Raw genomic sequence first — 949060 nt, forward strand, 5'->3', positions numbered from 1 at the left:
TTGTATCGCGTTCTGGCGTCTGCGCTACTCTGAGAGTCGCTACCCTTCATATTGTTATGACGAGGACGTGTTGCACGCCATGCTCCCGCTGTTGGGCAACAAGCATTGTATCGCGTTCTGGCGTCTGCGCTACAGTGAGAGTTGCTGCTCTTCATATTGTTATGACGAGGACGTATTGTACGTACACCGCCGTCGAGACCTGCTTCCGCTACATACAGTGACATGAGTGAGTGCAGTCAGGAGTGCCTTGCCCTCTCCACACCATGGAGGTGGTCTGTTTTACGGCACGCCGTGGCCCTGAACTTCGTGCCCCCTCCACACCATGGAGGTGGTCTGGTTTACGGCACATGGTGAGCCTGTAGTTCGCGCCGCTTCTACACCATGGACATGATCTCTCTTACGGCACATGGTGACCCTGTACTTCGTGGCCTCTCCATACCATGGAGATGGTCTCTCCTGCGGCAGATGGTGGCCTTGTAGTTCATGCCTTCTCCACACCATGAAGATGGTCTCTCCTACGGCACACAGTGGCCTTGTAGTTCGTGGCCTCTCCACACCATGGAGGTGGTCTGATTTACGGCACATGGTGGCCCAGTAGTTCGTGCCCTCTCCACGCAAAGGGGATGGTCTCTGCTACGACACATGGTGGCCCTGTAATTCGTGCCCTCTTCACACCATGCAGGTGGTCTGTTTTAAGGCACAAGGTGCCCCTGTAGTTCGTGCACTCTACAAACCATGGAGATGGTCTCTCCTACGGCACATGGTGGCCCAGTAGTTGGTGCCTCCTCCACTCCATGGAGATTGTCTCTCCTTCCACACATGGTCGCCCTGTAGCTCGTGCCCTCTCCACACCATGGAGATGGTCTCCCCTACGACACATGGCGGCCCTGTACTTCGTGCCCTCTCCACACCAAAGAGATGGTTTCTGCTACAACACATGGTGGCCCTGTACTTCGTGCCCTCACCACACCATGGAGATGGTCTCGCCTACCGCACATGCTGGCCCTATAGTTCGTGCCCTCTCCACACCATGAAGATGGTCCCTGCTACTACACATGGTGGCCCTGCAGTTCGTGGCCTCTCCACACCATGGAGGTGGTCCCTGCTACTACACATGGTGGCCCTGTAGTTCGTGGCCTCTCCACACCATGGAGGTGGTCTGTATTACGGTACATGGTGGCCCTGTAGTTAGTGCCCTCTCCACGCCATGGAGATGGTCACCCCTACGACACATTATGGCCCTGTAGTTCGTGCCCTCTCCACACCATGGGTATGGTCTCTCCTACGACACATGGTGGCCCTGAAGTTCGTGCCCTCTCCACACCATGGAGATGGTCTCTCACTCGACACACGGTGGCCCTGTGGTTCGTGGCCTCTCCACACCATGGAGGTGGTCTCTGCTACGACACATGGTAGCCCTGTAGTTCGTTCCCTCTACACACCATGGAGATGGTATCTACAACGGCACATGCTGGCCCTGTAGTTCGTGCCTTCTCCACACCATGGAGATTGTCCCTCCTACGACACATGGTGGCCCTGTAGCTCGTTCCCTTTCCACACCATGGAGGTGGTCTGTTTTACGGCACATGGTTGCCCTGTAGTTCGTGCCCTCTCCACACCATGGAGGTGGTCTGTTTTACGTTACACGGTGGCCCCGTAGTTCGTGCCCTCTCCACATCATTGAGGTGGTCTGTTTTACGGCACATGGTTGCCCTGTAGTTCGTGCCCTCTCCACACCATGGAGGTAGTCTGTTTTACGGCACACAGTGGCCTTGTAGTTCGGGCCCTCTCCACACCATGGAGATGGTCTGTTTTACGGCACACGGTGGCCTTGTAGTTCGTGCCCTCTCCACACCATGGAGGTGGTCTGTTTTACGGCACACGGTGGCCCTGTAGTTCGTGCCCTCTCCACACCATGGAGGTGGTCTGTTTTACGGCACATGGTTGCCCTGTAGTTCGTGCCCTCTCCACACCATGGAGGTGGTCTGTTATACGTTACACGGTGGCCCTGTAGTTCGTGCCCTCTCCACACCATGGAGGTGGTCTGTTTTACGGCACATGGTTGCCCTGTAGTTCATGCCCTCTCCACACCATGGAGGTAGTCTGTTTTACGGCACACAGTGGCCTTGTAGTTCGTGCCCTCTCCACACCATGGAGATGGTCTGTTTTACGGCACACGGTGGCCTTGTAGTTCGTGCCCTCACCACACCATGCAGGTGGTCTGTTTTACGGCACACGGTGGCCCTGTAGTTCGTGCCCTCTCCACACCACGGAGGTGCTCTGCTTTACGGCACACAGTGGCCCTGTATTTCGTGCCCTCTCCACACCATGGAGGTGGTCTCTCCTACGGCACATGGTGGCACTGTAGTTTGTGGCCTCTCCAAACCATGGAGGTGGTCTGTTTTACGGGACATTGTTGCCCGGTAGTTCGTGCCCTCTCCACGCCATGGAGGTGGTCTGTTTTACGGCACACAGTGGCCCTGTATTTCGTGCCCTCTCCACACCATGGAGGTGGTCTCTCCTACGGCACATGGTGGCCCTGTAGTTTGTGGACTCTCCAAACCATGGAGGTGGTCTGTTTTACGGGACATGGTTGCCCTGTAGTTCGTGCCCTCTCCACGCCATGGAAATGGTCTCTCCTACGACACATCATGGCCCTGTACTTCGTGCCGTCTCCACACCAAGGAGATTGTCTCTCCTACGACACATGGTGGCCCTGTAGTTCGGGCCCTCTCCACGCCGTGGAAATGGTCTCTCCTACGACACATCGTGGCCCTGTAGTTCGTGCCCTTTCCACACCGTGGAGATGTTCTCTCCTACGGCGCATGGTTACCCTATAGTTCGTGCCCACTCCACACCATGGAGGTGGTCTGTTTTACGGCACACGGTGGCCCTGTAGTTCATGCCCTCTCCACACCATGGAGGTGGTCTGTTTTACGGCACATGGTGGCCCTGTAGTTCGTGCCGCTTCCACACCATGGACATGATCTCTCCTACGGCACATGGTGGCCCTGTAGTTAGTGCTTTCTCCACACCATGGAGATGGTCTCTCCTACGGCACATGGTGGCCCTGTAGTTCGTGCCCTCTCCACGCCATGGAGAATGTCTCTCCTACGACACATGGTGGCCCTGTAGTTCGTGTCCTCTCTACACCAAGGGGACGGTCTCTATTACGACACATGGTGGCCTTGTAGTTCGTGCCCTCTTCACACCATGGAGATGGTCTCTCCTACGGCACATGGTGGCCCTGTAGTTCGTGCCCTCTATACACCGTGGGGATGGTCTCTCCTACGGCTCATGGTGGCCCAGTAGTTCGTGCCTTCTCCACACCATGGAGATTGTCTCTCCTACGACACATGGTGGCCCTGTAGCTCGTGCTCTCTCCACACCATGGAGATGGTCTCCCCTTGACATATGGCTGCCCTGTACTTCGTGCCCTCTCCACACCAAGGAGATGGTCTCTGCTACGACACATGGTGGCCCTGTAGTTCGTGCCCTCTCCACGCCAAGGAAATGGTCTCTCCTACGACACATCGTGGCCCTGTAGTTCGTGCCCTCTCCACACCGTGCAGATGGTCTCTCCTACGGCACATGGTTGCCCTGTAGTTCGTGCCGTCTCCACACCATGGAGGTGGTCTGTTTTACGGCACACAGTGGCCCTGTATTTCGTGCCCTCTCCACACCATGGAGGTGGTCTCTCCTACGGCACATGGTGGCCCTGTAGTTTGTGGCCTCTCCAAACCATGGAGGTGGTCTGTTTTACGGGACATGGTTGCCCTGTAGTTCGTGCCCTCTCCACGCCATGGAGATGGTCTCTCCTACGACACATGGTGGCCCTGTAGTTCGTGCCGTCTGCACACCAAGGGGATGGTCTCTGCTACGACATATGGCTGCCCTGTACTTCGTGCCCTCTCCACACCAAGGAGATGGTCTCTGCTACGACACTTGGTGGCCCTGTAGTTCGTGCCCTCGCCACGCCATGGAAATGGTCTCTCCTACGACACATCATGGCCCTGTAGTTCGTGCCCTCTCCACACCGTGGAGATGGTCTCTCCTACGGCGCATGGATACCCTATAGTTCGTGCCCACTCCACTCCATGGAGGTGGTCTGTTTTACGGCACACGGTGGCCCTGTAGTTCATGCCCTCTCCACACCATGGAGGTGGTCTGTTTTACGGCACATGGTGGCCCTGTAGTACGTGCCGCTTCCACACCATGGACATGATCTCTCCTACGGCACATGGTGGCCCTGTAGTTAGTGCTTTCTCCAGCCCATGGAGATGGTCTCTCCTACGGCACATGGTGGCCCTGTAGTTCGTGCCCTCTCCACGCCATGGAGAATGTCTCTCCTACGACACATGGTGGCCCTGTAGTTCGTGTCCTCTCTACACCAAGGGGACGGTCTCTACTACGACACATTGTGGCCTTGTAGTTCGTGCACTCTTCACACCATGGAGATGGTCTCTCCTACGGCACATGGTGGCCCTGTAGTTCGTGCCCTCTACACACCATGGGGATGGTCTCTCCTACGGCTCATGGTGGCCCTGTAGTTCGTGCCTTCTCCACACCATGGAGATTGTCTCTCCTACGACACATGGTGGCCTGTAGTTCGTGGCCTCTCCACACCATGGAGGTGGTCTCTGCTACGACACATGGTAGCCCTGTAGTTCGTTCCCTCTACACACCATGGAGATGGTGTCTACAACGGCACATGCTGGCCCTGTAGTTCGTGCCTTCTCCACACCATGGAGATTTTCCTTCCTACGACACATGGTGGCCCTGTAGCTCGTTCCCTTTCCACACGATGGAGGTGGTCTGTTTTACGGCACATGGTTGCCCTGTAGTTCGTGCCCTCTCCACACCATGGAGGTGGTCTGTTTTACGTTACACGGTGGCCCTGTAGTTCGTGCCCTCTCCACACCATGGAGGTGGTCTGTTTTACGGCACATGGTTGCCCTGTAGTTCGTGCCCTCTCCACACCATGGAGGTAGTCTGTTTTACGGCACACAGTGGCCTTGTAGTTCGTGCCCTCTCCACACCATGGAGATGGTCTGTTTTACGGCACACGGTGGCCTTGTAGTTCGTGCCCTCTCCACACCATGGAGGTGGTCTGTTTTACGGCACACGGTGGCCCTGTAGTTCGTGCCCTTTCCACACCATGGAGGTGGTCTGTTTTACGGCACATGGTTGCCCTGTAGTTCGTGCCCTCTCCACACCATGGAGGCGGTCTGTTTTACGTTACACGGTGGCCCTGTAGTTCGTGCCCTCTCCACACCATGGAGGTGGTCTGTTTTACGTTACACGGTGGCCCTGTAGTTCGTGCCCTCTCCACACCATGGAGGTGGTCTGTTTTACGGCACATGGTTGCCCTGTAGTTCGTGCCCTCTCCACACCATGGAGGTAGTCTGTTTTACGGCACACAGTGGCCTTGTAGTTCGTGCCCTCTCCACACCATGGAGATGGTCTGTTTTACGGCACACGGTGGCCTTGTAGTTCGTGCCCTCTCCACACCATGGAGGTGGTCTGTTTTACGGCACACGGTGGCCCTGTAGTTCGTGCCCTCTCCACACCATGGAGGTGGTCTCTTTTACGGCACACAGTGGCCCTGTATTTCGTGCCCTCTCCACACCATGGAGGTGGTCTCTCCTACGGCACATGGTGGCCCTGTAGTTTGTGGCCTCTCCAAACCATGGAGGTGGTCTGTTTTACGGGACATGGTTGCCCTGTAGTTCGTGCCCTCTCCACGCCATGGAGATGGTCTCTCCTACGACACATGGTGGCCCTGTAGTTCGTGCCCTCTGCACACCAAGGGGATGGTCTCTGCTACGACATATGGCTGCCCTGTACTTCGTGCCCTCTCCACACCAAGGAGATGGTCTCTGCTACGACACATGGTGGCCCTGTAGTTCGTGCCCTCTCCACGCCATGGAAATGGTCTCTCCTACGACACATCATGGCCCTGTACTTCGTGCCCTCTCCACACCAAGGAGATTGTCTCTCCTACGACACATGGTGGCCCTGTAGTTCGGGCCCTCTCCACGCCATGGAAATGGTCTCTCCTACGACACATCGTGGCCCTGTAGTTCGTGCCCTTTCCACACCTTGGAGATGGTCTCTCCTACGGCGCATGGTTACCCTATAGTTCGTGCCCACTCCACACCATGGAGGTGGTCTGTTTTACGGCACACGGTGGCCCTGTAGTTCATGCCCTCTCCACACCATGGAGGTGGTCTGTTTTACGGCACATGGTGGCCCTGTAGTTCGTGCCGCTTCCCCACCATGGACATGATCTCTCCTACGGCACATGGTGGCCCTGTAGTTAGTGCTTTCTCCACACCATGGAGATGGCTCTCCTGCGGCACATGGTGACCCTGTAGTTCGTGCCCTCTCCACGCCATGGAGAATGTCTCTCCTACGACACATGGTGGCCCTGTAGTTCGTGTCCTCTCTACACCAAGGGGACGGTCTCTACTACGACACATGGTGGCCTTGTAGTTCGTGCCCTCTTCACACCATGGAGATGGTCTCTCCTACGGCACATGGTGGCCCTGTAGTTCGTGCCCTCTACACACCGTGGGGATGGTCTCTCCTACGGCTCATGGTGGCCCTGTAGTTCGTGCCTTCTCCACACCATGGAGATTTTCTCTCCTACGACACATGGTGGCCCTGTAGCTCGTGCTCTCTCCACACCATGGAGATGGTCTCCCCTTGACATATGGCTGCCCTGTACTTCGTGCCCTCTCCACACCAAGGAGATGGTCACTGCTACGACACATGGTGGCCCTGTAGTTCGTGCCCTCTCCACGCCATGGAAATGGTCTCTCCTACGACACTTCGTGGCCCTGTAGTTCGTGCCCTCTCCACACCGTGGAGATGGTCTCTCCTAGGCACATGGTTGCCCTGTAGTTCGTGCCGTCTCCACACCATGGAGGTGGTCTGTTTTACGGCACACAGTGGCCCTGTATTTCGTGCCCTCTCCACACCATGGAGGTGGTCTCTCCTACGGCACATGGTGGCCCTGTAGTTTGTGGCCTCTCCAAACCATGGAGGTGGTCTGTTTTACGGGACATGGTTGCCCTGTAGTTCGTGCCCTCTCCACGCCATGGAGACGGTCTCTCCTACGACAAATGGTGGCCCTGTAGTTCGTGCCGTCTGCTCACCAAGGGGATGGTCTCTGCTACGACATATGGCTGCCCTGTACTTCGTGCCCTCTCCACACCAAGGAGATGGTCTCTGCTACGACACATGGTGGCCCTGTAGTTCGTGCCCTGTCCACGCCATGGAAATGGTCTCTCCTACGACACATCATGGCCCTGTACTTCGTGCCCTTTCCACACCTAGGAGATTGTCTCTCCTATGACACATGGTGGCCCTGTATTTCGGGCCCTCGCCACGCCATGGAAATGGTCTCTCCTACGACACATCATGGCCCTGTAGTTCGTGCCCTCTCCACACCGTGGAGATGGTCTCTCCTACGGCGCATGGTTACCCTATAGTTCGTGCCCACTCCACTCCATGGAGGTGGTCTGTTTTACGGCACACGGTGGCCCTGTAGTTCATGCCTTCTCCACACCATGGAGGTGGTCTGTTTTACGGCACATGGTGGCCCTGTAGTACGTGCCGCTTCCACACCATGGAAATGATCTCTCCTACGGCACATGGTGGCCCTGTAGTTAGTGCTTTCTCCAGCCCATGGAGATGGTCTCTCCTACGGCACATGGTGGCCCTGTAGTTCGTGCTCTCTCCACGCCATGGAGAATGTCTCTCCTACGACACATGGTGGCCCTGTAGTTCGTGTCCTCCCTACACCAAGGGGACGGTCTCTACTACGACACATGGTGGCCTTGTAGTTCGTGCCCTCTTGACACCATGGATATGGTCTCTCCTACGGCACATGGTGGCCCTGTGGTTCGTGCCCTCTACACACCATGGGGATGGTCTCTCCTACGGCTCATGGTGGCCCTGTAGTTCGTGCCTTCTCCACACCATGGAGATTGTCTCTCCTACGACACATGGTGGCCCTGTAGCTCGTGCTCTCCCCACACCATGGAGATGGTCTCCCCTTGACATATGGCGGCCCTGTACTTCGTGCCCTCTCCACACCAAGGAGATGGTCTCTGCTACGACACATGGTGGCCCTGTAGTTCGTGCCCTCTCCACGCCATGGAAATGGTCTCCCCTACGACACATCGTGGCCCTGTAGTTCGTGCCCTCTCCACACCGTGGAGATGGTCTCTCCTACGGCACATGGTTGCCCTGTAGTTCGTGCCGTCTCCACACCATGGAGGTGGTCTGTTTTACGGCACATGGTGGCCCTGTAGTTCGTGCCCTCTCCACACCATGGAGGTGGTCTGTTTTACGGCACATGGTGGCCCTGTAGTTCGTGCCGCTTCCACACCATGGACATGATCTCTCCTACGGCACATGGTGGCCCTGTAGTTAGTGCTTTCTCCACACCATGGAGATGGTCTCTCCTACGGCACATGGTGACCCTGTAGTTCGTGCCCTCTCCACGCCATGGAGAATGTCTCTCCTACGACACATGGTGGCCCTGTAGTTCGTGTCCTCTCTACACCAAGGGGACGGTCTCTACTACGACACATGGTGGCCTTGTAGTTCGTGCCGTCTGCTCACCAAGGGGATGGTCTCTGCTACGACATATGGCTGCCCTGTAGTTCGTGCCGTCTCCACACCATGGAGGTGGTCTGTTTTACGGCACACAGTGGCCCTGTATTTCGTGTCCTCTCCACACCATGGAGGTGGTCTCTCCTACGGCACATGGTGGCCCTGTAGTTTGTGGCCTCTCCAAACCATGGAGGTGGTCTGTTTTACGGGAGTTGGTTGCCCTGTAGTTCGTGCCCTCTCCACGCCATGGAGATGGTCTCTCCTACGACACATGGTGGCCCTGTAGTTCGTGCCGTCTGCTCACCAAGGGGATGGTCTCTGCTACGACATATGGCTGCCCTGTACTTCGTGCCCTCTCCATACCAAGGAGATGGTCTCTGCTACGACACATGGTGGCCCTGTAGTTCGTGCCCTGTCCACGCCATGGAAATGGTCTCTCCTACGACACATCATGGCCCTGTACTTCGTGCCCTTTCCACACCAAGGAGATTGTCTCTCCTAAGACACATGGTGGCCCTGTATTTCGGGCCCTCGCCACGCCATGGAAATGGTCTCTCCTACGACACATCATGGCCCTGTACTTCGTGCCCTTTCCACACCAAGGAGATTGTCTCTCCTAAGACACATGGTGGCCCTGTAGTTCGTGCCCTCTCCACACCGTGGAGATGGTCTCTCCTACGGTACATGGTTGCCCTGTAGTTCGTGCCGTCTCCACACCATGGAGGTGGTCTGTTTTACGGCACATGGTGGACCTGTAGTTCGTGCCCTCTCCACACCATGGAGGTAGCTGCCTCTGTGGATCCTTGGTAGAGTGTCGGCCTCCGGATCCCAAGATAGCGGGTTCAAACCCGGCAGAGGTAGTCGGATTTTTGAAGGGCGGAAAAAAGTCCATTCGACACTCCATGTCGTACGATGTCGGCATGTAAAAGATCTCTGGTGATACATTTGGTATTTACCCGACAAAATTAATTAAATCTCAGCCATAGACGCCCAAGAGAGATCCGGTTTACTCTAGGTCCGCTAGATGGCAGACAGAGAAAACCGGAACGTCGAAATTGACGAGCAGACAGCCAGATGGCGTCAAATCGAAATGTCTGCAAACGGTAGCTGAGGCCATACGATTATTATTATTATTATTACCATGGAGGTGGTCTGTTTTACGGCACATGGTGGCCCTGTAGTTCGTGCCGCTTCCACACCATGGACATGATCTCTCCTATGACACATGGTGGCCCTGTAGTTAGTGCTTTCTCCACACCGTGGAGATGGTCTCTCATATGGCACATGGTGGCCCTGTAGTTCGTGCCCTCTCCACGCCATGGAGAATGTCTCTCCTACGACACATGGTGGCCCTGTAGTTCGTGTCCTCTCTACACCAAGGGGACGGTCTCTACTACGACACATGGTGGCCTTGTAGTTCGTGCCCTCTTCACACCATGGAGATGGTCTCTCCTACGACACATGGTGGCCCTGTAGTTCGTGCCCTCTACACACCATGGAGATGGTCTCTCCTACGGCACATGGTGGCCCTGTAGTTCGTGCCCTCTACACACCATGGAGGTGGTCTCTCCTACGACACATGGTGGCCCTGTAGTTCGTGCCCTCTACACACCATGGAGATGGTCTCTCCTACGACACATGGTGGCCCTGTAGTTCGTGCCCTCTACACACCATGGAGATGGTCTCTCCTACCGCACATGGTGGCCCTGTAGTTCGTGCCCTCTACACACCATGGAGGTGGTCTGTTTTACGGCACACAGTGGCCCTGTATTTCGTGCCCTCTCCACACCATGGAGGTGGTCTCTCCTACGACACATGGTGGCCCTGTAGTTCGTGCCCTCTACACACCATGGAGATGGTCTCTCCTACGGCACATGGTGGCCCTGTAGTTCGTGCCCTCTCCACGCCATGGAGAATGTCTCTCCTACGACACATGGTGGCCCTGTATTTCGTGTCCTCTCTACACCAAGGGGACGGTCTCTACTACGACACATGGTGGGCTTGTAGTTCGTGCCCTCTCCACACCATGGAGATGGTCTCTCCTACGACACATGGTGGCCCTGTAGTTCGTGCCCTCTACACACCATGGAGATGGTCTCTCCTACGGCACATGGTGGCCCTGTAGTTCGTGCCCTCTACACACCATGGGGATGGTCTCTCCTACGGCTCATGGTGGCCCTGTAGTTCGTGCCTTCTCCACACTATGGAGATTGTCTCTCCTACGACACATGGTGGCCCTGTAGCTCGTGCTCTCACCACACCATGGAGATGGTCTCCCCTTGACATATGGCGGCCCTGTACTTCGTGCCCTCTCCACACCAAGGAGATGGTCTCTGCTACGACACATGGTGGCCCTGTAGTTCCTGCCCTCTCTACACCATGGAGGTGGCCTGTTTACGGCACATGGTGGCATTGTTGTTCGGCCCTCTGCACACCATGGAGATGGTCTCTGCTACGACACGTGGTAGCCCTGTAGTTCGTGCCCTCTCCACACTATTGAGGTGGTCTGTTCTACGGAACATAGTGGAAATTGTTCCCCGCACCTGCATTAATTCAATATGTTTTCATGAAAAGCACAAGCATTCATCAACTGCAGTATATAACATTTCAAGAAACTGTTGTAAATGAACCATTTTGGTGTTAATAGACTGTATTTAAAGAAAACTACATAAAGTAAAAGAAGATAGCAGCATTTCAAATTTTATTTATAAATATTGCTGAAATATTAATAATTTTCAAATTTCAGTTAGTATCTATTTCTTATTTTGGATATAAATAAGCACTGTATATTTCATGCTTAAAAGCTCAGATATTAACAAATTTAAATAATCAGCATTCTACAAACGATAATTACAAAAGATAAATTTATGATAAGTATGGTACATACCTCCCGGATCATTGTCAGAACGGCCAACGGTTTTCGTTAAAACAAAGAAATTACTGTTGTTTCCACTCCCATGAATCAAAATTTGAATTACCGAAATTCGTATTTTCTACTTTTGGCTACGTTCTGAATCAGCGAAGACGAATACGATTCGTGTTGCATAGTTATTGAGAACTTTTTCCTTGTTTGAATTTTAAAGAAAATTTTATCGTTTCCTGTTGTTTCGATCGGAAAGCAAAATTTTGGACATAAATCAATCAATCACCACTGATCTGCATTTCGGGCTGTCGCCTAGGTGGCAGATTCCCTTTCTGTTGTTTTCCTAGCCTTTTCTTAAATGATTGCAAAGAAAATGGAAATTTATTGAACATCTCCCTTGGTAAGTTATTCCAATCCCTAACTTCTCTTCCTACAAACGAATATTTGCTCCAATTTGTCCTCTTGAATTCCAACTTTATCTTCATATTGTGATCTTTCCCTTTTAAAGACACCATCTACTGATGTCATCCCACGTCAACTCTCCACTGACAGCTCGGAACATACCACTTAGTCGAGCAGCTCGTCTCCTTTCTCCTAATTCTTCCCAGCCCAAACTTTGCAACATTTATGTAACACTACTCTTTTGTCGAAAATCACCCAGAACAAATCGAGCTGCTTTTCTTTGGATGTATTCCAGTTCCTGAATCAAGTAATCCTGGTAAGGGTCCCATACACTGGAACCATACTCAAGCTGAGGTCTCACAGGAGACAAATATGCTCTCTCCTTTACAACCTTACTGCAACCCCTAAATACCCTCATGACCATGTGCAGAGATCTGTACCCTTTATTTACAATCATATTTATGTGATTACCCCAATGAAGATCTTTCCTTTATATTTATACCCAGTTATTTACAATGATCCCCGAAGGAGACTTTCACCCCATCAACGCAGTAATTAAAACTGAGAGGACTTTTCCTATTTGTGAAACTCACAACCTGACCTTTAACCTCGTTTTTCATCATACCATTGCCTACTGTCCATCTCACAACGTTATCGAGATCATTTTGCAGTTGCTCACAATCTTGTAACTTATTTATTATTCTGTACAGAATAACATCATCTGCGAAAAGCCTTATCTCTGATTCAACTTCTTTACACATATCATTGATATATATAAGAAAACATAAAGGTCCAATAATACTGCCTTGAGGAATTCCCCTCTTAATTTTTATAGGGACAGATAAAGCTTCACCTACCGGTACTCTAATTCTCTGAGTTCTATTTTCTAGAAACAGAGCAACCCATTCAGTCACTTTTTGTCTAGTCCAATTACACTCATTTTTGCCAGTAGCCTCCCATGATCTACCCTATCAAATGCTAGGTCAATCGCGATACAGTCCAATTGACCTCCTGAATCCAGGATATCTGCTATATCTTGCTGGAATCCTACAAGTTGGGCTTCAGTGGAGTAACCTTTCCTAAACCCAAACTGCCTTCTATCAAACCAGTTATTAATTTTACAAATATGTCTAATATAATCAGAAAGAATGCTTTCCCAAAGCTTACATACAATGAATGCCAAACTGACTGGCCTGTAATTTTCAGATTCATGTCTATCACCCTTTCCTTTATATACAGGAACTACTATAGCAACTGGTAAAGTTCCTTCATGCAAACAATAATCAGATAAGTACTTCAGATATGGTACTATATCCCAAGCCATTGTCTTTAGTGTATCCCCTGAAACCTTATCAATTCCAGCTGCTTTTCTAGTTTTCAACTTTTGTATCTTATTGTAAATGTCATTGCTGTCATAGGTAAATTTTAATACTCCTCTATCTGGACATTATCCTTGTAACCAACAGTCTTTACATACTGCTGGCTGAATACTTCTGCCTTTTGAATATCCTCGCATATACACTCCCCTTGTTCATTAATGATTCCTGTAATGACCTTCTTGGAACCTGTTTCTGCCTTAAAGTACCTATACATACTCTTCAATTTTTCACTGAAATTAGTACGGCCACCAGTTATGCTTGCCATCATGTTATCCTTAGCTGACTTCTTTGCTAGATTCAATTTCCTAGTAAGTTCCTTCAATTTCACCTTACTTCCACAGTAGTATAATACAGGGATTCGGCGGCCACCTCCACCTCAGGCTCCCAGTGGCCACCTCCACCTCCACCTCAGCCAGAGGCCTCCCATATGCCTCCTCCACCTCCACCTCAGCCAGAGGCCTCCCAGAGGTCTCCTCCACCTCCCGCGGGAAATTTGAATTTGTAAACAAGGCCACGTGCTTTTTGACAGCTGTCATCGACAACAACGCATCGCTAACCTCAGTACTGCCATCTTGACGGGCCTAAACCTCAGTAGTGCCAGCTTAACCTCACTAGCATGAGGTAAACAAAGCCACGTGCTTTTTGACAGCCACGTGCTTTTTGACAGATTTGTAAACAAAGCCACGTGCTTTTGACAGCTGTCATCGACAACAACGCATCGCAAACCTCAGTACTACCATCTTGACGGGCCTAAACCTCAGTAGCGCCAACTTAACCTAACTAGCATGAGGTAAACAAAGCCACGTGTTTTTTGACAGCCACGTGCTTTTTGACAGATTTGTAAACAAAGCCACGTGCTTTTTGACAGCTGTCATCGACAACAACGCATCGCTAACCTCAGTACTGAAATCTTGACGGACCTAAACCTCAGTAGTACCAACTTAACCTAACTAGCGCGAGGTAAACAAAGCCACGTGCTTTTTGACAGCCACGTGCTTTTTTGACAGCTGTCATCCGCCATCTTTAAACTACAGAGCACCGTGCTGCCCTCTTTCGTCACCTGTCATCGGCAGTGCTGCCATCTTGACGGGCCTAAACCTTAGTGCTACCAACTTAACCTCACTAGCTCGAGATAAACAAATCCACGTGCTTTTTGACAGCTACGTGCTTTTTTGATAGCTGTCATCCGCCATCTTTAATCTATAGAGCACAGTGCTGCCCTCTTTAGCTACTTACCTTTGAAATGTGGTGGCGGATAATTTGAAAAATGCTTTTCGACAAGCAGCCATCTTTAATCCAGAGAGAACAGTGCTGCCCTCTATGTAGTAGCGGCAAATTGAAAAATTCCACGTGCTCTTGTTTGAAAACAAACTCACGTGCTTTTTTTGACAGCTGTCATCTGCCATCTTTAATCTATAGAGCACAGTGCTGCCCTCTTTAGTTTGAAATGTGGTGGTGGTAAATTCCACGTGCTCTTGTTTGGAAACAAAGCCATGTGCTTTTTTGACAGCTGTCATCCGCCATCTTTAATCAACAGAGCACTGTGCTACTATCATGCGGGCAATTTCATCACCTGTCATCCGCCATCTTTAATCCACAGAACACCGTGCTGCCCTCTTTATGGCTACTACCTTAAGCACGTAGTAGCGGGCAATTTGAAAAGTTCTGTTAGCTATCATCCGCCATCTTTAATCAAGAGAGCACCGTGCTGCCATCTTTAGCTAGATACCTTTGAAATGTGGTGGCGGCAAATTGAAAAATTCTACGTGCTCTTGTTTGGAAACAAACTCACGTGCTTTTTTCTGACAGCTGTCATCCGTCATCTTGCATCACAAACCTCAGTGCTGCGCTCTTTAGCTAGATACCTTTGAAATGTGGTGGTGGCAATTTGCTCTTGTTTAGTAAACAAAGCCACGTGCTTTTTTGACAGCTGTCATCCACCATCTTTAATCAATAGAGCACTGTGCTGCTATCATGCGGGCAATTTCATCACCTGTCATCCGCCATCTTTAATCTACAGAGCACCGTGCTGCTCTCTGTAGTAGCGGGCAATTTGAAAAGTTCTGTTAGCTGTCATCCGCCATCTTTAATCAAGAGAGCACCGTGCTGCCATCCATGTGGTGGCGGCAAATTCCACGTGCTCTTGTTTAGTAAACAAACTCACGTGCTTTTTTTGTCAGCTGTCATCCGCTATCTTACATCGCAAACCTCAGTGCTACACTCTTTAGTTGAAATATGGTGGCGGATAATTTAAAAAGAAAAATTCTACAGCAGCCATCTCTCGGCGCTAATTGCACAAGATGGTGGCTATACATGACTCCTTAAAGGTGCTTATGCAAGATGGCCGCTATACATAGACTCCCTTGGGATGCTTGCGCAAGATGGCGGTTATACATGGCTCCTTATGAGATGCCCTAGGGATGCTTGCGCAAGATGGCGGTTGCTCTTATGAGGCGGCTTAAGGGTCCTTGCACAAGATGACTAGAGACGCCCTAAGGATGCTTGCGCAAGATGGCGGACGCAAGATGGCGGCTATACACGACTCCTTATGAGACGCTTTAAGGGTGCTTGCGCAAGATGGTTGCTACTCTTAGCTTAGAGGCTAACGTGTCGTGATAGTTCGATTCATTAAATTTAGGGCTTAAATGCAAAATGTTAAATATATCGAAAACGGTGCACCGTAGAGCAAAACGGACAAAATTTTTCTGCCTAATACCTAGGTTCGCAGTATGAGGAACAAGAAAATCATAGTCTAATGATGGGATCAACGGTTCGGTTCCTACTTAGGCCCTTTGGCATTTGCTCTGTTTTAGCTTGTATTGAAGCGAGTCTTCGTAACATGATCAGGTCTGGCTATGGTAGAGAGTATAACGTATCGTGCAGGTTCGATTCATTAAATTTGGAGGCTTAAATGCAAAATGTTAAATATCTCGAAAACGATGCATCGTAGAGCAAAACGGACAAAATTTTTCCGCCTAATACGTAGGTTCGTAGTATCAGGAACAAGAAAAAACATAGTCTAATGATGAGATCAACGGTTCGATTCCTACTTAAGCCCTTTGGCATTCGCAGCTATCTATTTCTACAAGATGGTGGCTGCTCTTATGAGAAACAAGATGCCTTGAGACGTCCTAGGGATGCTTATGCAAGATGGCAGACACAAAATGGTGACTATACATAGCTCCTTATGAGACGGCCTAGGGGTGCTCGCACAAGATGGCGGCTACTCTTATGAAGAAAGCTAGCTTAGAGGCTACTGCGAAAGATAACAGCTGCTGTTATGCATGTGGTGGAGGGCAATTTGAAATTCTATGTGCTTAATCAACAGAGCACCCTACCGCCCTCTTTAGCTGAAATGTGGTGGTGGATAATTTGAAAAATTCTTTTGACAGCTATCATCTTTAAAAACAATGGCGACTATACATAGGCTGTTAAGGCCTTATCATTCTCCTCCTCCTCCTCCTCCTCCCCCTCCTCCTCCTCCGCCTCTTATGTCAAGGCATAGCTTTATATCGAACAAGTTTAAACCTGCATCGCGAAGGCAAGCGTGTGCAGCGATAACATTATTGTGCATGTTTAGACTTTCGAAACATAAGAAGAGTAGAATCAAACGCTGTACTCGATACGACATGTGATCAGAACATTGATTGATGCGTTCAGAAAACAAAATAAGTGATCAAGACTAGAATCGAACAATGTACTCAATACATCATGTGTTTAGAATATGTCAGGGGATACGCTTGTTCTAAGAAGATCAGATTGAAACATAACAAGACTAGAATAGAACACTGTAATCGATGTTGTTAACTTCAACATGTGATCAGAACATTGATTGATGTGTTCAGAACACAAAATAAGTGATCATGACTAGAATCGAACACTGTACTCGATACAACATGTGATCAGAACATTGATCGATGTGTTCAGAACACGAAATAAGTGATCAAGACTAGAATCGAACACTGTACTCAATACAACATGTGTTTAGAACATGTTAGGGGGTACCCTTGTTCTAAGAAGATCAGAATGAAACATAACAAGACTAGAATCGAACACTGTAATCGATGTTGTTAACCTCAACATATGATCAGAATATTGTTTGATGTGTTCAGAGCAAAAGTACAATTTTGATGATTTGCTTAGTGTAAAATCAAAAACTATGGAAACACACTGTGCACATATCGCGTAGCTAACTCGCTCAGTAAGCAATATTGCAAAACTACAACTTCAATGATTTGCATAGTGTAAAAATCAAAAACACACTGTACCCATACTGCGCAGCTAACTCGCTCGGTAAACGATATAGCCAAAGTATAACTTCAAATTATTTACCTTCCATCATTCGTCTTGTGTGTAAAAATCAGTCGAACAAGTTATCGCATAAACATGGCTGAAAAAAAAAAATCGTGATAGGGTATGGAACCCAGGGGTTACATCTTATCAGAAGGGCAAAAAGGATGAAAGGACTCTTCCTCCTCCTTACCGCACATTCCTTGTAGGGCTAATTGGCTGAAGGGCTAATGGGCAAAAGGGCTAAAGGGCTAAAGGGCTAATGGGCTAAAGGGCTAATAGGCTAAAAGAGCAACAACCTCGTCGATCGCTATCAGCAAGAACGCTTGTACTTTGTTAAGTGTAGAAAATTAATCTTTATTTGTAAATGGTTTCATGTTCGGAACAAGGAATGGAACCTAGGGGTTACGTCTTACGTAATAAAATCCCCGAGGTGCGATGAGTTACGTTTTTCGAACTAGTGTTTGGAACACTGAACTTTTCAAGATGATAGCAGAGAGTTTAGCAATGTTCTGTTGTTGGATTTTAAATTCCGCGCTACAACATGCATAAGGTGGTAGCCTTGAGGTTTACCGCCGTAAAGATGGCAAGAGTGAGGTTAACAATGTTCTGTTGTTGGATTTTAAATTCCGCGCTATAACATGCATAAGGTGACAGCCTTGAGGTTTACCGCCGTAAAGATGGCAGCAGTGAGGTTAGCGACGCTCTATTGTCCTCCAAAGTGAGGTTAGGGTTCGTCAAGAAGACAGCTGTCAAAAAAGCACGTGGCTATGTTTACCAAACAAGAGCACGTGGCTGTGACGTCAAGGTCACGTAGTATGTTGCCTCAGCATGCAAAGTTCAATGTCTACACCTACGTAGTTAACACTCTGCTATGTTCACAAGATTTTTTACACATTACTATTCTTTATTCTTTAAGTTCATGCACATAGGCTATGCTAAGATAGCAGCACAAACACATGCGAACTTTGTACATTCTAATGGAATAAGTTTAGTACTGTGTGCATCATAGATACATGATGTGTGCACGCATTTAATCTTGACTATACGTAATGCTACTGCTTTGTTTACAAGATTTTTATACATTGCTATTCTTTATGCTTTAAGTTCGTGCACACACAAGCGATACTCGTACGCTCTAGCAGGAGAAGTTTAGTACGATATTCGATACATACATTATCGATAGGTGATGTGTACACGCTTTAGAACATAGCTCATCTTTATGCTTTAAGTTCGTGCACATGGGTTAGGGATACACAAAAGCGATTGCTACATGCTCTAACGGAAGAAGTCTAGTACGATAGTCGATGCATGTAAAATCGATAGGTTATGCTAAGATAGCAGCACACTTACATGATTTTAGCACAATCTAGTGGAAAAAGTTTAGTATGATAGTCGTTTCATGCAAAATCATTAGGTAATGTGTAAACGCTTTGAAACAAGGCTATTCTTCGTACTTTAAGTTCATGCGTATAGGTTAATCTAAGATAGCAGCACAGTCTAGCGTAAGAAGTTTAGTACGAGAGTCGATGCATGCAAAATCGATAGGTGGTGTGTACACACTTTGAAACATAGCTATTCTTTGTACTTTAAGTTCATGCATCTTAGTTATGCTAAGATACCAGCACAATCTAGCGGAAGAAGTTTTGTACGAGAGTCGATACATGCAAAATCGATAGTTGATGTGTACACGCTTTGAAACATGACTATTCATTGTACTTTAATTTCATGGGTATAGGTTATCTAAGATAGCAGCACAATCTAGCGGAAGAAATTTAATACGATATTTGATGCATGCAAAATCAATAAGTAATGTGTACACACTTTGAAACATGGCTATTCTTCGTACTTTAAGTTCATGTGTATAAGTTATGCTAAGATAGCAGCACAACCTAGCGGAAGAAGTTTAGTACGATATTTGTTGCATGCAAAATCGATAGGTAATGTGTACACACTTTGAGACATAGCTATTCTTTGTACTTTAAGTTCATGCATCTTAGTTATGCTAAGATAGCAGCACAATCTAGCGGAAGAAGTTTTGTACGAGAGTCGATACATGCAAATTCGATAGTTGATGTGTACACGCTTTGAAGCAAGGCTATTCTTTGTACTTTAAGTTCACGGGTATAAGTTATAGTAAGATACCAGCACAATCTAGCGAAAGAAGTTCAGTACGAGATTCGATGAATGCAAAATCAAAAAGTAATGTGCACACGCTTTGAAACATGGCTATTCTTTGTACTTTAAGTTCATGTGTATGAGTTATGCTAAGATAGCAGCACAACCTAGCGGAAGAAGTTTAGTACGATATTTGTTACATGCAAAGTCGATAGGTGATGTGTACACGCTTTGAAACATGGCTATTCCTTGTACCTTAAAGTCATGCGTATAGGTTATGCTAAGATAGCAGCACAATCTAGCGGAAGAAATTTAGTACGAGAGTCAATGCTTGCAAAATCGATAGGTAATGTGTACACGCTTTGAGACATAGCTATTCTTTATACTTTAAGTTCATGCGTCTTAGTTATGCTAAGATAGCAGCACAATCTACCTGCAGAGTTTAGTACGAGAGTCGATACATGCAAATTCGATAGGTAATGTGTACACGCTTTGAAACATGGCTATTCTTTGTACTTTAAAGTCATGCTAAGATAGCAGCACGATCTAGCGGATGAAGTTTAGTTCGATGGTCGATGCATGTAAAATCGATAGTTCATGTGTACACGCTTTGAAACATAGCAATTCATACTGCTGCTCTGTTCCCAAGACTTTTAAGCATAGCTCATCCTAATGCTGCTCTTAGCGACGTCGAGCTAAGGATTGATTACGTGACCGTGACGTCACAGCCACGTGCTCTTGTTTGGTAAACATAGCCACGTGCTTTTTTGACAGCTGTCTTCTTGACGAACCCTAACCTCACTTTGGAGGACAATAGAGCGTCGCTAACCTCACTGCTGCCATCTTTACGGCGGTAAACCTCAAGGCTGTCACCTTATGCATGTTATAGCGCGGAATTTAAAATCCAACAACAGAACATTGTTAACCTCACTCTTGCCATCTTTACGGCGGTAAACCTCAAGGCTACCACCTTATGCATGTTGTAGCGCGGAATTTAAAATCCAACAACAGAACATTGCTAAACTCTCTGCTATCATCTTGAAAAGTTCAGTGTTCCAAACACTAGTTCGAAAAACGTAACTCATCGCACCTCGGGGATTTTATTACGTAAGACGTAACCCCTAGGTTCCATTCCTTGTTCCGAACATGAAACCATTTACAAATAAAGATTAATTTTCTACACTTAACAAAGTACAAGCGTTCTTGCTGATAGCGATCGACGAGGTTGTTGCTCTTTTAGCCTATTAGCCCTTTAGCCCATTAGCCCTTTAGCCCTTTAGCCCTTTTGCCCATTAGCCCTTCAGCCAATTAGCCCTACAAGGAATGTGCGGTAAGGAGGAGGAAGAGTCCTTTCATCCTTTTTGCCCTTCTGATAAGATGTAACCCCTGGGTTCCATACCCTATCACGATTTTTTTTTCAGCCATGTTTATGCGATAACTTGTTCGACTGATTTTTACACACAAGACGAATGATGGAAGGTAAATAATTTGAAGTTATACTTTGGCTATATCGTTTACCGAGCGAGTTAGCTGCGCAGTATGGGTACAGTGTGTTTTTGATTTTTACACTATGCAAATCATTGAAGTTGTAGTTTTGCAATATTGCTTACTGAGCGAGTTAGCTACGCGATATGTGCACAGTGTGTTTCCATAGTTTTTGATTTTACACTAAGCAAATCATCAAAATTGTACTTTTGCTCTGAACACATCAAACAATATTCTGATCATATGTTGAGGTTAACAACATCGATTACAGTGTTCGATTCTAGTCTTGTTTTGTTTCATTCTGATCTTCTTCGAACAAGGGTACCCCCTAACATGTTCTAAACACATGTTGTATTGAGTACAGTGTTCGATTCTAGTCTTGATCACTTATTTCGTGTTCTGAACACATCGATCAATGTTCTGATCACATGTTGTATCGAGTACAGTGTTCGATTCTAGTCATGATCACTTATTTTGTGTTCTGAACACATCAATCAATGTTCTGATCACATGTTGAAGTTAACAACATCGATTACAGTGTTCTATTCTAGTCTTGTTATGTTTCAATCTGATCTTCTTAGAACAAGCGTATCCCCTGACATATTCTAAACACATGATGTATTGAGTACATTGTTCGATTCTAGTCTTGATCACTTATTTTGTTTTCTGAACGCATCAATCAATGTTCTGATCACATGTCGTATCGAGTACAGCGTTTGATTCTACTCTTCTTATGTTTCGAAAGTCTAAACATGCACAATAATGTTATCGCTGCACACGCTTACCTTCGCGATGCAGGTTTAAACTTGTTCGATATAAAGCTATGCCTTGACATAAGAGGCGGAGGAGGAGGTAGAGAAGGAGGAGGAGGAGGTGGGGGAGGAGGAGGAGGAGGAGGAGGAGGAGAATGATAAGGCCTTAACAGCCTATGTATAGTCGCCATTGTTTTTAAAGATGATAGCTGTCAAAAGAATTTTTCAAATTATCCACCACCACATTTCAGCTAAAGAGGGCAGCAGGGTGCTCTGTTGATTAAGCACATAGAATTTCAAATTGCCCTCCACCACATGCATAACAGCAGCTGTTATCTTGCGCAGTAGCCTCTAAGCTAGCTTTCTTCATAAGAGTAGCCGCCATCTTGTGCGAGCACCCCTAGGCCGTCTCATAAGGAGCTATGTATAGTCACCATTGTGTGTCTGCCATCTTGCGTAAGCATCCCTAGGACGTCTCAAGGCATCTTGTTTCTCATAAGAGCAGCCACCATCTTGTAGAAATAGATAGCTGCGAATGCCAAAGGGCTTAAGTAGGAATCGAACCGTTGATCTCATCATTAGACTATGTTTTTTCTTGTTCCTGATACTACGAACCTACGTATTAGGCGGAAAAATTTTGTCCGTTTTGCTCTACGATGCATCGTTTTCGAGATATTTAACATTTTGCATTTAAGCCTCCAAATTTAATGAATCGAACCTGCACGGTACGTTATACTCTCTACCATAGCTAGACCTGATCATGTTACGAAGACTCGCTTCAATACAAGCTAAAACAGAGCAAATGCCAAAGGGCCTAAGTAGGAACCGAACCGTTGATCCCATCATTAGACTATGATTTTCTTGTTCCTCATACTGCGAACCTAGGTATTAGGCAGAAAAATTTTGTCCGTTTTGCTCTACGGTGCACCGTTTTCGATATATTTAACATTTTGCATTTAAGCCCTAAATTTAATGAATCGAACTATCACGACACGTTAGCCTCTAAGCTAAGAGTAGCAACCATCTTGCGCAAGCACCCTTAAAGCGTCTCATAAGGAGTCGTGTATAGCCGCCATCTTGCGTCCGCCATCTTGCGCAAGCATCCTTAGGGCGTCTCTAGTCATCTTGTGCAAGGACCCTTAAGCCGCCTCATAAGAGCAACCGCCATCTTGCGCAAGCATCCCTAGGGCATCTCATAAGGAGCCATGTATAACCGCCATCTTGCGCAAGCATCCCAAGGGAGTCTATGTATAGCGGCCATCTTGCATAAGCACCTTTAAGGAGTCATGTATAGCCACCATCTTGTGCAATTAGCGCCGAGAGATGGCTGCTGTAGAATTTTTCTTTTTAAATTATCCGCCACCATATTTCAACTAAAGAGTGTAGCACTGAGGTTTGCGATGTAAGATGGCGGATGACAGCTGACAAAAAAAAGCACGTGAGTTTGTTTACTAAACAAGAGCACGTGGAATTTGCCGCCACCACATAGATGGCAGCACGGTGCTCTCTTGATTAAAGATGGCGGATGACAGCTAACAGAACTTTTCAAATTGCCCGCTACTACAGAGAGCAGCACGGTGCTCTGTAGATTAAAGATGGCGGATGACAGGTGATGAAATTGCCCGCATGATAGCAGCACAGTGCTCTATTGATTAAAGATGGTGGATGACAGCTGTCAAAAAAGCACGTGGCTTTGTTTACTAAACAAGAGCAAATTGCCACCACCACATTTCAAAGGTATCTAGCTAAAGAGCGCAGCACTGAGGTTTGTGATGCAAGATGGCGGATGACAGCTGTCAGAAAAAAGCACGTGAGTTTGTTTCCAAACAAGAGCACGTAGAATTTTTCAATTTGCCGCCACCACATTTCAAAGGTATCTAGCTAAAGATGGCAGCACGGTGCTCTCTTGATTAAAGATGGCGGATGATAGCTAACAGAACTTTTCAAATTGCCCGCTACTACGTGCTTAAGGTAGTAGCCATAAAGAGGGCAGCACGGTGTTCTGTGGATTAAAGATGGCGGATGACAGGTGATGAAATTGCCCGCATGATAGTAGCACAGTGCTCTGTTGATTAAAGATGGCGGATGACAGCTGTCAAAAAAGCACATGGCTTTGTTTCCAAACAAGAGCACGTGGAATTTACCACCACCACATTTCAAACTAAAGAGGGCAGCACTGTGCTCTATAGATTAAAGATGGCAGATGACAGCTGTCAAAAAAAGCACGTGAGTTTGTTTTCAAACAAGAGCACGTGGAATTTTTCAATTTGCCGCTACTACATAGAGGGCAGCACTGTTCTCTCTGGATTAAAGATGGCTGCTTGTCGAAAAGCATTTTTCAAATTATCCGCCACCACATTTCAAAGGTAAGTAGCTAAAGAGGGCAGCACTGTGCTCTATAGATTAAAGATGGCGGATGACAGCTATCAAAAAAGCACGTAGCTGTCAAAAAGCACGTGGATTTGTTTATCTCGAGCTAGTGAGGTTAAGTTGGTAGCACTAAGGTTTAGGCCCGTCAAGATGGCAGCACTGCCGATGACAGGTGACGAAAGAGGGCAGCACGGTGCTCTGTAGTTTAAAGATGGCGGATGACAGCTGTCAAAAAAGCACGTGGCTGTCAAAAAGCACGTGGCTTTGTTTACCTCGCGCTAGTTAGGTTAAGTTGGTACTACTGAGGTTTAGGTCCGTCAAGATGGCAGTACTGAGGTTAGCGATGCGTTGTTGTCGATGACAGCTGTCAAAAAGCACGTGGCTTTGTTTACAAATCTGTCAAAAAGCACGTGGCTGTCAAAAAACACGTGGCTTTGTTTACCTCATGCTAGTTAGGTTAAGTTGGCACTACTGAGGTTTAGGCCCGTCAAGATGGTAGTACTGAGGTTTGCGATGCGTTTTTGTCGATGACAGCTGTCAAAAGCACGTGGCTTTGTTTACAAATCTGTCAAAAAGCACGTGGCTGTCAAAAAACACGTGGCTTTGTTTACCTCATGCTAGTGAGGTTAAGTTGGCACTACTGAGGTTTAGGCCCGTCAAGACGGCAGTACTGAGGTGAGCGATGCGTTGTTGTCGATGACAGCTGTCAAAAAGCACGTGGCTTTGTTTACAAATTCAAATATCCCGCGGGAGGTGGAGGAGACCTCTGGGAGGCCTCTGGCTGAGGTGGAGGTGGAGGTGGCCACTGGGAGCCTGAGGTGGAGGTGGCCGCCGAATCCCTGTATTATACTACTTTCCACAGCCATTTCTAACTCTGTTTCTTTCCAACCTGCACCTCCTCCTTAGTCTCTTTACTTCCCTATTATAATATAGTGGATCTTTACCATTCCTTACCACCTTTAAAGGTACAAACCTATTTTCACATTCCTCAACAATTGCTTTATACCCATCCCAGAGTCTGTTTACATTTTTATTTACCGTTGTCCACCGATCATAGTTACTTATTAAAGACTCCCTCATGTCTGTTTCAGCAGCCATATGATACTGCCTAACATTCCTAATTTTAATCTCTTCCTTTCTTTCATTTTTTAATTACCACAAAAACAGCTTCGTGATCACTAATACCATCTATTACTTCGGTTTCTCTATCGCTCATCTGGTTTTACAAGCACCACAACCAGAATATTGTTCCCTATAGTTGGTTCCATCACTTTCTGAATCAGCTGCCCTTCCCATATTAACTTATTTGCCATTTGTTGGTAAATCTTCCTGTCGTTCACATTAGTTTCCCAATTGACATTTGGTAAATTGAGATCACTCGCTACAATCACGTTCTTTTCCTTATCGTTTCCTACATAGTTGATTATCTTATCAAATAATTCTGAATCAGAATCTGCGCTACCCTTTCCTGGTCTGTACACTCCAAAGACATCAAGTTGCCTATCATCTTTAGAGATGAGCCTTACCCCTAAAATTTCGTGTTTGCCATCTTTAACTTTTTTGTAACTTACAAATTCTTCTTTTACGAGAATGAATACTCCCCCTCCTACCATTCCTATCCTATCTCTACGATACACTCTCCCGTTCCATGAGAAAATTTCTGCATCCATTATATCATTTCTCAGCCATGATTCAACTCCTATTACAATATCCGGTAAGTATATATCTATTAAAATAATTAATTATATCCCTTTCTTTACAATACTTAAACAGTTGAGCACTAACAGTTTAATGTCATCTCTACTTGATTTACAGTTTGCTGTTCCCTTAACACCGCTCCCTAGGCCACCATGTTTCCCTGAATATACCTCCCTATAACCCTTCTAAACAAATTTGATTATTCATCTTCAGGAAAGAATTAGCTAAAATTAACTCAATAATTGGAACGGAAGTGTGCGTGCCATGGCATGTCACGACCTAAGTAGTTCCTGCGAATTCGCAGCACGTATCAAGCCGATATGTATCCGCCTGTTTGTACTTCATTGCAGACTGCCTGCCTTCAGGGGCGAATGCTGGTCATGAAAGTCAGGCTTGCTCTTCCATTCGTGAAAGTTGGTGGGGTGGGACATGCATAGTTCTGAATGAATAAAATGTACAAACCTAATAATCGCTAAATCACATGAACATTTTAATCATCGGTTACATGAACATGCATTCAAACTGGTTACGCCACACCTTCAAGAATGGCCAAAAGAATAACAATCAGACACATTTTATAATTATTAACAAATCATGGCAAGCCAGTGATTATATAATTTAAACAAGTAAACGTCATACTATGTGCACAGAAAAATTGTAACTATTTATTCGATCTTCCTACTTGAAAACAAACTCTACTCTGCGGCTTCTCTTTACAAAACCATCAATAACTTCATCATAGAAAGAGGACTGTAATCTAATTTTTGCAAGCAATCCTTTTTCAATCGACAACGTAGCTAATGATGATAGCCTCTCCTGACCTTGAGTCGATCTGCAATATGTATTAATGCGTCTCAGTGTTGAAAAAGAACGTTCTGCAGAGGATATAGTAGCAGGAATTGTTGCTACAAGTTTGATGAGCTTGAAAATTTCTGGCATAGCCATGTACAATTTATTAGTATGCATAAACTGCATTAAGTCTGAAACACTTTTCTCTTTAAAATCAGAAGATGATTACATCACACTTAATTCGTTTTTAAGCGAACAATGTCGAAAAATGACCCATAGGTCTTTTCTAGGGCAGTAACATCACTGTCTGGAAACCTATTTCTGTGCTTCTCAAACAAATCACAGTCCAACAGCGAGAAGAACACAAATTTCTTTATGCATTTAAAACACTCTCCTATTTGGACAAGTACATTGTCAATAATTTCATTGAATAGACGTTTGTTTTTGATTTTTCTGGTTCATCACTAATTCTTCGATTTTTAGAGCATGGCTGTCCTCCATAAACATCAATTTAAGTATCATGTCCATACAAACTATCAAAATCTTCATCTCTCATAGACTGGATATTTAAAAAAGAGCCACAGTACTGAATATACCGACTTTTTGTTTGTAAAATATTGAACACAGTAGCGGAGAATGAAAAATCTTGGAGAACACAGCCAGCAGAAATCTAGTGTTGAACCTAAGTAAGAAGAACAAAACTCCTTGTGCTTTCAATGTAGTGTCTTCATCCCAGTCGCCTGAAGTGTTCTGTACATGTTGAAAGAATTTCACCAGCGTATCATAATATTCCTTCACAGTATTAATAAGACGTGAAGCAAAATTCCATCTCGTTGGTGCTACTGTTGGCAACTTCTTCTGAACAAAATCTCGAAGAGCAGCTGTTCTCTTGGTAGACTTTGAAAAAAAAAAAAAAGCAGCAAGTCCTGACATTGTTTGGAAGAAAATTGTACATTCTTTGATTTTTGAAGCAGACTGCTGTAGTGTTAAATTCAATAGGTGGCTATAACAATGCACAAATGTCGCATATGGATACTGGTCTTGAAGTAGTTTATTAAGCCTATTCACATGACCGGCTAAGACAGCAGCACCGTCATATGTTTGAGCCACAATCTTTTCCTCACAACTGAACTCTTTTAAAATAGCACGAACATGATTTAAGAGGGCTCCAGCAGTGCGATCTTTACTAACGTCAGCAAAATCAAGAAACCTGTCTTGAATTTCACCACTTTCATCTACAAAACGGAGTAAAGTAGAGAGTTGTGACTTATTAATAATATCGGACGTTTCGTCCAATATTATTGCCACAAAAGTAGCTTGTTTGAGCTCCTCCTTTATTCTTCTCACGATTACTGAACTTATTTCTGCTATTAAATCATTTTGGATTGCAGACGACGTCTCTCTAAAAATGGTTGAGTCTTTCAGATGAGCTGCCAGAAGAGGATCATATTCACTTATAATTTGTAGAAGTTTGATGTAATTCCTTCTGTTTACGGAAGTTGCAGACTCGTCATGTCCGCGAAATGGTAGTTCCTGTTTTGCTAAAAAACACACTGCATCGATCAGTCGTTTAAGTATGTCACGATTTTTCTTTTCATTACCGTGTGAGGTTGATCACTGATGCGTTTCTGTTCATCCAGCTCGTGGTCGATCCTTGTACGCCCACAGCTATTTAACTGCAAGAAACACTTCATGTGGTTTGCAGATTTCTCATGTCTTGTAATGGACAGTGTCAGGGTGTTCAAATTGTCAAAGCCACTTTTACACCTTACACCGTTATCAGCAGAAAATAGATTCCTGGCTTCAGATGCCATACGAGTAACACGCGTGTGTTTAAGCTCGTGGAATTTAAGTGTTTTGGCAGGTGTAAACAATTGCGACAGTGCTGTAATTTGCCACAGTGCATCTATTTGTATCGTGGAATCAAGTACTATCAACAATTAGTTCGTTCTTTGTTCGAGTGCCGTGCAATTAGTGTAATAGTGAAATGGCGCCAGGAACGAAGAAGAATCAACAGCAGGCCGAGTGCAGGAGTGCCAACCCAACAGAAGACACCGTGAGGAAAATAATAGAAGAGACACTTCAGTCTAAGGTATTCGTGGAATTAATTGTGAGTACCATAGTGGACAAAATTACGGAGTGTGTGTTAAAGAGACTAGAGGAATCTGTTCAGTTCAATATAAATGCATGTGAGGACCTAAAGAATCAGATTGCCAAGAGAGACAAGGAACTCGCAGAACTTAAAGCGGAAGTGAAGTCAAATTATGATAATTTGGAACAATATCAGCGTAGAAATAACCTCCGCATATTTGGCATTCCGGAAGAGTCGAATGAGGACACGGACAATTTAGTATTAAATGTTGCACGTGACATTGGTGCCGACATAAAATTGACTGATATCGACAGGAGCCACAGAGTCGGGCTTAAAATCGGTAATAAACCCCGGCCTATTATCGTGAAGATGACAAGTTATCGCAGCAGGAAGGAGATATTCGCAAAGAAAAGGCATTTAAAAGGATCTCGTGTCACGATCCGGGAGGACCTTACGTCTGCCAGACTGACGGTTCTGAAGGCGGCTATCTCCAAGTTCGGCGTCAGAAATGTCTGGACCAGTGATGGAGTTATCCTGTTTAAGACCGCTGATGGCAGCATGCACCGCGCTACGCAGATGAGTGACATTCCATGAGCTTACTCATATCTAACCTGTGTTTAGTTTACTAACCCATAAGTTGGTAACCCTTTGTATTCAGTTTTGTTTCCTCTTCTAGGACACATCTCTCTCTCTCTCTCTCTCTCTCTCTCTCCCTCTCTCTCCCTCTCTCTCTCTCTCTCCTTCACTGCTCTTGCATTCCACCCTGCTTGGCTGAACGGCTATAGTCTACCTGCTTGACCTTCACTAGCTCGTTAATTACGGTTCTCCACTGGACACTGACCTTGTCCCAACCCTCTGTACAAACTCCGTACTTACAGTAACTTCCTTCTTAGTAATAACTAACAGCTGACTTTAACCTTTTCCTGTAAATAGTCAGAATAGATCTAGAAGATGATTATGTAACATACCAACCTCTTTCAGAGACGAGAAGGGGCATCAAAGATTGCACGAGTAGATTGCAGAAGCATGCGGAAGGGAAAAGTACATTACAAATTTTTCATACTAATATTAGAAGCATAAGGAAAAATAAGAACATTTTAGACGTTGTTTTGAAAGCATATGATCATAGGTTTGATGTCGTAATTTTATCAGAAAGTTGGTCACTGAGTAATGTAAATATAAGCAACCATGCCTTGTATAAATCTTATTACAATGAGGGTTCAGTTAACAAATGTGATGGTGTTGTATTAATGGTAAAAAATGGTTTGGAGCACGAAATGGAAATTATTGAGTACGATGACTTTAAATTTCTCAGAGTAGTAATTAACTATGACAACAAGAAAGTAGCTATTACAGGAGTATATCGGTCACATGAATATCACAAACAGCGGTTTCTCAGTGCGTTAGATCATTATATCCAAGATAGATGCCATGTTGAAACCGAACTGATAATAGGGGACACTAATATAGACCTTTTAAATGAACACGACTGTGACGAATATCTCAACATGGTACAAGAAAGAAATTTTCAGTCCTTAATAAACAATCCTACTAGAGTATCTGGTACAAGTAAATCCTGTATTGATCATGCTTTGATTAAAAGTAGGTTGAGAAATGACGACATTCTGTCTATCATCTCTCAAAGTAAAATTTCAGATCATTATCCTATAATAGTAAGTCTCAACATTCAAAATGCCTCGGTCCCTAGTAATATACCAAATTTTCGACGTAACTGTTTTAAAATAGATCATTTTGAGCTTAAAAATCATTTAAGTAAAATAAATTGGGGAGACATCTTAAACAGCAGTGATTTAGATATCAAACTTGATAAATTCGTGAATACAATTAAAAGCTGCATGAGCCTGTCCACTGTTAAATTGAAATCAAAGGAAGTCAAAAGAACAGAATGGATTTCTTACGGTTTGGTAAAATCTATTCACACAAGAGACCGACTTTATCAACAATATTTAAAAAATAAGGATAACTTGGAAATTAAAGAACCGTACAGGAAATATAGGAACAAACTAAATGATCTAATTATGAAAACGAAAACTGAGTACTATAGGAATCTGATCAATCGCAATTCAAATAACCGGGGTAAGGTCTGGGGCATAGTCAATGAAATAACACAAAGGTCAGTTAGAAAAGAAGAGATCAAGGAAATCAGATATAAAGGTGAAATCTGGAAAGATGACATAAATATTTCTAATAAATTTAACAATTATTTCATTAACGAAACCACTGAGAAAGCAAAGCATCACAGACAGATTTCCGACTCCACATTAAATATCGCTCGCAACCCTCATACTTGCTTCCTTGCACCGGTAACAGAATACGATCTGAAGAGATGTTTGAGTGAAGTACATGAAAACAAAGCTGTAGGAATAGACAATATTTCGGCTCGAATTATTAAAGAAAATATAGAGTCATTAAAGGAACCGTTGCTGAATATTATCAATGATTCCTTCACCTTAGGTTACTTTCCAAAACAGCTTAAAACAACAATAGTAAAACCTCTTCACAAGTCTGGAAATATTTGTGACATTAGAAATTACAGACCCATTTCGATAACTACAACAATATCAAAAATATTCGAGAAATGCTTAAAGAACAATATTTACCAATTTTTAGAAAAACACCAAATACTTTCGCCCAGACAGTTTGGATTCATTAAAAATCTCGGAACGACTGATGCTATATCCGCCTTAACAAAGAGAATATACGAAAATCTTAATTCTTCTCTGCTCTCCACAGGGATATTTCTCGACCTTGAAAAGGCATTCGATAGTGTGTCACACCGCTTGCTCCTCCAGAAATTGGAAAAATACGGCTTTAGGGGTAATGTGCTGGATGTGCTTGAGAGTTACTTGACAGATCGAGTACAGTATGTCAAAATTAATCAACATCTAAGCACACCAATGAGGATAATAAAGGGTGTCCCACAAGGCACAGTATTAGGTCCTTTATTGTTTATTATATTTATTAATGATCTAGAGAAAACAATAGCAAATGCCGAACATACGCATGTCGTAACATATGCAGATGATACAGTCATTTATGTTGAGGGTGATAGCTGGAATCTCGTCAGACAGAGAGCAACTCGAGCACTGCTTCAAGTTCAAGCATGGTTAGATAATAATGAATTATTTCTAAACATTAAAAAGACAAAATTTATGAATTTTTCTGTAACAGATACACGAAACGATTTTAATGAATTAATTGTACACAACATCAACTGTAAATTTAATTGTAACTGCTACAAAATTTATAAAGTAAATAATGTTAAGTATTTGGGATTATTAATTGATTCGAACATGAAATGGAAAAGTCACATTACCGATTTAAGAAAGAAAATCAGAAGAACTGTTTATATATTTCATAACTTAAAATACATATCCAGTATAAAATTGTTAAGAGAGGTTTATTACGCTTTAGTTCAGTCTATTCTTAGCTACGGAATTTTGGCATGGGGAGGAGCCTACAAAAATGTAATCAATAAAATACAGGTTGTTCAAAACCTTATATTACGAATAATGTACCAGAAAGGAAGATTATACCCAAGTAGTCAATTATATGCTGAAGCAAATATATTTAATGTAAAACAGCTCTATGCCCTTGAAATATACAAATATATTAACAAAAACAAAAATATAATTGAGAACATTAAACATGAATATTCAACACGCAGTAAGATGAACCACCGTTGTATGTTATACAAACCCAAACTTAGCATAACAAAGCGCAATTTCTTGTACTTCATTCCAAAATTCTTTAATGTCCTTCCCGGTTCTTTACAAACTACTTTATTAGGTCAGAAAATGAGTCTGAAGTGTCTTAAATCCTTTGTCAGGGATAATAAAACTGTTATGGAAGAAATAACTAAATGAGAATATCACGTCACCATATCCAATTTCTATTCAATGCTCCACCATGTGCTGTTGATCATATCCGTCATTCACTCATACCCATACTCGTATTTCAGGCATCATTTAAAATATATTTCTCACTATGTAATTAATATTCTAAATTACCACACACAAGGTTTCACCTTACGTGGTATTTTACTGATATCTACTCGACTCTGTTGAGGTTGGTGTGATTTTGTATAATAATAATAATAATAATAATAATAATAATAATAATAATAATAATAATAATAATAATAATAATAATAATAATAATAATAATAATAATAATAATAATAATAATAATAATATATTTAATGTGTGCAAGAGATAGTTAGAAGTTCAATTTATTTTAAGTATTAATATGTTGATAATAATACTACTACTTCTGTAATATATGTGGTTTAGTTATAAGATTAATATTTCTCAAGTAATAATGTTATTAGAAGAGTTATTATATATAAAACAGAGTCCTGTAAATATGTAAACGACATGATGAATGAATAAATACTACTACTACTACTACTACTAGTAAACACGGCCAGCAAAACAGTCTATTCAGTTTCTTGGACCCTGTCAACCAGTGCGTATTATTATATTGAGATACAGAGAACGAACGTACATATTCTCTATTTTTCTCCCTGCGCGGTGTCTTTAAATCTGGCAGCGCCGGACAGGGCCTGCCATTCTTAATAATGTCTGTTTTCTCGTGGATAGTCCTCCGAGAAAATGGATTTGATAACAAGCTGTCAATAATGCACGGTTCGGAACCCATTGCAGCACGTCAAATCATTCAGAACAGATGATCAGGAACTTACAGTACACTACTCACTGACACAACACACTAGCTCTGTAGCTCTCAGACCAGAGCTTCCAACTACACATTACAAACGTAACAGCTTGCAACCGGCCTTGGAGAGAAGAAATCTGCGCGCGCATACATTTCTCGCTGTGCCGACAGCTCCGCTGAAGCTCTTAAGACACGAGCAAGCCTTGCTGGACTCGCCAAGATATATGCAACATGCGATTTGTATAATGCAGATCTATTACAGGTACGGCACATATTGTAATTTTTTTAACTCGCCTGCTTTAGAAAAATATTGTGCTTGCGCAGCAAGCGTAGCATGCTCGGAGAAATCGCCCCTGCCTGCCTTTCAGGTTTCGTGTGAAATCAACGAAACGTGTTAATAAGCACTAGGCAATACAAACCTAATTATCAGGAACGCCATGCTGTATCCAATTCATCTAGACATATGATTAGGCACTACATACCCACACATCAGGTACACCAAGCTTTATATATATTACATCTAGACACATCTAGGCACTACAAACATACTGCTCAGGTCCGCTAAGCTCCATATAATTCATCTAGACATATATCTATGCACTACAAACCTACTCGTCACGTACGCTATGTTCTACATTTTTCATCTAGGCATATGTCTAGGCACTACAAACATACAGCTCAGGTACGCTATGATCTATATAATTCATCTAGAAATATGTGTAGGCAGTACAAACCTACTGCTCTGGTACACTATAATCTATATAATTCATCCAGACATATGTTTATGCAGTACGTACCTACTGCTGAGGTACACTATAATCTATATAATTCATCTAGACATATGCTTAGCCACTACAAATCTACTCATCAGGTAAGCCATGCTATATACAATTCATCAAGGCATACGACTAGGTACTACAAACCTACTCATAAGCTACACTATGCTCTATATAACATCAAGATATATGACTAGGTACTTCAAACCTACTGCTCAGGTACACTATGCTCTGTATAAATCATCTAGACAGATGTCTAGGCAGTACAAACCTACTGCTCAGGTACACTATGCTCTGTATAAATCATCTAGACAGATGTCTAGGCAGTACAAACCTACTGCTCAGGTACACTATGCTCTGTATAAATCATCTAGACAGATGTCTAGGCAGTACAAACCTACTGCTCAGGTACACTATGCTCTGTATAAATCATCTAGACAGATGTCTAGGCAGTACAAACCTACTGCTCAGGTACACTATGCTCTGTATAAATCATCTAGACAGATGTCTAGGCAGTACAAACCTTCTCATCAGGCACGCCATTCTCTATTTAATTATTTATTTATTTATTTATTTATTTATTTATTTATTTATTTATTTATTTATTTATTTATTTATTCACGAAGCACAAGATACAGCTGCACTGAGCAAATTTCACTTGCACTGTCAACAGACTATTTAACAAACGTAAACTTTCATAATAAAATATAACAAACATAACAAAATATAACAAGATCTGGTACACATCCTACTAATAACTGTCCAAATCGAAAACCATAGAATGTCCATGTTCATAGCCAAGTCGTCGTGGGTCAAGATGGCGGTATAATCCCTTCACATCAACTTATCTTCAAGATACTATTTACACACCTCTCGAATTCACTTTTATTTGATGCTCTTGTCTCCTATTAATACTGTTAAAGAGTGTTGGGAGGCGGATTAGGAAAGATCGTTGAAGTATTGAGTGCTGAGTGTGGGGAATGTGGAGAAGACCTTTGGTTCTCGTGGAACGGGAAGGAACGCGGAGAGAGAAGAGAGAAACAAGATGTTCCGAGCGGTAATGTCCATTTAAGATCTCGTGGAGGAAACTCAGGTCAGCTACCTGTCGCCTGATGTGCAGCGGTGACACATTAATTGCCATTAATACCTGCTGCGTAGACAGATTTCTGAGCTTGGGGTTTCTGTTCCTTACAATTACAATTCATCTAGTCGTATGACTAGGTACTACAAACCTACTGCTCAGGTACCGGTACACTGTGCTTTATATAATTCATGGAGACATATGACTAGGCACTACGAACCTACTCATTAGGAACACTATGTTTTATATACATATAGTCATATGACTAGGCATTACCAACCTACTCATCAGGTGCGCTATGCTCTATATAATTCATCTAGACATATGACTACCAATACAAACCTACTCATCACGTACGCTATGCTCTAAATAATTCACTTAGACATATGTGTAGGCAGTACATACGTACAGCACAGGTACGCTATGCCATATATAATTCGTCTAGAATTATGTCTAGGCACTACAAAACCTATTCATCAGGTATGCTATGCTCTATTTAATTCATGTAGACATACGTCTAGGCAGTAGACAGCTAGAGCACATAGACATATGCCTAAGCCCTACAAAACCTACTAATCAGGTATGCCATGTGCTGCCTAATTCATCTAGACATACGTCTAAGCAGTACTCACCTACTGCTCATGAAACCGTCTATCTATATAATTCCTCAAGTCACATGTCACGGCGCAAGAGACGTAATAATAAGGTATTCTGTGCTTTATATAATTCATCTAGACATCGTCTAGGTACTACAATCCCAACTCTTCAGGTACACTATGCTGTATATATTATCTGCGCACTTTTTAGTGATAGATTTACACCCTAGTGCTGAAGCGGTCGACTTTGGTTATCTTCGAGATTCGTATTGGCAACCTTTGAAACACAAACGAAGAATCGCTTCTCATCGCTGTGCGCCATCTGGCGTACACTTTAAGTACTCGTACTGTTGTTGTTTACACAGCAAAGCCAAACTATAGAATTCATGCTAGGAACACGTTTCGCAACGGGACATGTTATATAGTATTAAATATTGTGTGTGTGACACAGTTGTTTGCTTAAAATAATAAAGGTTTATAAAATTCATATCGATCGATCATATTATCGATTCACTTCAGATTTCATTTCCATTCAGTTGGCAGTATTAACGGAACCCTTCTTACTTCTCCAACGAGTACAAAAATCTATCACTAAAAAGTGCGCGGATAATAATTCATCTAGATATATGAGTATGGACTACAAACCTACTCATTACGTACGCTATGCTCTAAATAATTCACTTAGACATATGTGTAGGCAGTACATACGTACAGCACAGGTACGCTATGCCATATATAATTCGTCTAGAGTTATGTCTAGGCACTACAAACCTACTGCTCAGGTACATTGTGCTCTATATAATTCTTCTAGACATATGTTATGACACTACAAACCTACGGCTCAGGTACACTATGCACTAAATATTTCGTCTGGTCATATGTCTAAGCAGTACGTACCTTCTCATCACGTACACTATGCTCTATATATATTTCAACTAGACATATGTCTAGGCAGTACATACCTACTGCTCATGTAAACTGTGCTCCGTATAATTCATCCGGACATAATACTACAAACCTACTGTTGTCTGCTCTATATCATTAAACTAGTCGTATGTCTTGGCAGTACACTCTTCTGCACATAATTCATGTGTACATATGTTATGGCACTACATACCTACAGCTCAGGTATACTACGCTCTATATAATTCATCTATACATATGACTAGGCACTAGAAACCTACTCAACAGATACACTATGCTTTATATATTTCATCTAGGCACATGGCACTACATACCTACAGCTCAGGTACACTATGCTCTATATAATTCATCTAGACATATGTCTAGGGACTAAAATCCTACTCATCAGGTACGCTATACTCTATATAAATAATCTAGACCAGGGGTTTCCAATTTGTAAGGGCTCTAGGGCCATATTGAAAACCATAGTCATGTTCGCGGGTCGCAATTGAATAGGCCAATTTTCGTAAAATTCTGCAAATAGTACAGAAGTACCATTATGAAATAATATGCATAGTTCAACTGAAAGGAGGGTTTGATAATTTTAATTTCACCGAGCTCGACAGCTGCAGTCGCTTCGGGAGATAGTAGGTTCGAACCCCACTGTCGGCAGCCCCGAAAATGGTTTTTCGTAGTTTCCTATTTTCACACCAGGCAAATGCTGGGGCTGTACCTTAATTAAGGCTTAGCCGCTTCCTTCCCACTCCTAGCTCTTCCCTGTTCCATCGTCGCCATAAGACCTACCTGTGTCGGTGCGACGTAAAGCAACTAGCAAAAAAAAAAAAAAGAAATTAATTTCTTAAAACATTATTTTAAAATTGCACGAAAGAGTGAAATTTGGAGCCGGGCTGTGTGGCTGAGACGGTTGAGGCGCTGGCCTTCTGACCCCAGCTTCGCAAGTTCGATTCAGGATCAGTCCGGTGGTATTTAAAGGTGCTGAAATCCGTCAGCCTCGTGTCGGTAGATTTACTGGCACGTAAAAGAACCCCTGAGGGACAAAATTTCGATATATCGGCGTCTCCGATAACATCACAAGTGGTCAGTGGGACGCAAAATTAACAAAATTATTACTTGAAATTTGGATTTTAAATGTTTTAAAATAAAAAAATCTATTGAGAACAAGTGAATACTTGGAAAGAGGAAATAGTATTAATAATAATAATTAGTTTTCACTTGGGTCTATAAGGTGTATAAAAATTAATATATTTTTGAACGAGCTATTAAATATTTTTGTGAATTTTCATCACATTATTTCTTAGAGTGCTCATGCGGGCCACAAAAAAATAGCTTCGCGGGCCGCCTTTTGGAAACCCTTGATCTAAACATATGTCTACACACTAAAAACCTACTCATCATGTACGCTATGCTGTATATAATTCATCTAGACATATGAGTAGGGACTACAAACCAACTCATCAGGTAAGGTATGCTCTATATAATTCAGCTAACGTACGTCTATACACTACAAACCTACTCATCACGTACGCTATGCTCTATATAATTCATCTAGATATATGACTCGCAACTAATACCAACACAGCAGGTACGCTATGCTCTATATAATTCATTTAGACATATATACGGCACTACATACCTACAGCTCAGGTAAGATATGCTCTACATAATTCATTTAGACATATGTCTTGCCAGTCATTACTGACTGCTCAGGTACACTATGCTCTATATAATTAATCTAGACATTTGATTGGGCACTACAAACCAACTCATCAAGTACGCTTTGCATAATAATATCCATTACAAGATATTAGAATCATTCCGTATTGACGGTTTTCACTTTACAAAGGTGAAAAATGAGAGTATCCTCCTCATTCAATACAATAAATATTCCGTCATTAGACGGAGTAAACAAATTCAAACATGTTTCGGCTCGTTTGAGCCATCTTCAGTGAAAAATGTGGGGAGATTTGAAATAATTTACATAATATAAGTTGAAAAAATGCTAAAAACATAATGAAGGAGCAAATGAAAAAACAAAAGAAAGCCTAGACGGAAACAAAATTAGCACAAATATACAATATTTACATCAATATGCGGAGCAAAAAACAACTCACTGCGACAAAATTCAGTGAAAAGGTGTTAATTTAAAATAATAATTGAAACTAAAAACTGTGTTAACCTAAGAAAACAAAGGAATGAAAAAAAATGATGCAGACGGAAATGGACAATAGTAGCACATGGTGAGGTTGTGGACCTCATAGTTTACAAAATATTGTTTAGTAACAATAACAAACAGGTTGAAATCACTGTCGAAAATCATCCTTGTAGAAACCCATCACATTAAATTGGTCAGGAGGAGAGCGGGCGCAAACATTTTTGAGAAACCCAGCCTGATATGACGTGCAGGCGAAAAGCCTGTGACAAGGAAAAAAACACCAATGTAATTTAAAGCTTTAGAAACAACAGCATTCTCAAAATCTTCTCAATCTAGCGGTCCCTTTCTTGATTATTGTTTCATAATGTTGGCTGGTGTCTTGCCTTATTATAAAGGGTCGGAAGGGCCACGATATAAAATTGAGAAGCTGTGTTAGGCAGAAGACAGATGCATAGTAAACTGTAAGTGATCTAGCGGAAACCGTCAATTAAGCTCTAATCTGTAATGGAAAAATGAGGTTGTGTGAGAAACGTGGGGTGATAAGTAAAAAGTGTACAATGGGTGTGAAGAAAGCTTAAACTTACGGTATTTAGCAGGTGGTTGTCCTCTCAAATGGCCTGGCCTCTCAGAGTAACGGTCTCGTTCGCGTGATCGAGTCTATTGTTGGTTCGACTGTGTTTGCTGGGATAGAAGGAGCGGAGGGGGAAGGGTTGGTGCAGGGCTGGTGTGAGGAGCGGGAGTGGTGGTGAGTTGGAGAGATGGAGGTGGAGTTTGTTTGTGTTATGGAAATTCTGACAAATATATGGAATGAATGTTTCAGGTAGAATGTTCTTTTTCTCGCTGACTTCATTTAAATTGTGAGAGGGGTTCATAAACTGATCTAAATCGATGTGGATGCTCTCGAGAACGTTGAGCAAGGTGCCTTTTTGCTCGTAATGCAAGATTTTGAGGTCTTTATCTATTGAAGTGTATTCGTGGCTGGATGCTTTATGATGTTCACTCATAGCTGAGAAACGATTATATTTGAGAGCGTTGCGGTGTTCGGCGTATCTTATGACAAAATTGCGGCCTGTTTGTCCAATATAGCTGGAATTACAGGATTGGCATTTTAATTTGTAAACTCCGGAGTTCAAATATTTGTTGTTAATGTTGTTATAGTTATTGTTGACGGTGTGTGGATTGAAAATGAGTTTGGAGTTGGTGTGGGAGGTTCTATAAGCTCTTTTGATGTTGTGTTTCTTAAAAATATTAGAAATTTGGTAAATGTTACTATCGTTGAAAGTGAATGTGGAAAACTTTTCTTTAGGAGCGGCAATGGTATGGTGATAAGCGGGATTAAAAGTCAGATTGTGAGATTCACTAGTACGAAATGTCCTCTCACTTTTATTTACTGCGTTGATGGGGTGAAAGTTCCGTATGGGGATCATTGTAGGTACTTAGGTGTTAATATAAGGAAAGATCTTCATTGGGGTAATCCTATAAATGGGATTGTAAATAAGGGTACAGATATCTGCACATGGTTATGAGGGTATTTTAGGGTTATAGTAAGGATGTGAAAGAGAAGGCATGTAAGTCTCTGGTAAGACCTCAACTAGAGTATGGTTCTAATGTGTGGGACCCTCACCAGGATTACTAAGCCTTGATTCGAGAACTGGAAAGAACAGGAAAAATCCCAAGAAAAGAAGCTTGATTTGTTCTGGATGATTTCCGCCAAAATACCCCATGATATAGGGGTAGCGTGCCTGCCCCGAGTTCGATTCCTGGCCAGGTCAGGGATTTTTACCTGGATGTGAAGCTTGGTTCGAGGTCCATTCAGTCTACGTGATTAGAATTGACAAGCTACCTGATAGTGAGATAGTGGCCCCAGTCTAGAAAGCCAAGAATAACGGCCGAGAGGATTCGTCGTGCTGACCACACGACAGCTCGTAATCTGTAGACCTTCGGGCTGAACAGCGGCCGCTTGGGAGGCCAAGGCCCTTCAGGGCTGTAGTGCCATGTGGTTAGGCTAGATTAGATTTCCGAGAAAAGAGTAGCGTTACAAAAATGTTGCAACGTTTGGGCAGGTAAGACTTTGGAGAAAGGAGACGAGCTGCTCGACTAAGTGGTATGTTCCGAGCTGTCAGTGGAGAGAGGGCGTGGAATGACATCAGTAGACGAATAAGTTTGAGTGGCGTCTTTAAAACTAGGAAAGATCACAATATGAAGATAAAGTTGGAATTCAAGAGGACAAATTGGGCCAAATATTCGTTTATAGGAAGGGGAGTTAGGGATTGGAATAACTTACCAAGGGAGATGTTCAATAAATTTCCAATTTCTTTGCAATCATTGAAGAAAAGTCTAGTAAAGCAACAGATAGGCCATCTGCCAACTGGGCGACTGCCCTAAATGCAGATCAGTAGTGATTGATTGATTGATTGATTGATTGATTGATTGATTGATTGATTGATTGATTGATTGATTGATTGATTGATTGATTGATTGATTGATTGATTGATTGATATTATTACCGTGTTCCCGTGGAACAGAGAGGTGAAGGAAGGTGCGGGTTTGAATGGGTCTATGTACGGTAGTCAAAGATTAATTTAAATCTTTAAAATAAAGGTTATATTTCTTCTCAGATATTAAATTTTAACAAAGAAGAAGATTTCAGCTACAGAGGTAGTTCGGTACAAAATAGAAAAAAACGGAAAAACCAAGAATGGTAATTTACAATTTGAGCTTCAAGCTCATGTTGCGTTTAGGCGGATAGTTAGGGAGACGAATCTCCCTATTTCTTTTACAGGATTTTAAAAACATAATTATCAAGAGCATTTTGGTCCAAGGGTACAGGTTTACGGCCTTCCAAAGGCACCACTCAACAAAGAGCCTCAATGCTCTTCAGTTCTACCAAGGAGACTACAGACTACTCAAAGCACCCATTAACTTTTACAATTCGGATTAGAGCGTCTTGCTCAATAAAATTACAATTTCAGGCCTGCAATTTACAAGAGCATATCAAATGTGTCTAAGTTTACACAGGGGTATCGAGTACCCATTCAGTTGCTGGCGAACACTTGCGCTCCTTGTGGCCCGCCACACTACTGAGGTGACTGTTACAATGCCACAGATACAAGTTGATAGAGAACTCGAGAGGGTGTCATATTCTCTATTCCCGAATTTCAGTTAAATTCACTTGATTTACTCGAACTCTCACTTGAGAAGAAAGAGAAGTTTACATTTTAGGAAATGGGCTGTTAAAGATCGGAACATTCCCCTCGAGATTAGCTGGCAGAGATACCTACAGAGTTAGAAATATGGTGGCCATTACCTCAGCTGATGTTCCGCTCGCCGACGGATGAGGTCCCCCGCCTCCTCTCTTAACACACACACTCAGTAACACGACGATGAATAAGACAAGTTAGCTCGAAAAGGCGTCCGATTTCATACCCGAGAGGAAGGTTCCAGAAGGCTCTGAACTAAAACCAGACACACCCTCTCACTTTATTGGCAGATATAATAGGTACAAGAAGCGTTTGATTAGCTGAAATATAAATATACAAAATTTCTGATTGGCCAGACTCCAAATGTGGCGCTATGTGTAAGAAGTGTTGCAAACCTTGAAGTAAAGAAAGTCAATAAAGATCAGAAAACCTATGACCACAAATTCTTTTTAAATTTCTAGTTATTCCACTTTGCACCAGAGTGAATGACATCAGTTCTTAAATAGAGACATCTATGGAGAAAAGTCCAAACTTCTTGAAATAGTTGTTGGAAAAATGTGATACACCCCCCACCCCACAAAAATTAAGGAAATCCAGTCAGTTTTGGGAAACCATAAAATAACACATTAGTCTATCACATTAATAGTGATATCTATAGATCAACGACCAACTTCTTGCATTACTTATTTTAATTTTTATGTGATAGATAGCGTTCTTCAAGGCGCTTCATTTAAATGCACGGGATTGAGGTGGACCTCCCGGTACAATAATAATAATAATAATAATAATAATAATAATAATAATAATAATAATAATAATAATAATAATAATAATAATTGTACCGGGCGGTACACCTCCACGCCGCTAATTTAAAATTTGCGCCAGGTGAAACTCCTCTGCTGGAGGAAGTCTGAACTTTATCTACGCTATTAATTCTCTACTTTCTCAGAAGATGTCACCACGTGGAAAATTTTGAGTTTTTGAACTGTGTCATTTTTGATGTGTTTTTGTTTCGCTTGAAGTAAGAAGTGTGAACTTTCTCTTCTAGAGAACACTACTGAAGATCAACAATAGTGCACCCTAGTGCGAAGTCAAAGAACTATTTTGTTGGAGAAATTTTTATTTCAAATGTTTGTTCTTTGCTAAATTTTTTTCAGTCATTGGTTAAGTTGGCAATATTAACCCCTTCTTTCCCCTTGTTTTTAATCTAGCCTATCCCGAATTTCTTAAATTAATTTTCCACCAATTATGTGTTTCTTCTTAGTATTGTGTAGGGGTTTTTTGATGAACCAATAAAATCCTCGTGGGAGGGTGTTCTCATTCCCCTAACGCCTAGAAACTTCCGCGAGAGTATATAAACTGCTGATTTTAGGGTCTCCGGGCCACTTCTGTTCCATCTTTCAGTGTATAAAGTACATAGCAGGAGGCGGGAAGCGCCTCTTTCCTCGGCAGCGGTCAACAACAAGGTAATGGCCAATTAATAACTTCTTTCTTTGCTAGCTCAGCAGTTTAACTCTCGGGGCGGGTTCGAAGCGTTCCACCATGTAACCTCTTCCTAAATGTAACTACTCTTTTCATATATTCTCTTTTAAAGCTACATACTGGGATAGAGAGTGCTAACCCTCTCGAGCTCCCACTCATATTGTTTTGAGGTGAACTTATTTTTCTAAACCTATTCTTCATTAACGTAAAACAAATTGTTCTCTTCTTAAGTCACCTCTTTAGTATGGGATTAGCCCTTGTATTAACGGCCTAGTGCCAAGTAGGTCTTAATCAAAGTGTATTAGGAGTGCAAGTTCGCCTCCTCGCAAATTGTTATTTTAGAGGTCATTTAATTAACCTTCTTTTCATTTTATAGACCTCAGTAGATTGGGTATTTTACCCCTGTGTTTATGTCCGTTGAGGACAGCTTGAAGGTGGAGTTTGGTGTGGCCTGGGAGAGGCTTAAATTTGAGAGCGAGTGGCTCTTTTGAAAATTGAGTGTTGTATGCCTCGTGGAGGCTTTTCAGTGTAATTTGGAGCAAGGGCTAATAGGCATGAATGGGGTTTTCTGCCCCTCTGTTGAAACTAGTGTTTGGGGTAAAACTGAGCTGATAACCCTACCATTGTGAAGTCAGGGCGCTAAGCCCCAAATTCTGTAAATATTGTAACTACCCTTTGGACTTGCTACTTTGTACCTGCCATGCTTGTTATTTCTTTGTTTTGAAAAGAAAATATAACCTTGTTAAATTTTAAATTAATTTTACTTTAGTAGCTTGAGACCTGTTCACCACCCCGCACCTTCTTTCACGCATAACTACCACAAAAACTCGGTAACAAGTGGTAGCAGAGCGTGGTTGAATGGGTCTCAATTTAGCCCCTTTTGACGGCTAAACATTGTTTTGTTCCGAACTCTAACTATTTTCCCAGTTGCTGGAATTTTTTGAGTTTTTCAAAATTGTTCTGTCACCATGCCCGGCCCTCGCGATGTTCTCCATCTTAACTATTTGCGCAAGGAGGAGTTGATTTACGAATTGACTATTAGAAATGTGCTATCTGGAGGCACGGTTGCAGTAGACACAAACAAGCTTAGAGAGTCCCTAGATTTGCCCATTTCCATCCCCAATTTGGGAGAGAAAGAAGTTGACGACTCTCTTTCCACGATCGTCGAGAATATTACTGGACTAGCATCTGCAGTTAGTTTTTTTGATGAAAATGATCCTTCTCCTAATCAAATTAAGCGTGTGCAAGCCAGGCTATATCACTTTTCAAATAGAGTTAACGATCTGTTGTCTCTAAAACTGAATGACGTTCAGAAGAAGGAAGCTAGTACGCTGCTTGAAAATATGTCTGAATTATCTAGCAAGGTCACTCAATTGTTAACTGGGGAGGTTCCTCCCAAAACTGATCAACCCGTCACGGTGAAAGTAGGTAGCGAGGAAGAACCTCCTAAGGGAGAAGTAAATAGGAAAACCATCGCTGCCCAAACTATCTCTGCCCCATTGGACAACGAGTCTGAACGCCGTGCATCGTTGAGTAACATCCGTTCTGAATTAACTACCTTACCATTGAAACCTTTACCTACTATGTCACCCGGGTTTAGCAGCTTGCCTCATCCATTGGCAATGTTGCTCAGAGGCATCTCTAAGTTTTCGGTTAATACCACCAGTGAAGTAATTTCATTTTTAAGATTTCTGGTTGAATTTCAAGATCATGCCCTTGTGTTTTCTCTTTCTCCATGTCAAATTTTCCAAATCATCTATCCTTATGCAATTGGTATTCTTTCTGACAAAATAGTAAGAGCCATAGCCGAACAGTCATCGATTGAAGATTTTCATGCACACTTGCTTGCAAATTTTATTCCCGCCCGCGCGAGGTCTTCTCTGATTCAGAAGTACTATTATCGTGTACAGCGGTTGGATGAGAACTTGGCTGATTTTATACAAGACATTAAGTTTTGTACTAGGGTGTTTGCCCTTCATTTTCCTGAAGATCAGATTGTACAGGCTATAGTAGAAGGCATTTCACCATCTTATAGGTCATACTTGTGTTTCGCGGCGTGCCCGCAAACTTTCTCTGAACTTGAAGCGTTGGCCGTCTCAGCGGAAGGAGTTAGGTATGCCGATTCTTTGCGTGTGGCAAAAGAACCCCCTCCTTCGTTTAGTAATACTCGGCCTCCACCTCGCCGACCAGTCACACCCCGTAAATGTTATGCTTGCGGGTCGCCTGACCATCTTCGCAATAAATGTCCATTGGTCAAAACTAGTAGGGCAAATAATGGAGCTGGCTTTTTTAAATGTGGGGCTTTCTCACATATCGCCAAGAATTGCCCAAACTCGAATAGCACCCCCTCCTGCTCAACTTCTGGTGCAAATTCTACCTATGCCAATAATAAAAAGTGACTAGTGGCTTCGGCTGAGTCGACTAATCCATCTTCCCGAGACTCAGCCCCTGGTAAACAGGTTGTAAATTCAGGGAACGAGCAAGTTTCAAATTTATCTTTTGAAGGTCCCAAAGAGTGTCTTAGGATTGCGGCGGATTTCCCCGCACCTGTTCCTTTTCTTAAGATTGAGTTAAATAACGAGCCTATAACAGCTCTCTTAGATTCAGGCAGTGTTTGTTCGATTATTTCGGCTGAATGGTATTCTAAATTGAAATCTGTTTGTAAACTACCTGACTATGTCTCATCTCCTGTTCAATATGTTTCGGCTAATTCATCCCCATTAGAAATTCTAGGTTCCTTATTGGTCAAAATTCGTATTTTTAAATTCACATGGAAAGTTAAATTGTTTGTGGCCAAGCTCTTGTCTTGCCCCATTATATTGGGAGCGGACTTTATTTCTCACACTGGTCTTGTGCTCGATCTTCAGAGTAGGTCTTGCACTTTCAAATTTGCCTCTAATTGTAATATCCCTCTATTAAAGTGTAATTCTGCATCATGTTCTTCTATTTCGCCTACCCAGGATGAGATGTTGTTAGACCTTAGACATCTACCTGAGGAGCAGGCTGATAGTATTCGTAAGCTGTGTCAGTCGTTTCCAGAGGTGTTTTCTGATACTCTTGGTGTTACTGACCTGATCGAATACAAAATTGAGGTCACGGATTCGATTCCTGTCCGTTTTCCACCGTATAGGCTATCTCCACCTAAAATGAAGGCTCTGAAAAAAATTATCGATCAGATGTTGAAGGATGGTATTATTAGGCCCTCTAAGTCGGCGTATTCTTCGCCTATTTTTCTAGTTCCGAAACCCCAAGGAGGCTTCAGGCCTGTCATTGATTATAGGGCTCTCAATCGGAAGGTGGTGTTACAATCTGTGCCCCTTCCCGACCTTCATTCTTGTTTTTCATGGTTTCGTAAGGCCAAGTTCTTTACTATCTTGGACTTGAATCAGGCCTACAATCAAATTCCCCTTGCCGAAGAGTCTAAACACCTTACAGCGTTTGCCACGGACTGGAATTTATATGAATACAACCGCGTGCCTTTCGTGCTCCCCACGGGAGCCGCTGTACTCACTAGGCTGCTAGATAGGGTCTTCTCCGACATCAAATTTGAATACTTGTACCACTACTTGGATGATGTCGTCGTATTTTCAGAGACTTTTGAAGAGCATCTAGATCATCTGCGAGAAGTTCTCGATCGCCTTCGTAAGGCTGGGTTAATTGTTAAGTTGTCCAAGGTTGCCTTCGCTAAGCCCTCTATGTCTTTCCTAGGGCATATTGTGTCACCTGATGGTGTAGCCGTCGATCATTCTAGAACACAGGCCATCCGTGATTTTAAACCTCCCAAGGACATTAAAGGTATCGCCAGGTTCATTGGTATGGTGAATTTCTTCAGGAAGTTTATTCCTAACTTCGCTAATAGAGCGGCGCCCTTAAACCTTCTTCGTAGGAAAGGCATCAAATTTGAGTGGGGACCTTCTCAACAAGCCGCTTTCGAAGACCTTAAATTAGCTCTTTGTAATGCCCCTGTACTTGCTATGCCTGATTTCTCGAAGAAATTCATCGTCCAAACCGACGCGTCGTCGTCAGCAGTAGCGGCAGTCCTTCTTCAAGAGACTGAACTAGGGAGGCGACCCATCGCCTATGCATCTAGGACATTGTCGGCTCAAGAAGCCAAGTATTCCATATATGAGCTCGAAGGTTTGGCAGTCTTATTCGCCTTAGAGAAATTCCGTCTCTATCTGGAACATGTTAAATTCGACCTGGAGACAGATAATCAAGCCTTAAGCTGGGTCTTAGGTAGGCCGCGTCGTACTGATCGTATAGCCCGTTGGGCCATCCGTATTTCTGCCTTCCAATTCGATGTCAGGCATATCGGAGGTACCGAAAATGTTGTTGCTGATGGACTCAGTCGTATGTTTTCAAACGACGTTGAGAACCATGAACCGGTCGACCGTTCATCACCTCCCGAGTCCACACTATTTGATGTTAATGCCATCTTAACTGATGCCCCCATGCTCTTTAGGGATATTGAGAAATACCAACATGAAGATCCGACGCTGGCTCCGATAATGGAAACCCTTTCTTCTGGAGAACATGTTGTCCCTTATGTTCTGAGGAATGGTGTTTTATGTTGCCCTTCGAGGCATGACAAGATGATGAAGGTTGTCGTTCCAGCTGTTCTTGTGCCTATGATCTTCAAGTACTACCATGAGACCCCATTAGGGGGGCATCTTGGAATCTTTAAAACCCGTGAAAAGATTCGTGAAATGTTCATCTGGAAAGGTATGGACGGTGAAATCCGTGAACTAGTAAAGGCTTGTAAATCCTGTTTGATTAGTAAACCAACCATGTCCACCAAGGTAGGCCTTTTGTCTTCCCATCAAGCGTCACGCCCCATGGAACGCCTGTACATTGATTATGTAGGACCCTTCCCCCAGTCAAAGGGTAATGCTAACAAGTTCATCCTTGTATGCGTAGATGGTTTTACCAGATTTTCTTGGTTATTTCCGACTAAGCTGGCTACCGCTCAGTCTACCATTACTTGCTTAAATTCTATTTTTGCTTCTTTTGGTCCGTGCCAATATATTGTATCTGATAATGCTAAGGCTTTTACATCTAATTTATTTCGTAAATTCTGTTTTGACTTATCCATCTCTCATGTAACTACTTCTGCTTATTACCCTCAACCATCTCTGGCTGAACGGGTTAATCGTAATCTCAGGTCCGCACTTATTGCCTATCATCATGAAGATCATTCCAGGTGGGACACGTCCCTGCATTGGTTAGCTTTTGCTTTGAATTCGGCGGTTCATGAATCACATAAATTTACTCCAGCTTCTTTGATGTTCAAATTTGTTCCCAACACGCCGCTCTCTAACCTCTGGTCTCTGAGTGACATTCTACCCGAGACAATAGATCCGGATAATATTAAAGATCTTTGGAAGAAGGCTAAAGCCAATCTTAAGGTATCTCATGAAAAGGTTAGGGAAAGGTATGATCGTGGACGGAGACCCACCACTTTGAAGGTAGGTGACCAGGTGATGGTCAAGAACTTTGTTCCCGCGGGCAAGCTTGCCCCCAGATTCCATGGGCCATGCATTATTCTGGATTTCCTTACGCCGGTTACCTTATTGTTAAGTAATCCAGCCACCGAGAGGATATTTAGAGTTCACCTGTCCCAGGTGAAACCGGTGTAATTTCTGTGTTAACTTGCTTCATATTATTTTGAAAGGAATATGAAGGTTATATTTTTTTTGAGTTTTACTTTTAAGGCTTTCTGCCCCTTCTATAATATTTTGTCTTATATGTAAGCTTTTTGAAAAACCTTCCCCGATCCGTTAAACTGCCATTTTTTCCTTACCATGGCCATTACCACGCTCCCGTCTCCTGCTATACACACTGCGGCTTGATTACATTAAATGCCATGGACACCTGCACGCCGCTGACCCCTCAACCTCTTCACCAAGCCTGTGCCCTCAAAAAGATGATGGTCCAACACAATTCTGCCGCCTAGCTTTAATGTTTCAGTGCCCCCGCAGCCGCGCGGCGCCGTGCAGCAACTGGGGCAGAGGACGGGCCCCTCTTCTCCAGCGAGGACGTCAGGTGCACGGCGAGCCGGAGCTCTCCTCCCGGCCAAGGCTGATGTGCGGCGCACGACCTGCTACTTGCCCGCAGCCTGTATATGTTCACCGCGGGCGCGGCGTGTTTCAACACCTCTGCTCCCCTCATAGTGCGGGCGAGCGGTATCTCAGGGTACTTGAGGGGTCCGAGCGGCCTCCTTTTGGACGCAAGCTGCAACGGCCGGTCTGGCCATTCAACTTAATCAACATCAACTACATGGACAGTTACGATAAGCAATGACTACACTTGGGAATTCAACAGCAATATTTGGCGGCAATTGCAAAATTTTTCTTCACCTCTAAGTATTAAAGGTTTATCTTCAGAAATTCACCTTCTACAAATATAAAGACTTTACTTCACCTGCAACAACAAAATTTTGAAACTGAATCAAACCAAATTAAGAAAATCTTATAAATGCTTCTGCAATCAATCTTCATATCCACAGCATAACTTGGACCTTGTTTCAAACAGATTTCATGTGTCACCCCTGGAGGTACTTTTAGGGGGGAAGGTCTGTACCGGGCGGTACACCTCCACGCCGCTAATTTAAAATTTGCGCCAGGTGAAACTCCTCTGCTGGAGGAAGTCTGAACTTTATCTACGCTATTAATTCTCTACTTTCTCAGAAGATGTCACCACGTGGAAAATTTTGAGTTTTTGAACTGTGTCATTTTTGATGTGTTTTTGTTTCGCTTGAAGTAAGAAGTGTGAACTTTCTCTTCTAGAGGACACTACTGAAGATCAACAATAGTGCACCCTAGTGCGAAGTCAAAGAACTATTTTGTTGGAGAAATTTTTATTTCAAATGTTTGTTCTTTGCTAAATTTTTTTCAGTCATTGGTTAAGTTGGCAATATTAACCCCTTCTTTCCCTTTGTTTTTAGTCTAGCCTATCCCGAATTTCTTAAATTAATTTTCCACCAATTATGTGTTTCTTCTTAGTATTGTGTAGGGGTTTTTTGATGAACCAATAAAATCCTCGTGGGAGGGTGTTCTCATTCCCCTAACGCCTAGAAACTTCCGCGAGAGTATATAAACTGCTGATTTTAGGGTCTCCGGGCCACTTCTGTTCCATCTTTCAGTGTATAAAGTACATAGCAGGAGGCGGGAAGCGCCTCTTTCCTCGGCAGCGGTCAACAACAAGGTAATGGCCAATTAATAACTTCTTTCTTTGCTAGCTCAGCAGTTTAACTCTCGGGGCGGGTTCGAAGCGTTCCACCATGTAACCTTTTCCTAAATGTAACTACTCTTTTCATATATTCTCTTTTAAAGCTACATACTGGGATAGAGAGTGCTAACCCTCTCGAGCTCCCACTCATATTGTTTTGAGGTGAACTTATTTTTCTAAACCTATTCTTCGTTAACGTAAAACAAATTGTTCTCTTCTTAAGTCACCTCTTTAGTATGGGATTAGCCCTTGTATTAACGGCCTAGTGCCAAGTAGGTCTTAATCAAAGTGTATTAGGAGTGCAAGTTCGCCTCCTCGCAAATTGTTATTTTAGAGGTCATTTAATTAACCTTCTTTTCATTTTATAGACCTCAGTAGATTGGGTATTTTACCCCTGTGTTTATGTCCGTTGAGGACAGCTTGAAGGTGGAGTTTGGTGTGGCCTGGGAGAGGCTTAAATTTGAGAGCGAGTGGCTCTTTTGAAAATTGAGTGTTGTATGCCTCGTGGAGGCTTTTCAGTGTAATTTGGAGCAAGGGCTCCTAGGCATGAATGGGGTTTTCTGCCCCTCTGTTGAAACTTGTGTTTGGGGTAAAACTGAGCTGATAACCCTAGCATTGTGAAGTCAGGGCGCTAAGCCCCAAATTCTGTAAATATTGTAACTACCCTTTGGACTTGCTACTTTGTACCTGCCATGCTTGTTATTTCTTTGTTTTGAAAAGAAAATATAACCTTGTTAAATTTTAAATTAATTTTACTTTAGTAGCTTGAGACCTGTTCACCACCCCGCACCTTCTTTCACGCATAACTATCACAAAAACTCGGTAACAATAATAATAATAATAATAATAATAATAATAATAATAATAATAATAATAATAATAATAATAATAATAATAATAATGATAATAATAATAATAATAATAATAATAATAATAATAATAATAATAATAATAATAATAATAATAATAATAATAATAATAATAATAATAATAATGGAAGTAAGGAACGAGAAAATAGTAACTAAAAGAAGGGAGAGAGGACAAGAACAAAGAAGAAAAGAAGGAAGACAAGTGACGGAAAGGAAAATAAAAAAAACTAGAAAGGACAAGGACAAAGAAGAATGCAGTGAGAAAAATCAAAGGAGCGCTAAAACGAAGTGAGAACCGAAGGAGTGGAAATGATTGGTAATGAAGTGTGAGGAACAGTAGCGGGGGGCAGTCGCCGGGGTGAAAACATATTTTTATTCCATTTTAGCCGCCTGAAACTAGGAATATAGGAATTTATTATTTAAAAAGCCCTGTTGCCTTATCAGCGAATTGTTAGCAGAAATACGCGGCAAAGGGTAGTAATGGTATAATACACTGCCCGGCAGTCCCTATAGTCAAATACTCAATGATGTTAGTTGAAATAGACGTGTATATTGTTCCTTTAGTGAAAGTTTTATTCTGTAATCCAGTATTGAATCAAAATATCAAATTATTACCGCATTTAAGTTGTTAAAACCTTTAGCTCTCTGTGAAAATCACTCAGAGAGTTTAAGTGCGATAGTAGTAGTTTTTTCTAACATTACTACACAATAAAAGTTTCACCATTGTACGCATTTATTACAATTAAATAGAACTACGGCGTGTTCATTTGACCAGACACTCCGCGCGACAGTGTACATTTACCTCATACAACGTGCTGCTGTGGCGCTAAACAAATAGGATTGTCGAGACGAACGATATTTTGTGCGAATTCCCGCTAAACATTAATTAATAATTAAAGAAAATAAACGGAAAGAATTAGCTGATAAGACAATAGGGCTTGTACAAATTGCTTTTCTAATAATTCCAATAAGTCCTACTATTAGCCGGCGAAAATGGGAATAAGAACGTAATATGTGCTACAAAAAGTGTGGGGCGACTGCCCCCTCCCGCCCCCCTAATCAACACTACTAGCAAGGAATGAAGTATGGGAGAATTAAACATTGATCTTCCGTTCGTCTTATAGCAATATTTCTGTCGTCTGAAGTGGAGATGCTGAACATGGATCTCCAGTTCACTTCATGTCTTGTAGCAGTACTTATGACGTCTGATGTGGAGATGTTGAACATGGATCTCCAGTTCACTTCATGTCTTGTAGCAGTACTTATGACGTCTGATGTGGAGATGTTGAACATGGATCTCCAGTTCACTTCTGGTAGCAATATTTATGTCGTCTGAAGTGGAGCTGTTGAACATCGATCTCTAGTTCACTTCAATACCAGTATTTATGACGTCTGAAGTGGAGATGTTCAGCATCGATATCTAGTTCACTTCAATAGCTTATAGCAGTATTTATGACGTCTGAAGTAGAGCTGTAGGTCACTTCAATAGCAGTGTTTAAGTAGTCTGAAGTGGAGATGTTGAACATGCATCTATAGTTCACTGTTATAGCAGTAAGTATGACGTCTGAGTTGAGATGTTGAACATCAATCTCTAGTTCACTTCAATAGCAGCATTTATCACGCCTGAAGTGGAGATGTTGAACATGGATCTCTAGTTCACTTTTATAGCAGTATGTATTCTGCCCGTTTACGCCGCGACTAGCTACTCAAGAAACACGAGACACCCTCAGCGGTGCTCAGTAAGGTCTTTGACATGCTCCAAAAATTGTGTGGATAAAAGGAAAAGGGCAGATATCGGAAAATAACGAATCTTCAAATACAAGACAATGATAGATGATTTATTACAAAATGGCGTCATCCTGAGAACTATGATTATGAAATACGATCACCAAAATTTTAAATTTTACGCTCAATCTTATTGTACATCCAAAAACCAAATGGGAGGTTCCATGTTAATGAATTCGTGCTAATTCTGACACAATTTTACATTAATCAAAATTTCGAATACTTGACTGTTAATTTTTATTCCTTAAGGGAATGGTGCTTGTGCGCATACGAAATTATGCCGAAAAAACATTAACAAGATTTTAAAATATTTAAGTTACCTGATTGGTCAAAATATAAAGAGTCGAAAATAAAAAAATTTAAATCTGAGTTCCACTTAATATTGCTTTACTATATATACGTCCCTCAAATTCAACTCGACATTTCAATTATTATCTGTTGAGCGTAACTTCAGAATACACGTAATTTCACGAGGCACGTCTATTTTAACCATGTGTAATGAACTTAACACAACGCCGAAACTTAGGGCAACGAGGTTGACACATACAATAAATACGTACAATTAGGTCTATACTGACGATGTAGAGTGCCACTAGCATGTGAAAGTCTCTGGTAGCTGATGGCTACCTAGTGTCTGGAAGTCTGGCTTGAACTTAATACGAAGTTCTTTCTAGCACAATGCTATAATGGTGTAAGCTAAGTTGCCCTAAGTTGACACACATCAATAAATTACAACCTGTGGATATAATAAATGCAAGTAATAAATCTCCCTTTACTATCATCTACCAAGGAAATAAATGCAACCAACTACGACTAGAAAATACTACCTTACAAATATACAGCACGTGTCCACACGTGTTTCATCCAATTTAAAAGAGATGAAATAATCCCATAAATGATGACCTGAAAAAACAGTAATTATTCCGATAGAAACAGCCTGGGTAAGGGTGACTGATAAGGTTGTCAATACCTACATCGAACGCAAGTCGTTACGGAAATCTATCGAATATTGAGGAATTGGGCAGTATCATACTGCTACGATTTAATATCATTGCGGTGGTGCTCGTCAAGTGTGACAAGAGACTAATAATCTCATGCGCTAAATTTAATTTCATAAGAAGACATATGTGGTTTACCTCGTGGTTCAATAATATTTTGTGAAGACACTACCGTCTATGGTTTTTTCATGGAAAACAACCAATCGCAGATATCTCTAAATACTCATACATCATTATACACAACATCGCAGGAAATAGAATACATGTGCTTAGGATCATATGGCGCGAAGATTCGTTCTCAAATGCCACATAAAAATATCATAAATATCATTTCTCCACTTGGCACAATGTGAGAGGAAAATATCAATACAATTCGCAACATCCTTCCAAAATATAACGGGTAAAATCACATAAATGACTTAAACCACACATAAGTGTAATAATCAAACAATGACCTCCTTTAAAACATAGAAATCAGATTCAAAATAAATCTGTCCACATCACTACCGCAGCATTCGCACGTCAGATTAGCTTAAGCCCTTATGAAAATATAGCAAACACTTTTGGGAAAAATATAGGAGAAATAAACTCCGAAGAATAAAAATATTGCATGTACACATTCCTCAGGACATAGAGATCGAATGGAAAAGTGATATTTACTAAAGGTTAGTCGATGGCTGATATTCTACTCAGACACTCGTCCGATGACATGACTTGTTCAAACCCGCACAGTCGCTGATCTTGGCATTCAGCCATCGTATAGTTGAAGAAAATGCAGACTCAGCGTCGTATAGCGCAATAAAATGACATGGTAAAGTTGCCTAAATCTAACCAAAGTACTGTTCAACTAATAATCCCTTCGAGAAGAAAGTTAACTACTTATTCCAACTACATTGAACAGATAATACACAGTAAAATGAATTGTCGACTTAACTTTCAGGTCTGGTTTCCTTCTAAGCTGGATTCCTGGCATTAGGACGCTGTCGACTTCGGTCCTCCTCCTTGGTGCTGCATGATGAGATGAAAGATGTCTCCGGGGTAAATGGACTTTCTGACGCTGGTCTGCATCGCCTCGTCCGGTTATGAACTGGTACATCATCATGTTCGCTGAAACATACACGAAAATATTAGTATTGATTCTCAACTCGTACTTTCACAATTGACACGTAATGATACACACTTTCTTAATGAACACTACTGACGTCTTCTATGTGAATCTACAAGGTCTTTTATACGATTGAGAAGCGAGATTGCTCTTCCCGGGGCAACGAGTACATCCACCCATGTCTACACGACCTCCCTCTCCTCGTACTGAACGATGGTAGGGTAGCTTAATCCCACAGCAAGTGAGCAAATGAACTGGCAATGAACAAGTAAGTGAGAGTCCTCCACTGTGTGCACAAAATATATTTTTAGCTGTGATCTCCAGCGTAACTCATGGTTCAATTGACGTCCTAAATTCCTCAATGTTGTGAGCAACATTGGCCATGGTTTCTTATTGATTAATTAATTCCATAATGAATTTTATTTCATAATATCATTATTTATAGTTCCTAAAATGTATTACTAAACCTTCCATACACACTCGTTGGAGAATGTTTGTTAAGGCGCCGAATCTGTTATCTCGATATTACGGGAATTTTTAAATGTCATGTTTCTTGTGGATGGAGAGTTCAGCAGTATTAATAAATTTATCTGCTCTTCTCGTGGTGATAACGTTGGTCTACACCCTTCAACAGGTTATATAAATTTAAAAAAATAGTTACCCCGTTGAATTCACCGGCCAGCAACCGGCGTGGAAGACATGGCGTCACTTAAAATTCACTGCCAATCACAGTATGACGTCTGAGTTGAGATGTTGATTATTGATTTCTAGTTCACATCAATAGCGGTATTTATGTCGTCCGAAGTGGATGTGTTGAACACTGATCTCTAATTCACTTCATGTCTTATAGCAGTATTTATGACGTCTCAAATGGAGATGTTGAACACTGATCTCTAATTCCCTTCAATAGCAGTATTTATGACGTCTCAAATGGAGATGATGAACATTGATCTCTAGCTAACTTCAATGTCTTGCAGCAGTATTTATGACACCTGAAGTGGAGATGTTGAACATGGATCGCTAGCTCATTTCATTAGCAGTATTTATCTCGTCTGAACTGGAGATGTTGAACTTTGATCCCCAGCTAACTTCAAGTCTTAAAGCAGTATTGATGACGTCGGAAGTGGAGATGTTGAATATGGATCTCCAGGTCACTTCAATAGCAGTATTTATGTCGTCTGAAGTGGAGATGTTGAACAATGATCTCTAGCACACTTCAATGTCTTACAGCAGTATTTATGACTTCTGAAGTAAAGATGTTGAACATGGATCGCTAGCTCACTTCAATAGCAGAATCTATGTCGTCTGAAGTGGAGATGTTGAATTTGGATCTCTAGGTCACTTCAATTGCAGTATTTATGTCGTCTGAAGTAGAAATGCTGAACATTGATATTAGCTCACTTCAATAGCAGTATTTAATAGGTCTGAAGTGGAGATGTTGAATATTGATCTCTAGTTGTATTTGCACCAGGTAGCTAGAATACCCAAACAAATCCAGCTAACCGTCAGTACCACTGCACCACCCATAGCTAATGACCCCGTGCAAGTGAAACGAATCAGGAAGCGACACACCACTACACACACAGAACAAAGATAAACATAGAAACAAATTAAAACTTACCTCCAGCTGGTAGGAAAGGACAACAAACCCCAATGGATCAAGGGAACAGCCTGTCAGTGTGTCAAGTAGTTTTGAGCAGAAACAAGACAAATTCTTTTGCAAACATGAAAAATTGAATTCATGGACGCAAACGGGAAAATCAAAAAGAGAAAGTAATTACAGATCATGCTCGTAAGATTTGCTTGACAGGATTGAAATACAAATTAATTAAATTAAGATAAAACCAAATAAAGACCCAATTAAATCAAGTTAAAATCAAATTAACATCAAGTTAAAACCAAATTAAAGCCACGATAAACACAAATTAATCCGAAGTTAAAACTAAATAAAACCGCCGGCCGGCAGGAAATGAACTGAAAAAAACAAAACCGTACAATCAGACCTTTTTCGTTTCCATTAGCAACTAATCTCAAACCTTTCTTTTCTTAACAGAGGGATATTATTAATTGAAAATTGGCAAGTCACTCTTGGTAGTAAATGAATTTACAATAGTTCTCAGATACTTCACCACACTTTTCAGAGATGTTTTCTCCCTTTCTCAATTTACTTCACTGAAGGGGCAACGAGATACACTGGGAGGTCCAGCACTGGATATCAAAACCCCTTTAGTAAGATACCAAAAGGGAAGGTAGAAACCCCAAAACACACAAGGAAAATGAAAGAAAATGAGCGTAATGTGGCCCACAATTAATCAATCATACCTATCACGGGTCACATAAATACCACAGAAGTGGTATCACGACTGGGGTGTCCACCATTAAAATCTTAATCATCAACCAAAACAATCAGCATCACAAAGGAAACCACCTTTTTTATTATTAGCGTGAGATCCAATCCCGTTAGTGGACCAACAATTGTAGGAAAAATGGAGGAAAATAAAGCAAACACACGTAACAACAAAATGAGAAATTAAACTTAAATTAAAGGAACAAGAAACGAACTAAGTACCAAACAGCATCCAACTGTAATCATCCTTACTGGTACTCCTAAGTATTAACCCAGATATAATAATAATAATAATAATAATAATAATAATAATAATAATAATAATAATAATAATAATAATAATAATAATAATAATAATAATTTCCTTTTTTTGGCGTAGGGATGTGGCGAACCCATCGCCCAGTGGTAAACCACTGCAATCAGCCACCCGAGTATTGGCGGGAAAACCATAACTATTCGGGTAAGGAGGAAATGCCTGCCCGCAGCCGGAGAACATCTTGAGGCCCTCCAGGGCTAACAACCTTGGTTGTATGTAGAATGAGCAATTTGCTCCAAGCTAAGCTAAAGATTTTCAAGCATGATGGTAAAACAAAGACATGAAGTTAATACCCCAGGTGGCAACTTTTCAAAGAAATCCATCGTCGCCGACAAGCGGCGCATGCATCCCGTTCGGATTCTGGGGGGGATGCAACATCATGCTAAAGACGATTCGGAGCGTCTTGGAAATCCTGAACAGTCACGAAAGCTGAAACCCATATCTAAAACTTTTTTGGCAACGTTCAACATAAACAGTTTAATACAAACTGGTAAGATGAAACAGCTGACCAATGCCCTCCACGAAAATAAAATCGCAGTAATGGCTCTGCAAGAAACTCGCTTCACTGACGAAGATACGTTTGAGTCTGAAGGGTATCGGTTCTTCAAGAGCAGATCCCATAAGAGAGTAATGAAAAACACCCCTATCTTCGGTACAGCTTTTGCTGTCAACACCAGAATTCTTAAGTCAGTCTCAAATTTTGAAGCTGTTAATGATAGGTTATGCCTACTATCCCTGCGTTGTGCAAATAAAACATATACGCTAGTCAATGCACATGCTCCAACTAATGAACAAAACAAAAAAGACCTGGAAGGCACAGATAGATTCTGGAACATCCTGGATGCCAGATTAGCGAAAATCCCAAAGCACCACGTCAAGATCATATTGGGTGATATTAATGCACAGGTAGGACGTGAACGGAAACACAGGAAAGTTGTTGGGCTCTACCCAGCACACAAAAGAACCAACAAGAATGGAGAACGCCTCGTTGAACTATGTGATAACCACAACCTCCAACTGATGTCAACACACTTTCGTCACTTACCAAGAAAACAGATGACATGGAGATGCCCAAACAAAACAATAGGAGAATTCCAAATAGACCATGTTGCTATATCTCGAAAATACAGTCCGGAAATCATGAACGTTACCGTAAAAAAGGGAATAAACATAGACTCAGACCACTATGTATCAGTAATCAAGTTTCGGCCAATCCCTCTCAACAAAAATAATAACGAACCTACCATAATTCGCTTTGACACAAAAAAGCTCAGAGAAAGAGAGAATGAATTCAAAGAACTTGCCCAACCAGTGGAAAAAGACTTCAACAGCACAAGAAAGCAGATGATACAAGCTGCAAAAGGAGTGGCGGAAATCAAGAAGAGGAAGAAGCACACGTGGTGGAACGATAACTGCGAGAAGACCTTAGGGGATCGTCTAAATGCCTGGAAAAAGTATTACACCTCGAAAAAAGAAGAAGATTGGAAGATGTACAAAACACAACAAGCACAAACAGCAAAAATAATACGCAGTGAGAAACGCAAGTATGAAAAGGAACTACTGGACAAGATTGAGCAAGACTTTCATAGAGGTGAGACCCGTGAATACTTCAGAAATTTTAATAAGAAGGTACAAGGATACAAGGCACCTTCCCTTTGCTTTCTAAGGAAAGATAGAACTCTTGCAACATCAAATGAAGAAAACTGCAAAATCTTAGCTAAGTATTTTAACGACCTTCTAAACTGTGAAAAACCAGCCAACCCCATCAAAACAAACAAACCAGTGAGCCAAAACCTGCCATCTTCTCCACCAAATCGCGATGAAATCAAACGCCACATAAAGAGACTGAAAAATAACAAGGCTCCTGGTGAAGACTCCATGATTGCAGAACTGTGGAAACATGCCCCGGAAGAAGCAATTGACATCCTACACCAAACCATTGTAGATATATGGGAAAAAGAACAACTACCAGAGGACTGGAAGCTAGCCTTGATCCATCCTTTACACAAGAAAGGAAATATAAGAGATGTGAACAATTACCGTGGAATTTCTCTTCTGCCAGTAGCCTACAAAATCCTGTCACTATCCATCCTTGAAAGACTAGAACAGCAAATTGAGCACAAACTCGGGGAATACCAAGCAGGTTTTCGGAAAGGCCGATCAAGTGCAGAACAAATACTTAACCTAAAAACCATAATAAGATACCATATGCTGAGAGGTCGAACCTATGTATCTACATTTGTAGACTTCAGGAAAGCATACGACTCCATCGACCGTGATGTGTTGCTTAATATCCTTGCAGAAATGGGAGTCGATGAGAAACTGCTGGCGATAATAAGGGCAACACTAACTAATACCAAATCTAAAGTAAAATTCCAAGGATGTCTCTCTGAACCCTTTGAGATCAAGACAGGCGTTCGACAGGGAGATGGGCTGTCACCTCTTTTGTTCAATTGCGTACTTGAGAAGGTAATACAGGAGTGGCGAAAGACGTAAAAAGAAAGAAACCTTTACAAACCCGTAAGGATTGGGACAAAGAAAAATGGAGTGGAAATAGATTGCTTAGCGTTCGCTGATGATATAGCCCTTATGGCAGAAAATTTCGAAAGTGCAACAGAACAGATCAATGTGTTGAAGGAAGTAGCAGAACAAACAGGTTTACAAATTTCCTTTCAAAAGACAGAAGTAATGTCAAATATCAAAGATGATACGGCACAACTAAACACCAAATATGGAATGATAAACCGTGTTAGTAAATTTAAATACCTTGGGGAATGGATTCAGCAAAATGGACTTGACAAAGAGGCCATAGCAGCAAGAATCAAGAAAATGGAAGTCGCTTTCCAAACCACCCGCAACATTTACAACAAAAAGTGCTTTTCCCTGAACACAAAAATTCGTCACTACAACACTGTCATCAAACCAGTATCACTGTATGCATCTGAATGCCTTATCCTGTCCGAGAAATGTTTGCTTGCGGATTTAGAGAGGAAAGAAAGAAAGATCTTACACACCATACTTGGTCCAAACTACAAAAATGGCATCTACATTAGAAAACCCAGGCAAGAAATATACTCTAAGATAGAGAAGATCACGGACACAATGCGTAAAGGCAGAGTTCGCTTCTACGGTCATATACGACGGATGATCGACTCTCGATGGACGAAACGTATCTTCAGTATATTTGACGCAAAACCAAAAACGGCAATGCCATGGTACGTTAATGTCAAGAAAGATCTTAAAGAACTGGGCCTACAAGCAGAAGATGCACAAGACCGAAATCTTTTCAGAGCAGCCATCAAGACTTTTGGGACTTTCCGGGACGAAAAACTGGCAACTGGTGCTAAATGGACAGAAGAACGTCGTGCTAAACACAGTGAGCTAATGAAGACGATGTGGATCAAGCGAAAGACGAACAAATGCCAGAATGTAAAGTGAGGCTTATCGTGGTCCCTACTTGGCCGATTAGCGAAGTTGAATGAATGAATTTCCTTTTTTTTTTTACAACTTTACCCAAAAACTTAGAAGATTTCTTAAGGTGATCGTTAAACACTAAGTGATTAAATAAAGCCAAAAATAATACATCTTTTTCAACCCGATCTTTAGTAGTACAGTATGTTAGTGAATTTTCCACGAGTATGCTGATAATAAATTTCTAACGCACACCACACATTTTGTATGATAGAAACATTTTCCTTGAAAAGGTTCTTGAAGTAGTTCATTCCCGATGACGAATATTGCAATTTAATTAAAGATTGATTACTTACGATATGGTTGTAGCAGTAGAGAAGTTCAAACATGGCCTAGCCATGTAGTGCTTACCACACGAAGCTAGCAAATTCAAAGAAAACCCACAAATCTCACTTTACGGGGGTGAAATAGAAAACTCCTGAGGCTTTGGGAACACAACCCTCCTATTTAGGGATACTATCCGTAATCCATGCCGCTGCTCAAATGCCTGGAGCGACGATACTCACACGAGCGTCTGCTCTCAATGTTGGAACACAAGCGATTGCACCACTTCGCTTCGCTTTCCCCCCGGGGTCGAGGTTTCCAAGATGGCCGTCTCAGGCGTTGACTGGTCAGAGTAAGAAGGAGGGGGAGCCGTTGATAGTTAGACCGACTGCCGCAGGGTGGCAGTACCCACCAGAGATTACATAAGATTGAAAAATAAAACATAACTTGGCGAAGCGGTCACTGAAGGTATAAAATAAAGACGATGTCTCCCAAAGCATAAGAGATTATAGGGAGAATACAGTAAAGAAGTAGTATTCGTGAAACAAATTTCTATGGCGTAACAGCCCATGCGAAAATATATATGGAGAGGAGACCAGTATGAAACCACGGTTTCAACTTCAATGTCTTATAGCAGTATTCATGTCGTCTGAAGTGGAGATGTTTAACATTGATCTCTAGCTCACGTCAAGTCTTATAGCAGTGTTTATCACGTCTGAAGTGGAGATGTTGAACATGAATCACTAGTTCACTTCAATAGCAGTATTCATGTCGTCTGAAGTGGAGATGTTGAACATGAATCACTAGTTCACTTCAATAGCAGTATTTAAGACGTCTGACATAGAGATATTGAACATGGATCTCTAGTTCACTTCATGTCTTATAGCAGTATTTATGACGTCTGAAGTGGATGTGTTGAACATGGATCTCTACTTCACTTCAATAGCAGTATTCATGTCGTCTGAAGTGGAGATGTTGAACATGAATCACTAGTTCACTTCAATAGCAGTATTTAAGACGTCTGACATAGAGATATTGAACATGGATCTCTAGTTCACTTCATGTCTTATAGCAGTATTTATGACGTCTGAAGTGGATGTGTTGAACATGGATCTCTACTTCACTTCAATAGCAGTATTCATGTCGTCTGAAATGGAGATGTTGAACACTGATCTCTAATTCACTTCATGTCTTATAGCAGTATTTATGACGTCTCAAATGGAGATGTTGAACACTGATCTCTAGTTAACTTCAATGACTTACAGCAGTATTTATGTGGCCTGAAGTGAGATGTTGAACTTTTATCTCTAGCTCACTTTAGTGCTCTACAGCAGTATTTATGGCGTCTGAAGTGGAGATGTTGAACTTTTATCTCTAGCTCACTTCAATGTCCTACAGCAGTACTTATGACGTCTGAAGTGGAGATGTTGAACATGGATCTGTAGCTCACTTCAATAGCAGTATTATGACGTCTAAATTGGAGATGTTCAACATGGATCTCTAGCTCATTTCAATAGCAGTATTTATGTCGTCTGAACTGGAGATGTTGAACTTTGATCTCTAGCTAACTTCAAGTCTTAAAGCAGTATTTATGACGTCGGAGGTGGAGAAGTTGAATAAGGATCTCTAGGTCACTTCAATAGCAGTATTTATGGCGTCTGAAGTGGAGATGTTGAACTTTGATCTCTAGCTAACTTCAATGTCTTTCGGCAGTATTTATGACATCTGAAGTGGAGATGTTGAATAGAGATCTCTAAGTCACTTCAATAGCAGTATTTATGACGTCTGAATTGGAGATGTTGAACATTGTTCTTTGGTTCACCTCAATAGCTGTATTTATGATGTTGCAACGCTCCCAAGCTATGACAAAGAATGACGTTAGTCTAGACAACGCCACAGGGTAATGTGCACAAAGGTATGGTAAAACAAACAATAATATAATACAGTAACTCAGAAAAATAACTTATCTAACATGCGTGGAAGCCAGAATCTATGCTGAAGGCCCATGTTAAATTACGTAAATGTCCAGGATCTTATGTATGTACTGAGCTAACGCCCAAAAATCATACCAATTTTAGTAATAGAAGCTTATAATTAAGTAAAGCAATTTGCATTAAATAAAATTAGAAACTTTTAAATAAAACGGTATAAAAGAAAAATTTTATGTTATGAGCAAACCGAAATTTATAATACAAATGAAATTAATAAATAGATGAAATAAGATTTAAATAAATATAGTTTATTTAAAAATAAAACTATTCCATTAATAAATAAAAATGGTGCACTCTACCTAACTTTATCTTAACAAGTTATTGAAATACATTATGTTAAATAAAAATAAAGATTTTGTGAGGAATGAAACGTAGGTTGGATAACTTTGAGTGGCTTTCGACAGACCTGAACGATAGCTTCATTCACCCTCAATACCCAGGGAAACATAATTCCACAGCCCATCACTTGAAATTAAATCATAAACATATCCTGGCGACAATATTTAACACAAAGCCCGCATAAAATCAGAAAATTTTGACACAAAAAGATTAAACTTAAATCACAAACAAAATCCAACTGCTAAGAAAATTTAACCAATTTAAAACCCATAGTCAATACGTTAGAGAACGAGGCAGTTTCAGTAAACAACGGTGTCAACACAACAGGAGAGTTAAGCACGATCTCGCCTCAAGACGAAAACAATTCATTATCACGTTAACGACGCCACGCAAGAACAAGAAAAAATGCCCAAGATAAGACAACAATGAGCCAGTTACGTAACTGGGAAGTCTGTATAAGATAACACAACGATGTGAAGAAAAGATAAGAACCACGAACTTAGATACATTAAATTCAGGGCTGTCTAAAAGCCCTCAATTGAAAACAATTATTGTTACAAGAACTACCACTTTAGAATCACATTTTTGAATATAACATAGGGATGAACCAACTTAACGTGAAGTATAATTTTTTTTTTGCTAGGGGCTTTACGTCGCACCGACACAGATAGGTCTTATGGCGACGATCGGATAGGAAAGGCCTAGGAGTTGGAAGGAAGCGGCCGTGGCCTTAATTAAGGTACAGCCCCAGCATTTGCCTGGTGTGAAAATGGGAAACCACGGAAAACCATCTTCAGGGCTGCCGATAGTGGGATTCGAACCTACTATCTCCCGGATGCAAGCTCACAGCCGCGCGACTCAACGCGCACGGCCAACTCGCCCGGTGAAGTATGAATTACGTAGTGATAATGAAAACATATAAACCTAACCCTTTATTACATACAATATCAAAAGTGAATGTAATGTTTATGAAAATTAATATACTAATAATAATAATACTAATACTAATAATAATAATAAACTGTGATAAATATTGATTATGTAGCGCATAGGTCAATACAGGGCATAATGGAGTAGAAACATACGGAATGATGTATCAACAAATCAGATCAGAATCACAAAATGAAAATAAGCACCGCTACGGGCAATAAAACACAACAACGCTCCCCAATAAATATTAAATAGCCACAACACAGGCATCAAGGAAATAATAGAAAGCAACACCCGCCAAACAAGCAGAAACACAAATATATCAGACGTGAAAATAAAATTTAGAAAAGCAAAGGGAAATTTTAAAGTTACCGGTCAAACAATAGCATATCATTTGCATGACACTCACTTGGAGCTTAAAAGGCGTACCAAAGCAAATACCAATACAGAAATCTCAGCACAAGAAGCACACAAAAATTAATTAAACGACGCATTGAGATAAAAACACATTAAGAGAAGAAATGTCATTAAATGAGTACTTACTGGGCGAGTTGGCCGTGCGCGTAGAGGCACGCGGCTGTGAGCTTGAATCCGGGAGGTAGTAGGTTCGAATCCCACTATCGGCAGCCCATTTTCCCATTTTAACACCAGGCAAATGCTGGGGCTGTACCTTAATTAAGGCCACGGCCGCTTCCTTCCAACTCCTAGGCCTTTCCTATCCCATCGTCGCCATAAGACCTATCTGTGTCGGCGCGACGTAAAGCCCCTAGCAAAAACATGAGTACTTACGTCATAGCGAGATATCCAAGGTAACTTACCTATGTACTAGTAACACTCACAGGGAAGAATAAAAAAATTAAAATTTTACATCTCGTTTTAAGATATTAACATGAAAACAAATATGCATAATCAATCCCTTGATGGGATCTAATACACAATTTAACCAATTGCGGCCAGTTTCTCAATCACGTTAGGCGTTGGGAAATCGTGAACTCGCGAGCAGTTCTAACAGCAGACAGCCACTTTCATTAGTAGTCCACGCGACGCGGTAGAGTCTAGCGAATGTAGTGCTCTCAGGAGATAAGAGTTCGTACACAATACTAGTTCCACCGTTCGCGGGCATATGGCGTCAGAGTACGCTTTGCAGTCCGATACACACACATTACCAACACAGAAATGTCAATCGCTCCATGCATATAAGATGAAACGTGCTTACAGACAAGTAATTACATTATATGTCTCGTAAAATGTTCACATCTCAAATTATATATATACTGTACATTAAATTTATTATGCCACAACGTCTGAAGTGGAGATGTTGAGCCTAGATCATTAGTTCACTTCAATATCAGTATTTATGATGCATGAAGGGGAGATGTGGCAATTGATCTCTAGTTCACTTCGATAGCAGAATTTATGTCGTCTGAAGTAGAGATGTTACACATGGATCTCTGTTTCACTTCAATATCTCATAGCAGTAATTATGATGTTTGAAGTGGAGATATTGAATATGGATCTATAGGTCACTTCAACAGCAGCATTTATGTTGTCTAAAGTGGAGATGTTGTACATTGATATTAGCTCACTTTAATACGTCTGAAGTGGTGATGTTCAACATGGATCTCCAGTTCACTTCTGTAGCAATATTTATGTCGTCTGAAGTGGAGCTGTTGAACATCGATCTCTAGTTCACTTTGTACCGGGCGGTACACCTCTACGACGCAAGTTCAAATCTTGCGCCAATTGAAAGTCCTCTACAGGAGAAGCTCTGAACTTTACAACTGAACTAATTCTACGGGTTATCAGAAGATGTCACTGAGTGTTTTTGATTTGCTTTTGTTTTTATGGATCAAGAAGTGTGGATATTCTCTAACAGATGTCTCTACCAAAAACTATGGTAATACACTCTGGTGTAATGGAATGTACTCTCCTGAAGAAATGTTGTATTCCTGAGATTTGTTTTTACTAGATTTTGTTGTGTGGTTTGTGGGTTGGCAACATTAATCCTTTCTTTCCGCCTGTTTTGAATTTAACCAATCACTAATTTCTGTAATTAATTTTCCTCCAATCATTGCTTTCTTCTTCGAATTTCCATGTGTAATTATTTGTCTACCAATAAAATTGGGGGGTGTGTCTACTCATTCCTGAAAGGTCTCGAATTTTCCACGAGAGTATAAAAACTGCTGATTTTCTTGTCTCGGTGCCACTTCAGTAACATCTAGCTTAGTGTGTGGATATGTAGCAGGGGGCGGGAAGCGCCTCGTTCTTCGGACAGCAGTTCTTCTACAAGGTAATGGCCTTTTAAAATCTTTATTTCTTGCTAACTCAGCAGTCTACTCTCGGGGAGGGTTCGAATCCTTTAATATGTAACCCATCTTTTAAAAATGTAAATTCCTTTTCTGTCTATGTAAAATCTACAAATCTCTTTTACAGTAAAGCGGGGATAGAGAGTGCTTTACCCTCTCGAGCTCCCCTTCATTTTGAAATTGAGGTGACTACGTTTTCATAACCGTTTCTCCTCTTCCTTAATTTATTAAAGTTTTCTCAATACGAGTCACCTCCCTAGCTTGCGATAGCCCCTGTATTATCGGGCTAGCGCCACACAGGTTTTAAAAAAACTTTAGTGTAGGAGTGCAAGTAATCGCCTCCATTCAATTTTGTATTTGGGGCCATTTATTTAACTCGTTTTGTTTTCCTTCCTGAGAAGGCCCAGTAGATTGGGTACGAGGTACCCCTGTACCATTATATGTGTGCCTTGAGGGCAGTTAGTGTGAAGTCTGCTTATGGCCTCCTGATAGGCTTGAACTTTGAGAGCGGGTCTGCTCTTTCCTAAATTTGATCTCTGTGTGCCCCTAGGAGGCTTAACATTGTAATTAGGAGCAAGTGCTCCTTGGCATGATGGGGTTTTCTGCCCCTTTGTTCAATTTTGTACCCTGGTAAAGTTGGGCGAATAGCTCAATGATTGTGATTGTGGGGCTCGAAGCCCAGACCTTGTAATATCCCCTAACACTTATAATTTCTTTGTATCTGATTTTGGCTTGTTGTTAACTTGTTAAGTTCAAATTCTATGTCACCATTGTTAAGTTTTGAAAATATAACCTTTGTTGAAATTTTAATTCATATTTCGAACTTGTAGTTAGATCCATTCCAGCTCGCACCTTCTTTCACCTCTGCCTTCCACGGATAACTCCATAAGAAGTGGTAGCAGAGCGTGGTTGAATGGGTGTCAATTTAGCCCCTTTTGTCGGCTAAACATTGCTTCTGATTCGAACTCTAACAACTTTTTCCGTCGCTGGAATTTTTCAATTTTTCTAAATTTTGTAAAAAGTTGTGTCATCATGCCCGGCCCTCGCGATATCCTCCATCCCGGCTATTTGCGCAAGAAGGAATTGATTTATGAATTAACAATTAGAAATGTGCAATCTGGAGGCACGGTTGCAGTAGATACCAACAAGCTTAAAGAGTCCCCTGATTTGCCTATTTCCATCCCCACTTTGGGAGAGAATGAGATTGATGACGCTCTCTCCACGATCACTGATAATCTGTAGTTAGTTTTTTTTTAAGAAAATGATCCCTCTCCAAATCAACTTAAACGTGTGCAAGCTAGATTGTTTCATTTTTACAATAGGGTCACTGATCTATTGTCTCTTAAGTTAAATGACAGTCCAAGGAAGGAAGCTAGTGCGGTTCTCGAAAACCTTTCTGAATTGTCCAGTAAGGTTAGCCTATTTCACTGGGGCAGTCTCCCCCAAAACCGACCAACCCTCTCTGGTAAACGTTGTAAGCGAGGAGTATTCTCCTACGGGGGAAGAAAGTAGGAAAACTGCAGAAGTCCGACAAACTTCTGTTCCATTAGAAACCGAGTCCGTTCGTCGCACATCCGTTCCACCCTTTGTTTTGAATAATGCACCTTCTGAATCTGCTTCTCCACCACTTAGGCCTCTACCTACTGTGTCACCTGGCTTCAGCAGTTTGCCACATCCTTTAGCAATGTTGCTCAGCGGTATTTCTAAGTTCTCCGTCAATTCCACTAGTGATGTTATTGCTTTTCTAAGATTTTCGTTGAGTTTCAGGATCATGCCCTTGTTTTTCTCTTTCTCCATGTCAAATTGTGCAGATCATTTACCCCTATTCAATTGGTGTTCTATCTGACAAGATAGTTAGGGCAAATGCCGACCAATCAACTATTGAAGTGTTTCATGCACACCTTCTGGCTAATTTTATTCCGGCTCGAGCTAGGTCATCACTAATTCAGAAGTACTATTACCGTGTACAGCGGCTGGATAAAAATCTTGCCGATTTCATCCAAGACATCAGATTCTACACCAGGGTATTTGCTCTTCATTTTCCTGAAGACCAGATTGTGCAAGCCATTGTGGAAAGTATTTCCCCATCATACAGGTCATATTTGTGCTTTGCGTCGCGTCCTCAAACTTTTGCCGAATTAGAGGTATGGCTGTCTCAGCGGAAGGAGTTAGATACGCCGACACCTTACGGGTCGCGAAAGAACCCCCTCCATCCTCCAGTAATTTTCGGCCTCCACATCGCCGAACCGTAACACCCCGCAAATGTTATGCTTGTGGGTCATCCGACCATCTTCGGAACAAGTGCCCCTTGATTAAATCCAATGGCACAAACAAGGAGGCAGGGTCATCCCAAGGCTGTTTTAAATGCGGCGCTTTCTCCCATATTGCCAAAAATTGCCCGAATTCGAATAGCACTCCCTCCTGCTCAACTTCGGGTGCAACTTCCACCAACAATCAAAAGTGACTAGTGGCTTCGGCTGAGTCGACTAACTCTTCTTTGAGAAGCTCAGCCCTGAGTAAACCTGCCGAAAGCTCAGGGAAATTTCGTTCCTCTAATTCATCTTTTGAAGGTCCCAAGGAATGTCGTAGGATTGCGGCGGATACTCCCGCACCGGTCCCATTTCTCAAAATTGAAATGAATAATGAGCCCGTAACTGCTCTTTTAGATTCAGGCAGTGTTTGTTCCATTATTTTGGATGAATGGTATTCCAAATTAAAATCTGTTTGTAAACTTCCTGATTTTTGTTCGTCTTTGGTTCAATGCGTTTCGGCAAACTCATCTCCATTAGAAATTTTAGGTTCTCTGTAGGCTAAAATCCGCATTTTGAAATTCACTTGGAAAATAAAACTGTTGGTGGCTAAGCACTTGTCTTGCCCCATTATATTGGGAGCGGACTTCATGTCTCACACTGGTCTAGTGTTCGACCTTCAGAGCAAGTCGTGCACTTTCAAATTTGCTAGTAAATTCAAAATCCCTTTATTAAAATGTAGTTCTGTATCATGTTCATGTGTTTCGCCTACCCAGGATGAGATGTTGTTAGACCTTAGACATCTACCTGAGGAGCAGGCTAATAGTATTCGCAAGTTGTGTCAGTCGTTCCCAGAAGTTTTTTTCTGATACTCTTGGGGTTAGTGACCCCATTGAATACAAGATTGAAGTTACGGATTCGATTCCAGTCCGTTTTCCACCTTCTAGGCTATCTCCACCTAAAATGAAGGCTCTGAAGGAAATCATAGATCAGATGTTGAAGGATGGTATTATTCGACCCTCTAAGTCGGCGTATTCTTCGCCTATTTTTCTAGTCCCGAAACCCCAAGGTGGCTTCAGGCCTGTGATTGATTATAGGGCTCTTAATCGGAAGGTGGTGTTACAATCTGTGCCCCTTCCAGACCTTCACTCTTGTTTTTCATGGTTTCGAAAGGCTAAATTCTTCACCATCTTAGACCTCAATAGGCTTATAACCAGATCCCTCTTGCGGAAGAATCCAAAAATCTTACAGCGTTTGCCACTGATTTGACCTTGTATGAATACAACCGCGTGCCTTTCGGGCTCCCCACGGGAGCAGCCGTGCTTACGAGAATGCTAGATAGGGTCTTCTCCGACATCAAATTCGAGTACTTATATCATTATCTGGATGATGTCGTCGTATTTTCTGAGACCTTCGTAAGGCAGGGTTAACGGTGAAGTTGTCCAAGGTTGCCTTCGCTAAACCTTCCATGTCATTCCTAGGGCATATTGTGTCGCCCGATGGTGTCGCTGTAGATCATTCTAGAACACAGGCCATCCGTGATTTCAAGCCTCCTAAGGACGTCAAAGGTATTGCCAGGTTCATTGGCATGGTGAACTTCTTCAGGAAATTTATTCCAAATTTCGCCAACAGAGCGGCGCCCTTGAACCTTCTTCGTAGGAAAGGCGTCAAATTTGTGTGGGGGCCTTCTCAACAAGCCGCTTTCGAAGACCTCAAATTAGCCCTTTGTAATGCCCCTGTCCTCGCCATGCCCGATTTCTCTAAGAAATTCGTCGTCCAAACCGACGCGTCGTCGTCAGCGGTAGCTGCAGTCCTTCTTCAAGAGACTGAACTAGGGAGGCGACCCATCGCCTATGCCTCTAGGACATTATCTGCCCAAGAATCCAAGTTTTCCATCTACGAACTTGAAGGGTTAGCAGTTTTGTTTGCTCTAGAAAAGTTCCGCCTCTATCTGGAACATGTCAAGTTCGACTTGGAGACAGATAACCAAGCCTTAAGTTGGGTCTTGGGTAGACCGCGTCGTACAGGTCGCATAGCCCGCTGGGCCATCAGAATTTCTGCCTTCCAATTCGATGTTAGGCATATAAGAGGAACTGAAAATGTTGTGGCAGTTGGTCTAAGCCGTATGTTTTCTAACGATGTAGAGACCCCTGAACAGGTCAATAGGTCTTCACCTACCGAGTCCATACTACCTGAGGTTAATGCCATTCTAACGGAGGCTCCTATGTTATTTAGGGATATCGAAAAATATCAACGTGAAGATCCAGTGCTGGCTCCTATTATGGAAACCCTTTTCTCTGGGGAACATGTCGTCCCTTATGTATTGAGGAATGGTGTTTTGTGTTGCCGGTTGGGGCATGATAGGAGGATGAAATTAGTGGTTCCAGCTGTTCTTGTGTCCATGATCTTCAAATACTATCATGAGACCCCATTAGGGGGGCATTTAGGTATCTTCAAAACTAGAGAAAAGATCCGAGAAATGTTCATTTGGAAGGGTATGGACGGAGAAATCCGTGAATTAGTAAAAGCTTGTAAATCTTGTTGGCTTAGTAAACCCATCATGGGTTTTTGTCTTCTCATCAAGCGTCGCGCCCCATGGAACGTCTTTACATCGACTACGTAGGACCCTTCCCCCAGTCAAAGGGGAATGCCGACAAGTTCATCCTTGTGTGTGTAGATGACTTCACTAGATTCTCATGGTTATTTTCTACTAAGCTGGCTACTGCTCAGTCCACCATTTCGTGTTTAAATTCCATCTTCGCTTCTTTTGGTCCGTGTTAATATATTGTTTCGGATAACGCTAAAGCTTTCACATCCAATCTCTTTCGTAAATTCTGTTTTGATCTGTCCATCTCTCATGTGACTACTTCTGCTTACTATCCTCAACCATCTGTTGCTGAACGGGTCAATCGTAATCTGAGGTCGGCTCTTATTGCCTATCATCATGAAGATCATTCTAGGTGAGACACGTCCCTGCATTGGTTAGATTTTGCTTTGAATTCGGCCGTTCACGAATCCCATAAATTCACTCCAGCTTCTTTGATGTTTAAGTTTGTACCCAACACGCCGTTCTCTAACCTTTGGTCTCTTAATGATATTCTACCTGAGACAATAGATCCAGATAATATTAAAGATCTTTTGAAGAAGGCTAAGGCCAATCTTAAAGTGTCTCATGAAAAGTTTAGGGACAGATATGATCGTGGACGGAGGCCCACCAATTTAAAGGTAGGAGACCAAGTTATGGTCAAGAATTTTGCTCCCGCGGGCAAGCTTGCCCCCAGATTTCATGGGCCGTGCACCGTCTTGGATTTTCTTACGCCGGTTACTTTGTTAGTGAGTAATCCAGCCACCGAGAGAATCTTTAGGGTTCACCTATCTCAGGTGAAACCGGTGTAAATTACTTGCTCTTTGGACCTTTAACATTTTGTAAGAACCCCAAAGGTTATATTTTTTGGAGGGGGGTTTATTTTCAAGACCTTCTGCTCTGTGTTTGTTCATTTACCTTATAAAACCTTCTCCGAGAGTACCCTGCTGTCCTCTCCGTACGGCCATTACCAAGCTCCCGTCTCCTGCTAAACCACACCAGTGGCAAATTAAATAAAGTTTCCACGCCACTGGCCCCTCAGCCTCACAACAAAGACAGTGCCCTACAAACATGAATGTACAACACAAATTCTGCCACCGAGATCTTACTGTTTCAGTGCCCCCGCAGCCGTGCTGCGCCGTACCGCCACTGAGGTGAGGTACGGGCTCACTCCAATCCAGTGAGGTCAACTAGCGTACGGCGAGCCGGAGCCCTCCTTCCGGCCAAGGCTGATGTGCGGCGCAACACCCGCAAGCTACTGGAGGACTGTAAAAGAACTTCGCATCTGCGGCGTGCTTCACCACGACTACCCCTTTCATAGTAGCGGGAGTGGTGTATCTCAGGGTACTTGAGGGGTCCGGGCGACCTCGACTGAACTTTGGCAACAGCGACTGGTCTTGCCGTCAAAAGTAATCGGCAGCTAATGTACTTCTTCTGCGACAAAGACACTTTATTTCTGCAATTAATAACTGCTTCAAATCTACCTTTGGCGGACTTAGAAAAAAATTTTCTTCCATAAATTAATGTCTTGTTTCGCAATTCTACAACTACAAAGAAATTCTAAAACTGGACTTAATCTAAGTCGCACCCATCTATATCAAACCAATTAAGAAACCTCCGACTACTGAAAAATTGATTTTTTTTCTCTGCTAAATTATTCTTCAAATAATCAGCAACAAACTTGGACTTTGCCTTGGAAAAAAAAATGTTTTCTCCTGTGTCACCCATTGGAAGACTTTTTTTGGGGGGGGGGGGGAGTTCTGTACCGGGCGGTACAATTCTACGACGCAAGTTCAAATCTTGCGCCAATTGAAAGTCCTCTACAGGAGAAGCTCTGAACTTTACAACTGAACTAATTCTACGGGTTATCAGAAGATGTCACTGAGTGTTTTTGATTTGCTTTTGTTTTTCATGGATCAAGAAGTGTGGACATTCTCTAACAGATGTCTCTACCAAAAACTATGGTAATACACTCTGGTGTAATGAAATGTACTCTCCTGAAGAAATGTTGAATTCCTGAGTTTTGTTTTTACTAAATTTTGTTGTGTGGTTTGTGGGTTGGCAACATTAATCCTTTCTTTCCGCCTGTTTTAAATTTAACCAATCACTAATTTCTGTAATTAATTTTCCTCCAATCATTGCTTTCTTCTTCGAATTTCCATGTGTAATTATGTGTCTAATCATTCCTGAAAGGTCTCGAATTTTCCACGAGAGTATAAAAACTGCTGATTTTCCTGTCTCGGTGCCACTTCAGTAACATCCAGCTTAGTGTGTGGATATGTAGCAGGGGGCGGGAAGCGCCTCGTTCTTCAGACAGCAGTTCTTCTACAAAGTAATGGCCTTTTAACATCTTTATTTCTTGCTAACCCAGCAGTCTACTCTCGGCGAGGGTTCAAATCCTTTAATATGTAACCCATCATTTTAAAATGTAAATTCCTTTTCTGTCTATGTAAAATCTACAAATCTCTTTTACAGTAAAGCGGGGATAGAGAGTTCTTTACCCTCTCGAGCTCTCCTTCATTTTGAAATTGAGGTGACTACGTTTTCATAACCGTCTCTTCTCTTCCTTAATGTATCAAAGTTTTCTCATACGAGTCACCTCCCTAGCTTGGAATTAGCCCCTGTATTATCGGGCTAGCGCCACACAGGTTTTAAAAAAACTTTAGTGTAGGAGTGCAAGTAATCGCCTCCATTCGATTTTGTATTTGGGCCCATTTATTTAACTGGTTTTGTTTTCCTTCCTGAGAAGGCCCAGTAGAATGGGTACGAGGTACCCCTGTACCATTATTAGTGTGCCTTGAGGGCAGTTAGTGTGAAGTCTGCTTATGGCCTCCTGATAAGCTTGAACTTTGAGAGCGGGTCTGCTCTTTCCTAAATTTGATCTCTGTGTGCCCCTAGGAGGCTTAACATTGTAATTAGGAGCAAGTGCTCCTTGGCATGATGGGGTTTTCTTCCCCTTTGCTCAATTTTGTACCTTGGTAAAGTTGGGTTAATAGCTCAAGGATTATGATTGTGGGGCTCGAAGCCCAGACCTTTTAATATCCCCTAACAATTGTAATTTCTTTGTATCTGATTTTGGCTTGTTGTTGACTTGTTAAGTTTTCAAATTCTATGTCACCATTGTTAAGTTTTGAAAATATAACCCTTGTTGAAATTTTAATTCATCTTTCGAACTTGTAGTTAGATCCATTCCAGCCCGCACCTTCTTTCACCTCTGCCTTCAACGGATAACTCCGTAACACTCTTCATAAGCAGTATTTATGACGTCTGAAGTGGAGATGTTGAACATGGATCTCTAGTTCACTTTTATAGCAGTATGTATTCTGCCCGTTTACGCCGCGACTAGCTACTCAAGAAACACGAGACACCCTCAGCGGTACTCAGTAAGGTATTTGACATGTTCCAAAAATTGTGTGGATAAAAAGCGAAAGCGCAGATATCGGAAAATAACAAATCTTCAAATACAAGACAATGGTAGATGATTTATTACAAAATGACGTCATACTGACAACTATGATTATGAAATACGATCACCAAAATTTTAAATTTTACGCTCAATCTTGATGTACATAAAAACCAAATGGGAGGTTGCATGTTAATGAATTCCTGCTAATTCTGACACAATTTTACATTAATCATCAATTTCGAATTTTATGACTGTTAATTTTTATTCCTTAATGGAATGAGGCTTGTGCGCTTACGAAATTATGCCGAAAAAACATTAACAAGATTTTAAAATATTCAAGTTACCTGATTGGTTAAAATATAAAGAGACGAATATACAAAAATTTTAAATCTGAGTTCCACTTAATATTGCTTTACTATATATACGTCCCTCAAATTCAACTCGACATTTCAATTATTATCTGTTCAGCGTAACTTCAGAATACACGTAACTTCACGAGGCAAACGTAGGGAAGTAGAAGTTAACTTCAATCTTTAACCATGTGTAATGAACTTAACACAACGCCGAAACTTAGGGCAACGAGGTTGATACATACAATAAATATGTACAATTAGGTCTATACAGACGATGTAGAGTGCCACTAGCATGAGAACGTCTCTGGTAGCTGATGGCTACCTAGTGTCTGGAAGTCTGGCTTGAACTTAATACGAAGTTCTTTCTAGCACAATGCTATAATGGTGTAAGCTTAGTTGCCCTAAGTTGACACACACCAGTAAATTACACCTGTGGATATAATAAATGCAAGTAATAAATCTCCCTTTACTATCATCTACCAAGGAAATAAATGCAACCAACTACGACTAGAAAATACTACCTTACAAATATACAGCACGTGTCCACACGTGTTTCATCCAATTTAAAAGAGATGAAATAATCCCATAAATGATGACCTGAAAAAACAGTAATTATTCCGATAGAAATAGCCTGGGTAAGGGTGACTGATAAGGTTGTCAATACCTACATCGAACGCAAGTCGTTACGGAAATCTATCGAATATTGAGGAATTGGGCAGTATCATACTGCTACGATTTAATATCATTGCGGTGGTGCTCGTCAAGTGTGACAAGAGACTAATAATCTCATGCGCTAAATTTAATTTCATAAGAAGACATATGTGGTTTACCTCGTGGTTCAATAATACTTTGTGAAGACACTACCGTCTATGGTTTTTTCATGGAAAACAACCAATCGCAGATATTATCTCTAAATATTCATATATTATTACACACAAGTAGTATAATGGGAGAGTTCGGCGGCCTCCTCCTCCTCCCGCGGGAAATTATAATTCTGGCGGGAAATTTGAATTTGGCGGAAGATTTGAATTTTGGTGCGAGATTTGAATTTATAAACAAAGTCACGTGCGTTTTGACAGCTGTCATCGACAACAACGCATCGCTAACCTCACTGCTGCCATCTTGACGGGCCTAAACCTCAGTGGTACCAACTTAACCTAACTAGCGCGAGGTAAACAAAGCCACGTGTTTTTTGACAGCCACGTGCTTTTTGACAGACAACAACGCATCGCTAACCTCAGTACTGCCATCTTGACGGGCCTAAACCTCAGTAGTACCAACTTAACATAAGTAGCGCGGGGTAAACAAATCCACGTGTTTTTTGACAGCCACGTGCTTTTTGACAAACAACAACGCATCGCTAACCTCAGTACTGCCATCTTGACGGGCCTAAACCTTAGTGGTACCAACTTAACCTAACTAGCGTGTGGTAAACAAAGCCACGTGCTTTTTTTCAGCCACGTGCTTTTTTGACAGCTGTCATCCGCCATCTTTAAACCACAGAGCACTGTGCTGCCCTCTTTATCGTAGTAGATGTAAATTCATCACCTGTCATCCGCAGTGCTGCCATCTTGACGGGTTTAAACCTTAGTGCTACCAACTTAACCTAACTAGCGCGAGGTAAACAAAGCCACGTGAAGCTGTCATCCGCCATCTTTAATCTATAGAGCACAGTGCTGCCCTCTTTGTGGTGGCGGATAATTTGAAAAATGCTTTTTGTAAGCAGCCATCTTTGAGCACCGTGCTGCCCTCTTTAGCTACTTACCTTTGATTTGTGGTGGCGGTAAATTCCACGTGCTTTACAAACCTATATGCTTTTCTGACAGCTGTCATCCGCCATCTTTAATCCAGAGAGAACAGTGCTGCAATCTCTTGTTGAAATGTGGTGGCGGCAAATTCCACGTGCTCTTGTTTGGAAACAAATCAACATGCTTTTTGATAGCAGCCATCTTTAATCACCGTGCTGCCCTCTTAAGCTACTTACCTTTGAAATGTGGTGGCGGTAAATTCCACGTGCTTTACAAACCTATATGCTTTTCTGACAGCTGTCATCCGCCATCTTTAATCCATAGAGAACAGTGCTGCAATCTTTAGTTGAAATGTGGTGGCGGCAAATTCCACGTGCTCTTGTTTGGAAACAAATCAACATGCTTTTTGATAGCAGCCATCTTTAATCACCGTGCTGCCCTCTTTAGCTACTTACCTTTGAAATGTGGTGGCGGTAAATTCCACGTGCTTTACAAACCTATATGCTTTTCTGACAGCTGTCATCCGCCATCTTTAATCCAGAGAGAACAGTGCTGCAATCTTTAGTTGAAATGTGGTGGCGGCAAATTCCACGTGCTCTTGTTTGGAAACAAATCAACATGCTTTATGATAGCAGCCATCTTTAATCACCGTGCTGCCCTCTTTAGCTACTTACCTTTGAAATGTGGTGGCGGTAAATTCCACGTGTTTTACAAACCTATATGCTTTTCTGACAGCTGTCATCCGCCATCTTCAATCCAGAAAGAACAGTGCTGCAATCTTTAGTTGAAATGCGGTAGCGGCAAATTCCACGTGCTCTTGTTTGGAAACAAATCAACATGCTTTTTTGACAGCTGTCATCCGCCATCTTTAATCACCGTGCCGCACTCTTGCGTCAGCTGTGTTCCGCCCAGCAATTCTCTTTCTATATAATAATTTCGTGTGGCTATTTCTAGCCAAGTGCAGTCTAAAAAAAATCCTAGTCTTGTTGTATCAGGAAGGGTAACTGGCTAAATCCCGGTCTTTCAGCGTCAGGAAGGGCAACCAGCCATACCGGGAAACAATAGTGTATGATGTAAGAGGCTAGATACTGCTTTGAGCATCTAGCTGTGAAACAGATCCTTAATCCTAGTTCTTTGACGTCAAGAAGGGCAACCGGTCGAAAACAATAGTGTATGATGTAAGAGGTTAGATACTGTCAGTTTTGCGTCAGGAAGGGCAACTAGTCTTAAAACAAATTCTTGCGATTTAAAATCTTAGTTTTGCGTCAGGAAGGGCATCCGGCAGTAAAACAATTGTTCGTGATACAGCGATATAAAATCTAAGAAGAGCATCTAGCTGTAAAACCCCGATTCTCGTGTTTAAAAGAGCATCTAGTTGTAAAACAGATTCTTAATCCCTGTTCTTTGACGTCAAGAAGGGCAACCGGTCGAAAACAATACTGTATGATGTAATAGGCTAGATACTGCCAGTTTTGCATCAGGAAGGGCAACTAGTCTTAAAACAAATTCTTGCGATTTAAAATCTTAGTTTTGCGTCAGGAAGGGCATCCGGCAGTAAAACAATTGTTCGTGATACAGCGATATAAAATCTAAGAAGAGCATCTAGCTGTAAAACCCCGATTCTCGTGTTTAAAAGAGCATCTAGTTGTAAAACAGATTCTTAATCCCTGTTCTTTGACGTCAAGAAGGGCAACCGGTCGAAAACAATACTGTATGATGTAATAGGCTAGATACTGCCAGTTTTGCATCAGGAAGGGCAACTAGTCTTAAAACAAATTCTTGCTATTTAAAATCTTAGCTTTGCGTCAGGAAGGGCATCCAGCTGTAAAACAATAGTTCATGATTCAGCGATTTAAAATCTAAGAAGTGCATCTAGCTGTAAAACCCCGATTCTCGTGTTAAAAAGAGCATCTAGTTGTAAAACAGATTCTTAATCCCAGTTCTTTGACGTCAGGAAGGGCAACCGGTCGAAAACAATAGTGTATGATGTAAGAGGTTAGATACTGTCAGTTTTGCGTCAGGAAGGGCAACTAGTCTTAAAAAAATTCTTGCGATTTAAAATCTTAGTTTTGCGTCAGGAAGGGCATCCGGCAGTAAAACAATTGTTCGTGATACAGCGATTTAAAATCTAAGAAGAGCATCTAGCTGTAAAACCCCGAATCTCGTGTTAAAAAGAGTATCTAGTTGTAAAACAGATTCTTAATCCCAGTTCTTTGACGTCAGGAAGGCCAACCGTTCGAAAACAATACTGTATGATGTAAGAGGTTAGATACTGCTATTTAAAATCCTAGAAGGGCATCCTGTTGTAAAACGGATTCTTGTGATTTGAAATCTCATATCAGGAAGGGCAACCGGTCGTAAAGCAAATTCTTGCGTTTTAAACTCCTGCGTCAGGAGGAGGCGCTCGGCTTTAAGACATATTTTTATTCCCGGCCCTGCTACGTTAGGAACCACATCTAGGTGTAAAAACAGGAGCTTCAAACATTTACAGTTTTAAGCTTTAGGAACGGGTTATGGGTTACATTTTCTGTTCTACTACATAGAACACTATCTTTGAAGTTGTATCGGCGCAGTCATTCAGAGCGAGGTGCAGAATGTATTTGTTGGCTGAAATTGTACACTCGGCTTCCGGCTGCACTAACCTTGAACGAAGACACGGTGTGCTGATAAGCAAGTTGTAACTCATAGAACGTCTTATTGCTAGATTATAAGCGTATTAAGGTTGTAAAATATTCTGTTCTGTAAAACTGAAATAGTCCTCCTCTGTGGTGTAGTAGTTAGTGTGATTAGCTGCTACCCCCGGAGGCCCGAGTTCGGTTCCCGGCTCAGCTACGGAATGTGTAGCATTTAGCCCATGTAAGTTCCTAACATAAAATATCATGATTGTACGGAGAGGTTAAAACACAGTGCCAGCATATAGCCTACTCCTATCGAAAGAACATGCACGGCGCCGGCATGTAGGCTTCTCCTGTTGAAGGAGCCTGTACAAGGTTTAACACCCCTCTATCAACAGCCCTTACTTAATGCTGGCTTTTTTTGCACACCCTCGAAACTACCTAAGAATGTAATATATTACCGTAGGGAGAGGGTAAAACCCAGTGCTGGTACATAGCCTACTCCTACCGAAGAAGCCTGCACACAGCTTAACGCCTCCATCCGACAAATGAATCACCCTCAACACTCTTGTACTCACAATCATTTTCGAAGGAGTCTGCATAAGGTTTAACGCCCCCATCAACAACCCTTACTTAATGCTAGCTTTTTGCACACCCCGCCTCTTAGATCATACACCATAGTTTTACGACCGGTTACCCTTCCTGACTGGGTTTTTAAATCGCAGTATACGCGATAAATTTGTTATAGCGGGTTTCATAACTAGATATCCCGGTACCGGCACATAGCCTACTCCTACCGAAGAAGCCTGCACACAGCTTAACGCCTCCATCCGACAGATGTAGGCCTCTCCTGTTGAAGGAGCCTGTACAAGGTTTAACACCCCTCTATCAACAGCCCTTACTTAATGCTGGCTTTTTTTGCACACCCTCGAAACTACCTAAGAATGTAATATATTACCGTAGGGAGAGGGTAAAACCCAGTGCTGGTACATAGCCTACTCCTACCGAAGAACCCTGCACACAGCTTAACGCCTCCATCCGACAAATGAATCACCCTCAACACTGTTGTACTCACAATCACTTTCGAAGGAGTCTGCATAAGGTTTAACGCCCCCATCAACAACCCTTACTTAATGCAGGCTTTTTTGCACACCCCGCCTCTTAGATCATACACCATAGTTTTACGACCGGTTACCCTTCCTGACTAGGATTTTAAATCGCAGTATACGCGATAAATTTGTTGTAGCGGGTTTTATAACTAGATGTCCCTGTACCGGCACATAGCCTACTCCTACCGAAGAAGCCTGCACACAGCTTAACGCTTCCATCCGACAAATGAATCACCCTCAACACTCTTCAATCATTCTCGCTACTTCGGAAGATAGCGGGTTCGAACTCCTACTGTTGGAAGCCGTAAAAAATAGCAAATGCTAGGCGAGGGGCCTGCGCGATCGTCATAACGTGTAATTACATGATCTAGCTAAATGTAGTTTTAGCTCAATACCTTTAAGTGCCTACAGGTAAGGAATACCGCAGATGTAGCTTAGTACCCTCCCGTTTAAGTCCAGAAGTCGAGGATCGCGCGCTAACTTTCCAAGGCTCGATCCGCTGCAGAACTCTTAAATTCTGACACCTCGGCATCAACAGGAGGTTCCATTCCGGCTTAAATACGTCAGCCTGCGGGACTCAGTGTAAGACCTTCAGGAGAGCTCTTGTTGCATAAACACTTCGTTCCAACTGTACTGCAGTTGTCAGCGACTTTCACATCCGCTTGGTAACAAGCAGCATATTGACTCGCTGCAGTCTGCGTGAAGCGCTCACAGTTCTCTGTATGCGTTTATTACGTACACATCTCCCGTCTAAGTACTGTCTGCTGTGAATATTATTCTTCAGCCTTTATCTTAAGGTAAGCTAGAACTGTTAGTTACTGTTTGCAAAGCAACTTCTACGCTAGGTAATAGACATCTACATTCATATATGTTTGTTCTTTTCTTTTTAGGTACCGTTCGAGTTACAGGCTTGAAAGTACGCATTTTATTCATCCGAGTAACAGTCTGCAGCACATGCATTTTTAAGGTAAGTTTTCGAACTTTGAGTTGTAAAGATAGCTAGGTTAACTGATGTACCCTACACTACATTCAGATATGTTTGTTCTTTTCTTTTTAGATTCGACCAGAATATTATCATTCGAGTTTCAGGCTTGAACGTACGCATTTTATTTATCCGAGTAACAGTCTACAGCACATGCATTTTTAAGGTAAGTTTTCGAACTTTGAGTTGTAAAGATAGCTAGGTTAACTGATGTACCCTACACTACATTCATATATGTTTGTTCTTTTCTTTTTAGATTCGACTAGAATATTATCATTCGAGTTTCAGGCTTGAACGTACGCATTTTATTTATCCGAGTAACAGTCTGCAGCACATGCATTTTTAAGGTATGTTTTCGAACTTTGAGTTGTAAAGATAGCTAGGTTAACTGATGTACCCTACACTACATTCATATATGTTTGTTCTTTTCTTTTTAGATTCGACTAGAATATTATCATTCGAGTTTCAGGCTTGAACGTACGCATTTTATTTATCCGAGTAACAGTCTGCAGCACATGCATTTTTAAGGTATGTTTTCGAACTTTGAGTTGTAAAGATAGCTAGGTTAGCTGATGTACCCTACACTACATTCATATATGTTTGTTCTTTTCTTTTAGGTACGACCAGAATATTATCATTCGAGTTACAGGCTTGAACGCACGCATTTTATTCATCCGAGTAACAGTTTGCAGCGCGAAGATTTTAAGGTATGTCTGACCTCTATTCGTTGAAACTTGGTTTCTTCCGAACATCGTAACTTTAAGCTAATCATAAATAGTTGTTCTCTTCAATCCTCATGCTATAGACGAGGTTAATCTTATAATTTCAAACACGCACACATAGCTATGTCTGTCCTCAACAGGCTGAAACTTGGTTTCTTCTAAAACATCGTAACTTTAGCCTATTGATAAATAGTCGTTCTCTTCAATCCTCATGCTATAGACGAGGTTAATGTTATAATTTCAAACACACACACACATAGCTATGTCTGACCTCAACAGGCTGAAACTTGGTTTCTTCTAAAACATCGTAACTTTAGTCGTTCTCTTCAATCCTCATGCTATAGACGAGGTTAATTTTATAATTTCAAACACACACATAGCTATGTCTGACTCCAACAGACTGAAACTTGGTTTCTTCTAAAACATCGTAACTTTAGTCTATTGATAAATAGTTATTTTCTTTAATCTGCGTGTCATAGAAGAGGTTAATCTTATAATTTCAAACTCACAGCAATGTCCGAGCTCTATACGTTGAAACTTGGTTTCTTCCGAACATCTTAACTTTAAGCTAATCATAAATAGTTGTTCTCTTCAATCTTCATGCTATAGACGAGGTTAATTTTATAATTTCAAACTCACATAGCTATGTCTGTCCTCAACAGGCTGAAACTTGGTTTCTTCTAAAACATCGTAAAAGAGTCGAAAATACAAAAAAATTAAATCTGAGTTCCACTTAATATTGCTTTACTATATATATGTCCCTCAAATTCAACTCGACATTTCAATTATTATCTGTTGAGCGTAACTTCAGAATACACGTAACTTCACGAGGCACGTCTATTTTAACCATGTGTAATGAACTTAACACAACGCCGAAACTTAGGGCAACGAGGTTGACACATACAATAAATATGTACAATTAGGTCTATACTGACGATGTAGAGTGCCACTAGCATGTGAAAGTCTCTGGTAGCTGATGGCTACCTAGTGTCTGGAAGTCTGGCTTGAACTTAATACGAAGTTCTTTCTAGCACAATGCTATAATGGTGTAAGCTAAGTTGCCCTAAGTTGACACACATCAATAAATTACAACCTGTGGATATAATAAATGCAAGTAATAAATCTCCCTTTACTATCATCTACCAAGGAAATAAATGCAACCAACTACGACTAGAAAATACTACCTTACAAATATACAGCACGTGTCCACACGTGTTTCATCCAATTTAAAAGAGATGAAATAATCCCATAAATGATGACCTGAAAAAACAGTAATTATTCCGATAGAAATAGCCTGGGTAAGGGTGACTGATAAGGTTGTCAATACCTACATCGAACGCAAGTCGTTACGGAAATCTATCGAATATTGAGGAATTGGGCAGTATCATACTGCTACGATTTAATATCATTGCGGGGGTGCTCGTCAAGTGTGACATGAGACTAATAATCTCATGCGCTAAATTTAATTTCATAAGAAGACATATGTGGTTTACCTCGTGGTTCAATAATATTTTGTGAAGACACTACCGTCTATGGTTCTCTCATGGAAAACAACCAATCGCAGATATTATCCCTAAATATTCATATATCATTACACACAACATCGCAGGAAATAGAATACATGTGCTTAGGATCATATGGCGCGAAGATTCGTTCTCAAATGCCACATAACAATATCATATATATCATTTCTCCACTTGGCACAATGTGAGAGGAAAATATCAATACAATTCGCAACATCCGTCCAAAATATAACGGGTAAAATCACATAAATGACTTAAACCACACATAAGTGTAATAATCAAACAATGACCTCCTTTAAAACATAGAAATCAGATTCAAAATAAATCTGTCCATATCACTACCGTAGCATTCGCACGTCAGATGAGCTTAAGCCCTTATGAAAATATAGCAAACACTTTTGGGAAAATATAGGAGAAATAAACTCCGAAGAATAAAAATATTGCATGTACACATTCCTCAGGACATAGAGATCGAATGGAAAAGTGATATTTACTAAAGGTTAGTCGATGGCTGATATTCTACTCAGACACTCGTCCGATGACATGACTTGTTCAAACCCGCACAGTCGCTGATCTTGGCATTCAGCCATCGTATAGTTGAAGAAAATGCAGACTCAGCGTCGTATAGCGCAATAAAATGACATGGTAAAGTTGCCTAAATCTAACCAAAGTACTGTTCAACTAATAATCCCTTCGAGAAGAAAGTTAACTACTTATTCCAACTACATTGAACAGATAATACACAGTAAAAATGAATTGTCGACTTAACTTTCAGGTCTTGATAACCCTGGTTTCCTTCTAAGCTGGATTCCTGGCATTAGGACGCTGTCGACTTCGGTCCTCCTCCTTGGTGCTGCATGATGAGATGAAAGATGTCTCCGGGGTAAATGGACTTTCTGACGCTGGTCTGCATCGCCTCGTCCGGTTATGAACTGGTACATCATCATGTTCGCTGAAACATACACGAAAATATTAGTATTGATTCTCAACTCGTACTTTCACAATTGACACGTAATGATACACACTTTCTTAATGAACACTACTGACGTCTTCTATGTGAATCTACAAGGTCTTTTATACGATTGAGAAGCGAGATTGCTCTTCCCGGGGCAACGAGTACATCCACCCATGTCTACACGACCTCCCTCTCCTCGTACTGAACGATGGTAGGGTAGCTTAATCCCACAGCAAGTGAGCAAATGAACTGGCAATGAACAAGTAAGTGAGAGTCCTCCACTGTGTGCACAAAATATATTTTTAGCTCTGATCTCCAGCGTAACTCATGGTTCAATTGACGTCCTAAATTCCTCAATGTTGTGTGTAACATTGGCCATTGTTTCTTATTGATTAATTAATTCCATAATGAATTTTATTTCATAATATCATTATTTATAGTTCCTAAAATGTATTACTAAACCTTCCATACACACTCGTTGGAGAATGTTTGTTAAGGCGCCGAATCTGTTATCTCGATATTACGGGAATTTTTAATGTCATGTTTCTTGTGGATTGAGAGTTCAGCAGTATTAATAAATTTATCTGGTCCTCTCGTGGTGATAACGTTGGTCTACACCCTTCAACAGGTTATATAAAATGAAAAAAATAGTTACCCCGTTGAATTCACCGGCCAGCAACCGGCGTGGAAGACATGGCGTCACTTAAAATTCACTGCCAATCACAGTATGACGTCTGAGTTGAGATGTTGATTATTGATTTCTAGTTCACATCAATAGCGGTATTTATGTCGTCCAAATGGAGATGTTGAACACTGATCTCTAATTCACTTCATGTCTTATAGCAGTATTTATGACGTCTCAAATGGAGATGTTGAACACTGATCTCTAATTCACTTCAATAGCAGTATTTATGACGTCTCAAATGGAGATGTTGAACATGGATCTCTAGTTCACTTAATGTCTTATAGCAATATGTATGTCGTCTGAAGTGAAGATGTTGTTCGTTGACCTCTAGTTCACTTTACATGCAGTATTTACGACGTCTGAAGTGGAGAAGTTGAGCATGAATCTCTAGTCACTTCAATATCAGTATTTATGTCGCCTGAATTGGAGATGTTGAACATCGATCTCTAGTTTACTTCAGTAGCAGTATTTATTGAGTCGGTTTTTTTTATTGATTTTCAAGTAAAGGAACTTGGTGCCCTCAATACTTTATTTTATTTGATATGCCATCCTTATGCAATATTACATCTTGATGACGAACATGAATGTTGCTAAGAATTTTTAACAGTACATAATCGTCCAACCAATCGGAAATAGGCTCGGAATGCGCCAACTTCAATTAATTTAAATAAATGTATAAAATTAATAATCTGTTTATAACATTTCGCCCCCTTGAAAGAAGATTTTTCAACTAAATATTGTAATCTTATACTTATTGTAAAAATACTTAAATTTTCTTAACATATGCATTAATACAAAACTCTATACTGCCCCCTTCTTACCGGGCATAGCTTAGCCGGAGAACGAGAATCCTGAGGATGGACCGTTCGTTGTACGGCTTTACTTATTTTCGAAGGCAGGGTAAGAGACAAGGACTAGCGACAATAACACAAGAATATAAAACAACAGGTTCTGACATTTGTTATAAACTAACACATTTAACAATAACAAATTTAATTAACAATCTTGATAAGAAAGTAGATTTTTCTTCTCTGCCAGTTCCTCTTAACTGCATATAATCTCCACTATTCTCGGTCGACAATGTTTCTGTAAGTATACTGTTGAGTTTGTAACATATCTGAAATTAAATGTAATATGATAGGGTTGGCAGTAGAGAGAGATGTCTGGGTTAGAGAAGGTGTGTGGGTGTTGAAAAAAATATGAATGGCTGACGTATAGAAGTGCTTGTTTTTTCTTCTGAATAAATAGTAAAAATATATGATTTCAGCAGGGTGTTTTCTGATTTTTAATTGGTGAACCTAACATTTACTGGCGACCGTGACAGGATATCATTAATAAAGGAAGACCCCCGTGAGAAAAAAAGATGGAAAACCTCACGAAAGCAAGGACCGTAAAGCGGCGGTTATTTACACAAGTATACAACGAGGTTATGTCATCGTTACAAGACGGTGAACCAGACACAGAGGAAATTCAGGTACAACTAGAAATCCTTCAAGAAAGGTATGATACTATCGCTAATTTAGATGGATTGGTATTTCAACAGATGATAGATGATAATTGTGAGGTTGATCAAATAGCAGATGAGGAAGAATCAACGGATGAATATAGGCTTAAATTCTTGAGCTGTAGGGCTAAAGCAACAAGATTTTTGAATACCACTGTGCCGCCTTCCTCTACTCAAAGTGTAGTAAATGAAAATATAGCTGAAAGAAAGAAATACAGGCTTCCAAAAATAGAATTGAAGACGTTTTCTGGGGAAATAATTGACTGGTTAAATTTTTGGAGTCAGTTCCGTAAAATACACGAAGATGAGGACATGGGGGAGGAAGATAAATTCCAGTATCTCATTCAAGCTACGAGTATGATAGAAGGTTCTAGAGCGTACGAGTTAGTCACAAGTTTCCCCTCGACTGCCGACAATTATCATAAAGCGATAGACAGTCTTCAAGCTCCATTTGGTAGGGAGGACTTACAGGTAGAAGTTTACGTTCGTGAACTACTGAAGCTAGTTTTAACCAATGCAGTAAATTCTACAGAAAAACCAACACTTAGTAGCTTATATGATAAATTAGAATCACATCTCAGGTCTATGGAAAGTTTAGGAGTTACTACAGAAAAGTGTACTGCAATGCTATACCCCTTAATTGAATCATCCTTGCCAGAAGACTTACTAAGGGCCTGGCAAAGGAATACTTCTTTCAGATGTGATTCTGTCTCCAAAGATCGTTTGAAACAGCTCATGGCTTTTCTCCAAAGTGAAGTTGTTAGTGAGGAAAGAATTTCATTAGCAATGAAAGGGTTCGACATTAATACATCCCAGGGGCGCAAGATTAACGGAGGCAAAAAACCAAGGGAAGCCTCTGAACCAAATGTCCCCACCGCTTCTGCCTTGTTATCTACTGATATTTCTAAAAGACAGGAGTGTGTATTTTGTCTCAAACCTTATTCAAGTTCAGAATGCATCAAAGATCAACAAATGACTGTGGAGGAAAGAAGGAAAATCTTTAGTAACAAGCACTGTTGTTTTAATTGTTTAAAGAGAGGTCATCAAAGTAAAGCTTGTAAATCCGTTATTAGATGTATTGTTTGTGGCGGGAAGCATGTGGTACTAATGTACTAATGTAACTTGGTAACAAAGACGAAGAAAGTGTTTCCAAAAATAATTTTGAGGGAGAAAGAAAGTCAATTACTGAGGATGCCACTCATGTAGATAAGTCTATGGCTAACGTCTCTTGTTCTCCTGAGGTATATTTACAAACTCTGGCGGTTGTTGTTATGGGTAAGAGTAAACAAAAAAACAGTGCGAGCGATCATTGATACCGGGTCTACTAAGTCTTACATTGTGCGTGGCCTAGCTCAACAAATGGGATACCAGTCAGTCAGAAAGGAAACTCTTATACACTCTTTGTTTGGTGGAGTACGTTCCCAAGAGGTAAAGCATGATTGTTACAGCATAAGTTTAAGAAGATTAGAGGGAAACTATTCCAAGGAACTGCAAGTTTTGAGCCAAGAAAGAAATTGTGAAGATGTCCCATATGTTAGGAATGGTACTTGGAGTGATGAGATAAAGGGTCTGAAGATTTGTTTAAAAGACGTACAAGACCGAGGACTCATGCAGATTCTACTGGGGGCAGATGTCGCAGGTGAACTGCTTACTGGGTGGACACATCAACTAAAGTGTGGTCTAGTTCTAGTTGAGACTGTTCTAGGGTGGACACTAATGGGAAAAATTACAAGTAATAAACCTAGAAGGGATGCAGCGTCACTGTTGGTGACATCATTGTTTTCAAAGCAAACAAAAATTTCTGATCTCTGGGACTTAGAGAAATTCTTGGAATTACTGATCCTGCGGAAAAGGAATCTACCATCGAGAAGAATGAACGAGTTAGGAGGAATTTCTTTGAGACTCTGAGGCTGAATGAAGACAACAGATATGAAGTGTGTCTACCTTGGAGCGAGCAACATCCACCTCTTCCGGACAATAGCGAAATAGCTCAGCGCAGATTGGAGACAGTCACAATGAAACTACAAGCTGAGCAACATTATGGAGGATACGATGGCGTCTTACGACATTGGATGGGACAAGGAATTATTACAATGGTATCCGAAGAAGAGCTGGCGAATGGCGGACACTATTTACCACATCGACCTGTCTTGAAAGAGAACAGCACCACCAAGATAAGACCTGTATTTGACGCCTCTGCGAAACAGAGGAACGCTCCTCTAAATGATTGTATTGAAAAAGGACCTAACCTTACAGAGTTGATTCCTAGTTCATTACTGAAGTTCAGAGAAAATGATATTGAAGTCATCGCAGACATAGAAAAGGCATTTCTCCAAATAAGCGTCCATCCTAGAGACCGTGACTTTCTAAGATTTTTTGGTGGGATAAGGAAAGTACAGAAAAGATGAAAGTGTTTCGTCATAATAGAGTTGTTTTCGGTCTTGCATGTTCTCCTTTCTTGCTGTCGGCAACAATAGAATTCCATTTGAACGAGATGAAGAGACAAGCAGTTGATAACAATCCCTACTCGGTTCCGGCAATAGAAAGGCTGAGAGAATGTTTCTGCGTAGATAATTGTACAAGTGTTAACAATGAAACTGAGCTCAATTCATTCATGAAAGAGGCAAAAATAATTATGGAGAAGGCATCTTTCAACCTGCGAGGGTGGGAGTATTCTCACGACAAAACAACTGAAAACCTGTCACAAGTGTTAGGACTCCTTTGGAATAAAGAAAACGATACTATTGAGTTGAATCTGGCACATGTCATTGATATCATACCTGATGTAATAACAAAGAGGACAATACTAAGAGCTGCTCATAGAGTATTTGATCCTATCGGTTTTTCATGTCCTGTATCTCTCTGCCCTAAATTAATTCTGCAGGAACTTTGGGCTTCTGAGCTGGACTGGGACACTGAGGTAAATGAATCGACAAAGGAAAGGTTTCTGAAATGGTTGGCAGAACTACCTCTCCTGGCTGAGATTAAGATTCACAGATGTCTGATTGGAAGGCTGCAATCGGTTGAAGATATCTCTATACATATATTCTGCGATGCTAGTCAAACCGTATATGCAGCAGTTATATTCTTGCGAGTACAGAGGATTGATAACGTGGATCTACGGCTTGTACAAGCAAAGGCATGAGTGGCACCCAAAAAGAAGATCACCATACCACGTCTGGAATTATTAGCAGCTACTATAGGTGTTAGACTTGCCACATCAGTGTTACCATCATTAAGGTCAAAAGAAGTTATTGTTCATTATTGGAGTGACAGTGTTATCCTGGATAAAATTAGACGAACCTTGGGGAACTTTCGTATGGAATAGAGTTCAAGATATCCGAAGATTATCCAGAATTGAACAGTGGCGACATGTTCCTAGAACCATGAATCCAGCTGACCTGGCATCAAGAGGATGTGATCCAAAGCATTTACTGGAACAGAGATGGTGGGAGGGTCCGAAATGGCTGAAACAATCTCCTACTCAATGGCCCTGCTCCGAAGTTACAAGAAACGATGAAGAAGTGTTCGAAGAAAAAAGAAGAAAAGTCAACACTATGACCGCAATAGAAAATAAGTCAAATACGCAAGAGTGGCACCTCGACTATTTCTCGAGTTTTCGGAAAACAGTTCGCATGATGGGGTGGATCTTGATATTTCTGCACAATTGTCGACAGCAAAAATTAACTAGGATATACGCAGAACTATCAGTTGAGGAGACGACCAGAGCGGAGAAAAAAGAGTGTTTTGTAGATGTAAAGGACGAGAGATTTAGCACACACTGTGATTTCACTGATGACGAGGAAGTGATGAGACTGAAAACAAAGATAATAGCACGTCGGGATGATTACGCTTTCTGCTGTCCTATTATCCTTCCTGCAAAACATGCTTTAGTTCGTGCTCTCATTAGGGAAAAACACAAAAAGTTATGTCATGCTGGTTCACAGATTCTGCTGAACGGGCTCCGACAGAAATACTGGATCCTCGGTGGAAGAAGAACTGTGAAGAGTGAAATCGCATCATATGTTGTCTGCCGAAGATTCCATGGAAAACATCTTGAAGCGGAACAGGCTCATCTACCCGTTGACAGAGTGAGAGAGGCTTCGGTTATTGAGATATCAGGGGTAGACTTTGCAGGACCTTTGATTTTGAGAGGAGGAGAGAAAGCCTGGGTCTGTTTGTTCACGTGTGCTGTTTTTCGTGCGGTCCATCTGGAGCTTGTGACATCTTTGGCTACCTCAACATACCTAGAAGCTTCTTGACGCTTTGTATCCAGACGTGGAAGGCCAGCGATAGTCTACAGTGATAATGGGACGAATTTTCATGGCGTCTGTAATGCCTTGGAGACGATTCAGTGGGATAAAATTGTTGAATATAGTTCTGCAAATGAAATTGAATGGAAATTTAATCCTCCCGCTGCACCATGGGGGGGAGGTTGGTGGGAGAGGTTGATTGGTGTTCTCAAACAAATGCTCAGGAAAGTTATGTGAAATTCGTGCTTGTCGTACCAAGAAATGATGACAGTCTTGTGTGACATCGAAGCTGTGATGAATTCTCGGCCGCTTACCTACCTGTCCAATGATGGGAGTGACCTGATGGCAGACTGGTGATTAAACCCAAAAGATTTGAGGATTGATGATATTTTTTCACAAGTGTTTTTTTAGTTCCAAAAGAGACAAGAAAGGGGAGAGGTGATCTCGCTGTTTTGTATTGTGTATGGTAAATTCAGTTTTGTATTGTAATGTGGATAAATAATGTTCCCACAACTCAAGGTGGGAGGATGTTGAGTTTGTAACATATTTGAAATTAAATGTAATATGATAGGGTTGGCAGTAGAGAGAGATGTCTGGGTTAGAGAGGGTGTGTGGGTGTTGAAAAAATGTGAATGGCTGACGTATAGAAGTGCTTGTTTTTTCTTCTGAATAAATAGTAAAAATATATGATTTCAGCAGGGTGTTTTCTGATTTTTAATTGGTGAACCTAACATATACATAACGTTTATTAGCCTACTTCTGGCTCAACGAAATAATAACAAAATATTTTTTTTTGTAGGAGGACCTCCTCTCAATAATGATATTATTCTTCATAAGTTAAAGAAAGTGAAAATTGTCTGATTCCTATTTATCTTGAATGTCGAATTACCAGATTTAGTTATTTCAACATTTATCTCAAATAAATCCTTTCTTCTTTAATATGCTGAATAAAGCGTTACCTCAATAAAATTGAAAATTAATTAAACCAAATTCTTATCAAAAATATTACTCAAAAATATTTCCATTTTGATTTTAATCTTGCACCATTGTACCTATACAATAATTATTCGTCTTAATCTTCCTCTAATATTTCGTCGGACAAACGTAAAGTCAATCTTTGGTATTTGACCCTTCTAAAGAAATTTTAACATCGTAGGCTTTACAAAATTAAATAGTGAACCAAGTCCACGGAAATGATACTTCCTTATTCATTACCGTGTGATACTTTGAACCTTCCTTTACTTAAATACCAAATAAAATTCACTAAAGATTTATATTTCGAAAAGTTATGCCAACACAAACAACGACGCTGACAATCAGGTCTCAACGTGACGAACACGTGGTCTGGTCAAAATCATGGTCAAAGAAAATGTCATAATGCATTGAAATAATCTCAATCACACACACAGCATTCACACTAAGGCACACGAGAATTATTTACACTATTTACAACGAATTATAGCCTTTGAATGTTAATCTTTGATTTTTAATCCTAATATTTGAAATTTTTCGATGACGGTATGGGGCAAAGAAAAATATTTTACGTCTTTCAGGAATGTGATGAAGTCTGGATAATCAATTAAAGAAGATGCAATTAACAACGTTGATCATGATAATATCGGCCGTTGATGTCTGAAGAAATTTGTCGATTACAGAAACGCACATAGAACAGGTCAAATATAAGCATTCGCCTTCATCCACGTCTATCAATCAACACGTGCTCCACTTGAAGAAATTACGTTCTACAACACGTATTCTCCAAAATAAGATTCAATAAATGAATTCACAAGTCACAAACACACAGTAAATAACCCATCCTGAAGTCAATAAAATATAATAAATGATCCGACGAGAATCTGCCATATTCCAGGCTCATATTCATCCTAATTGAGCACACATTAACATCATACACACAAGACCAAGCAATATTTAAACTCATGACCCTTATTCATTTATTTAACCCGAAATGAAAATTCATTATTATTATTATTATTATTATTATTATTATTATTATTATTATTATTATTATTATTATTATATGTGCGAGATCTCACGGAAATTGGGATTCGACAATATGTCAGATGACACTAACACGCCTTAAATCACACATGAAGAAACTCGTACATAGAAATCCGGCGTAACACAACATGCCGTAAATCTGTCCCACACGACTTCAAAAAATATTTTCAAAATTAAATTGTTCATTATCGGTGAAGACAATGATTTTTAAACACACTAGACTGTCAAATGGGACAGCTAGAGTAATTGTAGAAGACACACACACGTTCTAGCTAAACTAATAGAGGTCAATAATCATCCACACACAAATGACAAACTACCATCTCCCATCCGAAAGAAGAGTGAAAATTTTCAAATCTACTGCAAGACTAGAATAAATATTACCACTAATGAATAAGAATGCATTATTTCTACAACAAGGATGAACAGATAAACATTAGTAAAGTGTACTCAAATGAATGATGGAACTGAATCTTCGCCGATGGTCTGGAACATGTGGTCAGTTATCTGCCCCGGGTCGCTATCTCCCCATGCCGGAGATTTCCTACATTTTTAGCAGATCATTGCAGCCTCGGTGTTCCAAGTAAAGTTGCGGCAGGCTTCCTCTTCACAAAGTAACAGCATCTTGAAACACTCGTTCCAACACGTGGCGATTTTCTGCTTTCTTCTCGTGGAGTAGAGGCTGAAACTAACAAACAGTTTTAAGATATGCTCCACACACACGCGCGCGCGATGAAATTAATGATGGAAAAATACGTAACTTGTATTAAAAGAAATCTGCCAGGCTCGTTGATCCAATTATAAGCGAAGGGTGGCTGGTTTTACTGTCAAATAATTGATTTAAGAAGTAACCATCTTGGAGTAGACTGTAAATATCACGTCGAAGCCCGCAGCACGTCTAAGTCCGCAGCATAAGAACACGTCGAAGAATCGAAGAGCAGAGAGCGTTTCTTCTGTAAACACGGGTTTTTAAACATATCCCGGGAAAGGGGTGTGGCATTATAATTGTCCGTAATTGGTCGACGTCTAGCGTTCACTTCTCGAAAGTACTTCTGGTTGACATTTGACATGTGCTGTCCGCGTGTCCAGGCGACCTTGGCCTGCTTCCTCAGTGTGTCACGTGGGCCAGCTGATAGCTCCGCAGAGAAAAACATCAATACATTTCTCCCCTACCAATAAGACAGGTTTTGAACTGTTGGAGCTGTCCCCGTTATGCAGGCTGGAGAATATCGCTCACGCTAATTAAATAAAATCTTACACACGCAAATACAATAAATGCTTATTGTAGGCCAAATTTGAAGGGGACAATACATAGGTACATATTTTTGTGATTAAATGAAAATAATACTGAAATTATATCTTTGATGAAAATTAACAGAAAGTTAGAGATATCATAGGAAATCTTTAATTCAGTTCTTCTGGTCATCCCTTTCAATGGGAAGAGAGCATATCTTCTTGATGCTTCGGGTGAAAGTCCCACTAGCCGTCCAAACGGTGACAACCCTCGCCTCACCATCTCGTGCAGGGTGAACTTGAACTATCCTACCTCTACGCCACTCTAGAGGAGGGATGTTGTCCTCAAGTAACAGCACCAAAGAATCAACATCAATACGCCGATTGGTACCGTGCCACTTGACGCGTTTTTGCAACTCATGCAAGGATTCTCACTGCCATCTCTGCCACAACTGATGCCGAATTTTCTGCAAATGTTGCCAACGTGACAAGTGGCTATCGGGTTCTCTCAACAAACCCTTTGCACAGGTTGCACAACCGAGTCACTTAGAAGAAAATGTGCTTTTGTTAGGACTTCTGAACCATTTGAATCATCTGGCAAGGGAGTAAGGGGACTGAATTTAATACAGCGTCTATATAGCAAAGGATAGTGTAGGTTTCTTCGAAAGTTAGCACGCGTCCCTGTTTTTCAGTCAGCAAATGTCTTTTCATCATCTTTACAGCTCCTTCCCGCAATCCCCCAAAGTGGGGAGACCGGGGAGCAATAAAACTCCACTCTACCTGCTGCTGAGTGAGTTTGTGAGGACGTATAATGGTCGTTGACCCCGTTTCCAAAAAAGACTGGATATCTTGTAGTTTGTTGGCTGCTCCAATGAAATTCTTCCCATTATCAGAGAAAAGCTGCTTGCACAAACCTCTTCTCGCCGTAAAGCGTTGCAATGCAGCTAAGAAAGCTTCGCTCGTTAGCTCCGTCACCAACTGCCTTGGTACTGAAGCATGTAAATACAGCTACGTAACTCATGTAAATGTGAATGCGGCCTCTTCTGTGGCTTTCTCCTACAGATATTGGAGCTGCATATTCCACTCCTGTGGTAACAAAGCCGAACAACTAACCTGACCCTTTCTTTTGGTAAATCTGCCATGCGTACCTCCGGAACTGTAGGAAGGTAACAAAAGCACTTCAGACACCTTTGACAATCTTTTCGCTTGTCTTCTGCCGCTGATAGGCCAATATCGTTGCCGAGTTACATGTAGCAGTTGCTCTGGGGGACAATGCTTCGGACGACGATGTTCATTTTCCACGATAATTGTGGTGATGTGATAATTTGCTGGTAGAAGCACGGGCTGTCTCTGTTCTGATGTTAGCTGCGGAAAACGAAGCTTTCCTCCAACCTTAATCAATCCGTCCCTATCCAGAAACGGACTGAGTGATTTTAGAGAACTGTTCTTTGGGAGGTATTGGTTATTAATTAAGTAAGCAATGTAGTACTTGAGGGAATGCTTCTAATTGTGTTCACCTGACTACCTGTTTCTTTGCTTTACAAGTTTCTTGTGTTTCTAGTGTTTCTTTCTGGCGGTTTGAGTTTGCAATTATAAATGAATATTTTACAGTATGCTACTATACGGTATAATTTAGGAAATGACGAGAATTTATTCAGTAGAATGCTGGTTGATGTTGCTGTCAACGTAACTGCTGTGACCTTCAACTCTGGTAGTTCTGTTTCAAATTCTTCTGAATGCTCTGGTTGTTGACGTTGCATGCGAAGCCAAGAAGGTCAACTCCACCAAAGCGTTTTATCTTCGAGTTCTGCTGAAGTAATTCCTCTTGAGAGAAGATCAGCTGGATTTCCAGTCGAAAGAACATGCTTCCAGTTGGTTGCATCAGCGGATTCTTGAATCTTTGCAATCCTGTTTGCCACATATGTCTTCAGCAGCCTTGGCTGAGTGTTGAGAAGATCAGCTGGATTTCCAGTCGAAGGAACATGCTTCCAGTTGGTTGCATCAGCGGATTCTTGAATCTTTGCAATCCTGTTTGCCACATATGTCTTCAGCAGCCTTGACTCAGTGTTGATCCATCCCAAAACATAATAATCTGATAATCAATAATCTGATCTGACCTTTCTTTTCTTTCAAAGCACTTACTGTTGTTTTGAGAAGTTGTGCAAGAAGAAGGGCTGCCTCCAATTCGAGTCTTGGCAACGAAGTGGTTTTTAAGGAGCTACTTTCGTCTTCGCACAAAGTAAATTGCAAATGTAGAGACCACTTTGCGTTTGGCAAACTGTATAAATGCTCCAAAAGCATTCTTTGAAGCATCACTAAATCCAAACAAATCAAAAGAGCCAGAGCAATTTTCAGGATTTATGAAGTAAGGAACCTTACTGTGAATTTGGCCTACATATTTATGGATGCAATCGACAACGTTTTTTATTTAATTGAACTGTACTCATTTCGGGAACGGATGGTTTGTTTAACTGAACTGTGTAAACTTCTGTAAACAACATTTTGTTGTAAAGGTACTGGTTATCGACAAAAATAACCAATTCTTTTTGTAACTAAATTGGGAGGGAATTTGGAAGCGTTAGTTATGCATCCATGGTGTTGTGCATTGTTCTGTTTGTTTAAACTTATTAGCTTATCTTGTCAACTCATTCTTCGGGATTATTATTATTATTATTATTATTATTATTATTATTATTATTATTATTATTATTATTATTATTATTATTATTATTATTATTATTATTATTTTGTGACAGAACTGCTCAAAATGGGAAATGCAGAATTCATCTCATCATTGACCCATTTATTTAAAATTATTTGGGAAACGGAAAGAATTCCAGAACTGCTTTAATACATCCATTACACAAAAAAGGGAACAAGAAGGATGTCAATAATTATAGAGGAATTTCGCTGCTTTCGGTCCCATATAAAAGGCTGTCTAAAGCCCTTCAAACCAGGGTTGAAGAAAGACTCGATGAAGAACTGGGCGAGTACCAAGCTGGATTCCGGAAAGGCAGATCATGCGCTGAGCGGATTTTTAATCTCAAGAACAACATAAAATACAAAATGCTGGGACAAAGCAAATATGCTGTAGTCTTCGTGGATTTTAAGAAGGCCTACGATTCGGTAGATAGAGAGACGTTATTCGGAATACTGGAAGAATTTGGTGTGGACAGTAAAACAAGGAATATCATCAAACAGACACTTACCAACACCAAGTCAAAGATCAAGTTCATGGGTGAAATATCGGAGTCCTTTGAAGTCAAGACTGGTGTGAGACAAGGGGATGGACTCTCACCAATTATCTTTAACTGTGTCTTGGAAAAGGTGATAAGGAAGTGGAAAGTAGGAATCCCAGACAAAGAAGCATTCCGTATTGGAAGAGGGGCAGGTGCTATACGCATAGACTGCCTGGCATATGCTGATGATATCGCAGTCTTTGCCAGTGACCTAGAAATAGCAAAGAAAAGAGTGGAACAACTCGATAGCATAGCAGAAATGACTGGACTGCAAATATCATACAGTAAGACTGAATTTATGACCAACATCAAAGAGGCTCCCCAAATGTTAAAGTTGAAAGAGGGGAAAGTCAAAAGAGTAAAGAGCTTCAAGTATCTTGGAGAAATAGTTCAAGAGAATGGATCAGATAGAACGAGCGAGAAAAATGGAAACAGCGTATCAGCTCACTAGAGACACCTACAACAAGAAAGCTTTGTCATATGGAGCCAAATTAAGACATCTGGACACAGTCATCAGATCTGAATGCTTATACGCAGCAGAAACATTGGACATGATTGGAAAGGGAGAGCTAGAGAATATCAGAAAGAAAGAGAGGAAAATGCTCCGGAAGATCTTGAGCCCGAAAATGAAAGGTGGGGAGAGGAGACTTAGACCCAACAAAGAACTATACCAGAAGACAGAGGAAGTCGTCGTACTGATGAAAAAGCGAAGGCTTCTATTTTATGGACATCTACAGAGAATGGACACCAACCGACTGACAAAAAGGATTTTCAGCTTCTTCAGCCTAAGGAAGACGGAACCAAAATGGTTTCGGGAAGTAAGGACCGACCTGGCCAGGATAGGAGTAGAAAAAGAGGACGTACTGGACAGAAACAAATTTAGACAAAAAGTGAAGGAGTTCAAGGGTTTCCAGGAGACTGGGGAAGAACTTGTGAAGAAGAAGAAGAGAACCTACACAGAAGAACAGAAGAAAGAAGTCAGTGCAAGGATGAAGAAGTACTGGCAGAATGTGAAGTCAGGACTGGTGAAAAATAACGTAAAGACTGTAAATCGTGGTCCATAAGTGGCCGGAACGATAATAAATAAATAAATTATTATTATTATTATTATTATTATTATTATTATTATTATTATTATTAAATTTTGATGTGTATATTTCTTCCTAATTTTCTTCCTTGTTCGAATTCGCTTTCTAACTGTGTTGTTATTGCGTTTGTTTCCTGACGATTTGTTATGGGATTGTTATTTGTATTTTCTGGACTTACCTCATGTACGCATCTGGCATTATCCAAAGCCCCCTCCATTCAAAATTAACCAAGTTTTGGGCGATCTGTTTAATCAAAAGTAAATGTATTTTCGTACTGTCATCCATGATGGTAATAAAAATTATTATTATTGTGATTTTCATAACGTCGAGGCTGTGAAGAATTGAAATTTGCTGGTCAGCATTTAATTTTATGTATGCCATCCTGATAACATTCTCTTGTCATATAGAACCCGTTGTTTGCGGTCTTTGCCACTGATATTTATTACATAATGTGTCATCTTATCTTATCTGATGGGCACGCTTTTAATTTTGGTGGCTTTGACGATTTCTATGGGATAATGGCTTGGCGTCGGTAACGACTAGCCCCTGTTGTGTGCTTGCGTGTTCTGTTATTAAGTGTGGAACATTTATATTATTTTCCCTTGTAACACTTGACTTAGTTGGGAAAGCTTTCAGCTATTTATTTATTGTCATTTAATCTTCATTTATTTATTTGTGTAATATTTATTCGCGGTTGGAGCCACAGTTGGTTTTGTGTACGTGTGTCCATGTGCGTTGCTTGTAATTATTAATCCAGGAAGTATACAAAATTTCTATTTTAAACAGTGTTTAGTATTTGCGGGCCCGTATATTACTTACCAAGTGGGCATTATTTTAAGTAAGATGATCATCTATTTAATGTATTAATTTATGAATTTACCTTATGGTTCAAGTATTTATAAATTATTAAGTTGGTTGCAACCAATTCCTTTTAATATTTTAGTTTTTCAATATTTGAATTAAACATTATTTACCAGATTATTTAAGATATAAGTTTTTAAACCTCCCAAATATTTAATTGTTTAAAGAAGCCAATGTTGATATCAGCTTCATTTATGTCTACTTAAAATTCATTAAATTCCTCAATTTAATTTTCCTTAAGTATTGGTTTTAAAATATATTTAATTGTGTATATATATGAAATTTAAAGTCTTACCTTACAATTAAATTCATTAATTTAGTTGTTTAATCTCGCTTCTTATTTAGTAGTTAGCAATATTGATCTGACAACCTTTCAAGCATCAATTTTAAAATCCAGTCCTCTTTATCTTTCATGTTCGGGTCCTCCACGCGTTATATTTTGTGCTACTGCCCTCAAGGTGAGCAATTTGTAATTGTGTTCATCTTGCTTTTTGGTGTTTTCATTGTTATGTCTGTGTTATTCTTTATGGGTTTGCACTGTGTCTGCACAGACAGTCAGAAACAGTCTCCATAAGGTCCACCTTGAGGAACACTGGACTGATAGGGCTGTGTCTGCTCAGATAGAAGTACTCTCCATAAGGATCACCTCAGCGAGGGAGCACTGGGACTGGTAGGGCATTGTCTACACAGGCAAATTGAAACAGTCCCCATAATGATCACCTTGACGAACACTGGACTGTTAGGGCTGTGTCTACACAGACAATCACAAATAATGTAATCTCCATAATGACCGGGGGTCCAACGTTGCTGAAGTCCGTAGGTTTCACCTGAAAGTGCCCTACACGTGACCCCTGGGTGGTGCTGATGGAGCAACGGCGAACAGGCGACCAGACGTAAAGTTTTACCTCCTGGTCTAGGTACAGTACAGAATTACGATGAATTCAAATGAATTTTCCAATGGACCTTCTAAGGGCCAAACAACCACTAGGAACCTGGAACCTGTCCTTCGTGTATGTCAACTAAACATTAAAGGTATTAGTCATGCTAAAAGTGAAACCTTGTACAAACTGGTACTTTCTCATCAAGTAAACCTGGCAGTCATACAGGTAGCACATTGCATTGATCAGCAGCAGCTGCAAGCTAGAGGAAAAATTCCGGGTTTCGATCTTCTGGGAGCAACCTATCATCATGCCTACGGTAATGCTACATATGTGCGAAACACAGTAGATAATGCCTTTCTTCTATCTAATAGCACCGAGGAGAACATCCACTCCGTTGTCATCAGAATAGGTGACGCGGAGGTCTCAAACATCTACAAACCTCCGAATTCTAAGTGGCCCAACCATGTTGTAGATATTCGATCACATCCGGCAGTTTACATTGGTGATTTCAACAGTCACCACCAGGAATGGAAATACAGAACTAATGACGATAATGGGGAAGCAGTACTAGAATGGATGGATAGAAACAACCTATTTCACGTCTTTGATGCCAAAGACCGGGACGCGTTGAAATCAGCAGCCTAGAAACGGGGGAAGTGTCCTGATCTCTGCTTTGTGTCCAGAGACAAAGGAAACAAACCTATACCAACTACTCGAAAAGTGCTTAACGACTTCCCTCATAGCCAGCACAGGCCTGTATTATACGAAATTGCCATCCAAACCCCTCTGATCACATCTATCCCTCGACCACGCTGGAATTTCAATAAGGCTGATTGGCCTGGCTTCGCAGAAGAGCTTCATAAATGCGTAGCTCGGATACCACCTACACATGACGCTTATGAAAGATTCGTAGCAGCCGTGATGTCAGCAGCAAAGAAACATTACCCTAGAGGGTTTCGCAGGGAATACATCCCTGGATGGCACGAGGAAAGCGAAACCCTTTACCAACAGTTTATTAAGAGCAGTGACCATGAAATTGCAGATCAGCTTCTACACAGCCTAGATGCAGCCAGGAGGCAAAAATGGGAAGATAAAGTTAGCTCTCTAGACTTCACTAAATCGAGTCGACAAGCATGGTCTCTCCTAAAGAAGCTTGCAGGCGGAAAAGCAACTGGACGGATGATGTCAGAAATCTATCCAAACAAGATCGCCTCTCATCTGGTCATGACTTCCAAAAGCAAAAGAGGCAAGAAACTTACTAAGAACTTAAAGAAAGAACTGAAACTCCTGAAAAATAATTCCCCGGTGGCACACTCCAAACCATTTAGCGTGGAAGAAATAAACATAGCTATCAGTGACACTAAATCAGGTAAAGCCCCTGATGAGGATGTTATACACCCAGAGTTCTTCGCTCACTGTGGAGAAAAGGCTCGTACCTGGCTGGCTAAATTCTACACTGATATCCTTGAAAGAGGCAAGACACCAAAACTATTCAGACAGACAAAGATTATTGCCTTGCTTAAGGAAAGTAAACCAAGTGAACCACAGGAGAGCTTGCTCAGCGTTGCGTATAAACTACTAGAAAGACTTCTGCTCAACAGAATTGGTCCGAGATACTCAAGAAAATTCCAGTGGAACAGGCAGGCTTTAGACCACAGAGAAGTACGACAGATCAAGTTATATCTCGTACAACGTACATAGAAGCAGGCTTCCAAAGAAAACTCAAGACTTCAGTGGCATTCATAGACTTGCCAGCAGCTGATGACACTGTCTGGAAAGACGGATTACTCTACAAGCTCCTGAAAGTGGTCCCATGTAGGATAACTCCACAACTCCTGAACAATTTGTTGAGTCAAAGACAATTTCGTGTGTACAATGGGACAACTGAAAGCAGCCAAAGATCGCTGAACAACGGTCTGCCACAGGGGTCAGTTCTCGCTCATTTGCTATTTAGTTTACATATAGCAGACATGCCCAAGACACTTTCAAGGAAATTCGGGTACGCAGATGACTGGGCACTTGCTATCGGGGACAAAACAGTTGAGAAAATAGAAGAGACCCTGACTGAAGACCTCAAGACACTGGCACACTACTTTAGAATATTAGAACTCCAACCAAACATCAGCAGACTGAAGTTTGTTGCTTCCACCTAAACAATAACATGGCTAAAAGGGAGTTAAATGCGTATATTGACAACCAGAAATTGAGACATAATAGGTGCCTTAAATATCTAGGAGTCACACTGGATAGAACACTGTCTTGTAAACAACATCTCCTGAACGTCTCTCACAAAGTAAGAACTCGCAACAATATAATTCATAAGCTGTGTGGAACAACTTGGGGATCTACAGCTGCAACTCTGAGATGTTCAGCTTTAGGGTTGGTGTACTCGACTGCTGAATACTGCGCTGCTGTTTGGCTAAATAGTGCCAACACGAACTTCATAGATACCCAGCTGAACACTACAATGCGTCTCATCACTGGCATAATCAAATCTACTCCCACGCAGTCGTTACCAGTGTTAAGTCATATCCCTCCTGCAGATCTCAGACGTAAAGATGCTCTCCTAAGAGAATTCACCCAGAACTCCCGATACATAATGACATCGGTGATGCGAATATTAATCGTCTGTGTTCGAGAAAACCACCAACTAGAGATGCCATGAACTTGTGGAACAGCAACTACCAAATTTCCGCTGAATGGCAGAAGAGACTCAACGACAAATACCGCCCAACAATGCCTTCTGTGAAGAAGACGCCGCCACCTGGTTTCAACCTCCCTCGTAGACTATGGTCCACACTGAACAGGATCCGAACAAACCACGGGAACTGTGCAGCCTTCCACTACAAGTGGAACAGAATCCCAACGCCTGAGTGTGACTGTGGCGCTACACAGCAGACAGTGAAGCACATCATCGAAGAATACAGGACTAGAAAATACAATGGCAGTGCTAGTGACTTTGCTTTTGCGACTCCAGAGGCTATAGACTATACAAACAATATGGATAAACGTATATAGTGTACATCTTACAACAACAGACGCTGTATCTCTAGCCATACGCTAAATACAATAAATAAATCCATAAGGACCACCCTGATGAGCACTTGGACTGTTAGGGCTGAGTCTGCACAGACAATTACAAATACTGTAGTCTCCAAAAGCACCACCTTGGCGAGGGAGCACTTGGACAGGTAGCATTGTGTCTACATAGACAAGCAGAAATAGTCTCCATAAGAAGAGAGCACTTGGACTGATAGGACTGTGTCTACACAGACAATCAGAAATGGTTTACATAAGGACCACCTTGGCATGGGAGCACTTGGACTGGTAGGGCTGTGTCTACACAGACAATCAGAAATAGTCTCCATAAGGACCACCTTGCGAGCACTGGATAGGTAGGGCTGTGTCTGCCCAGACATTCAGAAATACTGGAGACTCAGTTAGGACCACCTTGACGACCAATCGACAGGTGGGGCGGTTCCCGGCAAGTTGTTAAAATCTTCAATCAGATACGAGGTTATGGGGTCTGTGAATCTGCGTGAAAGCGTTCCTAGTTCTTCTGTTGAGCGTTTCCATCGCACTGCTTTCTATTTCCTTGTCATGCAATTGTATTTACCCATGTATTCCTATACTGGCTAGGGAGGAGTCTATGAGGACTGGCAAAGTCGCAAAGGGTGAAACGTGCTCACCATATTTATAGACCAGGTAAAGCCTGAGACCATTATGGCAAATTCTGATGGGTTATGGATCTGCACTTGTACTCACGACATATTTGAAATCTGGTGTGCAACTGATATGAGATTCTTCTGTAATCTTCGGCCCAATATTAGGTGACTAGATGGAGAATAGTGGCCATTGTTATTGTAAATTGTGTACTAGGAAGGTCTTCTTCAAATGTTTATTTCAGTAACATTATTCTGAGCTATGAATTTCAGTTAAATCTGTTCTTGCTTTGTAGTGCGACTACTTACCACTATATTTAAAATTTTAAATTGAATTATAATGAATAATATTAACATATTCATGAAATAAAATACTCAATCGTAGGACTATGTACTCACACTTAGTTCTTACCCGATTACTTACACATACAATATTTGATGGGCGCCAGCTACAACTCAATGCAGCAATGAGAGAATGAGAGTCTTGAATATCTCTAGGGTGTGAGGTAATAAGCTTACTTAGATAGCATAAATATAGGTTCTAGGAAAAGGAGATTGTCCTTTCGCTTCCCCATTAAATTTGTGGTTATCTTATTCTACCACTGAAATAAAATGACAAATTAATTTGATATTGAACAAAATATATTCTTTAAACTAGCAAATGTACCCGTGCTTCGCTACGGTACTCTACATTGTATACGGATTCCTCCGTAAATTACTGTAAAGGCAGTGAGTAGGCCCGTAACTTGGCAGGGTGGGCTCGCGACCACGGACCCTTAGGTGAGTCTCCAAAGCGACTTCAATTTATTAATATATATATTATATTTCACCCCCCTACCGAGGGGTTCTAGGGGCGTCTTGCTCCCACAGTACTTTTTCCACATAGTAGGTTATATTTGTACGCCCCCACCGCAAAGGGGGCTGAAGTTGAACTTTAAAAAATCCGAAGTGTCAGTATTCATGTCAGCGACCCCGAAATCTATGGATTCGACACTATTTTCGATTATTTGTATATATCACTCCCCCCCTCGCCACAAAGGGCGTGAAAATGAAAGGCCTCCACACGTAATACCGTGCGAGTTGAAATAGAACGAAAGTTGACCAAGGGAGGTCGAAAAGGATAGATGAAAGTGAGAAGCCTAGCACAAGGAAACAGAAGCAATGTCAGGACTCAGCTAAGGCCCCGCGATCGCCAACCCATACTCCCTACTTAACAGCCCCTGAGGTTGCTTGTAGTCGCCTCTTATGACACGGCATCATGATAGCACTCGAATTCGACTGCGACTGACAGTAGTAAAGGGAACGTGCCATTATAATGAAAATACCTTCCCTATTTCCAGTCATAGTGTAGTTGGGGAAGTATCATGAAATCGCAGGTGGCCTTGGGTGTTAGCAATCAAAAACGTGATGGACTTTTTCCGTTTTAATGCCAGGCCACCGTGTGTACTTCCAGTCGCTGTCGAGTTGGAGAGTTCCCATTACAATGGGATATCTTGTTTCCTTTTTCCAATGATAATCAGTTGGGGAGTTTTAACTATAATGGCAAGCGGACTTGTCTACCGACAGTATTAGTCCAATTGGGGAGTTCGAGTAGAAGTCAGAGTCGAGTTGGGAGTTTTAATTATAATGACAGTTCTGCTTACTTATTTTTTTGCTATTTGCTTTAGGTCGCACCGACACAGATATGTCTTATGGCGATGAAGGGATAGGAAAGGCCTAGGAAGTGAAAGGAAGCGGCCGTGGCCTTAATTAAGGTACAGCCCCGGCTTTTGCCTGGTGTGAAAATGGGAAACCACGGAAAACCATCTTCAGGGCTGCCGACAGTGAGGCTCGAACCCACTATCCCCCGATTACTGGATACTGGCCGCACCTAAGCGACTGCAGCTATCGAGCTCGGTTGCTTACTTAGTGCCGGTCACAGTCGAGGTGGAGGGTTTCCGTTATTACGGTAGATCATTTTTGCTATTCCCAGTCAGATGAGTTGGAAAGTTTCGGTTAGAAAAGAAGGCCCATTTGTCTACTGTTAGCGAAATGTATTTAGGGTTCTTCAATATAATGGCAGGCCCACTGGTGGGCAGGCGGTCACAATCGAATTTCAAGGTTCCCATTATCATTATAGGTCGTCTTTGCTATCCCCAGTCACTGTTGATTTGCGAAGTTTTCATTGAAATGGCATTTCCGCTTGCCTATGGCCAGTTAGTATCAAGTTGGCGACTTTTCATGACAATGTCAAGCCTTCTTGCCTGTTACCAATCAAAAATGTGTTCGGGCGTGTGGGTTATAAAAGTAGGTCCCCTTGCTACTGCCAAACCCAGTCAATTTGGGGGTTCCCATGATAACGGCAGATCTTCTTTCCTATTTCCGGTTATCGTGTTTTGATTATATTGCCAGGCCCCCTTGCGTATTGGCAGTCACAACGAAGTTGGACAGTTTTCATTGTAATATTATTCCAGTTTGTCTACTGCGAAAAACATTGAGTTGAGGAGTTAAAATTATATTGGCAGGCCCCCTTACCTTCTGCCAGTCACAACCGACGTGGGGTATTTTCATTACAGTGGCAGATCCTCTTGCCTATTGCCAGTCACAGTCGAGGTGGAAGGTTCCCTACCGCTACAGACAGTAGATTTGAGCAGCTTTGGTTATGATGACAGCCAACGGCCGTAGCCGTGTTGAAGCACCGGATCCTGTGAGATCTCCGAAGTTAAGCAACACTGGACGTGGTCAAGATTTGGATGGGTTGCCACGCGCTGTTGGGTGGGGTTAAGGGAATGGAGGAGCGGAAAGGGACTGGCCACCCTACCGTACGTAAACTCCGGCTCAGGCACACCTCTACGGAGGTTCGGACCTGCCTTCGGGCAGAATACACCCTTTAGTTATGATGTCAGGCATACTTTCTCTTATTGCCTGTCACAATGGACTTGCGCAGGTTTCATTATAATGGCCGGCCCACTTGCCTATCGATAGCCACAGCCCTCTTTCCTATATTCAGTCATAGTGTAATTGGCGAGGTTTGGTTATAATGGTAGTCCCGCTTGCCTACTGCGAGTCAGAATCGAGTTGAGGAGTTTTAATTATAGTAGCAGTTCCCCTTGCCTACTACCAGTCACATTCAAAATGGGGAGTTTTCATCATCAATGCTGGTAGAGTTTACCAGTGCTAGTCACAGTCGAGTTTGAAGTTGCTATTATAACGGCCGATCTCCTTTCCTATTTCCAGTCATAGTCGAATTGGGAAGGATTTTTATAATAGCAAGCCCCTTACCTACTGCAATTCACAATCGAGTTGAGGAGTTTTAATTATAATAGTACTCCCCCTTGCCTACCACCAGTGTCAATCAAGCTCGAGAGTTTTCATTTTAAGGGCAGACCCCCTTACCTAGGGCCAATCGCAGTCAATTCGGAGAATTCCCATTTTAACGTAGGTCTTCTTCCCTATTCCCAGTCAGTGTCGATTTGGCCAGTTTTCATTATGTTGGCATGCCCCCATTTCTACTTCCAGATAATCAACAGTGTGCTTGGAAAAATTAAGTAACACTGATGATCTTCCCATAATTAGGAGTCTATTCGTTTATGGGATCAATTTCATTTAATTTGTCACCAGTACACGTACTGAAGCGAAGGAAGAACAGAGTCATTGAAGAACCTCTTGATAAACAATGTTTCGTGTTTTATTTTCTGGTGCACATATAAACAGGGACTTGCTGCTGCTGACTCGGGAACATGCGACGTACAGTTGCCCGTGGGAAAAGCAGGGTGATCTGAGGTCAAGTCCAGCAATACTCAACGTCTGGCCCTGGGATTTATTAATAGTCATCGCAAAGCAGAGGCTGACTGGAAACTGCAGACGCTTGAACTCAAACGGGTAGTTGGTTGGGATTAGTGGTATCCGCGGGATAAGAACTGACTCTCCTTCACCGCATCCATTCATGATAGTTGCCTCTATCACATGTTTGTGGAGGGCGTTTACCTGAAGTCTTGTCCCATTGCACAAATTAGGTGGGCTGAGATTGCGCATGAGTATGATTGGTGCGCCGATCTTTAAGGTAATTTTGTGCGATGGAAGCCCCGGAGCCGTTATAGAATTCAGGAACTCAGGAGGATAGTGAACTGCGTCGTCAGAGTTGATTACTTCATTGACAGACGTATAAACTGTCTCCTCGCCGTGGAACATTGTGAGGATAGTCGAATTAATGTACGCCGCTTGTTCATTAGTTGGAGTTAAGATAGCTCTGCAGCAGAGCCATGAGATGGGTTTGCTCCTAATATTTTCTACGTCCGGGTACACCGATGAAATGAGAGCTTCAAGGTTAGAAAGCGACAAACAAAATTCATCAGAAAGAGTAATGATCCCGTTACTGTCTCCCAGTGAGCCGTTCCCAATCGACAACAATATTTCAGTGAATGTATGTATGTTTTCATCACCACCTAGATGTACCCTCATATTCTGTGTCAGAGACAGTTTTTTGATATTTGGCCAAAGTGATGATCTCCTTAATGAAGCGTTCACTTCATCTGCTCTGCTCCCTCTTGGAACAACCGGTAACGTTTGACGAAAATCACCAGAAAAGAGGATAGGGACACCTCCAAAGAAGTTATCACTGTTTCGGATGTCCCGCAGCGTTCGGTCAACTGCTTCAATCGCCTTTCTGTGAGCCATAGTGCATTCATCCCAAATTATAAGACTGCAGTCTTGCAGAACCTTGGATATGTTACTTTGTTTTGTGATGTTACATATTGGTGACTCTGTGCAGTCAAGATCTATAGGCACTTTAAACATCGAGTGAGCAGTTTTGCCACCGGGTAAAAGAGTGGCTGCGATCCCCGAAGAGGCTACTGCTACAGCAATCTTACTATCCTGTCTGATCTTAGACAACAGTAAGTTAATCAGGAATGTTTTTCCAGTTCCGCCCGGAGCGTCTAAGAAAAACATTCTACTTTCCTTATTTCTAACACAGTTTAATATTTCCCGATATACTACAGTCTGTTCATCTGTATGTTTTGGTTCATTTAATAGAACAAAAGACCTTAACGCTTCTTTATTGTAATTTGTTTCCCTGAGATAGTCAGCATTTAACGTTTGTAAGATCTGAGGGGAAGGAAGGCCGTAAATGTTCAAAGGCTGACCGCCAATCGATAGAACGTATTCTTCGAGGTCTTGAAGACATCTGTCTTCCACATGGGCGATCATTTCATGAGCAGTACCGTCGTTACAGGGGGAAAGTTGTCGTAAGAAATCTTCTGCTAGGCTCTCCTTATATTTGTTCCACAGATCCAACGGATCAGAGAGACTGCAAAAGACTAACAATATGCCAAAAAGCCGGCGAAGTTTTGCTGGGCTTTGTGAAACTATCGCCTCCTTCAGTGTCTCTTCCCATTGAGAGTCATCCAGGAGTAATCCATGGGCTTTGCATGCACTCCGATATGTAGGGTGAAGTATGCCATTGACGGTGCGAAGGTCAGTGAAGGATGTTGGTCCCCTGACAGTGAACAGAAGCATGCGTAAATAGAAGCACTCGGAATTATTAGGATGGACTGCATACACTCGGCTAATTACGTGCTGCTTTCTAACGCCCGAAAATGCTACCACAGGTACTCCTTTCTTTCTTCTTACAAATGTACCTTGCTGTTTGTTATACGTATAGTAAGAGGGAACGTCTTCATACAACAGTGTCTTAGCAAAATCATCTGTCTGACATAAGTTAAAGAATGCCATTAAGGTGGTGTTACGTGGATTTTCTACTATGTCATGAGCCGTTTCTGCAGTAAAGACAATTCTTTGAAAATTTTGTAGATGAACATCTAAATGCATTACTGGAGGATACCTTTCATGGATAGGAAATGAAAGAATTCGCCAAACTGCTTCTGAGCTGGATATGTACCTTCCGCTCTGATACTGGCACACTTCATCATTTTTGTCTTGCAAACCTAAGACTGCCTGATCGCTTCCTTTGTTGATGTACTTACAGATGTATTTGATGGACTTAACACTGCTACAGTATTCAACATTGATGTGTGTTTTGAATACCCTAGACAAAACAGGACAGTATGGCACTATCCATCTATTATCCACTTCCATATCCTGTCCATTTATCATAAGGCGTGCAGTGAAGCCACCCATAGAAGGAATCCTGCGCTTGTAGGATGGGTACCCATCGTTCCCTGTGACAGTTTCATTGACGAATGCTCGTGGGTATCGTTTTGAGCATCGTCCACCTTTCATACATGGTGAGCCTACGTTGAAAGATCCGCATGGTCCATGGACCATGTGACATTTAACTATGTTAAAAAGCTGTGGATATTTATCAGGATCTGGAAATTCAGCACTAATAACCTTATCAATATCGACGGGTCGTATCTTGTCCTCAAGCCATAATAATATGTGGGCGTGAGGCAAGCCACGCTTTTGCCATTCAACAGAGTACATAAAACAAAGAGTTGGCCCAAATATTTGTTCTCTGGTTAGTAAGTCCATGAGAGATTTTAATTTCATGTGAAATACACGTGTAATAATGTCGTGACGATCATTCGCTGACTGACCATTATATACGGCATTACCAATTTCTTCCCATTTTGGATTAGTTGTAGCTGTAATAAAAAGATCTGGACATGAGTATTTTCGCACATAACAGAGTGCATCTTGAGATCGCTCGTGCATATATCGGGGTCCTCCAGTGAAAGTGGACGGTAAAATGACTAACCGTCCCAAATCTGCCATGTTACCCTCGTCCTTCCTCAGGGCGTCTTTAAGGTGAATGTAGCTCTCAGCCCTTAATTCCCTTTGGTGTGTTCTGATATAGACTAACCTTTCAGTCTCTATTTTAGCATACATGTCTACCCAGAACTGATTGGACAGTTGACGGTAACAATGTAAGTAGTTTACCTCGCCTTGTCTTATCATTATACGATAAGAATAAAACTGAAGAGAAGATGTTTTCTTGAGAGGGGTCTTTAGTTCTCCGGTTCGTGGGTCTACGTGGTACAGTAGGAAGTGGTAGCCATCATCTCCACGAGGGAACATCAGGGGATATTGAAGAGCGTCGTATGATCGGTGGGTTTCAGATATTCGTCTCAGGCCCTGGTCTCTTGTCCGAAGCACGATGTCTCGCTTATCACATTCGTGTCCAACCAATATGACAGCTATCTCGTTTGTTGTCGGCTGATTATAACAGCCTCTGTGCTCACCAGCAGGAACTCGGTCGGCGTGGATCACAATCTTGTGGGTGTCACCGTCCGGCATTGTCTCTAGAGTTGTCTTCAGTTCCTTGACATATGGGTTCACATCATGTAACATGCCCTGCAAATCATTAACTAAATGGGTTTTTAAATTTGGTATTATTGCTGTTCTTTGATCTACCTGTGCTTTGTGGTCTGCAATGAAATATATTTGAAGATATTTAGAATTTTCATTGTTTGCAGGGAGAAGTGAACCTATTAAGTGGTATACTTGTCCTTGAATTTTGAATGTTGGCATAAAATTTCCTTCCACTACTTTAGTAGCTCCGAAGCTTGTCATTTGGAATGCGCTGTTGTAGGCTCGCACAAATTGAAGAAAATGGCGAGTCAGTATGCGTCCCATTTAACAGAGAAATAAGAAGTTCCGGTAGAGGAGTTAGATGATTTAATTTAATTTTTCCGGAAGAGCAGCACATTCCCTCTGGCTCTTGCTTCCATTTGAGAGCCCTACAGAAAGGGCACACTTTACTCAAAGACCCTATATGGGCTCTTGGATGGTAGTCGATAAGAGGGTTATAAGCAAATGCACTTCGCTGCTTTTCATGCCATGGAATCATATTAGGACACCTAGATTCAATTGACGTTGAATGTAATTCTCTAACATTGGCATGTCTCACTCTATCTTCATCTAACCGTCTGAGATATTCATCAGTGGTCTCTGATGAACGTCTTTCTGCTGCACGTTGTCTTTTCTCTTCCTGCTGGACATTTTGCATTTCGTTTAACGATGCGTAGGTACTTCGTCGTTGTGTTAACGCCTGAGAATATTCCTCCGCAGCTAGGTTTTCGCGTGTGAGGGAATGGTGCTCTCTGTCATGCTCCATTCGAGCCATCCGCTGATCCTCTGATTCTGTTTCTCTTAAACGCATCTGTCTAAATCTTTGCGATCTGAGTATTGCCTCGCGGTCTGAAGCAGTCTCAGAAGCCCTAGATGTGGACTGGCGTGCTCTCTGTGAGCGAAGCCTGGCCTCGCGCTCAGAAGCAGTCTCCGAATCACGGTCAGTGCTCTTCCTCAGTCTGTCTGCATTGAGTCTGGCTTCGCGGTCTGAAGCAGTCTCAGACGCCCTAGATGTGGATTGGCGTGTTCTCTGTGAGCTAAGCCTGGCCTCGCGCTCAGAAGCACTCTCCGAATCACGGTGAGTGCTCTTCCTCAGTCTGTCTGCACTGAGTCTGGCCTCGCGGTCTGAAGCACTCTCAGACGCCCTAGATGTGGACTGGCGTGTTCTCTGTGAGCTAAGCCTGGCCTCGCGCTCAGAAGCACTCTCCGAATCACGGTGAGTGCTCTTCCTCAGTCTGTCTGCACTGAGTCTGGCCTCGCGGTCTGAAGCACTCTCAGACGCCCTAGATGTGGACTGGCGTGTTCTCTGTGAGCTAAGCCTGGCCTCGCGCTCAGAAGCAGTCTCCGAATCACGGTGAGTGATCTTCCTCAGTCTGTCTGCATTGAGTCTGGCCTCGCGCTCAGAAGCACTCTCCGAATCACGGTGAGTGCTCTTCCTCAGTCTGTCTGCACTGAGTCTGGCCTCGCGGTCTGAAGCAGTCTCAGACGCCCTAGATGTGGACTGGCGTGCTCTCTGTGAGCTAAGCCTGGCCTCGCGCTCAGAAGCACTCTCCGAATCACGGTGAGTGCTCTTCCTCAGTCTGTCTGCATTGAGTCTGGCCTCGCGGTCTGAAGCAGTCTCGGAAGCCCTCAATATCTTAACTTTTTTAGCTTTTGATATGGACCGTCCAATGTTAATTCGCTTCCTAGCAGGCATGGTCAAAGGAACAGTCACAAAAGTGTCGAAACCCAATCAGTAACTCTGTAATGGGCAGCAAAGTGCATGTGGTGGTGATTATTTTCTGTTGGTGACGGTGGTGTTGGTGATTATTGTTTTAACAGGACGTACAACGGGGCAACTATCCTCTATTAACACTAATCAGAAGAAAACTGAAAGAGATCCGATACTTCGAAGAATGAAGTTATCGGCAAAATAAAGGGAAGGGCCGCAATGAGCTCGAAAATATCAAAAACAGAAACCCCTCCCAGAGCAGAAACTGGGAAGGCAGAAAGTACTAAGGGGTAATAGTCAACAAAATAGAGGTAGTTGTGATTATTGTTTCGAGAGGTAGTACAAATGCGCAACAATCTTCTGTTAACACTAATCAGAACGAAATATGAAGAGATGCGATACTTCGAAGAATAAAGATATCGGAAAAGGAAGATAAAGTCCACAAAGGGGTTAAAAATCGCAATCAGCAACAGAATTGAAATGGCCGTATTGCTGATTGTTTCAAAAGGAAGGACAACTCCTCAACAATCCTGCCTTATCACTAATCAGAACGAAATTGAAAGAGATCCGATACTTCGAAGAATGAAGATATCGGCAAAAGAAAGGGAAAGGCCGCAAAATGCTTCCAAATAACAACCACAAACCCCGCCCAGAAAAGAATTTCAGATGCAGTGGTTCCCAATGAAATTAGAGTATCCGAAAATTTCTAAAGTGGAAATAAATTAACGTACCGTCGCAACACTTCTGAAACAGGAAACAATATTTCAGATATTTTTAAACGCAATAACTGACATGAACACTCACATAGATATGTTAACAATCTCAGTTAGAAAGTAACAATGTAATACAGAGAAGAACTAAGCGCCACCAGTGTGAATACCATTAAGCAGTCAAGTTCCTTTTGCTCAGAGCAATATTGATTTCGGTTACGCTTATCGACATGGATGATATAGACTGCTGAAGCTGACCGAAGTAGCTGTTGCCTGTGACTCACGGGTGGCCCAGATTGGTTGCGCAGTAGTGTCGTAGGACAGGTATCCTAATTAGGATAAAACCTTCAATACTGGTATTTTGAAGGTTTATGATGAGCCGAAATTATTATGTTATTATATTTATGTTTCGTGTCCATGGACGTATAACGTGCGGACGTACGGCACACAGATTTCCAATATGGCGTCAAGGAACAGCACCATTAGATCTCTGATGTAAAACATGTATAAATTCTATGTAGATTGTTTTAGAGAGCGATTGTTTTCTTTTTTGTATTCCGAGAGAGGCACTGAATGTTTTCTTCTATCTGACAGGATAAGTTCGTAGCGATAATAAAGTTGCTTTTAGAATACGTAAAAGTGTTCTCGTGTGATATTTTTATTGCGTAAAATAGAAAATCGCATATAGAGAACGACAGTAGATGTTGGTTTTCCCCACAGGAGCACCGTGACTGTGTAGCACACAACCGCACGTGTATCTTATTTCTTTGTTTATAGCTGTCTCTCTTATAAAGGAAAGATTTCCATGTAACATCTGTACGTAATTTCTTTCCTTATATTGCTGTTGGTGTATATAGTGACCTACTGTATTTTGCGTAGCGTGTGCATCGTAGTTCGTTTCTGTGAACCGCCTGTTGCGTGGTGAAGGTGGGAGGGGGGGGGAATACATCCGGGTTATTCCCTGCCTGTCGTAACAGGTGACTGAAATCGCCCCAGGGGTCCTTAACTTGGCAGGGTGGGCTCGCGACCACGGACCCTTTTAGGTGCACTTACTTATGCCACGCTCCTCACTTTAGCTCTATTATCCGAACTTCCGTGGTCTATTCTTGTTCTTTGCAGACTCCGACGGCATAAGAACATTCGAGGCCTCATTTCCACGCCCTTCGCGGATAACTTAATTTCGGAAGAGTCGGATTCCTCCATTTTTGTCACTGATTACTGTTAATATAGGATGGTTGCCCCGTTGTAGTTCCTCTTGAAACAAAAATCAGCACCATCACCACTCTCTTCTCTCATCCGACTTGTGTTCTTATGTTTGAGAGATCTCGGGAGTTGGCCCAATTTTAAGATCGTATGCCGTTCCTGAGGCCAACCGAATGTGGAGGATTGTATTGAACAATTACGCCTTCCTGCTGGGATTCAATCAATCAATCGATCAATCAATCAATCAATCAATCAATCAATCAATCAATCAATCAATCAATCAATCAACATACATACGGAGTAATTAAGGAAGAAAATAATAGTTAAGAAATCTGACATTAATGGAAAATAGATTATAATAACTGAGGAGAGCCGGATGACGACAAATATGTAAATACCAAGTGAATGTATTGCTCTTACTTATGCCCCTCAATAAATTATGCTGGTGTGAGTTATGGATATAAGAAAGCCGTAACAGAGGAGCAAATTAGGCGCAGGGATTCTTAGGTAAACATATAAGATGACTAATGGTGTTATTACTGAAGCTGTTCGAGAACGGTTATAGGCCTAACCTCCAACGATATTCCGCCATTATCCCGCAGAATGGCCGATTGACACCTCTCTTGTTATTCTACCGCCCCCACCCACAGGGGGACGTTGTCGGTCTGTCGGTCACTCAATGCAGAGCATGGTACCAGCAGAAAATTGTAAATTTCTCCGTCATGTGAAGAGTAAGGTAAATTATGAACATAACGAAAGTTGTTTATAATGAAGAGACGTTTCACGTACGGTAAACGAAGTTTACAGAAAATCAATAGTATAAGAGAAAAAGGAGGAAAACCATTCTGGTTTTCCTATAAACCCCCCATCTATTGTAATATTTTAAAATGATATGCACATAGAAACCTTCCCCGGGATGAGCATACTCTAAATATGAAGTTTGGTTGAGATCTATTTAGCCGTTTCGACGTGATGGCTTTCGTATAAACACCCCGTGTATTGAAAGATTTTAAAATGATATGCATATCGAAACCTTCCCCGGGATAAGTATACTGTAAATATGAAGTTTGGTTGAACAGACAAACAGACAGACAAACAGACAAACATACAAACAGACAAACAAACAAACAGACACGAAACGTAAAAACCACCGATTCGGTCTTGAGTTGACCTAAAACGGATAAATATCTGAAAAATTGGCAAAACAAAAGAAATTACAGACAGCGGACCCCCTACAATTTTATTTATATAGATAATTTCGCTGCTGTAGAATCCTGGAGCTGACGTTGCCATGGTACGGTATTCTACACTGTATTCGAATATCGAAGTAAATAGTGTACATGCAGTAAATAAGATAGTTTTAAAATTGCATGTCTCTTAGCGTTATCCGAGAAAGAGCATGGGGAGGTCCCCGTACGTTTCCAATGTGAAGTGTTTGTTACGGATTTGTGATATAACGGCAGGCTCACTTGCCTACTGGCATTCACAATCAGGTTGGGAAGTTTACATTATAATTGCAGGCCCCATTGCCTACTATGCGGACAGAATCGATTTGGGGAGTTTTCGTTAAAATGGCAGCCCCCCTTTCCTACCTCCAGACAGATTACAGTTTTTATTATAATGGCAGGCAATTACCCTACTATCACTCGAAATTGAGTTGTGCAGTTATCATTATAATGACAGGCCCCTTTTCCTACTGCCAGCCAGCGTACTGCCAGTCACACCAAGTTGGTGAGTTTCCATCAAAATAGCAGGCCACTATGCCTAATGCCAGTCACATTTTAGATGAGTACATTTCTTTATAATGGCGGGCACCCTTGCCTACTGCCAAACACAATCGGGTAGGGGAGTTTTAAACAAAACTGCATGCTCACTTACCTTCTGCAAGTCAAATCGAGAAGGGAACTATTCATTACAATTGTAGGCCTTCCTTACTAATGACAGTTACACAGGAGTTGGAGAAGGAACCCTTTCCTACTGCCAGTCAAAGTCGGTGTGGGGAGTACTGATTACAATAGCAGACCGACCCTTTCTCGATCGCTAAATCGACATCAGTGAATATATATAGATCGACATACGAAAGTATATGCGTGTTTACAATATTGAAGACCTTCATTTACAGATTAACTGCTACTAAACGTACGTCATATCGACAAAGGATTATACCATAAGACACGCCGGATTTAGTGGCCTAAATGGCTGGTCCAATGATATGTCATCTATTCTTGGGTCAGATTTAGAAACGTGGAACAGGGTAAAGGTTTTGTAAGATCATCTCACATTACATTACTTTTCGGATAATAATGTGACAGCTACATACGTAGCATTTGGCTCACATATGGCTACTGAGTGGGCCAATTTTCGTGAAGAGTTTGATGATTCTGTATTTCATATAAGTAATTGAAAGTATGAATAATGCATGTGAAAATTCCAAATTGACTTAACATCGATTAATAGAGAAAAATCAAACGTAAAAGGGATACAGATACGGCATAAAGTCATAAGACCAAGGTTGTAGATCATTCCAAATTGAACGGAGATTGTGCAATCCGTTACGTGATAGGAATTTCCGAAGGTCTGCACCATCATTAAAATTGCCTGCATATTTCAATATTCTTCGGGGATAAAAAATGAAAAATTTAATGATATAGGATTTTTCATTCGTTACAGGCTAAAACGTATAATTTTGTCAAATTTCAATTATCTTCTTATTCTTCTGGCAGATTATGCCACAATGTGGATTTTGGGCGAGGCGGGTAAAAATTAGGACTTTCAGGAAATCAAAAATTATGGAGATTGTTATTATTACCCCTTAAACGGAAAGCTGTACGAAAATTTCGCCAAAATAGTCAGTGTAGAGGTACACAGTCGTTACGATTTGATTTATATAGATAAGGAATCTGCTCCATGTAAAACACCTTTTGGGCTATGTCCGCTGGACTTAACCTGCAAAAGTGACCATTCATGATATCTCCCTTATTAATCCTCCTGACGAAAAAATGCACATGAAAAAAAAGGTTTAGAGGTGGAATTCCATCAGGTTTGGTCGATTTCCAGTCAGGTTGGTCTTGTTCTGTATATATTGTGGAAGAGTAAAATCACCATTTTGGTTCCTTATAAACCGCCAGTCCATTCCGGAACATGAAATGTTATTTACGTTTAAAACCTACCTTTGGACAGGTGGATGCTAAATATAAATTTTGTCTCGAATGTCTTCAGTAGTTTTCAAGTTGTAAGGAATACGCTTTACACGCACCCGCTCGTGAGTTAAGTCCGATGGGACTTGTACAGAAAAACGGTCCTTTAATGATATCTCCCTTATTGATCCTCGTATCGAAATGATGCACATGAGAAAAAAGGTTTAGACATTAATTTCTACCAAGGTAGGTAGACTTCCATAAACTTTTGTTGTGTATATTTTTTGGAAGTGCAAAATCACTGTTTCGGTTTCGTATAAACCCCCAGTTAGTTCAGGGATTTAGAAACAATATTTGCCCTGAAACCTATCAAGGACAGGTGTATTCTAAATACGAATCTTGGTGGAAATGCATCCAGTAGTTTCTAGCATTCACGTACATACGGCGTAATTAAGGAAGAAAATAATACAGTTAAGAATGTTGAAACTAATAGAAAATGGATTATAACTGAGGACAGCCGGATAACGACAAATAAATAAATGCCGTGAGTTATGGATATAATAAAGCGCTAACAGAGGAGAAATTTAGGTTCAGTGATTCTTAGGTAAACAAATATGAAGATGACTAATGGTGTTATTACTTAATCTATTCGAGGGCGGTTATAACCTCCAACGATATTCCGCCAATATCCCGCAGATGAGCCGATTGATGCCTCTCTTGCCATCTACCCAAGGAACAACCACGAATTTAAAAGCATGATGAGGAAAATGGCAATACGTTACTTCCCTACTGGCATGCAGTCAGAGACGTTGCCATGGTAACCTGTAGGTTCGTTCTCGGTCTGTCGGTCACTAAATGCAGAGCATGATACCAGCAGAAAATTGTAAATTTCTCCGTCATGTGAAGAGTAAGGTAAATTATGAACATAACGAAAGTTGTTTATAATGAAGAGACGTTTCACGTACGGTAAACGAAGTTTACAGAAAATCAATAGTATAAGAGAAAATAGAGGAAAACCACTGTGGTTTTCCTATAAACACCCCGTCTATTCAAAGATTTTAAAATTATATGCATATCGGAACCTTTCCTGGGATGAGTATACTCTAAATATGAAGTTTGGCTGAGATCTATCCAGCCGTTTCGACGTGATGGTGGGAAAACCACTCTGGTTTTCCTATAAACCCCCCGTCTATTCAAGGATTTTAAAATGATATGCATATCTAAACCTTCCCCGGGATTAGTATACTCTAAATACAATGTTTGGTTGAGATCCATCCAGCCGTTTCGACGTGATGGTGGAAAAACCATTCTGATTTTCCTATAAACCCCCCATATATTCAAATATTTTAAAATGATATGCATATGGAAAACTTCCCCGCGATGAGTATCCTCTAAATATGAAGTTTGGTTGAGATCTATCCAGCCGTTTCGACGTGATGGTGGAAAAACCATTCTGGTTTTCCTATAAACCCCCTGTCTATTCAAGGATTTTAAAATGATATGCATATCAAAACCTTCTCCGGGATGAGTATACCCTAAATATGAAGTTTGGTTGAGATCTATCCAGCCGTTTCGACGTGATGGTGGAACAGACAAACAGACAGACAAACAGAAACAATTTTATTTATATAGATTTTTACACTCGTTCTTCACCCCCTTTCCATCCCCGCCCAAAGGAGTCCTATGAGTGCCTTACACAACAGTATATTTTTTTCCCAGATATTAAGTCTTATTTGTACCTATTTTGGTTGACAGCTATGCCCAAACGTACATGCATAATCTCACTGCTCTAGAATCCTGGAGCTGACGTTGCCATGGTTACGGCAGTTCATTTCTTTATCCGATTCCTAGAGCAGGGGTAGTGTGGTGCCAATATCTCCGTAACGGTTGGTTTTAGGGCCTTAAAACATGGTTTTCGGGCCCGTAGGGCTTACCGAGTTTTGTTCTTTGCGTCAAGAGGATTAAATTGAGCTTTGTCTCGTCCTTATACGACAAATTCGATATTTTGCCTATAATAGTATAAGAGAAAATGGAGGAAAACCGTTTTTCCTATAAAACCCCCGTCTTTTCAAAGATTTTAAAATGATATGCATATCGAAACCTTCCCCGGGGTCAGTATACTCTAAATATGAAGTTTGGTTGAGATCTATCCAGCCGTTTCGACGTGATGGTGGAACAGACAAACAGACAGACAAACAGAAACAATTTTATTTATATAGATTATGTCTAAAAATAGTAAGACTCGCTGCGATAAAACAGATGAGAATACAAAATTATGACATTACAACTGAAAGAAACTAGGCATTAAATTTGAATTCCTCTTGACCGGACATTTAAAAGTTATAGAAGTTAAAAGTTATCCCTCACTGTTACCTTGAGAGTACCTTCAACACTTTGAGTGTAATTACGACGTATTCCTTTTTGAGTTGGTGTCTGCTGTAGGCATATCAAGCCTAATTTTGTGATGTATCATTTCAGTTTCATAGACGAGATGTATCATGGCTTGAAATTATATTTACACTTCCTAATCAACTTTACAAGTAATTCACTGATAACTGTTAGTCTGAATGCCGACGACTCAATATTCGGCTGCCATCGAACTGACACAAGAAATCAACCGAACAGATATACGAAACACACTCCGAACATAGAATCCATTTGGTCACTGACGATTACGTATCCATATCACTGCTCCTCGTTAGTCTCCTTCCAATTGACTTTATGGCAAGTCTCTCCATTCATCTTGTTCACTGAATACATGTGGCCTCTCTCTATATATGACTCCCCACTACCATCTCACTACAACACTCCACGGCAAAGCTCTCCATCCATATAATTGACCGACTGAGGCCTCGCCTTCCAAATGACTGACGCTATAATACATGCCCAGTTTATACAGCCTTTAGTTGACACACCTACGCAATCTCCAAAAATAGTAATGATTTCACGCCTATCCAACTCAAACTGTTGCAGGTTGTTGTTAAAAAGCCACAAGACTCCCAAGAAATGAGCTCATCGCTAAATGCATACAATGACAGAGCGATGACTCGAGAGTTACGGTCCAGTATAGCAACACGTGTTGTAATTTCAAAAGGTTTCACAAATCATATCCATATATGATATCAGGCAGCAAGCCTCACTTTATGTCTTTAATATTAACCTACACACACATATATATACAATACAAATTAACTACAATCACGCAAGCGATAATCAAATACTACATAGTGAATTCAGATTACAGACTTGAATATAATAATAATTAAACAATACAATATCATAATAATAGCACAGATATAATAATAATAATAATAATAATAATAATAATAATAATAATAATAATTTCAATTAGTTTTCAAGTCCATGTTACATCCAATGGTTCTACACATTTATATACACACTTTCCGCACACCATTTACGGCACCAGGACCGCCTGCATCTGGACCATCATTCTTTGCAAGTCCTCCATCCACAACTCGTTATCCATTTTGCCTCGTCTGAAGTCGATTAGCACAATCTCACACGTTCTTTTTAGTACGATGTTCTGTAGGTAGGCCTGTAGCTGTCTGTTCACTTCCAATTTTGCCATGTGCTTCTTGAACAAATTGGTGACTAGCCCGTCCCACGTTATTACCACAGGGACCATCGTCACCTTGGCTCCATTATACATAAGTGAAAGTTCGTTGGCTAGCATCTCGTACTTTCTTCCTTTAGTGGTTTCCGTCTGTTTCCGGATATTATTGTTTGTGATTCCAACTTCAATTAATAGGTTTTCATTCTTTACAAGGTCGTGTATCATCAGATCCGGTTTGTTGTGTTCAGTGCGAAGCTCAGTCTGTATGGCGACGTCTGACTTTATTGTAATCCGCTGATTGGATATGACATTTTCCACTTTATATATCTTTACCTTCATAGAATTATTCAGCCCATATATTTTGCTGAACATGAAATGCAAGCATCTGACGTCACTGTGGCGTTACATGTAGTCCAAATTAAGCATTCGTCCACATTATATTGCAGGATGGTCTACTGTCTCATTGCCCTGGTTGCAGTGTGGGCACCTCTGCAATATACTCCCATGACTAATGAAGATGGTTCTGTCTTGTATCGCACAGAACATTAGTCATAACGATGACTGTTTTATGTCTACAAATTTCTCCTGTTGTTCACGGAACAATGTGGAATGCATTGACTTAGCCATGACTCGATCCATTCGCATCTATTTTTGTTTCGGCTTAACTAATTTTACCGTTACATCGATTCCCTCCTCAATTAGGCACTTCCGTTTTAAATGTTCTTCAATCAGTCCAAGATGGGTTGCATTTATTCTTTGAACCATGCCTGTCGCATGTTGACATAGGTGACATTTCTCTATGCAAATGGCTTCTATCAGCCTCATTTCCCAATAACTTATGTATCTCTAGTAATGTCCAGTAGAGGGCAGTACCCTCAGTGGTAAAACAGAGAGATCGTTCATTTTACCAGAGCTGTAACGTTTTTCTCTTTGATGCTCATCTTGTCGTTGTGTATGTGGCAGATAACAACAATGGGAGCCACGATGATCAAGGTGGCGTTTTTGTGTCATAAATATTCATTTAACGTCTTCAAGTTTTGGACGTAGATGCATTTCTCCTTTAATTTAAACTATTGACAATTGCAGGTATGTTGGTTTGTTTTAAATCTTTGGTTTTGCGATGATGCATTGCTTACTTTCACAGTTGGTTGACATACATCTTTTCTACTCCGCTATATGATATGGTTTGTGTGGGTGTGTCTGTTTGTGATCTTGTGATTTTGGCAAATGGGTCTCTGCGTGGCTACGTTTTGGTGCACTGCTTGCTTTTAGACTTCGTCATCCCAATAATAAGCCCTTCGTCTCGACTCGAAGCTACATTCAGTTCGCACGAGGCACGCAATACTAATGGAATTGAATAATGTATTCAACCACCCCGGCCATAAAAAAATTAATTGCACGTTGATACTTGAAATATGTAGGACCTGTTGGTGATGACCGCGTGAGTCGTAATTTATGAATCGTATTTGACTTTGTTACATGAACGGCCGTTCGCATTTTTATTTACCGATACCCTCATGTCTGTGTGTGAATGCTGGATGTGTATGCGTGTTAATGAGTTAATGAGAGGGAGAAAAAGGTGATATGCCGGTCGACCTTATTTATTGCTTTGTTTATATCTGTGCCCTATTTTGTTCTCGGTACAGATTTGTTTCTTTATTTTTCTTTCCGTGGCGTGTGCTCGCCCGCGTGGCCGCCATGTTTGCTGCGTGTATTCTGTTTAGCTAATGCCTGTAGTATTCTTTGATCTATCATCTTTGATTTGCTCCAGGGATGTTTATCTCAGTCTCGTACCGATATCTCCATTCTTTTTATCTGCTTTTTGTTCTCCGTTCTGGGCGGATTGTTGGCGAGCTATTGAGATTGTTGATTGTATAATGGTGTAAGTCAAGACGAGCTATGAATGGAAAAGCTTCTCGTAAAAGGAGCGACCTAAATTGAGATGTGAGAATGGCAATTACGCTGCCCTATGATGTAATGAACGTGTTCTTGGAAGGCGCTGAGCTTGATAATATGTGTGATTGAGTATTGAAATAAGTGTAATCTTGCACTCACGCCTTGATATGGAGATATTCATTCCTGAAAGGTACGTTCTTGTTCATAACCGTTACATTCATTTCATTTTCAATTATGGGTTCTTTTCTTGTTTAATATTTGATTTCAATCTATTTATTAAACCTTAATTTTAATTCATTCTGTTTTACATTGCTGGTAGTTGTAGTTTTCACCCCTTGTTCACCGGCAACGAGGGTCATTTCCAGCTCAGGGCTATGTCTTGGCCTTTCCTAGCCGGGGTCCACGCTTCAATTTTCCCCGATGTATGTATCACTTTCGGTGTAATATCATCATATTGATTTTTTGGGGATAGTATAGGAGGTGGTTTGGCACAAATGGCAGCAGAAGCGTGCTCAACTAGGATACCTCCTCTGAAACGGAATCAGACGAGGTAGATCTGAAAATGCGCATTAAGTCAGTTCTGTTTGTCCCTAGTTTAGCCTTATGATGCTGTTATTTTTTGGCCTTAATCTTAAGTTTTATTTATAGTTCACGTGCATTGGCATATGTGCCTCATGCTTGTTATCTCTAAAACTTTGTCTACGATATGGAAAATCAAAAAGCTTTAGAAATGAATACAAATAGTGAATTTTTTACCGGAGATATGTCGAACCTGGAAAGTGAAATGAGACAAGGTACGAAAGAACTCGATGGTTCGCCTGTGGGGAGTGGCAATAGTAATAAATGCCCTGATGATAGAAATGCCGTTGCGTGTCGTAATTGTGCTCTCGGCGAGAATCGTGTGGAGACGATTTCCCCCATTTCTAGACCTACTTCTTATCGCATTGCTAACGTAAACCCTGTATTTGATGCGGTAAGGAAATGGACGTTGAATTTCTCTGGGGAAGGGAATAGCTTCAGTGTAATCGAATTTTTGGAACGGGTTGAAGATATTGCTGAATGCAGCTCGCTACCCCTTGATTTATTTGTCCTTGTTATCCCGGGAATGCTGGAGGGGCGAGCTCTAAAATGGTTCAGGCTTATACAAACTAGTGGTCTGACGTGGGACGACTTTGCTAGCCGCATCAAACAGCGCTTTGGGTTGTCCGATATGGACTAGTGTTTGAAACAGGAAATCTTGCGGAGGACGCAAGGAGTAGGGCATGGAATTGACGATTATGCCAGCGGTATTTTAACTTTATTTAATTGCATGTGTTTTAAGGTGCCTGAATCCGAAGCCTTTGACCAGTTCTACACACAGCTAGCGCCTGACTATAAACTGCACATTAAACGGTCTCAAGTTAAAAGTGTTGAGGAAATTATTAACCTAGGTCGCGAGTTCGAGTCCACTGTGAGTCAAAACAAATTGTACTGTCCGCCTCCTACTCCGTCTGATTGTTCATTTCCTGACGTTGCTTATAGTGCGCCCGTCAAATTCGTTACCTTTGGTACCCCCTTCTCCATCTCGTCTCTTCCGTAGCCCCGAGCGCAGGTTCAACTTAGAAACTCCGCACCAACGCTACGTTAATGCAATCCAACCTTCTAACTCTCCTACTGTAATTTACACTAGAGCCAGGTCGTGCCAGAATTGTGGAAAATTAGGGCACGTCTCGAAGAACTGTTGGTCTAAGTCTCCTGCAAAATGTTCCCAATGTAGTCTTGCTGGTGTTACTCGGCACGTATGTCCTCGGTGCAACTCTCAGCGGGGAACTAAGGGTTGGTGTTAATAGAAGGATCTGGGGCCTTCCCTCGTCTACACCCTGTGCCAAAGTTATATGGGATCTCGCATATTGCATGCCTTATTAGATACCGGTTCGTGTGTTTCCCTTGTGAACCAATCCCTTGTGTCTTCTATGAATTTAGAGTATCTCCAAGACTGTGAGGGCCTCAGAAAGTTCATGTCTGTCGATGGCAGTGAGGTATGTCCCGTGGGTCGAAACAAATGTCATAAAAATTCATGGTCTTTCGTGGGATTGGACGTTCAATGTTGTACCCGTGCCGATCATATTAGGAACTGATTTTATGCTGGCTACCGGTTTATCTATCGATTTCATCAATCGCACTTTCGCCTTTCGCTTTAAATCGGGTGTTAGTTACCCTTTTGAAGCTCCATTTCAGCGTGCCACAGTATGCGCTCTGTCAAATTCTCAACATCTCAACGCCCCGCGTGAACTCACTGATAATCAAAACCTCATGTTAAACAGCTTTTTGGAAGAATTTTCTTATGTTTTAACTGACAAGCTTGGGTGTGCTAAAGATTTCTCTTATTCCATTGAATTCAAAGATGATACGCCTGTTAGAATCCTCCGTTCGGTTGTTCCCCAAAAAACTGTCCGCTATGCGAGAATGTGTCAACGACCTGTTGGATAAGAAGGTCATCAGTCCCTCCAAGTCTCCTTTCAGTAGCCCCGCCTTCCTAGTCACTAAAAAGGAAGGTAGATTCAGGTTTATAGTTGACTATCGAAAGGTGAATGAAACATAGTCTTTGACAGCTTCACCTTACCCACCATTGAAAGTGCCTTCCAACATTTTCATGGCGCAAAATACTTCACCATATTTGACTTTAATTCGGCATACTACCAAATCCCCTTAGATATCAAAAGTCGCCCTTGTATTGCCTTCGCTAATCCTTTTGGATTATTCGAACTTAACAAAGTACCGATGGGCATTTCAATTGGTGGACAAGCGCTTAGCCGCATGATGGATTCGATCTTCGGAGATCTGAAATTTTCATGTGTTTTTAATTTTTTGGATGATCTCATTTTTCACCGAGCTTTGACGAGCACCTAGCTCATCTTCGTGAAGTTCTCAGTCGTTTGCGCAAGTGCGGTTCCACGATTAACCCTAAGAAGGTGTCTCTTTGTTCCAAACGTCTAAATTTCCTAGGTCATATCATGTCCGGTTCCGGAATCGCTGTGAACCCAGACAGAGTCAAATGTATCAAGGAGTTTTCTCAGCCTAAAAACGTTCGCGGTGTGTGATGGTTCCTGGATATGGTCGGTTTTACAGCCGTTTCATCAAAAAATTCTCAAATTTCGGCCCCCTTAAAACTGCTAATAAAGAAAAACTGTCGTTTGTCTGGAGCCAAGATCAAACCCATGCCTTCGAGCAAGTAAAAAAGCACTTTGTGAAGCCCTGTCCTGCACAATCCGGATTTCTCCCGTGATTTCGTCCTGCAATGTGACTTCTGTGAGCTCGCTTACTCTGCTGTACTTAACCAAGCCGATGAGGAAGGCAGGCTAGTCCCCATTGTGTACTTTAGTAAACTGTTGCATGGGGCTGAACTGAGGTATTCCATTTATGAAAAAGAATGCCTGGCCGTTGTTTTGGGTGTCGAGAAGTTTTGCTCGTATTTGGAGCACCGTCATTTCTACGTCCATACGGACAATCAAGCCCTATCATGGATGAGCGCCAATGTGAAACGACTTAGCCGAAATGCCAAATGGATCTTCCGGTTGTCCGCTTAAAAATTCACGGTGGTACATGTTCGTGGGAAAGAGAATGTTGGGGCCGACTGTCTGTCGCGCATGTTTGAAAGGGTAAAGGAGAGTGAGATCGAGCCTGGGGAAGACTGTGTTCTGAGTGAAAAGTTTGATAGTATTAATATTTTACAAAATTACCCTTGGTCCTTCTACGGATATTTCCGAATACCAGAAGGATGACTCGGAGTGTCAAGAATTGCTGAAAGGAATCGCGGATGGGTCTCTTCAAGACGAGTCGTTTAGTGTCAAGCGAGGGTTGTTGGTTCGTCGAAATCAGAAAAATGGTAGAGACAAAATTTACGTTCCTCTCAAATTAAGGTTCATGCTGCTCCAATTTTATCATGACTCCCACCTGGGTGCTCATCTGGGTCAATATAAAACCTTGAATCGTATCTCTCGTGATTTCTTTTGGCCCAATCTCAAAAGGGAAGTTTTAGAATATGTGAAAAGTTGCGACGTTTGTCAAAGGAGTAAACCCGCGCAATCTTCTCTTACTGGACTCCACTCTGCTGAAGTTGCACCGTGCCCGGGAGAAAAGTTGTTTATTGATTATTTCGTTCCCCTCACGAAAACCAAGAATGGCAACGTTGGAATTCTGTCCGTCGTAGATGCCTTTTCTAAATTCGTTTGGTTATTCCCTGTACATAAAATTAACTCGAACAACGTCATCCAGCTTTTATCGCGGCATATTTTTGGAATTAATGGACCCCCTAAAGTGATAGTGACCGACAATGCGTCTACATTTAGCAGCCGTAAATTTCGTCATTTATGTTTTGGAAATATATAAATATTCATTTATAGTCTTCAAGTTTTGGACGTACATGCATTTTTCCTTTAATTTAAACTATTGATAATTACATGTATGTTGGTTTGTTGTAAAGTGAAGCATGTTTTTCTGAGCTCCACTACCCCAAACCCTCACATGTTGAACGATTTCATTTATCCTCTTTAAGTTTTGGACGTACATGCATTTTTCCTTTAATTTAAACTATTGATAATTACATGTATGTTGGTTTGTTTTAGTGAAGCATGTTTTTCTGAGCTCCACTACCCCAAACCCTCACATGTTGAACGATTTCACCGTAACCTCAAAGGCTGTTTAACAGCATTTCACAGCGCTGATCAGCGCAGCTGGGACTGTAATCTATATTTCTTTGTTCTAGCCTTCAACAGTGGTGTGCATGAGTCGCACCGGCATGCCCCCGCTACTCTGTTTTTAGGAAAAAAACCTTGTTGACCCACTGCACTTGAACCGGGATATCGGCTCTCCGTCCAAGTCGTCCAGGACGGTGGATATGGAGGCCAAATGGAAGGAAGCAGTAACACAACTGACCAGAGCCTGCGACCGCGTGGCAAAAAGGTTCAATCAAGGCAGGAAAAGAGTAAGCCTGGAAGTGGGAGAGCTGGTCGTAGTGAAAATGTTCCTCATAAGCTCGGCAGCAAATCAGGTCACGGCCAAATTGTGTAATAAATGGCCTCACCCCAAAAGGATAATAAGGTTCTTGAAACCTGTGACGGTTGAGTTAGAAGATGTCGTAAGTAAGAGGTTGACTAAGGCTCACATTTCGTTGGTGAAACCTTACCACCAAAGGACCCGCTAAATCTTCGATATTTTAATTATATTACGTATCAGTAGTGATGCCTTTTGTCAAATTGCCAATGTTCTAAAGTTCATTTTCTTTCAGGGAAAAATCATGTTTAACAAATAAGTAAGGAAGGGAAACCGGATTTGTTCAGTGGAGATGAACCTAATGAAAATCCGAATACTTTGGTTACATGAAAATGTTAAGCCTAACTACACTGTTCCCCTTGAATGCCTGATCTCTGATTAGTGAATACATGGAATGAATTGTGTAAAAATGGACCGATTTAATTCGGCGTAACACCTTTCAGGCAAGTACAGACCTCTAATGAGGCGGACTGATTTAACCGTGTATTATTGCAACTGGCTTTTGATAATTTTATGTATCTGTATTATTGTAGCGATATTTAGATTATAAGTCCCTAGTTTAATTGAGCGCGCACTCGTAGATTTAAGGTTCTGGACCTCGTTTAAAATGCGTCCGCTCGTCTGATCAACGTGATCAACGGGTTAAGACGCATTTTAAAAGGGGGTCGCTGGATGTTGAACATTGCCTGTCGCATGTTCACATAGGTGACATTCCTCTATGCAAATGGCTTCTATCAGCCTCATTTCCCAATAACTTATTTATCTCTAGTAATGTCCAATAGAGGGCAGCACCCTCAGTGGTAAAACAGGGAGATCGTTCCTTTTACGAGAGCTGTAACGTTTTTCTCTTTGATGCTCATCTTGTCGTTGTGTATGTGGCAGATAACAACAATGGATGCCACGATGATCGATGTGGCGTTTTTATGTCATAAATATTCATTTATCGTCTTCAAGTTTTGGACGTAGATGCATTTCTCCTTTAATTTAAACTATTGATAATTGCAGGTATGTTGGTTTGTTTTAAATCTTTGGTTTTGCGATGATGCATTGCTTACTTTCACAGTTGGTTGACATACATCTTTTCTACTCCGCTATATGATATGGTTTGTGTGGGTGTGTCTGTTTGTGATCTTGTGATTTTGGCAAATGGGTCTCTGCGTGGCTACGTTTTGGTGCACTGCTTGCTTTTAGACTTCGTCATCCCAATAATAAGCCCTTCGTCTCGACTCGAAGCTACATTCAGTTCGCACGAGGCACGCAATACTAATGGAATTGAATAATGTATTCAACCACCCCGGCCATAAAAAAATTAATTGCACGTTGATACTTGAAATATGTAGGACCTGTTGGTGATGACCGCGTGAGTCGTAATTTATGAATCGTATTTGACTTTGTTACATGAACGGCCGTTCGCATTTTTATTTACCGATACCCTCATGTCTGTGTGTGAATGCTGGATGTGTATGCGTGTTAATGAGTTAATGAGAGGGAGAAAAAGGTGATATGCCGGTCGACCTTATTTATTGCTTTGTTTATATCTGTGCCCTATTTTGTTCTCGGTACAGATTTGTTTCTTTATTTTTCTTTCCGTGGCGTGTGCTCGCCCGCGTGGCCGCCATGTTTGCTGCGTGTATTCTGTTTAGCTAATGCCTGTAGTATTCTTTGATCTATCATCTTTGAATTGGTCCAGGGATGTTTATCTCAGTCTCGTACCGATATCTCCATTCCTTTTATCTGCCTTTTGTTCTCCGTGCTGGGCGGATTGTTGCCGAGCTATTGAGATTGTTGATTGTATAATGGTACAAGTCAAGACGAGCTATGAATGGAAAAGCTTCTCGTAAAAGGAGCGACCTAAATTGAGATGTGAGAATGGTAATTACGCTGCCCTATGCTGTAATGAAGGTGTTCTTGGAAGGCGCTGAGCTTGATAATATGTGTGATTGAGTAATGAAATAAGTGTAATCTTGCGCTCACGCCTTGATATGGAGATATTCATTTCTGAAAGGTACGTTCTTGTTCATAACCGTTATATTATTTTCATTTTCAATTATGGGCTCTTTTCTTGTTTAATATTTGATTTCAATCTTATTAATAAACCCTAATTTTTATTCATTCTGTTTTTCATTGTTGGTAGTTGTAGTTTTTACCCCTTGTTCACCGGCAACAAGGGTCATTTCCAGCTCAGGGTTATGTCTCGGCCATTTCTAGCCGGGGTCAACGCCTCAATTATCCGCGATGTATGTGTCACTTTCGGTGTAATATCGTCGTATTGATTTTTTGGGGATAGTATAGGGGGTGGTTTGGCACAACTTTCACTTTCTGCGATAAACTTCGTTCTTGTGTTGATAGTTCAAGTAAAATCAAGTCGGCCTTCTCAGAAACATTTTGTAGTCCTCTTCCTAACTCATGTCTTTTCAGGAACAGTCGTTCCATATTACCTGCTATTCTGACGATATTATGATCTCTCAAGGTTCCTCTCACCTTCAGATCAATATCGTTAAATTCTTCTTGCTCATACGGGACCAGGCCAATATAGTATTTAATGGTTGACAACGCATACTCATTTATTGCTGCAAACAGGTTTCTCGCGTTCAACTTTGTTTGGCATACATTTGTTACCCGTGATTCGATCTTGTTGGTTATGTTAACTTTATTCTCGGGCTTAATTACATTTCTCGAGTCTTCTAATATTCCTAGGTATTTGTATCCTTCCTCCTCATTTACCTTCTCTCCAAAGATATGGTTCGAATTGATATTGTTCGATGACTTTTACCGATTGATTGTAAAACCTATGTTGTTAAGACATTGATTCGTCCACTGGCTCAGCTCTTTCAATGTCTGCGCATCTTTGGCAAACAACTTGATGTCATCGATGAAAATGAAGTGGTTGCACACAATTCTTCCATGTTCATCTGCTTGGATCTTCTCGCAGGTCTTATTTAAGGTTCAGCTTAACTATTCCATAGCAATTACGAACAACTTAGGTGATAATCTCTTTGTAATATTCTTCTATTTAGTTTCACGTCACTAACCACTTTACGTCCAAAAATTAATGTTGTTCCCTGTTTATCATGTGTCCTATTGACAAATTTAATTGTGTTTTCTGGCATTTGTATCTTCCGTAGGCATTCAATTAGATATGCATGTGACAACGGATCATATGCTACCTTAATATCCACCCAAGCAGTACACAATTTGTTACTGTAGTTTGCGTTTATGGTTTTGCTTATAAATGCTTGTTCCTTAGCGCCTTGACATCGGTTGCGTGTCCCCATTGGATTACTTGAGATAATATTTTTCACGTCACAGAAATAGTTGACTATTGCCCCGAACACTTTGCTGATTAATATGAATAAATTCGAAAGGCATGTAATTGGCCTCAGGAGCTGCGGTGTGTTTGCATTCGGGACTTTTGGAACCAAATATGTTATCCCAGCATAAAGCTCTTCATCGATCAAGTCTGAGTTTCTAATTATTTCATAGATTATTTGTTGTAACCTCTCACGTAGTGCATAGATCATCTAAATAAAGTAATTATATACAGAATTAGGTCCTGTTGCTTTCTAGTTCGCTGGGTACTTCATACACCTGGATATGACCTCTTTTATCTTATCTCTATCCATGTCTACCTCCACTTCCACCGGACTTAGTTCTTGAATCAGTTGTTCATAATCTTGTCTTTCGTCATATTTCCAAATTGTAATCCAAAAGCGCTTGGTTTCTTCAAGATTAATATCTTCACTTACTCTAAATCTATCGCCTTCAAGGTCACGATAGAAGGTCTTCCTATTAAACTCAAACTTTCTGTTTGTGTTCCTAGAAGCTATACGATTTTCAGCTTTCTCCTTGTAAATAGCTATTTTCTCAAGAATCGCATCACGCATCTTCTGAATATCACTACTCTTGTTTGAATGAATTCGATTTTCTCTACACATTCTAATCATCTCTTTACTTGCTCTTTTATTTGGGCGGTGGGCATCAATTATTTCCAATTTTCTATTCAATTTGTTGATCTTGGCTTCGATAGAGCTTTTCCAGCCAGATACCTTGTTTTCTTTAGCTGTCACCATCTCATACGTCTGTTGGCATGCATACAGCACATCATTCATTTCGGCAATCGTGGTTATTTGCTGTTCTCGTTCCGATTTTATGATTACATTCATCATTTCGAGTATTTCTTGATTTATTTCCTGGCTAAGTACTTTCTTAGTTCTTGTTTTTCCTCTTTCTTCTTACAAAATTCAACAATATTTGCCAGCAACGTTCACTTCACTATTGTGGCACACCGAGAGACTAGGAAGAGGGCAATCAAACAAATGAAGCCACAATACCGCATCCCAAGTCCATGTCTACCAGCGCGGCCACCAAAGAGAGAAGAGGTTTTTCCCAGCGAGATCACGCCAGCTACTTAGAGAAGGGCCTCAATAGAACACAAACACAGGAAAAGGGAAGCGATGGAATCTGGGCAAAGGCCAACAGGTCCACGACCATAACAGAGGGTGGAAGAGGGTACAAGGGTAGAGCAATTCACAACAATAACAATTCACTGTTACACATAAAGGACCAAATTTTAATGTAAACTAAGAAAAACAAAGGGGTGGGTGGACTAGCTAAGACTAGAGCACATAATTAACAGAAAATCAAGTACCAATTTATCAAGTAGGTCTCCAAGAAACTACTCAAAGACAAGACCATTAGCTGAAGGTCCCCAAACACACTGGAAACAACATTGCTTAACGACCCTTTCTTTAAACCACATTTGGTTGCTATTATTTTAAGAAAATTATTTCAATAATTTTACCTTCCGAGCTCGGTATTAAAATGAAATTTAGAATAATGAGTACTCTTAAAATTTATGAATAAGGTGCACCATTCCTGGGTACGGCCGTCCCTAAATTTACCCTAAATGAAACCCGAGAGGCGACGGAAATTTCATGTACTTACGTTGATATATCGAACTCAGAAGGAAAATCTATCCAAATACATCCCTTCAAAATTCAATTTATTATCCTCATTCCATAATTGTAACTCTATATCTGGCACTTCCCTCGCTATTCCCATCAACCACTCATCAATATATAACAGATTCTTCGTTGTGGTTGGGTCACGACTTTGGAATTCACTCCCAGCTGCTGTCAGGAACTCAAACTCAATATCGAAATTTAAGACTGCATGTAGAGATTACCTGTTGAATACCGCTGATTGTCTCGTGTGTATGATGACGTATGATAGGGTGTGTGATTGTGATTTTTATTATTATTATTATTATTATTATTATTATTATTATTATTATAGTGTAATGTACATAATTTTAGCTTCTTACTCATGTACATAGATCACTTTTATGGCCATACTTATATTTCCATTTACTTTATTACTTATTGTGTTCTCTTTTTGGATTGCTTTTCTTTCAGTTTGTATCTTTTTCATTATGACTTTGTCTCTCATTATCTATACGCTCCAAATTTTATTCTACTTTGTTTGTTGAACTCTGCTTTCTTTCTTCATTATATGTTGTCCAAATCTGTAATTTTTAGCTTATCTTTGATTTTATGATAGAATAGTACATTTCTTTTATATATGTATTATCTGTAGATTAATTATGTGGTTAAGTGTAAGAGAGGGCCACGAGCCCTAACATCACCACTGCTAAAGTCAATAAATAAATAATAAATAATAAAATAGTTTTTAGTTACATTACTTACAAATATTAAAATACTTCCAAATTATTTTTCTAAGAAAACAATAAATTGCCAACAGGCCCCTACGACCACACATACTCGGTTTCAAAAGATACCTTAGTGAACACAGAAGGGCTTTAAGGCAACAATTATCCGCGTTCCCAAATCAGAATGGCAAAGTCCGGAAGAAACATAAGATAGGCTCAAATAAAATTAAGGAAGAGCCCACATCAAAGGAGAATCAATAGATGTTTGAAAGAAATCAATAATGAGGAAACCCAATAACACTGAAATGATTAAAAACTCATCTTGTGAACCATATCATCACACCCACGGCATAAGATCACAACACAACAACGTACGCCAGCACACCACCAGCCTTGTTACCAACTCAGGTTACGCCACGATAACGCAAGCTAATCAATCCGTTATCTAATCAACAAAAGAAAGAAGCATTCCACAACAATGCCGTTAACGGAGGACAGACCCGGAAACCGAAACTACGAATATGAAGCAATGACAATAAGAGATGATAATAATAATTAAAACGTTAAGAATTAAATTTTAGGAAAATCTAAAGGAAGGCACAGATAACAAGAAAAATTAACTAGAAGCACTCTTCGGTATTCACCTTGGTACAGAATTATAAATCATTATATTTACAATGAACTATTACGTTGTGATTTCCCGTAAGGGAACAGTTCCCTCCATTAGTAAAAAAAAAACCACTTAATTTTCAGTTTTTACATAGACGTGGAACTTCTGACAACATTCAACTCTTCAAAATAAATAACAACCAACCCAGTTGGGTTGCAGGTAATCAAGATCACGCGCCAGCCGTTACCACAACCCATCCACCAACTTTAAGTTACACTGTTCAATTAGTAAATTTTCACCCAATTAAATCGTAGGTATATTGAAAGGACACGTTGAATTTCACATTAGAGGATAATTTCCAGCACAGAAATGTTCGCATCTTTAAAAAATGACCAAATACGAAGCTGAATATCACTCTTAGGTGCAATATAGCACAACAAAAGCGCCTTTCCGACATTTTGAATTTCTCAATACCGGAGCTCCAATGTAGCGATACACTTCAGCCATCCACAGATGAGAGGTACTGACTTACCAAGGTGATGACGATGATGCATAAGGTGAATCCTTCACATAACTTACTATAGAAAATAATGGTTATGCCTTGGGAACAGGGACGCACAGAAGAAGAAGCGACGATCAAATAGAACACATTTTGGTCCAAGAAGTTGAAATTTCCACCCACCACACACGTTTTACAGATTAAGAAGCACTAAAAACCATGCTAGGGTGGTTCGTAGACCCACACAGCCCCATTCCAGGCCATAGTTACAGCAACCAACTTCACCGGCATCTTGCCTGTCGGGAAGTCACTTCACAACAGCCCGTTTCATGCGGGCGGCACAAGAGTGCGCTCCATAAACAGTTGAAAGTCGAGCGGCGAAACTCGCCCATACTCAGTTCGTAAATAACAATGTACCACTAACATCCAATAACGAAGTGATTGTCCACCGTTATATATAAATTAGTCCAATCAGGTCTTTAATATGCATGACAATTAGCGATTTACGTCCAATAGTTGTGTAATACCTCCTGGCGCCAAGTTAAGTGATGATTTCCTTTCTGCTTTTAAATTCCGCACCAGAATTTTTTTGGTGTAGCGGTAATTTTACATAGTCCTTAAATTATACCGCTACACTATGAGGAACAAGTTTGCGTTCTGCACCATAGATGGCATTTGCATTGCATTCTTTCTTTGAGGTTGTCCGTTTCACATGCATTAATATTCTGACTCTTGTACCTGAATCGATTGTATAGATTCCTGTCATCAATCAAGATGCCTTGGTCAAAGCGTTGTTGAAACTCTTTGGTTAGTTTCGGCCACCATCCTCGGGGCATCCTGCTAAACCGTGCATCAATCACCTGGTGCAATCTTTCGATCCATTTCACCTTGCCGCATTATTTAACCTCATTTACTCATGTTACATATACAAGCTCCTTTTTTTTGCTTCTGCCGTCTCGACCATGCTTGGGTCATCTTCCCCCTCTCCCTCACCTTCCTGTACAGCTCTAGACAGGATTATTATATTAGGTAGGCATCTCGCGAGACATCGTTTGATTCTATAAGTTTATTCGATGATTCGATGCTCGGAGTAACCACTTCATTTTGATCACGCGTGTTTGTGTTAGTAGATGTTTTCATTTATCACCAGAACATTACGCGACACGGCCCACATTAGCGCTAGGTGTATAACTGCGCTCTAGTGTTGTTTTCTCACAACTCCACAAACATATTGCTTAATACGCCTTTAGCGATGATCTTGTGAACTACTTATTACGTTTCGATGTTGTCTAAGCTTCGATTCTAACTTTTATTCTTTTGGGTTAAGTGCCTTCATGCAACCGTAGCTCGTGATTCTTAACGACACTAAATACTTCGCACAGATTCACCTTTATTGACAGTTGATCCGCGTTTGCTTCTTACACTCTTCACAACTAATACTGTATTGTGCAATATTGCTTTTGCTCGAGAAGCTGCTGAATTGTATGGATGAAGTCTTGGGTAAGGAGTACAAGATGAAAATAAATAAGTCCAAAACAAAAGTAATGCAGTGCAGTCGAAGGAAGGCAGGTGATGCAGGAAATATTAGGTTAGGAAATGAAGTCTTTAAGGAAGTAGATGAATATTGTTACCTAGGTAGTAAAATAACTAACGATGGCAGAAGTAAGGAGGACATAAAATGCAGACTAGCACAAGCAAGGAAGAGCTTTCTTAAGAAAAGAAATTTGCTCACTTCAAACATTGATATAGGAATTAGAAATATATTTTTGAAGACTTTTGTGTGGAGCGTGGCATTGTATGGAAGTGAAACATGGACGATAACTAGCTCAGAAAGAAAGAGAATAGAAGCTTTTGAAATGTGGTGTTACAGAAGAATGCTGCAAGTGAGATGGATAGATCGAATCACGAACGAAGAGATACTAAATCAAATTGGTGAGAGGAGATCGATTTGGCAAAATTTGACAAGAAGAAGAAATAGACTGACAGGACACAACTTAAGACACCCAGGACTTGTGCCGTTGGTTTCTGAAGGGAGTGTAGGTGGTGAGAACAGTAGGGGTAGACCAAGGTTTGAATATGACAAGCAGATTACAGCAGATGTAGGATGCAGCAATTACAACATAGAAATGAAAAGGTTAGCACAGGATAGGGTGGCATGGAGGGCTGCATCAAACCAGCCCATTGACCGATATAACCTTGTAACATGATTTGAACCGTTACAATTCGCCTCCCTCATAAATAAATCGAAGAACAAAGAATCGATTGATTTATGAACAACATGATATATAGCACTAACCTTGACCCTTGACACATATAAATACTTTTGAATGAGTACACAACAATTATGATGATTATTTTTAAACATCAATACATTTTGTAAAATATCACTTATATGAGAACTTTTCTCGCACATTGTCGTAATAGATAACTGTTCAGTGGTCCGTTCTCTCCTTCTCATACAATTCACAAGATTATAGACTTATTTTTAAATGTACTGGAGTTCAGTGCACCAATACGACACTTGGTTCACACGCAAATTCACAGAAGTTAGATTTATTGTGCCAGCTTCTTACAGAAAAAATCATCTTGATAATATCTCAGCAAACCTCAAGAGAAGTACGGTATTTCTTTAGATTTCTAATGTTGTAAGTACCGACACTATTCCCTTCGTGATCTTTTAAGGAATATACGCTCTTCCTGATGTAGCACTTAGAGTAATTAATGACACAATCACCCCAAGTGACAGCACAAATGATCTGACCATGCAGCCAAGGCACAGATCAGAGTCACGGAAACGTGCGAGACCAACACTTATGAAGTAAAAAACAAACGCTCACCACTTAATAAACCGGTAACACCAAAGGGGTGGATTAAAATAGACCTGGTCATCTCAAAATTACCCCCTAAAAACACTTACTTGGAAACAAAGAGAGATTTAATGACAAACTTTAAGTAACTTACAAATTAATAAAGGTATACCCTCGCTGGAAAATTAAATTTTTAAAACTTACTGCCCAAAGATCAGAAAAACCTACGGTCGACCGCTCATAAAAGAAAAGAATTAATTAATTAATTAAGGAATAAGAAAATTAACCAGACTACATACAATTCTGAAACGCCTCTTCAACTCGAAGGTGCCCTTTAAATACCAATAAATTACCTTACTTAGTTCTATCACACATCTTATTCAACCTAGAATCAATTTGAATTAAACAGTTATTTTGTTGATACTGAAATGTTCTTTAAGGTATTTCCAAAGGAGCTCCTACAAGCATGGGTGGGAAATTACGATCAAGTTTCCAAGAGAAGAATACCCAAAATAATAGTAATAATAATAATAAGATCCGTGACACCGGGTAGAAAATATGCCAGTAGGGAGAGAAAAATGCCAAAATCATCTAAAAGGAAACAGGTTAAACCGCCCACAATGCAAAATTCGAAACAGGGACATCCATTCATATCCATCAACATTCATCAACAATACCAACGTCTTTTTCATTTCCATAGCAACAAAAACCACGATGGGTCAGTCAAGGGAAAGTGCCAATCACAGGCCGCAAATCAACAATAGGCGAAAACATCTTAAGAGACAAGAGAAAAACGGGACGCTGAAATACCACCCAAATACCAAGCAAATAGGTAATAAAATTGAATAAAGAAGTCGGAAATTAAGTTAGAACGGAAACAGAATACACACGTAAATCCCACATCCTTGTAGCAACTCACTTGGTTAGTAAACCAGCTAAAACATTGCGTTTACCACCTACCTATTAGGCCTCGAAAGCCATAATCAAACTTTAAGTTTTCAATGTACAATCTCGAAGAATAAGAAAACAAAATTGTTCGTTTACAGTACACGCAAGTTCCTAGTAAACAAACGTTATTTACATATACTGTAAGTTACTCTTAATAACCCGAAAAATGTTCAAATACCACAAGGCAAAAACGTAGGTTTTAGATGACACAAAACTGCATCGTGTCCCGCCATACATTTCACATTTTGGAATTTTCAGTTCGCCACATAGAATCGGTATAAGATGAGTTGGAAAAACACTTATAGTTTAGCATGCCGCCGTAGTTGTGAGGTCGCTCCAGCATCATATTCTTACTTACATATAGTAGAGCAAATCCTTAAAATGTACTGCAAATTCCAGGCGAGGAAGATAAAATCTAAAGAAAACCTTCGAGTGAGGGCTTAAGCCCTACCAAAGTAACTTCAGCCTAGGTCCACCATAATTCCACAATCCATCTCGCTAGGGAGAGAGGCACACCGCACCACTATGTCGTTTCACTTTCAGAACCGTAATGGCGATTACCCAAGATCCATCAGTCAGTTTACGGCTTCCACGATAACGTGCGCACACGCGCCCACAGGAAGAAGGAGCGAGTGGTGAGGTAGTTCATACCTACGCCACTAGAATGCAGGAGAATACAGTAAAGGCACCGTCTGGACTTAGAAGACAGAAGGGCATCTTAATAACTCTTTCAGCCGGAGAAGTTTCCAGTTCATAAGTATTGAAAGTAAGGGTATCTTTAACCACGAATTACTTAATGAATAACGAAGCGGCGAACCACTTTAAGAACACCAATTTCCACAACCATGCAGTTAGTCCAAAAATATTTACGGAGAGGGTATAAATTATTACGCTGCTAATAGTCTCCCTCCCCGAAGGACATGATTACCTTCATAAGGCGGTGGTCTTGAAGCAAGCTAAGTTTTTGGTGGAATAGTCCGAATATGAAAACGACCACCAATCACCAGTCTCAGTTTATGCACCACCAGCAGGATGAATCCAACAGTCATTAAGAACCAAAACATATATGATTTTAGTAAAAGAAACAATAGAGTTCACTTAGACGACACCAGAAGTCTAGTCACTTTCAATCATAATGTAGTCCCATGCACTGAACTGGTTCTACACACAAGTCGCAGATAAATTTATTAATGGTCCCGATCAACGGTGATACTTATCTTCCAGATTGCTCGTTAAGGTTTAATTCGAATAATCAAGTTCCGCAAGTTCATATGCATCATCTGATCGAAGGTTACGTTACCTTGTGGTACACACACAATTAGAACAAGTTCTTAAATGTTTGCTATTTGAACATTAGACCTTCTTGGTCTTAACTGCATCTGATCACATACCTAGACTTAAACTACTACATGCTGGGCAAATTAGTATTATTTATAGGACTTGCGTTAGATAAGAAACGCCTTCATTTGGTTTCCACCCTTTTGTTTGGATGGTAACGACAACTAAAAAAAAGAAAAAACAAGCACGCCCAGAAGAGGAAGTAAAAATGTAGTAAAACAACATTGGTGAGGGTAAAACACGATTACAAGGTCCGACCGGAGAATACTTAACCTAAACTTAGACTTAAGACTGCGGTATGGCACAGGATAAAACAACTAGAGAAGGAAAGGACGAACAGGATTAGAATACAATAATTACTTAAACAACCGTAAAACAGGTACAAGAAAATACGTTACCATAAATATATCATGCCAAAATTAAATATATGGGCAGGGATACAACATATAAGGTAAGCGATAAACTTGAAAACCAAAGGTGGTTATCTCCTCGAAATATCTTTCAATACATGTAACCAAACCTATCAGAATGCTACACAATAACGTCACCATCAAAAAACTGGAACTAGGAAGCTACCGTTACATAGACATAAAGCTTCAGACAATCAACAACCCACGGACTCAGAATGGTTCCCTGAATAGAAAAGCTACGGGCAACTCCCATCCACCCATAATATTGCAAAACAAAGACGCTGACCAAGGAAGAACATGTTACGAAGCGAAAACACGCTACACCGAAATGCAAGTTGATTAAGCCTACAACCTCCTCCTTTTTTTCTCTTCTAGCGGAGTAGAACCACTAATCAGTGGGCCAATTAATTTTTTAAACCCTTTAAGCACAAGACCAAGGTTTCGAAATAAATTTTGCAATAAATCAATTTTAACGCCACGTACACACTCTATGCAAAACCCAAATAAACAAGAAACAGGATAGGATATAGTTTTATTCACTAATAAGAGAAACTCCCAGAAACAGGATACAAGGTAAAGATCAAAATTCATGGGTGACACTAAATAATTACTCAAGAAAAGATGAATATAGTAGCTGCAGTTGGAGACTTCAAGATCTTTCAGATGGAGGGTACGTGTATAGTTGGTCATCAGCAACGAGCTATTAGCAACACCAAGCCAAGAGAAATATGAGGATAGCAGAGGTCATGATAACACAATCTTTAATACCATGGTGAACAGGACAGAAATTGGCAGAAAGGAAACAGGAGTGTTACCCAATCTTAAATCTTATTCCTCACATCTTCACCGAACATTCAAACGTATACATCAACAGTGGGCTACTCAATCAAATAAAAGGTTCCGTAAAGCACCCCAATAAATCAGTCACCTTTCAAATATGGGAGCAGAGACCTGACAAGATTCCCCACCGGTTATTCACAAGAGATCTCGGACAAATCCGGACTAGAAATAAGTGAAATCCGTAGACTCACACTGTAGCCACACAACCACAGGTACCTTACCAAATATAGAACAAGATAAATAAGATATAAATGGTAGTTCACGAACCAAGTCAATGGAAAGCGCTCCAAATAACAGAGAAATAGAAAACACCACTAAACAACCATATCACCAGATAATGGGGAGGTTTCAATGCCACCTATGAAGCACTAGTTGATCCCATACTCAACTGGTGCACCGCACGACGACAAGATAACAAACCAATAGCCAAGGATCCTAACACTCCAGAAGGAAAAGGGCCAATAGGCTGACAGGTTGATTTCGAAATGAACATTATAGTACCGGATAAATGCATGATGACGTCTGATTACTAGCGTATGCAGAGAATTAAAACCAAATGAACAAACCAGGTCATACAGGAACCACACATTATATGCAAGCAGATAAGACATATCTAAAGAGAGTTGCAAATCCATGCCAGAGTTTATTTCCCAATCTACGGGGACAGAGGGTAAATTAAAAGGCAACACGGCCCATACCGAAGCGCCATAACAAATAACTAATACCACACGACAACAACACAACCATAATGGACCACAACGGACATGCGTTAGCTAAAAAGGGAAAGAAGCACTAACTACCCTCAACAACATGTCGTGAAGCCAGCATACCACCTCACAATGTAAGCCTAAATCCAAACCACGGTACCGTTAACAACATTACTAACTCAGGACCGAAACCAGTACCTACTAGGCACGAAAGGAGACCATGCTCCTCAGGATGAGGATCCATTAGTGCAATACGTGCAAAAACACCACAATAACAAATAGACCGGGTAGAAAAACATGGAGCTACAACTCGATTAGATAACATACTACAAGAATAATACACATAATACACCACATTAGAGACTAAAACTAGGCAAGTATTTAGAAGTCTTTAGAAGAGTGTAGAATTAATACCACCTGCAAGCAGAAATACGATAAGAAACCACCTAGTTAACCACTACTACAGGAAAGGAAAACCCAATGCAAATTTGCAGATAAGACATATCTAAAGAGAGTTGCAAATCCATGCAAAGGAGTTTGCCGGGGCAAGATTTTACTCACCAGAAAATCATTGGTGCAAGAATGATTAGGAATGGATAACTCATCAAACGGGGAATTCACAACAGATAATAGAAATGCCCCAGAGGAGGACATCAGAGCAATCACAAACTAGGGAATCGTGCCACCAGAAGTTGGAGATGGCAGGCAGTGAAGACTATGAAGTCCATGCCGTAAAGACAAACAGCCAACCACCACCAATTCCGATCGACAGAGTTCCGCCATAGCCAATATCCACAGACAAAACCAAAACATAACAAACAAGACCTAACACTGGGTATATCCAGTTCCCAGTCAACCTACACCAACGAGGTAACCTAAAAGATAATTCGGTTCGATAAATGCACACCTAACAATACTACAATTGGAATAGACAGCCGATAAATAACCCCAAAGGAATCGGATAAAAAGAACAAGGATCAAAAAATAGAACAGTTCAAGATAAATAGGGGTTAGGAGACTTTAACAGTTTTTATACTACTTAACAACAACACAGACGAGAAATTGCCTACAATTTTCCAAAATGACTACAAAACCAAGGCAAGTACAGCACTAGAGCCAATAATCAAATTTATGATCAAAATTTTGCAATCGTTAATGATCAGGATATAATCAATTTATGATGGACGGAGCTGGCCTGCACCCAGACCAAAGGAGCAGTGAGATATTAATAATTAAGAAATTAGGTACCAATAGTGCAAGGGAAAGTATACACGCTTCCCGCGAACCACAAGTACCCTTTTAAAATACACTGGTAAAAACAAGTACACGCTAGTAAGTACTACACGGTCATATCAAGATTCACCGGAGGCATGAACGCAGAAGATTTGGTATGGAAAGCTTAAACACGTGGTAAAAATTCGCACCCTACTAAGCAACCATTTTTGAAGGAAAAATGTGGTGAGTACAATAAGCAATACCCAAAACTCCTCAAAATAAATACAGTACACCAAAAGAACTTACTAGATTAAATTCACCAGACCAAAATAGTTACATAATAACCCAAGGTGACCAATCAAATTTGCTCACTGAAATGTAGTTCTCATCCGCAGATCCAAACACGCATTAACCTGAATTTAACTGGGATAAATGGACCCGTCTAATCCTCTTGGCGATGGGGTCACTCACCAGCAACGACATTGGAGATAAAACTGTAAAATAGTACAGGGACCTTGATACCGGGGAGCAAGTTTAGCAGAAAATTTGTTAATAGCCTTGCTAATGGGATAGGACCTGACAAAAGCTTGATCGCCAACCTTCAACCTAGGTGACTTTCTACCTTGTTATACTTATCCCTGCCTTTCTCATAGGATACTGAGAGTTTCTTCTTGGCTTCATCCCTGATTTTCTGAACGTCATTGGGTTTAGACAAGTCTGGAAGAAGATAATCAATGCCCAGTACGTTGGACCAGGTTTCTGAGGTTCCTGGTAGAAATGACAGAGTCTGGTAGTGTATATTCCATTGATGACTTAGGAATTTTCCGTGCACTATTCTCCCATTGTGAGGGAATTTTGAAACGTGAAATCTCTGAAGCTATTTCAAAGAACTTAACGATTATGGAATTTCATGAACTTGTTTTATCGACATTTATCCCTTCCTTAGCATTGTAAAGTTTGATTCCTCAGTATTGTTTTAGGACCCAATTGCTAAATGAAAATCATTTAAACTTGTACTTGCGGTTTTATTGCAAAGTATTTCGAATTTCGGTGCCAGAAGAGGAAATGGTGGCTCATATTCTGAAAGGTATTTCCCCAGCCTATCGATCCTGGTACTTTCTTCAACGGAATTGATGGAGAATTTTTTAACTCCGTTGAAAAGGTCCTTTAACGAGGAGTGAGAAGGAGAACAGTTTAAACGGGCTAAGAGGTTCTCTAAAACTGGCGAGGCTGCACAACATGAACCTTGATAATTAAGGGAGGCATCAACATGATTAGTTGCATTATTAGAGGAGGAAAAGAGCAGCTTCCCCTCTCAACAACCGATAGATTCTCCATACCCTTAGTTGCTAATTCAGCAGAAATACTAGAAGCAATGGTCAACAGCTTAGTACATTCAGAAATAAGGCTAGGTTCAAGACTCATAGTAATTAAATATTGGATGCGACCTAAGTAATGCCACACCCTAGACTTAAGTCTGTTAATCTGCCCCTTTGTGGGGGAGGTTTCAATGAATTCTAGCCTGGCGATTTCAATGTCAGTTAAGGCATCAGCAATAAAATTTAAAGACTAACCAAATTGCACATCTTTACAGAATTGAGGTTAATATGAACCTGGACATGCGAGGTCAACAAAGCTGCACACTCTGCGACTGTGTTAGCAGGTTTGATGCCCCGCATAGTTAGTTCAAAAACTAACTCGGATTTCCTGAGCTGGTATGGGAACAGAATTGCCCTAGCCATCGTTGTTGTACATGAAACAATAGGTTAGCACATTAAGCCAAATAAAAGCGTTCATTTCACAGGAAGATACATTACAAGTTTCAATTTTTACTCTCTTTGAAACCCATATAATTTAAAATTACTCCACGACGAGGTTTTTATAGGAACAAAGCAAATAACCCAGTGGTAGTTGGCACAAACAGAATAGATAACAAGTTTAAAGAAAAGGAGATTAAAGAATATAGTGCACAGGGCAAAATAAGTTTAAGGAAGGACACAACAGACTTTCGGGTAGATACGAGCAAGTGGCACACAAATCAATTAACCGAGCTCTGCTGCCACGAACTGTAGCACTTAGAGCAATTAATGACACAATCACCCCAAGTGACAGCACAAATGATCTGACCATGCAGCCAAGGCACAGATCAGTCATGGAAACGTGCAAGACCAACACTCATGAAGTAAAAAAACAAAGCTTACCACTTAATAAACCGGTGACACCAAAGGGGTGGATTAAAATAGACCTGGTCATCTCAGAATTACCCCCTAAAACACCAACACTTACTTGGAAACAAAGAGAGATTTAGTGACAAACTTTAAATAACTTACAAATTAATAAAGGTATACCCTCGCTGGAAAATTAAATTTTTAAAACTTACTGCCCAAAGATCAGAAAAACCTACGGTCGACCGCTCATAAAAGAAAAGAATTAATTAATTAATTAAGGAATAAGAAAATTAACCAGACTACATACAATTCTGAAACGCCTCTTCAACTCGAAGGTGCCCTTTAAATACCAATAAATTACCTTACTTAGTTCTATCACACATCTTATTCAACCTAGAATCAATTTGAATTAAACAGTTATTTTGTTGATACTGAAACGTTCTTTAAGGTATTTCCAAAGGAGCTCCTACAAGCATGGGTGGGAAATTACGATCAAGTTTCCAAGAGAAGAATACCCAAAATAGTAATAATAATAATAATAATAATAAGATCCGCGACACCGGGTAGAAAAATATGCCAGTAGGGAGAGAAAAATGCCAAAATCATCTAAAAGGAAACAGGTTAAACCGCCCACAATGCAAAATTCGAAACAGGGACATCCATTCATATCCATCAACATTCATCAACAGTACCAACGTCTTTTCCAATTCCAATTCCAAAAACAAAAAGCAAGGGAAAGGGCCAATCACAGGCCGCAAATCAACAATAGGCGAAAACATCTTAAGAGACAAGAGAAAAACGGGACGCTGAAATACCACCCAAATACCAAGCAAATAGGTAATAAAATTGAATAAAGAAGTCGGAAATTAAGTTAGAACGGAAACAGAATACACACGTAAATCCCACACCCTTGTAGCAACTCGCTTGGTTAGTAACCCAGCTAAAACATTGCGTTTACTACCTACCTATTAGGCCTAGAAAGCCATAATCAAACATTAAGTTTTGAACGTACAATCTCGAAGAATAAGAAAACAAAACTGTTCGTTTACAGTACACGCAAGTTCCTAGCAAACAAACGTTATTTACATAAACTGTAAGTTCCTTTTAATAACCCGAAAAATGTTCAAATACCACAAGGCAAAAACGTAGGTTTTAGATGACGCAAAACTACATCGTGTCCCGCCATACATTTCACATTTTGGAATTTTCAGTTCGCCACATAGAATCGGTATAAGATGAGTTGGAAAACACTTATAGTTTAGCATGCCGCCGTAGTTGTGAGGTCGCTCCAGCATCATATTCTTACTTACATATAGTAGAGCAAATCCTTAAAATGTACTGCAAATTCCAGGCGAGGAAGATAAAATCTAAAGAAAATCTTCGAGTAAGGGCTTAAGCCCTACCAAAGTAACTTCAGCCTAGGTCCACCATAATTCCACAATTCATCTCCCTAGGGAGAGAGGCACACCGCACCACTATGTCGTTTCACTTTCAGAACCGTAATGGCGATTACCCAAGATCTATCAGTCAGTTTACGGCTTCCACGATAACGTGCGCACACGCGCCCACAGGAAGAAGGAGCGAGTGGTGAGGTAGTTCATACCTACGCCACTAGAATGCAGGAGAATACAGTAAAGGCGCCGTCTGGACTTACACGACAGAAGGGCATCTTAATAACTTTCCCAGCCGGAGAAGGTTCCAGTTTATAAGTACTGAAAATAAGGGTATCTTTGACCATGTATTACTTAATGAATAACGAAGCGGCGAACCACTTTAAGAACACAAATTTCCACAACCATGCAGTTAGTCCAAAAATATTTACGGAGAGGGTATAAATTATTACGCTGGTAATACTGATACGGTTCACAATTGTGAAATACCCCTGTTACACAAGAAGGAATTTAGACATATTTCTCGCCTCTGCAGATGATGACAATGCAGCTCTGAGTAGCACATTGTCACCCAAACTGAATCAATTTCACCCTTATTAACATACATATCTCAACAGATCGATCCTTCTTGGCAACAATAATTAGGATGAATACCATGGCTACAAGGTGATTCAATTATTCCGTAATTCAGCACAATGTTTATCTGTTCTTCGGCGGCACTAGCATATTTAAGTGGAATGGGGTACTTAGCTCCCACAAATTATGAATACTCATGTACTACAAATTTGTGTTCATATAGGTGTATTCTTCCTGGCTTATCACTAAATACATTTCGATGCTCAACTAACATCGAACACAATTGGTCCTCCTATAATTCACTCAAATTAACTCTTGCCACTGCCTCATACAGACTATCCCTCGGATCCTGTCGTACAGACACGTGACACACATCAAAACATTTCCTCTCACTAGGAACACATTCACTCATCTCTCTAATATCTTTAATAGAACACACGTTACCAACACCTACCTGTTTCTGTCAACTTACACCTTCGGACTGTCCACGTGACCTATTTATGCAGTCCGCTGAGAGTTTAAAGTGCTCTGGCTCCATGATGACTCCTGACCAACATTCATATTAGGCCTATCATTATCTCTCTGATAACTCAAATTCATACGCCTCCCATTTTCAGATTGTCTATGGTTACTCTGCTGATCCCTATCACCATTGAAATTACTATTAGTCTTCCGCTGATCATAATTACTACCTCTCCTCTGATATTTGTCTGACATTTTTCCCTTCTCTCTACTGTTCTACTTTCACCAGACATAATACGCGCTCTCTCGCGCCCTAGTACATACTCCTCCCAAAACCTGTCAATCAACTTCTCTTTAAATTCTCCTAACTCTGACGTATTGTTCCAGTACACTCGAAACCATATTTTACTTTCACCGATAGCAACATTCTCCAAGATCACTGACACGTATTACCATTCAATAATATTATTCCTCAACTTACTTGCAAATCTTTTCTCAACTAGTTTTACAAATTCCATAGGACTGAACTGTTTTCCAGAAAACATAGGTAAGTCTCGATCCCTACTGAACAAACCACTCGCTACTACCACCTCTCCCGCCGTCTGAACTCTAAATTCTTGCCATTGCAACTCTGGCAATTCAAAACTTCTTCCTCTGACATTTTCTCAGCACTCTCCTTCACTACTCTCAACTCTTCCTGTAACTCTCTCTCTCTCTCTCTTTCCCCCTCGCCCCCTGTGACAGCGTTTCCTGTTTGTTCCTTAGTTCTCTGACGTCCCCAAATTTGCTTTCAATTTGTTCGATTCTACTGACCTGTTCCCTCGTATCTTCCCGAACTGCACTGTAAAACTTATCCAATCTTTTCTCGACCACCTCATGAATTTCTTCCCAATTATTAGAAATATTATTACTTAAGGGTACGATATTGTAACTATTGTCAGTATAGTATCCCTTAACTTTATTGGTCTGAGTATGAAGATTGCTCAGACTCAACTCCATTTCACCTCGAATTTCAACATTATTTCTTTGACTTACTTTCTAAATTAGATGTTTGATCAGTTACCTCCAATATCTTAGTATCTATTTTACTAACGATCGCACAGTTACGACTACTAATCAATTCTTCCATTTTACTACTTATCTCTTTCTTACTATTTTCGTTACTAATACACATTTCTTAGATCTGTTTCTTACTATTTTCACTACTAGTATTAATCTTTTCACTAAGCTCGTTCATTTATGGCCAGTTGTCGGTCCTTCCCCTTGGGACTTCCTTTTGAGTTTCAGTGTGCTTCTCAATTTCTGCACTTTTCTGACTCGCTTCCAAATCTTCCATCGTATTCAGCTGCTCCCTACTCTGAACCTCACCTTGGATGTTCATAGAAGCAATAGCCTCCTTGTCAATCTTTGGTTCACTAGTAAAGGTACGCAATCTCAAATTAATTTCCCTGTTCAAATCCCTTGACATACCCCCAAAATACAAATATATATAACAAAAATACACTCCTCACATTTACCGGTTATAGTTCTGTTGCCTTAGATGTGCATACTCTTCCCAAAATGAACCTATGGTATGCTGTCATTCAGAACAAGTTCTGAATTTATTCGGGTCCCACGTTGCGGTGACACTTTGCGACTACTTACCACTGTATTTAAAATATTAAATTGAATTACAATGAAAAATATTAACAAACTCATGAAATAAAATACTCAATCGTCGGACTATTTACTCACATTTAGTTCTTACCTGATTACTTATACATACAATATTTGATGGGCGCCAGCTACAACTCAATGCTGCAATGAGAGAATGAGAGTCTTGAATATCTCTAGGGTGTGAGGGAATAAGCCTACTTAGACAGCATAACATATAGGTTCTAGGAAAAGGAGATTGTCCTTTTGTTTCCCCATTAAATTTGAGGTTATCTAATTCTACCATTGGAAAAAAACGATAAATTAATTTGATATTGAACAAAATATATTCTTTAAATTATGTCTAAAAATAGTAAGACTTGCTGCGATAAAACAGATGAGAATGTAAAATTATGACATTACAACTGAAAGAAACTAAACATTAAATTTGAATTCCTCCTGACCGAACATTTACAGTTATACACTGTTCACTTGACAGTACCTTCAACACTTTGAGTGTAATTACGACGAATTCCTTTGAGTTGGTGTCTGCTGTAGGCATACCAAGCCTAATTTGACTATGAATCCTTTTAGTTTCAGAGACGAGATATATCATGGCTTGAAATTATATTTACACTTCCTAATCAACTTTATAAGTAATACATTGATAACTACTAGTCTGAATGCCGACGATTCAATATTCGCCTGCCATCGAACTGACACAAGAAAACAACCGAACAGATATACGAAACACACTCCGAACATAGAATCCATTTGATCACTGACGATTACGTATCCATAACACTGCTCCTCGTTAGTCTCCTTCCGATTGACTTCATGGCAAGTCTCTCCATTCATCTCCTTCACTGACCATATGAGGCCTCTCTCTCTATATGACTCCCCACTACCATCTCACTACAACACTCCACGGCAAAGCTCTCCATCCATATGACTGACCGACTGAGGCCTCACTTTCCAAATGACTGACGCTATAATATACGGCCAGCTTATATAGCCTTTAGTTGACATACCCACGCCTTCTCCAAAAATAGTAATGATTTCACGCCTACCCAACTCAAACTGATGCAGGTTGTTGTTAAAACGCCCCAAGGCGACTCAGGAACTCCCAAGAAATTAGCTCATCGCTAAATGCATACAATGACAGAGCGATGACTCGAGAGTTATAACATGTGTTGTAATATCAAAAGGTTTCACAAATCATATCCATATATGATATCAGGCAGCAAGCCTCACTTTACATGTCTTTAATATTTACCTACACACACATACACTGCTGTTTGTAGAAAGTGAAACACTCAGAAGCAATGGTCTGAAACACGCCAAAATCAGAGGACGTGTAGAACAGTGGAACCATAATAAGTGTTTTAAATTGCAGAGAAGTGGCGAGCACGTAGGCCCAACAGTGCCCTTCTGTGTGGCCGGCCAGGGCAATGTTACGCAACGCTCAGTCAGTGCGGAGCCATCATACGAAGTGGAAACGGGTACCTAAGTGCCAGTATGCCTTGCCGACATCACAGGAGGGAATATCAGCATGTGAGTGCGTTCGAACGGGGCAGAATGATAGGGCTCCGGGAGATGGGTCTATCGTTCCGTGACATTGCGGCTCGTACAGGGCACGCTGCTTCAACAGTGAGGAGTATGTGGAGCCAGTGGAGAGAAAAGGGCCATACACAGAGCCGACAGGGTACTGGACGACACAATATGACCACAGAGCGAGATGACCGCCATCTTGTCCGCTTGGCCGTAACGGACAGAACAGCTTCGTCCACGGAGTTGGCTCGACGTTGGAGCACTGCAACGGGTGTGGGGATGCCTGCATCGACGGTTCGTCTTTTGAGGGTCGGACTGGTGGCACGCATGCCATTGCGCTGGCTTCCATTGACCAGCAACCACCAACGCCGTAGACTGCAATGGGCATGTGAATACCGACACTGGCGTGCTGAGTGGCAAAATGTAGTGTTTTCGAACGAACGAGTCCCGCTTCAACTTGTCCTACAGTGATGGCCGCATACGCGTTAGACTCCGCCGTGGTGAACGCCATCAGGCAGACTGTATTGTTGAGCGGCATAGCGGACAAACGCCAAGTGCGATGGTTTGGGGCACAATTGCCTATAACGCGATCTCGCCTCCTACATCTTGAGGACCGCTTCATCAGGGAGGTTTTACAGCCCAAGGCACTGCCCCTCCTGCAGGCCGTTTCAGGCGCCATATCCCAGCAGGACCATGCCCGGCCGCATGTGGCGATGAATTTGCAAGCCTTCTTCGAAGAACGACGGATACCACTGCTTCCTTGCCCTGCCCGTTCGCCGGATATGTCACCCATTTAACATGTCTGTGATATGGTCGGTCGGCACCTTATACGTTCAGGTCCTCCTGCAGCCACTGTTGATGATTTATGGACGCGCCTACAAACCGCATGGCAGAGTATTCCCCAACAGCACATTCAGGCGCTCTTTGATTCCATGCCACGACGTCTAGCGGCTCTGATTGCAGCGCGTGGTGGTGCTACGCCGTACTGAATTTCCTCGGTCACCGTGCATGTACAGTTCTGTAATTGTAATCATTTGTGTCTTGTCATGTCTCTAATGTGTGGAATAAATTGCATTGTGATCACAGCTCTCGGTCTTGGTGTTTCACTTTCTAAAAACAGCAGAGTATATATACATAACAAATTAACTACAATCACGCAAGCGATAATCAATTACTACATAGTGAATTCAGATTATAGACTAGAATATAATAATAATTAAACAGTGCAATATAATAAAAATAATAATAGCACAGATGAAATAATAATACAGATACAATAATATTAACAACAACAACATCGCAGATAAAATAATAATACAGATACACTGATAATAATACAGATATAATCTTGTAACGGGATTTGAACCGTTACAGTAGGTCATCAAGATTGTGTTTCAGTTATTCCAAGTTCTTCATTAAAATTTGTAGTGAAACCTTGCGGATGTTAAGATTTAGTAAAAGTTCTTCAATTAATTCTCTTTTAATTAATCTTTCTTAATTTAATTTTCGCTGGATTTATTCTCGTCTGTTTCTGGTTGGTGTCTTCTAAATTCATTTACCCAGTTTGCTCGATTATGGGTTCCTGTGGACTGAGTAATATTTTAAAAATTTCTGTAATGCGCCTTGTCGTGTCTGTCTATCCATATTTGTAAATACTTGTAAATATTGGAGGTCATTTGTGTTTATATGTACTGAGACTTAGGTGCTGGGAGGCCATTCCTCTCCTGGGAGTAGGATATTGGTTCTAATAGAATCTTATTGTCGTGTGATGGATTCAAGGGTACTGAGGTCATGTATTAACGTTTTCTTTGCTGGTACTGCTTGAAGTAGGGGTCATCGTACTGGTGTTTGTGTGAGTAGTGTTCTTGTAATGTCGTGTGATGGAATCATTAGTATTGAGGTCATGTTGTGCCTTTTTTCCTTCGTTGGTATTGCTTGGTTCAGGGGGCATCGCACTTGTTTTCTGTGTGTACTTGTAGTGTCGTGTGTTGGATGACAGATAGGATTGGTGATTTTGGTGTCTCATGCTGTAATCTGATAGTTCCTGGTATGAAAGGCTTCCTTGTGACTTTATATTTCTTATATCAGTGAGTTCGATTTCTGTATGCGCACTTTAGTACTATTTTCATTTTTCATTTGGATATTCAGTTGGCTTAATTACATTTTAATTTGACTGGTGTGACACGTGGTACGTAATGTAAATTTTATTAGTGTTAAAATGTTAATGTGTACATGCCATGGAAAAGAGTTAGTGACTTACTTTTATTGGATAAATGAGCAACGTGGTAAGCTAACGTAATAAATGAAACTGTTTCCTTGTTTTTAATTCCCTTGCAACATTCTAAATTTCACTTCCCATTTATTTTGTTGCTTTTAATGTTGGGTAATTAAGAATGCACATGGTAAATTAATTTAAAGTAAAATTTTAAAGAGGATATGGATAGCACATTATGTGCCCTAATGCTAAGGTTGTATGTATGTTGTACTTCAGTCAATGAAGGTCTAGTTGGGGTAATTTATTACTTGGAGGATATTTGCTATTTTATGCTGACCTGTCACACCTGCAGGGCTTGAATGTTGGGTTGTGAATTGTATATAATGGAATTGGGTGAATTGTAATGTATCGTGCTGTATCCTCCGTAACATATGTTTTTAAAATATTTTTTTTCTGGTTATTTTCTTTTATTACGTTTTGGGTTATGTAACATCTTGGTCTTAAATTGTAATTTGTGGGTCTAGGGTAAACTTGTTGCACAAGAGCAAGTTCATGTTTTCACCGGGTAAACTCCGGGAAATTTTTATTTTTTTATATTTCCTTATTGCTTTTGAAATTTTAAACAGCCATTGCCCGGGGCTGGCGAATCCCAAGGTCATAGCGGGAAGGGAACCTTCCTATGGAATTGGTTGAGCCACCAGTTAGGTGCCTCAAAGTATATTTAGTTATGTGAAGAAAATAGAAAACCCGCCCTCGACTTGTTTGTCTCTTCAAGTTCTTCTAATGTACTGGACGATGGCTTTCCCTCAAAATTCTCCTTTTCTGCTGTGGATATGGGCACCAGCCGGTACCGTCCCTTTGAGCTGGTACGAGTATAAGACAAGGTAAATTAATACATAGAGATGAAACTAGTCACTGGGCACATACCCCACACAAACATAATTACCAAAGTAAAGAAAACTTACCTTTAGATAACAAGAAGTTCCCGTGGATACTTAGAATTAAACGGGTACAGTATTAACCGGTACGACTAATTGAAAGAAAGACCAACCAGATATGGAGTTTAAAAAGATTTAATTTTAACATTTTTAAGAGTGTTTAACAACTGGGGAAGAACAATACAATTAAATTAGGATCAATGAGCTGCAACGTAATGAAGTCGATTAATTAAAGTAAAATTTCTAGGAAAAATGAAACAATTAAGACTTAACTCAAAATTCAGAAGACGGCCCTAATTTAAGTAAAATTAAAAGAAAACCATCTGGTATCTTAAGTAGGCCTACGGAAGGAGTTAAATTACCAATTCAGATTTAATGACATGAATTTTCACAGGCGTCAAAGTTTTAAAAGTTTTCAATCAAGAGCCAGAAAAAGGCAAAGAAAACTACTTTCGAAGTAGGACGTAAAATAAACCGAGATTACCGGAAAAGGTAATTAAAACATTAGTAAAGAAACCCAGTACAGCAAAAAAACCGAATTCATGCTCTAAAAGGAAAATCCACCCACATCAAGTCAATCAATCATCAACAATCATTAAAATATTTTAACATCACCATAGTAACGGCGGTGGCTAAAATTACAAGGCACCAATCCCAAAGGTCCCACAATAATGAAATACGAGAAAGAACAGAAGAGAATCAAGAATTATGAATCTCCAATAAATAGATAAAATAAAGAGAAATGATAACTAGTCCAAGGAAATAGAATTCATTAGGGAGCAAAAATTAAAAATAAACGCTTGCGGGAACTCACTCAGGCATTACACTAAACTCTTTATGTTTTTCATCACCCATATAACAGTATCGCCACATTACTCGCGAGAACATTACCTTAAACAATGACCGAAATTTGGGAGTAAGCGTTTTGAAAATTACAAATGAGAAACCCATGTTTCAGTAGAATTACCAACAGACCGAAATGTTCTTTTCCTTTTTAAAAAATATTGACATTAATTTCAAGAATTAGACGATTACCAAAGGATCACTTAAAGTTCAGAAACCTTCCGGAGAAGTAGAATTTGATGATCGAAAACATTGACGCAGGAGAAGGTAACTTACCGTTCCGATGTAGATCCCATGTTGGAGTCATGCGTGTTACATAATCGCCGCAGTCGTACTTAGTCCACTAGAAGTAAGGAACTAATATTAAACAGAAATGGAGTTCTTGAGGATGAACAACATCCTCGTACAATTCTTCTTATTAACCGTAATCCATGGTCACACTGATTGCTAGCCTAGAGCCACAATGAAACATGCTCCTGCTCGCCATGATGGCTTCCATGAGACAACGGCTACTACAAGCCAGACAGAGAGATCCGTTACGTAGCAATCCTCGCTAGCACGGATTGGCCAGCGACAAAGGCACGGCTAGTAGTCGCGCACGCCTGCGCAGAAGGCAGATACCAGTCCAGCGCTGTTTGGCACCGAATACCGGAAACACAACCAGTTCCCGAATTAAAATAAACAGAGTGTCTTACGCAAGTAGAAATAATAAGTTAGGAGTATGGCCTCCAATAACTTAGAGCTAGTCGTAGAAAACTAGTTTGAAAGATAAGCATCATGTGACACTAATTTCCACAGCGATAACCAGTCCAAAACATAAATGGGGAAGGCTAAAAACGTTACCTCGGTAACAATATGTTTGTGGTCCAGTGGCTATTATACCATCCGAGGTGCAACCTGCCGTGCCTGTTTGGAGAGCACATTGAACTGTGGGGTCGCTACGAGTCGACTAGTGGCGGCAGTTATGCTATACTGCTCCACCCTTCACTGGTGGCTACTGGTCAGTTTGCTATACGGGTAAGCTGACATGGAGTCTTAACAGATATCATTGGACTGATGTTGTACGGAGTTGTTGGCAATCGGCCGTAGTCAGCAGCTGCATTGTTCAGCGACACCTGAAGTTGGGACTCTTCGACCAGTTTTCGTTCTTGAGAAGAACCGTTCTCGAAGTCTGCCCAATATAAACCTTGCCACAAGTACAGGGAATTCTGGAGATCTCAGGTTGTTGCAATTTAGGCAAACTGTCCTTAGTTGGTTGCAGGAGTTGCCTAATCTGGAGAGCATTCCGAACCACAGGCGCCGCTGCCTGAAGGAGGGGAGGAGTCGACCACGGTCAACTACAGCAGTAGATGACTGCTAAATTGTGCAACATGCAAGAAGAGACATCAAACTGCGGATACAATTTCAACCACATTTAACAGGACTGCAAGCCACCCGATCTCACGCTCCACAGTGGCTCGGTCACTGCATGGTAGTGGTCTGTTTGGCTGACGACCATTACGTTGTGTTCCTTAAACACATCGACGGCACTGTTTGCGATTATGCCAAGAGCACCAGGTCTGAACCAACGAGGAGTGAGGTCGCGTGCTCTAGTGATGGGCAACTCTCTCACTCGAGACTGACGTCGCAGATCTCGAGATCGATCCTCCTGTAGTGCAAGCTGTGCGACGTACCAGTAACTACGACTGCAAACGTGATAGTTTATCATTGGTAGTTATTGCGTGAAATAACGTTCTCATATGAAAACGTGTGAGCCAATAAATTTTGTCAAAAGCCTTTAGAAGTAATGCATGTTCAACTATGAACCATTAACGAAAGTGAAAACCGAATGTCAGTATCTTAAACTGTTCACGACATATATGGGGTGGACATCTTATCTGAATAACCCTGCATAGGCTAATTTATGAATAATTGTAGATAGGATGTACACTAGAGGCGTGCATTATTCCAACTCGAGACGAGGAAGATGTGCTTTGCTGCATATACAACCCCCATGACACACGAGTGGAACGTGTAATCTAAAACGCCCGCCTTTCCTCCAATCCTTTCAGCAAGGGTGATGGGCAACGCTCTCGAGACGGATTCTCGTGTGCTGCGAGCCGTGCGACGCGACGTCCCAGTAACTACGAGTGTAAGCTTGATATTTATCATCAGCAGTTCTGATATGGAAACGTGTATGACGATAAATTTTGTAAAAAGCCTAGGAAAGCACTGTATGTTGAACTATGATCTCCTTAATGCCATTAACGAAAGTGAAGACAGAATGCCAGTATCTTCAACTGTTCTAGAGTTATTTCAGGTGGACTTCGTAGCTGAATAACCCGTATAATATGTTAATAAATGTTATTAGGATGTAAACCTACCTGGATGCCTTACAATCGTTGTCGGCAGGGTAGCTTCTTGTGATATAGACCGGGCCGGAAGTGTTCTGTGACTGTAAGGTTAATACTTTATGTTTAATCTCCTTCAAACATGTCCTCCTTAAATTGTTAGCAGAGGTATACATATCTTTGTCTGTGTACCTCTGTATCATGCTGCTCTCATTGTGGCTATTTTCCTCCTTCCCCCTCCACTTGCTCCCTATTACTAGCGATAACGGCGGGGCCTTGACTAGTGTTGTGGAAGCCATTTTGCTTTTTGTTTCCTGTCCTTGTACGGGACGGACATGCCATGTGAGGGTTTATATTAATCCAGGGTTTTCACTGGTTTTTTCCCCCTTTTGGGGTGTAATTTTGGTAGGTTCTGACCATTTTTAACTATTCTTATTTTGGTTTACGTAAATTCAACTTGTTATATTATTCTGTTCTGATTCTCCTTCGGACCCGTCATTCTCGCTAGTCCATAACTGACCCCTTTCCAAAAACTCATTTTCTTCTGGTTCTCGGATTTATTTTTCAGTGGTCAGCTATGCTAATTTAACCTTCCCTTTGTGCTAGGTATCAAAGTTGTTCTATTGAATGAATGTAATTCTGTATTGGGTTATACCCATCTCAAACTTGGCAAGCTAAAGATGCCTAACAGATCTGTAAGTTTAAACCTTTAACACGAACCATCCTGGGTGGTAAATTGTTATTTCTTAACGGAGCTGAGAAAAATGAATTCCAATCCATTCAACGGTGTTTTGATACTCGTTGACCGTCTAATTTTAATTTTTGTTCGCGGTTGTCTTGGTGACATTTATTGTCATTGAGATTGATTGACATTGTTTGATTGAGATGACTGATGTTTTTGCTGGAGACTGACACGGCTACGTTTACTGTTGGTTCTTGTGAACTTGACTTGGAATTTTGGGGAATTATTATTATTATTATTTATTTCTTTATTTCTCCCCGGTAACTGATTTCTTATGGTGAGATCCGTGCGATCTCTATGGTGATTTGGTACGTGAAGTGTTGAATTTGGGAGTAACTTCTCCGTTTCCTGTAAGGCTCTGGTTGAGTCGGTGTGGAATTTTATTGTAATTACTCCTCTGCGCTTGTGATGCCCTTCTGATTATGGGCATATGATCTAACCTATGAAATATTATTTCGAGCTGTTATTCCTGCTCACGCCGATAAGCTCCTGAAGTATTGGTAAATGTATTACCGTGTTTCCCCTTTTCTGGTTTCCACTGGCCCTGTGGTGTCACACATTGAATTTATTTCTTAAAACTGTATTCTGCTATTTCTCGAGTTAACCAATTTGTATTGTGCCTGTGCTGTACCTCTGGTTTGTGAGGTTTCGCGTTTTGGGGCCTTCCCTGTTTTCTGTGTCCTGTTAATTTATGCAGGTATTTCCAGATTAACATCGTGGTAAGGATAGAATTCATTTCTCTCCTTGTGATTGTGAATTCATGTAAATTATTATTAGCTCCACCCTTTGAAACTTTAATTTCGCAAACCTCTTGGTTAATCTTCGTTTAGTTCAACCTGGTGTAGTATTTCATTTGGTGTTTAAATTAAATTTCTATATTCCTAAAACCTCGGCTTATTCTTTCGTGTTTATGAAAGGGCACTAATTGCTAAATTACTATGATACTGTAATACTATTGGTCACGGTTGCTAAGATCCAAAAGCACCTTCTACATACCATCCTCGAGGTAAGTTGTTGTTTTGGTTTTTTAAAAAACTTGCATTTACTTATTGCTTTAACTGTTTCTATATGGTGACTCTGTGAGATAAATTACTTGGACCTTCTGGGTGCATTATCTTCGGTAATCGCTGTGCACCGGGGTACTTACTGCCATTGAACTGTCACTTGACTATCGCCTCCTACGTCACTGTGTCTCGAGACTTACCAGTTACCTTGGTACAAAAGGACTATTAACTAGTGAGTCGCTCTGAGTTTCTAGTGTTATGTTTGGTGACCCAGCTCCTTATTGTGCTAAAAGTGTTTTCATATCGTTGTACCAAACTCGTTCTAGTTTATGTACTGACCTAACCCGATCATCACTGCGTGTCTATAATCAGCCTTAGTGTAGCAGTGCTACGGATACTGTCTGAGTTTCTAATTGGTCCTTACCGTATGCTTGTAATCAACTTAACTGTAACTGAGTATATTTCTTGGTATTTTAACCAATTATCGAGACATCTCTAAGTGTAACCCCAACCTAACCTTTAAATAATTGCATCGTCACCGTTCTTATTATCGCACGTCACAGTGTCATTGTATTTAAGTGTCGCACGTTACAGTGGTAGCAGAGCGTGGTTTCGATCCACGGACCTCTGGGTTATGGGCCCAGCACGCTTCCATTTATGTTTTTAAGTGTCGGATCATCCCAGAAGTGTTTTCGGACATCGTCCTCGAGTTGTTGCGTACAACTAGACACAATTACACATTGCACTGTCATATACCGATGTACCTAATTATTATTATTATTATTATTATTATTATATTAACAAATAGATCGCAAATGGGAAATATCCCGGTGACAATGGTCACTTACAGTAGTGTAATAATAACCAGCATACTGATGTAGGCAAGTTTTCTTTCGTAAACAGAATCATAAGGGATTGGAATAAATTACCTGCAGCAGTCTTTGATAGATTCTCTTCCGGTATAAAATCGTTTAAGATGGTGATTAGAGCTAATGTAAAGTGAAAAGTAAAAGCTGTAAACGACGGACACTGAATTTGTAATTTTTTGCTGGCTTTAGAATGTTAAACTAGTAGTATTTGTTCTAATATTTTCTCTCCATGGAATTGGGTTATTGGGTAGTTATGTTTTAACTTTAATATCACTTGTAGTGTTAAACTGGTAGTAAGTTCAACCTGTAGTATTGTAAGCCATAGTGTTAAGTAATGGACATAGTTAGGTTGTGTGTGAATTTGTGTATAATGATGCTGGATTTTGAAAGTTAAACTAGTAGTATTTCTTGTCATATTTTCTTTCGTTGTTGTTGTTATAGTTGTACGGTAATGAGAGTTTAACTTCATTTTATCATCACTTGTAATGCTAAGCTAATAGAAAGTTCAACCTGTAATATTGTAAGCGGTAGTGTTAAGCACTGGAAATACTGAATTTGTGTATGATGATGCTGGATTTAGAATGTTAAATTAGTACTACTTCTTGTAATATTTCCTTTCTATGGAATTACTTGTGTACTCTTGTTGTTGTTGTCGGATAATTATGCTAACTTTACATATGACGCGAATACTTTATAACATTGTAAGGAATTATTTCCGTCGTCACCAGAATATCGGTAAACACTCGCAGTGGTCATAATATGATAGGTCTGATAACGATGTACACCTACCTGTCGAAAGAATTGGAGTAAATTCAAGCATTTCAGGTTACACATTCCACTCATGCGCAATGCCTCGTCTCGAGTTGGAATAATGCACGCCTCTAGTATCCAAGTACGTGTACCTACAGTAGCCGTCAGTTTCTGTACTTAGCCTATTCATTCGTATACTTACCACTGCATACAATGCCAGAATGCGTATCCTTTATAATTATGTTATACTGCGTCAAAATAGACCTCGCTAGAAATGAGAGAAATGAACGCCATATTCGCTTGTTGACATGTATTTACGGAATGGAGAAGGTGCGTGGTTTGTTATTCGCACACTCAGCGAAAACAACATTCAGCTCCGTTTACATGTAGGCCTAAGACACGCTGCTCGCCACGAAACACGGGGACAACGTACTCGAGATCTCTCGAAATTTCTCGCGAGAAATAGTGTCTGCGCTAGTCTTCGGAAATCTGGAGATATCGTCTCAGACTGCCCATCACTAGTCCACAGGATAGCTTCTTGTGATGCAGACCGAGCCGGGGGTGTTGTGACGATTCCTCTTCACTGACATTATGCGTTTGTAAGTGCCGGATCATCCCAGAAGTATTTTTGCCGACGTATTTTATTTCTTTTGAACAAGCAACACAGCGGGCTGTGCTATGTGACATCTCTTCAAAATAACCGACATCCATGACTTACGTTGCGTTTCGGACATCGTCTTTAAATTGTCGCGTACAACTAGTACAATTTCACATTGCACCGTCATATATCAAGATACCTAATTATGACGGGAATACTCTTTAAGATTGTAAGGAATTATTTCCTTCGTCACTAAAGTGTCGGTAAACACAAGCAGTGGTCATATGTTATTGAATGTGGGGTCTGATAACGATGTGCACCTACCTGTCGAAAGATTTCGAGCAAACTGGAGCATTTTAGATTACACATTCCACTCGTGCGTAATGGTGGTTGCATATGCAGTAGGGCGCATCTTGCCTCGTCTCGAGTTCGAATAATGCACGCTTCCAGTATCCAGGTACGTGTACCTACAGTAGCCGTCAGGTTCTGTACTTAAACCACTCATTCGTGCATACGATGCTAGAATGGGTATCCTTTATAATTATGTTATACTGCGTCAAAATAGACCTCGGTAGAAATGAAGCCCTAGTCGCTTGTTGACACGTATTTACGACATGGAGAAGGCCCGTGGTTGGCTATTCGCATACTCGGCACAAACAACATTCAGCTCCGACTGCCTGTAGGCTTACGACACGCTGCTCCCCGCACAATGCGGGGACAACGCTCTCGAGATCTCTCGAAATTTCTTGCCTGCGCTAGTCCCGAGAAATCTCGAGACCTAGCCTCAGACTGCCCATCCCATCACTAGCCTGCTCCTCTCAGATGAGATCTCATTCAGTGAGTAGCGATTCTAGACGTACCCTCATCTGGCGAGAGGTGGAAGCACGTAATGCATCCAGGAACATTGTTCAACATGAACATATTGGCGGTCCAAGTGTTACGGTGCGGGCAGGCATGATGTTGCATGGGCATACCGACCTTCAATAAGAAGTACACTCACCGGTCAACGTTATTGTGAGAATGTACTCCATCGCGAGGTGCGTCTTTTCCGTGGTGCACAGAGATAATTTCAACCGCGATACAGGCTACAACCTCAGTGAATCATGACTACCTATTATCAGAACCATCAGAGAATGCTGCTTTAGTGTTGCCATTCGTTGTCTCTAGCAAGGGGTTAAAATGGCGTCCATCTTACATCTTACGGCACAATTTTAACATTCTTGTTTCTTTCTCCTAACAACCGTTAATGCGTCATTTCATTTCTCTGTTGTCTCCTGATGAAGAAAGGCACGGTTCCTTTTGAAATGCGTACAGTGTGTTTACAATTAATTACACGGCATAAGCCCAAAATATACCTTCATGAATAGAAGTAAAGTTATCTGTTGTGGTTTTGTCACCTAGCGACTATTAAGTTGAAAGAAGACTATTAAAAAAGAAATGTAAGTTTTACATTCCTACTTAATTATAACTGGTACCGGTTCAGAGCATTATTCTTGAGTAGTATAATTGGATGGTTCGGCGGCCGCCACCGCCACCGGGCTCCCGGAGGCCACCTCCACCACCACCACAGCCAGAGGCTTCCCAGATGCCTCCTCCACCACCACCACAGCCAGAGGCCTCCCAGATGCCTCCTCCACCACCACCACCACAGCCAGAGGCCTCCCAGATGTCTCCTCCACCACCACCACAGCCAGAGGCCTCCCAGAGGTCTCCTCCACCACCCGCAAGAAATTTGAATTTGTAAACAAAGCCACGTGCTTTTTGACAGCTGTCATCGACAACAACGCATCGCTAACCTCAGTACTGCCATCTTGACGGGCCTAAACCTCAGTAGTACCAACTTAACCTAACTAGCGCGAGGTAAACAAAGCCACGTGCTTTTGACAGCCACGTGCTTTTTGACAGACAACAACGCACAGCTGTCATCCACCATCTTTAATCAATAGAGCACTGTGCTGCTATCATGCAGGTAATTTCGTCAGCTGTCATCCGCCATCTTTAATCTACAGAGCACCTTGCCGCCCTCTATGTAGTAGCGGGCAATTTGAAAAGTTCTCTTAGCTGTCATCCGCCATCTTTAATCAAGAGAGCACCGTGCTGCCATCTTTAGCTAGATACCTTTGAAATGTGGTGGCGGCAAATTGAAAAATTCCACGTGCTCTTGTTTAGTAAACAAACTCACGCGTTTTTTGTCAGCTGTCATCCGCCATCTTTAATCTATAGAGCTCAGTGCTACACTCCTTAGGTACACACCTTTGAAATATGGTGGTGGATAATTTAAAAAGAAAAATTATACATCAGCCATCTCTCGACGCTAATTGCACAAGATGGTGGCTATACATGACTCCCTAAAGGTGCTTATGCAAGATGGCCGCTATACATAGGTTCTTATGAGATGCCCTTGGGATGCTTGCGCAAGATGGCGGTTATACAAGGCTCCTTATGAGACGCCCTAGAGATGCTTGCGCAAGATGGCGGTTGCTCTTATGAGGCGGCTTAAGGGTCCTTGCACAAGATGGCGGCTATACACGACTCCTTATTAGACGCCTTAAGGGTGCTTGCGCAAGATGGCTGCTGCTTTTATGAAGAAAGCTAGCTTAGAGGCTAACGTGTCGTGCGAGTTCGATTCATTAAATTTGGGGCTTAAATGCATAATGTTAAATATCTCGAAAACGGTGCATCGTAGAGCAAAACGGACAAAATGTTTCTACCCAATACCTCGGTTCGCAGTATGGGGAAGAAGTAAAACATATTCTAATGATGAGATCAACGGTTCGGTTCTAACTTAGGCCCTTTGGCATTAGCTCTGTTTCAGCTTGTAATGAAGCAAGTCTTCGTAACATGATCAGGTCTAGCTATGGTAGAGAGTATAACGTACCGTGCAGGTTCGATTCATTACATTTGGGGCTTAAATGCAAAATGTTAAATATCTCGAAAACGGGCAAAATATTTCCACCTGATACCTAGGTTAGCAGTATCAGAAACATGATAGCATAAGAAAAACATAGTCTAAATATGAGACCGGCGGTTCGATTCCTACTTAGGCCCTTTGGCATTGGCAGCTATCTATTTCTACAAGATGGCGGCTATACATAGCTTCTTATGAGACAGCTTAAGAGCGCTTGCACAAGATGGCTGCTGCTCTTATGAGACGCCATAGGGGTGCTTGCGGGAGGTAGCAGCGACAAGACGATGACTATACACAGCTGCTTATGATACGGCCTAGAGGTGCTTACACAAGATGGTGGCTGCTCTGATGAAGAAAGCTAGCTTTGCATCGTGCAGGTATTTTTACAGCACTAAACCTCATACCTTTGAAATGTGGTGGCGGGTAATTTGAAAAATTCGACGTGCTTTTTCATAAGCTGTTAAGGTCTCCTCTTATGTCAAGTTTATCGAACAAGTTTAAACCTACATCGGAATAGCTAGAGTAAGCACGTGCTGCAGTGATGACGTCATTAAGCATGTTTAGACTTGCAAATCATAGAAGAAACGTAACAAGGCTGGGATCGAAAAATTGCACTCTATGCCGTTAACTTTATCATGTGATCGGAACATTGATGGAAGTGTTTAGAACACTAAATAAGTAGAACCGAACACTGTACTCGATGCAACATGTGTTTAGAACATGTCAGGGGATACCTTTGTTCTAAGAAGATTAGTTTACTGCACATTCCTTGTAGGGCTAATAGGCTAAGGGGCTAACGGGCAAAAGGGCTAATGGGCTAAAGGAGCAACAACCTCATCGATCGCTATCAGCAAGAACGCTTGTACTTTGTTAAGTGTAGAAAATTAATCTTTATTTGTAAATGGTTTCATGTTCAGAACAAGGAATGGAACCTAGGGGTTACGTCTTACCTAATAAAATCCCCGAGGTGCGACGAGTTACGTTTTTCGAACTAGTGTTTGGAACACTGAACTTTTCAAGATGATAGCAGAGTTTAGCAATGTTCTGTTGTTGGATTATAAATTCCGCGCTACAACATGTATAAGGTGGCAGCCTTGAGGTTTACCGCCGCAAAGATGGCAGCAGTGAGGTTAGCGACGTTCTATTGTCCTTCAGAGTGAGGTTAGGGTTCGTCAAGAAGACAGCTGTCAAAAAAGCACGTGGCTATGTTTACCAAACAAGAGCACGTGGCTGTGACGTCACGGTCACGTAATCAATCCTTAGCTCGACATCGTTAAGAGCAGCATTAGGATTAGCTATGCTTAAAAGTCTTGGGAACAGAGCAGCAGTATGAATTGCCATGTTTCAAAGCGTGTACACATCACCTATCGATTTTACATGCATCGACCATCGAACTAAACTTCATCCGCTAGATCGTGCTGCTATCTTAGCATAACCTATACCCATAAAATTAAAGTACAATGAATAGCCATGTTTCAAATCGTGTACACGTTACGTATCGACTTTGCATGCAACAAATATCATACTAAACTTCTTCCGCTAGGTTGTGCTGCTATCTTAGTATACCTTATACACATGAACTTAAAGTACAATGATTAGTCATGTTTCAAAGCGCGTACACATCAACTATCGAATTTGCATGTATCGACTCTCGTACTAAACTTCTGCAGGTAGAGTGTGCTGCTATCTTAGCACAACTAAGGTGCATGAACTTAAAGTACAAAGAATAGCTAGGTCTCAAAGCGTGTACACATTACCTATCGATTTTGCAAGCATCGACACTCGTACTAAATTTCTTCCGCTAGATTGTGCTGCTATCTTTGCATAACCTATACGCATGACCTTAAAGTAAAAAGAATAGCCATGTTTCAAAGCGTGTACACATTACCTATCGACTTTGCATGCAACAAATATCGCAATAAACTTCTTCCGCTAGGTTGTGCTGCTATCTTAGCATAACTTATACACATGAACTTAAAGCACAAAGGATAGCCATGTTTCAAAGCGTGTACACATTACTTATTGATTTTGCATTCATCGAATCTCGTACTGAACTTCTTCCGCTAGATTGTGCTGGTATCTTAGCATAACTTATACACATGAACTTAAAAGTACAAAGAATAGCCATGTTTCAAAGCGTGTACACATTACCTATCGATTTTGCATGCATCGACTCTCGTACTAAACTCCTTCCGCTAGATTGTGCTGCTATCTTAGCATAACCTATACGCATGACCTTAAAGTAAAAAGAATAGCCATCACATTCGGTGTTCGGCTGTTGTGCAGTGCACACGTCTCGCTCCGGTCACTGGTGCAGCGGCTTTTTCCTGTCTGTAGATAAGTAGAGTGTTTTATGTTTGTGTTTGTATCCTAGTAATTTTTTGTGTGTTTGTTTCGGAGCTAGTATAGTGTAATCCCCTTTTGGACTACTATGTCTGTAGATAGTGGCGGTGGCCCGTTAGGACGACCTCCTGATATTGGTAAAGATGCCGTGCGTGAGGATTTACACATGGACACTAGTAATCCTGATACCCAACGAGACAGTTCTCAAAATACCATACGTGACATGGATCAGCGTCCGCCCGTTCCTGTACCTACCTATTCTAACACTCATCTTGGCCCTTACTTAGTTTTTGTCGAATCGCTTGCATCTCAAAATAAAAGAGGACATATTCACCCTATGACTCTGGGTCGGATTTTCTACGAGAGGCAAATTGGTGACGTCAAGGCCATCCATAGGAAGGGAAGAAACAGAATTCAAGTTACTTTCATGTCTAGTAAGGCTGCAAACGCCTTTCTTTCTCATCCCATTCTTACAGAAAAGAAATTGATAGCTTTTATTCCGTCTTCGAATATTCAGCGAGTAGGGGTAATACGGGGAGTAGACACTACTATTTCCGAATCCGACATTCTCACCTATTTAGACTCACCCTATCCTGTAGTGAAAGTACAACGTCTAAATAGACGTTCATCCAAAGAAGGAAAAACTGAATATATCCCTACAGGTACTGTGAAGGTTGTATTCGAAAGTCAACAACTTCCGAAAAGTGTGTCCATTTTTAAAGTCATTTTAGAGGTTCACGCCTTTATATTCTCTCCTTTATTATGCAAACGATGTCAGCGGTATGGACATACCGCTACTAATTGTCGTTCCCGGGAGCCGAGATGTGGAAAGTGTTCCCTTAATCATTCTACTGAAGATTGCACTCACCAAGTCGTTAAATGCGCTAACTGTGGCGGAAATCATCCTGCGGGAGCAGAACATTGTGACATCCACAAACAACAAAAAGAAATTAAACGCATTATGAGTGTTGAAAACAAATCATATTTCGAAGTGAAAAACTATTTTGCCCCATTACAGTCCCTATCTAACCCCCTTCTGATGCCCCAACATTTTCCTCCTTTACCCAATCGACCATCTCAATCGGACGAAACTCTCCCTCGAAAGCGTAAATTTACTATGGTGGTTAGTAACCCTTCCCGCCCACCCGTTAAACCAGGTTATGACAGGGCATCATATCTTAATTTGCTCAGTAATCCGAAGACGGTTCCAGAATATTCTGGCACTCCAGTCGTGCGTTTGATACCTGCTACTTCTAACGAGCCTGCATCTACATCACGGAAGCCAAGTCCTCAAGGGCAACCGTCAGCTCCCCACGAGCCAATATCGGCATCTCCCTCTGTCATGGCTTTACATTGTAAATCAAACGTTAATTTTGATGAACAGTGTCGAAACGCCCTTAAAGACTTTGCAGATGTACTCGCAGACATGGGCCCCAACGACCCATGGAAGCATAAGTTAAAATCAGTATATGATGAGTTTTTTCTATCCGTGGGATTTTCCCCTACTGCCAAGTAAAACATGCGGATACTGCAATGGAATTGTCGGAGCATATTAAATAAGAAACATCATAACATATTCTGGAATATTAACAACTCTCATTTGTACTACCTTAATGGCTTTAGACCATCCCGAACATACCAATAATTGGTACATTCAAAATTTACGCCAATTACGTTATGACTTGTCCCTCTGTCATGTTAACGTATTATTCGCATAGATTCCGGACCATTCTGGAATACACGGTAACGTCACAGCGGATATCCTATCTAAAGCGGCCGCCCAGGGTACTGGATTGGACTACTATATCGCAGTTTCACACACAGACTTATGGGAACACTGTCGTCACTTCATCCACGATCAGTGGTGTGCAGAATGGCGCTGAACTTCCCAGTTGAAAGGTAAGCACTTATTCACGCTTATGCCTGATATTCCTAATAAACCGTGGTTCGCCTTTGGTAACTACACTCGGCGTCATATTACTTTAATCATACGGCTCCGCTTCAATCATGTGTGTACGCCTGCTCATCTCTATCGCCTTAATCTTCTCGAAAGTACCTTATGTCCATGCGGTCGGGCAGTAGGTGCTGTCAATCATATCTTTTTTCAGTGTCAGACATATGAACATCACCGTCGCGAATTCATAGCTAAGTTTCTTCATGCGGGATACCAACTGCCTTTAAATGTTTCGCGTTTAGTGTTTCAACCGACTTTTCGCGTTGTAGACTTCATACTTATGTTTTTAGTTATCTGTAACATCCACTTGTCACCTTTCCTTCCCTATAGGTACGAACTTTCGCATCCCACCCCTTTTTGTGGTCCGGTCCAGTTTGTTTGTAGTAAGACGTCGTGGCAGACCACACAGACGTGAAGCATTAGAACCCTGTGTCCCAGTGTTTTTGTGTTATGCCTTGATAGTTTAGCCTCCATATTATTGGTCTTTTCCTCAGTTTTATTATTGCCGGCTGTAATTAGCTTCATTACATAGCTAACCCTACTATCTCGTAGTGTACTAATTTCTTCTAATGTTGGTACCTCTCCTAGACATTACTTATCCCGCAAACCAGTGACTGGACGTAGCGTCTTACGACGATGTCCAAAAACTAACCAAGAAGAAGAAGAAGAATAGCCATGTTTCAAAGTGTGTACACATCACCTATCGATTTTGCATGCAACAAATATCGTACTAAACGTCTTCCGCTAGATTGTGCTGCTATCTTAGCATAACTTATACACATGAACTTAAAGTACGAAGAATAGCCATGTTTCAAAGTGTGTACACATTACTTATTGTTTTTGCATGCATCAAATATCGTACTAAATTTCTTCCGCTAGATTGTGCTGCTATCTTAGCATAACCTATACCCATGAACTTAAAGTACAATGAATAGTCATGTTTCAAAGCGTGTACGCATCAACTATCGATTTTGCATGTATCGACTCTCGTACAAAACTTCTTCAGGTAGATTGTGCTGCTATCATAGCATAACTAAGACGCATGAACTTAAAGTACAAAGAATAGCCTTGTTTGAAAGCGTGTACACATTACCTAATGATTTTGCACGAAACGACTATCATACAAAACTTTTTCCACTAGATTGTGCTAAAATCGTGTAAGTGCGCTGCTATCTTAGCATAACCTATCGATTTTACATGCATCGACTATCGTACTAGACTTTTTCCGCTAGAGCATGTAGCAATCGCTTTTGTGTATCCCTAACCCATGTGCACGAACTTGAAGCACAAAGAAGAGCTATGTTCTAAAGCGTGTACACATCACCTATCGATAATGTATGTATCGAATATCGTAGTAAACTTCTCCTGCCAGAGCGTACGACTATCGCTTGTGTGTCCACGAACTTAAAGCATAAAGAATAGCAATGTATAAATATCTTGTAAACAAAGCAGCAGCATTAATATAGCCATGTTTAAATGCGTGTACACATCATGTATCCATGATGCACGCAGTACTAAACTTATTCCATTAGAATGTACAAAGTTCGCATGTGTTTGTGCTGCTATCTTAGCATAGCCTATGTGCAAGAACTTAAAGCATAAAGAATAGTTATGTGTAAAAAATCTTGTGAACATAGCAGAATGTTTACTACGTAGGTGGAGACATTGAACTTTGCATGCTGAGGCAGCATACTACGTGACCGTGACGTCACGACCACGTGCTCTTGTTTGGTAAACATAACAACGTGCTTTTTTGACAGCTGTCTTCTTGACGAACCCTAACCTCACTCTGAAGGACAATAGAGCGTCGCTAACCTCAATGCTGCCATCTTTACGGCGGTAAACCTCAAGGCTGCCACCTTATGCATGTTACAGCGCGGAATTTAAAATCCAACAACGGAATATTGTTAACCTCACTCTTGTCATCTTTACGGCAGTAAACCTCAAGGCTGCCACCTTATGCATGTTGTACCGCGGAATTTATAATCCAACAACAGAACATTGCTAAACTCTCTGCTATCATCTTGAAAAGTTCAGTGTTCCAAACACTAGTTCGAAAAACGTAACTCATCGCACCTCGGGGATTTTATTAGGTAAGACGTAACCCCTAGGTTCCATTCCTTGTTCTGAACATGAAACCATTTACAAATAAAGATTAATTTTCTACACTTAACAAAGTACAAGCGTTCTTGCTGATAGCGATCGATGAGGTTGTTGCTCCTTTAGCCCTTTTGCCCCTTAGCCTATTAGCCCGACAAGGAATGTGCGGTAAACTAATCTTCTTAGAACAAAGGTATCCCCTGACATGTTCTAAACACATGTTGCATCGAGTACAGTGTTCGGTTCTACTTATTTAGTGTTCTAAACACTTCCATCAATGTTCCGATCACATGATAAAGTTAACGGCATAGAGTGCAATTTTTCGATCCCAGCCTTGTTACGTTTCTTCTGTGATTTGCAAGTCTAAACATGCTTAATGACGTCATCACTGCAGCACGTGCTTACTATAGCTATTCCGATGTAGGTTTAAACTTGTTCGATAGAGCTATGCCTTGACATAAGAGGAGACCTGAACAGCTTATGAAAAAGCACGTCGAATTTTTCAAATTACCCGCCACCACATTTCAAAGGTGCTGTAAAAGATGGCAGCACTGCGGATGACAGCTGTAAAAATACCTGCACGATGCAAAGCTAGCTTTCTTCATCAGAGCAGCCACCATCTTGTGTAAGCACCTCTAGGCCGTATCATAAGCAGCTGTGTATAGTCATCGTCTTGTCGCTGCTACCTCCCGCAAGCACCCCTATGGCGTCTCATAAGAGCAGCAGCCATCTTGTGCAAGCGCTCTTAAGCTGTCTCATAAGAAGCTACGTATAGAAGCCATCTTGTAGAAAGAGATAGCTGGCAATGCCAAAGGGCCTAAGTAGGAATCGAACCGCCGGTCTCATCATTAGACTATGTTTTTCTTATGCTATCATGTTCCTGATACTGCAAACCTAGGTATCAGGTGGAAATATTTTGCCCGTTTTCGAGATATTTAACATTTTGCATTTAAGCCCCAAATGTAATGAATCGAACCTGCACGGTACGTTATACTCTCTACCATAGCTAGACCTGATCATGTTACGAAGACTTGCTTCATTACAAGCTGAAACAGAGCTAATGCCAAAGGGCCTAAGTTAGAACCGAACCGTTGATCTCATCATTAGAATATGTTTTACTTCTTCCCCATACTGCGAACCGAGGTATTGCGTAGCAACATTTTGTCCGTTTTGCTCTACGATGCACCGTTTTCGAGATATTTAACATTATGCATTTAAGCCCCAAATTTAATGAATCGAACTAGCACGACACGTTAGCCTCTAAGCTAGCTTTCTTCATTAGAGCAGCAGCCATCTTGCGCAAGCACCCTTAAGGCGTCTCATAAGGAGTCGTGTATAGCCGCCATCTTGCGCACGGACCCTTAACCCGCCTCATAAGAGCAACCGCCATCTTGCGCAAGCATCTCTAGGGCGTCTCATAAGGAGCCTTGTATAACCGCCATCTTGCGCAAGCATCCCAAGGGCATCTCATAAGAACCTATGTATAGCGGCCATCTTGCATAAGCACCTTTAGGGAGTCATGTATAGCCACCATCTTGTGCAATTAGCGTCGAGAGATGGCTGATGTAGAATTTTTCTTTTTAAATTATCCACCACCATATTTCAAAGGTATGTACCTAAAGAGTGTAGCACTGAGCTCTATAGATTCAAGATGGCGGATGACAGCTGACAAGCGCGTGAGTTTGTTTACTAAGCAAGAGCACGTGGAATTTTTCAATTTGCCGCCACCACATTTCAAAGGTATCTAGCTAAAGATGGCAGCACGGTGCTCTCTTGATTAAAGATGGCTGATGACAGCTAACAGAACTTTTCAAATTGCCCGCTACTACAGAGAGCAGCACGGTGCTCTGTAGATTAAAGATGGCGGATGACAGCTGACGAAATTGCCCGCATGATAGCAGCACAGTGCTCTATTGATTAAAGATGGTGGATGACAGCTGTCAAAAAAAGCACGTGGCTTTGTTTACTAAACAAGAGCACATAGAATTTTTTCAAATTGCCGCCACCACATTTCAAAGGTATCTAGCTAAAGATGGCAGCACGGTGCTCTCTTGATTAAAGATGGCGGATGACAGCTAAGAGAACTTTTCAAATTGCCCGCTACTACATAGAGGGCGGCAAGGTGCTCTGTAGATTAAAGATGGCGGATGACAGCTGACGAAATTACCTGCATGAAAGCAGCACAGTGCTCTATTGATTAAAGATGGTGGATGACAGCTGTCAAAAAGCACGTGGCTTTGTTTCCAAACAAGAGCACATAGAATTTTTCAAATTGCCGCCACCACATTTCAAAGGTAACTAGCTAAAGAGCGCAGTACTGAGGTTTGTGATGCAAGATGGCGGATGACAGCTGTCAGAAAAAAGCACGTGAGTTTGTTAAGCACGTGGAATTTGCCACCGCCCCAAAGAGGGCAGCACGGTGCCCTCTTGATTAAAGATGGCTGCTGTCACGTGGAATTGCCTGCCACCACAGGTATCTAGCTAAAGAGGGCAGCACGGTGCTCAAAGATGGCTGCTATCAAAAAGCATTTTTAAATTATCCGCCACCACATTTCAAAGGTAAGTAGCTAAAGAGGGCACCACTGTGCTCTATGGATTAAAGATGGTGGATGACAGCCGTCAAAAAAGCACGTGGATTTGTTTACCGATTCAAATCTCGCGCTAGTAAGGTTAAGTTGGTAGCACTAAGGTTTAGGCCCGTTAAGATGGCAGCACTGCGGATGACAGCTGTGACGTACCACATTTCAAAGGTAAGTAGCTAAAGAGGGCAGCACTGTGCTCTGTAGATTAAAGATGGTGGATGTCAGCTGTCAAAAAAGCACATAGCTTTGTTTCCAAACAAGACCACGTGGAATTTGCCGCCACCACATTTCAAAGGTATCTAGCTAAAGAGGGTAGCACTGGGCTCTGTTGATTAAAGATGGCGGATGATGGCTGTCGAAAAAGCGCGTGAGTTTGTTTCCAAACAAGAGCATGTAGAATTTTTCAAATTGCCACCACCACATAGAGGGCAGCACGGTGCTCTCTTGATTAAAGATGGCTGCTGTCATGTGGAATTGCCTGCCACCACATTTCAAAGGTATCTAGCTAAAGAGGGGCAGCACGGTGCTCAAAGATGGCTGCTGTCAAAAAGCATTTTTCAAATTATCCGCCACCACATTTCAAAGGTAAGTAGCTAAAGAGGGCAGCACTTAGCTCTATAGATTAAAGATGGCGGATGACAGCTGTCAAAAAAACACGTGGATTTGTTTATCTCACGCTAGTGAGGTTAAGTTAGTAGCACTAAGGTTTAGGCCCGTTAAGATGGCAGCACTGCGGAGGACAGGTGACGAATTTGCAGCTACTGCGATAAATAGGGCAGCACAGTGCTCTGTGGTTTAAAGATGGTGGATGACAGCTGTCAAAAAAAGCACGTGGATTTGTTTATCTCACGCTAGTGAGGTTTAGTTGGTAGCACTAAGGTTTAGGCTCGCCAAGATGGCAGCACTGTGGATGACAGGTGACGAATTTGCAGCTACTGCGATAAAGAGGGCAGCACAGTGCTCTGTGGTTTAAAGATGGCGGATGACAGCTGTCAAAAAAGCACGTGGCTTTGTTTATCTCGCGCTAGTTAGGTTAAGTTGGTACTACTGAGGTTTAGGCCCGTCAAGATGGCAGTACTGAGGTTAGCGATGTGTTGTTGTCTGTCAAAAAGCACGTGGCTGTCAAAAGCACGTGGCTTTGTTTACCTCGCGCTAGTTAGGTTAAGTTGGTACTACTGAGGTTTAGGCCCGTCAAGATGGCAGTACTGAGGTTAGCGATGCGTTGTTGTCTATGACAGCTGTCAAAAAGCACGTGGCTTTGTTTACAAATTCAAATTTCCCGCGGGTGGTGGAGGAGACCTCTGGGAGGCCTCTGGCTGTGGTGGTGGTGGAGGAGACATCTGGGAGACCTCTGGCTGTGGTGGTGGTGGAGGAGGCATCTGGGAGGCCTCTGGCTGTGGTGGTGGTGGAGGTGGCCTCATGGAGCCCGGTGGCGGCCGCCGAACCATCCAATTATACTACTTTCTTGGTCATCATCAGCCGATCACAAATAAGTATAAAAGACTATGCACAGGTAATCTGTCATGGAGATTCCTGCCCTCCCTTGGTGTTGTCACCTGACGTACTTTTGTGGCTGTGGAACTCTAGTGCTGTTGTGATGTTGCCAGAAGTTATTAGTTTTTACTCTGCATACAAACGATAGAAATACTTCTCCTCTCCAGAAATCTGGGCTTATTTTTTTATTTAAAGGAACAGACCAAGCTGATTATTCACATGGACTGCAAAAAGAAAGTAGATGGTAGTGCAAGGACTACCATACCAAACCAAACTATTTCTGAAGAGGTCAATTTTGTATTTCAAATGTAATTGTGTTTATTTGTGGTTTAAGTAGACACATTATATTATTATTATTATTATCATCGTATGGCGCCACATTAAATGATTCATGTTTATTGCTTGAGCAGGCTTGTTGGTAAAACTTAAATTAAAAGTATTTTTTCCATACATTTCTTGATGTTTTTCATAAGTCTAGTATAATTAAATTACATTAGATATGTATTTCCTGATTAACATCTGCGTTTTGGTTATCTGACACCTTCATATGATACAACTGCTGTGTAATAACATATTGAAATAAAGGAAAAAGACCCAGTTCACTGCCAGTGTTCACGTGAAAATATGATAGTGTTGAAATTGTTCAATAGGAAATATGGGGTTCTGTTTAATAAGAAATTTAATATGTCAAATTACTTATACAATGGGATCGGTTTTGACCCTGTTATGGTTATGGCCATAGACAATATTTAGTATAAATACAATAAAACTAATACTTTAAAATATTATGTACATATAACAAATTATTTTACAATATAGGCAAAAAAAAAATCTCTCATTCTATAATATTATAATTAGTGAATTTAAAGTTCACCAGTCACATTTTGACATGTATGACATTGCCATTGATATTAATCTGAAATGATCAGTCCTAATAAGTAACCTTTGTACATGTGCAAGGAGCTGAGCTGTTAGACCGGTGCTTACACATATTGTGCACCATATGCTTGTTTAAACACAGCTATGTTGCATTTGACACAACTTCCATCGATACATGTTACTCAGCACAGCAGACTTTTACCAACTAATCACATAAGATGGTCATTTTAACTTTAAACACCAGTGTAATAGCTCAGCTCCAATTTGAGTATTTTAATTGGATATATACACGGGCTACTTATTAGGACTGTTCATTTTACATTCTACTAGTGGACTTTGAAAATGAAAATGAAAGTCCACAGCCTGTTTCCAGTCTACTGACCGGGTCAGGAATGGAATTAATGGAATCTAGCGGCGAGGATAGGGAATGTGCCTGTCGCACTCCTCTGGGGAGTGTGTTGTTGGAATGAAAGCTGACGGGGAAAACCTAAGTACCAAGAGAATAACCTCGCACAAATCTCGCATGGAGTGACCGGGATTTGAACCACGGTATCCAGCGCTGAGAGGCCGTCACGCTACTGCCTGAGCCACGGAGGCTATTAGTGGACTTCAAATTCACTAATTATAGTATTACAGATAATTTGCCCATAATTTCTAATATGTACATATTATTTTTGAGGTGTTAATTTGATTGTATTTGCACTGAAAATGAGCCATAATGGAGTCAAAACCGGTCCCATTCTATAAGCGATTTGACATCGTATTCAATAGGTGCACCTACATTTTAACTTCTTATTCACATGAATGTTTGTCAATATGGATCATGATGAAGTTTATTTTGTACGATGGGGTTTCGATAGCGGGAAACATCTCTCATAAATGACAGTGAATGGTTTTCTGGGAGAATAGCACAACTTGAAATGCCCAGTGCTGAAAGACCACATCCTAGTAGCTATAAAACATGTTCGTCAAGCTAGGCCCAGTTGGAGGTACTGTAACTTGTTGTCGGGCCTGTGCTCGACTCTACACTACCGTATCCTATGCCTGTACCCATGCACGTGCCCTTACGATGGTTCCTATATGTTCCATAAATTGTTTTGCAAATGCATATTTGTAAAGGTAATGTCAGGGTTGGAGTAGGATTCAGAGGCACTGAAAACTGACACCAACTTGAAAATACGAATTTACAAAGCTCTGTATTTTTCTTGGACATAATGACAGTTGGATCCTTCTTTCATACCATTTCCCAGCTACAGCAGTAGTTGGTCTTTAAGTGTAAACAGTTTTGTTCCCTCTCATTTCGAAAGGAAAATAAATTGATTGTGGTATACATGCTGAGAATGGGAACACGTACAGTAATGCATCACTTTAACACCTTTTTTTTTTTTTTTTTTAACAAGTTGCTTCAAGTTGCACCAACACAGATAGGTCTCATAGCAACGATGGGATAGGAAAGGGCCAGGAGTGGGGAGGAAGTGACCATGGCCTTAATTAGCACGGAAAACCATCTTTGGGGCTGCCGACAGTGGTGTTCAAACTCACTATCACCTCCACACTAGATACCGGCCGCACTTAAGCAACTGCAGCTATCGAACTCTGTTTTATCACTAAACTTGTAGTGTAGTTAAAATACACTGAAACTATGAGGTACTTCCTTTCATGATACAATGTTTGTGATATTTCTGAGTAAGATTTTCACAGAACTTCAGGTTATATTCAAGTTTCCCTACCTAACCTCATAAATGGATTGCCTTAAGCTATAACCAAAATTAACAACAGTAGCATATGATATATATGTGGTTTATTGGTTTTTAAATATAACTTATATACAGTACATGTCCATCATGGTTTCCCAGTGGTATCGTAGAGGGTCAAATCCATGTTGCGAGCTCGGCACTCCTGGGTGCTGGGGAAGTCAGCGTTCCAGAAACCTGAAGCAATACATTAGATCAGTGTTTTCCTAGCCTAAGTGTTCACACGATACATCTCATCCATGTCAGGTGATAATAGCAGTAGAGAGACCAGGGGAAAAGGAACAAAGCTCTCATTTATTCTTACATTATACCAGCTGCCATACTACAAAGGCTCCCAATTTCCTGAGGACACTCACCATGTCAAATTATATTCTACACACTTCAAAAGGATATGTCACAGGCACATACAGTATGTGCATTCCAGTCACTAAGTTTCCAAGGATCTAGTAATATGGTTCGCACTTCCTTTCCACTATTATCACAGTTCTCATAGCCAATCAGTGAAATACCAGTACCACAAGAGTTTCACCTGGATTTCGTATCTATAAAAGCTAAAGCTATCTTGAGGTATTAGAATGGTATTGTTGAGTCGTGTATAGTCAGTTTTGAAGATTTCCACCAGGCTAGTCATGTGACGCAAGTTGAAGTTATTCGAAGGTTTCACAATTTCTACAGATCTCGAATGATTCTGGTGTAGAGGAAGAATTAACTAACAGAGAGAAGAAGATCCAAACAGCCTGAGGCAATGAACTGCAATAACACAAAATAAAGCCGATATATATATACACATGTATACAACGAATATCACTTAAATGTCTGATACAACCTAGAAACTTGATGCTTGTAACAACAAAGGGGCATAACATCTAGGTCATTGGTACAAGGTGGAACTATAACTAAAATAATTAGTGGATCTAACTCAGAAAGCCTTATTTTATGGGAAAAACTAGAATAAGACAAATGAAGGCTAATAGAAAATGCTATACATGACAAAACAGGTCTGCTGGCTGTTCGTCACCTCGTAGAATGAAGGAGTTGGTACTCGGGAGATTTAAGACTACGGCGCAGATCCGCCAGGTCCACGCACTCCGTAAGGATGTGTACAACTGTAAGATGACTGTTGCAAGTACACAATGGGGTGCCTTACCCCTTCATTAATTTGGAGTGCGTGGCCGATCCGAAGACGACATTATCCCACTGCTTCCCTCCGAGAAGCATGAAGGGAAGTCCTACAAACCTTCGTAATTCCTTTTATCGTTCTCAGCTTATTTGGGAAAGGGGTGGCCTGGCACTCCATCTCCCAACGAGACATAACAAAATGTCTCAGCTGAGAACTAATATCACTGGCTGGAACCTTGTAAGGCAACGGGGGCAATGTGACAGCCTCCTTGGCAGCCCTATCAGTTAACTCGTTTCCCTCTCACCCATGTGGCTTGGGAGTCACGTAAAAGGGATTCTAGTGCTAGCATCCCAGATTCTGGATCTGCTGCACCAGAGGATGCCGAGGGAAACATTCATCAATAGACTATAGCGAGTTCAAGGAGTCAGCATACAGCAGAAAGTGCCGGCATCCATTGGACAGCGCGTATCGCAGAGCTTCAAAAATAGTATAGACTTCTGCTGTAAACACACTACAGGCCTCCGTAGGAGGAAAAAGAAACCTGTTATTGTCAACAACAAACGCACAGCCCATTTTCGCTTCTGCCCTCAAACCATCCATGTAATCAACTACTGAATCTGGACATCGACTAACAACGGACAGGAAGAGCCTCCAGTAAATGGAGGAGTCCATGTTTTCTTTTGGGCTATTGTATTATGCGTGGAGGTAACCCGACAAGGAACTGAAGGTACATCAGACAATTTGTAACTTTAATCAAAGCGTACACCAACCAGCAATGTTGCTCATGGATAAGCAGTATACAGCCGACGGTTTCCATTTCGGAATACGCAGAGATAGCTTGGGTGAAGTGGCATATGTCACAAATTTGCAGAATATGACAAAAGTATTTGTTGGTGCCTTAAGTGCGATTCAGCGAGAAGGCCGGCAATGGCGCTTGTACAGAAAGCTCCTGTTGCCAACTTAATTCCACTGTGGTGGATACTATTCACTTTTGCAAGGATGCTTTGCCTTCTGATCCATCTGCTGCACTGTCGTCGTCTAACCTGGATAAAGTATGTGCCCTATACAAGTGTAGGAGCATTGTGCGGGCTGCCCCCCCCCCCTCCCCCCCAGGTAGTGTCACTATGAAAAATCAAGATATTAAGCTTCTTAGCGCATTTTGCTTTTAACTGATGCATGTGTAACTCCCATGATTATTTACCATAGAAAAGGAGCTCAAGAAATTGGTAAGTATCAACTACAGGAAGAGAAACTTCACCTAAATAAAGCTTAGGTTGGAGGTGAAGAGTGCGCTTCCGGCAGAAGTGAACAACAGAGGTCTTGGCAGTAAAAAGCGAAAGCCATGTTCTGAGGTCCACTGTTTTACTCTCGTAATAGCCAGCTGTAATATTTTGAGAGCTATAATGCAGAGCAAAATCATCTACATATTGCGACGGTATTACTGCTGAACTAGCAGCTGCGACAATACCGTTTATGGCAGTCGTGAACAGAGTGACATTGAGGACTGATCACCCTGTGGGACCCCATTTTCTTAAACATGGTACTGCGAATACCGTATAATCCCGAATACCACTCGCCACCGAATAAGACTCGCACCCTATTGAGACGGCAAAATACGAAAGAAAAAAAAAAAAAAAAAAAAAAAATCGAAATCAAATAACTTACATACCTATTTACTTTTCTTCAAATATACCACAAATATAAATTCAAACAGCTTAAAATTAATAAAATCATCACAAAAATCGTAAATAAAATAGGTCCAATACTCAGATCATTCACAATTTACCGTCGTCATCTGAAGTTTCATAATAGGAACTTTCGTCGCTGGCATCTTTCCACAAATAGTCGTCCTCACTACTGTCCACTGAATTTGAAATTCCACATTTCTTAAAGCTTTTGGACACTAGATCATTGGGATTGCGTGCCCATGCGGTCTTGATCCAGCTGCATATTAGTTCCACTTCAGGCCTCTTCACTCGTCCAGTTGGTGTTAACGTGTGATCACCACCAGACATCCATTCGGTGTACAAATGTTTCACTGCAGTTTTGAAAGGCCGATTCACGCTCACGTCCAACGGCTGTAGAATAGAAGCGAGTCCTCCGGGAATTATAGCAAGATCGGTTTTTCCTTTCCTCAAATCTTTTACGGCGTCAGTTGCATGTCCTCGGTAACTGATCAATATAAGCATGTTTCGTTTTTGTAACAAAGCTCCGGGGCGACGACGCCAAACCCACTTCACCCAGTCCTCAACTAACGCACTGTCCATCCAGCCGGACTCATGTGTTCTAACAATAACATCGGGCGGCAAGTTTCCTTTCGGAAGTGTTTTCCTTTTTCAGAATCACATATGGAGGGAGTTTGGTTCCATCCGCTAATACACACAACATTACCGTGCAGCGTTGCTTTTCGTTACCACCTGTTCTGATGGTTACAATTTTAGAACCCTTCGTATCCACTGTTTCCACTGGCATTTCAAAATAGGCAGGTGCCTGGTCAGCATTCCAAATTTGCGACAGCAAATACCTAAGAATTTTGCTTCCTCAAATGAATAATGTGACTCTGAAAGGCCGTTAATTTTTCTTCATACGCCCCAGGGAGACGTTGTGAAATAGACGTACGTCTCCAAATGCACAATCCCTTTCTCCGATAAAAGTTTCGGATCCATCCGCGGCTTGCAGTAAAACCCTGCGTTTTGAGTTCTTTTGAGATCTCTAGTGCTTTCAATTGACACATTTCACTAGAAACACTATATCCTAACCCACGTTTTTCTATCACAAATTTGTGGAGTTGTTCTTCAATTTCCGGAAACACTGCACTCTGCCCGCGGAACGCTCTGCGTTCGCCGTTACTTTTTAGAAGTTTTTCCTTCTTCCGCCAATCACGAATACACGATTCATCAATATCGTACTTTCTACCAACGGCACGATATCCATATATTTCAGCTTCACTTACAACTTTAACTTTCTCAAGCGCAGTAAATGACCGCAGATGCCTTTTTGAATCCATCGCTTACTATCAAGACAGCACTTTCACGGGAGAGATACGGAACTAGAATGTGAGCGAGGCAGACTTCCGCAACCAACAGTCACAACTCTCGCAAAGTACGATATCCCGCAAGATCAGCTATTCGCGTAGCCAGCAGCACTTGTGAAACAAATGACGATCGAGCATCCGCAGCATTGGCTTTCATCGCATATTTACCCATATTCCTTGATTTACCGTATTTCGTTACCTTACATTTCGCGTTTACATGCCACTGTAACCGCATTGAGAAAAAAATCGATCTTGTTTTCTAGAACGCAACTAAACCACAATAAGTCCTGAATGCCCGTTTACATGTGGTATATTGAGTATGGTAACCGTATTCAAACCTACTTCAATACTCCATGTAAACGTAGTAAATATTTAGGAGAATTAACGGCTTGAATACGACCCGCACCCAAGATTTAGAACCAATATTTTTTGGGGGGATGGGCGGGAATGCGGGTGGTATTCCGTATTATACGGTATGTCCTCCCTATTCGGACACAATAGGAGGGACAAAAAATTTGCAATAAAAACCGGCGAGTTACCTCTCGGAATCTGCACTGACGGCCATATCGCCATGTAGTGTTGTGGGCCCATTCTAAGTCAAAGAAAACAGCCAACAAATGCTGCTTTTTTTTTGGAGAAATGCGCTCAGGATAGAACATTCCAGTCGTACCAAGTGGTCAGTGATGGACTGAACAGCTCGAAAACCACATTGGTACTCTGACAAGAGTCCTCTTTTCTCCAAACACCCCACCATGCTTGCAAACAGCTTACACAGACATTAATAGTGTGATGTGTGCTGAAAGAGTATATATATATATGGCCTTCAAGTAGATTTCGGATGATTTAAAATTGTATAGTCAAAATTTGTGGGACACCCTGTACTGCACGTATCGACTTTTCTGGGACTTACACAGGATACAAGCTCCCAGAAGTTCCGAAGGACAAGACAACAAGCGTCACATTAAACATTTAAATCTGATTGGTTTAAATTAATTAAAAGGTAACTCCTGTGTGGTCAATTGTCATTTCCTGTTGCACCACCCAACACGGGCTACTTTGGGTGGTTTAATTTATGTCTTCGGCATCGTGTAAAGCGAATATGCTGTCCAGAAACACTGTGCTCCTTGGGAGCTCTGCCTTCTCTTGCGGCAAGCAAATCTTAAATATCCCAATATACGGATACAGGAGGAAAGAAGTGTACGGGCCTGAACCTAGGCACAGAGAGCACCACTTCGGGGAAGCACACCATCTTTATTTAAATTTTGTATTCTCCTTCTTGGGTTTTCCTTTTTCTTTACAAGAAATATAATTAATTACAATGCTGAGGAAGAAGATTTACCAATATTTGAGAAGGAACCTTGGGCTAGTATAATTTACATAAATCTGGAGGTTGGTGCAAAGAGAAAAAAATCCTTATAACTTCAATAAAAATGTGTTACAATTAAGCTTCAAAAGCTTAGTATCCATACATGAGATGTTTCTGACACATACACAACTCATTTAACACCAGCTAGTTCTGAAAATAAATCTAACAATCTCACTTAAGCTAAGTTAAAGGAACCCTAAACTACAGCCGATTCAACCTCTTTAAGCACTAGTACGGCGATAGGCCTCAAACGGGAACACATAGTCCCAGATTAGCAAATAAATTAAGGAAAAGAACTAAGTTTGACCTTAGTAAATCTGCTTCATTTTCCTTTCATCTGTATTTTATTTTTGGCGAAGGTGGTCGCTTCACATTACAAGTATTTTCCATGAAGACTAGTATCGGTATGATTGTAAGACTGCAACTTCATTTCATCTGAGTTTGTATTGAACCCGAGTGACTTAGGCCCAAAGTCAATCATGATTTGATGTATGAAGGGAAATAGTATATTTATTGAAATACAGAAGTGTAGTTGAAAATATTTCATCTATGTAATGTTGAAATATGAGCGAAGGGACACGACAGACTGGAGCCTGACAGATTAGCTCGACACAACAACATTTAGCTACTTCACAGCAGGGGACCCCATTAGTGGCGACCAGGAAAAATACAAGTCCACAAATAAGTCTTGGTCAGAAAGAGAAAGGGGTAGTTTGACACAAAGGAAGCTTGCAACCTGAGTAGTGCGCTGGGATATTTTTGGCGGACGGAAATTTCCGTGACGTCATGGAAAGGTACAGTGGTTGCGAGGACATTCGCTAGCCTAGGTTATCGCAGGTGGAAACTTAAATCACGTGACCACTTATAGGCCAATCACGAAAATTTAGATGGAAACTCAGGGATACCATCTTAAGAGATGATGGATGAGATATTCTCGTAACTTCAAAAGTAATAAATTATTGTGAGTGCACGGAGCAATGTAATGAATTTATTAGATGTCACGCATGGAAAAATAATCAATAATTATTGGCAAATTAAATAAATTGAAGGCTGGATTTCTTGGAAACCAGACAGCTTGAATGTCATTGGCTGGACGAAAACCACGTTGTAAGGGACGCTTCCAAAGGCGCGAAATCCACCCGTATCTCCTAAATCTATTATCATTAGGAGTTCATATTTAATCCAGCAAATATGCTAGCGGAGCGGATTAATTTGATATAAATTTTAACGTCCAATTCGGAGTGCAAGTGCCGATATTAAAAATCCACCCCCTCCCTCAGGGGTATGACGTCAATGAATCCGCGAGGGAAAGCTTCATCCATATATACGGGACAAGGGAAACTCGCCAACACACTTGAAATGAATCTCTGGAGCTGAACCGTCGTTCGCAGCTGACTTCAAATCCGTCGGGCGTACAGTAACTCAACATTTAATGGCGCGAGCATCCGCCAGTACTTATAAAATGTGATTGCGCTCAAGCAACATGAACTGGAAATAGTTAACGTAGGACAGTGTTTGCCAGTTATAAATATCATAGTGAAGTCAATTAATTGCATTGTAAGAGTGAGTAATATAAATTGCACCGCAATAAGTACGTAAATAACATACTGTGTGACGAACAGTACTTTGAGGGAATAATAGCCTGTACTTTGGAATATCGCACCGCTATCGTGAACACTTCAAGAGGGCCGTATGAAACAGGCGTATCGCGTCGGACGACATAAATCGCGACGGGCGTAAAGTTTGACACCTCGTCGTACGTGTCCATGTCCATTGTGCGGTAATTGGACGAAGCTTAAAACAGTGTAAAATATTAAATTTTTGGGTCTAGGGTATTAATTTGTTTTATAAAAGTAAAGTTTTCAGTATTAACATTGTCAATGGTGAAGTATTGTGATAATTAAAGTATTAGTAAAAATGGTAATGTGCCAGGAAATCATTGTGGAACTACGCCATCAAGAATGGAGGAGTAATACGGCGGAGAGGGGCCGAAAGGAGCCTCTCATCTGCCAAGCTGCAATGGATTACCGATAACTAAGATGAGTACTAAAATGTAGATAATATTTGGGAAATGTTAGCGTGATTGGAAAAATGGGAATAATTTGGTTAGACTTTGTTACCTTCTGTAACAAGATGAGTCGCTTAACGACCCCATCCTAAATTTGTAGCACGGACAGTATTAAATAATAACAATGTAAATAATCGGGTCTTTTTATGTATTCAGTTTGTTGTAGATGTAAATTTTGTAGATATAGGGTAGTACGTTAAGTCATGCATGCATTCATATTTTCTTTGTAGTCAAATGAATATTTTTTTAAACATTTGATTTTGTTATCATAGTCAAATAGACCCGATATGTGCTTTTCTGTTTGTCAGTTTGACGAGTTATGTAATGACATTGAAGGAAAGTCCAGCCTTGTCATACCAAAGTGAAGTTGTTAAATTTGTGAGAAGCGATATTAATAATAATAATTCATGAGATATTGGAATTTTAGTGAGCCGTGCGTAATAATAAAATTTAAGTGATCAGGTGTTGAGTTTGTCGGAAATCATTTAATGACGGGAGGTCGTTTTTAATTCGGAATTAAAGTGTGTGGTAATTTAACTTGATAAATTAATAATATTGAAATAATATCAGTGCTAATAATCCGTACATGTTAATGAACGTGTGTGTCTTAAATTTGCAATTCAGTAGCCGGAACACGTAGGACTAATATTACGAAACCATGATTGTCAAATTTTGGTAAATATAATTTCAAGACGTTACGATTATTTGTGGAAAACGAACTAAGGCGTAGATCAAAAGGAGATAGAAAATGTTAAAGAATCTACAGTCAGATAATAAAAGGTCGTACGATGTCAGAAGTGAATAAATAAGTCAGTTGATAATTCTGTGAGAAATAAATGAATCAAGGAATATTGAGATAGAAAGGGATATAAATTCCGTACGAGAGACACTTAGGATATTGAAATGAGTGTAAAATGTACGGGCAGTGTCACAGAGAAATACTGAGTTACGCTGCGGGTAGAATTCGAACCCGTGACAGCATGTACGAAATAAATAGACTGCACCGCTATTCGTCGAGATACTACGGATCAAAGGATAATGAGAGTTCAGATTCCACATAAATGATCGTATATTGTAATCATTGTAATGACGAGTGATGACAATCATGTCGTCGTGATAATAATAATAAATATTGCAGATAAAGGATTGGACCGCCTTAATTAATTGAGCATTGATAAAGATGTAAAACGGGAATCTACATGAGAATATGCAACCGATAATAATAGTAACAATGTTAGGACGATGTCAAATCGTCGCGGTCAGATTAATAATAATTGTCATAATAATAACAGTAATGATGTCGTTGGTTGATCAGTGAAATAATTGTAATTGCGACCGATATCCCAATGCATTTTTGGCGGAAGTGACCGGTTCATTAATAATAATAATAATCTTGAGTGACATTAATAATAATAACATCTTGAGTGACGTTAATAATAATAATAATAAAATCTGGAGTCACCTATTCATTAATAATGATAATAACCATCAGAGGGATATACTAATAATAATAATAACAGTAATAACCAATTGTGTTTGCGTCCCGCATAATAATGATGATATTAATCAAACGTGACAGTGCCAGGAACCGTTGAATAATAATAATAATAATAATAATAATAATAATTTCAAGGATGATAATTTCATGGATAAATGAATATTCTAACGATAGTGAATTAATTAATTGGTGACAACATCCCTCTACTCGTATGTTTGAATAATAAGAATAATAAATATTATAGTCATTTGTTACCTCGTTATTGTACGGTTTCCGCACGGGACGAGTTACAGTAATACTTGGTGTGTTTGTTTACTTCGCTCGCGATGCGAGGGGAGGTCATCGGCACGGTATTTCCCACCGCTTCTCGTTATCTCATCTGTGGCAGTAGTCCACTGAGGCCACTTTGTAACATTTCAGATCATGTGTAAATAAAATATAAATGCTAATTCAGTGGTATGGCATCAGCTGGACATCGTAAGATAGGAACTGTCCGTGTAATCCATTTTTCGTAATTCACGAGAAACATTACCCAGTCCGAGTACCGGTCTCGGAAAAATGTATATAGCCGGGGTACATCATCTTAGTTAAATCGAGAAGCCGACCGTAACATGGGTTATGCTCGGGCTCCCGATAGAAGGAAGCTATATATTTGAACAACGGTTCGATTCAAATGGAATCGATCCGTAAGTTATACTCCACTTGTAATTTCTTTCAGAAGCAACCCAGCAACATATTGATACCACTTGCGGTATAGCAAGTGATTTGTTTATGTAACATATGTGGAAATTTAAATATCATTGCCAGATGTATCAAAGTCTCGTACGTCGGATGGCGTAATAAACTGCTCCTTCTGGCAAATTATTTCAAAGGAAACCATTCTCATAATCTTTTTATTGTAGTTAGATGATACCCTTTTTAAAGTTAACTGCATCTTCCTAGTCCTATCATGGAGTCCTTAAATTCAAGTTTACAATCGAGCTTTCCCCATTTTCATTTTAATTGCTCCGTTCATTCCCGTGTTCTATTATGCCTCTATATTTATATATTCATGGACTTAAAATAATGAACCGACATCCCTGAGATAAATGCTAGTCTGGGACTCGGGAGGTGGACGGGTGCAGTGTTTCTATTTCGTGTTTATGCTACCGGCAGTGTTCTTTTTTTCCCTTTTCTTGGATGTTTTTTATAATAAAATCTATTAACTAAATTATACTTTGTTGAAGTTTCAGTCATAGAAGAACCTCGTACGGTTCCTTCCGCTGTCCATATCTTGCTGTTAATTTCCATGTATATTACCTTGTTTAATTTTGATTTTATATGGTTTTAACGATTTTCAATCTTAATTGATGTTCCAAATCGTCACATTTCTTTAAAAACCTCGCAAGTCAGAATTATAAAATTTTACAGGAGAGACAGAAAACGTTCCACGAACTCAAATGAAGATCTGTTTGTCCTTTTATAGGTACCCGCCGTTAATTCGCCACAAAATTCATCTGGTGACTACACTGACATGTAAGTTTAATTAATATATATATTATAATTCGATCAAATATGGACTTAGGAGATTTTAATCTTAAATTAACACATTGTATGTCACAAGGTTTTTGAAGGAAAAATGTGGAATGAAGAATTATAAGTCCATAGTTTTTTTTTTTTGCTAGGGGCTTTACGTCGCACCGACACAGATAGGTCTTATGGCGACGAATTCCATAGTTTTGTTTTATAATTTTTACTTATCGTTAAGTCCTTGAAGTCTATATGGTCTGACATTGTGGTCAACCGGTTCAAGTTCCATTGATCGAAAAAATGTTCATCAGAATTATGGCCATCAGGGTAGGGGAGGTGGTGGTATACAATTTCTAATTAGTAGATTGCGTGCCAAAAGCCTGGATTAAATTCCAAATTACTCCAATATGGTGTGAGGGCATGACGCTGTTGATGATGATTCATCCGTCGGATGGGGACGTTAGGCTTTGAGCAGACCCCTTGGTGTTATTCGGCAGGAGTAGGCTACGTGCTGACAACGGGTTTCACACTCTCCTACCTCATTATCATCATCCCACATCCAGACCTGCAGGTCGTCTATGGGCGTTAAATACACAGATCTGCACCAGGCGAGCCAAACATGTCTTCGGACACTCCTGGCTTTAAAAGCCATACGATAAAGACCTACCAAGGTACTGATTTTGATTCTTAATGTTTTTGGAAAAAGTAACACTGAAGAGAAAATTGAAGAGTTCACATATTGCAGTTATTTATAGACTACTAGCTGATGTACCCGTGCTTCGCTACGGGATTCTCAGAAAGACTGTCTTTATGGTTTTCCTAACGACAGTAAACTTACGCCATTGTTAAAACGTCAGTAAGAACGTAGCAATTAAAAGCAATGTTAACATATAAATACTCGCTCAAATGAAAAACCGCACATTTTCTCACTTTTAACGAACAGTACCACGATGCTGATCTAACAGTCCAAAGTTCCAGTGCTGGAATGACCAGGCTGCAGACAGCCATGAACACTCCTCTGCCATTGTTCCGTTAAATATACACACTGCTCATTCCAATCAGTGCCTCATAAGAGGGCTTGAATAGTTCGAATGCTATGATGAACCAGTTTGTTACGTACCAGTAGTATCAGAACATTTATGAACCAGAGGAATGGTATGCTTAAGAAGAAAGCTATCTGACTCCCCAGCTACTTCCCGCCAATATCAGGCAGGCTGTTATACTCGGTACGACCGGGCGGGTTGGCCGTGCGGTTAGGGGCGCGCAGCTATGCGTTTGCATCCAGGAGGTGGTGGGTTCGAAAACCACTGTCGACAGCCCTGAAGATGGTTTTCCGTGGTCTCCCATTTTCACACCAGGCAAATGCTGGGGCTATACCGTAATTAACGCCAAGGCCGCTTCCTTTCCACTCCTAACCCTTTCCTATCCCATCGTCGCCATAATACCTATCTGTGTCGGTGCGACATAAAGCAAATTTAAAAAAAATACTCGGTATACAGAAGTAATCCCATCTACCGGATATGACTGGAATCAGAAGACACAAAGCACATCGCAACAAACAATGGTCATTGTAATGTTATTGTTGTTCAAAGATATGAGCTTTCTGTATTGTAGACCTTCACATTTAGTTTTCTTTCGAATCTGTTATATTAGGGCGTCTTACGAAATTATTTATAGAATAGACTGTAGTTCCTTATTCCCACATAACGATTTTAATGAAATTCTGTTTACCCATCTTCTCGTGACTTGGCAATGATATGGACTTAGCAACAAAAATCCAAATTCATTAATATCTCTTTATCATAGGCGGTACGGTAAAAATGTATAAGACATAAATGATACATAACTATGTAGTATTTATCGATAGGACCACTAATAACACAAATATTTGAGAATTAAATTTTAGGCCTTCCCCTAAACTACCATTCCACTCAGAGTGAATTATTTATGGCCTAGATTGTAGCGACTTATTTTTTGACTTTGCATACCGATTTTCATTAAGATAGGACCACTAACAACAAAAATTTGAGAATTTAAATTTAGGCCTTCCCTTAAACTACCATTACCTTCAGAGTGAAGGAGATTATTTATGGCCTAGATTGTAGCGACTTATTCCCGGACACTACATACCGATTTCCATTACATTCTCTTCAGCCGTTCTCTCGTAATGCGTGAACATACATACATACATACATACAGACATTACGGAAAATTAAAAAGTGCATTTCCTTGTTACTATGGACATGACCGATACAGAAATACCATCCTTTTTAAATTCTGAGCAATGTACAGACAAAACTCTTATTTTATATATATATAGATTATTAAAGAATAGAAGAACCAACTTGGTAATTGTTTTCTTATGTATTTTCTTATATATTTAAATGATATGAGTAAAGGAGTGGAATCAGAGGCAAGGCGTTTTGCGGATGATGTTATTCTCTATAGAGTAATAAATAAGTTACAAGATTGTGAGCAACTGCAAGGTGACCCCGAAAATGTTGTGAGATGGACAGCAGGCAATGGTATGTTGATAAACGGGGTTCAAAAAATTCAGGTTGTGAATTTCACAAATAGGAAAAAAACCTCTGTTTTAATTACTGCGTTGATGGGAAGAAAGTTCCTTTTGGGGATTATTGTAGGTATCTAGAAAAAGATCTCCATTCGGGTAATCACATAAATGGGTTTGTAAATAAAGGGTACAGATCTCCACACATGGTTATGAGGGTGTTTAGGGGTTGTAATAAGGATGTAAAGGAGAGGGCATATAAGTCTCTCCGGTAAGACCCCAACTAGAGTATGGTTCCAGTGTATGGGACCCTCACCAGGATTACCTGATTCAAGAAGTGGAAAAAATATAAAGAAAAGCAGCTCGATTTGTTCTGGGTGATTTCCGACAAAAGAGTAGCGTTACAAAAATGTTGCAAAGTTTGGGCTGGGAAGAACTGAGAGAAAGAAGGAGAGCTGCTCGACTAAGTGGTATGTTGTTTATAAGTTTCTAAATTGCATGCAGATTATACAAATACTTATCTAACCTCAATTTTGTATATAGTTATATATTTTTACGGACCTATTATATCGGAACATCATAACTAATCAAATACTGTTGTGAAAACCTCGTTAACCCCATTTTACCCCAAACAATGTATATATAGCACCACATATTAATAATGTTAATGTAATGTATTTTTAACAAGGTATGTATATACACCACTGTTTTAGTTATATGTCCAATTTAACAAGATTATCCAATGCCTATGCTCAACAAAACAAATAGTTTTTTTAAAAGTTCAACCCTATTCCAAGACATAAAATAAGAATAATAGGCTTTATAAACTGATACTTTAGTATTTAAGATATATGCCAACAAAGTATTGCATACTAATATTTTAATCACAAGTGTCCAAACCAATAATTCTACATTTTCATATGACTGATCAACAATCAATTAATGTAATTTAAGAACCAATTTTTAATGTATATTACTGAACTTATTACTATTAATTTACACAAATGTATGTATATCTCATTCCACATTGTACAACCCAAATTAGATAGTGATAACATGAAAAATAGTATGTAATTTCATGGATGATGTATATTAGTTAACTACTTACCTTGACATTGTATGCTGGGAAACTTAGGATTGACACATACAATAGCTCAAATGTACCAAGACATACATACCAACATTTATGATCAGTTCGACTTAATTTAAGTTTTAATCATTATATGTGATGTTTTTGTAAAATATATCTTTTATGCATGTCAACTGAAGATGACCCCCTAGGGGTCGAAACCGGTCTTGACCATATTTACTAGCTGAATGTGAATAAATTTTGTATTGATAAGGTGGCGACTTATATTTATATTGTTTTTTGTAAGTGGTATGTTCCGAGCTGTCAGCGGAGAGATGGCGTGGAATGACATTAGTAGAGCAATAAGTTTGAGTGGCGTTTATAAAAGTAGGAAAGATCACAATATGAAGATAAAGTTGGAATTCAAGAGGACAAACTGGGGCAAGTATTCATTTATAGGAAGGGGAGTTAGGGATTGGAATAACTTACCAAGGGAGATGTTCAATAAATTTCCAATTTCTTTGAAATCGTTTAGGAAAAGGCTAGGAAAACAACAGATAAGGAATCTGCCACCTGGGCGACTGCCCTAAATGCAGATCAGTAATGATTGATTGATGATTGATAATTAATTTTAGTTATTTTTATTCCATTTAAATTAAAAGTAAAAAAGTGGAACTAAACAAAAACTAAATATATGCAGTTATGCCCCACAGTTCAGTAAGATCAGATTCAAAATATGACTGTCCTCCTTATTCATGAGGCAAGGTGGTCCAGTACTTGTTTTAATTGTTCGAGGTGGTTCAATTTCTCTTTCGTGATTTGCAGCTTTTGAGTATACAATGGTGAAATCTTGTCTTTCGTACAGAGTATCACCCATCTGTTTCCTTTGAGGAAGATATTGCAAGAGTCAGTGTGATTCAACTTTTTAACTTGTAATTGATAGTTCAACCTAGCATGTTTACAGATATTTATGTATGCTGCTGGAGAATAGATATCTTGATTTCTAAGACGTTTCTCTATCGTGGAGTGCATGGAATGACACTTCATTTGTGTGTGCTTCTTCTCTAATACTTTTGTATAATAGTAATATCACACAAAGAAGTAAGGTTTTGAAGTGCATTAGATAGAGTGATATTCCCCCTTTTTTTATTTGTTTTATTTTTTGCTAGTTGCTTTACGTCGCACTGACACAGATAGGTCTTATGGCGATGATGGGATAGGAAAGGACTAGGAGTTGGAAGGAAGCGGCCGTGGCCTTAATTAAGGTACAGCCCCAGCATTTGCCTGGTGTGTAAATGGGAAACTACGGGAAACCATCTTCAGGGCTGCCGACAGTGGGATGCAAGCACACAGCCACGTGCCCCTGACCACACGGCCAAATCACCTGGTAGCGATATTCCTATTCTGATGACGACTCCATCACTACAGTGAATTACTTTTGTCACCATGCTCAAATGGTACCTCATTGCATATGGAAGAACACATAATTGAAGTAAATTCGTTAGCTGTCATAGATCCCTCTGTTTTGCCCCACAAACAACAAATCCGTTCCTTGATTTTAACGTATCCACACAGAAGCACACGAGATGCTGTCAGTTGGTACAATTATTTTATTTACACGTATTTACAAATTACACACATAACCTTAATCACTGTCGTTAAAACGAAAACATTCACATCACAAACCGCCATCTAAAGACAACTGCCAATCGCTGCACATCAAGAAGACAACACTGAAACACAAATAAAACACCTGACTGCTTAAAAGAATGTCATCCACGTGGTCACAAGTATAACCTTGTTACACCATAACTACTTCCAAACACTAACTGTCAATAACTCAGCAGTAACTAACTTCACCGTCAAGATAGTCTCTTTATATAGGTGCCTGGACAAGTTTCTAGAAAGTTACATTACAAATACATCTTCTTGAAAATTCTAGAGTGCGTAATACACAGTTTACAATGGATGGAATATTCTCAATCGTTCTCGTGCCTATACCATTCTGGAAGTTACAGTGTGTTTCACAATTATGGATTACAATTTATATATACAGGTAAGAATACATTATAATATTAATTTACAGGTATTTACATTAACGGAACAGATATAAATGTCTATTTACATGACATAACCTCACACATAATAGGATCATTCAACTACGTAAATAATAATACTAATAATAAATGGATGTAAACACTTCACAGCCATGCATACAAGTAATAATAATAATAATAATAATAATAATAATAATAATAATAATCATCATCATCACCATCTCAACAATCGAGTTGTATTTTCACCTTGTAACCCTAGCATGATGGAACACATGCTACCAATGCAACTACCCCATGCCCCGGACCCCGGACGCAGGTCCGGTTTCTCCCGATCGTCGGATTCTGGGGGATCGGGAACATCATGCTTCAGAGAAGGATCGGAGCTTCTCAAAATCTCTTCGCTCCCAAAAAAGGAACTTCCTTGGTACTATTAACATCACCACACTGCTGAAAACTGGAAAGCTTAAACAACTGACCGACGCCCTGGACAAATTTGATATTCAAATCCTAGCGATCCAAGAAACCAGATTTCAAGATGAGAACCACTTTGACTCTGAAAACTTCAGGATATTTAAGGGTAAACCAGCCATAAATATCAAAGGGAATTTATCAATACTTGGGACGGCCTTTGCAGTAAAGAAAACCATCTTAGATTCAGTCATTGACTTTACATCACCATGTGAAAGAATCTCAGTACTTACAGTAAAATCAAGCAACAAAGCATATCCTTGATAAATGTCCATGCCCCCGCTAACATACACAATAAGAAAAATCCTCAGAAAGTAGAAGACTTTTGGGAACTGTTTGAAGAAACTACTAGCAAGATCCCTAAACATCAGGTTAAAATCTTATTAGGGGATTTCAATGCACAGGTTGGCAGGGAGAAGAAATACAGATCAATCGTAGGACTTCATCCCGCACATCGGCAGACTAATAAGAATGGGGAACGTCTAACAAGCTTTTGTACATCATTCAAGCTGAGACTCATGTCCACACACTTTATGAGACCTTTACATAAAAAGAAAACTTGGAGATCACCTAACCCATTACTAGGGGAATTCCAGATTTATCATGTTGCTATTTCCGTAAAGCATATGCTTGAGATTCAGAATGTTAAAGTACGGAAGGGAGTTGTCGATTCGGATCACTACCTTACGCAAATCAAGATTAGGTTCTAACCAAACAGATCCAGACCAAAAGGCAACCAATTTCCAAGAGTGCATCCGGACTGTCTGAGGAAGAACGCTGACATTTTCGTACGTGACATACAAGAGCAAGATCCTAAGGTGTGGCCAGACATTCGCAAGACATTACAGTCGTCAGCAATGAAATTCGGACAGCCACCCAGGAAACTTAAACAAAGATGGTGGAACACAACCTGTGATAAAGCTATCAGTGACAGAATCAAAGCATGGAATCATTGGAATGGACACCGAACAGTCGACAGATAGCAGAATTTCCTTAAGACTCAAAAACTGACCTCAAAAACAATCCGCCGCGAAAAACGTACATACGAGAAAAACAGACTCGCAGAGATAGAACAGGATTTCCAGAGAAACAACACTCGGAGTTCCTACAAGACATTTCGTGAGGACTTATCAGGGTACAAACCGCCAACATTAAGTTTTCGTCGACCTAATGGATCACTAGAGACAAACAGTAAAGAGAACTGCGAGATACTGGCTGACTATTTTCAAAATCTACTGAACTGCGATCCACCAATTCAAAGACTACAGTTTGAAAAACCTCCACCAAACCCAGATTCACAGCCCCCAACAACTCAAGAAATAAAAGAGATAATCCAATCGCTCAAAAATAATAAAGGCCCTGGGAACGATGGCACATCTGCAGAGATGTTGAAAATAGGAGGAGATGACCTCATCAGAAGAACTGATACACTCTTAACAGAAATATGGGAGACCTTTATGATTCCGAAAGACTGGAAGAATGCCATTATCCATCCGTTACATAAGAAAGACGATCGAGCGGACCCCAACAACTACAGAGGCCTTTTTACCAGTTATATACAAGGTTCTATCTAAAGCGTTATTAAACAGAGTAGAACAACAGATCATTTGATTGGTGAATACCAAGCAGGCTTCAGAAAAGGAAGATCGTGTTCTGAGCAAATTTGGAGTCTGAAGACGATATTAAGGACACGCCGCAGTACCAACACATTTGTCACCTTTGTGGACTTTAAGAAGGCGTATGACTCTATAGACAGACAAACTGTTGTGGACGTCCTAGCAGAGCTCAATGTGGACAAGAAGACCACAGAATTAATCCGCCAGACTCTCACAGACACAACGTCTCAAGTGAAGTTTCTAGGTGAACTATCAGAGCCTTTTGAAGTGCATACAGGAGTTCGACAAGGAGATGGCCCCTCCCCAATCCTTTTTAACTTAGTGTTGGACAAAGTCATCAGGGAATGGGGAAAATAAATCGAAGGTATAAAAATTGGTACTCGGGGGCAAAGTATTAACGTGAAGTGCCTAACTTTTGCTGATGATCTAGCTATCTTTACAAGACTAGTGAAGAAACCAGGTGTGCTATAGAGAAGTTACATGAGATAGCATCAAAGACAGGCCTCCAAATACCGTATGAGAAGACTCACATCATGGTTAATGGACACCAGAATATCCAAAGATCACCACTACAGACAAATTATGGAATAATCACACAGGTCCCCTCCTTCAAATATCTAGGAGAAATCATTGTACCATCACGATTGGACAGGAAATCTAATTTAGAAAGAGCCACCAAGCTCCTGAAAGTATACCGAATAACATGGAACGACTAAAATAAAAGAGTGGTGTCAGGAAATGCAAAACTTCGGCACTGTTGTTCTTCCAGAAGCCTCGTATGCCTCAGAAACCATATCCCTAGGAGGCCACTCTAAAATTGATGAAACTGAAAAACAAGAACGAAAAATTCTTAGGAAAATATATGGCCCCGTTCATGTAAATGGTATATGGATCAAAATGAAAACTGTAGATTTGTACAAAGCAATTGACAAGTTCACCGATACTGTACGCAGGAGACGATTGAAATTCTATGGCCACATCTGTAGAATGGACGATACTAGATATGCAAAAAACTGCTTGGTATAATTAAATCAAAGAAGGTCAAAATAAGCTGGTTAGAGGAAATAAAACAGGACTTAAAAGAAATGAATATCACAGAAGATATCATCAGGGATCGCAAGGCTTTTGGGAATCTGGTTGCAAAGCACACATTCATGGGAAAGGCTAAAAGAACCATAGAGAAGCAATGGACGGAAGAACGCAAGAAACAGCATGGCGAGTTCATGAAGAGATTTTGGGAGAAGAAGAAAGGAAAACCATCATCAAGCTAACAAGTTCCAACGCGTTCTGTAAACGGGCATAACGAAAAAAGAATAACCATAATTCGAGCTCGATATCTGCATTAATTACCCATGGGTAAGAGAACACTGTTTTGAAGTTATACCTGTTATCGCACTTGCGTCAATTTTATATAAAAAATAGTGAAGTTGTGCACTACCAATTCTGTTTTATAGCACACCGCCGATACTTTCAGGGATGGACAAAAAAGAACTGACTGAATGTCCATCGCATACACATGTTTGCCTACCTCTTTGTCTCTCTCTCTTTTTCTTTCTTGTCTCCTCTTTCTTCTTTTGATGTTCACTATAAGTTTCAAGACATACGTTTTGTCATGTATCCAATGCAGATATCACACTGATCCCTTTTCGGCTGAAAGACTGGTGCTGATGATGATGCTTGTTTAAGGGGCCTTACATCGAAGGTCATCGGCCCCACAGAAATACTGAAATATGCATTTCAGTCAATATGTCATCAAATACTTTGGGTCTCATGGCTTCTAAATGATTTTCACCACAAAAACTTTGTTATTACCGGAATAGGTGAGCTTCTTATGTCCAGACTGGTTTCAAATACAGCTTGGCAGTAGACTTTCTGAGTAATGAGACGGAACTTTGGGCAACATCATAAGATAACTGCGAATCTGTTCTCGATGTTCCTTGTGTTTCTGTTGCATCTTGGTCAGTAATTTCTCTTCCTTTGTTGTAGTTTCATGGATTTTACCATTTTTGACCCAGTTCAGAACTGACCATTCTTTCATGCCTAAGGTATTAAGAAACATCTGCTTACATACCCTAATACGAACGCAGTTCTTTTCCAAATTAAAAGTCAGTGACCTATTTCTTCGAGAAGAATCACCATGATGATTTTTAATATCCTTAGTGTGTGAAACGTCCACCAACATTTTAACGTACATTTTCTTCTTTTCCAACTTACTTTACAAAATTGTTGAAATATTTCTTCCCGTTCTAAATCCGTCAACTCTTTGCACCTTATTACCTTTTCACTTAAAGTGCACCTACACCCAGGCAACATCTTCCTTTCTTGACGAACAGTTTGTGGAAACACTTTCCATCATTGCCTCTTGACAGACCTTCATATTGTAATGCTATTTGCCTCTTCTTCTGGTTTTTCATGACAGCCCATTCATCGGGTCAAGCATGGTTCTTTCCTGACCTCTTTCGTTTGATTGGTTCCACTCCATCAGCACTAAGAGATGCTTTATCGTTTGGACTAGCTACATTAACAGAACGAACAGAATTCACAAGTACTGTAATTTGTCACTTTCATGTTGAGGTTCGTCAGTAGATCGATCACAAATAATATTTTCTGTAGAAGCTATAGCAACAGGGGTTTCCAATAATTCCGTATTAGAAAAAGAGTTGAACACTTCAATAATTGGAACAGTTTCTTCATTACAAGTTATAAGAATCATTGTGAAATCCGTATTGAAAGTAATTCATATAAAGTAATATCAATTTTTTTCTTTTCCACCTATTCAATACAATCAATCATAAAATCAAGGTTTTATCTTCATTAAAATATGAAATGGTACATGTTTTTCCCCTTTTAAAGGACATCATCAGCCATAGCATCACCTCAAAACCGAACCAGGCACCTATTTAAAATTTAACCTATGACTTTCGGTTCTGTATTACAGTCACCTGAAAATATAACGCTTCCACACTAAAAGCAGTATTAAAGAATATTGATGCAATCTAATAGTAAATAATATTAGTAACATTACTCACCGAAATAATATTGCAATGCTTTTTCCACAAGGATTTTAACATTGTAGCACCTGTAATACATCTTTAAAAGGGATGAAACATGTACCATTTCATATTTTAATCAAGATTAAACCTTGATTTTATGATTGATTGTATTGACACAACTATCAAACACTTTTCTTAAAGATCTGGACAAAATTATAAGAAGTTCTGTAAAAGAAATAATGATGCTGCCAGATGATACTCCAAATTCGATGCTGTATAGTGCAAGGAATGTCAGAGGGATGGGAATAATTTGCGCAGAATGGGAAGCAAATATACAGCATTACAATATTTGTAATCGCTTACTCCATGTTCAGGACGTTCATCTACCATACGTAAGGAAGTTACCTGAAGAACAAGATATGGCACTCCACAGACTTGACATAAAAAAAGAAAGTCTTCCTTCAAAGACTGACGGAAGAAAACTACGTGAAATTATGAGAAATCGATCCTTTCAGTCGTGGTGCCAGCTACCACATAAAGGAAAAGGAGTAGTGTTATATTCAGACTGCCCGAAAGCAAACTCCTGGATGACTCGTAAATCACCTCTGTCCTCTTCTGAATTCATAAACGCAGTGAAGATGACATGCAACCTCACCGCAGTCAGGTCGGTTCCCGGTAGGTCATTCAACACAACCCGTTGCCGCCAAAATGGCTGCAACGAGACAGAAACCCTTGGACATGTGTTGGGATTCTGCCGGAGTACTGAGCTAATGCGCAACCATCGCCACCATCGTGTAAGAACGTCGATTGCTCAAGGCTTGAGACAGCGTGGATGGGAGGTGCACGAGGAGGTTCACTGCATCTCTACCGATGACTCTAGTCGGAGGGTGGACATCGTAGCCATCAACAGAGAGGACATGAAAGCGATGGTCTTAGATCCCACCATTCGCTTTGAAAGAGACCTTAATCAGGCATGGGATGTGGACCTAGAAAAGCAAGCTATTTATGTTCTATGCTTGCCTTACCTTTCATCTAAGTATAAAATACCTATTGATCGGTGGATTGTCACAGGCCTGCTTTTCGGAGCAAGAGGCACCCTCCCTAGTCAGACATCGAACTTCCTACAAAATTTAAAAGTTCCATTCTGCGAGCTAGAAAAAATAGTAATACAGATACTGAGGGACTCGCTGCAAATCATTCATTTCCACCTATACCTGAGAACGTGAGTTACATTCCTCCCCAACTAACCCTGGAAAAAAGAAGATAACAGCATTAACGATTAAATGTTCATCTTTTGATATTTTTAAACCATTGAAATTGAAACTGTATTCCGGATCCAAATGGTCACCCTCAATGGAGGACGGATGATTTATTTCTTTAATAAATCTCTCTCTCTAACGTTATATTATTTTACAGTTTCTTCAGTTTGAAGATCATCTTGTAAATGTCTCTCACTGTTGCAGGTACCAGTATACAAATTTACCGGAACAGCAGGCGGCTGTAAGGGATTGAATTTTAAGAACTCGTCCAACTCTTTATTCAGTTCTGCATTCTAGATTTCTTCAGTGAATCCTGAAACACATAGAAGCAATTAGATAGCACTTGAATATTTCCAAGTTAGGTGCACTTTTAACACCAAGATGACAGGTGAAGGAAATAACCAAAAACACTTTTTTTTCCTTCAGATATTACTACTACCTTTTCCAATGGTACTCCATTGCCAGTCTTCTCTTCCATTCTATAATTTGGAACAGTTATCCTGAAAATATAACGCTTCCAAACTAAAAGCAGTATTAAAAGAATATTGAAGCAATCTAACAGTAAATAATATTAGTAACATTACTCACCGAAATAATATTGTAATGCTTTTTCCACAAGGATTTTAACACTGTAGCACCTGTAATACATCTTCAATCGACAGGGAAGTTAACATGCTGAAAGACGCGTAGTATAACTCTATTGTCGTCTTCCTTACAATGTCATACTGACAGTAAATTTGTAACATTGGTGGCATTAAAAAGCACGAATGTCAGACTTGCGAGGTTCTTAAGGTAAAGAGTCAAATAGAATAAATTTATTTTCCTCGTAAGTCACCGATACGAGGTTTTTAATCTATGAACAGCTCGCTTGGACATACGAGCTTATTAATTCGGGCAATCGAAGCGCAAGGTTCCTCCACAGACTTACGAAGGTTTTAAATTCAGATAGAGCGCATTTTTTCCTTTAAAAAACATGTAAGACCCCAAAAATGAACAAAATTGGACTTACAAGTATTTTAAAGAAAGACGATGAAATGTTATTTCTTTCATAATTGTTTTAAGCCCCCAATCACCGCTACAAAGACAAATATATCTGGAACTTCCTGCATACTTACAATTTTTGTCAGGCTTGAGGAGAGGAATTACTATTCCCTTTTGCCACTGTGATGGAAACTCATCCTCTATCCAGATTCGATTGAACACCCCAAGGAGGAACTGAAGGTGTTTCAACATCTGGTTATTGACATTACCTGGTTCGGAAGATGTGTCCTTGCAAAGTGCCAAGGTGCTGCGGAGTTCCCACTCCGTAAAGGGCATGTTATAGTCCTCTGAAGCTTCAGTGGTGAAACTGAGATGACGTTCCACCTCCCGCTTCAGAGTCAGGAAATCACAATAATAATTCCCAGAATCAGACACAGGAACGAAATGGCTTGCAAGATGGTTAGGAACCATGGGTGAATCACTGACAATACTGCCTGCAATGGAAATTTCTGGTACATTGGATGATTGTTGTACACCCAAAATGCGTCGAAGTTTAGTCCACACTTGAGATGACTGTATGTGATATCATAGAGGACACATCTTTTTCCATGAGGCCTTCTTACTCTGTCGAATAAGAACTCTAGCCTTGTACCAAGGTGGCCACAGTAAGGCAGCCTATGATAGCATTTATGAGAACATCATTCCTTTATAGCTGCTGCAATTTCTTTGTTCCACCAGGGAAGGTGTTTTCGAGGAGTCCCTGAAAAATATGGTAAGGACTCCTCAGCAGCAGCAATAATAATTTGTGTAATATGAGTTATATCATCATCTATGCTCTGGCTGTTCATGTCGTGTAAGACAGCTAGAGATGTGAACTTTGGCCAATCAGCAAGTTTAAGAATCCATCGGGTAGGAGCCTTGATGGATTTCTGTTTCAACAAAGTAAGAACAATGCGAAAATGGCAGATCGTCGTGTGGATCAGTGACATGAAGCAGAGAAATGAACACTCGGCTGCACAGACTAATGTCTATGCAAGAGCAGCTGCTGTGCGTTATGCTGAAAAGTGTTGGAATTTTTCCTTCGGTTACATCTCGGAATTTTTCCGTTGGTTACAGGCTAAAACCTGTAATTTTGCCAAATTTCAATTTTCCAGCTCATCTGGCAGATTGTGCAGCCATCTTGATTTTGGGGAGGGGGTAAAACTTGGGACTTTCGGGAAACTAAAGCTAAAAAATATGCCGATGATCATTATTACACCTGAAATGGATAACTGTACAAACATGTTGCCAAAATAGTCAAAGTACAGACACACAGTCATTACGATTTCATTTGTATAGGTAAGTACTTTTTCTTAATAAAAATACTTCAACCCCCATTTCACTTCTTTTCAAGTAGATTTTCCGAAAAAAAGTGTATTTTTAAAGGAGATTCAAAATACCAATTTTCATGTCTGTAATATCTTCAGTTTTTGAGATGTAAGTATCATCATAAAAAGAATTCAACTCCTTTTTTAGTTCCTTTTACCTCCCTTAAGGGAACTTTTATGTGAACATAATAGAAAATGCTTCATTCATTTCTTACATTCATGCTTGAAGTTTAGAATGCACTAGGTTATAGTTATTGTGACAATTTCACTATACCTTTAGAAGTATTTTAAACCCATAAAAGTTGTGTTTTCCCAAACATTACTTGTTATAAATTTTTAATGAGATATTTTAATATTCAATAAATTTGATCATTTCATGCATTGGTACATGTATCTCAGAAACTATTGAAGAGAGAAAGCTGAAAAAGCTGAAGATGTTACAGACATGAAAACTGGTATTTTGAATCTCCTTTAAAATAAAGAAACACTTTTTTCGGAAAAGAAGTGTGTGTCTTACGCAGACATTAGTGAATGTAGACCATTTTTAGGGTTCTAGGTGAAATACTGCCCATATTTATTTAGGAACAACCACTGAAAATGTTAATATTTTTTGTTTGTAAATATAAAAATTCACACTGTAGAATTCTCACACACTAGAAAAGCAACAATGGTCTACTTTGCAGATTTTGGTGATAACCTATGAAAAATGTTATTCCAGTAAAGTTGCTGATTTCTGAGATACATGTACCAACCTATGAAGTGATAAAATTTATTGAATGTTACAAAAACAAAAGTTTAAATCTATGTACTATCTGCACACTTTTTAGCGATAGATTTACACCCTAGTGCTGAATCGGTCAATTTCGGTTATCTTTCGAGATTCGTATTGGCAACCTATGAAACACAAACCAAGAATCGCTTATCATCGCTGTGCGACATCTGGCGTACACTTTACGTACTCATACTGTTGTTGTTTACACAGCAAAGCTAAACTATAGAATTTATGCTAGGCACACGTTTCGCATCGGGAAATATTATATATATTATGTATTGTGTGTGTGACACAGTTGTTGGTGTTAAGATAATAAAGGTTTAGAAAATTCATATCGATCGATCATATTATCGATTCAATTCAGATTTTATTTCCATTCAGTTGGCAGTATTTACCGGAACCGGCAGTGCTCCCATCTTACTCCTCACCAAGTACAAAATACTATCAATAAAAAGTGCGCGTACAGTACATGTTCAACACAGATTCTTCTTCTTCTTCTAGCATTATGGCCTCTGTAGGACCACGGACAGCTCCTTCATGGATTGCATTTTCTTCTTGTCCTCCCAGAACCTCTTCATCCTTTCTCTTCTTCTCTCCCGCTCTTCTTCCGAGATATTCAGTATCCTCTTCTCTTGTCTACTCCACTGGTGACTCTCAATCCTTTTCCTGTACCCATCCCTATCATTGATCTCTGGCATATTAGTCGGTATGTACTTGCTTCTCCAATTTTCCTTTTCTTCCACCTTGATCCCCAATTCCGACCAATCTTTCCGGAGTTCAACTACCCACTTGGTTCCTGTCTTTCCTCGTGTCCTCGCTGTTGTTTCCCATACTCTTTTCGTCATTCTATCCATATTCATCCTGATTACATGTCCCGCAAACCTTGCTCTTTTCAGTCTGATTTCTTCTGAGATTGTTCTCATGTTCCGGTATAGTTCTTTCCTGGGTCTCCTCATCCATCTCTCACCTCCTCTCTTAGGGCCTAGTATTTTCCTCAATATTTTTCTCTCCTCTTTCTCTAGTTGTTCCGCACCATTTCTTCCTAGTGCTATTGTCTCAGCAGCATATAATACAGCATTTCTCACCGTTGCCTTGTAATGTCTAATCTTTGCGTCTGTAGATATATTCTTTTTATTGTATATATCTCTGGTCATACAGAAGGCTGATCGCATCTTCTTTACCCTCTCTGTTATTCCCTCATTGCTCCTATTCCTTCCTGTTATAAATTCTCCCAGGTACTTGAATTTGTCCACCTTTTGCACGGTGCCTTCCGGTGCTGTCCAATCCTCAGTGGTATTCAATGTCTTTGTCTTGTTGTAGGCGATCCTCAGTCCTACCCTTCCGGCTATATTGCTTAAGTTGTTGAGTTGTGTCTTTGCATCTTCTTCTGTCTCACTTACTATAGCTATGTCGTCCGCAAAGGCTAGACAATCTACTTGGGCCCTATTGTCCTTTTTGTCCCCAACATGCGTCTTTGGTATTCCCATTGTCTCATTCATCGTTCTCCACTGCCTGATGACTTCATCCAGAGCTATGTTGAACAACATTGGTGATAATCCATCTCCTTGTTTGACACCAGTGTTGATATCAAATTCTTCAGAGAGTACTCCTCTGAATCTCACCCTTGCCTTTGTGTCTGATAGTATTTCCATTATGAGTTCATGTGTAGTGCCATCTAATCCTCTGTTCTTCAGGATTCTTCCAAGGGTTTGTCTGTCGATGGAGTCATATGCCTTAGTGAAATCTACAAAGGTTACCACCGGTTTTTTTTGTTCTTTAAGGCCCGATGTTCTATCAGTTGTTTCAGTATAAATATCTGTTCTATGCATCCTCTTCCCTTCCTAAATCCTGCTTGGTAGTCTCCAATTGTACTTTCTAACTGTTCTTCCAGTCTATTGAGCAGGACTTCCGACAACACCTTATAGCCAATCTCTAGTAGCAAAATTCCTCTATAGTTGTTTGCATCCCTCTTGTCTCCCTTCTTATGTATTGGTATTATGATTGCATTCTTCCATCCTTCTGGTAACTTCTTTGTTCTCCAAATCTGGCCGATGATGTTGGTCATGTTGTCTACTGCCTTGTCACCTCCCCACTTAATCATCTCAGCTGATATTCCATCTTCTCCGGTTGCTTTGTTATTCTTTAGATCGCTTATGGCCTGTGCGACCTCATCTCTAGTTGGAGGATATGACTCTCTCTCTTCTGTGTTTGTCCCCAGCTCCAGCTCTTCTTCAGGTGGTTCACAGTTTAACAGGTCATGAAAGTATTCTGCAAGTATCCTACAGTTCTCCTTCGCACTAACTGCCAGATCCCCATTCTTATCTCTTATAAAGAGTTCTCTGCCTTTATATCCACTCAGACTCTTTTTGAATTTCCCAAAAAAGTCTCTACTATTGTTTTTCCTGAAGTTGTTTTCAATTTCATCCAATTCCTGCTTCATCCTCTGTCTTTTGGTCCATCTTATGGTTCTGGCTGTTTCCTTCCTTACTCGTAGGAAAACTTTCCATTTTTCCAGGTTCTTCTTAATGCTCCAGTCTCTCCAGGCTTTCCTGCGATTCTCAACTGCTTTCTCACAGTCCGTATTCCACCACCAGTGTTTCTTTTTCTTTTCTTCCTTCCCCCATATTTCAGCCTGTTTCCTCATATTCAGCTTCATGTCATCCCATCCATTGCCAGTTTCTATTCCTTCCTCGTATTTGGATCGATTGTGCCGTAATTTGTCTCTGTCTATATTTTTCCAGATGGTCTACTTGTCTGTGACAGTCTACCCCTGTGCGGAATCCAAAGGCACTTTATTTCTGTAAGATAGTGATCTGACTCTATTCTTGTGTTCTTTCTGACCTTTGTGTTCATAATCTCTTTAGTGTTTGTCAGATTGATTGCCACATGGTCAATCTGGAATTCCCCAATGTGGGTGCATGGGCTTGCCCATGTCTTTTTCTTATTCGGTTTGGCTCTGAAGTGAGTTGTCATAAGTCTCATTTTGTGTTCTCGACATAGTTCAATTAACCTTTCTCCGTTTTTGTTCGTCCTCTTGTGTGCTGGGTACTCGCCTACTATCCCCTTATGTTGCTTCTCCCTCCCTACCTGTGCATTATAATCACCTACAAGTATCTTTACTTGTCTGTGTGGTATGCTTTTCAGTGTATCATCCAGTTCTTCCCAGAAACTGTCAACAGCTTTCTTGTCTTTTCTGTTCTTGTCATTGGTAGGCGCATGTCCATTTACTATGGTATATTTTTTGTTCCCTGCTCGAACTGATAACGTGGATATCCTTTCAGACCTACTCTTCATTTCAATTATGCCATCCTCATACCTCTTGTCTATTATGAATCCTGTACCAAAGCATGTAGGTGTGTGTCTTCCTTTTCCCACTCTGATTCCTGGTTTTCCTTTCAACACTATGAAGCCTTCTGACTCCACTGTGTCTTCATCACTATATCTTGTTTCTTGCATGGCTAGTATCCCAATGTTTCTTTCTCTCATCTCATCTATTACCTGTTTAAGTTTACCAGTCTTTGTCATTGTCTGTACATTTATGGTCCCCATCCTGAAAATCTTTTTCGTTTTGATCCTTTTCGAGGTTCTTGGGAGCTCCAACTCTTCCCATTCGCACATTCTGGCAGGTCCCCCAGAATCCGAATGCCTGCTTGCGTCAACTTTGTTTGACGGGGGATTGTCCCCCCGGGGTAATCTCAATTCTACAGTGCGATCCATTCCATGAGCTAAAAGGAATGTTTGTTGGGACAGCTCGGGACTGTCCAGTTATACGACTGAGGTTGTTAGCCCCAGAAGATGAAATAAGAGCTTGATGTTCAGCTCAGGCTGGCATTTCCTCCAAACCTCACGCTTCGGTTTTCCCGCCGGTACCTCCCTTAAGGGAACTTTTATGTGAACATAATAGAAAATGCTTCATTCATTTCTTACATTCATGCTTGAAGTTTAGAATGCACTAGGTTATAGTTATTGTGACAATTTCACTATACCTTTAGAAGTATTTTAAACCCATAAAAGTTGTGTTTTCCATTGTATTTGTTGAGTGTATATTAATATTGAACCTATGTACATTTTAAACATAGGCTGTGAGCTTGCATCCGGGAGATGGTTTTCTGTGGTTTCCCATTTTCACATCAGGCAAATGCTGGGGCTGTAACTTAATTGTTACAAGTGAACTATGTAATGCGAGTGGAATGTATTTTTTTAAGACTTTGTTTGTAAAATATGATATGATGTTTTATTTTTATTGACCTAACCTGTACTGTATAATGTTGTAACATAGGCATTTGTAAATAGTAGAATTCTGTCTATAGTTCCTGGAAAGATCCAGAAAGTTACGTAACTTTTGTACAGGGTGTGTTACTTTGTTGGTATGTGTTCTAGAAAGTGTGTTCTGTCTATTCTGGAAAAATACGACTTTCGCGAGCATGCGAATTCTAGAATGTTAGTCAAAGTTCGCGATCGAAAGTAAGGTTGTGATTGGTGAGTCTAGGTGGCGATAGGGAACACGTGCATGCTGATTGGCTGCCTCCAAAGCCAGCAATTCCTATATATAGTGAGCGAGGCAGTGTTCGAATTAATTCTGTATCCTGAAATCCTGTCGGTCTCGGTTTATCGGTCTGCGAGAAGCCTATCTGGTTGACGTCCCCCGGCTTCCGGGATGGCACTCTCCTCGGGTAAGCACTCTTGAATTCCGTTCCTGCTAAAATTTCGGTAATGTTCCGATTTGTTCTTCATACAGGAGTCTGCCCTAACCTCTCCTAGATTCACCAAATTAGTTACTTATGACGCCTTAGTTTTTCACCTGGACTTACCTGTTCGTTTCCGAGGTATTCCCATTTCTCGTTTCACTAAAATATGTATATTGTAGTTCAACATTTTCCCTTGGTGGTTGCCTCTGGTAGTTCTGTATCACTTGAGGTACGCTAGATTTTGGATAACCTGTAAATTGCATTGCACTACTGCATTGGTAACTAGATGTATAGTTGATTTGAAATTTGAATTTACACTGCTACGAAATAACCTATGTATATCACTAAACTTATAGCTCATAACTTGGAATGTATTTGTAAAATTATCTTGTAAATAATATTTTTAAAATCTAAGGATCACGGTGATTCATTTCGGAATCCGCTATCTAAGCCATGTCCATGCCTTTGGTAGGTTCCCAGCCTTTTCATCTTCCCGGTTTGTTGTTCACTAGTTGGCCCTACTGATATTTACGTATATGTTTTGTTGGAGATCCGAGTAATGCCAGCTACTGTTTTTCCGAGTGTGTAGTGATTTCTTATATTGTGTATTGTACTCTTACCTTCCCCTTTTAACTGTGTTTGTGCCTTGTTTCGTGTTACCCCTGTAGTCTGAGGTAGCATTAATTAAGGCCACGGCCGCTTCCTTCCAACTCCTAGGCCTCTCCTATTCCATCGTCGCCATAAGACCTATCTGTGTCGGTGCGACATAAAGCAACTAACAAAAAAATTTTAAACATAGACTTCCATGGCACTTGATGATTGTATTTTATCTCAAATTTTCTTTTACGTATCAATTTTTGTTATATGTCTTTTTTTATGTTATTTTAGCTGATGACCTCTAGGCTAGGTCGAAACATGTCGTAAGTAGCTTTTAAACAACTATGTAGCTTTTTAGACAGACTATTTAATAAATGGTAAATGTGTTTTGTAAAGGTGGAACTTGTACAATTAAAATTCTTTTAGGATTTCATCTCAGACAAAAACTCATTCAAAAATGTACATCCTTGGTCAAGATGGCTGTGCACATGATGTGCTCTGACAATGCGCTGTAAGAAATAAGTGCCAGGCCGATTTTTACGGTGTCGTTGCTGAATTGTGCTCGTGTGTTTTAACAGTACGCTGGTGTTATTCGATGGAATCGTGGATCTTTTTGTGAGTTACTGTACTTGGTTATAATAGATATGGTACCAACGATAGCAGCCATTTTAATCGATTTTCTTTTGTCAGTCACAGATTGCATGTTACCAAGCAAACCATCCACTGAAAATAGCGCACACATTATACTACGTTTAACTCGAGTAACTGCCAATAGAGGCTGGTAAAGGGGGCCGCAAAATATGGTACTTAGTCAACGCTCTATTTGCGAGAGTGCAGTCTGACCTCTCTCTTAACTGGTAATACTTCTGCCACAATCGCTAGGCGCTAGATTTTAGTTAAGCTATTATTGGGTCGCAATGGTACTGTGCCATGAATTGTAATGTCATTAAACTATGGTACTCCTCTTAACCACTCTCCTCATTCAGAATGGGGACTGATTTAGAGACAAGAAATAAATGACTTCACTGTGATGAAACCTTCTCTCAGAAAGGCTTGCTTGTCCATATGGGAAAGAAGCATAAAGATAGGGAAAGCTCGTAGATGGAGTCCTCAATATTGACGAAAACTTGAAGATTACTACTATTAACGAAAGAGAAGAAATTCGATATCTAGGTGTCACTTTTAACGAAACACTCACCTGTGATCCGACCTATTTAAAAATGTGCTTACAGCCTCAATTTGTTAAAGGGAGATCAGAAGTTCATCGTTTTGAACAAAGCAATGAACTACGTACATGGTCTCCATGGGAATATCGTCTTCGTTAGGGAGAAATTTTAGACCACAATATAAATATTCGAACTGTGAGACAGGAAGTAAAGATGTACAGGATGAACAAGACGAGCAAACTGCGAACAGGCCGGAAGATAATTCTGACACACGAAGAGCCCAGTGCCCTCACAGTGGTGGATATTTTCAAGGAGCAAGAGGTGTAAACACTCATCCACAAATACATCGAACTACCTTGTTAACCAACTTCAGCCAACGCGTATCTCAGTCAGATGATATTATTCCCAGTGAGCATCAATATCCTGTTCAAGAGGAAACTACTTTCCAGTCAGAATTAAAGGAATGGAAGAACAAGATCTCCAGTGAAAACGATCCTGAGTTCAACACACTCGTGTGGGAGTTGTTGGAATTTCTGAGTAATTCCATCCATCCCTTACCTGGTCCAAAACACCCTACTACAAAATATTACGAAGCCAGGAGAAATCAATGCCTCAGACATCATGGGAATATATACCAAGTCCTCGAATCAACAACGAGCGACCACGAGAGAATGCCAAGAAAGAAAATATAAATATGACTAGCAGCTCACTCAGTTTCAATTAAAAAATCAGCAAAGGAAAGCTGTGCATATGGTACTGAATACAAAATCTGAATCTCGCAACGTCAATATTTACAAGATATTTGCTACTTACTCTGATTTATTTTCCATTGAAAATTCCTATATAAAGCATGATTACTGCTCCAAAATCAGTGATGTAGACGGTGTTAAGCTAGATGAACCCTACAGTCCAAGAATCACAAAAGAAGAAATTTCCGTAGCAACACATCGGATTGCAGTAGATACCATTCCTGATCCTGACTGTGTCCTAGTACGAGTCATCAGGGACGACACGGTATGCAAAATCATAGCAATCATTGAGACTAGAATGCTTTCAACAGGCAAAATACCGCAGAGTCTAAAGTATGCTAGAACCATGTTGACACATAAGAAAGGCGATGTTGAATGTGTGTCAAACTGGAGACTGGCAATGATCTGTTCGGTAATTAGGTGTGTTATTGAAAGGGTATTAGATCAGCATTTGAGCTCTTTTGTAACTTTCAGCAAACAGTTTTAACGACCAGTCAGGATGACTTATAAATACTTCCATTCTCAGAGGATTCTTTAAGACAGCAAAGACAGATAAGCAAGATGTTTCCGCGATTTTTTTTAGACATTTCAAAAGCCTTTGACAACATTGGACATCAGCACCTAAATCTAACAAGCTGCTGAGCCACTTCCATCTAATCTGAAGGAACTAATCATCAATCTACAGACTGACAATACAATACAGATCGAAACTACTAAGGGCAAAACACAGCCAATTCACTTGTTAAGAGGACTTGTGCAGGGATCACCATTATCGCCAGCATTGTATAACCTGGCCACAGATTTCATTTTTTTATGAGATTACAGAAGAAAACCTACTACAAAAATATGGCAAATCAGTTTCTGCAGAACTGCTCTCTCTTAGTATTATGGGTTTCGCCGATGCTAATCATTGTTGGTAAAAATAAGGAAGCAGCTCGAGTTGAAATGCATTGATATCACATTGTTCCAGGAAATCGGCTTACAGATAAATGCCAATAAATGTGTGCGCATATGTATTGAGAAGGGAAAGCTCGTAGATGGAGTCCTCAATATTGACGAAAATTTTAAGATTACTACTATTAACGAAAGAGAACAAATTCGATATCTAGGTGTCACTTTTAACGAAACACTCACCTGTGATCCGACCTATTTAAAAATGTGCTTACAGCCTCAATTTGTTAAAGGGAGATCAGAAGTTCATCGTTTTGAACAAAGCAATGAACTCCACTCTTGTGTATGCTTTTCAGATCGCTGAAATAAGCTTCCTGAAAACCGCTGACAAAATGTTAGCTGCCTAAAGGAAATGTTGCGGTTACCAACGGATACACACGATAACGCTCTGTATTCTGATATAAGATTCAAAGGCCTTGGACTTTTCAAAGCAACCTGGGAAGTACATCTGCAATAAATAAGCGCATCCAACGCTCTTTGCCGAGCCAGCAATAGCTATGTTTTAAAGATGCGTGATCTGTCATCTGAAACAATGCATTGTTTACAGGCCCTCAACATCACATTTATTAACAGATTCTCCAATAAAGGCAGTGGTCTCCCAAATCCAAGAAATATCCGCCAAGAACTAAGAAAAATACTAAATATAAATTCACCTGTTCAATACATACGAGTTTATTTAAATTTAAAAAATTAGATATTGGGACATGTTTCATCCATAATGACGGTGTATTAAGCCTAAAAATTTCATACCTGAAAGAAAGATAGATCAGGATTCTGATTGTTCTTATACGTATTTTTTAACGAAAGTCTAAAATATAAATAAGAGGATACTGTTTTAGGTACAAATGTGTATAAAATGACTAGCAAGTAGAATATAGTAGTTATAAGTACTCTTTATATTCTTTGAAGATTGAAGTTTCCTTATACGGTGAATATTTTAAAATTATGATATTTTATACACTTTATATGTATTTTATCTATATCATGAAGAACTTGGCATAATAACCTATTTGTTATTGTTCTGTATATTATCTAAAATTAACTTTATGTGGAATGCATAACCTCTCCTGGCATTGAAAAGGACAGTGAAATGGACAAAGATTGGAAGAAGAAAAATACTTTTAGATTTGCTACCTGGAATGTACAAGGTATCTCACACAAAGATGACCAGCTGGACGACATTCTCGCAAAAAAAGACATTTTAATTGCAGCCATTTCAGAAACAAAAAGAAAGCTTCAGGGTTCAAAAGAGACAGTAAATTATTTACAGTTTTACAGTGGGGTTGACAGAGATACTAGAGCACAGGCGGGTGTACTGCTCATGGTACACAAAAGATTAAGATCAACAATTGATAACTACACTTTTTGGAATGAAAGGATTATCCAATTAAGACTAGAACTATTCAGGGGTTATCTTACAGTTATAGGGGTATATGCTCCAGTGGAGGGCAATTCAAACGAAAGTGATGGGTTCTATAATGATCTGCAAAAGATAGTCAATAAAATTAACAAAGAAGATATGCTACTATTACTGGGAGACTTCAATGCCAGAGTTGGTAATGAGAAAATTCAGAATCACATCGGAATCCATGGAGAAACAACCCGTAATAACAATGGAACGAAATTAATAGATTTCACTGTCTTCAATCGGTTAAAGATTATGAACACAATGTTCCCACACAACGACACCCACAAGTATACGTGGTCTGCACGATATCAGAAATCGATTATAGATTATATAATTTGTAATGGTAAATTGGCAGATTTAGTCTTGGATACAAGAGTCTATCGAGGCCCTGAATTGGAAACTGTTCACTATCTATTAGTAGCACCTATTCGTCTGAGGCCTAGATGGTATAAAAGAAACACACAAACAACACAAGAAATTAAAACTTCTTACAAGGTTAACCTATTAAGAGACCCCAGTATAAAATGGCTGTACCAGAACAGACTTAATGAACTTACACAGATGACACCAGTTAGTGACAACGTGGAAATGGAGTGGTCTAATTTGTGTTCAATTTTAAAGCAGTCTGCTTTTGAGAGTTTGGGAGTTAAGAAAAAATGGCAGAGGAAAAAGGGTTTAAGAATCTGGGATGAAGAGATTGAAAAGGTTATTTCAGACAAAAGAAATGCTTATAAAATTTTTTTGTCAGCTGGCAAATTAGAAGATAAAATAGAGTATCACCACAAGAGAGCAATAGCAAAAAGGGAAGTGCGGAAAAAGCACAGAAAGAGTTGGGAAAACTTTGTTTCACAACTGGAGACTGATATAACAAGACCACAACCACAAACCTATAAAATACTCAAGAAACTAAATAACGATGTAAAAGAAGACATACGCATTAATGCAATACCTCTAACGGAGTGGCTCATTTATTTCTGGAACCTTTGGAGAGGTTCAAATATTGAGCCATTTCTTCTGCCAACATCTCTTAACAAGTCTTCGGAAACCATTACACTCGAAGAACTGGAGCTAATACTCAAAAAACTTAGAAATGGAAAAGCATCTGGAGAAGATTCAATAAATGCAGAATTATTCAAGTATTCCAGTGACATCTTCAAGCAAAGATTTCTCAAATTCATCATTTTAATTTGGAATGGCAACAGACCACCAGAGAATTGGCAAAAAGCTATAGTTATTCCTCTTCATAAGAAGGGCAGTGTGAAAGATTGTGGAAATTACAGAGGGATAAGTATACTCAACTCAGGTTACAAAATTTACTCAAATATTGTCAGAGAAAAATTATTCAGGTATTATGAAAATGTGATTGGAAATGAACAACATGGATTTCAAAAGGGGCGCTCATGTGCTGATGCTTACTTTACCTTGAAAATCTTAGTCGAAAAACGCAGGGAATTTAACTTGGAAACTCACATAGCATTTGTTGATTTTAAGAAAGCCTTTGACCTAGTTAACAGGAACAGACTTCTTAATATCTTAGCAGAAGATAATGTCCCACAACAGTTAATAGATAACATATACAACATGTACAGTGACAACCTTATTGCAATAAAGTTAGGTAATCATCGGACTGAATGGAAACCGATCAGCAGAGGTGTGAGACAAGGTTGTGGACTTTCTCCTTTGTTGTTCATAATCTATATGAACAACATAATACAGGAATGGAGGCATGAAAGGCATGGATCAATCCCAGTCAGCAGATATCTCACACATCTAGATGCCATACTCTTTGCTGATGATGTTGCATTGGTAGCATCATCAGAAGATTATCTTCAGTGGTCAGTATTTAATCTCCAGAAAGTCTCTTCAAAATTCAACATGATCATTTCACCACAAAAGAGCAAAATAATGGCCTTTAAGGGGAAGGACCCTATCCCGAGTAAAATCAGTTTAGATAATAAAATTTTGGAAGGAGTCAACAAATTCAATTATCTGGGATACAATTTATCTTACCAAGGGGAAATTGATATCTCTGCAAAAATAACCAAATTTACCAGAACAACAGGAATCATAAATCATATCATGAAGCCATCTCTTGTCCAGAAACACACTCGCTTACGTCTTTATAACACTTTAGCCAGACCAACCCTTTGCTACGGCAGTGAGGCATGGACAATAAGAACTCAAGACATTTCCAGAATTACAGCACGTGAAATGACATTCATGCGCAGAACAGCAGGCTATACGAAATGGGATCGTATAAGAAATGAAGATGTGCTTAAGGGACAATGTGAAATCAGTAATCAATTACATCTATAATTACCAAGAAAACTGGAAACGTCATGTTCAAAGGATGGAATCTGGAAGACTACCAAAGGAGATCCTACGCTATCAGCCAAGAGGACAGAGATCTATAGGACGTCCAATCAAGCGATGGAAAGAAAATGCAAGACCGTAACGGGCCACATGGCCCAGTATTTGGAACGATGATGATGATGATGATGATGATGATGATGATGATTATGACATAACCTCTCCTGCCCAAAGGCCAACCTCACCTTCCCGAGATGAAAACCTGTTCCCAGCCCTGTTGACAGAGTCACGGCGGTATAACCGTTACATCCATTATGGAGGAAATGCTGTGATTTCAGCTAGTCCATTAGCTGAGAGGTGGCAGCCCCACCAATGGTCTTACTTCCTTCAGGCTAGCAACCCATCGGAAGGACATTTGACTGCTTTCAAGTCTTGCAAAAAGTAAAATGCAAGACCGTAACGGGTCACATGGCCCAATACTTGGAAGGAAGATGATGATGATGATGATGATGAAGTACTCTTATGACAAAGTCTTATAATCAATCCTTATTTTAGATCTTTACGAATATCTTGTAATTTAAATGTGGTAACAAGTAGTTGGTTAAAAGTTCAAAAAGAATGCGCAAATCGCTGCGATGAAATGAAAACTGGTAAATATGGTGCCTCATTCTGGAGATGGCATAAGGAGCTTATAATAGCTAAATATTTAGGATAAAAGTCACTCTTAGTGGTAGTAAAATTGAAATCCAAAGTTGTTTTACTGTTGAGTTGTTAATTGTATATGAAAAGATAAGACGACAAACTTCTTGAAGCACTCAGGAGTGAGGACAAGTACTCATCAGAAAAGGTAGCTATATATATATATATATAATTAGCTGGTAGACATGGTTGTAGCTTCTTGTGTTAAAAGTCAAAAGGAAAATGTGCGAGGTTGAGTAGAGCTTGTGGTGTTATGTCTGAAATAAGAGGAGAGTGAAAGGTTAAGGAAATTGAAGGAGAGAACGAAGGAAAAACAATGTGTGTGAAGATTACTTACCCCCTCGACAGTTGTTGTGATTACATAAAATCAGCTTCATGGTCCGTATCGCACTTCAATAGATTCACAATTAAGTATTTAATTTATTTAAATTAATTTATTTAAATTAATTTTAAGGACACTTCCTCTAAAGCATTACTTTGTCAATTTTATATATTTTTCGTCTAAACAGTGTTATGTGGCTGAAGATGTTGATAATATACGAAACATGTACCACTTTTGACCATTAAAAATTGCCTTAAGCAATCATTGTATCGACTAGGTGGAAAATAAATTAAATACTTAATTGTGAATCAGTTGTTGTGATGTTAATTGGGTTAAATATGAAGGCGAGTTGAAGAAAAATATGTTGTGTGTGAATTTCATTTATCTTTTCTAACTGTTGTAATGTTAATTAGTTGCCATGGTAGCATTTGAATGACTGATTGTGCTTCTAGTGTTATACCGATGCGAGATTGGCGAGGGAGGGTGTGGAGGTGGGGGTGGGTTGGGCGGGGCGTTAGGTTTATGTGTTATTGGATGTGGTTGGCTTGTGGGGGTGGATGGGGAGGGAGTTGTGTTTCTTAAAGTGGGAAGAGTCTTGGAAGATGATAATTTAAGATTGTTTATTAAGATATAGTGTTTATAGTTTAGAGATTGCAACAAATTTGGTAAAATCTCATATAATGGGTTTTTGACTTCAATAATATTGTTAAGGTTTGAATTTTTGTTGTAATATTGGTCACAAAATATAAAGATGTTTTCTAATTCGTTCATTAATTTCCCTTTACCTACTTGTTTAATAATAGTGAGGTCTTGATCTATAGTAGTGAAACAATGACCTGCTTCTTTCATATGAGAGCTCATAGCTGAAAATTTGTTGTGTTTGGAGGCATCATAATGATCTAAGAATCTAGTGTGAAAGCTGCAGCCAGTTTGTCCGATGTACGAAACGCCACATTGGGTGCAAGTGAGTCTGTAAATGCCTGAACCTGAGTAAATGTTATTATTTGAATTGACTGTGTTGTGATTGAAAACTAAGTTTTGCTTGGTGTTATTTGTTCTAAAGGCTATGCAAGTGTTTTGGTTTATTAGGGGGTTCGAAATTTGGTAAATGTCTGGATTGTTGTAGGTGAAAGTAATAAAATTAGACTTTCTGGGTCTATCAGGGATGAGGTTAGTTGTTAATTTGAGTTGTATTTTGTTGATTTTATTATTAATAGTTCCTGGTTTATACCCATTAATTTTTAACAAATCTTTTATGTAATTGAGTTCATCTTTTAGGTTCTTAAGTGATAGAGGTATTTTTAAGGCTCTGTAAATTAAACTATGGAAGGTAGCTAGTTTATGGGATTTTGCATGTAATGAATAATTTTTTATTGTTATTGCAGTGTGGGTTGGTTTTCTATAAATTTGGAAGTCAAAGTTATCATTATTACGTGTTACTGGGACATCTATGAAATTTTAGGATCTACTGATTTAATCTTCCTTGGTGAATTTTATATTTTTGTCTAGGTTGTTAAGGAAATGCCGGCCCCGTGGTGTAGGGGTAGCATGCCTGCCTCTTACCCAGAGGACCCGGATTCAACTCCCGGCCAGGTCAGGGATTTTTACCTGGACCTGAGGGCTGGTACGAGGTCCACTCAGCCTACGTGATTAGAATTGAGGAGCTATCTGACGGTGAGATAGCGGCCCCAGTCTAGAAAGCCAAGAATAACGACTGAGAGGATTCGTTGTGCTGACCACACGACACCCCGTAATCTGCAGGCCTTCGGGCTGAGCAACGGTCGCTTGGTAGGCCAAGGCCCTTCAAGGGTTGTAGTGCCATGGGGTTCGGTTTAGTAGTTTTTTGTTACGGAAATTTCAAATATTATCGCTGTTACTGAGTACTTTTTTAATAATTACAAAAGTGTCATCTACGTATCTAAGCCAAAGGCGGAGGCCTTTTATATTTGTTGATATTTTATTATGTTCTAAGGAATCTAAATATATGTCGGCTAAGATGCCAGATAAGGGGTCTCCCATGGGCAGACCATCATTAAAAGTGAAATAATTATTTTTTAACACAAAGTTTAGGATTCTTAAGAAATCTTCTATTTCAAGCTTGCTAAGTTTACTATGTTTACTGAGATTGTCTTTGATGATGTGTACTGTTTCTTTGGTTGGTACATTAGAGTACAGTAAAACCTGCCTTAACAGACATCTCTCACCGGCGGATGATTTTCTAGGTCCGTAATTAAATACCATGTTGTGTATGAGTAATTTACCCCTCTTATACGGACACCCTTTATTACGGACGCGGACACACCATCGTCACGAGAAACTCCAATTAAACCTTTCCTAACGGACACTTTTTTTTTTTCTTCAAAAAATACTGTATTTGTGTCCTGTACAGTATGCATTCGCTTACTTTTTGCACAAGTGGTACTTCCAAGAATCGCAGACACAGTAACTTTCGGTCCACGCTGTACACATTCTTGGAAGGCAACATTAAGCTACGCTATCATTTCCGGAAGTTGTGTGATCTGACATGCTTGACAGCGCTGGAATTCATACCTTCGCTGTCAGGTTACTTTTCAATGACTCATGGGCTTTTTTGATGTGTGCAGTTTTACGTTAGTAATTTGGTGTAAACATGGCTCGGAAGAAAAGATAGGCATAACAGACTATCATAAACGTGAGAAGTGTGCTGTGTGTAATCTGTCCAAAGTGTTCAAGACTGGAAAGACACGGGCAGCTGAAATTGTGAAAAAGAAAGAGGAACTAGTGAAAGAATGGTGTTTAATGGAATGAACAGTACATTAAACAGTTTCAAAGTGGTAGTGGAGCTCTCATTGACAAGGCAACGCTAGAGTGGTTTGCTAAAATACGAAGTCAGAATGCCCGTGTCAGGACCAAAGATACAAGCAAAAGCGTTAGAATTCGCGGCAGAATTAGGTATTGGAGATTTCAAAGCCTCGAATGGCTGGCTAGAAAGATTCAGAAAGCGACATGGTATCGACTTCAGAGTGATTTGCTGAGAATCATCCAGTGATAATATGGAGATGGTTGAAAACTGGCAAGAAAATACCTTCAATCATAGACGGGTATGCTCCGGAAAATATTTTGAATGCCGATGAAACTGGATTATTTTTCCGTGCTTGACCCGACAAAACTTTGTGTTTCAAAGGAAATCATTGTACAGTATATTGTACAATACTGTATACAATTAAAGGTACATTTGCGAGTATTGTTAACACGTACAGTACACGGGTTATTGTGCTCCAACTTATGTTTAATGCTACCGGTTTCATAACCTCTCTTGGGAAGTCACCCCTTCATAACAGACATTTTTTCGGTCCCGAAGGTGTCCGTTAGAGAGAGGTTTTACTGTACATGTTAGTACTGTCAAAAAAGTTCATAATGTGGTTGGGTTGTAATGATAATGTTTTTAAAATATCACAAAAGTCTACTGAATTCTTTAAAGGGAAATTCTTATTAAAATGTAATGTTTTTGAAAAAAATGTGGATATATTTAGATGTTTTATAAGTTAGGCTGTTTCTACAATTGGTTATTGGACGTATGGGAGTATCTTTTTTGTGTAATTTTGGTAATGCTCTGGCTGTGGGAGTAATGGAGTTCATAAGGATTAGATTTCGTTGTTCTTTCTCACTGAGTAAAAATGTAGAATTTTTTAATAGCGTTTTAAAATTTTGCTGGATTTTTATTGTGGGGGTCTTTTTTGACTATTGTGTATTTATCATTTGTAAAAATGTCCTCTGTTTTTCAATACAGTATTCCTTATTTAATAAAACCGTAGTTCCTCCTTTATCAGCTTTAATTACTATTATGTTGTTAATATTTTTGTTTTTTATATCATTAAAAAATTTTGTGTTGTTGAAATCAGAATTTGTATTTAATCCTTCAGTTAATGTTGGTAGTTTCTTTTTTACGTCGTACCTAGTGTCGTTTTGAAATTCCAAAGGGAGTTTGGAAATATGGTCATGTTAATATAATTTTCTTTTTGTATACTAGGCCAGTTATGTTTTAATCCTTTGCTTAAGAATTCCATTTCATTTTTTGAGAAAATTGTATTAGTGAACTATGGCTGATGTGTTGCTGAGAGAAAGAGTTCTTGTTTCAATGCACTTTTTTGGAGACTGTGATTGATTTTCTTTTAAAATGGCGAGTTCATCTAAAGTTAATTGCTTCTTGTTTAGAATATCGTTTTAGTTTGTAATCTACATGTAATTGAAAATAATTTCATTCCACAGGATTTATATACGTGTGTTCTGTAAAGTTGTAAGTTTAAGAGTGACTTTTTTCTGTAAAAAATTTTTAATTTCATTTTTAAGCCATATTTCATTCATTTTGATTCGGGTTTTTATTAAATAAGGAGTTGATAAGTTCTTTCTTTGTGTGTGTTTCAAAAATCTTGGTACCAATTTTAGTCTAAGACATTTATTTAAGATAACTAGTTATAACCTACAGCCTTAATATGTTAGACAAAGTAGGGCTTTTTCATGGATAATAAATAAATAAATATACAGTATGCCTGATTGGCCTTAACATTACATGTTAAAATCTCATGTTATGGTCCGTACTGAAATGTACTTAAAATCAAATAATAATAATAGCTAAGTTTCTGACGAGTACTTGTCCTCGCTCTTAAGTGATTCAAGAAGTTTGTCGTCTTATCTTTTCATATAAAATTAACAACTTCAACAGTAAAACAACTTTGGATTTCAATTTTACTACCTCTAAGAGTGACTTTTATCCTAAATATTAAGCTATTATAAGCTCCTTACGCCATCTCCAGAATAAGGCACCATATTTACCAGTTTTCATTTCATCGTAGCAATTTACGTATTATTTTTGAGCTTTTAACTAACTACTTGTTACCACATTTAAATAACAAGACATTCGTAAAGATCTACAATAGGGATTGATAAGACTTTGTTATAAGAGTACTTATAACTACTATATTCTACTTACTAGTCATTTTAATACACATTTGTACCTAAACAGTATCCTCTTATTTATATTTTAGACTTTCATTAAAAAGTACGTATAAGAACAATCAGGATCCTGACCTGTCTTTCTTTCAGGTATGAGAATTTTAGTCTGATGATGCCTTCATTATGGGTGAAACATGTCCCTATATCTAATATGTTAAGAATTATTCCGTAAACTTTTTTTTTTTTTTTGCTATTGGCTTTACGTCGCACCGACACAGATATGTCTTATGGCGACGATGGGACAGGAAAGGGCTAGGACTGGGAAGGAAGCGGCCGTGGCCTTAATTAAGGTACAGCCCCAGCATTTGCCTGGTGTGAAAATGGGAAACCACGGAAAACCATCTTCAGGGCTGCCGACAGTGGGGTTCGAACCTACTATCTCCCGAATACTGGATACTGGCCGCACTTAAGCGACTGCAGCTATCGAGCTCAGTATTCCTTAAATTTAAGTACTCTTATGTATTGAACAGGTGGAATTTATAAACTAGTATTATTATTTGACTAAATTTTCAATACAGAGATTTGTAACATGTAATAAGACCTAAGAAGTCGTGAAATGGCAATTTGGTGCTCTTTACCTCACAAGCTGTAATGTGGAGCTGTATAAAGAGTAAACTCCAGCCGACAATTGGATTAGGCATTTCCAAGGACTTTCTTGTAGCGAATGACGAGAGGCAACCAAGATGACATTAAATGTTTCTGCAGTACGAACTATTCTAGGCAGAATTCAGTACGGAAACCTCTGCTGCAGATGCGTCAGAGAGAAAGCAACACTGACTCACATTCTGGGTTCTTGCCCCTGCGGCGAAGTACTGAGAAACATTTTACATTTTTATTTACAGTTTTCCACCGATCATAGTTACTTTTTAGAAACTGCCTCATGCCTGCTTTATCAGCCATATGCCACTGCCTAAAAGTCCTACTTTTAAGACCTTCCTTTCTATCACATTTATTCTGCATTCTTTAATGTTTGTTTTAATTGGTGTTGAAGAGTTCAGAACAAATCAAATAACTTGCTTATTGCTAAACAGACAATATTGGGTAAAAAACTAGAAATGCTAAAGAAAGGATCAACATCAAGTAAACCCGTCTTAAGAACCAAACATTTTTCTAATAAAGATCTAATCGGTAGTTTCCATACACCAGTAATCAACCTTTCCTAGACCGACTTGAATGAGAAAGAAATGCAAATTGTTTCTAAAGGCCCAAAACATTACTGGCCTAATTTCAACCTGGCCAAAAAGACCACAAAACTTGTTGAATCAGAAGTTGCAATTGGTAAATTACCACATGAGGTACAGGAGGAAGTTAGACTAGATCTAGAAAGAAAGTTGCACAATAGTTTAGTTACTAGTAATAAAGAGATTTCTGCTTGCAGTTACAAGGACGTCAATATTGATAAGTTTATTCTAGAACTTAAAAAGAGGGTTAAATGTGAGGAACTCATTATCACTACAGCAGATAAGGGTCATGTAACGGTAATCATGCATAAGGATGATTACGTCCAAAAGACTTTTTATTTATTTGATGGTGAAAACTTCTATTGATCAAGAAAGACCCAACGCAAACTCTTCAACGCCAACTAAAAGAAACATTAAAGAATGCATCCTTCCTCTTTACCAAACAGGAGAAGCAAAAACTAGTAAATATGAACCTGGGCAATCCAACAGCAAGAGCACTCCCCAAGATCTACGAGGCCGCAGTCCCCATTTGAGCGATAATAAATTATAGACCCAGTCCTCTATACAAATTGGCTAAGTTTATTCAGAAATATCTTAACAACACTACAGGTTTACAGCAAACAAGTCCATAAAAAACTCAATAGAATTGGTTAATAAATTAAATAATTTTAGATTGCCAGCTCACCATACCTTACATGCATTTGACGTCGTCAACATGTTTCCGGGTATTAGAACCATTAAGCTGCTTCCTATGATTCTCAAATATCTAAAGTCCTACAGTCAGCTAAGTGAACTTGAGATACAAGATTTCATGAAAATTGTTAAGTTACTTATAAATAATAACTACTTCGACTTAAGACAAGGTCATTTATAAACAGGATTGGTTGGTAATGGGGTCACCGGCCTCGGGAATCTAGGCGGAAATCTATTTGGATTCTTTGGAAATCTACATGAAGGAGAACGACAGGGAATTTGTCAACATTCTGTTCTGGTCTAGATAGGTGGACGACACATTTGTTTTTTTTTTTTTTGTTTTTTTTTTGCTAGTTGTTTTACGTCGCACCAACACAGATAGGTCTTATGGCGACGATGGGACAGGAAAGGGCTAGGAGTGGGAAGGAAGAGGCCGTGGCCTTAATTAAGGTACAGCCCCAGCATTTGCCTGGTGTGAAAATGGGAAACCACGGAAAACCATTTTCAGGGCTGCTGACAGTGGGGTTCGAACCTACTATCTCCCGAATACTGGACACTGGCCGCACTTAAGCGACTGCAGCTATCGAGCTCGGTAAACACATTTGTAATTTTAGACAAACGTGTTAGTGATGCAACAGCTACTCTTGATGTGCTTAATAACATAGACCCACAGAGAACATTTACTTTGGAATCAGAAAGTATTAAATCAATTAATTTTCTTGACTTAAAATCAACAGATTAGTTTCTTCTTTTGCTTACAGTATATTTAGAAAGCTTACACAAATGGCAGTCACTACAGACAAGACTCAGAGCACCCACAGAATAAAAAAGAACTCTACATACAATAGTTTAGTAGAACGTGCTTTTAGGATCTCCATGTCAAAGGCTAATTTGAATAAAGAACTTAATATAATCCGTTCAATGGCTAAGGCTAATGGTTTTAGTGAATGCTCTACTAAACGTATCATCAACAAGTTCAGGTACCGTTTAAAAACCACTTTGATCAAAACAAACCCAATCAAAAGGCGTTCGCAACATTTACTTATAATAAGGATATATATAAGTTTACTAACATTTTCAACAAGCATGTGTCAGGGTTTCGTTTCGTACCAATAATAATAATAATAATAATAATAATAATAATAATAATAATAATAATAATAATAATAATAATAATAATAATAATGCTGATGTATTGCAAAATTCACTCTCAGTCAATAGATCGAACCCATATTCCAAATCGGGTGTGTATAGATTTAAATATAACAACGGTGGGTGTACATATCTGGGTCAAACAGGACGAAACTTTAAAATTAGATATACAGAACATACTAATGTCATAAAATATAAGAGGTTTTCCACGTTAGGCCAATATATGCACGATCCAAAGCATAATTTCACATCTATAGAACATGACATTGAGGTCTTGGAGAACTTAGGAAAAGGAAGTTTGCTGGATGTTACAGAGTGTTGCTATATACACGTAGGAGCAGTATTTTAATGCAAACCTTAATTTAAATGAGATTTCTGAAAAATCAAATAGAATATTTGATTTCCTTATTGCGTTTTTTAAAAGCGTACAGGTCCCGTTCAATAGTCTAGTGTTTTGTATTATGCGGAATAGCTTTGCTAGTTGCTTCTTACGACCACGGCCTTCAGAGCTCCAACAAAATGCCGTTCCTCAGTTGGTCTTCCCACTCGCCCCTACTTCCCCTCTTCAATCCTAACCCAGCTTGGACACTTGATTTTTATCACAACACTGCTTGCTGTGCTTCATTGAGCTTCACAATGACAGCGACCTTTTGAGGTGTCACGTAAAAACAATTACGTTGTAAGACACAATTTCATATCTTTGCCACATCGGTGAAGTGATAGTTTGTAACATTCTTGTTATTACAGGTTCGCATTGAACTGGGAACTTTGTTCTTGATAACGTCTCAAAGGAATTAGTTGCTCGTTTCCACCCAATTACGACTGTTCCATTAAAGGAACACTGTGGTTTTTAATGAATTATATCTACTACGATACTACGAGAAGTTTTAAGAAGAGCGATAAATTAAGCACATGGTGTTTCAAGACTATTCAATTTTATAATTTGTTCTTTTTTAAATCCACTTTATATCATAAGTGTGGTTCACAGTGTGGGTTACTGTAGTCACGTCCTAGTTCGTGAACCATGGGCAACGGTTGAGTGGCCTAGTAAGTGGTCCTGAGAGTCGGGATACCAGTTGCTACGGAATGGGAGTGGGCATCTCGGACATATTCTGAGTAGTGGCCCTCCTTGTTCCCAGGCAGCTAGGACTGTACAATCTACCGGTGGTCCCTAACCCGTCAGAGGAGAGATCCTCACTTGGACTCTGTGTAAGTAGGGCAGCATCCTGCTCCATGAATTTACCGAGCTCAGAATATTTTAAGCAAGCCTCGGACCTATGGGAGTAATGGAGTCCCACTCCCATTTGACAGGCGAGGGAATCCTTGGAAACAGCTTGGCGAACGAAATTGAATTCGATGGGGAGCTATCAATATGAATGGGGCTTATAGAAGAAAGTAGAACTGGCTGAGTCAGCAAAGAGGATGCATCTGGACGTGCTAGGAGTAAGTGACATACGGGTAAGGGGAGATAATGAGGAAGGGATAGGAGATTTATAAGTGTACTTAACGGGTGTTAGAAAGGGAAGGGCAGAGTTTGGGGTAGGGCTCTTTTTCAGGAATACCATTGCACGCAACATAGTTGCTGTTAGGTACGTAAATGAGCGAATGATGTGGGTAGATTTGTCAGTTGGGGGAATTAGGACTAGAATGGTCTCCGTGTATTCACCATGTGAGGGTGCAGATGAGGATGAAGTTGACAAGTTTTATGAAGCATTGAGCGACATCGTGGTCAGGGTCAACAGCAAGGATAGAATAGTGCTAATTGGCGATTTCAATGCGAGAGTTGGGAATAGAACTGAAGGATACGAAAGGGTGATTGGTAAGTGTGCGGAAGATATGGAAGCTAATAGGAATGGGAAGCGTATGCTGGACATCTGTGCTAGTATGGGATTAGCAGTTACGAATACATTCTTCAAGCATTAGGCTATTCACCGCTATACACGGGAGGCTAGAGGTACCAGATCTATATCTATATCTTAACCGACTTCAAGTTTAGGAAATCTGTTAGGAATGTACGAGTTTTCCGGGGATTTTTTGATGATACAGACCACTATCTGATCTGTAGTGAACCAAGTATCTCTAGGACGAGGAAATTAGAAGTACATGGATATGATTAGTGAGAAATTTCAAACAGTGGACAGTAAGCAGGTTCAGGATATAGAAAGTGAATGGGTGGCATACAGGGATGCTGTAGTAGAAACAGCAAGGGAATGCCTACGAACAACTGTGTGTAAAGATGGGAAAAAGCAAACATCTTAGTGGAATGATGAAGTCAGAGCAGCTTGTAAACGTAAAAAGAAGGCTTATCAGAAAAGGCTCCAAACAAGGGCCGAGGCAGACAGGGATTTGTACGTAGATGAAAGAGAGCAAAACAAATAGTTGTTGAATCCAAAAAGAAGTCATGGGAAGATTTTGGTCATAACCGGAAAAGGCTAGTTCAAGCAGCGGGGAAATCTTTCTGGACAGTAATAAATATTGAAATGATCAGGGTTTTCAGTAATTCAGGTAAACTCATAATAGATCCCTGGGAATCTCTTGAGAGGTGGAGGGAATATTTTGAACATCTTCTCAATGTAAAAGGAAATCATCCTGGTGGTGTTGCGAACAGCTCTTGGGAAGGAGGAAAATGATGTTGGTGAAATTAAACTTGAGGAAGTGGAAAGGATGGTAAATAAACTCCATTGTCATAAAGTAGCAGGAATAGATGAAATTAGATCTGAAATGGTGAAGTATAGTGGGAAGGCAGGGATGAAATGGCTTCATATAGTAGTAAAATTAGCATGGAGTGTTGGTAAGGTACCTTCAGATTGGACAAAAGCAGTAATTGCACCTATCTATAAACAAGGGAAGAGGAAGGATTGCAACAACTATCGAAGTATCTCATCGAGTAGTATACCAGGCAAAGTCTTCACTGGAATCTTGGAAAGGCGGGTGCGATCAGTCGTTGAGAGGAAGTTAGATGAAAACCAGTGTGGTTTCAGACCATGGAGAAGCTGCCAGGATCAGATTTTCAGTATGCATCAAGGTAACTGAAAAATGCTATGAGAGGAATAGACAGTTGGGTTTATGTTTCGTAGATCTAGAGAAAGCACATGAGCGGGTACCGAGGGAAAAGATGTTCGCTATATTAGGGGACTATGGAATTAAAGGTAGATTATTAAAATCAATTAAAAGGCATTTATGATGGCAACAGGGCTTCAGCGAGAACTGATGGTAGAATGAGTACTTTGTTCAGGGTACTTACAGGGGTTAGACAAGGCTGCAATCTTTCACCTTTGCTGTTCGTAGTTTACATGGATCATCTGCTGAAAGATATAAAATGGCAGGGAGGGATTCAGTTAGGTGGAAATGTAGTAAGCAGTCTGAAAGAGCAAAAGAAAGATGGATTGGGAATAGATGAGGAAAGGGCCATAATAACAAGAAGCAAAAATAAGGGAGATAACCGGGAGGGACAGAAGGGAAGTCATAGCTAGACTGGAAGATAGGATTTATAAATACTGAAGGGCTACTAAATAAATTAGATAATGAGGCAGTTATTAAAACGATAGAAAGCTTTGACATTGTGGCGCTACTAGAGTCCTGGCTTGAATTTGGGAAAGAGATAAAATGGAAAGGGTACGAGGTAAAGTATAAATCTAGGAGAAAAAAGAGCGGAAAGGGAGAGTTCCGAGAGGAATGGCGCTATTGATAAAAGAGATTAGTGAGCTAGTAGAAGTGATTGACAACCAGATGGAAGAAGTAATTTGGGTCAGGTTTAGTAGGGAGAGAGAAAGGAAGTTATGTTTGGCCTTTGCTTATTGCCACCCACAAAACTCTGCCCACGCGAACGAAAATTTCTATGAGGAATTAGTTATAGAACTGAGTACCATAAGAGGGAAATTTGATGAAGATGTATTGTTGTTATTCGGGGACTGGAATGCCAGAATAGATTTATGCCCTGTTTACAGTAAAGAAGACAAGATGACGATGAGAGTAATAAGGCGAAGTGCAGATAAAGAAAGGAATGGGTATGGATCAAAACTGTTGGAGCTATGTGCTACAGGCCAACTTTGCTTTACGGAAGCGAAAGCTGGGTGGACTCAGGATATCTTATTCATAAGTTAGAAGTAACAGACATGAAAGTAGCAAGAATGATTGCTGGTACAAACAGGTGGGAACAATGGTATGAGGGTACTCAGAATGAGGAGATAAAGGCTAATTTAGGAATGAACTCGATGGATGAAGCTGTGCGCATAAAATGGCTTCGGTGATGGGGTCATATGAGGCGAATGGAGTAGGATAGGTTACCTAGGAGAATAATGGACTCTGTTATGGAGGGTAAGAGAAGTAGAGGTAGACCAAGACGACGATGGTTAGACTCGGTTTCTAACGATTTAAAGATAAGTGGTATAGAACTAAATGAAGGCACGACTAGTTGCAAATCGAGGATTGTGGCAACGTTTAGTAAATTCACAGAGGCTTGCACACTGAACGCTGAAAGACATAACAGTCTATAATGATAATGTATGTATGTATGTATGTATGTATGTATGTATGTATGTATGTATGTATGTATGTATATCATAAGTGAGTAAACGGTTTGCATATGTTTTTATCAGTTTGTGGCATAAGATTCGCAAGTCTTTGACTTGTTGAAAATATGAACTTAGAGACAGTATATTTTTTTACCACAGTTTCATGTTGTTGATATGGTTTTAAGTTGTGATGAATTTGAAGTTGATAAACTTATATGACTGTCAATTTTTTACAAACTTCTATCAGTTGATGATGACGCAGTGGGGCGTCAAAACTAGTACTGATTGAAAAATATATGTTGTAGTTACATCTACGCAAAAAAATTTATGAATTGAATAAGGTGGACCCAACATTATAATACAAGCTGTAATCTTCGTGTTCTTGCGATTAAATCAATATCATCTGCATATGCCAAAATTTGAACTGATTTATATAAGATGGTTCCCCTTGTGTTTATACTCTCATCTCTAACAACTTTCTCCAAAGCGATATTGAATAAAACGCATGATAATGAATCTCCTTGACTAACTCTGTTCTTGGTTGTAACAGCAATTGATAACATATTTTGGATCTTAATTTGATTCCGAGTATTTTCCATAGTAGCTTTCACAAGGCCGACCAATTTCCTACGTATCTCAAACTCTTCCACTGCTACATAGATTACTTCTATTATCAATGCTGTATAGGCTGACCTGAAGTCAAGGAAGAGATGTGTAGTATCAATTCCAAATTTTTCACATTCTTCAAGTATCTGGCAGATTTTGAAGATCTGATCAATAGTAGACCTACATTCCATTCATCAGGGATTGATTCAGCTACCCATATCTTGGCCACTAGTTTGCGAAAGTGTTATTTTTCCAGCATTTTTTTACAAGCGCTGATTGTATTAAATCCATTCCTGCGATTCGTTATTCTTTAATTTATTAATGGCAAGCTCATTTTCCTCAGTAGGAGGTATGAGTACTTCTATTTCTGATTTTCTTGTATTTACGGGAAGTACTGTTTCTTGATTATCAGCTGGACTTTCATTCAAAAGTGCATCAAAATACTGGGCCCATCTTTCTAGTATTGCTTCTTCACTGCCTAATATTATGCCATCTTTATCTCTACACAAATTTGTTCTAGGCTGGAAATCCTTGAGACTTTTATTTATCTTCTGGTAGAAAACTCTCACAGCATTCTTCCCTTTCAACCGTTCCATATCTTCCAATTCTTTCCTCTCATACTGTCTCTTTTTTTTTCTCTTCTGGAAGTTCTATACACTTCCACTCCTTTTCGGGTGTGGTTCCTCTGTTGTATTCTCTTGTATGCTTCATGTTTCAAGGTTGTTGCTCGTGCACACTCTTCATCAAACCAATTGTGCCAAACTTTCCCTTCCCAAAACTTCATTTGTAGTTTTGAATGGCGCATCTTTAAGATTCTTCCAGATTTCATCAATACTCTCACTATTAGGCATATCGATCAGGGCCTCATTAAGCAAGTTAGCATATATCTCAAACCAGTTTCGGGCTCCCTCAGTTGAGCGCTGTTTAATTTTCTTGCATTGGATCCATGTGCCAAACCACCCCCTATACTATCCCCCAAAAAATCAATACGATGATATTACACCGAAATTGACACATACATCGGGAATAATTGAGGCGTGGACCCCGGCTAGGAATGGCCGAGACATAGCCCTGAGCTGGAAATGACCCTCGTTGTCGGTGAACAAGGGGTAAAAACTACAACTACCAGCAATGAAAAACAGAATGAATAAAAATTAGGGTTTATTAATAAGATTGAAATCAAATATTATACAAGAAAAGAACCCATAATTGAAAGTGAAAAGAATATAACGGTTATGAACAAGAACGTACCTTTCAGAAATGAATATCTCCATATCAAGGCGTGAGTGCAAGATTACACTTATTTCAATACTCAATCACACATATTAACAAGCTCAGCGCCTTCCAAGAACACCTTCATTACAGCATAGGGCAGCGTAATTACCATTCTCACATCTCAATTTACGTCTCCCCTTTTACGAGAAGCTTTTCCATTCATACCACGTCTTTACTTACACCATTATGCAATCAACAATCTCAATAGCTCATCAACAATCCGCCCAGCACGGAGAACAAAAGGCAGATAAAAAGAATGGAGATATCGGTACGAGACTGAGATAAACATCCCTGGACCAATTCAAAGATGATAGATCAAAGAATACTACAGGGATGCCCAAAACAGAATACACGCAGCAAACATGGCGGCCACTCGGGCGACCACACTCCACGGGATGAAAAATAAAGAAACAAATCTGTACCGAGAACAAAATAGGGCACAGATATAAACAAAGTAATACATCAGGTCGACAGACATATCACCTTTTCTCTTCTCTCACTCATTAACACGTACACACACACACACACACACACACACACACACACACACACAAGGGTATCGGGAAATAAAAATGCGAACGGCCGTTCAGCTAAGTCTAATACGATTCATAAATTACGACCCACACGGTCATCACCAACAGGTCTCGCATATTTCAAGTATCAGCGTGCACCGTGCAATTAATTTTTTTACGGCCGGGGTGGTTGAATACTTTATTTAGTATTGTGCGCCTCGTGCGAACTGAATGTAGCTTCGAGTCAAGACGAAGGGCTTATTATTGGGATGACGAAGTATAAAAGCACGCAGTACACCAAAACGTAGCCATGCAGAGACCCATTTGCCAACATCACAAGATCACAAACAGACACACCCACACATATCATATAACGGAGTAGAAAAGATGTATGTCAACCAACTGTGAAAGTAAGCAATGAATCATCACAAAACCAAAGATTTAAAACAAACCAACATACATGTAATTATCAATAGTTTAAATTAAAAGAAAAATGCATGTACGTCCAAAGCGTGAAGACGTTAAATGAATATTTATGACACAAAAACGCCACCTCGATCATCATGGCTCCCATTGTTGTTATCTGCCACATACACAACGACAAAATGAGCTTCAAAGACAAAAACGTTACAGCTCTCGTAAAAGGAACGATCTCCCTGTTTTGCGACTGAGGGTGCTGCCCTCTACTGGATGGACATTACTAGAGATACATAAGTTATTGGGAAATGAGGCTGATAGAAGCCATTTGCATAGAGAAATGTCACCTATGTGAACATGCCACAGGTAGGGTTCAGTGGTCAGAGTCAATATTGGCCCCCATATAATTTCTAACATATATCAAGTAAGAGAAGTGTCTTGCATCTATTAGGAGGTGGTCAATTTGGTTGAAAGTACTTCCATCTGGAGACTTAGATGTCATTTTATGCATGTCCTTGTGATTAAAATTTATACTTCCCACTACCATATTTCTCGAGGATGCAAAATGTATAAGCCTGACTCCATTATTAGAAATATCATGCAAGCTGTATTTTCCAATACAAGCTCTGTATTAGTCTTCCTTTCCCTTTCTTCGCATTCAAATCCCCAAAGCTTACTTTACAGTCGGCTCTTGGGCACTAATGCATCATAAAATGAATCTTTATCTTCGTCACTCTTCTTTTCACATGGAGCATGTGCACGGATAAGACTGTAATTGAAGAACTTCCCTCTATTTCAAAGTCTGCACAATCTATGTGATTTTGCCCGAAAATCCACGATAAGATGCTTTATCTGTTTATTGACAATAAAACCAGTATCAAGCATAATATGATCCTTCAAGTGGCAACTATAGAATACCATGTGATTCTTTATCTGTATAACTCCTTCACCAATCCATCTCACTTCTTTAATAGAAGTAATATCAAACTGACACTCATCCAGCTGATCGAGCAACTTTCTTAGGTTTCCAGCTTGGTAAAGAGTTATAACATTCCACGAACCAATTCTCAAGTCCTTTACACGTTTGCGAGCTCGTCGTAACATATCAGGCCGGCTATTTCTTCTTCAGATTTTGTAACTAGAATTTTTTTAACAGATTGGGTTGTCAGCCCAATGCCAACCCCCAGCAATCCTGGAGGGCCAATGTTTTCTTTCGGGGTTGTCTCCCTTAGTTGGTGGGTCCCCATTTTGAAGCGTTGGTAACTCACTTTTTCACCCTTATATGACTTAGCCGTGTACACGCAGTGTACCCATTGCCCAGGGCCCACGGCGTGGACGTGCATGTATCAGACTTGGTAGCAATGGCATTTCCTGTGTTTTATTAGTACACTTCCACTAGCAAGAAGTGAACCCACAGGACCCTTCGACCCCCATCCTGGGAGAACATACTTGAAATTATCTACCTGTTCCGGCTTTGTATCACCAATCTGACATTTAATTCTCTTGGATTTCTTACCTACTGACATCAATTTAGTCTTCGAAAGAGTAATTTTCATACCATACTCGTTGCACCTCTTTTCAAGTTCCAAGATATTAGACTGCAGGCTTTCGGCACAATCTGCCATTAAGACAAAGTCGTCAGCATAGGCCAGACTGTTTACTACATTTCCACCTTACTGTATCCCTCCCTGTCACTTGATACCTTTCAGCAGATGATCTATGTAAACTACAAACAACAAAGGTGAAAGATTGTTGATGATGTTGATGTTTGTTTTTTAAAGGGGCCTAACATCTAGGTCATCAGCCTCTAATGGTAAGAGGTGAACGAAACGAAAATTAAAACTTCAAAATTTATTCACTGACTAGAATCTAAAATGAATGATGATGAAAACATGATAGTAAAACCAAAACAATCAGTGAATACAATTCACAAAGCCTGAATTGCTCAGATGATGCATTATTACATAAAGGGGTCCAAAATCCAGGTCGCCAGAAACTCATAATGGTATTAATCACTGGGAGGTAGAACCATGGTGTTCCTCCTATAATGGTACTAATAACAGGTAACGTCGACTCATGGTGTTTCTATAATGGTGGTCTAATCACAGGAAATGTAGACCTACCGTATGTCGCACACAATGGCATCACTCGCAGCTAACACAAACCCATGGTGTTTTGCACATAAGGGTACTACTCACAGGCAATGCAGACCCATGGTGCTCCGCACATTGTGGGACTAATCACGGGCACCGGCATTCCCGTGGTGTCCCTCACTAAGTGGAACTAATCACAGACAACGTATACTCATGGTGTTGCTCACATAGTGCTACTAATCATAGGCAATGTAGACCCACGGTGTATGACACATTATGGTAACAACCACAGCTAATACAAACTGATGGTATTAGTTACATAATGGAACTACTCTCAGGTAACGCAAACCAGTGGTTTCCGCACATTGTGATACTTCCCACAGGCGCCAGCCAAACCCGTTTTTTTCTTCTCGCATAATGGCACTAGTCACAGGCAACGTACACCCACGGTGTTTCTCGTAAAGTGGTACTACTCACAGGTAGCGCAGATCTATTCTGAACCCAACGGGAACCGACACATTACAGCACAGCGTTACGGCACACGGACATTATTCGCGCAACCGAATGCCCGCTCCCCTGCTTCGGTGTAATACACACGATCGTAGACCCTACTAACCACAGAACCGTGGTGTTTCTCACATAAATGCACTACTCACTGGTAAAGTAGATCCATGCTTGTACTAGCTGCAAGTAACGTTGACTCATAGTGGTCCTCACATAATGGTACTAAGCACAAGTAGTTTATTTGTTCTAATGTCAAAATCCCTCGGTCGCTCCTTTTATGTTGCCTCTTACGACAGGCAGGGAATACCGCGGGTGTATTCTTTATCTGCGTCCCCCACCCACAGGGAGTTGTGTGTTTAGTCCGCGAGAGCTATCTTATTTCGCTCAAGTCTGCCGGCAAGCCGGTTAGGACCTCCCTAACCGCCACGTGGCCGTATCACCTCTCCCCCTGCTACGCCAGCGTAGTAGGTTCATGGAAAGTGAAAGATTACACCCTTGTCTAACCCCTGTAAGTACCCGGAACCAAGAACTCATTCTACCTTCTATTCTCACTGCAGCCTAATTGTCAACATAAATGCCTTTGACTGATTTTAATAATCTACCCTTAATCCCACAGTCCCCCGAGTATGGCGAACATATTTTCCCCAAGTACCCTGTTGTACGCTTTCTCTATTGTAGATCTACGAAACAAACAACTGTCTATTCCTCTGCTACCATTTTTCAATCAACTGGTGCATACTGAAAATCTTCCTGACAGCCCCTCTGTGGTCTGAAACCACACATCCAACTTTCTCTCAACCACTGATCGCACCCTCCCAAGATACCAGTGAATACTTTGCCTGGTATACTAATCAATGAGATACCTCGATAGTTGTTGCAAATTTTTCGGTCCAATCTGAAGGTACCTTACCAACACTACATGGAAATTTTATTACTCTATAAAGCAATTTCATTCCTGGCTTCCCACTATACTTCACCATTTCAGGTCTAATTTCATCTATTCCTGCTGCTTTATGACAATGAGTTTATTTACCACCTATTCCACTTCCTCAAGGGTAATTTCACCAATATCATTATCCTCCTCTCCACGAGCTCAGTTGTTCACGAGACCACCAGGAAGATTTCCTTTTACGTTGAGAAAATTTTCAAAATATTCCCTCCACCTGTCCAGTGATTTCCTGGAATCTATGAATTCACTTGAATTACCATAAATACTGTTCATTTCTTCCCCCCCCGCCCCTCTTAAGATTCTTTATTACATTCCAGAAAGATTTCCCTGCTGCCTGAACTAGCCTTTCCAGGTTATTACAAAAATCTTCCCAAGACTTCTTTTTGGATTCAACTAACTAGTAATTCTTTCGCTCTGTTTCTACTTCAGCATCCCTGTATGCCACCCATTCTCTTTCTATATCCTGAACGTGTTTACTGTCCAATGTTTGGAACTTCTCACTAATCCTGTTTATGTACTTCTATCTAATTTCCTCGTCTTGGAGATTTTCTTTCCTTATTCATTTGCAAACAGATTTCACTTTCTCTATTGTAGGCCTAGAGATACTTAGTTTGCTACAGATCGCATAGTGGTCTGTATCATCGAAAACTCCTCGGAAAACCTGTATATTCCTAACAGATTCGAAGTCGGTTCAGATACAGTCTATTATGGATCTGGTGCCCCTAGCCTCCCATGTGTAGCCGTGAATAGCCTTACGCTTGAAGAATGTATTCGTAAATGCTAAACCCATACTAGCACAGAAGTCGAACAAACGCTTCCCATTCATATTGGCTTCCATATCTGCCCCACCTTTACCAAATCACCCTTTCATATCCTTCAGTTCTATTTCCAACTCTCGCATTGAAATCACCCATTAGCACTATCCTATCCTTGCTGTTGACCCTGACCATATGTCACTCAATGCTTCATAAAACTTGTTAACTTCATCCTCATCTGCACCCTCACATGGTGAATACACTGAGACAATTCTTGTTATAATTCTTCCAACTGCCAAACCTAGCCACATCATTCGCTCATTTACGTGCCTAATAAAAACTATGTTGTATGCAATAGTATTCCTGATAAACAGCCCTACCCCAGACTCTGCCCTTCCTTTTTTAACACCCACCAAGAACACTTTATTATCTCCTATCTCTTCCTCATTATCTCCCCTCACCCGAATATCACCTACTCCTAGTACATCCAGGTGCATCCTCTTTGCTGACTCAGCCATTTCTACTTTCTTTCTTCCACAAGCCATATTAATATTGATAGCTCTCCATCGAATTCCACTCCATTCGCCGAGTTGTTTCCAAGGAGTCCCACGCCTGTCAAATGGGGTGGGACTCTGTTACCACTCCCATATGTCTGAGGCTTTCTTAAAATTTTCTGAGCTTGGTAAATTCATGAAGCAGGATGCTACCGTACTTACACATAATCCAAGTGAGGATCGCTCCTCTAACAGGTTAGGGACCACCGCTGGATTGTATAGTCCTAGCTGCTTGAGCAAAAGGAGGACCATGACTCAGAATATGTCCGAGATGCCCACTCCCATTCCATAGCAACTGGTATCCCGACTCTCAGGACCACTTACTAGGCCACTCAGCTGTTGCCCATGGTTCATGAACTAGGACGTGACTACCCACAGCATGAACCATATTTTAAAAAATCTTATAAAATTCTTGCTGTACATAAGTGTAGGAGTACACGAAGATTTAGCTTTATCTTGATCATGGACACCATATATGAGACCTAAAATACAATGCTTTGGTCTATGCTGACAGCTACCACCAACAAGAAGTGCAGGCCTGTTATTACATCACTAAAGTAGTCCAGTTTATCATCATGGTAAACAGCAAGAAACTCTGGTACCGTACGTCAGGCCATTCGATAATATAACAGTGATATTGATGGTGAAGTACAAGCACTGGTCTGGCTAGTAGCACTGTATGGAACGGAATCCTGGCCAGCCCCCATGTAATGGAGATGTGCATGGCATCTCCCTACTCGACCCTGTACGGCAGCAGATCACCGACAATGTAAGAGACTATCAATACTATTCAATCTAAGTTAATGAATAAGTGGACCCTTCTCTCTACCCTTTGATAGTTATCAACTGTTAATACGGACCATAATGAAATTCATAACCTATGATATGAAGATAAGAGACCACCGTTATCGATGCCACTCATCGCCTTGAAGGGAAGTGGTCGACCAAAACACTGCTGGATTGACACAGTCAATGAAGATATGAAATCTAATACCAACCTTCATTCTGAGGAAGCACGACACTGTGTTAAGTAGAATTCCAAGATTGCAGTAGAAGACCCTGCGCTGTGTACTTACCTGGAGGAGTTAGAGGTTTCACAGGAAACTTGTCTCGATGTTTCGAGCAATGAACCAAGTGTTGCTCCTGGTTACCACCAACTGCTTCATAATACTGGAACAAATACAATTTATAAGAAACACCAGATCCTGTGAGATCTCCGAAGTTAAGCAACATTGGGCGTGGTCATGATTTGGATGGGTTACCACATGCTGTTGGTGGGGGTAAGGGAATGGAGGAGCGGAAAGGAACTGGCCACCCTACCGTACGTAAACTCCGGCTCAGGCACACCTCTGCGGAGGTTCGGACCTGCCTTCGGGCAGAACACACCCTAACCTTACCTTTAGGGCATGATGATAATAATAATAATAATAATAATAATAATAATAATAATAATAATAATAATAATCATAATAAATAACAACCTCTTCATTCAGTTCCAATCTCATCACTGCAAGTCACTTCATAGAAAGTACATCAATTGATTTCAGAAGTTAACAATATTTTAGCACACTACTTTCTCCTAGAACACCAAATTCAATTCAATCTTTGTTGTCTTGCACATATTTAACTCGGACCACCTCCAACACCTACCATATCTCACAGTTTGATCCAGATAAAGTGAACTGACATGAATGTGATGTTCAGCCTTTCTCAGTCCCCTACCTCTAAATACTGAAAGTTCCAAACGTTAGACGGAACACTACTCAAACATTCTATGTCCTACTGAGAAGTTAGCTATGTGGCTAGGGTTGCACTGCTGTGAGTTTACATTCGGAAGATACTGGGTTCAAACCCTATTATCGACAGCTCTGAAGATGGCTTTCCATCGTTTCCCATTTTCACACCATGCTGTACCTTAATTCAGGCCACGGCTGCTACCTTCCCAATCGTAACTTTTTTCCATCTTTCTTTGGGACGTGTTAGTGCAATGTTAAACCACTAGCCAAGTACGCACTTACATTGCGAGTATTTTTAAAAATTGTCTTTCATTTAGGTGCTTTACATAATCTTTCTTGGGATATTATCACAGGATTCCTAAACATCAAGTTACTGCTAAAACAGCTAATCCTCTTTTGGATGAAACTTACCAATAGTAGAGAGATAAAATTTCCCCGTCCTTTGTTTTTCTTTTTCAGTAGGAGCTGAGAAATATTATTTTTAGCCTCTAGAGAGAGAAGCAAACTTTCTTGCATTCTGCTCTCTATATGGAATTCAAAGCCATCTAGAGTACATAATTATGCGTAGGCAAGTCAATAAGTATCTGTAATATTGCTCTAATTGTCTTTAGGTTGGCTCTATGGCATTGTGTGCTCACTGTTGCCTGCGTATGTGGTAGATTTCAGCATTATCAGATCAGTACAGCTTGCGCTGCTGCAATGTAAAGATGGCTGCACCACACTCTGTTTGCATCAAGGAAGAACAGCGTTCCATAATCCGTTTTCTGTGGTCTGAGGGTGTACTACGAGTGGAAATTCTGAGATGTTCATTTCTTTCAAGTCCTGCTTTATTTCCTCTAACCAGCTGATTTTGACCTTCTTTGTCTTAATTATAGCAAGCAGGTTTTTTTTTTTTTTTTTTTTTTTTTTTGCATATCTAGTGTTGTCCATTCTAGATATGGCCATAGACTTTCATTCGTCTCCTGCGTACGGTATTGGTGAACTTCTCGATTGCTTTGTACAAATCTACAATTTTTTTAAATCCATATACCATTTACATCAGGGTCAGCCAACTGCGTGTGCCTGTGATATCAGGTAACAACACGTCACACACTCTGCTTGGGCAGCGAAACGAAGTACTTACTAGTGGTGGGGACGGAGCGAGCAGAACTGTAGAGTAAGGCCGCTATTAGCCGTGGGCGACTAGTGGCGCAACTACCACAAGTTGCCAGAGGATTTAAGTACCGGGCGATCAGTGGTGCAACTTATGAATACTTGCTCGGTTCATACCGGGGAATAGTCAGTTGAGAGAATGGCGTCCTACGAAGAACTACTTCTTCTTGCTCTTCTATTAAAAAGGACAAACCGAAGGGTCAGGAAAATGCGGAAACATTCTATATTTGTTTCTCGACTAACTAGAGGATTATATTATACATTGTTTGACGATCTAAATGAGGATGACAGTAAATTTTTCAATTACCTGCGCATGTCAAAGTCATTTTACGAATTGCTCGGCTTCATAAAAGATGAAATAATGGGAAACGACACGGGACTAAACAAGCGTTTCCCAGCTGAGCTGTAATGCACTAATATAGCCATATAATGGATCAATGGTACTTGTAAATATAAACAATAGAATTTTTATGGGTATTACATATTTCCATATAAGAGTAGTGAACAATTTATAATACTCACATACCGGGCGAGTTGGGTGTGCAGTTAGGAGCGCGCAGTTGTGAGATTGCATCCGGGAGATAGTGGGTTCGAATCCCACTGTCGGCAGCCCTGTAGATGATTTTCTGTGGTTTCCCATTTTAACACCAGGCAAATGCTGGGGCTGTACCTTAATTAAGGCCACGGCCACTTCCTTCCAGCCCCTAGCCCTGTCCTATCCCGTCGCCGTAAGACCTATCTGTGTCGATGCGACGTAAAGCCACTAGCAAAAAAAAAAAAAAAATATAATACTTAGAGTATTCTTCTCGCCTATGGGTTTTCCTTCGAATTCTGAAATAAAGTTCTTTAAAATGCAGTTCCAAGAATTCAGTGTTTCTATTTTGTCAATGTAAGCATCAGTTCTGGAATGCCAAGTGACCGGTTTTCATTCTACCTCAAAAATGGTCTTCAGTATTCATTTGACTTTCAAATAATGTTGCCATCTCGTTCATTTGCTGTTGTAGTTTATTTGATGTCTCCATGTTCAATAAATAAACTATCAAGGTAATGAAGAAAGATCATGGTTAGGTGGATAGCTGACTAAATTGCGTTCCATCTTCCGCATTACTTCAAGCTGGTGTGAGAACACGAACTTGAGTGACGTTTCCGTATGCGCCGGGAGGTACATCAGGCGACTAGTTGCACCACTAGTCACCCATGGCTAATAGGCTACATTTACTGCAATGCCCCGTCACGCATTCGAGCAACTAAAAGTTGCCAGAGCAGTTGCCGGCTCAGATGACGGCCGGCAACTAGTTGCTCAGTTGCGCCACTAGTCGCCCGCGGCTAATAGGCTCCATTTGATCCAATGGTCCATGACTCGCCAGAGCAACTAGTTGCGCCACTAGTTGCCCACGGCTAATAGCAGCCTAACTCGGTTCTTCAGGTTTACGTGACGTCACAGCGGAGCACCGATTCAACTCTAATACTCCGTATAGCGCTGAGGGTGCTTCAGTAAACCTTCCAGCCAGGCTACAATCGCAACACCACCGTGCTGTTGTTCAGACTCTAGACTGAGACGTCTGTTCTTTTTTCGTTTCCTTATACTACATACATATTTGTTTAAAGTTGTTGCGCTATATTTTCTCCCGATATTTGTAATAAGAAAGAAGCAATAATGCCATGTTAGTCCTCCTAAGCATGGCAGTATTTTATTAGCAGTCCAGGTAGAAAATCCGCTACTTGTAAAATTTGCAATCAAATCTATTGTACAGGTGGAGGAACGTCAAATTGATGGAATCGCATACAACGAGAGCATCGTAAGGACGTGGTACAAATACAGTTGCACATCGTAAAAGTAATTCCATTCCCACATGTGGATGAGACAGTGCAGTAAAAAAAAAGTTGCATAGGAGTTTGGCTACTTTTGTATGTGAAGACATGCAGTCACTGAGGGTTGCAGAGGACAGAGCCAGACCTGTTGATGATGCTTGTTGTTTAAAGGGGCCTAACATCGAGGTCATCGGCCCCTAATGGTACGAAATGAAATAACAAAAAAATTCAAAGAATGAATGGATGGACATGAACCCTACAAAAAGACAAAAAACAAACAAACAAACAAACAAACAAACAAACAAACAAAACAGTGGATCAGACTCAAAAAGAAGGTAGTTAGAGTATTACTGACCAAGGGACGGACCATTTATAAAGCACAATGATGCTTGATGTCTGAAGGGGTGCTAAATTCACGTCTAAGGCCCCACAGAATGGTACATGTCGCGAGTAAAGTAGAACCATGGTATTTGTCATTTTGGGGTACTGATCAAAAGTAGCGAAGACTCACGGTGGTCCACACAAGATGGTACTACTCACAAGTATTGCAATTCATACAGGGAACGCAGACCTATGGTGTTTCTCACACAATGGCGCCACTCATAGCCAACGCAAACCGGTAAGGTTCCCCACCTAGGTGTACTAGTCACGGGCGCCGGTATTCCCGTGGTGTTCCTCACATAGTGGGTACCAATCACAGGCAACGCTAAACCACGGTGCCGCTCATATAGCAGTACAACTCACAGGCTACGCCCAGACTCGCGGTGTTGCCCACATGGGTACAACGCACGGGTACTGGAATCCACCAGGCCAGGCTTTTTACTGCAACTAATCACAAACCTATTCCGTACCAATTTAGTGATACTACTCGCAAGTACATGCAACCCATGGTGTTCCCTGCATGATGGTACGAATCAAGAGTAGTTTCATGGTTCTAATTCAACCATCCCTTGGTCGCCCCTTGTAGTCGCCTCTTACGACAGGCAGGGGATACCGCGGGTGTATTCTACATGTGCTTCCCCCACCCGCAGGGGGTAGTGTGTTTGGTCCGCGAGAGGTATTTTATTTCCCTCAAGTCTGCCGGCAAGCCGGTTAGGACCCCACTATCCGCCACCTGGGACGCGCCACGTGGGAGTATCACCTCTCCCCCTGCTGCGCCTGCGTAGCAGGTTCGTGGAGGCCAGACCTGTATCTTAGATCCATTCCAACAGAACAAAATAATACTAGGCCACCATAGCTCAATTGGTAGAGCTACCAACGCGAACTAGGGAGGTTGTGGGTTCGGATCCCACTGGTGTCCGGTTGGCCATTTTTTTCTGTACTTAACATCTCTTCAATACGTTCTGAATGTACGTATCACACCTAATAGGTTGAAAGTCGATTTTGATTACAATGCGGTCGTGAAATTTCAATATTCACTGACCTTTAAGTGAACTTGCTCTTGCTTACCTTAGCGTACCTGCTACATCTGTGCCCGCATAGGAAGTGTTTTCATGTACTAGACAAATTATTTCAGACTGAAGATTGTTGCTTTCTGCAAAACGAGAGGAAACTCTGATATTTCGAATAAAATTCCTCCTATATAACACCTGTCCCATGCAGTACAGAACACTAACGGTACTTCCGATACTGTCTGTGTACAACGTGTTGTGTCTTGATTTTAATGCTTGTCACAAGATGGAGAATTGAGTTCATTTGTATACTTTACTTATTTCCATTACTGATGTTATCTTAACAGATTTTTCATTTAACTCCTTCCCACATAGTTATAAATGAAATGTTTGATATTATATGAGTTTAGGCACATTTCAAAGCACTATATTTCGTTTCGTCAATTATCACATTATGGAATACGGTACTTTTATCCATATGAATTAATATTTGTTGTATTTATGTATTAATTTGTATGTTTATTTCTTTATTTATGTCTACTTGATATACCTCATATTAAGCACAGGGTTCTAATTACACTGTTTGTTACGTTATGTGTTAAATTTATATTACATTATAAAAATTGTGCAAATAACCAATAATAGATGGTACGGAGCATTGTACCACTGATAATAATTGATAATCTTTTTTACGAATGTAAACCGTAGCTACAAAGTTGTACTCGGTTTAACCGAGTAATGACGTCACATTACTTGCTTCGAACGGAACCGCTCTGTCCCCACCACTAGTACTTAGTACTGCAACTGAGAAGTGAAGGCTAGAGGGGCGAGGGGAAACACAACGTCATTCGTAAGGGGAGGCCCCAGGGCTGCAGGTACAATGCGGTATGTGTAGTATTTCTCTCTACATATTTTATTGTAACGTAACTTTTTATGAAGTAGCATAAGAGTTATAAAGCAACCTTATTTCTACATATAGAAACTAAACTTGTTTTCTTTCAGGGCATCTTCGGAACCAATATTGAACAAAAAATTGCTGTGTTTTATAATATCATGCCCTGTAAAGAGTGCTAATAGTAATAAACAGTACAGTTTTACAACAAAAACAGTACAAAGAGTAATCTGTAAACTCAAAACATACGTTTTACCTCACGATATCAATACTCAGTTGCCACTCGTGGGTTTCCTTGATTTTTGTAATCTTTTTTCGTTGACTAGTTTTTCAAATATTTGGAGTTAATATTAGAGAAACACTAAGTTTAAGAGCACACATCAAATTGTGATCTGACAACTGGCTTCTCTGTTTTGGTTTGGTTGGTTTTAAAATAGAAAAGAGTCGTTCACAGGCATACGTAGAACCGAAAATACTCGACATTCTTGCTGCAAACCTATGCACTCGGGGAAACTTTTTTTTGTGAAAAATGTCTATAAAAGTCACACAAATCCTTCTTATTTACAAATTTATCTCTTAGTTCTTTATCACACTGTAAATACTCTAATTGTAGGTCTGGATCAACGTTATCTGCAACAACTAAATATGGCGTGGTTAAAAATTGAAAATCAGTTTCCAGACACTCCAAATTGTTAAATCTAGAATCAAATTCCAAATAAAGGTTTTTTTATGATTCTGACATACCTATCAATATCCTTAGCCGTAGCACATTCAAACACTGTAAGCAATGTTAAAAAATGTGGAATAGTTCAGTTCATGAACTGACGCTTCCCACATATACAATTTTAATTTGAATGATCTCATCCATCAAACATTTCTGTAATTATTAAATCCTTTCCCTGGAGAGAAACATTCAGAACGTTCAAATAACCTGTTAAATCTGCAAGAAATGCGAGGTCACAAATCCACCTGCGATCTTGTAGTTCGGGGACTGACACATTTTGTTGCTCCATAAATGTAGCTATATCTTGTCGTAGTTGCAAAACTGCATCGAGTACTTTGCCTCGACTAAGCCAGCGAAAAGCACAATGATAAGGCAAATCACCAAGTTCACTGTCACTTTCTGCTAGGAATTCCTTGAATTGCCAATGACGTAAGGCCCTTGATCTTATGAGGTTAGTAATTCCTACCACTGCGGTCATTACATTGTTCAGTTCAATGCTTTTCGCAAATAGATTTTCTAAATGTATGATACAGTGAATTGGAACAAGTGTGTGAGCTAATAGAGCCTTCATTTTTTGTATTATGAGCCCAACTACTCCAGAATTGCGTCCTACCATAGAAGGTGCACCATCTGTTGCTATTGAAACTGATTTGTTCCATGGCAAGGAAGCATTTTCAACAACACTTACAATGCAGTTGAAAATGTCGATGCCTTTCATGGTATTATTCATAGGCACTAAATCCAGTAGTTCCTCCCAAATTGTAAGATTTTCGTCAACCTCTCATATGAAAACGGCTAGTTGGGTCATGTCAGAAATATCTGTGCTCTCGTCAATTGATAAGGAGTATGTCCGGAAGCTTTTTGTCAGTTCTAATAATTGTAGGTGGACATCATCAGATAGGTCTTGAATTCTTCTCGACACTGTGTGCGCGGACAAGCTGGTAGCTTCGAACTCTTCAATGATATTTGGACAAAACTCCTCACCTGCTAGAATTAAACATTCCTTTACGAATTCACCATCACTGAACGGTTTAAGTTTCTTTGCAATTAAATATGAAATTTTATCACTCAGTCGAACTGCTGACTCACTGATCGAATGTTCGACAGGGTTATTTAATTTACCTTTTAGTTCTGTAATTATATGTACCCTTTCCTCACCTTGATACCGATCATAATCTGCAGCGTGACACAAACTGTAGCGGCGTTGAAAATTATATCTTTTTATATCCTGTAGCTCTTTTCTATAAACTAAACATTTAGCTGTAGCATTCCTATAATTTTCAACAAATAAATATAGATCTTCCCATGAAGATAAAAAGATCGGAGGGGTAGGTAGCTTGTCGCACCGTGATGTGCCCGGTTCATCCATACTTATGTACTGTACTATACCACTACCACCACTATGTATGGCACTACACGTGTTTACTACAAAGCGAGGCTGTCTCTTCATCTCACTCTATGACAGCGTCTCCCCACCTTCTGCGCTCATACGTCACATGGGCTCTCCGACGTCACATGGGCCCTCTTACAACACACGCCAGCCAGTTGGCTGACCCTGATTTACATGAACGGGGCCATATATTTTCCTAAGAATTTTTTGTTCTTGTTTTTCAATTTCAACAATTTAAGAGTGGCTTCCTACAGATGCAGTTTCTGAGGCATACAAAGCTTCCGGAAGAACAACAGTCTTGTAATGCCGAAGTTTTGCATTTCATGACATTAGTCTTATTGTAGTGATTCCATGTTATTCTGTATGCTTTCAGGAGTTCAGTGGCTCTTTCTAAATTAGCTTTCCTGTCCAGTCTGGATGGTACAATATTTTCTCCTAGATATTTGAAGGAAGGGACCTGTGTGATTATTCCATAATCTGTCTGTAGTGCAGATCTGGTGTCCATTAGCCATGATATGAGTCTTCTTATTCAATATTTGGAGGCCTGTCTTTGATGCTATCTCATGTATGGCATACCTAGTCTTTGTAAAGATAGCTAGAGCATCAGCAAAAGCTAGGCACTTCTTTGTCCCCGAGTACCAATGTTTATACCTGTGATTTCTTTTCCCCATTCCCTGATGACTTCGTCTAACAAGTTAGAAAGAATTGGGGAAAGGCCATCTCCTTGTCAAACTCCTGTATTACAAGATATTAGAATCATTCCGTATTGACGGTTTTCACTTTACAAAGGTAAAATAAAGTGTAACCTCCTAATTCATTACATCATATAATTCCATCATTAGATGTTTTCATTTCTTTTCTTCGTAGGTTAACACAGATTCAATTATGTTTTGTATTAACCCCTGTTTTCACTGAATTTTATTGCAGCAAATTGTTTATTGCTCCATATGATGTAAATATTGTATACTAGCTGATGTACCCGTGCTCTGCTACGGAATTCTACATCGTATACAGAATTTTAGGTTAGGCAGTGTACACCTTGTGAGCAAGATTGTATTATACAGTTGAACCTGACTTATATGTATATCAAGGGTAAGAGAAAAAACTACTTGTAACTCAGAATTACTTAGAAATCAGACTTACGCAATACATCACATATTTACTTAAAAACCAATGGAATAGACCTACATGTGTAAATCCTTGCAAATAATAAATACATTAAGACAGAAAATATTACGGAGTATTGAAAGGTGGATCCTAACCTATAATATTGTACATCTGAAATCAGATAGTTCGGCTTGTTTCACTTTTCTTGCATTAAGAATATAAACCTCCTTTAGCAAACTTGGTAATGCATTCAAAGCATTTTCACTACAACTTTTCGCACTGATGTAACACCTACACACTTCGATTGCACTTAACACTTCACTCAGTTCAGGTGTCAAGATTCAAGTCGTTATCTCCATCTCCAATGTCACTATCGCTTGTAGCTGGTCCATCACTGCCGCGTTGTTGCCATACATCAGCAATAATCTATTCATCTGGTAGTTCTCCACATACAGCCAGATTGTCATCGAAATGCACAAAAGTATCGAATTCTATTTTTTATACACCCACCGGTAGAGTTAGCTCATTACCAGACAAAACTTCGTCTCCATAATCATAATTAGAGGCAGCCTCTTCTCGTAAGACACCAGTTTTGCAGGAACAGTTGCTGATTGTGGAGGATGACACCTGCTTCCCGGCAGCCGAAATAAAGTTCATGGCTTGTAGCAAATTTGTGGAGAGAGGTTCATTTCCTGCATCACTCAGTGTTATTAAATGTTGAACCAGCATTTTTCTATAATGCACTTTGAAATTTGCAATGATGCCCAAATCAAGCGGTTGTAGAACACTGGTACAGTTAGGAGGGAAAAATTCCATTAGGACATTCTCCAGAACGATTTGAGGTGGATGTACTGCACATCGATCCATAAGATGAAGGATCTTCTTCTGTTTCTTTTTCATTTTAATGTCCAATTTTTCAACCACTGTTCCATTGGATTCAACTTTTTTTGTTTTCGCACCGTTAAAACACCTCGGATTCTTCGATTTTCTTATCACAAGTGGAGGAAGTTTGTCAGATCCACCTGCATTGGTGGCGAGAAGTACTGTTACACGAATTTTACTTTCCTTTTCTCCGTGGCATGAGTCACCTTTTTCAGCTAAGGTCTTATTAGGAAGGAGATTGTAGAATAGGCCGGTCTCATTACAGTTGTAGATGTTTGGAGGCTGATAATCGCTTACGATACCCGGCAGAACCTCCTCTTTCCAGTGTTGCACTGTGACGTCTGCAGATATTGAGTCACGGCAAATTGTTCTCCCTGTAATTCCATGACGATATTTAAATCCTTGCAACCATCCCGATAATAATAATAATAATAATAATAATAATAATAATAATAATAATAATAATAATAATAATAATAATAATAATCGTATGGCCTCAGCTACCGTGTGCAGACATTTCAATTTGACGCCAACTGGCTGTCTGCTAGTCAATTTCGACGTTCCGTTTTACTCTAGGCCCACTAGATGGCAGACCGAGTAAACCGAAACTCTCTTGGGCGTCTATGGCTGAGATGAAGCCTTGAAAGCAGAAGTGATACTCATCATTTTAGCTAAATCTATCGCCTTTGCTTTCAGCATGTCTGCACTAATTGGTAGAGCTGCAGCCCGCTTTTGCTGGAACTATGTGAAAAGTGCTTTCTCCAAATCCTCGTACCATCCTTCTTGCTGACGGATGCGCTTTGCTGATTTTGAACCCGGTTTTAAGAACTCATCCAAAATAGCGTTTCTTTTACTGATGACTGTACATAGCGTGGTATAAGCAATGCCTAAGTCTGAAGCGATTTCAGTTTTTGTTTTGTGTGGATTAGCGTCCACTTCTCGTATAACTTTTCCCTTTTCTGTTCTCCATGGCTAATCAAAAGCAACTGAATGACAAAACTACTGTTCAACAGTAAACACTAGATACCGGCATCGTGGACATTTTATTCTCCGTTGTTCCCACGAAAGAAATTCTCATATTCAAACAAATTTACTGTATTTTCTTTTGTTTCCGCACCGAAACCACCCACTTGCTTACAATGTACCTTAATCTTTGGCGGCAAATGACGAATGTAGAGGAGTAGTGAAGGGGATTCGTCGTTAAGCCGCCAGTAAGTAAGGGTCAACAATGTCACTCGGCAAAACTCTGTTCTGTTTCAGCACCGAAACCTGATCGCTCCATTTCCGCCTACGCCGACAAAGAGGAAACTTCGTAAATCCAGTAGTTTCTTTTTAAAAAGCACATTCTCATTACTGTTACGCAAAACTCAGTTATATTTCACTGGCACTTAATACGTATAACAGCGAATTACATATAAACGGATTACGTATAAATAAGATTTAATTAACACGCTTTTAAATTATATTTTGCCGGGACCTAAAGGAAATTACGTACAAATACGAATTACGTAGAACAGAGTTACGTATAAAGCAGGTTTAACTGTATTGCATAGCTCTTAACGTTACCCTAGAAACGCGACGGGGAAATCACCAAACGTCTTTTCTCATATGAAGACTGGGTTAGGGAATTTTCATTTTAATGGTAGGCCCACTTGCCTATCATCAGTCACTATCAAGTTGGGAAGTTTTCATTATAATGGCAGACACTCTCCACCTGCTTCTTTACATCCTCAGAAAGACTGTCTTAGTGGTTTTCCCGAGTGAAATGAACGTAGGTCATTACAATGACGTCAGCAGGAATGGCGCGATTAAAAGCAATAAGTTATGACATAATCGATCAAATGAAAAACCACGCATTTTCTCACTTTTAACGAACAGTACTATGTTGCAAGTGGTAAAAATCATTGTTATCCGTATTGAAGATACTGAATGTAGGATGCTAAAAGGTTTGTTTTGTCACCTATTTAATACATATAAATTTTATAATTTAGGAATTTATTATTGATTCCACTTGAGACATGTTTCGCCCTTCATTGAGGGCATCATCAGTCAAATTATCTCCTCAAGGCAAAAATCAGGTACCTGGTTAGTAGTTGACATGCACAAATTAATACATATTATTAATACACATTACAAAAATTAAGTATGAGAAACAGTTGTACAATAGTGATGGTTGAACATATAGGTTTATAGAATAAGAAGTCAGCACCAATGTGTAAAATTAAAATACTAGAGTTCGGCAGTGGTGCTCTGGAGAACAGTTGACGCAATCATAGGAAAATATAAAGTTTTAAAAATATTTACATTATAACAATCAAGGGAGAAAGGGTGTAGTGCTCGGCGTCAATGTTTGTAACCAAAAATTAATGTCAATGGTTGGTAACTATACAATATTTACATTGTCCAATTGAACAGCTGAGAATTTTACAATTTATATACATATTTACACAAAGCAGCTTGGTGAGCAAGGATATAAAAAAATCTAGTACCAAGTGCGCCCTGTTGTTTTAAAGGTTGGAAGAAGAATGTTCAACCATCACTATTGTACAACTGTTTCTCATACTTAATTTTTGTAATGTGTATTAATGATATGTATTAATTTGTGCATGTCAACTACTAACCAGGTACCTGATTTTTGCCTTGAGGAGATAATTTGACTGATGATGCCCTCAATGAAGGGCGAAACATGTCTCAAGTGGAATCAATAATAAATTCCTAAATTGTAAAATTTATATGTATTGAATAGGTGACAAAACAAACCTTTTAGCATCCTACATTCAGTACTATGTTGCCGATCTAACAGTCCAAATTTCCAGAGCTGGAATGACCAAGCCGCAGACAGGCATGATCCGTGAACACTCTTCGTCTTTTTTGGGCGGGGGGGTCGAATAGTGGAGAGTCCCAGGGAAAATCTATGCCCTTTTACTAATCTGTTTCCCAAGAGTACCGTACCCAAAGAGTCGGAAAATCTCATTTTACTACACTGGCGGCGGAAAAATCTATCCGACTTGGAGGCAAATTTTTCCACCAAGCCAAAGGAGAAAAACCCTCTTTACTGCTAATTTGGAATAAAATGAATATAGAATTTAATGAAAGTGAAGAGGAAGACGCTTTTCTGAAGAAACGGCTCTCTTCAGGGTTGAATTTTGAATTATTTAGTGAATTGTGGTGCTATAATTTGGAATAGGCCTAAATTGTAATTCTAGACCAAGTCATACTACCATTACTAAGTGAAGCTCTGCCAAATGTGCACACTGCTCATTCAAAACAGCGCGTCAAAGTAGGGATCGGATAGCTGGAATACTATGATGAACCAGTGTGTTACGTATCAGCAGTATCAGACAATGTATGAACCAGAGGAATGGCATGCTAAAGAAGAAAGTTTTCTAACTCCCCAGCTATTTCCCACCAATATTCAGTCAGGCTGTTGTACTCGGTACGCAACAATAATCGCATCTATTGGAGTTGAGGGCACCATAAGAACCAAAGAACATCACAACAAACAATGGTCAATGAAATGTTATTGTTGATCAAAGTTATGCGCTTTCGATATTGTAGGCCGCCTTCACATTTAGTTTTCTTCCGACTCTGAAATACCACTCTTATCAGTCAGTATGGTAAAACTGAATAAAACATAAATGATCAGAAATTGTATTCTCTATAACTTTTGTTATGTACTACTTTTCTATAGGACCAATAACAAAGGTATTTAAAAATTAAATTTTGGGTGCCTATCCCTAAACTACCATTTCATCCTGGGTCAGTAAAATTGTTTACAGCTTAGACTATAGTTTCTTCTTCCCTGACTCTATATACTGATTTTCATATAATTCTCTTCACCCATTTTATCGTGGCTCGGCGTTGACATGGACTTAGCAACACAAATCGAAGTTCATGAATATCTGCTATCATAGCCGGTACGGTAAAAATGTATGAGACATAAATGATCGGAAATTTAATTCTACGTAACTTTAGTTATGTAGTATTTATCGATAGGACCACTAATATAAATATTTGAGAATTGAATTTTAGGCCTTCCCCTAAACTACCATTTCACTCAGTGTGAATAAAATTATTTATATCCTAGATTGTAGTGGTTCATCCTCCGACTTTACATACCGATTTTCATGAAATTCTCTTCAGCCGTTTTCTCGTGATGCATGTACATACATACATACATACATTATGGAAAAGTAAAAAATGCGTTCCCTTGTTACTGTGGACATGACCGATACAGAAACGCCATTCTTTTCAAATTCTGAGCAATGTACAGACAAAACTATTTTATATATACAGATTGTGCTGTTTTTATTTCAGTCATGTCTCTTTTGTTTTATCACTTGTTTCTTCATTATGTTTTTTGGCACATTTTTAGCTTGTATTATGTAACATAAATGAGCTCCCTTGATTGACATTTTCGGAACTGGGTTTTATTGCCATAGAAATCTGTATGCAGATATTGTTCATCAAGATGTGGACTAATTTTATTTTAAACGTGATCTGAAGTCACGAACTGATCATATTTTCAGAGTCTGAGAACGTGGTTCAACACATTTGAACTTTACGTGGTATCGACTGGAACTATGTTTCAGGCTGTATGCCTCTGTCTGATGCTGCTCTCTCCCGTAGGGAGTCTGAACTTTCTTTCTTTTCCTCTAAACGACTGCGCAGCTGATCACGTAGCGACTAGTGTTGGCTACTGAATACATGATTCGAAGCAGTGTATCGATTCATTCAATTGTCCGAGTGAATCGATTCACAGGAACGGCGAGCTCACGGCACACAATTCAGCTTACTCCCAGCGGAGAGTGCTGAGTGGCGCACTCACTGGACGTTGACGGGAAGCCGAGCTTCCGCTGCAGCGAGACAGTGAGCCATGGCACACTTGAAGAATTGTGAATGAGCACGGCTCAGTGAGACACAAGATACACACAGCTCCTTATCGGCACACTGGACAGTGGACACTGGCGGAGAGCCGGGCTTCCTCTGAAGCAATACATAAAGAGTCATGGTATTCACTGTCCTCTTCTTACAGGGAGGTTTAAATAATAGATGACCGAGCTCGATAGCTGCAGACGCTTAAGTGCGGCCAGTATCCAGTATTCGAGAGATCGTGGGTTCGAGCCCCTCTGTCGGCAGCCCTGAAGATGGTTTTCCGTGGTTTCCCATTTTCACACCAGGAAAATGCTGGGGCTGTACCTTAATTAAGGCCACGGCCGCTTCCTTCCCAGTCTTAGCCCTTTCCTGTCCCATCGTCCCTATAAGACCCATCTGTGTCGGTGCGACGTAAAGCCAATAGAAAAAAATAGATGGATTTATTTTCAGTGTTAAAAAGGTAGTCAAAACATAATTCTAAAGTAGCTAGTAAGTAGGTACGCTATTAGGTTATACTATTTATTAGTTTAATGAATCTTAGTATTATAACTTAGTTGACATTTGACAATTAATTAAACTCGACTCTAGCCTGCCCTATGACCCATGACTATAAGTCATGCTCATGATCCCTCAAAAGTACAGTACCTGTTTTATATTGGGAAGAAGGCTCAGTATTGTCTCAGTTCGTATGTCACATCGTTGCACAAGACTTCAATAATATGAGGACAGTAAGTGAGCCGACTGATGCAGTAACTTAACCAACAGTATGTTGAATCAGAAAACCAGTGGGCTACTGTACATCTCGGGTAGCCTATACAAAATATGACGATTTAAAAAAATCCTCTGCTGATAGAAAAATACAGTACATATTTTCAAAAATGACTTAGCGAGTTGGACGTGCGGTTAGTATCACGTAGCTATGCGCTTGCATTCGGGGGATGATGGGGTCTGCTCGATCGCCTTTCTTATGTAACAGATGGATATTGGCATTCCTACAGTCCTTTGGAATCATCATGATCTCCCATATTTCTGTTAAGAGTGTACGAATTCTTCTGATGAGGTCATCTCCTCCTGTTTTTAACATGTCTGAAGTTATGCCATCGTTCCCAAGGGCTTTATTATTTTTCAGCAATTGGATTATCTCTTATTTCTTGAGTTGTTGAGGACTGTGAGTCTGGGTTTGCTGGAGGTTTTTCAAACTGTACTTTTTTAATTGCTGGATTGTAGTTGAGTAGATTTTGGAAATAGTCAGCCAGGATCTTTCAGTTCTCTTTACTGTTTGTCTCTAGTGATCTGTTAGGTCAACGAAAACTTAATATTGGTGGTTTGTACCCTGGCAAGTCCTCACGGAATGTATATTTATTTAACATACATACATTATCATTATACACCGTTATGCCTTTCAGCGTTCAGTCTGCAAGCCTCTGTGAGTTTACTAAACATTGCCACAATCCTCTATTTGCAAATAGTGCTGTGGGCCTCACTTAGTTCTATACCTCTTATTTTTAAATCGTTAGAAACTGAGTCTAACCATCATTGTCTTGGTCTCCCTGTACTCCTCTTACCCTCCGTAACACAATCCATTATTCTCCTTGGTAACCTATCCTCTTCCATTCGTCTCACATGACCCCACCACCGAAGCTGGTTTATGCTTAGAGCTTCATCCTTCGAGTTCATTCCTAACTTAAGCTTTACCTCCACGGTCTGAACACCCTCCTGCCATTGTTCCCACCTGTTTGTACCAGCAATCATTCTCGCTACTTTCATATCTGTTACTTCTAACTTATGAATAAGATATCCTGAGTCCACCCAGCTTTCGCTCCCGTAAAGCAAAGTTGGTCTGAAAAATTACTGATGTAAAGACACTTTCGTCCAGCAGCTGACTTCCTTCTTACAGAAGACTGTTGATCGCAACTGCAAGCTCACTGCATTCACTTTACTACACCTTGATTCAATCTCACTTACTATATTACCATCCTGGAAGAACACACAACCTAAATACTAGAAATTATTGACCTGTTCTAGCTTTGTATTACCAATCTGACATTCAATTCTGTTGAATTTCTTACTACTGACATCAATTTAGTCTTTGAGAGGCTAATTTTCATGCCATACTCATTGCACCTCTTTTCAAGTTCCAAGATATTAGACTGCAGGCTTTCGGCACAATCTGCCATTAAGACCAAGTCGTCAGCATAGGCCAGACTGCTTACTACATTTTCACCTAACTGAATCTCTCCCTGCCACTTTTAACCTTTCAGCAGATGATCCATGTAAACTACGAACAGCAAAGGATTACATACAGCCTTGTCTAACCACTGTAAGTACCCTGAACCAAGAAATCATTCTACCATCAATTCTCACTACAGCCCAATTGTCAACATAAAGGCCTTTGATTGATTTTAATAATCTACCCTTTATACAATACTCCCTCAGTATGGCGAACACCTTTTATCTCGGCATCCTGTCAGATGCTTTCTCTAGATCTACGAAACATAAACACAACTGTCTATTCCTCCTGCAACATTTTTCAATTACCTGACGCATCCTGACAGCCCCTACTTGGTCTGAAACCCCACTGGTGTTTATCCAACTTCCTCTCAACCACTGATTGCACTCTCCCTTCCAAGATGCCAGAGAATACTTTGCCTGGTATACTTTTTTTTTTTTTTTTGCTATGGGCTTTACGTCGCACCGACACAGATAGTTCTTATGGCGACGATGGGATAGGAAAGGTCTAGGAGTTGGAAGGAAGCGGCCGTGGCCTTAACTAAGGTACAGCCCCAGCATTTGACTGGTGTGAAAATGAGAAACCACGGAAAACCATTTTCAGAGCTGCCAACAGTGGGATTCGAACCTACTATCTCCCGGATGCAAGCTCACAGCCGCGGCCTGGTATACTAATCAATGAGATACCTCGATAGTTGTTGCAATCCTTCCTGTTCCCTTGCTTATAGATAGGTGCAGTTACTGCTTTTGTCCAATCTGAAGGTACAATACCAACATTCCATGCTAATCTTACTACTCTATGAAGCCATTTCATCCCTGCCTTCCCACTATACTTCACCATTTCAGGTCTAACTTCATTCCTGCTGCTTTATAACAATGGAGTTTATTTACGATCTTTTCCACTTCCTCAAGCGTAATTTCACCAACATCAGTTTCTTCCTCCCCATGAGCTTGGTTGTTCGCGACACGACCAGGAAGATTTTCTTTTAAGTTGAGAAGATTTTCAAAATATTCCCTCCACCTCTCCAGTGATTCCTTGGGATTTATTATGAGTTCACCAGAATTACCCAAAACATTGTTCATTTCATTTTCCCCCTCCCGTCCTAAGATTATTTATTTTTCTTTTTTGCTAGGGGCTTTACGTCGCACCGACACAGATAGGTCTTATGGCGACGATGAGATAGGAAAGGCTTAGGAGTTGGAAGGAAGCGGCCATGGCCTTAATTAAGGTACAGCCCCAGCATTTGCCTGGTGTGAAAATGGGAAACCACGGAAAACCATTTTCAGGGCTGCCGATAGTGGGATTCGAACCTACTATCTCCCGGATGCAAGCTCACAGCCGCGCGCCTCTACGCGCACGGCCAACCTAAGATTATTTATTATTGTCCAGAAAGGTTTGCCTGTTGCTTGACCTACCCTTTCCAGGTTATTACCAAAATCTTCCCGAGACTTCTTTTTTGGATTCAACAACTATTTGTTTTGTTCTGTTTCTTTCATCTATATACAATTCCCTGTCTGCATCAGCCCTTGTTTGGAGCCATTTCTGATAAGCCTTCTTTTACAAATGCAAAGAGGAGAACAGCTCCACCTAATCAATACTTGTTTATTATTATTATTATTATTATTATTATTATTAAAAAATACAGGACCGGTTTTGACCCTAACGGGGTCATCCTCAGCTGGACATACATATACATATAACACATCGTACAATTGCAAACATTACCATATTTAGAAAGGAATATCATGTGACGGTAACATGTCAGGATGTACTCATGAGTAGGGCATTCATCAAATTGCGCATCTGAGTAAAGTGAATATTCCTAAACTTAAAACTAAAAGTATACATAAAATAAAACAACATATGCGTAAAATACTTCCATGCTTGTTAATGTTCGAGTTCCTTGCACTATTTCTTAATTCATCAGTTTGAGTGCTATCATTAAGTCTGATAGTCCACAACTGTGCATTATATTAAAAACTCAATGCCTTGAATTGTAATTGTTTTTAATAATAATAATAATAATAATAATAATAATAATAATAATAATAATAATAATAATAATAATACATACATACATTATCATTATAGACTGTTATGCCTTTCAGCGTTCAGTCTGCAAGCCTCTGAGAATTTACTAAACGTCGCCACAATCCTTGATTTGCAACTAGTGTTGTGGCCACATTTAGTTCTATACCTCTTATCTTTAAATCGTTAGAAACCGAGTCTAACCATCCTGGTCTTGGTCTCCCTCTACTTCTCTTACCCTCCATAGCAGAGTCCATTATTCTCCTAGGTAACCTATCCACCTCCATTCGCCTCACATGACCCCACCACCGAAGTCAGTTTATGCGTACAGCTTCATCCATCGAGTTCATTCCTAAATGATCCTTTATCTCCTCATTCTGAGTACCCTCCTGCCATTGTTCCCACCTGTTTGTACCAACAATCATTCTTGCTACTTTCATGTCTGTTACTTCTAACTTATGAATAAGATATCCTGAGTCCAACTAGCTTTCACTCCCGTAAAGCAAAATTGGTCTGAAAACAGACTGATGTAAAGATAGTTTTGTCTGGGAGCTGACTTCCTTCTTACAGAATACTGCTGATCGCAACTGCGAGCTCACTGCGTTAGCTTTACTACATCCTGATTCAATCTCACTGTATTACCATCCTGGGAGAACCCACAACCTAAATACTTGCAATTATCGACCTGTTCTAACTTTGTATCACCAATCTGACATTCAATTCTGTTGAATTTCTTAACTACTGACATCAATTTAATATTCGAGAGGCTAATTTTCATACCATACTCATTGCACCTATTTTCAAGTTCCAAGATATTAGACTGCAGGCTTTCGGCACAGTCTGCCATTAAGACCAAGTCGTCAGCATAGGCCAAACTGCTTACTACATTTCCACCTAACTGAATCCCTCCCTGCCATTTTATACCTTTCAGCAGATGATCCATGTAAACTACGAACAGCAAAGGTGAAAGATTACAGCCTTGTCTAACTCCCGTAAGTACCCTGAACCGAGAACTCATTCTACCATCAATTCTCACTGAAGCCCAATTGTCATCATAAATGCCTTTGACTGATTTTAATAATCTACCTTTAATTCCATAGTCCCCCAGTATGGCGAACATCTTTTCCCTCGGTACCCTGTCATATGCTTTCTCTAGATCTACGAAACATAAACACAACTGCCTATTCCTCTCGTAGCATTTTTCAATTACCTGGCGCATACTGAAAATCTGATCCTGACAGCCTCTCTGTGGTCTGAAACCACACTGGTTTTCATCCAACTTCCTCTCAACCACTGATCGCACCCTCCCTTCCAAGATGCCAGTGAATACTTTGCCTGGTATACTAATCAATGAGATACCTCGATAGTTGTTGCAATCCTTCCTGTTCCCTTGCTTATAGAGAGGTGCAATTACTGCTTTTGTCCAATCTGAAGGTACCTTACCAACACTCCACGCTAATTTTACTACTCTATGAAGCCATTTTATCCCTGCCTTCCCACTATACTTCACCGTTTCAGGTCTAATTTCATCTATTCCTGCTGCCTTATGACAATGGAGTTTATTTACTATCCTTTCCACTTCCTCAAGCATAATTTCACCAACATCATTTTCCTCCTCCTCATGAGCTTGGCTGTTTGCAACACCACCATGATTTCCTTTTACATTGAGAAGATGTTCAAAATATTCCCTCCACTTCTCCAGTGATTCCCTGGGATCTATTATGAGTGTTTGTTTTTTGATTTTGAAGTAAAGCAACTTGGTGCCTTCAATACTTTATTGCATTTGATATGTCTTAATGATACGATATCACAACTTGATGACGGACATGACTGTTGCATGCGTAACCATTTTTCAACAATACAGAATCATCTGACCAATTGGAAATAGGCTTAGAAAGTGCCAACTTCAATTAATGAAATAATTTTACAAAAATGAAAAGTCTCTTCATAACATCTTGCCCCCCTTGAAAGGAGTTCTTTCAACTAAACTATTGTAACATAGTAATCTTATACCTATTGTAAAAACACTTATTCTGAACATATGCATTAATACAAAACTCTATACATACATATTTTTATCATTAAAAGAAAATAATATTGAAATTATATCTTTGATGAAAAATAACACAAAGTTAAAGATATCACAGGAAATCTTGAATTCAGTTCTCCTTGTCATCCCCTTCAATGGGAAGAGGGCATATTTTCTTGATGCTTCGGGTAAAAGTTCCACCAGCCGTCCGAACGGTGACAACCCTCACCTCACCATCTTGTCCAGGGTGAACTTGAACTATCCTACCTCTGGGCCACTCTAGAGGAGGGATGTTGTCCTCAAATAATAGCCCCAAAGAATCAACATCAATACGTCGATTAGTATCATGCCACTTGACGCGTTTTTGCAATTCCTGCAAGTATTCTCGCTGCCATCTCTGCCACAACCGCTGCCGAATTTTCTGCAAGTGCTGCCAACGTGACAAGCGGTTATCGGGTTCTCTCAACAAATCCCTTTGCACGGGTTGCACGATCGAGTCACTTAGAAGAAAATGTGCTGGTGTTAAGACTTCTAAATCATTTGGATCATTTGGCAAGGGAGTAAGGGGACGTGAATTTAATACCGCCTCTATATCGCAAAGAATAGTGTAGGTTTCTTCGAAAGTTAGCACACGTCCCTGTGTTTCAGTCAGCAAATGTCTTTTCATCATATTTACAGCTGCTTCCCACAATCCCCCAAAGTGGGGTGACCGGGGAGGAATGAAACTCCACTATATCTGCTGCTGTGCGAGTGAGGAGGTAATGGTCGTTGACCCCTTTTCCAAAAAGGATTGGATATCTTGTAGTGCGTTCGCTGCTCCAATGAAATTCTTCCATTATCAGAGAAAAGCTGCTTGCACAAACCTCTTCTCGCCGTTGAAGCGTTGCAATGCAGCTAAGAAAGCTTCGGTCGTTAGATCTGACACCAACTCCAAATGCACTGCCTTGGTACTGAAGCATGTAAATACAGCTACGTAACTCTTGTAAATATGAATGCGGCCCCTTCTGTGGCTTTCTCTTACAGATATTTGGACCTGCATAGTCCACTCCTGTGGTAACAAAGGGTCGAACAACTAACGTAACCCTTTCTTTTGGTAAATCTGCCATGCGTACCTCTGGAACTGTAGGATGGTAACAAAAGCACTTCAGACACCTCTTGACAATCCTTTTCGCTTCTCTTCTGCCACTGATAGGCCAATATCGTTGTCGAGTTGCATGTAGCAGTTGCTCTGGGGGACAATGCTTCAGACGACGATGTTCATTTTCCATGATCATTCTGATGATGTGATGATTTGCTGGTAGAAGCACAGGATGTCTCTGTTCTGATGTTAGCTCAGAAAAACGAAGCCTTCCTCCAACCTTAATCAATCCGTCACTATCCAGAAACGGACTGAGTGACTTTAGAGAACTCTTCTTTGGGAGGTCTTGATTATTAATTAAGCAATGTAGTACTTGAGGGAATGCTTCTAATTGTGTCCATTTGACTACCTGCTTCTCTGCTTTACAAGTTTCTTGTATTTCTAGTGAACCTTTTTTCTTTTCCGATGGTTTGAGTTTGCAGTTATAAATGAATCTTTGACAATATGCTACTATACGGCATAATTTCGGAAATGACGAGAATTTATTCAGTAGAATGCTGGTTGATGTTGCTGTCAACGTAACTGCTGTGACCTTCAGCTCTGGTAGTTCTGTTTCAAATTCTTCTGAATGCTCTGGTTGTTGACGTTGTGTGCGAAGCCAAGAAGGTCCACTCCACCACAGTTTTTTATCTACGAGTTCTGCTGAAGTAATTCCTCTTGAGAGAAGATCAGCTGGATTTTCAGTCGAAGGAACATGCTTCCAGGTGGTTGCATCAGTGGCTTCTTAAATCTTTGCAATCCTGTTTGCCACAAATGTCTTCAGCAGCCTTGGCTCAGTGTTGATCCATCCCAAAACAATTGTACTGTCACTCCATAATCTGATCTGACCAATTTTTTCTTTCAAAGCACCCACTGTTGTTTTGACAAGTTGTGCAAGAAGAAGGGCTGCCTCCAATTCGAGTCTTGACAACGAAATGGTTTTTAAAGGAGCTACTTTCATCTTTGCACAAAGTAAATTGGAAATGTAGAGACCACTTTGCGTTTGACAAACTGCATAAATGCATGCTCCAAAAGCCTTCTCTGAAGCATCACTAAATCCAAACAAATCAAAAGAGCCAGAGCAATTCCCAGGATTTATGTTTCTCATAATTCTGATGATGTTCAGTCTTTCTAATGACGTATAGTACTCGTTCCAAATCTGAAGGTGCTCTCGAGACAATGGCTGATCCCATTCAAATCCATCTACCCATAAGTGTTGCATCAACAACTTCCCTTTGATCAGTACTGGACCCACGAGTCCTAGTGGATCAAAAATCTGTGCGATTTTGGAGGCGACTTCTCTTTTGGATCTTGGTGACTGCTTTGTCAGCTCAACTCGAAACTGAAGGCAATCTTGTGCTGAGTCCCAGAGGAGTCCAAGAGTCTTACTAGCTTCACCTTTGTCTAAAACCAGTAAAGTCCCCTCGTCGCTTTTGCTCTCCAAATCCTGCAAGATCTCTTTGCTGTTGGACCTCCATTTCCTCAAATGCATTCCACCACTCTTGAGTACATTTTGTATTTGCCGCCGTAGCCCGATCACGTCTTCTAGAATGTCTCCACCACTTAAGCAGTCATCCATATAAAAATCATCACGAATAGCCTTTGCTGGTGCTGGAAATTCATTTTCATGAAGAGTAGCCAATTCATTTAAGCATCTCATGGCATGGTAAGGTGCTGATGCTGTTCCATATGTTACTGTATTCAACTGATAAATCCTCACAGGGGCTGAAGATTCCTCTTTCCACAAAATCTGCTGGAATGCTCGATCTTCAGGATGGATGAGGATTTGCCGAAACATCTTTTCCACATCTGCCGTCATGACGTACTTATGGCTGCGAAATCTAAGTACAATGTGAAAAAGATCTCGCTGTAAATTAGGTCCTGTCATGAGCTTGTCATTGAATGATGTCCCGAGTGATGTTTTTGCCGAGGCATCAAATACCACTCTGACCTTTGTGGTGTCACTATCTGGACGTACCACTGGTTGATGGGGTATGAAGTATGAATTTGGTACATCTTGATTTTGGTTTGTTTCAATCAAGCTCATATGCCCTAGTTTTTCATATTCATCCATGAAATCTGCATAAGCTGTCTTGAGTTCGGGGTGTCTGCTTAACCTCTTGACTAATGATTCTAGTCTGTTTAGTGCGTGCTTTGTTGATTCTCCGAGGATGACATCTGGCTTGATAGGGAGCCTTACGATGAATCTACCTGTTGTATCTCTTGAAGCGGTGTCCGTGAACTGTCTTTCACATATTCTTTCTTCTGATGTTTAATGTTGAATCTCCGGAATTGCTTCTTGTTTCCAAAATTTCTCCATCTGATCTGATAATTGTTGATTGCTAATTTTCATGCATGTTGTTGTTGATCTTTGTTTGTTCTCAAAAACTTCACCACCTATAATCCAGCCTAATCGGGTGTTTTGCAGAGCTGGTTGTCCTTCAGCTTCATTCTTGGGTGGACCTATGACTATTTTCCAATAAAGTCCAGCACCAATTAACATGTCGATGTCTCCAGGCTTGTTGAATGTGGGGTCTGCCAAGCGAATATCCTTTGGAATAATAATCTTGTCCTTCTTGATCTCCAACTGTGGCAATCGTCCTGTTATAGTTGGCAAAACTAGAAATTCTGCTTCCACCTCAAATCCGTCATTCCTTGAAGCGAGATGTACTCTCGTGATCCTTTTTGTTTCCACTTTGGAACAATCTACTCCAATGATCTGTGTGTTTGTCTTGACATTCGGTAAACCAAGTTTCTTATACAGACCTTCCTTTATTAGATTCGACTGAGATCCCGGATCCAGTAAGGCTCGGCATGTCATTCTTCTTCCGTGAACATCTTTCACATCAATTAAAGCTGTTGACAAAAGTATTTGTGATGTTATTCCTTTCACCAAGTTCACATTGAGTGAAGCAAGTGACTGCTGAGATTCGACACACAGGTTTATGGGCACTTGATCTTCTTTGAGATTTTGTTTCTGTTTGTCATCTTTCTCAGCATGTAAAAGTGTGTTGTGAGGAAGTCCGCATTTCTTGCATTTCGATCCTCTGCAATTTTTAGCAATATGTCCTGGTTTCAAACAGTTATGACACTGTCCTTTTTCTCGAAGCAGTTTTCTTCTGTCTTCAACTGATCGTTTAATTAATTCTTCACATGTAAAAATGAGGCGACTTCCATCACACAGATTACAGCTTGCCTGAGATGTCGTCATAACAACTTTCTTGCTAGGTTGTCTGTCCTTCGGATTTGCCTTCGTGTTCAATGCCTTGGTTTTGTTATGATTTAAAAGCATGTATGATTGGGAACGCTCAGTTAAAAATTTCAAGAAATCATCCAATGTTGGCATCTTCTCTGGAGTGTTGTCTTTCACCCTTTCCTGCCAGTCTCTTTGCTCAATGAAATCCAGCTGCTTCTTTGCTAGATGAATAACCAATGTGTCCCAATATTGTACCGGTTGCTTCATTGCTTTTAATGAAGCCATGTGAGTTTGAATATGAAATTGTAATTGCCTGAGTGATTCAGATTTGTTCTCTTTAAAAACTGTAGGAAACTTGAAAAGTTCATCTAGATGTGTCTCGATTATCATCATTTGATTATCATATGTATCTACAAGCAAGTTCCACGCACTTGTGTAGTTTTCTTTCGAAATGGTAAAACCTTGAATGACTTTGCGTGCCTCGCCCTGCAGAAGACCGATAGATACTGATATTTTTGGATGTTTGTTAGTTGAGTATCATTATGAATGGTTGACTCAAAACTGTTCTTAAAAAGCAACCATTTTGTGAATTCGCCGTTAAATTCCGGTAATTTAATTTCTGGTAATTTATGTATTCTTCTGTTATGATGTTGTGGAACTTCCTGTTGATGAACGGCGTTGTTTACTGCCGTGTTCATTTGAGCTAGTAAATTATTTTGAACATCCTCTGCTTCATCTATTATCGTTTGCAGTTGTGTAACTGCGCTGAAGTAAATAGATTCAAAAAGCTCTCGCTCTCCCTCACATTCTTCTTCAAACTGTAATGCAGCTGTTTCATCAGTGATCTCAGTTTCCTCTATTTTCATCTGTACTTCTTCAAAAGAATTCCATAGCTCTTCACATTTTTTAATTCTAACCTTCGCCTCTGATTTTGTCGTGTCATCTGTAATCGACTTTATTATTCTTGTTAACGTGCCCTTTACTCGACTACGCGATTGTTTCAATTTTGTTAGTTGCGACATATTTAAATTAAGGTTATGCTGTGAAAGTTCGAAGGGATTGCGTGAAGGTTATGTATAAATTTAAAGGAATCGTGTTGCTGAATTGAGGTTATATGACAAAAGAATATGGATCTTTTATATTTATGACAACAGGAGGATCAATGGGCTTGAATTTTTTATTTTATTATTATTATGTTGATCACTGCATGTTTATGTTTGTTACGAAAACATGCGCTAAGAGAAAGGCTAGAATCTAAGAGTACCGTATGTATAGCAAGGATGGTGTATATGTCAAAGAGACTCACGCTCTCACGGAGATTCTTGCCTTGAGCGGCTAAGAGAATGTAAAACTTGAAATCTTGTCGCTACTTCTTTGGATGTACTAAGTACGAAAACTCGAATCGTACTTGCCTGATTACTGATTTATGCTGCAATCCGTTGAAGTTGTTGGCCTCAGCGGTCTGATTTTCGTTATGAACGAGAATGCAATATCCGTGAATGATTCCACGAATTCGAGATGTGTTGTATTTTTGCTCCGATGCTTAACCTCAATTGCGACGCATTGTTTTCACTTCTGGATTTCACTTTTCATGATCTTGCTTGTATTGAACATCTCAGGTTATTGAAAGCCGTGCTGTTGGGCGCCAATGTTTGTTTTTTGATTTTGAAGTAAAGCAACTTGGTGCCTTCAATACTTTGATATGTCTTAATGATACGATATCACAACTTGATGACGGACATGACTGTTGCATGCGTAACCATTTTTCAACAATACAGAATCATCTGACCAATTGGAAATAGGCTTAGAAAGTGCCAACTTCAATTACTGAAATAATTTTACAAAAATGAAGTCTCTTCATAACAATGAGTTCACCTGAATTACTCAAAACACTGTTCATTTCCTTTTTCCCTCCCTTCCTAAGATTCTTTATTACTGTCCAGAAAGGTTTCCCTGCTGCTTGACCTAGCCTTTCCAGGTTATTACCAAAATCTTCCCATGACTTCTTTTTGGATTCAACAACTATTTGTTTCGCTCTGCTTCTTTCATCTACGCAGCAATCCCTGTCTGCCCCGGCCCTTGTTTGGAGCCATTTTTGATAAGCCTTCTATTTACGTTTACAGGCTGCTCTCACTTCATCATTCCACCAAGATGTTCACCTTTTCCCATCTTAACACACAGTTGTTCCCAGGTATTCCCTTGCTGTTTCTATTACAGCATCCCTGTATGTCACCCATTCACTTTCTATATCTTGAACCTGCTTACTGTCTACTCTTCGAAACTTCTCACTAATCATATCCATGTACTTCTGTCTAATTTCCTCATCCCGGAGATTTTCTACCCTTATTCGTTTGCAGACAGATTTCACTTTCTCTACCCTAGGCCTAGAGATAATTAGTTCACTACAGATCAGATAGTGTTCTGTGTCATCGAAAAATCCGCGAAAAACTCGTACATTCCTAACAGATTTCCTGAATTCAAAGTCTGTTAAATAGTCTATTATGGATCTCGTACCCCTAGCTTCCCATGTGTAGTGGTGAATAGCCTTATGCTTGAAGAATGTATTCATAACAGCTAAACCAATACTAGCACAGAAGTCCAGCAAACGCTTCCCATTCCCATTAGCTTCCATATCTTCCCCACATTTACCAATCACCCTTTCGTATCCTTCAGTTCTATTCCCAACTCTCGCATTGAAATCGCCCATTAGCACTATTCTACCCTTGCTGTTGGCACTGACCACGATGTCACTCAATGCTTCATAAAACTTGTCAACTTCATCCTCATCTGCACCCTCACATGGTGAATACACGGACATAATTCTTGTCCTAATTCCTCCCACTGATAAATCTACCCACATCATTCGCTCATTTACGTGCCTAACAGAAACTATGTTGCGTGCAATGGTATTCCTGATAAAGAGCCCTACCCCAGACTCTGCCCTTCCATTTCTAACACCCGTCAAGTACACTTCATAATCTCCCATCTCTTCCTCATTATCTCCCCTTATCCGAATATCACTTACTCCTAGTACATCCAGATGCATCCTCTTTGCTGACTCATCCAGTTCTACTTTCTTCCATACTCCCCATTAATATTGATAGCTCCCCATCAAATTCCATTTTGTTCGCCAAATTGTTTCCAAGGACTCCTTCAAATGGGAGTGGAACTCCGTTACTCCTACATGTTTGAGGCTTTCTTAAAATGTTCTGAGCTCTGTAAATTCATGAAGCAGGATGCTACCCTACTTATACATAGTCCAATTGAGGATCTCTCCTCTAACGGATTAGGGACCACCGGTGTATTGTATAGTCCTAGCCGCCTGAGCACAAGGAGGGCCATGACTCAGAATATGTCCGAGATGCCCACTCCCATTCCATAGCAACTGGTATCCCGACTCTCAGGACCACTTACAAGGCCACTCGGCTGTTGCTCATGGTTTACGAACTAGGACGTGACTACAGTAACCCACACCACGCACCATTTATTTAATTATTTACATATTTTATGCCCACACTGGAGCAATAAATCAAACCATATACATCACTAAGCCTTCAAAGAATGAACTGGAAATTTAGCTTTCATCATTTTCCTCCTCTCCAAAAACCCCTTCATTATTTCCAATCTGGCTGCCCTTCCTTCAGCAGATATGACATATTGTTTTCACTGCAAAGGTTTTAGTTTAAGTCTTATATGTTTTGTTCTTTTCTCTTCTTATTTTCAGTTTGTTGCATTGTAATATTCTAAAATCATTGTGTCTGCTATTGATCACTTTCCCAGTATAACCATGCATTAGGTAACAATCTCTATTGTCCATCTACCTGGTGCCTTTTATTCATGACTGTTCTGATAATCCTTCTGGCAACATTCAGTAGTCTATCTGTTGCTGATTTCGTGTTCAATTTAAAGTGTTCCAGTAGTGTAAGTCGCTTAAGGCTTAAAGACGGGATAGTATTGTAATGTTGAAATATGGCATTCATTGGAAGAGATTTCTTTTTTTAACTTGGCCACATAATTTGTTGTGCTTGTTGTAATTTAAATGTTCTACCTTCTATTGATGCCCTCTCACTGGAGGTTATAAGAACACCAAGATTAATGAACGTAGGTTTTCATGGCTCACTGTATTAACATAAAGAAACAAATGAACTGGATTAAAGCCACTATATATATTTTTAATAATAAAGCCAAGCTTTCAGCCAAATTGCATTGGCCTTCAACAGGGCATGTGAAGTTTTGCCTCCGACAGTGAGCAAAGAAATTCTCCGAAGGAACGTCGAAGTCATGCCCGTACTATCCACGGCCTACCCGACTAACTGGACTCAAGGATCGTGGCGCTGTGCTGTGGTGGTTGCTAGGGAAGTTAGTGATTCACCGCCCTCTGTCGACAGTTTGAGTGCGTCCTGCTGTGCCAAGGTGGTGTTATGCATGTATTTCTGCAGTACAGGTTTCCATGTATTTGATAACTTGAAGCTGGGCGTATATGAAATTCCCTGTGGTTGTGGTTGTTCATAGTTTGGCATGACAAAAAGGCTTGTTAGCACCAGGGTAAAAGAGCACATCAGGTCGGTAAAGAATGTCGCTCTTTCATCCTCCACGGAGAACGCTATAAGCCAGTCTGCCATAGCAGAACATTTCTACAGTACAGACCATGAAATCCTCTTTGAACAGGTGAAGGTCTTCGCACCTCTAAAAGATTTCTATGCTCGTCTTGTGAGGGAAGCTATAGAGATATAGCTGCACCCAAATAACATCATCAGGGAAGACGGCTTCAAGTTATCAAATACATGGAGTCCTGTACTGCAGAAATACATGCATAACACCAGCATGGCACAGCTGGACGCACTCAAACTGTCGACAGAGGGCGGTGAATCAGTAACTTCCCTCCCTACTACCACAGCACAGCACCATGATCCTTGAGTCCAGTTAGTGGGGTAGGCCGTTGATAGTAGGGGCATGACTTCCACGTTCCTTCGGAGAATTTCTTTGCTCACTGTCGGAGGCAAATCTTCACATACCCTGATGAAGGCCAATGCAATTCGGCTGAAAGCTTGGCTTTATTATTAAATAGATATGTATAGTGGCTTTAATCCAGTTCATTTATTTCTATATGTTAATAACACCAAGATATTTAAACTTATTTACAATCTTAATTTGTTTGTTACTGTTTAAACGTTGAAGTCTAGCATTATTTTTGTTTTTTAAAATGAAATTTGAAATAAAACTTTTGATGGTATGTTTGCAAATTCTTTTATTTGAAATTATCTTCTATATTTTTGGCAAGTAGTGCACAATCATCTACAAATGCTAAGCAATTAAGTTTAATACTTTTGCCTATTTTGATGTTTTGTTGACATGACATTACATTCTCACACACTTCATCCAAAGCACAATCAAACAGTAACAGCGAAAGTTCATCCCCCTGTTGAAGTCCACTTCTAATTTCAAATGGTTCAGGGAATTTATTTCTGAATTTAACTTTTGATTTAGTATTCTGAAGGGTGATTCCGATAAAGCTAGTAAGTTTATGATGAAAACCAAATTAAATTCCTAGAGGATATTTAATAATGACTCACGATGTATTCTACAGTATAATGACTCACGATGTATATTACAGTATCATATTCCTCTTTAAAATCTACAAAAGTGAGGACTAAACTCTTCTTCCTAACTTTGATGTTTCATGATCCATTCGAAACTGATAATTTCATGTGGAAGACTTCCCCCTGGACAAAATCCTCCTTGATATTCTCCAAGTTCGCAGTCAAGTTGTTCCTGAATTCTTGTGTATATAATCTTAGAGAAAATCTTGAATGTGATATCCAGCAGAGATATCCCCCGGTAATTATTTGAATATGATCTATCACCTTTCTTGTGCAATGGGTGGCTTATCGCTGTGTTCCAACTTTCAGGCATTTTCTCAGTACGCAAGAACGTCATTTATCCGCATTAAGTGGGACCGGAACTGATCCGGATTATCGAAAATCCAGATAATCCGGAAATACTAAAACACAAATACGGTAGATTAACATAAGTTGTAAAGCAATATTCTTTTTTCAATTGTACAAAAAATATAAGAACACTTTTCTTACATTTACAACTCTGTTTTATGCACTAAAATAATGTGCGAGTTTTTTCTATTTTACATTTGTATAGCGTTTGCGCTCAGTACCATCACAAAGACGTTTTATTTACAACAGTTCTGCTGGTGTGGTTTCAGTCTAGGATTCTAAACAGCCCATCAGTTTGTCCAGCTGCATTGTTGCCTCTCCATGTGTCACTGTTTCTTCTGATGGAGCACCGGTTTCATTTTCGAATTCACCATCAGTGAATTAGTAGTGCATTGCATTTAGAAGAGCGTGGGTTCAAATACCACCTCAGGTGTTGGGAATGGTTTTCCACGGTTCCCCACGCTCAATTCCAGGCGAATGCCAGGACGGTACGTTTGATAGACCATGGCCGAATTACTTCCAATTCCTGTCCTTAACTATCCTTGGTGGAAAAGACATTCAATAAGACTTCGACCCCTTAAAAGAAATACTGTACAAGTAAAAATACATTTTTGCCGAGCTGAGAGCCTCAGACAGTTGAGGCATTGGCCCTCTGACCCCAAATTGGCAGGTTCGATCCTGGGTCAATCCGGTGGTATTTGAAGGTGCTCAAATACGCCAGCTTCGTGTCTGTATTTTTACTGGCACGTAAAAGAACTGCTGAGGGACAGAATTACGGCACCTCGGCGTCTCCGAAAACCGTAAAAGTAGTCAGTGCAACAAAAAGCAAGTAACATTCCTATTATTATTATTAAAAACATTTTTATTATTTTCAATCCGGATAAACCAGAGATCCGGATTAATTATTATTATTATTATTATTTATTTTCCACTAACTGTAGTTACAATTTAGGGATGGTGAATGGACAAAGGGCATAGCGCTACATACACAAAAGTGCCTCCATTACCACTTAAAATTATAATATACAAATATACAATTACATTCTACATAGTGTTCTTATATACAGTTACCGTATTTACATAGGCATATTTACGTAATACTCACAAGACCTGTTCAACATTCATTCAAGTAATTCGACACACCCACACCCACAGAGTCTCTCTCTCTCTCTCTCTCTCTCTCTCTCTCTCTAGACACCCCACATATACACTGACTGACAGAGCAAATGCAACACCAAGAAGGAGTGGTCAGAACTTTATGCCAATTGCAGGGTAGACTGACATCACCGAGGTATGCTCATGATGTGAAATGCGCCGCTGTGCTGCGCACGTAGCGAACGATAAATGGGACACGGCGTTGGCGAATGGCCCACTTCGTACCGTGATTTCTCAGCCGACAGTCATTGTAGAACGTGTTGTCGTGTGCCACAGGACACGTGTATAGCTAAGAATGCCAGGCCGCCATCAACGGAGGCATTTCCAGCAGACAGACGACTTTACGAGGGGTATGGTGATCGGGCTGAGAAGGGCAGGTTGGTCGCTTCGTCAAATCGCAGCCGATACCCATAGGGATGTGTCCATGGTGCAGCGCCTGTGGCGAAGATGGTTGGCGCAGGGACATGTGGCACGTGCGAGGGGTCCAGGCGCAGCCCGAGTGACGTCAGCACGCGAGGATCGGCGCATCCGCCGCCAAGCGGTGGCAGCCCCTCACGCCACGTCAACCGCCATTCTTCAGCATGTGCAAGACACCCTGGCTGTTCCAATATCGACCAGAACAATTTCCCGTCGATTGGTTGAAGGAGGCCTGCACTCCCGGCGTCCGCTCAGAAGACTACCATTGACTCCACAGCATAGACGTGCACGCCTGGCATGGTGCCGGGCTAGAGCGACTTGGATGAGGGAATGGCGGAACGTCGTGTTCTCCGATGAGTCACGCTTCTGTTCTTTCTGTTCTGTCAGTGATAGTCACCGCAGACGAGTGTGGCGTCGGCGTGGAGAAAGGTCAAATCCGGCAGTAACTGTGGAGCGCCCTACCGCTAGACAACGCGGCATCATGGTTTGGGGCGCTATTGCGTATGATTCCACGTCACCTCTAGTGCGTATTCAAGGCACGTTAAATGCCCACCGCTACGTGCAACATGTGCTGCGGCCGGTGGCACTCCCGTACCTTCAGGGGCTGCCCAATGCTCTGTTTCAGCAGGATAATGCCCGCCCACACACTGCTCGCATCTCCCAACAGGCTCTACGAGGTGTACAGATGCGTCCGTGGCCAGCGTACTCTCCGGATCTCTCACCAATCGAACACGTGTGGGATCTCATTGGACGCCGTTTGCAAACTCTGCCCCAGCCTCGTACGGACGACCAACTGTGGCAAATGGTTGACAGAGAATGGAGAACCATCCCTCAGGACACCATCCGCACTCTTATTGACTCTGTACCTCGACGTGTTTCTGCGTGCATCGCCGCTCGCGGTGGTCCTACATCCTACTGAGTCGATGCCGTGCGCATTGTGTAACCTGCATATCGGTTTGAAATAAACATCAATTATTCGTCCGTGCCGTCTCTGTTTTTTCCCCAACTTTCATCCCTTTCGAACCACTCCTTCTTGGTGTTGCATTTGCTCTGTCAGTCAGTGTATTTTAGCTAGGCTGGCTCACTCATACCCATTTACCGTCTCAACCACGCGGGATCCCATAACTCTCATCCATCCTCCCACTCATACTGAACATTCACACAGTAGATAAATTATGTTTTGTACAGAGGGTTTCATTTTATATATGAGAGCCAGATAAACGAGGTTATTGTGTATTGTATTCCAAATGTCTATGAGGTGTTTAAGTAAATTTCACAGTGGTTTATTCATTTTCATTTTTCCACAGTTCCACAACTAGTTTATTCTCTCCTGCTGCTTTGTAATTGTTAAGAGAACCAATTACTTTTTGCATTTCATTGTAATCTGGTGCTATAACATTTTATGACTTTTTGGAGGATGTTGGTTTCTCGATGCTAAGTAATTTTTTGAAGTATTCAGATAAAATTTTGGCATTATCTTGATTTTTACGTGCCATCCTTCCATTCGCCTGACAACAAAAAAGTAAAAAAATAAAAAAAATAAAAAATTGAAGCAACCAAAAGGGAAGGAAGAAACTAAATGAAATTTCACATATTGAGAGGATAAGTGATATTTCAGTGATAACAAAACCGTGTCAAATTTACAAAGAACTTGGCAGTATGATCCTACTTATCAGTATGATGTTGCACCCCCTTCTGGCCTGGTTGCATTGGGTGTCAAGTTGGCCCACAACTGTTGTAACAGGTCCTTGATATCCTGGGACAGAGTTGACGTCTGAGCTGGGGATCTTGCTGACTACAGGAGTTCAACATCAGGCACACAGTTCACAGAGATGCGTGCTGTCTGTGGACGAGCATTGTCCAGTTGAAAAATGGCACCACAATACTGTCGCATGAGAGGTAACAGACATACCGTTGTGCCGTCAGAGTTCCCCTCAGTTATCACCAGCCGTGACCTAAAATCATACCCGATGATTCCCCACACCATGATGCTGAGAGTAACACTGCTGTACCTCTCCAAAACATTGGAAGAATTGAACCTTTCCCCAGGTTGTCGCTACACTTGCATACAACTGTCATCTGTGGTAGTGCAGAACTACGATTTATCACTGAACACAATGTTACGCCATTTATCAGCAGTCCACGCTTCCCGGTCACAGCACCTCTCCAAACACAGCCATTAGAGTTGTGGTGTTAATGGCAGCCTACGTACGGGACAATAATGCATCCGACTGCTGCTAGTCTCTGACCAATGGTGCAGGATGACACGAAATGTTGCAGGGAGTCCGCTACTTGTTCTCGGGTGGCAAGCGCAGATGTGAAGGGGTTACGATGAGCTTGGTGCATAATAAAGCGATCCTCCCTCGTGATCGACAGGAATCTTAACGACAAGTATCCCTGCCTTCACATTCCCGTACAGTACACTGTCACATCCGAATGCCATATGAATATGGATATTGCACGATTAGGCTAGCCAGCCTCTACAATGAGGCCCCTTTCAGGCTGCTAGGTGCTGATAACACTGTCTCACACGAGTATGCAGCATTTTTCGTGTCCATCTGAAACTGGGCCTGGTAACAACAATAATGCACTCTGGTGGCCGTTCTACCTGTAAAAGAGAATTGCCTACCCACCAATGATGTGTACCTGTATGAAGTTACACTGACATCCGACTATTTCTTCTCGATGCTCCAATTTGTCGGGCAGTGTATTATTATTATTATTATTATTATTATTATTATTATTATTTTTTTTACAATTTATTTTACGTTGCACTGACAGAGATAGGTCTTATGGCGATGCTGGGACAGGGAAGCCTAGGAGTGGGAAGGAAGCAACCGTGGACTTAATTAAGGTACAGCCCCAGCATATGCCTGGTGTGAAAATGGGAAAGGCTGCCGACAGTGGGGTTCGAACCCACAATCTCCTGGATGCAAGCTCACAGCTGCGTGCCCCTAACCGCATGGCCAACTTGCCCAGTGGTAGTGTAATTAATACACAGGTAATGTACGTTGGAGCTGAGACCCCGCTAGTTTCTTCTCGATTATGACCAGTCTTATGATCAATGGTTTTTCTACACTCCAAGTGTGTTCTTTCTGAAAATATTAAATTTCTATCAACAAATCAACATTACCAAAAGGACAATGAAGACATTTTGATTCAGATTCCACGGTTCAATAGTTCTATACCTGGTCACAAATTAATTTCCACACATGTGAAGCAAGTACTTTCTAAAATGGGACAGTTATATTTGCTAATCAATTTTATCTCTCTGTTTTAGATGGTTCATGGTGTGAATTACAGTAGTTGTGTCCTAGTTCATGAACCATGGGCAGCAGCTACGTAGCCTTAGCAAGTGGTCCTAGGAGTTGGGATACAAGTTGCTATGGAATGGGAGTGAGGCATCTTGGACATATTCTGAGTCATGGCACTCCTTGTGGTCATGTGGCATATAATCACTGGTGGTCCCTAATCTGTTAAGAGGCGAGATCCTCACTGGGACTATGTGTAAGTAGCGTAGAATCCAGCTTCACAGAATTTACCGAACTCAGAACATTTTAAGCATGCCTCGGAGCTATGGGAATAACAAGGAAGAGATAGGAATTTAAAAATTATTCTTAACAGGTGTTAAAAAGGAAAGGGCAGAGTGAGGGGTAGAACTGTTCTTCAGGAATACTACTGCACGCAACATAGTTTTGTTAGGCATGTAAACAAATTATGTGGGTAGAGTTAGCTGCTGAAGGAATTAGGATGAGAACTGTCTCTGTGTATTCACCATGTGAGGGTGCAGACGAGGATGAATTAGTTACAGTACAACTTAGTCAGGGTCAGCAGCAAGGATAGGATAGGATAGGATAGTGCTAATGGGTGATTTCAATGTGAGGGTTCACTGCTTAAAATATCACTCTTCTCAAAGTTCATGTGCACAATCCTAAATTCTAACTATAAGTTCATGTTCTATTACCCTACATCGCTATTTTGGTAAAACAGGGCATTATAAAACTTGTTTGCACCAGTCAAACATATGTGGAACTGGTTACATTCCTTGAATCTGCTTCTATGTTAAATAAATAATCTATTAATGAGTTCACTATCGATAATGTTGTCCATCATCAGTGTTAGAGTAAAATAGGGTATTATTTTTTTTTCATTTACACCAGTCAAACATAAATGTAGAATGGTCACATCTGAATCTGTTAGTTGTAGAGATGTATGTGGTAGCATCTTGCTAGCTGGCCTTAATTAGGAGGGAATATCTCAAAGTTGATCAGTTTATGAGGTTAAAGTGGATGTGAACTGTAGATGAGCTCGTTCCCTGTGGCCTTGTTGGTGGTGCTTTACAAATGCAGAGATGCTGTAGTAGGAACAGCAAGGGAATGTGTAAAGATGGGAAAAGGTGAACATCTCTGTGAAATAGTGAAGTGAAGCCAGCTTGTAAACGTAAAAGGCATATCAGAAATGGCTCTAGAAAAGGACTGATGCAGACAGATGAAAGATGTGACAGTGAAAGGACAGCAGTGGGAATTTATTGGAAATTTCTCGTCTGATTGCATTTAAAAAATATTATTTTGATTTTGTACAAAATTTGTCAGGTGAATTGACTTTTTGGACTTTGAGGAGTTGTTTCGATTGTATAAACCTGGGCCTATGCAAAACATTTTAAACTGACTGTTTTAATAACTCTTAAATGATTGTATCAAATATCATTTAATATGTGGATTTTGAAATGCTCTCTTTGGTCAAATTATTTTGCTAAACACTACACTAATACCAATATAGTTGGTCCGTTATTTCACATTATAAATTTTCCAGCGAACATATTTCTGGTTGCCAGCGTTTCACCCTAGTGTGCTATGTTGTGCTCATCAGGTTCCCTATGGGAATCAACATCTATATCACACTATACTAACACGTCCAGTTATGGAAAAATGCATCCGATTTCACAAGCGTGAACTTTTTGCATGGAGTCAGCAAGAAAGAAGAAAAATCTGATTGGAGAAACCAGAAATGTTTAATTGGTGAATGTTAGATTCGAAGGTGAATTGTGCCTTCTGATTGGTTTCCTTTTGTGCTTGCACCATTTCCTGTTTCTTTAACTTCACCACTCCTTCGGCGAGAGCAACGAAGAGTCGGGTGTCTTTTCTGCTTGACCACCTTAATGGTGCCAAAGTCTTCACTAGGGAACCTGGCTATCTTTGGGTAAACTGTGTTCTCGCTTTCATTTATGGTTGTAAATTGACTTAAATTTTGTCTTTACTATCAAGGAGTTCGCTCTTGGGTCTCACGCTCGTCACTAATTTTTAATTATAGCTTCTCAACAGAGATCATTTACATTTTGTTGGAGGCAAGACCCTTTTCTCAACCTTTCTGTGTATTAATTTTTAATCGTCCACTGGGTTTGCCGTCCAGTACTTCTCTTTAACCTAACTAATGTTAAGGGAATCATGTTCGTTACCAGAAGTTTTTTCGGTTAATGACGTCCTTGTTTGTGTAATATTTTTGCAATTACTCATGCATTGTATAGAATGGGACTAGCCCTCAATTTAATAGACGAGTGTCTTCGAAATAGGCGTTAACATTTTTCACTGACAAGGAATCATCAGCAATGGGTAAATCGCCGATCGCGATGAAACTTGGAAAACACATTGAGGTACACGTAAAAATGATGTCGGCATCAATTTTGGGTGCCAACATTCATTAGGGCGTTAACTACGGGGCCTAAAAGTTGCGACATTTCAAATTCCGCGCGATCAGCGGTGAATACCTGCTGGCCAATGCTTAGCTGGCACACTGCGTATCTGGAGATACGCCTCTGCAGCTCTTCCCCTCCCCGCACCAATTGGTTCGCCACCGCACGTTCCCCTTCTCCCTGCGCTTGCCGGCCGCTTAGCTGTCAAAGAGAGCCGGTGCTACACTTTGCGTACTCTATCAGCCTACCTCATATCTCTCCTTTGTAATTTCCATGTTGTATTAGTCAGTTTACGTTTTCTGAAATGTTTATGAAAACGTTTGCACCGGGCAAGTTGGCCTTGCGGTTAGAGGCGCGCGGCTGTGAGCTTGCATCCGGGGGATAGTCTGTTCGAATCCCACTGTCCGCAGCCGTGAAGATGGTTTTCCGTGGTTTCCCATTTTCAGTTGGTAGAGTGTCGGCCTCCGGATCCCAAGATAGCGGGTTCAAACCCGGCAGAGGTAGTCGGATTTTTGAAGGGCGGAATAAAGTCCATTAGACACTCCATGTCGTACGATGTCGGCATGTAAAAGATCTCTGGTGACACATTTGGCGTTTACCCGACAAAATTAATTAAATCTCAGCCATAGACGCCCAAGAGAGTTTCGGTTTACTCTGTCTGCCATCTAGTGGGCCTAGAGTAAAATGGAACGTGGAAATAGACGAGCAGACAGCCAGAAGGCGTCAAATTGAAATGTCTGCACACGGCAGCTGAGGCCATACGATTATTATTATTATTATTATTATTATTATTATTATTATTATTATTACCAGACAAATGCTGGGGTTGTACCTTAATTAAGGCCACGGCTGCTTCCTTCCAACTCCTAGGCCTTTCCTACCCCATCGTCGTCATAAGACCTATCTGCGTCCGTGCGACGTAAAGCAATTAGCAAAACAAAAGTACGGTGCCTGTTGTTAATTGTGATTTGTTTTGGTTTTCTTTTCACTATTTTTTAATGTTTCGAATAGACCAAAGATTGTTTTTGTTTACTATCGGTTATTGACGGGGAGTTTGCCCGATGTAATTGTTACGGAGTCATTTATTGTGTTGCCTTGTAATTGTTTTTTGTTGTACCAGTTCGTACAATACCAATTTAACTTTTTGCGTATGTAACTGCCATTATACCCAGAAGACTGTAGTGTGATACTTTAATATCGGTACTTGTTGAATACATAGATCTTCGTCAGCTATAACGCAAAAGTACTGGTACAGTAAGACTACAGGTCTGCCTGTGATTACTGTATATCTATTGCGTATATAAATGCACATCTTTTTTATGTTTCAAGGCTTTTCTTATTACATCAAACTTTCTACATTCCATGTCATACTCATATCGAAGTTGCCTATGCATTAAATTAATTTATATTAGACAACCATTGCTGCAATTGAAATGTGTTGTGCCAGTCACTGCAAAACATAAATAAATCGTTCAGTACAAGCACAAATAAAAAAATTCTACCTATAGGCCTATTCATTATACCAGAGTGTGCAATACGGAAAATATCAGTAGTTTCAAACTCGGAGTTTATAATTGTTGTTGTTGTCGTCCGTGATGTCGTTTCGTTATGACACAACTGGTAGCGTACACAAAATGGGTGGGGGGAAAGGGTCATAAAAAGAAGATCTGGACCTATAACCAGGTTTTGATATCCCGAGGTACCAAATCTCATTACATTCATTGAGATCCTCTACCCGGGCACGGAATTTCTTTACATAAAAAGGTATTTAATGTTGTTTAAAGGCGGGAGATTTATTTAGTGGTAAGTGCTTTAATTCAATTAATTCCATATGTATGTCCAGTGTAAAGGACACTATCGACAGCTTTAAGGCGTTTTAGAAGTAAATAATAATTTAAGCGTAGGTAGGACGTGGTACCCCATCCCACGTTTCCGTGGTACTTAACTCGGAGTTGTACCCACGAATGTAACAACTCACCGGAATTAGCAGGAATGAAAATATAACATTTGAATAAAACATGGGTATATTAATGTAGGTTATTTATTATCATTATGTGTGAAACGGAACGTAATTTAAAGGATTCCAATAATTACAGTACGAAAAGAAGCAGTCGGTCCCGTTGAACAGCTAAGCAGCCGGCAAGCGCGGGGAGAAGGGGAACGTGCGGTGGCGAACCAATTGGAGCGGGGAGGGGAGGAGGTGCAGAGGCGTGTCTCCAGATATGCAGTGTGCCAGCTTAGCATTGGACAGCAGGTATTCATCGCTGATCGCGCGGAATTTGAAAAGTAGCAACTTTTCGGCCCCGTAGTTTACGCCCTAATGAATGTTGGCACCCAAAATTGATGCCGACATCATTTTTACGTGTACCTCAATATGTTTTCCAAGTTTGATCGCGATCGGCGACTTACCCATTGATATACTAACAATTTGTTGGTTATTTTGATCCACCTTTTCAATACAAATTACAGTTTGTGTTGCTAAGTTGTAATGTTACAACAGTAATTTACCGGGACATGTTTCGCTTTTATTCACAAGCATCATCAGCCTATACAATTGCCTCAAGGTTTGTCATTTTTGGTTTGTTGTTACAAATTTCATTACATTGAATGTAAATCTAATTTCAGTGATAACAATATTTAAAACAAGAATAATATACACATTAAAAATTATGACAATATGTTCTGCGATGTTAAAATGGTTTAACTCTTAATTCTAAAACACATTGACGTCCAAAACACAGTTTTTAATTTGGCTAAAAATTGTTTGCAATGTTAAAATAAAATTGATTCAACTATAATTTGGCATTAAAATTTGAGTCATAAATATAAATATAAATATAAATATTGGATGTTAATATATAGGAGCCATAGTTTCTGAAGTGCGTTGGTTTCTAGAATACAGTAACATTTCAGTATTGCAAATTATAGTTAAGAATTGTGCTCTCTAAATAATGTTATTTAAAAAACTGTAGTTTTGCATTATGCGTGATTAGTCATGATGATAATCTAGAATTGAAGTCTTGAGTTCGTTGGAAAATGGCTTCTAGATTTGATGAGGCTTGCTGCTGCAATTTGGCAATTTGATCAGAGGAAGTATTGACATATTTAATTCTTGTTTGTAGCGACCAGACTCTCCGATAGGAAGTTGATTGTTTTGATCAATGATATCTACAAGTTAACCAACATCTTTAAGAAACAAGGCGTTAAAATAGCCTTCAAAACCAACAATAAGAACATGAATGTTTTATACAATACTTCACACATCAACAAGACCAGCAGTTTTTTAAAATCAGGAGTTTATAGGATCAAATGTACCACCTGTAAAAAAACCTACATCGGGCAAACCGGGAGAAACTTCATTATCAGATACCACGAGCACACTAACGCAATAAAATACAAGTTTTCAGGCATCGGCCAACACATGCAAGATTATAACCATAATTTCACCAATATTGAACAAGACATGGACATCCTCGTATTAGCAAACAAGGGCCCTTTACTGAACATAATGGAAAATTACTACATACACCTAGACCAATACTTTAATGCCAGTCACAATCTCAATGAAATCTCAGAGAAACCCAACATACTCTTCGATCTATTTATCACTTTCCTCAGAAACAATAATGCAGCCAACCTAAACTCAATCCTAAATTTAATCAAAGGTACTTTTCCAAGACAATTACACTTTCTCCCGCACCCTTCAGCCCCACCTTAAGCCCTCTTCCTAAGCCAAGGATCATATAAGAGAAATAGATCCGTCACTCCTGTATAATAAAGTTGGCTGAGAAAACAGGTCATGGAAGCTACAGTGGCCACTTTCTCTCTGCCAACATAAGGAAATAAATCCCACGATAGTACCTCGTAGTAAACACGATGATGATAGTTGTTACTTTGTTAAAATTTTAATTGTGATAGGGATAATGATTGTATTTCGGTAGGAAAGTTGTATCTAAAGCTTCTCTCGTGTCTTTTACTTGAAAAGTAAATTGCAATTACCGTATTTGTATGTTGGCAATACTGTTATAACGCTAGCTTGTAACGTTGTTTCACCGTTCGCATTTTAATGTAAATTTACATCTCTTAAGTGATAAATGCAACACTGATTACTGAAAATGTTAATGCAATTCATATAAAACCCCAAAACGCCCATACTTGCCTAAATCACGATCTAACATAACCTCATTCTTTCGTTCGTTGAACCCAACGAGGACTAGTCCTCTTTCTAGCTCGTTGGTTGAACCCCTCCCACGACTTTTATGTATGGGAATGGAAAACACGAGAAGGAAAGGATGAAAGTAAAACACAGCATAATGCACACAGTTTATATTTTGAATTTATTTATTCCAAACAGCAGGTAAGAAGCACAATCACACAGACGTTTACTCGCAATAGCTAGGTAGTTCAATGTGAAGTACGTTCATGATCATAATACTATTTCTTCACACTAAGAACGCGCATAATTATAATTTCACGCCATACTCTCAAAAACTGGATCAAAAATCTCGTTCAATGCGAAAGAATCTCAACAAATTTTCGTCTAACAAGCACTATTACGTACCGTATGACAAGGTCCCTTCGCGCGCAACGATAACGGTGTTGTGTTTTGAATTTTCTGTACCACGCAATTGAATGTGTAATGCCAACCTCTGGCTTCTAAATTAACCCTCTAAAAGAGAATTTTAGTTTTCATTGGTTGGCGGAGATCGATTGGCCCATATCAGAACTGCTTCGGACGCTCCCTATGAAGTGTCACCCCCCTGTCCTAAGCCATATTTCATTTCAATACAAGAACTTACTGATTTCCATGATTATAATTTTTACAACACCCCATTTATACTTTATTCTTTGTTAAAAACCTCTTAGTATGTATATTCCTTGTATTATTAACTATTACCATAACATCTCATTTCACTTGTTATTCTTTAAAATAACATTGTCTTAGGATTTCGCCACAAATGATCTTTGCTCCAATACGGCTGATGATGACCCCTAGATGGGTCGAAACTAGTACCGTATAATTTGTAATTTTGTGAATATATTGTAGTATTGAAAAGGTGGAAACGTTTACGTTATTATTATTATTACTTATATATTAACTTTCTTTCATTCGTCAACAGGCTCTACATAATGGTTTCAGTTTGAAATTCATCAATAAAATCATCACTAAATGCAAATACCAACAACAAATTAAACTTAAACAGCATTCAGAAAAAGAGGACCACTAAGTGGTCGAAACATGTCCTGTAAGTTTTAATTTTATTCAATTTTGCCTGAGGCATTAATAAAGTATCGATTAGGTGGTTATTTATACTTACTTCTTGATTAAACATCGATACGGTCATGAAATGGACAACTTGCAATATACTACCCTGTGCGATTCCCTTCCAAACTTTCTCTTCCTGTGATATATTATTTCCTACTTTGACTTTCTGAACCCTTGAATTTAGAAATGTTCTTATCCAACGTATAACCCTTACGTCCAATCCTATTCCCTCCAATTTCTTTAATAATATTCCATGTTCCACTCTATCAAAGGCTTTGGGAAGATCTATGGCTATGCCATCTAACTGGCCTCCTGAATCCAACTGATCTGATATGTCCTGCTGAAATCCCACCAGTTGTGCCTCACAAGAAAATGTCTTTCTAAATCCATACTGGCTCCTCATGAACCAATTTTTATCATCACATATCCCTCTGATGTACTTTGCTATTAAACTCTCCAGTATTTTACAAACTATACTGGTCAGGCTGATTGGCCTGTAGTTCTCTGGTTTCCTTTTATCACCCTTTCCTTTATAAATTGGTATTATTATAGATTCCTTCCATTCTTTTGGTATTACACTATTATTTATGACATAGTCAAAGAGAAATTTTAAATAAGGCACTATGTACCACCCCATTGTCTTTAATACCTCCCCAGTAATTTGATCACTTCCTGCTGCTTTTCCTTGCTGAAGCAGTTTGATTTCTCTGAAAATATCTTCAGTTGTGAATGAGAAGCTTCTTGTTTCCCTATGTGTCTCTCCCTCTCTATCTTCTGTTACTGTTTCCAACTCCTGACAATCTTCTACTGAATCTCTGAATTCCCTACTAAATAGATTTGCTTTCTCAGTATCTGTTGAATAGTGTTCACCCCCTTCTCCCACCATTGTATGAATTTGGATTCCTTTTCCTTTTTGATTCGTAATATATGAATACATCTTTTTCCATTTCCCTTTGTGGTCATTACCCTCTTGAAGTATGCCATTCATATATTTCTCTTTTGCTTCCTTTTTCACTCTATTCAGTTCCCTCATTAGCTGTTTTCTAGTTTCTCTATTCTCCCTATCCTCTTTGATTTTCCTGTTTATTATTCTACATTTTATTTTTTATTTCCTTATTTCCCTTGTATAATAAACAGGGTCTGAGGTCATTTTACCCTTCTTAACAGGTACAAATCTCTTCTCTCCTTCCCAAATGATTCCTTTAAATTTAGCCCAAAGTGCTTCCACATTACTCCCTTGACTTATCCAACAACTGAATTATGATTTAAGGTAAGTCCCAAATTCATCAACTTAGTTTTTCTGTATAATTTGTTGTCTTGTGTGACCCTCTTATTAAGCATTTTTGGTACAAGTCCTACATCCATTATTACAGCCCTATGGTCACCTATTCCTTCAATTACCTCAGTTTTATCAACAATTTCCCATGGTTTAACCAAGAATACATCTAGCAAGTTGTTGAGATGAGTCGGTTCTTGTACTACTTGTGTAAATCCTCCCTCCCAAATTATTTGCCAGTTTCTGTTCATGGGCTTCACTTGCAGCTCCATTCCATTCAACTTCAGGCAAGTTTAGATCTCCCCCAATTATTACCATATCATTAGTATTGTTTTTATGAGTATAATCTATTATTTTCTCAAATATTTCCATGTCTCTTTCCTCTCTTCCAGGCCTGTATGTTCCTATAATTCCCACCTCCTTCATATTATCACAAACTCATTTTATCCCTAATATTTCATCCCTTTCATCGGTAAACCATTCATGTGAACAATAAGTTTCCTTCACCAGAATAAACAACCCCCCACCCTTTTTATCTCCTCGGTCTCTACGATAGACTGTATACCCTTCTGGAAATACTTCTCTATTACCCACCCCTTCTCTCAACCATGATTCTACTCCTATCACCACATCAGTCTCATAAGATTCCATCAATGTACTGAATTTTATTTGTTTATTTACTACACTCTGACAGTTTACCAAGAGCAATCTCAGACACCCTTTCTCCCTAAAACTTGACTGTTGTAATTGGGTAACATTTGACTCATGAGTTGAGAACGTCCCTGGAACCCAGATCTTTGTACATAGATCTTGATTTAAGGATCTGGGTTTTCTGGCAAGTTTCCCTGTATATGCCAATTTAGTGGTATGGGTTTTCTTAAGTGCATATTAGTTTGCAAATCTCTGTTGATAATTGTAGCAATTTGTCTACAGAGTTTTGCTTTTCCATTACAATTCAGATGTAACCCATGCCTAGTGAACATTTGCCTGCCAAGACCTAAAGTATCTACTACATAGACATTTCTAAAACTCTTACTTAATCTCTTGATTTTTATATTTACATCATGTACAGCTTTGTTCACACACGAGTCTTCTATAAGGTCATACCTGGGTGGCACATTAACTACAGTTACTTTTGAATCAGGTAGTTTTGAAATCTTACCTCTGAGGGTCGTAATTAGTTCCTCACCTTCATTTGCAGCAATGTCATTTGTACCACTCACAATCACCACGTAGTTGTCCTTCTCTAACACAGGATCACAACTTGAAAGGACGTCTTCAGTTTTGGCACCTGGTTTTATTAGTCCTAAAACCTCAGTTTCTGGATTATGCAGCCCATCCTTGATGCCTTCTGCCATACCCCGCCCTTGACTGTCTGCGTAGAGATGAATTTTTGGCGATCTTGACTTCCGGTTGGTTTTCTTCTGTAGGTTACTTCCACTGGATTTAAAATTATTCGGGAAAACTTGATGTGTCTTCTTCTGGAACTTGTTGCAATGACTGAAATCTATTTTGGCACTGCAAAGAGTTTTTTCCCGGTTTTAAGTTGTACGTAGTTTCCGTAGTTTCTTCCATATGTTTAACATTAGGTCTTAAATGGCTACGCGTCACTTCCGTCCACGGCGATCTTTCTTCTCCACTGTCTTCTTTATCTTCCAGTTTCTTTATTCTGTCCTTTAAGCTTTCATTTTCAAGTTTCAGAGCACATAAGTCTTCTTGTAGCACTCCTAAAATCTTAAGCATAGATTCGTAAGTCTCTCTTTCTTGTTGTTCTACCTCACTATCAGTTTGTTTACACTCGGGACACAGCCACACACTTTCGTCAATATCAGACCTATTTACAATATTTGCACAACGAAAATAGTACCGTTCATCACACTTACGACACAGAATCCCATTTTTTACTACTCTTCTGCATTTGCCACATTTTTCACTGCATCTTACACCATTATCCACCACGGATATCACAGACTCACACACAGTAGTCGCCATCTTGAAGACTGAAAACATCTGAGATGTGGATTTGGAGGAAGGTGGAGGGGATAAAATGGGTACAGAAAGTGCAAAATGAGGAGGTACTGAGAAGAGTGGGGGAAGAGAGAGAAATATTAAAGGGAATCAGGTAGGGGAAATGAGAAGAGATTGTTTACTGATGGATGCTATGGATGAAACTAGAAATGGAAGATGATGCTTGTTGTTTAAAGGGGCCTAACATGTAGGTCGTCGGCCCTTTCCTTTTATGAAGGCCCCTAATAGTACGAAATGTAATGACAAATTAAAAGTTCCAAATCATTCACTGACTAAAAAAGTATCATGAAGAATGAATGGAGGGATATGAATTTAAAACAATCAGTGTATTCGACCCAAAAACTAACATAAAAATAGTATTACTGACCAAGGGACCAATTCTAATGCACAATCCTGAATCGAGGAGGCATGTTGGCTAAAGGGGTCCAAAATCCAGGTCAACGGCCTCTCATAATAGTACTTATCACTGGTCAAATAGAACCAAGGTATTTGTCATGGTGGGGACTAATCAAAAGTAGCGTAGACTCACGGTATTCCACACATGATGGTACAACTCACAAGTATTGTATGTCGCACGGGTAACGCAGACATATGGTGTTTCTCACATAATGGCACAACCAATAGGCAACGCAAACCGATGTTGTTCCTCACCTACGTGTACTAATCACAGACGCCGGTATTCCCGTGGTGTTCCTCATCTAGTGTGTACTAATCACAGGCAACGCAGACCCACGGTGTCACTCATATAGTGGTACTAATCACAGACAATGCCCAGACCCATGGTGTTTCTCACAATGGTACTAATCACGGGTAATGGAAACCTACAGTGAACCATTCTCTGCTACTACTAATCACAAACCTCTGGTGTACCTAGTATAGTGGTACTACCCGCAAGTGAAGGCGACCCTTGCTGCTCCCAGCGAGATGGTACTAATCAAAAGTAGTTTCATGGTTCTAATACAATCATCCCTTGGTCGCCCCTTTTAGTTGCCTCTCACGACAGGCGGGGGATACCGTGGGTGTATTTTTCGTTTGCATCCTCCACCCACAGGGGATAGAGAGAAAAAGGAAAAAAAGGGATCTGTCACTTCGAAAAATGAAGTAACAGATGAAGAAAGGCAAGGGCCACGAAGGGCATGAAAATGAAAGACTCCCTAGGCCTCGAATGCTCTAATACGGTCGGGGTTGGAAAAGAACAAGAAATTACCAAGGGAGGTCGGACAGGATAGATGAAATTGAAGAGCCTGGCACAAGTAAGTGGAAGCAATGCCAGGACTGTGCTATGGGCCCCGTGGTCGCCAACCCACACTCCCAAGATGAAAGCCCCTTGGGCCCCTTTTAGTCGCCTCTTACGACTGGCACGGGATATCGTGGGTGTATTCTTCATCTGCATCCCCCACCCACAGGAGGTGACGGAAAAAGAAGAGGAAGAAGAAGACGACACAGAAGATACCGGATGGTTGATAGTATAAGAATAGAAGCCAATTTTGAGAAAATGAAGGGGGCAACAGGTAAAATGAAATGGCTTTTAGTGCCGGGAGTGTCCGAGGACATGTTCGGTTCGCCAGGTGCAGGTATCAAGAAGTAAGTATAAATAACCACCTAATCGATACTTTATTAATGCCTCAGGCAAAATTGAATAAAATTAAAACTTACAGGACATGTTTCGACCACTTCTCAATTAGATATCAAGAACACGTCAATGCTGAAAGATACAAAAGATTCTCTGCCATGGGATCCCATATGAAAGAGTCCAACCACAAATTCACCAATATAAAACAGGACCTTCAAATTATCTGTATGATTAATAAAGGTAATCTTATGAACAACCTGGAAAACATCCACATCGTTCTTGATAAATTGGAAAACGGTGAAGAGAATCTCAACGAAAACAACGAGCATAAAAACATCTTATATGAGAATATTAGCAAATACTTAGAATGGGTAGACATGAAACAGACTAGACGAACAAGAGATATAATCAAACACGACGTCGCAGAAGCACAGCCCAATCTCCCTCCTCCCTCACATGTTATTTTAGATGACGATAAAACCCTACTTCCCTTCTCTCCAGAGCTTTCCATGAACTGTCAAACTGTATCACATCGTTACTTCACCAGGTCGCGCTCAAAGACAGACCCTCTAGACAGCGCAGAATATACATCTTTTCCAAACAAGAACGAGAGGCAAGATGACCTATTCTGATGACCTCCATTTTTATGAAAGGAGTCTCCAAAGAACTTTTATTTGTGCTTATTGTCAATGTTTTTCTTTTCAGTTCTTTATTTATACAGCTGAATAGGACCACTAAGTGGTCGAAACATGTCCTGTAAGTTTTAATTTTATTCAATTTTGCCTGAGGCATTAATAAAGTATCGATTAGGTGGTTATTTATACTTACTTTTTGATTAAACATCGATACGGTCATGAAATGGACAACTTTTAATAGGTGCAGGTATTACAATTTGACGCTCGTAGGCGACCTGTGAGTCGTGACGAGGATAAAATTATGATGAAGACAACACTCACACCCAGCCCCCGTGCCAGCGAAATTAACCAATAAAGGTTAAAATTCCTGACCCCGCCGGGAATCACACCTGGGACCCCTGTGACCAAAGGCCAGCATGCTTACCATTTAGCCATGGAGCCGGACGGGGCAACAGGTGACAGGATTGCATGGAGAACTGCCCTAGCGCAGAACACTAATGATGATGACTGAGGACATGACAGTAACCCTGGTAAGGGCCCTTACAAGGTTCTACCATCTGAACCAATGTATTTTAAATACTGTCCCAGTTTGGTGACATACACTGACTGACAGAGCAAATGCAACACCAAGAAGGAGTGGTCAGAACTTTATGCCAATTGCAGGGTAGACTGACGTCACTGAGGTATGCTCATGATGTGAAATGCGCCGCTGTGCTGCGCACGTAGCGAACGATAAATGGGACACGGCGTTGGCGAATGGCCCACTTCGTACCGTGATTTCTCAGCCGACAGTCATTGTAGAACGTGTTGTCGTGTGCCACAGGACACGTGTATAGCTACGAATGCCAGGCCGCCGTCAACGGAGGCATTTCCAGCAGACAGACGACTTTACGAGGGGTATGGTGATCGGGCTGAGAAGGGCAGGTTGGTCGCTTCGTCAAATCGCAGCCGATACCCATAGGGATGTGTCCACGGTGCAGCGCCTGTGGCGAAGATGGTTGGCGCAGGGACATGTGGCACATGCGAGGGGTCCAGGCGCAGCCCGAGTGACGTCAGCACGCGAGGATCGGCGCATCCGCCGCCAAGCGGTGGCAGCCCCGCACGCCACGTCAACCGCCATTCTTCAGCATGTGCAAGACACCCTGGCTGTTCCAATATCGACCAGAACAATTTCCCGTCGATTGGTTGAAGGAGGCCTGCACTCCCGGCGTCCGCTCAGAAGACTACCATTGACTCCATAGCATAGACGTGCACGCCTGGCATGGTACCGGGCTAGAGCGACTTCGATGAGGGAATGGCGGAACGTCGTGTTCTCCGATGAGTCACGCTTCTGTTCTTTCTGTTCTGTCAGTGATAGTCACCGCAGACGAGTGTGGCGTCGGCGTGGAGAAAGGTCAAATCCGGCAGTAACTGTGGAGCGCCCTACCGCTAGACAACGCGACATCATGGTTTGGGGCGCTATTGCGTATGATTCCACGTCACCTCTAGTGCGTATTCAAGGCACGTTAAATGCCCACCGCTACGTGCAGCATGTGCTGCGGCCGGTGGCACTCCCGTACCTTCAGGGGCTGCCCAATGCTCTGTTTCAGCAGAATAATGCCCGCCCACACACTGCTCGCATCTCCCAACAGGCTCTACGAGGTGTACAGATGCGTCCGTGGCCAGCGTACTCTCCGGATCTCTCACCAATCGAACACGTGTGGGATCTCATTGGACGCCATTTGCAAACTCTGCCCCAGCCTCGTACGGACGACCAACTGTGGCAAATGGTTGACAGAGAATGGAGAACCATCCCTCAGGACACCATCCGCACTCTTATTGACTCTGTACCTCGACGTGTTTCTGCGTGCATCGCCGCTCGCGGTGGTCCTACATCCTACTGAGTCGATGCCGTGCGCATTGTGTAACCTGCATATCGGTTTGAAATAAACATCAATTATTCGTCCGTGCCGTCTCTGTTTTTTCCCCAACTTTCATCCCTTTCGAACCACTCCTTCTTGGTGTTGCATTTGCTCTGTCAGTCAGTGTATTTTAAATACCATACTATAATGATTATGTTCTATTGCTGCCCATCTGTCCCTATTTGGTGATATACACTGAGTGGTCAAATGTAACGGGAAGGGGTGTCCCATTAGAAAATGTGCTGTGCATCACCCCTGAGCATTGAAGCTAGCTGAGCAATCTGTCACAGACACCAGTGTCGTGAAGATGGCAACACGCCACGAGTTAACCAACTTTGAACGTGGGATGATCATCACGCACGACGCACGAGTCATAGCATTGCCGAGATCACATGTGAATTCAGGCTTCCGACGTCAACAGTGTTGAGGGTGCATCTTCAACATTGCGGAGAGAATGTTACCACCTGCATAAACCGCCACATGGGAAGACCACAGATGTTTAACGAACGGACATCACGTCACTTCCGCAAAACCATACTGGGCACTCGACAGGCTACTGCGAGTCAGATCACCACCTGGTTGAATGTTGGGAGTCAGGAACCCATTTCTACCAGGACTGTAACGAGGCAACTGCACCGCATAGGCTTCACCAGATGACGATCAACTCGTGTCCCTTTGCAGACACCTCAACACAGAGCTCAACGAGGTGCATGGGCCCGCGAACATCGGGAATGGATCATGGAACAGGCGTATGCCCCATTAAGCTATGGATCCTGCGTGTCAACATTGTTGTGTCCAGGCAAGAGGTGGCTCAGGTCTGGTCTGGACGGCATTCTCATGGTCGCAATTAGGCCCCACTGTCCGGCTGCATTTTGCAAATAACCTCAGCCTCTGTGGGTGGGGTTAACTTCCAATAAGTAACAAGGGGAACCTGACCCCTAAATAGCACATCCCCAGGTGATGGATAGGGGGTCCGTACAGTACATAGTGCTGGTTGAAATACCCAATATAACCCATGGACCAACAGGTAGCCCAATTCCTGGGGGTTTTTAAATACTGGAACCCTCTCTCCAGGGGTCATAAATATGGAGGGTTCTTGCCCTGGGTTATGGGTAAAGACCTCAACGGCATCTACGGTGGAGAAGATGGACTTTGGTACGGTGGAGATGGCGGAAGGGGCAAACCCGTAGCTTCAGTACTCTAGAGGAGCGGCTACAAAAGGCATTTGACTCCATGTTAGGAGCGGCCTAATTTGAACCTGGCAGAAGGTAATAAAATGCCTTTGGGAGTGGTGAACCCATCATACAAACAGCCTAGAAAATGAGGGCGAGTGAATCGAGGCCTCGGAAAATGGTAGGGCGTGATGAAGTGATGGTAAAGATGTTGATTCCCATAGGGAACCTGAAATATTTGTTCCGATTGATTAAATACCAATATAGTTGTCCAAGAATGGACCAGCCCTGAAGTGATGAGCAGTTCCCGGTGTTCTGGGGGAACTGTGAGAAGTGGACTACCAGACATCACAAGAATCGGTATCATCAGTGTCATGACTTTGAACAGCAAGGTAGAAGAACTGATAAGAGTATATGGAGAAGAAACACATAGCAATGATGGGAATGAGTGAGGCAAAATGGAAGGGGGAATGTCAAAAAGAATTGAAGAAAGGGTATAGATTATATTGGTTTAGATGAAAGATGGCAACAAATGGTGTTGGTGTTATATTGAGAGAAGACCTAGTGCAGTTTGTGGACAAAATTGACCACAACAGTGACAGGATAATTAAAGTTAGACTTGGACTTGAGAGTGGAATCAAGGATTTTATACAGGTTTATTCACCCCAATCGGGGAATGCAGATGAATGTTTAGAAAAGTTTCTAGAAGAACTGGAAAATTGTATTGAAGATAAAGAGGTTATAATAATGGGAGACATGAATGCACATGTTGGAACAGACAGACAGGGAAAAAAAGGATAATTGGCCCCTACAGTTATGGAAAAGAAGATGGAGATTTTGTAATAGATTTTTGTGGAAGGACTGGATTAACCCTTACCACTTGTCTGTCGGGTGAGGCCCGACATTACGATATTCCCGTTCCGGTCGCATGTCAGGCGAGACCCTACATGACATTGTATCGCCCACCGCTCGTCTGCGTTTCTTAGTCGACAAAATAAACGATGCTATACTGTACTGCCATCTTTTGGTTCAGCGTGGAACTTTGTAGAACCCAGATATTATTTGACAGTCAGTCAATAATCTATTATTTAGAGGGCAGTGTAGCCGTCAGCTGTCCACTCACACATACGAAAGGTCGAGCGATAGTAAACAAACATGGTCGCCATGTGCTCTTCTAGTCATATATAGTTTACTGTTCAATGTTGCATATTTAAAGATAAAAATTTCATAATGTTCCATATTTAAATGTATCACAATGAAATTGAAATAATAAATAAGGTAGTTCAACCTATTCAATACAAATAAATATGAAATGTAGTATTACATTCCCATTTAATTAAAAGTGGAAGCGGTACCGGTTTCGACCCTAATCTGGGATATCATCAGCCGAATAAAATGCAAAAAACAATGCATAGGTAAATAAGTAATTAAAGAGCGAGTCTTTCCACAAAAACAGTTGAAGAGGCAAAATATGTTAATTGGGATTGGCACTGTGCAATTTTAAATCGTAAAATCTAGAAGAAGTAGAAAGTCAGTCACTTATAAGAAGTAAGGCGCGATCTTCTGAATAGTAGCACAACACATGCAAATAATTTTAGCACTGTCTCATAATGTTTACAAGAAGAGGTGAAAAGTTAAATGAGCCAGCGAATGAGGCACGGTGTCACAATATAATTAATGAAGTCCCAAAATTGTTTAGGAGTCGAAGACGAGTCGCTTGATTGAAGCTTGAAGATCAGCGCAACACACTCAATGTCTGGCACTGTGCTTTCAAATGCAGACTGAACTCTGAATAGCTTGACGAACCAGTCTGTAATTGCTTCGGTTGCGAAAATGTGTGCATATATACAGTATATATACGTACACACATTTTCGCAGATTTCTGTACTTGTATCAGAGGCATCGAAGTATTTCTAAGTTGATCTATGAGGTATTTTTCACACATTTGACCTGCAAAAGAATGAAATTGCCTTAAATTACATTGTCCCTATATGTTACATTTCTACAGTTTGGCTAATTGGCAATAATACTTAGTATATATCATGCATTTGTTTCATAAAAAGAGACTATTAGAGGTGGTGCTTCTAGAAGTAAAATACTTTAAAGTAGGAACAAGGGAATTAGTAATTTTCATGGAAATATGTCCACAAGGATTTTCAGTTATAATTTGGCAGTATCGTGTTGAGTTCACGGGGTGAAAAATATAATAAAAGAGACGTGAAATGATACCAGAGTAGTGTAGAGGAGAGATCCATCCTTTATGCTTGCCAAGGACCCACCAAGCTGCACCTAGCAGTATTCTTACTTGTATAAAATGAAAACTGAGACACTATAAATCTCAGATTTGTGAACATTTTATTTGTTTCTATTTGCCGGCTTTGGTCAGCCGGGTCAGCTGTCATGAGGACTATTTTCTGTTGCCTGCAATATATCCTGCATCATGTGTGCCCACAAGGCCACCACCCTCGTTGAAAATGAAAAACCTCGTAATTTGAAATTGTCATGACATGCGCCCATAACCCTATATTTGTCACAATTTAGCAAGACTCTAGAGGGGATGCTAGAGGCTTGTTAACCTGGTAGCTTTCGCCCCTCAGACTCTTTGCTTCCCCCTCCCCTAAAGCTTAACGGTTACTAACCACGATTTTTTAAAGGGAGTTTTAAAAATTGCATTACAGTTGTAAATCTCTATTTTCACAGGAAATGAATCACAGTTCAAAATACCTACTTAATTTTCAATGACAAGAGACCACCGGAGTTCTAACTCCTCGTTCAGTAATTTAATGATTATTTACATTTTAGGAATACTAATTATTGAAAGCATACAGCATTGAAATAATACAGCATTGAAACAAAACAACTTGCCACAATACATAAATTAATAGGCCTATATATCCTACAATGAAATGCGATCATAGTTCTCAATCACAAAAAGAAAAGATAAAAGGAACAAACGAACTTACCTCCTTACAGCAAAGCTTGACAGGTTACCCTTCCATTCGTAGTGAAATTGGGATCCCCTGTGATCCACTGCTTCAGCCAGTAAAACTTTGACGATTTTTCATTGGACATTGCCACAAACACACTACTTCTTATTCTTCCACTTCACAACAAATCACAACACGTTCTTAACATAAAGCATACGCGTACAATAGTTTGCATCAAAAGGGAGGTTCAGGGCATATGGGTTGTGCAACATTGTTCGACGCTGACTGGTTTTCGCAGATGTCTTAGGAGGTTGGAGGGGTTGAAGGCTTCTAGGTCAAATTGTTCCTTGCTTCTCCTGATGGAAATTTCCCTAGAACTATTTCTGGTGACTTCTGAGAATTCCCATTTTTATTCGTGGGGTAAACAGACATTGAGAAAAGAGGATTCTGTCGAGCACACTAGCCACAATATAATGCACTAGAAGAAAATCGGCTTTGTTTTTAAATACAGTCAAAAGGCATCAAATAGGCAATTATACTCCAAATAGGCACAAACCCCTGATAAAGGCATTTATAGGCATAATAAAACCAACGAAATATAGCTAAAGACCCTAAAACAGATTTATTTCACAAAAGCCTATGTTTCTGAACACAGGAATAAAATAGGCAAATTCCCGTCTCTAGTAATAACTACAGAGGGATCACCCTTATTGCCCATGTAGCTAAGATATTTGAGAGAGTATTGGAATGAAGACTGAGGAGAAAGCTAGAAGGAGAAATGGAAGAACAAGAGTATGGTTTTAGGAAAGACAGGTCAATGTTTGACCTGATCTTTACATTAAGACATGATGGAGAAAATATGAGAGTTTGGAAAAGACATAGTGATGACATTTACTGACATTGAGAAAGCTTATGACAGAGTGCCCAGACAGTTGGTATGGGATACCTTAAGGAAAAACCAAGTTAACAGAGTGGAAGTGCAAATGATAAAAGCTATGTACAAAAATTGTGTTAGTAGTGTGAAGACTAGTACAGGAAAAACAAAATGGTTTAAAGTAGAAACTGGTGTCCGACAGGGAAGTGTACTATCCCCAACAAAAGCCATGTTGTTTGCAGATGATATAGTGATATGGGGTGAAGATGAAACAGAAGTGCAAAAACAAGTAGATGTACAGAATCAAGGAATAGAAAAATTTGAGATGAAAATAAGCACAGAGAAAAGTAAAGCAATAGTGATGACAAGGGGAAGGAAGGAAGGAAGGGAGGAAGGAAAAGATAAAACTGAATGGTAAAATTCTGGAAGTGGGTAAAAGTTTCAAGTACTTGGGAAGAGTGATCACAGAAGATGGAAAGATTACCGAGAAAATTAGGAAAAGAATACAACAAACAAACAGCTTCTACCAGAGTGTAAGAGGTATTTTGTGGAACCAAGATGTCCCAAAGAAATGTAAGAAAGTATTATACTCAACCTATTATGAACCCATCCTAACCTATGCAGCTGGATCATGGACTACAACAAAACAAGAGTAGAGTAGAATACAGGCAGCGGAGATGAAATTCCTAAGAGGTAAGGAGGGCAAGACCAGAAAGGATAGAATTAGAAATAAAGAGATAAGGAAAAGGACAGGAATCTTGAAACTTCCAGACAGGATAGAAACAACGAAGCTAAAGTGGTATGGGCATATGATGAGAATGAGAGAAGAGAGAGTGCCAAAAAAAAAAAAAAAAAAGCTTTCTCAGAGAAGTTAACAGGAAAGGGACCATGAGGAAGACCCCAAAAGACGTGACAGATTCAGTGTGGTAGTGCAAAGAGAAGAGGAGTGGAAAACCGGAAGATGTACTTCAATAATGAGAAGAGTGGTGGAGAGACAGGCAGCAACGGAGGTCTTTGATTCACAACCCGACCCGGGAAGCTGGAAACAGGAAATTAAGATGATGATGTCCGGCTACCGGGAGCACTCACAGGTGCACATTATGTGGACATTCTTTCAGACCATCTGCATCCGTTTCTGGCCCTAGAGTACCCTGATAGAGATGCTATGTTTCAACATGACAATGCGTCACATCACCGCTCCGTGGTGGCACACAGGTAGTTGGACGAGCACTCCAGTAAAGATACGACCATGGATTGGCCCTCCAGATCCCCCGATCTTAAACCAATTGAGTATTTATGGGATGCTGTAGATGGTGGCATACGCTCCATGAACCCCACACCAACTACACAAGACCAATTGTGCAGGGCAATGCAAAATGTGTGGGTCCAGAAAACCTCCAGAATAATTTCAACACCTTGTAGAGTCAATGCCTGGCCGTACTGAGGGCTCACGGAGGAACAACTCGTTATTAAAATCACATTCAGTGTCTTCCCATGACTTTTGGCCACTCAGTGTATTTCAAATACCGTACTATAAATAATATGTTCTATTCCTGCTCATCTGTCCCTATTTGGTGTTGTATTTAAAAGAATCTACCAGGTTCTACCAGTTTAGCCAGTCTCTTAAATATTAGGTGGTGTTCTTCTATCCCTGACCATCTGTCCCAATTTAGTGTTACATTTCAACAAATCCAAAAACAACTTTACGTGAACTGTTTGTTAACTGATCCCATTGGAAGTAAAATCACAGGAGAGGACAACAATATTTGAAGTATACCGAGCTGCAGATTGTTAGCTTATTTCTGTATTATTAATCTTTTAGCACCTGTATTCATGAACCCTTCCTCTGAGTGTTGTGATGCTCTTCCTACACTTGTTGGTTGATTGTGCCATCAACTGTAGCTGTACAAGGTCCACCCACATGAAGGGTGACAGAACATTGTGTGATCTGGAATCCTTACCTTCTTACACTGATCACAGTCCCAGCCTGGTAACTGCCTGCGCTCTGCCTTCTTCCGCACAGCTTTGCCCCGATATTTGTAGCCTGGGCTGTCTGGAACACTGAAACATTGCACATAGCAGCCACCATCAAGAGCTACTTAATATTGCATAATTACTAGGTTTACAAAGGCTCCTAATAGAAATTGCTTTCTCGTTGACATTCTTTCAGTGAAGTTTGACTGGTATATTTGCAGTTAAACTGTCAGTAGAGTGAAAGAGACTTTAGGTGGGTTGCTGCTGTTTTAGCAATTTGTGCTCGCTGTTTTGTTGAAAGAGAGAAACTACGTTGATGAAAATGAAATTCCATGCATTTATTAGATTAAGTAGATTTTGACTGAGGCAGTTGAGCAAAAGACAATGGCAAACTTGATGAGCAATAATGCCATCCCAAAGTTTTTCACTCTCCTGGTCTACGTTACTGTATGATAGAACACATTGAGGTCAGTTTCCAGAAACTTAGAGTGTATCACAAGGCTATACCCAGGATTTTATTTTCAAATATATTTTACAGGATTTTAAAAAATTGGGGAACATTACAACTCAACAGGATAAGTGCAAAAGCAAATTCATAGAGGTCTAGTGTGCAGCACACACTTTAACACCACATGTGTGCAGTGCAAGACAAAGATTTGTCATTTTTTTAAAATTGAGGTAACAATTTCTTTTGCTATAATTATTAAATATGTTTACAGGTTTGATACATTTTTGAAAACAGCTTCTAGCAACTCGATAACATGAAAATATTTCTATGTTTATTAAAATTATTCAAATTTAAGAAATATGCCGTCTGAGTGTAATATTTAATATTTTGTTTTTGTTTAAACATTGTGTGTGAATTTTGTTATTTTACAACTTGCATTAATAGAGCACTGAAATTTTTTATACACTGCATGATCAAAGATGCTGGCAGTCTTGGACTTGATTGGACAGAAAAGGTATTTGGAGAAGCCTGGAAAAATAAAATTGTACCTGAGGAACGGCCAAGAGAGAAACAGTATCAGTATGTACGAAAAGTGACCACTAAACCTTAATTCCTGATATTATTATTATTATTATTAAAGCGTCTTTACTGTGGCGAAGTTAGGGCTCCTGGCCCTTTCTTACACTTGACCACTTCATGTATATACAATGTATATTTTACATAAAATTTAAACATATGAAATCTTTACAACCTAAAGTATAACTAAAGCAACTAAAGTATCACTAACTAAACTAAGGTGAGTAAAGTATAACTTAATTATATACTTGTAGCAGGGTTTGGAAGATCGACTGAGAAGAGCAGCATCGTTTGTGAAGGGGCACATCAACAGTAGATTTGGCATTTGAGACAAGATAATTGGCAGAAAAAAGTTGATAATAGGGTAAGGATGTACTTGTTTTCCTTGGAGTTTGACACACATGCTGGTGGAGGCCGCTTTACACGATCGTTTGCCTGATCAAGGATGTCAACCCAACATTGCTTCGGTCTTCCTACCATTTCTTTCCTGATGTAGACATCTACAAGGCAGAGAAAGAATATGGAGAGAGCAGAGTCTCTTATTTGTCATTGTGCAAGTCAGAGAATACTAGAGCCTAGTGACAGTGAACATACAGTGAAGTATGACAGATGGAGAGAGCAGTCTCTCTTATTTGTCATTGTGCAAGTCAGAGAATACTAGAGCCTAGTGACAGTGAACATACAGTGAAGTATGACAGAGTCTTTAATACTAGTTAATTGGGATGTGCAATGTCACAGGAAGATTCTACCAGAGCATGGAATGAAAATGTCGCACAATGATGCGCAGAGGTGTTACATAGGATCCACATTGTCCCTTACGTTTAATGACAAAACGAGATGCAGTTCACAGAAAATACAAACACGAACCCAGAGGACAAATTTAATGACTACCGTAAAGTTTGTAACAGGACAAAACAGGAAATAAGAAATGCTCAACTACGATATGCACTCAGTTTGATTGGACAATGTGCACGACCAGACTTTTTATGGAAGGCAGTCAAAAACTTTGGTGTAACTACTAAGGAAAATAGTGAAGATACAGATATATCACTAGAAGAACTGAATGATTATTTCGTATAACTACAGACCACACTGGATCAAAGTTCAAAACAAAACTTTATTGTTGAGAACTATAATAATCAGGTATTAAACGAAGATAAGTTTTATTTCAGCGACATCTCACCATGGCCAAGTTAGAGAGGCCCTCTGGAAAATCAAATCAAATGTAAATGGAATTAATACTATTGGCCGAGTAATGCTGAGGAAAATTATTAGAGGCTATCAACCCCCCCACTAACCTACATCTACAATTATTCGCTACAATATGGCATGTACCCCACGATGTGGGAAATGGCCCTGGTATGTCCATCGGCAAAGACTCAGACCCCTATACATGCCGGTGACTACGGATCCATTAACAATTTCAACAGTAGCTAAAGGACTGGAGTACATTGTTTATAATCAAATAAAAACTTATGTGGATGAAAACAATACTGTAGACACGTTTCAATCAGGTTTTCGCAGCAATCCTAGCAGATGCACTGCCTCACTTAAAGTGACTGATGACATAAGACAAGCGGTGGATGAAAAACTGACAACACTAACGGTCCTCCTTGACTTCAGCAAGGGGTTTGATTCTATAGACCACAATCTGTTACTGTCAAAACTTTACCTATTAGCTTTCCAAAATAGCACCTTGAACTGGATGGACTCCTTTTTACACGGTCAGCAGCAATGTGTTACCAACAAAGGTGGCCAATCTTCTTCGTGGTGGACCGTGAAAACGGGAGTTCCGCAAAGTTCTACATAAGCGTCTCCTCTTTTTACACTGTATATCGATCTATCTAAATCTCTTAAGTACAGCAGGCATCACATATACGCTGGCAACGGGCAACTGTATACATACATTGTAGAACGGTTGATATTTTAGAAGCAACGGAGAAATTAAATTTAAATCTTGAATCTGTAAACAAATGTGCAGTAAAGCATGGTCTGTCTCTCAACCCTGACAAATCCCAAACAATCCTTATAGCCAATCCAAGACTATTATCCGAAGCTGAGCATGCAACTCTTCCAGCGATATGGATACAGAACAAAGTCATACCTTACAGTAAAACCGTAAAAAGCCTTGGAATAACTCTAGATGAACACCTATTATGGTATGCACATATGGCATTGATGTGCAGATTAGTATTTGCGTCACTGCATACCCTCAGTAAGTTCTAATTTATATTTCCCTTTGTAACCGGTTTCCAGTAGTTACATGATACACAGTTAAGAAAAGAGGAAAATAAATTATACAGCATTTTAAAACCTTAACACACAATAAACATCAGATGAACTGCGCCAATACACAAATAAATATCAGGTTGGGCAACGTGACGACTATAATAAAGGAAACATCGAGCGGGTCTGGGAAACCTACCTGGGCCATAGATCTACGAAAGTTGCGGGTTTCCAGAAAAATTAATGGTGATCCCTTGATTTAAGATATTATTTTCCAAAATAAACATTACAAGGTAAATCCCGAACAAAATTCATCTATCCAGACAATCCAGTTTCACCATTTCCAAAATACAAATTAGATGTACCTTGCCAAGAGCTTTGCTGTTAGGTCAAGAGGTAAACTAGAGATATCTTAATATAATGCAACTATTACAATACAGTTTTGAGGGTAAGACGGAACACACGATACACGTACAATATTAAAAGAAAGTTAACGCGCTTTCTAAGACACCTAAGCCACATAATGGAAATAGGGGGAAATCATAAATATTTAAACTTGGCACAGCGGCCAGTTCAACTTGCTTCCACACCAAAACGCTTCTGATGCGGGGCAGCGGAATAACTAGCGTGCATCAAGTGACACGGGGTTACTAGAGGCAAACCCCGAGAAAATTAATCTACAAATTACATGTTTAGCAAAACAAAGGAAAGGGGAATGCCTCAAAAGCAAACAGGCAGGCCCAGCTGAAAAGCTAAGGTATCTGAAGTAATTGGGTGGCGAGTCTGGGCGAGTAGAGTAAACTCCTATGTGAAAATACAAGCGAATATTAAATGTAAATTAAAGTGGAACTGAAGCCAACAGTGCTTATCCCAAGTTAGCCCTTCCCGGGAGCGAAGACTCACTGACGTGCGTCTGATCGCTGGACTGACAAGAGAACGAAAAGACCATGAAATCTTGCCTCGCTCGATTAAAAAGGCAAGTCTGGCCCCAGTGTGATTACCGAGTGACCAATTGGAGCACAGCAGCTTCCGTATCGCCACCAAGATACATTTAAAGTTAAAAATTTCATTGTTCCGTACTGAAGAATATCACAATTAAAATTGAAATAATTGATAAGGAGATTCCATCTATTCAATACCAAAGAATAAGAAATGTAGTGAATTACATTCTCATTTAATTAGAAATGGTACCGGTTTCGACCCTAGTCCAGGTCATCATCAGCCGATTAAGAAATGGAAAACAATGCATAGGATCAGTAGAAGAGGCAATATGAAAAGGAAATGAACGGGGGTAGACACTGTAAAACTTAGAAGTAAAATACAAGTCATTCAAAAGAAAAACAGTGCGCAATTCTCTTAGCGGCAGCAAGGCACACGCAGCGCTAGGCAAAGTCCCACAATGATTACGAATAGCGGAGAACTGTTCAAAGCCAGTTATTTAAACACTGTCAGGCATAAAGTCACATCACAGTCGAACACATATGAAGGTCCATATTCGTGTAGGAGTTGAAGACGAGCAGATTCATTGAAGCAACTTGCTCGCTCCCGGTGATCAGCGTGACACATTCAATATCAGGCACTGTGGTTTCAAACGCCAAAGTAAAATGGAGAATAGCTTGATGATCCAGTTATTTTCCTTGGTTGCGGGAAAGTAAGTATATAGATAAATATAATACAATTCAATATAATTGAGTAATTGTGCTCCTATAGTATTCTTTGACCAGTTGACATGAAAAAACAACTGTGAAGAGAAAAAATGTAGTAAAAAGCGCAATGCCGGAAACAAATGAAAACGTATATGCACAGTGTGCAATTTATAAAACGTAAAAAATTCAGGTCTAGATTGAAGTAGTTGAAATCGGCGTAAGGCAGGAGTTGAGTATGGATGAGAAAAATCGAAATGAAGGTGGAAATGAATTTTTTTTTTTAAAAGAAAAGATAGAATAAATTAATAGAGGAAGAGGAATAGCGTAAAAATGAGAAGAGTGAAAGAAATTGAAGATTAAATGGTGTTGAGGAAGGATAAGGTAGGGAGATGGAGGGGTAGTTTAGGGTGGGTTAGGAGGGTGGGTTATTGGAGGTAGAAAATGTGGGTAGAAACTTTGTAAGGCATGGAAAATAGAATTGGGGTTTTGAAATTTAGAATTTTTGAGAAGAATTAGGAAGTCGAAAAAGATATTTGGTTTTTCAGAAATGTCATTTAAGTTGAAATTTGGGTTGAAGTACTGATCAAGGTGGATAAAGCAATTTTCAGTAGTGTGTAAGAGGGGACCTTTGTTTATGATTTTAAGTATTTTCATGTCTTTTTCAATATTGGTGAAACTATGCTTGGAGTCTTGTAAGTGTTGTCCTATGGCGGAGAATCTATTGTATTTAATGGCGTTGATATGTTCGGAGTATGTGATATTGAAGTTGCGTCCGGTTTGTCCAATGTAGAAGAAATTGCAGTTGTTGCATTTGAATCTGTACACTCCGGATTTAGAAAAAGCATTAGATTTATTTAGTGATTTAGAGTTGTGTAAAATATCCAAATTTCTATTGTTAGTTCTAAAAGAAATTTTCATATTGTGTTATTTAAAAATATTAATTATTTTATAAGCATCTTGAGTGAAAGTGAAAGTGGAAAATGCAGTTGGTTTTGCTGTGTCTTTAGGTAAAGTGGTTTTAGGATGGTGTTTGAATTTGTTGATGATGCGGTTTATGAAGGAGTTATTAAAGCCATTGAGTTTAGTGATGTTACGGATGGTGTTCAATTCAATATTTAAATCTTTTTTAGACATAGGGGTATTGAAGGCGCGAGAAATTAAGCTGTTATAGGTAGCACGTTTATGTGCTTGAGGGTGCAAAGAATCTTGTCGTATTGTGGTTGCTGTTTGGGTCGGTTTTCTGAATATTTTGTAAGATAAAGAAGAAGGATGTCTAGTGATAGTTAAGTCTAGAAAGTTAAGAGTTTGGTTGTGTTCTGATTCAAGGGTGAATTTAATTTTAGGGTCTAAGTTGTTGAGATGAATAGGTGTAGAGGCTGCGTTGATTGATTCTTCATTTAAAATTACTAAAGTGTCGTCGACATATCTGCCCCAAAAGAGGATGTTGGAGAAATTATTATTATTATTATTGATTTTTGTGTTTTCTAAGAAGTCAAGGTAAATTTCAGCAAGAATGCCTGAAGCTGGTGAGCCCATAGCCAAGCCATCTTGTTGATAAATGGTGTTATCAAAGGTAAAATAATTAAGAACCAATTTTAAAATAGACATGAATACTTGAATTTCAAGTTTACTTAGGTTACTGAATTTGTTTAGGTTGTTGTTAATTATGGGGAATAATTTTGAAATTGGAATACTAGGGTACATGTTTACAACGTCAAAAGAATGGAGAGAAAAATTTGGTTGGATATTAAAGTTCTTTAATTTGTTGATTAGACCCGAAGTGTTTTTGATAGATTTGTTAGATAAAAAATGATAGTTTTTTAGTAAAAATGTTTGGATGAATTTAGAAGTATTGTATAGGGGACTGGGTCTGTAATTGATTATTGGACGGATGGGAATGTTAGTTTTGTGAATTTTTGGGAGGGCTTTGGCAGTGGGTAGGCCTGGGTTCATGTTTATTAATTTAGTTTTTTCTTGATCTGTGAGGAGAAAGGAAGTGTTCTTTAAAGTTTGTTTGAGTAGGCGTTGGTTTTTTGTGGTTGGGTCTTTTTTTATTATAGAAAAGGAAGAGTCACTGAAAAAAAAATTTGGTTTTATCTAAGTAGTCAGTTTTTTCCATTATGACAGTAGTGTTGCCTTTATTAGATTTGGTGATAAGATTATTATTATTATTATTATTATTGTTATTATTATTATTATTATTATTATTATTATTATTAACAAGTAGCAACGTTTTCACAATATTCCTGAACATAGGAAGATACTAATCGCGAACAATCCATCTTCCAGAATTAGTAAGGACATGCTTTTAGAATCAACAGGGGCCAACACGCCCTGTTCCAAAAGTCCGCGTCACAACCTTCCCGGAATGTTACGGATATCACAGAACAAAAATTATTTACAATCTAGTAGTTACTCAAGTAGGTAAAGGGAATACAAATAAAATATTCTACAACAACATTCCAAATCATACAGTGAACATTCCTTAAGAGACTCTACACAGATCTCATCCTTTAAACTAAAAAAGATTTTAACTGAAACATTAGTTATGCCAATTTTTATAACTGTGATATAGTTTACATCGACTGCACTGATGGATCACTACAGAAGTTACAGAGCACGCAAAATGCATGTGGGAGGTTCATCTGCAACCTTAAATACACAGATCATGTGACACCGTCCTACACCAAACATGACTGGCTCCAACTACAAGACAGACATAATTTCACTGTCTAACCTTCCTGCAATGAACTTTAAATGCCATTTCTCCTCCTTATCTTAAAGAATGTTTCTGTAATCTCTCATTACAGCATGAAAAAAAAAAAAAAAAAGAAAAAAAAAAAAAGAAAAAAAAAAAAAAAAAAAAAAAAAAAACACAAGAGCACAGAACATACCTAATCCTCAGCATATGGCAATTCCCTCACAGTTACTGCAATTCGTGAATGGAACAACCTGCCTCAAGACGTCAGAGGGATATGAGCGTCCAAAAAATTTGAAAGTGCATGCGCAAATTATCTTATGGAAAGACACAAATGATGATGATGATGCTTGTTTAAAGGGGCCTAACATCGAGGTCATCGGCCCCTAAAGACGCAAATAGCAAGGCAGCTAGACATACTTTCCTACTTCCTTGTCCTCTTTTCGTTTAAATCCTCTCCCTCCTGTTTACTTTATCCTTCCCCTTAGCTTGGGTAGAAACTCACAGGACAAGAGTTATATTGCACAGATAATTCTATTTTTGATTCGTAATTCTCTTTTGTTTTTACAACTTTATTGTGTATGTGTATCTTAAAAACTGTATTCTTTTTCTATATTATTGTGCTTTTTCCCTTTCCTTTTTGTAATTTTAATGTACAGGTAGTTCGGTAGTTCTACATAGTAATTAGTTGTCAACCTAATTTTGATACTGGTTAAGTGCAAGACAGGGACAGCTGTCCCTTGCCAGGATAAATAAATTATCTATCAACTTTTCGCTATGATCTATGGCCAATATCGTTGTACCTTCTACCAGCGTGTACCCACATTTTTTCAAAGATTTTTCCTGACAACCACAGAATTTCTTCAGGATCTACCCCACAGTCTTTCAGCCATAGTTCTTTTATGTCCTTCTCAGTCTCCCTCAGCCTTGTTTGGCCAGAAAGTTCCGAGACTATCTTGCCACCTTCCCTCTTTATTCGGGAGAACCATCTTCGAGTACTGTGCCTAGGATCTTTCTAAGAATTGTTAACTTACATTTTCTCAATCGCCTTTGCAGTTTAGTGAGACACTCCATGGCCTGCAGGGCTTCCAGGCAGATTGACTGCTGCGTAGTGTTTCAGCTTCAGATTTCTTGACTGGCATTGATTTTTGTGTGTTCTTAGTCGGTTCCAGCTTATTAGCTCTCTTGGAGAGTTGTTCATATTTTTATAATAGTTTGAATTTTGCAAAGTTTTTTTTTTTGCTATTATGCTTTATTTCGCACCGACACAGATATGTCTTAGGGCGACGATGGGATAGGACAGGCCTAGGAATTGGAAGGAAGCAGCCGTGGCCTTAATTAAGGTACAGCCCCGGTATTTGCCTGGTTGTGAAAATGGGAAACCACGGAAAACCATCTTCAGGGCTGCCGACAGTGGGGCTCGAACCCAATATCTCCCGATTACTGGACACTGGCCGCACTTAAGCAACTGCAGCTATCGAGCTCGGTATTTTGCAAAGTTCCTTAAAGCGAAAATATACCCATATCATCCAGCTCCTGCCAGATTGGGATGTTTATGGCATCTTTCCATCACACGTTACAATTCTCATTTTGGTCCGTATTGAAATGTACGTTAAGAAAGAATGTGACAAATGTTTATTAATTTCCACCTATTGAATATAAAATGAGTTCTTGTGATTAGAATTATATTTTGTCACTTTTGTCACATTAAATACAGGGACATGTTTCGCCTGTTATATGGGCATCATCAGCCTTGAAGATAAAAATCAGGATCCTGATTGTTCTTAATCGAAGTTTTGAAGAGAAAAGTACATATCATAAAGTTGAGGATTCTTGTTGTTGGTACTTGTTTAACATTTACATACTAAAATACGTCTAAAAGATGAAAGAGTAGGATGACTGTTGTTACAACACTCTTACAATAAAATCTTTTTTAAACCTTACAATCAGTCCTTATTTAAAACTTTTAAGAATGTCCATGGCTAAAACTGTGATATCAAGTTGCATGTTACAAGCTCTATATGAACACTTTTTTGGTGCGTTAAATGGAACCATTATGGGGCGCCTTTAACCAGGTTCCACTTTCTTTGCTATACGAGGCTACAAGGCTGAAAATTACACATCTCTATTCCCTCACAGGGAGTATGTGAGATGATCGGTCTCTGATAAGCTTTCTGAAAATAGTTTGAACTAATGTTCCACACGTGTGAATCAGTCATGCAATTAAATGCCATTACTTAGCAAATGCATAGATTAATATACAGTATCATGTGCAAGTGCGATTATGCGAAGCACAATACTATTTTTTCAAGTATAAATGTAAATTCGCCAGAATTGTCTCCAAATGGCTCCTAAAATCTCTAGAAAAGTCACTCGTAGCGATCTTTGAAATTCTGTCACTAAATTACTAAGACAGACTCCAAAACAAGCGAATAGTCTATCTCTAGAATCGACCAGACTGATGTGTTACAAGATATTAGAATCATTCTGCATTGACGGTTTTCACATTACAAAGGTAAAATTAAGTGTATCCTCCTAATTCAATATTCCATATAATTCCATCATTTGATGGAGTAATCAAATTCAAACACGTTTCGATTCATTTGAGCCATCTTCAGTGAAAAGCGAGGAGGGGGGGGGGGGGGGTTGAAGTAATTTACATAAGACAAGCTAAAAATGTGCCAAAAAACATAACGAAGGAACAAATGAAAAAACAAAAGGGAGACAAGACGGAAATAAAAACAGCATAATATACAATATTTACTTCATCATATGGAGCAATAAACAACTTGCTGCGATAAAATTCAGTGAAAACAGGGGTTAGTACAAAACATAATTTAATTTAAAAACTGTGTTAACCTAAGAAGAAAAGAAATGAAAACAAATGATACAGATGGAAACGAACAATAAGTGCACATAGCGAGGTTGCGGACCCAATCCCCTGCCACACCTGCAAGGCAGCAGTGTTTTGGTGAATTTGTGTCTCATTTCCTAGTAAGCCTCCTAAGAGAGAACTCCTCTGCCCTTAGCCATTGGTCCTCCCTAAGTTTGTCAAGTTTGGTGCTGGCTGCCTGTTTATTACGTGTTGTTGAAGACTTGTTACTTTGTTTATATTTATTTTTATTATTTCGTTGAAAAGAATGCTTGTTTTTAACTGGATTTCATTAAGGTTCATTTTTTAATCAAGGCGTATATGTACGTTTACGGGAACTCCTTTATTAGCTACATGAATGTCAATCCTGATTTAGAGAAGAAAATAAGTTAATATTGAAACAGGAATGCCCGTACTTTAGCTTAGTGGAGAGCATGGACCGACGCCCTGGCGTCAATCCACGCTCAGAGAGTAGAAGAGAGAAGGTCATTTTGAAGTGGAACTTGCAGTTTATTCAAGAAAACATAGAAATTATATCACCTTTACAGATCAATGGTTTGAGTGTCCCGAAAGATGTGGAGCAGGCGTCGTCCCTCGGCGTTGGCGTCGTTACACGTCTCTGAACTCCTCACTTCCCACCAAGGTACCACGTCATCCCATGGCGGTTGTCAACCCTCGATGTTAAAGGAGACTCGAACCTGGAGTTGGTCGTCTGGTGATAGTGCAGCGTGTAATAGTTGATTAGCTTTGTATTCCACCAAAGTCCCATGAAGGGAGTACAGAAATGTAAGAGGTTTGCACAGAATGTCTACCACACTGCACTGCAAGTTGTGGCGTGACACTGTTTATTAACTGAACAAGTTCCACTGTAAATGGTGTTGGATGCACATTACTTTGAAAAAAATGGATTCAAAATCACAGTTCTGTGAAAATAATAGAAATTACCACTGTTCATGAAATAGTCACTGGCGAACTCGAAGTGATAGGCAATGAAAAGAAAATCTGGAACTTTCCGAGATTCAACTGTATACAACTTCACTCAGAAGAGAAATAAATTCAGTCCTATGGATACAGTCTTTCGTACTGTTTGGAATGAGTACGGAGAAGCAAATGCAATGATCTAAAAAAAACACACACACATATTAAAGTTTCTATGAAGACAGTAAAGGAACAGTTTATGACTTAACGTGCAGTCTCGCGAAAAAGAACCAAGTTTCATTAAGACACAGGCTTAATCAAAAGAATCACACAGTCTCTCAGAAATAAATTCTCCACTGAGGCTCAGTTTTACAAATAGCTTAACACAATCTCTCGACAATAAATGTAGACACAGTCTTTCACGAAGCGAGTTGACATAGTCCTTCGAAAAGAAATGAAGGAACAGTATTTCACAAAGCGAATTAACACAGTCTTTGAAAAGAAATGTCAGCACAGTCTTACGAAAAGGAATGTTAGCACAGTTTTCACGAAGTGAATTAACACAGTCTTTGAAAAGAAAGGTTGGCACAGTCTTATGGAAAGAAATGTTAGCACAGTTTTTCACGAAGTGAATTAACAGTCTTTTGGAAAGAAACATTGACACTGTCCTTTACGATGCGAATTAACACAGTCCTTTGACAAGAAATGCTTTCACTAGGGCACAGTTTTCACGAAATCTTAACACAGTCTCTCGAAAAGGAAACAATGGCTCGCTAAGGCTAAGTCTTTTCGCATCAAATCCTTCACACTCGTATAACAGCACAGTTTCAAAAATATCTAGCGATTACTGTATAGTCTCTGCAATATGAAAATGATGAAAATAATGTTACTCAGCTCGACATTACAAATGAACAAGATTCCTGTTTGCACGCGAATTTAGAGTCCGATGAGAATATGTTCGGCACTTGTATCGCGTATTTTCTGTCACCGGTCCTTAGCCGGACAGAGAAACAGACTGTACTGCCACAGCTGGCCCGCACAGCAAGGCAGCTGGTACACAACGAAATCACACTGACCACTATGGGGCTGGCGAGCTCCGTATATTGCCATAGGTTGGACGGCCAGATTGAAAATATGAGCCTCTTTAAAATTTTATAACGCAGCCATCCTTCTGCCGATTTTCATGAAATTTTCGGCAGTAGTATTTGTTATCCAGGCCTACGAGGGACGTTCTTCAAATCAAAATTTGACATCCCGTTCATGATATGACATCGAAGCGAATGGAACATTCGATCGTGACGTCACTTCTTGGCCTTGGCTGATACTCTGCAGCGAGTGATCACTTGCATGATGTCATCCATGATGCCTGCGCGCTTGGCGCTTGTTTTAAATCCACACAGTCGGGTGTTAGCACGTTCTCCCCAAGAAATACATGAACAGCGAATGCTGACATGCATTCCTGGTTCAATATGTTCACCTGGCGCAAAAATTTATTGGTGTTTATTTGCATTTGTATGTTCTTTTTTTTATTTATTATTAATGTGTTTTACGGCCACATTGGACCACTGTAGTCGATTTCTGTCCGGTCTTCTATGATATTTTATGGTTTCTTTCTTTTCTGTTCTTCCAATATTTCTTCTTTCCATCTGATTATCATCCTTCTTCTACTGAAAATACCCTATTAGTTGTTTATCATCACATTTTGGTAGGAATCTAATTTTACTATTCTTCAATTTCTTTACTGTGTTTAATTTCTTTAAATCCTCCAGTGTTATGTCTAATTCTTTCATGTCTTCTTTTATCCAGAGAGGTTGTTGTTTTTGTTTCCAAAGCTTTACCAAAATTCTGCATATTAACCTGTCGTGAGGTGTTCTCAACAGATGACCAAAGAATGATAGTCTCTTCTTTCTTACGTTCTTTATAATGATCAAGAAAACTCCTTCCAGTTTGTCCAATATAGCCGTTAGGGATTGTAGGATAAAAAAATAAAGTAGTATTGTAGTGTAGTCTTATATTGATTACCTTATTGTTGTGTGATCTTTGAGTACTATCCCAGACAATATATCCCTCCGTTCATTTATTTTTTGCAAATAAGTTATTTTATTTTCATTTTTTCCGTAAAGAATGGCTAAGGAGCGCGAGTGTACGAACTGTGGGTGTGGCGAGGCATTGAGGGGTATGAGGGAGGAGTTGGAGAGTTTGAGGGAGATAATTAGGATTCTCACAGAAGACATGAAGGAAGATGTACAGGTTACAGTAGGTGTACAAGAGGGAGGGGAAGGAAAGGGGGGAGTTGTAGAAGACAGGTGGTCAAATGTTCTACAGGAAGGAGATTGCAGGCTAAGGGGTCTGTTCAGGATCAGAATTCAAAACAGGTGTCTGTTCAAAATCGGTACGAGTCACTCCAGGTAGAACAACAGAGGGAAGATGAGGGACAGGGAACTGTTGCCGAGATGTGTGGAAGTAGGAAGAAGGGAAAAGGTAGGAAAGGGAAATGTAGAGTAGACGATAGGAAAAGACAGGTGGAACAGGGTCATGGAAAGGAGAAAAGGGAGGAGGAAGTAGCTTCTGCAGCTATCAGGAAAGATAGGGGTGACCAGGAGGGGAGGGGATCAAATGAGGTGGGTAGGGTTGAGGCTCTCGTCATGGAGGATTCCATCGATAGACACGTGGAGAAAGTGTGTGGAGGAAAGGGAACCAGGGTAGAATGCTATCCAGGAATTAGGTTGAGGCAGATGTTGAGGAAAGTAGAAGAGAGGGAGGAGGTGAAGGAGAAGGTGGTAGTGTTTCACACTGGTACCAACAACGTAAGGCAAGCTGATATAAGTACCAAGATAGTTGGGGATGTGCGGGATCTGGTAAATGCAGCACCGGTGAAGTTTAAGAAAGCGGAGATTGTTATTAGTGGAATACTGTGTAGGAGGGATACCGACTGAAGGGTGATTGGGGATTTAAATGAGACTATGGAGTGGGTATGTGGGAAACTGGGAGTGAAATTTCTAGATCCTAATGGGTGGGTAGGAGATAGGGATCTGCGCTCAGATGGCCTTCACTTAAACCGCAGTGGTACGTATAAGTTAGGAAATTAGTTTGGAAGGGTAATAGGGAGGTACATTTAGGGAAACAGGGTGGCCTAGGGAGTGGTGATAAGGGAACTGAAAATCAAGTAGGGATGACATAAAATTGTTAGTGTTGAACTGTAGAAGTATTGTAAAGAAAGGAATAGAATTAAGTAATTTAATAGATATATATTTACCAGATATTGTAATAGGAGTTGAATCATGGCTGAGAAATGATATAATGGATGCAGATATTTTCTCACGGAACTGGAGTGTGTATCATAGAGATAAGATAGGAATGGTGGGAGGGGGAGTATTCATTCTGGTGAAAGAAGAATTTGTAAGCTACGAAAAAGTTAAAGACGAGACATATGAAATTCTAGGTGTAAGGCTCATTTCTAAAGATAATAGGTAACTTGATATATTTGGAGTGTACAGACCGGGAAAGGGTAGCAGCGACACGGATTCAGAATTATTTGATACGATAATCAGGTATGTAGGAAACGACAAGGGAAGAAATGTGATTGTAGCGAAAGATGTCAATTGGGAAGGAAATGCGAACGACAGGAAGCATGACCAACAAATGGCAAATAAGTTAATACGGGAAGGACAGCTGATTCAGAAAGGGATGGAACCAACCAGAGGGAAAAATCTCCTGGATGTGGTGCTGATAAAACCAGATGAGCTCTATAGAGAAACTGAAGTAATAGATGGTATTAGTGATCATGAAGTTGTTTTTGTCGTAGTTAAAAATAAATGTGTAAGAAAGAAAGGTCTTAAAAGTATGAATATTAGGCAGTACCATATGGCTGATAAAGCAGGCATGAAAAAAAGTTATTATGATCAGTGGAAAACTGTAAATAAAAATGTAAACAGACTCTGGGATGGGTTTAAAGAAATTGTTGAGGAATGCGAAAACAGGTTTGTACCTTTAAGGGAGGTAAGGAATAGTAAAGAACCACCTTATTATAATACAAAAATAAAGAGACTAAGAAGGAGGTGTAGACTGGAAAGAAATAGAGTTAGAAATGGCTGTGGAAGTAAGGAGAAATTGAAGGAACTTACTAGAAAATTGAATCTAGCAAAGAAGGCAGCTAAGGATACCATGATGGCAAGCATAATTGGCAATCATACAAATTTTAGTGAAAAATGGAAGGGTATGTATAGGTATTTTAAGACAGAAACAGGTTCCAAGAATGACATTCCAGGAATAATTAATGAACAAGGGGAGTGTGTATGTGAGGATCTTCAAAAGGCTGAAGTATTCAGTTAGCAGTATGTAAAGATTGTTGGTTACAAGGATAATGTCCAGATAGAGGAGGAGACTAAGGCTAAAGAAGTATAAAAATTTATATATGATAACAATGACATTTACAATAAGATACAAAAGTTGAAAACTAGAAAAGCGGCTGGAATTGATTTCTTTTTTGCTTTACGTCGCACCGACACAGATATGTCTACATAAAATCAGCTTCATGGTCCGTATCGCACTACAATAGATTCACAATTAAGTATTTATTTTCCACCTAGTCGATACAATGATTGCTTAAGGCAATTTTTAATGGTCAAAAGTGGTACATGTTTCGTATATTATCAACATCTTCAGCCACATAACACATAACATGTACCACTTTTGACCATTAAAAATTGCCTTAAGCAATCATTGTATCGACTAGGTGGAAAATAAATACTTAATTGTGAACAGATATGTCTTACGGCGACGATGGGATAGGAAGGGCCTAGGAATTGGAAGGAAGCGGCCGTGGCCTTAATTAATGTACAGCCCCGGCATTTGCCTGGTGTGAAAATGGGAAACCACGGAAAACCATTTTCAGGGCTGCTGACAGTGGGGCTCGAACCCACTATCTCCCGATTACAGGACACTGTGATAAATCTCATAATTAGACCGTATTGAAGATAATGTATTAAAGTTAAAAACTTTTTATTTTATAACCACCTATTCAATACAAAGATAATGCACTCAATTATTTATAAAATATTCATGAGGTACATTGGTTAATAGGACATGTTTCGTTCGTCCTTGCGAACATCATCAGCTATAAATAACAAAGCCTAAGGTCAGGGCCCAGAGTTTATTTAAATGGTTTAAAATGTCGTTATATTAAAAGAATGGTAAAATTGTGATAAAAGTAGTTGTATAGTATTAAAATTAGACTGTAACATAGTATAACGATTAGCATAAAGAATTTTTCATAAAGTACAATGAATATTGATAACCTGAAAAGTAAAAACAATCATAAGGGTTATTAAATTAGAAAAGATGTAATAGTAGACATTAAAAAGACTTCGATGTTTGAAGCGTGGATTAATTGTAGAGTTGTTGGGTATAAACTTGAAGTTTGAAATCTGAAAAGAAAGAAAAATGGAAGAGTGAAGTAATATTTAAAACGAGTATAAAAAGGGGATGAAAATAGTAAAAGGGGAAAGCTTACCCATTAGACCGGTGAAAATATTTGCTAGCGGTAACAGCGTGAATAGGACAAGGCAGGCCACTTGTTATTGCCTCTAGTGAATTGTGTTGGGTTGAGACAGATAATATTGTAAGGCACTGAATATGTCCGTATGTGATGTGTGGATAATGTTGAAAGCATGAACTTTAAATTTTTTAAATCTGAAAAGAAGAAAAAATAAAATATATCACCAAAAGGGTTTAGCAATGGGCGATCTGATCTTGGGCCTTCTAGCCAATATTTTCATGGATGATTTGGAAAACAACAAAATAATTAATAACATCAACGGCCTCCAATTATGGCTAAGATATGTTGATGACACTTTTGCTATTATTGATACTCAAAAAAATGATAGTCATAGTATTTTAACTTTCCTTAATGAACTTGACAACGATGTCAAATTCACTAAAGAAGATGAAATTAACAGTTCCTTAAACTTCTTGGACTTAAACATCTCAAGAGAGAATAACAAGTTTAATTTCCAAATATATAGAAAGCCTTCCTGCGCCCCCGTCACTATAAGAAACGATTCTTTACACCCGCAATCTCATGAACAGGCTGCATTTTTCAGTCTCGTTTATAGAGCATTAAAAATCCCGCTCACAACCGTAAATCGTAAAAAAGAATTAAATTACATCAAAGATTTGGCCAGAATTAACGCCTATAACCCCTTGATGATTAACAAAATCATCAATAAGGTAAAATTAAAAACTGCGACTAAGTTAATTCCGGACAAACCTAAAAAATCGAAATATGCCGCTTTCACCTACACAAACCCAGGCCTATTTCAAATCACCAACCCCCTAAAGAAATATGACATCAACATCGCCCATAAAACCCGATACGCGAACCGTAATATTTTTCTCAATTCAAACATAGTTAACAGTAATCACACTAAATTCTCGAACTCTGGTGTCTATAGACTTAAATGCACTCATTGTGATTTTTCATACATCGGACAAACCGGACGCAGTTTTTTGACTAGGTATCTTGAACATTACAACGCCTCAAAACACAAAAAAATATTCCGCCATGAGTATTCACATGGAAGAAACCGGCCACAGTTTTACGACGATTGAAAAAGATCTTCAAATCCTAAAATACGTTAGTAAAAGCAAACTAATGACAGAGTTCGAGAACATTTACATATCCTTGGACCAACATTTCAATGGAAATCAAAACTTAAACGAAATTTCAGAATTCAAAAGCCCATTAACTGAGAAAATCCCAGAATTACTCTCTTTTTTTAAATATAAATAACAACAACTTTATGAACATTTTTTAATTATCCAACCGCTAAGAGCATTTCCTCAGTAACAACAGTTACTACTACTCCACCACCCTCCCATCTGACATCCCCTCCACGAACATCTAGCACGTCTAAAGAATCAGCTACTTCCCCTCCTCACATGACTCACTCCCCGCCTCTACGTATACACACATATAACACGAGAAGCAATAACAAAGCCGCTTGCCAGTTTGCCTCACGAAGCTAACGTCAGCGGACACTCCCTTTCTATCACAGCAGGTAAGCTTCCTTTTTCAATTTTCTCTTTCTCTACCTTTTAATTTTCATCTTAACATGGCCTTAATTGCCCCTGTTTCTTCTTCTTTTCAGATTTAAAAATTAAAAGTTCATGCTTTCAACATTATCCACACATCACATACGGACATATTCAGTGCCTTACAATATTATCTGTCCCAACCCAACACAATTCACTAGAGGCAATAACAAGTGGCCTGCCTTGTCCTATTCACGCTGTTACCGCTAGCAAATATTTTCACCAGTCTAATGGGTAAGCTTTCCCCTTTTACTATTTCCATCCCCTTTTTATTCTCGTTTTAAATATTACTTCACTCTTCAATTTTTCTTTCTTTTCAGATTTCAAACTTGAAGTTTATACCCAACAACTCTACAATTAATCCAAAAATGTGGTAACAAGTTGCATAATGGTAGTTCTATAAGAACGCAAATTGCTACACTGAATTTTTGTAAAGCGGCGCCCTGTGTTGGTTGTGGGCGTTAGAGAAACAAATTTGGATCCTAAACAGTTCAAACGTCAGAATAATGATAAAGAATGTTGCTGATTACTCCAAGTGGAGTTTAAATACATTTTAAAGCTAGTAATGAGACGATTCTACTGCTTACTCAAATTATGCTGTAGGGGCGAGGGACATCATTTCACCACTATAGATCAAGACCTCACAATTATTAAAAAAGTAGCTAAAGGGAAATTGATGAATGAATTAGAAAACATCTATATATTTTTGGACCAATACTATAACAAAAATCTAAACCTCAATGATATAGTTGAAGTAAAAAACCCATCATACGAAATATTACCAAAATTACTGCAATCACTAAATTTAAATCAATACAACATTCTAAATAATCTTAAATTATCATCTTCCAGGACCCCTTCTATTTTAAAAAACACAACTCCTACCCTGTCCGTCCCCACAATCCCACCACTAACAATAACACACAAACTTAACGCCCCGCCTAATCCCCCACCTCCACCTCCCATAATCTCACACCGTTATAACACCGGAAGCACAAGTATCAGGTATCAAACTACTGATTAACACTATAACAGTCAAATAATAAATTATAATTTTTTTCTTTCCCTTTAATTTCATACACTCAATAAATAATTCTCCTCTTATTGCAGACTTCAAAGCCAACCAGGCAAACTGTATGTTAAACAAATATCTCAACCACCTTTTCTTTTTCAACTCTCTATATAAAAAACCACAATCACTCCTCTCAGAAAATATTAACACAGCTACTTACCTTCGAGCACTCCTCCTCACTCATACATACTTTGAAAGGACTAGACTTATCTCTTCACAGGAGATCGGCAACAAACTAGCAACTTTAAATTTTATTTTAAACCCCATTTGGAGTAAGCAGAAGATCTTTCCTTCATCATTGTTCTAAGGTTCAAGCAATTCAAGCTCTAGTTTGATTTCTTATGCCCTCCAATCCTTTGCAGAACGCCTTTTAGTAAAATTGACTGTGTTCCCATAGAACTATATTATTGTAGCTACTTATAAACACTACTACTTGCCATCAAGCACCCTTCCTCTTTTATACGTGCTTTAATTTAAAAAAAATATATATTTTTAAACCCCACTTGGAATGATCAAAAAATCTTTTCTTCGTCAGACTATTAAAGCTATAATTTGATTTCTTACACCCTCAACCCTTTACAGGACACCTTCTAGTGGAATTGACTGAGTTCTTATAGAACTTGTTTATTAATGCAGCTTACTGCCAGGCTTTTCCCTCGCTCCTCCAACGTATTTTGAGAGGACGGCAGAATTATCTCCTCACAAAGGATTGACTACAGGCTGGCTCTAATATTTATTTGAAGCAGTCGGTAGTGTTTCTCTTTGTTTTTGTTCTGAGAATTGAACTCATTTCTGGCTGTCCGCTGCGACCAATAGCATTTAAACTTGGCACCCCGCTTAAACCCTCTCCTCCTTTAATCTCACATCGTTGTAACACCAGTAGCACAAGTATCAGTCATTTCAACGCTACCACAGCAACTATGTAACACTATTACAATCGAAATAAATGAAATTACACACAACGTTTTCTCTCCAACTCAACTTTATGTTAACCAATTTAACATTAATAAGGGGTAAGTGATTTTACACACTTCGTTTTTTTTTCTTTGAACTCTCCTTTCCTTCAAATTCATTTCCTTAATATGTAAATCTCCTATTGTTACAGACTTCAAACCAAATTTCCCTTTCGACTCAATACAAGAAGCTACAGTCGCTCCTTCCAGCTAATATTTAAGATAGCTGCTTACCAGTGAGCATTTCTCTTCACTCATGCTTTAAGAAGACTACAGATTTATCTCTTCACACGAGATTTACAACAATCTAACCACTTTATATGTTATTTAAACCCCACTTGAAGTATCAAGCATTTCCCTTGCCCCTACAGCATAATTTGAGTGAACGGCAGAAAAGTCTCATTACTGGCTTTAAAATGTATTTAAACTCCACTTGGAGTAATCAGCAACATTCTTCATCATTATTCTGACGTTTGAACTGTTTAGGATCCAAACTTTTCTCTACGACTGTTTGTTCACATTCATTTGTAATTTTTTTAATCCAACCACAATTAAGAACAATCAGGATCCTGATTTTTTATCTTTCAGATTGAGATTAAGGCTGAAGATGCCCTTAAATAAAGGGCAAAACCTGTCCCTATAATTTTATTCACAGATTTTAATTCTTAATTAAAATCACTTTTATGTATTGAATAGGTGGAATAAATAAACATTAATATTTACTTGTCTTTATTGTACAATTCAATACGGACCAAAATATGAGAATTATAAGTGGTATGTTCCGAGCTGTCAGCGGAGAGATGGCGTGGAATGACATTAGTAGATGAATAAGTTTGAGTGGCGTTTATAAAAGTAGGAAAGATCACAATATGAAGATAAAGTTGGAATTCAAGAGGACAAACTGGGGCAAATATTCATTTATAGGAAGGGGAGTTAGGGACTGGAATAACTTACCAAGGGAGATGTTCAATAAATTTCCAATTTCCTTGAAATCATTTAGGAAAAGGCTAGGAAAACAACAGATGGGAAATCTGCCACCTGGGCGACTGCCCTAAATGCAGATCAGTATTGATTGATTGATCGCATTGTATTTGTAAACCCCAGAATGTATATATATCACTGATTTCATTAAAATGTGCATATAACATAATTTGGAATTTGTATTATTTGTTTTGAAAGCGATTTTGAAGTAATATTTTTTAAATTGTTCGTAATTTGCTATAGGTTCCTGTTATTGAATGTAAAAGCGATAGTCTTTTTCCTCCTTTTTTCAATGTGGTGATGGGCTTGTTCTTTATTTTGTTGATGATTTTGTTAATGAAGATTTTATTGTAATAATGTTATTTCTTTTACATGACAGTAAATCTGCTGACACGAGGCTGACATATTTGAGCATCTTCAAATACCACCGGACTGAGCCAGGATCGAACCTGCCAACATCGGGTCAGAAGGCCAGCGCCTCAACAGTCTGAGCCACACAGCCTGGCAAGTTTTTATTAATTTTTTTTTTTTGCTAGGGGCTTTACGTCGCACCGACACAGATAGGTCTTATGGCGACGATGGGATAGGAAAGGCCTAGGAGTTGGAAGGAAGCGGCCATGGCCTTAATTAAGGTACAGCCCCAGCATTTGCCTGGTGTGAAAATGGGAAACCACGGAAAACCATCTTCAGGGCTGCCGATAGTGGGATTCGAACCTACTATCTCCCGGATGCAAGCTCACAGCCGCGCGCCTCTACGCGCACGGCCAACTCGCCCGGTAGTTTTTATTTTAACTATTATTATGTGCTATAGTGAATATGATAATTTCTTATTTGGTTACTCCTAAAAGAATAATTCAAATGGCCACCTATTCCATACACAACTTTACACGATATAATAATAGACATTTATTTTACATTTTACTGGGACACTGAACCATCTTAAGATGGTTGGACAAAAATACAATCTAAAAATACTAAAACAATGATATATAGATTCCTTTTTCTAATGGCGTGTGGCCTCCAAAGAGGGCTGGTGCAGGTCTTATAGGCGACCTACGCGTCTATGGGAATGAGGCCCTACCTATGATGAATTCTAATGATGATGACGGCATACACCCCTAGCCATCGGAATTAACCAATGAAGGTTAAAAGCTCTGGCCTGGCCAGGAACCAAATCTGGGACTCTCCATACCATTTAGCCATGGAGCCCGACGGTATATACCATAAACTGGGGTTACTTTGTGACAGTTCTGATGATTTCTTCAATATAATCACAATAACATCATTATGTATTAAGGTTTTTCTATATTGTTGTATGCTTCCATCCTTTATTCATGTTTTGAAATAATTTTTATATGTGTATCTACATTTAATGACTTAATATTTCAAGAACTTGTCACAATGTTACCCCGTTAGGTGGGGTTACTTTGTGACACCATCTTTTTACCATTGTATTTCCACTTTTGGTGCAGATATCACAAAGTTACCCCCATTAAGTCGTTACTTAAGACTCTGGCTAAATATAAAAGGAGAATCTCTTTCATAACCATGATAATACAACACACTGTATATTTTTTAAACCCTCAAATGTAACCACTTGAAATATCTGCATCATTCAAGAGTGAATAGTTTACAAACTGTTTACTCTTTACTGTGTTTTGTGAGTTCTGGAATGTCAGATTTCAAGTTTTCTCCTTTGTATGGTTGAACTAATTTTACACCATATTTTGTCATCTACATACTATATTTCATCCTTGATATCCGCCCACTTCACGGTGCTATCCATAGCACTGACAACTGCACCTTGATTGTATACTTTCATTACAATTCCTGGACAGTACAGTTACGCGTGTCCCAACAACCTTATCATCGGATTCCGAGATACGAATAGGAAGTTCTTCAGAGTCAGAATTAAATTCTTCTCCATGCAATGAGTTGTCTTGACTCAGTACAGATGTCATCATTGTCATTTTTTCTTGAATTCTCATTTCGGGTGTCTAATGTTCTCTGAGCGATAGTTCCTGTCGGTGCCACTACAGCTAGGAATCTCATCTACAATGTCAAAATCTGAAGCTGTCATATCTCTTCCAGATGACACATCTATACATCTCCCTTTTCTTCAGCCATTATTTATTACCTTCCCTTTTTTGAGATTCAGGTGCTCAATGAAACTTACTTACAGCTTATTTCACAGCATCACTTTCTACATCCATTGCCCTGTTATACATGTGCTTCAGCACTTCTTCCTGGCTTAGAGGGCAAATACATTTCCTGTATCAAGAACGTAGATTATTCAGACCATTTTCAACTAGTTCTCAATTAGATCTTAACAAGAGATGGACATTCTTGCTTCAGTATAGTGGAACATCGTTTACAGACTTCACATTACTAAAAAAGGCAATTTTAGAACACTGGGGTTACTTTGTGGCAGAGTCATTGTTGTCATAAAGTTACCCCTTAAACTTCTCCTCTTTATTTTATTTTAACACAAATAACTGAAAGAAAGCTCAAAGCAACATGAGAATCATGCATTTTTATCAGAAAACATGAAATTTAGATTTCCACTAACTTTGATGTGTGTACCTCATTAACGTTTCCTGTTGCCGACAAAAGTTTCCCGCTATTCACAAAATCACGTGCTCAGTACAATACACCAAAAGGCTCTCTGTTGCCAACAGTCCAACACTTCAGACATTATCATTATACACACAGGCAGCAGCACTATTGAGGAGCAAAAACATATAGTGTTCATTGTCAGACCATCTATGCATATCCCGCGAAATATGAAATTATTATTTGCGCGCACCTGTCACAAAGTAACCCCTGCAGTCACAAAGTAACCCCGATTTACGGTAGATAAAAGATGTGAAAAAGAGAATGTACAATAAAAACGTGGTGATCAAAAATGCACTTGCTAGGTGACTAAATGCAAGTTGCTTTTGAATGATGATGATCTTTGTAGTGCAACATTTACGATCTTCCTCTTGTATTATAAGAATAAAATAAATTTTTCAATACAATATATCAAGTAAATAATATTACATAAGTCTTGGGACTAGTGTCAGCCACTTAGTGGCCATCTTAAGCCAAATAAATTTAACAGATTATGTGATAACTAAAACGTATATATAAAAGACAAAGATAATGTTGCAGGAATTAAATTACATACAATAACAAAATTTATGGTTATGATCTTGATATGATGTCTTAAAGTTTACTTAGGACCTAAGGCAAAGAAAGAAGTACATCTCGAAGAAACAGGCATGCCATGCAACAAAGGAGTGAGCAGGGAACAAGCACAGACCTGCTGTAGGAAGCAAAGAAGTAGGTAGGGGGATTGGGGGTAGGGGAGGGGAGTGGAAGGAGGGGAGAAGGGGTTTCTAAGGTAAGGCTGAAGGATGTGGGAAGAAAGACTGCTGCTGAGAGGGGAATTTAAAGAGATTATAAAAGAAAATTCTTTTTATATGAGACATGGTTACTAAAAATAGGAATTAAAAGATCAAGTAAAATCTTTGATTTCTCTGAAATTTCATTAGATTGAAGTTAGGACTGAAAAACTGTTTCAGATGGATAAACAATTTTTTCCTTCCCCTTCCCTCCCCTCCTCCTCCTACCTACAGCAGGTTGGGGCTTGTTTCCTGCCCAATCCTTTGTTACATGGCCTGCCTGCAGCCTCCAGGTTGTTCTACATCAGGCATTAGAGATTTACTTCTTTGCCTTAGGTCCTAAGTGAACTTTAAGCCATCATATCATGACTAAGATCATAACCATAAATTTTGTTGTTATGTGTAATTTAATGTTATAATTATTCCTGCAACACTGTCTTTATCTGTTATATATTTACTTGATATATTGTATTGAAAATCAATTTATTCTTTTAACTGCAATTCAATACAGAACAAAAATGAAATTTATAGCTTACAATCCTAGTCTTGTAGTTCTTAATACACTCAGTGTATGAATAAAAGTGGGGTTGTCCTATTGCAGTCATTTTAAACTCTGCTTGATCAATGTACCCATTTGAAATTGTATGGGAACTACTTCAATATATTTCAAGTATTTGACAAAGGACAAAGCTAGTAAGGAAATATATTTCATTGTATTGTGTTTTGCGGGAGTTCTCACGACCTTTGGACCCTCGAGCAGGCTCCGTCCTGAGTATGCTTTCACATCGTATTGATGTTTGAGGATACTTTCGAACAGTAAGGCAAGTGGAACAAGTCCTTAATATGGAAATATCAAGTGATATGACTGATGCGTGCCACTGGTTAAAAACCAGCCTCATCTGAAATTTATGCAACATGGTGATAAAAAAATAGTTCAAAAGCATAATTTTAATACATCTCATCTTGATAATGGACTTTCACAACTGCTAAATGACATAATATTGGGGGCCACCGATATTGATGTTAGGCCCCTTTAACACTAGGTTTACTGTAGCGATCAAAATGCCATTTTCAGTTTTGGTTTCTCTATTACTCTTGTTCTGCTGTTAGGACATATTAATCTTTTGGTGGCTTTTAGTGATTTTAAGTGTACTTTTCGGCATATAGTTTCAACTGCCCATAACTCATTTGTAGTTGGTGGTATCGGTAAAAATTTCATAATGTTCCGCATTGAAATGTATCGCAATGAACTAGAAATAATAAATAAGGTAGTTCAACCTATTCAGTACAAATAAATACAAAATGTAGTGTTACATTCCTATTTAATTATAAGTGGAAGTGGTACCGGTTTCGACCCCAATCCAGGTCATCATCTGCCGAATAAAACGCAAAAATCAATGCATAGGTAAAAAAGAAATTAAAGATCAAGTCCCCACAAAAACAATTGAAGAGGCAAAATAAAACAACGGGGATAGGCACTGTAAAATTCAGAAGAAGTAGAAGGTAAGTCACTTAAAAGAAGCAAGGCGCAATCTTCTGAACAGCAGCATAGCACACGCAAAGTTCGGCATTGTCTCAATGTTTACGAGAAGCGGAGAACAGTTAAATGAGCAAGCTTGCATACACTATTAGATGCAAAGTCACAACACAATCCAACATAATCCAATAAATGTCATAGTTAACACGACAAAGAAACTTTTCAGAACAGGAAATCAACCTAAAGTCTAAGGTCTAAAACATAATTGGCCAAGAATACAAAAAGAAAATGACATAATCAACACTGTAGCAATCTCCCTCCAGATTTGCAAAACAGTCACCAAAGAATTAATTAAAACTTCCGACTTCAATCATACAAACGTAATAAAAAGTTTAAAAACGAAGATCAACGACAACAATATCATAGTAACTAAAGCGGACAAAGGAGGGACTACCGTATTATTAGATAAGAATGAATACATTACAAAAACAGAAAACTTTTTTGCAGATGGGACTTTTTCAATAGTTAATAAAGATCCTACCACCAGAATCCAACGAAATTTAAAAACACTGATAAAGAATTCAACTTTTTTACTTAATGAACAAGAACAACAAAAACTATTCACCATGAATCCTAATATTCCCACAGCCAGAGCATTACCCAAACTACACAAAAAAGATACACCTATACGTCCCATAATTAATTGCAGAAAAAGCCCAACTTACAAGACCTCAAAATACATCCACCATTTCCTTAAAAGACACTACACTTTCAACAACAAATCCCCTCTGAAGAACTCTGTTGATTTTTGCGATCTTTTAAAGAAATTCAACCTACTCCCTAACCACATCATGTGCTCCTACGATAACATGAACATGTATTCTAACGTGCCAACAAAACAAACTGTAAACATTATCAAGGACAACCTATCCAAACACAGCAATCTCAGCATCCCCGAAATAGACGAATTCATCAATATTTTAAACTTCGTACTAAAAAACAACTATTTTACTTACTTTCAATGGCAAAATCTACCACCAAGACGGCCTGGCAATGGGAGATCCCTTATCAGGCAGATATGTTGACGACACATTTGCAATAATTGACAGTAACCTCAACAATAGCAACGATAATTGTAATTTTGTGTAAATATTCACTTCTCTGAAGAAACACTGATAGGAACCTCGTGGTTCGATTTAATTTTTTTAATTGATGATATCCTTTTACTTTGTGTTCTTTATACCTTGTTTAAATTCTATATGTTGAGTAAAATTAGACTGAGGGTTAATGTTCTCACGTTTCTTTCCCTACAACGTCACGTAAGATCTCGTCCTCTGTAGGGTTTCAAAATGTTTTTCTGGGTGTATCATCGGATGATGTTATTCTTTCAGGTTTGTTATTTTGGATTATTACATAATTACTTTTTTTATATGTACGCTGTAATATGTGCTCTCGTCTGTAAAAGGTGGGGTTACATCTGGTAGCAGAGCGTGGTTGTAGAAGAAAGAGATGCGAGAGCAGTAACCCTTAACTAACCTGCTATTATCTCCTAACGTAATTTCTTGTTAACATGTCTCGTGTGGTCCCTGGTCCGTCTCATTTGAGGAAGGAGGAATTAGTTTACGAACTTCGTATTCGTAAATTGAATTCGACAGGAAGGGTTGGGGATGACGTGAGCTTGTTAAAGCAATCCTTAACAAAACAATAGCCGTACCCAACCTATCAACAGATGAAGTGTGTGCATCTTTGACCCTTGTTAAAAATAAATTTACCAAATTCGAAGCTATTCTTTTGTCCTTTTGTTCCTATAAACCGTCTAATGCTCAGTTAACATGTGTGAAAGTCCAAGTCCAGCATTACGTGAACAGCATTTGCGACCTGTTAACTCTTAATTTATCTATAAATGAGCGACAGGAATGTGAGCTGTTATCAAAATTTTCCGGGATTGTCGATAAAATTGTAGGCTTGCTAGAAGACAATGCGTCGTCTAGCTCCAGTTCTGTAATTGATGTGTCTGATCCATCTGAAACCTGTAACAGTGAAACTATCTCGGTATCGACTGCTTCACAATTTGGTAATGTGGTAACTTGTATTAATGTTCCCCTGCAATCTTCTCCTGTTATATTTACAAGTGCTTCTCTGCCCATGAATAATGCCAGTGATGCTCCTTGTACACAAGTTGGTATGTCTATCGTTCCTACCGGAAATGTTAATTCTATTGTGTCTTTATCTCAACCTTCGGTTGCGACCCAAGTTGTTTCTCTTCCTATTGTGCAAAGGTATCTTCATGTCCAAGTGTCACCTGTAGCAAATGCTTTGGTGGTGTCACAAATGTGCGAGAATGTTTCACAGATGCGAATATCTGTGCCGGTTTCGATGTAATCTAGCTGCAGTCCTAACCTAACTTTTAGTACTCCCACCCTTTCCCAGGGCCGTTCAAGTCAAGATTTCTATACAACTGTGATGCCTTCTCTTAATCAATCCAGTCCTGTTCAGGTACCTACTATGCCTGCTGTTTCTCAAATGTTTGCTAATTTGCCTCACCCATTAACTGCTCTATTTAAGGGCGTATCTAAGTTCACCGCTAATTCAATCGAAGAGATTCTTACATTTCTACGTTTCTTGGTGGAATTTAAAGATCAATGTATAGTATATGCTTTAAGTAGTGATAATGTCTTCCAAGTGTTATATCCACATGTATCTGGAGCTCTTTCTGAACACATCATAAGAGCTATTTCTGAAAAGTGGACAACTGACCAATTTCACGCGCATGGGCTCGAGTTCTTTATTCCTTCCCGTGCTTTGTCTTCCTTGGTGCAAAAGCAATATTTTCGTGTACAACATTTGAATGAAACATTGTCTGAATATATTCAGGACATTAAGTTCAATGCCAGGATATTTATGCTCAACTATTCTGAGTCTCAAACTGTCGCTAGCATTGCTGAGGGTCTTGCACCAAATTATCGGTCGTACCTTGCTCTGTCACCACGACCTGCTACGTTCGCTCAGTTGGAAGCTATCACTGTTACTGCTGAAGGCATTAGGTATGCCGAACAGCTACGCGTTGCGTTAGCTCCTCCTCCTATGAGCATGTCTTCTCAGGTCACTAGAGCCATTTCTTCTCTGTCCAAGCCATGTAATTTGCGTGCATGCTAGAATTGTGCCTCCACTGATCATTTCCAGCGGAATTGTCCTAAGATTGGGGCCTTAGGCAATTCAAAACCATCCATGAGTGGTCAATTTCAAAATTTCCTAAGGAATTGTCCTAAGATTGATCCCTTAGGCAATTCAAATCCTAATGTGAGTAGAGTTTCTTCCTCCACTAATTCTTGTAGATACTGTGGGTCAAACAGACATTTTTCTACACAGTGTCCTCGCAATTCTTCCGGTTCTGGGCGTTCTGGTAATGACAGGTGACTAACTACCAATTCTTGTGCCAAACCTTATAGTGTATCTTCATGTTTCGTCTGTTATCGCTGTCAGCTAGATGATGACATACACAGCCCGGTAGTTGATGATAAACCTGTATCTGACCCAAGTATCAATTTCCCACAATCTTGTGGTATTTCTGCTATTCCTCCGTGTAAATGACCTTACATATGCCTAGAAGTGAACCATGAACCTGTTTGTGCTTTAGTTAATTCTGGTAGTAGCCTCACCTTAATGAGCGAAAATTAGTACAACTCTGTAAAATCTGTTTGCAAGTTCCCTGCTTTAAAACCTGTGTCCTTAACCTGCCATACAGCTAACTTTAATTCATTGAATGTGATTGGAAGTCTGAAAGTCAAAATTAGAATCCGTAATTTCACGTGGAAAATGCCCGTGCTAGTGGTGAGAGATTTTTCTTGTCTTTTCATTTTGAGTGCAAATTTCATTGCCAAAACAAGTATGATTTTGGATATTCAGTACGAGTTCCAGTTTAAATTTTCCGTTAGTCTTTAAATTGTGTAGTCGTTTTCCTATTCTTCCTTATGTCAGTGCTGTCCCTGAGGACACGAGTGAACCCAAAGCGTTCAAATTTAGTCATTTACCTGAGGATCAAGCCAACCAACTTAGAAATCTTTGTGATAAATTTCCTGATGTGTTTACCGATAAGTTAGGGGTAACCAATGTTTTGGAATATAAAATTGAAGTTACTGATAATGTACCTGTTCGTTCTCCTCCGTATCCGTTGTCGCCTCCCAAGATGAAAGCCCTTAAGGCTATCATCGATCAAATGCTTGCTGATGGTGTAATACGTCCTTCTAAGTCTGTGCTCCCATACTTCTCGTCCCTAAACCACAGGGTGGCTTTCAGCCTGTAGTGGATTATAGTATGTTGAATAAGCGAGTTGTGCTTCAATCCGTTCCTCTTCCTGACTTACACTCTTGTTTCTCTTGGTTTGCTAATGCCAAAATTTTTACCACTTTCGACCTGAATCAGGCATATCATCAGATACCTCTTGCTGAGGAATCCAAGCATCTCATGGCTTTTGCCACTGACCGGAACTTCTATGAATTTTAGAGCATACCGTTTTGGGCTGGCGACGGGAGCCGCAATGCTCACTTGGCTGCTGGATAACGTGTAGTTTGACATCAAATTCAAATCTGTTTATAATTATTTGGATGATTTAGTAATTTTCAGTGAAATTTTTGAAGAACACCTCGTTCATCTCAATTAAGTCCTTGAAAGACTCCATAAAGTAGGACTGACCCTTAAGGCTAGCAAAGTTACTTTTGCGCAGCCCCAGATGTCCTTCTTAGGACATATTGTGTCTGAAAAAGGTGTCTCGATTGACCAATCTCGTACTGCAGCGATTCAAAATTTCCCAACCCCTAAAGATGTCAAGGCTCTAGCTAGGTTTGTTGGCAGGGTCAATTTCTTCCGTAAATTCATCCCCAATTTTGGCTGAAAGAGCAGCTCCATTAAACGCCTTGAGGAAAGATGCTAAATTTGAATGGGGTGATGCTCAACTTGAAGCTTTCTATGATTTGAAATCTGCCTTATGTAATGCTCCTGTGCTGGCGATGCCAAATTTTTCCAAACCTTTCATTCTCCAGACTGATGCCTCATCTACTGGTATCTCTGGTGTGCTCTTTCAGGAATTTGAAGATGGACGTTGTCCAATTTTTTATGCTTCCCGTAGTCTCAATCCTGCTGAATGTAATTATTCGATCTATGAATTAGAAGCCTTAGCTGTTGTTTTCTCCCTGGAAAGATTCAGAATGTACCTCGAACACCTCCCATTTGATCTTGAAACTGATAATCAGGTGCTGAGTTGGGTACTGGCCAGACCAAGAAGGACCGGTCGTCTTGCGCATTGGGCAGTACACATCTCAGCTTTTCAATTTGAAGCTCGTCACATTCGTGGAACTCAAAATGTTGTTGCTGAGTCTTAGTAGGATGATCTACCCTGGCAGTTCTGATCCTCAATCAGAGCCTGCAGATCCCTCTCCTGAACAAGTTTCTGCCTTTGTTAATGTAGTGTTGTCCAATTCCCCTGTCCTTTTCAAATATATTTCTAAACATCAGGACGACCCTGAACTGAAAGCTCTTATTGACAGAATTAAGTCTGATGAGCATGTCAAACCCTATGTCATTAAGAATGGTGTGCTGTGTTGTCCTGCTCGTGGTCGTAGAGACCCCAAAATTGTTGTTCCAGCTAATTTAATTCCTGCTCTTTTCAAATATTTCCATGAATCCCCTGTCAGCGGACACCTTGGTGTATTCAAAACTAGAGAGAAAACCCGTAAACACTTCATTTGGAAATCTATGGATGGTGAAATCCGCACCATGGTCAAATCTTGTAAAACCTGTAACATTAGTACACCCGCTCCTAATACCCGCCTTGGTCTGTTGTCACGTGACCCCTGCATGGTGGTAAGAGAGCAACAACTTTGGCTGCTGTACCCAAAGCTCTTCTTTGTGGATACTCCAGCAATTCAGAGGATTCATCAACTCAATATGAGAAAAATGATTAAAATCTTAAATGGCTCTTTTCAGAGCTCCACTGAAAATCATGATCCTACTCTAAACATTCTGCAGCTCAATATCGAAGGAGCAAGTCGACCAAAAAGTGACTATCTAACAAAAATAATGACTAATCACAAGGTGGATATTGTTCTACTGCAGGAGACCCATTGTGAAAACCAGGACCAGCTTTATGCCAGATGTAGGATTCCCGGCTACAGTCTGCTCAATGTAACGTTCCATAAACAGTATGGAACAGCAACATATGTAAAAAATGATGTAGAGGAAGCTGAAATAATAAGCACAAATACTGATAACAACATTGTTTTGCTCTAAAACAAACATTGCAAATACAGAAATTGTAAACATCTACAAAACCACCTTTTCAACCTTGGAGCCTAAACGAGACCACCCTGAATATACAGCACCCAGCCGTAATCCGTGGCGATTTTAACTGTCAGAACACTAAATGGAGTTATAACTATACCAACAAGGAGGGACAATATGTGTCTGAATGGACTGATGCCTAAGATCATTTTCTATTGTTTGATGCCAAAGAAAAGGGCTCCTTCCACTCTACCAGATGGAATAAGGACTATAACCCTGATCTGTGTTTTGTATCAAAAGACTCTCTTGAAAGACCTCTACACTGTACTAGGAAAATTCTGAACAACCTTCCCCGAAGCCAACACAGACTAGTGCTTGTCAAAGTCGGCCTGGAAGTACCTGCCATCAGATCAGTCCCACTTCCCCGCTGGAATTTTTCCAAAGCCAACTGGTCTAAATTCACCAGCAAACTGGAACATAATGTACAGTGGATTCCTCCTACAACAGGAAATTACGAGCGCTTTGTCAAACTAACATCCACCATCGCGAAAAAGCATATCCCAAGAGGATACAGGAAGGATTATATTCCTGGATGGAACCCAAAATGCAAAGAGTTATACGAGGAATGTATACTCAGCAGTGACCCTGAAATTGCAGATGAACTGATCCAGTCTCTAGATTCATCTAGAAAAGAAAAATGGTTCAATCTCATGGAAAATATGAGTTTTCAACATTCCAGTCGAAAAGCATAGTTACTTCTAAGGAAACTTGGCAACAGCACTCCCAAATTCGGTCCCAAGAACTCTAAGATAAAACCAAACGAGGTGGCAAACAGAATAGTTAGCCTGACAAGAAAACCTGTCGGCACAAATAAGAAAGAGTCAAAAAGAATTCAACAAGAGCTAAAATCGAGGATAACCCAGGCCAAAGCAGTCTCTCAGTTTTCCTCTGATTACACAGCTGCTGAGATCTCAACTGCGCTAAAAGAAATAAAATCAGGAAAAGCAGCCGGATTGGATGGAATATACCCAGAATTTCTTATACATTGTGGCCCCCTAACAACCGAATGGCTTAACAAATTTTACAGCAATATCTTATGTTGGACAACTACCATCAATACTCAAAAGAACAAAAATGGTAGCAATACTTAAACCAGGGAAAAGTGGATACAGTGCAGAAGATTACAGAACCATAGCCCTTTTAAGTGTCTGCTACAAAGTACTGGAGAGAGTAATATACAACAGAATCTCAGCCAAAATCCTAGAGCACATGCCACTTGAACAAGCTGGCCTCAGACCAAGCCGCAGCTGTACCGACCAGGTGATAGCCCTAACCACCCATATTGAGAGGGGATTTCAAGATCGAAAGAAGACCGTAGCAGTGTTCGTAGATCTGTCATCAGCTTACGACACAGTCTGGCGAAAAGGAATGATCTTCAAGTTCCTGAAGTTAATCCCTTGTAAGACGCTTGCCACCCTGCTGAATAATGTGTTGGCTAATAGAATGATTGAAGTACACCTACACGGCAACATAAGTAAAACTTACAAACTGAATGACGGATTACCACAGGGATCGGTACTGGCCCCATTGCTCTTCAACCTATATACAGCAGATCTACCTTCAACTAATGCTAGGAAGTTTATATATGCTGACGACATTTGTTTGGCAGCCCAGTCTGGTGATTTTGCTGGAGCAGAAACCACACTTACTAAAGATCTCTGCAGAATTGATAATTATTTTAAAACCTGGCGACTGAAACCAAACATAACAAAAACAGAGGTCAGCTGCTTTCATTTGAGCAACAGACAAGCTAATTATGTTCCTCAGGTTCAATTCAGAGGTCATATACTGAAGATCAATCCTCATCCAAAATATCTAGGCGTTACCTTGGATCAATCTTTGACTTACAGCGAACATGTACGCAAAACATCTGCCAAGATCAAAACCCGCAATAACATCCTGCACAAACTCACAGGAACAAGCTGGGGCCCATCGGCATCCACCCTCCGAACTACAGCATTTGTATTAGTATACCCAGTAGCCGAATACTGCTGCCCAGTATGGCTCAACAGTGCCCATACAAAGAAGATAGACACTCAGTTAAACGATACAATGAGGACTATATCAGGAACCATTCAATCCACACCTTTGGATTGGTTACCAGTTCTTTCAAATATTCCACCTCCTCATCTCCGAAGACAAATGGCACTGAAGAAAGAATAGGTTAAATGCTGTGACAATCCTCTTCTACCAATACATCAAGACTGCCTACGTGAAGATCTCAGGCTGAAATCTAGGAACCCTTCTTGGTTACTTTTTTTTGCTAGTTGCTTTACGTCGCACCGACACAGATAGGTCTTATGGCGATGATGGGACAGGGAAGGGCTAGGAGTGGGAAGGAAGCGGCCGTGGCCTTAATTAAGGTACAGCCCCAGCATTTGCCTGGTGTGCTTCTTGGTTACTAGGAAAGAGGTTAGCCCAAGATGAATTTCATACTAACACTGCCTGGCGCGATGGGTGGGCAGCTTCAAACCCTGACTGATTAGGTCTAATTTCGGATCCAGTTATGCAACCTCCTGGTTTCAACTTACCCAGAAAAATCTGCTCATTCACTTAATCGGATCAGAACTCAACATGGCAGATGCAACTTCTGGAAACACAAGTGGAAGATTACCAGCGATCCTTATTGCGACTCCTCTGACGTGCCTCAGACTGTTCAACATATCGTCACAGAGTGCCCACTCCGAAGATTCAGTGGGACAATAAAGGATATTCACGAGGCCAGTGATGAAGCTGTGAGTTGGCTAACAAAACTGGACATTCAGCTTTAGCAGCAATGCAGATATTGATGAGCTCAAATGTACAAATATTGTTTGTTTATTATGTACTTGTTCTGTGTGTATAGATGAAACTATTTTTCATGTAATTGTACATATTTGTAAATAACCAAATTGTAACAATGTATCCTCATGTCATACGAAATATATATATCTGAGCAAGCTTCTTGTCCGATGGGGAGACTATTTATAGACTACATCGGACCTTTCCTGCGATCACGGACCGGCCATCATTTCATACTTGTGTGTGTTGATGCGTTCTCGCATTTTACGCGGCTGTTTCCTACTCACATGGCTAATGCTAATACTACAATTTCTTGCTTGAAACAGATCTTTGTTTCATTTGGACCCTGTCAATTTCTGGGGAGTGATAATGCTAGAGCTTTTACATCTGTGCAATTCCGTAATTTCTGTTTCGACCTAGCTATTTCTCATGTGACTACCACCCCTTATTATCCCAGGCCTAATTATGCTGAAAGAGTCAATCGAAATTTAAGATCTGCTGTTACTGCCTATCATTCTCCTGACCATTCTAAGTGGGACTTATCACTTAATTGGTTATCATTTGCTTCCAACACTGCAGTTAATGAAATTCATAAGCAGACTCCTGCTTCATTGATGCTAGAGTTCACCCCCAATTCTCCACTGTCTAATCTGTGGTCTATTAATGATCTTCTACCTGATGTCGCAAATCCAGAAACGATCCGTGCTGCTTGGCACCGTGCGCGTAAGAATTTGAAAGTATATTACACTAAAGTTCAACGTAACCATAATCGCGGGCGAAGACCACACAATCTGTCTGTGGGTGACCAGGTTTATGTAAAGACTCATACTGTGAACAGTGCTGCGGACCATGTTGTTAGTAAGTTGGCCCCCAGATTTCGAGGTCCCTGCACGATATTGAAATTTTTAACCCCTTTGTCATTGTTAGTCAGAGATCCTGAAAAGAAAAGGATCAGTAGAGTCCATTTGTCGGAAGTCAAGATTCCCTAGTTATGAGATGATGCTTTAGAAACTATTAGTAAATTAAGGAAACTTAGTTGTAAGCAAATTTTGGGGTATATATCCGGTCGGATACATTGGCAAGTTTAGAGGTTATTTAAGATTTTAGTTGTCATAAGTATGGTCGTCTGAGATCATATTAGGTATAATTTACTATGTCCTTTAGGTTAAGATTTTCAGTCATTGTCATAACTAGGGATCCGTTGTAAAATTTCCGGTATTAAGGTAAACTCCAGTAAACTTTCCTAATTTTATTTGGTCTCTTATGTTTGGCAAATTTTTATACAGGCTTGCCCTGGCAGGGCTTGGAGTTCCCAAAGATTTGGGGCGAGAATAGTTGTGTAAAAAAAAAAAAACAAAAAAAAAACACCCTTCAGTCTCAGTTTCTCTTCTGCATAGCTGAATAGCTGAGGCTATGGCCCTTTCCTATATTACTTCCTTTTCTGCTGCGTTGATCTCTGTTCCAGTGATCACTATAATCTGGTCCAGACAGGGAACCTGTCGTGCCTGTTGGAAGGGGCACCATGAATTCCTGGCTTGTTTGCATTTAACTTGGGAGTGCATTGTCGCAGAATTCCTGGTGGTGGCAGTTGTCCAGTACTGCGACATGTCTTACTACATGTTCCCTGTGAGTTCGCTATGCGAGTGAACTATATGAAGCGTCACTGGATACCCTGGTTGGTCTGAAAAGGGAAACCATGTTGGCAGGCGGCCGATGTCAGCGATCCTATGGACAGCAATACCTGTGGTCGAGCTTAGGAAATTCTGCTTCCAAGATACTCTTTCTTAAAGTTGCATCAAGATTTGAATGATACATGTTGGTATCAGAGTATTCACAAAATTCAGGCCTCCAGTTAAAACCACCATTTAATGTAAAGTGCTTTAAAAAAAAAATTTATTATCGAGCAGAGCTCGAGATTCGGCGGTGGAGGATGTCGCCAGTGGGGAGTTGATAGAATCGGTAAAATCAGTTAATACTGAAAATCTGTCATGAAACTGTCATTGAAAGACATTTTTGAAGAAGTCAATTGAATATATATATTTTGTTGCTGTAAAGTTATGTACAATTTTCATTTCATTTCTGGTGAAATTTTGTATTTTGTGTATTTAAAGAATTTTCAGGATTTACAGGAAAGACTGAACGGTTGATATTTAATAATCATTATGAGTACTGGAAGACATTGATATTGGGGATCTCCAGTAATATGTTCATAACCTATTCTTTTGTATCACCCTGTAGTTGCCACGTGGAGGCTTCGATCACGAAATCGCCGAGTTTTGCAATCAAAACCTCTAGAATATATTTCCCACATTACCATATCTCGTGCTGTAATTCTATTGGTGAAAATAACACTAATTTGTATTGGTGAAACTTTGGGTCGAATCATAGGTAGCTTCCCCGATTGGCTGTTTGAGTATTTTTATTTATAAATTTCATTTTCCGTATTGACAGATTCAAAGTATAGATAAGAAATGTGTTTTTCCCCCAATCAATACACAATTTATTTTAAATAGATTACACTAGTACCTCTCTCATCTATGTTCAGACAAGCCTTCAGACACATTGGTACAAGACCTCCACAACAACTATAACTACAACCACAAACGAACATAGACTAGAGAGGTGTCGCCACCAATGCTTCTAAATTCAAACTCAAGACCTGCAGTTTACTATATTAAAACTTACTAGAGTACATCACAAGTTGGATTATATAACACAATAAAATTTCTTCACGACGAAGGTCCATATCAATATGACACATACCAGCTTCAGAACATTCTCGAAGATTACCTCACACAGCTAAAATCAACATGAGATAGAAGGAACCACACAGAAGATAGAAGAATGGAATCTATGTAACATGAACTAAAATTTTAACAAGTGTCTACCTATATATACCAAATTTTAATGTGTTAAAACTTTTTAAGTGTTTTATATTGTGGCCCATATGTTTTAATATGTTTTACATACTCATGTTCTAACTTATTGTAACTTTTTACCTTGACCACAGATATTTTAATTTCATGCTACTGTATACATTTCCATCCCCCATTAGATATCCGGATGTCTAATACAATAACAACTTGTGATTTATGTAATGGCTGGAAACTAATCATGTACTAGCTGATGATGGCCGTTAAGAGCCGAAACCGGTACAAGTGTAATCTATTTAAAATAAATTGTGTATTGATTGGTGGAAAAACACATTTCTTATCTATACTTTGAGTATTTCTCAATTTCCGGCCTTTTGGCTCCTCAGCAGGAGCAAGGCTCTGTTCTGCGTCTTTGGTTTTCGTTCGTCTTAACGATCGGACGCACCTTGTAAGCCAGCCATCCGGGGGTAAGCATGTTTTCTTTTCTCAAGTGTTAAATTAAAATGGAAATTCATTTGTTCGGAGATTACCTTAGACCCTGATTTTCACCGTTTTGATTTTGTAACGCCTTTGTTTTGGATGCAATTCCTTTAATCAACCTATGTGTAAATGTAAACTTTAATTTATTTTCTTACGAGTTGCCTCCAGTAATTCCGCGTCAGTTTGGCGTAAACCTGTTGAGCTGTGTGTCCCTCACTGATGTGTATTAGGAGAGGACTGCCCCTCTATAGGCCTCTGCGCTAGATTTAATTTCCGTTGTTTCCTTTCCTTGTAACATTTTTAGATTGCTTTATAAGATGTTTGTAATTATGTCATATTCCCTGTTAAATTTTCATTGTAAATTTCAACACCGAACTTATGGTCACTTATTTAAACGTAATTGTAATTTTGTGTAAATATTCACTTCTCTGAAGAAACACCGATAGGAACCTCGTGGTTCGATTTAATTTTTTTAATTGATGATGTTATCCTTTTACTTTGTGTTCTTTATACCTTGTTTAAATTCTATATGTTGAGTAAAATTAGACTGAGGGTTAACGTTCTCACGTTTCTTTCCCTACAACGTCACGTAAGATCTCGTCCTCTGTAGGGTTTCCCAGCCTGCTTCCCATTCATCCTTTCTCTAGTTGTCATGTTTGTTATCCTGCGTTGCCATGTGTTGTTGAAATACAAAATATTTTTTCCGGGTGTATCATTGGATGACGTTATTCTTTCAGGTTTGTTATTTTGGATTATTACATCATTACTTGTTTTATATGTACCTTGTATTATGTGCTCTCGTCTGTAAAAGGTGCGGGGGTTACAGTATTGACCAGCCATACTCAGCCATATATCAACAGAATGAGGAAACGTGTAGGAGTTTACAATAATACGAAAATTACTGGAACTGCTCTGAAAATCGGGGAACGGTCCCGGCGATCGGGAGATCGCCAAGAACGATGAAAAATCTGGAGTGTCCCGCTTAAATCAGGAGAGTTGTGGCACACCTGCCATAGCCACCCAGTATTGCGTACATCTCTTTCCATGGTACTCTCGCATATGAGTTCTCTAGATCTATGAAACAAACATAACTATCCATTCCCCTTGTAGCATTTTTCAATTACCTGCCGCATACTGAAAATGAGATCCTGACAGCCCCTCTGTGGTCTGAAACCACCGTGATTTTCATCCAACTTCCTCTCAGCCACTGATCGCACCCTCCCTTCCAAGATGCCAGTGAACTCTTTGCCTGGAATACTGATAAGGGCCTTATTTATTGGTGAAATAAAACTGTTGATTTTGGTGTAAAAACTGACACTATTTCGGTAGGTATTTAGTAAAATAAATTGTCATACTGATCGATGTTTTTATTACATCTTCCTTATAACATGGTGTAAATCTGATTTTGTGATTAGGGTTTTTTAAAGTGAACGCTTGTAATGTATTAAATTGTTATCAAATCTTAGAACAACTAAATATACAAAATGTTATAGAAATAAATACCAGTATATAAATCACTGATACCTCAAAATGAAGTTAGGTGTTCTGCCCTGCAATATGAATTTATACATAGCCTACATTTTTTTACATTTTGAATTACTTGCCTACAAAGTACAAACTAAGCATGGTTGTGTGAGAATCAGAAAGTATCTTTGTGTAAGCAGAGAAGCTCCTTTCATTGACCACATTAGACGTCGGAAACCATAATGCTTGCGAACACTTCACTAACAATGTCTTCTTTCTTCTTCTGTACCAGATGTGCTTTCATTGCCATATAGCCCTGGAAGATGCTACCCGACCAGGGATGAGTATCTCAGACGGTCCAAGTTGGCAGGTTCAGTCAGGTGGTATTTTAAGGTGCACAAATATGTCAGCCCCGTTTTACTGTCACGTAAAAGGGCTCCTGCGTGACAACATTTAGGCATCTCGGAGTCTCCGAAAATCGTAAAGTAGTTAGTAGGACAAAATAACATTATTCCTACTCAACCAGGTGATTTATTTACAATAGGCCTACTAATATAGTCATATTTTACAAGAAAGACAGTATTATCTTTCCTTTTATAATCATCCATGTCCTCATGCCACAATTATCCAGTTTTCCTATAGGAATGCTAGCCTGCATGAATGCTTTTGTTGCATCTATTACAAACTGCTGTCTGTCACTTCTCAACTCTTTGCGATGTCAAAATCAAATAAAAATCTCTTTATTTGCAAATTAGGTGTCTACCTCGGTGGCAAATGGTACACTAAAATACATTATTGTCAAGCACTAAATATTAAATTAACAAGAGAAGAACATTTTCCTATAATACAATATTATACAATTTACGCTAACAAAGTTTTCTATTAAACACACAGCTCATCCTTAATAAATTAATATTGTTTACAAAATTCTACTTATAATATCTCCTGCACTACTTACAAATATAGTCAACTAATATACAGTATGAGGAATTACTTCAAATGATACTATAGAACCGGTACAATATACACATTTACATTGCATTTATTTACTTATTTACTTTTTTTTTTTTACCCGTTCTGGAACCTAAGTAGCATAACGACCTGCTGCGTCTTAACCAGAGCCCCTTTTGCCACCACTTTTCATAGTTCCTGAAGGGCCTTCACAGCTACCGTAGCGGTCCCAGGGCCCTCGAAGTAAAGTATCGCCGATTATTATTTGTCGCTTATTTCCTTCATTCTTCTTCTTTTTGTATGTTTCTGATTCTCTGCAGTGTTTATCGCATGTGTCTTTTCGTTTCCATGTAATACGAACATTACAGTACATACATATTGGAATCCTTCTTGCAGCGCCATATACATAGAAGCCTCACTGTTGTATTCCTCGGCCCTCGAAAAAAACTGTTGTGACTTTAGTTTTTGGCATTTTTATACTTGAATGGTGGACATTGCCAGTAGCGAACTCTCACTGTCAAAGCGTATAGTACGCACTGCTGTATCTACGACCGATCTTGCTATGACCGCAACGTCATTTGCTGTAACTGCAGAAAAGAGAAACTTTAAGGACCTAAATTTATATAGTATTGTCATTCAGTTCAACCAAAATTTTATGTATTGTTCATTTTTGTAATATTTCTTTTTACTCTTTGATATGGTGTAATAGGACAATACTTCTTCAAATTGTAAAACAAAAGATTGTGTGATATAGTTTTGTTCTTTGATCTGACCACTGAGGAAGGGAATGGTTGAGATTTCCTGAAACATGTTAGGTTTAATAAATAGTTCTTCTTTCATTTAATGAGTGTATTGATCAAGACAGATTCAAATGAACTATTTTAAATAGTTATACTATACATTCAGACTAGTCAATACAGACCTAACACAATATTAACCTATCATGGTTAAGTTTATTAACAATAAATCGGATTCTGCGATACTTCGTGAGTTCATTTTGCTTAAATACAGTACTTTAAGTACCTACAAGGTCATACATAGGCAACAAAAGGAGATATGAAAAAAATGTGTGCGTATCGCTATTACCAAAAAATACGGCCCCTACTGATTAATGAGATACCTCGATAGTTGTTCCAATCCTTCCTGTTCCCTTGCTTATGGATACATGCAATTACTGCTTTTATCCAGTCAGAAGGTTCCTTATTACTGTATGAAGCCATTTTATCCCTGCCTTTCCACTATGCTTCACCATTTCAAGTCTAATTACATCTGTTCCTGCTGCTTTATGACAATGGTGTTTATTTACCACCTTTTCCACTTCATCAAGTGTACTTTCACCAAAATCATTGTCCTCCTCCCCATGAGCTTGGTTCTTTGCGATAAATTTGAAGAATGTATTTAACTGCCAAACCCATACTAGCACAGAAGTCAGCAAACGCTTCCCATTCCCATTAGCTTCCATATCTTCCCCACATTTACCAATCACCCTTTTGTATCCTTCAGTTCGATTTCCAACTCTCGCATTGAAATTGCTCATTAGCATTATCCTGTCCTTGCTGTTGACTCTGATTACAATGTCACTCAATGCTTCATAAAACTTATCTTCATCTGCACCCTCACATGATGAATACACTGAGAAAATTCTCGTCCTTATTCCTCCAACTGCCAAATCTACCCACATCATTCACTCATTTACATACCTAACAGAAACTGTGTTGCGTGCAATAGTATCCCTGATAAACAGCCCTACCCCACACTCTGCCCTTCCCTTTCAAACACCCATCAAGTACACTTTATAATCTCCTATCTCTTCCTCATCATCTTCCCTTACCTGAATATAATTTACTCCTAGCACGTCCAGATGCATACTTTTTGCTGACTCAGCCAGTTCTCCTTTCTTCCTTCCATAAGCCCCATTAATATTGATAGCTTCCCATCGAATTCCCTTATGTTCGCCAAGCTGTTTCCAAGGAGTCCATCGCCTGTCAACTGGGAGTGGGACTCCGTTACTTCCAAGGGTCCAAGGTTTGCTTAAAAAGTTCTGAGCACAAGGAGGGACATGATTCAGAATATGTCCGAAATGCCCACTCCTATTCTATAGCAACTGATATCCCGAATCTCAGAACTACTTACTAGGCCACTCAGCTGTTGTCCATAGTTGACGAACTATGACGCGACTACAGTAACCCACACCATGAACCATTTAATAGAACAATTTATTTAAAATAACCAAATACACCTTTCGTAATTAGTGTAATTACCTTGGCCGAGTGAAGCCTGCCTGGTGGCTTTGAAGTCTAAATGGTCTGGCATCGAGGTTAGCTGGTTCAAGTCCTGTTGGTCGAAATAAATTTCACCGTCAGAATATTGGCTGGCAGAGTGGTGATATAAAATTTCTAATCACTACATTGCGTGCCAAAAGCCTGGATTAAATTCCAAACCTCTCCGCAGTGCTCATATGCAGTGAGGGCATATGATGCTGTTGAATCTTATGTTAATTTTAAGGACAATTCCTCTTAAGCATTACTTTGTCAATTTATATATTTTTCATCTAAACAGTGTTATGTGGCTGAAGATGTTGATAATATACGAAACATGTACCACTTTTAACCATTAAATTGCCTTAAGCAATCATTGTATCGACTAGGTGGAAAATAATAAATACTTAATTGTGAATCTATTGAAGTGCGATACGGACCATGAAGCTGATTTTATGTAAGGCGATTCGTTCATCAGATGGAGATGACAAGCCTTGAGCAGACCCCTTGGTGCTATTCGACAGGAGAAGGCTAAGTGCCAGCACCAGGTTTCACCGTCTCCCTACTATCATATCACGTCATTTATTTCATCTCATTAACTCCTCTGATGAGGTTGATGTCAGGAAGGGCATCCGGTCATAAAAGCCCGCCACGACAGATTTATCTCACCTCATACCCGACCCCGTAGGGAAACGGGACAAGGGTTGGACAAAACAAAACCTTGGTCAAGTGAACTCTTACATTCTGCTGACTTGTCTTACATATTCATCCACAATGCCTGCCAGACCAGTACACAATCCTTGTATACTGAGGCACGCGGAGCGCAATTACGAGCTAAAGATATGCAAATTGAGCAGCACAGGTACCATTCCTGGCGACGCTGCAGTATTTTTTAAATAACACTAGTATGCTGCAGTATTGTCCGGTGCAGTGGATACTCCTGCAAACATTCCTGATCTTAGCCCCGCAGACATTCATGAGGTATGTCCTTTACAGAAAATTCATTGCATGAATTAGATAACATTTGTAGCAATTTAGTGGACCTTGAACCTTGGTAGGATCAAGGCACATGCTTCACACTTTGTGAATCGTGTACTTTCACTTGCTAAGCATTTGCATGGATGTCGAGAGCATGAAGTTGTGTTCTGAACTGCTCACCTTGGGTGCATCATTGTCTACTCATACTGAGATTATGATTAATACTCTTGGAATCAAAAATATGTCTTAACTGTGCCAACAATAGTAACCTTAATATTTAGAAATTTCATGATCCGTATTGAAGTGGGATTACAATATTTAAAATTGAGAGGGTTCCTCCTATTCAATACAAAGATATTTATTAATGTGAAAGAATCACATATCGTTCAAATGAGGTACTAGTTTCGGCACCAGATATGTGCCATCATCAGCCACAAAGTCAAATCGGGCAAATACAGTAAAACCCTAAAACAACTTTATATACACTATAACATCTGCATGGATGAATATGAAATATGACTTTAAAACAACTTTAAAAACACACTATAACATTTGCACAGATGAATATAAAATAAAATATGGTAGATAAGTTGCATTCCATTTTAAAATCCGTTAAAATGATGACTCCGTTGTTTTATACCCATGGCGGTTTGTCCAGCTTATATATAACTTTAGTTTTCTAAAACTGTTAAATTATGCTGTGAGGTTTATTGTCATATGAAGTTGACACTATGTGTGTTCTGTAGTTTGGTTCCGGAAAATAAATGTAAACATGAACTTAGTAAGATCCAAAGAATTAATTCCCACTTCAATATTGGTTGAGGAACCTGGGGAAGAAATTAGAAGTCGAATTAGGAAAAAGATCGGAAGGAAAGATCAAAAAGAAAAGTCTAGAAAAACCCAGAGAATACTAGAAATGAACTCACCTTGAGCAGCCTGAGTGATCGGCGGACAGAGCTGGACTGATGGATGCAATTATAAGGTTAAGGGGCGAGGCGTGAGGGAGGAGAGGGGAGGGGTAGAGGCGGAGCAACTGTCACGGAGCTAAGGTGGAGCGGAAGGATGTGGTAGTGGGGGTAAATGATGTGGATATGTACTGCGTATGGTTTGAAAGATCGAATTGTTTTTAGGTGGTCTAATATTTCTTAGCCATTTAATTAAGAGATCATAAAGAATATTAGTTTTCTCGGAAATTTCATTTAAATTATAGTTAGGGTTGAAATATTGACGCATAATGGACGCATAGAGGAGAATAGTGTTATTTTTAAGTTTTAGCCTAATTATAATGATCTGATGCATATAAATACTACTCCATTAAATATAAAACATAACTGAACAAGTTTCTTTACAGTGGTTAATATTTTCTTAGAAAGTAACTACTGTGCTCTTCATTCTGGTACTTCAACACGATAATTTGCACATCTTTATAATAATTATTATTACATCATCTGGTTACACATTAACAGCAAAATTTGAAAATGTATAACCAATATATTCAAATTGATATACACAGAAAAGAATCAATAATAGCAACACTGTTAGTTATATTTTTCAACTCACTTGTAGTTTATATTCTGATGTTATTCTGCTTTTAGGTTTACATAGAAACTATGATACTCCTCCTTCAAGTATTTCACCATATCCTGAAGATCCTTCTTTTTCTCCTTCGTAATCGGCAGGTCATCTGGATACAAAGGAACGAGGTCAAAAATTGAAAATGTCCCACCAATGATGACATTTCTTGGTGTCACAACTGAATAATATTGGAATGGTATTATTGTACTGTGCGATTTTCTAACGTATACACCAATAGGCTCATCTTTAGTAAATTTTATTCACATAGACTCCATGATTTTTAGTTCCTTATTCTTCACGTTACCCCTGGTCAATGGTTCAAAACTTTTGAAGTCATTTCTGTCCATCTCTACTATTTCACAGCTTCTTGAAATAAAAGATTCTCCTATCACATACTTCCATTCAGAAGGAACGTGGAATGTAGAAACCTTTTTCTGTTTTTCAATTAATGCAAAGTCTGTCGCATGGTAGGAAGCTGTGTCCCGAACAGAGAATTTTTTTATGAACTTCATCAAAAAATCCTGAGGTAACAAATTTCCTGAATAGTACAAGACGTAGCCAGTTATTATTTTGTCCTACGCATCGATCGGACCATACAATAAGTTTTCTGCCCTGCAAACTGCTTGGTTGAAAGTTGCCAGCGATGTGTTTTAGTAAACATGATGCTATTTCTGTCGATCCCCTCTTCCCATTTGTTTCATTCCAGAGATAGAAAGTTACTTTATTTCGTCCCATGTCATGTATAGCAAAATTGTAGGAAGATAGCTGGCGTTGGTAGTACATGGATGAATGGACGAGTGTAGGGCAGAACAGAACTTGCTGCAGATCAACACAAAGTACAGTTACATTTTCATTCCTTTCGGCAATTTCACCATCGTTGTGCATGGCTTTATACGCTTGATCGGCTTTGTAATGGTGCAGCATACTATCAGTCTGTATTTTCTTCCGCTCTTCTTCCGTTTGAGCAGCTTGAAGTGTGTTAAACAATAAGTCACAGTATTTACAAGTGTCACTTCGTGGAGAGCCTATTTTCAGATTAATTTCATAAGAGGTTGACTGATAGTATGTAAGGCTTACTTCAGGATCAGGGTGCTTTGATTTACAGAATCTGTACATTTTAGCTAAGGTTAAATCAGGTGACAGGTACTCTTTCTCAGTTTTGTGTCAAGAATAATGGCTGGGCTGCCTAGGGAAGCTGTTTATATGTTCTGTAACTTTGTTTTTGATTTCATCTGTAATAGAGCGAGGACGATTGAAATGCTTGCCCTCTGGTCTTTAGGAACACTGACCCAGTCTTTCACATTTCTCTGCAGAGTTTGGATACGTCCGAGCGAAATTGAAAATGTGTGCATAAGGGTAGTTTTACGAACTTGCAGAGGGCCTAATCTGTAACGAAATGTAGCTTTTTTTCGAGAAGTTGCATCTGTTAGTCCTTTCCTTCGTCTGTTAGGTTCCTCTAAGTCAACACATTTCATTAAATAAAGAGTCTGTTCATCATAGGATAATTTATAAAAGTCCAGGAAATAGGACAGTTTTAATTTGCAACTCAATTCTCTACACCCAGATCTCCTACATTTACAATCAAAATTATCTGTTGGTTTCTTACGTTCTTCTACATGCTTACCTCTTTTACTGATGTAAGCTTTCCCACTGTCCCTGAACTGTTACGTTTCACATTTTTCCACTCACTGGGGTCACTTTTCCTTTTCCTGCATCTGTTTTTTGTCAACTTGTGTACAATGCTTGGGGATAACAGTACATTACGATCACTACTATCATCTGATTGCATGACTATGGTGTCGATGATAAACTAAATAAACTCAGTAATGTACGACTGAACACACCAAAACAATCTCCATACTAGAATGTGTTCATTACATTGCATTCAATTCGTGACATTGTCGAGATCTCACACGGGAAACGATGTAACATAGACTTTTGTTCCATTACTTTTCAAGTGCATTTCTCGTCACAATTTCGGGAATACTATAGCCATCTGTTGAGATATGCTCAAACTACCTGCAAATACAGATCCAGAACACATCATAGATGTTTGTTCCGTGAATATCTCAAATACCACAAAAATGTAACAGACGTTTGTTTGCGCATACGACTCAATTATACATACTGATGCTGTATAATGCAACACAGTTGCTGCTGTCCTATTACAAGATTCTGACCATGGCTTTAGAGTAATTCCCTATGCTTCTCGATGCTTGTCCCAATTGGAAAGCAAGTAGTCCATCTAAGAGTTAGAAAGTTTAGCAGCTCTCTTTGCCCTCGGCAAACATGTTCGGCAAACATGTCCACTTCGAGCTTGAAACTGACAATATGTTATTGTCGTGGGTTCTCAATTGACCTCGTCGATCTGGTAGATTGACTCGCTGGGCTATTAGGATATCTTCTCTCAAATTCACTCTCGGATACATCAGAGGATCAGAAAATGTTACTGCTCATGGTCTGTGCCGTATCCTGGCCATCTCTATCTTTACCTGGTTCACTTTCCAAACAAACTGCTTGCTCTGTTACTTATGTGTACTCACCGACATGGTTATTATGATACCAATATAAATGGTCCGTTATTGGACATTATAAATTTTCCAGCTAACTCATTCCTGGTTGCCAGCGTTTCGCCCTCATGTGCTAGGCTGGGCTCATCAGTTGGTACCTAGCACACCTACCAAGACGCTGGCTAGTGCATACCGGGGAGGCCACTGCGTAGGCTAATTGTAGCCACCGGCAGTGCCAATGCACTATGAGATGGAATCAACATCTATATCATCTGATGGCCAAGCAGGCATCAATTTTTGATAATGAGACAAAGTACCTCATAGTGCATTGGCACTGCCGGTGGCTACAATTAGCCTACGCAGTGGCCTCCCCGGTATGCACTAGCCAGCGTCTTGGTAGGTGTGCTAGGTACCAGCTGATGAGCCCAGCCTAGCACATGAGGGCGAAACGCTGGCAACCAGGAATGAGTTAGCTGGAAAATTTATAATGTCCAATAACGGACCATTTATATTGGTATTATAAATTTACTCATTCGGAACAAATATTTCCTATTCCCTATGGGAATCAACATCTATATCATCTGATGGCCAAGCAGGCATCAATTTTTGATAATGAGACAAAGTATCTCATAGTGCATTGGCACTGCCGGTGGCTACAATTAGCCTACGCAGTGGCCTCCCCGGTATGCACTAGCCAGCGTCTTGGTAGCTGTGCTAGGTACCAACTGATGAGCCCAGCCTAGCACATGAGGGCGAAACGCTGGCAACCAGGAATGAGTTAGCTGGAAAATTTATAATGTCCAATAACGGACCATTTATATTGGTATTATAAATTTACTCATTCGGAACAAATATTTTCTATTCCCTATGGGAATCAACATCTATATCATCTGATGGCCAAGCAGGCATCAATTTTTGATAATGAGACAAAGTATCTCATAGTGCATTGGCACTGCCGGTGGCTACAATTAACCTACGCAGTGGCCTCCCCGGTATGCACTAGCCAGCGTCTTGGTAGCTGTGCTAGGTACCAACTGATGAGCCCAGCCTAGCACATGAGGGCGAAACGCTGGCAACCAGGAATGAGTTAGCTGGAAAATGTATAATGTCCAATAACGGACCATTTATATTGGTATTATAAATTTACTCATTCGGAACAAATATTTCCTATTCCCTATGGGAATCAACATCTATAACATGGTTATTATGGCCGACTTCAACTTCTATTGTACACGCAAATTCAGCCCAAGGAGATCACAGATGTCGCCTCTGTCGTCCTGTGATTTGACGACTTTTTTTATTATTTTTTATTTTTCTTTATGTCACGCCGACACAGATACATTTCATAGCGACAATTGGATAGGAAGACCTAGGAGCGGGAAGGAAGCGGCTGTGGCCCGGTGTTTACGACGTTTGTTCCCGATCTTGTCTATCTAGCTTTTCCATGGCTCTCCATCTAAGCTTTTTATCTTGGTGAAGGGTTACGGCGAGCGACACAATGTTTCTTGGGTGCAACGGTATAATTTGTAAGGAATATGTGGAATTACCGCTAAACCTGAATTTAGTACATGTGGAATTTAAAAGAAAGAAAACTATCATTTAACCTTGTACAACGCAGCAATTGGCCGTAAATAGTTAATTGTTATGCATTTGAAAAACCTAATTGGACTAAACAATAATATAATGGTGGCCAATCATTTCGTTATTGGATGTTAGTGGTAGATTATTTTCTGCGAACTGGATATCAGTGAGCTTCGCTGCTCGACTTTCAACTCTTTATGAAGTGCACTCTTGCGCCTGCCGCATGAAACAAGTTGTGATGCGATTATCCGACAGGAAGATGCCGGTGGAGTATGATCCTGTTACGATGCCCTCAGAGGGGGTCGTGTGTATCTTCGAACCACCCTAGCATGATAATTTACGTGCTTCTTAGTTCTTAAAACTTGTGAGGTGGGTGGTAGTTTCTATGATTGGGACCAAAATGAGTTTTAATTTATTTTATGTGTGACCATTGTTGCTTCTGCTGTGCATGCCTGTTCCCAAGGCATTACTACTAATTTCCACTTAAGTTATCAAAGGATTTACCTTAGGCATCATCGTCATCACCTTGGTAAGTCAAATCCTGCATGAATTACCTTTCATCTGTGGATGTCAGAGTGCATCGCTACACTGAAGCTCCCATACTGAGCTATTCAAAATGTCAGAATGACGCAAAATATTTTTACTACATTCGGCTTCGAGCTTGGTAATTTTTAATGATGTGAACATTTTGGTGTCTGAAATCATTCTCTGGTGTAAAATTCAACGTCTCCATTCAAACTTGTATAATTTAATTAGGTGGAAATTTGCTAACTGAACCGTGTAATCCTTGAATAATCAGAAAGGTTATGGTAACTGTTGGCACGCGATCTTGATTATCTGCAACCTAACTGGGTTGGTTGTTACTTATCTTGAAGAGTGGAATAATGTTATCAAAAGTTTCACACCTGCGTAAAAACTGAAAATTTAGGGTTTTTTAATTTTTTTAAATCGAGGTGTGTTTGTCAGGTTGACCACCTTTAAGCGACATTACTTCTTAATAGTTGATTGTAAATGTAATGATTTGTAATTCTGTACCAAGGTGAACACAGAAGTGTGCCTCCTATTTAATTTTTCCAAGTTATCTGTTGCCTTTGTTTGATTTTCATAAATTTGTATTATTATTATTATTTCTTAGGGTCATTATTTTGTATTCGTGGTTTCTGTAAGTATCTACTGTTTATGGCATTGTTGCGAGATGCTCCCTTCTTGTTGATTAGATAACGGAATCTGATAAATTATGCATTGTTGTTGTAACTTGGTGATAGTGATTGCTCGAGGTAGTGACTTGTTGCTTGCTTATGTGATATGATGGTGCTGGTGTGAGTTTAGGCCGTACCCAGGAATTCTGCACATTATTTATAAATTTTGAGTTCTCATGATCCTAAATTTTTTTTAAATACAGAGCTCGGAAGGTAACATAATCGGCATGTTGGTTTTTAAATTGCAACCTTGTTTGAATTTTAAAATTTCTTCAAGCCCTATTCATTCCAGTGTGGGGACATTTAAGTTAATGATCATGCATTGAGTAGTTTTAAAGAAAAACAACTTGGTAAAAAGGTTTCTAATTTCTTTGTCAAATTTGAATTCACCTTTAATTGTTTGTCCACCCACCCGTTTTTTCTTTTCTTAATTTACATTAAACTTTGTCCTTAAGTGTGATGGCGAGTTGTTATTGTAGTTATATTGCTCTATCCCTTTTGATCCTAGACCCTTCGTTTTGCCCAGATTCCATCGCTTCCCAGTCCTGTGTCTTGTGTTTTTATCGAGGCACTGGGATGGCGTTTAGTCTCTTTTGTGGTTAGGCTGCGGTGTTGTGCCATCAATTGTTGATTGTCCTTGTCTTCGGTAGTTTGTACGCCACATGGAGGTATTTCAATAGTTTTAAGACGTGAATACTATTGCTCTCTGAGGTTTCCAACGTGCTTTATTGCACGTATATGCATGGCACGATTAAGGTAATGTAACTTTTTTTTTCTTGTTTTTTTGGTTTGTTTGTTTTTATCACCACATGGCATTGTGGTTGGCCATTATTTCTTTTTTCTCCATAGGCCTATATTTATTCATTTTGTTGTTGCCCATGTAACATTATTTATATCAGCTATGTTTTCTTTGTGTCACAACTCGGTACATTGATTTGTGTCTTACTATCATTGGGTGTCTGTATTGCATGAATGAGCTCTGTTACACCTTGGATGTGTGTTAAGTCGACTTTATTCTACGGTTCATGTTGTGGAGGTCTCTAACTTGTTACTCATGTACCAATTTGCTTTCCGATGTCCCCACAACGAGGTTGTGTATCGGAAGGGCCTGTGCATGGGAGGTTTGTGCTGTTTTGGCACTTCAGTTGTATATGAGAGACGTATTCACGATGTCATTTTTGCCTCCGATCTTGTGTGGGTTTCGCTTCGCATAACCATGTGTGACGTTATTTATGACCCGTGAAAATAACTCACATACACAGGTTTTGAGGAAGAAGAGAAGACTACACAACATACATGGTCAGAGCAATGAAAACAGATCCAATCGTTGCGCATAAAGGAATACTGGGCAAACAGGAAGGCTAGAAAGTGTTGATTTCGCATGGTCCTAAGCGACCCATTCATGAAGAAGAAGAACTGTGCTTCTACATTTTCGGGTCCTTTGGACCTTTGTTATCTGTTATATGTTCCCTGTTTCCTTGGACCCCTTTTAACCTACTGCATGAGTGTATAGGACGCATATCACATTGCCTAGTTGCGTTTGTTCTTATCTTTGCATTTTCTTGGGCACTTGCAATTTTTTTTTGGTGTGAGTGTATGTTCCCTTGGCAACGCCTTGTTTATCCCTGATCCCAGGTGCCATGCTTGCATGTGCCTCCCTTTCTTTGATCTTTTGTTCGGCCATATTTTATCTTTCCGTCTTTTGCAGTTTATTGGAAAGCACTGTTGTGTGTGGTATCTCATATAATGGCCGTGTGTCATGATCTGTAAATACTCATCCTGCTCTTATGGATATCAAATAATTTATTACTTTGGGCCAAGGTCTCTATTTTCTTCCTAAGGTAACAATTTCTTTTCTTATGTTCTGAATAATTGTATTTTATGAATGGCTGAACCTGTTAGGAAGGCGTGATGCTATGGTGATAGTGAGTAGGTTATTTGTTCCTGATTTTTGTATAGCCATTTATTATTTTGATTAATGTTTATTTAATAAACTCTGTTTTCTACTCGGCATTATTACTGTAGGAGTAGGAGGGGTAGCCTTTTAAATTTTACCCTTTTGATTTAATAGGCTCGAGTTCAGCTCATGACTGTCTCTGGTCATTTTCAACCTGGTTCCTTGCAAACAGGATAGGGAAGTATTTATTTATCACCCAGTTACCTCTGGTTGATTTGAGCTTCCACTGATTTTTATATTTGTTTTTTATTTTTCATTATTTTTCTACCTGAGTACATGTTGTGTTTTCCGGGTATTTATTCCTCGGTGCTCATCGTGCCCAACCCTGCTGTGGACATACGAGAAGAATAACATGGGGCTAGTCTAACACAACATATCATATTCATCATAGGATATTACTGTTGTAGCGAAGCGGGCGCAAATGGTTAGCAGAGCGTGGGTTGGTCAAAATATTTCATCATTTTTGGTGAAGCAGAGCTGAATTCGTTTAAACCCCATGATTTTACCTCGTGTTGTTATTGTACGCCATTATAAGTGACCCATATCCTTCTGCTGCCAACATTCTCCCCTTATTAATGGTTATGAATTTCATGTTTTTGGTCCGTATTGAACTGAGAATAATATATAAGTAATAATAATAACAACGTAAACGTTTCCACCTTTTCAATACTAAAATATATTCACAAAATTATAAATTACACGGTACTAGTTTCGACCCATCTAGGGGTCATCATCAGCCGTATTGGAGCAAAGATCACTTTTGGTGAAATCCTAAGAAAATGTTATTTTAAAGAATAACAAGTGAAATGAGATGTTATTATGGTAATAGTTAATAATACAAGGAATATACATACTAAGAGGTTTTTAACAAAGAATAAAGTATAAATGGGGTGTTGTAAAAATTATAATCATGGAAATCAGTAAGTTCTTGTATTGAAATGACATATATAAAATTATATATGGCTTAGGAAGAGGGCTTAAGGTGGGGCTGAAGGGTGCGGGAGAAAGTGTAATTGTCTTGGAAAAGTACCTTTGATTAAATTTAGGATTTAGTTTAGATTGGCTGCATTATTGTTTCTGAGGAAAGTGATAAATAGATCGAAGAGTATGTTGGATTTCTCTGAGATTTCATTGAGATTGTGACTGGCATTAAAGTATTGGTCTGGGTGTATGTAGTAATTTTCCATTATGTTGAGTAAAGGGCCCTTGTTTGCTAATACGAGGATGTCCATGTCTTGTTCAATATTGGTGAAATTATGGTTATAATCTTGCATGTGTTGGCCGATGGCTGAAAACCTGTTGTATTTTATTGCGTTAGTGTGCTCGTGGTATCTGATAATGAAGTTTCTCCCGGTTTGCCTGATGTAGGTTTTTTGACAGGTGGTACATTTGATCCTATAAACTCCTGATTTTAAAAAACTGCTGGTCTTGTTGATGTGTGAAGTATTGTATAAAATGTTCATGTTCTTATTGTTGGTTTTGAAGGCTATTTTAACGCCTTGTTTCTTAAAGATGTTGGTTAACTTGTAGATATCATTGTTGAACGTGAAGGTGGAAAATGTTAGAGGTTTGGTTATTTCTTTTTTGAGGGTAGTTTTTGGGCAATGTTTGTGTTTATTGATTATCCTTTCTATAAAATGATTGCTGAAGCCGTTGAATTTTGCGATTCCGCGGATTGTGTTGAGTTCGTTTTTTAGATCTTTATTGGACATAGGTATGCTGAAGGCTCGGTGAACTAGGCTGTTGTATGTGGCTCGTTTGTGGGACTGGGGGTGCACTGAATCTTGGCGAATGGTGGAGGCTGTTTGAGTGGGTTTCCTGAAAATTTTATAACTGAAAGAATCTGAGTTTCTAGTGATGGTTAAATCTAGAAAGTTGATATTTTGATTTGATTCGGATTCTAGTGTGAATTTGATTTGAGGATCAATATTGTTGAGTCTTAAGAGGGTGGTGGGTGCGTTAATTGATTTCTCATTCATGATCACAAAGACATCGTCGACATATCTGGCCCAAAAGAGAATGTTTTCGAATTCGTTGTCAATTTTGGTGTATTCGAGGAAGTCCAGGTATATTTCTGCTAAGATACCTGAGGCCGGTGACCCCATTGCCAAACCATTTTGTTGATATATGACATTGTCAAAAGTGAAGAAGTTATTGTCGATGATAAGTTTTAATATTGTGATAAAGTCTTGTATCTCTAGTTTGCTTAAGTGGCTGTTTTTGTTTAAATTGTTTATAATTATCGGGATTAATTTTGATACTTGTATGCTTGGGTACATGTTTACAATATCGAAAGAGTGGATGGAGTGATCCGGTTGCAAATTGAACTTGTTTAGTTTTTCTACTAGCTCAGATGTGTTTTTAATAGACTTTATGGATAAGAATTGATATTTTTTTCTTAAGAAACATTGGATGAATTGTGATATTTTGTATAAGGGGCTCGGTCTATAGTTGATAATTGGCCGGATGGGAATTCCGGTTTTGTGAATTTTGGGAAGAGCTTTAGCAGTGGGGAGTCCTGGGTTCATATGTATGAGTTTGGATTTTTCCTGTTCGGTAAATAAAAATGAAGTGTTTTTAAGAGTTTGTTTAAGTAGTTTTTGAATTTTTTGGGTGGGGTCTTTTTTGATTATGGAAAATGAGCTGTCTGTGAAAAAGTTTTTTGTTTTTTCAATATATCCTTTTTTAAAATCAGGAGTTTATAGGATCAAATGTACCACCTGTCAAAAAACCTACATCGGGCAAACCGGGAGAAACTTCATTATCAGATACCACGAGCACACTAACGCAATAAAATACAACAGGTTTTCAGCCATCGGCCAACACATGCAAGATTATAACCATAATTTCACCAATATTGAACAAGACATGGACATCCTCGTATTAGCAAACAAGGGCCCTTTACTCAACATAATGGAAAATTACTACATACACCTAGACCAATGCTTTAATGCCAGTCACAATCTCAATGAAATCTCAGAGAAACCCAACATACTCTTCGATCTATTTATCACTTTCCTCAGAAACAATAATGCAGCCAACCTAAACTCAATCCTAAATTTAATCAAAGGTACTTTTCCAAGACAATTACACTTTCTCCCGCACCCTTCAGCCCCACCTTAAGCCCTCTTCCTAAGCCATATATAATTTTATATATGTCATTTCAATACAAGAACTTACTGATTTCCATGATTATAATTTTTACAACACCCCATTTATACTTTATTCTTTGTTAAAAACCTCTTAGTATGTATATTCCTTGTATTATTAACTATTACCATAATAACATCTCATTTCACTTGTTATTCTTTAAAATAACATTTTCTTAGGATTTCACCAAAAGTGATCTTTGCTCCAATACGGCTGATGATGACCCCTAGATGGGTCGAAACTAGTACCGTGTAATTTATAATTTTGTGAATATATTTTAGTATTGAAAAGGTGGAAACGTTTACGTTATTATTATTACTTATATATTATTCTCCCCTTATGTGTAATTAATTCCATCTTGAGTAGAACTTCGTGCTTTCATTCTCGATTACTTTTGTGTTTGCCGTGATATATTTCTGCCCCCTGGATTACGATGTTTATACTATCCGTGAACCATGGCTGATTGAACAGATAGGAATGCTTGTGGTGACAATGAAATGATGCCTGAAAACCCTCCCAGAATTGAATTACATAAGAGTAGTGAAGTTGCTAATGATAATGCTACCCTTCTGTCTAGTGTAGTCACTGCGATTATGAAATAGGATTTAGAAATGTTCACAATGAACTTCTCTCTGATACGAATATGAACATGATGGACCATATTTCTCATTAAAAGCCTCACGTTAGTCCTGCTCTAGATGTTATTCACAAATGGAATTTAAAATTTTTTGGCGAAGGTAAAGGGCTTTCGGTCATTGAGTTCTTAGAAAGAGTAGAAGATATAGCGGGGGGGTGTACCTCTATGTCTTTAAACTTGTTTGTTCCCATCATTCCCAGAATGTTAGAAGGTTCTGACAGCAAACGGTTGAGATTATGCAAATGCAGGATTCGATGCTAGGCTAATTTTGCTAAAGAACTTAAGATTCTATTTGGGTTGTCTGATATGGACTTCATCCTCAAACAAGAAATACTCAGAACGCTAGGTTAGGAAGAACCCATTGATGAATATGCTACAGGTATTCTAACCCAGTTCAATCGCCTCGATGTTAATGTCCATAGGTCCGAGATCTTCGACACATTTTATCAAAATCTATCTCCTCAATACACAGTAGAACCTCGATAATTCGAAATCTTTTCATTCAAAATCTTGCCTAATTCGAAGAAGCTCTCATTCCCGGAAACATGAGGTACAGTTTTGCATGTTATCTAAATCGTTTAATTCAAAACACGGATAATTCATAATTCAAAGAACAATGTTGGTCCCATTACCAAAATTCAGATTTTTAATTCAAAATTGCCTTTACATTTTACAAAAGTAGTATTTTACAGAGTACCGGTAATTTAAATTCAAAATTTATCCGCGTCATGAACGAACGCATCTTCCGGAACGTGCAGGCAAAGACTGTGGTGCACTGGTAGCTTTCCGCACTTCCCTCACTTTGAGGTGTCTACAGTGTGCTTCAAATGTGCTAAGTTCGAGTGAAATCTTAATTCTTTTGTATTCAGCATTTTAAGGAACGCCACAATATCACGTAGCAGGTAGTGTGCGGAGAAACATAATCCACGAACACTGACGATGCCAACAGTTAGCGAAAAAGCATGGCTCATAAAATCAATTCGTACACACTGAAGAATATTTTCAGCGCCGATGAAACTGTATTTTTTTATGTCAAGTCCAAACGGACTTGTGGATTTAAAGGAGAGAAGTGCCAGCCGGGAAATCGTACAAGGGTAGGAGGTCACTGTACAATATCACAATGCACACGAAAGCGAGAGACTTCTTTCCATCATCATATGAAAGTTTGATAAGCCACGATGTTTTAAGGGCGTCGGGCACTTCTTGTGCAAGTACAAGGCATCTAAAAATGCAAATTGTACAGTAATCCTAGAGATAAAGCATTTGCACAGGAGAACCAGCATAATTTTTCCTCATCTCTGAATTTTTTTCTTTCATTGTGTGAGGTTATGTTTGCCAGTGTTTTATCCAAGTGCATTATTTGAATAGCGTAAATGCACCTTGTTGGATGGATATATTTTGGAAATAGTTTTTTTTTTTTTTTTTCATGGCATTTGAAAGGTTTAAAATGTGAATCAAGGTTAATTACATGTAGTAACGGGTCTTAGAATACTTTGTGACGCAGCCAGGGTTTGCATTTCTGAATTACGATTTGGCAGTTAATTCGAAATCACGTAATTTGAAGTCCGATTTTTGCATCCCAATGACTTAGAATTAATGAGGTTTTCCTGTAAATTAGTCATTAAGAGATCTGGAGTAAACTGTATTGATGACTTAATTAATCTGGGTCATGAATTTGAGTCAACTCTGCATCTAGACAATTTATATCAACCTCCTCCTCCACCTGCCAATTGTTCTTTTCCTGATACTGCTTGCCGTACTGTGCCCAAAACTGTCTTCTTCGCTAGGTATCCTAATAGACCTATTGACCATTATGAATCACCTTAACCCTCTGAGTCAGGATGTGTCTCGCCGTAAGGTGTCAAATTCCATTAAATATTGGAATTGTGGAAAGGAGACCCTGTTTCTAGGAATTTTAAGTCAAAGTCTTCCTTGAAATGTAGTCAATGTGGTTTAATAGGTGTCTATCACAATATTAGTCCGCACTGTAATACCAATCAGGGAAACTAGCTTTGCACCAGCGTAATGTCCCACCCTTGGTGCCTAATAATTATTCTAACCATAGGATTTGGGGACTTCATCTTCACCCTGGGCCAAGGTTCTTGGTGGTTCGCACATGATGTATGCCCTCTTAGACACCAGATCTTGCAGTTCTTTTGTCAATCAATCTTTTGTAAAAGGGATGGTTTTCAAATATCTTCACAATAGTGATTGTCTGGAAAGTTACGCGTTTCCTGACCGTCGTCATGTATTTCCTGAACTCGTGTGAAAATTCACAACCTCCCTTAGGATTGGAACTTCAACATTGTCCCAGATTTAGCTGTTCCTCTCATCTTATGCAAAGATTTCATGTTAGCCACTGCATTATCCATCAATTTTATTGTTTGCTCCTTTGCCTTTCGCTTTAGATCCAATGAAAGTTTCCCTTTCAGAAACCCTTTTGGAAACAGGCCCTTATGTGCCATATCAAACTGTAGCCTTCATAATGTTCAAAATGACCTGTCTGAAAGTCAAGCTTCCATATTGAACAGTTCCCTAGAAGAATACCCTGATGCCCTATCTGCAAAACTAGGATGCGCTGAAGAATTTTCTTATGGCATTGAACTCAAAGACAACACACCTGTTAGACTTACTCCCTTTAGTTGTTCTCCTCCCAAGCTAGCCGCTATGAGGAAGTGTGCTGATGATTTAGTGGAGAAGGGTGTGATAAGTCTGTCAAAGTCGTCTTACAGCAGTCCTGCCTTTTTGGTACCTAAGAAAGATGGTGAAGCACGTCTGGTCGTGGATTATACAGTACTGAACCGGAACAAAGTTTCTGACATTCTCCCTCTTCCTCAAATAGAGTCCACCTTGCAGTCTTTTAGAAAAGCTAAATATTGTTCAGTATTCAATCTAAATTCTGCATATTTTCAGATTCCTCTTGATCATGGTTGACATGAATTCACTGCTTTTGCAACTCCTTTCCATCTGTATCAATTCAATAAAGTGCCCATGGGTATTTCCATTGGTGGTCAAGTGCTCAGTTGCATACTTGATTCAGTTGTTGGTGATTTAAAGTTTTCCTGCCCCCCCCCCCCTTTTTTTTTTTCGTACCTCGACGTCGTGGTTTTGATTCTCTAATACATTTGAGAAACATGTTGCTCACCATCGTGAAGTTCTTACGAAGCTAAGGAAACATGGTTTTACTGGAGAAGATATCCTCGTGTTCTAGGCAGATCAATTTCTTGGGACGTGTAATCTCTGATTTTGCTATCTCTATGAATCCTGATAGGGTGAAGTGTATTCATGAGTTTCCCAGACCTAAGAATATTCGAGCTGGCCGTAGATTCCTTGGAATGGTGGGGTTAAATAGTAGATTCATCCTGAATATTCCTGACACTTCAGCCCCTTTGAACTTATTGAAGAGGAAGAACACTTTTTTCCATTGGAGTGATGCGCAGGAACAGGCTTAAGGATGCCCTTTGCCAAGCCCCTGTAGTACACAGTCATTTCTGTAAAGACCTCTGAACGACACCGTCCTCCAGGCCACCACACCAGCCCTTTGGATGATGGGCAGAAAAACCTTACACGCCTAGGAGAAATGCTCCCAGGTGAGAAGGTTGGTAGTGCATCCCCCCCCCCCCCCCCCCCAGTGAGTTAGAGCAAATACAAGAAAGAGAGAGAGAGAAAACACAGTCAAAAAACAAACATAATACAGCAAAATAACCAAAAGGAGAAAATCACACTTACCGGAAACAGAGAAGGGGAGCGGCTTAAGGCCGTGGTTACAATTACCAAAAGGAACTGTGGCAGTGCTCCATTGAAAACGGTGAATGAAAAACACCACCTTGGTAATACAAAATAACTTTAATTGGTACTGAATGAGATGTAACAACTGCAAGAAAAAAAAGGAAACCCCACCTGAAGCCAAATTTTAGTAAAATCTAGGATTAATAGAGAAAAGGAAAATGGTTGCCAGTAAATAAATTCGATATCATGTTGGATTTAAATTAAAGGTAAATAGTAAAGTAATTTGCAACCAAATAAATTAGAAAATATTTTTATTTTAAATTAACACATTCACGCCCATCATCTGAGCGGCTATTTAAAGGGCTGGCCCAGCTATTCCAGCTGTTAGTGGCAGAGCAAACAAGAACGAATTCTTTTCACAATAAGTTCTAAACTGAACAAGATATGGAAACAAAATTTTCCACATACCTTAATGAAGTCCTCTAGTATCTCTGTAGGGTGTGGTAGGTAATGTCACACTTTTCCGGGTGAATGGGAACACTAAACATTCCAAAAAATAGCGTGTTTCACTAATAAATTTATTTTTGAAGCACACTTTGCACATTCTTCAGGGGAACATGTCTATATTTGATGGTGGAAACTTTAAGAGAATATACTCTTTTCGCATCTAACCTAAATGATGGATCCTTGGCCGGTGCCCTTTTTGGCGGCAAAATTGCAGGACGTTGACTTGGAGCTGATGACGTAGATGGAGCCGAGATTTTGGAGAGAGGTGACTGTACTTGTATGTCGGGTTCACTTTTTACCCCGTTTGTGAATTGCCTGGTGTTCCTTTAGATCTTTTGGTACACCCCTATTCGACCGTATTGTTCCCCATACGGCAGTGTTCTGTTCCCGTAATTGTTTCGCGAGTCAAATGCTATTTGTAATAATTGTCCATATAGACTGTATACGCCTGGCCAAGATAATTTTCAAGCAGCTGAAAAACTGTGCTTTGTATATTCGCATCACTTGCATCATTTATATTGTCCCTACAGGCCATGGTTATACTTCAGAACGCGACTATACACATGCTTGTGCAATCACAAACCAACCACGCAGCTAGTTGTGCGAGCACTAGGCTACCTTCAGAAACAAAACAAAGAAAGTGCATTGGGAGGGAAAAACGCCGTGGCCATTTGGTTTTCGGTGAATAGAAACACTCATAAGGGTATTACATTCATCTCTCTGGCACATATTTGTAACCAAAATATATCCCAGCTGCGTAGGAACAGCTCGAGTTCAAGGTTGCGCTTATCTGGGCTAAATTCACAATTAAGTATTTATTATTTTCCACCTAGTCGACACAATGATTGCTTAAGGCAATTTAATGGTTAAAAGTGATACATGTTTCGTATTTTATCAACATCTTCAGCCACATAACACTGTTTAGATGAAAAATATATAAAATTGACAAAGTAATGCTTAAGAGGAAGTGTCCTTAAAATTAACATAAGATTGACAACATTAAAACAAACAGAAACTCAAGAGAAAATATATAAATTATTACTACAATTGAAAGCAGTTGTCAAGGAAACACTTGTACAATATTCCATAGAGAGTATGTCCTAAATGAATATTCTTTTCTTAATTCATGAAAAAAGGTCAAATTATAAATTATAATTGTGACATTTATCAAAAATGTAAACCTGTTTGATATAATGAAGTCTGTTTCCCCTCTGCCGACATTGCAAATTCTCCTGGGAAGAAATTATTTATAGATTTCTTTAGCCAAATAAATAGATCCCGGGATGGGAATACTGGTATACTATCCGTCATCGATGTTCGAAAGCTAAAGGATGATAGAAAGGTGAAAGAAGTCTTCAGGATAGAACTAAAGAATCAATTTCAAGCACTCACTGAAGTGGAGTATGAAACTGTTAAGGGAAAACAGGTGAAGATTAAATCTGTGTTTACGGAAGTAAGCGAAAATATCCTGGGTTTTATCGATAGGAGGAAAAAGGACTGGATGTACAAACAGACAAGGCAAATCATTAGAGAAGGGGGGAGATAAAGGAGGCAATGAACGCATGTAAGACACGTGCAAGAAAGGCAGAATTGCAATCAAAATATGTTGCAAAGGATAGTGAAGTAAAGAGAAGTGTGAGGAGGGATCAAAGGAAGTGGACAGATGACCTGTCTCAACTGAGTTCTAGCAAGGAAGCAGTTGCAGAAAAACCACCCAGTCAGGAACAAAGATGGAACCCTCATGTCTAACTCCGATGATCAACTGGAACGATGGCAGGAACATTTTTCTGCAGTTCTAAACTGTTCCAGAGACGCGAACTTTCAAGAAAGGCAATTTGTAATCCAGCTGTTAGGTCTTACTAACTTACACATCATTGAAAAATCAATGAACAACAAACAATTCAATCAGATATAACATATTCAAAGACTGGCATATAAAGAGTGTATGATTCTTACCTGCTAAAGTAACAGGTGATCTGTAGTACATATTTGAATGGAGGTTGAAGGATCATTTCTTTTGAGTACTGTAGTTGCTCCCTTAGCAGCTTGTAGTTCCTGTTTGGTAAATGTACACTGGTGACATGATTTTCCTTTTGATACCATGTGCATCCTCTGCACAAACAGAGCACTTAACAGTTCAGTGTTCATATTAGCATGGGATTCAGTCTTGTTCTTCCTAATCATGGGCATCTGAAAAATGTGGCTAATCACAGAACAAAACACGTGTGAATGAGATTTTGAGGAATGCAGTAAAGAGGGCCATTCTTTCGAGTATTTCTCCCTAAATTTTGGAACTATTTTTGGTTTATTATTAGCGTCACTAGTCACTGTAATGTCATCACACGTATTTTCCAGAACAAGAAATCGCTTCATTATTTCAAACCTTTCGCATTGTGCAACACATGATTAGCTTATATCCTAGAAGAGCAATATATGTAAATTTGGCAACCGAAATCGCAATAAATACTTCAACAGTCACGCACACAGTGTTCACAATGAAACTGAGTTTGTCACCATTTTGCCACCAAAACAAAGACAAAAGAACTCTCATACTTGCAAGGAATTACAAGTAATTAAATTTTATAACTTGTTCGCTATTTTTGAATAGACTACATCAAGTACGATGTGCCAAGGTCAAAGATGACAGAAATTGGCACAGTATTGGAATGCTTTGCCTCATCAGCTCCTACATAAATATCGTCGGCGTTCTGGCAGAAGTTACTAAGTCCAAAAACATAGTTTTGAGATAAATGGGTTTTAAGAAATCAGCGATATATGATCCCATATTACTGGGAGGCTATCGCACCTTTTGGACTAGGTCTTTTTTCAGTGCCTTCTACTATGTTCCATGAGTATTTATTTAATACTTTATCATTACCCAGTCTGTAAAAAGGGTCCTAAATGGACTTGGTAACTTTTACTTGGCGAGGGTTTAAAAATGTCACGCGGTTTGCATCCGGCAAAAGTAACTAAGTCCTATATCTTGGACTTGGTTATTTTTGTCAGGTCTTATTTCGGTAAATTTCTGTTCATACTGAGGTTCTTTCATGGTGTGGGGAGGTACAGGAGAATGCAATGTTCATAATAATCCATTTAATTTGAATCATAACTTTTATTTTGCTATTTAGTACTACATTATACTCATACTAACATCAAATTTAAGGACTTTTACTCCACTTCATAATGTTGAACAACCAGAAAGTGCTTTTTCTTAAATATCTTACAGCTGATGATGTCTACAAGTTAGACAAAACATGTCCCATCATAGTTAATAATGTATGGTATTGTAAAGGTGGAATATTGACTTAACCTAAAAGTATACGTATGACAATACGGACTTTACGATGAAATTTATTTTATGTAACCAGAAAGTTCTTGAATTTTATGAAAGGGGTAAATAACCCATTCGTGAAGACGTTACCACTGAAAAAGGTTAAACATCATCATCACCACCACCACCACTGTCACTCTTGATGCTAGGGCCCAGATTGCAATCCTTGACTGCTAATGAGTGATGTAGTGAATGATACCATGCATGAAATTCTTCAGGGATCACTCCTTTGTTGCATAGTCCAATCAAGTCTTTGTATTTCTGTTGAGATAATGGTAGATTTGATTTGTATGCTGTTTTCAGAGAAGGAAGCTCTCCTTTTTTGTGTCAGTCTAGAACATTCAGTTCTGCGTATTCTCCTGAATAATTGTAGCTGTATTTCACTATTTCAGGGGTGCACTTTTCAAAGCGGAAGCAGTTCACCTTTAACCAATTAATTTGCCTTCCTTCAGTATCTTTTATCTTATCACGGAGAAGACTTTTAGAAAGAGCATTCAGATCTATAAAATCATTGAACTACAAGTGTCTAACTTCGTAAGCAGAAGCAGTTTTACTCTTCCTTGACGAACGAGCTAGCTTGAAAATATTTTCTGATGTTCAATCGTGCTGTGCATACTGTCACATTCCATCATGGAGTGGCCAGACTTGAGAAATTTCTGCTCAATGACTTCTATACCGGTAGTCTATGTTACACAGAGCAAGAGGGTAACAACATTTTGGTTTCCGTTTTGCCCACTACAAGTGTCGGGGAAAAGAGATACTTCTTTAACCGTTTCCGGTAAACTAGTCAGGTATAAATGAAGACAAGTCGCTATTTCTACACTCCCACACCTTCCACTCATTTCATGCCACGTGTAGCAGAACGCATTATTCGGGGGTGCACCTTCATAAATTGTTAGATTGTAAGCACACAGTTTGCGGCTGTAGTACATGGGTGACACATCACTGCTTGGAATCTGCAGAACACTTTGGAGGTCGAATGTAGCTGTAACAAAAGATGTTTCCCTTATTCCTCTCTGCTTGATGGTTTCCTTACTGCTGTTGGCATTCTTTTCTCTTTCCTTGTGCTCATTATATTCTGGTTCTAGCTTTGCTCTCTCCTCGCCAGATAATGTCCGATACCTGACACACAGGTTGCAATGGTCTTTCCTTGGTTTGAAGAAAGAATAATTGTACTTCTTACAGAAAATTATTTTGTAAGATGTCTTGCTTGCTGGTACGTCGTTCCTTTTTTTTGCACCACTCTTCATAGAGGGAAAACATTTTTGATATAGAAAGTGAACTATCCAAGTATTTTCTTGTCGATGACTTTCTCGTATAATGTGACTCTATTAGTGGGAAACTTTCAATGTGATCCCTGCTTACCTTAATTTGTCATACACTGAGTTTATTGGCTGGAGAAAGTCGTCCTTCGCATATCACACCCAGAAAACTCACCCGAATCTGAAACTTCTTCGTAAGCTTTGTTTAATGGCCCACTACTTAAACAGAGAGTTTTCAAGAAGAAACTCTTACAGACCTACGTATCTTCATTATTTTTAATGAAGAAAAACTTCTTTGCATTTTTTCTTTCTCTTCCAGAATCCGTCCTTGATCTGCGTCGCTGAGGTGCAAAAGCTTTACTGTGTTTAAGTAGATAATCCTTCTATCGTTTGAAGTCTTCCAGTTTCCAATATTCAGCACAAATGTTCTCTCTATCATCTTGAGAAAAGATACTGCTGCACTTAAAAGGGCACTTACACTGGACTGGTTTTGGCTTCCTTGTATTATATTCTCCCCTTACGGTTGTGTATGCTTTTCCTGAATTTCTTACTTTCTTAGTTACACTTCACTTCCATTTGGTAGGATCGGTTGCATAACATCTGCTTCCTTTTTCAGTACCTTCTTCAATGTCTGGAAGAAAACGATTGATTAGAGAGAAATATTTGGTGTTGCAGTTAATATAGAAAATATGAGTTTGAATTTACCCGTAACATTTATAGCTTCAGTGGAAGGAGTGGAAGGAAATTTTATTAAGGACGATTGTGGACTGCTTTCGTTTTCAGATACAGAAACATCCACACTTGGCGGTGTCCAGTCTGGGTCATTGTCAGCGTCATCCTCTTGTTTGTCTTCAAAGTAATCATCATTCTGTACAGAGAGGGCAGTTTTATAAATCTCTCTTACTGTAAATGTCTTAGTAAAATTAGGTAAAAATGGAAACTAGTAAGTATCACAACTTCGGAACTCCACTGTGTCTTTTTGGCCTCTGTCGGCACCGGAGCTACTATTTTGAAACACGTCATCAGCACTACTCCGTGTCTCTGTTTCCTGCAAAAGTGCTAAAATTAATTATAGGTGTTTAGTATTCATCAAACCGATATTAGCTTTACAGTAAAAATCTGATTGTAGTGTCAATGATAGAACAGATTTCAAAAATGTAGTTGAAGGTTGCAATGTTCTCTGTGGCCTAATAAACTTTCTTGTTAAAAAGAAGAGTAACATACACTTACCTCAAAACTTGTTGAATTGTCTAACTCTGAAGTACTTATTCACTTCATCTGGATCAGAATTATTATTAGTAATTACGTTGTCACTATTGTTCACTGTCTGCACATCCTGCAATTGTATGTATAATAGAAATCAAATTAGATGCTAAGTATACATTAATGTGACTACATTATTTTGTTCAAAAATAATGACTGAATAACCGTGCATACAGATTAGCCCTTAGTATGCATGAACACGTAATAGTTACACTTTTCTTACCCTTGGAATATGATAGAGAACATTTTCATGAATTTCACTTGGAAAAACATTTTGAAGGCTTGTGGAGGATTTTTCCACTGCAGGCATATCATTTTGAAACCCTTTATGCTTTGAAATAGTTGATGCCGAAAATTGGCATGAAGTCTGTAATTATAAAATTTTACACTGCAGTAAAATATATACAAAACATTTAAAATAATGAGTTTCAAACTTACCGTTATATTCATTGTCATTTCCTGTGACAGCTGTCATGGGCGTAATAGCTATGTTAGACATGTGTTCTGCACAATGATGTACCATCAAATGACTTCTGATTTCAAATGTCAAATTGCATATTCTGCAGAACATCATCTTTGTAGATACTGCCTTACAGAGCACTTGACAATCACTGACAATCTGTCACATTACGTGGGAAAGAAAGTAACAAAGGCACAATGCATGAAGGTAGCGTGGGATAATTCAATGTTGATATAGATGTTGATTCCCATAGGGAATCTGAAACATTTGTTCTGAATGAGTAAATTTATAATACCAATATAAATGGTCCGTTATTGGACATTATAAATGTTCCAGCTAACTCATTCCTGGTTGCCAGCGTTTCGCCCCCGTGTGCTAGGCTACCTACCAAGACGCATGGCTAGGTACCAACTGATGTTTGTTCAATGTATTATTAGTGTAGTAGATCTTTGATCAATTTTATACATAGGTAACGATATGGTTTGTAGTTGTTTGATGTATTCAATTTCGCAGCAGATTTTAGAACAATTTTCAATCAGGTACCCGATAGGATTTGAGGTATTGATACGGCTGATGGTGCCCCATAGGAAAGGGCGAAACATGTCCCAACTCTCATTTTAATAATGTTTCCACTCAAACGTCAACATTTTGAATTTTATTGAATAGGTGGAAGTGAAATAAATTTCTTACATTTTACATTTATTATAATATACTTGCATGGAAGTCTGATCATGTGATGAACAAAGACAACTCCGCAAAATATACTACTTCACAGGTGCCTATTTTTCCGGTACTGGAAGCACACACTGACTTTGGCACGTGAAAACTAGAAATATTCTTAAACGAGGGACAGGAAAGGGGTATAAATGATTACTGAGTAATCCAAAAAGAATATTCTGAGAATTCAAGCAGTAAAGGCATTCCTTGTGTATCCTTTTGAACACTTCATACACTTAGATTTAAAAATCAACAAAAAATTGTAATTATTTTGTAGTTTGTGATTCGTAAATTCGTAATTCTTACGATGGAATCATAATAGTTGGCATCTCTGCTGTTCTATAGAAGGAGAAAAGAAAACGAAGAAATAATTTGGTCTGATCCAAGGATTAAAACCTGCATTCTTCTTCCAACAGTAGAAGAAATCAAGAAGGTACTGAGAGAGCTGCATATTGGTAAGCCAGCAGGAGTTGACAACATTCCATCAGAAGTCATTGGAAAAATGCCGGCAGACTGGAAATGTGGGCTGTTGGTGAAGTTGCCAAAATAAGGGGAGATACACCGAACTGGAGGCGCATTACACTTCTATCAATCCCTTGCAAAGTCTTCATCAGAATTCTGCTGAACAGAATTAAAGAGTATGTCAACTTAAGACTCCGAGAAGAACAGACAGGCTTTCATCCGAATCACTCATGCATCGACCAAACAAACACCTTGAGGATAATTCTGGAGCAGTATGCCGAATGGTCATCTCGCATCTACGCAGTGTTCATTGACTTTGAGAAAGCTTTTGACTTGAACAACGGAGAAGCCATGTGGAAGGAAGTGAAGCGTTATGGAGTGCCAGCACAAATTGTCGATCTCATTCAGGAAATGTACAGTGATTACACACGTACGTTCCGGAGTTCGTCAAGGGTGTATTCTGTCACCAACTATGTTCTTGGTTGTGATTGATGCGGTAATGCAGAACATGACTCGAAATGTGAAACGTAGTATCCAATGGGGATTAGTCAGCAGGCTTTAAGATCTGGAATTTGCTGATGATTTGTGTCTCCTGTCTGAGGCACATGGAAGATAGGAAACTTAAAAGGGTCCACCTTTTCAATACAATGAATGTTATAGTTTATTTACAACATATATTTACACTTGGAACTAGTTTCGACGCTGTTTGGCGTCATCTTCAGCCAAAATGTGGGAAATAGGCTAGCATGTAGACATTTATATTACACAAGGCGTTACATTAAACAATACACATCTTACGAGGAGATAAAAACAGGGACGAATATAGAAACAAATGAATCGTTGAGAAAGCAAAAGTTATACATATTAAAAATAACCTTAACCACACATCTTGCAGTGCGAAAATATTTGCCTTGAATGATTCCTGAATACAAAACGCACGCGCACACACTTCTGAAGAGCCAGCAGGCAGGAAAAAGTAAGGTGAAACCTTAAGAGTTCTTCTGAGAAGAGTTCATCATTTTTTCTATGTTCCGACTAACTAATAAAGTCTCCCTTGAGTTCCTGATAAACATACACAACAGGAAATTCTCCTTCACTCTCAACAATAGCTATAAAGACCAACGGTAAATTGTATTTTAAATACTGTGCAGAGACGTGAAAGCATGATCTTGAACATGATATAACTTCTTCATTTAATCACCTTTGAAAGTCTCTCTCTATATTACATAGCTTCATTAACACCACCATTCTGTAGATGCACAAAATAATCTTGTAATCTTCACAGGTCCGGTATTCTTTTTTTTTTTTTTTTTTTGCTAGGGGCTTTACGTCGCGCCGACACAGATAGGTCTTATGGCGACGATGGGATAGGAAAGGGCTAGGAGTTGGAAGGAAGCGGCCGTGGCCTTAATTAAGGTACAGCCCCAGCATTTGCCTGGTGTGAAAATGGGAAACCACGGAAAACCATTTTCAGGGCTGCCGATAGTGGGATTCGAACCTACTATCTCCCGGATGCAAGCTCACAGCCGCGCGCCTCTATGCGCACGGCCAACTCGCCCGGTGGTCCGGTATTCAGCTCGACAAGAATATAAAATTGGTATTAAGGAATACATTTTCTGAGAGTTTGGAGGTTGACTGTGCCAGTATTTGTGGTGTATTGTTGCAGCGTTACGTGTAGGGTGGGGGCAGGTTTCTATGATGTTTATTGTGGGACATAAGGCGGTAAAGCTATGCCGCGAGATGAAGAGGAACAGAGCGTGTTGGATAGTTTAGGTCTGGGGAGCGGCCATTGTTGGATTAGGAGGGGAGAGGGAAGGAGCGGTAGGGGAGGAGGAGTGGAAGGAGGGGAAATATGGAGGGTGATGTGGTGAAAGTGTGTGGCGTGACAAAGTATTATGCATAATGTGAAAGACAGATCTGTTTTTCGGGATATTCATGTTTTTGAAAAATTCAATGAGAAAGTCGAATAGGATCTTTGGTTTCTCTGAGATATCATTTAAGTTTAGGTTGGGATTGAAATATTGGTCTAAATGAATATAGAGGTTTTCAGTGACGTCTAGGAAAGAACCTTTGTTTAGAATATCTAATACCTCAAGATCTTGATTTATTTCAGTAAAGTTGTGCTTAAATTCTTTTATATGTACGCCGACCGCGGAAAAACGGTTGTGTTTTATGGCACTGACATGTTCTGCATATCTGATTTTAAAGCTGCGTCCTGTTTGCTCTAGGTAAGAACTTTTGCAGTCTTGGCAAGAAAACCTATATACACCTGATTTAGAAAAATCACTACTTTTATTTATTGATGAAGAGTTGTGTAGGATCTCTGTGCTTCTATTGTTAGCACGAAAGGCTATTTTAACGTTGTGTTTTTTAAGAACGTTAGTGACGTAAATTTCTTTATTGAAGGTAAATGTGGAAAACGTGGCAGTGCTAGTATTGTCTTTTATTAGGGTGGTTTTTGGGCGGTGTCTGAATTTATTGATTATTCTTTCAATAAAGGATTCATTATATCCATTAAATTTTGCTATAGAGCGAATGGTGTTCAGTTCTTTATTTAAGTTTTTTCTGGACATCGGAATTTTGAATGCTCGGTCTACTAAGCTATTATATGTAGCTGCTTTGTGTGTTTGGGGATGTAGTGAGTCATTTCTTATAGTAGTGGCCGTTTGAGTGGGCTTTCTATAGATACTATATGTGAACGAAGAGGGCTACCTATTGATTGTTAGGTCTAGGAAGTTGATGGAGTTGTTTATCTCTGATTCTAAGGTAAATTTAATGTCATGATCAATGTTATTAAGGTTTTTGAGGGTGGATGGCGCGTCTAGGGAGCGTTCATCTAGGATTATAAATGTGTCATCTACGTACCTAGCCCAGAATTGGATATTAGCAAATTTGATGTTATTGTCGATGGCGGTGTGCTCTAGGAAATCAAGGTAGATCTCTGCTAAAATTCCTGAGGCTGGTGAACCCATAGCCAAACCATCTAGTTTGTAAATGATCTTATCGAACGTGAAATAGTTATTGTTAATTAGTAATCTTAATATGGTCATAAAGTCTTGAACTTCTAGTTTACTTAGTTGATTGTTAGCAAGTAAGTTCTTTTCGATGATCGGGAATAATGAGTTGGTTTTTATACTGGGATACATGTTGACTATATCAAAGGAGTGCATTGAATGATATGGTTGAAGTTTGAAACTGTTTAGTTTGTTCACTAATTCTATAGTGCTCCTGATGGATTTATTTGATGAGAATTTATAATGTTTATTAAGAAATTGTTAGATAAATTGAGATAATTTATATAAGGGGCTTGGTCTGTAGTTTATTATGGGTCGAATAGGGACACCAGTTTTGTGGATTTTGGGTAGTGCTTTAGCTGTTGGTAGACCTGGGTTCATAGTAATTAACTTTTGTTTTTCTTGCTCAGTGAGGAGAAAAGATGTGCTCTTTAGAATTTGTTTCAATTGCCTTTGAATTGATTGTGTTGGGTCCTTCTTAACTATCGAAAAGGAGTCATTATCTAAGAAATTTTTGTTTTTTTGAATGTAATCTGTTTTATCCATAATGACTGTTGTGTTGCCTTTGTCGGCCTTTGTAATGATGAGTTGGTTGTCTTTAACTTTATTTTTAAGATTGAGAATTTGTTTTCTTTCAGTAAGGGAATCTTTGTTGATTTTGGTGATAGGGGTCGCAGTGCGATTTTTTGAGAAAAAACTTTTGTTTAATTGTTTTTTTACGTCCATTCTAAGTTTGTCTTGTAGTTCATATGGCATTTTGCTGATAGCAACTTCTGATTCAACTACGAGTTTGGAGGCTGTAAGGGCCGAGTTGAAACAGGGCCAGTTGTGCTTTGGACCTTTCGAAAGAATTCTTATATCGTCCTCATCTAAGTTGGTGGTGGAAAGATTAATTACTGGTGGGTGGAATTGTTGTAGAGTGTCATTAGCGAGTTTAGGCTTGCTGTTAGGTTTTGGAGGGGAGTTGTTGTGTTTTACCTTATTTTTAAGTGCTTCAAGTTTTTTCTCTAGCGTTATCTGTTTTTTGGACAAAATATTGAACAACTTGATTTGGACTTCGTCTTGAAAAAGATTCCACTGAGCACTTGAGAGTAAGGTGGCTGCCTCTAAGCGAGTTTCATATAAGCGATGATTTAAAAACGACTTTTTCTTATAGAGAAATTTTAGTTCATTTTCTAACCAAAGTTTGTTTGTCCTAATCTGAACATCCTGTTGATGGGGAGGAACAAAACGTTGTTTCGTAACGCTTTTCAAAAAATTAGGGCTTAAATTCTGTGTAATGCACTGTTTGATAAATGCTATATCCTTGCCTATTTTCCCAATTTTGATTTTTAAGCCCAAGTAATGATAGGCTACCGACTTTGCCTGGTTGGCTGCTTCATTTAAATCTAAGAATTTCATTTTTGTCCGTATTGAACTGAGAATGGAAGATAGGAAACTTAAAAGGGTCCACCTTTTCAATACAATAAATGTTATAGTTTATTTACACTTGGAACTAGTTTCGACGCTGTTTGGCGTCATCTTCAGCCAAAATGTGGGAAATAGGCTAGCATGTAGACATTTATATTACACAAGGCGTTACATTAAACAATACACATCTTACGAGGAGATAAAAACAGGGACGAATATAGAAACAAATGAATCGTTGAGAAAGCAAAAGTTATACATATTAAAAATAACCTTAACCATACATCTTGCAGTGCGAAAATGTTCGCCTTGAATGATTCCTGAATACAAAACGCACGCGCACACACTTCTGAAGAGCCAGCAGGCAGGAAAAAGTAAGGTGAAACCTTAAGAGTTCTTCTGAGAAGAGTTCATTTTTCTATGTTCCGACTAACTAATGAAGTCTCCCTTGAGTTCCAGATAAACATACACAACAGGAAATTCGGAACATAGAAAAAATGATGAACTCTTCTCAGAAGAACTCTTAAGGTTTCACCTTACTTTTTCCTGCCTGCTGGCTCTTCAGAAGTGTGTGCGCGTGCGTTTTGTATTCAGGAATCATTCAAGGCGAACATTTTCGCATTGCAAGATGTGTGGTTAAGGTTATTTTTAATATGTATAACTTTTGCTTTCTCAACGATTCATTTGTTTCTATATTCGCCCGTTTTTATCTCCTCGTAAGATGTGTATTGTTTAATGTAACGCCTTGTGTAATATCAGTGGCGGCTCGTGACAAAATTTTTAGGGGGTTCACAACATCATTTTTGTTCATGTCTCAAATCAGCAGAAAAGTAACATAGGTACATAAATCATTTCACTAACAGTTCCTTGTACGGTTCCTTCTTCACAAATAATTTGGTAGAACCCCTGCAACCGAGGATAAATTTTATACGAAACTAATTTGTTAATGTAGAACAAAAGTAAAATTCACAATAACTTTACTACACTGCGAATATTGCAGGATGCGAGCACTATTCTTGGTTTTTAAACAGCACGAAGTTCACCTGGGTGTGAGTGTAGAACCAAACCAAACCCCATGGCCTATCAAGCGATTGCTGCTCAGCCCGGTGGTCTGCAGATTACGAGGTGTCGTGTGGTTAGCACGACGAATCATCTCGGCCATTATTCTTGGCTTTTTTGACCGCCATCTCACCGTTAGATAGCTCCTCAATTGTAATCACGTAGGCTGAGTGGACCTCGAACCAGCCCTCAGATCCAGGTTAAAATCCCTGACCTGGCCGGGAATCGAACCCGGGGCCTCGGGTAACAGGCAGGCACGCTACCCCTACACCGCGGGCAGGCTGTCTTAGTGTAGAACAACTGTAAAATTCACAATAGCTTTACTGCACTGCGAACACTGAAGGATGCGAGCACTATTCCTGGTTTTTAACAGCACGAAGTTCATCTGGATATGACGAGAAGCATAGAAGGAATGTGTACCGCATTTACCAGTAATTTTTTAAAATAATTATTTCCGAATTGATCCCAATAGTCTCCACATTATCTCGGTTAGTCAGGGTTCTACTGTATCACATGGTAATTATTCTCATTTTGCAAGTTATAGCCACTACTCTAAACAATTTATAGCATGCAGTACAACCAACAACACTAGATCATGCTTATTTAAATGATAGCATTTAGATTAGCAACTCACGTAAATGCTGATTATTTGTACAGGAAAGCAATCCTTCTGTCCTTCAATCACGCAAATTTCTCAATCACTTTACGATTGAAGTCACTGATGTTGTTGACAAATCTCTTCTCAATAGCAAGCATAGCCAGCGCTGACAGTCTTTCTCCAGTCATGGTGTTCCTCAGAAATGTTTTAATTCGTTTCAAAGTAGAAAAACACCTCTCAGGCTCCGCTGTCGTCATTGGGGTTGTGACAACAATTCGGAGTAATTCGCATACTTGTGGAAATGTGTCCCTATCTAGTTCATTGTCAAGCAGAAACTGCAACATGGAAATGGCCCCATCAGCTTTCTGAAAGTCATTTCTCATATACAATACTTCTAGTTCAGTCTTCAGCTGTGTCTTATTTAGGCAGGGATACATATGTGCCACTGTATTTAGTTCTCTTTCTGGAAAAGAGTCTGAATAGACACCAAACGCACGCACATCAACCAGACTAGAAGCCAGTAAGTGAGAACGGAATGAAAATCGTTCTTCCATGTGAACAGTTATTACATCACACACTTCTTTAGCAGCTACTGAACGATCCGAGATTTTTCGCCTCTTTTGAGAGAGTTGATCATTGGAGGATATATCAGCGTCCAAGTCCGTGGTGCAGTCCCTGACTTTCTCAACATGCCTTCGGAATTCTGAAATATGTTCTTTCACTTTAACTGCATCGATATTTCTGTGCTGTAGTAATTTGAAAAGAATGTCTGCATGTGGCATCAAACGGTGAAAGAATTGTAGCCAAAACATAAATTCCGTATCTCTCAAACTGTAGAGAAGTCCGGAGCTCTCCCGCCTCGTAACATCGTCAACATAAGATGAATTTCGAATTTCTTCGAGACATTCCATTAAATTGTCCGTGTTCTCATATACGGTTTGGACTAAACGAGCTGAGAAATTCCATCTGGTGGTTATGGTCTTCGGAAGCCTCTTCTCTACCAGCGAATCCAAAACTTTCGTTCTCTGTGCTGATCGAGAAAAGAATGCTGGAAAGGCTGTTAAGTTGGAAAAAAATATCCTACACGAACTATTTATAGATGCCGCTTTCCGTAAAATTAAATTAAACTGATGAGCATAACAATGGATGTAATAAGCTTGAGGGTAAATCTCCCTTATTCTGGCCTGCACCCCGTTTCTACCCCCACTTAATACTGCGGCTCCGTCGTAGCATTGTCCAATAACCTGTCTGTGGCTCCCCACTTGGCGTTCTAATTCTGCATGAACAACTCCAAAAATAGACTCCGCGTCTTGAGCTTTCGGGTTGACAAAACCCCAGTACCTTTCAACCGGAACCCCTCCAACTTCATATCTATAAACAATTACCATTTGTTGCAATGTAGAAACATCTGTCGTTTCATCAGCCATAACTGCCAAATAATGAGCGGCATGAATCTCATTAGATATTTCATCTCTGCACACGCTCAACATGCAATCAAGGAGTTCATTTTGAATAGTGTGGGAAGTACCTTTAAAAACGGTAGCACTTTCTAAATGCTCATTCATTGCATTGTCAATAGAGCTTACAAAGTTTACTAGTCCCCTGAAAATCCTAGGATTATCAGAAGTATCGCTTTCATCGTGGCCACGCAGTGACAATTCGAAAGCTCCACAAAACTTAACACAGTCGATTAATCTAGACAGTATATACCTATTTGCATCGACTTGCTCGTTATGTTTCTTAATCGATTCACGGTAAGCGGAATCCAGCTGCGTGGTGATATTGACACGGCCTAGCATAGAGAATTCAATACTCGCGTTTTTGTGTGCATGAGAATTTTCATGTTTATTTATTTTTCCACTCAAATGAGCAAGGTCTGTGCACCCAGCTGAATTCCATACATTTCTTTCTTTGCTGAACAATAAACAGGGCAAACAAAACAGCGCATTCCTAGATCTACATCCACAGAGCCACTTGCGTGTTTCGTACACTTCTCTCTTAAACTTACGCCTATACTCGCGTTTGTCAGTTTTTGTAACTTTTTCAATAATCAAATCTGGTCTGTCCGGTCCAAGCCTTTTAATTTCTAACTTATCCTGATAGGTTAATATTTCACTGGTTAAAATTACCTGAACCGAATTCATTTCCTCTTACACAAAGAATACCACGGCATGGTCACAAACCACACAAACACAGAAGCAAAATACAACACAAATTAATTTAACTTGAAAATATTTTCCAGTCACAAACTTCTTCCCGCGATTACAAACACCTGTTCACAACGAGCTAGAAAATGCCTATTGAGAATTAGGGTACTAGCGAAATCTGCCGGTAACGTAATGCAATAGTAGCTCCTGGGATGCTGTGGCTAACAGTAATAGGGGAGGTGGCGGACCCTTGTGGTCAACTGTAATACTGCCACTGGGTTGAGGGTGGCTCTAGACAACAAGGCACGTACCTTACCGTGCTCTTCGCTAATGGAAATATCAGTGCAGAAAACCATGACGTCATCTGCTTTGCGCATGCGTATAGTCTTCAGCACAATAGCGCATTACCCAGTGTGCTCGCTGCACTGTCAGTCAAAATGAACAACTGTCGGTGTAACGGAGCTTCGATATAAGTCGAATGCTTTCGATCGATTGTCGAAATCAGGTCGAAAGAAAGGAAAGTTTTAAATTATCCATGAATTCGTAAATATGTCTTAAAACTGGGTGTTCACGTGCTGCTGTGCTCCTGAGTGCCCACCGCCACTGTGTAATATAAATGTCTACATGCTAGCCTATTTCCCACATTTTGGCTGAAGATGACGCCAAACAGCGTCGAAACTAGTTCCAAGTGTAAATATATGTTGTAAATAAACTATAACATTTATTGTATTGAAAAGGTGGACCCTTTTAAGTTTCCTATCTTCCATTCTCAGTTCAATACGGACAAAAATGAAATTCTTAGATTTAAATGAGGCACATGGGGAAATGCAAGGAAAGCTCGAAGATTTGGTAGACTAAGGGAGAAAGGTGGAACTATTTATCAACTCAAAGAGGACCAAGGCCCTAAGGAACAACACCTACAAATCAGACCCATTTGTCTTCAATGGTGAAGATATTGAGGTTGTGGATAGCTTCACTTACTTGGGCAGGGTACTTGCCCAAAGATGGGGGAGCTGCACAAGATATCTTGCAGCGCATTCAAAAAAACAATTGGTGCCTTTGTTCGGCTCTATCCGGTATGGAAAAACAACAGAATATCTGTCAGGACCAAACTCCGCATCCTTGGAAGTCTGTTCTATTATATGGGTCCGAGACTTGGAAAGTGACTGGAGTGATTACATTCGAGTTGCAGACCTTTGTTAACCGCTGTTTGCAAAGGATTCTTAACATCTACTGGCCAGAAGTAATCTCCAACCATGAAACTCTGGAGTAGGACGAGAGAGAATGAGATGGCCATACAGATAAAACAGCGGAAATGGAAATGGATTGGGCATACAATGAGAAAGGGGAACGAAGCAATTGAGAGAGAGGCACTGGACTGGAAACTGCAGGGTAAAAGGAAGAGAGGGAGACCCAAGCAAACGTGGCAAAGAACTGTTCACGAAGCGAGGTAAAGAGGCTGGCCGACAACAGGACAGGTGGAGATGCTTTGTTAATGCCCATGTTCCATGAGGAAGAACAGGAATTACGGCAAGTCAGTCAAGTATATTCTCCCCTGGGTTTGTTTATTTATTGTTATCTGTTGCGAGATTTTTTATTCTATTCTCTCGGTGTTTGAATGTATATAGCCAAGCACTTGAAGGCTTTATGAGAATTGATTTTAATTTAGTGTAACAAGGAGTCATCATCATCCAGTTCCAGTTTCCCTGGTACTGTTAATGAGCCTCTTCCACTTCTTCCTATCCATATACAACTTGCCATCGAGATAATCATCCACTGTTCATCCTCTGGTAACTAGATTAACCTTGATCATGTTCATCCATCGGGTTTTAGGTCTTCCTGCAGGTCTCTTCTCCACCTGTATTTCCAAATTTATTCTGGCTGTTCTTGTAGGCTCCATCTTCATTACATGTCCATGCCGCCGTAGTCTGGATGTACCAATTTGGTCTAATAGGGATGTCTTCATTCCGGCTTATTTTCTCACCTCCTCATTTCTTAACTTGTCCATCTTGGTCTTCTGAATGGTGGATCTAAGAAATTTCGTCTCTGATGCTTCCAGTCTTGATGAATCTCTTTTTTTTGAGGGTGCACACTTCAATACCATAGGTCAATATTGGTATGAGATAGCTGTTGAACATCATCAGTTTGGCCGGTTTTAGAATCATGTCATCCCATAAAAGTGTTCTCTCTCTCTCTCTTAGTCCAACCCTTCGTAAGGGTGTAGTGGCATTACGCGAGAATCCTTTCGGTGATCTTCCTCCAGGAGTCTCTGCTTTGGGCATGGTGACTTGCTTGCTGTAAGCTCATCCTGGTCAAGTTCTTGATCTGGTCCATCCATCGTAACGGCGCACGTCCTCTAGGTCTTACTTGTTGGTAAAATTCTGATCCCTTTTGCACTCTGTTTGTAATTTCCTTTCTGACCAAATTATCAGTGGAGATTACATTTCCAAGGCAAGGAAAACTATCCACACACTCTAGCTGGTGGTCTCCTAGTTTTACACTTGCTGGACGCCCTTCTCTGTTGACTGCCATCACCACTGTCTTAATCTCACTGATATCCCCTTGTGGGTGGGAGTGGTAGAATTAACACCCACGGTATCCCCTGCCTGCCGTAAGAAGCGACTAAAAGGGGCCCCAGGGGCTCTGAACTTTGAAGCGTGGGTTGGCGACCACTGCGCCCTTAGCTGAGTCCTGGCATTGCTTCCACTTACTTGTGCCTGGCTCCTCACTTTCATCTATCCTATCTGACCTTCCTTGGTCAACTGTTTTTCTTTTCCAACCCCGACGATATTATGTATGGAGGCCTAGGAAGTCTCATTTTCATGCCCTTCATGGGCCTTGTCTTCCTTTGGCCAAAATCTTCATTTTTCGAAGTGTTGGACCCCTTCCATTTTTACTCTCTGATTAGTGTTATATAGAGGATGGTTGCCCAGTTGAACTTCCTCTTAAAACAATAATCACCACCACCACCACTCTCACTGATATTAAGGTTATATTTCTGGAACTGGGATTTCCATACGTTGAGTCTGGTCTGTACTTCCTCTTCTGTTTCACCCCAAATCATGATATCATCAGCAAACACCACTGCATTCAGTTCACCTAACTTTTCCTTGACGTTCATTATATTGTCCATAACAGTGATGAACAGTAGTGGGAACAGTGCACTTCCTTGCTGAACTCCACTCTTACTCTCAAACCATGATGATCGACCTTCCCCAGCTTGTACACAGGTAGTACAGTCTTCGTACAACGTCTCAATTTTCCTTATTAGTCCTTCAGGCACATTTCTTTTCCTCAGGCGCTCCCAGATCTTATTTCTTATAATACTATCAGAGGCCTTTTCTATATCCAGGAATATAATGACCGGAGGGTGCTAAAACTTAGTTCCATTGTTGATCTCTTACTTCTGCTCCTCCTCTAACTGTGCTTCAATGTAACTATCCAGGTACGGCCATTGCTGCAGGTATTCTCATTTCTACAATACTGGCTTTAATTTATTTTTGTTTTTAATGAAAATGCAGTTCAACAACTTTGAGAAATTGATAAAGGATAACACTAGTCTTCCTAAGGAATGACTGGTTATTCAAAGATTATGATTAACTATTACTTAAGGGTTACATTCTTAACTGTATTTTCTTTATACTGAAATGTTTATCTATTTCTGAATTATAATTTTACATTTCCTTTGAGCTTCCATGAAGAAAAATGAATTTTTACTATGCTATTTAACTACTATGAATTGGAATATAGTTTAAATGAGTTATCCAATCAGATTTTATTTATATTTACAGATTTTCCTATTTTCACAAGTTTTAAATATTTTAAACATTTTTTTTAAATTTATTAATTTATGTTGTTTTTTTAAATTCCACAAACCAAGTTATTTTAATTAAATTTGTTCATTCTTGGAAGTTGAATTGGTGTTGTGTTATTGTAATTGAAGTGTACTTATCTTTGAATTGTACATGATCCACTCTACTAAAGAAACTATTATGGTTTTATTTTGAGTCCACCTTATAATGATAGAAAATTATTAATTTAACATGTTTCAGGAAAATCATCCATTCTTTGCATCAGTGATGTCAGTGTTATATATGTTTTATTCCTTGAACTGACATCACTGATGAAAGGAATGTATGATTTTCCCAAAACATGTTAAAATAATTTTCTATCATTATAAGGTGGACTCAAAATAAAACTATATTATATTCAGACAAGTCAATACAGGATCAAATAATATACCTATTATGGTTAAGTTTATCATGACCCACATGGTCCCTACCCAGGTTTATTGCTGACTGAATACTTCTGCCTACTGTAGATCCTCACTTACACACTCCCCTTATTCATTAATGATTCCTGGAATGTCCTTGGATATTGTTTTTGCCTTAAAGTACCCATACATACTGTACCGGGAGATACACCTCTATACCATGCATTCAAAATCAGCGCCTTGAGAGACTCCTCTATCGAACAAAAGTGGAAACTGATACAACATGAACTTGGAACTTTTAATCAGAAGATGTCACTACTGAAATATTAAGTAATTTTGTTACTGTGTAGTTTCCTAGATTGATTGAATTTATCCTTGTTTTTGTTTGCCATTCAACAAGAAGTATGGACATTTTTCCACAGATGACACTACTAAAAACTATGATCATGCACTCAGGTTCAAGGTGGAAGAACTTATAATTTAAAGAAGTTTCATATTCCTAGGTTTTCCATAACTGAACTACGTTCATTTATTTTTGGGACGGCAATACTTCCTTTTCTTTCCGCCAGTTTTGAATCTAGCCAATCATGAAATTTTGTAATTAATTTTCAACCAATCCCGCATTTCTTGTTCACTTTGAATCTGTCAATAAAAATTAAGAGGGTGTGTCCTGATTAGTCTTTAATGATCTCGAACCTTCCCTGAGGGTATATAAACTGCAGCGTTTCATGTTTCATTGCCAATTGAGTGTTGTCTTTCTAAGCGTGTGTGTTAATGCAGGAGGCCACATAATTCCATCTTTCTTGCTGTATCCGCAAATTATTCCAAGGGGAAGGTCCGAATCTTTAACCATGTAACATACTTTTCTAAAATGTAAATTTTATTTCGGCTAATGTAAAACTTCATTAAGTGTTTAACTGTAAATCTGGGATAGAGAGTGAGTTACCCTCTCGAGCTCCCCTTCATCTTGGTTTGAGGTATCTGCGATTTTGCAACCTTTTTGTAATGGATTACAGTAATTTCTATGCGAGCCACCTCAGTAGTTTAAAATAGCCCCTGTTTCATTGGCCTAGAGCCCTGTAGGTTTTTAAGTTTTCATTATCTTGGAGCACAGTGTGCGCCTCCATTCATTTTGTGTTTGGGTCAGTTATCTAACCTGTTCTTTTTCCAAGAAGGCCCAGTAGGTTGGGTATTAAATACCCTGTAAAAGTAAGTTCAATTTGTAAATGGTGGCTTGAGAGGCCAGAGATTGTAAATTTTATGTAATGTTGCCTTCAGTGGGCATTAAGAAACAGAGACAGTTTACTCTCTTTCAAAGTTTTTGGGAGAAAAGGAAATTGATGAGGCTCTCTCCACTATTACTGACAACACCACCGAGCTAGCATCTGTAGTAAGTTTTTTTTTAAGTGAGTGATCCTTCTGCTAACCAACTTAAAAGAGTGCAGGCTAGACTTCCATTTTTATCACAGGGATACTGTCTCTCAAATTAAAAGAAGATCATGCTAAGGAGGAGAGTAATTTAGTTGACCATCTATCAAAAATGTCAAACAGAGTTAATCAATTGTTGACTGGGGCAGCTGCTCCCAAAACTGACCAAGCACCTGTGATAAACACCGAGAGTGAGGAAGATTCTCCCAAGATAGTAGAAAGTAGAAAATCTATGGCAACACAACACACATCAGCCCCATTAGAAAATGAGTCTGATCATCGTACACGAATTCCAACTTTCTTTTTAAATAATGTTGTGGTAGAGACTTATCAACCTTCTACGCCGTTACCTATTATGTCACCTGAGTGTAATAGTTTGCCTCATCCATTGGCTATGTTGCTTAGGGGAATTTCAAAGTTTTCTGTAAATTCTACTAACGATGTCATTTCATTTCTAACGTTCTTAGTTGAATTTCAAGATCATGCTCTAGTGTTTTCTCTCTCTCATTCCCAAATTCTTCAAATTATTTACCCTTACTCCATAGGTGTCCTCTCGGATAAAATAGTTATAGCAATAGCTGAGGGATCGTCCATAGAAGACTTCCACGCCCATCTGCTGGCTAACTTCATTCCGGCTCGAGCCAGGTCATCATTAATCCGAAGGTACTATTTCAGAGTACAGCGAGTGGATGAAAATCTTGCAGACTTCATCCAAGATAATAAATTTTACACCAGGGTATTCGCTTTTCATTTCCCTGAAAGTCAAATTGTGCAGATGATTGTTGAAGGCATTTCCCTGCCCTATAGGTTGTATCTGTGTTTCGCGTTGCGTCCTCAAAACTTTGCAGAATTGGAGGCTATGGCGGTCTCAGCCGAAGGAATTAGGTATGCCGACACCCTACGAGTCACTAAGGAGCCCCTCCATCTTCTGGTAGTCTTTGGCCTCCTCCTCGCCAAACTTTCACCACCCGCAAATGCTATGCTTGTGGGTCTACGGAACATCTCCGTAACAAGTGTCCATTGATCAAATCTAGTGGGACAAAGAATGGAGCAGGATCATCTCAACGATGTTTCAAATGTGGCTCGTTTACTCACCTCGCCAAAAATTGCCCTCATATTAACAGCACCTCCTCCAGCTCAACTTCTGGTGCAACCTCCACAAACTCAAATAATAGGAAGTGACTAGTGTCTCCGGCTGAGTCAGTGTGTTTATCTTTCCAAGGCTCAGCCCCGGTTAAACCCTCCTCAAGCTCCAGTACGGGTAAAAGTTTTTCTAATCTATCATTCGAAGGTCCTAAAGAGTGCCTCAGAAGAACGTGTGCTCTATTATTTCGGCTGAATCGTATTCCAAATTAAAGACTGGTTGTAAATTTCCTGAATATTGTTCATATTCGGTACAATGCGTTTCGGCTAATTTCTCTCACTTAGAAATTTTAGGTTTCATCCTAGCCAAAATTCGTATTTCTAAATTTACCTGGAAAATAAAATTATTTGTGGCTAAACACTTGTCTTGCCTGGTAATATTGGGGGCGGGTTTTATGTCTTTTACTGGTCTGGTGCTCGACATTCAGACCAAGTCGTGCACCTTCAAATTTGCTAATAATTGTAAAATTCCCTTGCTCAAGTATAATTCTGTATCATGTTCATCTGTTTCGCATACCCAGGATGAAATGTTGTTAAGACCTTAGACATCTACCTGAGGAGCAGGCTGAAAGTATTCGTAAACTGAGTCTGTCGTTTCCGGATGTGTTTTCGGATACTCTTGGTGTTACTGACTTTTGCAAGTTATAAATCTCATTCCGTATTGACGGTTATCACTTTACAAATGAAAATATTTATAAAATCCTCCTTATTTATACAAATCAAGTCATCTGTCAGATGAAGCAAAGTCTATACATGTTTCAGCCTAATCTCAAGGCCATCTTCAGTAGCAGAACAGTAATTACATAATACACAAACAAATTAAAAATTGTAATGAAGTGAAGTGACAGTGATCGTGATTAGTGAATTAAAAACATATTGAGGTACAAAGTCCTCTCGTCTAATAGATCGTTCTTGAATTGTCAAATAAAACTTGCTGACTGTTAAAATGAAAACACTGTGCTGAGGAGTGTAGTGAGACCATCAATACTATGGATTACGTGTGTAACATTTGTAAATAAAAGTTGTCGTCTCGAATGGAGATGACCTTGTCAGCCTCATGTCACATTGACAACTAAGCCTGTGTGTGGCTTACTGTGTATCTGTGACGATGTGGTTGGGAGGGGCGAGGAGGGACGGAGGGAGGATGTGAATCACGGGAGGAGGGTGCTGATGGAGGGGCGGGTCTTGTTCTAGAATGTCGGTAGTGAAACTCGTTTTTATTAACGAATTGTTCACAGGTGAGTGGGACAAAGGTTTCCAATAAAATATTTTTCTTTTAATTGATTTCACTCAAGTTGTACACGGGATTGTTATATTGGTCGATATCTACATAAATATTCTCTAGTATATTAAGGGATTTCTGATTGTAATGCAGGATCTTTAAATCTTAATCAATTGTGTATTTATGATTTTTCTCTCTACAATGTTCGTTCATGGCTGAGTAGTGATTGTACTTTAGGGCATTGAGGTGTTCGGAGTATCTTACATTGAAGCTGCGGCCTGTTTGCCCAATATAGGTTGAAAGACATGATTGGCATTTTAATTTGTATATCCCAAAGTTTGAAAATTTTTTGTTGCTGTTGATAATATGAGAATTAAAAATTAAAAATTTGCCAAGAAAACTCATAGAGACACTGCTAAAACCCGCGCGACTCAACGAAAAACGGATAACATTTGGATAAGAGAGGAAATTAAATTCCCTAAAAAGAAAAAAACTCTTCAACAATAATTTTTATCACACTTATTTAGAAGTCTCGACCTTATTATTTCCTCTCATATGGACTTCTTTTCAGGCTCATGTCACCAATAGACTCGATAAGGTTTTACTGAAAAAACAAAGCACTCTTGGTAGAAGTGGAATTACTTAATAAAAGCTTCCCACAATATCCCAAACACGCAGAATTACGTGGAATCGAACGTTTTTCACCCGCAAGTAGTGAACCTCAGTCAAGCTGACTTTGATCCTAAGGACCTCAAGATATTGAATAAGGGACCAAAACATAACTGGGATACATCCTTCAACCACGATGATTTAATCATTATGTTGGCTGAATCTGAATTAGCGGTTAATAGGTTACCCACAGACGTTCAAAATGAGGTTAGATATGAAGTTAAGCGAAAGTTACTTTCTTCTTTCGATCAGAAACATACCAGTACTGGTAAACCCAATAAAGAACAAGTCACCAACATACGCAATCTCAAAAAGAAAATTAAAGATAACGATTTAATAGTAACTAAAGCAGATAAAGGTAATGCTACTGTAGTTATGAAGAAAAGTGACTACGTAAATAAAGCACAATCCTTCTTTACTAACAATAAGTTTAACGTAATAAAAAAAGATCCTACTAATAGAATACAAAGAGAACTGAAAGCTTTAATTAAGAACCTTTTATTCTTGTTTAATGACCTAGAAAAATAAAAACTGATCATCATAAATCACAAGTTACCTACGGCAAAAGCGTTACTGAAGATTCACAAGGCGGATGTCCCCATAAGGCCCGTTATTAACTTCAGAAGTAGTCCGACGTACAAAATATCCCAATATATTCACAATTTTCTTAAAACACATTATTTCTTTCAAGCTAACACGTCAGTTAAAAATTCCCTGGAATTCTGCAATAGAATAAAAAACCTCACGTTACCGAAACATTACACCCTTCACTCCCTTGACATAGTCAATATGTACGCGAATGTACCCGTCAATAAAACCATCGAAATAGTAAAAAACAATCTTTCCAAATTAGTAAATGGACTGTAGGGGAGATAGAGAAATTTGTCCAGATCCTCATGTTTACATTAAATAATGGTTTCTTCACTTTTAATAACATCATATACCAACAGAAGGGTCTTCCTATGGGGTCACCGGCCTCGGGAATCCTCGCTGATATTTATGTAGATTTCCTTGAATACACTCATATTATAGGGATTAATGGGATCAAACATTGGACTCTGTACGTGGATGATACTTTTATTATCCTGGATTCTCACATTACTGATAGCAACACCGTTCTTGAAGTACTTAACCTGGATCCGCACATGAAGTTTACGATAGAATCCGAGAACAACAATTCCCTTTCCATGATGTATATTTTTGGGCTTATGCCGTGTAATTAATTATAAAAACACACTCAACGCGTTTCGAAAGGAACCTTGCCTTTCTTCATCAGGAGACACAGTGAAAATGAAACGACGCATAACAGGTTGCTAGGAGAAAGCAACAAGGAACTTGAAATGGTGCCCTAAGATGTAAACGGGACGCCTCTTTAGCCCCAGATAGAGACAACGAATGGCAACAGTAAAGCATTACTCTCTGATGGTTCTGATAATAGGTAGCCATGATTCACTAAGGTTGTAGCCTGTATCGCGGTTGAAATTATCTGGGTGTTTACGTATTTCAATCGCCTCCCTGATAATTCTTGGGCGATATTGCTTTATACAGGCAAGAACATCCACTTCTTGGAACAAAACATCATGACCAGGTGTTAAGGCATGATCAGCAACAGCTGATTTATCAGGTTGGTTGAGTCTGATACATCTGGTATGTTCTTTGATGCGAGTACATACCATTCTTGAAGTCTGCCCAATATAAACCTTGCCACAAGTACAGGGAACTCTGTAGATACCAGGTTGTTGCAATTTAGGCAAACTATCCTTAGTTGTCGCAGGAGTTGCCTAATCTTAATTGATGTTCCAAAAACAGTTCGTACATGGTACCTACGTAAGATTTTAACAATACGATCCATCGTGTTATGTATGTAAGGTAGGTAAGCAGTTCCTTTTACATCTTTTTTCACCGCGTTTATGTGTTCATTATTATTATTATTATTATTATTATTGTTACAAGTGAACTATGTAGCATGAGTGGAATGTAATTTTTTTAAGACTTTATTGGCAAAGTACTATATAATGTTTTATTTATTATGACCTAACCTGTACTGTTATTTGTAGAGCATAAGATAATTTAATGACCTAACCTGTACTGTATAATATGGTAACATAGGCATTTGTAAATAGTAGAATTCTGTTCTATAGTTCCTGGAAAGATCCAGAAAGTTACATAACGTTGTACAAGGTGTGTTACTTTGTTGGTATGTGTTCTAGAAAAAGTGTTCTGTCTGTTCTGGAAAAATACGACTTTCGTGATCATGCGTATTCTAGAATGTTAGTCCAAGTTCGCGATCGAAAGTAAGGTTGTGATTGGTGAGTCTAGGTGGCGATAGGGAACTCGTGCACGCTGATTGGCTGCCTCCAAGGCCAGTAATTCCTATATATAGTGAGCGAGGCAGTGTTCGAATGAATTCTGTATCCTGAATTCGGTCGGTCTTGGTCTATCTGTCTACGAGCAGCCTATCTGGTTGACGTCCCCTGGTTTCGGGATGGCACTCTCCTCGGGTAAGCACTCTTGAATTCCGTCCTGCTAAAATTTCTGTAATGTTCCGATTTGCTTTTCATACAGGAGTCTGCCCTAACCTCGCCTAGATTCACCAAATTAGTTACTTATGACGCCTTAGTTTTTCAGCTAGACTTACCTGTTAGTTTCCGAGGCATTCCCATTTCTTGTTTCACTAAAATATGTATATTGTAGTTTAATAGTATTTCCCTTGGGGTTTGCCTCTGATAGTTCTGTATCACTTTAGGTACGCTAGAGTTTGGATAACCTGTAAATTGCATTGTACTACTGCATTGGTAACTAGATGTACAGTTGATTTGTAATTTGAATTTACACTGCTACGAACAACCTATGTATATCACTGAACTTATAGCTCATAACTTGGAATGTATATGTAGAATTATCTCGTAAATAATATTTTAAAAACTAAGGATCACGGTGATTCATTTCGGAATCCGCTATCTAAGCCATGTCCATGTCTTTGGTAGGTTCCCAGCCCTTCCATCTTCCCATTTTGTCGTTCACTAGTTGGCCCTACTGATAGTTACGTACTTGTTTTGTTGGAGATCCGTGTAAAGGCTAGTTACTGTTTTTCCAAGTGTGTAGTGTTTTCTTATATTGTGTATTGTACTCTTACCTTCCCCTTTTAACTGTGTTTGTGCCTTGTTTGGTGTTACCACTGTAGTAGAGGTAACAATATTTGTAGCAGAGGCAAGCGCTAGATTGCGGAAGAAAAGTGAACCGTGATCATACCTAACCTAAAACTCCGTAAAAGTTGTAGTTCGTATATCGCTTGAAATCTTGTTTCTACCTGTCAGAATGGCTCGCGCTGTTCCTAATCCTTTCCATTTAAGAAAGGCAGAACTGATTTACGAGTTAAAAATACGCAAAATTAATTTGAAAGGGAATGTCAGAGATGACACTAGCCTGTTGAAGCAGTCCCTTGACCTACCTATAACCATACCTGAGTTAACTACAGACGAGTTGCCCGAGTCTTTGGCCGTGATTGAAGACAGGTTACCCGAATTTAACGCCATTCTTGTGTCCTTTAGTGCTTCGAAGCCCTTGCATGGCCAATTAGCGCGGGTTAAGGGGCAGTTATTACATTATTTAGACAGGATTAAGGATTTGTTGTCTGTTGAATTGCCGGAAGTTGAGCGGCAGAAATGTCAAACCTTACTAGAACAGTTTTCCACAATTTTCAACAGAATCAGTGGTTTGTTTGAAGGCAATAAGTTAGATAACACCGTTTCTCAAATTCAAGTGTCAATCCCATCTGCAATGAGTGACAGTGTTAATTGTGGCGAGGCATCTGTTGCTGCTCAAGTGGGCAATCTGACACCTAGTGCTGGTGTTAGGCATATCCAGGAGTCTGAGGTGACTAATGCTGCCCTGGGATCTTCTGTTTCATTGTCTGGACCTAGGACACCTGTAAGTCATTCTGATGATACATCTCTTTTACATGTTGGTAACCGTACTAGTTTTCCTATGATTCCTGCTAATTTCGTTGAAGCTCAGGGTTTACCTTCTATTCCTAAGGTCTGATTCAATGGTGCATAACCACCCACCTGTCCTAGCGCCACCCGTATCGAGTTGCATAACCTCTACACAACCAGTTAATGCCCAAATGGTCTCTCAGATTAGTGAGAACCTTTCTCAAATTAGGTTGTCTGCGCCCGTAACACTTCAGGATAACGTTAATCCTAACCTATCCTGTACTCCGTCCTTTTCACAAGGGCACCCGAATCAAAGGCACGAGGCCTTGCTAAACCCTCTGGACTATTCTAAGCCTTCCCAAGCACCCCCTACACCTGTCTTCTCCCAGATTTTCTCCAATCTGCCTCACCCGTTGACCACTGTGTTTAGGGGTATCTCCAAATTTTCAGCTAACTCCGTTGATGAAGTTATTTCCTTCCTTCGCTTTCTAACCGAGTTCAAGGATCAGGCAATCGTGCATAATCTCAGTAACGATAACGTATTTCAAATTCTATACCCACATGTCTCTGGAGCTCTTTCTGAGCACATTGTCAGGGCCATTACTGAAAGATGGTCAGTAGATCAATTTCATGCCCATGTTCTTAAATATTTCATTCCTGCTCGTGTCTTGTCTGCATTAGTGCAGAAGCACTATTTTAGAGTACAACATTTTAATGAGCCACTATCTGAGTATGTTCAAGACATTAAGCTCCAAGCTAAGATTTTCCGGCTCCACTATTCAGAGGCTCAGATGGTTGCCAACATAGTTGAAGGTCTCGCCCCGAACTATAGATCATATCTGGCTCTTTCACCCCGACCTGCAACATTCGCCCAGTTGGAAGCAATTACAGTATCCGCTGAAGGCATTCGATATGCTGACCAGCTACGCCTGGCATTAGCCCCACCTCCTATAACTGTACCCCCTACTCACGATTCTAAAACCACCCCGTCACCTGCTTCCAACGTGCGTAATCCCCATTCATGTTTCAATTGTGGCTCCACGGCTCATCTCAGGCGGGATTGTCACAAGGCCGGGACATTAGGCAATAGGAAACCAGCGATGGGTGGAGGCTCTTCTACCAATACTTCTTGCCGTAACTGTGGATCAACTAGGCATTTCTCTAGGCAGTGCCCACGTAACACTTCTGGCTCTGGACCCCCAGGCCGTAGTAGTGCTAGATGACTAACCGCCTGTTCTGATGACAAATCCCAAAGCATGGCTTCTTGTCTTGTCGATCATGACTGTACCTTGGTTGATTTACTTTATTCTGAGGCTAATGATTGCTCCCAGTCTGACTCTGGTCTTCATTTCTTACAATCTTGTAGGATTTCTGCCATACCTTCTTGTAAACTACCATATTTATGCATAGAGGTAAATAATGAACCCGTCTGTGCGTTGCTAGTCTCTGGGAGTAGTGTCACCTTGATGAGTGAGACCTGGTATGATTCTATGAAAACTGTTTGCAAGCTACCTACATTACAACCCGTGTCCTTAACCTGCCATACTGCTAATTCCAATTCATTGAATATTGTAGGGTCCCTAGAGGTCAAGATTAGAGTCCGTGATTTCACCTGGAAAATGCCAGTGCTAGTGGCAAAAGATTTGTCCTGCCAATTCATATTGGGTGCAAATTTTATTGCAAAAACAGGCATGATTTTGGACCTCCAGTTCAACAGATTCCATTTCAAATTTTGTGCAAGAACATATGAGCTGTGTGATCGCTCCCCTATTCTGCCTTGCCATGTTAACGCTGTTCCCGAAGATTCTGATGAACCCAAGGCTTTTGATTTTAATCACTTACCCGAAGAGCAGGCCAACCAACTTAGGAAACTCTGCGATAAGTTCCCTGATGTCTTCACCGACAGGTTAGGCGTCACCAATGTATTAGAATACAAAATTGAGGTTACAGATAACATACCTGTTCGCTCTCCTCCGTACCGGTTGTCACCTCCCAAAATGAAAGCCCTGAAGGCTATCATTGATCAAATGCTCGCTGACGGAGTGATACGCCCGTCCAAGTCAGCCTATTCTTCTCCCATGTTTCTGGTCCCTAAACCACAAGGTGGTTATCGGCCTGTAGTGGACTATCGGATGTTGAACCGTAAGGTAGTCCTCCAATCTGTCCCACTTCCTGATTTGCACTCTTGTTTTTCTTGGTTTGCCAATGCAAAAATTTTCACCACTTTCGATTTAAATCAGGCTTATTACCAGATACCCCTTGCCGAAGAATCCAAGCATCTCACTGCATTTGCAACCGATTGGAACCTATATGAATTCGAACGCGTCCCTTTTGGCCTAGCAACTGGAGCGGCTGTCCTTACACGGTTACTAGATTATGTCTTATCGGACATTAAGTTCAAGTTTGTTTATAATTACCTCGACGATCTCGTAATTTTTAGCGAAACCTTCGAGGAACACCTACTCCATCTCAAGGAAGTGCTTGAAAGACTGCGTAAGGCAGGTCTAACCCTCAAGGCATGCAAGGTTTCCTTCGGACAACCCCAGATGTCCTTAGGACATATCGTGTCGGGGAGGGGTGTCTCAATCGATCAGTCTCGTACTGCCACCACCCAGAATTTTCCCCCTCCAAAGGACATCAAGGCTGTAGCCAGATTCATTGGCATGGTGAATTTCTTTCGCAAATTCATTCCTAATTTTGCTGAACGTGCAGCTCCATTGAACGATTTGAGAAGAAAGGATGCCAAATTTGTGTGGGGTGATGCCCAACGTGAAGCCTTCATGGACTTGAAATCTGCCTTATGTAATGCCCCTGTACTGGCTATGCCAGACTTTTCTAAACGCTTCATTCTTCAGACTGACGCCTCTTCCTCAGGCATATCCGGAGTTCTTCTACAGGAATTTCAAGAAGGGCGTCATCCTATTTCTTATGCTTCCCGTGCCCTGAATCCTGCTGAGCGCAATTATTCCATTTATGAGCTGGAAGCCCTCGCTGTTGTCTTCTCCTTAGAACGCTTCAGAATGTACCTGGAACATCTCCTTTTCGATCTGGAAACTGACAATCAGGTGTTGAGTTGGGTACTGGCCAAGCCGCGAAAGACCGGTCGTCTAGCACAATGGGCAGTGCGCATCTCAGCCTTCCAATTTGAAGCCTGCCACATTCGTGGCACGGAAAACGTTGTGGCTGATGGCCTCAGTAGAATGTTCCATCCAGACAGCTCTGACCCTCAATCCGAGCCAGCAGACTCATCTCCCGAACAAGTATCAGCTTTTGTCAATGTTGTTCTCACTGACTCTCCCTTCCTTTTCAAGGATATTGCCAAACATCAAGAGGATGATCCTGAGTTAAAAGCCATTGTCGACAGAATTAAATCCAGTGAGCATGTTAAGCCCTATATTCTTAAGAATGGTGTCTTGTGTTGCCCTGCTCGTGGTCGCAGAGACCCCAAAATTGTAGTCCCAACTAACCTGGTCCCGGCTCTCTTCAAATACTTTCATGAATCCCCAGTGGGCGGTCATCTGGGCGTTTTCAAAACAAGATAAAAAATCCATAACCACTTTATTTGGAAATCCATGGATAGTGAGATCCGTACCCTTGTCAAGTCCTGTAAGACTTGCAACATCAGTAAACCTGCCCCGAATACTAGTCTAGGTCTCTTGTCTTCTGAGCAAGCTTCTCGCCCCATGGAAAGACTGTTCAGAGACTATATTGGTCCTTTCCCGAGATCTCGGAATGGTCATCGTTTCATACTCGTGTGTGTTGACGTCTTTTCGCGTTTTACGTGGCTGTTCCCCACTCGGATGGCTAACGCCAACACCACCATCTCGTGCTTGAAACAGATATTCGCCTTGTTTGGACCCTGTCAAATCTTGGTAAGTGATAACGCAAGAGCCTTTACTTCTGCCCAGTTCCGGAATTTCTGTTTTGATCTATCCATTGCTCATGTAACCACTACTCTGTATTACCCGAAGCCCAATTATGCTGAGAGAGTGAATCGTAACCTGCGATCTGCCCTCATCGCTTATCACTCCTCAGACCACTCCAAGTGGGATTCCTCACTGAATTGGTTGTCATTTGCTTTTAACACTGCTGTCCATGAAAGCCACAAGCAAACCCCTGCTTCGTTGATGTTGGCTTTCACTCCAAATTCTCCTCTATCTAACCTATGGTCAATTAATGATCATCTACCTGACGATACCAGCCCAGAAAAGATCCCAGCTAATTGGCACCGTGCATGAAAGAACTTGAAGGTTTATTACGCTATGGTCCAGCGTAATTACAACCACGGGCGAAGACCACACGATCTCTCTGTGGGTGACCAGGTGTTTATTAGAACACATCCCGTCAGTAGTGCTGCGGACCATGTTATCAGTAAGTTGGCCCCCAGATTTCGAGGTCCCTGCACCATCTTAAAGTTCCTTACCCCGGTGACATTATTGGTGAGTGATCCCGAAAGGAAAAGGATCAGCAGAGTACATCTCTCCCAGATCAAGGTACCTTAAGTCTGGTAGGGAAGAGTAAATACCATTGTTTGTGATCTTGTAGATTTAGTTGTAAGTTATTTGTAAGAATTTACTTATAAAATAATTTTATTGTGAGGTTATTTATAAGGTTTTAGTTATAAGATAAGTTTCATTGTAAGTTAGTTGTAAGTAATTGTGTAAGTGAATACTTTAGGTATCCTCTAGTGTAATTGATTTAGTATTAAAAGTTAGATAATTTTTGGTTTAGGGTCACTACTTGGAATTTTCTTCCTTTTACGGTCAGGTTTAGGGCACCCTCCTGTAGTTTCTTTTCACCCCCACCATAATCTTGTCATGTGAATTGTAGATAGCAGAGCTTGCCCCGGGGCTAGTGCCCTAATATCCCTGGTGTGCGAGGGAGAGTCCCTACTGCATACTTATTAAACCACCCATCGGGTGACTCTACGCGAGATCTTGAGCCCAGCAGCATACTTTTACCTCAAAGTATTCCCCTGTCTGCTGCGGTTTGTGTGTGTTACAGTGGCTGCAGTGACCAGCTTTTTTGGGCAGGAACCTGAAGTGCCAAATTGGGAGGCACACTGTGTGCCTTGGGCATCACCATCCGGCACCACTATCCTGCGGGGAAAATCTGCGTGGAGATATCTATTGGTGTGTGTAGGCTTACGATACATCACCATCACCCTGCCCAGAAACATGGTATCCTTACAACTCTACCAGGGCCAGGAGAATTTGTGAAGCGTCAGATCTACAAGAGGAAATTAATAACTTGATAACCACCTTTGAGAGCAACGGTTAGAGCAGACCTTTGATCTCAAGGGTTCTGAAACCGGCACATAATCGGACGTCTGTTAAGAAAAAAGATGTAAAAGGAACTGCTTACCTACCTTACATACACAACACGACGGATCGTATTGCTAAAATCTTACGTAGGTACTATGTACGAACTGTTTTTGGAACATCAGTTAAGATTACGCAACTCCTGCGACCAACTAAGGATAGTTTGCCTAAATTACAACAACCTGGTATCTACAGAGTTCCCTGTACTTGTGGCAAGGTTTATAATGGGCAGACTTCGAGAACGGTGTGTACTCGCATCAAAGAACATACCAGATGTATCAGACTCAACCAACCTGATAAATCAGCTGTTGCTGATCATGCCTTAACACCTGGTCATGATGTCTTGTTCCAAGAAGTGGATGTTCTTGCCCGTATAAAGCAATATCGCCCAAGAATTATCAGGGAGGCGGTTGAAATACGTAAACACCCAGATAATTTCAACCGCGATACAGGTTACAACCTCAGTGAATCATGGCTACCTATATTCAGAACCATTAGAGAGTAATGCTTTGCTGTTACTATTCCTTGTCTCTAGCATTGGGCTAAAATGGCGTCCCTTTTACATCTTTGGGCACCATTTGAAGCTTCCTTGTTGCTTTCTCCTAGCAACCATCTATACGTCGTTTCTTTTCTCTTTTGTCTCCTGATGAAGAAAGGCAAGGTTCCTTTTGAAACGTTGAGTGTGTTTATAATTATTTACACGGCATAAGCCCAAATATTATAACTCATGAATAGTTACACGGGCCGTGAATGTCTAAATGATAATATAAGTGCAATATTGATAGGTGGAAATCCTTTCCTATTTCTAACTGTGTAGTTCGTCAATACGGAAATGAAGATTATAGATTACAAGGTATATCTCTATCCCGCGCATTCAAAATCAGCGCCTTAAGAAACTCCTCTATCGAACAAAAGTGGAAACTGATACAACACGAACTTATAACTTTTAATCAGAAGTTGTCACTACTGAAATATTAAGTAATTTTGTTACTGTGTAGTTTCCTAAACTGATTGAATTTCTCCTTGTTTTGTTTGCCATTCATCAAGAAGTTTGGACATTTTTCCACAGAAGACACTACTAAAAACTATGATCATGCACTCTGGTTCAACGTGGAAGAACTTATAACTTAAAGAAGTTTCATATTCCCAGGTTTCCCATAACTGATCTATGTTCATTTATTTTTGGGTTGGCAATACTTCCTTTTCTTTCTGCCAGTATTGAATTTAGCCAATCATGAAATTTTGTAATTAATTTTCAACCAATTTCTTGTTCACTTTGATTCTGCCAATAAAAATTAAGAGGTTGTGTCCTGATTAGTCTTGAATGATCTCGAACCTTCCCTGAGGGTATATAAACTGTGGCTTTTCATGTTTCATCGCCAATTGAGCGTCGTATTTCTAAGCGTGTGTGTTAAGGCAGGAGGCCACATAATTCTATCTTTCTTGCTGTATCCGCAAATTATTCCAAGGGGAAGGTGAATCTTTAACCATGTAACATACTTTTCTAAAATGTAAATTTTATTTCGGCTAATGTAAAACTTCATTAAGTGTTTAACTGTAAATCTGGGATAGAGAGTGAGTTACCCTCTCGAGCTCCCCTTCATCTTGGTTTGAGGTATCTGCGATTTTGCAACCTTTTTGTAATGGATTACAGTAATTTCTATGCGAGCCACCTCAGTAGTTTAGGAATAGCCCCTGTTTCATTGGCCTAGAGCCCTGTAGGTTTTCAAGTTTTCATTATCTTGGAGCGCAGTGTGCGCCTCCATTCATTTTGTGTTTGGGCCAGTTATCTAACCTGTTCTTTTTCCACGAAGGCCCAGTAGGTTGGGTATTAAATACCCCTGTATAAAAGTAAGTTCAATTTGTAAACGGTGGCTTAAGAGGCCAGAGATTGTAAATTTTGATGTAATGTTGCCTTCAGTGGGCAGTAAGAAACAGAGCCTGTTTGCTCTTTTTCAAAGTTTTTGTAAGTTTAACGAGTGCCTCTGGAAGGCTTGATATTGTATTTTGGGAGCAAGTGCTCTTAAATGAGGGGATTTCTGCCTCAGACTAAATAAATCATTGTTTTTAATTAAAGTTTTGTAAACTGGATCCGGTATATCTTGAATTGTAAAACTAGGGGCTTGAAGCCCAGAATCTGTAAAATTCACTTATTTTGGATTTTTCTAGTCTTGTTTCAAGATTGCTTTTGGACCTGACATGTTATTTGTTGGTTTTTTTTTTTTTTTTTTTTTAGAAATATAACCTTCAGTTCAAGTTTTAATTAAATTTTGATATTGTAGATTGATCCATTCATCCCGGCACCTTCTTTAACCTCTTTCTGCTCCACGGGTAACCCCGGAACACATACCCTTCCATTATTTGAGAAAAATTTGTATAACTGCCAATTATGCTTGCCATCTTATCCTTAGCTGACTTCTTCGCTGAATTCAATTTCCCAGTAAGTTCCTTCAATTTCACCTTACATCCACAACCATTTCTAACCCATTCGAACCTGCACTTCCTTCTTAGTCTCTTTAGTTCTCTGTATAAATATAGCAGGACTTTACCATTCCTCACCACCTTTAAAGGTACAAACCTGTTTTCACATTCCAGAACTATTACTTTAAACCCATCCAACAGTCTGTTCATATTTTTATTTACAGTTTTCCATCACTCATAATTACTTTTTAGAAACTCCCTCATGCCTGTCTTATCATCCATATGGTACTGCCTAATAGCCCTATTTTTATGACCTTCCTTTCTATCACTTTTATTTTTAACTACGACAAAAACAGCTTCATGATCGCTAATACCAGCTATTACTTCAGTTTCTCTACAAAGCCCATCTGGTTTTTCCAGCACCATGTCCAGAATATTGTTCCATCTAGGTGTCTCTCTCATTTTCTGATTCAGTTGTCCTTCCCAGATCTTATTTGCCATTTGTTGATCATGCTTCCTGTCGTTCGCATTACCTTCCCAATTGACATTTGGTAAGTTGAGATCAAATGCTACAAACATGTTCTGTATCGTTTGCCCACATAGATGATTATCTTATCAAATAATTCCAAATGAGCGTCCATGTCACCCTTTCCAGGTCTGTACTCTCCAAAAACATGAAGTTGCCTATTATCTTTAGAGCTGAGCCTTACATCTAGAATTTCATGTTTGTCATCTTTAACTTTTTCGTAGCTTACAAATTTTTCTCTCACCAGAATGAATACTCACCCTGATACAATTCCTATCCTGTCTATGATAAACACTCCAGTTCCATGAGAAAATTTCTGCATCCATTATATCATTTTTCAACCATGACTGAACTCCTAATGTCTGGTAAGTATGTATTTATTAAATTACTTATTTCTAATGCTTTATTTACAATACTTCTACAGTTCAACCGTAACATTTTTATGTCATTCTTACTTGACTTCCAGATCCCTGTGCCCTTATCACAGCTCCATCCCGTTTCTCTTAACGTACCTCCCTATAACCCTTCTAAATAAACTTCCTAACTTATACGTACCACTACAGTTCAAGTAAAGGCCATCTGAGATCCCTATCTCCAACCCATCCATTAGGATCAACAAATTGCACTCCCAATTTCCCACATACTCATTCCATAATCTCATTTAAATCCCCAATTACCCACCAGTCAGTATCCCTCCTACCCAGTATCCCACAGATACTACTGCTTTCTTAAACTACCTGCATGCTGCTGTAACCAGATCCCCTCCTCTCCTGGAGTCGCGCAACTTCCCTAATGCCTACAGAACCAACTTTTTCTTCCCTTTTCTCCTTCTCACTACCCTGTTCTACATCCCTTTTCCTATCCTTAACTCTACATTGCCCTTTCCTCTAGCCCTGCCACTTCTCTGTAACACTTCCCATATCTCTTTTGCTGATCTACCTGCAGTGACTCATACCGATTCTTCACCCATATCTTTCCTGGGGCCACTGCCTGAGGAAAACCGTTAGCACTAGTTTTCCTTGACCTTAAAACATCGGCCAAACTGTCTTGCACAACTTCTCCCCTTCTTTCCACTCCCTCTTGCCTTCCTACCATACCCTGTACATTGACTGAAGGAAACCTATCTTCATTCCCGACCTCTGTTACAAGTCTAATTAACTCTCTCAAGCTCTCTATCTCTTCCCTCATCTTCCGTATTTCCCACTCACACCCACAGTCCTTACACCTACCTCTCTCAGCCATTTTTTCATCTCTTCTAAGAAACATGAACTATGGAAATATCAACAGAAATAAAATAGCAAATTCTATGAATAGAAGTATGTACTATATATGTCACAGAAAGTAAATAATGTATACTATACAAAGATTTCAAAACAATAGTGCAAACAGGAAACCAACTGATCGAATAAATACACTAGTCATTCTAGTAAAACTGTAGTGTAGTTATTCTATCAGTTATCCTAATTAAATTTATTCCGATTATAAAATACTAGGAAAAAGAGGCTAACTATAGAAATAGCTACCTCTGTGGATCAGTGGTAGAGTGTCAGTCTCTAGATCTCAAGAATAGCAGATTCAAACACAGCAGTGGTAGTCAGAATTTTGAAGGGCAGAAAAAAGCCCATTCGACACTCCATGTCGTACGATGTCGGCATGTAAAATATTTCTGGCGACAAATTTGGTGTTTACCCGACAAAATTCATTCAATCTCGGCCATAAACGCCCAAGAGAGTTTTGGTTTACTCCGTCTAGTAGGCCTAAAGTAATACAGAACGTCGAAATTGACAAGCAGACAGCCTGATGGCATCAAATTGAAATTTCTGCACATGGTAGCTAAGGCATACGATTATCATCATCATCATTATTATTATTATTATTATTATTATTGCTAGTTGCCTTACTTTAATTTGCATACAAAATTTTATTTTTCTATTCCACCTATTCAATCTAATTGATTTTGTGTTAGAAATTCATATTACTACAACACTACATTAAAAGGGACATGTTTCGCTCGGTTTCCGAGCATCCTCAGCTTTGTGACTTATCTCAAGGTTAAGACCTGTCATTGTTAATTTGCTTTTAACTAATTTGTACTTAATTATGATTCTAAAAACTAAGTGGTAAAATACGTGAACATAGGCACTTGTAAACACAATGGAGTTTATCAGTTTAAAATGACAGTGCTAAAATTGGGATATACAATGATTCTAATAACATTGATGCCCAAAACACTGTAATGTCTTCACAGTAATGAGATTAGGCTAAGATTCTCAAATTCTTTGTTTTAAAAAAAATTCTTAGTTGACTTATTGTATTAAATTTTGAGTCATAAAACTGTTAAAACTCAATAGTGTCTAAAGCTTAAAGTCTTAATATGCATGTCAAAGAGGTTGGAAATATTCTGCATCATGTATTGGTATGAGGCATGCTTCTGTAATTTATTAGTTGTAAACAGTAAAGTGCAATTCGTTGGTAGTTTCCTCGAACTGGTCTAGATTTGACGAGCAGATTTTAAATTGGAAGCAGTTCGCTTTTGTAAGAGCTTGGTCAAAAGGGACGTCAATCTGAGAAACTTGAAATGTTGATATGTTTTCCTTTTTCACAATATTTAAATGATGGTGCGTCTGTAACAAAGGAAATTGCGTGATAATGTGTGTTAATGTGCTTTCACAGTGATTGTATTGTTATGCGTCACTTACCCCTTTGACTGCTACAACAATGCCTCGCAGTGCTTGTTACATTACGGAGACTGTTTGCTTTCGTGTTTCTACTTCTTGTGTTATACGTATGAAGAAGCTGTTGTGAAGGGAGAGTAGGGACTTAAGAGAGGAAAAGGTAGGTGGGGCGTTGGACTTTGGCGTATTGTGTGGAGGGGAGTCTTTATGCGTTACCAAAGTAGTAATTGTGTCTACTTTTGTGGTGGGAGTTTTCAGATTAAATGTCTTAAAGATTTTACTATTATCCGATTTGAAAGTTTGTAGTAATACTGGCAATTGTTCTATTAAAGGACTCTTTATTTCAATTGCGTCATTCAGGTTTACTTATTAAAATATTGGTCCAAATGAATATAAATATTCTCAAACTCAGTCATTAACTTCCCTTTTTCAATGCTTTTGATTATTTTGAGGTCTCTGTCTATTGTGGTGTATTGATTGCCGGTTTCTTTCATTTGGACCAATATTTTAATAAGGAAAACAAAACCCGGATGACGCAATCGAAATAAAGAGACCGTTAATAGAGCAATTGCCAATATTACTACAAACTTTCAAATCAGATAATAGTAAATTCTTCAAGACATTTAATCTGGAAACTACCACCACAAAAATAAACACAATTACTACTTTGATAACAGAGCTTTCAAAATACCCTTATCACCCGTGAATTTAATGAAAGAACTAAATTTCATAAAAGAACTAGCACTAGTCAATGGATACAAAATAGAGATGGTAAACTGAATCATGAATAAAGAAAAACTCAAAATAGCCACAAATCTTACCCCGGAAAAAGACTGAAAAAATCAAAATACGCAACTTTTACTTACACCAGTCCAGCAATCCATAAAATGAACTCATTGAAAAAAAAAAACGGAATATACAAATAGCCTTCAAGACAAAGAACACCAGACAGAAATCGAAGTTGTTGAGAAACAGGCGGTCTCCGCACGAACCCGGATGCTAGTAAAACTGTCGTCAGTCTTTCCAAGAAATCCTTGGACGAAAACCAAACGGCAGTTCTAGCTAGGGGTCTTAATTTCGCTGCCGCTCCCTCTAAAATTCCCACTGAGGAGTTAATTACTTCCGTTGAAGCAGTCATCCACAAACTACCTACGGATGAGGCTGAGGAGTTAAGACAGAAATGTGCGAGACTCATAAGGTCCGCTGTTGTACCCGCACCCAATTTAACAAGAGGCGAAAGGAGAGCTCTGAAGGAACTTAGAGATGATTCTGAACTGACCATTCTCTCTGCGGGTAAGTGTAATGCAACAGTGGTTATGGACACTGACGAGTATAAGAATAAGATCTCGGCTATATTGTCAGAGCCTGTTTACAGATTGAGCTCACGTGACCCCACCACTCGTGTGTCCAATGCCACCGTGAAGCTCTTAAGGCAATCTTCAATTCCAATAGAGGAGGCTAAACATCTGTCCCCGGGGAATGTAGTGCCACCTAGATAATATGGACTGCCTAAGATCCATAAAAAAGATGTTCACCTCAGACCTATAGTTAGTGCGATAGGTTCTCCTATGTATGCTCTGGCTAAATACCTAAGCAAATTGCTTCGGCCACACAGTGAATCATACGTCAGGGACTCTCGGTATTTCGTCAACACGCTGTCAACCATAACCCTTCAACCTAATGCACTTTAGGCGAGTTTCGATGTGGAGTCCTTGTTCACTCAAGTGCCGTTTGACTCTGTCATGTGTCTCATTCCCTGAGGACATAACTAAGCTATGTTACCACTGCATGACTTCCAGCTATTTCTTGCGGGTTGGGAATTTTTACGAACAGCCAGACGGAGTGGCTTTGGGAAGTCCACTTTCGCCCGTAGTGGCTAATTTCTTTATGGAGCATTTTGAGGAGGAGGCTATTGCTTCGGCGCCCATCAAACCTATGATATGGTGGAGGTATGTTGATGATCCATTTGTGGTCTGGGCAGAAGATCCTGAGAAACTTCATCTATTTCTAAACCACCTAAATCAGTAACATCCTTCAATAAAATTCACTATGGAGATGGAGTCTGATGGATGCCTTCCTTTCTTGGATGTTCTAGTAAGAAAAAAAAACGGACATACTGTCTATCGTAAGCCTCCCCACACAAATCGCTATCTTCATGCAGATTCTCACCAGCATTCAGCACAAAAACAAGGCATTCTCACGACCCTCGCCAAGAGGGCGAGACGAATTTGTGAGCCATCAAATATCCAGGTGGAGATGGACAAGCTCAAAGTCGCGTTCAAGGGTAATGGTTACAGCGATTTGCAGATTCATAGAGCCCTGCATCCTAGAGAAACGACCAAGCAAAGCTCACAGAAGGAAGAGGTGAAGGGAACTGCCTACTTGCCTTACATTCACAACACCACAGATCGAATTGCCAAGGTCCTCCGCAAACAAAATATAAAAACCATGTTTGGCACCACCACTAAAATTGCTCACAGTTTGCGTAAAACCAAGGACAAATTGTTCCCACTTTTACATCCTGGGGTATACGAAATTCCCTGTACTTGCGGTAAGGTATACATCGGCCAAACATATTCGTCCACTGGTACCCGTATCAAGGAACATGAACATAATATTCATCTCAACCAACCAGACAAATTGGCAATAGCTGAGCACGCTCTATCGTTGGGTCATGATGTCATGTTCCAAGATGCCCGAGCTCTTACACACACTACAGGTCCAGGATTATACGGGAAGCTGTGGAAATACGTTGAAATCCTAACAATTTCAACAGGGACACTGGCTATCAATTAAGTAATACCTGGTTGCCAGTCATTAAGTATTTACATAGGTAGTTCCCTTCCCTGTCCCTTCACTATTGTTATTTCGTCTCTGTTTTTTCCAAATTCGTACGTTCCTCATTGCCAGATGTTTCATTCCAGGCTTGTGCCAACGTCATACACCAGTCAATGTCATATGTTATGTACACATGTTATGTAAACCTCTTAGACTTATTCTGATGGTTCGGTCAGCTTCCGCTTTGAACGCTGGCGCTGTGCCATGTCCTGGAAGCCATCTGGTGGCGAATGAACGTACCATTTCCACTTCTATTATAACATCTAAATTTAAAGAGTCATTGTTTAAGAAGCCTTTCTCGTGGACAATCGATATTTCTTCTGATGACGCAGAGGACAGTTCTCTGCGAAACGTAAAGTATTTCACCTTATTTTCTTGACACGGCATAAGCCCAAAAGCCTATACAGTATCATGTCTATAAGTATGGGCCGTGAAAGCATCAATGGCAACAAGTACTTGATAGATTATTATTCCTTTTCTACGTACGTGCTAACAGAAATTTTTTTTTTTTTTTTTTACCTTATCAAAATCATTTAATTTTCTCAACATGTTGATCTGGTGATTTTCAGTGTTTTTTCGAAACATTACAGTCATAATCTGAAAATCAAAGTCAATGTACTAATTACAACCTGTTATGCACGGGGATATCTCCCTCTTCTAAGCTCTTATCCGGATTTTTAACATGCTGTATTTAAGATTATTACATTTTAATTAAAGTATAGGAATTCTTGGAATTCCCGTAACTAGACATCAGATGTGAATGCAAATACATGTTTTGTTTGCTAAGATGTAGCCCTCCAAAACCAACAGGAAGCACGTTTGAAGGTGAAATTGGACGAATTACCAAGGTTAATAGTGCATATATATATATATATATATATATATATACATATTTGCATATATTTGAGATTAGAGCATATATTTCAAATTTTGGCTTTATTGTGCACGTTTTTTACTTTTATTATGCATATTTGAACATGTTTTACAATATGTCTTCAAGAAAAAGTACAGTAATTAATGCTGTTAACTCTTTGAGCAGTGAAACTGTTCATAGGGAACTGGCATCTATCAAGACACACTTCGAAATCATACCAGCTAGAATCATTCAAGAAACTAGAATTACGTTGGCTGAGACTTGATGATTCACTGGACGTTATGGAGAAGGTGAAGTGTAAACTGGAAGGTATCCCAGGAAACCTCAGACTTCATCTGATGTCCTTAATTTAAATACGGGCTAATCATGGTAGCTATAAATAAAGATTTGGCTGGTACTGATAATGAGGATCTACCAGAATGTTTAACACCTACACTCACTCTTAAATGCAAGTACTTTTCTGCCACATCTGTAGATGTACAGATATCACTCTCCACAATGAAGCACCACAGATTTATACCCTAAAACTTGGAGAAGACTGCTGTGTACTTATGGACAAGAAAAGTAGGATGTGAAGGGTAAAATGAAAGAAGAATGTGTGTGTTCCTTCACATTTGTAGTTTTTTCAAATTACATGGTTTTCTTACAACCTTACTAATTGATTTATCATGTGTATTAATTAACACACTGTGTCTTAACTAGGAGAGATGTGCATACTGTTTTAACAGGGAACACTGATAGATTGAAACATCTCATAAACTATGTATGGATTGTCTGTACTAATGAAAGAGCCGCAGCTGTAACTAGAGTGTTTTTATGTTTTTTGTTCAGTTGTTTATCCATGATCATGATTGTATGTATTGATGTGGGTGAATCACGTGAGTCTAGTAAAAGGAGGTTATGTTTGCATTTCTCACGAGTGTTTAATAGGATGAAAATAAGTGCATATTTCACCACTTTTTTGGAATATGACTGCATGCTCATATTGGTGATTTATACAGCATATAAATCCGATGGCTGGCTTTTCTTGCCAAACAAGGCTTGTTTCATTACTTCATTTTTGTAGACGTACTTTTCTTCCTATTAACTATCTGAATTACACATTCTCAACAAAATAGATCAATATTGATACAAAAAACTGTTCAGATATCCAGACGTAAACAAGCACTTTTACCTACCATTATAATGCACATAGGAGGCACGGAGTACAAGCGCACCTTTGAACAGAGAACTCATTTCTGAAATGGAGATAAACTAACAAAATCTGGATATATGGCCTCTTCAAAATAACCGTTTCAAATAGTTATTTGTAATTTACTTTGTATCACAAGGACTGCTGCTGCATCAGCAGGAGTAAATAGCAAGAGAATCTAGGAATTAAGACTAGTTAGAAACTCACCTCTTCAGTCTAGTATGCTCCGCACTGGGACTCTTCTCAACGACATCATCTGTGGGTTGTATTCTGCTTTCTTTCAATGACTCTCTGATGGCCCTTTCTAACATCTCATTCTCATCTAGAATTTCTTTCTTCCTCGGCAACTGTGTTGAAGTCTGATTGGGACGAATACCTCCATTAAAATCTTTCAGAGATGACACATCTTGCTTTCTAGAGTGACACCCCAACACCAGTTGCGATTGTTTCAGTTTTCGGGTTCTCAGACTTCTTATTGGTTCAACATCCACAGTGTGAGTTGTTCTTAGCTGCCAAAAGTCTGCCCGTTTCTTCTGTACCTGAGCTCCAGTGCTAGCGTCCGTGAGAAGTGAAGGACTTACACATGTAGCGTCCAGCACTTTAACACCCAAATCTCCCTCTTCATCATGATCCTTTTTCCCAAGACTGCGTTTAGTAGCACTGCGAAGTACAGGACTAAACTTCTCTTTCTGGGATGGGCCTCCTTTATGCGGGGTTGAAAATAACTCCTTTCCATCTGGATATATGGTCTCCGGAACACACACGTTTGGACCAGGACTGTTCATTTCCAATTTCATTGTCTCCTCAGCAAGTGTGCCTGGCTGAATGTTTTCAACACTTTGGGGGTCAGACCTGAAATCAAGAGATAAAGTATTTACTAAGACTCCTCAAGATGTCAGCAACATGAAATACAACTGTTCGACAGAATAGTTTCTTCCCATCTTTAATTTTTTAAAAGACACTAATCAGCTTATCTTTAACAACATATTCACTTGGTCGTTCCACCTTGGCACCTTGCCTTCCAACAAATGCTCCCTCAAATATTCCTTGTATTTATTGCTTCGGTTTCTTCACAAGCTCTTCCTCTTCCTGCTTATTTTTCCATTCTTCTTTATGATTATGATGATGATGATGATTGTTGTTTAAAGGGGCCTTATAGATAGGTCATTGGCCCCTATTATTATTATTATTATTATTATTATTATTATATGACATGTACATGACAATCAAAATATACAAACATAATAAAAAATATACAAATATACAAGTTGGTGACAGCATCAGGACTTCAGTTTGATATTTTAATGTCCAAATTTTTTATCCATGTAATCACTTCCAGTGTTACTTCAAAGAATTCCTCCACAGAAGCAGGAAATGTATGTAGGGGGCACTCTACAACTATGTGCTTGATAGACTGCACTTGAGTACCACATTCACAGCAGGAAGAATTTACCCATCCCCACAGATGTAAGGCTGTGCCAGTCCTACCAACACATCAGATCCTGTTCAGGGTTGACCAAACAGCACGGGGCAAACTGAAGCCAGCCAGTTTCACCCTGGGGTCGAAGACATCACATAAGCCACGGGGAAACGACATCCTCCACTCTTCTCTCCAGGCATTCCTGGGATTGAACCGAGGACATGACAAGTCCAAAGCTGTCTTCCACGCTGGTTTTCTTGATTTCAGCCTAGTTGTAGTGTGCTGCTTTGTATCTTGATGTATAGGAAGGGCCTCATTCTTCACTATTCTGCACCATAAGCTGGTAAGTACTTATTGTCTCCTTATATGAGGGGGAGAGATATTACAAAGGACAGGTAACCATTGCACTGGAGTTGAGTAAGGTACAGCATGCCGGATACAATACGCATAGCCTGGTGAAGGTGGATATCATCGGCCCCTAATGGTACAAGGTGAATGAAACGAAAATTAACATTTTAAATCTATCCAATGACTAGAATCTAAAACAAATGATAATGAAAAAAATGATCACGAAACAAAACAATCAGTGAATGAAATTCACAATGCCTTCATTACTGGGATAATACTCATTATCTACAGGGGTCCAAAATCCAGGTTACCGGCCCCTCATAATGGTACTAATCACTGGTAAAGCAGAACCATGGGGTTCCTCCTATAGTGGCACTAATCACAGATAACATAGACCCATGGTATGTCACACACAATGGCACCATTCACAGGTAACACACACCTATGGTGTTTTGCACATAAGGGTACAACTTACAAGCTACGTAGACCCATGGTATTCCTCACAATGAGGGACTAATCACGGACGCCGGTATTACCGTGGTGTTCCTTACTTAGTGGAACTAACCACAGGCTACGTATACTCATGGTGTTGCTCATATAGTGGTACTAATCACAGGCAATGTAGACCCACAGTGTATCACACATTATGGCAATGCCCACAGGCAACAAAAACCCATGGTGTTCTTCACATAATGGTAGTACTACTCTCAGACAACGCAGACCCAGGGTTTTACTCACATAGTGGAACAAATCATGGGTACCAGCCAAACCCGTGGTGTTTCTCACTTGGTGGCACTAATCACAGGCAACGTATAGACCCATGGTGTTTCTCATAAAGTGGTATCACTCATAGGTAATACAGACCCATTCTGTATCGTTCTACGTTGAGATTTTATTTGACGTAAATAAATATCACACGAGAACACGTTCACTTCCTTGTATGAATTACTTTATTTACCCTGTACGCCACAACACACAATTATACCAGTAGCAAATGACGCTATATACAACACTCAATAGCAGAGTACCCTGAAGTCGATTCTGATGAGTACAGATATCAACAACACTGACGCGCGCACTATAACATACTCTCTCTTAAATTCCCTGCCTCACTCACTCACTCGAGTCCAATGATCTGACTGACTCGCTGACTTGGCAGCTCGATATTTATACTATTCGATCAACCATCTAGAATGATTGACTTCTGGAAGAGTTCTTACGACACACTAATGAAACACACTCGAAACATCGATCGACCAGCTAGTTGAATGGGTACTTGAATGTTCTTTCAATATTTAAAAATGTACATGGAAATATCTACAACATTCGTAATGTCTCTACATGTATCTGGATAATAAAACCTTAAAGTAAGTTTCCAGAACCCTTCATATACACCAAATTATAGCACAATAAGTCTAACATACAAACATTATGGAATTTTCTACCGCTTTCGACCATATAGATTTTGAGGTTAAACAATACGTATTTGAGGTTATACAATTTTATACTACATATTTACAGAGGAGTCATGTTTAACACTTAATAAAAGATAATTTAGCATTAAATAAACTATAATGGCGTAGGGATGTGGCGACCCCATCACCCAGTGGGAAACCACTGCAATCAGCTACCCGAGTATTGGCGGGAAAACGTTTGAGGGGGTATGGAGGAAATGCCTACTCCTAGTCCTGAACAACTAAGATGAACTTGTAGCATTTCATTTATCACTAATTCATACTTCATTAGTCACCTTTCCAGATCACATCTGGAATTGTAAAGCCTAACCTCGGTCAGAAATTTTTTGATCGAAAGATCAGACAATCAATGATGATGAATCTTCTAATGAATAAATCCACCGGTGTGGACAAACAACAACAAGGATCTGCACAAAGACGCCACTCGGAATCGGTGGAGTGTCAAGTAGAAGACCGAGGCGAGTCGGAGCGCCTGGAAGCCCAACAGACAATCGACAGACAGCTGACAGACAGTGACTAACCCAACAATGTAAGAAGAGACTTAAGTTCAATAAACAGGAAAATTTTCATATTTTGCAACATTAAACATTAATTCACTAAGTAAGGAGGGCAAGTTGAAACATTTAACCGATGTGATGGACCAACGTAGGATTTTAATAATGGCTTTACAAGAACTTAGGAACACAGACCAGGACCCAATTGAATCAGGAGGTTATCATCTCTACAAAGGACCTCCAGGACGAAGAGTAATGAAGAATGTCCCCCAATTTGGTGTAGGTTTTCTTGTTCATAGTAGCATAATAGACTCAATTGAAGAATTTTCTTCAAACTCTTCGAGGATCGCACTTCGAACAGTTAAAGTAGGGAATAAAACTTATACTTTAATAAATGTCCATGCACCAACAAATGACAAAAACAATAAAGATAGAGAACGAGTTGAAAACTTTTTGGAGGAACTTGATTACATATTATCGAAGATCCCTGATGAGCATATAAAAATCTTATTTGGAGATTTCAATGCTAAAACAGGCAGAGAAAAGAAGTATTGCACAGTTGTAGGAAAATGGCCAGCTCATAAATTAATGAAAAAAAATGGCCAAAGATTAATTGAACTTTGTGCAGATCATGGACTCGTTTTGGAAACCACCAGATTCATGAGGCGACCACATGAACTTATGACATAGAAATGCCCTAATGTAAAATTGGGAGAGTTTCAGATTGATCACGTTGCTATGGATAAAGTTTATCAAAGAAATTTACAATGTCAGAGTCCTCCGTGGGGTAGACATTGACTCGGATCATTATATCTCAAAAATAAAAATCAAGTTAACACCAAAAGGAAACACAAACATAATCATCTCAAAGCAAAAAGAGAAATTTTGATCCCAGTTACTTAATAAATAATAAAATATATTTAGAGAGATCCAAAACACCTTTAAATGACAAATTAGAGACGATGATCAACAAACTTAAAACCATAGCTGAAGAAATCACTCCAATTAAAAGGAGAAAGAAACATGCGTGGTGGAACGGGGAATGTGACAAAGCAATTCAAGCAAGGCACAAGGCATTGTTAAATGATCAACAGAGGAAAATAGAAAAATCTCGAGAAGAACTAATTAATGCCAGAAGACAAACAGCTAAAGGAATTAGGACAAATAAAAGAAATTATCAAAAGGAAATGCTTAACACTATACAGGAAACATTCAATCAGCATAAAACAAGAGACTATTACAAAACATTCAAGAAATATCAATCTAATTTACCCCTCCCACACTTATGTTAGGAAATAAAAATGGCACACAATAATCAGGATAATGCTAACATCCTTGCAAAATACTTTAAAGAGTTACTTAATTATGAGGATCCTGTGAAACATTTAGAATTTGACCCTAACCCAAAAACTAAAACTCCATTACAAAAGATTATACCACCAGTTTACAATGAAGTGAAAACGGCAATTACATACATACATACCTACATACATTATCATTATAGACTGTTATGCCTTTCAGCATTCAGTCTGCAAGCCTCTGTGAATTTACTAAACGTCGCCACAATCCTCGATTTGCAGCTAGTGTTGTGGCCTTGTTTAGTTCTATACCTCGTATCCTTAAATTGTTAGAAACAAGTCTAACCATCGTCGTCTTGGTCTACCTCTACTTCTCTTACCCTCCATAGCAGAGTCCATTATTCTCCTAGGTAACCTATCCTCTTCCATTCGCCTCATAAGACCCCACCACCGAAGCCGGTTTATGCGTACAGCTTCATCCATCGAGTTCATTCCTAAATTAGCCTTTATCTCCTCATTCCAAGTACCCTCCTGCCATTGTTCCCACCTGTTTGTACCAGCAATCGTTCTTGCTACTTTCATGTCTGTTACTTCTAACTTATGAATAAGATATCCTGAGTCCACCCAGCTTTCGCTCCCATAAAGCAAAGTTGGTCGGAAAACAGACCGATGTAAAGATAGTTTCGTCTGGGAGCTGACTTCCTTCTTACAGAATGCTGTTGATCGCAACTGCGAGCTCACTGCATTAGCTTTACGACACCTTCATTCTCACTTACTATATTACCATCCTGGGAGAACACCCAACCTAAATACTTGAAATTATCGACCTGTTCTAGCTTTGTATCACCAATCTGACATTCAATTCTGTTGAATTTCTCACCTACTGACATCAATTTAGTCTTCGAGAGGCTAATTTTCATACCATTAAAATTGCACCTATTTTGAAATTCCAAGATATTAGACTGCAGGCTTTCGGCACAATCTGCCATTAAGACCAAGTCGTCAGCATAGGCCAAACTGCTTATTACATTTCCAACTAATTGAATCCCTCCCTGCCATTTTATACCTTTCAGCAGATGATCCATGTAAACTATGAACAGCAAAGGTGAAAGATTACACCCTTGTCTAACCCCTGAAGCCCAATTGTCAACATAAATACCATTGATTGATTTTAATAATCAACCTTTAATTCCATAGTCCCCCAGTATGACGAACATCTTTACCCTCGGTACCCTGTCATGTGCTTTCTCTAGATCTACGAAACAAACACAACTGCCCATTCCTCTCGTAGCATTTTTCAATTACCTGGCGCATACTGAAGATCTGATCCTGACAGCCTCTCTGTGGTCTGAAACCACACTGGGTTTCATCCAACTTCCTCTCAACGACTCGTCGCATCCTCCCTTCCAAGATGCCAGTGAATACTTTGCCTGGTATACTAAGCAATGAGATACCTCGATAGTTGTTGCATTCCTTCCTGTTCCCTTGCTTATAGATAGGGGCAATTACTGCTTTTGTCCAATCTGAAGGTACCTTATCAACACTCCATGCTAATTTTACTACTCTGCGAAGCCATTTCATCCCTGCCTTCCCATTATACTTCACCATTTCAGGCCTAATTTCATCTATTCCTGCTGCTTTATGACAATGGAGTTTATTTACCACCCTTTCCACTTCCTCAAGCATAATTTCACGAACATCATTTTCCTCCTGCCCATATGCTTGGCTGTTCGCAACACCACCAGGATGATTTCCTTTTACATTGAGAAGATGTTCAAAATATTCCCTCCACCTATCCAGTGATTCCCTGGGATCTATTATGAGTTCACCTGAATTACTCAAAACACTGTTCATTTCCTTTTTCCCTCCCTTCCTAAGATTCTTTATTACTGTCCAGAAAGGTTTCCCTGTTGCTTGACCTAGCCTTTCCAGGTTATTACCAAAATCTTCCCACGACTTCTTTTTAGCTTCAACAACTATTTGTTTTGCTCTGTTTCTTTCATCTACGTACAAATCCCTGTCTGCCTCGGCCCTTGTTTGGAGCCATTTCTGATAAGCCTTCTTTTTACGCTTCCCATTCCCATTAGCTTCCATATTTTCCCCACATTTACCAATCACCCTTTCGTATCCTTCAGTTCTATTCCCAACTCTCGCATTGAAATCGCCCATTAGCACTATTCTATCCTTGCTGTTCACCCTGACCACGATGTCACTCAATGCTTCATAAAACTTGTCAACATCATCCTCATCTGCACCCTCACATGCTGCATACACGGACACAATTCTAGTCCTAATTCCTCCAACTGACAAATCTACCCACATCATTCGCTCATTTATGTGCCTAACAGAAACTATGTTGCATGCAATGGTATTCCTGATATAGAGCCCTACCCCACACTCTGTCCTTCCCTTTCTAACACCCGTCAAGTACACTTTATAATCTCCTATCTCTTCCTCGTTATCTCCCCTTACCCGAATATCACTTACTCCTAGCATATCCAAATGCATCCTCTTTGCTGACTGAGCCAGTTCTACTTTCTTTCTTCCATAAGCCCCATTAATATTGATAGCTGCCCATCGAATTCCATTTCGTTCGCCAAGTTGTTTCCAAAGAGTCCCTCGCCTGTGAAATGGGAGTGGGACTCCATTAATCCCATAGGTCCGAGGCTTGCTTAAAATTTTCTGAGCTCGGTAAATTCATGAAGCAGGATGCTACCCTACTTGCACATAGTCCAAGTGAGGATCTCTCCTCTAACGGGTTATGGACCACCGGTGAATTGTATAGTCCTAGCCGCCTGAGCACAAGGAGGGCCACAACTCAGAGTATGTCCGAGATGCCCACCCCCATTCCATAGCAACTGGTATCCCGACTCTCAGGACCACTTACTAGGCCACTCAGCCATTGCCCATGGTTCACGAACTAGGATGTGACTACAGTAACCCACAAACATTAACCACAAAAATAAATAAAAATAAACTATAATTAAAATATATTGAAGATAATAATTGAAGGTTAACACCAATTCAGATGTCGTACCTACGACATCTGAATACAGTGGAACCGACCAGTGGAATACACACGATCATTATGACAAACAACGCCAGACTCAATGTTTCTCACATAATGGTGCTATATATTTTGTATGGCATGAGGATACATTGTTACAATTTGGTTATTAACAAATATGTACAATTACATGAAAAACAGTTTCATCTATACACAAGTACGTAACAAACAAACTATATTTATACATTTTAGCTCATCAATATCTGCATTGCTGCTAAAGCTGAATATCCAGTTTTGTTAGCCAACTCACACCATCACTGGCCTCGTGGATATCCTTTATTGTCCCACTGAATCTTCGGAGTGGGCACTCTGTGACGATATGTTGAACGGTCTGAGGCACGTCAGAGCAGTCGCAATAAGGATCGCTGGTAATCTTCCACTCGTGTTTCCAGTAGTTGCATCTGCCATGTTGAGTTCTGATCCGATTAAGTGATGACCAGATTTTTCTGGGTAAGTTGAAACCAGGAGGTTGCATAACTGGATCCGAAATTAGACCTAATCTGTCAGGGTTTGAAGCTGCCCACCCATCGCGCCAAGCAGTGTTAGTATGAAATTCATCTTGGGCTAGCCTCTTTCCTAGTAACCAAGAAGGGTTCCTAGATTTCAGCCTGAGATCTTCACGTAGGCAGTCTTGATGTATTGGTAGAAGAGGATTGTCACAGCATTTAACCCATTCTTTCTTCAGTGCCATTTGTCTTCGGAGATGAGGAGGTGGAATATTTGAAAGAACTGGTAACCAATCCAAAGGTGTGGATTGGATGGTTCCTGATATAGTCCTCATTGTATCGTTTAACTGAGTGTCTATCTTCTTTGTATGGACACTGTTGAGCCATACTGGGCAGCAGTATTCGGCAACTGGGTATACTAACGCAAGTGCTGTAGTTCGGAGGGTGGATGCAGATGGGCCCCAGCTTGATCCTGTGAGTTTGTGCAGGATGTTATTGCGGGTTTTGATCTTGGCAGATGTTTTACGTACATGTTCGCTGTAAGTCAAAGATCGATCCAAGGTAACGCCTAGATATTTTGGATGAGGATTGAACTTCAGTATATGACCTCTGAATTGAAACTGAGGAACATAATTGGCTTGTCTGTTGCTCAAATGAAAGCAGCTGACCTCTGTTTTTGTTATGTTTGGTTTCAGTCGCCAGGTTTTAAAATAATCATTAATTCTGCAGAGATCTTTAGTGAGTGTGGTTTCTGCTCCAGCAAAATCACCAGACTGAGCTGCCAAACAGATGTCGTCAGCGTATATAAACTTCCTATGTAACGCAGACCCACTGTTTTCCTCGCAGGGTGGTAGTAGTTGCAAGTAACGTTGATCCATGGTGCTCTACATGTAATGGTACTAATCACAAGTATTCTCATGGTTCTAATTTCATCATCCCTTGGTCGCCCTTTTAGTCACCTCTTACAACAGGCATGGGATACTGTGGTGTACTCTTCGTGTGCATCCCTCACCCGCAGGGGGGGTACTCTTCTTTCTCATACTAATTCAATCGCACTCCTGTGATCAATTGTAATAACCATAAATTCTGTGATTTTGGTAAATGCATTTCCATTCTCGTATTTAATTGTGACCTTGATTCTGTGTATGTCCCATATCATGCAACACCTATCACTGGTAAATACGTTGAAGGTACATGCCAGTGTTCTGTTGACCGAGCTGTGGTTATTACTACAGTGTTCTGTTAGCTTGTCGAGCACGATTGATATTCCTCATGCTCAAAGTTACCCTTTTTTTCATCTAATTACCTGAGGTGTTGTCCTCCCAAAAAGTGATATACTGACTGAAATAAGAACATTGGAAAGTGTGAAGTGAAGGGCACAATTATTTTTGAACTGTACAGCGATTTTTGTTCTGTCCCATGTTCAATATGTTGTCGCAATCGGTGTTTTATCCTCGCATGTTGAGGAAAGGTGATGTATCATTTGACTTGGTGATTCCTGGTTGTGTGTCTTCCAGATGTGCTTCCTGTATGTAATTACTGCTTGCTGCCCTGTGAATTCCTTTTAAAATGAGTATGTAGCCTGCAATATCGGTGAGCGAGTTAATTCTGTTTTCCTTAAATAATTTAATTATTCATATTATGTGTGAATTTGATTTAGTGACAAATGACCTAAGATCTGAGAACATCTCCTACCGGGCGAGTTGGCCGTGCGTGTAGAGGCGCGCGGCTGTGACCTTGCATCCGGGAGATAGTAGGTTCGAATCCCACTATCGGCAGCCCTGAAGATGGTTTTCCGTGGTTTCCCATTTTCACACCAGGCAAATGCTGGGGCTGTACCTTAATTAAGGCCACGGCCGCTTCCTTCCAACTCCTAGGCCTTTCCTATCCCATCGTCGCCATAAGACCTATCTGTGTTGGTGCGACGTAAAGCCCGTAGCAAAAAAAAAAAAAAAAAAAAAAAAAAAAAAAGAACATCTCCTAGCATTAAATGTATGGTCCTCAGATTTATTATTTATTTTCTGGTATTATGATTCGGTAGAGTGCATGGTAAATAACTATATCGTCATCTTCCTAGGGTAATGTTTCCTTCTGCGTTTGAACTGACATATAAACATTATAGAAAACTTAACCTAACCTTACGGCATATTTACCTTGTGTCATTTTCAGTATGAAATTGATATGATACTGATGTGTATGGTGATACATGATTGCCTGCCACTGTTATACTGTCTGAGACCTTGTCTTTATTAATTTGAAGGTTTCATGTGGTTTGTGTGTGTGGTTTAGGTCAAGGCGATCAATGTCGCTAGAATCATCAGACGGAGAGTAACCCACACAAGAAGTAGTAGGGACCTTCAATGGGACGTTAATTAAGTCGAATTTTAGACCAGGAGAAATATTTTTTTAAAAATTTTGACTTTGTAAATCTAAAACGAGTCGAGCCCTTGACAGAAAATTGGCACCTAAAATCAAATTACAAGAAAGGTTAGGTGTCACCAAGCACTTAATTTTCCAAGTTATATTCTTAACTTGACCTTCATCAAACCCAAGACCTCCACAAATTCAGAATTGGCGGTGACGCATTTAACATTAGTAAGTTCCAGTCCAGGCAATTTACACGAAAATTTCATCTGATAGTACGATACTGAATTAATCAAGCACACCACGCTTCCAGTATCAAGAAGGGCGATTACAGGCTTGTTATTGATTTCAACGGGAGTATAAGTACCTTGGAAGGGGACATGAGTTGAAATCTTATTACATTGGTGCAAGCAGATGGTTTCTTCGCAAGTTATAGATTTCTCGAGACTAGGATGCCTACACTTCCTTGGCCTGTAGTCATTGAGTACCTTTTCGACTAAGGGGCAATTTTTCTTAATGTGCTGTCTAGAGCCACATGAATAACATCCACTAGAATTCCGTCTGACATCAGGACAAGAATTCCTTAAATGATTTCGGGACCCACAGTTATAACATTCATAAAGTTATTTGCTTTACGTCTCACTAACTACTTTTACGGTTTTCGGAGACAGTTATAACATTTACGAGCTTTCACCTCTTTAGATGTTGATGAAAGGACAGGATAATTTGGTGTAGCAGGAGGGAGGGGGGGGAATTCAGAGGCCTAGAGGCATCCCCGTGTTTGACATCTTCGGCAAAAGAACAGGCCTCTTCTAATTCTTGAAAATTTGTTGGGCGTCGAGTCAACAAAAGGTAGGAACGATATGCAGGAGATATCCCTTTTAAAATTCTAGCTACTATCTCTCCTTCTGGAACCAAAATTCTAAATACTTTAAAATAGAACCATAAATCTAGAATATAAGTCAGTAGGTTCTCATGCAGAAAATGAGTTCGGAAACAGTACTGTGGAATTAAGCTCTGAAGAGCAAGAGAAGGGATGAATTTCCCTAACACTAGTTCATAAAATACATTGAACGACAATTTTCTAGATATAGCCTCAAATCTCTCTTCCAAATCCCTTCACAATGAGGGAAGAGGGCACGAAAAATACCTAGGTCATCAACTGAATAGATCAGTCAGTTCGACAAGGAATCGCAAAAAACTGATAGTCTCTTCAATAGAGTTAACCGAAAAGTTATTTACTCCCCTGAATATTTCTTTTAAACAATTAGGAGAGGAAGCAGAATTAAGCCAGGTTAATAAATTTTCCAAGATAGGTGTAGTCATACAGCATGTACCTTGGTTGTTAGTAAAGGACCCAGTAGTGGTTGGGGAAGGTTCATTGTCCTTTCTTTGATGTAAATCTTGTTTCAATACGGAACCTAAATATGAAATTCTTAACGTTAAAAGAAGGTTCAGAAGTATGTATTGTAGGATTATTTTCCGCAGAAATGGTTAAATTTTCGACATCCCTATTAACTAATAACAGGTCAAGTTCGGCGGAAATCCTTGAAACAACGGTTAACAACCTAATGCATTCAGAAATAAGCTCAGCCTCAGGTTTAATAGAAAGCAGATCCTGAATACGACCAAGATAATGAGCTCTGGCTTTCAGTCTATTTGAGTTCTCGACGGAGGCAGCTCAGAGAATTCCTCCCTAATAACATTAATTTCATGCAATGCTTCACATATTTGGTTCAAGATTTCACAGCATTTGCTTCGATCGATGAGGGAAAGATTAACTGAAACATGTGCATTTGCACTCAGCAAGGCAGCGCACTCCCCCACAGTACTTGGTGGTTCTAGATTGAAGATGGATAGCTCATATACTAATTCCGCCTTCCTAAGCTGGTAAGGAAATAACACAGAGCGAGACATAGTAGTGGGCAAGAAACGAACCAAGCAACAGATTACTCTGGGTGCGAGAACTTCCTTTTACCAAATGATTTCCAAGTGGAAATTTTATCTACTTTTCAAATTTCGAATATTTCACCCCGGCGTTTAATAACTGCACAACAGCAAATCAAAGGACTAGAGCACCTTACAAGAAGCTCTAGGCATTAAAGAAACAACTAGAGATCAGGTAACATTTCCTTCGCAGGCAAATTGAGCACGCAAAACTCAAAATTATTATGCCCAAATGTAAATAACAAGACGCCGAGACGCACATGCACACCAGGGCAGAAAAGAAAATGAGATGTTCTCAGATCTTATTCCTTGATAACCAAATTCACACCTTAAATTAATAAGGTACCACTTAGGGAATGTTGAAACTAATCAGGTCCGCGCTCTGTGTAAGGAGTTCCCGGAAGTCTTCACTAACAAATTAGGCTTGACCGATGTTCTTAAGTACGATATTGAGTTGTCAGACCACCAACCTATTCGATCTCCTCCTTACCGTCTTTCTCCACCTCGCATGATGGAATTGAAAAAGATTATTGAGCAAATGGAGAAAGATGGCCTAATCAGACCTTCTACTTCACCTTGTGCGTCCTCAGTTTTCTTGGTGCCTAAGTCCTCCGGTGGCTTTCGAGCTGTTGTCGATTATCAAGCCTTGAACAGCAAGATTGTGCTTCAATCTATCTCATTGCCTGACCTTAATACTTGTTTTGGATGGTTTACAGGAGCAAAATTTTTCACTGTGCTAGACTTGAATCAAGCGTACTACCAAGTACCCTTATCCAAGAAATCCATTCCCCTTACTGCGTTATAACGGATTGGAACCTGTATGAGTTTTAGAGACTGCCCTTTGGCATCTCGTGTGGTGCCGCAGTGTTGAGTAGACTGCTAAATTCCATCCTCTCGGACATAAAATTCAAATTCATGTTTAATTATCTGGACAATCTGGTAATTTACTCCAATACTTTTTAGGAACATGTGGAACACGTTAGGGAATCCTTGCAACGGCTAAAGAAGGCCGGACTTACGGTGAAGTTATCCAAGGTTGCATTCGCCAAACCTAGTATGTCGTTCCTAGAGCATGTAGTTTCCTCTGAAAAAGTTCACCATACCAATGAAGCGAGCGACACCCTTAACATCCTTAGGTGGGAAATCCCTGATGCCTTGAGTTCTGGAATGGTCAATTGAGACACCTTCAGAGGAAAAACAAATTTTTAAAAAACCTTGTTTTATTTCATGTATATGTAAATCAGGTGCCTGATTCTAATTTAAGGTTAAAATAATGGCTGATGATGCCTAAATTCAAGGCAAAACATGTACCATTTTAGTTAACATGCCAAAGTAAATCAACTAAGACAAGACTTATTGTATTGATTAGGTGCTGAAATCAATAAATTAACTTACTGTTATCATTCCAATCAAATATCATCAATACGGATCAAGAATGATATTTATCACATGTAATAATTCCAGTTTACCGAGTGGATTACATAAATTCGTCCCGCTCAATTGAACTGCTTAAATCTATAATATTCTACTATCTAGTTCATTTTAGTGCATAAGAAATTGAATTTAGCCTATAACAAGACTGTAATCTTCGTCATTTTAAATTGTGAATTACTACCAATTTGTTGGGGCTTTTATGTAACTATTTGTAGAGTAATGGTACGTGTTAAATTTTTTAAAATCTGAATCTCCCCATCAGGGAAGTGATTATGAGCCGAAAATTGTTTCTTATGGCTAATTCTGTTGTGTATTTATCCTTTCTGGGTGGGTAGCCATTTTGTTTGGGTTCGTCATGTGACCCGGTCGCCATGGCTGCACTATTCATATGTGTGTGGACGTTGCCTGTATTATTTTGACATTTGCCGTCTCCGTTCTTTGTTATGTGATGACAACTGACATGCGCCATGAGAGAGATTGTTGGATTTTGCTCTTGGGAATAGTTGTGATCCAGTAATGCATCTCCATTTCTCCATATGTTTGGCAGTTATAAACTATTAATATTTAATTCTGGATTATATTTGACTTTGCGACTAATTGTACCTGTTGGTCACATTTATATTTGATTTAATAACCCCTTTTCATAAAATTTGTTCATGTTGGACTTGTGTTCTATGGATTTCATATGCTACTGATCTTGTCCTACAGTTGAAGTGGTTCTTAAGAAACATTTTTCACACTCAAAAACGGTATTGTGTGAAAACCCGGTTTTGGGTTAAGTGTTCAATTAAGAACGCCGTTCTTTCAAAATCAGCCTTCCTGAAGTTAGGGTGCAGGGATTATTCATGTAAATATAGTGTGACTAGAGTTCACAGACATGATTAGACAAGTAACATCTAGTGGTTCTTTTTAAATTAAATACTGTTTTCATTTTTTCATTTTTTTGTATTTTGATGGCTGAAGGATCTTTTAAGAGACGAAACATGTACCATGATTTATTGATGTTATTTGGAAACAAATAAATTAATTAGTATAATACAGGTGGAATTTCCTTAACAAGAACAACAAAAAACATAACACTTGTGAAATTGTTCCAATTCGGTTGAACCTGGACCATCCAGGTTTTATGGAAAGAATTTGTACTCCACAACATATCATCAGCTATTAAATTTAAGAATTATACTGTGTGCATTTAAATTGTGCTCTGAGCTTTGCCATATCATACCTAAATAATTGCACGATGAGGGGATGAGCTGCAATTACTTGCAACAAACAAATACAGTACACTGGAACACACCAATAAAAACATGTCTGTATAAGAATTTTGCACCCTATTTGAACGTATAATGGACTCACTCCGCTTGGTTGAAATATGTCGAGCCATTTAGAAATGCATTAGACAGGAAGAGTACCTTACCTACGTCTCTTTTTAATCGTGGCTGAACCATCCTTGGTATCTAACAGCATCTGGGACACAAGATGATATGCTCTTGATACTGAACTTGGATAAGGACTACTTGAATCTTCTTCCAGTTCCTGAGAACTGCGCAGACTCAAAATACTGGCTGAAAATAGAAGTAGCAAAAGGTCTCAGCATGGTTATAGTGAGTCTAGCCTAGTCTGAGCAAAATGTCTTAAAAATAAAACCCTCATGGGCCTTAACCTACCAAAAGACCGAAGACCTGCAGATTATGAGGTGATGCATGGTCCGTACGATGGCTTTCTAGACCAGACCCATTTTCTCACCGTCAAACAGCTTCTCACTTGTTCTCATGTAGGCTAAGTGGATTTTGCACCAGCCCTGAGATCCAGGTAAAATCCTCAATCTGGCTAGGAATGAAACCAGACACCTCCAGATGAGAGACAGGTTAACACCTGCCACATCCGAGAGCTCAGATGAGGCTGTGAGGTTGGTACTTATTCATACAAAACTGAATAGATATTCATGTACTGTCCCAACACCAATCAGTAACTGTACTGACAGCACAGGAAGGAGGAGGTATAAAGCATGTCATCCATAGCAGATGCTTGCTACTTTCCCTAGCAACTCTTTAGTGGTCAGACTACGTCGTCTCCCATTAACTTCTTCCTTTATCAGCTGATCTCCACAATAATGGAAAGAAGGAGACACAGAAGACTTAGTTCATGGCGATTTCAATGTACGAGGAAGACACCCGCTAAAAGGTACAAGAGTCTGTAAGTTATTACTAAGACTAGAAAAGACAACTAGGGGAAAAAATAAATCATCTTCCACAGCTTTCCTGCACTCTGTATCAGTACTGTGTGGTCCCCAGGTCAGAGGAGTAGGCCAGCCCCACCCAGGCATTTCAGCCAGGAACACATTATATTACAATGAACATGTAATAATTCTAAAATACATTTCAGAAACTTAGTCTTCCCCAAGTGTTATTTATTTGAGCCGGCAGTGTAACACGCAAATGCAAATTTTTAATGCAGTTGCATATTATAATGATACTTATGATTATGTATTTCGGTTAAGAGCTTATTTACAGTGGAGCTGACATTGGAGGTGTGTCTGCCTAAACGGCACTGGCGAATAGCAGCATTTGGCTGTACTGCCTCACGTAGACAGGCTGTCGCGCCACTTGCAAAACTAACAATCAAATACCACAAGGATTTGAATTCCAGTGGCGAGAGGGGAGACATTTTTTAAGACAAAGAATCAAAAATCACATTCTTATGGCAAGTGATACATAAGTTTAAAAAATTATTTTTCAAGAAAACAGCAATATAATGTTTCTGGGATTATGCACAGGTCACTACAGTCTCAAAATTCATCCAGCAACAAAACTGGAATCGAAGACATTAAGGAAATGACTTAGGACATGTTCGGCTCGCCAGGTGCAGGTCTTTCGATTTGACACCCGCAGGCGACCTGCTCGTCATGATGAGGATGAAATGATGATGAAGACAACACATACACCCAGCCCCCGTGCCAGCAAAATTAACCAATGAAGGTTAAAATTCCCGACGCTGCTGGGAATCGAACCCAGGACCCCCGTGACCAAAGGCCAGCATGCTAACCATTTAGCCGTGGAGCCAGACTTTCCTGTAATTCATTTCAACTCCAGGCAAACTTTTCATAATTCTATGGCTACTTCTTTTCAAATTGTAGCACTAATCGAGTGAAATGATCCACATGGCATAAATTTTTCGTCATGTGGTGAAAATCACACACCACATTGCCCTAATTCCCTAAATGAAGTAAGAAGTACAACTATTGAAGATCTCAGATATTTGAACATGGACACCGGAGGGATGGGAGAGAGAGTGTAAATGTATTGTAATCATCTGCATCATCACCATCATCATCATCATCATCATCATATTTATTATTATTATTATTATTATTATTATTATTATCGTTATCATTATTATTATTATTCCTAGCATCCACTGTTCTAATCTTGGCTCGTCATTTTGCACGGTCGTGGGAATCGTGTAGTCTAAAGATCAAAATCTTCACATCAGCTTTCATTGTGTCAAGCCAGCACTCCTTTGGATGTCCACGTGGTCGCTGCCCATTAATTTCGAAGGTGTGGGTGAAATTGGCAACCGTTCCAGATGAAGCACGCAGCATGTGACCTTCTCAGCGATGGGTGCAATGTCCATTTGCTGGAGGATGGTGTCGTTTTTGATATGATGCAGGAGTGTGATGCCCATCAATCAACACAGCATACGCATTTCCATGGTGTGTTACTGGCGGTCTCTAGTCAGCTGGTCAATGTTCAACACCATATAAAGCAACAGGACGTACTATCATGCAGTATATTTTGGACTTATGATGCAGTGGCATCCTTCAGTCGCAGAGTACGCCTGCGACTTCCTTCCATCTCATCCATGTTGTTTTATCCTACTTCACATTTCATCACCTATCCCACCATCAGTCTGAAGGCGAGATCCTAGATACCTGAAGATTACGGTCTTTATTATGGCGTCTCAATCAATTTGAATTGAACTGTTGCTTGGTATGGTTTCCAGGTATTCAGTCTTTTTTCTTTCAGTCTAAGACCGTACTGTGAGAGACAGCTGTTCCAATCTTCAACTTGATGCTGCAATCCACTTCTGGTGGTATCAGCAAGTGCATCATCATCTGCGCATAAGAGAGTTCAAGGGATACTCCTCTGCATGTCCCATGTAATTGTGTCCATGACAAGAACAAAGAGAGAGCAATGTGAACAATGCGGAGCCTTGATGTACACCGACTTTCACTGGGAAATTCTCCGAGATGCCGACAGCGCAACGTATATGACTTGTGGTGTTCGTGTATAGCATCTTGATCCAGTTGGTAAGCATAGCTGGTACACCATGGTCATGAAGTGCATACCAGATCACACGATGTGGAATACGGTTGAAAGCCTTTTCAAGATAAAGGAAGGCAATATGCAGTGGCTGTTGTTTCTCTCTGTGCTTTTCAATGGGCATTCTGGCAGCGAAGATGGTGTTGGTTGTTCCACCACCCTTGACGAAGCCACACTGGTTGGTACTAATGCTGGCGATGTTACCCAGTCATCGATTGAGGATCCTCTCAAAAATCTTCATTGTGTGCGAAAGGAGGTAAATTAGACTGTAATTTCTACATTCTACTGGGTCACCTATTTGCTTAAAGATGCTTGTAGCCACAATCACTCGAAACAGAGCCAGAGTCGACTATGGCATTGAAAAATTTGGTCAGCCAGTTGATCACGGGTTCTTTTAATTCCTGCAACTTCCAAAAGTCTGCCGGAAGATCATATGGTCCTGGCGTTTTTTGATTCTTCATACTCCTGACGGCAATGGTGATTTAAAGTTTACATTAAAATCAGCAACTTAAAACCATGAAATAAATTAGTCCAAAGACTCTGAAGGGAATATTACTGCACATCAGGTGCAAGACATTTACAAAGCTGCAGTATCAATACGTCAATTGCCATGAAGTTCAATACATACTATATAAAGAATATTAATCTGCTTCCTGTCTGTCTTAATGAGCAAGTTGAATAAAAGAAATTAATTTCTCAACTGAAGTTTTTGCAGTCAGATTAAAACTGAAAGCTATTAATGTCACACAACAAGCCCAGTACTACTGAAAGTAGATATAGCAGTGTAGTTTGGAAAATGGTATCGTCATCTTTACATTTTCCCATTTATGTGGGGTCTGCCTTCTTTCAATGTTTCCGCCACTTCAATCGATCCACAATGTCCCAAGGGCTGAATCCGGTGAGCCGCATGTCATCTCTCACCCTATCCAGCCAGCATGTTTGAGTTCGCCCTCGAGGTCAGCGACCCTCCACATTCAGTTGAAGGTCAGTCTTTGCAACTGAGGTTTCACTACTGTAGAGTACATGCCCTTACCATTGCAGATGTGATTCATGCATTTTCTCTGCAATTGGGGCAACCTTGAATTTCTTCCGCGCAGCATCATTCCTGATATGGTCTGGACTGATGCAGTATCTTCGTTTCCACTGAATGAAGTGATTGTTCGTGCTTCAATGTTGCAGTCCAGCATTCAGATCCATAAACGGCCACTGGTCTAATCACTGTGCGGTAGACTTTAGATTTTAGGTGCAATGGAATTTTCTTATTACACAGGATCCCAGTAACTTGGCTCCATTTCATCCATTTGTCTCGACATCAGGAATCGTACTGCAATCTGGTGATGCATGACCCTAGGTATTTGAACTGGGTCACCTTATTAACCCAAATGCACCCACCTGCCACGTGCACCAACTTTTTAGTATGCAACCTTGGTTTCAGTTAAAACAGTTTAGCATGGGACCTGTTTTATATTACTGAAAAATTCCACACTACTGCTCATGACACAAAAAACAGAACAATACAGAAAACAAACACACAAAAAATCCCTATGAAAACAATTTTTCACTGACTGGAAGAGGTCCATACAAAGTATTTGTGTTTCAGGCAAGAAATACACGGTCTGTTGTTCTGGAACCCTTTGCAGCAGAGGGCTCCACTTTGACTGGGAAGTGATGGCCAGTCAGTCTTGATAGTAACTCTCCGGGAGTGACAGAACCCCCTCTTGAAATAAACAACCAATCATTTCTTATGCCAATTTGGGTTTGAAAACATTAAATGTCCTGGCCTGTTTCCCGTTGACAATTCAGTGCAGAATATGGGAATTCAGAAGGATCATATCCAAAATATTTCAACAAAATCTTGTTGTACACCTTGTGTGTTTTACGCATAACATGAAACTAAGAACTTTGTCTCCTAAATCTACACCTCCCTTGTTAGCATTATGGGATATAATAGCTGTGGATTTGAATAAGACAACTCCAGTCTTCCTCTCAATCTTCCCAGTGCAAGCGAAGTCCAGTCCATGCATTGTTGAGAGCACCAAAACATCCTTCGTGTCCCTCCATTTGATTGCACACATATTGTTGCAAGAATATATTATTGCCTCCGCCTTCTGGAGCTGTACCTTACCTATTTCTTTGAGCATATTTTTCCTATTGGCCCTGACTGTTCCACACACATCTGACCCTTTTGAGTGTAAATAATGATACAGATCCAGTGACGAATACCAATTATCTACACATAAACAACAACCCTGATCCAATAAATTACAGTGAGACATATCTATCACTATCATGCTGCTGGCTGGCATATCATTGACTTTGTCTTGATCTACATAAACTTTAAAGGAATGTACATAACCATTGTTTATAAAACTTTACTCGATTGAAGTCCAGGAACAGTTTTATGCACTCCTCATCCCCCGCTAGTGCAGCCAGACTTTTACTCTGGAATCAGAAAACCTCTTTTCATCCAGAATGCTCGAAATTGGAGGAAAATTTTCCCCCCTGGTAATGAAGAAACCTGGACTACATGGAAGGCACTGAACAGACAGAGCAGGCGTTGGAAGATCAAAGGACAACATGAAGAAATGGGGCTTCCTGAAGGGGGATCAGACCCTATATGAATGTGGCCTGGTACAAACAACAAGGCACCTTATTAATTGCCCTCTATGCCCTGTTAAATGCACAGAACTTGATCTGGCACAGGCCAGTATCAGTGCTGTTAATGTGGCCAAATTCTGGTCAGATATTTTGTAAATAACTGTTTAATTTTATGTAATATTGTAATTTCATATATTTTATCTAATTTGCAATCTGTAATCCATATTGTGCTACTGACACGAATAAACAAACAAACAAACAAACAAACAAAACAACCAAACAAATAAATAAATAAATAAATAAATAAATAAATAAATAAATAAATAAAGTCTCTTTTGGTTTATTTGCTAGTTGCTTTATGTCGCACCGACACAGATAGGTCTTATGGCGACGATGGGACGGGAAAGGGTTAGGAGTTGGAAGGAAGCGGCCGTGGCGTTAAGGTACAGTGCCTGGTGTGAAAATGGGAAACCACGGAAAACCATTTTCAGGGCTGCCGACAGTGGGGTTCGAACCTACTATCTCCCGAATACTGGATACTGGCCGCACTTAAGCGACTGAAGCTATCGAGCTCGGTGTCTCTTTTGTAGGAACCCATTTCTGTCTTTGATGTTGCTAACATAACCTACATCGCGATCGCGAGCAAGTTTGTAGATTCTATTCATGCTCCCAGGCTTATCCAGCTTGTCGTAAATGACTTCGTAATGCGCTGCTATTGCAGTTGCTACAGCTCATTTCGCACAGGACTTAAGAGCCTGGTACCTTTAAATCCTTCGTGCTGCGTGACTGGTATATATACGATATGTGCGACTGAAGAAAACTGCAGGCCGCTTAACTTTTCTAAATGTCAACACTCAGCCACTGAGGTGTGTTTGGTGTCAACTGCATCACACGTAAGCTATGTGAAGAAGCTGAAAGGGCAAAAGCACAAGGTGCCAGGAAACTATTCATGTCGTCTTGAAAGCAAATAAATGTTACTAAAAGCGTGACAAATTTAGATTATTTCAAAAAAGATGTTTAAGAACACACAATTTAGTAATCATATGATTATAGAGAAAGAGACAAGAAATAAATGCTTTTGCTCATGGAATTATACCTCATGTATATTGAATAATGCACAATATGTGCAAGGCTACATAACGTTACATTAGAGTTAAATTGTGCAGAATTTGAATAGCGATCTGTCCTGTTTAACGCAATGGATAACATGATACAGGTCACAAAATTCTTTCAGTCTGTGGCAGATTCTTTGTATGGCTAGTAAATTCATCAAGTGTCATTGTAGGTAGATCTCCCTTTCTTTTAATTTTCAAAATCTTCTTCCACCTGGAGGCTGCCTAAGTAAATTATGTCACAGTCTGAGTATGAAAAGAGAACCCTTGAGCACCTTCAGCCCCTTTTTTCAAGCTGTTTTTTTTTTCCCCCCCAGTTGTCTGTAGAATGCAGACCAAACTTAATTCTTTTGATGTTATTTGAAGGTCACAAACAAAGAACAAGGACAGTTAAATCTATATATATATAAAATAAGAGTTTTGTCTGTACATTGCTCAGAATTTGAAAATAATGGTATTTCTGTATTGGTCATGTCCATAGTAACAAGAAAATGCATTTTTTACTTTTCCGTAATTTCTGTCTGTGTCTGTCTGTATGTATGTACACGCATCACGAGAAAACGGTTGAAGAGAATTTAATGAAAATCGGTATGTGAAGTCGGGGGATGAGCCTCTACAATCTAGGCTATAAATCATTTTACTCACGCTGAGAGAAATGGTAGTTTAGGGGAAGGCCTAAAATTGAATTCTCAACTATTTATGTTATTAGTGGTCGTATTTTAAAGAAAATGGGTATGCAAAGTTGGGGAATAAGTTGCTACAATCTAGGCTATCAATAATTGTATTCACGCTGAGAAAAATGGTAGTTTAGGGGAAGGCCTAAAATTTAATTCTCAAATATTGTTGTTGTTAGTAGTTCTATCTTGATGAAAATCGGCATGCAAAGTAAGGAAATAAGTCGCTATAGTCTAGGCTGTAAATTATTTTATTCACGCTGAGTGAAATGGTAGTTTAGGGGAAGGCCTAAAATGTAATTCTCAAATATTTCTTATTAGAGGTGTAATCGATGAATGCTTCATAACTAAGGTTATATAGTATTAACTTTCCTATTATTCATGTCTTATACATTGTTATCGCACTGGCTATGATCACAAAGATATTCATGAATTTGGATTTTTGTTACCAAGTCTATATCAGCGCCGAGTAACGAGAAAATGGGTAAACAGTATTTAATGAAAATCGGTATGTCACGTTGGAGAATAAGAAACTACAGTTTATGGTATAAAATATTTTACAAATCACAGAGTCGAAAGAAAACTAAATGTGAAGGCCTACAATATAGAAAGCTCATAACATTGATCAACAATTACATTACATTGACCATTGTTTGTCGTGATGTGCTTTGTGTCTTCTGTTGCCCCTGATCTCCGGTAGATAGGATTACTGCTGCGTACAGAGTATTTTTTATTTGATTTACGTTGCACCGACATAGATAGGTTTTATGGCGACGATGGGATAGGAAAGGACTAGGAGTGCCTTAGGCCTTAATTAAGGTACAGGCCCAGCATTTGACTGGTGTGAAAGTGGGAAACCACGGAATACCATCTTCAGCGCTGCCGACAATGGGGTTCGAATCCACTATCTCTCGGATGCAAGCTCACAGCTGCGCACCGCTAACCACACGGTCAACTCGCCCAGTTGTACAGAGTGTAACAGCCTGTCTGAATATTGATGGGAAGTAGCTGAGGAGTTAGATAACTTTCTTCTTTAGCATGCCATTCCCCTGGTTTATAAATTTTCTGATACTACTGGTACGTAACACACTGGATCATCATAGCATTCGGGCTATTCAATCCCTACTCTGAGGCACTGATTGGAATGAACGGTGTGCATATTTAGCGAAATAATGGCAGATGAGTGTTGATGGCAATCTACGGCCTGGTCATCCCAGCTCTGGAACTTTGGACTATTAGATTGGCACCGCAATCTAACCGCAGCACTGTTCGTTAAAAGTGATAAAATGTGCGGCTTTCCATTTGATCGAGTATTTCATATGATAGCATTGCTTTTAATCGTTACATTCATACTTACGTTTTTGTAATGACCTATGTTGATTTCAGGTTAGGAAAACTACACAGTCAGTCTTTCTGAGAATCCCGTAGCGAAGCATGGGTACATCAGCTAGTTAAAAATAAAACATGTAGACAAGCTGAAATCCAGAAACATTTATAAAAGCAATTGAATTATCCTCCTGCCTTGCCACATACTCGACTGTGTTTTCGGATTTCACACAACGATCATCTCCAATGCTCCATATTGAAGAACCAGCAAGAGTATTACATAATGAGTATAATGACTTATATATAGCCGTAACTGTACCGGGCGGTACACCTCCACGCCACTAATTCAAATATTGCGCCAGTTGAAACTTCTCTACAGGAGAAAGCCTGAACTTTAAAAACTGTATTAACTCAATGGTTTCTTGGAAGATGTCACTACTGTAAATTTGGTAATTTTGAAGTGTTCTGAACTGTGTCTATTTTGATTTGTATTTGTTTGCTCAGTATCAAGAAGTTTGGACATGCCCTAACAGTTGTCTCTACCAAAACTTTGATAACGCACTCTGGTGTAAAGGAATGAACTTTCTTGAAGAAATTTAGCATTCATAAGTTTTGTTTTTACTAAATTTTGTTCTGTGGTTTGGGGGTTGGCAACATTTATCCTTTCTTTCCGCCTGTTTTGAATTTAACCAATAACTAATTTTTGTAATTAATTTCTGACCAATAGTGTCTTTCTTTCTCGTTGTTGATGTGTAACTTTCAGCTATCCAATAAAAGCGAAAGGGTGTGTCTTCTCATTCCTGAAAGGTCTCGAATGTTCCACGAGGGTATATAAACTGCTGATTTTTTTTGTCTCGGTGCCACTTCAGTAACATCTTTCTTAGTGTGTGAATATGTAGCAGGGGGCGGGAAGCTCCTCTTTCTTCAAGCAGCAGTTCATCTACAAGGTAATGGCCTGTTAACATCTTCATTTCTTGCTAGCTCAGCAGTTTAACTCTCTGGGAGGGTTCGAAACCTTTCATATGTAACCTACCTTTTTAAAATTTAGATTCTTTTCTGTCTATCTATAAATTACAAATCTGTAAAGCGGGGATAGAGAGTGCTTCACCCTCTCGAACTCCCCTTCATTTTTGAAAAGGAGGTGACTACGTTTACATAACCGTTCTTCTCTTCTTTAATGTAGTAAAATTTTCTCATACGTGTCACCTCCCTAGCTTGGGATTAGCCCCTGTATGATCGGCCTAGCGCCACATAGGTTTTAGACAAAAACTTGGTGTAGGAGTGCAAGTTATCGCCTCCATTTGTTTTGTATTTTGGGCCATTTACTTATCCCATTTTGTTTTCCTTCCTGCGAAGGCCCAGTAGATTGGGTACTAATTACCCCTGTTTTCTTGTGTGCTGTAAGGGCAGATAGAAATGAAGTTTGTTGTAGCCTTTGATAGGCTTGTAAAATTGAGAGCGGGTCTGCTCTTTTTCTTAACATTGTAATTAGGAGCAAGTGCTCCTCGTACTTAGGGGTTTTCTGCCCTTTAGCAATTGTGGTGGTGAGCTGAGAGCTCAGAAATTAATCTTGGGGCTCGAAGCCCAAATCTTGTAACGAACTGTAATTTCTTAACTTGTTTTCCTGCTACTTGGTACCTGTTACTCTGTTGTTATTTGTTGATTTTGAAAAGAAAATATAACTTTTGTTGAAGTTTTAAATTAACTTTAATTTTGTAGTTGAGACCTATTCCAGCCCGCACCTTCTTTCACCTCTAACTACCACGGATAACTCCGTAACAATAACAAAGGAACATTTTAGATTCAATCTCGTCACCTGTGGTGTTACTGCTTTGAACACCATAGGCATTAATTATCCTTATTTTTCATCCTCTTTTTTTAGACACTATTCACGAAGAAATTTCAAAGATGTTCTTAAACTGTTCGTGTGTTTAATTTTTAGCTTAACTGCCCTTGTACTTTGTTTATTGTGACTTTAAAATAACACCAAAGGAACAAGTTGTTTTTTATCCTTCTTACAAAGGAAGGGCATGTACTGGGGAATCGCAGATCCTACATAAATTTTGCACACATTTGTCTTTGTAACCTTTTAATTTTATCTTGTATTGTTGACGTTAGCTGGGCCGAAACATGTCCTAATTTGAGATTATACTGACGATTTTTATAACTGAACTAGTTGTACAGTATTGGATTAAACAAAATTTCCTTGTGGAAATGATTTATTCTAAAAATTGTTTTCTTAATATGGCAAAAGCCAGGCCGAGAAAGCGTCAATCTAAATAGGAGATCTGGTGCTATGTCGCATCCTGCCAAATTTGTCTATGAGAACCTACGGAGTCGCACCAATCGATGGAAATCTGCAACGCTGCTAAGCTTAAGAATTACTTCGTAAAGGAATGTTAAAAGAAGATCCTTTTCTGAATTTTCTTTTCCCTAAGGAAGAAGATCTTTACCGGTAACAGTAATTATTCTAAATTAAAAACGCTAATTATTTCAGGCGATTCGAAGAACAACACACACACACACAAGCTCCAGCATGAAGTGAATTACTTATGCCACATCACGTCTGTCTTGCGCTGAGCTGCACGTCACCAAGAACCAGCTCATATTACATTTGTCTTGGTATTTTCATCAATAATTGGAATTAAAAAACTACAAATGGTAAGAACTGTTTTCTTATAGTACCTAAAGGAATAATAATAATAATAATAATAATAATAATAATAATAATAATAATAATAATAATAATAATAATAATAATCGTATGGCCTCAGCTACCGTGTGCAGACATTTGAATTTGACGCCATCTGGCTGTCTGCTCGTCAATTTCGACATTCTGTTTTACTCTAGGCCCCCACTAGGAGGCAGACCGAGTAAACCGAAACTCTCTGGCGCGTCTATGGCTGAGATTTAATTAATTTTGTCGGGTAAACACCAAATGTGTCACCAGAGATCTTTTACATGCCGACATCGTACGACATGGAGCGTCGAATGGACTTTTTTCCGCCCTTCAAAAATCCGACTACCTCTGCCGGGTTTGAGCCCGCTATCTTGGGATCCGGAGGCCGACACTCTACCGCTGATCCACAGAGGCAGCTTACCTAAAGGAATGACTACATTTTAAGGCTATTAGAGTCCTATAGCTCATGAAAAAGAGAGAAAAGCTGATACAATATAAACAAGCAATGACTCAAACAACTCTGTCTCTCTAGCTTGCTACCTAAGCCCGTTGAGAAACAGAGTATTCACCCAGTCCCTTTTCACTAGGCAGCCAGGCTTGCTCAAGCGATAGCTCTACGGACACAGCTGTTCACATCACATACGAGGAGATTCACAACCAAGTGATTCACAACGAGGAATGCGAGATACGAAGTGGGCGATCTGCAGTGTAACTTACAAACTTGAAATGTTCACGAACACGTGGCGCAGCAAGACTTGTAGACTTGTATTATTTCAGTGTTACAATATTTGAAAAATTAGTGCGGCGTAAACATTCAACAGATGCCATCTTACAGTGCGAGCATTTGAATATTTGCGAAGACAGTACTTGAAGACTTGCATTTATTTGTGCCGCAAATACTTAAAGCCCTTCTGGTGGCCACAATCGTTAAGGTGCTGAAGTCTAAACGGTCTGACACCGAGGTTAGCCGGTTTGAGTCCCATTGGTCGAAAAAAATTCACCATCAGAATGTTGGCCGCCAGGGTAGGGGAGGAGGTGATATACAATTTCTAATCACTAGATTGTGTGCCAAAAGCCCGGATTAAATTCCAAACCTCCCTGCAGTGTTCATATGGAGCGAGGGCATATGACTCTGTTGATAGTGATTTGTCCGTCGGATGGGGATGTTAAGCCTTGAGCAGACCCCTTGGTGTTATTCGATATTAGACAGGAGTAGGCTATGTGCCGGCACTGGGTTTCACCCTCTCCCTACTATCATACATACGTCATTCACTTCATCTCATTAACTCCTCTGATGAGGTTGACGTCACGAACGGCATCCGGATATAAAAACCCGCCACGACAGATTCATCTCACCTCATAACCGACCCCATAGAGAAATGGGACAAGGGTTGGACAAACGACAACAACAACAACAAATACTTAAGGAACTCATATTTATTTCTGTAGCATAATTGTATAAAAGGACTTGTTTATTTCTATGGCTAGTGACTTAATTTGAGATTTCAACTATGCCGAGTATTAAAATAATTTGTACAGTAAATTTAAAGACTTTATGTTTCAAAATGTAATTCAGTGAACTTCTTTGTGAACTCTACTACAGAGATGAGCAATTTCTTCATTCGTAAACTATTACAGAGACGAGTGATAACTTTGGTTGTGGATGCCACTGAAAGAGACAAGTGTAATTAATCTTCAAGAACGGTCCAGACTTTCCGGCGAATTATTGTGATCAGTTATCTTATGACTTGACACTTGGAACTTCACGGTGCCCATGGTGGATGCTGTTAGAACTTCACAATGCCCATGATAAATGGTGATACTGATGATTCTGTGGTGTCCGTGACAAATGGTGGCACCCAAGATGACTGAATATAATGCTACTGCAAGACTTGTAGGCTTGTATTTCTTCAGTGTTACAATATTTGAAAACTTAGTGCAGCGTAATGCCATCTTACAGTTCGAGCATTTGAATATTTGCCAAGACAGTACTTTGATACTGATAGGATTTCTTGGAATCCATGGTGCTGGTGATTGTTTTAAGAGGAAGTACAACTTGCAAGAAGGCATCAGCAAAAGAAAGAAAAGGGCCAACATTGTCCAGGTCATAAAAGAAGTGTTGACCAAGGAAGGTCGGATAAGAGCCTGGTACAAGTGGAAGCAATGCCAAGACTCAGCCAAGGGTTCCATGGTTGCCAAACCCTGCTCCCTAGTTCACAGTCTCCTCTTACAGCAGACATACGATACTGTGGATATTCTACCTCCCCACCCACAGGGGGATATTGATGGGACTTCACAGTGCCTATTGCGGATGCTGACTGATATGGGGAGCGTGCCCCTTCACAGCGGAAGGGGATGATCCAATGTACACGTGATATACTACTTGTTTATGAGATTAAACTGGCAGTCAAATGAAAATCTTGCTCATTACAAAAACATCCCTCTGTGCCAGCTCCAATTAGTGCACCGCATACAGTATTCTTCATGCTCTTAAAGCCAGCCTTTGGTGTGGGCTATTACCTAGTACAGTGTAAAAAGTAAGTGGAAATAATGCATCTAGAATGGTATTTAATTACCCTGTTGGAAAAAAGATATGGAAATAAACTATCTGGAGTGATATTTGAACATCAATGTCAGAAATATGTGTAAAGAAAAAATAAAAGTAGAAATAGAACATCTAGAGTGGTATTTGACCACCAATGATAGAAATAATAATAATCATCATCATTTCCCCTTATCCAGCTCCTGCTAGGTCGGGGTATTTATGGTACTTCTCCATCTTCCTCTTTCCTTCCACCATTCCTCTTCCATGATCTTATCCCAGTCTAAATTTCATCTTCTTATGCCACTCTTCACTGATTCAATCCATCTTGTTCCAGGTCTTCCTCTTGCTCTCTTGCCCTCGCACTTTGCCTCCAGCATCTCTCTTGGAATTCTATTCTCCTCCTTCCTTTTTAATGGTCCAAACCACCTTAGTTTATTCTTTTCAACTGTCTCATTTAGCTTTCCTATCCCAACTTCCTTTCTAACACCTTGATTTCTCGCTCCCTTTCCGTGTCTTTCCTATTGTAATTCTTTGAAATTCCATCTCACTAGCTTGAATTCTACTCTCTCGCCTACTAGTCAAAGTCCAAGTCTTGGCTGCATACGTCAGTACTTCTTTGGTACTTCTTTGCTTCGAACAAGTTTTCTTACACCTTGGTAGAATGCATTACTCCTGCTAATCTCTATGTCCACCCTAGCATTTGGCATTAATTCACTTCCTTGGTATTTAAAGCTGCCACAATTTCCAGACTGTGTTTTCCACAGTGACCTTTCCCTACTTTTCCCCTTTCGACATCACCATAGCCTTGCTTTTCTCTGTACTGATTTTCATGCCATACTTCTCAGTTTTTTCGTTCAATACATCTAGTCGTCGTTGACCTTCCTTGCTGTCCTTTCCCCAGATCACAACATCATCTGCCAATAGCAGTATATTCATTTGTCCATAACCACAATAAACAAAAGAGGTAACAGCACACTCCACTCTCTTAGTCCAGTCTTATTCCTAAACCATTCTGTCTTTCCAACTGGGGTCAGTACTCTGCTAACACAGTTGTACATTGCTTGCACCATTTCTAATACTTCTCTTCCGAGTCCCTTTTCAACTATAGTTTCCCAAACCTTCTCTCTGGGTACACTATATATGCCTTTTCTACTGTATATCTATGAAAGTCATGACCAGATCCTTTCCATATTCCCAGTACTTTTCCATCAGCTGTCTCATGCCTAAGATTGGGTCCATTGTAGATCTTCCACTCCTGAAGCCATACTGTTCTTCTTATAACTCTCCTTCAATCTTTCTTCTCATTCTTCTTTCTAATATCCTTTCCAGTATTTTAACTACCTGCGATATAAGTGCGATTCCTCTATAGTACTATATTTTACACTACTGAGAATCTTCCACCGTTTTGATACTTTATTTTGCCTTTTGGCAATTTATTTTTATTTTTATGTTAACAGTACATGTTTCGTTCCTTGTTTAGGAACATCCTCAGCTGTTATAGTGGCTTAGGTGAATGGTTAAAATTGTGAAATACATAGATTTACAAATACATTGATTCACTTAAAAACTAAATATGAATTAAGATAGATGATATTAAAAACAGTGTGGGGTTAGTGTGTTACTGGTATGAGAGCAGATGATTACATGGTTGACTGACTTAAAACTATGTCTATTCATTAGAATAGTTGTTCAAAAAATTTTTCACTTTGTTACATAGTTACACAGTAACCAATTTATTCAGAAAACATAATTATAAGATCGCATTTTCAACCAGCAACAACACGAAGCAAAATTTTTTTTTATCACAACATTGTCAATTCCCTAAGTATAAACAAACACACTGAATCAGGGGTTTATAAATTAAAATGCCATCAATGTAAAAAAAGTTATGTCGGACAAACTGGGCGCAGTTTTACTGTAAGATACCAAGAACATGTCAATGCCGAAAGACATAAAAAAATTTCCGCGATGGGCCAGCACATGAGTTTAACGGGACATCAATTTACAACCATAGAGCAGGACTTAACTATATTACATAAAATAAACAAAGGAGCTCTCCTTAATACTTTAGATAATCTATATATTTATTTAGAACAAAAAAGTGATCAAGACAATAACCTCAATGAAACTATTGATAATAGAAACCCTTTATTTGAAGGGACATTATCAAGTCTCGAAGCATTAGGCAAAAGACACAATACAGATAGTAGAAGAATGAACAAGACAGAGCCTCTGCCATTTTGTACATCCCCTCTACCCAGCCCTCCCAAAGTTGACGCCGTCACTGTAACCGACACGCCCCCTCCCCTCTCCGCAGCCCCACCTCCCCGAAGGGAGGAGCATACAACGGAATACACACACCATTACTTCACCAGACAAAAAGCAGTATCAAACGTCCCTCTAGGGTCACAGTAGAATCGGAATTCAGCTATAGCAAGGTAAATGAACTTTTTTATACATTCTATATTACGCAAAGAGACAGCTTTCGAACAAATTCCCACTACCGTATTTTATTTCATTTCAGAAATTTGAAACGAGGCTCCCTTCACATTAAGAGATCAGCAATCAGCTCCAAAAGTTTCCGCATTAGACTCAGTCAAAAGCACTATAAGCAAGCACACAACATACAACAACTTACCTGGAAGGAAAGGAAGAAAAACTTTCAACAATTCGAACAATGCTATGAAGTCAAACATTTTTTAAAGAATTTTAATTGCATACAGACTTTTTATGTAACAAAGTGAAAATTTTTTTGAACAACTATTCTAATGAATAGACATAGTTTTAAGTCAGTCAACCATGTAATCATCTGCTCTCATACCAGTAACACACTAACCCCACACTGTTTTTAATATCATCTATCTTAATTCGTATTTAGTTTTGAAGTGAATCAATGTATTTGTAAATCTATGCATTTCACAATTTTAACCATTCACCTAAGCCACTATAACAGCTGAGGATGTTCCTAAACAAGGAACGAAACATGTACTGTTAACATACAAATAAAAAAATTGCCAAAAGGCAAAATAAAGTATCAAAACGGTGGAAGATTCTCAATAGTGTAAAATTTAGTGATTAAATTTTGATACGGAAAATGAAGCTAATTACTTGCAATTCAAAGGCCAACCAGGCAAATAAACAAGGTAACATCTACTTTAATCTAAAGGTAAAGGTAGCTAAGTTAACTAAAGACATAGATTTTTTAAAGAAATGTCTTAAAGACAACCTAGTTCCTAAATTTCTAAGTAAAACTCAAAAGAAGCACGTACCATCCAGACGTCACTTTGAAACACAAAAAAGAGTCAATCAAATATGGCTAAAAAATGAAATAAAATACCTTTACAGAAAGAAAGCATTTCTCAATGGTAAAATGTATTTAGCACATCTCCAAAGTCCAACACTACTGTTACCCTTAGAGTGGGATTCGTTTCAAAGATACATCCACGAAAAAATGGATATCATTTTAAGTAGAAAACAGGAAACCCTTAACAACAAATTAACATCTTTAAAAAATGCTAAGTACAAAAACGAAAACAGCAAAGCTTACTCTTCAAATTCAGTAATCGAATTGAAAGATTACCCTTTGCCAGTTAAGAACATTTCCAAGGTTAATCTTACCGAGGAGGAAATGAAAACCCTAAGTCAAGGCCCCAATTTCAATTGGACAAGTAGGAATAAAGAAAAAGAGCTAATAACCACCATTGCAGAAGTAGAAACGGTAATACAAAAACTCCCTAACGAAATTCAGAATGACGTCAGACACGAGGTAAAAAAGAAAATTCCGAACTTAATAAAAGGTTTAAAAGTTTCTCATAATAGAAATAAACCTACTTCAAGCTTGTCACATAAAATAAAACAAGAAGAAATAGTAATTACCAAAGCGGACAAGGGAGGGACAATAGTAGTTTTAGATAAAGAGGAATACATTAAAAAAAACAGAAACTTTCTTCAACAATAGCACTTTTTCGGAAATAGAACGAGACCCTACAACAAACTCAGAAAGAGTGAAAAACACTATTAAGAAACGCAACATTTATTTTGAATGAACACGACGTCCAAAAATTGATAAACATGAATTCCAGCATTCCAACAGCAAAAGCTTTAAAGAAGGAATCCCCATAAGACCAATAATAAACTTCCGCAACAGTCCTACTTATAAAACATCGCAATACGTACACACTTTCCTAACCAAACATTACGTTTTTCACAACAAGACACCAATAAAAAATTCCATCGATTTTTGCAAAGTACTCAAAAACTTTAAGTTAACACCACATCAAGTAACATGTTCCTTCGATATCAAGGACATGTACACAAACATTCCAGTGGACGAAACAATAAAAATTATCAGAAAGAATCTCATAGAACATAATCAACTCGGCATTCCAGAAGTAGAGGATTTCATTAACATACTCAAATTCATTACGAAACACAACTACTTCACTTTCAATAATAAAATATATAAACAAGAAGGCCTCCCAATGGGTGCTCCGGCTTCGGGCATTTTAGCCAATATTTATCTCGACTACCTAGAACATACCAAAATAATAGGACAAATAGAAGGTCTTAATTTATGGATACGCTTCGTAGACGACATTTCTGCCGTAATAGATCAAAAAGAGAATAACAGTGACGATATCCTCAATAAATTAAATACACTTGATTCCAGAATAAAGTTCACACTAGAAAAAGAAAAATCAATAAATTTTTTGGACATAAATGTAACACGAAAAAGGGAAGAGTTCGTCTTCAAGATACATAGAAAACCTACTTTCACTCCCACCACAATAAAAAACTACTCATTGCACCCAGAATCGCAAAAAAGGTCAGCTTATTACAGTTACATATACAGAGCGTTTAACATACCCCTTACACACACAGAAAAAGAACTGCTCTTTATTCGCAAACAAGCCCAGTATAACGGTTTCGAACCAAAGATAACAAACAAAATAATCGGTAAATTCAAACAAAAATTGCAAACCAATCTAACACCCGAAACGAAAAAGAAAGAAATACGCTAAGTTCACATTCAACAACCCTAACCTATACACAGTAACCAATTTATTCAGAAAACATAATTATAAGATCGCATTTTCAACCAGCAACAACACGAAGCAAAATTTTTTTTTATCACAACATTGTCAATTCCCTAGGTAAAAACAAACACTCTGAATCAGGGGTTTATAAATTAAAATGCCATCAATGTAAAAAAAGTTATGTCGGACAAACTGGGCGCAGTTTTACTGTAAGATACCAAGAACATGTCAATGCCGAAAGACATAAAAAAATTTCCGCGATGGGCCAGCACATGAGTTTAACGGGACATCAATTTACAACCATAGAGCAGGACTTAACTATATTACATAAAATAAACAAAGGAGCTCTCCTTAATACTTTAGAAAATCTATATATTTATTTAGAACAAAAAAGTGATCAAGACAATAACCTCAATGAAACTATTGATAATAGAAACCCTTTATTTGAAGGGACATTATCAAGTCTCTAAGCATTAGGCAAAAGACACAATACAGATAGTAGAAGAATGAACAAGACAGAGCCTCCGCCATTTTGTACATCCCCTCTACCCAGCCCTCCCAAAGTTGATGCCGTCACTGTAACCGACACGCCCCCTCCCCTCTCCGCAGCCCCACCTCCCCGTACGGAGGAGCATACAACGGAATACACACACCATTACTTCACCAGATGCAAAGCAGTATCAAACGTCCCTCCAGGGTCACAGTAGAATCGGAATTCAGCTATAGCAAGGTAAATGAACTTTTTTATACATTCTATATTACGCAAAGACACAGCTTTCGAACAAATTCCCACTACCGTATTTTATTTCATTTCAGAAATTTGAAACGAGGCTCCCTTCACATTAATAGATCAGCAATCAGCTCCAAAAGTTTCCGCATTAGACTCAGTCAAAAGCACTATAAGCAAGCACACAACATACAACAATTTACCTGGAAGGAAAGGAAGAAAAACTTTCAACAATTCAAACAATGCTATGAAGTCAAACATTTTTTAAAGAATTTTAATTGCATACAGACTTTTTATGTAACAAAGTGAAAAATTTTTTGAACAACTATTCTAATGAATAGACATAGTTTTAAGTCAGTCAACCATGTAATCATCTGCTCTCATACCAGTAACACACTAACCCCACACTGTTTTTAATATCTATCTTAATTCGTATTTAGTTTTTAAGTGAATCAATGTATTTGTAAATCTATGTATTTCACAATTTTAACCATTCACCTAAGCCACTATAACAGCTGAGGATGTTCCTAAACAAGGAACGAAACATGTACTGTTAACATATAAATAAAAAAATTGCCAAAAGGCAAAATAAAGTATCAAAACGGTGGAAGATTCTCAATAGTGTAAAATTTAGTGATTAAATTTTGATACGGAAAATGAAGCTGATTACTTGCAATCCTCTATAGTAACCGCAAACTTCATTCTCCCCTTTCTTAAACACTGGTATTATTATCCCTTTTTTCCAGTCTTCTGGTCACATTTGTGTTTCCACATACACTTTAGTAGTCAGTACAACCATTGCATACCAACAGGTCCAGCAGCCTTTATCATTTCCACACTGATTTCATCCATCCCTATTGCTTTTCCCAACTTCATATTTTGTACTGCTAATTCCATCTCCCACATGGTTGTTGTTGAGTCCTCAGACTGTATTGCTCCTATCTCCCCTGTACAGTTGTTCACATTCAATAGCTTATCTATAAAATACTCCTTCAATCTTCTCTATCTCTTCTGGATGTGTTAACAGTTCTCCATCTTCCTTTTTCACTAGCTTTGTGGTAACTCTCTCTGTCGTCTTAAATCTTATAAGTCCATACAGCATCCTTTTACCACCACTTACATCTGCTTCCATTTTTTGTGTAAATTCTTCCCAACTCCTTTTCTTTTCTTCTCCTACTACCTTCTTACATCTCCGGTTACTGTTGAGATACTTCCTTTTGCATTCTTCTGTTTGATCTCAGTTCCATTCTCGCCAGGCTGTCTTTTCTTTTACTACTTTCCTCACTTCCTCATTCCACCATGGTGTCTCCTTTTCTTTCACTCTTGTAGATGTCCTGCCATAAGCACTCTCTGCTGCACTAATAAATGCCTTTTCAAAATTGGACCACTCCTCCTCTACATTTTCCACTTCAGTAACTGGGATATGTTGCTTCAATCTCTCCTGAAAATCCTGCTGTACATTTTTGTCTTTCACCTTCCATACTGGGGTACGCGAAAGGAGCCTCCACGAAGACTGCTATTATACAATTACAATACGATGAGTAGCAATTGGGCGTACCCTGGGCAACGTCAGACCGTATTACGAAATATGCTGACGGCAGATCCTTTCAAATCCAGAAGCAATTGGACCAAAAGAGGAACTCCTCCATAATCTGTGTCAAGAATTCCAGTGTGATATATTGTGTATCCAGGAGACCCTTAGGGATACATATCACAGAAGACCTAAGGTACAAGGCATGAACCTTGTAATTGAGAAACCCCATAGGTGGGCATTAATTTCATTGTGGAGTTTTAACTCCCCTATGCAGTTATCAGACTGTGCCTCTCATAATGGGCTTCTGATGAGTTCACCTGCATACACCCCAGCGTCAGTGGGTAGGGTCTGAAACAGAGGTTTCGTGTTTGCCTCCTCTGCATCTACATTTTGGGATCGCCTGTTATGGCTTAGAAATCCGTATTCTTATTTTCTACTGCTTAATCGGTGTTCTCACTGTTTTTAAAGTTTAATTCTACGAGGGCGTGTAAGTTCTGGTTGATGCTGCAATCTCACGGCTATAGTAGGAACTATATGTCGTCTTATTCTTTGACATTGCTCCGGCCAATCAGCGCTTGGTGTCGGCCATTTTTTGAAATAGTCCGTCTCCGGAGAGGGCGAAGCGAAGCGAGGAGTCGCTGCTTTTCTATCATGCCGAGAAGACGGTGTACCGAGCTCCAGGCAATGCATTGGCATAGTATAATGGACTGTGGATAGTGAATTTAAAAGGATGTAGGGTTGTGCTCCACACCCTCGGCGTACATCTAATACATCCTCGTAGTGCGTGATTTTTATTTTACCTTGAAAACACCAATTTCTACGGTAAGGAGCACATGGCCTGGCCATGTTGTTTAACTTACCTACTGCTGGAACTACAAACCAACCTGTAATTCAACCTTTATACTTATTTGTTGTTTTCATCGGTGGTGAACTGCTTCTGCGTTTACTTAGGAGAAATCTATCAATCAGCAAAATAAGTGATGCGTTCCAGAAAATTTGGTGGAGCATTATTTGATAAGTGAAAATGTACTACCCTTTCAAAAGTAACGTATCGGGTTGAAAAAGATGTTAATTTGTTTGTTTAAAGCATCTAGCGTGTAATGTGTCACCACAAGAAATTTGAATGTTTCTAAGGGAAATTTGAAAAGAGGTATAAATGTAAATTATTATTATTATTATTATTATTATTATTATTATTATTATTATTATTATTATTATTATTATTATTATTATTATCCAAGTAATGATGTTACTGCTGTTCTGAAATTTGTTTTAAAGTGGGGTAATACATGGGAGTTCCAGTAAGGATTTTGGTGCATTTTCGGGTTGTTTTAAATTTCTTTTTCTGCTTTTTATTTAATTCCGTTCCTTTTGGGGGTTTTCCCTGGTTTTCGGGATAGTTAGTTCCATTATTTTGCCTCCATTTTGCGTACCATTGTGGGTCCACTAACGGGATTGGTTCTTCCTGATTTAACAATGGATTATGGTTGCCTTGGGGACGAGGTTGTTTTTCTGAGAGACGTGATTGTGATGATGATTTTTGAAGGCTGGGAGTCGCCCCTGTCGTAGACTGTTCTGCCATTTAATGAAACCGTGTTGTGTGTTTACTGTTTCTTGCCCCTCATTGCTCTCATTCCCTTTCCCTTCTGGTTTTGTTGTGACGGGTTTCCTTTCCCTTGAATATTTTTGAGTAGCACATCCTGTGCTGGACCTTCCACTGTATATTGGTTACCCTATAACTGATGTGAAACGAAAAAGAGAGTGTTCCATCTCTCAGCAAATATCTGTGAGAGCAAAGAAAGTTTTTTTTTCTGTTTCTTACAAGATGGTATTCCCTAAAAATGAATTATTTCCCCTCTTAAGAAAGGATCTGTTGGTTGTTGAGAAGGTAAACTGAAGTGTTTAATTGTAACATATCCTCCTTTAAAATGTTTCTTGGCGACCGGCTTTTTGGTGATTTAATTTCGTTATTTTAGGTTGGTTCAAAACTTGAAGGTACCATTTAAATTACCTTATTTTATTTCTTACCGTCCGGCGGTTTTCAAATAATTTTCTTAATTTACCTTTAGGTGTTTCTTGGTATTTTATTTGAAGTTTCCTGTAGTTTGGTGAGGTCTGTTTACCTTATTTAATCCAATTTAATTTAATTTACTTTAATTTTAAAGACCTCTTCATTTTTATCACATGTCAATTGGATTTTAGTCAGTTTCTGGTACCTATCATTTTGGTAAACTACTGCGAGGATGTCTTGTTTTTTTATCTGTTAATTTTGAGTTTCATTACGAAATTTTTAAAATTTGTTTTAAAAGAAAGTTTTGTCTTGATTTCTACTCAACATTTATTTTGGCACACTGACAGTTGGTAGCTTGATCCACCCGTTTGTTTTCTACCACCTGGAGGTAAGTTCACCTTTTCCTATTTACTTTATTTATGTTCTGGGTGTGTAGTGTATGTGACGCTTCCTATTTGTTCCTCTTACACTGGATCTTGTCCGGTGTAGTGTAGTTTTTTACTCTCAATCAGCTAGTTTGGTACCGGGTTACCTAGCTGGTGGGACAGGTCTGACACATCCCACTCTGATGAGTCTAGTGTCAAACCTAAGACAAAATGCCGGTTAATAGAGCAACACCTGAAAAGCCATACATCTATTGGTGGAAAAATATATAATTTTCTCCATGGGAACTTAGAATTTCCAGTGCAGTATTTGTTAAGCATGGCTTATCGGTGCTTTCTACAGCATGTACTGAGGAGGATGATATTGAAATCCTGTGTGTTAAACTGAACAACTGTGTAGTCACCTCAGTATACAAACCACCTAATACAATATTCATCTTTAAGGAACCAACTAATTTCCACAATCAGAAAACTAAGTTCATCTTAGGGGATTTCAATAGTCACAGTAATGTTTGGGGATATGACCATGATGATGAAAATGGTGAAGCTGTAGTAATGCAGTGGGCTGAATCCAACAACTTACGCTTAATTCATGACAGTAAATTACAACCATCTTTTAACAGTGAACGCTGGAAACGAGGATACAATCCTGATCTGATATTCACCAGTGAAGAAGCAGCTTCACAATACCACAAGAGTATTGGTTCCCCAATTCCAAATACCCAACACAGACCTATTGTATGTCAGATTACTGCAGCCGCAAGACCACAAATAGTTCCATTCAGAAGACGATACAATTTCAAGAAAGCAAACTGGGATATGTTTTTTGAGGCACTAGACAGCCTTGTGTTGAAAATACACCCATGTCCTGCGGCATATGATGATTTTATAGTAGCCGTTCAGGAGTCATCTCGTAAATCTATCCCACGTGGATGCCGTACCAACTACATTCCAGGACTCAGTAAATACAACATCTATTTGTTAGAAGAGTACATTAAACTCTTCGAAGAAAACCCTTTCAGCGAACAAACATCACATGCTGCTATAAAACATACTCAGTCTTTGGCGGAAGGTAAGAAAACTTGGTGGATAGAAACGATAGAAGGGCTAGACATGAGCAAAAGCAGCTATATGGCATGGAGATTACTATGTTGATTAAGTAATGATCCAACGCAAAGGAAAACCCATGCAAACATTTCTCCAAATCAAATAGCTCAACAGCTTTTGAAAAATGGTAAAACAGACAAACAAGGAAAAGGACCCAAGATTCAAAGACAAGAACATCTGGAAACTAATGAGCTCTCAAAGCCATTTTCACGAAATGAGTTGCAAAAGGCCATACAACAATGTACGAACAACAAGGCAGCTGGATTAGATGATACAAGAATAGAGCAAATAAAGAAATTTGGACCAGCAACACTGAAATGGCTTGTGGAACTCTTTAATAACTGCTTAAGGCAGAACAAGATTCCAAAAATATGGAGGAAAACTACGATAATTGCTATCTTGAAACCTGGGAAAGAACCTTCTGACCCCAAGAGTTACTGGCCGATCTCATTATTGTGCCATCTTTGCAAGATATTTGAAAGGTTGTTATTGAACCGCCTATCACCAAAGATTGACAATTTACTCATACCTGAACAGGCAGGCTTCAGAGCCCAGAGAAATTGTACAGCACAAATAACTCACTTAACACAACACACAGAGGATGGGTTTTGAGAAGGGCCAGATCACTGGAGTGGCATTTATTGATCTCTCATCAGCTTATGATACAGTCCAACACCGCATAATGCTTCACAAGAGCTACAGCTTGACCCTGGATTTTGGTTTCACGAGAATAATTGCCATCTTATTGCATAACCGAAGATTCTACGTTGAATTCCAAGGAAGTCGTTGGAGGACCCAAGGGAATGGTTTACCCCAAGGGTGTAACCAATACTCTTCAACATTTATACAAATGATCAGCCCAGACCTCATGCAACCAAAAGTTTCATATATGCCGACGACCTTGCTTTAACGGTACAGACAAGCGATTTTGAAGAAGCAGAACAGATGTTTACAGGAGCTCTAGAAACCTTTTCTGACTACTACAAAAAGAACCACCTAAAGCCAAACCCACAAAAGACTCAGGTCAGTGCTTTCCATCTTCGAAACAGACAAGCAGGAAGAAAACTGAAAGAGACTTGGGAAGGCACCGAATTGGAGCACTGTTTTACACCCAAATACCTTGGAATTACCTTAGACAGGTTCCTCACCTACCGACGGCATTGCCTAAACATCAAACACAAGGTGTCAGCCCGTAACATCATCATTCGGAAACTTGTTGGTAGTAATTGGGGTGCTGAACCTCTGGTGGTCCGTACTTCTGCCATGGCACTTTGCTTCTCCGCCAGTGAATATGCCTGCCCAGTGTGGTATAAATCTGTCCAAGCAAAGCAAGTAGATGTGGCACTTAATGAAACTGCGAGACTAATTACTGGATGTTTGAAGCCAACTCCAGTTGACAAACTGTATTGTATGGCAGGAATTGCTCCTCCTGATATACGCCGGGAAGTTGCCGCAAATGCCAAAAGAAAAAAAGTTGAACATGAGCTACATCCACTACACAGACATACTCCACCAAAGCCTAGATTGAAATGTAGGAGGAGCTTCCTACAGTCAACATCTCCACTAAATACATCTCCGAAGGAAGCCAGAGAAAAATTGTGGGCAGCCAGAACAAGTCATCTTCAAACATGGACAAAACCAGCTGAATGCTTACCAACCGGACACAACTTGGACTGGATCACATGGAGTTCACTGAACAGGTTAAGAACAGGTGTTGGAAAGTCCAAGGACCACTCAGTGAAATGGGGATATCTGGATGTGTCACCACTATGTGAATGCAGAGAGGTGCAAACTACCAAGCATCTGTGTCAGTGCTCGTGTTGCCCTGATTCTTGCAGTGAGGAGGATTTGCTCGAGGCACAAGGAAATGCAGTCACAGTTGCTCGCTTCTGGGCAAAGACTATTTAGTACCATTTTGGCATGTATGTGTAAAATTCCTTCTGTTATATTGTTACTAAATTGTAGTGTAAAACCAAATCAAAAAAGTTCTATTGTATGCTCCTGACTCGAGTAAATAAATACTTCCATACTTTAATTTTGCTCTCTCTTATCTCTTAGTTTTTCCCAACCGTAATATTGCCACCACAACTCTATGGTCCCCATCAAATGCTTCTCCTGGTAAAGCTGTCACATCCATCAACTTCCTGCGGTTTGTCCTTTCTACCAAAAAGTAGTCATTTACTGCTTTCGTTCTTCTGTTACCCCACCCATATCTCATAATTTTCCTACTGTTTTTCTTTTGAAACCATGTATTCCCCACTATAAGTCCATTCCTTTCACAGAAGTCCACTAGTTCCTCTCCTTCACAATTCTTTTTCCCATATCCATATGGTCCAATGACTTCTTCCTTTCCTTGTCTCATTTCCAACCTGTGCATTCAGATCTCCCATAATAACCACTTCCACACCTTAAATTTCTCTTTCTACTTTCTCCAAGAATCCTTCAATATCTTCTTCCTTGTTTCCAGTCTGTGGTGCATACACTTGTATGAAGTCCATCACTTCATTCTTCATCTTTAGTCTAATCTTCATTATTCTGTCACTCGCACATTCTACCACTTCAACATACTCCTCCAATTGCTTCGAAATGATTAGTCCCACTGTTTATTACCTCTTGGCCATCACTCCAATATAATGTGCATATTTTCCTCAATTTCTTCCTTCCATTACCTTTCCATTTCACTTCACTCAGCTCCATCATTTCCACCTTCTTCTCCATGAAATCTACTACTTCCTCTGCCATTCCTGTCAGGGTCATAAGATTTACTATCGCTATCTTAATGTTGATTACTGGTCACCCATTTCTCACAGTTCCCCCAGAACCCTGAGAACTGCACGTCGCTTTAAGAAGGATGCCCTAACCTTTTTTGAGGTTGATTTCCTAGTACCATACCACATATAGGCTATTATTACGATATGGTCGCCACTCCCACAGGCATTTTATACCTACTGCCAGGTGTTATTTTAGGCCACTCCACTGGTGGTATGGCCACCGATGCCATACCAAAGTCTACCTTCTCCACCACTGATGCCACTGACGTCTTCACCCATACCCTGCGTTGTAAGAAACTCGATCTGACTCCATAGATTCAATATATTTACTGTTTAAACTCAATAACAACACATAATCGTGATATATTACAGACTTAGACAACAACACTAATTCACTTCACAGGTCCAAGAGTCGCCATGATACGATACACAACCAAAAACAAAAGAGCGTAAAAATACTACACAGTTCAAAACAATTTAAATTCTCAACATTTCTCCCACCCTGAAATTGTGGGAATAATTTCAGTCACTTTTATATCACAAATAACTTTGTAGACGTAGAGCAGACTTAACTGTTGATGCGAGTCTACTTCCAACTAGGCAGCCTAATAATTCCAGCCTGGGAATAGTGATGGTCTTAAGTGGGGCTACCCTGGCTTTAACTAACAGTAGCTGCACTGAAACTTCCCGGTCACTTTCAGTTCGTAAAAAGATCACAGCAGCATAAGCGTGTTGGCTAGCATCTACAAAGGTATGAAACGACCACAGATTCCTTTCCTTCACACCGCCCATGATTAATCGAGGAACTTCCACTTCCCTTAAGCAATTTATTTCCTGATAATGCTTACGAAATTCATTAGCGATACTCTCAGGTAATGGTGTGTCCCACTTCTGTTTGACCTTCTTGGTTTCATTTTCTATGCACCATGCCTTCTGCAACAACAGCTTGAATGGGAGAAGTGCTGGAGTGAGAAATCCAATGATATAAAAAATCTTATGTATTAAGGAAAGCAAGATTCTCTTCGTCAATACTTCTAGGAGAGCTAAAAGCTCTGTATTAAATTCAACACTCAGTGTGTTCGATATTCTGTTCCACTGTAGTCCGAGAAACTTTGTGATGTATCCCTTCTGAGTTTCAATGTCCTCCATCGCTGTGATTCCTTCTGTTGAATATTCCCAATTCCTAAGTTCCATTTTTGCATCATTCAGCAGTTTATCACTCTCAGTTCGAAATGTATCAAATTCTTCCTTCGAAGCCACCGATGTAACACAGTTGTCGACATACATCCACTCCAATTTATGTGCTGTTGATTTGTCTTCCTTGCGTACGTTGGTAATATGGTGTTCTATTACAGCACCTAGTATAAATGGACTGCAGGTAGTTCCAAAAACCACTCGTGAGTGTCTGTAAACTTTGATTTTTTTCATATCTCAATTCTCCCACCAAAGGAAATGCAGGAAATCACGATCTTCCATCGCAACCTCAATCATTTGGAAGGCTTTTCAGATGTCTGAAGTAACTCCAATTACGTTCTCCCGAAATCTGAGGAGTACCTCTGGAATTAACTGTACATGATTGGGCCCTTTCTCTAGACAGTCATTCAGTGAAACACCTTTTTCTGTCTTGCAAGATGTGTCAAAGACAGGACGAACAGGAGTTGTCAAGCTTGTTAATTTACTTACTGGCCGAAGAGGAAGATAATGACAGCATCTTTCTAATTCTTCACTCGGTACCTCTTCAATGAATCCTTTTTTCTTCCACTCGGTGAAAATCTGATCGTAACTGGTGAATAGGTTTGCCTTTGTTAGCTTGTCAGTTGTAGATTCAAGTCTCTTCTCTGCAAAATGCTTATTGCCACCAATCTCAGCGTGACCTTTTCTCCATGGGAGGTTTATTATTTAGCGACCACTGCCATCTCTTTTCAAAGTGCTACGGAGATTCTGTTTGACCTCTTCAGTCGTTTTGTCTTCTGCCTGATCACAGATACCAATAGTCTCCAGGTTCGAAAGCTCAGATATGGTTCGCATATCGTCACAAGCCATTGAGATGGTGAGGTTACTCAGATTAACATCAACAGATTGGTTTTGCCTCTCACCAGCCAAAGTCCATCCAAGTTTCATTTCCATGGCTAGGAGTCCATTCTTCAATTGGACTGTCTTTCCTGTGAGAATCTTGGCATATACATCTATTCCTATGAGGAGCTCAATCTCAGGGAAATCATCACCCAAGTCACTGATCCATATCCTCGCCATTTTCAACTCTTGCTACAAGTCCGAAGATCTTGACACTCATGAAATCGACTGACAAATTCTAGGATGATCCCATAACTATTTCACAGTAGAATTGTCCATTTCTTCCTATGTTGATTTTTTATCTTTTGTGTTTAATGTGTTTAAACATGGGTTACTATTTCTTCTGCACAAGGTTCTAGCCTCAACTCTAACTGTACTCTGAAGGAGATAACTTCATTGTGAGCCACAGTCTAAGAATGCTGGTACTGTTTTCTGTTTACCATTCCCTTGTAATTTGACCATCAGTGCTTGTACGACAACTTGATTTATTCAAGTATGGTTAGCTAGATCGGATGTAACTTGAGATGACTGCGTTTCCTTCTCAATCTTACATTCACTCTTCTCAGCTCATGATAAATCAGGACACATAACAGTAATGTGCTTATTTCTACAAAGCAAGCAGTGAACGGAAGATTTGCAGTTTTTAGCTAAGTGGTTAGGTTTTGTACACAAATAGCAACGACCTTTTTCTTTCATTTTTGATCTCCAGTCTTCTATACTCATCTTCCTAGTAAAAGAACATTTATTACTTTCATGAGATTTACTACAGAAAATGCACGACACTGAAGAACTGTTGTTGTAAAGGGCGGCAACAGTAGGAATGGGTCTATCTACAGGGTCTTTATTATTTTTCTTCTCCGTCCTGGTAGAACCTAACCGCTTCTCATTCTTACTTTTCACAGCCAAATTACTAAATCCTGCTTAAGCTAATAGAATCTGCTGCTCATTTTGGACTTCAGTACGTAGAAATTCCATGAGGCACTCAAGTCGAGACCCAGTTTCTCCATTTGTACTTCCTTCTTGTTTCGAGAACTGACTTCTTTGCCAGGCTCGTAATGTCTCTCTTCTGGGAGGCTAGATTCGACTAATGGAAAGAGCCATGTACTTGGGTCTGCAGATGCTAGATTCAAACTACTGAGGGATCGAAGGTGAGACTCTAGCTTGATTAACAAGATGGGTAATGGAAGCTTGTCCTCTTGTGTCGCATTTGAAATCACTAACTTCAGTAATTCCCTGACATACACTTGTAATAGAAGATCCACTCTTCCAAACCGTTCCTGTAGAGTTTGAATGACCTTCGGATAATTTTCTGACGTCTGTGGATAACTAAGCACAATTTCATGAGGTTCAGTTCCTATTTCTATAATTTGCAATAAATACTGATATTTATCACTACCATGCAGACTATCATCTTCATGAATCTTCCTAAATTGTGACCAAAAACTTAACCACTCACGTAAATCACGATTAAATTTCTTAATTTCAATCTTAGGAAGTTTATAAGTTCTCCTCCTATCCTGACTATGACATGAGGCCTCTTCATGTGCCTCACTTAAAGAACTGTCTGATCTCCTGTGCATCAAAACATTATTCACCTGTACATGTATAACCTCAAATTTGTCGTTATACTTCTCGGAAGTTTCTTTTTCTGATACAATTACTGTCATATCATCACTGCTATCTAAAAGTGCATCCATTATTTTGCTGTCTAATTCACGAAGCTCCGACATTAATGCCTCTAAACAACTGAAATTTGAAGTAAGTGCATCATTAAAATCGAGAGACGTACTTGTTGTGAGGATTCCCTTTATGTCGTTTATCTTCTTTGTGAAGCATTTTCTCACAGGTATCCTACCCTTCTTCAGTTTCTCCATATTTATTACTTCTTGACTAGGACAGGAATAAACTCGCAGCATCCATCACGTCGGGGTCACCACTATGTTGTAATAAACTCAATCTGACCCCATAGATTCAATATATTTACTGTTTAAACTCAATAACAACACATAATCGTGATAGATTACAGACTTAGACAACAACACTAATTCACTTCACTGGTCCAAGAGTCGCCCTGATACGATACACAACCAAAAACAAAAGAGCGTAAAAATACTACACAGTTCAAAACAATTTAAATTCTCAACACCCTGGGCTTAGGCCCTCCATATTTGTGACCCCTGGAGAGAGAGGGTGTCCCAGTATTTTAAAGCCCCCAGGAACTGTTAGAAATGTGTGTTAAAAAAAAGAAGTGGAAATAGAACATTAGAGTGGTATTTGAACACCAATGTTGGAAATATGCGTTTAAAAAAAAGTGGAAATAGAACATCTACAGTGGTGTTTGACCACCAATGTTAGAAATATGTGCAAAAAATGGAAATAGAACATTTAGAGTGGTATTTGAACACCAATGTTAGAAATATGTGTAAGAAAGAAGTGAAAACAGAACATCTAGAATGGTATTTGATCGTCAATGTTAAAAAATATGTGTAAAAAGGAAGTGGAAACAGAACATCTAGAGTGCAGAGGTCCCAACTATTATGGTTTGTCCATAATGATTACGGATTTCACTTCACGATTACGGCATTATGGTCTAAGATGAAATTACGGAAAAGCAACATCAACATCTATATCATCTGATGACCAAGCAGGCATCAATTTTTGATAATGAGATAAAGTCTCTCATAGTGCACTGGCACTGCCAGTGGCTACAATTAGCCTACGCAGTGGCCTCCACGGTATGCACTAGCCAGCGTCTTGGTGGGTGTGCTAGGTACCAACTGATGAGCCCAGCCTAGCACACGGGGGCCAAACGCGGGCAACCAGGAATGAGTTAGCTGGAAAATCTATAATGTCCAATAGCGGACCATTTATATTGGTAAAGCAACATTGTCACGATAAAATTTAATTTCTACGAAAAAAAAGGAAAGAAGTAAAAAATGTTCAATACCTTAGAGCATTACTGGTCAACCCTCCTCATTTCAATGTTTGTAAGTTGGCAACTAAACATATTTGGCAGTTATTTGGTCATCACTTCCTTTTCTTTCCTGCGAGCGCTGTGAAATCATGGCCAGCTATATAGACATATACTACTCTTAGCTAGAATGACGGATCAAGTTGGCCGTGAAGTAGGCTCTAATCCTTGCTACTCCTTGCTCTGCTGTTCTCCACTGCGCGCATTCGTCTCTCTCTCTCTCTCTCTCTCTCTCTCTCTCTCTGTTGTGTGCATAGAACAAGTGCTATATTTAGCGCATTTCAATTCTAATTATCCTAGTCGATTCGAAAAGAAGTGATTGGTTTTGTAAAATGAAGTGGAGCAATTGTCAAATTACATCTTCCTCTTGCTTCACGTGTTAGTGAAAACCACGTGTTCTGCAATGTGTGTTCGTGTGATTTCTCTGTGGCTCACGGTAGACAAGATGATTACAGAAGATACACAAAATCAAAGAAACATCACACATACGGTAAATCAAAATGACTAAACCAGTCTGTTTCATCGTTCTTCGTAAAAAGAACTAACTGTGGTGACAAATGCCGAATTGATGTTCACATTTCTTTTGGAGCATAATATTCCGTTATCAGTTTCAAACCATGTTGGAAATTCATTTAGATCAATGTTCCCCGACTCTAAAATATCTCAGAAAAATGGTTGTGCAAGAACTAAAACCTCATGCATACATGGCATATGAGGCAAAAAAGGAAAGACGTGAACTTTGCAAATAACGCTTTCTTTTTTTTGGACTACTGATGGTAGTACGGATTCAAATGCAGTCAAACTTTATCCTGTAGTTGTCACTTTCTTTAATGCTCAGAGAGGCCAAATATCAACTCTTCTATTGTCATTGTTAGGGAGTACCGACAATAAAGGTGATGGAATTTTCTCTGTTATTAATAGTGAATTGTCTTCTTTAGCCATTCCATGGGAAAATTGCATTTCTTTTTTATCTGACAATGCATACACAATGATAGGGGCAAACAAAGGTGTTGCCAAATTTGTGAAGGACAGGCATCATTCTGTTTATGTCCCAGGTTGTTTATGTCATCTCATACATATCTGTGAACAAAAAGTAGCAGCCTAATTACCAGTCAACATACAGAACTTTTTGGTTCAGTTATATTGCTATCTTGATAAGAGTTCTAAAAGGCAAAACACGTTGAAAGTATATCAGGCTGTTTGTGGCACAGAGGGCCACAAAAGTTTGAAATATGCCAGTACCCACTGGCTCTCGCTTCTTCAGTCTATTAATAGAGTTCTTGAGCAGTGGGAAGCTTTGACACTCATGATTTGTAGTGAGACCCACCATAAAAATGAGAGCACCAAGCAGTTTGAAACTGAAATCTTTCATACAAGACCCACACACAAAACTGTTTTGCTACTTTCTTCAGAGTACACTTCCTGTTTTTAACTCAGTGAATATATTTCTGCAAAAAGATGCTCCAGCCATACATCTTCTTAGGAGGAAACTTACTGGTCTTTTAACACCTATTGGTAAGATTTGTTCAGCCATGTTCTATTCAGTCAGAATCTACCTCCCTTTTGTGTGTTGAATTCAAGCAGAAAGCCAATGAGGACTTGGTAATTGGAACAAAAGCTAAGGCACACTTGAATGATAATGACTGTGATGAAGAGATGTTTTATAATTCTGTAAGAGGCAGCTTGCAGTTACATTATCAGGAAATTTCCCCTTGATGATGAATTTCTTCATCACGCTGAAGTTGTAGACACCTATCTCAGAATGAAGGTTTCTTATTCATCTCTTGAATATTCTGTTCAAAGATTCCAAACTTTGGCCAAGAAAAGTGAACATGACAAACTTTAAGAGGAATTTGCAGTTTACCAGTGTGATACTTTTCCTGAATATATTGTACATGGACCTAACATTGATGTGAACTGTGGCAACATTGCAGAGCTTAAAAATGAAAGTGAACAAATTAAGTCTAAAACCTTAAGTAAAGCTGTATTTGCAGTACTAAGTTTACTTCACAGTAACTCTCCCACAGAGTTCAGTGCTGGTAGAGGAAAAATCAGACAGAATTCAGGCCTACAATGGAATCACTTATGGTTCTGAAGACGAAAATATCATCTCAGGGGGAAGTGTGTTCCAAGAAAACCTACACTGAAAAGCAGCTGCTGGGTGCGAAACAAGCTACAAAGAATTTATCGCAGAACTAACAGGTAATGAGCAAATTTTATTGTGTAATATGATATACAGGTAAACCCCGTTATACGCGGATTCATTATACGCGATTTCGCATATACGTGATTTTGGTTTTAAGTCTAGTGATGCCATCTGTTAACAGTACGTAAGAGCTGTAACGCCTTAAGATGGGTACAGACATGCGTGCCAAATTCTGTAACGTACATTATGTCGCACGTCAAGGTTAAAAGGGGACAAGCGTATCTCTACACGCATCATCTGTCGTGTTGTCGAGACGTGAATCATCAGTTCTGGTCAGTAGTGCTGTAAAGTTGCATTTGACAGGTTTCGTATTTAAGACGCTGGGTACAAGGAAAGAAATACTGCCTGTCGAAAGAAAGAAGCGTGTACCAAATTTGTATAAGCTAGAAACCAAGTGAGAAGTTTTGGATCGCTATGAGAAAGGTGAGCGTATTGTTGACATTCAACGTGCTTTGGGAGTTAGTGACTCCACTGTGAGAATCATTCGTGAGAATGCGGAATCAATTCTCGAAAAACTATCAATCTTCCACTAACTTAAGTGTGACTAGAGTGACCAAATCTTGCTCGGAAGCGATGGAAAGAATGGATTGGATTGAGCATCACAACCAACAACACATGCCTCTCTCTGAAGCTGCTATTCAAGCTGAAGCCAAGAGCTTGTAGAGTTTAGTTTATTATTGTATGTTTCAGTGTTAAATGTTTAAGTGTATAAAATTTATATTAAAATGCATTTCAGAAACATGATAATGGTTATTTTTTATAACAATACTAAGAATCTCTGCTATTTTAAACTCAATATGTGAGTAAACAGGAACTTAACCCTGTATTTTATATATAAAATGACTCGATTTACGCGAATTCGTTATGCGCGGCAATTCCGTGGAACGTAACTATCGCGTATAACGAGGTCTACCTGTACTTTAGAATATATTGCTGTAGGAAAGAGCAAACGGGGCTCTTTGGATTTGACTCGTAAATGTTTTGACAGGCGTTTGGGGGGAGAGGGGGTGCGCGAGTTAAAAATGGGATTACTGATAACCCATGGCACCTCTGAGAGTGGTATTTGATTACCAATGTTAGAAATGTGTGTTAAAAAAAGAAGTGGAAACAGATATCTAGAGTGGTATTTGACCACCATTGTTGGAAATACAGGTAAAAAAGAAGTAGAAATAGAACATCGAGAGGGGTGTTTGACCACCAGTGTTAGAAATATGTGTTAAAAAAAAAAAAAAAAAGTGGAAACAGAATATCTAGAGTGGTATTTGAACACCAATGTGGGAATTACAGGTAAAAGGAAGTGGAAATAGAACATCTAGAGTGGTATTTGACCACCGATGTTTGAAACATGTGTAAAAAAAGAAGTGGAAATAGAACATCTAGAGTGGTATTTTAACACGAAAGTTGGAAACACAAATTTTAAAAAAAGAAGTAGAAATAGGACATTTACACCCTAAAGTTGAAAGAAATGGCATGAAAACAAAATGTTTAGAATAGCATTGTCAGTAGGGACAAGTAGGAACATTATATCACAGGCATGTTTAACTTCCAGCTTACTTTATGGGTTGCAGTGATATCAGGTGAGATGGAGCAGCCTTACCTATTGACTTGATTCTAGACTCGTTCTCTTGCAGCTTCTTCTTGTATGTAGACAGCTCCTTCTCCAAGTCAACACACTTGCTGCAACTGCCAACAAATATACCAAAAGCACAATTATACATATTGTTCAAAATGTTTTGCAACTAAATTTAACTCCCTCTAAAATATTTTTTTTTTATACGCCCTCTGCAAATCCCCATCCTTTCCATAGAGTTCCCAACTTCTGAAATAAGAAGACAGGTTGACAAGTACCATCATCATTTTGTTTCTTTGCACAAAATTCATGGACTAATAAATAATTAAGAACGTATTAGATCGTGTTCAGAACGTACGTACTGCAAAGGTGGTAAGTAGAGAACAGTAGGATAGCATTTGTTCTGTTGTAAAGGATCTAAGCTGCTGCTGCTGTGGGCGCATCTGATGCGAAATCTGAAGGACACCACTGGAGGCTGGTTGGCCATCTCTTCAATATGTACTGAACACAACCTAATATGTTTAAAGTTTAGAGTAAAATTCAATAACTAACACGGCTAACTCGGGCCCGCGTATTTGTTACAATGTTAAAAATTAAATAACTGGAGGTTCAACCTATTCAATACTCAAAATAAACAAACGTTTATTATGTGTAAGACTTTGTTGTCAGACTTTTTTTGTTGTTACAAAAGGCATACAGTTAGAAAATTTGTAATGTGAAAAGTATTCAATAGATCTCAATGCAACTTTTTTATCTGTAGAACAGACACTTAGTTTTTTTACGATATAAACGTGTTAAAATTGCAACCTACCTAATATTTTCTACAATTTTTTAAAAACCTTCAAAATATGGTGGTCTGCCTGCCCATATGCCACAAACGTTTGTTTATTTTGAGTATTGAATAGGTTGAACCTCCAGTTATTTAATTTTTAACATCAATAATTTCAATACGGAACAATGAAATTTTTATCTTTATTTGTTACAATGTCAACACAGCCAGGACGAGAATAGGATGTAAAGTATACATACCACTTTAAAGAACTTTTATAACCTTTATGCCGTGCATTTGTGTCCTCTACTGTTTTCTCGAACTTATAGCAGCTTATTTTTGCTCGAGTTTGCTTCTACACTCCATGCTTCCAGCTGCTCAAGGCGCATGCTTTCAGAGTTTTGTTTACATCGTGCGAAGTGTGCGTTTTGTTTCTGCTATAATGATTGGATCATTGAATGAAAGTGGAACTGTAGAGATTTCAGAAGAGATTTTTGATGAGAGTGGTTCAGAAGAAGGGGGTAGATGATTCAGATATACGACCTGATTTTGAACTTCACATTAGTGATGAAGGTATTTATAACCTATTCAATCATATTCCACCCAGGTGCGATTTTGCACTCTGTAGTTTATTTAGGTAATGTTTCATGATCTTCGTATGACTGGATTTTCATTTACAATGAAGAGACGCAATCGATGATAATTCAAAGGCAGGGACTGATTCACATTCGCCGGGTACTTCTGGTAATTCGGATGCACTTGCCTGTGCAGATAAAGGAAAAGCAGAAAATGGAAAAATAACAAGAAAAGAGACATACTGGTGATATCCAATGTGTTCTGCAGCACTTTGTGTCTCTGAGTGCTTCAAAATATTCCACACACAAGCTCATTATGTGTAAGACTTTGTTGTCAGACTTTTTTTGTTGTTACAAAAGGCATACAGTTAGAAAATTTGTAATGTGAAAAGTATTCAATAGATCTCAATGCAACTTTTTTATCTGTAGAACAGACACTTAGTTTTTTTACGATATAAACGTGTTAAAATTGCAACCTACCTAATATTTTCTACAATTTTTTAAAAACCTTCAAAATATGGTGGTCTGCCTGCCCATATGCCACCTTAAGACACGGTCTCCAATGTGTTAAACTGGGGTAATAGAATATGTGTGGTTACGGACTGGAAGACATGATGGGTACCTTGGGAAAAACTTTAAAACGTGCATAGATATGGAGAACACATACCATACAACAGGAGGTGGATACGAGGAAAAAGTGATGCTTAGGCTGGGCATGTCAAGCCTCATAATAGCTCATATGGCAGGAGCACAGTTGGAGATATGATAGTGCAAAGTGCTCGAGGATACGGGGTTTCACCACCAACCTTCTGGGATGTAGCAAGATTGCATACTTAACAGTTGCCACAGACTGATTTACTTGGCCCTGTAAAGCTCCGTTGGTATCATGATGAGGTGCTGATGGTCTGTGCCTAGCTTTGTACGATACAGATAGGGCAAATTGTACCACGTGCAATTGCAGGTAGGTATCAACATGTTTTCAATCTCTGGAGACGTCACTCTGACTCGCTGCAATACTGTTACAATAGGAGATGCACACACAAACCAGGAACAGGTATTCTATAGGCTGGGAATTGCTGGCTGCATATTGAGCCTAGCAAAACCTCACTTGACATGGGCACAGATGGAGATGTCCATACGGAGGTTTGTTTCTGCCAATTGCCTGGGATGAAGCAATGTTGCATACTTGGTATAATAGTTTCCACAGACTGACTTGCTTATTTTGGTATTGTGGCCTATGGCATGGAACTGGGTAGGAAAAGACTAGGAAACTTGCGATTGAATTTCAGTTACCTACATTGTTTATGCAGCATATGCTCAAACTGACTGTACCATTTTAAAAACTTTTTTTTTTTTCGGTACCTAAGAAACTGTTAAGTACCGACCTTCTGAGTTTTTCTCCTTGGACTATCCCCGCACCCAATTAACTACTTCTTCTTGTACCATATTCTCACTGGATGTTGGCTGTCATCACGGCAATCTGGTTCTTGTTCTCAGCAACTCTGAAAAATATGGTAGTACTGAGCCCATACCATTCTCTTAGATTCCATAGCTACTGGACTTTATTTTCATAGAGAAGTTCAGTCATACAGAAATTGGACGAGAAGTCAGAGCATTGCTTATTATCTAATCTTATCATATCCTCGTAACTATTCCCGTTGTTAGTTGTTATGCTGATGACAATGGTGTAAGACGTCTTGGTATTTTGCTCTGATGTGACGGCTGTTAATTTAAAGTTATGAAATATTTTTGAAGTAACAACCTGGTGTAAGGTCGGCTATTAAGAATGTTATAATGAATATGCATGTTAATAAGTTTTCACCGTTTTTAACATGACATCTAAATGAGCATATTTTGGAAAATAAACTTCAAACAAAAGTCAGTATGCTTACAAGAAGGTAACTACGACAAATGGACACTTGTTTTCCACAGCAAGTTGTTAATAGATTACAAGTGTTCAGAATTTATTTTAGTTCAGTTTATTTCCCCTACTTCTCCTTCCTACCTTGTAAGATAAGCTGAAGGAGTCTGTATGCTATGGCCAAAGTACTCGAGTTTCTTCTTTTTGAATATTGAATTTTCACGACCGCATTATAATCAAAACCGACTTTCAACCTATTAGGTCGTGTTACGTACATTTAGCATGTGTTGAAGAGATGTTAAGTCAAGAACAAAAATGACCAACCGGGCACCAGTGGGATCCGAACCCACAACGATATCGCATATCACGGCCGAATCGAAGCAACAGAGCATGAAATAGAGACACACACATTTGCCTGTAAAGGTGAAGACCAAACAGACTGTCCCAGTGCAAGATCAAGATCTCCTGGTCTTTGGAGCAGGCGGTAAGTTTCTATGAAGAGGGTATTCAGAACTTAGTTGTAAGGTATGATAAGTGTTTTAAAAAACGTGGCAGCTATGTTGAAACACAGAGTAAAGTACGGTATGTAGAATCTGTAAATAAATGAGGTGTTTGAAAATAGTCTTTCGTTGTGTAGCTATTTTTAAACAGCCCTTACTTAAATGAACACTCCTCGTAGGTGCTCGATACCTGTTTTTTTTATACTACTTGGGGCAGTTTAAAAATTAATTTAAGGTACAAATATTGTTTAATAAACTTCCGGGCTATGTAAAACTTAATGTATTTGTTCTTACAAAATCTTAAGTGGTATACTGGTGAGGCTGGCCACCATTAGGAGTGCCAGTGATGTTTAAGTGACATTACTTCCTAAAAGTGTGTGTGTAAATGTAATACTTGGATTTGTAATTCTATACCGAAGTGCATTTTTCATTTGATAAATCTGATTTGTAATTTGCCTTGTTTTGATTTTTCTACATTATTATTATTATTCTGTGATAATTCCTGTTTTGTGGCTTTCTTTTCTGTACTTTACCGCCGTTCATTGCATTATTGTGAGATGTTGCCTTCGCTTGCTGATAAGATAACTGCTTCTTACTGTTTTGGTGTATTGTTGCCATCTGTCATGGTGGTGGTTATTACTGAATGTTGTGTCCTGCATCTGTTTATGTAATATACTTGGGTCGGTGTATTTAATGTGTTTAACTTGGTCACTGTGAAGAGAATGCAATGGTATGGTCACATGAAAAGAATGAACCCTCACAAGACTCCTCGAACGTACTTTGACCACAATGTTCCTGGTAAGAGACCAAGAGGAAGATCTTGTGATGTTTGGGAAAAACAGATAATGAAGGAACTTGAAATTAGAGATGTGAACTGGTGTCGCATATATGAGCAGCATCTGTGGATGGATAGAACAAACTGGAGGAGGCTCGTACACAACCGCACCAGGCTTGCTGGAGTGAAGAAATTATGATGATGATGATGATGATGATGATCTTTGTCACTGTAATGCATTTAACTTGTTTCTATAGATTTTTATATTTTATTTCTGGTCTCTCGGTTAAAAATTTTTATGGTGTTGATTCTTGTTAATCTGTATTTATTTTTTGTTCCTTTTGATTCATTTACGTTCGTGTTTCTGTTTCGTAAGTTAATATTTTGTTTCCTTATATACGCTTCAGTGTTCACTAAGGTCTCTTTCTTTAACACTTTGAAGACGATGTCGCCCCATGTGGGGTGACGGACCCTCATACAAAATATAATATGTCACCCCAACAGTAGTGTGTCCAGGCCTCTCAACTTTAGGCTGTCGCACAAAACTAGCGCTACCATTCGCTGTTGTATTGCATTGCTTGTTAACGTAAGGTGTTCATAGAGTGCAGCGCAGTGCTCATTCCTTTCTCAGCACACTGTGCATTGTGCAACAGACAGTGGAAATTTCTCTGACATTTGTCACCCCATGTGGGGTGACATAAGCGCAACCATCAGAATTCTATTATTAATGGCAAGGAAAATAATGTGGATCGGAGTTTATTATTGCTTTATTCTTACATACTGGTTGAGATGAAATTGTAAATCGGGGCTATGTGTGAATAAAAAATGTTTCTGCAAACCTGAGAATGTTCCCCAGTAATTGTCACTTTCTGGTGATTTGGTTGAATCATCACCCGATGCAGCACCGGATTCTTTGCTAGTGTCCTCACTACATAAACTACTTTTTTTTTTTTAAGTTAAAAACTTCATGATTGTTCCGTATTGAATAGAGAAATAAGATGTACAATATTATAGGGAAGGATCCACCTTTCAATACTCCGTAGTAAAAAGTAGTTACAACCTGTTTATTGGGACCGGTTTAAACACATTTGAAGTGTCATCATCAGCCAATTAGCGAAGATCTTAAAACAACTAATATATTGAACACAGGCAAAATATTAACATTGTATCATATTGTAGCAATTCAGTTAATGTTCAAAACACGTGTTAGGGCGGTGTCTAAATTTGTTAATGATTTGTTCAATAAAATAAGAATTATAACTGTTAAATTTGGCAATAGAGCGGATGATGTTTAGTTCTTTATTTAAGTTTTCCTTTGATAGCGGAATTTTGAAGGCACGGTTAACCATACTGTTGTATGAAGCACATTTATGTGACTGTGGGTGAAAAGAGTCTTGTTTTATGGTATTAGCTGTATGTGTGGGTTTTCTATAAATCATATATGATAATGAGGAAGGTAATCTGTTTATTGTTATGTCTAGAAAATTAATTGATTTGTTTGATTCTGTTTCAAGAGTGAATTTAATATGTGGATCAATTTTATTGAGGCTATTAAGAGTAGAAACTGCATTGAAAACTATCATCCAGTATAACAAATGTGTCATCCACATATCTAGCCCAAAATAATACATGTTTAAAGTCGTCATTGTTATCAATGAAACTGTGTTCTAAAAAGTCTAGGTATATTTCTGCAAGGATCCCCGAGGCTGGAGAACCCATAGCCAAACCATCTTGTTGATAAATTATATTGTCGAAGATGAAGAAGTTGTTAGTAACTACTAATTTTAAGAGGGTCATAAAATCATTAATTTCAAGTTTGCTTAAGCAACTATATGTATTTAAATTATTTTCAATAATAGGAAATAATTTTTTTGATATTAATACTGGGATACATATTGACAATATCGAAAGAGTGTAGAGAATGGTGTGGTTGGATTTTAAAGTTATTTAATTTCTCAACTAGTTCTATGGTGTTTTCTACAGACTTATTCGATAAAAATTTGTAATTATTCTTAAGAAATTTATGAATGAATTGTGCTAATTTGTAAAGTGGGCTGGGTCTGTAATTAATAATTGGTCGAATGGGGACGTCAGTCTTATGAATTTTAGGGAGAGATTTAGCGGTTGGTAGGCCTGGATTCATGCTTAATAATTTTGTTTTTTCATGTTCAGTAAATAAGAAAGAAGAGTTCTTAAGGGTTTGTTTTAGGAGACGTTGAATTTGTTGGGTAGGATCTTTCTTTATTATAGAAAAGGAATTATTACTGAAGAAATTTTTGGTTTTCTCGATATAATCAACTTTATCCATTATTACTGTAGTGTTACATTTGTCAGCTTTTGTGATAATGAGGTTCTGGTCTTTAATTTTCTTTTTAAGGTTAAGAATGTATTTACGTTCAACGAAGGGAACAGTGTTGCTATTATCATTAGATGTGTAAATCTTATTAAGTTTTCTTTTAACATCAAGTCTAATTTCGTCCTGTAGTTCTAAAGGCATTTTTTTGATAGCTAAATCAGATTCAGTGATTGTATTAAAAACACTGTTATTTTTATTTAAGTTAGGCCAGTTATGCTTAGGGCCTTTTGATAGGATTAAGTTATCATTATCATCTAAGATTGTTTTGGATAAGTTTACAACAGGGGGGTGAAACTTACTAATTATATTGTCATGATTTTTTGGTTCATTAGGTAATTTAGTAAAAGGTTTCCTTGTCGTAGAGATATATTTGACATTATCCTAGATGATAATGATAACTTAATCCTATCAAAAGGCCCTAAGCATAACTGGCCTAACTTAAATAAAAATAACAGTGTTTTTAATACAATCACTGATTCTGAATTAGCTATCAAAAAATGCCTTTAGAACTACAGGACGAAATTAGACTTGATGTTAAAAGAAAACTTAATAAGATTTACACATCTAATGATAATAGCAACACTGTTCCCTTCGTTGAACGTAAACACATTCTTAACCTTAAAAAGAAAATTAAAGACCAGAACCTCATTATCACAAAAGCTGACAAAGGTAACACTACAGTAATAATGGATAAAGTTGATTATATCGAGAAAACCAAAAATTTCTTCAGTAATAATTCATTTTCTATAACAAAGAAAGATCCTACCCAACAAATTCAACGTCTCCTAAAACAAACCCTTAAGAACTCTTCTTTCTTATTTACTGAACATGAAAAAACAAAATTATTAAGCATGAATCCAGGCCTACCAACCGCTAAATCTCTCCCTAAAATTCATAAGACTGACGTCCCTATTCGACCAATTATTAATTACAGACCCAGCCCACTTTACAAATTAGCACAATTCATTCATAAATTTCTTAAGAATAATTACAAATTTTTATCGAATAAGTCTGTAGAAAACACCATAGAACTAGTTGAGAAATTAAATAACTTTAAAATCCAACCACACCATTCTCTACACTCTTTCGATATTGTCAATATGTATCCCAGTATTAATATCAAAAAATTATTTCCTATTATTGAAAATAACTTAAATACATATAGTTGCTTAAGCAAACTTGAAATTAATGATTTTATGACCCTCTTAAAATTAGTAGTTACTAACAACTTCTTCATCTTCGACAATATAATTTATCAACAAGATGGTTTGGCTATGGGTTCTCCAGCCTCGGGGATCCTTGCAGAAATATACCTAGACTTTTTAGAACACAGTTTCATTGATAACAATGACGACTTTAAACATGTATTATTTTGGGCTAGATATGTGGATGACACATTTGTTATACTGGATGATAGTTTTCAATGCAGCTTCTACTCTTAATAGCCTCAATAAAATTGATCCACATATTAAATTCACTCTTGAAACAGAATCAAACAAATCAATTAATTTTCTAGACATAACAATAAACAGATTACCTTCCTCATTATCATATATGATTTATAGAAAACCCACACATACAGCTAATACCATAAAACAAGACTCTTTTCACCCACAGTCACATAAACGTGCTTCATACAACAGTATGGTTAACCGCGCCTTCAAAATTCCGCTATCAAAGGAAAACTTAAATAAAGAACTAAACATCATCCGCTCTATTGCCAAATTTAACGGTTATAATTCTTATTTTATTGAACAAATCATTAACAAATTTAGACACAGCCCTAACACGTGTTTTGAACATTAACTGAATTGCTACAATATGATACAATGTTAATATTTTGCCTGTGTTCAATATATTAGTTGTTTTAAGATCTTCGCTAATTGGCTGATGATGACACTTGAAATGTGTTGAAACCGGTCCCAATAAACAGGTTGTAACTACTTTTTACTACGGAGTATTGAAAGGTGGATCCTTCCCTATAATATTGTACATCTTCTTACACAAACTACTGTCGAATTCTGACTCGGAAAAGGTGGCATCACGTTGCAAATCCTAAATGTCAACATCTCTTGATTCAACATTCGAACCCTTTTTAAGTTCTTCTATGTCTCTATCGATAATCATGGGTTATTCAACACAGAAACACATAACATGAATTAAATTCTTGTCACAAAACTGTAAATTACAAGGAACTCGTTGAAAGGTGTGTAAATCAACAGCTCACAACACAGAGCACAGTGTTCCACAACAACAAAGGTAAAAGGGCCGTCACCCCTGGGGGACACAAAAATAGTAACTTTGAGCATAAATTATGTCTCTGATTATCATCTACGAATGAAATTACGAACATCCGTAGCCCAAAACAACCTGTAAAATGTATATCGCATTTCAGCATTTTACCGCAAAAAAAGCAAATGTACACGTCGACGCTAAGTGTTAAAACCAAGTTGTAATTATTTGTGGACAGTTAAGCCTGCTGGCTATTTATATTTTAAAAATTAATCTGGTAAAAACCAAGTATTTTATAAGTTTGTCTAACTAAATTACTAACTAAAAGTATGTAAATGAATTGAGTAAAATATTGGGATGGCCATACCAGGAAATTGTGCACATGATACATATCTAACTTCTGTAAACATTAAGAGTACTCATAATTCCAAAAATGAGTACCAGGTTAATTCCGCAGGGCAAAGGCGGCCACTCTACCCCATCAAGTGCCGAGGTTACGGATAGTGGAAGCCTTTACCTTCCACCCCTCCCCGGGGCCTTCATGGCTTGTACGGAGAAGACTTTGCTTTGCTTTTGATTTAATTTACAGCTTTGTTTTTCTGAATTTTAACCTTCTCTTAATCTGATTTATTTTATTGTGTCTGAAGACATATGATTTTAAAGGTCATGTTATTCAAGAAGTTCTTTCAATCTTTCTAAAAATTATTTAATTTCTGTTATCAATTTAAAATTCAACTCTTTTAAAAAATTCTTGTCCACCCATCTTTATTTTTATTTAGATAAAATTTTTGGTCATTAACTATGAAGGCGAGTTGTGTTATTTTAACTGAAGTGTCCTATACCTTGTTTTGTCTTAGGTCCACCCTCTGTTGAGGTTCTTTTGACCTTCATTTGCCATCGCTTCCCAGTCCTGTTCTCTTGTGTTTTGGTCGAGGCCTACCCTAAGTTGTTGGCATGATTTCATGCTAGGTTGGTCTCTAAGGCTTTCTTGTGCAATGAGCGTTTGTGGTGTTGTACCATCACTTGTTTCTTTCTCCTCGTTTCCAATTGTTGGTACATCACAAGATGAAAGTGCCTTCTTTGTGTTTCTTTTTTAACATATTTTAATATTTTTAAAACTTTTTAGCCATAACTACAAAGAAGGCTACTTTATTGATTTTAATTTCATTGTTGCCAGTGGCTTGTCTTGTTAAGTAAAACTAGGCTATGGCTTGGAACTCATGTGGGGTTATTTCTTGATCTACAGAATCATAGTTTTACATTTAAGTTTTATCCTTCATTCTATCTTCCTTCGATGTTCCCTGTCCAATTAAACCTGTGTGTTCTATTGATGTGCATGAAGGTTCTATCAAATCATTTAAATTCCAATCAAGCTGAAGAAATTAGGAATCTGTGTGGTCGATTTCCGTAAAGTATTCATCAATAAGCTAGGAGTAACCAATGTCTTAGAGCACAAAATTGATATCAGTGATAAACAGGTCCTGGATTATTAAAAAATGTATTTTCAAATGCATATTTTGAACATTGGTGCGTATACAGATATATTTTTCTCTTACGGGTTATCGATTACCAAAGATTTCTGAATGAAATAAAAAATCTACTGAACTCTATATGTTGTACATCCCTTGGCAACACGAGAAGCCTTCCAAGATCAAGGAGAGTGCTTTCAGTGTTGCAATACGAACAGGTAGATGGATAACGACCCTTTTCACAATAACTATTTCCTTCTTTCTGACGTTCATTTCTCCTTACAGTAGCCTCCCAAGGTTTGCTTAAACAAGTGCATTCATCTGTGAACTTGCTCTTCGTCTTCTCTAATTAAATAGTATAAATCAGGCAATGTAAAATGCGATAAATTTCAAATTGAACAGCATTCGCAAACAACTTCACATCTCAGATCAAAAGAACAGGGTAAGAATACACAACAGCTACTTTTAACTGATGTGAAAACACGGTGTGAAGTTCGTACATTTTCTCCTGATATTTACAAAACAACTTTTGTATGCAGCAACATTCCACTGTATAAATTGAATAATCCACATCTGCGTTTGTTTCATCAAAAGTACTGTGATAATCAAAGGATACCAGATGAATTATTTACTTTCACTGCATGCTTTTGTCATGGATTCAATACTATCTGACATAGGAGGGAACAATGTCTGGAAATCTGTAGATTAAACAAGTGATTCATGTGGCCGATACATTGCGAACTTCATAGTGGGTGAATTATGTCCAGAAGAACCAGGCAAACCTCATTTACTTTCATGCAAAGTGCTAGAAAAACAAACCACACAACAGCTGCAAGATTTATTAACGATTCCCTGCCACTTGTGTTGCCTAGTGAATAGGAGAGCGATTTTTTAGTCACAGATGCAGCTTCGTATATGTTGAAAGCTGGTCAGCTTCTTCCAGTATTTTTTCCTAATCCCATCCATGTCACATATTTGGTCCATGGATTGCAGAAGAAGAGATACATACCCTTTTTCCATCTGTCAACAAAGTAATTTCAAGTGGGGGAAAAATACTTTTCCTAAAAGTACTGGCTCATGTACAGTTGTACAAAACTCGCATGCCTCAGGTTTCTCTTCCACACGAACAAGTTCTCACAAGATAGGGAACTTTGTTATCTGCAGTATTGTTTCAAGATCACAACTGGTGTGAGACAAGGAGATGGCCTCTCGCCAATTCTCTTCAATTTGGTGTTCAACAAAATCATAAAGACCTGGGAACTTACACTGAGCAATCTGGGAATGAAACCGGTTACCACTGGAGCTGGAACAAGGAAGATGGTGATCAGGAGCCTTGCCTTCGCAGATGACATTGCGATCTTAACCAATAACTCTAAGGATGCTGCAGTTGCTGTTCAATCCCTACACTAGACAGCGGCAAAGACAGGGCTACAAATATCATACAAGACCAAGTACTTTGAGAGTATGCACCCCGAAAAGCCCCTTTGATGACCATGTATGGAAAGATAGGAAAAGTCAATTCTGATATCTTGGCAAATGGGTCCACCACAATGGGAGAGACGTAAACTCCATCTTAGACAGATGTGCCAAACTCACTACAACAAACCAACTGTCGCAAAAACTGTTACAACAAGAAGGGCATTTCGAAGAATGCTAAAATATGCCATTGCAAAATTGTTGTCAGACCCCAGTTCTTATATGCTGCGGAGACCTTGCTGATGAACAGGAAAGGCACCATGGATGACCAGGAAAAAATTGAAAGATGTATCTTCTGAAAAATTCTAGAGTCAAGAGTGTTCCTGGATGGAACCTACTGACTGAAAGCGAACTCTGAACTATACCAACGGCTGGAAACTGGTTAACACTAGCATGCGATGAAGGCGGCTGAAGTTTTACGGTCACCTTTCGAGAATGGACAACGGAAGGCTTTACGAAGATCTCCTCACTCATCCAAAGCTACAAGACTGAAAGCACGTGGCAAGGACTTAGCTTCTGCTGGGATTTCTGATGCTGATGTCTCAGACCGCCCAAATTTTGTAAGTTGGTAAATTTGTGGTCTCCTCTACCAAAAGTTGTTAAAGCTCGCAAACCTCTTTCACAGGAAAGAAAGGAAAAACTAACAGCAGGGCTCAAGAGGTATTGGGAACGAAAGCAATCATCCAAAAAGAACTCCCTAGTGGGCTTAAATCACTAATAAAACTAGCACTTACATACGGAATGACAAAAGCATAACATGTTCATTTCCAGCCTACTTATTGAGAAGCTCAACGACTTTCCAGACATTCTGGATTGCCACTAGGACAAAGTTTAACTACATCATAAAATAACAAATTTGAATAATTAGTACCGCAACATATAATCTATAGCATTAAACATTTGAAAAAAACAATACATTGGAAAATTATTAGGACATTAAAGGGAACTACTGTGAATACAGATGGGATTTTAAATTTGAACATTAATCAAATTTCTAGAAACACAAAATTTGACATGGTTTTGTAATTTACTTTATTCATATCCATTGTAAGTTATATTGTGTTAATTAAATTCCTTATTGATTCCCACTGCCATGATATAAAACCAGTAGTATTAAAATATTTCCTAGCACCCTCTGCAGACCTTTGCTTCCTCATTACCCTCTATAATCCTACAAGATTCTCATTCTTCCATCCATCAGGAACTACACACTGTTCTGTTTCCCGATATAAATGTAGTAGTGCAGTCCACAATAAAATTTTCAGTAAAATTCCGAATCTTTTGTACAATATGCCAAATGAATTTTCTTATGTATGCCTAGCCCTGCTCAAGTGATAATGAAATAATTTCTGCTCCCTTTGTAAGGCTTCATGATTTCTTGTCAAGGAAAAGAATCATCCGCAACTACCACACAGGGAACTTTGATAGGGCTCCCTGTTTGGCAAAGGGAAGTTGGGCTAAATGATTCTCCATTATTTCATATAATGTATTATTTCTCAGTACACCCCATTGCATCCTGCATCAACTAGAACTGCTATTTCTTCCTTTGTCATACATCTCTGTGGCCTAAATTCAATACGTTTTCCATGAATAGCATCATGGCAATTGGGAAAGTTCCATATTTCTTCATAGTGCTTGTATATTTCATGTCACTCATATTCTGTTGATGGCATCTGAAAAAAGGGATGCTCTGTATAAGTACCGTTGTAGACTATAACATTGATAATGTAGCCTCCAAACTTGGTAAAAGTAATTCTACAACCCTGTAGCATGAAACTATTTGTAAAAATCACTGTTTAAATATAACCTAGAATTTGTTTTGAAATTAGGCCTATAGTAGGCCTTTTTCTTAAGGTGATCAAAATTATACACACTATAGCACATGTCCATGGTAACTACTAAGTATGCTAACCTCTATGAGCATAATCAGAATAATTAAAGATGTAGGCCTACCTTCAAGTACTCATCCTTCGGGCTTTTATATATTGCTCTACAGGTTTCTGGAATTATTGTTGAGATGGCACTCACAAAAATCCAAGAAATACATTAAATTTTTGCAGCTTTCTCCAGTTGCCAGGAACCTCAATGTCAGCACTAATCTGTTAAAAGGGGACATAGTGTTAATATTAAAGTCTTAGGTTATGTAACCCTATAAACTGTAGTACAGTATGTTTTAAATAGGAACCGCGTAACATGTACCTCTTTGAAACTGAAATAAATTCTCACATATTGCTGTACATAGAGCCTCCGTGGCTAAGGCGGCAGCGCACCGGCCTCTCACATTGGGTTCCGTGGTTCAAATTATATTTGCTCCATGTGAGATTTGTGCTGGACAAAGCGGAGGCAGGACAGGTTTTCTTCCGGGTACTCCAGTTTTCCCTGGCATATTCCATTCCAGCAACACTCTCCAATATCATTTTATTTCATCTGTCATTCATTAATCATTGCCCCAGGGGAGTACGGCAGGCTTCGGCATTACAAGTTATAAATCTCATTGTAAAACCGTATTGGATTTCAGAATAAGAAGTTATTATATTAATATAATATTATATAATATAATATGATAACTTCTTAGGCTTCGGCAGCTGGCACAATTCCTATCCTTGCTGCTAGATGGGGCTTCATTCATTCCATTCCTGACTCGGTTGAATGACTAAACAGGCTGTGGATTTTCACTGCTGTTCATCTTTATGATTCAAGGTTCTACCAAATTTAAAAGCTCTGTGGACTGTACTTCATCCATTCTCAAGGAATTTTTATAAGATTCTGAGTCTTCAAGTCGCAGTTATTTAATAAGCTGGGCAGTTCTCTACCATCTTCATCATGTCTTACAATCGTAATTTCCTTCTTCTGCAATGTTGAGAAATCAGCGGCTATCGACCTCACATCTCTACAATCGGCTATTTTCTAGCAATAACTTGCCATGGGAATGGTAAGCACTGCATATAGGGCAGTGGAGCAAAACGTACCATTACGTGGTGCCATCTGTTCTCCTAATCCATTCTGGCTTCAGCGTGAATCTGATAATGCTGATGAAAATACATTCAGCTCTGCTTCTCTCTCATTTCCATCCCTGTCCTACATCCGAACTGGAAATGGTAATATCAAAACAGATGTCAAGTACCGTATCAGTATTGGTTGGATGAAATGGCGGTCTCCTACTGGTGTTCTGTGTGATAAGCAGATGCCAGTCAAAATGTACAAAACCTCTGTCCAGCTTGCCGTCATGTATGGCTCTGAATGATAAGCATGATAAGCGAATGCGAGATGCGGATGTTGTGATGGTTGGTGCAAGTCACTCTGCAGGACAACGTGCATGAGGATCTTTCAAAGTTGTGCCCATCAGCGACAAGATGCAATTTGTTTCACGTCCCAGTGACACAGATAGGTCTTATGGCGACGATGGGATAGGAAAGGGCTAGGAGTGGGAAGGAAGCAGCCATGGCCTTAATTAAAGAACAGCCCAAGCATTTGTCTGGTGTGAAAATGGGGAACCACAAAAAAACCATCTTCACGGCTCCCAAATGCAAGCTCACAGCTGTGCAATCCTAACTGCATGGCCATTTGCTCGGTCAGCTCTAAGATGGAGGAAAAACAGTTCCACTGGTATGATCTCATCAGAAGAAGAAATGAACACCATTTAGTAAGGAAAACTCTTGCCACCGAAGAGAGGAAAAGGACATCCTAAGGTAACATAGAAAAAAACTGCTGAGGCTGCCTTAAGGAAAAGTGAAGTGCCATTAGATATGATGCAAGAACATCAAACATACTGCCTCTGGGTCAGATGAGCTGACCCTGAGTGAGCTCGGGTGTGCCTGTAATATGGGTACATGTACAGCCAGGAAAGAAGTAGTATTTTGGATGTATGAGAGAACAGAGTTATCATTCTGTATTCCTCCATCATACAACTGTTCAAGATATTCCTTCCAATGTGCACTTGTATCAATGATTATTATTAATTTTTTTTTTCTCTTAAGTTACTACAGAGCTTTTCACTTTTCCAGTGTAATATTTTAATGTGCCGATGTGCTCTGTGTTCTTCCTTCAGCAATATCTTTTAGATTTTCTCAATTACAATGAGTTGTAATTTGATTTTTGACCTGTCTGTACTGTTCTTGGCTTTCTGTTATGTTCGCCCTGCTGTACTGGTTTCTTTTCGCTATCACAGCCAATATTTTCTTGGTAATCCAAGGTTTTCTTGGTTCCAGCACCTTATAATCTAATGGAAACAAGAGAGGTCCACCTATTCAATACCATACAATGTTATAAGAAAATAATAACATTTTATTATATTCGGTACCGGTTTCGATGCTGGTCTGCATCATCATCAGCCAAAAATAAGAAAAATATACATAGACAAAGTTACAATAAACAATGCATAAAGTACATACAAATTTTACAAAACTGGCAAGACCTAATTAAAAACGGGATCCATAAACATTAACCTATGACCTAAACTTAAAAAATAGCAACAGCTGTCTTAAAACTATGAATATATGTCCTCTTGATGAAAGTCCTCTGAATCTAAAAACATTAAACCATGTGTGGACCAAAACCAATGTTTCACTATCATAAAAGTCCAAGAGCATAATTTTAATTTTGTAAGAACATATGTGTAAAAGGTTTACTTGATAAAACATTCACTGAGTATTAGAGTAACCAGTGCAAGAAATTAAGAAACCATTTTTCTATTGGTTAAAAATGGCTGTCATTAAAATAACACAACCAGTCAAAAGACGTAACTTCCTATTTTGCGTGATAAAACGTATGTCTTCTCTAACATAGCCACTTTCTTTAAGTATTAGATAACAAGATCTTTTTAATGAAAAATTTTGGCAGACGCCGTGTTTCCAGGGTACTGTTCTCGGTTCAAACTAGGACCTGAAGCAAATAAAAAAGAAAAGAATGTCAAGAAAGGCTTTTTTTTTTTTTTTTTTTTTTTTTTAATCTCTTAAAAATTTACGTGAATAAGAGACTCACCTCTGGGAGTGTATATATTATGTGTTATTAGACGTTAGGGAAGACACTGAGAGCCGCAAGACACCGTGACCAATGCACCCGCATTGGAGGGGAAGGGAGGGGGAAGCAAAACAAGGGAGGCACTGAGGAGTAGAGGGGCCCGGAGCCAATGGTAATGAAGGGAAGAGGGAGGGGAATTATGCAGGGCAATGCGGCGAGAGGGTGTGGTGTGAAAACGTTTTTTGTATGCTATGAAAACTAATTTGCTATTGGAAGCTTTTCTAAGTCTGAAAAATGCTATCAAAAAATCAAACAATACTCTTGGTTTCTCAGAAATATCATTAAGATTCAAACCAGCATTAAAGTATTGGTCCAGGTGAATAAAACAGCTCTCAGTGGTGATCACGTAAGTAAGGTTAACCGAAGTTTATATATCTCTGCTGACACATCATGCATTGACATGGATGATTCAAACAGAAGTAATGTTTCAGCTAATGACAAAAGTAATTCCTCTCAGCCTGTGTGTAACCATTGCAGGCAACTGTTTAAGTCCACTAGGGGGGGAGGGGTCAATATTCATATCTCAAAAGCACATCCGAATGAACACCGAACACGGCTAGTGAATAGACAGATAGCTGGGGAATCGAACCACCAAGTAAGTACTGAAATAAATTCAGGAACATCTGCAGAACAAGGGCATGAATCTAGAAAAGAAATAAAACAACAGAACACACATAACTCGTACTACCAAGAGCAAATGGTGATATGGAGAGAAAAACTACAAGGTGACATCAATGATTCTGAATTTTTCTTATTTGTAGAAGACTTTCTAAAGTTTCTGTCCATTGCAATTGATTTTTTGCCTGGGCCTAAACACCCAGCAAGGAAATTTTACGAGGCGCGTAAAAGGAAATCGTATGTTAATACGGGAAAAGGATGTAAACAAAGTTCAAATCCGCAAAGGTCCGCTAATAGGGATAGAGAAAAAAGATGAAGTAAATATTTATATCAGTTAACTCTATTTCAGTTCCACAATCAACGTAGGAAAGCAGTTAGAACTGTCCTTCATGAAAACAATGAAAGATGTCTGATTAATTCGCAACATGTATATGGCTATTTCCATGAAATATTAGGACATGAAAATAATTCAGTGAGAGAAAATTATCCCCCAAAAGTGAGTGAAGCTACACAAACTGTTTGCAATGACACGTTTAATGATGTTATATCCAAAGATGAAATACAGCTTGCAACAAGTAAAATTGCAGTGGACACTTCACCCGGACCTGATTACGTCATCGTTAGAGCTATCAAAAGTGACATCGCTTCCGAGATAATTGCCACAATAGCCACTCGTATGCTTCAAACAGGACAGGTACCACCGTGTTTTAGAAAGGCAAGAACCGTTCTTATACACAAGGGAGGTGCCCCTGATGACATTGCAAACTGGAGACCAATCACAATATTTTCTGTTGTTAGGGGAGTAATTGAGCGAGCTCTTGATAAACGCCTGAGAGAATACGTTGCTTTTAATCCACAACAACGGGGATTTATATCTTCAGCCGGTACACATATCAAAACTTCTACACTTGATTCGGTTTTAAATTCCGCGAAACTGAAGAAAACTGACCTAACAGTGATTTTTCTAGATGTCAGAAAGGCGTTTGACAACATTGGGCACCTTCATTTACATGAGACCTTGGGGAAATTAGGAATACCTGAGAAATTAAAGGAACTACAGCAATAGTTAATCTCCAGACAGGAAACACTACAAAAATAGAAACTGTAACTGGAAAGACAGCCACCTTAAGCCTAAAAAGGGGTGTTATGCAGGGCTCACCTCTTTCTCCCTGTCTCTACAATTTAGCGACAGATCATATTTTAAACAAACTAACTGAAGACTCTCTCATAAGCCACTATGGATTTTCTTTAGTACCATATCTTCCACCTTTAACGATCATGGGTTTCGCTGATGACTTGGTTGTCATAGGAAATAGTCGAACAGCAGCACTTGAGCTCTCGGAAATAGTCACAAGGAGATTTCATGAAATAGGGCTTTATATCAACCCAGTGAAATCTACGGCAATCTGCATCGAACACGGAAAGTTAATTGAAGACCCAGCTGAATTTAAGAGCTATAATATATCGAGTTTGCAACGTGAGGAAACAATCCGCTATCTGGGAGTTAACTTTTCAAATGAAATAATTTTTCAACCTACACAGGAGCTTAAAAAATTACAGAATAAAATGGAGAAATTGGTTTCTTCTCCACTATTACAGGCTGACCAGAAATTTAAAGTAATAAACACAGTTATATGCCCATCTCTCATATACCCATTCCAAACTATCAACCCAGAGAAGATTCCAAAAAAGTTCCTTGCTGATACAGACATACTAATTCAAAGTGCTCTTAAGGAAATTCTTCAAATACCTGCAGACATTCCTAATGGAATGGTCTACACTGAGAAAAAATATAAGGGGTTGGGACTCTTCTGCGCCACTTGGGAAGCTCATCTTCAGCACATTAACATCTGTAAGGTACTATTAAGTTCAGGTGACGAATACATACGTGCTACAAGAAATCTGAAAGAAGAAATAACTCTCACTACAATCCCTCAATGTCCCTCCATCCGACAATTTACTACATCCACGTCTAGAGATAACAGATGCCAGGAAAGTGAGAAGAGTACTGAGAGAAAGGGCATTCAGTGAGTGGTGCAACTTACAGCAGAAAGGAAGAGGTGTATGTTTGTACAATGAATAAACTCCTGCCAACTCCTGGATTCGAGACCATCAAGGCTTATCATGTAGTGAATGGCGTGAAGCAATTAAGATGACAGCAAACATTTCAGCAGTTAGATCGGTACCAGGAAGATCTCAGAACGATTCCCTTTGTAGGCGCTGCCTCAAGGAGATTGAAACTCTTGCGCATGTTCTGAGATCTTGTCCTCATGGTGAACTTTTAAGGAATACGCGTCATCATAACATCCGCTCGTTAATTGCGGCGAAGCTAAAAGAGCATGGTTGAACAAGAAAAACAAAAGTTAATAACCATGAACCCGAGTTTGGCGACAGCAAGATCACTTCCCAAGATTTACAAGGCCGGTGTCCCCATTCGACCTATTATAAATTACAGGCCCAGTCCTCTTGACAAGCTAGCGCAGTTTATTCAAACGTTTCTTGCTAAAAATTACAAGTTTTCTTCGAACAACTCGATTAAGAACACCACAGAATTAATTAATAAATTGGATAGTTTTGTTCTTCGTCCTTATGACACTATGCATTCTTTCGATATAGTTAACATGTTTCCCAGTATAAGTACCAAGGAGCTTCTTCCTATTATCAAGAAGAATCTTCTTGCCAATAGTCAACTAAGTAAACTGGAAGTTTTAAATTTTATGAGTCTTCTTAATTTGCTAATTAATAATAATTACTTTACTTTTGATTATACCATTTATAAGCAGAATGGTCTGGCAATGGGGTCACCGGGCTCCAGGATTTTGGCAGAGATTTACTTAGACCACTTAGAAAATAATGCTATAAACAAAAATTTAACCTTCAGTAATATTTATTTCTGGGCCAGATTTGTGGACGATACCTTCGTAATTCTAGATGAACGGTCCACAGATGCAAAAGCTACTCTGGACAATCTTAACAGTTTAGATCAGAATATAAAGTTTACCTTAGAATCCGAGAATAATAATCGTTTAAATTTTTTGGACCTAACGGTTACTCGTTCACTTTCTTCCTTTTCATATAATATCTATAGAAAGCTTACTCAGACTGCTATCACCATCAGGAACGATTCTTCCCATCCTCAGGCCCATAAAAATGCCACACATAATATTCTGGTTGACAGAGCCTTTAGAGTTCCTATGTCGAAAAAGAATCTGAATAAAGAACTAAATTTAATCTGGGTTTTAAGAATGCTTTCATTGATAGAATTGTTAACAAGTTTAAGTACCGTCCTAATACCACCCTTTCAAGAGAAAAACCCAAAGTTAATAATTTTTCGACTTTTACCTTTACAAATAAAATACACAGCATCACCAACATCTTCAAAAAACATAACACTAAGATTTCTTACAGAACAGAAGTATTGACATCCTGCGTAACTCCACTTCATTAAATAGAAATAATGTTTTTCATAGTTGTGGAGTATACAGATTATGCTGCCATGACTGCAGCAGTTCTTATCTTGGACAAACAGGGCGTAACTTTAAAATTAGATACGCAGAACATGTTAATGCCGTTAGGTACAATAAGTTTTCAGCAATGGGGCAGCATATGAAAGATTCGACATAATTTTACTAGCATTGATCAGAATCTCACAGTTTTACAGGTTATTAATAAAGGTACTTTACTTGACATCACTGAGAGCTGTTTTATTCACCTGGACCAATACTTTAATGCTGGTTTGAATCTTAATGATATTTCTGAGAAACCAAGAGTATGGTTTGATTTTTTGATAGCATTTTTCACTTAGAAAAGCTTCCAATAGCAAATTAGTTTTTCATAGCATACAAAAAACGTTCTCACACCACACCCTCTCGCCGCATTGCCCTGCATAATTCCCCTCCCTCTTCCCTTCATTACCATTGGCTCCGGGCCCCTCTACTCCTCAGTGCCTCCCTTGTTTTGCTTCCCCCTCCCTTCCCCTCCAATGCGGGTGCATTGGTCACGGTGTCTTGCGGCTCTCAGTGTCTTCCCTAACGTCTAATAACACATAATATATACGCTCCCAGAGGTGAGTCTCTTATTCACGTAAATTTTTACGACAAGATTTTTTTTTAAAAGCCTTTCTTGATATTCTTTTCTTTTTTATTTGCTTCAGGTCCTAGTTTGAACCAAGAACAGTACCCTGGAAACACGGCGTCAGCCAAAATTTTTCATTAAAAAGAACTTGTTATCTAATACTTAAAGAAAGTGGCTATGTAAGAGAAGACATACGTTTCGTCTTTTGACTGGTTGTGTTATTTTAATGACAGCCATTTTTAACCAATAGGAAAATGGTTTCTTAATTTCTTGCACTGGTTACTTTAATACTCAGTGAATGTTTAGCAAGTAAACTTTTTACACATATGTTCTTACAAAATTAAAATTATGCTCTTGGACTTTTATGATAGTGAAACATTGGTTTTGGTCCACACATGGTTTAATGTTTTTAGATTCAGAGGACTTTTATCAAGAGGACGTATATTCATAGTTTTTTAAGACAGCTGGTGCTATTTTTTAAGTTTAGGTCATAGGTTAATGTTTATGGATCCCATTTTTAATTAGGTCTTGCCAGTTTTGTAAAATTTGTATGTACTTTATGCCTTGTTTATTGTAACTTTGTCTATGTATATTTTTCTTATTTTTGGCTGATGATGATGCACACCAGCATCGAAACCGGTACCGAGTATAATAAAATGTTATAATTTTCTTATAACATTGTATGGTATTGAATAGGTGGACCCCTCTTGTTTCCATTAGATTCTCGGTTCAATACGGAATAAACATGAAGTTTTTAAACTTGAATCCAGCACCTTATGTCGGAGTGGCCAGTATGACCTATAAAACACCAGCAGAGCTTGAAAGTCCAAAAAGGTGGATGCCGGTACCTGAGAGGCAATGCAGGCAGACTCGTAAAAAAATATATATATCTAGCTTAATGTAACTCTGCACAGAAGTGATGAGGGTAGTTTTGTAGAATCAGTCAAATGTTACAATTTGTACGTAGAGGAAATGCCACTTGGTTGCACCTAGCTGCAGCAACACTCTTCACAAAAGACCTGCACCAAATTATTAAAAATAATTACTGGTACAGCAATTTAAATTGACACCAAAAAATCATATTTTAGTTACAAATGATACTTACCTATCTGTGTCGGTGCGACGTAAAGCCCCTAGCAAAAAAAGATACTTTGATGTGTAGTGCACAAATTTTGCTGAACATTTAACTTGTATCACACATTTATTCAACAACAACATGTAATGCCAATAACAGTCAACTCAGTTTCAAACAAGGTCTCTGTGTGAAGCCTAGGCTTATCAGTTGCACGGTTTGGTATTTTTGAACGTTTATTTGAACAATTTAATTTTTTATGTATATTTTTCCATACTGTAATCAAATTATTATCACCAAGAATTCAGGATCAGTTTACAGAGTATAGTTCTGTAGTTACAAATTTGTAAGTGGTTCATGGTTGGCATTTCAGCAGCTAAACCACACATGCAGTCAAATAAAACCTATTAAAGATTATTTTTAATAATCTTACAACAAATAATCCCTTTGTTTATATTGCAGTAATTATATCTGTGTTAGTTATTCACATGTTTTTACACGTTATTAGAGGGAAGCCTGAATTTTTATTTTAGCAGGAGGGCTTTCATTGAATTTGTTACACCCCTGCAAATACTGAATATAAACAACTTGACCAATCCGCAATATTCAGTTTTCTTGGATCATGAGCCCTTAAAGTCAGCAGATGAATTCCAGTACCTTAGATCCACATTAAGAAATATCGGTAAGTGGTTCCACCTATTCAATACTACAAAGTTGTGAAGTTATTAATACGTCACATATTTATTCGATCTCATTATTGGGACCGGTTTCGGCAACTATACTTGCAATCATTAACCTAAGAAAATTGTTACAAGGCATTCTGAAAAATACACTAACATAATTTTAAAAATGTATGTATGTACAACTTGTTCTTAAACTAAGTTTTTGTATTGGGTGTACACCATAAAACTTGTATATTTAAAATACAAAGACTTGTGTATTTTAAATACAAAGACTAGAATAATTATTATGAGATACAATACAAGTCATAAATATTAGACAATCTTTTGAATATAAAAATAGTAAATGACATCAAATTGTTTGTAAATGTTATAAATTTTGATTACAGTATTGAGTTTTTGTAAAAAATTCAATTGGCCTTATCGAATTATAAACATTTTAAAATTATATTTAACATACAGTAAAACTGGCTGAATAGAATATTAAAAGTCATATGTGAGGGAAAATCAGATTACAGCACCAATTTTTTGATAAAAACAGTTCCTCGTAGAATACATGTTAATGACCTGTGTAGAATGTTCGAGTTTGCCTTGATAGTATCTAGAGTATAGTTACTGATATCTTGTGTGGATACAGTAAATTAAATTACAGTAGTATATGTATCACGTAATATTCATCTTGTATTTTGATAGCTGTGTTCATAAATATGCATAAATTTGAGAACTGTAGATTGATGGCCGTGATTTCTCGAAAAAACAATATGTTCAGAAGGATTTTTGGTGGATCTAGAAAGATCTCGAACCAAGACGGACCTCGAGCACCAAATTGACTAAAGTTAAGTTGAAGAGGACCAAAAATGAAATTCTTGACATTAAATATATTGGATCCAACAACAGCTAGGCAACGGCGGATGCAATACTGGACACCAAATCAATGTTGATTGCCTAAAGTGATAACCAGTGTGTTGTGTGATAAAAGAATGCCTGCAAAAATCAAAGGCTAGGTTTATAGCACTGATCACACCAGCAATGACACAGAGTGCCAAGACAAGAACCAGAAAGACCAAGCAAAATAAAGAAACTGCACGTTTCAAAATGAGAATGATATGTTGGTCAATGACTAGACAGTGCCTCAAACTGATAAAATGATGAAGAACAGTTAAAATGGTTTAGACACGTCCAAGCGTAGAGGCATGTTCAGACAGTACCAAAGAACACCTGCAAACAGACGCACAAAGACCATGCAAGACTTCTAAGAAGCAGAAACATGCTTCTAGATTTGGTACACCACACAAACGAGTACTCCCTTCGTAGCTAGCGCTAGCTACACTTACGGCATAGGAAAGAACACGTGGATGATCTTTCAAAATAATCAGTGTTCTCCTTAGGAGCCCTGCTGTTTATACAGGACACCCGGCTAACATAACCTAGATATGTGCTAGTTAAATAATATTAATACATATTTGAGTCACTGGGTGCTCAACATGTTGTTTGTTGTTTGAGTCATCAGTTCATAGACTGATTTGATGCAGCTTTCCATGCCACCCTATCCTTGCTAACCTTTTCATTTCTACGTAACTATTGCATCCTACATCTGCTCTAATCTGCTTGTCATATTCATACCTTGGTCTACCCCTACCGTTCTTACCACCTACACTTCCTTCAAAAATCAACTGAACAAGTCCTGGGTGTCTTAAGATGTGTCCTATCATTTTATCTCTCCTTCTCGTCAAATTTATCCAAATCTATCACCTCACCAATTCGATTCAGTATCTCTTCATTCATGATTCGATCTATCCATCTCACCTTCAGCATTCTTCTTAACACCACATTTCAAAAGCTTCTATTCTCTTTCTTTCCGAGCTAGCTATCATCCATGTTTCACTTCCATACAATGCCACGCTCCACACCAAAGTCTTCAAAAACATCTAATTCCTATATCGATGTTTGAACTGAGCAAATTACTTTTCTTAAGAAAGCTCTTCCTTGCTTGTGCTAGTTTGCATTATATGTCCTCCTTACTTCTGCCATCCTTATTTATTTTACTATCCAAATAACAAATGTCATCTACTTCCTTTAAGACTTCATTTCCTAATCTAATGCTTCCTGCATCACCTGCCTTCGTTCGACTGCACTCCATTACTTTTGTTTGGACTTATTTACACTTACGAAAATGGAAATTGCAACATCATGGAGGCATTGGTCGTTTGTGTTGATTTTCAAGTTATGGAACGATGCCATGTAGGTATGTAAACGATAAAAGTTTCAGACCCATTGCATTGTTGCTACAGGTCTCCCCACGTGATTGGTCGTGGAGGAATCAACTCCAGTATAACGGACTCTGGTGTAGCGTAGTTGACCTGCAGTCTGTGCAGTGAAGTGTTCCCCGTCAAACATGCCTCGACGATAGAGAAGAGCACGCTATCAACAACTGTTGCCGTTTGAGAGGGCTCGGATAATTGGGCTGTGTGAGGCTAGATTATCGCTATGGACTGTCGCTGCATGTGTTGGCCGAAAGGCATCTACGGTACAACGTGTATGGCAGCAGTGGTCAAATGAAGGTACCCACACTCGTAGACCTGGCACAGGCCCAGCGCGACAGACAACTGTGAGAGAGGATCGCCGCATCATTCGGATGGCCCGGATGGAACCCCCATGCAACAGCAGCCCAAATTTGAGCAGCTGTAGCACCTCACGTTACACAACAAACAGTTGGTAATCACCTGCATGCAGCTGGCTTACAAGCCCATGTCACTGCAGGAGGTGTTTCATTTACCCCACAACAGCGACGTGTAAGGCTGGCCTGGTGTCAAGAATGATTGACGTGGGTGGACGAATGGCATAGGGTCGTCTTTAGTGATGAATCGCGCTTCTGTCTTGCCCACAGTGATCGCCGGAATCGTGTGCGCCGACGTACCGGGGAGAGGGGCCACCCAGATCTTATTGTCGAGAGGCACACAGGGCCAATGCCAAGCATTATGGTCTGGGGAGCTATTGGCTTTAATGTGAAATCACAATTAGTGCTTGTTGAGGGCACTATGACTGCTCGACAGTACGTTGAGAGGGTACTCAATCCAGTAGTTGTCCCTATAATGGCGAACATTGCTAATGGGATGTTTCAGCAGGACAATGCCCGGGATCACACTGCACGCATCTCAAGAGAGCTCTCCACGACATCACAACCTTAGAATGGCCCGCCAGATCCCCAGACCTCAGTCCTATTGAGCATGTGTGGGACATGATGGGTCGACAACTGGCCAACTGTCCTCGGCCACCTACAACTCTGGAACAACTGACCCATGCAGTGCAGCAAGCATGGGCCACAATTCCTTACGAAGCGATCCAGGGCCTTATTGACTCCATGCTTCAAACGAATTCATCAATGTATTGCAGCTCGTGGTGGGCACATCCTGTATTGATTGTTGTCCAAACATGCAGTCAGAGGGACCTGAAAGTGTAATCATCGAAGCACAACCGAACACTTGTCCTGCATGTTCAATTGCAGCAATGTAGCACCACTCCTTCTGGGTGTTTCAATTTCCATTTTCTTCAGTGTATTTTCATCTTGTACTCCTTATCCAAGACTTCGTCCATACCATTCAGCAGCTTCAAGATTTTCTGCAGTCTCAAATAAAATAACAATATCATCGGCAAATCTCAAGGTCTTCATTTCCTCTCCTTGGATTGTGATTCCCTTCCCAAATTCCTCTTTGATTTCCTTTACTGCCTGTTCAATAAAAACATTGAAAAGGAAGGGGAACAAACTGCAGCCTTGCCTCACTCCTTTCTGGATTGCAGCTTCTTTTTCAAAGCACTCCATTCTTATGACTGCACCCTGATTTTTATACACTGCAGATAATTCTTCGTTCTCAGTATCTGATCCCAATTGCCTTCCGAGTCTAAAATAGCTTGCTCCACTCAATATTACTGAATGCCTTTTCTAGACTACGAACGCCATGTACATGGGCTTGACCTTAATTTGATCCTCTAGGATCAGAAGTAGAGTCAGGATTGCTTCACATGTTCCTACATTTCTTCTCAAGCCAAACTGATCTCCCAACTCAGCTTCAACTTGTCTTTCCATTCTTCTGTAAAGAATATATGTTAAAATTTTGCAGGCATAAGATACTAAACTAATGGTGTGGTAGTTTTCACACTTGTCAGCACCAGCTTTCTTGGGAATAGGTATAACAAAATTCTGCCAAAAATCGGATGGCACTTCTCCTGTCTCATACATCTTACACACTAAATGGAATAACCTTGCCATGCTGGTTTCTCCTAAGGCAGTCAGTAATTCAGAGGGAATGTCATCAATTCCAGGTGCCTTATTCCTATTTAGGTCTCTCGCAGCTCTGTCAAACTCTGACCTCAAAACTGGGTCTCCCATTTCATCAGCATCAACATCCTCTTCTTGTTCCAGAACCAAATCATCTACATCTTTACCTTGATAAAACTGTTGGATATGATCCTGCCATCTTTCTGCTTTGTCATCTTTCCCTAGAAGTGGCTTTCCATCCGAGCTCTTAATATTCATACACCTAGATTTCCTTTCTCCAAAGGTTTCCTTGATTTTCCTGTATGCAGCATCTACCTTTCCTAGGACCATACAATCTTCAACATCCTTGCACTTCTCCTTCAGCCATTCTTCCTTAGCTACCTTGCACTTTCTGTCCACATTCTTTAATTGCCTGTATTCTTTTCTGCCCTCTTCATTTCTGGCATTCTTGTATTTTCGTCGTTCATCAACCAGTTTTAGTATCTCCTGAGTTATCCACTGATTCTTAGTTGATCTTTTCTTCTTTCCTAACATTTCTTCAGCAACCCTCCTGGCTTCATAATTCATGACTATCCACTCTTCCATTGTGTTTTCTTCAGCCTTTTCATTTAGTCTTGTGCAACATGTTCCTCGAAACAATCCCTCACACTCTTTTCTTTCAACCTGTCCAGATCCCATCTCCTTGCATTCCTTCCTTTCTTCAATTTCTTCAAACTTCAGATGGCATTTCATGACCAACAAGTTGTGATCAGAGTCCACGTCTGCTCCTGGGAAAGTTTTGCAATCCAACACCTGGTTTCTGATTCTCTGTCTGATCATAATGAAGCCTATTTGATACCTTCCCATGTCTCTAGGTCTCGTCTATGTATACAGCCATCATTTGTGGTGTTTGAACCAAGTACTGGCAAGGACTAAATTATGATCAGTGCAGAATCCAACCAGCCGACTTCCTCTTTCGTTCCTTTGTCCCAATCCGAATTCTCCTACTGTATTACCTTCTCTTCTTTCAGTCTTCCATCACAATTAGATTCTCGTCACCTTTTACTATTTTATTAAATCTTCTATCTCTTCATATATTCTTCCGATTTCCTCATCATCCGCTGAACTAGTAAGCATATAGACCTGCACTATTGTGGTGGGCATTGGTTTGGTGTCTATCTTGACAACAATAATTCTCAAGAAGTTAATATAAAGAACCACCTAATCGATACTTTATTTATGCCTCAGGCAAAACTGAATATATATTAACACTTATAGAACATGTTTCGACCACTTAGTGGTCATCTTCAGCTGTATGAAGAAAAAACTAAGATGAAAAAACATTAGTTTTTTCTTTATACAGCTGAAGATGACCACTAAGTGGTCGAAACATGTTCTGTAAGTGTTAATATATATTCAATTTTGCCTGAGGCATAAATAAAGTATCGATTAGGTGGTTCTTTATATTAACTTCTTGATTATACTCATCGATACGGTCATGAAATGGACGACTTGTTAAACAATAATTCTTTCACTATGCTTGTCGTAGTAGCTTACCTGCTGCCCTATTTTCTTATGTATTATTAAATGAACTCCTGCATTTCCCCCCCCCCCCCCGTTTGATTTTGTGTTGATAATTTGGTAGTTGCCTGACCAAAAATCCTGTTCTCCCTGCCAACGTACTTCACTCATACCAACTATATCTAACTTTAATCTATCTCCCTTTTCAGATTCTCTAACCTACTACAATGATTCAAACTAATATTGCATTCTCTGACTCACAGAATGTCAGTATCCATCTTCCTGATGATCGCCCCCTCACGTGTAGTCCCCACCCGGAGATCCGAATGGGGCACTAGTTTACCTCCAGAATATTTTACCCGGGAGAAAGCCATCATCAGTAAACCATTCATACAGAGAGAGCTGAATGTCCTTGGGAGTTAGTTACGGCTGTAGTTTCCCGTTGCTTTCAGCCATGTAGTGGTATCAACACATCTAAGCCATGTTGAATATTATTACAAGGCCATAACAGTCAATCATCTAGACTCCCACCCTTGTAACTTCCGAAAGGCTGCTACCCCCCTTTCAATGCACCATTTGTAAGTCTGGTGTCTCAACAGATACCTATCCGATTTGGTTGCACCTGCAGCTCGGCTATCTGCTTCATTGGGACATACAAGCCTCCCCACTGCAGCAAGGTCTCATGGTAAATACTGTATAACCGTTTATTTAAATGTTAAATCATTATTGTCAGCATAATTGCATCTTTTACATCAGACTTTAAATGTTTAGCTGGACTATCACGTACTGTACAATATTAAATAGAAGGAAGGATCCACCTTTTCAATACTGTGTTATTAAGTTGAACCAAATAGACGTTCCAACCTGTTCATTTGGAACCAGTTTCAACACATTTGAAGTGTCATCAGCCAATTAGCAAGGCAGAGCAAAAATTAAATCATATAATTCGAAAAACTTGATAACAGAGTATTGAAAAGGTGGATCCTTCCTTCTACTTAATATTGTGTTTCTCTATTCAATACGGAACAATCATGAAATTTTTAAATTTATCACGTAGTGTTGTGCACTAGCAGTGTCCGAATTGGCATGGGATCGGATGCGTGCACTCGATTCCGCGGGACGTCATAAATCCATATGTCACTCCACATCAATCGAATGATAAGCTCAGAGTCTTGGAGGAACGTGCCAATCCAACTGACAAGCCGAAATGGCACGTCTGAGCGAAGCTCTGCAAATGTACACAGCCTAACCACCCAAAAGCTGATTCTATTCCTGTAAGCCCACTGTTACATGATTATGAACGAGCAGTAGAATACTGGAAGTTCAAAAGACCGTACTCTTATGTCTTGTTCGTGACATAACACTAATGGCCGGTTTCTGGTACACCACAGTTACCTGTGAGTTACCTAAATGCGCTTGTAACTTTAACTGCGCTGTTAACTTTAATGAGTTTCTGGAAACATAAATCAAGATTTATAAGCCCTGGTAATAAACAGCACTGTAACCGTCACGTTTAGTATCTAACGTTAAAAATTAAATAATTGAAAGAGAGGTTCAACCTATTCAATACATAAGAGAAAGAAATGTAGTGATTACATTCTTATTTAATATTAACTATAAATGGGACCGGTTTCGACCCTAGTCCAGGTCATCGTCAGCCGTAAAAACATGTAAAACAATGCATATGAAAAAGAAAAAGATTAAGTGAACTCTGGATCGGTATAAGATGAAACATAAATTAACGATGGGGGTAGAAATTGTGAGTCACTTAAAAGAAAACAGTACGTAAAATTAAGAATGGTAGTAAAGCACACGCAATGATAGGCGAAGTCTCACAATGTTTATGAATATTGGAGAACGGTCAAATGGGTCAGTTTCCACACTCTGTCAGGCACAAAGTCACAACACTATCAAATAATATATGAAGATCATAAATAACTTGAAGTCGCAGACGAATAGATTTGTAGAAGCAAACTGCCAGCTCCCGGTGATCAGCGCGGCACATTCAAGGTCATGCGCTGCGGTCTCGAATGCCAAAGTAGGATGGAGAATATCCTGAAGGTCCAGTATTTGTCTCGGTTGCGGGAAGTTAAGTACGTGTATATAGAAATATACAACGCAAATCAGTATAATTGAATGAGTACTTGTGCTCCTGCTAAGTTCTTGGAAAACAGTTGACTTGAAAAAACAATTGTAAAGAGAAAAAAATATAGTAAAAAGCGCAATATCGGAAAACAAATGAAAACTTATATGCACAGTGCGCTATTTTTTAAATTGAAAAAATTTTAGGTCATGATTGAAGTAGTCGAAGTTGGCGCAAGACAAGAGTTAAAATTTGAAAGAGGAGAACCGAAATGAAGGTTGATGTTTTTTTTAAAATTTTTTTTTTATAATAGAGAAGGTAGAATAAATTAACAGAGGAAGAGTGATAGTGAAATAAGAGAAAGAATAAAAGAAATTGAAGTTAGATGGCATTGAGGAAGGATAAGAAAGGGAAATGAAGGAGGGGTAGTTTAGGGTGGGTTAGGAGGGTGGGTTATTGGAGGTAGAAAATGTGGGTGGGAACTTTGTAAGGCATGGAAAATAGAATTGGGGTTTTGGAATTTGGAATTTTTGAGAAGAATTAGGAAGTCAAAAAGGATATTGTGAGACTTCGCCTATCATTGCGTGTGCCTTACTACCATTCTTAATTTTACGTACTGTTTTCTTTTAAGTGACTCACAATTTCTACCCCCATCGTTAATTTATGTTTCATCTTATACTGATCCAGAGTTCACTTAATCTTTTTCTTTTTCATATGCATTGTTTTACATGTTTTTACGGCTGACGATGACCTGGACTAGGGTTGAAACCAGTCCCATTTATAGTTAATATTAAATAAGAATGTAATCACTACATTTCTTTCTCTTATGTATTGAATAGGTTGAACCTCTTTTTCAATTATTTAATTTTTAACTTTCAATACGGAACAATGAAATTTTTATCTTTAAACGTTTAGTATCTCTCGTCCTCCAATAGATGTCTCTACACAAATGTTTTTAGGGTTATTTTGGTAATATCTAGTTACTTTTACAAGCAGAAGTTTTCTATAATGAAAATTGGTTGGCAAACGTGTACACAGACATCTCAATCACAATGCGGTTATAATAAGTCAGTGAATGATAGCTATTTGGTGAGACACAATACGGAAATTACATAAAATAAATTTCCATACGGAAATGTCGGATAATTCTACACATGCGAAAAATTTCAGTCCTTTCAAGAGGAACTTGTTAACAGACCTCATTCTTCAAAGAAAAGAAGTGATTGAGAATAAGAAGACTGATGAGGCAACAGTAGCTCAGAAAAAAAAGGTTCTTGGGAGGACTTGTGTAAACTCTTCAATGCATCCAGCCAGACAGGAGGACGGAGTTCAAAACAGTTAAAAGAACTGCATTATGAACAGGAAAGCAAGAAAGCAGTGGCAGCTCGTGAAAAAAAAACATCCTACGTGCTACAAAAAACGCTAAATACGCTGTTTTCAATCTGCATATTGCCATGATGAACAACTCAAGTTATTTCAAACTTGTTAACAATAATAACAATAATAATAATAATAATAATAATAATAATAATAATAATGGTTCAGTTTGTGGATTACTGTAGTCACACCCTAGTTCGTGAACCATGGGCAACGGCTGAGTGGCCTAGTAAGTGGTCCTGAGAGTCGGGATACCAGTTGCTATGGAATAGGAGTGGGCATTTCGGACATATTCTTAGTCGTGGCCCTCCTTGTGCTCAGGCGGCTAGGACTATACAATTCACCGGTGGTCCATAACCCGTTAGAGGAGAGATCCTCACTTGGACTATGTGCAAGTAGGGTAGCATCCTGCTTCATGAATTTACCGAGCTCAGAACACTTTAAGCAAGCCTCGGACCTATGGGAGTAATGGAGTCCCACTCCCATTTGACAGGCGAGGGACTCCTTGGAAACACCTTGGCGAACGAAATGGAATTCGATGGGGAGCTATCAATATTAATGGGGCTTATGGAAGAAAGAAAGTAGAACTGGCTGAGTCAGCAAAGAGGATGCATTTGGATGTGCTAGGAGTAAGTGATGATCGGGTAAGGGGAGTTAACGAGGAAGAGATGGGAGATTATAAAACGTACTTGACGGGTGTTAGAAAGGGAAGGGCAGAGTCTGGGGTAGGGCTCTTTATCAGGAATACCATTGCACGCAACATAATTTCTGTTAGGCATGTAAATGAGCGAATGATGTGGGTAGATTTGTCAGTTGGAGGAATTAGGACTAGAATTGTGTCCGTGTATGCACCATGTGAGGGTGCAGATGAGGATGAAGTGGACAAGTTTTATGAAGAATTGAGTGACATCGTGGTCAGGGTCAACAGCAAGGATAGAACAGTGCTAATGGGCGATTTCAATGCGAGAGTTGGGAATAGAACTGAAGGATACGAAAGGGTGATTGATAAATGTGGGGAAGATATGGAAGCTAATGGGAATGGGAAGCGTTTGCTGGACTTCTGTGCTAGTATGGGTTTAGCTGTTACGAATACATTCTTCAAGCATAAGGCTATTCACCGCTACACATGGGAGGCTAGGGGTACCAGATCCATAATAGACTATATCTTAACAGACTTCGAATTCAGGAAATCTGTTAGGAATGTACGAGTTTTCCGGGGATTTTTCGATGATACAAACCACTATCTGATCTGTAGTGAACTAAGTGTCTCTAGGCCTAGGATAGAGAAAGTGAAATCTGTCTGCAAACGAATAAGGGTAGAAAATCTCCAGGACGAGGAAATTAGACAGAAGTACATGGATATGATTAGTGAGAAGTTTCAAACAGTAGACAGTAAGCAGGTTCAGGATATAGAAAGTGAATGGGTGGCATACAGGGATGCTGTAGTAGAAACATCAAGGGAATGCCTAGGAACAACTGTGTGTAAAGATGGGAAAAGGCGAACATCTTGGTGGAATGATGATGTGAGAACAGCTTGTAAACGTAAAAAGAAGGCTTATCAGAAATGGCTCCAAACAAGGGCCGAGGAAGACAGGGATTTGTACGTAGATGAAAGAAACAGAGCAAAGCAAATAGTTGTTGAATCCAAAATGAAGTCTTGGGAAGATTTTGGTAAGAACCTGGAAAGGCTAGGTCAAGCAGCAGGGAAACCTTTCTGGACAGTAATAGAGAATCTTACGGAGGGAGGGAGGGAAAAAGGAAATGAACAGTGTTTTGAGTAATTCAGGTGAACTCATAATAGATCCCAGGGAATCACTGGAGAGATGGAGGGAATATTTTGAATATCTTCTCAATGTAAAAGGAAATCATCCTTGTGGTGTTGCGAACAGCCAAGCTCATGAGGAGGAGTAAAATGATGGTGAAATTATGCTAGGGGAAGTGGAAAGGATGGTCAATAAACTCCATTGTCATAAAGCAGCAGGAATAGATGAAATTAGACCTGAAATGGTGAAGTATAGTGGGAAGGCAGGGATGAAATGGCTTCATAGAGTAGTAAAATTAGCATGGAGTGCTGGTAAGGTACCTTCAGATTGGACAAAAGCAGTAATTGCACCTATCTATAAGCAAGGGAACAGGAAGGATTGCAACAACTATCGAGGTATCTCATTGATTAGTATACCAGGCAAAGTATTCACTGGCTTCTTGGAAGGGAGGGTGCGATCAGTCGTCGAGAGGAAGTTGGATGAAACCCAGTGTGGTTTCAGACCACAGAGAGGCTGTCAGGATCAGATTTTCAGTATGTGCCAGATAATTGAAAAATGCTACGAGAGGAATAGGCAGTTGTGTTTATGTTTCGTGGATCTAGAGAAAGCATACGACAGGGTACCGAGGGAGAAGATGTTCGCTATACTACGGGACTATGGAATTAAAGGTAGATTATTAAAATCAATCAAAAGTATTTATGTTGACAATTGGGCTTCAGTGAGAATTGATGGTAGAATGAGTTCTTGGTTCAGGGTACTTACAGGGGTTAGACAAGGCTGTAATCTTTCACCTTTGCTGTTCGTAGTTTACATGGATCATCTGCTGAAAGGTATAAAATGGCAGGGAGGGATTCAGTTAGGTGGAAATGTAATAAGCAGTCTGGCCTATGCTGACGACTTGGTCTTAATGGCAGATTGTGCCGAAAGCCTGCAGTCTAATATCTTGGAACTTGAAAATAGGTGCAATGAGTACGGTATGAAAATTAGCCTCTCGAAGACTAAATTGATGTCAGTAGGTAAGAAATTCAACAGAATTGAATGTCAGATTGGTGATACAAAGCTAGAACAGGTCGATAATTTCAAGTATTTAGGTTGTGTATTCTCCCAGGATGGTAATATAGTAAGTGAGATTGAATCAAGGTGTCGTAAAGCTAATGCAGTGAGCTCGCAATTGTGATCAACAGTATTCTGTAAGAAGGAAGTCAGCTCCCAGACGAAACTATCGTTACATCGGTCTGTTTTCAGACCAACTTTGCTTTACGGGAGCGAAAGCTGGGTGGACTCAGGATATCTTATTTATAAGTTAGAAGTAACAGACATGAAAGTAGCAAGAATGATTGCTGGTACAAACAGGTGGGAACAATGGCAGGATGATACTTGGAATGAAGAGATAAAGGCTAAATTAGGAATGAACTTGATGGATGAAGCTGTGCGCATAAACCGACTTTGGTGGTGGGGTCATGTGAGGCAAATGGAGGAGGATACGTTACCTAGGAGAATAATGGACTCTGCTATGGAGGATAAGAGGAGTAGAGGTAGACCAAGACGACGATGGTTAGACTCGGTTTCTAACGATTTAAAGATAAGAGGTATAGAACTAAATAAGGCCACAACACTAGTTGAAAATCGAGGATTGTGGCGACGTTTAGTAAATTCACAGAGGCTTGTAGACTGAACGCTGAAAGGCATAACAGTCTATAATGATAATGTATGTATGTATGTATGTATGTATAATAATAATAATAATAATAATAATAATAATAATAATAATAATAATAATAATAATAATAATAATAATAATAATACTTTTAACATCTTTTCTCACAATTTATAATACAGAACAAACAAAACCAACATTAATTTGGAAGCAGATGAATACTTCGACAATTGTACGAGATAAATATTTATTTCGAGAAAGATTGTTTTTACTCACCTAATGGCGAAATACGAAGTCCATACGGCGATCTTTCTTGCTACAAAACTTGTCGATCACCTTTTGGTTGAAGTTTTTTATTTCCGAGGTAAGCGTTTTCTCGACTGATAGCATCGCAAATGCATTCAACCGTTCCTGACACATAGTATTTCGAAGGAAAGTTTTAATCCTTTTAAGACTCAAAAAGCACCTTTCCGGTTCGGAAGTAGTCATTGGAATCGTAATCAAAATCCTGAACAATTCTGTTATCTGGGCGAAGGTATCTTGCAGTTTGTTCTTCAGGATCAGTTGAAGCAAAGGAACTGCACCGTCAATTTCTCTGAAATCAGTTCTTTCATACAGAACGCTGAGTCAGTCATTAGTCTATTCTTGTCTGGGAGTCTGTATACGTTACACACAGTGTTACTCCTTTTACAGGGAACTGTTTTGAATATTCTCTAACATTCATCGAATCTAATAAATTTGCAACCTCTAAATAAGAAAGAGACTCAAATCTACGATCTAACTCTTCAGTGATTCGATCACAAACATCCTTAGCATCAGCCGTCCTGTAGGATTCCGTTCTGCGTTTTTTGTTTTGTGGCATTTCTGAAGAAACTTCATTTGCTATTTTATCGACAGAATCCCTGACTGAAGCAACAATCTTCTTAAAAATGCCAACAGCTTTTCCTATATTTATTGCATCTGTCGATCTTGCTTGTAGCTGGGAGTACAAAATATCCACATGAGACATTATTCTGTGAAAGGACAGCCAAAATAAGAACCCTTTGTCCTCCAAATTGTGTCTGAGTCCACGTGTTTCTTGAACTGTCCTTACAGATTTCGACTTTTCCAGGTCTAGAAAGCATTGCAACAAATCATCTTTGTTTTCATGCACGACATTGACGGTTCTAGACTTGAAGTTCCAACTTATTGATGAACATCCTGGAATTATTCGTGTTGCCACTTTCTCCAAAGCTGCCAGATGTTGAGGAGATCTGGAAAAGAATGCAGAAAATGCAGATAGGCTGCAGAAAAAATACGCACGCAGCTTGATTTTGAGAGGCAGCGTGTTCTAATACGAGGTTGAGCTGGTGGGCGTTGCAGTGAATTTAATTGGCTAAGGGATAGTGAGCTTTGATTTTCTTTTGAACTCAACCTCTTTCACCACTCATCACAGATGCTCCATCGTAAGTTTGGGCGATAATTTTATCTGGATTAACCCGAAAAATGCTATTGACCTGCTGCAGTGTGCACTCAGATATTGCATCTGCAGTTTGTCCATCTTGATTAAAGAATTCCCAAAATATTTCAAGTGGTTGTCCATTTAATACGTATCTGAACACAATTGCTAACTGTAGCTCTTCAGAAACGTCAGTAGTTTCATCTGCCATGATAGTAGTGTACTTAGAGTAATGTATTTCCTCCAGTATCTTTTCACGGCAGACTTCCAGCATACAGTCTAGCAATTCATTCTGGATGGTTTTTGATGTGCCCTTAAATACCTCATTGAATTCCATGTGTTCCTTAATGGCACTGTCTAGACTGCCCATGAAATCAAGTAATCCCAAGAACACTGCTGAATTTTCAGATATGGAAGACTCGTCATGACCACGTAAAGCTAGTTCGAATGCCCCACAAAATTTTATACAATCAATGATTTTAGACAAAATATACCTATTCTTCTCTATTTCTGCATTATGTCTCTGCAAATTGTCGTGATATGCCCTACTAAGTTGTGTTGCAATATTCACATTTCCTAGAGCACTTAGGTCCACTACATTATTGATGTGTTTTCTGTTCGACGAATGCTTCTGCATATACTGGTTTAAATGCCCCAGATCCTTCACACCTTTCGTACTCCAGATATCATTATTTCCAAATAAGACGCAAGGAAAACAAAACCAAGCATTTCTTATATCCAGCCACATATCCAACTGTTATTGTCGTAAACTTTATAGTTGAAATGCCTGATATAACTGGAATTTTGCCCTCTCGAAGCCTTCTGAGTTAAATTTAAGACTGGAATGGGACGACCTATAATTTTTATGTTCACATTTTCTTCTAATGTTCTCCTAGAAAATGGTTCTTTCATCAAACTGTCTACACTATTCATGATGTATACTCACTTCCCAAATAGGATCATGGAAATATAAATCCTCACTAAGAACACTAGTTTAATTTCACTTGATATATACTGTAGTGGATAAATAATTAGATAAATCCCCGTATGAACTTTAGCACTAACACAGTGATAGAAAAACACGCACCAACAATATAACCGTGAGATCAAACACCGCATAAAGCAAGTGAAAGTGCTGCCAACAGAATCATTGAGACCTATTCTATTACCAGCATAAATTACATTCTAATGCGGGATAACATTTAGGGTCAGTCCAAGATTCTTTGACTCACGTACGAATTCCTTATTTTTGACACAACAGGAAGATGGATATTTTAATAAGCATTGGCTGGTTACCTTAATAACAACATTATGTTTGCGATAGATTGCGCCCAGTTACGCTTTACCTTTTGAACCCAGACGATGCTCCTCTCTAGTGACAGAATCGCTTATCACGTTCAACATCAGGGTAACAGGAGGCATCGAACATTTCTACCCCCTTGCGGGAGAAAAAGTAACTATAGACGGGATCATAGAAAGTTGATCCCGGTTGACGGTATACTCCACCGGCTACGGGGAGTGTTTCAAAAGTGGCTGCACCTGCATATTGCTTCCTTCAGGCTACATGCCCGAGCTCATTTCTCGTGCGCACGAGCCAGGTTCCCCGGGAGAACGGCGCTAGGTGTTCGAGAGATCTCGCCCTAATTTTCACAAAACACAAATTCATACCGTACTCAAAACAAAGAAAAGGCACCAGAATAATTGTACTGAATATAATTAATTCCTTACACTTTCAAGCTACGTGCTGGAGCCCGGTAGCACATATTGACCAGCCGCCACTGCAAGAAAGCACAATAACAAAGACAGGGTAATTACTGATATATCCTCTAACTGGTAACGTGCACTGGTGACGTGAAGTCTGAGACTTGTGACAAAAATAGAGTTAAATGAGAAACATTTGGCATCTTATACAAGTACTACTATTATTTTATCGGATTCAGCATGTAATACTCTCATAATATGAATATATATAGAACCTAATAATGCAAAAATTACATATATATATTCCCTTCTTTGTTAATCGCAGTACATAGACATCCTCGTAAATTTCACCTTGATTGTTGTCGTCACTAGAAATGTTCAAATTACCAAACAGATCACTTTTCACTGATCTAAAACAAAACGAGCGTTAACAAATATAATCCTATAAATGAAAACGTGTAGCACACTTTGGAACCTATCATTCCGGCACTGAAGTTTTTTTTTTTTACTAATGTGACACTCAATTCATCCTTGATGTAACTGGTGCAAAATTTCTTAATACACTGCGAACAAACTGGTAACTCGCACCTTTCTTTTATATGTAATTTTACTTGATAAGCTCCCAAACCCTTCAAGAAATCCACTTTTTCTGGTCTTTCAGGCTACAACTTGAACACGAAAGCATTACAAACTGCAATCTATAATAGCCGAAAGAAATTAGCCCCTTATCGCTACATTTTTCATAGTAGTTCCCTAATATAGTAGTTCCCGAAACACGACAACAATCTGGAAAACCGTTAAAAAAATGGGCATAGGCAGAAATAAAATGCATACTGCTGACGTTAAAATATCACTGGATGATTTAAACCAATACTTTACTACAAGACCCGTTAACATTGACGAGATAACAAAAGAACAGACGATTAACAAAATTCTACACAATGGCAATACTAACAACGGAGGAGAACAGTTATATTTTTCCCTCGTAACTCCTACAGAAGTGAGACAAATTGCACGATCAATAAAGACAACTGCGACAGGATGTGACGAGATTGTTCCACAGTTACTGTTAAAAACTCTAGATGTAATCCTACCAACTCTAACCCACATCATAAATACCTCACTGATAACCAGCATATTCCCTTCCCTTTGGAAATATGCAATTGTTCGCCCACTCCCCAAGACCAACAATCCCGTGGAACCCAAAGACTTTCGATCCATTTGCATTTTACCATTTCTGTCCAAAATTTTGGAGAACATAGTTCACAGACAAATAACCGCATATTTAAATAACAATATGCTTCTTGACAAATACCAGTCTGGTTTTAGAAGCAATCATAGCACAACTACTGCACTGCTTAAAGTTACAAACGACATAGGAGTAGCTATGGATAAGGGAGAAGTTACTGTTTTAACTCTTCTAGACCTTAGTAAGGCCTTCGACTGCGTTGACACGGACATACTAATAGCAAAATTACGTGCTCTTAATTTCTCACAAAGCACACTATCCTGGATGTATTCCTATCTCTTTGATCGCCGGCAGTGTGTATCTACAGGTGAAAATTTCTCTTCATGGCAATCTGTAGAGACTGGAATACAACAGGTGTCAGTGCTAGCGCCACTCCTATTTTCGATCTTCATTTCAGGACTAACACAAGTAATTAAACATTGTCAATATCATGTGTACGCAGACGACAGACAGATATATACACATGCACATCCTCGTGACTTACCGACTGCAATAAATAATATGAATGACGACCTAGGAAGAATATGTAGGTGGACCGATGACCATGCACTAAAAATCAATGCCCAAAAATCGCAGTGTATTCTTTTAGCTACCCAAAAAACCTACGCACGACTCAGACATCCATACCCACTCAGTAACATTAAGAGGCACTCAGTTACAATTCAAAGACACAGTTAAAAACTTAGGGATGATAATGGATAAAAACGTTAGTTGGAACGATCATGTAACAGGTATATGTCAGCGAGTGTTTTATTCCTTACATTCCCTTAAAAAACTCAGAGATTTACTCCCCCAAAATGTAAGAAAACTGCTTATCCAAAGTATGGTAATGCCAATATTCGACTACTGTGACGTAGTATACAGTAACCTGAATGCCTTACTTTCCAACAAGCTCCAAAAGGCACATAACGCATGCGTTCGATTTATTTCAGATATACCAAGGTTTAGCCATATTTCTCCCGCATTTTCTAGGCTTTCATGGCTACGCTTAAGAGAGCGACGAAATTTACACACTCTTTCCCTCTTACATCGTATACTGAACCTTAACACACCTGAATATCTTGCCATACAATTCCATTACCTAGCATCACCTAGTATTCCTACCAGATCATCATCCACCGCAGTACTAAGCATTCCCATTCACCGCTCAACTGGCTACAGTAGATCATTTATAGTCGCCGCCAGCCGAATTTGGAATTCCCTACCTGCTGAAATTAGGAGCGTGTCAAACCACCTCCGCTTTAAGAAACTCTGTCAAACCTGGTTAATGGATAATAATAATTTCTTATAACATAGTAGGATTAGATCATAGCTAAGTATTACATTAATTAAAACATTTAATTGCTACCTTAAGATATTAAACAGTAGATAATTTAGTGTATATTTAACTCTTCATGTAGGTGTATGTATGGTCGGACAGAATAGCAGGCTTCATAGCCTGAGTCCCGCCATATAAAACAAGACAATAAATAAATAAATAAATAAATAAATAAATAAATAAATAAATACTCCTCGAACTAAGAATTTGTAATCTTAATAACTGCAATGGACCAGCCATTTGATATGTTTTACTTCCACGGGCCACGCAACATGCATTGACAAAAATACTCTCCTAACTGGTGGCATGAACTCTGGGTGTCCACTTGAGAATTTTAATCGTAGTGAGCTAACTCTGACCTTGGGTATGAAGTGTGTTGACACAGATAAGGAAGTAACAAACTACAGCTCCCTGCAAGATTTATAATTAAAGAAGTCTTGATGTTTTATATTTCGTGGGAGTATATAGACCTCACATCAGTTTTTTTTTTTTTGCTAGGGGCTTTACGTCGCACCGACACAGATAGGTCTTATAGCGACGATGGGATAGGAAAGGCCTAGGAGTTGGAAGGAAGCGGCCGTGGCCTTAATTAAGGTACAGCCCCAGCATTTGCCTGGTGCGAAAATGGGAAACCACGGAAAACCATTTTCAGGGCTGCCGATAGTGGGATTCGAACCTACTATCTCCCGGATGCAAGCTCACAGCCGCGCGCCTCTAAGCGCACGGCCAACTTGCCTGGTACATCACTATTTAAATGATACAATAAAATTAAAAGAGCAATGAAAAATAGGTATTTATTATTCAGCAGGCTTATATTAAATGCACACCAGCAACCAAGATGTTGATTATTTAGTATAAATGTAAATATTAATGGTGAATGTTCTTTAATTTCAGATTGGGTGTTCACTAACTGGTGGTGGGACTCATGAAACAAAGGCTGACGAAATAGATCTTAAGATTATAGGTGCACTGAAAGATCAATTTGAACCAGATGAAAATCCATTTGATTCCAGTTCTATTTTGTTTATCGATTCAGGTCCCGTATTCGAAGATACATCTACAGTAGAGGCGTCATGTTCCGAGGACGTTGTAACTGAAACAGCTAAGACAGATGACACCATCCAAGTGGAATCAGCGACTGAAGCCAATGATAAGGGGGACGTAAATGTAGTGAATGAAATGTTGTCGACTCCAGCACTCCCTAGGCCTAAACCAAGACCTAAAATAAAATCAGATTATGTCCACAGCGTCAGTGAAAGTATTGTAAATGGAAAGAAAGCCAAAACTGATATAGATGAAGAACTTGCGATAATTAAAAAGAAGGAATTTGAAATGAAGGAAGTAGAACATAATTAAAAATTTGAAATATTAGACATTCAAAAGAAGAGTGCTCGTAAGGAGTTGGAAAAACAAGAATATGAATTTAAAATTAAGGAACTTGATTACAAAATAATTAAAACCATTTGAAATGATGTAAGAACAATCTAAAACAAATACTATTTTCCTTTTTTGCGCGTCATATTAATCTGAAAATTAGCCTATGTTAATATTATAATTTGTGATAATCTATAGTCTAATACATCAATTTATATTAGAATATAAATGTTTCATATTTACATTATCTCAAAATGCTTTCCACAATTGCGGCACGAACAGCATTACCCTCATCATCAGGTAGGTTTTCTGTGGATACTGGGTCGTCGTAATCTGCATCTCTTTTTCTTCCATCGCTAAGTTGTGTAATATAGCAGCTGCCACTATTGCTCTTAAAGTTGTTTGTCGTTTGGTGCAAAATCTCAAAGCCAGGATAGGGAAACGTCTCGTAAGAACTCCAAAGCACCGTTCAATGCAATTTCTTGTTCGTATATGTGCTGAATTGTATCGTTCTTGCACATTATTTTGAGGGTTTAGAATCTGTGTAAGAATGAATTTCTTCTGCTGGTATGCACTGTCAGCAAGCAAAAAAGAGTTTGGGAATTCTCCTCGAAATAATCTGAGATTCAGTGCAGATGCACTGAAGATTGTGCTGTCAGGGTTGAACCTGGCCAGCAAGCAACAATATCCATGATGCGCAGATTTTTATCGCAGACTACTTGAACATTATAGGAAAAGTAGGATTTTCCATTTCTGTACCGTTCTGCATTTTCACCACCCGGAGACTGAATCTTCATGTGTGTCCCATAAATGCATCCTATTACAGAGGGAATGCCAGAAATGGCATGGAAAGTTCTTTTCGTTTCTGCAATTTCTACTGGGTTTCTTGGCATGTAAATAAATTTGTCCCGCAGAGCAGCAATTTGAGGGAGCACCTTCTGCAATATGCGACATGTCGTTGATTTATGTAGGTTTAATGTCATTACCTAGTAAAATTTGGAAAGCACCTGTTGCTAGAAATCTTAGGGTAATCAGAATTTGATTTAATGAACTTACAGATTGGTTTCCGTGTGTTTCAGATCTAATATTTTGACCAATTTCATGTTTTAACCTCATCACTGTCTGTTTCCTTAACCTGTACCCCATCTGAAATTCGGTTTCATTAAAGTGATCGAATGGATTTTTCAAAACCCTGAACACTCGTGGCATTGGTAGAGCACCCAAAACAGCCACATCTTCATCTGACGACACAGAATTTGATGACAAGGAAGATGAAGATAATTCCATTTTGCTGATATGAACTAGTATCATAATACCACCTACAATACTATAAACGCAGGCTATTTACCGTAATGTAGAAAAGAAAAGACAGCACGTAAACACTACAATGAATGACTGAATATATTATAATCAGATTATTATCACTTACTAATGTTTGCAAAACTAATACAAGACCTTGTACGAAACAGTAATGAAGTGGCGCTGCATATCGGTATTTGTTGGAATCAGTTCTAGCATAGAGGTAACTACAGCTTTAGCTGCAGTTACCAGTCACTGCGCAGTTAACACGTTGAGTGCCAGCCCGAATTTCATAGGATTGCCGTCTAGTGCCGTGAGCTAATAACATCGAGTTACTCCCTGGTGCCAAATCGTTCACAGGCTTAACCAAGCAAATGATCACTGAAATGAGGATGTATTTATGATATATTAGGTCAACTTATTATGTATATTAGGTCAAATATTGCGACCCCATATGGGGTCGTATTGGTCATTACGAATTGTACACGCACACACGCCCCCATATGGGGTCGCACTTATACAATAGTTACTGTCCCGACGCTTGGTCATACTTACCTCTTCCTTTGCAGGGACGCATTATATGCTGTTGATTATGAGAGATGTGTTAGCTTGTTCATACTGGAGCCGTAAAAATGTACGATCCCCGATTTTAGGTCAAGAAATGTTTGTAAATGACGATCTTCCGATTTTAGGTTAGGAAATTTTCGTATAAAATGTTGTTATATAAAGTAGTGAAAATCATGTAAATTTGGTTAATTAGGATGTAACAGAACAGAATTATAAGAAGAATTAGTAGTTACAGAATATTGAATAAGAATATAATTTTATTTGTATAACATTTAATTTGAGTAAGAGAACCTAGCAGCAACATGGAAAACCAGTGACTATATCGTTGAAGACTGTCATAATTGTTGCAACAGCTGGCTTGGAAACCCGGAATAAAGTGGGGATGTCTATGCTAAAGATTATAATTCATCAATATGGATGAACGTGCGAGATCGCTATTTGCTCTGTACTGGGTTCAAAATCACTGTAACTATATACTTTGTTTAAATCATTGTCCGACTTGTTCGATATATTGTCCAGACTATCGTACTAAGTACTTTACCCCTCGATTTATTCGTAACGATTTAAAAAACAAAAGGAAACTCAGCGCACTGCACACTTACATAAACATTCCGTGCGCGAGATAGACAATGAATTTGTCACCCTACAAAGCACTCTTGACGTACCCATATGGGGTTGCGCCTAAACAGAAATTGAGGAATGGAAGGTGGACTATCCACGTACTTAAATAGACGACCAGCAGATGGCAGGAAGAGAACTTATACAGCTTCGAATCACATACTTACTGCGCACCCAAATGGGTTCGCACAGTTCTCGATTTAGAACGAACGTACGACCCCATATGGGGACGTGAAGTTAAAAATCTTGACTACTCTCACGTACCCATATGGGGTCGCTTGGCACTCAACGTGTTAATTGTGCAGAAGACGGTAACTGTTGTTTCGGAAACTCATTTTAAACATATCATCTTAAGTCACTGATAACTACGCATCTACAGGTAACTGTCGTTCTAGAAACCAGCCATAAGATAGTTCAATTTTGCAGTTAATGTTTACCTATCTGATATTGTTAATGCTCTGAGGGGAATAAATTGAAATTTTATCATATTTATTTTTATGTAGTATTCCCCGCCCGGCTACTCATTCCTGCCACCCGGCTGACGAAAATTTCTGGGAAGAACACTGATAATAATCATCTAGCTCCAATCTAACTAGGAGCCAGTCCTCTGAGTGACAGTAGCGCTCCAGTACTACTGCGGAGAATGGCAGAGTATTCCGAGATGGGAATATGAAATGAACCAAACACTAATGTGACTGCTACACAAATCATCAGTTGTTTAGAAGGTGATCAGATGAAACCTGCCAAATGCAAACTATGTGCTCTTAGTTTTTCAAGGAAAACCACCACATCTAAATTATTATATCATTAAAATAGAAATCATAAGCAAAGTTTGGAACCAACAACTAACCAAAATAGTGAGGTGTTCACTCTAGACAGTGAAGAACAAAAGCGCTTGAATCAGAGTTTGGCTATTCTGTAGACATGCAACCTCACGATACTGCCCAGGACAAAGGCTTCAGGAAGTTTGTTAAAGATCTGAATCTGAGATATGAACAATGTCACCACACTCTGTTAGAGGTAGGTGGAAAATTAACTCATATTGCACCATTTATTATACCGCACTCAAGCGAAAAAGTTTGTTCGGTATTATTTTGGGTTGGCAACTATGCGGCGTGAAGGGATTGCTTCTCATTATTCCATTGTTTTAACTGAGTTTGGAGTTTATGTGTTGTGAAACACAGGTTTTCTTGATTGTGAACATATTATTTGTGTATATTTCAGACAAACTGATATGGAGTGTCAAGTTGAGAAAAGCGAGCCTTTCCAACACATTTTACACTGAGTTTAACTGAAGTTCCAGTGCAGCAGGAGCTGCAAGAACAATTTGTGAAGTGTACGGGAATGAAGCAACTGCTGAAAGAAGAGCACAAAAATGTTTTTCCCACTTTCGAGCAAAACTGTTTGACTTGTCTGATGATCCACATTCTGGAAGACCTTCAAATTTTGACTAAAATTGCCTGAATGAGTTGCTTCATGAGAATCCTCGTCAAACAATGTGGGAAATGGCACAAGTCTTTGAATGTGATCATTGAACTATTGTACACCATTTGCATTTGATAGGTAAGGTACAGAAATTGGGTATATGGGTACCACATATGCTAAGCGACAGTAACAAAAATCAACGAGTAAACATCTGTTCGTCATTGCTTGCCCAGAAGCGGTTGGCTTGTGATAGGCACGAAGCATTCCTTTCGAACACCGCCACCGGTGACGAGAGACGGTGCCTGTATGTCAACATGAAGAGGAAAGATAAGAATTTCATATTGTTCAGTATTGAAGCGAGTTCACCGATAAGTTAAAAAAAAGTATAAAATGGTTCAACCTTTCAATACTTTTAAAATAAGAAATGTAAGTTTACATTTCTATTTAATTAAAATTGGTACCTGTTTCGACCAGTATTTTTGGTCATCATCAAATAAGTGTAAAACAATGCACAGATAAATTGTGAAGTATAAAGAATTCTGTAGGTTGTTGTTAGTAAAGCACTAAAAACTTTAGAGAGTACTGTGCGTTGAAATATATTCAATCACAAGCACAGGTAAAAAAATAAAATAAAGTTTAGATGATACTGTCAGATGCAGTTTATGAAGCACTAACACAATGATATAGATGTTGATTCCCATAGGGAATCTGAAATATTTGTCCCGAATGAGTAAATTTATAATGTTTAGTCCTCAGCCCGAAGGCTGGTTGGATCCTCAACAGCTCCGCCACCAGCTGTCATAGATGGCCTAGGCATCACTGAAGAGGCGTACTAGGGAAATGAGGAGTGAGGTAGTTTCCCGTTGCTTTCCTCACCGAGCCAGAAGTTGCTATTGCATACAGTCTGCCAAGCCCACTGAAATGCATGCACCAACCAACCCTATGAGCAATTTTCTCACACCATTCATAGCAGGGACTGGCTGCAGAAGGAATGGCATGACTCATACCTCAGTCACTTTCATTTTGTCAAAGCCAAGGATAAAGCTGAAACAGATCAATGAAAGTAACAAAATTGCTCTAGCCCATACCAGAAGACATAGTGCACTGTAAACACTAGGTCCCGCCAGCAAAGGCACAACTTTATAATACCAATATAAATGGTCCGTTATTGGACATTATAAATTTTCCAGCTAACTCATTCCTCATTGCCAGCATTTCGCCCTCGTGTGCTAGGTTGAGCTCATTAGTTGGTACCTAGCACACCTACCAAGACGCTAGCTAGTGCATTACTGCTCTAGTAGACTCAGGGAGTGTTTGTTCCATTATTTTGGCTGAGTGGTATTCCAAATTAGAGTCCGTTTGTAAATTTTCTAATTATTGTTTGTCTTCGGTTCAATGTGTTTTGGCTAATTCTTCTCCATTAGAAATTTTAGGTTTCCTATATGCCAAAATTCGTATTTCTAAATTCACTTGGAAAGTAAAACTGTTTGTGGCTAAGCACTTGTCTTGCCCCATTATCTTAGGAGCGGATTTCATGTCTCACACTGGTCTAGTGCTCGACATTCAGAGCCAGTCGTGCACCTTCAAATTTGTTAGTAATTGTAAAATTCCTTTGCTTAAGTGTAGTTCTGCGTCATGTTCATCAGTTTCGCCTACCCAGGATGTGTTGTTAGATCTTAGACATCTACCTGAGCAGGAGGCTGATAGTATTCGTAAGTTGTGTCAGTCCTTTCCTGATGTCTTCTCTGATACTCTTGGTGTTACTGACCTTATTGAATACAAGATTGAGGTTACGGGCTCGATCCCGGTTAGATTTCCACCTTACAGGCTATCTCCTAAAATGAAGGCTCTCTAGGAGATCATCGACCAAATGTTAAAGGATGGTATTATTCGACTTTCGAAGTCGACGTATTCATCACCCATTTTTCTGGTTCCGAAACCCCAAGGTGGATTCAGGCCTGTGATTGACTATAGGGCTTTAAATAGGAAGGTGGTGTTACAATCAGTGCCTCTTCCCGACCTTCATTCTTGTTTTTCATGGTTTCAGAAAGCTAAGTTCTTCACCATATTAGACCTTAATCAGGCGTATAATCAAATCCCTCTAGCCAAGGAATCAAAACATCCAACAGCGTTTGCCACGAAATGGAACTTGTACGAGTACAACCGCGTGTCTTTTGGGTTCCCCACGGGAGCAGCTGTGCTTACCAGACTGCTAGATAGGGTCTTCTCTGACTTCAAGTTTGATTACTTATACCATTATCTTGATGATGTCGTATTTTCTGAGACCTTTGAAGAACATCTTGATCATCTGAAAGAGGTCTTCAATCGCCTTCGTAAGGCAGTGTAAATGGTGAAGTTATCTAAGGTAGCCTTTGCTAAGCCTTCCATGTCATTTCTAAGGCATATAGTGTCGCCCAATGGCGTTTCCATTGATCATTCCAGAACACAGGCCATCTGTGATTTCAAACCTCCTAAGGACATCAAAGGTATTGCCAGATTCATAGGAATGGTGAATTTCTTCAGGAAATTTACTCCTAACTTCGCTGACTGAGCGGTGCCCTTGAACTTACTTCGTAGGAAAGGCGTCAAATTTGAGTGGAGGGCTTCTCAACAAGCCGGTTTCGAAGACCTGAAATTAGCTCTTTGTAATGCTCCTGTTCTTGCTATGTCTAATTTCTCGAAGAAATTAATTGTTCAAACTGACGCATCGGCGGCGGCGGTGGCTGCTGTGCTTCTTCAAGAGACTGAACTCTGAAGGCGACTCATCGCCTGTGCATTTAGGACACTACTGGCTCAAGAAGCCAAGTATTCCATCTATGAACTTGAGAGTTTGGCAATCTTATTTGCATTAGAGAAGTTCCGCCTCTATCTGGAACATGTCAAGTTCGACCTAGAAACTGATAATCAAGCCTTAAGTTGGTTCTTAGCTAGGCCGCATCATACGGGTCGTATAGCCCGATGGGCCACCAAGATGTCTGCCTTCCAGTTTGACGTTAGGCATACAAGAGGGTCTGAAAATGTTGGGGCGGATGGACTAAGCCGCATGTTTGCTAATGATGTAGAGACCTCTGAATAGTAAGACAGGTCTTCTCTTCCCACGCCCATACCTTCGGGCACTAATGCTATTCTAACTGATGCCCCCATGTTGTTTAGGGATATTGAAAAATATCAACGTGAAGATCCAGTGCTGGCTCCTACTATGGAAACCCTTTCTTCTGGGGAATATGTCGTCCCTTATGTGTTGAGGAATGGGGTTTTATGTTGCCCATTGAGGCATGATCAAAAGATGAAAGTTGTGGTTCCAGCTGTTCTTGTACCTACGATCTTCAAGTACTACCATGAAAGCCCATTAGGGGGGCATTTAGGCATCTTCAAAACTCGAGAAAAGATCCAAGAGATGTTTATCTGGAAAGGTATGGATGGTGAAATTCGAGAATTAGTAAAAGCTTGTAAACCTTGTTGGCTTAGAAAGCCCACCTTGTCCACTAAGCTAAGTCTACTATCTTCTCATCAAGCGTCGCACCCTATGGAATGTCTCTATATCGACTACGTAGGACCCTTTCCCCAACCAATGAGGAACGCCAACAAATTCATTCTAGTGTGTATAGATGGCTTCACAAGATTTTCCTGATTATTTCTGACTAAGCTGGCTACCGCTCAGTCCATCATCGCTTGTTTAAATACAGTCTTTGCTTCTTTTGGTCCGTGTCAATATTTCTGATAATGCTAAGGCATTTACCTCCAATCTCTTCCGTAAATTCTGTTTTGATCTGTCCATCTCTCGTGTAACTACTTCGGCATATTATCCTCAACCATCTCCGGTTGAGCGGGTCAATCGTAATCTGAGATCGGCGCTCATTGCATTTCATCATGATGATCATTCCACGTGGGATACGTCCCTGCAATGGTTAGCCTTTGCTTTGAATTCGGCAGTTCACGACTCTTCGTAAGTTCACTCCAGCTTCTTTGATGTTTAAATTTGTGCCTAACACGCCTTTGGTCACTCAATGATATTCTACCAGAGACAATAGATCCTGATAATATTAGAGATCTATGGAAGAAGGCTAAGGCCAATCTTAAGGTTTATCATGAAAAGGTTAGGGAAAGATATGATCGTGGACGGAGGCCCACCAATTTAAAAGTAGATCAAGTCATGGTAAAAAACTTTGTTCCTGTGGGCAAGCTTGCCCCCAGATTTCATGGGCCGTGCATCACTTTAGATTTCCTGACTGCAGTTCCATTGTTGGTGAGCAATCCAGCCACCGAGAGAATCTTTAGGGTCCATATCTCCCAGGTAAAACCTCTGTAACATCATTGTTAACTTAGCCATCAACATTTAACAACAATCTGAAGGTTATATTTTTTGGGTGGCCTTCTGCCCCAAATTATTTAATTCTGTGATATATATTTTTGTATGTACGATCTTCCCCTCTGGTTCTCCTGCTATCAGTTCCTGAGTGGCCATTACCAAGCTCCTGCCTCCTGGATATCCACACCGTGGCATGAAAAGTCTTCCGCGCTGCCCGGTCCTCAGCATCACAAACAAAGATCGTACCCTATTTTCTCAAGTCACCAACAACGCGTCTGTCGCCGAGATCTTACTGTTTCAGTGCCCCCGCAGCCGTTCATCGCGGTACCACCGAGGTGGGGTACGAGCCCACTCCACTCCCGTGATGTCTACCTGTGTACGGCGCGCCAGAGCCCATCTCCTGGCAAAGGCTGAAGTGCGGCGCCCCTACCGTCAACTCATTTGGGGACTTTACCTACACTTCCAATCTGCGGCTTCCTTCACCACGACTACACCTCTCATAGTAGCTGGAGAGGTGTATCTGAGGGTACTTGAGGGGTCCGGGCGACCTCAACTGGATAACGGCAGCGGCGGCAGGACTTGCCATAAAAAATATTCACATGTATTTACAGCAACAAAGACACTCTAAAGCTGGAGTTAATCTACCTTCCACCTGTCTACAAAAAAACTTAGAAATTTTTTCTTTCTTCAAAGTAAAATAATATTTTCTAAATTCTTCTGTGAAACCTTTTGGAAGGACATTGGGAGGGGGAGGACTGTACCAGGAGGTACACCTCTATGACACACATTTAAATCTTGCGCCTTAAAGAACAGTGAACTTGACACTGGACCAACTTATAAATTTTCTCTGAAAATGGCACCACTAAAATTTGGCGTAAATTTGTTATTGTGAACTGTGTGAATTTCTACTTGTTTTTGTTTTCCATTCATCAAGAAGTTTGGACATTCTCTCATAGATGTCACCGCTAAAAGACTATGGTCATGCACCCTGGTGCGAAGGGAAGGAACCTTTTTTGAAGAAGTTTTGTATTTATACGTTTTTTTTTACTAAATGATGCTCATTTATTTTTGGGTTGGCAATATTTATCTTTTCTTTCCGCCTGTTTTGAATCCAACCAGTCAAGAATTTCTGTAATTAATTTTCAACCAATCCCGTATTTCTTCTTCAACTCTGAGCGTAACTTATGAATGTAACCAATAAAATTCTGTGGGTATGTCTTGATTATTCATGAAAGCACGATGCGCAGGTCACCTACGGGAGTCAAATAGAAAGACCTGCACCTGGCGAGCCGAACCCGTCCTGGGATATCCCGGCACTAAAAGCCATACGACATTTCATTCATGAAAGGTCTCGAACCTTCCCCAAGGGTTTATAAAATGCGGATTTTCACTTCTCTTGGCCATCTGATCGTCATCTAACTTAGTGTGTGTGTCAAGCAGGAGGCGGGAGGCGCCTCTTTCATCAGGCAGCAGTTCTTCAACAAGGTAATGGCCAGTTAACATCTTTATTTCATGCTAGCTCTGCAGTTTAACCTGAGGGAAAGGTCCGAAACTTTAATTATGTAACCTACTTTTCTACAAATGTAATTTTCTCACGGCTTATGTAAAACTCCATAAAATCTTTAACTGCTAATCGGGGATAGAGAGTGATGCACCCTCTCGAGCTCCCCTTCATTTTGGTTTGAGGTGACTACGTTTTGTAACTGGTTTAGCTTCTTTTCCGTAATGTCTTAAATTTATTTCTTATATGAGTCACCTGCATAGTTTGGGAACAGCCCCTGTTCATCGGCCTAGTGCCTTTTAGGTTTTAGAATTCTCATCTAGGAGTGCAAGTATTCACCTCCTTTCATTTTGTGTTCGGGCCATTTATTTAACTGTTATTTCTTTTACATGAAGGCCCTATAGGATGGGTACGAGATACCCCTGTTTCAGTTTGAAAGCTGGGCCATGGAAGGCCAAAAAGGTGTAAGATATTTTTGGTGTTGCCTTGAATTGGCTTGAAAACTGAGAGCCTGTTAGCTCTTTTCAAAGTAAGATTACTAAATGCCTTTCGAAGGCTTGATATTGTGAGTTGGGGCCAGCGCTCCATGCATTAGGGGCTTTCTGCCCTTGTGTAAAATTGTAATATTTTGTAAAGTTGAGCTGAGAGCTCAGGAAATGTAAAGCGAGGGGCTGGAAGCCCTGGTTACTAAACAGTCACTAAAGTTTGGGTTTCTTGCTTTGTCTAAACCTTGTCATGGTACCTGATATAACATTGTTATCTCACTAAGTGAGAATTTTGTTAACTTGTTTTTTTGAAAATATAACCTTCCATTTCAGTTTAAATTCTTTCGTGATATAGTAGTTAGACCCATTCACCCCGGCACCTTCTTTCACCTCTGCTGGTCCACGGGTAGCCCCGTAACATTATTCTCTATGTTTTCTTATTTCATTTGGCTTTTTGGTATTTATTGGCTTAATGTAATTTTTAAAGTTTTAAATTTAATGTGTCCGAGTTTGCCCTAGGTTCCTGTTGCCGTAATTTCAATTCTTTCACCTACTTTTGTTTTAAACTATACATTGTAATGTAGCATCACCTTTCTATGTTAAATCTAGTATTTCTCTAAGTTACTTAAGTATGTAAAGTCTTTGAAACACCCTTGATTTGTGAATTATCTGTTGCTATGTCATGACTGTTTCTTGTAATATTGGTTTTGATTATGTTAATATGATGAGTTTCGAGGTGATGATTGTAAGTCCTTTCTCCCCCATAATGCCACACCTTCCATGGACCTCATAGGGTTCCTGCACCTTCCACTCTCCTCTCTTAGTTGTCATTTTAGGCCTGTAAGTTCCCTGAGTATGATTTAATTTTGCGTATTGGAAAGTTATCCGCCACGTTTCCATGCTCTGATGAAATATTTACCGCCACTCCCTCATTTTACTATTTCTTTATTCACATTTTATGTCTATTATTATTATTATCATCACCATCTTCGCATTATTATTATTATTATTATTATTATTATTATTATTATTATTATTATTATTATATGTAGGCATAATTATCCCAATTGCGGTTAAACAGTTCATGAGGCAATGTGTAATTTTAGGGACTACTCTTCAAGAACTTGCTCCGTAATACATTTATATATTTGATTTGTGACTTTATTCCTAATTTTTTGGATCTACCGACAAGCAGTGCTAATTCCTTCACACACAAAGCACAGTGCCGATCTACTCTTCAGGAACATGCTCCGTAGTTCATGTGCATATTTGATCGGCGACTTCGTAATTTGGATCTATTGACGGTCAGTACTAGTCCCACAAATTACACAGTGCCTCATAAACTACAATTGAACTCTTCAAGAATATACTCCGTACTACATTTGGATACGTATTTGATTCTGGACTTCTTCCCATACAGTGCTCTCTAACGCTCATGTCTTACTAACATTTTTGATCCACGACTTCATGATTGACACGCAGTGCTGATCCTTAAAATTGATATATACGTATTTGATTTTAGACTTTTTTTCATAACATTGTGTTATAGTGCTTCATAAACTGCATCTGACAGTATCATCTGAACTTCATATATTTACCTGTGCTTGTGAATGACTATATTTCAACGCACAATACTCCCTAAAGATTTTAGTGCTTCACTAACAGCAACCTACAGAATTCTTTATACTTCACAATTTATCTGGGCATTGTTTTACACTTATTTGTGATCAGCTGATGATGACCAAAAATACTGGTCGAAACGGGTACCAATTTTAATTAAATAGGAATGTAAACTTACATTTCTTATTTTAATAGTATTGAAAGGTTGAACCATTTTATACTTTCTTTTAACTTATTAGTGAAGAGGAAAGAGTTGCTCAGCCCATGAAAGAAACCAACTTCCTGTTACAAACCAAGAGGCATTTTTCACCACGAACTTCTTCTGAAAAACGTAACGATTACCTCTGCTGTGTATAGTGACCAGCTAAGATAGCTTGCCGTTGATACTGACAACAAAAGACAAAGACAACAACCAGTCTTACTGCTCCATGATAACGCTCATCCACATACAGCACAATTGATCAAAGGTGCGATTGCTGAACTTTGCTGAGAACCACCACCTGATCCTCCGTATTCCCTGACCTTGCCCCTCAGATTAGCATCTTTTCTGCAATACATCACTGACTGATTGAGAGTTACAATGTGTGACAGTAAAATAAAATATAAGAACTGCACAAACTTATGCAGATGTTATATCAGGGTGCCTGATAGTAACCTAAATCTATTTTCCCTGTCTTTTCCCTGCATTAAATTTAGTGGGAAATGGTAGTTAAGAGTGATGCTCTGAAATCATCATGAACACTGACAATGGCATGTATGTCCGAAGGAAGTCAAACAAGCTACACCTTTTCATAAAGTGGGTTAGCAGTAATTCCAGAAGGACTACAACCAATATCAAACTTACGCCTCTGCTCATCAGGGAAATTTGCATGAGTAAGAGTGCCAGTTTCCAAACAGAAGTATATGATTAGTGTTTTGAAACTCAGGAATAAGATCCCCAGCCCTGTAGCAAATGGAAGTGGTGTTTGAATATGTATGCTTGACACATTCCTTTCTTCCTATAATTTTTATGTGATAATTTCGCTTTCCCGCTATCATTTTCCCTCAATAGTGAGGCAAAATCCATAATAATAAGCACCTCTACATTATGTGAATTATATGGGTAGGTTTTAAAACTCTGGGCAATTTAAAAGGAATGTTACGAAGTAAAGAGCATTTTTCTGATACAGATTAAGTAGTTTTATTGTATTGACAAGAGGATTTAGATTTGTAACACTGACTTTCAGCAGTGTATTGTTGTACATATCAGTCCCACTCATCATTCTGCTAGGTCCAGTCTTAGACATAAAGCTTAATTTTGATGTGACAAGCAAATTCCCTTTATTTTCTCCTTATCTTTTATTCACATTTATCACCTGTGCTTTCCCTATTTTTCCAGAAAAAAGGGTAACCTGTATATTTATCTTGCTGTAAGGAATTTTAGAAGAAATATATGACCAAGTGCATGATAAGCTGAACATGAAACTGGCAGCAGCAAAACAAGTCGCCTTAACAACCGAGTATTGGACAGCCAAAAGACAAGACCCGTACATATAACTGCGACTGCCTATTTTATAACCGTTATTAATCTTTAGTGAAAAGTTCCACCTTTATTCTATTTGGTTCGTTACGACACCTGAGGATCACAAGTGACTGGTTCGGCACGTCTTCTTTCTTCCCAATACCTCTTCATTCTCTCACTCTTTCTCTCCGCATCCGTGATCTGAATCTGGATCCTGGTGTCCGTCCATCTGTGACCTTTCAAGAGCTTTCTGTATTTGGACCTATCCTGTACTGTCATCATGGATATTTTTTCCTTAAGCCAATAGTCACCCAATCTTCTCTAATTTCCTTCATCCACTCATTTCCAGTTAAGCAGGTTGCATTCCGTATCTTCATCAGCCTACTGTCATCCATCATAATGAGATGTCCAACAAATCCTAACCTTCTCTTTCGTATCACACTTGAGATTGGTTCTATACTCTCATATAGTTCCTACCTTGATCTGTGTACCCAGATTTCACCTTGCTTTTTTGTGCTCCATATATGTCTCAAGATTCTTCTTTCCTCCTTCTCCAAATGTATGCATGCCCTCTTGCTCAATGTCAGCGTTTCAGTTGCATATAATGCAACATTCCTGATGGTTATCATGTAGTGTCGCAGTTCGGCGTTCCTCGAGAGGTCGCCACATCCCTACGCCAAGCTCCACCTTTACAATACAAAAGATGTTTAATTCATTTCAAAATAACATACAAAGGGAACTAGGAAAGTTTTGCAATGTGAGTGAACGCTTTAGACTTTTTCAAAATATTTCCACCACACTCAATACACTTCTCTATACATCGAAACCAGTCACTGAACCAACTCTGCCACTTTTCTTCGGTTACATTTCACACTCTTGATCCCATGCTGCCAAGCTCCTCGTCGGATGCAAAACGCCACCCTTTCAGCTTCATCTTCCCTTGTGGGAAGAGTGCAAAGTCACATGGGGCAATATCAGGACTGCATGGAGGGTAATCAAGCACAGTCAACCTTGATCTAGCAAGAAAACCCATTGTTACATTAGCACGGTGTGCTGGAGCATTATCATGATGCAAGAGCCACGTGTTGACCCGTGAACTTGGACGGAGCAGCTTGAGAGCCTGGATGATCAGAGGCAGACAAGTCTCACTGTACCACTACACAGTAATTGTCCTTTGTGTTTCTAGCACAACCTGAGTCAGGATGCCCCGTATAGTGAAGAATACAATTAAATTGATATAATAAATAAGGTAGTTCAACCTATTCAACACAAATAAATACGAAATGTAGTGTTACATTCCCATTTAATTATAAGCGGAAGCAGTACCGGTTTCGACCTCAATCCAGGTCATCATCAGCCGAATAAAACTCAAAAAAACAATGCATAGGTAAGAAAGAAATTAAAGATCAAGTCCCCAGAAAAACAGTTGAAGAGGCTATTTAAAACAACGGGGATAGGCACTGTAAAATTCAGAAGTAGTAGAAGGTAAGTCACTTAAAAGAAGCAAGGCGCAATCTTCTGAACAGCAGCATAGCACACGCAAAGTTCGGCATTGTCTCATAATGTTTACGAGAAGCGGAAAACAGTCAAATGAGCCAGCTTGCATACACTATCAGGTGCAAAGTCACAACACAATCCAACAAATACGAAGATCCAAAATCGTGCAGAAGCCGAAGACGAATAGCTCATTTGAAGTAAATTGCCAGCTCCCGAATATCAGCATAACATATTCAACGTCAAAATCAATGATGATGATAATCTAATCATTACCAAATCTGATGAAGGCAACACCACTATCATAATGGTAAAAACTGACTACATAGCTAAAACTAAAAATTTCATCAATGACTATTCTTTTTCTATAGAAAAAAAAAGACCCAATCACTAAAATCCAACGCCTGCTCAAACAAACCTTTAAAAAACACTTCCTTTCTCCTCACAGATCAAGAAAAAACTAAATTAATAAACATGAACCCAGCCCTACTCACTGCCAAAGCCCTTCCAAAAATTCATAAAACTAACATTCCCATCCGCCCAGCAATCAATTACAGACCCAGCCTCTTATATAATACTTCTAAAGTCATCCAAACATTTTTACTAAAAAATTATCGATTTTTATCCAACAAATCTATCAAAAACACTTCTGAATTAATCGACAAATTAAAGAACTTTGACATCCAACCAAATTTTTCTCTCCATTCTTTTTGACATCATAAACATGTATCCTAGTATTCCAATTTCCAAATTATTCCCCATAATGAACAACAACTTGAACAAATTCAGTAATCTGAGTAAACTAGAAATTCAAGACTTCATGTCTATCTTAAAATTGGTTCTGAACAATAATTATTTCACTTTTGACAACACCATTTACCAACAAGATGGTTTACCTATGGGCTCACCAGCTTCAGGCATTCTAGCTGAAATATACCTTGATTTCTTAGAAAACACAAAAATTAATAATAATAATAATAATAATAATAATAATAATAATAATAATAATAATAATAATAATAATAATAATAATAATTTCTCTAACATCCTCTTTTGGGCAAGATATGTTGATGACACATTAGTAATCTTAAATGAAGAATAACCAACGAAGCCTCTACACTTCTTCTCAACAACATTGACTCTAACATTAAAGTCACCCTTGAATCAGAACACAACAAAACACTTAATCTTCTAGACATCCTTCTTCTTTAACTTACAAAATTTTCAGAAAACCAACCCAAACAGCAACCACAATACAGCAAGATTTTTCACAACCTCAAGCACATAAACATGCTACTTATAACAGCCTAATTTTTTGTGCCTTCAACACCCCTACGCCTAAAAAAGATTTAAATAACGAATTGAACACCATCCGTAATATCGCTAAATTTAATTGCTTTAACAACTTTTTCATAAACAGTATCATCAACAAATACAAACACTGTTCTAAACCTACGTTATCAAAAGACAAAACCAAACCCACTGCATTTTCCACTTTCACTCAAGATGCTTATAAAATAAGCAATGTTCTTAAAAAATACAATATGAAAATTTCATTTAGAACCAATAAGAGAAATCTTGACACATTACACAACTCTAAAACACTAAATAAATCTAATGCTTTTTCTAAATCTGGAGTATACAGATTCAAATGTAACAACTGCAGCTCCTCGTACATAGGACGAACTGGCCGCAACTTCAACCTCAGATACTCCGAACATCAACGCCATTAAATACAACAGATTCTCCCGCTATAGGACAACACATACAAGACTCCAAGCATAATTTCACCAATATTGAAAAGGACATTAAATACTTAAAATCATTAACAAAGGCCAAAACACTACTGAAAATTGTTTTATTCACCTTGACCAATACTTCAACCCTAATTTCAATTTAAACAATATTTCTGAAAAACCCAATATCCTATTTGACTTCCTAATTCTTCTTCTCAAAAATTCTAAATTTCTAAACCCGAATTCAATTTTCCATGCCTTACAAAGTTCCTACCCACATTTTATATCTCCAATAACCCACCCTCCTAATCCAACCTAAACTACCCCTCCTTTATTCCCCTAGCTTATCCTTTTCCATCATCTCGAGCTTTTGTACGTGACGCATTCTAGCGCCTTGCTGTTACTAACACCCTGCAAACTTGAGAAGGATACGTAATCTTCTCTTATCTACTAATACTCTTCCTTTATTAACTTATCCTATCTTTTCGTTTCACCTCTCCTCTAAAGAAAACCTACTTTCCGAATTGAACTGTATACTTATATACTATAGTGCCACCTGCATTTAGGGTCTTCACATTCAAATTTAAACTCATGCCTTGCACTGACTTTGACAACTTCAATTATGACCTGAATCTATATCTTCAAGAAATAGCACACTGTGCATATACGTTTTTCAATTGTTTCTGGTATTGCGCTTTTTAAAATTTTTCTCTTCAAAATTGTTTTATACGTAAACTGTTCTAAAAAAATCTACAAACATATGTATACATTTTTGCGACCGAAGCAAATACTGGATCATTAAACTATTCATCGAGTTCCGTCGGCGTTTGAAAGCACAGTGCCTGACGTTGAATATGTCGCGCTGTGCTTGAGCCCGGCTCGAGCGGCTCGAACAGATGACGTCAGAGTTCGAGCAAGTTCGAACTTTGCTCGAGCATTTGTATGCGCCGCATTCTAGCGCTTTGCTGTTACTAACACCCAGCAAACTTGAGAAGGATACGTAAGAGTATTATGTTGGACAGTACCGGTTCGTCCTCTTTACTGTTACTTCCGTGTCCTTTGTACATAATATAATTTTGACCCATACCTATATATTGGAGACAATCAAAATTTGTGTTTGTGCAATGATTCGTTACAAATGTCTCCATCCGAATAAACCAACTGTCTACTAAAATAAGTTGTTTGGGCCGTAAATATAAAGAAAAAGGAAACCATTAAACGTGTCGTAATAGTTACATATTTGAATGGTTATAATGGTTATCTTCAGTTGTTGACACATTTCTCACTCGGCTGCATGGCTCAATGGCTAGCGTGTTGGCCTTTGGTCACAAGGGTCCCGGGTTCGATACCCAGCTGGGTCAGGATTCTTAAAACCATAAGATGTTGTCCTGTTTTATATGTTCCAGATGGGCTCCAAAACTACCGGACCGATTGACCTGAATTATGGTAAAGGATATAGCTTGAAATCTCGAGTCACTTTTGATTTTCATATATATTTCAGGCAATCAGACAGTAACATTGCTGCATAATAATATTTATACACGTATTTGTGTACACGATTGATGAGATGTCAATCCACCGAGCTCGATAGCTGCAGTCGCTTAAGTGCGGCCAGTATCCAGTATTTGGGAGACTGTAGGTTCGAACCCCACTGTCGGCAGCCCTGAAAATGGTTTTCCGTGGTTTCCTATTTTCACACCAGGCACACCTTAATTAAGGCCACGGCCGCTTCTTTCCTACTCCTAGCCCCTTCCTGTCCCATCGTCGCCATAAGACCTATCTGTCGGTACGACGTAAAAAACTAGCAAAAAAAAGTCAATCCTTTCTTACTCAAATTCTTCTATACGAGCAAAAAAGGTGATTATCTCCCAAGGAGTGGATTCAAACCCCCGAACATTGAGGACAGAAGGAGAACATCGCCTGCCGCGCTGCACAGCTGTCTTAGCTGCCCAAAGCATGACATTGTAACAATAATATTACTGTGTTCATAACCTAAAAAGCCAAGAATAACAGACGAGAGGATCTGTCGTGCTGACCACACGACACCTTGTAATCTGCAGACATTCGGGCTGAGCAGCGGTCGCTTGGTAGGCCATTTCCCTTCAGGGCTCTTGCGCCATAGGGTTTGGTTCGGTTTTTTATTCATAATGTTGCGCCAAATGTACAGTTCTTACAAGGCACACAAGTACTGCCTTGGGTGGAAATACGTCTGTTAATACGCGGGGAATATTACGGATACATGCTTTGTCCCTTTCATTGCATATTATCATAATCTAAGCCTTCTAATTTTATGGGCAATCTTGATTCCCCTTAAGATATACGTCAATGGCTGAATGTAGTAATATGTGAAAGCACGCACCTTCATTATCTGTAGTGATGGGCAAACGATACCCATGTTCGAGCAGGATCGAGGCAACCCGATACGCGCCAAGGTTTGAACCTGTTCGAAGCAAGCTCGAGCAGTCATCACGCGACCGAAGGTGCAGTCGACTCGGGCTACAGCTAGTGATGGGCGAACGATACCCGTCTTCGAGCAGGATCGAGCCGACCCGATACACGCCGAGGTTCGAGCCTGTTCGGTCACGTGACTGCTCGAGCTGCTTCGAACAGGTTCGAATCGGCGCGTATCGGGTCGGCTCGATCCCGCTCGAACACGGGTATCGTTTGCCCATCACTAGCTCAAGTACGTCAACCTCGTCTCGGTAGATTTAATGGCACGCAAGAGAACTCCTGCTGGACTAACTTCCGGCACCTTGGCGTGTCCGAAAACCGTAAAAGTTGTTAGTGGGACGTAAAGCCAATAAAATTATTATTCCTTCTTGGCCCTTACATTTTTCTAGGACGATATCCCCGGCGTTTTAAAGCGAGGATGTAAGGGGTGTTCATTTCCTGTTTGGGGCCATGACCATAGATATAAAGAACTCCATTGTTCGTTATTGGCTTTACGACCCACTAGCTACTTTTTCAGTTTTCGGCATCGTTTTCTTTAATTGCCCATCTTCTTTTTCGTCTTAATCTGTTTACCCTCCAGGGTTGGTTTTTCCCTCGGACTCAGCGAGGGATCCTACCTCCACCGCCTGAAGGGCAGTGTCCTGGAGCTTCAGGCTCTGGTTCTGGGGATACAACTGGGAAAGATGACCAGTGCCTTGCCCAGGCGGCCTCTCCTGTTATGCTGAACAGGGGCCCTGCGGGAGGATAGGAAGATTGGAAGGGATAGACAAGGAAGAGGGAAGGAAGCGGCCGTGCCCATAAGTTAGGTACCATCACGGCAACAGCCTGGAGGAGAAGTGGGAAACCACAGAAAACCACTTCGAGGATGACTGAGGTGGGAATCCAACCCGGACCTCCACTTCTCCTCCAGGCAAATGTCTGGATGGTACCTAACTTAAGGCCACGGCCACTTCCTTGTCTATCCTTTCCAAGCAGGTGAGGCCACCTGGGCGAGGTACTGGTCATCCTCCCCAGTTGTATCCCCAGGCCCAGAGTCTGAAGCTTCAGGACACTGCCCTTGAGGCGGTAGAGATGGGATCCCTCGCCGATTCCGAGGGAAAAACAGACCCTGGAGGGAAAACCGATTACGAACGAACATATTAACGAAGTAAATATTACCCAATCTGTTGTTCGTACTGCCAGAAAGACCTTAATGCTCTTTCCGTTCACTGAGAACGTTGTGTTCACCAACCCCCACACACACATATATATATACTGAGTGTACCTAGCAGTAATCTAATACGACGAATGGTCCGTCCGCGCTCCGGTTTGTCGATTTGTGGTGTCGCCTGACAGTTCGAACAGGTTCGATACGGCATCGAGCCTACGTAACGTATCGGGCCGACTCGAGCCTGCTCAAACTTCCGTATCATTCGCCCATCACTAGCGCTGATCTTCGGGAGCTGGCAACTTACTTCAAATGAGCTACTCGTCTTCAGCTTCTGCACGATTTTGGATCATCATATTTGTTGGATTGTGTTGTGACTTCGCGCCTGATAGTGTATGCAAGCTGGCTCACTTAACTGTTTTCCGCTTCTCGTAAACATTATGAGACAATGTCGAACTTTGCGTGTGCTATGCTGCTGTTCAGCAAATTGCGCCTTGCTTCTTTTAAGTGACTTACCTTCTACTTCTTCTGGATTTTACAGTGCCTATCCCCGTTGTTTTATATTGCCTCTTCAACTGTTTTTGTGGGGACTTGATCTTTAATTTCTTTCTTACTTATGCATTTTTTTGGCGTTTTATTCGGTTAATGATGACCCGGACTGGGGTCGAAACCGATACCGCTTCCGCTTATAATTAAATGGAAATGTAACACTACATTTCGTATTTATTTGTATTGAATAGGTTGAACTACCTTATTTATTATTTCAATTTAATTGTGATACATTTCAATACGGAACATTATGAAATTTTTATCTTTAAATACTGAAGAATACTGCAATCATCCTTTTGCACAGTTACAGGAGTAACCTCATCTTCAAACAGCCACACCTTGTTCTGGGATTTTGTTGGGACATCGTAATAACAAAGCCAAGTTTCGTCACCTGTAACGATGCTATTGACGTTACGCGAAGTCCCATTTTCGAACTCCACGAACCTGCTACGTGGCGCGTCCCAGGTGGCGGATAGGGGGTTCCTAACCAGCTTGCCGGCGGACTTGAGGGAAATAAAATACCTCTCGCGGACCAAACACACACCCCCTGTGGGTGGGGGAGGCTGACGAATAATACACCCACGGTATCCCCTGCCTGTCGTGAAAAGCGACTAAAAGGGGCGACCAAGGAATGATTGTATTAGAACCATGAAACTACTTTTGATTAGTGCCATCACGCGCGGAACACCATCGGTCGCTTTTACTTGCGAGTAGTACCACTCTTTTAGGTACTCTATAGTTTTGTGATTCGTAGCACTCGAGTGGGGTTCAGTGTGGGTTTCCAGTACCCGTGAGTCGTGCCCGTGTGTGCAACACCGCAGGTCTGGGCGTTGCCTGTGAGTTGTACCACTATACGAGCGACACCGTAGGTCTGCGTTGCCAGTGATTAGTACCCACTCTGTAGGAACACCACGGGAATACCGGCGCCCGTGATTAGTACACCCAGGTGAGGAACCTCGTCGGTTTGCGTTGGCTATGAGTGGCGCCATTGTGTGAGAAACACCATAGGTCTGCGTTACCTTTACGACGTACAATACTTGTGAGTAGTACCTTAATGTTTGGAGCACCGTGAGTTTACGCTACCTTTGATTAGTACCGCAGCTTGAGAAATATCATGGTTCTCCTTTACTACCGATAAGTGCCATTAGCATCATTGTGCTTTATAAGTGGTCCCTTGGTCACTAATACTATTATTTACAATCCTTTTTGAGTCTGATCCACTGTTTGTGTGTGTGTGTGTTCACGTCCATCCATTCATTCTTCATGGCATTTTTTATTTTTTTTATTTTGGTCAGTGGATGCTTTTCATTTTTTGTTATCTCTTTTCGTACCATTAGGGGCCGATGACCTCGATGTTAGGCCCCTCTAAACAACAAGCATCATCATCATCATCATCATCATCATCATTTTCGAACTGTTTTAGCACTTCTCGGCACCATTTTACTCGATGTGCCCTTTGTTCCTCTGAAAGTGAATGGGGCACCCAAGGGGGAACAAACCTCTCTAACATGGAGATGGTCGTGTAGAATTGAATGAATAGGTGGTAGAGGGTTGTGGAGGGTCTCTTCTACTTGCCTATATGTTAACTGCCTCTCTTGCTGCAACATTTTCCTCACAGCTTGAATATTTTCCTCAGTCACTGATTCAGACGGTCGCCCAGAACGAGGGTCGTCTTCAACCCAAAAACTTCCCCTCTGGAACTCTTTGTACCAGTGAAAAATTGTTGACCAATGTGAACAGTCTTTCCCCAGCACAGGAGTCATTTCCTTAAGGCACTGGTCAACAGTAAATCCACGGGCAAAACTGTAGCAGATAAATGTGCGATATTCACTTTTAGACCACACTGACATCTTAACTTGCTTTCAATCCCACTGCTTGGTAACAAATGGTGTGAAGATCGTGCCTTGCTGTCTTCTAGACCGGTTTTCACCCCTCTTTTCATACCTCATCATAACAGAGGTGTCCAGCCAACCGATATTGTATTTTAAGCTATTTGACTGATTTGCCAATCGAATCACCCTTTAATCATCAAGTGTTTATATTATCCTTGTTCCAATTTATCTAAGTTCGCTAGTTACGAAGGTAATCGCAAAAAATAAGGTCTCATATTTTTTTATTTATTATAAATACACAGACCTGTTTATTTCTACAATTGTTTACATTATTTTACAGCTTGAACATTTAGCTATTTTTCTACATAATAATCATTTCGGTCGATGCATTTTTGTAGACGCTGTAACAGTTTTTGTACGCCCATGTCATACCAGCTTGCCGCCATGCAGTTCAGGAAGTTGTGAACCTCATCTTTCACCTCATCGTCGGTACTTAATCGCTTTCCAACCAAATGTTCTTTCAACTTAGTCACTGGGCACCAAGACGGGACTATAGGGTGGGTGGGTGATGATGTTCCACTGAAACTGTTGCAGGAGAGCAACGGTTGCTGGGCGACGTGCGGGCGAGAGTTTACGCCTTTGCTCAACATTCCCCTTCTCCGATTCTGACTTGCCCATCTGACTATTTTCAGGATCTCACAGTACTTGTCAGCGATAAGTGTGTTCCGAGCGGGCATAAAGTCGACCAACAATACCCCTTTTCGATCTCAAAACACAGTTGTCATGTCTTTACCAGCAGACTGTGTTTGCTTGAATTTTCGCGGCTTTGGCGAAGAGGGATGCCGCCACTGGCGTGATTGTTGCTTGGTCTCAGGTGTAAAGTGGAATGCCCAGGTTTCATTACCCGTGCCAACTGAGTCCAAGAAGTTGTCCTGTTCGGCTGCAAAGCGTTGAAGAAATGCGCGGGAAGAATCAACTCGTTGCTGCATGTGGTCTTCAGTCAGCATGCGTGGCACCCATCTTGCGCACACTTTCCAGTATTTCAACTTTTCCATTAAAATTCTGTGAGCGGCGCTTCGGGAAACCACAGGAACCGAAGTGCAGAGATCATCCAGAGTGATCCGCTGATCTTCGCGCACGATTTGCTCAACCTTCTGTCTCGACGGAAATTGATGGTTTCCCGCTCCTTTCTTCGTCGTGAATTTCAGTCCGACCGGCTGCAAACTCTCTACACCACTTACGAACATTTTTTACATCCATGCACAACTCACCATACACTTCCGTCAATTGGCAATGGATTTCAATCAGTTCAGTATGTTTTGCGTTCAAAAACCGAATAACTGCGCGCACTTCGCACTTGGCGGTAACATCCAACGGAAGCTCCATTCTTAACGGCTGCCAAATCAAGACTGAGTGCCTAGTAGTAGCAGCCGTCTCGCTGGAGCAGGCAGGGCCTGCTCCGTGAGGATTGTAGCCCATCAGCCTGTTGGGCTTTGAGTGCTTTTTCTTGGAATATTTCTGTGCTGTGCTGGACTGATTTGGTATATGGTGGCCGAGTTAGTTTACTGAGTGCCTCAGCGCGGCGTGTGCATGTTTATATGCGAGCGCAGGAAACACTCTTCACAATACTGTGACCAACAGCCTCACGAACAGAGTTCTGAATTTATAAAAGAATAGGAGACCTTATTTTTGGGATTACCCTCGTAGCTGATGATGTCCCAAATGTGGACGAAAAATGTTCTATTTAAATAAGTACAGTAGAAACCCGCTATAGCTAGTACGGCATACAGCGAGAATTCCATCGTAACGGCAGATGTTTTCTGTCCCTTGAACATTCCTATATTAAACAGGATTATCCTTCGGTTACAGCGATAATCCTATCACTTATACATCCATTATTACGAATGATTAAGCGTGGGTTATTTTTTCCGTTATAAATATTTATGTCCTCCAGTGATTATACTGAATGCGAATGATGTGCACTATGTGCACTAGCGAGCTCTCTCGTCAACATTCAAACTCGAAGGGGCTGTTGGAGTCTATTAGTAATACACGTCGAGTGGTGTTCTGTAAACACAATTTGAAAATGAAAGAATATGTTTCCGTAATAAATGCGTAAATAATGTGGCCAATGGTAGTATTTTAGAAGTAGAGGCTGAAACAAACGATCGCTTAATTTAATGTTATGTACCGTACTGGAATTAAGTAAGAATGTGATACACCTCAAAATACGGCGCAGAGTGGATAACTAATTTTAGAGGTAAGTTCATTCGGTAAAACCTTGTTCGGACGTTTCGGCAGGGGACACGGAAAGTTAATGTGTTAAGAGAGAAAATGTACTATCAAATACACAAATCAGAACTATCCAAAAGGGATATGTAAACACCTGATATGTTCTTTCCGAGATGCCTGTATTTTACGCTGTGTATGTGCGGGTACGTGAAACATACGATATCTACCGTTTCTAAAGATGAGTTAAAATAAAAGGTGTGAAAAAGATGGGAGAAAAATTATGAAAATCTTTTCCACTGGGGCTTATTAAATACCCGTAACAACAGTGTATTAAATAGAGTGTAGAACACCGGACAACAAATATTAAAACACTTGCACTGGGGTTGATAAAAGTATCAGCGCATTATTTGCAGATCACTCTTTCTAAAACAAATGTCAGCCAAAGCCTTATATTTCGTACCAGTGGGTTATAAAACATTGTTTTCTGATCGCACTCTTTCATCATGAATTTGAATCCTGAACTTAGTCATGTGCGACAGGATTACTTTGATTCAATAATGATACAAAAGTTTATTGAAAAACCAAACCCCATGGCACTTAATGCCCTTGAAAGGTCTTTGGCCTGCCCAGTGACCGCTGCACAGCCCGAAGGCCAGCAGATTACGGGCAGCATGACGCATCCTCTCGGTCGTTAGTATGGGCTCTCGAGACCGGAGCCGCCATCTCACCATCAGATAGCTCAAGTCTACTCACGCAGGTTGAGTGAACCTTGAACCAGCCCTCAGGTCGAGAGAAAAATCCCTGACCTGGTCGGGAATCGAACCCGGGCCCTTTAATGAGATCCACTTATTCAATAAACATTGGGTTCTTAAAAATTAAGATATACATCTTGTCATTCAAATTTAACAGTACATGTTTTGCCCATTGTAAGGGCATCATCAGCCATAATCTCATGCCTGAAAGATAAAAATCAGGATCCTGATTACCCTACTCAAAGTGTTACATAAAGAAATATGTGTTATGAAAACGAGGAAAACTTGTTATAAGTTCCCAAAATACAATTTACACAATTAAAACATGTTTAAAAATATGTACGGGAAACATGAGTAATGTTGGTGCAATCTTACATTGTTATCCTTAAAATATTTTTAAAATAGCCAAACTGTCCTTATTTAAGTAAACGATAAGAAAGTCTATGGCTAAAATTATGGCCTTGAGGTACAAAATCAAAATGAATGGAATCTGGTTCAAGGCAATTCAAATTTGAAGTCGTAGAATGGTAACAATGATCCTTAAGTGGCTTAATCATTTTAAAAAATTCATTAAATATTTTTGTAGAAAGTTTATAGTAGGCCTATTATCATAAATAGCGGACGGATTTCTATGACAAGTCAGTTTTTCCCTGAACATTATATCTTAGTCTTGTATTTTCAACACGTTTCCAAGCAAAATTAAACAGGTTTTATTGGGCATATAAATGCATATTTAGGCTTTCTTAAGTTTTATGGCATATTTTGAACATATCATTATAACGGCTTAATTTGAATTTAGTTTTATAAAAATCAGAATAAGCTCTAGAAATTATTTTTCATGATAGACTGGAATATACTACTAAGAGCCATTCTAAAGTAGTGTATGGAATGTTTCTAACAGGTATTGTTGAGAGATCAGAAGAATGCACATGCCCGTTGAGGCACGGGGGAAAGGGGTTTCCACCAGCAGAGCCAGTGACGCAATGGTTACCATAGCAACTCCGCTACTATCCAGGTGACTTTATATCATTTTCTACTAGCAGCTCTTCGCTCTTGTCAGTTGTAATCCAGCAAACTGCAAAGCGTGAGTCGATGTTTTCGTGTAGCAGATACGAGCAGATAAGAGCCGATATGTCTGGGCATAACAGGAAGTTAGTGCTTGCAGGCCACATTCCTCATTCTTGCATCCTTCTCATCTCTACACAGTAGGAGCTATTGTTTGCTAGCTGGGTCAATTCCTGGAAACCAGGCTATCGTTTACACGGAAGCAGAGGTAATTCTGCAATTATTTGTCATTGTTCTTATCTCTCTCCTTCGTCCTTCCCTCTTTTTTGCCGGGCTGAGTGGCTCAGACGGTTGACGCGCTGGCCTTCTGACCCCAACTTGGCAGGTTCGATCCTGGCCAATTCCGGTGGTATTTGAAGGTGCTCAAATACGTCAGCCTCGTGTCGGTAGATTTACTGGCACGTAAAAGAACTCCTACGGGACAAAATTCCGGCACCTCGGCGTCTCCAAAAACCGTAAAAGAGTAGTTAGTGGGACGTAAAGGAAATAGCATTATATATATAATTCGCTGGGGCCATCAAGGACCACGTTAAGTCTTGTTGCATTTGACACTGAACTTGGCCTTCTTTAGAGTCCAAATTTCCCTCATTCTTTGTGAGTGGGCCTGCTTACGCTCCTCTGTCCAAGGGGCACCGTGTCTTCTCTTCGGTTGCTCGTCTCGGTTTAGCTCGTTCGTCAATATTTTCTTGCGGAAGAGATCTCTGTTAAGGGCGTCTTCAACTGAGATATGTAGCATTTGCAGGTCTTCTTTGGTATTTCTAAACCAGGGAATTGTGGTTTTGGGGTTTGAATCAAAAAAGTGAAAGATTTCTTTAGTTAACTTTCTTCCGTCCATTCTTTTCAGATGACCGTAAAATCGTGCCCGTCTTTCTGATTGTCAGTAATTTTCTCTATTTTGCTGTAGACTTCCTTGTTGGATCTCTTTTGATGGATTCCATTTCTGTACTTTGATCCCAAGATTCCTCTCACAATTTTGCGTTCTCTTTTCTCCAGTTCTTCAAGGAGTCCTTTGTTGGCATTTAGAGACAGGGTTTCGGCTGCATATAGAACTACTGGCTTCAGAACTGTTTCATAGTGACGAACCTTGGTGTTTTGGGAAAGGCATTTTTTGTTGTAGATTGTGCGGGATGTTTGGTAGGCTATTTCCAGTTTGCGTACTCGCTCCTGAAGTGCTTCTTTGTCCAGTCCATTTTTCATTATGATCTCACCCAGGTATTTGAATATGTCTACTCGGGTGATGTCCCCGTATTTTGTATGGAGTTTCGGTGGAACCTCTTTCATGTTAGTCATTACTTCTGTTTTCTCAAACGATATCTGCAAACCAGTTTGTTCGGCAATTTCCTTTAAAATTTCAACTTGAGCTCTAGCGGTTTCTATGTCATTTGAGAGAACAGCAATGTCATCGGTAAATGCTAAGCAGTCTGTTACGATCCCCTTGGATTTGGTTCCTATTCTCAATGGACTGTAGTTGGTTTCCTGTAATCTCACCCGCCAGGTTCTGATGATCTTTTCAAGAACACAGTTGAAGAGTATCGGGGATAGCCCATCACCTTGTCGGACTCCTGTTTTGATGTCAAAGGAATGCGAGAGACATCCGTGGAACTTCACCTTGGATTTTGTATCGGTCAGGCTGGCTCTAATTAATGCCAGCAGTTTCAAATCAACTCCAAATTCATTCAAGATGTTTAGCAGGACTTCCCGGTCAATGGAGTCGTACGCTTTCTTAAAGTCCACAAAGACGGACACATACTGCTTGGACCTTAGTGTACAATATCTGATGATCGTTTTGAGATTTTGGATCTGTTCAGCTGTTGAGCGACCTTTTCTGAACCCTCCTTGGTATTCACCTATTTCATGTTCGACTTGTGCTTCCAAACGCTCCAGGATGGCAAGTGACAGAATTTTGTAAGTCACGGGTAGCAAAGATATTCCTCTGTAGTTGTTGATGTTCTTCATGCTGCCTTTTTTGTGTAATGGATGGATCAAAGCTATTTTCCAATCTTCGGGTAGGGTCTCCTTGTTCCAAATTTCTTCTATTTGCTTTTGCAAGATATCAAGTGATTCCTCTGGGGCATATTTCCATAGTTCTGCTACTACCGAGTCTTCCCCCGGCGCTTTGTTATTTTTGAGACGGCCAATGTGGCGCTTGATTTCATCTCTGTCGGGTAGTCTGGAATCTGGGTACCTGAGTAAGGGTTCCTTGGTCTCAATGGCGCTTTGCGGTTTAGAGCAATTAAGTAAATTCTTGAAGTAATCTGCCAGAATGCTGCAATTTTCTTCATTTGACGTCGCCAGTGTGCCGTCCTCTCGCTCAAAGCATAGAAATGGTGGTTTATAGCCAGTGAGTTTGCGTTTGAAGGCTCTGCAGTACTCTCTGCTTTCATTCTTCCTAAAGTTTTGTTGTATCTTTTCAATGAGAGATTTTTCGTATTTACGTTTCTCAGTTCTAAACACCCTAGCTGCTTGGGCACGTTGGGTTTTGTAGGTTTCCCAATCATTTTCTGATTTCGTAGAGTAGTACTGTTTCCACGCATTGAGTCATTCTTGGAGGACTGATTCGCAGGTACCATTCCACCAGGCATGCTTTTTGCTTCTCTTGATTTCTGCAGCGTCTTTGGCGGCCTCAACAAGGAGACTTTTGGCGTTGTTAAAGTCACAGTCATTTGGTCTAGCCTTCTCCTGGAACTCCTCGACCTTTTGCCGAAGTTTATCATTGTCGAAGCGTGTGATCTGTTTGGTTGTCTTCCTTGTGTTTGCGGGAATTGGTTTGAATTTGATAAGAGACATATAATGATCTGAGGCCACATTGATGCCTTTCTTTACCTTGACATTCATAATCTCAGGGCTGTTTCTCCTGGAGATTGCAACATGATCAATTTGGAACTCTCCGAGAGCTTGGACGGGAGAACGCCAAGTCATTTGCTTTCTGCGTAGATGGCGAAAGTGGGTCAACATGACCTGCAGGTTGTGATTTTCGCAAATGGACACCAGTCTTTTGCCGTTGGGATTGGTTCTTTTGTGAGCAGGGTAATTTCCTATAACTTTCTTGTACTTCTGTTCACGACCTAGTTGGGCATTGAAGTCACCCAAAAGAAGCTTGACATGGTGTTTGGGGATTTTGTTTAATTTTTCATCCAGTAGGTGCCAGAAATTATCAACTTCGTCTGGATCAGACTTGTTCTTATCGTTTGTAGGAGCATGTGCGTTAACTAGGGCATAGGTTTTGTTCGCGCATTTAATTGTGAGTATAGACAATCTGTCATTCACAGGTTCGAAATTTGCAACCGATTTAAGGATCTTGGTTCTAACAGCAAACGCGGTTCCAAGCATCACAGCTCCGTTGAGGATTGCTCTTTGCGCTTTGCTCTTGAAAAATCGGTAGCCTTCGGATTCAAAAATCTCTTCATCTGGGTACCTTGTTTCCTGTAGGGCCATTATGGATATCTGATTTTCGTGAAGAGCTTTGGTGAGGGTTTTCAGCTTGCCAGTTTGTGTAAGTGAATTTATGTTGAAAGTTGCTAGAAAGGTTTTAGATTTTGGCCTGAGTTTTTGACTCTTCGGGGTACACCGAGACGCTCCGACTCGTCTCTTGCATGATGTCAAGTCTCCCCCAGAATCCGAACGAGACTCGTGCGCCGTGGCGTTCACAACGAGGGATTTATCCGAAGATTTACCCCCTGGGGTATGTTTCTTGAAATGTTGTGCCATCATGCTTTTTGACTTGACTTTGCTTTGGACGGGTACCCATCCTTTTACAACTAGGGTTGTTAGCCCTAGAGGTTGCCTCAAGATGTTTTCTGACTTCTGGTCATTTACCAGTCTTCGCCGTAACCCTGGCAAGGGACCAGTTTTTTTTTCACGGTGGTATTTTATTTCCCTACTACCCTCTGACTCTGCTGGCGGCAGAGCCAGCGAGCTTCCCCAATTCCAATGGGACGCGCCCGATGGAGATAACCGGTAAATCCCCACACGGGAAATATTATTATTATTATTATTATTATTATTATTATTCCCTCTTCCACCTTCAACACACTGAATGACCTTGGTCATTAGGGAGCTTCAGTCGTTCAGTTCCTTTCAATATGCCTAAAACGAAAGTCTCGATTTGTGGGAAGTTGCGAAGTTTTGTTCGCGAGTTCGATGAAAACATATTCCGTACGGATGGAGTGATGTCATTCAGTAAATTGTGTGAAGTAGAAGTTACTGCCGAAAAACGCTTCTCTGTACAACACTGTAACGGTAATACTGTAAAACATAAGAATTGTGTAACATATTCTGCACTCGAAAATAGGCAGCGTCTGCTATTCGAAACCCCGACATCAAGTTCACAGTGTTCACAATTTTCATAAGATCTCTGCAAGATCATGGTTTCGTCTAATATTCCTTCAAAGAAACTTAACAGCCGAAGTTCAGACAGTTTCTTGAAAAATATACAAAGCATCCTGTTCCCAACGAATCAACTCTCAGGAAGGACTATCTGACCCCTTGTTATGAAGACATTGGATGTAGTAAGGCGTGGCGTGGGAGACAGTAAGATACGGGTTTCAATAGACGAGACCACAGATGTGGATAGAAGATATGTAGCGAATGTGATCGTTGGCACGCTGAAGGAAGATCGGCCTGGTGATACGTTCCTCCTGACATGTGAAGTGCTAGAGAAGACAAACCATTCCACCATTGCAGTTCTCTTCGACAATTCAATGAATCTGTTGTGGCCAAACGGGGCAAAGAGAGAGCACATTGTTCTATTTGTAATTGACGCTACTCCGTATATGGTGAAGCCAGCCAAGGGACTGAAAGTGCTATACCCGAAAATGATACATGTGACATGTCTTGCACATGTCTTGCATAGGGCAGCTGAAGAAGTTAGAAGTAGCTACCCTGAAGTTGATAAATTAATATCGAACTGTAAGAAAGTGTTTGTCAAAGCTCCACTTCGCGTTCAGAAATTTCAAGAAGAAGCACCTTCACTACCCTTACCTCTCCAGCCAGTTATAACGCGATGGGGGACTTGGCTTGATGCCGCAATATACTATTGCAACAACTTAGATGTCGTGGAGAAGATCGTGAAGTCTTTTGATCCTACAGAATCGTCCTTCACAAAACCCACTCGAGTATTTCGAAGCACTACATTAAAAGCGGACCTGGTTTACATAAAGTCCAATTTCAATTTTTTAGTTGCTTTACGTCGCACCGACACAGATAGGTCTTATGGCGACGATGGGATAGGAAAGGCCTAGGAGTGGAAAGGAAGCAGCCGTGACCTTAATTAAGGTACAGCCCCAACATTTGCCTGGTGTGAAAATTGGAAACCACGGAAAACCATCTTCAGGGCTGCCGATAGTGGGATTCGAACCTACTATCTCCCGAATACTGGATACTGGCCGCACTTAAGCGACTGCAGCTATCGAGCTCGGTATTTTAATTTTTTATCTGGAGCAATCACGCAACTGGAAGTTTTCGGTGCAGAACTAAGCGATGCACTGGATGTTGTAAAGTGCAGTGAACAGGAACTAAAGCATGCGAAAGGAACAATAGCATCTAGGGTATGTAGAAAATTAGAAAATGTACTGGAAAAGTAGCGGACTTACGTACCTGCGTGGAATAAGTGACATTCTTTGTGGAAACCCTTCATCTCCAGATTTCCAGGAATTTTCTCCAAGTGATTTGACTCTATTCAAGTACGCTCCCGTTACATCATGTGATGTCGAAAGAAGTTTTTCTCGCTACAAGACGATACTCAGCGACAACAGGAGGACATTCTCATTCAACAATCTTAAGATACATGTGGTTATAAATTGCAACAATTCTGATAGTGGAGACTAGATCAGGTATGAAAGTTTCATTCAAATAACATATGTTTTGTGTATAAATTAAAACTGATTGAATATTGAACAGTGAAAGTAACTGTAGTGTTTATGTCTTCCACAGAGTCCGTCCTTGCCTAGGAGTATGCAGTGTAACCTTAACGATTTCATGAAATATTCATCATTTTAGTTGATTTTGGGTCAAATATTTCTAAGAATTAAAACTTTTTAAACTCTAAATTAATTGCAGCCTGTAGCAATCGTAATAAACGTGTTTCTATGCAACGTAGATGCTATTCATTAAGTCATATTTTGAATTTTATAGGTCATATTTTTATGTTTTAGGTCATAAATGCATACATATTTCATACATTTTTAGGTCATAGAAATCCGCCCCCTAATCATAAAGTACCGTATCCAGTTGTGTGATGGATGGAGTTATTGTTATTAGATCTGTATTTGTGAGACGAGTCCAGTCTTCTTTTTTGTTGAAAAGATGATAAAAGATTCACGGCTGAGTGTTGCCGTGTGTGTCTTTACTAGCTGATACGATTGTTTCTTCGTTGTGCTAATAGTCAAATAGGAACGTTCATGCTTGATGTTGGCTATAGCTTGAATGTTGAGAATGACTATTGGTGGATGTGTGGTGAAGAATCTGTAATGAAAGGAGGGTAGAAAGACTAGGTTTAAAGATTTAAAGAAAATACGGCTATATTTGGTAGGAAACGTTGTGTGTGTGTTTACTTACCCTCTCGATTTTTGTAGTGTAAACTAGTTGCCTTTACAGCGCCAGAACGAGCGACACTTGCATTTCTTTTATTGTATCTGTGTGGAATTGAGGGAGGAAAGTGTGGTGCGGGACAGGAGACGGGTGGAATTGCTAGGCGGGCATTAATTCCTTTGTGGAGTTTTACCTCCCGTATACAGTTATCAGACTGTCCCTCATAAATAGGCTTCTGATAAGTTCACCTGCATACGCCCCAGCTTCAGTGGGTAGGGTCTGACACATCCCACTCTGACGAGTCTAGTGTCAGACCTAAGACGAAATGCTGGTTAATAGAGCAAACGCCTGTAAAGCCATACATCTAATTTTTGATATGCTCTATTGGTGGAAAAATATCTAATTCCCTCCATGGGAATTTAGAATTTCCATTTGAACTTTTAATTCTCAGTGGGGTACGAGTAGGTTTTCTAAAAATTTGGAAATCAAATGTATTCTTATTGCGAGTTACTGTGATGTCTGAAAAGTTGATGGATCCGTTGACCTCGTCCTCCCTGTTAAAGTTTGTATTTTGGTCAAGGGTGTATAAAAAATTAAAATTTCTTAACGATTGTTAAGATTATTATAGATTATTGCGAACGTATCGTGTACGTACCTAAGCCACAGGCCGAGTCGCTTTATTTTTGACGTTATTTTGCGGTGTTCTAATGAATCCATGTATATGTCGGCCAAGATGCCTGATAATTGCTAGGCCATCTTGTGATAAATTTTGTCGTTGAAAGTGAATTAGTTGTTCTTTAACACAAAGTTCCGAATCTTAATAAACTCATATTTCAAGCGTGCTTAGATTATTGGGTTTGGAAAGGTTTTCCTTAATAATGTTTACTGTACCTTTTGTCGGCATGTTAGAATACATGTTCGTAATATCGTAAGAGCACATAATGTGGTTGGGTAGTAAAGTAAATTTCTTTAAAGTATAACAGAAGTCAACCGAGTTCTTTAACAGGGATTTGTTGTTAAATCTATAATGTATTTTGCTATTTACTTTACGTCGCACCGACACAGATATGTCTTACGGCGACGATGGGATAGGAAAGGCCCAGGAATTGGAAGGAAGCGGCCGTGGCCTTAATTAAGGTACAGCCCCGGCATTTGCCTGGTGTGAAAATGGGAAACCACGGAAAACCATCTTCAGGGCTGCCGACAGTGGGCCAAGTAATCTCCCGATTACTGGATACTGGCCGCACTTAAGCGACTGCAGCTATCGAGCTCGGTATGATGTATTTTAAGAAAATTATGAATGTACTTTTAAGTCTTATATGTCGGGCTGTTTCTGCAATTGATAATGGGAGGCATGGGTCTTTCTTGTGTAATTTAGGTAAGGCTCTGGGCGTGGGAATATTAGGGTTCATGTGGATTGGTTTTTGCTGCTCTTACTCACTGAGTGAGAAAGTTGAACTCTTTGTTAGTGTTTTTAGATTTCGTTGAATTTTAGTAGTAGGGTCCTTGTTGACTATTGAAAATGTCCCCTTTGCAAAAACGTTTGTTTTTGTAATAGACAGACACGAATATAATAAAACTGTGGTCCCTCCTTTGTTCGCTTTAGTTTTCAATCTTGAAATTAGATTTGTGTGGTTGGAATCAAAAGTTTTATTTAATTCCTCGGTTACTGTCAGGAATTTCTTTTTTATTTCGTACCTGGTATCATTTTGGAATTAGTAATCCATCCGGATTACACAGCATCAAAAATTAAAAACAATAATAATATACACTATTAAGAATAATGACAGATTAGATCAAATAAAATTGAATACACACAAGATAAGCACTGGAAAACATCAAAATATAACTACCAAGTTAGCCATCATGACAACTAAAGGAACGGAGGTGGGAAGCGGTTGGGACCCTATCCGGGCAGTGAAAAGGTATTGCATTGCCGGGAAAACAAAATCAACGTTGACTCCAATTAAATACTACATTTACTAAAATGATAACTGGAAAATAACATTACAAACGGGGCTATCTAAGTTAACACAGCAAAATTTAGAGAAACGAATAATACCAAGAGTACAAGTTTCACGGCAATAATTTAAAAATAATATAAAGAAATAATTCAACCAAATGCATTTAAAAAGGACACATGTTGACAAACCACACCTACACATTAAGGTATAAAGAAGGAAAAGAAAGGGTGTTAATTATTAAAATCTTAACTCCGAGCCCGATCAGGTAGCTGCCTTTTCTAAAACTCTTCAGAATAAAGAGCTTATTCTGAACGGGAATACACTAAGACGAAACAGCGCTACTAGAGGCAAACCCGAGGGAAATTTAAAATTTACATATTTTTCACAAGTAAAACAAAAGTAAAGGGGAATTAAATTTTACGTAATTACTACAGTTTATAAAGCCAAAAGGAAAAGGAGAATTCCTCTAAAACAAAATGGGTATGACTAGCCGCAAAGACTAATTTGAAATAATAATAATAATAATAATAATAATAATAATAATAATAATAATAATAATAATAATGGCGTATGGCCTCCGGAGAGGCCCGGTGCAGGTCTTTCCTAGTAGACGGCCTATTAGGCGACCTGCATGTCTGAAGATGAGGGCCCTACCTAGGATGATTTCTGATGTTGAATACGCCACGCATACTCAGCCCCCAAACCATTGGAATTGGTCAATTAAGGTTAAAATCCCCGCCCCGGACAGGTATCGAACCCGGGACCCTCTAAACCTAAGGCCAGTACGCTGACCATTCAGCCAACGAGTCGGACATTTGAAATAAAATTGGCGAATGGAAAAAATCCCGGGCAAACTCCGGAGGGCAAAGAAAATTTAAATTAAGAAACTATATTTGAAAGTTAAAACCTAAAACCTGAACTAAATCGTGCTCACCTCGGTGGGCCGGGAGACCAATCAGATGGAGGAGACTACTACTCCCTTCACTGGTCCACCATCAAAGAACACAGGAACAAGCTTGGCTCTGGCCAAGGGGTCAGCAGCCGGAAATGGTGCCATCAAGAAATAACCAATTAGCGCACCCGCAGGTCTTACATTCGCCAACAGGAAGGGGTTTTATTTTGGCCAATGAGGGCCCAGAGAATTTGATGAGAAAATTCCTTTCATAGCCTCCAGAAATTTCCTTTCTGGTGCAACCGGAAACTACCAGAAGCATCTTACTACGTGCGACTACATCGTGCCCCAAAATTTGTAAAGAAAATACCTTTACAGAATAAATGTTATAAAAGAAAATACCTTTACAGAATAAATGATCTACACATAATGAAGTTGCCGAAAACTAACAACCCTAAAATCATTAACTTAAAACACATATACAGAAAACAAACAAATCCTACCATTCAAAATAATCTTCTAAAAGTTCTTAGTTTTCGTTCATTCTTTTAACTATTACACAGTCAACTTTGAGGGCAAAACTAATTTACACATTTTACAACTATTACATAAATCTAAGGGGAGTTTGGAAATATTGGACTCAACCTCTGGTATAGTGTTGATCACATCGCTTTCCTGCCGTGTGCTAGAATAGTATTTAAATATTTTATTATTAAGGTCCACCTTTTCAATACAAACTGTACAATGTTTTACATTACGTTTATGTTCAGGGACTAGTTTCGACCTAACTGTAGGTCTTAAAGCAAATCAACACAAATATATCGAAGAAAATAAACCATGTATAAATACAAAGGTCTTAAAAACTGTATGTGCAACTCATAGAACTGAAGTTAAAACTGGTTACATAAAATAAAATTCCGTTGAAATTTTAAGCAATTTAAGACGCACTGCAGTGTCAATGACATTTAAACAAATAATACACATACCATGTAAGAAATTAAGGTAAGGTTCAAGAGATGCGCTGCACTACGTTAAAAAGTTGCTCTTTGATAGAGATTCATAAAAATCTGGTGCGCCGCACTACATTAAAAAGTTGTTTACGATAGAGATCCTTAAATTGCTGGTCAGGGATGCTGCGTACAAGTTCAATAAAGGCTGGCTCCTTAAGTATGTTGCTTTCTATTCAAAGTTCAACTGAGCTGAAGTCACTCTGTCCTCTCAAGATATTCATATATTCAGTATTCAACGTACATGAATGTGATGCATGATGTTAGAAAAGTTCTTCTGTTTCAAGAATTTTGAAAGATAATTGTTGCGCATGAAGGTCTAAATATATAATGTATACTAATATTATAAAGATAGAAAATTTGTATATTTGTTTGTAACGGATACTCAAAAACTAATGAATCGATTTTTAAAATTATTTCACCTATGGAAAGCTACATTGCCAGTAACATGGGCTGTATTTTATTTTCAAAACAATTCTCGGATTCTAGAGCAGCGAGATTATGCATGTACATTTGGGCATAGCTGCCAACCAAAATTGTTACACATATGACTTACTATCTGGAAAAAATATACTGTTCTGTAAGACACTCGTAGGACTCCTTTGGGCGGGGACTGAAAGGGGGTGAAGTATAAACATAATATATAGAAATGCCATTGTTTGTTGAACGATTTCAACCAAATTTGGTACACTTATGACTTAGTATCAGGAGACAAACCGCGTGGGAGTAAGACACCCCTAGCACACTTATGGGCAAGGGGCGAGGGATGTAAAGTATAAAAATAATCTAGAATAGTATCAAATCCATAGTTTTCGTGGTCGCTGAAACGAATAGTGACATTCCGAACTTTTTAAAAGTTCAGGTTATGCCTCCTTTGAAATGGGGGTGAGAGGGGAGTGAGATATAAAATAATCTAAAATAGTGCCGAATCTAAGTTTTTGGGGTCACTGGGATGAATGGTGACAATCCAGGTTTTTTTTTAACTCTTTGGGGTGGGGGGCGAAAGGGGGACAGTCTCATTGACAATTGAAATCCTGTACATCGTATCTATAGTACAACGGCTAAATAATATAGTTATCAATTTTTGACAGGATCAAATACTTCTCAGTTGATATGCTTACAATATTGTGATTTTTTATATCCCACCTTTTCAATACAATTGGTTTTATGTTGTTAGATCATAATGCTACAACACTGTTTTACAGGGACTTGTTTCGCTTGAATTTCAAGCATCCTCAGCCTATATAATCAAATACCTGTCGTATTTGATTAGTTTTGACAAATTTCTGCTTAATTATAATTCTAACAATAAAGTAATAAAATATATAAACATAGGAATTTATGAACACATTAATAGTTTAACAATATGAATGACTATACTAAAATTGGAATAACCGTTAATTCTAAAGATATTGACATCCAAAACACAGTGCCTTCAAATGTTGAAAATTTGGCTAAAATTGTTTTCTCAAAGTTCTAGTTTATTAAAAACAATTGTAATTTGACTTCTACGTTAAAACTTGAGTTGTAATTATAGTTAAAACTTATTGGTGTCTTAAGATTAAAATCTCGGATCTGTATGGAATTCAGCTTCTTGTTTTAATTTTGAGGCTTGCTACTGTAATTTAATAGTTTTGGACAGTAAAATGTTGAATTAGTTTTGTTCCGTCCTCTTAGAAAATTTATACAGAGCGCGCTCTTGTCCGCGTCTCTATTGAGTGTCCAGAATGCATCTGGTTTCCGGCAAGAAAAAGGGACAGACTCGAACAAGACAACATGTCGGCTAGAGATGCATTCGCGGCCACATGGCCTCTAACTTAATCAATAGCCATCCAGGCATTTCAGTTTATTGTTAATGTGTAAATAATTTCTATGCAGTTTGTTAATCATGTTTAATTGTAATAAAAGTTTTATTTACGTGTAATATTGATGCATGACTCGGCCCTATGGTCTTATCACATGCTTAACCAAACTACAGTCCACTACCAGAGTAATCATCGCTGTTTAGTAATACAACATGTGTGCTACAGCATTCAATTCGTCACCCACCATTTTGGTCCATTTCCGGGCCCGATATTACACGCTAAAAGTGAAACGCGTGTGAAATATCCGCAGGATTTGATACATACAATGCAACGTGGGACTTCAGTTTACAAGGTCAGATTCCCTTTAATTACCTTTTCCTTGCATTATTTACATTTGTGTGAGCCAGTGCTTTACGATGGACGAGAACGAAATCGCAAAGCTGATCAAGCAACGGGGTTATCTGAAAGGTAGAATCACAAAAATCAAAACTTTCGTCGAAAAGTACGACACTACTCAAAACCTAGCAGACATTAGGGTTAGATATGATGCACTTATTGATTTAGAAAGCAAATACGATTTAGTTCAATCGCAGCTTGAGGTGGAGGATAGTAAACGAGATCATGGGGTAGATAGAGATGAAGTAGATGACATTGTGTACAGTTTGAAGGCAAAAATGCAGGTATTATTGTCGCCAGACCAACACGAAAATGCCGGTAGTACCAGAAGTAACACTTCCAATTCGTCGCATGAAAATATCAACATCAAATTACCCGCGATTAAACTACCCATGTTTAGTGGTAACTATGAAGATTGGATGTCGTTTGAAGATAATTTCAAACTATTGGTGCATGAAAATTCTAGTCTAGCAACCATTCAGAAATTTCACTACTTACTAGGAGCAGTTCAAGGTTCAGCTAAAGCATTAATTCAAAACCTTCCAACTACTGAAACAAACTATACGGTAGCTTGGAACCTATTATGTGATCGGTTTCAAAACAAGAGACTAATAGCAGCAAAGCATGTTAGAGAAATCTTAAACATTGCAACAGTGGAGAATGAAACCGCTGAAGACCTCAGGCAGTTCATCGGCACATTCTCAAGCAACTTACAAGCACTTAAAGCATTGAAATTAGATACTCCTCTCGAAGAAGTAATATTATCACAACATATTGTTGATCATCTTGATTATGAAACCAGGAGGGGCTGGGAACTAGAAGCAAACGCCAACAAAAATTCCTCCCTCAAACAATTAACATCTTACATTGAACATCGCTGCCAAGTCCTTGAAAGTATGCAAACATCTGTCAGTCAAGTCAAGGTGCGCGGTAGTAAAGAAAGCTCACACAAGAAAAAACCGTCGTCCTATACACATGTTTCATGCATTAACAATCAGTGCTCTTATTGTAAACAAGGTCATACACCAGGACTTTTTGCATGTGAAGCATTTCTCAAGTTAACAGTGTCAAATCGCATTCAATATGCTCGTGACAACAAACTCTGTTTAAATTGTCTTAGCGCATCATATAAAACGTCAGAGTGTACATCCAGTCACTGTCGCAAATGCAACAAGGCCCACAACACATTACTACATCTTGAAAATCACAAGTCTAGTACAAATAACGAAACTACTTCTAACAACAAGGTGGTATTTGCCAGCGTTCACACAACCACCAAGAATGAACATCCATGTACTCGAAACAAACCATATGTGTTGTTATCCACAGTTATTGTCAAAATCAAGGATCACAGTGGTAAATTTCGCAAGGTTCGAGGACTCTTGGACAGCGGCAGTCAGACTCACCTCATTACTACAGACACTGTCAGCAGACTAAATTTAAAATGTAAAGAAGACACCACTTCTATTGTAGGCATTAACAATTCTTCATCAACTCTGAAACACAGTGTGGATATTCACCTCCAGTCCACAACATCAGATTTTAACACTAACATAAATTGTTTAGTGGTTCCTGCCATCACAGGAGAAATGCCTTCCATGGAGTTAGACTACAAATCGTGGAACCTACCTAATGACATCACACTAGCAGATCCTAAATTCTACAGTCCAGGCAAGGTAGATTTAATCATTGGTGCAGAGATGTTCTTTAACATTTTAAAGACAGATGGGGAAAAAACGTGCAGGTGATTACCCGGTATTGCAGGACACTCATCTGGGTTGGATAATTTCTGGTAAATGCCCTCAGTCAAACAGCCATCCTGCATGCAACACAGTCACTTCTCTTTTTGTCAAAAAGGAAGATCAACTCGACACGCAACTTCGTAAATTTTGGGAAATAGAAGAATTGCACACTAAACCTAAAACTCAGGATGAACAACAGTGTTTACAGCACTTCAAGGAAAACACCACACGCACTCCTGAAGGAAGATTCGTTGTCAGGTTACCTCGTAAAGAAACTCGATCACCCTTGGACAATTTTCGTGATATGGCAACAACGATTTCAACAACTGGAAGCAAAATTCAAGAAAAATCCAGTATTGCATGAACAGTATGCAAACTTCATGTCCGAGTATGAACAGTTATCTCACATGAGGGAGGTAGGCCTACATGCAACAAATGATTCTGAACATTATTACTTGCCACACCACGCAGTATTTAAACAAAGCACAACTACATCAGTCAGAGTAGTTTTTGACGCATCAGCCAAAACTACTACTGGAGTGTCGCTTAATGATACATTGTTAGTAGGGCCTACTATACAACAAGACCTTTATTCCATTGTGTTGAGATTCAGGACACACAACAGTGCATTTACGGGAGACATCACGAAAATGTACAGACAAGTTCGGGTTCATGAAAATGAAACGCAGTTGCAAAGAATTATTTGGAGGGAATCGCCACAAACAGCTATCAAGACTTACGAACTATTGACTGTCACGTGTGGTACAGCTTCAGCTCCATATTTGGCAACACAGTGCCTCAAACAATTGGCAGAAGATGAAGCAACTTCGTTTCCACTGGCATCAACGGTTTTACAAAGGGATTTTTATGTTGACGATGCCCTGTGTGGTGCGTCCAACATCGCTGAAGCATTAAAATGGCAAAGTGAACTCATAGCCTTACTCAATAAAGGTGGTTTTCCCATCAGGAAATGGTGCTCAAATCATCAAGCTATACTTGCCGCTGTTCCACCTGAAGACAGAGAAATTAACTTACCTTTCCAGTTTGATAATGATGACACCATACAAGCTTTAGGATTATCATGGCATCCTACGTCAGACAAATTCTTAGTGGCAAATTGAATCAAACATATTCCAGGGAACAGTAACATTACTAAACGCACCACTACGTCAGTTGTAGCATCTATATTTGACCCATTAGGATTGATCAGCCCATTAGTGATACTATACAAGATATTTTTGCAGGACTTATGGTTACATCAACTTCACTGGGACGACCCACTGCCAGATCCATTAGCATCAGACTGGGCAAAATTACAAATGCAGCTAGCACACATTGACAATATACAAGTAGAACGCCACGTATTAATTAAGGGTAATAATAATAATAATCGTATGGACTCAGCTACCGTGTGCAGACATTTCAATTTGACGCCATCTGGCTGCCTGCTCGTCAATTTCGACGTTCCGTTTTACTCTAGGTCCGCTAGATGGCAGACAGAGTAAACCGGATCTCTTTTGGGCGTCTATGGCTGAGATTTAATTAATTTTGTCGGGTAAATACCAAATGTATCACCAGAGATCTTTTACATGCCGACATCGTACGACATGGAGTGTCGAATGGACTTTTTTCCGCCCTTCAAAAATCCGACCACCTCTGCCGGGTTTGAACCCGCTATCTTGGGATTCGGAGGCCGACACTCTACCACGGATCCACAGAGGCAGGGTGACTTGGCAAATATTCAAGTTCATGGATTTTCAGACGCTTCCGAGCGAGCTTATGGCGCATGCATCTACCTTCGGTCAGTGAATCAGGAGGGTGAAGTATCAGTCAAACTGCTATGCTCTAAATCGCGCGTAGCTCCGGTTAAACGAGTCACTCTTCCTCGTCTAGAACTTCTCGGTGCAGCATTATTAGCTCAGTTGGTACACAAAACCATGCCAGTCTTAATGAAACACATTTATGGACAGACTCCACTATCGTACTGTCATGGTTAGCATCACCAGCATCACGGTGGAAGACCTTTGTAGCAAATAGGGTAGCTCACATTCAACAATCAACGAACACTAGTGACTGGCATCATGTACCATCACAAGATAATCCAGCGGACTTGATTTCTCGAGGCGTCAGACCAGCAGATCTGCAAAACTCAACCACTTGGTGGTCAGGACTCGCCTGGTTGTCCACTTCTGAGTTAAATTGGCCGCAGAACAACAATGTTGAGGATTCGCTCGCCATAGCAGAGCAGCGACAATCATCCACACTATTAGTAGTGACACAAGCTGAAACTATTATTGAGAAATTCTCATCATTAATAAGACTGCAACGAGTAATAGCTTATTGTTACAGATTTTTGCATAACACTAAGCATGCCAGGGACAAGAAAATTGGACCTTTAAATGTTGAAGAATTGGAACATTCATTAGAAGTCTGCATTCGTATTGCACAAAATGCAGCCTTCTCAGAAGAGATTGGAGACCTGAAAAACGGAGGCGTAGTCTCTAAGAAGAGCCAGACAAGGAACCTATGACCCTTCTTACACAACAATATTCTAAGGGTCGGAGGCAGGTTGAAGAATGCATCGATTCCGTTTTCATCCAAACATCCAATACTGTTACCATCAAAACATCACCTGACGACTCTAACTGTCAAACATGAACACTTACAACAAGCTCATGCAGGACCAGAATTGTTGTTAGCAACCCTTCGTCAACGTTATTGGATTCTGAATGGCAGAAATGTAGCCAGACAGCAAGTGCACAAATGCGTAACATGTTACAAATTGAAAGGCGTAACTAGTCATCAACTCATGGCTGACTATCCTGAGCACAGAGTTCAACCAGCACGTCCATTCAGTGTTTGTGGCATTGATTATGGAGGTCCTATTCTACTTCGCCCAATTAACAAGAGGAGCAATATTCGTATTAAGGCATACATCGCACTATTTGTTTGCTTCACGACAAAGGCTGTACATTTGGAAGTAGTCAGCAGTCTTACTACAGATGCCTTCTTAGCCGCACTTCGCCGTTTCATAGCCAGAAGAGGAAAGCCCGCAGATATCTACAGTGACAATGCTACTACGTTTATTGGAGCCGATAGAGAATTAAAAGATCTTCACCAATTCATGGCATCACCACAGCATCAAGAGGAAGTTGTAAGCAATCTGGCAAACAAGGGTATCAACTGGCATTACATTCCACCTCGTTCACCCCATTTTGGAGGATTATGGGAAGCTGGCATCAAGTCAGTTAAATATCATTTGCATCGAGTTGTTGGAAACTCATCATTAACATTTGAAGAGCTTAGTACTGTGCTCACACAAATTGAAGTCTGTTTAAATTCTCGTCCACTTACAGTCCTATCCTCAGATCCGACTGACCCTCAACCCTTGACTCCAGGTCATTTTCTTACTGGAAACAGTTTGAATTCCATTCCTGAATCCAATCTGACACTTGTTCCCAGCAATAAACTTTCAGCATGGAAACGGTTGCAGCAAATGGTGCAACACTTTTGGACCAGATGGCATAAGAAATACTTAACCCAACTACAAAACAGGCCAAAGTGGGCCTCCTAGCAACCTTGTATACAACTTGGAGCAGTGGTGGTTATCAAGGAGGACAATTTACTCCCGCTTCAGTGGAGACTAGGTGTGGTTGAGGAACTTCACCCAGGTCTCGATGGACTTGAGCGAGCAGTCACCATAAAAACTGCTCGTGGAAATTTCAAGAGACCAATGGTGAAGTTGTGTCCCCTTCCCATTGAGTAGTGTTTTCTTTTTAATGACAATATGATTCCTTAGAGTGTCAGTGAGTTGACTGGTGTATAAAGTTGTATTTGTAGTTATATTGTACAGTCATTTAACAAAATGAACAATTCAAAAACTCTCATTGTGCAGCTGTGAACAAAACAATGCATCAGCCTGCACACCAGTGTACAGTTCTGTTTCATTTTATCTATGTTAATTAATGATTGACGTTCATTTAAGTGCAACATTTATTATTATGTATTTGTATTCTGATGACATTTTGTTTTATGTTAGTGTTATTTTCATTGACACTGTATTTTGTCTTGATTGAATGCAATCAACAGAGGGGAGAATGTTCCGTCCTCTTAGAAAATTTATACAGAGCGCGCTCTTGTCCGCGTCTCTATTGAGTGTCCAGAATGCATCTGGTTTCCGGCAAGAAAAAGGGACAGACTCGAACAAGACAACATGTCGGCTAGAGATGCATTCGCGGCCACATGGCCTCTAACTTAATCAATAGCCATCCAGGCATTTCAGTTTATTGTTAATGTGTAAATAATTTCTATGCAGTTTGTTAATCATGTTTAATTGTAATAAAAGTTTTATTTACGTGTAATATTGATGCATGACTCGGCCCTATGGTCTTATCACGTGCTTAACCAAACTACAGTCCACTACCAGAGTAATCATCGCTGTTTAGTAATACAACATGTGTGCTACAGCATTCAATTCGTCACCCAACAAGTTTCATTGAAATAGTCTTGTTTTTACGATCAGATTTTCCGTTGGTAGTAGTTTGTATTTATGAGGCATTTAGTCAAAAGGGACGTCAATCCAAAATCTTGAGTTGATTTGTTTCTATCATAATATTTGAATGATGGTGCGTCTATAACAAAGGAAATTTACGTAAATAATGTTGTGTGTTATTGCGCTTTTACAGTGATCTGATGGTATGTATTCACTTACCCCTTTGACTGCTACTACGTAACCTTGTGAACTTTGTTACATTACGGTGACTTATCTGTTGTGGTTCTACTCCTTGTGTTATACTAATGAAAGCTGTTGTGGAGGACGGGTAGGGGATTTAGGGGAAGAAATATTAGGGGGGGCGTTAGACATTGGCGTATCATGTGGTGAGGAGTCCTTATCTGTTGTCGGGGTGGGGGTAGGGGAGGATACTGTAGGCGGGGCGTTGGGCCTTGGCATGTTGTATGGAGGGGAATCTTTGTGTGTTGTCGAAGTAGTTTCTGTGGTGGGAGTTTTCAGATTAAATATCTTAAAGAATTTATTATTATTATCTGATTTGAAAGTTTGTAATGATATTGGCAATTGCTCTATTAAGGGACTTTTTATATCGTTCGCGTCATTCAGGTTTTTTTCCTTATTAAAATATTGGTCCAAATAAATGAACCTTGAAATTTGTTATTGTTAGATGTTATGATTAAAGAATAAGTTTTTATTGGTGTTGTGTGTTTTGAAGGCTATTTGCATATCCCGTTTTTTCACTGGGTTTGCTATTTGATGAATCGTTTGACTGGTGTAAGTAAAAGTTGCGTAATTTGATTTTTTTAGTCTTTTCCGGTGCGAGATGTGGCTAATTTTAGTTTTACTTTATTGATGAATCGATTTACCATTTCTATTTTGTATCCATTGACTAGTGCGAGTTATTTTATAAAATTTATTTCCTTCGTGAAATTCGTGGGTGATAAGGGTATTTTGTGAGCTCTGTAGACCACACTAAAAAAGGTTGCCTGTTTGTGGGATTTCGGGTGGAGTGAGTCATTTCTTATTGTTATTGAAGTGTGTGTCGGCTTTCTGAATATTTGAAAATCGAATTTAGAATTTAAGCGTGTTACGGTAACGTCCAGGAAATTTAATGAATTGTCTTTTTCGTCCTCTTTAGTAAATTTTACGTAAGTGTCAATATTATTTAAGAAATCTAAGATTTTTTCGCTATTATTTTTCCGGTTATCTATTATTTATGTATTTGTTTTATGCCTTTGTATGTGGCGAAACGAGGGTTCACGGCCCTCTCTTACACTTACGAACGTGTCGTCTACAAATCTTAGCCAAAGGCAGAGTCCTTCCATATTCGGTTTAATTATTCTATATTCAATGTTGTCCATATAAATATCTGCAAATATCCCTGAGCTGGGATACCATCAGATCACTGTAAAAGCACAATAACACACAACATTATTCACGTAAATTTCCTTTGTTACAGACACACCATCATTCAAATATTATGAAAGAAACAAATCAACTCCTCAAGATTTTGGATTGACGTCCCTTTTGACTGGATACCTCAAATACAAACTACTACCAACGGAAAATCTGATCGTAAAACAAGACTAGTTCAATGAAACTAACTAATTCAACATTTTACTGTCCAAAACTATTAAATTACAGTAGCAAGCCTCAAAATTAAAACAAGAAGCTGAATTCCAAACAGATCCAAGATTTGAATCTTAAGACACCAATAAGTTTTAACTATAATTACAACTCAAGTTTTAACATACAAGTCAAATTACAATTGTTTTTAATAAACTAGAACTTTGAGAAAACAATTTTAGCCAAATTTTCAACATTTGAAGACACTGTGTTTTGGATGTCAATATCTTTAGAATTAACGGTGCGAGAGGGACAGTCCCTAAGAAGACGATAGAGCTGATGAAGGTCTTCAACATCAGTACCAAGGAGTTCATCGACTGGGGGCTGAAAGCACTCAGGGGTTCTCTTTTGATACTCAGACACCACTTGTATTCGCCAGACTGAGACATTAATAACTTATTTTTTTATATTTTTGAATGAAATTGTATATGTATTCTTTGTCTTAGGCAGCCTCCGAGTGGAGGAAGATTTTGAAAATAAAAATAGTATAGTCATTCATATTGTTAAACTGTTAATGTGTTCATAAATTCCTATGTTTATATATTTTATTACTTCATTGTCAAAACTAATCAAATACGACAGGTCTTAACCTTGAGATGATTATATAGGCTGAGGATGCTTGAAATTCAAGCGAAACAAGTCCCTATAAAACACTGTTGTAGCATTATGATCTAACAACATAAAACCAATTGTATTGAAACAGTGGGATATAAAAAAATCACAATATTGTAAGTATATTATAGCAAATTCAATACGGGTCTAATCATAAGATTGGTTAAATGTAACTTCCCAGTTGATTCGAGCTTCCATAATATGGACAAAGTTTTACTTGAAAATTTAATAATCTAAAACTTGAAATCGAACACATCTAAGTAATTCTAAAACTGCATAACAGATCGTAACATATCAATCTGCAAGTCAAGATGGAATTCTATAAAAGTTCACTTCACACATAACTGGTAATAAAAATCTTAAAGGTAAAAATTCAGAAACTATCCGGGCAACGCCGGGTACTACAGCTAGTACACCTGGTCATTTAAGTATATTCTTCACCCTAACATAACTCTTTCTATCTTAGCTGTCATTTATCCAGGTCAACTGTACAGTCCGCATTGAACTGCGATATCCAACCACCTTTAATTACTATTATGTATTTAGACCTCCATGCGCAACAATCATCATCTTTCAAGATTCTTATCCCTTTCCTTCATAGTGGTATTGCCTCGATACCACATATTCCAAGTGTGTTCCCACATGTTGCACAGCGGTATTTTCACTCTACCACCGTTCAGGGTCTATCGTGCTGCCATCTGTTGGCCAAAGTATGCACTTCTTCGAACGACAGCGCTATGGGTCAGAAATATTTACAAGGCATACACAGTAGTTGCTACTTCAGTGCTCTGAGCGTGTGTATGTCTTCTTTCAAGGTAGTTGTCCTCCTGCAGATGTCTCCAAGACGTAAGTTACTTATAATATTTCATCGTTATATGTTGTAGAATCATAATATTGCATGAATTCTAGACAATTTAATTTATGTACAGTTTTGTGCATGAAAACAAGGGTGGTATTGCCTCCATACCACTATGGAATACCACTATGACGGAACAAGTTCCTATTATTTGTTTACAGATGTCTCGACGTGACGCATGGACACTGAACGAAGTTGATGAGGATCTCCTAGTTTCAATATGGACTGCTATTCCGAGTGAAGGCTCCGATGACGTTCTGGTATTGTCCGACTATGAGTCACGGTGCCCTGATGCGAGTGAAGTACCGATATCTTTACCGTGCCCTCTGCTTCTTGATGCAGATATTCCAGCTACCAGTGATGTGTGTGTTGATGTACATGATGAATCTCTAGAGTGGCAAGATTATCATAATGATACTCCAGTTCCTGGACCATGAAATGTGCAAAATGCTGTTCACTGTACCCACAGTTGTTAGATACCCTTCCTGTGCCTCATCGTAGTAATACAATACGCGTGAACAACCAAGTTGCATAAGATTCTGAGGATAGTTTACAGGAGGACTGGTGGGGGAGGCGTTCTGTAGATGTGGCGATTGTCAATTCATTCATCATATTTAGAGACAGAAGTCAGGGAAACCAATGAATCTGAAACAGTTTCGGCTATCTCTGGTCGACGGGATGCTCTCGATATAAACTCCAAAGGAAAAGTGTAAGGCGAAACGCAGAATCGGCAAGTTCAAGCCCCAAGTCTCTCAGGAACTTAGATTCACTGGCAGTGTACATACGCCTATGAGAGGTACTTGGAAACGGTGTGCCAACTGCAGCACCAAAGCCAATCAGCAACGATCCCTATGGTCATGCAGAGCATGTAGTGTTGCTCCGTGCCTCAGAGACAAGAAAAATTGTTTTGAAGACTATACCACACAAATAAAGACATGGTGTGATTGTGAACTGTAATGTCATAGTGGTATCGTGACAATACCATCATGCCTTTTACATATAATTAAGGCTTATATTTTGCATTTTTGATTAGTTCATGAATTTTAGACATTTCGTACAATAAATCATTCTCTCTATGAATTTGAATTTATTAATGAACAACACAGGCGTTTAGCCCCAATACATGTTCACAATAGAGTTCTACCTAAGCCACCCTACAACTATCAAATAAACAAATGAGTAGCTAAATATAATAATAATAATAATAATAATAATAATAATAATAATAATAATAATAATAATAATAATAATAATAATAATAATACTATTATTAATCAGCTGGCCAACGGTTGATTCCCTCTATGAACCGTTTGCCAATATAAACATATAATATCACATGCGCGATCCCGAAGCCAGACAACTCCTTCTACCAAGTGTCCTTGTTGACACTGCACATTCCACACCGCCATTGTTTTTCTACCTGACCCACTCTGCATTGCTGTGCTCAGGCAGACCTTGCCTCGCTAGCCATAACTGTGTTTACCTCACACCTCGCCTGTTGTAACTTTGTCCTTTAGCAATGCATATCTCCTACACCTCTCCGTCTCCACAATTTCGCCACCAATAGATTTGTATATTACACAATACATCAATGACTCACCATTTGCCAACTCGTATTCACTCTTACAAACTCACATACATTTTACACATACTTACTGCCATACTCTTCAGTTGTCCTTATTTCACTCAACACTTACATCACTATACAACTAATCAATCATCATTTCAGCACTTGCATACCAAACACAAAGGCAATAAAATCACCTCCCAAATCCAAAAGTTTCAGCAATAGATAAAACCATCTCTACCAACCAGCATTAAAATCACCTCACCGCCTCCAAAAATACTATTGCCTCCACACTATATACCATCTCGTCCTTCAAAATAGCACCTCATCTTACTCTCCTGTAATCATAATTAAATGATCAGATTTACCTACCCAGCTTTCTTCCACATTACGCCACCAAACCAAAATTTCACCTATAAATACCAAACACTCATATCTACCGCCTCTCTAACACCACCTTTCACATATTATAGCAATACACTCGTTACTTTACCAATTTTCTTTGTATCTTACATTCGACTTTTATTCCTATATCATACCAGCACAGATTCACATGCAAATAACTTCAACTTACACCATTATTACCCTGTACCTATTATACCTATTATACCAACACATACCACCTTCACCGTCAAGTTCACTATACAGACACATCTATTACAACTTCAACTCCACCCAATAAAACACCTCAAGACAATTATTCAAACAAAACACCACTTCTCAAATCTCATCCCTTTCCACGCTTAAATTCTGCTATTACGTGTACCACCACTCCTCCATCTCCAAATATAAACACACTTCACTACCTACATATTCAACCATGCTTCGACAATAACACTCGCCTTCTGTCATCCACCATCTTATATCACTGGTTCTCCAACACCTCATTTCAAAAATATAGCACCTTCTAATTTAATCATAACACATACTCATACATACCCAGCCCTCAAAAACTTCCAACACCACATTTCAGCAATATAACACCAACTCCACCTCAAATACCACCTCTACTTCTTTACACTCTCCTTCTGCCCTCCACCATCTTATACCACCACTTCTCCAATACCTCATTTCAGCCCCATAACACGTCATAACTTACATACCACTTCTCCATCACCACAATTCAGCCTTCACAAATAATACCATCATAACTTCCAACTCCACAACACCTACATCTCTTACTTGTTCGACAATCATGCTCTTAATTACTTACTCGCTTTATTATTGTTATTTCTTCTTGCTATAAATAGCTGCCAACATGGCCCTAAATTCTCTCTCTCTCTGTCCGCCCCTGCTCAGATCGAAATTCTGCCTGCGCCTCTGCCGGGTTACCTCTGTCTTTACTTGTTTACCCTGATCTTGCCTTACTCTACTGTTTTCACTTCCCAGTCTTTGCGTTTCCCTTATTTCACTGCTTTCCCTTCCTTGCCTGCCCTCTTCACTGCTTTCCCTCCCCTGCCTTTCTTCCTCACTTCTTATGGTCACCTTTTCACTTGTCCTCTCTTCCTGAACTTGGGCTTCTTCCCTGTTTATGATCACATTTTCACTTAGCGTCTCTCCCTGACCCTCTTCACACTGCACACTGATACTGATATCTCTCCTCACTTCCCCACCTTTCGTTGCACTACTCACTTTTTCTTCGTCTTCTTTTATCCTCCTGTCTAAGTCAATCAGTCCATTTACAGTCCAGATTTTCTTCCAATTTCTGCCTGCTACCACTAGCTCTTGCCCTTTAATAGTTGCTCTCAAACCTTGATTTATTGCACGAATCTTGTGTTTTCTAAGTATTTTCTCGTTCTTAATCATCTCCCATCCCACGTCTCTCTTGATCCATATTTTCTCTCTCTGTATATTACTTGCATTTCTTATAACAGCATCAGCCATCAACGTAGAAAACAGTTCTAGTTTGATAGGCCTTTTGCCCCTAATTTTTCCCACCCTCTGCACATCATCTATATCTACTTCACTAAAATTAAGTTTCAAATTCCCCTGTATTAAGTCCACAACTTTGTAAGTTGTCAGTACTTTGTCTTCTCTCAACTCTTCAGGCACACCATAGATAAATAAGCACTTCTTTCTTCGATATAAAGTATTGGCTTCCACTTCTACTTTCAGCTTCAAGTTCTCCTTTTCTAATCGTCCTATTTTTTCCCTTAATGCTACAACTTCTCCGGTATTCTGTCTCACTTGTGCTGTTATATCTTCCGTTTTTTCTCTTAACGATACCTCCATTTTTTCAAATTCCCTGGTTTGTTCCTTAATCATATTTTTAATTTGCTCAAAAGGGCCGGCTTCTTCCACCACCTCTTTTACGGCTCTTTTGAATGCGTCCATATTTTCCCTTTCTTCATTTCTACTAGGGGTCGGGCCTGGGTTCAACTCGACCCCCCCCAATACATAGCAAAATTATAATCACCACCGCTGATAGTAGTAATTCACCTTTTCTCTCCAAATCCATATAACACCTTCCTAATTTCATTTCTTCTTTCTTCATTCTTCCCTGCCATCTTCCTACCGTCGCCCTGTACTGCTCTACACTAATCATTGTCGGCACACTTCTCCACAACCTTCCAGCTCTCAGCACTTTCACCCACACCTCCCACTCCCGGGACCCTCCACTCAACGCGACCTCACTCGTCCGTGGCTTAGGCAAGACTGTGATTCTCTCTATGAAAAAAAATAAAATAAATAAATAAAATAAAACTGCATAGTGCTAAAATTTTTGTGCATCAAAGGGTTAAAACAGAAGAGCCTTTCTAACATGCATCGCATTAATGTATACTGAATATATGAATATCTTGAGAGGACAGCGTGACTTCAGCTCAGTTGAACTTTGAATAGAAAGCCGCATACTTAAGGAGCCAGCCTTTATTGAACTTCTGCGCATCATACCCGACCAGCAATTTAAGGATCTCTATCGTCAACAACTTGTTAATGTAGTGCGGCGCACCGGATTTTTAAGAATTTCTATCAAAGAGCAACTTCTTAACGTAGTGCAGCGCATCTCTTGAACCTTACCTTAATTTCTTACATGGTATGTATATCTCATTTTTTTAAAATATATCATTGGCACTGCACTGTGTCTTAAATTGCTTGAACTTTCAACGGAATTTTATTGTTTGTACCCAGTCTTAACTTCAATTCTATGAGTTGCGCATACAGTTTTTAAGATCTTTGTGTCAATACACTGTTTATTTTCTTCGATATATTTGTGTTGATTTGCTTTAAGACTGATGATGATCTACAGTTAGTTCGAAACTAGTCCCTGAACATGAATGTAATGTAAAACATTGTACGGTTTGTATTGAAAAGGTAAAAGATAAAAATTTAATTACGTTGCGACTTCGCGCCTGATAATATATGCATGCTGTCTCACTTAACTGTTCACCTCTTCTCGTAAACATTTGGAAACAGTGCCGAATTTTGCGTACGTTGTGCTACTATTCAAAAGATCGTGCCTTACTTCATATAAGTGACTGACCTTCTACTGCTAGATTTTACGATTTAAGATCACACAGTGCCAATCCCCATCATCTTATTTTGCCTCTTCAACTGTTTTTGTGAAATACTCATTCTTTAATTTCTTATTTACCTATGCATTGTTTTTGCATTTTATTTGGCTGATGATGACCCAGATTGGGGTCGAAACCGGTACCACTTCCGTTTATAATTAAATAGAAATGTAACTCTACATTTCTTATTTATTTGTATTGAATAGGTCAAACTACATTATTTGTTATTTCAATTTAATTGTAAAGCTGGACCTTAATAATAAAATATTTAAATACTAATCACAGTTCAATACAGATCAATCACAATGAAATTTATATCTTTTAATTTGTGTGCTAGGGCAATTGTGTTTCAATCCTTTGGTTAACAGGTCATTTTCTTTTTCTGAGAAGTTTGTGTTTGTCATGTTAACTATGGCTGGTGAGTTGTTAAAAGGTAGAATGATTTTTTCTACGTTCTTTTTAGGTAATTGCAGCACAGTTTATTTTAAGTAAACAAGTTCTTTATCTAAAGTGATTTGTTTCCTGCTAAAGGTACAATTTAACTTGTAATCTACATGTAGTTGAAAGGAACTCCATTCTATTGGGATATGTGTTGAGATACTGCTAAGTGTATCTTGTATAACTAAATTTAAATGGGACTTCTTTCTACAGAATGCTTTGATTTCGTCCTTAAGCCAGATTGCATTGGTTTTATTTTGGGTTTTTATGTTAGGAGCGGATAAGCTTTTCCTCTGAATGTGTCTCAAAAATCTAGGGACCAACTTTAGTCTTAGACATTATTTTAGATAAGCTATGTCTTTACTTACCGTATAATCCCGAATACTATCGTTCTACAATGCGATTTTATTTTACGTAAATAAATATCACGAGAACATGTTCGCTTCCTTATATAAATTACTTTATTTACACTGTAAGTCACAACACACAATTATACATACTAGCAAGTGACTCTACAACACTTAATAGCGGAGTACCCTGAAGTCGATTCTGACAAGTACAGATATCAACAACACTGACTCGCGCACAATAAGATCCACTCTCTTGAACTCCCCGACTCCACTTCGGAGCCGAACAGTCACTCGCAGTCCATCACTTGCCTTCGAAGTCCAACCTGACTCCGAATCCAACACTGACTGAGTCCTTAGAACTAAGAACTGGCCTCACTGACTGACAGCTCGATATATATACTATTCAATCAACCATCTAGAATTATCGATTTCTGGAAGAGTTCTTACAACACACTAGTGGAACACACTCGAAACATCGATCGACCAATTAGTCGAATGGGTACTCAAACTTTCGTTTACTGTTTACAAATACACATGGAAATCTCTACAGCATTCATAATGTCTCTACATGTATCTGGATAATAAAACCTTACAGTAAGTTTCCAGAACCCCTCATATACACCAAATTATAGTACAATAAGTCTAACATACGAACATTATGAAATTTTCTACCGCTTTCGACTATATAGATTTTGAGATTAAACTTATACACAATACGTATTTGAGGTTATACAAATGCATATTTACTGGGAAACCCTGTACCAGTCATGTTTAACATTTAATAAAAGATAATAAAAGATTGCCCATGAAATTAGAAGGCTTAGCCTAGGTAATTATAATTTGCAATGAAAAGGACAAAGCATGTATCCGTAATATTCCCCGCGTATTAACAGAAGTATTTCCTCCCAAGGCAGTAATTGTGTGCCTTGTAACAACTGTACGTTTGACGCAACATTATGAATAAAAAACCAAACCAAACCCCACGGCGCAACAGCCCCGAAGGGCCATGGCCTACCAAGCGACCGCTGCTCAGCCCGAAGGTCTGCAGATTACGAGGTGTCGTGTGGTCAGCACGACAGATCCTCTCGTCTGTTATTCTTAGCTTTCTGGGCCGTGCAAAATTATGAATACGGTAATATTATTCTTACAATGTCATGCTTTGGGCGGCTAAGACAGCTGTGCAGCGCGGCAGGCGATGTTCTCATTCTGTCCTCAATGTTGAGGGGTTTGAATCCACTCCTTGGGAGAGAATTGCCCTTAGTGCTCGTATGGACAATTTGAGTAAGAAGTGATTGACATCTCATCAATTGTGTACACAAATACATGTATAAATATTATGCTGCAATGTTACTGTCTGATAGCGTGATATATATATGAAAATCGAAAGTGACTCGAGATTTCAAGCTGTATCCTTTACCATAATTCTGGTCAATCGGTCCAGTAGTTTTTGAGCCCATCTGGAACAAATAAAACAAGACAACATCTTATGGTGTTTAAAATCCTGACCGTGCCGGGTATCGAACCCGGGACCACTGTGACCGAAGGCCAACACGCTAATCATTGAGCCATGCAGCCGAGCGAGAAATGTGTATACAACTGAAGATAAAATATCAAACATTTTTAGTCTTATAGCCATTCAAAAATGTAACTATTACGACACGTGTAATGGTTTCCTTTTTCTGCTTTTATACGGCCCAAACAACACATTTTAGTAGACAGTCGGTTTATGCGGATGGAGGCATTTGTAAGGAATCCTCGTACAAACACAAATTTGGATTGTCTCCAATGTAGGTATGAGTTGAAATTATATTATGTACAAAGGACAAGGAAGTAACAGTAAAGAGGACGAACCGGTACTGTCCAGGATAATACTCTTACATATCCTACTCAAGTTTGCTGGGTGTTAGTAACAGCAAGGCGCTAGGCTGCGGTGCGTACAAAAGCTCGAGCAAAGCTCGAACTTGCTCGAACTCTGACGTCATCTGTTCGAGCAGCTCGAGCCGGGCTCAAGCACATCACTAATGGACAGTGCGTTAGTTGAGGACTGGGTGAAGTGCGTTTGGCAACGTCGCCCGGGAGCTTTGTTACAAAAATGAAACGTGCTTGTGTTGGACAGTTACTGAGGACATACAATTGGCGCCATAAAAGATATGATGAGGAAAGGAAAAACCGATCTTGCGATAATTCCCGGAGGACTCACTTCTATTCTTCAGCCGTTGGATGTGTGCGTGAACTGGCCTTTCAAAACTGCAATGAAACAGTTGTACACCGAATGGATGTCTGATTGTGATCACGCGTTAACACCAACCGGACGAGTGAAGAGGCCTGACAGCTGGATCAAGACCGCATGGGCGCACATTCCCAACGATCTAGTGTCCAAAAGCCTTAAGAAATGTGGAATTTCAAATTCAGTGGATGGTAGTGAGGACGACTATTTGTGAAAAGATGCCAGTGACGAAAGTTCCTATGGTGAAACTTCAGATGACGGTGAATTGTGAATGAACTGAGTATTAGACCGATTTTATTTAAAAATTTTAAATGTTATTTATTGTAAGCTGTTTGAATTTATATTTGTGGTATATTTGAAGAAAATTAAATAGGCATGTAAGTTATTTGATTTTAGATTTTTTCCCGTATTTTGCCGTCTCAAATTTAGGGTGCGGGCTTTATTCGCTGGCGGGTGGTATTGTCGTAGGTACGACATCGTAACGGATATAAAACCTTCAATATTTTGTTTAAAATATTTTAATTATAGTTTATTTAATGCTAAATTATCTTTTATTAAATGTTAAACATGACTGGTACAGGGTTTCCCAGTAAATATGCATTTGTATAACCTCAAATACGTATTGTGTATAAGTTTAATCTCAAAATCTATATAGTCGAAAGCGGTAGAAAATTTCATAATGTTCGTATGTTAGACTTATTGTACTATAATTTGGTGTATATGAGGGGTTCTGGAAACTTACTGTAAGGTTTTATTATCCAGATACATGTAGAGACATTATGAATGCTGTAGAGATTTCCATGTGTATTTGTAAACAGTAAACGAAAGTTTGAGTACCCATTCGACTAATTGGTCGATCGATGTTTCGAGTGTGTTCCACTAGTGTGTTGTAAGAACTCTTCCAGAAATCGATAATTCTAGATGGTTGATTGAATAGTATATATATCGAGCTGTCAGTCAGTGAGGCCAGTTCTTAGTTCTAAGGACTCAGTCAGTGTTGGATTCGGAGTCAGGTTGGACTTCGAAGGCAAGTGATGGACTGCGAGTGACTGTTCGGCTCCGAAGTGGAGTCGGGGAGTTCAAGAGAGTGGATCTTATTGTGCGCGAGTCAGTGTTGTTGATATCTGTACTTGTCAGAATCGACTTCAGGGTACTCCGCTATTAAGTGTTGTAGAGTCACTTGCTAGTATGTATAATTGTGTGTTGTGACTTACAGTGTAAATAAAGTAATTTATATAAGGAAGCGAACATGTTCTCGTGATATTTATTTACGTAAAATAAAATCGCATTGTAGAACGATAGTATTCGGGATTATACGGTAAGTAAAGACATAGCTTATCTAAAATAATGTCTAAGACTAAAGTTGGTCCCTAGATTTTTGAGACACATTCAGAGGAAAAGCTTATCCGCTCCTAACATAAAAACCCAAAATAAAACCAATGCAATCTGGCTTAAGGACGAAATCAAAGCATTCTGTAGAAAGAAGTCCCATTTAAATTTAGTTATACAAGATACACTTAGCAGTATCTCAACACATATCCCAATAGAATGGAGTTCCTTTCAACTACATGTAGATTACAAGTTAAATTGTACCTTTAGCAGGAAACAAATCACTTTAGATAAAGAACTTGTTTACTTAAAATAAACTGTGCTGCAATTACCTAAAAAGAACGTAGAAAAAATCATTCTACCTTTTAACAACTCACCAGCCATAGTTAACATGACAAACACAAACTTCTCAGAAAAAGAAAATGACCTGTTAACCAAAGGATTGAAACACAATTGCCCTAGCACACAAATTAAAAGATATAAATTTCATTGTGATTGATCTGTATTGAACTGTGATTAGTATTTAAATATTTTATTATTAAGGTCCAGCTTTACAATTAAATTGAAATAACAAATAATGTAGTTTGACCTATTCAATACAAATAAATAAGAAATGTAGAGTTACATTTCTATTTAATTATAAACGGAAGTGGTACCGGTTTCGACCCCAATCTGGGTCATCATCAGCCAAATAAAATGCAAAAACAATGCATAGGTAAATAAGAAATTAAAGAATGAGTATTTCACAAAAACAGTTGAAGAGGCAAAATAAGATGATGGGGATTGGCACTGTGTGATCTTAAATCGTAAAATCTAGCAGTAGAAGGTCAGTCACTTATATGAAGTAAGGCACGATCTTTTGAATAGTAGCACAACGTACGCAAAATTCGGCACTGTTTCCAAATGTTTACGAGAAGAGGTGAACAGTTAAGTGAGACAGCATGCATATATTATCAGGCGCGAAGTCGCAACGTAATTAAATTTTTATCTTTTACCTTTTCAATACAAACCGTACAATGTTTTACATTACATTCATGTTCAGGGACTAGTTTCGAACTAACTGTAGATCATCATCAGTCTTAAAGCAAATCAACACAAATATATCGAAGAAAATAAACAGTGTATTGACACAAAGATCTTAAAAACTGTATGCGCAACTCATAGAATTGAAGTTAAGACTGGGTACAAACAATAAAATTCCGTTGAAAGTTCAAGCAATTTAAGACACAGTGCAGTGCCAATGATATATTTTAAAAAAATGAGATATACATACCATGTAAGAAATTAAGGTAAGGTTCAAGAGATGCGCTGCACTACGTTAAGAAGTTGCTCTTTGATAGAAATTCTTAAAAATCCGGTGCGCCGCACTACATTAACAAGTTGTTGACGATAGAGATCCTTAAATTGCTGGTCGGGTATGATGCGCAGAAGTTCAATAAAGGCTGGCTCCTTAAGTATGCGGCTTTCTATTCAAAGTTCAACTGAGCTGAAGTCACGCTGTCCTCTCAAGATATTCATATATTCAGTATACATTAATGCGATGCATGTTAGAAAGGCTCTTCTGTTTTAACCCTTTGATGCACAAAAATTTTAGCACTATGCAGTTTTATTTTATTTATTTATTTTATTTTTTTTCATAGAGAGAATCACAGTCTTGCCTAAGCCACGGACGAGTGAGGTCGCGTTGAGTGGAGGGTCCCGGGAGTGGGAGGTGTGGGTGAAAGTGCTGAGAGCTGGAAGGTTGTGGAGAAGTGTGCCGACAATGATTAGTGTAGAGCAGTACAGGGCGACGGTAGGAAGATGGCAGGGAAGAATGAAGAAAGAAGAAATGAAATTAGGAAGGTGTTATATGGATTTGGAGAGAAAAGGTGAATTACTACTATCAGCGGTGGTGATTATAATTTTGCTATGTATTGGGGGGGGTCGAGTTGAACCCAGGCCCGACCCCTAGTAGAAATGAAGAAAGGGAAAATATGGACGCATTCAAAAGAGCCGTAAAAGAGGTGGTGGAAGAAGCCGGCCCTTTTGAGCAAATTAAAAATATGATTAAGGAACAAACCAGGGAATTTGAAAAAATGGAGGTATCGTTAAGAGAAAAAACGGAAGATATAACAGCACAAGTGAGACAGAATACCGGAGAAGTTGTAGCATTAAGGGAAAAAATAGGACGATTAGAAAAGGAGAACTTGAAGCTGAAAGTAGAAGTGGAAGCCAATACTTTATATCGAAGAAAGAAGTGCTTATTTATCTATGGTGTGCCTGAAGAGTTGAGAGAAGACAAAGTACTGACAACTTACAAAGTTGTGGACTTAATACAGGGGAATTTGAAACTTAATTTTAGTGAAGTAGATATAGATGATGTGCAGAGGGTGGGAAAAATTAGGGGCAAAAGGCCTATCAAACTAGAACTGTTTTCTACGTTGATGGCTGATGCTGTTATAAGAAATGCAAGTAATATACAGAGAGAGAAAATATGGATCAAGAGAGACGTGGGATGGGAGATGATTAAGAACGAGAAAATACTTAGAAAACACAAGATTCGTGCAATAAATCAAGGTTTGAGAGCAACTATTAAAGGGCAAGAGCTAGTGGTAGCAGGCAGAAATTGGAAGAAAATCTGGACTGTAAATGGACTGATTGACTTAGACAGGAGGATAAAAGAAGACGAAGAAAAAGTGAGTAGTGCAACGAAAGGTGGGGAAGTGAGGAGAGATATCAGTATCAGTGTGCAGTGTGAAGAGGGTCAGGGAGAGACGCTAAGTGAAAATGTGATCATAAACAGGGAAGAAGCCCAAGTTCAGGAAGAGAGGACAAGTGAAAAGGTGACCATAAGAAGTGAGGAAGAAAGGCAGGGGAGGGAAAGCAGTGAAGAGGGCAGGCAAGGAAGGGAAAGCAGTGAAATAAGGGAAACGCAAAGACTGGGAAGTGAAAACAGTAGAGTAAGGCAAGATCAGGGTAAACAAGTAAAGACAGAGGTAACCCGGCAGAGGCGCAGGCAGAATTTCGATCTGAGCAGGGGCGGACAGAGAGAGAGAGAATTTAGGGCCATGTTGGCAGCTATTTATAGCAAGAAGAAATAACAATAATAAAGCGAGTAAGTAATTAAGAGCATGATTGTCGAACAAGTAAGAGATGTAGGTGTTGTGGAGTTGGAAGTTATGATGGTATTATTTGTGAAGGCTGAATTGTGGTGATGGAGAAGTGGTATGTAAGTTATGACGTGTTATGGGGCTGAAATGAGGTATTGGAGAAGTGGTGGTATAAGATGGTGGAGGGCAGAAGGAGAGTGTAAAGAAGTAGAGGTGGTATTTGAGGTGGAGTTGGTGTTATATTGCTGAAATGTGGTGTTGGAAGTTTTTGAGGGCTGGGTATGTATGAGTATGTGTTATGATTAAATTAGAAGGTGCTATATTTTTGAAATGAGGTGTTGGAGAACCAGTGATATAAGATGGTGGATGACAGAAGGCGAGTGTTATTGTCGAAGCATGGTTGAATATGTAGGTAGTGAAGTGTGTTTATATTTGGAGATGGAGGAGTGGTGGTACACGTAATAGCAGAATTTAAGCGTGGAAAGGGATGAGATTTGAGAAGTGGTGTTTTGTTTGAATAATTGTCTTGAGGTGTTTTATTGGGTGGAGTTGAAGTTGTAATAGATGTGTCTGTATAGTGAACTTGACGGTGAAGGTGGTATGTGTTGGTATAATAGGTATAATAGGTACAGGGTAATAATGGTGTAAGTTGAAGTTATTTGCATGTGAATCTGTGCTGGTATGATATAGGAATAAAAGTCGAATGTAAGATACAAAGAAAATTGGTAAAGTAACGAGTGTATTGCTATAATATGTGAAAGGTGGTGTTAGAGAGGCGGTAGATATGAGTGTTTGGTATTTATAGGTGAAATTTTGGTTTGGTGGCGTAATGTGGAAGAAAGCTGGGTAGGTAAATCTGATCATTTAATTATGATTACAGGAGAGTAAGATGAGGTGCTATTTTGAAGGACGAGATGGTATATAGTGTGGAGGCAATAGTATTTGTGAGTGGTAGGGAATTTTTGGAGGCGGTGAGGTGATTTTAATGCTGGTTGGTAGAGATGGTTTTATCTATTGCTGAAACTTTTGGATTTGGGAGGTGATATTATTGCTTTTGTGTTTGGTATGCAAGTGCTGAAATGATGATTGATTAGTTGTATAGTGATGTAAGTGTTGAGTGAAATAAGGACAACTGAAGAGTATGGCAGTAAGTATGTGTAAAATGTATGTGAGTTTGTAAGAGTGAATACGAGTTGGCAAATGGTGAGTCATTGATGTATTGTGTAATATACAAATCTATTGGTGGCGAAATTGTGGAGACGGAGAGGTGTAGGAGATATGCATTGCTAAAGGACAAAGTTACAACAGGCGAGGTGTGAGGTAAACACAGTTATGGCTAGCGAGGCAAGGTCTGCCTGAGCACAGCAATGCAGGAAGCTATAAGTCAAGAAAGCAAGAAGAAATGAAAGCAGACATGATGATCTCGTAAGAGATTTCGGACAAAAGCTGGCCCAGAAAAGACGTGTTGCAACACCTACATCGAATACCACGATACTCCTGAGCAGTTTGTGGAATTAGAGCCAGAGCATAGGTTGGCTGACCCTGTCAAGTACTGGGCTCAGATGGAAAGCTAGTCACAGCAGGAAGGAAATCTCTATCACCCGAACGAGCAAACACTTTTCTTACATGAAAACTCTAAATATGTAGCCTTGAGCTTTACAAGGAAACTATCAGTATGGTCACATCGAAACCGCTCAGAGGAGGAGACCACAGGAAAGCAGTGTACAAGAATTTAGCTGCCATTTCGAGCTGTAAGATCCTGAAATTGACATGGAAATGTCTAATAAGATTGCACACGTTACCACATAGCTCGACGTGGACAGCCCTGAGGCGAGTGCGTGAAATAACTTTGGAACAAAGGGAGATGGGTCGACATGTGATCAAACTAACTGAAAATCATCCCGCAGGTGCCAGCATTGTCCCTCATCTGAAAGATAAGCCAGCACACCATTGTCAGGTACGAGAGGTGTTGAGGATCCGAGTTTGAACCCTGAATCTGATTCCTGTCAATCCAGAGAAGCGACACCGCAGTAGCCTGACACAGCCACCAGTCCACAGAAGAAAATGAAACACACTGTAGATCTACCATACAAGAGGAAAGCTACACATTTTGTGTTAAGGGGAAGAGGTAAGAAGTGTCATTTATTAACTACTGTTCGCAAGAAGTCTATACTATTGTCAGTAAGACAACTGTACATTTGGAAGAATCAATAAGAATCTAAGTCAGCCAGTCTCGTTGAACACAGGAAATAGAAGAATAAAAAATTATTTTCTCGCTTTGCAGAAGCAAGAAAGTTGAAGCAGGATGTTTGCAATGAAGACCTATGACTGTGGGCCTTGAACATTCCAAGAGAATTTAATGGGAAAAAATCATTTTAGCGCATCTACAGGTTGGTTGAGTTGCTTCAAGGCAAAGTACCGAATCAAAATTAGCAAAATCATAAAATTTGTATCCTGTGCATATCTGCAAGAAGAAGAAGAAAAAAGATAGAGTTGCAAAGAAATTTGTGGAAGCAGCTACAGAGCAATTTTTAGATTACACCCCTTCTTCAATACACAATTCAGATCAGAGTGGTTTTGTGCCAAAAGGACTAGCCTTTGTTGGTGAGAAACATACAGAAGCAGTTGCTCAATCAGTTAGTGCATTGACCCATTAGTACACAATTATACCTACCATTAGTACAGCCGATACTCTTTTCCCGAAATTATTTATTTTAGCACAGGAGGCAACTGGAACTTTTGGTCAGAGTTTTCAAAGAAATGTTTCATGGTAAATGTTACGGAGTCATCTGTGGAAGGCAGAGGTGAAAGAAGGTGCGGGCTGGAATGGGTCTAACTACAAGTTCGAAAGATGAATTAAAATTTCAAGAAAGGTTATATTTTCAAAACTTAACAATGGTGACATAGAATTTGAAAACTTAACAAGTCAACAACAAGCCAAAATCAGATACAAAGAAATTACAAGTGTTAGGGGATTATTACAAGGTCTGGGCTTCGAGCCCCACAATCACAATCCTTGAGCTATTAGCCCAACATTACCAAGGTACAAAATTGAACAAAGGGGCAGAAAACCCCATCATGCCAAGGAGCACTTGCTCCTAATTACAATGTTAAGCCTCCTAGAGGCACACAGAAATCAAATTTAGGAAAGAGCAGACCCGCTCTTAAAGTTCAAGCCTATCAAAGGCCACAACGAATTTCACTTCCATCTGCCCTCAAGGCACACAAAGAAACAGGGGTATTTAATACCCAACCTACAGGGCCTTTGCAATGAAAATAAAACATCAGGTTAAGTTACTGGCCCGGAAGTACAGAGAGGACTGGAGGCGTGAACTTGCACTCCAAATACACTTTTTAAAACCTAAATGGCTCTAGGCTGATACACAGGGGCTAATCCCAAGCTAGGGAGGTGACCCGTATGAGAAAACTTAAAGGCATTAAGGAAGCGTAGAAACGGTTATGAAAACGTAGTCACCTCAATTTCAAAATGAAGGGGAGCTCGAGAGGGAAAAGCACTCTCTATCCCCACTTTACATTTAAAGAGATTTGTAGTTCTTACCTAGACAAAAGAGGAATTTAGATTTTAAAAGTGGTAGGTTACATATTAAAGGTTTCGAACCTTCCCCAACAGTTAAACTGCTGAGCTAGCAAGAAATAAAGATGTTAAAAGGCCATTACTTTGTTGAAGATCTGCTGACTGAAGAACGAGGCGCTTCCCGCCCCCTGCTACATATTCACACACTGAGTTAGATGTTCTACTAGTGGCGTGGAGGTGTACCGCCTGGTACAGTAAAAATATAATTGTAACAGCCACAAAATCAGTGAAAAAGGGAAAAAAGGAATTAAAAGTATTGTTTAAAAAAAGCCTCCTTCCCATTCGCAGAAGGCAAGTCTTTGCTACTGTTAGTTTCCTGAACTACTTAGTGATAAATGCTGCCTTGAAGACATTCCTCCTGGCAAAAGTATAGAAATTCTCCAGATTTCTCCTGGCACTGCAGGGAAAATACAGCCTTTGGATAAGTTTTTCGCCATTTAACTGGCATTATGCCAGCTTGTGAAGACTTCCAGTACTAGTGAAACAACACTGGAAATGCAGTCCTTCATTCATTTTCAATTTTCTTCCCCAAGCTTCAAGGATATGATTAAAAATTCATGGTTCGCAACCAATTACACAATGAAAACTTCCCAAATCCGAAGTGCCTGCAAAATATTGCCTTCAAAAAAGTAAGGAAAACTGAAGAACAATGAGGCCTTAAAGTGCATATTTGCTGTGTATAGTGCAAAAAATATTTGTGCTTTTATAATGTAATTAACACACCTCCTTTAGGTTTCAAATTCATTGCCTAACATTAAATTGACCTTGGCGCGCGGTAACCTGCCAGTTCATATTCTCTCTCTCTCTCTCCAGCACAACTGCAACTCCACTCCGCTGCGCACCGTACCAGCAAGATGCAAGGATTGTCCAGTAGCTGTGTTGACACATAGATTTGGAATCACGATTTCAAAATAGCAGCTAAATTTTTATACATAGCTGTTTTAAGGTCTCCTCGTCCTCTCAGCAAAATTGCATCGTCTGTTTCGATATGACCTTATCAATAGTTTTCTTGTCAGATTTTTCTTGACTGAAATGTTCATTTCTGGTTTCATTGGGTCTCTATATGTATTTATTATTTGAAAAACCAAACCCCATGGCACTACAGCCCTTGAAGGGCCTTGGCCTACCAAGCGACCGCTGTTCAGCCAAAAGGCCTGCAGATTACGAGGTGTCATGTGGACAGCATGACGAATCCTCTCAGCCGTTATTCTTGGCTTTCTAGACCAGGCCGCCATCTCACCATCAGATAGCTCCTCAATTCTAATCACATAGGCTGAGTGGACCTCGAACCAGCCCTCAGGCCTAGGTAAAAATCCCTGACCTGGCCGGGAATCGAACCCGGGGCCTCCGGGTAAGAGGCAGGCACGCTACCCCTACACCAAGGGGCCGCTATTTATTATTAGACAGCTTTTTTTATAACATACTTCCATTTAATATACCAAAAACAGAATTAATTATTGTTATCTGTATTATACAATACAGTACCAGCAAAAAGTTTAGGACCAGATGAAGAAATCACGAAATGTCATCGAGAACCTATAATTGTGCCACTAGACCTCTGTCATTTTCTTTCTGAGCACTCACATCTAATAGAATACACTGACTGACAGAGCAAATGCAACACCAAGAAGGAGTGGTCAGAACTTTATGCCAATTGCAGGGTAGACTGACGTCACTGAGGTATGCTCATGATGTTAAATGCGCCGCTGTGCTGCGCACGTAGCGAACGATAAATGGGACACGGCGTTGGCGAATGGCCCACTTCGTACCGTGATTTCTCAGCCGACAGTCATTGTAGAACGTGTTGTCGTGTGCCACAGGACACGTGTATAGCTAAGAATGCCAGGCCGCCGTCAACGGAGGCATTTCCAGCAGACAGACGACTTTACGAGGGGTATGGTGATCGGGCTGAGAAGGGCAGATTGGTCGCTTCATCAAATCGCAGCCGATACCCATAGGGATGTGTCCACGGTGCAGCGCCTGTGGCGAAGATGGTTGGCGCAGGGACATGTGGCACGTGCGAGGGGTCCAGGCGCAGCCCGAGTGACGTCAGCACGCGAGGATCGGCGCATCCGCCGCCAAGCGGTGGCAGCCCCGCACGCCACATCAACCGCCATTCTTCAGCATGTGCAAGACACCCTGGCTGTTCCAATATCGACCAGAACAATTTCCCGTCGATTGGTTGAAGGAGGCCTGCATTCCCGGCGTCCGCTCAGAAGACTACCATTGACTCCACAGCATAGACGTGCACGCCTGGCATGGTGCCGGGCTAGAGCGACTTGGATGAGGGAATGGCGGAACGTCGTGTTCTCCGATGAGTCACGCTTCTGTTCTGTCAGTGATAGTCACCGCAGACGAGTGTGGCTTCACAATTAAGTATTTATTTATTTTCCACCTAGTCGATACAATGATTGCTTAAGGCAATTTTTAATGGTCAAAAGTGGTACATGTTTCATATATTATCAACATCTTCAGCCACATAACACTGTTTAGATGAAAAATATATAAAACTGACAAAGTAATGCTTTAGAGGAAGTGTCCTTAAAATCCGGCAGTAACTGTGGAGCGCCCTACCGCTAGACAACGCGGCATCATGGTTTGGGGCGCTATTGCGTATGATTCCACGTCACCTCTAGTGCGTATTTAAGGCACGTTAAATGCCCACCGCTACGTGCAGCATGTGCTGCGGCCGGTGGCACTCCCGTACCTTCAGGGGCTGCCCAATGCTCTGTTTCAGCAGGATAATGCCCGCCAACACACTGCTCGCATCTCCCAACAGGCTCTACGAGGTGTACAGATGCTTCCGTGGCCAGCGTACTCTCCGGATCTCTCACCAATCAAACACGTGTGGGATCTCATTGGACGCCGTTTGCAAACTCTGCCCCAGCCTCGTACGGACGACCAACCGTGGCAAATGGTTGACAGAGAATGGAGAACCATCCCTCAGGACACCATCCGCACTCTTATTGACTCTGTACCTCGACGTGTTTCTGCGTGCATCGCCGCTCGCGGTGGTCCTGCATCCTACTGAGTCGATGCCGTGCGCATTGTGTAACCTGCATATCGGTTTGAAATAAACATCAATTATTCGTCCGTGCCGTCTCTGTTTTTTCCCCAACTTTCATCCCTTTCGAACCACTCCTCCTTGGTGTTGCATTGTCACTGTCAGTCAGTGTATATGTCGCCTGATTTCATTGAGTTAGTCCAAATACTGTGTAAGTTCTGAATTTTTAACTCTTGGAAGGTCACACCAGAATATCAAAAATGTTGGTAATATAATGTACTGTACTCTACTCGGTTGCAAATATCACCACCAAGATTTTTTTGTACATTCAGCAATAGGTGGGGGCCATTTTAGCACAATGCAGACCGGTCCCGAGAAAACTTGTGTTTGCCTGGCCGATCGCTGCGCACCGGTCCCGAGTTCTCATGTTAGCAGCAGGCTGAAGTTTAGTGCTATCTTTTGAGATATACCAGAACTATTTGGACATCAAGTGTGATAGTACTCTTATGTATGGTTCTACACAATCGATAGTCACATTTCTTTTCGATTATTCTTCATATCATAGATTTTCTTTGCACTTCCTGACAACATGTTTACAAAGAAGATGTACAATATTATAGGGAAGGATCCATCTTTCAATACTCCGCAGTAAGTTGAACTAAAAAGTAGTTACAACCTGTTTATTGGGACCGGTTTCAACACATTTCAAGTGTCATCATCAGCCAATTAGCGAAGATCTTAAAACAACTAGTACATTGAATACAGGCAAAAAATTAACAATGTATCATATCGTAGCAATTCAGTTAATGTTCAAAACACAATAATCACAGTCAAGAGAGTAAACAGAACATCACTCTCTTGACTGTGATTATTGTGTTTTGAACATTAACTGAATTGCTACGATATGATACATTGTTAATTTTTTGCCTGTATTCAATGTACTAGTTGTTTTAAGATCTTCGCTAATTGGCTGATGATGACACTTGAAATGTGTTGAAACCAGTCCCAATAAACAGGTTGTAACTACTTTTTAGTTCAATTTACTACGGAGTATTGAAAGGTGGATCCTTCCCTATAATATTGTACATCTTCTTATTTCTCTATTCAATACGGAACAATCATGAAGTTTTTAACTTTAAATGTTTACAAAGTTCGAAGAGCCATGCAAGATGGCAGTGCCCAGGGATCGCACGTGTTTAGACAAGGATGAAGTTATCCGTGAATTATATGCCGATACAAGGTCCGAATATCCAAGTGATGCTGAATATTTAGAGTTCGATGATGAAATATCTTCTAACAAATGTTTCCAGTGATGACGAGGATCTTATCTTCAAGGTGTGGAATTCACGTAGCACAGAACGAGTCTAATAATTGGGTTATGGTGTAAATATTGTAAATAATGTAGTGTTTTCTGACAAGTGGGTTATGGACAACAGTGAACCTAGGCTAGAGGATGTTGAAGGTGCTCCTGGTATAAAGGTATGGCTTAATGAATCTGGAAACCTAGGACAAGTAGCAGGACTTATGTTTGGTGAGGAATTTTTTCAGTATGTAGCTGAGCAGACAAACTTATACTATGAGCAGAATTCACATTCTCATAATGTATCCCATAAAACACTAAAGTGTACTAATGTCACTAGCAGGGAAATTAATAAAATGTTGCTCTGTGTATACTGATAGGGCAGGTGAAGAAATCCAATAGAAAACCCCATATTTCCGAAAACTATGAGCCAAAATAGATTTCAACAAATACTGTTACTATTCAGGAAGGCCACCAGAAAAACACAGTAGTCCTTCAAAAGCTAGTGAAGTTCTGACAGTTTATTTGAATGCCTGCACTCCAACTTGTTAGAAAGTGGCCAGGAATAGGGCTGTGCATGGGGTGAAGGGCACCTGGTCTGCAATGTGTTAGTATAAATATAAAAATTCCAAAAACGTGCAGTACCATTTTTTTTTGTGTTTTATTTTTTTCGAACCAGTGCCAAAATGGTTGATTTTTCTTTAATTTTGACATGTATGGCCCAAGGTCTCAGGGTGAGCTATCAGCATCAGATTTATCTGCCCCAATAGTTTCATTTGCACTCTGCGGATGGCATCCAAGAACACATTTCTGATACCAATAGCTTGACGCAAGTGTGATAACAGGTATAACTTGAAAACAATGTTCTCTTACCATGGGTAACCAATACAGATATCGAGCTTGAATTATTATTATTATTATTATTATTATTATTATTATTATTATTATTATCATCATCATCATCATCACATGTACATACGATACAAAAGCATTGTGTGTAAGGTCCAACTCATTGGCTGAACGGTCAGCATCCTGGCCTTCGGTTCAGAGGGTCTTGGATTCAATTCCCAGCCGGGTCAGGGATTTTAAGCTTAATTGGGAACTGACCTAGGGAGAGTCTCTGCGACCACCTTGAGACTCTGGCTAAATGGAGGTGTGATGCGAATATAAGAACTCAACAAGAGAGTTTCTCTTAGACTCTCTCACCTCAATTCTCCATTTCCTACCTACACGTGGTGCCCCTGTTAAGCCGAGCAACCCAGTGGAAGGTTGGGTAACAACCCCAGCGGGAAGCTGGGTCGGTGAGCAGAGTGGAATTGGGGGTCAGTGGAAGGCAACGGGAAACCACCACTGTTAATTTTCCCAAGACAACCTCATGGCTTTACTCAATCATAAATCAGTGTCCGGAGTAAGTCTCCCAGTCGGATCTCCGGGGGGGGACATGGTTAAGTGGAGCATCTGAACGTGCAAATCAATCCAAACCAACTTTGCGCGTAGTTAGAAAGATTGCAACCTGGAATGTACGAGGTCTCTTACAGACAGGAAAACTGGCTATCGTTGAAAGAGCAATGAGCCTACATGATCTGGACATACTTGGACTCAGCGAGACACATTGGAAAGGTTGTGGCCACTTTGTCACTCACTCGGATAACACCATATATTTTTCTGGAAGCGAGGATCTCAGTCGGAATGGTGTCGCTGTAGTCATTCTTAAAATACTAGCCAGTGCTGTCGTCGGATATGAGCCTGTCTCTGACAGAATCATCTCCATTAAGATGAATGCTTCTCCGTGTAGGATCAACTTCATTCAGGTTTATGCTCCTACTGCAGTTGCAGTGGATGAAGAAATCGATGAATTCTACGAGTTGCTGGAACACACCATCAGAAAGATTCCTCAGAAGGAAATGTTAGTCATTCAGGGTGATTTTAATGCGAAGATAGGCGAGACTATTGAAGATAATCATTTGGGACATGTGGTTGGAAGGCACGGTCTAGGTGTGAGGAATGAGCGTGGTCAGCGTCCACTGGAGTTTTGTGTTGGCAATAACCTGTCTATCTGCAATACTCTCTTCCAACATCACCCACGGCGTCGATACACATGGATTTCTCCTGGCGACAGGGTTCGAAATCAGATTGATTTCATTTTGGTGAGGTAACGATGGCGGACTTCTGTACTGGATTGCAAAACCTATCCTGGAGCAGACTGTGGTAGTGACCACATTATGCTATCCATGAAAATGCGGATCAAACTGAAGCTGACCAAGAAGAAGAGAGTGACACAAGTTCGCGTTACTGACAAAAAGGCTCTCAAAGATTTTGGAGAAAGAATAAGGCCAAAACTCCAGCAAGTGCAGGAGGAAGGATCAGCCTCCCAAACATGGGATAACCTCAAGACAATCATTAACTCTTCTCTCCCTGAACCATTTACTAATTCTTCCCAAGCTAAGCACCCCTGGATATCGAACACCACTCTACTGCTGATAGAAGAGCGGAGCACACTAAAGAAACGTGGCATTCAATCCAAGCAAGACGAAGAAGCATACAGTGAACTTTGCCGCAAAATACAACGCAATTGCAGAACTGACAAGACACGGTATCTCACCAGTATTTGTGATGAAATAGACCAACATCATAGGCTGAATCAAACACGTGATCTTTTTAAAAAAGTCAACAGCATTACCCATGAGTTCAAACCACGCACATGGGTGATTGAAGATGAAGATGGCAACCTCATTACTGATAAGAACAAAGCAATAGAGAGGTGGAAACAATACTGTGAAATGCTGTATTGCAAAGGAAATAATTCTGCCGAACAGGAAAATTCTTTGAGGTATGAAGAAGAACCTGATATTTTATTAACTGAAATTGTGAACGCTGTCAATCATTTGAAGAACAACAAAGCCCCAGATATGGATGGTATTTCGGGAGAAATGCTGAAAGTGATGGGGGAGGAGGGCATGCGTGTTTTACATTTGGTATGTAATATGGTGTGGAAAACTGGTGAATGGCCCAAGGACTGGACAACATCAATACTAATCCCTCTTCACAAAAAGGGGTCTATAAGGGATTGTTCCAATTATCGTACTATCGCATTAATATCCCATGCAAGCAAAGTTCTGCTCTACATAATAAATCTACGCCTAAAACCATTCCTGCAACCTCAGATATCCGCAGAACAAGCAGACTTTGTTGCAGGTAAAGGAACACGAGAGTCTATCTTGAACATGAGACAGATAATTGAGAAATGTCGCGAGTTTTGTGTCCCTGCCTTTATTTGCTTCCTGGACTACAAAAAGGCCTTTGATTGTGTTATGTGGGACAAGTTGTGGCAGGTGCTAAAGAAATTTGGGGTTCCACTGCACTTAATATCGTTACTGAAAAGCCTGTATAAAAACCACGCAGCAACCATAAAGGTAGATGGTGATCTCTCAGGCATTTTCAATGTGACGAATGGAGTAAGGCAAGGTTGTATATTATCACCTCAACTCTACAACATCTATGCAGAGTGTGTCATCAAAAGAGCTCTCAATGGCTGGAATGGTGGAATTTCGATTGGTGGCAGAAAAATTAATAACCTACGCTTTGCAGATGACACTACCCTCATCGCTGGTAGTGAAGAGGAACTTCATGACTTGCTTGTAAGGGTGAAGAACACTAGTCTTCAGTATGGTCTAGAGATAAACATAAAAAAGACCAAACTAATGGTAGTTGATCGGCAAGGTGAAATCCAACTTACGGGATACCTAAAAGACCTGGATATAGTTAAGGAATTTGTATACTTGGGGTCTGTCATCAACGACACGGGAAACTGTGATAAAGAGGTAAAAAGACGTATTGTCTTAGGTCGTGCTGCAATGGTTAAACTTACTAAGATCTGGCAGAACCGGGCAATATCAAAAGCCACGAAGATGCGCTTGGTAGAATCACTAGTGTTCTCCGTCTTTTTGTACGGCTGTGAGACCTGGACCGTGAATGCTAAAGACAGAAAGCGCATTGATGCCTTTGAGATGTGGTGTTGGCGGAGAATGCTACGTGTATCCTGGACAGAAAAAAGAACTAATGTTTCCATTCTGGAAGAACTGCATCAAGAAACGTCTATCTTCCCGTGTGAGTGAACGTTACCTCCAGTTCCTTGGCCACATTTTGAGACGAGACGGAGAGAACTTGGAAAAGGTAATTTTACAAGGCAAAATTGAAGGCAGTAGACCACGAGGAAGAACAGCAAGCAGATGGATAGATCAGGCGAAGAAGATCACTGGGCTACCACTTCAGGTCATACTAACGAAATGTGAAAACCGCTCTGGATGGAGACATCTTGTCAAGGTTGCAACAAGGAAATGATGGAGTTATGAGGTCACGACGCTCAGTAATGAGCACAACGACTAATGATGATGATGGTTAATTCCAATGGCACGGGGGCTGGGTGTATGTTGTCTTCATCATCATTTCATCCTCATCACGACGTGCAGGTCGCCTACGGGAGTCAAATAGAAAGACCTCCACCTGGCAAGCCGAACCCGTCCTGGGATATTCCGGCACTAAAACCCATACGACATTTGATTTCATTTCATTTCGTTGTGTATAAGGTTATGTCATGATATTATTATTATTATTATTATTATTATTATTATTATTATTATTATTATTATTATTATTTACATAGTCAAATGATCGTATTGTGTGTGAGATTAAGTCATGACATGTGCTGTACATAAACATTTATATCAGTTCAGTAATGTAAATACCTGTAAATTAATATTGTAATTTATTCTTACCTATATATATATATTGTAATCCATATTGTGAAACACACTAACTTCCAGAATGGTAATAGGCACAAGAACGACTGAGAATATTCCATACATTATAATCTATGTATTACGCACTCTAGAATTTTCACGAAGGTATTTCTTGTAAGGTATCTTTCTAGAAGCTGTTGAATGCTTCTACAAGCAAGGAGACGATGTTGACGGTGAAAGTGAGTTACTGTTAAGTGAGTTGGTAGAAATTATTGGTTGAAGAGTCATGGTGTAGCAAGGTTATGCTTGTGACCACGTGTGGACATGCTCTTAAGCAGTCAACTGTTTTATTTGTGTTCCAAGGTTGTTTTCTCCATGTGCAGCGATTGGCTTTTGTTTGTGATGTGAGTGAGTGACAGCAGTGATTAACGTTATGTGTGTGTTTAATTTGTAAATACATGTAAATAAAATAATTGTAGCAACTGACAGCATCTCGTGTGCATCTTTGTGGATATGTAAACTGGCGACCGCGACAGGATCATTGAATCTACTGGACTCGAAAATGAATGACCAGAGGACCGTGGTGATGCTTAACACATTGGATATGCCGCTCGTAGAAGCAACGGGTGCACTATTTCGTTGCTGCTGAGCTCGGAGACTTTAGGGCACGTTTTCACTCTAGCTAAAAAATTGTAGCTGCCATCTCAGCGAGCTGTGACTTTACTATGATACCGTTGAATGCTTCTACAAGCATAAAATGTACTAGTTATGAGCATAAGTCGGGAACTCTTCTTTCAAAACATTGATAACACAGGCACATTCCTATTTATCATGGGGCTGCGTCATCATTGACTCTCAGCTGTGAAATGGGCGGGAAAGTACGTACGGTACATGTGGACAGGAAGAGTGTGTGTTCGAGAGGCAGGCTTGTTTGTGTAATTCTTGTGAATATTTAGCATGTCTAATTCAAGTGTACGAAATTTTGACAACGAATCCATAATGGACATTCTTATGGAAGAAACGAGTTCTGAAAATGAGGATGAGGGTAACAATTACACACTAAGTAAGCACGATTCCTCCGGCGCTTCAGGCATGTAAATGTAGATAATGAGCTAATTTCAAATTGGTGAGAAGTGTAACGTAGTTTTATACCGCTTCCTTGAAGTGGGTTCTGTAATAATGTTTTATACCGCTTCCTAAAAATGTATGTTTCCCATGTAACTGCAGCAACTCGATGCAACCCCGTCGTCAAACAATGAACAGTACGAAAGCAAATTACTGGCTGTAAACAACGATATTGGTGCCAATTGACCAATTAGGTTAGAATCTGTATTAGTGCATTTCAGTAGATGTGTCCACATTATTAGACAGATTTCAAAATTCAGATTTTTTCGTTTGGAAAATTAGTTTTTTTCATAAATTTATATTTAAAAATTGCTGCTCTTTTATGATAAAACACTTTTTTTTTTTGGTAGAAGAATGTGTGATCATTCTAAATATTCCAAAAGTTGTTACAATCATGGTTTACCCTAGCACTGAAAAAATTTCAAAGACCATTAAAAATCCTGCAATTTCTGGAGGGTAACACATTCAAATATGGCCATCTCCAATGTGTTAAACAGTTAATTTCCTTCAGTCAGGCCCAGGCTAAAAACATCGAGGCCAAGCTTGGAAAACTAGGAGAACATTGGGGCCCAGTTAGGAAAACTCGAGGAGAAAATCAGGGCCCAGTTCAAGACCGGATTGACGTCAGAAGAGGGAGTCGAATAACCGATCACTGGACTTCGTGGGCAGGAGATGGAAGTAAGACACAGCCCGCAGTCATGTTCAAACTGCGAGGAAGCTGTGGGGGAGTTCGGTGGGTGTGGCGGTGTCCACAATCAGAGTCCGGCTACGGGAGGGGGCATGACACCAAGACACTCGACAGCAGCAGTAAGCTCCACGGCACCGTGAACTGTCCAGGGGGGATGTTCAGCTTGGAGTAGAACTATGAGGCGGCTCAGACAATGTCCCAGGGGATGGGAGCAGCGATGGCAATAACACACCCAGTGGGAACCTCTCTACGAGACAGAGAACCAAAGGGGTTCGAACCGACAACCACCAAACAAGGGTGCCAAATGACAGAACACAAAGGTACGAAAGATGCAAAAACCAGCGGAACTTTGAATGCCACGCAAGGACCTCTGGATCATCATCGCCAGGAATGTAGACACCGTCGACCGGACCCAGCGGACCCACAATGGGAAGGTGGTGGTCCCCAATGGAATCGCTGGGCTGCGAACGACTGTGGACTTCGACAGCACCAACAGGAGGGCTGTGAACAGTCTGTATGTAGTAGGAGGGATATTGACGCAAGTGCAATAAGAGGTATAACTTGAAAATAATGTTCTCTTACCCATGGGTAACTAATGCAGATATTGAGCTCGAATTATTATTTTACGATTATGATTATTATTGCATATATACATAGCTATGAAGTGTTACATCCATTTAGTATTATTATATCATATGTACATACGATACGATAGCTTGTGTGTGAGGTTATGTCATGAAAGTATTAGTATTATTTTTATTTACGTAGTCGAATGATCTTATTGTGTGTGAGGTTACATCATGACATGTGCTGTACATAAACATTAATATGAGTTCAGTAATATAAATACCTGTAAATTAATTATTATAATTTTTATTCTTACCTGTATATATGAAGTGCAATCCATAACTGTGAAACACACTATAACTTCCAGAATGGTAATAGGCACGAGAATGATTTAAGAATATTCCATACATTACAATCAATGTATTACGCACTCTAGAATCTTCACTAAGGTATTTCTTGTAACGTATCTTTCTGGAAGCCTGGCCAGGACATATTTATAAGGAGACGACGTTGATGGTAAAAGTGAGTTACTGTTAAGTGAGTTGTTGGAAATTTATTGGTTGAAGAGTCATGGTGTAGCAAGGTTATGCTTGTGACCACATGTGGAATAGAATAGAATAGAATAGAATAGAATAGAATAGAATAGAATAGAATAGAATAGAATAGAATAGAATATATTTATTTATCACCGACAGGATGTAACAATTACAGATGATTTATTAGAAAATTAAATAAATATTTTAAAAAATTAAATAAAATAAAAAATAAATTAATATACATACAAATACACATATATGTACAAACAGATATAAATCTTCACATGTTTTCTACAGATTATTTACATAATTTACAAAATTATCACGTTCCATCCTTGAGAAGAACTTTCCGAATTGCAGTGGAAGGGTGGTGAAAAATGTCGAGTGACCCTTCCATCTGCTTTATTGTCCTAAGAGCTTGCATGAGCCAAGAATTCTCATGTGCACCTGTCCTACATATGGGCAGGTGGAATTCACATTTCTGCTTTGTTCATCTGCTTGGAACATGAAGTGGGATCAACCCCAGTATAGCCGGACAGTCCACTTTACTCTTCAAGCATTTAATCGCTAACATTGCGTTCGCACATTTTTGGCGCGTTGCCAGCGTATTCATTCCAAGAATGTTTACCAATTCTTCACACCTGCTTGAAGAGAGTGGCATGCCCAGGAATCCAAAACTAATCCACTTCATGAACCTTATTTGTACTCTCTCGAGATGGTGTATGTGGCCTTTGTGATACGGGAACCACACCTCACGATCATACTCGAGACAGGGTCTCACCAGGGAAAAAAACGGAGTTCTTACACATGCAATATTACTGAAATCTTTACAATTCTTTTTGACAAATCCCAGGAGTCTGAAAATTTCTTTATAATACCATCGATATGTTTCTCAAAGGATAAGCCATTCCTGTTACTAAGAATTACACCTAGATCATTAAACTCCTCCATACGATTTAAACTTTCTCCACTGATTTTATATCTTTAAAATACAGGTGTTAATTTCTGAGTAAATGACATGACACCACACTTGAATTTATTCACTTTAAGGACCACTTATCACACCACTCACATATTTGCTTCAGATACTCTTGTAAATAATCGCCATCACTGCCTTATTCTATGACTTTGTATAGTTTCAAGTCATCAGCGTAGAAGAGACATTCACTGCTCTGAACGACTGTAGTAATATCATTTAGGAACAAAACAAATAGAAGAGGCCCTAACAGTGATCCCTGTGGGATGCCAGATGAAGGTTCATAGGGGTTAGAGATCAAACCCTAAGACTTGACAAAACATATTCATTTCGTGAAGTAGCTCTTAAAAAAAAAACATGGCACTACAGCCCTTGAAGGGACTTGGCCTACCAAGCGACCGCTGCTCAGCCCGAAGGCCTGCAGATTATGGGGTGTCGTGTGGTCAGCATGACGAATCCTCTCAGCCATTATTCTTGGCTTTCTAGACTGGAGCCGCTATCTCACCGTCAGATAGCTCCTCAATTCTAATCACAGAGGCTGAGTGGACCTCGAACCAGCCCTCAGGTCCACGTAAAAATCACTGACCTGGCCGGGAATCGAACCTGGGGCGTCCGGGTAAGAGGCAGGCACGCTACCCCTACACAACGGGGCAGCTCTTTAGCCACTCTAAAATACTCCCGGACACTCCATACGCTGACACCTTTCTCAGAAGGCTTTGTATTGTAAAGAGTCGAAGGCTTTGGAGAAATTAGTATATATGACATCAACCTGTTTACCTTTGCCCAATGAATTGGAAATTCAAGATAAATAAACTGCCAGATTGGTAACAGTTATGGTTCATGTTTGTTGGTTACTGCAGTCACGTCCTAGATCGGGAACCATGGGAAACGGCTGAGTGGCCTAGTAAGTGGTCCTGAGAGTCGGCATACCATTTGCTATGGAATGGGAGTGGGCATCTCGGACATATTCTGAGTCATGGCCCTCCTTGTGCTAGGCAGCTAGGACTATACAATTCACCGGTGGTCCATAACCCGTTATAGGAGAGGTCCTCACTTGGACTATGTGCAAATAGGGTAGCATCCTGCTTCATGAATTTACCGAGCTCAGAACATTTTAAGCAAGTCTCGGACCTATGGGAGTAACGGAATCCCACTCCCATTTGACAGGCGAGGGACTCCTTGGAAACAACTTAGCGAACAAAATGGAATTCGATGGGGAGCTATCAATATTAATGGGGCTTATGGAAGAAAGAAAGTAGAACTGGCTGAGTCAGCGAAGAGGATGCATCTGGACGTGCTAGGAGTAAGTGATATTCGGGTAAGGGGAGATAACGAGGAAGAGATAGGAGATTATAAAGTTTACTTGACGGGTGTTAGAAAGGGAAGGCCGGAGTCTGGGGGAGGGTTCTTTATCAGGAATACCATTGCACGCAACATAGTTTCTGTTAGGCACGTAAATGAGCGAATGATGTGGGTAGATTGGTCAGTTGGAGGAATTAGGACTAGAATTGTGTTTGTGTATTCACAATGTGAGGGTGCAGATGATGAAGTTGACAAGTTTTATGAAGCATTGAGTGACATCGTGGTCAGGGTCAATATCAAGGATAGAATAGTGCGATTTCAATGCGAGCATTGGGAATAGAACTGAAGGATACGAAAGGGCGATTGGTAAATGTGGGGAAGATATGGAAGCTAATAGGAATGGGAAGCGTTTGCTGGACTTCTGTGCTAGTATGGGTTTAGCTGTTACGAATACATTCTTCAAGCATAAGGCTATTCACCGCTACACATGGAAGGCTAGGGGTACCCGATCCATAATAGACTATATCTTAACCGACTTCGAATTCAGGAAATCTGTTAGGAATGTACGAGTTTTTGCGGATTTTTCGATGATACAGACCACTATCTGATCTGTAGGCCTAGGGTAGAGAAAGTGAAATCTGTCTGCAAGCGAATAAGGGTAGAAAATCTCCAGGACGAGGAAATTAGACAGAAGTACATGGATATGATTAGTGAGAAGTTTCAAACAGTAGACAGCAAGCAGGTTCAGGATATAGAAAGTGAATGGGTGGCATACAGGGATGCTGTAGTAGAAACAGTAAGGGAATGCCTAGGAACAACTGTGTGTAAAGATGGGAAAAGGCGAACATCATGGTGGAATGATGAAGTGAGAGCAGCTTGTAAACGTAAAAAAGAAGGCTTATCAGAAATGGCTCCAAACAAGGGCAGAGGCAGACAGGGAATTGTACGTAGGTGAAAGAAACAGAGCGAATCAAACAGTTGTTGAATCCAAAACGAAGTCGTGGGAAGATTTTGGTAATAACCTGGAAAGGCTAGGTCAAGCAGCAGGGAAACTTTTCTGGACAGTAATAAAGAATCTTAGGAAGGGTGGGAAAAAAAGAAATGAACAGTGTTTTGAGTAATTCATGTGAACTCATAATAGATCCCAGAGAATCACCAGAGAGGTGGAGGGAATATTTTGAACATCTTCTCAATAGTAAAGGAAATCATCTTGGTGGTGTCACGAACAGCCAAGCTCATGGGGACGAGGAAAATGATGTTGGTGAAATTATGCTTGAGGAAGTGGAAAGGATGATAAATAAACTCTATTGTCATAAGGCAGCAGGAATAGATGAAATTTGACCTGAAATGAAGTACAGTGGGAAGGCAGGGATGAAAATGGCTTCATAGAGTAGTAAGATTAGCATGGAGTGTTGGTAAGGTACCTTCAGATTGGGCAAAAGCAGTAATTGCACCTATCTATAAGCAAGGGTGCGATCAGTCACTGAGAGGAAGTTGGATGAAAACCAGTGTGGTTTCAGACCACAGAGTTTGTCAGGATCAGATTTTCAGTATGCGCCAGGAAATTGAAAAATACTACCGAGAGGAATAGGCAGCTGTGTTTGTTTCGTAGATCTAGAGAAAGCATATGACAGGGTACTGAGGGAAGAGATGTTCGCCTTACTGGGGGACTATGGAATTAAAGGTGGATTATTAAAATCAATCAAAGGCATTTATGTTGACAATTGGGCTTCAGTGAGAATTGATGGTAGAATGAGTTCTTGGTTCAAGGTACTTACAGGGGTTAGACAAGGCCGTAATCTTTTACCTTTGCTGTTCGTAGTTTACATGAATCATCTGCTGAAAGGTATAAAATGGCGGGGAGGGATTCAGTTAAGTGGAAATGTAGTAAGCAGTCTGGCCTATGCTGACGACTTGGTCTTAATGGCAGATTGTGCCGAAAGCCTGCAGTCTAATATCTTGGAACTTGAAAATAGGTGCAATGAGTATGGTATGAAAATTAGCCTCTCGAAGACTAAACTGATGTCAGTAGGTAAGAAATTCAACAGAATTGAATGTCAGATTGGTGATACAAAGCTAGAACAGGTCGATAATTTCAAGTATTTAGGCTGTGTGTTCTCCGAGGATGGTAATATAGTAAGTGAGATAGAATGAAGGTGTCGTAAAGCTAATGCAGTGAGCTCGCAGTTGCGATCAACAGTATTCTGTAAGAAGGAAGTCAGCTCCCAGACGAAACTATCCTTACATCGGTCTGTTTTCAGACCAACTTTGCTTTATGGGAGCGAAAGCTGGGTGGACTCAGGATATCTTGTTCATAAGTTAGAAGTAATAGATATGAAAGTAGCAAGAATGATTGCTGGTACAAAAAGGTGGGAACAATGGCAGGAGGGTGCTCAGAATGAGGAAATAAAGGCTAATTTAGGAATGAACTTGATGGGTGAAGCTGTACGCATAAACCGGCTTCAGTGTGAAACCGAGGTTTCGTTTGTCTCCTTTCCACCAACGTTTTGAGTTTGCCTATTACGGTGTAGAAAACTGTATTCTAATTTTCTTCTGCTTTCAACGGTGTTCTCACAATATTTCATGTTTAACTCAGCGAGCGCATGTGAGCTCTGATCGTTACCGCCATCTACGGCTATGATGAGAACTATTTGTCGCTTTCTTCTTGAAGCTGCTCCGGCCAATCAGCGCTTGGTGTCAGCCATCTTGATGTAGTCACTCTCTCTGGGGCGAGAGAGAGGGAAGCTAAGCGAGCAGGCAGTTGCGGCTTGGTAAACATGGCTAAAGGTCGTTGGCGTTCTGTACTCAAGGCGATGCTTTGGGATATCATCATGGACGGTGGATAGTAAATCGTAAGGATGTGGGGATGTGCCCCACACCCTAAAAATATTTTCTTTTTCCTGTATTTGTAACCTCGTAGTGAGTGATTGTTTTAAAAAGCTGCAAGGAAGATCTCCAACTTGGTAAAGTACACATGGCCGAGCCATGAATTATCATTCTACTGATTGAAGAACCAACCAACCGTAAGTCAACCTTGTTATTTTAGTATTTTCATCAACGGAAAACTGTTCGTGTGATTTCTTCGGAGGAAACTTATTAATTAGCAACTTGTGCGTTTCGATTATAATGATGTGGACCTTTTCACTGTTGGGAAAAATTATTGTGCTCTTCCAAAACCAAGTATCGGGTTGAAAAGTCCTTGTTAATTCAGTTACCTAGTGTATAACATTTCTTGTAATGGAATTTAAGTGTTACTGGGGGTAATTTCCAAAGAAAAGCAGTGGTGTAAAATTTTCATTATTATTATTATTATTATCATCACACCGTAAAGATGTTACTGCTGCTCTGAAATTTATTTTGGTTTTAAAAGTGGAGTAATACGTGGAAGATCCAGTAGGGATTGCTTATGCTATGCTGGTTTATTTTAATTTAATTTACCTTATTTTTTTTTGGGGGGCTTTAATCGTGTTTTGCGTTTGATCTTTGCCCTTCTGGCCTCCATTGTTTTGGTGCCATTGTTGGATCTTCCTTCGGGATTGGTTCTCCCATGGTTTAACAATTGCTTTTGTTGCCGGGGTAATGGATGTTGTTTTTTGAAATGGATTGATGTTGGTGATGATTTTTATGTTGGGAGACTACCCTGTCTGATGTTGTTTCAGTATTTTTGTCACCCCGTTGCGCATTTTCTGTTTTTCGGGCACCCCAGTTGATTTCTTTCCTTTTCCTTCTACGTTTGTTGTGGTGGCTTTCTTTCCCTTGGTAAATTTTTACGTAAAGCACTTAGCATCCCATGACTGGAACTCCCACCGTATTAATGGTACCAGTTTGTTGATGTGAAACGGATAGAGAGTTGGTATCTCTCATGGAATAACGGTGAACCAAGAAGGTTGTATTTTCTAATTTTTAACATGGTATCCTTTCCATATGGAATCCACTGATAATTGATTTGGTGGTTGTTACTAAGTAAACAGGTTGAGGTGTTTGTAATACTTCCTGCAGACTATATCTTTCTTGCCGACTGGCGTTTGGTGTTTTAATTCCTTAATTTTGGTCTTTTTCAAGCTCTAGGTACCAATTTATTTACTCTCATTACTTTCTTACCGTCCGGCGGTTTTTAAATAATTTTTCTTTAATTTTATCTTTTGGTGTTTCTTGAGTTTAACTGTGTTTTTCCTGTGGTTTTAAGTGAGGTCTGTTTCCCTTATTTTACCTAACTTAAATTAATCTTTTAAAATTCTAAAGGCCTCCTTATTTTAAACCTATGTCACCTAATTTTATTTGGTTTCTGGTACCTAGTTTTTTTTAAATATTACTAACTACGAGGATGTCATTTATTTAACATTTGTTAATCTGAGTTTCATGAATTATATATTTTCTTTTTTTTAAAAAAAAGAAAGTTTGGTCTTTATTTCCACGCAACATTTATTTGACACACTGTCGGTTGGTAGCTTGATCCACCTGTTTTTTTTCTACCACCTGGAGGTAAGTTTGCCTTTTACTATGTTCTTTTGGTGTTTTCTGGGTGTGTAGTGTTTATCACGCTTCCGTTTTGTTCCTTTCTACGGGATCTTTGTCCTGTGTTGTGTTTTTACTGCCAATCAGTTTAGTTTGACACCGGGTAACCTAACTGGTGGGGCAGTAAGTGGTAGCTTCAGAGCGTGGTTACTAAGTTGACTACGCTCGTGCTAGTGTTAATTTCTTGTAGGTAGGTCGTATCCCCCTTTCTTGAAAACCGTACAGTGTGTCAAATAGTTGAGTGGTGGAAAAAAGGCGAATGGTCTTAAAGGTTACTTACTTTTGTGAAAAGAAGCGCATTTATCTTGATTAATTCGTTGGAATTTTGTTTCATGTACCTCCACGATGTCTCGAGCGGTCCTGTTTCCCCACAAGCTCCGTAAGGCAGAGTTAACCTATGAGCTAGCGATACGTGGAGCTAGTCCTGCTGGTTCTGTTGCTGATTGTGCTAATCTTCTTTCCGAGCTTATTCAGGTGCCCATTTATCCATCCCGTGTTCGCCCCAGCAATGTTGGTGAGTCACTTCATTTTATCACTGAGGCCTTGACTGAGATAGAAGTAATAAGGGAAGAGTTCTTGGAATTGTCTCCTTCTAAAGCACAAATTGACCGTTTAAAGGCCAGAGTATATCACTACTTGGGAAGGATCCATGATTTGTTGTCGCTTAAACCTGAACCCGAGTTTATCTCCCAGTGCACCAAATTGTTGGCTATTGCCTCTAGCATTTCCGCTGAGCTGGACCTGATGATTGCCAGCAGAGATATGGATAACCTAAAAATCAGTCAAAAATGTAATCCTTCTGACCCTATTCCTCAGTGTTCCTCAAACCATGTAGTTACCCCTCCTAATAACCAAGGCTTATGTTGTGCTGCCTCTCCCGTCCTGGAAAGTTTGTTGTCTAAGATGAGCCTTACTCCCACCTACTACCCTTTAAAGGAGCTTTTCCATGGGGTGAAAAATTTCTCAGTAGATTCGATTGAGGAAAGCATTCGTTTTCTGCGGTTTCTAGTAGAAATGAAGGATTCAGGTAAAGTTTATTCTATCGATGATTTGGGTATCCTTCGTGCTCTTTTCTCCCATTGTGAAGGTATTCTGAAACGGGAAATCTCAGAGGCCATTTCATCAAAACTTAAGGTTGATGAATTTCATGAATCGGTGTTGAAAAAATTTATTCCCTCCTTGGCGTTACAGAGCTTAATTCCTCAACATTGTTTTCGGATGCAGTTCCTTCATGAAAATTTACTTTCGTATATCCTTGACCTCAGATTTTTCTGTAAAGTTTTCAAAATTACTGTTCCCGAGGAAGAAATGGTGGCAAGAATTTTAAAAGGGATCTCTCCTTCATACAGGTCCTACCTTTCCCTGAGTAAGTGCCCCACTAATTTTGATGAACTGGAGGTTGCATGCTCCTTCGCTGAAGACGTCAAGCATGGGGATGCCTCCAGAACTGTAAGTTTACCTCCTCCTGCCAAACCTGTTCCTCCTGTCCACTCTTCTATGTATAATGATGCCAATGCCAAGAAGTGTTTTAACTGTGGTTCTAGGAATCACCTCAGGAATGCTTGTACTGTAGTTAAGCGCAACTCTAGGGGTTGTTGCTATACTTGTGGATCTGCTCAGCATCTTAAGAATAATTGCCCCTTGTCTGCTCCAAAATCAGGTCAATGACTAGGAGTTTCCCAAATAAAGTATAAAAATTCTAATTTTGGAAGGTCTCCGGGCTCTGCTAAGGTTATCTGTCCCCAAAGGTGTAATAAGATTTCTACCTGTGGTGTTTCCCAGGGTACCTTTGCTGAAGTGGAAGTAAATAACGAACCCCTGTTAGCTTTGATTGATTCTGGCAGTATTGTCAACGTGATCAATTTTGGATGGTATTCCAAGCTGAAGAGTGCTTGTAAACTGGATGAATTATTACCTGTTGGTGTGAAGTGTGTGGCTGCTAATGGGAACAAGTTGGAAATTCTGGGGGCTGTAAAGGTAAAAGTAAGAATTGGGAATTTCACCTGGAAAATCACGTGCCTTGTGGCACCTAACCTGTCTTGCAACATGATTTTAGGGACAGGTTTCTTGTCGAAAACGGGACTAGTTATGGATCTTCAAGCTAGAATGTTTTTCTTTAAATTTTCTCCTGATTCTAAATTTAATTTTAGGGATCTTTCCTCGTGTGCAATCAAGGTTTCCTGTGTAGACGAGTCAGTGCCGGAAGGAGTTGGTGAAATTGATAAATTGGATCTCAGCCATTTGAGTGAGGAGGAAGCTGAATGTATTCGTGTTCTATGTAATGATTTCCCCGATGTGTTTACTAGCAAGCTAGGAGTTACTGATGTTCTCGAGTATCAGATTGAGTTATCAGATAACACTCCTGTCAGATCCCCTCCTTACCGCCTCTCACCTCCTCGTATGCTCGAACTTAAAAAGATTATTGACCAAATGTTAGCTGACGGAGTGATCCGTCCATCTACCTCTCCCTATGCATCCCCGGTCTTCCTGGTACCTAAACCCTCTGGAGGTTTCAGGGCTGTTATCGATTACAGGGCTTTAAACCGCAAGGTCATCTTGCAATCCATCCCTTTACCCGATCTGCACACTTGTTTTGGGTGGTTCTCGGGTGCCAAGTTTTTCACCGTGTTAGATCTCAATCAGGCATATTACCAAGTCCCATTGTCTAAGTCTTCCATTCCACTGACCGCCTTCATCACTGATTGGAACCTCTATGAATTTCTGAGACTTCCGTTTGGCATATCTTGTGGCGCGGCTGTTCTCACGAGGCTGTTAGACACCATTCTCTCTGACATTAAGTTTAGGTTCGTCTTTAATTACCTTGACGACCTGGTTATATTCTCAAAAACCTTCGAAGAACATGTCGAACATGTTAGAGAAGTCCTGGATCGCTTGAGGAAAGCTGGACTGACTGTCAAGTTGTCAAAGGTAGCGTTTGCTAAGCCGAGTATGTCTTTCCTTGGTCATGTAGTTTCCTCCGATGGTATCTCCATCGACCACTCTAGGACTCAGGCTATTAGGGACTTTCGTCCCCCTAAAGATGTCAAAGGCATCGCACGGTTCGTAGGCATGGTCAATTTTTTCAGGAAGTTCATTCCTAATTTTGCAGAGATAGCTGCTCCGTTAAATCATCTTAGACGTAAAGACGTGAAGTTCTTCTGGGGTCGTCCTCAGCAAGAAGCCTTTGAAGCTTTGAAATCCGCTCTGATGAATGCTCCCGTTTTGGCTATTCCAAATTTTAATAAAAGGTTCATTGTGCAAACCGACGCTTCTGGCAAAGCGGTTGCTGGTGTTCTTCTACAAGAGTACGAGGATGGGCGTAGGCCCGTAGCTTACGTGTCCAGGACTCTTACCAACTTAGAAAACAAGTACTCCATTTATGAGTTGGAATCTCTGGCCGTGTTGTTTGCCCTGGAAAAATTCAGACCCTTCATCGAGCATGTTAATTTTGATCTCGAGACTGACAACCAAGCTCTTTCTTGGGTATTAAACCGACCCAAGAGAACTGGTCGTATCACTAGATGGGCTTTGAGGATTTCATCTTTCAATTTCAATGTCAGGCATATCAGGGGTTCTGAGAACGTCATCACCGACGGCCTAAGTAGGATGTTTGAAGATAATTTTGGCACCGATGTAAATCCTGATGATAAAGAAGTTGTAACTAACGTCTTTGGAGTTAATGCCATTCTTTCGGATCTTCCTCTACTATATCATGAAATTGCTGATCATCAGAAAACTGATCCAGATTTGAAGGATATCATTGATAAGCTTAACGGAGGATCTGTAGTAAAGCCATACTCTCTTGTTAAGGGTGTTCTTTGTTGTAAAGGTCGAAAGAGTCGGAATTTCAAAATTGTTGTCCCTAGGGTCCTTGTCCCGGAAATTTTCAAATATTATCACTGCTCTCCCATTGGGGGACATTTGGGTACGTTCAAGACTAGGGAAAAGATTAGACAGATCTTCATTTGGAAAAAGATGGATAATGACATTAGAAACATGGTGAAATCTTGTCAAGCCTGTGCTATTAGTAAACCGAGTTTGAACAACCGTGTGGGATTTTTATCTTCTTCTCAAGCCTCTCGCCCAATGGAACGGCTCTTCATCGATTTCTTGGGTCCACTCCCCCGTTCTACCTTAGGAAACACCCACATCTTCGTGTGCATTGATGCCTTTTCTCGATTCAGCTGGATTATCCCTACGAGATCTACTGACACTCGAACGACTATCAGTTGTTTGAACTCTATCTTTGCATCCTTTGGTCCTCCCAAGTTTTTAGTTTCCGACAATGCCAGTTCTTTCACCAGCCATTCATTCAGGAAATATTTATTTGAGTTGTGCATCTCACATGTAACTACTACTCCATACTATCCTAACCCATCTTACGCTGAGAGAATGAACAGGAATCTAAAGTCCGCCTTGATTGCGTTTCATCATAACAATCAGTCCAAGTGGGATTCTTGCCTGCACTGGTTGGCCCATGCGTTCAACTCAGCCTTACACGAAACTCATGGTAAGACGCCTATGTCTCTGATGTTTGGTTACCCTCCGTATTCGCCCATGTCCAACCTACTTGGAATCGATGACCTTCTTCCTGACCTGTCTAAGCCCAATGATCTTCAGAAAATTTGGGATGAAGCGAGGAAAAATCTGTCTGTATCGTACGAGAAGGCTAAGAAACGGTACAACAAGGGTAGAAAAACAACAAGGTTGAAGGTTGGAGACCAAGTCTTCATTAAATGCTACCCAATTAGTAAAGCTATCAAAAAATTTACTGCTAAACTGGCTCCCAGGTACCAAGGACCTTGTACCATTTTGCAGTTCTTGTCCCCTGTATCAGTGTTAGTTAGTGATCCCATCGCTAAGAGAATTAGGCGGGTTCATCTGTCTCAAATCAAATCTGGTTAAGGTGTAGTTTCCCTTTTGGTTTCCCTTTAATTTTGGTGTTTGGTACAACCTTTGGTAGGATGTGGTGTACGGTTTAAAGATGCGCCTAAGAACTACCTTTAGTGGGCTAATTAGGGTTAAATCATGGGTGGTGTGTAAACCGTGTAATATTTTCTGATTTTTAATCTCTGTATTGATTCCCTGGCTTATGATGGTTTCCTGTGTGAGTTTTTCCTTTGATAGGTCTGGGAAAATTATCCTGTAAGGTCTCTTGTTGATTTTTCGTGATGAAACGGACTTGGCATGTGAAGCTTATTATCTTATGCAGACCTTGTAGCTCCGCTATATGGTGAATTTCTAGTCTATCTACCCGTGTTAAGTTAAAACTTGTTGGTTAAAATCGTTCTGCTTGTGCTATCTTTCCGTGCCCTGCTAGGTTCTATTTCTTGTTCCCATTCTAGGGTAGCTTGGGTTTGTCTACAACCCTGGATTGTTCTCCCAAAAAAAAAAATTAAGTCTGCATAATCTGTAGCTATTGATTTTCATCGTGATTTGCCTATGCAATGTGGGGTTAGGGCTCCCTTTCGAGATGTTGTACATTATCATTATCTCTGGTTTCTCTGGTTCTTCTGTCTCTGGGTTGTTTGTTTCATTTCTACTGTAAGATTGCTCTTTCCTGCTGATAGTAAGGTGTCATCCCAAGACTTGGTTTCCCTTGTAATATCATTTGTTAAATGGTGTAGGTTGAAAAACCCTTCTAATGTCAGTGAAGCCTTCTTTATGTTAAATCTTTGGTGGATGTGATTAGTTGTGAAGGAGCTCTGTTGATTGGTGTTGAGAGTGGTAACCTGTTTGCCTTGTGCATGGACTTGCGTCTTCCTGGTTCTCCACTGCCTGACGGTTGGTAATAGGTGCTCCTCCCTTGCTAATTCATCTAATGTCCTGTTCCTTACTATTCCCATGTCTTTGGGAGTTGTGAATTCCTTTTGAGATTGGCTCGTAGCTAGCTCGTTGTTCCTAATAGTTCTTCGTACTCAATTTGATAACTGTTGGAAATTCCCTTTTCATTATTGTTTTCTGTTGCCCCACGATCATCTTTTAGTTCTGTGCTCCTCTGGAAGCTTTCTTCGCCAGGTTCTTTGTTTCAAATTATTTGGTCTGTTTCCTGTTCTGTGCTGTTCTATGGGAGTTGTGTGCTCTTGTAGTATGTCGAGTATCCTACCTTATCTACCTGTTGTTGTAGCGTTTGGTTGTCAAAGTAAGGTCCTTAACCTGAGAATTCTTCTTCTTTAGCCGCGATAGGTTTGGTGTTGGGCCTGTATCTGGTGGTGTTATTTCGGTACCGAAGTGTTGTTTGATGTGTAAAATTTTGATGGTCGCATGTTGACTTCTTAACATGGTGTTGAAGATTGTGAAATCTTTTAATCCCTGATGGGCTGGCACATGTTTTTGGAAGTTATTGTCGTTTTGATGTTGTGTAGTCGTTATTGGGTAGTTATGACACTTGATGGAAGATTGTTCGGCCTTCTGATTTCTCCTGTGTCCTGGTAGATTTGGGAATTGTTGTTTTTAGGTTGCACGCAACTCTTGTAGTATTGTATGAAGGTAGATTTAGGTAACTGGTTTCCTGTTGTATTTTGTTTCTGCCATTCCCTTGTTTTCATGCATAACCTGTTTCTCTGACTTCATCATGTATTCCTTTATTATTGCTATAAGTTCATTTTATGTCGACCTACCGCTCTAGGTGTTGCTTGGTGGATTTCGATGCTTGTCGATATGGTCGTTTTAACATCTATCGTTCGGTGTTTCTCCGAATAAGTATGGGATTATTTGAGGAAACTCTGGATGTATGCTAGCGTCCTTCCGCTAAAGGATCATGAGGTTTGTGGGTAGCCTTCCTTCCTTCTTCCTAGTCTTATGGAATATTTTTTCTATCGTCCTGCCTCGTCTCTGCCATTTATTCTTTTATTTACCTCATCTCCTTGGGAAATGGAGATAGGTACCTGTCTGCTGTTGAGCAACAGGGTGATGTCACTTATCTTTAGTCCGATTTGTGTCGAGGTCCTGACGGGCTACTGGTAGGTTATGTTGTGTAGGACATGGTTCCCCTTCTTCCTGCTGGTCAACTGATCTGAGGCGTATTTCACGTTCCTTTTAATTTGATTAGCTGTCCGGGTGGGAAATAACTGGAGTTAGCGGACGTTGGTTGGTCTTTGGGTTGTGCTTGTCTCTAAACTCGTGAAATTTTATTTTCTCAAAACCTCTCCTGTTATGTTTTTCCCATGGTACTGCTATGGTCTTGTGAAATTTAATTCTGTCCATCCCGGTTACTCGTTACCTGATGCTGTTGATAGTTTGGTCGTTGATGACCAACTTGAACGCGTGCCCTCCATCTATTTGAGCTCTAGATGTCTCCGTCCGTTCTATCAATTTGCTCTTTCTGAGTAAACCTTTACCCTGTAGCCATGGATTTGTTTTTTGCTAAACTTGTCATTCTGGTGTACTTATTCTGATCGCTATACTGTTTCATATTTTCCTTCTACTGGGTTATGTATGTGATTTCTTGTGTGGCACTGTAAACCTGAGTATTACTAATTTTCGGGAAGATTTCTGTAGTATATTTAGTAAGCTAGCCTTTAGTTGGCCCCACTGTGGGTGGTTCTGCGGCGTTCCTGTGGCAGTTCTGTGGAATTGCATGGTCATGTTGCCTATTTCCTAAACTGTATTTTTCGAGGTACGTGGTACTTTCTTTTTTTTGCTATCATGTATCTACCGTCTCCTCATCTTGTTGGAACTCCCTAAAGTGAGTAATTGGGGTTCGTTTAGTTTTCCTTTCCTAGGTTAAGCTGTGTCTGTGCGTAGCCTACTACCGTGTTGTATTTAATGTGTAAGTGTGCTCCTTCGTTGAGGGCTTTAATTCCCCTTAATTGATTTGTGTAAATTTTAATTGACCTTATTTAAGGTGGTTTCCTTCTGATATCGGAAACTTTGATTGTGCTCCGATTGTATGCTTGTGACTTTTCTGTTATTGTAATTTTGCTCCTTGCTATTTTTTTTGGGGAGTATATTCTGTTTAGTAAGGTTCCCTTCCTTTTCTTTTCCTTTTTTTCCTTTTCCTTGCTCTTGGTACCTTCTCAAGCCAAAGATATACACTAGTGCCAACCTAATTTTTCACGTGACCTGGATATTTTGGATTTTATCACCTTATTTTTGATTACTCACCAACGTTGCATTTTTCTTCCCTCCCTTTGGTCCTTGTTTTTTCTTTTACGGGCCATTTCACTGTAATTGAAACAATCTTGATGGTGCGTTTCTTTATTAGCAACCCGATTTAATAAAGAAAATTGGTTTAAAGGTTGGAAGGGTATTGTAAGAAATGTTAGGTGATCTACCCTGGACTGTAGTGGACTTAAAATACTGGTTTCTAAAGGTCCATTGAACTTCTCTTGTAAACAAGGTGTGTTTGGTGATTGAAGTCTGCAAGCGAAGAACATTGATTCTGGTTATGTGAAAACTTTTAAAAACTTCCAGATTCCACATGAACTCAGGAATGGTTATGGTAAAGCGTTTGCTATGAAACTGTATGTGAAAGGTAATCTAAAGCGAACTTGGTGTAAAACATGTAGGAAAATTGAATCCTTAAACTGTTTGGAGATGGTGAATTTCAAAAGAAAAACTGTGTTGTGGCGCTGTGTAAGTTTATCGTATCCTATAACTTCCGGACCTTGAACGGTGTTTAATGAACTTAATGGTTGATTGGTGGTGAGCTATGTACATTGCCCGTTTTGGAATGCTTTAAACTTCTGCATGCTATGACAATCTGGAGATGGACTTGGTACCAGTGACTTTTATTTGTTGTGGACTGAAACACTTAAAATCTAGCTTAATTTCATACACTGGACTTCGTCATGGAGTGATGTAAGAAGATATGTAACCCTTAAAGGGGGGGAGGCTGAAACCGAGGTTTCGTTTGTCTCCTTTCCACCAACGTTTTGAGTTTGCCTATTACGGTGTAGAAAACTGTATTCTAATTTTCTTCTGCTTTCAACGGTGTTCTCACAATATTTCATGTTTAACTCAGCGAGCGCATGTGAGCTCTGATCGTTACCGCCATCTACGGCTATGATGAGAACTATTTGTCGCTTTCTTCTTGAAGCTGCTCCGGCCAATCAGCGCTTGGTGTCAGCCATCTTGATGTAGTCACTCTCTCTGGGGCGAGAGAGAGGGAAGCTAAGCGAGCAGGCAGTTGCGGCTTGGTAAACATGGCTAAAGGTCGTTGGCGTTCTGTACTCAAGGCGATGCTTTGGGATATCATCATGGACGGTGGATAGTAAATCGTAAGGATGTGGGGATGTGCCCCACACCCTAAAAATATTTTCTTTTTCCTGTATTTGTAACCTCGTAGTGAGTGATTGTTTTAAAAAGCTGCAAGGAAGATCTCCAACTTGGTAAAGTACACATGGCCGAGCCATGAATTATCATTCTACTGATTGAAGAACCAACCAACCGTAAGTCAACCTTGTTATTTTAGTATTTTCATCAACGGAAAACTGTTCGTGTGATTTCTTCGGAGGAAACTTATTAATTAGCAACTTGTGCGTTTCGATTATAATGATGTGGACCTTTTCACTGTTGGGAAAAATTATTGTGCTCTTCCAAAACCAAGTATCGGGTTGAAAAGTCCTTGTTAATTCAGTTACCTAGTGTATAACATTTCTTGTAATGGAATTTAAGTGTTACTGGGGGTAATTTCCAAAGAAAAGCAGTGGTGTAAAATTTTCATTATTATTATTATTATTATCATCACACCGTAAAGATGTTACTGCTGCTCTGAAATTTATTTTGGTTTTAAAAGTGGAGTAATACGTGGAAGATCCAGTAGGGATTGCTTATGCTATGCTGGTTTATTTTAATTTAATTTACCTTATTTTTTTTTGGGGGGCTTTAATCGTGTTTTGCGTTTGATCTTTGCCCTTCTGGCCTCCATTGTTTTGGTGCCATTGTTGGATCTTCCTTCGGGATTGGTTCTCCCATGGTTTAACAATTGCTTTTGTTGCCGGGGTAATGGATGTTGTTTTTTGAAATGGATTGATGTTGGTGATGATTTTTATGTTGGGAGACTACCCTGTCTGATGTTGTTTCAGTATTTTTGTCACCCCGTTGCGCATTTTCTGTTTCTCGGGCACCCCAGTTGATTTCTTTCCTTTTCCTTCTACGTTTGTTGTGGTGGCTTTCTTTCCCTTGGTAAATTTTTACGTAAAGCACTTAGCATCCCATGACTGGAACTCCCACCGTATTAATGGTACCAGTTTGTTGATGTGAAACGGATAGAGAGTTGGTATCTCTCATGGAATAACGGTGAACCAAGAAGGTTGTATTTTCTAATTTTTAACATGGTATCCTTTCCATATGGAATCCACTGATAATTGATTTGGTGGTTGTTACTAAGTAAACAGGTTGAGGTGTTTGTAATACTTCCTGCAGACTATATCTTTCTTGCCGACTGGCGTTTGGTGTTTTAATTCCTTAATTTTGGTCTTTTTCAAGCTCTAGGTACCAATTTATTTACTCTCATTACTTTCTTACCGTCCGGCGGTCTTTAAATAATTTTTCTTTAATTTTATCTTTTGGTGTTTCTTGAGTTTAACTGTGTTTTTCCTGTGGTTTTAAGTGAGGTCTGTTTCCCTTATTTTACCTAACTTAAATTAATCTTTTAAAATTCTAAAGGCCTCCTTATTTTAAACCTATGTCACCTAATTTTATTTGGTTTCTGGTACCTAGTTTTTTTTAAATATTACTAACTACGAGGATGTCATTTATTTAACATTTGTTAATCTGAGTTTCATGAATTATATATTTTCTTTTTTTTAAAAAAAAGAAAGTTTGGTCTTTATTTCCACGCAACATTTATTTGACACACTGTCGGTTGGTAGCTTGATCCACCTGTTTTTTTTCTACCACCTGGAGGTAAGTTTGCCTTTTACTATGTTCTTTTGGTGTTTTCTGGGTGTGTAGTGTTTATCACGCTTCCGTTTTGTTCCTTTCTACGGGATCTTTGTCCTGTGTTGTGTTTTTACTGCCAATCAGTTTAGTTTGACACCGGGTAACCTAACTGGTGGGGCAAGTGGTGGGGTGGTGTGAGGCGAATTGAGGAGGATAGGTTACCTAGGAGAATAATGTACTCTGTTATGGAGGGTAAGAGAAGTAGAGGTAGACCAAGACGACGGTGGTTAGACTCAGTTTCTAACGATTTAAAGATAAGAGGCCACAACATTTGTTGCAATTCAAGGATTGTGGTGACGTTTAGTTAATTCACAGAGGCTTGCAGACTGAACGCTGAAAGGCATAACAGTCTATAATGATAATGTATGTATGTATGTATGTATGTATGTATGTATGTATGTATGTATGTATGTATGTATGGTAACGGTTGAACTGCCTTTAACCAATCCATGATGTGATGGGTCTATGTACTGACTAAAAGAGTCATTCAGGCGATTATACATGACTTTCTCCACCACCTTCAATAAAAGTGAGAACAGCACTACTGGTCTATAATTATCGAACAACACCTTATCACCTTTCTTAAAGATAAGGATTACGTAACACTTTTTCCACTCAGCTGGAAAACACCCACACTTAAAAGATTTATTTATAATTTCACATAGTGGAATTGCCAGTCGGAAAGCACATTCCCGGAGGACAATGCCAGGTATCTCATCAGGACCACATGATTTGTTGATATCCACCGCTGACAGGATCTGTTTCCCTTCTACCACAGAAGTTTGAATAGACACTCGATCTACTGAAAATGGGGGAGAAAAAGTTGAATTGCAAGTCTCGGAAGGAGAATGGTACTTCGCGAAAGTTTGCGCAAATGTGTTTAGAATGTTATCTTTTTCATGGATTTCAGTTCCGTTTATTAGCATAGTGGGAGGCAGACGGGAAGACTTTCTTTTATTATTAATGAAATTCCAAAAGCGCTTAGGGCTTGTGATGAGGTTATCTTCTACCAACCTAACGTAGTCCCTGTATTTAGCATGCTGCCGATTTTTTACATTCACTTCGTAATGTAGAAAACTGTACATAGTCGCACTCTTGGCCTGATCTTTTGTATTTCCTTCTCGCCCTTTCTATTTCCTTCAGTTTCTGGATTAGTTCTGAGTCGTACCAAGAAGAATATTTTCTGATGTTCATTTTTCAAAATGGTACGCTGTCTTTTATGACCGCATATAGTAAGTCATAAAAAGTGCTCATAGCTTCATCCACAGAATGGGACTCTTGAATCATATCCCAGGGGGAACAGGATTAAAAGGTCCCTCATTAAAGAAAAATCAGCTTTCTTCCATGCAAATATGACTGTTTTGAGCTTTGAAGTGAAATGTCCTTGGCGTAGGCAGGAAGATTTTGATGGCTTTGGTGATCAGAATGAATTACATTTTCAGTTTTGATGCACTCTCTACTCCAAAGTAATTAGTTTGAGACTAAAATTAAGTCTAGAAAATTATCATTCCTAGTAGGGAAATCACAAATCTGACAGATCAAATTTATGAATAATTTCTAGGAATAAAAATACCTCCTCGCTTCTCTGTTTGATAATGTGTTGTACTTTCGACGACTCGTCAGTTTTCCAAGCTAATTGGCTCAAGTTAAAATCACCGCACACAATAACAGTGTCCCATGAGTTGAGAACAGATGTAATGTTTCCCAATGTTTGACGTAGGTCGCTAAGCCGGTCGTTCACTTCATCTGGAGGCAGGTAGCAGCACACAATGAAGACAGCACGACCGGGCTGAGGGTTGACTTTCACTACTTGACACTCCCAATTCCCAGCAAGCTCAGGCTTCGACAGTGATCCAAGGTCAGGCTTCACAGCTAGTAAAACACCTCCGCCATTCAGTTTTGAAGTGTTCACGGAATTTCTGTCCTTGCGAAATACAATGTAACTGTCAGTTAATATTTTGGTATCAACTACAGTTTTGTTAAGCCAACTTTCGCTGATACAAATAGTCATAGTTCCCTTCACTTCGTCCAGCATTAAAGTCAGCAAGCGCATACTCCTCACATTTTGATAGAAAAATGTCATACCTTGATTGCTTTTGTTGGGACCTGAGTTCAGTTATGCATCTCCGGAGAGCGCTAGCATTAGGACACCTAGTACATAGCTGGATACCTGCGCATGAGCCGGCTTCCCTTGGACGCGGGTGCACCTTTCACTTCGGTGTGGCGACACCACGTACCTCGAGCTATTGAGAGAAGCCACGAGGCCAGATAAACTGCATTTATTAATCACTCTTTCCCAAACTGTGTCTCGTGCATTGTCAAACTTAAGAGTACTGTAATCACATTGGCACAAACAAACTGTTTTAATTGTTCCAAGGTTATATTCTCCATGTGCAGCGATTGGCTTTTGTTAAATGGCGGTTTGTGATGCGAGTGTTTTGTTGTGACAGCAGTGATCAAGGTTATGTGTGTGTTTAATTTGTAAATATAGGTAAATAAAATTAATTGTACCAAACAACAGCATCTCGTGTGCGTCTTTGTAGATAAGTTAAGCTCACACCGAGACCTTTGACAAGAACAAGGAAAAAATGACCATTTTAGCACTGGCTTGGAAAAAAAAAAATAAACACACAAAAATCTGGGCTGGATTTTCTGAATTTTTATATTTATACAAGAATGACCCCCAACTATTGCTAAGTCTACAAAAGAACCTTGGTGGTGATACTTGAAACCAATTAAGAATATACAGTAGGCCTACATAATATTTCCAAAAATGTTGACTTTCTGATGTGACCTTCCAACAGTTAAAAATATACAACTTAAACAATACTCAGCATAAATCAATGAAATCAGGTGACATTTATCATATTAGATGCAAAAGCTCAGAAAGAAAAACACAGAGGTCTAGCAGCACAAGTTTAGGTTCTAAATGACACTTCATGACTTTTTAATGTGGAACTAAACTTATGACCAGTACTGTATAGTTTCTTCATTGAAAGCAGCACTATTGCATCCGTTGTTTAAGAACAGTATTATATGTTACAGTCAAACGGCTTTGCCGCTCAACACATAACTCAGGAGTATTTCATACTAAAACAATCTATTCCACTCCTACTGCTTCTTTCCCTGCACAACAGTTATAGCAGAGGAATCAGAGGCGACAGAGGTAATTGTAAATACAGATTCATGTTGTGCAAACAACTGCTCCACCCCTACTGCTCCTTCCCTAGACCAGTCACACTGGAGGAAGCGGAGGCGACAGAGGTAAATACTGATTCATGTTGCGCAAACAACTGCTCTGCTCCCCACACAACAGTTACAGCGGAGGAAGCAGAGGTGACGGAGGTAATCAGAAATACAGATTCATGAAGCCCAAACAACTGCTCTGCTCCTACTACATCCTCCCCTCACAACAGTTACAGCAGAGGTAATCGGAAATACAGATTCATGAAGCTCAAAGAATTGCTACACACCTACCGCTCCTTTCCTAGCACTAAATCTAACCAGAAATCACTTCTTTGAATAATGACAGAGTTAGTTTAACAGGGCATAACTTCGATTTACATTTCAATTGTCTAATCACAAAGTCAACTTCTGCCAAACACCTACAACAATAAACCATCCTTTGTTCACATGAAGAGGAGCGAAAACGGTTCCAGGTCAAAAAACAAAAATCTCCGAAGTGTAAACAGTCCACCTTCCAAGATGATGCTGCTTATAGAAACATTATCAAACCTCTTTCAACATTTCTGTTACATCAAAAATGAAAGGAAAGAAAATTATAATCTGTACACATCAGAAATATTGGAAAACAGAAATGGATGAAATATTAGACGAGACAAAGAGAATTCTCCTGGGTAAGATTGATTAATTTTCCTACATCTCCATGTGACCTCAAGTAATGATAATGGCACACAAAACTAAAACAACAAGAAGAGGGCTCTTACCTTTTAAATGGGTCCTTTCTCATAGCATCCAGCTCGTATTGTGCTGAGTGAACCGCTGCTTCTGCTTCAGTTAACTTCTGCCGAACACCTACAACAATAAACAATCCTTGGTTCACATGAAGAGGTGCAAAAACTGTTCCTGGTCAAAAAATAGCAGAAAGATTCAAAGCTCTAGTTAAATGGAAGTTTTTTAAATATCTCTTGTAGTTTCCATGTTGTGGGCTTTTGAATTTGTATTGTAAGAACAGCTCAACATTTAAATACCGCAGCTCAACAGGTATTCCACTGAGGCTCAACTTGCAGGAGTCAGGTCAAAAGGACTGTGTTGGTACTGACCTATCCAAGGCTCTTGATAGGCAACTACTGACAAAAAACAGTGCACTAGACTACATTGGCAGCTACGTTTCTGGAAAACAGAACTCAGAGAATTTAAGGAAGTGAAGCATTCTGATCCTGTTATTATTATTAACCCTTTGAGAGTGAGGTTTCTTAGTCCACTGCACACCCCAAAATTTAGGTTATAGCACATGTTTGCAAAACAACCCTCAAGAGGCATTATATCTTAATGAAACGAATGAATTTAACATAGTATGTTAACAAGACATCAAACAACTAGTTTGAGCACAAAAATTGTGAAACGTCATTTTTAGTAATGTTTTTTGGTAGGATAATCCTCAAAACAAGGTACAGGGAACAATTCTTTACTTCCTTACTTAATCTGCTTACCCTCCAGGGTTGGTTTTTCCCTCGGACTCAACGAGGGATCCCACCTCTACCACCTCAAGGGCAGTGTCCTGGAGCGCGAGACATTGGGTCGGGGGATACAAATGCGGAGAATGACCAGTACCTCGCCCATGAGGCCTCACCTGCTATGCTGCACAGCGGCCTTGGTGGGGGATGGGAAGATTTGAAAGGATAGGCAAGGAAGCGGCCGTGGCCTTAAGTTAGGTACCATCCCAGCATTTGCCTGGAGGAGAAGTGCGAAACCATGGAAAACCACTTCCAGGATGGCTGAGGTGGGAATCAAACCCACCTCTACTCAGTTGACCTCCTGAGGCTGTGTGGACCCCGTTCCTTGCCCTCGTACCACTTTTCAAATTTCGTGGCAGAGCCGGGAATCGAACCCGGGCCTCTAGGGGTGGCAGCTAATAACACTAACTACTACACCACAGAGGCGGACAACAATTTTTTGAAATGTCAATTTCTGAAGAATTTTTCGTCAGTGAAACATTCTGAATTCCTGACTTACTGCCATCGAAGCTAAAGTGGTTGGCGTGAATTGGTTAGTTATAGTCTCGTCTTCCCAAAGTCTGATTACTAGGCGCTTTATTTACGTTCGTTCGCTTCAGACGTGACAGCTGTAAGACCTCATCCTCACTTTCATTTAAGGCTTCGCCACTTGAATTATTACAATAGAGTAAAATAATATATTATTATTGGTCCACCTTTTCAATACAAAATGAAAATTACATAGGGACTAGTTTCGACCTAGTAATAGGTCATCATCAGCCTGAAGTAAATTAAAGCGTAAATATCGAAGAAAACATAAACAATGTAAACACAAGTACAGTCTTTTTAAAGGTACATACCATGTGGGAAGTTGAGTAGAGATATATTAAAAATAATAACTCTTCCAATTGACGAAGCACTGAGCGGAGGTTATGTAAAGTTCGGTGCGCCGTATATTATAAAAGACCACTGTGCACTAAATGATGTAATAAAGAAGAATAGTAGGTTGAATGCTGGCTTCTTCTTAGCTGTTGTATATTCGAAGAAGATTACGTCGTATTTTATAAGGTACTGATAGATGTCAAAATACATGGATGTTGGAAAGGCTCTTCAGTTTTTTGACATCTATCAATACCTTATAAAATACGACGTAATCTTCTTCGAATATACAACAGCTAAGAAGAAGCCAGCATTCAACCTACTATTCTTCTTTATTACATCATTTAGTGCACAGTGGTCTTTTATAATATACGGCGCACCGAACTTTACATAACTTCCGCTCAGTGCTTCGTCAATTGGAAGAGTTATTATTTTTAATATATCTCTACTCAACTTCCCACATGGTATGTACCTTTAAAAAGACTGTACTTGTGTTTACATTGTTTATGTTTTCTTCGATATTTACGCTTTAATTTACTTCAGGCTGATGATGACCTATTACTAGGTCGAAACTAGTCCCTATGTAATTTTCATTTTGTATTGAAAAGGTGGACCAATAATAATATATTATTTTACTCTATTGTAATCACAGTTCAATACGGATCTATCATTATGAAACTTATTTCTTTTAATTACTTGAATTATTTCCAGATATACCTCCTACATAGTCTTCATCACTCTTCAAATACTGAACAATCACTTTCAGTATTCATAAGAATTTCACGAACTGTATCGTCGATTGTAAGCAAGTCAGCTCGACTTCGCGCAGCCATGTTCAACTGTTTGCAATTGACTCGCTAAAGCTGAAGACATCCGCTTAAAAACATTCGATTTCCAGCACTCCCCGTGGTGATAAAAACCTAATGACTTCAAAATATAGCCAACAGATGTAGGGAGCTATCCGTTTTTCATTCGTTGTCGAAAGACATACAGTTACGGAGATATATCACTTCAAATTCCGACACGCAATATATTGTGCCGCAACCACAGCGGCACTTACCGCTACACGCAATATATTGCGCTGTGACCTTCAAGGGGTTAAGCATATGGAATTTACATAATGGACAAGTATTTACATTATACAAAAGAAAAACCTGCAAAGAATATATGGTACTAAGTAGGGAACAATTACACATGGATATCTAAATTATTTATCCACTACATTAGGAATACTGAGACATCAACAAAGTCTTTCCGGTCTCCACCATAAGCACGCAGAGGGCATTCGTCCATTATATGATGCATGGTCTGGACCAATGCACCACAATCGCATGCTGGAGAGTCCCTGAAGCCCCAATGGTGAAGGGAGAATACAGATCTTCCACAATCAGTGTGAAACCTGTTTAGTGATGACCACATTCTTCTTGGCAAACTGAAACTAGCTGAGGCGTGGTTTGGATTAAAGAGGCTTGGCCACTCTGGAGCTGTACGAAACCATTGCTCTTTCCATTCCTCTTTTAAATTGAAACCAGCATCCATTAGATTCTCAGCTGTTTTCATTGGTGGCTTACGTGACTTCAGCCTTTGTCTCCAGAGATCTGCAACATCCCTGTGGATGGGTAGAGTTTGATTGGACATGATCTTATCACATTCTTGAACAAGGGCTCTTGAATGTCACAGGCTTGGTGGAACAATGTGGGACAGGATTGGCAGCCAGTGGGTTGCAGTAGGCTTCAGAGTACCAGAGATGATACGCACGGTGGTGTTAAGTTGTAGATCGACTTATGCAGCCTTTAGATCTACAAAGTCTGCAGATGTGTTAGTACCCCTTTGAAAACCAGCCTCAATGTGAGTTGTTAGTGCTAGCACCTGGTCAACACAGCTTCGGTTCTGCCTGAATCCAGCATGTTCTACTGGGATCACTTCATTAATGGCTGAAAAAATACTATTGTATACAAGTCTCTCAAGGAGTTTATAGCAAACACTCAGCAATGCTATTGGACGGTAGCTATCGACTTGGTCTTCCGGTTTACCGGGTTTCAGAATTGCAATGATCTTGCTGACCTGGAATTCATATGGCAGATGTCCAGACGATAAGATTTTAGAATATAATTTAGCCAACCAGAGCCTTGTGTTTGGACCACTATGTATCAGAAACTCAGGAAATATCCCATCAAAGCCAGCAGCTTTACCAGGTTTGAGGCTTTTAACACCACTATCTACTTCCAGATGTGAAAATGGTTCCGAGTATATAGAGTTCTCCTGCAAGCTGCTTTTCTGTTTGAGCAACTTCTTTACTTGGACGGAATGTTTCTTATCAGAGGGCACTCGTGACATATTAACAATATGTTCAGCTACTAGGTTGGGGGTTATGCAACCATTTCTCTTGTGGCAGGTTCTGTTTCCGGAGAAGACTCCAGGCTTTTCTGCTGGACTGTTTGAAGTCCACAGTCTCAACCGTATTGTTCCACTTCTGCTGGCGAGATTCATCTAAACTCTAACAGAGCACTTGCTATTTCAGGATCTCCACCCTGTAAATACTCCTCAGAGTGTCTCACAAGTTTCATTCCATCCAGGGATATACTCTTTCTGCAGCCCTCTTGGAATATATTTCTTGGCAATTGAGATAATGAGTCCAGCAAAACATTCGTAGTTAGAATGAATAGGCAGTATGAATCGGACACATTTGTAAAGATCTTCTGAAAAGCAATCCCACTTGGCTTTATTGAAATTCCAGCTTGGTCGATGTGTGCTTTTAACCAAAGGTATTTGTATTCCTGTAGTTATCATGACAGGTCTGTGTTGACTGTGGCAAAAGTTTTCCGTTACTTTCCTTGTAGCAGGCAGGACAATACCATTTACATCTTCAGTGACAAAGCAAAGATCAGGATTGTATTCTCCCTTCCAACAGGCTGACTTAAAGGTTCCTCTGTCTTTCACATCCAAAAATCAAGTGTAGATTATTAGCTTCAGCCCAGGTGACTAGTTGAGAGCCACATTCATCTGTATCATATTTCCAGTTCGGATGATGACTATTGAAATCTCCGACATATATTGCTGGATGATTCTGGGTGAGGAGCACTTCATTTGGCCAAGCCACAGATGGTGGTTTATACACATTTACCACTTTGGTGCCCGATATGTCAACAGTTACCACGTGAACATCGTCAGTCACTGTTGCTGAAATGAGCCGAACATCTCGTAGATTCGAATGAGCATAGGTTGCTGCCCCATACGTCTGGTGGTGGATTGCCCCAATAGCGATATAACCAGGAATCTTTCCTCTTGATCTTAGCTGTTCCTCAGTAGCAGTATGAGTTTCTTGAATGGTCACTAAATCAATGTTTTCAAGAAGGATTCTAGAAAGATGTCCACTCTTCAATCTGGATATACCTTCGATGTTTATTTGGCATATTCGTAAAGAAGGTCCTAGTATCTTTGCAGGTTGGTCCTGAGAAGGACCATTTGCAGAATTTCTCTCCGAGTCCATTTGGCCAGGAGATCAACGACTGTTGATAGTTTGGCCGCCGATGTGTTGTTGCTCGCTTAGCACCACCCGGGGAACACATGCAGGGCAATATTGAGGTAAATCCTGAGGACGAGAGCAACGTTCATTCCCCTCTGATCCTGTAATAATCAATCACTCACTCACTCACTCACTCACTCAAATCACCACCGATCTGCATTTATAGCAGTCGCCCAAGTGGCAGATTCCCTATCTGCTGTTCACCTAGTCCTTTCTAAAATAATTGCTAGAATTTGAAAATTTATTGAACACCTATCTTGGTAAATTATTCCAATCCCTAACTCCCCTTCCCATAAACAAATATTTGCCTTAATTTGTCCTCTTGAATTTCAACTTTATCGTCATATTGTGATCTTTCCTACATTCAAAAACACCTCTCAAACTTATTTGTCTACTAATGTCATGCCACGCCACCTTTCCACTGACAGCTTGTAACATACCACTTAGTCGAACAGATAGTCATCTTTCTCCCAAGTCTTCCCAGCCCAAACGTTGCAACATTTTTGTCACGCTACTCTTTTGTCGGAAATCACCCAGAACAAATCGAGCTGCTTTTCTTAGGATTTTTTTTTTCCAGTTCTTGAATCAAGTAATCCTGGTGAGGGTCCCATACACTAGAATCATACTCTAGTTGGGGTCTTACCGGAGACTTATATGCCCGCTCCTTTACATCCTTACTACAACCCCTAAACACCCCCATAACCATGTACAGAGATCTGTACCCTTTATTTACAGTCCCACTTATGTGATAACTCCAATGAAAAATCTTTCCTTATATTAACACCCAGGTACTTACAGTATTGTTTATTAAGGCAGTAAGTTTCACAAATTTCAAAAGCACTCCCTCACACCAAACAGTATCACAGTCAGCTGACAGGTCCAGAAAGGCAGCCACACCTAATTTTTTCTCAAACCCATTTTCAATGTGAGTAGTGAGAGAAAATACCTGCTCATTACAGATTCTTCCATATCTGAATCCTGCTTGCTCTATAGGAATGTGGTTGTAGATCAGTCGCTCGAGAAGTTTGTATGTGAAAATGAGAAGTGCTAGTTTTCCACTTTTGAGGGATCTTTATTTGGCTTCAATATGGCCAATATTTTTGTTTTCTTCATCAGAGGTGGGAAGTTACTAGTTTGCAGGATATTTGATAAGAAGCTGGTTAACCAATTTACTGTAGCTTGTCAAGTGTGAGCCAGAAATTCAGGGCAGATTCCACCAAATCAAGCTCCTTTTCCAAGTTTCATCATTTTGATTGCTTCTTTTGTTTCCTTTTCAAGGAATGGAGTAGAAAATTCTGAAGACTGTGAGGCTGCTCTTTTCTTGGCGTTCAGCTGAGATTTAATATCCTTTTTAGTTTGCTTGTTTTTGCTATCCTTGGAAACTCATACTAGATGTTTAACAAAAACATTCAAGTTGACAACAGTATTTGTCCTTTAGTTGCATGGTTTGACGAATCTAATTTCCTAATGAGAGACCGGGTATTCCTGCTACAGTGGGTGAAATCTAGGGATTCTACTGTTTCATGCTAGATCTTTCTTCAACTCTCATCCAGAGATTGGAGGAGACCTGTTGCTTTATCAGAAGTAGGATGTTCTTCATTTTTCCGTCTGATATTGGAGTCCGTTTGCTTGGCTTTTTTGAAGTTCCATCTCAGTTTAGGATGTGATTGTATAACAGTAATAGACATCCCCACCTTCAAGATAACAGGTCTATGCTGACTATGTGGGAAATCACCGAGCGCTGTGCGTAGCTGTGTGACTTGTGAAATTGAGGTGTGAAACATCAATCTGGAGTACAGCCTCAACACCAGCGAGCTGAACAAAAAGTAGAAAGGTCTTCAGCATTATAAATTAATTTCATGTTCTCTGTTACCACCCATTCCTCTAAGATCATGACTGATGACTGTTGAAATCACCAAGGAATATAGTTGGATACTGCTGGGGTGGTAAAGGTTGGTCAGGCAAACTACTCTCAGGAGGCTTATATACAGTAACTATTGTCAAGTTTTCAATCTTAATTGTAGTAGTAAACATGTCATTTTCAGTGTTTACTGACAGCAGTTGATGATTTATGTAATTCTTGACGTAGCTTACAAGGCCATAATTTTTATGGTAATTAGAGGCTATCAATTTAAAGCCTGGTGTATTTTTCCTCTACTCTGTAATTGTAGCTCATCTGTTGTGTGTGTTTCTTGGAGTATAATGACATCAACTGCATATTTTTTTTTTTTTTTTTTTTTTTTTGCTAGTTGCTTTACGTCGCACCGACACAGATAGGTCTTATGGCGACGATAGGATAGGAAAGGGCTAGGAGTGGGAAGCGGCCATGGCCTTAATTAAGGTACAGCCCCAGCATTTGCCTGGTGTGAAAATGGGAAACCACGGAAAACCATTTTCAGGGCTGCCGACAGTGGGGCTCGAACCTACTATCTCCCGAATACTGGATACTGGCCGCACTTAAGCGACTGCAGCTATCGAGCTCGGTCAACTGCATATTTCTGTAACAGCCTGCAAAGATATTCACATTTTGCTTGACTTATCCCTTCGATATTCAGCTGACAAATGCGCAGAGATGGTCTAATTCTACGAACTTGAAGGTCCTGAAAAGGACCGCACATTTCCTTCTTATTCATTCTTTGGCCGAGAGGTCTTTTTCGGTAGTTCAGTCTCATCTTATCTCTACTGCTTTCTTAGCACCTCCCGGAGGACAAGTGTAGGGCAATTGAAGGTTATATCCACGGACTTGCAGCTAAGGAACAGATACTTTCAGATCTACTCCGATAATGAAAGAAGTAGAGTGTTTAAACTAAATGGCAGTTTACCTCAAGGATATGTACTGGCTCCCCACCTTTTCAATCTATACATACATCACTTACCGAAAAAAAACTTTTTTACTGCTGACATTTGTTTGATGATTCAGTGCTCCGACTTTCCTGACGCTGAAACTATTTTATCCACAGATCTGGAACCCATGGATGTATATTTTAAGAAATGGTGCCTCCACCTTAATCCCCAGAAAATAGTGGTATCTGCACTCCACCTACATAACAGACTGTCAAATTAAAACCAGATGTTTGATTCAGAAACCATGTACTCCCATATTGTCGTACACCAAAATACTTGGGAATAACGCTACATAGAAGTCTGACCTTCAAGCAACATCTCTCGAATATGGCTGCTATAATCAAAACTAGAAATAATAGCCTACTCTTCAAAAACTTGCTGGTACACCATGGTGAGCTAATACTCGCATAGTATGATCCACAGCAACAGACCTATCATATTCTGTTGCTGAATACTGCTGTCCATCCTGGGTCAATAGTATTCAAACTAAGAAAATAGATGTATGACTCAACCAAGCTATGCAAATAATTACCGGATGTATTACGAGTACACAAGCACTATGGCTACCTGTTGTCAGCAATATTCCACTTCCATCCCTAAGATGATCAGAAGCACTTCTAAAGGTATGAAAAAACATTCAACAGAATTCAGAGCTACTCATTCACAAAATATTGCACAAACAGAACATTAACGCTTGAAACCAAGCGAACCACCATGGCCCACAACAGTTAACCTTGAAAGAACCTCATGGAAAATCCAGTAAAAGCAGTCTTCAGTAATCAATATACATCTAGCTGAAGACCCTTCTAAGCAAATACAAGGATTCGACCATCCTAGACATCAGTGGAGGATCATCAACTGGATCCGAACTGGACAAGGCAGATGTGGATATCTGCTACACAAATGGGGATGGTCTACCTCTGCAAACAGCGACTGTAGTGCCTCCTTGCAGACCGTCCACCACATTGTTGCTGACTGCCCTCTTCGTGCTTTTAGAGGAATGATAATGGACATCCATCATACATCAGTTGAAGCAATAAAATGGGTCAAAGAACTAGACCTAGAATTATAAGATTGTACGAGCTTGTGACTGTGCACATTTGTCCACAAACTTTGTATATATGTAAATAATTTTGATTCATCATATGATAAATAAATATATAAATAATAAGGTACATACTGTGATCCTCGTAAGGAACTTTCACCCCATCCATGCAGTACTTGAAATTGAGAGGAGTTTTCCTATTAGTCAAACTGACAACCTGACTTTTAACCCAGTTTTGTTATCATACCATTGCGTGCTGTCCATCTCGAGGTCTCTTTGCAGTTGCTCACAATCTTGTAACTTATTTATTACTCTATAGAGTATAACATCTGTAAAAAGCCCTCCCTGATTCCAGCTTATACTCATATCATTTATAAATCTCTAATAATAAAAGGAAGTGTTTGTCTGCCCAGCCAAATCTACAGCATGCAGAGATCTGAAATTCTGAACATATGTAGATGGAAGGGGATTCGAATGCATCTCAAAGCTAGATTTTTCATTTTCGCTTTTGTTGGTGAGTTATGAACGAAAAACTGTCAGAAAACATGTGTTGGGATATGACAATCCAACGTGTTGTCACCAAGATTAAATGCAAAGATTCATTGTCGCTAGACAACATATATAAGATAAGTAACACAAGAAGTCAAGGAGCCATTTTAAGTCCATGGTGTAGGGAGCCATTTTCGGTCCCAGACACGAAGATCAGTTCATACTATCTGGAAGTATTTGTCTGTGTGTGTGTGTGCAATACCCAGCCAAATCTACGGCATGCAGAGATCTGAAATTTTTAATATAGGCATATTGTTCGATGAATATTTATACAGGTAAACACCTGATTTCATCAATTATTTATATTACCCTTAATCATTTTAATAATTTATTTACTTATTTACCTGATATTCATTCCAAAATAATGTACTTCATGCAATTCATGTAAAAACAATGTGTTAATATATTTTTTCTTTTGCTTTTAAATAAACTGTTTAGAAACATCGGTTGTATTAATAAACACGGGCGAAGTTGAGGGCACATGCTAGTACACACGCACACGCGCAGAGAGAGTAAAACCTCATTTATCCGGACACCTTTAATCTGGATAATATACAGGGTGAAGCGTAATTCGCGCACTCGGGCGTCGCAGCGCGACTCCTCACATGCCAGCAATAAAAAAAATGTCTCTTACAAAATTTCGTCTTGCGAGTATATCCGGTAGAAAACGGGCGTTGAAGAGTAGCAATCTGGCAACACTGTAACCACATGTAGGGTAACTACCTCTGTCAGTGGAAGGTAGTCGTACTGTACAGTTGGTGCAGTGGGTAGAGTTTTTGGTTGGCATGCAAGAGGTCGAGTGGTCGATCCTGGGTTGAGGCGCATTTTTTATTTGCTAATTTCCATCTGACATTACCTACTGTAATACAATAAGACACCGTTTCTGAGGTCACATGTATCCTACATTAACAACATTTTGTAACGCTGAAACAACGTAACGTAACGTAAGGCCCTAACGAAATGTAATGGACCTGAACGAGGCAAGAATAATAGTTGGTACTAATCTATGGGACCATTGGAGGAGGGTACAAAGAAAACAGGTTTCACATCTAGTAGATGAAGTGGTGCGAATAAATTCACGCCCACGACGTGGAAAGGGCACCTTTTAAAGCTGACCAATGAAAACGATTGTTCGTCCATTTCTAGGATCGTAGTATGTAAGGGCAAATGGTTTCTAGAGGACCCACTGCAATCGCTGTTGACGATTAAGATGCCATATTCCATACCACCTGGACTACATTTACGAAATAAAAAATATACGCCTCAACCCAGGATCGACCACTCGACCTCCTGCATGCCAACCAAAAACTCTACCCACTGGACCAACTGTACAGTACGACTACCTTCCGCTGACAGAGGTAGTTACCCTACATGTGGTTACAGTGTTGCCAGATTGCTACTCTTCAACGTCGTTTTTCTGCCGGATATACTCGCAAGACGAAATTTTGTAAGAGACATTTTTTTATTGCTGGCATGTGAGGAGTCGCGCTGCGACGCCCGAGTGCGCGAATTACGCTTCACCCTGTATAAGTAATAATAATAACAACGTAAACGTTTCCACCTTTTCAATACTAAAATATATTCACAAAATTATAAATTACACGGTACTAGTTTTGACCCATCTAGGGGTCATCATCAGCCGTATTGGAGCAAAGATCACTTTTGGCGAAATCCTAAGAAAATGTTATTTTAAAGAATAACAAGTGAAATGAGATGTTATTATGGTAATAGTTAATAATACAAGGAATATACATACTAAGAGGTTTTTAACAAAGAATAAAGTATAAATGGGGTGTTGTAAAAATTATAATCATGGAAATCAGTAAGTTCTTGTATTGAAATGACATATATAAAATTATATATGGCTTAGGAAGAGGGCTTAAGGTGGGGCTGAAGGGTGCGGGAGAAAGTGTAATTGTCTTGGAAAAGTACCTTTGATTAAATTTAGGATTGAGTTTAGGTTGGCTGCATTATTGTTTCTGAGGAAAGTGATAAATAGATCGAAGAGTATGTTGGGTTTCTCTGAGATTTCATTGAGATTGTGACTGGCATGAAAGTATTGGTCTAGGTGTATGTAGTAATTTTCCATTATGTTGAGTAAAGGGCCCTTGTTTGCTAATACGAGGATGTCCATGTCTGGATATCGCTTAATCCGGATGGGCTTAAACAAGTAAATAAATTTTAATTTTTTTTAAAACATAAAATTCTGAACGCTGAAAGGCATAACAGTTTATAATGATTATGTATGTATAAAATTCTACAACAAATTACTGCAAAGCAATGTCCTCATGATGTGCCCTATCACATACCTTATATAGGTTAACCATGATTCAGTCCATCTGACTTCCTGAATCTAAGATACAGTAGATATCTTTCTGGAAGCCTACAAATTGGACTTCAGTGGAATAACCTTTCCTAAGACCAAACTCCTTTCTATCCAACCAGTCAATTTCACAAACATGTCTAATATAACCAGAAATAATGCTTTCCCAAAACTTACATCCAACACGTGTCAAACTGACTGGCCTGTAATTTTCAGCTTTATATGTATCACCTTTTCCTTCATACACAGGGGCTACCACAGCAACTTTTCATTAAGTTGGTATAGCTCCTACATGCAAACAGTATAACCACACTATGCCTAGTGTTATCTTTCCATCATATTCATTATTTGGTTGCCTTATGCACTATTTGAAATTTGTGTCACCCTATTTATTTTCCTATTTAGCATTCATTCTGGTCACTTCTGCTATTCTTAACATTTCCGCTCTACAGGTGCTTTAAACTTTATTCAATTGAGTTCTCTGTAAATGCACTCGTTTGCTATCTCTTAGCTACCCTTGGGATTATCGTGTCTCGGTGTCGCATGATTCTATTTTTTGAGTTACTATCAGAGATCCAAACAGGCAAGATGGAACTACAGTGCCCTGGATCTCCACATCCACATTCTAAAAGATGGCCTGTGAATGAAGGGTCTATATAAACCCTGGATAGGACATTTGTCCTACTAATAGTTTTTATTATTTAGCACCAGTTTTAAAATCTACTTGGGCAAGATAATTTTCATCATTCTAAATTCCCTGTATCTGCCACCCTACCATACGTAAACTCCAGCTCAGGCACATCTCCGCGGAGGTTTGGACCTGCTTTTGGGCAGAATACACCCTTACCTTACCTTGCAGTAACACACCCATCCATAATGCTCTTAACTCTTGTGTATGAGACCTGGTGTCAGTCAGTCCAAAGTTGATCAATGAGTAAAATTAAATATCCCTGATTTTGTGTGCAGGTGAATCTTTGGATTTTTAGGCATGTTTCATTTTATTTTTTGTTATGATTTACAGATGACTGCCATCCTCCTTCATATCTGATTTAAAACTATATAGAACCTTTCTCCCTGATAATTCTGATGAGCATTTACTACTTCATTTCACTGTAACTTGTATATCATGAAGTGACCCTTGTAAATTATTCTGCCTGATACAAAGAATACCTGATTTACATAGTTTATTCTGCCCTTCTTATATTTTCCTTATCTTAATTTCTGCAGCACTAGCTGCCTCTGTGGATCGCTTGTTGTTTAAAGGGGCCTAACATCGAGGTCATCGGCTCCCTCTGTGGATTAGTGGTAGTGTGTCGGCCTCCGGATCCCAAGATAGCGGGTTCAAACCCGGCAGAGGTAGTCGGATTTTTGAAGGGCGGAAAAAAGTCCATTCGACACTCCATGTCGTACGATGTCGGCATGTAAAAGATCTCTGGTGACACATTTGGTGTTTACCCGACAAAATTCATTAAATCTCAGCCACAGACACCCAAGAGAGTTTCGGTTTACTCAGTCTGCCATCTAGTGGGCCTAGAGTAAAACAGAACGTCGAAACTGACAAGCGGACAGCCACATGGCGTCAAATTGAAATGTCTGCACACAGTAGCTGAGGCCATACGATTATTATTATTATTATTATTATTATTATTATTATTATTTCTTGTTTCCGAATTTGGCCGCCTATGGACCGCATTGAACTTAAGGCTTCTTCTTCTTCTTCTCCTCCTCCTCCTCCTCCCAGAACCTCTTCATTCTTTCACTTCTAATCTTCCTTTCTTTCTCAGATATGACCAGTTTGGGTCTACATTTTGGTGGTTTCTCCTGGAATGTTTTGATGCTGTCCACTCGACTGCTAAATTCTTTTCTCTGTTGTGAACCATATCCACTGTAAGTCCACTTTCTATTGCATCTCTTTACCTCTTCCACCCACTTCGTCGAAGCTTTTAGTCCAGTGATGTACTTGAATATTTTCTTAGTTAGCCGTTTCTCATCCATTCTTTCTAGATGCCCATAGAATTTTAGCCTTCGCTTTCGCATGGTGACAGTGATTTTTTCGGTGTATTTATAGAAGTCATCATTTTTCCTATTCCTCCACTCCCCATCAGCATTTTTCTGTGGTCCTATAATTTTCCTTAAGATTCTCCTCTCCTTTTTTTCGAGATCTTGAAGCTCACCCTTTTTATTCATTGTCAGGCTCTCTGAAGCGTAGAGACCCTCTGGCTTTACCACTGAGCTGTAGTGTCTTAAGTTTCGCCTTGTAAGATATTGCTCTTTTGTTGTATCTGTTCTGGGTTAACCTGTAAGCCAATTCTAGTTTTCTAATTCTTGCCCTAATCGCCTCTTTATCCAATCCACTAGGTTCTATCCATTCCCCTAGATATTTAAATTTCTCAGTTCTTTTCACAGTCCCATGCTTCACTTCTAAGTGTCTCTCCCCTTGATGTCCATATTCCATGTATTCCGTCTTCTCATATGACACTTCGAGACCCGTTTTCTCAGCGATCTCGTGTAGAGTATTCAGCATCATTTGGGCATTTTCTCGGTTGTGAGGCAAGAGTGCAACATCATCCGCGAAAGCCAAACACTTAATTTCTAAGTTCTGTCCTTTCCTCCCTAAATGTATTCCCTTTATTCCTTTCACTTCCAAGGCTCTTTCCCATGTTCTAATGATTGTTTCTAGAACAATGTTAAAGAGAATTGGTGATAGGCAGTCCCCTTGCCTGACTCCTGTTTTTATTATTATTATTATTATTATTATTATTATTATTATTATTATTATTCTGCTGCACTATTCTTAATTTTATTTCCCATTCTCTTCTTATTTGTAATTAGTTTTTTCTACTATGGTACCATACTTGTTTTAGGGGTTCTTGGTAGGTAAACCTGATCGTTAATCTCGGTTCTGAAAATTTTCACCAAATAGATTATTATTCTTTCTCCATTAGGGTCTTCTAGGGACCACATGGCAAATTCAATTCTTTATCCTTTATTTTTCCTCCAATACTCCATCTGCTCACTATGTCTCTTTCCTCTCCTTGGACCGTTTTGAGCCTTTTTTCTTTCCCTCCCAACCTTGGAATCCATCCATTTTTAGCACTTTTTTTCTAAAAATCTCTCTTTCTGTTGCTGCTTCTTCTCTTATATTGTTTCTCATGATAATGATGCTTGTTGTTTAAAAGGGGCCTAACATCTAGGTCATCTGCTCCTAATGGTACGAAATGAAATGACAATTTAAAAGTTAAAAATCATCCACTGACCAGAATAAAAAAGCGTGATGAAGAATGAATGGATGGATATGAATTTAAAACAATCAGTGGATCCGACCCAGAAACTATCAAACAATAGTATTACTGACCAAGGGACTGCTTCTAAAGCACAATCCTGAATCGAGGATGCTTGTTGTCTAAAGAGGTCCAAAATTCAGGTGAACAGTTCCTCATAATGGTACTTATCGCTAGTAAAGTAGAACCATGGTATTTGTAATTTTGCAGTACTAATCAAAAGTAGCGTAGACTCACGGTGTTCCACTCATTATGATACTACTCACAAGTATTGTACGTCGCACAGGTTTTTCTCACATAATGGTGCCACCCAGAGGCAAAGCAAACCCATGGCATTCCTCACCTAGGTGTACTAAACATGGGCGCCGTATTCCCATGGTAATAATAATAATTTCCGATGAGCGTGGGAGGCATCTGCCATGTGTAGGTAACTGCGTGTTATTGTGGTGGAGGATAGTGTTATGTGTGGTGTGTGAGTTGCAGGGGTGTTGCAGACAGCACAAAGACCCAGCCCCCGAGCCACTGGAATTAACCAATGAAGGTTAAATTCCCTGACCCAGCCGGGAATCGAACCCGGGACCCTCTGAACCGAAGGCCAGTACGCTGACCATTCAGCCAACGAGTCGGACATTCCCATGGTGTTCCTCATATACTGGGTACTAATCACAGGCAACGCAGACCCATGGTGTCGCTCATATAGTGGTACAAATTACAGGCAACACTCAGACCCGTGGCGTTTCTATCAATGGTACTAATCATGGCTACTGGAAACCCACCGCTCTCAGATGCTACTAATCACAAACCTATTGTGTACCTAACATAGTGGTACTACTTGCAAGTAAAGGCGACCCATGGTGTTCACCGCGTGATGGTACTAATCATTAGTAGTTTCATGGTTCTAATACAATCATCCCTTGGTCACCTCTTTTAGTCGCCTCTTATGACAGGCAGGGAATACCGTGGGTCTATTCTTCGTTTGCGTCCCCCCACCCACAGGAATTATATATTGTTTCTTTCCAAATCTTTCTTGACTTCATGAATATAGGTTGTAGTTGACTTCTTGTTCCAAAGATATCTGAAGATCTCTTTGGTTATCCTGTTGTCATCCATCTGTATACATGTTCAAAAGAATATGAATTGCCTCTTCTGCATTGCTTGTTATGTTTTCTATGTTCCGGTATATTTCATCATCACTTCTTGATTTCCAGAGTTCAGATGTAAGGCTTTTCAGGTGTTTTCTCTATTAACCAGCGTTTCGTCTTAGGTCTGACACTAGACTCATCAGAGTGGGATGTGTCAGACCCTACCCACTGATGCTGGGGTGTATGCAGGTGAACTATCAGAAGCCCTATATAAGAGGCACAGTCTGATAACTGCATACGGGAGATAAATCTCCAAAATCTTGATATGCTGTATTGAAGAAAATATATCTAATTCCCTCCTTGGGAACTTAGAATTTCCATTCCAGAGTTCTGTCGTAGTTCTTAGTGGACTGAGTGTTTTCCGTACAATTTTACTTCCCAGTACTTTAACTTATTCAGCCTGTAATTCAGTACTAGACATTCACTCGTTTATAGGCATTCTAGTTTGACTATTGTGTTGTTGTGTTGTATTTTGAGGTTTTTAGATAAACACTTTTCATTGTAGATTCCTAGTTATAAGCATATCCCTTTCAGACCATGTACTCACAATTAATTGGGTTCGTATTCTATTCATGTCCGAGCTTATTCGACGTTTTCTTGGCGCTAGAAGGGACCGCAGTGCTTGTGCGGGAAACATAGCATGTACTTCAGTTGTTTTTATTAGGACTTGACCACCAGGGGGCAGGAAGAAGAGTTTTAAAATACAGTTCGACAAGATGGCGGGAAGCAGTAATGTCTGAAGTATTATTTATTTATTGCATTCATATTAATCTGGAAGCTTTACTGAATATCAGATTGTAATCACTGAAGTGTGTCAATTGTTTAGCGAACGTAAATTGTGAACTTACAACATTATACATAATACCATCAGGTTTTGAATGTTAATATGCAGAACTGTGCGAGCTAGGTTTCCCTACAGTCAATGCATGCGGGAGTGCTGGGTTCTGCCACCAAAAGGACTGTGAAAGCAGAACTCTACAGTAAAGTGTATATTCACATGTACTGAGCTGAATTTTTTTTTTTTTTTTTTTTTTTTTTGTAAGTAGTGAATACGTTCAGACATGCACAATTGTGTGGGTGCTGTTTATCAGTTCTTCGTTGTGGCATCATACACAACCATCAACCGGGCTCAAGGAAGGTAATTCTTCTCTGGCACATCCACGTTGCGGGGGTGGGTATCCTCCACATCAGTAGACTGATGTAAAGGAGGGCTAAGTTCAGGCACGGACCCAGCCTCACAGGGTATAACATGGAACCCATGCCCAGGGTTACCTTAACAGCATCTTAGGCAGAGAAGGAGACCTTCGGAATGATGAAGGTGGTGGATGAGGCAACCCATCCTCTCTGGGGAAAATTAGAAGAGGAAACCACTGCCTTGTGGAGAAGAGGGATCTTCAAAGGCTAAGGGAGTAAACCCCGAAAGAAAATCCTCAGATGCGTTAGGCTTAGCAGATCAGCAGATTAGTAAATTTGTACTTGCTTTCAACTATAATACAAGCCTCGGATGGAAGTTTAAAAATGGAAATGACTACAGTTGCACAGTACGATGGTAATGCTGATGTTTGTGCAAAAACACGATTTGGAACAATAAATATTTTAACAATGAATGGGAAGGAAAATTAATTGTTTGACCTAATGGAGAGATGAAAACTCGACATCCTGGGATTAAGGGAAGTAAAATGGAAAGGGAAAGGAATGAAGAAACTAAGAAAGGTGTACACCTTGTACTGGATGGGTAACAGTAAAGAGAAAAGAAATGTGAGTGGGATTTATAGTAAATCAGAATGTTGAACCAATAGGTGTTGAGTATGTAAATTAAAGAATTATAATAATGCACATAAATATATGTAAACAAGGAACTACTGAAGATAGTACAAGTGTATGCTCCCCAGACAGGTGTAGCATGGAAGAAAAAGAAGAGTTCCTAAATGAACTGGAAACACATATTGTTGGAGATGGGATCATGAGAATGGGAGATCTGAATGCTCATCTGGGAACTGATAGAATGGGATAAGAGAATGTTCTGGGCCCACATGAGTATGGCGATAGCAATGAAGATGGAGAGAAACTGGTGGACTTTTGTATCAGAAATAACCTGATAATAAAGAACACATGGTTTATGAAGAGGAATAGCCATAAGATCAGCCAATATAGTTGGGATGAACAGTATGGAATGCTCATCGATTTTATAAGAACAGACTGAGAATGGGGAAGATATGTCATGATTATCAAGATACAACGGGCGACTTGAACGCACTCTACATTGTGATGGCAGTAGTGCCAGATCTGTAGGTTAGATCCCTTCCAACAGAACAAAGATGACCTAGGCTACTTTAGCTCAATCCCAGTGAAAGTATGGAAGGTGATCATAGATTATTAATTATGGAATTAGAACAAGTAAAAATCCCTAAAATTTTATTGAAGAAGAAACCAAAGATCAGGATTTGGGAATTGGAGGAGGAGGATAAAAGAATGGCATTCCAAGATTGTATAAAAAAGGAAGTTGCCTAACATGGAAATACGAAGTGGAGAAGAAGAATGGGACAATTTAAGACAGACATTTGTGGAAGCAGCAATTGAGGAATGCAGGAAAACAAAAGCACAGGTTAAGGGTGGTGGACAGACAAAATTAAAAAAAGAAATAAAAGAAAGGAACAAGGTGAAGAAAAAATGGATAAGGAAAAGCAAAAAACGTATCACAGGAATGAGAATAAGATAGAAAAGTAACATGCGGAATACAAAAGATTGAAACTATAAGTAAAGAGGAGTATCGAGGAAGAAAAGGAGAAATGTTGGGGAGAGTTTACCAAAAAAATTGAGCAAGAAAGTCAAGGAAATCAGAAACTATTATACAGTGTAATAAAATCAAAAAGCATAAATCAAGAAAAAAATCAAGGCATTAGAGAGAGAAGATGGACCCAAAGTACATGACGAAAAGGGTCTTCAGAAGGTGATGGCAAAGTATTTTGAAAAACTTTATAATGAGGATGACTGCTCGGAGGAAGAAGGAGATAAGAAAATGGAATTAATAGATGGAGAAAAATAAGAGAACCCAATAACATGGTTGAAACTTGAAAGGGCAGTGAAAGCAATAACGAAAGATAAAGCAAGAAATTCAACGCTGATATTATTAAGGCAGTAGGAAGCATGGGACTAGTGGCTCTACAGAACCCTCAATACTATATGGAAGGATGAAAGAATACCTGAAGATTACCAACAAGGAAGCATTGTACCACTGTTCAAAAAAGAAAATATGAAGAAATGTGAAAATTCCAGAGGTGTAACCCTATTATCACAATGCTAAAAATAATGGAGAAAGTCATAGACAAAAGACTCAGGGAAATAATAGAAACACAACAAGAACATCAACAACAGACTTGATATTTACAGTGCGAACGATAATGGAAAAACATCTCGAAAGGAAAATATTTGTATTTTTGGATTTGGAAAAAGTTTATGATACAGTTAAGAGAAAACATATATGGGAATGCCTACTGAAAAGGAACATACCAAAATCATTAACTAACAAGATTAAAATGTTGTATCATGAGAGTCAAAGCAGTGTACAAGTGGGGAGTGGTGACTATGAAACATTTTATACAAAGAAAGGAAGTGCACCGTCGTCATTATTGTTTATTATATTGATGGATGATATAAAACGTGTAAAACAGAATATCCGTAGTGATGAAGCGAATGCTTTGGTATTTGCAGATGATGTGGTGATTTGAGGAAAGGGAGAAAAGAAAGTATAAAGTAGACTGGACATTTGGAATGAAAATCTGAAGGAGTTTGGAGTGGTAATTAGTAAAAAGAAAACTGTAGTCATCCACTGAGGAAAAGAGAAAAAAAGAGAAGCCAAGTGAACATAGATGGAGAATGGTTAGAGAATGTAGAACAGTATACATATCTGGTTAGCATTATTAATGGAAGTAGTGAAATCAACCCTGAAATTAATAACAGACTAAGGAGCTATAACTACTACTATAGGAATAATTAAATGATTCCACCAATACGACAATTCCCTCTTATTTTTAGGTTTAACTTTAATTACTCTGACTATAATTCAATGATGACGTGATATTACATGAGAGGGAACATATCAGGGCCTTCATACTTTACCAAGTAAAGGTACAATATTTTATCAAGTCAGAGAGCTTTTATGGGATGACAAAGTATCCAAGAGAACAAAATTAACATTATATAAACAGTACTTCATACCAATTGTAACATAGTACTAGAAACGCTGGTAACTAATAAGAGACAAGATAGTAAGATACAAGCAGTGAAATGAAATTTTTAAGAACATACATACATACATACATACATACATTATCATTATAGACTGTTACGCCTTTCAGCGTTCAGTCTGTAAGCCTCTGAGAATTTACTAAACGTCGCCACAATCCTCGATTTGCAACTAGTGTTGTGGCCTCATTTAGTTCTATACCTCTTATCTTTAAATCGTTAGAAACAGAGTCTAAACATCGTCGTCTTGGTCTCCCTCTACTTCTCTTACCCTCCATAACAGAGTCCATTATTCTCCTAGGTAACCTATCCTCCTCTATTCGCCTCACACGACCTCAACACCGAAGCCGGTTTATGCGTACAGCTTCATGCATCGAGTTCATTCCTAAATTAGCCTTTATCTCCTCATTCCGAGTTCACTCCTTACATTGTTCCCACCTGTTTGTACCAGCAATCATTCTTGCTACTTTCCTGTCTTTTACTTCTAACTTATGAATAAGATATCCTGAGTCCACCCAGCTTTCGCTCCCGTAAAGCAAAGTTGGTCGGAAAACAGATCGATGTAAAGATAGTTTCGTCTGGGAGCTGACTTCCTTCTTACAGAATACTGCTGATCGCAACTGCGAGCTCACTGCATTAGCTTTACTACACCTTGATTCAATCTCACGTACTATATTACCATCCTGGGAAAACACACAACCTAAATACTTGAAATTATCAACCTGTTCTAGCTTTGTATCACCAATCTGACATTCAATTCTGTTGAATTTCTTACCTACTGACATCAATTTAGTCTTCGAGAGGCTAATTTTCATACCATACTCATTGCACCTATTTTCAAGTTCCAAGATATTAGACTGCAGGCTTTCGGCACAATCTGCCATTAAGACCAAGTCGTCAGCATAGGCCAAACTGCTTACTACATTTCCACCTAACTGAATCCCTCCCTGCCATTTTTACCTTTCAGCAGATGATTCATGTAAACTACGAACAGCAAAGGTGAAAGATTACAGCCTTGTCTAACTCCTGTAAGTACCCTGAACCAAGAACTCTTTCTACCATCAATTCTCACTGAAGCCCAATTGTCAACATAAATGCCTTTGTTACAAGATATTAGAATCATTCCATATTGACGGTTTTCACTTTACAATGGCGAAAAATGAAAGTATCCTCCAAATCAATACATCATATATTCCGTCATTAGACGGAGTAAACAAGATCAGACATGTTTCGGCTCGTTTGAGCCATCTTCAGTGAAAAAAAAAAAAAAAAATTAGGGGGGTTGGAATAATTTACATAATATGAGTTGAAAAAATGCTAAAAAACATAATGAAAGCGCAAATGAAAAAACAAACAAAAGAGAGCCTATACGGAAACAAAATTAGCACAAATATACAATATATACATCAATATGCAGAGCAAAAACAACTTATTGTGACAAAATTCAGTGAAACAGGTGTTAATTTGAAATAATAATAATAGATACTAAAAACTGCGTTAACCTAAGAAACAAGGGAATGAGAAAACAAATGATGTAGATGGAAATGAATGATAGTAGCACATGGTGAGGTTGTGGACCTCATAGTTTACAAACTATTGGTTTATAAAAATCACAAAACAGTTTGAAATCGCTGTCAAAATCATCTTAGTGGAAATCCATCACATCAAACTGGTCAGGAGGAGAGCGGGAGCAAACATTTTGAGAGAAACCAAGCCTGAATTAACCTGCAGGCGAAAAGCCTGTGATAAGGAGGAAAAAACACCATGAAATTTAAGGCTTTAGAAATAGCAGCATTCTCAATATCTTCTCAATCTAGCGGTCCCTTTCTTCATTATTGTTTCATAATGTTGGCTGGTGTTTTGCCTTATTATAGAGGGGTCGGAAGAGCCGCATATAAAAATATGAGAAGTTGTGTTAGGTGGAAGACAGATGCATAGTAAATTGTAGTAATCTAGTGGAAACCGTCAATGAAGTTCTAATCTGTAATGGAAAAAAATGAGGTTGTATGAGAAACATGGGTTGATAAGTAAAAAGTGTGGAATGGTTGTGAAGAATGCTTAAACTTACGGTGTGCAGTAGGTGGTGTCCTCTCTAGTGGCCTGGCTTTCTCAAAGTAACGGTCTCGTTCGCGTGATCGAGTCTATTGTTGGTTCGGCTGTGTTTGCTAGGATGGAAGGAGCGGAGGGGGAAGGGGAGGTGCAGGGCTGGTTTGAGGAAGGGAGGGGTGTTGAGTTGGAGAGATGGAGGTGGGTTTGTTTGGCAAATATAAGGAATGAATGTTTCAAGAGGATGTTAGTTTACTCACTGACTTCTAAAGCTCGAATGGCGTGGCCTTCTCAAAGTGACGGTCCCACACCAACTCCAAACTCATTTTCAATCCACACACTGTCAACAAGAACAATAGCAACATCAACAACAAATATTTGAACTCCGGAGTTTACAAATTAAAGTGCCAATCCTGTAATTCCAGCTACATAGGTCAAACAGGCCACAATTTTGTCATAAGATACGCCGAACATCGCAACGCTCTCAAATATAATCGTTTTTCAGCTATGAGCGAACACCATAAAGCATCCAGCCACAAATACACTTCGATAGATAAAGACCTGAAGATCTTGCATTATGAGCAAAAAGGCACCTTGCTCAACATTCTCGAGAGCATCCACATCGATTTAGATCAGTTTATGAACCCCACTCACAATTTAAATGAAGTCAGCGAGAAAAAGAACATTCTACTTGAAACATTCATCCCATACATTTGTCAGAATTTCCATAACACAAACAAACCCCACCTCCATCTCCCCGACTCACCACCACTCCCCCCCCCCCCTCCCCACACCAACCCCCTCCCCCTCCGCTCCTTCCAACCTAGCAAATACAGCCAACCAACAATAGACTCGATCACGCGACCGAGACCGTCACTTTGAGAAGGCCACGCCATTCGAGCTTTAGAAGTCAGTGAGTAAACTAACATCCTCTTGAAACATTCATTCCTTATATTTGCCAAACAAACCCACCTCCATCTCTCCAACTCAACACCCCTCCCTTCCTCAAACCAGCCCTGCACCTCCCCTTCCCCCTCCGCTCCTTCCATCCTAGCAAACACAGCCGAACCAACAATAGACTCGATCACGCGAACGAGACCGTTACTTTGAGAAAGCCAGGCCACTAGAGAGGACACCACCTACTGCACACCGTAAGTTTAAGCATTCTTCACAACCATTCCACACTTTTTACTTATCAACCCATGTTTCTCATACAACCTCATTTTTTTCCATTACAGATTAGAACTTCATTGACGGTTTCCACTAGATTACTACAATTTACTATGCATCTGTCTTCCACCTAACACAGCTTCTCATATTTTTATATGCGGCTCTTCCGACCCCTCTATAATAAGGCAAAACACCAGCCAACATTATGAAACAATAATGAAAAAAGGGACCGCTAGATTGAGAAGATATTGAGAATGCTGCTATTTCTAAAGCCTTAAATTTCATGGTGTTTTTTTCTCCTTATCACAGGCTTTTCGCCTGCAGGTTAATTCAGGCTTGGTTTCTCTCAAAATGTTTGCTCCCGCTCTCCTCCTGACCAGTTTGATGTGATGGATTTCCACTAAGATGATTTTGACAGCGATTTCAAACTGTTTTGTGATTTTTATAAACCAATAGTTTGTAAACTATGAGGTCCACAACCTCACCATGTGCTACTATCATTCATTTCCATCTACATCATTTGTTTTCTCATTCCCTTGTTTCTTAGGTTAACGCAGTTTTTAGTATCTATTATTATTATTTCAAATTAACACCTGTTTCACTGAATTTTGTCACAATAAGTTGTTTTTGCTCTGCATATTGATGTATATATTGTATATTTGTGCTAATTTTGTTTCCGTATAGGCTCTCTTTTGTTTGTTTTTTCATTTGCGCTTTCATTATGTTTTTTAGCATTTTTTCAACTCATATTATGTAAATTATTCCAACCCCCCTATTTTTTTTTTTCCCCCACTGAAGATGGCTCAAACGAGCCGAAACATGTCTGATCTTGTTTACTCCGTCTAATGACGGAATATATGATGTATTGATTTGGAGGATACTTTCATTTTTCGCCATTGTAAAGATAAATGCCTTTGATTGATTTTAATAATCAACCTTTAATTCCATAGTCCCCCAGTATAGCGAACATCTTTTCACTCGGTACCCTGTCATATGCTTTCACTAGATCTACGAAACATAAACACAACTGCCTATTCCTCTCGTAGAATTTTTTAATTACCTGGCGCATACTGAAAATCTGATCCTGACAGCCTCTCTGTGGTCTGAAGCCACACTGGTTTTCATCCGACTTCCTCTCAACGACTGATCGCACCCTCCCTTCCAAGATGCCAGTGAATACTTTGCCTGGTATACTAATCAATGAGATACCTCGATAGTTATTGCAATCCTTCCTGTTCTTTTGTTTATATATAGGTGCAAATACTGCTTTTGTCCAATCTGAAGATACCTTACCAACACTCCACGCTAATTTTACTACTCTATGAAGCCATTTCATCCCTGCCTTCCCACTATACTTCACCATTTCAGGTCTAATTTCATCTATTCCTGCTGCCTTATGACAATGGAGTTTATTTACTATCCTTTCCACTTCCTCAAACATAATTTCACCAACATCATTTTCCTCCTCCCCATGAGCTTGGGTGTTTGCAACACCACCATGATGATTTCCTTTTACATTGAGAAGATGTTCAAAATATTCCCTCCACCTCTCCAGTGATTCCCTGGGATCTATTATGAGTTCACCTGAATTACTCAAAACACTGTTCATTTCCTTTTTCCCTCCCTTCCTAAGATTCTTTATTACTGTCCAGAAAGGTTTCCCTGCTGCTTGACCTAGCCTTTCCAGGTTATTACCAAAACCTTCCCATGACTTCTTTTTGGATTCAACAACTATTTGTTTCGCTCTGTTTCTTTCATCTACGTACCAATCCCTGTCTGCCTCGGCCCTTGTTTAGAGCCATTTCTGATAAGCCTTCTATTTACGTTTACAGGCTGCTCTCACTTCATCATTCCACCAAGATGTTCGCCTTTCCCCATCTTTACACACAGTTGTTCCTAGGCATTCCCTTACTGTTCCTACTACAGCATCCCTGTATGCCACCCATTCACTTTCTATATCCTGAACCTGCTTACTGTCTACTGTTTGAAACTTCTCACTAATCATATCCATGTACTTCTGTCTAATTTCCTCGTCCTGGAGATTTTCTACCCTTATTCGTTTGCAGACAGATTTCACTTTCTCTACCCTAGGCCTAGAGATACTTAGTTCACTACAGATCAGATCATCAAAAAATCCCCGAAAAACTCGTACATTTCTAAAAGATTTCCTGAATTCAAAGTTTAAGATATAGTCCATTATGGATCTGGTACCCCTAGCCTCCCATGTGTAGCGGTGAATAGCCTTATGCTTGAAGAATGTATTCGTAACAGCTAAACCCATACTAGCACAGAAGTCCAGCAAACGCTTCCCATTCCCATTAGCTTCCATATCTTCCCCACATTTACCAATCACCCTTTCGTATCCTTCAGTTCTATTCCCAACTCTCGCATTGAAATCGCCCATTAGCACTATTCTATCCTTGCTGTTGACCCTGACCACGATGTCACTCAATGCTTCATAAAACTTGTGAACTTCATCCTCATCTGCACCCTCACATGGTGAATACACGGACACAATTCTTGTCCTAATTCCTCCCACTGACAAATCGACCCACATCATTCGCTCATTTACGTGCCTAACCGAAACTATGTTGTTTGCAATGGTATTCCTGATAAAGAGCCCTACCCCAAACTCTGCCCTTCCCTTTCTAACACCCGTCACGTACACTTTATAATCTCCTATCTCTTCCTCCTTATCTCCCCTTACCCGAATATCACTTACTCCTAGCACATTCAGATGCATCCTCTTTGCTGACTCAGCCAGTTCTACTTTCTTTCTTCCAGAAGCCCCATTAATATTGATAGCTCCCCATCGAATTCCATTTCGTTCGCCAAGTTGTTTCCAAGGAGTCCCTCGCCTGTCAAATGGGAGTGGGACTCCATTACTCCCATAGGTCCGAGGCTTGCTTAAAGTGTTCTGAGCTCGGTTAATTCATGAAGCAGGATGCTGCCCTACTTGCACATAGTCCAAGTGAGGATCTCTCCTCTAATGGGTTATGGACCACCGGTGAATTATATAGTCCTAGCCGCCTGAGCACAAGGAGGGCCACGACTCAGAATATGTCCGAGATGCCCACTCTCATTCCATAGCAACTGGTATCCCGACTCTCAGGACCACTTTTAAAAAGACAAGAGGAAATAGAATTCAAAATATTAGAATCAGTGAAGAGCTAAATATAGAACTGTTAGTACGGAAAACAAAGAAAGCAAGACTGAAATGGTTTGGACATGTAAAAAGAATGGGGAAGGAACGGGTAACAAGAAGGGAATTGAAAAGAAGTTACGGGAAAGAGACAGAAGGCACAGAAAGCAAGACTGAGCTGGTTCGGACATGTAAACAGAATGGAAAAGGAACGGGTAGCAAGAAGGGAATTGGAAAGAGAAGTTAAGGGAAAGAGACCAGTTGGAAGACCGAGAAGAACGTGGATGGATCAGATTTGGAAGGACTTTAAAGCAGCTGGATTGGATGTGGCGGAAGTAATGGAGCGTGAAAAGTGGAAGGACAGAAAGGAGTGGAGGAGGCTTGTTAACCACACCCGGGCGACTGGAGTGGGACATTGATGATGATGATGATGGTTTCTTATTTTGTAAAATAAACCTGTATTTAAGAGCATTTTTTGTAATTTTTTGACGTACAATCAAAAATTCACACCCCCAGCTTTCTTTCAGGTCTGACGGCAAGATGCTGCCGCCAGAAGGACTTGTAAACGCAAAACTCGTCCTCAGCGTAGAAAATGTATACTTGTGTTTGGAATAATTTAAAACAATTAAAAACTTTGTTCACACTTCAAAACCTCCGTGGCTCAGGCGACAGTGCACCGGACTCTCACTGCTGGGTCCCGTGGTTCAAATCCCGGTCACTCCATGCGAGATTTGTGGTGGACAAAGCGGAGGCGGGACAGGTTTTTCTCCGGGTACTCAGGTTTTCCCTGTCATATTTCATTCCAGCAACACTCTCCAGTATCATTTCATCCGTCATTCATTAATCGTTGCCCCAGAGGAGTGCGACAGACTTCGGCAGCCGGCACAACTATCCTCGCCGCTAGATGGGGGCTTCATTCATTCCATTCCTGACCAGGTCGAATGACTGGAAACAGGCTGTGGATTTTTATATTCCACACTGTAAATATAACATTTGATCATGTAAATAAGTATATTCACATGTACTGAGTTGATTTTTTTTGGTAAGTAGTGAATTAAGTCCTGACACGCATAATTACGTGGGTGCTTTGTTTCAGATGTTAATTTTTACTTTTTAAATAAACTAAAATATATGTATTTGAGAGCATTTTAGTCGGGTTCTGATGTACAAACAAAAATTCACACCTCCAGTTTTCTTTCAGGTCTGAAAGGGATATGCTCTTTACATCTCTTGTATCGTTTTATTCTACAGCGGACTTTTTTCAAACCATTTTCTTCAACTGCTTCTCCCAATGTCAAATTATTTGCCTTCCATATTCAACCAATTTCTGTTATTAGAAATTCTGGAGCATTTTTTATATTTGTCATAAATTTGTTTTTTTCTACAGAAATTCTTGAACCTGTTGTGTTGGCTATTTCTTCTTCTATTGGTGCACTTTCTAGGTTTTCTGAAAGTACGGCAAAATCATCTGCAAATGCTAGACAGTTCATATCAACACCTCTGTTCTTTCTATCTAGTGTTATTAGTGATAGCTGGTGTTCTTTGAGTTTTCATCCCAAATTCTTACTATTTTCTTCAGGACACAGTTTAATAGGAGTGGAGATAAACCATTGCCTTGTCTTACACCTTTATTTATTATGAATGGTTTAGATATTTCACCCATAAGTTTTACTTTTGATAAGGTGTCTATGAGGGTTTCACGGATTAGGTTTGCCAATCTGGTTTTAACTCTGAACTCTCTGATTATTTTTGTTTCCCTGTCCAAAGAGTCAAAAGCCTTTTTAAAATACATAAATATTACTATTATGTCTTTGGAGTTCATTAATCTATGATGGATTATGGACTTCAGGTTGAATATCAGTTCTAAGCAAGATCTGCCTTTTCTAAATCCACTTTGATATTCAACCAAATGTCTGTCGAGAGTTGCTTCTACCCTGTTCAGTAATATTGTTAAAAGTATCTTATAAGCCACTGGCAAGAGGGATATAATCTGTAGTTGTTGACATCTACTGGTTACCTTTCTTGTATGTGGATGTATGTACGAGGCGTGTTTTTTAAGTAAGGTCGTTTAAAAATAAGTACACAACGAAAGGTTATTTCAAAAAAGTAAATTATTTTCAGAAAGTACATACCTCACTCTATTTTTCAACATAGTTGCCAAGTTTGTTCAAACACTTATCATACCTTGTAACCAATTTTAAAATACCCTCTTCATAGAAACTTGCCGCCTGCTCCGATAACCAAGAGTTCACTGCCGTTTTCACGTCGTCGGCGCAAGATCAGGACTGTAGGGTGGGTGGTCTAAAACTTCCCAGCCAAAACTGTCCAACAAATCACGGGTCTGACTTGCAGAGCGAGGTCTTGTATTGTCATGGAGAAGGACAATTCCCTTTGTCAGCAGGCCCCGCATCTTTTGTTTTGAATCGCTTGTAATATCTTGTAATTGAATCGCTCTGCGTAGCTTTCTCAGGGTTTGGCAGTATGCTTCTGCATTGATAGTGGTTCCTCATTGCATGAAGTCAACCAACAAAACATCATGCCTATCCCAAAATATCTTTGAATTGTTGTACCCACTTACGCACTTTGCTTTCACTCATAACAGTATCACCGTACACTTCGCAAATCTGTCGAATTTCTGTAGCAGACAGGTTCCTTACTGATAAAAACCGTATCACTGACCGAACCTCACATGTGACAGGTGAGTTGATAGTCTTAAACATTTTGAAAGCATAGAACAAAACCATACAGGCTAGCTACAGAGCTGAAACTGAGCACAGTTGTTCCCGAGGCATGCCCGTACACGATGCATGTGCTCGTTGCGATATGCGCGTGAACTACTAGTGTCTACAACAAAACGGACCTTACTTAAAAAACACTCTTCGTACGTACATATGTTCAGTCCTCAGCCCGAAAGCTCATTGGATCCCCAATAGCTTCAATATTAGCTGTCATAGATGACCTAGGCATCAGTGACACTTTCCATTCTTCCGGGATCTTCTGTTTTCCAGATTTCTTCAAATATGATTTGAAGATCCATGATTTTTGGTTGAGACCATTTTATAATACTTCTTCACTAGCTTTGTTGTTTTCTGGGGTTGTAATTGCTTTTTCAATTTCTTCAACTTTCTAAGTTTTCTTGAATATCCAAAAATTCTAACTTGTGGTTCGGTTCTTCACAATTCAGAAGTTGATTGAAATGTTTTACTAGTATTTCACAGTTCTCGGTATTGGTTAGATCCATTCTGCCATTTTCATCTCTGAAGCCAATACCTAGAGCTTGATAGCCCTTGAACTTATTTTTAAACGTTTGATAGTTATTCCGTGAGTTACTTTTTTGCACCGTTATCCTGTATGTCAACAAGTGATTTTTCAAAAGATTGTTTAGTATTCATTATTCTTGCCATTTCTTTTCTTTGCTGCTTAAACTGCTCAGTGTTCTTTCTTTCCATAGCATTTCTGTTTTTTCCTCTTTCTGTCAGTGCTTCTTCACAAGTTTCATTCCACCAAACTTTCTTTTTAGTTTTTGCTGACCCGAATATGTTCTTTGCTGCACTGTTGATTTCTTTGAATAATTCTTGACAGTTACCATTGAGTTGCATCTATGCAACGTGTTTGTGGAGCATACAATTGAAATAGATCTTTCATGCTAGTTTCAAACTGGAGTCTCATCACCATCATCCTATTGCTGACACATTTTGTAGATTCTACATATTCTTGGATTTCTTTTCTAAGTATGATGGCCACTCCAGTTTTTGCTTCAGGTCCTCCGCTGTAATACAGCCAGCATCCTTCTTTCAGAGGAGTCTCCCCCGTACCCCGCTACAGACGACTTTACCCATAACCCAGGGCAAGGGTCCTCCATATTTACGACCCCTGGAGAGAGGGTGTCCCAGTATTTTAAAGCCCCCAGGAATTGGGCTACCTGTTGGTCCGTGGGTTATATTGGCATAGCTGCCAACTTTTAGAAATCAAAAATAGGAATATTTTTAATTCTTAGATTTCATCACATATATCGCGCCACAGTCTAAGTGAAAAAAGGACAGGATAAAAAGCATACATATCTACAGTTACATTTAAAATCTTAAACTAAAAAAACTGTTACAGGAAAATGTATCTAATCACTCTCATTTATGACACACATACAAATAATAATACAGTCGAACCTCGATATCTCCAACCTCTATTACTCGAATTTTCAGTATCTCGAAACTAACTTTGATTTTCCGGCTGTTTGTCCTATTCTTGACGTAGGGTTTTCTATTCTCGAAATTCAGTTATACGAATTTCTCGATTTCTCAAAGCAAACATTTCCTCCCTTACAGCAAAAAATACTCTGTAACTCGAATTTTGTGCAATATTAACTGTGCAATACGGCAGTCACGGTTTGTGAGGAACAGTTAACAAGTAAAGAGGTTCCATTGAAGCTGGAAACTATTATGAGGGCAACTGAAAAACTGGAACTTCTAGTGATCGGCAAATCGGCAAAGCCTCGCCGTTTCTCAGGTGTGAATTAATTACCGGTCACGTACGAAAGCAACCCCTGAAGTTGCGGATGATAAGCTCCATTTACGAAACTCAGCTGCATGTATTGACAAGAAGTTTCAACATGAAGGGAGGAAAGGTTAACTGCAACAAACAGAAGAGACTAACGGATTTTTTTTTCCAAACGTGTTAACGGAGCTATGTTTCTTGTTTCACTACTGTATGCACTGTGTCGTGTCTTCTAAAAAGTTACTATAATAAGTGTTGTAATTAAAGTGATGCCGTAAAACAGAGTTTCTTGGTATATTTTTCAGTACCGTTAAACATAATGCATTCAGTAGAAGCCTGTAGATGCATATGATTCAATTATGTGCTATACATGCTCAAAAACTGTATTCTCTATATCTCGAAATATCAATAACTCGAAATAAAATTTATCTCCCGAGGTGATTCGCATAATAGTTTCCTTTATTAGACTGTAAAATGAACGGAAATTTAATTTTATAGGTTTCTCTGAACACTTTGAGAAAACGTTTGTTATGTTTTTTTGACCATAACATGAAGAGAAAATACCAGAAACTGTCAGCGACACAACTCCCTGAAATACATTCATATCAATAAAATTATTAAGTAAGAATAAACAAAAATGCACTGAAATACGCCAAACTACCACATACAAAACAGATCGGTATGTCTCATACATTAACATACAACTTCGACATGGGGAAAAGCACAGAGCCGCTAGAAAAAACACGTGGCTTACAATTCCAACGAATTTACGCACAGAAACGATGTTAATAGTGCGCGGACCACACAATATGAAACTCTTTCTTTCGTCCCAATTAACCGAGTCGCTAGCATCTCTTGCTTGCAGGACGATTGCCATCCCGAATCCCCACCCGTAAAGCACACATCCTGCTGTAGCGAGCAGAAAACACTGTCATTCTTAATACGTAGACTTTCACGACCACTAAACGACATTATGATAATTATTTGGGGATATTAGGTCGTGTAATAATAAATAAATACCAGCTGACGCGTTTCAATCCTGCAACCAGGATCGTCTTCAGAGCAACAACAAAGCAAAATGGCTACGGTCACTCCATAGTAACCGGACTCAAGATAGAGAGACCCTGTTAGAAATGTAGTTCATTCCAGGGCCTCCAGAGTCACGGAGAAAGATGTTGACGAGTTAACTATGGTGGGTAGCCATGATCTACTCAGTATATAGCCGTCACCTTTGTTGAAAATATTCCGGCGTTTAGCAATTTCTATCGCCTCATGAATGATTCTGGGAATAAAATGTGTCTCTTTACAAATGACAGAAGTTTCATCAAAAATTATTTGATGGTCATTATGTATGGCATGTTCTGCCACAGCAGACTTCTCTGGCTGGCAAAGACGTAAGTGCCTGCGATGTTCTTTAACCCTTGTTGCTACTTTCCTACATGTTTGGCCAATATAAACTGATCCACAGGAGCAAGGAATCATATATATTCCAGCGCAGTTTAAACCAATAGGACCCTTGGCAGATCGCAAACAATTGCCTATGGTGATATTAGGCTTAAAAATGGTTTTGATATTGCGCTTTCTGAGAATATTGCCAATCCTATCCGTGACAGATTGCACGTAAGGCAAGAAGGCCAGACTCAAAGGACGAGAATCACGTGACAATCTGTCCTTTGGCTTAGGATGTAGCACTTCGTCAATCTGTCTCCCTGAATAGCCATTGCTCAGAAATGTTCTGGTTAGGAATTCAAGTTCACCGTTTAATTTATCCTCCTCACAAACCTCCCTTGCTCGGCTGATAAGAGTGTTAAGCATAGCACGCTTTTGGCAAGGATGGTGATGAGAGGACCCATGAAGGCATCTATTAGTATGGGTAGGTTTACGGTAAACCGAATGACCTAAAGTTCCATCTGATTTCTTAGAAACCAGAACATCCAAGAACGGCAAACATCCTCCACGTTCAGTCTCCATGGTACATTTAATGTTTGGATGTATGCTGTTCAAGTGATCCAAAAATATGGATAATTCGAGTTCACTATGGGGCCAGATAACAAATGTGCCATCGACATATCTCAACCAGATAGACGGCTTGAGCGTGCAAGATTGAAGGCAACGCTCTTCAAAATCTTGCACATAGAAATTAGTGATGACTGGTGCCAATGGCGATCCCATGGCAACACCATCCATTTGTTCATATATTGTACCATGAAAACTGAAATATGTGGTAGTGAGGACAAGGTGAAACAGATTAACAAGGTCACCAGGAGAGATGTTATCCAACAGAGACAAAATGTCTATGATTGGAACCCTAGTGAACAGAGACACAACATCAAAACTGACTAGAATATCACCAGGAGAAACATGCAGTTTGGATAAAACGCCAATAAAATGTGATGAATTCCTGATGGATGCCTCATTACCTATGAACGGCTTGAGAAGTTCTCCAAGGTATTTGGCCAGGTTGTATGTAGGGGAACCTATACTGTTAACAATAGGTCTAAGGGGAACTCAGTCTTTATGGTTCTTAGGAAGGTCATAAAGTGGGGAAGCCTGCTGTCGCAAACCACGAGAAACATCATTCGGAATCGAGCTAGCTTTAAGAAGAGACGCTGTATTCCTATCAATGGCGTTGGTAGTATCATTTTTTTAGCACCTTATAGGTGGGATCACTGAAAAGTTCCTCAACCTTGTTATTGTAGTCAACGGTGTTAAAGCGTCCGATTGAATCGCCACATACTCTTAGAATTCTACGTAGGGCGAGCTTCGCTCTCATTTGAGAGCGCATTCATGCTTTGAGAAGGGAACTGGATTTTGTTTCAGGTGAGCTTTATAAGCTTCATCTTTCTTTAAGTCGGACATTAGAGGTGAACACATTCAATCATCTGGACCTTGTATCTCACATAGCTTTCTTATCGCTTTCATCTTCTTCAAGGGCTACACATGTATCCAAATTTTCCCATTTATCGATGTGCCAGAGGAAGAATTCTGTCCCACACTTGAATTCTTCTAAAGTAGTGGCTAATCTATCCACCACTAATTTGGATACTCCTATGTCTGTGCTCGAGAAGGGATTAAATTTTGCAATTTCACCTCTTAAGCTTCCGACGGAGGAGATCATCTGTGGTGGTGAGGCTTCTCTAAAGCCTTTACTGGATCATATTGCTGAGGAGATTCGTCTTGAAACCGCCACCATTATCAGACATTTCAAACCCCCTCATCCTAACCTTACTTCTAAAGAGAGGTATGCTCTTAAACAACTAAAATTGAACAAGGACTTGGTGGTGTTGAAGGCTGATAAAGGCAATGCTACTGTGGTTATGAACACCGTTGACTATAATAACAAGGTTGAGGAACTTCTCAGTGATCCCACCTATAAGGTGCTAAAAAATGATCCTACCAACGCCATTGATAGGAATACAGCGTCTCTTCTTAAAGCTAGCTCGATTCCGAATGATGTTTCTCGTAGTTTGCGACAGCAGGCTTCCACAATTCCCCGACTTTATGGCCTTCCTAAGATCCATAAAGATGGAGTTCCCCTTAGACCTATTGTAAACAGTATAGGTTCCCCTACATACAACCTGGCCAAATACCTTGGAGAACTTCTCAAGCCGTACATAGGTAATGAGGCATCCATCAGGAATTCATCACATTTTATTGGCATTTTATCCAATCTGCATGTTTCTCCTGGTGATATTCTAGTCAGTTTTGATGTTGTGTCTCTGTTCACTAGGGTTCCAATCATAGACACTTTGTCTCTGTTGAGTAACATCTTTCCTGGTGACATTGTTAATCTGTTTCACCTTGTCTTCACTACCACATATTTCAGTTTTCATGGTACAATATATGAACAAATGGATGGTGTTGCCATGGGATCGCCATTGGCACCAGTCATCGCTAATTTCTATATGCAAGATTTTGAAGAGCGTTGCCTTCAATCTTGCACGCTCAAGCCGTCCCTCTGGTTGAGATATGTCGATGACACATTTGTTATCTGGCCCCATAGTGAACACGAATTATCCATATTTTTGGATCACTTGAACAGCATACATCCAAACATTAAATTTACCATGGAGACTGAACGTGGAGGATGTTTGCCGTTCTTGGATGTTTTGGTTTCTAAGAAATCAGATGGAACTTTAGGTCATTCGGTTTACCGTAAACCTACCCATACTAATAGATACCTTCATGGTCCTCTCATCACCATCCTTGCCAAAAGCGTGCTATGCTTAACACTTATCAGCCGAGCAAGGGAGGTTTGTGAGGAGGATAAATTAAAAGGTGAACTTGAATTCCTAACCAGAACATTTCTGAGCAATGGCTATTCAGGAAGACAGATTGACGAAGTGCTACATCCTAAGCCAAAAGACAGATTGTCACGTGATTCTCGTCCTTTGAGTCTGGCCTTCTTGCCATACGTGCAATCTGTCACGGATAGGATTGGCTATATTCTCAGAAAGCGCAATATCAAAACCATTTTTAAGCCTAATATCACCATAGGCAATTGTTTGTGATCTGCCAAGGATCCTATTGGTTTAAACTGGGCTGGAATATATATGATTCCTTGCTCCTGTGGATCGGTTTATGTTGGCCAAACATGTAGGAAAGTAGCAACAAGGGTTAAAGAACATCGCAGGCACTTACGTCTTTGCCAGCCAGAGAAGTCTGCTGTGGCAGAACATGCCATACATAATGACCATCAAATAATTTTTGATGCAACTTCTGTCATTTGTAAAGAGACACATTTTATTCCCAGAATCATTCGTGAGGCGATAGAAATTGCTAAACGCCCGAATAATTTCAACAAAGGTGACGGCTATATACTGAGTAGATCATGGCTACCCTCCATAGTTAACTCGTCAACATCTTTCTCCGTGACTCTGGAGGCCCTGGAATGAACTATATTTCTAACAGGGTCTCTCTATCTTGAGTCTGGTTACTATGGAGTGACCGTAGCCTTTTCGCTTTGTTGTGGCTCTGAAGACGATCCTGGTTGCAGGATTGAAACGCGTCAGCTGGTATTTATTTATTATTACACGACCTAATATCCCTAAATAATTATCATACTGTCATTCTTGCTTCGTCAGTCACAGCGTACGGACGTGCTTGGACAGCTCTTCCGTGTGAGTCGTGTCAACAAGTGAGGCGCTTCATATCAGTGTATTCGTATAATCGGACCATTATTTAATAGTGAACTGAGTGTTTAATTTTCATTTGTGGTATTTATTTGGACTAATATCTATTTAATATAAAAGTGCTATGGTGATGGCCGACCCGCCCGATACAGGGCAACTTATCAACATCGTATTACAGACATGCTATCAACTTCCGGAACATTCTACTCCACCAGGACTGAGCGCCGACCCACTAATGGAACTCCAGAAACATTAAATCACACCTCAACACCATCAACAAGGTAATACTCAACCTCAATTACGTGACTCGCCTTCAGAGATAGACCTTTGTGAAAGGACTACTAAACATTTACGTAGCATAACCAATATCATGGACATAGAACAGAAGCCTAAGGAAACAGATACACCTGGCCTTTTAAACATTATGAGCAATAGTAATGGTGCCGCACATCAAAGTCAGTTACCTACCATTTTGCAAAATCCAGTCAATTAATCGGATGCTGCTACCAATCGTTTACCAGTACACGATCGTAGTAAAAATAACAAATATAGCCGCACGGATCAAGGACCATTTTACGTATTTGCTGAAAGCCTCAATAAGAACTTAGGCAGACTCCACCCTATGGCGATAGGTAAATTAGCACATTCCACTAATCAGGCCTACAAACACGATATAGTTGACATAATACCTTCTGGACGGAATAGGATAAAAGTAGAAACCAAGACAGGTGGAGCAGCTAACAGTCTAGTTACATCTCCAGTGTTTACAACCAATAACCTTGAGGCGTGTATTCCCAATTTTCTGATACATAAGCAAGGGATAATACGAGATGTCGACACAACATTAACCGAGGAGAAAATTAAAAGCTACAAGCAGTGTGACGTTCCGATTGTCACTGTGAAACGCCTCACGCGGCCCAATACCGAACATCCTAATGAACGCACACCAATACCAGCATGTTCAATAACATTTCGATCTCAGTGGCTTCCATCTCATGTGACAAGGTTCGGAACACGATGCCCTGAAGAACCATTAATTCCACGAGTTCTAGTATGTGGAAATTGTTTACGATTCGGACATCATCACTTACAATACCATAGTGCCACGCGCTGCAGCAAGTGCGGAGGTCCTCACTCCATGACGTCATGCCCGAACACTACTGAGCCACTGCATGGGCACGTATCTCGCCACAGACCAGACCTGCGCTGTTTACAAACAACAACAGGAAGCCAAACAAACATTCGCTAAGCGCAACATGCGATACATGACTCAACCATGTTCTCGCGTTGCTAGTACAGTACCTAACTACCAAGATCCAATATCGTTCCCTCCCTTACCAACAGTGGCTTTACAACCAGTTGCACAGAATCCTACGCCGACTAACAGTTATACCATGCCACCTGGTTATCAGCAACAGTCAATCGAAGTCGAAACAAGTACTCAAAATACCTCTCAGCGAGGGTCAACATTTACTTCAAGACCAAGACTGCCAAAAAGGAACCCAATAATACAAACACCTAATTACCCACCTATTCAACAGAGAATGTATGTTCCTCATCATCTCCCTATTACACCCATTATTATTCATAACCCATATTCCCCCCCAGCCCCACAACGTCCAGCCTCCCCCCCAATCGTCTTCTTCTCTAGTTGCTGAACATATACTACAGCTTACAGTGCGTATGATCTCTGAAGTCCGAACATCCCCTTCTAGTAACATTCAACTAGATCCTCTTCGTCAACTGTTACTTATTTTGGCGGAAACAAAATAATCGTTCAACAATCATCTTATTAAAATTAAGGAAATGGAAAAAATTCTTCAATGGAATATACACTCTCTGAATGCAAATCTAGCCTCACTTCTACATGAAATCACTCAACAAAACATCTCTATTGCTGTACTTTCTGAAACATGGTTGAAACAAGATAGTGATATATCTATATCCGGCCATTTAATATACCGTAATGACCGAGAAGATGGTTGGGGTGGAGTAGCCATTATAATTAAAAGCAATTTACTCCATTTTGTAAACTATATCGACCACAGTGATATAGAAAGTTTTCAAGCCATAGCACTCCGAGTTGCCTTCTGCCGCCAAGAAATTACCATAGTATCAACATCATTACTTCACGAGAATGACATGCGCTCATGACACAGCTCAGTAAACCCATTTTGTTGTGCGGAGACTGAAACGCACACAATACTACCTGGGGTTGTGAATATACGGACGCAAGCGGTAGAACTCTCTTAACACACATAGAAGATTCGGAACTGTTCATATTACATGACGGCTCCCCAATTTTAATTCCCGTTCCCGAACGTAAATCAGCCATTGATCCCGTGCTGTGTTCTTCATCAATTTCAACAGAACTGATCTGGACAGTTTGACCATACCCCATGGGATCCAATCATTTTCACACTGAAATAAATCCCACTAGCACAGTCACTCCTGTCACTTATTATCCTACAACAAAATGGAATGTGAAGAAAGCGGACTGGGTAACTTATAGCCGCACAGTGGAAAATCTGTTAGATACAATTCCACTCACTCTTCCTGTCTTGGACTAATACAGTCATTTCATTGAATCCATCAATGTAGCCGCTTCGATAGCAATCCCAAAGAGAAGAAATATCTACAAACCTCAGGGGTATACGGTACCTTGGTGGAACCCTGAATGTTAAAAAATGATAGCTAAGCGAAAATTCTGCTTTAGTACTTACAGGAGATCTCTTACTTGGGACAACTTCATAGCCTTCAAGAAACAAGATGCTGAAACAAAACGGTTTCTGAAAAAACGGAAGAAGAATAGCCGGAAATAATTTTGTGAAACTCTCTCCAAGGAGACTCCCCCTCTCAAAAGTTTGGACGATGACAACAAAACTTAAAAACAGAAACCCCCGCTGCCTTGAACAGCCCACTCGTGCACGGAAGAATTTGCGAACATCATTGCTCCCACTACTGCTGCCCCGGAATATCATGTAACACCATCGGCTTGCACCGGCAACACACCAGATATTCTGATCGCACCATTCACACTGCCTGAACTCGAGACTGTTTTAAAAAAGTCTTCAAATACAGCTCCGGCTACAACTACATACACTACAGCATGATCTCATATCTCCCAATGAACGCCAAGAAGTTGCTCCTGAACCTCTACAATGAAATTTGGGTAAATGGAACTTTTCCAGAAGATTGGATCACACAAATTGTCGTTCCCATTTTGAAGCCAGCCAGGAAAGGACCCTAGCGATCTTATCGGGCCATAGCTCTGTCGTTGTACGTCGCTAAAACTTTCGAGCGTCTCGTAAAACTACGGCTAGAATGGTCTTTATAGCATAACAAACCGATGCCAAAACCCAATTCGAATTTAGAAAGTCCCGTAGCACACTCGAACATCTAAGCGTCATAACTACTGACATTGAGATAACATTTTTGGAGAAAGGATACCTTACAGCAATCTTTCTTGACATTTCTGGAGCCTATGACTGGAGTTCTTATCGAGGTCCTCATTGACAAACTTCAGAACTTACGGGTTCCTGCTCGATACTACCTTGGCATTTATAATCTACTCTGCCATGGAATACTTTATGTTCGAGAGCAAGACTACGCTATGTAGTAAGAGGCCTCCCTCAAGGGGCCATTTTTAGTCCGTTACTGTATACTTTGTACACTTCAGATTTTGAAAACATTTTCCAACCAAATGTTAAAGTACTCCAATACGCCGATGATATTTGCATCTATGCTACATCTTCCTGCTTCTGGATAACAAGACTTTGGCTAAATGATGCTGCGATAGCCCTTTCTTCATGGTCCTCAGACCATGGCCTGACACTTTCCCCATCAAAGTCCTCGGTCATTGTTTTCACTAGAAAATCGCGTACATATTGAACCATACTGTTCATGGACGAAGAGTATCGATTTTAGTATTGAGATTGGGATTACATGAGACCACCCACGAAGTCATTGTCTTATAGTATATTTCATAAAAGAGTCCAGAAGACGCGTTCTTGTGTGAAGAGAGCTGGAGCGTCATTATGAGAAATCTCCAGAACCTCATTAAAGGGAGTTATGTCCCAAGCCAAGCCTCTTAATGAAGATTGGGGACGCTTCCCGGATCCCGGCAAAACTTACATTAGGAGGGAAGAAAGAATTAAATTAATATCTTTGGTTACGTAAGAGTTGCATTGGATTTGAGACAAGAAATGCAACCTGCATAATTTCTGCTTAATTTTGATGTGCATTAGGGCTGCAATCATAAATGCACTCGTTAAATAGAGGACGTGATGTACTTTGTGCGGGAAAACTTCGAGTCACGGGCGCGCGTATCCTGCACGCGATCAAGTGGCGTGGTTACGCTAACTGATTATAAAAGTGAGGCCGCCTGGCATATCAGTCTCATTCTTTGACCGGAAGGCTGCTTGAACGAGTCGTCATACTGCGTGTTGGTACTGAGAGCAACGCTTTGTCTTCGAGCTGCGCATACTACTAGTACTACTGTATCTGCGAGGAAGTAAGTAATCAACTTGAATATTCAGCTGAATTCTTGATTTTACCGGTGAGGATATGCTATGGGGAGATGAGGTACTGCCTGTAAGAGACTGATGAACTAGCAGCTTCATATTTCTGTGAGGTCAAGTTGTAACTAACGAAATGCTAAAATAAATCTAGGCTCAGGGTAATTCAAGCACTACATGTTGTCCGAGTGAAGGGATGAAATAACAGTGACTAAGAGTAGTAAAGAAACTATTGTGTACCAGGTTTAGAATTCTGAACAAGACTTGGTCAATGTAACGTGTGAGACACGATAGTAGTGAAAACAGGCATCGAGTTTGGACAGTCTGTAATGAATGAATTTGTTTTCAGTTACCCCAGCATCAAGTCAGAACGAGTTTTGACATCATCATTGCGAGGAAGCCACAACCGGAGCTGAAGCCAAGACGACAACGGGCATCGATCCAGGAACGTTGGGAGCACCTGATCAGCGCGACGTCGAAGGGGACATCTTCCAACCAACTAGGGAGCTGTACGAAGAAGTCACGCAAGAAAGAATGTCTCCAAGCGGTCAACAGTATCTGCTGCAAGCGTCGCAGTCTGTCATGATGTGGTAAATTCAGTGGTCCACAGGGAGGGCCGCTCCGTCATGTCATCAATAACATAAGGTCAGAGCTTTCCAATTCTGTTTCAAGCATGTCATTTAAATTTAGATAGGAATAGGGGGGCCGTCAGTCAACAGATTAGTTATGGTAGGAGAAAGTCTTTGTAATATAGAGCTAGGCCTCAAGCTCGAACCCCGTACATTAGGGTAGATGATTGTTTGTAGATTCGTTGTGGGTGTGTTTATATTTCCTTTAAAAGTATTATATTAGCGTACGTGTAGTCTTTATGGGTCAGGTCGAACTCCCTTGGTCATGGTAGGTTAATCTAACAGGCAGGCACTTTTTATTGTATCGCATTTAGGCATTTGTTTCTGCAGACGTAGACTGTATAGTTGTGACCAGGATATAACCCGTAATCCACCTAGCTTCACTGACAGGGCGAGCGAGTCCAAATATTTGAGAGATATGAGCATTATGCAGACAGCTGACTGTATGTATTGATATGAGAAAGCCCAGCACAGTTAGAGTGTGTATTTGATGTATTGGAGATGCCTTAGTATGGCTATGTGACTCATTTAGTGATTTGTGTTTTTGTATTATCAAGGTTGAGCCCATGGGAGGCGGAAGTAAGATTTATTATAGTGCTGGCGATATTGAGATGAGGGCGGATAGCCCAGGTGTATTTAAAAGAGTGCTTTAGCAGCCAGATTACGTACGGTGTTTTTGAAAGGCGAGATTTCTTAGCCTGCAGCCCAGCTGAGCTCGTAAATTATGTGGACTGTCGCTTGTGAAGTGGTCGGAGGGTGAGGGTGTTGTGCCTGACGTCACAGTCTTGAAACTTGGTGATATTGCCGTCTGCAGCTTGTCGAGTGTGTTAAGGGAAGGAGATGACCTTGATGTTTTGAAAGCCGGGAGAGATTTTTTTTAATGCTCTATTTGCTCTACGTTAAATTTTACACTGACCCGTTTGATATTGTCACTTTGGATATGTTAGTTGTGTCCTTTTTATATTGCTGGTATATGATTATTCTACGCTTTACTCTTCATGGGACGAGGGTTCGTGACCGAGTCAGGACACTGTACATTTTGTGTTTGTATTTGTGTGCACCGGGGTTCGATGGTACGAGGCATAGTAAATTTTATGGGAATTACTGTTTGATGTGTATTTCAGCAGATATTCGTTTTTCTAGAATTCGTTACTTACACAATTGTAACATGCTTGTTACAGCACAGCTGTTTTCGTGAAGGCAGTGAACTGGTTGTCATCGGCTCAACATTATCTTGACCCAAGCATTTTGAAAGCTCTTTCATTTGTAAATAATTTAATTTTATGTAATAAATCCCTGTTTGTTAAACTTTGAATGCAGCGATGTTTTCTGTTGGATATTTTTATTTTACTTTAGCTGATTCTTACCTGTTTAGTCACATATCCTAGTGTTTATGTTGCCCATTAATCCCCATGTTATCCCTGAGAAGAGCGCTTTGGAACGGCTGAGCGAGGATATGTGTTCAGGTAAAACTATGTGCACCAGCTCACATTTGTGAGAGTTCTTTCACTACTGTACTCTGGGTTCGAGACCGGCTTTCGCCTGGCCGGAACTTTAGAGTCCTGTAGGGCACAATATGAGGTAACAAATATTTGATTAGGCCCATATACCTTTCCTCTTGTCTCATCAGCAAAACTGCTTGGATTATATTTCGATAGTCAACTAACATGGAGACGACATATCGAACATATACTAACGAAGATTAGCAAAACACTGAATGTGTTACGGGCTGTAACACGTACGTGGTGGGGAGCCCACCCCGCGATATTATTAATTCTTTACAGGAGTCTGATTCGCCCAATATTTGATTATGGTTGTTCTTTCTTCGGAAATGCACCAAAGCACACTTTGCAGAAATTGGACGTAGCCCATCACCGATCCATCAGGCTATGTATAGGTGCAATGATGTCAACTCCTACAAAACGCTTTGCTGATTGAGGCCACAGAAATGCCTCTATCTCTACGTCGTCAGGTTCTTACGGATGTCTTCATACTTTGTACAGCTTCCATGTCGGAACACGCATTACAGAACAAATTGGAGAGCCTGACACAGGCCATCGCTGACTGATGATTGTCCCAACCACACCGGCTTTCACTCTTCCTCATCAGCTACAGCGAAAACAAACTGAGCATACCTTTGATTTATAAAAGTCCAATCAACCTTTCCTTCCAATATGACTATAACCTTACCCTTCTGAAGCCTTCGGTTTATCACCTTCCACAATATATGCAGGAGTTTAAAAGCCTCAACAATGCAGTTTCACATTTTGTCAACAACACCTGGTCCAACTATGTCCAGATCTTCACCGTTCGCAGAGGAGGCATTTGACCTTATACATAAAAATGATACAAGTAAAGAAATGGAATCAGAGATAATGTTATAAAGTTACAGGACTGTGAGAGTGCAAAAAGACTTCAACAAAGTGAGGATGCAAGTTTCACCAAAACAAAAGAAGTGTGTTGATGGGGTGAAGGTACCTCATGGGGATCTCTAAGTACCTAGGTGGTGATGATGATTGTTGTTTAAAGGGGCCTGACATCGAGGTCATCAGCCCCTAATGGTACGAAATGAAACAAAATGGAATGACAAATTAATAAAAGTACAAAGTCCTCCACTGACCAGAATTCAAAACGTGAGGACAAAGATTGAATGAATGGATGGATATGAATTTAAAACGATCAGTGGACCTGACCCACAGTGCCTTACATGCACAGAAGCTGGCGTAAAACAACAGCCTCACTGACCAAGGGAATGCTTCTATAGCACAATACTGAATCGATAATGCTTGTAGTCGGAAGGAGTCCAACTTGTAACATACTTTGTATTTACATACCACTTAATCGAGCAGCTCATCTCCCAAGTCTTCCCCGCCCAAACTTTGCAACATTTTTGTAACGCTACTCTTTTGTCGGAAATCACCTGGAACAAATCGAGCTGCTTTTCTTTGGATATTTTCCAGTTCTTGAATTGAGTAATCCTCGTGAGGGTCCCATATACTGGAACCATACTCTAGTTGGGGTCTTACCAGAGACTTATATGTCCTCTCTTTTACATCCTTACTACAACCCCTAAATACCCTCATAACCATGTGCAGAGATCTGTACCCTTTATTAACAATCATATTTATGTGATTACCCCAATGAAGGTCTTTTCTTATATTAACACCTAGTACTTACAATGATCCCCAAAAGGAACTTTCACCCCATCAACGCAGTAATTAAAACTGAGAGGACTTTTCCTGTTTGTGAAACTCACAACCTGACTTAACCCCGTTTACCATCATACCATTGCCCACCCTCCATCTCACAACACTATCGAGGTCACCCTGCAGCCACTCACAATCTTGTAACTTATTTATTACTCACCACAGAATAACATCATTTGCAAACAGCCTTATCTGATTCCATTTCTTTACACATATTGATAAATATAAGAAAACATAAAGGTCCAATAATACTGCCTTGAGGAATTCCCCCCTTAATTATTACAAGGTCAGATAAAGCTTCGCCTACTCTAATTCTCTGAGTTCTATTTTCTAGAAATATAGCCACCCATTCAGTCACTCTTTTTTCTAGTCCAATAGCACTTATTTTTTCCAGTAGTCTTCCATGATCTACCCTATCAAATGCCTTAGATAGCTCAATCGCAATACAGTCCATTTGGCCTCCTGAATCCAGGATATCTGCTATATCTTGCTGAAATCCTAGAAGTTGAGTTTCAGTGGAATAACCTTTCCTAAACCGAAACTGCCTTCTGTTAAACCAGTTATTAATTTTGCAAACATGCCTAATATAATCAGAAAGAATGCTTTCCCAAAGCTTACATGCAATGCATGTCAAACCAACTGGCCTGTAATTTTCAGCTTTATGTCTATCACCCTTTCCTTTATACAGAGGGACTACTATAGCAACTCGCCATTCATTTGGTATAGCTCCTTCAACCAAACAATAATCATATAAGTATTTCAGATATGGTACTATATCCCAACCCATTGCCTTTAGTACATCCCCAAAACTCTTATCAATTCCAGATGCTTTTCTAGTTTTCAACTTTTGTATCTCACTGTAAATGTCATTGTTATCATAGGTAAATTTTAGTACTTCCTTAGTATTACTCACCTCGCCTATCTGGACATTATCCTTGTAACCAACAATCTTTACATACTGCTGACTGAATACTTCTGCCTTTTGAAAATCCTTGCATACACACTCCCCTTGTTCATTAATTATTCCTGGCATGTCCTTCTTGTAACCTGTTTCTGCCTTAAAGTACCTATACATACTCTTCCATTTTTCACTAAAACTAGTGTGGCCACCAATTATGCTTGCCATCATGTTATCCTTAGCTGACTTCTTTGCTAGATTCAATTTCCTAGTAAGTTCCTTCAATTTCTCCTTACTTCCATAACCATTTCTAACTATTTCATTCCAGCCTGCACCTCCTTAGTCTCTTTACTTCTCTGTTATAATATTGTGGATCTTTACCATTCCTTTTTTTTTTTTTTTTGCTTTACGTCGCACCGACACAGATAGGTCATATGGCGACGATGGGATAGGATAGGCCTAGGAGTTGGCAGGAATCGGCCGTGGCCTTAATTAAGGTACAGCCCCAGCATTTGCCTGGTATGAAAATGGGAAACCACGGAAAACCATCTTCAGGGCTGCCGACAGTGGGGTTCGAACCTATTATCTCCTGAATATTGGATACTGTGATACTGTGTTAGTATATCATAGCATAGTTCAATACGGGTCTAATAATGAGATTAGTTACATGTAATACTGGATACTGGCCGCACTTAAGCGACTGCAGCTATCGAGCTCGGTTTTACCATTCCTTACCACCTTTAAAGGTACAAACCTATTTTCACATTCCTCAACAATTGCTTTAAACCCATCCCCAAGTCTGTTTACATTTTTATTTACCATTTTCCAGAGATTTTAATTACTTTTTAAAAAATCCCTCATGCCTGTTTTATCAGTCATATGGTACTGCCTAATAGTCCTAATTTTAATACCTTCCTTTCTTTCACATTTATTTTGAACTACGACAAAAAACAGTCCATAACGCTAATATACCTATACAACCTATAATCAACTGCATGAATAGCCCAACGTATAAGACTTCTAAATTTATACATCATTGTTTTAAAAAGCACTATAAATTTTACAATAATTCTACAATCAATAATTCAATAGAATTCTGCGATAAGCTTAATAAATTCGAACTGCAACCACATCATAAAATGTGTTCATATGATATAACTAACATGTACCATTGCATACCGATCAATGAAACCATTAATATAATCAAACTAAATTTATTCAATCATAGCAAATTAAGTAGGTGTGAAATAGAAGAATTCATAAATGTATTGAGATTTGTTTTAAATAATAATTACTTCACATTTAATCAAATATATCATCAAATGTGCTTGGGAATGGGTGACCCTGCATCAGGTATACTAGCTAACATTTATATGGATCATTTGGAACATGTTAAAATTTTGAATAACAGAGATGGACTAAACCTTTGGCTGAGATACGTGGATGACACGTTTGTTATAATAGACAGTAAACTGAACAATAGTGATGATATTTTGGATTTTTTAATTTTATTTTTTTTTGCTAGGGGCTTTACGTCGCACCGACACAGATAGGTCTTATGGCGACGATGGGATAGGATAGGCCTAGGAGTTGGCAGGAATCGGCCGTGGCCTTAATTAAGGTACAGCCCCAGCATCTGCCTGGTGTGAAAATGGGAAACCACGGAAAACCATCTTCAGGGCTGCCGACAGTGGGATTCGAAGCTACTATCTCCCGGATGCAAGCTCACAGCCGCGCGCCTCTACGTGCACGGCCAACTCGCCCGGTATTTTTTAAATAAATTAGACAGTAACATAAAATTCACTAAAGAAGATGAAAGGGGCAATTCGCTAAGTTTTCTAGATATAAATGTGAAGAGAGCAGGAAATAAATTTGATTTCCAGATTTATAGAAAACTGACGTTTACTCCAACAACGATTAAAAAAACGAGTCACTCCACCCCAATTCTCACAAACGGGCAGCATTTTTGAGTTTGGTTTATAGAGCCCTAAAAATTCCACTAACAAGTAAGAGTTTAAAGAAAGAACTTAATTTCATAAAGGACCTGGCACTCAATAACGGTTATAAAATAGAAATGATTAACAAGATCATTAATAAGGTGAAAATAAAATTGGCCACTAATCTTATACCAGATAAAAATAAGAAATCCAAATTTGCAACTTTTACATTTACTAACCCACCTATATACCAAATCACTAATACCATCAAAAAAACAAGATATTAACATTGCCTTCAAAACCCAAAACACGAACCGAAATATTTTTTTCAACCACAATAAAGTTAATATAAATAGTAATCAATATCAAGGATCTGGAATATATAGGCTCGTGTGCACAGAATGCAATTTTTCATACGTTGGCCAAACTGGCCGAAGCTTTATGATAAGATATCTCAAACATGTAAATGCAGCCAAACACAAGAAACATTCTGCAATGGGTGCACACATGCTAGAAACTGGACACAGTTTTACAACTATTGAAAGGGATTTGAAAACTTTAAGAAGATTAGAAAAAGGAAAAGAAATGACGGAATTGGAAAACATATACATTCATTTAGATCAACAATACAACAAAAATAAAAAACTAAATGAAGAAATTGAAATAAAGAACCCCATCTTAGTACAATTACCGGAACTAATACAAATGCTTAAATCAGATATAAATAAATTCTATAAACATTTTAATCCGACAAAAGGTAATGGCTTATTGACGCAAACAAACTCAACTCCTCCCCTTACTTCTCCTAGACAATCCCCTCCACAATCTACTGCAGCTATCAATGCACCGCCTACCTTAACTTCCCCTTCCCACTCCCCGCCAAAACGTAAACTCATCCACACTCACTCATATAATACAAGAAGTGCAAACAGAACTACAAGTAGTTCTCAAGAGGCTAGGAGTAACACTAAACAATTACGCAGCAGAAAGAAAAGTAAGTGACAATTCTTCCAATAAGAAGTTATACAGAATTATAATCAAAACCATAAACATATAATTTTTATCTTTCATTACAGATATACCAACAAGCCATTTTGGAACATACGAGAACATTTAAAATCCAATATCATATTAGAAAGTGTTTCATCAACAAGTTTGTTCACAAACAATATTATCCTATTGACAATATAAAATTAATGCCAATACATTTGTATAAATGTTACTCCAGCAACGAGAACAAGTCAAATATCCATAACAGACAATTATCAACTGCAGAAAATTGTCAATATAGTTTACGATGTTTTAACGACAATCATACAAGTTAAGCAACATTGAATCAATACAATTTGCTAGATCTCAAAAGTTTTTAATTTTTTATTTTTTTATTTTTTAAACAATTTAAAAGATGTTCACCAGATGAGTTTCGTCAATAAAATGTTAGGCTTAGATAGATTTTAGACAAATATGTTTTAACTTAAAGACAATTTTATTGTTATATGACTTGTAAAATATTATAAGATTTGTCAATTAGTTTTATAGGAATAATCATAATCCAAAAGAATTGTTTCATGATCTTATACAACCTTAAGTGAATAATAGTTGGCTGATGATGCTCACGAAAAAGGAGCGAAACATGTACCATATAAACATCTTAATACATATGTAAGTTTGTACTACGTTTTTATTGTATTGAATAGGTGGTAATTAACAAAATTATAAGAATTTGTATCACAAGTAGATCTCAATACGGACAAAGAAAATGAAATTCATAACCTGCAACACACTCCACTTCCGTGAGAAAATTTCTGGATCCATTATATCATTTCTCAGCCATGATTCAACTCCTATTACAATATCTGGTAAGTATATATCTATTAAATTACTTAATTTAATTACTTTGTTTACAATGCTTCTACAGTTGAGCACTAACATTTTTATGTCATCCCTACTTTATTTCCAGTTCCCTGTTCCCTTAACACCACTCCCTAGGCCACCCCGTTTCACCTGCCTATAACCCTTCTAAACAAGTTTCCTAACTTGTATGTACCAGTGCGGTTTAAGTGAAAGCCATCTGAGCGCAGATCCCTGTCTCCTACCCACCCATTAGGATCTAGAAATCTCACTCCCAGTTTCCCACATACCCACTCCATAGTTTCATTTAAATCCGCAATCACCTTCCAGTCAGTATCCCTCCTACACAGTCTTCCACTAATAATCTCTGCTTCCTTAAACTTCATCCATGCTGCATTTACCAAATCCCACACATCCCCAACTATGTTGGTACTTACACCTACTTGCCTTACGTTGTTAGTACCAGCATGAAACACTACCACCTTCTCCTTTCCCTCTTCCTTCTCTTCTACTTTCCTCAACCTAATTCCTGGATAACACTTTACCCTGGTTCCCTTTCCTCCACACACCTTCCCCACACATCTAACGATGGAATCCCCCATGACCAGAGCCTCAACCCTACTTACCTCATTTGATCCCCTCCCCTCCTGGTCAGCTCTATCTTCTCTCACTGCTGCAGAAGCTACTTCTTCCTCCCTTTTCTCCCTCCCATGACCCTGTTCCACCTGTCTTTTCCTTTCCACTACACTACATTTCCCTTTCCTATCTTTTCCCTTCCTACTACTTCCACACATCTCAACAATAGTTCCCTGTTCCTCATCTTCCCTCAGTTGTTCTACCTGCGGTGACCCGTACCGATTTCTCACAGACACCTGTCCTGAATTCTGATCCGGAACAGAGCCCTTAGCCTGCAATCTCCTTCCCCTTAAAACATTAGACCACCTGTCTTCTACAATTCCCCCATTTCCTTCCCATCCCTCCTTTACACCTACTGTATCTTGTACATTATTTGAGGGAGGCCTACTTTCCTTCCTGTCCTCTGAGAGAATCCTAATTATCTCCCTCAAACTCTGTAACTCCTCCCTCATACTCCTTAATGCCTGGCCACACCCACAGTTCCTACACTTGCACTGCATAGCCTTATTTACAGAATGAGAAGAAAATAAAAATAAAATAACTTATTCTGTGCAAATAAATATGAAAGGAAAGGAATATTGCCTATTAAAATGAAAGGAAAGAAATATTGTCTAGGATAGTTCACAAAGATCACACAACAAGGTAATTAAAATAAGCTACTACTGCTGCTGCTGCTATTACTACTACTACTACTTAGTTGTACACTTTTTTTCTACAACACCCTAACAGAATGAAAATTGCTGTTAATTACTAAAAACAGAAAGTAATACACAAGAATTAGGTCTACACAATTCTAAACTGCAGTTAAGTCTACCCTAATTACTGCAACAGAATTCTAGTAAGAGAGTTAATACAGATACAAGAGATACTATACTACACAAATATTTCACAGTAATAGATATTTTGGAACAACACTTAAATTGTTGTACAGTAATGTTAGTCAAACCTATTTTTAAGATATTTCACAAGATCTGTTGTTTGAAAGAATTGTTTAAGTTTATGCAGTTTATTTTAGAAAATATTTAAGGATAGTTTTACTTTTCTCCTAGTTTAATTAATTGTGAGTGTAATCACTTCAAAAATTTTGTATTATATGTTTGTAATATTTAAGGTAACTAGTTATAACCTACAGCCCTAATATGCTAGATAAAGTAGGGCTTTTGCCATGGATAATAAATAAATAAATAAATAGAATAAACACACTAATTTCTTCTTCTTTTATGACCACATAGGATCACTTTACTCAGTCCGTCGTTCAGGTATCTTTGAAGGGATTGTTCGGGCTTTGCGGTCTTCCCAGTACTTCTTCAGACGCTCCGATCTTCGTGCCCTTTCCTCAGCTGAAAATATGAGTGTTGTTGGTTTGTTTGGTGTAAGGGTAATGCGGAGGTTTGTATTCAATTTTATCTTATTTGTGGTGTCTTCTGTTGTAAGGCCTATTTCCTTCAGATCCTCTCTTACTTCTCTGATCCATTTACATCCTGTTGTGGTATTTTTTGAAACGAAACTGTGTTGTACTAGTCCAAAGAATCGCAGTCTCCTCTTACGCATAGTATCTGTAATGGGTTCTAGCTCTTCGTACACGACTGTTCGGTATTAACCGCCACTGTCCATCCATCTGGTATTTTTTGTTGATGCAGGTTCTTCCAATCCTCCTTTCAATTTTCTGAAGTCTGTCAGTCTTTGATTGTTTATTCAGGTGAAAAAGTGTTTCTGCTGCATATGTAGCTTCCGGTTTTATAACTGTGTTGTAGTGTTTTATTTTTGCATTTATTGATAGACATTTTTTTTTTGTAGATATCCCACGTTAATTTTTGTGCTTTAGCTAATCTATTTCTTCTTGTTTGGATTGAGATTTTTTCATTTAGGTTATGTGTTATTATTTCTCCAAGATGTTTAAATTGAGTTACTATTTTGATTTTATTACCATTTATGGTAACTTCTTTTACTTGTGTTGGTTTTTGGGGCATAATTTCTGTTTTTTCAAATATTTTGAGGCCAATTTTATTTGCAATGTTTTGAAGTTCTGATATCTGGGTTTTTGCTTTTATATCCACTGCTAGTAATGCTAAATCTCAGCGAAACCCAGGCAACTTATTTCAATTTTTTGGCCAATCTTTATTTTGGGGAGACATTTCCTAAACCATTCCCTCATTACCATTTCTAGAGCACAATTAAATAATAGTGGTGAGAGCCCATCTCCCTGTCCTAGTCCAGTTTTAATTTCAAATGTCTTTGATGATTCATCCCTAAACTTCACTTTTGATTTGGTGTTAGTGAGAGTCAATTTTATCATGTTTATTAATTTGGGGTGTATTCCAAGGTGTCTTAAAATTTTGAACAGAGATTCTCTATGGATGCAATCATAAGCTTTCTTGAAATCTACAAATGTTATCAGCATATCTCTATTTCTTCTCCTGTTATAGTCCATTATCAACTGAAGACTCATGATCTGATCAGGACAGCTCCTCCAGGGTCTGAAACCTCCTTGATATTCGTCTAGTTCTTTCTCAAGTTGTAAACTTATCCTATTAAGGATGATTATTGAAAATACTTTGTATGTTATGTCTAGCAGCGCAATTCCCCTGTAGTTATAGTCTCCTTTTTTGTGCAGTGGGTGAATGAGGGCTTTTGTCCAGTGTTCTGGTAGTTCTTCTTTAACCCAGATAGAGACAAGTTGTTGATGGAGGGCAACGTTTGCTGATGTTCCTGCATATTTCCAGATTTCCCCAAAGGTCTGATCTTCTCCTGGCGCTTTGTAGTTTTTTACTTTATTCAGAGCTTGGTCGACTTCCTTTATTGTGGGGGAAATGTTGTCTGGTGGTGTTTTTATTGGGGTGTTGGTGTCCAAATGAAGGAATTCTGTAGGTTCCTCACAATTTAAAAGCTTGTTGAAATACTGTATTTAGCAAAATTTCTGCATTGTCTTTATTGTTATGAGCCAGCTTACCATTTTCATCCTTCATCAGTAGGGTCGGGGGTTCATATTTTTGGAGCTGCTTTCTGAAGGTTTTGTAGTAGTCCCTTCATTGAGTTTTATTGAATTGTTCCTCAATTAACTGCCGTGTGTCCTTATGATGTTGAACATACTAATTTATAATAAGACACCTACTATAATATACTACAATGATTTTAAACTATGTTCAGACGTATCCTAATTATAATACAACAGGTTATCACTAAGCACACACAGAAATGGAAATTACAATTAAAGTTTGAAATTCGCAAGACTACTCAAAATAATAGAATAAGCACTCTAATTTCTAATAAGTCACAACAATACACTACAACAGTTTTTAAACTAGGACCAGACGTATCCTAATTACAATAGGTTATTATTAACCACAAATACAAATGAAAATTGCAATTAGGCCTAAAGTTTGAAATTTGCAAGAACTACCGTACTCAAGGATTACCAACACAGTTAAACGCGTAGACAGAGGATTATTTCCCTCAAGTCCGCTGGCAAGCCGGTTAGGACACCCCTGTCCACCACCTGGGACGCGCCAGCGTAGCAGGTACATGGTAGGAGCCTTGGGGTTATCACAAACAGGATTGTAAATAAAGATTACAGATCTCCTCATATGGTTATTAGGGTTACAATAAGGATGTAGAGACAATTGGATGGTGCTATACATCACTTGAGGGAGCGAGATTACTGTTCCATCTGGTAGCTAGTTTATTGCTTGGACTCTTGTTCTCAATCTGGTTTCACGGGAAAGGAATTTTGATCAACCAACCACCCATCAATTACAGATTTGTAACGAGTAACTAACTGCCATTCCTGAGTCTGAATTAGGCATCAAATAACCACACAACAATCATGCAGTCACTTGATTATGTGATGCTAAATGTAGATTCCTGCTTAGGTTTCCTTTCTTGTTAAACAGCTTTAAGTTTTGCAATGTTTCCCTGCAATGTGTCATCATCATAGTTACACGGGACGACGTATTTACAAACAATGATGATCTGATGACATACATAGTTTAGGGAATGATGACTATTAACTTATGTCAAGTCAGGATGTGAACTGGACTTCATTAATAGTGTTGAAAACACTTCTAATGAGGTTAAAGTCAGTGATAGTGATTCTGAAAACTATTTTGTAAGTGGAACACCGCCAATTCAATTGCCGTGGTTAGAGGTGATTAGGAAAATAATGAAGATTTCCACAGTATTATTGGTATAAACAATACCACACATTGCCATTATAAGTGCAATTATCATTGATAGTGATTTACCATACCAACCATCTCACGCCTTCGAGTTACCTGGACTGAAACATGCCCCTCTTCATTATGTTGAACCTATAGCTTATATTTTGATTTTTATGGCATGTTATCACTCCAAATAACACAATTTTAGCCAAAACGACAATCAAGAGGATGTACTACAAGAATGACCATGAGTTAGTGTGTCATACTGACTTTTAGAACTACATATTTGCCTTAAAATGTGGATTTTCATTAACTGAATTTTAAATTTTTAAATGTATGATTTATTTTAACTATAAATGATTTTAGGTATCAAGTGCCATTAAGACACATATTCCTTTTATATAACAGAAAAAAAAGTTTCACTGAGAATGGGTAAAAATTGAGAGTAATGAATTTTTTTTTTCTACATTTGCAAATTGGACAAAAAGTGGGTGGCGCTCTTGGCTAGTGCCTAACAAATACGTGTGGCACTGAGAAGGTTAAGCCTAAGAACAGAGCAATGGACAGTTATGCTCTAATATCTTGGTCTAGCAAATTCTCTTGTTGACGAAGAATCAAATGCTTAACGTGACATTTTTCTGTTCGTTCGCAAATCACTGCTTATAGGTACTGTTTTATGGCTTTCTATCTTCTATCTTACGAAACTTGAGATAAAACTTGATATCACTACTGCCGTTTCAATAAACTCAGATCACTGGCGGTCAACGAACGACTTTATAATACTGAGTCCACTGAAAGGCGACCAAATCCTTTGGTTATATTGCGCAAATTTGTGGAGAGTTGATGTGGCCTGTTACCTTTTATTAATGGTGTTAAATACACCTTTGAATACGACATTTACACTGTGCATCGATGATACCTTTTCCTACAATTTTATGTGATTGTAATCGAAGAACCATTCATCATCATCATCATCATCATCTTCCTCATCCTTTCCCCTAATCCAGGTCCTGCCCGAGTCTCTCCTTTCACCATTCCTTTACCTTCATTTTGACCCAGTCAGGTTTCTTCGCACACTCCTCTTTACTGCATCGCTCGACCTTGTTCTACGTTTCCCTCTCGCTCTCTTTCCCTCGAACTTCATCTCAGTCATTTGTTTTCGTATTCTTTTCTCCTCCATTCTCTTTAATGTCCAAACCATTTCTCTCATTTAGGTTTTCCATTCCAACATCACATCTATGTTTCTCAATCTGTCTTTCCTATAAATGGATGTATAAACCACCCTACTGTCATTGTCCAGGTCTCACCAGCACTATTCCAGATGAGACACTGGTAGAATGCATTAATCTCCATGTCCAACTTTGTATTCTGCATTCACTGACTCCCTAGGTATTTGAAACTGTCAACAATTTCAAGGCATTAACCATCAACTTTCACAATGCCTTCTTGTCTTTCTCCTCTTGATATCACCATGTTCTTGCTTGTCTCTGCACTGATTTTTCATACTATACATTTCATTTGCTTGTTCAGTGCATCAAGTTGTTTTGCTGTTTGTTCCCCAGACCACAATATCATCTGCAAGTAGAAATTAGTAATAACTTCATCTCCCTTTCCCATCTGCATCCTTTCTCTCCTTTACAATTTTGTCCATAACCGTTAGAAACAAACACTGCCTTGTCTTAGTCAAGTTTCATTTCTAAACCATTTCGTCTTTCCAAATGGAGTCTGAACGCTGCTGACAGTTTGTGTATCCAGTCTTAGTCTGACCATGGTTTCCCATAGCTTCTCCGTGGCAATGTTATCATAATGCCTTTGTTAGATCTATGAATGCCAAGACCAGATCCTATCCATATTCCCAATTATTTTCCATTAGATTGGGTCCACTTCTAAAGCCATACTGTTCGCCTTCTAACTCTCCTATCTTTCTTCTCATTCTTCTCTCTAATATCTTTTCCTGTATTTTTGCCACTTGTGATAATAGTGTGATTCCTCTACAGTTATAAGAAGGGGGCAGATTTCTATGGTAAGTCATATTTTTTCCTTAACATTATGTTCAATTCTTGGATTTCATCATGTATATTGTGCCACAGTCTCTGTGAAAAAAGGACAAGATAAAAGGCACACAAATCTAGTTACAATGTGAACTGACCACTAAATTTAAAATCTTAAACCAAGAAAACAAAAATGGTTACAAGAAAATATACCCAATCTTTCTCACTTATGACACATACAAGCAATAAACTTCATTCCAGTTCCATATTGACTTTGAATGTCAAAGATGAAATTCTAAAAGAATTCAAGTAAATTATGTCCACTTATTCAATACATTTCTGCCATTTGTTAAAGGGTCTATTTGAAAATTACATAGTGGTTTAAAATACCTTGGACATGTTTCGACCTGACTTACTTATGAGGTCATCATCAGCAATATAACAAAGAAGAAAGACATACGATATAAAAATCAGACATAAAACACAATCAACAAATGCAATGGGAGCTTACATTAAAATATACATAGCTTTAATATTAAAAATATATTTGACAAGTACAATGGAAAACTCTTAAAAATGTATATGGATAAACTTGGACAAAATAAATTGATAGTGTGGGTTCAAGCGTATTTAGTACAATCATAGCTGGAAGACATATCCGCCGTTTCTCCCACCCAACGCAACATCAGAACGGTTGCCAGTCAGTGTGGAGGTCAACACCGACCTACACAAGTGTAGGGCTGGAGGAAAGAAGACATCCTGGCTGTACTAGTGTTCTCTGTGATGCATTACAACAGATCTTTCATAAACTTCACTCCGTTTTCCAGAATATGACAGATTAGAACAACTGTCCAACTGTCTTCGCTAGTTCTTAAATATGTCCTCCAGCTATATTTATAAAATATTGTACTAAATACGCTTGAACCCACATTATCAATTTATTTTGTCCAAGTATATCCATGTACACTTTTAACAGTTTTCCACTGTACTTGTCGAATATATTTTTAATAGTGAAGCTAGGTACATTTTAACGTAAACTCAGACTGGATTTGTTGACTGTGTTTTATCTCGGATTTTTATGTGTCACTGTCTCATGTCGTATGCCTTTCTTCTTCGTTATTTTGCTGGCCTCTAAGTCAGGTCGAAACATGTCTAAGGTATTTTATACTACTATGTAACTTTGAAATAGACCATTTAACAAATGGCAGAAATGTACCGAGTAGCTAGACCTAATATAATTTAATTTAGAATTTCGTCTTAGATTATGACACGTACGTACGAATGTATATCACACCGACACACAGAACAAAATGCATAATAATTTCCTTTATTAGATTGTAAAATGAACGGAAATTCAATTTTATAGGCACCCCTTGTTTGGTATGTTCTGTGGTCATAATGTGAAGAGAAAACACCAGAAACTCTCACCGACACAACTCTCTGAAATACATTTAAGTCATAAAAGTTATGAATAATGAACACACATGCACTGACACATGCAAAACTACAACATACAAAACAGATCAATGTCTCATATAATATTAACCCAATGAACTCTAATGACGAGGCATGCCCACCTGCGAGCACATGGCCTACAACTTGGATGACGAGATGGCCCCACGCATTTCCAATGCCAATGTACTTGGTCCGTTATTGGACATTATAAATTTCCCAGCTAAGTCATTCCTGGTTGGCAGCGTTTTGCCCCAGTGTGCTAAACTGGGCTCATCAGTTGATAAATAGCACACCCACCAAGACGCATGGCTAGTGCATACCGCGGAGGCCACTGTGTAAGCTACTTGGAGCCACCGGCAGTGCCAATGCACTATGAGAGACTTTGTCTCATTTCCAAAAATTGATGCCTGCCTGGCATGAGTTAGCTGGAAAATTTATAATGTCCAATAATGGTCCAACTACATTGGTATTATAAATTTACTCAATCGGGACAAATATTTCAGGTTCGCTAAGGGAATCAACATCTATGTCATTTCCAATGCTCCAACATCATCCTATAGTCAACCCAGTTTCTAACAGACGGCTCTTGCCTTAAGATTTTCGTATACTAGAAGGTTGAGGTAGGGATGTGGCGACCCCATCGCCCAGTGGGAAACCACTGCTATCAGCCACCCGGGTATTGGCGGGAAAACCATAACTTGTTGGGTATGGAGGAAATTCCAGTCCAAAACCGTGAACATCTTTGGTAAACAATAGCCCACAGTGTAGCACCTGGGTAGAGTGTGGTGGACCAGGTTCCTTAGCCGTAGTGAAGGTGACCTGTCTAGGGGTGACAACCCCGAATAATAAGCCTCCCAAGCAAACAAGTTGGGTAGTATATTAGACGGTGGCTCTCAACTGTCCCACAAAATAAATTATCAACTGAGCATGGAGGAAAATTTTGCTGAATGCACTACCTCAGGTGGTAACCAATCCATCATCCCCCATGGTGACATTAGCGGACCTTCGGATTCTGGGAAGTCCACACCGACATGCTTTAAGGATGAGTCGGAGCATCCTGAAATCACCGGATGTAAACTCAGATCAAGACAGCAGAGCATCTTCATAACATTTAATGCTAACTCACTGCTGAAAGTGGGTAAACTGAAACATCTGACTGATTCACTAACACGACACAACATAGTACTGACAGCAGTACAGGAAACCAGATTTACGGAAGAGCATGCCTTCGAGTCCCAATGCTACAGAATCCTCAAAGGAAAAGTTGGTCAGCGGGTAATGAAGAACGTACCCCACTTAGGTACAGGATTTATAATCAGTCACAGGATACTGGATTCAGTCACCAACTTTACCTCCCCAAGCAGTTGTGTATCCATTCTCTCTCTCAAATGAGCTAACAAGGGCTACAGTGTAGTCAATGTACAAGCCCCAACCAACCAGGACAACAGATGCAATCCAGACAGAACTGACAAATTCTGGGAAGACATAGAAGATATTCTAAACTTCCCGAGAGGCACACCATCGTACTGTAGGTGACTAATACCCAATTGGAAGAGAGAAAAAATACAGAAACATAGTGGGCAATTATCCGGCACATAAGCAAACCAACCGCAACGGAGAACGCTTGGTGGATCTGTGTAGGACTTCTGTAGGAAGCAGAAGACTTGGATTTTACCTAATACCAACCTCGGTGAATTCCAGATAGATCATGTGACCATTTCATGAAAATCTCAAAAGGAAATACAAAACATGAAAGTACTAACAAGCGCCAATCTGGACTCAGACCACTACCTCTCAAAGGTCAAAACGAGACTCCAGCCTAGAAACACTACATTACAAAGGACCTCCAAGATGGTAAGATCTGACGTAAAGCAGCTTAAGAACAGTCAAGAAGTGAGACTGAACAATACAGATCTCAACAGCTGGGACCAAGTGAAGGAGACTCTTGTCAAGGCGGTCAATGAACTTGCCCCCCTCACTACAAGAAGGAAGCATCTGTGGTGGACTGAAGACTGTGACAATGCAATACGCCAAAGACAGCCAGCGTGGGTGAAGTGGAATTCTAAAAAGACCAAGGAAAATTGGGAGAACTTTTTGGAACAAAGAAAACTTATAGCCAAGATAATTCGAGGAACCAAACGGACTTTCACACAAAACCACCTAACCCAAATCGAAGAGAACTTTGCTAAGAATAATTCCAGAGATTTCTACAGAACCTTCAAGCAAACACTCAGAAAATACACTCCGTCAGGCCTCCACTTCAGAGACCCACAAGGCAAACTGGCTTTTAACGACAAAAACAACTGCCACCTTTTAGCTCAGTACTTTAAAAACCTATTCAACTGTGATCCACCCAGCGAAGACTTCGACTACAAACAATCCACACCAAACCCGGACTTGCTGCCTCCTTCATTGGTAGAAGTTGGCCAAATCGTTCAACTTCTGAAGCATAATAAGGCAGCTGGAGAGGACTATCGTTGCTGAACTGTGGAAATGTGCTGGAAGCAAAGAGGTGGGCAAGATCACCCAGGACATCTGGGAAACAGAGAAATTACCAGCCGATTGGAAATCGGCTCTGATCCATCCGCTTCACAAAAAGAAAGAGAATTTACTTATCTAAACAACTACCATGGAATTTCCCTCATCTCGGTGACATACGAAATTCTCTTCAAGGCGTTACTAACAAGGGCAGAAAATCGGCTAGATAGTTAACTGGGAGAATATCAGGGGGGCTTCAGGAAAACCCGATCCTGTGCTAACAGATCCTCAACCTTAAAAGTGTACTTGCATACTCCAAGATGAGAAACCACACAGTGGTCGTCACCTTTGTTAATTTTAGGAAGGCCTATGATTGCGCTGATAGGGAAACACTTAAAGTACTCCAGGAACTACAGTAGGGCTAGACAACAAAACCCACAGACTCATCCTAGAAACCTTGACCAAGGTTAAATTTAGAGGCGAGATCTCTAAAATCGAGGTAAAAACTGGAGTGAGACAAGAGGAACTGATAAACTTGGGTGTTCAGAGTGGTGTCTACTTGGGTCATAGGAACGATGGACTGGTTGTAGACTGCCTGGCCTTTGCAGATGACATGGCACTAATTGCTGATTCTCTTGAAATGGCAACAATGCAGGTAAATTGCCTCAGGAAACAAGCTGCCAAATTGGGTCTTCAAGTGTCACTAGAGAAAACAAAATTCTTCAATAACATCAAACAAGCTTGTGATAGTACATGTATCACACCCTCGCATTATATGTAGAAGTAACAGATATTATTGTCAGTATTCGATTATTATTATTATTATTATTATTATTATTATTATTATTAATTATCGGTATTTCAGTTGTATATTTTGTCATTAATATTTGTAAGCTGGAAGGTCTCCATATGGTGTATCAGTAATTTGTTTTGTACAATGGGTGGGAAAACATTGCTATATTGAACTTGGAAAATTTGGATGAGTCGTGTATATCCCCTTGTTTGATGAGATGGACTTCTTGTGGTCGGAAATCTCCGATGGGTCATGTGAAACACCCCAGAGTTTGTTATTGTCTTAGAACCAAGAATAAATTCACGGCGTGGTCTTGACTACAGGAGACACTCATGATTGGCTAACCAGGATCAATCTAGGCGTATCATGTGAGAGGAAGGAGAATGCTGATGTCTATTTAGGTCGATCAAACGGCGGGAAGGAACAGACACTGTACGGGAAGGAAGTAGTGCTCACACACTGTACGGGAATGAAGTAGTGCTAACACATATGGGAGTGAAATTGGATATACGGTACTGGAGAGATACGGCTGCACTATATTGGACTGGACTTAAAATGTTCATGGAACGTAGTCTTTTTATGTTCGTGGAAAGTGGATAACCTACAAGCTGTGGAGTGCTTATGCAGCGGGTATTGTAGCATGGTATTGTATGTTGGTGAAAGCTATCTCAGACTTTCCCTAATTTATGTTCAGAAACGTCAAGCGTGTGTTGCTCAAATGTATATATCTTTACAAGTGTTAAAGTCAGTGAACACAGTATTCTGAGGTACAGTATCTGTGTGATATAAGTGCCAATTATGAGGATCGGCAAGTCGTGTTGATGCAGAGACAGTGAAGGGTACTTGTCTACATATATGTACATTGTTCAACGGACTAAGCGCAAATGGTGGCTCAGTTCTCGCTTTCGTTTTCCCACTGTTTTCTTTGTTGTTGTTGTAAATATGGAGTCTTCCAGTAATATTTTGTGTGTGTATTGTGTATATTTTGGTGCGTTGATGAGGTGCTCATGTACAGATTTTATTGAGAATTGCACCGAACCCAATACGTAAAAACACGACGGGAGATTCGAGGACGTGGACTCCGATCAGGAGAGGCACATAACAGCCTCGAACTGAAGACGCTGATTAATAATAATAATTCATGACAAGAAAAAAGAAACTAACTACTAGCAATAAAAATAAAATAAAATTAAATGAGGGTTTATGAAGATAAAAATGTAAATGCAAGAAAAGAAGCCACCCAAGAAAAATGAAACATTTTTACATACGTGCTTTTGTCCTTCAGGTTAGTAGAAGCTAGCATCATAACCGTTCGAGCACAACATACCATAAACATACGGATAAACAATACCTTACGACGTGCTCGCTGCTTAATATATTCACAACATATTGAAAAATCATTGACAGAAAAGATCCTCACGGACTTATATTGGTCATTTCTTTCCGCGAAGTAGTTCACATTTCATTTACTAAACATTTCTCAAGCCTCCATCATTACAGCATCAACAATGACCATCACAAGGATAAAAGATCACGCAGCCTCTCAGAGTAGAGCGAACAATAGTTACATGAAGGCAATGAAGGTATCGAGATGGCCAGGAGTGCAGCATCTCTGTACCAAAGAGCACACAAAAGGCAAAGAAAATAAAGCGGGTGTGCGCATCACCCGAATTAAAATGAAACAAAAATGGCGGCCATAAAAACGAGCAAAACGGTCATAAAATAGACCAAGACAAAAATAATAAACACCCCACTCGAAGTGAAAAAACAAGTGTACTAGGAATAAATGAAAAGGAAACATAAATTAACTGACTGATACAACATCCTTTTAGCCCCTCGCTCGCTCACACACACACACTGTTAATAAACTTAACCATGATAGGTTAATATTGTGTTTGGTCCGTATTGACTGGTCTGAATGTATAATATAACTATTTATAATAGTTTATTTAAATCCGCCTTGATCAATACACTCATTAAATGAAAGAAACATTATTAATTAAACCATACATGTTTCGGGAAATCTCAACCATTCCCTTCATCAGTGGTTAGAACAAAGAATAACACAATATGACACAAGAGAACTTATGAAATATTATTTTAAAAAATGATCAATACATACAATTTTGGTTGAACTGAATGAGAACACTACACAAATTTAGGATCTTCTAGTTTTTCTTCTTTTCTTCTTCTTTTTGTTCCTTAAATGATTATATGCTAGCCTAAACAGTGGGTTATCTTCTGTACTTTTCTCATTTAAACTTGATTCAGAATTACATTTTTGTGTAAGGTAAATTTCTAAATTTTCCAAAACATTCATCAGTTTTCCCTTTTTGGTCGAATGTAATAATTTCAGGTCATTGGAAATGTCTGTAAATTTATGATTCATTTCAGCCATATGTTCTCCCATTGCCGAATATCTTTTATGTTTGACCGCATTAACGTGTTCTTTGTACCTTATAGCCAAACTTCTTCCGGACTGTCCTATGTATCGTTTACATGTTTGGCATGTTAATTTGTAAATTCCTGATTTATTAAATATACATTTATTCTCTATTTTATCTGAATTGAAAATTATCTTATTAGTATTATTATCGGTTTTGTATGTGACATTGATGTTCTTTTTCCTGAAAATTTTAGCCAGTTGATAAGAGTGCTTATTTCGAAAAGTTAGAACTACAAATTTCTTTTTCTCTTTTCGCTCTTTAATTAAAGTTGTTTTAGGTTCATTTTTCACTTTATTTATCATTCTATTAATAAATCTGTTGGAATATCCGTTGCTACGAGCGATTTGATGGATTATATTTATCTCTCTATTATGATTCTTCTTAGACATAGGTATGTTTAATTAATAGAGCTATGAACAGAAAAAACAAGCCACCTGATATTTCATCTAAAGTACTATGAAGAGGTGAATACCAAGTGTAGTCATCTTACAACATTGTGCCTCAAATGGACGGATAACGAAGATGTTCATTTCCTTTCTTCAAAACACACAACAGCAAATATTACATCAACGGGGAAAACTCAGAAGAAAACACAGACAAGTGCCACAATCGGCCCTTAAGTATCAGATGGGATGAAAGGAGTAGATTTACAAGACCAGGCCACTACCCTTTTTCTCATCATGAGGCGAACAGTCAAAGGGTATAGAAAAATATTTTTTCTATCTTCTAGACATTTGTCTTTTCAATTCCTTTGCAGTATACTGGGATTAATTGTTTTAATTCTACATGTAGCACTTCCTATTTGTTGTGAACATGTCCAAAAGAATTGCATATCTTCCGAGTAAAGATATACGGGATATTGAACTCGGTGAGAAAGACAGTTGCATTCATTATAGTTTAGAAAGTTTAGAAACTGTCCCGCTACTACATGCTCCAAGCACGAGTGCCTACTGCCTAGATGCCACAGAGCTCTGAAGAGAGTAATGATTCAGAAAATGAGAGCGATTTGCTTCCTACTCCACCTAGTGATTGGGATGTAACTAGATGTAGGAGAGCCCGATTTCCAGCTACATATCAAAGTGGAATTCAAGGCGAACTTTTAAATAAAAAAAGAACCGGACAACATATTTGAGCATTTCATTGATTAACTGTGCAAACTTATTGCAGAACAAACTAATCTGTACACTCAGCAGTCAATACAGGCTAATATAAAAACGGCTAAAATGAAAAGAAGCAGAGAGAGAGATTGGGTTCCTACGAACAAGAAAGAAATAAAACTTTTATTTGGGATCTTTTTTCTACAATACATAAATACATACATACATTATCATTATAGACTGTTATGCCTTTCAGCATCAGTCTGCAAGCCTCTGAATTTACTAAACGTCGCCACAATCCTCGAATTGCAACTAATGTTGTGGCCTCTTATCTTTAAATCGTTAGAAACTGAGTCTAACCATCGTCGTCTTGGTCCACCTCTACTTCTCTCACCATCCATAACAGAGTCCATTATTTTCCTAGGTAACCTATCCTCCTCCATTCGCCACACACCACCCCACCACTGAAGCCGGTTTATGTGTACAGCTTCATCCATAGAGTCTATTCCTAAATTAGCCTTTATCTCCGCGTTCTGAGTACCCTCCTGCCATTGTTCCCACCTGTTTGTACCAGCAATCATTCTTGCTACTTTCATGTCTGTTACTTCTAACTTATGAACAAGATATCCTGAGTCCACCCAGCTTTCGCTCACGTAAAGCAAAGTTGGTCTGAAAACAGATCGATGTAAAGATAGTTTCGTCTGGGAGCTGACTTCCTTCTTACAGAATACGGTTGATCGCAACTGCGAGCTCACTGCATTAGCTTTACGACACCTTGATTCAATCTCACTTAGTATATTACCATCCTGGGAGAACACACAACCTAAATACTTGAAATTATCGACCTGTTCTAGCTTTGTATCACCAATCTGACATTCAATTCTGTTGAATTTCTTACCTATTAACATCAATTTAGTCTTTGAGAGGCCAATTTTCATACCATACTCATTGCACCTATTTTCAAGTTATAAGATATTAAACTGCAGGCTTTCGGCACAATCTGCCATTAAGACAACATCGTCAGCATAGGCCAGACTGCTTACTACATTTCCACCTAACTGAATCCCTCCCTGCCATTTTATACCTTTCAGCAGATGATTCATGTAAACTACGAACAGCAAAGGTGAAAGATTACAGCCTTGTATAACCCCTGTATATATATAAAGAACTCATTCTACTATCAATTCTCACTGAAGCCCAATTGTCAACATAAATGCCTTTGATTGCTCTTGATAATCTACCTTTAATTCCTTAGTCCCCCAGTAAGGCGAACATCTTTTCCCTCGGTACCCTGTCGAAGGCTTTCTCTAGATCTACGAAACAAACACAACTGCCTACTCCTCTCGTAGCATTTTTCAATTACCTGGCACATACTGAAAATGCCTCTCTGCGGTCTGAAACCACACTGGTTTTCATCCAACTTCCTCTCAATGACTGATCGCACCCTCCCTTCCAAAATGCCAGTGAATACTTTGCCTGGTATACTAATCAATGAGATACCTCGATAGTTGTTGCAATCCTTCCTGTTCCCTTGCTTATAGATAGGTGCAATTACTGCTTTTGCCCAATCTGAAGGTACCTTACCAACACTCCATGCTCATTTTATTACTCTATGAAGCCATTTCATCCTTGCCTTCCCACTATACTTCACCATTTCAGGTCTAATTTCATCTATTCCTGCTGCCTTATGACAATGGAGTTTATTTACCATGCTTTCCACTTCCTCAAGCATAATTTCACCAACAACATTTTCTTCCTCCCCATGAGCTTGGCTGTTCACAACACCACCAGGATGATTTCCTTTTACATTGAGAAGCTGTTCAAAATATTCCCTCCACCTCTCCAGTGATTCCCTGGGATCTATTATGAGATCACCGGAATTACTCAAAACACTGTTCATTTCCTTTTTCCCTCCCTTCCTAAGATTCTTTATTACTGTCCAGAAAGGTTTCCCTGCTGCTTGAACTAGCCTTTCCAGGTTGTTACCAAAATCTTCCCATGACTTCTTTTTGGATTCAACAACTATTTGTTTCGCTCTGTTTCTTACATTTACATACAAATCTCTGTCTGCCTCGGCCCTTGTTTGGAGCCATTTCTGATAAGCCTTCTTTTTACATTTACAAGCTGCTCTCACTTCATCATTCCACCAAGTTGTTCGCCTTTTCCCATCTTTACACACAGTTGTTCCTAGGCATTCCCTTGCTGTTTCTACTACAGCATCCCTGTATGCCACCCATTCACTTTCTATAACCTGAACCTGCTTACTGTCTACTGTTCGAAACTTCTCACTAATCATATCCATGTACTTCTGTCTAATTTCCTCATCCTGGAGATTTTCTACCCTTATTCGTTTGCAGACAGATTTCACTTTCTCTACCGTAGGCCTAGAGATACTTAGTTCACTACAGATCAGATCATCGAAAAATCCCCGAAAAACTCGTACATTTCTAAAAGATTTCCTGAATTCAAAGTCTGTTAAGATATAGTCTATTATGGATCTGGTACCCCTAGCCTCCCATGTGTAGCGGTGAATAGCCTGATGCTTGAAGAATGTATTCGTAACAGCTAAACCCATACTAGCACAGATGTCCAGCAAACGCTTCCCATTCCCATTAGCTTCCATATCTTCCCCACATTTACCAATCACCCTTTCGTATCCTTCAGTTCTATTCCGAACTCTCGCACTGAAATCGCCCATTAGCACTATTCTATCCTTGCTGTTGACCTCGACCACGATGTCACTCAATGCTTGATAAAACTTGTCAACTTCATCCTCATCTGCACCCTCACATGGTGAATACACGGACACAATTCTTGTCCTAATTCCTCCCACTGACAAATCTACCCACATCATTCGCTCATTTACGTGCCTAACAGAAACTATGGTGCATGCAATGGTATTCCTGATAAAGAGCCCTACTCCAAACTCTGCCTTCCCTTTCTAACACCCGTCAAGTACACTTTATAATCTCCTACCTCTTCCTCATTATCTCCCCTTATTCGAATATCACTTACTCCTAGCACATCCAGATGCATCCTCTTTGCTGACTCAGCCAGTTCTAACTTCTTTCTTCCATAAGCCCCATTAATATTAATAGCTCCCCATCGAATTCCATTTCGTTCGCCAAGTTGTTTCCAAGGAGTCCCTCGCCTGTCAAATGGGAGTGGAACTCCGTTACTCCCATAGGTCCGAGGCTTGCTTAAAATGTTCTGAGCTCGGTAAATTCATGAAGCAGGATGCTACCCTACTTGCACATAGTCCAAGTGAGGATCTCTCCTCTAACGGGTTTAGATATTTGGTTAAAATACGTAGCTGAGTTTCTCTCTGTATTACAATTGTGTACGTTTAATATTTGTCAAAGGGAAGTCTGGAGGCTGGCCGCGAGGTCTTATTTTCTTACCTGTTTGGAACACCTGGCCAGCAGTAACGTGAACGAAAGCAGGGTCCTGGGAAAACTGTGGCAGTTGCCATTTGAGAAGCGTGCTCGTCGCATGTTAAACGCGAAGAAAGTGCAGTATTTGCGGTGTTAATCTACACCAAGTGTAAAAATCTGTTACCTTAAGTTATATATATAAGAAGATGTCAAATGTAGCCATGGAGGGCTAAGCACGAGGCTGCTGGCTAAATGCAGCCAGAGTCTCCAAGACGGCTATGATCACAGGTCTGTGACTATATTTTTATCAATGTTGTAGTTAGAATTTGTTTGTCCCAATAAATTTTCAGTGCGTGTATCGAATTTATATTTATTAATGATCAGGCAAATGTATTACATTTCTGGTCATCGTGTGAAACACTTCAGGGCTGTAAAATTCACGGTGAGAAACTATAAAATGCGAAGTTTAAATAATGTGTTAATATTCTTTGAGATATTGTTCAAATTGAGTAAAGTTAAGGTGACAATGATCATGAAGTCGTGGTGAATGTCTTAATTTCGAATATCATATGAGTTCAGAAAATTTTGTCATAATAATAATAATAATAATAATAATAATAATAATAATCTGGAGTCATGAAGTGGAGCTCCGCGATCTTGACATCTTTTCTCGCGTTCTGTGTAGTGTCGATGGGTATCAGGGAGTATTTGAGCATTTGATTGGTGTGGTGGTTATGTGAACGTGTTGTCTTGGGGGTCTGGAGCTTGTTTTGATTGATTTGAGGGCATAGTTTTATTTCATTTTATTGCCCTAAATGCCTCCATGTTCGATTTAACTACAATTGCTCCATAGATAACTTACCAAGAGTGTATGTTGGTTACTAACCTTGCCGTAACAACCACCCACTCACTAAATTTTCTTGGTCTCCATAGATACTACCAACTAGATATATAATTCCAGTCTTCCATTGAGGCGTTTCTAAGGCAACAAATCTTAGCCTACTGCCGGGAGGCATCTTGGTGGTCTGTGATAATAATATAATAAACATCATAGCAGAACATCAGCTACCCGTATGGACTAACAACCCTTACGATGAGGGTGAATCAAAATGAATGATTCATCCGTCCCGGGCTCACGCCCACCAGCTAACATCAACCACGAACTTAGCATGATGGAAACAAGTAACAGAGCAACTACCTCAGGCCTGCACTGCTAACAGTAAAGGCGAACCTGGTCATTCGGATTCTGGGGGACCAGGACATCATGCAGGAAAGAGTCGGAGTTTCCCAAAACTTCTGGAACCCAAGAGAATGCAGTTCATTGGCACACTCAATGTACAGACTCTGGCTAAAACAGGCAAACTCAAGATTGTGACTGATACCCGTGACAAGTTTAGAATTCTTATTCTTGCAGTTCAAGAAACGCGATTTCGTGATTACGATCACTTTGATTCAGGTGGATATCGAATATATAAGGCGAGGCCTGCAACTAAACTCGCAAATAGTAATTTACATATTTTGGGCACTGCATTCCTAGTACATAACAGCATACAGAACTCTGTGATAAATTTTACATCACCTTCGGAACGTCTCTCTCTACTCACGGTTAAATGTGCTAACAAAGCCTACACATTGGTTAATGCACACGCTCCGGCGAACAGTGAAACTGACAAAAACAAAATTGAAAAGTTCTGGTTGCAACTCGAACGATCACTCGCCAAGATACCTCAGCATCACGTTAAAATTCTCCTTGGGGACTTCAATGCACAAATCGGCAGGGAACGAGAATACAGAAGCATCACTGGGTGCTTTTCAGCACACAAGAAGACTAATGCCAATGGACATCGCCTAATCAACATATGTAGAATGGCTAACCTCCAAATAATGTCCACACACTTTAAGAAACCTCCGTGGAAAATGACCACTTGGAAATCACCAATCAACTACATAGGTGAATACCAGATTGATCACGTAGCCATCACAAGAAAATACTCTCCTGAAATCATGAATGTGCAAGTTCGCAAGGGCTACGTAGAGTCCGACCACCATCTTTCACAAATCAAAGTCCGCTTCAGACCTAACCGGAAAAGTTATCAGAAACCTAAAATACCACGCACTGATCCAGAATACTTAAAAGATCACGCACAGGAATTCATGGAATCAATGCAGACTAACACAGAAACATGGGACACCCTTCTTGCAACCATTCAAGACTCAGCGAAGAAACTTGGCCAACCTCCACGAAAACGTAAACACAGGTGGTGGACTGCCGATTGCGATAGAGCTCTGGAATCCCGCATGCAAGCCTGGAAGAATTGGCATAGTCACCAAACACCAGAAAATTGTAGTAACTTCATAGAAATACAGAAGTGAACAGCCAAAACTATTAGACGAGTTAAACGTACCTACCACCTCAATAGATTGTCGGAAATCGATTACGATTTCAAAAGGAACAACACTCGAAATTTCTATAGAACTTTTAGAGAAGAACTGACTAACTACAAACCCCCTAGTATTTGTTTTCGTCGCATCGATGGAACACTTGAGCCGAATACAAAAGCCAACTGTGACATCTTAAAGCAGTACTTTGAGGCGTTACGTAACTGTGAACCTCCTGCCGAAAAACTGCAATTCAGCATATCCACCCCAAACCATGACTCACTTCCACCAACACATGACGAGATACAGAATATTGTATTAAATCTGAAAAACAACAAAGCACCAGGGGAAGATGGTGTAACTGCCGAGATGCTCAGGATCGGAGGTGAGGTCATTATTTTGTTGTTAGTTGCTTTACGTCGCACCGACACAGATAGGTCTTATGGTGACGATGGGACAGGAAAGGCCTAGGAGTTGGAAGGAAGCGGCCGTGGCCTTACTTAAGGTACAGCCCCAGCATTTGCCTGGTGTGAAAATGGGAAACCACGGAAAACCATCCTCAGAGCTGCCGACAGTGGGGCTCGAACCCACGATCTCCCGGATGCAAGCTCACAGCCGCGCACCTCTACGCGCACGGCCAACTCGCCCGGTGAGGTCATTATTGACCGATTACAAGCCATCATTGCCGATATATGGGAGAGCGAAATCATACCTGCAGAGTGGACAGCTGCTTTGATTCATCCTCTACACAAAAAAGGGAGACAAGACAGATTCGAACAATTACAGAGGTATCTCTCTCCTCTCAATTGCTTACAAAGTATTCTCTCGTGCTCTCCGTACCAGATTAGAACAACAGATAGAATGGAAGATTGGAGAATACCAGGCGGGCTTCAGACCTCACCGATCGTGTGCAGAACAAATCTGCAACCTCAAGATAATTCTCCAACATCGCCAATCAATTCGAACAGTGGTCACTTTTGTTGACTTTGAAAAAGCTTAAGACTCGATTGACCGTGCCACCCTATTAGATGTACTTCATGAATATGGTGCTGACAACAAAACAACGAAGTTAATCCAACAGACTTTAACTAACACAACTTCTAAAGTGAAATTCATGGGCAAAATCTCCGAATCATTTCAGATAAGAACAGGCGTGAGGCAGAGTGATGGATTATCTCCACTGCTGTTCAATCTTGTACTAGATAAGATCGTTAGAACATGGGAGAAAGAAGTACACTGGATAAATTTGGGAACGAGAGATTGCTATTAAGACTGGCCTCCAAATATCATATGAGAAAACACAATACATGGACTCCAAGAACACCAGTGTGGAATCACTTGGGACCAAATATGGCAATATCACACGAGTTAAACATTTCAAGTACTTAGGTGAAATTATCGGAAGCACTGGTAACTACAGGATAACCAACAAAACACGTGCCGAAAAATTACGTAAAGCCTACACAGTCACCTGGAATACCTACAATAAGAAATCCCTTTCCATCCAAGCCAAGCTGCGTCACTACCATACAGTAGTTCTTCCTGAAGCACTCTACGCGATTGAAACATCAACACCCGAAACATCAACACTGACCATCAATATCAATGGCATCGAGAAAATGGAACGGCAAATACTTAGGAAAATATTTGGACCAAAGTTCCAAGATGGAATATGGATGCGAAAAAGCTCGGAAGAACTCTACTCGCTGACCGAAGGATTCACTTCAATCGGCCGAAAAAGACTTATGCAATTCTACGGACATCTAGCACGAATGGACGACTCGCGACTGACCAAGGAAATCTTCCTCATTATCGATGGAACCCGACAAAATAAAGTACGGTGGCTTGCTGACACCCAAAAAGATCTCGCAGAAGTCGGCGTTGACCCACTGACAACTACACGGGCTACATTTAGACACAAAATTAACTTGCACAGCTTTGCAGCCAGACAATGTACAAGAAACTTGAAACTCCAGGAGGCATGGAGTCAAGAAAGACGACAGACTCACAGTGCGAGGATGAAGTAGTTTTGGGAGGATAAGAGAAACAAGAAGAAGAATGCTAACTAATGGTTCTACATGCCCCTTAGAGGGCCTAACGCATATATAATGATAATAATAATGATAATAATAATAATAATAATAATAATAATAATATTTACCACAAGATAAAATTTTTTTATGTTAAAAATGTATTTAACAGATATGTTTAAAATCCGGTGAAATCTGATAAAGTCGTGTTTTTATTCGTGGGAAGTTAAATTTTGTGACATCGTGTATGTCGGTGATATAGGAAATCACGGTGTGTTGTTGTATTCCTGAGGTCCGAAAGTTGTAGTAAAAATTAATGAAAAAGGATTCTTATAGAAGTTGTTTGTCACTGGAGAACTGAGGTGAAAAGTGTTGAAACAGAAAAAAATTGGACTGTGCTGGAATGATATGTTGGGATAAGAGTTTTATAGACGTTGAAGGCAGAGGAAGCCCCTATATCATGTGTAATGCTGCCGTGAGAGGCAATGAGGATGAATTTTTGAGACAGGCTATATCTGTTGATGGCGAAGAATTTTTGAGACAGGCTGTATATTAAATGTGATATTTCTGAGGCAGACTGTAGTTATATTCCATTAACAATCTGGAACAGTTGACCTGGTGAAGATTGGGTCGAAATGAGTGCTTTCTGACGCACGTGGGTGATGCACATTTCAGCATCGGGATTATTCTATAACTTAAGGATGTCACGATAGGACAATACATGGTGGAATTTTATTTTCAATTATGAATGCTGCTGTTAACTTGTAGTGTACACCATCCTTTCCAGTATTATTTTGCAACCTATCCAAAGCAACTGATAGTCAATTTGGTTCGATTAAGGGTCCATTCGGCGGGTGTTCCCATATCCGACAGGGTATCTGACTGGTGGATAACCTTAATTAAGAGTAAATCTGGAAATATATTTGTTGAAGGTCAGATTTTCCACGGATCATGTGGATTAATTCTCAGTTATCGTTTGGATTAATAGGTGCCCGATTTTCAGGTTACTTTTCATTTTACTAGTTTTCGCTGTCCACTAATCTGTGATATTTCTACTTTTCTCCGAAGAAAATTCTTCGATACTGTAATTAATAAAACTAACGCCATGCAATGTGACTGTGTTTGAAACATTAAATAATTAAATTTTTTTTATCAATGATTTTATATTAAATTTTTTTTGTGCAGTTAATTGATTCAATAAAAGTTATTAAGCACATATTTGCTTCTCATTTCAAGTAGTTAGGCTCTCTTCTGAACCACATCATTTGGTTAAGATCGTGACTGAAGTATTCCCGCTACGACCACAAGATTTAAGAGTTCGATATTGCTCTACTGCAGCAGCTGTGGCCGACCAACGATGGAATGGTAAGTTCAAAGGTTCAATGCTAGCACAGAAGTCCAGCAAACGCTTCCCATTCCCATTAGCTTCCATATCTTCCCCACATTTACCAATCACCCTTTCGTATCCTTCAGTTCTATTCCCAACTCTCGCATTGAAATCGCCCATTAGCACTGTTCTATCCTTGCTGTTGATCCTGACCACGATGTCATTCAATGCTTCATAAAATTTGTCACTGTTCTATCCTTGCTGTTGATCCTGACCACGATGTCATTCAATGCTTCATAAAATTTGTCAACTTCATCATCATCATCATCATCATCTGCACCCTCACAGGGTGAATACACGGACACAATTCTAGTCCTAATTCCTCCAACTGACAAATCTACCCACATCATTCACTCACTTACGTACCTAACAGAAACTATGTTCCGTGCAATGGTATTCCTGATAAAGAGCCCTACCCCAAACTCTGCCCCTCCCCTTCTAACACCCGTCACGTACAATTTATAATCTCCTATCTCTTCCTCATTATTTCTCCTTACCCGAATATCACTTACTCCTAGCACATCCATATGCATCCTCTTTGCTGACTCAGCCAGTTCTACTTTCTTTCTTCCAGAAGCCCCATTAATATTGATAGCTCCCCATCGAATTCCATTTCGTTCGCCAAGCTGTTTCCAAGGAGTCCCTCGCCTGTCAAATGGGAGTGGGACTCCGTTACTCCCATAGGTCCGAGGCTTGCTTAAAATGTTCTGAGCTCGGTAAATTCATGAAGCAGGATGCTACCCTACTTGCACATAGTCCAAGTGAGGATCTCTCCTCTAACGGGTTTAGATATTTGGTTAAAATACGTAGCTGAGTTTCTCTCTGTATTACAATTGTGTACGTTTAATATTTGTCAAAGGGAAGTCTGGAGGCTGGCCGCGAGGTCTTATTTTCTTACCTGTTTGGAACACCTGGCCAGCAGTAACGTGAACGAAAGCAGGGTCCTGGGAAAACTGTGGCAGTTGCCATTTGAGAAGCGTGCTCGTCGCATGTTAAACGCGAAGAAAGTGCAGTATTTGCGGTGTTAATCTACACCAAGTGTAAAAATCTGTTACCTTAAGTTATATATATAAGAAGATGTCAAATGTAGCCATGGAGGGCTAAGCACGAGGCTGCTGGCTAAATGCAGCCAGAGTCTCCAAGACGGCTATGATCACAGGTCTGTGACTATATTTTTATCAATGTTGTAGTTAGAATTTGTTTGTCCCAATAAATTTTCAGTGCGTGTATCGAATTTATATTTATTAATGATCAGGCAAATGTATTACATTTCTGGTCATCGTGTGAAACACTTCAGGGCTGTAAAATTCACGGTGAGAAACTATAAAATGCGAAGTTTAAATAATGTGTTAATATTCTTTGAGATATTGTTCAAATTGAGTAAAGTTAAGGTGACAATGATCATGAAGTCGTGGTGAATGTCTTAATTTCGAATATCATATGAGTTCAGAAAATTTTGTCATAATAATAATAATAATAATAATAATAATAATAATCTGGAGTCATGAAGTGGAGCTCCGCGATCTTGACATCTTTTCTCGCGTTCTGTGTAGTGTCGATGGGTATCAGGGAGTATTTGAGCATTTGATTGGTGTGGTGGTTATGTGAACGTGTTGTCTTGGGGGTCTGGAGCTTGTTTTGATTGATTTGAGGGCATAGTTTTATTTCATTTTATTGCCCTAAATGCCTCCATGTTCGATTTAACTACAATTGCTCCATAGATAACTTACCAAGAGTGTATGTTGGTTACTAACCTTGCCGTAACAACCACCCACTCACTAAATTTTCTTGGTCTCCATAGATACTACCAACTAGATATATAATTCCAGTCTTCCATTGAGGCGTTTCTAAGGCAACAAATCTTAGCCTACTGCCGGGAGGCATCTTGGTGGTCTGTGATAATAATATAATAAACATCATAGCAGAACATCAGCTACCCGTATGGACTAACAACCCTTACGATGAGGGTGAATCAAAATGAATGATTCATCCGTCCCGGGCTCACGCCCACCAGCTAACATCAACCACGAACTTAGCATGATGGAAACAAGTAACAGAGCAACTACCTCAGGCCTGCACTGCTAACAGTAAAGGCGAACCTGGTCATTCGGATTCTGGGGGACCAGGACATCATGCAGGAAAGAGTCGGAGTTTCCCAAAACTTCTGGAACCCAAGAGAATGCAGTTCATTGGCACACTCAATGTACAGACTCTGGCTAAAACAGGCAAACTCAAGATTGTGACTGATACCCGTGACAAGTTTAGAATTCTTATTCTTGCAGTTCAAGAAACGCGATTTCGTGATTACGATCACTTTGATTCAGGTGGATATCGAATATATAAGGCGAGGCCTGCAACTAAACTCGCAAATAGTAATTTACATATTTTGGGCACTGCATTCCTAGTACATAACAGCATACAGAACTCTGTGATAAATTTTACATCACCTTCGGAACGTCTCTCTCTACTCACGGTTAAATGTGCTAACAAAGCCTACACATTGGTTAATGCACACGCTCCGGCGAACAGTGAAACTGACAAAAACAAAATTGAAAAGTTCTGGTTGCAACTCGAACGATCACTCGCCAAGATACCTCAGCATCACGTTAAAATTCTCCTTGGGGACTTCAATGCACAAATCGGCAGGGAACGAGAATACAGAAGCATCACTGGGTGCTTTTCAGCACACAAGAAGACTAATGCCAATGGACATCGCCTAATCAACATATGTAGAATGGCTAACCTCCAAATAATGTCCACACACTTTAAGAAACCTCCGTGGAAAATGACCACTTGGAAATCACCAATCAACTACATAGGTGAATACCAGATTGATCACGTAGCCATCACAAGAAAATACTCTCCTGAAATCATGAATGTGCAAGTTCGCAAGGGCTACGTAGAGTCCGACCACCATCTTTCACAAATCAAAGTCCGCTTCAGACCTAACCGGAAAAGTTATCAGAAACCTAAAATACCACGCACTGATCCAGAATACTTAAAAGATCACGCACAGGAATTCATGGAATCAATGCAGACTAACACAGAAACATGGGACACCCTTCTTGCAACCATTCAAGACTCAGCGAAGAAACTTGGCCAACCTCCACGAAAACGTAAACACAGGTGGTGGACTGCCGATTGCGATAGAGCTCTGGAATCCCGCATGCAAGCCTGGAAGAATTGGCATAGTCACCAAACACCAGAAAATTGTAGTAACTTCATAGAAATACAGAAGTGAACAGCCAAAACTATTAGACGAGTTAAACGTACCTACCACCTCAATAGATTGTCGGAAATCGATTACGATTTCAAAAGGAACAACACTCGAAATTTCTATAGAACTTTTAGAGAAGAACTGACTAACTACAAACCCCCTAGTATTTGTTTTCGTCGCATCGATGGAACACTTGAGCCGAATACAAAAGCCAACTGTGACATCTTAAAGCAGTACTTTGAGGCGTTACGTAACTGTGAACCTCCTGCCGAAAAACTGCAATTCAGCATATCCACCCCAAACCATGACTCACTTCCACCAACACATGACGAGATACAGAATATTGTATTAAATCTGAAAAACAACAAAGCACCAGGGGAAGATGGTGTAACTGCCGAGATGCTCAGGATCGGAGGTGAGGTCATTATTTTGTTGTTAGTTGCTTTACGTCGCACCGACACAGATAGGTCTTATGGTGACGATGGGACAGGAAAGGCCTAGGAGTTGGAAGGAAGCGGCCGTGGCCTTACTTAAGGTACAGCCCCAGCATTTGCCTGGTGTGAAAATGGGAAACCACGGAAAACCATCCTCAGAGCTGCCGACAGTGGGGCTCGAACCCACGATCTCCCGGATGCAAGCTCACAGCCGCGCACCTCTACGCGCACGGCCAACTCGCCCGGTGAGGTCATTATTGACCGATTACAAGCCATCATTGCCGATATATGGGAGAGCGAAATCATACCTGCAGAGTGGACAGCTGCTTTGATTCATCCTCTACACAAAAAAGGGAGACAAGACAGATTCGAACAATTACAGAGGTATCTCTCTCCTCTCAATTGCTTACAAAGTATTCTCTCGTGCTCTCCGTACCAGATTAGAACAACAGATAGAATGGAAGATTGGAGAATACCAGGCGGGCTTCAGACCTCACCGATCGTGTGCAGAACAAATCTGCAACCTCAAGATAATTCTCCAACATCGCCAATCAATTCGAACAGTGGTCACTTTTGTTGACTTTGAAAAAGCTTAAGACTCGATTGACCGTGCCACCCTATTAGATGTACTTCATGAATATGGTGCTGACAACAAAACAACGAAGTTAATCCAACAGACTTTAACTAACACAACTTCTAAAGTGAAATTCATGGGCAAAATCTCCGAATCATTTCAGATAAGAACAGGCGTGAGGCAGAGTGATGGATTATCTCCACTGCTGTTCAATCTTGTACTAGATAAGATCGTTAGAACATGGGAGAAAGAAGTACACTGGATAAATTTGGGAACGAGAGATTGCTATTAAGACTGGCCTCCAAATATCATATGAGAAAACACAATACATGGACTCCAAGAACACCAGTGTGGAATCACTTGGGACCAAATATGGCAATATCACACGAGTTAAACATTTCAAGTACTTAGGTGAAATTATCGGAAGCACTGGTAACTACAGGATAACCAACAAAACACGTGCCGAAAAATTACGTAAAGCCTACACAGTCACCTGGAATACCTACAATAAGAAATCCCTTTCCATCCAAGCCAAGCTGCGTCACTACCATACAGTAGTTCTTCCTGAAGCACTCTACGCGATTGAAACATCAACACTGACCATCAATATCAATGGCATCGAGAAAATGGAACGGCAAATACTTAGGAAAATATTTGGACCAAAGTTCCAAGATGGAATATGGATGCGAAAAAGCTCGGAAGAACTCTACTCGCTGACCGAAGGATTCACTTCAATCGGCCGAAAAAGACTTATGCAATTCTACGGACATCTAGCACGAATGGACGACTCGCGACTGACCAAGGAAATCTTCCTCATTATCGATGGAACCCGACAAAATAAAGTACGGTGGCTTGCTGACACCCAAAAAGATCTCGCAGAAGTCGGCGTTGACCCACTGACAACTACACGGGCTACATTTAGACACAAAATTAACTTGCACAGCTTTGCAGCCAGACAATGTACAAGAAACTTGAAACTCCAGGAGGCATGGAGTCAAGAAAGACGACAGACTCACAGTGCGAGGATGAAGTAGTTTTGGGAGGATAAGAGAAACAAGAAGAAGAATGCTAACTAATGGTTCTACATGCCCCTTAGAGGGCCTAACGCATATATAATGATAATAATAATGATAATAATAATAATAATAATAATAATAATAATAATAATAATATTTACCACAAGATAAAATTTTTTTATGTTAAAAATGTATTTAACAGATATGTTTAAAATCCGGTGAAATCTGATAAAGTCGTGTTTTTATTCGTGGGAAGTTAAATTTTGTGACATCGTGTATGTCGGTGATATAGGAAATCACGGTGTGTTGTTGTATTCCTGAGGTCCGAAAGTTGTAGTAAAAATTAATGAAAAAGGATTCTTATAGAAGTTGTTTGTCACTGGAGAACTGAGGTGAAAAGTGTTGAAACAGAAAAAAATTGGACTGTGCTGGAATGATATGTTGGGATAAGAGTTTTATAGACGTTGAAGGCAGAGGAAGCCCCTATATCATGTGTAATGCTGCCGTGAGAGGCAATGAGGATGAATTTTTGAGACAGGCTATATCTGTTGATGGCGAAGAATTTTTGAGACAGGCTGTATATTAAATGTGATATTTCTGAGGCAGACTGTAGTTATATTCCATTAACAATCTGGAACAGTTGACCTGGTGAAGATTGGGTCGAAATGAGTGCTTTCTGACGCACGTGGGTGATGCACATTTCAGCATCGGGATTATTCTATAACTTAAGGATGTCACGATAGGACAATACATGGTGGAATTTTATTTTCAATTATGAATGCTGCTGTTAACTTGTAGTGTACACCATCCTTTCCAGTATTATTTTGCAACCTATCCAAAGCAACTGATAGTCAATTTGGTTCGATTAAGGGTCCATTCGGCGGGTGTTCCCATATCCGACAGGGTATCTGACTGGTGGATAACCTTAATTAAGAGTAAATCTGGAAATATATTTGTTGAAGGTCAGATTTTCCACGGATCATGTGGATTAATTCTCAGTTATCGTTTGGATTAATAGGTGCCCGATTTTCAGGTTACTTTTCATTTTACTAGTTTTCGCTGTCCACTAATCTGTGATATTTCTACTTTTCTCCGAAGAAAATTCTTCGATACTGTAATTAATAAAACTAACGCCATGCAATGTGACTGTGTTTGAAACATTAAATAATTAAATTTTTTTTATCAATGATTTTATATTAAATTTTTTTTGTGCAGTTAATTGATTCAATAAAAGTTATTAAGCACATATTTGCTTCTCATTTCAAGTAGTTAGGCTCTCTTCTGAACCACATCATTTGGTTAAGATCGTGACTGAAGTATTCCCGCTACGACCACAAGATTTAAGAGTTCGATATTGCTCTACTGCAGCAGCTGTGGCCGACCAACGATGGAATGGTAAGTTCAAAGGTTCAATGCTAGCACAGAAGTCCAGCAAACGCTTCCCATTCCCATTAGCTTCCATATCTTCCCCACATTTACCAATCACCCTTTCGTATCCTTCAGTTCTATTCCCAACTCTCGCATTGAAATCGCCCATTAGCACTGTTCTATCCTTGCTGTTGATCCTGACCACGATGTCATTCAATGCTTCATAAAATTTGTCACTGTTCTATCCTTGCTGTTGATCCTGACCACGATGTCATTCAATGCTTCATAAAATTTGTCAACTTCATCATCATCATCATCATCATCTGCACCCTCACAGGGTGAATACACGGACACAATTCTAGTCCTAATTCCTCCAACTGACAAATCTACCCACATCATTCACTCACTTACGTACCTAACAGAAACTATGTTCCGTGCAATGGTATTCCTGATAAAGAGCCCTACCCCAAACTCTGCCCCTCCCCTTCTAACACCCGTCACGTACAATTTATAATCTCCTATCTCTTCCTCATTATTTCTCCTTACCCGAATATCACTTACTCCTAGCACATCCATATGCATCCTCTTTGCTGACTCAGCCAGTTCTACTTTCTTTCTTCCAGAAGCCCCATTAATATTGATAGCTCCCCATCGAATTCCATTTCGTTCGCCAAGCTGTTTCCAAGGAGTCCCTCGCCTGTCAAATGGGAGTGGGACTCCGTTACTCCCATAGGTCCGAGGCTTGCTTAAAATGTTCTGAGCTCGGTAAATTCATGAAGCAGGATGCTACCCTACTTGCACATAGTCCAAGTGAGGATCTCTCCTCTAATGGGTTATGGACCACCAGTGAATTGTATAGTCCTAGCCGCCTGAGCACAAGGAGGGCCATGACTCAGAATATGTCCGAGATGCCCACTCCCATTCCACAGCAACTGATATCCCGACTCTCAGGACCACTTACTAGGCCACTCAGCCGTTGACCATGGTTCACGAACTAGGACGTGACTACAGTAACCCACACCATGAACCATCTTTTTTCTTCAGGATATAATACAAAAACAGAGGCTATCTCATTTTTCACATAATACATTGTTTGCTCCACCCGTGTTTTACGAGACTATGTCCAAGAAACGTTTTTTTACCTTCTTCTGAAATTTTTACATTTCTCTGATAACTCTACAAAGTGAAGCCAGTTTTTGACATCATTGTAACAAAATTTACAACCTCCTGTTTGCCAGATGATCATCCATCTATAACAAATGTTTACTACTTTGGAAAGGTCGCTTGGGATGGAAAAGGTACATTCCAAATAAGAAAGCTTGTTTCCAGATGGAATCTTTTAAATAATGTGAGGCCAAAACAGGATGTGCATAAATGAGGTGCGTGGGGGTGAATATTTCTCAGTATGCCATGCCCTCGAAAGTTGTATTAGCTCTAGCCTCTTCTACATAAGAGATACCTCATAGCTCTAGATAATTATTACTAGACCTCGGATTTTAGGCAAAAACATATTTTGTTCCTTAAAATGAAGTTGTGTTTATAAGGTCAGAAACTGTGGTCCTATAGTGCCTAAAAATGTCTAAATTGGCGTTAGAACCTATTTTGCCTATATTCATATAATTGCTATATTTTATCCCTAAATCAATTAAAAACGCTTTTAATTTAGTCAGAGAAAAATATTTGCAGACTTTTTTTCAGTATCTTGGATAGTATTTTCTTGAAACTCTTTTCAGACAAAATGTGAAGCTGTAAACTAATTACCACTCCCCGGAAGCCCTTAAGAACCTCCCGCAGTGAATTCTCCCTTTGTCCCTTAGTCCGTGTGTCACAACGTGGGGGACAGTGTCCATTGACCTGCTGGAAACGAAACTTTTCATTCCATTCTGTGAGAAACTTTTAGTGCGCCCATTTGCTCAGTGTGTGCATTATGCCGAAAGTGGCAGCTTCCAAGACATCCTTAATTGAACAGTGGTTGCAGGAGTTTCGCCATTTCATGTCGGATGGAAAAATTACATTCTACGAAGTTTGCAGCGAAGAGGTAAGTGAAATCAGTTTTATATTTCACTCTGAAGTACGTACCTTGGTGTGAGAGTCGTACTTAATATGTAGGCCTTCTACCTCTCTGTTGTATTACGGTTTATACATTTTATACATCAATTCAGCACACATACACTAAACGAAGTATAACAGTAAATATGAAGTGGGGATTGTAGCGCATCCCGATCCCTCAATTTTTTGTTTATAGAATCATTAAAAACTGGCCATGTTTGTGTGGTACTGTAAGGTCTATTCATTTTGGAGAAAGGCAAATTTTCAAGCAGGTTTTAGAAGAGGAATAATAGTACAAACGTATTGAAAAATGAAAATATCCTGCTGCCATAGGGAACCTAAAAATATGAGGTGGAAATTGTAAGAAAATTATATATGCACTTTCTGTCAATTGTAGGAAGTGTACAACAGATTATACATATTCTAAATATATACATCAATGATTCTTTTTTGATAAACATACAGTAAATGTAGGGAGGAAAACACACAATTCAGCCATGTGCTGGCATCAGTACCGATAGTAACAAAATTGTCGGCCAACATAATCTATTACATGTAACTAATCTCATTATCAGACCCGTATTGAACTATGCTATGATATACTAACAATTTGTTGGTTATTTTGATCCACCTTTTCAATACAAATTACAGTTTGTGTTGCTAAGTTGTAATGTTACAACACTAATTTACCGGGACATGGTTCGCTTTTATTCACAAGCATCATCAGCCTATACAATTGCCTCAAAGTTTGTCATATTTGGATTGTTGTTACAAATTTCATTACATTGAATGTAAATCTAATTTCAGTGATAACAATATTTAAAACACAAGAATATACACACATTAAAAATTATGACAATATGATTTGCAATGTTAAAATGGAGTAACTCTTAATTCTAAAACACATTGACGTCCAAAACACAGTTTTTACAATTTGAAAATTTGGCTAAAAATTGTTTGCAATGTTAAAATAAAATTGATTCAACTATAATTTGGCATTAAAATTTGAGTCATAAATATAAATATTGGATGTTAATATATAGGAGCCATAGTTTCTGAAGTGCGTTAGTTTCTAGAATACAGTAACATTTCAGTATTGAGAATTTTAGTTAAGAATTGTGCTCTCTAAATAATGTTATTTAAAAGACTGTAATTTTGCATTATGCGTGATTAGTCTTGATGATAATCTAGAATTGAAGTCTTGGGTTCGTTGGAAAATGGCTTCTAGATTTGATGAGGCTTGCTGCTGCAGTTTGGCAATTTGATCAGAGGAAGTATCGACATATTTAATTCTTGTTTGTAGCGACCAGACTCTCCGTTGGAAGTTGATTGTTTTGATGTAAGTTATGGTTAAAAGGGGCTTCAATCCAAATTTTGAGTATCTGATTATGTTTCTTTCGATTTATAGAATAGAAGAAGCATCTGGAACAAATGGAAATGAACTTAAGTAATATTGTGTGTGTGTTGTGCTTGTAATGTGAGTGTTGATGTTGCATTATCACTTACCCCTTTGTCTGCTGCTACAGAATCTTGTGGACCTTATTGTGTTACTGTGACTATTGTGGCTCTACTCATTGTGTTGTACGTATGAAAGAGCTGTTGTGAAGGGGGGGTAGGGGGTTGAGGGGAAGAGATGTTGGGCGGGGCGTTTGCTATTGACGTGCTATGTGGTAGGGAATTGTTATCTGTTGTCGAGGTGGGGGTAGAGGACGATCCTGCAGGCGGGGCGTTAAGCTTTGGCGTGTTATGTGGAGGGGGACTTTTTTGCGTTGCCGAAATGGTTTCAGTTGTGAGTGTATTTAGATTGAATATTTTAAAGAATTTGCTTTTATCTGATTTGAGATTTCGTAATAATGTTGGCAACTGCTCTATTAACGGACATTTTATTTCGACCGCGTCATTCAAGTTTTTTCCTTTATTAAAGTATTGACCCAAATAAATATATATGTTTTCGAATTCTGTCATTAGCTTCCCCTTTTCGATTCTTTTGATTATTGTAAGGTCTTTGTCTATTGAGGTGTAATGATGACCGGTTTCTTTCATATGATTACTCATTGCGGAGTATTTATTGTGTTTTAAGGTGTTAAAGTGTTCCATGTATCTGATTAGGAAACTGCGTCCAGTTTGGCCAACATATGAAGATTTACACTGTGCGCATGTTAGTCTGTATATTCCGGAGCCTTGAAATTTGTTATTGTAGGCATTTACTGTGTTATGGTTAAAAAATAAGTTTTTGTTAGTGTTATATGTTTTAAAGGCTATTTGCATATCCCATTTTTTGAGTGGGTTTGCTATTTGGTGAATCTTTGAAGTGGTGCAAGTGAAGGTTGCGTATTTGGATTTTTTGTCTTTTCCAGTGTGAGGTTTGTGGCTATTTTGAGCTTTACTTTGTTGATTCGATTTACTATGTCTGCTTTATATCCATTGGCTAGTGCTAGTTCTTTTATAAAATTTATTTCTTTTGTAAAATTCGCGGGTGATAAGGGTATTTTGTAGGCTCTGTAGACCATACCGTAAAAGGTTGCTTGTTTGTGGGATTTGGGGTGGAGTGAGTCATTTCTTATTGTTATTGGCGTGTGTTGGTTTTCTGTATATCTGATAATCTAATTTGGATTTCAAGCGTGTTACAGTAACATCTAGATAATTCAATGAGTTGTGTTTTTCATCTTCTTTGGTAAATTTTACGTATCTATCGATGTTGTTTAAAAATTCAAGGATTTTTTCGCTGTTATTTTTTCGGTTGTCTGTTATTACAAATGTATCGTCAACAAATCTCAGCCAAAGACAGATTCCTTCTATGTTTGGTTTTATTATGCTATGTTCTATGTTATCCATATAAATATCTGCTAATATTCCTGATATGGGGTCACCCATGGCTAAACTTAATTGGTGGTAAATTTTATTGTTAAAGGTGAAATGGTTGTTATTTAGTACGAATTTAAGTAGAGTAGTAAATTCATCTACTTCTAGCTTACTGAAGTTGCTATATTTGGAAAGGTTTGAGTAAATAATTTTGATCGTTTCTTTAATGGGGATATTTGAATACATATTGGAAATGTCAAATGAGCTCATTCTATGGTGGGGTTGTAAGTTGAAGTTTTTTAATATTTTGCAAAATTCAATTGAGTTTTTAATTGAGGAGTTACTCTGGAACTTATAATGCTTTTTGAGGAACTGATATATAAATTTTGATATTTTATATGTTGGGCTATTTCTGCTGTTTATAATTGGTCGAATGGGTGTATTGTTTTTGTGTACTTTAGGTAGTGCCTTTGCCTTGGGTAATGTTGGGTTCATGTTGACCATTTTTTGTTGTTCTTGCTCATTAAATAAACAAATTGAATTTTTAAGGATTGTTTTTAGATTCCTTTGAATTCTAGAGACCGGGTCTTTATTTACTATAGTGTAAGAATCATTAGAAAAGAACTCTTCGTTTTTTTTATGTAGTCACTTTTATTTACTAGGACTATTGTTTCGCCTTTATCTGCCTTAGTCACGATAATGTCGTTATCTTTTATTTTTGTCTTTAAATCTTTTGTTTTAGGAGGGTCTGGTCGGAATTAGTTTTCATTTCTTTTACTAAACTTGGGAGTTTCTTTTTTACTTCATATTTAATGTCATTTTGTATTTCTGCCGGCAGTTTCCCTATATTTGCTTCAGATTCCGCTATTGTGATAGTTAATTCTTCCATTTAGGCCAATTGAACTTAGTTCCTTTGTTGAGTATGTTCATTTCATTTTCAGAAAATTTTGTGTCTGATAAATTAATTGTTGCGGGGTTGTTTATCTTTAAAGGAATTGAATCATTTTTTCCATTAACAGTTAACTTTTTTTGATCTTCTATTAGGTGTTTTAATTTGTTTTCTAGAGTTTTTTGCTTTCTGTCTAAGATGTTGGAGAGTTTTTCAATAGTATGTCGTTGAATGGAGCTCCAGTCTAAAGGTGATGTAAAATGGGATATACTTAAGTGTGCTTTGTAGAGCTGTAAGTTTAGTAGCGATTTTTTTCTGTACAGTAACTTTAATTCGTTTTTTAGCCATATTTTGTTTACTCTGTTTTGGGTGTCAAGAGATTTTGAACTTGATATGTTCTTTCTTTGGGTAGACCTTAAGAATTTCGGTATTACACCGCACCTTAAACATTCTTTCAAAAACCAGATATCTTTAGCAATCTTACTGACTTTAACCTTGAGGTTAATATACCTGTTTGTCTTAGTTTTTGCCTGGTTGCTATCACATTACATGTAACTAATCTCATTATTAGACCCGTATTGAACTATGCTATGATATACTAACAATTTGTTGGTTATTTTGATCCAGGAAAATCTGCAAAAAAAAATCAAATCTTAAACATAGATTATTAGCAACAGAATCTCTAAATAAGGGAAGCAAAGATGAATTCCATGCGGACTTATGCAGAGCTCTTGTGTAGGCAAATATTCCCTTCAACTCACTTGAAAATGCAAAATTAGTCTTTTTTAAATAACATTATTTAGAGAGCACAATTCTTAACTAAAATTCTCAATACTGAAATGTTACTGTGTTCTAGAAACCAACGCACTTCAGAAACTATGGCTCCTATATATTAACATCCAATATTTATATTTATGACTCAAACTTTAATGCCAAATTATAGTTGAATCAATTTTATTTTAACATTGCAAACAATTTTTAGCCAAATTTTCAAATTGTAAAAACTGTGTTTTGGACGTCAATGTGTTTTAGAATTAAGAGTTACTCCATTTTAACATTGCAAATCATATTGTCATAATTTTTAATGTGTATATTATTCTTGTGTTTTAAATATTGTTATCATTGAAATTAGATTTACATTCAATGTAATGAAATTTGTAACAACAATCCAAATATGACAAACCTTGAGGCAATTGTATAGGCTGATGATGCTTGTGAATAAAAGCGAAACATGTCCCGGTAAATTAGTGTTGTAACATTACAACTTAGCAACACAAACTGTAATTTGTATTGAAAAGATGGATCAAAATAACCAACAAATTGTTAGTATATCACAACATAATCTAAACGAACATAACAAAACAGGAAAAGAAACTAATTAAATTCACCTCTACTGTGTTCGGCTCCTTGATTGAATGGTCAGCATAGTCGCCTTCGGTTCAGAGGGCCCCGTGTTCGATTCCTGGCCGGATCGGAGATTTAAACCTTAAATGGTTTTTTCCCCTGGCTCGGGAACTGTGTATTTGTACTGTCGAAAACATTCCTAAATCTCGCACACAATACTATTGTCCACTACAAAAGCACGCAGTTTCCTGTACACAGCAGATGCCGCCCACCCTCGTTGGAGGGTCTGTCTTACAAAGGCTGTACCAGGATAGGAATACTGTAGTCACATGGAATTATTACCTCTACTGCGTCACTTAAAGGTCGAGGGTGCATGTCTACTGGATGAATCGGGAAGCACTAAAAGGCCTTATGAATTTGAATAGTCTTCTGTGCATATTTTCATCTGGCCTATATACTTGCATGGTTTACACAATATTTGCGACTATTTATAGTTGTTTTTCTACGTGTTCAGTGAAAGGCGCTCGCATCTTAGTCAACATGTCCAGGGGATTAAACATCAGGAAAATCTGCAAAGAAAATCAAATCTTAAACATAGATTATTAGCAACGGAATCTCTAAATAAGGGAAGCAAAGATGAATTCCATGCGGACTTATGCAGAGCTCTTGTGTAGGCAAATATTCCCTTCAACTCACTTGAAAATACTTCCTTCAAAAGTTTTTTACAAAAATATTGTCATCGGAACATTCCATCCGTCACAACTTTAAGAAAAACTACCTGGACACTCTTTACGAAGAGACAGCCAGGCGGATAAGGGAAGATATAGGAGACTCGTACATCTGGATTTCTGTCGATGAGACTACTGACACTCTAGGTCGTTATATTGCCCACTTGATAGTCGGATAGGAGTAACACCTCTTTAAAAAACCTTGGTCCAGCTGACCCGGCTGGTAGTCCCTTGCCAGGGTTACGGTGAAGCCCTTAATGGCTGCTTCAGCGGAGGTGACCTTTGGAACGGCGCAGCAGGCAGATGAGGCAATAGTTGAAGAGAACCAACGACCTAGATGGCAGAAGAAGGTTAATACCACAATGGCAGATAAGCCGGATGAGTTGTCCTCAAGCAGTGCTTGTACTCTATGTTAGAAGCAGCTGCAGGGGCGTCTATTCTCCATTTAGAAGCGGCCTAGTTGATATGAGGAAGGACACGGGATCCCACCTCATTACCTTTCCCAAGGCAACCCAATGGCTTTGTTCAATTCTAAATGTTCGTACCTACTATGAATATAATTCCAGAGTTTCAAGTCCCCCGATTGGATCGCCAGGGGGGACAGGGTTGAGAGAAGCCTCGAATCAAAGATGTTCGCTTCGCAGAGAGATATTATGTGGAACCTGGAATGTGAGGGGTTTACTACAGACTGGCAAACTATCAACTGTTGAAAGAGAAATGACACTACATGGCGTGAAGATCTTGGGACTGTGTGAGACACACTGGAAAGGTGCTGAGCATTTCACCACTATCAATGGTAACACAGTATATTTCTCTGGATATAATCATCAAAATTGAAATAGTGTAGCAGTCGTCGTTCCACAGAAGTTATGTAGCGCAGTCATTGGATACCAATCAGTTAATAATAGAATTATTTCCATCAAGATAAATTCAACACCTTGTAAATTAAATATTGTACAGGTGTATGCACCAACATCTACTGCCCCTGAAGATGTGATAGACGAATTCTACAGTTAATTAGACTGCTTTATTGATAACATTCCTCAAAGAGAAGTTCTCATCATTCAAGGCGACTTCAATGCTAAGATTGGTGACACGTCATCCGATAACCACCTTAGTGTACATGTTGCTCCATATGAGTTTGGGACTAGAAATGATAGAGGAGAGCGTCTTCTGCAATTTTGTATAGATAAGGAATTGGTTGTTACCAATACACTCTTTCAACATCACCCTCGCCGCCGATATATGTGGATGTCCCCTGGAGACAGGGTATGAAATCAAATTGATTGTATCCTGATCAGAAGTCGTTGGAAGTCATCTGTTTTAAACAGCACAAGTTACCCTGATGCTGAATCTGGTTCAGACCATATCCTCGTCATCATGAGAATGCGACTAAAACTCAAAACCACAACAAAGGTACGGGGAATGAAATTTGATGATAGAGCTCTATGTAGCTTCGGCGAGACTATTCGTCCCAAACTACAGTCATTAGGAATATCTCCCACTAACACTGCAGATTCGGTATGGAACAACTTGAAGACTGCTGTGAGTAGTGCAAGCTTTATGTTGCACCGACAGAGATAGGTCTTATGGGTAGTGCAAGCAAGGAAATACATGGGCAGAATTAGTTTCCTAGGAAGCCATGGTTAAGCGCCGAAACTTTGAGCCTAATAGAGGAAAGGAAACAGCTAAAAAAGAAACAATTGTGAAACTGATGAATATTTTAAAATGCACGCATCACTATCTTGAAAAATTCAAAAGCAGTGCAGACTTGATAAGGCAAACCAGATTCATGAAATCTGTGAAGAGATTGAACTGCATAAGCAGCACTGTCAACCTCGTGATCTCTTTATGAAGGTAAAGAAAATTACCCGCGACTTCAAGCCCCGTTCATGGGTTGTGGAAGATGAAGATGGCCATTGAAAGGTGGAAAAGATACTGTGAAAATCTATATGCAGATGCGACCACCGGGAATATTCGCAATAAGTACAACCCTAATCAATCTAACTCTGAACCAGACCCTTCAATATTGAGGAGAGAAGTAGAAGATGCAATTAAACACCTGAAGAATCATAAAGCACCAGGAAATGATGGCATCACTCGGGAAATGATTAAGGAAATGGGAGAAGAAGGGGTACATTTAATGCACTTCATCTGTAACAACATATGGGACAGTGGTGTATGGCCACAATACTGGTCATTTCCATCTTCATTCCACTTCACAAAAAAGGATCAACAAGGAACTGCGGGAATTATCGAACCATCTCACTAATATCACGTGCAAGTAAAATATTATTGCATATCATAAACTAGAGAACTAGAAAACAGATTCTAAATATACGTCGGTTGGTTGAAAAGGCACATGAATTCAACATTCCCTTGTTTCTGTACTACAATGACTACCAAGAGGCCTTTGATTGTGTTTTGTGGCCGAAGTTGTGGTGTGTTCTAGAGGAAATGGAAATTCCATCTCATCTCATTTCACTTATAAAAGGCTTATAGGATAACAACTTGGCCAAAGTCAGAGTTGATGGTGATCTATCATCAAGTTTCAAAGTCTCCAAAGGTGTAAGACATGGATGCATCTCATCACCTCAATTGTTTAACATCTATGGTGAATATATCATGAGGCATGCCCTCGACAGTTGGGAAGGAGGATTTTCGATTGCTGGGAAGAGAATTACTAACCTCCGTTTTGCAGACGACACCACACTTGTAGCCAGCAGTGTACAGGGGTTGTTGAGATAATGGATCGTGTACAACAGGAAAGTCACAAACTTGGCATGGAAATTAATTGGAGCAAGACAAAACTAATGATTGTCAACAAAGGTGCAGAGATTCAGCTGCCACAGCACCTGAACAATCTCCAAAGAGTCTGTCAGTTTCCTTATCTTGGTTCAATAATCGGATAAAAGTAGCTGAGAAAAAGAAATCAAACGTCGCATCATTCTAGGACGTACAGCTATGGTAAAATTAAAGAAGATCTGGCAAGAGAGAGCAATATCTATGAATACGAAGAAAAGATTAGTCCATTCGCTTGTGTTCTCTATCTTCCTGTATGGATGCGAAACTTGGACCATAAAGGCTAAAGACAGGAACCGAACCAACGCCTTTGAAATGTGGTGTTGGAGAAGGATGTTGCGAATACCATGGACTGCCAGGCGGGAAATCAGAATACAAGTAAGTTTATGCCAAGTTGTGTACCAGAGAATCCTGCAATTCTTTGGTCACATTATGAGAAGAGAGGATGACAACCTGGAAAAATTAATTGTCCAAAGAAAAGTTCATGGACTTACCATGGAGAGTTACTGTCCGGAAAATGCAAGTACGTACAGAATGTTATCAGCTTATAAAAGAAACAACAAAGTCCTTGGGTCACGATACTCAGTCATGAGTGGAACGACTGGAGAGAGAGAGATTGGAATATTAACAATAAGTTAATTTATTAATTTGACCACCTAATCAATACAATAAGCCTTGTTATTGTTGATTTACATTGACATGTTAACTAAAATGGGACATGTTTTGCCTTGTATCTAGGCATCATCAGCCATTGCCTTAACCTTGAAATAAAATCAGGCACCTGATTTACATATAAATAAAATAAAACTAATTTATAAAAAGCCTTGAAGACACTTGAACTAAAATTAACATATGATAAAAGACTAGTACAATGTTGGTTTTCAAGATATTGCAACGAGTGAGGAGTTTACAATTGATGAAAGTATTTGCAATATTGACATTAGAAGGCTACTATTAAAAGTAAAATGAACAAAGCAACAGTCGTTATAAACAAGTGGTAAGATTGCTATAAAATTATGTTGACCGACCAGCGGTTACAATTAGACAATGACGAGAATGACGATCAAAATCGTATTTATTCAAAAAATAATGTTGAATAAAATAATGTCGAAGGATGGTCAAGTGACCTGTAATAATTTGTTTACACGAGATAAAAGTCGAAAGTCAATGGCATATGGTGAATTTGCGGTTCACTTTGATGAAAAAAATACAAAGTTGTAGTTGCAGGTTGATGAACGATGTTTAAATTGGACCTCTATGGACCATCTCAATTTGATGTGATGCTAAAATGTTAAGAATATGGGTTTATTGACTTTCTAGCCGAAAAGGCAATGTGACAGTTGAATCATTTGACGATGGTGAAGGTAACTTGTTACATTGTTATGAGCTAAAAGTTATTGACGACTGTCCTCATAACGTAACAAGTTACCCTCACCATCGTCAAATGATTCAACTGTCACATTGCCTTTTCGACTAGAATGTCAATAAACCCATATTCTTAACAACGTTTTAGCATCGTATCAAATTAAGATGGTCCATAGAGGTCAAATTTAAACATTTTTCATCAACCTTCAACTACAACTTTGTATTTTTTCATCAAAGTGAACCACAACTTCACCATATGCCATTGACTCGACTTTTCAGGTCACATGACCGTCCTTCGACATTATTTTATTCAACATTATTTTCTGAATAAATACGATTTTGATCGTCACTGTCTAATTGTAACCGCTGGTCAGTTAACATAATTTTATAGCAATCTTACCACTTGTTTATAACAGACTGTTGCTTTGTTCATTTTACTTTTAATAGCAGCCTTCTAATGTCAATATTGCAAATACTTTCACCAATTGTAAACTCCTCACTCATTGTAATATCTTGAAAACCAACATTGTACTAGTCTTTTACCATATGTTAATTTTAGTTCAAGTCTCTTTAAGGCTTTTTATAAATTAGTTTTATTTTATTTATATGTAAATCAGGTGCCTGATTTTATTTCAAGGTTAAGGCAATGGCTGATGATGCCTAGATACCAGGCGAAACATGTACCATTTTAGTTAACAAGTCAATGTAAATCAACAAAGACAAGACTCATTGTATTGATTAGGTGGTCAAATTAATAAATTAACTTATTGTTAATATTCCAATCAAATATCATCAATACGGATCAAAAATTATATTTATCACATGAGAGAGAGAGAGTCGGAAAATTAGATCCCGGCACACCGCGTTTGCCACATTTGATCTGTAGCAGGCAGTCAACTAAAACCAATCAGGAGACAGTTGCTCAGTTTGTAAATAAAGGTCTCAAGGTGCTTTTCCCCAATAACATGGATGAAAATACGGTGCTTCTTATATTTACTGATGCAGCCGCCTACATGATTGCTGCTGTTAAGTGGCTGAAAGTATCTTACCCTGCTTTGATTCACGTCACTTGTCTTGCTCATGCTAGGAAACGTGGCTGAGCAGATACGTGCCGAATTTCCGAGTCAATAAGATGAACTCCTCCACGAAGAAAATTTTTATAAAGGCTCCCACACACATCCAGTTGTTCCGCAATGAATTACCTGATCTTCCACTGCCACCAGAACCCATCGCATAAAAATGTTCTAAAGGATGTAACCATTTCTCAAGAAATTACCTACATCAGGTTGCATTACACTTTTTTGTTCCCTGTCATTTCTGCACTTGAGTCTTCCAGGAAACCTGTTTACGAACAATTGGATTTGTTAGAAGAGGTGAAAGAAAAAAATCAGCTTAGCTCCAGGCCCCACTGGGGATAGAATTCGGGACAAGCTTAATAAAGTACTGCAGAAGAACCCAGGACTGTCAACGCTTCGTGCTGTGACTGATGTTTTGATTGGCAAAACTAACGTTGAATGTGACATCTCCCCATGTCTTGTACCAAAATTCACATACAGCCCTGTAACCTCTGTTGACGTTGAGCGTACTTTCTCAGCCTACAAGCTAGTGTTGTCAGACAAGCGGTGTGTAGTTTCACAACAGAAAATCTAGAAAAAGAGCTAGTGATTTACTGTGCATCAAATTATGAGCAGTAATGTGCTTGTACTTCAATGTTTTAATTATTTAAGAGATAAAAACTCAAAAATGTGGTGAACCCTTGTGTATGTGAAATATTGTATTAACATGTTATTTCCTTATTACTTGTACACATTTAGAATTATCAATTTAGAAAAATAAAAATGATATTTTAATTAAATTTTATTAAAATATGTAAAATTGAAGCTGGCTAAAACATTTTTAGATTCTATTTTTACATATTTGAGAGCCTATTTTAGGCACTTAAAATACAAATTTTAGCGTCTAAAAATCCGAGGTCTAATTATACGCTGTGGTGCTTTAAAATCCAACGAAGAATCTTCCGAAGGACATCGTGGGGAACAAGTTGAAAAGTTGCCTATAAAAACAAGCTCATGGCCTAGAAGTGAAAAGACAAGAGATGTCTGCATGCTGAGTAGCATTCATGACTCAGAAATGCATATTCTACTAAACAAGAAACCAAAGAGAAGACAGTAGCTTGTATTGAGCACAATGACTCAATGGGAGGGGTGGACTTATCGGACCAATGTATCACACCGTACAGATTTTTAGACACCTACTGGACATAAAAAGGTTCAATGCTTTCATGATATACAAGAAACACAGCAGCAAATTTACTTAACTGGAGATTTGTATTCAAACTGTTTCAGACGTATGCGAACGCTATCCTTAACGCAACCTTGTCAATTCGATCAGCAAGACCCACACCCATTGATTTGTCAACTCTATTCTCAGGAAGGCATTTTCCAGATTTCAATCCACCCTCAAAATTAAGACTGCATGCAAATAAGAGGTGTTGTTTGTGTGGAGGGACACTCACAAGGGAACATCGGCAATGGGTAAGTCGCCGATCGCGATGAAACTTGGAAAACACATTGAGGTACACGTAAAAATGATGTCGGCATCAATTTTGGGTGCCAACAGTCATTAGGGCGTTAACCATGGTGCCTAAAATTTGCGACTTTTCAAATTCCGCGCGATCAGCGATGAATACCTGCTGGCCAATGCTAAGCTGGCACACTGCGAATCTGGAGACACGCCTCTGCACCTCCTCCCCCCCCCGCTCCAATTGGTTTGCCACTGCACGTTCCCCTTCTCCCAGCACTTGCCGGCTGCTTAGCTATTCAATGGGACCGGCTGCTTTTCGTACTGTAATTATTGAAATCCTTTAAATTACGTTCCGTTTCACACATAATGATAATAAATAACCTACACTAATATACCCATATTTTACTCAAATGTTATATTTTCATTCCTGCTAATTCCAGTGAGGTGTCACATTCGTGGGTACAACTCCGAGTTAAGTACCACGGAAACGTGGGATGGGGTACCACATCCTACCTACGCTTAAATTATTATTTACTTCTAAAACGCCTTAAAGCTGTCGATAGTGTCCTTTAGAGTGGACATACATATGGAATTAAATTAAATCACCCACCACTAAATAAATCTCCCACCTTTAAACAAAGTTAAATACCTTTTCATGTAAAGAAATTACGTGCCCGGCTAGAGGATCTCAATGAATGTAACGAGATTCCGTACCTCGGGATATCAAAACCTGGTTATACGTCCAGATCATCTTTTTATGACCCCTTCCCCCCCACCCATTTTGTGTACGCTATCAGTTGTGTCATAACGAAACAACATTGCGGACGACAACAACAACAATTATAAACTCCGAGTTTGAAACTACTGATATTTTCTGTATTGCGTACTCTGGTATAAGGAATAGGCATATAGGTAGAATGTTTTTATTTGTGCTTGTACTGAACGATTTATTTATGTTTTGCAGTGACAGGCACAACACATTTCAATTGCAGCAATGGTTGTCAAATATAAATTAATTTAATGCATAGGCAACTTCGATATGAGTATGACATGGAATGTAGTAAAGTTTGACGTAATAAGAAAAGCCTTGAAACATAAAAAAGATGTGCATTTATATATGCAATAGATATACAGTAATCACAGGCAGACTGTAGTCTTACTGTACCGGTACTTTTGCGTTATAGCTGACGAAGGTCTATGTATTCAACAGGTACCGATATCAAAGTATCACACTACAGTCTTCTGGGTATAATGGCAGTTACATACAGTTACATACGCAAAAAGTTAAATGGGTATTGTACGAACTGGTACAACAAACAACAATTACAAGGCAACACAATAAATGATTCCATAACAATTACATCGGGCAAACTCCCCGTCAATAACTGATAGTAAACAAAAACAATCTTTGGTCTATTCGAAACATTAAAAAATAGTGAAAAGAAAACAAAAACAAATCACAATTAACAACAGGCACCGTACTTTTTTTGCTAATTGCTTTACGTCGCACGGACACAGATAGGTCTTATGGCGACGATGGGATAGGAAAGGCCTAGGAGTTGGAAGGAAGCAGCCGTGGCCTTAATTAAGGTACAACCCCAGCATTTGCCTGGTGTGAAAATGGGAAACCACGGAAAACCATCTTCAGGGCTGCCGACAGTGGGATTCGAACCCACTATCCCCCGGATGCAAGCTCACAGCCGCGCGCCTCTAACCGCAAGGCCAACTTGCCCGGTGCAAACATTTTCATAAACATTTCAGAAAACGTAAACTAATACAACGTGGAAATTACAAAGGAGAGATATGAGGAAGGCTGATAAGAGTACGCAAAGTGTAGCACCGGTTCTCTTCGACAGCTAAGCGGCTGGCAAGCGTGGGGAGAAGGGGAACGTGCGGTGGCGAACCAATTGGAGCGGAGAGGGGAGGAGGTGCAGAGGCGTGTCTCCAGATACGCAGTGTGCCAGCTTAGCATTGGCCAGCAGGTATTCATCGCTGATCGCGCGGAATTTGAAATGTCGCAACTTTTAGGCCCCGTAGTTAACGCCCTAATGAATGTTGGCACCCAAAATTGATGCCGACATCATTTTTACGTGTACCTCAATGTGTTTTCCAAGTTTCATCGCGATCGGCAATTTAACCATTTGATATAGATGTTGATTCCCATAGGGCAGGGATGGCGAACCTTTTCCAACAAGTGTGCCATTTTAAGTCTGGTTTATTATTCTCAACTGTTGACTGTGCCACTTGTTATTTTCCTTTAAGGAAAGGCTACAACCTACAACCCCCCACGACTTCCTTCCCAAATTCCCAATAATGCTGCAACATATGTTATTATTTAATTTATTTACTGATTTACTTATTTATTAGATATATATCTTGTAAATACATTTGATTGCATGTTCCGTGGTCGTATTTGGCAAATACTGCAAATAATACTTTTCTAATTATGTGAGTTTTGAGAATACCTATTATTATTTGTATATAAATCAATAATAAGCTCCCATTGTAAAACACTTCGTCATAACACATTATCACCGGGTGAGTTGGTTCAAGCCCCACTGTTGGCAGCCCCGAAGATGGTTTTCCGTGCTTTCCCATTTTCACACCAGGCAAATGCTGGGGCTGTATTTCAATTAAGGCCACGACGGTTTCCTTCCAACTCGTAAGCCTTTCCTATCCCATCGTCGCCGTGAGACCTATATCTGTGTCGGTGCGACGTAAAACAAATTGTAAAAAGATAAATATTATTAGATATAATGGTCAAAAATACTAAAATGCTCAACAATATCATTTCTAACTCATCACATTTCCGCAAAGAAATAAAAACAACTATCCTTGCTTGTAAGGTCACATCCATGCTTTCATCAAAACATACTGCATACATCTGGGAGTTATCCAAATTATTTTTCAACTGCTCCGAAACTTCTTCACTCATTCTTATTATTTTGTCCTTGACAATAGTGAATCTGGCTGGCATTCCTTTCATTCTGTTGCCATATTGCACGTCCGGATGGAACTAGTATTTAGATTTTCGATATTTATTTCTTACACGTGAAACACTAAAAGATATGTATTGTCTGTGGTACAAGACATATATTAAAACATTACTATGTTCATGTGGCGTGCCACCGAAATCGTGTTCGCGTGTCACCTAGTGACACGCGTGGCATAGGTTCGCCATCCCTGCCATAGGGAATCTGAAATATTTGTCCTGAATGAGTAAACTTATAATACCAATATAAATGGTCCGTTATTGGACATTATAAATTTTCCAGCTAACTCATTCTTGGTTACCAGCGTTTCGCCCTCGTGTGCTAGGGTGGGCTCATCAGTTGGTACCTAGCACACCTACCAATACGCTGGCTAGTGCATACCGTGGAGGCCACTGCATAGGCTAACTGGAGCCACCGGCAGTGCCAATGCACTAAGAGACTGTCTCATTACCAAAAATTGATGCCTGCTTGGCCATCAGATGATATAGATGTTGATTCCCATAGGGAATCTCAAATATTTGTCCTGAATGAGTAAATTTATAATACCAATATAAATGGTCCGTTATTGGACATTATAAAGTTTCCAGCTAACTCATTCTTGGTTGCCAGCGTTTCGCCCTCGTGTGCTAGGGTGGGCTCATCAGTTGGTACCTAGCACACCTACCAATACGCTGGCTAGTGCATACCGTGGAGGCCACTGCGTAGGCTAACTGGAGCCAGCGGCAGTGCCATTGCACTAAGAGACTTTGTCTCATTACCAAAATTGGTGCCTGCTTGGCCATCAGATAATATAGATGTTGATTCCCGTAGGGAATCTGAAATATTTGTCCTGAATGAGTAAATTTATAATACCAATATAAATGGTCCGTTATTGGACATTATAAAGTTTCCAGCTAACTCATTCTTGGTTGCCAGCGTTTCGCCCTCGTGTGCTAGGGTGGGCTCATCAGTTGGTACCTAGCACACCTACCAATACGCTGGCTAGTGCATACCATGGAGGCCACTGCGTAGGCTAACTGGAGCCTCCGGCAGTGCCAATGCACTAAGAGACTTTGTCTCATTACCAAAAATTGATGCCTGCTTGGCCATCAGATGATATAGATGTTGATTCCCATAGGGAATCTCAAATATTTGTCCTGAATGAGTAAATTTATAATACCAATATAAATGGTCCGTTATTGGACATTATAAATTTTCCACCTGACTCATTCTTGGTTGCCAGCGTTTCACCCTCGTGTGCTGATGAGCCCACCCTAGCACACGAGGGTGAAACGCTGGTAACCAAGAATGAGTCAGCTGGAAAATTTATAATGTCCAATAATGGACCATTTATATTGGTATTATAAATTTACTCATTCAGGACAAATATTTCAGATTCCCTATGGGAATCAACATCTATATCATCTGATGGCCAAGCAGGCATCAAGTTTTGGTAATGAGACAAAGTCTCTTAGTGCATTGGCACTGCCGGTGGCTCCAGTTAGCCTACGCAGTGGCCTCCACGGTATGCACTAGCCAGCGTATTGGTAGGTGTGCTAGGTACCAACTGATGAGCCCACCCTAGCACACGAGGGCGAAACGCTGGCAACCAAGAATGAGTTAGCTGGAAAATTTATTATGTCCAATAACGGACCATTTATATTGGTATTATAAATTTACTCATTCAGGACAAATATTTCAGATTCCCTACGGGAATCAACATCAATATCATCTGATGGCCAAGCAGGCATCAATTTTTGGTAATGAGACAAAGTCTCTTAGTGCAATGGCACTGCCGGTGGCTCCAGTTAGCCTACGCAGTGGCCTCCACGGTATGCACTAGCCAGCGTATTGGTAGGTGTGCTAGGTACCAACTGATGAGCCCACCCTAGCACACGAGGGCGAAACACTGGCAACCAAGAATGAGTGAGCTGGAAAATTTATTATGTCCAATAACGGACCATTTATATTGGTATTATAAATTTACTCATTCAGGACAAATATTTCAGATTCCCTACGGGAATCAACATCTATATCATCTGATGGCCAAGCAGGCATCAATTTTTGGTAATGAGACAAAGTCTCTTAGTGCAATGGCACTGCCGGTGGCTCCAGTTAGCCTACGCAGTGGCCTCCACGGTATGCACTAGCCAGTGTATTGGTAGGTGTGCTAGGTACCAACTGATGAGCCCACCCTAGCACACGAGGGCGAAACGCTGGCAACCAAGAATGAGTTAGCTGGAAACTTTATAATGTCCAATAACGGACCATTTATATTGGTATTATTAATTTACCCATTGCCGATGTTTCCTTGTCTGTTGTATAGTATGCAATGTCCTTGCTTCAGGCTTTACCATACAGCTGAATTATAAGCATTGCATACATGCTAGTGTGTCTGAGGATCTATGCTTGGGGGAATTTGAGAAGCCCATAGTGTACACTAGGTACCCGCTGTTCAATCTGGGTGCTGACAACTACCAGTGACCATCCTGAAAGAGTTTCTTCAATTTTTTCCCAGTCATGTGTAATAACTATTAAGTGTAAATAATTAGTGTAGAACAGTGTAGTGTAATTTTGTATAATGTGGTGACAAAAATAGGATGAATGAACACACAGATCACTCGTTGCCCTCTACAATGGCAAGTAACAGGCCTACGAGGTGAGTACATTTTTCTATTTTATTTAAGGAAAATATTATATTCGAAAGAATGTGTGTATTATTTGATAATTCTTCATTTGTGTGTTATGTATTTCAACAGTTACACAAATAACGCTCCAAATCAGAGCAAATATGAAATGGCATATATGCCATTTCTGCACTGATATTGGATGAACTGAACAATGCAGTTTAATTACAATATATACTTTTATGCAAAGTTTAACATAATATTAATATGTTGGCAAAAACTATTTCTTTCTTAAAGAAAACTTTTACTGAAAATGATTCTCCACTATGCAGGAATTTCTTGTTTCTCACCTCACCACTGAACTGGTTAAGCATTATGCCTATAGTTGTTTTTTTAGGTTAACTCGCAAGTGGTCGTCTGCCGAATGTAACATTGGAGGTCGCCTAGGGTCGTTTCGACCGGAAATCAATAAAACACCAAACACTTATGTAATATGCTTTTTACTGTTACAATAATATAAGGTAATACTATTTAAACACAGACAAACACTTTTTAACATAATAATTATAATAATGAGATTGCCTTTTGCTGATAAAATTGAAAATGAAAATTCAAGATCTGTTTATGGAAAATACTTTTAAAATGTTTAATTTAATTTGATACACATCTAGACAATGCTCCTTCTCCCTCTACTCTACAATGAATGATAACAGTGCACTTTCCTAATTTTAACAGCAGTTCACCATTAATAGGTAACAGTTCCGCAAGAGCATTGCAAAGACATTAAAAGTGAGCACAGCTTGTATACAGCAAACTGTGGAGAAGTTCAAGGTACATTTACTTTGAATAAAAAGCAAATAAATAATGATAAAACTCACATAAGAAGAAGAACTGCATAAAAAGTCCAAAAATGAACTTAATCAATATTTGTAGACATGATATAGATGTTGATTCCCATAGGGAACATGAAATATTTGTCCTGAATGAGTAAATGGTCCATTATTGGACATTATAAATTTTCCAGCTAACTCATTCTTGGTTGCCTGCGTTTCGCCCCTGTGTGCTAAATTGGGCTCATCAGTTGGTACTTAGCACACCCACCAAAACGCAAGGCTAGCGCATACCGTGGAGGCGTAGCGTAGTGTAGTAAGTTATTTCAATTCTTACCCCTAAGTGGGGTAAGCGGGCTGTCAGCTAAACTGGTAGATCTTTAGCCTTACAATTAGAAAATGACTCATGAAAGGAAAGAACATAGGAAGGGTGTGTATCGTACACACCAGGAGTGGGAGGGAGAGTCATCGAGAACATCCAGCGCAGGGGTAACACCGCGGTCACAAGGAGCAACCCAAGGGAGAGACCCACATCCCACCCCGAATAGGCGACCCCCACTAGACCCCGATTACTAACAAAAAGCAACATACAGAGATACATACAATATATACATACGAGAAAAGAACAAGATTCTTCCGCAAAATGCAATGTCCGTAGGTTGCTATACGCACATTAAGAAACTTAAAGTTCATCTTGATGGATATAATAGCAGCACAACAAATTCATAGAATTAACTCAACACTTGGGAAGGAGTCCAAGCAAGAATGAAAGGAATCGCAAATAAATAGTTCTATGAAACCATAAATAAACAGCATAGAAATGAAAGAAACACAATTTAGCATATGCAAAAGGTGCTACTAATATATGATACATTGAGAAAAGTCATTCACTATTCACTATGTCCTGTGTGCCAAGAAAGAAAAACATGAATTACAAAAATGAACGACAATCAAAAAATATACTGAAATCAGAATTAATATATACTTGCATGAAAAGATAGTTTATATTGTTAACAGAACGAAGAAATAAATATGTGATGGACGATACAGAAAAAACAACAATAGTAAACAGCGGACGAGATAAACATAACACTTCCCTGCACTTGTTAGAGAAAGCGCTTGTGGCGCCACTGTCGGAAAGTGGCAGAGATATGCGCGACCGTAGCCAGTAGCAATGAACTCAAACTGAGCTTAAAGAGAATAGCCTAGTACAATGTAGGTCGCTGCGTGGAGAGTGAGTGGAATTTAAAGTGGATCGGGAGGAAAGAGATGAGCAGTGTCCACTGTTCGAGTGTAATGTAATATGGAAGTAGCGAGAGGAGACAAAGTAAGGGCTTCTTTAATAATAGGATGGTTATGCTGGTGACCAGTATTTAAGACATAAGGAATGGAGATGAGTAAGAATATGCAGAAAATCATAATAGGGCAGGAAATGAGCAGGAGTAGTATCGAAGGAGAGATGATAGGTAATTCGTATAGCATGTAAGTTGAGTCTGGAAAGTCTAGCATAATCGGTGGGATGGGCTGTGATCCAAGTCAGGGAGGCGTAAGTGAATAAGGGGCAGATGAAGGATTTGTAGAGCGTAAGGATATGATTAGGTTTCAATCCCCAGGAGGATCCAGTTAAGGAACGAAGGGCTCTGAAGCGATGCAAGGTTTTACAATGGATTGAGGCTAAATAATGTGTAATGTGTCCATTTAAAATTATTTTGAAACTGTATCCCCAGATAAGTTAGTATTTTATTCTCTACAAGAGGAGTATTATACATAGTTATTCGGAGTCGATTACAGAGAGGACGAAGACGGGATTTTTTACGGAAGATCAGAAACTGAGTTTTAGTGGTGTTAATAGAGAGGTGCCAAGAATTAAGCCAGGTTTCATAGGTATTAAAATAAGTTTGCAGTTTATGAGAAAAGGAAGTGAAGGTGGGTGCTAAAGCAAGGACAGCAAAATCATCAGCGTATTGGTATAATTTAAGTGGAGGGTCAGGATGGGGAATATCATAGGTATAGAGGACATATAAGAGAGGGGAAAGGGGAGAACCTTGGGCTACACCAGAGGTAATAGGAAAGGTGTAGGAATAAGTACCATGAATAGATATTTTAACAGTTCTACATTTAAGATAATTAAATAAAAGTCGTAAAAATGTGGTGGGCAGAGGTAGACGGGAAAGTTTGTAGAAAAGACCTTCGTACCAAACGGTATCGAAGGCCTTACTGACATCAAGACAGATTAAGGCGGCAGGACGATGGGTTTGGAGATAAGTGTCCAGAGAGGAAGTGATGTGGAAGAGGTGATCATGAGTGAAGAAATGGGCTCGGAAGCCAGCTTGAGAATCAGGGAGAAGATGGAGGGAGTGCAAATAACGTGATAGTCGCTGACATATCAGATGTAAGGCTTTTCAGGCGTTTGCTCTATTAACCAGCGTTTTGTCTTAGGTCTGACACTAGACTCATATATATATATATATATATATATATATATTCACAATAAATAAGTATTGATCGGTAGAACACTTTTCTTGTCTATACATTGAATCCAATCAATACAGAAAATTAAACTTATAAATAATAAGCCATAATATACCTTCGAAAATCTTGGAAAGTACAGAAAGAAGAGAGATAGGTCTATAGGAACGAAGGTCAGAGAGAGGTTTGTTCGGTTTTGGGAAAAGAAGGATGACAGCTTGACCCCAGTGGTCAGGGAGCAAACCGGTATAGAGCATGGTATTATAAATGGTACAAAGATGATTAATAAGAATAGGAGGAGCTTCTCGAATATGTCTAAGTAATGCGGTCGGAGCCTGGAGCGGTATTACGCTTATGACGGATATAATTGAGGATTTCTTGTGGTGTGGCGGGAGTATTTAATGGATGGGTATAATCAATGTCGCAGAAATTAGAAAAAGAAGGTTGAAGGTGAGGAAGAGTAGAATCATTGTATTGCAGTATAGTAGATTCGTCAGGATGATGATAGTGAGGTAAATGTGATGGTGAAAATACAGTAGAAAAGTAATCCGCAAAAACATCAGCTTTTTCTTTAGGCGTGACTGGAGGAGTAGGAGAAGTAAGAATAGGGTAAGTGGGGAAAGAGGTGCCAGTTTTAGTCAGTTGACGAAAAGTTGTCCAAAATTTATGTGAGTCGTGCATGTCAGAAAGATTAGTACAAGCAGTAGTCCAGTGTTTCTTCTTAATAGCTATAATGAAGGAGCGAGCATGTCGGAGAGTGCGTCTGTGTGCAAGGAGAGTTGTCGGGTCACGAGTTCGAACGTAAGATTGGTAATAGTCATGGGCTAAGGTAAGGAGAGATAAAGCTTTAGGAGGTATTGGTGGTTTAGTAGGATGACAGGAATGATGAGGAATGCAAAGTGAGTTGGCGGTTTGGAGAGCATGTTCTACCTGAGCTATGAGTGCTAAGAGGGCAGGAAAGGAACTGTGAGGAGGGGAATCATGAAGAAGATTGGTGATCGTGGTACAGTAATTTAGCCAGTTCGTTTGTGAAAAGCGACTAGTGGGTGGAGTATGTCATAGAAAGAAAGAGATCCACCTTATCAATACTAAATTTATTAATGTTTTTAAAACAGGACCGGTTTCGACTTTTCACAAGTCATCCTTAGCTGTCATATACATACACATTAGAATACATGTTTTAACAGTTGTATCTTACAAATAAATATGTCATATTTGATAGACATTAGGTAGTATGTCTAGAAGTGAAATTCTGCTTACGTCTAAGTTTAGAGGATCAAGAATATATTAAAAAGATATCTATCTTTAACACATTAAAAGAATTACAACACATGATAAAATTTGTTGTTTACACCTGACCTTGAATATAGCATTAACGTTCAAGTTTTACCAGTAAAAGTTCTTTAAAAAGACTTTCATATTGCGTTGTTTTTAGTCAACTAAATATGCTTAAATGTAGCTGCATGTGCTTATACAGTATACTTTTTATTAGGCTTAAACTTTGTCAAAATGAGTAATGTGAATCTGAATTTGAAATTACGATAACAAAGTGAAATGCATTTGAAATAACAGTAAGCTAGGTAATTGAAACCTATGTTGAATGACTCCTTCAATTATATGTTATTTAAAATACATTACATGCAAATAAGACAATAGCACACTTCAATATGTAAAAGTTAAAAGCTATAAGACAATCATGTAAGTTTTGTGAAATTCATATGAAGTATTGTTCTTTCTTCATGCGTATGTGTCAAGTTCAAATGGGGTAGTATATTTTATATAAACTTTGTCAAAATAATGTGAATCTGAATTTGAGATTGCGTTGACAAATGAAATGCCAGGTGATTAAAACCTGTATTGAATGACCTCTTCAAATATATACTGTGTAAAATACACTATATGCAACATAAGACAATGGTACATTTCAATATGCAAGTTAAAAGGTAAGAGGCAGTCCTGCAAATTTTGTAAAGCTTCATATGAAGTACATGTACATGCCAAGTTCAAATGGGGCACTATTGGCCACTGTAAGATATTTGCTCAAGTCCAATCACTATAACCTTATATTATCTTGTTAAATATACAGATTGAAGATGAATGTGCTGCTGGGGTTATGAAAGCTGTTGTTGTAGGTGGTTCTTTTCCGATCTATGATACTTGCTAACTATTGTCGTGAGATGATTGGCAACTTGGCATGTACACGTGAAGAACAGTACTTCATATGAAGCTTTACAAAATTTGCAGGACTGCCTCTTACCTTTTAACTTGCATATTGAAATGTACCATTGTCTTATGTTGCATATAATGTATTTTACACAGTATATATTTGAAGAGGTCATTCAATACAGGTTTTAATCACCTGGCATTTCATTTGTCAACACAATCTCAAATTCAGATTCACATTATTTATTTTGACACAGTTTATATAAAATATACTACCCCATTTGAACTTGACACATACGCATGAAGAAAGAACAATACTTCATATGAATTTCACAAAACTTACACGATTGTCTTATAGCTTTTAACTTTTACATATTGAAGTGTGCTATTGTCTTATTTGCATGTAATGTATTTTAAATAGCATATAATTGAAGGAGTCATTCAACACAGGTTTCAATTACCTAGCTTACTGTTATTTCAAACGCATTTCACTTTGTTATCGTAATTTCAAATTCAGATTCACATTACACATTTTGACAAAGTTTAAGCCTAATAAAAAGTATACTGTATAAGCACATGCAGCTACATTTAAGCATATTTAGTCGACTAAAAACAACGCAATATGAAAGTCTTTTTAAAGAACTTTTACTGGTAAAACTTTAACGTTAATGCTATATTCAAGGTCAGGTGTAAACAACAAATTTTATCATGTGTTGTAATTCTTTTAATGTGTTAAAGATAGATATCTTTTTAATATATTCTTGATCCTCTAAACTTAGACGTAAGAAGCAGAATTTCACTTCTAGACATACTACCTAATGTCTATCAAATATGACATATTTATTTGTAAGATACAACTGTTAAAACATGTATTCTAATGTGTATGTATATGACAGCTGAGGATGACTTGTGAAAAGTCGAAACCGGTCCTGTTTTAAAGACATTAATAAATTTAGTATTGATAAGGTGGATCTCTTTCTTTCTATGACATACTATAGATATCAATACGGAACATCATGAAATTTATTAATCAAGATAGTGGGTGGAGGACGAAAGGGTTTGGTACGGGTAGTGCAGGAAACGGTGGGGAAAGTAAGAAGAGCGGGGAGATGATCGGAGTCACTAGTAGTAGTTTATCTATAGTAAGATGGGGGAAAAGGATTAAGGCATCAGGAGTGATATTAGAAAATGGACGAGTATGGAAGGGGAAGGGTATCTGCACGGCCCGGATGGCAGAAAGTAATTGAGTAAAACTATAAGATTGGGTAATATTATATGAATATATATTAATATCAGCAATCTAAATATAAGTGGAAAATTTAGAATCAAGGTGTTTAATAAAATCGACAGTGGGGAAGTACAAGGTGGTAAATAAAGGGTAGCTACTGTAAGAGAAGAACCGTTAGGTAAAGTTTCAAAAATAAGATATTCAAAAGGTGTAGTAGTGAAATTATAAAAATACATCTTACTGGTGATATGACGCTTAAGACCAATAGCCACACCTCCTCGAGCTTCACCGATGCGGTCTGCGCGACAAAAGCGATACTTAGAAAAACGTGGCTGGTGAAAAGGCGTTAAGAATGTTTCGTTTAGAACAAAAACATCCGGGTCATACAGATCTAAGGAAAGGTTCAGCAGATCCCGGTGGGCAGGTACAGAACAGATATTAGTATAATATAACCACAACAATGAACTAATCAAGGGGACGGCATTAAGAGAAAGAAATGCAAAGTGCATTTTATTCCCGGAGTATGCTATCTCAAGCTGCATATTAAAGACTAGCCGGGAAGCTAACTGAACCTGATGCAGGATGTGGGGTCAGTTAAAGGGAAGGATATTTTGGAGAACCATGGTCAGAAAACAAATGATGTTTTCTGAGCATGGGGCGGGGAGGGAAGAGGAGGGAGCTGGGGTAGGAAGGTCGTGGGAGATCACAGGGATGACGGTTTCAGGATGATTGGGTTCCGGTGCAGGGCGAGATTTACACTTATATGAAAAGGAAGGATAAGGCTGGGAACAATTAACACACTTGGCGTAGACTTATTGGGACAACTATTAGTGAAATTCTCCTGGCTACAAATGGCGCATACCTGAGCTGGTAGACATGGAGCTCCAGGAGGATGGTCGTATCGCTGACACCGCTCACATTGATCTTCTGTGGAGGTACCGGGCGAGATGGCTCCATACAGTGACGAGTCCCATAAATGACCGCACCGTCGTGCAGGAGGGCGTCCAGGGTGGCAACGTCACGAGAGAGGATCCTGATGAGTGAAGTGGGACCCTCAGCGTTGTGAATGCGGACCACCTTAAAGATCTGGCGGCCCTCTAGTTGCAGTTGGGCAGCCACCTCGTCGTCTGTCCAGCTACTGTCGACCCGGTAGGCCACAACAGAGGGCTGCATAAATCACTAACAAAATATGAAACTGTAATAATTCTCCTTGTCCTGGCGTAGGGACGTGGCGCACCCATCGCCCAGTGGGAAACCACTGCAGTCAGCCACCCGAGTACCGGCGGGAAAACCGAAGCGTGAGGTTTGGAGGAAATGCCAGCCTGAGCTGAACATCAAGCTCTTATTTCATCTTCTGGGGCTAACAACCTCAGTCGTATAATTGGACAGTCCCGAGCTGTCCCAACAAACATTCCTTTTAGCTCATGGAATGGATCGCACTGTAGAATTGAGATTACCCCAGGGGGACAATCCCCCGTCAACCAAAGTTGACGCAAGCAGGCATTCGGATTCTGGGGGACCTGCCAGAATGTGCGAATGGGAAGAGTCGGAGCTCCCAAGAACCTCCAAAAGGATCAAAACGAAAAAGATTTTCAGGATGGGGACCATAAATGTACAGACAATGACAAAGACTGGTAAACTTAAACAGGTAATAGATGAGACGAGAGAAAGAAACATTGGGATACTAGCCATGCAAGAAACAAGATATAGTGATGAAGACACAGTGGAGTCAGAAGGCTTCATAGTGCTGAAAGGAAAACCAGGAATCAGAGTGGGAAAAGGAAGACACACACCTACATGCTTTGGTACAGGATTCATAATAGACAAGAGGTATGAGGATGGCATAATTGAAATGAAGAGTAGGTCTGAAAGGATTTCCACGTTATCAATTCGAGCAGGGAACAAAAAATATACCATAGTAAATGGACATGCGCCTACCAATGACAAGAACAGAAAAGACAAGAAAGCTGTAGACAGTTTCTGGGAAGAACTGGATGATACACTGAAAAGCATACCACACAGACAAGTAAAGATACTTGTAGGTGATTATAATGCACAGGTAGGGAGGGAGAAGCAACATAAGGGGATAGTAGGCGAGTACCCAGCACACAAGAGGACGAACAAAAACGGAGAAAGGTTAATTGAACTATGTCGAGAACACAGAATGAGACTTATGACAACTCACTTCAGGGCCAAACCGAATAAGAAAAAGACATGGGCAAGCCCATGCACCCACATTGGGGAATTCCAGATTGACCATGTGGCAATCAATCGGACAAACACTAAAGAGATTATGAACACAAAGGTCAGAAAGAACACAAGAATAGAATCAGATCACTATCTTACAGAAATCAAGTGCCTTTGGATTCCGCACAGGGGTAGACTGCCACAGACAAGTAGACCAACTGGAAAAATAAATATAGACAGAGACAAATTACGGCACAATCGATCCAAATACGAGGAAGGAATAGAAACTGGCAATGGATGGGATGACATGAAGCTGAATATGAGGAAACAGGCTGAAATATGGGGAAAGGAAGAAAAGAAAAAGAAACACTGGTGGTGGAATACGGACTGTGAGGAAGCGGTTGAGAATCGCAGGAAAGCCTGGAGAGACTGGAGCATTAAGAAGAACCTGGAAAAATGGGAAGTTTTCCTACGAGTAAGGAAGGAAACAGCCAGAACCATAAGATGGACCAAAAGACAGAGGATGAAGCAGGAATTGGATGAAATTGAAAACAACTTCAGGAAAAACAATAGTAGAGACTTTTTTGGGAAATTCAAAAAGAGCCTGAGTGGATATAAAGGCAGAGAACTCTTTATAAGAGATAAGAATGGGGATCTGGCAGTTAGTGCGAAGGAGAACTGTAGGATACTTGCAGAATACTTTCATGACCTGTTAAACTGTGAACCACCTGAAGAAGAGCTGGAGCTGGGGACAAACACAGAAGAGAGAGAGTCATGTCCTCCAACTAGAGATGAGGTCGCACAGGCCATAAGCGATCTAAAGAATAACAAAGCAACCGGAGAAGATGGAATATCAGCTGAGATGATTAAGTGGGGAGGTGACAAGGCAGTAGACAACATGACCAACATCATCAGCCAGATTTGGAGAACAAAGAAGTTGCCAGAAGGATGGAAGAATGCGATCATAATACCAATACATAAGAAGGGAGACAAGAGGGATGCAAACAACTATAGAGGAATTTCGCTACTAGAGATTGGCTATAAGGTGTTGTCGAAAGTCCTGCTCAATAGACTGGAAGAACAGTTAGAAAGTACAATTGGAGACTACCAAGCAGGATTTAGGAAGGGAAGAGGATGCATAGAACAGATATTTATACTGAAACAACTGATAGAACATAGGGCCTTAAAGAACAAAAAAACGGTGGTAACCTTTGTAGATTTCACTAAGGCATATGACTCCATCGACAGACAAACTCTTGGAAGAATACTGAAGAACAGAGGATTAGATGGCACTACACATGAACTCATAATGGAAATTCTATCAGACACAAAGGCAAGGGTGAGATTCAGAGGAGTACTCTCTGAAGAATTTGATATCAACACTGGCGTCAAACAAGGAGATGGATTATCACCAATGTTGTTCAACATAGCTCTGGATGAAGTCATCAGACAGTGGAGAACAATGAATGAGACAATGGGAATACCAAAGACGCATGTTGGGGACAAAAAGGACAATAGGGCCCAAGTAGATTGTCTAGCCTTTGCGGACGACATAGTTATAGTAAGTGAGACAGAAGAAGATGCAAAGACACAACTCAACAACTTAAGCAATATAGCCGGAAGGGTAGGACTGAGGATCACCTACAACAAGACAAAGACATTGAATACCACTGAGGATTGGACAACACCGGAAGGCACCGTGCAAAAGGTGGACAAATTCAAGTACCTAGGAGAATTTATAACAGGAAGGAATAGGAGCAATGAAGGAATAACAGAGAGGATAAAGAAGATGCGATCAGCCTTCTGTATGACCAGAGATATATACAATAAAAAGAATATATCTACAGACGCAAAGATCAGACATTACAAGGCAACGGTGAGAAATGCTGTATTATATGCTGCTGAGACAATAGCACTAGGAAGAAATGGTGCGGAACAACTAGAGAAAGAAGAGAGAAAAATATTGAGGAAAATACTAGGCCCTAAGAGAGGAGGTGAGAGATGGATGAGGAGACCCAGGGAAGAACTATACCGGAACATGAGGACAATCTCAGAAGAAATCAGACTGAAAAGAGCACGGTTTGCGGGACATGTAATCAGGATGAATATGGATAGAATGACGAAAAGAGTATGGGAAACAACAGCGAGGACACGAGGAAAGACAGGAACCAAGTGGGTAGTTGAACTCCGGAAAGATTGGTCAGAATTGGGGATCAAGGTGGAAGAAAAGGAAAATTGGAAAAGCAAGTACATACCGACTAATATGCCAGAGATCAACGATAGGGATGGATACAGGAAAAGGATTGAGAGTCACCAGTGGAGTAGACAAGAGAAGAGGATACTGAATATCTCGGAAGAAGAGCGGGAGAGAAGAAGAGAAAGGATGAAGAGGTTCTGGGAGGAGAAGAAGAAAATGCAATCCATGAAGGAGCTGTCCGTGGTCCTACAGAGGCCGTAACGCAAGAAGAAGAAGAAGAAGAAGAAGAATTCTCCTTGTCCGCCTCTGTGGTGTAGTGGTTAGTGTGATTAGCTGCCATCCCCGGAGGTCCGGGTTCGATTCCCGGCTCTGCCACGAAATTTGAAAAGTGGTACGAGGGCTGGAACGGGGTCCACTCAGCTTCGGAAGGTGAACTGAGTAGAGGTGGGTTCGATTCCCACCTCAGCCATCCTGGAAGTGGTTTTCCATGGCTTCCCACTTCTCCTCCAGGCAAATACCAGGATGGTACCTGGGAGAGGTACTGGTCATCCTCCCCCGTTGTATCCCCCAACCCAGAGTCGGGAGCTCCAGGACACTGCCCTTGAGGTGGTAGAGGTGGGATCCCTCGCTGAGTCCAAGGGAAAAACCAACCCTGGAGGGTAAGCAGATTAAGAAAGAAAGAAAGAAGGAAAGAATAATTCTCCTTGATAAAACAATATTCCTGTATTTAAAAAAAGCCAACGAAAGGCAGATTCGAACCTGCATTCTTGCAGTCTGCAGACCATTGTCTTAACCGTTACGCTATCAGCGCTGTGTAAAATAGTTTCTCATTAATTCCCTGACAAACATTCATATTTGGTTGATTATCGTCTTGAAATACACGGAAGCGGATTGAATTGGCGCGTACACTTATATGCTGGAAAGTGCCGCAGCCATTTTTGACTGGCTAAAGCCAAAGATTCATGCGTGCAAGGGAAGTGTTTCATCTGGAAAATCTTGAAAATAAATATATTTCCGTTGACTTTTCAAGAAATGCAAGATTATTCTGTGCTGTTGAGACGATTTGGAAGATTGAATGAATATATATGTAGAATATTTTTCACAAAAACGGAGATATTAAACACAAATTTAAAACTGCATTTCACCCCTTTAAAATGGGAACTTTAAAAATGTCTTTATGCTATAAGAACAGAAATATCTGAATGAATATAAGTACAATATTTTTCACAAAAACGGAGATATTTAACAAAAATGCAAAATCACATTTCACCCCTTTCCACGCCTTCAAAATAGGAATTTTTAAAAATCCTTTCTTAGTGTGCATCTACACTACGGTAGGAACATGTCCACAAATTTTCATGCAGTTATCTCCAGTAGGTTTTGCTGTGTGTTTATTATCAGTCAGTCAGTCAGTCAAGACATCTTGCTTTATATATATAGATTTTAAATTTACTCATTCGGGACAAATATTTCAGATTCCCTATGGGAATCAACATCTATATCAATATTGTGAGATGGTCAGCAGGCAAAGGTAGGATGATAAACGGTATGAAAGTCAGGCTGTAAGTTTCACAAACAGGAAAAGATTGCTCGTAACAATGGATACTCCAGAAAATGTAGGCTATTAGTAGAATGATAAATAAAGTAAAAAATGAACCACAAACAACTTAATTTAAAGATCAGAAAGGACAAAAAGAAACAAGTTTTAAAAATATGTGCTCTTATCAACTGGCTAAAATTTTCAGAATAGGAACATCAATACTGCATATGAAACTGATAATACTAATAAAATAATTTTCAATTCAGATAAAATTGAGAATAAATGTATATTCAATGTCGGGAATTTACAAATTGACATGCCAAACATGTAGGACAGTCTGGAAGGAGTTTGGCTATAAGGTACAAAAAATACGTTAATGTGGTTAAACATAGGAGATATTTAGCAATGGGAGAACATATGGTTGATGAGATTCATAAAAAACATGGGATTAATACATTTGACCAAAAGGAAAAATTCATGAATATTTCAGAAAGTTTAGAAATGTCTCTTTCCCCAAAAAAAAAAAACTTTGAATAAAGTTCAAATGAAAGAATAACAGATGTTGTATAAACTAGCATTTAATCATTTAAGGAAGAAAAGAAGGAAAAAAGAAGAAAAAGATAAGACATGAAGATCTAAAATTTACTCAGGAAGTGATTCTCATTAAACATCATCTAAATATTGAAAATTGCCCACACACACCACTAAAGTTTGTTTACTCAATGACATGGTGAATAATAATATACCAGTAATAAGTTAGTTCTTTAAATTTTGGGCTAAACAAAAAAGTGTTATATCGTTCTTTGATAGTTGTAAATAAGTTGGACTTAAAAAATAGCTGATGAAGGAAATGTATTACACTCTCGAAACATTTACAATGATAAGTGTATTGACAAGGTGGATTCATACATACATTATCATTATAGCCCGTTATGCCTTTCAGTGTTCAGTCTGCAAGCCTCTGTGAATTTACTAAACGTCACCACAATCCTCTATTAGCTACCAGTGCTGTGGCCTCATTTAGTTCTATACCTCTTATCCTTCAATCATTAGAAACTGAGTCTAAACATTGTAATCTTGATCTCCCTCTACTTCTCTTACCCTCCATAACAGAGTCCCTTATTCTCCTAGGTAACCTATTCTCCTCCATTCACTTCACAGGATCCCACCACCGAAGCTGGTTTATGCGGATAGCTTCATCCATCAAGTTCCTTCCTAACCTTAGCCTTTTATCCTCATTCAGAGTACCCTACTGCTATTGTTCCCAGCTGTTTGTACCAGCAATCATTCTCGCTACTTTCATGCATGTCAGTTCTAACTTCTTCTTTGAATTATCAGTCCACAGGCGGGTTTGATACAGCCCTCCATGCCACCCTATCCTGTGCTAACCTTTTCATTTCTACATAACTACTGCATCCTGTATCTGCTCTAATCTTCTTGTCATATTCGTACCTTGGTCTACCCCTACCGTTCTTACCACCTACACTTCCCTCAAAAACCAACTGTACAAGACCTGGGTGTCTTAAGATGTGCCCTATGATTCTATCTCTTCTTCTGGTCAAATCGATCTCCTCTCAACAATTCAATTCAGTATCTCTTCATTCATTCAGCATTCTTCTGTAAATCCACATTTCAAAAGCTTCTATTCTCATTCTTTCTGAGCTAGTTATCATCCACATTTCACTTCCATACAATGCCACGCTCCAGACGAAACTCTTGAAAAACCATCTAATTCCTGTATCAATGCTCGAGGTGAACAAATTTCTTTTCTTAAGAAAGACCTTCCTCCCTTGTGCTAATCTGCATTTTATGTCCTCCTTACTTCTGCCATCATTAGTTATTTTACTACCCAAGCAACAATAGTTGTCTACTTCCTTTAAGACTTCATTTCTCAATCTAATATTTCCTGCATCACCTGACTTTGTTCCACCACACTCCATTACTTTTGTTTTGGACTTATTTATTTTCATCTTGTATTCCTTCCCCAAAACTTCATCCATACCATTCAGTAATTTCTCCAGATCTTCTGCAGAGTCAGATGTAATAATATCAGCAAATCTCAGGGTTTTGATTTCCTTGCCTTGAACTTTTGATACCCTTTCCAAATTCCTCCTTGATTTCCTTTATTGCCTGTTCTACGTAAACACTGAAAAGGAGAGGGGACAAACTGCAGCCTCATTCCTTTCTGGATTGCTGCCTCTTTTTCAAAGCCCTCGATTCTTATCACTGCAGCCTGATTTTTGTATAGATTGTAGATAATTCTCCTTTCTCAATATCTGATCCCGATCACCTTCAGAATCTCAAACAGCCTGCCTGGTCCAGTCAACATTATCAAATGCCTTTTCTAGATTTACAAACACCATGTCTTTCTTAATTCTGTCCTCTAAGATCAGACGTAAAGTCAGGATTGCTTCACGTATTCCCACATTTCTTCTGAAGCCAAATTGATCTTCTCCCAACTCAGTTTCAACTTGTCTTTCCATTCTTCTTTAAATAATAAGTGTTAAAATTTTGCAGGCGTGAGATACTAACTAATGGTGCAGTAGTTTTCACACTTAATCAGCACTGGCTTTCTTGGGAATAGGTATAACATTCTGCCAAAAGTTAGAGGCACTTCTCCTGTATCACACATCTTACACACTAAACAGAATAACCTCTTCATGCTAGTTCCTCCTAAGGCAGTCAGTAATTCTGAGGGTATGTCATCAATTCCCAGTGCCTTGTTCCTAGTTAGGTCTCTCAAAGCTGTCGAATTCTGAACACAAAATTGGGTCTCCCATGTCATTAACATCACCAGCCCCTTCTTTAGCTTGATACAACTGTTGGATATGTTCCTGCCATCTTTCTGACTTGTCTTCTTTCTCTATAAGTGGTTTTCCATCTGAGCTTTTAATATTCATTCACCTACATTTCCTTTCTCCAAAGGTTTCCCAATTTTCCTACAGCTCAGCTACCTGCCTCATTGCGACATGCAAGCCTCCCCAGCAGGCAAGGTCACATGGTTCACAGAGAGGACTTCAAACTTATGAATAAGAAATCCTGATTCCACCCAACTGTTGCTCCCGTAAAGCAAAATTGGCCTGAAAACAGACCGATGTAAAGACAGTTTCACCTGGGAGGCGACTTCCTTCTTACAGAACACTGCTGATCGCAACTGCGAGCTCACTGCATTAGCTTTACCGCATCTTGATTCAATCTCACTTACTATATTACCATCCTAGGAGAACACACAACCTAAATACTACACCCGAACATTTTCTTGATACCTGAGGTCCCTAGTGCTGAATCGGAAGACCTCGCTTATCTTCGAGATTCCTATCGGGAACCTTTGAAACACAAACTATGAATCGGTTACGCATCGCCGTGAGACATTTGGTGTACACTTTACATATTAGTACTGTTGTTGTTTACACAGCAAAGCCAAACTATAGAATTCATGCTAGGAACAAGATTTGCATCGAGAAATATTATGTAATGTTATATAATGTGTGTGTAACACAGTAACTGGCTTAAGATAAAAGTTTAGAAAATTCATATCGATTGATCATATTATCGATTCAACTCAGATTTCATTTCCATTCCACTGGCACTATAACCGGAACTGGGAGAGCTTCCTCCTTACTTAACATCCCCGTAAATCCTGGTATCAAGAAAAGGTTTGCGTATAGTAGGCTACTTACTGAAATATTATCTACCTGTTCCAGCTTTGTATCCCCTATCTGACATTCAATTCTGTCAAAATTTCTTACCTACTGACATCAATTCAGTCTTCGACAGGATAATTTTCATACCATATCATTGCACCCATTTTCAAGTTCCAAATATCAGACTGCAGGCTTTTGGCACAATCTGCCATTAAGATCAAGTCTTCAGCATAGGCCAGACAGCTTACCAGATTTCCACCTAACTGAATCTCACTCTGCTACTTTATACCTTTCAGCAGATAATCCATGTAAACTACAACAGCAAAGGTGAAAGATTACAGCCTTGTCTAACCCCTGTAAGTACCCTGAACAAAGAAATCATCAATTCTCACTGCAGCCCAATTGTCAACATAAATGCCTTTGATTTATTTTAATAATCTACCCTTAATTCCATAGTTCCCCAGTACAGCGAACATCTTTTCCTCCGGTACCCTGTCACATGCTTTCTCTAGATCTACGAAACAAACAACTATCTACTGCTCCCGTACCATTTTCCAATTACCTGGTGCATCTGAAAATCCGATCCTGACAGCCCCTCTGTGGTCTGAAACCACATTGGTTTTCATCCAACTTCCAATCTGAAGGTACCTTACCAACACTTCATGCTAATCGTACTATTCTATGAAGCAATTTCATCCCTGCCTTTTCACTATACTTCACCGTTTCAAGTCTAATTTGATCTAGTCCTGCTGCTTTATGACAATGGAGTTTATTTACCATCCGTTCCACTTCCTCAAGCATAATTTCACCATCATTTTCTTCCTCCCCATGAGCTTGGTGTTTCATAAAACCACCAGGAAGATTTCCTTTTACGTTGAAATATTTTCAAAATATTCCCTCCACCTGCCCAGTGATTCCCTGGGATCTATTATGATTTCATCTAAATTACCCCAAAACACTTGTCAGACTAGTATTTGATGGCATTTTCTGGCTCAGAGAAGAAATCAGATTCCTTCAGTCTCAACACACTTAGGCTGCATATAAAAGGTACACGTTATCTTATGCTTAGACATAAACATGTTATTGAAAGATGCGGTATGCAATTTACATTTGTTCTCTAATTGACATCTCTTTTGTATGTACTCGACATAATCCGATAAACTGAAAGCTAATTTCAAGTCAAAAATATAGTTATTTTCACAAATTAAGGTCTCTGGAAGGATTTTTGAAAAATAAATATTTCAGGAATATATAAACATCGATTTACATTACATTACACCCATCACCATTCGAACGTGTTCAACAAAAATACTTACTGTAATAGAATTTACAGGCAACTTCCACAATAACAAAGAGCTGCTCATACAAAGTATCTTCTCCTGCTTCAGAAAAACGATCCACATCATTCAACATAGAAACGATTCTATCCATCCTACCGGTTTTACAACTAGGGTTTCCCATTCCACGCCTATCGGGTGCAATTTTTAAGTTTGTCGAACCTGCCATCTCCGTAGACATGTAACTTGGGTTTTATTTTAGTACAGACCGAGTAGTCTCTCGTAAGGAAAATTTTGCCTGAAATTCTGAATACGTCTCTAAAAATCTGATTATAAAACAACTACACGAACAAATATTCGTGTGGTCTTAGAGTCTCGCATCTAATATCGAAACCCAACTACTATTAACCGAGAATGAACCACAGACGAATACGTCCTACTCCAATTGACTCCAATATTCTCATCGAAATCCACTTTTCAGATCAGATGTTATGTACTGCTAGTCATCTACATTAGCCGCCAAAATTATATCTATATCCTCCTTGGTCCAAAGAGAACTTGTTGTTCTTGAAGTTGATGTGGGCTCGTTATTTCACCCAGACACAATACGTTATTATATTTGCACTAGTTCGACACTCGCACACAATTCCGATAAATTAGGACACCAATGCAGTTCGCAATGTTCTCTGATTGAGAAGTACTTGAAGACTGACTAAAGTAGATCGTGCAGTGGACGCACAAAATGGTTTCAAAGTACTTGAAATAGTTCATTAGAAGACGTAGCACCTAGACAAATGAGAGTGATTAAATTATGTACACAATACTAGGAGATATAGGAGAATCACAGGGACACGAGAAATACTAATCTTCACGCTAGAGTGGCCGATCTCAGCTACTTCTACAAAACAGACAACACCGGCCCAACATATAAGGGGTAAGTAGGAGAGGTCAGTGGAACTACGGAGTGGTGAATATATGTAAGGCCTCATTCACAATGCAAACGTAACCGTAAACTTAACGACGTAACGTAACCGTAAAATTAACGTAAAATTTGTGGTATTCACAATGGAGGAACGGAACGTAACATTAACGTAAAGAGTACACACCAGCCAATCAAAACAATGGCATGTTATTTAGCACGTAAGTCGGGTTTTGGACTATCTCGCAGTTTTATATTTCAATACCTCGATGGAATCAAACAACATGGTAGCGGAATTCGTATTACTTCAAACATCTATTGCTTTGCTCCTGGGAAAAGGCGATCTAAACAACGGTGCAGAAAATGGATTCATCCCTTGAATCAAAGAAGGTTACCTCAGTGCGATTTCGGTAATCTTATGTAAGAAAAGGCGATCTAAACAACGGTGCAGAAAATGGATTCATCCCTTTAATCAAAGAAGGTTACCTCAGTGCAATTTCGACAATCTTATGTAAGAAATGACCCTCATCAGTTAGTAGTATAATGGTAGAGTTCTGCCGCCTCCTCCTCCTCGCGCGGCGCGGGAAATTTGAATTCTGGCGGGAAATTTGAATTTTGGCGGGAGATTTGAATTAGTAAACAAAGCCACGTGCTTTTTGACAGCTGTCATCGACAACAACGCATCGCTAACCTCACTGCTGCCATCTTGACGGGCCTAAACCTCACTAGTACCAACTTAACTTAACTAGCATGAGGTAAACAAAGCCACGTGTTTTTTGACAGCCACGTGCTTTTTGACAGACAACAACGCATCGCTAACCTCAGTACTGCCATCTTGACGGGCCTAAACCTCAGTAGTGCCAACTTAACCTAACTAGCGCGAGATAAACAAATCCACGTGCTTTTTGACAGCCACGTGCTTTTTTGACAGCTGTCACTTAACCTAACTAGCGCGAGGTAAACAAAGCCACGTGTTTTTGACAGCCACGTGCTTTTTGACAGACAACAACGCATCGCTAACCTCAGTACTGCCATCTTGACGGGCCTAAACCTTAGTGGTACCAACTTAACCTAACTAGCGCGAGGTAAACAAAGCCACGTGTTTTTTGACAGCCACGTGCTTTTTGACAGCTGTCATCCGCCATCTTTAAACCACAGAGCACTGTGCTGCCCTCTTTAGCTAGATACCTGTGGTGGCGGCAAATTCCACGTGCTCTTGTTTGGAAACAAAGCCATGTGCTTTTTTGTCATCCGCCATCTTTAATCAACAGAGCACACTGCTGCCCTCTTTAGCTACTTACCTTTGAAATGTGGTACGTCACAGCTGTCAACCGCAGTGCTGCCATCTTAACGGGCCTAAACCTTAGTGCTACCAACTTAACCTTACTAGCGCGACATAAACAAATCCACGTGCAGCTGTCATCCGCCATCTTTAATCACAGTGCTGCCCTCTTTGTGGTAGCGGATAATTTGAAAAATGCTTTTTGACAGCAACCATCTTTGAGCACCGTGCTGCCCGGTGGCGGTAAATTCCACGTGCTTTACAAACCTATATGCTTTTCTGACAGCTGTTATCCGCCATCTTTAATCCAGAGAGAACAGTGCTGCAATCTATGTGGTGACGGCAAATTCTACGTGCTCTTGTTTGGAAGGATAAGGAGATAAGGATAACCCATGAGTGTTTAACCAAGACTGGACTTTAAGCAGGAGCTGTGTCATGCATTTGCGGGCAACATCTATATCTTTATGGAAAAATAGAGAACTATGTCGTCAACATACATAAGAATTCTGGCAGATTGGAGGGCAAGTTGCTCAAGGTCGGATAAATATAAAGCAAAGAGTATTCCACTGAATATATCACCTTGAGGGATGCCGACAGTAGCCTGACGAGGGGATTGTGTAGTGATGGGAGGTTTGAAGATGAGAGTGCGATATATTAACAGATAACGTAGAAGAGTTATGAAAGTAGTCGGGATTCCTTTTTGTAATAACACATCCTATAATATATTCAGGGGGACTGAATCAAAGGCACCTTGTATGTCTAGGAAGACAGCAATAGTGTGCTGTTTCCTCGATTTAGCTAATAATATGTCAATAATAAGCATATTGATCGCATCCTGAGCATTTCGACCTTTACAGTAAGCATACTGATACTTGGGAAGAAGGGAATAATACTCTAAGTACCACAGAAACCTTTGGAGCATGATTTTGAGAAATAGTTTGCGTAGACAAGATGGCAATATTATTCCCCTTATATTGTGAGGGGTGGTCATTGGACGACGAGGCTTTGGAACTGGGACTAGGAAAAAAGTGTTCCATTCCGGAGGAGGAGTCGTAGTGGTTAATACAAAATTAAAGTACTGAACAAGCACTTGTAGGGCTTTGATCGGCAATTGTTGTAACATAGCATAAGAGATATAATCAGGACCTGGGGTGGACGATTTGCAGGAGTTAAGAATGGACGTGAGCTCTGGGAGAATGATGAGACGAGAAAGGACTGAAGACCGACTAGTGGAAGCAGACATAGCTGGGGTATAAGGTGGAAGTACATAATCTGGAGTGAGGGACGTTAGAAATTGATTCAGAATATTCGATGCGATTTGAGGGTGTGGGACATGAGTGGAAGCCCGAGTGAGAGCACGGATTGCATTCCATAAGTGAGATGCAGAAATATGGGTATGGAAAGAGGATATAAAAGTTTTCCAGGCTCGTCGGCGTTTTTGATTGAATACACGTCTGATATGAGCAATATGTTTGAGGTGAAAGTAGTGTGAAGGGGTTAAAATTTTACGGTATATTTTGAAGAGTCTCTTGCGTTTAAGGATTAATTGGTGACATTCAGTGTCCCACCACTTTCATTTAGAGGTACTAGTTGTTATGGAGTGTGATGGTGCTTTAAAAGGATGGTAGAGGTCCAGATACTGTGTTATTATTTTGAGAATTGATTGATAGGATAATTCTGTTACAGGGAATGTCTCTAATTGGGTTACCATGAAGGATTTAAAGCACGAAGCATTGAAATGTTTCATGGAACGAATTTGAGCGGTATAATGGTGGTTAAGAGGGTTTTTAGTAATATACCCATGTCCATAAGTAATGAGGATAGGAAAGTGATCACTTGTATGAGTGTCACTTAGTACCCGCCACGTGGTTATAGAGGCGATAGTGTTGCGGCAAAGGGATAAATCTACTGCGGTAGGCAACAAACGAGGAGGAATGAGCCTGGTAGGGGAACCATCATTAAGAATCAAGAGATTATATTGAGTTACGGCATGTAAGAGCTGTGTGCCTTTAGAGGTGTCGAGCGGGGCTCCCCACTGAGTATGATGTATATTGACATCTGCCAAAAAAAAGGAGTTGGGTATCAGATGGAAACTGATTAAAAAATTTGAACCACTGGACGAAGGAGATGTAATTATCAGGAGGATTATATAAGTTTATAACATATGCGTTATTATATATAAGGGCGAGGGAATAGGTATTTGGTATTATGTATTGTAGATGTAATTGAGTGTACGATAACGAATTGTGTATCATAAGTGCGACACTATCAAATCCTGGTCCGTCATGGCGTTCAATAGAATAACTTGGAAAAGAAAAGAAAAGAAAAGTTGGTTTTATGAGAAAACCAAGTTTCTTGCAGAGCGACTATATGAGGAGATGTTTCGTGCATTAGAATTTTGAATTCGTATTGTTTATTTTGTAGGCTCCTAGCATTCCATTGAAGGATGCGTACTACCATTATTAAAGATAAGGTGTAAACTTTCTCGAAGTTGACTAATAACTGATAAGATATTGGGGTGATCTCCAATTAGTTGAGTAAGCTGCATGAGAAGGTTGAGAACACACTGTTGAACATGTTCTCGCTGTAGGAGTGTAGGGGCTGTTTGGTGATGTTGTGCGGGTTGCAGAGGGATTGACGGGCTCGATGTTGAGGGAGTTGTCTGACTGGGTTGAATGGGGTATTGATAACTCAGAGATTGAGAGGGGATTGCACTAGCTGGAGATATCAAGCTCTATCATATCCGGGAGAAGGCTTAAGTGGCAAATCCTTGACAATCACTTGTGTGAATTTGCGTTTGCGAGGGATTTCTTGTATTGGAGAAGGATGTTGAGAGGGTAGGGGAGGAAATTGTTGAATGTTATTATACTCAGAATAAGTAGGTGGAAATAGTCGAGTAGAAGCTTCTGAGAAGGAGATGTTATCAGTGCACATGAGTTTTTTGATTTCCACTTGCTTCTGATGAACAGCACAATCAGATGAGCCCGTTTCGTGTTCCCGATTACAATGTAGGCCCTACACATAATTTGACATTAGCAAGGCAGTCTGAGGTACTCTGATTCAAACCACAGTTGCGACAGCGAAAGTTAGTGGACTGGCAATTGCGTATGGTGTGTCCATAACGCTTTCATTTGGAACAAATAAAGGGGTAGAATATAAAGGGATTGACTTCTAATATTACGTGATAGATTGAAACATATTTGGGCAAAGTTTTAGAGCAAAAAACAATCTTTACGGAGCTGGTAGGGAGATATACTGCCTGATCATCTTGGAGGGTTTTACGACGTAGGCGATGAACAGAATGAACTTTTACGTCACTGTTAAGTAAAGTAAGAATATCTGATTCAGTTAGATCTTTCTCAACACCGCGTATAATGCCTACGCGGAAGATATTGGAGTGAGGAATAAAGGCATGCAACTTGTGTGTATCAAGGAACTTATTCTGCAAAAAATCATTAGCATGGTTAGGAGAGTGAAAGTTTACCTAAACCCTGTTACGGCCTTTATACTGGTTAAAAGAGATGCCCTGTGGAAGATCCTCGCAAGAATGGGCTGTCCTCAGAAGTACATAAATATTCTTCAATTGCTTCATGTCAACAATAACCCTGGAGAAAATTTTGAAATCACTGCAGGCGTGAAGTGATAGCTCCCATTCTGTTCTCTATATTTGCTGGGACTGTACTTCATCTTGTTGTTGGGAAACTACCAAAAGGCATAGAAATCGAATACAGGACTGATGGAGGTTTATTCAGTCTCAGTAGACTACGAGCCAAGACCAAACTTTCCACTGCTGATGACAATGTCGTTCTTGCAAACTCTGAACATGACTTACAAGCAATCTTAAATGCATTTGATGAAGCTTATACAAGTATTGGCCTAAGCCTTAACATCCAAAAGACTCAGATCCTTTACCAGCCTGCACCCAACTCCATCTCCGTTTGCCCTACAATCACAGTCCAAGGCAAAGTTCTGAAGAACATAGAATATTTCTCATACCTTGGCAGCCATCTCTCAGCAAATGCAAATCTTGATGATGAGATTCAACACCGTCTCAAATGTGCTAGTATGGCTTTTGGTCGTCTTCGGGTAAGGGTCTTTGATAATCATAATATCAGCACTCAGACCAAGCTTTATGTGTACCATCTCTTACATACGGATGTGAAACGTGGACTACCTACTGGAGGCACATACGATGCCTGTAAAAATACCATCAACGTTGCCTGAGAAGGATCCTGATGGTGAAATGGCAAGATCGACGCACTAACATCAGTGTTCTGGAGGAAGCTAACTCCACTAGCATTGAGGCCATGATTATCAAGCACCAACTTCGCTGGACAGGCCACATCGTTCGCATGCCTGAATTCCGTCTCCCAAAACAAATTATGTACTCCCAACTAAAGGATGGTCATAGAAAAATTGGAAGACCACACAAGCGTTACAAAGATGCACTAAAAACCAACATGGAAAAGTGTCAAATGAAAACTAACAACTGGGAAGAAGAGATACCGGTCTGAAGTTTTTGGGGTCATTTGGCTCTTTTCCTGGTTTAAGCAAGGCCATAACTTTTGCTTTGCGTCAGATCTTTGGAATCAACATCCTAGTCACACACGCGTTCATTAGTTTCAATACCCAGTTGATAGTTATGGTGCCAAAATGTTTTATTTGCTCTGATCTTACGGTATCCAAGCCGGCAGCTTTGTTATTTTTCATACATTTGATGACAGTTCTCAGTTCTTCTTCCGTGAATGGTGTGCCAAGGTGGTCACTCTCCTCTTCATACCGTTCGATTTTTAATTTTCTAGATCTTCTCGTGCTTTTGCCATTCAGCAATAGTTGATGAGCTATTTGATCAGGAGTAACTTTACTGAACTCACAGGGCGAGACTGTAGGATCACCGTTAAGATTTTTAAGTAATTTCTAGGCTTGTCGACTTGAGCGTTTCATATCCAAACTTTCGAGAAGGATAGAACATTTTTCTTTTCTTGATGTTGATATAGCTTCGAGGAGCTGCTCTCCTGTTTGTATTGTATCCTCTGCGAAGGGATCAATTTCAAATAGCTGTTCATACACTGCTGTTTGTAGAAAGTGAAACACTCAGAAGCCATGGTCTGAAACACGCCAAAATCAGAGGACGTGTAGAACAGTGGAACAATAATAAGTGTGTAAAATTGCAGAGATATGACGTGCACGTAAGCCCAGCAGTGCCCTTCTGTGTGTGACTGGTCAGGGCAGTGTTACGCAACGCTCAGTCAGTGCGGAGACGTCATACGAAGTGGAAACGTGTACATAAGTGCCACTATGTCTCGCCGACATCACAGAAGGGAATATCAGCATGTGAGTGCGTTCGAACGGGGCAGAATGATAGGGCTCCGGGAGATGGGTCTGTCGTTCCGTGACATTGCGGCTCGTACATGGTACGCTGCTTCAACGGTGAGGCGTATGTGGAACCAGTGGAAAGAAGAGGGCTTTACACAGCGCTGACAGGGTACTGGACGACACAATGTGACCATAGCGCTAGGTGACCGCCATCTTGTCCGCTTGGCCGTAACAGGCAGAACAGCTTTGTCCACGGCGTTGGCTCGACGTTGAAGCACTGCAACTGGTGTGGGCATGTCTGCATCGACGGTTCGATGCCGTCTTCTGAGGGCCGGACTGGTGGCACGCATGCCATTGCGCCGGCTTCCATTGACCAGCAACGACCAACGCCATAGACTGCAATGGACACGTGAACACCGACACTGGCGTGCTGAGTGGCAAAATGTAGTGTTTTCGGACGAGTCCCGCTTCAACGTGTCCTACAGTGATGGTCGCATACACGTTAGACGCCGCCGTGGTGTATGCCATCAGGCAGACTGTATTGTTGAGTGGCATAGCGGACAAACGCCAAGTGTGATGGTTTGGGGCGCAATTGTCTATAACATGCGATCTCGCCTCCTGCGCCTTGAAGGCAATCTGAACAGCTACCGCTACATCAGGGAGGTTTGACAGCCCAAAGCATTGCCCCTCCTGTAGCCACTGTTGATGATATATGGACGCGCCTACAAACCGCGTGGCAGAGCATTCCCCAGCAGCATATTCAGGTGCTCTTTGATTGCATGCCACGATGTCTAGTGACTCTGATTGCAGCGCGTTGTGACGCCACGCCGTACTGAATTTACACGGTCACCGTACATATACAGTTCTGTAATTGTAATCATTTGTGTCTTGTCATGTCCCTAATATGTGGAATAAATTGCATTGTGATCACAGCTCTCAGTCTTGGTGTTTCACTTTCTACAAACAGCAGTGTATTTATTAAGGAGGGATTTTGAGTCCTTATCAAGTCCAGGTATATACATTCCCCTAGGGATGTGTTTACGGGAGATGCTTTTTACTAATTTCGCAAAATCTAGGTAATTTACTGGATCAGGCTTGATTTTTGCTATTTCATCATCCAGATTTTGAGAGAAAGTATTCCACTGAGCTTTTTTGAATTTGAACTGTCTTTCAAAAATAACTTTCTCTGGTTTAACAACTGCCTGTACGGTACATATAAGAACTCGATGCTGTGTTCTTGGAAATGGATCTGCAATTTGTTTCTTGGTTTGTTGAGCAATTTGTTCTGTGACAAAAATGTTGTCTGGATTGTAACCTCACCTCCATCGACCTCTGTTGGGTCATGGATTAGTTTAAGACCCATGCATTCAGCCCATTCTTCTAAATTTTGGCCATTTGTGTCAGTCTCTTTGTATCCCCAAGACGTACTATGACACTTCAAATCACCGATGACTACCTTTTTTGGTTGAGAATGGAAATTGCAAGTTTATGTAAATGCTAAGTAATATAAACATATTATAACTCTGCAGGCACCCACATGATTGTTACGTATGGCATACACGTTTAATTCCTAAATAACTACTTAAAAATATGTTAACATGTTTCGCTTAATGAACCTTGCCAGCACTTCACCCCATCAGTCAGTTAAATGGACATCTTTGACATTTTCCGGGTATGTTTTACGGTCGTACGAGCTTGTATTTCTTTGCTTACTTCTTTTGTTCGGAAATAAAATCGGCATCGTATTGTAATGGAAAATTAATTTTGGTACGTACCAATTCCTGAGCAATGTTCAGCACAGCACCCATGTCCATAAGAAACAGTAATTGGAGGTAAAATATCCAGGCATTCTTGAAATATTTCTCCCCATAATGCATCTTCTTCACTAAAATTTTCTCACAACTTCCTCTACATGAGAAAAAATAAATAATGAATTCGATGGGTAAATGGAATATTTGGGTGAGTTACTATATTCTAGTAGACTTGTTAGGACTTAAAACGGACTGCCTTTAGCCTCCTCTATATTATATAAAATGGCGTATGGCATTTAATGCCGGGAGTGTGCGAAGAAAACTTGGCTCGCCAAATGCAGGTATTTTGATTTTACTCCCGTAGGCGACCTGCGCATCGTAATGAGGATGAAAAGACGACGCATACACCCAGCCCCGTGCTAGCGAAATTAACTACTTCTGGTTAATTCCCTGCCGGGAATCGAACTCGGGACCCCTGTGACCAAAGGCCAGCACGCTAACCATTTAGCCATGGAGCCAGACTCCTCTGTATTATTTTGCAGATAACCAATACATGCTCTAAAATCTGCGACTTTGCTTGCGTGTTTAACAACATCCCCACAGAAGTCATGAATAATATTAATTTTTGAACTGGTGAATTTGTTCATCTTCCCAACTTGACAATAGTGGCTGATCAAAGATAAGTTTGCAGAATTTTTTTTCCTGAGCTGTACTTATGATTTTGACATTCTCTATGGCAACAGCTTTTGCCACGGCTCTAATCTGACTGAAAAATGATGTTAAGGGTACTATCACTTAAAGGCAGATCTTGACGTGGGATAGCCTTCGATCACTTTGAGAATAGAGTGGGATCATTTGGGTGTGAAAAAATGCCGTTCTTCATTCGAATGTTTATCGTAACCCGACTTGCAACCCGGAACATAGCAAGTTGTAGGCAAATTCACATACGTTAGTAAATAGATGTATATGCCAAAGTATACGTCCTACTTATCTAATGCTTAATCTTTTTCAGTTCACGAAAACAACAGGTACTTTGCACCTATAAATCTGAAGAACATATAAAAATACCGAAAAATACCACAAACTGTTTACACACTTTCATATTAAGTTAAGCCGACAAAAAGCGCGCGTACTTGGACTTTTATCGACGGCAGCGCTGCAGGTAGCGGAGAACATTTATACCCTGTCTGTTAACATGTGATTCAGAGGGAGTCGTCACACTATTGAATTCTATTCATCCTGGTATGGTCTTGTACATTACAAGTAAATTCTCTAGTAACTAGTACAAATACCAGAGTTTCTGTTCCACAAAATAATGTTCTACAGTTGTTCTTTACTACTCCATACTTACAAATTACCAGTGAGTATTTATAGGTATGTTCCACAAAAGTACTAGTACTTGTAACTTACTAGTGAATTGGGAAGTATTCTCTACCAGTGAAAGGACAATAATATATAAATGCACTAGTGCTATTTAAATATACTTATTTCAAATACATTTTGCTAAATATGTGGTCTAGCAGTAGTGATAGTGATGATAATGAAAATGAAAACTACCGTCTGTATAGGAAAAGAATAAACTTTCAGTTTAACACTATTTGAATACAATGAGCATTTTAGGTTAAGCACAATACAAGTGGAAGAAATTTTGATGGATATTGGGCATATGTTAAAACATCGTACGAACAGAAATAAATCTCTCTCTTCTAAACAACAGTTACTAACAACACTGCTTTGGCTAGGAAATGGAGGTCAGTACCATGGCATGACGAATAGAAATGGATAGTGTGACGACTTCTGCTTGTTGATATGTTTCTACACTACGCGGCGCTGGTGTAGATAAGAGGTGATCAGCTGTCTCCGAACATGTGATTCTAAATGAGATCTGATGTGACTTAATTCGGAATTTATCGTTTAAATAAAAGATTAAAAACCGTGTGTTAATTACTGTGATGTTTTAGGACTGTGCATTCTGTTTTCTGACCGATGCCTGTGTTTATGGGCGATTGTGTTTTCGTTCAAATTAAGATATAGTGTTAGTTGTTTTGAAAGTAACATGGTATGTGAAAACTACGTAGGAAATTTTTGCATTTAGTAATGATTTAATGGCATTACTTCTGAAATTGGTTCTTCAGTATCTTAGCGAATATCTCACACGTATATGTGTCTATAGAGCTAAGTGATCTTTCATTAACTCACTCCGAAATCAAACTCAGTTGCATTTATCAATTATTATAACCTTAAAACCATATATTCAACTGTTAGTGTACATGCTACGTAACATAAATATATTATAACTCTGCAGGCACCCACTTGATTGTTACGTACCGGTATGTCATACACATTTAATTCCTATATAACTACTTAAATTATATGTTAACATGCTCAGCCTAAATAATCTTACCAGCACTTCACCCCATCAGTCAGTTAACTGGACATATTGACATTTTCCGGGTATGTTTTGTGGTCGTACGAGCCTGCATTTCATTCCTTACTTCTTTTACTCGAAAATAAAATCGGTATCGCATGTAATGGAAAGTTAATTTTGGTACCAAGTCCTGAGCATGTTCAGTACAACACCCAAGTACATGAGAAACAGTAATTGGAGGTAAACTGCCCCTAGAGTCTTGAAATACTACTCCCCATAATGCTTCTTGTATACTAAAATTTCTCACAACTTCCTCTACATGAGAAAACAAAAATGATAATCGTCAAATGAAATACCTGCATATCCTCTGAATTAAATAAAATGGCGTATGGCTTTTAGTGCCGGGAGGGCAAGTTGGCTCGCCAGATGCAGGTATTTTGATTTGACGAGGCGGTCTTTGCGTCGTGATGAGAATGAAATGATGATGAAGATGACACATACACCCAGCTCCCGTGCCAGCGAAATTAACCAATTATGGTTAAAATTCCCGACCCTGCTTGGAATCGAACCCGGGACCCCTGTGACCAAAGTTCAGCACGCTAACCATTTGACCATGGAGTCGGACTCCTCTGTATTGTTTTGCAGAGGACCAATACATGCTGTAAAATCTGTCACTTTGCTTGCACGTTTAACAATATACCCACAGAGGTGATGAATAGCATTCATTTTTGAACTGGTGAAAGGTACTATTTGTTCATTTTCCCGACTTGATAATAGGGGCTGATCAAAGGTAAGCTAGCTGTAATTTTTTCCTGAGCTGTACTTTGACATTCTCTTTGACAACAGCTTTTGCAATGCCTCTAATCTGCCTTAAAAATGATGTTAAGCGTACTATCACTTAAAGGCAGATCTTGCCGTGGGATAGGCTTCGACCACTTTGAGAACAGAGTGGGATCTTTTGGGGGTGAAAAAATGCCGTTTCTCATTCGAATGTTTATCGTAACCCGACGTACAACCCTGGACATAGAAAGTTGTAGGCATATTCGCTTGCGTTATTAAATTGAAGCCCATGCCAAAGTATACGTCCTACTTCTTAAATGCTTAATCTTTTTCACATTTCACTTCACGAAAAGTTAACACCAGATATTTTTCACGTATAAAACTGGAGAACGTATAAAACTACCGAAACAGACCACAATCTGTTTACACACTTCCATATTAAGACGATAAAAAGAGCGCGTAAGTAGACTTTTATCGACAGCAGCGCTGCAGGTGGCGGAGAACATGTACACCATATCTGTTAACATGTGATTCAGATGAATTCGTCACATTATTTATTTCTATTCGTCCTGACCATGGTATTGCAGATATGCATGGGATGGCAAAATCTTCGATCTGTAGGTCAATTTGTTCTGTGGTAGCTGCAATAAATGATGTAAAATTTCTTCAAATTGTTCGTTGACCTGAAAATACTGAACAAACCTGTTAAAGAAGGACATTCCTGGAATCATTAATTCCAATCATTAATTCAACTTTTCCCCTCAAAAGCTCCGTGAGCTTTCCAAATCAAATATTTCCATCTACCCTTTTATTTTGTCTTGTTTTTTCAGACTCTTACTGAATGCACCGAAAAGAATATATTTCCTTCTTTATATTTCCTTCAAAATGAATAACTTCCTTTCCTTGACACCATTTTAACAATGCATGCGGAATTTGCAATTTTGTAAAAATTAAGTTTGGTGGCCGAATATCGTTATGAGCGGCATCCGATTCCAAATGACAGACCAAGGTGGGTATGTCAGACTATCGTGAAACATATGCGAGATCGCGGAAGAACAGAATGGGTGATAATAACGGAGTAATTTCCTATCATCAAAGAAATAAGCAGAAAAATAACACTGTAGCATTGAGAAATTCACAGAAATGATAGAGTTCTTCGAATCTTTGCTGCATAACTTAACTTAAAATACGATTTTAAGATAAATGCTATGACGTAGTATGTATATTTATATGTCGACACTTGTAAAACTTGTTACAGTTCACTAGTAATATACAAGAGACTTTCAATCTTTTGTGGAACAGAAATGTACAACTCCAAACATTACAAGAAACCACACTAGATACTTGTAATGTATAAGACCATACTTTTGTGGAATAGGCCCCAGGTCTAAGACGAGAATGAGGGTTGCCATCTTTAGTACTTTAGTACTAGATCTAGTACTTCATGGAAGTTTTTAGTTCATTAGTTTTTTATGGAAATGTAGTACCTTTTACGGGGGTAGAATAGAGGCTCTTCCACTGCAGCAGAAGAACAAGAAAGAAATTGATAAGAGTTTCAGAGACAAGTGCCTAACACTTCAGGTTGAATTCTGCAAAAAGATTTTAAAGACAGTGGGTTTTCATGGTCCTATTTTAAGAAATCTCTCCATATCGAACCTAAAAAATGGCAAAAAGATGGCAGTTTCATCAGTATAATCTCATTAGCTATATATTTCCTTAATGTAATTAATGAAAGTGTTTATGAAGTTGGATAGGAAATGGTGGTTAGGTAAGTCACAGAGAAAATTAAAAGATTTTCAGTCTGTCGAACACATCAGCTCTATATGAACATTACACTAAAATATACCTTTAAAGTATTAAACAATATTTGTGTTGAACTTGTGTGTTCGACAGAATTAAAAGTTTTTAAGTTACACTTAATTGAGTCGACACTGGAATGTATTGCTTCCTTCTTAATAAACAAGTGCACAGAATCGCTGAAAAAAGCTAAGAAGTTATGAAATTTTGGAACTCTGTTTTCGAAATGAAAAGTCCTGTAGGCTACTACGACTTTCCAAATTTGACAATTTTTGTGAAGGCAGTGCTCTGAGTATTACAGTCTTCTCTTCCAACAGAACGGGTTTTTTTCCTGCTGTTACTGTTAATAAGATCGAATTGAGAAACAAATTCCAATCCTGTATTTTGGATGGGCTCTTTCTAACAAAAAATAAACTAAAAACACACACCTGCCCAATCTTTTTGCATTTCAAAACAGTTAATGTTTTCCAAGGATTAAGAAAAGAGCAAAATGTAAAATGCATATGAATATATTCTAAAAGACAGCCAAATTTTGGGTAGTGTATGAAGACAAATACTATGTGTGTGTGGTGTGAATGTTGAACTGAAATGCATGAGAATATTCATAGTGTTCATATCCTAAACATAAATAAATGATTTTCAACCCATAGTCAGCTTGCAACTAGAAGTGTTAAGATGATGGTGATTAAGACTACAAAATGGCTGCTTCCCATCATAGATATCAAAATGGTCAATTCCGGTAATTACATATGTTTTCATTTAATAAATGTGTGTTTTTGATAAGTATACTTTGTTTTCTATACTATCTTTAAGAACAATCATACTCATTGTAAAAATATGATTTAGTACTATTTTCCATAATCTAGTACCTTATTAGGAGAAATGCAGTACAAAAATGTTTCGCCCAGTGGCAACCCTGACGAGAATACTGCTAAATGCAGTAGTGACCATACGCAACACATCCGGATTTAGCCTTGTTAAAATGGGAGACAATTCGCAAGTGGTGCTCCTAGTGGTGTGACATGGAAATTCGCGCTAAATTCAAATATCAATGGAAATGTATGGCCACTAACCTTAATTCTGGGAGCCGCAAATTTAGGAGACAAAATTGGGAGCATGTTTAGAAAATGGTTTATAAAATGAAGACATGTTTTTCATTTTATAACAAATGAAGGAACATTTATTTTCTATACTACACAGAACATTATTGTGCAGATACACATCAAGGAATGAGATTTTTTTGTGAACTGGTTTTTCGAGTGTTCATTTATGCTGTTAGTTTTTTGAAATCCGGCTGATAACTGGTAAGCGCAGTTCGCATAAGTTCACTTAAATGTTCATCAGTTAGTTCAGATAGATATTTAGATTTAATAAATTTAAGCGTTGTGTACAGTGATTTACACACATAAGTAGTCCTAGAGATTGAGATAAGTCTCTTGGCACACTCTTTTCTTATTGGGTATTTTCTTCTGGAACATTCTTCCAAAATTCTATGGTGGAAACCCCACTTCGTCTGAGTCCCTTTAGTCCTTCGTCCTCTTGCAGTTCTAGTAGCTCCAACTCTACAGCTGCTGTATCCTTTGTTATTGGTGATGAAACAGGACTGCTATCGCCCACAAATTCAACAGAAAAGGGGGTTTTCCAGGAATTAAAATGAAGGTTTAAGTGATCTCAAATCATTAAATCTGCCATTGATTTCTTCAGCAATTTCAGACATTTTACTCATATAATCTTCAGTTTCCACCTGAACGTCAGGAAGGCTTTCAGTAATTTTCTTCGAACATCTGAAGTGAGAAAATGTTTTAGTCAGAAGGTCTTTCCCAAAATGCTTTAACTTGCTATGAAAGCTAAGTACAGTCTGGGCCAAATCAGAAATAAGTTTTCTCTTCCTTGTTAAGATATGTTTAGTGTTTTTAAATGCTGGACCACATCTGTAAAAAAGCCATATCTAACAACCACTGGAGGTCATTAAGTTTACGGAATTATTTTCCTTTTTCTTCCATAAAGTGTTTGATTGGATCAAGTAATTCTGCCAAGAACACTGCTTACTGATAGCCATCTTACTAAGCAGTACCAAGAAACATCATCAGGAAGCTCATCATTGTTCATATCTTCTATTCACATGAACGAATACAGTTCACAATTTTGGAACTACCTGCATAATATGCGGGTACTGAAAATATTTTGCTGCTAAATGTTCTCTGTGAATAATGCAATGTACAGGTAGGAAATCAGGAAATGATGTGTCAGCACTTAAAAGCAATATAAGCCCTTGTTTCGTGCCAGTCATAGATGGTGCAAGATCGGTAGCAACGCTGAGTTTTTCTGTAGAACACCATCCAGGGCTTCTTTAATGTCACGACCACGAGTAGTAGCCTTCAAAGCAACCAGGTCTGAAAGTTCTTCCACCGCCTACAAGTCCTTTGACACATACCTCACAAATATGGACTAGTTGTGGTTTACCTTTGAAATCAGTGGACTCGTCCAGAGCCAGACGTATTGCTGAGCACTAGCTTAGATTTTTTGTAAATTATTTTAAATTTCCGCACTAATAACAGAAATTCGCCACTCTATTGTGTGTCTAGTAGCGGTCATTTCGTTGATCAGTTTCTGCAGTTTCTTATTTTCGGGTTCTAAAACAGAAATAACTTGTACATGTTCTTCTTAACAAACTCCCCCCCCCCCCATCTGTGTAAGGCTTTTTTGCTTTTGAAGTATTAAAAGCCAAGATGAAGCCATCTTCGGTTGTCAAATCTGCTTCCTTGGTAAAAATTGACATAACCCTACTCTGTCCATGAAGTTTTTCCTGTAGTGATTTCAGTTTGGTTTTCCTTAACTGCGAGGGTACGAGAAAATCTTTATTGAAACCGCTGTGGTTAGTGTCATGATGGCGTTTTATATTACTGGCCTTGAACTGTGACAAAGTTATTTGACACAAAATATACATTGGCTTACCGTTTCTTTCTACAAAAACGAATTCTTCCTCCCAGGCGGTATTAAAAGCTCGATTCTCCTCTTCATATTTACGCTTCTTAAAGAGCATCGCAACTGCTCGGACATCAGGCCACAACTGTACTGAAACAGCACACAACTGCACACAGAAAAGTTTCGGCATTCGCTACTGCCTATACGTGAACGCGACTGGCTTCACCTCACGATACTGACTCACTGACACACACTCCCGCTCAAAGCACTATCTAACGGAAGGCCCCGGAACTATCTTCACCTCCCATCTCTCACCACTGACCTACAGCGCTAAGAATGTTAAGCCGCACATCGCTGCTACTGACTGCCACCGGCCGCGCGATGTCGTTAGATTCCATTATTCTATCATTTAATTTTACTCGTAAGGTTGGTGTCAAGAGCCGAACGAGACTGACTCAAGAGCCGCATGGCCTCGCGAACCTCGTTGTGGCCAGTCATGGTATATACGGAAATGGATAAATAAATTACGTCTAGAAATAAAGTGTTACGAAAATATTAACTTCAAAGTTGCTAAAGCAATTCTGGATAAATTAATGAAGAATTATTTAATAAGTTATTATTTAAAGACTGAAATTAGACATATAATTAAGGTGTGAAATGGACTGCTGCTTTCATTTATGCATTACCTTTTTAGCATTAGCATACCTTCCTGAACTTTCACGGCTAGATTTGTCTTTTTTCATTTAAAATCATTGTATCATCACATTAGGACACTTGTCAATAAAAATATGAGCGCATTCCTTACACACATGACTCAATAAATTTATATTTTAGAACTGGACAATTTTCCTTTTAACTTGAGGCTACTAACAGAAAGAAAATCTATAAATTTATCCGCAAAAACATTCAACATTTTCCTATAAACAATACTTGTCATTACATTAGGGTAAAGCAAATTTGCATCATATTGTTTCAACAAAATATGTATATTTCTTAAATCACCCATATTTTCTTCAGTGCTTGACAACGCATTACGGCATTCCAAATTGGGTAACTCGGAGCACAACCAGCCGCACACATATGCATTTTCCTGAATTAAATCAAAATCCACAGATCACACATACAACGCATCGGTATTGAAGGTTAACTTCTGCACTATACAATAAAATGAGCTTATTATATTTTAAGCCAGTTAAAATATTGGTCGGACAGGTCAGAAGTTTAGAAAGTACTACAAAATGTCTTTGTAAAAGGAAGAATATATATGCAAACACACTATTTGACTCGTACTATTCAATAAACTCTATTTCAACTTTTGTTTTGCTCAATTTAAGAACTCCATAGTCAATAATTAATCCACGCTTCACGCATTGACATATATTTTAAGATCCACTATATCTATATATTTTTACTTTAACAACCTCATGTTTGTTTTAACTTTACAGACTACCATCGTTCAATGAATAACAAATACTTGCTGTTAATCTGTACATATTGTTACAATTTCAAGTCTAATGTTATCATTTTACTTTTTATTATGGCATTGTCACTCTTTTAACAATTTTTATCATTCAGCTCAGGGCCCTGACCTAATGTTTGTAAATTAAGGCTGATGATGTTCGCTATGTCGAACGAAACATGTTCCATTATTTAAGACACCTCATGATTGTTTTATAATTCAATGAGTAATGTATTGTATTGAGTAGGTGGTTGTTATTAAAAGGATTTTATAATTTTAATACATTTTCTTGTCACGAGGGAAACAGAAGGACCGCGAATCTTTCTGCACTTCATAATTATTGCAGCCAAACACAGCACATATCTTTCCACTCACATTGAGAGGAGATATATAGAAATGACACACGCTACTATTTACTTATGTCAACTTAATGCAAACACATAAATAACGCCAAAAACTTCACAAGCAAATACACGTGCTCTTATGATAGAATCGGCAACTCCAGGTCCCTCCGCTAGACAGAGCTCTAATCGCTGTCCCTCTATATCTCGCAGACTGTCGCGTATTGTCTCTACTGTATTTTATACTGTGGAGGTGATTGATGAATGTAATTGAAGGTGATATTTTTGCATCGATTAAATAGAGCATGTGGTCCTACGTAATAAATATAGTGAACGGTTTATATTTAGAAAGTGCTTCCTCTCAATGGGTTGTGTTAGTGAAAGTTGCAAATCAAGATTTTAACTGTTATTTAATATTGAATTTCTACGTTGCATTTTCTCCAATAAGATCGCCATATTGGATTCCGTTAATTCAGTCATGGCCGCATATCGAGATGCCTATCCATAAACGACCAAGACGGTTGCTAGAATTTAGATAAATGCGGCACCTGCAGACAGGATTTCGAACTAGGCTCGCACGCAATTCAGTGTGAAGGCGCCTGTGAACTCTGGTATCACAAAGACTGTTGAGGGCTTAAAACAGGCAGAATTCGGTATCATGAGTAGAAGCAATTGCAAACTAATGTAGACCGAAAATATGGTAGACCTGAAAGTAGTAATATCACTGAACATAACACAAAAGTCATAAACAACACTACTAGTATTATTATTATTATTATTATTTATTATTCATTATTAATGAACAACACAGCGTTTAGCCCCAATACATGTTCACAATAGAGTTCTACCTAAGCCACCCTACAACTATCAAATAAACAAATGAATCGCTAAATATAATAATAATAATAATAATAATAATAATAATAATAATAATAATAATAATAATAATAATAATAATAATATTATAATAATATTAATAATACTATTAATAATCAGCTGGCCAACGGTTGATTCCCTCTATGAACCGTTTGCCAATATAAACATATAATATCACATGCGCGATCCCGGAGGCAGACAACTCCTTCTACCAAGTGTCCTTGTTGACACTGCACATTCCACACCGCCATTGTTTTTCTACATGACCCACTCTGCATTGCTGTGCTCAGGCAGACCTTGCCTCGCTAGCCATAACTGTGTTTACCTCACACCTCACCTGTTGTAACTTTGTCCTTTAGCAATGCATATCTCCTACACCCCTCCGTCTGCACAATTTCGCCACCAATAGATTTGTATATTACACAATACATCAATGACTCACCATTTGCCAACCCGTATTCACTCTTACAAACTCACATACAATTTACACATACTTACTCCCATATTCTTCAGTTGACCTTATTTCACTCAACACTTACAACACTATACAACTAATCAATCATCATTTCATCACTTGCCGGCAATGAATAACAAATACCAATCACGCATATACCAACACCTCTCCAACATCATATTTCTTCCTCCTCTCCATACAAACAAACCAAAATTTACAAAATGATAATAAACTCACCTCTCTCCAGCTCCAAAAATTAAAGACTCATACCAGACACCAGTACAATAATACCACCTCCCAACTCCCACGAAGTCAGCCATAAATAAACCATCTCAATACCAAACCATACATCACCTAATCATAAATACTAAGCCTTCAATACTTCCAACACCACATTTCAGCAATACAACACCAACTCCACATTATATACCACCTCTACTTATACCACCACTTCTCCCACACCACATTCCAACGATATAACACTTATCCAACACCACATTTACCACCACTCCTCCAACTCCAAATATCAACAATATACCACTTCTCCATTTCCACATTTCAGCCTTCACAAATAAATACCATCATAACCTAATAAAATTACAATGAATAACAAATACCAATCACGCATATACCAACACCTCTCCAACATCATATTTCTTCATCCTATACCACTTCTCCATTACCACATTCCACCCTTCATAAATAAATACCATCATAACCTAATAAAATTACAATGAATAACAAATACCAATCACGCCTATACCAACACCTCTCCAACATCATATTTCTTTATCCTCTCCATACAAACAAACCAAAATTTACAAAATGATCTCCATACAAACAAACCAAAATTTACAAAATGATAATAAAATCACCTCTCCCCAGCTCCAAAAATTAAATACTCATACCGGACACCAATACAATAATACCACCTCCCAACTCCCACGAATTCAGCCGTAAACCATCTCAATACCGAACCATACATCACCTAATCATAAATACTAAGCCTTCAATACTTCCAATACCACATTTCAGCAATACAACACCAACTCCACATCATATACCACCTCTACTTATATCACCACTTCTCCCACACCACATTCCAACGATATAACACTTCATAATTAATCATAACATATAATCATACCAAGCCCTAAATATTTTCCGACACCACATTTCAGCAATACAACACCAACTCCACCTCTTATACCACCTCTACTTCTTCTACCATTACACTCACCTTCTGCCATCCACCATCTTATACCACCACTTCTCCAACACCACATTTCAACCCTATAACATATCATAACTTATACATCACTTCTCCATCACAACATTTCAGCCCCCGCAAATAAATAACACATAATCATACATACCAAGCCCTACCACCACTCCTCCATGGTCTACTTGAACCCCACATTTCTCTCAGATCTCTGTCCCTGTGTCTAGCCCTACTCTGGTCGAGACTCAACAAGCTTAACCTTGCCGTTCCCTTTTTACCCTGCTCTTCCCTTACTTCACTGACACTTCCCTTACTTCTCTCTTCCCTGCAAATAGTCACATTCTCACTTGTCCTTTCTACCCGCACTTCTTCACTCCGAACACTGCTATTGGCCACTTTATCACTTGACACCTCTCCCTGCCTCTCTTCACACGGTACACTGTTACTTCTTGTATTTTGCCTATCCTCTCCACTACTCGCTGCACTACTCCCTTTTTCTTCAGCCCGCTTTGACTTCATCTCTAAGTCCATCCTCAGCACACTGTTATTTGTATCTCTCCTCACTTGCCTACCGTTTATTGCACTACTCTCCTTTTCTCCCTCTTGTTTTAACTTCGATTCTAAATCCATCAATCTATCCACAGACCAGATTCTCTTCCAGTTTCTGTCTGACACCACTAGATTTTGACCTCTGATAGTTGCCCTCAGCCCCTGTTTTACAGCCAGTATCTTGTGTTTTCTGAGTAGCCTCTCATTTCTGATCGCGTCACTTCCCACGTCTCTCCTTATCCATATTTTATCCCTCTGGACATTTCCCGCATTTGCTAATACAATATCCGCCATCAACGTTGAAAACAATTGAACCTTTATAGGCCTATTGCCTCTAGTTCTCCCCACTCTCTGCACATCGTCAATATCCACTTCACTAAAATTTATTTTCATTTTTCCCTGTATTAGGTCCACTACTTTATAAGTTGTAATTACTTTGGCTTCACTCGTCTCCTCAGGCAATCCATAAATAAACAAGCACTTCTTCCTTCTATATAAAATATTCGCTTCCACTTCTACTTTCAGCTTTAAATTCTCCTCTTCAAGTCGTCCTACTTTTTCCCTTAATGCTACCACTTCCTCGGTGTTATTTCTCACCTGTGCTGCTATGTCGTCCGTTTTTCCTCTTATCCATACTTCCATTTCGTCAATCTTACTGGTCTGTTCTCCAATCATCTCTTTTATTTGCCCTAAAGGGCAAACTTCTGTCAACACCTCCCGTACAGCTCTTTTGATTGCGTCCATATTTTCTCTTTCCTCATTTCTACTAGATGACGGGCCTGGGTTCAACTCGACTCCCCCAATACATAGTAAAATTATAATCACCGCTGCCGATAACAATAGTTCTCCTTTCCTCTCCATATCCATTTTACACCCACCTGGCTTCTTTTCTTCTTTCTTAATTTTCCTCTGCCATCTTCCTATCGTCGCTCTGTACTGCTCTATACCAATCATTATCGGCCCACTTCTCGGCGACCTTCCAGCACTCCACACTCTCGTACTCCACTCCCCCTCCCGGGACTCACCGCTCAATGCGACCTCCTTTGTCGGTGGCTTAGGCAAGACTGACACTACTAGTAGGATTGACATAATATACAATTCCTTTATTGACCAACTACCGCTTAGTACGCAAAGGCAGACAGCACAAAATCATCAAACATAAAGTACCGGTAGCTCTCCATGGATATCTTCTGAACTTCTCGCCTTTTTAAACGACGTGACATTTTACATGCGAAACTTAAAAATCCCACCCTAAAGAATAACATCAATCTCAATCAGAAATATCGCAAGTGTAGAAACAATGTCACACATGTAAAAAGGAGCTTAAAAATATTAATCTAAAAAATTTAGAATTCATAACAAGAACCCAAAGGAAACGTGGAAAATTATCAATGAAATCATACATAACAGAAAAAAATGGAGATAATTTTACATCTCTAGAAATAGGTAGCAAGATAATTACAGACAGTCAGGAAATATTTGAATTATTACATTTATATTTTTCAAATATTGCTAAAACCCTGGCTTCAGCAATCCCTCCACAGAGCACTAAAACACTTGGGGTTCCTAGTTACTTGAACTCATTTTACCTACGTCCAACTGATGAAACAGAAGTAAGATCTATAATATCAAATCTAAAAAACAAGAGTAGCTGTGGGCAGGATGGTATAACTGCCAACTTTCTAAAATAATTCCAGGATTCTTTAAGCGGTATGCTAACGGAGATCATTAACGAAGCCTTGGCAACTGGTACATTACCTAGTGAGCTAAAAGTAGCTAAAGTAGTTCCTGTCTTCAAGGGTGGGGTTGGGAGGAATCCTAGTAAATATAGGTCTATCTGTATTCTCTCCATAATCTCCAAAATATTAGAAACTATTGTTAAAAATAGACTTCTCACTTTTTAAACAATAATAATTTCTTTTGCAAGGCGCAATATGGCTTTGGTGAGAACTCTGACACTTAATCTAATAAATCTATATATATATAAATCTGAATCTAATAAATGTGCTGCAAGAGTCAATAGACTTTAATAATTTTGCTGGTGGGTTGTTTATGGATCTAAAGAAGGCCTTTGATACAGTGGACCATGAAAGACTATTAACTAAATTTGAGAGAGCAGAAGTTCGTGGTGTTGCTTTGAAGTGGTTTGATAATTTATCTGTCTGATAGAAAACAGTATGTAGTGCTGAATAACTGTAGGAGCTCAGCAATTAGGGTAACCCATAGCGTTCCACATGGGTCGGTATTAGAGCCGATACACTTTCTAGTCTACATCAACGACGCTGCAACTTGCCGTTTGAAAGTACGTATCACACTATATTCCGACGACACAAATATGTTCTATACTGGTAGCAATATAGACGTTATTGTTAAAGATATGTAGGAAGACCTCAATACTCTGTGCTTTTGGTTTCAAGCAAATAAATTAGCAAATAATGTGCAAAAGACTAATTATTATATGATGACAAAACAAGGTCAGAATGAAATCCCACAAAGTAAAATATACATGCAGGATACTGAAATAAAACTAGTTAGTACTGTCAAATATCTTGGGTTGGTAATTGATAGGAACTTGAATTGGACAGACCATGTTGAATACATTACTAAAAAGCACAATTCAGCCTAAGCCACTGGCGAGTGCAGACATATTGAGAGGAGGGTCCCTGGAGTGGGAGAGGGAGTGTAGGTGCTGAGTGCAAGAAGGTAGTGAGGAGCTGACTGACAATGATTGGTGTAGAGCAATACAGGGCGATCATAGGAAGGCAGGGAAGAAAGAAGAAAAAGGAAGTAAAGACAAGAGGGTGTAAAATAGAAATGTAAACGAAAGTAGAATTAATGCTATCAGCGGCGGTGATTGTGATAATGCTATGGATTGGGGATAGAACTGAACCCAGGTCCGACTTCCAATGGAAATAGACATGGAAGCAATCAGAAGAGTTGTAAAAGAGGTGGTTGTAGAAGTCTGCCTCTTTGAGCAACTCAAAAATATGATTCAAGAGCAAAAGAGGGAGTTTGAAAAATGAAGGGATGGTTCCGAGAAAGGGCAGAAGACACAGCATCGCAAGTAAGGAAAAATGCCGAAGAAGTTGCAGCGTTAAGAGAGAAAATAGGACGATTAGAAGAGGAGACGCTGAAACTGAAAGAAGAATTGGAAGCCAACGCTCTAAATCGTAGAGAGAAATGCCTATTTATATACGGCGTGCCTGAGGAGAAGAGGGAGGGCAAAGTGCTTACAATTTATAAAGTAGTGGACCTAATTCAGGGGAAAATGAAATTCAATTTTAGTGAAGCGGACATAGACGATGTGCAGAGAGTTGGAAGAATTAGAGGCAACAGGCCTATCGAAGTACAATTATTTTCTACGTTGATGGCTGATATTGTGGTTGGCAATGCGGGTAGTAATAATTTCGTATGGCTATTTCTAGCCGAGTGCAGCCCTTGTAAGGCAGACCCTCCGATGAGGGTGGGCGGCATTTGCCATGTGTAGAGAACTGCGTGTTATTGTGGTGGAGGATAGTGTTGTGTGTGGTGTGTGAGTTGCAGGGATGTTGGGGACAGCACAAACACCCAGCCCCCGGGTCATTGGAATTAACCAATGAAGGTTAAAATCCCCGACCCGGCCGGGAATCTAACCCGGGACCCTCTGAACCGAAGGCCAGTACGCTGACCGTTCAGCCAACGAGTCGGACGGCATGCGGGTAACATACATACATACATACATTATCATTATAGACTGTTATGCCTTTCAGCGTTCAGTCTGCAAGCCTCTGAGAATTTACTAAACGTCGCCACAATTCTCGATTTGCAACTAGTGTTGCGGCCTCATTTAGTTCTATACCTCTTATCTTTAAATCGTTAGAAACCGAGTCTAACCATCGTCGTCTTGGTCTACCTCTACATCTCTTACCCTCCATAACAGAGTCCATTATTCTCCTAGGTAACCTATCCTCCTCCATTCGCCTCACATGACCCCACCACCGAAGCCGGTTTATGCGTACAGCTTCATCCATCGAGTTCATTCCTAAATTAGCCTTTATCTCCTCATTCCGAGTTCCATCCTGCCATTGTTCCCATCTGTTTGTACCAATAATCATTCTTGCTACTTTCATGTCTGTTACTTCTAACTTATGAATAAGATATCCTGAGTCCACCCAGCTTTCGCTCCCGTAAAGTAAAGTTGGTCTGAAAACAGACCGATGTAAGGATAGTTTCGTCTGGGAGCTGACTTCCTTCTTACAGAATACTGCTGATCGCAACTGCGAACTCACTGCATTAGCTTTACTACACCTTGATTCAATCTCACTTACTATATTACCATCCTGGGAGAACACACAACCTAAATACTTGAAATTATCGACCTGTTCTAGCTTTGTATCACCAATCTCACATTCAATTCTGTTGAATTTCTTACCTACTGACATCAATTTAGTCTTCGAGAGGCTAATTTTCATACCATACTCATTGCACCTATTTTCAAGTTCCAAGATATTAGACTGCAGGCTTTCGGCACAGTCTGTCATTAAGACCAAGTCGTCAGCATAGGCCAAACTGCTTACTACATTTCCACCTAACTGAATCCCTCCCTGCTATTTTATACCTTTCAGCAGATGATCCATGTAAAATACGAACGGCAACGGTGAAATATTACAGCCTTGTCTAACTCCTGTAAGTACCCTGAACCAAGAACTCATTCTACCATCAATTCTCACTGAAGCCCAATTGTCAACATAAATGCCTTTGATTGCTCTTGATAATAAAGAGTCAAGCATTATTTTTGGAAAAGGTACAGTGCTGTTTAAATCAAAATATCAGTTGTCATCAAAGTCATTCTCCCAAACAATCTTGCAAACTGTCCGGAACTATTCTTGTACCTCTGCAACTTTTATGTTATATAAATGTAAATACTCTGTAATCTGTTCTTGTATCTCTGAAATTCTGTGTTATGTAATTGTAAATAATCTTAAATATATTCTTCTGCAACTCTAATGTTATGTAAATGAAAATACTCTGTAATCTATTCTTGTACCTATGCAACTTTCATATTATCTAAATGTAATTACAGTCAGAAATAATTCTCTGTAATCCTCATATTGATGATGTACATATTTTATATATTGTATGTGTTTATATGCTCTTATATACACAAACTATATTTTGATATGTTAGTGTCCGCCAGTATGTAGCCTAATGTCCTGTACAATTCCTATGTATGAGCCTGCAGGCTCGTTGGAATTAATTGAAATAAATGAATGATGAATGATTGCAAACTAACATGGCTCTGCGAAAAATGAAAAACAGCACCAAAGACTACGAAATTACAAGGAGATGCAATGCGCCAATTGATGCTTAAGCTGGAGGAAATCGTAAGTAAGAATCCTCGTATAGACCAACTGATACAAAGAGTTAACTTCCCAGAAACTCAAATGAAAGAGAAAATGGGAGAGAAAGAAAATTCTCCAATAAGTCTGCTCACACAGAAAATCGATTCTCTAGAAGAGCATGTAAAAATATTCTAGAGGTCAAAGATAAAGGGAAACCTCCAAGGTCTTTCACCAAAAACATTTCATCAAACCCTAGACCAACAGTTATTATGTCTCAAACTACACCTCCTCTTCAGCAGTCGAACGAGGTTTTTGATCCTAAATTTAGTCTCATCGAAGTACAGAATAATGATATCTATCCAGAACAGGCAGATTTAGAAGGAAGGCAAGGAGCATGGTCTACACAGGGACGCAGAAGAAGGAACAGCAGCACAATAGTACTAGGCAAGAAACAAGAAACAAATGAAGAATTAAAAGCAGTAGAACGTAAAACATGGCTATATGTAGGTAGATTACATCAAACCGCAACAGCAGAAAATATCGCGAACTTCCTTCAAAGAAATGGAGTAAATGAAAACATCGAATATGAACGATTGCAAACAATAGGGAGAAGCAAAGCATTCAAGGTGGAAATACCTTTTCATCACTACGCCAAGATGCAAGACAAAGAATTCTGGCCCCAAAGATTGATCATAAGACGGTTTAATTTTCGGAGGATAAGGCAGGAATCCGAAGCAGTCGACCTAGGAAACTATTGAATATACGAATATTAAATACCCAGATTCAAACCTACAACTACTGCTATGGAATATCGAACTCCTAAAAATACGATAAATCTCATACCTGGAAATATGTTTGAATGTTTTGACGTTATAATTTTAACTGAAACGTGTCTTACTACAGACTGGAACCCATTCGGTTTCTACTGAACTAACTCTTACGCAGATCATGGTCCACTTGGTAGGCCTAAAGGAGGTATCACTTGTATGCTCAAACCACACTTCACTCGTTTTGAAGTAGGGATTTCATGGAACTTAAAACATGCTCACTGTACACGCAAAGAACTGTTCTCTCGTAGGCGTTCATTTTCAACCAGATTATACTGCTGAAGAAATCATTGATGAAACTGATGAAGGTCTCATCAAAATTCCCCATAATAACTTAATTACCCTTGCAATGGATCTTAATTGCCGCACTGACTACCCAAACTAAAAATCAACATAGATCATTCATTACCTGGCGAGTGAAGACCTCACCTTAATAAACAAAAACCACATTAAAACATACATAAGCTTCAACGAATCTAGTTCATTGACTAGATGCAACCCCAGTTTCACAACGAACATTAAATGTCATTGCTACGAAACACCTCCTAGTTGTAACATCATTTTCTGTGAATGGATTCCAAAGGCAGTCCATTTCAGGAATTAAAAGACCATCAAGGAAATTGAATAAAACTTTAATAGACACAGATCACATGAAGGCCTTATCAAAATCACTTGACGCGGATGACATAAACGTAGCAACACAGATATTGGAGCATCTTATAAATATGGCCACAGTTCCTATGCGATTAACAGGGAGAAAATTCAAACTGTGGTTCAATAAAGACTGTTACGCCACTCGGAAAGTAGCCTTAACTGCTCTTCGTAACATGAGAAACGCCCCTACGGATAATAACCGACAGATCTACGTCTCAGAAGCAAGAACTTATAGTGAGCTGGTTAATAAAGCTAAAAGAAATGTCCAAGATGAAGAAGAGAGGAAATTGACCGAAGACGATGAACAAAACACTTACGGTGTCTTTAACCAGATAAACCCATCTTTTCCTAGGCATATCCCCATGAACATCTGGGAGGAAAGCCTAACATCAATATTACAATCAAGAAACACATGTCCCACAGTTGAATCTGAGAAAACAGATTTGGTTCTCGAAGAAAGTTACTTATTCTCGGTAGAATAGGGAAAGGCTGCAATTATGAGCTCCAAGGATAGGAAAGCATGTGCCCAGATGCTCATCAAAATTCCTCACAATAACTTAGTTATCCTTGCAATGGATCTTAATTGCCGCACAGACTATCCAAATCAAAAATCAACATAGATTATTGATTACCTGGAGAGTGAAGGTCTCACCTTAATAAACAAAAACCACATTAAAACATACATAAGCTTCAAAGAATCTAGTTCATTGACTAGATGCAAAGAATTGGGTTATGGCTTCTGGGATCAAGTCACAACCTGATTTAATAGATGCCTTCGCCAGGGAGTAATCCCAAACAACTGGAGAAAATCGGCCATAAGATGCTGTATAAAGGAAAGTGTGATTCAACGAACCCCAACAATTACAGAGTAATAGCACTTGAATGTTCGCTCTACTTACTAGAAGACTCACGGATCTAGTAGATACTTACCTAACCGAAGAGTAATTTGGTTTCCGGAGAGGAAGAAACACTACGCAAGCTGTTCATTGTCATCAAAGGGACATTGAAGATGCATTATCAAAACCGAAAGGGAAACTACATGCCATTTTCGATGATTTCTCACAAGTCTTCGACACCATCAGTAGAGACATCATCATAGAAAATTTACTTGGCCAAGACAATCCCTTATGCTGCATTATAAGAAGCATACTAAGCGAAAACTATATAGTGATAGACGATGGAATCTCCCGATCAAGAACCATAAAGCAAACAGTAGGGGTGCTACAAGGTGACCCACTTAGTCTACTTTTGTATTCAGTGGCCACAGCGGGCGTAATAGAGGCGATACATTCAGAGAAAGTTAAAATATATATTTATGTAGATGACATTGTGATGGCCTCAATATTGATTGAGGATTTACAAACCTCTTTCGATCAGTTGGCATACTGGGCGGACACTTACGAGCTATGTATTAATAAAGAGAAGACAGTGGCTATGGCATTTAGAAGACGTGGGAAACAGGAGACTTTCTTCCGCAGAACAGTTCCTCTAGCAGCAGTATCACATACGAAATATTTGGGAGTAACCTTGTAAACAGGTGGAGACAAATTTTCTTAGCATATAAAGGACAGAACCAGCTCAGCCTTTAGAGGCACAAATAGCATAAAACACCTGAGAAAATTGTCACCAAAACAACAGTAAAATTGTTTAACGTCAAGGTTTCACTTGTCATCACCTACGGAATAGAAAACATCTGGCCATACCTAACAAAAGATCAATTGTCAAGCATAGAAACAGTTATAGCACCATTTCTAAAGATAGATTTATGTGTCTCCAGGTACACTCTATCTCGATTGGTGTAGGTATTGGCAAGGGAACCATTCTACTTAGAGGAAATTAGGCTAAAATTTCTACTTCCAGCGACACCCACCTACAAATCTATCATGATGGAACTTGCATCAAAGAGAGAAGAAATCTGACAAGAGTTCTATGCCACCGACGCCATGATCATACAAAATTGGAAACAACCAAACTACGACCTCAGATATGTGAAGACTAGGATTTCAATACATGGTTTTCCCCTCCTATTATGCCAGAAAGTAGGTTTCCATTCTCCAGGACAAGAATGTGTGTGCAAGCGCTGTGGTGGGATATGTGACAGATACCATGCGATGTTTTTCAAGAAAAGGACTATCACTATGTTTTGTGCTAGAGTTAACTAACCATGTGCTGTCTGCAGCCTGCCTGTACCATGTATGCACATGTAATAGAACGAGTATGGTGACCAGGGAGTAAAGAATACAGGGAGATGCCTTTGAACTTTAAGAGCATTTATAATATTGAGAAACAAGCTTCTCGGTACACGGCCGATTTGATGCGTCGCTCTAGCTAGCTCCTTACCGCCCTTGACAATCGGGTCCACGCACTGTAATCGGAGTAGTTACACAGCTCGACACGTGGCGCTGGCGGCCTATTTGTGGTAGAAATGCATACTTCTTAATGGAAAAGATATTGACTTTTATTGCCGATTTGTCGTAACTTAGAGTGATGGAGAATGTTACATAGATTAATACTGTTAAAATGATTAATCCTAAAGGTTACTTTCGTTGATACTTGCCAAAATAACGTCGTTAAATGAAACTGCGGAGAGGTGGAGTAGTCCAGCTGACGTTCTGATATTGACTCTGACTGCCGATTTATCTTAATTAAGGGAATAAAGGAGTATGCTACATTGACTAATACTGTTAAAATGATTAATCCTAAAGGCAACTTTTATTGATATGTGCCAAACAACGTCGAGAAATGAAACTGCGGAGAGTCCAACTCACGTTCCTTATCTGTGAGGAATAATATTAACCGCTTTTATTAGCATGGCATTTAGATACATAGCAGAACTTACCACAACACTTTTGTCTTCTGATGTTAATCTTCAGATTAAGAGTCATTGTTCAATTAGTTTTAAAATTCTTCAAATGCTTGCTCTCAGGAAGGGGCTGTACAAAACATAAAAGTCTTACTTTTCCTATATTCGTTGTATGGATAACATAAATAATTTGACTCAAACATGTTTAAATTTTAATTTCAATATATATATATTCAGATTACATTCCATTCATACCTTGCAATAGAATTTTAAATACCGGGAGATTTGGCCGTACGGTTAGGGACGCGCAGCTGTGAGCTTGCATCCGGGAGCTAGTGGAGCTAGTGGGTTCGAACCCGCCTGAAGATGGTTTTACGTGGTTTACATTTGTCACACCAGGCTGTACCTTAATTAAGGCCACGTTCGATTCCTTCCCACTCCTAGCCCCTCCCTATCCCACCGCTTTCATTCATTCATTTATTCCAATTAATTCCAACGAGCTTGCAGGCTCATACATAGGAATTGCACGGGGCATTACGTACTGGCGGGTACTTATACATCAAAGTAAAGTTTGTGTATATAAGATTATTAGTAAATGTTTGAGCATATAAACACATACAATATATAAACTATAAATATATTTTTTTGGTTTGGTCCTTCACTCCACAGTCACAGGCAGCAGATGTACGGAAATCCCATTAATTTAAGGTCTGATCACACCTCCCTTGACCCGTTCTAATGCGGTTCAGCTTAGACTAGGTTTGGCGTGGTACTTGGAATCCCTCCAGCTTCTATGGAGGATCTTCAACCAGGTGAGCATTGTTGAGTGGATGCTCGTTCCAACGTTGTTGCCATTTGGAGGCAATATCGAAAGAATAGGTACCTTCTAAATCAACCCAGGGTGGCTTGCGTGATTTCAAACGTATTGTTGGTGGATCTTTTAGGGCATCATAGAGTTCTTGTGAGAGGTGATCTTCTTGAACAAGCTGACCTTAGCTGCTTTCCTCCTTAGATCTTGCGGAGCGATATTAGCTAGGACTGGTAGCCACTCTGTGGGAGTAGATGAAACAGTACCAGTGATAACTCTCATGGTCTCATTGAGTTGCACTTCAATCTTAGTGGTATGAGGGAGGTTTCCCCATACAGGCACACAATGTTCACCAGCAGAACACACAAGAGCGAGTGCAGCAGAACATAGAGTATTAGCGTCTGCATCCCAGCTGCTTCTGGCAATTTTCGGAGTAGATTCACTCTTGAGCCAAGTTTCTTCGATATTTGATGCACTGTTGTTTGAATGCCAAGGACAGATCCAGAGTGATTCCAGGATATATTGGATTGTAGTTATGGGGTACTTTGATTCCTTCAAAAGAAACATGTAGCTTCCTTTGGGCTTCTTTATTATGCAGATGAAATGCTGTAACCTCAGTCTTGTTTGGGTTGGATTGAAGTCTCCATTTGTCGGAGTAATGACTCGGTTTTGCCAGTTCACTAGTTAGAACATTCTCATAGTTCATGAAATCTTTACCCTGGATAATTAATGGTAGGTCGTCTGCATACTAGCTTTTCATGGAATCTGTGTGAGGCATGTTATGGATATACAGGTTAAACAAAATGGGGGAAGAACTGATCCCTGAGGTAGGTCATTGTTTAGAATCCTCCACCTTCTAGCTTGCCCATTCAGGAACACTTTAAAGAACCTGTCAGAAAGCATGTTCATTAAAAGTGCCAACTATTGACATGGGATGATTTCAATAAATTTGTACATCAACACACAGTGTCGTAAGCTGCTGTAAGATCCACGAAAACTGCAGCTGATTTGAGACCTCGTTGAAATCTAGCTTCTACTACAGTTGTCAATGTTAAGACCTGGTCCCAGCAACTCCGATGTTTCCTAAAGCCACTTTGTTCGATTGGGATGATTCGATCATTGGACGCTTGAATGCGATTTAGAACAAGCCTTTCTAGTTGCTTATAGGTCATGCTGAGTAGTGATATCGGTCGATAGTGAGAAGCACCTGTTCCTTTTTTTCCTGGTTTCAGGATGGCAAATATCTTAGCCTGTTTGAAAAGCTTTGGTATTTTTCCAGTTTTCAGAATTTCACTGAAATATTCAATAAGCCACAACTTTGTTTCCGGACCGATGGCTTTAAGAAACTCTGGATATATGCCATCAAAACCAGCGGCTTTGTTTGCCTTTAGCATATTCAAGGCTTTATCAATGGCCTCAATGCAGAAATCACGTGAGTAGACTGGGTGTGGTTTTATATGGGACCCTTTTATGTATAGTTCATTCCTCACAGTTCGTGTCTGTTCCTTGTCTACTTTAGTTTTTGAAATATTCATCAGTCTTGGATGCAACAGCATTAGCATTCACATATGTGACTGTACTTGACAACCTGGAATCTGTACGAGTTTCCTAATAAGGTTCCAGGCTTTCCGACTAGAATTCATTGTTCCCTGACCTACTCCCGTACAATTACAAAACAACGATAGTCAGCAATTATATTCCATCCTGCCATATCACAAACAATAAGTCCACTACCGTTGCAAAATAACATCATTTACCCAGTTCCACTAACTCACCTATGTACCCAACACCAGTACTCCACTCACCATAAAATTTATCATACAATCTCCATCCAGTGCATATCATCGAATTATTAAACAAGCTTCCCATAAATACACATCTCCATTCCAAACACGTACCCCCGTATCCACCCTATTACTCTCCCTCTTTCATCTTACTCTCAAATGACTTTTTTACCGCACATAGATACCTGTGCAACACGCCTCCGTCTTCTCACTGCTTGATAATCCACCTTAAAATAGACTGCTCATCCCCTTTTCCCAATAGTTTCCTATGTTCGGCACTCAATAATCTATTTCTTATATTACTAGTTTCTTCACAGTCACCTAATAAGTGAAAATCGTCATTCACTGCCCCACATAGTGCACAAACTGTCTTGTCCCTCCCTTTTAACTAACCCTTGTTCTTATGCAGTCCCATCAGCCACAACACCAACCCACCCCTATTTAACCTGTCAACGTATCTAATATTTATCCCCGATACTTCCTCTACTTTAATAAAAACATTTAGCGAACTTCTTAGTGTACTTTACCCCAATAATTTCTGCCTATGAATGCCTCTAATCCTCCTCTAAAGTTCCCTGAGCCCTCTGGCTAATGTCTTTGTCCATAACTCCCCACACATGTGCCCTAACCCTATCCTCTCCAAATATCTTTTAATTTTGACTAGCCAGCAACCCTTATACATACTCTTCAGTTGTTGTTCGTACGCTGCTTGTAGCACTCTACCGCCATCTTGTCTCTTCAAAATCATCCAATATTTCACTATTCGTTTCACACACTGAAATTCCAAGTAATTCCACCCCTGCATTAGCTGTGCATTGCGGGAGTCACAGCACCGACTTACCGAAATTACCAATAATTCGTCTTAATTCTAATCTTTTCTCATCCACCCCTAAATTTCATCACCATACATTACCCTAAAAAACCACCGATCTTAAGACTAACCTCAAAGTTTTATAACTGATACCCGGAAATTTAGCCAGCAAGTTTTTGACTGAGGCAAGGGTGGCCATCCCTTTGTTTCTCGCACGCTTTATCTGATCATCACAAGTCCCTTTTCTGTTAAGCATGACTCATAAATATTCCATCTTACTTACTTGTTCCAACCTTTCTTCCTGCACGACCCATTTCCCCTCCTCCTTCCTTCCTTTGTGTACCTGGGCTACCAGCACTTTCGATTTATTCCCGTTAATTTTCAAGGCCCATTTCTTTGCGAAATCCGACAATGTATTTAAGCTCATCTGCATCCCTGTTGAAGATAGTGTCATCAATATCACATCATCAGCAAAAATCGAACCCGGTATCTCCATCCCATTAATCACCGGTACGGCCCAATTGTCGCTCCCATGTTCATCCAAGATATAGTTAATAAATAAAATAAACAAAATTGGGAATAATTTACACCCTTGCTTTAAAACAACCCTGGACTCTAGTGGTCTGTCCAAACCTATCGTCACCCAATGTTACACAACACATAACCACTTTATATATCGCCTTCACTGCCCTTAGCATCTTTTCCGACAACCTCAACCTACACAATTTCTCTGAGAGAGTCCCTCTATTAACCTTATCGAACGCCTTTTCAAAGTCGATTGCCGCTACATATACCTTACCTCTTGACGAGCTCATATACTTCTCCAAAACCGTCTTCACTATCATTATATTGTCCACTGTTCTTTTCTTTTTTCTATATCCCCCTTGGAAATCTGACAAAACTTCGTTTCTTTCAGCCCATTCACTTAACCTGTTCACTAATACCCATGTATAGATTTTACTTAAGGAATCTAACAGAGACATTCCCCTATAACTATTCATACTGTCTTTGCTACACTTTTCCTTGCATATTGGACATACAATTCCTGTCTCCCACTCCCTAGGGTACTTCCCCTCATCAAAAATCTTATTGAATATTTAACTATGCCCTCTAGAATGTGTGAAGTTGAGTTCTTCCGTTGTTTTATGCCTTTTTTTCTCTTCTGTTCTTATTCAGAGCTTTCAAGAGGTCATCAGCTGTCGCGCCGTCGTGATATTCTTGATATTTGGCATATAACTCATCGCATTCTTGGGAGCATCTGGGGATGTACTCCTTCCGAAAACCATGTGCGATTCATTACATGGTATTTGCTTTAATCGCACCCACAAATCGTTCATAATTGAATATGTCTGGAGGAATCCATTGAACGGTATTATATAGACCTTTCTGAAATAGTTCCCAGTTTGCAAGTTGAAAATTCCATCGAGGTTGAGGTACGGAGGTGACTAATGGAATTTCAGTACCAAAGTGAATAATGACTGGCCTATGCTGGCTGTGTGGGAAAGACTTGATGACATTTTGTTGTGTCATTTCATTATATCCATCCACATGTGATGCAAAAATCAGGAGAATAATCCTTTAACCATCTGCCAGGGAACGTTCAAGGATCTTTAGCATTATACACAAGCTGAAGATTATGCATGTCCATCCATTAATTTAGAGTAGCTCCATTTTGGTCTCCTTTCTGGTATCCCCAGACATGACTGACTGTTGAAATCACCAATATACACAACTGGATGCCTGAAGAATCTTACAGGTTGATTTGGCCTACTAAACTGCGGTGGTTTGTAAATATTTGCAACCATGGTGCCGGCAACTTCTACACCCAAAACAAAACTATCTGCTGTTTTATCTTGTTAAGTTACTTTGTAGTCAGTAAGATGGGACCTGACATATGTTGCAATGCCATATTGTTCATCATTATGGACCCAACCAGGACGTATCCGTAAATTCTTCCTCTTCTGTAAAGATCTGCATCATTCTTGGTGTGAGTCTCCAGTATTGCCATACTTCATTCTGCAGCATCAAACGTGAAATGTGTTGACTCTTAGCACTGGAAATCGATTCAATGTTCAAGTGACGTATTCGTAAGCTGTTACCAATAGGGATTGATGAGTGTTCTGTGCGTGGTTGGTCCTGAAATAGACTTTTCGTTGGTAAGTTCTATTGCATACTTGTTGCTGTGTAGCAGCACCTATGTGGAAGAATTAGCCGGTATTAAACCGTTGCCCAGGAATCGCCCTATTGCAGTAACCACAATCTTCGGGGAGGCTCCATCCTTTATCCCTATATAAACTATTTGCATCATCAATATGCGAATTACTGATAATTAGTTCTAATTTTATTTACCTTGACATAACATAAAAGTTGCAGAGGTACATGAATAGATTGCAGAATATATACATTTACATAACATGAATGTTGCAGTGGTACAATAATAGATTCCAGATTATAAAAGTTGCAGAGGTACAAGAATAAATTACAGAATATTTTCATTTACATAACATAAGAGTTGTTGAGGTACAGGGATAGATTACAGAGTATTTACGTTTACATAACAAGAGGTACAAGAATAGATTATAGGGTATTTACATATATATATATTGTCGCATACCAACAATCGAAGAAAAGGACAATCAAACAACTGGCGGGACAACACCGCAGCCCAGGTCTTCGACTGCTAGCACAACCACTAAGAGATTAGAGGCCAACCCAGCGCGAAAACACGCCAACCACTTAGAGCAGGCCTCAGCAACTAAAGACAGACACAGGACTGGGAAACGATGGAATCTGGGCAATACCAGTAGGTCAAGGACATTAACGGAGGGTGGAAAAAGGCCAAAGGATAGAGGAATTCAACTACAAAAGCACTCACCCTCACACTTAATGACCAAAATTTAATACATAAAATATAGAATACAAATTGATACCAATTAAAAAGTAACCAACAAGGTTTATTATAAAAAGAAAACTACCACTAAAAGCGTGATCACAACGTAAGATGTCTTCAAACTCAACCAATGAATAGAGTACAAGAAGTTTTAAAAAATTAAACTCAAGTTGAAATTTAAGTTGAACACCATTACAATATTATTGTCCGAGCTCGAAACTCTTTGCCTTTTTAAAAGGGAGGATATAATGAACACGCTTCAAAATTCATCATTTATGTGCACCTTCCTTGGTACGGCCGCCTCTACAATTTACCCGTCTACCAGACCTTTACCAAATTCTTATAAAACAATTAAAAGCCAACAGACCCAGCTACCATACATAATTACAACATGGTTTAAGATACCTTAGTCAACACTGAAGCCTTTTAAAGGAAACAATCCATGCGCATTCCCAAATCAGAACGATAATGTTAGGGTGTTAGATGATAGGCTGTGTTTATTCTATGTATCTGGGAACTCTATAAGATTTTTATCCAAACCCCTATTCTGTTGTTTTACTAAAAGAAATCGAGAAGACATGTAAAACAAGTGTCAATAAATATCTAGTGGAAGAATAAAACGGGTAGTTTTGTTTCTGCCCTAACATTATTGATGACCCCGAAATCATCATCAGCCGATATCGGTAAGTCTAAATATCCTTGCATTATTATCATAACAAAGTGAAAGTTGCAAGATGTTAACAGCCGTGAAAAGACACAAGACAGTAAGAACAATTTTACTAAGACTTATGACAAGTTTATTCAAGAAATAGACAGTGAAATTCCCGATGGAGAAGTTTTGAAAACGAAGTTTACGACTGTTGAGAGGTTAGCGGCTGACCTACAAAACTTACGAGACGTTACTCGCAGCCCCTGCTCCTTTACCCACGAGCAATGTAAGTTCTGTGATGTAGTCCTATATACCTACTCTTTATCTTCTATGGTAGCTTCAGATTTCGTGATTGATGGAAGTAATTTTCTGTAATTAAGGCGACTTGGGCGGAGTCCGACTGCGGGGAGGAGCCAAAAGTCGGAGTAGTGGGCGGGTAATGTGAGCGAAATTCAAATTTTGTGAAGCGAAGCCCATAAAATTATAAAGAAAAAGAAACTTTTTATACTGTAACGCTTCTTCATCTGGATCAAGTGCTCTATGAACGAAGGCCTAATTGTTATTTGAGGTAAAATTCTCTGAATGTGTGGTTGTGTTCTGACCATCCCTGTTTTCATTTTTTTAATTTTTTCCGGCAGTAGCGTTTCACTGCACTCCACCATGTTCTGAGCGTGGCTCTTTTAAATCCGCCTCGTGTTAGCTGCCATTATTTAATTTAACGTATAGTGATGCTTTCTTCTATTGCAGGTTATGACTTTCGAACATCGCTGTTTTCTGTGTTTAATCCGTAGTTAGTGGGCGCAGACTTCATATTTTTTGTCCAGGAACGCTTCGTGTGTTTGAAATGCTCTACTATAAGGCCTATTTTTTTGGTTTTTGGTATAATTCAGTGAATGTGTAGTTTTGAGTAAGTAGTTTTACACCATGTGTTCTGATCATCGCTGTTTTTATTTGGTGGAAGTAGCGTTTCGCAGCTTTCCACGTGTTCTGAGCATGGCTGTTTTAACCTTTATTTTGCGGTAAAATCTAGAGATCGAAATGCTTTTGTGTTTATTGTGTTCCGTATATTGACACTGGGTTGGTAAGTAGCATTTTCAACTGCATGGCTATTTTTATTTTTGTATTGAGGTAAAATTCCGTGAGCAAAATGCCACCTCTCGTTAGTTGCCGAATTTGTGACAGAACTTTTCCCAGAATGTACAATTTGAAACGACACATTTCTATAATTCATCCTGAAATGGAATATAATCCACAAGAAACTAGGCCTATAAGGAACCCGCCAGTTAATCCGTTTAGCTGTCAATTTTGTGACAAATCTTTACCCAGAGCATTCAATTTAAAAAGAGACATTTCTAATATTCATCCCGGAGGTGAATATAATTCAGTAGAAACTGTATCATGCCTGTTTAAGTGTGCAATTTGCCAGCAAGATTGTTATGACCTGGACATTTACAAGGAGCATGTGTGTGAGGCCCATGGTATTACAGTCGAGACAGAAAGTCACGAATTTGTATCGGAATCAGAATTTTATAAGTGGAAGCAGGCAGTTGAGCAAAGGACAATGCATCCTTTGTGATACACAGACAGGGCAAGACTCTATGTGATAATTCTTTCGTTGTAACATTTTATTGCCATCGATTGCGGAAGTATAGGACAAATGTTTTGCCAGAGAGTAGACAGAGAGAATCAAAAATACAGGGAACTTCAAAAATAGGTGGTTATTGTCCTGCTAAAATGAACGCAGTTTTTAAAAATGGGCACGAAGCAGTAGAATTTTGCAGTACTCATATAGGACACCAAAATGAACTGAAAATCTTTCTTTAGGCCCAGCTGAACGCAGTGATTTAGCAACAAAAATTGCAATGAAAGTGTCTCACAACGATATTTTAGATGAAGTAAGGTCGTCCTTAAGTAAAGATAATCTCAAATGGGAGCACTTAATCACAAAACAAGACCTTTACAATATCAAAAGGCTTTCTCTTAAATAGTGATGCTGTTAAACATCCTAATGATGCGGTAAGTGTGGATGCATGGGTAGAAACAGAAAAGCAGCTGGGATCTAATTGCGTTCTGTTTTACAATCCTCAGAACGTAGTCCTACCTAAATACCCATTTTTGTCGAGAAATGTTTTCTTTCTTGCCATATTCACAGAGCAGGAGGTGCTGGAGAAATTTGGCTCAGACTGTATCTGTGTGGACAGCACTCATGGTTTGAATGCATATGGGTTCGAGATAGTTACGGTACTTGTTTTAGATGATCTTAGGCAAGGGCTGCCGTGTGCCTTTTTTTATAGGTAGCAAAATAGATTCTGCAACGCTCCGAGTATTTTTAGTTGCATCAAAGAGAGAACTGGAGTGATCAGTTGTAACGTATTCATGTCGGACATGGCAGAATCGTTCTATAATGCATGGCAAGAAGTTATGGGTGAATCCAATATGCTTTTGTTTTGCACATGGCATATCATTCGGGCATGGAAAAGAAATCTGATAAAAATTAAAGACACAGAAAAGCAAAAACTAACTTTTGAGAGATTGAGATCTCTTCTGCATGAGACAGATGAAGCCGCATTTAGCACTGGGATAGATGCAATTACACGTCAGTTATTGGAGGATGAGGAGACAAAGGATTTTGGCTTGTATTTCCATCAGCAGTATGCAAGATGCTGTAAGGCGTGGTCATATTGTCATAGATTGAATTCCGGCATTAACACTAACATGCTTTTAGAGGCAATGCATAGAACTCTGAAACACATGTTATTGAAAGGACAACCAGTAAAACGACTAGACAAAGCAATTCATGCTATAATGCAATTGGTTAAAACTAAATTGTTTGACCGTCTGATTGTTATAGGGAAAGGAAAAGTGACTGCAAAGTTAAGGGATTTTAGGGACCGTCATAAGAAATCATTACAGTTGAGGTCCGATTTGGTATCGGAAAATGGAGACGGTGGTTGGGCTATTGCCTCGTCAAATGTTCCACAGTTATATTATGCTGTGAGGCTTGTGCAACAAGACTGCAGTTGTTCCATTACATGTACACACTGCGAGGCTTGCATACACAAATTTAGTTGCACTTTCATTGATGCAAGCATTAAGTGGAATATGTGCAAGCATATACACTTGTTATGTCATATATTAGCACCTTCTGAATGTACCATTCAGTCTTCGGGAAATGCTAATATGGGCGAAGAACATATTGTAGCTGCCGAAAGAAATGCAATTTTAAATGAAGTTGGCAATGGTGAATTGATAAGTAGGCCTGCAGTAGTCGATATTGCCAAATTCAGAGCAGACTTGACTCGGTAATTTAATAATGTTCTCCTTAAAGTTAATAATGTAGAGCACCGGGCGAGTTGGCCGTGCGCGTAGAGGCGCGCGGCTGTGAGCTTGAATCCGGGAGATAGGGGGTTCGAATCCCACTGTCGGCAGCCCTGAAGATGGTTTTCCGTGGTTTCCCATTTTCACACCAGGCAAATGCTGGGGCTTTACCTTAATTAAGGCCACGGCTGCTTCCTTCCAACTGCTAGGCCATTCCTATCCCATCGTCGCCATAAGACCTATCTGTGTCGGTGCGACGTAAAGCCCCTAGCAAAAAAAAAAATAATGTAGAGCAATACAACATCTGCAGTCAAAGTCTGAAATGGTTAGTTCCTCTTCTGAATGCTTCTGAACAGCATATTGCAACTTTACCACAGACCAAGAGCAATGTTAGTAAGAAAATTGAACTTCAGAGGCGCTTTAAATGCACAAGGCAGAAATTTAAAGGTAAAGAAACCTCCAAGGCACTGACTATCCCAGAAGCAATTAACACTGCAGTGAGTACAATAGTCTCTCGAGGAAATGACTAGGACATTGGCCTAGATGTTACGCCCCTTTAAACAATAAGCAGCAAGCATCCTCGTAATAAAGGAGAGAGACTATTATTTCATTCTTCTTGTAAAATTTAGCTTTTAATGAATCCCACTGGAGGTAATCTCTGACTTATAGGTCTGGAATGTGGGTTGGGTTATACTTATCCATACCAAATGCTTTGAATTTGGGCACCGGCACCCGGTATTAATACCGGGCAGGACTGTTATGTAGGGTATGATTCTATCATTAAGCATAAAGTTATACAAAGTACAGTACTCATTTTTAATTCGTTACCGCACATGAAGTTATTCCAGAATTGTTCTCGGTGTATTCAATTTCTACTACACGTAAAGACAGACAGTCTATAACCATACATCGCCCCTCTCTCCCTCTCGGTTAAACAGTGCCACACACATACATACCTTTCCCCTAGCTTACCTCTACCAACAGATTCTACTCTTTAGCAAGCTGCGAGGGAGGCAACGGCATGTCACCAATTCGTAATCACCGGCAATTTGACCTAACATAAAAATATTGCACATGTGTAAGTTAAAAAGTGATTTGATACCTACGGTAATTGTTATTAATGTTGGGGTACTTTAGTTTTTCTTAATCTTCTATTTGTTTTAGACAGATAGGAAACCACCTTATGTAAATAGTCTGTACTGTACATTATTCTACATACTATAAATAGAAATAAGAAATAGATTATATGGAATTTCCTAGTTTTTCGTGATCTTGTATAAACTTGAAGGTTGTGTATGAAGAGAAAAGACCTGTAAATAGTGTTTAGTTTATTCTATAAGCTGTAATGAAAGAAAATAGGTTTTAAGGTATTTCCTAGTTTTTCTTAATCTTGTATTAGCTTGTGACATTAGAAACCAGATTACCAGGAAAATTTATAGAGAAACTCTGGAATCTCAAGCAACAAGTAGGATGGATTAAGGAAATTAGAGAGGATATGGAAGAACTACAAATAACTCTGGATGATTTGTAAAACAAAACTGAAAAACATAAAAATAAGATTTAAACCAAAAGGAGACAGATGGCATGCTATGAAAAAGGTACTTACAGGTGTGGAACAACAGAAAAGATCAGAACGAATGAAGAGCTACTGGGTAATTTGGAAACAAAACCCATTAAAGATGATGACCAGAAAATGATTGACTGAAGTAGTCCAATGAGGCCGTAAAAGAAGAGAGGCAACCTGCAAGTAGTGTCTACACCAAGCGAGTTGGGCTGTGCATTGGCTGTGAGCTTGCATTCAGGAGATAGTGAGTTCGAGCCCAACTGTCGGCAGCCCTGAAGATGGTTTTCTGTGGTTTCCCGTTTTCACGCCAGGCGAATGCTGGGGCTGTACTTTAATTAAGGCCACGGCCGCTGCCTTCCCACTCCTAGCCCTTTTTGCTACAAGACCTATCTGTGTCGGTGCGACACAAAGCAAATTGTAAAAAAAAAGAAGTGTGTATGTGCTTTATTCTATATGATGCTGTAAGAAAATAGTTTGAAGGGTGTTATTTTTTCTGTACTTTGGATTACTTTTCAGTGGAAGGGAGAGGTTGAAGGTTTCATTTGAAGAGAGATAGCACCTCGGGCAAAAATCTTATAAGAATTATGTTGTGTCATGTGTGAAGTTTTGCTAAAGAATATTGATGTTATGTGGCCATTCCCCATCCTAGATGAGGTCTGAAGCTTTTTTTCCTTAAATTTTCAAATCTATGAATTAAATAGATTGACAGACTGTTTCTCTTGTTAAAGTAAACCTTCTGTTTTCATCTTAACTGGCATTTTGGTAGAGGTTTTTCATTAAATAAAATATTTATTTTCTTAATTGCTAATTTTCAGGAAATGGTTTTCATATGTTAATAGACACTGGGAGTAGGTGAAAGCGTAAAAATGTTATAGAAAGTCAAAATGATTGTGATCTTGGCTTACAGGAGGAGATGGGTAATAGTGGGAATTACACCTTTCTCTATCCCCTGGGAGAGGGTATATAACTGCCGAAGCTTATTACTATCAAGTGCACAGAGTGCTGGCTAATGCAAGAATGGTATTCAGATGTAGAAATTGAAACCAGCATTAACACTGCAAGAAGAGCGTTCCTTGTGTGATACTGTTACCTCAGATTTCAAACTTGTTGTGAAGTGTTGATTTACCTGTGCAGCTTTACAGTGTGGAAGGGTGAACTGGCTCAAATGTAGGTGTATCGCAGAATGTTGGAGATCCTCTGTCATGCTGGGAAATCGTGTGCATACTCTACCCTCTCAAAACTCAAGAAATATGGCAATGTAGAAGGTACACCATGCGCGCAGGCAGGGAAGATCATCCTGTTCGCGGAACAGTTCAAAGTATGTGATAAGATAAACTCTTGAGGTCATCGAAGTCTGAATACATTTGTTATTCTATGACGATCGAAGGGACCACTTCTTTGACACATGGTCACTGGCAAACGGATTAACTTCCTCGTAAACCACTCTTTCACATCATCTTTATAGTGTAAATGGTTTTTATTTGTGGCAACAGAAATTGACATTTGTTACTTACTAAGAAGCGTGTGGGTTTTTTCACCACCCACAGGCCAACAGGCAGAGAAACGTATGCTGCTGGCAGGGACCCACACTGTATCCTGCATTACTTTCCAATCTGTTCTTTTTAAGTCATCTTCCTGCTCAATGTTAAATGTCAACCCTTTGTAACTATTCATCCTGTTGTACCAATTACCTTGAAATCCAACTCCATAAAGAAATCAATAATCATAATCAGCAAGAATAATAATCAACTTGTTTCAGCTTTGTTTTCACTGGTAGGGACCAATAAGTTATTGTGAACTCTATTTGAAAATTTAATTCTTTAAAATATATATGACCAGTTGGCTCACATCAGCACTCGTAGGCATTATATGAGGAGATCTAATTGAAGAAGATGGCAGTTTTGTATTGCTTCGGTGATAATTGTCAGAAAGATCTTACATTTCCAGTGGGAACTCCACCTGTCATGATCCTTTCTTGATGGGTTTTAACCCCTTCATTCCTGAATTTTTTCTCCTTATTGATCTTTCATTGCACCTAAGGATTGTATCAACTCTTCATATATTACGGATTTCATTTTGGACTTTGCATATGATTAGTATTGCCAGAGTATGGGAAATAATTTTACCCTATTAATGTACATTTTCTTTCAGGTGTCGGTGATTTGCCATTCGTCGCCCTCGACAAGTGATGATCTGCTGCTGGGTGAAAAAGATGTTTTGGTGTTTGGCAACTTGATTGATCTGTGCATTATGTAACATTTGTAACTTTCCAATGTAAACATTCGCCTAACAGGAACTGTAAACTTCAGTTTTGAATAAATGTGTAGGTAATTTAAAAATATAAACTGTGTACTTTGTTTTGTATTTAACTTTTTACTGTTCCATTATCATTAGTGTCATGGGGCAAGGGTGAACCAGGAAATTTGGTCGTGTAAAACGGGTATCCTTGGTAAGTATTTTGGTAATTATAGGTAAACTGACCAGGCGTCACATATTAAACACAACAATCCTGTGTTTGGACGTTTTGTCCATTCTGTGAAGATAAAGGTTTGCTACACAATTGCTGACGTCTCGTTTTCAAACATCACTGCTCTGGCGATGGCTGTAAAAAGAATCAGTTATTTCTTGTTCTTGAGTAGTTCGATCATACATTCTGTTCTACTGCATACAGTCAGTCTGGGGTAGGTAATAATTTACCAAGCGAGTTAGCCGTGCAGTTAGGGTCGCACAGCTGAGAGCTTGCATTCGGGAGATAGTGGGTTCGACCCGACTGTCGACAGCCCTGAGGCTGGTTTCCGATTTTCACACCAGGCAAATGGTGGGGCTGAACCATAACTAAGGCCACAGCCATTTCCTATCCCGTGGTCACCGTAAGACTTGTGTCAGTTCGATGTAAAGCAAATTGAAAAAAAATATTGTAGGTAGTAATTTGTTTATCGGTTGAAAGGAATTTTCTCCCACATTGAGAAAGTGAATATTATACTTCAATTTATGCTAAAATATAACTCTTCAGCTATAGAAATTAGATCTTGGCATTTTTGTTCTCAAGCAATTGTTTGAGAATCTTTGCAATTGTTGTACAGAACAAAGTTTGAACTTTTGCTTTAGGTCGCACTGACAGATTAGGTCTTATGGCGATGACAGGAATGGACTTGGGGCGGGAAGCCAGTGACCGTGGCCTGGTGTGAAAACTGGAAACGACGGAAAACTAACTTTATGGCTGCTGACAGTGGGGTTGAAACCCACTATCTTCCAATGCGAGCTGACTGCTGCATGGCGCAAACCACGCAGCCACTCGCTCTGTCAACTTTGAATCAAAGTGAATCTTTGAAATTCAGAATTAAAAATTGATAACAATAACACGTTATCTGTACGTGATTTGTGCTGATATTCAACCCCTGAATTCTTAAAACTTCCAAAATCCCACTGTCTCAGTTTGTCCCTCCAAACATTGTCAGTTTACGGCAATTGTCCTCTGAGTTTTCCAAAGTACTGAGTTCTGTTTTTATATTGATATTATTGTAGTGTTCACTAACCGAAGATTGCATTACTTAATCTATAAGTGGAAAATTCAAGTAAAATGGTAATGTTGAAGGAAGGATGAATACTCCTCTAAGGGAAGCATTATTAATGTATGAATAACTGAAATATTGTTATCTGACATGCCCTTCCTATCCATTATTTTCCTTGAGACTGGTCACTCCTCTCATCCTCATGTTGTTATGTAGTCCTCGGAATGATTTTTTTCTGTTCATTTCTCTATGCTTACGAATAAGCGGAGCACAAGTACGCTGTGCAAACTTGCATTCGTACAGTAAGGTTCATGATGGTTATCTGCATCTCCTGCATACCTTCATAGTCACATGCTTGTACAGGGGAATGGGAAGAAACAAATGGAGGCTTACAAGTTCTTCCAGGTAGGTATCGAAGGAGAGAATGAGGTAAGTATAGGTAAAATCACACGACAGTTATTTTCTATAGCCATTAACTAGTGATTTTTGTGTGTGTGTGGTTCATGGTGTGCGTTACTGTACTCACGTCCCAGTTCATGAACCTTGGGGAACGGCTGAGTGGCCTAGTAAGTGGTCCTGAGAGTCCGGACACCAGTTGCTATAGAATGGGAGTGGGCGTCTCGGACATATTCTGAGTCATGGCCCTCCTTGCGCTCAGGTGGCTAGGACTATACAATCCACCAGTGGTCCCTAACCCGTTAGAGGAGAGATCCTCACTTGGACTATGTGTAAGTAAGGTAGCATCCTGTTTCATGAATTTACTGAGCTCAGAACATTTTAAGCAAGCCTCGGATCTATGGGAGTAACGGAGTCCCACTCCCATTTGACAGGTGAGGGACTCCTTGAAAACAACTTGGCGAACAAAAAAATTCGATGGGGAGCTATCAATATTAATGGGGCTTATGGAAGAAAGAAAGTAGAACTGGCTGAGTCAGCAAAGAGGATGCATCTGGATATGCTAGGAGTAAGTGATATTCGGGTAAGGGGAGATAACGAGGAAGAGATAGGAGATTATAAAGTGTACTTGACAGGTGTTAGAAAGGGAAAGGCAGAGTATGGGGTAGGGCTGTTTATCAGGTATATCATTGCATGCAACATAATTTCTGTTAGGCACGTAAATGAGTGAATGATGTGGGTAGATTTGACTGTTGGAGGGATTAGGATGAGAATTGTCTCAGTGTATTCACCATGTGAAGGTACAGATGAGGATGAAGTTGACAGTGGGTAAGTAGGGTAGCATCCTGCTTCATGAATTTACGAAGCTCAATATTTTAAGCAAGCCTCGGACCTATGGGAGTAACGGAATCCCACTCCCCTTAGACAGGCGAGGGACTCCTTGGAAACAACTTGGTGAGCGAAATGGAATTTGATGGGTAGCTATAAATATTAGTAGGGCTTATGGAAGAAAGTAGAACTGGCTGAGTCAGCAAAGAGGATGCATCTTGATGTGCTAGGAGTAAGTGATATTCGGGTAAGGGGAGATAACAAAGAAGAGATAGGAGATTATAAAGTGTACTTGACAGGTGTTAAAAAGGGAGGGGCTGTTAATCAGCAATACTATTGCATGCAACATAGTTTCTGTTAGGCACGTAAATGAGCGAATGAGGTGGGTAGATTTGGCAGTTGGAGGAATTAGGACGTGAATTGTCTCAGTGTATGCACCATGTGAGGATGAAGTTGACACGTTTTATGAAGCATTGAGCAACGTTGTAGTCAGGTTCAACAGCAAGGATAGGATAGTGCTAATGGGCGATTTCAATGCGAGAGTTGGAAATAGAACTGAAGGATACGAAAGGGTGATTGTTAAATGCAGGGAAGATATGGAAGCTAATGGGAATGGGAGGAGTTTCCTGGACATCTGTGCTAGTATGGGTTTAGCAGTTACGAATACATTCTTCAAGCATAAGGCTATTCACCGCTACACATGGGAGGCTAGGGGTTCCAGATCCATAATAGACTGTATCTTTACTGACTTTGAATTCAGGAAGTCTGTTGGGAATGTACAGGTTTTTCGATGAGACAGACCACTATCTGATGTGTAGTGAACTAAGTATCTCTAGGCCTAGGGTAGAGAAAGTGCATTCTGTCTGCAAACGAATAAGTGTAAAAAATATCCAGGACGAGGAAGTTAGACAGAAGTACGTGGATATGATTAGTGAGAAGTATCGAACAGTAGACTGTAAGCTGGTTCAGGATAGAGAAAGACAATGGGTGGTATACAGATATGCTTATCAGAAATGGCTCCAAACGTACATGAAAGCGAAACAAATAGTTGTTGAATCCTAAAAGAAGTCGTGGAACGATTTTGGTAATAACCTGGAACGGCTAGGTCAAGCAGCAGGGAAACCCTTCTGGACAGTAATAAAGAATCTTAGGAAGGGAGGGAAAAAGGAAATGGGCAGTATTTTGGGTAATTCAGGTGAACTCATAATAGATCCCAGGGAATCACTGAACAGGTAGAGGGAATATTTTGAAAATCTTCTCTATGTAAAAGGAAATCTTCCTGGTGGTGTCACGAACAACCAAGTACATGGGGAGTAGGAGGATATTGGTGAAATTACGCTTGAAGAAGTGGAAAGGATGGTAAATAAACTCCATTGTCCTAAAGCAGCAGGAATAGATGAAATTAGACCTGAAATTGTGAAGTATAGTGGGAAGGCAGGGATGAAGTGGCTTCATGGAGTAGTAAGATTAGCATGGAGTGTTGGTAAGATACTTTCAGATTGGACAAAAGCAGTAATTGCACCAAGTATAAGCAAGAGAACAGGAAGGATTGCAACAACTATCGAGGAATCCCATTGCTTAGTATACCAGGCAAAGTACCTCTGGCAACTTGGGAGGGAGGGTGCGATCACTGGTTGAGAGGAAGTTGGATGAAAACCAGTGTGGTTTCAGACCACAGAGGGGATGTCAGGATCAGATTTTCAGTATGTACCAGGTAATTGAAAAATGTTATGAGAGGAATAGGCAGTAGTGTTTATGGTTCGTAGATCTAGAGAAAGCATATGACAGGGTACCGAGGGAACAGGTGTTTGCCATACTGGGGGGCTATGGAATTAAGGGTAGATTATTAAAATCAATTAGAGGCATTTATGTTGAAAATTGGGCTGCCGTGAGAATTCTTGTTTCAGGATACCTACAGGGGTTAGACAAGGCTGTAACCTTTCATCTTTGCTGTTTGTAGTTTGCATGGATCATCTGCTGAAAGGTATAAAGTGGTAGTGAGGGATTCAGTTAGGTGGAAATGTAGTTAGCAATCTGGCCTATGGTGATGACTTGGTCTTAATGGCAGATTGTGCTGAAAGCCTGCAGTATAATATCTTGGAACTTGAAAATAGGTGCAATGAGTATGGTATGAAAATTAGCCTTTCAAAGTCTAAATTGGTGTAGTAGGTAAGAAATTCAACAGAACTGAATGTCATATTGGTGATACAAGCCTGGAACAGGTAGATAATTTCAAGTATTTAGAATTTGTGTTCTCCCTAGATGGTTATATAGTAAGTGAGACTGAATCAAGGTGCAGTGAGCTTGCAGTTGCGATCAACAGTATTTTGTAAGAAGGAAGTCAGTAACTTTCAGTGAAAATGAAAAACCACAGCCTGTTTCCAGTCATTCGACCGGGTCAGGTATGGAATGAATGAAGCCCCCATCTAGCAGCGAGAATAGGAAATGTGCCAGCTGCTGAAGCCTGTCGCACTCCTCTGGGGCAATGATAAATGGCTGAAAGATGAAATGAAATGTTAATGTAGAGTGTTGCTGGAATGAGAGATTACAGGGAAAACCGGAGTACCCGGAAAAAATATCCTGTCCCGCCTCCGCTTTGTCCAGCACAAATCTCACATGGAGTGACCGGGATTTGAACCACAGGATCCAGAAGTGAGAGGCCAGCATGCTACCGCCTGAGCCACGGAGGCTCAGTAACTTTCAGTAACAGCTCCAATATTTCTGAAATTTTCCAACTGTTTAATTATGAAGAACAAGTGCAGAATAATTTTGGGCTTGATAACCTAATTATGTATCAGTATCACCTTTTTATTTATATTTAGTTGTGACATTTTCTTTAAATAATAACATACTAAAAGAAAGTACAAAAAGTTTTCAATGTAACACTTCACTTCTTACTACTTCATATCACTACAAAAACTCAAACCAAGCACTATTAATACTACAATGCAAGTGATCAACAGTATCTCTCTCATTTTTACTCCAGTAAATTACCCAGCAGTAAGTATTTGCAATGGAATCAGATTCTTGTGTCTGGCTACACAAATAAATGACAAAAATCACTTAAAATTCTTTAACCAGCCCCGCCTGGTGGCCATGATCGTTAGCCACTTTGAGTCTCATGTTCACTGTCAGAATGTTGGCCGGCAGGGAAAGAAGGAGAGGTGCAGGTATACAATTTCTAATCACTAGATTGCGTGCCAAAAACCGGGGTTTGATTTCGAACCTTTCTGCATTGCTCATGTGGAGTGAGGACATATGACGCTGTTGATGGTGAACGTCGGTACGATGGAGACGTAAAGTTTTGACCAGACTCCTTTGTGCTACTGGACATGAGTAGGGTATGTGCTGGCACCAGAAACTGCTATGAAGATTCATCTCACTTCATACCCAACCCCTCAGACAAATGGGACAAGGATTGGACATACATAAACTTAATACCCTTTAACTGAGTGTGCATTCGGAGGGTCTCCGCTACAGTTATGGAGCCAAGCTCTGCATTCGGGAGACAGGTGGAATCGGATCTCACCATCAGCTTTCCTGAGAATGGTTTGCTGTGGTTTCCCATTTTCACTTCCAGGCAAATGCCAAGACAGTTCCTATTCATAGACCTCCTTACCCTCATCCTATTTCATTCACCATCATTCATTTCATCTTCAATAGCTCCTCAACCGAGATTGGCATCCGGAAGGGTGTCCGGCTGTAAAAACAAAGCCATGTAATTTCATCTCATCTCATCCCTGACCCCATATAAGGAAACCAGGACTAACAGGTAGGCATACGTACACTTTACAATCTATTTTACAAGATTTTCAAGTAAGTGGAGTCTAAGAGTTCTCATGCCACTGCCTTAACATGAATGCAAAAACAAGAGAAGATCATTTCAACAGTGGTGCAGCGTGAAATAAAAAACGGGAACATTATAGATTAAACACCCTACTGCTAGAAATAAAATATGGAGGTTGATACCCATGCATTTTTATCGAATGGCAATCCTGTAAAATAACATTAAAATCAACAATGAAATCAACAAATAACAATGTTATCTCTCTCTCTCCTCAACCTGATGGTTGGTGAGTAGCATGACTGTCCTCGTCCAACGACCTTCTATCCTGAGCCAGCTGCTTGATTAATTGATATGGATGTCACCCTTTAATGCCATCAAGGAACCCTGCTCTTGGTCATCCTCTTCTAGTCTTTCCTTCCAGTTTCCCTTCAAGCAGTGTGGTGCACCATGATGAATACCGGAGTAAATGACCTATCTAACTACATCTTCTTTTCGTGATCATTTTCTCTAGACTGATGGTTTCTTCAGCTCTCTTGAGAACTTCTTCATTTGTTAGCCTGTGAGTCCAAGGTATTCGTAACATTCGACGTCAGCACCACATTTCAAATGCATCTATTCTTTTCTTATCAGCCTTTAATAGAGTCCAGGTTTCAGAGCCATAGTTTGCAATGCTCCAAATGAAGCTCTTAATGAAATGCTTTCCTACTGGTAGGGATATTCCCTTGGAGGTCAACAGGCTTCTTTTTTTATTGAAAGCTTCTTTAGCCTGCGCTATTCGAGAATGGACGTCCATTCCATACCTTCCATCAGATGCAATGATGCTTCCAAAATAACTGAACCGATTTATTTGAGCCAATTTTTCTCCTTCCAACCAAACATTAACATCCTGTTTACCATCCGGAGTACATTTCATTATCTTGGTTTCTGTTTTGTTAACATTCATGTTACATTTTAGTACTACCGGGCGAGTTGGCCATGCGGTTAGGAGCACGCAGCTGTGAACTTGCATCCGGGAGATGGTGGGTTCGACCCCACTGTCGGCAGCCCTAAAGATGGTTTTCTGTGGTTTCCCCATTTTCACACCAGGCAAATCCTGGGACTGTACCTTAATCAATGCCACGGCCACTTCCTTTCCATTCCTAGGCTTTTCCTATCCCATCGTCGCCATAAGACCTATCTGTGTCGGTGCGATGTAAAGCAAATAGCAACCAAAAAACATTTTTGTATTAGTAGATCATTCAGTTTTTTTAATGAGGTCTCTATCTCTTTCTCAGTTTCAGCTATGAGGGCAATATCATCCGCGAAACGTATTGTTTGGTATAGTTGGCCGTTTTTTTCCATGGGTGGAGGTGGCTGAAAACTTTTTCATTGCTTCTTCTAAATACATATTGAATAATAGAGGTGACAGACCACGTCCTTGCCTTACTCCTTTTCTAATTTTCACATTGATTTGCTCCTTTCATATGAGTGCTGTCTGGTTCTTGTACAGCTGATGGATGATTTTCCGATCTCTGTGGTCTACTTTCAAACTTCTAAGGGCTTTAAACATAATATTCCAGTTAACATTATCAAACGCTTTCTCTATATCAGTGAAAGCAATTAGGATGTTCTTATTGATTCTTAGGGCTTGTTCAATAATTGTTATAAGCCTCAGAATTGCTTCTCTTGTTCCTCTGTTTCTTCTAAACCCGAATTGATCGTCTGAGAGATTTTCTTCTATTCTATTCTCCATGCGATGGTAAACAATTCTTGTAATAATTTTGGAGGCATGTGTTACCAGGCTTAATGTTCTATAATCTTGACATCTCTTTGCATGATTACTTTTTGGGATAGGTATCAATAGAATTTTCTCAAAATCGTCTGCTATTTCTCTGCTAGTATAAATATCATTTACTAGTTGATATAAAGAAGTTTTTGCCTTATCCCCTAGAGCTTGTAGTATTTCAACTGGAATTGAGTCTACTCCAGGAGCTTTCCTTTGTTTTAGCTCATTTAAAGCTTTATCAAATTCCTCTCTAAGTATACATGGTCCCAGCTCATCTTGTTCTATCTCACTATCATTTTCTGCTTCATCGTCATCTATTTGTCCTTCATATAGGCCTTCTACATATTCTTTCCATATTATAGCTATCTTATCATGCTCTATTATCACAACTCCATTGCTTCCTTTTATTGTACTCAAGGGATTTATCTTTCTTTGGAACTGCCTCCGGACTTCTGAAAAACCTTTTTCGGTATTACCTTTGGTTATATTTTCATCTATCTATTTACATTGTGCTTCGATCCACTCTTCCTTTGCTTTTTTAGTTTCTCAATGGAATTTTTTTCTTGTATTCTTCATGATTTCCTTTCCTTTTGGCCATCTGGCACGCGTTAGTTAGTTCCAAAATGTGGGTTGTAACCCATGGCTTATAGATTTTCCTCTCTTCTTTTCCAAAACAATCTTCTGCTACATCAATTATTTATTTCTTGATTTCTTCCCATTTTTTTTGAGCACTACTTCCAGCCAGTACTTCGGTATGAATTTTGTTATTAGTTTCTTCTTTGAACATTTTGATAGCCTCGCTGTGTTTCTTTTTACTCAAATTCCATTTTGGGGTGCGTCATTCTATTCTTCTTTTCTTAAGTTTCAATTGGCCTGTCATTTCCACGGGGTTATGATCGGTGTCAATATCAGCCCCAGGATAGCTTTTACTTGATTTTACTTGATTTCGATACCGTTCTATAACTATTATATAGTCCATTTGGTATCTACTACCATTTCCAGGCATTGTTCATGTGTGTCTTCTCCTTTTTGGCTGTTTGAAGAGAGTATTTGTAATTACAAGGGAGTGACTTCGACAAAATTCGATGAGCTTTTCTCCCCTTTTGCTTCTGGAACCAAGACAATAATCGCCCTCCATATCATCTCTGCCTTCTTCATATCTCCGAGGACGATGAGATTTTCTTCATCCTGGACATTTAGCAACACTTCTTCCAGTGGATCGTATACTTTCTCCACTTCGTCATCTGTGTATGTAGAGGTGGGAATGTACATCTGGATTAGAGCTGTAACTCTAAGTTCTGTCTTTAATTTTATGAACAGTATTCTTTCATTATATCCCCAAATACCTGACACTCGCTGTCCTAACTGCTTTGTCATTATAAATCCAACACCACCTTTTCCATCTGAACAGCCAGAGTACAAAACTCTGAAATAAATCTATGCTCTCTGGCTATCTTACCTCACTCATTCCTAAAACATCCATTCCTAGTCGCTTCATTTCGTTCTTCACATTCTCCAGCTTACCACATTTTTTTCAAGGATCTCACATTCCATGTACCTACTTTGTAGGATTTGCTCTTTGCCTTCTCCTGTATCCCCCTCCGGAGATCCAAATAGGGGGCTATTCCAGAATATTTTATGTTCGAAGATATCATCATGCTTTCTATTCTTGGGATATCACAAGGATCTTTAATGTGGTGGTTTCTTGTTGCCTTCGACATCCTATGCCGTTGACCTACAATTAGGTTCATCCGCCTTAAGAAGTAATTTCTTACTCCAAGGACATCAGGGTGCCCTGCCCTCTTTCCGCTCATCCGCCCTCAAAGAGGCTGTTGGCACTTGGAAGAGGTGAGCCACTTATACCGGTGTTTACTCGGTGTCATACTCTATTAATCCCGAGTATTGGGCTGCCACTTCCGCCATCTATACCATACCGAAGTCCAACTTCTCTACCATAGATGTCGTTGAGGTCTTCACTCGTAACCCAGAGCTGGGACCCATACCAGATTATACACACCGGGTCAGTACGCTCTGGGACTCACATTGGCACGGGCGCGACTCCCTGAGTAGGGCTGTCTCCGAGGAGGGTCCTTTTACCTGTAACAATGTTATAATAACGGTTATATCAAAACATTCTAACACTTACCTAAACTGTCTTATACACCAAATCCATCCATTGGTTCTTCTTTGCTGTGAATGTGTCAATCAATGCCTTTCCAAAAAAAAAAGTGGCATCAGAGGACAGTTCTTCTAAAGTATTTTCTTTTCTACAGCTAAAATGCTGATATCACACAAAGAGGGATTCGTTGTTGAGTCTCTTAACACGTTCGCTGCCACCATTTTCTAAAATATCTTTCTCAGGAGCTGTTTTGGCAGTATCAGTAAATCCTAATAAATGGCACTACATTTTATAAAAAACGTGTCCATCGAGTTTTAAAATGAAATATTACGCATTTAAAACACTTTTTTTTTACACTGTAAAGCGTCCATGGTAATTCAGGTTGTGTTTCAGATGAGAGTGCCATCTGACGCTTTAAAGTGTCGAGCAATACTTTTCTTTTGTACTAATTATTTGTATAACAATGCACGTGATGGATCATTGCTATTGGATCACCTACTCAGTTAATTTCCTTTTCATTTGCGGATGTTGATTGCACATTTTCACAAACACTGTCGTCTTTATTCAGTGCACTTTTGTCACTTTCCCTGTGAGAATTCCTCCACTCACTGCCTAACAATATATCAGATTCACTAACAGAAACCTCTAACATTTTAATTAAATCTGCATTAGTATAAAATTGTCTCTCATACTTCTTCTTCTTAGGATGAGACGGACCGGGCTCTGACCTGTTCTTCTCCATTTCGAAGCAATACTGATTGTCACCCAATTTCTCAACAATGAAACCGCGCGCGGCAAATTGTTCTAAAGGTAACCTTCCTGCAGTGCCGGCATAACCACATCGCCAAACCGGCATGTTTCTATGTAGCTTTAGAAACATAGGGCTCTGGACGCTTTAAAGCGGCAGCGGCATTGCTGTATATATCACCTTGATGCTTTAAAGCGTCAGTGGAAGTGAACATGTTAAATAGGTTTTAATCCTCTTGCATGTACTCATGGCTCACTCACTACTTGCTGTGGTAGCGGGATATATTGTAACTAAACGCAATAGCTTAGTGATCTCCACCATTATGGTGTCTGTCATTTAAAACCAAATACATCAGTAGGTTTTGTTGTGATAAATGCTTTTGCTCGTAGCCCCTGTGGCTCAGGCAGCAGCCTCTCGCCGCTGGGTTCTGTGGTTCAAATCCCAGTTACTCCAAGTGAGATTTTTGCTGGACAAAGCGAAGGCAGGACAGGTTTTTCTCCGAGGTTTCCTTGTCATTTTTCATTCCAGCAACACTCTCCAATATCATTTCAACACATCTGTCAGTCATTAATCATTGCTCCAGAGGAGTACGACAGGCTTCAGCAGCCGGCATAATTTCTATTCTCACCGATAGATGGGGGCTTCATTCATTCCATTCCTGACCCAGTCAAATGACTGGAAACAGGCTGAGAATTTTCATTTTCAAATCAGCATAAATAATGAAGAGTTCATTTTCAAGCTGATCTACAATCATGGTACTGTTTTTTATTTGTTTACACATTTTTGTCATACGAAATTCTTTCATGTGTTCATTAACTAATTCTACAGACTGGAGCTGTGGAAAATTTATAATTCTGTATTTCATTTGAAGAACTTGGCAGTCGACGATTTTGATTCAGCACTTTCAACCTCAATTTTTGAGAGTCATTGAAACTTACACTCCCATTCAATTGGACACTATTTTGCACACACTTTTCCATGAAAGTCTTGCATCTTACATCCTATAGACTTGCAACTGCTTTACAGTACTGTATTTTGTACAGCCCTTGGTTGGTCTACCATTACCCAGCAAACGTAGTAGGTTTGTTTTATAACTTTATTTTAGCCTATATTCTACTAGTAAATGTACCTGTGCTTCGCTACGGTTGTCTATCTTGTATTCAGATTTCTCCATAAATCACTGTAAAGGCATATTTAAGATTACCGGTATATTAAATTGCATTTCTCTTAGCGCTATCAGAAAAAAAAACAGGGAGGACACTATACATTGTGTTTCCGATGTTAGGTAGGCATTGAGGAAGTTTTGTTGATAACGGCAGGCTCACTTGGCACCTGCCATTCACAGCAGAGATGGAGATTTTTCATTATAAAGACAGGCCCCTTTTATAAATGCTGTCACAATCGAGCTGGAGAGATTTGATTATAATCTAAAAATGCAGCGCTATCTAACGTAGCAAAAATTGAGACACGACAATAAGTCATACGATCAAAGTTGTAGATCTCTCCAAATTGAACAGTGATTATGCTATCTGTTTTGTGATAAAACTTACCGTTTAGCCACCAATTATCCCGAAATGAAGGTCTGCACCGTCATAAAAATTGCATCCATATTTCGATATTTTCCGGGGCCAAAAGTTATACATTTGAACAGCTTGGAATTCTTCTTAAAAGAAAAGAATGCCCAGGTTTCAGGATTAGCACTTGCATACTTACAGAGGAATTAAGGAAGAAAGTTAAGAAAGTTGAAATTAATAGAAAATAGGATTATAACTGAAGACAGTGGTAAAGGACAAATATGTAAATACCAAGTGGTTGTATTTAAAAAAAAATGCCTCAATAAATTGTGATGGTATGAGTTACGGTTATAAAAAGGTGGTAACAAAGGAGGAATTTAGGTGCAGGGATTCTTTGGTAAACAGATAAGAAGATGACATATGGTGTTGTTACTTAAGCTCAAAGAGGCAAGGCAGAGGCAAGAAATTAAAGCAGAAAACAGAAGTAGAATAGAACATACACACATCATCATTATAGTCCATTATGGCTTTCAGTGTTCAGTCTGCAAGCCTCTGCAAATTTTCTAAACATCGCCACAATCCTCTATTTGCAACTAGTGCCGTGGCCTCATTTAGTTCTATACCGGTATCTCTTATCTTTAAATCATTAGAAACTGAGTCTAACCATCATTGCCTTGGACTCTCTCTATTTCTTGTACACTCCATAACAGTGTCCATTATTCTCCTAGGTAACCTATCCTTCTGTCTGTCCCCGCAGTGTAGGGGGCAATGCGTCTGCCTGTCACCTGGCAGCCCCGGCTTGGTCAGGGGTTTTTAATTGTAAATGATAAATATCAGTGGCCTGGGGACTAGGTATTTGTGTAGTCCTTAATGTTCCTTTCCTCACATTCAACACTTCCGCAATTCCAGTTACACGCAGGTTTATAACATGGTGCAAGTAGTGGCAAAAGACCTCTAGAGGTCGATGCCACAAACAAATAACATTTAAAAAAAAGCTATCCTCCATCCACCTTGCATGACCCCACCACTGAAGCTGGTTTAAGCATACAGCTTCATCCTTCGAGTTCATTCCTAACTCAGCCTTTATGTTCTCATTCCAAGTACCCTCCTGCCATTGTTCGCACTGGTTTGTACCAGCAATCATTCTCGCTACTTTCATGTCTGTTACTTCAAACTTATGAATAAGACATCCTCAGTCCACCTAGCTTTCGCTCTCGTAAAGAAAAGTTAGTCTGAAAACAGACCGATGTAAAGATAGTTTCGTCCGGGAGCTGAATTCCTTCTTACAGAATACTTTTGATCGTACCTGTGAGCTCACTCCATTAGCTTTACTGCACCTTATTTCAATCTCACTTACTATAACTTATTACCATGCTAGTAGAACATACTTGAAGTTATCTACCTGTTCCAGCTTTGTATCACCAATCTGACATTCAATTCTGTTGAATTTCTTACCTACTGGTATCAACTTAGTCTTTGAAAGGCTAATTTTCATACCATACTCATTGCACCTATTTTCAAGTTCCAAGATATTAGACTGCAGACTTTTGGCACAATCTGCCATTAAGACCAAGTCGTCAGCATAGGCCAGACTGCTTACTACATTTCCATCTAACTTAATCCCTCCCTGCCACTTAATACCTTTCAGCAGATGATCCATGTAAACTATGAACAGCAAAGGTGAAAGATTACAGCCTTGTCTAACCTACTGTAAGTACCCTGAACAAAGAACTCATTCTACCATAAATTCTCACTGCAGCCCAATTGTCAACATAAATGCCTTTGATTAATTTTAATAATCTACCCTTAATTCCATAGCCCCCCAGTATGGTGAACATCTTTTCCTGCAGTACCCTGTCATATGTTTTCTCTAGATCTATGAAACATAAACACAACTGCCTGTTCCTCTTGTAACATTTTTCAATTACCTGGCGCGTACTGAAAAACTTACTGAATGGTCAGACTTGTCCAACTTTCAGCTCATCTTCAATCCAAAGGAAAAAGGTTCCTTTGAAGTAGTAAGGTGGAACACAGAAACCAATCCTAACTTATGTTTTGTGTCCACTGATCACCAGGGATACAGTTTACCTGCTATTCGTAGAGTGCTCACAAACTTCCCACACAGTCAGCACTGTCATGTTCTTTTGGAAATAGGCACTTAGATCCACATTATTAGATTTTCTCCTTTTCCACAGTGGAATTTTGTCAAAGTTAACTGTGATAGTTGTTAAAGCAATACTTGCCACTGCAGAAAGACACATTCCTAGAGGAGTCAGAAAGGAGTATATACTCGGATGGAAAGAAACGTGCGAAAAACTCTACAGTAATTTTCAAAAGAATGGAGAAATGGATGTTGCTGATGAACTCATTAACAACTTCGATGAAGCCAGACGGAACAAGTGGACAGAAACTATGGAGACTATGGATTTAAAACATTCTAGCAGAAAGACTTGGAGCCTTGTTGACTGCCAGGACACATAGCAGGAAATGTCCCAGTGGCCAAAGAATTTTTTCTTCTATGCATGTAGTAAATAAGCAATAAAGCGAAATTCAAAGTGATATTTCACTTAAGTGTTCAATGTACGTACGAAATACAATAAAAATTCCCAGCATCCCGAGGTACCGCCATGGCCCCACAGAAAAGTTCACTGCATGGCTTTGCCTAGATGGCCAGAGCAGTACAGTCTAGCAGTACTAGAAGCTTGCATTGTTGAGAGTACACATTGTAGATAACAGAGCGAACCACGATTTGTTTACTAGCGCTTAGGATTACAATCGCAAGGCACTCATTCTTTTACAGTAGGGTGTGTGTGAAATAATTGCGAGATATTTCTAAGTTATTTTACTAGTGAGGTTAGTTATAAAAATGAAACCATTTTCTTCTCAAACTCGGAAGATAATGACGCTAGCCCTTCAGTATGAGAATTCTGGTAAGTAGTGTCCATGTCAAACTGACCTATTACATTTTGCAACATAAAAAACCTCTTCACAAAGTTAAATTTGAAATATATTTATTTCCTATTTACTTCTTGCCAAATGCTCGGTGGTAATGTAAAATGTTGCTATGTTGTCAATAATTTAGAAAATGCAAATATGCTCATGTTTATGCTATATTTATTGCGATAAGCATAGAAATCAGCTCAGGTATGGGTGCGACAATTTGGAAGGAATCAGTGTGACCTATTGATGAGGTAAGCATAAGCTTGGGGTGAAAATGGGAAATTACAGAATACCATTAACCAGGTTTCCCGACAGTAGGATTCAAACGCACAATCTTCAAAATCTTGAGCTTGCGAGTTAGCTAACCTGGCACACCTAAGCGCATGGCTAAACTGATTGGACAAATACTCACATATTACCAATAAAAGGAGGTTGGATTAATAAAAAATAAAGACTATATTTTGGAAACCAAGCACGCCAGATTTGCTCCGAGGCCAAAGCAGTACGCTAGCATAGCAAATTCAACAGCTCAGTGGTCCGCCAGCCCGGCAGAGAAAGTCTAATAGCAACACCTGTCAGTGGTACTTTGTTCAGCCGTGGTCTCATGAGACACTCACTCAGCGGTACAATGTACCACTCTGGCAGCCGACGTGTTAAAGAAGTTGGGGAGATCACCTCACATTCCACAGCCCAAATCTGCTGTATCACCTGATCAAGTTGTCAAATGGATTGCTGGAATGTCTAAAGTGAAACCCAAGAAAGAACTCAATCGGTTAATAAGAAAAGAACTAACCTTCATGAAAAGACATAATATTGGTTCATCAAATATTTCTAGCCCTTTCACCGAAGAAGAGCTCCTGTCTGCTCTGAAGATAACAAAGAACCCCAAAGCACCTGGTTTTGATGGCATTCACCCTGAATTACTCAAGCATTGTGGGAAGAACACAAGGAAATGGTTGTCACGGTTTTTCTCAAATATTCTGATTACAGGCAAACTTCCTCCAGAGTTCAAACCAACATTCTGGCTATTCTGAAACCAGGTAAACCTTCTGATTGTCCTGAAAGTTACCATCTAATTGCTCTGAGTGTTTGTTACAAACTTCTGGAACGGCTCATTTACAATAGAATAAGCCCTCTAATTTTACGATCACTCCCAGCAGAACAAGCTGGTTTTAGACCTAACCGTAGTTGTGAAGACCAAGTTCTTGCGTTAACAACCCACATAGAAGCAGGTTTTGAAAAATGACTGAAGAGTGGTGCAGTGTTCATAGACCTTACAGCCGCTTATGATATGGTTTGGAGAGAGGGAGTTGTGTATACGTTTTTCAAACTTGTAGATTTCAGAGTAATGTCACAACTCATAAACAACATGCTATCACATAGTAAAGTTAAAAAGCTCAACAATGGTCTCCCTCAAGGATCTGTGGCCTCTCCATTGCTGTTTGATATGTACATTGGTGATATACCTGGCACTACATCACGTCAATATGCTTACGCGGATGACCTGGCAATAGTTACTCAGCAATCCAATGTGAATGAGACAGAAGCAATTCTAAAGAGAGATCTTGACATTTTGAGCAAGTACTTTGATACCTAGCACCAGTAAAACAGAAACCTGTCTCTTTCACCTTAATAACAGGAAGGCAAACATAACTTTGAATATTTCCCTTGATAACTCTCCTCTACCACACAATCCTAACCCCAAGTACCTTGGAGTCACACTATCCTTCAAGAAACATTTAATGAATACCGCTGCTAAACTGAAGACCAGGAACAATATCATTCAGAAACTTGCAGGTTCTACATGGAGAGCATCAGCATCCACTCTTAGGTCGTCAGCATTGGACTGGTATAGTCTACAGCCGAGTATTGTTCTTCTGTTTGGCTGAATAGCCCTTATGTTAAAGATATTGATGTTGTTCTGAATCAGACAACACGCACTGTCAGCGGCACAGTCAGAACTACTCCTCCTTTTTAGGTGCCAATCTTTAGCCACATAACACCCCCCAAGAATACGCAGACAAAACGCCCTAATATGCGAGTTCAGGAAGATAACAATGAACCCAAGTCTTCCCATTCATGAAGACATGGTTGTTAGATATGGACGTCTGATATCAAGATCTCCACCCATTCAGACTACAAGGGAACTCATCAATAGGAACTTTAACGGTTCTGATGAATGGCAATTGGAGTGGACCAACACAGTTTCAGATGAACAGCAGACCCTCTTTAGTCTCAACATCCACCACCTGGTTTCAATCTCCCCAGAAGAACTTGGGTTCTTCTCAACAGAGTCTGTACCAATCATGGACGATGTGGGACATTGTTGCATAAGTGGGGTATGCGCTCCTCCCCTGAGTGTGACTGTGGTGAGAAGAAACAGACCATCTATCATATTGTCATTGAATGTCCAAAGAGGTCATACTCCAGTCAGCTGAAGGCGTTTGTGTGCTTCTGACTGGGTTGTACAATGGTTAGACAGTTTCGATTTGAGTATGTGAACTGTTTTTTTAGATTGGTTGATTGTTTGAAGTGTTATATTGATTCTTATGTCTTTGAATGTTTTTATGTAGAGTTATGTACTAGCCAGAAGCTAAATAAGTAAATAAACTGAAAATCTGATCCTGAAATCCCCTCTGTGGTCTGAAACCACAATGGTTTTCATCCAACTTCCTCTCAACCACAGATCCCACCCTCCCTTCCAAGATGCCAGTGGATACTTTGCCTGGTATACTAATCAATGGGATACCTCGATAGTTGTTGCAATTCTTCCTGTTCTCTTGCTCATAGATAGGTGCAATTACTGCTTTTGTCCAATCTGAAAGTATCTTACTAGCATTCCATGCTAATCTTACTACTCTATGAATCCATTTCATCTCTGTCTTTCCATTATACTTCACCATTTCAGGTCTAATTTCATCTATTCCTGCTGCTTTATGATAATGGAGTTTATTTACCATCCTTTCCACTTCCTCAAGCATAAATTCACCAACATCATCCTCCTCCCCATGAGCTTGGTTGTTTGCGACACCACCAGGAAGATTTCCTTTTACCTTGAGAAGATGTTCGAAATACTCCCTCCACCTGTTCAGCGATTCCCTGGGATCTATTACGAGTTCGCCTGAAATACCCAAAACACTGTCCGACTCGTTGGCTGAATGGTTAGCGTACTGGCCTTCGGTTCAGAGGGTCCTGGGTTCAATTCCCGGCTGCGTCGGGGATTTTAACCTTCATTGGTTAATTCTAATGGCTCGGGGGCTGGGTGTTTGTGGCATTCCCAACATCCCTGCAACTCACACACCACACTATCCTCCACCACAATAACACGCAGTTACCTCCACATGGCAGATGCCACCCACCCTCATCGGAAGTTCTGCCGTATAAGGGCTGCACTCGGCTAGAAATAGCCACACGAAATTAAATTAAAACCCAAAACACTGTTCATTTCCTTTTTCCCTCCATTCCGAAGATTCTTTATTACTGTCCAGAAGGGTTTCCCTGCTGCTTGACCTAGCCTTTCCAGGTTATTACCAAAATCTTCCCACGACTTCTTTTTGGATTCAACAACTATTTGTTTCGCTCTGTTTCTTTCATCTACGAACCATTCCCTGTTTGGAGCCTTTTCTGATAAGCCTTCTTTTTATGTTTACAAGGTGCTCTCACTTCATCATTCCACCAGGATGTTAGTTTTTTCCCATCTTTACACACAGTTGTTCCTAGACTGTTTCTACTACAACATATCTGTATGCCACCCGTTCTCTTTCTATATCCTGACCCTGCTTACTGTCCACTGTTTAATACTTCTCACTAATCATATCCATGTACTTCTGTCTAACTTCCTCGTCCTGGAGATTTTTTACCCTTATTCGTTTGCAGACAGATTTCACTTTCTCTACCCTAGGCCTAGAGAACTTAGTTCACTACACATCAGATAGTGGTCTCTATCATCAAAAAATCCCCGAAAAACCTGTACATTCCCAACAGACTTCCTGAATTCAAAGTCGGTAATGATACAATCTATTATGGATCTGGTACCCCTAGCCACCCATGTGTAGCGGTGAATAGCCTTATGCTTGAAGTATGTATTCGTAACTGCTAAACCCATACTAGCACAGAAGTCCAGTAAACGCTTCCCACTCCCATTAGCTTCCATATCTTCCCCGCATTTACCAATCAACCTTTCGTATCCTTCAGTTCTATTTCCAACTCTCGCATTGAAATCGCCCATTAGCACTATCCTGTCCTTGCTGTTGACCCTGACTACGATGTCGCTCAATGCTTCATAAAACTTGCCAACTTCATCCTCACATGGTGCATACACTGAGACAATTCACGTCCTAATTTCTCGAACTGCCAAATCTACCCACATCATTCACTCATTTACGTGTCTAACAGAAGCTATGTTGCGTGCAATAGTATTCCTGATTAACAGCCCTTCCCTTTTTAACACCTGTCAAGTACACTTTATAATCTCCTGTCTCTTCTTTGTTATCTCCCCTTACCCAAATATCACTTACTCCTAGCACATCCAGATGCATCCTCTTTGCTGACTCAGCCAGTTCTACTTTCTTCCATAAGCCCTACTAACATTTATAGCTCCCCATCGAATTCCATTTCGTTCACCAAGTTGTTTCCAAGGAGTCCCTCGCCTGTCAAAAGGGAGTGGGACTCCATTACTCCCATAGGTCCGAGGCTTGCTTAAAATATTCTGAGCTTGGTAAATTCATGAAGCAGAATGCTACCCTACATACACATTGTCCAAGTGAGGATCTCTCCTCTAACGGGTTAGGGACACTTGGTGGATTGTATAGTCCTAGCCGCCTGAGCACAAGGAAGGCCATGACTCAGAACATGCCCAAGATACCGACTGCCATTCCATAGCAACTGGTATCCCGACTCGCAGGACCACTTAATAGGCCACTCAACCCTTACCCAAGGTTCACGAACTATGACGTGACTACAGTAACGCACACCATGAACCACCCACCCACCCACCCACCCACCCACCCACCCACACACACACACCCACCGACACACACACACACACACACACACACACACACACACACACACACACACACACACACACACACACACACACACACACACACACACACACACACACACACACACACACACACACAGCACTACTTAATTGCTATAGAAAATAACTGTCCTATGATTTTACCTATACTTACCTCATTCTCTCGTTCGACACCTACCTGGAAGAACTTGTAAGCCTCCATTTGTTTCATCCCATTCCCCTGTATAAGCATGTGACTATGAAGGTATCCAGGAGATGCAAATAACCATCATGAACCTTACTGTATGAATGCACTTTTGCACAACGTACTTGTGCTCTGCTTATTCGTAAGCATAGAGAAATGAACAGAAAAAAATCGTTCCGAGGACTACCGGTACATAACAACATGAGGCTGAGATGGGTGACCAGTCTCAAGGAAAATAATTGATAGGAAGGGCATTGTTAGATAAAAATATTTCAGTTATTCATACATTAATAATGCTTCTCTTACAGGTGTCTTCATCATTCCTTCAACATTACCATTTTACTTGAATTTTCCACCTATGGATTAAGTATGCAATCCTCGGTTAATGAACATTGCATTAATATTCATATAAAAACAGAACTCAGTATTTTGGAAAACTCGAGAGTAGGATAACTGCTGTAAACTGACAACGTTTGGAGAGACAAACTGAGACAGTGGGATTTTGGAAGTTTTAAGAATTCAGGGGTTGAATATCAGCACAAATCACATACAGATAACGTGTTATTGTTATCAATTTTTAATTCTGAATTTCAAAGACTCACTTTGATTCAAAGTTGACAGAGCGAGTGGCTGCGTGGTTTGCGCCATGCAGCAGTCAGCTCGCATTGGAAGATAGTGGGTTTCAACCCCACTGTCAGCAGCCATAAAGTTAGTTTTCCGTCGTTTCCAGTTTTCACACCAGGCCACGGTCACTGGCTTCCCGCCCCAAGTCCATTCCTGTCATCGCCATAAGACCTAATCTGTGTCAGTGCGACCTAAAGCAAAAGTTCAAACTTTGTTCTGTACAACAATTGCAAAGATTCTCAAACAATTGCTTGAAAACAAAAATGCCAAGATCTAATTTCTATAGCATAAATTGAAGTATAATATCCACTTTCTTCATGTGGGAGAAAATTCCTTTCAACCGATAAACAAATTACTACCTACAATATTTTTTTTTCAATTTGCTTTACATAGAACTGACACAAGTCTTACGGTGACCACGGGAAAGGAAATGGCTGTGGCCTTAGTTATGGTTCAGCCCCACCATTTGCCTGGTGTGAAAATCGGAAACCAGCCTCAGGGCTGTCGACAGTCGGTTCGAATGCAAGCTCTCAGCTGCGCGACCCTAACTGCATGGCTAACTCGCTTGGTAAATTATTACCTACCCCAGACTGACTGTATGCAGTAGAACAGAATGTATGATCGAACAACTCAAGAACAAGAAATAACTGAATTTTTTTACAGCCATCGCCAGAGCAGTAATGTTTGAAAACGAGACGTCAGCAATTGTGTAGCAAACCTTTATCTTCACAGAATGGACAAAACGTCCAAACACAGGATTGTTGTGTGTAATATGTGACGCCTGGTCAGTTTACCTATAATTACCAAAATACTTACCAAGGATACCCGTTTTACACGACCAAATTTCCTGGTTCACCCTTGCCCCATGACACTAATGATAATAGAACAGTAAAAAGTTAAATACAAAACAAAGTACACAGTTTATATTTTTAAATTACCTACACATTTATTCAAAACTGAAGTTTACAGTTCCTGTTAGGCGAATGTTTACATTGGAAAGTTACAAATGTTACATAATGCACAGATCAATCAAGTTGCCAAACACCAAAACATCTTTTTCACCCAGCAGCAGATCATCACTTGTCGAGGGCGACGAATGGCAAATCACCGACACCTGAAAGAAAATGTACATTAATAGGGTAAAATTATTTCCCATACTCTGGCAATACTAATCATATGCAAAGTCCAAAATGAAATCCGTAATATATGAAGAGTTGATACAATCCTTAGGTGCAATGAAAGATCAATAAGGAGAAGAAATTCAGGAATGAAGGGGTTAAAACCCATCAAGAAAGGATCATGACAGGTGGAGTTCCCACTGGAAATGTAAGATCTTTCTGACAATTATCACCGAACAATACAAAACTGCCATCTTCTTCAATTAGATCTCCTCATATAATGCCTACGAGTGTTGATGTGAGCCAACTGGTCATATATATTTTAAAGAATTAAATTTTCAAATAGAGTTCACAATAACTTATTGGTCCCTACCAGTGAAAACAAAGCTGAAACAAGTTGATTATTATTCTTGCTGATTATGATTATTGATTTCTTTATGGAGTTGGATTTCAAGGTAATTGGTACAACAGGATGAATAGTTACAAAGGTTTCACATTTAACACTGAGCACGAAGACGACTTAAAAAGTACAGATAGGAAAGTAATGCAGGATACAGTGTGGGTCCCTGCCAGCAGCATACGTTTCTCTGCCTGTTAGCCTGTGGGTGGTGAAAAAACCCACACGCTTCTTAGTAAGTAACAAATGTCAATTTCTGTTGCCACAAATAAAAACCATTTACATTATAAAGATGATGTGAAAGAGTGTTTTAAGAGGAAGTTAATCCCTTGCCAGGGACCACGTGTCAAAGAAGTGGTCCCTTCGAACGTCACAGTATAACAAATATATTCAGACATCGATGACCTCAAGAGTTTTGCTTCATGACTGAGGAAGCGCTGCATTCATTGGTGTGCGTTACCGTGGTAGTCTGTCCTATTTTATTGGTGATGACTTCCAGAAGGTCCTTTAATGTGTGCCTCAGCTCCGCTTCTTCACTCGGTCAAAGATGTGTTAAATGGATATCTCCCAGGTCTACGTCAACTTCCGTATTCTTGCGAGTCCGGAGATTTCCATCTTGCCAAGCGACCCTCAGACGTCTGTCTTTTCTCAAAAAGACTTCATGAGTTGCATAGTCTAGGATCACCTTGTATTCCACCAAAAAGTCATGACCTAATATGATGTCATGTACCAGGTTCTGAATCACTGCAACGTCAATTACAATAGGCATGTTCATGCATTTAGCGGTTAGGTTAGTCTGTCCTTGAATGGAATATGTTTCCCCGTCCGCTGCTTCCACTACACTTTTTGAGATGGTGAGACTTCTTAGGCGGTAGTAACCTGGCAACAGTCACAATGACAAATGAATGGCTTGCTTGGCTGTCGAGTATGGCTGAAAAAGTCTCGTTGCCAATCCTCAAGATGATAGTTGGGCGGGGTTGGCCTATTCTACTCGCTATCTGACTAATCCCTCTCCTACTTGACCAGGATTGCTTATCTGTCAGGTTTTAAGGCGCATTCCTCTTCCCAGTCCCATCCCCCCCTCAATCCAGAATGGGCCGGACCTAGTTTTCCGCCATCAAGGTTGAGCACTTGTTCTTCAGGTGTCCTGTTCTTCCACACTAGTAGCACTTCCTAACTGTGCTGGTATATTCCGTAGCTTTGCTCTTGTGTTCCTCCAGCTGGGTGATGATTCCGCGTAGATCATCAATGGATTTTGGTTGTGATACTTTCACTGGGTCGAATATTATTGTGGAGTAGCTCTGTGATGTCTGGTAAGATCTCGTTTTTGCTTCCTTCCGGTTGCAGACAGTTGAAGAGTTGGTACTTCTGTAGGACGAAGACGCTGGCTCTCATGACAGTGGGTTGTGCCTTAGTCAGTAGCTTCCTTAACACAGAGCTCATCACCCCTTCAGAATTACACCTAGCAAGGAATTCCCTCTTGAAGTCCATCCAGTTTAAATTTAGACCCTTCAAGTTATTCCACCAGGTAGCGGCTTGCCCCTTTTATCGCGGTGTGATGAGTTGCACGAAGATGTCCTCCGGTAGATTAGTCCTTCCTAATAGACTGACCGATCCCTCGATGAAGCTAGTCGGGTCCTCTTCCAGTCATCCGTGGAATTCCGGAAGGCTCTCTATAAGCACCTTCGGATCTAGGTGTGCTGTATTGACGGTTAGGTTTGAGGGGGGTTAGAGGTGTGATGATACGTCCTTTTTGAGTTACTCTATTTCTACTGTGTAAATAATGTTTTCCCTTATATTCTGCATATCTCCCTTGATGGTCGAAAACCACTTTTCTAACCTTCCTTTAACAGCAGAAATATGGCTCCCAAAATTTCCCTCGACAACAGAGAGACCCCCTTGAGGTCCGAGATATCCCCTTCCAGCTGGCTTACCCTGCTATCAAGCTGTCCAACCTGTCAACCTGTTCATCTCCGGTTGAAATTTTCAATTGTAGGCCGCGTTCAACCAAATCACTGCGTTCAGCTGGGCCTAAAGTAAGTTTTGCCACTTCATTTTGTGTCATATATGAGTACTGCAAAATTCTACTGCTACGTACCCATTTTCAAAAACTGCGTTCATTTTAGCAGGACAATAACCACCTATTTTTGAAGTTCCCTGTATTTTGATTCTCTTTGTCTACTCTCTGGCAAAACATTTGTCCTATACTTCGCCAATCGATGGCATTAAAATGTTACAACGAAAGAATTATCGCATAGAGTCTTGCCCTGTCTGTGTATCACAAAGGATGCATTGTCCTTTGCTCAACTGTCTGCTTCCACTTATAAAATTCTGATTCCGATACAAATTCGTGACTTTCTGTCTCGACTGTAATACAATGGGCCTCACACACATGCTCCTTGTAAATGTCCAGGTCATAACAATCTTGCTGGCAAATTGCACACTTAAACAGGCATGATACAGTTTCTACTGGATTATGTTCACCTCCGGGATGAATATTAGAAATGTCTCTTTTTAAATTGAACGCTCTGGGTAAAGATTTGTCACAAAATTGATAGCTAAACGGATTAACTGGCGGGTTCCTTATAGGCCTAGTTTCTTGTGGATTATATTCCATTTCAGGATGAATTATAGAAATGTGTCGTTTCAAATTGTACATTCTGGGAAAAGTTCTGTCACAAATTCGGCAGCTAACGAGAGGTGGCATTTCGCTCACGGAATTTTACCTCAATACAGAAATAAAAATAGCCATGCAGTTGAAAATGCTACTTACCAACCCAGTGTCAATATACGGAACACAATAAACACAAAAGCATTTCGATCTCTAGATTTTACCGCAAAATAAAGGTTAAAACAGCCACGGTCAGAACACGTGGAAAGCTGAGAAACGCTACTTCCACCAAATAAAAAACAGGGATGATCAGAACACGTGGTGTAAAACTACTTACTCAAAACTACACATTCACTGAATTATACCAAACATTAAAAAAATAGGCCTTATAGTAGAGCACTTTAAACACACGAAGCGTTCCTGGGCAAAAAATATGAAGTCTGCTCCCACTAACTACGGATTAAACACAGAAAACAGCGATGTTCGAAAGTCATAACCTGCAACAGAAGAAAGCATCACTATGCGTTAAATTAAATAATGGCAGCTAACACAAGGCGGATTTAAAAGAGCCACGCTCAGAACATGGTGGAGTGCAGTGAAACGCTACTGCCGGAAAAAAATTAAAAAATGAAAACAGGGATGGTCAGAACACAACCACATATTCACAGAATTTTACCTCAAATAAAAATTAGGCCTTCGTTCATAGAGCACTTGATCCAGATGAAGAAGCGTTTTTACAGTATAAAAAGTTTCTTTTTCTTTATAATTTTATGGGCTTCGCTTCACAAAATTTCTTCTTCTTCTTCTTCTTCTTCTTGGTTAGTTGTTGGACATCGTCGTAAGACGCTACGTCTGTTCTGTTCGTGAAGTTGATTTGGGCTCGTTATTTCACCCAAACACAATACTGTATTATATTTGTACTAGTTCTACACACGCACACAATTTCAATAAAGTAGTACACCAATGCAGTTGACAATGTTTTCTGAGTACGAAGTACTTGAAGATTGAGGGAGGTAGACCAGGCAGCAAACTCACAAAATGGGTTCAAAGCACTTGAAGTAGTTCAGGAAAAGACGTATCACCTAGACAATTGAGAGTGAGGAAATACGTATACAAGACTAGGAGATATAGGAAAAGCACAGGGACACAAGGTATACTAATCTTCACGCTAGAGTGGCCGTCTCAGCGACTTCTACAAAACATACACACCGGGCCAACATATAAGGGACAAGCAGGAGAGGGCAGGGGAACGACGGAAGGGTGGATATATGTGAGAGAGTAGGACTTTGGACAGATGGAAAGAAATATCTGAGCAACGTATATGGGGGATGTAGGGAGGGCAAAGTGTCAGTGAAATCGTAAACAAAAGATGAAGAGGGGCGACAGTGTGTTGATATGAACATCAATGAAAATGTACACGCGATCAGTGGAGGGGGAGATGAGAATAAACGGTAGCTATGTGTCTTGGTTGAAGAGGAGGCGTGAGGGAGGGCGGGAGGCAAATGAGAATATGATGAAATATGTAAGTAGTGTCAATGTATTGTGGGAAAGTGGGGTTAGTGTTGTAAATTAGAGTGATCTAAGAACTGATTTAAGATACGTATGATTGTGGGAGAGGGCTTGTAGATGAGACATGCAATTGACGAGGGGAGTGGATAATTGTATTAAGTTGGAGTACAGGCATCGGCGAGGAGAGTTGTACAATGGGCATTGAAAAAAGAGATGATTGATATCAGCATCGACAGATCCACAATGGCATAGGGGATGCGGTTGTAAGCGAAATCGAAATTTATAGAGAGGTGTAAGGGAATGATTAAAGCGAAGACGTATGATATTGATGATATGACGACGAGTGTAGGTGGCGTGTTGATACCAGAAAGTAGTAGGTAGTATGGGTTGGAGACTATGATAGAATTTGCCCTTCTGACATGCAGATATTGTCCATGTGTTTTGCCATACTTGTCGTTGTTGTGATTTGAGGAGAGATATGAAATCTGTGGCTGGAACAGAAAATGTAGCTGAGGTTGTAGATAAGAGGGAAGCCTCTTTCGCTAAGCGATCGGCTCGTTCATTGCCTGGTATGTTCTTATGTGCAGGTATCCAAATGAGGGTTATTTGGACACCTGATTGGTGTAAATTGAAGAGGATGTGTTTGACATTATAAACATACCAGTTCAGCGTAAGCTTGTTAGATTTTAGTGTTTGTAGCACGGAGAGAGAGTCAGTGAATGTATTAGCAGATTGTATGGATGAATGTTTGATGTACAGTAATGTTTGTCGTATGGCAAGGAGTTCAGCCGAAAAAATAGAAAAGTAGGACGACAAGTGAAACAATTCAGCATACTGAGTCTGTTCGTAATAAAAAGCAGCGCCGACACCACAAGAATTTTTCGATCCATCAGTATAAAAATTGGGACAGGCATTAGTGGATGAAATGCGAACTTTTTTAGAATGTAGAGGGAAAAATGAAAGCCGGTAAGGGAGCATAGCAAAAGAAGATTATTTAGAATGAATAATAGTAGGAGTATATTGAATCACGTCGTATGCCACAGAATAGTATGGTAGCACATGACTACGAATAATAGTAGATTTAAAAGGGGAGACAGACTCAAATGCCCAAATTAAGGCAGGGGCTCGGCAAGGATGTGTGATAGGTGTTGAGAATGATTGAGCGAGTAATTGTATTTTGGGTAGAAGGTTATTGGAGAGTACGAGAAGTCGTTTGAGGAGATACTTAGATGCTAGAAATCTGCGTCGAAGGAGAAGAGGAGGGTCACCAGTTTCAACTAATAAGGCATTAGTAGGTGTGGTAGACAACGCACCAAAACAAACTCGTAGTGCTTGATTTTGAATTGTGTTGAGGGATTGAAGGGAGGATGGTGATGCAAGATCAATTATATGTGCACAGTAGTCTAAACGAGCACGGATGGTGGAGCAGTAGACTAATTTTGCTGTAGCAGGATCAGCTCCCCACGAACGACGTGTAATGGCTTTTAGGAGGTTAATATACGTGGCAGTACAGTTGCGTAGGTGTTGCATATGTTGGGAAAATTGTAATTTACGGTCAAGGATAATGCCAAGATATTTATGGTGCGAACGTATGGGAATTTCATAAGTATCGAACAGTAAAGGCTCGGAGTTGTAAACCCGCTTGGTAGTAAAGATTACTGCAGAGCATTTATCGGGTGATAAAGAGAACCCATGAGTGTGTAACCAGGACTGAACTTGAATGAGCAGCCGTGTTATGCATTTGCGAGCAACATCTACGTCTTTATGGGAAAAGTAGAGAACTATGTCGTCGGCATACATAAGAATTCGGGCAGATTGGAGGGCAAGTTGCTCGAGGCCGGATAAATATAAAGCAAACAGTATTCCACTGAAGATATCACCTTGAGGGACGCCGACAGTAGCTTGACGAGGGGATGGCGTAGTGAGAGGAGGTTTGAAGATTAGAGTGCGAGACGTTAACAGATGACGTAGAAGAGTTATGAAAGTGGTTGGGATGCCTTTCTGTGATAACACATCCCATAACATATTCAGGGGGACGGAATCAAAGGCACCTCGTATATCGAGGAAGACAGCAATAGTGTGTTCTTTTCGAGATTTAGCTAATAAGATGTCTATTATAAGCATATTGATCGCATCCTGAGCATTTCGAACCTTACAGTAAAAATACTGATACTTGGGAAGGAGGGAATAATATTCTAAGTACCAGAGAAACCTTTGGAGCAGGAGTTTAAGAAATAGTTTGCGTATACAAGACGGCAAAATTATTCCTCTAAGATTGTGAGGGGAGGTCATTGGACGTCGAGGCTTTGGAACCGGAACTAGGAAAAAAGTGTTCCACTCGGGAGGAGGAGTCGTAGTATGTAACACAAAATTAAAGTACTGAACAAGCACTTGTAGGGCCTTGGTCGGCAACTGTTGTAACATAGCATAAGAGATATAATCAGGACCAGGAGGGGATGATTTGCAGGAATTAAGAACGGACGTGAGCTCAGGGAGAGTGATGGGACGTGAAAGGACTGAACACTGACGAGTGGAAGCAGAGATAGGTGGAGTATAGGGTGGAAGTGCATGGTCTGGAGTGAGGGACCTTAGAAAGTCATTCAGAATAGTCGGCGGGATTTGAGGGCGTGGGACGTGAGTGGAAGCCCGGGTGAGAGCACGGATAGCATTCCATAATTGAGATGCAGAAATATGGTTATGGAAAGAGGATATAAAAGTTTTCCAGGCCTGTCGTCGTTTTTGATTGAATACACGTTTGATATGCGCAATATGATGTTTGAGGTGAAAGTAGTGTGAAGGGGTTAGAGTTTTACGATGAATTTTGAAGAGTCTCTTGCGTTTAAGGATTAATTGGTGACATTCACTGTCCCACCACTTTAATTGAGAGGCACCAGTTGTTATGGAGTTTGATGGTGGTGTAAAAGGATGGTATTTTGAGCAGTGAGTGATAGGATAATTCTGTTACAGGGAAGGTCTCCAATTGGGTTACCATGTAGGAGTTAAAGCACGAAGCATTGAACTGTTTCATGGAACGTAGCGGAGCGATATAATGGTCGTTAAGTGGGTTTTTAGTAATATACCCGTGGCCATAAGTAATGAGGTTAGGAAAGTGATCACTTGTATGAGTGTCACTGAGTACCCGCCACGTGGTTATAGAGGCAATGGAGTTGCGGCAAAGTGATAGATCGACTGCACTAGGCAACGAACCAGGAGGAGTGAGCCTGGTAGGGGAACCATCGTTCAGAAGCAAGAGATTATGTTGAGTTACAGCATGTAAGAACTGTGTGCCTTTGGAGGTATTGAGCGGGGCTCCCCACTGAGTATGATGAATATTGACATCGCCCAAAAACAACAGTTGGGTATCAGGTGGAAACTGATTAAAAAATTTGAACCATTGGTCAAAAGAGATGTAGTTATAAGGGGGATTATACAAGTTTATAACATACGTGTTCTGATATATAAGACCTAGGGAATAGGTATTTGGTATTATGTATTGTAGATGTAATGGAGTGTACGATAACGAAGTATGTATCATAAGTGCGACACCATCAAATCCTGGTCCGTCATGGCGTTCGATAGAATATACTGGAAAGTAAAAGTGAGTTGTATGAGAAAACCAAGTTTCTTGCAAAGCGACTATATGAGGAGATGTTTCGTGCATGAGAATTTTGAATTCGTATTGTTTATTTTGTAGGCTCCTAGCATTCCATTGAAGGATGCGTACTACCATTATTAAATATAAGGTGTAAACTTTCGCGAAGTTGACTAATAACTGGTAAGATAATGGGGTGATCGCCAATTAGTTGAGTAAGCTGCATGAGAAGATTGAGAACACACTGATGAACATGTTCTCGCTGAGGGAGTGTAGTACCTATTTGAGGATGCTGTGCGGGTTGCAGAGGCATTGACGGGCTCGATGTTGAGGGAGTGGGCTGACTGGGTTGAATGGGGTATTGATAACTCAGAGATTGAGAGGGGCGAGAGGATGTAGTGGATTGCACTAGCTGGAGATACGCAGCTCTATCATAGCCGGGAGAAGGTTTAGATGGCAAATCCTTAACAATCACTTGTGTGAATTTGCGTTTGCGAGGGGCGTCTGGTATTGGAGAAGGATGTTGAGAGGGTAGGGGAGGAAATTGTTGAATGTTATTATACTCAGAATAAGTAGGTGGAAATAGTCGAGCAGAAGCTTCTGAGAAGGAAATGTTATCAGTGCACATTAGTTTTTTGATTTCCACTTGCTTCTGATGAACAGCACAATCTGATGAAGCCGTTTCGTGTTCTCGATTGCAATGTACACATAATTTGACATTAGCAAGGCAGTCTGAGGTAGGATGATGCAAACCACAGTTGCGACAGCGAAAGTTAGTGGACTGGCAATTGCGTATGGTGTGTCCATAACGCTGGCATTTGGAACAAATAATGGGGTAAAATATAAAGGGATTGACTTCTAACATTACATGATAGATTGAAACATATTTGGGCAACGTTTTGGAGCAAAAAACAATCTTTACGGAGCCGGTAGGTAGATATACTGCCTGACCATCTTGGAGGGATTTACGGCGTAGGCGATGAACAGAATGAACTTTGACGTCACTCTGAAGTAAAGTAAGAATATCGGATTCAGTTAGATCTTTCTCAACACCGCGTATAATGCCTACGCGGAAGATATTGGAGTGAGGAATAAAGGCATGCAACTTGTGGGTATCAAGGAACTTATTCTGCAGAAAGTCATTAGCATGATTAGGAGAGTGAAAGTTTACCTGAATCCTGTTACGGCCTTTATACTGGATGGATTTAACAGGAAAGTTCCTTTCATGGAGTAAACGCACTATAGCCATAGGGTGTAGGTTGCCAATGTTATTACCTTGTTTGGATGAAACAAAAACAAGATATGGTCCTGGGTGGTTTAATGGGTATAAAGTACATGCACTAGTATTAGGAGGTTGAGCAGGAGGGGGAGGGTTAGTATTGCCTTGGGTCGAAGTTTGCAAGGGGTAGGAGTAGAACTATCATTCACGTTTGTATCCATTTTCACTTCTTCTTCCCGTTCAACATTACTATTTGACGCGGGATGAAAGTCCCGAGTACCTCCACTATCAGAACTCATGCCACCACTGCACAATCACACGCAAGCTAGCACTCGAATGCAGGAGTAAGTTCTAGAAACTTCAGACACCGAACACGAAACCTCGAACACAACGAACCGTACAGTACGATGTCGCGGACGAGACTGGACACTTAGTGATAAGACGCTACGTCCAGTCACTGGTTTGCGGGTTAATTAATGTCTGGGAGAGGTGCCAACGTTAGAAGAAATTAGTACACTACTAGAGAGAAGGGTTAGCTATGTAATGAAGCTAATTACAGCAGTTGAAGATGAAACTTAGGAAAATACCTACCAATTTTATTTAGGCGAAACTATCAGGGCATAACACAAAAACACTGGGACACAAGGTTCTAATTCTTCACGTCTGTGTGGTCTATCACGACGTTTTACTACAAACAAACAAGACCGGACCACAAATAAGGGTTAGTATGTACAAGTCCGTACCTACAGGAAAGGGAATGGTTACAACTGGATGTTACATGTAACTAAAAAATTGATTATTAAGTCTACAACGCGAAAAGTCGGTTAAAACACGAAACATTTAACGGCAGTTGGTAACCCGCATGAAAAAGCTTACCTATAAATTCGCGACGTTGATGTTCATATGTCTGACAGTGAAAAAAGATGTGAGTTACAGTACTGACTGCGCGGCCACATGGACATAAGTTACGTTCAAGAAGAGTAAGGCGATAGAGATGTGCAGGCGTACAGACATGATTTAGGCGGAGTCGGATGAGTGTAGGATGCTCCTACAATTCTATTGCAATAACCGTATGTTTTACTTGGAAGGAGTGGAGTGTCCCAATAAAAGAAGAATCTCATCCTGTAATGACTAACAGATGCTTAAATTGGACGTTTTGTCCCATATGTTCTATTAAATCTTCAAATTTCTTAGAGACGTTTCGACATTTGTCAGTAGAAGTAACATTTGAATTACAGTGTAAAGTCGGGACAGAGGGAGATGCTGAAAGTTGTGCGTGGGGATCCGAAGGTTGCCCTTGGGGACTTGACTTCCGTGATGTAGATGCAGGCTCGGTAGGAGTAGCAGGTATCAAACGCACTACTGGAGTGCCAGAATGTTCTGGAACCGTTTTCATATTACTTATCAAATTCAGATATGATGCCCTGTCATAACCTGGTTCAACGGGTAGGCGGGGAGGGTTACTAACCACCATAGTAAATTTACGCTTTCGAGGGAGAGTCTCTTCCGATTGGGAAGGTCTATTGGGTAAAGGAGGGAAATGTTGTGGCATCATAAGGGGGTTGGATATGGACTGTAATGGGGCAAAATAGTTTTTCACTTCTAAATATGATTTGTTTTCAACACTCATAATGCGTTTGATTTCTTTCTGTTGTTTGTGGATTTCACAACATTCAGCCCCCGCAGGATGATTTTCTGCACAATTAGCGCATTTAACTAGTTGGTGAGTGCAATCTTCGGTAGAGTAATTAAGGGAATATTTTCCACATCTCGGCTCCCTGGAACGACAATTAGTAGCGGTATGGACATCGTTTGCATAATAAGGGAGAGAATATAAAGGCCTGAACCTCTAAAATGACCTTAAAAATGGACACACTTTTCGGAAGTTGTTGACTTTCAAATACAACCTTCAGAGTACCTGTAGGTATATATTCAGTTTTTCCCTCTTTGGATTTAGACGTTGTACTTTAACTACGGGATATGGCGATTCTAAATAGGTGAGAATGTCGGATTCGGAAATAGTATTGTCTACTCCCCGTACTACCCCTACTCGATGAATATTCGAGGACGGAATAAAAGCTGTCAATTTCTTTTCCTTAAGAATGGGATGAGAAAGAAAGGCGTTTGCAGCCTTACTAGACATGAAAGTAATTTGGATCCTATTTCTTCCCTTCCTATGGATGGCCTTGACTTCACCAATTTGCCTCTCATAGAAAATCCGACCCAGAGTCATAGGGTGAACATGTCCTATTTTATTTTGAGATTCGGTCGATTCTACATATACTATGTAGGGGCCAAGATGAGTGTTAGAATATGTAGATACAGGAACGTGCTGGCGCTGATCCATGTCACGTATTGTATCTGGAGAACTGTCTCGTTGGGTATCAGTATTACTAGAGTCCATGTGTAAGTCCTCACGCATGGCATCATTGCCAATATCAGGAGGTCTTCCTAAAGGGCCACCGCCACTATCTATAGACATAGTTCTCCGAAAAAATAGAATTAAAGACATTTAGCGGTGAGATTAAGGACTTTCTAAGCCAGTTTAAAGGAATACATGAGGACTATGAAATGGAAAACGAAGACAAGTTGCAGTATCCGATTCAAGCAACTGTCGAGGGCTCAAGAGCACGAGAGATTGTGGATAGCTTCCCTGCCAGCGCGAAAAACTATGAGAAAGCTATTCAAAGTCTGCGAAATAGATTTGGTAGAGAGGAACTTTTAACGGAATGTTATGTAAGGGAGCTGCTGTCATTAGTAATTAAGGAGGCTGCTGGTTCAGAAAACAAGAACGCCCGCGACCTATCTCGGCTGTATGACAACATAGAAACTCACTTGCGTGCGCTAGAATCTATTGGCATTTCATCGGACAAGTATGCGGCCATGCTATTTCACTCATAGAATCCTCCATACCAGAAGATATTCTGAAGATCTGGTTTCGAAATCAACCAACAATTCGTGAGAATGATGGAAGTCAAGTCTATGGAGATCTGTTAAAACATTTGATGTTATTTCTGAGGAAGAAAGTAGAAAATGGAGAAATAATCTCGCTGGCAAGTGCTGGATTTAAATTAAGTGAAGACAAGGTCCAAAGAAGCAGAAGAAAAGAGAAGCCCCTTGACGAAGCTCCAACAACTGCAATGGATCTACTCTCCTGCCAACACAAGAACACTAGAGTTGTCGGTATATTTTGTGACAAGTCTCATGAAAGTAACGAGTGCTTCCAGGCACAGAGATTATCGCTGGAGAAGAAGCGAGATATATTGAGAAAGAAGAAAGGATGTTTCGTCTGCTTGAAGTCAGGACATCGAGTAAGGGACTGTAAACAAAAAGTAAGTTGCATTGTTTTTTGCAAGACGCACCATACGATTGTATGCCATCAGCTGGAAACAAGCAGAAGCGAGCATCAGAAGAGACAGCAGAGAAAGTGCAGAATGTTTCGCTCTCAAATCAGTCGAGTTCAGAAGCAGTTCTTCAGACCGTTCTAGTGAACCTTGAGACCAACGGAAATTTGCGCACTGTGAGAGCACTGATTGACACTGGTTCTTACTACATTGAAGATAACTGCGGAGGAAATGGGATGTGTAGCTGCTGACTCTGAAATAGAGATACACGCACTGTTTGGTTTCGACGAAAGAAATAAAACACAAGCGCTACAACAATATGTTGAAGTGTTTGACAGGAAACTTTTCATGTGAGGTTCAGATGTTGGATCATGCCGTAATATGTGGTGGCATCGCCCGTCCTATAGGTGGTTCCTGGCTTAAAGAATTAAAGGCGAAGGGGATTCATCTTACCTGCCTGAGAGTTGGACAGCCACCTGCTGAAGTACTATTATGAACATATGCATTAGGAAAACTATACACTGGCACCATGAAGAAACTGCAGTGTGGTCTTACTGCTGTGGAAACGAGACTGGGATTGGTTGTGATGGGCAAGTTTATTACCGAAACTGAGTCTATGACCCATGCCACTATGCTAACTACGATGCTAACCCACACCTATCGATTAGCGGATCTTTAGAATTGGGATGTCTTGGGTATCACAGACCCCTGTGAAAGTCAAACAAAGTAAGAAGTAGAAATCGCCGTGCGAAACCATTTCAAGGAAACTGTGAAAAGGGGTCCTGGGGGAAGGTATGAAGTGAAGTTCCCTTGGATAAATAGCGTTGAAGAGTTACTGGATAATCGAGGGATAGCAGAGAAGTGATTGGTCTCCACGACATCAAAACTCTGTACTATTGGGAAACTTGAGCGCTATGGTGAGGTGTTACAAATGTGCGTACAAATTTTAATAATCATTGTCTCAATTGCAGCATAACATTACTGGCACGTGGCGAAGACTCAACCCATCATATCGCCGTGGTGAACCTCAAGATGGATCCTTCTTCCACAAGATTAAGCGAAATTTCATCGTTGGGCGTCTATTGCTGTGTCTCCATGACTTACTAAACATGTAAGGCATTTCTAGCTGGAGAAAGATGACCGACGGGAAAATGCCGGAATGACGGACCTCAACCTGGAATCGAACTGAAGCTAACAACTGAGTACCATTCTTAATTATCTGACACCTTTCTCATCTATGTAAAACTAGATGATCTTTCTTCCCTAGATCATAGTTCTATCAGTTTTTGCAGTACTTTGAGTTATTTCAATTTTCACTCTTAAGGTGTCATGGTAGTTGAGTTACATATGTGTGATTGGAATTTGAGATCTATTAGACTATTTTTTGTAGTAGTTCTTTGAATGAATTCTCAAATGCAGGACTTAGATATGTTAAAAATCAACTGACCACGCGGTAAATTTATCTTGCTTACGTGTGATCCATGAATTTTCGTGATATGGAGTTGTACTTAATTCTTGTGAAATAGTGTCGAATTGAGCGTCATCTAAGTTCGCTTGGAATTCTTTACGATCGTGTCATCTAATTTCATAATATTTTAGAAGGACTGATAGACCTAATAATCACTAAAATAATAATAACTTAAAAAAGAAGACCGGGTTAAAAATGTAATTAATGGTCGTGAGCTATAAATTGACTTAGAATATGCTCACATGATTTTTGAAGTGTTCTGCTCATATTTACGCCTGGAATATTGGTGATCATGCGGGATATTATTTGAGTAATTTGTTGCTCGTGTCTTTGGGAATACAGTGTGAGATATAATTAAGGTGCAGCACGTGTTGAATATATTCATGAGTAGGGAATAATAATAAATGTGCTTAAGGCTCACGGACGCTAGACTTGCGATTTGTAACCCATGTGATGGTGATGATTATTGAATTCTATTAGAATCTTCCAGTTAATCTCTGAAATTTAAAAGGATCTCCGTTGTTATTTAAATATTATTTCAATCAAAGTGTTTACACTAATTCGATCACTGACCACTAATCGAGTCGTTAATGTTACCGGACCTGTGCCGAATTTGATTGACGCGACCATGTAAAAATAATTGATTAATTCATTGAGGCAGGATTCGTTGTAAATATTGTGTACATAAAATACGCGTTACCCTTGTGTGAATGTGATATGTGTGTGTGATGTAGTTAAGAATATTTTCGTGTTTCAAGTGTTCATTGTGTTTTAATCTGGTCGTGCGTACATCGCAAAGACACCGATTATTTCAACGTTGATTTGCCGCCTTGATAATTCGTTTAGTGAAATTTAAGGAACAATTTGCTGATAATAACGTCAAGTAAGACTAGATTAGGATTTAATTTTTATTTAATGCTGATTTAGACGAAAGATCGTCTAGTTCATTTTCAGCAAGGGCAAGCGATTTATTAATAATTCTACTCACACGTGGTTATAATAACATTTTCAATGCATTTATAATTAATTTTCCGGAGAATTTCTAATTAATTTCTAAACTTAAAAGTACTGTGCAAGTAAAGATTAAATGTCTACAAACAACATAATTCATTTGAGCTACGGAGATAACGAGTAACAATGATAATAATTAAATGATTAATTAATTAATTAATTAATTAATTAATTTGACAAGTGTGTCATGATCAGAGTGAAAGTTATCTGATGGAATATAAGAGTTTGTGAGTGCGATCGGGTTATAATTGATGTAAATAATACCTAGATAATTTATTGAAAATTATTAATAGCAAAAATAATTATTTAATTAGGACTTTCGAGTTGACTCAGATTTAATAGTAAAATTTCTACATGTCTTTAGCTAGTGTTACTTTTTTAAGCAACGTAATTGGTTAATAGCAAACAGTTACCACGTGTTGAAGTTCTAATGAATCAAAAGGAAGGCTTTAGTTTAAATTTTGTTTGTTACTGGAAAGTAGACGACTGCCGGCTGATTTCTTTTGTAAACATATTTGTAAATTCTAGGAGGCTCGAGCTATAATTTCATTTACAATCTTTACTTTCAGAGCCTAACCGTTGCGACTGGAAGGATGAAGATTAATTTTGTTGTTGTAATTTAATACTGGAGGACACCAGCAAGGATATTTTGTTTGTTTAACGAATGCTTATATTAATAAATGTCAGAAAGTTGTTTTAATTTTTTTTGCTTGGTCGTCAACCCTATTCCCTTAGATGCCTCTAGAAACAGAAAGCCATAAACGAACGGTCCCCCTTGGGATCTCTCGCTCACTGGCTGGGCTTAGCTTGGCAATAAAGTCCTTCATTAAATGACTGTCTGGCTAAAGGACCGAATCTATTAGATCTAATCCCCGCAATCCTTCTAAAGTTCCGTCGAGGGAGGATCGACATGATCTCTGATATCAAGAAAGCTGTTCTTCAGATCCCTGTTCACAATCGGGATAGAGATTTTCTGAGGTTCATTTGGTGGGAGAATCTCGAGGAGGAGGAGAAGAAGATTTTTTGGGGGGGGCTGTCATATAGCACCATTTGGATCAATATAAACCATCTCAGAGAGAGGTGGCAGAGAAACTGACTATTTCATTTTATGTAGACAACTGCGTCACATCATTTGATTCAGTAGAGGAACTGAATACATCCGTGGAACAAGCTACTGGGATCATGGCTGAAGGTAGATTTGATCTGAGAGGTTGCGAGAACATTTCCTCACTACCAAGCAAAAAAGGCTCAAGACCGATACAAGTCCTCGGACTCTCGTGGGACAAGAATGAAGATAAACTGTTCTGCAATATTGATGGAGTGAGTAAACCTGAAGGAGAAATGAGCAGGAGATCTGTTCTGTCAATGGCGCATAGAGTATTCGATCGAATCGGATTCAGTTCTCCCGTCACTCTTTTCCCTAAACTAATCCTGAAAAAAGCTGGAAGGCCAAGTTGAGTTGGGACTCCGAGCTATTAGAACTAAAGTCAAAATTTCTGAAATGGGTTGAAGAACTACCTATTTTGAATGATGTACGGATACCTAGACGGACTTCACTGACAAATGCGGACTCCTGTTCCTTGCACATCTTTTGGGATGCATCGAAATTATCCTATGCAACGGCTGTATTTCTGAGATGCGAAATTGAACGGCAAGTAACTAAGTTTGCTACAAGCAAAATCGAGTGTTGCTCCACTCAAAAGTACAACTATTCTCAGGTTGGAATTGTTGGCTTGCTTAATATTAGTACGTTTAGCCATGCAAGTGAATAAAGAGTTAAATATAACTGACATGAGGGAGTTTTACTGGACAGATTCAATCACTGCGTTGCACTAGACCACCAGAGAAGGTCACTGGGGAACATTTGTTGGGAACAGGGTGAATGAAATTCACACCATCTCCAATCCCAGGCCGATTTACCTTCCAGAGGCTGTATAGTCTGTCGTAAATCAAGAAGAGGTAAACCAAGAGAGAAAAAAAGGAAGATGTTTTATCGCTGGTTACCTCCTCTCAGAAAGATGCATGGTACTTGAGCTACATACAACAAGATCCTCAGAATAGTAGCGTGGATGCAGCGATTCATTAAAAACGCAAGGAAGAATACTTTTTCTGGAGAGTTGTCTGCCAGTGAATTGGATGCTGCAGAAAGGAATTCAGTAAAGTTCTTCCAACAAGAAATTTTCAGATATACGAAGGTATCGCCTTTGAATAAATTTCACGTTCTAGAAGATGCAGAGAGTTTCTCCGTTTGAAGACGCAGGTGATAAGGCGTCAAGATGAAGATAACTTCAGATTTCCAATGCTTCTTCCAAATGATCACAAGCTGGTTGAACGTACACAATCGAATACCAACACATGAGGACTAATCATGCTTGATCAAATGTTCTGCTCACAACTCTCAGGGAAAAGTGCAGAAGGTACTATCAAGATGTGTAGGGTGTAATCTCCATGTGGTTAAGAGAATGCATGGATCTCCTGCAACGTTACCTGAAGACCGGGTGAGAGACGCCAACACATTTGATGTTACGGGCGTAGATATAACTGGCCCCCTCAGGTTGAGAGATGGTAGTAAGTGTTGGATAGTGCTCTTTACTTGTGAAGTTTATAGGGCTATCCACCTTGAAGTGACAGGTTGAGAGATGGTAGTAAGTGTTGGATAGTGCTCTTTACTTGTGAAGTTTATAGGGCTATCCACCTTGAACTGACAGCATCTTTGTCAAAGAAGAGTTTTTTCGACGCTCCTAGAAGATTCATAGCGAGACGTGGAAGACCTGAGGTCGTCTATAGTGACAAAGGAACCAATTTTGTTGGAGCTAACAATAGATTTCGTTGCATTGATTGGAGAACAATATAAGTAGAAGCTTCGACCAGGAGAATTCAGTGGCAATTCAATCCACCCACAGCAGCATGGTGGGGTCCGACTCGTTGGCTGAACGATCAGCGTACTGGCCTTCAGTTCAGAGGGTCCCGGGTTCGATTCCCGGCCGGGTCGGGGATTTTAACCTTAATTGGTTAATTCCAATGGGACGGGGGCTGGGTGTATGTGTTGTCTTCATCATCATTTCATCCTCATAACGACGCGTAGGTCACCTACAGGTGTCAAATGGAAAGACCTGCACCTGGCGAGCCGAACCCGTCCTGGGATATCCCGGCATTAAAAGCCATACGACATTTCATTTCATTTTAGCATGGTGGGGTGGCTCGTGGGAACGCCTTATCCAAATGGTGAAGAAACTGTTAAGGTGAATCTTGGGATCTGCGTCCTTACATTATGAAGAGATGTCTACAGTATTGTGTGATTGTGAGGCAACAATTAACTCAAGACCTTTGACATATATTTCTGAAGATCCCGATGACCCTATACCACTGACGCCTGCAATGTTTCTCCAGGACATACCAGAAGCAGGTTTACTCGACCTTGACCACCTGGACCAAGTAGATCTCAGTAAGAGGTATCGATACGTACAAAGACTGAGAGAAGAATTACGAAAGACTTTCAGATCAGAATATCTGAATCAGCTGATCCAAAGACGTCAAAGAAAGCAGAAGGAACGAGAGTTAAAAGTTGGTGATATAGTTCTTCTCGAGAATGAAGCGAAGACGAGGACATTTTGGCCCATGGCCCGAGTTGTTGAAACATACCCTGGTAAAGATGGCTGCATCAGAGTTGTTAAGCTGAAAACTGCGCAGGGAGAGATGGTTCGTCCTGTGCAGCGAGTTTTTCCCTTGGAGATAACGACGCCTGCTGAAGTACTGTTGGAGGAGAAGGGTGTTCCAAGTCAGCCTTTAGTCAGGAAATGGGTGTAAACGACGCAATATTGAAGGAGGATAAAGATCCCTCGCAGACTGTTGGACTAAAGGGGCCTGCAAAGTAAGATATAACTGAGATATGTTGTGTATGTTTTGATTCTAAAAGTTGTTACAATCAAAAGGTCGGAGGATGTTAGATGACAGGCTGTTGTTCTGGACATGTAAAACAAGTGTCAATAAATATCTAGTGGGAGAATAAAACGGGTAGTTTTTGTTTCTGTCCTAACAGATAGTATCAAGAAGTAACATTAAGGTAGCCCATCTATATATATAAAATAAGAGTTTTGTCTGTACATTGCTCAGAATTTGAAAAGAATGGTGTTTCTGTATCGGTCATGTCCACAGTAACAAGAAAATGCATTTTTTTTTACTTTTCCGTAATTTCTGTCTGTCTGTCTGTATGTATGTATATACATGAATCACGAGAAAACGGCTGAAGAGAATTTAATGAAAATCGGAATGTAAAGTCGGGTGATGAACCGCTACAATCTAGGCTATAAATAATTTTATTCACGCCGAGTGAAATGGTAGTTTAGGGGAAGGCCTTAAATTTAATTCTCGAATATTTTTATTATTAGCGGTCCTATCGATAAATACTATATAACTAAAGTTACATAGAATTAAATTTCCAATCAATTATGTCTTATACATTTTTACCGTACCGGCTCTGATAACACAGATATCAATGAATTTGTAGTATTGTTGCTAAGTCCATATCAACGCCTAGCCACGAGAAAATGGGTTAACAGAATTTAATGAAAACCGCTATATAGAGTCGGGGAATAAGAAACTACAGTCTAGGCTGTAAATAATTTTATTCGCCCGAGATGAAATGGTAGTTTAGGGGGAGGCGCCTAAAATTTAATTTTTAAATACCGGTACCTATTTTACTGGTGCTATCGAAAAGTACTACATAACAAAAGTTATAGACAATACAATTTCCGATCATTTATGTTTCATTCAGTTTTACTGTACCGACTATGATAAGAGTGGTATTTCAGAAGGCCTACAATATCGAAAACGCATAACACTGATCAACAATAACTTTACATTGACCATTGTTACTGATCGACAATAACTTTACATTGACCATTGTTTGTTGTGATGTTCTTCGTTTCTTATGGTCCCGCTCAACTCCGATAGGTGGGATTACTACTGCGTACCGAGTATAACAGCCCGACTGAACATTGGCGGGAAATAGCTGGGGAGTTGGAAAACTTTCTTCTCTAGCATGCCATTCCTCTGGTTCATGTAGCCTCCGTGGCTCAGACGGCAGCGCATCGGCCTCTCACCGCTGGTAACCGTGATTCAAATCCCGGTCACGCCATGTGAGATTTGTGCTGGACAAAGCGGAGGTGAGACATGTTTTTCTCCGGGTACTCCGGTTTTCCCTGTCATCTTTCATTCCAGCAATACTCTCCAATATCATTTCATAGCGTCTATCAGTCATTAATGTATCACTGGGAGTGGCGACCCCATCGTACTAACAGCCTATATATATGCTTCATTTATTACATCCCTGACCCGGCCAATGACTGGAAAACAGGTTGTAGGTTTTCATTTTAATTTTCCTCTGGTTCATACATTTTCTGATACTGCAGGTACGTAACACACTGGTTCATCATAGTATTCCAGTTATTCGATCCCTACTCTGACGCGCTGTTTTCAATGAGCTGTATGCACACTTACGGCAGAGGCTCACTTAGTAGTAGTAGTAATAGTAGTAGTAGTAGTAGTAGTAGTATGACCTGGTCTAGAATTACTATTTAAGCCTATTTCAAATTATAGCAGTAGTATGGCCTGGTCTAGAATTACTATTTAAGCCTGTTTCAAATTATAGCACCACAATTCATTAAATAACTCAAAAGTTAACCCTGAAAAGAGAAGTTTCTTAAGCTTCTTCCTCTTCACTTTTATTAAATTCTACATTCATTTAATTCCAAATTAGCAGTGAAGAGGGGGCTTCTCCTCTGGCTTGGAGGAAAAAATTGCCTCCAAATCAGATAGGTTTTCCGTTGCCATTGTAGTGAATTGAGATTTTCCGACTCATCGGGTACTCCTCGGAAACAGATTAGTGCATAGTTTTTGTACTGGGACTCTCCACTATTCGCCTTACCCCCCCCCCCCCACTCCCACCCGCACCGCAGAAAAAGACGAAGACTGTTCACGGATCAGAACTGTCTGCAACTTGGTCATTCCAGCTCTGGAATTCCAGCATAGTACTGTTCGTTAAAAGTGAGAAAGTGTGTGGTCTTTCATTTGATGGAGTATTTCATATGAAAGTATTGCTTTTAATCGCGCCATTCCTACTCACGTCATTGCAAAGACCTATGTTCATTTCAGTTGGAAAAACCACTAAGACAGTCTTTCTGAGGATGTAAAATGGCTGGTGGAGATTGAGTGCCTGCCATTATATTGAAACTCCCCAACCTGGTGGTGACTGATGGTAGGCAAGCGGGCCTATCATTACAATGAAAATTACCTAACACAGTCTTCATATGAGTAAAGACGTTTGGTGACTTCCCCGTCGCGTTTCTAGGGTAACGTTAAGAGCTATGCAATTGTATACAATCTTGCTCCTAACGTGTACACTACCTAGCCTAGAATTCTGTATACAATGTTAATGTAGAATTCCGTAACGAAGCACGGGTACATCAGCTAGTGTCAAAATAAATTAATGTTAACCTAGAGCACCAACCATAAGGTTAAACAATTATATTAAGAGAAATAAACATATTTCTTTAACCCAGTTCATCACACCAACGGCATCAAATCATCACCCAACAACCGGCATCCGGACATCACATGCATAATCACAACACCGACTCACACCGCGACAATGCGCGCTAATCAGAACCGTTATCAAGATAACAAAAGAAGGAAGCATTCCACAACAATGCTATTGAATGGAGGGTAGCTTCGAAAACAGTAGAAACCAATCAAACACGAGAGGAATAATAATAATAATAATAATAACAAATGAAAATCGAATAACCAAAAGGAAAATGGGATAAAATTAAACCTAACGCACAATTCCGTATTCACTCGGCTGTTGAATTTACAAACATTACAGTTATTATTTAAGCATTCTGACGCCTTTAGGTGGCTAACTATACATACAGACTACACAGTTTGTAAAACTAAACTTCCACGGGGAAGAATTTAAATTAAAAACCTCAGAAACAGCAATTTAACTTATCACAGGTCCTGTTAAAAAGGTAGATCATTGAAAACCACAGGCTAACAGTTACAACAGCGGTTCTAGTTACCTAAAAGTAACTCTTTCCAATTAACATTTTTATAAGATAATTGATTGGGCATGTTAAAATTTCAATTAGTTACACAACTTCAACCATAAAAATGTTCACTTCATTTAATCGGAAGGCGAATGGTATCTTCAAGCGAAAAACAGGTAATATTACATGCCGAGCCGACATGTTGGATTCGTTCCCCAGTAAGCTTGAACCACCGCCTCGAACCTCCTGTACTACCTGCCCTATGCGAGTCTTTTTGCGACTACGCTGCGACATTTCTCCGCTAGATGGCAGACATAGACGCACAGTGTTCTAAACTTATTCTAATGACGACAGCCTACAAAACACTATGCAGTATGGTCATATGTTCACTGAAGCTGGTAAATTACAGCAGTAATATTAAATATCGGCAATATTACCTGTATGAAGTCGCAATTGGCCTCTTCATGCAAAATTTAAAGATTTTCCTGCACGAAGGCTTGGAGTGGTACCGTACTTTTTGTGTTCTTGCCAACGCAATATCATATACCGTAATAGAGGTCTAACGAACTTGGTTAGGATAATATCACTAACAATTTGCTGATGTTCTTTGACCTCACACTGTAACAAAACACATTCGGAAAGGTTTTTTTTTTTTGTTATTTGTTTTACGTCGCAACGACACTGATAGGTCTTATGGCGACGGTGGGATAGGAAAGGCCTAGAAATAGGAATGAAGCGGCCGTGGCCTTAATTAAGGTACAGCCCCAGCATTTGCCTGGTGTGAAGATGGGAAACCATGGAAAACCATCTTCAGGGCTGCCGACAGTGGGGTTCGAACCCACTATCTCCCGGATGCAAGCTCACAGCTGCGCGCTCCTAACCGCATAGCTAACTCGCCCGGTATTCTGAAAGGGAAGACGCCGCAAGTCCTCGTATTACGCTCGTACGTTCGAAGGACTTCGACAATAAGGCACAGCAGCTTAAACGTACTCCTGCAAATGCCTCACCAGAGCAACAAAACAAGGTTTTGGGTATCAAACTCCTCCTCTGTCCTGATGCAATAATCAGTTCCATTTAGCGGTGTGTAGGCAGTGAGATGTTGCTGACACAAACGTCATACTCCATCCTCTCTTCAACAACACGAACCTAGTACCCGCAAATTAGGATTTGCTTTCCTGTTTCTAGTTTGATTGGAATATTATCGTCTGGATATCTGAGGTTGTCCAAAATGTCTATGGATGAAGACGTTTGTTTTTGTTTTGTGATTGTCCGTCATATATCTTATCACAAGGAAGCCACTATCCTCCACGGCTTTAATCAACTTCTGAAAAAAATTCGAAGCCTGTTTCCAGTAATTCGACCGGGTCGGGAATGGAATGAATGAAACTCCCATCTAGCAGTGAGAATAGGATTGTGCCGGCTGTCGAAGCCTGTCGCACTCCTCCGGGACAATGATTAATGAATGACAGATAGAATGAAATATGACAGGGAAAACCGGAGTATTAGAAGAAAAACCTGTCCCGCCTCTGCTTCGTAAGCACAAATCTCACATGGAGTGACCGGGATTTGAACCACAGAACCCAGCGGTGAGAGGCCGGCGCGCTGCCGCCTGAGCCGCGGAGGCTCCATCACCTTCTGAAATAAGGTGAAAAGGCACAGATATCCAATTACTTCCTTTATTAGGTCCTTGCCTTTTCTCTTAATTCCCTTGTGGACGGTATTTCATGGAGTCCTATCTTTTCTGGCTGCGAACCACCTTGGCGAGATTGGCAAAATGGTACACAACAGTTGAATATGTCGGGGAAAGAATCTGAAGTTTCAGTTCTACAAAAAATATACCTTGCACGAACGGAAAGAAACAAGTACCAACACCTTAAAATCACTTTTGAAATATCTATAACCATAACATGATTAATTCATTTTACAGTTCTGTGCAAAATATCTCTTGTACGAACGGAAGTGACCAGACACGTTTACTCATTGTACGAAATAACACAGGTTTTCACACACATTCATGTACCAACAACACAGTATTACACCCACACTGACAGCGAAATTGTGCGTCTATTGCTGCACTCTTACGGCGACTTTTAGAAATATTAGTAGTCCCGCCTTCCTGTGTTAAACTAGTGGCATAGAGCAGGCAGTATAAGAGGACCGAGATGGTGGTAGCTTGAACGAAGCGACGCACTACAATCTCGCCGAGAGAGTTTATACGTTATACAAAGTTTGACTTGCCAAAGTGATGAGGCTGTTTCATAAGGTAAATACTTAACAAAACCTACACTGTGACAGCAATATTCCCATGGAATCCGGCATGCTTCGATGGAGGAGAGAAGGGGACACATAGTATCTTTTTCTTTTTTTAAAAAACTTCAGACCCACAGTTAAATTTTTACCACCCACCGCTGAAGTTAATGTAACGCCGGACAGAAAGCACACTCTGCGGTGGTTTGAAATCACTCACAGCCTCCTTACAGGCCAAAACACCAGGAGACCAAACCACGGACATCTTGTTGCATCTTGCAGCTGCTGCACAACGACCACGGTTCCAGCGGCTGTCACAAAGCAAGCTGGGAAAACAGTTGAAAATCAGTTGGCGAGCCAACCAATGCAAAGTTCATAACAACAAAGATCCAATGGTGAGGAATTAGCCCACCGTTATTTCACAATTTACTCCGATCAGGTCTTTAAATGCATAACAATGAACTATTTACGGCAATTGCAGTGTTGTATTACATGGCGGAAAGTTAAATTATAGTTTCCTTTCTTTTTTTAAATTCCACATGTACTAGATTCAAGTGTAGCGGTAATTCCACATATTCCCAATAAATTACACCGCGACAACATAACATAAGAGTTGCAGAGGTACAAGAATAGATGACAGAGTATTTACATTTACTTCACATAAAACTTGCAGAGGCACAAGTTTGCAAGACTGTTTGGGAGAATGACTTAAATGACAACCGATATTTTTATTTAAACCTTTCCCACAAGTAATGCATGACTCGTTTGAATTTTGTCAAAGGTGGTGCTGATTTTACTCCCAAAGGGATACATTTAAATATTTGGATCGCAGAGAACTTCATGCTGTTTATACCATACTAGCAAGATCCCCGTGCTTCGGTACGGTATTATACTGACATTTATAATTGAATGCTTAACATTGTCTATACACTGACTTAGCAAATGTCATGGGATAGCAACTTAATAGCGTGTGGGGCCTCATCTGGCCCTGCGAACTGCAGTGAGACGCCTTGGAAGTGAGTCGACAAGCCCCTGGCAGTCCTCTGGGCGCAGCTGACACCAAATCGTTTGTAGAGCGGCCGCCAATGCTGGTCTGTTCGTTAGTGCAGGATCCATGGCACGGAGCCTGCGTTCCAGGACATCCCAGTTATTCTCGATAGGGTTCATATCGGGGCCCCTGCGTGGCCACGGCAGTCGTTGGACCTCCACTGCATTTTCTTGGGACCATACCCGGGCGACGTGGGAGTGATGTGGCGGCGCGTTATCATCTTGAAACATAGCAGAACCGTCTGGGCGCTGGAAGGCCTAAAATGGGTGGAGATGGTCTCCGAGCAGCTCAACATATCGCGTACCATTCAGAGTCTCTTCCAGAACAACTAGAGGGCCCATTCCATACCAGGAAAATGCACCCCAGACCATATCAAAGACACCAGGGCCCTGGACCACACCTTCGAGGCAGGCGGGATCCATCGCTTCATGTGGTCTGCACCATACACGGTGCCTCCCATCGGCATGATGCAGTTGAAATCGTGATTCGTCCGACCATATCACGTTACGCCATTGTTCCACTGTCCATCCCTGGTGACTGGCGACAAATGCGCATCGTTGTGCCCGATGACGTTGGGTTAACAGTGGCACCTGTGAGCGGCGCCAGCTCCCGTACCCCATAGAACCCATGTTCCTACGGATTGTCCACTGGGAGACGTGTCTAGCATAGCCTGTGTTGAATTGAGCCGTGATTTGTAGCACGGTTGCCCTTCTGTTACTATTGACAATCCGTCTCAAATGTCGCCGGTCACGGTCATCGAGGGTGGCTGGACGGCCGGTCGTTCGTCTGTTGTGGACGGTGACACCCGCATTCAACCATTCACGATACACCCTGGACACGGTTGATCGTGTGAAGCCGAATTCCCGCACCACTTCCGAAATCGCACTTCCCAACCGTCGGGCACCGACCACCATACCCCGTTCGAACGGTGTCAGCTCACGACGACGTTCCATATTACACCTGTCACAAGCACAGCCACTGCTCATAAGGTCTCCTATACAACTGCCGCTAGCACAGGGGGCGTGTGGTACGCAGACAACACACCTGCGCATCAGTGCTCCGCTATCCCATGACATTTGCTCAGTCGGATATAATCCACAAAAATTCACGATTGGACGAAAAAGTTACTCCCATTTTCCATTTTTCTTTCCAGTAATCGATTTTATACCTCCCGGGCTAGCTCCAGGTATTCTGCCCGGTCATATGGGTCCCTAAATCTTTGCCATATTTTCCTATAAGCATTTTTAAAATGGATCAAATCCTTGAGGATATCCGGCGTTGTGTCGTCTTGGGTGCCTTGGCGGTACCGAACCTACGACCGGACTCCATTCGTAGTCATTACCCGTTCAGGACCCGATTCCAGCGCGGTCCGCACATGTTGACGACGGTCCAGAACATTATTATTATTATTACTATTATTATTATTGTACCGGGCGGTACACCTCCACGCCGCTAATTTAAAATTTGCGCCAGTTGAAACTCCTCTGCTGGAGGAAGTCTGAACTTTATCTACGCTATTAATTCTCTACTTTCTCAGAAGATGTCACCACGTGGAAAATTTTGAGTTTTTGAACTGTGTCATTTTTGATGTGTTTTTGTTTCGCTTGAAGTAAGAAGTGTGAACTTTCTCTTCTAAAGGACACTACTGAAGATCAACAATAGTGCACCCTAGTGCGAAGTCAAAGAACTATTTTGTTAGAGAAATTTTTATTTCAAATGTTTGTTCTTTGCTAAATTTTTTTCAGTCATTGGTTAAGTTGGCAATATTAACCCCTTCTTTCCCCTTGTTTTTAATCTAGCCTATCCCGAATTTCTTAAATTAATTTTCCACCAATTATGTGTTTCTTCTTAGTATTGTGTAGGGGGTTTATTGATGAACTAATAAAATCCTCGTGGGAGGGTGTTCTCATTCCCCTAACGCCTAGAACCTTCCGCGAGAGTATTTAAACTGCTGATTTTAGGGTCTCCGGGCCACTTCTGTTCCATCTTTCAGTGTATAAAGTACATAGCAGGAGGCGGGAAGCGCCTCTTTCCTCGGCAGCGGTCAACAACAAGGTAATGGCCAATTAATAACTTTTTTTCTTGGCTAGCTCAGCAGTTTAACTCTCGGGGCGGGTTCTAAGCGTTCCACCATGTAACCTTTTCCTAAATGTAACTACTCTTTCATATATTCTCTTTTAAAGCTACATACTGGGATAGAGAGTGCTAACCCTCTCGAGCTCCCACTCATATTGTTTTGAGGTGAACTTATTTTTCTCAACCTATTCTTCGTTAGCGTAAAACAAAGTGTTCTCTTCTTAAGTCACCTCTTTAGTATGGGATTAGCCCTTGTATTAACGGCCTAGTGCCAAGTAGGTCTTAATCAAAGTGTATTAGGAGTGCAAGTTCGCCTCCTCTCAAATTGTTACCTTAGAGGTCATTTAATTAACCTTCTTTTCATTTTATAGACCTCAGTAGATTGGGTATTCTACCCCTGTGTTTAGGTCCGTTGAGGGCAACTTGAAGGTGGAGTTTGGTGTGGCCTGGGAGAGGCTTAAATTTGAGAGCGAGTGGCTCTTTTGAAAATCGAGTGTTGTACGCCTCGTGGAGGCTTTTCTGTGTAATTTGGAGCAAGGGCTCCTAGGCATGAATGGGGTTTTCTGCCCCTCTGTTGAAACTTGTGTTTGGGGTAAAACTGGGCTGATTGCCCTAGCATTGTGGAGTCAGGGCGCGAAGCCCAAATCTTGTAAATATTGTAACTACCCTTTGGACTTGCTACTTTGTACTTGCCATGCTTGTTATTTCTTTGTTTTAAAAAAGAAAATATAACCTTGTTAAATTTTAAATTAATTTTACTTTAGTAGCTTGAGACCTGTTCACCACCCCGCACCTTCTTTCACGCATAACTACCACAAAAACTCGGTAACAAGTGGTAGCAGAGCGTGGTTGAATGGGTCTCAATTTAGCCCCTTTTGACGGCTAAACATTGTTTTGTTCCGAACTCTAACTATTTTCCCAGTTGCTGGAATTTTTTGAGTTTTTCAAAATTGTTCTGTCACCATGCCCGGCCCTCGCGATGTTCTCCATCTTAACTATTTGCGCAAGGAGGAGTTGATCTATGAATTGACTATTAGAAATGTACAATCTGGAGGCACGGTTGCAGTAGACACAAACAAGCTTAGAGAGTCCCTAGATTTGCCCATTTCCATCCCCAATTTGGGAGAGAAAGAAATTGACGACTCTCTTTCCACGATCACGGAGAATATTACTGGGCTAGATTCTGTAGTTAGTTTTTTTGATGAAAATGATCCTTCTCCTAATCAAATTAAGCTTGTGCAAGCTAGGCTATATCACTTTTCAAATAGAGTTAATGATCTGTTGTCTCTGAAGTTGAATGACGTTCAGAAGAAGGAAGCTAGTACGCTGCTTGAAAATATGTCTGAATTATCTAGCAAGGTCACTCAATTGTTAACTGGGGAGGTTCCTCCCAAAACTGATCGACCCGTCACGGTGAATGTAGGTAGCGAGGAAGAGCCTCATAAGGGAGAAGTCAATCGGATAACCGTTGCTGCTCAAACAACTTCTGCCCCATTGGACGAGTCTGAACGCCGTGCATCGTTGAGTAACATCCGTTCTGAATTAACTACCTTGCCATTGAAATCTTTACCTACTATGTCACCCGGGTTTAGCAGCTTGCCTCATCCATTGGCAATGTTGCTCAGAGGTATCTCTAAGTTTTCGGTTAATACCACCAGTGAAGTAATTTCATTTTTAAGATTTCTGGTTGAATTTCAGGATCATGCCCTTGTGTTTTCTCTTTCTCCATGTCAAATTTTGCAAATCATCTATCCTTATGCAATTGGTATTCTTTCTGACAAAATAGTAAGAGCCATAGCCGAACAGTCATCTATTGAAGATTTTCATGCACACTTGCTTGCAAATTTTATTCCCGCCCGCGCGAGGTCATCTCTGATTCAGAAGTACTATTATCGTGTACAGCGCTTGGATGAGAACTTGGCTGATTTCATACAAGACATTAAGTTTTATACTAGGGTGTTTGCCCTTCATTTTCCTGAAGATCAGATTGTACAGGCTATTGTAGAAGGCATTTCACCATCTTATAGGTCATATTTGTGTTTCGCGGCGTGCCCGCAAACTTTCTCTGAACTTGAAGCGTTGGCCGTCTCAGCGGAAGGAGTGAGGTACGCTGACTCTTTGCGTGTGGCAAAAGAACCCCCTCCTTCGTTTAGTAATACTCGGCCTCCACCTCGCCTACCAGTCACACCCCGTAAATGTTATGCTTGCGGGTCGCCTGACCATCTTCGCAATAAATGTCCATTGGTCAAAACTAGTAGGGCAAATAATGGAGCTGGTTCAGCACAAGGCTGTTTTAAATGTGGGGCTTTCTCACATATCGCCAAGAATTGCCCAAACTCGATTAGCACCCCCTCCTGCTCAACTTCTGGTGCAAATTCTACCTATGCCAATTATAAAAAGTGACTAGTGGCTTCGGCTGAGTCGACTAATCCATCTTCCCGAGACTCAGCCCCTAGTAAACAGGTTGTAAATTCAGGGAACGAGCAATTTTCAAATTTATCTTTTGAAGGTCCCAAAGAGTGTCTTAGGATTGCGGCGGATTCCCCCGCACCGGTTCCTTTTCTTAAGATTGAGTTAAATAACGAGCCTATAACAGCTCTCTTAGATTCAGGCAGTGTTTGTTCGATTATTTCGGCTGAATGGTATTCTAAATTGAAATTGGTTTGTAAACTCCCTGACTATGTCTCATCTCCTGTTCAATATGTTTCGGCTAATTCATCCCCATTAGAAATTCTAGGTTCCTTATTAGTCAAAATTCGTATTTTTAAATTCACATGGAAAGTTAAATTGTTTGTGGCCAAGCTCTTGTCTTGCCCCATTATATTGGGAGCGGACTTTATTTTTCACACTGGTCTTGTGCTCGACCTTCAGAGTAGGTCTTGCACTTTCAAATTTGCCTCTAATTGTAACATCCCTTTATTAAAGTGTAATTCTGCATCATGTTCTTCTATTTCGCCTACCCAGGATGAGATGTTGTTAGATCTTAGACATCTACCTGAGGAGCAGGCTGATAGTATTCGTAAGCTGTGTCAGTCGTTTCCAGAGGTGTTTTCTGATACTCTTGGTGTTACTGACCTGATCGAATACAAAATTGAGGTCACGGATTCGATTCCTGTCCGTTTTCCACCGTATAGGCTATCTCCACCTAAAATGAAGGCTCTGAAAGAAATTATCGATCAGATGTTGAAGGATGGTATTATTAGGCCCTCTAAGTCGGCGTATTCTTCGCCTATTTTTTTAGTTCCGAAACCCCAAGGAGGTTTCAGGCCTGTCATTGATTATAGGGCTCTCAATCGGAAGGTGGTGTTGCAATCTGTGCCCCTTCCTGACCTTCATTCTTGTTTTTCATGGTTTCGTAAGGCCAAGTTCTTTACTATCTTGGACTTGAATCAGGCCTATAATCAAATTCCCCTTGCCGAAGAGTCTAAACATCTTACAGCGTTTGCCACGGACTGGAACTTACACGAATACAACCGCGTGCCTTTCGGGCTCCCCACGGGAGCAGCTGTACTCACTAGGCTACTAGATAGGGTCTTCTCCGATATCAAATTTGAGTACTTATATCACTACTTGGATGATGTAGTCGTATTTTCAGAGACTTTTGAAGAGCATCTAGATCATCTGCGAGAAGTTCTCGATCGCCTTCGCAAGGCTGGGTTAACTGTTAAGTTGTCCAAGGTCGCCTTTGCTAAGCCCTCTATGTCTTTCCTAGGGCATATTGTGTCATCTGATGGTGTAGCCGTCGATCATTCGAGAACACAGGCCATCCGTGATTTTAAACCTCCCAAGGACATTAAAGGTATCGCCAGGTTCATTGGTATGGTGAATTTCTTCAGGAAGTTTATTCCTAACTTCGCTAATAGAGCGGCGCCCTTAAACCTTCTTCGTAGGAAAGGCATCAAATTCGAGTGGGGACCTTCTCAACAAGCCGCTTTTGAAGACCTTAAATTAGCTCTTTGTAATGCCCCTGTACTTGCTATGCCTGATTTCTCGAAGAAATTCATCGTCCAAACCGACGCGTCGTCGTCAGCAGTAGCGGCAGTCCTTCTTCAGGAGACTGAACTAGGGAGGCGACCCATCGCCTATGCATCTAGGACTTTGTCGGCTCAAGAAGCCAAGTATTCCATATATGAGCTCGAAGGTTTGGCAGTCTTATTCGCCTTAGAGAAGTTCCGTCTCTATCTGGAACATGTTAAATTCGACCTGGAGACAGATAATCAAGCCTTAAGCTGGGTCTTAGGTAGGCCGCGTCGTACTGGTCGTATAGCCCGCTGGGCCATTCGTATTTCTGCCTTCCAGTTTGATGTTAGACATAACAGAGGTACCGAAAATATTGTCGCTGATGGACTCAGCCGTATGTTTTCAAACGACGTTGAGATCCATGAACCGGTCGTCAGTTCATCACCTTCCGAGTCCACACTATCTGATGTTAATACCATCTTAACTGATGCTCCCATGCTTTTTAGGGATATCGAGAAATACCAACGTGAAGATCCGACGCTGGCTCCGATAATGGAAACCCTTTCTTCTGGGGAACATGTTGTCCCTTATGTTCTGAGGAATGGTGTTTTATGTTGCCAATCGAGGCATGACAAGATGATGAAGGTTGTCGTTCCAGCTGTTCTCGTGCCTATGATCGTCAAATATTATCATGAGACCCCATTAGGAGGGCATCTTGTAATCTTTAAAACCCGTGAAAAGATTCGTGAAATGTTCATCTGGAAAGGTATGGACGGTGAAATCCGTGAACTAGTAAAGGCTTGTAAATCCTGTTTGATTAGTAAACCAACCATGTCCACCAAGGTAGGCCTTTTGTCTTCCCATCAAGCGTCACGCCCCATGGAACGCCTGTACATTGATTATCTAGGACCCTTCCCCCAGTCAAAGGGTAATGCTAACAAGTTCATCCTTGTATGCGTAGATGGTTTTACCAGATTTTCTTGGTTATTTCCGACTAAGCTGGCTACCGCTCAGTCTACCATTACTTGCTTAAATTCTATTTTTGCTTCTTTTGGTCCGTGCCAATATATTGTATCTGATAATGCTAAGGCTTTTACATCTAATTTATTTCGTAAATTCTGTTTTGACTTATCCATCTCTCATGTAACTACTTCTGCTTATTACCCTCAACCATCTCTGGCTGAACGGGTTAATCGTAATCTCAGGTCCGCACTTATTGCCTATCATCATGAAGATCATTCCAGGTGGGACACGTCCCTGCATTGGTTAGCTTTTGCTTTGAATTCGGCGGTTCATGAATCACATAAATTTACTCCAGCTTCTTTGATGTTCAAATTTGTTCCCAACACGCCGCTCTCTAACCTCTGGTCTCTGACTGACATTCTACCCGAGACAATAGATCCGGATAATATTAAAGATCTTTGGAAGAAGGCTAAAGCCAATCTTAAAGTATCTCATGAAAAGGTTAGGGAAAGGTATGATCGTGGACGGAGACCCACCACTTTGAAGGTAGGTGACCAGGTGATGGTCAAGAACTTTGTTCCCGCGGGCAAGCTTGCCCCCAGATTCCATGGGCCATGCATTATTCTGGATTTCCTTACGCCGGTTACCTTATTGTTAAGTAATCCAGCCACCGAGAGGATATTTAGAGTTCACCTGTCCCAGGTGAAACCGGTGTAATTTCTGTGTTAACTTGCTTCATATTATTTTGAAAGGAATATGAAGGTTATATTTTTTTTTGAGTTTCACTTTTAAGGCTTTCTGCCCCTTCTATAATATTTTGTCTTATATGTAAGCTTTTTGTAAAACCTTCCCCGATCCGTTAAACTGCCATTTTGTCCTTACCATGGCCATTACCACGCTCCCGTCTCCTGCTATACACACTGCGGCTTGATTACATTAAATGCCATGGACACCTGCACGCCGCTGACCCCTCAACCTCTTCACCAAGCCTGTGCCCTCAAAAAGATGATGGTCCAACACAATTCTGCCGCCTAGCTTTAATGTTTCAGTGCCCCCGCAGCCGCGCGGCGCCGTGCAGCAACTGGGGCAGAGGACGGGCCCCCTCTTCTCCAGCGAGGACGTCAGGTGCACGGCGAGCCGGAGCTCTCCTCCCGGCCAAGGCTGATGCGCGGCGCACGACCTGCTACTTGCCCGCAGCCTGTATATGTTCACCGCGGGCGCGGCGTGTTTCAACACCTCTGCTCCCCTCATACTGCGGGCGAGCGGTATCTCAGGGTACTTGAGGGGTCCGAGCGGCCTCCTTTTGGACGCAAGCTGCAACGGCCGGTCTGGCCATTCAACTTAATCAACATCAACTACATGGACAGTTACGATAAGCAATGACTACACTTGGGAATTCAACAGCAATATTTGGCGGCAATTGCAAAATTTTTCTTCACCTCTAAGTATTAAAAGTTTATCTTCAGAAATTCAACTTCTACAAATATAAAGACTTTACTTCACCTGCAACAACAAAATTTTGAAACTGAATCAAACCAAATTAAGAAAATCTTATAAATGCTTCTGCAATCAATCTTCATATCCACAGCATAACTTGGACCTTGTTTCAAACAGATTTCATGTGTCACCCCTGGAGGTACTTTTAGGGGGGGGAGGTCTGTACCGGGCGGTACACCTCCACGCCGCAAATTTAAAATTTGCGCCAGTTGAAACTCCTCTGCTGGAGGAAGTCTGAACTTTATCTACGCTATTAATTCTCTACTTTCTCAGAAGATGTCACCACGTGGAAAATTTTGAGTTTTTGAACTGTGTCATTTTTGATGTGTTTTTGTTTCGCTTGAAGTAAGAAGTGTGAACTTTCTCTTCTAGAGGACACTACTGAAGATCAACAATAGTGCACCCTAGTGCGAAGTCAAAGAACTATTTTGTTAGAGAAATTTTTATTTCAAATGTTTGTTCTTTGCTAAAATTTTTTCAGTCATTGGTTAAGTTGGCAATATTAACCCCTTCTTTCCCCTTGTTTTTAATCTAGCCTATCCCGAATTTCTTAAATTAATTTTCCACCAATTATGTGTTTCTTCTTAGTATTGTGTAGGGGGTTTATTGATGAACCAATAAAATCCTCGTGGGAGGGTGTTCTCATTCCCCTAACGCCTAGAACCTTCCGCGAGAGTATTTAAACTGCTGATTTTAGGGTCTCCGGGCCACTTCTGTTCCATCTTTCAGTGTATAAAGTACATAGCAGGAGGCGGGAAGCGCCTCTTTCCTCGGCAGCGGTCAACAACAAGGTAATGGCCAATTAATAACTTTTTTTCTTGGCTAGCTCAGCAGTTTAACTCTCGGGGCGGGTTCTAAGCGTTCCACCATGTAACCTTTTCCTAAATGTAACTACTCTTTCATATATTCTCTTTTAAAGCTACATACTGGGATAGAGAGTGCTAACCCTCTCGAGCTCCCACTCATATTGTTTTGAGGTGAACTTATTTTTCTCAACCTATTCGTTAGCGTAAAACAAAGTGTTCTCTTCTTAAGTCACCTCTTTAGTATGGGATTAGCCCTTGTATTAACGGCCTAGTGCCAAGTAGGTCTTAATCAAAGTGTATCAGGAGTGCAAGTTCGCCTCCTCGCAAATTGTTATTTTAGAGGTCATTTAATTAACGTTCTTTTCATTTTATAGACCTCAGTAGATTGGGTATTTTACCCCTGTGTTTATGTCCGTTGAGGACAGCTTGAAGGTGGAGTTTGGTGTGGCCTGGGAGAGGCTTAAATTTGAGAGCGAGTGGCTCTTTTGAAAATTGAGTGTTGTATGCCTCGTGGAGGCTTTTCAGTGTAATTTGGAGCAAGGGCTCCTAGGCATGAATGGGGTTTTCTGCCCCTCTGTTGAAACTTGTGTTTGGGGTAAAACTGAGCTGATAACCCTAGCATTGTGAAGTCAGGGCGCTAAGCCCCAAATTCTGTAAATATTGTAACTACCCTTTGGACTTGCTACTTTGTACCTGCCATGCTTGTTATTTCTTTGTTTTGAAAAGAAAATATAACCTTGTTAAATTTTAAATTAATTTTACTTTAGTAGCTTGAGACCTGTTCACCACCCCGCACCTTCTTTCACGCATAACTACCACAAAAACTCGGTAACAATTATTATTATTATTATTATTATTATTATTATTATTATTATTATTATTATTATTATTATTATTATTATTGTACCCCGCAGGAAGATGCAAGACCGCTATTTGGCGGTCAAATACATCTGCGGCCATTGTCATTGCGGACAATGTGACCAACACAATCGTCGCGCGCAGGCAAGTGCGTGGGATTTCTGGCGATACGAGTGGTATACTTCCGTGTTTTATTGACATTATTATAAAGGTGAACATTTGCGTGGTCATTATCATTCCTATCGTTTATTTCAAATTAGTATAAATTTTTATTTATATGCCAGGAGAATCTACTGTAATCTAAATTTATGTTCTCCAAAGGGAAGGATGGCTCTTGAAAACAACCCAGGAAAGATTAAAAATGATCGGTTTATGATCAGAATCAAGTACATTACCAACAGTAAAGTCCATTGGTCTCAAATCCTTTTTCACCCTCCCCCCTAAATGCAGGTGTGTTTCTTTATGTTTAAAGGAGATTCCAAATACCAATGTTCACGTCTGTTACCTTCATTTCGGAGATATGAGTAACCCCCTAAAAAGAATTCACTTTTCTTAAATTCCTTTCACACTCCACCCCTTTCGTGAATTTTCCGGAAGAAATAGTTGTTTCTTTATTAATAAAGGATCTTCTAAATACCAATTATCACGACTGTAATATCTTCTTTTTTGGAGATATGTGTTCTCATTGTATTATGTTGTACTGTATTTATTATTGAACATAACAAGCGTTCGGCCCAAATACATGTTCACAGTGCAAACAAATTACAACAAAAGGAGAAAAGATAAACACGAGCCTCCTTGGGCATGCCATGAGGTCCGTCAGACCCTCCGGAAACGCGACACTCCCTAGGGAGACTCACCACAGCAGTCATCCTCAGTCCATCGACCCCGCTGGATATTAAAAACTAACGACCTACTACTAGTACTGCTGTCCGGCCGTGCCATCACCCCTGGTGAGAAAAAGGCCACCCTTCCAATGATGACACGACCGGCCCGATCCGTGGGGCCCAAAAGAATACACCAAGAAACTCTACCGGATGACATTGTAGCTTTCTCACCATTCTTTTTGCGGCCAGCCGCGTGAGGCTGAAACCGCTCTCCTCCTGTACACCGCCTCTGTCACTCCTCGTTCCACATATCTCTCTCTTTTTCACATTTCGGGTAGGCATGTCCTACTCCGCCCACTTACGGATATGTCCTGCTCTCCCTTACCCATCACTCCTTTCTATCCCTTACTATACTATAGTGAGAAAACTGCACATGTCTAAATATAAAAATATAATAATAAAATAAAAATCTATATTATAACCTTTCAATGATGTTGGGGTCGTGTGTCAAGGATTCGTTGAAAGTCATAAGATAAGCAGATTTAAGCGAACAGCACAGAAGTAATGTGAATCATCGGCATGCGGCTGATTTATGCGTTCCATCATGTACGAAAGCCGAGACAACTCGCAAATTTATTGTGAATCTCATGTAAGAAGTGCTTTATAGAAGATTGAATGGAGGTATAATTCAGACGCAAACACAGATTAGTATGAAATAATATCAACAGCTGAGAAGAGGAAAGGTCAGACATTGTATTTAGTCCGGAAAGAGTCATAGAGGGCCATGATAACTTGGAATCATGCACGGTCAACCATTTAGATGGCGTACGATATGACGTATCACACACAGAACACCAATATATAACAGAAGTGCACAGTCCATGTTAAGAGCTTGGAAACAAAGATAACCGCAGCGCTCCTAGTGGTCTGGATCCTAAGTGATAGCACGGCCGAATAGATCCCTTGTGCGCTAGCGAAAGCGACGCATCAAGTTGGCCGTGGTTATAGGTATGAGAATCTTAGCTTGCAAAGTACCTCCTGGAATGAGAACTTTCGTTTTTTATATAGAATATCCCGCCTCCCCACACGTTTCTCAATATCTTAACATGTTGAATAACATGTAATAGTCTACATTTTTCTCTCATAATGAATATGGCATGGCTGAGTAATTTGTTTTATTACTGGTTCATAAATTACTTTGTATTTTCAGAATTTCGTATACACAATGAAACGAAATTCGATATGTTAAAAAACTGAGAAACGTGTGGGGACGCAGGATATTCTAAATAACAAAACGAAAGTTTGCATGCAGGAACTACTCTGCAAGCTAAGATTCTCATACCTATCACCTCGGCCAGCTCACTAAATTCGGAAACCTACAAGCTGAAAAATAAACTTTGTCATTGGGAACAGGACCACAACGTCGCATACAATGACACTGTGTGTTCAGTTTGGAATGAGGAGCTTTGAGTGGTTTGTATTCTGTGGGAGAAACACTAACATAACCTTATCAACCAATAAAAACAAAATCGTGATGACATTTGAAGTTTATTGAATTGCAACTTAATTAATACATTGAAAACACTACAAACATTATAAATGACAACAGGAAAAGTAGATGAAACTGATCTTTCCTTCAGAGGAAGGATAGGTACATGAAAAAACACAATCAATCAATCAATCAATCAATCAATCAATCAATCAATCAATCAATCAATCAATCAATCAATCAATCAATCAATCAATCAATCAATCAATCAATCAATCAATCAATCAATCAATCAATCAATCAATCAATCAATCAATCAATCAATCAATCAATCAATCAATCAATCAATCAATCAATCAATCAATCAATCAATCAATCAATCAATCAATCAATCAATCAATCAATCAATCAATCAATCAATCAATCAATCAATCAATCAATCATCAGCGATCTGCGTTTAAGAGTTGTCGCCGAGGTGGTAGTTTCATTACAATGTTCACAAACAATGTTAACCACTATACAAGTCTTCAAATTGCCTAGGCCTTCATCAGTTAATGAAGACTACAGTACCATGGTTTCAGCAAAAGTACAAGCATAAAAAAAAATACATATATCTTCATTATAGACGGTTATGCCCTTCACCGTTCAGCCTACAATCCTCTGTGAATTAACTATGTCTCTTCAAAGCCCTCTTTTTGCAATTAGCTCTGTGGTTTCTTTTAGTTCTACACCTCTGGCTTTTAAGTGTTGGTGGTGATTATTGATTTGAGAAGAAGTACACGTAATCAACCATTCTCTATATAATACTAATCAGAGAGAAAAAACTGAAGGGATCCGACACTTCGAAAAGTGAAGATATCGGCCAAAGGAAGACAAAGGCCATGAAAATGAAAGACTCCCTAGGATTCGCAACCTAGTACCGTCAGGGTCGAAAAGAACAAAAGCTGACCAGGGGAGGTCTGATAAAATAGATGAAAGCGAGGTGCCTGACAAGTAATTGGACGCAATGCCAGTACTCAGCTAAGGGCCACGTGGTCACCAACCCACGCTCCCAAGTTTGGGGCCACTAGAGCCGCTTTTAGTCGCCTCTTATGACAGGCAGGAGATACTGTGGGTGTTATTCTATCCCTCCCCCCAGAGGTGAACCTGACCTTAAAATCCCTGAGAACTCTGTCTAATCATTGTCCTGATCTCACCCTACCTCTCTTACCCTCCATAACAAAGTCCATTATTCTCCTAGGAATCATCTTCATCCATTAGTTTCTCCTGTGGGTGGAGCATAGAACAACACCCACAATATCCCCTGTCTGTCATAAGAGGCGACTCAAAGAGGTCCTGGAATTGGGAGCGTGGGTTGGCGACCACGAGGCCCTTACCTGAGTCCTAGCATTGCTTCCACTTACTTGGGCCAGGCTCCTCACAGTCTACCCTATCCAACTTCCCTTGGTCAACTCTTGTTCTTTTCTAACTCTGATGGTATTACATATGGAGGTCTAGGGAGTATTTCATTTTCCTGCCCCTTGTGGCCCTTTTCTTTCTTTGACAGGTTCCTTCATTTTTCGAAGTGTCAGATCCCAGGACTCTCAGGACCACTTGCTAGGCCACTCAACCTTTGCCCATGGTTCACAAACTAGGATGTGACTACAGAAACTCACACCATGAACCCATACAGTATATACAGATAATATTTACAACCACACAAGTCTTAAAATTCCTCAGCCTACATATGACAATGTGTAACCTAATAAATGAAGGAGAAGCAGTATACAATAGGCTATACATATATAATTATTACAACCACAAGTCTTAAAACTAAAATACCTAGGCCAACATATGGCATAGCAAACCCAATCGACCAATGAAGAAAATATATTAGTGCCAGCAAATAGGACAAGCAATCATACAGTCTATACAACTGCACAAGTCTTAAAACTACTTAAGCCTGTGTACAGCTAACGTGATAATAAATTCTAGCAAAATTAACACTGTTTACATACACAATTGTTACTGGGATTTGAATTTTTTTAAACCTTTTTGTCATGTCCAGCTGAATACTTTCTCTCAACCAAATGTTTACACTCTTTTAAATGAGAAATGGAAGAGTCTGCCTGGAAAATTACATTTTCAAGACAATGTTTCCTACAAAAGGAGTAGGCTGGCCTGGAAAATACACCTTTAAAACCATCTTCTAATGCTTCTGTATGACCATATTTGTCCAAAAATATATACAATGGGTCATGAATGTGAAGCAGAAAATCTTTCAGTTGTTTACTGGCATACGGCAAGTTAGCTGATGAACTGTTTTCTTTGAAATATGTAAATAAATGGCCTTCAGTCAAGTTAGGTGAATATAGATTTCTCTTGCACACATCACACTCATTATTTATACCTAAAACTTTAATAATATATCCTTCTACATATGTCACAGCTTGATTGTCCTCTAAAAGTTCAGAGTGGGATTCACTGGTCTGACTTGAGACAGTAATTTATACCTTCATGATCAACAGAGCCAGTGCCACTTATGTACTTCTCGATTGTCATCATCAGCACTTTTCAAAATTGATATAAATTGCTAAGGGGAAAACAATTATCACTCTCACACTTACCCATAGTCTTGAAGGGCAAAGCCATATTATTTCCAATACAAGTTTTTAAAAGTATTACAAACTGAAAACATGTAGGATTTGTGTTGGAAATGTCATGCTGTCATATGCAACATAATGCATTCTCTTAGGGCTCCTGATTGAGAGCTTTCATATTAAGATACCTGAATCCTACTTTCTTTTACCTATTCCACAAAAACATACTAGATCTTACAGTAATCTGCCACCCATCAATGAAACTGAATGTGCATGTCTTATCTCTACCAGTTTTAAGGTCTCTTATTTTCCAGGTACCTATCTCTTGTAGAATAGTGTTCCAAAACTCAATGTGTGGAGAATTTCCTGAAAGGGCACATCTATACATCTTACTTTCATGGGCATTCTGGTTACAACTGTTCACAGAATCCAGAAGGTTGTCACTTGCTTCTACAAATTCTGCTGTGTATATAGCTTCTGAGGCAACACTTTGAGTAGCTACAAATGTTTCAATTACAGCTGCCACAGTATGGCTTAACTGTGTAGCAGCAATTTTAACTTTCATTCACATAGCTATCCTGGAAGTTGAAATGTTGTTTTCTCAGTTTGGGAAAAAAGGACACATTTATAGGAAGGGGAGTTAGGGATTGCAATAACTTACCAAGGGAAATGTTCAATAAATTTCCAATTTCTTTGAAATCATTTAGGAAAAGGCTAGGAAAACAACAGATAGGGAATATGCCACCTGGGCGACTGCCCTAAATGCAGATCAGTATTTATTGATTGATTTAAATCTTTTCTCTGGAATGTATTTATTTTTTTACCACCCTGTGATCATTAACCTGAATCTTATTTTCAATTAAGGCACTTCTGGTATTTTTCAGAAGGGGAACATGATACATGACAACAACTGCAAATGTAGCAAAAATGAAGATGGACACTGTACTTTCAAAGAAACCTCAATATGAACCACAATCCAGTTGTTACACAAGAAAATGGAATGGACTGGGTCTATCCAAATTACCTTCACAATGCTTTTTGATTTCTCGAGCCATGGTCACAAATTGTGCAAACAACTTTCAGCCCTTACTTATAACAAATTCAATCAGCTGTTGTAAGGCTACATTACATGCTGGTACTGAATTTGTGGTGAAATAATAGGCAATTACACTATGTGTTTCCAAGTTCTGTGAATACCTCTTAACATGAAAACTAATGCATGATTTGCTAGAGCAGATGACCTTCCTAAAGGACCAAGATCTTCATACAAATATACCTTGTTTATTAGCCTCATAATATAACCCCTTTTCTAGTGACATTTCATCAAATAGGAGCGCACAGTATTTATCAATATCAGACATTTTAGAACCTTTACTTTCAGCACTTCAAGTATGGATGGATTCAGACCAGTGTCATAAGGTATTTGAGATGGTAAAGAGTTCAAAGGCCTGACAGATGGATTATCGAGTAACCAAATATCCATATATGCGAGGCCCACATTTATAAATTGAAAGTGCCATAACCTTATCCTCATTCCGCCACATACCAGATAGAGCTTCTTTAGCATTCTGTAACTGAGCACAGATATAAATGATTTACTGACAAAAAATGATAGACCTACTCACCTTCATCCATAACAGTTTGTGTGTTTTCTCCAATCTCAACCACTTCAACATCACTTAATACGGTACTGAAAGATCTAGATTACAAATCCTGTTTGTGAAATTACTGAATTTCATTTAGGCCTACATTTCTATTTTATGCCATGCTATTACTTGACACAGGCATGTCTAAGTTACAGGGATTATAGGGGATAGTTTCCAGATGTTTAATATGAAGATAAAGTTGGAATTCAAGATGACATATTGGGGCAAATATTAATTTATAGCACAAGCAGTAAGGGATTGGAATAAATTATCAAGGGAAATGTTAAATAAATTTCCTGAAAATATCAAAGAAAAAGCTAGGTAAACAATTGATAGGTAATCTGCCACCTGGGCAACCACCCTAATTGCAGATCACTGATTGATTGATTGATTGATTGATTGATTGATTGATTGATTGATTGATTGATTGATTGATTGATTGAACAACATTATAATTTAATTGGTGCCTAGTGTGCCGCAGTTAATAAGGTCCTTCTCAAGGAAATGAACATCACAAACATAAAAACTAGAACAATTTATACCATCACTCACACGACACACATGCTTCCACAGCTTCAGAGAATCCTTATTTATAAAAATGCTTATTCTTGATGTTGAGATTGCCAGTCATATCGACATAATAGCCACTTGTACATGCTGAAAACTTGCAGGAGTACTTTAACCTCAAGGTGTTACCTCCATGAAATAAAGAACATGACGTTTATAAACAAAGTTTCAATACCGAAAACAAAGAAATGCAAGGAATGAAAAAGTATACTTTAATAAACTACAATTATATTTCCATAACTTACCTTCGCTGTACTTAGCATCTTCTGGCAGAAAATAACAATTCTTCTTCTTCTTGGTTAGTTTTTGGACATCGTCGTAAGACGCTACGTCCAGTCACTGGTTTGCGGGAGAAGTAATGTCTGGGAGAGGTACCAACATTAAAAGAAATTAGTACACTACGAGATAGTAGGGTTAGCTATGTAATGAAGCGAATTACAGCCGGCAAGAATTAAAATGAGGAAAATACCAATAATATGGAGGCTAAACTATCAAGGCATAACACAAAAACACAGGGACACAGGGTTCTAATGCTTCACGTCTGTGTGGTCTGCCACGACGTCTTACTACAAACAAACTAGACCGGACCACAAATAGGGGTTGGGATGCGAAAGTTCGTACCTATAGGGAAGGAAAAGGTTACAATTGGATGTTACAGGTAACTAAAAAAATAAGTATGAAGTCTACAACGCGAAAAGGCGGTTGAAACAATAAACACGAAACATTTAACGGCAGTTGGTAACCCGCAGGAAGAAGCTTAGCTAGGAATTCGCGACGGTGATGTTCATATGTCTGACACTGAAAAAAGATATGATTGACAGTACCTACTGCCCGACCGCATGGACATAAGTTACTTTTGATAAGATTAAAGCGATAGAGATGAGCAGGCGTACACACATGATTTAAGCGGAGCCGTAGGATTGTAGTAATATGACGCCGAGTGTAGTTACCAAAGGCGAACCACAGTTTATTAAGAATATCAGGCATAAGCGTGAATAAGTGCTTACCTTTCAACTGGGAAGTTCGGTGCCATTCTGCACACCGCTGATCGTGGATGAAGTGACGACAGTGTTCCCATAAGTCTGTGTGTGATACTGCGATATAGTAGTCCAATCCAGTACCCTGGGCGGCCTCTGTAGATAGGATATCCGCTGTGACGTTACCGTGTATTCGAGAATGGCCCGGAATCCATGCGAATAATACTTTAACATGACGGAGGGACAAGTCATAAATTAATTTGCATAAATTTTGAATGTACCAATTATTGGTATGTTCGGGATGGTCGAAAGCCATCAAGGTGCTTAAGGAGTCAGTACAAATGAGAGCTGTTAATATTCCAGAATATTGTATGATGTTTCTTATTTAATATGCTCCGACAATTCCATTGCAGTATCCGCATGTTTTACTTGGCAGTAGGGGAAAGTCCCAAGGATAGAAGAAACTCATCATATGCTGATTTTAACTGATGCTGCCGTGGGTCGTTTGGGCCCATTTCGGCGATTATATCTGCAAGGTTTTTAAGGGTGTTTCGACACTGTTCATTAGAATTAACGTTTGATTTACAATGTAAAGCCATGGCAGAGGGAGATGCCGATATTGGCGCGTGGGGAGTCGAAGGTTGCCCTTGAGGACTTGGCTTCCGTGATGTAGATGCAGGCTCGTTAGAAGTAGCAGGTAGCAAACGCACGACGGGAGTGCCAGAATGTTCTGGAACCGTCTTCGGATTACTTATCAAATTAAGATATGATGCCCTGTCATAACCTGGTGTAACGGGTGGGCGGGAAGGGTTACTAACCACCATAGTAAATTTATGCTTTCGAGGGAGAGTTTCGTCCGATTGAGATGGTCTATTGGGTAAAGGAGGATAATGTTGGGGCATCAGAAGGGGGTTAGATAGAGACTGTAATGGGGCAAAATAGTTTTTCACTTCGAAATATGATTTGTTTTCAACACTCATAATGCGTTTAATTTCTTTTTGTTGTTTGTGGGTTTCACAATGTTCTGCTCCCGCAGGATGATTTCCGCCACAGTTAGCGCATTTAACGACTTGGTGAGTGCAATCTTCAGTAGAATGAGTAAGGGAACACTTTCCACATCTCGGCTCCCTGGAACGACAATTAGTAGCGGTATGTCCATACCGCTGACATCGTCTGCATAATAAAGGAGAGAATATAAAGGCCTGAACCTCTAAAATGACTTTAAAAATGGACATACTTTTCGGAAGTTGTTGACTTTCGAATACAACCTTCACAGTACCTGTAGGGATATATTCAGTTTTTCCGTCTTTGGATGAACGTCTATTTAGACGTTGTACTTTCACTACAGGATAGGGTGAGTCTAAATAAGTGAGAATGTCGGATTCAGAAAGAGTAGTGTCTACTCCCCGTATTACCCCTACTCGCTGAATATTCGAAGACGGAGTAAAAGCTGTCAATTTCTTTTCTGTAAGAATGGGATGAGAAAGAAAGGCGTTTGCAGCCTTACTAGACATGAAAGTAACTTGAATTCTATTTCTTCCCTTCCTATGGATGGCCTTGACGTCACCAATTTGCCTCTCGTAGAAAATCCGACCCAGAGTCATAGGGTGAATATGTCCTCTTTTATTTTGAGATTCAATCGATTCGACAAAAACTATGTAAGGTCCAAGATGAGTGTTAGAATAGGTAGGTACAGGAACGGGCGGACGCTGATCCATATCACGTATGGTATCTTGAGAACTGTCTCGTTGGGTATCAGTATTACTAGCGTCCATGTGTAAATCCTCACGCACGGCATCTTTACCAATATCAGGAGGTCGTCCTAACGGGCCACCGCCACTATCTACAGACATAGTAGTCCAAAAGGGGATTACACTATACTAACTCCGAAACAAACACAAAAGAAAATTTACGAGGATACAAACACAAACATAAAACACTCTACTTATCTACAGACAGGAAAAAGCCGCTGCACCAGTGACCGGAGCGAGACGTGTGCACTGCACAACAGCCGAACACCGAATCAGTACCAGAAAATAACAATGTTTATGTTCTGATTACATGTAGCTTACAATGAAATTGCAAAACTACAGAACTCAAACGTACAGCAACACTTGGACATTAAGCGCACCGTATCTAAAAACTTTAACCGGTTCCTTCTTCGTTGCAACTTCTTCTCATAACCATACAGAATTAAACAGTATTAAACAGCACAGAACTGAATCGCCATTTTTCATTTTACGAGCATAGGCCACGAGGCAAGTCAGCCAATCAAGACGCGACTCTACACCCTGCAGCGCTTCCAAGGGTCTGGACCTGAAATACGGCCTGTTGTACTTTTGTCGTATCTCACCTTCACCCCCATGGTATCACATGTGCTAGAATCGTTGCCTACGCTATAATACAAGGCCTTGAAATGCACTAATGAAAACGGGTGCCACCTTAGTTCACCGTTCAGCCACTAGGATCGCGCTGTTGCCCCCTTGCGTTAGCATGGCCGTGTATGTCTATAAGTAAATTATATCCTAAATAAAGAGAGCTGAATGTTGTAGGTGTCTACAGTTTTAAAACTTTCCTACTCAGGGGCTTCTTATCGAGTTTCAAAACTTTCTCACTTCTACTTGAGTGGCTCGAAGCAATGTTGTCTAATAGAGGTCTCAGAAATTTTTGGAGTAGAAAAAGAGGTAGTTTGTCGTCTTTACACACTCTACACTTAATTTCACTGATGAACCTGGTTTTCAGAAAAAACGTACACATTTTTAGTAACTGTCGTCGAGGTAAATACTGCACAGCAGAGGTAACAAATTCCGTCATGCGCTGCAGAAGAGCCACAAACGATGATTTCGGGTATCTGAGGGCTCCTCGATCTTGAAAGCGAATAAGACACAATGTTGGACTTTCACTAGCTGGAGAAGTGATATGTTCTAAACAGCCTTCACAGTCTGTTTGTTCTTCTGCCACACGCACTAAGTATCCTGCAACCATAGCTAGAGAAATACCAGATATTGTAGCTGTTGAATCTGAAACAAATTAATCATATTTATGTACTAGCGAACACTTAAATAAAAAAGTATTGTTCACACAGATCTGATGTAATTTACCTTGCAAGGGTTTTGTAATGATAGACATTACGTGTTCAGGAAGCTGCGGAATTTGCACATCATCGCGACTTTCATTCCTTCTATATCTTTCATCCATCTGGCACATTCTTGGTTGTAGTAAACTGGTTCGTACGTTGCGGATCTTATTTTCATCCCTCAGCTCAACATTGCCATGTTTTGATGCCGCAATAATTCCTGTATGGAGCGTTGTTTCGATTGCGTTAAGGCATGACCTTGCATCCATTGTGTCATTGTATCCAGCTTTGCGTCGTAGGTGGCTAAAGAAAAGCTCGATATCATCGCTTGTTAGATTCCTCGTCAAGACATAATGAAAATTTATACTTATGAGGTATTTTACGCAGGCCACAGTGGATTGGGTAGTCAAGACCAACGCCTGATACGTTTCCCTCGTGAATCTTTTCTCTTTCTCTGGATGCATTTGAATGTTCTTGATATATGACAGGAAATCATTTATTAACCAACTGAGGCGTTCATCTTCAATGCTGAAAAATGCCAGTTTGTTCTCATTCCTGGAATATGTCCCATATGAGGTGTTGCAGACATCATGGGCATCGAACCACTTCATAAAGTGCTCCATGAAAGAAATTGTTTCTTTTAAACTGTTCCTGTCTTTAATGCTCTCGGGACAAACCACCTCCATACCCTTCAAACCAGCGATTGTTTCAGGGGAAAATACAATTTTGGCTCTTGCTACATTTATTTTCTCCAAATTTGTAGGATAAACTACTTTTCTGGTTAGTTTCCTCACCGGGTTCATAATTGAAGATTTCTGGAGTTTGAAAAGAACTCTCAAATGATCGCCGGTCACGATAGCATTGTTTACAAAAAAGTCTCGTGACAAATGTTGGGATCGCACGTTTTTTATGACGTGACTGGGATCGAAACTTAGGAACAGAGGCCTAGTTTTATCAGCTGGATGTTGTATCTCATGCGTAATGCTTCCTCCACATAATGTTTCGAACATCGAAACATTTACCTGAGACTTGTCGGTCACAGTTCTGATCACTCTGAAACCACACACTTCAACAGCATTTAACGCATCCAAGGTTAATTTTGCAAGTTGTGAGCCCGTAATGGATGAAGTGAAATAGAAAGACACCGGTATTCTGTAATATGTAGAAAGTCCCTTGAACAAAATGCAGAGTAGTTTATTGGCCAACCTATCTTCGATTCCAAGAGCGTCAATGTCAATGTCATTCAGTCCAATAAACATATCTAATTTCCTGTCATACATAAGTTTCGGCTTTATGGACATTTCATCTATTATAAGGGAACCAACCTTTTCGTTATCGTTCACCAACGACAGTTTTTCTACCAGTAATCGGGCTTTAGTTAGCGAAGTTATGCCGGTCTCCCCTTTTGAGTATCCAACATACAATTTCAACGTTCTTGGATGAGGAAGATGCAAAATATCGAGTGTTCTGAGAAGCCGATAACCAGTTGGCGACCTGGAAGATAATAGTACACAAATTTTAACTGTAGTCTCCTGGTATTTACATTTCTTTTTTCCAAAGCTCTGAAGTTGTTCTAACAAAAAGTTTGCTTTCATATTACCTCCCTCAGCTTTCTTCTGAATTTTAGAAACTCGACTTGCAAGATTTCCAGGATCCTTCTTTACCTTACTAAGTTCTGCTTCCAAGTCACGAATTTTTACGCGCAACCTCTGAATAATTGTCACGTGCTTTCTATTTCTTCTGATCTCCTTCTTTAATTTCCTGGTAATGTATTTTGGTACTGTTGATTTTAGGACGGGAGAAAACTGTGTACCTACTATTGTGGTGCCTACATTTATCAGGTCAGATTCTCCAGTATTATCAGGCACAGGAGAATCCGATTGTTCCACACATTTTCTCTTATTTCTTATATACTCATTTTCACGGTCCGTTTTTCAAGCTGTCTTTTCTTAGGAGCCTTCCTACATTTTAAAGTGACTTGTTTGTGTTTGGAGAACTCTGTAAAAACTGAAGGGACTTTATTAGGCAGGAGCGTCTTTTTAGATGTACTTACACTAAAGTCTTCTTCTCTGAAGTGTTTACTGCACACCTTCGATTTTTCTGTAGGAACCCAGAGAGATCCCGGCTTGTCTCCTCTGCGAGATATAGCAACAAGCCACCGTTCTTTCAAAGCACTATTCACTGGAAACTTGTGAAATGAAATTCCACTACCTTTAATTTGTCGTGAATGACAATAAGGAACACAGCAATAAACCATGATTGAACCTGCGAGTGCTTATTATCACAAGATTACACACATTCACAACCAACTCAATACACACGTTTAAAGGCGCGAACCTGGTAAACAGGGGGCAAGGTAGCGATCCTAACGGCCCGCCAATGAACTGCAGTGTGACCACTTCTATAGCGTTTTACGGGCTCTATTTCCAGGCCTTGTATTATAGCGTAGGCAACGGCTAGAATAGTGAATAATTGTAGGCTGTTTTCCTTTGTGAGGTTCTGCAAATAAAAAGAGCGACTGCGGTAACAAGTTTCTCAAATGTCAAAATCAGGTGTGATGGAAATTATAATATGGTAGTTCTATGGATTATGAAAAGCGAATCTTTTATTATTGTAAGATAATTAAAATGGAATTTTTTTTCTGACAATACATGTATGAAGAAAGCAGTTAGCAACCCAATATTGAGGATAGCTCTGATATACGTTTAAAAACTAAGAAAATCTGTTGAATTTGAAGGCCATATAGCGTTAATAAGATCAATAATTGGTCATATAGCATTGACATATGCAGGGAAGTGTTAACAAATGAAAGTTGAATTATAAGATCTGTATAAACTCTGTTCAACGAATCTTATGCAAGTTTCAGGGTTGGAACCAGTAAGATTGTCCACAATTATGAACCAAGACAATAACAAAGTGGAGATGTACGCTTAAACTGGCAGGGTCCCTGATGGATCTGAGCTCTGCTGAAATGTCCGAGATAACATGAACAGATGACCAGGATACCACTGCTAACATGATGGGATGAACGACTGGATCTTCAAACGATGAGTACCTGTACATTGTCTGTCCTTGCTCTGTTTGTAGCAGCTTATTGTAGGAATAGATGTTAATATCACACAGGTGATTTTAAAGGAATAACTTGGATAACCTAATGGGTCAGTTGTTATTAATTTAGTGATGTGTTGTCCGACCGCTCATGTGATAGAATTTCACTTGCCGTCTGTAACTAATAGGGTTAGGCCCAATCACGTTCATTCATTGCTCCTCCACTGATGGAATAATCGTGGAATTTAATTGTAGGATAATCTCGAGCGTTGCAGGTAAGTTTTCGGATATATATGGGTGTGATAATTGGTGTTGTGGTCCTTTATATGAATAGCTCGCAGAGTGTAGTTATGTGTTTATTCAGTAGGAATTAAGTGATGTTTCGTATGCATAAATTAGGCTCTTCGATTTCCTTTGCTTGTTTATTTAGGTAATGATTTGATGCGGTGCATATTATGATGGTGTAAAACAAGAGTAGGATCGTCTGAAGTTATGATTTAGTGCGATATGTTTGTGAATGAGATTTGTTGGATTATTTATTACGATGGTAGATTTATTCTTCGAGATAGTCAATGTGATAGGATGGTTTATTGAGTGATATGTTCGCCGCGTATGTTAAGTGTCGGATAAGCAAGTGATGTATTTATTACTGAAATTGTAAGCATTTCGAAGAGATTACGTTGAGAGCATATGAATAGTCACGGTTTGAGTTTTGGCATGACATAAATAGTGGAACAGGCGAGCGGATATGTAGGTAGGATCTTCGACAATTATTACACTTGAACGGTAGATAGAATTATTTGTGGTCTATGTCACCTGTCATTATGAATTGATATTTGTAGTATTGCTTGAGGTAGCTATTCGTGCATTAGCATTATTTTCAGAATCATGGAGAGGGGCTAGCGCAGTGCCGATCTTCTGGCATTGGATTATTTAACATGTCAGTAGTTAGTGGTTGATTTTCAGGTGCGGCGATGCGGAGCATCCAGATGAATGAGGGCATGTGATCATTCAATTATGGAATAATTACATTATGGTTGTTCATTAGAGATGATTCTATATTTATGTTGAAAGACCGTTAGGGAATTCAAGTTATTATTAGCTAGCTAGATATTTATTGGATGAAACAGATAGAACAGGGAAGACAAGCTACGGATGAAAGTGAATTATAGTTGAATGAACAAACAGTTAAGAGGAAGTGAAAGACTCAATTAACTGATTTCCTTTCAAGTGATTAATAATTTTTTTGATGAAGTTTCGGAGAGTGTAATGAGTTACTGTAACATTTGAATTCAGTGTTGAATAATTCTTTCAAGAAAGACTTTGATTTAACAGAGTATGACAGGATTTACGTGAGAGTATCTTCCAAGGTGTTGCTTATTCAGATTATTATAATTATATTTAATTAGAATTCGTTATTAAATTTAATGTCCTTCCAAATTTTTATTGCGGTTATCATTTCTTGCATGGTATATAAGAACCTAGAGTAATGAGATAAGATGTGGAATCGTCAGTTTTTGATTAACTATTGTAACGCTCTTTGTACTTGATAGTGTCTTTGCTTACTATCAACTTGCTAGAAATAGCGTTGTAATTGAGATTTGTTTTTAGGAGAGTGCCCTTGATCGGGATGCTAGACAACAAGATATCAAAGTACTCAGAACTGACAGTACACAAGCGCGCAGAGTGCCGAGAAGCGTGCAACATGAGAATATAACAGATCAATACATCGTGCCAACATTACCGTAAACAGTGCAATTCAGAACTCCATACATGTGCATAAAGAAGTTAAAGGGCCGCTACCCAAGAGAATTGCCGTGGTAGGTACACGTGAAAACAGAAGTAATAGGGGAAAGGAACTCGTGAAAGAGAATTTTGGAAAACACGTTTGAAAATAACAAATATATTATACCAATCTCAAACGGGTAACAAATTATCTTTACATCAGAACAAATAGTATGAACCAGCATATGGCGTAATAAAAGCATTAAGTTTGATTTTAAAACACGTAGGTGATACAAAATTTGATTACATCGTCATAATCGAATTCCTAAGCACCAATCACTACAATCTTTGGACATATGTTCCGACACTTCAATTAGGGGAAAGAGAAAAAGGGGGAGGGAACCCATAGATTCTGAAATAAGTTTCTTTGCATTATATTGCACAATACGCTAGAAGGGAGGTACATCAAATAAAGTTTCAGGCTCGTGCCAGTAGAATACAAAGTTGGTAGTGTCATACACTTGCTAGATAAGCTCACAAATTGATGCAATGTTTACAATAGGACATCAAAAAATGTAACCTCATGCCAAACAATTCTAGAGATTCAGAACACAAATAAACCAATCTCCAATCCAGGGAGTGATCCTTTTGGTAGATTAGAAAAAAAATAGGAATTCTTACAAGTGATCCCAGAAGGGATTAAAACACACATGCATGCGCAGAAGCGACAATAAAATTGAAGCTAACCGATGAACATACAAATTAAATTAGCAGACCATATCTTTTGAGCAAGCACCATTTTTACGCAAAGTTAACAGATAGATGGGATAAGAAAAGAAAACAAGGAAATAAGAAACGGAGGAATGGGATAGGATAAGGATCAAGCCGCCAAGTCCCCAGCACTAACAGACGCGATGCAAAAGTTCATCTCAGAAGGTAGGAATGTGTATGGGCTAGAATTTTAGATCAGATGTCCAGTACACCATTTACACCACATTTTAGGAATATAAATGTCCAAAAGGCAGAACATTTGCGCTGCACGAATACTCAGATGTGTCCTGAAGGGACCAAAGTTCAATTTTCGTTACTACCGCGAAGCCCAAGTATAGCAAGGTAGGGCACGTTAAATGATAGAAAGAAACAGTGTCTGCTCACCCTTGACAGAAGTCCAGCACGAAGTTTACAAGTAAAATGGACACGGTCCAGCCGTGTACAGAGTTCCAGCTCCCACTGTCTTTAACAAGGTTATACCACAACTGACCTGCCGAATGAACGACACAAGGCCATATATATATATGCCAGCGGGGTAGATCGAGAACATACTATAGGCGTGACGTCAGAGTGGATGCGCCATGCAGGCGAGCAGTGTCAGCATTAGTACAAGCAGCCGGGAAGCCGACAGTTCGTAACAGCAGACGGAGAAAAGAGCACCAATTCGAAGGGGAGAATTTTTTTTACGTAAGGTATGCACAAACAGCTCGCAACACTATTGAGAGTTTGTAACCGCTTTCTCGTCGAAGGGCCATGCCATCGAGTGGAGTCTTGTGCAAACCACTGAATTCTTGCTAAGACCTATTAAAAAAATTATTATTTATAACCATACGCGTCCATGAAGTGTCACAATATACTAATTTGATACCTTAAATAAGACTAATCGAGCCCTACTCTCTCCCTGCATTCTACACATATCAGTCACAACAGATCGTTGCTGCAAGAACCGCCGATTTCGTGTTTCAACATACTCAGCACGTGTCCTTGTTTACTCAGCTACTTGCTTCGCATTCCTTGTTCACTGTCCTACTCTCACTGTATTCAAGTACACTCATATCACAATCAATAAGGCCTCTACATTTGCAAAATACCACATAATTCACCTATTCCACTAACTCACCAACTCAATACTCTTCGTTATAACCTGGGCATACTTAACTTCCAGGTTAAAATTCTACCTTCTCAACTATGTACACATCTCCAGCACTCCACTTACCAGTAAATTGATCATACAAACTCCATCCACTGAATATCATCATACTATTAATAAAGCCTCCCATAAGCACACATCACCATTCCAAACACATACCCCCGTAATCCTCTAAGCTATACGTCTTCATCTTTGAATTCACTGCACATACCTCCATTAAACTATATATGTGCTCTCATAAAAGAAATTCAACTCTTTTTCAACCCCGCCCCCAAGATGATTTTTCCCCCAAATGCGTTGTCTTCGTTTTTAAACGAGATCAAAGTACCAATTTTCACGTCTGTAACAACTGTTGTTTGTAATAGATGTAAGTATCCTCATACAATTAATTCAATTAATTTTTCAATTATTTCAATTATGATTCATGGTGTGGGTTACAGTAGTCACTTCCTAGTTGGTGAACCATGCACAATGGCTGAGTGGCCTAGTAAGCGGTCCTGAGAGTGGAGATACCAGTTGCTATGGAATGGGAGTGGGCATCTCGGACACATTCTGGGTCATGGCCCTCCTTGTGCTCACGCGGCTAGGACTATACAATCTACAGGTGGTCCATAACCCGTTAGAGGAGAGATCCTTACTTGGACTATGTGTAAGTAGGGTAGCATCCTGCTTCATGAATTTACCCAGCTCAGAGAATTTTAAGCAAGCCTCGGACCTATGGGAGTAACGGGGTACCCACTTCCATTTGAGACGCGAGGGACTACTTGGATACAACTTGGCGAACGAAATGGAATTCGATGGGGAGTTATTAATATTAATGGGTCTTATGGAAGAAAGAAAGTAGAACTGGTTGAGTCAGCAAAGAAGATACATCTGGATGTGCTAGGAATAAGTGATATACGGTTAAGATGAGATAACGAGGAAGAGATAGGAGATTATAAATTGTACTTGGGAAGGGCAGAGTATGGGGTAGGGCTGTTTATCAGGAATACCATTCCACGCAACATAGTCTCTGTTAGGCACGTAAATGAGCGAATGGTGTGGGTAAATTCGGCAGTTGGAGGAATTAGGACGAGAATTGTCTCAGTGTATTCACCATCTTAGGGCGTAGATGAGGATGAAGTTGACAAGTTTTTATGAAGCATTGAATGACATCGTGGTCAGGGTCAACGGCAAGGATAGAATAGCGCTAATGGGCGATTTCAATGCGAGAGTTGGAAATAGAACTGAAGGATACGAAAGGGTGATTGGTAAATGTGTGGAAGATATGGAAGCTAATGGGAATGGGAAGCGTTTGCTGGACTTCTGTGCCAGGAGGGTTTAGCTGTTACGAATACAGTTTTCAAGCATAAGGCTAATCACCGCTACACATGGGAGGCTAGGGCCACCAGATCCGTAATAGACTATATCCTAACCGACTTCGAATTCAGGAAATCTGTCAGGAATGTACGAGTTTCCCAGGGATTTTTCGATGTTACAGACCACTATCTGATCTGTAGTGGACTAAGTATCTCTAGGCCTAGGGTAGAGAAAGTTAAATCTGTCTGCAAACGAATAAGGGTAGAAAATCTCCAGGACTAGGAGATTAGAAAGAAGTACATGGATATGATTAGTAAGAAGTTTCGAACAGTAGACAGTAAGCAGGTTCAGGATATACAGTAGAAAGATAATGGGTGACATACAGGGATGCTGTAATAGAATCAGCAAGGGAATGCCTGGGAATAACTGTATGTAAAGATGGGAAAAGGCGAACATCTGGGTGGGATGATGAAGTGAGAGGAGCTTGTAAACGCAAAAAGAAGCCTTATCAGAAATGGCTACAAGCAAGGGCCGAGGCAGACAGGGATCTGTACGTACGTGAAAGAAACAGGGCTAAACAAATAGTTGTTGAATCCAAAAAGAAGTCTTGGGAGAATTTTGGTAATAACATGGAAAGGCTAGGTCAAGCAGCTGGGAAACCTTTCTGGACAGTAATAAAGAATCTTAGGAAGGGAGAGAAAAAGGAAATGAACAGTGTTTTGAGTAATTCAGGTGAACTCATAATAGATCTCAGGGAATCATTGGAGATGATGGTCTTGCGATCAGCCAAGCTCATGGGGAGGAGGAAAACGATGTTGGTGAAATTACGCTTGAGGAAGTGGAAAGGATGGTAAATAAACTCCATTGTCATAAGGCAGCAGGAATAGATGCAATTAGACCTGAAATGGTGAAGTATAGTGAGAAGGCAGGGCTTCTTAGAGTAGTAGGATTAGCATGGAGTGTTGGAAAGGTACCTTCTGATTGGACTAAAGCAGTAATTGCACCTCTCTATAAGCAAGAGAACAAGAAGGATTGCAACAACTATAGAGTTATCTCATTGATTAATATACCAAGCAAAATATTCACTGGCATCTTGGAAGGGAGGGTGCGATCAGTAGTTGAGAGGAAGTTGGATGAAAGCCAGAGTGGTTTCAGACCACAGAGAGGATGTCAGGATCAGATTTTTAGTATGCGCCAGGTAAATGAAAATGTTACGTGAGGAATAGACAGTTGTGTTTATATTTCGTAGATCTAGAGAGAGCATATGGTAGGGTACCGAGGGAAAAGATGTTCGCCATACTGGCGGGCTATGGAATTAAAGGTAGATTATTAAAGTCAATCAAAGGCATTTATATTGACAAATGGGTTTCAGTGAGAATCGATGGTAAAATGAGATCTTGGTTCAGGGTACTTACAGGGGTTAGAAAAGACGGTAATCTTTCACCTTTGCTGTTCGTAGTTTACATGGATTATCTGCTGAACGGTTTAAAGTGGCAGGGAGAGATTCAGTTAGGTGGAAATGTAGTAAGCACTCTGGGCTATGCTGACGACGTGGTCTTAATGGTAGATTGTGCCGAAAGCCTGCAGTCTAATATCCTGGAACTTAAAAATAGGTGCAATGAGTATGGTATGAAAATTAGCCTTTCGAAGACTAAATTTATGTCAGTAGGTAAGAAATTCAACAAAACTGAATGTCAGTTTCGTGATAAAAAGGTAGAACAGGTCGATAATTTCAAGTATTTAGGTTGTGTGTTCTTCGAGGATGGTAATGTAGTGAGATTGAATCAAGGTGTAGTAAAGCTAACGCAGTGAGCTCGCAGTTGCGATCAATAGTATTCTGTAAGAAGCAAGTCAGCACCCAGACGAAACTATCTGTACATCGGTCTGTTTTCAGACCATCTATGCTTTACGGGAGCGAAAGCTGGGTGGACTCAGGATATCTTATTCATACAATCAGGTGGCAACATTGGCAGGAAGGTACTCGTAATGAGGAGATAAAGGCTAAGTTAGGAATGAACTCGATGGATGAACTATACGCATAAACCGGCTTCGGTGGTGGGGTGATGTAAGGTGAATGGAGGAGGGTAGGTTACCTAGCAGAATAATGGACTGTGTTATGGAGGGTAAAAGAGAAGTAGAGGGAGACCTAGACGACGATGGTTAGACTCAGTTTCTAACGATTTAAGGATAAGAGGTATAGAAGTAAATGAGGCCATAGCACTAGTTGCAAATAGATTATTGTGGCGACGTATAGTAAATTCACAGCGGCTTGCAGACTGAACGCTGAAAGGCATAAAAGTCTTTAATGAAAATATACGTCCATGTATTTTTTCACCAGCTCCCTTCATTGGATTTTCCGAAATCAAAGGTATACTTATTTCTTTACTATTAAAGAAGATTCCAAATACCAATTTTCACGTCTGCAACATGTTTCGTTTTTGAGATAATAGTATCTTCATACAAATAATACAATTAATTTTTCAATTCCCCCCCCCACCCATTTAAGTGGATTTCCTAAAACAAAAAATGCGTATTTCTTTATTTTAAAGGAGATTCCCATGCTACGTCCATGCTTGGTGACAGACGTGAGTGAGTGAGGCTCCACAGTAATCAAGCGATTTGAAGGTGTTATACAGCAGTGAAAGTGACAAAAATTTGCGGAAGTGTTACATTTGTATTCACCAATCAATATACACACACGTTTTGTTAGTTTTGATCTTCCTTTTCTTCCAAATTCGCATTGTAAAAAAAATGGGTCGCCGAAACAACGGAGTTGGAAGCCCAGCCATTACCAGTGCTGCCAACGTAGACCGCCTCGTGAAGTGCGCGCTGGACGACTTCATTAACTCGGACAGCTTCCTTGAAAAAATTGTGCAGGCCATTTCGACTCGCATAACAGAAGTGGTCATAAAAGAACTTGAAAAAAGTTTACAATTTAATATCGAAGCGTTGTCAGAGTTAACTGAAAAACTTGATAAGAAGGAGGCGGAAATCCGCGAACTGAAGGAGGATATGGACGCTAAGTGTGATTCATTGGAGCAATATAGCAGGAGAAATAATGTAAGAATTTTCGGCATTCCTGAAAGTTCGAACGAAATCTGCGATGAACTAGTGCTCAACATGTGCAAAGCAGTAGGTGCAGATGTGAGACTTAATGACATCGATAGGTGTCACAGAGTAGGACGTCGATCTCCAGGAAAAACACGACTTATCCTAGTGAAATTTGTGTCTTATCGCTCACGGCAGGACGTCTTCACGAAAAAAGGGAACTGAAAGGTTCATCTACAACAATCCGTGAAGATCTTACGGCTGTCAGAATGTCCATTTTGAAGACAGCAATCCAGCGTTTTTGACTTACAAACACTTGGACTGATTCAGGAGACATCATAATCAAGAAGGCGGACGGGATGAAATTAAGAGTTTGCCAGTTAGAGGAACTTCCTATGGCATAAGGTTCTGTTGCTGTGCTGCTTTATCACTTGACAATGTGAGTCTACTCCCATCCTTTACCGTAAGTCACAGCCGAGAAGCTATCTTTTTATTTAGTTTATGAAAATCAATCAATCTATCTATCTATCTATCTATCTATCTATCTATCTATCTATCTATCTATCTATCTATCTATCTATCTATCTATCTATCTACCTATCTATCTATCTATCTATCTATCTGTCTGTCTATCTATCTATCTATCTATCTATCTATCTATCTATCTATCTATCTATCTATCTATCTATCTATCTATCTATCTATCTATCTATCTATCTATCTATCTATCTATCATCTGTCTATCTACCTATCCATCCATTTACCGTATTAATTGATCTAAATATCGATTAGCTTATCTGTCTTCTTATCCTACCATCTGTCGATTGACTTACTCTCTAATCTCTTTCCTAACTGGTTCTAATTTAAATCAGGCCCCCGTATTTAAGTCTACATAGATCTAACATCTACACTATGTAGAATAAGCTCCTACTCGAGTTATTCTGTACGCGTAATCTGCTGTTGCACGTTATTATTATTATTATTATTATTATTATTATTATTATTATTATTATTATTATTATTATTATTATAGACAATTTAGCTATCTAAAATACGTAAATGGCTGATTATTCATTGGATGTATTCGCATGCTGTGTTCTACTTCTAGTTAGTTTTCATTTTAGCAATTGGCAATGCTTACCACTAACAGCAGTAATCCTTCTGACCATTGCAATACTTTTCCTTGTCACACTTCCCCTTCCCCGCCCATCCCTTCAACCTGTCTGCCTGCTAGCCCATTGACCCGAACACCACCCCTTGAAGCTACAACACACATTCTCCAGTCAGCTCTAAATAGACATAAAAGCGCACTTCACATATGTCACCTTAATGCCCAGAGTTTAGTTTCTCAAACTCGTATAGATGAACTAAAAGCGATCTTCATTCCACTGTCCTCTGATATCATCTTATGCAGTGAAAGTTGGTTGAAAGTCCAACATCAAGCTAAGAATCTTGAATTACCTGGCTACTGCCTACTGAGGAATAACAGACTTGGCAAAGGGGGAGGTGGGGTCTGTGCTTTTGTTTCTTCGCGCTTGAAACCTCAAATTATCTGTCAGTCGCCTCAACAGTACGAACGTAAACCGGAGTACATGTTCATAGAGATACAGGTCGCTACTGTGAAATGCTTGGTAGGTGTAGTATACAAACCGCCTAAAGCTCGCCGTCTGAATGACTTAGAGACTGATATTAACAGATTGTTACCTATGTACGAACATTTTATAATGATGGGAGATTTTAATACAAACCTTCTAGATCCAGATTCTTCCGAAGCCACCCATTTATTGAATACGTTTCAGGCATGCAGCATGGCGGTCCTCCCACTTTCTCCCACTCACCACACTAAAACTTCACACACACTACTGGACCTAATAATAACGAACAACCCTGACAGAGTATTACATCACGGCCAGACATCTGCTCCCGGACTGTCAGCCCATGACATCATCTTTATGTCTTACGCACTGCAATGCCCTAAACATAAACCTAAGTACGTGACTTACCGAGACTATAGCCGTATTAACAACGAAAAATTATTGGAAGACGCTTTTTCGATGCCGTGGCAGGAGATAACTCATGAAACTAATATTGACGACATGGTCACCACTTTCAATAACATGATACTACATATTTTTGACAAACATGCCCCTATACGATCAGCACGCGTCTGTAAAAGACTCTCCCCGTGGCTAAATGATGATATTAGAGCAATGATGGCTAAGCGGGATGCAGCTCATAGGAAATATAAACATTACCCGACAGAGGAAAACTTTATCTATTACAAATGACTACCGTACGTAATAAAACGACTCAGACAGTAAGAAACGCTCGACTACGGTACGCCCATGACCTTATAAAACCTGACGTAAGATCCACTACTTTAGGGAAGTCAGTCTGCCATTTTGGATTAAATAAACCGGACAAGGTAGACGATTTAGAAGTTTCTCTTGATGAATTGAATAATTACTTCGTATCCTCCCATGTACAATTAAACGAAGAAGCAAAAGAAAATCTTTTGTGTGCAAATTGCAACACACCACCCTTAGGCAGAGACAAATTATATTTTAGTCATGTCTCACCCCTTCAAGTGAAAGCGGCTATCATGCGAATTAAAACTAAATCCACAGGGGTGGACAATATATGTATTATAATGCTAAAGAAAATTATCGACGCTATTATTCCAGTATTGACATTCATATGCAATTTCTCCCTTCAAAATAGTGTATTTCCCACTGTCTGGAAAATGGCCCTGGTGTATCCTTTACCTAAAACAAAATCTCCTAGACTAAACAGTGACTACAGACCTATAAATATACTGTCAATAGTAGCCAAGGGACTCGAACACATTGTGCATAATCAAATCACCAACTATCTCAATGACCACGACATATTAGACCCACAGTAGTCAGGTTGCCGACGCAATCACAGTACATGTACTGCCTTACTAAGCGTGACTGACGATATAAGACAGGCTATTGATGAGCAAAAACTGACTATCCTAGTATTATTGGACTTCAGCAAAGCATTTGACTCTGTAGACCATGAGTTGCTCCTATCCAAACTTTATCACCTAGGGTTCTCCTACAGTACTCTGAGATGGTTGGGAGCTTATTTACACGAACGTCAACAACGTGTCATCAATCAAGGTGCATTTTCTTCGTGGCAATATGTAAAAAAGAGGTGCCCCACAAGGGTCAACCCTTGCTCCTTTGCTATTTTCTTTCTATATCAACGACCTAGCTAAACAGCTGACACATTGTAAACGTCACATCTATGCTAACGACGTACAATTGTACATCCATGCAAAACCAACAGACGTTTTGACAGCAATCGAGAAAATTAACATGGATCTAGAAGCCATAAGTAAATGGTCATACCAGCATGGACTTATTTTGAACCCAAAAATGTCTCTAACTATAGTAATTGCCCACCCAAGACTTATTTCCGACAATTTCCGCATGTCCATCCCCGACGTACAACTTCTAAATCAAGTTTTGCCCTTTTGCAAGAGCGTAAAAATTCTCGGAGTAACCATTGACCAGCACCTCTCTTGGACGGATCAGATAATATCTGTGAGTAGACGAGTTTTTGCTACGTTGCACACATTAAAAAATTTCAAATTTACTTTTCCGTTCAGTTTAAAGAAGAAATTAGTTGAAACCCTCGTTCTTCCAATATTCGATTATTGTGACGTAGTTTACAAAGATGTGAAAACCGAGCTTCGAGATAAACTACAACGTGCACAGAATGCCTGTGTAAGATTTATATGTAATCTGAAATTTTCAGATCATGTTACCCAATCTTACGTCGACCTCGGATGGCTACGCCTTGAAGACAGACGCAAGCTGCATACCCTGACTTCATTGCACCGATTCCTTACCTTACAATCCCCATCTTACCTGTATGAACGATTTCATAGCCTTTCTGAACACCATGATAAAAACACCAGAGCGCTGAGCTCGACATTGCTCGCTATTCCTAAGCATAAATCCTCAACCTACAACAATTCCTTCATGTTGTGGCCAGCCGTGAATGGAACTTCCATCCGCAGGAGGTCAGAGGGATATCAAACCACGGAAGATTTAAAAGTATGTGTTCAAAATATCTCTATGCAACGAGCTCGTAGTGTGACAGTCTTCTTCTTCTGGTCATTCTTCTTCTTCTCCCTATGGTTCTTCTTCTTCCTCTCCTTCTTATTATTATCATTATTAGACTATTATTATTATTATTCTTTATTATCATTATTATTATTAATATTATTCAATAGTGTTAGAAAGTACTCAGCTGTTGTTTCCTGCATAGTTATCCTTATCCCTATCCCCATTTTGCAATGTTTTTCACCCACAGTAAACAGAGGAAAACTGTAACATTCGTCAATGTGATATATTTCTGGAATTGGACAAATTAATTGTAAATATTAGTAGGTTTATCTATATTATTATTATTATTATTATTATTATTATTATTATTAATTATCGTTCAGGCCATCTATGGACCACGTTTTACAGTCTTTACGTTATTTTTCACCAGTCCTGACTTCACATTCTGCCAGTACTTCTTCATCCTTGCACTGACTTCTTTCTTCTGTTCTTCTGTGTAGGTTCTCTTCTTCTTCTTCACAAGTTCTTCCCCAGTCTCCTGAAAACCCTTGAACTCCTTCACTTTTTGTCTAAATTTGTTTCTGTCCAGTACGTCCTCTTTTTCTACTCCTATCCTGGCTAGGTCGGTCCTTACTTCCCGAAACCATTTTGGTTCCGTCTTCCTTAGACTGAAGAAGCTGAAAATCCTTTTTGTCAGTCGGTTGGTGTCCATTCTCTGTAGATGTCCATAAAATTGAAGCCTTCGCTTTTTCATCAAAACGACGACTTCCTCTGTCTTCTGGTATAGTTCTTTGTTGGGTCTAAGTCTCCTCTCCCCACCTTTCATTTTCGGGCCCAAGATCTTCCGGAGCATTTTCCTCTCTTTCTTTCTGATGTTCTCTAGATCTCCCTTTCCAATCATGTCCAATGTTTCTGCTGCGTATAAGCATTCAGGTCTGATGACTGTGTCCAGATGTCTTAATTTGGCTCCATATGACAAAGCTTTCTTGTTGTAGATGTCTCTAGTGAGATGATACGCTGTTTCCATTTTTCTCGTTCGTTCTATCAGAGCTAGCTTCTCTGATCCATTCTCTTGAACTATTTCTCCAAGATACTTGAAGCTCTTTACTCTTTTGACTTTCCCCTCTTTCAACTTTAACATTTGGGGAGCCTCTTTGATGTTGGTCATAAATTCAGTCTTACTGTATGATATTTGCAGTCCAGTCATTTCTGCTATGCTATAGAGTTGTTCCACTCTTTTCTTTGCTATTTCTATGTCACTGGCAAAGACTGCGATATCATCAGCATATGCCAGGCAGTCTATCCGTATAGCACCTGCCCCTCTTCCAATACGGAATGCTTCTTTGTCTGGGATTCCTTCTTTCCATTTCCTTATCACCTTTTCCAAGACACAGTTAAAGAGAATTGGTGAGAGTCCATCCCCTTGTCTCACACCTGTCTTGACTTCAAAGGACTCCGATATTTCACCCATGAACTTGACCTTTGACTTGGTGTTGGTAAGTGTCTGTTTGATGATATTCCTTGTTTTACTGTCCACACCAAATTCTTCCAGTATTCCGAATAACGTCTCTCTATCTACCGAATCGTAGGCCTTCTTAAAATCCACGAAGACTACAACATATTTGCTTCGTCCCAGCATCTTGTACTTTATGATGTTCTTGAGATTAAAAATCTGCTCAGCGCATGATCTGCCTTTCCGGAATCCAGCTTGGTACTCGCCCAGTTCTTCATCGAGTCTTTCTTCAACCCTGCTTTGAAGGGCTTTAGACAGCATTTTATATGGGACCGAAAGCAGCGAAATTCCTCTATAATTATTGACATCCTTCTTGTTCCCTTTTTTGTGTAATGGATGTATTAAAGCAGTTAGCCAGTCTTCTGGAATTCTTTCCGTTTCCCAAATAATTTTAAATAAATGGGTCAATGATGAGATTAATTCTGCATTTCCCATTTTGAGCAGTTCTGCCACAATACCGTCTTCACCTGCTGCCTTGTTCTTTTTTAGCTCCTGGATGATTTTGGATACCTCACGTTCGTCAGGTGGCTTTGAATCTGGCATTGTTACCTGCGGTCGCTTAATTGCCAGTCTTTCTTGTGGACCGTCGCAATTCAGTAATCTTTTGAAATATCTGGCGAGAATTTGACAGTTTTCCTTATTGTTCATTCCTAGTTTACCCTCTTCATCCTCAAAACATAGACCAGGTGATTTATATCCTTTTAACCGTGACTTAAAGGTCTGATAGAAATTTCTGGTGTTATTTTTCTGGAAATCTTCTGAGGTCTTCTTCAGCTGATCTGTTTCATATTGTCTTTTCGCTTGCCTGAAAGTTTGTGCTGTCAATTTTCTTTGATCTCTGAAGGCAATCAAGTCACAGTTCCTTCTGGTGGAACTCCATTTCTTCCATGCCTCCATTCTGCGCAAGAGTGCATCTTCACATGTTTCATTCCACCATTCACGTTTCTTTCGTTTCGCCAAGAGAATGGTTTTACTTGCAGCATGTTTAATATTGTCTCGAATGTCATCCCAATTTACTGAATTCATGTTTTCCAGCTCTTTTTGGTATTGATGCTTTATTTCCTCACTAAGTTTTAACCTTCCCACATCGTATCTTGGTACTCTTTTCTCCTTTCGTCTTTTCCTGACTGGGAGAAGTCTCATCTTTATTTTGGTTAAATAATGATCAGAATCAACTTGGGCACCTCGTAATACTTTCACGTTCATGATTTCTTTTTGCGCTTGTTTAGAGATCGCCACATGGTCAATTTGGAATTCACCCAGAATCGGATTGGGAGATCTCCACGTTTTTTGTTTTCTTGGCAAGTGTCTGAATTTAGTTGACATGAGTTGTAAATTAAAGGCTCGGCACAACTCAATATGCCTCTCTCCATTCCTGTTTGTCCGCCTGTGTGCCGGATATTCCCCTACTATTTTTCTGAACTTTTTCTCTCTTCCTATCCGAGCATTGAAGTCCCCCATTAATACCTTCACATTTCTTTCGGGAATCCGGGAGATCTGATCTTCCAATTCCTCCCAAAAACTATCAACTTTGTCTGCTTTTCTTCGGTTGTCTTCATTGGTCGGGGCGTGGGCATTGATTAATGTGTACGTTTTGTTTCCACATCCTAAATGCAGAAATGATAGGCGTTCAGAGAAACTCTCGAAACCTACAACGGAGTCTATTAAACACTATTATTATTATTATTATTATTATTATTATTATTATTATTATTATTATTATTGAAATTGTAATTCGTTCTTTGTTGTATGTTAATTTCTTCGTAGGAAGCGAAATGTTAATTTATATTGTGTATTATAATAGTTATTATTATGTACAGCAGGATAGCATAGTACCGTAGTAATTTGTTTCAGTCTCTTTTTTCATTTATTCAGTATGTCATATATTTTATGTTAATTACGTATTTCACTGGTTAAGTGTAAGACAGGGAATCGTGTCCCTAACTTTGCCAGTTAAAATAAATCATATCTATCTATCTATCTATCTATCTATTCCAAATACCAAATATCACTCCTGTAACATCTTCAGTTTTTGAGATATCATTATTCTAATAAAGATAATTAAAACCATTTTTCAGTCATTTTTATTCCAACCCAAGTGGTTTTTCCGAAAACAAAAAATGCGTGTTTCTTTATTTTTAATGGAGATAAAAATACCATTTCAGTTCTGTGACATGTTAAGTTTTTGAGATATGCTGTAGGCATGCTCACATTTCTTTACTTTTACAGGAGATTACAAATACCAGTTTTACGTCTGTAACATTGTACGTTTCTGAGATATACTGTAGATATAGTCTTTCTAAAAATTCACCCCATTTGTCACTCCTGTTTTACCCCCATTAATTGGATTTTCGAAAAACAACAAGCACGCATTTCTGCATTTTTAAAGAAGATTCCAAATACCAATTTTCATGTCTGTAATATCTTCAGTTTCTGGGGTATAAGTATCCTCATTAAAGGCATTCAACCCATTTTTCACCCTTTTTCACCCCTCCTAGTGGGATATTCCGAGAACAAAAAATACGTGTTCCTTTATTTTTGAAGGAAATTCTAAATACCAATTTTTACATCTGTAAACTTTTAAAATTTTGAAATATAGATACACTCATAAAAATACACACCCCTTTTCATCTCCTTAGCGACAGAATTTCGAAAAAACCTCCGATAGCGAGCACCTACATTGTAATATAAATGTATACTCAAAATTTCATTCCTTTATATCCAGTAGTTTTGGCTCGGCGATGATGAATCAGTCAGTCAGTCAGTCAGTCAGGACATGTTCTTTTATAGAATAAATAGATTTATAAGAACGAACAAAGGAAAAGTCATTTGCGTGCCCGGCACTATATGTATGGTTGTCAGAAATCAGGTATATGTAGTGTTATGGTGTATAGATTTATGTGTTATTCTATACACGAGTATGGCTGCATTGAATTCTGTATTCATGCTTAGGGGTTAAGTAGGGAAGATTAAGTATATTTCTAGCAGCTCTATTCTGTACTACCAATAGCTCATTCGAGTCAGACTTCTTACAGCGTATCCAGATAACATTCAAATATTACAAGTGTCTATGAACTAAAGAGTAGTATACGGTATCTGTTTTAGAAGATGTGGGATAAGATAACTATGCTTCTTTAAGACGATTGCAACAGGTGTAATCCTTTTAGTAATATATTCAACATGGTCTGTCCAGTTCAAGTTCCTATCAATTACCAACACAAGATATTTGACAGTACTCACTAGTTTTACTTCAGCATTGTGCAGATATATTTTACTATGTGTGATTTCATGCTGACTTTGTTTTGTCATTATCATATAATTAGCCTTTTGTACATTAATTGTAAATATATTTGCTTGGAACAAAGTCCACAGCGTATTGAGGCGTTCTGCATATCTTTAACAACCATGTTTATATTGCAACCAATATAGAACATGTTTGTGTCGTTGGCTTATAGTGTGATACGTCCTTTCAAACGGCAAGTAGCAATGTCGTTGATGTAGACTAAAAAGAGTATCGGCCATAATATCGACCCCAGTGGATCACCATGTGTTACCGTAAGTGCTGATCTCCTACAGTTATTCAGCACTACATACCGGTACTGTTTTCTATCAGAAAGATAATTATCAAACCGCTTCAAAGCAACACCACGAACTCCAGCTCTCTCTAATTTGGCTAACAGGTTTTTCATGGTCCACTGTATCGAAGGCCTTCTTTAGATCTACAAACAACCCACCAACAAAATTATTATAATCTATTGACACTTGCAGCAGATTTATGAGATCCACCGTTGCTATTTCAGTGTTAGAGTTCTCACGAAAGCCAAGATATATAAAATAAATTATTTTTGTTTAAAAAGTGAAAAGTCTTCTTTTAACAAGAGTTTTTAACATTTAGGAGATCATAGAGAGTATACAGATAGGCCTATAGTTACTATGCTGAGAGTCAACTCAAGACCTAAGCGGTCCCTTTGATGTCAGATAGACTTCTGGTCAGTGGAGAGGCTTCCGCAGCGGTAAATATTTCCTATGTTTGTTGCTTGTTGCTGAAGTCAGGATCCACCCTCAGTTTAGTAAGATATTCTGGTGAACTGACTTGACCAACTAAAAATTTTTGTGCTGTCGAAATATGGAAAATATTTCACAAGTTGTATGTTATTCGGGTTCGTTACCAACTCTTATATTTCATATGTATATCTCTGTGATAGTTATTGTTCTCGAAGGTATATGTAGTAAAATAAGTAGTTATTTAACATGAGTTTGATATCTTATTGCATTGTGTACTTTTAAGCTTTGTTCGAGTTCATTCCATTGCTGCTTAGTTCGTATATATTTTTACGGCGTTGAAGATGGATCCAAGAAAACTGTTGGCAGTACTGGCTACAATATCCATGATGGCTCCCAGCCGTGAAAAGCACGTGGGTGATGCTGTGACGCTTGAGTAACAAGTGTAATACTTTAAAGCTAATAAAAGTGGGGGGAAAGGAGGGAAAATTAAGTAGGAAGTCCAAACAAATTGTTATGAAGGTTTTAAGTAGCCTACGAGATGAGAATCCGTTGTGGACTGTGGACGAAGTGATGGAACAAAAAAAAAACGCGCAACTGACTGGAGTTTCTACATAGAGTTTTTACACGGCTCGCGCGGAATTTAAAGGAATTTGTATGTTTTCTTGTGGCACCATGTCGTATATGCTGGCCTGTGGTTGTTCATACCGGTGTATGCCGTGAGGGTTTCTGACGAGACGTCTCCCTTGTCGCTGAAAATGTAGTTTAAAGAAAGTATCTGAATTATATAAACAAGCAATTAAGGCAATAATGGAAGTGAAACAAAACGTAACTCAACTAAGCTTCTTGCCAGATTTATGTGAAAAAACGTTTGTGCGTTTGACCGTTCGTCAGTAGGCCTATGTGTCAGCTCAGTTCGAAACATGCACTCGCCGTAATTACAACAGGAATGGCAGTAGGCAGTAGTAGGGCTGTGGTAGTTCAAGATCAATTTCAAGGTCATCCGGCCTCCCGAGCTAATGAGTGGCCCCTGAGGGGGTCACGTGACTGCTCTTAGCATATGGGAGAGCAGTGCATGAGGGAACGGATATCCGTAGCCAATCAGTGGGCCTGTAGCTGATGACGTCACCGCACCTGGGAGGCCAGCGCACGAGGGAAGGGGCGTCGTTAGTTGTTCCCGCCAGGCAGAAGGAGGTGTTTGACCTTGTTGCTAAGGCGTCGGCCGTCGGACGCCATCTTGGCCATAGGTACCCTCCAACTCGCTATGCAGAAGACCTGGGGTTAGGGCGTTGGCTGTGGTTTCCCGCCAAACCGCCATGGCTGACAATTGTGAAAATTTTTACAAAGACTTGTTACTGCCATGGATGGTGCTGAGGTGCTATCTGGTGTTAAAAACAAGCCTGCTGTGACGACACTTGCTTAATGGGCGTAACTGCACAGGTGTGGTTAATCAAACTAAGACGTAGAGATATAAGGCTCTAAATGCAAAATGTCTCGAAAACAGTTCGTCCTAGAGCAAAACGGCCGATTTTCGACTCTGTCGTAGACACAATAGTTAGCGTCTAGAATACAGTAACTAAAAAAACAGTTAAAAGTCAAAAAGAAATTTTGGGGCTTAAATGGAAAATGTCAAATATCTCGAAAACGGTACGTCGTAGAGCGAAACGGACAAAAGTTTTGCCCCCTGACAGCCCGCCGCTACTTGTCTAGAACACGATCACATGACAAAAGTGATCTATAGTGATGGGACCAACGGTTCGATTGGAGCTTAAATGCATAATGTTAAATATCTCGAAAACGGTGCGTCGTAGAGCAAAACGGACAAAACTTTTCCGTCTAATACACACGAACGCTCTGCCTGGAACATGATAGCGTAAGAAATAGTAGTCTAATGATGAGATCAACGGTTCGCTTCCTTCTTAAACCCTTTGATATTTCGTCTGCTTTATCCTGTTATGTTGTGTCCTGAAGCAACTTTTTATAACTTGATCTGTTCTTGTTATGGCATAGATCATAATTTGGTAAACACAACGGTTCGATTGGGGCTTAAATGCAAAATGTTAAATATCTCGAAACGGTGCGTGTAGAGCAAAACGGACAAAAATGTTTCTCCTGACACCCAGCAACGTTCCGTCTGGGACATGATGGCATAAGAATAAGTGACCGATTCCTAATGCAAAATGTCGAATATCTCGAAAACCGTACATCGTACAACAAAACGGACAAAACTTTTGCCTCCCACTGCCCCAACACTACCCGTCGAGATCACGATGGCATAAAAGTGACATAGTGATGGGAACAACGGTTCGATTCCTAATGCAAAATATCTCGAAAACGGTACGTCGTAGAGCAAAACGCACCAAATATTTTCCAGCACTACTCATCTAGAACACGATGTCATAAGAAAAAGAGACCTGGTGATGGGACCAACGGTTCGATTCCTAATGCAAAATGTCAAATATCTCGAAAACGGTACGTCGTATAGCAAAACGGACAGAATTTTTGCCCCTTAACACGCCATTTCTACCCGTCTAGAACACGACGGTATAAGAACAAATGTGACCTAGTGATGGAACCAACGGTTCGATTCCTACTTGTGTGTTTGTCATCAGTCCATAGACTGGTTTGATGCAGCTGTCTATGCCACCCTATCCTGTGTCAACCTTTTCATTTCTACGTAACTATTGCATCATACATCTGCTCTAATCTGCTTGTCATATTCATACCTTGGTCTACCCCTACCGTTCTTACCACCTACACTTCCTTCAAAAACCAACCGAACAAGTCCTGGGTGTCTTAAGATGTGTCCTATCATTCTATCTCTTCTTCTCGTCAAATTTAGCCAAATCGATCTCCTCTCACCCATTCGATTCAGTATCTCTTCATTCGTGATTCGATCTATCCATCTCACCTTCAGCATTCTTCTGTAACACCACATTTCGAAAGCTTCTATTCTATTTCTTTCTGAGCTAGTTATCGTCCATGTTTCACTTCCATACAATGCCACGCTCCACACAAAAGTCTTCAAAAACATCTTTCTAATTTCGATATCAATGTTTGAAGTGAGCAAATTTCTTTTCTTAAGAAAGCTCTTCCTTGCTTGTCCTAGTCTGTATTTTATGTCCTCCTTACTTCTGCCATCGTTAGTTATTTTACTACCCAAGTAACAATATTCATCTACTTCCTTTAAGACTTCGTTTCCTAATCTAATATTTCCTACATCACCTGCCTTCGTTCGACTGCACTCCATTACTTTTGTTTTCGACTTATTTATTTTCATCTTGTACTCCTTACCCAAGACTTCATCCATACCATTCAGCAACTTCTCGAGATCTTCTGCAGTTTCAGATAAAATAACAATATCATCGGCAAATCTCAAGATTTTGATTTCCTCTCCTTGGACTGTGATTCCCTTTCCAAATGTCTCTTTGATTTCCTTTACTGCCTGTTCTATGAAAACATTGAAAAGGAGAGGGGACAAACTGCAGCCTTGCCTCACTCCTTTCTGGATTGCTGCTTCTTTTTCAAAGACCTCGATTCTTATCACTGCAGACTGATTTTTAGACAGATCGTAGATAATTCTTCGTTCTCGGTATCTGATCCCTATCATCTTCAGAATCATAAATAACTTGGTCCAATCAACATTATCGAATGCCTTTTCTAGGTCTACGAATGCCATGTACGTGGGCTTGTCCTCCTTGATTCGATCCTCTAAGATCAGACGTAAAGTCAGGATTGCTTCACGTGTTCCTACATTTCTTCCGAAGCCAAATCGATCTTCTCCCAACTCAGCTTCAACTTGTTTTTCCATTCTTCTGTAAATAATACGCGTTAAAGTTTTGCAGGCATGAGATACTAAACTAATGGTGCGGTAGTTTTCACACCAGTCAGCACCGGCTTTCTTGGGAATAGGTATAACAACATTCGGCCGAAAATCAGATGGGACTTCTCCTGTCTCATACATCCTGCACACTAAATGAAATAACCTTACCATGCTGGTTTCTCCTAAGACAGTCAGTAATTCAGAGGGAATATCATCAATTCCAGGTGCCTTGTTCCTATTTAGGTCACTCACAGCTCTGTCAAACTCTGACCTCAAAATTGGGTCTCCCATTTCATCAGCATCAACAGCCTCTTCATGTTCCAGAAAACCAAATTAACTACATCGTTACCTTGATACAACTGTTGGATATGCTCCTGCCATCTTTCTGCTTTGTCTTCTTTTCCTAGAAGTGGCTTTCCTTCTGAGCTCTTAATATTCATGCACCTAGATTGCCTTTCTCCAAAGGTTTCCTTGATTTTCCTGTATGCAGCATCTACCTTTCCCAGGACCATACAGCCTTCGACATACTTGCACTTCTCCTTCAGCCATTCTTCCTTAGTTACCTTGCACTTTCTATCCACTTGATTATTTAATCGCCTGTATTCTTTTCTGCCCTCTTCATTTCTAGCATTCTTTTATTTTCGTCGTTCATCAATCAGGTCTAGTATTTCCTGAGTTATCCACTGATTCTTAGTTGACCTTTTTTTCCTTCCTAACATTTCTTCAGCAGCCCTACTGACTTTATTTTTCATGACTCTCCAATCTTCCTCTATAGTGTTTCCTTCAGCCTTTTCATTTAGTCCTTGTGCAACATGTTCCTTGAAACAATCCCTCACACTCTTTTCTTTCAACTTGTCTAGATCCCATTTTTTGCATTCTTTCCTTTCTTCAATTTCTTCAAGTTCAGATGGCATTCATGACCAACAAGTTGTGGTCAGAGTCCACGTCTGCTCTTGGGAAAGTTTTACAATCTAACACCTGGTTTCTGAATCTCTGCCTAATCATAATGAGGTCTATTTGATACCTTCCAGTGTCTCCATGTCTCGCCCACGTATACAGCCGTCGTTTGTAGTGTTTGAACCAAGTATTGGCAAGGACTAAATTATGATCAGTGCAGAATTCAACGAGCTGACTTCCTCTTTCGTTCCTTTGTCCCAATCCAAATTCTCCTACTGTACTACCTTCTCTTCCTTGGCATACCACTGCATTCCAGTCTCTCATCACAATTAGATTCTCGTCACCTTTTACATATTGTATTAAATCTTCTATGTCCTCATATATTCTTTCGATTTCTTCTTCATCCGCTGAACTAGTAGGCATATAGACCTGCACTATTGTGGTGGGCATTGGTTTGGTGTCTATCTTGACGTCAATAATTCTTTCACTATGCTGGTCGTAGTAGCTTACCCGCTGCCCTATTTTCTTATTCATTATTAAACCAACTCCTGCATTTCCCCTGTTTGATTTTGTGTTGATAATTCGGTAGTCGCCTGACCAAAAATCCTGTTCTTCCTGCCGACGTAGGCTACTTCACATATACCAACTACATCTAACTTTATCCTATCCATCACCCATTTCAGATTCTCTAACCTACCACAACGATTCAAACTTCTAACATTCTATGCTCCGACTCGCAGAATGTCAGTATCCATCTTCCTGACGATCGCCCCCTTTCGTGTAGTCCCCACCCGGAGATCCGAATGGGGGACTAGTTTACCTCTGGAATATTTTACCTGGGAGGAAGCCATCATCAGTACATCATTCATACAGAGAGAGCTGCATGTCCTCGGGAGGTAGTTACGGCTGTAGTTTCCCGTTGCTTTCAGCCGTATAGCAGTATCAACACAGCTAAGCCATGTTGAGTATTATTACAAGGCCGTATCAGTCAATCATCTAGACTGCCGCCCTTGCAACTATTGAAAGGCTGCTACCCCCCTTTCGATGAACCATTCGTTATTCTGGTCCCTCAACAGATACCCATCCGATATGGTTGCACCTGCGGCTCGGCTATCTGCATCATTGGGACATGCAAGCCTCCCCACCTCAGCAAGGTCACATGGTTCGCAGATTAGGGATTCCTACTTAGATCCATGGAAATATTAATACTTTTAGCTCAGCAAAATTGACCTTAAACGTAAGAAATGTGTTTTAACCCAAGAATCATGTTTAGACACAGAATGTGATGATTTTAGGCTGTGGTCAGTTTTCAAACTCTAACACAAAAACGACTATAGCTCCTACACGGTTTATCCGAAAATTATGTTTCTTTCACCTAAAATAATGTTTCAGGATGCTGTTTTAGATGAGGGGATGAGAGGGGGTGTAAGAGATGAAAAACTATTTTGCACGAAAATACCCTTAAACGTAAGAAATGTTGTGTTTCAACCCTAGAATCATATCTAGATACATAATGTAATGATTTTAAGGTGTGGTCAGTTTTCAACCCCTAACACGAAAACAACTATAGCTCCTAAACGGTTTATCCGAAAATTATGATTCCTTTACCTAAAATAATGTTTTAGGATGCTCTTTCAGACGAGGGGGCGAGATCTAGTGTAAGGGTGTGGAAATCTACTTTTTCCGAAATTGACCTTTAAAGTAGGAAATGCTGTGTTTTAACCCTAGAATCATGTTTAGTCTAAATTGTGCTTATTTTAAGGTGGGGGTCAGCTTTCAAACCCGAACATAAATGCGGTTTATCCGAAAATAATGGTTTGTTTACTTAAAATCATGTTTTGATGCTCTTTTATATGATGGGGTGAGAGGGTGTGTAAGTGGGTGAAAACATAGTTTTTCCGAAATTGAACTTAAACGTAAGAAATTATGTGTTCTGACGCTAAAATCATGTTTAGAATCAAAATGTGATGATTTTAAGTCACAGTATATTTTAATCCCTAACTCATAAACGACGATAACCGGTAAACGGTTTATCCGAAAATTATGATTCCTTTACTTAAAATAATGTTTTAGGATACTCTATCAGATGAGTGGGTGTGGGTGCAACACCCGCTAACAATTACAGTAAATGACGCTAGGCTAGATAACGCCACAGTGTAGTGTGCACACAAGCATAAAGGAAAAATAAACCAAACATAACCGAACATCAGACTGCCATTTTTCATGCATACTAGGAAGCTAGGGAGAGTGCTGAAAACCCAACCCATATAAAAACAAGAGGCAAGGACCCCAAAGTAATGCTGAGACATTTACCAAACACAACGCCAAATTTTCCAAATGTAAAATAAAACTATAATTAAAGTAATAATATTTACATAAATTGAAAAATCTTTAAAACGTTGATAAATAAACAAAGGGAAACTTGAAAAGAACGGGATAATTAATAGTTTATTTAAAATATAGTAAATAAATAATTGAAAAATATGTAAATATAGTTCCCTAAAATTATAGAGTTTCATCAAATTAAAAAATCCTGGTGGACCAGACGTCCCAAACATCGCAAGTTATTAGATTAATTCCCTAATATAATATTTCAAAATTTAATTAAAATGAAAAATGAGTTGGATAGCATAATGGAGAGCTTCAGGCAATCCCCAGTGAAAGGATCATTGTACGCAATACCTACATTAACGTTGGTCCCACAACTCATCACATAAAATTAAAACACACACATATACAGACCAAAATGTTTAACACAAGCCCGCACAGAAGTTGGAAAATATTAACTCAACAAATTTATAATTTAAATCACAAAGCCAGCATAGAATAGGTAATCAACAAAACACCACATGATATAAATAATTAAGGGAACGAGGCAGTACAATCAACACAGCCGAGTCAAAAACACGATCTCGCCTCAAGATAAAAAACAATTCATTATTATATTCACGATGCCACTCGGGAACTTGACGCAATCCAAGACAAGACAATAATGACAAATCAGTTACGTTAAGATATGCAACAACAATTAGAAGAAGATATAAGGTCTCGAACGTCAAGTCGCTCAAACTAGGGCTGTCCAAAACCCTCAATGAAAACCGTTATGTTACAAGTTACCTTATTAGATTATTACTTTATAAAATAAATTCGGGGATACCCAATTAATCAGAACAATATATAATGAAACACACACGCAGTAATGATGAAAATATACAATACTAACCCTAAATACATGGACCAAAGAAATTAAAATTTACGAAATTTAATAATAATAATAATAATAATAATAATAATAATAATAATAATAATAATAATAATAATAATAATAATAATAATAATAATAATAATAATAATAATAATAATAATAATAATAATATTAAAAACTGTGATTATTAGTGCTTGCGTAGGTCGAAACACGGGCATGAGAAAGCCGAAACACATGTACAGATGCACGAAAAAAACAGATGAGAATGACAACAGAAAAGTAAACACCGTTACGTGCACCAAACACAGCAATGACAGCGATAAACTCAAAATTACAAAATGTTAACCGCAGACGCATCTAGCAAATAACAAAGAAAAACACTCGCAAATACGACGCAAAACAGCATATCCACGGGAAAAAGAATTTAGCCAGGCAAGGCAAAATTTCAAAAGTTATCGAGACAGTAATGGCCTCGCCGTTACACACGACACTCACTTGAAGCTTAAACGCAATACAACACAAACACTGAGATACAATTCAGATCACAATAAATACACCAACTAAAATTTAACGACACATACCAGTAAAATAATATAAACAAAAGTAAATCATAAAAACCGTACTCACATAGATGCCATATATGCCAAGGTAACTCACCGTGTTTCGCCTAATACTACTGCACTCACAAGTAAGAATTAAAAAATCCTACGTATTTAAACTAATGCCCAAATGTTATACATTAAAGTACATTCATCCTCGTCCCTTGGCGGGGTATAAGTAGTATAATTGGACAGTCCTGCCGCCACCGCCACCGCGGGCTCCCAGAGGCCACCTCCACCGCCACCACAGCCACAGGCCTCCCAGATGCCTCATCCACCACCACCACAGCCAGAGGCCTCCCAGAGGTCTCCTCCACCACCCGCGGGAAATTTGAATTTGTAAACAAAGCCACGTGCTTTTTGACAGCTATCATCGACAACAACGCATCGCTAACCTCAGTACTGCCATCTCGACGGGCCTAAACCTCAGTGGTACTAACTTAACCTAACTAGCGCGAGATAAACAAATCCACGTGTTCTTTGACAGCCACGTGCTTTTTGACAGACAACAACGCATCGCTAACCTCAGTACTGCCATCTTGACGGGCCTAAACCTCAGTAGTACCAACTTAACCTAACTAGCGCGAGATAAACAAAGCCACGTGCTTTCTTGACAGCTGTCATCCGCCATCTTTAAACCACAGAGCACTGTGCTGCCCTCTTTATCGCAGTAGCTGCAAATTCGTCACCTGTCATCCGCAGTGCTGCCATCTTGGCGGGCCTAAACCTTAGTGCTACCAACTTAACCTCACTAGCGCGAGATAAACAAATCCACGTGCAGCTGACATCCGCCATCTTTAATCTATAGAGCACAGTGCTGCCCTCTTTAGCTACTTACCTTTGAAATGTGGTGGCGGATAATTTGAAAAATGCTTTTTGACAGCAGCCATCTTGCATCGCAAACCTCAGTGCTGCCCTCTTTAGCTAGATACCTTTGAAATGTGGTGGTAGACAATTCCACGTGACAGCAGCCATCTTTGAGCACAGTGCTACCCTCTTTGTGGTGGCGGCAAATTCCACGTACTCTACAAACTCACGTGCTTTTTTTCTGACAGCTATCATCCGCCATCTTGCATCACAAACCTCAGTGCTGCACTCTTTAGCTAGATACCTTTGAAATGTGGTGGCGGCAATTTGAAAAATTCTACATTCTCTTGTTTGGAAACAAACCTGTGCGCTGTCATCCACCATCTTTAAACCACAGAACACCGTGCTGCCCTCTTGCGTCAGCTGTCATCCGCCATCTTTAAACTACAGAGCACCGTGCCGCACTATTGCGTCAGCTGTCATCCGCCATCATTAAACTACAGAGCACCGTACCGCACTCTTGCGGGGCAATTTCGTCAGCTGTCATCCGCCATCTTTAATCAAGAGAGCGCAGTGCCGCACTCTATGTGGTGGTGACAAATTCTACATTCGCCATCTTTAATCTACAGAGCGTCGCGCTGCACTGTGTGGTGGCGGACAATTTGAAAAGCTGCCAAGAGAGCATCGTGCTGGCATCTTTATTCTTTGACATGTGGTGGCGGATAATTTGAAAAATGCTTTTTTGACAGCAGCCATCTTCAATCAACAGAGCACCGTGCTGTACACTCTTTGTGGTAGCGGTAGACAATTTAAAAGAACATGTCAAGGAATACCTTTGTTCTACGAAGATATTACAAGAGAAGTGATTAAGAATATAATCGAACACGGTACTCGATACAACATATGATTAGAACATCGGTTGATGTGTTTACAACATATCTGGTGTATACCTTTGTTCTAAGAGAAAAAGTAAGACTAAAATTTTGAACAGCTTGCGTAAGATAGCAACTCTTATAACTTCCTTTACTTTGCTAAGGCATAGCTTTATCGAACATACAACGCAATCTTGCACATATCGCGTACCTGCATGTTTATACTTGAACACATACAGCTGTTCATAGTTCGATGTTGTAGAACACTGCATTGCAAGACTAGAATCAAACACTTTTGAGGAAAAAAATTTCTGTTCTCGACATACTTACCGAACTAGACGATACTATAATTACGAATCTGCTCATCGCCTTCTTTCTTGCTTTTCTTCTTTGAGTAATAAACGAAACTCTATCTTGCAAATAAGGAGAGGGAGGAAGGTAATATCTAGCCTAAAATAAAAGAATATGCCAATTCTACATTATTTATTTACATCTTGTATGTACAAGTTTTATCTCGAATCATTTTACCCTAGTGATGTTTGCGCACTTCTCCTATTCTCGACGCAATTCTTGTATGTACAAGTTTAAACTTGCCGTACTACGCTCTCAGCGTACCTCTCCCTACAATATGTACAGTGAATTGTGATGTAAGACAGTGTAACGTAAGTACACACCTCCAGCATAATGTTTACACACATCTGCTTTTTGTAAAGTAGTACCTATCAATACTACTATGTCCCCAGGCTAGAGTGTTGGTAGAATTTGGAATGACAAACCGTTTGCAATCATCACTATTAAGGGCTACCTTACTAATTAAATGAGTGTACAACTGGTGCTTCTTGCTTCTAATGACAGACATTTGCTTATGCAAAACAGGTGGATTACTTTTAATGCAATTGTTATAGTTTTCAAAACTTAGTTGGTTCTGAACGACATTCTTTTTAACCCCCTTCAATCTCTTTATTTGTAGTTCATTTAAGAGTTTTATGCAATATGACTTGGATTTAGTACCTACAAATGAATCGAAAATATTCCCAGCACATTCATCTTTCATTTTACCTAGAACCTTTTTGTTCACTAGCGGTAGATGATATTGATTATTTGCAGGATAGTTACTTGTATCAAACCTACCCAAGTCTGGCTTTATATCATTGTAATAGTCATCAGTTTTGATTTGATAAATAAACGAATCGGTATCTGTGTAGAGCAATTGCGCATTATGCGCGTACTTCCTCATCATATAATCGTAATGGAATTCATACATGAGTGTTTTAGCCAATTCAAGTACTGCAAAGCCGACGTAGGTAGGTTTGTCATACTTAACCTTAACACGATTCATCTGTATAATAACTAAATTCTCATGTATGATGGTGCAGCTGTGGAAATTTGGTTTACTTATTAAATAGTTAGCACCATACCTTTTCTAAATATTTTCCCAGTTTGTAATCAATTTTACATCAACGCGTTTGTCAACATTTTCCATAGTCTTACCAAACACGCTGTTATTCATGAGCTTGTAGAAATCTTTTTCAAACTCGTTAACCGCATTCGTTCTTAAATTATTGTTCAGATCGATATATGGCTTTAGCCACGGTGACTGATTAAATTCTAGTACGCGATGAATTCTGGATAACTTCAAACCATGCTGCAAACACTGTTTTAAATTTCGGTAATGAATGATATACTTAGATTTATCACACAAATTAGCAATTAGCATTTTCGTCGTTGATGCGATGTACGGGGACTTCATATTTTCAGGGCAGAACGGTAAGTCATTATGAGAAGTGTGTAACTCTTTAGGATACTGTAAGTCAACTTCGAGGAAATAGCCTTTATCAGCTTCATCGCCTAGGGCGTGCAGCTGTAAAGCATCAATTTCGCACTGCGTTAGCCAGCGGAAACCACTCACCGGTAGATGCTGACTAATCGCCCACCCATACTGATTGTTAGCATCGAGATAAACGATATACTGAGATTCCTGACTAGAATCGAAACTCGGCATGTACTTATTATTTGCTTTAGAATACCGCCCGCTGCACTGACTTAGACCGCCTCGAATAGATGATTTTATAAAGTGCACCATATCAATATTAGTTAGCAGTTCCAAATTCACCTGCGTGTATTTTAACATCGCATCCCAACTTAACCCAGGCGCAGTAAAATACTGACATGGGTCAAGGCTGTAGGTTTTCTTACAAACACAGCGAACATTTTCAAAAACATCACCTAGCAAAAGTACATCCGTCTTTAAATATAAATCGGAGTATTCACCCAGCGTTTGAATGTGGAACTGCTCCCAGATATGTTGTGCATGTAAATAGTCATCATCACTAATATCTGCTGAATTCAGCGAGCTGTAAAAGGATTGTTTCGATGGTAAGGCACGTTCTTCGAGGCCTTCTAAGCAGTCAAGATATTCATAACAAAAACACCCTTACGCCGAAGTAAATTAAACTGCGCTTCTTCGGGAAAAACGCGTCGAATTTCCGTAAATTGTTCTGGCTGTAAATGACTAGAAAGTTTATCGAGGCTACTCGCCATAAAGCGATACGAGTCAAGTAATCTCAGTTTTATAGAATGCTCCGCATCTACTTTTACAGACTTTGCAAACGAAATGTACCGCTCTTTATTCTGAGGGATTATATCTACTTTTTTCATCTGAAGCTCCAAATTGTGAAATGATGAAATGAGAGTCGTAACCAGATAAGTTATGAAAAATTACAGGGATAAATTTAGGAACTCTATACTTAAGATTACAGCTATAATGAGTGGCACATCTGTAGAAACCAGTTAAATGATCATGATCAAAAACTTTAGGGTCATTTTCGGAAAATTCCCCATCACAAATGCTACACTTTGTAGCACGTTCATGATCATTTAACTGAATTTCGGTGAGTGGCTTCATAGGAATATTACTATTTAGAATACGACCAAGATGAACTGCATCACTTTCAACTCTTTCTAAAAATACTTTAGCAGCATCATGTCCTCGATACAGCTTTAACTTGTTAAGCGTACTATCATAACTACACTTGATGTAATACGCGAAGCTATACGGGACATGCATGTGCATAGTATTAGTGAAAGAGTTGTCAGGATTAAGTAAGCATGTGTTGCATGGCGTGAGGATGGCTTCAAAGTCTGCATAAATCACGAACGGTACCCACATCTGCTTGTGAAAATTTGTAAATTTTAAAACATTATTGCCTGTAATAGGTATCTCTGTACGTACATGATTGCAGTCATTCTTGGAATGCTTCGTTAACTGATCTTCAGTTCTAAAATACTGCAAGCATCCATCACATAGCCACTTTTTACCATCATGTTTTGACAACTGACTACCAACAAGTCTACTCAGATTTTTAATCCAGCAAAAGTGGCTATTCTCACTGTTTTCAATATAGAGTAAGTTAACATGAGTACTCTTCTTATGACATGTATAATACAGAGGACCTACTACAGACTTTTTCTCTACACCATACACATTAATGCTAATGTTATTTAGTTCCTCAAAGCGCTTAATATCCTTTATCTGCACAGGAAATTCTATACTATCGAAATTTAGCTGCGTTGAATAGTGTGGATACGATGATGTTCTATTCGCTCCATTCGATTTAGCAGGATTTAAAGCCGACATCACCGCCCATGCAAAACATGCTTCGTCATTGTTTTGGATGTTTACAACAGCTTTTCTTTACTGAATCCATGTCGGCAGCTCGATGTGCGAAGATCCACGCATAGGATTGTACTTATTGATGTTAACTTCTAGATACATTATTTCAACTAAAGCCCACCCTGATTCCTTTTCCTGAAATTCCTCGCTCTTAGTTGAAATAATGTTAGAGACATCCCTAAGTACATCACCAAAATTAGTCGACTCACTTATGACAAAATTCTTCGTATTAAATGATTTAATGTCCGTTATTTGGGATTCATCCGTGCTTTTAATGTACAAGGCGAAAGGTTCAAGGTTCTGTAACTAGAAATCCTATTTTTAAATGCTGTATTAATTTCCCCGATGTTTGCGTTACTACCACTTCTACACGCATTATTTTTATGTGCATTACTCCGTAAGTGTGAAGATGGTACATCAGTGTTACAGTGCTCGCAGTGAATAGTTTGAAGTTCATTTTTCCTAGGTTTTTTACTACTAGTACTTTCTACAGCTACATCAGTAGCTGCACGCTTTTTCCCTACTACCTGAGGGCAAGTAGATATTTGATGTACCTCTGCTAAGTGAGCCTGATATTGCTCTACATTAGCGAAGTAAAGCCCGCAAACATCACATAAAGCGGATGTTATGCTAGGGTGTTTTGATTTAACATGACGCGTAAGGGTATCTACGCTCGTAAACGTCGCCTCACACTGCTCGCAGGAGAACGTATCAGACGCCTCACGATGTTTCGATTTTACATGACGCGTAAGGGCATCTCGTCTTGTAAAAGTTACATCGAACTGCGAGCAGGGAAACATCTGAAAAGAGAACAACCAATAGAGGTTAGCCTAAAGTTGCGATGTTCAACCTATAGAGGTCGGACATGACTGTGAGTTTGAAATTATACGATTAACCTCTTCTATAGCATGCGGATTAAAGAAAATAACTATTTATCAATAGACTAAAGTTACGATGTTTTAGAAGAAACCAAGTTTCAGCCTGTTGAGGTCGGACATGACTGTAAGTTTGAAATTATAAGATTAAACTCGTCTATAGCATGAGGATTGAAGAGAACGACTATTTATCAATAGACTAAAGTTACGATGTTTTAGAAGAAACCAAGTTTCAGCCTGTTGAGGTCAGACATAGCTATGTATGTGTTTGAAATTATAAAATTAACCTCGTCTATAGCATGAGGATTGAAGAGAACGACTATTTATCAATAGACTAAAGTTACGATGTTTTAGAAGAAACCAAGTTTCAGCCTGTTGAGGTCAGAAATAGCTATGTGTGTTTGAAATTATAAAATTAACCTCGTCTATAGCATGAGGATTGAAGAGAACAACTATTTATGATTAGCTTAAAGTTAAGATGTTCGGAAGAAACCAAGTTTCAACGTATAGAGGTCAGACATACCTTAAAATCTTCGCGCTGCAAACTGTTACTCGGACGAATAAAATGCGTGCGTTCAAGCCTGAAACTCGAATGATAATATTCTGGTCGTACCTAAAAAGTAAAGAACAAACATATATGAATGTAGTGTAGGGTACATCAGCTAACCTAGCTATCTTTACAACTCAAAGTTCGAAAACATACTTAAAAATGCACGTGCTGCAGACTGTTACTCGGATGAATAAAATGCGTACTTTCAAGCCTGTAACTCGAATGATAATATTCTAGTTGTACCTAAAAAGAACAGAACAAACATATATGAATGTAGTGTAGGGTACATCAGCTAACCTAGCTATCTTTACAACTCAAAGTTCGAAAACATACCTTAAAAATGCACGTGCTGCAGACTGTTACTCGGATGAATAAAATGCGTACTTTCAAGCCTGTAACTCGAATGATAATATTCTAGTTGTACCTAAAAAGAAAAGAACAAACATATATGAATGTAGTGTAGGGTACATCAGCTAACCTAGCTATCTTTACAACTCAAAGTTCGAAAACATACTTAAAAATGCACGTGCTGCAGACTGTTACTCGGATGAATAAAATGCGTACTTTCAAGCCTGTAACTCGAATGATAATATTCTAGTTGTACCTAAAAAGAAAAGAACAAACATATTGCACCCTTTGGGTCCATATTGAGGGATACCTACCTTTCTTACCTATCAGCAAAGTTCATGAGATCTGTCTTCTTGGGTCGTGTCGGGTTCTTCGTCACTTGCTGAGGTAATGGTAGGGTTCAGTAATTCTAATCTATCTACTGGAATGAAAGGTCTATTTAAAAGATTCCTATTTATTCAGGAAGTTTTGAAGCATTCTATGTCAACGGTATCATAGAAGTCAATTGTGTCCACTGGACACCACAATCATTTTACATAAACGTCAGAACACTGGAGTGAGACTTTAACGTAACTGCCTGACGGGCATTCATACTAGAAACCATTGTCTCAATTATTAATCATTTAAGAAAGGAAAGTCTGGAAATCCTTAAATTCGGCTTCCATGTGAGACCACATGTACCATCATAGTGATTCGTTATGGTCCAGCCCTCGTAACACGAACTCTGAACTCTGGGAATAATTAAGGCCGTCCAATCGGTGTGTGCCACACAGTGGTTCTACGGCATGGGCCCTTAATTGAATCGATGTGACCTGCGTCTATGTCATGGACCGACATCTAATCTTCTAAGTTACTTTAAAGTCATTGTGGATGATGACCGCAAGGAAATGATGCTACAATGTCATATGGCCCTAATCTAAGTCACTGAGGTTGATGACCCCCTGACCATCCAAGTTTCTAGGCTGAAGGCTAAACACAATTAAGTTACATCGGTTGATGACCAAAGTTTCCACTTTACTATCCCCAGCACATTCACTGCTCAATCAATCAAAGTTCAATAATTACAACAATAGCAATGCTCACAAACTTTGTGGCAGTAAAATCCATTTCCTTCGGATATATCCCTTTAATCGTTACTTTATATTTTAATATTCCCCCAGAAAAAACAAACTAAAATTTCCAGAATACATCTCCAAGTTATTCGCTTGATTAAAGTTATTCAAAATGCGGTTTCACTGAATTTAATAATTAAATAAATTTAAATGATTTAACGAAATGTTAACGAACAACATATTTTATCTCCGCGGACTCTGGTTTCTTCACAAATTTCTGCGCAGCTTGTGATGTGAATTCAATATTGCGATGTTTATCTGGCTGGAAAAGAATTTTTACACAATTCATGTCCAGTTATATATCTTGTCTTGTGATCTCACACTTTTTAATATCTAATCTAGTCCTAACCGTTATTGACACTTGGATATCCTAATAATCTACGTGCAAACCAAACAACTCTCCATATAATCACGATGTCATATCTCGTCATACCATTATGAATTTTGCACACCCCTCACAGACAAACCAATTATCACGACCACCGCTCTATATTTTGGACAACCCTGAATTTGGTTACTCTGTTCCTTATACTCGAAGTTCATGGTTTCAAATGTTCATTACGTCCCCAATTACAGTATTTCACAATACTCAGATCATTACCGGCTATGAATTTCAACTAAATCCAGCATTTTAACGTTTCCCTGGCCGAGAATACAGTACAATCTCACCTCCACGCCTGTCCCGTTATCATAGCTGAGGTCTCTCATCCCCCGAGTTCGCATGGCAGTTACACGAAACACCTGGTTTATTCACAGTTGACTGGCTTCTCAAAATGCTCCCTTTAAACTCTGCCGACATAATTAAACAAATACGATATTCTGACCAACAAAATGCACAGATTATGCTTCAAGATGCCCACACTAATTATACGCGTCGCCAATTGATACCGCTATGGATTTCTATGAATTTCTTTCCATTCCCAACAATATAAAATATTCCTCGGGCTATCATGTCCCGGCTTCAATGACAGGACTCTAACCTGATTCGCACATCTCATCTCAACTCATATAAAACATTCCTCGGGCTTCCGTGTCCCGGCTTCAATGACAGGACTCTAACCTGATTAACAAATCTCATAACAACAAAACTAACCTCTGTTTCCCAGCTCCACAATTATCATCGACAAAGAACTGGAATAAAATCCTCACTAGAAATCCCGACGTCTAATATCGCGCAATGCGTTAATCATGAATAACTTGGCATAAATGATATCGTATTTAATAACTTGATTTTTACGAGAAATGACTGAAACATTCTACTAGATCTTTTTATTGTCAGTCAGACACAGTTTAAAAATGGGCATTAAAAAGTTTCTCTCCGTGACCAAACTCATCACCCTAGGTTCTCACCCGACAGCGCGCTTCCACTCGATTGAAAATGAGTAACCATGGATTATTATTAACGTCAAATGGCAGACAGAAGAATTTTACGTCGAATGAACATCTTAATTTGACATCACAAAATATAGGCAGTACACTCACACGGATGACGATCTACATTGGACGTGATATCACTTCGGAACCCTATTCAATAACTTTTACAACATTATACGGCACTCGCAAGACTTCAAAATTTTATCCAAGTGGAAAATAAAACAAATGACTCTCTTAGTCGTACTCTCACATTTACAAAGCTTAGTAGGGGTGACCACTGCGTCGTATATCCCCATTCAAATACACTTTTAGAGATCACGAGACAAGATATAAGAGGTAGTAAGATGGAAAGTCACCTACCTCATGTCGTCACGCCAGTGTTCGTCATAGGGCTCACCTAAGACCCTGGCACTTTATTTAGCCATTTTTACATGTATATCCCCATTCAAATACACTTTTAGAGATCACGAGACAAGATATAAGAGGTAGTAAGATGGAAAGTCACCTACCTCATGTCGTCACGCCAGTGTTCGTCATAGGGCTCACCTAAGACCCTGGCACTTTATTTAGCCATTTTTACATTCATGGCTTCACAGTTTATTATTATTTTCTTCAGGTTTCCTGGAATAAAGCATTAAAAAAAAGAAAATACCCTTCACTTGTTTGTTGAGCGCACACGATGGACCATAATTGTTTCCGCACACGAATTAATTAATCACATTAGAATTTATTCACCGGGCGAGTTGGCCGTGCTCGTAGAGGCGCGCGGCTGTGAGCTTGCATCCGGGAGATAGTAGGTTCGAATCCCACTATCGGCAGCCCTGAAGATGGTTTTCCGTGGTTTCCCATTTTCTCACCAGGCAAATGCTGGGGCTGTACCTTAATTAAGGCCACGGCCGCTTCATTCCAACTCCTAGGCCTTTCCTATCCCATCGTCGCCATAAGACCTATCTGTGTCGGTGCGACGTAAAGCCCCTAGCAAAAAAAAAGAATTTATTCAGTACTTTGACCGTCCTATCTGGTACAATTATTTCACTCAAGAAAACTATCCCCTCATGAACTCAAGACCTAGCCACACTGGCTGAAATCTGCAGTTGAACTCAGTCTACTTTCGTTGTTTGATTTCGCAGAGCAGCTCAACAATTTTTCGTCCGCTTTGTATCACAAATGCCGGAGAAGGAGAGTTCGTCATGGCGTTCCTTCATATTTATAGCAGTTACCCCCTCTCTTCGGATCTCTCCCTTTGCCGCCAAGAAAATTTCTATAAAATTTCTGACTTACCTAAACTGTAATTTGAAGAGTTTTGAAAGTGACTACATGCTTGCTACATTTCTGGCGGTAGTGTTCATGGACATTAAAAAATTTTACGGGTTCGATTTGTGAGATGATTGACCCCCTTTGATAGGCACTATATTTTTTGACTTGGCTTGGGTCGCCATGTACACGCGCTTTGAAATAGTTCACAAAAATGACTTGAGATTCTTCCGCCGTTGACACGTGTGGCTGACGTCACGTACCCCAGAGCGTGGGACCGAAGGTAATCACCTCCTCGTCACGTGTCAAATCCATGCTATCAAGAATCCAACTTTTAAATGATTGTCGATTTATGCATAATGTTCTTAGGGCACAAAGGTCATGGGTTCAATATATGAATGTAGATGTCTATTACCTAGCGTAGAAGTTGCTTTGCAAACAGTAACTAACAGTTCAAGCTTACCTTAAGATAAAGGCTGAAGAATAATATTCACAGCAGACAGTACTTAGACGGGAGATGTGTACGTAATAATCGCATACAGAGAACTGTGAGCGCTTCACGCAGACTGCAGCGAGTAAATATGCTCCTTGTTGCCAAGCGGATATCAAGAATTGCAGACGTTTGCGGTACAGTCGGAACGAAATGTTTATGCAACAAGAGCTCTCCTGAGGGTCTTACGCTGAGTTCCGCAGGCTGATGTATTTAAGCCGGGATCGAACCTGCTGTTGATGCCGAGGTGTCAGAATTTAAGACTTCTGCAGCGGATCGAGCCTTAGAAAGTTAGCGCGCGATCCTCGACCTCTGGACTTAAACGGGAGGGTACTAAGCTACATCCGCGGTATTCCTTACCTGTAGGCACTTAAAGGTATTGAGCTAAAACTACATTTAGCTAGATCATGTAATTACACGTTATGACGATCGCGCAGGCCCCTCGCCTAGCATTTGCTATTTTTTACGGCTTCCGACAGTAGGAGTTCGAACCCGCTATCTCCCGAAGTAGCGAGAATGATTGCGGGTACAAGAGTGTTGAGGGTGATTCATTTGTCGGATGGAGGTGATAAGCCTTGTGCAGGCTTCTTCGGTAGGAGTAGGCTATGTGCCGGTACCGGGATATCTAGTTATAAAACCTGCTACAACAAATTTATCATGTATACTGCGATTTAAAATCCTAGTCCTTTAACGTCAGGAAGTGTAACCGGTCCTAAAACTATGGTGTATGATCTAAGAGGCGGGGTGTGCAAAAAGCCAGCATTAAGTAAGGGCTGTTGATGGGGGCGTTAAACCTTGTGCAGACTTCTTCGAAAGTGATTGTAAGTACAAGATGTTGAGGGTGATTCATCTGTCGGATGGAGGCGTTAAGCTGTGTGCAGGCTTCTTCAGTAGGAGTAGGCTATGTGCCGGCACCGAGTTTTACCCTCTCCCTACTGTAGTATATTACATTCTTAGGTGGTTTCGAGGGCGTGCAAAAAAGCCAGCATTAAGTAAGGACTGTTGATGGGGGCGTTAAACATTGTGCAGGCTCTTTCAACAGGAGTAGCCTATATGCCGGCGCCGTGCAGGCTCTTTCGATAGGAGTGGGCTATGTGCTGGTACTGTGTTTTAACCTCTCCGTACAATCATAATATTTTATGTTAGGAACTTACATGAGCTAAATGCTACACAGCTAAGAAAACGCTCTTTGAGTTACAAGTGGCTTATCAGCATGCAGTGTCCTCGTTCAAGGTTAGTGCAGCCGGAAGCCGAGTGTACAATTTCAGTCTGAATGACTGCGCCGATACAACTTCAAAGGTAGAGTTCTATGCGGTAGAACAAAAAATGTAACCCATAGCATGCTACTAAAGCTTAACACTGTAAATGTTTGGAGCTCCTGTTTTACAGCTAGATGTAGTTCCTAACGTAACAGGGCCGGGATTAAAAATATGTTTTACAGACGAGTACCCCCTTCCTAACATTAGATTTTAAATCGCAAGAATCTGTTTTACGGCCGGTTGCCCTTCCTAACGCGAGATTTTAAATCACAAGAATCTGTTTTACAACAGGATGCCCTTCTAGGATTTTAAATAGCAGTATCTAGCCTATTACATCATACACTACTGTTTTACGGTCGGTTGCCCTTCCTGACGTGAGATTTTAAATCACAAGAATCTGCTTTACAACTGGATGCCCTTCTAGGATTTTAAATAGCAGTATCTAGCCTCTTACATCATACACTATTGTTTTCGACCGGTTGTCCTTCCTGACGTCAAAGAACTGGGATTAAGAATCTGTTTTACAACTAGTTGCCCTTTCTAACACGAGAATCGGGGTTTTACAGCTAGATGCTCTTCTTAGTTTTTAAAAAGCAGTATCTAGCCTCTTACATCATACACTATCGTTTCACGGTATGGTCGGTTGCCCTTCCTGACGCTGAAAAACCAGGATTTAGCCAGTTACCCTTCCTGATGTAACGAGACTAGGATTTATTTTTAGACTGCACTTGGCTAGAAATAGCCACACGAAATTATTATATAGAAAGAGAATTGCCAGCTCCTACGGTTTTGTTTAGTATGCTTGTCTCTCACCCGGCAGTCTCGGGTTCGATTCTCTTAGAACGAAGGTGCACTCTAAACACATCATTCAATGTTCTGATCATATGTTGTATCGATTATATACTTAATCACTGCTTTTGTAATATAATCTTCAAGTATTCGATAAAGCTATGCCTTAACAGTGCAGGGAAAAGGAGGTTATAACAATCGCTATCTTACGCAAGCCGTTCAGAACCTTAGTCTTGTTTTCTTTTAGAACAAAGGTATTCCTTGACATGTTCTTTTTAAATTGTCCGCTACTACGATCAAGAGCGCAGCACGGTGCTCTCAGATGGCGGATGTGGAATTTGCCGCCACCACATCTCGAAGAATAAAGATGCTAACACGATGCTCTCTTGGCAGCTTTTCAAATTGTCCGCCACCACAGAGTGCAGCGCGGCGCTCTGTAGATTAAAGATGGCGAATGTAGAATTTGTCACCACCGCATAGATTGCGGCACTGCGCTCTCTTGATTAAAGATGGCGGATGACAGCTGACGAAATTGCCCCGCAAGAGTGTGGTACGGTGCTCTGTAGTTTAGTGATGGCGGATGACAGCTGACGCAAGAGTGCGGCACGGTGCTCTGTAGTTTAAAGATGGCGGATGACAGCTGACGCAAGAGGGCAGCACGGTGTTCTGTGGTTTGAAGATGGTGGATGACAGCGCATAGGTTTGTTTCCAAACAAGAGAATGTAGAATTTTTCAAATTGCCGCCACCACATTTCAAAGGTATCTAGCTAAAGAGTGCAGCACTGAGGTTTGTGATGCAAGATGGCGGATGATAGCTGTCAGAAAAAAGCACGTGAGTTTGTAGAGTACGTGGAATTTGCCGCCACCACAACGAGGGCAGCACTGTGCTCAAAGATGGCTGCTGTCACGTGGAATTGTCTACCACCACATTTCAAAGGTATCTAGCTAAAGAGGGCAGCACTGAGGTTTGCGATGCAAGATGGCTGCTGTCAAAAAGCATTTTTCAAATTATCCGCCACCACATTTCAAAGGTAAGTAGCTAAAGAGGGCAGCACTGTGCTCTATAGATTAAAGATGGCGGATGTCAGCTGCACGTGGATTTGTTTACCTCGCGCTAGTGAGGTTAAGTTGGTAGCACTAAGGTTTAGGCCCGCCAAGATGGCAGCACTGCGGATGACAGGTGACGAATTTGCAGCTACTGCGATAAAGAGGGCAGCACAGTGCTCTGTGGTTTAAAGATGGCGGATGACAGCTGTCAAGAAAGCACGTGGCTTTGTTTATCTCGCGCTAGTTAGGTTAAGTTGGTACTACTGAGGTTTAGGCCCGTCAAGATGGCAGTACTGAGGTTAGCGATGCGTTGTTGTCTGTCAAAAAGCACGTGGCTGTCAAAGAACACGTGGATTTGTTTATCTCGCGCTAGTTAGGTTAAGTTAGTACCACTGAGGTTTAGGCCCGTCGAGATGGCAGTACTGAGGTTAGCGATGCGTTGTTGTCGATGATAGCTGTCAAAAAGCACGTGGCTTTGTTTACAAATTCAAATTTCCCGCGGGTGGTGGAGGAGACCTCTGGGAGGCCTCTGGCTGTGGTGGTGGTGGATGAGGCATCTGGGAGGCCTCTGGCTGTGGTGGCGGTGGAGGTGGCCTCTGGGAGCCCGCGGTGGCGGCAGAACTGTCAAATTATACTACTGGTATACCTTTCCTATTATCCAACACCGGTCGAGTCGGCCATTATGTTAGAAGCTGAACAGCTGCTATCCATGGCTACACTAAGCGTCCGCTTGCAAGCAATTCTAACAGTAGATAGCGACCTTCAGGTCTAGTCTACTAGTTGCGACACCGTCTAACACTGCGTGCGCACTCTGGCAGGCAAATTCAGTACACAATCCAAGTTCCAATAGTCGCACATAGATGGCGTAAGCGTACGTAGTACAACTCGATACACACGTATTAGTAACACATAGTCCAAATGCACAAGGCACAGTACGGGAGATGAGCCGTGCCCACAAGGCACGCAATTAAAATATATGTCTCGTATAACACCCCGCCTGGAAAAGGACACCAGGAGGCCAAGGAGTAGCATGTTTTGTACAGTACATGCACTAGAAATAGTTCATGTCTCAGAACACAGTAGCGTCGAAAGAGCCTGGCATAGGCCACAACGTAAGTTCAATGATTAAGGCGTCACCAAAGTAGTAACGCAGTTTATCAACGACGTCGAATATTCTCCTTTTCATGCAATTAGAATAAATTTTTGAAACAATTTTACTTGGTGGTAGATGACATGGAAAGAGCGACACCGAGCATAATACGGACTGTTCAATGTGCAGGAAGTCAGTGTACAAATGGCCAGTAAGTACAGAGCACAGCGCACTAGGTGGTAAACACACCCATGACTTGCGAAAATTCAGCACCAAATGTTGAGCTCCAGTGACACGAATGTGATGTACCTGCCCTCGAGTGCTTCAGGAAATAGCAGCTTCAGGATGGAGAATGTGCGCGAAAGCTGCGACATGGACAAGGAAGCAGACAGTGAGGGAAAAGGTACAATGCACATATATTAAGGAACCAAAATTATCCGGTCGTATACATTAGGGAATTCATTTAATCTCAAACAGGGTTCTCACGACCCTATGTAACAGGAAGGTGTTAGAAACTCACCGGGCAATAGTAAGTACCAACACTTACAGTGACATTAGGTATCATCTCAAAATTTTCCATGGGAAATCATGTGCACACGGCACGGTAAATTGCTTTACATTTTGCCAAGGGATACCATAACAGGTACTGACCATTTGAATTATCACAAGGTGTGACAAAGAGCACATAAACATCACTTAGTTACATCATATTACTTAAGACTTCAAGACAATACACATGAAAAGATACATAAACGGATGTACATACTACATCTTACACTAGGGTCTTATATTTACAACTGATATTAAGGAACAGATTAAACGGGCTTCACTTCGCTGAGATGTACTCTACGGATGCTTTTAGAATGGGGTAGCTGCACCAAGTTTGCCTTTGTGACGCACTTTTTAGAACATACCACATTATTTGACCGCTATCGACATTTCTGTCGATCTATTCCCTGGACTGACGTATGACTTGTTTTCTCCTTCGCAGAGAGCGCTTCCCGCCATCAACCAAAGTGTCTCCCGGCAGTCTTGTGCTCACTTTCTTTGGAATAAGATCGTTAGACGGTGAAGCCAACATGGCGGTCTATAAAACTGAGCATCTTGAGACGTGAAATATTTTACTTGTGTCGTTTACTTTTCCTGCCGTGGATTTATACACTCAATTGCCCGACTCTTTCTTTGAGTCGCTATTTTGTTACTACCTAAAGGCACTGCACTCGGCCCGATTATTCAGGTAACTTTCATTTCCTTGGCTTGCTATGGTTGCCTGGGCATATTAATTATATATTTTTCTGCTAATTTCACGTTTCATTTTACTGTAGGTTTCCATTGATTTTTTGTGTGCTCTATTTTCGTGCCATATAAACCTGTGAGGATGGAGGATGATATTGGTCTGTTGTGTGATTGTTTTGCGTGCATATGATATGATGCTTGAGACCTACTTTTTATCTTTCGTCGATTTCTTTCATGGCCGAGCTCTGGATGTGTGATGCTGTGTTTTGACGCTATGACTGGTATTCATGTTCGTCCCTGGCGAGGCGATATGGGTACGTTGTGGGCGTGCTGGTTATGATGATGTTGCGGTGTTTTAAATTGGGATAAGTCTTGCCTCGATGCGGGGATCCTTTATCATTCTTACGCATCTTGTATTGAGCTCATGAGTCCATGAGCGGATTACTGTATATTCCTTATGTGTCTGGACATACTGATTATTCTGATTTACGTACACTTCTCCTGGGTCTCTATGGTGCGTGTGTATGTGTGGTTGTGCTGTCTGTCTGCCTGATTAATAGTATTCTCTGTTTATCACAGTGTTATTTTTATTTACATTTTCTTTATTTACATTCTTTGGGCTAATTGCTGGCCTAATTATTTACTAACTATTGTTGTGTTCCTTGGAATGTGTCTTCTTTCATTGTTAGATTTGTTTACTCGCCTCGTAACTATAGCAACCATCTTTTATCTTTCTTTAGTTCTTTGAGATGCTGCGTATTCGAGATGGGGGATTGTTGTGATGAATCGCGTCTCTGATGATGCTAGTTATAATACGCGGAGCATACTTGAGTTGTGATCTGGATGTATCTTATGTTTTGATGTGTGTGAAGTTCCTTTAGAGTATGTGCGTTTTATCATTTCACTGTGGGGAGCGACGCGTCATATGTCACGCATGCGAAATAAGGTGGGGGCAATCGAACCGTACGTTGGGAGATATTTGACGTAAGAGGCGAATGTGGCTATGTTTGCTTTTTGTTTGATGAGCCTCTCGATATCAATTGGATGCATGAGATAGACACCTGACGTAAACCTCAGTGAGTAACATTTGTTCCTATTCATTTTCTTTTCATCTATCTTGTTTTGTCTTATGTTTATCAATAAACCCCCATATTTTTGACCCCATTCTTTCATTTAATGGGAAGGGTTCTGGGTTCTTTCAATTCCCGTTTCTCCCCTTACTCTAATTAGGCTCGAGTCCAGCTCCAGGCTGTTTTAGTCTGTTCGAGCCCGTCCACGGCCTATTAATGAGGAAAGTAGGTAAGTATCCACGGACCTGTCGGTGTACGTACGTGAGAGTGTGTGTGCGTATGTGCGTGTGGGTCTTCGGCAGCAGAGAGAGTGTGTAGTAGGAAGGTTTCACTGAGGGTCTGATTCTCGGTGGAGCAGTGCTGGATTCTTTTAAAATTAAGTCCCCTTCTTGGTGTTTGTACTGTGCCATGAGTGATATGTATATTAATTGATGTTATTTCACGGCATACTTCCATTACATCTTGTGTATAACCTTGGTTGTGATTTTGTCAGTTGATTGTTCCTCTTGCATTATTCATTTTATCTGCAAACAATGGAGAACATACAATACGATGCGTGTGAAAATATTCCTTGTGTTGATATGCAAATTATTCAGGCACATCTATGGAAGGTAATTCCGTTCATTCAAACTCTGACCACAACAATGCGAGTATTCCTGTAAATAATCGCCCTGATGAGCTTATCTCTGGCACTGACGTTCATACTGTAAATCGTGTTCCTCAGCCTACTGTGAGTGGGCCGTTTCAATTTAGTCCTGCGCTCGTTGTTATTCGCAAATGGAACTTGAAATTTTCAGGTGAAGAAAAAGGTTTCTCCGTGATTGAATTCTTAGAAAGGGTCGAAGACATCACCGCATGTGCCTCTATGTCCGTAGACCTGTTTGTCCCTGTCATCTCCGGTATGCTAGAGGGGTATGCAAGTAAATGGCTCCGATTAAATAAATTTAAAGTCAGATGCTGGTCCGACTTCTCGAAAGAAGTTAAAATTAGGTTTGGTCTATCAGACATGAATTTTGTCCTTAAACAAGAGATTCTACGGAGAACTCAAGGTCTTATTGAACCTATTGATGAATATGCGACTGGTATTCTTACTTTGTTCAACCGTCTTGATGCTGACATTCATGAGACAGAAATATTCGATACATTTTACCGTAATTTGGCTCCTAACTATAAACTCTTCATAAAGAGATCTGAAGTGAATTGTGTGGATGATATAATCAATTTGGGTCGCGAATACGAGTCTACTCTTCAACTGAATCATCCATACCAACCTCCTCCTCCGCCCGCTAGTTGTCTTTTTCCCTGATACCACCTGTCGCTCCGTGTCAAATCGGTCTCCTTTGCCCAACCACTCTCCCCTGCGTCGTGCACTGATCGTTCTGATTATAGGCCAAAACCTCCTCGCTCTTCAGATACGTACCCCGTAGAAAGACGACTAACTCCATTAAATGCTGGAATTGTGGGAAAGATAGGCACGTCTTCAAGCAGTGTAACTCAAGACCCCCGTAAAAAGCTGTCACTGTGGCCTAGTCGGCGTGTTTCGTAATGTCTGTCCGCGAAGCAGTGGAAACCAGGGAAAACTGATCCCGCGCCAGCGAGAAGGCCCGTCGTTGGTGCCCCAAACCTCTTCTAACGGCAAAGTTTGTGGACTTCCCTTTGCATCTCCTTGGGCCAAATTTCTTTCTGGCTCGCACTCTAAATATGCCCTGTTGGATACCGGATCCTAGGCTCTTTCATAAATCAGTCTGTGTTAGAAGGCATGGTTTTGAAATATCTTCGAGATAGAGAATGTTCTACAACCTACGTGTCTGCCGATGGTCATCGCATGCGTCCCATAAGACGTGTTCGTATCCATTTCAAAATTCATAACCTTTCTTGGGACTGGAATTTCAACGTTGTTCCCGATCTGACTGTTCCCCTCATCCTTGGATCTGATTTCATGTTAGCCACCGGGTTATCTATCGATTTCATCAGCTGTTCATTTGCTTTTCGTTTTAGATCAAACAAAATGTTTCCTTTTGAGAATCCTACTGGTAATAATCCGTTATGCCTTGAATCAAACGGCGGTCCCCTTATTGATACACCTGATCTTTCCAACAATCAAGTCTCGGTACTCAATGACCTTCTAAAAGATTTCCCTGAGGTACTTACTGCCAAACTAGGGTGCGCGAAAGAGTTTTCATACTGCATTGAATTGGAAGATCGTACTCCCGTCAGACACCCTCCTATCAGTTGCTCCCCTCCTAGGCTCGCCCCTATGAGGAAGTGTATTAATGAACTGCTAGAGAAAGGTGTTATTAGCCTATCAAAGTCTTCCTTTAGTAGCCCCGCCTTTCTGATCCCCAAGAAGGATGGCCAACCGCGCCTTGTGATCGATTATCGATCTTTAAATCGCAACGTTGTATTTGACAGTTTCCCTCTCCCGACCATTGAGTCTGCCCTGCAATCTTTCGGGAAGGCCCAGTTCTACTCTGTTTTCGATTTCAATTCTGCTTATTTTCAGATTCCCTTCGACCCTAGTTGCCGGGAATTTCCGGCTTTTGCCACCTCCTTTGGCTTATATCAATTCAACAAAGTCCCTATGGGCATTTCAGTAGGCGGTCAAGTGCTGAGTCGCATTCTTGGCTCCGTCTTTGGTGACTTAAAGTTCTCTTTTTTATTCTCATATTTAGACGACGTTGTGATATTTTCTGACACATTTGAGGAACAAGTCGCTCATCTTCGTGAATTTCTCACTAGGTTAAAGAGGCACGGATTCACCGTCAATCCTGAGAAGGTATCTTCGTGCTCTAGAAGGATAACATTTTTGGGACATATCGTTTCCGGCTCCGGCATCTCTGTTAATCCTGAAAGAGTGAAATGCATTCTTGAATTTCCCAGGCCAAAAAACCAACTGGCTGTCCGCAGATTTATTGGCATGGTTGGATTTTATTCTAGGTTCATCCCCAACATGTCCGAAATCTCGGCCCCTTTGTAAATGTAACTAGAAGCACTTGATATCCTGTGCTGGACCTCCCACTGTATTTTGGTTACCCTATAACTGATGTGAATCTGAAAATAGTATCCTACTCTCCAAGTATATCTGATTAGTAAAGAAAATCATTTCTTGCTGACCGGTGGTTTCTGATTTAATATCGTTATTTATAGTTTTCTGTTCAAATTGAAGGTACCATTTTATTTATTTTAATTAATTTCTTACCGACCGGTGGTTTTAAATAATATTCCCTTAATTTGTCTTTGGTGTTTCTTTGAATTTAATTGGAGTTTTCCTGTGGTTTTGGTGAGGTCAGGTTACATTATTTGATCTACTTTAATTTAATATTAAAGACCTCCTTATTTTTATTCTATGTCAAACTAATTTTATTTTGTTCTGGTACCTATTTTGTTTTGGTAAAACTAACTGCGAGGATGTCCTGTTATTTAAACTGTTATTTTCTCTTTGAGTTTCATGAATTATATATATTTTTAAAAGAAAGATTTGTCTTGTTTTCTGCTCTACAATTATTTGGCACACTGTCAGTTAGTAACTTGATCCAACCGTTTTGTTGTTTCTACCACCTGTAGGTAAGTTTTCTTGTTTCTATGTTCTTTATTTGTGTTCTGGATGAGTAGTGCATGTGACGCTTCCTGTCTGTTTCTCTAGCACTGGACCTTTGGTCCTGTGTGGTGTAATTTTACTGCCAATCAGCTAGCTTGGTACCGGGTTACCTTGGCTGGTGGGATATCTCAAGTCACAAATTCCTATTTATAAATTCATTCATTTTTTCGCCATTTTTGGGAGCTTGCCACGCATCCTACAACTAGCCATTCAGCGTAGGTTCAACAAAGAAGCCACGTGAGTAGTATAATTGGATGGTTCGGCCGCCTCCTCCTCCTCCGGATCCCAGGGGCCTGCTCCTCCTCCTCCTTCCGAGGGGCCTTCCCAGGTGCCTCCTCCACCGCAGCCAGGTGCCTCTTCCAGTGTTGCCAACTGAACCTTACTAGCGCGAAATTTGAATTGGTAAACAAAGCCACATGCTTTTTTGACAACCACGTGCTATTTGACAGACAATAACGTATCGCTGACCTCAGTACTGCCATCTTGACGGGCCTAAACTCCAGTGCTACCAACTTTACCTAACTAGCGCGAGATTTGAATCGGTAAACAAATCCACGTGCTTTTTGACAGACAACAACGTATCGCAAACCTCAGTGCTGCCATCTTGACGGGCCTAAACCTTAGTGCTCCCAACTTAACGTTACTAGCGCGAGATTAGAATCGGTAAAAAATCCACGTGCTTTTATTGTCAGCTGTAATCCGCCATCTTTAATCAAGAGAGCACCGTGCTGCACTCTTGCAGGTAATTTCGTCAGCTATCTTCCGCCATCTTTAATCAACAGAGCACAATGCTACAATATTTAGCTGAAGTGTGGTGGCGGTAAATTCCACGTGCTCTTGTTTGGAAACAAAGCCACGTGCTTTTTGTCATCCGCCATATTTAATCAACAGAGCACCGTGCTGCTATCACGCGGGCAATTTCGTCAGCTGTCATCCGACATCTTTAAACCACAGAACACCGTGCTGCCCTCTTTATGGCATGTAGTAGCGGGCAATTTTAAAAGATCTGTCAGCTGTCATCCGCCATCTTTAATCTACAGAGCACCGTGCTGCCCTCTTGCGGGCAATTTCGTTATCTGTCATCCGCCATCTTTAATCAAGAGAGCGCAGTGCCGCACTCTTTTTAATCTACAGAGCACCGTGCCGCACTCTTTAGTTGAAATGTAGTAGCGGGCAATTTGAAAAGTTCTGTCAGCTGCCATCCGCCATCTTTAATCTACAGAGCACCGTGCTGCCCTCTTGCGGCCAATTTCGTTAGCTGTCATCCGCCATCTTTAATCAACAGAGCACCGTGCCGCACTCTTTAGCTAGATACCTTTTAGCGGGCAATTTCGTCGGCTGTCATCCGCCATCTTTAATCAAGACAGCGCAGTGCCGCACTCTTTAGTTGAAATGTGGTGGCGGCAAATTCCACATCCGCCATCTTTAATCTACAGAGCACAGTGCCTCACTCCTTAGTTGAAATGTGGTGGCGGGAAATTCCACATCCACCATCTTTAATCTACAGAGCACCGTGCCGCGCTCTTTATCGTAGAAGTGGACAATTTAAAAGAACATGTCAAGGAATACCTTTGTTCTAAGAGAAAAATAATAAGACTACAGTTCTGAACAGCTTGCGTAAGATAGCGATTGTTATAACCTCCTTTTCCCTGCTCTGTCAAGGCATAGCTTTATCGAATGACAGACAGCAACGTATCGCAAACCTCAGTGCTGCCAACTTGACGGGCCTAAACCTTAGTGCTACCAACTTAACCTTACTAGCGCGAGATTTGAATCGGTAAACGAAGCCACGTGCTTTTGTGACAGCTGTCATCCGCCATCTTTAATCAAGAGAGCACCGTGCTGCCCTCTTGCAGGTAATTTCGTCAGCTGTCATCCACCCTCTTTAATCTATGGCTACTACCTTAAGCACTTGTTAGCGGGCAAATTGAAAAGTTCCGTTAGCTGTCATCAACCATCTTTAATCAAGAGAGCACAGTGCTGCACTCTTTAGTTGAAGTGTGGTGGTGGCAAATTCCACGTGCTTTTGTTTGGAAACAAACCCACATGCTTTTTTGACAGCTGCCATCCGCCATCTTTAATCAAGAGTGCACAGTGCTGCACGCTTCAACTACTTACCTTTGAAATGTGGTGACGGCAATTTAAAAAATTCCATGTGCACTTGTTTGGAAACAAATCCACAAGCTTTTTTGACGGCTGTCATCCACCATCTTTAATAAAGGGAGAACAGTGCTGCACTCTTTATTTGAAATGTGGTGGTGGCATATTCCACATTCCCTTGTTTGGAAACAAACTCACGTGCTTTTTTGACAGCTGTCATCCATCATCTTTACTCAAGAGAGCACCGTGCTGCACTCTTTAGTTGAAATGTGGTGGCGGCAAATTCGAAGTGCTTTACAAACTCACGTGATTTTTTGACAGCTACCATCCGCCATCTTTAATCAAGAGAGGACCGTGCTGCCCTCTTTGGCTACATACCTTTAAAATGTGGTGGCGGCAAATTCGAAGTGCTTTACAAACTCACGTGCTCTTTTGACAGCTGTCATCAGCCATCTTGAATCAAGAGAACACAGTGCTGCACTCTCGAGTTGAAATGTGGTGGCGGCAAATTCGAAGTGCTTTCCAAACTCACATGCTTTTTCGACAGTCGCCATCCGCCATCTTTATTCAAGAGAGCGCCGTGCTGCACTCTTTAGTTGAAATGTGGTGGCGGAAAATTCGAAGTGCTTTACAAACTCACGTGCTTTTTTGACAGCTACCATCCGCCATATTTAATCAAGAGAGGACCGTGCTGCCCTCTTTAGTTACATACCTTTAACATGTGGTGGCGGCAAATTCGAAGTGCTTTACAAACTCACGTGCTTTTTGACAGCTGTCATCCGCCTTCTTTAATCAAAAGAGCACAATGCTGCACTCTTTAGTTGAAATATGGTGGCGGCGAATTTGAAGTGCTTTACAAACTCACGTGCTTTTTGACAGCTGCCATCCGCCATCTTTTAGACAAGAGAGCACAGTGCTGCACTATTTAGCTGCTTACCTCTGAGGCGCACAATTTGAAAAAATTCTACAGCAGCCATCTTTAATCAAGAGAGCACCGTGTTGCACTCTTTAAGTAGATACCTTTGGAATGTGGTGGCGGACAATTTGAAAAGCAGCCAACTTTAATCGACAGAGCACCGTGCTGCACTCTTTAACGTAGTAGTGGACAATGTCTACGTCACAGCCGTCACCCGCCGTCTTGCATCGCACACCTCAGTGCTGCCCTCTTTAGCTACTTACCTTTGAGGCGGACTATTTGAAAAATTCAATTTGACAAGCTGTTATCCGCCATCTTGCTTCGCAAACCTCAGTGCAGCACTCTTTAGTTCAAATGTGGTGGCGGACAATTTGACAGCAGCAATCTTTAATCGACAAAGCACCGTGTTGCACTCTTTATCGTAGTAGTAGACAATTTCTACGTCACAGCTGTCATCCGCCATCTTGCATCTCTAACCTTAGTGCTGCCCTCTTTACGACACTGCTGGTAATTTAAAATCCACGTGAATTTTCTAACAGCTGTCATCCTCTTTCCTTCATCGCAAACCTCACTGCTGCCCTCTTTAGTTGAAATGTAGTGGCGCATAATTTGAAAAATTCTATTTGACAAGCTGCCATCTTTAATCAACACCGCTACAGCTATCTTACATCGCTTACCTCGGTGCTGCACTCTTTAGTTGAAATGTGGTGGCGGACAATTCTATTCGATAGCAGCAATCTTTATTCAACAGATTACCGTGCTGCTATCTTTCCTGCTACTACATCGCTAATTAGCACTTAGAGCCTACAACACAAGATGGCGGTGGCTCTTATAGCCTCTTCTTCTGTTAAGGTATAGCTTTATCGAACAAGTTAAAACATGGATCGGGAAAGCTAGAGTAAGCACGTGCTGCAGTGGTGACGTCATTGTGCATGTTTAAGACCTGATCGTTTTCTTAAGAGTAAGTAGGTGAAAGGAATGCAATTAGTATGCATCATAAAAGCAAGAGTGTGCATGTGCTGCAGCGATGACGTTGTTGTAGGCGTGCATGTTTAAACCTGTTCGTTGACTTCGAGAAACACTGATAGAGAGTGGAGCGCAAACATGACGAAAACAATTATTGTTGATGTGCAAGGCTTTAAAGTAAACGGCAACAAATTTGTGTTTAAAGAGGTGGCTGTGTTAGATTGCAGTGTGTTCTGGGCACCAAAACTTGTTAGTTTAGTATTTAGCCCACCGTTCCCTTACTGTTTGCAAACAGATGAAGATAAAAAGCAGACTCAATGGATCGAAAACAATTTAGGTTTGAAGTGGGAAGAAAAAGGAATACCTTATCGTTTTCTACCTTTAATGGTGAATGTATATTTGTCAAGAGCGTATCTTGTTATTTTAAAGGGTTGTGAAAAGAAGGAATGGTTGCGTGATTGTCTACCATCATCGTGTGAAGTTATCGACATGCATGAATTGGGGTGCCCATTATTTAAAACTCTTCCGCAAGAGCATAGTAGAGAAACAAGTAAACAGTCTTTACAACATGTATGCATGCTCTTTGATTGGTTGTGTTGCAGTGCATGCCGGGAAGTGAACAACATATGTAAACTGCAGTGTCGAAATAACCTTAGTGTAAAAGAAACATTTGGAGAGTAAAGACATCATGTCATTAATAACAGATTCTAAGTGTAACGCAGTTGAAAAGGCGATCGTAAAGTTTTATGCATGCAAAAAGAAACTAAACACTTTTACTGAAGAAGAGTTAAATGCATTACCAAAGGCATTTTTGGATAATGTAGCCGCGAATGCTGTAAAGAAGATCTGGGATAAGGTGTCTCGTGAGTGGACTCAAGACCCTGTTTTGTCAGAGCTTCAACCGTGTAGTTTACATCATGAACACGTGAGTTCAGGTAGAAGACTTTCTGTGAGACAATGCCGTACATGTCAACTAATTAAACTGTATCACGGACCTAAAATTAACGAGTTGTCTTCGCCTATAAACACTTATCATGGCTGCGGAGAGAGTAAACAAGGAAAAGGTGAAGAAACGTGCTGGGAAAAAGATGAGGAAGCATGTTGGGCGTGGACTTATCAATAAAGTGATTGATCTTCTTTTCTTCGAGCTTCATCTCCGCTGCGGCCCTAGAACACGTTCGCCTGACACGTAGTTACATGCTGCCAGCACAGAGTATGTGTGTAGCTGTTAAAATCTGCTTCGTAGTTATGCTGTGTGTGTGTTGTTATCTAGTGCTTTAGCTGCTCAGAAGAAGATAGCAGCACTTGCCGTTGTTGGTACAATCAAACGAAAACTGAGTGACAAAACCCGTAAAATAAACAAAGGATAAAATGTATATATATTCTAAAATAAATATGAATTGTCAAAACGTATTACAGGTGTTGTTTAATCCTACAGCATGTCCTAGTGACTTAGAAGAAAGGAGAGGTAGAGGATTAAAAGAAAACACACATAAGATGTAAAGTACATCCTCTTTATTAATCCATGAATTAAAGCTGTTATAAAACCGAGCCATTTAACATACAGTTTATTCCAACGACGTCGAATAACACGTTCAACTAAATAGTGATCGGGATATTTTGTTTTCTGCAGTTCTTCGATGAAGAATCCTCCTTCAATAGGCAGTCCGCTGAGATCGCGAAGCTAATACGTAACTGGATTAGTAAGCTTAACACTTCTGATTTGAAAAATTTCAGTGCTCCAGTTAGGTGTGTATCCTTCTGCAAAGAAAGACTAGTGTTTGCTGATGCGAACAAAATCACCTTCTTTAAAGCGATAGCGACGTGGATCAGCTGTTTTAATTACAAGATGAATAGCATCTAGACGAGGTGTATTCCTTGTAACAAGACGTGGCTTTGTCCCGATAGTGCGATGTGGTGTATCGTTGTAAGTAGATAAAAGTCTAGGTAGCAGGTCAATCCAACGATATGAAACTTGTGCTGTAAATTCTCGCCACATCATTGTTTTGAGTGTACGATTAAAGCGTTCTACAACAATTGCCTTGAGATTGCTGAACGTAGAGTAGTGTTAAATGCCAAGCGACTTGAGGTAAGAAGAAAAATTCCTGTTGTAAAACTCTTTACCTTGATGAGTTTGAAGAAGCCTTGGGCAGCGTTTCGATTCTTTAACAATATGTTTAAATGTTTCTTTAACTTGAGCTGCTGTTTTAGAACGCACGGGTTGTGCAAAAGCAAACTTCGAGTACACATCGATAACAGTAAGTAGATACTTATACCCCTTATTACTGGAGGCATATGGAATCATTTCTACTAAGTCTGCTTGCCAGAGATCATCTTTCCTCGTGTAATAACGCGCCTGCGACAGAAGGTGCGACGTGCTGGTTTATGTAACTCATGTGCGATGTTTACCTTTACAGGTGAGATCTTCTCTTGACGAGCCATTACAAAATATACCGGCAAAACGTATTTCTCCTTCTATTTCTAGAATTTCTGATCCGTGACCTGTGTGACCAGCCTCTTGTTGAAATCGTTCAACGTTTAAGTTTGGGTTATTCCAGTATCTTATATCCACATACGGCAACAAAGGCTTGTAGATAACGTCAAGACTACGTGCAGTCGGAAACAGCTTAGAAATAAACTCACGATACTTGTAACTCTTATTTACGTTTACAGCTTCTGTTCTCTTGTAATTACGTCATGTTGCGTCAGTAGCAAAAGTATTGCTATATATTTTTTAAGATCATCTTGTAAAATTATATCCTTGTCAGGTATTCGTGAGAAAAGAAGTTCTAAGTGTCCTTTCGTGGGTTTATAGGTAACACATTTTACAATGAGTTTGTTGTTATTAATCTTAACATTTGAATTTCCTATCCAGAAACAGTCATCTTCGTAGCGAATACCGTAGATAGTGTCAGTTTGTCCTTTAAAACGTTTTTCTATATAAGGTGTAAAGAGAGATCCATAGGTATCCTGAATAAAAGTTCTAAACTGATTGCGATACTCTGGTGTTATCATAACCTCAGACAAAGATGGTAGATTTTGCGTCGATGTGTTTCAGTAATAACATCTGTAGTTAAAAACTCAACACGCTTAGATGGTGATGTATCATTACGTTCTTCTTCCTTATCTTCCTCTTCCTCTTCTTGATCTACATCCTGCTTCTTCTCTTCCTTATCTTGTTCATGCTTTTCTTCTTCTTCATGCTTCTCTTTATGATATGAAGTTTGCATTGAAGCAAAACTTGAAGTAGACTGCGGTAAATATAATAATAATAATAATAATCGTATGGCCTCAGCTACCGTTTGCAGACATTTCGATTTGACGCCATCTGGCTGTCTGCTCGTCAATTTCGACGTTCCGGTTTACTCTGTCTGCCATCTAGCGGACCTAGAGTAAACCGGATCTCTCTTGGGCGTCTATGGCTGAGATTTAATTAATTTTGTCGGGTAAATACCAAATGTATCACCAGAGATCTTTTACATGCCGACATCGTACGACATGGAGTGTCGAATGGACTTTTTTCCGCCCTTCAAAAATCCGACTACCTCTACCGGGTTTGAACCCGCTATCTTGGGATCCGGAGGCCGACACTCTACCACGGCTCCACAGAGGCAGCTGTAGACTGCGGTAATGAAGTAGAATTAAAAATTTCTTTGAGTGGTGTACTTAGTTGTGTTTTTAAAAATAAATCTGTGTCAGCTTGAATACGTTTAAGCTTTTTAAATTTCCGTCGAATATTGTTTCGAGCTTGGATGATATGTTATGTAATCTCCTTGCTAGATGTTAACATGATGATGGTTTTTAATCAAGTAGTTACTGTAATTCTGTGTTAATGCATATAAAATGATCGAAGCCTATGCGATATCGTCCATGCCGAACATCACTTTCTTTATCAATAACTAAAAAGCTGTAACGGTGTAATGACCAACACTTAGCACACATACGTTTAAAGTCATCGAATGTCATATCAGTGTTAAACATGATCGTTATACACATGTCGCATGTTGCGCTCATCTTGCCGAAAAAGCACAATAACATTTGCGTTGTTGCGTATCAACTGCTTAGGCACACGAGAATAGGTTTGACACAAATAGATGCAATCAACATATTTATGCCGACCCATACTAAAGAATGCACGAATAACGTTTTGCTGTTCTGTTGCGACATCATCAAAGATCATAAGAGAATTAGGAAGCACATCGTCTGGTGATGGTACTTGCTCATGCGAATTTAAAATATCTTATTCCATCTTTAACTAGATCGTGCATTACAGTTTGTAGAATAGTATATAGCGGTTGATAGAGTGACTTTGCAAAAACGTAAATATTCTCGAAGCGTACACCATTTACAGAAGTAATAAGTGTAAGTAAAGGATTTGTTTTCCCGCATCCCGATAGACCTGATATAATACATCGAAGAGTAAAAGGAAAGAACGTTCCATGACGTTTTTTGTAGTTGTACTAGAACTAGGTAAGAGATGTGGTACAATGTCGGTAACAGGTAGTGTGTCTTGCTGCTTTATAATCTTCATGATAACTGAATCATAAAGTACGTAATAGTAATATATATATATATTAAAGGAAACAGGAGGTAACGGTTAGTTTATGATTTGCTCTTGACTAGTAAAGTCGTGTACAGCATGGTGAAACAAGGATATCCAAACGACATGAAGAAGAAAGTAAAAGCTGTTGGATGGAAAGATGTTATAAAGGCTGCGCAAAAAGCTATTCGAGGAGAATATAGTCCTCGTGTAGCTATTACTAAGGCATTACGCGCAGCAAGAGCGAGAATTTCTCCAAAGTGCAGAGCAATATTTAGTAAACGTGCATGAATTATTCCTGTACCAAAACGAGGAGGATTTCTTCCTGCGCTGTTTGCTGGCCTAGCAGCTTTAGGGTCATTGCTAGGTGGTGCTAGTGCTGTAGCGAGAACTGTCAAAGCTGTAGAAGAAGCGAAACAACAGTTGAAAGAGAGTGAACGTCATAACAAGGCGATGGAGGCAATTGCATTACGAGGCAAAGGTGTGAACATGAAGCTAGCGCCATACAAGAAAGGGCTTGGTATCTACATTTCTCCAAAAAAGTCTACTGAAAGGACTGCCACATCGAGCTCTAACGCATGATGAAGTTTTTACGTTTGCTAAACAACTAGGAATTCATTATTTTCGAGGAGTGTACATGCGCGATTAACTACCAGCGCGCCAACGTGAACGTGAAAGTGCAGTAATTAACTTAGTCAACAGTCGTGGACATGGAACTCATTACGTTGCGTATGTAAAACGTAAATCTGAAGTATGGTATTATGATAGCTATGGAGACTTACCTCCTCATTTTGAGCTCATACGTTATTTCGGAAGCAGTCCAGAATTTGTTTACAATAAAAACCTTGTGCAAAACTTTAAAACACGCATGTGCGGACGATTATGTCTTATGTTCTTATATCAAACCCAGACAATAGAGAAAGAGCATTAGTGTCTACGTGATGACGAACAGTGAAAGAACGTTTTGCTGTACGTGGAGAAGGACCTGAAACAATCGTCTGTTTTAATCCACCAATCGAACTTGGCTATCAGCCAAATGGTCTTGGACTAGTATCGTTTGAGAGCTACAATAAAATCTACAATGTGCTTGATGGTGAAACAAGTTCTATTACGATCAGTATGTGCTAACACTACCCTCAGGTAGTTATTTAGTAGACGATATTCATGACTATATTGAAAGTACGTTAATTGATCAGTTTGGAGAAGATAGTTTTAGTAATCATAATTATAAGTTCCCAATCACTATAAGCAACATTACACATAAATGTGTTATTGAATCATCATTTAAGATTGACTTCAAATCACAACCTGATTCTATTGGACCATTGCTTGGATTTTCATCGAGGGAGCTCCTACCGAACGTACGTTACGAGTCTGATCAACCTATAACACTCTTCGATGATTATCATGTGAACATTACTTGTAATATTATTACATACTTGAATAGTAATCTACAACCTTCGCACGTCCTGCACGACTTTATTGTTACAGAGGAACGTGGATATACTATTTGTGAGAAACCATCAGTAGTTCTTTATCATCCTCTGTCTGTAAAACACATTAGCAACATTACTCCTAGACTTATAAATAAACATAATCAGCTTATTCATTTAGATCGGCACGCGTACTTAGCTTACAAACTACATCTCAAACCAGTATGAAAAACATCTATAAAACACGGTGTACATTCCGAAGACATACTACATGTGTGCAGAGACTCATCGAGTTAACAGATACCCATAAGCAGATACTCCAAGATTTAGGATATACGCTACTACAACAGAATGGAAGAAATGCTAGACATTACGAATACAGTAGAAACTCGTGAAGGTGTAGTACGAAGTGAGCTTCATTCCTATCAGCCTTTTGCGTTTGGATTAAATAACAATGATGAAATTCATTTTATTATTAATCAGCAAGATATATACACCTTACCACACGAAAGCTACCTCTATATTGAGGGACGACTAGAAAAGTCGGATGGAAGTGGACCAAGCACATCACAAATAAACAACCATGCTCAAGCTTTTCTCTTTTCTGAAGCGCGATATGAAGTAAATAATGGTGAAATAGATCGAACGAAGAATGTTGGTATTACAAGTGCAATGAAACTCTACCCTTCTTTCTGTGATGAAGAAAGTAATCTTTTTCGGATGGCAGGATGGTGTCCAAAAGCTACTAACAACTGGATGATTAATGAGGATGGAACTTTTACGGGTATGTTACCACTGAAACATATTTTTGGCTTCGCAGAAGATTTTACACGTATTATAATCAACGCAAAACAAGAGCTTATTCTAATCCGTGATTGAAGTGATTAAAATTCTCTTAAATAGTAGAAACACCAGTAGAATCGAAAATTACACTTCATCGTATACTGTGGAGGATTCCACATGTAACCTTATCTGATCGTGAAAAACTTCGATTGTTCAAGATTGTAGAAAATGATACACCATTACCTATACGTTTTCGAAGTTGGGAACTGCATGAATATCCTGTGTTACCACCTACAAACAAGCATAGCTGGGCTGTTAAAACATCGCGTTTTACTGAGAAGCCCTTGTATATTATGTTTGGATTTCAAACTAATCGTAAGTTCAATCACGAAAAAGATAGCTAACCATTTGATCACTGTAAATTAAGACACGTTAGACTATATCTCAACGGAATTACGTATCCCTACGAAAACATAGACATTAACTTTGAGAAAAATAAGTTAGGGATGCTCTATGACATGTTTTGTAAATTTCAATCATCGTATTATCAGAAAGAAGATCGTCCGCTATTTAAACCTCAAGAATTTAATAATAAAGCACCGATTGTAGTTATAGACTGCTCTTATCATGAAGAATCTATAAAAGAATCTCCAGTTGATATTCGTTTAGAATTTGAAACATCTGAAAACATTCCTGCTAACACAGCAGCCTATTGTCTTGTTATTCATATGAGTGATGTTACTTAGCATCTAACGAATATTGTTACGAGACTATAAATAAGAATAGATCTTTATCATTTACATTAGTGTGTGCTTCGACATCGTACCCTATGGAACAAAACTGTAAATGTGCGTGCTGTTTGCATGTTCATACGCAACATCTTATTTATCTTACACGAGTGAGTGAGGCTATTGTGATGTTCTATAAACATGGAACGTCGATGCCGAAACATCTTATTCAATACTTACCTCCAGAATTTTTATCTACGTACGCTGCCTCTTACGTACATAATTTTTGGGACATCCTTCCTCTACACAGTAAGATCTCGATCGAAGTAGCTTTATGCAGAACTTGTCAACGACATTACAAGCATCGAGGAGAAAATGGTGATGATGATTGGGATGGTACAAATCCGAGGATTGAACACTGTAAACAGTGTATGAATGAACTTTCTCTAGTACCTCATGATGATGATGATGATGATTCAGAAAAGGAATAACAACAAGGTAGGAAGTGCATGATCTTCTCTGTAAAGCATAACATACTTAGTATAATAAATTTCAAAATGTTTTTGTTTAATTTGAATGTTGCAGGAGGCATACTGCAAAACGTTGTTAAGAAGCATATCAACCTTGTCAGCAGCAAAACAAACACTGTTGTAGTACATTGTAAATAAATATTTGATCGTATTCAAAATGTTGTACTTATTGCATTCCTTTCACCTACTTATTCTTAAGAAAACGATCAGGTCTAAACATGCACAATGACGTCATCACTACAGCCCGTGCTTGCTCTAGCTTTCCCGATGCATGTTAATACATGTTCGATAAAGCTATGCCTTAACAGAGGAAGTGACTATAAAAGACACCGCCATCTTGTGTAATAGGCTCTAAGTGCTAATTAGCGATGTATTAGCAGGAAAGATAGCAGCACGGTACTCTGTTGAATAAAGATAGCTGCTGTCGAATAGATTTGTCCGCCTCCACATTTCAACTAAAGAGTGCAGCACCGAGGTAAGCGATGTAAGATAGCGGTAGCTGTGCTGTTTAAAGATGGCGGCTTTTCAAATAGAATTTTTCAAATTATGCGCCACTACATTTCAACTAAAGAGGGCAGCAGTGAGGTTTGCGATGAAAGAAAGAGGATGACAGCTGTTCAAAAATTCACCAGGATTTTAAATTACCAGCAGTGTCGTAAAGAGGGCAGTACTAAGGTTAGCGATGCAAGATGGCGGATGGCAGCTGTGACGTAGAAATTGTCCACTACTACGATAAAGAGTGCAGCACGGTGCTCTGTCGATTAAAGATGGCTGCTGTCAAATTGTCCGCCACCACATTTGAACTAAAGAGTGCTGTACTGAGGTTTGCGATGCAAAATGGCGGATAACAGCTTGTCAAAGTGAATTTTTCAAATAGTCCGCCTCAAAGGTAAGTACCTAAAGGAGGGAGCACTAAGGTTTGCGATGCAGGATGGCGGATGACGGCTGTGACGTAGAAATTGTCCACTACTACGTTTAAGAGTGCAGCACGGTGCTCTGTCGATTAAAGATGGCTGCTTTCCAAATTGTCCGCCACCACATTTCAAAGGTATCTTGCTAAAGAGTGCAGAACGGTGCTCTCTTGATTAAATATGGCTGCTGTAGAATTTTTTAAAAATTGTGCGCCTCAAAGGTAAGTAGCTAAAGAGTGCAGCACTGTGCTCTCTTTTTTAAAGATAGCGGATGGCAGCTGTCGAGAAAGCACGTGAGAGTGTAAAACACTTCGAATTTGCCGCCACCATATTTCAACTAAAGAGTGCAACACTGTGCTCTCTTGATTAAAGAAGGCGAATGACAGCTGTCAAAAAAGCACGTGAGTTTTTAAAGCACTTCGAATTTGCCGCCCCCACATGTTAAATGTATGTAGCTAAAGAGGGCAGCACGGTCCTCTCTTGATTAAATATGGCGGATGGTAGCTGTCAAAAAAGCACGTGAGTTTGTAAAGCACTTCGAATTTGCCGCCACCACATTTCAACTAAAGAGTGCAGCACGGCGCTCTCTTGAATAAAGATGGTGGGGGACAGCTGTCAAAAAAGCACGTGAATTTGTTTCCAAACAAGAGTATGTGGAATTTGCCACCACCACATTTCAACTAAAGAGTGCAGCACTGTGCTCTCTTGATTAAAGATGGCGGATGACAGCTGTCAAGAGAGCATGTGGGTTTGTTTCCAAAAAGAGCACATGGAATTTGCCACCACCAAACTTCAACTAAAGAGTGCAGCACTGTGCTCTCTTGATTAAAGATGGTTGATGACAGCTAACGGAACTTTTCAAATTGCCCGCTGATACGTGCTTAAAGTAGTAGCCATAAAGAAGGCAGCACGATGCTCTGTAGATTAAAGATGGCGGATGACATCTGACGAAATTACCTGCAAGAGGGCAGCGCGGTCCTCTCTTGATTAAAGATGGCGGATGACAGCTCTCAAAAAGCACGTGGATTTGTTTACCAATTCAAATCTCGCGATAGTTAGGTTAAGTTGGGAGCACTGAAGTTTAGGCCCGTCAAGATGGCAGCACTGAGTGTTGCGATACGTTGTTGTCTGTCAAAAACACGTGGCTGACAATCAGCACGTGGATTTGTTTACCGATTCAAATCTCGCGCTAGTTATGTTAAGTTGGCAGCACTGAGGTTTAGGCCCGTCAAGATGTCAGTACTGAGGTTAGCGATTTGTTGTAGTCTGTCAAAAAGCACGTGGCTGTCACAAAAAGCACGAGGCTTTGTTTACCAATTCAAATTTTGCGCTAGTAAGGTTAAGTTGGCAGCACTGAAGAGGCTTCTGGCTGCGGTGGAGGAGGCCTCTGGGAAGGCCCCTCGGGAGGAGGAGGAGGAGCAAGCCCCTTGGAGCCGGAGGAGGAGTAGGCTGCCGAACCATCTAGTTATACTACTCACGTGACAAGCTAACAACTGCAACACCCCCTAACTATTTCAGTAAATGACGTTAGGCTAGATAACGCCACAGGGTAGTGTGCACACAAGAATAAAGGAAAAAATAAACCAAACAGAACATCAGACTACAATTTATCACGCATACGAGGAAGCTAGGAAGAGTGCTGAACAGCCAACCCCTATGAAAATAAGAGGTAATTATATCAAGGAAATGCTGAGACATTCACCAAAACAACACCAAATTTTCCATATTTAAAATAAAACTATAATTAAAGTAATAATATTTACATAAAGTGAAAACATTTTTAAAAATTGATAAATAAACAAAGGGAAATTTGAAAAAGAACCAGAATAATTAGTAGTATAATTAAAATATAGAAAGAAAATAATTTAAATTTAAATAAATATCGTATTAAAAAATTATAGAATTTCATCAAATTAAAAAATCCTGGTGCACCAGACGACCCAAACATCGCAAGTTAATATAAAATATCCCTAGAATAATATTTTAAAATTTAATTAAAAATGAAAAATGGGTTGGATAGCATAGCTTCAGACAATCCCCAGTGAAGGGATCATTATACGCAATACCCACATTAACGTTGGTCCCACAACTCATCACATAAAATTAAAACACACACATATACAGACCAAAATGTTTAACACAAGCCCGCACAGAAGTTGGAAAATATAAAACTCAACAAATTTACAATTTAAATCAGAAAGCTATCATAGACTAGGTAATCAACAAACACCACAATATATAAATAAGTAAGGGAACGAGGCAGTACAATCAACACAACCGATTCAAACACACGATCTCGCCTCAAGATAAAAAACAATTCATTATTATATTCACGACGCCACTCGAGAACTTGACGCAAGACAAGACAATAATGACAAATCAGGTACGTTAAAATAAGCAACAACAATTAGAAGAAGAGATAAGGACTCGAACGTCAGGTCGCTCATACTAGGGCTGTCCAAAACCCTCAATGAAAACCGTTATGTTACAAGTTACCTTATTAGATTATCATATTTTTAAAATAAATGTGGGGATACCCATTTAATCAGAACAATAATATAATGAAACACACGCAGTAGTGATGAAAATATACAATCCTAACCCTAAATACATGGACCAAATAAATTAAAATTTACGAAATTTAATGATAATAATAATATTAAAAACTGTGATTATTAGTGCTTGCGTAGGTCGATACACGGGCATGAGAAAACCGAAACACACGTAAAATGCGCGAAAAAACAGATGAGAATAACAACAGAAAAGTAAACACCGTTACATGCACCAAAACACAGCAACGACAACGATAAATTCAAAATTACAAAATATTAACCACAGACGCATCCAGCAAATAACACAGAAAAACACTCGCAAATACGCAGGAAAACGAAACATCCAAGGTAAAATTTTAGCCAGGCAAGATAAAATTTCAAAAGTTATCGAGACAATAATGGCCTCGCCGTTACACACGACACTCACTTGAATCTTATAAACGCCATACAACCCAAATACTGAGATACAATTCAGATCACAATAAATACAAGTACACCAAGTAAAATTTAACGACGCACACCAGTAAAATAATATAAACAGAAGTAAATCATAAAAAGCATACTTACATAGATGCCATATATACCAAGGTATCTCACGGTATTTCACCTAATACTACTGCACTCAAAAGTAAGAAATAAATAATCCTGCATATTTATACTAATGTCCAAATGTAATACATCAAAGTACATTCATCCTCGTCCCTTGGCGAGGTATACCTTCCCTACTATCCAATACCGACCGAGTCGGTCATTATGTTAGAAGGTGAAGAGCTGTTATCCATGGCTACAGTAAGCGTCCACTTGCAAGCAAGTCTAACAGAAAGCCACTCGTAGCGACAGCGTCTAACACGGCATACGCACTCTGGCGGGCAAAGTTAGTACACAATCCACGTTCCAATAGTCGCACATAGATGGCGTAAGCGTACGTAGTGCAACTCGATCTACACGTATTAGTAACACATAATCCAAATGCACAAGGCATATATCACGGGAGATGAGCCGTGCCCACAAGGCACGCTGTTAAAATATATGTCTCGCATAGTGCTCATAGTCCGAATTATATGTTACATTATTAACGCCTCATGGGTGTGTTTGAGAGGGTGGAAAATGATTTTTTCTGCAATGGACCTTAAACGTAAGAAATGTTGTGTTTTGACCCTTGAATCACTTTAGACTCAAAATGTTATGATTTTAAGGTATAGTTAATAGTAGGTATAAAAAGTATTTTCTGGCGCAGGGGCTAATGTGCAAGATGGCGGCTATACATGGGCTCCTATGGGACTAACTCTGGGGAGCTGGCGCAAGGGCTACTGTGCAAGATGGTCGCTACGTGCAATCTACCTCTAGCCACGCGCTGAGACCTCTGACACCTTCAGACTATAGGATGTCGTTGTTGTTGTTTGAGTCATCAGCCCATAGACTGGTTTGATGCAGCTCTCCATGCCACCCTATCCTGTGCTAACCTTTTCATTTCTACGTAAGTATCCTACATCTGCTCTAATCTGTTTGTCATATTCATACCTTGGCCTACCCCTACCGTTCTTGCCACCTACACTTCCTTCAAAAACCAACTGAACAAGTCCTGGGTGTCTTAAGATGTGTCCTATCATTCTATCTCTTCTTCTCGTCAAATTTAGCCAAATCGATCTCCTCTCACCAATTCGATTCAGTATCTCTTCATTCGTGATTCGATCTATCCATCTCACCTTCAGCATTCTTCTGTAACACCACATTTCAAAAGCTTCTATTCTCTTTCTTTCTGAGCTAGTTATCGTCCATGTTTCACTTCCATACAATGCCACGCTCTACACAAAAGTCTTCAAAAACATCTTTCTAATTCCGATATCAATGTTTGAAGTGAGCAAATTTCTTTTCTTAAGAAAGCTCTTCCTTGCTTGTGCTAGTCTGCATTTTATGTCCTCCTTACTTCTGCCATCGTTAGTTATTTTACAACCCAAGTAACAATATTCATCTACTTCCTTTAAGACTTCGTTTCCTAATCTAATATTTCCTACATCACCTGCCTTCGTTCGACTGCACTCCATTACTTTTGTTTTCGACTTATTTATTTTCATCTTGTACTCCTTACCTAAGACTTCATCCATACCATTCAGCAACTTCTCGAGATCTTCTGCAGTCTCAGATAAAATAACAATATCATCGGCAAATCTCAAGGTTTTGATTTCCTCTCCTTGGACTGTGATTCCCTTTCCAAATTTCTCTTTGATTTCCTTTACTGCCTGTTCTATGTAAACATTGAAAAGGAGAGGGGAAAAACTGCAGCCTTGCCTCACTCCTTTCTGGATTGCCGCTTCTTTTTCAAAGCCCTCGATTCTTATCACAGCAGACTGATTTTTATACAGGTTGTAGATAATTCTTCGTTCTTGGTATCTGATCCCTATCATCTTCAGAATCATAAATAGCCTGGTCCAATCAACATTATCGAATGCCTTTTCTAGATATACGAATGCCATGTACGTGGGCTTGTCCTTCTTGATTCGATCCTCTAAGATCAGACGTAAAGTCAGGATTGCTTCACGTGTTCCTACATTTCTTCTGAAGCCAAATTGATCTTCCCCCAACTCAGCTTCAACTTGTTTTTCCATTCTTCTGTAAATAATACGTGTTAACATTTTGCAGGCATGAGATACTAAACTAATGGTGCGATAGTTTTCACACCTGTCAGCACCGGCTTTCTTGGGAATAGGTATAACAACATTCTGCCGAAAATCGGATGGGACTTCTCCTGTCTCATACATCTTGCACACTAAATGAAATAACCTTACCATGCTGGTTTCTCCTAAGGCAGTCAGTAATTCAGAGGAAATATCATCAATTCCAGGTGCCTTGTTCCTATTTAGGTCACTCACAGCTCTGTCAAACTCTGACCTCAAAATTGGGTCTCCCATTTCATCAGCATCAACAGCCTCTTCATGTTCCAGAACGAAATTATCTACATCGTTACCTTGATACAACTGTTGGATATGCTCCTGCCATCTTTCTGCTTTGTCTTCTTTCCCTAGAAGTGGCTTTCCATCTGAGCTCTTAATATTCACGCACCTAGATTTCCTTTCTCCAAAGGTTTCCTTGATTTTCCTGTATGCAGCATCTACCTTTCCTAGGACCATACAGAATTCGACATCCTTGCACTTCTCCTTCAGCCATTCTTCCTTAGCTACCTTGCACTTTCTATCCACTTCATTCCTTAATCGCCTGTATTCTTTTCTGCCCTCTTTATTTCTTGCATTCTTGTATTTTCGTCGTTCATCAATCAGGTCTAGTATCTCCTGAGTTATCCACTGATTCTTAGTTGATCTTTTCTTCCTTCCTAACATTTCTTCAGCAGCCCTACTGACTTCATTTTTCATGACTCTCCACTCTTCCTCTACTGTGTTTCCTTCGGCCTTTTTATTTAGTCCTTGTGCAACATGTTCCTTGAAACAATCCATCACACTCTTTTTTTTTTCAACTTGTCTATATCCCATCTTTTTGCATTCTTTCCTTTCTTCAATTTCTTCAATTTCAAATGGCATTTCATGACCAACAAGTTGTGGTCAGAGTCCACGTCTGCTCCTGGGAAAGTTTTGCAATCCAACACCTGGTTTCTGAATCTCTGCCTAATCATAATGAAGTCTATTTTATACCTTCCAGTGTCTCCAGGTCTCGTCCACGTATACAGCCGTCGTTTGTGGTGTTTGAACCAAGTATTGGCGAGGACTAAATTATGGTCAGTGCAGAATTCAACCAGCCGACTTCCTCTTTCGTTCCTTTGTGCCAATCCAAATTCTCTTACTGTGCTACCTTCTCTTCCTTGGCCTACCACTGCGTTCCAGTCTCCCATCACAATTAGATTCTCGTCACCTTTTACATATTGTATTAAATCTTCTATCTCCTCATATATTCTTTCAATTTCTTCATCATCCGCTGAACTAGTAGGCATATAGACCTGCACTATTGTGGTGGGCATTTGTTTGGTGTCTATCTTGGCGACAATAATTCTTTCACTATGCTGGTCGTAGTAGCTTATCCGCTGCCCTATTTTCTTATTCATTATTAAACCAACTCCAGCATTACCCCTGTTTGATTTCGTGTTGATAATTCGGTAGCCGCCTGACCAAAAATCCTGTTCTTCCTGCCAACGTGCTTCACTTATACCTACTACATCTAACTTTAGCCTATCCATCTCCCTTTTCAGATTCTGACGTCTGACTTGAGAGACCAGAGAAGTACTGTGAACAACTTTTTTCTGTGTTTGTTCAGAAGTTGTGAATCAATCAATCAATCAATCAATCAATCAATCAATCAATCAATCAATCAATCAATCAATCAATCAATCAATCAATCAATCAATCAATCAATCAATCAATCAATCAATCAATCAATCAATCAATCAATAAATCAATCAATCAATCAATCAATCAATCAATCAATCAATCAATCAATCAATCAATCAATAAATCAATCAATCAATCAATCAATCAATCAATCAATCAATCAATCAATCAATCAATCAATACTTTCCCCAGTTTGTCCTCTTGAATTCCAACTTTATCTTCATACTAGCTGATGTACCCGTGCTTCGCTACGGGATTCTCAGAAAGACTGACTTTGTGGTTTTCTTAACCTGAAATCAACATAGGTCATTACAAAAACGTAAGTACGAATGTAGCGATTAAAAGCAATGCTATCATATAAAATACTCGATCAAATGGAAAGCCGCACGTTTTATCACTTTTAACGAACAGTTCTGCGGTTTGATTGCGTTGCCAATCTAACAGTCCAAAGTTCCAGAGTTGGGATGATCAGGCCGCAGATTGCCATGAACACTCATCTGCCATTATTACGCTAAATATGCACACTGTTCATTCCAATCAGTGCCTCAGAGTAGGGATTGAATAGCCCGAATGCTACGATGATCCAGTGTGTTACGTATCAGTAGAATCAGAAAATTTATAAACCAGGGGAACGTCATGCTAAAGAAGAAAGTTATCTAACTCCCCAGCTACTTCCCATCAATATTCAGGCAGGCTGTTACACTCTGTAGGACTGGGCGAGTTGACCGTGTGGTTAGCGGTGCACAGCTGTGAGCTTGCATCCGAGAGATACTGGATGCGAACCCCATTGTCGGCAGCGCTGATGATGGTATTCCGTGGTTTCCCACTTTCTCACCAGTCAAATGCTGGGCCTGTACCTTAATTAAGGCCTAAGACACTCCTAGCCCTTTCCTATCCCATCGTCGCCATAAAACCTATCTATGTCTGTGCGACGTAAATCAAATAAAAAATACTCTGTACGCAGCAGTAATCCTAGCTACCGGAGATGAAGGGCAACAGATGACACAAAGCACATCACGACAAGCAATGGTCAATGTAATGTTATTGTTGATCATTGTTATGAGCTTTCTACATTGTAGGCCTTCACATTCAGTTTTCTTTCGACTCTGTGATTTGTAAAATATTTTATACCATAAACTGTAGGTTCTTATTCTCCGACTTTACATACCGATTTTCATTAAATACTGTTTACCCATTTCTGGTTACTCGGCGCTGATATGGACTTAGTAACAAAAATCTAAAATGATGAATATCTTTGTGATCGTAGCCAGTACGGTAACAATGTATAAGACATGAATAATAGGAAATGTAATACTATAAAACCCTAGTTATGTAGCATTCATCGATTACAACTCTAATAAGAAATATTTGAGAATTACATTTTAGGCCTTCCCCTAAACTACCATTTCACTCAGCGTGAATAAAATAATTTACAGCCTGGACTATAGCGACTTATTTCCTGACTTTGCATACCGATTTTCATCAAGATAGGACTACTAATAACAACAATATTTGAGAAATATATTTTAGGCCTTCCCCTAAACTACCATTTTTTCTCAACGTGAATACTATTATTGATAGCCTAGATTGTAGCTACTTATTCCCCAACTTTGCATACTCATTTTCTTTAAAATACGACCACTAATAACATAAATAGTTGAGAATTCAATTTTAGGCCTTCCCCTAAACTACCATTTCACTCAGCGTGAGTAAAATGATTTATAGCCTAGATTGTAGAGTCTCATCCCCTGATTTCACATACCGATTTTCATTAGACCACTGATAACATAAATAGTTGAGAATTCAATTTTAGGCCTTCCCATAAACTACCGTATCACTCAGCGTGAGTAAAATGATTTATAGCCTAGATTGTAGAGGCTCATCCCCTGACTTCACATACCGATTTTCATTAAATTCTCTTCAACCGTTTTCTCGTGATGAGTGTACATACATACATACAGACAGACAGACAGACAGACAGACAGACAGACATTACGGAAAAGTAAAAAGTGCATTTTCTTGTTACTATGGACTTGACCGATGCAGAAATACCATTATCTTCAAATTCTGAGCAATGAACAGACAAAACTCTTATTTATATATATAGATTGTGATCTTTCCTACTTTTATAAACGCCACTCAAACTTACTCGTCTACAAATGTCATTCCACGCCATCTCTCCGCTGACAGCTCGGAACATACCACTTAGACGAGCAGCTCTTCTTCTTTCTCCCAATTCTTCCCAGCCCAAACTTTACAACATTTTTTAACGCTACTCTTTTGTCGGAAATCACCCAGAACAAATCGAGCTGCTTTTTTTGGATTCTTTCCAGTTCTTGAATCAGGTAATCCTGGTGAGGGTCCCATACACTGGAACCATACTCTAGTTGGGGTTTTACCAGAGACTTATATGCCCTCTCCTTTACATCCTTACTACAACCCCTAAACACCCTCATAACCATGTGCAGAGATCTGTACCCTTTATTTACAGTCCCATTTATGTGATTATCCTAATGAAGTTCTTTCCTTATATTTACACCTAGATACTTACAATGATCCACAAAAGGAACTTTCACCCCGTCAACGCAGTAATTATAACTGAGAGGACTTTTCCTATTTGTGAAACTCACAACCTGCCTTTTAACCCCGTTTATCAACATACTATTGCCTGCTGTCCATCTCACAATATTATCGAGGTCTCGTTGCAGTTGCTCGCAATCTTGTAACTTATTTATTACTCTATAGAGAATAACATCATCCGCAAAATTCCTTACATCTGATTCCACTTTTTTACTCATATCGTTTATATATATAAGAAAACATAAAGGTCCTATAATACTGCCTTGAGGAATTCCCCTCTTAATTATTACAGGGTCAGATAATGCTTCATCTACTCTAATTCTCTGAGATCTATTTTCTAGAAATATAGCAACATATTCAGTCACTCTTTTGTCTAGTCCAATTGCACTCATTTTTGCCAGTAGTCTCCCATGATCCACCCTATCATATGCTTCAGGCAGGTCAATCGCGATACAGTCCATTTGACCTCCCGAATCCAGGATATCTGCTATACATTGCTGGAATCCTACAAGTTGAGCTTCAGTGGAATAACCTTTCCTAAAACCGAACTGCCTTCTATCGAACCAGTTATTAATTTCACAAACATGTCTAATATAATCAGAAAGTATGCCTTCCTAAAGCTTACATGCAATGCATGTCAAACTTACTGGCCTGTAATTTTCAGCTTTATGTCTATCACCCTTTCCTTTATATACAGGCAGGCCCCGATTTCGAGTAGTTAGCGCCCTGGGCAAACAATCTTTAGACGCCTCCCCCCCCCCACCAATCTGCTCGTTTTTCTGTCCCTATGAAAAAAATAATTTTTTAAAAATTAAAGATTGCAGTTTTCAAGATTATGAGTTTTACAACAATATCAAAGGAAACGATTTGTAACTAACACTACTCGAGTTAGAATCATGAAAGTTCGCACACTGATTTAAAATACATTGTTCTTAGATATTAACATTGCAACCTCTCCAAAGGGTAAGGTTACAATTAATAGGTTTAATGAAGAGAAAATGTTTGCTACCGTAATGCTTTCACTAAAAGTACTGTACACCAGGCATGTCAACATGTACGAAACTAAATTTGCAAGCACATTAATCACAGGAAATAAACAAACAGTTTAACCAACATGACTATTAAGAAAGGATAACCGGGAAGCGTCTGGGAACCATATCCAGGCGGTGGAAGGTATTGGTAATACTGAAGAAGCGAAGTCAATGTAATCCTAAACTTTACTTAACTATTTAGATTCAATTGCATATATAAAACAATAGCCAATATATCATTAAAATTCTGACGGCATAATTTCAACAACGATTACAATTTACAGTTTACATGAGGGTAGCATTTAGTTATTAAATTTCTTTTACACCGGAACATCACACATGACGTTCCACTGTCCTGGAGTTACCTTTAAAAACCCAAAACAGTTTGAAATAAAAAAGGAAGGTAACGTTAAACTAAAGTGAAAAGATACATCTAAGGAGAAAAATATTTACGTATAATCATGGAGCAGAGCATCTTCGGTGGGTAGCCCCCTCAAAAACACTTCTGAGAAAGGGTACCCGACCTAAAGATGAATAATCCACGATGAAGCGGAATGAATGAGATAGTCCCGAGAAAAAAAAATTACTTATAAAGATTACTTCGAAAGGCGTATAACATTTAATTTACAAAACAACAAACGGGGAACTATCTCTTAACAAAGTGAGGTGACTTACCGAAACGGCTAAGTCATAATGATAACATTTGGAAGCAGAAGGAAACACGGGTACGCTCCGGCAAGTTAAATTAAATGAAACACTACATCTGAAACTGAATACCTGAAAAGTTAAAAAGAAAATAATCGGTGCTTACCGGATGGTGGGGCCAAGAAGACCCGTACCTTGGAAGGTGACCGCTCCCTTCAGTGGTCAAACAGAAAAGACGCCCTCGCAGAGCAAGGCTCCAGTGACAACGCTTCTCCCCGGAAATTATGAAATCCTACCACGGCCAATGAGCGTACGATGTTTTCCTTCACCTACCAATCACATTTCCTTTTATTTTCTCCAATAGGAGCGCAGAAAAATAGTGCTGACAAAGAACATTTAGGAAGCCTCTAGAAATTACGAAATTTGTGCAACTTTACGAAACCGGAAATCTCCCACGCCGATGTGGCGCGTGTGGTACAGGATGCACCAGAGTTACAATGACAATCAAATAATTTCAAAATCATATCGACTTCAAGCAAATTAAACAATTCCAAAATTCACATACTGAGGAGAAACCAAAACAAACAATTGAATAAATACTTTACTTACACAATTTATCGCCGTCTTCCGAGTCCAAATAATCAAATCCCAATAATCACAACAAACATTAATCAGTTAATTTACATAAAATGTTTTTGAAAAAAATATTTTTCCATACAGAATACTTTCCCAGTTGACTGTGAATACAATAACGAATCTCTTAAAACAACGTCTCCATTCGGAAGAGTACTCTTATACCTGTTTTGAGACAATGTTCTTTTACCATCATTAAGTTCGCAGAGATTTCGAAAAGTCCACCATTACGTTTTTGTTTTGAACGATATTCAATAATATTCTCAACTAATTAATTTAACTTCACATTCCAAGTAGCAGGATCATCGATAGAAGATGAATTAGGCACTTTATGTTGTTCAAGTTCGCCAATCTGCTTTTTAGCAGCGCGTTTTCTTTGTTGTTTTTTTTGTATTCAGCACCACTTCACTTTTTACTCTTGGATAAATACTGAAAAACATGTAAGAATTACACGAGACAATGAGTTGGCTAGGTGAGGTTATCAGGTTGCTGGTGAGCGGATGTAAACAATAATACGCACAGGAACCGTCACGAGCCAATGACAGACAGGGCTGTCTAGACTAACAGGGTTGCGAAGCTACCAATTACAACTGCCCACCCAGCACCCGCACGAGTTAAATTGCTTGCAGTTATTAATTTTTCTTCATAAAAATTAAATATATAGATTAAATTCCGGTTTTAAAGTTAGAATAGTTTAAATTGATTAATATAGGCTAATAAATGAATTGAAATAATTTGTGGAAAGTAAAAGTAATTTGAATGTAATGAATTTAAGACGTAATTCACGCAGGCCATAATTACTCGATCCGCCGGCCGCCGCCCCTCAAAAACTGGCGCCCTGGGCAAATGCCCAGTCCGCCCATTTGTAAATCGGGGCCTGTATACAGGGGCTACGATAGCAACTCTCCATTCATCTGGTGTAACTCCTCCGAACAAACAATAATCAAATAAGTACTTCAGATATGGTAATATATCCCAACCCATTGTCTTTAGTATATCCCCCGAAATCTTATCAATTCCAGCCGCTTTTCTAGATTTCAACTTTTGTATCTTATTGTAAATGTCATTGTTATCATATATAAATTTTAATATTTCTTTAGCCTTAGTTTCCCCCTCTATCTGGATATCATCTTTGTAACCAACAATCTTTGCATACTGCTGACTGAATACTTCTGCCTTTTGAAGATCCTCACATACACACTCCCCTTGTTCATTAATTATTCCTGGAATGTCCTTCTTGGAACCTGTTTCTGCTTTAAAATACCTACACATACCCTTCCATTTTTTCACTAAAATGTGTATGACTGCCAATTATGCTTGCCATCATGTTATCCTTAGCTGCCTTCTTTGCTAGATTCAATTTTCTAGTAAGTTCCTTCAAATTCTCCTTACTTCCACAGCCATTTCTAACTCTATTTCTTTCCAGTCTGCACCTCCTTCTTAGTCTCTTTATTTCTCTATTATAATAAGGTGGGTCTTTACCATTCCTTACCACCCTTAAAGGTACAAACTTGTTTTCACATTCCTCAACTATTGCTTTAAATCCATCCCAGAGTCTGTTTGCATTTTTATTTACCGTTTTTCACCGATCATGGTTAGAAACTGCCTCATGTTTGCCTTATCAGCCATATGGTACTATCTAATAGTCCTACTTTTAAGACCTTCCTTTCTATCACATTTATTTTTAACTACCACAAAAACAGCTTCATGATCACTAATACCATGTAATAGTTCAGTTTCTCTATAGAGCTCATCTGGTTTTATCAGCACGACATCCAGGATATTTTTCCCTCTGGTTGGTTCCATCACTTTCTGAATCTCCTGTCCTTCCCATATTAACTTATTTGCCATTTGTTGGTCATGCTTCCTGTCGTTCGCATTTCCTCCCCAATTGACATCTGGTAAATTCAGATCTCCCGCTACAATTACATTTCTTTCCGTGTCGTTTCCTACATTGCTGATTATCTTATCAAATAATTCTGAATCCGTGTCAGTGCTACCCTTTCCCGGTCTGTACACTCCAAATATATCAAGTTGCCTATTATCTTTAGAAATGAGCCTTACACCTAGAATTTCATGTGTTTCATCTTTAACTTTTTCGTAGCTTGCAAATTTTTCTTTCACCAGAATGAATACTCCCCTCCCACCATTCCTATTCTATCTCTACGATACACACTCCAGTTACGTGAGAAAATTTCTGCATCCATTACATCATTTCTCAGCCATGATTCAACTCCTATTACAATATTTGGTAAATATATATCTATTAAATTACTTAATTCTGTTCCTTTCTTTACAATACTCCTACAGTTCAACACTAACAATTTTATGTCATCCCTACTTGATTTTCAGTTCTCTGTTCCCTTATCACCGCTCCCTAGGCCACCCCGTTTCCCTGAATGTACCTCCCTATTACCCTTCCAAACAAATTTCCTAACTTATACGTACCACTGCGGTTTAAGTGAAGGCCATCTAAGCCCAGATCCCTATCTCCTAACCACCCATTAGGATCTAGAAATTTCACTCCCAGTTTCCCACATACCCACTCCATAGTCTCATTTAAATCCCCAATCACCCTCCAGTCAGTATCCCTCCTACACAGTATTCTACTAATAACAATCTCCGCTTTCTTAAATTTCATCCGTGCTGCATTTATCAGATCGCACACATCTCCAACTATGTTGGTACTTATATCTGCTTGCCTTACGTTGTTGGCACCAACTTGAAACACTACCACCTTCTCCTTCCCCTCCTTCCTCTCTTCTATCTTCCTCAACATCTGCCTCAACCTAATTCCTGGATAGCATTCTACCCTGGTTCCCTTTCCTCCACACACTTTCCCCACGTGTCTAACGACTGAATTGCCCATGACCAGAGCCTCAACCCTACCCATCTCATTTGATCCCCTCCCCTCCTGGTCAGCCCTATCTTTCCTGATAGCAGCTGCAGAAGCTACTTCCTTCTCCCTTTTCTCCTTCTCATGGCCCTGTTCCACCTATCTTTTCCTATCCTCTACTCTACATTTCCCTTTCCTACTTTTTCCCTTCCTCGTACTTCCACACATCTCAGCAACAGTTCCCTGTCCCTCATCTTCCTTCTGTTGTTCTACCTGGAGTGACTCGTACCGATTTCTCACACACACCTGTCCTGAATTCTGATCCTGAATGGAGCCCTTAGCCTGCAATCTCCTTCCCCTTGAAACATTAGACCACCTGTCTTCTACAACTCCCCCTTTTCCTTCCCCTCCCTCGTGTACACCTTCTGTAACCTGTACGTTGTTTGAGGGAATCCTACCTTCCTTCCTGTCTTCTGTGAGAATCCTGATTATCTTCCGCAAACTCTCCCTCCCTCATACCCCTCAATGCCTCGCCACACCCTCAGTTCGTACACTCGGGCTCCTTAGAGATTCTTTAAAATAACTTATTTGCAAAAAATAAATGTGAGGAGGGATATATTGCCTGGATAGTACTCAAAGATCACACGACAATACGGTTATTAATATACGACTACACTACAATACTACTTAGTCGTACTCTATTTTTTATCCTACAACCTCTAACAGGATATTGCTGTTAATTACTGAATATCGAAGGGAATACACAAGAACTACACAATTCCAAACTGCAATTAAGCCTATCCTAATTACAACGACAGGATTTTAGTAAGAGTTTCTACGGATACCTCTACTACACCAGTAATACACAAATATTTTACAATAATAAAATAAGCACACTAAATTCTAATAAATTCTAATAAATTATTACTTTCGTGAAAGTTTGAACGGAATATACTCGTATACTACTGTGCAGTATACTACAGTAATGTTTAAACTACTTTCAGACGTATCCTAATTACAATACAGGTACCGTATGTCACTACTAAGCACAAACACAAATGAAATGTGCAGGAACTACTGTGCTGAAAGATTACCAACAAAGCTAAATGCTTAGAAAAATTATTATTAGTACTACGCTCCAATAGATACACACGAAAGATAACACACAAATATAGCATGCAAGATACGGCACTATCTAAATAAATATAAATATCTAAATATACTGTATCTACACTACAATGTATCTACACTAAACTACAATTTTCAGCTGAAGTGTGGTTATATGAACTTTAACTGCTGGTGGATTAGTATTATTTTCACTACTACGCGGGACCGGAGAATAAAACTCTCCTTAATTGCTGAGAATAAGAGGTTGTCTACTATAATTTCTCTCAAAACCACGCCGAGGGCTTGAAGTGCAAATATTTTTTGGATGTAGGAATTTGATTATTAACTTTTACTCGGTGAATAAACGAAGGTGGAAAGTACAAAGTACCGGTATGCAGGGAACTAAGACTACAAATTTTCGGAATAATGAATCAGCTGACTTTGTATTTATTTACACAACTATCATATGCATGTAGCAACAATCGTCAACAATCCAAAAAAACTGTTAATTACCTTAATTATCCAATCAAATTTACCGTGAATTCTCTTTAACTTCTCTTTAACTCGATGTTTACAGGCTTATCGTGTTATTTAATGTAATAAATTATTACCTTCGTGATAGTTTGAACGGAATATCTGTACGAAATATCGGAAAAGTAGCGGCGGAAATTACAATGAGTTACAACTCCTTATGATAATCTGCCTTTGTAAGTATTATGCCAACGAACCTACAGATATCTAAAAATGTTGTTTTAAAAGTTAATATTATTGCCTAAAGTATTTCCTAAACCTAAATTCGAAATAAAGTACACCTTCGAAGTAAAGTAGCTAGCCTACTTAACCTAGAGAACGTAATCTACTGAACACCAAATTAATTACTTGTTATAAAATTCAAATAAATAACACTACTCCCAATTTCTACCAACAAGCACTAAACACCAATATATAAATAGCAATAAATGGAACACACACACACAAAGAAATTAAATAATGTCAATGCGTTTTAGCTCTCTCAACAGCCAACCGTTCACAAGCGCATCCGACATTGAACCTCAAGGTAGGTGATTGAACCTAGCAAGCGGGAAAGGTTTGTTATGAGACAGTAGTGACTGCTGCATGCATGGGTCCTACGATACGTTTTCTCTGTAAGCCTAATACGTGGAATAAAAAGCCTGGATTGTTTACCTCGAATGTGGCAATGTTGGACACGTCTATATGGAAGGTGGCGTCAGCAAAATTTAATGTGTGTCGTAAATTATTAAATGTATCCTCATATTGTTCAGGTCTGTAGCGATGTTGAGTAACCGGCTAAAATGTGGCTGCGATGCACCAAAGGAAACAATAAATCAACATCTTTACGAATGTTGATGACAGATATTTTAACCATAATTGACATTGGAAGTGTCATGTACCGCGAACCGGAATTTAAATATCGTACCGGTAGACATTTAGTTGAAGGTGTAAACATTTTTCTAATGATTTACCGCTTGTTTCTTCCTCAAAATTGTCGAATTTAGAGAGCAATGCGTCTAAAATATATGTACGAAACCGCTCTGAAATATTGTCGGAATGTAAAATCTTGTTTAATTTTTGTGATTAAATAGATAGTTTCATGTACTTCAGTGCCATCTTTGTATAACACAAACTTACAAGCTTATTCCGCATTCAGTTTAACAGCGGCATGTATTCCCAACCATGTCATCACTTTAGAGAAAAAGACATTACAGCAAGAATGCAAAAAGAATTTTGGATTTACCATATTCTCGGAATTCTTTATTATACCGCTCGATACATGGGATGAAAAACACTTGATCACATCTTCACAGTTACCAGAAACTATGGTAAGAAAAGGTTATACTACTAGCTTTTATATCTAGGTTTATAGTGAGTCAGAACTAATAAAATTGTCTCCTTGTTTGACATTTTCGGGTTGGAGTTTATCTCCGTAGAAATTAATTTGTCGCACCCCCTGCGAGGTGTGGACTTAATCTTTAAAGTGATTTAAAAACATGAAATGCTTCCTTCTCCTATGTACGAGGATAAGTTACTATTCATTTGAAACTTAATTATATGCAGCTGCCTGAAATTATGTTGCGACAGTAAGCTCCTGTCTGATACTACCCTGTACCGGTGGTAGGGAGAGTTCCTTTGCCGGGCTGTAGCCTATTGCGCAGCCTTCTGGCGCATCGCCCTCCAGGCACAATTAAGTCAAATTCTGCTTGCCGTTGTGAGAAGAAGGGCAGAACACAGAACACATTCGAACACACAACACAATTCGCAGCTCAGCGCTCGTGCAGAGCAGTCCTGACAGCACCAAGCTCCGGCAACCGAGAGCCTAGTACCCTGATCGCTAGTCCTATTGCCGCCTTCTGCGATACCTACGGCAGAGTCCTGCAGAGAGGCCCAGCCCATGAGCTGCTTAGGCAGTAGGCTGCAATGGGCTTTGAAAGGCTCGAACATAAGAAGCCCGTGACGTCATCGCACGGGCTAAGGCTCTATAAGATGGGTATGCTTAGCCGCCATTTTGATTCATACATGGGCAATTGGCCATGTGATCAAACTCTAGTTTCTCCTACGAGCGTTCGCTTCGTCACGTTGAACGTATTGCCTTAATCACCGCGTGCATGGACAGAATAGTGCTATATTTGTGTGGATGTTTACTACATAATGGTGGGTTGTTCTGCAGCTATTTGTAGTTATGTCTCTACTGCGGTATACAGGTTGTTTGGTTTCTATTCTGGTCTGCATTATGCCTCCACTGCCTCTTCTACACCTTCTACTTCAACTAGTGACTTAATCCTGCTTCCAGCTCCCGCTGACGTTACTACATCCCTTAATTCAGACACATTGATCATTCAATATTCAGTTCTGCCCCAAAGTCCGGCAACAGGAATTCAACATCCAAACACCACAGTTACAATATTTGTCAAAACTAACTTCATTGTTTAACGTTGATGGTAATACAATAAACGGATTTTTGTAAACCAAGATCTGTGGTAGGCCTATATGCAGACAGCCCTGACTCAAGCTCTGAAATATTCGTATTTATTAACATTGGGGTGGTCTCAAGAAACCAAATTGTGAAGTTATGAAATTAATTTGTAACTGTGAGGTCTACTATAGGGACTATAAGCATTATATAATGCAAAATGGTGGAAATCTTGTAACGGAGAAAAATTTGAATGATAAATGTAGCAGTACATATTCTCCAACATGCTGTAATTTTAAAGAAAAATGTTAGACACTTCTTCAAAATTCTATCCTATATTGTTGTGGACTTAAAAAAAATGGAAACGAGGTCAAATGTATGGAACTGCTTCGGAAAAGAAGAGAAAAATGTAAGCAAGGAACGGAGTGTTATTGTTTTATAAATACTGTAATAAAAAGAAGACAGTACATTTGTAAAATATTACTTAAATATCTTTTTTCTGTGTGCTGCCTGAGCAAGTTAACCAATGTTGCAACCCTTTCTTTCTTTCTTTCTTTCTTTCTTTCTTTCTTTCTTTCTTTCTTTCTTTCTTTTTTAATTTGCTTACCCTCCAGGGTTGGTTTTTCCCTCGGACTCAGCGAGGGATCACACCTCTACCGTCTCAAGGGCAGTGTCCTGGAGCGTGAGACATTAGGTCGGGGGATACTACTGGGGAGGATGACCAGTACCTCGCAAGGCGGCCTCACCTGCTGTGCTGAACAGGGGCCTGGGTGGGGGATGGGAAGATTGGAAGGGATAGACAAGGAAGAGGGAAGGAAGCGGCCGTGCCCTTATGTTAGGTACCATCCCGGCATTTGCCTGGAGGAGAAGTGGGAAACCACGAAAGACCACTTCCAGGATGACTGAGGTAGGAATCTAACCCACCTCTACCGAGGCTGAGTGGACCCCGTTCCAGCCCTCGTACCACTTTTCAAATTTCATGGCAGAGCCGGGAATCGAACCCGGGCCTCCGGGGGTGGCAGCAAATCACACTAATCACTGCACTACAGAGGCGGACTGTTGCAACCCTTTGAAATGTAATAAAGTGAGTCGTGTTGAGAAATCATACTACTATTCCTCAAAGCAGAGGGATCTCTCTAAAAAAAAGAAGTACTGTTAACTTTGCCAAAGTCAAAAATTTTCTATATTCTCCACAGCTCGTAGGTCACTTCCCTTACAAGTCACTGGTAACTGATTATCAGTGCAATACTTCAGGTTGGGGGAGAAGATTCAGCTATAGAAGTAGTTATCTATTCCTATTTTCTTCCCGAATGTAATTATTTGTTTCATGAATGTTCGGTTAAACAAACAAAAATCCTCTGTTCATCACAACTGCATAAGCTGATGAGATTAATAACACTCACCAAAACCGAGCTCGATAGTTGCAGTGGCTTAAGTGTGAAACCGAGGTTTCGTTTGTCTCCTTTCCACCAACGTTTTGAGTTTGCCTATTACGGTGTAGAAAACTGTATTCTAATTTTCTTCTGTTTTCAACGGAGTTCTCACAATATTTCATGTTTAACTCAGCGAGCGCATGTGAGCTCTGATCGTTACCGCCATCTACGGCTATGATAACTATTTGTCGCTTTCTTCTTGAAGCTGCTCCGGCCAATCAGCGCTTGGTGTCAGCCATCTTGATGTAGTCACCCTCTCTCTGGGGCGAGAGAGAGGGAAGCTAAGCGAGCAGGCAGTTGCGGTTTGGTAAACATGGCTAAAGGTCGTTGGCGTTCTGTACTCAAGGCGATGCTTTGGGATATCATCATGGACGGTGGATAGTAAATCGTAAGGATGTGGGGATGTGCCCCACACCCTAAAAATATTTTCTTTTTCCTGTATTTGTAACCTCGTAGTGAGTGATTGTTTTAAAAAGCTGCAAGGAAGATCTCCAACTTGGTAAAGTACACATGGCCGAGCCATGAATTATCATTCTACTGATTGAAGAACCAACCAACCGTAAGTCAACCTTGTTATTTTAGTATTTTCATCAACGGAAAACTGTTCGTGTGATTTCTTCGGAGGAAACTTATTAATTAGCAACTTGTGCGTTTCGATTATAATGATGTGGACCTTTTCACTGTTGGGAAAAATTATTGTGCTCTTCCAAAACCAAGTATCGGGTTGAAAAGTCCTTGTTAATTCAGTTACCTAGTGTATAACATTTCTTGTAATGGAATTTAAGTGTTACTGGGGGTAATTTCCAAAGAAAAGCAGTGGTGTAAAATTTTCATTATTATTATTATTATTATCATCACACCGTAAAGATGTTACTGCTGCTCTGAAATTTATTTTGGTTTTAAAAGTGGAGTAATACGTGGAAGATCCAGTAGGGATTGCTTATGCTATGCTGGTTTATTTTAATTTAATTTACCTTTTTTTTTGGGGGGGGGCTTTAATCGTGTTTTGCGTTTGATCTTTGCCCTTCTGGCCTCCATTGTTTTGGTGCCATTGTTGGATCTTCCTTCGGGATTGGTTCTCCCATGGTTTAACAATTGCTTTTGTTGCCGGGGTAATGGATGTTGATTTTTGAAATGGATTGATGTTGGTGATGATTTTTATGTTGGGAGACTACCCTGTCTGATGTTGTTTCAGTATTTTTGTCACCCCGTTGCGCATTTACTGTTTCTCGGGCACCCCAGTTGATTTCTTTCCTTTTCCTTCTACGTTTGTTGTGGTGGCTTTCTTTCCCTTGGTAAATTTTTACGTAAAGCACTTAGCATCCCATGACTGGAACTCCCACCGTATTAATGGTACCAGTTTGTTGATGTGAAACGGATAGAGAGTTGGTATCTCTCATGGAATAACGGTGAACCAAGAAGGTTGTATTTTCTAATTTTTAACATGGTATCCTTTCCATATGGAATCCACTGATAATTGATTTGGTGGTTGTTACTAAGTAAACAGGTTGAGGTGTTTGTAATACTTCCTGCAGACTATATCTTTCTTGCCGACTGGCGTTTGGTGTTTTAATTCCTTAATTTTGGTCTTTTTCAAGCTCTAGGTACCAATTTATTTACTCTCATTACTTTCTTACCGTCCGGCGGTTTTTAAATAATTTTTCTTTAATTTTATCTTTTGGTGTTTCTTGAGTTTAACTGTGTTTTTCCTGTGGTTTTAAGTGAGGTCTGTTTCCCTTATTTTACCTAACTTAAATTAATCTTTTAAAATTCTAAAGGCCTCCTTATTTTAAACCTATGTCACCTAATTTTATTTGGTTTCTGGTACCTAGTTTTTTTTAAATATTACTAACTACGAGGATGTCATTTATTTAACATTTGTTAATCTGAGTTTCATGAATTATATATTTTCTTTTTTTAAAAAAAAGAAAGTTTGGTCTTTATTTCCACGCAACATTTATTTGACACACTGTCGGTTGGTAGCTTGATCCACCTGTTTTTTTTCTACCACCTGGAGGTAAGTTTGCCTTTTACTATGTTCTTTTGGTGTTTTCTGGGTGTGTAGTGTTTATCACGCTACGTTTTGTTCCTTTCTACGGGATCTTTGTCCTGTGTTGTGTTTTTACTGCCAATCAGTTTAGTTTGACACCGGGTAACCTAACTGGTGGGGCAGTAAGTGGTAGCTTCAGAGCGTGGTTACTAAGTTGACTACGCTCGTGCTAGTGTTAATTTCCTGTAGGTAGGTCGTATCCCCCTTTCTTGAAAACCGTACAGTGTGTCAAATAGTTGAGTGGTGGAAAAAAGGCTAATGGTCTTAAAGGTTACTTACTTTTGTGAAAAGAAGCGCATTTATCTTGATTAATTCGTTGGAATTTTGTTTCATGTACCTCCACGATGTCTCGAGCGGTCCTGTTTCCCCACAAGCTCCGTAAGGCAGAGTTAACCTATGAGCTAGCGATACGTGGAGCTAGTCCTGCTGGTTCTGTTGCTGATTGTGCTAATCTTCTTTCCGAGCTTATTCAGGTGCCCATTAATCCATCCCGTGTTCGCCCCAGCAATGTTGGTGAGTCACTTCATTTTATCACTGAGGCCTTGACTGAGATAGAAGTAATAAGGGAAGAGTTCTTGGAATTGTCTCCTTCTAAAGCACAAATTGACCGTTTAAAGGCCAGAGTATATCACTACTTGGGAAGGATCCATGATTTGTTGTCGCTTAAACCTGAACCCGAGTTTATCTCTCAGTGCACCAAATTGTTGGCTATTGCCTCTAGCATTTCCGCTGAGCTGGACCTGATGATTGCCAGCAGAGATATGGATAACCTAAAAATCAGTCAAAAATGTAATCCTTCTGACCCTATTCCTCAGTGTTCCTCAAACCATGTAGTTACCCCTCCTAATAACCAAGGCTTATGTTGTGCTGCCTCTCCCGTCCTGGAAAGTTTGTTGTCTAAGATGAGCCTTACTCCCACCTACTACCCTTTAAAGGAGCTTTTCCATGGGGTGAAAAATTTCTCAGTAGATTCGATTGAGGAAAGCATTCGTTTTCTGCGGTTTCTAGTAGAAATGAAGGATTCCGGTAAAGTTTATTCTATCGATGATTTGGGTATCCTTCGTGCTCTTTTCTCCCATTGTGAAGGTATTCTGAAACGGGAAATCTCAGAGGCCATTTCATCAAAACTTAAGGTTGATGAATTTCATGAATCGGTGTTGAAAAAATTTATTCCCTCCTTGGCGTTACAGAGCTTAATTCCTCAACATTGTTTTCGGATGCAGTTCCTTCATGAAAATTTACTTTCGTATATCCTTGACCTCAGATTTTTCTGTAAAGTTTTCAAAATTACTGTTCCCGAGGAAGAAATGGTGGCAAGAATTTTAAAAGGGATCTCTCCTTCATACAGGTCCTACCTTTCCCTGAGTAAGTGCCCCACTAATTTTGATGAACTGGAGGTTGCATGCTCCTTCGCTGAAGACGTCAAGCATGGAGATGCCTCCAGAACTGTAAGTTTACCTCCTCCTGCCAAACCTGTTCCTCCTGTCCACTCTTCTATGTATAATGATGCCAATGCCAAGAAGTGTTTTAACTGTGGTTCTAGGAATCACCTCAGGAATGCTTGTACTGTAGTTAAGCGCAACTCTAGGGGTTGTTGCTATACTTGTGGATCTGCTCAGCATCTTAAGAATAATTGCCCCTTGTCTGCTCCAAAATCAGGTCAATGACTAGGAGTTTCCCAAATAAAGTATAAAAATTCTAATTTTGGAAGGTCTCCGGGCTCTGCTAAGGTTATCTGTCCCCAAAGGTGTAATAAGATTTCTACCTGTGGTGTTTCCCAGGGTACCTTTGCTGAAGTGGAAGTAAATAACGAACCCCTGTTAGCTTTGATTGATTCTGGCAGTATTGTCAACGTGATCAATTTTGGATGGTATTCCAAGCTGAAGAGTGCTTGTAAACTGGATGAATTATTACCTGTTGGTGTGAAGTGTGTGGCTGCTAATGGGAACAAGTTGGAAATTCTGGGGGCTGTAAAGGTAAAAGTAAGAATTGGGAATTTCACCTGGAAAATCACGTGCCTTGTGGCACCTAACCTGTCTTGCAACATGATTTTAGGGACAGGTTTCTTGTCGAAAACGGGACTAGTTATGGATCTTCAAGCTAGAATGTTTTTCTTTAAATTTTCTCCTGATTCTAAATTTAATTTTAGGGATCTTTCCTCGTGTGCAATCAAGGTTTCCTGTGTAGACGAGTCAGTGCCGGAAGGAGTTGGTGAAATTGATAAATTGGATCTCAGCCATTTGAGTGAGGAGGAAGCTGAATGTATTCGTGTTCTATGTAATGATTTCCCCGATGTGTTTACTAGCAAGCTAGGAGTTACTGATGTTCTCGAGTATCAGATTGAGTTATCTGATAACACTCCTGTCAGATCCCCTCCTTACCGCCTCTCACCTCCTCGTATGCTCGAACTTAAAAAGATTATTGACCAAATGTTAGCTGACGGAGTGATCCGTCCATCTACCTCTCCCTATGCATCCCCGGTCTTCCTGGTACCTAAACCCTCTGGAGGTTTCAGGGCTGTTATCGATTACAGGGCTTTAAACCGCAAGGTCATCTTGCAATCCATCCCTTTACCCGATCTGCACACTTGTTTTGGGTGGTTCTCGGGTGCCAAGTTTTTCACCGTGTTAGATCTCAATCAGGCATATTACCAAGTCCCATTGTCTAAGTCTTCCATTCCACTGACCGCCTTCATCACTGATTGGAACCTCTATGAATTTCTGAGACTTCCGTTTGGCATATCTTGTGGCGCGGCTGTTCTCACGAGGCTGTTAGACACCATTCTCTCTGACATTAAGTTTAGGTTCGTCTTTAATTACCTTGACGACCTGGTTATATTCTCAAAAACCTTCGAAGAACATGTTGAACATGTTAGAGAAGTCCTGGATCGCTTGAGGAAAGCTGGACTGACTGTCAAGTTGTCAAAGGTAGCGTTTGCTAAGCCGAGTATGTCTTTCCTTGGTCATGTAGTTTCCTCCGATGGTATCTCCATCGACCACTCTAGGACTCAGGCTATTAGGGACTTTCGCCCCCCTAAAGATGTCAAAGGCATCGCACGGTTCGTAGGCATGGTCAATTTTTTTAGGAAGTTCATTCCTAATTTTGCAGAGATAGCTGCTCCGTTAAATCATCTTAGACGTAAAGACGTGAAGTTCTTCTGGGGTCGTCCTCAGCAAGAAGCCTTTGAAGCTTTGAAATCCGCTCTGATGAATGCTCCCGTTTTGGCTATTCCAAATTTTAATAAAAGGTTCATTGTGCAAACCGACGCTTCTGGCAAAGCGGTTGCTGGTGTTCTTCTACAAGAGTACGAAGATGGGCGTAGGCCCGTAGCTTACGTGTCCAGGACTCTTACCAACTTAGAAAACAAGTACTCCATTTATGAGTTGGAATCTCTGGCCGTGTTGTTTGCCCTGGAAAAATTCAGACCCTTCATCGAGCATGTTAATTTTGATCTCGAGACTGACAACCAAGCTCTTTCTTGGGTATTAAACCGACCCAAGAGAACTGGTCGTATCACTAGATGGGCTTTGAGGATTTCATCTTTCAATTTCAATGTCAGGCATATCAGGGGTTCTGAGAACGTCATCGCCGACGGCCTAAGTAGGATGTTTGAAGATAATTTTGGCACCGATGTAAATCCTGATGATAAAGAAGTTGTAACTAACGTCTTTGGAGTTAATGCCATTCTTTCGGATCTTCCTCTACTATATCATGAAATTGCTGATCATCAGAAAACTGACCCAGATTTGAAGGATATCATTGATAAGCTTAACGGAGGATCTGTAGTAAAGCCATACTCTCTTGTTAAGGGTGTTCTTTGTTGTAAAGGTCGAAAGAGTCGGAATTTCAAAATTGTTGTCCCTAGGGTCCTTGTCCCGGAAATTTTCAAATATTATCACTGCTCTCCCATTGGGGGACATTTGGGTACGTTCAAGACTAGGGAAAAGATTAGACAGATCTTCATTTGGAAAAGGATGGATAATGACATTAGAAACATGGTGAAATCTTGTCAAGCCTGTGCTATTAGTAAACCGAGTTTGAACAACCGTGTGGGATTTTTATCTTCTTCTCAAGCCTCTCGCCCAATGGAACGGCTCTTCATCGATTTCTTGGGTCCACTCCCCCGTTCTACCTTAGGAAACACCCACATCTTCGTGTGCATTGATGCCTTTTCTCGATTCAGCTGGATTATCCCTACGAGATCTACTGACACTCGAACGACTATCAGTTGTTTGAACTCTATCTTTGCATCCTTTGGTCCTCCCAAGTTTTTAGTTTCCGACAATGCCAGTTCTTTCACCAGCCATTCATTCAGGAAATATTTATTTGAGTTGTGCATCTCACATGTAACTACTACTCCATACTATCCTAACCCATCTTACGCTGAGAGAATGAACAGGAATCTAAAGTCCGCCTTGATTGCGTTTCATCATAACAATCAGTCCAAGTGGGATTCTTGCCTGCACTGGTTGGCCCATGCGTTCAACTCAGCCTTACACGAAACTCATGGTAAGACGCCTATGTCTCTGATGTTTGGTTACCCTCCGTATTCGCCCATGTCCAACCTACTTGGAATCGACGACCTTCTTCCTGACCTGTCTAAGCCCAATGATCTTCAGAAAATTTGGGATGAAGCGAGGAAAAATCTGTCTGTATCGTACGAGAAGGCTAAGAAACGGTACAACAAGGGTAGAAAAACAACAAGGTTGAAGGTTGGAGACCAAGTCTTCATTAAATGCTACCCAATTAGTAAAGCTATCAAAAAATTTACTGCTAAACTGGCTCCCAGGTACCAAGGACCTTGTACCATTTTGCAGTTCTTGTCCCCTGTATCAGTGTTAGTTAGTGATCCCATCGCTAAGAGAATTAGGCGGGTTCATCTGTCTCAAATCAAATCTGGTTAAGGTGTAGTTTCCCTTTTGGTTTCCCTTTAATTTTGGTGTTTGGTACAACCTTTGGTAGGATGTGGTGTACGGTTTAAAGATGCGCCTAAGAACTACCTTTAGTGGGCTAATTAGGGTTAAATCTTGGGTGGTGTGTAAACCGTGTAATATTTTCTGATTTTTAATCTCTGTATTGATTCCCTGGCTTATGATGGTTTCCTGTGTGAGTTTTTCCTTTGATAGGTCTGGGAAAATTATCCTGTAAGGTCTCTTGTTGATTTTTCGTGATGAAACGGACTTGGCATGTGAAGCTTATTATCTTATGCAGACCTTGTAGCTCCGCTATATGGTGAATTTCTAGTCTATCTACCCGTGTTAAGTTAAAACTTGTTGGTTAAAATCGTTCTGCTTGTGCTATCTTTCCGTGCCCTGCTAGGTTCTATTTCTTGTTCCCATTCTAGGGTAGCTTGGGTTTGTCTACAACCCTGGATTGTTCTCCCCAAAAAAAATTAAGTCTGCATAATCTGTAGCTATTGATTTTCATCGTGATTTGCCTATGCAATGTGGGGTTAGGGCTCCCTTTCGAGATGTTGTACATTATCATTATCTCTGGTTTCTCTGGTTCTTCTGTCTCTGGGCTGTTTGTTTCATTTCTACTGTAAGATTGCTCTTTCCTGCTGATAGTAAGGGGTCATCCCAAGACTTGGTTTCCCTTGTAATATCATTTGTTAAATGGTGTAGGTTGAAAAACCCTTCTAATGTCAGTGAAGCCTTCTTTATGTTAAATCTTTGGCGGATGTGATTAGTTGTGAAGGAGCTCTGTTGATTGGTGTTGAGAGTGGTAACCTGTTTGCCTTGTGCATGGACTTGCGTCTTCCTGGTTCTCCACTGCCTGACGGTTGGTAATAGGTGCTCCTCCCTTGCTAATTCATCTAATGTCCTGTTCCTTACTATTCCCATGTCTTTGGGAGTTGTGAATTCCTTTTGAGATTGGCTCGTAGCTAGCTCGTTGTTCCTAATAGTTCTTCGTACTCAATTTGATAACTGTTGGAAATTCCCTTTTCATTATTGTTTTCTGTTGCCCCACGATCATCTTTTAGTTCTGTGCTCCTCTGGAAGCTTTCTTCGCCAGGTTCCTTGTTTCAAATTATTTGGTCTGTTTCCTGTTCTGTGCTGTTCTATGCGAGTTGTGTGCTCTTGTAGTATGTCGAGTATCCTACCTTATCTACCTGTTGTTGTAGCGTTTGGTTGTCAAAGTAAGGTCCTTAACCTGAGAATTCTACTTCTTTAGCCGCGATAGGTTTGGTGTTGGGCCTGTATCTGGTGGTGTTATTTCGGTACCGAAGTGTTGTTTGATGTGTAAAATTTTGATGGTCGCATGTTGACTTCTTAACATGGTGTTGAAGATTGTGAAATCTTTTAAACCCTGATGGGCTGGCACATGTTTTTGGAAGTTATTGTCGTTTTGATGTTGTGTAGTCGTTATTGGGTAGTTATGACACTTGATGGAAGATTGTTCGGCCTTCTGATTTCTCCTGTGTCCTGGTAGATTTGGGAATTGTTGTTTTTGGGTTGCACGCAACTCTTGTAGTATTGTATGAAGGTAGATTTAGGTAACTGGTTTCCTGTTGTATTTTGTTTCGGCCATTCCCTTGTTTTCATGCATAACCTGTTTCTCTGACGTCATCATGTATTCCTTTATTATTGCTATAAGTTCATTTAATGTCGACCTACCGCTCTAGGTGTTGCTTGGTGGATTTCGATGCTTGTCGATATGGTCGTTTTAACATCTATCGTTCGGTGTTTCTCCGAATAAGTATGGGATTATTTGAGGAAACTCTGGATGTATGCTAGCGTCCTTCCGCTAAAGGATCATGAGGTTTGTGGGTAGCCTTCCTTCCTTCTTCCTAGTCTTATGGAATATTTTTTCTATCGTCCTGCCTCGTCTCTGCCATTTATTCTTTTATTTACCTCATCTCCTTGGGAAATGGAGATAGGTACCTGTCTGCTGTTGAGCAACAGGGTGATGTCACTTATCTTTAGTCCGATTTGTGTCGAGGTCCTGACGGGCTACTGGTAGGTTATGTTGTGTAGGACATGGTTCCTCTTCTTCCTGCTGGTCAACTGATCTGAGGCGAATTTCACGTTCCTTTTAATTTGATTAGCTGTCCGGGAGGGAAATAACTGAAGTTTGCGGACGTTGGTTGGTCTTTGGGTTGTGCTTGTGTCTGAACTCATGAAACTTTATTTTCTCAAAACCTCTCCTGTTATGTTTTTTCCATGGTACTGCCTTGGTCTTCTGAAATTTAATTCTGTCCATCCCGGTTTCTCGTTGCTGGATGCTGTTGATAGTTTGGTCGTTGATGACCAACTTGAACGCGTGCCCTCCATCTATTTGAGCTCTAGATGTCTCCGTCCGTTCTATCAATTTGCTCTTTCTGAGTAAACCTTTACCCTGTAGCCATGGATTTGTTTTTTGCTAAACTTGTCATTCTGGTGTACTTATTCTGATCGCTATACTGTTTCATATTTTCCTTCTACTGGGTTATGTATGTGATTTCTTGTGTGGCACTGTAAACCTGAGTATTACTAATTTTCGGGAAGATTTCTGTAGTATATTTAGTAAGCTAGCCTTTAGTTGGCCCCACTGTGGGTGGTTCTGCGGCGTTCCTGTGGCAGTTCTGTGGAATTGCATGGTCATGTTGCCTATTTCCTAAACTGTATTTTTCGAGGTACGTGGTACTTTCTTTTTTTTGCTATCATGTATCTACCGTCTCCTCATCTTGTTGGAACTCCCTAAAGTGAGTAATTGGGGTTCGTGTAGTTTTCCTTTCCTTGGTTAAGCTGTGTCTGTGCGTAGCCTACTACCGTGTTGTATTTAATGTGTAAGTGTGCTCCTTCGTTGAGGGCATTAATTCCCCTTTATTGATTTGTGTAAATTTTAATTGACCTTATTTAAGGTGGTTTCCTTCTGATATCGGAAACCTTGATTGTGCTCCGATTGTATGCATGTGACTTTTCTGTTATTGTAATTTTGCTCCTTGCTATTTTTTTGGGGGGGAGAATATTCTGTTTAGTAAGGTTCCCTTCCTTTTCTTTACCTTTTTTCCTTTTCCTTGCTCTTGGTACCTTCTCAAGCCAAAGATATACACTAGTGCCAACCTAATTTATCACGTGACCTGGATATTTTGGATTTTATCACCTTATGTATGATTACTCACCAACGTTGCATTTTTCTTCCCTCCCTTTGGTCCTTGTTTTTTCTTTTACGGGCCATTTCACTGTAATTGAAACAATCTTGATGGTGCGTTTCTTTATTAGCAACCCGATTTAATAAAGAAAATTGGTTTAAAGGTTGGAAGGGTATTGTAAGAAATGTTAGGTGATCTACCCTGGACTGTAGTGGACTTAAAATACTGGTTTCTAAAGGTCCATTGAACTTCTCTTGTAAACAAGGTGTGTTTGGTGATTGAAGTCTGCAAGCGAAGAACATTGATTCTGGTTATGTGAAAATTTTTAAAACTTCCAGATTCCACATGAACTCAGGAATGGTTATGGTAAAGCGTTTGCTATGAAACTGTATGTGAAAGGTAATCTAAAGCGAACTTGGTGTAAAACATGTAGGAAAATTGAATCCTTAAACTGTTTGGAGATTGTGAATTTCAAAAGAAAAACTGTGTTGTGGCGCTGTGTAAGTTTATCGTATCCTATAACTTCCGGACCTTGAACTGTGTTTAATGAACTTAATGGTTGATTGGTGCTGAGCTATGTACATTGCCCGTTTTGGAATGCTTTAACTTCTGCATGCTATGACAATCTGGAGATGGACTTGGTACCAGTGACTTTTATTTGTTGTGGACTGAAACACTTAAAATCTAGCTTAATTTCATACACTGGACTTCGTCATGGAGTGATGTAAGAAGATATGTAACCCTTAAAGGGGGGGAGGCTGAAACCGAGGTTTCGTTTGTCTCCTTTCCACCAACGTTTTGAGTTTGCCTATTACGGTGTAGAAAACTGTATTCTAATTTTCTTCTGCTTTCAACGGAGTTCTCACAATATTTCATGTTTAACTCAGCGAGCGCATGTGAGCTCTGATCGTTACCGCCATCTACGGCTATGATAACTATTTGTCGCTTTCTTCTTGAAGCTGCTCCGGCCAATCAGCGCTTGGTGTCAGCCATCTTGATGTAGTCACCCTCTCTCTGGGGCGAGAGAGAGGGAAGCTAAGCGAGCAGGCAGTTGCGGTTTGGTAAACATGGCTAAAGGTCGTTGGCGTTCTGTACTCAAGGCGATGCTTTGGGATATCATCATGGACGGTGGATAGTAAATCGTAAGGATGTGGGGATGTGCCCCACACCCTAAAAATATTTTCTTTTTCCTGTATTTGTAACCTCGTAGTGAGTGATTGTTTTAAAAAGCTGCAAGGAAGATCTCCAACTTGGTAAAGTACACATGGCCGAGCCATGAATTATCATTCTACTGATTGAAGAACCAACCAACCGTAAGTCAACCTTGTTATTTTAGTATTTTCATCAACGGAAAACTGTTCGTGTGATTTCTTCGGAGGAAACTTATTAATTAGCAACTTGTGCGTTTCGATTATAATGATGTGGACCTTTTCACTGTTGGGAAAAATTATTGTGCTCTTCCAAAACCAAGTATCGGGTTGAAAAGTCCTTGTTAATTCAGTTACCTAGTGTATAACATTTCTTGTAATGGAATTTAAGTGTTACTGGGGGTAATTTCCAAAGAAAAGCAGTGGTGTAAAATTTTCATTATTATTATTATTATTATCATCACACCGTAAAGATGTTACTGCTGCTCTGAAATTTATTTTGGTTTTAAAAGTGGAGTAATACGTGGAAGATCCAGTAGGGATTGCTTATGCTATGCTGGTTTATTTTAATTTAATTTACCTTATTTTTTTGGGGGGGGCTTTAATCGTGTTTTGCGTTTGATCTTTGCCCTTCTGGCCTCCATTGTTTTGGTGCCATTGTTGGATCTTCCTTCGGGATTGGTTCTCCCATGGTTTAACAATTGCTTTTGTTGCCGGGGTAATGGATGTTGATTTTTGAAATGGATTGATGTTGGTGATGATTTTTATGTTGGGAGACTACCCTGTCTGATGTTGTTTCAGTATTTTTGTCACCCCGTTGCGCATTTACTGTTTCTCGGGCACCCCAGTTGATTTCTTTCCTTTTCCTTCTACGTTTGTTGTGGTGGCTTTCTTTCCCTTGGTAAATTTTTACGTAAAGCACTTAGCATCCCATGACTGGAACTCCCACCGTATTAATGGTACCAGTTTGTTGATGTGAAACGGATAGAGAGTTGGTATCTCTCATGGAATAACGGTGAACCAAGAAGGTTGTATTTTCTAATTTTTAACATGGTATCCTTTCCATATGGAATCCACTGATAATTGATTTGGTGGTTGTTACTAAGTAAACAGGTTGAGGTGTTTGTAATACTTCCTGCAGACTATATCTTTCTTGCCGACTGGCGTTTGGTGTTTTAATTCCTTAATTTTGGTCTTTTTCAAGCTCTAGGTACCAATTTATTTACTCTCATTACTTTCTTACCGTCCGGCGGTTTTTAAATAATTTTTCTTTAATTTTATCTTTTGGTGTTTCTTGAGTTTAACTGTGTTTTTCCTGTGGTTTTAAGTGAGGTCTGTTTCCCTTATTTTACCTAACTTAAATTAATCTTTTAAAATTCTAAAGGCCTCCTTATTTTAAACCTATGTCACCTAATTTTATTTGGTTTCTGGTACCTAGTTTTTTTTAAATATTACTAACTACGAGGATGTCATTTATTTAACATTTGTTAATCTGAGTTTCATGAATTATATATTTTCTTTTTTTAAAAAAAAGAAAGTTTGGTCTTTATTTCCACGCAACATTTATTTGACACACTGTCGGTTGGTAGCTTGATCCACCTGTTTTTTTTCTACCACCTGGAGGTAAGTTTGCCTTTTACTATGTTCTTTTGGTGTTTTCTGGGTGTGTAGTGTTTATCACGCTACGTTTTGTTCCTTTCTACGGGATCTTTGTCCTGTGTTGTGTTTTTACTGCCAATCAGTTTAGTTTGACACCGGGTAACCTAACTGGTGGGGCAAGTGCGGCCAGTATCCTATATTCGGGAGATAGTGAGTTCAAACCCCACTATCGGCAGCCCTGAATATATTCTTCCGTGGTTTCCCATTTTCACACCAGGCAAATACTGGGGCTGTACTTTAATTAAGGCCACGGCTGCTTCTTTCCCACTTTCCTACTCCTAGTCCTTTCCTGTCCCATCGTCGCCATAAGACCTATCTGTGTCCGTGCGACGTAAAGCAACTTGTAAATTTTTTTTTTTTTGCTAGGGGCTTTACGTCGCACCGACACAGATAGGTCTTATGGCGACGATGGGATAGGAAAGGCCTAGGAGTTGGAAGGAAGCGGCCGTGGCCTTAATTAAGTTACAGCCCCAGCATTCGCCTGGTGTGAAAATGGGAAACCACGGAAAACCATTTTCAGGGCTGCCGATAGTGGGATTCGGACCTACTATCTCCCGGATGCAAGCTCACAGCCGCACGCCTCTACGCGCACGGCCAACTCGCCCGGTACTTGTAAAAAAAACACTCACCAAAAATTAAATTTATTTTGCACAGAATGTTTTTAAATACTGGTAAATAAGAAAAGGGACTGAATTTTAGAATAAACTTGAAGAATCCCAGGTACTTGGGTGTGTTCGTCTTCATACATCACATTTCTGCGTTATTTTTGTTCGAAGAATATTTTTCTTATTATTTCGACAACATTGAAAATAGCGCTGAATCAATTTTACGCAAGTATGAAATACGGACTGTGATCATGTGGTACCAAATCTTCTATCACAATTTATATATCTTCAACACTGACCGATTGCCACATCAAATTCCACGATTTAAGATGTCCCTCATTTGATTAGACGGTACCGTGACGCATAGCTTTCGAACAACCTATCTACTTATGAATAATATAATAATAAAAAAACGATTTATTGTTAAGCTACTTTTTCTAATATTTCTCCGGTGAGAGTACATCCCTAGTTTGTTTGTTTATTAAAAGGAAAATTACCAACGGCGTTGCTTTTACAATCACGGTCTCGAGTAAAGTTACTCAATAAGGTACGAAATATACTAATATTTATGTTGAGTAATCGTTTGAGTAATACTGAGAATGAGTATTTTTATAGTATGTTAGTTTAGCATTATTTTCTAGCGTCGAGAACAGTAAGAAAGAGGGATATATAAGACTGGGCGGCCAATTGCCTTACTAACGTAGTGCAAGAATGAACCATAATGGCGGGCGAGCATACCTAGTCTTTAGAGAGCCCTGGCACAGGCCGGTCTGGGCCAGCGCTCTGTCTTTCGTACGCGGTGAGCCAAGGACAGCGGTGTGGTAGTTCCATGGGCGGACTGCTTCAATGTGTACAGTGTACTGCGTGTCAGCGGAGCGCATTGCATTACGGTCGAGTGGAGCCGATCAAATTTGCTGTGGTTTTCAGTTTGACTTTTCCGTCTATCCTGTTATCGGAAACGAATGTGGACTGTAGTTCCTAAAGAAAGGAAACCGTAGCAAAAAATCGTGAAGTAAAAAAAAGAAGGAACAAACGAACTAAAACCCGCACAATACAAGACTTCTGAACCGGATCCTAAACTTAAAAGTCGTATTTGTTTGGTATACAAGCCTGCAGTTGACGGTGATGGGAAAGACGTCAATTTTGTGTACTGTACGATCTGCAGTGAACTTTATGTACACACCCGCGGCTTCTCGCGTGGATTTCGTAATTTGATAAAAGTAATCGTTCCTCAGTACTGTACTAAGACATTATCTGAAAATCCCTGAAGTATAAAACCTAACTGAAGAATTGAGATTCATTTACCCCAGAAACTCTTTGTAAACCAAGTGTGTGGTATTGCCTTTTGGGGCTGAAATGACCATGCGACATAGAACTGTACACGTGAGAACGTCATCTCTCAAGTAAAAAAAAAAGGTTTCTTTATTTTTAAAGGAGATTACAAATACATATTTCCAAATCTGTAACATCTTCAGGTTTTGAAATATAAGTATCCGCATAAAAAGAATTCAACCCCTTTATCAGCCCTTCCTTCACGCCCACCTACGTGGATTTTCCGAAAACAAAAAAGAGTGACATGTTTATTTATTTTTAAAGGACATTCCAAGTACCAAGTTCCATGTCTGTAATATTTAAAGTTTTTGACATACACTGTAGATATACCGGTACTCATTTTACAAATTCACCTGCTTTTTCAATTCTTTTCAGCCCCTTAAGTGGTTTCACCGAAAACAAAAAAAGACGTGTTTATTGATAAAGGAGCTGCCAAATACCAATTATCACGACTGTAACATCTTCAGTTCTTGAGATATTTGTATCCTCGTGAAAATAATTCAACACCGATTTCAACGCCGCCCCTCCCATCTGAAGTTAACTTTACCCCCAAAAATGAGTGTCTTTTATTTTTAAAGGTGATTTCAAATACCCATTTTCACGTCTGCAACATCTTTAGGTTTTTTAGATATAAGTATCCTCACACAAATAATTCAACTAATATTTTAGTCCTTTCATTCCCCCTTAAGTGGATTTTCCAAAACCAAAAGAATGTGTATTTCTTTCTTCTTAAAGGAGAATCTAAAAACCATTTTTTTACGTCTGTAACAACTTCAGTTTTTGAGATATCAGTACCCTAATAAAATTAATTCAACCCCCTTTTCAGTCCCTTTTACACCCTCCACGTTAAGTGGTTTAAAAAAACAAAATAATACCTGTTTTTTTAATTTTTAAAATATTAAAAATATCAATTTTCACACCTGTAACGTGTTAAGTGTTTGAGAAATGCCGTAGATATACCCATCTTAAGAATTCACGCCAGCCCACGTTTCAGTCCTTCCCCCCTTTCCTTAAGTGTCTTTTCCGAAAACAAAATAACACATGTCTCTTTATTTTTAAAAGAGATTATAAATACCACTTCACGTCTTAACATGTGAAGTTTTCGAGATATATTGTAGATATCTCAGGGATTATGTGTACAAATTTTGGTTGGCAGCTATGCCCAAACGTACACGCATAATCTCGCTGCTGTAGAATTCTGGAGCTGGCGTTGCCATAGTTACGTTAGTTCATTTCCTTATCCAATCCCGAGAGCAGGGGTAGTGTGGCGCCAATATCTCCATAACGGTCGGTTTTAGGGCCTTAAAACATGGTTTCGTAGGGCTTACCGAGATTTGTTCTTTGGGTCAAGGGGCTTAAAATGAGCTTAGTCTCGTCGTTGCACGACAAATTCGATATTTCGCTTATATTACCCTATTATTTTGATATCTCCCCCGTCGCCCCCCACCTCGAATTATTTTGAAAATAAAATACAGCCCATGTCTCTCAGGGATAATGTATATTTACATTAAAAAAGGATTTTTAGAATCGGTCCGGTAGTTTCTGAGGTTACCCTCCAGATATACACAAACTAACAAAATTCGCGCTCTCTCTTTATTATATGACGGGCTGAGTGATATTTGAAGGTGATATTTGAAGGTGCTCAAGTACGTCAGCCTCGTGTCGGTAGATTTACTGGCACGTAAAAAGAACTCCTGCGGGACTAAATTCCGGCACCTCGGCGTCTCCGAAGACCGAAAAAGTAGTTAGTGGGACGTAAAAGCAAATAGCATTATTATTATTATTATTATTATTATTATTATTATTATTATTATTATTATTATTATCATATTAGTATAGGTTAAAGGCGCAGTTGTAATCGTGCAAGCGAAGAGGAAGGTTGGTGAGTGAGTGAGTGCTGATATGGGGATTTCAATAGAATTGTACCGGGCGACGATAGGTCGTTGGCACGGTAGAGGCAGGAATACGAGGCGCAATATGGGTGGCAGAGCCGGTCAGCAGGTGAGTCTGATTTCAATTTTGATGGCTGCATCAGTGATGGCAGTGTTGTTGGTCATTGGAGGGGTCGAGATGAACCCCGGACCTGATCATGATAATGCAGTTGGTTGGGAAGACATGGAGAAGATAAGGGAAATTGGTAAGGCTCAAGCTCAAGCTCAAGCTGAACAAATGAGAGAGCTATTACGAGAGCAATCTAGTGAACTACGAGAAATGGTGAAAGAGGAGATAGGAAAGGTGAGAGAAAGGATGGACCAAAATAATAAAGAAATATCAAGTTTGAGGGATAAGGTGAGAAGAATGGAGGAAGAGATAAAAGAGTTGAGATGGCAGGAGAAGAAGCGACAAGAGGAAACTCGAAAGAGAAATATCTTTATATATGGGCTACCCGAGAACACTAAAGAAGACCTGGTATTCAAAGTGTTGGAGCTAATTAACGAGAGGTTGAAGGTTAGTTGCAGAGAGGCCGATATAGACGAGATACAGAGAATGGGGAAAGTCAAAGGCAAGAGACCAGTGAGAGTGAGGTTCGTATTGCACCCGTCAGGCCGGGCTCAGCTCGGCCGGTGAGCGAGGATCTCCTGGGGTAGATCGTTCGCTTATCGGCTGTGCGAAAATTTTAAGTGCAGGGATAGATGATGAACTAGTGGCAAATGAGAGAAAGCCAAATAGGTTTCACACATTTATTACAACGACTGCTCTTCTCAAATTCTACAAATAATTTACAAAATCTAGGAACTTTCATATAACTCATCTTCTTTTATGTCGTTACCAACATGGACACTCCATCGATAAATGGAACAGCAAATGCCTGAGTCTGTAAATATAATATTTAGATTTTTAGTTGAAAATTAATTAAATGATTAATAATAATTAATTTGAGATTATCTCTTCCATTAATAATTAAATGATTTGAAAATAAAATTTCCTTCCTCAATGGACTTCATTTAAATCGAGTTTGAAAATGATCATTTTCACTCCTTTCTAAAAATTAAATAAAAAAATTTTCTCCCATGAAATTATGGTTGAATCGTCTTCCTTGACCTTTAAACTAGTTAATAAATTCCCTTTCATAATTATTCAGTACTTGATATTCACACAATAATTTGGAATTTGACATCATGTTAACCTACATTTACCCATTGATTGAAAATAATTAGTTATGTCACGCTTAAAACTTCTATTTTGTGAATTTAATCCACTGACATGGCCAATACTTATTTATATGTATTCGCTAGTTAAGACCCTATTCTTCCTTAAAACGAATAAAATTCATTAAAGGTTTATATTCTGTCAAATAGTGAACCACTGAAGTTGGCATAAAATGGGCCAAAAATCCACGAAACAGCGAAGAGCATCATCACAAATATGGACTGTAAAATTACAATGAGCAAAACACAGACAAATCACACACACTACATTCACACAAAGATACACGGAAATATTATATACATATTTACACGAATGCTAGCCCTTGATTATTATTTTCATGTTTATTCAAAGTCAGGGAAAATATTCTCATGATGACAATATCGTGGGGACTTCCTCTCATCAACTTGAGATGTGATAGAGCAATGATTATCACTTTATTGAAGAATTCAGTCATACGACGATGTTCAGTGAAAATTTACGAGCAAAAATCATCCGAAAATCATCGACAAAATTGCCTAAACACAGGTCAGAATTAACATTACGCGCACGCGATTCATGAGCTGCGATATTTATTTTTACCTTTCCACCATAATTGTGGCTCTCAATTAATCTGCGCTCACAACGAAGAAATTATGTCAGGTAACATATTTTCTTCTTAAATTGACTCAATAATGGATGCACAACTTATCTGCTAAATTCTATAATATCCATCTACCAGTCAAATAATTATAATAGCACAGCAAAAATATATATAAATGTATCGGTCAGATACTGCCATTTCCCAGGCCTAAATTAATACAAATGAGCGCACATCAACCTTATTCAATAATAATTATTATTACGCTCATCACCTTAGGTGTTCCTTTACGCGATAATTAGGTTAATTTATTTTTATTATTATTATTATTATTATTATTATTATTATTATTATTATTATTATTATTATTATTATTATTATTATCATCCCTGGCCGCGCAAGATCATACATGTGGAAGCTACTGCACAACAATATCTCAGATGACTCTATCGCGCTCGGAATCCAACCATACGTCATATAATCGAGGAATGAACTCTGATATAATGGAATCCCCGAAATTACTGTCCCATCGGATCTCAATTCAAGTATAAAAATTATTCAAATAATCCTAGTTTAACGTTGAGGTCGTATTACTTTTATTTCTCCTGCCACAAGGAACTCGGGACAGTTGAAACATTTCTCGACGACATTCACTCAAAACAAGCTAATAGGTTTAAAATACACACACTCATCATCCCAAACTACCTTCACCAAGAAAGAAGAGGCGGAAAAAATTCTAACTAATAGAAATTCTTCTAAGCAAATAAGTAGAGGCTATATCATTACACTTTACATTTTACAAATAGGAAGAAAGAATAACAATGTTTAAATATTACTTGGTGGTGACTGTCGATCGTAGAACTCGGGCTGATGACCTAGTGCATTACCGCGTTACGCACCATCGCTCCTGGTCTCGCCCGTCTGAGCTGCTTCACATTCTATTCGTTCATTGAGGACATACTGGCGCGCTGGAAACCACACCATTCATATCGTAGGAAGACAGGCATCCTGACTTGCACTCGAACCAATAATCTTATCTGTAGAAGTTCTTGCGAAAGCTGAAACTGAAAATTAAGTCTGAGACAAGTCCAAAACACACACCGCTGTTTGACGAGATGGAAAAGCAACTTATCTTTTAATATCTTCAGTTAATTGTAAATAGAATCTGTGAATGTCTGAACTGCTATCTGTAACATGTTGGAAGCTCTAAATAAGACGAAGTTCCCCAGTGAGCAAAGTGCGTCTTTTCACGTCTGTAGTTGAAGTCAGAATAAATCCCCACTCGTCGCGTTCAGAGGTAGAAAATTCAGAGTAAAGTTTCCTTAGGAAAATCCATAATTCACCGTCTTAAGAAAGGGGTGCGTCTTTTCATTATACACGATTGGTCACTTCATTAACTTCACACGAAATTTATCACCTGATTGGCTGCCATAGTCAGACGTCATATAACTTTGCTAGTATCGATCGAGCATTAGACACACATTTCGCCTGATCACGTGGTATTCACGGCTGATTTGAAGGTTACCTGGCTAGCGGTATCTGCTCGTTCCCTCTCGCTCGCTCTTAGCTGGGATTTCCATACACCTGGTAACTGGTTCTAGTCGACTCAACGTGCTAAAACTCCCTTCCTGGTTCACGAAATATTGTTCCAATTCACAGTAGAAATAAAATATTCTCCCTTAAATGATTTTTACCACTTTTGAAGGGGACAGTATCAACCCTATTAGTGAGGAAGATTCTGCGGAATACTAGCCGGCTGAAAGGTGAAAACGTATGGGTCAAACAGGAGATGGAAAAAGAAGCCTTCAAGAACCAGAAAATGCTACAGCTCCACCTAGGAAAAGCTAGACGTGAAGGATTAATGGCATACATAAGGCGCAATAAATCAGTGGTGGGCAACGACAAGTGGACCAAAACGTGGGGGGTAGAGCAGTTAAAGAATATGCACAACACAGCGAGTACATTGGCCGAGGAGGAAGGTGAATGCACGAGGCATCTGAGACCAGCAGAATGCGAAGTAGCGAGTGAAGACCAGGTAGTGACGCGACAAGGACAGAGAGAGGAAGAAGGAGATGCTGAGACAACGAATAGCGAGGACAGTCCAGGTGACCTTCAACGACAGCTGAGTGCAGACTCTATGAAGGACGCAACACCGAAACGCAGACGTGTGAGTCTCAAGGACTTTTGGCTCAGAAAAGGTAATGGATACGAGAGTGGCCTCGATAGAGAATGTGTTAATACTCTAGATGAGAACTCTGACGATCTGGGTGTTACAAGGATTACGAGGTCCAAGAAGAACAGCCAGAGTGAGAGACAGGGAAGTAAGAAATAACTAGAGATAATAGTAGGGTGTATCAATATCGAAGGCCTTAGAAGTAAGTTACAAAATGAAGCTTTTAAAGAGTTGTTACATAGTTTGCATATTCTCGCATGTGTGGAAACATGGATTCCACCGAAATGTATTATAGAAATAGGAGAGTTCACGGCCTACTATAAGTCAAAAGATAGACGAACCGACAGGGGCAGATACCCGGGTGGGATAATGGTGATGGTTAGGGAGGATTTGCAAGCTAGAATAGTCCAAATAGAATCAGAAATGGAAGAAATGATGTGGGTCAAAATAAAGATGTACGATGAGAATGAACCAGATTTATGTATTGGCTTTGTCTACAACCCTCCTGAATCCTCGACATTTGCGAAAAGAGATTTCTTTGATGAGTTGGCAGTAGAAATTAATAGAATGCAAAATATTTTTTAGGATGTAGGCATTCTAATAATGGGGGATTTCAATGCGAGGGTTCCAGACCAGAAGCCGGTGTACGATAAGGTGACAGAAGCAGTTTATGTACAAAAGAGAGTGAGCCAGGATAAGGGTTGTAATAAGAATGGAGAAAAGTTGCTAGAGCTATGTGGTACGATAGAACTATATATTTTGAATGGATGGTGGCATGGCGACGAATTAGGGAACCTGACATTCATAATGGAAACAGGGGGTAGTAGCATAGACTTGGCGCTATGCTCCAGGAATGCGTTGTCTGTGATCAAATGCATGGAGGTTAAAGAATGGGGTGAGTCACATCATCTTCCAATCATTGTCAGAGTAAAGGATAGAGAGGGTAAGGCATCAAAAAGCAATATGATAAAATTCAAAGAAACGCTAGTTACTAAATACAGATGGAAAGAGGGGCTAAAAATGAGTTTATGAAGTATTTTGAGGGAGAAATAGGGCAGATAGTGAAAGCTGGAATAGATTCAATGATCGAGATTAACCAAACGAGTACAGCAGTTAAAATAATAGAAAATTCTGTAAAGATGGCAGGGGAGAAGATGAGGATAAAGGAGGGGCAGAATATAATAGGAAAAGGCTGGTACAATGACGAATGCAGGCACAAAAAGTATGAAGTGCTGAAAGCATTGAAGGAGTTTAGAAAACATGGGGGAGAAAACCATAGGATGAGATTCTGTAGTTTGAGAAGAGAATATAGGGAATTACTGTATGCAACTAAGTCCGAATGGCAGGGGCAGATAGTTGTTGAATTAAATAGCAATGCAAAACAGAATGATAGTAGGAAAGTATGGAGTAAAATCCAGAGGATTTGTGAAATGCGAAAGCTGTCGCGGCAGACGGAAATAAGTCAGGCTATCTGGGTGGAGCACTATAAGAAACTTTTAGAGGCTGAAGACAGGTGGAGCCCGAGAATAAACGAAATCGGAATATCGATAGGACTAGGGTGCACTATGCCTGCATTAGACAAGGAAATTTCGAATGAAGAAGTAAGGAAGGTAATAGGGAAAGCCATGAAAGGCAAATCAGGAGCGATTTCGGGCATCACTAACGAATTTTGAAAGCAGCTAGCACAGAATAAGGATATCCTAGATAGTATGGTGAAACTATTTAACAGAATATTTGAAGGAGGTGAGTTCCCAAAATTTTGGCAAGAGGGAGTGATCTGCCCAGTCTATAAGAAGAAAGGAGATAAAAATAACCCTAACAACTACAGGGGTATAACGTTGCTAGATACATTAAGTAAAATATATACATGGGTGTTGGCCAAAAGGTTAATGAAGTGGGCAGAGGGGGAACTGATTCTGGAGAGGCTGCAAGCAGGCTTTAGAGAAAGGATGAGGACAACAGATAATATTTTTGTAGTGAAAACAATAATAGATAAGTATGTAAAAAAGAAAGGCGGAAAAGTGTACATTACTGCTATTGACTTGGAGAAAGCATTTGATTCTGTGAGCAGAGGGGCGGTCGTGGTCAAGATGAGAAGGATAGGGGTGTCCCAGAAGATGGTAAGAGCAGTTGAAAACATATATTCAGAGGTAAGTTGTTCAATTAAAACCAAGGAGGGAGCAGTATTTGGGGAAATATTCTCTAATGTAGGGTTGAAACAGGGTTGTAAGTTGTCACCAGTATTGTTTCTACTCTTTATAAATGATATCTTTCAGTCGAAAGGTTGTGAGGCAGGGGTATACCCAAGCCTTGAGAACCAGGATATTCCGGGCCTCATTTTTGCTGACGACATCATTCTGCTCACTTTGACACCCAATAGTATGCAGGGTAGTATAAATGTGGTAGTAAATTACTGTCAAGAGTGGAACTTAAAAATTAATGCACAGAAAACAAAGGTAATGGTGTGCAAAAAAAGATACAAATTGTCAAAGAATGAAAAATGGTGGATGGGTGAGACGAGGTTAGAAGTTGTCAAGAAAGTGGAATACTTGGGTTTGATATTAAGTGGAAATGGACGGAGCAAATAAAAAGATCAAAACTAAAAGGCATAATTGCACTGTCAGCTATTAGCATACTGGAGAAGAAGATGCCCAACACAGACTACAGAGTGTATAAAAATGTTTTTAATGCAGTAGTTAAATCTAGAGTGTTGTATGGAGCAGAAATTTGGGGAGTCGAAGGGAGGGTTGACTCACTTGATACAATTACGAGTAGATTTGAGAAAATAATTATGGGCCTACCCAGTTGTTCAGCTAGTTGTGGAGTGAGAATGATGTGCAAAGATATAAGTCTGCGAGTGGATATTATTAAAAGGATAATAAAGTATTGGTTGAGAATGAAGTTACGAGAAGGGGGACAAATTTTACAGATAGCATATCAACACCAAATGAAACATCTGAACCAAGGATACTGGGTGGATGGGGTACGGAACATTTTGGAAACGATAGGAATGGGATATTACTGGGAAAAGGAGTGTAAAGAGAAGTTGAGAATATGTAAAAAAAATAGTGCTAAGGATATTGAAAAACAAAGCATTGATGCACAATGTAGAAGTAAGAGGTCATTAGAAGAATTTTGTAATGTAAGTGGGAGAATGAGAACAAAAATAGAGATTATAACAAAAAAGGGAATGAGAGGTATAATATGGTGGTTAATGGGGATACAAAAAATAAAGCCTATAGACGAATCAGGGATGAAAATAAATGTTTACTATGTTCTGAAGAGTTAGGATGGGCACACCTTATAAAAGATTGTCCAATGACTAAGAAAATACGAGAAAAACTCATAGATGAGGAGGATGTAAAGAAAATTGAGAACGAAAATCAGTTGTATACAATTGTAAAGTTATTGAACAGAGAATGGATGCACCCGGATAGAATCGCAAAATTATTTAACATTATTAGGGGAATGTGGAGCAGGAAAATGAGAGAAGGAAAGGATGTGGTACATGTCAGCCAGGAACTGAAGTGTGCCTAAGGCAACCTAGACAATGTAACTCCGTTGAAGTCTAGAGCCATTAGTCACATAGACTTATGGTATAGTATGGAACTACCTTGTTACAGTAGTGCTATTAGTTTCCTGTATTGCCGAATAATTTTGTTTTACCTCTTTTCTTAACAGCCTGTAAAGGTAATGTTGAGATTTTTTGACAGTGTGTAAAGATATCACTATACATAGATGTTTCGGTTTTTCTGTCAAAATACCATATATGAACGCAACTCCACTATTCAGCTTATATTATTCTTTCTCTGTTCAATCTCTAATCATCTGCTTTATATAAATATTCATCGTATGTACCAAGTATTAACACAATTCACAATAGCTATATAAAGTTACTCCTTCTAATTTTGTATGCTGCATGTATCACAAATTTTGTCCTTTTATGATTAGATAAAAGACTTACGTTGAGCGAGGTGTGCTTGAGTGACGAGCATTCTAATGTTTCCGTGTCATCGCACTCCACGACTATGCCACAACCGGCCAAAGTAATGAAGTTTTCTTCGTGGACTGACGTTCATGATGCTCCTATTCCAACAGATGTGCTGGAAAGATATTTAAAGCAAAATTGTGGAATGGAAGGAGATGGATATACCGTCCTATTGGAGAACAAATGGACAAAACTATTCAAAACTTCACCAGACCGCTAAGAAAGTAATATATATGCAAGCATCACGTTCAGCTTCAGAGATAAATTTCAGTTCAGTGGGCTTCATTCTCTTCTACAACCAGACGATTGTTGATGCTCTTCTTTTCATTCACAGTAATTCCATTCCACCGCAGTTAACAATGCCCAATAAATACGCACACTAAGTAAAAGCTATGTTCAGGTTTGCTTGTGTTGTTGGCATATTGCACGTCATTTCTGTTTGTATTTTATTTTGAGGTAAACGCGAATGAAGTCCTGTGAATATGCTTCGTGTTATTTAGATTCACTTTCAGTTAACTTGGTGTCAATTGCAGACGAATATTAGTTTATCATAAAGTTTCTATTTGTTTTCAATTATTATTATTATTATTATTATTATTATTATTATTATTATTATTATTATTATTATTATTATTATTATTGAGTCATCAGTCCATAGACTGGTTTGATGCAGCCCTCCACGCCACCCTATCCTGTGCTAGCCTTTTCATTTCTACGTAATTATTGCATCCTACATCTGTTTGTCATATTCATACCTTGGTCTACCCCTACTGTTCTTACGACCTACACTTCCTTCAAGAACCAACTGAGCAAGTCCTGGGTGTCTTAAGATGTGTCCTATCATTCTATCTCTTCATCTCGTCAAATTTAGCCAAATCGATCTCCTCTCACCAATTCGATTCAGTATCTCTTCATTCGTGATTCGATCTATCCATCTCACCTTCAGCATTCTTCTGTAACACCACATTTCAAAATATTCTATTCTCTTTCTTTCTGAGCTAGTTATCGTCCATGTTTCACTTCCATACAATGCCACGCTCCACACAAAAGTCTTCAAAAACATCTTTCTAATTCCGATATCAATGTATGAAGTGAGCAAATTTCTTTTCTTAAGAAAGCTCTTCCTTGCTTGTGCTAGTCTGCATTTTATGTCCTCCTTACTTCTGCCATCGTTAGTTATTTTACTACCCAAGTAACAATATTCATCTACTTCCTTTAAGACTTCGTTTCCTAATATAATATTTCCTACATCACCTGCCTTCTTTCGACTGCACTCCATTACTTTTGTTTTCGAGTTATTTATTTTCATCTTGTACTCCTTACCCAAGACTTCATCCATACCATTCAGCAACTTCTCGAGATCTTCTGCAGTCTCAGATAAAATAACAATATCATCGGCAAATCTCAAGGTTTTGATTTCCTCTCCTTGGACTGTGATTCCCTTTCCAAATTTCTCTTTGATTTCCTTTACTGCCTGTTCTATGTAAACATTGAAAAGCAGAGGGGACAAACTGCAGCCTTGCCTCACTCCTTTCTGGATTGCTGCTTCTTTTTCAAAACCCTCGATTCTTATCACTGCAGACTGATTTTTATACAGATTGTAGATAATTCTTCGTTCTCGGTATCTGATCCCTATCATCTTCAGAATCATAAATAGCTTGGTCCAATCAACATTATCGAATGCCTTTTCTAGATCTACGAATGCCATGTACGAGGGCTTGTCCTTCTTGATTCGTTCCTCTAAGATCAGACGTAAAATCAGGATTGAATCACGTGTTCCTACATTTCTTCTGAAGCCAAATTGATCTTCTCCCAACTCAGCTTCAACTTGCTTTTCCGTTCTTCTGTAAATAATACGTGTTAGAATTTTTCAGGCATGAGATACTAAACTAATGGTGCGGTAGTTTTCACACCTGTCAGCATCGGCTTTCTTGGGAATAGGTGTAACAACATTCTGCCGAAAATCGGATGGGACTTCTCCTGTCTCATACATCTTGCCATGCTGGTTTCTCCTAAGGCAGTCAGTAATTCATAGGGAATATCATCAATTCCAGGTGCCTTGTTCCTATTTAGGTCACTCACAGCTCTGTCAAACTCTGACCTCAAAATTGGGTCTTCCATTTCATCAGCATCAACAGCCTCTTCATGTTCCAGAGTCAAATTATCTACATCTTTACCTTGATACAACTGTTGGATATGCTCCTGCCATCTTTCTGCTTTGTCTTCTTTCCCTAGAAGTGGTTTTCTATCTGAGCTCTTAATATTCATACACCTAGATTTCCTTTCTCCAAAGGTTTCCTTGATTTTCCTGTATGCAGCATCAACCTTTCCAGGATCATACAGCCTTTGACATCCTTGCACTTCTCCTTCAGCCATTCTTCTTCAGCTACCTTGCACTTTCTATCCACTTGATTCTTTAATCGCCTGTATTCTTTTCTGCCACCTTCATTTTTGGCATTCTTGTATTTTCGTCGTTCATCAATCAGGTCTAGTATCTCCTGAGTGATCCACTGATTCTTAGTTGATGTTTTCTTCCTTCCTAACATCTCTTCAGCAGCCCTACTGACTTCATTTTTCATGACTCTCCACTCTTCCCCTATAGTGTTTCCTTCAGCCTTTTCGTTTAGTCCTTTTGCAACAGGTTCTTTGAAACAATCCCTCACACTCTTTTCATTCAACTTGTCTAGATCCCATCTTATTGCATTCTCTCCTTTCTTCAATTTCTTCAGCTTCAGATGGTATTTCATGACCAACAAGTTGTGGTCAGAGTCCACGTCTGCTCCTGGGAAAGTTTTGCAATCTAACACCTGGTTTCTGAATCTCTGCCTAATCATAATGAAGTCTATTTAATACCTTCCAGTGCCTCCAGGTCTCGTCCACGTATACAGCCGTAGGGTAGGGTTAAGGCTCTGGTCATGGGGGATTCCATCGTTAGACACGTGGGGAAAGTGTGTGGAGGAAAGGGTACCAGGGTAGAGTGTTATCCAGGAATTAGGTTGAGGCAGATGTTGAGGAAAGTAGAAGAGAGGGAGGAGGGGAAGGAGAAGGTGGTAGTGTTTCACGTTGGTACCAACAACGTAAGGCAAGCTGATATAAGTACCAACATAGTTGGAGGTGTGTGGGATCTGGTAAGTGCAGCACGGGTGAAGTTTAAGAAAGCGGAGATTGTTATTAGTGGAATACTGTGTAGAAGGGATACTGACGGGAGGGTGATTGGGGATTTAAATGAGACTATGGAGTGGGAATGTGGGAAACTGGGAGTGAAATTTCTAGATCCTAATGGGTGGGTAGGAGATAGGGATCTGCGCTCAGATGGCCTTCATTTAAACCGCAGTGGTACGTATAAGTTAGGAAATTTGTTTGGAAGGGTAATAGGGAGGTACATTCAGGGAAACGGGGTGGCCTAGGGAGCGGTGATAAGGGAACAGGGAACTGGAAATCAAGTAGGGATGACATAAAATTGTTAGTGTTGAACTGTAGAAGTATTGTAAGGAAAGGAATAGAATTAAGTAATTTAATAGATATATATTTACCAGATATTGTAATAGGAGTTGAATCATGGCTGAGAAATGATATAATGGATGCAGAAATTTTCTCACGGCACTGGAGTGTGTATCGTAGAGATAGGATAGGAATGGTGGGAGGTGGAGTGTTCATTCTGGTGAAAGAAGAATTTGTAAGCTACCAAAAAGTTAAAGATGAGACACATGAAATTTTAGGTGTAAGGCTCATTTCTAAAGATAATAGGCAACTTGATATATTTGGAGTGTACAGATCGGGAAAGGGTACCACTGACGCGGCTTCGGAATTATTTGATAGGATAGTCAGCTATGTGGGAAACGACATGGAAAGAAATGTGATTGTAGCGGGAGATCTGAATTTGCCAGATGTCAATTGGGAAGGAAATGCGAACGACAGGAAGCATGACCAACAAATGGCAAATAAGTTAATATGGGAAGGACAGCTGATTCAGAAAGTGATGGAACCAACCAGAGGGAAAAATATCCTGGATGTCGTGCTGATAAAACCAGATGAGCTCTATAGGGAAACTGAAGTAATAGATGGTATTAGTGATCATGAAGCTGTTTTTGTGGTAGTTAAAAATAAATGTGATAGAAAGGAAGGTCTTAAAAGTAGGACTGTTAGGCAGTACCATATGGCTGATAAAGCAGGCATGAGGCAGTTTCTAAAGAGTAATTATGATCGGTGGAAAACGGTAAATAAAAATGTAAACAGACTCTGGGATGGGTTTAAAGAAATTGTTGAGGAATGCAAAAACAGGTTTGTACTATTAAGGGTGGTAAGGAATGGTAAAGACCCACCTTATTATAATAGAGAAATAAAGAGACTAAGAAGGAGGTGCAGACTGGAAAGAAATAGAGTTAGAAATGGCTGTGGAAGTAAGGAGAAATTGAAGGAACTTACTAGAAAATTGAATCTAGCAAAGAAGGCAGCTAAGGATAACATGATGGCAAGCATAATTGGCAGTCATACGAATTTTAATGAAAAATGGAAGGGTATGTATAGGTATTTTAAGGCAGAAACAGGTTCCAAGAAGGACATTCCAGGAATAATTAATGAACAAGGGGAGTGTGTATGTGAGGATCTTCAAAAGGCAGAAGTATTCAGTCAGCAGTATGTAAAGATTGTTGGTTACAAGGAAAATGTCGAGATAGAGGAGGAGACTAAGGCCAAAGAAGTAATAAAATTTACATATGATAACAATGACATTTACAATTAGATACAAAAGTTGAAAACTAGAAAAACGGCTGGAATTGATCAGATTTCTGGGGATGTACTAAAGACAATGGGTTGGAATATAGTACCATATCTGAAGTACTTATTTGATTATTGTTTGGTCGGAGGAGCTATACCAGATGAATGGAGAGTTGCTATAGTAGCCCCTGTGTATAAAGGAAAGGGTGATAGACATAAAGCTGAAAATTACAGGCCAGTAAGTTTGACATGCATTGTATGTCAGCTTTGGGAAGGAATTCTTTCTGATTATATTAGACATGATTGCGAAATTAATAACTGGTTCGATAGAAGGCAATTCGGTTTTAGGAAAGGTTATTCCACTGAAGCTCAACTTGTAGGATTCCAGCAAGATATAGCAGATATCTTGGATTCTGTAGGTCAAATGGACTGTATCGCGATTGACCTGTCTAAAGCATTTGATAGGGTGGATCATGGGAGACTACTGGCAAAAATGAGTGCAATTGGACTAGACAAAAGAGTGACTGAATATGTTGCTATATTTCTAGAAAATAGATCTCAGAGAATTAGGGTAGGTGAAGCTTTATCTGACCCTGTAATAATTAAGAGGGGTTCTCCTCAAGGCAGTATTATCGGACCTTTATGTTTTCTTATATATATAAATGATATGAGTAAAAAAGTGGAATCGGAGGTAAGGCTTTTTTCGGATGATGTTATTCTCTATAGAGTGATAGATAAGTTACAAGATTGTGAGCAACTGCAGCGTGACCTCGAAAATGTTGTGAGATGGACAGCAGGCAATGGTATGATGATAAACGGGGTTAAAGGTCAGGTTGTGAGTTTCCCAAATAGGAAAAGTCCTCTCAGTTTTAATTACTGCGTTGATGGGGTGAAAGTTCCTTTTGGGGATCATTGTAAGTATCTAGGTGTTAATATAAGGGGTAATCACATAAATGGGATTGTAAATAAAGGGTACAGATCTCTGCACATGGTTATGAGGGTGTTTAGGGTTTGTAGTAAGGATGTAAAGGAGAGGGCATATAAGTCTCTGGTAAGACCCCAACTAGAGTATGGTTCCAGTGCATGGGACCCTCACCAGGATTACCTGATTCAAGAACTGGAAAAAATCCAAAGAAAAGCAGCTCGATTTGTTCTGGGTGATTTCCGACAAAAGAGTAGCGTTACAAAAATGTAGCAATGTTTGGGTTGGGAAGAATGGAGAGAAAGAAGAAGAGCTGCTCGACTAAGTTGTATGTTCCGAGCTGTCAGCGGAGAGTTGGCGTGGAATGACATTAGTAGACGAATAAGTTTGAATGGCGTTTATAAAAGTAATAAAGATCACAATATGAAGATAAAGTTGGAATTCAAGAGGACAAACTGGGGAAAATATTCATTTATATTAAGGGGAGTTAGGGATTGGAATAACTTACCAAGGGAGACGTTGAATAAATTTCCAATTTCTTTGAAATGATTTAGGAAAAGGCTAGGAAAGCAACAGATAGGAAATCTGCCACCTGGGCGACTGCCCTAAATGCAGATCAGTATTGATTGATTGATTGATTGATTGATTGATTGATTGATTGATTGATTGATTGATTGATTTGTGGTGTTTGAACCAAGTATTGGCAAGGACTAAATTATGATTAGTGCAGAATTCAACGAGCCGACTTCCTCTTGCGTTCCGTTGTCCCAATCCAAATTCTCCTACTGTACTACCTTCTCTTCCTTCTCCTACCACTGCATTCCAGTCTCCCATCACAATTAGATTCTCGTCACCTTTTACATATTGTATTAAATCTTCTATTTCCTCATATATTCTTTTGATTTCTTCATCATCCGCTGAACTAGTAGGCATATAGACCTGCACTATTGTGGTGGGCATTGGTTTGGTGTCTATCTCGACGGCAATAATTCTTTCACTATGCTGGTCGTAGTAGCATACCCACTGCCCCATTTTCTTATTCATTATTAAACCTACTCCTGCATTTCCCCTGTTTGATTTTGTGTTGATAATTCGGTAGTCGCCTGACCAAAAATCTTGTTCTTCCTGCCAACGTAGGCTACTTCACTTATACCAACTACATCTAACTTTAGCCTATCCATCTCCCTTTTCAGATTCTCTAACCTACCACAACGTTTCAAACTTCTAACATTCCACGCTCCGACTCGCAGAATGTCAGTATCCATCTTCCTGATGATCGTCCCCTCTCGTGTAGTCCCCACCCGGAGATCCGAATGGGGGACTAGTTTACCTCCGGAATATTTTACCCGGGAGGAAACCATCATCAGTACATCATTCATACATGTCCTCGGGAGGTAGTTACGGCTGTAGTTTCCCGTTGCTTTCAGCGGTATTATTATTATTATTATTATTATTATTATTATTATTATTATTATTATTATTATTATTATTATTATTATTATTATTACAGTGCAGGAGAAATCTCTACCGTTTAATTTCCAAATGAGATTAGCCTACTTTAAAATATGTTATTAGCGAACGGGAATTCGTAGAGAGAATGATCCGAATAGTAGTGCGACGCGAACATTTCGTTATGCACGCCGCACATGTTATTGTGAAGAAGTATAGTCGTCCCCGTGTAAGGACGTACCCTAAGGGTGCAACCTTACCCTTTCTCCCCTGTAATATTAAAGTATTGATTTATAGTTAATTTTCTTGCTGTTGGGTCTTTTTCAGTGTCGGTAACCATACAGTTTAGAGACCCTACTTGCCGATAGGACGTCTTACATTTACCGTTAATCTGGCACGTTGGCAACGTTCAATCACTGTTCTAGCGTGAATTGCGTGTTGCCACCGCATTGGTGTTAAAGTCACTAATGAGAATTTTTAAAGCATATTTTCTTTTTCTGTGGGATTGTAAATCTATTTGGCTAATACCAGGTAAGTAGAATTTTGGCATGTTCGGATAATGCTTTTAATAACATAGTTTGTGTGAAATGATGAGCACAACATTTTATTAATTATGTTCCTATTTCGTCCCATACTTATACGAACAGAATTCGATTGGGATGTCTAAGAAGGAAGAAAAATCTGCAAGAACTCCTCCGAAAAGGAAAGCAAGGTTACGTCCTTTACAAACATCAGGTCAAGAAATGCTTGGACATTGCTACGAGCAATTGAAACACGAACTACGACGAAGAAGGTATCAGTCGCAGTGATACGAAGCTAATGGCAAGAGTTTCGTTATTAACTGGGGTAAGTGTTCGTTTTTATCTTGTTTCTATGATAAGTTTCTGACATAATGACAATCAGTTCAAATGGAGCAGTGTTTCATTCTGAACCGAACCGAACCGAACCTAACCTAACCTACTCATGTAGGCCTATACCATGTCTTGTGTCGACTTCGATACGGTTTGTAGACTTAACCTTTGTGCATTCCTGTTGACTTACGGTATATGTGTATGTAATATATTTCTGTGTGTGTATTCTTACAGGGTAGTGGTGAATATATATTTTATATATTATATTTTATTTAAAAATCTTAGAATAATTTATCTTCATCAGGTGTGTTTGGTTTCAAATGTGCATTTCTCTTTCAGGGTCACCCACATACTCCTGGAATAAACTACACAAATCTGGACATGATGTTCAAGGAGTAATTCGTCGACCTGTGTCCGAGGGAGGAAGACTGGTTATTGTTCTTGCTGGAACGAAAGATGGCTTTAAACCTGGTATGTTCTTACTTTATTTTACTTCATTTTATTATAGTGAGGTGATCTCTCTTTACATAGTTATGAGGGTATTTAGGGTTTGTAGTACGGATGTAAAGGGGGAGGGCACGTAAGTCTCTAATAAGACCCCAACTTGAGTACAGTTCCTGTGTATGAGACTCTCACTAGGATTACTTGATTTGAGAACTGGAAAAGTTCAAAAGAAAGAAGCAGGATTCGTTGTGGGTGATTTCTGACAAGAGAGTAGTGTTACAAAAATTTTGTCGAGTTTGGGCTGGGAAGACTTGGGTGAAAGGAGACGAGTTGCTGGACTAAGTGGTGTGTTCAGAGCTGTCGGTGGAGATGTGGTGTGGAATGACATTGGTAGACGAATACGTTTCAGTGGTATTTTAAAAGTAGGTAAGATCACAGTACAGTTATAAAGTTGAGGATGAAAAGCGAGGTAAATATTTTTTTAATTTAAGAAGGGAGTTAGGTATTGGAGTAATTTACCAAGGGAGATTTCAATAAATTTCCAAATTCTTTGCAATTATTGAAGAAAAGACTAGGCCTATCCCTGAAACTACATCTTCCACCTGGGCGACTGTCCTAAGTGCAGTTCAGTGGTGACCGATTGATTGAAATTGACTGGCACGAGATCGGTAGTGACATTATAACTTACCGCTCATTGGGTTCTGTACGTGGTTTTTGATTTTGACTTCTCCACTGTCAAGGGATCTCTTGGTTATTAAAATGACTTGCAGGTATTCACTTTAGGCCAATGATTAACCTTAGAGAGGTACTTCAATCAAAACTTCCCCAGTGTATTTTCATATAATATTACTGGATATTTGTATCAGTAAATTACTTGTATTGCAGTCCTATTTATTATGTTTATTCTGCATTCAACAATCTCCACCTGAATCAGTGCTTGATACCTGACTGTTGAACACCTTCCAAGCTTCTTATTTCTTACTGCCTGATATAGATTCAGTGTTCGCAGCAATTACATTTGTTCTAAGGTTTTGAAATGGGTGTTTATACTTATATCTTTAATGCAAGTGATCGTGGACTTCTAATCCAGATATAGGCCTACTAATGGAAATACATTTATGAGAGATGTTAGGATAAAGTAGTGTAAGTAGTAATTCATTGACTTCATCATCAGAGGACTTTGCTACATAGTAGTTGGTTTCACTTAAAATCAGACATCTTTTTGTATCATTCAACAGAAATCACATTTTTTATCAATTAATAGGCCTATCCTTGAAGAGGGGTGATCTCATATTTTTAGGGAATACTTTTTTTTAGAAGAAATAACTTCATGCTAAAAGTTAAAATTCTTACAGGTGCTGATTTGATATTTGCTGCAAACTTGAAGAGAAATCAAGATTATGCTACAAAGAATGAGCTGCAAAGGTTGTGTAATATGAATCGAGGTCGCTTAAAGAGGTACAGAAGCACCTAAACATAAGTTTAGATAATGTTGTGTACAATCATGTTGTTGACTTTCATGTATGCATAACAATATTTCCCTGTTTCTTTAAAACCAGGTAAATTGTTGACGAGATGCTGCACAGTGAAGGCCATACTGTCCTACGACTTCCTCCATACCACTCATTTTTCAATACCATCGAATTTGCATGGACTGCGGCAAAACAGTATTATAACAAAACAGTGGCTTCAAGACCTGGTCACGGATTGGACAGAGCTACAGCTGTGTGGAAATAATCTCTTGATCAGGTAGGCCAAGTAGAAATGTTATTTATTGGATATAGGCAAGTGGAGTTTATAATATACTTGTCAGGTTGTGATACTTCAATATATCCTACAGGTGACAGCAGAGATGTGGAGAAATGAAGTGAAACACACTGAGAAGAAGATTGTCGAGTGGGCCAACTAACTCGGTCATCTTTGAAAATGTATTTTTCTATCAGCAGAGGCTTTTTTAAATCGTCATATTTTGTATAGGCTACGCGAGATGTACAGTAGCCCACTGGTTTTCTGATTAAACATCATTTATTTAAGCTATTGCATCAGTCTACTTACATACTCACTGTCCACGTATACCGGTAACCTGGTGATTCGATTATTGAAGCATTGTGCAATTATGCGACATACAAAACTGAGACAATTTCGAGTGGTCATGAGCATAACTCATAGTCATAGGGTAGGCTAAATAATAATGTTATTGGCTTTATGTCCTGCTAACAACTTTTATGTTTGTTTGAGATGTCGACGTGCTGCAATTTAGTCCTGCAGGAGCTCTTTTATGTGCCAGTAAATCTACTGACACACCTTCAAATGCCATCGCACTGAGCTCGGCCCTGCCAAGTTGGGTTCAGAAGGCCAGCACCTCAACCGTCTGAGCCACTCAGCCAGGCGTGGAGGCTAGAGAGCTGAGTTTAAGTAATTTAGGTATGTGGTGGTTCATGCGTTCATGAACGTACCATTTGTTGATAACTTTCGCTGTTTTCGGTACCTTTCCCATTTCTCTAAATTTATGTTACATGCTGTTCTTACCTTAATTACTTTTTTCGATCTGGCTACATTTCGTTAATTGATTATAAGTTTCCTTCGACGTGCACTCATGTTACAAGCTTAACGAACTCTGTTCGTATATTTTCTTTCACTTTTGCGCTGCCCTACGTCATTCCTTCTTGGGTTTTTGATTGGTTGCAGCATTTTAACATGACTGTTTACGTCACTGGCAACTTTTCTTTTGATTGGTACCGAAAGTGTATCCTTCCGCGCTTTCTTGTCCTTTCATTGGTTCTTTTCGTTATTTGTATTTTGTACTGATTATATTTATTAATTGTAAACTTTTAAAGATATTCTTTCTGGGTTCCCTTTTTCTTACTATTTAGTTATTTTTTGTTAAGTTTTCCATGCACAGTTTGTAAATTACTTATGTTAGTTTTGCAGTACTATGTTGCGTCGCATCTGGAATTTTCCTTGGTGCTATTTTAGCGACATGCCTGCCTGTATGCTTCGCCTTATCATTCCGGATTTGGCCGGAATCGCCGCTGGTGTTCTGCAGCAGCTATTATGCTGTATTTCTAAGAATCATATTTACTTCGCATATGGACTAGCTACTTTTCTTCAGCGTGTCTTCCTTGCTGCAGTCAATTCGAGGTCATTTACCTCGCTTTCTTGCTCAGGTCTGGTTCGCTCCAAGTATGACTGCCAGCCAGCTAACCGCACTGACGTGGCCCTGTCGGCCTCGTACCTTACATTTGAACATGAAAACAACACCAGCTTAGGGTCTTTTTCTTGCTCCAGGATCTACTGAATTATTTTTATGACT

General features: G+C 39.7%; 1 protein-coding gene across 4 annotated transcripts; it reads right to left on the bottom strand.

Annotated features, from left to right (window-relative positions):
- Nucleotides 1-179095: 179095 nt before the first annotated feature.
- LOC136879062 (uncharacterized) lies at nt 179096-714613 on the bottom strand. 4 transcript variants are annotated; one of them, XM_067152804.2, is made up of 8 exons: nt 714178-714613; nt 596088-596175; nt 454689-454774; nt 418433-418580; nt 402930-403574; nt 297222-297321; nt 238915-239008; nt 179096-179242 (listed from the first exon to the last, which is right to left on the bottom strand). In XM_067152804.2, the coding sequence occupies exons 1-8, from the start codon at nt 714377-714379 to the stop codon at nt 179154-179156; spliced, it is 1452 nt and encodes a 483-aa protein (XP_067008905.2). In that variant the 5' UTR covers nt 714380-714613; the 3' UTR covers nt 179096-179153. The 4 variants fall into 4 exon arrangements, 2 of the variants coding, with proteins under 2 accessions (XP_067008905.2, XP_067008907.2); XR_010860888.2 differs by lacking the exons at nt 179096-179242; nt 238915-239008 and adding an exon at nt 340726-340798 and having other exon boundaries at nt 297273-297321; XR_010860887.2 differs by lacking the exons at nt 179096-179242; nt 238915-239008; nt 297222-297321 and adding exons at nt 313799-314044; nt 314131-314309.
- Between the last annotated feature and the right edge of the window lie 234447 nt (nt 714614-949060).

The sequence above is a fragment of the Anabrus simplex genome, chromosome 8 (genome assembly GCF_040414725.1).
Source record: "Anabrus simplex isolate iqAnaSimp1 chromosome 8, ASM4041472v1, whole genome shotgun sequence".
Taxonomy (NCBI): domain Eukaryota; kingdom Metazoa; phylum Arthropoda; class Insecta; order Orthoptera; family Tettigoniidae; genus Anabrus; species Anabrus simplex.

Excerpts from the sequence above, each read along its gene's own strand:
- LOC136879062 (XM_067152804.2), bottom strand. The coding sequence starts at position 714,379 with ATGTCTACGGAGATGGCAGGTTCGACAAACTTAAAAATTGCACCCGAT. Across the intron at positions 454,775-596,087 it reads AGAAAGGACCCATTTAAAAG|TTGCAGCAAGTGTGTTGACT; the intron begins GTAAGAGCCCTC and ends ATTTGTTGGCAG. Across the intron at positions 179,243-238,914 it reads GAAACCTCTAACTCCTCCAG|GTTTCTGGAACGCTGACTTC; the intron begins GTAAGTACACAG and ends GTATTGCTTCAG.